The sequence below is a fragment of the Colletes latitarsis genome, chromosome 8 (genome assembly GCF_051014445.1).
Source record: "Colletes latitarsis isolate SP2378_abdomen chromosome 8, iyColLati1, whole genome shotgun sequence".
NCBI lineage: Eukaryota > Metazoa > Arthropoda > Insecta > Hymenoptera > Colletidae > Colletes > Colletes latitarsis.
The window spans coordinates 14,175,928-15,289,118 of NC_135141.1; the positions used below are offsets into that span (position 1 = coordinate 14,175,928).

The window sequence follows — 1,113,191 nt, forward strand, 5'->3', positions numbered from 1 at the left end:
TAAAAAAGAAGATTTATATTTACGTCCATCTGCATTTTCATCTATTTCGAATCGACAACTTTCCTTTTCTTTTTTCTTTTTTTTACAAAACGGCGCAATTTTACTTTTTCCTCGTTTTCCTGAAAACATTTCAGGTCGACTTATTATTTATATTCGTGAAAAAGTATTCGTAAAATAATGAAAACTGTGTCTTAAATATACGTAAGTAATTGAAAGATTAACTGGAACATGAGAAATGGTGTTACGCAGCCAATAGAGCTGGTATCGCACCAAAAAAATATAGCAAAGAAAGAACGAACTTCGACACGATATTTCTATTCAACTGTGCATTTAAAAAAACACGTACACGAAATGCGTATCTGTGTACGTATAAAAATGAACAAACTAGATAGTAATTATTTCCCCATATTTCGAAATCAGAAAATCGAAGACATAATTACCATGTTCACTTTCACCACGAAAATGAAATTGTAAAAAATTAAGATAATTTTCTTATTTACAGAGGGTGTTCGACCACCCCTGGGAAGAATTTTAATAGGGGATTATAGAGGCCAAAATAAGACGAAAATCAAGAATACCAATTTGTTGATGGAGGCTTCGTTAAAAAGTTAATTAACAATTAAATTCAGAAATTTCAAATCGTTCTGGAAAAATTATTTTCGGTTGCAGGAGTCGATTACAATAATTTCTGGTCATTATAAATACCCCCAAAATCCTATGTATTTTCAAGAAAAAAATTCAAGAATGTGCTTAAATTTTTCGACGAAAAAGAAAAATTTCAAATCGTTCTGGGGAAAATATTTTTGGCTGCAGGGGTCAATTATGAGAATTTTTGGTGAATAGACATATCCCTGAAATCCTACCCACTTTCGAGAAAAAAAATCGAGTAGGTGTTGAAATTTTTTGGTAGAAAAAAAAATTTTTCAAATCGTTTTAAAAAAAATTTGTTCGTTTGCAAGAGTCGATTGCAATCATTTCTAGTCATTACACATACCTCGAAATCCTACGCATTTTCGAAAAAAAAATTCCTTACCGAAAATCTAATTTCAGGCCAGATTCGTTCCCTGAAATTTCATGCGAATATTTAAAACATCATAACTCCTGAACAGATTGGACGATTTCGATTTTCAAAAACGCCAACGACGCGTATTTAGATGAAGAATATGTGGAAATTCCAAAAATATTCGAAAAGTTGATCCTTGACTCCGTAAATTGAGAAAAACCCAATAAAAATGGTCCAATTTTGAAACAGCCATAACTCCTACAATAGTCAATATATTTGAATGAAACTTTTTTCTGAAATAGAGCTCGTGGGTAGTTACAAAAAAGTATTAGACAACTTTTTTGCAAGGCGTCAAATAAAATTACTAAAAATCAAAAACAAATTTTTAAGAAAAATCGACGGGGGGTAGGTGCCCAAATTTTTCGACAAAAAAAAAATTTCAAATCGTTCTAAAAAAAATATTTTTGGTTGCAGGGGTCAATTATGAGAATTTTTGGTGAATAGACATATCCGTGAAATCCTACCCACTTTCGAGAAAAAAAATCGAGTAGATGGTGAAATTTTTTGGTAGAAAAAAAAATTTTTCAAATCGTTTTAAAAAAAATTTTTTCGTTTGCAAGAATCGATGGCAACCATTTTTAGTCATTACACATACCCCCGAAATCCTACGCATTTTCGAGAAAAAAATTCCTTACCGAAAAGATAATTTCAGGCCAGAAATCGTACCCCGAAATTTCATGCGATTCTTTAAAACATCATAACTCCTGAACGAATTGGACGATTTTGATTTTCAAAAACGCCAACGACGCGTATTTAGATGAAGAATATTTAGAAATTGCAAAAATATTCGAAAAGTTGATCCTTGACTCCGTAAACTGGGAAAAACCCAAAAAAATGGTCCAATTTCCAAACAGCCATAACTTCTACAATACTGAATATATTTCAATGTTACTTTTTTCTGAAATAGAGCTCGTGGATAGTTACAAAAAAGGATTAGACAACTTTTTCGTAGGGCGTCAAATGAAATTACTAAAACTCAAAAACGAATTTTTAAGAAAAATCGACGGGGGGTAGGTGCCTAAATTTTTCGACAAAATTAAAAAATTTCAAATCGTTCTAAGAAAAATATTTTTGGCTGTAGGGGTCAATTACAATAATTTTTGATGAAGAGTCATATCACCGAAATCCTACTCATTTCCTACAAAAAAATTCGAGAAGGTGTGAAATTTTTCGACAAAATTAAAAAATTTCAAATCGTTCTAAAAAAAATATTTTCGGTTGCGGGGGTCAATTACAATAATTTTTTATGAATAGACTTACCCCCGAAATCCTACCCACTTTCTAGAAAAAAATTCAACACGAGCGGAACTTAAAACGTTAATAACTTTTTAACGAAGCCTCCATCAACAAATTAGTATTCTTGATTTTCGTCTTATTTTGGCCTCTAGAATCTCCCATTAAAATTTTTCCCAGGGGTGGCCGATCACCCTGTATATCGGTTTAAGTTAAAATTTATAAATCAACTCTTATACAGGGTGTTCAGGCACTCTTGAGAAAAATTGTAATGGGAGATTCTAGAGCACAAAATAAGACGAAAATCAAGAATACCAATTTGTTGATTGAGGCTTTGTTAAAAAGTTATTAACATTCTAAGTTCCGTCTGTAGAACGACAATTTATCTACCTATACGAATTTTTTTCTCGAAAGTGCATAGGAATTCGAGGGTGTGTCTATTCACCAAAAATGATTTTAATTGACCCTCGCAGATAAAAATAATTTTTTCAGAACGATTTGAAATTTTTTGTTTTCGCTGAAAAATTTAAGCATCTACCCCCTGTCGATTTTTCTTAAAAATTCGTTTTTGGTTTTTAATAATTTTGTTTGTCGTTGTACGGAAATGTTGTCTCATACTTTTTTGGAGGTATTTATGAACTCTACTTCCTCCCAAAATTTCATTGAAATGTATTCATTATTGTAGGCGTTACAGTCGTTTGAAAATTGGACTTTTTTTATGGGATTTTTGTTACTTTGCGGGGTTAAGGAACAACTTTTTGAACATTCTTGATATTGCTACATTGAAACTTTAAAATCCTCTAATCCGTTCAAACATTATGATCTTTTAAACATACGCATGAAATTTCAGGGAAACATGTTAATGTATGGTCAGACATGAAATTTTTGATACTGAATTTTTTTCTAGAAAGTGGGTAGGATTTCGGGGGTATGTCTATTGACTAAAAATGATTGTAATTGACCCTCGCAATTGAAAATAATTTTACCAGAACGATTTGAAATTTTTTAACAACTTTTTAACGAAGCGTCAATTAATACATTAGTATCCTTGATTTTAATGTTATTTTGGCCTCTAGAATCTCCCATTAAAATTTTTCCCAAGGGTGGCCGAACACCCTGTATGTATTAGATAGAAACAGCTTATAAACAGCTTTTTTTATTAATCATAGTTTATCATAATATAATGAAATTACTTTTCGACTTCGCTGGCTAACTATGTCTTGCAGTCGAATAAAACATTAGAAAAACATGACACGGACGAAAATTTATTGTTTTTTTTATTTTTATAACTGTATTAACAGTAAAAAAGTGTTTTCAACGTTCAAGAATTTGATCTTCAATCCGTAGATACGTGCACCTCCAGAGTCTGCTATTATTAAAGATTAATTAAAAACATTTCCTTTTTCCTATTTTATTAGATGTATATTTGGTTCTTATATCTTAAAACTTAAATCATCTACAAAATTTCAAAATTGTTCGCCTGTTGACTCTTTGACACATTATAGTTCAAACGAACACAAATATTAATTGCATTTAAAACATAATCTTGTAGCTGTTTAAAATTTGGTTTTATAATGGTTAATAATTATACGTCTCGAGCCAGTCATTTCATTAAAAGAAGAATATTTAAATTCAGCTGAAAAAATTTACATATATTGATTTCTAGCAAAAAATTACATTTATACTTGAATGTTTGCTATATACAGAAATAAGCAAACAAATAAAATCATTTCTCTGTTAATTTTTATAAATATACAGTGGTGGACAAAAGAACCATAATAAGGCACCATAATTTTACAAGAAGATAAGAAGTTAAATCTACAATATGTGGACAAAAATAACTTTAATTATGGTTTAATTAGATGTTTCTTTGATTATATTTTCTAGATTCATAAGCGTACTACTCCTAATATTTTGTATGTCCTTCTTTACTATCTATCACAGCTTCCAGTCTTTTTGGTATACTACTGATTAAATTTTCTAACGTGTTTACTGGGAGAGAATGCCATTTTTCTTGTAGAGCTTCCTAAAACGTTTCTTTGTTAATTCTATTACTGGAAGGAATATACTCGTCTGTAATATTTCAAAGGTCCTCTATTCGTTCATCAATTTTAACTAATTTTCCAACACTTCTCATACAAAAACCATACCCCTTTCCTATTTTTTTTTTTATTAAATAAGTCAAATCTTGACTCATCCGACCAGATTACATTTTCCCAAAATGATAGTGGTTCATTTATGTATCGTCTAGCAAACAGAAAACGTTTTCTCTGATTCTTGGAGTTAACGAAGGGTTTCTTTTTTGCTATATAATTTTTAAAACCTTTCTTTTTTCTTTGTTAATTCTATTACTGGAAGGAATATTCTCGTCTATAATATTCCAAAGGTCCTTTATTCGTTCATCAATTTTAACTAATTTTCCAACACTTCTCATACAAAAACCATACCCCTTTCCTATTTTCTTTTTTTTATTAAATAACTCAAATTTTGACTCATCCGACTAGATTACATTTTCCCAAAATGATAGCGGTAATGTATTGTTTAGCAAACAGAAAACGTTTTCCCTGATTCTTGAAGTTAACGAAGGGTTTCTTTTTAGCTATATAATTTTTAAAACCTTTCTTTTTTCTTTGTTAATTCTATTACTGGAAGGAATATACTCGTCTGTAATATTTCAAAGGTCCTCTATTCGTTCATCAATTTTAACTAATTTTCCAACACTTCCCATACAAAAACCATTCCCCTTTCCTATTTTCTTTTTTCTATTAAATACCTCAAATTTTGACTCATCCGACCAGATTACATTTTCCCAAAATGATAGTGGTTCATTTATGTATCGTTTAGCAAACAGAAAACGTTTTCCCTGATTCTTGGAGTTAACGAAGGGTTTCTTTTTTGCTATATAATTTTTAAAACATTTCTTTTTTCTTTGTTAATTCTATTACTGGAAGGAATATACTCGTCTATAATATTCCAAAGGTCCTCTATTCGTTCATCAATTTTAACTAATTTTCCAACACTTATACAAAAACCATTCGCCTTTCCTATTTTCTTTTTTCTATTAAATGACTCACATTTTGACTCATCCGACCAGATTACATTTTCCCAAAATGACAGTGGTTCATTTATGTATCGTTTAGCAAACAGAAAACGTTTTCCCTGATTCTTGAAGTTAACGAAGGGTTTCTTTTTTGCTATATAATTTTTAAAACCTTTCTTTTTTCTTTGTTAATTCTATTACTGGAAGGAATATACTCGTCTATAATATTCCAAAGGTCCTTTATTCGTTCATCAATTTTAACTAATTTTCCAACACTTCTCATACAAAAACCATACCCCATTCCTATTTTCTTTTTTATTAAATAAGTCAAATCTTGACTCATCCGACTAGATTACATTTTCCCAAAATGATAGCGGTAATGTATTGTTTAGCAAACAGAAAACGTTTTCCCTGATTCTTGGAGTTAACGAAGGGTTTCTTTTTGCTATATAATTTTTAAAACCTTTAATTAACTTTATCATTTATTAACATTCTTTAAGTCTCCTTCTCATTGTCCTGTCATGAATATAAGTAAGTTGTAAGTTTTCTTTTACTGCTCGTGCTGATATGAAAGAATCTGTTTTTTCTTCTTCAAGCTTCCTTTAGTCTGTCCATTTTTGTTAAATTGTATACCATGCCATATTTCTTGTACATCTCACATATTTTTTAGGTCTCCTAATGGAAATTTCATATTTATTTACAATTTTTTAAAACTTTAAACCGTTATTTTTATCTCACTTATTAATTTTCTGATATCTTCGAATTTTCTATTACTAATACTCATGTGTGTAAAAACGGTTATTAAACCTAACGAACACGTAACAAAATTATTATTGTTTAGGTAATTTTAAACTTACTTTTATTCGCTGCACTTGTCGCGCAAACTGAATTATTTATGTATTATGCGAATACAATCCTATAAACAATAGAACATCTACAGGGTGTTCGGCCACACCTGGGAAAAATTTTAATGAAGGATTCTAGAGGCCAAAGTAAGACGAAAATCAAGAATATCAATTTTTTGATGGAGGCTTCGTTAAAAAGTTATTAACAATTATATTAAAAAATTGCAAATCGTTTTGAAAAAATTATTTTCGATTGCGGGGGTCAATTACAATCATTTTTGGTGGATAGACATACCTCCGAAATCCTATCCACTTTCGAGAAAAAAATTCGAGTAAGTGCTGAAAGTTTTGGGAGAAAAAAGACTTTCGAATCGTCTTGGAAAAATTATTTTTAGTTGCAGGGGACAATTGTAAGCATTTTTAGTCAACATACATACCCCCGAAATCCTACTCAGTTTCGAGAAAAAAATTCCTTACCGAAAATATAATTTCTGGCCAGAAATAGTTCCCCGAATTTTCATGCGAATCTTTGAAACGTCATAACTTCGATTTTATTGTTTAAAACAGCACACTATACGTATTTTGGTGGAGAATATGTACAAATCGCAAGAATATTCGAAAAGTTAGTCCTTGACGCCGCAAAATAAGAAAAACCCCATAAAAATGGTCCAATTTTCAAACAGCCATAACTCCTACAATTGTGAATATATTTCAATGAAACTTTTTTCTGAAATAGAGGTCATAGGTTCCTACAAAAAAGTATTAGACAACTTTTCTGTAGGGCGTGAAACAAAATTACTAAAAATGAAAAAGGAATTTTTAAGAAACATCGATAGGGGGTAGGTGCCTAAATTTTTCGACGAAAAAACAAATTTTTAATTAAATCTGAAAAAATTATTTTCGATTGCAGGGGTCAATTACAATCGTTTTTGATGAATACACATATCCTCGAAATCCTACCCTCCTTCGAGAAAAAAATTCGGGTAAGGTGAAATTTCTCGGCGAAAAAAAAATTTTTCAAATCGTTCTAAAAAAATTATTTCCGATTGCAAGGGTCGATTATAATCATTTTTGATGAATAGATATACCCCGGAAATCCTACCCAGTTTGGAGAAAAAAATTCGAGAAGGTGTGAAATTTTTGAACAAAATTAAAAAATTTTAAATCGTTCTAAAAAAATTATTTTTGATTACAGGGACCAATTATAATAATTTTTGGTCAAGAGACATACCCTCGAAAGCCTATCCACTTTCGAGAAAAAAAATCGAGAATGTACTGAAATTTTTAAACGAAATTAAAAAATTTCAAATCATACTAAAAAAATTATTTTAGATTACGGGGGTCAATTATAAATATTTTTGGTCATTACACATACCCCTGAAATCCTACGCATTTTCGAAAAAAAAATTCCTTATCGAAAATCTAGTTAGGTGCCTAAATTTTTCGACGAAAAAAAGAGTTTCAAATCGTTTTGAAAAAATTATTTTCATTTGCAGGGGTCAATTACAATCATTTTTGGTCATTACACATACCCCCGAAATCCTATCCACTTTCGAGAAAAAAAATCGAGAAAGTACTAAAATTTTTCGACGAAATTAAAAAATTTCAAATCATACTAAAAAAATTATTTTCGGTTACGGGGGTCAATTATAAACATTTTTGGTCATTACACATACCCCTGAAATCCTATCCACTTTCGAGAAAAAAATTCCTTACTGAAAATCTCATTTGGTGCCTAAATTTTTCGACGAAAAAAAGAGTTTCAAATCGTTTTGAAAAAATTATTTTCATTTACAGGGGTCAATTACAATCATTTTTGGTCAATAGACATACCCTCGAAAGCCTATCCACTTTCGAGAAAAAAAATCGAGAAAGGACTGAAATTTTTAAACGAAATTAAAAAATTTCAAATCATACTAAAAAAATTATTTTCGGTTACGGGGGTCAATTATAATCATTTTTGGACATTACACATACCCCTGAAATCCTACGCATTTTCGAGAAAAAAATTCCTTACCGAAAATCTCATTTGGTGCCTAAATTTTTCGACAAAAAAAAGAGTTTCAAATCGTTTTGAAAAAATTATTTTCAGTTGCAGGGGTCAATTACAATCATTTTTGGTCATTACACATACCCCCGAAATCCTATCCACTTTCGAGAAAGAAAATCTAGAAAGTACTGAAATTTTTAGACGAAATTAAAAAATTTCAAATCATACTAAAAAAATTATTTTCGGTCACGGGAGTCAATTATAAACATTTTTGGTCATTACACATACCCCTGAAATCCTACGCATTTTCGAGAAAAAAATTCCTTACCGAAAATCACATTTGGTGCCTAAATTTTTCGACGAAAAAAAAAAGTTTCTAATCGTTTTGAAAAAATTATTTTCAGTTGCAGGGATCAATTACAATCATTTTTGGTCATTACACATATCCCCGAAATCCTATCCACTTTCGAGAAAAAAAATCGAGAAAGTACTGAAATTTTTAAACGAAATTAAAAAATTTCAAATCATACTAAAGAAATTATTTTCGGTTACGGGGGTCAATTATAAATATTTTTGGTCATTACACATACCCCTGAAATCCTATCCACTTTCGAGAAAAAAATTCCTTACCGAAAATCTAATTAGGTGCCTAAATTTTTCGACGAAAAAAAGAAGTTTCAGATCGTTTTGAAAAAATTATTTTCAGTTGCAGGGGTCAATTACAATCATTTTTGGTCATTACACATATCCCCGAAATCCTATCCACTTTCGAGAAAAAAAATCGAGAAAGTACTGAAATTTTTAAACGAAATTAAAAAATTTCAAATCATACTAAAGAAATTATTTTCGGTTACGGGGGTCAATTATAAATATTTTTGGTCATTACACATACCCCTGAAATCCTATCCACTTTCGAGAAAAAAATTCCTTACCGAAAATCTCATTTGGTGCCTAAATTTTTCGACGAAAAAAAGAGTTTCAAATCGTTTTGAAAAAATTATTTTCAGTTGCAGGGGTCAATTACTATCAATTTTGGTGAATAGACATACCCCCGAAATTTTGCGCATTTTCTAGAAAAAAATTCAGTACGGACGGAACTTTAAATGTTAATAACTTTTTAACGAAGCCTCAATCAAGAAATTGGTATTCTTGATTTTCGTCTTATTTTGGCCTCTAGAATCCGCCATTAAAATTGTTGAGATACCCTGAATAGATGAGACTCATATGTATGACTGCAACCTTTAAACTTTATTTTGTCTGCCACTGTATATAATATGAATTACGAGAAAGTTGAATGTTCAATAATAGGAAAATTTATTTTTTCTTGTGACGTGATGAATTTTTTATCCAACAACACTTTTTATAGTTATGTTTGAAAAGTATCAGTAAACTTTATTAAGTTCAATATAAAACTCGACATAAGACCATGTTTTTTACCTATATTCTTCAAAATTTAGTAACACTAATAACTTGTAGAAGTTATCCTAACAAATTACAATTTTTGTTAGTTCATTTACTTAGGAGATAATTGAATGTCTAGAAAGTAATACGTTTCGCTTTACACTATCACTGATCCACCATACTACATTTCGTATTATTTTTTGTTCAAACGGATTTTCGACCATTGCTGCCAAAAATGTTAAACTTACTAAGGATGATTAAAAAAATGGAAGGGATGAGAGAAACGAGGAAGAGAGACAGAAGGTGAGACGAAGGATATTATTACTATTATTAACTTGGACGCTCGAGTGAGAGGACCAATTTGTATTTTAATTTAATATAGTATTTTCTCTATAATAAAGTCTCCAGTCTTAAATGTCTTGAATATTTTGATAAATTTGGAAGTATATACATACAGGGTGACCAGCCACTCCAGGGAAAAATTATAATGGGGGATTCTAGAGTCAAAAATAAGACGAAAATCAAAAATATCAATTTTTCGATTGAGGCTTCGTTAAAAAATTATTTTTGGTTGGGGGGGTCGATTACAATCACTTTTGGTGAATAGACATACCCCCGAAATCCTAACCACTTTCGAGAAAAAAAATTCATTACTCAAAATATAATGTCTGACCATAACTATCTGTTACCCTGAAAATTGAGAAGTTTCATTCTGAACAAAATTATTTTCAGTTACAGGGGATAATTACAATTATTTTTTGTGAATAGACATACCTCCGAAATCCTAACCATTTTCGAGAAAAAAAATTCATTACTCAAAATATAATGTCTGACCATAACTATCTGTTACCCTGAAAATTGAGAAGTTTCATTCTGAACAAAATTATTTTCAGTTACAGGGGATAATTACAATTATTTTTTGTGAATAGACATACCCCCGAAATCCTAACCACTTTCGAGAAAAAAAATTCATTACTCAAAATATAATGTCTGACCATAACTATCTGTTACCCTGAAAATTGAGAAGATTCATTCTGAACAAAATTATTTTCAGTTACGGGGGACAATTACAATTATTTTTTGTGAATAGACATAACCCCGAAATCCTAACCATATTCGAGAAAAAAAATTCATTACTCAAAATATAACGTCTGACCATAACTATCTGTTACCCTGAAAATTGAGAAGTTTCATTCTGAACAAAATTATTTTCAGTTACAGGGGATAATTACAATTATTTTTTGTGAATAGACATACCTCCGAAATCCTAACCATTTTCGAGAAAAAAAATTCATTACTCAAAATATAATGTCTGACCATAACTATCTGTTACCCTGAAAATTGAGAAGTTTCATTCTGAACAAAATTATTTTCAGTTACAGGGGATAATTACAATTATTTTTTGTGAATAGACATACCCCCGAAATTCTAACCACTTTCGAGAAAAAAAATTCATTACTGAAAATATAATGTCTGACCATAACTATCTGTTACCCTGAAGATTGAGAAGTTTCATTCTGAACAAAATTATTTTCAGTTACGGGGGATAATAACAATTATTTTTTATGAATAGACATACCCCCGAAATCCTAACCATTTTCAAGAAAAAAAATTCATTACTCAAAATATAATGTCTGACCATAACTATCTGTTACCCTGAAAATTGAGAAGTTTCATTCTGAACAAAATTATTTTCAGTTACGGGGGACAATTACAATTATTTTTTATGAATAGACATAACCCCGAAATCCTGTGCATTTTCGAGAAAAAAATTCATTACTCAAAATATAATGTCTGACCATAACTATCTGTTACCCTGAAAATTGAGAAGTTTCATTCTGAACAAAATTATTTTCAGTTACGGGGGACAATTACAATTATTTTTTGTGAATAGACATACCCCCGAAATCCTAACCACTTTCGAGAAAAAAAATTCATTACTCAAAATATAATGTCTGACCATAACTATCTGTTACCCTGAAAATTGAGAAATTTCATTCTGAACAAAATTATTTTCAGTTACGGGGGACAATTACAATTATTTTTTATGAATAGACATAACCCCGAAATCCTGTGCATTTTCGAGAAAAAAATTCATTATTCATTTCAATATACAATTTCAAAATTATCAAAATATTTAAGACATTTAATACCAATTTGTTGATTTATGTTTTGTTAAAAAGTTATTAACGTTTAAAGCTCCGCCCCAACTGAATTTTTTTCTCGAAAATGCGCAAGATTTCGGGGATGTGTCTATTCACCAAAAATGATTGTAATTGACCCCCGCAACCGAACATAATTTTTCCAAAACGATTTGAAATTTTTTTTTTTTCCATCGAAAAATTTCACACCTTTTCAAATTTTGTTCTAAAAAGTGGGTAGGATTTCGGGGGTATGTCTATTCACCAAAAATTATTGTAATTGACTCCTACAGCTAACAATATTTTTTTCAGAATTAATTAAAAATTTTGTTTTTTCGTCGAAAAATTTAGGCACCTAATTAGATTTTCAGTAAGGAATTTTTTTCTCGAAAGTGCGTAGGATTTCGGGGGCATGTGTAATAACCAAAAATGATTGTAATTAACCCCAGCAACTAAAAATAATTTTTCCAAAACGGTTTTAAATTTTTTTTTTCGTCGAAAAATTTCACACCTTCCCTAATTTTTTCCTCGAAAGTGGGTAGGATTTCGGAGGTATGTCTATTCACCAAAAATGATTGTAATTGACCCCTACAGCTAACAATATTTTTTTCAGAACAATTGGAAATTTTGTTTTTTCGCCGAAAAATTTAGGTATTTAATTAGATTTTCGGTAAGGAATTTTTTCCTCGAAAGTGTGTAGAATTTCGAGGGCATGTGTTATAACCAAAAATGATTGTAATTAACCCCTGCAACTGAAAATAATTTTTCCAAAACAATTTGAAATTTTTTTTTTTCCATCGAAAAATTTCACACCTTCCCGAATTTTTTTCTAGAAAGTGGGTAGGATTTCGGGGGTATGTCTATTCACCAAAAAGGATTGTAATTGACAACTACAGCTAACAATATTTTTTTCAGAATTAATTAAAAATTTTGTTTTTTTATCGAAAAATTTAGGCACCTAATTAGATTTTCAGTAAGGAATTTTTTTCTCGAAAGTGCGTAGGATTTCGGGGGCATATGTAATGACCAAAAATGATTGTAATTAACCCCTGCAAGTGAAAATAATTTTTCCAAAACGATTTGAAATTTCTTTTTTTCCGTCGAAAAATTTCACACCTTCTCGAATTTTTTTCTAGAAAGTGAGTAGGATTTCGGGGGTATGTCTATTCACCAAAAATGATTGTAATTGACCCCCGCAACCGAAAATAATTTTCTCAGAATGATTTGAAATTTTTTAATTTAATTTTATAACAACTTTTTAACGAAGCCTCCATCAATAAATTGGTATTCTTGATTTTCGTCTTATTTTGGCCTCTAGAATCCCCCATTAAAATTTTTCCCAGGGTTCCCCGAACACCCTGTATAAAACTGAATTGCATAAAAGTTATACTACTTCAATCAAATTTAATTCACACCTATTTCCCCTACCTGTCCACTTAATTTTGTCCGCAACTGTACATCGTACCATATGTCACGCGAACATATTCTTCGTATATAATTTTAAAAGTAATATTCTTCTCATGTACCATTTATAAACGAACAATACATTTACATAAATTTGAAAATCTTATACACCAGAGAAGTCATTTACTGCTATCCTTTATAAATGTTATCAAAGAAATTATAAAGCAAAGTCTTGAATAGGTTGAAAAAAAGTTTATTCCTGATCGGGAAAGCTTAGGAAGCGTGTTACATTGCATATCATAATAAATATTAACCTAATCACACTTGTATATCATCAAAAAGGAATAGGTCCTTTCTCGACAGAAAATTCAACTTAAATTCTGTTTGACGGTTTCTTAAATAACAAAAAAGAAATGACTTTGTTTGCGTATAGTACTGCTTGTTGTCAAAACAGTTTTAATATTTATTCCCTTAGCGAGTAACTGCCAAAATGTTTAGTACTTCATCAGCTATGCAATATTTTATAAATTGATCTTGCTTTCCATATTCGTATTAAAAGATTTGTATAAATGTATCGATTAAGGCAAAAGAAATGTTTCTATATACAGGATGTTCGGCTACTCCTGGGAAAAATTTTAATGGTAGATTCTAGGGGCCAAAATAAGCCGAAAATCAGGAATACCAATTTGTTGATCGAGGCTTCGTTAAGAAGTTATTAACGTTTCAAGTTCCGCCTGTAGAACGGCAATTTGCGAACAGCTGCGCACGCGTGATAGTGGTTCTCATTCACAAAACTGTAAGACTGTCGATACGTCAGTAAGTAGAGTTTCTCATGCCGAATGAGAACCACTATCACGTGCACGCAGCTGTTCGCAGATTGCCGTTCTACAGGCGGAACTTTAACCGTTAATAACTTCTTAACAAAGCCTCAATTAACAAATTGGTATTCTTGATTTTCCTCTTATTTTGGTTCCTAGAATCTCCCATTATAATTTTTCCCAGGGGTGGCCGAACACCCTGTATAAGCATCTTGTGAATGTTATACGCTGAAATGCTTAGGAAGGAAGAGCGATAGCAAAGAAATTGTCACGAATCTTAAGAATCTCGTTCGAAGAGTTTGTAAAAGCTGAAACACGGCATTTAGGATTTAAATATTTTATTATATAGAGGAGAAATGAATTTTGGCATGGAAATTTTTATCCATATATTTGGCGATCGGAGGATTGGTAAAAATAAAATATACGGGATCAAACAATATGTTTATATTGGGCGGCCGAAACTTATCTAGTCATTACGCTAAGTATAAGAGGAACACGCGCATATACATATATGTATACATGGATGCGTATAAATACGTATATATGCAAATATAGATAAAAATCTAAATATAAATATAAATGCAAATATGAATATAAATATAAATATAAACACAAATATAAATACAAAGATAAAAGATAAATTAAAATACTCAGCCATCGCGAGCCACCTCGACTGAACGTGTCTAGCCACATTTTAATAATAACCTGTGCAAACAACGTTATTGCCAATTTGACTTTGCGTGATACGATAATATGTCCCGACAGAGGAACCGTCTTCTTGGAACGAAATCGATTGAATTCTCCTCATTTTGCATATATATATTATATCAGCACCATTTGCCTCGTATCGAAAATCAAAAAAGAACATTCCTGTGGAAATTCGAAAACTATATTGCGAAGATGTATTACCAAAACGACGCCACGTTTCATTCTATCGATATATCTAATACGTGTAAAAAAAAGAAAAAAAAAAGAAAAAAAGATAAAAGGTATGTGGTCTTAACAATATATTTACACTATGCTTTCGACTGCAACGTCAGTATTTAGTCTAATTATAATATTGTCTATCAGGTTCTCGCTCGATCGCTGTTATCTCTCTGGCTTGCTCGACTTTTTGTACGAATACATACGTATAGTGAGAGGCAGCGAGAAAGATAATTACGGTTAACAATGATCGAAATAACATTGCGATAGCCTGATAGACAGTACTGTATTTCGAGAAAAATTATTAAAATATCACAGGTTAAAAACGGTGTTTTTTAGTACCGTTTGTACAATATGCAGTATGGTCAGCCACCCCTGGGAAAAATTTTAATAGCAGATTCTAGAGAGCAAAATAAGACGAAAATCAAGAATAGCAATTTGTTGGTTGACGCTCCGTTAAAAAGTTATTAACGTTCAAAGTTGCGCTTGTAGATCAACCTGCGTAGAGCGCATGCGCGTGATAGTGGTTCTCACTTAGCGTGAGAGACTCTACTCACTGACGTATCGACAGCCTTACAGTTTTCTGAGTGGGAGTCACTAACAATTGTCGTTCTACGGGCGGAACTTTAAACGTTAATAACTTTTTAACGAAGCCTCCATCAACAAATTAGGATTCTAGAGGCCAAAATAAGACGAAAATCAAGAATAGCAATCCGTTGATTGACGCTTCGTTAGAAAGTTATTAACGTTTAAAATTGCGCTTGTGGATAGGCAACCTGCGTAGAGCGCATGCGCGTGATAGTGGTTCTCACTCAGCGTGAGAGACTCTACTCACTGACGTATCGACAGCCTTACAGTTTTCTGAGTGAGAGCCACTAACAATTGTCGTTCTACGGGCGGAACTTTAAACGTTAATAACATTTTAACGAAGCCTCCATCAACAAATTAGGATTCTAGAGGCCAAAATAAGACGAAAATCAAGAATAGCAATTTGTTAATTGACGCTCCGTTAGAAAGTTATTTACGTTTAAAGTTGCGCTTGTGGATAGGCAACCTGCGTAGAGCGCGTGCGCGTGATAGTGGTTCTCACTCAACGTGAGAGACTCTACTCACTGACGTATCGACAGCCTTACAGTTTTCTGAGTGAGAGCCACTAACAATTGTCGTTCTACGGGCGGAACTTTAAACGTTAATAACTTTTTAACGAAGCCTCCATCAACAAATTTGGATTCTAGAGGCCAAAATAAGACGAAAATCAAGAATAGCAATTTGTTGATTGACGCTTCGTTAAAAAGTTATTAACGTTTTTGTGGATAATCAACCTGCTTAGAGCGCATGCGCGTGATAGTGGTTCTTACACAACGTGAGACACTCTACTCACTGACGTATCGACAGCCTTACAGATTACTGAGTGAGAGCCACTAACAATTGTCATTCTACGGGCGGAAGTTTAAACGTTAATAACTTTTTAACGAAGCCTCCATCAACAAATTAGGATTCTAGAGGCCAAAATAAGACGTAAATCAAGAATACCAATTTGTTGATGGAGGCTTCGTTAGAAAGTTATTAACGTTTAAAGTTGCGCTTGTGGATAGGCAACCTGCGTAGAGCGCGTGCGCGTGATAGTGGTTCTCACTGAGCGTGAGAAACTCTACTCACTGACGTATCAACAGCCTTACAGTTTTCTGAGTGGGAGCCACTAACAATTGTCGTTCTACGGGCGGAACTTTAAACGTTAATAACATTTTAACGAAGCCTCCATCAACAAATTAGGATTCTAGAGGCCAAAATAAGACGAAAATCAAGAATAGCAATTTGTTGATTGACGCTCCGTTAAAAAGTTATTAACGTTTAAAGTTGCGCTTGTGGATAGGCAACCTGCGTAGAGCGCGTGCGCGTGATAGTGGTTCTCACTCAGCGTGAGAGACTCTACTCACTGACGTATCGACAGCCTTACAGTTTTCTGAGTGAGAGCCACTAACAATTGTCGTTCTACGGGCGGAACTTTAAACGTTAATAACTTTTTAACGAAGCCTCCATCAACAAATTAGGATTCTAGAGGCCAAAATAAGACGAAAATCAAGAATAGCAATTTGTTGATTGGCGCTCCGTTAAAAAGTTATTAACGTTTAAAGTTGCGCTTGTGGATCAACCTGCGTAGAGCGCGTGCGCGTGATAGTGGTTCTTACACAGCGTGAGACACTCTACTCACTGACGTATCGACAGCCTTACAGATTACTGAGTGAGAGCCACTAACAATTGTCATTCTACGGGCGGAACTTTAAACGTTAATAACATTTTAACGAAGCCTCCATCAACAAATTAGGATTCTAGAAGCCAAAATAGAACGAAAATCAAGAATAGCAATTTGTTGGTTGACGCTTCGTTAAAAAGTTATTAACGTTTAAAGTTGCGCTTGTGGATCAACCTGCGCACAGCTGGGTGCGCGCGATAGTTCTCATTCAGCATGAGAGACTCTACTCACTGACGTATCAGCAGCCTTACAGTTTTCTGAGTGAGAGCCACTAACAATTGTCGTTCTACGGGCGGAAGTTTAAACGTTAATAACTGTTTAACGAAGCCTCCATCAACAAATTAGGATTCTAGAGGCCAAAATAAGACGAAAATCAAGAATAGCAATTTGTTGATTGACGCTTCGTTAAAAAGTTATTAACGTTTAAAGTTGCGCTTGTGGATCAATCTGCGTACAGCGCATGCGCGTGATAGTGGTTCTCACTTAGCGTCAGAGACTATACTCACTGACGTATCGACAGCCTTACAGTTTTCTGAGTGAGAGCCACTAACAATTGCCGTTCTACGGGCGGAACTTTAAACGTTAATAACTTTTTAACGAAGCCTCCATCAACAAATTAGGATTCTAGAGGCCAAAATAAGACGAAAATCAAGAATAGCAATTTGTTGATTGACGCTCCGTTAAAAAGTTATTAACGTTTAAAGTTGCGCTTGTAGATCAACCTGCGTAGAGCGCATGCGCGTGATAGTGGTTCTCACTCAGCGTGAGAGACACTACTCACTGACGTATCGACAGCCTTACAGTTTTCTGAGTGAGAGCCACTAACAATTCTCGTTCTACGGGCGGAACTTTAAACGTTAATAACTTTTTAACGAAGCCTCCATCAACAAATTAGTATTTTTGATTTTCGTCTTATTTTGGCCTCTAGAATCGATCATGTTAATTTTTCCCAGGGGTAGTCGAACACTTTGTATACATGTAAAGCCTCAGAATATGCGCAATGCGAGTTACTGGTACCACGATGCGCGTTTAAAAATATTCGCTTCGGAAAATTATCTAAGGGGCTTTGATACATTGAATTAGAAAATTCCTAATTAAAGGAAAACGAGGAACACGTGTTTTGTAAAAGTTCGATGAAATTAAATGCAACGGTATTGCAATTAAAATATTTGTACTATAACAAACCAGCGCGTCCGCGCAACAAAACGGTTTGTATTTGTTAAGAAAATTTGCAATTCGCAATAAAGATTAAATGTGGCAATGGTTCGAAATTACTTGTAACGGGTAAACTAACAAAATAAATCACGCAAATTAATTTTAAGAGAAATTTAACATAGATAACGAGAAGATAATTTATAGCTTTTTATATAAATACAGAAACTTGAATTTGTGAACGGAAAGCTGATAAACGAAAATAAAATACGTAACGAGTTTTTATTTAGATAAATATATATTTATATTGTAAAATATAAATATATAAGTTGGCTAATATAAGTTGAGTTGCAATTAATAATTCAACGTTGAAACTCGTTAATTCTAAAATTTTCGAAACGAACGTTTCAAAGTTTAAACTTTTATACTTTTCATTTCCATTTCTCGATTGTAACTTCTAATCGAAGTGTAACAAAACTGCGTCGATAAGCAGAAAAATACGATTAATAATACGCGAAACACAAAAATTATGTAAGCTGAATAATAACTTTCGTCATGCCCGTTTTCTGTAAATGTAAGTGAATTTTTAATGTGACTCGCTGTTAATTAAGAGTAGTAAACAGTATGTCAACCGTCAAAGATAAAAGAAAGAAATGTTACTTTCACGATTATCACCGATAATTGTGTGAAATCAGCGCGAACGATAGACGCAACATTACCTTAAGCAAAATCGTTGATAAGATAATCTAAACGCAACCATTTGTAACGTCGATAAGTGATAAACATACCTTACACATAAATAGAGCTTGCGTTGTAGTTTCATCAGTCATATGAAACATGCTACAAGATATCGTGATTATCTTTATCAATATTTATGTGTGTATTATAAGTTATAAATTATAAGTGAGCTACTGAATGTGTACATGGTAATATTATACTAGTCCATATTAAGATAATAATAAAATGTAATTTTGAATTCAAATTCTAAATGCACCTAGATTATTATTTTACATACCCATATCTTCCGTTATTTACAAAAAACTAAAATATACAGTAATTAAGAAAGCATGACATTCCATTCGCAATTTAAATTTAATGTACAAAACTGAAAATTATATACAGAGTGTTCGGCCACCCCTGGGAAAATTTTTAATGGGGGATTCTAGAGGCCAAAATAACACGAAAATCAAGAATACCAATTTCTTGATGGAGGCTTCGTTAAAAAATTATTAACAATTAAATTCAAAAATTTCAAATCGTTCTGGAAAAATTATTGTCGGTTGCGGAGATCAATTACGATCATTTTTGGTGAGTACAAAAATATTCGACAATGTCCTTTTAAAATTTAAAATCCAACCCATACTTTGTATCACGTGCACGATACTGGCAAAGAGTGGACTCTTATTTTAATTTATAAATTTTCAATCTTAAAGAATTTCGATTTTGAAAAATCGTATTATTAATTTACATATGTACGCTCATACATGGGAATAATAAAAAAAAATTCTTTTTTTTCAATAATTAAAATATGATCAGGGGGTCCTAAAATGTGTATTTCCGTAAAATAAATTTTACAAAATTTTGTTCCATTATGGGTACTTTGCTTATGTGCGCCTACATACAGTGACTCGCATTAATATTCGGACACCATGCTGTATGCGAGATTATTGCTCTATATATTTGTTTACACTAGTGTTATTGAATTGTTTTTTTCGTAATATATTAAAACACTTATTGTAGATAGTAGAAACATAAACTTTATTTATTTCACGCACATAATTTTTTGCAAAATAAGTGATAAAGTCAAGAATGTCGAAATTTAACATCGCAAAAATATTCGGACAGTGAATAACTTACATAAATTTTATATAAAATATACATATTTTTTGAACAGTATTAATATTTTGTAGGTTGACCCTTTTGTCTTATTACTTCCTGTAATCGTTTGGGCATATTTGTTATAATTTTATTTAAATATTCCTGTGTTATACATTTCCATTCTTGTAATAAACGTTCTTTTAATTCTTTTATTGTTTTTATGGGTGTTGTTCGAATTTTACGATCCAATTGATTCCATAAATTCTCAATAGGATTTAAATCTGGCGATTGAGGCGGAGGGTGTAACACTTTAGGACAGTTATATAGTAAGTATTCCTGAACGATTCTCGATTTGTGCTTAGGATCGTTGTCCTGATAAAACTTCAAACTATTGCGTACGTTCATATTAACAGCACTTTTGATTAAATTTTGTTTCGATAAGTCTAAATATTTCATGTTATCTAAAATGCCGTGGATAAAAACTAGTTCACCAACACCTGCAGTTGAGATGCAACCCCACACCATTACACTGCCATCGCCGTGTTTCACTGTTGCTCTCAAATTTTTTAATTTCAATTCTTCGTTGACTTTACGCCATATCGTTCTTCGTCCATCTGACCCAAAAAGATTAAATTTGCTTTCATCCGCAAATATTACATTGTTCCAGCATGTTTGGTCTTTAGAAACGTAGTCTTTAGCAAAATTTAATCGTTTCTTACGATTCACTTCGTTTATGTATGGTTTTCTTCGTGGAACCCTGCCGTTGTATCCATGGTTTTTTAATACCCGACGCACTGTGTCGGGATGCACTTTCTTTCCAGATTCTTGGAATAATTCGGCAGCTAGTTTTATAGCACTTTTTTTACGATCATTCTTTATTTTTCTAACAATCTTGCGTTCTTCGCGAGAATCTAATAATTTTGGACGTCCCTTTTGCCGAATTGAATCGATTCGATCTTCATGAATATACCTGTGTACAATATCTGCTACAGTACTCTTGCTTACATTTACCAATTTGGCTATTTCTCGATATGATTTTCCCTTTTCTTTGTGGTAAATAACCAGTTGTCGAATTTCAAAGGATGTATTTTTGCCTTTTCGTCCCATATTCACTAATAATACGTCTACTATTAACGAAGTCAATAACAGTACTGACTCTTGGATGCACGCTAGACGTTATGTTTACAAACAATGTACACTAGCAAAATAACCGACTGGATCCAACGACTTACTACAGCCAATAAACTGTTCTGTCCGAATATTTTTGCGATGTTAAATTTCGACATTCTTGACTTTATCACGTATTTTGCAAAAAACTATGTGTGTGAAATAAATAAAGTTTATGTTTCTACTAACTACAATAAGTGTTTTAATATATTACGAAAAAAACAATTCGATAACACTAGTGTAAACAAATATATAGAGCAATAATCTCGCACACAGCATGGTGTCCGAATATTAATGCGAGTCACTGTAGGTCGGAAAATAAAAATGCCTGGGCAGTCGAAAATCACGGCTCGAGATTCCAAATCGTATGCCGTAGACGGGAGGTCGGATTTCAGTTGTTAAGAGCGAGAAAGCAAATGTGAGTCTTTCTCTCTCGACTCTCACGAGGCAGTCCGAAATTACTTCGGGCAGCTTCGGAATAATCGAGAAAGAGGGCATGCGTCAGTTTACCTTTGTCGACTTTCCGAAACTCCACGAGCTCACGTACGCGTGATCTGGCATAGGTGAGAAAGCATCTTCGGTGCTTTTCTGGCATCTCTGGCTCTAGAGCCCCATTACCATTTCCGTGTCACTCGCAACGTTACCAACAGATTTAGAAATGAACAAAAGAGGAAGTGAGACAGAAAATGAAATTTCAGAAATTTTATTATTTTTTAACGAAATGAAAGCTGTACGGTCCATAATTGGACATTCATCGATTAATTTCATTGGAGTAATCAATCGATTAATGTTATTTAAAAATTTCAAGATTATTAAAATACCTAAGAATGTATCTCATTGATACGTATACCGCAAATCCTCTATTTTTTATTTTAAATTGTAATACATCATTTATTTAAAAAATAACTCGGCAAAAACGTATTTGCGCCTCGAAATCAGTATTATCAAACCGCGCATCGGGGGCCCCAAGAACTCCTCATTCCACTTTCGCACACTATGCCCAATTGTGTATACGTGAGCTCGTAGAGTTTCGGAAGAGGCGAGAACAGGCTGATATTCGCTTTCCTTCTCGCTCTTGCATCGCTGACGTCGCTTACATTTCTTGAAAGCAGGCCTGGCTGACCCAAAATCGGGTACCATTTCAACTTTCCCTTATTAGAATCGAGTTTTCAATTTGTTTTAGCGAAAATCCCAGCCGGTGAAGCTGCTTACTGCTGTTTTTAATTACCAAGCATTTATTTCTCAATTAACCCTTTGCGAGTAAAACCATTTTGCACATTATTCTAAAACATTTGTGGTATTCGTTTTCAATGCGATTTAAGTAAGCATATAATGTATAAGATTTCATTTAAGTTTTTCTTCTCTAGAGAAGATAAAGAAAAAGTTTATTTAATTTTTTTTACATAAAATTGAATTCTTCCCAAGATTTATATGAAACACTTAAAAGATCTTTTATAAATTACGCCTATGTATCGGAACAACTATGAAACAAGAAATATAATCATTATTATCCATGGGCTGATTATAGTCAAAGACTAATCGGACTTTGAAATGAGAACATAAAACTTAAATGTAAAGTTCCATTTAAATTCATTCAGCCATTTATACTCAATCGTATTAATAATATACATATGTACACTCATACATAGGAATAATAAAAAAAAATTCTTTTTTTCCAATAATTAAAATATGATCAGGGGGTCTTAAAACGTGTATTTCCGTAAAATAAATTTTACAAAATTCTTTTTCCATTATGGGTACTTTGCTTATGTGCGCCTACATAGATCGGAAAATAAAAATGCCTGGGCAGTCGAGAATCACGGCTCGAGATTCCAAATCGTATGCCGTTGACGGGAGGTCGGATTTCAGTTGTTAAGAGCGAGAAGACAACTGTGAGCTTTTCTCTCTCGACTCTTACGAGGCGGTCCGAAATTACTTCGGGCAGCTTCGGAATAATCGAGAAAGAGGGCATGTGTCAGTTTGCCTTTGTCGACTTTCCGAAACTCCACGAGCTCACGTACGCGTGATCTGGCATAGTGTGAGAAAGCACCTTCGGTGCTTTTCTGGCATCTCTACAACTGTAGCGGTACTCCCTAATATAATAAGTCACTAGGTTAAGAACTAGATGTAGATTTTCTAAAGGTTGGTAGTCTACATAAATGCAATAGGTAGTAGGGATGGCTAAAACTAGAGATGGCGTGAATTGCTACTTTTGAATCACTCGTGATTGGATCACGTTCATTCCCAATCATGGTGATTTTTTTACAGTGATTCGTGATTCTTCGTGATCACTTTTGATTGGTGAGGAGACTGTATATGTATTATATTATAATATGGTCTAAAAGTAATGTTAATATAATTTTCTTATTAGAAGAAAGAAAAGAAAAAATTTAAAGTGATAAATAGATGTAGGTATAAGTTTCATTTCTCATTGTTTCAACATTCGTTTTAATGTTATATTAATCCATAAAAACTTTCTATGAATAATGTAAAAAAATTAAATTCATATACATGTCACTTATGTTATAATTTTATGATTAATATTATTGTAAAAGCAGTTCAGCAAGGTTTGATTAAGCGTATAATAAATATATTTACAATAATGTAAGAATAACAGAATATCAAAAAAATTTAGTTAAAATCATCGTCTTTGCGTATGAGTATATCACATGATAGATTTATATTATTAGAAGAGCCAATTATAGCTAAAGCAGCTATTATGAGTAAAAACCTACAATATATTTAAATATGCAAAGTAGGAAATATTAGATGAATTGGCGAAAGGATATTTTCAAAAGCTAGACTAATTTAAAACCATCAAAATTATCTATGTTGTTATTTTTAAATAATAACCCAGACCTAACCCAGCCTTTTTCATTGCTTAGACTACATTACTATACAATTTAAATTTGGCACATTTGTAATTCTTTGAATCTCCACTGAGGGAAATCAGCGGAATACTAACGATCACAATTAACGTGAACTGCTACTAAAACGCCATCTTTCGGATCACGATTGTGAATGGATTTTAATCACAACGCGATCGTCATTTTGTGATCACTGTGATAAATCACTGTTAGTGATTTTGCACGCCATCCCTAGCTAGAACTGCTACTTTAGAATCACACGTGATTGGATCACGTTCATTCCCAATCACAGTGATTTTTCACAGTGATCCGTGATTCTTCGTGATCGCTTTTGATTGGTAGGGAGGGAACCAGTGATGGACATTCGTGGGAATTTGGGCATGCGCACTGGAACGCATGATCACTACCGTATACACTTAACTAGAATTTAGGGTACCGTTGGATCCCGGTAAGGAACAAAATTTAAGGAAGTTACAGGGAAAGAGACAAAAACAAAAAATTTTCTCTTAATCTACATGAGTATAGCTAGAGAAATACGTAGGGGATCTTCGATAAGTTAATTTTTGTGTGATTGGCGAACATTTGAAGTAGAAAGTTCAATTTTGTACAAAACATGGGAATTCCCAACATGCACCTCTTTTTGCGCTAAAGATACATCTATGGCATACAGAATCCCACGAGGGAAAATTCCAGTGCGCATGACCAAAGTTCCCACGAATGTCCATCACTGATTTATACTTTTTCTTATTTTTAAAGCGAGTGTTAACATCTAAGCAATACTTTTTCTTCGTAACAACAAATTTATCATTTATTTAAATAATCTACTCTAACAATTTGACATTTGAAATTTACAAAATATGCAATTAAGCAACCTTTTTCATTGCTTAGGCTACATTACTATACAATTTAAATTTGGCGCATTTTTACTTCCTTGAATGCCCACTAAGGCGAGTTAGCGGAACACTACAATCACAGTTAACGTGAACTGCTACTAAGACGTCATCATTCGGATCACGGTCATGAATGGAGTTAATCACTGTGATAAATCACAGTAGTGATTTTGCACGCCATCTCTAATAGGTAGTTGTAAGTCTAGGTTAAGTTAGCGTCAGGTTCAAGGGTCTTGCCTTTGAATCTGTCTGTTCTGTACTGTACTCCCTAGAGCACGGATGTGCAAAGAATAAAGAAGCCTAAGTATGTACAAAAGTGAAACACATGGTCATTACTGTTCCGATACCTCGGGTATACCGCTACACAACATACGCATGTGGCTCCCTCCGTTGGCGGAACTAAATCCACGAGCACACGTATATATTTTTAACAATAAACTTTATTCAACAACAATGGCTAACAATGAATAACAATGTGTAACAATGAATAACAATGAATAACAGTGAATAACAGTGATAAACAACGATAATCTTTCAATCTTTGAATCCTGGCACGCACGGTCGCAAGCGAATCTGAACTGGGACTGCAGTCGCTTGTTTATGTTCCCTTCTATGCTTTTACAAGAGTAGAAACCTTTTTCCTGACGCTTGCAGAGCCACCTGACGTTCCTAGTCGCCAACAATCCGAGTGGAATGCGAGCCACCACACGCAAAATGAAGATAAATATCAACTGTAATCGTTCGAAGGAAATAATTTTAGGAACACTCGTAGATTCAAACATTCGAATATATGGTAACATGGCATCTTGTATAGAAAGCACCGTTGAGTGAGACTTGTTCTTTGCTTTGTTAAATACCTCTTCTACGTTAAATTGACTAATATAATTGAAGGTAGTAAAGTATTATTTTTCTTTGAGATAATTTAATTGTACTAGTTGAAACACTCTGTGTGTAATATTATTTTTCCTAAGTCTTCAATTCGCGAATTTTGACGTAGGTACGGAAAACTATGTTTAGATATGAAGTACAACAAAGCAAACGAGTAGAAATATTTCTTTCAAGGAAATAAACTGTATATATTTACGAGGCATCTGGAGGTCTAAATACTGTATATAAATTTAAGTGAAATTATAAAATGGCAAATCAACAAAACGAAAAAGATCTATCATTAAATTCTTCGTCACCTAAGTCTTTAAATTCTTCATTTTCTTTAAAAAGAAAATCTATCCATGTACAAAATGCATTACCAGAAAATAATGATGACGAAGAACGTTTGGCATTTCACCGTGGGATGAATGTTAATAACACATCGACAAAAAAATTAACAGAAACTAGTAAACGACAATCTCTAGGACTTGCCTGTTTAGCACAAATATCAGCTCCTGAAATAACTGATCGTATATACGAGTGTATAAAACTCAACAGCGAAAACAAAATTACTGCAAAGAATGCTTTCAGCTTAGAAATGATTGATTTAATGACTTATATGATTAAAAAACAAGACGTTAACATATCTAATTTACAAGTAGCTAGTACATCGTTGGATGTGAGCGCGAAGATTTATGGTTTCCGTGTAGACAGTGTTTATACAGAAATGTTGAAATTGGTAGGTGGATTAGACAAAGAGAAAAATGAAACACCGATAGATGATTACCATGAAGATACGAATAATGTGCAAGGAAACAAAATATATGATGTAGAAAAAATAAAACAAATAAAATCGAAGAAAAGGAAACAAAAAATTTTTTCTTCCGTGAATGATTTGAAAGGAACTGTTGAAACGATAAAACCTTCGTCGTGGTTAATGGACCAACAAGATACACAAACTACGGATGCATTATACCAAGTAGTACTGCCAATTCATGCAAATTCGAAGTTTTATTTACACAGGCATAACGACATCATTGTAGATACCGTTGAATCTAAAAGAAATATTAAAGATATAAAAGTAAATATTCCGCAAATAGAACATTTTTCTGAATTAAGCATATGTCCACCTTTGGTTAACTTTGAATTTTGTGGTTCGACCAACAATAAAGACGAAGAAGAGGAGAATAGATTTCACTTTGACTTGGATGCCAGTTTACCATCGGAAGATGAAGCAATTCAGCCTGATGTTTATGATGATGAAAACAATGTAGAGAAATGTATGGAAGCAAGAGAACCTCTTGAAGAAGTTGTAGATTTTTGTAAACTTGTAACTCGTACAGAAGCAACAGAAATGTCGGAATATTCTTTTTTTCGGAAAGGTACAAGCAGTCACTGGGTTGGTCCAGCCCATTGGAAAATGCATAATTTCAAAAAACTCTTTGGAGAGAGTAGAGTCATAGAGAAATGTCATCTAGAACGAGGTACAAAAAGGAAAGAAATAGAACTTTCTTACGATGGGGACACAAAACAAGCTATATTACCAAAATTCTCGTCAGTACCAGCTTCAAGAGTGGAAATTAGGTATGCCAGAGCAAAATGGCAGGAAGAAATTCTTACATTACCGCGAGATATGAATTATAATATCGAATCTGTTACCAAGCTGTACCTTCATAAACTAATACCGAATTTAAGAAACAAGGACAAATTAAATACTACTCATGCATCTGACATAGATAATTACAACTACAATAATGAAAATGATTCAATAAACTATTGCCCTAATGAAGATTATGTAACGAACGAAAACAACGATAATGATGTAGCTGAAATGATTTTTACTGAAGACAATTTGGTTGCTGCGCCTAAATTAACAAATAAGATATCTATCGCGTATAGCACTCGAGAAAAAAAAATTGATATGAAAGAATTAAAGGAATGTATTTGGAAACTCTTGGATTCGAATAATGATAGCATCGGTGTAAATACAGAAAACGCAGTACAACAGGAAACAGAAAATAAAATTAAAGATAATACATATTTCAGTGACGTTTATAAAAGATTGCCAGATGTATTAACAAAAACTAATGTAGAGGCACTAACTGTTCCTCTTTCCTTTGTATCGTTACTACATTTGGCAAGCGAAAGAAACTTGGAAATACAATCTCTTCCAGATATGTCTGATCTTATTGTAGTAGCTAATAAAGAATAGCTGACTAACTTGTTGAATTTTATACATATGTATACGTATATGGATGTTGAATTTTTTATTTTTTTATACAAATATGTAAAAAAATAATAAAAAAAAAACTTTGTAAATATACATGTTGTTTCGTTTTTTATAAAAGAATAAATATATAAATGTTAATGTTAATTATATAATGTTATATTAATGTTTTCAGAGAAAATTATTACGTGCGTCTGGTTTTCTTTTCGTCGGCCTTCTACGCCAACCTTTTATTACAAAAATAAACAATTTCAACAAAACAGAAGAAAACCAAAAGAGAATTATAACATAACATAAAGGAACGAAAATAGGAAATTAAATCTTCGCAATTTCGTCGTCAGTCTGGCCTTTGCCGGACGTCGAACTCGCCGGGTTGAGGTATACAGGGCGTTTGGCCACCCCTGGGAAAAATTTGAATGGGGAATTCTAGAGGCCAAAATAAGACGAAAATCAAGAATACCAATTTGTTGATGGAGGCTTCGTTAAAAAGTTATTAAAAATTAAATTCAAAAATTTCAAAAATTTATTTTTGACAAAATCATTTTCGATTGCGGGGGTCAATTACAATCATTTTTGGTGAATACACATACTTCCGAAATCCTACCCACATTCGAGAAAAAAATTCGAGAAAGTGCTGAAAGTTTTGGGAGAAAAAAAAGACATTCGAATCGTCTTGGAAAAATTATTTTTAGTTGCAGGGGACAATTACAAGCATTTTTGGTCAACAGACATACCCCCGAAATCCTATTCAGTTTCGAGAAAAAAATTCCTTACCGAAAATATAATTTCAGGCCAAAAATGCTTCCCGTAAATTTCATGCGAATCTTTAAAACGTCATAACTTCTGAACGGATTGGACGATTTTAATGTTTAAAAAAGCAAAGTACGCGTATTTTGGTGGAGGATATGTAGCAATTATAAAAATATTCGAAAAGTTGTTCCTTGACATTGCAAAATGAGAAAACCCCGATGAAACTGGTCCAATTTTCAAACAGCCATAACTCCTACAATAGTGAATATATTTCAATGAAACTTTTTTCTGAAGTAGAACTCATGGGTACCTACAGAAAAGTATTAGACAACTTTTCTGTAGGGCGTCAAACAAAATTACTAAAAATCAAAAACTAATTTTTAAGAAAAATCGACAGGGGGTTGGTACCTAAATTTTTCGACAAAAAAAAAAATTTCAAATCGTTCTGAAAAAATTATTTTCAATTGCGGGGGTCAGTTACAATCATTTTTTGTCATTAGACATATGCCCGAAATCTTATCCACTTTCGAGAAAAAAATTCAGTATTCGTGGAACTTTAAACGTTAATAACTTCTTAACGAAGCCACCATTAACAAATTGGTATTCTTGATTTTTGTCTTATTTTGGCCTCTAGAATCTCCCATTAAAATTTTTCCCAGGGGTGGCCGAACACCCTGTATAGTGCATGATCGCTTCGTATGGAAAGTCAATAAATCTTCAAAAAGCGTCCAGGTCCGATTTCGAGAAATGTAAGGTCTGTCAGTCACTATGGCTTTTGCCGTTTACTGACGATTCGAACGTGTGGCGATTGGCGATGCCAGGCCATAGATGCCAGATTCAGCACCCGGTGCGATACTCACACATGGCAGATCACGCGTACGTGAGCTCGTGGAGTTTCGGAAAGTCGACAAAGGCAAACTGACGCATGCCCTCTTTCTCGAGAGAGAAAGGCTCACATATGCCTTCTCGCTCTTAACAACTGAAATCCGACCTCCCGTCTACGGCATACGATTTGGAATCTCGAGTCGAGATTCTCGACTGCCCAGGCATTTTTATTTTCCGACCTATGTAGGCGCACATAAGCAAAGTACCCATAATGGAAAAAAAATTTTGTAAAATTTATTTTACGGAAATACACGTTTTAAGACCCCCTGATCAAATTTAATTATTGAAAAAAAAGAAATTTTTTTTTATTATTCCTATGTATGAGTGTACATATGTATATTATTAATACGATTGAGTATAAATGGCTGAATGAATTTAAATGGAACTTTACATTTAAGTTTTATGTTCTCATTTCAAAGTCCGATTAGTCTTTGACTATAATCAGCCCATGGATAATAATGATTATATTTCTTGTTTCATAGTTGTTCCGATACATAGGCGTAATTTATAAAAGATCTTTTATGTGTTTCATATAAATCTTGGGAAGAATTCAATTTTATGTAAAAAAAATTAAATAAACTTTTTCTTTATCTTCTCTAGAGAAGAAAAACTTAAATGAAATCTTATACATTATATGCTTACTTAAATCGCATTGAAAACGAATACCACAAATGTTTTAGAATAATGTGCAAAATGGTTTTACTCGCAAAGGGTTAATTGAGAAATAAATGCTTGGTAATTAAAAACAGCAGTAAGCAGCTTTACCGGCTGGGATTTTCGCTAAAACAAATTGAAAACTCGATTCTAATAAGGGAAAGTTGAAATGGTACCCGATTTTGGGTCAGCCAGGCCTGCTTTCAAGAAATGTAAGCGACGTCAGCGATGCAAGAGCGAGAAGGAAAGCGAGTATCAGCCTGTTCTTCTCGCCTCTTCCGAAACTCTACGAGCTCACGTATACACAATTGGGCATAGTGTGCCAAAGTGGAATGAGGAGTTCCTGGGGCCCCCGATGCGCGGTTTGATAATACTGATTTCGAGTCGTAAATACGTTTTTGCCAAGTTATTTTTTAAATAAATGATGTATTACAATTTAAAATAAAAAATAGAGGATTTGCGGTATTCGTATCAATGAGATACATTCTTAGGTATTTTAATAATCTTGAAATTTTAAAATAACCTTAATCGATTGATTACTCCAATGAAATTAATCGATGAATGTCCAATTATGGACCGTACAGCTTTCATTTCGTTAAAAAATAATAAAATTTCTGAAATTTCATTTTCTGTCTCACTTCCTCTTTTGTTCATTTCTAAATCTGTTGGTAACGTTGCGAGTGACACGGAAATGGTAATGGGGCTCTAGAGCCAGAGATGCCAGAAAAGCACCGAAGGTGCTTTCTCACATTATGCCAGATCACGCGTACGTGAGCTCGTGGAGTTTCGGAAAGTCGACAAAGGCAAACTGACACATGCCCTCTTTCTCGATTATTCCGAAGCTGCCCGAAGTAATTTCGGTCCGCCTCGTGGGAGGAGAGAGAGAAAGGCTCACATTTGCCTTCTCGCTCTTAACAACTGAAATCCAACCTCCCGTCTACGGCATACGATTTGGAATCTCGAGCAGAGATTCTCGACTGCCCAGGCATTTTTACTTTCCGACCTATGTAGGCACGCATAAGCAAAGTACCCATAATGAAAAAAAATTTTGTAAAATTTATTTTACGGAAATACACGTTTTAAGACCCCCTGATCAAATTTAATTATTGAAAAAAAAGAAATTTTTTTTATTATTCCCATGTATGAGCGTACATATGCATATTAATAATACGATTTTTCAAAATCAAAATTCTTTAAGATTGAACATTAATAAATTAAAATGAGAGTCCACTCTTTGCCAGTATCGTGCACGCTGTGGCATTTTTCAATAAGAGTTCTTATTTTTATAACATAAACAAAAAAGTAGAATTAATAGTTGCGGGAATTAATTAATAATGATTTTCCTCGATATATTTTGAGTTAACCGTATCAATTTGTTATGACGAACTAAATATTATATGTTTGATTTGGCTTAATTTTGCATAAAAAAATGATTGTATCGATCCATAAAAATTAATAACGTGCACGATACCGTTCAATGGAAACCACGGGAAAGTGGTGGTCTCTTCCATCAGGAGGGAAATATAAAAAATTGTTATTTAATTATGCAATGTGCAATATTGAAATGTTTAAACTAATGTAATGAAAAAAGAGCTCGTAGATACATTAATTTTTGATTAATGTACATACGAGCAATAGTCACGAGATCCCCACCATCAAACCGTTTAAAAACAAAGGAATAGTGATCCCGTTTGCCAGTGTGACACAAAGTATGGGTTGGATTTTAAATTTGAAAAGGACATAGTCGAATATTTTTAAAGGTACAAAACATAGCGTTTCATTTTAGAACAGTAACATGAGTTAGCAGGTACTATCATAAAACTGTTTTAGCCAGTTATATCCCTTTTTACCTGAAGTATAAGGTAAAAAGTACGAGGTACAAGTAAATCGAAATCCGAAAATCATTCACATTATATCAATGCAAATGAAGCAGCCTTTCCATCAGAGTTAAATACAAAATTTTGTAATTTCTGTGAAAACAGAATTTTCATTAGATGTACGTGGTGTTTAAAATTTGTATGTTTTGACTGTTTTTACGAAAAATACCATCCAGATTCATGTACTTCATATATTAAAAATAACACACGTTAAATGTAATTGGTAAATTCAACTTTAAAAAAAAATATTCGAAGGTCATACAAAAATATAATGTCACATTTAGTATACGATTAAAATATAATTAAAAAAAAGATTTCTTTTAGCAAGATTCGAACCTGCAGAGCAAAAGAAGTTCGAACTTACAGCCAAACACCCCATCATTCACACCATACTACTTATTGGTGAATTTGGTTCTATTTTTGAAGATAAGTAGCTGTAATAACTTTAATAATATCTTGCAGTAAAACTTAACCCAAAATCGGGTACCATTTCAACTTTCCCTTATTAGAATCGAGTTTTCAATTTGTTTTAGCGAAAATCCCAGCCGGTGAAGCTGCTTACTGCTGTTTTTAATTACCAAGCATTTATTTCTCAATTAACCCTTTGCGAGTAAAACCATTTTGCACATTATTCTAAAACATTTGTGGTGTTCGTTTTCAATGCGATTTAAGTAAGCATCTAATGTATAAGATTTCATTTAAGTTTTTCTTCTCTAGAGAAGATAAAGAAAAAGTTTATTTAATTTTTTTTACATAAAATTGAATTCTTCCCAAGATTTATATGAAACACTTAAAAGATCTTTTATAAATTACGCCTATGTATCGGAACAACTATGAAGCAAGAAATATAATCATTATTATCCATGGGCTGATTATAGTCAAAGACTAATCGGACTTTGAAATGAGAACATAAAACTTAAATGTAAAGTTCCATTTAAATTCATTCAGCCATTTATACTCAATCGTATTAATAATATACATATGTACACTCATACATAGGAATAATAAAAAAAAATTTCTTTTTTTTCAATAATTAAAATATGATCAGGGGGTCTTAAAACGTGTATTTCCGTAAAATAAATTTTACAAAATTTTTTTTCCATTATGGGTACTTTGCTTATGTGCACCTACATAGGTCGGAAAGTAAAAATGCCTGGGCAGTCGAGAATCACGACTCGAGATTCCAAATTGTATGCCGTAGACGGGAGGTCGGATTTCAGTTGTTAAGAGCGAGAAAGCAAATGTGAGCCTTTCTCTCTCGACTCCCACGAGGCAGTCCGAAATTACTTCGGGCAGCTTCGGAATAATCGAGAAAGAGGGCATGCGTCAGTTTACCTTTGTCGACTTTCCGAAACTCCACGAACTCACGTACGCGTGATCTGGCATAGTGTGAGAGAGCACATTTCCTATCTATACCGACAAATCTAACGTACAAGATTGGGTGATCTATCCGGGTAAATATTTCTTTGAAATTTTATTATGGTTGAATGCCTATTTACCAAATACAATATTCAAATGTCTAACTAAAACAAAATAGTGGTGAAATGAAAAAAGTAGATTTGTAACGTTTTCGATTCTTCCGTAGTTAACTAAATTTATATAAATATATTGTTTTAATTTCCCCAGTGTTGTTATTGAGACGTACTGTAAGTGGCAATTAATACACATAGTTTATGTGAATAACTGTTACCAAATGTAATACAATAATCAATTACTATCATATCAAACAATATAAATTCAACCATTAATTTATATGATAATTTTTCAAAATTATTTTTAATTATAATTTCTGGCACACATATTCTTGTAAACGTGTTTATGTTCCATTGCTTTATAACATGTGGTATTAAAAGAAGACAGTTACTATAATAATATAATAAATGATTGATTGATTACCAGATTTTGGTATAACGAAACATATATATTTTTTTTTCAGCAGCATATTTATACTATATTCATATTTGTGGAAAATAATAACTCTGAAAAATATAGCAGACATGAAGATAGATGCTGCTGTAGATACACCTGCAACGTCTATGTCTCCATTGCGGCGGAAATCAGTTCTTTCACGTAAATCAAGTGATATTCCTGTTCTATTAGAGAACGATGATGAAGCAGAACGTTTGGTTTTTCGCCGTGAAAGTAATGCTGCTTCAATGCCAATAATTAAGAATACAAGTGGTAGAAGAAGTTCTATAGGCCTTAATTCCTTAGTAAATGTACCTACATCTCAAATGACAGAGCATATATCTCAATGTATAAAGCTTGGAACTGAAAATAAAATTAATCCACGAAATGCATTTAACTTAAAAATAATTGATTTTATGGCGTATTTGATCAAGAGACGAGATGACAAAATGAATAATTTGCAAGTAGCTAGCACATCATTAGATGTAAGTACTCAGATTTATGGATTTCGAGTCGATGGTGTACATACGCAGATACTTAAAATGATGGATGGAATGGATATAGGAGAGAAAAATAATATGAATGCTAATACAATGGACGTTAATGGAGAAAGTGAAGATCAATTAGAAAAACCAGCGAAGAAAAAGAAAAAGAAAAATAAACAGTACATATTAAGCACAGTTGAAAATTTAAGAACAAATGTAGAAACTAGAAAACCTTCTCTAGTAACTATGGAAGAAGATTTACAAAGCACAGATATGTTGCGTCAAATAACGTTACCAATTCATGCAAATTCTAGATTTTATTTACATCCATATAATGATATTTTGGTAGACTTGGTAGATTATAAAAGAATACAAAGCAAAGATATAAGTTGTAGTACTTTGAGAGTAGGAGATTTGTCAAATATGCAAATTTGTCCACCTTTACATCATTTCAATTTTCAAAATTTCAATGAGGACGATGAAATAGAGAACGATCTACCAGAACAAACTAATGAAAGTAGATTTCAATTTGATCTTGATGCAAGCATATCGCAGGATGAAGAACATCCATGTACAAACATAAATTATTTTAATGTTGAAGAGAATGAAGAGGAAAATGTAAATAGATACACTAAACATCCTGATCAAGTACAGAACCTTGTAGATTTTCAGGAAGTTTTAAGTAACTCTGTACCAACAAAAGTTTCAGAATATTCATTTATTCCAAAAAATTTGAATTTACATTGGGCAATTCCAACATATTGGAGAAATACAAATTTCAGAAAAATTTTAACAAACAGTGAAGTAGTTGGAACGTGCCATCAAGCACCCATCAAAAAGAAAAAAGAAATAGAACTGTGTTATAACGATGACACGGTTAATAGTGTAAATGATAAATTTTTACCAAGAAAAGGAATTACACTAAATCGTAAGAGAGTTAATATAGATTGGAAGGAGGAAATACTAACATTACCACCAGATAAACATTATGATGTTGCACAAACTAGTAAATTGTATCTTAATACAATAATATTTAAACATCCAGAGAAGGGAGAGAAAATAAATACTACTTGCTTATCTGACGTAGATTACAATTATGATAATGAAAGTGAAATAATCTGTAATTCTGGGTTAGATAACAACGAATGCAGAGAAACTGAAGAAAATAATGTAGTCGATAATGTTACTAGACCTGAAGATGAACATATGACAGAATCACAGCCTTTTACCGGAAACAATCTTGTCACTGCTCCCAAACTAACAAATAAGTCATCCATTAATTATTGTGTACGTGAAAAAAAGATAGATATGGGACAATTGAAAAAATCCATTTGGAAATGCTTGACTACAGATGATAGCGAAAAAATTGCAAATGCACAAGCATCAAAAGAAAATGTGCAACAAAGTGTTTGTGATAAAATGAATGACAAAAAATACTTTAGTGAAATTTATAAGAAACTACCAAATATATTGACAAAAGATAATAGTAAGGAATTAAGTTATCCAATTGCCTTTGTGTCTTTATTACATTTAGCAAATGAAAAGTCACTGAAAATAACTTCTTCACCTGATGTGTTTGACCTTACTATAGAACAAGACTGAATATAATGTTTGTACACGTTTTGTACGAATGTGTTGTATTAATGTAATATATAGTATTACCTATAAAAATTACTTTGTTATATAATAAATTATTTACATTTTTTATATACTTTTTTATTTGCCAGTGTTACTCTGTGACTGTACTCTGTGCTCTTCGCTTTACATTTTACGTGCTTGGATAGTTTTACCACAGACGAGGTATACGAGTAGACCTTATCTTCGATATTGCTCTTGTGTGAACATAGCTAGATTAAATTGTATAACCATTTTCATGCTCAATTCTAAGGGAAAACTGATATCTGAAAACACTTTATGGAATTGCAATATTGTTTTATTATAAAATCAATAATATTCAACCCATGTAATTATGTGATTGATGAAAAACGAAGGTATGTTATTTATGTTAGCAACAACGAACTGAAAATCAGCATATTTGTTACTTCTGAACTAGAGTGCGTTCAGCAAAAAATTATTCAATTTTCGTCTAATTTTAGTTTCCAAGTTCTAAGTTCCTTGAATCTGTTAATTCCTGCCTTGAACTTTAAGTAGCCACAATCTACTCTAGTATAGTGAACTAAAAAATAATTATTCAATGGATAATAACAAAACTAATTCAATAATCTTGAAATGACCTTGAAAACGAAAAACTGAATTAACATTTAAAGAATACAGGGTGTTCGGCCACTCCTGGGAAAAATTTTAATGGGGGATTCTAGAGGTTAAAATAAGACGAAAATCAAGAATACCAATTTGTTCATGGAGGCTTCGTTAAAAAGTTATTAACGTTTAAAGTTTCACCCGTACTGAATTTTTTTCTCGAAAATGCGCAGGATTTCGAGGGTATGTCTATTCACCAAAAATGATTGTAATGGACCCCCGCAAACGAAAATAATTTTTCCAAAACGATGTGAAATTTTTTTTTTCCGTCGAAAAATTTCACACCTTTTCGAATTTTTTTTCTCGAAAGTGGGTAGGATTTCAGGGGTATATGAATTCACCAAAAATGATTGTAATTGACACCCGCAACCAAAAATAATTTTTTGAGAATTAATTAAAAATTTTTTTTTCGTCGAAAAATTTAGGCATGAACCTATCGGTTTTTCTTAAAAATTACTTTTTCATTTTTAGTAATTTTGTTTGACGCCCTACAGAAAAGTTGTCTAATACTTTTTTGTAGGTACCCATGGGCTCTACTTCAGAAAAAAGATTCATTGAAATATATTCACAATTGTAGAAGTTATGGCTGTTTGAAAATTGGACCATTTTTATGGGGGTTTTCTCATTTTGCGGGGTCAAGGACCAACTTTTCGAATATTTTTACGATTTGTACATATTCTCCACCAAAATACGCGTAGTTTGCTTTTTTAAACATTAAAATCGTCCAATCCGTTCGGAAGTTATGACGTTTCAAAGATTCGCATGAAAATTCGGGCAGACATTTCTGGCCGGAAATTATATTTTCGTTGAGGAATTTTCTTTCTCGAAACTGAGTAGTATTTCGGGGTTATGTCTGTTGACCAAAAATGCTTGCAATTGACCTCTGGAACTAAAAATAATTTTTCCAAGACGATTCGAATGTATTTTTTTTCATCCAAAACTTTCAGCACTTACTCGAATTTTTTTCTCGCAACTGAGTAGGATTTCGGAAGTATGTCTATTCACCAAAAATGATTGCAATTGACCCCCGGAACCGAAAATAATTTTTTGAGAATTAATTAAAAATTTTTTTTTTCGTCGTAAAATTTAAGCACGTACCCCCCTGTCGATTTTTCTTAAAACTTCGTTTTTAATTTTTAGTAATTTTGTTTGGCGCCCTACAAAAAAGTATTACACAACTTTTTTGTAGGTATCCATGGGCTCTACGTCAGAAAAAAGTTTCATTGAAATATATTTACAATTGTAGGAGTTATGGCTGTTTGAAAATTGGACCATTTTCATGGGGGTTTTCACATTTTGCGGAGTCAAGGACCAACTTTTCGAGTATTTTTGCGATTTGTACATATTCTCCAACAAAATACGCGTAGTTTGCTTTTTTAAACATTAAAATCGTCCAATCCGTTCAGAAGTTGTGACGTTTCAAAGATTCGCATGAAAATTCGGGCAGACATTTCTGGCCAGAAATTATATTTTCGTTGAGGAATTTTTTTCTCGAAACTGAGTAGGATTTCGAGAGCATGTCTATTGACCAAAAATGATTGTAATTAACCCCCAAAACAGAAAATAATTTTTACAGAACGATTAGAAGTTTTTTTTTTCGTCGAAAAATTTAGGCACCAACACCCTGTCGATTTTTCTTAAAACATCGTTTTTAATTTTTAGTAATTTTGTTTGGCGCCCTACAAAACAGTTGTCTAATACTTTTTTGTAGGTATCCATGGGCTCTACTTCAGAAAAAAGTTTCATTGAAATATATTCACAATTGTAGGAGTTATGGCTGTTTGAAAATTTTTGGTCAATAGACATGCCCTCGAAATCCTACTCAGTTTCGAGAAAAAAATTCCTCAACGAAAATATAATTTCTGGCCAGAAATGTCTGCCCGAATTTTCATGCGAGTCTTTGAAACGTCATAACTTCTGAACGGATTGGACGATTTTAATGTTTAAAAAAGTAAACTACGTGTATTTTGGTGGAGAATATGTACAAATCGTAAAAATATTCGAAAAGTTGGTCCCTGACCACGCAAAATAAGAAAAACCCCATAAAGATGGTCCAATTTTCAAACAGCCATAACTCCTACAATTGTGAATATATTTCAATGAAACTTTTTCTGAAGTAGAGCCCATGGAGACCTATAAAAAAGTATTAGACAACTATTTTGTAGGGCGCCAAACAAAATTACTAAAAATTAAAAACGAAGTTTTAAGAAAAATCGACAGGGGTAGGTGCCTAAATTTTTCAGCGGAAAACAAAATTTTTAATGAATTCTAAAAAAATTATTTTCGGTTGCGGGGGTCAATTACAATCATTTTTGGTGAATAGACATACCCCCGAAATCTTATCCACTTTCTAAAAAAAAATTCGAGAATGTGTGAAATTTTTCGACAGAAAAGAAAAATTTCAAATTGTTTTGGAAAAATTATTTTCGGTTGCGGGAATCAATTACTATCATTTTTGGTCAATAGAGAAAAAAATTCAGTACTGTCGGAACTTTAAACGTTAATAACTGTTTAACAAAACTTTCATCAACAAATTGGTATTCTTGATTTTCGTCTTATTTTGGCCTCTAGAATCTCTCGTTAAAATTTTTTCCAGGGGTGGCCGAACACCCTGTTTAGAAATGGAGGAACTTTACTCTACTTCGAATTTCTGTTATAAATTATCGTTCTTTAAGAAACATTATATCTAAAATTAACTTAATATGGTAAAAGAAATAGGACATATAAATAAGTTACTAAATTAGTACAATTATAAAGTTCAGAAAGTATTATTTAATACGTTTATTGGAACATTCCTAGCAAACGGCCCGTTCATGGATCGGGGTGAATTATACATCATTCGATTCGTCTAATTCAGTACATTATTGATATGCATTTCATTATCTGCGGAAATTCGTTATTTTTTTATAAACTACTTGTAAAGTTACAGTAAAAAAGTAAGGTTAAGTACATTTTTTGACAGGTTCACAGATAAAAACAAGTGACTATCGTTGCTATGTTCATTTTACAAATTATAAATAATTGATCTAATTGGATAATGCTACGTTGTCAAATGGAAATTTGTAGAACGTGTATGCATAAAAATCATTTTTTTACGCATAGAACTTCCATGAGTCGGTCAGGTGGACAGAATTAAAACCCATCCATATAACCTAGCCTTACTCAGACAGTACTCATAGGTATGTAAACAGTACATGCGGCAACAGTAAAAAATGCCACCCCCCTCTGACAGTGTTTACAATATAATAAATTACTATTGTACACAGTACGTTGGTTTAACTTGTTTTCATTATTAAATTTCATTATCATCTAAGTCTGGTATATTTTGATTTTTTACAGAACCAATCAAATGAAATTTCTGAAATTTCTTTTAAGAACTGATTAAATAAATCATCCTTTCCTTGCTTGGAAGGTTTATAAAATATGTAATAGCTTAAGTACCCAATGAAATTATCTTTTTTTAGAAAATAGAAAATATTTATGGTATTATATGTTACAAAACATATTAAAAAAAGTGTGGAACTGCAAATACTAACCGACAATATTCAGGCAAAAAGTGTTTACTATGCTTCCACGTAGTTTCTATTATATTCGTACGAGCACCTATTTCTGAATCTTTAAAATGTAAACTATTTACAGTTTACGGTGAGATGTTTATACTCTTCTTTTTTAAAAGCCATTGCATTACATAAAGATATTTGCAAAGCAAAGAACATGGTTCTCTAAAAACAAACTCAGCTACAGATGTTTTAAAATTAACATATATGCTAATATATAATTATGAGCAATGTCGTAATATTATATAACTAAAATTAAATAAAAATATTGCACAGCAATTGGAAGGGTAGAGTAGAGTAGATAGAGACTGATGAATCAACATTTTGTTGTAGAAAATATCACAGAGACCATTTGAAAATTAATCACAGCGTCAATTTTGAAGATCTCATTGCTGATGCTTACATGAATTAAATTGAAACCACTTGGAGGTGTGTCACACATTTTTTAATCTTTTTTGTAACATATAATACTATCAGTATTTTATATTTTCAAGAAGAGTAACTTCATTGGATACCTGAGCCATTATGTATTTAGTAAATGTATATATAATAGTAAGATGGTGATTTATTCAATGAGATATTTGCAGAAATAGCAGAAATTTCATTCAATAAATGTTAATGTTAACAAATTAGCATTTGATTAGCTGGCATTTTTAACACAGTAACGACAGTCACTTGTTTCCACCTGTGAACCTATCAAAATATACTTAAAATACTTACTTTGTAAAAATACCGAATTTCCGCAGATAATGAAATGTATATCAATAATATACTGAAATAGACGAATCGAATGACGTATAACTCATCCTGATCGTTGAATGGGCCGTTTGCTAGGAATATAGGAGATTTTTGTTTATTGTTTCTTCATAAAATTGAGAGCAATTGGAAGGGTAGAGTAGAGTAGATAGAGACTGATGAATCAACATTTTGTTGTAGAAAATATCACAGAGACCATTTGAAAATTAATCACAGCATCAATTTTGAAGATCTCATTGCTGATGCTTGCATGAACTAAATTGAAACCACTTGGAGTCATGTTACACATTTTTTAATCTTTTTTGTAATATATAATACTATCAGCATTTTATATTTTCAAGAAGAGTAACTTCATTGGATACCTGAGCCATTATGTATTTAGTAAATGTACACTCATACACGAAAGTATTCGAACGCTTACAATTCTAATATTCAACTAATGAAATATGTATGTTAAATTGAAACATTTGATGTAATATGACACATATAGCAAGGGATTGGTCTTAAGACTACATAAGTAAGATTAGACAATAATTCAACGATTTGTACCGTGTTTACACTATATTTATTGTAAACACGTACCAGAAGCGGCTCACAAAAGTATTCGAACGGAACATTTAATAATTATTTAAATTGAATAATTGAAAGTTTTATTAGGAAGTTGGCCCACCTTTGGCTTTTATAACGGCCCTAAGTCGGTTTTCCATTGAGTGGACTAACTTAAAAGTAACATTTGAATCAATTGATTGCCATATTTCAGTAACATTTCGTTTTAACACTTCTTTCGAAGTAATAACTGTATTTCTCAGTCTTCTTTCTACTTGATCCCATAAATGCTCAATGGGGTTTAAATCTGGACTTTGCGGTGGATGTGGTAAAACGTGTGGAACGTTATACAATATCCATTCTTTAACTATTTTGGTGGTGTGCTTCGGATCATTGTCCGATTGAAACCAGTAATTACATGGTAAATTTAATTTTGATACACTATCTTTTAAATTTTCCTGCAAAATTTTTAAGTACTTCGTTTTGTCCATTATTCCATCGATAAACACAAGATTTCCCACTCCACTGCATGCCATGCAGCCCCAAACTAATACAGATCCACCGTTATGTTTAATAGTCGGCCGTAGATTTCGTGGTTCTAATTCTGTATTCTGTTTTCTCTAGACATTTTTACATCCATCACTACCAAAAACGTTAAATTTACTCTCATCAGAGAATAACACAGTGTCCCAGAACGAATTATTTTTATAAATAAATTTTTCGGCGAATTGTAAACGTATAATTTTATTTTTCTTGCTAATAAATAGTTTTCTCCTTGGAACTCGTGCATGTAAACCGTTATTTCTTAATAATCGGCGACACAATTCTGGATGCACTTCTTTCTGAAACTGCATAGCCACCACTGATGCCAATTGTGATCCAGAAGTGAAAGGATCTTGTTTGATTTTTCGAATAATTGTCTTTTCTTCTTTTTCAATTAACTTTTTCGGACGCCCACAACGGGGCTTATTAGCAATGTTACCTTGCGTATTAAATTTCTTCACAATATAATGAATTGTAGACTTGCTTCTGTTCACAAGTTGTGCAATGTCACCATATGATTTGCCTTCCTTATGTCAATTTACTATTAATTCTCTGACAGACTTGCTTGTTTCCGATTTCTTGCAATTCATTTTGTTATATTATTAGTAATAAAGACTGTGGCAAAAATTTTGAATACTGTTTCGCTGGGACCCTCTGCTGGTGAACTGAGAAATATTTGTTTACATTCTATTATCGTTGGAAATGCTTAGTTGTTCAAAGTTCGAATACTTTTGTGAGCCGCTTCTGGTACGTGTTTACAATAAATGTATTGTAAACACGGTACAAATCGTTGAATTATTGTCTAATCTTACTTATGTAGTCTTAAGACCAATCCCTTGCTATATGTGTCATATTACATCAAATGCTTCAATTTAACATACATATTTCATTAGTTGAATATTAGAATTGTAAGCGTTCGAATACTTTCGTGTATGAGTGTATATATAATAGGAAGATAGTGATTTATTCAATGAGATATTTGCAGAAATAGTAGAAATTTCATTCAATAAATGTTAATATTAACAAATTAGCATTTGACTAGCTGGCATTTTTAACACAGTAACGACAGTCACTTGTTTCCACCTGTGAACCTGTCAAATTATACTTAACCTTACTTTTTAAAATAAACTTACTTTGTAAAAATACCGAATTTCTGCAGATAATGAAATGCATATCAATAATATACTGAATTAGACGAATCGAATTACGTATAACTCATCCCGATCGTTGAACGAGCCATTTGCTAGGAATATTGTTTATTAAATTAAAATGCAGAATAATTTTAGTATACAATGTAATTTTGTTAAAAACGAATATAGGAAAGTTATAAAAAAAGATTAGTGATTCACGGTAAAAAAAAATTAGTAAAAGTCTTAGACCAAATTGAATATTGTTGGAACGTTCTACGGAACACAATTTCAGTGTTCTGTTTGGTCTATAGTAATAAACGTAATATTTTCAAGAAATTGCAATCCTGCAGATACTGACATCACATCCACTTCTACCGTAGGGGGAAAATTTTCTATGTTTACTAACTTTACCGAATAATTATAATAACTATAACAAATATGATGTATATTTTTATACTTTTCGATCCTAATTAAGTAACACTTTATAAAGAAAATGATACAGGACGGAAACACGTGCTCGCAAAGTTCTAGGAAAAAGATTGTATTATATGTAAGTAGTATAATTGTAGTCTTATGAGAACATTTTTAAATTATATGAGTATTTAAAAAATTCATATTAATAAAATATATATCGTTACGAGAAACTATTATTACACACAAATTTCATTAAACTAGTAGGAAAACTTTTGAAATAGTGAAAACTACTAACACAATTTACTATAACCTTATTTGTGCATTTCAAGGTCCACGTCTATTTTAAGTGCGTGATATAGACATTATTTGTATGCAAATACGTCAGTTTCTGAGTTCGTACCGTCCCTTATTAATAATTTGACAAGAATTATTTACTACATTCTTCTACAAAGGAACAAAATTTAAACTAAAACACAGTATAAATAAGATTGTTTAAATATTCTCCTAATTTGTATGAAAAATATTATCATAATGAATTTTTTAATTATCAGTTTCTAGTTAAAATTCATCATAGAAATGACTCAACCTTGGATGTCTGATCTCATCGGTGTACTCAGAGGAGTTAAGATAGTAACTAATGCCATCATAAAGCATCAAGAAGATGCAGTTAAGCATTCAATACAGACATCAAGTTTGAAAACTGTTGCGGATAATTGTTTAGCTAATGGTATAAAGAAATTAAATAAAATAGAACCAAGTAAGGTTCCTGTAAGTTGCAAAACTATATAAAATATTACTTCTATAATTAATGATAATCAATTACAGGTAGCCTTCCTACAACACGGCATCCTATAACACTGTATTTCTACAGCACTGGATAACGTGATTTTTGATTAACATATTTAAAAACAAAATTACCTTAACACTTTATCGACCGGTCGTGGTTGAAGCTGCCACTCAGTAAGGACCGGCTTAGTCGCGAGTGCATTTGCTCCTGGTACCGGCTACATTTTCGCTATTTATTGTGTTGTGCTTATTTCTTTTGTTTCAAAGGAATGTAATTTTATTGATATTTATACTTTATTTTGCATTTGTTTTATATAATAAAGGGTCTTATAAATTAATATTCATAAAATATATTCAAAGTAATAGTAATTCAATTTTTTAATAATTCTTTAGAGAAACATGTTCTACGTCTTATCTTTTTCGATGCACATACTCTACATTGTTTTTGGGGTGTTTTGCTTTTACCACTTATCACTATTCTTATAAGTTTATGCTACTTTATGCATGATAATCTTTCTGGATGATCCCAGTGTACGAAAATCGTCAATGGCTAAAAGCCGATTAATAGGCTAGCGGTCGATAAAGTGTTAAAATAATGACGCGAAGAGATAATGAACTATAGTGGCTTTACATGAAAATATACAGGGTGTTCTGTCACCCCTGGGAAAAATTTTAATGGGAGATTCTAGAGGTAAAAATAAGACGAAAATCAAGAATATCAATTTTTTCATTGAGGCTTCGTTAAAGAGTTATTAAAAAATTAAATTAAAAAATTTCAAATCATTCTGAAAAAATTATATTTAGTTACAGGGATCAATTACAAACATTTTTGGTGAATAGACATACCCCGAAATCCAACGCACTTTCGAGAAAAAAATTCTTTACCAAAAATGTAATGTGAGAAGAAAAATGCTTCCCTGAAATTTCATGCAAATCTTTAAAATATCATAACTCTTGAACGGATTGGACGATTTTAATGTTTAAAAAAGCAAACGACGCGTATTTTAGTGTAGAACATGTAGAAATTCTAAAAATGTTGGAAAAGTTGCTCCTTGATCCCGTAAAATGAGAAAAACCCCATAAAAATGGTCCAATTTTCAAACAGCCATAACTCCTACAATTGTGAATATATTTCAATGAAACTTTTTTCTGAAGTAGAGCTCATGGGTACCTACAAAAAAGTATTAGACAACTTTTCTATGGGGCATCAAACGAAATTACTAAAAATGAAAAAGGAATTTTTAAGAAAAATCAACAGGGGGTAGGTGCCTAAATATTTCGACGAAAAAAAAAATTCCAAATCGTTCTGGAAAAATTATTTTCGGTTGTGGGGGTCAATTACAATCATTTTTGGTGAATACACGTACCCCCAAAATCCTATCCATTTTCCAGAAAAAAATTCGAGGAGATGAGAAATTTTTCGACAAAATTAAAAAATTTCAAATCGTTCCAAAAAAATTATTTTTGGTTGCAGGGGTCAATTACAATCATTTTTGGTGAATAGACCTACCCCCGAAATCCTGCGCATTTTCGAGAAAAAAATTCAATACGGTCGGAACTTTAAACGTTAATAACTTTTTAACGAAGCCTCCATCAACAAATTAGTATTCTTGATTTTCGTCTTATTTTGGGCTCTAGAATTCCCCATTCAAATTTTTCCCAGGGGTGGCCGAACACCCTGTATAAACAAATTATAATTTATTAAATTAAGGTTGCTTTAAATTAAAATAATATTTTGTGTTTTGTGTTATACATACATTTATGTTTTTCATAAAAATTAAGTTGCTTACGTAGAATTAAAAAAAAATATTTGTTTTTAATGTTTTCGGAACGTAACTCCCCTTTTTATACTGGCTCTGAATCTCATATAACACGGTTTCACACAACACGACATTTTCTAGGAACCTTTCTACCGTGTTATAGGAGGGTTACGTTTATTTGTAACATATATAATATATGATTTTTGTATAAAATGATATATATTGTATGTTGTTTATCAAATTATATCAACTTTATAAACATATCATAATTTTCTTTCTATTGTGCTTGTATATGCAGGGTCAAGTGGCGAAAGAACTTAAAGAAGTAGCAGAACGAATAAATGTTGTTGAAAAGGGCATAATGGAATTTATTAAAATAAGAAGTAATAAAACCATGGGGATACCAACGGACCAATTTGATCCTACGAAACCCAACAAAACTAAGTTGTATGTTTACAATTCTGCGAAAGATCCCAAAGAAGTACCAATTGAAATGAATGCTGCAAGTTTACAACAGAATGTTAAATCTGAAGGTGCGAATAATGTACAAGGAAAACGAGATAAACCTCCGATAAGAAGATATACAACTGTAAAAGAAAAAATTGAAACAATTACCAAGCTGGAAGATGAAATACCTAAGATTGAACTTTCAGATAAAGATAAAGAAATTTTAAGAAGATTAGAAATTGAACATGAACAGAGTATAAAAAATCAGAATACAAAAGAAAATATTACATCAGAAGTTGATCCTCGGGTATTAGTAAATCCAGCAAAGGAAAATGTAAAAATCCCAGAAAAACCTCAAGTTAGATCATCTGTTAAACCAAAACAAACTGTAAGTTACTTTATACATTTCACATAATTTGTATGTTACACCTAACGAATCAATTTTTGTTGTAAAGCTTTCATCTAATGCAAAAGCACAAAAAGTTCCATCTACCAGATTGCAGAGAATGATAAGCTTTGGAACATTAGGAATTGGTCTTGGCGTTGGTACAGTAGCAGAGTATACACGCAGGACATTCGGATTAAAAAAACAAAGTCTTGGAGACACATTTGACAATATGTTTCTTACAAAGGCAAATGCAGAAAGAATAGTTTCAACTTTGTGTAAAGTAAGAGGTAAATATCAATAATTCGTGTATTATATTTCTGGATATCCCATAATTGCATACTTATATGTATATGCTTTGTTGCAGGTGCAGCCTTGAAAATTGGACAAATTTTAAGTATTCAAGATGAGAACACTATTAATCCTGAATTACAAAAAGTTTTTGAACGAGTTAGACAGAGTGCTGATTTTATGCCAACATGGCAAGTTGAGGTATTTAACTCGCTTTGATAACATAAAAACTACTGTATACGTACATATATTAGGATGGTCCTTATTTTTTGATCTCAAAATTTCTTTGTCTCATCCTTTGGAATGATTCCTATACTATAACGAGAAAACAAGTCTCGAACTTTTACATGTAAAATAGTCCCCTTCCGGTATGGTTCTAATTTATACAAAAATAATTTCTATAAAATTTGAGCTCGATTAGATAATAGGAAAATGTAACTTGTAGCTTTTTTACATGTAAAAATTAATGCATGTGGTTTTCTGCTGTTTACTAGGCTATTTAATTATTTCTCTCATTTAGAAATATACAGGATGGTTCTAGTAACTGGGACAAACTATAACTCTGTCTTTATTGAAAGTAAAAAACATTGTACAGGAAAATGTTGCACTGTTTAACATGTTCTATCATACAACTACAAATTTTTGTTTTGCAGATGCACCAGTGCAATTGCACTATCTTTTTGAATGGAACCCTATAAATTTTTTGTCATAATATGATTTCTCGTATTGTTTTACATATAAAAGACACGAGGGAAGGTCATTAAAAATTCAATACTTTTCAAAATATTTTACTTTCTTTGAAAATGCATTACTATGTGAAATATTATCTTGAATTTATTGTAAATATTATGTGTCTACCGTGTTTACTAATATCGTGTGTAGGAGTTACTATGTTCAGTACAAACCATTTAGAAATTATTCAGTACAATCCAGTTTGAAATTGCTCCATTTCAAGAGATAATAATTTATAAGATTTAAAAGACAAAATTACGCATAATTGTTTGGACATTAGCAGTGAACAATTAAATAGTATAATGAAAAACATAATTAAAAAGATAGGAAAATGTGTACAATGTAATGGTGACACGTTTGAATATTTATTGTCAATTTTCAAAGAAAGAAAAATATCTTGAGAACTATTGAATTTTCAATGATCTTCTTTCTTGTCTAAAATAAGACAAGGAATTAATTTATGGAAAAAAAATTCTGGGGTTCTATTCAAACAAATTTTTCTCTAAAAATTTTTTCTAATTTCAATAAAGACAGTTATTAAAACTACCTTATTTAGTGTATCAATTATGACTTCCTAAATTATTTTTAGAAAGTATTGATCAGTGAACTTGGACATGATTGGAGAAAGAAATTAGCTACGTTCGAAGATAAACCATTTGCTGCAGCTTCTATCGGTAAACACCTTTAATAATGTGAAATCATTTTCAAGAACATTTAGTATTGTAAAAAAATTACAGGGCAAGTACATCATGGTACTTTATTAAATGGTCAGGATGTAGCAATTAAAATTCAATATCCTGGCGTAGCTACGGGAATTCAAAGCGATGTTGAAAATTTAGTAGGCATACTAAAGGTAATAATATATGTTATATGTTTTATTCTTTCCCGTTTTAGTTTCCAACAAAATGATAATAAATGAGTTAATTTTCATAGGTTTGGGATATTTTTCCAAAAGGTATGTTTATAGATAATCTAGTGGAAGTTGCAAAACGAGAACTTGCATGGGAAGTTGATTATGTGAGAGAAGCAGAATGTACAAAAAAATATAAAAAATTTGTGGAACCTTATTCGGATTATTATGTTCCTGCAGTAATAGGTATGAATTCAGAAAGTTAATACACCATATATTGAAATAATTACTTAATTTTATATTTAGATGAGCTGTCAACAAATCAAGTTTTCACAACTGAGATGGTAGAAGGTATTCCAGTAGATAAATGTACAAGTATGGATATGGAAGTCAGAGAACATATTTGCAAATTGATAATGCATTTGTGTCTTAAAGAATTATTTGTTTTCCGCTATATGCAAACAGATCCAAATTGGTCGAATTTTTTTTATAATACTAATACAAAACAGGTTTGTATTGGAATATTTTAACATAGTGACACTAATAATAGAATAGCTTTATAGTTCTTATTACAATTAATTACATATTTCTATTTGAGTATAAACTCAGGCTATGAAAGTCTTAATCTCATATTTTTATTTTATGTAATTTTCAGTTAGTATTACTAGATTTTGGTGCATCTCGAGAGTACGAAAAATCGTTTATGGACAAATACATTGAAATAATTTATGCTGCAAGTGAAGGTGACCGTGATACAATTTTAAATTTATCCAAAGAAATGGGATTTCTTACAGGATATGAATCTAAAGTAAATATTTCCTAATATTAAGTGGTAAATAAAATGCATTGTATTCATGTTTATATATTTGTTTTGTGTTAATGTTAGATTATGGAGGAAGCTCATGTAGATGCAGTAATGGTTCTAGGACAAGTATTCGATAAAAATCATGAATACTATGATTTTGGAGGACAGAATGTGACTAAACGGTAAAATCAATTTGTGTTATATGATATATAAAATATATATAATATATAATTCATTTTAGAATGCAGTCACTAGTTCCAACAATACTGGATAACAGACTTTGCCCTCCGCCTGAAGAGATATACAGTCTACACAGGAAATTGTCAGGAATTTTCTTACTTTGTGCTAAGCTTAAAGTTAAAATAAATTGTCGTGATATGTTCCGTGAAATATATACGAATTATAAATTTGGATAATCTAACTTAATTGTAAATAAGTAGATTTTAATTAAATACGTATTCTTAATTAAACATAAATATCTTTAAAATTAATAAACCGCTATTTTGATATTGTATTTATATATTTATACATCTACTTTAAAAAAAGTATTATAAATTATTATATCCACGTAAACACCAAAAATTATGCAGTGAACATGATACGTGTATATCAAAGATTACAGTTTCAAAATACATTTTCGTAATGTTATAATTGTTACGATTCACGTGCTTACTATTATATGAATATAGTTGCTTTATATATAGGGTGGGGCAGTAACTATTAGCACCTCAGATATCTTGGAAACTATAAATTTCACAGAAATGTTTGCTAAAGTAAATTGCACAGTACGAAGGGCGCTATTGGGTGGCGATAATAGTTTTTTTGCAGGTGGAGGTACTTCGGACATTTCAAGGTCACATCCATTTTTTTAAATGGATCGGTATGTTTTTGCTTCCGTATCACGATAGAGGATCTTAAAACGAGTTCAACGACCTATTACACAAGGCCATTGAAGGTCATAGAAAGTAGAGAAAGGCGATAATACTTATGGTTTTGGTAGTAAATGAAACATGTTTATAGTAGGTGTTCGAAATGATGACCATCACTGTCAATGCACCGTTGGATTCTTTTTACGATTGATTGACTTGCAAGTCTTACAGCGTCAGAACTTATTGATGCACAGGCTGCAATAATTCGCTGTTGCATATCGTGAGATGTAGTTGCTACTTCTTTGTACACTTTCTCTTTCAGTGTTCCCCATAGAAAGAAATCTAAAGGTGTTATGTCTGGTGAACGAGCTGGCCACGATATTGGATTCGAAATTTTTCATCGAGTTCCCTTCGCGCAATCGATGAATAATGTGCTGGGCATCCATCATGTTGATACCACATGGTTTGTCGTGTAAATAGAGGTAACTCTTCTGGCAAAAGACCCAATGTATCCTTAATAAAATTAGCATAGACGTTGCCATTGAAATTTCCATTGATAAAATAAGGTCCAATAATTTGATCACCTGTGATACCTTACCATACATTCACAGACCATTGTTTTTGATGTTCAACCTGTCGCAGCCAATGTGGATTTTCCGCTGCCCATAAATGCACGTTATGCAAATTAACATTCCCGTGATTTGCGAATGTTGCTTGATCAGTAAATAAGACGGTATTAAAAAAAAGCTCATTGTTTGGAATCTGACGTATAACCCATCGACAAAACTCAACGCGATTCGTGAAGTCGTTCCCATGCAATTCTTGGTGAAGACTAACGTGATGTGACGGTGCAAAATGCGAAGTACGCTCCTCCTACTAATGCCAGATTCGCGTTCAATTTGTCGCCAACTAATATGAGAATTTCTAGAGCACACCGATTTCCATTTCTTCGTTAATTACTCGTTTCTGGCGTTCACTTTTACGAACACTTAAACTACCGGTTTGCCTAAGTTTATCATAAACATTTTTAAATGTTTGACGCGAAGGCTGAGACCGATGTGGATATCGTTCAGCATACAAGTTTGTAGCCCTTACAGAATTTTGTTGGCATTCGCCATAAATAAGAAGCATATCAACCTGCTCTTCAAACGGATACATCGTGCCGGATTGACCGATTTATCGATACTAATCTTCTGATGTTTATCTTACTCTGCAAACTATTAAAGTGTCCTTCAAGCAGTGTTTATTCTCAGTGAAGTAAACGGTAAGCATTACGCATTCCTCTACTATTTAAAATACGTATGTTTCATTTACTACCAAAACCGTAAGTATTATCGCCTTTCTCTACTTTCTATGACCTTCAATGACCTTGTGTAATAGGTCGTTGAACTCGTTTTAAGATCCTCTATCGTGATACGGAAGCAAAAACATACCGATCCATTTAAAAAAATGGATGTGACCTTGAAATGTCCAAAGTACCTCCAGCTGCAAAAAAACTATTATCGCCACCTAATAGCGCCCTTCGTACTGTGCAATTTACTTTAGCAAATATTTCTGTGAAACTTATAGTTTCGAAGATATCTGAGGTGCTAATAGTTACTGCCCCACCCTGTATATTCATTTGCTGTACAATTATGTGAATTTGTCGGTGAAAGATAGGTGGATTAGACAGGCTTTCGAAATTACCTGAATTATCAACGAAACACTTCCCTGGGAAGTCTTCCCATTCGTCATTCTCGCGAAAATTCATAACAGAATAAACTTCTATGAATCGTTATAAAGAACTTTTATTTTTAATTTATGATCGCCTTATCAATTAAAATCTTTTTGAAAGTGTAAATAACTCTTATTTACTTACAGCGTTTAATTATCTTTTTTATCTTTTGTACACATCCATAAACATCGGTACAAAACGATATCTTAACCTATTTAGTAGCTCATGTCGACTAATAGTTGTTCGAAATAATTTAAATAGTTATCAAAGCAATATATTAAAATGTGTAAGAAATTTTTGTATTTTGCGTATGGAAGCAATATGTTAATGAAAAGAATACATATTAATAATCCAACTGCTGTACGTAAGGACATTGGTATTTTAAAGGTACATACATATACATACATGAATTAATACTACATATTTTTCGTTTATTTCATTCTTTACATTTTATTTTCTAATTAAGAATGCCTCATTTATCAATATTTTTCTTTCATCCCTATAATTTTTCATAATAGAATATTTATTCTGCGGAGAAAAAAAAATTATGTATATGAGTCGTATTGGGGCAGATGTTATACAGGGTGTTCGGCCACTCCTGGGAAAATTTTTAATGGGGCATTCTAGAGGCCAAAATAAGACGAAAATCAAGAATACCAATTTCTTGATGGAGGCTTCGTTAAAAAGTTATTAACAATTAAATTAAAAAATTTCAAATCGTTCTGGAAAAATTATTTTCGGTTACGGGGATCAGGTACAATAATTTTTGGTGAATAGACATACCCCCGAAATCCTACCCCCTTTCTAGAAAAAAATTCGAGATGTGAAATTTTTCGACGGAAAAAAAAAATTTCAAATCGTTTTGGAAAAATTATTTTCGGTTGCGGGGGTCAATTACAATCAATTTTGGTGAATAGACCTACCCCCGAAATCTTGCGCATTTTCGAGAAAAAAATTCAGTACGGGCGGAACTTTAAACGTTAATAACTTTTTAACGAAGCCTCCATCAACAAATTGGTATTTTTTATTTTCGTCTTATTCTGGCCTCAAGAATCCCCTATTAAAATTTTTCCCAGGGGTGGCCGAACACCCTGTATGTCTACACTGTTGTAAGACAAAATTGCTCAATGGTGTTGATTATTTTACTTATTTGTATTATTGTATTCGTCTTAATTCAAAACTGTTCTTTCTTTTTCCTTACAATACCATTTTATAATTTGTAACATTCTATTATACTTGTTATAAGGTTTTTCCTAAATTACCTGTATTTACTAAATTTTATTTTGTGCAACACTGATTTGTATAGAATTTCAGACTCGACTTCCTAACTCATTCAAAGAGATGGGGTGGATGCTCTGCAACAATTGTTCCAACAGAACGTTATAACGTATGGGGAGTGATTTGGGAATTACATGAACACAATCTTCCTACATTAGATTGTCAAGAAGGTGTTGCAGATAAAGTGTACTTTCCTCTAATGGTTGAAGTAGAAACACCTAACGGTAATGTTTTAAACTGTAGAGTATACCAACAATGTAATAATCCAGACGACCACATGAAATTACGTTTATTACCATCTCACAGAAGACCTTCACCATTGTATATGTATGTTTTATTTACTCAAATATTTTAGTTCAGTTAAAATGTATTGTAGTAGTATCGTTTAATTTTAATTAAAGTATTATTTTGAACTTAATTTCAATATAGAGAAACAATATTAAAAGGAGCACAAGAAAATCAATTACCTTGCGATTATATTAAATTCTTAGAAACAATACCTCACAATGAATACAACGGAGAATATGATATTGGGTAAGAATAGTTGTTCAATAGTAGTTTGTTTAGTTTCACTTGATAGTAAAAAATTACTTATATAATTAGTTTCGTCATGTACACAGTCTTATATTTTAATATTACACACTATAATATAACAAATTTGATAAAGGATACTTTAATAGTATTTACAATTTGCATTTTTTTTTATACTTACTACTGATTTTATGAAAGTTTTATGTTGTTATAGTGTCTTTAAGTTTTTCTGTAACGATGTACATTTTTGAATCACAGCCTGTCTTTGAAAGAAGTTTAGTCTCAACGATCTTTCGGTTTACCAAACATCGTTGGATTTCTGGTTCATTCATCACTGAGTCCAGGGCTTCATCAACTAACAATTTATCCAATTTGTATTTAGGTATTTTAATCTTTTTACGACATTCACCATTTATCTAATTATGTAAAAGTGACATAGTCAGTAATGTGATACAAACTTATTCATATTGTGTAAATACATAGTAATAATTAAGTATTTTGATTTCTATTAATTGTTAATCATTTATGTAACTATGTAACAAAAATAAAATTATCCATTTATACAAATGTGTAAATATTATAGACACATGTAACATATATACAGGGTGTTTATCTTATCTGAAAATGCAAATAGAAGAAATTAAAGATATAAATATGTATAGATAATTTGTACTATGTTATGTATAAATAAATATAGCATTCCGTTTAAAAAAACTAACTTGACCTTGAAATCTTCATGCTTTCACAAACAAAAAAAATAAACAACTTTTGTAAAAACATTTTTTCTTTATCTATAGTCCTTTTTGAAATATTTTGCATTTTCAGATAAAACAGACATCTTGCAATATGTACATATAACTGGACTTACATGTACATTTAATGTCATTTTATAATCTAAGTCTATTTCTGGCCAGTCTTGTTCCATAACATCCTTATCCAATCTTACTTCATTTTCACTTATAAGGTGATGTTTAGCAGAACAGAATGCTGCCCATAATTCTGATGCAAAGTGTGGTGCGAATGGTGCAAGCATAATAATTTTAACTGCTAATGCACGCTCATATTCGCGACTTTTTTTCATACACTCCAAAGATACCTTACGTAAACTTAATGTTGAAAACACAGGAAAGTTAAAAATGTATTTGCTGTAATCATAGACATAATCTAAGAGAAATGTACGTACCTATTCATGAGTCCTTGTAGCCTAGATATTGCAACACTTAATTGCTGAGACTCAGTTATGTTAGAAGTTACAGTTTTCAGAAAATAATTTCGACTATCGAACATATATGCATCATCTTTGACAAATTTAGGATCAGTAGGTGTTGCTTGAAGATCTTCTAAATTTACACTGTTACGATAATCTACGAAACTTTTCACACTTTTCCATAAACGTTTTTGCCAATTAAGTATTCCCGGAATAGCTAGATTTTATTAATAAGCAAATTATATATATTATTCAATATTTAATAAATAATTTTATTATATAAATAGTTTTCATTAACTTACTGTCATCGCTCCAATTTCTATTTGAAGTTGGTGCTACATCACCTAATATTAACAATCTAGTTGTATCAATCCCATATTTGTCTAATAATTCAAGAGGATCGATGCCATTATATTTTGATTTAGACATTTTTTCCCATGAGACAACTACAGGTTCCTTGGTATCCTTTTGTATATATTGTTCTCCCTTTTTTTCTACTGCATCAGCCTTTAAATATTTCCCTGTATTCTCTATTTGGTAGGTTTTACCCATTACCATACCCTGTACAAGTAATTGCTTAAATGGTTCTTTACTGGGTAATAGTCCTTCCGAATGTAAGAAGTGACTTATAAATCTAGCATAATATAAATGCAACGTAGCTGAAATTATATATTATTATTTAATAATTTTCAAATATTAAAACACTTGGCCAAAACATTATTTTAAAAATGAAACTTTCTACTTCTTACGTCGAAATTTAATTTAGGGATGTAAGAGTAGAGAATTCAAATTTTAAAATAATCATACAAAAATTATTATATGACTTTTGTTCACGAAATTACAATAATTCAAAGATTGACAACGTTTTCACCAAGTATCTTAGTATTTACGTTCAGTAGTATATAAATTCTTTATACAGGGTGTTACGTTTAAGTCAGAATAGTTGAATATCTCACAAGGCATTGGAGTTATTAGAAAAAGTTTTCTACAAAAATTATTTGATTTGAAGGGACACGTTATGTAGTATAAATTTTTCTTGCGTAGGTTTAGTAGTGAAGGACATTTCAAAGACAAGTTAACTTTTTTAAATGAGACTACATATTTTGTTATTTATAATATTATTGCGTTTGCTGAGACAAATTCAACGACCTACTATATGACATCATTCCTTGTCACAGAGTTATAAATTATTGAGACGCAATGCTAAGTTGTTGGTTCTGCATGACTGTGCTATTTGTGTCGGACTGATTCAGTTTTCTGAGATTATATCAGTTTTTCAGTTTTTCAAATTGAATCAGTTTTTCCTAAGATTGTACAGATGCCAATCCTGCAATTAACGTGATAGATTATGAATTATTCCAGATGTCATAAATGATTGTTTTAATTTTTACTTCTTACTATTTAATTTATAATAACAAGAATTAATTAATAATGTTTTATCTACCTTATCACTATTGTTGAGTATAGACGTTTCGAATCTTTTTAAAAATTGTCTTTCTACACCTTTTCATATATTTTCTGTTATTTTTTCACAAACAACTATAATTCTTGTCTATAAACCAACAATATTTTCAACGGGTGTCTGGAGCACAATCTGCTTTGAGTAGTTCCACAGAAAAAAGTCACAAGAGCTAAGGTCTGGTGATCTTGGAGGCCATGTAATTGGTCCTCTACATCCAATCCATTTATTCTGAAAACTATTATTTAGCCAACTTCGAACAGATGCGGCATAATGAACAGGAGCTCCGTCATGTTGAAACCAAAGTCTTTGTTTCAATGATAGTGGTATGTCATCCAAAATATTCAATAAACATGTTTGAAGAAACACTAAATATGTTTTTGCGTTAATATGTTCCTCAAAAAAATGTGACCCAATTATTTTGTACTATGTATTCCGCGCCAGACCATAACAGATTCCAGTTATTATTTTCTTGAAGCCAATGTGGAATAGAACTTGCCTATATCTTGGTATTTTGATGACATTATTTATATAAAAAATACATTCGTCTGTTATTATCACATGACAAATGAAGCCTGGATCATAGGCAATATTTTCAAATATTTACACTGAAAATTCTACTTGTGGTCTAAAATCTTGTGGAAAAATTTCATGAACATCGGTCGTTTTAAAAGGTTTTAAATTATTTTTTTTTTTAAAGATTTCATGAATAATCCTTGTTGAAAAACCACAATTAGCTGCCACATTACAAATAAATGTCCATCACTAAACCTACGTAAAAAAAATTTATAACGTGTCCCTTCAAATCAAATAATTTTTGTAGAAACTTTTTCTAATAACTCCAATGCCTTAAGAGATGTTCCACCATCTTACTTAAACGTAATACTCTGTATATGTGTAAAGGTACTAAAATTACATACCATGTTCTTTTCCACCTACATAAAGGTCAACAGGAAACATTTTTTTTACTTTATCAACATCAAACATTTCTTTTGTATTTTTTGGATCAATGTATCTCAAAAAATACCATGAACTATCTACAAATGTATCCATTGTATCTGATTCTCTAGTTGCCTGCCCCCCACATTTAGGACAAGAAGTATTTAACCAATCTTTAGAATCAAGCAATGTACACCTTTTATTTGAAAATGTAATCTCTGGTAAAACAACTGGAAGCTGATTATGTGGTACCGGTTGAGCTCCACAGTGTGAACAATGAATAATTGGAATTGGTGTACCCCAATATCTTTGTCTAGATATTAGCCAATCTTGCAGCCTTGAACCAACTTGATACCCACCAATATTCCATTTTCTTGCTTTAGATAATACTTCTGATATTTTTTGTTGTTGTTCTTCGTAATTTTTTATTGAATGCCGTTGAAATTCAATTCCAACTGTTTCAGAGAAGGTATAATCACTCATTGAAGCAGAAGGTATACCAATATATGTATCTCTGAAAGGTTGAAATGTAACATTATCTGTTACAAATACTGGCAATTCTTTTCCATTGAATGGATTTAATACTTTAGCATCCAATATTTTAATTTCTTCGTTTACATCTTGACAATACTCAGAATAGTTTAACATGCTCTTTGGTGATATTGCAACAAACTTAGCATATTCAATAAATTCTGGAGTATCTGTCCAAACATTTATTGTCTTTGGATAATTTGGAATATTCGATATTAATTGTAATTCAAAACTAGTACCATTACATTCACCTAGCCAATTCTTTTGAATTTTTATAATGTCTCTCCATTCTTTTAATATTGGATCATCTAAACCGTCTAACAGTGACCTATATATAACAAATTAATAAAATACATAATTAGATATTGTTGCTGTTATTATAATAGTTTATAATGGTATATTAGTTTACTTACTTTGCAAATGGTGTTGTTTTAATAAACCATTGATTTAACAATTTTTTTTCTACTTTGACACCCGATCTCCAAGAATAATTATTTGCATCGACTTGTTCATCTGCTAATACAGTTTGATCAACAGGATCCCAATTAACAAATGATTCTTTTTTATAAACTAAATTTTTTTCAAATAGTTTCAAAAATAACTCTTGTGTCCATCTGTAATATTCTGGATCGCTTGTTACAAATTCTCTGTCCCAGTCAAAATTATAATTCAACAAGGTTAATTGATTTCGCATTACTTTAATATTGTCAGTTGTCCATTGAGAAGGATCAATTTGTTTCTCAATTGCAGCATTTTCGGCAGGCAATCCAAACGCATCCCAACCCATTGGATGAAGAACATTATATCCTAAAATTAATTATAAATTTGTAAAATGAGATATTAATTGAACATTACACAGGGTGTTCCAGATCTCAACCGACAAACTTCGCCAACATGTTCGAGAGGTCATTGTGAGCAAAAACTGTAAAACATAATTGCAAATAAATGATTATGTCTTCAACAATTATGTATCTGTGAATCATACTACTTTCCTTTCATAATCTCGAAAGCAAAGACGAATCGACCTATGGTGTATATAACATTGTTTGCTCGCAATGACCTTCCGAACATGTTGGCGGAATTTGTCGGTTGAGATCTGGAGCACCCTGTATACTTATTTAAACAATTTTTAATGTAGAAAACTTGCCTTTCATTCTGTAAAAGCGAGCAACAGTATCGCTTATTGTATATACTCTTACATGACCCATATGAAGTATTCCAGAGGGATACGGAAACATCGAAAGCACATAAAATTTTTCTTTTGCAATATCAAATTCATCATATGTGCACAAATTAATTTTATCCCTCCAATATTTTTCTATTTCTATTTTCACAGAATGTGTAGGTTCTACATTCTAAGATAGCATTTAAATTTTAAATATTTTTAAAAAAAGAAAGAAACATAAGTAATACAAATCTCAACATTAAATACATACGCAAGAGTAATTTTAATATTCGACCACATCGCAATATTTATTTTGGTACTTTATAATTTTGTCTATGATGAAAAATAAAATAATTTAAGTATATATTACATTAAAGTATCGAATCTAGTTAACAAAAGCATAAAATTTATTTATTTATTTTACAATATTTTTATTCTTCGTCATAGACAAAATTATAAAGCAACAAAGCGAGTATTGCAAAGTCTTCGCATATTAAAGTTACTCACTATAGGTATTTACAAAATAAAATTTATACCGAGAATAAATTTACACCGGTTGAAGCGCATCGGTTAATGATATAATTAATAAGAATATGATTCTTATAACATGGAACTAGATTTTTGCAGAATGATTCTGTAAACTTCATTATTAAGGTTTATTATTTAAATATTTATGTAAATACTATTTTTTAATTGTATCATAATATTCCAAATTTGTATCGTGCAAGCTCAGGCTGACAACCTCATCCTACTAATCTTCTGAGGTTCTGAGTTACTGAGTACTGGGACTACTACTTCAATAAAATATATTCTATATATAACATCTTATACGAAAAATATTTGTAATGTGAATTGTTAATTATCAATACATTGCTCGTAAAAAGGTAATGTAAATATAAAAATAAGTAACATTTTATTTAACAAATACATATCAAGTTATTACAAAATGCAACTTCCGGTTAGTTGAGTTGATTTCTTTTCCGGTGTACACCGTATAAACAAGTTCGTGAGTAATATTTTTGAAGTAAAATCCACCTAAAAATTTAACATCTCAAATTAATACTTAGCGTAACAGTGAAGAAATACTGTCGTTTGTATTAGTAATTGTGATCAAACAATATATTTGTTATTTTATAGTTTAATAAGTGTAATCATGATTTGACGTTACTTGAGAGGTTACGTTCTCACAGATTTTTATTACAATTTAACAAAATATACTTTTTAAACTAAGAAATAAATATTTAATGATTGTATTCGTACAAGACGATAGTAAAAATATGAACCGTTATGTGTTAAAACGTATTAAATTATTTGTTTACAATTTGAATCGACAACATATTTCTAACCTAATTTACAATTGAATCCATCAATTTTAATATTTTCAAAAATGAACGATAAAATATTATATTTTGATAATTTGTAAAAGTAATATTAATTTCGTCAGAAATATTTAAAAGATAAGATAAATTTTGTAAAATATTTTAGAAATAATTTGTAAAGTTTTTATTTCTGTTTTAGTTCAATCATGGGTAAAAGAAATAATATGATCCCTAATGGGCACTTCCATAAAGACTGGCAAAGATTTGTGAAAACTTGGTTCAACCAACCTGCTAGAAAATATCGCCGTAAACAAAATCGTGTAAAGAAAGCTCGTTCACTTGCACCAAGGTAAGTAAAGTGTATTAATTTAATCTTTATGTTGTTTTGATCTTTTATAACTTAATTATATAGTATTTTTTGTTTCATTGCTTTGTTTACTATTAATTCAAAAATTATTTTGTTTAGACCTGTAAAACTTTTGAGGCCTGTTGTTCATTGTCCAACTTTCCGTTACCACACAAAAGTTAGGGCTGGCAAAGGTTTTACCTTGGCTGAAATAAAAGCTAGCGGTTTGAACAAAAGGTTTGCCAGGACTATTGGAATTGCAGTAGATCCTAGAAGACGAAATAAGTCAATTGAATCTTTGCAAACAAATGCTCAAAGATTAAAGGAATACAAATCGAAATTGATTTTGTTCCCATTAAATGAGAAAAAAGTAAGTATGTCTACAAAAACATATTAAATACATAAAAAAATAAAATTAACACTTTCTATTATTTATAAAAATAGCCTAAGAAGGGTGAAGCAACCGAGGAAGAGATGAAAGTTGCAACGCAAGTTAAAGGAGAAGTTATGCCAATAAGGCATCAAGCACCAGCCAAGGCAAAGGCTCATGTCATTTCTGAGAAGGAAAAGAAATTCTCTGCATACATAACTATCCGTAAGGCTAGGGCTGATGCTAGATTAGTTGGAATTCGTGCAAAGCGCGCTAAAGAGGCAGCAGAGAATCCTGATGATGTCACGAAGGTTGCTAAGGACAAAAAGCCTAAAAAATAATTTTAAGGTTCATGTTCTTATATAAATACAAAAAATAAATTATTCTCTAATGAGAAATAATTTTCTATTTATTACCTTACCACTACAACAAATTCACTTTCTTGATTGTTATTGAATGTAATTTTTAATGGAGATATCCACAGTATACAAATATATTTTTGCATCTCCTATTGCGATTCATAAATCGCAGTAAAATCGAAAAGTAGATCTAGTAACGAAGGTACATTATCTAATGAGGTTCGAGTTTTTTAATCAGTCTTTTTTTAGGTGTAGAAGAAAATACATGGGATCAATCTGTGAAATTCGTCAAAAGCACGTTGCATTCGTTTTTTAAAAATAAGTCATTAACACTTTGATAATCGGTTGTTACGTATGCATCGGACTCTGATGCAACTTCATCCTTCCTTTCAGTTCTACTTCCAGTCCTATCTTCCCATATCACTGATCGATCAATTGATAAACGTCGATCTATTTGTCAGTGACAACTAGAAATGACGTGCAAAAATTACTCATCTGTGGATTCTGTAATGAGAAATAGAAAAAGCGTCCCGGAGAGGGTTGCTAGTGGACTCATCTCAGTAAGCCATGCTAATAGACCTTGCCTTATACGTCAGGATATTAGCCAATCGGTTTTAATAGGGGATTCTAGAGGCCAAAATAAGACGAAAATCAAGAATACCAATTTGTTGATGGAGGCTTTGTTAAAAAGTTATTACCATTTAAAGTTCCGCCCGTACTGAATTTTTTTCTCGAAAATACGCAAGATTTTGGGGGTATGTTTATTCACCAAAAATTATTGTAATTGACACCCGCAACCGAAAATAATTTTTCCAAAACGATTTGAAATTTTTCTTTTCCGCCGAAAAATTTCACACCTCGAATTTTTTTCTAGAAAGTGGATAAGATTTCGGGGGTATGTCTATTCACCAAAAATGATTGTAATTGACCCCCGCAACCGAAAATAATTTTTTTAGAATTCATTAAAAATTTTGTTTTTCGTCGAAAAATTTAGGCCTCTTCTCGAATTTTTTTCTCGAAACTGAGTAGGATTACGGGGGTATGTCTATTCACCAAAAATGATTGTAATTGACTCCTAGATTCGAAAATAATTTTTTCAGAACGATTTGAAACTTTTCATTTTCGCTGAAAAATTTAGGCACCTACCCCAGTCGATTGATTTTCCTTAATAATTCGTTTTTAATTTTTAGTAATTTTGTTTGACGCCCTACAGAAAAGTTGTCTAATACATTTCTGTAGGTACCCATGAGCTCTACTCCAGAAAAAAGTTTCATTGAAATATATTCACAATTGTAGGAGTTATGGCCGTTTGAAAATTGGACCATTTTTATGGGGGTTTTCTCATTTTGCGGGGTCAAGGACCAACTTTTCGAGTATTTTTGCGATTTGTAGAAATACTCTCCACAAAAATACGCGTAGTTTGCTTCTTTAAACATTAAAATCGTCCAATTCGTTCAAGAGTTATGAAGTTTTAAAGATTTACATGAAAATTCGAGCAGACATTTCTGGCCAGAAATTATATTTTCGGTAAGGAATTTTTTTCTTGAAACTGAGTAGGATTTCGGGGGTATGTCTATTCGCCAAAAATGATTGTAATTGAACACCGCTACCGAATATAATTTTTTTAGAATGATTTGAAAAGTTTTTTTTCAGTCGAAAAATTTCACACCTCGAATTTTTTTCTAGATAGTGGGTAGGATTTCGGTGGTATGTGATTTCACCAAAAATGATTGTAATTGACCCCCGCAACCGAAAATAATTTTTCCAGAACGATTTGAAATTTTTTTTTTTCGTCGAAAAATTCAGGAACTTAATTAGATTTTCAGTAAGGAATTTTTTTTCTCGAAAGTGCGTAGGATTTCGGGGGTATGTGTAATGACTAAAAATGATTGTAATTGACCCCCGCAACCGAAAATAATTTTTCCAAAACAATTTGAAATTTTTGAATTTAATTGTTAATAACTTTTTAACGAAGCTTCTATCAACAAATTGGTATTCTTGATTTTCGTCTTATTTTGGCCTCTACAATCCCCCATTAAAATTTTTCTCAGGAGTGGCCGAACACCCTCTGGTTGCGAGTACGGGAGGTGACGACCCCATAAATCGTTATTTATTGCAGTTATTACAAAATCATAATCGCGGTCGTGATTTAAATTCATTCCAGACCGTGATCGTGATTCTTTCGTTATGAGTTACAGAATGTTTATATGAATTTGTTCACTGTGATCACAGTTCTTGATCTTGATTGAATTATTTTGTATAAGAAACTTCAATATAGTTTGCATATAATATAAATTTAAAATTACGCTATGTTTTCTGCGTATAACGTAAATTTACTTGATTTAATATTTAAAATAAAAAGTAATTCGGTTCTACTTTCACTATCTTATGTCAGTATTTTAAAAGGTAAAATGGTAATTTTTTTCGATGTCAACATCGTAATATCATTCATTTAAAGAGTAGCGTAAAAGTGCGAATAATTTCTGTTATTCGTTTAGGCATGTATACTATACTACATATTCGTTTAGTGTATGTATACCATGCTATGTATAAAGTTTCGTAAAATACCAATGCATTACTTAACTATAATATGAAATGCAAATAATAGTTTGAAAAAGTCTTACAAATTTAATAAATTGATATGCTAATCAAAATACATAATGTCTCTATACATATATTGTATTTTCTAATTAAAGTGAAGAGATATTTATTTATATTTAAATAGATTAAGAATGATTATATTTGTTCAAAATTTATAACTGAGATTTTTTAAAAATAGTGAATGCTGTACTATTTAACACCATAACAGTGATCACTATAAGTTCAAAGAGTTTTGATCAGTGTGGCCAGATCGGGCATAATTGAGTGCATCGAAATCGACAATAGTGACGACGAATTTTCTTAGCGTCTAACGGAGTGGTGGGATAGCAGGTATATACTACCGCATGAGCCACGTATAAGCTTCGTATAACTTCGGGACAATTTCGCACAACTTCGGGAAAACGATAAAGAACGCTAGTGTGAGCATTTCCTTCTTGCTCCTGTAAAAGAGAAACAGCTGAAATACGAACTCGCGATAATCGACATACGATTCCAAGACTCGACTGCCCCATCATTTTTACTTTCCGACCTATGTAAGGTATAAGGTACCATAATGAAAAAAAATTTCGAAAATTTTTTTTAGCGTAAATACACGTTTTAAGACCCCCTGATCATATTGTGACTATTAAAAAAAAAAGAAATTTTTTTTTGTTCCTATGCTATTAACATGATTGCGTCTAAACGGCTGAATGAATTTCAATGAAACTTTACATTTAAATTTTATGTTCTCGTTTCAAGGTTTGATTAGATTTTGAGCGTGATCAGCTCTTGGATAATAATGATTATACGTCTTGTAGTTTTTTAATTATTCCAATACGTATACATTATTTGTAAAAAATTTTTAAAACGATTTATACAGGGTGTTCGGCCACCTCTAGGAAAAATTTTAATGGGGGATTACTAGAGTCCAAAATAAGACGAAAATTAAGAATACCAATTTCTTGATTGAGGCTTCGTTAAAAAGTTATTAACGTTTAAAGTTTCACCAGTACTGAATTTTTTTCTCGAAAATGTGCAGGATTTCGGGGGTATGTCTATTCACCAAAAATTATTGTAACTGACCCCCGTAACCAAAAATAATTTTTCCAGAACGATTTAAAATTTTGGTAATTATTGAGATTCGGTTCCTCCTCACCGATTTTTATGAAATTTAAATATGTTGTAGAACTCAGCATTTTGAACAACTTCCTCCTATACATAGTTAGTATAGTTTTCGAGATATTTTCAAAAAACTGCTGCTACTACTACATTGAATTCTGTCTGTTCCGTGTGCATCCGTGTTACCTTCTACGCATTGGTATGCGATGCATATACACATATATAGCGGCATAGATGCCAGATTCAGCACCCGGTGCGATACTCACACATGGCAGATCACGCGTACGTGAGCTCGTGGAGTTTCGGGAAGTCGACAAAGGCAAACTGACACATGCCCTCTTTCTCGATTATTCCGAAGCTGCCCGAAGTCATTTCGGTCCGCCTCGTGGGAGGAGAGAGAGAAAGGCTCACATTTGCCTTCTCGCTCTTAACAACTGAAATCCGACCTCCCGTCTACGGCATACGATTTGGAATCTCGAGCCGTGATTTTCGACTGCCCAGGCATTTTATTTTTCGACCCATGTAGGCGCACATAAGCAAAGTACCCATAATGGAAAAAAAATTTTGTAAAATTTATTTTACGGAAATACACGTTTTAAGACCCCCTGATCATATTTTAATTATTGAAAAAAAAGAAATTTTTTTTTATTATTCCTATGTATGAGTGAACATATGTATATTATTAATACGATTGAGTATAAATGGCTGAATGAATTTAAATGAAACTTTACATTTAAGTTTTATGTTCTCATTTCAAAGTCCGATTAGTCTTTGACTATAATCAGCCCATGGATAATAATGATTATATCCCTTGTTTCATAGTTGTTCCGATACATAGGCGTAATTTATAAAAGATCTTTTAAATGTTTCATATAAATCTTGGGAAGAATTCAATTTTATGTAAAAAAAATTAAATAAACTTTTTCTTTATTTTCTCTAGAGAAGAAAAACTTAAATGAAATCTTATACATTATATGCTTACTTAAATCGCATTGAAAACGAATACCACAAATGTTTTAGAATAATGTGCAAAATGGTTTTACTCGCAAAGGGTTAATTGAGAAATAAATGCTTGGTAATTAAAAACAGCAGTAAGCAGCTTAACCGGCTGGGATTTTCGCTAAAACAAATTGAAAACTCGATTCTAATAAGGGAAAGTTGAAATGGTACCCGATTTTGGGTTAAGTTTTACTGCAAGATATTATTAAAGTTATTACAGCTACTTATCTTCAAAAATAGAACCAAATTCACCAATAAGTAGTATGGTGTGAATGACGTGGTGTTTGGCTGTAAGTTCGAGCTTCTTTTGCTGTGCAGGTTCGGACCCTGCTAAAAGAAATCTTTTTTTTTTTAATAATATTTTAATCGTACACTAAATGTGACATTATATTTTTGTCTGATCTTCGAATATTCTTTTTTAAAGTTGAATTTACCAATTACATTTAACATATGTTATTTTCAATATATGAAGTACATGAATCTGAATGGTATTTTTCGTAAAAACAGTCAAAACATAAAAATTTTAAAAACCACGTACATCTAATGAGAATTCTGTTCTCACAGAAATTACAAAATTTTGTATTTAACTCTGATGGAAAGGCCGCTTCATTTACATTGATATAATGTGAATGATTTTCGGATTTCGATTTACTTGTACCTCGTACTTTTTACCTTATACTTCAGGTAAAAAGGGATATAACTGGCTAAAACAGTTTTATGATAGTACCTGCTAACCCATGTTACTGTTCTAAAATGAAACGCTGTTTTGTACCTTTAAAAATATTCGACTATGTCCTTTTCAAATTTAAAATCCAACTCATACTTTGTATCATACTGGCAAACGGGATCACTATTCCTTTGTTTTTAAACGGTTTGATGGTGGGAATCTCGTGACTATAGCTCGTATGTACATTAATCAAAAATTAATGTATTCACGAGCTCTTTTTTCATTACGTTAGTTTAAACATTTCAATATTGCACATTGCATAATTAAATAACAGTTTTTTACATTTCCCTCCTGATGGAAGAGACCACCACCTTCCCGTGGTTTCCATTGAGCGGTATCGTGCACATTATTAATTTTTATGGATCGATACAATCATTTTTTTATGCAGAATTAAGCCAAATCAAACATATAATATTTAGTTCGTCATAACAAATTGATACGGTTAACTCAAAATATATCGAGGAAAATCATTATTAATTAATTTCCGCAACTATTAATTCTACTTTTTTGTTTATGTTATAAAAATAAGAACTCTTCTTATTGAAAAATGCCACAACGTGCACGATACTGGCAAAGAGTGGACTCTCATTTTAATTTATTAATTTTCAATCTTAAAGAATTTTGATTTTGAAAAATCGTATTATTAATATACATATGGACGCTCATACATGGGTATAATAAAAAAAAATTTCTTTTTTTTCAATAATTAAAATATGATCAGGGGGTCTTAAAACGTGTATTTCCGTAAAATAAATTTTACAAAATTTTTTTTCCATTATGGGTACTTTGCTTATGTGCGCCTACATAGGTCGGAAAATAAAAATGCCTGGGCAGTCGAGAATCACGGCTCGAGATTCCAAATCGTATGCCGTAGACGGGGGGTCGGATTTCAGTTGTTAAGAGCGAGAAGGCAAATGTGAGCCTTTCTCTCTCTCCTCCTACGAGGCGGACCGAAATTACTTCGGGCAGCTTCGGAATAATCGAGAAAGAAGGCATGTGTCAGTTTGCCTTTGGCGACTTTCCGAAACTCCACGAGCTCACGTACGCGTGATCTAGCATAGTGTGAGAAAGCACCTTCGGTGCTTTTCTGGTATCTCTGTATAGCGGGTGGGCTTAAAAATCAAATTTAAATAATCTTAGTGATTTTGAATCTAAGTTTATTGTAGAATATTATCTTAGACCCTAATCTAATCTAATTCATTGATTACAAATATTATATTAGATTAGGTTAGGTTAGGCTATATTTCACTCGCACACGCGAGTCAAAATAAAAAATCCTAAAATTAAAATTCAACTCAAAACCACATATTCTTAATGGCGTGGGTGGAGCCTCACACCAGCCCCATAAAATATAACCCAACCTAACCTTACCCATTATTCTATTGATGGAGGATGCATAATTGTGTAAATTTTACGATTTTTGAATTTTAATTTTACGATTTTTTATTTTGACTCGCGTGTCGAGTGAAATATAGCCTAACCTAACCTAATCTAATATAATATTCCTAATCAATGAATTAGGTTAGATTGGCGACGAAGAGTTTGCAGTTGTTTCTTCTACATTATAATGACATGTTTTACTTTCGCGACTACGACATTTATTCGTGCTTTGTATAATTAATAAATCTTGTTTGTAAGTTAACACCTTTTCATTTCCGAGTCTTCTAACCGGGAGCTGCCCTCCAAACATAATCTAATCTAATTCATTGATTAGGAATATTATATTAGATTAGGTTAGGTTAGGCTATATTTTATTTCCGGCTGCCTCTCGGCAGCCGGCACACGCGAGTGAAAATAAAAAATCGTAAAATTAAAATTCAACTCAAAACCACTTATTCTTAAAGGCGTGGGCGGAGCCTCACACCTGCCCCATGAAATATAACCCAACCTAACCTTACCCAATTATTCTATTGATGGAGGATGCATAATTGTGTAAATTTTACGATTTTTTATTTTGACTCGCGTGTGCCGGCTGCCGTGAGACAGCCGGAAATGAAATATAGCCTAACTTAACCTAATCTAATATAATATCCCTAATCAATGAATTAGGTTAAATTAGGGTCTAAGATAATATTCTACAATAAACTTAGATTCGAAATCACTCTGATTAGTTAAATTTGATTTTTAAGTCCACCCGTTATATATGTGTATATGCATCGGTGTCCGTCGATGTGCTGCTGCCTGCAAAACAGTAGAAAAACGGCGATAGCATACCAATGCGTAAGAGGTAACACGGATGGACACGCAGACAGAATTCAATGTATTAGTTCCGACAGTTTTTCGAAAATATCTCGACAACTAAGGCTGAACGGCGATTATATGTATAGGAAAAAGTTGTTCAAAATGCTGAGTTTTACAACATATTTAAATTTCAGCAAAATCGGTGAGGAGGAACCTAATCTCAATAATTACCCTTGGTTTTTCCGGTTGGATTTGCCCGCGTTGAATTTCCTACAATAGTAATATGTATTACAATACGCTAGTTCGTTTGAATCTCGCTCGCTTGAATCGCGGACTCGATGGTAATCAATCCAGTTCCAATAAATTCCCGTCGCGGCGCTATATGTACATCAAACCTTACGTCACGCGAATGCGCAACACCACCCACCTTATACAAAAAGGTGTTTTCATAAAACAGCTTTTGAGTAAAAGTCGATATTCTTTATTATTATCCTGAGGTAGGTCGGTGTCTGTTAACAATATTTACCACGTACAATATTCTCATACTTATCACGCGCCCATGATTTCGAAATTATTTAGTACTCGCAGGGAAAATAGTTAATGTGTTCCGGTATCGGCGCGTATTGAACTATACGGTTAATAAAAGTCAGTGTGGTGATTTGCAGTAATCTATACATTAACAACTACATGCGGAGATACATAATATTAGAGGTAAGTGTGATATACATTATATACGGAGAACATAATAGAGCGTAGTTCTGAATTCGCAGAATATTACATTGAGTATTACAGGTTACTTAATTTACTTAATTTTCTTCGGAAGGAGAATTCGGTCTTATATGCGTCAGTTTCAATTTATTTGTCTGTACTATCTTAAATCTATTTTTCGTTAGCTCTAATTCTGCTGTTAAATCGCTAAATAATCGGTTTATTTTATAGGAGTCTAGCAAAGTACAATCGAATTTGGAGGTTTTGGGCTCCTTAAGCAAGTATACAATATCGTTTAAATTAAATTTACATGGCCTTAAGGTTTGATCATAATAATTTTTGCTTTTCTATTTTGCCTTTTCTAGATTCTGTGCAGCAGTCGTCTGAGTGGTGGTGATTCTTACAAAGAGTTCATCGAGATGTGTGATCGTTCTAGACGCTAGACTCATAGAGAATTTTGAGGGAATATTGACCTTTTAGTGGGATTGCATCTGAACTATTTAGTGAGGTTATCCTGTAAGGTAAGTAAGAACTGTTTTCCTTTATTAATTATGGGTAAGGGTCAAACTATGTCCATTTGTACCTTTTCAAACGCGCGTTTAGGGGTGTCTGTAATTTGCATTGGTTGCTTAATTTGCATGTATAATTCTTATTCTTTTGACAGGTGGGACACGAACGAACAAAATCTACAATTTCCTTTGCCATACCTGGCCAATAGAACCGTTCTTGGATAGGTTTGCAAAGTTTTAAAGGGGCCTTGATGACCTCCAACTACCATTTCGTGATGTTCTTTAGTAATCTGTGGCTGTTCCGACCCTGACGGAATTATAGTCTCTCTACTGCGTATGGTAATGTTGTGTTGCGGGTCATTAACGATTTTCCTAAGCAAGTTTAATATACTATACAGAACGGAGGAATTTAATTTGTTTGGGTCTATCGAATTTTCTACCGAGGTCACACCACTGGATTTCCTGTGCAGTCCTGATCATCCCCCACTCGTCCACTTCGGAATCAACAATTAGTGGTTTGTCTGCGCAGACAACTCCTGGGGCTCTACGAACGAACAGAGAGGAAGACGACGATCGATGGATACCGCAAATTCCACGTGGTAAGATATATTATATAAATATTTATCAGAGCTTAGTCAAATTTCTTTCCCGTGTTCCTTGTTATGCTCAAAACTAGCTGACTTTCTCTTCCTCCTTTTGCATAAATTACTTCAATATTAGTCAATGGGTCTGATTTTAATTCTTTCTGTTTTATTAGGTTCAATTGGAAGCCGATGTCGATCAAGAATTTAACCGCGGTGGGAGTACTGTGTGATGACGAGATGCTCGATGATTTCGCGACGCGGTTCAAACCAGTTTCATAACAGATGCCGTGGACTCGGCGCAGGAAATCAGAGGTTCCCTCGTATCGCGTTCGTTGACGGGGCCCCCTTGGAGTTTAAAGGGTTGGACTGGGAGATTCGCTCTAGATTTCGCCCTAGGTTCGGAGCCCATGAAATCGGTTATTAATCTCGCGCCGACAGTCCGCGATCAAATGTCCTGTTTCCCCGCAACGGAAGCAAGTTTGCTCATTTACTTCCGTCCGAAGTATTCTGGGCCGATCCCGGGGGATGTTCGCGGGTTTCGGGGTTCGCGTAAAACCGACTAGACTTTCAATTCTGGAGGCTGACTTTATGACCGTTTTTAAGAAATTGCAAACCGCGTTCTCCGTGAGTTCTGCCTTGATCTCGACGAATTGCTCCGGATCATAATTTTCGCGCGCCGTCTGGACCCCACGATCTAAAATTCCACGTACCCGGTAGCCGAATTCTTCGATCGTTTCGTGATCGTGACGCTGTACGCCCCGCAATTCGTTTTGCAAGCAGTTTAGGTCAAATCTCCAGGGATACGCGGATTTTATTAGATTTATTAACGCTTCTACAGTCCGGGGGGAATCGTCGCCTACGATATAGCGGAAGATAAGGTATTGTATTCGGCTCTGAATCAACGCGAGTAGATATATTTTGTCCTCGGCCCTAACCAACGAGTCTGCCAGTCTACACTGGGCGATGAACTGATCGAATGCTGGCGACCAAATCGTATGGCATGCGCGACGGAGTTCTCGGAGCTTCCGGCGACGGGATCGAGACGGGAGATCGAACCGGGGTGACGATCGGGTCAATGGGAAGAGTTTGGGAGGAGCACGATATAGGGGGTGACGCGAACGTGCTGTTAATTATGTTTAAGGAACCGTCTGTCGCGTTGGACCCGTGAATTATTGACTGTACGGGAACTAAACTTGTTTCATTAATTCGCGGTACTGCGGTTTCGGAAGTAGGGTGGTCTACGTGGGGAGATTTTAGTAATTCTTCTGTAAATATTCCACTATTACCACTCAGACGCTGCTTACGGCTCCTTTTAGCCCTCACGTATTTCTTTAAAAACGGTGGCATTTTATCGACTAATTAAATCTAATTAATGCGAATATATCAGACTAGTACAAACAAATCTAGCTACTAGTCTGCGCAGCGATTATTATTATTGTAGTACTACACTTACAGTGCGCTAGCGATTACGACGGAAACGCTTTAAAATGTTACTAATTGGTTCTCCTGCGACAGGGGTTTTCTGCTCGTCGTCGATCTGCTAAGTTGGCGGTCTGCGTCTCGGAAGAAGATGTTGGAAATCGGCGATGGTCCGTGATGTCCTCCAGGTGTTCCAGTCGTCGGCGATGTTCGTCTCTCTGCTTTACAGGAACCTCGTTCGGTGGCGTTCGTCTCTCCGTGCTGAGTAAGGCGGAAGCTCAACCGCGATGTGAACAGGGTGCATGTGATAACGGTGGTGGCTTGCACGGCCACCGAAATCACCCGTCTCCGGTATTTACCCGTGCCCTTAGGGAAACCGTGCGAAAACCCAAGGGGGAGCGGATGCACTGATTCTAATGTTTACTTTGTATTGCAGAAGTTCAATAAAACAGTTCGCCAAAATTCAGTCTATTGAAGCGCGCACTCGCGAGCCGGCAAAGTTTGTCCTAGGTCCGATCGTAACTCTAATTTACGTTGCGTCCCGTTGACGGTGGTTTCGGGAAATAAGGAGGTGAGTTGATGCCCGTGGAGCGCTGAACAGCTCTGCTCGGCGAGACGCGCAAAAAATCAAACTATTCGATACGTTTAGAATACTTCAACAAACTTTATTCGTTACTTTTCTTTAGATATTTCTAGATTGAGATTGGAAAGCGTTCTCTAGTGCAGGACGATAGCTCGTATAGACTGAGAGAGCCGGGTAAGCGGGGCCCTGTCTTATATACCCAGGTCCCGATCGTCCTTTGGTTCTTCCCTTTTGCCGGTTACAAAAGTTGGCGCGTGCCATGGAACATTCTCGATCCTTCGAGCGAGACCCCGCGCACGCGCAGCCGATCGATTCTTGCACATACATACAACCTACCTCTAACGGTCTAGACTACATTGTATACACAAAGTAACTGTAACGGTCTACAAATGCTCGGTTTTTCGACTGGATTTGCTCGCGTTGAATTTCCTACAATAGTACTATGTTTATTACAATACGCTGGGCCGTTTGAATTTCGCTCCTAATTAGAATGCAGTTACATGACTGCACTCGACGGTGAGTAATCGGGTTTCAATTAATTCCCGCTGCGGCGCTACGTACATCAAACCCACGTTCACGCGAATGCATAACAATACAATTGCATTGTTTATTACAATACGTTGATCCGTTTGAATTTCGCTCCTAATTAGAATGCAGGGTAATTATTTACTTTAGCGATTCCTCACCGATTTCGATGACCTTGAAATATGTTGCCAAGGTCACTGTTATGAAGATTTTTTCTTTATACATGTTACCGCCGCTCGCCCTTAGTTTCCGAGATTTTTCGTCGAAAAGATCGCTGCTACTACAATGAATTGTGTCTATACGTACGTGACCGTAGCAGCGTGTGTGTAAGCGTTGAATCGCCGATTGTTTATTGTTTCTATAGATACATCGAGGCGACCGGCAATGGATGCGTATAACGGGTGTGCTTAAAAACTCGATTCGAGTAGCCGGCTGGTATAAAAAAATCTAACCCAAACCTAACTATTCTATCTAGTAACTAATATAATGAATTAGGTCTGAGTTAGTTTATGTTATACCACGGCCACGCATTCATTTTCTATTTCAATTTTCTTTATTAATATTATCCGATATTAGCTTGACACAGTATACATTATTTGTATACTGGTATTTGAATATTGGTTTGTACCAAGTTAATATGGTGTAAATATTATGATTGAACATCGAACGTTGTTGGCGTGAAACAAGAGGGAATATTCCACGATATGGGACCCGGAAAGAGCATTATGTCGGTTACATAGCTGAGTTTTTGTTTCGACGACAATATAATTTCAATACAAGAATACCTGCATTTTTTGATATAATGGCAGACATTTTTCCAATCTCTGTTAATAATAACGATAATAATAATAATAGTAAAGAATAAAGTACAATATTTTATCTCCAACGCAACCAGAGGCTAATTCAGACATAAAATTATTTTTGCAAATATCTCGAAAACAAAGAGCAACCGGCGGTAACATGTATAAAGAAAAAGTATTCATAACAGTAATCTTGACAACATATTTCAAGGTCATCGAAATCGGCGAGGAATCACTAAAGTAAATAATTACCGAATGCAGTTACATGACTCTGCACTCGACAGTGAGTAATCGGGTTTCAATTAATTCCCGCTGCGGCGCTACGTACATCAAACCCACGTTCACGCGAATGCATAACAATACAATTGCATTGTTTATTACAATACGTTGGTCCGTTTGAATTTCGCTCTTAATTAGAATGCAGGGTAATTATTTACTTTAGCGATTCCTCACCGATTTCGATGACCTTGGAATATGTTGTCAAGGTCACTGTTATGAAAATTTTTCTTTATACATGTTACCGCCGCTCGGCCTTAGTTTCCGAGATTTTTCGTCGAAAAGATCGCTGCTACTACAATGAATTGTGTCTATACGTACGTGACCGTAGCAGCGTGTGTGTAAGCGTTGAATCGCCGATTGTTTATTGTTTCTATACATCGATGTAGATACATCGAGGCGACCGGCAATGGATGCGTATAACGGGTGTGCTTAAAAACTCGATTCGAGTAGCCTAACGGCGGCCGGTATAAAAAAATCTAACCCAAACCTAACTATTCTACCTAATAACTAATATAATGAATTCGGTCTGGGTTAGTTTATGTTATACCACGGCCACGCATTCATTTTCTATTTCAATTTTCTTTATTAATATTATCCGATATTAGCTTGACACAGTATATATTATTTGTATACTGGTATTTGAATATTGGTTTGTACCAAGTTAATATGGTGTAAATATTATGATTGAACATCGAACGTTGTTGGCGTGAAACAAAAGGGAATATTCCACGATATGGGACCCGGAAAGAGCATTATGTCGGTTACATAGCTGAGTTTTTGTTTCGACGACAATATGATTTCAATACAAGAATACCTGCATTTTTTGATATAATGGCAGACATTTTTCCAATTTCTGTTAATAATAACGATAATAATAATAATAGTAAAGAATAAAGTACAATATTTTATCTCCAACGCAACCAGAGGCTAATTCAGACATAAAATTATTTTTGCAAATATCTCGAAAACAAAGAGCAACCGGCGGTAACATGTATAAAGAAAAAGTATTCATAACAGTAATCTTGACAACATATTTCAAGGTCATCGAAATCGGCGAGGAATCACTAAAGTAAATAATTACCGAATGCAGTTACATAACTCTGCACTCGACGGTGAGTAATCGGGTTTCACTTAATTCCCGCTGCGGCGCTACGTACATCAAACCCACGTTCACGCGAATGCGTAACACGTAACAATACCATCTTTTGAGGCATGCACATTTACAAATTGCCTCAGTATAATACTAAAATCTAATATTAGTACTTTACGAATGTATAAACGAATTTAATGTTCTTATTAGAGTAGTACTATATCATTTTAATTTATATTACGCAATTTTAATGTGAACCAATCACATTTTTTCAGGCTAATTTTCCAAGTTGCAGAAACTGTTTTTATTCGAATATTGGCAACAATGTACACATCGTTCATACTTCATATCGTACTTATCTAGATTTAAATTTTAAATATCGAGTTGTGACAACGGTTTATACTTTGTTGCATGTTTCAAGAGAGGAAAAATAATATTAACCTTGTATTAAGTGATAAGTTTAACCTCTAGAAAATGAAGTCTGTGTAAGTTTTAATGCTAGTAATACAGAAAAAGATGTACTGAATTTAGTTAACATTGATACACTTTTGCATTGTAACATTTCACTCTGTATATATTCTTTTTGTTATACATTCTAATTTTTAAATATAACTGTACCGTTCATTTTTTACATTTAATATTTACATATATTAAAAACAAATATTTAATGTCAACATTTTAGGCGTATAAAACCAGCAGGTTCTGCTCGCAAACTAACAAGCCGTCCAAAGGGTAACAATATGATATCTAAAGATCCAGTTCAAGTTTATTGCCGTTTACGGCCAATGCAACATCCTACAGATGTATCATGCATGAAAGTTACATCGGATACATCTTTGATTATTACACCACCAGAATCATCAACGAATTTTCGTACTTCTAGTAACAAAGAAATTCAAACAACATTTAGTCGTGTATTTACTCCTGATGCAACACAAAAGGAAATTTTTAATGTAGTTGCCTATCCATTAGTTGAAAATGTCATTCGTGGTAGAAATGGCCTTTTGTTTACCTATGGAGTAACAGGAAGTGGTAAAACATATACAATGACCGGCGAACCTCAAGATGTTGGTATAATGCCTCGTTGTCTTGATGTTATTTTTAATAGTATTGCTAATTATCAAACAAAAAAATTTGTCTTTAAACCAGACAAATTAAATGGTTTTGATGTACAAGGTGATGCTGATGCAATGCTCGATAGACAAAACGAGCTTCACGCGGGACTTATGTCTCAAAGAAATGGAAAATCAGGCAGGATGTAAGTAAAAAGATATCTTATACTCTGTAGATAATCAAATAGAAAACATAATTAATATTTTTGTTCATATATAAATGTTTTTCTAGGCACAAAGCAGACAGTGATACTGACAGTAATCCGATGATGGTTCGCGAGATTGATGAATCAAAAGTAGTGATAATAGATCAAGACAGTGCCTATGCAATATTTGTTACTTATGTTGAAATATATAATAACAGTGTGTATGATTTATTGGAAGATGATGAAATTAGAGCTAAGTATGTTTGTGAATTTACTTCTAATTTTATGAATATGTTTGTTTACAAATAACATGATAATATTTTGAGGCAATTTACAGAACGTTACAGAGTAAAATAGTAAGAGAAGATGGCAATAAAAATATGTATGTACATGCTGTGACAGAAATTGAAGTAAAGAGTTCAGAAGAAGCGTTTGAAGTATTTCAACGTGGTCAACGTAGACGAAGAGTTGCTCACACTGCTCTTAATGCAGAATCAAGCAGATCGCATAGCGTTTTCACTATTCGTCTTGTGCAGGCATGATGCTTAATTTTGTAGTTCTTTATTTAATACATAATTATGGTCAAATTAATACTATCTTTTTATAGGCACCTTTAAATTGCGAAGGCGAACAAATTATACAAGACAAACGTGTAGTGTGTATTACTCAGTTGTCTTTAGTAGATTTAGCTGGTAGTGAAAGAACCAATCGAACCAAAAATACAGGTCAACGACTAAGAGAAGCAGGTTACAATCTTTTGGATTCAACTATTATAATTAGTTTATCATATATATATTGTTATTGATTTTATTTATTTTATTCATTTAGGTAATATTAATAATTCTTTGATGACACTTCGATCGTGTTTGGAAACTTTAAGAGAAAATCAAATGCAGGGTACAAATAAAATGGTACCTTACAGGGACTCAAAACTTACCCATTTGTTTAAAAATTATTTTGATGGAGAAGGACAAGTTAGGATGATTGTCTGTGTTAATCCAAGAACGCAAGATTTTGATGAAACAATTGTACGTAAGAATTTACATCGAATCATAAATGTAAAATATAAAACAAATTAGTCACTTTTTAATATAATATATTTACAGCAAGTTATGAAATTCGCGGAAATGACTCAGGAAGTTCAAGTAGCACGACCAGCAATTACAAAATTAGATCTTGGTTTTACACCTGGTAGAAGACAGGCAAATAAAGTGAGATAAATATTAAGCAAGTATGATTGAATCTAATTTGAAAATATATTTATAAAAAACAATTTTTTACAGCTGTTTAAGGAGGCGCGCAGTAAATTAGAAAAGGAAGGTCGTCCCGAAGCTGCCGATCTAAAGATTGATATAGGCTTAGTATATAGGTAAGTGTCTATTTCCCAAATCTTCTTCTCTGATTCTTTTTTTCTTCAATATTACTTAATGTATCAAGTACTCGACTAATTAGTGTATTAAATATTACTTAATTAATATATTTATTTTAGTTTGGGTGGTCCATTTCCCGAATTAGACCTTAATTCTCCATGCAATGATCAAATAATTACAAATTTGATGCATTTTTTGGAACAGCGCATCAACAAACGGAATATATTACGTGCCGATGTACAACAAAAACGTAAGAATGAAATTTATTTTGTACGTTTCAAGAATCATGTAACAATTTAATTACTGCATTTATAGAAAACGATTTTAGAAAGATGTTAAAGACAGTGGAACAAGAAAATATGAATTTCAAAATTGAAAATGCTTCTCTAAGAGCAACTAATTTACAACAAAAAAAGAAGGTATAAATTTCTTATTAATATAATATATACAAACGTTGACGAAATAATATACATTTATTTTAGGTTTCTGCATTAGAAGGTCATTTATGTAAAACTGAAGAACAAATTAATAGTTTGCTTCGCAAACTAAATCATGCAAATGATACAATACGTAGCTTGCAGCAAGAGGTAGATAACAAATATATGTTTTTGTTATTGTCTAAATGTTTAGATAAATTTAAATTTAAGTGTTTTACAGTTAAAAGATAGAGACATGGTTTTAAATCAACGCTTGATAGATAAACAGAGAGTGAAACAAAAGTATAATACTAAAATGCAACTGGAAACTGATAAAATGAACAAGGAATTAGAAATAAAGTTACGTCAACAACGTGAACAGTTACATGTAATAAAATTAAGTAAATCTATAAAATATTAGCATATTAATTAGAAGTATATATTTCTTACTATTAAGTTCTGCTATTTTCTTAGAATCAAATGAAAGAAAAAGAGGATAAATTAAGACTAGTAAAGCAAATTCTTGTCGATGACAATGGTATTAGCTTTACGCCTATTTCTGCGAAAGATCGAGTTATGGCTACACCTAATTCGGAAGTAATTACGAAAGCAACAGATGCTCGATCGCGGAGGGTTAGTTTTCGCTACTTGCATTTTGTTCATTTAAAAATATGTAGTTTAAGTCAAATTTCGTTTACAGGATAAAATGGCTGTTTCGAATCTAAGACATAGACGTTCACAAAGTGCTGACAGATGGGTTGATCACAGACCAGGAGCACTCGTTCCTTTAGGAACTGTTCTTCAACCATTAATGCGTAGGAGACGTAGCATTACGCGACTTACTGATCCGAAGGAGATTACGGATGGTGCATCTAGATACTGTCTTGTCGCGCAAGAACACGATACGGATGGTGAACTTGAAACAAAACTATATAAGGTAATTTGTTTGTGAACAAATTGAAAGCATTTGTCTAATAATATGATATTATAAAATACATCATTATCATGTTAGGGAGATATATTACCAACTAGTGGAGGAGGCGCACAAGTTGTATTTAATGATATGGAGTGTTTAAAGCAATTATCTCCAAAGGCAAGAAAACGCAGTGGCCCATTAGATATAAATAATATAAATGAAATTGGTACACCGTGTCATTCATCTACATTCGCGGAGGCTCATTCCAAGAGGCCACGTGTTGTAAATTAACGAACAAAACATAGTAATAATTTGTGATAAAATTATGTCAAGTTTTGTATATTAAAGTATCGATTTAATAATTTATTAAGTAATACACTTTATCAAAGAACAAGATAATATGTAAGAAGTTACGTAATACTTCAGTTTTTACATTTATTTTATATACACTTTACACCGTTTTAGTAGAAATGTAAATAATTATGTTTCTAAACAATTTAAAGCGAATTTTATAAATAGCATATTCAAATTGCATGATGTATCTATACAGTAATGTATTTGTATGAACAAAGCAAGTACTTAATCATAATTAAAAGGAAGAAAAACAAATTTGAAAACTTACTAGAACCCCGTATATTTTCATGTGTTACAAATACATTTATATTTATAAAAAGTTTTTGTTTAGTGTACTTAGATCTTTTTATAAATAAGTCTACACTTTCAATTATTTCTGTAGAATGTTGTTTTCCTTTCAACCTTAACGTTTGCTTTTGATATGACCGTGTAATGTCTGTGTCAGTATAATTGAAAAATTGTCTGTACAATATTTGTGACTATAGTAACAAAGTGCAAATGGACCTTTGGATCATGTCCAAATATTTTTAATGTATTTCTTCTATTTCATTAAACTACTTAGGAGATTATTGTCTAAAATATTGATATAATACTGTAATCAGAGATGCCAGAAAGGCACCGAAGGTGCTCTCTCACACTATGTCAGATCACGCGTACGTGAGCTCGTGGAGTTTCGGAAACCCGACAAAGGCAAAATGACGCATGCTCTCTTTCTCGATTCTCCGAAGTTGCCCGAAGTAATTTCGGACCGCCTCGTGAGAGTTGAGAAAGAAAGCCTCCCATTTGCCTTCTCGCTCTTAACAACTGAAATCCGACCTCCCGTCAACAGGTATCCACTGGCCTCTGCTGACCGCTGCTGACCACTCCTGGAATTTCTGACAACATATAACGATTACGACTGGCTACTGTTAGTTAGCCCCTCCCAGCCTCTGCTGGCCCCTGCTGACCACCGCTTATATTAACTGACAACGTATAACGATTACTACTGACTTCTGCCTGCCTCCGCTAGACTCTGCTAACCGCTACTGACCACTCCTGATACTTCTGTCAACGTATAACGATTACTACTTGTTACTGCTTGCCCCTGCTGGACTCTACTTGCCACTGCTAGCCTCTGCTGACCACAGCTGACCACCCCTGATGCTTCCGACAACGTATAACGATTACTACTTGTTACTGCTTGCCCCTGCTGGACTCTACTTGCCTCTGCATGCCTCTGCTGGCCTCCGTTGGCCTCTGCTGACCGCTGCTGACCACTGCTGACCACCGCTTATATTTTTGGCAACGTACAACGATTACTACTGGCTACTGCCAGCCTCTGCTGATCTCTGCCAGCATCTCCCGACCTAAGCTGGCCTCTGCCAACATCTCCCAACGTCAGCTGACCATCGCTGACCACTGCTGACCGTTGCTGACAACTTGTGACATGATGTAATATAATATAATATGTTTATACAGGGTGTTCGGCCACCCCTGGGAAAAATTTACATGAGCGATTCTAGAGGCCAAAATAAGACGAAAATCAAGAATACCAATTAGTTGATGGAGGCTTCGTTACAAAGTTATTAACGTTTAAAGTTCCGCCTGTAGAATGGCAACCTGCGTACAGCTGCGTTCGCGCGGAAGGTTGCGGCAGGCCAGTGCTAGTGGTTCTCATGCAGCATGAAAAATTCTACTTACCGACGCTATCGACAGCCTTAGATTTTTATCCATTTAGGGAAATGCGAACACCTTACGTTGAATAAGATTCAACCTGTCTTATGAAAATCCAGAAGGGCATATCAAAACTCGCCCGACGAGATTTTTACAGAGAAAGGGTGAATGTCACTTCCGATACCATAACGTTGTGCACAAAAATCACCCACACGCGATCATACACGCCCCACAATCGTCCACAATGTCCGTAAGTATCCACAAATAATCCTTTCAGGCACTAACCACTATGCAATTAAATAAACACGCACCGCAATTACGGTATTCGTGAGTGACTATGTGTACGTGCACCACGATTCTTCAGAATTACTTACGAATAGAATTGTTATTAATTTTTCAAATACACTTTAATTTAAAAATGTAAAAAGGAATTTAATAAGTATTCGCTGATTGTTTATATCACTGTATTTCTTACATGCTCGATAATACATAACTGAATGAAATATCTCTAAAATGTGTCGCGTGAACTGTCTTGACTGATTCATTTTTACGACTAACTAGCTGGCCAAACACGTGCCGATGTTGCCCTTTGTCTCCACTGAGCGTAGAGTGCATGTTTGTGTGTATGTGTGTGTGTGAGAGAGAGAGATAAGCGAGACGAGTGACGTAGAATCGGGGTCCTTTTCGGCATTTGTTTCTCAGAACCTCGTCGATCGATGGCACAGTCAGCTGCTAGTATTGTTACATTCTTCGACGTGAACGCAAATCGATGGGACAATTTCATTTATCCTACGATTCCTTTTTACATTTTTAAATTGTAGTGTATTTGAAAAATTAAGAACGTTTCTATTCGTAAGTAACTCGGAACAATCGTGATACACGTACACATAGTCACTCACGAATACCGTAATCGCGGTGCGTGTTTATTTAATTGCATAGTGGTTAGTGCCTGAAAGGATTATTTGTGGATACTTACGGACATTGTGGACGATTGTGGGGCGTGTATGATCGCGTGTGGGTGATTTTTGTGCACAACGTTATGGTATCGGAAGTGACATTCACCCTTTCTCTGTGAAAATCTCGTCGGGCGAGTTTTGATATGCCCTTCTGGATTTTCATAAGACAGGTTGAATCTTATTCAACGTAAGGTGTTCGCATTTCCCTAAATGGACAAAAATCTAAGGCTGTCGATAGCGTCGGTAAGTAGAATTTTTCATGCTGCATGAGAACCACTAGCACTGGCCTGCCGCAACCTTCCGCGCGAACGCAGCTGTACGCAGGTTGCCATTCTACAGGCGGAACTTTAAACGTTAATAACTTTGTAACGAAGCCTCCATCAACTAATTGGTATTCTTGATTTTCGTCTTATTTTGGCCTCTAGAATCGCTCATGTAAATTTTTCCCAGGGGTGGCCGAACACCCTGTATGTATTAAAGTGTTGTATAATGTAAATCTATGGCAATAAATAATATAATTTCAAAGAATTCTATGTATTCTCATCATTTTTTACCCCTCTTTCTCTCTCCAAATTTCCCGCCGCCAGGAATTTCTGCGAATTTCTGTAAATGACGTCATTTCTAAGAATTCCTGTAAATGACGTCATTTCTAAGAATTTCTGAAAATTCTCGGAATCCCTGGAACTTACCGGCGTTCCTGAGACTTCTCGGAATTTCTGAAATTTCCAAGAAGTTTCAGGCAGCGGGTAAAATTCCGACCTGAATTTTTCGGCAAAAATTACATAATATTACGTAACATTATGTAATATTACGTAATATTACGTAATTGCTCTTTAAAATTTCTCCGGCCGGAATTTTTCGGCAAAAATTATGTAATATTACGTAATATTACGTAAAATTTTTGCTGAAAAATTCAGGTCGGAATTTTTGCCGTTACAATAGCAAATAGTAGCAAGTAGTAAGCGTTATATGTTGTCAGAGGCATCAGAGGTGGTTAGCAGAGACGAGCAGAGGCATGCAGTGGCAAGCAGAGATCAGCAGGGGCGAACAGTAGCATGTAGTAATTGTTATAAGATGTCAGAATCATCAGGGGTGGTCAGCAGTGTTCAGAAGAGGCTAGCAAAGGCATGCACAGGCAAGCAGAAACCTGCAAAGGCAAACAGAAACTTGTAGGGGCATGCAATAGTAAGTATTAATCGTTATACATTATCAGAAATACCTGCAGTGGTCAGTAGCGTTCGGCGGAGGCCAGGAAAGTTCAGCAGAGACAAGCACACGCTGACAGAGATCAGCAAAGACCAACAGAGGTTAACAGAAGTCAGTAGTAATCGTTATAGGTTGTCAGAAATATAAGCGATGGTCAGCAGAGTCCAGCAGAGGCAAGCGGTAATCAGGAGCAGTCAGTAACAGTCGCTGTATGGTGTCAAAAGTTGTCGGGAGTTCTGTACTTTTGTCAGCACTGGTCATCAGAGGTCATCAGAGGAAAATAAAAACCAGGAGTAATTTGCAGAGTTCAGTAACGAACTCTAGGAAAGGCAAGTAAAAATACCTGGGCAGTCGAGATTCCGAATCGTGTGCCGTTGACGGGAGGTCGGATCAGAGATGCCAGAAAAGCACCGAAGGTGCTTTCTCACACTATGCTAGATCACGCGTACGTGAGCTCGTGGAGTTTCGGAAAGTCGACAAAGGCAAACTGACACATGCTCTCTTTCTCGATTATTCCGAAGCTGCCCGAAGTAATTTCGGTCCGCCTCGTGGGAGGAGAGAGAGAAAGGCTCACATTTGCCTTCTCGCTCTTAACAACTGAAATCCGACCTCCCGTCTACGGCATACGATTTGGAATCTCGAGCCGTGATTTTCGACTGCCCAGGCATTTTTATTTTCCGACCTATGTAGGCGCACATAAGCAAAGTACCCATAATGGAAAAAAAATTTTGTAAAATTTATTTTACGGAAATACACGTTTTAAGACCCTCTGATCATATTTTAATTATTGAAAAAAAAGAAATTTTTTTTTATTATTCCCATGTATGAGCGTACATATGCATATTAATAATACGATTTTTCAAAATCAAAATTCTTTAAGATTGAAAATTAATAAATTAAAATGAGAGTCCACTCTTTGCCAGTATCGTGCACGTTGTGGCATTTTTCAATAAGAAGAGTTCTTATTTTTATAACATAAACAGAAAAGTAGAATTAATAGTTGCGGAAATTAATTAATAATGATTTTCCTCGATATATTTTGAGTTAACCGTATCAATTTGTTATGACGAACTAAATATTATATGTTTGATTTGGCTTAATTTTGCATAAAAAAATGATTGTATCGATCCATAAAAATTAATAACGTGCACGATACCGTTCAATGGAAACCACGGGAAAGTGGTGGTCTCTTCCATCAGGAGGGAAATGTAAAAAACTGTTATTTAATTATGCAATGTGCAATATTGAAATGTTTAAACTAACGTAATGAAAAAAGAGCTCGTGAATACATTAATTTTTGATTAATGTACATACGAGCTATAGTCACGAGATTCCCACCATCAAACCGTTTAAAAACAAAGGAATAGTGATCCCGTTTGCCAGTATGATACAAAGTATGGGTTGGATTTTAAATTTGAAAAGGACATAGTCGAATATTTTTAAAGGTACAAAACAGCGTTTCATTTTAGAACAGTAACATGAGTTACCAGGTACTATCATAAAACTGTTTTAGCCAGTTATATCCCTTTTTACCTGAAGTACAAGGTAAAAAGTACGAGGTACAAGTAAATCGAAATCCGAAAATCATTCACATTATATCAATGTAAATGAAGCGGCCACTCCATCAGAGTTAAATACAAAATTTTGTAATTTCTGTGAAAACAGAATTTTCATTAGATGTACGTGGTGTTTAAAATTTGTATGTTTTGACTGTTTTTACGAAAAATACCATCCAGATTCATGTACTTCATATATTAAAAATAACACATGTTAAATGTAATTGGTAAATTCAACTTTAAAAAAAAATATTCCAAGACCAGACAAAAATATAATGTCACATTTAGTATACGATTAAAATATAATTAAAAAAAAAAGATTTCTTTTAGCAAGATTCGAACCTGCAGAGCAAAAGAAACTCGAACTTACAGCCAAAAACCCCATCATTCACACCATACTACTTATTGGTGAATTTGGTTCTATTTTTGAGGATAAGTAGCTGTAATAACTTTAATAATATCTTGCAGTAAAACTTAACCCAAAATCGGGTACCATTTCAACTTTCCCTTATTAGAATCGAGTTTTCAATTTGTTTTAGCGAAAATCCCAGCCGGTGAAGCTGCTTACTGCTGTTTTTAATTACCAAGCATTTATTTCTCAATTAACCCTTTGCGAGTGAGACCATTTTGCACATTATTCTAAAACATTTGTGGTATTCGTTTTCAATGCGATTTAAATAAGCATGTAATGTATAAGATTTCATTTAAGTTTTTCTTTTCTAGAGAAGATAAAGAAAAAGTTTATTTAATTTTTTTTACATAAAATTGAATTCTTCCCAAGATTTATATAAAACATTTAAAAGATCTTTTATAAATTACGCCTACGTATCGGAACAACTATGAAACAAGAGATATAATCATTATTATCCATGGGCTGATTATAGTCAAAGACTAATCGGACTTTGAAATGAGAACATAAAACTTAAATGTAAAGTTCCATTTAAATTCATTCAACCATTTATACTCAATCGTATTAATAATATACATATGTACGCTCATACATGGGTATAATAAAAAACAATTTCTTTTTTTCAATAATTAAAATATGATCAGGGGGTCTTAAAACGTGTATTTCCGTAAAATAAATTTCACAAAATTTTTTTTCCATTATGGGTACTTTACTTATGTGCGCCTACATAGGTCGGAAAATAAAAATGCCTGGGCAGTCGAAAATCACGGCTCGAGATTCCAAATCGTATGCCGTAGACGAGAGGTCGGATTTCAGTTGTTAAGAGCGATAAGGCAAATGTGAGCCTTTCTCTCTCTCCTCCCACGAGGCGGACCGAAATTACTTCGGGCAGCTTCGGAATAATCGAGAAAGAGGGCATGCGTCAGTTTGCCTTTGTTCGACTTTCCGAAACTCTACGAGCTCACGTACGCGTGATCTGGTATGTGTAAGTAGGGCATCGGGTGCTGAATCTGACATCTTTAACTCTACTGTCATTCTATCATTTATTGTACAAATTGCATATTCTGCCATTGGTTATATGACATTCGCTCATACTTTTCCGGTACAATTTTTCAATTATTTTGCAAATGCTAACCATATAGCCATATGCCTTTTTCTAAATAATGGTTTTTGAATTTCTATTCCCCCTCTCAAGTCTGCATTTTTTAGTACACGACAAATTGTTTCTGCACTCGCATTTATATTAAATTCGGATAAATAAAAATTCGTGAAATTTGTACTCACTAAATAGCAATTTCACGATAAAAAGATCTAATTCGAAAATGATTCTAAATAGAAAACATTTGTTTCTATTCAAAAAAGGAACGCCGAGTAAATATTAATTTGACTATATTCGTTACATTTATAGTTAATTCGTTTAGCGTAATGACTTTAAAAGATTTCAAATATCGAGTAGAAAAATGAAAAAATTTCTAGTTTTCGATAGCTCGATAGAGTAAACAATTTCGGAACAACTTAAAGATGAGTCATGACGTATGTGGGAACTAAATGAAATATGGCGATGGTGCACGGTCAGTGTGTGATCTTTTGTTGACTACGTTGAAGGTGGATGGTATCTGAAGTGTTCAAGAGTGTAATTGTAATATAAATTTAAAGCACAATGAGTTTCTTTTACAAAATATTTGGTGGTAAGAAGGAGTTGGCCCCTATGACAACGGCCGAAGCGATACAAAAATTACGCGAGACAGAGGATATGTTGATCAAAAAACAAGATTTTCTTGAAACTAAAATAGATCTTGAAATTCAAGTTGCCAAGAAAAATGGAACAAAAAATAAGAGAGGTATTTACGAACAATTATTTAAATTTTTTATTGTTGTTTACGGATAATTCTCCACGAGTAAGGTCACTTGTCATTATGACGTTTTTTTTCTTATACAGGCTGATTCTCTGGAACTGAAGCATAGTGTATTTTTTTCTACGTTAAAATACAAAACATTGAAATGGATAAATATTGTGCGTCCGATTGAAAACTGTTTCCCTGTGACTGTAATTTTCTTGTATATGCGATATTGCACCTGCAAAAAAATTTAGTCACAGGATCTCGTGGAGACTTTATTTAAACACACTTTTCGATTTTAAGTTGAGAGAAAAGTACATTGAAATTATTTGCATTGAATCGTTTATTATTTAAATAATGCACTTAGATAAGATGTTGATAAAAATGTGATTGTGTTTCACAGCGGCAATTCAAGCTCTTAAACGAAAGAAACGATATGAAAAACAGTTACAACAAATTGATGGCACATTATCTACGATTGAAATGCAAAGGGAAGCACTTGAAAGTGCGAATACAAATACTGCGGTGCTTACAACGATGAAGAGCGCAGCAGATGCATTAAAATCTGTTCATCAAGATATGTAAGAAATCCAATTCTATAACATTGTCGTTGTTTAACTCTAATACAGACTCAACGAGATGTTACATATTTTCAGGGATGTCGATCAAGTGCACGATATGATGGATGATATAGCTGAACAACAGGACGTAGCAAGAGAAATTTCAGATGCAATATCTAACCCTGTGGCATTTGGTCAAGATATAGACGAAGAAGAACTAGAAAAAGAATTAGAGGAACTTGAGCAAGAACAACTTGACAAAGAATTGCTTGGTATTGAACCTACAGATGAACTTCCAAACGTACCAGCTACTGCAATTCCAGCTGCACCAGCCAGGACTCGCACAAGTAATATTCCTAATTTAATGTGAATTAAGTTTATTCTATAACAGTTTGTTTTTAAACTTGTTTTCTTACATTTTAGAAGCCAAACCAGAAGAGGATGATGATTTAAAAGAATTAGAAGCATGGGCATCGTAAAGTGGTATCAAAATGATTGTAAGAAATTAATAGCTAAAATTAAGTATGCATTCTGCAAGAAATTGATAATGTTACATGAATCTTTATTTTCTAGATTTTATATTATGTAATTCTTTCAAAGTCAATATAGCAGTATTTTTTCATGCACAGATTAAAACATTGATCAAAATAATAACGAAGCTTATATAAAAATAATTTTGCTTTTTGTGCATAAAGTGAATCATTGACAAATGAAGAAACTTTATAAATAACAGTAAGCAAGTATTTTACTTGTATATATGCTAGCCTATATACTTTGTAATTACAATAAAAATACAAATTACAACAGACAGGTATATAATTTATATTTGCAATGTAAAAAGTGATAATCATGGACTATATTGTTGCTTTTTGAACTTGAATGTCATTTTAATGTATATATGCATAACATATTTTGTATAAATGTACCTGCTATAAATAAATCCATTCAAGTGTATGTGTAGTAATCTAGTATAACTGCAAGTAAAAACTGCTATATTTTTCACTTAAAATTTTTAACGTTACAAGCAATTCATTCGTTAATAATTAAAACATTAAATGTAATTTAAATGTAATAGTTTTTTTGTAAATATCATATAAAATATTGTATATAAAAAAGAATTATCAAAATTATACTTCAAATTTTAAATTTCAATTTCTATTGGACATAGGTTTGTTCATATATTTATTTTAATGCATTTATAATTCTTACAAAACATTTATATGTATATAAGCTTGAAATATTCGCAATACGTAATAATACGTAACGTAATACATAACAATATGTAAGAACAATATATCAGACTTGTAAAATTGACGACTAAATTATTAATAATATAATTATACTTCTAAAAAATTCATTTAAATAATTCGGGTAAAGGACAGTCTCAAAAAGTAAAAGTTTTATTTCGTTTCATTTAATATTCCAACAGTATTAATTAAATGATAAAAGTAAATGAGAATGTTATTAACGAGTCACATCACTCTCGTATGCAATAACAGGAGTAGGAATATATTTTTTGTTTAATTTATTACTCAATGCTGGTATAGGTAAAGGATGAATGTGAGGTTTAGCAGGAAATCTGGTACCAGCGATATCGATTTCATAGCAGGCTGTAGTATCCATTATAAAATCTGTTGTAACAATATTTCTATCAGGTTGCATATGCTTTGATCTAGGAGAACTGATAAATCCAAGACAAATATGTTTTTCAGTTGCAAATCCATACCTGTAAATTCAGTTCATTAATGACTTCATGTCAGAAAAAAAGTAATATTTTATTAGTAATCATCATGAGTGTCTACCCTGTTGACGTAACAGTTCCTACGAATTCATTATTTCGATAAACAGGTTCACCACCCCATGGCCATACATTCTTATTTATATCTAGTTCGTTAACAACAAATAATACTAATCGCTTTGTTACACCTTGTTCTTTCTGATGTTGTAAAGCAAATTTCCCAATGAAATAGTCTTTCTGTAGTAAAAATAATCATATTAATCAAATGTTTAAAAATTTTATATCTATAGTAATTGAAATGTTCATAAAATTAAGTATGATATTAATTCTATTGGGATAAATATTCATACTGATACAGATTTACTTACGTCTAATTTCACACTGTATCCACATCCAGCTTCATATGGTGTGACAAATGGTGTTAATTCTTCGGCCCAGAAAGGAATAAACCTTTCTATTCGCATGAAACGTTGTGTGAGTACACCTACATCTCGTACTCCATAATCTTTGCCCACTTCCATTAACCTGGAGTATACGTGAAGTGCATATTCAGTAGGTATATACAAACAATAACCAGATTCACCAGTATTCGTAAATGACATTATCATTACATCTGAGGCATATGCTACATTTGCAGTCTGTTAACATTAAAATTGTTCACGAACGTGAAATTATATATTTATTACTGAAGTGGTTGTTAATACTAATACATACCTTGTATGTGAAAGGAGAAAGATTAATGTTAGAATTTGAAAGTTCTGAAAGTAGTCCTGTTGCTTTAGGTCCTACTAAGTTAATAACTGTATATTTTGAAGTTACGTCATTAAGGCCTACCGAGTGATCTGCTGGTAAATGTCTATGTAACATTATTAATCTTTTTTAAAAAATGATTCGTATAATTGTAAAAAAATGATTTGTATTTTTAGCTGTTTGTTACCTCGACATCCATTGATAAATGCGTGTTTGTTGTGCTGTAGGTGATACCATAAAATAACTATTTTCTGATTGTCTTACTAGGAGACAATCGTTTTCATATCCACCTCTTTCATTTTGCATTCCTGTATGCACTATACCACCAACAGGTATATTTGCATCATTAGAACACAATTGCTGAAGGTATTCTACTACTTCCCAACGACTAGACTATAAATATATCTATTAGCGATTATATAAACATTTAAACAAACGTCACACTTTTTGCACACTCACTTTAATTTTGATTTTTGAAAATGAACTCATATCTATTATCCCTACTCCTTCTTTACACGCTAAAAATTCTTCTTTCATAAAATCAAAAAACTGTGGTTTGTAAAAACTGCCTGGTGGCATGACTGGCTTCTTTTGTCCTCCTTGTAATTATATTAATTACGGTTTATTTACTTGAACATAACATGAAAGGTAAAGAAAGACCTAGTAGCCATTCCCTTACTTCTGTAAGTTGAATCAAAGTAAAGTGGTCTCTCATAAGCCATCTTCACACCAAAAATTGCACCCCTCTCTTCAAGAACAGAATATAAAGGCGAACAACGTAATTTTCGAGCATATTTATACTCGCATTGATGGGGATATAAGATTGCATAATTTCGACCAACTATTTCTTTTGTTCTTTGTTGTAAATACCGTTTACTACTATGTAAATCTAGAAACCTTTGTACACTAAAGGGAAGTAATTCTTGTGTAGATTCGCCATTTATTAAACACTCTGCAACTTCTTTACCTATTCCTCCTGCTCCTAATAAAAATATCTGATAATATTAATATGCAAATACAATTAAAAAATTTGTAACTTTTTACCTTGCAATGAATTTCCATTCATACCAACAGCAACAAAATAATTCTTCACTTCTGGACTTTCTCCTAATATCCATCTGCCATCCGGTGTAAAGTTATCAGGACAGTTATATACATCTGGTTGTATGTCTTTCAAAATTGGTAATCTATGTACCACTTTATTCCATAGAGGTTTCCAGTGAGATGGATTATTTTTAAGATAGTTTTTCCAGTTTTTTGTAGGAACGATACCATTTTCAAAAGCAGGTTTCGATTCTGGTTCGAACCAGCCAACTAATAAACTTTCTATAATATTAAATACATAGTTGAAATAAATACATACAAAGTTCTCATGATGAATTATTAATTTTATGAGAATTAAATAAAATATGTACTAATTATATTCTAAAACAATTTACTGAATACCTTGCCATTCTCTCATGTATGAGTGTGAATCAAAATCTCGTATACATGGTAAAGTTATATTCGAAGTAGGTGGGAAAGGATAAGCAATTGCATAAAAATGTTCTGCGGGATATGCTGGAATTCTGACTGGTGGACTGCATCGTAATCCTAATTCACGTGCCCACTATTTAGTAAAGTTCAGGGAAGTATTTATATAGCGATTAATAAAAGTATGAAAATAATATTACAGATAAACAATAAATTAAGAAGATTGATTTTACCATTCCAGCACAGTTTACAAAATATTCACATAGAATTACACCATGTTTAGTTCTTATACTTTTCACAGCTCCATTTTCAGTGTGTACTTCTTCGATTCTACAATTTTCAACATATGTCGCACCTCCCAGTTTCGCTAATTTAGCCAAGACTTTACAAATTGCACTAGAATCGGCTATTGCATCTTCGGGTACCCAGACTGCACCTTCGATGTCTTCGATGTTCAAATATGGATGTAATCGTTTTAGTTCTTCTCTGCCCAGAATCTAGTTAATTTATTACTCATTAAAAATACATGTTATATTTCTCGTTCAACAGTAACATACGATTAAACCTTACTTCGCAATGTAAACCTGTAGGTACATTATAAGCCATTCTTCTTCTTAAAGCTATCATTCTATCTTTAGTTTGAGCTAAGTTTATGCTACCGCACTGTTTTAGTCCAATATCATATCCCATTTCTTGTAGTTGTTGATATAGCTTAATGCTGTAAGAAATCAAGTTCCTATGCGATATTGGTTTAAAAAGACTAAGTGTACCTGAACCAAAATGAGACGTTCCGCTTCCAATTCTGTAATAACAATCTTTTCAAGCTTCCTTCATAAAAAATGATGACTTATCATTTATAATTTATCTTATTTGACAAATTAACATATACCTATCTTGTTCCAGAACAAGTACGTCATTCCACCCATTAATAACAAGATGATAAGCAACTGAATTGGCAACTGTTCCCGCGCCCGCAATAACAATTTGTGATTGCAAAGGTAATACTGTCGCTTGGGATGCAAAATGAGAATCATTGCTGAACTTCTTATAGTTCTCGTTTTTGTTGACTTGTCCAAGTGTAAATATTTCATTTTTGTAGGTTATATTACTCGAATAATGTCTATTAACTTCTAAAATTTTTTTGTTCAAAAATGGTATATAAACACATTTCAAATACACGTGTCTCAGCATTAAATTATGTTTAGAATAATAATTACGTTGTTTTATTTGAATGCTCAAACACTGGAGTCAAATCATTAGGATTGTTGGAACTTATATTCTATTTCTAGAGTTTACTGTAATACATATGTAATGCGTATGTAATCTATGTATTTATTCATATAAGTTTACAACGACGTGTGTGATTTTTAGCAAGTTGTAAACAAAAGTTTCAGAATAACATAAGAGATACATCAAAAGTTAATTTCAGTAATTTGAAATAAATCTTAGTTAAGTAACTCGAAGTAATTATTGAAATACACTTAAATCCCTAAGAGATATAATTATTTTGTATAAAAATTAATTTTTTAATTATCTTTCATTGAAACATTTATAAAATATACATCATTGGGATTTGTTAATTTATACGTTTGTATTCGTCATATCGAGTAAGATGTCTCATACGACAAATGTAATGTCTTCAAAATAATTGTATTATAAAATAATTATTTATAAATTTGATATACTTTTTAATTAATTATGTGATTTATACAAGCAATTTAAAAAAATCTTGGATATTTTAACACTAGATTTACGGTACGCATTCAGATTCTAAACATAACGTTATAGGACTCATAAATATTATTTGTTAGCAATTTATCTTGAATTGATGTAACGATATGGATGTATACTCTAATTAAAAGAAATAATCGTATTTTAAGGTAATCGTCAACGTAGTGAATTATAATAGAAATATGCGCAACGAGTGTCCGTAAACCTAGTGTTAACATATTTGACATACTGCGCGCCAAAACGATAGCAAATTGATACTGATAAGCTCTAACAACCTGTTATCGATTTGTTATTCTTTTGCATTTTTTTAATTTTACTTATAGAATATACCTATGTCAATATCGTAAAGAAACTCAGGAAAGGTAAGGCTTAGAATTACGCTGCGATCACAGTGCAAGCGTTTTCGTGAGAATTTTGCTTGTGTGCCATCCGATGGCAGCCATCGCAGTAAATTTTGTCTTGTTGCTCCTACAGTACCAAGCGTGCACGAGTGCAACAAGGCGCGACATACTGCGACGTTGTGCTAAAGATGGCTGACGGAGCCCTGGGCAGAGATGACAGAAAAGCACCGAAGGTGCTTTCTCACACTATGCCAGATCACGCGTACGTGAGCTCGTAGAGTTTCGAAAAGTCGACAAAGCAAACTGACGCATGCCCTCTTTCTCGATTCTCCGAAGCTGCCCGAAGTAATTTCGGACCGCCTCGTGGGACTAGAGAGAGAGGCTCACATTTGCCTTCTCGCTCTTAACAACTGAAATCCGACCTCCCGTCTACGGCATACGATTTGGAATCTCGACTGCCCAGGCATTTTTACTTTCCGACCTATGTAGGCGCACATAAGCAAAGTACCCATAATGGAAAAAAAATTTTGTAAAATTTATTTTACGGAAATACACGTTTTAAGACCCCCTGATCATATTTTAATTATTGAAAAAAAAGAAATTTTTTTTTATTATTCCTATGTATGAGCGTACATATGTATATGGACCGTTTATTTTGAAAGTGGTATAAGTCCTTTTTTTAAAAAAATGAGATATGATGTGATTTATGCTTAATTTAGTGTAAACTTTTTGTTTATAACTAGTTAGTATTTAATATCTTAAAAGATGCTAATGCTTTGTTCAATTTAAAATTTGCCAGTAAAAGAAATTACGTAACCATTGATTATGAAAGTGGTGTAAGTCCAATTTCCATACTTATGTTATTGCATATAGTGATATGTGTACTGGGCAAAATTGAAATTTACAAATGGCGTTGATGTGGTTGAGGGTTGTTCAGTCTTTGGAAAATAACATTGAGGTAATTGATCATAAATTTTTACTCTCCGGACATTCGTATCTTCCAAACGATGCAGATTTTGGTATTTATTACGAAAAAAGAATTTCCTGGACATACCACAGGATTATTATGACGTTCTAAACCAATGTAGGCGACATAATAAATTTATTTTACACGAAATGAAACGAGAGAATTTCGTTTCGACAAAAAATCTACAAAACGCAATTAAAAAACAGATAAGAAGAAACACTAATGGAGGAAAAGTAAATTGGTTGCAAATATGTTGGATGAGATTCTGCAAAACTGCACCGTATACTATTTCATATAAAACATCAATGGAGGACACAGAATTTAAGACTCTAAATTTATCAGCTACATGTCGGGGAAGACCGGTAAAATTTGAAAAAATCGCCCTGGCGCCTTTGTATCACGATACCAAGCCTATTACATACGAAAAATATAAGGTATTACCTTATATACCTCCTGTGCATCATGAATATTTCTAAACACTGCCACACGAAGAGCGTAAATAATTAATAATACCAATATCTTGTGTTAAGTTTAACAATATAGAAATATAATTAACGTTCAAAATAAAAAATGTTAATCCTATTTTATTTCTTGTTATTATTTATAAAGAAAATTGGATTAATATGAGATATATTTTAAGTGATATTTGTTATTTCAAAATTGAAATTAAATGATATTTACAATTGACTAATTATGAAAGTGCTGCAAGTCCATTTGCAGCCTGGAAATTGTACATTATTTTAGTTAAATTCGTCTAAAAAAAATTTATATAATTAAATTACATATTGATAAATTAGTACAAACATTCCCAGACTTCACATAATTAACCTATATTTTTTAATTGTCAGATCTGCTAACATTCAATTTTCTCGAAACAAAAGTAAATGGACTTGCACCACTTTCAAAATAAACGGTCCATATTATTAATACGATTTTTCAAAATCAAAATACTTTTAGATTGAAAATTAATAAATTAAAATAAGAATCCACTCTTTGCCAGTATTGTGCACGCTGTGACATTTTTCAATAAGAAGAGTTCTTATTTTTATAACATAAACAAAATAGTAGAATTTATAGTTGCAGAAATGAATTAATAATGATTTTCCTCGATATGTTTTGAGATAACCGTATCAATTTGATATGACGAACTAAATATCATGTTTGATTTGGCTTAACTTTGTATAAAAAAATAATTGTTTCGATCCATCAAAATTAATAACGTGCACCATCAAACCGTTTAGAAAGAAAGGAAAAGTGATCCCGTTTGCCAGTTTAATACAAAGTATGGGTTGGATTTTAAATTTTAAAAGGACATAGTCGAATATTTTTAAAGGTACAAAACATAGCGTTTCAGTTTAGAACAGTAACATGAATTAGCAAGTAATGTCATAAAACTGTTTTACCCAGTTATATCCTTTTTTAACTAAAGTATAAAGTAAAAAGTATGTGGTACAAGGTACGACTGTTCGAAAATTGTTCAAATTTTATCAATGTAAATGAAGCGGCCTTTCCATCAGAGTTAAATATAAAATTTTGTACGTATAAGCAAAGTACCATAATGAAAAAAAAATTTGAGAAATTTTTCAAAACCCAGACTTCTTTTATCTTTCGCGTATTTTTACGTAATTCTGCAAAAGAAAAAAGCAATAACTCTAATCATAATAATAAACGAGCCAAAAATGAAGCAAACTTAAAATATTGGTCAACAGTGTATATCTTTGATTCTGTGTAATAAATTGATATTGTTTAAAAGACGGACTTGTTGCACTTTTGAACAGTGGCTCGGATATGAGGGAGTCGGAAGTGAAGGGAAGTAAATTGTAACACGTTTTATTTTAATTTTATTCCGTCCTAAAAGAACAGACGTTTATTTTGGTTTCATTTCAACGCCCCGTTGCGCCATTCTGTCTTCTGAAACCAAAAAAACGACGATATGTCAACACCGGTATAATATTGTTACGAAATCGAACTAAGCGAGTGGCTAACAATTTTCACACATATTTACATATCACGTATAAATAAATACAAAAATTAGATAATTATTTCATACGAGTTTCACAACGCATTGTATGATTTTTATCATGAAAACAAGAAAAACAAAATGGTTTCATACAGCAAGGGCATGTTATAAATGCTTGTTCTGTACAGCATTTTTTATTTTTTGGGTTGTGTCGAAAACATACAAAAAACTCGTATGAAATACTTATCTAATTTTTGTATTTATTTATACGTGAGATGTAAATATGTATGAAAATAAACATTTATAACCATAACAGTATTTTATTTATTTGTAACAGCCAACTTTTTTCATAATATTACAAATTGAAATTAAAAATAAATAAAAATTCAAAAATAAGCGAAAAAAATGTAAGAATGTAGGTATTACGGTCAGGAGAGCGGTTGGGCGTTTTAATAAAACTTAAGACACGATGGACTTTTGGAAAACTATATTTGGTGTCTGCTCGCGGCAAGAGCCAATACAAATCTGTACCCTGACAGAGAACCAGGGTCGTGAGGGCACCCTTGACAGTACGGCCCTCTTTTGTCTAAGTGTCCTGGCCGATCCTCCTTTAAGAGGGGGAAACGCGCCAAAAAGAAGCACATGGCCCGCTTCGGGCATTTATCTATTTCAATGTTTCTAACAAAAAGAACAAAACAAAATGCTCTAAAATTCCGGGGACCGAACTCCTCGACGATAACTCTACGGCTGCCATGGCTGTTGAAAGCACGATCAAACTACACGGTACATATGTAATTTTTGTTTAAACTATTGATGTTACGGTAAAAATGTATTGGACTTTTGTGTTCCCCTCGTTGAGACCTACAATTTTTAAAAAAAAAACGTCGATTCGACGACTTCGAAACTTTACACTTTAAAGGCATTTTTTAAACAAACGGCGGGCCATAAACGTCTAGTATTTTACAGATTGCGTTTGGACACCAGCCCCTACAACTCTGCCAAATTTTGTTCAAATCCCAGGTTGACAGGTCGTGACCTCCCCTTGGTGCGTTTTGTCAACGCATGACCCCTCTCAAGGAAAAGTTCCTTGAGAGCAGGGGTGTCATAAAGAAACAAACGGTCACCCTGGCGAAGGCATTCGCCTCAGACTAGAAAGAACCAGAGATGCCAGATTCAGCACCGAAGATGCTTTCTCACACTATGCCAGATCACGCGTACGTGAGCTCGTGGAGTTTCGGAAAGTCGACAAAGGCAAACTGACGCATGCCCTCTTTCTCGATTATTCCGAAGCTGCCCGAAGTAATTTCGGTCCGCCTCGTGGGACTAGAGAGAGAAAGGCTCACATTTGCCTTCTCGCTCTTAACAACTGAAATCAGACCCCCCGTCTACGGCATACGATTTGGAATCTCGAGCCGTAATTCTCGACTGCTCAGGCATTTTTACTTTCCGACCTATGTAGGCGCACATAAGCAAAGTACCCATAATGGAAAAAAAATTTTGTAAAATTTATTTTACGGAAATACACGTTTTAAGACCCCCTGATTATATTTTAATTATTGAAAAAAAAGAAATTTTTTTTTATTATTCCCATGTATGAGCGTACATATGCATATTAATAATACGATTTTTCAAAATCAAAATTCTTAAAGATTGAACATTAATAAATTAAAATGAGAGTCCACTCTTTGCCAGTATCGTGCACGTTGTGGCATTTTTCAATAAGAAGAGTTCTTATTTTTATAACATAAACAGAAAAGTAGAATTAATAGTTGCGGAAATTAATTAATAATGATTTTCCTCGATATATTTTGAGTTAACCGTATCAATTTGTTATGACGAACTAAATATTATATGTTTGATTTGGCTTAATTTTGCATAAAAAAATGATTGTATCGATCTATAAAAATTAATAACGTGCACGATACCGCTCAATGGAAACCACGGAAAGGTGGTGGTCTCTTCCATCAGGAGTGAAATGTAAAAAACTGTTATTTAATTATGCAATGTGCAATATTGAAATGTTTAAACTAACGTAATGAAAAAAGAGCTCGTGAATACATTAATTTTTGATTAATGTACATACGAGCTATAGTCACGAGATTCCCACCATCAAACCGTTTAAAAACAAAGGAATAGTGATCCCGTTTGCCAGTATGATACAAAGTATGGGTTGGATTTTAAATTTGAAAAGGACATAGTCGAATATTTTTAAGGGTACAAAACAGCGTTTCATTTTAGAACAGTAACATGAGTTAGCAGGTACTATCATAAAACTGTTTTAGCCAGTTATATCCCTTTTTACCTGAAGTACAGGGTAAAAAGTACGAGGTACAAGTAAATCGAAATCCGAAAATCATTCACATTATATCAATGTAAATGAAGCGGTCTTTCCATCAGAGTTAAATACAAAATTTTGTAATTTCTGTGAAAACAGAATTTTCATCAGATGTACGTGGTGTTTAAAATTTGTATGTTTTGACTGTTTTTACGAAAAATACCATTCAGATTCATGTACTTCATATATTAAAAATAACACATGTTAAATGTAATTGGTAAATTCAACTTTAAAAAAAAATATTCCAAGACCAGACAAAAATATAATGTCACATTTAGTGTATAGTTAAAATATAATTTAAAAAAAAAAAGATTTCTTTTAGCAGGGTTCAAACCTGCAGAGCAAAAGAACCTCGATTTGCAGCCAAACACCTCATCATTTACGCCACGCTAGTTATTGGTGAATTTGGTTCTATTTTTGGAAATAAGTAGCTGTAATAACTTTAATAATATCTTGCAGTAAAACTTAACCCAAAACCGGGTACCATTCCAATTTTTCCTTGTTAGAACCGAGTTTTCAATTTGTTTTAGCGAAAATTCCAACTGGTTAAGCTGCTTACTGCTATTTTTAATTACCAAGCTTTTATTTCTCAATTAACCCTTTGCTAGTAAAACCATTTTGCACATTATTCTAAAACATTTGTGGTATTCGTTTTCAATGCGATTTAAGTAAGCATGTAATGTATAAGATTTCATTTAAGTTTTTCTTTTCTAGAGAAGATAAAGAAAAAGTTTATTTAATTTTTTTTACATAAAATTGAATTCTTCCCAAGATTTATATGAAACACATAAAAGATCTTTTATAAATTACGCCTATGTATCGGAACAACTATGAAACAAGAAATATAATCATTATTATCCATGGGCTGATTATAGTCAAAGACTAATCGGACTTTGAAATGAGAACATAAAACTTAAATGTAAAGTTCCATTTAAATTCATTCAGCCATTTATACTCAATCGTATTAATAATATACATATGTACACTCATACATAGGAATAATAAAAAAAAATTTCTTTTTTTTCAATAATTAAAATATGATCAGAGGGTCTTAAAACGTGTATTTCCGTAAAATAAATTTTACAAAATTTTTTTTCCATTATGGGTACTTTGCTTATGTGCGCCTACATAGGTCGGGAAATAAAAATGCCTGGGCAGTCGAAAATCACGGCTCGAGATTCCAAATCGTATGTCGTAGACGGGAGGTTGGATTTCAGTTGTTAAGAGCGAGAAGGCAAATGTGAGCCTTTCTCTCTCTCCTCCCACGAGGCGGACCGAAATTACTTCGGGCAGCTTCGGAATAATCGAGAAAGAGGGCATGTGTCAGTTTGCCTTTGTCGACTTTCCGAAACTCCACGAGCTCACGTACGCGTGATCTGCCATGTGTGAGTATCGCACCGGGTGCTGAATCTGGCATCTATGTCTAGAGCCCCAGAGAATCGGGCCGAAAAAATACATTAGGTGATAGGTCTACTCGTATACCTCGTCGGTGACGCTACTATCTCGGGCGAAGCCGAGGAAATGTTCTTTGGTACTTTAGCACAGACACAGAGAGAGAGAGAGAGTAGTGGTCTTAAGAAGATAACTTACTTTATGGGTGGCGAGCCGGCATTTCGCAGTATCCGCAGCGTCGTATGGACCAGCTCTATAACTATCCTTGCAAAGTCCTCGCGGCGCTGCGCGGAACCTCTGCGACTCCGTGACCGCTTTGACTTTCTCTGGGTCCATGTCCGCCCCCACTGCGAATCCGCGGTTCGCGGTATTGCCGAAGGCTTGGCGGTAGTAACGCTCTGTGTGTCCTTCCGGTCCAATTTCAGGATGCAGGAGGACAACCGTCCGTAGTCTGTCCATCGGAGGACATATCTTCCTCCGGGTACCGGGCAACTGTACCTCCTGGTAGTTGTAGGAATATGGGCCGGTATCCGGAGGATGTCCTGGCCCAGGTCGAATATTATCTCCGTCGGTGGGGTTGTTTGAACCGCAGGCGTATATGGGAGCGTGTACTTCACCTCTTCCGCTGCACTTGGGTCGTTCTCCTCCAATTGGCACATAAGCCCTTTGTCGTCGATCTCCGCATCGACTGGAGCCTCGATGAAACTCGTATCACTTGGGGCACTTATTCTCATGTTGAGTGTTAGCAACCAACTGAGCATTGTTCCCTTAGTGCTAACGAGATTGGAGCACAGGTATTCCCCACTCTTTGTTTTCGCACTAGGGACAAGGGGTCGGCGGAAATCAACACAGTTTGTCGTTTGAAACTTGGATGGCTGTTCTTACCATGAAATTTCTTTTGTTTATTGATATTCGTAACTTTTATGTCACCTCGCTGGCTTCGGTAACGGCTGCCGACGGTGATATACAGGGTGTTCGGCTACCCCTGGGAAAAATTTTAATGGGAGATTCTAGAGGCCAAAATAAGACGAAAATCAAGAATACCAATTTGTTGATGGTGGCTTCGTTAAAAAGTTATTAACGTTTAAAGTTCCATCTGTACCGAATTTTTTTCTAGAAAATGCGCAAGATTTCGGGGGTATGTTTATTCACCAAAAATAATTGCAATTGACCCCCGAAACCGAAAATAATTTTTCCAAAACGATTTGAAATTTTTTTTTTCCGTCGAAAAATTTCACACCTTCTCGAATTTTTTTCTAGAAAGTGAGTAGGATTCCGGTAGGAACAGTATTAGACAACTTTTCTATACAGTGCCAAACAAATTTATTAAAAATGAAAAATAAATTTTTAAGAAAAATCGGCAGAAAGTAGATGCCTAAAAAAAAAAATTTCGAGTCGTTGTAAAAAAATTATTTCTAGATTCTGGGATCAAATACAACCACTTTTAGTGAGTAGACATACACCCGAAATCCTACCCACTTTCGAGAAAAAAATTCGAGAATGTACTAAAATTTTTAAACGAAATTAAAAATTTCAAATCGTTTTGGAAAAATTATTTTCGGTTGTGGGGGTCGATTACAATCATTTTTGGTCAATAGACATACCTTTGAAATCCTACCCACTTTCGAGAAAAAAATTCGAGAAAGTACTGCAATTTTTAGACGAAATTGAAAATTTCAAATCGTTTTGGAAAAATTATTTTGGGTTGTGGGGATCGATTACAAACATTTTTGGTGAATAAACATACCCCCGAAATCCTACCCACTTTCGAGAAAAAAATTCGAGAAAGTACTGCAATTTTTAGACGAAATTGAAAATTTCAAATCGTTTTGGAAAAATTATTTTGGGTTGTGGGGGTCGATTACAAACATTTTTGGTGAATAAACATACCTTTGAAATCCTACCCACTTTCGAGAAAAAAATTCGTGAAAGTACTGCAATTTTTAGACGAAATTGAAAATTTCAAATCGTTCTGGAAAAATTATTTTCGATTGCGGGGGTCGATTACAATCATTTTTTATGAATACACATATCCCCGAAATCCTACTCTCCTCCGAGAAAAAAATTCGGATAGGTGGTGAAATTTCTCGGCGAAAAAAAAATTTTTCTAATCGTTCTAAAAAAATTATTTCCGATTGCAAGGGTCGATTATAATCATTTTTGATGAATAGATATACCCCGGTAATCCTACCCAGTTTGGAGAAAAAAATTCGAGAATGTGTGAAATTTTTCAACAAAATTATAAAATTTTAAATCGTTCTAAAAAAATTATTTTTGCTTGCAGGGACCAATTATAATAATTTTTGGTCAATAGACATACCCTCGAAATCCTAACCATTTTCGAGAAAAAAATTCATTTCCGAAAATATAATTTCAGGCCAAAAATGCTTCCCGTAAATTTCATATGAATCTTTAAAACACTATAACTTCTGAACGGATTGGACGATTTTAATGTTCAAAAAGCCAAACGCCGCGTATTTTAGTATAGAATACGTAGCAATTATAAAAATATTGGAAAGGTTGTTCCATGGCCCCGTAATGTTAGAAAAACCCCCTAAAAATGGTCCAATTTTCAAACAGCCATAACTCCTACAATTGTGGATATACTTCAATGAAACTTTTTTCTGAAGTACAGCCCATGGGTACCTACAAAAAAGTATTAAACAATTTTTCTGTAGGACGTCAAGCGAAATTATTAAAAATCGAAAACGAAATTTGAAGGAAAATCGACAGGGTGCCTTTTTTCGGCGAAATTGAAAAGTTTCAAATCGTTCTGGAAAAATTATTTTCGGTTGCGGGGGTCGATTACAATCATTTTTGATGAATACACATACTCTCGAAATCTTACCCACTTTCGAGAAAAGAATTCAGTATTGGCGGAATTTTAAACGTTAATAACTTCTTAACGAAGCCACCATCAAGAAATTGGTATTCTTGATTTTCGTCTTATTTTGGCCTCTAGAATCTCCCATTAAAATTTTTCCCAGGGGTGGCCGAACACCCTGTATTTACGAGTAATTTATACAATCTTGTTGTGTAAATATCGCGTTAGTTTGAAGAGATATACTGGATCGCAAATTCCGTTGTCTATTTGCGCACGCTACACCTCAGAGGTTACTCTATAGACGAATCTGTTCTGTGAACAATTTTAGGAATAAAGGCAGTTGACGCGTTTTTTCGGAAAAATCATGCGACGATCGGTTAAGGGGTTAGGTAACTGTAGCGGTATGGAAAACAAGGCAATTTTTTAAGAAAAAGTAAGCAGTCAATTATCCTGAGACTTTGCACTGTATTTAGGTATAACAAATATTGAAAAAAAACCCTTGGCAATGTTTAAAAAATATTTATAATTAAGCCTACACAGCGCCATGTTTTCGAGTCACTTCATTTTTTGATGCTTAACTGGTGTGCAGGATTATGGTAAAATGGTTGTCGAAATATTCCATTAACTATAATAAAAGTCCTTAGCATCGACGATGAGACATTTCAATTTGTAGAAAAATTAACAATATGGCAGATATTTGAAACCTAAAATCGAATTTTATCAAAAATCGAGTTTTTATTACTAATATTTTGCAGAATTATTAGACAATTTTTAAAAAAAGGGATCGTCAATGCTTAATAAATATAATAGTAAAGATAACTGTAAATTTTCAAAGCAATTGATTAATTAGAACTGGAGTAATTCTGCACACCGTTTTGTTGAACATAGTTCCGAGGAAAATGCATTTAAAGTTTGATATACGCAGATATAAGCAGATATACGTCATTGTTTGATGCTCTAAATTTTCAGCAAAAACATTGTTCCGACACTGGGACCTTTCGCATAATGATTTTAAGGCTTCAAACTATTATTTAAGCCAACAATTTCAAAATTTTAGAGTTACCTAACCCCTTAAACGCCGTTCGAAATAAGTAGTCGAACTGGCGTTATGACGTCAGAGTAGAAAGAGAAAGAGCATAACGTTCATCAAATAGAGAGCGAAAATCGAGATTAGAGACAGCGCTGCGTAACGGTTAATTATCGTCGGATTACTTTTTTCAAAACTTTCAAGTGCTTTTAAACTAAAAATCAATATTTGGATTTTGTTATGTTCTAATTACAAAATAAGGTGACTAATAAGCCAGTAAGCAAAATATTCGTAGTACATACAGAGGAATTTATGTATGTTTATGTATGTGACTTTCCAGAGGTTCTCTCTAAGAGAGTTTATACCGCGAACGGTGATAGAAAAACGCGGCTGTTACGCGTTTTTGTGGCAACGGATCATTGCCATCGATACGAGTGATTGATCGGTGTAGTGGCGTCAACACCGAGAGAGAGTAGCGACTAGAGATGGCGTGCAAAATCACTAACTGTGATTTATCACAGTGATCACAAAATCACGATCACGCTCGTGATTAACTCCATTCACGACCGTGATCCGAATGATGGCGTCTTAGTAGCAGTTCACGTTAACTGTGATTGTAGTGTTCCGCTAACTCCCCTTAGTGGGCGTTCAAGGAAGTAAAAATGCGCCAAATTTAAATTGTATAGTAATGTAGTCTAAGCAATGAAAAAGGCTGCTTAATTGCATATTTTGTAAATTTCAAATGTCAAATTGTTAGAGTCGATTATTTAAATAAATGATAAGTTTGTTGTTACGAAGAAAAAGTATTGCTTAGATGTTAACACTCGCTTTAAAAATAAGAAAAAGTATAAATCAGTGATGGACATTCGTGAGAACTTTGGTCATGCGCACTGGAATTTTCCCTCGTGGGATTCTGTATGCCATAGATGTATCTTTAGCGCAAAAAGAGGTGCATGTTGGGAATTCCCATGTTTTGTACAAAATTAAACTTTCTACTTCAAATGTTCGCCAATCACACAAAAATTAACTTATCGAAGATCCCCTACGTATTTCTCTAGCTATACTCATGTAGATTAAGAGAAAATTTTTTGTTTTTGTCTCTTTCCCTGTAACTTCCTTAAATTTTGTTCCTTACCGGGATCCAACGGTACCCTAAATTCTAGTTAAGCGTATACGGTAGTGATCATGCGTTCCAGTGCGCATGCCCAAATTCCCACGAATGTCCATCCCTGGTTCCCTCCCTACCAATCAAAAGCGATCACGAAGAATCACGGATCACTGTGAAAAATCACTGTGATTGGGAATGAACGTGATCCAATCATGAGTGATTCTAAAGTAGCAGTTCTAGCCATAGCGACTGCCGAAATTTAAGACAGCGCCGCGTAACCAGTGTGGCCAGATCTGGCATAATTGATTGCATCGACGTCAACATTAGTAACGACGAACTTCCTTAGCGTCTAACGAAGTGGTGGGGATAGCAGCATACTACCGCACGCCACGTTACGTGAGCTCGGTATATGTATAGAGGGTGTTCGGCCACCCCTGGGAAAAATTTTAATGGGAGATTCTAGAGGCCAAAACAAGACGAAAATCAAGAATACCAATTTCTTGATGAAGGCTTCGTTGAAAAGTTATTAACAATTAAATTCAGAAATTTCAAATCGTTCTGGAAAAATTATTTTCGGTTGCGGGGGTCAATTACAACCATTTTTGGTGAATAGACATATATTCGAAATCCTACTCAGTTTCGAGAAAAAAATTCGAGTAGGTACTGAAATTTTTAGACGAAATTAAAAAATTTCAAATCGTTTTGGAAAAATTATATTTAGTTACAGGGGTCAATTACAACAATTTTTGGTCATTACACATACCTCCGAAATCCCACGTACTTTCGAGAAAAAAATTCCTTACTGAAAATCTAATTAGGCACCTAAATTTTTCGACGAAAAAACAAAAAATTTCAAATCGTTCTGGAAAAATTACTTTGCAGTCCGAAATTACTTCGGGCAACTTCGGAATAATCGAGAAAGAGGGCATGTGTCAGTTTGCCTTTGTCGACTTTCCGAAACTCTACGAGCTCACGTACGCGTGATCTGCCATGTGTGAGTAGGGCATCAGGTGCTGAATCTGGCATCTCTGATTCTGAAGGTGCTTTCTCACACTATGCCAGATCACGCGTACGTGAGCTTGTGTAGTTCCGGAAAATCGACAAAGGCAAACTGACGCATGCCCTCTTTCTCGATTATTCCGAAGTTGCCCGAAGTAATTTCGGACCGCCTCGTGAGAGTCGAGAGAGAAAGGCTCACATTTGCCTTCTCGCTCTTAACAACTGAAATCCGACCTCCCGTCTACGGCATACGATTTGAAATCTCGACTGCCCAGGCATTTTTACTTTTCGACCTATGTAGGCGCACATAAGCAAAGTACCCATAATGGAAAAAAAATTTTGTAAAATTTATTTTACGGAAATACACGTTTCAAGACCCCCTGATCATATTTTAATTATTGAAAAAAAAGAAATTTTTTTTTATTATACCCATGTATGAGCGTACATATGTATATTAATAATACGATTTTTCAAAATCAAAATTCTTTAAGATTGAAAATTAATAAATTAAAATGAGAGTCCACTCTTTGCCAGTATCGTGCACGCTGTGGCATTTTTCAATAAGAAGAGTTCTTATTTTTATAACATAAACAAAAAAGTAGAATTAATAGTTGCGGAAATTAATTAATAATGATTTTCCTCGATATATTTTTAGTTAACCGTATCAATTTGTTATGACGAACTAAATATTATATGTTTGATTTGGCTTAATTTTGCATAAAAAAATGATTGTATCGATCCATCAAAATTAATAACGTGCACCACCAAACCGTTTAGAAACAAAAGAAAAGTGTTCCCGTTTGCCAGTTTAATACAAAGTATGGGTTGGATTTTAAATTTGAAAAGGACATAGTCGAATATTTTTAAAGGTACAAAACAGCGTTTCATTTTAGAACAGTAACATGAGTTACCAGGTACTATCATAAAACTGTTTTATCCAGTTATATCCCTTTTTACCTGAAGTATAAGGTAAAAAGTACGAGGTACAAGGTACGTCTAACCGAAAATCGTTCACACATTATCAATGTAAGTGAAGCGGCCTTTCCATCAGAGTTAAATACAAAATTTTGTAATTTCTGTAAAAACAGAACTTTCATTAGATGTACGTGGTTCTTGAAATTTTTATGTTTTGACAGTTTTTACGAAAAGTACCATCCAGATTCATGTACTTCGTACATTGAAAATAACATATGTTAAATGTAATTGGTTAAATTTAATTTTAAAAAAAATAGTCGAAGGTCATACAAAAATATAATGTCACATTTTGTGTACGATTAAAATATGATTGAAAAAATAAAAAAAAAATTTGTTCTGCCAGGGTTTGAACCTGCAGAGCAAAAGAGCTCATACTTGCAGGTAAACACCTCATCACTTACGCCACGCCGATTAGTTATAAATGTAGTTCTATTTTTGAAAATAAGTACCTATAATAACCTAATCTAAAACCGGATACCATTCCAATTTTTCCTTGTTAGAACCAAGTTTTCAATTTGTTTTAGCGAAAATTCCAGCCGGTTAAGCTGCTTACTGCTATTTTTAATTACCAAGCTTTTATTTCTCAATTAACCCTTTGCGAGTAAAACCATTTTGCACATTATTCTAAACCATTTGTGGTATTCGTTTTCTATGCGATTTAAGTAAGCATCTAATGTATAAGATTTCATTTAAGTTTTTCTTCTCTAGAGAAGATAAAGAAAAAGTTTATTTAATTTTTTTTACATAAAATTGAATTCTTCCCAAGATTTATATGAAACATTTAAAAGATCTTTTATAAATTACGCTTATGTATCGGAACAACTATAAAACATGAGGTATATTCATTATTATCCATGGGCTGATTATAGTCAAAGTCTAACCGGACTTTGGAGTGAGAACATAAAACTTAAATGTAAAGTTCCATGTAAATTCATTCAACCATTTATACTCAATCGTATTAATAATATACATGTGTACGCTCATACATAGGAATAATAAAAAAAAATTTCTTTTTTTTCAATAATTAAAATATGATCAGGGGGTCTTAAAACGTGTATTTCCGTAAAATAAATTTTACAAAATTTTTTTTTCATTATGAGTACTTTGCTTATATGCACCTACACAGGTCGGAAAGTAAAAATGCCTGGGCAGTCGAGATTCCAAATCGTATACCGTTGACGGGAGGTCGGATTTCAGAGGCAAATGTGAGCCTTTCTCTCTCTCCTCCCACGAGGCGGACCGAAATTACTTCGGGCAGCTTCGGAATAATCGAGAAAGAGGGCATGCGTCAGTTTGCCTTTGTCGACTTTCCGAAACTCTACGAGCTCACGTACGCGTGATCTGCCATGTGTGAGTATCGCACCGGGTGCTGAATCTGGCATCTCTGACTCTGATGAGGAGTTCAAGTGCACCGAGAGCCCGGTCTGACATCGCTGATTTCACATGGATCGCAGTCGCCAATCGATTGGGGTGTTATATGACATTTGAATGGTCATTGTTTCTAATATTCGGATTCGGATTTCTAAGTTTTGCATGACATCTCATCTTTGCTTCACTATGAATTTTATAGTTAAATTTATATCCATTATAAACTATGACTTATTTCTAATTTTCTAACGTACTATAATTCGACCTCAAGAATAAGTCAAGTTTCCATTCTAACTGTTTTTATTCATTGTTCGAGTTACGGACGTAACGTCAACGTAATACCATAAAACATGTTGGCGTTGCGCGCCAATACAAATAGATATCAATAATGTGTTCGAATAATGTATTAATATACAGGGTGTTCGGCCACCCTTGGGAAAAATTTTAATGGGCGATTCTAGAGACCAAAATAAGACGAAAATCAAGAATACCAATTTGTTGATGGAGGCTTTGTTAAAGATTTATTAACGTTTAAAGTTCCGCCCATACTGAATTTTTTTCTCGAAAATGCGCAGGATTTCGGGGGTATGTCTATTCACCAAAAATGATTGTAATTGACCCCCGCAACCGAAAATAATTTTTTTAGAACGATTTGAAATTTTTTTTTCGTCGAAAAATTTAAGCATCTACTCCTTATCGATTTTACTTAAAAATTTGTTTTTTATTTTTAATAAATTTGTTTGACACTTTAGAGAAAAGTTGTCTTATACTTTTATGTAGGTGCCCATGGGCTCTGCTTCAGAAAAAAAATTTCAATGAGATACCTTTTTGACCAGTTTTAGAGAGTTTCTCTCACTTTACGGTATCAAGGAACAACTTTTTCAATACATTTAGAATTTCTACATATTCTCCACTAAAATACGCGTTGTTTGCATGTTGAAAAATTAAATTCCTCCAATCCATTCAGAAGTTATGGCATTTTAAAGTTCACATGAAATTTCAGGGAAGCATTTCTGGCCTCACATTAGATTTTCGGTAAAGAATTTTTTTTCTCGAAAGTACGTAGGATTTCGGGACATGTCTATTCACCAAGAATGCTTGTAATTGACTCCTGTAACTAAATATAATTTTTTTGGTATGATTTGATAATTTTTTTAGTTTGATTTGAAATTTTTTAATTTCGTCTAAACATTTCAGTACCTTCTCGAATTTTTTTCTAAAAAATGAGTAGAATTTCGGGGATATCTATTCACCAAAAATGATTGTAATTGACCCCCACAACCGAAAATAATTTTTCCAGAACGATTTGAAATTTTTTTTTTCGTCGAATTTAGGCACGTAATAAGATTTTCAGTAAGGAATTTTTTTCTCGAAAGTGCGTAGGATTTCAGGGGTATTTGTAATGACCAAAAATAATTGTAATTGACCCCCGCCTCCAAATATAATTTTTCCAGAACGATTTGAAATTTTTTAATTTTGTCAAAAAATTTGTCCACCTACACGAATTTTTTTCTCGAAAGTGCGTAGGAGATCGAGGGTGTGTCTATTGACCAAAAATGATTGTAATTGACCCCCACAATCGAAAATAATTTTTCCAGAACGATTTGAAATTTTTTTTTTCGTCGAACAATTTTGGCACCTAATAAGATTTTCAGTAAAGAATTTTTTTCTCGAAAGTGCGTAGGAGATCGAGGGTGTGTCTATTGACCAAAAATGATTGTAATTGACCCCCACAATCGAAAATAATTTTTCCAGAACGATTTGAAATTTTTTTTTTCGTTGAACAATTTTGGCACCTAATAAGATTTTCAGTAAGGAATTTTTTTCTCGAAAGTGTGTAGGATTTCAGGGGTATTTGTAATGACCAAAAATAATTGTAATTGACCCCCGCCTCCAAATATAATTTTTCCAGAACGATTTGAAATTTTTTAATTTTGTCAAAAAATTTGTCCACCTACACGAATTTTTTTCTCGAAAGTGCGTAGGAAATCGAGGCTGTGTCTATTGACCAAAAATAATTGTAATTGACCCCCGCCTCCAAATATAATTTTTCCAGAACGATTTGAAATTTTTTTTTTCGTCGAACAATTTAGGCACCTAATAAGATTTTCAGTAAAGAATTTTTTTCTCGAAAGTGCGTAGGATTTCGGGGGTATGTGTAACGACCAAAAACGATTGTAATTGACCCCCGCAACCGAAAATAATTTTTTTAGATCGATTTGAAATTTTTTAATTTTGTCGAAAAATTTCACACCTTCTCGAATTTTTTTCTCGAAAGTGCGTAGGATTTCGGGGGTATGTGTAATGACCAAAAACGATTGTAATTGACCCCCGCAACTAAAAATAATTTTTTTAGTGTTACGTATGTCGAACGTTTCGTTCTTCAAATTTTTCTTGCCACTTGCGTGCATTATGAAATCGCCCTGTTACTTATCTAACCTTTGAAATGGGGGTCACTTCCGTCGCGATGCAGCAGCCCGTTAATTAATACAATTCGGAGAATGGAGCAGCTCGTTAATTAATACAATTCGGAGAATAGTGCACACGGTTATTTCTAACGTACTTTTGAATCCGCCCCACACAGATTTTTTGGTATATAAACCCCGTGATTTCATTACTCGGGGAATCATAATCGTACCGTCACGCTTAGTGTCAACTCCACGACTCTCGTTACGCGTATACGATTTTTGTTAGTCAGTTGTATTTGTGAGATCGGGCTACAGTTCCCTGTCGTATCAATATTATACCATATAGAATCCGTGAACCGGCATAAATTCTATTGCGGCCATTACTTTCAACTGACATACCCCCGCATCGCCAGTGCGTCAACACCGCGCAAGATCTTTTTAGGTAAATATAATCATTCTTTGATCGCGACACAAGATACACGAAACAATTGTATTTTATTTGTTAATTTAAGAATATATCTACTTTTATTATCAAATCAGAGTTACCCAACTTCTTTAACCCACAATTATATAAAGCGATTATTATTAGTTAAACGTTCCCATAATAATATAACCTTACCGCTCGGGTTATATTATATTTAATAATTCATAGTTACGAGTTGAATTAACACATCCCCAAATCCAAATACAACCTCTTACAACCTAGTGGCTCCTCGATTACGCATCGAGTTCGTCCACGCAATCTATTACCATCCTAGCGGCTCCCTGATCACGCATCAGGTTCGTCCGCATCCTACAGCTCCCTGATTTCGCATCAGGTTCGTCTGTGATTCATCCAACCTCCCAGCAGCTCCTCGATTACGCATCGAGTTCGTCTGCGTTTCTTCCAACCTCCTAGCAGCTCCCCGATTTCGCATTGGGTTCGTCCGTGTACCTAACTAACAAATTGATACCATATTCCATACTCTCTCTCGCACTCGCAGGCCACGCGCGCTGCACGGCCCTGGCTCGTAACATTAGAACGATTTGAAATTTTTTTTTTTCGTTGTAAAATTTCACACCATCTCGAATTTTTTTCTAAAAAATGAGTAGAATTTCGGGGATATGTCTATTCACCAAAAATGATTGTAATTGACCCTCGCAACCGAAAATAATTTTTCCAGAACGATTTGAAATTTTTGAATTTAATTGTTAATAACTTTTTAACGAAGCCTCAGTCAATAAATTGATATTCTTGATTTTCGTGTTATTTTGGCCTCTATAATCCCCCATTAAAATTTTTCCCTGGGGTGGTCGAACACCCTGTATAATAATGTATCAACGAAACATCAGTTGGTTATAATTTCGTATTTTTGTTATAATTTCATAATTAGGAGTCTATGTTTGTACAATGTTTTTTCTTAATTTTGTTTAAGTTTTGTCCTGTTTTATTTAAAGAAAACCATATCGTGTGAGCAGGATATAATAAAATTGTCGAGATATTTCGATTCTCGAACCGATGCTGTAAAACGATCGTTCTAAATGAAAACTGCGTTCGTATCTCCGATCTGGTTATTCATTTTAATTGTTTATCACGATCTTCGATTTTTATTGATAAAATAATATTCATAGTAAATTTATGCGTTTCCTGTTAAGACCTATTAGTGAAAAAAATCTTTCGTAATGTGGTTTGTACTGCTGGCTGTTTACACCTTTGAAATATTGTGTATTTTTCTATTTGTCGTATACTGCGTCGTCACGTTTCTTATGATAATGGTAAGAATACTTTTTTACTCTTTCTAAATGAGTGTATTTTAAACTAATTAATAATATTACTAATTATATGACGAAGTACCAAACTCGAACGGAGGAATTAAGAAAATGCGTAAGTTTAATACTGTTCCTTTATTCGTAATGTTATAAGATCGTACACATCGCAATTGAATAATTTAAGTTGTCTATCACAGATCGTACCTCACAGCGGAACCTTAGAAGCCGAACTCCCAGTTGAAGTCAGTTATAAACATCATTTTTTAATAAAAATATACTCCTAACCAAAGCGTTGCTATATTACAATGGTTCTTAACCTATAATTCGCGGACCTCTAGGGATCGCAAAGTCCTATACGCAAGTAAATCATTGGAAAAACACGTGATATTTATTTGTATGGACACACATTTAACGCTGCGGTTGTATTTCTTTGTTTACAATAATTCTTCCTTCAAATTTGAAGGTTATATTTTGAATATACAGTGCGTATCATGAGTGTACCAACTCTTGAAAATTTAAGGAATTTGATCATTCAGAATTAAATTGTGCCATAATAGTACTTTACTAAATAGTATAAAAATCAATATTCAAAAGTAGTTTCGTTAATTCATTGTAATTAATAATTTGAATAACGAAAATACTATTTTATCAGTATTTCACGAATACACCAATTGTAAAAAAAACTCATTTTAATTCAAATCTTACGTACAAAAATAAAAAATTTAATAATTCGTTACATTTCCTCCACCACAAAATATATCAGAAATTTAATTTTGTATACTGGCAAGAAGATTTTTTGTAATATTTTCAACTATATTATTCCAAGCTTCAATAATCACAAGTTTTAATTCATGAATGTTCGAAAATTGTCGATTGTTACAAAATATTTATTTTAAAAACCAGATTAAAGTATGGGTTGATCTATGAATTGCTTCAGTGTCTTGCATAATGATTTGATCATAATTATCTGTCCAAAAGGGGTTTAGATTATTTTCTAACATATTTGTATAATCCGTAATGTTCATTTTGTTTGAAATAAAAGCTATGGCACTTTTGTCATGTACTGAGATGCACACTCACAAGGGGACGTCCCATGGAACACCGATCTTTTTTAAATTTGGCACAGATGTTCTACTCGAAAAATAATTAGACCCATATTTTGCCAAAAGTGTAGATAAGCCCCCGTTTTCGAGAAATTTTGAGTTAAAAATCAAAGTTCTCTACGTGCAATTTTAAGGATACATATTTTTTATTTTACAAAAATAACAATTTTTAAACAATCGACGTGTGCCATAACTATCATAAAGTTAGCACTATTTGCGAAGCGGCAGCGTGGCCTGGTGGATAGCGAGACGTATCTCTTCAACAGTTCGGATTCAAAGAAAAGCATAATACAGTGCAGCAGGTTTTAAGAATTACTAATGATATAATATCCAGTTATAATGACAGGAAAGTTACAGTAATGCTGCTTCTAGATATTGAGAAGGCATTTGATAAAGTATGGGTAGAGGGACTTATATATAAAATGATACAATATAACTATCCGTGTACAATTATAAAGATTGTTTATTCATTTACGAGGGAAAGAAATTTCAGAGTAATAATTAATGACGCAAAGTCTGAGGTAAAGCAGATAAAAGCAGGGGTACCGCAAGGTTCAATACTGGGTCCAGTACTCTTTAATATATACCTAAATGATATACCTTTATTTCCAAAGACACATACTGCTATATATGCAGATGATACAGCAGTATATGCGCACTCGTTCAGTGCCATAGTTGCGGCAAAACAGATACAGATACACGTCGGTATGCTGAAAACTTTTTATAAAAAGTGGAAAATATCACTGAATGCCGAAAAGTCAGAAGTGATAGTTTTCTCCAGGAAACAAATCGGTAATAGAATTATGCAACCTATACAAATTTATAACAATAGTATCAAAGTCAAACAGTCAGTGAAATATCTAGGAGTTGTACTGGATCCAAAATTGACCTATAGACAACATATTAAAGGAATACAAATGAAAGGGTACGCTGCTAATAAAAATCTTTATTCACTTATGGTTAGAGGTTCAAAATTAAGCAAGCACAATAAATTATTAATATATAAGATGATAATGAGACCAATTATTCTATACGCATCACCTGTATGGAGATGTACAGCTAAATCCAATATCATTCTGCTGCAACGGTTTCAAAATAAGTGCCTTAGGTTAGCTCTTAACAAGGACAGATATGTTAGAATTAAGGATCTTCATGAAGAAGCAAATATTGAGTATGTCAATGAGTACATAACTGAATGCGCAATTAAATTTTATAATACACAACTGAAAGTAAATCGATTGACTGGTGATATTGTTAACGATTATCTACTCAGACATAGGGAATCAAGAATAAAACATAAGTTCCCATTTGTAAATTTAGACTTCAGTGCAAACATATGATTAAGATAGGTATAGACACACATTTTCTAAATGTAGATATAAGTTGGACATGCAGGTTCATAAATGGTACCTGAATTTCAGAAAGTAGGTTTTTATGTTATTTTCCTACATACGGATCAAAATTAGTCTTAAGTATATCGGACCTGATAGAAAATAAGATACCGCAATCTGTATACTCTTAACAGGATATTATATTACACAATATAATGCACCATAGGAAATAAAACTAGACATAATAGTAGGTAAGCTTCTAGTAAGTAGGTACTACTGAAGACTGCAGGCAAAAGGATTAAATATTTTCATATTAATATGTTTATATTTTTTGTGTATAATTGTTATGTAAATAAAAATGTTTAGAAAAGAAAAGAAGAGACGTATCTCTGATACGATGGAGTAGGGTTCGAATCCCCGTGCTTGGTTTTTATTTTTTTTTTATATTATTGTATATTTTATTTATGTTAACCCTGAAAGTGCACTACTTTAATATTTTAAACATTTATGATCAAAGAAGGTTTGTATATCGGAATTATTTTTACGCTAGTTGCGAGGGACCATAGATGCCAGATTCAGCACCCGGTGCGATACTCACACATGGCAGATCACGCGTACGTGAGCTCGTGGAGTTTCGGAAAGTCGACAAAGGCAAACTGACGCATGCCCTCTTTCTCGATTATTCCGAAGCTGCCCGAAGTAATTTCGGACCGCCTCGTGAGAGTCGAGAGAGAAAGGCTCACATTTGCCTTCTCGCTCTTAACAACTGAAATCTGACCTCCCGTCAACGGTATACGATTTGGAATTTCGAGTCGAGATTTTCGACTGCCCAGGCATTTTTATTTTCCGACCTGTGTAGGCGCACATAAGCAAAGTACCCATAATGGAAAACAAATTTTGTAAAATTTATTTTACGGAAATACACGTTTTAAGACCCCCTGATCATATTTTAATTATTGAAAAAAAAGAAATTTTTTTTTATTATACCCATGTATGAGCGTACATATGTATATTATTAATACGATTGAGTATAAATGGCTGAATGAATTTAAATGGAACTTTACATTTAAGTTTTATGTTCTCATTTCAAAGTCCGATTAGTCTTTGTCTATAATCAGCCCATGGATAATAATGATTATATCTCTTGTTTCATAGTTGTTCCGATACATAGGCGTAATTTATAAAAGATCTTTTATGTGTTTCATATAAATCTTGGGAAGAATTCAATTTTATGTAAAAAAAATTAAATAAACTTTTTCTTTATCTTCTCTAGAGAAGAAAAACTTAAATGAAATCTTATACATTAGATGCTTACTTAAATCGCATTGAAAACGAATACCACGAATGTTTTAGAATAATGTGCAAAATGGTTTTACTCGCAAAGGGTTAATTGAGAAATAAATGCTTGGTAATTAAAAACAGCAGTAAGCAGCTTCACCGGCTGGGATTTTCGCTAAAACAAATTGAAAACTCGATTCTAATAAGGGAAAGTTGAAATGGTACCCGATTTATTACAGCTACTTATCTTCAAAAATAGAACCAAATTCACCAATAAGTAGTATGGTGTGAATGATGGGGTGTTTGGCTGTAAGTTCGAGGTTCTTTTGCTCTGCAGGTTCGAATCCTGCTAAAAGAAATCTTTTTTTTTTAAATTATATTTTAACTGTGCACTAAATGTGACATTATATTTTTGTCTGATCTTCGAATATTTTTTTTTAAAGTTGAATTTACCAATTACATTTAACATGTGTTATTTTCAATATATGAAGTACATGAATCTGAATGGTATTTTTCGTAAAAACAGTCAAAACATAAAAATTTTAAAAACCACGTACATCTAATGAGAATTCTGTTCTCACAGAAATTACAAAATTTTGTATTTAACTCTGATGGAAAGGCCGCTTCATTTACATTGATATAATGTGAATGATTTTCGGATTTCGATTTACTTGTACCTCGTACTTTTTACCTTATACTTCAGGTAAAAAGGGATATAACTGGCTAAAACAGTTTTATGATGGTACCTGGTAACTCATGTTACTGTTCTAAAATGAAACGCTGTTTTGTACCTTTAAAAATATTCGACTATGTCCTTTTCAAATATAAAATCCAACCCATACTTTGTATCATACTGGCAAACGGGATCACTATTCCTTTGTTTTTAAACGGTTTGATGGTGGGAATCTCGTGACTATAGCTCGTATGTACATTAATCAAAAATTAATGTATTCACGAGCTCTTTTTTCATTACGTTAGTTTAAACATTTCAATATTGCACATTGCATAATTAAATAACAGTTTTTTACATTTCCCTCCTGATGGAAGAGACCACCACCTTTCCGTGGTTTCCATTGAGCGGTATCGTGCACATTATTAATTTTTATGGATCGATACAATCATTTTTTTATGCAAAATTAAGCCAAATCAAACATATAATATTTAGTTCGTCATATCAAATTGATACGGTTAACTCAAAATATATCGAGGAAAATCATTATTAATTAATTTCCTCAACTATTAATTCTACTTTTTTGTTTATGTTATAAAAATAAGAACTCTTCTTATCGAAAAATGCCACAGCGTGCACGATACTGGCAAAGAGTGGACTCTCATTTTAATTTATTAATTTTCAATCTTAAAGAATTTTGATTTTGAAAAATCGTATTATTAATATGCATGTGTATGCTCATACATGGGAATAATAAAAAAAAATTTCTTTTTTTTCAATAATTAAAATATGATCAGAGGGTCTTAAAACGTGTATTTCCGTAAAATAAATTTTACAAAATTTTTTTTCCATTATGGGTACTTTGCTTATGTGCGCCTACACAGGTCGGAAAATAAAAATGCCTGGGCAGTCGAAAATCTCGACTCGAAATTCCAAATCGTATACCGTTGACGGGAGGTCAGATTTCAGTTGTTAAGAGCGAGAAGGCAAATGTGAGCCTTTCTCTCTCGACTCTCACGAGGCGGTCCGAAATTACTTCGGGCAGCTTCGGAATAATCGAGAAAGAGGGCATGCGTCAGTTTGCCTTTGTCGACTTTCCGAAACTCCACGAGCTCACGTACGCGTGATCTGGCATAGTGTGAGAAAGCACCTTCGGTGCTTTTCTGGCATCTCTGGCTAGAACTGCTACTTTAGAATCACTCATGATTGGATCACGTTCATTCCCAATCACAGTGATTTTTCACAGTGATCCGTGATTCTTCGTGATCGCTTTTGATTGGTAGGGGAGGAACCAGTGATGGACATTCGTGGGAATTTGGGCATGCGCACTGGAACGCATGATCATTACCGTATACACTTAACTAGAATTTAGGGTACCGTTGGATCCCGGTAAGAAACAAAATTTAAGGAAGTTACAGGGAAAGCGACAAAAACAAAAAATTTTCTCTTAATCTACATGAGTATAGCTAGAGAAATACGTAGGGGATCTTCGATAAGTTAATTTTTGTGTGATTGGCGAACATTTGAAGTAGAAAGTTCAATTTTGTACAAAACATGGGAATTCCCAACATGCATCTCTTTTTGCGCTAAAGATACATCTATGGCATACAGAATCCCACGAAGAAAAATTCCAGTGCGCATGACCAAAGTTCCCACGAATGTCCATCACTGATTTATACTTTTTCTTATTTTTAAAGCGAGTGTTAACATCTAAGCAATACTTTTTCTTCGTAACAACAAACTTATCATTTATTTAAATAATCGACTCTAACAATTTGACATTTGAAATTTACAAAATATGCAATTAAGCAGCTTTTTTCATTGCTTAGACTACATTACTATACAATTTAAATTTGGCGCATTTTTACTTCCTTGAATGCCCACTAAGGGGAGTTAGCGGAACACTAGAATCACAGTTAACGTGAACTGCTACTAAGACGCCATCATTCGGATCACGGTCGTGAATGGAGTTAATCACGAGCGTGATCGTGATTTTGTGATCACTGTGATAAATCACAGTTAGTGATTTTGCATGCCATCTCTATTCTGGACACAAACACGGGGATTTCCCAAGATCATATTACTAAACAGTGATGCCAACATAACCAAAAATTGTTGCAATAGTTATAACTATGTACATAAAAGCAGGGGTGTTAACTTTATATTGACTCAAGGAAAAGGGACTTTTTTTTGTTCTTTGCATTGTGTTTGTTTATTGTTAACTTATTACTGAAAAAAAATATATGTTTTTGATAGAAGACAAATTGAGCTTTCAATACCATACACCTTTTTCCTGTTTTCTTTCGTATCTTTTAAATTATTTCAAAGAGAAGTTGAAAATTTCAAGTGTTGACTTTATATTGACTGTATTTAATGCACGTAACAAAATCTTGAATTAAGTTTTGATAGCCGTGGTGACAAAAACTTGTTTAAAAGAGGTCCGCGATAAATAAAAGGTTACAAATCATTGGTATATTATATTACTCCATTTTTCGTTGCGTCGATATTTAATCGATCGTTTCAGGTCCATGAGAGCGTGGACGATGAATTAGAAGTGTTAACGGAAAAGCTCACAGAAAAAGAACGTGTGGTGAGCGACAATAATTTCATAATAATCTCTTTAGATAAAAAATGTAAAATATCATTGTTTCCTTGACAAATATAGTTACAGCAATCGCATTACGAAATAAAAAGTGCGGAAAAAGTTCTGTCAGATTTAGAGCAAAAGACATCGACTTGTCGTGACCGATACAAATCGTTGATGTCCGACTTGAAAAAGGATGTTCGAAAAACGGAGGAAGAGGTCAGATTACATTCTATCAGTAAAAAATGAAATAATTTACAGTTTTATGCAATTTTACATGTTTAGCAGGTAAAAACGTTGCAAAATCAAATTTCGAGTTTGTCAGTTCGACGAGAGGTTCTTAGGAACGAAGCGTTGAAGGTAGCTAATTTTATTACATTAAAAAGTAAATAAAAAATAAAAATTATTATATAACAAAAAATCGATATCGACATTCCAGCAACAAGAAGATTATCAAAAAATGTTAACCAATTTTACCAAGGAGTTAGAACACAAAAAAGCTTTGTTTTGTAAGTTGATGAGATGTACTTGCAATTGTATTTTCGAAAAAGTTCCTTTTTTTCGTAACACTGATCGCATTAATTGGTTGTAGCCTCGGGCAGTGGAAAGTCAAGACAACCACGTGTGAGTTGTCTCGCTTTAAAATGAAAAATTTCACCGCATTCTTGGATGTATATAATAGTGATTTTTCGATAACTGTTCGCAGTATTGTTTCTCGTATTAAAAGGCAAAAACTGAAAACAAGTAATTAAGAAGGCGCGATTGTACGTTGTTTCGTCGAGGGTTAAGATTGGATTGAATGATTCAGAAGATATTCGTAACTTTATTTAGTATTTATAATAGGTGTATGTACATTGAAATAAAGAATGATATGAACATTTTTCGAGTGTAAATGCACAATGAAAAATTACTTTAAAGTTAAAAGATCGGACTTTGAATGGATCTCAAAATTTTTAATAAAAAAAAGAAATTAAAAAATGCGTAAATAAATAAGTTCGTTGCATCGGTACTATCAATTAACGTGCTGAATATCACTTGCGACATTGGTGACCCACTAATGCTTTTATTTCTCATGTTGAAGTAAAATGCTAGGAAACGAAGATATAACTGAATATATTAAACGATAGTACTATAGAACAAATCACCTGTGTTTGGTAAAAGACAAGTATCAAAAGTATTAATCACATGCATTATTGTACGTTAAAATCCAGAGATAACCACTTTAAAACTTCATTTTTTACGATCAACTTGAAATAATAACTGTGATTTCTTGATTGAAACTAAGTAACTCTTATCCGAAACACTTTTTTCTGCATCCAAAATTAAAATAATTATTCGGGTCATCTGTTATAAGTGCCTGTAAAACCATCGAGTTGTGCCTATTCTGTACATGTGAACGCACAGGAATGTATATTGTGGAATGTTGTTTTAAGGCACTTGCTTTTTTCCCAATGTGTAACGTAGCAGTTCTTTAATAAATGGATGTTTACGTGAAAGTGCCATCGGATGACGAACTTTATGTCTATTCGTAGATGCATGCAAAAACTGGTTTAACTAAAAGGAAACATTTTTCGATCGAAAAGAATTCCATAAAATTTTTCTTAAAAGTCCTCGAACGTATGTGAAAGGAACATTTTTGCTGCTATTCGATTTTCTAGTATCTTCTCTTAATTCGTTCTTAATAAATCACTTTAGGTCAGAATTTCCACAAGAGATCAAGTGAAATCGCTAGTAATTCGCAACATGTTCTAGGTTTATTCTTTGGCCACGTTAATCTCTCATTTATCAGTCGTTGATATGGAAAAGTACATTCAAGACGATTGAAAAACTCATACGTACGTTTTGTTACTTGTATCGTAAGTTTTATCAAAACTGATTGTAAGGAATTATCCACCAACATTCCCTGAAAATCATGACTATGTTAAAGTGTTTGTTTCGTGAAAGAATATGCAGAGATTGTCAACGAAAACCAAGATCACCTTTTCTTTAAAGTTCCGTGTGATGAGATGGGAACTTTTTCAAAACCGCATGATAGAGATTATAGAAGGCGTAGAAACTGACGCTCAGGATGACGATTAATGCCGAGCCGAATATCCAAGACAGAAAATTGCCGTCTATGATATCTGAGGTCTCTTTTCTCTTCTTAGCGCTTATCTCGCCCAAGGTTGTGCCTTTTCGTTCTTCCATCAATTTTTTCATGTTCGCCAATTTTTCGCGCAGTTCGTCTACCGATTCAGCGATATCCTCGATCGAATTTTCTCCAGGTAGATCTAAAACTTGGACAAATACAGAGTTATCGGGTGGACAGAGAAGTTTAAAGATGTCAGCTGCGTTAGTGCTTCCCCGAAACATTCCCAAGAAAAAGTTTTTTCTCAGACATTTTTTAAGCATGTGACACTTTGTTGTATTAATTATTCGCAAAGTAGAATAGAGAAATAAATAAACAGAAATTTAATTTGTAATTTTCAGGATGATATAGGGATAAGAGAAGTAAATCATTTGCAATATAATATTTCTATTGGGACACAGAAATTTTGTTAATTCGTACAAATTTTGCACCGTTTGGGGGTATTCTGAATCAAAATTGGCCCACTTACCGGTAGCTCCTGGTATGCAAGTATGCGTCACTGTTTTCATGATGCTCGCTTCTATCTGTCTCTCTCCACTGTATTCTGTGGTCCAGAATCTGACACAGCGGTTGGTATTGATCATCCAGCATCGCACGTTGTAGCGCAGTCTCCGTCTTTCGGAAAGTTAAGCTTTCTCGATTTTCTTCTATTCTTTTACCTCGATCAAAATTGTCGAATTTACAAAGTAAAATTGCCTATATCAACCATTTCTTAAGCTTTGACGAAACGTAGAGATCACTCTCGTTAATATATAATGAATCTTTGTAAAATTTCTCTTTGATGTAATTGAAATATATTTCTTTTTCTCGAAGAGAATGTAAATTTGTTGTTCATGCGTCGTAACGTACGCAGGACGTACTTGAAACAAATATTAATTAAACGTTTACTTTATTTAAAAATTTGTGATGTAAATTTGAAGCGTTCGAGCGTATTAAAAAATAATAGTTATAAAAAGTTTATTTTATTTCCAGTTCTGCTACATTATAATTTTACTTATGTTTATCGATCAAGATAATATTTTATTTACGTAATTGTACATGTTCCGTTTCTGTATGTAGGTAAAAACAGAGAGAAATTAAATCTGCCGCGCTGTTTCGAAACGAGCTCGTTGTTGCGGACTCGACCTAAACGATCATCGATCCTACCGCGCAGTTGTAAACATGGCTGGTCGGTCAGAGTCGTCCGGCGCTCGGGTGGAGTCGGGCGCACCTTCGGGAACGGAGGCTGACGTCAAGGCGCAAGATGGCTGCCAGTATCGGAAATGGAGTAGCATAGAGGCTGGGCGGTAGGAACGAACCGTAGGTGTGTCAGTGCTCGGCTTCACCGCGATAATGCCATCGAAATGCCGATTGTTGCACGCTGATCCGCGCTTCGCGCAGTGCTCGTACGTACGATCGGAATCGTTCCGTCAACCGAGTCTCGAATGGTGAGATGATAAATCGCGAAATTCTCGCAGGAGGGCCAAATTGAACGGTCTCGAACCCGACTATCCTGACCTGGGACAGAGCTTCGTCTACTCCGTACGTCGCGAATTTATCAGTGGTATACCAGTGTTCCGCAGATATGGCGAAACTACGTCTGAATGAGATCGAAGTGGAAAGTATACGGTGGCGTACCGAGTGACCGTCCCGTGCTGTTCGTCGATTCTCCACGGTTGTCAGTCACGCCTGCCCGGCTCCGGGAGAGAGCCGAGCGCGCTCCGTGGGTGTCAGATCTGCATTGAGGTGTTTCGATTGAAAGTAGATGGTACGAATGTGAAAAAAAGACGAGATGGAAAGGGAAGGGTTCGTGTGTCGAGTCGGTGCATAAGACATCAAGAAGCGTGCGCTGCGTGCACTGTGTCCGGCGAATCCTCTTCGCGATCTGTCAAAACCGACGAACGCTCCTATATCGATCTATCTGCGACTGATCGCGTGTTCCGGGCTCGAGTTTTCCAAGTGTACACATCGATCGATTCTTCAAAGGGACTTTACTTTCTCGACGTCCGCAATCGCCTCGTGAGCTACGCCAACGCATCGATTATCCCTTTCCGTAAACAACAATATACATGGACGTAAGAATGGTTCGCACGGCGGTGAAAATGAGACACGAGTTTCGATTACGGTGAGTCGGCTCGCAGCCGGCTGAGCGACGTTGTACGCGAAACGGTCATTCGAGCGATGATTTCGCCAAGTACTAGTTAACGGAAGAAAGAGTTTCAACACCGAGTCTTCCGACGTGACGCGAAGGTAGTCGTAGGGTCTCGGTATTCCGTAAAGTAAAATTAGTTTTTGAGAGAAGAAACGAGACGAAGCAGCGAGGGAAAGAAATCGAGGAAAATGACTAAAACTTAAAGAGGTCGAAAACGGACTAAAAGGTATCGGGAAGCGAGTGCAAGTATCTCCCGCGCGCGTGTCACCTCTGTGTCTGTGATTCCGATTCTCGTCGCGTGCGTTTCGAGTGGAGTTTTCAGTGTCCAGAGGGTGATAGTAGTAGGATATACGCAAAATGTGGAATATGATGTGCGACGTTATGCCGACTATCGCGGAGGACAGCATCAGCCAGCGAAGTTCGCAATTCTCCAGCGAGGAAGCGAACTTTGAGCAGCTGATGGTCTCGATGCTCGACGAGAGGGACAAGTTGGTGGCATCGTTGCGCGAGAGTCAGGAACGGTTGCAGGAAACGGAAGCACGGCTGCAAGAGGTCGAAAAGGAACGGGACTCGTTAAATCGTCAGCTCAACGCGAATATCCCTCAGGTAAGTTCTCACCCGAATTCTCTTTATTGTCATTTTTAACCCCTTAACCTACGATTCACGCTCGAGAATTTTGGGCCAAAACGTAAACAATGTCGCGCAACCTTCGAGCCCAGCAGAATGCTTCGAAATATACCACACCGTTGCAGATTATTAATTTTTTAGTACTGATTTTTGTATAAATAAATTTTTTGTAGTACTTGCGTCTACCACAATTATTGCATCAGACTGCAATTACATATCAAATAATCCTCAAATATTTTTAATTTTAAGAGTGCGCCGCCGCTAATATTTAAAGGTTATAGCCGAATAAGGGGGTCAAATGTGCCCCCAAACCGAATTGAACGAACGATGGGTCATTCGATAGCTTATCCAAAAAAAACCATGTGTGCAAATTTTTAACTTAAAATCTCGACCGTGGGGGTAGTAATGGGGTGAAAACGAAAATCATGTTTTTGAACAATTTCTCTTAACCTATCGAGTAAAAAAATGTAAAAAAATTCAGAGACACTTCGGATACTGGGATACATATTTTGGGAGATTTTCAGATTTTTTGATCGAAGAACCAGGTGGTAAAAAATAAAAAACCGCAAAAAATGCCGAAAAATGCCAATTACGTATCGAAGGAGGCCCGGAACTACTTTTATACTTTTACAGTAAACACGTATTGCTATTACTATTATTTTCAATTTTTTTCAGATTTTTCATTTTGGTGCGCCGCAGTGAAAAAAAATAAAAACCGATTTTTTCCTCATTTTCTGCGTATTAGAGTAACTTACACGTTGAATTTTTATGCATTCTTCGATATGCGAGTGTTTTGTACACTGTTTAATGTTTCTACACTAAGCAAAATTACATAACAATTGAAAGAAATAAAATAAACCAACCGTTGAGCGCAACATATCCTAAAAAATCAACGATGTTTTCAATGACGTCGATGGCGCAGCGTTAGAATGTCCAACTGTGGAACCACTGGAAGTTTTTTTACCGTAGGTTCGAGTCTCTCTTTGGGACTTAGTATTTTTTTTTCAAATTCTGACTATATAGCAATGATTTATATTTATTTATAAATATTCTAAAGGTATTTTACAAATATTTTAACCTGAAATATGTATAAATATAATTTTGGAGCGTCTTTGCGTCCTTATTTTTTTTGTCAACCACGATTATTGTTTAACAGATTCGATATTCGTATGTTTATGATAGGACAATCACAATTGAGGATATTGAAGCACAAATGTAGAACAGAAGCGAAGGATTTAAATATCCTGTATTAGATTTCAGAATTCCAATTTCTTACCAACTACAAATTATTAAAAAAATTTCTAAACGCATTTTACAAATACTTTAGCCTGAAATATGTATAAATATAATTTTGGAGCGTCTTTGCGTCTTTATTTTTTTTGAAATTAATGTGAAATGTTAGTTTTCAAATCTCTTACCTTTGACTATTGTGAGTGGATCAGAGCAAAAGATTGTATAGTGGCTTACTATTACTTCTTCTCCCCCTTCGATCAAGCAGATCTTTCCTTTTTTTTCTCTTTCTTTGATAAATATGAATGTTTGCTACAGAGTAACTTGCTAAGGAGTGACTAATGAATTATGATAAGGCTCCATGACAATATCTCGTCCTAATGTTCCTGGAATGTCACATCAACATTGTATAGTCGCGAGGTGCGTAACGTTGAATCCATAATTTTATTCTTTTTTTCCTATTTTGTCTGTTCCTTGTGCAAACCAGAGGTTCACTCAAGACTTAACGTGAATATATTCATTCGTACAGATTCAATATTCGTATATTTATGATAGGACAATCACTATTGAGGATATTGAAGTACAAATGTAGAACAGAAGCGAAGGATTTAAATATCCTGTATTAGATTTCAGAATTCCAATTTCTTACCAACTACAAATTATTGAAATAATCTTACGAAAAAAACGTTTCCTAATAACAATGATGTACCAGAAAACTGTGTCATAAATCGAATTCTCAAATCACTTTGGATTTTAACAGTATATTAAATATTGCTATAGTTTAACAATATGTATCCTTAATTTTTTTGAAGTTATTTTTAAATGATGTGGAGATAAGAAAATCATCCTATGCAAAAATCGCTCCAAAATTATATTTATACATATTTCAGGTTAAAATATTTGTAAAATACCTTTAGAATATTTATAAATAAATATAAATCATTGTTATATAGTCAGAATTTGAAAAAAAGTACTAAGTCCCAAAGAGAGACTCGAACCTACGGTAAAAAAACTTCCAGCGGTTCCACAGTCGGACACTCTAACGCTGCGCCAACGATCCTGTTGAAAACATCGTTGATTTTTTAGGATATGTTGCGCTCAACGGTTGGTTTATTTTATTTCTTTCAATTGTTATGTAATTCTGCTTAGTGTAGAAACATTAAACAGTGTACAAAACACTCGCATATCGAAGAATGCATAAAAATTCAACGTGTAAGTTACTCTAATACGCAGAAAATGAGGAAAAAATCGGTTTTTATTTTTTTCCACTGCGGCGCATCAAAATGAAAAATCTGAAAAAAATTGAGAATAATAGTGATAGCAATACGTGTTTACTGTAAAAGTATAAAAGTAGTTCCGGGCCTCCTTCGATACGTAATTGGCATTTTTCGGCATTTTTTGCGGTTTTTTATTTTTTACTACCTGGTTCTTCGATCAAAAAGTCTGAAAATCTCCCAAAATATGTATCCCAGTACCCGAAGTGTCTCTGAATTTTTTTACATTTTTTTACTCGATAGGTTAAGAGAAATTGTTCAAAAACATGATTTTCGTTTTCACCCCATTACTACCCCCACGGTTGAGATTTCAAGTTAAAAATTTGCACACATGGTTTTTTTTGGATAAGCTATCGAATGACCCATCGTTCGTTCAATTCGGTTTGGGGGCACATTTGACCCCCTTATTCGGCTATACCCTTTGACCCGATTATCGTACTACGGGCTATGCCCGTAGTTGTAGGTTAAGGGGTTAACAAGGATGGTTTTTTAGGTGTCCGCCTCCGATTCTATTAAATGTTGGATATGTTTTAAAGGACCGAAAAATAAGATATTCGTATTTTTTTATATCGGCCCGTTTTCATATTTAGGAGGTGAAACGACCCCCTAAAGTTTCAGCTACAATAGGCTATCTCAAAAACTATCATAGATAGAAGAAAACTTCTTAAGGAAAAGTTTCATGGTTTTTTATGCACATACAAATGCTGGTCATCAATTTTGTAAAAACTAATTTGTTTATAACATTATTTTAAAAGAAATCACAATTTACATAATGACAAAAAAGAACACAATTTCTTTTCTGAATCCATTGATATATCACATAGTATGTTTGCCTCTTACAATTTTGTGTATATCAATATTATACAGGGTGTTCGGCCACCCCTGGGAAAAATTTTAATAGGGGATTCTAGACGCCAAAATAAGACGAAAATTAAGAATACCAATTTGTCGATGGAGGCTTCGTTAAAAAGTTAGTCACGTTTAAAGTTCCGATCGTATTGAATTTTTTTCTCGAAAATGCGCAAGATTTCGGGGGTACGTCTATTTACCAGAAATTATTGTAATTGTAATAATACAACGTTTTCTAGTTTTGTCGCGAAGAGAATAGCATGTTTCCATACATTTCCCAAATTCTTGGAATTGTAGCCTTCGATGTTTCATAGAACCGTAGAATATACTTGTATATGACGTAAACAATAACACTATGAATGAAGTAAGACAAAACTCAAGGCTCACAGAATTTTCTTGGAATTTCTCAGATGTCTTATACTTTTGTCGCGGAGTGTACGTTTGCTCTAGGTACCGCAACTTACCGATTACGTGTTCGTTTATTTTGCTGCTTACATAGGGTGTTTCATAATTAACCCATTTAGTTAATACTAGAAGGCCGTTATATCGGCTCTCGGAGTTTTAGCGAAAAATACCACGGTCAATGTTTGGCCTTGTTTGTTTACGTTCAGATTATCGCTCTGTGTGGCCTACATTGAAGCCTCTCTCCAGTTCCAGTTTTATGAAATGAGTGGTTTCTAGAGAAAAATAATAAAGGCGTGGAATCTGAAGATTTGATAAAATTACTTAGAAAATAGGGCAAAGACCGTTACGTGTTTCAGTAAATATAAATTTGATATCGAAAAGCGAAGAAAGTCCTGTACGATATGAAGGGTCTTTATAATATACAGGGTGTTCCGTCACTCCTGGGAAAAACTTTAATGGGGGATTCTAGAGGCCAAAATAACACGAAAATCAAGAATACCAATTTGTTGATGGAGGCTTTGTTACAAAGTTATTAACGTTTAAACTTCCGACCGTACTGAATTTTTTTCTCGAAAATGCGCAGGATTTTGGGGGCATGTCTATTCACCAAAAATTATTGTAATTGACCCCCACAGCTAACAATATTTTTTTCAGGACGATTTGTGAATATTTTAATTTCGTCGAAAAATTTTACACCTTCTCGAATTTTTTTCTAGAAAGTGGATAGAATTTCGGAAGTATGTGTATTCACCAAAAAAGATTGTAATTGACCCCCGTAATTGAAAATAATTTTTTTAGAACGATTTGAAATTTTTTTTTTCGCCAAAAAATTTAAGCACCTACCCCCTGTCGATTTTTCTTAAAAATTACTTTTTCATTTTTAGTATTTTGGTTTGACGCCCTACAGAAAAGTTGTCTAATACTTTTTTGTAGGTACCCATGAGCTCTGCTTCAGAAAAAAGTTTCATTGAAATATATTCACAATTGTAGGAGTTATGGCTGTCTGAAAATTGCAAATATTTTTATGGGATTTTTCTCAGTTTAGGGGATCAAGGAACAACTATTCGAATATTTTTAGAATTTCTACTTATTCTACACTAAAATACGCGCCGTTTGCTTTTTTAAACATCAAAATCGTTCAATCCGTTCAGAAATTATGACGTTTTAAAGATTCGCATGAAAATTCGGGCAGACATTTCTGGCCAGAAATTAGATTTTCGGTAAGGAATTTTTTTCTCGAAACTGAGTAGGATTTCGGGGGTATGTATAATGACCAAAAATTATTATAATTGGTCCCTGCAATCAAAAATAATTTTTTTAGAACGATTTGAAATTTTCTTTTTCGTCGAAAAATTTAAGCACCTACCACACCCCTGTCGATTTTTCTTAAAAATTCGTTTTTCATTTTTAATAATTTTGTTTGATGTCCTACAGAAAAGTTGTCTAATACTTTTTTGTAGGTACCCATGAACTCTACTTTAGAAAAAAGTTTCATTCAAATATATTCACTATTATAGGAGTTATGACTGTTTGAAAATTGGACCATTTTCACCGGGGTTTTCTCATTTTGCAATGTCAAGGAACAACTTTTCGAATATGTTTAGAAATTCTACATATTCTACACTAAAATACGCGTAGTTTGCTTTTTTAAACATCAAAATCGTTCAATCCGTTCAGAAATTATGACGTTTTAAAGATTCGCATGAAAATTCGGGCAGACATTTCTGGCCAGAAATTAGATTTTCGGTAAGGAATTTTTTTTCTCGAAACTGAGTAGGAATTCGGGGGTATGTATAATGACCAAAAATTATTATAATTGGTCCCTGCAATCAAAAATAATTTTTTTAGAACGATTTGAAATTTTTTTTTTTTTCGTCAGCCACCTAATTAATTTTTGGTAAGGAATTTTTTTCTTAAAAGTGCGTAGGATTTCGAGGGTATGCGTAATGACCAAAAATCATTCTAATTGACTCTTGCAACCATAAATAATTTTTTGAAATTTTTTAATTTTGTTGAAAAATTTTACACTTTCCTGAATTTTTTTCTCAAAAGTGGATAGAATTTCGGAAGTATGTGTATTCACCAAAAATGATTGTAATTGACTCCCGCAAACGAAAATAATTTTTTCAGAATTAATTAACAATTTTTTTTTTCGTTGAAAAAATTGGGCACCTACCCCCTGCCGATTTTTCCTAAAAATTCCTTTTTCATTTTTAGTAATTTTGTTTGACGTCCTACAGAAAAGTTGTCTAATACTTTTCTGTAGGTACCCATGAGCTCTACTTCAGAAAAAAGTTTCATTGAAATATATTCACAATTGTAGGAGTTATGGCTGTTTCAAAATTGGACAATTTTCATTGGCTTTTTCTCATTTTGCGGGGTGAAGGACCAACTTTTCGAATATTTTTATAATTGTTACATATTCTACACTAAAATACGCGGCGTTTGGCTTTTTAAACATTAAAATCGTCCAATCCGTTCCGAAGTTTTGACGTTTTAAAGATTCGCATGAAATTTCAGGGAAGCATTTCTGGCCAGAAATTATATTTTCGGTAAGGAATTTTTTTCTCGAAACTGAGTAGGATTTCGGGGTTACGTCTGTTGACCAAAAATGCTTGCAATTGACCCCTGGAACTAAAAATAATTTTTCTAAGACGATTCGAAAGTATTTTTTTTCATCCAAAACTTTCATACCTTCTTGAATTTTTTTCTCGAAAATGGTTAGGATTTCGAGGCTGTGTCTATTCACCAAAAATGATTGTAATTGACCCCCGCAACCGAAAATAATTTTTCCATAACGATTTGAAATTTTTGAATTTAATTGTTAATAACTTTTTAACGAGGCCTCCATGAATAAATTGGTATTCTTGATTTTCGTCTTATTTTGCCCTCTAGAATCCTCTGTTAAAATTGTTTCCAGGGGTGGCCGAACAATACACTTCCTACAACACAGAGTATCATATTAAAAATATTGTCACCATATAAAAGGAAATTAAAAATTTATTTAATCTGAATACATAATATACGTATAATCATTTTTATAACAATTTATACAATCTAACTCTACAAATTTACATGATTTATAACTAAATAGTTTGTCATATTAACATTATATTTCATACCCTTTAAATTTCAAAAGAATAAATAGTAAAAAATTTTTCGATGAAATTTATCCGTGGCACTTTTTGCACGTACTGTGTAGCAGTGTTGGGCAAAAGTTATTTAAAATAACAAATAAAAATATTATCAATAAATTCGATTTATCTATAATTCACAAGTGACGAATAAACTAATATAATTCGTGAATATCGAATAAATTAAAATTATTCATTATTTTTGTATTTCTTCTTCGAGATTTGCAAATAAAAAAGAAATTTATATACAGGGTGTTCGGCCACCCCTGGGAAAAAATTTTAATGGAAGATTCTAGAGGCCAAAATACGACAAAAATCAAGAATATCAATTTCTTGACTGAGGCTTCATTAAAAAGTTATTAAAAAAATTAAATTAAAAAATTTAAAATCATTCTAAAAAAATTATTATTTGTAGTGGGGCTCAGTTACAATCATTTTTAGTGAATACATATTATTTTCGAAATCTTTCATACTTTTGAGAAAAAAATTCGAGAAAGTGGAGAATTTTTCGACAAAATTAAAAAATTTCAAATTGTTCTAAAAAAATTATTTTCGGTTGCAGGGGTCAATTATAATCATTTTTGGTCATTACACACACCCTCGAAATCCTACGCACTTTCGAGAAAAAAATTCATTACCGATAATCTAATTAGGAACCTAAATTTTTCGACGAAAAAAAAAAATTTCAACTTGTTCTGGAAAAATTATTTTCAGTTGCAGGGGTCCATTCCAATCATTTTTGGTGAATAGACATACCCCCGAAATTTTACCCACTTTCTAGAAAAAAATTCGAGAAAGTGTAAAATTTTTCGACAAAATTAAAAAATTTCAAATTGTTCTAAAAAAATTATTTATGGTTGCAAGGGTCAATTATAATGATTTTTGATCATTACACATACCCTGGAAATCCCATGCACTTTCGAGAAAAAAATTTCTTACCGAAAATCTAATTAGGTGGCTGACGAAAAATAAAAAATTTCAAATCGTTCTAAAAAAATTATTTTTGATTGCAGGGACCAATTATAATAATTTTTGGTCATTATACATACCCCCGAAATCCTACTTAGTTTCGAGAAAAAAATTCCTTACCGAAAATGTAATTTCTGGCCAGAAATGCTTCCCTGAAATTTCATGCGAATCTTTAAAACGTCATAACTTTTGAACGGATTGAACGATTTTAATGTTTAAAAAAGCAAACTACGGGTATTTTGATGGAGAATATGTAGAAATCGTAAAAATATTCGAAAAGTTGTTCCTTGACATTGCAAAATGAGAAAACCCCGATGAAAATGGTCCAATTTTCAAACAGCCATAACTCCTACAATAGTGAATATATTTCAATGAAATTTATTTCTAAAGTAGAGTTCATGGGTACCTACAAAAAAGTATTAGACAACTTTTCTGTAGGACATCAAAGAAAATTATTAAAAATGAAAAACGAATTTTTAAGACAAATCGACAGGGGGGTGGGTGCTTAAATTTTTTGGCGAAAAAAAAGACTTCAAATCGTTCTAAAAAAATTATTTTCAATTACGGGGGTCAATTACAATCATTTTTGGTGAATAGACATACCCCCGAAATCCTACCCACTTTCTAGAAAAAAAATCGAGAAGGTGTGAAATTTTTCGACGGAAAAAGACAAATTTCAAATCGTTTTAAAAAAATTATTTTCAGTTGCAGGGGTCGATTACAATCATTTTCGGTGAATACACATACTTTCGAAATCCTACCCACTTTCGAGAAAAAAATTCGAGTAAGCGCTGAAAGTTTTGGGGTGAAAAAAAAGACTTTCGAATCGTCTTGGAAAAATTATTTTTAGTTGCAGGGGTCAATTGCAAGCATTTTTGGTCAACAGACATACCCCCGAAATCCTACTCAGTTTCGAGTAAAAAATTCCTTACCGAAAATCTGATTTCTAGCCAGAAATGTCTGCCCGAATTTTCATGCGAATCTTTAAAACGTCATAACTTCTGAACAAATTGAACGATTTTAATGTTTAAAAAAGCAAACTACGCGTATTTTGGTGGAGAATATGTAGGAAATCGCAAAAATATTCGAAAAGTTGGTCCTTGAACCCGCAAAATGAGAAAAACCCCATAAAAATGTTCCAAGTTTCAAACAGCCATAACTCCTACAATAGTGAATATATTTCAATGAAACTTTTTTTTGAAGCAGAGCTCATGGGTACCTACAAAAAAGTATTAGAGAACTTTTCTGTAGGGCGTCAAACAAAAATACTAAAAATGAAAAAGTAATTTTTAAGAAAAATTGACAGGGTGTAGGTGTCTAAATTTTTCGACGAAATCAAAAAATTTCAAATCGTTCTGAAAAAATTATTTTCGAGATACCCTCGAAATCTTGCGCATTTTCGAGAAAAAAATTCAGTGCAGGCGGAATTTTAAACGTTAATAACTATTTAACGAAGCCTTCATCGACAAATTGGTATTCTTGATTTTCGTCTTATTTTGGCCTCTAGAATCAACCATTAAAATTAGTTTGAGTGGGGTGGCCGAATACTCTGTTTATTTATAGGTGCAGTTATACGTTGTATTGTCCCAGGGGTGGTCGAACACCCTGTATATATATAGACTAATTTTAAAATATTATTAAACTAATATTAATCAAATTACACTTTGGTTGAATTTATTTAAAAATCCCAGAAAATTTTTAAAGGAATACTTGTAAAGGGGTTTTAATATCCGACATTATGATAACTTTTACTGGTCACTGGTTATTCAATGGGCAAATTACAAATTAATAATTTTTCCAGAACGATTTGAAATTTACAAATTTAATTGTTACTAACTTTTTAACGAAGCCTCCATCAACAAATTGATACACTTGATTTTCGTGTTATTTTGGCCTCTAGAATCCTCCATTAAAATGTTTCCCAGGAGTGGCCGAACACCCTGTATGTAGTATACTAGTAGTATACTAAGTTTCAGTCTTTCTAGCGTTAAAATTTTATTGCTCGAGCTCCTACTTTGTTCCATTGTTGAAACTAGATAAAGAATTTAGCGGTGCCATAAAAGAATATAAATAGCAATCGCACATAGGCGTACAAAGTTAAACGACTTGTCTGTTACGCTTTAAATGGAGTATTGAAGAATAAACTGTACTGTAGTGAATATATTTCAATGAAACTTTTTTTTGAAGCAGAGCTCATGGGTACCTACAAAAAAGTATTAGAGAACTTTTCTGTGGGGCGTCAAACAAAAATACTAAAAATGAAAAAGGAATTTTTAAGAAAAATTGACAGGGTGTAGGTGCCTAAATTTTTCGACGAAATCAAAAAATTTCAAATTGTTCTGAAAAAATTATTTTCGAGATACCCTCGAAATCTTGCGCATTTTCCAGAAAAACATTCAGTACAGGCGGAACTTTAAACGTTAATAACTATTTAACGAATCCTCCATCGACAAATTGGTATTCTTGATTTTCGTGTTATTTTGGCCTCTATAATCTCCCATTAAAATTATCCCAGATGTAACCGAACACCCTGTATAGTTCCAACTAAGATTGATGTAAACATTGCGTGTTTATAACCCAATATACATCAATATGTGGCAACTACTGTTAAAGATATGGACTCTCTATATTTCTTATACTACTACATTCAAGCAAGTTATTCTGAAAGACCTCATATGAAATTAGATAACTTAATTCTTAAAAATTCGTTTTTGATTTTTAGTAATTTCGTTTGACGTCCTACAGAGAAATTGTTTAATACTTTTTTGTAGGTACCTATGTACTCTACTTCAGAAAAAAGTTTCGTTGAAATATATTCACTATTATAGGACTTATGGCTGTTTAAAAATTGCACCAATTTTATGGGGTTTTCCTAACATTACGGGGTCAAGGAACAACTTTTCGAATATTTTTATAATTGCTACATATTCTACACTAAAATACGCGGAGTTTGGCTTTTTGAACATTAAAATTGTCCAATCCGTTCAAAAGTTATGGTGTTTTAAAGATTTGTATGAAATTTACGGGAAGCATTTCTGGCCTGAAATTATATTTTCGGTAAGGAATTTTTTTCTCGAAAGTGGTTAGGATTTCGAGGGTATGTCTTTTGACCAAAAATGATTACAATTGGCCCCTGCAACCGAAAATAATTTTTCCAGAACGATTTGAAATTTTTGAATTTAATTGTTACTAACTTTTTAACGAAGCCTCCATCAACAAATTGATACACTTGATTTTCGTCTTATTTTGGCCTTTAGAATCCCCCATTAAAATTTCACCCTGTATACAGGGTGTATACAATCAAAAATATCAATTTGTTGATTGAGACTTCGTGAAAAAGTTATTAAAAAATTAAATTAAAAAATTTCAAATCATTCTGAAAAAATTATTTTTGGTTATTGGGGTCACTTATAAGCATTTTTGGTGAATACACATACCTCCGAAATCCTACTGAATTTCGAGAAAAAAATTCGAGTAGGTATTGAAATTTTTTGACGAAATTAAAAAATTTCAAATCATACAAAAAAAATTATATTTAGTTACAGTGGTCAACTACAATCATTTTTGGTTATTAGACATATTTTCGAAATCCTACGTACTTTCGAGAAAAAAATTCGAAAAAAAAAACGATTTGAAATTTTCAAATTTAATTGTTACTAACTTTTTAACGAAGCCTCCATCAACAAATTGATACACTTGATTTTCGTGTTATTTTGGCCTCTAGAATCCTCCATTAAAATTTTTCCCAGGAGTGGCCGAACACCCTGTATGTAGTATACTAGTAGTATACTAAGTTTCAGTCTTTCTAGCGTTAAAATTTTATTGCTCGAGCTCCTACTTTGTTCCATTGTTGAAACTAGATAAAGAATTTAGCGGTGCCATAAAAGAATATAAATAGCAATCGCACATAAGCGTATAAAGTTAAACGACTTGTCTGTTACGCTTTAAATGGAGTATTGAAGAATAAACTGTACATTGGAAACATTTTTACCTGCAGCGCTGTTGAATGAGGTTGGATCACCACGTGCTAAGTTCACCGATTAACGGGGAGGCACTGATCGATATTCGCCTCACGATAAAGACATAGCAAACAGTACCGTTTTATCGTTGTAGGTAGATATTGTGTAAAAATCGTCCGCTCGACTGGTCGCTTCGAAACAATTTAACCCTTCGGAACGTTTCTAAACGCTTACAATTAGTAGGCTTGTTGTATGCCAGTATGTATCATCATGTTTACGCGCACACAAAACTCCAAAACATCTCAAATTCTTTTCCATAGCTACCCTGACTCACACCTGAACCTTGACCACTGACTCATTTTTGGAAGCTCTCTTTGTCTCGCCCTTTTCTCTCCCTACCTTTATTAATAAATTTGGATAATGTAAGATGGCATTGTAATAGAAAAAGGGAAGGAAAGTTCTGGAGGCGTCACTAGAAATTCGACCATCGTGGCATTCGTTGATTGCAAAAAGTGAATTCAAGTTCATCATAAAGTCATATCCATTTTAGTCACCATAGTTATACAGTTCGATTGGTTCATTTATTATTTGTATTTTGTTAATTACATCGAATATATTATTTTTTATAAATATTCCCGTGTTCGTCATTTCTATCCACACACGTTCGCTAATAAAACAGATACTACGCTTCGAAATTAATCGAATTTTTGTTCGTTAAACAGAACGTCAATATATCTACCATCGCGAAGCATACGGTCAGTCTCGCAAGTATTCGTACCCTCGTTGCTTGTTGAAGCGTCAAACAAAACTATTAAAAATGAAAAACGAATTTTTAAGAAAAATCGACAAGGTAGGTGCCTAAATTTTCGGCGAAAAAAAATATTTCAAAACGTTCTGGAAAAATTATTTTCCGCTGCGGGTATCAATTACTGTAAGAATGTACGTATGTGAATATGCATATGTGTGAAATAGTAAATTAATAGATTTGGATAATGTAAAGGGAAGGAAAGTTCTGGAAGCGTCACTAGAAATTCGACCATCGTGGCATACGTTGATTGCAAAAAGTGAATTCAAGTTCATCATAAAGTCATATCCATTTTAGTCACCATAGTTATACAGTTCGATTGGTTCATTTATTATTTGTATTTTGTTAATTACATCGAATATATTATTTTTTATAAATATTCCCGTGTTCGCCATTTCTATCCACACACGTTCGCTAATAAAAAAGATACTACGCTTCGAAATTAATCGAATTTTTGTTCGTTAAACAGAACGTCAAGATATCTACCATCGCGAAGCACACGGTCAGTCTCGCAAGTATTCGTACCCTCGTTGCTTGTTGAAGCGTCAAACAAAACTATTAAAAATAAAAAATGAATTTTTAAGAAAAATCGACAAGGTAGGTGCCTAAATTTTCGGCGAAAAAAAATATTTCAAAACGTTCTGGAAAAATTATTTTCCGCTGCGGGTATCAATTACTGTAAGAATGTACGTATGTGAATATGCATATGTGTGAAATAGTAAATTAATAGATTTGGATAATGTAAAGGGAAGGAAAGTTCTGGAAGCGTCACTAGAAATTCGACCATCGTGGCATACGTTGATTGCAAAAAGTGAATTCAAGTTCATAAAGTCATCATAAAGTTCATCATAAAGTCATATCCATTTTAGTCACCATAGTTATACAGTTCGATTGGTTCATTTATTATTTGTATTTTGTTAATTACATCGAATACAGGGTGTTCGGCCACTCCTGGGAAAAATTTTAATGGGGGATTCTAGAGGCCAAAATAAGACGAAAATCAAGAATACCAATTTGTTGATCGAGGCTTTGTTAAAAAATTATTAACGTTTAAAGTTCCGCCCATAATGAATTTTTTTCTAGAAAATGCGCAAGATTTCGAGGGTATGCGTAATGACCAAAAATTATTGTAATTGACCCCTGCAACTAAAAATATTTTTTCCAAAACGATTTGGAATTTTTTTTTTCCGTCAAAAAATTTCACACATTCTCGAATTTTTTTCTCGAAAGTGGGTAGAATTCCGGGAGTATGTCTAGTGACCAAAAATTATTGTAATTTACCCCTGCAACTAAAAATATTTTTTCCAGAACGTTTTGAAATTTTTTTTTTTCGTCGAAAAATTTAGGCGCCAAATTAGATTTTCGGTAAGGAATTTTTTTCTCGATAGTGCGTAGGATTTCGAGGGTACGTGTAATGACCAAAAATGATTGTAATTGACCCCCGCAACCGAAAATAATTTTTCCAAAACGATTTGACAAATTTTTTTTTCGTCGAAAAACTTCAACACCTTCTCGAATTTTTTTCTCGAAAGTGGATAAGATTTCGGAGGTATGTGTAATGACCAAAAATGATTGTAATTGACCCCCGCAGCTGAAAATAATTTTTTCAGAACGATTTGAAATTGTTGAATTTAATTGTTAATAACTTTTTAACGAAGCCTCCATCAACAAATTTTTATTCTTGATTTTCGTCTTATTTTGGCCTCTAGAATCCCTCATTAAAATTTTTCCCAGGGGTGGCCGAACACCTTGTATATTATTTTTTATAAATATTCCAGTGTTCGTCATTTCTATCCACACAACACGTTCGCTAATAGCCTGTTGTATTCCTCTTAATAATACTTTATTAATCGTCGGAATACTAGGTTAACGGCGTACAAATACAATTTGACTATTCGTTGTCTTAGACTAGAAGCTTGCGCGTTCGTGTGACTGTCGAGAATCAGAATCAGAGTGTCCATTTTGGAAAAAGTGCGGGATATACAGTTACCGAAAAAAGTGTCCATACACCGCAATACGTTCAGTTTAAACAATAAAAACTTTGATTATAGAAGGCCAGTTAACTATGGAAGGCACACATGCAGTTAAGGAATTAACTCAGCTTTCAGATAGTAGGAATTTTATTGTAACTTAAATAAAAATACAACAGACAAATTTCAAATGCCGAATTAAGTAAGAAAATCAGCGAGAAAAAAGTATTCATACAGAATTTTGTTTGTATGTGAATCAGTCATATTTATAGTAATTAATATTTTGTAGGATATCCGTTATTATCAATAATCGCTTGTAATCGCCTGGGCATAGATTCAATTCAATTATTTGTTACATTTCTCTCCATTTTTTCCCATTCCTCTTGCAAAGCATTTGTTAAATCATTTTTATTTGAAATTTTAGATTTTTGCAAACGATGTTTCAATTCTCGCCATACATGCTCAATTGGATTTATGTCCGGTGATTAAGGAGGAGTTTCCAGAACGTCAGGCGTATTCTACAAAAGCCATTCTCTAATTAAACGAGTCTTGTGGATGGGAGCGTTATCTTGCTGAAAATAGTAATTATCAGAAAGACCTAATTTCCGTGCGCTGTCTTTCAAATTTGATTTTAAAATATCTAAATATTTCTATTGGTCTACTATTCCATCAATGAGATGCAAGTTTCCCACGCCCATACCATAAGGCTACTTCCACTATGTTTCACTCTAGGTCTAATATTTTTCGGCCTTAAAGATTCTCCCTTTTTTCTGTACACTAATTTTCGTCCATCTGAACCCCAAGTATTAAACTTGCTCTCGTCTGAGAAAATAACTTGCTTCCAAAAATCTAACGGTTTATTTATGTAAATTTTTGCGAAATTAAGTCTTTTTTCTCTATTCACCTTATTCACGTAGGGTTTTTTCCTCGCTACTCGTGCGAAATACCCCGATTCTTTAAGTTTCTTTGATATCGTTTTTGGACAAAATTTCTTACCAGTTCTTGCTTCTAATTCTGTTGCGATTTTAGGTGCACTTTCAAATGGATTTTCTTTTATTTTCTTTGTAATAAATCTTTCATCCCTTTCAGTTAACTTACTCGGTCTCCCGGAACGACGCATATTTTCAATTAATCCTGTACTTTTGTACTTATTAACTATATATTGTACACTAACATGACTCCTTTTTACCATTTCACCAATCTCGCGAAGTGATTTCCCACTTGGTAACCTGGGGTCAAATACAACCACTTTTAGTGAGTAGACATACCCCCGAAATCCTACCCACTTTCGAGAAAAAAATTCGAGAAAGTACTGCAATTTTTAGACGAAATTGAAAATTTCAAATCGTTTTGGAAAAATTATTTTGGGTTGTGGGGGTCGATTACAATCATTTTTGGTGAATAGACATACCTTTGAAATCCTACCCACTTTCGAGAAAAAAATTCGAGAAAGTACTGCAATTTTTAGACGAAATTGAAAATTTCAAATCGTTTTGGAAAAATTATTTTGGGTTATGGGGGTCGATTACAATCATTTTTGGTGAATAGACATACCTTTGAAATCCTACCCACTTTCGAGAAAAAAATTCGAGAAAGTACTGCAATTTTTAAACGAAATTAAAAATTTCAAATCGTTTTGGAAAAATTATTTTGGGTTGTGGGGGTTAATTACAATCATTTTTGGTGAATAGACATACCTTTGAAATCCTACTCACTTTCGAGAAAAAAATTCGAGAAAGTACTGCAATTTTTCGACGAAATTAAAAATTTCAAATCCTTTGGAAAAATTATTTTGGGTTGTGAGGGTCGATTACAATCATTTTTGGTGAATAAACATACCTTTGAAATCCTACCCACTATCGAGAAAAAAATTCGAGAAAGTACTGCAATTTTTAAACGAAATTGAAAATTTCAAATCGTTTTGGAAAAATTATTTTCGGTTGTGGGGGTCGATTACAATCATTTTTGGTGAATAGACATACCTTTGAAATCCTACTCACTTTCGAGAAAAAAATTCGGGAAAGTACTGCAATTTTTAAACGAAATTGAAAATTTCAAATCGTTTTGGAAAAATTATTTTCGGTTGTGGGGGTCGATTACAATCATTTTTGGTGAATAGACATACCTTTGAAATCCTACTCACTTTCGAGAAAAAAATTCGAGAAAGTACTGCAATTTTTAAACGAAATTGAAAATTTCAAATCGTTTTGGAAAAATTATTTTGGGTTATAGGGGGTCAATTACAATAATTTTTGGTGAATAGACATACCCCCAAAATCTTGTGCATTTTCTAGAAAAAAATTCAATACGGAAATAACTTTAACGAAGCCTCAATCAAGAAATTGCTATTCTTGAATTTCGTCTTATTTTGACCTCTAGAGTCTCCCATTTCAATTTTTCCCAGGGGTGGCCGAGCACCCTCTATAAAATACCGACAACTGTATTATAAATATTGTTACATGACCAATATGGTCTGAATGAAAAGTAATAAAAAATTGGTCCGGCACGGTACGTGTTAATTGTACGTCGGATTTACTCTCGCAAATGGAAGCCTGACAAGACTGTTAGAACGTTTTTCGAATCGCACGATGCGTCGCCGACTATGGTTCTATAATTGCTGGAACGTTTATGTAATGATTACGGTAGAAACGATTTAACCGACACGTTATCTTCGTAGTGTCCCACTTTTTCGAAAGAGACACAGAAACGTAGAACGCGACGAGCCGTATGCTCAAACTCTTACGCAAACAGAGCTTTGTTTTATTAATGTCGCTATGATCGTCTACGAAGGTGTTTAGATTGTGTCGTAAGGAACGACTGAGAATTTCAGGGACTTTCGGAGAATATTTCATATAGTGTTAATCAGTGTTAGACAAAATTTATTTAGAATAACGAAGAAGGTTGGATTTAGGTTTGAATAATTCAGTACTTTCGAGTACACTTTTTCTGCCTAACATTTTTATACAGGGTGTTCGGCTACCTCTGGGAATAATGGGAAATTCTAGAGGCCAAAATAAGACGAAAATCAAGAATACCAATTTCTAGACTGAGGCTTCGTTAAATAGTTATTAACAATTAAATTCAAAAATTTCAAATCGTTCTGGAAAAATTACTTTTAGCTAGAGGGGTCAATTATAATCATTTTTGGTGAATACACATATCTTTGAAATCCTACCCAATTTCGAGAAAAAAATTCGAGAAGGCGTAAAATTTTTCGACAAAATTAAAAAATTTCAAATTGTTCTAAAAAAATTATTTTTGGTTGCAGGGGTCAATTATAATCATTTTTGATCATTACACATATCCCCGAAATTCTACGCATTTTCGAGAAAAAAATTCCTTACCAAAAATCTAATCAAACGCCTAAATTTTGTCGACGAAATTAAAATATCTCAAATCGTTCTGAAAAAAATACTGTCTGCTGTGGGGGTCAATTACAATAATTTTTGGTGAATAGACATACCCTCGAAATCATACCCACTTTCGAGAAAAAAATTTGAGTAGATATTGAAATTTTTAGACGAAATTAAAAAATTTCAAATTGTTCTAAAAAAATTATTTTTGGTTGCAGTTGTCAATAATAATCATTTTTGATCATTATACATACCCCTGAAATCCTACCTACTTTTTAGAAAAAAATTCGAGAAAGTGTACAATTTTTCGACAAAATTAAAAAATTTCAAATTGTTCTAAAAAAATTATTTTTGGTTGCAGGGGTCAATTATAATCATTTTTGATCATTACACATATCCCCGAAATTCTACGCATTTTCGAGAAAAAAATTCCTTACCGAAAATCTAATCAAACGCCTAAATTTTTCGACGAAATTAAAATATCTCAAATCGTTCTGAAAAAAATATTGTCTGCTGTGGGGATCAATTACAATTATTTTTGGTGAATAGACATACCCCCGAAATCATACCCACTTTCGAGAAAAAAATTTGAGTAGGTATTGAAATTTTTAGACGAAATTTAAAAATTTCAAATAACACTAGAAAAATTATATTTAGTTACAGGGGGCAATTACAATCATTTTTTTTCATTACACATACCCCCGAAATCCTACACATTTTCGAGAAAAAAATTCCTTAGCGAAAATCTAATCAGATGCCTAAATTCGACGAAAAAAAAATATTTCAAATCGTTCTGGAAAAATTATTTTTGGTTGCGGGGCTCAATTACAATCATTTTTGTATAATAGACATACAACCGAAATCCTATCCACTTTCGAGAAAAAAATTTGAGTAGATATTGAAATTTTTAGACGAAATTTAAAAATTTCAAATAACACTAGAAAAATTATATTTAGTTACAGGGGGCAATTACAATCATTTTTTTTCATTACACATACCCCCGAAATCCTACACATTTTCGAGAAAAAAATTCCTTACCGAAAATCTAATCAAACGCCTTTTTCGACGAAAAAAAAATATTTCAAATCGTTCTGGAAAAATTATTTTCGGTTGCGTGGCTTAATTACAATCATTTTTGGTGAATACACATATCCCTGAAATCCTATCCATTTTCTAGAAAAAAATTCGAGAAGATGTGAAATTTTTCGACGAAATTAATATATCTCAAATCGTTCTGAAAAAAATATTGCCATCTGTGGGGGTCAATTACAATCATTTTTGGTGAATAGACATACAACCGAAATCCTACCCATTTTTTAGAAAAAAATTCGAGAAGGTATGAAATTTTTCGAGGAAAAAAAAAAAATTTCAAATCGTTTTGGAAAAATTACTTTCTGTTGCAGGGGTCAATTGTAATCATTTTTGGTTATTATACATACCCCCGAAACTCTACCTATTTTCTAGAAAAAAAATTCGAGATGTGAAATTTTCGACGAAATTAATATATCTCAAATCGTTCTGAAAAAAATATTGCCATCTGTGGGGGTCAATTACAATAACTTTTGGTGAATAGACATACCCCCGAAATCCTACCCACTTTCTAGAAAAAAATTCAGTACGGGCGGAGCTTTAAACGTTAATAACTTTTTAACGAAGCCTCCATCAATAAATTGAAATTCTTGATTTTCGTGTTATTTTGGCCTCTAGAATCTCCCATTAAAATTTTTCCCAGGGTTGGCCGAACACCCTGTATGTAGGTCGATTGTCATAGTATCATATCGGTAATTTTAAAAAGGTGCCTATTTACCGACTAATTGCTCAATTGTCTCCTACTTGTTATGTATCGTAGCGTGTTATCTATATTTGGAAACAAGTTATACCTTTCAGAGTTTCTCATTGACGATTTTCAAACTCACACTTACGTTTAGCTTGGCGATTAAAGGGTTAATATTCCGAACATAGGAACGTTGTATTTTGTGTGAGAAAGCGATCTATATGTGTTTGATTCAAATAGGTCGTTGAGATGCGCGTCATTCACATCGTTGACGGTTTTGTTTCTTTCGTCTTGGAGATGCCTTCTCGCGACGTTTTTCGTATGTTTTGATTTGTTTTGCATTACGAGCTGCAACAGTCAGCATGCGCTCATTCATATTCATTTATTTATTTCCTGTTATATGGACCGTTTATTTTGAAAGTGGTGCAAGTCCATTTACTTTTGTTTCGAGAAAATTGAATGTTAGCAGATCTGACAATTCAAAAATATAGGTTAACTATGTGAAGTCTGGGAATGTTTGTACTAATTTATCAATATGTAATTTAATTATATAAATTTCTTTTAGGCGAATTTAACTAAAATAATGTACAATTTCCAGGCTGCAAATGGACTTGCACCACTTTCATAATTAGTCAATTGTAAATATCATTTAATTTCAATTTTGAAATAACAAATATCACTTAAAATATATCTCATATTAATCCAATTTTCTTTATAAATAATAACAAGAAATAAAATAGGATTAGCATTTTTTATTTTGAACGTTAATTATATTTCTGTATTGTTAAACTTAACGCAAGATATTGGTATTATTAATTATTTATGCTCTTCGTGTGGCAGTGTTTAGAAATATTCATGATGCACAGGAGGTATATAAGGTAATACCTTATATTTTTCGTATGTAATAGGCTTGGTATCGTGATACAAAGGCGCCAGGGCGATTATTTCAAATTTTACCGGTCTTCCCCGACATGTAGCTGATAAATTTAGAGTCTTAAATTCTGTGTCCTCCATTGATGTTTTATATGAAATAGTATACGGTGCAGTTTTGCAGAATCTCATCCAACATATTTGCAACCAATTTACTTTTCCTCCATTAGTGTTTCTTCTTATCTGTTTTTTAATTGCGTTTTGTAGATTTTTTGTCGAAACGAAATTCTCTCGTTTCATTTCGTGTAAAATAAATTTATTATGTCGCCTACATTGGTTTATAACGTCATAATAATCCTGTGGTGTGTCCAGGAAATTCTTTTTTCGTAATAAATACCAAAATCTGCATCGTTTGGAAGATACGAATGTCCGGAGAGTAAAAATTTATGATCAATTACCTCAATGTTATTTTCCAAAGACTGAACAACCCTCAACCACATCAACGCTATTTGTAAATTTCAATTTTGCCCAGTACACGTATCACTATACAGGGTGTTCGGCCACCCCTGGGAAAAATTTTAATGAGAGATTCTAGAGGCCAAAATAAGACGAAAATCAAGAATACCAATTTGTTGACGGAGGCTTCGATAAAAAGTTATTAACAATTATATTCAAAAATTTCAAATCGTTCTGGAATAATTATTTTCGGTTGCGGGAACCAATTATAATCATTTTTGGTCAAAAGACATACCCTCGAAATCCTAACCACTTTCGAGAAAAAAATTCCTTACCGAAAATATAATTTCAGGCCAGAAATGCTTCCCGTAAATTTCATGCAAATATTTAAAACACCATAACTTTTGAACGGATTGGACAATTTTAATGTTCAAAAAGCCAAACTCCGCGTATTTTAGTGTAGAATATGTAACAATTATAAAAATATTGAAAAGGTTGTTCCTTGGCCCCGTAATGTTAGAAAAACCCCATAAAAATGGTGCAATTTTCAAACAGCCATAACTCCTATAATAGTGAATATATTTCAACGAAACTTTTTTCTGAAGTAGAGTATATAGGTACCTACAAAAAAGTATTACACAATTTCTCTGTAGGACGTCAAACGAAATTACTAAAAATGAAAAACGAATTTTTAAGAAAAATCGACAAAGGGGGTGCCTAAATTTTTCGGCGAAATTAAAAAGTTTCAAATCGTTCTGGAAAAATTATTTTTGGTTGCGGGGGTCAATTATAATCATTTTTGGTGAATAGACATATCCCCGAAATCCTACCCTCCTTCGAGAAAAAAATTCGGGTAAGTGTGAAATTATTTGACAAAATTAAAAAATTTCAAATCGTTCTAATAAAATTATTGTCGGTTGCGGGGGTCAATTACAATCATTTTTGGTGAATAGACATACCTTCGAAATTTTGCGCATTTTCGAGAAAAAAATTCTATACGGGTGGAACTTTACATGTTAATAACTTTTTAACGAATCAAGAAATTGATATTCTTGATTTTCGTCTTATTTTGGCCTCTAAAATCTCCCATTAAAATTTTTCCCAGGGGTGGTCGAACACTCTATATGCAATAACATAAATATGGAAATTGGACTTACACCACTTTCATAATCAATGGTTACGTAATTTCTTTTACCGGCAAATTTTAAATTGAACAAAGCATTAGCATTTTTTAAGATATTAAATACTAACTAGTTATAAACAAAAAGTTTACACTAAATTAAGCATAAATCACATCATATCTCATTTTTTTTAAAAAAAGGACTCACGCCACTTTCAAAATAAACGGTCCATATATATAATATTTATTTAACTCTAAAAATTATTTTAAACAATCTACACATTTGCAACGAGTATTTTCTTTTTCTTTCAAACAGTTTTGCAATAGGTATTTTATTAAAGGATCGCGTACGACGACTTATTACGATCTTCTGTAATTTTATTAAAACAGTAACGACTTCCGTTTACGATACAAATATATTTCTCCTAAAATTGCTCTAAGAAAGAAAAAAGCAACCGTCGCTTCTCATCAGCGGTCCGGATCGAATTGAATTCAACAAATAGCTCGTTGAAGTTTTTTTCGCGTGTTGTATCGCTCTTTTTCTCACGGGAGAGTGGCTCTCAATTATTGCACTTAATTGCATGTAACACTCGTCGCCCGTGAAGCCACGAGACCGCATACGTTGCAGCGTATCGCGGAATAAAACGTTGAATTAAAATAGTAAAAATCAACTTGAATACGTTACAATTTCGTTTATACAGGGGGTTCGGCCACCCCTGGGAAAAATTTTAATGGGAGATTCTAGAGGCCAAAATAAGAGGAAAATTAAGAATACCAATTTGTTGATGGAGGCTTCGTTAAAAAGTTATTAACAATTAAATTAAAATTTCAAATCGTTCTGGAAAAATTATTTTTGGTTGCGGGGGTCAATTACAATCATTTTTGGTGAATACACCTACCTCCGAAATCCTATCCACTTTCGAGAAAAAAATTCGACAAGGTATTGAAATTTTTAGACGGAATTAAAAAATTTCAAATCACACTAGAAAAATTATATTTAGTTACAGTGGGCAATTACAATCATTTTTGGTCATTACACATACCCCCGAAATCGTACGCACTTTCGAGAAAAAAATTCCTTACTGAAAATCTAATTAGGTGCCTTTTTTCGACGAAAACAAAGGATTTCTAATCGTTCGGGAAAAATTATTTTCGGTTGCAAGGATCGATTATAATCATTTTCGATGAATAGATATGCCTCGGAAATCTTACCCCAGTTTGGAGAAAAAAATTCGAGAAGGTGTAAAATTTTTCAAAAAATTAAAAAATTTTAAATCGTTCTAAAAAAATTATTTTTGATTGCAGGGACCAATTATAATAATTTTTGGTCAATAGACATACCCTCGAAATCCTGCGTATTTTCGAGAAAAAAATTCCTTACCGAAAATATAATTTCAGGCCAAAAATGATTCCCGTAATTCTTTAAAACAATACAACTTCTGAACGGATTTGACGATTTTAATGTTCAAAAAGCCAAACGCCGCGTATTTTAGTGTAGAATATGTAACAATTATAAAAATATTGGAAAGGTTGTTCCCTAGCTCCGTAATGTTAGAAAACCCCTATAAAAATGGTCCAATTTTCAAACAGCCATAACTCCTATAATAGTGAATATATTTCAATGAAACTTTTTTCTGAAGTAGAGCCCATAGGTACCTTTAAAAAAGTATTGAACAATTTTTCTGTAGGATGTCAAGTGAAATTATTAAAAATGAAAAACGAATTTTTAAGGAAAATCGACAACGGTAGGTGCTGAAATGTTTCGACGAAAAAACAAATTTTTAATTAATTCTGAAAAAATTATTTTCGATTCCGGGGGTCAATTGCAATCATTTTTGGTCATTATACATACCTCCGAAATCCTACCCACTTTCGAGAAAAAAATTCGAGTAAGTGCTGAAAGTTTTGGGTGAAAAAAAACCTTTGGAATAGTCTTGAAAAAATCATTTTTAGTTGCGGGGGTCAATTGCAAGCAATTTTGGTCAACATACATACCCCTGAAATCCTACGCATTTTCGAGAAAAAAATTGTTTACCGAAAATATAATTTCTGTCCAGAAATATCTGCCCGAATTTTCATGTGAATCTTTAAAACGTCATAACTTCTGAACGGATTGAAGGATTGTAATGTTTAAAAAAGCAAACGACGTGTATTTTAGTGTAGAATATGTAACAATTATAAAAATATTGAAAAGGTTGTTCCTTGGCCCCGTAATGTTAGAAAAACCCCATAAAAATGGTGCAATTTTCAAACAGCCATAACTCCTATAATAGTGAATATATTTCAATGAAACTTTTTTCTGAAGTAGAGCCCATGGGTGCCTACAAAAAAGTATTAAACAACTTTTCTGTAGGACATCAAGCGAAATTATTAAAAATCAAAAACGAATTTTTGAGGACAATCGACTAAGGGGGTAAGTGCCTAAATTTTTCGGCGAAATTGAAAAGTTTCAAAATGCTCTGAAAAAATTATTTTCGGTTGCAAAGGTCGATTACAATAATTTTTGGTGAATACACATACCTCCGAAATAATACCCAATTTCGAGAAAAAAATTCGAGAAAATACTGAAATTTTTAGACGAAATTAAAAAATTTCAAATCATACTAAAAAAATTATATTTAGTTACAGTGGTCAACTACAATCATTTTTGGTTGTTAGACATATTTTCGAAATCCTACGTACTTTCGAGAAAAAAATTCTTTACCGAAAATCTAATGTGAGGCTAGAAATGGTTCCCTGAAATTTCATATGAATCTTTAAAATGTCATAACTCCTCAACGGATTGGGGGATTTTAATGTTTCGAAAGGTAAACACCGCTTATTTTGGTGAAGAATATTTAGAAATTCCAAAAATATTCGAAAAGTTTTTCCTTGACCCAATTTTCAAAAGGCCATAACTCCTACAATAGTAAAGGTATCTCATTGAAATTTGGGGGGGAACTAGAGTTCATGGATACCTACAAAACAGTATTAGACAACTTTTCTATACAGTGCCAAACAAATTTATTAAAAATGAAAAATGAATTTTTAAGAAAAATCGGCAGAAAGTAGGTGCCTAAAAAAAAAATTTCGAGTCGTAAAAAAATTATTTCTAGATTCTGGGGTCAAATACAACCACGTTTAGTGAGTAGACATACCCCCGAAATCCTACCCACTTTCGAGAAAAAAATTCGAGAAAGTACTGCAATTTTTAGACGAAATTAAAAATTTCAAATCCTTTGGAAAAATTATTTTCGGTTGTGGGGGTCGATTACAATCATTTTTGGTGAATAGACATACCTTTGAAATCCTACCCACTTTCGAGAAAAAAATTCGAGAAAGAACTGCAATTTTTAGACGAAATTGAAAATTTCAAATCGTTTTGGAAAAATTATTTTGGGTTGTGGGGGTTAATTACAATCATTTTTGGTGAATAGACATACCCCCGAAATCCTACCCACTTTCTAGAAAAAAAATCGAGAAAGTACTGCAATTTTTAGACGAAATTAAAAATTTCAAATCGTTTTGGAAAAATTATTTTCAGTTATAGGGGTCGATTACAATCATTTATAGTGAATAGACATACCCCGAAATCCTGCGCATTTTCGAGAAAAAAATTCAATACGGGTGGAACTTTACATGTTAATAACTTTTTAACGAATCAAGAAATTGGTATTCTTGATTTTCGTCTTATTTTGGCCTCTAGAATCTCCCATTAAAATTTTTCCCAGGAATGGCCGAACACCCTGTATAACAAGCCCATGTGCCACACTATCGAAAGCTTGATTAATGTCAATAAATACAGCGGAGCATACCATGCGTTTCTCGAAACATTCTTCTATCACATTGACTATACGATGAACTTGTTCGATAGTAGAGTGTTGCTTTCTGTTAGAATTTATTTATTCTGGACGAAATAGAAAAATAGATAATAATAGTTTGTAACAGAAAAACATGGATGCCCGTCAGCAGAACAGAATTAAACAAGCAACAACCCAGGCAATCAATAAAACAAAACGTTCGCAGTCAATACCCGGACTCGCTAATTACCGCTAAATTCAACACTTTCGAAAACCGAATTGATGTTGCGTAGAATATTCCAAAAAGATGACAAGATTTTTCTACGAGTATCAATTGAACGAGGTTGCAGAGCGTTGTGTGTAAAGGTAGAAACAAACTTATTGTTACGTAACGATGCATCGGGAAACAGTAAAAGTGAGAACGAGCAAGAGGTATGGAAGAACAGTTACTGTCTGTCAGACTGATGCCAAAGAAAAGGAAAAATGAACTGATTGCTTAAGTAAAAGGCCGACACGCCGGGGATTTCACGCTTCTTGGAAAGCGATTAAGGACGCAACATCTATGCTATGTATGTACGTGCACACTGCCGTACTCGTTCCCTCGGTCGACATGCGACAGAAACCGCTTATATTCCTTTATGCTCGAAGGTCGACTCTTGCAAAATGACAGAATTTATCACACAGTATTTGTTTATTTTGAATATACACTGATTTATTTATAATAAATATGGCACGGAACGAAAAAGATGCAACTACAACGTTATCGATTACACAACCAAAAACAATATACAAACGCACAAACGATAAACGTCTCGAGCGGTGACTTCGAATATCTTAACAGTTTAAATAAGTAATATATTTAATATGGACCATTTATTTTGAAACTGGTGTAAGTCTTTTTTTTAAAAAAAATGAGATATGATGTGATTTATGCTTAATTTAGTGTAAACTTTCTGTTTATAACTAGTTAGTGTTTAGTATTTTAAAAGATGCTAATGCTTTGTTCAATTTAAAATTTGCCGGTAAAAGAAATTACGTAACCATTGATTATGAAAGTGGTGTAAGTCCAATTTCCATATTTATGTTATTGCATACAGGGTGTTCGACCACCCCTGGGAAAAATTTTAATGGGAGATTTTAGAGGCCAAAATAAGACGAAAATCAAGAATACCAATTTCTTGATTCGTTAAAAAGTTATTAACATGTAAAGTTCCACCCGTATAGAATTTTTTTCGCGAAAATGCGCAAAATTTCGAAGGTATGTCTATTCACCAAAAATGATTGTAATTGACCCCCGCAACCGACAATAATTTTTTTAGAACGATTTGAAATTTTTTAATTTTGTCAAATAATTTCACACTTACCCGAATTTTTTTCTCGAAGAAGGGTAGGATTTCGCGGATATGTCTATTCACCAAAAATGATTATAATTGACCCCCGCAACCAAAAATAATTTTTCCAGAACGATTTGAAACTTTTTAATTTCGACGAAAAATTAAGGCACCTACCCACCCCCTTTGTCGATTTTTCTTAAAAATTCGTTTTTCATTTTTAGTAATTTCGTTTGACGTCCTACAGAGAAATTGTGTAATACTTTTTTGTAGGTACCTATGTACTCTACTTCAGAAAAAAGTTTCGTTGAAATATATTCACTATTATAGGAGTTATGGCTGTTTGAAAATTGCACCATTTTTATGGGGTTTTTCTAACATTACGGGGTCAAGGAACAACTTTTCGAATATTTTTATAATTGCTACATATTCTACACTAAAATACGCGGAGTTTGGCTTTTTGAACATTAAAATTGTCCAATCAGTTCAAAAGTTATGGTGTTTTAAAGATTTCCATGAAATTTACGGGAAGCATTTCTGGCCTGAAATTATATTTTCGGTAAGGAATTTTTTTCTCGAAAATGCGTGGGATTTCGGAGGTATGTCTATTCACCAAAAATGATTGTAATTGACCCCCACAGCTAACTATATTTTTTTTCAGAACGATTTGTGATATTTTAATTACGGCGAAAAATTTCAGTATATTCTCGAATTTTTTTCTCGAAATTGGGTAGGATATCGGAGGTATGTTTATTCTTCGAAAATGATTATAATTGACCCCCGAAACCGAAAATAATTTTTCCAGAACGATTTGAAAATTCTCAACTCCGCCGAAAAATTTAGGCACCTACCCCCTTGTCGATTTTCGTTAAAAATAAGTTTTTGATTTTTAATAATTTCGCGTGACGTCCTACAGAAAAGTTGTCTAATACTTTTTTGTAGATACCTATGGGCTCTACTTTAGAAAAAAGTTTCATTGAAATATATTCACAATCGTAGGAGTTATGGCTGTTTGAAAATTTGACCATTTTTATGGGGTTTTTCTAACATTATGGGGTCAAGGAACAACTTTTCGAATATTTTTATAATTGCTACATATTCTACACTAAAATACGCGGAGTTTGGCTTTTTGAACATTAAAATTGTCCAATCCGTTCAAAAGTTATGGTGTTTTAAAGATTTGCATGAAATTTACGGGAAACATTTCTGGCCTGAAATTATATTTTCGGTAAGGAATTTTTTTCTCGAAAGTGGTTAGGATTTCGAGGGTATGTCTTTTGACCAAAAATGATTATAATTGGTCCCCGCAACCGAAAATAATTATTCCAGAACGATTTGAAATTTTTGAATTTAATTGTTAATAACTTTTTAACGAAGCCCTTCGTCAACAAATTGGTATTCTTGATTTTCGTCTTATTTTGGCCTCTAGAATCTCTCATTAAAATTTTTCCCAGGGGTGGCCGAACACCCTGTATAGTGATACGTGTACTGGGCAAAATTGAAATTTACAAATGGCGTTGATGTGGTTGAGGGTTGTTCAGTCTTTGGAAAATAACATTGAGGTAATTGTACATAAATTTTTACTCTCCGGACATTCGTATCTTCCAAACGATGCAGATTTTGGTATTTATTACGAAAAAAGAATTTCCTGGACACACCACAGGATTATTTTGACGTTATAAACCAATGTAGGCGACATAATAAATTTATTTTACACGAAATGAAACGAGAGAATTTCGTTTCGACAAAAAATCTACAAAACGCAATTAAAAAACAGATAAGAAGAAACACTAATGGAGGAAAAGTAAATTGGTTGCAAATATGTTGGATGAGATTCTGCAAAACTGCACCGTATACTATTTCATATAAAACATCAATGGAGGACACAGAATTTAAGACTCTAAATTTATCAGCTACATGTCGGGGAAGACCGGTAAAATTTGAAAAAATCGCCCTGGCGCCTTTGTATCACGATACCAAGCCTATTACATACGAAAAATATAAGGTATTACCTTATATACCTCCTGTGCATCATGAATATTTCAAAACACTGCCACACGAAGAGCATAAATAATTAATAATACCAGTATCTTGTGTTAAGTTTAACAATATAGAAATATAATTAATGTTCAAAATAAAAAATGCTAATCCTATTTTATTTCTTGTTATTATTTATAAACAAAATTGGATTAATATGAGACATATTTTAAGTGATATTTGTTATTTCAAAATTGAAATTAAATGATATTTACAATTGACTAATTATGAAAGTGGTGCAAGTCCATTTGCAGCCTGGAAATTGTACATTATTTTAGTTAAATTCGCCTAAAAGAAATTTATATAATTAAATTACATATTGATAAATTAGTACAAACATTCCCAGACTTCACATAATTAACCTATATTTTTTAATTGTCAGATCTGCTAACATTCAATTTTCTCGAAACAAAAGTAAATGGACTTGCACCACTTTCAAAATAAACAGTCCATATATTAATCCAAATTCAATATCATACAAATCAGGTGAATCGTGTCAACTAGAATAATAACAGACAATCAGTAACACTTTGGTTACTAATGAAATTACTTCACTTAATACAATTACGCGGCGTGGATTATAAATTCATTTCCTAACAATAATTAGATCAAGGGTCCACGAATTTCAACCCGAAATTGGGCTAATGCTTTTTCGTTCGTGGGTTTATTTTTCTATGGGATTGCTTTACGAAGAATTCCTACAGTTATTTTCGTTGTTCGGGTAAATATCAAAAATTGATTTACGCGATGAAACAAAATCGTAATTCCGCGTTGTTTCGAAAACTCTGCTCTATTATGCAACGCGAAGCGATTGAACTATACGTGTTGGGTTTATTGTCGTAATCTCGTGCAGATCGTGTCGCTGTATTTTAACAACTGCGTGGTTTCGTTCTGACACGAATTATCGCTCGATTGCGGCTCGCAATTGCGTGAGCTTACGTTCAGATCGATCACAATTATTTCACAAAAATTCTTACTCGCGTGAAACGTACTGCTCTCGTACTTTTCAACAGGGGAAAACTTTCGACATCGACAGAGGATAGAATAGTGACAAGGGAAGCACCAGACATGACTATTTACATCGATTTCAACGAAATTTGGCAGTCATACAACAAACGAATTTATGTCTTTAGCCGTAGTTATCGAGCCAATTATGAGAAAATTAGATATACAATTAGTACTATTAGTTATTAAACGCAGTTAAGGGAATATTAATTAAGTGCCCGATATAATAAACGCCATAAAAAGAACAGTTCGTCAGAGATACAATATTTAACACATGCGGTTGGATAAACAGTCGTTAGAAACAGTAACAAGAACAAATGAGGCTAATGCCTGTACGAGTACGAGTAGGCGCCGGAAAGACGCGTTCATAAAATGTCCGTACATCGTCGTGTGATCACACCCAAATTCTCACAAGTACAAATTGCGTAGGGCTACAAATCTTTTGTACAGAGTTCGATTCCATTACGAGAATATTTTTTTCACAAAACCAATTATGCTAAAGTTATAGTAATGTAATGTTTATCATCACTTCTGGGACTTCTTTGCAGCTTTGATCCATCAACCATAGGTGTCGGACTTGTATTTTTCTAATAAACCTGAAACATAACTAGACTGACAAAGTGTAATACTTCTTCTCTTTCTTGTAAACTCAATTCCTAAACAACACGATGCTTCTCCAAGGGATTTAATTTCAAAAACTTCTTGTAGATTCTGTTTTAACTCATCTATCCGTGTCCTACTCCTGCAACAGATCAACGTGTCATCGACGTATACGCATACCATTAATAACTTCTCACTTTTCCCTAAGTAGAATACGCATGGATCAAGTTTCGACTGGCACAGACCAAATTCTCTAAATTTGTCACTTAACGTAGCAAACCATTGTCTTCTGCTTTGTTTAAGACCATATAGCGCCTTCTTCAAATGGCAAACTCGATTTCCCTTTCGTAAATCATTTAGCATTATTATTCCCATCTTTTTTACTTCACTGTTTTTCGACTCATTCCTAATTAAGAATTCCGGACCTTCTTCAAAATGTTGTGGGATTTCCATGAATATATCTTCTTCAAGTACACCGTTTAAATAGGCAGTAGTTACGTCTACTTGTTCGATGACCATATTATATCTTGAGGCTAGGGATGCCATCAATCTGATGAAACTCATCCTTGTCACTGAGGAAAATGTTTCTGTGAAATCAATGCCTGGACGTTGCGCACATCCCTTCGCAACCAATCGTGCCTTATACTTCTTATGTTGGCCATTGAGGTCCCTCTTCATACTTAATACAAAACGACTACCAATTATATTTTTATTCGTCGATCGTTCTATCAACTTCCACGTCTTCTTTTCTGTAATAGACTTTATTTCAGATCCCATCGCATGTAGCCATTCCTCTTTTTCAGGTAAATTCCGAAAATCTTCCACTATTACCTCTCCTGCATAGGTATACTCTTCCTTAATGCAATTGAGCTCATCCTTTTGACTGATCCAATTGCCTGAAATTTCAATGTCATTGTGTAATTCATGATTCGTTTCTTGTTCTCGAAAATTGTAAAGTTTTCTTGGCCTCCTCCTTAAACCAGTGCGTTGTATGCGTGGACAGCCACGACCCCTCTTTGGAGTATCTTCTGGAACTCTTTCCTCTTCACTCTCCTCTTCGTTGCATATTGGAATTGGACTACTCCTGTCGTCAGTATTATAATAGGGTGCATCCTCACTATGATTGCCACCACTCTCATTTTCCGCTTCCTCTATTTCTATTCCTGGATCATCTGTGTAAAAATCTTGGAAATTACCAACCTTCTGATGCTTGAGCATTAAAAACTTTACGTTTCTCGTGATTTCCATTCGTCTACGTTCTGGTATCCAAACTTTATATCCTTTAACCTCGTCACTATATCCGACCAAAATGCATATGCATTTTTCCGACTTGGGCATGAACTTTCCCATACTCGTTCCATGTCTTAACGTATATCCTCGACACCCAAATATCTGAAAATAATTAACGTTGGGTAATTCGTTGTACCACATCTCATACGGTGTCTTCCCTCCCAGGCTAGAAGTTGGACATCGATTTCTAATGTAATTGACCGTCGTCACAGCCTCGGCCCAAAAACATGGGGGTAAATTCGCCTGCATCAATAGGCATCTCGCCATCTCCACTAGCGTACGATTCTTCCGTTCGCTTATTCCATTCTGCACTGGACAGTATGGTACTGCAAGACGTCGTCGTATTCCCGATTTATTTAAATATTCTTCAAACTCGCGATTAACATATTCGGTCCCATTATCACTCTGCAAACATTTAATGCGCTTTCCCATTTGATTTTCCACCTTGGCCTTGAACCTCAGAAATTGCTGGAAAGCATCACCACTTTTCTTCTTTATGAAGTAAATTTCCGTGAACCTTGAACAATCGTCAGTGAATGTTATGAAATATATCAAGCAAATATCGCATTCCAATTTATAATCCCTGAAATTTAGATCTGGTATGATACCTTGACGGATCAGTTGGGCAATATCCTTTACATTCAGATGTCCCATGGTTTGATGCCACTTCTCTAGATTATTAAGATTACAGGTTACTTGGTTAACCTCTAAAACGGAATTATTACATAAATAATATAAATATAATCCAATCTTATTTGCTCTTAATACTGTTCGTCCTTCCTGGCTTAAAACTGTGGCTCTTTCTTTATTAAATACGACCTTCGTACCTTTTTGTGTCATTTTCCTGATCGATAATAAATTCATCGTTACATCTGGCACATACAGTACTTCCTCGATGGTTATATTATTTATACCACCCTAACCATCTAACGTCTTCAACTGAACCCTTCCTTTGGCTTGGATCTCAACAGATTCTTTGTTTGCCAGATTTAATTTTCCTACGTCGCACGTTTTCATTTCCTTTATTTTGTCAGCATCATTGCAGATACGACTGGTGCAACCACTATCCAAACACCACAGTGATTTCTTATTAATATTTCTGTTCTCTATTGCATTATACACATTTCCATCTTTTGTCGACATAAGCAGCGTGTACTTTTCCTCCTTGTGGCCAGAATAAGATGATGGATGTACTTTGACATCCATCCTAACTCTGCAATCAACTGCCTTGTGCCCCATTTTGTTGCAGCGGTAGCATCTAGTTTTAGTAGTGTAGGATTTAACGGAGAGAATATATTTGAGAAACAAATATACAAAGAATATAACTTCAATAAACGAATTAGGAACATACAAATTAGCAATTAACAATTAACAACACAAATTCAAATTACATTAATTGGCAACACAACTTATAATCAAGTCTCCCTTTCGCAATCACTCGTTTTCTCGCTGTCCCTGGTTACTCATTCCTTCTCGAACAAAACACTCCCAAACCTTTTGCACATAAATTAACATTTAACAAAACTACAGCGTGGCACAAATATTCAATATAAATCTCCTACAGTAGTATCTGATTTATAAAAGGCTGCGTTAGCACCAGGTACGTATACTTTGTCTGAATTACTTCCTTTAATATTGCACTGCTCGATAATTTTTATCCTCAATGTCTCAGGATCAGGCAATTCATCACGTGATATTATGGCACACCTGAAATTTTCAAAAACAGCTGGCAAACTATACAACAGTATCGCTGCTATCAAATCTTCATGAATTTAAACTTCCATATCCCTTAACCGGTCAACTACATCAAAGAACTTTTTGAAATAGTCTCTGATGTTTTCACTTTCTGACATTTTATTTAAGATTAGGTGTGTAATATTAGCATTGCCTTTTTAGCAGGCCCTTTAGATTGATACGTCTCACCCAATTTTGTCCACATGCCTCTCGAGGTTTTGCAATTCTTTACCACTTTTACCTGTGCAGACGAAATAGCCAATTCTATTTCTGATCGAGCCTTTTCATCCTTCTCAAACCACGTTTTATGCGCTGCAAGTTCTTCCTGTCTGCGTTCGGCACTAATCACAGGTTCCTTGATATTGTCTTATACGTACGCCCATAATTTCTTTTTTCGTAGAATTGGACGCATATGAATCGCCCACGATTCATAATTATCTCTTCCTGAGAGTTCTATTTTTGATTCCATGTTCACATTCACTGATTTACCTTTTTCAATTAACACGTGGCTTCTGGGCCCATAACCTATTAAAAACAGTTTATTAAAACAGTTCGTGCGTTACATCGTCTCGACAAAACCATGATCGTCACATGTTAACAAGTGAAGTCCCAATGGGGAAAATGGGTTTTTCAGCAGTTCTGCTTGTGATCAGCTACACCACAACTGCTGTTGAGTGACTACTTTTACTATCTGAATATACGTGACTACGCAATTCTTAAAAATTTTATTTTCTCATAATTGGCTCGATAGTTACGGCTAAAGTTATAGACACATTTGTTGTAGCTATAGAATTATTACTCTGCCCGTTGAAATAGGACTGAGCTACAATTGAAAGGTAATGACGGTTACTAAAGAAGCACATTTTTGGTTGTCAACATAAGGACTGAATGCGAGCTCCACGACAAAGTAGTAACAGTTCGCTGATTAGATAACCAACGAAAAAATTCAAAATGTGCAAAGTATGTGAACAAAGTAACCCACATTACACCAAGTTCTCTTACTCCTATAGTTGCATGAAACAGTTTTTCAAATCTCCGTACATCGTGCAATAATTTAGCACAATTTTAATAATTGATAGTGTACATAGTCGCGTTTATAATTGCAAGGGGAAAAAGATGATTTGGTTCTCGAGCTCCTCCAAGCGCAGGTACGACATTCAGAGTTTCGAGAACCAATATTACCAACGTTGTGGTCCAATTCCTAGCGATATATGCGCATTACGGTAAACCGCCGGAAACACACATAGATCTTGATGCAAGCTCGCGCATACATAGGGGCACATATAACGCATATAATGTAGCATTATATTTGTGTAGCAGAGGTTATGGAATGAACGACACATATGGATTTTAAGACTCGGTTTTATTTCACTCACGACGTTCTGTACACGGCGCACAGTGGTTCGAACTACCTATATTGAGGAAAACATACAATAGCATCAATGTGACAGATTCAATTTGCGTAAAAATTGGTATTGCCGTGTTTTTGAGGTTGCTAATTATAAATCTGAAGTGAAAATTTCAAAAAACGAAATGGCTGATCCAAAATGAAGTAATAATTTGTGGTAAATGACGAAAAATTAAGAAATGTTTTTCTCGTTGCAAAGTATATCACATTTATATAAATGTAACAAATAGTTTACTGATTTGTAAAGAAAAATACGTTATAATATGAAAAACAAGGATAGTTATATTTATATAATTATTATCTTGTAATTACCTAATCATTGCCTTCTGCAAGTAAAGCCATCGCATCGTTGTCGAGTTCAAACATCTTTTTCTTTGGCGCTGTTCGTAAACTATTTATGTACGGATCGGAAGAAGCTAGAAGCATGTGCATATCCGAGAACATTTTCTCGAGTATTTCAACCGATTTTTTCAGTACAGCCCTTTTTGAGAATCTGTTTATTTTTGAATCCTCTGAATTGTATCTGTTAAAATTTTGTCGTCTTCAACGGCTAATTGCAGGTATCATAAACGTGAGATTGGACCTAATGGCCATTGACCAGGTCACGTCCAGGGGCCCAAGCCTGCCGGAAATTCCATCACATTGCAAAATCATCTTTGTCTTGCCTTCCAATGTACTGATTGGTACTGCTTGCGCGGAATAGGTGGATGTCATTGGGTTTCTCACTTGATTGGCTCTGCAAAGATTACCAATCAGGTGACTAGACCTGACTAGATGGAATGTATTATTCTCTACGAAAAAGTATCAACATATTTATGTCAAAAAACCATTACTTTCGGAGACTTTTGAATATTAATATTAAGTCATTAAATTAAAACTAATGATCTCCCGATATAAATATGTTAGTACTTTTTTGTAGAAAATAACAAATACAATGAAATAATAAGTTAAAAAATATATGACTTCATTTAAGACGATATCGATGACCCAAAATGAAAGCGAGATATTTCAGACATTGATCAACATTACAGAAAAAATGCTCCCAACACCGAAATCGTAGATTTACGCAGCTGAAACCTATTTGGATATAAACTTAAAAATATAGTGCACAATTAGCATTAAGTCTCATTTTGACGCTGGCTGACGCAAAAAAGTTACGTCTAATTAAACTTCAATTCTATTCTTAAAAATACCGTTTTGTTCAACATATGTCCTATTGAAATAAATGAGATTGTCGTTAACTTTATTTATGTAATTTACTTACTTATTGTCAACATAATCAAATTACATAATTGTATTTTTTCTTGAATTTTTCAGATACTTGTAACTGCGTTTATTTGTAGGTGCACTTGTAGTCCAAAATTGCCGGTTCCCTATTTGCTAACTTTCATGTTATAATATCTTTGCAATCAGGTGGGTATTTACAGAAATCTTTGTTGATTCTGAAACTTAAATCATCTTCATTCGCAATTATAATAAACAGAACCTGGTTATACAACATTGCAAAAATCGACTTTTTTCCTGTGCGCCGCCCAAATCATCACAGAACCTCCAGCAAAGTTACGCTTTGAAAAATAACGCGGTTCTGTACATAGATTGTGCCAATAGTTCGCCAACCCATCTGCTCCATCCAAGTTGAATTTCTTTTCATCGGACCAAATAATCGAAAAATTTAAGAATATGTAAATTGCAACGTCCTCGCTAAAAAATGTGCACATACCGAATGCCACTGATGGGTCCACGTTTTATGCAAATCTGCAAATGTTACACGTCTTTTGCAATGCTCCTTTTTAAGCGTTGGGGCAGGTTTCATTTTCTTGTATACAAGATTAGAAGATTCTTTTAAAACATTCCATATTGTCACGTGTGAAACATTTGGCGCGAATTCGTTGCGTAATCGTCGACTTCCTATTGTTCAATTTTATGCACTCACGATAATTGCTCTTTTATCGCGTGGTGTCGATTTTCCTGGTCTTTCAGGTGATTTTTTCATCCCCATTTTTTATAAACTGATTCACCACGTTGCAAGATCTGCCTATGCGACGACCAATTTCTCGATCAGACATTCCAGAGTCTTTATACGCCAATATCTGTTCTTTCTCTTTTTCGTTCAAAACTTTACCCCTGGCCATTTTTAAAAAAATGCTTCAACACCTTAATAACTCGATACTTGGATACTTTAATACATATCTTTTCCACTGTAAATGCATGGGAAGATTCATGAGAAATTGTTTACCGTTTGTTTCCTTTGTAACCAGGATACGTAACAAACGACACGCAAACAAAATGACGGTGTCGAGCAGCTAAATTCACAATGAATGCATTATAACGAAAGAATATTGTGATGTATTAAATTTTGGTACATTAACAAATCGTTTAATCGTCCTTTTAGCAAGTGAACCTATCATTTATTAACGGTTGAAAGCTGGTTACATTCGGTAAAAGATTTCTAGTTTCTTTTAGAATCGTTATTTCCATATAATGTTTAGCAGAACAGTTTGTTAATATAAAAACTAAAAATTCTGAAAATTTGAAACAGATTCATGCACTTCTTTCTAAATTATTCTCATAAGTATGACTGAACCTATCATTTCCTAACACACTGTAGTTTTGTCGCGAAGAGAATAGCATGTTTCCATAGATTTTCCAATTTTTTGGAATTGTAGCCTTCGATATTTCATAGAACTGTAGAATATACTTGTATATGACGTAAACAATAACACTATGAATGAGGGAAGACAAAACTCAAGGCTTACATAGAATTTTCTTCGAATTTCGCACATGCCTTACAATTTTGTCGCGGAGGGTATGGAGTCTTATAGTACAATGCCCGAATTAAAATCAACTATTTTAGAAGCTTGGAAAAGCTTGGATCAAAATGATATAAAAAACCTGTATAGAAGTTTACTAAGAAAAATAATGAAAGTGGTGCAACGAAGAGCAGTCCATACATTACCAAAACTTTAAAAATCAGTATAATTTTATTTAATTCCACGTTAAATTTGGAATTCCATCTGAAAATTTGAAACTGATTCATGCACTTCTTTCTAAATTATTATCATAAGTATGACTGAACCTATCATTTCCTAACACACTGTATAAACAATTGAAACCAATTTTGGTGCGTATTCGCGAAGATTATTGTACTTCAGTTTGATGGAATGTTGGCAGAAAACATCTTTTGACTTAAAAATTGTCACGATGTAGGCTACTGTTTTTATGAAAGTATTGACACCGGCGAAAGGAAAACTACGTTCTATATTCGCAGCATAAAACGACGATAACATGTGTATAAAAATCCTTTATCGCCAGTAACTTCTGTGTGTCGTATCTTGTTGAATGCTCATCGAAACGATAAGCGTTGCGAGTTGAACGCTGAACATAGTACAACAGCTGAAATTCGATTTATGTGAAACAGCCTATATCTTTTCAGTTTGCGATTACTATGCTCCGAGCTATCTTCTACAGTTATCAAATGGACCGTTTATTTTGAAAGTGGTGTAAGTCCTTTTTTTAAAAAAAATGAGATATGATGTGATTTATGCTTAATTTAGTGTAAACTTTTTCTTTATAACTAGTTAGTATTTAGTATCTTAAAAAATGCTAATGCTTTGTTCAATTTAAAATTTGCCGGTAAAAGAAATTACGTAACCATTGATTATGAAAGTGGTGGAAGTCCAATTTCCATACTTATATCATTGCATACAGGGTGTTCGACCAACCCTGGGAAAAATTTTAATGGGAGATTTTAGAGGCCAAAATAAGACGAAAATTAAGAATACCAATTTGTTGATGATGGCTTCGTTAAAAAGTTATTAACGTTTAAAGCTCCGCCTGTACTGAATTTTTTTTTCGAAAATGCGCAAAATTTCGAAGGTATGTCTATTCACCAAAAATGATTGTAATTGACCCCCGCAACCGACAATAATTTTTTTAGAACGATTTGAAATTTTTTAATTTTGTCAAATAATTTCACACCTACCCAAATTTTTTTCTCGAAGGAGGGTAGGATTTCGAGGATATGTCTATTCACCAAAAATGATTATAATTAACCCCCGCAACCAAAAATAATTTTTCCAGAACGATTTGAAACTTTTCAATTTCGCCGAAAAATTTAGGCACCTACCCCCTTTGTCGATTTTTCTTAAAAATTCGTTTTTGATTTTTAGTAATTTCGTTTGACGTCCTACAGAGAAATTGTGTAATACTTTTTTGTAGGTACCTATGGGCTCTACTTCAGAAAAAAGTTTCGTTGAAATATATTCACTATTATAGGAGTTATGGCTGTTTGAAAATTTGACCATTTTTATGGGGTTTTTCTAACATTATGGGGTCAAGGTACAACTTTTCGAATATTTTTATAATTGCTACATATTCTACACTAAAATACGCGGAGTTTGGCTTTTTGAACATTAAAATTGTCCAATCCGTTCAAAAGTTATGGTGTTTTAAATATTTGCATGAAATTTACGGGAAGCATTTCTGGCCTGAAATTATATTTTCGGTAAGGAATTTTTTTCTCGAAAATGCGTGGGATTTCGGGGGTATGTCTATTCACCAAAAATGATTGTAATTGACCCCCACAGCTAACTATATTTTTTTCAGAACGATTTGTGATATTTTAATTACGGCGAAAAATTTCAGTATACTCTCGAATTTTTTTCTCGAAATTGGGTAGGATGTCGGAGGTATGTTTATTCTTCGAAAATGATTATAATTGACCCCCGAAACCGAAAATAATTTTTCCAGAACGATTTGAAAATTCTCAACTCCGCCGAAAAATTTAGGCACCTACCCCCTGTCGATTTTCGTTAAAAATAAGTTTTTGATTTTTAATAATTTCGCGTGACGTCATACAGAAAAGTTGTCTAATACTTTTTTGTAGATACCTATGGGCTCTACTTTAGAAAAAAGTTTCATTGAAATATATTCACAATCGTAGGAGTTATGGCTGTTTGAAAATTCGACCATTTTTATGGGGTTTTTCTAACATTACGGGGTCAAGGTACAACTTTTCGAATATTTTTATAATTGCTACATATTCTACACTAAAATACGCGGAGTTTGGCTTTTTGAACATTAAAATTGTCCAATCCGTTCAAAAGTTATGGTGTTTTAAATATTTGCATGAAATTTACGGGAAGCATTTCTGGCCTGAAATTATATTTTCGGTAAGGAATTTTTTTCTCGAAAGTGGTTAGGATTTCGAGGGTATGTCTTTTGACCAAAAATGATTATAATTGGTCCCCGCAACCGAAAATAATTTTTCCAGAACGATTTGAAATTTTTTAATTTAATTGTTAATAACTTTTTATCGAAGCCTCCGTCAACAAATTGGTATTCTTGATTTTCGTCTTATTTTGGCCTCTAGAATCTCTCATTAATATTTTTCCCAGGGGTGGCCGAACACCCTGTATAGTGATACGTGTACTGGGCAAAATTGAAATTTACAAATGGCGTTGATGTGGTTGAGGGTTGTCCAGTCTTTGGAAAATAACATTGAGGTAATTGATCATAAATTTTTACTCTCCGGACATTCGTATCTTCCAAACGATGCAGATTTTGGTATTTATTACGAAAAAAGAATTTCCTAGACACACCACAGGATTATTATGACGTTATAAACCAATGTAGGCGACATGATAAATTTATTTTACACGAAATGAAACGAGAGAATTTCGTTTCAACAAAAAATCTACAAAACGCAATTAAAAAACAGATAAGAAGAAACACTAATGGAGGAAAAGTAAATTGGTTGCAAATATGTTGGATGAGATTCTGCAAAACTGCACCGTATACTATTTCATATAAAACATCAATGGAGGACACAGAATTTAAGACTCTAAATTTATCAGCCACATGTCGGGGAAGACCGGTAAAATTTGAAAAAATCGCCCTGGCGCCTTTGTATCACGATACCAAGCCTATTACATACGAAAAATATAAGGTATTACCTTATATACCTCCTGTGCATCATGAATATTTCAAAACACTGCCACACGAAGAGCATAAATAATTAATAATACCAATATCTTGTGTTAAGTTTAACAATATAGAAATATAATTAACGTTCAAAATAAAAAATGCTAATCCTATTTTATTTCTTGTTATTATTTATAAAGAAAATTGGATTAATATGAGACATATTTTAAGTGATATTTGTTATTTCAAAATTGAAATTAAATGATATTTACAATTGACTAATTATGAAAGTGGTGCAAGTCCATTTGCAGTCTGGAAATTGTACATTATTTTAGTTAAATTCGCCTAAAAGAAATTTATATAATTAAATTACATATTGATAAATTAGTACAAACATTCCCAGACTTCACATAATTAACCTATATTTTTTAATTGTCAGATCTGCTAACATTCAATTTTCTCGAAACAAAAGTAAATGGACTTGCACCACTTTTAAAATAAACGGTCCAATTGTTATCGAAGAATGAATAAAGACAAAATTTACTTTGTTTACAGACCTTTAGTAATAATAGTCTTATATATATAATATTTATTTAACTCTAAAAGGTTTCAATAATAGCGATTAACTCATTAAACAGAAATTCCTTGTTGTATTTCATCAAAACAAACCGCGTTGGATTTTGTCTGAGAAAATGGTTTTCCGTGAAAAACGATAGAGATTTTTCTGAACTTCCTTACTTAATTCACGGTTCGCGTATTATATCTGCATCCGGCGCTCCGCAATTGTCCTCAGAAATTCTTCTCGTGATTTTCCTCGCCAGGATTTCGTTTCCTGCGTGACCCAGTGGCACGTATTTCTCGAGACAAAGGATAAAAATGAGATGAGCTCGAATAATAAACGGGCTGCAAATGAATCGCGCTGCTCTTCGTTTTAGTTTCATTAACCCATTGTCCGTCTGTGCGACGCATACGACGCACGGTCATTTCCCGTTGACACGCTTTGTCAAAAATCGAGATAAACAGCCCCACTTGCAAGGAAGGGTTTTTAAGTGTCCGCTTCCGATTCCTTTGAAACTTTGCATGCGTCTAAAACATCGAAAAATTGGTTCGTTTTCATAATTATGGGATGAAACCATCTCTCAAAGTTTTTAAGAATTGCGTGGAACAGATATAAAGTTAATTTGCGTCATAACTTACTCTAACAATGATGTTGTCATCGTCAGTCATCCTTATCAAGGCGGTAAAATACCTCTAATCTTTAAACACACATAAAAAAAACTAAAAATGTGCAAAACTTTTGTAGAATTCTTAAAAAACCTAACTGTTAAAATACTGTTTATATTATTTATTATAATCAATCTTGTTACGAAACAAACACACTTATTTTCCATTGTGAAAAGAAAACTTAAAACTAAAAGAACATTCCTCGACACGTGCTTCTTTCACACACACACCACATTACCCCCCTTATCTGAAACGATAAACTCCTAAACACTAAAGAAATTAACGAATTTTAAGTTACATTTCTAACACTAATGAAAAAGGAAATTAGGCGTACGAGGTGGAATGCACGTAGGTTTATTTCACAACGACACAAATATAACATAAAACATAATTGAATAAGTAAAACTATAAGACTACATGTTCATCAGAACACGCGGGTCTCAAACACGCACACACCGGGAGATATATCTGATAGCTGGTTTGCGTCAATTTGAATAGCGCGCGATAGAAGTTTCGCGCGCGTTCTAGAAGAATGCAACTTCCCGCGTTTATCTTTTGTTTCGGCGACAATGCGTTCGACCATGCTCTTACCTCGTGGCCGCCTTACGAGACGGACGCATCGCGCGAGTACTATGTTAATCTCGTGATATGTATATTATATCTATATGTATATTTATATGTAATTATCTATATTAAAGTAAGTTTTCGCTCACAATATCTAAGCAGCGAGTGGCAACCTGCGCGCGCATCACGGCCATACTATATGCATGCAACATAGAGGGAAAAGCAAACTCCTTCAAATCGTTTGGGAAAAATTATTTTCGGTTAGGGGGGTCAATTACAATAATTTTTGGTCAATAGACATACCCCCGAAATCCTACCCACTTTCGAGAAAAAAATTCGAGAAAGTACTGCAATTTTTAGACGAAATTGAAAATTTCAAATCGTTTTGGAAAAATTATTTTGGGTTATGGGGGTCGATTACAATCATTTTTGGTGAATAGACATACCCCCGAAATTCTGCCCGCTTTCGAGAAAAAAAATTCGAGAAAGTACTGAAATTTTTAGACGAAATTAAAAATTTCAAATCGTGAAAAAGGAAATTAGGCGTACGAGGTGAAATGCACGTAGGTTTATTTCACAACGACACAAATATAACATAAAACATAATTGAATAGGTAAAACTATAAGACTACATGTTCATCAGAACACGCGGGTCTCAAACACGCACACACCGGGAGATATATCTAAGCAGCGAGTGGCAACCTGCGCGCGCATCACGGCCATACTATATGCATGCAACATAGAGGGAAGAGCAAACTCCTTCAAATCGTTTGGGAAAAATTATTTTCGGTTAGGGGGGTCGATTACAATAATTTTTGGTCAATAGACATACCCCCGAAATCCTACCCACTTTCGAGAAAAAAATTCGAGAAAGTACTACAATTTTTAGACGAAATTGAAAATTTCAAATCGTTTTGGAAAAATTATTTTGGGTTATGGGGGTCGATTACAATCATTTTTGGTGAATAGACATACCCCCGAAATTCTGCCCACTTTCGAGAAAAAAAATTCGAGAAAGTACTGAAATTTTTAGACGAAATTAAAAATTTCAAATCGTGAAAAAGGAAATTAGGCGTACGAAGTGAAATGCACGTAGGTTTATTTCACAACGACACAAATATAACATAAAACATAATTGAATAAGTAAAACTATAAGACTACATGTTCATTAGAACACGCGGGTCACAAACACGCACACACCGGGAGATATATCTAAGCAGCGAGTGGCAACCTGCGCGCGCATCACGGGCATACTACAGGGTGTCCCGTAAATAGTGTAAGAGCCGGAAATGTGGGGTAGCTGAGATGATTCTGAACAACAATTTCCTTTGCAAAAATGTCGGATGGAGCTTCGTTTTTGAATTATTAACGAAAAACACTGACGAATCACGGCGCGTGCCTGCCGCGCGCTCAGGGCCGTCCGAACTAAGAGAGCCACCGTGTCGGGTAGGTAGCAAGATGTGCATCGGAGATACGTCGAGGAACGAATACAAATAATTAAAAATACTACCACCGCAACTGTTACCTCTGCGGATTGGATAAATCAGCCAGCTAAATCGAATTTATTAATTATTTGTATTCGCAGTTTCCAAGGAAGAAGGAATAAAATGTGGGAAGATGCTCTCGGAATTTTTAGGAAATTAATTCTTCGCACCTGAGTAACGCTTCTCGCCAGAGTGTGTTAAAATTAAAATAAGAATTATTTTCAGAAAATTAAAATAAATACGGTAAGAACCATTTGTAATCGTTTGTTATTAAAAACTGTACTGGAAAAGCAGGCTGGATTTGTGCGTACCGAAACATTCTTCGCATGCAAGGGGTTAATAGAGAAATAATTGAAATTCGACTTACCCATTTACTAGCATGCAACATAGAGGGAAGAGCAAACTCCTTCAACTAATGTTAGAGTTATGGATATAATAATGGATCACACAGCGAATAACACAAAAGTACATTTATTAAGAAATAAGAACAATAAAGTGTAAAGGACCCGTTAGGGAATACACGTGGTCGTTAGTAATTCGCATGACTCTCCGAGCGCTCGATTGTCTCCAGTGCCGTATGCACCTACGGTGGTGCAGGAGACATTGTACTCTCAACAACTAACAATTAATTATAAATTATTTTACGATGAAGAACCTTTCCTTGTCAGTCAAAGAGAATCAGTAAAAGATAATCTTTTACAATTGCTACAGATTAACAGAAAACTGTATGTTGGACATATGTTCGTATGACATATTTTACTTATTTTAATGTGTAAATTCAGTTTCTTACGTATACAGGGTGTTCGGCCACCTCTAGGAACAATTTTAATGGGAAATTCTAGAGGCCAAAATAAGACGAAAATCAAGAATATCAATTTCTTGACTGAGGCTTCGTTAAATAGTTATTAACAATTGAATTCAAAAATGTGAAATCGTGCTGGAAATATTATTTTCGGTTGCGGGGGTCAATTACAATTATTTTTGGTGAATAGACATACCCCCGAAATCTGACCCAATTTCTAGAAAAAAATTCGAGGTGTAAAATTTTTCGACAAAATTAAAAAATATCAAATTGTTCTAAAAAAATTATTTTCAGTTGCGGGGGTCAATTGCAAGCATTTTTGGTCAACATACATATACTAGAAATCCTAACCATTTTCGAGAAAAAAATTCCTTACCGAAAATATAATTTCTGGCCAGAAATGTCTGCCGAATTTTCATGCGAATTTTTAAAACACCATAACTTCTGAACGGATTGGACGATTTTAATGTTTAAAAAAGCAAACGACGTGTATTTTAGTGAAAAATATGTAGAAATTCTAAAAATATTCAAGAAGTTCTTTTTTGACCCCCTAAAATGAGAAAAACCTCATAAAAATGGTCCAATTTTCAAACAGCCATAACTCCTACAATTGTGAATATATTTCAATAAAATTTAGTAGGGTAATAGATCTCATTGATACGTACAAAAAAGTATTAAATAACTTTTCTGTACAGCGCGAACCAAATTTATTACAAATAAAAAATGAATTTTTAAGAAAATTCGATAAAGAGCTAGCTGCTGAAATTTTTCGACGAAAAAAAAAAGTTTCAAATCGTTCCTGAAAAATTATTTTCGGTTGCGGGGGTCAATTACAATCATTTTTGGTCAATAGACATGCCTTCAAAATCCTAACCATTTTCGAGAAAAAAATTCCTTACCGAAAATATAATTTCTGGCCACAAATCTCTGCCCGAATTTTCATGCGAATCTTTAAAACATCATAACTTCTGAACGGATTGGACGATTTTAATGTTTAAAAAAGCAAACGACGTGTATTTTAGTGTAGAATAAGTAGAAATTCTAAAAATATTCGAAAAGTTCTTCCTTGACCCCCTAAAATGAGAAAAACCTCACAAAAATGGTCCAATTTTCAAACAGTCATAACTCCCATAATATTAAATATATTTCAATGAAACTTTTTTCTGAAGTAGAGTCCATAGGTACCTATAAAAAAGTATTACACAATTTCTCTGTAGGATGTCAAACGAAATTACTAAAACTGAAAAACGAATTTTTAAGAAAAATCGGCAGGGGCTGGCCACTGAAATTTGTCGACGAAAAAAAAAAATTCAAATGGTTCTAAAAAAATTATTTTCTGTTGCGAGGGTCAATTACAATCATTTTTGGTCAATAGACATACTCCGTAAATCTTACCTAGTTTGGAGAAAAAAATTCGAGAAGGTGTGAAATTTTTCAACAAAATTAAAAAATTTTAAATCGTTTTAAAAAAATTATTTTTAGTTGTAGGGGTCAATTGCAAGCATTTTTGATCAACAGACATACCCTTGAAATCCGAACCATTTTCGAGAAAAAAAATCCTTAGCGAAAATCTAATCGGATGCCTAAATTTTTCGACGAAAAAAAAATATTTCAAATCGTTCTGGAAAAATTATTTTCAGTTGCGGGGGTCAATTACAATAATTGTTGGTGAATAGACATACAACCGAAATCCTACCCATTTTCTAAAAAAAAATTCGAGAAGATGTGAAATTTTGTCGACGAAATTAAAATATCTCAAAGCGTTCTGAAAAAAATATTGTTATCTGTGGGGGTCAATTACAATCAGTTTTGGTGAATAAACATACCCCCGAAATCCTGCGCATTTTCGAGAAAAAAATTCAGAACGGGCGAAACTTTAAACGTTAATAACTTTTTAACGAAGCCTTAGTTAAGAAATTGATATTCTTGATTTACGTCTTATTTTCGCTTCTACTGTGTATTTTTTAAATATCCTGTATTAATATCTAAATTAGTTTCGCTGCATGTTTGAACAAAATCTGTATCATCATCGTGTTTAATCAAACGACTTGAAGGATGCTCCATAGTAAAAACCGACAATTATTCCATTTATCTCATTTACGAATATATTTGTAAAGAAAGATGGACGCTTACATCGACCATAATGAAATCTCATAACCATAGGTCTCTGGGCCTTGCAAGATTTGTAATTAATTCTGATTAATAATAGACTATGGAAACGTTCGCGGTGAATTAACGATACTCGTTGTAGCAAAACGCGATGGCCGATTAATTGCATAGACATGGCCGGGCGACGACGATAAGATCGAACACAATTACCAAACTAATTGCAAGTTCTTGTAAATGAATGCTGATACTTGGCTCGGATTCGAAATCGTTAAGCAAAATATGATAACGAACGTACGATACCAATATAAATATGATAAGGAACGTACGATACCAATATCTGTTCTTCCTCGAGGGAAGTCTACAAAATATAGGGAACGATGCGTATAAATCAGGGTTCGAAATGCACAAGCACCTTTCGTTCTTGAAAAAGTTTCTGTTAAAACTTATACAAGGTGTTCGGCCCTGGGAAATTTTTAATGGGGGATTCTAGAGGCCAAAATAAGACGAAAATCAAGAATACCAATTTGTCGATGGAGGCTTTGTTAAACAATTATTAACGTTTAAAGTTCTAATAGTACCGAATTTTTTTCTCGAAAAGGCACAGGATTTCGGGGGTATGTTTATTCACCAGAAGTGATTGTAATTGACCCCCGCAACCGAAAATAATTTTTCCAGACGAATTTGAAATTTTTTTTTTCTGACGAAAAATTTTACACCTCGATTTTTTTTCTAGAAAGTGGGTAGGATTTCAGGGGTATGTCTGTTTATCAAAAATGATTGTAATTGACTCCAGAATCTAGAAATAATTTTTTTAGAATGATTTGAAATTTTTTTTTTCGTCGAAAAATTTAGGCACCCTTGTCGATTTTTCTTAAAAATTCGTTTTTGATTTTTAGTAATTTTGTTTGACGCCTTACAGAAAAGTTGTCTAATACCTTTTTGTAGGCACCCATGAGCTCTACTTCAGAAAAAAGTTTCATTGAAATATATTCACAATTGTAGGAGTTATGGCTGTTTGAAAATTGCACCATTTTTATGGGGTTTTTCTAACATTACGGGGTCAAGGAACAACTCTTCGAATATTTTTATAATTGCTACATATTCTACACTAAAATACGCGGAGTTTGGCTTTTTGAACATTAAAATTGTCCAATCCGTTCAAAAGTTATGGTGTTTTAAAGATTTGCATGAAATTTACGGGAAGCATTTCTGGCCTGAAATTATATTTTCGGTAAGGAATTTTTTACTCGAAAGTGGTTAGGATTTCGGGAGTATGTCTATTCACCAAAAATGATTGTAATTGACCCCCACAGCTAACTATATTTTTTTCAGAACGATTTGTGATATTTTAATTACGGCGAAAAATTTCAGTATATTCTCGAATTTTTTTCTCGAAATTGGGTAGGATTTCGGAGGTATGTTTATTCTCCGAAAATGATTATAATTGACCCCCGAAACCGAAAATAATTTTTCCAGAACGATTTGAAAATTCTCAACTCCGCCGAAAAATTTAGGCACCTACCCCCTGTCGATTTTCGTTAAAAATTCGTTTTTGATTTTTAGTAATTTTGTTTGACGCCTTACAGAAAAGTTGACTAATACTTTTTTGTAGGCACCCATGAGCTCTACTCCAGAAAAAAGTTTCATTGAAATATATTGACAATTGTAGGAGTTATGGCTGTTTGAAAATTGGACCATTTTTTTGGGGTTTTTCTCATTTTGCGGGATCAAGAATCAACTTTTCGGATATTTTTGCGATTTGTACATATTCTCCACCAAAATACGCATAGTTTGCTTTTTTAAACATTAAAATCGTCCAATCCGTTCACGAGTTATGACGTTTTAAAGATTTGCATGAAATTTCGGGGAACCATTTTTGGTCTGAAATTAGATTTTCAGTAAGGAATTTTTTTCTCGAAAATGCGTAGGATTTCGGGGGTATGTCTAATGACCAAACATGATTGCAATTGACCAACGCAATCAAAAATAATTTTTTTAGTACGATTTGAAAAATATTTGTTTCACCAAAAAATTTCAACACCTTCTCGAATTTTTTTCTAGAAAGTGGGCAAGATTTCGGGGGTATGTTTATTCACCAAAAATGATTATACTTGACCCTCGCAACCGAAAATAATTTTTCCAGACGGATTTGAAATTTTTTTTTTCTCACGAAAAATTTTACACCTTCTCGAATTTTTTTCTAGAAAATGGGTAGGATTTCGGGGGTATGTCTATTCACCAAAAGTGATTGTAATTGACCCCCGCAACCGAAAATAATTTTTCCAGAACGATTTGAAATTTTTGAATTTTTTGAATTTAATTGTTAATAACTTTTTAACGAAGCCTCCATGAACAAATTGGTATTCTTGATTTTCATCTTATTTTGGCCTCTAGAATCCCCCATTAATATTTTTCCCAGGGGTGGCCGACCACCCTGTATATTAATATATTAAAATATATCTCACGTTTTTTGTTCTGTTTTTGTATTTATTAATTTAATTTTCATTCCACAGAAAGGGTTTTAATAATGACATAGTGATACAGAAATATTCACTGTTCAGAGAAAGTTAGGTGTCTATTATTAAATAATCAGAAAAGTCAATTACTGTATTAATCTAGTAATGTTAATATACATATTTCGTATACAGAATAGTGTATATGCAATATGTATATTGACATTACTAAGAGATTAGAGTTTCGAGCACATAATAATGCTTATGACGCAAGTCCGTAAAATGTAATTAATCGGTCCGCTTGTTTGACATGACTATTCTATAATATTAAAAATTTTATTCGAATAACGAATAAGACCAACGTATAGCAATTTATTCATGGTATTTATCCGATTGGACAGTTACATTTTTATTTGTTTGAATTTTGATTTAATCCTATTATCAATATATGTATATTAATTGTGGTTTTAGCAATAGTATGGTCTGGAAGCAATCTATTTACAACAACAACAACTATTATTATTATTATTTATCTTTCAATGTATGTCCCATTTGTTGATGAGGTCGGGATACGAAATTTTCGAATTTAATTGTTACTAACTTTTTAACGAAGCCTCCATCAACAAATTGATGCACTTGATTTTCGTCTTATTTTGACCTATAGAATCTTCCATCGAAATTTTGTCCCAGGGGTGGCCGAACACCCTGTATATATATAGACTAATTTTAAAATATTATTAAACTAATATTAATCAAATTACACTTTGGTTGAATTCATTTAAAAATCCCAGAAAATTTTTAAAGGAATACTTGTAAAGGGGTTTTAATATCCGACATTATGATAACTTTTACTGGTCACTGGTTATTCAATGGGCAAATTACAAATTAATAATTTTTCCAGAACGATTTGAAATTTTCAAATTTAATTGTTACTAACTTTTTAACGAAGCCTCCATCAACAAATTGATACACTTGATTTTCGTCTTATTTTGACCTCTAGAATCCCCTATTAAAATTTTTGTGTTTTTATGTTTATGTGTGTTATTATTCCGTTCTCACTGTATACCACCTTTTCTTTATTGTCCACAAAACCTAAGAATATTGTGATTCTTTTTGATCGATCCACACATTCTGAGCTCGTAATTTCACTTCATTATTTGTTGCAAACATCAAACTGCACATATGTATATTATTGAGAAATTAACACTAGGTTTACGGTACTATCAATTTGGCGCATTGAGATTCTAAACTTAACGTTATAGGACTGTTGATGCGGTCGGAATACGAAATAATGAACTGTATACGAAATAATAAACTCAGATACAATAAACGAACAAAATGGAAATTTATATAAAAGTAAAAATGGCTGCACAGAACTGTTCCGTTTTACAGTTGACGATGTAATGCGACGAGCTCAAACATTTATTGCTTCTCAGCAGGCGATGACCAGACATCCATCCAGTGCCTGAGAAATAAGTTACTCCATTTCTCTAACACCATTAGAAAACAAATATAATTTAGATCAGACTGATGATGATGACAGAAAAATTTTAATGGGAGATTCTAGAGATCAAAATAAGACGAAAATCGAGAATATCAATTTCTGGATTGAAGCTTCATTAAAAAGTGTTGAAAATAAAGCGCCATTTGTTTCTGCGCCACCTAGAGACAATCTTACTTACCTTCTTTTTACCGGAACCGTGTGTCTTTGGTCTGTAACAAAGCCTCGTGCCGAATAAATGTGTTTGCCGAAAGTTAGCTGTGTGTTGCTCATTTGCATCCCCAAAATTCCTACAAAAAGTTATTAAAAAATTAAATTAAAAAATTCCAAATCATTCTGAAAAAATTATTTTTGGTTGCGGGGGTCAATTACAATTATTTTTGGTGAACAGACATACCTCCGAAATCCTACCGAATTTCGAGAAAAAAATTCGAGTAGGTATTGAAATTTTTAGACGAAATTAAAAAATTTCAAATTGCACTAGAAAAATTATATTTAGTTGCAGGGAGAAATTACAATCATTTTTGGTCATTACGCATACCCTCGAAATCCTACGCACTTTCTAGAAAAAAATTCAATACAGACGGAACTTTAAACATTAATAACTTTTTAACGAAGCCTTCATCAACAAATTAGTATTCTTGATTTTCGTCTTATTTTGGCCCCTAGAATCTCGCATTAAAATTTTTCTCAGGGGTGGTCGAACACCCTCTATGGAATTGACGCGTAACGGATAAACAGTTTTTTTCTTTTATTTATTGTTCGAAATTTTTGTCAAGATACAAATTTTGCCCATCGCAGCCAATAACTTCTAAAGTTACTGATCGTGACAAGAATTTTGTTGGAATCCGGCCAAGTTGAAAGTAGATCAAATTATAACGTAACAATGTAATGTACATATATCGGTCGGTTCTCGTAAGGCACGAAATTGCAAGAAAGTGTTAAAACTGACAGTAACCGACGCTAAATGTTAACAAGGAACCTTCGCGAACGGTCCGGCTTCGATTTTGATGAAACTTCGTACACTTATAAAGCAGCCAAAAATAATCGACACGTATATTTTTTTAGCTGCGGTAACTCGAGTTTAAGGGGTGAAACCACCCCTTGAAGTTTTGCCTCGAAACGACTATCTCGAAAACGGAAAGACATACGAAAAAATTGTTAATGGGCGAGGTTAATGGTTTCTTATGTACAATAACATGGTGTTAAAAAATTTAACAAAATACAATTTGTTTATAACAAACAAAAATTTATTAACTTAATTTTTCATTTTATTGAAATTTTTATAATGACAAGAAATGACGAGCATTTTATTCCAAATCCATTGGTATGTAACATTTTAAAATTGCCTCTTACAGTTTTGCAAATTTTTATGATTTACATCTTGCGCGTACATCCACTATGCTAGTAGCCGTTCTAACTTTGATTTTAATGAAGCACTATAGGCTTGCACTAAATTATACAATATAATTTTAAACTTAAATTTTAAATTTTAAACCGAAAATAATTTTTCCAGAACGATTTGAAATTTTTTAATTTTGTCGAAAAATTTCACACTTTCTCGAATTTTTTTCTCCAAAGTGGGTAGGAATTTGAGCACTTTATAAGTTGGAAGTGGGAATAACAGGAGATAAATCAAAATTCCGTGTTGCTCTAGAAAAGAGTATTTTATATCAAAACTTAAATCTTTACAATATTTACACTTAATATAAATTGTTGAATAACTCTTACCTAGAAAAGAGAAACGACAATTTATGTTTATTCCTGTTCCTATCTATCTATTTTCTTCTCATCTCGTCTAATTTCTTCCAACGCCTCTCGAACCTTCTTTCCCCTATCGTCTATATTTGTAACTTCATTATCGGCGCTCTTGTGAGCGCGCCAAAATTCAAATAAAGGGAATATATATTCCTTACAGGTATAAAAAAGGCAAAGGCCAGATTGTCCATTTTGAATGGTTAAATGGACCGTTTATTTTGAAAGTGGTGCAAGTCCATTTACTTTTGTTTCGAGAAAATTGAATGTTAGCAGATCTGACAATTCAAAAATATAGGTTAATTATGTGAAGTCTGGGAATGTTTGTACTAATTTATCAATATGTAATTTAATTATATAAATTTCTTTTAGGCGAATTTAACTAAAATAATGTACAATTTCCAGGCTGCAAATGGACTTGCACCACTTTCATAATTAGTCAATTGTAAATATCATTTAATTTCAATTTTGAAATAACAAATATCACTTAAAATATGTCTCATATTAATCCAATTTTCTTTATAAATAATAACAAGAAATAAAATAGGATTAGCATTTTTTATTTTGAACGTTAATTATATTTCTATATTGTTAAACTTAACACAAGATATTGGTATTATTAATTATTTATGCTCTTCGTGTGGCAGTGTTTTGAAATATTCATGATGCACAGGAGGTATATAAGGTAATACCTTATATTTTTCGTATGTAATAGGCTTGGTATCATGATACAAAGGCACCAGGGCGATTTTTTCAAATTTTAGCGGTCTTCCCCGACATGTAGCTGATAAATTTAGAGTCTTAAATTCTGTGTCCTCCATTGATGTTTTATATGAAATAGTATACGGTGCAGTTTTGCAAAATCTCATCCAACATATTTGCAACCAATTTACTTTTCCTCCATTAGTGTTTCTTCTTATCTGTTTTTTAATTGCGTTTTGTAGATTTTTTGTCGAAACGAAATTCTCTCGTTTCATTTCGTGTAAAATAAATTTATTATGTCGTTTACATTGGTTTATAACGTCATGATAATCCTGTTGTGTGTCCAGGAAATTCTTTTTTCGTAATAAATACCAAAATCTGCATCGTTTGGAAGATACGAATGTCCGGAGAGTAAAAATTTATAATCAATTACCTCAATGTTATTTTCCAAAGACTGAACAACCCTCAACCACATCAACGCCATTTGTAAATTTCAATTTTGCCCAGTACACGTATCACTATATGCAATAACATAAGTATGGAAATTGGACTTCCACCACTTTCATAATCAATGGTTACGTAATTTCTTTTACTGGCAAATTTTAAATTGAACAAAGCATTAGCATTTTTTAAGATATTAAATACTAACTAGTTATAAACAAAAAGTTTACACTAAATTAAGCATAAATCACATCATATCTCATTTTTTTTAAGAAAAGGACTTACACCACTTTCAAAATAAACGGTCCAAATATTCTGGTAAGGGAATATGTACTCAAGCTAAGTAGAACATGCTATAGAATATTAGAAGACGAATATCCTTAGCCTTTAATTGTCAGGTGAATAGAACAGATTTTACGGGGATATAAAGTTTGTAATATAAAATAAAAATAGTAATGCGTAATGCTTTCGGAAGATAACCGTTTGATCGATGTTATCAGATGAGTAAATGTGGCGATTATGGTAGGAAAGAAGGTTGGTTATCCAATAGTCTGATAACCTGGTTAAGAATCGCGTAGCTTTAGCATCGTTTCACTCAAGCTTGAAGTTGATAAGAAAATCGCACGAGAGTCTTCCGCACTATTTCTTTCAGGCATAAAATCAAATGTAACCAAAAAGAAAACATAAGATTGTCAGCACATTAAACTTTAAAATGGTGTATAATACTCATTATTCTAAATAATGATTTAGTCTGTGGTCAGTGTCACGAGAAAATTGAAATTTCTTTTTTTTTTTTTTTTTTAATTCGGGTTTTACGTCGCTTCGACACACGGGTCATTAGCGACGATTAGGACCTATTTCATTCTTCCCTGTCCGGTCATATCCAGTAGTAAATGTTGATGTCTGTTAGGTAGTTTAGGGTCTTTTCTACGTGCTTCTTTGTCGTTAGAGCTTGTGCCGATGTTATTTTATATTTTTTCCTTTGGGTGTTATATATTGTACATTCGAATAGCAGGTGGTTGATTGTAATGATCTTCATGCAGACAGTGCACATTGGTGGTTCCGTTTTCTTAATTAGGTACTCACGTGTGAGTTTGCAATGACTAGTTCTCAGCCTGGTCATGATTATCCTATCCTTCCTTCTCATATTGCTGCTAGGCATCATTTGAAAGAAGTCTTGGGTAACGTCGTGTGTTTTTATTTTCTTAGATGTGGTCCATATGTTATTCCATGATCGTTGTTCGATATTGCGTAATGCGACAATGAGGTCTTGGTGTGGGACTTGTCTGTCGGTGCTATTTGGTGGAAGTGCTGTTGCTTCTGTTTAAATATCTATTCCATGAAAAAGTACTTATCTGTAGTATAATGTGAAACTTTCTGCAGTTGTTGGTGTATATTGACGAACTTTCTCAATATCTATTTTATATGGGGAAGAAATAACCTGTAACATAAATAATTGATGAATATTTATAACGAAAGGCACATAATACCAATCATGAACTACGAAATATTCATATTGTGCATATTGCTATTTTTTTTAAATATCTATTCCATGAAAATGTACTTATCTGTAGTATAATGTGAAACTTTCTGCAATTGTTGGTGTATATTGACGAACTTTCTCAATATCTATTTTATATGGGGAAGAAATAACCTGTAACATAAATAATTGATGAATATTTATAACGAAAGGCACATAATACCAATCATGAACTACGAAATATTCATATTGTGCATATTGCTATTTTTTTTAAATATCTATTCCATGAAAAAGTACTTATCTGTAGTATAATGTGAAACTTTCTGCAATTGTTGGTGTATGTTGACGAAATTTCTCAATATCTATCTTATATGGGGAAGTAATAACCTGTAACATAAATAATTGACGAGTATTTATAACGAAAGGCACATAATACCAATCATGAACTACGAAATATTCATATTGTGCATATTGCTATTTTTTTTAAATATCTATTCCATGAAAATGTACTTATCTGTAGTATAATGTGAAACTTTCTGCAATTGTTGGTGTATGTTGACGAACTTTTTCAATATCTATTTTATATGGGGAAGTAATAACCTGTAACATAAATAATTGACGAGTATTTATAACGAAAGGCACATAATACCAATCATGAACTACGAAATATTCATATTGTGCATATTGCTATTTTGTTTAAATATCTATTCCATGAAAATATACTTATCTGTAGTATAATGTGAAACTTTCTGCAATTGTTGGTGTATATTGACGAACTTTCTCAATATCTATTCTATATGGGGAAGTAATAACCTGTAACATAAATAATTGACGAGTATTTATAACGAAAGGCATATAATACCAATCATAAACTACGAAATATTCATATTGTGCATATTGCTATTTTTTTTAAATATCTATTCCATGAAAAAGTACTTATCTGTAATATAATGTGAAACTTTCTGCAATTGTTGGTGTATGTTGACGAAATTTCTCAATATCTATTTTATATGGGGAAGAAATAACCTGTAACATATATAATAGTAGTTTTCAATGACTAGTTCTCAGCCTGGTCACGATTATCCTATCCTTCCTTCTCATATTGCTGCTAGGCATCATTTGAAAGAAGTCTTGGGTAACGTCGTGTGTTTTTATTTTCTTAGATGTGGTCCATATGTTATTCCATGATCGTTGTTCGATATGGCGTAATGCGACATTGAGGTCTTGGTGTGGGACTTGTCTGTCGGTGTTATTTGGTGGAAGTGCTGTTGCTTCTTTGGCGGCTGTGTCAGCTGCCTCGTTTCCTTTGATGCCTTAGTGAGATGGAACCCAGGCTAGGGTTATTTGTTTCCCGTTGTTTATGAGATCCGTATAGGTGTCTTGGATGTCTAAATTTATTTATGGAAAACTCGTTGTATAATTTTATTGTGGAACAGCGATTGTTTCTACAACTATTAATTTATCAAGATGTGGTCTTCAATTCAATTGCAATAAAATTTAAATGTTATATACATTATTGCATAAACGACAGCTTGGATTGCTAATCAAATACGTCGTATCTATAAATATAATAGGTACAGCGTGCTTCGGGTGCATGTCACTTGGGTCCAGATCACTCCAGACGAACGATTTTAATACCAATTTGAGTTAATTCAGGCCCTTAATATGAATCAGAGCGATTGAATTTAATTGAACTTTTAATGATAGAGTAGGACCTCGTCGTCGCACAGAAAGAAAATAATATCTATATTGTGATTCCCTTTTTCGAATACTAAACCAATAGTAGTAGATACTTTTCTAGAAAGTGATAATTTATTTGTATACTTACATGAGATTTAACAAAATTGTTTACATATGTTTTTCTACTCTTATTCTGTTTTAATAAATGTGTAAAAGTTTTATTATATACACATTAATTTGATGTGAATATCAATTTAAAATTTTAATGGTTTGTCCATAACCCACTACTGGCAGAACTATTGTGATTAACCCTATCGCTTCGGCAGTCCTTGTATATACGTTCATGTAAGTCTTAAATAATTACTGTGCTTAATAAAACTATTGTTGGTTTTTCTCTTCTAAAAGAGAAAGTTTTCTTTATGTGACAAAAACCATCGACGCGTATGTTTCGAAATACAAGTCAAGAGGTTGCAGCTGTGTCCCTTCCTTGGCTTGTTTAGACAAAGTATACAGTAAAGTAGAACCGATTGGGTCTGAGGGTACGGGACGAATTTTTCGTCACTGACCTATTCATTCTGTATGTTCCTTTCAAAGCGTCAAGACGTGCCTTCCACGTGTTTAGTAAAAGCTTAGTAAAAGTTATATAAAGTTAAATTGTTTTTTTATTCCACCACCTATTTCCAATAACTATTCTTTATATTTTTTAAATGAAAGGATTTGTACAGTATTATATTAATTATTCTAAAAATATTAGACCAATTACAGTTGACATGTTTTTAGGTATTTACATATTTACAGGACTTTACAATTAAAAGTTTAATATAATTAATAATGTAACGCAAATTATTAGTATATTAATATGTAGAAACTAGTAATACAATTCCTTTATTATGTATTTTCAAACATGGATCTATACATAATCCAACGTTGCAATCTATACACTCGTAACGCGATTCAGATCTTTTATCGTTTTTACTGCACACGACGTATCTTCAACTTCAGTTTTTACCTTTGGAATGTATAACGTTTAAAGTTCCACCTGTACTGAATTTTTTTTAAGAAAATGCGCAGGATTTCGGGGGTACGTCTATTCACCAAAAATTATTGTAATTGACCCCAACAGCTAACAATATTTTTTTCAGAACGATTTGAAATATTTTAATTTCGTCGAAAAATTTCACACCTTCTCGAATTTTTTTCTAGAAAGTGGGTAGAATTTCGGGGGTACGTCTATTCACCAAAAATTATTGTAATTGACCCCAACAGCTAACAATATTTTTTTCAGAACGATTTGAAATATTTTAATTTCGTCGAAAAATTTCACACCTTCTCGAATTTTTTTCTAGAAAGTGCGTAGGATTTCGGGGGTATGTGTCTTCATAAAAAATGATTGTAATTGACCCCTGCAACCTAAAATAATTTTTTCAGAACGATTTCAAATATTTTAATTTCGTCGAAAAATTTCACAATTTCTCGAATTTTTTTCTAGAAAGTGGGTAGGATTTTGGGGGTACGTCTATTCACCAAAAATGATTGTAATTGACCCCCACAGCTAACAATAATTTCTTCAGAACGATTTGAAATATTTTAATTTCGTCGACAAAATTTCACACCTTCTCGAATTTTTTTCTAGAAAGTGGGTAGGATTTCGGGGGTACGTCTATTCATCATAAATGATTATAATTGACCCCCACAGCTAACAATATTTTTTTCAGAACGATTTGAAATATTTTAATTTCGTCGAAAAATTTCACAATTTCTCGAATTTTTTTTTCGAAAATGCGCAAGATTTTGGGGGTACGTCTATTCACCAAAAATTATTGTAATTGACCCCCACAGCTAACAATATTTTTTTCAGAACGATTTCAAATATTTTAATTTCGTCGAAAAATTTCACAATTTCTCGAATTTTTTTTTTCGAAAATGCGCAAGATTTTGGGGGTACGTCTATTCATCATAAATGATTGTAATTGACCCCCACAGCTAACAATATTTTTTTCAGAACGATTTGAAATATTTTTTTTCCGTCGAAAAATTTATCGAGCCATTCTGAAAATTTCCGCAGTTTCTAGCCGCCCATTTTGAAAGAATCTTCTTCGAAGTTCAATATTTGTATTAAAAATAATTTCCATCGTTTTCTATACACTTTTCTCAACGTTTTACAAGAACATTGATTCCGTTTACGTAGAAATCAGAATCTTCGAGGAAAGGAAATTGCTGAAAGGCATTTTCGATATCTTCTTGGTTCTTAAATCGTTTTTCTCTAAAGAAACTGTCAAACGAACGGAAGAAAAAGAAATTCGGAGATAAATCAGGGGAATATGGCGGGTGGAGTCTATCCATAGTATAATACTTGAAATATCTGGCGGAAACTTTTAGGACGAGAGACAATAATTGAGGAATCGTAAGGAAAACTTCCGAAGACTAGAAAAAAAGATTTCGAAGGAGTAGAAGAGAAGTGGTGAATTTATTTATTGGAACAAAATACCTTACAAGATCGTTAACGATGACAAAAATATTATTTTACTATGTACGTAATCAGTATTACTATATTTGCACCCACAACAACAGCAGGTAACAATAAAAGAGATAAAATTGTTGAGAGTATATCAATCCACACTGAACACAGTACAGTGCTGCCCCCTAGCTCGCAGATGGTGGTTATTTTTTCACAATTTAAGAATATGTTATTACATTTGGTGATTATATGATTCTTCGATTGGAGCCTCAACGTATTTCCTATTTTTCAACCCCATAAAAAAACAAGGGATATCAAATCAGGTGATCTAGTTGACAAATTAATATAACCACCAAAGTCTTATTCAATAATTTGGAAATATTTCATTAGTACTTCACAGTACAGTGCTGCCCCCTAGCGCGCAGATGGTGATTATTTTTTCACAAGAAGAAAGGAAGTATAATACTTGGGAAATGGTCGTATGTAATTATTATTAAGATTAATGACAAATGATTTATGCGTAAAGTCCTCAAACTTTTAGATCAGGCTTTATATAAATAAGTGGAAGGAGTTTAAATTGGTTAAATTGGAGCAGAGGATAACGATCGAAATCTTCGTCAGTTTCATTTGTTTTCGCTTTTTCTCCACCGAGGGATCGAAAAGTGTTGAGTGTCAGGTCGTTAAGTGGGCGCTAACAACTCGAATTCTTCAGCTCCGTCGCCTCGAGCTGATTAGCGAGAGAAAATTGAACGCCTTCACCTGCAACGTCGAGAAGTCTCTTTGCTAATTGATTCGTATGCATTTCAGATCATCCTTGACTGGTCAGAAGAAAACGTTCACCTTCTTCGATCACTGTTTTATAAAGATTTCAAGACTGTATTTATAACCTCTGTATTTAAACAGAGATTACCATTTCTTATACAGGGTGTTTGACCATCACTGGGAAAAATTTTAATGGGGGATTCTAGAGGCCAAAATAAGACGAAAATCAAGAATACCAATTTGTTGATGGAGGCTTCGTTAAAAAGATATTAAGAATTAAATTCAAAAATTTCAAATCGTTCTGGAAAAATTATTTTTGAAAAATTATATTTATACATATTTCAGGTTAAAATATTTGTAAAATACCTTTAGGATATTTATAAATAAATATAAATCATTGTTATATAGTTAGAATTTGAAAAAAAAATAACGAATAAAAAAAAATTCTAAGTCCCGAAGAGAGATTCGAACCTACGGTAAAAAAACTTCCAGCGGTTCCACAGTCGGACACTCTAACGCTGTGCCAACGATCTTGTTAAAAACATCGTTGATTTTTTAGGATATGTTGCGCTCAACGGTTGGTTTATTTTATTTCTTTCAATTGTTATGTAATTCTGCTTAGTGTAGAAACATTAAACAGTGTACAAAACACTCGTATATTGAAGAATGCATAAAAATTCAACGTGTAAGTTACTCTAATACGCAGAAAATGAGGAAAAAATCGGTTTTTATTTTTTTTCACTGCTGCGCACCAAAATGAAAAATCTGAAAAAAATTGAGAATAATAGTAATAGCAATACGTGTTTACTGTAAAAGTATAAAAGTAGTTCCGGGCCTCCTTCGATACGTAATTGGCATTTTTCGGCATTTTTTGCGGTTTTTTATTTTTTACTACCTGGTTCTTCGATCAAAAAATCTGAAAATCTCCCAAAATATGTGTCCCAGTACCCGAAGTGTCTCTGAATTTTTTTACATTTTTTTACTCAGTAGGTTAAGAGAAATTGCTCAAAAACATGATTTTCGTTTTCACCCCATTACTACCCCCACGGTCGAGATTTCAAGTTAAAAATTTGCACACATGGTTTTTTTTGGATAAGCTATCGAATGACCTATCATTCGTTCAATTCGGTTTGGGGGCACATTTGACCCCCTTATTCGGCTATACCCTTTCGTGCGAATCTTTGAAACATCATTACTCCTGAACGGATTGGATAATTTTAATGTTTCGAAATGCAAATAATGAGTATTTTGTTGAAGAATATGTGGAAATTCCAAAAATATTAAAAAAGTTATTCCTTGACACCGTACAATGAGGAAAACACAATAAAAATGGAGCAATTAACAATTAAATTCAAAAATTTCAAATCGTTCTGGAAAAATTATTTTCGGTTGCGGGGGTCAATAATAATCATTTTTGGCCAATAGACATACCCTCGAATTCCTAACCATTTTCGAGAAACAAAATTTCTTACCAAAAATATCATTTGAGGCCTGAAGGAATGTTTCTCCGAAATTTTGTGCGAATTTTTAAAACATCATTACTCCTGAACGGATTGGATAATTTTAATGTTTCGAAATGCAAATAATGAGTATTTTGGTGAAGAATATGTGGAAATTCCAAAAATATTCAAAAAGTTATTCCTTGACCCCGTAAAATGAGGAAAACACAATAAAAATGGACCAATAAACAATTAAATTCAAAAATTTCAAATCGTTCTGGAAAAATTATTTTTGGTTGCGGGAATCGATTACAATCATTTTTGGTGAATACACATACTTCCGAAATCCTATCCACTTTCGAGAAAAAAAATCAAATAGATGCTTTTGTTGGTAAAAAAAAAATTTTTCAAATCATTCTAAAAAAATTACTTTCCGTTGCAAGGGTCGATTATAATCATTTTTATGAATAGATATATCCCAGAAATCCTACCCAGTTTGGAGAAAAAAATTCGAGTAAGTGTTGAAAGTTTTGGGCGAAAAAAAAGACTTTCGAATCGTCTTGAAAAAATTATTTTTGATTGCAGGGACCAATTATAATAATTTTTGGTCAATAGACATACCCTTGAATTCCTAACCATTTTCGAGAAACAAAATTTCTTACCGAAAATATAATTTCAGGCCAGAAATGTCTGCCCGAATTTTCATGCGAATCTTTAAAACACCATAACTTCTGAACGGATTGAAGGTTTTTAATGTTTCGAAAGGCAAATAACTCGTATTTTAGTGAAGAATATGTAGAAATTCTAACAATATTGAAAAAATTGTTCCTTGACCCTGTAAAGTGAGAAAAACCACATAAAAATGGTCCAATTTTCAAACAGACATAACTCCTACAATTGTGAATATATTTCAATGAAATTTAGTAGGGTAATAGAGCTCAATTGATACGTACAAAAAAGTATTGAACAACTTTTTTGTATAGCGCCGACCAAATTTATTACAAATAAAAAATGAATTTTTAAAAAAATTATTTTCGGTTGCGGGGGTCAATTACAATCATTTTTGGTGAATAGACATACCCTCGAAATCCTACCCACTTTCGAGAAAAAAATTTGCCAAAGTGCTTGTTAAGTGATTTAACAAATGAGGTGTAGGCTAAATTGATATATTATTTACTAACTGTGGTTCGTTAATAAATGTTGGCAATTCCCAACAAAAGCCTGTACGTTACGACATATGTGTAGGATTTAACGGAGAGAATATATTTGAGGAACAAATATACAAAGAATATAATTTTAATAAACGAATTAGGAACACAGAAATTAGCAATTAACAATTAACAACACAAATTCAAATCACATTAATTGGCAACACAACTTATAATCAAGTCTCCCTTTCACAATCACTCGTTTTCTCGCTGTCGCTGGTTACCCATTCCTTCTCGAACAAAACACTCCCAAACCTTTTGCACATAAATTAACATTTAAGAAAACTACAGCGTGACACAAATATTCAATACAAATCTCCTACATATCGAAAGTAGGACGAGTATACTCGTCTTGGCAAGGCGTAACACTCTGCCAAAGACGAGTGTACTCGTCCTTGGCAGCGAATGGGTTAATCGTGGTGGGCGTCGATTCCTACGCTGCTCGAATCCGGATCGATGACACGCGGCATGATTTGCGATACAAAGCCAAACTCTTATCGTATTTGTAGTGCACTGCGACTGAATTTCGTATATGAACCTTCCAGAAATCCAATAAGCGCTGTACTCTCGATGTCAGCGTCCTGAAATCCCAGGAATTCGATTTTCGTTCGAAATACTTTTATCGATAGGGGTTCTGCATCGGACACATAATAAATCTTGACTTGTCTTGAAATGTACACGACTTGAAACATCAATTCATTTTCTAAAATAATCGACGATCGTATCGAATGTCTTTTAAATCTCACAATTAGTCGTTTTATAAGTTTGCCTATATTAAGGGGTTAACTACTATAATTTATGCTATCTTCTATGTTTATTTTGACATTTACTTTGACGCTCGATATGAAACAAAAATTGTCATACCTCCGGAACTAATTACACTATCGACTTGGAAGAATTTCATTTTAAAGGGGGGTTTCATCCCATATCCGATGGGTATATCAAATATTGTTATTTATGCTGTCTTCTGTGTTTATTTTAAAATCTGTTTCGACTCTATACGCCCGAAGAAGTCTAAATAATCGTTTCTAGATCCTAGATGTAGAATAGTCATTTTAATATTAAATTTTTCATTGTTTCATACAAAGTGTATACAGGGTGTTCGGCCACCTCTGGGAAAAATTTTAATGGGGGATTCTAGTGGCCAAAATAAGTCGAAAATCAAGAATACCAATTTGTTGATGGAGGCTTCCTTAAAAAGTTATTAATAATTAAATTCAAAAATTTCAAATCGTTCTGGAAAAATTATTTTCGGTTGCGGGGGTCAATTGCAATCATTTTTGGTGAATGCACATACCCCCGAAATCCTATCCACTTTCGAGAAAAAAATTCGAGTAGATACTGAAATTTTTGGACGAAATTAAAAAATGTCAAATCATACTAAAAAAATTATATTTAATTACAGGGGTTAATTACAATCATTATTGGTCATTACACATACCCTCGAAATCTTACGCATTTTCAAGAAAAAAATTCCTTATCGAAAATCTAATTAGGTGCCTGAATTTTTCGACGAAAAAAAAAAAATTTCAAATCGTTTTAGAAAAATTATTTTCAGTTGTGGGGGCTAATTACAATCATTTTTGGTGAATAGACACACTTCTGAAATCCTACTCACTTTCTAGAAAAAAATTCAAGAAGGTGTAAAATTATTCGACGAAAAAAAAAAAATTTCAAATCATTCTGGAAAAATTATTTTCAGTTGCAGGGATCAATTGCAATAATTTTTGGTGAATAGACATACACCCAAAATCCTACCCATTTTCGAGAAAAAAATTCAAATAGGTGGACAAATTGCCGTTCTACAGCCGCAACTTTGAACGTTGATAACTTTTTAACAGAGCCTCCATCAACAAATTGGTATTCTTGATTTTCGTCTTATTTTGGCCTCTAGAATCCTCTATTAAAATTTTTCCCAGGGGTGGCTGAACACCCTGTATAGTGTCGACTCAACTATTAAATCAATCATAAAACTTGGACTCTATGAACGCTCATTTTGGAGGGCTTTTCATCCTTTACCCGATGAATATATCAATTATTATTATTATCTATGTTGTCTTCTATGTTTATTTTGACATTTACTTCGATGCTCGACTTGAAACAAAAATTGTCATACCTCCGGAACTAATTATGCTAGCGAATTTCGTATATGAACCTTCCAGAAATCCAATAAACGCTGTACTCTCGATGTCAGCGTCCTGAAATCCCAGGAATTCGATTTTCGTTGAAATACTTTTATCGATAGGGGTTCTGCATCGGACACATAATAAATCTTGACTTGTCTTGAAATGTACACGACTTGAAACATCAATTCATTTTCTAAAATAATCGACGATCGTATCGAATGTCTTTTAAATCTCACAATTAGTCGTTTTATAAGTTTGCCTATATTAAGGGGTTAACTACTATAATTTTTGCTATCTTCTATGTTTATTTTGACATTTACTTTGACGCTCGACATGGAACAAAAATTGTCATACCTCCGGAACTAATTACACTATCGACTTGGAAGAATTTCATTTTAAAGGGGGGGTTTCATCCCATATCCGATGGGTATATCAAATATTGTTATTTATGCTGTCTTCTGTGTTTATTTTAAAATCTGCTTCGACTCTATACGCCCAAAGAAGTCTAAATAATCGTTTCTAGATCCTAGATGTAGAATAGTCATTTTAATATTAAATTTTTCATTGTTTCATACAAAGTGTATATAGTGTCGACTCAACTATTAAATCAATCATAAAACTTGGACTCTATGAACGCTCAATTTGGAGGGCTTTTCATCCTTTACCCGATGAATATATCAATTATTATTATTATTTATGTTATCTTCTATGTTTATTTTGACATTTACTTCGATGCTCGACTTGAAACAGAAATTGTTATATCTCTGGAACTAATTATGCTAGCGAATTTCGTATATGAACCTTCCAGAAATCCAATAAACACTGTACTCTCGATGTCAGCGTCCTGAAATCCCAGGAATTCGATTTTCGTTCGAAATACTTTTATCGATAGGGGTTCTGCATCGGACACATAATAAATCTTGACTTGTCTTGAAATGTACACGACTTGAAACATCAATTCATTTTCTAAAATAATCGACGATCGTATCGAATGCCTTTTAAATCTCACAATTAGTCGTTTTATAAGTTTGCCTATATTAAGGGGTTAACTACTATAATTTATGCTATCTTCTATGTTTATTTTGACGTTTACTTTGACGCTCGACATGAAACAAAAATTGTCATACCTCCGGAACTAATTACACTATCGACTTGGAAGAATTTCATTTTAAAGGGGGGGTTTCATCCCATATCCGATGGGTATATCAAATATTGTTATTTATGCTGTCTTCTGTGTTTATTTTAAAATCTGCTTCGACTCTATACGCCCAAAGAAGTCTAATCGTTTCTAGATCCTAGATGTAGAATAGTCATTTTAATATTAGATTTTTCATTGTTTCATACAAAGTGTATATAGTGTCGACTCAACTATTAAATCAATCATAAAACTTGGACTCTATGAACGCTCATTTTGGAGGGCTTTTCATCCTTTACCCGATGAATATATCAATTATTATTATTATTTATGTTATCTTCTATGTTTATTTTGACATTTACTTCGATGCTCGACTTGAAACAGAAATTGTTATATCTCCGGAACTAATTACGCTAGCGAATTGTTCAAACGCTCGTTTTAAAGGGTATTTCATCCTCTACCTAATGACCATATCACCTACTATAATTTTTGCTATATTCTATGTTTATTTTGAAATTTACTTTGACGCTACATACCCGCTACATAACTCTAGCGGTATGGAAAACAAGGCAATTTTTTAAGAAAAAGTAAGCAGTCAATTATCCTGAGACTTTGCACTGTATTTAGGTATAACAAATGTTGAAAAAAACCCTTAGCAATGTTTAAAAAATATTTATAATTAAGCCTACACAGCGCCATGTTCCCGAGTCACTTCGTTTTTTGATGCCTAACTGGTGTGCAGGATTATGGTAAAATGGTTGTCGAAATGTTCCATTAACTATGATAAAAGTCCTTAGCATCGACGATGAGACATTTCAATTTGTAGAAAAATTAACAATATGGCAGATATTTGAAACCTAAAATCAAATTTTATCAAAAATCGAGTTATTATTACTAATATTTTGCAGAATTATTAGACAATTTTTTAAAAAACGGATCGTCAATGCTTAATAAATATAATAGTAAAGATAACTGTAAATTTTCAAAGCAATTGATTAATTAGAACTGGAGTAATTCTGCACACCGTTTTGTAGAACATAGTTCCGAGGAAAATGCATTTAAAGTTTTATATACGCAGATATAAGCAGATATACGTCATTGTTTGATGCTCTAAATTTTCAGCAAAAACATTGTTCCGACACTGGGACCTTTCGCATAATGATTTTAAGGCTTCAAACTATTATTTAAGCCAACAAACAAAATATTGAATTTTTCAAAATTTTAGTTACCTAACCCCTTAAAGAATCAAATGAAATAATACAGGGTGTTCGGCTACACCTGGGAAAAATTTTAATGGGAGATTCTAGAGGCCAAAATAAGACGAAAATCAAGAATACCAATTTGTTGATGGTGGCTTCGTTAAGAAGTTATTAACGTTTAAAGTTCCGCCAATACTGAATTTTTTTCTCGAAAGTGGGTAAGATTTCGGGAGTATGTCTATTCACCGAAAATGATTATAATTGACCCCCACAACCGAAAATAATTTTTCCAGAACGATTTGAAACTTTTCAATTTCGCCGAAAAATTTAGGCACCTACCCCCTGTCGATTTTCCTTAAAAGTATGTTTTTGATTTTTAATAATGTCGCTTGAAGTCCTACAGAAAAGTTGTTTAATACTTTTTTGTAGGTATTTGTGAGCTTTCCTGCAGAAAAAAATTTCAATGAGATACGTTCATTATTGTAGGAGTTATGGCCGTCTGAAAATTGGACCACTTTTATGGTGTTTTTCACATTTTACGGGCTCAAGGAGCAACTTTGACAATATTTTTAGAATTTCTACATATTCTTCACTAAAATACACGTTGATTGCTTTTTTAAATATTAAAATCGTTCAATCCGTTCAAAAGTTATGACGTTATCAAATTTTGGAGTGACATTTCTGGCCTGAAATTATATTTCCAGTAAGAAATTTTTTTTTCGTAAATGCGTAGGATTTCGTGACTATGTCTATTCACTAAAAATGATTATAATTGACCCCCGCAAACGAAAATAATTTTTTCAGAACGATTTAAAACTTTTCAATTTCGCCGAAAAATTTAGGCACCTACCCCCTTTCGATTTTCCTTAAAAATTCGTTTTTGATTTTTAATAATTTCGCTTGACGTCCTACAGAAAAGTTGTTTAATACTTTTTTGTAGGTATCTATGGGCTTTACTTTAAAAAAAAGTTTCATTGAAATATATTCACTATTATAGGAGTTATGGCTGTTTGAAAATTGGGCCATTTTTATGGGGTTTTTCTAACATTATGGGGCCAAGGAACAACCTTTCCAATATTTTTATAATTGTTACATATTCTACACTAAAATACGCGGCGTTTGGCTTCTCGAACATTAAAATCCTTCAATCCGTTCAGAAGTTATGGTGTTTTAAAGATTCGCATGAAATTTACGGAAAACATTTTTGGCCTGAAGTTATATTTTCGGTAAGGAATTTTTTTCTCGAAAATGGTTAGGATTTCGAGGGTATGTCTATTGACCAAAAATTATTATAATTGGTCCCTGCAATCAAAAATAATTTTTCCAGAACGATTTGAAACTTTTCAATTTCGCCGAAAAATTTAGGCACCTACCACCTACCAATTTTCCTTAAAAATACGTTTTTAATTTTTAATAATTTCGCTTGACGTCCTACAGAAAAGTTATCTAATACTTTTTTGTAGGTACCTATGGGCTCTACTTCAGAAAATAATTTCAATGAGATACGTTCATTATTGTAGGAGTTATGGCCGTCAGAAAATTGGACCACTTTTATGGGATTGTTCTCATTTTGCGGGGTCAAGGAACAACTTTTTGAATATTTTTATAATTGCTACATATTCTACACTAAAATATGCGGCGTTTGGCTTTTTGAACATTAAAATCCTTCAATCCGTTCAGAAGTTATGGTGTTTTAAAGATTCGCATGAAATTTACGGGAAGCATTTTTGGCCTGAAATTATATTTTCGGTAAGGAATTTTTTTCTCGAAAATGGTTAGGATTTCGAGGGTATGTCTATTGACCAAAAATTATTATAATTGGCCCCTGCAATCAAAAATAATTTTTTTAGAACGATTTAAAATTTTTTTTTTGTCGAAAAATTTCAGCAGCACCCCTTTATCGATTTTTCTTAAAAATTCATTTTTTATTTGTAATAAATTTGGTTGGCGCTGTACAGAAAAGTTGTTTAATACTTTTTTGTAGGTATCCATGAGCTCTATTTCCCTACTAAATTTCAATGAAATACGTTGGCTATTGTAGGAATTATGTCTGTTTGAAAATTGGACCATTTTTATGGGATTGTTCTCATTATGCGGGGTCAAGGAACAACTTTTTGAATATTTTTATAATTGTTACATATTCTACACTAAAATACGCGGCGTTTGGCTTCTCGAACATTAAAATCCTTCAATCCGTTCAGAAGTTATGGTGTTTTAAAGATTCGCATGAAATTTACGGAAAACATTTTTGGCCTGAAGTTATATTTTCGGTAAGGAATTTTTTTTCTCGAAAATGGTTAGGATTTTGAGGGTATGTCTATTGACCAAAAATTATTATAATTGGTCCCTACAATCAGAAATAATTTTTTTAGAACGATTTAAAATTTTTTTTTTGTCGAAAAATTTCAGCAGCACCCCTTTATCGATTTTTCATAAAAATTCATTTTTTATTTGTAATAAATTTGGTTGGCGCTGTACAGAAAAGTCGTTTAATACTTTTTTGTAGGTATCCATGAGCTCTATTTCCCTACTAAATTTCAATGAAATACGTTGGCTATTGTAGGAATTATGTCTGTTTGAAAATTGGACCATTTTTATGGGATTGTTCTCATTTTGCGGGGTCATGGAACAACTTTTTGAATATTTTTATAATTGCTACATATTCTACACTAAAATACGCGGCGTTTGGCTTCTCGAACATTAAAATCGTCCAATCCGTTCAGAAGTTATGGTGTTTTAAAGATTCGCATGAAATTTACGGGAAGCATTTTTGGCCTGAAATTATATTTTCGGTAAGGAATTTTTTTCTCAAAAATAGTTAGGATTTCGAGGGTATGTTTATTGACCAAAAATTATTATAATTGATCCCTGCAATCAAAAATAATTTTTTTAGAATGATTTAAAATTTTTTTTTTGTCGAAAAATTTCAGCAGCACCCCTTTATCGATTTTTCTTAAAAATTCATTTTTTATTTGTAATAAATTTGGTTGGCGCTGTACAGAAAAGTTGTTTAATACTTTTTTGTAGGTATCCATGAGCTCTATTTCCCTACTAAATTTCAATGAAATACGTTGGCTATTGTAGGAATTATGTCTGTTTGAAAATTGGACCATTTTTATGGGATTGTTCTCATTTTGCGGGGTCAAGGAACAACTTTTTGAATATTTTTATAATTGCTACATATTCTACACTAAAATATGCGGCGTTTGGCTTTTTGAACATTAAAATCGTTCAATCCGTTCAGAAGTTATGGTGTTTTAAAGATTCGCATGAAATTTACGGGAAGCATTTTTGGCCTGAAATTATATTTTCGGTAAGGGAGTTTTTTTCTCGAAAATGGTTCGGATTTCGAGGGTATGTTTATTGACCAAAAATTATTACAATTGGTCCCTGCAATCAAAAATAATTTTTTTAGAACGATTTAAAATTTTTTAATTTTGTTGAAAAATTTCACACCTTCTCGAATTTTTTTCTCGAAAATGGGTAGGATTTGGGGGGTATGTCTATTAATCAAAAATGATTGTAACTGATCCCTAGAAATAAAAATAATTTTTAGTAAGCATTACGCATTCCTCTACTGTTGACAATACGTATGTTTCATTTACTACCAAAACCGTAAGTATTATCGCCTTTCTCTACTTTCTATGACCTTCGATGACCTTGTGTAACAGGTCGTTGAACTCGTTTTAAGATCCTCTATCGTGATACGGAAGCAAAAACATACCGATCCATTAAAAAAATGGATGCGACCTTGAAATGTCCGAAGTACCTCCAGCTGCAAAAAAACTATTATCGCCACCCAATAGCGCCCTTCGTACTGTGCAATTTACTTTAGCAAATATTTCTGTGAAACTTATAGTTTCCAAGATATCTGAGGTGCTAATAGTTACTGCCCCACCCTGTATATTAACGTGGCAGGAAGGAATCACGTTGAATCAAATGAAGGAAACAAAAACACTGAACTCATACATGAACTATATTATTGTTATTACAAGAAACATGAGAACACCAAAGGCACAACATCAACCAACTTATGTAAAGAAAGCAAGCAAAGGCAAGGCCCACATGAACACGCCTCTGCGCACGCGCAAGATGCGCACGCATCAGAACCCAACGAGACCAGCATGCATTGCTTACAATTGTTCAGCGCGCACAATCGATGTTTATAATTTTTAATTTTAAAATTATATCAATTTGCGCTTCAAGCGTTAAATTAATATTGCTTGAATATTTGAGGGTGGTGCAATAAGGTTTGAAGTAATGATTATATTAAAATTTAACAATCTATTTTAATGCTAGCACAGTATGCTTTACACTTGTGGTTTTATGTTTAACTTTGAATATGACCCGTGTTTGGTCGATTTTATATTTCAGCCTTTGGTCAGAAATTCTGCCCTTAAATATAATTTCTTCAAGTGTTCTGGCGGGGGTGAGGCACGCGGATTGGTTGTTGTGTACATGGTTAAATTTGTCAAGGAAGGCGGTCGTTTTCCCTGATTGGAGAAATATATTTGGTGGGATTTGTTAATGTAACGACCGCCTCGAACTCATCGGTCACCCTCAGGTACCGAGGGCACCATCGAGTGACGTTCGGGAAATTCCGCGTGCCTCGACCGTAGCAGGTAATAATTTTATGAAGCGCCTTGACCCTACTAAAAGACATGCGAAACAAAATAAAACTGAAAACTGTTTAAGCCGAAAATAAGGAAGCATATTGCAAATTGTAAAGGTCGTAGAAGGCGATGAATGGTCGATGGCTTCATAAACTTATAGTTGCTACGGGTCAGTTCAGGCTTTCTATAGAATATTGGAATCTATTTACAATGTTTGAAAGCCTGAACTGGTTTATGAGGTTTTTAATGAAATGACGTGTAAGGTTTTCTATGGATCGCGCTGTGAATGTTGTTACCGTGTAACAACAATGTCTCAACATTATATTATTAAACATTTCATTTTACACAAACACCGGCTACAACTCAGATTCACGCTCCAACACTATGCATGCTTCATAGCGTAAATAATAAATAAAGAAGAGAGTAAGGAAAAAGCTTGGGAAAAAATTGCGGGAGGACGAAATCACGTAACACAAGCCGCTCGAGTGACTCTGCCCTTCGCACTCCAATTGCTATGGCAGGCTGTAATCCGGCGCGCATTACATCACGACATCCACACCCGATCTCCGTACGCGTACAACGCAACAGATCGGCGCGACAATTCTGATACAATCGGGAAGTGTGCGAATCTAGGTGAAAAAATCCATCGAAAGCATGGAACGGAATTTTTCCGAAAAGTCTTCATCCTTCAAGGAAATCGATCTTGAAAATACACGCGTCACAGCTCATATTGAATCATATACAATACTATACTTTGTCCAAGACAACACGTTTTAACATTGTTTAAACGAATCGAACGTCAATATTAACTACGTCTGTTGTCTCATTTTATTGGATAAGGTATATCTAAAGTACCCGATATCGGAATAAGAAATATTGTTCAAATGCAAAAATGATTTGAACATTTCCTAACATTTAGTAGCAAACAAAAGTTCAAGTCGACTACAGCTTTGATAGATTATCATTCTGTATTATAGATAATAAATAGCTAACGATTCGTGGATTTACGAGAAACTTTGTAATTTGTTGTTGCTCTTTATGATCAAATAATATACAGGGTGTTCGGCCACTCCTGGGAAAAATTTTAATGGGTGATTTTAGAGGCCAAAATAAGACGAAAATCAAGAATACCAATTTGTTGATCGAGGCTTTGTTAAAAAATTATTAACGTTTAAAGTTCCGCCCATAATGAATTTTTTTCTAGACAATGCGCAAGATTTCGAGGGTATGTGTAATGACCAAAAATTATTGTAATTGACCCCTGCAACTAAAAATATTTTTTCCAAAACGATTTGGAATTTTTTTTTTCCGTCGAAAAATTTCACACATTCTCGAATTTTTTCCTCGAAAGTGGGTAGAATTTCGGGAGTATGTCTAATGACCAAAAATTATTGTAATTGACCCCCGTAACCGAAAATAATTTTTCCAGAACGATTTGATATTTTTTTTCCCCGTCGAAAAATTTAGGCACCAAATTAGATTTTCGGTAAGGAATTTTTTTCTCGAAAATGCGTAGGCTTTCGGGGGTATGTGTAATGACCAAAAATAATTGTAATTGACCCCCGTATCCAAATATAATTTTTCCAGAACGATTTGAAATTTTTTAATTTTGTCGAAAAATTTGTCCACCTACTCGAATTTTTTTCTCGAAAGTGCGTAGGAATTCGAGGGTGTGTCTATTGACAACAAATGATTGTAATTGACCCCCCCCAATCGAAAATAATTTTTCAGGAACGATTTGAAAATTTTTTTTTTCGTCGAAAAATTTTAGCAGCTACCACTTTATCGATTTTTCTTAAAAATTTATTTTTTATTTGTAATAAATTTGATTGGCGCTGTACAGAAAAGTTGTTTAATACTTTTTTGTAGGTATCCAAGAGCTCTATTTCTCTACTAAATTTCAATGAAATACGTTGACTATTGTAGGAGTTATGTCTGTTTGAAAATTGGACCATTTTTATGTAGTTTTTCTCACTTTACGGGGTCAAGAAACAATTTTTTCAACATTGTTAGAATTTCTACATATTCTTCACTAAAATACGCGTTATTTGTCTTTTGAAACATTAAAATCCTTCAATCCGTTCAGAAGTTATAACGTCTTAAAGATATTCAGGAAATTTTGCAGTGACATTTCTGGTCTGAAATTATATTTTCGGTAATGAATTTTTTTCTCGAAAGTGGTTAGGATTTATAAGGCATGTCTATTGACCAAAAATGATTGCAATCGACCCTTACAACCGAAAATAATTTTTTTAGAATGATTAACATCTTTAGTTTAATCATTTAATAACTTTTTAACGAAGCGTCTGTCAAGAAATTGATATTCTTGATTTACGTCTTATTTTGGCCTCTAAAATCTTGCATTAAAATTTTTTCCCAGAGGTGGCCGAACACCCATATATCTCATCGACACAATTGGTTCTTCAAATATGGAGTAAATAAAATAAAATAAATTGTTGTTTCATTTATTTTCACCAGAAAAATTTGACGTTACCATTGATTATACTCTTATGAAGATATATTAATCTTAAGTTTCTACAAATATAATATAATATTGAGTTATTATGATAACAGTTATAAGCAACACTTACATATAATGATGATCTTGACGCTGATTACTAAACACATGTTACACCATACCAATGCACTCAAGCTGTTCCACTTTTTGGACAAAATTGTCTATGTACTGCGCCATGTCTTGATTTTCATCCTTTTTCATTCCATATAATTGTTTATATAGAATACACTGTCGCATGGGGCCCTTGGACTCGTACACCTTATTTAATGCATTCCATGCACACTGCGACGTTTCTGCACGTTTAATATGGTTGTACTGGTTTTTATCTATACTTAAAATAATTAAATCGAGGGCCTTCTCGTCCTTTATATTCCACTCAATATCATTTGCACCTGTCTTTATTATAGTTCCATTCACAAATCCCCATAGTTCATTAAATCCCAATATGCTCTTCATTTCTATTTTCCATGATTCGTAGTTTGTATTATTTAATTTTTCGCAGCGTTGCGTGGTTATAGTATTCATGTTTCTTTATTTTCTCGAACACGTGGTATCGACTAACCTCACTTTTTGGACTATGATACTATTTTAGTTATCTGGGCCCATAACCTGTTAAGGTTTTATTTGGGTACATGCATACACTTATGGATTGAGTATATTCCTAGCAAACGGCCCGTTCACCGATCGGAGTGAGTTATACGTCATTCGATTCGTCTAATTCAGTACATTATTGATATGCATTTCTTTATCTGTGGAAATTCGTTATTTTTTTATAAACTTGTCGTAAAGTTACAGTAAAAAGTAAGGTTAAGTACATTTTTTGTGTGATTAACAGGTAGAAACAAGTGACTATCGTTCAAAATGCCAGGTAGTCAAATGCTAATTTGTTAAACATTTATTGAATGAAATTTCTGCTATTTCTGCTAATATTTAATTGAATAAATCACCATTTTACTATTAGGTACATTTACTAAATACATAATGGCTCAGGTATCCAATGAAGTTGCTTTTCTTGAAAATATAAAATATCGATAGTATTATATGTTATAAAAAAGATTAAAAAATGTGTGGCATGCCTCCAAGTGGTTTCAATTTAATTCGTGTAAGCATCAGTAATGGGATCTTCGAAAGAAAAAGAAGAGTATAAACACCTCATCGTAAACCATAGTTTACATTTTAAAGACCCAAAAACAGGTGCTCGTACAAACACAATTGAAACTACATGGAGGCATAGTAAACATTTTTTGCCTGAATATTGTCGGTTAGTATTTGCAATTTCACACGTTTTTTAATATTTTTTGTAACATATAATACCATAAATACTTTCTATTTTTAGCAGAAAAGATAATTTCATCGGGTATCTAAGCCATTATGTATTTTACAAATCTTACAAGCAGGGGAAGGATGATTTATTTAATCAAATATTAAAAGAAATTTCTGAAACTTCTTTTGACTCTGTAGAAAATGAAAATATACCAGATCTAGATGATAATGAAATTTAATAATAAACAAAAGTTAAATCAACGCATTACATGCAATTGTAATTTATTATATTGTCTACCCGTAATCAGTGTTAGAGGGGGGTGGCAACATTTTTTACTGTTGCTGCATGTACTGTCTGAGTAGGTCTGGGTTATATGGGTGGGGGGAGTAATTGTTGCTGCACATACAGTCTACCTGATCGACTCATGAAAAGTCTATGCGTAAAAAAATGATTTTTATGCATACACGTTCTACAAATTCCCATTTGACAATGTAGCATTATCAAATTAGATCAATCATTTATAATTTGTAACATGAACATAGCAACGATAGTCACTTGTTTCTACCTGTGAGCCTGCCCAAAAATGTACTTAACCTTACTTTTTACTGTAACTTTACGACAAGTTTATAAAAAAATAATGAATTTCCGCAGATAATGAAATGCATATCAATAATGTACTGAATTAAGAATGTTTCGATTAAGTGAAGTAAAGCTTATAGCGTAATGAGAATTGTAAATACAACGCCCTCTGATGTACATTCTATGTTGTTCCCCCTCATGGCGGTCACTGAAAATTAATTTTTTTCTCGAAAATGGTTAGGATTTTGAAGGCATGTCTATTGGCCAAAAATGATTGTAATTGACCCCCGCAATCAAAAATAATTTTTCAGTAACGATTGGAAACTTCTTTTTTCATCGAAAAATTTCAACAGCTACACCATACCAATGCACTCGATTAAGTGAAGTGAAACTTATAGCGTAATGAGAATCGTAGATACAACGCCCTCTGATGTACATTCTATGTTATTCCCACTCATGGCGGTCATTGAAAATTAATTTTTTTCTCGAAAATGGTTAGGATTTTGAAAGCATGTCTATTGACCAAAAATGATTGTAATTGACCTCCGCAGTCAAAAATAATTTTTCAGTAACAATTGGAAACTTTTTTTTTCATCGAAAAATTTCAGCAGCAACACCATACCAATGCACTCGATGAAGTGAAGTAAAACTTATAGCGTAATGAGAATTGTAAATGCAACGCCCTCTGATGTACATTCTATGTTGTTCCCACTCATGGCGGTCACTGAAAATGAATTTTTTTCTCGAAAATGGTTAGGATTTTGAAGGCATGTCTATTGACCAAAAATGATTGTAATTGATCCCCGCAATCAAAAATAATTTTTCAGGAACGATTTGAAACTTTTTTTTGTCATCGAAAAATTTCAGCAGCTACACCATACCAATGTACTCGATTAAGTGAAGTAAAGCTTATAGCGTAATGAGAATCTTAGATAAAGCGCCCTCTCATGTACATTCTATGTTGTCCCACTCATGGCGGTCACTGAAAATTAATTTTTTTCTCGAAAATGGTTAGGATTTTGAAGGCATGTCTATTGACCAAAAATGATTGTAATTGACCCCCGCAATCAAAAATAATTTTTCAGGAACGATTTGAAACTTGTTTTTTTCATCGAAAAATTTCTGCAGCTACACCATACCAATGCATTCGATTAAGTGAAGTAAAGCTTATAGCGTAATGAGAATTGTAAATACAACGCCCTCTGATGTACATTCTATGTTGTTCCCACTCATGGCGGTCACTGAAAATTAATTTTTTTCTCGAAAATGGTTAGGATTTTGAAGGCATGTCTATTGACCAAAAATGATTGTAATTGACCCCCGCAGTCAAAAATAATTTTTCAGGAACGATTTGAAACTTTTTTTTTCATCGAAAAATTTCAGCAGCTACACCATACCAATGCACTCGATTAAGTGAAGTAAAACTTATAGCGTAATGAGAATCGCAGATACAGCGCCCTCTGATGTACATTCTATGTTGTTCCCACTCATGGCGGTCACTGAAAATTAATTTTTTTCTCGAAAATGGTTAGGATTTTGAAGGCATGTCTATTGACCAAAAATGATTATAATTGACCCCCGCAATTAAAAATAATTTTTCAGTAACGATTGGAAACTTCTTTTTTCATCGAAAAAATTCAGCAGCTACACCATACCAATGCACTCGATTAAGTGAAATAAAGCTTATAGCGTAATGAGAATCGCAGATACAGCGCCCTCTCATGTACATTCTATGTTGTTCCCACTCATGGCGGTCACTGAAAATTAATTTTTTTCTCGAAAATGGTTAGGATTTTGAAGGCATGTCTATTGACCAAAAATGATTGTAATTGACCCCCGCAGTCAAAAATAATTTTTCAGTAACGATTGGAAACTTCTTTTTTCATCGAAAAAATTCAGCAGCTACACCATACCAATGCACTCGATTAAGTGAAGTAAAGCTTATAGCGTAATGAGAATCGTAAATGCAACGCCCTCTCATGTACATTCTATGTTGTTCCCACTCATGGCGGTCACTGAAAATTAATTTTTTTCTCGAAAATGGTTAGGATTTTGAAGGCATGTCTATTGGCCAAAAATGATTGTAATTGACCCCCGCAGTCAAAAATAATTTTTCAGGAACGATTTGAAACTTTTTTTTTCATCGAAAAATTTCAACAGCTACACCATACCAATGCACTCGATTAAGTGAAGTAAAGCTTATAGCGTAATGAGAATTGTAAATGCAACGCCCTCTCATGTATATTCTATGTTGTTCCCCCTCATGGCGGTTACTTTGAATAATCGTAAAACTATGTTTTCCAACATATTGTATTAATAAATGAAAGCGAACGAAGTTATTCGAGCAGGTTTTCCGATTATTCCGAGCGGTGTTAGCTACCAGAAAAATAACTATTTTCAACACCGACCCGCTGGAAATAGTTTTCAGCGGGAACACCTAAACAGGAGGGGGGAAAAAACAAAATGAAATTTCAGGTTGCAACAGTACGGAGAAAGTTTTCAGAGATCCGAAAAGTATTTCGCCCCGATTTGAATTTCTCTTTAGCAGAGAGTCGTAGCGGCCTAATCGCTTTTTCGCCTCGCCTCCCCCGTCGACGCTCTTTTTTCCACCCTTTTCTCTATGTTCATCTCCCCAACTTCCGGTACACGCGTTTGCAGTTTTTTCCAACCCTCTGGCCCGGTGTTACGCGCCGAAACTGCGAGCGGGTCAGTTTTTCATCGGTCGATCGTCGAGTGGGAGAAGCACGAAAAAAAAAGGGGGAAAAAACAAAGAGTTTCCACCCTCGAAAGCTTCTATCACGGCTACCCTTCCTCTTTTTGCGCTAGATAGGACGAAAGTTTCCGCAGTATTACAAACGAAACGGTCTTTGTATCGCGTCGTAGCGTACCGCGGCTTGGAGATCGCTCCAAGCATTCTTGGCAGCGAACCCTTTTTTCCAGACGACGGTTCTGCCAGGATCGTTCGGTGTAATGCCCGAATATTCGACCTGGAACTGTCGTGAATTTATCGGAAAACACGCTGCTAATAATTGATACGCGAGCTGTCGTTTTATTTGCGGACAAGAACGAGTTTAATCCTCGGCTAAAGTTAGCGTTCCATAATTTCACTCGTACAGACCTCATTTCCTTCTATCTTCTTCGACCCGGTATCTTTTTTCTCTTTGATGTTCACAGATTTAACTCTGACTAGTAGTTTTTGGCTACTACTCTGCTTGTACAGTCCTAGCCAAAAAGATACAATGTGTTAGGAAACGATAGGTTCAGTCATACTTATGATAATAATTTAGAAAGAAGTGCATGAATCAGTTTCAAATTTTCAGATGGAATTCCAAATTTAACGTGGAATTAAATAAAATTATACTGATTTTTAAAGTTTTGGTAATGCATGGACTGCTCTTCGTTGCACCACTTTCATTATTTTTCTTAGTAAACTTCTATACAGGTTTTTTATATCATTTTGATCCAAGCTTTTCCAAGCTTCTAAAATAGTTGATTTTAACTCGGGCATTGTATTATAAGACTGCATACCTTCCGCGACAAAATTGTAACACATGTGCGAAATTCGAAGAAAATTCTATGTAAGCCTTGAGTTTTGTCTTCCCTCATTCATAGTGTTATTGTTTACGTCATATACAAGTATATTCTACAGTTCTATGAAATATCGAAGGCAACAATTCCAAGAATTTGGGAAATCTATGGAAACATGCTATTCTCTTCGCGACAAAACTACAGTGTGTTAGGAAATGATAGGTTCAGTCATACTTATGACAATAATTTAGAAAGAAGTGCATGAATCAGTTTCGAATTTTCAGAATTTTTAGCTTTTATATTAACAAACTGTTCTGCTAAACATTATATGGAAATAACGGTTCAAAAAGAAACTAGAAATCTTTTACCGAATGCAACCAGCTTTTAATCGTTAATAAATGATAGGTTCGCTTGCTAAAAGGACGATTAAACGATTTGTTAATGTACCGAAATTTAATACATCGCAATATGGACCGTTTATTTTGAAAGTGGTGTAAGTCCTTTTTTTAAAAAAAATGAGATATGATGTGATTTATGCTTAATTTAGTGTAAACTTTTATAACTAGTTAGTGTTTAGTATTTTAAAAGATGCTAATGCTTTGTTCAATTTAAAATTTGCCAGTAAAAGAAATTACGTAACCATTGATTATGAAAGTGGTGGAAGTCCAATTTCCATACTTATGTTATTGCATATAGTGATACGTGTACTGGGCAAAATTGAAATTTACAAATGGCGTTGATGTGGTTGAGGGCTGTTCAGTCTTTGGAAAATAACATTGACGTAATTGATCATAAATTTTTACTCTCCGGACATTCGTATCTTCCAAACGATGCAGATTTTGGTATTTATTACGAAAAAAGAATTTCCTGGACACACCACAGGATTATTATGACGTTATAAACCAATGTAGGCGACATAATAAATTTATTTTACACGAAATGAAACGAGAGAATTTCGTTTCGACAAAAAATCTACAAAACGCAATTAAAAAACAGATAAGAAGAAACACTAATGGAGGAAAAGTAATTGGTTGCAAATATGTTGGATGAGATTCTGCAAAACTGCACCGTATACTATTTCATATAAAACATCAATGGAGGACACAGAATTTAAGACTCTAAATTTATCACTTACATGTCGGGGAAGACCGGTAAAATTTGAAAAAATCGCCCTGGCGCCTTTGTATCACGATACCAAGCCTATTACATACGAAAAATATAAGGTATTACCTTATACAGGGTGTTCGGCCACCCCTGGGAAAAATTTTAATGGCAGATTCTAGAGGCCAAAATAAGACGAAAATCAAGAATACCAATTTATTGATGGAGACTTCGTTAAAAAGATATTAACAATTAAATTAAAAAATTTCAAATCGTTCTGGAAAAATTATTTTTGGTTGCGGGAGTCAATTACAATCATTTTTTATGAATATACATATCCCCGAAATCCTACCCTCCTTCGAGAAAAAAATTCGGGTAGGTGGTCAAATTTCTCAGCGAAAAAAAAAATTATTTCCGATTGCAAGGGTCGATTATAATGAAATTTGTCAACAAAATTAAAAAATTTTAAATCGTTCTAAAAAAATTATTTTTGATTGCAGGGACCAATTATAATAATTTTTGGTCAACAGACATACCATCGAAATCCTAACCATTTTCGAGAAAAAAATTCCTTACCGAAAATATAATTTCAAGCCAAAAATGCTTCCCGTAAATTCCATGCGAATCTTTAAAACACCATAACTTCTGAACGAATTGGACGATTTTAATGTTCGAAAAGCCAAACGCCGCGTATTTTAATGTAGAATATGGAACAATTATACAAATATTGGAAAGGTTGTTCCTTGGCCCCGTAATGTTAAAAAAACCCCATAAAAGTGGTCCAATTTTGAAACAGCCATAACTCCTACAATAGTGAATATATTTGAATGAAACTTTTTTTTAAAATAAAGTCCATAGATACCTACAAAAAAGTATTAAACAACTTTTCTGTAGGACGTCAAGCGAAAATATTAAAAATCAAAACCGAATTTTTAAAAAAAATTGACAGGGGGTAGGTGCCTAAATTTTTCGGCGAAATTGAAAAGTTTTAAATCGTTCTGGAAAAATTATTTTCGGTTGCGGGGTTCAATTATAATCATTTTCGGTGAATAGACATACTCCTGAAATCTTACCCACTTTCGAGAAAAAAATTTAGTATTGGCGGAACTTTAAACGTTAATAACTTCTTAACAAAACCATCATCAACAAATTGGTGTTCTTGATTTTCGTCTCATTTTGGTCTCTAGAATCTCCCATTCAAATTTTTCCCAGGGGTGGCGGAACACCCTGTATAACTATTTGTTTACTGTAACATTTTGTTACAGTGTTTAATAATATTATCTGGAATAATATTGGATTATATATTTCTATATAATCCAAAAACTAAATATTTTTCAATACAAATTGTCAAAGGAAATAATATATCTAAAATAAGGAATACACTTGTTATTTTTCAATACAAATTGTCTAAGAAAATAATATATATAAAATAAGGAATACACTTCTGGTTGATTTCGCTACATTTGTTGGAAACAATTACATTTAAAGCATTGCAGAGACCAATTAAATAAACATAAATATAAAATTAATTAGACATAGTAGAAGTAATTACAAAATATTCTGTACATTATTGAAACGGGAGAATTTTGTAATATTTTTCTGTGGAAACCATACTTTGATATCTTTAATGGTTCAAATGTTATACTAAAATGTCACTAAAATTTTTGATCCGGCCCACTGTGTGGCGCTGTTGAAATATTGGGTCAAAAAGACGACTTTATTTTAGAAAATGAACAATTTTATTAGTAATATTTACACAGTCGCTCAACATGAACATATATTTACACATAATGAATAATAATTAGTAAAAACAAAGTAATAATATACTTTGTTTCTTTTTTTGGTTTTGATACATCAAGATAAAAATCGGGATAATCAAAGATCCAGAGTTAGCTCTCAGGAAGTTATGAATCCAACTAAAATTATTTAGAATTTTCATTTCTTTGTTTCATTTCGTCTTGACCTCTAAACGTTTTAAACATATTAAAATTTAGGAATATAATTTAGTTTTCGCCAGAATTACAATTTAAATATCAAATTGCAACAAAATCTTACACTTAACTGGTTAAGAGTGTTTCTTAACATATATGAGAAAATTTCACACTCTAAATTCTTGGAAGATTTAAGAATACTTAGAACTTTAAGTGTTTTAAGTATATTAAAATCTCTGTGTACGTCGATATATTTCAATAAATTTATTATTTGGAGGAAAGTCCACGATTATGGAAATCGCTTTTACGATAAGACTGTAATTTGTTCGTCAAAGTGGGTTTTATTCTTGAAAAATTTCAGTTTAAAGTTTTATTCTAAATATAGGCAATTTGGCGAACATACACACTTTATTAGTTGTATATTCATTTGTAGATACACTTCTGAAGCATCATTACATTTTTCAAGTGTGTAGACCTAAAACGAGGCAACGTTGAAAAATGAAACAACTTGATTTAAGAAAATTAAGTTCATTTTTGCACGGACTTATCGAGCAGTCCTTGTAGGGGTTGCCGAATTCTTGAATCCTTTCTTTAGACCAAGCTTGTACGAGCAAAAGTCCCTTATGCGAGGAGTGGAAAGCTGCGAAGAGCCCGGAAGCTTTATCGATCTCTGGCAGCATGGCTGATTATTCCGTCTAGGAAAAGGTAGCTGAACCGGAGTGACGATTCGGCTGAAAATTCGTGAAAGGACAAAACGAAACGGCGATCAGTTGGTAGGCGGAGGCAACGTAGAAGTTTGGGGTGGGTAAAAATTTCTAGGACGAAGCGAACGGGTGCAATGCACCGGTATACGCGATATACACTGCCGCGATCAATATCCACCCTACCTTACTCGGCCGGCGGCGCATGAATGAACCTCGCCTTTTACACACTACTCGGCGGTAGTAGCTCTCTCTACTCGCGCGCGGTTCACTACAGCAGCGCCGCACAGTGCTTCCAACTACCTATATTCAGGAAAAAATACAATAGCATCAATGTGACAGATTCAATTTCCGTAAAAATTGGTATTCCCGTGTTTTTGAGGTTGCTAATTATAAATCTGAAGTGAAAATTTCAAAAAACGAAATGGCTGATCCAAAATGAAGTAATAATTTGTGGTAAATGACGAAAAATTGAGAAATGTTTTTCTCGTTGCAAAGTATATCACATTTATACAAATGTAACAAATAGTTTACTGATTTCTAAAGAAAAATACGTTTTAAATTAAATATGAAAAACAAGGATAGTTATATTTATATAATTATTATCTTGTAATTACCTAATCATTGCCTTCTGCAAGTAAAGCCATCGCATCGTTGTCGAGTTCAAACATCTTTTTCTTTGGCGCTGTTCGTAAACTATTTATGTACGGATCGGAAGAAGCTAGGAGCATGTGCATATCCGAGAACATTTTCTCGAGTATTTCAACCGATTTTTTCAGTACAGCCCTTTTTGAGAATCTGTTTATTTTTGAATCCTCTGAATTGTATCTGTTAAAATTTTGTCGTCTTCAACGGCTAATTGCAGGTATCATAAACGTGAGATTGGACCTAATGGCCACTGACCAGGTCACGTCCAGGGGCCCAAGCCTGCCGGAAATTCCATCAGATTGCAAAATCATCTTTGTCTTGCCTTCCAATGTACTGATTGGTACTGCTTGCGCGGAATAGGTGGATGTCATTGGGTTTCTCACTTGATTGGCTCTGCAAAGATTACCAATCAGGTGACTAGACCTGACTAGATGGAATGTATTATTCTCTACGAAAAAGTATCAACATATTTATGTCAAAAAACTATTACTTTCGGAGACTTTTGAATATTAATATTAAGTCATTTAATTAAAACTAATGATCTCCCGATATAAATATGTTAGTACTTTTTTGTAGAAAATAACAAATACAATGAAATAATAAGTTAAAAAATATATGACTCCATTTAAGACGATATCAATGACCCAAAATGAAAGCGAGATATTTCAGACATTGATCAACACTACAGAAAAAATGCTCCCAATACCGAAATCGTAGATTTACGCAGCTGAAATCTATTTGGATATAAACTTAAAAATATAGTGCACAATTAGCATCAAGTCTCATTTTGACGCTAGCTGACGCAAAAAAGTTACGTCTAATTAAACTTCAATTCTATTCTTAAAAATACCGTTTTGTTCAACATATGTCCTATTGAAATAAATGAGATTGTCGTTAACTTTATTTATGTAATTTACTTGCTTATTGTCAACATAATCAAATTACATAATTGTATTTTTTCTTAAATTTTTCAGATACTTGTAACTGCGTTTATTTGTAGGTGCACTTGTAGCCCAAAATAGCCGATTTCCTGTTCGCTAACTTCCATGTTATAATATATTTGCAATCAGGTGGGTATTTACAGAAATCTTTGTTGATTCTGATACTTAAATCATCTTCATTCGCAATTATAATAAACAGAAATTGGTTATACAACATCGTAAAAATCGCCTTTTTCCTCGCTCGAACCACTGCGCGCCGCCTTCGGGCAAATGCAGCGGCTCTCATTCGAACAATAGGAACCGAAATTATTCCCGCATCGGCCATACGTAATTCGTAAAATGAACATACAGGGTGTTTCGGCCAGCCTTGGGAAAAATTTTAATGGGGGATTCTAGAGTCCAAAATAAGACGAAAATCAAGAATACCAATTTCTTGATGGAGGCTTCATTAAGAAGTTATTAACGTTTAAAGTTCTGACAGTACTGAATTTTTTTCTCGAAAATGCGCAAGATTTCGGGAGTATGTCTATTGACCAAAAATTATTGTAATAGACTCCCGTAACCGAAAATAATTTTTCCAGAACGATTTGAAATTTTTAAATTTAGTCTAAAAATTTCAGTTCCTACCCGAATTTTTTTCTTGAAAATGCGTAGGATTTCGGGAGTATTTGTAATGACCAAAAATGATTGTAATCGACTCCTGCAACAGAAAATAATTTTTTTAGAATTATTTGAAAAAATTTTTTTCGCCAAAAAATTTCAGCACCTACCGGAATTTTTTCCCTAAAAGTGGATAGGATTTCGGGGGTATGTCTATTGACCAAAAATTATTGTAATAGACTCCCGTAACCGAAAATAATTTTTCCAGAACGATTTGAAATTTTCTTTTTCGCCGAAAAATTTAGGCACCTACCCCCTGTCAATTTTCCTTAAAAATTTGATTTTGATTTTTAATAATTTTGTTTGATATCCTACAGAAAAGTTGTTTAATACTTTTTTGTAGGTACCCATGAGTTCTACTTCAGAAAAAAGTTTCATTGAAATATATTCACTATTATAGGAGTTATGGCTGTTTGAAAATTGGACCATTTTTATGGGGTTTCTCTGATTTTGCGGAGTCAAGGAACAACTTTTCGAATATTTTTATAATTGCTACATATCCTACATTAAAATACGCGGCATTTGGCTTTTTGAACATTAAAATCGTCCAATCCGTTTAGAAGTTACGGTGTTTTAAAGATTTGTGACCTCAGGCCAGAAATGTCTGCCCGAATTTTCATGCGAATCTTTAAAACACCATAACTTCTGAACGGATTGGACGATTTTAATGTTCAAAAACGCAAACGACGCGTATTTAGATGAAGAATATGTAGAAATTGCAAAAATATTCGAAACATTGAACCTTGACCCCGTAAACTGAAAAAAACCCAATAAAAATGGTCCATTTTTCAAACAACCATAACTCCTACAATTGTGAATATATTTCAATGAAACTTTTTTCTGAAGTAGAGCTCATGGGTACCTACAAAAAAGTATTAGACAACTTTTCTGTAGGGCGTCAATCAAAATTATTAAAGATCAAAAACGAATTTTTAAGAAAAATCGACAGGGGGTAGGTGCCTAAATTTTTCGGCGAAAAAAATTGTTTTCAAATCGTTTTAAAAAAATTATTTTCGGTTGGAGGAGTCGATTACAATAATTTTTGGTTATTACACATACCCCTGAAATCCTACCCAGTGTCCAGAAAAAAATTTTTCTCACCTAACTCAGACTCACCTAACCTTTTCAGACCTAACCCAGGCCACTGATTATCGCGGCACCTTGATCCTTTCATACCAGTGGTACGCTTTAATTATTTTATCGTTCAACCGCACTTAGTTGGTAAGATCTCAAAGTTGCCTGATATTTTAGTCTCCGGTTTATGACAGGCCGAACCAGACTATTTCTTATAATTTTAAATACATGGACATGTAAGACGAATAATAATTACCAACAAAATTGAGCGTATGCATATGGCTCCGGTGATAGTGACCAAGAAAGTTGAGCGTATATACAGGGTGTTCGGCTACCCCTAGGAAAAATTTTAATGGGAGATTCTAGAAGCCAAAATAAGACGAAAATCAAGAATACCAATTTGTTGATGGAGGCTTCGTTAAAAAGTTATTAACGTTTAAAGTTTCGCCCATACTGAATTTTTTTCTCGAAAGTTGGTAGGATTACGAGGGTGTGTCTAATGACCAAAAGTGATTCTAATTGTTGGATCGATGAGATCGATATTGGTCTACGCGTTTCTTGTATGTAAGAATGTGTTGCGCGACGCCAGAGCCCCAAGCGGTGATTTTTGTAATCTCGATTCACTCTTGTCGTTGACGCCATGACGCCACGTGTTGTGCGCGATACCTAATGTAATAAAACTCAAATATATTCTTCCATATAGTACTAAACGATTATCATCTACGCGCCCACCATCCGAGAAATCTACTGCGACCTTTCTGTCACTAATTGGGCCCCGCAACCGAAAGTAATTTTTCCAGAACAATTTGAAATTTTCTTTTTCGCCTTGTCAAAGGCAATTGTTAATGTTGAGAATCGTGGACAGCTCGTACGCGAATCATATCGACGATCAACTTCAACGTCGAACTATATTATAATCGTAGGTTTTTATTTGTTAAAATTTTTAAAAACAGTGGGGTATCGTAAGAGGTCAGGAAAGAATTGAAGGAATCATTATTTTATATCCAACTTATGAGAACAAAGCGCTTTGACTATCTAAATACACCGGTTATTGAACAACTATGAGTATTTTGATTATTAACGTAAAGATCAAGACTATTATGTACAGTAGTAAAATTTTTTAAACATGTTTCTTTTTTATTCAGTTCATATAGTGTATAGGTTGTTCGGCTACCTCTAGGAAAAATTTTAATGGGAGATTTTAGAAGCCAAAATAAGACGAAAATCAAGAATACCAATTTATTGATGGAGGCTTCGTTAAAAAGTTATTAACGTTTAAAGTTTCGCCCATACTGAATTTTTTTCTCGAAAGTTGGTAGGATTACGAGGGTGTGTCTAATGACCAAAAGTGATTCTAACTGTTGGATCGATGAGATCGATATTGGTCTACGCGTTTCTTGTATGGAAGAATGTGTTGCGCGACGCCAGAGCCCCAAGCGGTGATTTTTGTAATCTCGATTCACTCTTGTCGTTGACGCCATGACGCCACGTGGGGGCGCGATACCTAATGTAATAAAGTTCAAATATATTCTTCCATATAGTACTAAACGATTATCACTTACGCGCCCATCATCCACGAAATCTACTGCGACCTTTCTGTCACTAATTGACCCCCGCAACCGAAAATAATTTTTCCAGAACAATTTGAAATTTTCTTTTTCGCCTTGTCAAAGGCAATTGTTAATGTTGAGAATCGAGGACAGCTCGTACGCGAATCATATCGACGATCAACTTCAACGTCGAACTATATTATAATCGTAGGTCTTTATTTGTTAAAATTTTTAAAAACAGTGGTGTATCGTAGGAGGTCAGGAAAGAATTTAAGGGAAGTATGAAAGCAAAATCATTATTTTATATCCAACTTATGAGAACAAAGTGCTTTGACTATCTAAATACACCGGTTATTGAACAACTATGAGTATTTTGATTATTAACGTAAAGATCAAGACTATTATGTACAGTAGTAAAATTTTTTAAACATGTTTCTTTTTTATTCAGTTCATATAGTGTATAGGTTGTTCGGCTACCCCTAGGAAAAATTTTAATGGGGGATTCTAGAAGCCAAAATAAGACGAAAATGAAGAATACCAATTTGTTCATGGAGGCTTCGTTAGAAAGTTATTAACGTTTCAAGTTCCACCCATACTGAATTTTTTTCTCGAAAGTTGGTAGGATTACGAGGGAATGTCTAATGACCAAAAGTGATTCTAACTGTTGGATCGGTGAGATCGATATTGGTCTACGCGTTTCTTGTATGGAAGAATGTGTTGCGCGACGCCAGAGCCCCAAGCGGTGATTTTTGTCATCTCGATTCACTCTTGTCGTGGACGCCATGACGCCACGTGTTGTGCGCGATACCTAATGTAATTATAGCGTTTGTGGCTATATTCAAATATATTAGTGAACGAGGTGAACCAAATTATACGTATATTTATTTATTTATTCGATAAAACACACATGAAAACGTTACATAAACTCGATGATAAAAAACGTGTAAAAACTCAAAAGATACTTATGTATGTAGCTACAGCTGTGGCGTGTGCCCTTGTGTAAGGTTGGAGAAGTTCTGAGAGAGAGTGTGTAGAATGTAGTAATGGCGTGAACTGCTACTTTTGAATCATTCGTGATTCGATCACGTTCATTCTCAATCATGGTGATTTTTCACAGTGATTCGTGATTCTTCGTGATCGTTTTTGATTGATAGACAGCGTTCTTTTCACTTTTCACGAATGATGTCCTTTTTCATTGCTTAGATTACATTATTATACAATTTAAATTTGGCGCATTTGTAATTCTTTGAATTTCCACTGAGGGAAATCAGCGGAATACTAACGATCACAATTAACGTGAACCGCTACTAAAACGCCATCTTTCGGATCACGGTCGTGAATGGAGTTTAATCACGAGCGTGATCGTGATTTTGTGATCACTGTGATGAATCACTGTTAGTGATTTTGCACGCCATCCCTAGTAGAGTGACTGCGTGATTTTGGTGATGAAATTGTTTCGATTATTTGGCCACTAGAGGCATGACGGTATTAATGTTGAAGCGCCAAAGTTTCGAATGGTGGCCACATAATAAAGTTCAAATATATTCTTGCATATAGTACTAAACGATTATCATCTACGCGCCCACCATCCACGAAATCTACTTTCTGTCAAATATAATAAAAAAAAAATTGGCGATAAAGGCCATTTTCTCATATTTCATTATGATGCAAATGGGTTAATGAATAACTATAGTAGATCGTGGTATAATTACAAATTATATTATGTATTAAAAAAAGTGTATAATTAAGAATTCGTAAAAATAAAAAATACATAGGTTTAAAAGATTGTTACCGAGAGACGACGCGAAAAAAGGATTTAAAATTCATTCATGTGTTTTATGCGCAGTTGAACAAAACGTGACCCAATTTGTCAGATCTCCGATAATCCGTGGGACAAGGCCGACCCACCTTTTTCGCATTCGCTGCGTGAGGTGATCGATCAAAGAGCGTTTTAGCTCTTTTTCCATTTTTTTGTTTTATATGTTTTGTCGTGCGCAAAACCTGACTTCTAGTCGTGCAAATTACCAGGAAAGTGTATAGCCGAATAAGGGGGTCAAATGTGCCCCCAAACCAAATTGAACGAATGATAGGTCATTCGATAGCTTATCCAAAAAAAACCATGTGTGCAAATTTTTAACTTGAAATCTCGACCGTGGGGGTAGTAATGGGGTGAAAACGAAAATCATGTTTTTGAGCAATTTCTCCTAACCTATTGAGTAAAAAAATGTAAAAAAATTCAGAGACACTTCGGGTACTGGGACACATATTTTGGAAGATTTTCAGATTTTTTGATCGAAGAACCAGGTAGTAAAAAATAAAAAACCGCAAAAAATGCCGAAAAATGCCAATCACGTATCGAAGGAGGCCCGGAACTACTTTTATACTTTTACAGTAAACACGTATTGCTATTACTATTATTCTCAATTTTTTTCAGATTTTTCATTTTGGTGTGCTGCAGTGAAAAAAAATAAAAACCGAGTTTTTCCTCATTTTCTGCGTATTAGAGTAACTTACACGTTAAATTTTTATGCATTCTTCGATATACGAGTGTTTTGTACACTGTTTAATGTTTCTACATTAAGCAGAATTACATAACAATTGAAAAAAATAAAATAAACCAACCGTTGAGCGCAACATATCCTAAAAAATCAACGATGTTTTCAACAGGATCGTTGGCGCAGCGTTAGAGTGTCCGACTGTGGAACCGCTGGAAGTTTTTTTTACCGTAGGTTCGAGTCTCTCTTTGGGACTTAGAATTTTTTTTTATTCGTTATTTTTTTTTCCAAATTCTAACTATATAACAATGGTTTATATTTATTTATAAATATTCTAAAGGCATTTTACAAATATTTTAACCTGAAATATCTATAAATATAATTTTGGAGCGTCTTTGCGTCCTTATTTTTTTTGTCAACCACGATTATTGTTTAACATCTCTTGAACTGAAATTAATGTGAAATGTTAGTTTTCAAATCTCTTACCTTTGACTATTGTGAATGGATTAGAACAGAAGATTCTATACTGGCTTACTATTACTTCTTCTCCCCCTTCGATCAAGCAGATCTTTCCTTTTTTTTCTCTTTCTTTGATAAATATGAATGTTTGCTACAGAGTAACTTGCTAAAGAGTGACTAATAACGAAAAATAATCTTACGAAAAAAACGATTCCTAATAACTACAATGTACCAGAAAACTGTGTCATAAACCGAATTCTCAAATCACTTTGGATTTTAACAGTATATTAAATATTGCTATAGTTTAACAATATGTATCCTTAATTTTTTTGAAGTTATTTTTAAATGATGTGGAGATAAGAAAATCGTCCTATATAAAAATCGCTCCAAAATTATATTTATAGATATTTCAGGTTAAAATATTTGTAAAATGCCTTTAGAATATTTATAAATAAATATAAACCATTGTTATATAGTCAGAATTTGAAAAAAAATACTAAGTCCCAAAGAGAGACTCGAACCTACGGTAAAAAAACTTCCAGCGGTTCCACAGTCGGACACTCTAACGCTGCGCCAACGACGTCGTTAAAAACATCGTTGATTTTTTAGGATATGTTGCGCTCAACGGTTGGTTTATTTTATTTCTTTCAATTGTTATGTAATTCTGCTTAGTGTAGAAACATTAAACAGTGTACAAAACACTCGTATATCGAAGAATGCATAAAAATTGAACGTGTAAGTTACTCTAATACGCAGAAAATGAGGAAAAAATCGGTTTTTATTTTTTTTCACTGCGGCGCACCAAAATGAAAAATCTGAAAAAAATTGAGAATAATAGTAATAGCAATACGTGTTTACTGTAAAAGTATAAAAGTAGTTCCGGGCCTCCTTCGATACGTAATTGGCATTTTTCGGCATTTTTTGCGGTTTTTTATTTTTTACTACCTGGTTCTTCGATCAAAAAATCTGAAAATCTCCCAAAATATGTGTCCCAGTATCCGAAGTGTCTCTGAATTTTTTTACATTTTTTTACTCAATAGGTTAGGAGAAATTGCTCAAAAACATGATTTTCGTTTTCACCCCATTACTACCCCCACGGTCGAGATTTCAAGTTAAAAATTTGCACACATGGTTTTTTTTGGATAAGCTATCAAATGACCTATCATTCGTTCAATTCGGTTTGGGGGCACATTTGACCCCCTTATTCGGCTATACCCTTTGTTTTTCTATACTTTTTCATATGATTTTACGAAAATACGGTTTAATAAAAATTAGGCACCAAAGGTTGTACGGATCATGTCAAAGAGAAATTTTCGTACAAGTTTTAAGTGCTCTGGCTTTAGTCATTTACGTTTTGTCGTTCGACTGCTAATATAGCTCAGTTTTTACTGATAAAATTTGGACTTTATGTTAGAGGTGTGAATGACGAACACGACAGTGCCTGGTATGAATAATATATTAGAAATAAACAGTGAACAAAAGTAATATAAAAATGTATGATTATAAACTGAAGATATAGTGTTTTTGGAAAACGATAATGGTAACACTTTTATGTGAATATGTATATACAGGGTGTTCGGTCAACCGTGGGAAAAATTTTAATGGGGCATTCTAGAGGCCAAAATAAGACGAAAATCAAGAATACCAATTTCTTGATGGAGGCTTTGTTAAAAAGTTATTAACAATTAAATTCAAAAATTTCAAATCGTTCTGGAAAAATTATTTTCGGTTGCAGGGGTCAATTATAATCATTTTCGGTGAATAGACATAGCCACGACATCCTACGTATTTTCGAGAAAAAAATTCTTTACTGAAAATATAATTTCAGGCCAGAAATGCCACTCCAAAATTTGATAACATCATAACTTTTGAATGGGTTGAACGATTTTAATATTTAAAAAAGCAATCAACGCGTATTTTAGTGAAGAATATGTAGAAATTCTAAAAATATTGTTAAAGTTGCTCCCTGATCCCGTAAAATGTGAAAAACCCCATAAAAGTGGTCCAATTTTCTGACGGCCATAACTCCTACAATAATGAACGTATCTCATTGAAATTTTGTTCTGAAGGAGAGCTCACAAATACCTACAAAAAAGTACTAAACAACTTTTCTGTAGGACGTCAAGCGAAATTATTAAAAATCAAAAACGAATTTTTAAGGAAAATTGGTAGGTGGTAGGTGCCTAAATGTTTTGACGAAATTGAAAAGTTTCAAATCGTTCTGGAAAAATTATTTTCGGTTGCAGGGGTCAATTATAATCATTTTCGGTGAATAGACATAGCCACGAAATCCTAACCATTTTCGAGAAAAAAATTCCTTACTGAAAATATAATTTCAGGCCAGAAATGCCACTCCAAAATTTGATAACATCATAACATTTGAATGGATTGAACGATTTTAACATTTGAAAAAGCTATCAACGCGTATTTTAGTGAAGAATATGTAGAAATTCTAAAAATATTGTAAAAGTTACTCCTTGATCCCGTAAAATGTGAAAAATCCCATAAAAGTAGTCCAATTTTCAGACGGCCATAACTCCTACACTAATGAACGTATCTCATTGAAATTTTGTTCTGAAGGAGAGCTCACAAATACCTACAAAAAAGTACTAAACAACTTTTCTGTAGGACGTCAAGCGAAATTATTAAAAATCAAAAACGAATTTTTAAGGAAAATCGACAGGAGGTAGGTGCCTAAATTTTTCGGCGAAATTGAAAAGTTTCAAATCGTTCTGGAAAAATTATTTTCGGTTGCGGGGGTCAATTATAATCATTTTTGGTGAATAGACATATCCCTGAAATCCTACCCACTTTCGAGAAAAAAATTCCTTACTGAAAATATAATTTCAGGCCAGAAATGCCACTCCAAAATTTGATAACATCATAACATTTGAATGGATTGAACGATTTTAACATTTAAAGAAGCTATCAACGCGTATTTTAGTGAAGAATATGTAGAAATTCTAAAAATATTGTAAAAGTTACTCCTTTATCCCGTAAAATGTGAAAAACCCCATAAAAGTGGTTCAATTTTCAGACGGCCATAACTCCTACAATAATGAACGTTTCTCATTGAAATTTTGTTCTGAAGGAGAGCTCACAAATTCCTACAAAAAAGTACTAAACAACTTTTCTGTAGGACGTCAAGCGAAATTATTAAAAATTAAAAACCTATTTTTAAGGAAAATTGGTAGGTGGTAGGTGCCTAAATGTTTTGACGAAATTGAAAAGTTTCAAATCGTTCTGGAAAAATTATTTTCGGTTGCGGGGGTCAATTATAATCATTTTTGGTGAATAGACATATTCCCGAAATCTTACCCACTTTCGAGAAAAGAATTCCGTATTGGCAGAACTTTAAACGTTAATAACTTCTTAACGAAGCCACCATCAACAAATTGATATTCTTGATTTTCGTTTTATTTTGGCCTCTAGAATCCCCCATTAAAATTTTTCCCAGGGGTGGCTGAACACCCTGTATATAGCAGCGGATCAGTTGAGCGCGAGCCCTCTGGTGGCGAGCATGGAAGGCGACGCCACAATTGTTTTTGACGGGATTACGTCTCTTTGCACATTTTTGCGGTATCACAACCCCATTATGATTATGTTCAATAGGCAAAATACATGTCTACATGTTAGGAAATGAATTTATATTAAATTAATATTAAATAATATTAATTTTCATTAGTAACCAAAGTGTTTTCTTGTCTACCGTAATGATAAGTGATTGTCTATTATTATTGATTCTAGTTGACATGATTTGTATTGCATGGAGTTCGTATTAATATATATTATCTATTTAACTCTAAAACTACAGAGCATTAATTTTAATTTAAATAATTTCGAAAACAATGTAGAACTCCGATGGAGATCCTTTCCTCTGCGTACTATTCTTCGAAAATTTGAAGCCGGAACATCCCCGACAACGTGCTATCGTACCGGTGCCTTTAGTTACAAGAGGGATAAAGTAAGCAGGGCGAGACGTACTAATTTTAACTTCTAAGGGTTTCCTGAGGAAGACGGTGTTAGAGTTCGCGACAATCGCGTGGAATGAATTCAGCTCGCGTATTAATCGTATAACCGGAGTCGTCGGTAATAATGCAGTGGGCGGACAAGAGGCTAACGTTCTCGAACTATATACGGCACTGTGTGTCTTGCAAGTGCACTCCAAACAGGTGGTTCTCAATCTACACGCATCTATCGAGCGTAGGCTTAATAATACAGGATGTTCAGCCAACCCTGGGAAAAATTTTAATGATTGATTCTAGAGGCCAAAATAAGACGAAAATCAAGGATACCAATTTCTTGATGGAGGCTTCGTTAAAAAGTTATTAACGTTCGAAGTTCCGGCTGTAGAACGGCAATTTGTCTACCTTCTCGAATTTTTTTCTCGAAAGTGCGTAGGAATTCGAGGGTATGTCTATTCACCAAAAATGATTGTATCTGACCCACGCAACCGAAAATAATTTTTCCAAAACGATTTGAAAATTTTTTTTTCCGTCTAAAAATTTCACACCTTCTCGAATTTTTTTCTAGAGAGTGGGTAGGATTTCGGGGGTATGTCTATTCACCAAAAATGATTGTATCTGACCCACGCAACCGAAAATAATTTTTCCAGAACGATTTGAAACTTTCCAATTTCGCCGAAAAATTTAGGCACCTACCACCTACCAATTTTCCTTAAAAATTAGTTTTCGATTTTTAATAAATTTGTTTGAACGGCTACAGAAATTTTGTTTAATACTTTTTTGTAGGTACTCATGAGCTCTGCTCCAGGAAAAAGTTTCATTGCAATATGTTCACTATTGTAGGAGTTATGGCCATTTGAAAATTGGATCATTTTTATGTTGTTTTTCTAACATTACGAGGTTAGGGAACAACTTTTTGAATATTTTTAGAATTTCTACATATTCTTCACTAAAATACGCGTTGATTGCTTTTTTAAATATTAAAATCGTTCAATCCATTCAAAAGTTATGATGTTATCAAATTTTGGAGTGGCATTTCTGGCCTGAAATTATATTTTCAGTAAGGAATTTTTTTCTCGAAAATGGTTAGGATTTCGTGGCTATGTCTATTCACCGAAAATGATTATAATTGACCCCTGCAACCGAAAATAATTTTTCCAGAACGATTTGAAACTTTTCAATTTCGTCGAAACATTTAGGCACCTACCACCTACCAATTATCCTTAAAAATACGTTTTTAATTTTTAATAATTTTGCTTGAGGTCCTACAGAAAAGTTGTTTAATACTTTTTTGTAGGTATTTGTGAGGTCTCCTTCAGAACAAAATTTCAATGAGATACGTTCATTAGTGTAGGAGTTATGGCCGTCTGAAAATTGGACTACTTTTATGGGGTTTTTCACATTTTACGGGATCAAGGAGCAACTTTTACAATATTTTTAGAATTTCTACATATTCTTCACTAAAATACGCGTTGATTGCTTTTTTAAATATTAAAATCGTTCAATCCATTCAAAAGTTATGACGTTATCAAATTTTGGAGTGGCATTTCTGGCCTGAAATTATATTTTCAGTAAGGAATTTTTTTCTCGAAAATGGTTAAGATTTCGTGGCTATGTCTATTCACCAAAAATGATTGTAACTGACCCACGCAACCGAAAATAATTTTTCCAAAACGATTTGAAATTTTTTTTTCCGTCTAAAAATTTCACACCTTCTCGAATTTTTTTCTAGAGAGTGGGTAGGAATTCGATGGTATGTCTATTCACCAAAAATGATTGTAATTTGGACCGTTTATTTTGAAAGTGGTGTAAGTTCTTTTTTTAAAAAAAAGTGAGATATGATGTGATTTATGCTTAATTTAGTGTAAACTTTTATAACTAGTTAGTGTTTAGTATTTTAAAAGATGCTAATGCTTTGTTCAATTTAAAATTTGCCAGTAAAAGAAATTACGTAACCGTTGATTATGAAAGTGGTGTAAGTCCAATTTCCATACTTATGTTATTGCATATAGTGATACGTGTACTGGGCAAAATTGAAATTTACAAATGGCGTTGATGTGGTTGAGGGTTGTTCAGTCTTTGGAAAATAACATTGAGGTAATTGATCATAAATTTTTACTCTCCGGACATTCGTATCTTCCAAACGATGCAGATTTTGGTATTTATTACGAAAAAAGAATTTCCTAGACAAACCACAGGATTATTATGACGTTATAAACAAATGTAGGCAACATAATAAATTTATTTTACACGAAATGAAACGAGAGAATTTCGTTTCGAGAAAAAGTCTACAAAACGCAATTAAAAAACAGATAAGAAGAAACACTAATGGAGGAAAAGTAAATTGGTTGCAAATATGTTGGATGAGATTCTGCAAAACTGCACCGTATACTATTTCATATAAAACATCAATGGAGGACACAGAATTTAAGATTCTAAATTTATCAGCTACATGTCGGGGAAGACCGGTAAAATTTGAAAAAATCGCCCTGGTGCCTTTGTATCACGATACCAAGCCTATTACATACGAAAAATATAAGGTATTACCTTATATACCTCCTGTGCATCATGAATATTTCAAAACACTGCCACACGAAGAACATAAATAATTAATAATACCAATATTTTGTGTTAAGTTTAACAATATAGAAATATAATTAACGTTCAAAATAAAAAATGCTAATCCTATTTTATTTCTTGTTATTATTTATAAAGAAAATTGGATTAATATGAGATATATTTTAAGTGATATTTGTTATTTCAAAATTGAAATTAAATGATATTTACAATTGACTAATTATGAAAGTGGTGCAAGTCCATTTGCAGCCTGGAAATTGTACATTATTTTAGTTAAATTCGCCTAAAAGAAATTTATACAATTAAATTACATATTGATAAATTAGTACAAACATTCGCACACTTCACATAATTAACCTATATTTTTGAATTGTCAGATCTGCTAACATTCAATTTTCTCGAAACAAAAGTAAATGGACTTGCACCACTTTCAAAATAAACGGTCCATTTATACAATCAATTATTTGTATAAATTGAAACGTAATTTTATTATTTCATTTAAAAGACGAAAGGTGTCTGATACTAGTGCTCCTGTACATTGAAAATAATCCTTTTAAGTGTTAACTAACGTAAAGAGAAGAATGAAAATATGTTCAGGCTGCAATGGAAGCCCATTTGAACGTTTTGTCGTGAGTATCTCATAACATCTGTATAATTCTGTTTATAAATGTTATACTTTTGCGGAGAAATCGTAAATTTATACTTCATAAACGTGTGTAGTTTTTAATACAAAAATAGAAATCTATTAAGATCTATTCTCTAACGTCTAATAAGCTTGTAAGCGCGGGTCAGAAGTGTCTCAACTGCATCTGACCATTCGACTATTAACCTTTCCAGTCTTGAAATTCCTTTCTTTTTATGGTGCAACAAATATTCTTCATGTACCTCAACTTAGTTCTGGTTTGGTACATTTAGTTACAATATATACGTGAATTTTAATAATTACAACTATATTTATATTATATTTATTGATTTATTTCTAGTATAGAAGTCCATCTAAATATAGTTTTTCATATTTTAAATTGTAATTTACCGTTTTGTGTGAAGAATAAATACGATTCTTAACATGAAATATTACATATTTTGTGACAAAAACATTATTTTAAATATTCTTAGTGTTTTGCGTATTGTTAGAGTGAACTTAATTCGCGCGCCATATTTCGTTGATGCCGCTTGGGACGACATCATCTTGTGTTTTTTTAACCTTTGATCAACGCACACGTGCTTGTTATATTGTACCAAGAATTAATAAATATATACTACAACATAAATCCTCTGGTATAGCTTTAACACGTATGTTGTACCCGAAATAAATTATTTGTAATGTTTTTTGACAAGTATCACTGCTTCCTATGAGGAACGCTAACACAGAGATTGATTATGCGTATGTGGTATTTATTATTTTGACATAACAGTTATTTTACATTAAAGTTCACGTATAGTAGAGCTAAAGAAGTTATTTGTATGTAAAAGGAAAATATATTATCTCACTTCAGGTAGATTCTATTATCTAATTTCAATGAGATGATAATATTCATAAAGTTCGTTTTATCTCGAAAATTTATGTTTTAATACATGCAGGTAAATGCAGTATACAGGGTGTTCGGTGTTTGGCCCCTGGGAAAAATTGTAATGGGAGATTTTAGAGGCCACAATAAGACGAAAATCAAGAATACCAATTTGTTGATGGAGGCTTCGTTAAAAAGTTATTAACATTTAAAGTTTCACACCTTCTCGATTTTTTTTCTAGAAAGTGGGTAGGATTTCAGGGATATGTCTGTTCACCAAAAATGATTGTAATTGACTCCAGAATCTAGAAATAATTTTTTTAGAATGATTCGAAATTTTTTTTTTCGTCGAAAAATTTACCACCAACCCCCGTCGATTTTTCTTAAAAATTACTTTTCCATTTTTAGTAATTTTATTTGACGCCTTACAGAAAAGTTGTCTAATAGTTTTTTGTAGGTACCTATGAGCTCTACTTTCGAAAAAAGTTTCATTTAAATATATTTACAATTGTAGGAGTTATGGCCGTTTGAAAATTCGACCATTTTTATGAGGTTTTTCTCACTTTACGGTGTTAAGGGACAACTTTTTCAATATTGTTAGAATTTCTACATATTCTCCATCAAAATACGCGTTGTTTGCATTTTCAAAAATCAAAATCCTCCGATCCGTTCAGGAGTTATGACATTTTAAAGATTCGCATGAAATTTCGGGGAAGCATTTCTGGCGTGAAATTATATTTTCGGTAATAAATTTTTTTCTCGGAAGTGAATAGAATTTCGGAGGTATGTGTAATGACCAAAAATCATTGTAATTGACACCCGCAACCAAAAATAATTTTTCCAGAACGATTTGAAATTTTGTTTTTCGTTGAAAAATTTCAGTAGCCATACCCTGTCGATTTTTCTTAAAAATTCCTTTTTCATTTTTAGTATTTTTGATTGGCGCCCTACAGAAAAGTTCTCTAATACTTTTTTGTAGGTACCTATGGGCTCTACTTCAAAAAAAAGTTTCATTGAAATATATTCACTATCGTAGGAGTTATGACTGTTTGAAAATTGGACCATTTTTATGGGGTTTTTCTAACATTACGGGGCTAAAGAACAACCTTTCCAATATTTTTATAATTGTAACATATTCTACACTAAAATACGCGTCGTTTGACTTTTTGAACATTAAAATCGTCCAATCCGTTCAGAAGTTATGGTGTTTTGAAGATTCGCATGAAATTTACGGGAAGTATTTCAGAGCCTGAAATTATATTTTCGGTAAGGAATTTTTTTCTCGAAAATGGTTAGGATTTCGAGAGTATGTCTATTGACCAAAAATTATTATAATTGGTCCCTGCAATCAAAAATAATTTTTTTAAAACGATTTAAAATTTTTTAATTTTGTTAAAAAATTTCACACCTTCTTGAATTTTTTTCTCCAAACTGGGTAGGATTTCCGGGGTATATCTATTCATAAAAAATTATTATAATTGACCCTTGCAATTGGAAATAATTTTTCTAAAACGATTTGAAAAATTTTTTTTTTTGCCGAGTAATTTCACACATTCTTGAATTTTTTCCTAGAAAGTGGGTAGAAATTCGTGGGTATGTCGGTTTACCAAAAATGATTATAATTGACCTATGCAAATGAAAATAATTTTTTTAACACGATTTGAAATTTTTCTTTTACCGACGAAAAATTTCACACCTTCTCGAATTTTTTTCTGGAAAGTGGGTCGGAATTCGGGGGTATGTTTATTCACCAAAAATTATTGTAATTGACCCTTGTAACCGAAAATAATTTTTCCAGAACGATTTGAAATTTTTTTTTTCGTCGAAAAATTTGACACCTACCTCCTGTCAATTTTCCTTAAAAATTCGATTTTGATTTTTAATAATTTTGTTTGATACCCATGAGCTCTACTTCAGAAAAAAGTTTCATTAAAATATATTCACTATTATAGGAATTATGGATGTTTGAAAATTGAACCATTTTTATGGGGGTTTTCTCATTTTGCGGGGTCAAGGAGCAATTTTTTCAATATTCTTAGAATTACTACATATTCTTCACTAAAATACGCGTTATTTACCTTTTGAAACATTAAAATCCTTCAATCCGTTTAGAAGTTATGACGTCTTAAAGATACTCACGAAATTTTGCAGTAACATTTCTGGTCTGAAATTATATTTTCGGTAATGAATTTTTTTCTCGAAAATGGTTAGGATTTCGAGAGTATCTCTATTAATCAAAAATTATTATAATTGGTCCCTGCAATCGAAAATAAGTTTTTTAGAACGATTTAAAATTCATTAATTTTGTTGAAAAATTTCATACATTCTCGAATTTTTTTCTCCAAACTGGATAGGATTTCCGGGGTATATCTATTCATAAAAAATGATTGTAATCGACCCTTGCAATCGGAAATAATTTTTCCAGAACGATTTGAAAAATTTTTTTTTTGCCGAGAAATTTATAACGCTTATAACGCCAAATACTATTTTAACGAGCCATAGTAGCGCTATTGTGCACGTATAATTGACACGTGCAAGTGTTAAAAGGATGTAAATGGTGCGTCAGTATGTAGGTCCCGACACTCTTATTTACATACTTACGTAAGCCTATCTCTACGTGCATCCATTTTTCTCTCGGGTCTCGATTTCTCTTTCTGCTTACTTACGCGCATCGTTCATCTCGTCACGAATAATATAGCAGCGCCGTGTCTTTGTCTTTATCTTATCACCGACAGTAAATATAAGAATAACGAGGTTTTGTCCGATAAATTTCAAGTCGAATTGTATCGAGTGGTCTCGAAACAGTTCAGCTGCCCGAGATACTACTGTGTCCAAAAAGTAAGGTGACTTTTCAATTTAAACTTCGCGGCTTTATCCAAACTGATAAACTTTCTTTTCTATAGCTTGGTAGCTCTGTTACTGTCAGCTATTCCAAATTTCACGTCATTATCTTCAGTTGTTTTTGAGATACGCTTGTTTATCCACAACAGTAAAAGTGCATTCGGCGATTTTCATAATATTTTTGTCGAGCAAAGAGTTTGCATTAAATTTTGTTTGCGGAATGAATATTCTGCCGCGGATGCTTTGGAAATGCTGCGAAAAACCTTCGGAGACCAGGCTATGTCGAAAAGAAACGTTTAGAAGTGGTACAAAGAGTTCCAAGATGGCCGAGAAAGCGTTGAAGACAAAAAGCGCCAAGAACGGCCATCAACGTTTACCGATCAAAGTCACGTCGATGAAATCAGAAAACTAGTGCTAAAAAATCGTCGACTAACAATAACAGACCTTTCGGACACTGTTGGCATTTCAAAAGGGTCAGTCAATACCATTTTGAAAGATGTTTGGGCTTGAAACGTGTCAAATCTCGACTGAATTCGTTCGGAAAAGACGTCGCACAGTGGTTCGAACTACCTATATTGAGGAAAAGATACAATAGCATCAATGTGACAGATTCAATTTGCGTAAAAATTGGTATTGTCGTGTTTTTGAGGTTGCTAATTATAAATCTGAAGTGAAAATTTCAAAAAACGAAATGGCTGATCCAAAATGAAGTAATAATTTGTGGTAAATGACGAAAAATTGAGAAATGTTTTTCTCGTTGCAAAGTATATCACATTTATATAAATGTAACAAATAGTTTACTGATTTCTAAAGAAAAATACGTTTTAAATGAAATATGAAAAACAAGGATAGTTATATTTATGTAATTATTATCTTGTAATTACCTAATCATTGTCTTCTGCAAGTAAAGCCATCGCATCGTTGTCGAGTTCAAATATCTTTTTCTTTGGCGCTGTTCGTAAACTATTTATGTACGGATCGGAAGAAGCTAGAAGCATGTGCATATCCGAGAACATTTTCTCGAGTATTTCAACCGATTTTTTCAGTACAGCCCTTTTCGAGAATCTGTTTATTTTTGAATCCTCTGAATTGTATCTGTCAAAATTTTGTCGTCTTCAACGGCTAATTGCAGGTATCATAAACGTGAGATTGGACCTAATGGCCATTGACCAGGTCACGTCCAGGGGCCCAAGCCTGCCGGAAATTCCATCAGATTGCAAAATCATCTTTGTCTTGCCTTCCAATGTACTGATTGGTACTGCTTGCGCGGAATAGGTGGATGTCATTGGGTTTCTCACTTGATTGGCTCTGCAAAGATTACCAATCAGGTGACTAGACCTGACTAGATGGAATGTATTATTCTCTACGAAAAAGTATCAACATATTTATGTCAAAAAACTATTACTTTCGGAGACTTTTGAATATTAATATTAAGTCATTTAATTAAAACTAATGATCTCCCGATATAAATATGTTAGTACTTTTTTGTAGAAAATAACAAATACAATGAAATAATAAGTTAAAAAATATATGACTCCATTTAAGACGATATCGATGACCCAAAATGAAAGCGAGATATTTCAGACATTGATCAACATTACAGAAAAAATGCTCCCAATATCGAAATCGCAGATTTACGCAGCTGAAACCTATTTGGATATAAACTTAAAAATATAGTGCACAATTAGCATCAAGTCTCATTTTTACGCTAGCTGACGCAAAAAAGTTATGTCTAATTAAACTTCAATTCTATTCTTAAAAATACCGTTTTGTTCAACACATGTCCTATTGAAATAAATGAGATTGTCGTTAACTTTATTTATGTAATTTACTTACTTATTGTCAACATAATCAAATTACGTAATTGTATTTTTTCTTAAATTTTTCAGATACTTGTAACTGCGTTTATTTGTAGGTGCACTTGTAGCCCAAAATAGCCGATTCCCTATTTGCTAACTTCCATGTTATAATATATTTGCAATCAGGTGGGTATTTACAGAAATCTTTGTTGATTCTGATACTTAAATCATCTTCATTCGCAATTATAATAAACAGAAATTGGTTATACAACATTGCAAAAATCGACTTTTTTCCTCGCTCGAACCACTGTGCGTCGTATTAACATCTGTAAACAGATGATTTCCGACTATGAACCAGTCACGAAACGCATCATTACGGGAGATGAGACTTGGATCTATGCCTACGACCCGGAAACAGCTGACCAATCGAGCGAATATCGTGCTAAAGGCGAAGAAAGACCGAAAAACTCGCGCCAAAGTCGTTCGAAAAATCAAAGTCATGTTAACAGTTTTTTTCGATTATCGTGGTGTGGTGCGCCATGAATTCCTCCCGCCGGGTCAAACTGTTAATAAGGAATATTATTTAAGCGTTATGCGTCGTTTGCGTGAAGCTATTCGCAAAAAGAGGCCGGAATTGTGGCGAAGCAACCGTTGGTTTTTGCACCATGATAACGCGCCGTCTCACACTGCGTTGATTATTCGTGATCATTTGGCCAAAAATTCAACCCATATCGTTCCACAGGCAGCGTATTCGCCTGATTTAGCACCATGCGACTTCTGGCTATTTAGTAAACTCAAAAGACCACTCCGGGGATACCGGTTTGAGACTATCGAAGAGATTCAACGTGAATCGCTTCGCGCTTTAAAGGAATCCTGGAAGCCATTGGAGCACCTTTTCCAAAAGGGCCATTAAATAAGAAGTTACAATTCCCACGATTTTTAATATTTTTCCATGAAAAAAATATCGTACATGCTTAGAAGATGAATAAATATATCTACAAAGTCTCAGTACAAAACAGCCTATTTATCATTAAAAAAAAATCACAAAAGGGGCCGTGAAATTGACAGTCTAGACAGCAATACCTCCTTAAGTGTAATCGGAATTTCTTTAAACATATACGGTGAAACGAATTTAACAAACCGAATGTAACAAAACCAATATGTCGTTTGACTAAAAAAAATGAAAGAAATGGGGATAGTTATACCCTTAACTGTGAGAGTATCTTAAGGTGAGCTATCGAAAAGAAAAAAATGAATCTAACGCAAGTTCGATAATCATGCCTCTGTCGCCAACAGATCGCAAATCCGCTTAAAATACCTATTTAGCGGCTTGTGCTCAATAAGGGTATCCGTTTAACAGATTACTTGAAACTGACTTAACAAGATCGCTATATTTCTTTTACCGATGTACAAGTATATGCATGCGTGATTCTAAAGCTAATACAATAAGGTTTCAAGAATAAAATTTAAGAAAATGTCCACGTTTAGTACTGGCAGTGTGTACTTTTTTACTTTGTCCATCTATAATATAAATAAATTTGTATTCGAACGGGTTATTTGAATAAATTTCTCAGATAAATTCTTATGTAAATAATTTTCTGCCCAAGCAATTTCTTGTTTCATTTAAAAAAAGAATACCGAAGAAAAGAAACGACTAAATTTTTATTCAGTTTATGTATGATTTTTTTGCATCTTCGATCATTTTAGAGACAGCTTTTTCCAGTTGCGTGAAACCTTCGATGTAGTAGTTTAGATTTACTTTCTAAAAGAAGACAGTTGTGAAGGCTGAATGTTTGCAGGCCCGTAACATACTATCTCCATTGACTCAAAGGAAGTGGATATTTACACAGTAGCCAAGTCAAACTGTAAACATATGATGCATATTACGCGAGTCTGTTGGAAACAGTTCGTCATGAGTTAAAGAGCAAACAGAACTGTGGCCTTTGCGAGGAACAGCGATATACCCTTGTGACGCGGCTCCACCAAGCTGAAAATGAAAAACGAATTGGAAGTTTTCGATTATTCGCAACGGTGTCTCATCGACGAGAATAATAATGTATTCTAGCCTACATAATGCATTCTGAAAGTCTGATCAATTTTCTCCCAGCGGTTAGTTCGATACAGAACAATTTTTGACGACATTGGCGATGCAATTCTATCAATGGAAGTACAAGTTGTTGACGGGCCAATTACTACGACGCTATAAGGTTCCAATTTTGGGATTCTTTGCACGATAAAAAACGTCAACGTCGATTGGTAAAAAATCCAGAACAGTACCGTTCAATTATCACTGATTGTCAATACTATTGTTGAGACATTGTAAGCAATGCATGCTGGTCTCATTGGGTTTTATACAGGATGTTCGACCACCCCTGGGAAAAATTTTAATGGAAGATTTTAGAAGCCAAAATAAGACGAAAATCAAGAATACCAATTTCTTGATGGTGGCTTCGTTAAGAAGTTATTAACGTTTAAAGTTCCGTCAATACTGAATTCTTTTCTCGAAAGTGGGTAAGATTTCGGGAGTATGTCTATTCACCGAAAATGATTATAATTGACCCTCGCAAACGAAAATAATTTTTCCAGAACGATTTGAAATTTTTTAATTTAATTGTTAATAACTTTTTAACGAAGCCTCCATCAACAAATTGGTATTCTTGATTTTCGTCTTATTTTGGCTTCTAGAATCTCTCGTTAAAATTTTTTCCAGGGGTGTCCGAACACCCTGTATGTATTAAGTCTATTCTTTATTTACAGAACGATAATATTACATTATAATTTCTACATAGAAAGATTCGAATAAAACAGCAGGAGAAAAATTACACGGGACGAAACAATATTTAAATCGAGAAAAATGGTTCGTTTATTCAAAGTAGATGTTTAATAAACTTGACATGTTTCAATGGAAATCTGCTAAACGACTCGACACTTGGACGAAATGAATAGAAAATGTCGTTAATTTGGTTTAAATTGAACAATACCCAGCTCTAACGTGCCTTTTATTACTCCTCTTTATTCTTGGGAACATAACTATAACTAGATTACTGTCATTGTTAATCGAACAGGGTGCTCGGCCACCCCTACGAGAAATTTTAATGGGAGATTCTAGAGGCCAAAATAAGACGAGAATCAAGAATACCAATTTCTTGATGGTGGCTTCGTTAAGAAGTTATTAACGTTTAAACTTCCGCCAATACTGAATTCTTTTCTCGAAAGTGGGTAAGATTTCGGGAGTATGTCTATTCACCGAAAATGATTATAATTGACCCCCGCAACCGAAAATAATTTTTCCAGAACGATTTGAAACTTTTCAATTTTGCCGAAAAATTTAGGCACCTACGCCCTGTCGATTTTTCTTGAAAATTCGTTTTCGATTTTTAGTAATTTTGACTGACACCCTATAGAAAAGTTGTTTAATACTTTTTTGTAGGCATTTGTGAGCTCTCCTTCAGAAAAAAATTTCAATGAGATACGTTCATTATTATAGGAGTTACGGCCGTCTGAAAATTGGACCATTTTTATGGGGTTTTTCACATTTTACGGGATCAAGGACCAACTTTTACAATATTTTTAGAATTTCTACATATTCTTCACTAAAATACGCATTGATTGCTTTTTTAAATATTAAAATCGTTCAATCCATTCAAAAGTTATGGTGTTATCAAATTTTGGAGTGACATTTCTGGCCTGAAATTATATTTTCAGTAAGGAATTTTTTTCTCGAAAATGCGTAGGATTTCGTGGCTATGTCTATTCACCGAAAATGATTATAATTGACCCCTGAAACTGAAAATAATTTTTTCAGAACGATTTCAAAATTTTCATTTTCGCCGAAAAATTTGTCCACCTTTCTGAATTTTTTTCTAGAAAGTGCGTAGAATTTCGGGGGTATGTCTGTTCACCAAAAACGATTATAATTGACCCCTAAAACTGAAAATAATTTTTCCAGAACGATTTGAAACTTTTCATTTTCGCCGAAAAATTTAGGCACCTTTTATACCCCCTTTCGATTTTCCTTAAAAATCCCTTTTTCATTTTTAGTAATTTTGTTCTACGCCCTACAGAAAAGTAGTCTAATACTTTTTTGTAGGTACCCATGAGCTCCACTTCAGAAAAAAGTTTTATTGAAATATATTCAGAATTGTAGGAGTTATGGCTGTTTGAAAATTGGACCATTTTTATGGGGTTTTTCTCATTTTGCGGGGTCAAGGACCAACGTTTCGAATATTTTTGCGATTTGTACATATTCTCCACCAAAATACGCGTAGTTTGCTTTTTAAACATTAAAATCGCCCAATCATACGTCCCACAACACTACCTATTCCAATACTTTGAAAGCGTGAAGACATGCCTTCCACGTGTTTAGAAATAAAGCTTGCAATGTGCTTGTTAGTAAAAGTTATGTCAAGTAAATTGTTTTTTTATTCCACCACCTGTTTCCAATAGTTTTTAAGAGAAAACCTAACAAAAGTAGTCGTCAACATGAGAGGTATCAGGGTGGGGCAGTAACTATTAGCACCTCAGATATCTTGGAAACTATAAGTTTCACAGAAATGTTTGCTAAAGTAAATTGCACAGTACGAAGGGCGCTATTGGGTGGCGATAATAGTTTTTTTGCAGCTGGAGGTACTTCGGACATTTCAAGGTCACATCCATTTTTTTTAATGGATCGGTATGTTTTTGCTTCCGTATCACGATAGAGGATCTTAAAACGAGTTCAACGACCTATTACACAAGGTCATCGAAGGTCATAGAAAGTAGAGAAAGGCGATAATACTTACGGTTTTGGTAGTAAATGAAACATGTTTATATGTAGTAGGTGTTCGAAATGATGACCATCACTGTCAATGCACCGTTGGATTCTTTTTACGATTGATTGACTTGCAAGTCTTACAGCGTCAGAACTTATTGATGCACAGGCTGCAATAATTCGCTGTTGCATATCGTCAGATGTAGTTGCTACTTCTTTGTACACTTTCTCTTTCAGTGTTCCCCACAGAAAGAAATCTAAAGGTGTTATGTCCGGTGAACGAGCTGGCCACGATATTGGATTCGAAATTTTTCATCGAGTTCCCTTCGCGCAATCGATGAATAATGTGCTGGGCATCCATCGTGTTGATACCACATGGTTTGTCGTGTAAATAAAGGTAACTCTTCTAGCAAAAGACCCAATGTACCCTTAATAAAATTAGCGTAGACGTTGCCATTCAAATTTCCATTGATAAAATAAGGTCCAATAATTTGATCACCTATGATACCGCACCATACATTCACAGACCATTGTTTTTGATGTTCAACCAGTCGCAGCCAATGTGGATTTTCCGCTGCCCATAAATGCACGTTATGCAAATTAACATTCCCGTGATTTGTGAATGTTGCTTCATCAGTAAATAAGACATTGTTTTGAATCTGACGTATAGCCCATCGACAAAACTCAACGCGATTCATGAAGTCGTTCCCATGCAATTCTTGGTGAAGACTAACGTGATGTGACGGTGCAAAATGCGAAGTACGCTCCTCCTACTAATGCCAGATTCGCGTTCAATTTGTCGCCAACTAATATGAGAATTTCTAGAGCACACCGATTTCCATTTCTTCGTTAATTACTCGTTTCTGGCGTTCACTTTTACGAACACTTAAACTACCGATTTGCCTAAGTTTATCATACACATTTTTAAATGTTTGACGCGAAGGCTGAGACCGATGTGGATATCGTTCAGCATACAAGTTTGTAGCCCTTACAGAATTTTGTTGGCATTCGCCATAAATAAGAAGCGTATCAAGCTGCTCTTCAAACGGATACATCGTGCCGGATTGACCGATTTATCGATACTAATCTTATGATGTTTATCTTACTCTGCAAACTATTAAAGTGTCCTTCAAGCAGTGTTTATTCTCAGTGAAGTAAACGGTAAGCATTACGCATTCCTCTACTATTTAAAATACGTACAGTGACTCGCATTAATATTCGGACACCATGCTGTGTGCGAGATTATTGCTCTATATATTTGTTTACACTAGTGTTATCGAATTGTTTTTTTCGTAATATATTAAAACACTTATTGTAGTTAGTAGAAACATAAACTTTATTTATTTCACACACATAATTTTTTGCAAAATAAGTGATAAAGTCAAGAATGTCGAAATTTAACATTGCAAAAATATTCGGAGAGTGAATAACTTACATAAATTTTATATAAAATATACATATTTTTTGAACAGTATTAATATTTTGTAGGTTGACCCTTTTGTCTTATTACTTCCTGTAATCGTTTGGGCATATTTGTTATAATTTTACTTAAATATTCCTGTGTTATACATTTCCATTCTTGTAATAAACGTTCTTTTAATTCTTTTATTGTTTTTATGGGTGTTGTTCGAATTTTACGATCCAATTGATTCCATAAATTCTCAATAGGATTTAAATCTGGCGATTGAGGCGGAGAGTGTAACACTTTAGGACAGTTATATGTATAGTAAGTATTCCTGAACGATTCTCGATTTGTGCTTAGGATCGTTGTCCTGATAAAACTTAAAACTATTGCGTATGTTCATATTAACTGCACTTTTGATTAAATTTTGTTTCGATAAGTCTAAATATTTCATCTTATCTAAAATGCCGTGGATAAAAACTAGTTCACCAACACCTGCAGTTGAGATGCAACCCCACACCATTACACTGCCATCGCCGTGTTTCACTGTTGCTCTCAAATTTTTTAATTTCAATTCTTCGTTGACTTTACGCCATATCGTTCTTCGTCCATCTGACCCAAAAAGATTAAATTTGCTTTCATCCGCAAATATTACATTGTTCCAGCATGTTTGGTCTTTAGAAACGTAGTCTTTAGCAAAATTTAATCGTTTCTTACGATTCACTTCGTTTATGTATGGTTTTCTTCGTGGAACCCTGCCGTTGTATCCATGGTTTTTTAATACCCGACGCACTGTGTCGGGATGCACTTTCTTTCCAGATTCTTGGAATAATTCGGCAGCTAGTTTTATAGCACTTTTTTTACGATCATTCTTTATTTTTCTAACAATCTTGGGTTCTTCGCGAGAATCTAATAATTTTGGACGTCCCTTTTGCCGAATTGAATCGATTCGATCTTCATAAATATACCTGTGTACAATATCTGCTACAGTACTCTTGCTTACATTTACCAATTTGGCTATTTCTCGATATGATTTTCCCTTTTCTTTGTGGTAAATAACCAGTTGTCGAATTTCAAAGGATGTATTTTTGCCTTTTCGTCCCATATTCACTAATAATACGTCTACTATTAACGAACTCAATAACAGTACTGACTCTTGGATACACGCTAGACGTTATGTTTACAAACAATGTACACTAGCAAAATAACCGACTGGATCCAACGACTTACTACAGCCAATAAACTGTTGTGTCCGAATATTTTTGCGATGTTAAATTTCGACATTCTTGACTTTATCACGTATTTTGCAAAAAACTATGTGTGTGAAATAAATAAAGTTTATGTTTCTACTAACTACAATAAGTGTTTTAATATATTACGAAAAAAACAATTCAATAACACTAGTGTAAACAAATATATAGAGCAATAATCTCGCACACAGCATGGTGTCCGAATATTAATGCGAGTCACTGTACGTATTGTCAACAGTAGAGGAATGCGTAATGCTTACCGTTTACTTCACTGAGAATAAACACTGCTTGAAGGACACTTTAATAGTTTGCAGAGTAAGATGAACATCATAAGATTAGTATCGATAAATCGGTCAATCCGGCACTATGTATCCGTTTGAAGAGCAGCTTGATATGCTTCTTATTTATGGCGAATGCCAACAAAATTCTGTAAGGGCTACAAACTTGTATGCTGAACGATATCCACATCGGTCTCAGCCTTCGCGTCAAACATTTAAAAATGTGTATGATAAACTTAGGCAAACCGGTAGTTTAAGTGTTCGTAAAAGTGAACGCCAGAAACGAGTAATTAACGAAGAAATGGAAATCGGTGTGCTCTAGAAATTCTCATATTAGTTGGCGACAAATTGAACGCGAATCTGGCATTAGTAGGAGGAGCGTACTTCGCATTTTGCACCCTCACATCACGTTAGTCTTCACCAAGAATTGCATGGGAACGACTTCATGAATCGCGTTGAGTTTTCTCGATGGGCTATACGTCAGATTCAAAACAATGAGCTTTTTTTAATACCGTCTTATTTACTGATCAAGCAACATTCACAAATCATGGGAATGTTAATTTGCATAACGTGCATTTATGGGCAGCGGAAAATCCACATTGGCTGCGACAGGTTGAACATCAAAAACAATGGTCTGTGAATGTATGGTACGGTATCATAGGTGATCAAATTATTGGATCTTATTTTATCAATGGAAATTTGAATGGCAACGTCTATGCTAATTTTATTAAGGATACATTGGGTCTTTTGCCAGAAGAGTTACCTTTATTTACCCGACAAACCATGTGGTATCAACACGATGGATGCCCAGCACATTATTCATCGATTGCGCGAAGGGAACTCGATGAAAAATTTCGAATCCAATATCATGGCCAGCTCGTTCACCGGACATAACACCTTTAGATTTCTTTCTGTGGGGAACACTGAAAGAGAAAGTGTACAAAGAAGTACCAACTACATCTGACGATATGCAACAGCGAATTATTGCAGCCTGTGCATCAACAAGTTCTGACGCTGTAAGACTTGCAAGTCAATCAATCGTAAAAAGAATCCAACGGTGCATTGACAGTGATGGTCATCACTTCGAACACCTACTATAAACATGTTTCATTTACTACCAAAACCATAAGTATTATCGCCTTTCTCTACTTTCTATGACCTTCAATGACCTTGTGTAATAGGTCGTTGAACTCGTTTTAAGATCCTCTATCGTGATACGGAAGCAAAAACATACCGATCCATTAAAAAAAATGGATGTGACCTTGAAATGTCCGAAGTACCTCCACCTGCAAAAAAACTATTGTCGCCACCCAATAGCGCCCTTCGTACTGTGCAATTTACTTTAGCAAACATTTCTGTGAAACTTATAGTTTGGAAGATATCTGAGGTGCTAATAGTTACTGCCCCACCCTGTATACGTGGTATCAATGCCCGTAAATCTAGCGTTAAAATTGGCGCGTAACACTTGACGCTGTCCCCTTGTAAATGCGATTTCGCAAGTCTATCTGGTCTTATCTGGCACGTTTTATGTTTTACATCCGCTTGAGTTTAATTAGCAAGCAACACGAGACACCGGTGCTTGTAACTTGCCATCGAAATGTGTCGGTCAGATGGGATGCGTGGGTGAGCACTTTCCTTCTCGTAGGTGCCATTAAACAACCTGCACTGTCGCCGATAGCGGCGGACTACGTTGCAGAAGCACGCCGGTGGCTGCTCGAACACCATTTTCCGCCACACCTCGCGCGCATACCTACCTAATGAGCGGCCAGATACGCAGGCCACGATATATCCAGAATCTAGCGCGGTTCTCCAACCAGTTCTGCGCCATCGAACTAATTAATTTCGATATTTTAATGTACATACACAACGCGTTGCACACTGCAACCGTGCCAATGTTGAATTTTCAACGGTTCGGATACCTCGATGAACTTCGATATTAAATTCCGCATTTTATTAACCTTTAGCTCCATAAACATTTACCGGCTCCGAATTTAATTATATCAATAAACAAAAATTTTATACTCATATTCCTCACAAGTACGCACTTGTAAATTCAATCCACCGGAATGTTAAGTATTAAAATCGATACCATGCACGGAAACTTCATTCACCGTTACTAATATTGCTCCCCAGAGTTTCTTTCGAATTTAGGCATACCTATATCGATCAAAGAGTATCTTTGACACCTTTGGTAGAAATAATGTTAAATGCGTTCTAAATGTCTTAGAAATTGAGCATGAACTCGAGTGGAACGATCGAAACGAGACAAAATATTTCCCCGTGAAGATATAAGAAGGAAATTCGAGCAACGGATAGCTCATAAATGATCAATACCAACACAAGGAAATCTGAAAGGAATGTGAAGGGAAATCAATACAGCGCAAATTTCTATCTCAGTGACACGGAATACGTTCTATAACTTTACACGGAAAATAGGCAACGAATAAAAAAGCAAACCTGAGAGATAAGACGTTTACGTAAAGGCAAACGATGCATACAAACGTCGCTGATAATTCTATTGCAGACCTTAATGCATAATGAAGCAAATAAAGAATCACGAGACCATTACTTTTGCTACGAATTCGAATTTATTACACCTGGGACAGTACAATTTCATAGACACGATCTCCTTACTATGTTTTGGTCGATATTACTAAATGACAAAAATTCCTTCCTTTTGCAACTATACAGGGAGTTCGGCAACCCCTGGGAAAAATTTTAATGGGAGACTCTAGAGGCCAAAATAAGACGAAAATCAAGAATATCAATTTCTTCACTGAGGCTTCGTGGAAAAATTATTAAAAAATTAAATTGAAAAATTTCAAATCGTTTTGGAAAAATTATTTTTGGTTGCGGGGCTCAATTAAAATCATTTTTGGTGAATAGACGTACCCCCGAATTCCTACACACTTTCTAGAAAAAAATTCAATAAGCGCCTAAATTTTTCAACGAAAAAAAAAAATTTTATATCGTTCTGGAAAAATTATTTTCGGTTGCAGGGGTGAATTACAATTATTTTTGGTCATTACACATACTCACGAAATCCTACCCACTTTCACGAAAAAAATTCAATAAGTGCTTAAATTTTTCGACGAAAAAAAAATTTTATATCGTTCTGGAAAAATTATTTTCGGTTGCAGGGGTTAATTATAATCATTTTTGGTCGATAGACATAACCACAAATTTCTACCCATTTTCTAGCAAAAAATTCGAGAATTTGTGAAATTTTTCGACGAAATTAAAATATTTCAAATCGTTCTGAAAAAAATTTTGTTAGCTATGGGGGTCAATTATAATCATTTTTGGTGAATATACATATCCCCGAAATCCTACCCTTCTTCGAGAAAAAAATTCGAGTAGGTGGTGAAATTTCTCGGCGAAAAAAAAAATTTTTCAAATCGTTCTACAAAAATTATTTCCAATTTCAGGGGTCGATTATAATCATTTTTGATGAATAGATATACCCCGGAAATCCTACCCAGTTTGCAGAAAAAAATTTAAGAAGGTGTGAAATTTTTCAATAAAATTAAAAAATTTTAAATCGTTTTAAAAAAATTATTTTTGATTGCAGGGTCCAATTATAATAATTTTTGGTTAATAGACATACCCTCGAAATTCTAACCATTTTCGAGAAAAAAATTCCTAAATGAAAATATCATTTCAGGCCAAAAATGCTTCCCGTAAATTTCATGCGAATCTATAAAACACCATAACTTCTGAACGGATTGGAGGATTTTAATGTTCAAAATGCCAAACGCCGCGTAGTTTAGTGTAGAATATATAACAATTGCAAAAATATTCGAAACATTGAACCCTGACCCCGTAAACTGAGAAAAACCCAATAAAAATGGTCCATTTTTCAAACAGCCATAACTCCTACAATTGTGAATATATTTCAATGAAACTTCTTTCTGAAGTAGAGCCCAGAGGTACCTACAAAAAAGTATTAAACAACTTTTCTGTAGGACGTCAAGCGAAATTATTAAAAATCAAAAACGAATTTTTAAGAAAAATCGACAGGCGGTAGGTGGCTAAATGTTTCGGCGAAATTGAAAAGTTTCTATCGTGCTGGAAAAATTATTTTCGGTTGCGGGGGTCAATTACAATTATTTTTGGTAAATAGACATAACCTCAAATTCCTACCCACTTTGGAGAAAAAAATTCTGAAAGGTGGACAAATTTTCGGCGAAAATGAAAATTTTCAAATCGTTCTGAAAAAATTATTATCAGTTTCAGGGGTTAATTATAATCATTTTTGGTGAACAAACATATCCTCGAAATCCTACGCATTTTCGAGAAAAAAATTCTTTACCAAAAACATAATATCAGGCCAGAAATGCTTCCCCGAAATTTCATGCGAATCTTTAAAATGTCATAAGTTCTGAACAGATTGGACGATTTTAATGTTTAAAAAGGCAAACTACGCGTATTTTGATGGAGAATATATACAAATCGCAAAAATATTCGCAAAGTTGGTCCTTGACCCTGCAAAATGAGAAAAACCCCATAAAAATGGTCCAATTTTCAAACAGCCATAACTCCTATAATAGTGAATATATTTCAATGAAACTTTTTTCTAGTGTAGAGCTCATGGGCACCTACAAAAAAGTATTAGACAACTTTTCTGTAGGACATTAAACAAAATTATTAAAAATGAAAAACGAATATTTAAGAAAAATCGACGAGGGGTAGGTGCCTAAATTTTTCGGCGAAATTTAAAGGTTTCAAATAGTTTTGGAAAAATTATTTTCGGTTGTGAGGCTAAATTACAATTATTTTTGATGAATACACATATCCCCGAAATCTTACCCACTTTCGAGAAAAAAATTCGAGTAAATACTGACATTTTTAAACGAAATCAAAAAATTTCAAATCATACTAAAAAAATTATATTTAGTTACAGAGGGCAATTACAATCGTTTTTGGTCATTAGACATACCCTCGAAATCGTACGCATTTTCGAGAAAAAAATTCTTTACTGAAAATCTAATCAGGTGCCTAAATTTTTCGACGGAAAAAAAAAAATTTTAAATCGTTTTGGAAAAATTATTTTCAGTTGCGGGGGTCAATTACAATCATTTTTGGTCATTACAAATACCTCCGAAATCGTACGCATTTTCGAGAAAAAAATTCCTTACTGAAAATCTAATCAGGTGCCTAAATATTTCGACGAAAAAAAAAAAATTTTAAATCGTTTTGGAAAAATTATTTTCAATTGCGGGGGTCAATTACAATTATTTTTGGTCATTAGACGTAACCTCGAAATCCTACCCACTTTCGAGAAAAAAATTCGAGAAGGTGTGAAATTTTTCGACGAAATTAAAATATTTCAAATCGTTCTGAAAAAAATATTATTAGCTGTGGGAGTCAATTACAATCATTTTTGGTGAATAGGCATACCTCCGAAATCTCGCGCATTTTCGAGAAAAAAATTCAGTATTGACGTAACTTTAAACGTTAATAACTTCTTAACGAAGCCACGATCAAGAAATTGCTATTCTTTATTTTCGTCTTATTTTGACCTCTAGAATTTCCCATTAAAATTTCTCCCAGAGGTGGTCGAATACTCTGTATAGATTTGTCCACTTGATAACTCGAATTATTAGTCGATTAGTCCCCCGTTATCGAGGCAGTGGGTTAGTAGACTTTTTCGTCGACCACAACGAAAGCCGCTTTAGATCAAAAGCGAACTCGACGGTTCAATTACGACTTCTTCAGTGGACCACCGACTCAAGTTCGAGTCGCATCCGCGACCAGCAAGAGTTCAGAAAACAGAGCTCGACCTGGGTAGACGGATAAAAACAAATAGTCGAATAAAAGCCGACAGAGAGGGAGGAAGAAATATGAAGAGAGTGCGAGACGAGAAGGGATGAAACACACGCTTATACACATTGGGCCCGTCTGAATCATCGCTGCACGCGAATGGCTTCATTCATACACGAATTTAAGGTTCGTTCACGCGAAGTACCGTTGCAATCTTTACCTTTTTGTCGATCGATCACACTTTACGACTAACGACTTCTCGCTCATCCGACTACGTCGAAATATTTTACAAGAAATCTTGTCACGTCGCTAGACAAACGCGGTTAGGACTGCTCGAGTAAACAAAAATTCGAGTATAGTAATAATCCAACTTACGACTTTGCTATTAATAACGTGATAGGCATTTGTTATGTATACAGGGTGTTCGACTAACCTTGGGAAAAATTTGAATGGAAGATTCCAGAGACCAAAATAAGACGAAAATCAAGAATACTAATTTGTTGATGGAGGCTTCGTTAAAAGGTTATTAAAAAATTTCAAATCTGTTAAGGTTTTATTTGGGTACATGCATACACTTATGGATTGGAACAGTTTATATAATGATGTTCTTGGTGTGGATTACTATACACGTGTTACACCATACTGTTGGATTCCAATGAATTTGACAACACTTTATTTAATAAGAGAACTCGTACAGTTGTTAGGTCGACTGAATACTAAACTCTTTCTGAACTGTTTTTCGGTATTGCAGGCGTTTATATGCTATTGCTGGAAATAGGCAGAGGTAGGGACGATGGTCAAGGGAGAGTGTGACTCAGGAAGGGTACGAGGTTCAGGATGAGTAAGGTTTAGGAATCGTGACTAGGATGTTTGGATGAGTAATGTTTGCAATGTGACGGAGTGGTGTTTGTCTGGTCGTGTTGGTCATCCAACAATACCAATGCACTCGAGCTGTTCCACTTTTTGGACAAAATTGTTTATGTACTGCGCCATGTCTTGACTTTCATCCTTTTTCATTCTATATAATTGTTTATATAGAATACACTGTCGCATGGGGCTCTTGGACTCGTACACCTTATTTAATGCATTCCATGCACACTGCGACGTTTCTGCACGTTTAATATGGTTGTACTGGTTTTTATCTATACTTAAAATAATTAAATCGAGGGCCTTCTCGTCCTTTATATTCCACTCAATATCATTTGTACCTGTCTTTGTTATAGTTCCATTCACAAATCCCCATAGTTCATTAAATCCCAATATGCTCTTCATTTCTATTTTCCATGATTCGTAGTTTGTATTATTTAATTTTTCGCAGCGTTGCGTGGTTATAGTATTCATGTTTCTTTATTTTCTCGAACACGTGGTATTGACTAACCTCACTTTTTGGACTATGATACTATTTTAATTATCTGGGCCCATAACCTGTTCAGGTTTCATTTGGGTACATGTATACACTCATGGATTGGAACAGTTTATATAATGATGTTCTTGGCGTGGATTACTAAACACGTGTTACACTATACCAATGCACTCGATTAAGTGAAATAAAACTTATAGCGTAATGAGAATCGTAGATACAACGCCCTCGCATATACAGGGTGTTCGGTCACCCCTGGGAGAAATTTTAATGGGAGATTCTAGAGGCCAAAATAAGACGAAAATCAAGAATACCAATTTGTTGATGGTGGCTTCGTTAAGAAGTTATTAACGTTTAAAGTTCCGCCAATACTGAATTTTTTTCTCGAAAGTGGGTAAGATTTCGGGAGTATGTCTATTTACCGAAAATGATTATAATTGACCCTCGCAAACGAAAATAATTTCTCCAGAACGATTTGAAATATTTTAATTTAATTGTTAATAACTTTTTAACGAAGCCTCCATGAACAAATTCGTATTCTTGATTTTCGTCTTATTTTGGCTTCTAGAATCTCGTTAAAATTTTTTCCAGGGGTGTCCGAACACCCTGTATGTATTAAGTCTATTCTTTATTTACAGAACGATAATATTACATTATAATTTCTACATAGAAAGATTCGAATAAAACAGCAGGAGAAAAATGACACGGAACGAAACAATATTTAAATCGAGAAAAATGGTTCGTTTATTCAAAGTAGATGTTTAATAAACTTGACAAGTTTCAATGGAAATCTGCTAAACGACTCGACACTTGGACGAAATGAATAGAAAATGTCGTTAATTTGGTTTAAATTGAACAATACCCAGCTCTAACGTGCCTTTTATTACTCCTCTTTATTCTTGGGAATATAACTATAACTAGATTACTGTCATTGTTAATCGAACAGGGTGCTCGGCCACCCCTAGGAGAAATTTTAATGGGAGATTCTAGAGACCAAAATAAGACGAGAATCAAGAATACCAATTTGTTGATGGTGGCTTCATTAAAAAGTTATTAACGTTTAAACTTCCGCCAGTACTGAATTTTTTTCTCGAAAGTGGATAAGATTTCGGGAGTATGTCTATTTACCGAAAATGATTATAATTGACCCTCGCAAACGAAAATAATTTCTCCAGAACGATTTGAAACTTTTCAATTTCGCCGAAAAATTTAGGCACCTACCCCTGTCGATTTTTCTTAAACATTCGTTTTTGATTTTTAATAATTTCGCTTGACGTCCTACAGAAAAGTTGTTTAGTACTTTCTTGTAGGTATTTGTGAGCTCTTCTGTAGAAAAAAATTTCAATGAGATACCTTCATTACTGTAGGAGTTATGGCCGTCTGAAAATTGGACCACTTTTATGGGGTTTTTCACATTTTACGGGATCAAGGAGCAACTTTTACAATATTTTTAGAATTTCTACATATTCTTCACTAAAATACGCGTTGGTTGCTTTTTTAAATATTAAAATCGTTCAATCCATTCAAATGTTATGACGTTATCAAATTTTGGAGTGACATTTTTCGCCTGAAATTATATTTTCATTTAGGAATTTTTTTCTCGAAAATGGTTAGGATTTCGAGGGAATGTCTATTGACCAAAAATTATTATAATTGGACCCTGCAATCAAAAATAATTTTTTTAGAACGATTTAAAATTTTTTAATTTTGTTGAAAAATTTCACACCTTCTTGAATTTTCTTCTCCAAACTGGGTAGAATTTCCGGGGTATATCTATTCATCAAAAATAATTATAATCGACCCTTGCAATCGGAAATAATTTTTTTAGAACGATTTGAAAAACTTCACCGAGAAATTTCACCACCTACCCGAATTTTTTTCTCGAAGGAGGGTAGGATTTCGGGGATATGTGTATTGATAAAAAATGATTGTAATTGACCCCCACAACCGAAAATAATTTTTCCAAAATGATTTGAAATTTTTTAATTTAATTGTTAATAACTTTTTAACGAAGCCGCCATCAATAAATTGGTATTCTTGATTTTCGTCTTATTTTGGCCTCTATAATCTCCCATTAAAATTTTTCCCAGGGGTGGCCGAACACCCTGTATATTCTATGTTGTTCCCACTCATGGCGGTCACTTTGAATAATCGTAAAACTATGTTTTCCAACAAAATCAATCTGAAAAAATTATTGTCGGTTGTGGGGATCAATTACAATCATTTTTGGTTAATACACATACCTTCGAAATCCTATTCACTTTCGAGAAAAAAATTCTTTACCGAAAATCTAATTAGGTGTCTAAATTTTTTGGCGAAAAAAAAATTTCAAATTGTTCTGGAAAAATTATTTTTGTTTGCAGGGGTGAATTACAATCATTTTTGGTGAATAGACATACCCTCGAAATCTTGCGCATTTTCGAGAAAAAAATTCTGTACGGGCGAAACTTTAAATGTTAATAACTTTTTAACGAAGCCTTCATCAACAAATTGGTATTCTTGATTTTCGTCTTATTTTGACCTCTAGAATCTCTCATTAAAATTTCTCGTAGGGGTGGTCGAGCACCCTATTCGATTAACAGTGACAGTAATCTAGTTATAGTTATATTCCCAAGGATAAAGAGGAGTAATAAAAGGTACGTTAGAGCTGGGTATTGTTCAATTTAAACCAAATTAACGACATTTTCTATTCATTTCGTCCAAGTGTCGAGTCGTTTAGCAGATTTCCATTGAAACATGTCAAGTTTATTAAACATCTACTTTAAATAAACGAACCATTTTTCTCGATTTAAATATTGTTTCGTCCCGTGTCATTTTTCTCCTGCTGTTTTATTCGAATCTTTCTATGTAGAAATTATAATGTAATATTATCGTTCTGTAAATAAAGAATAGACTTAATACATACAGGGTGTTCGGACACCCCTGGAAAAAATTTTAACGAGAGATTCTAGAAGCCAAAATAAGACGAAAATCAAGAATACCAATTTGTTGATGGAGGCTTCGTTAAAAAGTTATTAACAATTAAATTAAAAAATTTCAAATCGTTCTGGAAAAATTATTTTCGTTTGCGAGGGTCAATTATAATCATTTTCGGTGAATAGACATACTCCCGAAATCTTACCCACTTTCGAGAAAAAAATTCAGTACGGGCGAAACTTTAAACGTTAATAACTTTTTAACGAAGCCTTCATCGACAAATTGGTATTCTTGATTTTCGTCTTGTTTTGGTCTCTAAAATCCCCCATTAAAATTTTTCCCAGGGATGGCCGAATACCTTGTATTACTCACTGTCAGTGATTGTTTAACATGTTGACAGTCATCGATCGATTAAATTAAAACTGAATGTTAATTTACAACGTTTTCTTATCTACAGAAAGTCTTGAAGAATTCTTCTATGCTTTGTCAACATTCTCATCTTGTAGAACGATCTGTATAAGTTTGTTATCCCGTTTGGTGCTTAGTATCTGAATAAATCAGAATTTTCAATGTTAATTCAAAAACACTCATTTAAGAACATTATTTTAATATTTAAGAACGTTGTTTTGAAAAACATAACATAGAATGAACTCCATTAGGCTATCAAAAGGGATCCGTGGAACAAAAAAGATTAAAAATCACTGCTGTAGATGACCCCGATTCTGTTTGGACTTGTTTTTATTATAAATACTTCACCGTCACTATAATATGCGGGAAAACATCAAAATTTCAATTCCATTTGGAAAAAACAAATTTTATAGTCCACAATGGTGTCGATATCGTCGAGTATATGGATTAATTTTTCATCTCATCTCTTGTTTTATTATATTAGTTCAAAGTTGAATATTGAATTTTTACTTTATTATATTCCTAGCCTTTCGTTGATCATAAGTTAAAAACTTTCTTGAAGAAAGAGAAAAAGAAGTATCCGTACGCTTGACGTCAGCGACGCGAATGCAAATTATGAAATGATTCCTTGTAATTCTGCTTTTAGAATATTTGTCAATTCTCGAATGTCAGAGAGGAAAACACGTACTTGCGATTCAACTGATATTAAATTAATAGAAATCAAGCCCGAGTCTTTCAAAATTTCTTCTCTGACGGCCATTATTGCGTTCATCGATTAATCGATTCGAAGGACTTCTTGGCCAATATTAACTGGCGGCGTACGATTAACGTCAAAGGATTCTCGTGAGCCCAGACGCTTCGAAACGATAATAAAAGGCCAGGAATTTAATATCGGACAGGTCCCCGTATCGGAGAGAAATTCCAATTTACATTTACTAATTTCCATTCTTAGACCTTTTTGGCCACAGATCGTACAAATATCTCCGACAATTACCAACGATCTTTGATTAACTGGACCTTCATTATTGTGGAGATAATAAAGCATCGGAAGAAAATACTATTCTCGCTAGGCCGTCGGTATTTAGCGCAGCGGAGGAATCTCTGCCTGTATCGTTTCATTACTATTTTCATACTATGAGCTGGAAGCATGTAATGCGCAATACCTGCATAATAATAAGCGACCGTCACTTTGTTACGTGACTTAACAGTAATCTCGTGTCCGGGTAGTAAAGAAGCCTTGTTTTATAGCTTGCTTCGTACCATGTTCCGGCCGTTTTATTTCCAATGACTTGTGCGAATTCTTCGAGCGATCTTCATTAACACGTTCCCTGCCAGACCGTTTTTTGAAGACTTCCCGTTCAGGCTTTACAAGTGTATTATTTTGTTTCTGGCGTATGCCTTACAATAATTAAAATAGTGCAAAAATCATAATTATCAAGGAAAGGTTGTATAGTTTAACATGCATAACACAACAAACCAATAAATTTATTTTTCTAGGTATTAGTTCAACAAATACCTGGCTGAACATTACTATGCCAAGCGAGTTGCATTCTCATATATAATTTTTTTTATCATGCCTATATCAGTTTAAAATATAACATTTTAGTTGAATTCAAGTTTGTATGCAATTACAAAGGGATGTTACGATGAACTTTGTTAAAACATGGCAAACATAAGTGTGGTTTACCCACACAACTATCGCAGAATGTTGCAACTTTTACAGTACAGTTTCTTGTCGATTGGGAACCTAAATTTTTAACATTTCTTTCGTAACAAATTTTGCAGCGCCTTCTTATCGAATTAAAGTGGCCTTCCTTCTTTTTAATTTCGTGTCGATTCCTTCTTGGTACAATTCGTGAATTATTATTATTATTATTATTATTGTTATTATTATTGTTATTATTGTTATTGTTACACGACATCAGATTCATTGCTAATTTTTTTCGGAATTCGATGCTTGTTATTTTTCGGTTTGTAAGACTGTTATATACAGGGTGTTCGACCACTCCTGGGAAAAATTTTAATGGGGGATTTTAGAGGCCAAAATAAGACGAAAATCAAGAATACCAATTTGTTGATCGAGGCTTTGTTAAAAAATTATTAACGTTTAAAGTTCCGCCCATAATAAATTTTTTTCTAGAAAATGCGCAAGATTTCGAGGGTATGTGTAATGACCAAAAATTATTGTAATTGACCCCTGCAACTAAAAATATTTTTTCCAAAACGATTTGGAATTTTTTTTTTCCGTCGAAAAATTTCACACATTCTCGAATTTTTTTCTCGAAAGTGGGTAGAATTCCGGGGGTATGTCTAATGATCAAAAATTATTGTAATTGACCCCTGCAACTAAAAATATTTTTTCCAGAACGTTTTGAAATTTTTTTTTTTCTTCGAAAAATTTAGGCGCCAAATTAGATTTTCGGTAAGGAATTTTTTTCTCGATTGTGCGTAGGATTTCGGGGGTACGTGTAATGACCAAAAATGATTGTAATTGACCCCCGCAACCGAAAATAATTTTTTTAGAACGATTTGAAAAATTTTTTTTTCGTCGAAAAACTTCAACACCTTCTCGAATTTTTTTCTCGAAAGTGGATAGGATTTCGGAGGTATGTGTAATGACCAAAAATGATTGTAATTGACCCCCGCAGCTGAAAATAATTTTTTCAGAACGATTTGAAATTGTTGAATTTAATTGTTAATAACTTTTTAACGAAGCCTCCATCAACAAATTTGTATTCTTGATTTTCGTCTTATTTTGGCCTCTAGAATCCCTCATTAAAATTTTTCCCAGGGGTGGCCGAACACCCAGTATAATCCATGAATTCACTACAGCTGTGTTCAGACAAAGTTCAAATACAATTTTTTTATACCACTTTACTGTTTTTCGTAGAGGACTGCAATATGAAGCCATTTGATCGGAGATATCTACATAAGACTTCCCTTCATTATAATCCACAATAACCTTCGGTTTTATAACAATATTCCCCCTTTTCTGCATTGCCACAGTTTCGTTAGAGTGTTTCGTTGATAATAGAAGGACATCACGCTTGTCCTTCCATTTCAGTATTGTCAAACCATCATTGCTTTCCTTAGCGATATATTCATATCGCTGTAATTTTTTTGAAAGTAGGTCTTTTGGAATTCCACGGCGATTTGATCGTATTGTTCCAACCAGATGTGTCTTTTGAGCAACTAACTTTTTGGCTAATTCGATACTTGTGTACCAATTATCGGTACATATTGTACGACCTTTACCCAATATACTTTTGCACAATGATAGAACAACATTGGTAGGCGTTGTTTTCTCTATATCCGTTTTTTTTCCACAATAAATTTTGAAGGCGAGCGTGTATCCCGGTGCTGAACATAATTTGAATATTTTGATACCGTACTTATGTCTTTTTTGTTTTATATATTGTTTGAAGACAATGCGACCTCGAAAAGGAATCAGAGATTCGTCTACACAAACAATTTCGCCTGGGTCAAAATACTTTTCAAAATTTTCATTCAACATATCTATGACTGTTTTAATTTTATACAAGCGGTCGTTTACACTTTCCTTGTCATTGTCGTTAAAATGCAACATTCGTAACAAAATTTCAAACCGATTTCTTGACATTATCGAAGATGGAAGAGTCAACGAATATGCCGGATCTTTAGACCAATACAAACTTATTTCTGGAAGCTTTACAATTCCCATCCACATAATAAGTCCAAAAAAACGTTTTATCTCGTTTTTGTCTGTTGCTTTCCATTCATCTAATCGAGATGATGTTTGTTTAGATAGACATTGCTGCGCATACCGATTCGTTTCTATAACGACCAGATCGAAGAATTCATCACTCGTAAACAAAAAATAAATATCTTCCGGTTTTTCATAAGTTTGATTAAATATTTTGAAACCCGGTGTACCAACGAAAGGCGTAAGGCGCGGTTGGTTTCCGATGGGATCGCCCCAATCTATATGCGAAGTAGTTATATTGTTTAGAGAACGTTCGGTATCTTCGACTTCACTACTGGATAAAATGTGAGTGCCGCGTGTGGAAAGGCGATGAAAAGGTATGATTTCCTCTGAACTGTCTGAAGAATCTTCAAAAAGATTTCCTCGTGTAATCCTACGGCGTTTTGTTAGAACTTCTGCGAGTGGCACGTCAGAATCATCATTAGAAAAACTGTTGCTGCGTGATGCCATATCTGCTTATAAGGAGTAATTATTGTAAAATTTGGAAAAAGACTGAGAAAGAAAAGGCGGGAAAAATTGCAAACATTTTTAAATGCAAAATATTCGAATTTATAACACTGAAATAATATGTACGTACCGTATTTCCTTTGTTTAACACACTGAACTATAACAATCCCAGCTTCAGTGAAGCAGTAAGTATTGTTACAACGACACGCGAATAAATGACTGATTGAAATACAAGAAATGCAGTAAAAACAAGTTATGGTGAAAAAAAATTGCCCATCACGCCGCGTGGGGCGTATACGCCCCACGATTAAATGAAGGCGTCAACAATAGTATTAAGATGCCCATAATTGACTGCATAATGAATTTTTAAAAAATTCTTCATTTTACAGTGATAATACCAAATGGCTTGAACGTATACGCGCCACGCGGCAGGGAACGTGTTAATAAACGGTGCAAAAACACGCGTCAGATTGTACCTGCGGGTTATCGATGTGTGGCGACTTATTCAACCGTGGTACGAACGTATTATTGTTATCTTATTAATTGAGAGGCTCAAAAGTGATGCAAATATCAAAATCTTCAATTTAAAGGGAACGCAATCTTTTAACACTAGATTTACGGAAACCGTCAATTTTACGGATGTCAGATTCCATATTTAAAATTGCAGAACGCGTAAATATTATTTTTTAACAAGTTATATCGAATTTGTTTGATGCAATGGCATGAATGCATATTTTAAATAAAAGAAAAATCGTATTTTAAGGTAACCGTTAACATGAAAGGTATCAATAAATATATGTGCGATCAATGCCCGTAAATCTAGTGTTAAATTTAAAAGAATATAATTTTTTTTACTTCGGTCATTAGTTTTATACAGGGTGCTCGGCCAACCCTGGGAAAAATTTTAATGGGAGATTCTAGAGGTCAAAATAAGACGAAAATCAAGTGTATCAATTTGTTGATGGAGGCTTCGTTAAAAAGTTAGTAACAATTAAATTCGAAAATTTCAAATCGTTCTGGAAAAATTATTAATTTGTAATTTGCCCATTGAATAACCAGTGACCAGTAAAAGTTATCATAATGTCGGATATTAAAACCCCTTTACAAGTATTCCTTTAAAAATTTTCTGGGATTTTTAAATGAATTCAACCAAAGTGTAATTTGATTAATATTAGTTTAATAATATTTTAAAATTAGTCTATATATATACAGGGTGTTCGGCCATCCCTGGGAAAAATTTCAATGGGAGATTCTAGAGGCCAAAATAAGACGAAAATCAAGAATACCAATTTGTTGATGGAGGCTTCGTTAAAAAGTTAGTAACAATTAAATTCGAAAATTTCAAATCGTTCTGGAAAAATTATTAATTTGTAATTTGCCCATTGAATAACCAGTGACCAGTAAAAGTTATCATAATGTCGGATATTAAAACCCCTTTACAAGTATTCCTTTAAAAATTTTCTGGGATTTTTAAATGAATTCAACCAAAGTGTAATTTGATTAATATTAGTTTAATAATATTTTAAAATTAGTCTATATATATACAGGGTGTTCGGCCACCCCTGGGACAAAATTTCAATGGGAGATTCTAGAGGTCAAAATAAGACGAAAATCAAGTATATCAATTTGTTGATGGAGGCTTCGTTAAAAAGTTAGTAACAATTAAATTCGAAAATTTCAAATCGTTCTGGAAAAATTATTAATTTGTAATTTGCCCATTGAATAACCAGTGACCAGTAAAAGTTATCATAATGTCGGATATTAAAACCCCTTTACAAGTATTCCTTTAAAAATTTTCTGGGATTTTTAAATGAATTCAACCAAAGTGTAATTTGATTAATATTAGTTTAATAATATTTTAAAATTAGTTTATATATATACAGGGTGTTCGGCCACCCCTGAGACAAAATTTCAATGGGAGATTCTAGAGGTCAAAATAAGACGAAAATCAAGTGTATCAATTTGTTGATGGAGGCCTCGTTAAAAAGTTAGTAACAATTAAATTCGAAAATTTCAAACCATTCTGAAAAAATTATTTTTGGTTGCGGGGGTCAATAACAATCATTTTTGGTCAATAGACATACCCTCGAATTCCTAACCATTTTCGAGAAACAAAATTTCTTACCAAAAATATAATTTCAGGCCTGAAGAAATGTTTCCCCGATGCGAATCTTTAAAACATCATTACTCCTGAACGGATTGGACAATTTTAATGTTTCGAAATGCAAATAATGCGTATTTTGGTGAAGAATATGTGGAAATTCCAAAAATATTCGAAAAGTTATTCCTTTTCCCCGTAAAATGAGAAAAACACAATAAAAATGGACCAATTAACAATTAAATTCAAAAAATTTCTAATCGTTTTGGAAAAATTATTTTCGGTTGTGAGGCTAAATTACAATTATTTTTGATGAATATACATATCCCTGAAATCCTACCCACTTTCGAGAAAAAAATTCGAGTAAATTCTGAAATTTTTAGACGAAATTAAAAAATTTCAAATCATACTAAAAAAATTATATTTAGTTACAGAGGGCAATTACAATCGTTTTTGGTCAATAGACATACCCTCGAAATCCTAACCACTTTCGAAAAAAAAAAATCCTTACCAAAAGTATCATTCCTGGCCAAGAAATGTTACCCCGAAATTTCGTGCGAATCTTTAAAACGCCATAACTTTTGAACGGATGGGGCGAATTTAATGTTTAAAAAAGCAAACTACGCGCATTTTAATGTAGAATATGCACCAATCGTAAAAATATTCGAAAAGTTGGTCCTTGACCTTGCAAAATGAGAAAAACCCCAAAAAAATGGTCTAATTTTGAAACAGCCATAACTCTTACAATAGTGAATATATGTTAATGAAACTTTTTCCTGAAGTAGAGCCCATAGGTACCTACAAAAAGTATTAAACAACTTTTCTGTAGGATGTCAAGCAAAATTATTAAAAATCAAAAACGAATTTTTAAGAAAAATCGACAGGGGGTAGGTGCCTAAATTTTTCGGCGAAATTGAAAAGTTTCAAATCGTTCTGGAGAAATTATTTTCGGTTGCGGGGGTCAATTATAATCATTTTCGGTGAATAGACATACTCCCGAAATCTTACCCACTTTAGAGAAAAAAATTCAGTATTGGCGGAACTTGAAACGTTAATAACTTCTAACATTTAAAGTTTCGCCCGTACTGAATTTTTTTCTCGAAAATGCGCAAGATTTCGAAAGAATGTCTATTCACCAAAAATGATTGTAATTGACCCCCACAGCTAACGATATTTTTTTCAGAACGATTTGAGATATTTTAATTTCGCCGAAAAATTTCAGCACCTTCCCGAATTTTTTTCGCAAAAGTGAGTGGGATTTCGGAGATATGGCTGTTCACCAAAAATAATTGTAATTGACCTCCGCAACCGACAATAATTTTTCTAGAACGATTTGAAATTTTTTATTTTCGCCAAAAAATTTAGGTACCTAATTAGATTTTCGGTAAGGAATTTTTTTCTCGAAAATGCGTAGGATTTCGGGAGTATGTGTAATAACCAAAAATGATTATGATTGACCCCCTCAACTGAAAATAATTTTTTTAGAACGATTTGAAAAATTTGTTTTTCGCCGAAAAATTTCAGCACCTTCCCGAATTTTTTCCTCGAATGTGAGTGGGATTTCGGAGGTATGTCTGTTCACCAAAAATAATTGTAATTGACCTCCGCAACCGAAAATAATTTTTCCAGAACGATTTGAAATTTTTGAATTTAATTGTTAATAACTATTTAACGAAGCCTCAGTCAAGAAATTGATATTCTTGATTTTCGTCTTATTTTGGCCTCTAGAATTTCCCATTAAAATTTTTCCCCGAGGTGGCCGAACACCTTGTATATGATAGCGTCTGTTAAATTTTTTTTTCTCGGTAACTTGATCAATCATCTTAGATTTAAACTATCAACGCTTAGTTTATTGAAAATATGTATCGTGATGGTCAACAATTTAGACCACATTATTCTGTATTATATTTAATTGTAGAGGAAGTGCAGTATATTTGGAACACCAACTTGTATAAGATGAATAAAAAGTTATTTCTCTATCTTCTTCGTGATTCTTCCTAAATATTTTTGCAAATTTATATTTCTTTGATCCGTAGATTGAATTGGACATGTCAAAATTACGGTTCGTCTTCAATTGCCATTGCTTAAGGCCTTAGAGGCCACTCACCCTTATTATTTGCAGTGTTACAAATTGGATTTTAACTACTTTGATATTCCAAATTACCCATAATATTTCAAATATGATGCATTTCCACTATAAATAGTGAACTGTGACAGTCCTGTTGGTTTTATCTTGGTCTAGAAATAGGCCAAGATTTTTTGTTCCTTGGGAGACACTCTAAAAGATCCTGCATGAATTTTTCATTTCCAGGCGATGCCAAAAATGGGCATTTCTTAATACCCTCCTTTATGTATAATAGCGTCTGTTAAATTTTTTTTTAGACTTTCAACTATTAACGCTTAGTTTATTGAAAATATGTATCGTGATGGTCAAAATATTATACCACATTATTCTGTATCATATTTAATTGTAGGGGAAGTGCAATATATTTGGAACACCAACTTGTATAAGACAAATAAAAAGTTCTTCACGATTGTAGCGTTTGAATACCTGATAAAAAATATTTTCGCAAATTTATATTTCTTTGATCCGTAGATTGAATTGGACATGTCAAAATTACGGTTCGTCTTCGATTGCCATTGCTTAAGGCCTTAGTGGTCACTCGCCCTTATTATTTGCAGTGTTACAAATTGGATTTTAACTACTTTGATATTTCAAATATGATGCACTTTCACTATAAATAGCGAACTGCGACAGTCTTGTTGGTTTTATCATGGTCTGGAAATAGGCAGTACGTAACATTACTGTTCCTGAACCGTGTTTTCTTTGTTCTATTTATATTAACACTAGATTTACGGGCATTGATAGCACGTATATTTATCGATACCTTTCATGTTGACGATTACCTTAAAATACGATTTTTCCTTTATTTAGATATGTATTCATGCCAATGTATCAATCAAATTCAACATAAGTTGTTAGAAAATAATATTTACGTGTTCTGCAATTTTAAATATGTCTCTTAAATAAATCTAGTGTTAAGTGCATAATATTTTTCTTGTACGGTGATCCTAAACTTTTGTCCAGTAGTATATATCTCACTTTCGCTTTAGATTTTGCAAAAAGGTCGTACGGATCGTTGGACCAGAGAGAGCTCGTCGTTAAAGATACAAATGTGTATCGAAGTGCATTTTATCCGGGCCGGGTAACATCTTTACGCCCCACTGACCTCCATTTTGTTCCATTTTTTACGTTCGAGTCGAATTTAATCGCTATCCCCTTCGTTAAGGGGGGAACCTCATGTAAAATGAAATTTTTGAGCATTTTTTTTTTTTTTGCTTAAATTGATAGGAAATTTCCTCAGGAATACGATAAAAAAGTTAGAAACTGATCAGAGATTTCCTTGTACCTTATTTTAAAAATAAAGTAAATAGTTGTATTGGGCGCAGCGCCTCGGGTAGTCGAATGCTCGTCGAACACTTGGTCTTATGGTTGTATAAGCGATCACCGCAGTCGGACGACGGATGTTTAGGTTTTAGAGATATGAGGTGTCGATTTTGGAAAGAGAAGCGAGCGTTCTGCTGACGGTCGAATAAAGACTTTTACGAAAGAAGCAGCTCGGAACGCTCAGAACGCTTAGAAACAGACATTGAAGAAATATAGAACTAACTCCAAGAGACCGTGTAATCAACAGTGAAAATGAGTCGATAAGTGCAAAATCATCTGTGTTCAACAAATGAAAAACTGCAGCACGACGACTGTTCTCCTGGTACCGATTCGTGGTGTAAGTGGTGCGTTGCATAGGCCTTGGGACAAGAATTTTACCATCCACCTCCATTACACGAAGATATGCAAAAACATATTTGTCCAATTTACAAAGATTTCTCACGAGATGATTTGTTGGAGAGATGTTTAGGTGGCCATACACAAAATGCTAACGAGAGCTTTAACGCCATCATTTGGCGTTTAGCTCCTAAGCATTTCAATTGTCGCATAAAAATGATTGAAATAACTGCTTTTTTGGCTGCCGGCATATTCAACGAAGGATTTTCGTTCGTCCTTCAAATAATGCAAGAGCTCGGTATAGTAATTGGACGGCAGAGTAAAACATTCATTGATCGTGAAAATAAACGCCGTATTAAATAGCAGTAGCGCCGCAGTCTTCATTGCACAAAAGAGGCTCTCGCTTCTCTAAAAGAAGAAAAAATGGCTAAATCACAACTTTTCGAAGAAGAGGAAGATCTGTTCCATGGCCCTGGAATCGTAGATTAGTAAAAAACCACGGTAAATTGAAATGAATTACGAATTTTTCACGATTTTTCTATTACTCAAACTTTAAACGCGTTTTTCTCGAAACGCAAAATTTCGCACGCCGTGCAACAAAGCTCAAAAACTAATCACTCGATCTTTATGAAACTTGGCTCAAATATTCTATAAATAATTGGCCTCAGCATGACGAGCTCCGATTTTTTATTTTTGTATTTAAAACACTGATATTAACAATTATTCATAACAAAAAAATCCTTCTTTTCTTCATAACTTCGCCATTTTTGCAATTTTGCAAATTTTAACAAAAGAAAAACGTCATGCTGAGCGTTCTTCCATAAACTAAAGAATCCATCTTAATTTTTTGGTTTCGGATCATTTTTGAAACCTGTACGCTGCACGGCGCATTTACAAAATGCCATTTTCAAGCCGCCATTGTACCGTCCTTATTAACAATTACGGCTTAAAAAAAATACTCATGTTACATTATAATATTAATAAATGATACCTAAAATTTTAAATCAATCTATGCATTACATTTTTCACAAAAAATTCTTGAAAAACAGGCCATTTACATGAGGTTCCCCCCTTAAGCTTTCATGACTCAATGGTACTCTCGACAGTATGTGCACGTCTTCGACGCCACTATTTATAGGTTCTCATCACCTTGCAATAATTGAATTTGGCTTTCGTCTACATCTGGCCCATTTAGCCTGCTCTCGTTCCTCAGTATGCAACGCCGTTTTTACTCGGCTGGTCTCGATACCGCGATACTTTATTTCGTATATTTACGATGAGATTCGTCTGTTCCCAACAAGCCTTCGACTACCGGAATGCTTCTGTTAGTGTCGTCTAGAACTCGATCGGCGTCTCGCAAGTCCTTGTTACAGTTGTAAACCGACAAAAAAGAAAGAGTCACTCGAGTAGATTAAAGAAGTTTCCCCGTCAGCGCGCTCTTTCCACGAGTGCAACGATGCATCGTCAAAAATGCAATCGGTCCTTCTTTTTAAATGGAATTAAATGTTTGAAATTATATCTGAGGGGACTAGGAGGTAAAATGATAACTCAACCAGGCTACCTCACAATTATTACTATTTATTAAATACGCGAGTGATGGTGGTGTGGGGCATACGCAGCCACACGTAGGTTAAGTTAATAATGTTTCTGACTATGCACTGCGATACGCGTCTTTACCAGACTGGTCCTCAACAGACTGTGTAACGGACTGAGCGTTCTTTCATACAATCTACTCCCTATACAGGGTGTTCGGCCACCCCTGGGAAAAATTTTAATAGAGGATTCTAGAGGCCAAAATAAGACGAAAATCAAGAATACCAATTTGTTGATGGAGGCTCTGTTAAAAAGTTATCAACGTTCAAAGTTGCGGCTGTAGAACGGCAATTTGTCCATCTATTTGAATTTTTTTCTCGAAAATGGGTAGGATTTTGGGTGTATGTCTATTCACCAAAAATTATTGCAATTGATCCCTGCAATTGAAAATAATTTTTCCAGAATGATTTGAAATTTTTTTTTTTTCGTCGAATAATTTCACACCTTCTTGAATTTTTTTCTAGAAAGTGAGTAGGATTTCAGAAGTGTGTCTATTCACCAAAAATGATTGTAATTAGCCCCCACAACTGAAAATAATTTTTCTAAAACGATTTGAAATTTTTTTTTTTTTCGTCGAAAAATTCAGGCACCTAATTAGATTTTCGATAAGGAATTTTTTTCTTGAAAATGCGTAAGATTTCGAGGGTATGTGTAATGACCAATAATGATTGTAATTAACCCCTGTAATTAAATATAATTTTTTTAGTATGATTTGACATTTTTTAATTTCGTCCAAAAATTTCAGTATCTACTCGAATTTTATTCTCGAAAGTGGATAGGATATCGGGGGTATGTGCATTCACCAAAAATGATTGCAATTGACTCCCGCAACCGAAAATAATTTTTCCAGAACGATTTGAAATTTTTGAATTTAATTATTAATAACTTTTTAAGGAAGCCTCCATCAACAAATTGGTATTCTTGATTTTCGACTTATTTTGGTCACTAGAATCCACCGTTAAAATTTTTCCCAGAGGTGGCCGAACACTCTGTATACACGCCTTACCCTAATAGACAAAGGGAGAGAAAAAGAGATAGAACAGAAAGACGGAAAAACGAAACTGGAAAATATTGTTGGATTCCGATGTTTTGGCAAATAAAGATTTTATTAATACTAACACTTAATACGCGAAGTCTTAAATCTTAATAGTTTCGGAACTCGGCAATTCGTCTTGGACAGTAATTCTGAGTGTCGTGACGAGTGTCAGTCAGAGAAAAAAGCTTTCTTCATATTCTAAAGAGTCCTTATATAATGTTTCTATTTGGTGGGGATTGGACATTTAACCCTTAGTCCTAGGATGACTAACGTAGCTATCTCTAGGAATTTAAACTGTGAGTAACGAAAACAAGAGTGACTCAGTCGTCAAAGTCGCTGGGTTGAGATTACACTGTTTAACACGAATTTTGTTTTCTTATAACCACTAGGTGGTTCTTGTAGAGCCCTGTTTCCTAAACACGAATCTGAAAATGGAATTGCTGTATCACCCTCAGTTTTCGAAAAACACGAGTTTATGTAAAAACGCTCAATTTTTAGCAAAAACGAGGTATTACGTGAAAATTAAAAACATCAGAAAGTTCCACTTAGTCTTAAAAGATAGAGGAGAGATTCCTGAATGTGCTAACATCAATAGTTATAATATTTTGTGCTTTTGAACGGTTGTAAATGATCGCCAAAGTTTGAAAAAGTGTCCAAGTACGCACTTTATGCACAATACTTTTGCATATTTACGAAAAGTTCTTTACCTGACATGAAAACTATACACAGGATTTGATTCAGCAGACATTTCTGAAGAAGAAACTGTCCAACAGAGGTGTAGAAGCCGTTTTCAATTGTCACAGGTCGAAAAAATGTTCATCGGCAACGCGTGCACGATGTTTTACCGCCACGCGACCATCGCTTGCCTATCTCGGCGCGGCAGTGCCGTAGCTACCTACAAGCGATACTGGTGTAATGGTACAATAGGGTATGCACTCTGTACATAATATATTTCATTTTATTATTGTAACTTTTATTGCTTAATATTGTTGTACACTGTATGATACTAATCACTGAATTATATTTTCAAAATTCATGTAAATCCATCAATGGAATCACTCGAACATGTACGCTTTTCTAAGAAAGATCATATACATACAATGAACATCGAAATTGTTTAGAAATGGAAATGATCGGAAAATGTTTTTTACAAATCCACAAACAGATTAAAAAATTAAACATGATAAACATATACAGGAATTGGGAACCTAATATATTATCAGTGTTGCATCGATTATGCGTAGCTACGGCGCTGGTAGGCTAGCGATGGCCATGTGGCGGCAAAACGCCGTGCACGCGTTGCCGACGAACATTTTCTCGACTTGTGACAATTCAGGACGGCTTCTACACCTCTGTTGGACAGTTTCTTCCTCAGAAATGTTTGCAGAATCAGATCCTGTGTATAGTTTTCGTGTCAGATAAAGAACTTTTCGTAAATATGCAAAAGTATTGTGTATAAAGTATGTACTTTGACACATTTTTTAATTTTGGCGATCATTTACAACGATTCAAAAGCACAAAATATTATAACTATTGATGTTAGCATATTCAGGAATCTCTCCTCTATCTTTTAAGACAAAGTGGAAATTTCTGATGTTTTTAATTTTCGCGTAAAACCTCGTTTTTGCCCAAAATTGGACGTTTTTACAAAAACTCGTGTTTTTCGAAAACTGAGGGTGATACAGCAATTCCGTTTCCAGATTTGTGTTTAGGGAACTAAGCTCTATAAGAATTACCTAGTGGATATTGAAAAACAGAAAAAAAAATTTTATTTGTAGAACAGTGTTATCAGTAACTAAAGGATCAGGAAGTTAGTCATCCAACAATATTTAGCGTAGGAAAAGTTTAGCTAGTGAAAGAGAGTCATGGAAGTCAAGAGGCTCGCCAGGCCCGGATCGGGGTGGTCCGAGGACCAGGTGAAACCTTGAAGGAAAACAGGCCCCTCGTACTTACGGCTCTGGTCGACCACGAGACCCTGGAAAAATTGAAAAATAGAAAGCTTAAAACTAGCCTTGCATTCCATTCCCATTCATACTTTGGCAAGGGCGTAGTGGCTATACAATGGCCGCTACGTATCCATCGATTCTTCTTGCCATCCTCCGCAAAGTTAATTATCAAAGAACCTGTAATTGCACTTTTATCAGTGCATCGTTGATCTTCTGAAAAATAGACCCAGGATATAGACTTTCCTCAAACATTTTAATTTCCCTTGTGTCATTTTTTATTTCTATCTGTAAAAGCATAGAATAAACACTTGTAGATTAAGACTAAATTGAAACGCTTTTAATCTCGTCAAGCACCATTTCATATAAAAATTTTGTATACTTTAGTATTAATAAATAAATGTTTTACGCAATGTACACTACCTACAATAATTTATGACGTTGCTGGAAGGGTGTGCTTATACGAAACATAATAAAAAATTGTAGTACAATAGAAAAATTTTAATGGGAGATTCTAGAGGGCAAAATAAGACGAAAATCAAGAATACTAATTTGTTGATGGAAGCTTCGTTAAAAAGTTATTAACAATTAAATTCAAAAATTTCAAATCGTTCTAGAAAAATTATTTTCGGTTGCGGGGGTCAATTACGATCATTTTTGGTGAAAACACATATCCCCGAAATCTTACACACTTTCGAGAAAAAAATTCGAGTAGATAGTGAAATTTTTAGACGAAATTACAAAATTTCAAATCATACTAAAAAAATTATATTTAGCTACAGTGGGCAATTATAATCATTTTTGGTCATTATACATACCCCCGAAATCCTACACAGTTTCGAGAAAAAAATTCATTACCGAAAATATAATTTCAGACCAGAAATGTTTGCCTGAATTTTGATGCGAATCTTTAAAACGTCATAACTCCTGAATGGATTGGACGATTTTAATGTTTCAAAATGTAAACAACGCGTATTTTGGTGAAGAATGTGTAGGAATTGCAAAAATATTCGAAAAGTTGATCTCTGACCCCGCAAAATAAGAAAAACCACATAAAAATGGTTCCATTTTCAAACAGCTATAACTTCTACAATAGTGAATATATTTCAATGAAACTTTTTTCTGAAGTAGAGCTCATGGGTACCTACAAAAAAGTATTAGACAACTTTTCTGTAGGGCGTAGAACAAAATTACTAAAAATGAAAAAGGGATTTTTAAGGAAAATCGAAAGGGGGTAAAAGGTGCCTAAATTTTTGGCGAAAATGAAAAGTTTAAAATCATTCTGGAAAAATTATTTTCAGTTTCAGGGGTCAATTATAATCATTTTTGGTGAACAGACATATCCTTGAAATCCTACGCACTTTTGAGAAAAAAATTTAGAAAGGTGGACAAATTTTTCGGCGAAAATGAAAATTTTCAAATCGTTCTGGAAAAATTATTGTCTGTTTCAGGGGTCAATTATAATCATTTTTGGTGAACAGACATACCCACGAAATCCTACGCACTTTTGAGAAAAAAATTTAGAAAGGTGGACAAATTTTTCGGCGAAAATGAAAATTTTCAAATCGTTCTGGAAAAATTATTTTCTGTTTCAGGGGTCAATTATAATCATTTTTGGTGAATAGACATATCCTCGAAATCCTACGCATTTTCGAGAAAAAAATTCTTTACCAAAAACATAATATGAGGCCAGAAATGCTTTCCCGAAATTTCATGCGAATATTTAAAATGTCATAAGTTCTGAACAGATTGGACGATTTTAATGTTTAAAAAAGCAAACTACGCGAATTTTGGTGGAGAATATGTACAAATCGCAAAAATATTCAAAAAGTTGATCCTTGACCACGCAAAATGAGAAAACCTCCATAAAAATGGTCCAATTTTCAAACAGCCATAACTCCTATAATAGTGAATATATTTCAATGAAACTTTTTTCTAAAGTAGAGCTCATTGGTACCTACAAAAAAGTATTAAACAACTTTTCTGTAGAACATCAAACAAAATTATTAAAAATGAAAAACGAATTTTTAAGAAAAATCGACAGGGGGTGTCTAAATTTTCCGACGAAAAAAAAAATTTCAAATCTTTCTGGAAAAATTATTTTCGGTTGAGGGGGTCCATTACAATCATTTTTGGTCATTACAAATACCTCCGAAATCCTACACACTTTCGAGAAAAAAATTCCTTACCGAAAATATAATCTGAGGTTTGAGGCCAAATGGTTCCCCGAAATTTCCGGTGAATCTTTAAAATATCATAACTCCTGAATGGATTGGACGATTTTAATGTTTAAAAAAGCAAACGACGCGTATTTAGATGAAGAATATTTAGAAATTGCAAAAATATACGAAAAGTTGTTTCTTGGCATTGCAAAATGAGAAAACCTCCATAAAAATAGTCCAATTTTCAAACAGCCATAACTTCTACAATAGTGAATATATTTTAATAAAACTTTTTTCTGAAGTAGAGCGCTCCGGTACCTAAAAAAAAGTATTAGACAACTTTTCTGTAGGACATTAAAAAAAATTATTAAAAATGAAAAACGAATTTTTAAGAAACATCGATAGGGGGTAGGTCCTTAAATTTTTCGACGGGGAAAAAAATTTCAAATCGTTCTGGAAAAATTATTTTCGGTTGTGGGGGTCAATTACAATCATTTTTGGTGAATAGACATACACCCGAAATCCTATCCACTTTCGAGAAAAAAATTCCTTACCGAAAATGTAATCTGAGATCTGAGGCCAAATGGTTCCCCGAAATTTCCGGTGAATCTTTAAAATATCATAACTCCGGAATGGATTGGACGATTTTAATGTTTAAAAAAGCAAACGACGCGTATTTAGATGAAGAATATTTAGAAATTGCAAAAATATTCGAAAAGTTGTTTCTTGGCATTGCAAAATGAGAAAACCTCCATAAAAATGGTCCAATTTTCAAACAGCCATAACTCCTACAATTATGAATATATTTCAATGAAATTTTTTTCTAAAGTAGAGCTCATAGGTATCTACAAAAAAGTATTAGACAACTTTTCTGTAGGACATCAAACAAAATTATTAAAAATGAAAAAGGATTTTTAAAAAAAAATCGACAGGGGGTAGGTGTGAAACTTATCGACGGAAAAAAAAAAATTTCAAATCGTTCTGGAAAAATTATTTTCGGTTGAGGGGGTCAATTACAATCATTTTTGGTCATTACAAATACCTCCGAAATCCTACACACTTTCGAGAAAAAAATTCCTTACCGAAAATATAATCTGAGGTCTGAGGCCAAATGGTTCCCCGAAATTCCAGGTGAATCTTTAAAATATCATAACTCCTGAATGGATTGGACGATTTTAATCTTTAAAAAAGCAAACGACGCGTATTTTAGTATAGAATATGTAGAAATTCTAAACATATTCGAAAAGTTGTTCCTTGACATCGCAAAATAAGAAAAACCACATAAAAATGATTCCATTTTCAAACAGCTATAACTTCTACAATAGTGAATATATTTCAATGAAACTTTTTTCTGAAGTAGAGCTCATAGGTATCTACAAAAAAAGTATTAGACAACTTTTCTGTAGGACATTAAAAAAAATTATTAAAAATGAAAAACGAATTTTTACGAAAAATCGATAGGGGGTAGGTGCCTAAATTTTTTGGGGAAAACAAAAATTTCGAAACGTTCTGGAAAAATTATTTTCAGTTGTGGGGGTCAATTACAATCATTTTTGATGAATATACATGCCCCCAAAATCTTGCGCATTTTCGAGAAAAAAATTCAGTACTCGCGAAACTTTTAACGTTAATAACTTTTTAACGAAGCCTCCATCGACAAATTGGTATTCTTGATTTTCGTCTTATTTTGGCCTCTAGAATCCCCCATTGATATTTTTCCCAGGTGTGACCGAAACCCTGTATAGGAGAAGGTTTCGCTTTACTGGTTCGGCTTGTTTCAGTATCTAGAATCACACCCTTTATGCAAAGATACGCAGGATGTTCGCGATCGGATCATATTTGCAATTCGTTCTCTGGAACGTGGGGTTAGTAAAGAAATCAGGATTTGCCCGTTTCCCTTGGCGAAAACACGAATTTCAATATCTCAATCCTCGCCGGTCAGGGGTCATGCACTTCTAACGAACTGCAGCTGCATAACTCTCACAGTCCGTTGCACCGTAGGCGCAAACTGCACGTCCGCACGCGAGTTTAAATCCCATCTTACGTACGCGTGGTGGGCGATCGATATCGCGTGGAAATTATCGCATGTTCCGCGATGCCGTTTCGATGACATCGTGACGCAGTCACGAAATCAATATCTACTTCAACCTGGGAAGAGTCTGCCTCGAACGATGTTTCCCTTCGAATTCTTGCAAGTTTCGGGAACCGAAATGGCGAGGATTAGGGAGTAACTCGTGATAGGCTTTGGAACGCTTCGAGTCGCTTAGAAACTGTTAGATCACTTTATAAGCTCGTACCAAATTTTGTTCTATTAGGTCGCCCCATACAGGGTGTTTGGCCACTCCTGGGAAACATTTTAATGGGGGATTCTAGAGGCCAAAATAAGACGAAAATCAAGAATAACAATTTCTTGACTGAGACTATGTTAAAAAGTTATTAACAATTAAGTTAAAAAATTTCAAATCGTTCTGGAAAAATTATTTTTGGTTGCGGGGGTCAATTACAATTATTTTTGGTCATTGGATATAACCTCGAAATCCTACCCACTTTCGAGAAAAAAATTCAAGTAGATACTAAAATTTTTAGACGAAATTAAAAAATTTCAAATCATTCTAAAAAAATTATTTTCGGTTGCAAGGGTCGATTACAATCATTTTTGGTCATTACACATACCTCCGAAATCGTACGCATTTTCGAGAAAAAAATTCATTACTGAAAATCTAATCAGGTGCCTCAATTTTTCGACGAAAAAAAAAATTTTAAATCATTCTGGAATAATTATTTTCGGTTGCGGGGGTCAATTACAATTATTTTTGGTGGATACAAATACTTTCGAAATCCTACCCACTTTCAAGAAAAAAATTCGAGTAGAAACTAAAATGTTTAGACGAAATTAAAAAATTTCAAATCATTCTAAAAAAATTATTTTCGGGTGCAAGGGTCGATTACAATCATTTTTGGTCATTACACATACCTCCGAAATCGTACGCATTTTCGAGAAAAAAATTCATTACTGAAAATCTAATCAGGTGCCTCAATTTTTCGACGAAAAACAAAAATTTCAAATCATTCTGGAAAAATTATTTTCGGTTGCGGGGGTCAATTACAATTATTTTTGGTGGATACAAATATTTTCGAAATCCTACCCACTTTCAAGAAAAAAATTCAAGTAGATACTAAAATTTTTAGACGAAATTAAAAAATTTCAAATCATTCTAAAGAAATTATTTTCGGTTGCGGGGGTCAATTACAAGTATTTTCGGTGGATACAAATACTTTCGAAATCCTACCCACTTTCGAGAAAAAAATTCGAGTAGATACTAAAATTTTTAGACGAAATTAAAAAATTTCAAATCATTCTAAAAAAATTATTTTCGGTTGCAAGGGTCGATTAAAATCATTTTTGGTCATTACACATACCTCTGAAATCGTACGCATTTTCGAGAAAAAAATTCCTTACTGAAAATCTAATCAGGTGCCTCAATTTTTCGACGAAAAAAAAATTTCTAATCGTTCTGGAAAAATTATTTTCGGTTGCGGGGGTTAATTACAATTATTCTTGGTGGATACATATACTTTCGAAATCCTACCCACATTCGAGAAAAAAATTCAAGTAGATACTAAAATTTTTAGACGAAATTAAAAAATTTCAAATCATTCTAAAAAAATTATTTTCGGTTGCAAGGGTCGATCACAATCATTTTTGGTCATTACACATACCTCTGAAATCGTACGCATTTTCGAGAAAAAAATTCCTTACTGAAAATCTAATCAGGTGCCTCAATTTTTCGACGAAAAAAAAAATTTCAAATCGTTCTGGAAAAATTATTTTCGGTTGCGGGGGTCAATTACAATTATTTTTGGTGGATACAAATACTTTTGAATTCCTACCCACTTTCGAGAAAAAAATTCGAGTAGATACTAAAATTTTTAGACGAAATTAAAAAATTTCAAATCATTCTGAAAAAATTATTTTCGGTTGCAAGGGTCGATTACAATCATTTTTGGTCATTACACATACCTCTGAAATCGTACGCATTTTCGAGAAAAAAATTCCTTACTGAAAATCTAATCAGGTGCCTCAATTTTTCGACGAAAAAAAAAATTTCAAATCATTCTGGAAAAAGTATTTTCGGTTGCGGGGGTCAATTACAATTATTTTTGGTCATTGGATATAACCTCGAAATCCTACCCACTTTCGAGAAAAAAATTCGAGTAGATACTAAAATTTTTAGACGAAATTAAAAAATTTCAAATCATTCTAAAAAAATTATTTTCGGTTGCAAGGGTCGATTACAATCATTTTTGGTCATTACACATACCTCTGAAATCGTACGCATTTTCGAGGAAAAAATTCCTTACTGAAAATCTAATCAGGTGCCTCAATTTTTCGATGAAAAAAAAAATTTCAAATCGTTCTGGAAAAATTATTTTCGGTTGCAAGGGTCGATTACAATCATTTTTGGTCATTACACATAGCTCCGAAATCGTACGCATTTTCGAGAAAAAAATTCATTACTGAAAATCTAATCAGGTGCCTCAATTTTTCGACGAAAAACAAAAATTTCAAATCATTCTGGAAAAAGTATTTTCGGTTGCGGAAGTCAATTACAATAATTTTTGGTGAATAGACATACCTCCGAAATTTTGCGCATTTTCGAGAAAAAAATTCAGTACAGGCGGAATTTGAAACGTTAATAACTTTTTAACAAAGCCTCCATCAAGAAATTGTTATTCTTGATTTTCGTCTTATTTTGACCTCGAAAACCCCTCATTAAAATTCTTCCCAGGGGTGGCCGAACACCCTGTATATGGAATTTATCTTCGTTGTGAATTAATCTGCACACAGAATTTTATGGCGGAGGTTCTGAGATTTACTATTGGACAAGTCCGTTTGCAATATTCTCAGTATATTAAGACGTTTCAGTTTGCGTATACAACTTCCACGACTGATTGCATCTATGGTATAGCATTCATTCATTCGTTATTCGAACCTTTATTAAACCTGTACGAGAAAAGAGATTACTAAACAAAAAAAGATAAAGAAACGACGATTTATTACATTTTGTGCTGGCGCAGGAAAACGTGCGCTTCGTTGCAGAGATTTTAATTATGTGTCTATTAAACTGACGCGTCAAAATCATCGTGGCGTAAACACGTGAAATCGTAAGGATTTCTAGATAACGATGTCGCACTGTTAATTGCTGTCCCGTGTGAAAAATATATATTCGACCATGGAGCGAATTTATCCGCGTTGCAACAACAGCGAAGAATACATTTTAATTGCTGGCATAAGTCACACGTCACGGATCTCGTTCTTTCAGCTACTTGTTGCACGAAGAAATTGTCGAATAGACTATTATGGATACATCGCGTTGATTTCTAGACGCAATTTCTCCCTCGACCGATTACTCAATTTGAAGCAATCACGCCAGTAAACGTATCGTTTCGATTGTATTCGAGAACAGGTGTTACTCAACGCGTAAATACTTTTACGAGTGAAAATACACTACCGGAAAATTTCACACCTTCTCGAATTTTTTTCTAGAAAGTGGGTAGGATTTCGGGGGTATGTGTCTTCATAAAAAATGATTGTAATTGACCCCTGCAACCGAAAATAATTTTTTCAGAACGATTTGTAATTTTTTTTTTCGTCGAAAAATTGAGGCACCTAATTAGATTTTTGGTAAGGAATTTTTTTCACGAAAGTGCGTAGGATTTCGGGGGTATGTGTAATGATAAAAAATGATTGTAATTGACCCCTGCAACCGAAAATAATTTTTCCAGAACGATTTGAAAGTTTTTTTCTTCGTCGACTTTTCTTAAAAATTCGTTATTGATTTTTAATAAATTTATTTGACGCTCTACAGAAATGTTGTCTAATACTATTCTGTAGGTACCCATGAGCTCTGTTTCAGAAAACAATTTCATTGAGATATCTTTGTTATTGTAGGAGTTATGGCCGTTTGAAAATTGGACCAGTTTTAGGGGTTTTTCTCACTTTGCGGTGTCAAGGATCAACTTTTCCAATATTTTTGACATTTCTATATATTCTTCACCTAAAAACCCTTGCAACCGAAAATAATTTTTTTAGAATGATTTGAAATTTGTTAATTTCGTCTAAAAATTTTAGTATCTACTTGAATTTTTTTCTCGAAAGTGGGTAGGATTTCGAAAGTATTTGTATCCACCAAAAATAATTGTAATTGACCCCCGCAACCGAAAATAATTTTTCCAGAACGATCAGAAATTTTTTTTTTCGTCGAAAAATTGAGCCACCTGATTAAATTTTCAGTAAGGAATTTTTTTCTCGAAAATGCGTACGATTTCAGGGGTATGTGTAATGACCAAAAATGATTGTGATCGACCCTTGCAACCGAAAATAATTTTTTTAAAATGATTTGAAATTTTTTAATTTCGTCTAAAAATTTTAGTATCTACTTGAATTTTTTTCTCGAAAGTGGGTAGGATTTCGAGGTTATATTCAATGACCAAAAATAATTGTAATTGACCCCCGTAACCGAAAATAATTTTTCCAGGACGATTTGAAATTTTTTAAATTTGTCGTAAAATTTCATACATTCTCGAATTTTTTTCTCGAAAATGGGTAGGATTTCGGGGGTATGTCTATTCGCCAAAATTTATTGTAATTGATCCCTGCAATCAAAAATAATTTTTCTAGAACGATTTGAAATTTTTTTTCTTCGTCGAAAAATTTAGGTACCTACCCCCCGTCGATTTTTCTTAAAAATTCATTTTTCATTTTTAATAAATTTATTTGACGCTCTACAGAAAAGTTGTCTAATACTATTTTGTAGGTACCCATGAGCTCTGCTTCACAAAAAAATTTCAATGAGATTCCTTTCTTATTGTACAAGTTATGGCAGTTTGAAAATTGTGCCATTTTTATTGGATTTTTCTCACTTTGCGGTGTCAAGGATCAACTTTTCGAATATTTTTGCGATTTCTATATATTATTCACTTAAATACACGTTGTTTGCCTTTTGAAACATTAAAATCCACCAATCCGTTCAGGAGTTATGACATTTTAAACATTCGCATGAAAATATTTCTGGCCTCATACTAGATTTTCGGTGAAGGAATTTTTTTCTCGAAAATGCTTAGGATTTCGGGGTATGTCTATTCACCAAAAATACGTGTAATTAACCCCTGGAACTAAATATAATTTTTTTAGTATGATTTGAAATTTTTTAATTTCGTCTAATAATTTCAGTACCTACTCGAATTTTTTTCTCGAAAATGTGCCAGATTTCGGGGGTATATCTATTCACCAAGAATGATCGTACTTGACCCCCGCAACCGAAAATAATTTTTCCAGGACGATTTGAAATTTTTTTTTTTCGTCGAAAAATTTAGGCACTCTACTCCCGTATATTTTTCTTAAAAATTCGTTATTGGTTTTTAATAAATTTATTTGACGTTCTACAGAAAAGTTGTCTAATACTATTTTGTAGGTACCCATGAGCTCTGCTTCACAAAAAAATTTCAATGAGATTCCTTTCTTATTGTACAAGTTATGGCAGTTTGAAAATTGTGCCATTTTTATTGGGTTTTTCTCACTTTGCGGTGTCAAGGATCAACTTTCTGAATAATTTTGCGATTTCTATATATTCTTCACCTAAATACACGTTGTTTGCCTTTTGAAACATTAAAATCCACCAATCCGTTCAGGAGTTATGACATTTTAAACATTCGCATGAAAATATTTCTGGCCTCACATTAGATTTTCGGTAAAGGAATTTTTTTCTCGAAAATGCTTAGGATTTCGGGGGTATGTCTACTCGCCAAAAGTGCTTATAACTAACCCCTGTAACTAAATATAATTTTTTTAGTATGATTTGACATTTTTTAATTTCGTCTAAAAATTTCAGTACCTACACGAATTTTTTTCTCGAAAGTGAGTAGGATTTCAGTAATATGTGTATTCACCAAAAATGATTGTAATTGATCTCCGCAACCTAAAATGATTTTTCCAAAACGATTTGAAATTTTGTTTCTTCGTCGAAAAATTTAGGCACCTATCACCTATCGATTTTTCTTAAAAATTCGTTTTTCATTTTTAATAATTTTGTTTGGTGTCCTACAGAAAAGTTGTTTAATACTTTTTTGTAGGTACCCATGAGCTCTACTCCAAAAAAAAATTTCATTGAAATATATTCACTATTGTAGAAGTTATAGCTGTTTGAAAATTGAACCATTTTTATGTGGTTTTTCTCACTTTGCGGTGTCAAGGATCAACTTTCTAAATATTTTTGCGATTTCTATATATTCTTCACCTAAATACGCGTTGTTTGCCTTTTGAAACATTAAAATCGTCCAATCCGTTCAGGAGTTATGACATTTTAAACACTCGCATGAAAACATTTCTGGCCTCACATTAGATTTTCGGTAAAGGAATTTTTTTCTCGAAAGTGGGTAGGATTTCGGGGTATATCTATTCACCAAAAATGCTTGTAATTAACCCCTGTAACTAAATATAATTTTTTTAGTATGATTTGAAATTTTTTAATTTCGTCTAAAAATCTCAGTACCTACTCGAATTTTTTTCTCGAAAGTGAGTAAGATTTCAGGGATATGTGTATTCACCAAAAATGATTGTAATTGAGCCCCGCAACCTAAAATAATTTTTCCAAAACGATTTGAAATTTTTTAATTCAATTTTTAATAACTTTCTAACGAAGCCTCAGTGAAGAAATTGATATTCTTGATTATCGTCTTATTTTAGCCTCTAGAATCTTCCATTAAATTTTTTCCCATGGGTATGTTTGATAATTGTCCACATTAGTGGGGTAATATACAAGTAGTATAAAAGGATTACCATCTAATTGCTAATAGTATGAAAATCTCAAAGTCCGGCAGAATAATGCAAATTTTGAACTTGTTATTCAAATTAGAATACTCCTTCTTCGTGTACCACCTAGTTTCCATATGGCTGTATTTTTCTGACAATTTCCTTCGACACACTTAGAGGTAAATGAACAGAATTCGTCTATCGGCTCTAATTAATCAGCCTCTTCCGGGATAATGAGTTCTTCGCGAAGAACAGCATCGATATTGCACTCCTCTCGAAGGCGATATCCAAGCGCTAAAAGTCCTGGGCTTTATCCAACGTGCACTCCATTTTGTTGAGAAAAAAAAGAGTCCGAAACATTCTAATTCCGCGCGCGAATTCTTCCAAGGAGTGGGGCAATGCGATTCTTCTCAATATTAAGCACTTCCTTCCCAAAACCGATAGCGAGCGATTGTATTCACAAAGCAGTCTAAATAAACTTACTTTTCATCGGAATTCTCCTTTTTTCTTAAATTACCGTAACACGTTTCAATACTAACTGATTGCATTAGGGTACAGATTTCATGTGACGAACATTAATCACTAAATTTGGGAATTCCTGAGGTTTGAGATATCGAAACTGGAGAATTTTAACCCTTTGAGCTCTGAATACTCCTCGTAGGGACGGAGCGCGGCCATTGCTGACCATCGCTGGGGGCGGAATTCTTTTTTGCCACACTGAAGTCACTATTCAAGGCGCAAACAGTAATAAATTATAGTGATTCTTTTGCAGAAGGTTAAATAATTAAAGACTGTTATTTTTGAGTATTAAAATTGTGTATTATAAACATTAATAATTTACAACATTAAATTTGACAATCAACTAAAAAACTTACTTTGATATTTACAACATTAATAATTTTTTTGGCAGAGTGGGACGTAAAATGGGATTTTTATGACCCTAATATTGCCCAACCGCTGTCTAAGGAAGGTTAAATAATTTAAGCCTGTTATTTTTGAGCATTAAAATTGTATATTATAAACATTAACAATTTAAAACATTAAATTTTACAATCAACTAAAAAACTCAATTTGATATTTACAACATTAATAATTTTTTTTGGGAGAGTGGGACGTAAAATGGGATTTTTATGACCTTAATATTGCCCAACCGCTACCTAAGGAAGGTTAAATAATTAAAGACTGTTATTTTTGAGCATTAAAATTGTATATTATAAACATTAACAATTTAAAACATTAAATTTTACAATCAACTAAAAAACTTAATTTGATATTTACAACATTAATAATTTTTTTTGGGAGAGTGGGACGTAAGATGGGATTTTTATGACCCTAATTTTGCCCAACCGCTGCCTAAGGAAGGTTAAATAATTAAAAACTGTTATTTTTGAGCATTAAATTATGTATTATAAACATTAACAATTTAAAACATTAAATTTTACAATGGACTAAAAAACCTAATTTGATATTTACAACATTAATAATTTTTTTTGGGAGAGTGGGACGTAAAATGGGATATTTATGACCCTAATATTGCCCAACCGCTACCTAAGGAAGGTTAAATAATTAAAGACTGTTATTTTTGAGCATTAAAATTGTGTATTATAAACATTAACAATTTACAACATTAAATTTGACAATCAACTAAAAAACTCAATTTGATATTTACAACATTAACAATTTTTTTGGGAGAGTGGGACGTAAAATGGGATTTCCGTTTCGGAAATTCCTGGGGATTTTTATGACTCTAATATTGCCCAACCGCTACCTAAGGAAGGTTAAATATTTAAAGACTGTTATTTTTGAGTATTAAAATTATGTATTATAAACATTAACAATTTACAACATTAAATTTTACAATCAACTAAAAAACTTAATTTGATATTTACAACATTAATAATTTTTTTTGGGAGAGTGGGGCGTAAAATGGGATTTTTATGACCCTAATATTGCCCAACCGCTGCCTAAGGAAGGTTAAATAATTAAAGACTGTTATTTTTGAGCATTAAAATTATGTATGATAAACATTAAATTTTACAATCAACTAAAAAACTTAATTTGATATTTACAACATTAATAATTTTTTTTGGGAGAGTGGGACGTAAAATGGGATTTTTATGACCCTAATATTGCCCAACCGCTGCCTAAGGGAGGTTAAATAATTAAAGACTGTTATTTTTGAGCATTAAAATTATGTATTATAAACATTAACAATTTAAAACATTAAATTTTACAATCTACTAAAAAACCTAATTTGATATTTACAACATTAATAATTTTTTTTGGGAGAGTGGGACGTAAAATGGGATTTTTATGACAATAATTTTGCCCAACCGCTACATAAGGGAGGTTAAATAATTAAAGACTGTTATTTTTGAGCATTAAAATTATGTATTATAAACATTACCAATTTACAACATTAAATTTGACAATCAACTAAAAAACTTTGTTTGATATTTACAACATTAATAATTTTTTTTGGGAGAGTGGGACGTAAAATGGAATTTTTATGACCCTAATTTTGCCCAACCGCTGCCTAAGGAAGGTTAAATAATTAAAGACTGTTATTTTTTAGCATTAAAATTGTGTATTATAAACATTAAATTTTGCAATCAACTAAAAAACTTAATTTGATATTTACAACATTAATAATTTTTTTGGGAGAGTGGGACGTAAAATGGGATTTTTATGACCCTAATATTGCCCAACCGCTGCCTAAGGAAGGTTAAATAATTAAAGACTGTTATTTTTGAGCATTAAAATTGTGTATTATAAACATTAAATTTTACAATCAACTAAAAAACTCAATTTGATATTTACAACATTAATAATTTTTTTGGGAGAGTGGGACGTAAAATGGGATTTTTATGACCCTAATTTTGCCCAACCGCTACCTAAGGAAGGTTAAATATTTAAAGACTGTTATTTTTGAGCATTAAAATTGTATATTATAAACATTAACAATTTAAAACATTAAATTTTACAATCAACTAAAAAACTTAATTTGATATTTACAACATTAATAATTTTTTTTGGGAGAGTGGGACGTAAAATGGGATTTTTATGACCCTAATATTGCCCAACCGCTACCTAAGGAAGGTTAAGTAATTAAAGACTGTTATTTTTTAGCATTAAAATTGTGTATTATAAACATTAACAATTTACAACATCAAATTTGACAATCAACTAAAAAACTTTGTTTGATATTTACAAAATTAATAATTTTTTTTGAGAGAGTGGGACGTAAAATGGGATTTTTATGACCCTAATATTGCCCAACCGCTGCCTAAGGAAGATTAAATAATTAAAGACTGTTATTTTTGAGCATTAAATTATGTATTATAAACATTAACAATTTAAAACATTAAATTTTACAATCAGCTAAAAAACTTTGTTTGATATTTACAACATTAATAATTTCTTTTGGGAGAGTGGGACGTAAAATGGGATTTTTATGACCCTAATATTGCCCAACCGCTGCCTAAGGAAGGTTAAATAATTAAAGACTGTTATTTTTTAGCATTAAAATTGTGTATTATAAACATTAACAATTTACAACATTAAATTTGACAATCAACTAAAAAACTTTGTTTGATATTTACAACATTAATAATTTTTTTTGGGAGAGTGGGACGTAAAATGGGATTTTTATGACCCTAATTTTGCCCAACCGCTACCATCAGGAAGGTTAAATAATTAAAGACTTTTATTTTTGAGCATTAAAATTATGTATTATAAACATTAACAATTTACAACATTAAATTTGACAATCAACTGAAAAACTCAATTTGATATTTACAACATTAATAATTTTTTTTGGGAGAGTGGAACGTAAAATGGGATTTTTATGACCCTAATATTGGCCAACCGCTGCCTAAGGAAGGTTAAATAATTAAAGACTGTTATTTTTGAGCATTAAATTATGTCTTATAAACATTAACAATTTAAAACATTAAATTTTATAATGGACTAAAAAACTCAAATTGATATTTACAACATTAATAACTTTTTTTGGGAGAGTGGGACGTAAAATGGGATTTTTATGACCCTAATTTTGCCCAACCGCTACCTAAGGAAGGTTAAATAATTAAAGACTGTTATTTTTGAGCATTAAAATTGTGTATTATAAACATTAACAATTTAAAACATTAAATTTGACAATCAATTAAAAAACTCAATTTGATATTTACAACATTAATAATTTTTTTTGGGAGAGTGGAACGTAAAACGGGATTTTTATGACCCTAATATTGCCCAACCGCTGCCTAAGGATGGTTAAATAATTAAAGACTGTTATTTTTGAGCACTAAAATTATGTATGATAAACATTAACAATTAAAAACATTAAATTTGACAATCAATTAAAAAACTTAATTTGATATTTACAACATTAATAATTTTTTTTGGGAGAGTGGGACGTAAAATGGGATTTTTATGACCCTAATATTGCCCAACCGCTACCTAAGGAAGGTTAAGTAATTAAAAACTGTTATTTTTGAGCATTAAAATTGTATATTATAAACATTAACAATTTAAAACATTAAATTTTACAATCAACTAAAAAACTCAATTTGATATTTACAACATTAATCATTTTTTTTGGGAGAGTGGGACGTAAGTTGGGATTTTTATGACCCTAATTTTGCCCAACCGCTGCCTAAGGAAGGTTAAATAATTAAAGACTGTTATTTTTTAGCATTAAAATTGTGTATTATAAACATTAACAATTTGCAACATTAAATTTTACAATCAACTAAAAAACTTAATTTGATATTTACAACATTAATAATTTTTTTTGGGAGAGTGGGACGTGAAATGGGATTTTTATGAGTCTAATTTTGCCCAACCGCTACCTAAGGAAGGTTAAATAATTAAAGACTGTTATTTTTGAGCATTAAATTATGTCTTATAAACATTAACAATTTAAAACATTAAATTTTATAATGGACTAAAAAACTCAAATTGATATTTACAACATTAATAACTTTTTTTGGGAGAGTGGGACGTAAAATGGGATTTTTATGACCCTAATTTTGCCCAACCGCCACCTAAGGAAGGCAAATTACTAACAAGTGCCCCTGTATTAATTTTACGCGAAAATAACTGCATATCGATTGAAAAAATCGACAAACGCATATGTGCGCCCTTAGTCCAGGCCGATGACTTGGAGAAAACACATGAATGCGGCCTTAGGCTACACGGATGACTTTCGCCAAACGCATATATGCGTCCATAGAGCTCTAAGGGTTAAAAAATTAGAAAAACGGAAACTTGGGAGATTAGAAGTCGAAGGAGTCAGGATCTCACGATTTTGAAACTTGTGGAATTTTAGATCACGAAAGTGGAGGTATTATAACGAAGGCAAGCGAGAGTCGCCTAAATTTAGACGAAGTTGTTTATTCCCTTAAAGTGCAAACCGACCAGCGATGTTGTACTAACAGGGATGCCTTTATCGATCAGCAGCATTTATAAATAAAGATTTAACATATTCTAATGGAATGTCAGGCGGAAGTAATGCGTTGAAAGGGGTTGTGTGAAATGTGCTTGAATGAAAAAGGTAAAAGTGTGGCTTCCCTAGCAAACTTTTCGTAGTGTTCTTAAGTCAAATTACCTTCGACAATCGATGTTTCGAGACCTCGAACGCCGTTGACCTTGTTTTAAGCAATTATTGTTGTCGTTTCTATTGTTTACAAAAGTTAACGAAGCACACTTTAACTGCTGAAAAGGATCGTTAGAGCAACCCAGTGACTAATTAACGTTTACGAAGCTAGGAAAGATTTCTACTTGATTTAAATTTTGCATATTTTTGTTATTTCAGGAGTTCTCCCAACTGACGAAGGAGCTCGCAGCGGCGCGTGAGAGTATCCTAGAAAGGGAGGAGGAAATATCGGAACTAAAAGCGGAACGGAACAACACTCGTGTACGTAGAATAGCTTTAATGCACCTAATATAATTTAAAGATGTTTGTGCTCTCTACGTAGTTCGCTAAACCGATTTCGTTGCCTTCCACAGCTTCTGCTAGAACATCTGGAATGCCTGGTCTCGCGACACGAACGATCGCTCCGATTGACTGTGATAAAGAGGCAAGCAGCCGTGCAATCCGGAGTATCGTCCGAAGTTGAAGTGCTTAAAGCTCTGAAAAGTCTGTTCGAGCACCACAAGGCTTTGGACGAGAAAGTAAGAATTTCTGATCTATTGTTCGACGGCATTGACGCCTGGATAACCTTGAGAAAAATATGCAGAACGATTCATACTTAATCCTGAACTGATTCGACGAAATAGTTAACTAGTAGACCAGATGAAATGTATACTTTCTCTACTTAAATATCAGATTATATTTACATTGGTGCTGGAATAACTAATTATACAGGTTATTCCTTTATTCGTAGTACAATCAGCAAGGGGATGAATTCTTGAGAAAAAGCAAGTCGGAAGAATAAAACTTTTTTATATGTAGCTTTGTTTCCAAAAAAATCGAGTTTTAAAATATATGGAGTCGCTTATACAGGGAGTTCGGCCACCCCTGGGAAAAATTTTAATGGGGGATGATTCTAGAGGCCAAAATAAGACGAAAATCAGGAATAACAATTTGTTGATGGAGGCTTTGTTAAAAAGTTATTAACGTTTAAAGTTCCGCCAGTACTGAATTTTTTTCCCGAAATTGGATAGGATTACGAGGGTATGTCTAATGATCAAAAGTGATTGTAATTGACCACCCCAACTAAAACTAATTTTTCCAGAACGATTTGAAATTTTTTTTCTTCGTCGAAAAATTTAGGCATACAATTAGATTTTCAGTAATGAATTTTTTTCTCGGAAATGCGTAAGATTTCGGGGGTACGTCTATTCACCAAAAATAATTGTAATTGACCCCCGCAGACGAAAATAATTTTTCCAAAACGATTTGAAATTTTTTTTCTTCGTCGAAACATTTAGGCACACAATTAGATTTTCAGTAATGAATTTTTTTCTCGGAAATGCGTAAGATTTCAGGGGTACGTTTATTCACCAAAAATGATTGTAATTGACCCCCGCAGACGAAAATAATTTTTCCAAAACGATTTGAAATTTTTTTTTTTCGTCGAAAAATTTAGGCACTTAATTAGATTTTCAGTAATGAATTTTTTTCTCGGGAATGCGTAAGATATCAGGGGTATGTCTATTCGCCAAAAATAAATGTAATTGAACCCCGTAACCGACAATAATTTTTCCAAAACGATTTGAAATTTTTTTTTTCCGTCGAAAAAAATTTCACACCTTCTTGAATTTTTTTCTCGAAAGTGGGTAGGATTTCGGGGGTATGTCTATTCACCAAAAATGATTGCAATTGACCCCTGCAACCAAAAGTATTTTTTTTAGAACCATTTCAAATTTTGTTTTTTGTCGAAAAATTTCAGTAGCCACCCCCTGTCGATTTTTCTTAAAAATTGCTTTTTCATTTTTAGTAATTTTGTTTGACGCCTTACAGAAAAGTTGTCTAATAGTTTTTTGTAGGTACCTATGAGCTCTATTTTAGAAAAAAGTTTCATTGAAATATATTCATAATTGTAGGAGTTATGGCCGTTTGAAAATTCGACCATTTTTATGTGGGTTTTCTCACTTTACGGTGTTAAGGGACAACTTTTTCAATATTGTTAGAATTTCTACATATTCTCCATCAAAATACGCGTTGTTTGCATTTTCAAAATTCAAAATCCTCCGATCCGTTCAGGAGTTATGACATTTTAAAGATTCGCATGAAATTTCAGGGAAGCATTTCTGGCGTGAAATTATATTTTCGGTAATAAATTTTTTTCTCGGAAGTGAATAGGATTTCGGAGGTATGTGTAATGACCAAAAATCATTGTAATTTACCTCCGCAACCGAAAATAATTTTTCCAGAACGATTTGAAATTTTTTTTTTTTCGTCGAAAGGTACCTAATTAGATTTTCAGTAAAGAATTTTTTTCTCGAAAGTGAATAGGATTTCGGAGGTACGTGTAATGACCAAAAATGATTGTAACTGACCCCCGCAACCGAAAATAATTTTTTTAGAATCATACGAAATTTTTTTTTCGTCGAAAAATTTCAGTAGCCACCCCCTGTCGATTTTTCTTAAACATTGCTTTTTCATTTTTAGTAATTTTGTTTGACGCCCTACGGAAAAGTTGTCTAATACTTTTTTGTAGGTACCTATGAGCTCTACTTTAGAAAAAAGTTTCATTGAAATATATTCATAATTGTAGGAGTTATGGCTGTTTGAAAATTGGACCATTTTTATGGAGGTTTCCTCATTTTGCGTGGTCAAGGTCCAACTTTTCGGATATTTTTGCGATTTGTACATATTCTCCACCAAAATTCGCGTAGTTTGCTTTTTTAAACATTAAAATCGTCCAATCCATTCAGAAGTTATGACGTTTTAAAGATTCGCATGAAAATTCGGGCAGACATTTCCCGCCAGAAATTAGATTTTCAGTAATGAATTTTTTTCTCGGAAATCCGTAAGATTTCAGGGGTTTGTCTATTCACCAAAAATGATTGTAATTGACCCCCGCAACCAAAAATAATTTTTCCAGAACAATTTGAAATTTTTGAATTTTGTCAAAAAATTTGTCCACCTTCCTGAATTTTTGTCTCGAAAATGCGTAGGATTTCGGGGGTATGTGTAATGGCCAAAAATGATTGTAATTGACCCCGGCAGTCGAAAATAATTTTTTCAGAACGATTTGAAAATGTTTTTTTTTGTCGAAAAATCTAAGCATCTAATTAGATTTTCTGTAAGGAATTTTTTTCTCGAAAGTGCGTAGGATTTCGGGGGTATGTGTAATGGCCAAAAATGATTGTAATTGACCCACGCAACCGAAAATAATTTTTCCAGAACGATTTAAAATTTTTGAATTTAATTGTTAATTTTTTAACGAAGCCTCCATCAAGAAATTGGTATTCTTGATTTTCTTCTCATTTTGGCCTCTAGAATCCCCCATTAAAACTTTTCCCAGGGGTGGCCGAACACCCTGTATGTATACAATAATAGATTCAAGTTGGACACCGGTATAAGTAGAAACAGTGAGTAATGAACAGACGCACCATCTAAATTAGATGCAATAGTACACATATGTGGCAAATTTTTAAATACCATTATCTCGAAAACGAAGCATTATAAAACAGTATTTTAAATTCTAGTACAAAACTCGACAGGAACTTATAGGATGACACAATATGTATAAGTTTAATAAGGGTTGTGAGTGCCAAAACTGATTACGCCATGTAGCTATGAGAAGTAATAAATACATATACAAGCATTTAAAAAGAACCAATCATTTTGATACCATCAGTTCAGGGTTAAATATCTTTTGTTAAAAATTATTAACATCTGCAAACGTAGCGTTTTTTATACAAGAGAACAATATCTTTAATGGTGACCAATTTGTAGGTGCGAGAACGACTACGCGTTGCACTGGAAAGAAATACGAGCTTGGATGAAGAGTTAGCCATTACCAAAGAGGAGGTACCGTTTTAAATAAGTATTATTACTGGATGAACAAGTCTAAAGCAATCGTAATTATACCGCAGTCTAATAGTCGAATGATACGTATGAGATTGATAATCGAAACGAATTCAATCACAGCTCCAGCAATACAAATTGAGTGGACACGTGCCTAAAGCTATAGAGGACAGGCCCAAGGAAAACGGACAAACGGAGGACGGGCAGCAACAGAACAAGGTAGCCAAGTAACGCCGATACAATATACTGCACACCCATGCATATATGCACTCACAGATATTTCACAAACACTGCCGTCCTCATACTTCACATTCATCATGGATACATGAAAGGTGTTCAACGTGTTTGAGCGTCCGTGAATTGTATTTATGCGTCGTTTCTTTTCACACTATGCATGCTCATGGTTTTTATATAGTTCAGTATTTTACCAACAGTCGTTTCATTTGGAACGATAAACTTCGTTTCCCTGTGCCATCGGAATCCGCGATATACGCTTCTGACCTCGGCGTTATGTATTGATTTCAAAGTTATTGGTCACAGATTTCAGCCCTCACGAAATCAGAATAGCTTGTGTGTTGACGATCGACAGACATGATTTGACTGTGCCATCTTGGAAGCCATTCGATCATTGGGGAGTCATGTATTAGAATCGAAAGCAGCAACAGGCATTGTACGCTTCATCCCATGATTCATTACCGCGGAATGTACCTTGAATCATTTCTGCTCAACCTTTTGCGTCGACTCGATGATATCGTTCGACTTGAGCGCAGAGTTCAAATCTGTACCGATAAAGGGCCGTTTGTTTGTCATTCATCTCAATCGTTGCATCCATAAGAGTGCATCTGCGATAGTGCATGGTAGCGGAGGCTTAGCCGCGTAGCTGTATAGACGTAGTTGTTGGGGATTGCGCGGCGATGCAGGACAGACGATGCGAGCGAGGCATTCTGAATGTAGTGTTGTGATCGGGCAGAATGAGACTGAGCAGGCAGCAGGCCAGCCAGAGCAACAGCAACAGCAGCAGCCGCAACAGCAGCCGCAGTCGATACATAAGCTAGGTACCGAGAGGTCGACAGAAATTGGGAATAGGCTGAGCAATGGCAGTCTCGATCCGGCGGACCAGGATTCTGCGGCGCGAGTAATAGATTTGCAAGCCACTCTTGACAAACAGGTATGAAACCGTATCACGGCGACGAACCCTTTTGAGTACGTATGATCACTCGTTTAGGAAGGTTCAGGTATAGCTACTATTCATAGAACATTTTTTTCATATCTGCAACGTTTCTCGCTCACTTTTTTAAATGCAGAACGAATACAGGGTGGGGCAATAACTATTAGCACCTCAGATATCTTGGAAACTATAAGTTTCACAGAAATGTTTGCTAAAGTAAATTGCACAGTACGAAGGGCGCTATTGGGTGGCGATAATAGTTTTTTTGCAGGTGGAGGTACTTCGGACATTTCAAGGTCACGTCCATTTTTTTTAATGGATCGGTATGTTTTTGCTTCCGTATCACGATAGAGGATCTTAAAACGAGTTCAACGACCTATTACACAAGGTCATCGAAGGTCATAGAAAGTAGAGAAAGGCGATAATACTTATGGTTTTGGTAGTAAATGAAACATGTTTATAGTAGGTGTTCGAAATGATGACCATCACTGTCAATGCACCGTTGGATTCTTTTTACGATTGATCGACTTGCAAGTCTTACAGCGTCAGAACTTATTGATGCACAGGCTGCAATAATTCGCTGTTGCATATCGTCAGATGTAGTTGCTACTTCTTTGTACACTTTCTCTTTCAGTGTTCCCCACAGAAAGAAATCTAAAGGTGTTATGTCCGGTGAACGAGCTGGCCACGATATTGGATTCGAAATTTTTCATCGAGTTCCCTTCGCGCAATCGATGAATAATGTGCTGGGCATCCATCATGTTGATACCACATGGTTTGTCGTGTAAATAAAGGTAACTCTTCTAGCAAAAGATCCAATGTATCCTTAATAAAATTAGCATAGACGTTGCCATTCAAATTTCCATTGATAAAATAAGGTCCAATAATTTGATCACCTATGATACCGCACCATACATTCACAGACCATTGTTTTTGATGTTCAACCTGTCGCAGCCAATGTGGATTTTCCGCTGCCCATAAATGCACGTTATGCAAATTAACATTCCCGTGATTTGCGAATGTTGCTTGATCAGTAAATAAGACGGTATTAAAAAAAAGCTCATTGTTTTGAATCTGACGTATAGCCCATCGACAAAACTCAACGCGATTCATGAAGTCGTTCCCATGCAATTCTTGGTGAAGACTAACGTGATGTGACGGTGCAAAATGCGAAGTACGCTCCTCCTACTAATGCCAGATTCGCGTTCAATTTGTCGCCAACTAATATGAGAATTTCTAGAGCACACCGATTTCCATTTCTTCGTTAATTACTCGTTTCTGGCGTTCACTTTTACGAGCATTTAAACTACCGGTTTGCCTAAGTTTATCATACACATTTTTAAATGTTTGACGCGAAGGCTGAGACCGATGTGGATATCGTTCAGCATACAAGTTTTTTGCCATTACAAAATTTTGTTGGCATTCGCCATAAATAAGAAGCGTATCAAGCTGCTCTTGAAACGGATACATCGTGCCGGTTTGACCGATTTATCGATACTAATCTTATGATGTTTATCTTACTCTGCAAACTATTAAAGTGTCCTTCAAGCAGTGTTTATTCTCAGTGAAGTAAACGGTAAGCATTACGCATTCCTCTACTGTTTAAAATACGTATGTTTCATTTACTACCAAAACCGTAAGTATTATCGCCTTTCTCTACTTTCTATGACCTTCGATGACCTTGTGTAATAGGTCGTTGAACTCGTTTTAAGATCCTCTATCGTGATACGGAAGCAAAAACATACCGATCCATTAAAAAAAATGGATGTGACCTTGAAATGTCCGAAGTACCTCCAGCTGCAAAAAAACTATTATCGCCACCCAATAGCGCCCTTCGTACTGTGCAATTTACTTTAGCAAACATTTCTGTGAAACTTATAGTTTGGAAGATATCTGAGGTGCTAATAGTTACTGCCCCACCCTGTATAGTTTCCCTCCATTCTTCGTGCACGTGTTTTAAACGATTCACATAAGTTTGGCAGAACATTTCAAATATTATTATTATAAGTTTTTAAGTAACAAGATAGAAACTTTCATTTAGTTCTGTTGGTAATTATTTGACATCATGGCCGCCTCATTAATTTGGATGATGTTAAAATATGTTATAGATATCAATATTCTAAACAACTTTTCCTGTTGAGATATTCATAAAGACTTTAATGAAGTATAGTTTCTATTGTGCTTTATCCTATCATGTAAATATGTGTAACTGTCCTTAGACCTTAGATTGTCTGTGAGAAACACCATTTTGTGACACTGATAATTAGTACACAGGTGACTAGAAGACAGATAAGACGATTAATTTTTCTTACATTTAAAGTGTACGAATCGTTAGAGTAATACTAAATTTAATTATATTGAAGTTATACGATTTTTTGACTATATAAGCGATCATTTTGATAATTTAAACCTTTTAATTAATCGTAAAGTAATTTATAATATTAGAATAAAATTGAAATGAAATTTTATATAAATAATTTAATGTTTAGGTTTGGGGGAACTTGGAACTTATGTATGGGCCATAATTAGACTCATAATGCTAGTAAAGTGAAAACTTTGATTATACAAGTTCCCTGATTGCCATTGTTGCAAAGAGAAATATAAATTAAATTCGCCTTTAATAAAACTCAATCTGATCATGGCCCTTAGACAAGTTCTGACACGCAACTCGAACGATTTCGCCTTCCAAACCCTCCTTTACAGCTCACCCTCCTTCACATTCAAATGAATGCCTGTGGTATTAGAATTTAATTTTATGGAAAAGCAACAATTTTTTGCAAATATCTCAAAACTATAGCTGAGCGGCGATAACATATACATTAATGCGAGATTTTAAAGGCGAAAATAAGACGAAAATCAAGAAAATCAATTTCTTAACTAAGACTTCGTTAAAAAGTTATTAACGTTTCAAGTTCCGCCCTTTCTGAATTTTTTTCTCAAAAGTGGGTAGGATTTCGGGGGTATGTGTAATGGCCAAAAATGATTGTAATTCACCCCCGCAACTGAAAATAATTTTTCCAGAACGATTTGAAATTTTTTAAATTTGTCGTAAAATTTCATATATTCTCGAATTTTTTTCTCGAAAATGGGTAGGATTTCGGGGGTATGTCTATTCACCAAAATTTATTGTAATTGACCCCTGCAATAAAAAATAATTTTTCCAGAACGATTTGAAATTTTTTAAATTTGTCGTAAAATTTCATACATTCTCGAATTTTTTTTTCTCGAAAGTGGGTAGGATTTCGGAGGTATGTCTATTCACCAAAATTTATTGTAATTGACCCCTGCAATCAAAAATAATTTTTCCAGAACGATTTGAAATTTTTTTTTTTCGTCGAAAAATTCAGATACCTAATTAGATTTTCGGTAAGGAATTCTTTTCTAGAAAGTGGGTAGGATTTTGGGGGTATGTTTATTCACCAAAAATGATTATAATTGACCCCCGCAACCGAAAATAATTTTTCCAGAATGTTTTGAAATTTTTTTTCCGTCGAAAAATTTAGGCACCCTACCCTACCCCCTATCGATTTTTCTTAAAAATTCGTTTTTCATTTTTAATAATTTTGTTTGATGTCCTACAGAAAAGTTGTCTAATACTTTTTTGTAGGTACCCATGAGCTCTACTGTAGAAAAAAGTTTCATTGAAATATATTCACTATTGTAGAAGTTATAGATGTTTGAAAATGGAATCATTTTTATGTGGTTTTTCTTATTTTGCAGAGTCGAAGATCAACTTTTCAAATATTTTTGCAATTTCTACATATTCTTCACCAAAATACGCGTTGTTTGCATTTTGAAACATTAAAATCGTCCAATCCATACAGAAGTTATGATATTTTAAAGATTCACCTGAAATTTCGAGGAACCATCTGGCCTCAGACCTCAGATTATATTTTCAATAAGGAATTTTTTTCTCGAAAGTGGATAGAATTTCGGGTGTATGTCTATTCATCAAAATTGATTGTAATTGGCCCTTGCAACCTAAAATAATTTTTCCAGAGTAATTTGAAATTTTTTTTCCGTCGAAAAATTTAGGCACCTACCCCCTATCGATTTTTCTTAAAAATTCGTTTTTCATTTTTAATAATTTTGTTTGATGTCCTACAGAAAAGTTGTCTAATACTTTTTTGTAGGTACCTATGAGCTCTACTTTAGAAAAAAGTTTCAGTGAAATATATTCATAATTGTAGGAGTTATGGCTGTTTGAAAATTGGACCATTTTTATGGAGGTTTTCTCATTTTGCGTGGTCAAGGACCAACTTTTTAAATAGTTTTACGATTTGTACATATTCTCCACCAAAAAATTCGTGTAGTTTGCTTTTTTAAACATTAAAATCGTCCAATCCATTCAGAAGTTATGACGTTTTAAAGATTTGCATGAAAATTCGGGCAGACATTTCTGGCCAGAAATTAGATTTTCAGTAATGAATTTTGTTCTCGGAAATGCGCAAGATTTCGGGGGTATGTCTATTCACCAAAAATGGTTGCAATTGACCCCCGCAACCGAAAATAATTTTTCCAGAACAATTTGAAATTTTTGAATTTTGTCAAAAAATTTGTCCACCTTCCTGAATTTTTTTCTCGAAAATGCGTAGGATTTCGGGGGTATGTGTAATGGCCAAAAATGATTGTAATTGACCCCGGCAGTCGAAAATAATTTTTTCAGAACGATTTGAAACTTTTTTTTTTTTTGTCGAAAAATCTAAGCATCTAATTAGATTTTCAGTAAGGAATTTTTTTCTCGAAAGTGCGTAGGATTTCGGGGGTATGTGTAATGGCCAAAAATGATTGTAATTGACCCACGCAACCGAAAATAATTTTTCCAGAACGATTTAAAATTTTTGAATTTAATTGTTAATTTTTTAACGAAGCCTCCATCAAAAAATTGGTATTCTTGATTTTCTTCTTATTTTGGCCTCTAGAATCTCCCATTAAAATTTTTTCCAGGAGTGGCCGAACATCCCGTATAGGGAAAAGTTGCTTAAAATGTTGGTACCTTCAACATATTTGATTCAAATCGGTGAAGCGGCCATGATTCCGCAAAATTACCTTTTTTTGGTATTTCAGTGCATGATGTTATCGCAAATAGAATTATATCATGTTAAGATAATATCCTTATTAATGGATTTAGTCTGTATGTAACACCGACACTAAAGAATTCTCTTCAAGATCAGTTTTAGACTATGTCTATTAAACGTTATTGATCACAACAGATAGTTGTGGTACAACTTTAAATTGTTTCGGTATTGAGATGGAATTTTTTCAAATGTTTAACAGAAACTGTGTCAACATGTTTGATAACACTGTGTCGCACAACGTGGATTATTTCTCTCTCTTTCTTTTATGTGCCATTCTTCAATGGTGCTCATGGCATGTTGTTGGAATGAATATAACGACGTGTTTTCACATGTTCCGTATTCGCATGGTTTAGTAATTAAGAATGAATTTCTTCTAAACAAATTTGTTGTATGGACAGCTTGATTATTAATGTAACATATACAGACACGAAACATTCTATACAGTGTTAACACATATACAATTTATAACAAAATAATGTATGTTTAAAGTAGATAAAACCTTTCATGTAGTACCCTACAAATTTGAGGTCGAATAACAAAAGTTTCTGTCGTATTACAGATTGCATAGATACTGTAATGTCCTTGTTATGAATAATACAATTCTTAATACTCTTTCCACAAACACATAAATAATGTCGTAAAGTCGCATTAACGTTTTTAATAATGACATATTATAATGCTTATTTTAGAGCTCAGAGTTAAGCACATGGCAACGACGAGTAGCAGAATTAAGTGGGCGAGTAGCGGAGTTGGAGGAAACTTTATCTAAGGCGCAAAAGGACCTCCTAAAGACGCAAGAAACGAATGTTAAACTACAAAGAGACCTGCGCGAAAATGTTGCCCAAAAAGAGGACCAAGAAGAGAGGATAGCAACTCTTGAAAAACGATATCTTAATGCTCAACGGGAATCCACTAGTTTGCACGATCTCAATGAAAAATTGGAACAGGAGCTGCAACATAAGAAGGCTCAATTAAAGGTAATTCGTACTTGTATTTGATAAATGAGTTGAAAACGAATTTGTGATCTTCATCCGAAAGATTATTATCATTTACGTGACTGGTTTAAATATTTGTTAGCTCCAAGAAGAAAAAATAGCAGCTATACAGGAGAAACTGGAATTGGCAGAACAGAAATTAGCCCAGTATGCTAAGTTACCAGAAATGGAAGAGCAATTGAAACAGAGGATGGAGGCTCTGACGCAGGTGAGGAGGCCCAACCAGGTACGCAGGGGAATTAAATCGTATCATCAATTTGTCCTATTTTTATTCCTCTGCACTTCTGTTGATTCTCCCCAAAATATATCTTTGTCTAGAATGCTTGCCTCTCCGATACTTTTTCTTAAAATTAATCTTTACTGTACTTCAGTTAACATATTGATCTTACAGCAATGTCCTCCTGTTGCATATTTCATATCACTGTTCATGCAGTACTTGATTACGTGCTACGCAAACAACAAACACTACTCGAAACTTTCTTACAGTTCGCATTTAATGTCTTCGAATTAATAAGTACACTATGTTGTCAATCCTGATACAACATTTTGTATCTATTTCTGATAAAAAAAATTTAACTAGAGAACAAATATAAGTATTGATTACAAAGGTAATATTGAAAGTCATAATAATACATTCAATTTCAGTCTAACACTGAATATACTAAGCAAAGCGATCGATGTTATTATTTTTCAAGCTTGTTATTAATCTATAGTTTTAATTTTTTTTATCACATTTCTCTAAAAAAAAGTGTTTAGGCACGTATTTATTCTTCACTAACTAAATTCGTTAAATCTTCATTTTAAATCTAAATTAAGTTAATTTTACCTGTACTTCATGTAAAGAATAATTAAATAATTATACTTTCACAAAATTATATTTAAATCTATTTGAAATTCCAGCATGATCTAGATAAGTAATTTTAACAGTATCTAATATTTAATAAGCAGGCTCAAGAAAGACACGGCAGCGCAGAAGATAGAATACAAAGATTAGAAACGCAACTCGAAGAAAAAAATGCAGAAGTGATGCGAGTCAATCAACGACTAAAAATGAACGAGGAACATAATACGCGACTTAGCGCAACAGTTGATAAACTTCTGTCTGGTAATTTATGTTCATTCTGGTTGAATTTACCTATATTAAAAGTTCTCTGATATTTATGTTTTGATATATACTTTCAGAATCTAACGAAAGATTACAACTGCATTTGAAAGAAAGAATGCACGCATTGGAAGAGAAAAATGCGCTCACGCAAGAGCTTGAGAAGACAAGAAAACTCGCTGAAGATCTTCAGAATGAAAAGGCCGAAATAGTTAAGGAATTGGGGAAGGCTCGGCTTGAAATCGATAACGTGAAAAGGCAAATGCTTCAACAAGAAATTGCATTCAATATTCAACAAACAGATGCTTTGACTAGAAGTTTATCTCCCAATGCAGTGGATCCTGGCTCTTTCTCTAGAAGTGCAAGTCATAGTAGTTTTGACACGCACTCTCTGCCAAGGAGATCAGCCAAACGATCCGCAATCGAAGAAGACACGTCTAAGGTATCTTTGACTAATGAAAAACCCAAACGTACAATCAAAGAATCCAAGAAACATATTGCAAAATTTTTCAGAATTATGTAGCACGCACTTTAGCAGAACAAGAATGGGAAAAGTTACAGCAAGCACATGTTCTTGCCAATGTGCAGCAAGCGTTTGATGTTTCTAGCGATGCAGAAGGCGACGGGGATAACGAAAGTCTTTTCAGTTGTGCGGCCGATGTAATTAGTCCTACAGGACACACAGATGCTCAAACGTTAGCATTAATGTTACAGGAACAATTAGATGCAATTAATAATGAAATTAGGTTGATTCAGGTAATTAAAATTTTTGTTCATTTTATTGTGATCTGTGTATTAATAAAGGACAGTTTAATTTGAATATTCTACTAGGAAGAAAAACAAAGTACCGAGGCACGCGCAGAAGAATTGGAATCCCGCGTAGGTAGTCTTGAACATATGAATTTATTAGTGAGGGGACGAAGTCTTGAACGAGCATCGCCACCGTTGAGTGGACGATCTACACCAAAATCACATCACAGTCCTAATAGGGATTACTTACATAAGTATCATACTGTGAGTATTATTGTCTTTTAATTTTAGTATTTTAATTTATACTTTTCTATTGTTCCAATTTAATTTCGTTATTCGTCTAAAGGCTCCAGCATCTATGTCTCCAGCACATCTCCATCAGTATGCTGCCTCTTTAGCTAGTCCAGGTCAACTTTCAGAATCTCTTCCTGCAAGCCAGGTCAGTTCCTATCGTAATTAAAATTATTTCTGTAAATACTTACGCGTGGGAGTAACGTACATGTAACTTTCTCTCGTATCATAGTTGCAGTTATCAGGCGAAGAATTGCATTCAGTGAGCGAAAGAGACAGTACTGGCGGTGCAGGAAGTGTTGGCAGCGATGCAGCTTCACCATTGACCGCTCGATCAATCAGGCTGGAACGCGCGGTACAAGCACTTGCGCATAGTCAAGAGGAGCTGAGAAGGTACGCGTTTAATTTTCAATTCATCATTATTGACAAGCACCACATTTTTTTGTGGATCCAATGCTTGAACTACACCAGTATTATCCGAAAAAAGTGATAGTACACTATAAACAATACTTTAGCAACCACATCTCTGACAATAAGGACTCCTTAAAAAGTTAATTATTAATTATTTCTCTTCTTACTTTGCTGGGAAATAAGAGTTACATTTCTTGTGCGCATTGTATATCGACAGTGTGTTATTTTATTAACTTGTAAACGCTTGAGTAATGAAATATATAAAGTAATTGAATTATTGAAGTCCTTGCATATATAGAGGTGGGATTGCCAAAAGTCATATGATGATTTTGTAAGTAGTATTGTCCGTTGTTTATGCTGCCAGACGCACTAGACAAACCGGATTTCCCAGCAGTGGTTTTCCTGCTCACAGGTTAATTAAAGATTGTAGTACTGCATGTAATCCGCAACATATGCCGCTGTGCCCGACATATTTGAGTGGTCCATGTGGGCATGAAATGAACAACCTTGAGGTCGACATAAGTGACATCGATGGTAACAGATCCTTTTCGTACCACTTTTTTGGAAAAAGGAACTTACTGAGACGGTCTTAGGTTTTTACGAACAGTAGGGCCATGAAAGAGTAAAATAGAGAACGATAAACATCAGTATTTTTACCTAGCATAGCTTTTAAATATGCAAGGTTTCTGCATCATTCAGTATGTCGCGAATGTTTTTGTTTCGTTTGCAAATGAATTTCTTATTGCAAAAGAATGCAGTCAAATGAATAGTATACAAGGTGTCATATACATGCCTACAGCCCCAATTTTCGAGCACAGTGGTACGGACGAACCATCTGATAGATCTGATAGAAATGAGTCCCCGGAAGAAACTGATAGTAGCTTCTTCCACCCATCGTACATTCAAGCCTGCCCAGTTCACGACAGACATCGCTGTCTCAGACAAACGAGGGAATTTAGGCAGCCAAGAGAATTGCATCGAATAAACGCCATGTCTGAATCTTCTGCACGAATAAGGTTGTTCTTTTACAAAATAGATTGCAAAGATATAGATGGACACAGTCGTATTATGCAATTAGTAAAAGGCGAATTTTATTATTTACAGACGAGCAACTTAATATGGTATTATTAAGAAGGTATTATAGCAAGATAGTCCTTCTGTATCTTTGTCCTAAAGAGTACTTAATATGACAATCCCATCTCATAAGCAGTGATTAGCTATATTTCCAGGTTTTTATGCCTTGCCTGTAATACTGAGTAGGTATTACAAGTTTTTTCTTCTCATTATTTGATTGAAAATAGTTAAAAATTTTAGATGTCCTTGGAAAAATGTTTTCTGTTTGACATTATTTTTTGCCACGTTTTCACTATTAATTAAAGTTTGCTTTAGTTTCGTTTGATATCATTTTTCCATGGACGTCTAGATTCATTTGTAGTTTTCTTAGTTCAATAGATTCATATGCTTCTAGCGATTGTCACGATATGATGACTTTCATATGTGCATTATCCGCCATTACATTTTGAATTTTATTGATAAATTCATCGGATCAGATGTAGATTTAATTACAGGCTTATGCATGCAGAAGAATTTAGTTTTTATGCTTTAAAATAATAGATATAAGTGTAACAAAATGATGAAAATACTTTTAACTATACTATATATATATATATACATCATTTAAAGATAAATGACATTTATGCTTATAGATTAAAAATTTATACAAGCGCGTAACGTGATCATACCATTGCTAACATTTTTCAAGTACTGCAATTCACTTGGCTCAGTAAGTTCCCCAATCACACGTTATCTTATGCAATTTAAAACACATTTTAAAATTCAGCAATGTGCCTAGTAAGAAAGATGAAAGTATGCAATAAAAAGTATTAGTTAATTTAACAAATACTGTTGAGTTGATTATATAATTGTATTCTTGAAATAAATCTGAAGACAATTTCGATAAGGTAGATAGAATATAGAAGAAAAGTAAAGACAAATAGTGTCCTTGTGTGGGTCAGAATGCATCATTTAGAGTAGAGATAGAAACTAGATTAGCGCTCCATGCAGCAGGCATGGGCAACATAACAACGGCGCACTCAATTCTGGGACTCCCCCTTCCCCATTGTCCTCACGTCACAGCAGCCAGGACAGTTTGCACAAGAACAACTTAGCTGGTGTCGGATTGCCAATTGGCCAGCTGTCTAGCTCACATTTGCACATGCAAACAACCATGAGTTCAGCAACAGCCGCGGCGGTTGCTGCCGCTCAGAAGAAGAAGGGTATTAAAAGCAGTCTTGGCAGATTCTTCAGCAAGAAAGAAAAAGTAAGTTGTATAAAATTTACAATATCTAGAAAAGTAAATAAAAGTACTAACAAAATTTTTTATTTCAGATAAAGGGAAAAGATACACCAATGCCTGGAGATATACCAGGTATGGGAGGAGCAAGTACGCCCGCAGATCCCGATTATGGAGATAGTGTTGCTGTAGCTGGAACTATGGGCAGCAAAAGTGACTTTGATCGCCGGAAAAAGAAAAGGTATACATAGATATATATGATTGATAGCGATATGAATTGTATATGAATTTCAGGTGAGTCTACATCAAGGATAGGCAACTCGTGGGCTATGGGCTCCTTTAAACCAATGATTTTTCGCAATAAATGACGTAATATTTTTACGAAGAAAATTATGAGACTCCTGAGACTACTCAACTTTTGTTTGAAGTATATTTTCGAAGGTATTTGATTGGTTTGGTTTAAATGGGCCACCATATAAGTAGCAACCGTTAGTGTGTAAATGTACGCCATTAGGCACTAATACTTTGCACTCCTGCGGTTGCATCCCACTATACGCTTTTACTGCGATCTCAATTAACTCGATACTATGACCTGTTTTCGATCTACGAGCGAAATCTAGCACTCCGGTCCGTTTAAATTCCAGAGTTGCTTATCCTTGGTCCATATAATTGATATTATTTAAATTTTTTTCTAATCCCAGCATGTTTGGTAGTATGCTGGATTCCTCGCGGCATGAACTTCTAGCGGAGGCAATGAAAGCTGGGACACCTTTCGCTTTATGGAACGGGCCAACAGTGGTGGCTTGGCTTGAACTCTGGGTAGGCATGCCGACTTGGTATGTTGCAGCTTGTCGAGCAAATGTCAAAAGTGGTGCCATAATGAGTGCTCTGAGTGATACCGAAATTCAACGTGAAATTGGTATTAGGTAAGGAATGAAATCTTCACCCATTAAAATTTGATATAGATACTTTATACTTAAATTGATACTTTTTGTTACAGTAATCCTCTACATCGATTGAAGCTAAGATTAGCTATCCAAGAAATGGTGTCACTCACAAGTCCTTCAGCGCCAAAAACCTCTCGCACAACTTTAGCATTCGGTGATATGAACCACGAATGGATTGGTAATGTTTGGCTCCCAAGTCTTGGATTGCCACAGTATCGATCCACTTTCATGGAGTGCCTTGTTGATGCTAGAATGTTGGATCACCTCACTAAAAAAGATCTCCGTGGTCAACTTAGAATGATCGATAGTTTTCACAGGTAATAATTTACTGGAACAAGATTGGTATTGAATAATGACTCATATTTAATTTCCAAATTTTTGCAGGACAAGTTTACAATATGGCACTTCGTGTTTGAAGCGATTAAATTACGATAGACAACAATTAGAAGAAAGAAGACGAATGGCAGATGGTGCCAATGTCGATGTTCTTGTGTGGAGTAACGATCGCGTTATAAGATGGGTGCAATCCATCGGCCTGAAAGTAATTTCAATGCCATAATTCTTATTATCTTATAATACGTTACGTTCTAAGATAAAATATAATTTCATGTATTTAGGAATATGGAAACCACCTTTTGGAATCTGGGGTCCATGGAGCTCTTATAGCTCTTGATGAAAGTTTCGATGCGAATAGTTTTGCTCTAACATTGCAAATTCCAACACAAAACACACAAGTACTAAATTTAAAAAATTATTATCATTATTTGTTAGCGTTTCTATATATTAAACTAATTCATATTTCTTTATTTATATAGGCTCGACAAGTATTAGAGATGGAATTTACAAATTTACTAACTGTAGGAACAGAAAGGCGACTCGATGAATCGAATAGTATGAAATCCTGATCCAACTTATCCAGTAGGCTGCCTCATCTTCAGCCACATCACGTCTAGTCCAAAACCCCCAGCTATTACTACTCTCTGTACGCAAGTGTGTTGTAAAAGTTGTAAGAGCTTTAAGTATCATTCTAAGGGTATCTTCATACTGTTAAGAATATAATATGCGGTAATATGGAAAAGTGATCGAACATAAACTGTTAAAAAGGGCCGATTATATCGTATGTTCAAGAAAAAAAAATGTTTTCTCGATTTTTATGTCACACAATTCATAAACCGCATGTTACATGTTTCAATAAGAAATAGTAATTCCGAATAAATTATTCTCATATAGATACTGAAATATAGTGGGCAGTCAAGAAATCATGCGATATATTTTTCCTCGAAAGCCGTAAGATCAGTTATAGATAATTACGACAATAATTCTAATTTATCCTGATTTTTTAAGGGTAGTAATTCGTAGCTGCGAAATAATAATATCACGGTAGAACGTAAACATTTTCACGACGTAATTACACATATTTCTTATACTACATTGTGTATTTATACTGTGTAACAAATAGTTAAAACATCTATTTTGATACCATTTACCGCACAAAATGAAAATCCCGAAATTGTATTAGTGCCATTGCTCTTGAGGAAATTATTTATGTACAAGGAACAGACTGCATTCTATATTTCTGCATCTATGAGATGATGACCTAATAAGCCATATATATGTGTGTATATATGTATATGTATATGTATGTATATATACATATATGTACTACTTTGCACAGATGGAGCTTCAGAATACTTGCTCTCCTCTGTTATTTCGATGAATTTTAAATGTTTGTAGATCACATATAAACTCGTAATATATTTAAAAAAAAAAAAATACACCGAAGCAACTATCGTAATTAGAAAATTATCAGACAAGAAATCAGTTGCATAAACGTGTTTAAAAAGCTCGCTTTTTATTTACCGTGGACTAAGGACAGACATTTTATACCAAAATATTCGCGCAATGTGTAAGTACGTGTACGAAGCGTTAGTAGATGTTATAAAATTAAGTAACTTTGTAATTTTAATTGGTAACTGAATAACTAATCAGTCACATATATAAATTTTTTATTATTTCTCATTTCATTTTTATAATTGTGAAGGAGTGAACATTTTTCATTCCTCTCTCTAGCGTTTCTAAATTTTTTTTTTAAGGTAATCCACGTTAATAGCAGATTCGTAAGTATTTATGAATATCTAATTCTGTTTAAAAGTTTCAAAATGATTAATTATTATTACGTATGATCAGTAGTGAGAGAATTCGCGATCAAGAACGTTATTATAAATGCAAAGAGAAGCTGCAATAAAAATAAAGGTGGCCATAGCAAGAACGACAAAGGACACATGGTGACAATGGCCATAAATATTACTAACAGTTATGATGATGTTGCTGAAGACAATGATTGCAATGATAATTGTAATAAAATTATCCATTACAAATGTTGTCGAGCTGAAGGTGTGGCGAAAGACTGAGACTTATGACAGCGACTGTAATGACATAAAACTGATCACGATAGAGACGATCACAATAATGATGATAAGTTATAATGGAATGTTGTTAATGTTGTTGATACTTGAGGAATCATTGTTGTTGATGTTTGTTTCCCTGTGAAGTACCCCCTGCAAGCTGTTCATTCGTTGTAACTCCATGGCTCTGCACGACCTTCCGAATGGGCGCAAACGTACCAAATAGTTTCTACCAAAGACATCGCAATACAGTACGATGATTTTACGATCATATATATGTGTACGAGAATTCTAACCTCGACACTGAAAATATACGCGCAGTAGAAAGATCAAAATATCTACATGCAAAGATCATACTGTACAGTTTCGTCCTTCGGCGTGTAATACTTTTTCTTTTCCCAAGTACCACCGATCAGTTGAAATATTTCTAGATAATCAGAAAGACTCGCTAAGCCAAAGCAACGTTACGCTACCTCAATACTGAAATACGGTGGTACCCTTTTTTCTTTGTATAAATACTTCGATAATTAATTCTTGATGTATCCATGATTTTCAGTCGTAATTAATTCCTACGTGTTTTAGGCGCGAATTTCTCGTTGACCTGACGTTGAGAATAATCATCGATAGTAAAGGAAACATCTTCACATACAAGGTTTATTTTATAGGCGTTAGAGAGTAGGTATTGGAAACAACAAAAAGAAATTAATGATTTGGAATTGCACGTGAATTTTAGTTCTTTAGCAATACAGAACAGCTTTCTATATGTATTATAGAAAACTACATTTGAATTAGAGCATTTCTACAATAATATTACATGCTCTTTTCACTACTATAATGCTAGATGATTGTACAGAACTAATTTGTACAAATAAATAGATATACAAAGCTGAGGCACTTTGTGAAACGGAATGGCCGTCTCTCCCTTTCGGAAGTGTCTGCAGAATATGTAAATGACTGAACTTATTTTTAATGTATGCTAGTTAATTAGTGTCTATGGACATTCCAAGGAAAGCAAAAGAGAGCAAACCTTCCAAAAAGCAGCCACATTCATAATCGCATATATGTAAATCATGATTCAATATGTAGCAGCTTTACCGCCTTCTATGTATTTAAATATATATAAATACATAAATACAAAAAAGTTTTGTCCGAATCCAGCCTCCGACTGCTCGGTATCGAATGGAGCTTGAGCAAACAAAACTTACGATATAAACAATTAACTATTGGATGCGTAATGTTTTTACCAAAAACATGAATATTCGCTTGAACCTAGATTTCGAAATGCCTTCAATTAACTTAATTATTTATTGTAAAAGTTCTAAGTTTGCGTATATATACATAAAATTTATATTAAAATTTTATATATTGTCTTCGGCAATGCTGAAAGATTTTTTTGAGTTAAATATTTATGACTTCTAGCAATGTAACGGTGTTAAAAAAATGATACCTATATCTAAGTTTGCCTATTATCAGTTCACACATATCATAAAATTATAAAAAGTATTCGTAAGAAATGAAGTTGTATTAAATCTAATTTTTTCTCTTTAGCACACAATTCTATTTACCAGAAAAAAAATACATACTTGCATATGGTAAAAACAGACACGTAATAATGTATAATACTGTAATGTAACAATCTGTAGTGTGTGTTATTTTAAAATGTATATTTTTTGTATATTCTCTCTTATGCTCAATTCGGCCGAACTGACGGAAGAACAATTTCGACATTATTTTGAATTTTTTGTATAACATATGTTTGTGAGTATTACTGCTAGGTATTGTACATATATGTACGCATGCGCGCGTGCGTGAAAGTGTATGTGTATATATCTTTCTCTGTGTATATATGAATTATTTATTAACAAATCTGTAATCTTTAAACGTTTCATTACAAGCCCAAATGCAGTTAAATATACTACGATCTTAATATAGTTTGAAGAAGAGTTAAATCGCTATTAAATCTCTGACTACTTCTAAATAAATTCTGTAAAAAATTTTTGTCAGAATGTATCGATATAATTGAGTTTCAAGCATTAGCTTGTTATAGTAATCTGGAAAATAAAAGTTACAATCATGAATTAAGAACAATTATCATCGTACGATGTAAAACTCAATGGATATATAACAAATAATTGAGGTAAATTTGTTCAGAAGCAAAGAACAAAGTAGATTAAAGTGGGCTTACAATTAAAAAGTAAGGACTGTACAGTTATCATTGGACCCATCTTAATAGAAATGGAACAAAAAACGTTTAATTTAAATGGCATTTTTGTCAACGTCATCAGCTATAAATAAAGCATAATATCTAATTTAATTAAAAGAATTTTATGTATCTAGTAGTAAATGGTTTAAGAAACTTATTTTGTATGCAATAGATATAAATTATCAGTATATAGTTACACATATACTGATTTCTGTTTATATCTGACTATTTTACCTGGAGTGTCGGGTAATTGTGCCAGCATATAAAATTACGATTGTGCTAGTAAGCGGGTAATTGTCAAAAGTAACTCTAAATGTGAAGTAGTATAAAACTATATACATATATATATGTATATATTGTATAGTTTTATACTACAATATATATATATATAAATATATATAGTGTTATATATATATACACGCGTGTGTGTTATTGGTGCGTGCATAGTGTGGGTATGTGTGTGCGTGTGTGGGGGGTGTAATATGTATATAGTACAATACACAGTGCATAAAAAAACAAATTTTGAGATCTAACTAATAGTTTCATTAATTTTCGTTTAGCACAAATAATACATTTAAAAGGATACACAAATTCATTGCTTAACAAGGAATTGGCAAAAATGATAAGTTATATTTTTGATTGCCCTTACAAGTTATCGTCAAACTTTAATAATCACTTAAAATATATCTTCTGTGTTTCGAGTTATTTCATATTTTGAATGTTCATTATTCCCAACATCCACAGATCATTTTACGTGTTTATTTATTCTTCTAGATACTTGTAACTCTTTCTATAAATAAATAAAACAGAAATGTAAATTTTATGTTATTTTATTTTTGTGTGCGGTTGAACCAAAAGGGGGCAAATAGAAATATGATAAATGTGCATGTACGAAAGGAAACGGACAAAAATTTATTAGAAAGAATAGTATGTAGTATACTTGAATGAGTGCACTGTACAGTTTGTGCAAAAACTCATATTTTGTTTGAAAATCACTAATACCATGTACTACTTCACGTTTTATGTAATGAATGTAAGATAGTGTGTTTCATGTTGAGGTAAAGCCCGTTTTAGCTATGATGTTAACAATAGAGAATTCATATAGAGATGCAAAACAAGAAAGAGGATTAGTCTAATAGAAATGAATTTTATGTTATATTTATTATAACAACAATTCAGTATTACAATATGTACCAATGTTTGCACTAAGAATTCTACTACCGGTTAATGTCATTGCTAACAAAATGTGAAAAGAAAATATAAAATGGCACACGTTTAAAAATCACAACGAGGCACAAATTTTGCGGGGACAGCGCCAATTTCTGCGCTTAAAACACAATGGAATCTTCGGCAACCAAAAATTGGACCTGAGGTTTCGTGCAAGTATACGTATAGAAAAATTAAAGCCACGAAAGAAAAAAAAATGATAACAGGACATAGTTATTGGATAAATAATCATAACGATGATACTATTATTGCAACCACTACTGCTGCTAATACTACTACTATGACTATTATTATAACTACAACTACCATTAGTGCTACCACTATCATTACTATAACTACAACTACCGCTACTACCATTATCATTATAAATTGTCCTTGTAATTTTTATATGCCAAGTGTATACTTTAAAAATGGAAGAATATGAGAAGTGAGTTGCAGTAAATGTAACATAATAGCCCTACTTGATATAAGCAGGGCACAAACTATGTTAACTGAACTATGAATTATAAATATTGTATAAGACGATAAATAATAATTATTATTACCATTATTATAACTATTATCGATTGAATTAGCAAATTGTAATCTACCCATCAACCACTTTGAAGTAAGGGAGATATGAGTCTGTAATTCGTGTGTAACAAAAATCAAGCTGTACAATGTTGTTGTTATTACTGTTGTTTTTTTACTGTCCTTAATCTTATTATTAGGGAGTAAATTTTTAATTGCAAACGCACATAAAAATTAAGTTTATAAAATTTTAATCATTTTGTCTAATATATTAAGAACAAATGAAACGACTTTAAATATATTCAAAAACAAAATTTATTTTTTTTGTAATATATGTATTTTGTATAGATGATTTATACATTAACATTATAGAAAACATTTCTTACGTTATTTCATACTATTATCTGAAGGTGTTGTGCAATATAACCTTAAAATGTTAGACTTATATTCTCTGAGAATACTGTATCTCATATTATTTTTAATTAATTTTACACAAACAATTGCTGAAAATGAATTTTGTGAGATATCAGATGAATATGGAGAGATTGATAAGAAATGCAATGTTCAATCGCGTTACTCGCAAAACCGGTTCGAAATTACTTTAACGTTTATTTATGATACATTAAAGTTGACACTTTTTTTTTTAACATGGATCATCTTTTAGTTACATATTTTACGATGTCAATCCTCCGGAAGGTTTCAATCTCAGGAGAGATGTTTACGTCCGTGTTGCTGTTTTCATGAGAAACTTAATTAAACAAAACAATAAATTTAAATGGAAATTAGTTTTGCCCCCATGGGGTAACTTGATAATTTCTAAATACACAATACTTAAATATTGCTGCATTCTATTTTAAAACATTTTCTTATAGGTAATTTATACCATTGGCAAAGTAAGCACATAGGATCTCAAATGCAATTGCCTTGGAATACATTTTTTGATATTGGAAGCTTACAGAAATATGTACCTGTTATTGAAATGTTTCAGTTTCTTCAAGGTACAACTTTTATTACTTCATTATTACTAATAAAATTAACGGAAATTTACCTTCTAGAGTATCCTTCGAACAATAAACAAACACAAATTGATATGGTATATATTCTACAAAACGATGAAGAAATGTTCAAAACAGGTAAATTCGAAGATAAAAATGAAATAGTAGAATGTACAGATGAGTCTTTACGCTATAGTAAATTAGAACCTGAAAAGCATAAAGGATACTTTTGGGGATACCGTAACGTAACTTCTAAAGCTGTTAAATGCATTAAGTTTCACGGCATGATATCAGATCTTCAAAGAAATCTCCAGCCTGAAATTTATAGGTGAAAATATATATTATTTTTAAACATTATTTATATTAATTAATTATTACAATTAATAGTTACAATTGTTCTTATAGATCTGTAATGTTTGATCGCATAGAAATTGCGTTACATGATTTCTATGGTTCCCAGGAATATTGGAGAGCTAGACGTAGTATGCGATACAATTCTGAATTATATAATATTGCAAATAAATTCAGAAAAGACTTTCTGAATTCCACAAACGAAGATGATAATACAAAACGATCAAATGATTGGACTAAAGAAAAAGTACTTAATTATGATTGCATTAAAATAGGTTTAGATTTGTTTCTATCCAAGTTGTTATTTATAGAATAGAAGAAGTGCAGTTGGAGGACCGTACTTATCGGTACATTTAAGACGTCGGGATTTTTTAGTTGGTCATTCTTCGACAGTACCAACAATACAATCTGCTGCTTCTCAATTGAGAAAAAAGATGGATGAACTTAGATTAAAACTTTTATTTGTTGCCACAGATGCTACGGAGGAAGGTGACTTATCTTCAGATTTTTATGTAAATTAAATCTTAAACAAGACTAATCGTCATAAATTTTTTTAGAATTCGAAGAACTCAAAAAATACATGTTTGATCGTACAACTCTTAGATTTATTCCATCAGATTATGTATTAAATAAATTTAAAGATGGTGGGATTGCAATTATCGATCAAATAATTTGCTCCTATGCCAGGTAAGTACTAATAACAGTATTTAATTCTTTTTGTTATAAATAAAAACAATATACAATATATATTCTCTCCTAGATATTTTTTGGGAACATATGAATCAACTTTTACATTTAGAATACAAGAAGATAGAGAGATCATTGGTTTTCCTATTAAAACAACATTTAATGTGTTATGTAAAGATAATAAAAAATGTGACTCTAATGGACACTGGAAAATAGTTTGGTAATACAGAAAAGTATTAGAATTACTAAAATAGATTGAACAATTTTGTATGTAAGTTCCATTTAAATGTAGATAAGTTAGTACATAAATACATTATGCTTTTGTACATTTAAATATTTTTTCAAGCAACAATCATTTTTCTCGACTGTTGTTTTCCTTAACTTATTACAGGTTTACCAATTAATTCTTGTTCTCGACGAATTTCTTGTTCCCGTTGTTGTTCTTTATTCAATGCTTCCTTTTGTTTCACTTGTTGCAATCTCAATGCTCGTTTCTATGTGAAAATAACAATGCATCAGAAATATATATGAATTATAAATGAATTATAAATACTTACTTTTAATTTGAATGTTCGCTCATGAATTAAAGCCATCTCTTTCTTCATCAAAGCTAGTTTTCCTTGATAAACTTTAATAGTTTGAAACTGTAATACATATTTGCTCGCATATTTTATATTCTACATCTTGCGTTATATTATGGATTTATACTAAAAGTTCATTACATAAAAGCCATCATCTAACGTTATAGAGTACTTTTTATTAAAACAAGAAAATGTACAATTTGTCACAGAAGTAGCCCCTCCTCCCAAGCTGTTTACTCCAAGCAATTGATATTAAAATGTTTGTTGTATTAACTAAGTTTAAATCAAGAAGTTGTTGGATCAATCGAAGAATAAATAATGAATATTAAACTACATAACTGGAGAACAAGTTGTGAATAAAATAATAAAAATTGAAGAAAAATATAAATAATAAATAAAAGGAGCGAATCAAAGAACGTCAAACATTGAGCAAATCACGGAACATGAAAGAAAAATTGTAATGTAAGTTAAATTTTTGCTTCGATATATTGTATAAGGTATATTTACACTGGATTAAAGGTTTCTTCATATAGTTCTGATTATGGTTTCATGCTCTAATCTTCCCATATATGTGTTAATTCGCTTATCTCAGCAACTGAAACATGTTTACTCTAACGTCTAATTGATTTTACAGTCCCTATATTGTGGCCTGTACTATATAAATAGATTTGCGATAATTTACTTAAATTTCTGTTTTTATTATACTAAAATGTTATTTTGTAATTGAAAGTTTAATTAATACAGCAACCTGTGAAATATCAACCATTTGAAGTGGACAACTGGAAGGGTTATGAATACTTCTGTGACTGCATATTACACTATATATCTTACCATTTCATTTAAGTTTACATTTTCAAAAGTTTCCTGGAGCTTTTTGTTTTCAATTTGCATTTGACTGAGTAAAGCCTCTTGTTTGCTCCTAAACAAAAATAGTAAAAGATAGAAATATGCAAAGTATTGATATTTATTGCTTCTTCTTACGTTGCTTCATCAAGTTCTTTTTGAACTTGCTCCAACGGTAATTGATAAATGTTTAAAAGTCCTTCGGCTAGTTTCTTAGTAGCGCCTGAAAAATCCACTACATCTTTGTCACTACAATAGTCGTATAAAGTTATTTATTGTTCAACAGCATTTATAAATAAATTTATCGTTTGCACAACAAGGAGGTTACCTTTCGTGCTTTTCTATTTCTAATTGAATCGTCTTCATTTCTGCTTCTTCTATATCAGTCATCATTTTAAATGCTTTATTATTTTGTAGTCACTGCAATATGTATAAGGAAATCGGATAAAAATATGAATCAAGTAGTAATGTAAATTACGAGTTTGACGTGTGTCAATCAGAATGACGACATTCTCGCACATGAAGTTTATACTATGCAATGATACTTTAAGATTTTCATTATTACTGACACTTTTTGACACTTTTTTATTAAGACACCTAATAATGATAAATTTTGATAATATTATATCGAGAATACAAGTATTAAAATCGATATTACAAATGATACAAATTTACGTACTGAACGATGAAAACAGTTAAACGTTTTTATGAAAAGCACAGATTATAGACTTAATACAAACTATAAATATCATATTGTAAATCAGTTCGATTTTAACCGCATGGACACTCAAAGAAATTAAATCGTACCGTTTAAAAGGAATACAATAAAATATATCCCTGGACAATCACAAGTTTTGACCCATTTTGTTTTATGCCGCGTTACATATACCTGTGATTATAAATTTAACATATTTACATATTTATAAGGTTACATATACCTGTGAATATTTTATGTTACATTGATTTATATTTTTAATAATATGGAATAACTTTTCTCACATAGCCACGAAAAAAGCATATTTATCTGCGGTAATTCCACCGCAAAGTCTGGACCATAGATGCCAGATTCAGCACAGAGATGCCAGAAAAGCACCGAAGGTGCTTTCTCACACTCTGCCAGATCACGCGTACGTGAGCTCGTGTAGTTCCGGAAAATCGACAAAGGCAAACTAACGCATGCCCTCTTTCTCGATTATTCCGAAGTTGCCCGAAGTAATTTCGGACCGCCTCGTGAGAGTCGAGAGAGAAAGGCTCACATTTGCCTTCTCGCTCTTAACAACTGAAATCCGACCTCCCGTCAACGGTATACGATTTGGAATCTCGACTGCCCAGGCATTTTTACTTTCCGACCTGTGTAGGCGCACATAAGCAGAGTACCCATAATGAAAAAAAAATTTTGTAAAATTTATTTTACGGAAATACACGTTTTAAGACCCCCTGATCATATTTTAATTATTGAAAAAGAAGAAATTTTTTTTATTATTCCCATGTATGAACGTACATATGTATATTAATAATACGATTTTTAAAAATCAAAATTCTTTGCCAGTATCGTGCACGCTGTGGCATTTTTCAATATGAAGAGTTCTTATTTTTATAACATAAACAAAAAAGTAGAATTAATAGTTGCGGAAATTAATTAATAATGATTTTCCTCGATATATTTTGAGTTAACCGTATCAATTTGTTATGACGAACTAAATATTATATGTTTGATTTGGCTTAATTTTGCATAAAAAAATGATTGTATCGATCCATAAAAATTAATAACATGCACGATACCGCTCAATGGAAACCACGGGAAAGTGGTGGTCTCTTCCATCAGGAAGGAAATGTAAAAAATTGTTATTTAATTATGCAATGTGCAATATTGAAATGTTTAAACTAATGTAATGAAAAAAGAACTCGTAGATACATTAATTTTTGATTAATGTACATACAAGCAATAGTCACGAGATCCCCACCATCGAACCGTTTAAAAACAAAGGAATAGTGATCCCGTTTGCCAGTATGATACAAAGTATGGGTTGGATTTTAAATTTGAAAAGGACATAGACGAATATTTTTAAAGGTACAAAACATAGCGTTTCATTTTAGAACAGTAACATGAGTTAGCAGGTACTATCATAAAACTGTTTTAGCCAGTTATATCCCTTTTTACCTGAAGTATAAGGTAAAAAGTACGAGGTACAAGTAAATCGAAATCCGAAAATCATTCACATTATATCAATGTAAATGAAGCGGTCTTTCCATCAGAGTTAAATACAAAATTTTGTAATTTCTGTGAAAACAGAATTTTCATTAGATGTACGTGGTGTTTAAAATTTTTATGTTTTGACTGTTTTTACGAAAAATACCATCCAGATTCATGTACTTCATATATTGAAAATAACACATGTTAAATGTAATTAGTAAATTCAACTTTAAAAAAAAATATTCGAAGATCAGACAAAAATATAATGTCACATTTAGTATACGATTAAAATATAATTAAAAAAAAAAAATTTCTTTTAGCAGGATTCGAACCTGCAGAGCAAAAGAAGCTCGAACTTACAGCCAAACAACCCATCATTCACACCATACTACTTATTGGTGAATTTGGTTCTATTTTTGAAGATAAGTAACTGTAATAACTTTAATAATATCTTGCAGTAAAACTTAACCCAAAATCGGGTACCATTTCAACTTTCCCTTATTAGAATCGAGTTTTCAATTTGTTTTAGCGAAAATCCCAGCCGGTTAAGCTGCTTACTGCTGTTTTTAATTACCAAGCATTTATTTCTCAATTAACCCTTTGCGAGTAAAACCATTTTGCACATTATTCTAAAACATTTGTGGTATTCGTTTTCAATGCGATTTAAGTAAGCATATAATGTATAAGATTTCATTTAAGTTTTTCTTCTCTAGAGAAGATAAAGAAAAAGTTTATTTAATTTTTTTTACATAAAATTGAATTCTTCCCAAGATTTATATGAAACACTTAAAAGATCTTTTATAAATTACGCCTATGTATCGGAACAACTATAAAACAAGAGATATAATCATTATTATCCATGGGCTGATTATAGACAAAGACTAATCGGACTTTGAAATGAGAACATAAAACTTAAATGTAAAGTTCCATGTAAATTCATTCAACCATTTATACTCAATCGTATTAATAATATACATGTGTACGCTCATACATAGGAATAATAAAAAAAAATTTCTTTTTTTTCAATAATTAAAATATGATCAGGGGGTCTTAAAACGTGTATTTCCGTAAAATAAATTTTACAAAATTTTTTTTCCATTATGGGTACTTTGTTTATGTGCGCCTACACAGGTCGGAAAGTAAAAATGCCTGGGCAGTCGAGATTCCAAATCGTATACCGTTGACGGGAGGTCGGATTTCAGTTGTTAAGAGCGAGAAGGCAAATGTGAGCCTTTCTCTCTCGACTCTCACGAGGAGGTCCGAAATTACTTCGGGCAACTTCGGAATAATCGAGGAAGAGGGCATGCGTTAGTTTGCCTTTGTCGATTTTCCGGAACTACACGAGCTCACGTACGCGTGATCTGGCATAGTGTGAGAAAGCACCTTCGGTGCTTTTCTGGTATCTCTGGGTCGGATATTAGTTGTTCAAGAGCGAGAAGGGAAGTGTGAGCCTTTCTCTCTCGACTCCCACGAGACGGTTCGAACTTACTTTGCGCAGCTTCGATGAATCGAGAAAGAGGGCATATGTCATTTTGTCTTTGTCAACCCTCCGAGGTCTTTCATTCCGTAATTCATTCATAGGGAATACAGGGTGTCCCGTAAATGGTGTAAGAACCGGAAATGTGGGGTAGCTGAGACGATTCTGAATAACAATTTCCTTTGCAAAAATGTCGGATGGGGCTTCGTTTTTGAATTATTAACGAAAAACACTGACGAATCACGGCGCGCGCCTGCCCCGCGCTCAGGGCCGTCCGAACTAAGAGAGCCACCGTGTCGGGTAGGTAGCAAGATGCATCGGAGATACGTCGAGGAACGAATACAAATAATTAAAAATACTACCACTGCAACTGTTACCTCTGCGGATTGGATAAATCAGCCAGCTAAATCGAATTTATTAATTATTTGTATTCGCTGTTTCCAAGGAAGAAGGAATAAAATGTGGGAAGATGCTCTCGGAATTTTTAGGAAATTAATCCTTCGCACCCGAGTGACGCTTCTCGCCAGAGTGTTTTAAAATTAATATAAGAATTATTTTCAGAAAATTAAAATAAATACGGTAAGAACCATTTGTAACCGTTTGTTATTAAAAACTGTACTGGAAAAGCAGACTGGATTTGTGCGTACCGAAACATTTCTCGAATGCAAAGGCTTAATAGAGAAATAATTGAGATTCGACTTACCGATTTACTTGCAAGTTGCTCTGCTGCGCTGACAATAAGGCCCGGTTAGTGCACCCCTGTCAATCAGGGAAAAGTCGAAGACCCCAATAAAAATCAGCTGATGGGACGGCCCGGTCGCTGCACCCGCTTCTTACCCCGAAAACACTTCACAGCACGGTCACTAGCACTTTTCACTTTCACATTTTCGGGGTAAGAAGCGGGTGCAGTGACCGGGCCGTTCCATCAGCTGATTTTTATTGGGGTCTTCGACCTTTCCGTGATCGACAGGGGTGCATTAACCGGGCCTTATTGTCAGCGCAGCAGAGCAACTTGCAAGTAAATGGGTAAGTCGAATTTCAATTATTTCTCTATTAAGCCTTTGCAAATAATTAATAAATTCGATTTAGCTGGCTGATTTATCCAATCCGCAGAGGTAACAGTTGCAGTGGTAGTATTTTTAATTATTTGTATTCGTTCCTCGACGTATCTCCGATGCACATCTTGCTACCTACTAGGGATGGCTAGAACTGCTACTTTAGAATCACTCGTGATTGGATCACGTTTATTCCCAATCACAGTGATTTTTCACAGTGATCCGTGATTCTTCGTGATCGCTTTTGATTGGTAGGGAGGGAACCAGTGATGGACATTCGTGGGAATTTGGGCATGCGCACTGGAACGCATGATCACTACCGTATACACTTAACTAGAATTTAGGGTACCGTTGGATCCCGGTAAGGAACAAAATTTAAGGAAGTTACAGGGAAAGAGACAAAAACAAAAAATTTTCTCTTAATCTACATGAGTATAGCTAGAGAAATACGTAGGGGATCTTCGATAAGTTAATTTTTGTGTGATTGGCGAGCATTTGAAGTAGAAAGTTCAATTTTGTACAAAACATGGGAATTCCCAACATGCACCTCTTTTTGCGCTAAAGATACATCTATGGCATACAGAATCCCACGAGGGAAAATTCCAGTGCGCATGACCAAAGTTCCCACGAATGTCCATCACTGTTACGGATACTTGATATTTGTTATTGATTAATAATTCGATTTTCAAAATTATTAGCGACAATAATATTAATGTTTTCATATGAATGAACATAAGAATTTTCATTACTGATGATTTATACTTTTTCTTATTTTTAAAGCGAGTGTTAATATCTAAGCAATACTTTTTCTTCGTAACAACAAACTTATCATTTATTTAAATAATCGACTCTAACAATTTGACATTTGAAATTTACAAAATATGCAATTAAGCAGCCTTTTTCATTGCTTAGACTACATTACTATACAATTTAAATTTGGCGCATTTTTACTTCCTTGAATGCCCACTAAGGGGAGTTAGCGGAACACTACAATCACAGTAACGTGAACTGCTACTAAGACGCCATCATTCGGATCACGGTCGTGAATGGAGTTAATCACGAGCGTGATCGTGATTTTGTGATCACTGTGATAAATCACAGTTAGTGATTTTGCACGCCATCTCTACTACCTACCCGACACGGTGGCTCTCTTAGTTCGGACGGCCCTGAGCGCGGGGCAGGCGCGCGCCGTGATTCGTCAGTGTTTTTCGTTAATAATTCAAAAACGAAGCCCCATCTGACATTTTTGCAAAGGAAATTGTTATTCAGAATCGTTTCAGCTACCCCACATTTCCAGTTCTTACACCATTTACGGGACACCCTTATATGTAGAGATTACATTTTATTATAAGCATACCGAAGCGAAATGTTTAAATAAAAATACATGTAATTAACAGAATAATTTCAATTAATTACAATCTTAATTAAAATCTTGTATTTGTATACCTGCGCATTAATTATAAGTTTGTCATTAAGGTCGAGGATGTTTTGATTTTAACGGCCGTACCGTATCCTTTCAAACCATTCAAGTCACAAGCGTTAATAAACATGTGTGCACATTTATCGTATAATTATCCTACTTTTGTAAATTAAAAATAACAAAATTACAAGCCGGATAATCACTTGTTTGTTGTTTATTCAGCAGATTTCGACACAGCTGTGTTTGAAGGTTATGTTTTTTAAATTTTTATATTCGCGTAGTGTTAATCTTTTAAGTAGAAGCTTCACGAGTCTCATACTTTTTCATTTTGTTACCACTTTCTCGTGATGTCAGATACAACATTTTTCGCTAAACCAAAGGTTAGGTTTTGTCAGACCGATGCCAATAAATTAAAAACAGAGAGATTAAAATCCTCGACGGATCAAAAAAATACTGTCCAGTCGAATAAACCAAAAATCAGAAGTATCGTAACGTTAAAGAAACCTGTTATATTAATGAAACCAAAGCAACTATCTAGCAATCAAGAAAACAACAATTTTAAATCTACCAATAATGTACAAAAAACTGAATTATCAATGTTAGATAATAATGCATGTTCTCCCCGTATGGATCAAAGTACATCTTATTCGACGGACACTCCTATTAAAACAGAAACTATGAAACCTTTAAGTGATGCTAATAATATTCAAATTGTCAAAGTAAATTCCAAGGACCCTGACGTAACCAAGGTTTCTAATAAAATTTCAAGTATTGTAATCTCTTCTGCATCTCCTGTTGCGCAAGATGAAAATTCAGATAAATTAGAAACTCATGTCAAAGCTCATATTACAAAGAAAGATTGCATAAAGAGTAAAAGGGGAAAAGAAAACGATGCATTAGTTGCTAAAAAAGATATCAAGAATAAAATTCAAAGTATCATAATCTCTTCTGCATCTCCTGTTGCGCAAGATGAAAATTCAGATAAATTAGAAACTCATGTCAAAGCTCATATTACAAAGAAAGATTGCATAAAAAGTAAAAGGGGAAAAGAAAACGACGCATTAGTTGCTAAAAAAGATATCAAAAATACAATTGAAAAAACTTCGAATACAACAGGTACATCTTGTAAAACTAAGTCCTGTCCTGCTATTCTTAATAAAAAAAATTCAACTGCTACTTCTAAACCACGCATTACTTCAATTGAATCTAGAAAATTAAATACAAAATCTACTGCAACTAATGTTATGCCTTGTTATAAGTATGGTAAAGTTTCATCAAAAACTAAGACTTGTGCAGTTAAAAAGACTGTTATACGTGATATAAATGGTCCTAAAATCAAACCCGATATTGGTCCGGGCATACAACATAAAAAACAAATCGACATTAAAATTGCGGAAACAAATGCTCAAGTAAAACCGTGTACTTCTGGTGAAAGATTAGCACGGCCAGAGTACAATTCAATTATGTGTACAATCAATAAATTAAAGGAAATGAAGAAGCAAAAATTTGTGACTGATATCGAACATCTACCAGCTACCTATAAAAACCTTATAAATGGAAAGGTATTAAAAAAAATATTGCTTATAAATAGCAACCAGAAATATTTTCGTGTTTTCAATTTTAGATTTCTAGTGCCTTGGACTTCCCCCTTGAAGAAGTTGTTTATAAAAATTTGGTGGACTTGTCTGTAGACGACAAACAATTGCCAAGCAGATTAACTCGTAGTAAAGATCCAGAGCCAAGGCAAAGAGACACTGTACCAATACTTTCTCACTTTTTTACACCTGAGTCTACCGAAGAGTATTGTACACCTATTTCTACTAAACCAAGAACTCCAGAAACTATAGATAATTGGAGTGCCTTTAGAGTAAGTGACAAGATATTTGAATGGAAAGACATTTTGGACCATGTGTAATGTAGTTGTCCATGCTTTCACACATAAGTCATTTATTAATTGCTATTTGGAAAACACTTACTTTGGTTGCAGTATCTTTTTGTATAATGTAAAGTATTTTTTATAATAATAACCGTTCGACAAATAATCGTAATATATATTTTGTGGATATATGTTGTGACGTAAAACATGATACGAAGCAATATATACAAGTAACTGTTTAATATACATTTATATGCCTCATGCTTTGTGGGGATAAATTCCCATCAGTCGAGGAGAGAATGTCACATTTTACAATACCACGCGAAGCACCAAAAGATTCACTTATCGTTTGATGTATATATGAAAAAAGTTAAAAAATAATACAAAATTCGTAATAGATTCAGATGAAAAGAACAATCGAGAATAATAGTTATATTCCTGATGAGAATCACGTTAATCGATGCTAAATTGGATCTATCGAATTAATTTACAATGCGCATAATAATAATAATAATAATGTTTACGACGCCTAGTTTTCTTTACAAGCTTAGACAGTTCTTGGTCTGCGTAATAACGTTTAATTCACTTACTGTTCGTTTATGAGATTTATAGTTCAAGTAGTTGGATAAAATAAACGCAGTTTATCTAGTGAAAGGATTTAGGTTTTTGTTGTAGTAATCGTCATCATCGTCATCGTAGTCGTCATTGTTAACGGCATTAACATCATCATCTCCGAAAAAAGGATTTTTTGATTCATCGTACTCGTTCGTTTTGGACGGTTTAAATGGTACGATCGGTGTTGTTGGTGGCACAAAAGACTTCTGAATCGGTGATGATTTCGGTGTTGTACTATTTAAAATCCGAGCTTCCTTTATGGGCACCGATGAAACTTTCATTGAATTCCCTCGAGAAGTAGGTATTACGCTGCCACCGGCACCAGAGGTATATGCTTCTAATGACGAAGAATAAACGTCAGACTTTGGAAAGGATCGTAAACGATCGTTTGCTGCTACGGAGTAGTTGTCTTGAGGTCGACGAACTTCAGTGTTTCCTAACAAGTTCAACATAGAATAATAAAGTATTTTAGTTTGTAAGATTATGTTAAAATAAAGTATTATAATGTATAATAAAGTATTTCAGTTTTCTAAGATTATGTTAAAATAAAGTATTTCAGTTTTCTAAGATTATGTTAAAATAAAATGCATTGCTTTATTAAAATATGTGACTACCTAATGTTGAATTCTTCCCCTCTGATAATCTAATTTTGGCTTCTGCTCCTGGTCCGTAATTCAACTTTGGTTCTTCAAATCTTGTAGATGAAGTAGATAATGGTTTATCCGTATCAGTGATCACCGTTAATTTTTTAAAAACTCCCCGGCCAAAGTAATCAGCAACCAATGAAAATGGATCATCTGCGCGATTAAGTAGTCTATGAAATATTTCGTTAAGATCTTTTGATTGTTCCTGTGTTTTTATGATATCCAGCAACTTTTTATTGTTTGGTAAACAAACTGGACACTCGTTCTCGTTCTCAGAGTAACTTTGAAAACAACTAATAAGTGACAAAATAATGAATTGTTGGGTTAATTTATAAGATATTACTGTGCTTATTTCATTGTATAATATGAACTTACTGTTGGTGATACGAATGCTGACACATGAAATGTACTGATGGTAGTTCTAATTGATGATGACATCCACTGCAACGCGATCCTTGGAAAATTATCGTGTTATTTTTAATAGACTCTATTTGTTCGCGTATTTTTAAAGTATCTGTCCGATACTTTTCAATTAAATTAATATCTGCTTGTGTCTGTTCATGATTTGTTCGTAATACATTGTTTAAATAAGTTTTAACATCGCCCAAGGTACAGGATAGTGAAGTTGAAATTGCGTCGATTACCATCAATGGCGGCAAAAGTCTCCCTTGTTCTGTGAATAAATATCTCATTTAATAGAAATGGATAACATTGACGGGGGAAAATGACATCGGATTTTAAATATACCTATATTTTCTAGTATGCCTGCAAGGAGCTTAAGCGAAGCATTTTTGTTTCTAGCGACACTCCACAAAGCTTGAACCCATAAATTTGGATCTTGATGGCCAAATCGTTTGCAAGTAGCTAAAACTTGCTCACTGTCTGCTTCTCGTAAATGAAACTGCAATATTTCCTGATATCTACCGATAATATAATTATAAGATAACATTTCTAAATATAGTCTTATTTATTACACAAGTTACTTTAACGTACAGTTTGCTTTCTTCGTAAAGAAAGAGCAGACCGCGTCTGAAGTTATGTTGATGGCACAAAATTAATATTTGATCCTTGTCGTAACATGCTTCCGAATTTTGCAGAAGTCGAACAATTTTCTGTTCAAACTGCACTTTTGCGACATCGTTGTCTAAGGCTGACCATACGTGAAGGTAATGTTCTACTAACGTATTATACACCAAAGTACTCCACCTATGTAGATGTATTTAAATTAAAGGTGGCAAATCCTTTTTGAATACGTAAGATATTATACTCACTTAGTATCAAGTTTTACTAAATGTTCTAAGAATTCTACCAGTCGTTCAGAATTATTTAAAAACAGGTGAATAAAGTCTTCGGGATTAGCTTTGTCAATGTGTTGGCTCGTAGTACCATCTAACGTTTCCTGGATGGAAAACATTTAAATTAACTTTACTACTCGCGGAATTTATATTATTAATTTTACCTGATCTACAAGTGGTTTATTGGAAGGCCTATAATTGGTACATAAACTTTTTAAAAACTGTGTAGATTCATTTGGCACATTTTCTATAAGAACACTGCCATATTTCTTCATATTAGACTCTGCCTAAAAGACGATTAAAATTAGTCACGTATAACGAATTTGGAAAATGTACAAACCCACTTCTTCGAACTCCAAAGTTGCTATATACTCCAATGCTTTATCATACTCGTGTTTGTCTTCTATTTGAATACGAAGATACCATTCGTGTCGAGCATGCTTTTGAGCAAGGAGCAGCGCATCTTCCGGTGATGCTTGACGACAGACTTTTATTGCAATTTCGACGTCAAAATCGACCTCTCTGTCTTTCGTCTAAAATTGTTGAATAAAATAATATAGATGGCTAAATTGTTTGTTAATATCGGGTTTAAACGAGTAATTATTTACCATGATGAATTCTTTCAATTTATCTGTATGATTCAATTTTGTGTAACAATTTAACAGCAAAGTAGTATGATCTCCTGTTGCATGACCATTTTTATGCAAAGCTTGCAAATAAGTTGTTAAATGATCGATGTGTTGAGAGTCCAAAAATTTTCTGATTACGTACGACGGCTCCAGTTTGCCGATAGTTTTTATGTATTGCTCTATCGCACCATTATGATCTCCTTTCAAGTACAAATGGTCCCCGTATTGCCGGAATATATCAATGAGACCTTCAGCATCGTATTGTTGATTTTTAGCTATTCTAAAAAAAATTAGAATACTAAACGGTAGCACAACTTACTTTTACAATAACTTGAGTTTAAAATTATATTATTTACCTTATAGATGCGTCGTATAAATTCTTTTTAAAAAGTAACGCCAATTTCGACTGTAAATCTTTTTCATCTAAGTGATAAAGTTTTTTATCGCCACTGAGTATAAAAAACCCACCCCACTCTGATACCACTGCTTGCACGGACACCATCGATGCAGAAAAAGCAATAAACTTATTCTGTATATCGATTACTGTGATCATATGTTTATCTACTCCTGGTGGTATTGGTTCTATAGTACTACAAACAAATATAGTCTATTGATAAAAAATTCTTATCTAATGCGACAATTAGACGCATATAAAATTTTTGCCTTGGTTTTGCAGAAATGGTAGTTGTTGTTCTTGGAACATTAGTTGCTTCTTTTGCTACAATTACTAAATAATTTCTAAACCATTCCAACATTATTTTTTGTCCCTCTACAGCATAACAAGGTCCGTTACCATCTGGTGTATAACAATAGATTGCCTAATATTCAAATTGAATGTATTAACAAAATGCTTATTACGTGTCTCAAGATCAAATTTTATCAAAATTATTACATTATTGTGACCAATCATAAAGTGACTATCTTGCATAGACTCTGTGAGAACGCTACATTTTCTAGCACAACCCATAGTGTCCAAAGGAAATTTAATTTCTTTATCCTTAGTAGTAATATTATATAAAAAGACACTGTTATGTGTAGCAACGAACAAATGATTCTGTTTGCCTGTAGATCTTATTCCTAAACCAGTGATAGAAATATTGGTGTCTTTCAACACCTTTATTTTGTTCTTTCTTTCCCTGGTCAAATCGCCCCTAAAAATTCAAAATTCTATATCAGAAGTTCCGTCGAATAGTAAAGAAAAAGTTAATAGCCAATGTATCGTTACCTGTAAAGCATAATGGAGCCATCCCCAAAACCCACAGCCATTAAAGTAAGGTTACTGTGGACGTACAAAGCAGTTGCTGGAACTGCTCTATAGCCAGGTATGGCTCTGCTTATACGAATGCACGTCGGATTGCCGTGTTTGTCTAATTTAGTTAAATTCCAGACTTTTATCGTAGGATTACAACCTTTTTCATCTTCCTAAAGAAACAGCTTTGATAAAAGCGTAAAAACTATGATAGCAATGAGCGCATAATGTTTTTCTATCCATACTAACACCAATAGTAAACAAGAAATTGGAATGTTGAATCAGTTGAACTAAAGTTAACGTGATTTCGTACGCACGAAAACTGGTAACATCGTAAGTCCTGTTCACTAAATGCACCATGCCATTGTTATCTCCGAAAACTAAGTTGCTGTTACCGCTTGTAGCTGCTGTAACTTCACCCTCCTAAAGAACAATATTATACGATATATAGTACACATTAACATAACTTACAACAGTGAATGTTTTGTAAAGTGTTGAATTAAAAATGAAAGAAACTTACTTTGAGAGCTTCGGCTATCTTTCCACCGTCAACCTCTTTCTTAAGGTCGAAGAAATTGATGCGTCTCCACTGAAAGATAAACGTGTCTTCGGTGTTAGGGCGTTGAAGCTAAGGTTATGTACAAATAATGGAAAACATTACAACTAAACGTTCAAATAGAATGTCAGACCGACCTCGAGGAATGCCATGATGTATCGCAATTAGTCAATACACATTTGCGAAAAAGTATTGTTGATGCTCTGAACGAATAGAACTCCTTCGCGTAGCCTGTTTTTGACAGTTACCTGACAACGAAATTAATCATCCCAACATTCGCCATCTTTTCGTCCATATCTGATCAGCTGATTATGACATGCTCAAGTTACGCGCGTGCGTGATGCAACGATTTTCATTTTCCTACTTTATCTACAGTACCGAAGTACGATTTCTACCTTACCTATATTAATGAAAAATCGAGCATACCTTCACCACAGACGAGGTATACGAGTAGACCAATCACCTTATGGACTTTCGCGGCCGAATCTGACTGCCATACCGACCTGAAAATTCGGAGGTGATTTTAGCGGCCTCTTCTCATGGATGGCGGTCAGTTGAGAAACTATTCACTGAATTAGTATTGATGGACAGAAAGCTGTAGTGTGTACGTAAATACATGTGAGTTGGCAGTGCAGTATTATCAGACGGCAAGCCTGTGGCCAAAGGAAACTGCCCCTCCACTTACAGACACAATGCACAGCCACCTTTTATATGAGTTCTGGCGTTTCGTATAGCTTCGGGGATTCGAGAAAGGCGGCGAATGTGAGTCTACCCTTCTTGCTCTGAACACAACTGAAATTCGACCTAGCATCACTGGCATGCGATATCGAATCTCGACTGCCCAGGCATTTTTTACTTTCCGACCTATGTATGCGCATATAAGCAAAATACCATAATGTAAAAAACATTTCAAAATTTCAAAATTTCAAAATTTTTTTTTACGGAAATACACGTTTCAAGACTCCCTAATCATATTTTAACTATGAAAAAAAAGACATTTTTTTACTATGCTTATGGACGTGCGTTCATATATTTATACTATTTATGCAATTGAATCTAAACAACCGAATGAATTTCAATGTAATTTTAAATTTTTAAATCTGAAAAAATTTGGAAATACTTTCCTATTTGTCCTCTTTGTTTAGCAATTTAAAAAAACGCTGATTCGTTAAAATCAATCATATTAAAATAAAAGACTGGAAAATTTTTCTTCTTTCAATGAAGGAAACTCTTTTACTTAATCTTTTTCGAAGGCGAAGGTGAAAAAGTCGATTTCTCCACGGCAACAATGGTTGGACGGCGACGCATGGACGTTCCCCCGAAATAGGAGATCGGTTTTTGTTTTCCAGAAACGCGAGCGAGGCGATCGAAAACGCGAAACGCGTTAGTTGGATAACGGAGAGAGTTGTAAGGTTCTGTATGAAATAAAAAGACACGACCCCTAGCAACAGCATGCGTGTTTTGTTTGCCCCACGTAGTCACCCAAAGGCTAAAGCTTGAAATTAAAATCAAATTAAAAATTAAATATACAATATAAAATTTTTCTATATTGCAGAAGATAGGGATAAATTGTAGTTAACTGTTTTATGTACAATTTATTTCAAACACTTGAAAAATCATCTTCAGTCTTCTCCATTCATCATCAAGCCTTTCTTCTTTGAATGTAGATTAACTTGTTTTATTTCCAATTAATTTATATTTACAGGCATGTTTCTATAAATTTCAAATCCATTAATCAATTTGAATTTGTGATATTATGTCAGCCAGTTTCAAAAAAATGGTTTCAAGAAAAACGCATTTAAAATTTCTGATATGATTATTAACCGCTGGGTACTCTTCCCTTTAAATGACTATGACTTTGTTACTTCTACGAATTTTAATGAGTCTACGTTTATAATAATTGCTAAATAAAGAGGACGAGTTGCAAGCCAAAGATCAATTGCAGGGTTTTTAAAAAAGACAGATTGGCATTTTTCTTCTCATTGTTTGCAGCGTGTTTGCGAGGGATGTGTCCGATATATACATATGGATATAATCAATTCATTTTCCTTCAATAATTCTCCATTGCAAAAATTCTACAGTATTCTTACATTTTTTTATATTTTAAAATTTTCCCATATGATTAAAAAGTAGGTATACGGCGAAAGCTATACAACTTTATATGTATATAGGGTGTTCGGCCACCCCTGTGAAAAATTTTAATGGTGGATTCTAGAGGCCAAAATAAGACGAAAATCAAGAATATCAATTTATTGATGAAGGCTTCGTTAAACAGTTATTAACATTTAAAGTTCCGACAGTACTGAATTTTTTTCTCAAAAATGCGCAAGATTTCGGGGGTATATGTATTCACTAAAAATGATTGCAATTGACCCCCAGAACCGACAATAATTTTTTCAGAACGATTTGAAATTTTTTTTTTTCGTCGAAAAATTTAGGCACCTACCCCCTATCGATTTTTCTTAAAAATTCCTTTTTCATTTTTAGTATTTTTGTTTGACGCCCTACAAAAAAGTTGTCTAATACTTTTTTGTAGGTATCCATGAGCTCTATTTCAGAAAAAAGTTTCATTGAAATATATTCACAATTGTAGGAGTTATGGCTGTTTGAAAATTGGACCATTTTTATGGGGTTTTTCTCATTTTGCGGGGTCAAGAACCAACTTTTCGAATATTTTTGCGATTTGTACATATTCTCCATCAAAATACCCGTAGTTTGCTTTTTTAAACATTAAAATCGTCCAATCCGTTCAGAAGTTATGACGTTTTAAAGATTCGCATGAAAATTCGGGCAGACATTTCTAGTCAGAAATTAGATTTTCGTTAAGGAATTTTTTTCTCGAAACTGAGTAGGATTTCGGGGGTATGTCTGTTGACCAAAAATGCTTGCAATTGACCCCTGCAACTAAAAATAATTTTTCCAAGACGATTCAAAAGTCTTTCTTTCGCCGAAAAATTTCAGCATCTATCCGATTTTTTTTCTCGAAAGTTGATAGGATATCGAAGACATGTGTATTCACCAAAAATGATTGTAATTGACCCCCACAGCCGAAAATAATTTTTCCAGAACGATTTGAAATTTTTGAATTTAATTGTTAATAACTTTTTAACGAAGCCTCCATTAACAAATTGGTATTCTTGATTTTCGTCTTATTTTGGCCTCTAGAAACCTCTATTAAAATTTTTCCCAGGAGTGGCCAAACACCCTGTATATAGTGCATGGTCGCTTCGCATGGAAAGTCAATAAATCTTCAAAAAGCGTTCAGGTCCGATTTCGAGAAATGTAAGGTCTGTCAGTCACGATGGCTTTTGCCGTTTACTGACGATTCGAACGTGTGGCGATTGGCGATGCTAGGCCTGCTTTCGAGAAATGTAAGCGACGTCAACGATGCAAGAGCGAGAAGGAAAGTGAGTATCAGCCTGTTCTTCTCGTCTCTTCCGAAACTTTACGAACTCACGTATACGCAATTGGGCATAGTGTGCAAAAGTGGAATGAGGAGTTCCTGGGGCCCCTGATACGCGGTTTGATAATACTGATTTCGAGTCGCAAATACGTTTTTGCCGAGTTATTTTTTAAATAAATGATGTATTACAATTTAAAATAAAAAATAGAAGATTTGCGGTGTACGTATCAATGAGATACATTCTTAGATATTTTAATAATCTTGAAATTTTTAAATAACCTTAATCGATTGATTATTCCAATGAAATTAATCGATTAATGCCCAATTATGGTCCGAACAGCTTTCATTTCGTTAAAAAATAATACAATTTCTGAAATTTTATTTTCTGTCTCACTTCCTCTTTTGTTCATTTCGAAATCTGTTGGTAACGTTGCGAGTGACACGGAAATGGTAATGGGGCTCTAGAGCCCCAGAGAATCGGGCCGAAAAAATACATTAGGTGATAGGTCTACTCGTATACCTCGTCGGTGGTGATAGGTCTACTCGTATACCTCGTCGGTGCCTTCACCACCGACGAGGTATACGAGTAGACCTTTCGGCCTATTTTTATGGGGCTCTAGAGCCCCATTACCATTTTCGTGTCACTCGCAACATTACCAACAGGTTACACATATGAACACAAGAGGAAGTGAGAGAAAATGAAATTACAGAAACGTTCCTGGCCACACATTATATTTTTGCTAAGGAATTTTTTCCTTAAAAATGGTTAGGATTTTGAGAGTATATCTATTGACTAAAAATGATCGTAATTGACCCCTGCAATCGAAAATAATTTTTCCAGAGTGATTTGAAACTTTTCAATATCGCCGAAAAATTTAAGCATCTACCCCCTTGTCGATTTTTCTTAAAAAATCGTTTCTGATTTTTAATAATTTTGTTTGATGCCCTATAGAAAAGTTGTCTAATACTTTTTTTTAAGTACCCACGAGCTCTACTTCAAAAAAAGAAGTTTCATTGAAATATATCCACTATTGTAGGAGTTATGGTCGTTTGAAAATTACGTTATTTAATCTGTTCCATGCATACAACTCATATGTGTTTACACACCCACTACACTGCTGCCCATAAGTACTAATTCAGTGAATAGTTTCTCAACTGACCGCCATCCATGAGAAGAGGCCGCTAAAATCGCCTCCGAATTTTCAGGTCGGTATGGCAGTGAGATTGGGCCACGAAAGTTCATAAGGTGAAATGTCTACTCGCATACAGTTACCGAAGAAAGTGTCCATACACCGCAACACGTTCAGTTTAAACAATAAAAACTTTGATTATAGACGGCCAGTTAACTATGGAAGGCATACATGCAGTTAGGGAATTAACTCAGCTTTCAGATAGTATGAATTTTATTGTAACTTAAATAAAAATACAAGAGACAAATCTCAAATGCCGAATTAAGTAAGAAAATCAGCGAGAAAAAAGTATTCATACAGAATTTTGTTTGTACGTGAATCAGTCATATTTATAGTAATTAATATTTCGAAGGATATCCGTTATTATCAATAATCGCTTGTAATCGCCTGGGCATAGATTCAATTCAATTATTTGTTACATTTCTTTCCATTTTTTGCCATTCCTCTTGCAAAGCATTTGTTAAATCATTTTTATTTGAAATTTTATATTTTTGCAAACGATGTTTCAATTTTTGCCATATATGCTCAATTGGATTTATGTCCGGTGATTAAGAAGGAGTTTCCAGAACGTGAGGAGTATTGTATAAAAGCCATTCTCTAATTAAACGAGTCTTGTGGATGGGAGCGTTATCTTGCTGAAAATAGTAATTATCAGAAAGACCTAATTTCCGTGCGCTGTCTTTCAAATTTGATTTTAAAATATCTAAATATTTCTATTGGTCTACTATTCCATCAATGAGATGCAAGATTCCCACGCCCATACCATAAGGCTACTTCCACTATGTTTCACTGTAGGTCTAATATTTTTCGGCCTTAAAGATTCTCCCTTTTTTCTGTACACTAATTTTCGTCCATCTGAACCCCAAGTATTAAATTTGCTCTCGTCTGAGAAAATAACTTGCTTCCAAAAATCTAACGGTTTATTTATGTAAATTTTTGCGAAATTAAATCTTTTTTCTCTATTCACCTTATTGACGTAGGGTTTTTTCCTCGCTACTCGTGCGAAATACCCTGATTCTTTAAGTTTCTTTGATATCGTTTTTGGACAAATTTTCTTACCAGTTCTTGCTTCTAATTCTGCTGCGATTTTAGGTGCACTTTCAAATGGATTTTCTTTTATTTTCTTTGTAATAAATCTTTCATCCCTTTCAGTTAACTTACTCGGTCTCCCAGAACGACGCATATTTTCAATTAATCCTGTACTTTTGTACTTATTAACTATATATTGTACACTAGCATGACTCCAATCTCGCGAAGTGATTTCCCACTTTTCCATAATTCAATTACAATTTTTCTTTCCTCTATTGTAGTTTCCTTATTTTTAGCACTCATTATGATACAAACTATGATTCTTTAACAAACCACGCTAACAATTGACGAAATGCTATGAAACAAAAGAAACAGAAATATAAGAAAGACGAGATTCTCCCAACATTTTGAGTTTTATTGGTATACATATGTATATCGCCAATAGATATCACGTATGAATACTTTTTTCTCGCTGATTTTCTTACTTCATTCGGTATTTGAGATTTGTTTGTTGTATTTTTATTTAAATCATAATCAAATTCATACTATCTGAAAGCTGAATTAATTTCCCAACAGCATATTTGCCTTTCATAGCCAAGTAGCCTTCTATAATCAGAGTTATTATTGTTTAAACTGAATGTATTGCGGTGTATGGATACTTTTTTCGGTAACTGTACCTCGTCCGTGCCTCGTCAGTACTCCTACCACAGACGAGGTATACGAATAGATCTTTCACCTAATGTATTTTTTCAGCCCGTTTCTCTGGGGCTCTAGAACCCCATTACCATTTCCGTGCCACTCGCAACGTTACCAACAGATTTAAAAATGAACGCAAGAGGAAGTGAGACAGAAAATTAAATTACAGAAATTTTATTATTTTTTAACGGAATGAAAGCTGTACGGTTCATAATTGGGCATTAATCGATTAATTTCATTGGAGTAATCAATCGATTAAGATTATTTAAAAATTTCAAGATTATTAAAATAGCTAAGGATGTATCTCAATGATACGTATACCGCAACTCACATGTATTTACGCATGGACAGCTTCGAGAATTCAAGAAAGAAGGCGAATGTGAGTCTTTCTTTCTTGCTTTCGAAACAGCTGAAATCCGAGGTAAAGACTAGACCTATCGTTAGTGGGATGAACGCTATCGCTGTACCACGAGTGTCTTATAACATAAGATACTCTCCTCCAAAGTGGAACAAAATGTTAAAAAGACCATGCATCAAATTGTAAGGGGATCCTCGTAAGAAGACTTTAATCTTCGTAATGGTTTTAATGGGTCGATTAATGGCTAGCTTATGGTCACTGGTGGTCAACAGTGAGGTTGACATTAAGGTCAGCGGTCCAGTGAAGATCCAGAAATGGTCAAGAGATGGGACCAATCGAAATAGTATTCTTCTCTAGACCAAGTGGTTCTTAACTCTTCACGTTGACATTGTCTCCCCACTCTTCGACTTCCCAACTCGAAGACTACCGCTGGACAAAAATTCTTCAGTTCCCCTGGAGCATCCAGGGGGATCGGGTCTCGTGGGCCGAAGTCAGGCCATTCGTGGAGCGCTGACCACTGGAGTGACCAGGAATGACCACTACTGACCACTACTGACCAGTGGAGATCCGACGACTGACCACTACTGACCACTACTGACCAGTGCCGGACCGTGATGACCACTGGTAAGAACTATTTAAAATTGCTCTCCCCACTTCTATTTTGTCGTTTGATACCAATTCAACGTTATGGAACTGTCTAACGTTTTTGCTAAATTACGAATCGTTTCTTATGTTACAGCTGGACCTCTGGTGCTGCTTCCTTGGTAATGGTAACTAATGCTCAACAAGTAGTAAGTTCACTTGTTTATGTTATTATCACAGAATTGACCAGTTTATTTTATTTGTTTAATCATAATTCGGTGTTGTTTTACTGTCCGGTTTTATCTGGTTATTATGTGTTCCTCCTCTATTTCTACTTCTGACTTATTTTTTGAATTGGCGTAATTGTGTTGGATCATGTACCATTTTTGTTTCCATATTATTTTATGTATGTTGTTTGTATATTATTTCATGAATTTCGATGTCACTAATTAGAATAAGATTTTTATTCTTATTCTATTTCGCTAAGATATTTTGTTTGACTCTTGGGTATTTTCATTCTTTGATTTCATCGTTGGATTTTCAATCTTTGTTTCTGTTTGTCTTTGAAATTTGTATGGTTCTTCGGACAATTTTTGTAGTCATTTGCTATTTTACTTCGACATTATACTCTCGTTACGCAAGTATAGGTAGAATACTTTGTTCGTAACATGTGTAAATTTTGTACATTTCCTTAGGTAGGTCTAGCATCGAGAATCTTATAGATTCTCACTTTTAGGTACATCAGCACGACTAATTATTCCATCGCTTCGTCTAGTTTGCATGGTGTTTATTAAATTTCCTTTCGTATGTCACTAATATGGGTATTAATTTTAGTTTCAGATTATTCGCAGGCACATCGAGGGAGTACGCCACAACCGCCGAGGGACATTTAATTCTAAGTCGATTAGTCTTAAGCTTCGTCGCGAATCTTAAAATTAACGTCGAAGATTTCTTTATTGTTCATATCTTCGCGTTCTACCAAGCAATTATTAAACAAGTAGCTTCTCTCTCGTTCCCTCGTTCCTAGCTTCGGTCACCACTGTTTCATCGATTGAAACACGTGATCGGCCGTGTATCTGGTCCTACAGATCTAATCGCCTTCCCTTGGTAAGCTTGATCGAGGGAAAACGGCACTTCGCTGGAAGGTGTGGAGTTTCCGTATTCTGCGGAAACGCATACCTTCCAGCGGAAGTCGACTCTGTCTCAGGTACTCTCTCTTTGTCAGACAGCCTAAGTCGGGTCCTTCGGGCTCCCGGCGGGTTGCGTTGGAGAAATGGAGACCTCGATTCGGGGTTGCAGTTCTCTGTTTTCTTGTTGAGATCGAGTTAGCAAGGGCAGTAGGTTCGATCCTCGGATCCGCTGCACGGTTCAGCGTCGCGTCGCGTCGCGTATCCCACGAGTTAGCTTCATCCCTCTTTTTAACCACATAATTGCTTGGTAGAACTAAATCAAGGAACTTTGTTTCCTTCTATCGTCCGAATTTTAGCTTCAACTTGACTAGACTTGAGCTTCGACGTTAATTTTAAATCCCTATTGTATGCGTCTCCCAATATTGCCAAGTAATTATTTAACAAGTAGCTTCTCTCGACTCGTTCTCTCGTTTCTTGCTTCGGTCACCGCTGTTTCGTCGAACGAAACATGTGATCGGCCGTCCAGTTTGTCCGAAAGATCTAGTCGCCTGCCAATGATAGATCGATTTCTAGAAATAGAAATCAATCTACCAAGGGTAGTGTCGATTCGATCCTCGGATCTGCTGCACGGTTCAGCATCGCGTCGCGTCTCCAACAATTTAGCTTCATCCCTTTTTAAACAAAATAATTACTTGGTATTTAGACTTAAGTCTTTAGTGTAGTCGCGTGTCCTGCCAAGTAATTATGTAACAAGTAGCTTCTCTTTCACTCGTCCCTCGTCCCCTCCGATCACCACTGCTTCCATGTAGAAAGCAAGTGATCGGCCGATTAGCTGGCCCGAAGGGTCAGTTGCCGTCCTCTAGCGAGACGATCCAAGGGAAAGGGTATTTCGGCCTTAGAGGGGATCAGGGACTGTTCCTGTCTACGGTAGCCCCGACTCAGGATCCCTCTCTCTGTCAGACATCCCGAGTTGGGTCCATTTGGCTCCCAACAGGCTGCTTGGGGGAAATGGGGAACCTGTGTCGGGTGCGTCGATTCCCTTCCCCTTCGATCGGACTTGCCAAGAGGCAACGAGCTGACCCTTTTGACCTCGCTATTCGGTTCGTGTCTCTCGTTCCTTGCACTATTGCATGGTGCATCGCGTCGTATCGCGTCGCGTCGCCCACAATTTAGCTTCATCCCTTTTTAAACGAAATAATTATTTGGCATGACTAATCTAGTTTCTAAGGATGTAAAAGGGAGATCGATGGAACTTGGATTCCATCTATCTCCTTTCGGGTCTCCACTCGCAGTAACCTCCACGTGGTGAGACCTGGTAATCGGTGTCACCCGCGATAGAAAAGTTATTCTTCGTGGGTGACACCGAGCTAATGGCTGCGAATTTAGAATTGTTTCTCGATATAATAAACGAATTTAGATTTATAGTTAGGCAGGTGTTTGGTTAACCATTATGTTAGGCAGATTATTTTTATTTGAAGACAAATTCTTTTGAAAACTCTTCCAACTTCGTTGGTTGTGCATCTTTTATTGATTGCACTTTCGTTTGTTTCTTTTTCGACCAACGATCGTTGGTCACAGAAGATCTTTATTAATGGAGGGTGGATGGGAATCGGTTAGGGTGGGTCTCCATTCGCAGCAACCTCCACGTGGTGAGACCTGGTAATCGGTGTCACCCACGATAGAAAAGTTATTCTTCGTGGGTGACACCGAGCTAATGGCTGCGAATTTAGAATTGTTCTTTAAGATACTAGAGAAAATTATACTGCTTAAGGGGGGAAATTTCTCTTTTTTATCCCTTTTGATGTTTCGGGGTTCAAGAATTACTTATTAAATCCGTTTTCCTATAGAGATCGAGTTAGGAAGGGCAGTAGGTTCGATCCTCGATTTACCTTTGTGGGAATTTTGGGAATGCAAATGAGCAAGACACAGCTAACTTTCGGCAAACACATTTATATTCCTGTCCCGACGTTGCGAATTTTCTTCAATGATGACATCTCTGCAGTTTTGCTTTTCAAAGTTCTTGACGAATCTAACATCCCGACTCCGACGAATTTTGCGTGATTTTGAATCCCATAATCTATAGGCTTTCGTTTCAGTTGAATAGCCAACAAAAATGCACTCAATAGTCTTTTCACTAAATTTTCCTTTGGACGTTTTCCCTTGAGTTGATTTGTCCAACATATACGCCTTGGTGCCGAAAATTTGGAAATGGATTGCCGTCGGTATTTTTGCTTTCCAAATTTCGTGAGGAGTTTTACCTTCCAAGCTTTTCGTAGGACACCTGTTCCGGATGTAGGCTGCAGTCAAAATTGCTTCTGCTCAAAATTCCGATGAGAGGCCAGACTGAATTAACATACATCTCGCCATTTCAACGAGAGTTCTATTCCAACGCTCCGCGACACCATTTTGTTGTGGAGTGTACTCTACTGTGAATTCATGGTGTATTCCTTCCTTTTTCAGGTAACCCTTAAATTCGTTGCTTCTGTATTCTCCTCCATTGTCTGATCTGACAATCTTGATATTCTCCCCAGTTTGTTTCTCAGCTTTGGCTTTAAATTCCAAAAATTTTTCAAATAAGTCACTCTTCTTTTTCAGAAAATAGACTTCGCACCATATTGATTTGTCATCTATAAAGGTTACGAAATAGCTAGATCCAGCAAGTGATTTCACTTTCATTGGGCCGCAAAGATCTGTGTGAATTAATTCTAAAACTTTTTTAGATCGAGAGGTTGATCTTGAAAATGGAGTTTGAGTCTGTTTCCCTTTTATACACACTTTGCAAATTGGTAACTTTTCACCTTCTTTTGCTGTAATTCCATATATTCTGCGGTTGCGAATTAGATCCTTTAAATCTTTTTCATTTAAATGGCCAAACTTTTCATGCCATTCCTGGAGATTTGATGTATTAATTTGTGAGATATTAGCCTTTTCAACTTTTTCGTTTACAAAATACAAGTCTTCTTTTCGTTCAGCAATAAGAACTTTGTCTCCAGTTTTTGGATCCACAATTACAGCATTTTCTTTTTGAAATAAAACATTGAATCCATTGTCAGTAATTTTAGCAACTGATAATAAATTAGAACGCAGATCTGGGACGAACAATGTTCTCTGAAGATTTGTTGAAAGCTCTTCACTTATTTTCATCTTCACTGATCCAATTCCCCCTATTATAGTAGATTCAGAGCTTGCTAAATGTAATTTGTGCGTGTCGGTTTTTCCAACATTTTCAAATTTTTCTCTGTAAGGGCACATGTGTGATGATGCACCAGAATCCAAACACCATATGTTCTTAACGTCAGCTTCAGCTCTCATAGTTACCTCACTGTGCAACGCTCTCTCAATTTTCATAGTTATTTCAGCTCTTTTTGACATTTCCTTTCCTTCTGGTTTCTTGCTATTTTGGTAATACTGTGTCCTACAATCTTTTGCCATATGTCCAATCTTTTTACATCTATGACATCTAAATTTAAATCTTTGTTCATTTCCTTTGTCAAAAGATTTATTCTCATGACTCTTGTGTCCAAAGTGTCGTAAAGGTTTTGATGCCACCATAGCATCACATGTTTCATCCTTGTTTCGCTTCCTTACCAAGTATTTATCTAATAATTTTATCTTTACTTCTTCAGGTGTTGCTAAATCTTGTCGAGATTTAATAGCAATTCTTAGGGAATCATAAGATTTTGGAACACTTTTTAATAATAGAACCGTAATCATTTCTTCTGGAATTTTTATTTTCATAGCTTCCAGTTAGTTTACTGTTTCAAAGAAATTTGCAACATGGTCTCTCATATCTTCAGATTCTTCCATCTTATGATGAACCAGTTCTTCTAACAGCATAGTTTTTCGCGTTGGCCCTTCCGATTCATAAATTGCCTTCAACTTTTGCCAAACCTCATTAGACGTATTACACCCATGAATGTGTTTCAATTCTTCTGCGCTTATTGCAAGAATGATATCGGACATTGCCTTTTCATCAGCAACTTCCCATGCTGCAATTGTAGCTGCATTTTCTGCGGTTGGGGCTGGTTTCATCCTTGTTCCACTGACGTATCCCCATGCGTCACTTTTTATAAGAAGCGCTTTCATATGAATCTTCCAGGTGCCATAATTCTCCTTCTGAAGAGGAGGAATTTGAATCGCCGTTATGCTCATTTTCTCTTTGTGTTAATACAAGATTGTTGCGTTTACTGTTTCGCGTGAATTCGACACTGACCACGTGCGCGTACTAGGTTAGGTTTCACGCACCAGCACGCTATAACACAAAAAACGTCTTGCACTTCACTACACGTGTTCTTCACACTTTTTAATGTAGTTTATAATGCCCCTGGGCCCATAACCTGTGGGAATTTTGGGGATGCAAATGAGCAACACACAGCTAACTTTCGGCAAACACATTTATCCGGAACCGTGTGTCTTTGGTCTGTAACAAAGCCTCGTGCCGAATAAATGTGTTTGCCGAAAGTTAGCTGTGTGTTGCTCATTTGCATCCCCAAAATTCCCACAACCTTCATCCCATTTCAAACGAAATAATTACTTGGCACAACTGAACTAGAAGATCGAAGGAACGTTGCTTCCTTCTATCTCTCTAGTTTAGTAATTTAGCTTCTAAGGATGTAAAAGGGAGATCGATGGAACTTGGATTCCACCTATCTCCCTTCGGGTCTCCATTCGCAGCAACCTCCACGTGGTGAGACCTGGTAATCGGTGTCACCCACGATAGAAAAGTTATTCTTCATGAGTGACACCGAGCTAATGGCTGCGAATTTAGAATTGTTTTTTGATATAATAAACGAATTTAGATTTATAGTTAGGCAGGTGTTTGGTTAACCATTATGTTAGGCAGATTATTTTTATTTGAAGACAAATTCTTTTGAAAACTCTTTCAACTTCGTTGGTTGTGCATCTTTTATTGATTGCACTTTCGTTTGTTTCTTTTTCGACCAACGATCGTTGGTCACAGAAGCTCTTTATTAACCCTTTGCACTCGAGGGCTCCGGAGCGGAGCCATTTAAAATTTGTCTTCAAAGTCGAGGGCTCTGCTACGGAGACAATGCAAATAATTTTCAGTTTTTAACATAAGAACAAAAACAAATCGTAAAAACTAGTTGTAGGATGTTTCGCTGTTGGTGACAAATGACGGTCGCAGCTCGCGGATTGTTATGCTCTCGATAACAGCAAATAATCGCGGTTTGAGCAACATTCTGTTGTCCGCACTTGGATGCAAGTGAGTTAAGTCCTATTATTTAGTAGTAGAGTGTATCAGATTCGAGTTTATCTGTTGTTTTTATATTTTGAATTCATATTTATATCCCCGATATGGCAAATAAAAGAAAAATTTGTGAAAATTATAGTGATATTGAAAGTAGTAGCGATGAATTAGAATTTGAAGTTTCTAGTGAACATAACATAAATAATATAGACGCTCTTACCCATGATAACGCAGACAATATTGAACTAAACCATGAATCCGATTCTAATGATAGTGATATATTTCCTGTTGTACGACGATACATACCGAGAATTGAAAGTGATACCGGAGAAAATGTAGAAGACACAGCAGATTCAACTGGAAATGACGAATGGATAGATGTTTCGGAAGTGGATAATATTCCATCTCCTATGGATTTCGATATTTCACCTCGAATTGCCGGACCACAAATTTCCAACGATATAAAAGAACCATTAGATTTTTTTCGATTATACTTTACGGATACATTGATTGATTCCATAATAAAAGAGACAAATGATTACGCAAATTGAAAACTGCGAGGAAAGCAATTGTCAAAGAGATCAATATGGAATACATGGAGTGATGTTAATCGGAAAGAATTTCTGGCCTTGATTGGAGTGATGTTGAATATGGGAACCATGCCGGTTGCAAATCTCCAGGAATATTGGTGTACCAAATTCACCAGTAAAATTCCATTCTTTTCAGACGTATTTACCCGAGATAGATTCCAACAAATATTTTGGATGCTTCATTTACACAAAAATGCACCAGTAGGCAGAAATACATGCTTAAGGACCCGCATTCAAAAGGCTAATAACTTTTTACAATACATCAACTAAAAATTTTCCGAACATTTTGTACCTTATCAGTCGATTTGCGTTGATGAATCCATTAGAAAATTTAAGGGGAAAATATGTTTTATGACATATAATCCAGCTAAACCCACTAAATGGGGAATTAGAATTTACGTTCTGGCCGACTCAAATACCGGTTATGTTTATTCGGTTTTGCCTTATTACGGCAGTATTACTTCTGAAAATCTCATAAGACCTGATCTGCCTGTCAGTTTCAGAATTCCCTTAGACCTGTATAGAAAACTATTGGACAATGTTCCTAATGCTAAAGGTTATCACATGTATACCGACAGGTATTATACAAGCATACCCCTTGCTGAAGAACTGCTAAAAATGAATTGTTTCCTCACCGGCACAATAAAAACAAATAGCAAATATTTACCAATGGTAATAAAAAAAGCGGAATTTGTAAGAGACAGAAAAACAGTGGCTTACAGAAAAGGCAAAACCCTAGTTCTCGCATGGAAGGACAAAAGGCTTGTAACTTTGTTAAGTACTCGTAATGAAGCGGGTTTGATATCGGTTGATAGAAGAGTACGTGCTGGTGAATTAGTCAGAATACAAAAACCTAAAATTGTTATTGATTACACAAGAAATATGCGTGGAGTAAATCGGGCCGACCAATATGCTGCAACATATTGTTTTTTGAGAAAATCCCTGAAATGGTGGAGGAAATTATTCTTCTGGGGGATGGAAATGTGTACAGTAAATTCATACATATTGTACACTTCTGTTAAAAAAATAAATAATGAAAAACCAATGTCACATTTGAAGTTTGTAAAATTGCTGGTGGACCAATTGATTGGGAACTTTCGACAAAACAGCACATCTCGAAAATACACTTACACGCCAAATACGGAGGGCAGGCTCAACAACCACCTACACATTATACGTTCTGGAACCAAGAAAGATTGTGTAGTGTGTTCCAATAGAAAAATTCCGGGTGAAAGACGGCAGACCCATTATTTTTGTGATACCTGTCTAGAAAAGCCAAGATTACATATTGGCAATTGCTTCGAGAGGTATCACACTTTCGACGATTACAAAATGTAATAATTTTATAATTTTTTGTTTTTTTATATATCATAACATTTGTATTCATAAACAATTAAACAAATAATAACATACAACGATGACTTTTCTTTTAATGCGAATATCATTAACTTACATGTGAATATGATCTTTTCACTAAAATCGCTTCGAGTTGCTGGTAATATGAATGAAAAAAAACTTCGAGTGCAAAGGGTTAATGGAGGGTGGATGGGAATCGGTTAGGGTGGGTCTCGATTCGCAGCAACCTCCACGTGGTGAGACCTGGGTAATATTACTTAGCGTTTAATTAATAATCGTATCACTCTTAGCTGGGTAATGCAATTATTAATTAAAAACTAAATAATATTAGCAAATTGGCTGCAATTCGCCTTGCATTGGTCATCATAAATATAGTGCTTCTTCGCTAGATTATTTTTGATTCTTCATTGATTTATTCATCAAAGATTCTAGAGTATTGTCAAAGACGAGGTATACGAGTGGATCTTTCACCCAATGTATTTTTTCGACCCATTTTTAAGGGGTCTCGAACCCCCATTATCATTTTCGTGCTATTTGTAATATTACCAACAGATTTAGAAATGAATTTCAATCCCTGCATAGTCAACTCATATGTATTTATGCACACACTACAGCTGTCAGCCCATAAATACTAATTTAGTGAATAGTTTGTCAACTGACCACCATCCATGAGAAGAGGGCGCTAAAATCATCCCTGAATTTTCAGGTCGGTATGGCAGTCAGATTGGGCCACGAAAGTCCATAAGGTGTAAGCACCGACGAGGTATACGGGTAGCCATTACCATTTCCGTGTCACTCGCAACGTTACCAACAGATTTAGAAATGAACACAAGAGGAAGTGAGACAGAAAATGAAATTTCAGAAATTTTATTATTTTTTAACGAAATGAAAGTTATTAACGTTTAAAGTTCCGACCGTAATGAATGTTTTTCTCGAAAATGCGCAAGATTTCAAGGGTGTGTCTATTCACCAAAAATGATTGTAATTGACCCCCGCAATCGAAAATAATTTTTCTAGAACGATTTGAAATTTTTAAATTTTGTCGAAAATTTTCGCACCTTCTCGAATTTTTTTCTAGAAAGTAGGTAGGATTTCGGGGGTATGTCTGTTGACCAAAAATGATTGCAATTGACCCCCGGAACCGCAAATAATTTTTTCAGAATTAATTAAAAATTTTTTTTCTCGTCGAAGAATTTAAGCACCTACCTCCTGTCGATTTTTCTTAAAAATTCCTTTTTCATTTTTAGTAATTTTGTTTGACGCCCTACAGAAAAGTTGTCTAATACATTTCTGTAGGTACCCATGAGTTCTACTTTAGAAAAAAGTTTTATTGAAAAATATTCACTATTGTAGGAGTTATGATTGTTTGAAAATTGGACCATTTTTATGGAGGTTTTCTAATTTTGCGAGGTCAAGGACCAACTTTTCGAATATTTTTACGATTCGTACATATTCTACACTAAAATACGCATAGTTTGCTTTTTTAAACATTAGAATCATCCAATTCGTTCAGGAGTTATGACGTTTTAAAGATCTGCATGACATTTCGGGCCAGAAATTAGATTTTCGTTGAGGAATTTTTTTCTCGAAAATGGTTAGGATTTCGAGGGCATGTCTATTGACCAAAAACGATTGTAATGGACCCTCGTAACTAAAAATAATTTTTTCAGAATTAATTAAAAATTTTTTTTTTCGTCGAAAAAGGGTATAGCCGAATAAGGGGGTCAAATGTGCCCCCAAACCGAATTGAACGAATGATGGGTCATTCGATAGCTTATCCAAAAAAAACCATGTGTGCAAATTTTTAACTTGAAATCTCGACCGTGGGGGTAGTAATGGGGTGAAAACGAAAATCATGTTTTTGAACAATTTCTCTTAACCTATTGAGTAAAAAAATGTACAAAAATTCAGAGACACTTCGGGTACTGGGATACATATTTTGGGAGATTTTCAGATTTTTTGATCGAAGAACCAGGTAGTAAAAAATAAAAAACCGCAAAAAATGCCGAAAAATGCCAATTACGTATCGAAGGAGGCCCGGAACTACTTTTATACTTTTACAGTAAACACGTATTGCTATTACTATTATTCTCAATTTTTTTCAGATTTTTCATTTTGGTGCGCCGCAGTGAAAAAAAATAAAAACCGATTTTTTCCTCATTTTCTGCGTATTAGAGTAACTTACACGTTGAATTTTTATGCATTCTTCAATATGCGAGTGTTTTGTACACTGTTTAATGTTTCTACACTAAGCAAAATTACATAACAATTGAAAGAAATAAAATAAACCAACCGTTGAGCGCAACATATCCTAAAAAATCAACGATGTTTTCAACAGGGTCGTTGGCGCAGCGTTAGAGTGTCCGACTGTGGAACCGCTGGTAGTTTTTTTACCGTAGGTTCGAGTCTCTCTTTGGGACTTAGAATTTTTTTTTATTCGTTATTTTTTTTCCCAAATTCTAACTATATAACAATGGTTTATATTTATTTATAAATATTCTAAAGGCATTTTACAAATATTTTAACCTGAAATATGTATAAATATAATTTTGGAGCGTCTTTGCGTCCTTATTTTTTTTGTCAACCACGATTATTGTTTAACATCTCTTAAACTGAACTTAATGTGAAATGTTAGTTTTCAAATCTCTTACCTTTGACTATTGTGAATGGATTAGAACAGAAGATTCTATACTGGCATACTATTACTTCTTCTCCCCCTTCGATCAAGCAGATCTTTCCTTTTTTTTCTCTTTCTTTGATAAATATGAATGTTTGCTACAGAGTAACTTGCTAAAGAGTGACTAATAACGAAAAATAATCTTACGAAAAAAACGATTCCTAATAACTACAATGTACCAGAAAACTGTCATAAACCGAATTCTCAAATCACTTTGGATTTTAACAGTATATTAAATATTGCAATAGTTTAACAATATGTATCCTTAATTTTTTTGAAGTTATTTTTAAATGATGTAGAGATAAGAAAATCATCCTACGCAAAAATCGCTCCAAAATTATATTTATACATATTTCAGGTTAAAATATTTGTAAAATGCCTTTAGAATATTTATAAATAAATATAAACCATTGTTATATAGTTAGAATTTGGGAAAAAAAATAACGAATAAAAAAAAATTCTAAGTCCCAAAGAGAGACTCGAACCTACGGTAAAAAAACTACCAGCGGTTCCACAGTCGGACACTCTAACGCTGCGCCAACGACCCTGTTGAAAACATCGTTGATTTTTTAGGATATGTTGCGCTCAACGGTTGGTTTATTTTATTTCTTTCAATTGTTATGTAATTTTGCTTAGTGTAGAAACATTAAACAGTGTACAAAACACTCGCATATTGAAGAATGCATAAAAATTCAACGTGTAAGTTACTCTAATACGCAGAAAATGAGGAAAAAATCGGTTTTTATTTTTTTTCACTGCGGCGCACCAAAATGAAAAATCTGAAAAAAATTGAGAATAATAGTAATAGCAATACGTGTTTACTGTAAAAGTATAAAAGTAGTTCCGGGCCTCCTTCGATACGTAATTGGCATTTTTCGGCATTTTTTGCGGTTTTTTATTTTTTACTACCTGGTTCTTCGATCAAAAAATCTGAAAATCTGCCAAAATATGTATCCCAGTACCCGAAGTGTCTCTGAATTTTTTTACATTTTTTTACTCAATAGGTTAAGAGAAATTGTTCAAAAACATGATTTTCGTTTTCACCCCATTACTACCCCCACGGTCGAGATTTCAAGTTAAAAATTTGCACATATGGTTTTTTTTGGATAAGCTATCGAATGACCCATCGTTCGTTCAATTCGGTTTGGGGGCACATTTGACCCCCTTATTCGGCTATACCCTTTAAGCACCTACCTCCTGTCGATTTTTCTTAAAAATTCTTTTTTCATTCTTAGTAATTTTGTTTGACGCCCTACAGAAAAATTGTCTAATACTTTTCTGTAGGTACCCATGAGCTCTACTTCAGAAAAAAGTTTCATTGAAATACATTCACAATTGTAGGAGTTATGACTGTTTGAAAATTGAACCATTTTTATGGGGTTTTTTTCATTTTGCGAGGTCAAGGACCAACTTTTCGAATATTTTTACGATTTGTACATATTCTCCACTAAAATACGCGTAGTTTGTTTTTTTAAACATTAAAATCGTCCAATTCGTTCAGGAGTTATGACGTTTTAAAGATCTGCATGACATTTCGGGCAAACATTTCTGGCCAGAAATTATATTTGCGGTAAGGAATTTTTTTCTCGAAACTGAGTAGGATTTCGGGGGTATGTGTATTCACCAAAAACGATTGCAATTGTCTCCCGCAACGGAAAATAATTTTTTCAGAATTAATTAAAAATTTTTTTTTCGTCGAAAAATTTAGGCACCTACCCCCTGTCGATTTTTCTTAAAAATTCCTTTTTCATTTCTAGTAATTTTGTTTAACGCCCTACAGAAAAGTTGTTTAATACTTTTTTGTAGGTACCCATGAGCTCTACTTCAGAAAAAAGTTTCATTGAAATATACTCACAATTGTAGGAGTTATGGCTGTTTGAAAATTGAACCATTTTTATGGGGTTTTTCTCATTTTGCGAGGTCAAGGAACAACTTTTCGAATATTTTTACGATTTGTACATATTCTCCATCAAAATACGCGAAGTTTGCTTTTGTAAACATTAAAATCGTCCAATTCGTTCAGAAGTTATGACGTTTTAAAGATCTGCATGACATTTCTGGCCAGAAATTAGATTTTCGTTGAGGAATTTTTTTCTCGAAAATGGTTAGGATTTTGAGGGCATGTCTATTGACCAAAAACGATTGTAATGGACCCCCGTAACTACAAATAATTTTTTAGAACGATTTGAAATTTTTTAATTTTGTCGAAAAATTTCACACCTACACGAATTTTTTTCTCGAAAGGGGGTAGGATTTCGGGGGTATGTCTCTTGACCAAAAATGATTGTAATTGACTCCTGCAACCAAAAATAATTTTTGGACCTTTCTCGTTTGTGAAAAGTTTCTGCACCTGGTCTGCAGAATATTCGATTATTCTTTGCAATCCACCCATAATAAATTCGCATATATTTACGCACACACTACAGCTGTTTACCTATTAATGGTAATTCAGTGAATAGTTTCTCAACTGACCGCCATCCATGGGAAGAGGCCGCTAAAATCAGCTCCGAATTTTCAGGTCGGTATGGCAGTTAGATTCGGCCGCGAAAGCCCATAAGGTGAAAAGTCTACTCATATACCTCGTCTGTGGTGTAAGCACCGACGAGGTATGCGGGTAGCCATTACCATTTCCGTGTCACTCGCAACGTTACCAACAGATTTCGAAATGAACACAAGAGGAAGTGAGACAGAAAATGAAATTTCAGAAATTTTATTATTTTTTAACGAAATGAAAGTTATTAACGTTTAAAGTTCCGACCGTACTGAATTTTTTTCTCGAAAATGCGCAAGATTTTGAGGGTATGTCTATTTAACAAAAATGATTGTAATTGACCCCCGGAACCGAAAATAATTTTTTCAGAATTAATTAAAAATTTTTTTTCTCGTCGAAGAATTTAAGCACCTACCTCTTGTCGATTTTTCTTAAAAATTCCTTTTTCATTTTTAGTAATTTTGTTTGACGCCCTACAGAAAAGTTGTCTAATGACATTTCTGTAGGTACCCATGAGCTCTACTTCGGAAAATAGTTTCATTGAAATATATTCACAATTGTAGGAGTTATGGCTGTTTGAAAATTGGACCATTTTTATGGGGTTTCTCTCATTTTGCGGGGTCAAGGACCAACTTTTCGAATATTTTTACGATTTGTACATATTCTCCATCAAAATACGCGAAGTTTGCTTTTTTAAACATTAAAATCGACCAATTCGTTCAGGAGTTATGACGTTTTAAAGATCTGCATTTTTGGGCAAACATTTCTGGCCAGAAATTATATTTTCGGTAAGGAATTTTTTTCTCGAAACTGAGTAGGATTTGGGGGGTATGTCTGTTGACCAAAAATGCTTACAATTGACCCCTGCAACTAAATACAATTTTTCCAAGACGATTCGAAAGTCTTTTTTTTCACCCAAAACTTTTAACATTTACTCAAATTTTTTTCTCGAAAGTGAGTAGGATTTCGGAAGTCTATGGATTCACCAAAAATAATTGCAATTGGCCCCCGGAATCGAAAATATTTTTTTTAGAACGATTTGAAATTTTTTTTTTTCGTCGAAAAATTTAGGCACCTACCCCTTGTCGATTTTTCTTAAAAATTCCTTTTTCATTTTTAGTATCTTTGTTTGACCCTCTACAGAAAAGTTGTCTAATACTTTTTTGTAGGTACCCATGAGCTCTACTTCGGAAAAAAGTTTCATTGAAATATATTCACAATTGTAGGAGTTATGGCTGTTTGAAAATTGGACCATTTTTATGGGGTTTCTCTCATTTTGCGAGGTTAAGGACCAACTTTTCGAATATTTTTACGATTTGTACATATTCTCCATCAAAATACGCGAAGTTTGCTTTTGTAAACATTAAAATCGTCCAATTCGTTCAGGAGTTATGACGTTTTAAAGATCTGCATTTTTGGGCAAACATTTCTGGCCAGAAATTAGATTTTCGTTGAGGAATTTTTTTCTCAAAAATGGTTAGGATTTCGAGGGCATGTCTATTGACCAAAAGCGATTGTAATGGACCCCCGTAACTACAAATAATTTTTTAGAACGATTTGAAATTTTTTAATTTTGTCGAAAAATTTCACACCTACACGAATTTTTTTCTCGAAAGGGGGTAGGATTTCGGGGGTATGTCTATTCACCAAAAATGATTGTAATTGACTCCTGCAACCAAAAATAATTTTTGGACCTTTCTCGTTTGTGAAAAGTTTCTGCACCTGGTCTGCAGAATATTCGATTATTCTTTGCAATCCACCCATAATAAATTCGCATATATTTACGCACACACTACAGCTGTTTACCTATTAATGCTAATTCAGTGAATAGTTTCTCAACTGACCACAATCCATGAGAAGAGGCCGCTAAAATCAGCTTCGAATTTTCAGGTCGGTATGGCAGTCAGATTCGGCCGCAAAAGTCCATAAGGTCAAAAGTCTACTCATATACCTCGTCTGTGCTCCTACTATATCAAATGTGCAAGTGCATTTCCCTGCAATATCGACTGCATCTGATGCACTTATTTCGAATAATTCTCTTAGATGTCGACATTGGGCTGCTTAGAATTGTACGCCATCTGACGGAACGAACGTTAAATCGTTGAATTCAATTTTTTGCCGCGAATTAAAATTTCTTACTGCTCCCTCATCTTTGCCTCTGCAAATTATCAGCAACTTGGAGACTCGAGTTCAGTATTTTCACCGAGTTTCTTTATCAATAAAAAAATAAAAAGAAACATTAAAATTGTTCTAGTTTTATTGTAACGTCTATCGTCATTAGGTATCGCGCTTTTGGTGATTCTTCGATTTCTGAAAAACGACACGTACGGAGAAAAGTTCATAGCAGAAATGCAGTTCGACGAGGAATTACAAAACACTTTGCGAATGCAGAACGCCAAGGCAATCGCTCGTTGGTTGAAAATTGCCATCCGATTCCGTTGCAATTTCCTTCGCTCGAGCCCGATTGCAATGGCTTCCCGAGTCGCCGTTCGTAATTAGTAAGACGTAAGTTTTGTTATATTTGTTAAAAAGGACGAACAGTTAGTGTCGACGATGGGGGAGCGGGACTTGTTTTACAAGGTCTGTCCGCGCGGGGGGTGGGGCGCGCGGGCAATTAAGAAGAAATGGTCGCGAAAAATGCTGAAAATCGATTATAAATACAAGACGAGTTCCGTTCATCGTGATATTGCTCAACCAGGAACGACGCCTCTGACCAGTCATCCGTTATTTCCCTAACCCTCGTTACTGCAGAGATCATCGTTCCTCGAAATTCGCGCGCATCCGTTTCGGAAGTGGAATTTTCCCCGATCGGCGGGAAGAAACTCGGCTCCTGCGCGAATTTCGAGCGACCCTCCCTCTCTTCGTTACTTCGTTTCTCCTCGCTTCGATTTTTTTTTCTTTTTGTACCGTTGTCGTGCTCGCGTCGGGAAGAGGAAAAAAAAACGCACGATGTATTTCCTTTTATTTGTCCGCGATCGTTTCTCCGTTCTTTAAACTCGGTTCGGGATGACCGACGTTCCACGCGAAAACGCACGCGGAACGACGATCGTCGTTTCGTTGTATCGCATTCAGGGTGCCGAGAAGATTTAATTTTCTTCTTCTCCTAACGATCACTTCGAGAACTGTGGGGATGTCCCGCTGGAACGAGTGAGACGAATCCAGAGGCGAGCAAAACTTTGGCAAACGATTAAAAGGTAAACGCTCGATGAAAATAAAATTTTCGATTACGGAACTGAATATTTCGCGACGAACAGATGCAAAATTTCGCTGCTCGATTTCTAGGTTATTCGAAGAAAATTTTGCCCGACTCTGACGAGAAAACTGTGCTCGAAGCGGAGAATGGTTTTGGCGCTCGTGGTTACTGCTCCGATTGGAGGAGGTTCACGCTTTACCCGACAGCTGGCGGGAGAGACGGAGTGCTGGACTAAACCGAACGGCGTGGTGGGGGGATGTCACACAGTGACCTTGAGCGGCCAATAGTTCGTCTCGAGCGGGGAACCACGCGGCGCGGCGACTGCGACGCGACGAACTCGAGGCTTTCAGGGAAACAGAGCAATTTGTTCGGTGCTCGTGAATCTGCATTTTTATCGGAATTTTGTGGAACACTCGAGGACGCTTCGGTTGGATCCCATTTATTTTACGGTACTCGTGAACCAAGTATTTCTTTTATTTCTCCTCCTTTTTATCGAAGATGGAAGATTCATCTTTCAATAACTTTCTTCCCTTTTCTTTAATTGCGATTTCACCGTAACGAAATATCTTAACTTTCTCCAATTTTCGTCACTTGAAGCGCGACGTCGAAACGTTTCTCGATGTTCGACAAAACTTTTTTCTACTTACATCGAATACTTTTTTAAAAAATGGCACTTTCGTCGCCGGAGAATTCACCGGTCGCAGTCTCCGCTACTACTGTTCTTTCTCTCTTGCATAATGTATAATGACGCTTAACTGTAATAATTCCCGGTTTTCCTTTCGTCAAAGAATGCCACTGTAAAATCATGTAAACGACGCCACGGTTTGATAAAAGTTTTCTCTGCAATTATCTGTTTCTTAACGATTCTGCGTTGTTTGGTCGCCATTGCCTCGCGAATTGAAAAATCATAGCGAAGCGTATACAGGGTGTCCGGCCACCCCTGGGAAAAATTTTAATGGAGGATACTAGAGTCCAAAATAAGACGAAAATCAAGAATATCAATTTCTTGATAAAGGCTTCGTTAAAAAGTTATTAACGTGTAAAGTTCCACTCGTATTGAATTTTTTTCTCGAAATTGGGTAGGATTCCGGGGGTATGTGCAATGATAAAAAATGATTGTAATTGTCCCCTGTAATTAAATATAATTTTTCTAGTGTGATTTGAAATTTTTTAATTTCCTTTAAAGATTTCAATACCTACAGGAATTTTTTTCTCGAAATTGGGTAGGATTTCGGAGGTATGTCTATCCACCAAAAATTATTGTAATTGTCCCCTGTAACTAAATATAATTTTTTTAGTGTGATTTGAAAATTTTTAAATTTTGTCGAAATCTTTCGCAGCTTCTCGAATTTTTTTCTAGAAAGTGAGTAGGATTTCAGGGGTATGTTCATTCACCAAAAATTATTGTAATCGACTCCTGCAACCGAAAATATTTTTTTTAGAACGATTTGAAAAATTTGAGAAATTTTTTAATTTTGTCTAAATATTTCAATACCTACTCGATTTTTTTTCTCGAAAGTGGATAGGATTTCGGAGGTATGTCTATTCACCAAAAATGATTGTAATTGACTCCTGCAACCGAAAATAATTTTTCCAGAACGATTTGAAAAATTTGAGAAATTTTTTAATTTCGTCTAAAAATTTGAATACCTTTTCGATTTTTTTTCTCGAAAGTGGATAGGATTTCGGAGGTATGTCTATTCACCAAAAATGATTGTAATTGACTCCTGCAACTGAAAATAATTTTTTTAGAACGACTTGAAAAATTTGAGAAATTTTTTAATTTCGTCTAAAAATTTCAATACCTCTTCGATTTTTTTTCTCGAAAGTGGATAGGATTTCGGAGGTATGTCTATTCACCAAAAATGATTGTAATCGACTCCTGCAACCGAAAATAATTTTTTTAGAACGACTTGAAAAATTTGAGAAATTTTTTAATTTCGTCTAAAAATTTCAATACATACTGGATTTTTTTTCTCGAAAGTGGATAGGATTTCGGAGGTATGTCTATTCACCAAAAATGATTGTAATTGACTCCTGCAACTGAAAATAATTTTTTTAGAACGACTTGAAAAATTTGAGAAATTTTTTAATTTCGTCTAAAAATTTCAATACCTCTTCGATTTTTTTTCTCGAAAGTGGATAGGATTTCGGAGGTATGTCTATTCACCAAAAATGATTGTAATCGACTCCTGCAACCGAAAATAATTTTTTTAGAACGACTTGAAAAATTTGAGAAATTTTTTAATTTCGTCTAAATATTTCAATACATACTGGATTTTTTTTCTCGAAAGTGGATAGGATTTCGGAGGTATGTCTATTAACCAAAAATGATTGTAATTGACTCCTGCAACTGAAAATAATTTTTTTAGAACGATTTGAAAAATTTGAGAAATTATTTAATTTCGTCTAAAAATTTCAATACCTCTTCGATTTTTTTTCTCGAAAGTGGATAGGATTTCGGAGGTATGTCTATTCACCAAAAATGATTGTAATTGACTCCTGAAACTGAAAATAATTTTTCCAGAACGATTTGAAATTTTTAAATTTTGTCAAAAACTTTCACACCTTCTCGAATTTTTTTCTAGGAAGTGGGTAGGTTTTCGGGGGTATGTCTATTCACCAAACATGATTGTAATTGACCCACGCAACCGAAAATAATTTTTCCAGAACAATTTGAAAAATTTGAGAAATTTTTTAATTTCGTCTAAAAATTTCAATACCTCTTCGATTTTTTTTCTCGAAAGTGGATAGGATTTCGGAGGTATGTCTATTCACCAAAAATGATTGTAATTGACTCCTGCAACTAAAAATAATTTTTCCAAAACGATTTGAAAAATTTGAGAAATTTTTTAATTTCGTCTAAAAATTTCAATACCTCTTCGATTTTTTTTCTCGAAAGTGGATAGGATTTCGGAGGTATGTCTATTCACCAAAAATGATTGTAATTGACCCTCGCAACCGAAAATAATTTTTCCAGAACGATTTGAAAAATTTGAGAAATTTTTTAATTTCGTCTAAAAATTTCAATACCTACTCGATTTTTTTTCTCGAAAGTGGATAGGATTTCGGAGATATATCTATTCACCAAAAATGATTGTAATTGACTCCTGCAACTGAAAATAATTTTTCCAGAACGATTTGAAATTGTTGAATTTAATTGTTAATAACTTTTTAACGAAGCCTCCATCAACAAATTCTATTCTTGATTTTCGTCTTATTTTGGTCTCTAGAATCCCCCATTAAAATTTGTCCCAGGGGTGGCCGAACACCTTGTACACGTTCAATTTGCTCAACGAAACTATGGTTTCGCGATTCATTAATTCAACATTGAATTATAACAGTTATTTATTGTTTAATACCTCGAAATTACTGTAAAGTACTATACGAATAACTCGATGGCAAGATTTTATTTCATTTTTAGGCTTAATAAAATTTGTTAACTAAATTTGTTTGTCGTTTAAAACTCTCTAAAAATTAAGATTTGTCATACCTGTAGCAACTATACTCAGGGTTCACAACATAATTCAAACGGAGACAATTATAATATAATACGTTTTACTTTAATATTTTACAAGCAGTAATCATTTTTTGTTTCACAATGACGTTTACAAAAAACAAAAGTACTACCGTGTCTCTAAACATTTTTCAAAAATTCCTCTCAGTCGAATGTTCGTCTCTTCGAAACGTTTGATATCAGTTCTCGAAGTTTGCGTTTAATCTCCAAGTGGAAATAAACATTTTTCACCAAAAAAATCGACAATATTTTACAGTGGCATCCGATTTATAATAAAAATCCTTTCCTGTCGCTTGTTGTCGATTGGCGAGGAATTGTTAAACACGATTTTCTTCGACGTTCTTTCCATTTTTATTCACGAATGTTTGAGGGTGGGGGGTGGGGGGTGGGGGCTAGGGACGATCAGTAGCGCAAAAAAGTGATCTTCCTTCGAAACTTTACAGACGTAGCGTAATTACTTACTCTTCTAGCTATTAACCGAGTATGTGTTTGTACGTGTGTGCGCGTGTGTGTGTGTGTGTTCGTGTGTGTGTACGCGCGCGTGTGTATGCTTCTTAAAATTGTTTCGAATACGTCGCAAATGAGACCTCTTCTCTTATCGTAACTCTTTCCTTCAGTTTCTCTCGCTGTTTCTTTCTTATCAAACATTTAATTCGTATATAATATATCTATATTATATATCTATATATATACTTTACAAACAGGAAACGATTAGACACTAGGGCACCGCGATTGCCCCCCAAAGAGCGGCCGAGTGTTCCGTTTGAAGTTGAGAATGGACCGGACAGAGGATATCTTGGTGAAAAGCTTCGCTCGTTCGTTCTATCGACATATTCGGCAGCTTTTCGCCCTTCGAAGGGCGAGACTCGTTCTGTTTTGCATCGAAAACGACTCAATCTCCAAAGGGACACTCGGCTACTCGCGCGCACGCGTTCCGTACGATTGCGTTTGAATGGCTTAAGGATGCACTTCTTTGTAAAATACAGTAATATCCCGCTTCTACGTAAGTATATCCGTTTAGAGAATTTGTTCTTCATATTTCTTCGTCTTTCTTCCTTTTTTTTTTTTTTTTTTTTACCGTAAATTTATACAATAAAATATCACAGTTCTGTTCGTACCACGCAATATAATCAATATATTGTTTTCCTTACGTTGCCTATGTGTGAACCTCACTCTCTCTCTCGATTTATCAGTCTCACAATCGTTCTTTCCTTTGCCTTCCTATATGTTTCCTGTTCATTCGTACGCACAAACACACACACAGACGTACTCCCTTCTTTTTTTTTTTTCATTTTTAACTCGCGAGTACACGACCAGTCCCGTAGGAGCGATCCAAAGTCACTTTAACCCCGAACCAACCCGTACAAGTTGAGGAAAAAAGCGAAAACTAAAAATTCTCGAGCAACTTCGACTCTATTAAAAATAAACTTTCCAGCATTATCTTTCCGCAGCAACTAAATAATCGATATGAAATTCCAAACGATACTAAAACTAAAAACAATTTGACGAATTTAACGCAACGCTCGAATACGTTTTTCGATGGGAATAGTTAAGGTATAATTACACTGTTCTACAAATAAAATTTTTTTTTCTGTTTTTCAATATCCACTAGGTAATTCTTATAGAGCTTAGTTCCCTAAACACAAATCTGGAAACGGAATTGCTGTATCACCCTCAGTTTTCGAAAAACACGAGTTTTTGTAAAAACGTCCAATTTTGGGCAAAAACGAGGTTTTACACGAAAATTAAAAACATCAGAAATTTCCACTTTGTCTTAAAAGATAGAGGAGAGATTCCTGAATATGCTAACATCAATAGTTATAATATTTTGTGCTTTTGAATCGTTGTAAATGATCGCCAAAATTTAAAAATGTGTCAAAGTACATACTTTATACACAATACTTTTACATATTTACGAAAAGTTCTTTATCTGACACGAAAACTATACACAGGATCTGATTCTGCAAACATTTCTGAAGAAGAAACTGTCCAACAGAGGTGTAGAAGCCGTCCTGAATTGTCACAAGTCGAGAAAATGTTCGTCGGCAACGCGTGCACGGCGTTTTGCCGCCACATGGCCATCGCTAGCCTACCAGCGCCGTAGCTACGCATAATCGATGCAACACTGATAATATATTAGGTTCCCAATTCCTGTATATGTTTATCATGTTTAATTTTTTAATCTATTTGTGGATTTGTAAAAAACATTTTCCAATCATTTCCATTTCTAAACAATTTCGATGTTCATTGTATGTATATGATCTTTCTTAGAAAAGCGTACATGTTCGAGTGATTCCATTGATGGATTTACATGAATTTTGAAAATATAATTCAGTGATTAGTATCATACAGTGTACAACAATATTAAGCAATAAAAGTTACAATAATAAAATGAAATATATTATGTACAGAGTGCATACCCTATTGTACCATTACACCAGTTTCGCTTGTAGGTAGCTACGGCACTGCCGCGCCGAGATAGGCAAGCGATGGTCGCGTGGCGGTAAAACATCGTGCACGCGTTGCCGATGAACATTTTTTCGACCTGTGACAATTGAAAACGGCTTCTATACTTCTGTTGGACAGTTTCTTCTTCAGAAATGTCTGCTGAATCAAATCCTGTGTATAGTTTTCATGTCAGGTAAAGAACTTTTCGTAAATATGCAAAAGTATTGTGCATAAAGTGCGTACTTGGACACTTTTTCAAACTTTGGCGATCATTTACAACCGTTCAAAAGCACAAAATATTATAACTATTGATGTTAGCATATTCAGGAATCTCTCCTCTATCTTTTAAGACTAAGTGGAACTTTCTGATGTTTTTAATTTTCACGTAATACCTCGTTTTTGCTAAAAATTGAGCGTTTTTACATAAACTCGTGTTTTTCGAAAACTGAGGGTGATACAGCAATTCCATTTTCAGATTCGTGTTTAGGAAACAGGGCTCTACAAGAATCACCTAGTGGTTATAAGAAAACAAAATTCGTGTTAAACAGTGTTATTTCACTTTGAAATTGTTCGATTCGAAATTTGTAAAAATTTGTCGTCGACGATGCGGAATATATTTTCACAAAATATCGTTACAAAATGTTACAATCAATGGAAACAAAACTTTTATCGCACTTCGTTGTATTCGTAAATTTGACAAATTCATCGCTGAAAGAAACTTGGCGTTTCGGGGTTGAAGCGACGCACCACGGAACAACAACGAAACCTTTACGATCGAGAATGCATTTGAGGTCCTTCGAAAAATTTGGGGGGAAACAACGTGGAAAATAATCGTCGTGATGTCTGTTTGTTATTTTTCGAAAGACCCGCCCACTTCTCGATTATTGCTGCGTTTCTGACTGCCTTTCCCCTTTCGTTGGCAAACTTATTCTTCCGTCAATTGTATTATTCGCGTTCACTCGTTATCAAAAACTGAATTAACGTTACTCGAAGGAACTGATTACGCGCGAGGAGCGAAAGGATCAGTTGGTCCTGCAAAAATCCGACGTTCCTTGATCGTTCTCGTTGGCACATCGATGAAAAGAACAAAAGAACCGTCTAAAATTCTTCCGTTTATGGAAACCAGGATACCTCGAATTCGATTACAGAAATTCTTCTGGTTAAAGGAACGGAGAAGGCGTCTAGAATTCTGTAAAATGGAGTAGAACGATCAAGAATTAACGTCCAACGCTTGACATTAAAATTTTTGCCAAGTGCAAAACCACCGACGATTTAAAATTGATGTCCGCATCGACGGTGGTTTTCACCGTTAATTGCAAAAAGCTTCAAGCGATCGCGCAACGTGCAAAAATACGAGAAAATTTTCGATCGTAAAAAAAAACAGATCCTCCGCACTCCTTGCATTCTTTCCTATTTTCCGAAAGCATAATTGGACGGCATCTTTCTGCAACTTTTATTATATAAAAAAAAAAAAAAAAGAAAAACAAAGAAAGAACCAGAGACAAGCAAACTCTACAAAACGGAACAAAGAGTCCACGGAGAAGAAAAAGGGGAAAGGAGTCTTTAGGAAGGTTTCACTTTTCGACGGAAAATAAACTGCCATTTCTTTTAACGCATATAAGACATTCTACGCACGTAAACAACCTTGTAAAAAATTTTAATTTCCTATTATCTCCCATGCAAAACTTTTACTTTCTCTTCTAATTGCACTCGATCGAGGTAACAACGAACAATCCACCAACGAAAACTAAAATTATTCTCGACGCGTTAACATCCTTCGTTTGCAACAAAGACGCCTCGTCGTTCTGCGACGAGACTACACCGGCTGGGACGGGAATCGTGTCACGATCGAAGGGGAAGCGATTCTTCGTGAAAATGTACACCGAAAATGTGGAACGACACTTTTCAATACGGGGCTCCGTTTCCGTGAAAATTCGTTCCGAAAATTCGCGGAGCGTACGTCAATTTGTCGGTTGTTTCTACGTGCGTCGTTATTTGTAAACACCGACGGTGGTATTATTAATTTTCAATCCATCTTCCAACCGTTCGGACGCAGATAAAACCGATAAAATAATTTTCAGCGTCTGCAAACATTAATGCAAGTAGAAACAACGAGCAATGGCCGGACACGTAATCCGTGCTTAATCGCATGCGTGCGCCAAATATTTTCAAAGTCGATTTTCTCGCTAACGAGGTTTTGCGCGTAAAAATTATATCGCACATTTTCGATTTCTTTTTGCACACAAAATCTCCTTGTTCTTTTTTTCGACCGTACAACGATTCTCTCTTCTACGCAGATTTTCGAAAAACAGAATTTCCTCCCCTGACAAACGGAGAGAGAAACAGTACCGAGTTCGCGAGACGGTGATTCTGTTACGAATCGCCACTTTCGACGCGAAGAAGAAAGAGGAGTGGAGGAGTTAACAGGGGTAAGGTGGGGGAGGGTGGAGAACAGGAATCTTCTCTCGGAGCGGTGACAAAAGAAAATACTTTCGAGGAGAACGTCGGGTTGTCCGACGTCTACCCTGTACGGGTGTCGTTCTTTTTTTTTTTCATCTTTTAACGTGATAGTTTATTAAACGAAATCGTAATTATAATAATAATAATATTAATAATAATAATAATAATATTAATAAAATAATAATAAAATAATCATCAATGGAACTAAAGGATAGACAGAAAAAAGATCACAATTAAAGCGCGGGGGTACCTGACACTGTAACCACCCTATATACCCCTAAAAAAAATTCTCGAATCTCGCCCCCGTCCCCACCCAAGTTCAATTTCATTAAACGCCAACGAAAAAACGACGAATCGATCGGTCGTTGTCTCTTCGTTTCGTAACGTCGCAGGCCCTTTCCATGTATTTCGTACTAATTTAAACGCGCGCTCGATCCTCGGCGTTCCCCGTTCATCGTCGCCATGTTCATATATCTTTTTTTTTTTTCTTTTTCTTGTTTCGGACGAGAGGAACCGAGAACTCGAAACGCGACCGAGAACTCGAGATCGGGCCGCGTGTTTTCGTCACAGAGAATCCTTAAACCCTCTCTCGGTTCTCTTTCTGTCCCTCTCACGCTCTCGCGACACGCACACACTCGCATTCATCTGTCTTTCTCGCGCATCCATTCGTCTTAGTAACAAACTAATAGTTTTAAACAACTTGAGCACAGGTGGAGCGCCGACGTGTCGCGTCTCGCGAGCTTCTCGTCCCCGATTATCGTCGTTTCGGAATATATGTATATCGAAGGACTTTTTTTCTCGTTCGCCCGGCATCGGGGACCTGCTTGGCGACGCAGGACTCTAGGGGTGGGCGGGGGGGTTGGGTGCAAAAAGTTAGAGAAATTAAGAGTGACTGGGGGAGGAGAAGAAAAAAAAATGGTAAAAATAAAAGGAAAATTTCTTTGGGGTTGTTCGAGGATCGCGTCGTTCCGAGCCACGCGGTGAGATCCTGCGAGGAGAAAGAATCCTCGAAACGGGACACGTGCGGCGCCGTAACAAGAAATTATCTACAGTACACGTGTTCTATTCCCTTCCCTCTATCCCCTTTTGCTAGCGTGTTTTTTCGGCGAGAAGAATTTCTCTACGGTTCTTCCATGGCCCTCGATCGACCTCGACGATCGCGCCAGCGACCGAGTATCGAAAGAAAACTGTGGGACAAAGGGGACGAAGAAAATTGTACAAAGTCGATCGTCGAGGTCGGTCGAAGAGCAACTCGCGGCCTTGGAACGGAAACGCGCTCTTACGAAAAACGAAAAATTATCGTAATTAACTTTGGGCAACGATTGCTTGCTTCCCTCTCCCTCTCTGACACACACACTCTCTCTTTAGATAAGGTACTTAGAATATCTTCAGTAGAGTCTATATCCTTCCTCTCTTTCAGCTTACGCACCTACCGAATATCGATCGATTAATTAATTAATCAATTAATTAATCAATTAATAATAATATATAATATTTATTTATTCATTTATTCATATATATATATATATATATATGATTTTTATATATAATAGCTATGTACAAGGAGGTTCTCCGTACCGTTTTCTCGTTCTCTCTGTGCGCCTGTGCTTTTTCGCGTTGCTCGCGTTTCATCAACCCACTCTCTCTCTCTCTCTCACACACACACTCACTTTCTCTCTAGCCCTCATTACTTTTTAATTCTCTATCATCCGCCGTTACTTTCGCATTTAATATTTCGTGGCACTGTCGTCGACCTACCCTAAATCTCTCTCACTCTCTCGCATCCTCACCCCGCAGGACATTCACACGATTTGTGCCCTTCATGTAATGTGTGTGTACGCGTGTAACTCCTATGTAAAAGGTGCGTGCGATGCTTGCTTAAGTTTCCCGGTTGTTCTCTCTCATTCCCCACACATTCATGCACACACACACTCGCGCTTTCATATTCTTCGTTAATTATCCCGTTGCGAGCGAAACGTCCACTCGACCCAGAAAGGTGCACCCACCCCCGTCGACGGGGGTGAGAGCCACCCCTTGGAAAATAGCTGTACTTCACGGCACGATTTCTCCTGACTTTTGCTATTCTCTCTTACGAACAGTGCTCCTAGGAGGCAGGAACGTGAAAAGAACGGAATTACCGGCGGTTCCATCGATTCTGCTGCGGTTCGAATTTTCTCGTGGACACTGCAGGGGCTGTCCTTTAGAGGAGCCAGCTCCAAGGCGACTGATTTGCAATAAAACTCTGCGAACCGAGCTTACGCTATTACACAACGCAAGCGACCCCCTAAATTTCACCCAACAGTCGCGTTGAAGAACCCATTCTCGTTGCTTCAGGGAAATTAATTCCACTCGTACTGCTAATTCTTTCGGTCTTTTCCCATTCTCGAGATCCAACATGCTTTTACAAACTGCATACTTTATCTAACGCATTCAGGTTGATTTCATATTATGTATGTAATAGAACCTAAAGAGTTTTCAAACGTTAGTCAACGATGAGAGTCATCGTTATTTCAAGGAATTTATTATGATTTATCATTGACTTTTGGTAGTGTCTTTGAAACGTGAAAGAAGCTCAAAAACTAAGATAGGGAACAATAGTTTTGTAACGTTCGAATCAGCCATTGTGTTAAGAGAGAGCCTCAAGATAGCTAGCTTGTAGTAAAACTTAGATAAAGCCTGATCCAACATGGTTTTACAAACTGCATACTTTATCTAATGCATTCAGAAACTTGGTACAATTGTTTTAAGAGACTGATTTGATATTATGTATCTAACAGAACCTAAAGAGTTTGCAAATGTTAGTCAACGATAAGAGTTATCGTTATTTCAAGGAATTTACTATGATTTATCATTGACTTTTGCTAATGTCTTTGAAACGTGAGAAAAAGCTCAAAAACTAAGATAGGGAACAACAGTTTTGTAACAGCCACGTTCGAATCAGCCATTGTGTTAAGAGAGAGCTTCAAGACAGCTACTTTGTAGTAAAACTTAGAACTGTGATAAAGCTTGATCCAACATGGTTTTACAAACTGCATACTTTATCTAACGCATTCAGGTTGATTTGATATTATGTATGTAATAGAACCTAAAGAGTTTTCAAATGTTAGTCAACGATAAGAGTCATCGTTATTTCAAGGAATTTATTATGATTTATCATTGAATTTTGGTAATGTCTTTGAAACGTGAAAAAAAGCTCAAAAACTAAGATAGAGAACAATAGTTTTGTAACGTTTGAATCAGCCATCATGTTAAGAGAGAGCTTCAAGACAGCTAGCTTGTAGTAACACTTAGAACTGTGATAAAGCCTGATCCAACATGGTTTTACAAACTGCATACTTTATCTAACGCATTCAGGTTGATTTGATATTATGTATGTAATAGAACCTAAAGAGTTTTCAAATGTTAGTCAACGATAAGAGTCATCGTTATTTCAAGGAATTTATTATGATTTATCATTGAATTTTGGTAATGTCTTTGAAACGTGAGAAAAAGTTCAAAAACTAAGATAGAGAACAACAGTTTTGTAACGTTTGAATCAGCCATTGTATTAAGAGAGAGCTTCAAGACAACTAGCTTGTAGTAAAACTTAGATAAAGCCAGATCCAACATGGTTTTACAAACTGCATACTTTATCTAACGCATTCAGGTTGATTTGATACTATGTATGTAATAGAACCTAAAGAGTTTTCAAATGTTAGTCAACGATAAGAGTCATCGTTATTTCAAGGAATTTATTATGATTTATCATTGACTTTTGCTAATGTCTTTGAAACGTGAGAAAAAGCTCAAAAACTAAGATAGAGAACAAGAGTTTTGTAACGTTTGAATCAGCCATCGTGTTAAGAGAGAGCATCAAGACAGCTAGCTTGTAGTGAAACTTAGATAAAGCCTGATCCAACATGGTTTTACAAACTGCATACTTTATCTAACGCATTCAGGAACCTGGCACAATTGTTTTAAGAGATTGATTTTATATTATGTATCTAACAGAACCTAAAGAGTTTTCAAATGTTAGTCAACGATAAGAGTCATCGTTATTTCAAGGAATTTACTATGATTTATCATTGACTTTTGCTAATGTCTTTGAAACGTGAAAGAAGCTCAAAAACTAAGATAGAGAACAACAGTTTTGTAACGTTTGAATCAGCCATTGTGTTAAGAGAGAGTTTCAAGACAGCTACTTTGTAGTAAAACTTAGAACTGTGATAAAGCTTGATCCAACATGGTTTTACAAACTGCATACTTTATCTAACGCATTCAGGTTGATTTGATATTATGTATCTAACAGAACCTAAAGAGTTTTCAAATGTTAGTCAACGATAAGAGTCATCGTTATTACAAGGAATTTACTATGATTTGTCATTGACTTTTGCTAATGTCTTTGAAACGTGAGAAAAAGTTCAAAAACTAAGATAGAGAACAACAGTTTTGTAACGTTTGAATCAGCCATTGTATTAAGAGAGAGCTTCAAGACAACTAGCTTGTAGTGAAACTTAGAACTGTGATAAAGCCTGATCCAACATGGTTTTACAAACTGTATACTTTATCTAACGCATTCAGGAACCTGGCACAATTGTTTTAAGAGATTGATTTGATATTATGTATCTAACAGAACCTAAAGAGTTTTCAAATGTTAGTCAAAGATAAGAGTCATCGTTATTTCAAGGAATTTATTATGATTTATCATTGACTTTTGCTAATGTCTTTGAAACGTGAAAGAAGCTCAAAAATTGAGATAGAGAACAATAGTTTTGTAACGTTTGAATCAGCCATTGTATTAAAAGAGAGCTTCAAGACAACTAGCTTGTAGTGAAACTTAGAACTGCGATAAAGCCTGATCCAACATGGTTTTACAAACTGCATACTTTATCTAACGCATTCAGGAACTTGGTACAATTGTTTTAAGAGACTGATTTGATATTATGTATGTGATAGAACCTAAAGAGTTTTCAAATGTTAGTCGACGATAAGAGTCATTGTTATTTCAAGGAATTTATTATTTAATATCATTGACTTTTGGTAATGTCTTTGAAACGTGAGAAAAAGCTCAAAAATTAAGATAGAGAACAATAGTTTTGTAACGTTTGAATCAGCCATTGTGTTAAGAGAGAGCTTCAAGACAGCTAGCTTGTAGTAAAACTTAGAACTGTGATAAAGCCTGATCCAACATGGTTTTACAAACTGCATACTTTATCTAACGCATTCAGGAACTTGGTACAATTGTTTTAAGAGACTGATTTGATATTATGTATGTGATAGAACCTAAAGAATTTTCAAATGTTAGTCAACGATAAGAGTCATCGTTATTTCAAGGAATTTACTATGATTTATCATTGACTTTTGCTAATGTCTTTGAAACGTGAAAGAAGCTCAAAAACTAAGATAGAGAACAATAGTTTTGTAACGTTTGAATCAGCCATCATGTTAAGAGAGAGCTTCAAGACAGCTAGCTTGTAGTAAAACTTAGATAAAGCCTGATCCAACATGGTTTTACAAACTGCATACTTTATCTAATGCATTCAGAAACTTGGTACAATTGTTTTAAGAGACTGATTTGATATTATGTATCTAACAGAACCTAAAGAGTTTTCAAATGTTAGTCAACGATAAGAGTCATCGTTATTTCAAGGAATTTATTATGATTTATCATTGACTTTTGCTAATGTCTTTGAAACGTGAGAAAAAGTTCAAAAACTAAGATAGAGAACAATAGTTTTGTAATTAAGTTTACATTAAGTTTAACTTAACACAAATAGTTTTGTGTTAAGAGGGAGCTTCAAGACAGCTAGCTTGTAGTAAAACTTAGATAAAGCCTGATACAATGGACTATACAACAACTATGGTTAGATTTTCAAACTTTAACAACAGTCTCGTGACAAAATCTGATCCTTGTTATAAGAAATTAATTTGATATTTACTAGAATTTATCATGAGCCTAAAGATAACTGACTTGCAATAAGACTCAAGAGAGATTCGATTAGTGCTGTTCTACAGCAAGTATGATCCAATATTCGAGCTTCAACCAACAGTATCGTGAAAGAAATTGTCATCTTTGTTTCAGGAAATTAATTTGAAACATACCAAGATGTATCGTGGACTCTATGGAATGTCTTCTGGGTTACGGTAAAACCCAGAAGGGAAATAGAAACTGATCCAGAGTTGCTCTACAACTACCGTAGCATTTTCGTAGCTTATCATCCTTCTTTTAAGAAATGAATTTAGTTCGTTTTAGTCTTTATGGGGACGTTTTCAAAGGGTATCCACGAAGCGACCGTTTTGTAGTAAACAACGCGTTCAAACGACCAATTCCATCCAAATCAATTATCGAATTCGTACGAATTAATTAACATTTATCAAATAAACGTAAGTTCCCTCGCTAAATCATCCCCTTGAAGTTACAGTACGTACACAACGATAAAGTAAAGTAATTGCAGATAGGTTGAAAGTCAGGTCACCGTGTCCCGATTAAAACTAAAAGTTTCTCTCTTTTCTGAGGGCCGAAAAGCACACGCCTCTCGACGCTGAAAAAGAACATTGAAAATGAAGAAAAATTGAAACTCGAACGCATACGATTTAAAGTAGATTTTTCGGAGACCATGCACTTTCAAACAATACGCCAAGAACGTTAAAAACAAGAACTAAAATATGTAGCAAAGAAAAACAGTGTCCAACCAGAGGTACGTAATTCGTACGCGCGCGTCATCGATGGTATCCGCTCGATGATGAATCAAAGATAGAGAAGATAAGTTGGCTTTTGGGTGCGAAAGGTGGCTCGGTAATTAATCTAAGGAGATCGTCGAAGAGGAGCGTGAAAGGACGAAGAAAGCTTTCGCTTGGAACTCGAGGATGACGTTCCTCGAAAGTAGTTTAGGTAGCTAAGGCGGAACCCGGTGCCAGGATCATCCTCTCCCGTCTCCTGGGTGACTATTCGCCGCGGGACTTCGTTCCGAAGATTACCGAGAAACGTGGTTACCCCGGTAATCATTCCCGGGTTACTTTCTAACTAACTTCGAACGTGAAAGTTAATCAGCGGCGAGCCGAGCGGCTAAAACGCAGCTGACCGGCGATCGCGATCGATCTTGCCGATTCACGAGCCTCGACGACGGCCAACGGATATAGGAGGTCTCGCGATCGATACCGAGCCGCGGCGAGCGGACTTTCTAATATTCGCTCTTCATGCATGGATGCCCGGTAGCATTAAAACGATTAAAAGTCGCCTGACCGATTTGCCTTCGACTCGGGAACGATCCGTGGCTTCGAAGAGAGATCGGTGCTCCCGTTCTCGTCCGACTACCCTTGCTACCTTAACGACACCGATCTCGTTGGAACGTCGAGGAAAGCGGCTAAAAACATAAAAGAAAACGAACCTTGGACTTTTCGGCGTAGAAAAAAAATGTTCTGGTCAACGATTGCTCAGTCTAGAACTAAAAGTGAAAAATGCGAAACAAAAAATAGGAAAAGGAGAGCGTTCTTCCGACGGTCCCGGCGCGAGCAGTCACCCCCTCCCCCCAGCCTGGCACCGCGGTTAAAAGAAAACAGGAACGATTCAGAGTCACTCGTGAACAAGCTGCGTGCACACACCGGCGTAACAGGTTCTAAACGGTTCTAGGATCGGGTCTGAGAAGAGCTAGACGAGAGCCAGGATGCAGGGGAAACGTAGGTAACCGGACGACCGACGAGCTCGACGAATGATCCATCCTTTCGGAATAGTGAACGACGATCGGAGGAGAAGCACCGCGTCGAGTCTCGCGCCCCCGGTCCCGATGGAAACGGGAAACGTGGACGAGGAGGACAAGAAGAAAGAAGAAACCGAGGAGAAATAACAGTTGCTCCTAATCTCCAAGACCAGCCGGAGTTACTGTTTCTCCTTGAGTCCGCCGAGGAGAGCGTGGCTCTCCATCGTCGCGCTGAGGTTGCTCAAATTACTGAGATTCCCCAGGTTGCCCAGGTTCCCGAGGTTCCCGAGGTTCGGTTGGTGCGCGTAATTCCTGATTTGATGCAGGCTGATCAGCTGGTTGGGAAACGAGGTCGCGTTCTGGTTGCTGGTCGTCCCGGGCGTCACACCGGACGAGGACGAGGCCGGCGAGGACTTTTGCGTCGAGTTGAAGGCTTCGTAGAGGTACGGCCTGGAGGCTGGATGATGGCTGCCCGGGTAGTGCAAGTGATTCAACGGGTTCAACGAGTGCTGCATAGAAGAGATCGAGTTTATCGAGATCGAGGATATCGGCGTGAACGCCGAACTGCTGTTGGGATGATGATTCGCGCCCGGCTGTGGCGTCTGTTGCCTGGAATCGTTCTCTATGGAGTCGCCGCGGTGTCCGTGGCCAGGTAACAGCATCTCCGGGTTCTGGTTCTGATGGTAGTCGGTGTGATGGTGCGGCAGTCGTTCGTGCAGATCGCTGATCACCGAGTCCGGACTGACCTTCGGCCAGTAGTGATCCTGATGGTGGGCCGCCATCGCGTGGATAGACGGCCTGAGGCCCGTCCCGATGATCGGGGGTCTCTTGTCCGTCCTCTCCGCGTGTTTCTGCATGTGCTTGGCCAGGTAGGTCTCCTGCGTGTAACTCTTGCCGCAGTACTGGCAGATGTGCGTCTTAAGGTGCTTCGATTCCTTGTGCTTCGGTATGTGCTCGAGCAGGCTGGGCTCGTCGGAGAAGCACTTGTAGCAGGAGTTACACTTGTACGGCTTGTCGGTCTGGTGGCACCGGGAGTGGCTCTGTAGGTTGCTCAGCTGGCTGAACGCCTTCGTGCAGCCTGGATGCCGGCACTTGTACGGTTTGTCGCCGGTGTGCGTGCGGATGTGCTGCTGTAGGTGGCTCAGTTGGGTGAACTTCCGCTGGCAAATCTCGCAGCGGTACGGCTTGATGCCCAGGTGGATCCTGGTGTGCTGCGACAGGTACGAGGAGTTCGCGAACGCCTTCGAGCACTGGGTGCACTTGTACGGCTTCGCCTCTCGCATGTGGATCTGCGTGTGGAGCTGCAGATCCGCCTTGCTACCAAAGATCTGCAAACAGAACAAATCATCTATCGTCAAGTTCGCGATACAACCAAAACGATGCTTATTTCTATGGACAGGGCAGGTATGCTCGACAGAAAATAATCGGGAACGTGCAATATCTTTTTTCTATATTTCATCTCGGTGTCTCCGTCAGCTGCGAAAATGGCAGCGACTTTTCCAAGGAGTGATTTGCGCCGCGATTAACCGAATAATGAAAGAGCCGATCGACAGGTGAAGGGGTTCCATCGTCGTCTGGACTCTCGGTTCTCCTTCTATCGCGCTGGTTGCTCCGCTTCCTCCTTCCCTCTCCGTGTGTTGGCGCATTAGCCGATCGCCGCGGTGTATTTATAAATAAATAAATGTAAACGAGGACTGACGGTAGCCGGAGCCGTACGCGTAAAGGCGGGGAGAGGATGACCTTGTCTATCATGGCCTAGCCTCCGGGCATACCTGACTGACTGGCTTCAGCTACCGCATACAGATCTCTCTCTCCTTCTCTTCCACTCTTAATTCCCCTTCCATGTCTTTTTATTTCGTCTCTCGTCTCACCGTCTCTTCCTCCTCGCCCCTTTTTGTTAGCCGCTCGCGGTGTCTCGGCTCTCTTTGTACGGTAGCCTTAAATACCTACTCTGACTCGTCTACGCTCCTTACCAATTTCTTACGGCATCGACGCGCCCGATGTTCTAATTTGTCCGATCTAATTGATACCTTGAATACGAAACGCCAGACGATGCTCGCGTGGAAACAAAGTTGCGCGACTTCCGGCGATTCCACGAACCAGCCGGAGATCTGGCGCGAACGTCCGCCCCGCGGTGGACCGGTTTGCAAACCGAATCCCCGTTAGACCCTCTTCCGCAACCCGGTGCCGTTGAAAAATTCCCAATTCGGTTTTAATTGCACCGACCCCGTCCTAGCGGAGGATTTCTCCGGCCGGACAGGTTCCTTAATTTGCCCGGGCCATGTCCTCGCAACTCTTCCGTGTGATAAAACGTCCCCGGCGAGGATCGTAGACGGGCAGAGAGGAACGTAAAGGGACCCAGAGCCACGAGCAACAAGTAATTCGCTCGGGTCACGAGATTCCGGTCCTGCAAATTACGACGATGCGTGTCCTGGCTTCTTGGAAAGCCTCGATCGGGGACGCGGGTATCGCACCAGGAGGACGATAGGAATCGTGGAAACTATCCTGGACACGCGAGGAACGACGCAAAGGCGGTCGATTTCCTGCCCGATCGCGGATCGCTCGAGATTGTTACGTAAAACGACGGATTCCTTTCTCGGATCGACGGATCGTTCTCTGCCACGCCCAAGGATCGTACCAACGATCCATGGACGACGAAAAATAACGCTTTTCCGCGGATGCTCACAGTCTGCTAAACGCCAACAAAATTCAATTTTTACAAGCAACCACGTGTCGTTAATAAAACTTAGCGGGAAAACCTGAATACGTAATTGTTCGATCGTAGATTTAGACGATTCGAAAGATAATGAGAATTTGTTGAGTCTCCCTTTAATCTGTATACTTTGGAATATTTTTTATATCGAAAATGGCACTTCTATGGATCAGTATTACTTTTTTGCAGAGCTTAGAAGTTTACTGTAAAAAGAGTAATAATCGAATCGTTCAGTGGGGAAAGGGCGTGTGCAGTAAAAGTTCCAACTTCATTTTATCGTGGAATTGTTTTCTCCATAGTGAATTATTATTTACTTCGTAAAATGAAAAAACGACTGGAAAGTAAGCTTCGTTTTGTTCGCAAGTTTTTACGACATACTTATGTTTTGTTGCATTCTTTATTATTGATAATATAGATCGATATTCATCTGTACCTTTAAGATTTAAGATTAAAGATTTTGGAGTAGAAGTGGAAGTACATAATGGCGTTGGGGCAATGTTTAAGAAGAACAGAAAAATCAAAGTAATGCTGGTGGATTGAAAGATCGAAATAAGAGGTTAGACAACGCAAACGTATTATTAATTATAATAGGTGTTCTGACCTCCGGTTCAGGTTTTTTTTTCACTAATTTCCACGTGGCACCAACCAATTCTTTTTGTTGTTTTTTTGCTATTTTTTATTCTTACTTGTCGTAAGACCTTTATAGTTGGATACATTCCTAAGATTACAATTCTTATTAGATAAACGATATGAAGGTAGGCTAACGATGTACGAGCATTTGAAACTGGAGCTCCATAATTACATACAATACACGTAATAACGTGCATTTAAAACTGTTATCTTACTAATTAAAGAAAACGAGAAACCATTCTGGTGCAATTTTATAGTCTCTTTGATCATACCGATTATATCCATAAAATCTGTAATTTAAAATTAAACAATTGTTCGAAGGACTATCGTCTCAAACGAAAGTACTTGATCTGTGTTTGCGTAAATTAGTGGGAATTTATTCTAATTGTGCTTCGTAAATAATCTCTTTGGCAGTTTTCGGCCAGCTTCGGCTAACTACTAAAATATGTAAACGAATTCGGACAAATTGTAAATATACGATAAATCGAGCAAGATCATTACATAACTATTATACAGGGTGTTCGGCCACCACTGGGGAAAATTTTAATGGGAGATTCTAGAGGCCAAAATAGGACGAAAATCAAGAATTTGTTGATGAAGGTTTCGTTAAAAAGTTATTAACGTTTAAAGTTCCGCTCGCATCAAATTTTTTTCTCGAAAATGCGTAGGATTTCGGGGGTATGTCTATTCACCAAAAATGATTGTAACTGACCCATGCAACCGAAAATAATTTTTTTAGAGCGATTTAAAAGTTTTTAATTTTGTCAAAAAATTTTGGCACGTACTCGAATTTTTTTCTCGAAAATGGGTAGGATTTCGTGTATGTGTCTATTCACCAAAAGTGATTATAATTGACCCATGCAACCGAAAATAATTTTTTTAGAGCGATTTAAAAGTTTTTAATTTTGTCGAAAAATTTAGGCACCTACCCTGTCGATTTTTTTTAAAAATTACTTTTTCATTTTTAGTAATTTTGTTTGACGTCCTACAGAAAAGTTGTTTAATACTTTTTTGTAGGTATCTATGGAATCTACTTCAGAAAAAAGTTTCATTGAAATGTATTCACTATTATAGGAGTTATGGCTGTTTGAAAATTGGACCATTTTAATGGGGTTTTTCTCATTTTGCGGAGTCAAGGTTTAATTTTTCGGATATTTTTGCGATTTGTACATATTGTCCATCAAAATACGCGTAGTTTGCTTTTTTAAACATTAAAATCGTCCAATCCATTCAGAAGTTATGACGTTTTAAATATTCGCATGAAAATTTGGGCAGACATTTCTGGCCAGAAATTAGATTTTCGGCAAGGAATTTTTTTTCTCGAAACTGAGTAGGATTTCGGGAGTATGTCTGTTGACCAAAAATGCTTGCAATTGACTCCTGCAAGTAAAAATGATTTTTCCAAGACGATTCGAAAGTCTTTTTTTTCACCCAAAACTTTCAACATTTACTCGAATTTTTTTCTCGAAAATGCGTAGAATTTCGGAGGTATGTCTATTCACCAAAAATGATTGTAACTGACCCCTGCAACCATTGATATTTTTTTTAGAACGACTAGAAAATTTTTTTTTTCGTCGAAAAATTTAGGCACCTACCCCTGCCGATTTTTCTTAAAAATTCCTTTTTCATTTTTAGTAATTTTGTTTGACGCCCTACAGAAAAATTGTTTAATACTTTTCTGTAGGTACCCATGAGCTCTACTTCAGAAAAAAGTTTCATTGAAATATTTTTACTATTGCAAAAGTTATGGCTTTTTGAAAATTGGACCATTTTTAAAAGGTTTTTCTCATTTTGCGGGGTCAAGAATCAACTTTTCGAATATTTTAGCGATTTATACATATTCTCTATCAAAATACGCGTAGTTTGCTTTTTTAAACATTAAAATCGTCCAATCCGTTCACAAGTTATGACGTTTTAAACATTCGCATGAAAATTCGGGCAGACATTTCTGGCCAGAAATTATATTTTCGGTATGGAATTTTTTTCTCGAAACTGAGTAGGATTTCGAGAGTATGTCTATTGACCAAAAATGATTATACTTGTCCCCTGCAACTAAATATAATTTTTTTAGTGTGATTTGAAATTTTTTAATTCCGTCTAAAAATTTCAATACCTACATTCATTTTTTTCTCGAAATTGGGTAGGATTTCGGGGATATATCTATTTACCAAAAATGATTATAATTGACCCCTGCAGCCAAAAATATTTTTTTTAGAACGACTTGAAAATTTTTTTTTTCGTCGAAAAATTTAGGCACCTACCCCATGTCGATTTTTCTTAAAAATTCCTTTTTCATTTTTAGTAATTTTGTTTGACGCCCTACAAAAAAATTGTCTAATACTTTTCTGTAGGTACCCATGAGCTCTGTTACAGAAAAAAGTTTCATTGAAATATATTCAGAATTGTAGGAGTTATGACTATTTGAAAATTGAACCATCTTTATGGGGTTTTTCCATTTTGTGGGCTCAAGAATCAACTCTTCGAATATTTTTATAATTGCTACATATTATACATTAAAATACGCGTAGTTTGCTTTTTTAAACATTAAAATCGTCCAATCCGTTCAGAATTTATGACGTTTTAAATATTCGCATGAAAATTCGGGCAGACATTTCTGGCCAGAAATTATATTTTCGGTAATGAATTTTTTTCTCGAAAATGCGTAGAATTTCGGAGGTATGTCTATTCACCAAAAATGATTGCAATTGACCCCTGCAACCATTGATATTTTTTTTAGAACGACTTGAAAATTTTTTTTTCGTCGAAAAATTTAGGTATTTAATAAGATTTTCGGTAAGGAATTTTTTTCTCGAAAACGCGTAGGATTTCGAGGGTATATGTAATGACCAAAAATGATTGTAATTGTCCCCTGTAACTAAATATAATTTTTTTAGTGTGATTTGAAATTTTTTAATTTCGTCTAAAAATTTCAATACCTACATGAATTTTTTTCTCGAAAATGCGTAGAATTTCGGAGGTATGTGTATTCATCAAAAATGATTGTAATTTACCCCTGCAACCAAGAATAATTTTTTCAGAATGATTTGAAATTTTTTAATTCAATTTTTTAATAACTTTTCAACAAAGCCTCAATAAAAAAATTGATATTGTCGATTTTCGTCTTATTTTGGCCTCTAGAATCTCCCAATAAAATTTTTTCCAGGGGTAGCCGAACACCCTGTATATGCCTATAAAGCATACATATGTTATACACAAGAAATATATTGATTTTAAAATATCATGTTCACATATATTATCATCACGTTCAAAATGGGTAATTCGACTATAAATTATTATGCTTGAAAATTTGTAACTCGTCAAAAGCAAAAATGGCTATACAACGAGTTTTATAGTATGGATCTTCTTTGAACGTGGATGTATCGTCACCATTAATCTTCATCGAGCGTCGTTCCCTTGATCTTCCAAACCGAAATCATCGCCTGGACGCATCGTAAGTCATTTTGGCGCGTCGATCGAGTCATTCTTTGCATAAAAATTCCTTTTTCCTCGCTGAACCGTGTCTTTCCCTTCCCAAAAGTCAAACACCAGAACGGAAACGAATATTAAGATTTATACTCGTATTTAAATAAACTGAATATCTGTGACTTTATTTGTTCGAACGTGTCAGCGTAGCTTTGGAACGTAGGTTTCAGGGTAACGTTCCTAGAAAGTGGATGCGAGCTTTCCTCGAAGTAGAAACATCCAGACGATCTACGAAAGGAACCTGATTACGAATTAGGTCGAAGCCGCGTCGAGTCGAAACTCGAGCGGATTATCCTGCGGACGAGACGTCGAAGAGACTCTTCGTAATTTCGTCCACAACGCCGACGAGAGATTCTCGACACGGAACTGTGTCACCGCGCAAAATTCAAACCGTTATAGCAATAATTTAGTCAAAGATGAACCCCACGGCGGAACCGGAGTCGTCGATAAATTAATTTCGATCCTGTTCGACGAAAGCCTCGCGGGTTCGGCAACGAAGATGATCGATGGTCGTCGAACGAAACCGTTATTGTTTGAAACATCGAACCTTCGAATCTTGTGTACCAAATATTCGGAAGAAGCAAACTCGACGATTCGAACACAATTGTACGAATCTGGTCGCGAACGGCTATGGATTTATCTCGATCGTCGGCAATGAACGAAACGATCGTAGCGGAACGAATTAATGCGCGAGATCTGCGCGAAACGACACAGATATTGCGCGTTTGTGCGGAAACGCATTAGGAAACACCGCGATAAAACGCTAGCGATTCCAGAGCACGCGAAAAAACTAGCCAAAAGTAAAGAAATCCACGATTGTTTTCTATATAAATCGAATTTTAACGTTCTAATTCCCAAACTTTTAAGCAATTTTTATCTAGATCAGTTTATACGATATACAGGCTGTGTAAGCCGAATTACACATTCTTAGAATTTTTGTTTCTTCGTCGCAAATTAGCTTAAAATCTACTTGATCGATTTTGATTGATCCACCATTATTCTATTCCGTATACAGGGTGTTCGACAACCTCAGGGAAAAATTTTAATGGAGGATTCTAGAGGCCAAAATAAGACGAAAATCAAGAATACATTTAAAGTTCCGCTTGTATTGAATTTTTTTCTCGAAAATGTGCAGGATTTCGGGGTTATGTCTTTTCACCAAAAATAATTGTACTTGTCCCCTGCAACTGAAAGTAATTTTTTTAAAACGATTTGAAATTTTTTTTTTTCGTCGAAAAATTTAAGAATCTAATAACATTTTCGGTAAGGAATTTTTTTCTTGAAAGCGCGTACGATTTCGAGGGTATGTGTAATGACCAAAAATGATTGTAATTGTCCCCTGTAACTAACTATAATTTTTTTAGTGTGATTTGAAATTTTTTAATTTCGTCTAAAAATGTCAATATCTACATGAATTTTTTTCTCGAAATTGGGTAGGATTTCGGAGGTATGTGTAATGACCAAAAATGATTGTAATTAAACCCTGTAATTGAATATAATTTTTCTAGTGTGATTTGAAATTTCTTAATTTCGGCTAAAAATTTCAATATCTACATGAATTTTTTTCTCGAAATTGCGTAGGATTTCGGAGGTATATGTATTCACACAAAATGATTGTAATTAACCCTCGCAACCGAAAATAATTTTTCCAGAATGATTTGAAATTTTTTAATTTCGTCTAAAAATTTCAATACCTACATGAATTTTTTTCTCGAAATTGGCTAGGATTACGGAGGTATGTGCAATGACCAAAAATGATTGTAATTGTCCCCTGTAATTGAATATAATTTTTCTAGTGTGATTTGAAATTTTTCAATTTCGTCTAAAAATTTCAATACCTACTTGAATTTTTTTCTCGAAATTGGGTAGGATTTCGGAGGTATATGTATTCACAAAAAATGATTGTAATTGACCCCCACAACTGAAAATAATTTTTCCAGAACGATTTGAAATTTTTTTTTTTTCGTCGAAAAATTTAGGTATTTAATAAGATTTTCGGTAAGGAATTTTTTTCTCGAAAGCGCGTAGGATTTCGAGGGTATGTGCAATGACCAAAAATGATTGCAATTGCCCCCTGTAACTAAATATAGTTTTTCTAGTGTGATTTAAAATTTTTTAATTTCGTCTAAAGATTTTAATACCTACATGAATTTTTTTCTCGAAATTGGGTAGGATTTCGGAGGTATGTGAAATGACTAAAAATGACTATAATTACCCCCTGTAACTAAATATAATTTTTCTAGTGTGATTTGAAATTTTTTAATTTCGTCTAAAAATTTCAATACCTACGTGAATTTTTTTCTCGAAATTGAGTAGGATTTCGGAGGTATATGTATTCACAAAAAATGATTGTAATTGACCCCCGCAACTGAAAATAATTTTTCCAGAACGATTTGAAATTTTTTTTTTTTCGTCGAAAAATTTAGGTATTTAATAAGATTTTCGGTAAGGAATTTTTTTCTCGAAAGCGCGTAGGATTTCGAGGGTATGTGCAATGACCAAAAATGATTGTAATTCTCCCCTGTAACTAAATATAATTTTTCTAGTGTGATTTGAAATTTTTTAATTTCGTCTAAAAATTTTAATACCTACAGGAATTTTTTTCTCGAAATTGGGTAGGATTTCGGAGGTATGTGTAATGACCAAAAATGATTGTAATTGTCCCCTGTAATTAAATATAATTTTTCTAGTGTGATTTGAAATTTTTCAATTTCGTCTAAAAATGTCAATATCTACATGAATTTTTTTCTCGAAATTGAGTAGGATTTCGGAGGTATGTGCAATGACCAAAAATGATTGCAATTGTCCCCTGTAACTAAATATAATTTTTCTAGTGTGATTTAAAATTGTTTAATTTCGTCTAAAAATTTCAATACCTACATGAATTTTTTTCTCGAAATTGGGTAGGAATTCGGAGGTATGTGTATTCACCAAAAATGATTGTAATTGTCCCCTGTAACTAAATATAATTTTTTTAGTGTGATTTGAAATTTTTTAATTTCGTCTAAAAATTTCAGCACCTGCCTGAATTTTTTTCTCGAAAGTAAGTACGATTTCAGGGGTATATCTCTTCACCAAAAATGATTGTAATTACCCCCTACAACCAAAAATAATTTTTTCAGAATGATTGGATATTTTTTAATTAAAATTTTTAATAACTTACTAACGAAGCCTCAGTCAAGAAATTGATGTTCTTAATTTTTGTCTTATTTTGGTCTCTGGAATCTCCCATTAGAATTTTTCCCAGCAGTGGTCGAACACCCTGTATAACACTTCGGTCTTATTTTTACTTGTAGAATACACTGCTGAAGTATGTAGGGGAAAATGCGGAGCACCCTGTATAATGTAATTTTATGAAAAACAGTAAACCTCCTCTTTCTTTTACAAAGCCATCGTAACGTCGCTACAAAGCTTCTTTGATTTTTTATTAAAATATAGTTCAACGCTTTTCATTAAAACATTGACATTTTCAAACTGTTTACTCAGTAATAAACCTGGACATTGTTGTATTTTATTTCTTACAACGTTTGGTTTTTGTTAGAATTTATTTATTGTGGACGAAATAGAAAAATAGATAATAATAGTTTGTAACAGAAAAACATGGATGAATTCAAACAACCAACACCACAGGCAATCAATAAAACAAAACGTTTGCAGTCAATACCCGGACTCGCTAATTACCGCTAAATTCAACAGTTTTATTATGTGTTGACAAAAATGTTCATGCAATCAGGCTCAAGCACGATCAAGAAAATTTGAAAAATAAAAAATAAATCGTGAAATTGCTGTAATTATTACACAACGAACAACTTACTCCAATTTCACGTTGGATTCCATACGACTTTAAGTTTCCTTTATGTCTTCACATGTATTTTATTTTCAATTCGAATTTTATGTAGACTTCATTGTTATTGCAAATTTCATTATACGGAGGACCAAAAAATGAGATGGGAACGCTTAATTCGCAGCAAACTTGGAGTTTTGACACAATATCTATTCCTTTGACTATAAATTCTTGATGTTAGCTTCAAATTTCGGAAATCCCCTGAACTGACTAATTTTGTTTTCTATTAAATTACAAAATTTTTCCTCGTCAGTTTCGCAATATCAAACCTAATATTTAAAATTGTTTACGAGTGTACAGATACCCGACGTTTCGAACTCAAGATAGGACCTAAAGTTTCCAACACTCGGATTTTACACTTTTCCCTTCAGATTTGTAACCGTTTTCGTATTCTATGCAAATGAAATGAGATTGCTACAGTCAGGCTTCTGATTCTATTCCTAGAACAAGCTTCTGCTGAAGGAAATAAGCTTGATTAGAGCCCTCGAAGAAAGAAATTTTACAAAAATCTGTAGCTCGTAAGGGAGACGGGAAAGGGTCACTAATTTCGTTTCCATTTCAATAAAATTATTCTCAATTAAGTTAGTTAACGTATTAGGTGCGAACGCTGGAAGGTTAAATAAAATTTTACTGTCATATTTAGAATTATTAAACAAAATATTACTGGTACCCGGATTTTCAAAACTGAATATTTATCAGTTTCTTTCAGTTTCGTATAAATGGCGATGATATACATCTGAAAATTACGCGGTAAAAAATAATAGATTACTGTGAATCTGTAAATACAATATAAGTTTGGAGAAAACAGTGTTACTATAGCATCATTAACACATTTCAAGTAGATTTACAAACCAAAGACAAGAAAAAAGGTTTTCATCGTATACAAGAACTTTGCAATGCAAATTATCAGACGTATTTACAGCAAAAGTGAAACAAAAAGAATTTTGAACGTTTTTAAAACGTGGAATTAGTTTGATAAATCGTTTATATGTATGTCATCTAATGTGAGTGTCGGTATTATATTTTTTTCCCAAGCTGCAATCGAAGAGAAGATTTATTCAGTAGTCGAATCGAGATCAACAAAAATCGTATGCTTAGTGATTTATTAAATGTAGAAACCTTGAAAAGCTATGACGAAGCGTCGATGATTCATTATAGATTGTTGCAATGTACAGCATGCGGTGAGCATAGCACCAACAGATAGGTATAGGGTGAGATCTCACGTGCAAACATAAATCAAACTGGACCAACGATGATTTTTGTTTCTATTTTTTAAACAGAGAGAAGTTTTCGAGATTAAGTATATCTCGATGTAAACTTATTTTTACTTGATCGTAGATTTCGAATATCGGTATTTACGTTGCAACATATACATAATATAATAAATGAAACATAACGAGTGTTTATTACATAAATTTGACTAAAACTTTTTTCTGATATTCTCCAAAACATGTATTTAAATACATTCTAGTTTTTCCACTCAATTTTCATACTTCATCGTTATATCCAAGTTTCTATTAATTTCAGTCTCTCGTAGTAACGAAGGAAACGTTCTTAAAAATATTTTCTATCATTTTTTTAATCATACAGATAAAAACCTCCAGATCTTCCAATCTATTTTCATTCTAGGATGCTACATCCCCACATTTCACCCTTTCTCTGTATTTCTCGGCACCAATATTCCTCTGCCCTGTGTCCTTCCTATACCCTACGATCTATATTTTGATCTCCCTTCTCCCTTTGCAACCTTGTACAATCCTATAATTCCACCTCATCTTCCAACCCTGTCTCATATACCTATAATCATATCTTCCTCCAGATTACGTTCTCGCAACCTACTCATCCGTACCCAAAAATTGTACTCTCTGTGTCCTATAAAATGCAGATTTTTATCGATTCACGCACTTTCACGAAAGCCATCTGTACATTTTCACTGTAATAACTGCTTCGTCGTTTTTTTAACCCTTCGGATTAATTTTCAAATTTTTACTAAATCCACTACGAGTATCGAGAGAAATAATAATAGATGAAACCAGGGACCTCTTTTCTAATATTTTACAAGCTAATGATATCAGTGAATTAACATGCAAAAACACTATTAATAACTTCGTTTACTTATGCAGATTTTCAAAATCAAACCTTTTTATATTACTTCGAATGAAATTAGTAGTAAAAGGTTAAAAAAATGACAAATAGTTACGCGCAATGGTTGTGCATTTCTCATAAAATTTATGGGAAATGCACGATTTTTTGTTTGCGGCATAAATTTTTGAAAATATAATAACGGTTGCGATGAAACAAGTATATAAAGTATTTTGGATTGCAAATATACAGCTAAAAAATTACGAATTGTTAAATACACTGTTTAACACGAATTTTGTTTTCTTATAACCACTAGGTGATTCTTGTAGAGCCCTGTTTCCTAAACACGAATCTGAAAATGGAATTGCTGTATCACCCTCAGTTTTCGAAAAACACGAGTTTATGTAAAAACGCTCAATTTTTAGCAAAAACGAGGTATTACGTGAAAATTAAAAACATCAGAAAGTTCCACTTAGTCTTAAAAGATAGAGGAGAGATTCCTGAATGTGCTAACATCAATAGTTATAATATTTTGTGCTTTTGAACGGTTGTAAATGATCGCCAAAGTTTGAAAAAGTGTCCAAGTACGCACTTTATGCACAATACTTTTGCATATTTACGAAAAGTTCTTTACCTGACATGAAAACTATACACAGGATTTGATTCAGCAGACATTTCTGAAGAAGAAACTGTCCAACAGAAGTGTAGAAGCCGTTTTCAATTGTCACAGGTCGAAAAAATGTTCATCGGCAACGCGTGCACGATGTTTTACCGCCACGCGACCATCGCTTGCCTATCTCGGCGCGGCAGTGCCGTAGCTACCTACAAGCGAAACTGGTGTAATGGTACAATAGGGTATGCACTCTGTACATAATATATTTCATTTTATTTTTGTAACTTTTATTGCTTAATATTGTTGTACACTGTATGATACTAATCACTGAATTATATTTTCAAAATTCATGTAAATCCATCAATGGAATCACTCGAACATCTACGCTTTTCTAAGAAAGATCATATACATACAATGAACATCGAAATTGTTTAGAAATGGAAATGATCGGAAAATGTTTTTTACAAATCCACAAACAGATTAAAAAATTAAACATGATAAACATATACAGGAATTGGGAACCTAATATATTATCAGTGTTGCATCGATTATGCGTAGCTACGGCGCTGGTAGGCTAGCGATGGCCATGTGGCGGCAAAACGCCGTGCACGCGTTGCCGACGAACATTTTCTCGACTTGTGACAATTCAGAACGGCTTCTACACCTCTGTTGGACAGTTTCTTCCTCAGAAATGTTTGCAGAATCAGATCCTGTATATAGTTTTCGTGTCAGATAAAGAACTTTTCGTAAATATGTAAAAGTATTGTGTATAAAGTATGTACTTTGACACATTTTTAAATTTTGGCGATCATTTACAACGATTCAAAAGCACAAAATATTATAACTATTGATGTTAGCATATTCAGGAATCTCTCCTCTATCTTTTAAGACAAAGTGGAAATTTCTGATGTTTTTAATTTTCGCGTAAAACCTCGTTTTTGCCCAAAATTGGACGTTTTTACAAAAACTCGTGTTTTTCGAAAACTGAGGGTGATACAGCAATTCCGTTTCCAGATTTGTGTTTAGGGAACTAAGCTCTATAAGAATTACCTAGTGGATATTGAAAAACAGAAAAAAAAATTTTATTTGTAGAACAGTGATATCAACCGCTTCAAAACGCATACTTATAACCTGATTTTGAAATTCTGATTAGAACTGTAAAATCAACATTACCACCAAAGATTGTTTTTAATTTTTAAATTTAACTTCCAATTAATTATGTCATGAATGGTTTTGCTGAGAAAGTAGCATAAACAAGATACCATAAATTTCAGAGTTGGCGTCTCTGCGGTGTTATATAGCTGATTAAATTTCATCGCGATCCAGTCTTTTCCCTGTGGAGTGATAACAAACAGATAACACGAATGTTTCATTTGTAATTATTTATTACTTATTCCCCGTTAGAGGTACGATAAATAGCCCATCTTATTTTTTGATATACAGGGTGTTCGATCGACCCTAGGAAAAAATTTAATGGTGGATTCTAGAGACCAAAATAAGACGAAAATCAGGAATACCAATTTGTCGATGGAGGCTTCGTTAAAAAGTTATTAACAATTAAATTCAAAAATTTCAAATTGTTCTGGAAAAATTATATTTAGTTACAGGGGACAATTACAATCATTTTTGGTCATTACACATACCGCCGAAATCCTACCCACTTTCGAGAAAAAAATTCATGTAGATATTGAAATTTTTAGACGAAATTAAACAATTTTAAATCACACTAGAAAAATTATATTTAGTTACAGGGGGCAATTGCAATCATTTTTGGTCATTGCACATACCTCCGAAATCCTACTCAATTTCGAGAAAAAAATTCATGTAGATATTGAAATTTTTAGACGAAATTGAAAAATTTCAAATCACACTAGAAAAATTATATTTAGTTACAGGGGACAATTACAATCATTTTTGGTCATTGCACATACCTCCGAATTCCTACCCAATTTCGAGAAAAGAATTCAGGTAGGTGCTGAAATTTGTCGGAGGAAAAAAAATTTTTCAAAATGTTCTAAAAAAATTATTTTTGATTGCAGGGGTCAATTATAATCATTTTTGGTGACTAAACATACCCCCGAAATCCTACTCACTTTCGAGAAAAAAATTCAAGTAGGTGCTGAAATTCGTCGGAGAGAAAGAAATTTTCAAAACGTTCTAAAAAAATTATTTTTAATTGCAGGGGTCAATTATAATCATTTTTGGTGAATACACATACCCCTGAAATTCTACCTACTTTCGAAAAAAAAATTCAAGTAGGTGCTGAAATTCGTCGGAGAGAAAAAAATTTTCAAATCGTTTTGGAAAAATTATTTTTGGTTGCAGGGGTCAATTATAATTAATTTTGGTGAATAAACATACCCCCGAAATCCTACTCACTTTCGAGAAAAAAATTCAAGTAGGTGCTGAAATTCGTCGGAGAGAAAAAAATTTTCAAAACGTTCTAAAAAAATTATTTTTAATTGCAGGGGTCAATTATAATCATTTTTGGTGAATACACATACCCCTGAAATTCTACCTACTTTCGAAAAAAAAATTCAAGTAGGTGCTGAAATTCGTCGGAGAGAAAAAAATTTTCAAATCGTTTTGGAAAAATTATTTTTGGTTGCAGGGGTCAATTATAATTAATTTTGGTGAATAAACATACCCCCGAAATCCTACTCACTTTCGAGAAAAAAATTCAAGTAGGTGCTGAAATTCGTCGGAGAGAAAAAAATTTTCAAAACGTTCTAAAAAAATTATTTTTAATTGCAGGGGTCAATTATAATCATTTTTGGTGAATACACATACCCCTGAAATTCTACCTACTTTCGAAAAAAAAATTCAAGTAGGTGCTGAAATTCGTCGGAGAGAAAAAAATTTTCAAATCGTTTTGGAAAAATTATTTTTGGTTGCAGGGGTCAATTATAATTAATTTTGGTGAATAAACATACCCCCGAAATCCTACTCACTTTCGAGAAAAAAATTCAAGTAGGTGCTGAAATTCGTCGGAGAGAAAAAAATTTTCAAAACGTTCTAAAAAAATTATTTTTAATTGCAGGGGTCAATTATAATCATTTTTGGTGAATACACATACCCCTGAAATTCTACCTACTTTCGAAAAAAAAATTCAAGTAGGTGCTGAAATTCGTCGGAGAGAAAAAAATTTTCAAATCGTTTTGGAAAAATTATTTTTGGTTGCAGGGGTCAATTATAATTAATTTTGGTGAATAAACATACCCCTGGAATCCTACTCACTTTCGAGAAAAAAATTCAGGTAGATGTTGAAATTCGTCGGAGAGAAAAAAATTTTTCAAAATGTTCTAAAAAAATTATTTTTGGTTGCAGGGGTCAATTATAATCATTTTTGGTGAATAAACATACCTCTGAAATCCTACCCACTTTCGAGAAAAAAATTCAGTACGCGTGGAACTTTAAATGTTAATAACTATTTAACGAAGCCTCCAGCAAATTAGTATTCTTGATTTTCGTCTTATTTTGGTCTCCGGAATCGATCTAATATAACAGAAATTTTGTTATCGATTGATTGTATGTAGGAAAATAATATTTTATCGAACGATTCTGAATATAATTGTATTATTTAGGCGTACGTAAATGTTAATAACTATTTAACGAAGCCTCCAGCAAATTAGTATTCTTGATTTTCGTCTTATTTTGGTCTCCAGAATCGATCTAATATAACAGAAATTTTGTTATCGATTGATTGTATGTAGGAAAATAATATTTTATCGAACGATTCTGAATATTATTGTATTATTTAGGCGTACGGGTATAGTGGAAACGAAAGAGTTGAGGCCAGTTCGAGGTCGAGTTAGCGATTGCGATCCTCTTAGCCGTGATTTATTCGGGGATCGTCGGTCGCGCGCCTCTTCAACAGCTGACTCGACTAAAAACTCGAACTAAAAAAATTATTTTTGGTTGCAGGGGTCAATTATAATCATTTTTGGTGAATAAACATATCCCTGAAATCCTACCAAATTTCGAGAAAAAAATTCAAGTAGATGTTGAAATTTGTCGGAGAGAAAAAAATTTTCAAAACGTTCTAAAAAAATTATTTTTGATTGCAGGGGTCAATTATAATTAATTTTGGTGAATAAACATACCCCTGAAATCCTACTCACTTTCGAGAAAAAAATTCAGTTAGGTGCTGAAATTTGTCGGAGAGAAAAAAATTTTCAAATCGTTTTGGAAAAATTATTTTTGGTTGCAAGGGTCAATTATAATTAATTTTGGTGAATAAACATACCCCCGAAATCCTACTCACTTTCGAGAAAAAAATTCAGTACACGTGGAACTTTAAATGTTAATAACTATTTAACGAAGCCTCCATCAACAAATTAGTATTCTTGATTTTCGTCTTATTTTGGTCTCCAGAATCGATCTAATATAACAGAAATTTTGTTATCGATTGATTGTATGTAGGAAAATAATATTTTATCGAACGATTCTGAATATAATTGTACTATTTAGGCGTACGGCTATAGTGGAAACGAAAGAGTTGAGGCCAGTTCGAGGTCGAGTTAGCGATTGCGATCCTCTTAGCCGTGATTTATTCGGGGATCGTCGGTCGCGCGCCTCTTCAACAGCTGACTCGACGCGCGTCCTTTAACGGTCTGGAACCAGCATTTTTTTATTTCCTCCTTTCGAAACGCGTCCTTGCTGGTGTCAAGTTCGCGCTGGGGCCCACGTAACGCGATCGTTCTCCCTCCTCTCATCCTCGCCTCTCTCTTTCGGGGCCCGGCCGTCGGCGATTAATCGAGAGGATTAAGGAATCGAGCAGGAAACTCTCCTCGGAAGGAATCGCGCCGGAGTGTCGATTAAAAGCTGCTCAACGCGATGATTACGCTCGGAGTTGTGGTTAAAGGAACGGCCCCACCAAGTAATTGATATTCTTTTTTTCCTTTACGCTCGTTGTTTAACGATGCTTCTTCCGTTAATGAAAATGGGAGTCTCGCGTTTCTTCAGGCTTTTTTTCTGCCTGAATATTCTCCAGGATCTCTTCGGCTACGAGTCGAACGAGTTCTCGAGCAGAGTCGTATTATAATTTTTGAGCCGCTGCAGTCCCCGGATATTCGTCGAGTAAATTCTCGAAACGCATTATTTTAAACTGAATTTTCAGAGTCGTTCGAGGAACGATCTATTTTGAAATATCACCGTTATTTTGTGAGGTATTTCACATGGAAAATTAATGGATTAATAAATTGTTTGTTATTTGGCTTTGACGAAAATAACTTGTTCCCTAATAGAGCTCTGTTATAAAAGTTGAAACAAATTTTTCCTGCGATAAATAATTGTTGAAATAATAAATCTCTTTATTTATTATTTATGGCTGGAATATATGTAATAAAGAGATTTATTATTTCAACAATTATTTATCGCAGGAAAATTTATTTAAACACATATATACGACAGAGGTGGAGCAAGCTCCAACTGCTCCGTCAATTTCCAAAAATCAGATTAATATTCTGACTCCCCGATGGGGAGTGTATCAGATATTAAGCTGATAAGAACAGATACTACATTTAAAAACATTAATTTTGTAAATTAAAAAAAATAATTAATATTTAAAACAATTTTAATTTAAAAAAAAAAAATTTTTTTATCTTTAATTTCCAAAATTATATATATATATATATAGACATATGTGTTTAAAATAAAGAATGAAAACCAAATTAATATTTATATACCACGTCAACCCTTTCTTTTTTTTATCGATCACGTCCCGCGTGGTTCGTCATTCTTTTACATAGAAAAACTAAATTTATTCACATTTCAATAATAATATTGTAGTTTGTCGATACTATACAGGGTGTTCGGCCACCTTTTAATGGGGGATTCTAGAGGTCAAAATAAGATGAAAATTAAGAATACCAATTTGTCGATGGAGGCTTCGTTAAAAAGTTATTAACAATTAAATTCAAAAATTTCAAATCGTTCTGGAAAAATTATATTTAGTTACAGGGGACAATTATAATCATTTTTGGTCATTACATAGACCCTCGAAATCCTACCCAATTTCGAGACAAAAATTCGAGAAGGTGTGAAATTTTTCGACAAAATTAAAAAATTTCAAATCGTTCTGAAAAAAATATTGTTAGCTGTGGGTGTCAATTATAATCATTTTTGGTCATTATATATACCCTCGAAATCCTACGTACTTTTGAGAAAAAAAATCGAGAAAATATGAAATTTTTCGATAAAATTAAAAAATTTGAAATCGTTCTGAAAAAAATATTGTTAGCTGTAGGTGTCAATTATAATCATTTTTGGTCATTACATATACCCTCGAAATACTATGCACTTTTGAGAAAAAAATTCCTTACCGAATATCTTATTAGATGCCTGAATTTTACGACGAAAAAAAAAAATTTCAAATCGTTCTGGAAAAATTATTTTCGGTTGCGGGGGTTAATTACAATCATTTTTGATGAATAGACATACCCCCGAAATCCGACCCACTTTCGAGAAAAAAAATCGAGAAAATATGAAATTTTTCGATAAAATTAAAAAATTTCAAATCGTTCCGAAAAAAATATTGTTAGCTGTGAGTGTCAATTATAATCAGTTTTGGTTATTACATATACCCTCGAAATCCTACGCACTTTCGAGAAAAAAATTCTTTACCGAATACCTTATTAGATGCCTGAATTTTTCGACGAAAAAAAAAATTTCAAATCGTTCTGAAAAAAATATTGTTAGCTGTGGGTGTCAATTATAATCATTTTTGGTCATTACATATACCCTCGAAATCCAACCCATTTTCGAGAAAAAAAATCGAGAAAATATGAAATTTTTCGATAAAATTAAAAAATTTCAAATCGTTCTGAAAAAAATATTGTTAGCTGTAGGTGTCAATTATAATCATTTTTGGTCATTACATATACCCTCGAAATTCTACGCACTTTTGAGAAAAAAATTCCTTACCGAATATCTTATTAGATGCCTGAATTTTTCGACGAAAAAAAAAATTTCAAATCGTTTTGGAAAAATTATTTTCGGTTGCGGGGGTCAGTTACAATCATTTTTAGTCATAAGACATATCCTCGAAATCCTACACACTTTCTAGAAAAAAAATCGAGAAGATATGAAATTTTTTGACGGAAAAAAAGAATTTCAAATCAAGATCAAATCAAAATCGTTTTGGAAAAATTACTGTCGTTTGCAGGGGTCAATTACAATCATTTTTGGCGAATAGACATATCCTCGAAATCCTACCCACTTTCTAGAAAAAAAATCGAGAAGATATGAAATTTTTCGACGGAAAAAAAGAATTTCAAATCAAAATCAAATCAAAATCGTTTTGGAAAAATTACTGTCGGTTGCGGGGGTCAATTACAATCATTTTTGGTCATTAGACATATCCTCGAAATCCTACCCACTTTCTAGAAAAAAAATCGAGAAAATATGAAATTTTTCGATAAAATTAAAAAATTTCAAATCGTTCTGAAAAAAATATTGTTAGCTGTGGGTGTCAATTATAATCATTTTTGGTCATTACATATACCCTCGAAATCCAACCCATTTTCGAGAAAAAAAATCGAGAAAATATGAAATTTTTCGACAAAATTAAAAAATTTCAGAATCGTTCTGAAAAAAATATTGTTAGCTGTGAGTGTCAATTATAATCATTTTTGGTTATTACATATACCCTCGAAATCCTACGCACTTTCGAGAAAAAAATTCCTTACCGAATATCTTATTAGATGCCTGAATTTTTCGACGAAAAAAGAAATTTCAAATCGTTTTGGAAAAATTATTTTCGGTTGCGGGGGTCAATTACAATCATTTTTAGTCATTAGACATACCCTCGAAATCCTACCCACTTTGTAGAAAAAAAATCTAGAAGATACGAAATTTTTCGATAAAATTAAAAAATTTCAAATCGTTCTGAAAAAAATATTGTTAGCTGTGGGGGTCAATTACAATCATTTTTGGTCATTACATATACCCTCGAAATCCTACCCACTTTCGAGAAAAAAATTCTTTACCGAATATCTTATTAGATGGCCGGATTTTTTCGTCGAAAAAAAAAATTTCAAATCGTTCTGAAAAAAATATTGTTAGCTTTGAGTGTCAATTATAATCATTTTTGGTCATTACATATACCCTCGAAATCCTACCCACTTTCTAGAAAAAAAATCGAGAAGATATGAAATTTTTCGACGGAAAAAAAGAATTTCAAATCAAAATCAAATCAAAATCGTTTTGGAAAAATTACTGTCGGTTGCGGGGGTCAATTACAATCATTTTTAGTCATTAGACATACCCTCGAAATCCTACCCACTTTCGAGTTAAAAATTCGAGAATGTGTGAAATTTTAAACGTTAATAACTTTTTAACAAAGCCTCAATCTACAAATTGGTATTCTTGATTTTCATCTTATTTTGGCCTCTAAAATCTCCCATTAAAATTTTTCCCAGGGGTGGCCGTACACCCTGTATAATGGATATTATTTATGCGTAAAAAATTCATGAGAAAAGAAACAGTTTCTCCCGAAAGATGTCCTTTGCGAAAAGGAAATTGGAGACTGGCGATCGAGACTCTTGCCGACGTAGACGGTGAAAAAGAAGACTCTTGTAATTTATGCGTAAATAAAATTCCGAATGAAGTTGCACGCGGGAGACGGCCTTTTTGCACAAAATATTTCTTTTCGCGCGAATTATTACGTCGCCGAGGATGAGCAATTAGTGGATCCCAAGGCTCTTCTCGTAAATAATTTCGGCTGACGTTTCGCACGATGCAAATTACGCATCACCGGTTACAAATTGACACTTTTAATTGATAGGAGACTGCGAAGATACGACCCTGAGGGGCTCCTCAAAATCGCTCGATGCTTTTTCAGCGAACTATCGCTGTTTCAGCTCGCGATAGTTGGACGCCTGTTACGATCAATTACAAGCAAAAAAGGAACAAGAAACAAACACGATGAATTAAAATTGACGAGAAGCCTAGACGGTCGAGTCATCGAAAAAATTAAACTTGACATTTTGAGAATTCATTTTGTAGAACGTTGCAGTTTTGGTCCTGTTCGGCATAAGTAGGTGACGAACGGATATAAAAATATTTATGAAGAGACAAAATGGTGCTTGATAAGACTTGAAACGTTTTACTTTATGGAATGATAATTCTCGTTTAACTTTTAATTAAATTATCGCTGTTTGAATATTATTAATAGGGAAGAATCGTGCAGTACCGACCAAAAATAGGAATTCGTTTCTTTCACTAGATGAAAACAAATTACTATTGTACATGTCTCACATATTTCGAATAACTTATAAATCTAGAAATATAAATGTTTATAAATATTCGAGAAAGATCGTGGAAGTAAAAACAATATAAAACTAGAAAAGACTTTAGAAATTATAATAACGGTAAATAAATTCTAAATAACTGCACCTATTTATACCCAAATGTATACAAAAGAAATCTTTGTTCATAATTTCTTTTTTTACTCAATTCTAATTCCTTAATATTCATAAGTTTATTTTATTTTAAATGTAAAAAGTGATAAAATACGTATAATGTAATTCGAACACGCGAATGAATCTTTAAAAAGGAATCGAAAACGAAATTATTTTGCAGGATTTGTAGTAAATTTATTGTTTTTTGCTCTGTTTAATAACATTATTCGGGAGTGTAAGGGAAAAGAAATTTATAAAAAAAAAAAAAACAGTAATTAGCTAAATATAAAGATGGGAATTGCGTGCAGTGATAAATACAGTGTAATTTTAATTTTCATTTATATTTCATTTTAATTAAAGTGATTATTCTAAAGATAAATTGTTCAAAAGTAATAGTTAGTCATCGTTTATTTATTATACTGACGAACGTAATCTTCGATTTCAATTTATTTTCTCATTCCGGCAGCACTTATACTATTTTGAGAAATTCGATGTATTCTTTCAGAAAAAAACTGTTTTATGTTGCGGGATTCAAGTAATTATTTGTTGTAATTCAACAGGGTTTCGACGTATTTAATTGCATTTTAATGGCCAAACGTCAAATCGAGAAGTAACTCGATTAACCAGCTGTCGGTGGTTCGAGCGTTGAAACATGTCGAATTCATTTGCTCGATGCAAATTATACGCGAGGGGATCAAAATTGACGAGCCAAATCGCACGATTCGAAGAATTTGATTAAAACTAGACGTAGAATAGAAAGAGACATAGTTGATAAATAGTCGTATTTCTATGCTATCAGAAAGTGAATTATTTAATTATTTTTAAATAAGAGCACAAATCTATTATTATACTATTAAATTGGCAGAAACTTATAAACGACTTTTATATTATTTAATATCAATATCAATGCTTTTTCTACAAATTATTCAATTATTTTAACACATGCTACATTATTTATATTATTTCACACGCTTTTGTACTATGATTATATTTATTACATTATCAGATGTTCCTCGAAATTAATTATGTTACCGGGAATTAAATCGAATTGAAGTTAATTTCGTTTAAAAATTTTCTAAAACGCCGTTCGACGAAGTTTTGGATAGTAAAAATATTCCTACGCAGAAAATGTTGTTTCGATTCCAGTTTCTGGAATTTCGAGAATCGCCGCGCTCTGCTGGCAGCTCGAAATTAGCAAACCTGCTAAAAGTCGACAACGCGGCAATAAAATTTGACCATGATGCAGAATAAAAGTCGAAAGACCTCCGCGGGCCTCCTTTGGCCTCCGGACAGAGCAAAATGCTGTAGAGAAATTGCACGATTCGCCAATAATTAGCTTACATTAGCCTCTGATTCGCGAAACTGTACGGTAAACAAAACCGGCAAAAAATGTGATACAAGCATCAGAAATAGGAAAAGGGAAATCAAGATGCAAGGATGAATCTAATGTGTAAAATAAATCAACGCGCCCCATATACATACATTTATACACAGGGTGTTCGGCTAATCGTGCAAGAAATAAGACGAAAATAACGAATGTCAAAAGTGTATGTTGGACTTTTACAATCTCTGACATCTAAACAAAGTATTGTAAGCAATATTAGTATAATTAAAATAATATCAACCCTTTGGTTACGTCTCGACTATTAAAAAAATTAATATGGAGATTTCGAAGAATTTATATTCTCATCTTGAGATTTGATTAATCTTTTAATGAAGCCAGTCTGTGGATAACGATGATTATCTTCTGTAGTTTTTTGGTTCTTATATGTGTATATTCGTTATTTCTAAACGTTTCACAAAATATTTTCAATGAATTAAAAAAATTAAAATCGCACATAAGAAAATTAAACGTGCTTCTTCCATGTCTTTTCTAGTAAAGAAGAAATTAAACGAAACTTGAAACTTGAATCATCCTTCACAATCTGTTACACCAATAATCGAGGAACTTGTATACACAAGGTGTTCGGTTAATCGAGCAAGAAATAAGACGAAAATAACGAATGTCAAAAGTGCATGTTGGACTTTTACAATCTCTGACATTTAAATAAAGTATTGTAAGCAATATTAGTATAATTAAAATAATATCAACCCTATTAAAAAAATAAATATGGAGATTTCGAAGAATTTATATTCTCATCTTGAGATTTGATTAATCTTTGGATAAAGCCAACGATGATTATCTTCTGTAGTTTTTTGGTTCTTATATGTGTATATTCGTTATTTCTAAACGTTTCAAAAAATATTTTCAATGAATTAAAAAAATTAAAATCCTACATAAGAAAATTAAGCGTGCTTCTTCCATGTCTTTTCTAGTAAAGAAGAAATTAAACGAAACTTGAAACTTGAAACTTGAATCATCTTTCAAAATCTGTTACACCAATAATCGAGGAACTTGTATACACAGGGTGTTCGGCTAATCGTGCAAGAAATAAGACGAAAATAACGAATGTCAAAAGTGCATGTTGGACTTTTACAATCTCTGACACCTAAACAAAGTATTGTAAGCAATATTAGTATAATTAAAATAATATCAACCCTTTGGTTACGTCTCGACCTATTAAAAAAATAAATATGGAAATTTCGAAGAATTTATATTTTCATCTTGAGATTTGATTAATCTTTTAATGAAGCCAGTCTGTGGATAACGATGATTATCGTCTGTTGTTTTTTGGTTCTTATATATGTATATTCGTTATTTTTAAACGTTTCAAAAAATATTTTCATTAAATTAAAAAAATTAAAATCGTACATAAGAAAATTAAGCGTGCTTCTTCCATGTCTTTTCTAGTAAAGAAGAAACTAAACGAAACTTGAAACTTGAAACTTGAATCATCTTTCAAAATCTGTTACACCAATAATCGAGGAACTTGTATATACAGGGTGTTCGACCACCCCTGGGAAACATTTTAATGGGACATTCTAGAGGCCAAAATAAGACGAAAATCAAGAATACCAATTTATTGATGGAGGCTTTGTTAAAAAGTTATTGATAAATTAAATTAAAAAATTTCTAATTATTTTAAAAAAATTGTTTGCGATTGCAGAAGTCAATAAGAATCATTTTTGGTGAATAGACATACCTCCGAAATCTTACCCACTTTTGAGAAAAAAAATCGAGTAAGTATTGAAATTTTTAGACGAAATTAAAAAATTTCTGAAATTTTTCAAATCGTTCTAAAAAAATTATTTTCGGTTACAGGAGTCGATTACAATCATTTTTTGTCAACAGACATACCCCCGAAATCATACGCATTTTCGAGAAAAAAATTGTTTACCAAAAATATAATTTCTGGCCAGAAACGTCTGCCCGAATTTTTGTGTGAATCTTTAAAATGTCATAACTTCTGAATGGATTGGACGATTTTAATGTTTAAAAAAGCAAACTACGCGTATTTTGATGGAGAATATGTACAAATCGCTAAAATATTCGAAAAGTTGGTCCTTGACCCCGCAAAATTAGAAAAACCTCATAAAAATGGTTCAATTTTCAAACAGTCATAACTCCTACGATAGTGAATATATTTCAATGAAACTTTTTTCTCAAGTAGAGCTCGTGGGTACCTACAAAAAAGTATTAGACAAAATTATCGTAGGACATCAAACAAATTTATTAAAAATGAAAAACTAACTTTTAATAAAAATTGACAGGAGTAGGTGCCTAAATTTTTCGACGAAATTGAGAAATTTCAAATCATTCTGGAAAAATTATTTTCAGTTGCGAGGGTCAATTACAATCATTTTTGGTGAATACACATACCCCCGAAATCCTACTCAGTTTCGAGAAAAAAATTCCTTACCGAAAATATAATTTCAGGCCAGAAATGTCACTTCAAAATTTCATGCGAATATTTAAAACGTCATAACTTCTGAACGGATTGGACGATTTTAATGTTTAAAAAACCAAACTACGCGTATTTTGATGGAGAATATGTACAAATCGCAAAAATATTCGAAATGTTGGTCTTTGACCCCGCAAAGTGAAAAAAACCTCATAAAAATGGTCCAATTTTCTAATAATCATAACTCCTACGATAGTGAATATATTTCAATGAAACTTTTTTCTGGAGTAGAACTCATGGGTACCTACAAAAAAGCATTAAACAACTTTTCCCTACAACGCCAACCAAATTTATTAAAAATAAAAAACGAAGTTTTAAGAAAAATCGACAAAGGGGTAGGTGCCTAAATTTTTCGACGAAAAAAAAACTTTCGAATCGTCTTGGAAAAATTATTTTTAACACCAGGGGTCAATTGGAGACATTTTTTGTCAACAGACATACCCCCGAAATCCCACTCAGTTTCGAGAAAAAAATTCCTTACCGAAAATATAATTTCTGGCCAGAAATGTCTACCCGAATTTTCATGCGTATCTTTAAAACGTCATAACTTCTGAACGAATTGGAGGATTTTAATGTTTAAAAAAGCAAACGACGCGTATTTTAGTATATAATATGTAGAAATTCTAACCATATTCGAAATGTTGGTCCTTGACCCCGCAAAATGGAAAAAACCCCATAAAAATGGTCCAATTTTCAAATAGTCACAACTCCTACGATAGTGAATATATTTCAATGAAACTTTTTTCTCAAGTAAAGCTTACGAGTACCTATAGAAAAGTATTAGACAACTTTTCTGTGGGGCGTCAAACAAAATTACTAAAAATGAAAACGGAAAAATCGGGGGTTGGTGCTTAAATTTTTCGACGAAGAAGAAAATTTTTAATTAATTCTGAAAAAATTATTTTCGGTTGCGGTGATCAATTACAAGCATTTTTGGTGAATAGACATACCCCCGAAATCTGGCGCATTTTTCGAGAAAAAAATTCAGTACAGGTGAAACTTTAAACGTTAATAACTTTATAACGAAGCCTCCATCAACAAATTGATATTCTTGATTTTTCGTCTTATTTTGGCCTCTAGAATCCCGCATTAAAATTTTTCCCAGGGGTGGCCGAACACTCTGTATAAAATGTTCCTAATGTTTTACTATTTTAATTTTTATGTATCATTAACGAGCAAAAATAGTTTTCGATGGTGCATTATTCATAAACTATCAGCAATCTATGCATGAAGGAGCACAACTTATTTGAACAGGAGGAAAATTAACTGGAAACTCGATAGAAATCGCTTAATTCGCAAAACCATTGAGAACAACTACTCAAATGGCTTCAAAGCGAGGTCAAGATCAGTAGTCGTGTTGAAATTAATACTAGACAGAAATATATTAATGACGGATCCAGAAAGGAGGCGAAAATAACATTTTTAATTGCGAAACGCCTAGAGTCCATGGCCTCGAGGCCCATTCAGCACTGTTGCCTCTGCGATTCTCTGATTAATTGACCGCGATTTACTCGCAGGACGCTTAAGGAACCGAGAAAATCACGTTGCTGGTAATTTGTTGAGTTACACCGCTCTTGATGACCGTTAGGAAGCCTGCCTGACTTTCGTTTCTTTTTCTAAATTATCTTGTTCGAGACGAAGATCGATGGCGTTGGGGAACTTGGTCGTGAAAGAAGTAGAGTTTCGAGAAAATCTTCCCAGTTTCGTAGAAACCGACGAATTGACGAGGATTCGGATAATACGATTAAATTTGGTTTCGATCAATCCTCTAATAAAATAATTTTCAGACGTCAATATTATCCAGTCTGTTGAATATCTAGAATATTCGTGAATAATACATGGAGATTCTAAAATTACTCTCCGGTGGCGCGAAGTGGCAGCGATAATTCACAGAAATTCCAAGATGTCCCTCGAAGATCGTATCAGGGTTACGAAGAATACTTTAAAAGAAAGTATATCCGACAATTTAGAAGTATCTTGACGTTCGACGATTCAAAAAAAAATTGTTAAACGCGAAATAATCGACTGGAAGTCGTTCGAAACGATGATCCACGAGTTTGGCGTTCAAGATGTCCAAAACAAATACGAAAGACATTCTCAGAAATCCATTATGGCTGATTTTTACTAATACTCGAGTGGTACAACGTTCAACAGACACTTACGCTTAACAGAAAAAATTAGAATGCTGGTTTAGACGCAAGTATTCGTGCTAGAAATTTTATCAGCTTCAACTATTTTACAGTATACAAAATATCTTTTCTTTTACCATTTTAGTAGTAGTAAATTGCATAATATTTATATTTTTCATATTTAATCTGTTCTGAATATTATTTAGTTATGTATTTCTATTTTCTTTGACGCATATTTTATACAAAGTATATGCCACAAATAATGGCGAGTTTAATAATAGGGAAGTTTTATAATTCTTCTATTTCACGCGTGTACTTAAGTATATTTATTTTTAAACAAATTTTTGTATTGTTTCTGAGGAGCAGAATAAAATGCTTGTAAACGCACAATGTCAAAGCAAAAAATTCCCCGTTATTGTGACATCGATAAACAGCTTCTAAGGTTTTCAAATTGATCGAGACACCCAAGATTCGCAAGCCCATTTCAGCCCTCGAGAAACTTTCTAAGTGATAGAATATGCGTTCGAAATTTTGCGAACGAATCAACATTCTGTGCTCGCCAGTTGGTTTGCAAACTATGGCTGTTTACATAAATTCTAGGAGATGCGTGCGAGTAATAGGAAAAATTGAAGAAACTGCAAGTGTGTTCGAGTAATAGAAAAGGCTGGAAAAAGACTCGAAGCGAGTCTTCGTTGCGTGGACAACTTTGTTTTCGTTTTTCCATTCACATACAGTGACTCGCATTAATATTCGGACACCATGCTGTGTGCGAGATTATTGCTCTATATATTTGTTTACACTAGTGTTATTGAATTGTTTTTTTGGTAATATATTAAAACACTTATTGTAGTTAGTAGAAACATAAACTTTATTTATTTCACACACATAGTTTTTTGCAAAATACGTGATAAAGTGAAGAATGTCGAAATTTAACATCGCAAAAATATTCGGACACAACAGTTTATTGGCTGTAGTAAGTCGTTGGATCCAGTCGGTTATTTTGCTAGTGTACATTGTTTGTAAACATTACGTCTAGCGTGCATCCAAGAGTCAGTACTGTTATTGACTTCGTTAATAGTAGACGTATTATTAGTGAATATGGGACGAAAAGGCAAAAATACATCCTTTGAAATTCGACAACTGGTTATTTACCACAAAGAAAAGGGAAAATCATATCGAGAAATAGCCAAATTGGTAAATGTAAGCAAGAGTACTGTAGCAGATATTGTACACAGGTATATTCATGAAGATCGAATCGATTCAATTCGGCAAAAGGGACGTCCAAAATTATTAGATTCTCGCGAAGAACGCAAGATTGTTAGAAAAATAAAGAATGATCGTAAAAAAGTGCTATAAAACTAGCTGCCGAATTATTCCAAGAATCTGGAAAGAAAGTGCATCCCGACACAGTGCGTCGGGTATTAAAAAACCATGGATACAACGGCAGGATTCCACGAAGAAAACCATACATAAACGAAGTGAATCGTAAGAAACGATTAAATTTTGCTAAAGACTACGTTTCTAAAGACCAGACATGCTGGAACACTGTAATATTTGTGGATGAAAGCAAATTTAATCTTTTTGGGTCAGATGGACGAAGAACGATATGGCGTAAAGTCAACGAAGAATTGAAATTAAAAAATTTGAGAGCAACAGTGAAACACGGCGATGGCAGTGTAATGGTGTGGGGTTGCATCTCAACTGCAGGTGTTGGTGAACTAGTTTTTATCCGCGGCATTTTAGATAAGATGAAATATTTAGACTTATCGAAACAAAATTTAATCAAAAGTGCTGTTAATACGAACATACGCAATAGTTTGAAGTTTTATCAGGACAACGATCCTAAGCACAAATCGAGAATCGTTCAGGAATACTTACTATATAACTGTCCTAAAGTGTTACACCCTCCGCCTCAATCGCCAGATTTAAATAAATTCAGATAAAATTCGAACAACACCCATAAAAACAATAAAAGAATTAAAAGAACGTTTATTACAAGAATGGAAATGTATAACACAGGAATATTTAAATAAAATTATAACAAATATGCCCAAACGATTACAGGAAGTAATAAGACAAAAGGGTCAACCTACAAAATATTAATACTGTTCAAAAAATATGTATACTTTATATAAAATTTATGTAAGTTATTCACTGTCCGAATATTTTTGCGATGTTAAATTTCGACATTCTTGACTTTATCACTTATTTTGCAAAAAATTATGTGTGTGAAATAAATAAAGTTTATGTTTCTACTAACTACAATAAGTGTTTTAATATATTACGAAAAAAACAATTCAATAACACTAGTGTAAACAAATATATAGAGCAATAATCTCGCATACAGCATGGTGTCCGAATATTAATGCGAGTCACTGTAACTATCGCTATTTTCATTTGTTTCGTGATTCTGTTTAAACTCTGAATTCTACTTGAACTCTCATTGAGTTGCTGATGCATTAAGGTGTATCTTAAACTAACGATAAAAACTGTTTTTAGTCAAGCAACAACTAATTACGTTGGTTGAAGTTCTCTAATTTCGCGAGAGACATTCGAACTGTTGGCTTTATAATAACGATAATAAAAGCACAAGATTGACATGTGAGTCCAGCCTATGTGCTTAATGGTGAGAAAGTTCTTGAATGTTTGACTTTGTTCATGAGAAACTGATCAAAGTGCTGATAGAATTTTGCGTTGACGTTAATTAATTGCCGGAAAAGAGAGAGAAATTTCTTTGTTCGTCTAGTAACAGCGGTATCATTGTGAAGTATCCATTAGACAAATCTATAAAATAGATAACAGTCGCAAGAGGTTAGACTGAATTAATAATTAGAAAGTGATAATAGTTGATAAGATGCGAAGAGAATAAGAAAGGATGCAATTCCTTTATGGAGAATTATGTAATGCAAAATTAATACTTACATAAATACGAAACAAGTACTAACATAATTTCATTCAGAAAGAGTATGAAATTCCAAGAAAAGGTCAGCTGTGATAAATTTAGTCACACGTTCTGTAAATTGAAGAATAAACAAAAGTAATATTTTTGTAGTAAAGTAAAATATAAGTAGTCAGAACTAAATATATCGCAGTTGTCCATAATTTTTTAAATTATAGGGTGAATCATGGTCGAAACATAGTGTTAATAAATAATTAATTCAATTTTACCATGAATTTGATAAGAACTTGATAACCTATATTTTGAAAAATATCAATATAACTCGCTAAAAGAGTTTATTAAAAATGACTATGACGTTTAGACGTAGAATCAAAATACGCTACAATGAACAGGATGAACTATCAGCGCTTATGTTAAATATTACGTTGCATCACGTTAAATTAATAGCTCTTGCATGACCTATTCATTTGTTACAAAATCGTTCGTACAATAATTGTTTTGCAGCTAGACTGAAATTTCCATACAATTGGTTATTTAAGAAAGCACAAAATTTACGAGTTAATTGTTCACTAAGGAGAATAAGGAATTATTGAATATTCTATAGAAATGGTTCAGTAGAATTAAGAATTATTGAAGTATACAAGTGGTTGTGAATCAGGAACAAGATAAAATAAAGCACTTGTTTATGTAAACCTTTTTACACAGCGAGCAAATTGATAGTAAAGTTTATTTAAGTTTAGTTAAGTCAATGATAGTGAGTTTAAAAATAGTAAATGTTACAAATAATACCAGGTTTCATGATAATAGATTGCGATTGTCAACCAAATTGTCAACGAAAATTGCTTGGGGGATAAATAATTGTATATACTTTTCAATAATTCTTTAAAAATGTAAAATGGAGGCAGATCCAGATTAAAATCAACGAATGCTTATTCAGACAATGAGTTTGAAGTTTACAAATGATTTGTACATAATTTTGTATGTACTCTAAAATTATAAAAGCTCAAAGTTCCTTAAATTAAGATACTTAACGCGTTGAGCGCCGCCATATTGGTCCCTGAGGACCGAGATTAAACTTCTAGTTCGGTCAGCGTTGATTCCCGGGGACTAGCATTATCGAATTAAATAATAATGGTACAGTTCGTACATACGATTCTAAAAAATATGTTTGTTGATGTATTTTTGTGAAACATTTTAAAGAAAAGTGAGAAATGAAGTTTTATGCTCTACAATTTCATACAATTCGTATACAGGGTGTCCCGTAAATAGTGTAAGAGCCGGAAATGTGGGGTAGCTGAGACGATTCTGAACAACAATTTCCTTTGCAAAAATGTCGGATGGAGCTTCGTTTTTGAATTATTAACGAAAAACACTGACGAATCACGGCGCTTGCCTGCCGCGCGCTCAGGGCCGTCCGAACTAAGAGAGCCACCGTGTCGGGTAGGTAGCAAGATGTGCATCGGAGATACGTCGAGGAACGAATACAAATAATTAAAAATACTACCACTGCAACTGTTACCTCTGCGGATTGGATAAATCAGTCAGCTAAATCGAATTTATTAATTATTTGTATTCGCTGTTTCCAAGGAAGAAGAAATAAAATGTGGGAAGATGCTCTCGGAATTTTTAGGAAATTAATTCTTCGCACCTGAGTGACCCTTCTTGCCAGAGTGTGTTAAAATTAAAATAAGAATTATTTTCAGAAAATTAAAATAAATACGGTAAGAACCATTTGTAATCGTTTGTTATTAAAAACTGTACTGGAAAAGCAGACTGGATTTGTGCGTACCGAAACATTTTTCGCATGCAAGGGGTTAATAGAGAATTAATTGAAATTCGCCTTACCCATTTACTTGCAAGTTGCAATAGGGCCAGTTAGTGCACCCCTGTCGATCATGGAAAGGTCGAAGACCCCAATAAAAATCAGCTGATGGGACGGCCCGGTCACTGCACTCGCTTCTTACCCCGAAAACACTTTACAGCACGGTCACTAGCACTTTTCACTTTTACATTTTCGGGGTAAGAAGCGGGTGCAGTGACCGGGTCGTCCCATCAGCTGATTTTTATTGGGGTCTTCGACCTTTCCATGATCGGCAGGGGTGCACTAACTGGCCCTATTGCAACTTGCAAGTAAATGGGTAAGGCGAATTTCAATTAATTCTCTATTAACCCCTTGCATGCGAAAAATGTTTCGGTACGCACAAATCCAGTCTGCTTTTCCAGTACAGTTTTTAATAACAAACGATTACAAATGGTTCTTACCGTATTTATTTTAATTTTCTGAAAATAATTCTTATTTTAATTTTAACACACTCTGGCAAGAAGGGTCACTCAGGTGCGAAGAATTAATTTCCTAAAAATTCCGAGAGCATCTTCCCACATTTTATTTCTTCTTCCTTGGAAACAGCGAATACAAATAATTAATAAATTCGATTTAGCTGACTGATTTATCCAATCCGCAGAGGTAACAGTTGCAGTGGTAGTATTTTTAATTATTTGTATTCGTTCCTCGACGTATCTCCGATGCACATCTTGCTACCTACCCGACACGGTGGCTCTCTTAGTTCGGACGGCCCTGAGCGCGCGGCAGGCAAGCGCCGTGATTCGTCAGTGTTTTTCGTTAATAATTCAAAAACGAAGCTCCATCCGACATTTTTGCAAAGGAAATTGTTGTTCAGAATCGTCTCAGCTACCCCACATTTCCGGCTCTTACACTATTTACGGGACACCCTGTATACGATACTGAAAACTGTGTTTGTTGATGGATTTTTGTGAAACATTTTAAAGAAAAGTGAGAAATGAGGTTTTATGCTCTACAATTTGATACAATTCGTATATACGATATTAAAAAATATGTTTGTTGATGCATTTTTTTGAAACATTTGAAAGAAAAGTGAGAAATGAGGTTTCATGCTCTACAATTTGATACAATTCGTACATACGATATTAAAAATTATGTTTGTTGATGTATTTTTGTGAAATATTTGAAAGAAAAGTGAGAAATGAGGTTTTATGCTCTACAATTTGATACAATTCGTACATACGATACTAAAAACTATGTTTGTTGATGCATTTTTGTGAAACATTTGAAAGAGAAGTGAGAAATGAGGTGTTATGCCCTACAATTTTATACAATTCGTACATATGATACTGAAAAATATGTTTGTTGATGCATTTTTGTGAAATATTTGAAAGAAAAGTGAGAAATGAGGTTTCATGCTCTACAATTTGATACAATTCGTATATACGATACTAAAAACTATGTTTGATGATAGATTTTTGTGAAACATTTGAAAGAAAAATGAGAAATGAGGTTTTATGCTCTACAATTTGATACAATTCGTACATACGATACTGAAAAATATGTTTGTTGATGCATTTTTGAGAAACATTTTAAAGAAAAGTGAAAAATGAGGTTTTATGTTCTACAATTTGATACAATTCGTATATACGATATTGAAAACTATGTTTGTTGATGGATTTTTGTGAAACATTTTAAAGAAAAGTGAGAAATGAGGTTTTATGCTCTACAATTTGATACAATTCGTATATACGATACTGAAAACTATGTTTGTTGATGCATCTTTGTGAAACATTTGAAAAAAAAGTGAAAAATGCGGTTTTATGCTCCACAATTTGATACAATTCGTATATACGATACTAAAAACTATGTTTGTTGATGCATTTTTGTGAAACATTTGAAAGAAAAGTGAGAAATGAGGTTTTATGCTCTACAATTTGATACAATTCGTACATACGATACTAAAAAATATGTTTGTTGATGCATTTTTGTGAAACATTTTAAAGAAAAGTGAGAAATGAGGTTTTATGCTCTACAATTTAATACAATTCGTATATACGATACTGAAAACTATGTTTGTTGATGCATCTTTGTGAAACATTTGAAAAAAAAGTGAGAAATGCGGTTTTATGCTCCACAATTTGATACAATTCGTATATACGATACTGAAAACTATGTTTGTTGATGCATTTTTGTGAAGCATTTGAAATAAAAGTGAGAAATGAGGTTTCATGCTCTACAATTTGATACAATTCGTACATACGATACTAAAAAATATGTTTGTTGATGCATTGTTTTGAAACATTTTAAAGAAAAGTGAGAAATGAGGTTTTATGCTCTACAATTTGATACAATTCGTACATACGATATTAAAAATTATGTTTGTTGATGCATTTTTGTGAAACATTTTAAAGAAAAGTGAGAAATGAGGTTTTATGCACTACAATTTGATACAATTCGTACATACGATATTAAAAATTATGTTTGTTGATGCATTTTTGTGAAACATTTTAAAGAAAAGTGAGAAATGAGGTTTTATGCTCTACAATTTGATACAATTCGTATATACGATACTAAAAAATATGTTTGTTGATGCATTTTTGTGAAACATTTTAAAGAAAACTGAGAAATGAGGTTTCATGCTCTACAATTTGATACAATTCGTATATACGATACTAAAAACTATGTTTACACTTTGTTGATGCATTTTTGTGAAACATTTTAAAGAAAAGTGAGAAATGAGGTTTCATGCTCTACAATTTGATACAATTCGTATATACGATACTGAAAAATATGTTTGTTGATGCATTTTTGTGAAACATTTGAAAGAAAAGTGAGAAATGAGGTTTTATGCTCCACAATTTGATACAATTCGTATATACGATACTGAAAACTGTGTTTGTTGATGGATTTTTGTGAAACATTTTAAAGAAAAGTGAGAAATGAGGTTTTATGCTCTACAATTTCATACAATTCGTATATACGATACTGAAAACTAAGTTTGTTGATGCATTTTTGTGAAACATTTTAAAGAAAAGTGAGAAATGAGGTTTTATGCTCTACAATTTGATACAATTCGTACATACGATACTGAAAAATATGTTTGTTGATGCATTTTTGTGAAACATTTTAAAAAAAAGTGAGAAATGAGGTTTTATGCTCTACAATTTGATACAATTCGTATATACGATATTAAAAAATATGTTTGTTGATGCATTTTTGTGAAACATTTTAAAGAAAAGTGGGAAATGAGGTTCTATGCTCTACAATTTGATACAATTCGTACATACGATACTAAAAAATATGTTTGTTGATGCATTTTTGTGAAACATTTGAAAGAAAAGTGAGAAATGAAGTTTTTATGCTCTACAATTTGATAGAATTCGTATATACGATACTAAAAACTATGTTTGTTGATGCATTTTTGTGAAACATTTTAAAGAAAAGTGAGAAATAAGGTTTCATGGTCGTTGTCTTTCGTTTATACGAAAACGTATTTTCTCTATTCATGTACCGTCCAAATGGGAAATGGAAAGGAATTGGTTCGGTGTATAACTTGTGAAAAATACTCTATTCAGTTGTCTACAATTTGATACAATTCGTATATATGATACTAAAAAATATGTTTGTTGATGCATTTTTGTGAAACATTTTAAAGAAAAGTGAGAAATGAGGTTTCATGCTCTACAATTTGATACAATTCGTATATACGATACTAAAAACTATGTTTACATTTTGTTGATGCATTTTTGTGAAACATTTTAAAGAAAAGTGAGAAATAAGGTTTCATGGTCGTTGTCTTTCGTTTATACGAAAACGTATTTTCTCTATTCATGTACCGCCCAAATGGAAAATGGAAGGGAATTGGTTCGGTGTATAACTTGTGAAAAATACTCTATTCAGTTGTCTACAATTTGATACAATTCGTATATACGATACTAAAAATTATGTTTGTTGATGCATTTTTGTGAAACATTTTAAAGAAAAGTGAGAAATGAAGTTTCATACTCGTTGTCTTTCGTTTATACGAAAACGTATTTTCTCTATTCATGTACCGCCCAAATGGAAAATGGAAGGGAATTGGTTCGGTGTATAACTTGTGAAAAATACTCTATTCAGTTGTCTAGCGTATAGTAATATAAAAGTTTGCAATATAACCAGTTTTGTCAAGATGGTGGCAAACATAGCCGCCGAAAACGTTAAATACACGAGCGATGCTTGACGAGAGCCCAGTTTCTTGTCATCTCGAGAGCAAGAATTCCCCAAGTGGACAGCAAGCCTAATAGTTAAGCATGCTACGCGTTTCATAAGCGCGAGAGTGACGTAATTCTGGCTGGACGATCGTGTTGCTCGATCGCTAGCGGGAACGAAGCTCTGCCGGTCCGAAAGCCAACGATGCCACGACAATCCTTTATCCTCTCGGCTGTCAGAGAAAGATCGGCTCGTCGATCTCGCGCGGATCCTTCGCGTTCGTGGCCGTTGCCTACGCATAGCCTCGGGCCAGGACTCGTAAATTAAATTTAAATATTCGACCTTAATGACGGTGTGCGTCAGCCGCGAGAGACTATTCGATAGTCGTCAGGGTCGCGCCGCGAACGGGCCGACAAAAATCGAATTTCCTCTTTCCGTTCCTCTTGTTCCCTTTTCGCCTTAACGGCGGAAAGCACGGAATTATTCGTTTCCCGGAACCAATTGCAACGTTCCCCGGGCAATCAGCGACGCGTGTTCTAAAAATACAGCAATTATTTATTGCTGTATTAACATCGTCCGAGGCCGAAACAATCAACTTCTTGCATCGTCCTGGAACGACGCTTCCTCTTTCTCGTTTTTCAGCCCGCATCGCGACCACGACGGAGCGCCGCGCCGGCTCGTTTCCAGTCGGACATTTCTCCCGGTTTAATTAGTAATAAAGGGGCTCGCGAAAGCACGAAATTGTTTATTGCGATTAACGAGAGACTCGGTTCGCGGCCCGAAACCGGAGCTACGGGCCGAGATTACCGCGAGAAATAAAAGGTGAAATTGATTCGATGAGATTGCGTTACGGGTTAATCGGCGCCGATCGTCGCTCCCTAGCTCCTTCGACGGGGATTATTTTATTGTATTAAAGGAAATTATCCGGCGAACATGATTAAGCTCGTCTCGAATCATCGCCGCGGTTTTCCTTCTTCTCCGCCTCGTCTCGATTCATCCGCGGCTTCAAACTCTAGCGGCGAATCGTTTCTGCCCGACCAGACGCCGGTAATTAACCAAAATTACCAGCCAGACGATAACGATTATCGGACGCTCTAACTTTCGCGAAATTGCATGTAAATACGGATTATTCAACCCGGACACATGTCCCGCGATAAGATGCGCAGTTAATTTGTGACATTTATTGCTCCCTCCTCTGCTGCCCGCGGTAATTCAAGTAATTAATAGTAGCATTTTTACCCGCGTCTCGCCTCTTACGCGCACAAGTATTCCGCTTATATTTTATCTTTCACCCATACATTCCCTAATGAAGACGTTCCGTCGTAATGTTATAATTATAAGGCTTCGTTACCAATTTCTAACACTTCTTAAAATCACAAAACAAGTTTCATTTACCTTCGACTGTTCTACGTCTTCAGCTGCAACAGCTACTTTCTACACTACAATAATAGACAATATTACGGTGATAATACGCGCCACGAAAAATAAGAGAACTATGGAACAAATGAAACAGTTGAACACGAGGAAATTAATAAACGTTTTACTGTTTTTACAAGTTTATCTCAGCAAATTAAGTCTTTATATTTTAACAGCTCGAAAATATTTGATAATGCGTTCACTACATGTCTTTATTAATACAATAAAATATTGTTAATTTCGAAGGAATAATAATCGAGCTCTTACTCTTTTATGAAGCGTTAACATAAGTGACAGTGTATACAGGGTGTTCGGCCAACCCTGGGAAAAATTTTAATGGGGCATTCTAGAGGTCAATATAACACGAAATTCAAGAATACCAATTTCTTGATGGAGGCTTCGTTAGAAAGTTATTAACAATTAAATTCAAAAATTTCAAATCGTTCTGGAAAAATTATTTTTGATTGCAGGGACCAATTATAATCATTTTTGGTCAATAGACATACCCTCGAAACCCTAACCATTTTCGAGAAAAAAATTTCCTTACCGAAAATATAATTTATGGAAATGTTTGCCCGAATTTTCATGCGAATCTTTAAAACGTCATAACTTCTGAATGGATTGGACGATTTTAATGTTCAAAAAGCCAAACGCCGGGTATTTTACTGGACAATATGTAACAATTATAAAAATATTCGAAAAGTTATTCCTTGACTCCGGAAAATGAGAAAAACCTCATAAAAATGGTCCAATTTTCAAACAACCCTAACTCCTATAATAGTGAATATATGTTGATGAAACTTTTTTCTGAAGTAGAGCCCATAGGTGCCTACAAAAAAGTATTAAACAATGTTTCAGTAGGATGTCAAATGAAATTATTAAAAATCAAAAACGTATTTTTAAGAAAAATCGACAAGGGGAGGTGCCTAAATTTTTCGGCAAAATTGAAAAATTTCAAATCGTTCTGGAAATATTATTTTTCATTGCAGGGACCAATTATAATCATTTTTGGTCAATAGACATATCCCCGAAATCCTAACCATTTTCAAGAAAAAAATTCCTTACCGAAAATATAATTTATGGAAATGTCTGCCCGAATTTTCATGCGAATCTTTAAAACGTCATAACTTCTGAACTGATTGGACGATTGTAATGTTCAAAAAGCCAAACGCCCCGTATTTTAGTGTAGAATATGTAAGAATTATAAAAATATTGGAAAGTTTGTTCCTTGGCTCCGTAATGTTGGAAAAACCCCATAAAAACGGTTCAATTTTCAAACAGCCATAACTCCTATAATAGTGAGTATATTTCAATGAAACTTTTCTCTGAAGTAGAGCCCATAGGTACCTACAAAAAAGTATTAAACAACTTTTCCATACAACGCCAACCAAATTTATTAAAAATAAAAAACTAATTTTTAAGAAAAATCGACAAGGGGTAGGTGCCTAAATTTTTCGGCGAAATTGAAAAATTTCAAATCGTTCTAAAAAAATTACTTTCGATTGCGGGGGTCAATTACAATCATTTTTGGTGAATAGACATACCCCCGAAATCCTACTCAATTTTGAGAAAAAAATTCCTTACCGAAAATCTAATTTCTGGCCAGAAATGTCTGCCCGAATTTTCATGCGAATCTTTAAAACGTCATAACTTCTGAATGGATTGGACGATTTTAATGTTCAAAAAGCCAAACGCCGCGTATTTTAGTGTAGAATATGTAAGAATTATAAAAATATTGGAAAGTTTGTTCCTTGGCCGCGTAATGTTGGAAAAACTCCATAAAAATGGTCCAATTTTCAAACAGCCATAACTCCTATAATAGTGAATATATTTTAATGAAACTTTTTTCTAAAGTAGAGCTCTTGGGTAGCTACAAAAAAGTATTAAACAACTTTTCCCTACAACGCCAACCAAATTTATTAAAAATAAAAAACGAATTTTTAAGAAAAATCGACATGGGGTAGGTGCCTAAATTTTTCGGCGAAATTGAAAAGTTTCAAATCGTTCTGGAAAAATTATTTTCGGTTGCGGGGGTCGATTACAATCATTTTCGGTGAATAGACATACTCCCGAAATTTTACCCATTTTCGAGAAAAAAATTCAGCATTGGTGGAACTTTAAACGTTAATAACTTCTTAACGAAGCCACCATCAACAAGTTGGTACTCTTGATTTTCGTCTTATTTTGGTCTCTAGAATCTCTCATTAAAATTTTTCCCAGGGGTGGCCGAACACCCTGTATATTCTCCACACCATAATTTGATGCATTTTTATAAACCTCATGAAGAAATTCATGTACCGAGATGCGACAAAAAATATTTATTACAAAACAATCAATAGAGAAAGTTTACTCCGTAACATTTTAAACTTACAAACCAAAAAATGTTTTTTTCAAAGGGTGAAAATAAATAGATCATGATCGACCTCGAGTGATTATGGTCACTGAACTCCCCTGAATGTGGACTACAGTTATGCATACTGAAAGATATATCGTTCCGTTTAAAGAAGACAGTGATCTTGAAATCTTCTCGACGTCTGTGTGCACAAGAAAATAAATCTGTCACGTAACCCCTCACTTTGCCTAGTAACGGAACATTTGGATAATTATTCAACTTGTCTGGATGAATAAAAGCAAGAATAATTGGTATAAATATTTCAGACGTTACAAACCTACTTTTAGATCTTCGACTTGTTACTACGATCGATAGAATGATTTTGTTAGATATACGATAGAATTTTTTACTAACTTTTTTTTTCTCGAAAGTGGATAGGATTTCGAAGGTATGTGTATTCACCAAAAATGATCGTAATTGACCCCCGCAACCGAAAATAATTTTTCCAGAATGATTTGAAATTTTTTAATTTAATATTTTTGATATTTTTGATTTTCGTCTTATTTTGGCCTCTAGAACCTGTACAATACTTTCCATATTGTAGATTCAAAGTTCCACAAATTTGAAACGACGCAATAACAAAGAATCACAAAAAGAAAATTTTTAAAAGAAAACTGAAACAGGAGTAGGTGTTTCATGTACATTTGGTAGACGTTAAAATGGACTAGTTATTTTTTTATGCAAGGAAAATGTTCTAAAAGCGATATGTTGAGACCCTGCTCTTGGTTTCAAACTTGCTTCATCTAAAATGAATAAATATGCCTCTGCGTGGTTTATCGTGGGAAACGCAAGGTACTCTTTGAAAGAAATATAAGATTGTTGCAACTTTACATTATGCACCGTCTAGCTACAACGTCATTTCCTACTTCGTGTGCAAAAGTAATACTTCAAAAACAACTGTACAACATGTTTATTTATACAGGGTGGGGCAGTAACTATTAGCACCTCAGATATCTTGGAAACTATAAGTTTCACAGAAATGTTTGCTAAAGTAAATTGCACAGTACGAAGGGCGCTATTGGGTGGCGATAATAGTTTTTTTGCAGCTGGAGGTACTTCGGACATTTCAAGGTCACATCCATTTTTTTTATGGATCGGTATGTTTTTGCTTCCGTATCACGATAGAGGATCTTAAAACGAGTTCAACGACCTATTACACAAGGTCATCGAAGGTCATAGAAAGTAGAGAAAGGCGATAATACTTACGGTTTTGGTAGTAAATGAAATATGTTTATAGTAGGTGTTCGAAATGATGACCATCACTGTCAATGCACCGTTGGATTCTTTTTACGATTGATCGACTTGCAAGTCTTACAGCGTCAGAACTTATTGATGCACAGGCTGCAATAATTCGCTGTTGCATATCGTGAGATGTAGTTGCTACTTCTTTGTTCACTTTTTCTATCAGTGTTCCCCACAGAAAGAAATCTAAAGGTGTTATGTCTGGTGAACGAGCTGGCCACGATATTGGATTCGAAATTTTTCATCGAGTTCCCTTCGCGCAATCGATGAATAATGTGCTAGGCATCCATCATGTTGATACCACATGGTTTGTCGTGTAAATAAAGGTAACTCTTCTAACAAAAGACCCAATGTATCCATAATAAAATTAGCATAGACGTTGCCATTGAAATTTCCATTGATAAAATAAGGTCCAATAATTTGATCACCTATGATACCGCACCATACATTCACAGACCATTGTTTTTGATGTTCAACCTGTCGCAGCCAATGTGGATTTTCCGCTGCCCATAAATGCACGTTATGCAAATTAACATTCCCGTGATTTGTGAATGTTGCTTCATCAGTAAATAAGACATTGTTTTGAATCTGACGTATAGCCCATCGAGAAAACTCAACGCGATTCATGAAGTCGTTCCCATGCAATTCTTGGTGAAGACTAACGTGATGTGACGGTGCAAAATGCGAAGTACGCTCCTCCTACTAATGCCAGATTCGCGTTCAATTTGTCGCCAACTAATACGAGAATTTCTAGAGCACATCGATTTCCATTTCTTCGTTAATTACTCGTTTCTGGCGTTCACTTTTACGAACACTTAAACTACCGGTTTGCCTAAGTTTATCATACACATTTTTAAATGTTTGACGCGAAGGCTGAGACCGATGTGGATATCGTTCAGCATACAAGTTTGTAGCCCTTACAGAATTTTGTTGGCATTCGCCATAAATAAGAAGCATATCAAGCTGCTCTTCAAACGGATACATCGTGCCGGATTGACCGATTTATCGATACTAATCTTATGATGTTCATCTTACTCTGCAAGCTATTAAAGTGTCCTTCAAGCAGTGTTTATTCTCAGTGAAGTAAACGGTAAGCATTACGCATTCCTCTACTATTTAAAATACAGTGACTCGCATTAATATTCGGACACCATGCTGTGTGCGAGATTATTGCTCTATATATTTGTTTACACTAGTGTTATTGAATTGTTTTTTTCGTAATATATTAAAACACTTATTGTAGTTAGTAGAAACATAAACTTTATTTATTTCACACACATAGTTTTTTGCAAAATACGTGATAAAGTGAAGAATGTCGAAATTTAACATCGCAAAAATATTCGGACACAACAGTTTATTGGCTGTAGTAAGTCGTTGGATCCAGTCGGTTATTTTGCTAGTGTACATTGTTTGTAAACATAACGTCTAGCGTGCATCCAAGAGTCAGTACTGTTATTGACTTCGTTAATAGTAGACGTATTATTAGTGAATATGGGACGAAAAGGCAAAAATACATCCTTTGAAATTCGACAACTGGTTATTTACCACAAAGAAAAGGGGAAATCATATCGAGAAATAGCCAAATTGGTAAATGTAAGCAAGAGTACTGTAGCAGATATTGTACACAGGTATATTCATGAAGATCGAGTCGATTCAATTCGGCAAAAGGGACGTCCAAAATTATTAGATTCTCGCGAAGAACGCAAGATTGTTAGAAAAATAAAGAATGATAGTAAAAAAAGTGCTATAAAACTAGCTGCCGAATTATTCCAAGAATCTGGAAAGAAAGTGCATCCCGACACAGTGCGTCGGGTATTAAAAAACCATGGATACAACGGCAGGCTTCCACGAAGAAAACCATACATAAACGAAGTGAATCGTAAGAAACGATTAAATTTTGCTAAAGACTACGTTTCTAAAGACCAAACATGCTGGAACAATGTAATATTTGCGGATGAAAGCAAATTTAATCTTTTTGGGTCAGATGGACGAAGAACGATATGGCGTAAAGTCAACGAAGAATTGAAATTAAAAAATTTGAGAGCAACAGTGAAACACGGCGATGGCAGTGTAATGGTGTGGGGTTGCATCTCAACTGCAGGTGTTGGTGAACTAGTTTTTATCCACGGCATTTTAGATAAGATGAAATATTTAGACTTATCGAAACAAAATTTAATCAAAAGTGCTGTTAATACGAACAAACGCAATAGTTTGAAGTTTTATCAGGACAACGATCCTAAGCACAAATCGAGAATCGTTCAGGAATACTTACTATATAACTGTCCTAAAGTGTTACACCCTCCGCCTCAATCGCCAGATTTAAATCCTATTGAGAATTTATGAAATCAATTGGATCGTAAAATTCGAACAACACCCATAAAAACAATAAAAGAATTAAAAGAACGTTTATTACAAGAATGGAAATGTATAACACAGGAATATTTAAATAAAATTATAACAAATATGCCCAAACGATTACAGGAAGTAATAAGACAAAAGGGTCAACCTACAAAATATTAATACTGTTCAAAAAATATGTATACTTTATATAAAATTTATGTAAGTTATTCACTGTCCGAATATTTTTGCGATGTTAAATTTCGACATTCTTGACTTTATCACTTATTTTGCAAAAAATTATGTGTGTGAAATAAATAAAGTTTATGTTTCTACTAACTACAATAAGTGTTTTAATATATTACGAAAAAAACAATTCAATAACACTAGTGTAAACAAATATATAGAGCAATAATCTCGCATACAGCATGGTGTCCGAATATTAATGCGAGTCACTGTATGTTTCATTTACTACCAAAACCGTAAGTATTATCGCCTTTCTCTACTTTCTATGACCTTCAGTGACCTTGTGTAATAGGTCGTTGAACTCGTTTTAAGATCCTCTATCGTGATACGGAAGCAAAAACATACCGATCCATTAAAAAAAATGGATGTGACCTTGAAATGTCCGAAGTACCTCCAGCTGCAAAAAAACTGTTATCGCCACCCAATAGCGCCCTTCGTACTGTGCAATTTACTTTAGCAAACATTTCTGTGAAACTTATAGTTTCCAAGATATCTGGGGTGCTAATAGTTACTGCCCCCACCCTGTATATTTACACCCAATTTTTCTTATATTTAGTTGTTCCACGCTAACCAAGTTCAAGATTAGCAAAAAAGAAAACGACTAAGCGATACGGTTTCAGCGTTTGAAGAAACATGTATTTTTGTTTCAGTTCCTTTATTGAATAATTTAGTTTGCAGTCCTGTGTAATCGATATGAAACACTTAGGAAGTGAATAGTTCCCCGTCAATGTCACCGGGTTGTTTTCACAATTCGTGAAATCCGTTGGACGATATTATCGTCGCTTCAGCGGCCCCTCGGAAAAAATAATTTCCAGCGCGATGGCCGGAATCGATACGGTTATTTAACGAATGACGGGTCCGCCACACGTCAATTTCCCGTCCTTTCGCGCACGGGGTGGTTGAAACTGAAAGTGATTCCCCCGATAGGTCGAAAACCGCGGCGACCGTGACAACCTGTTGATAGAAATTTTCGTGTAGTGAAAACGAAGCGCGTCGCCGGCCCGCGCGCGATAATTGCATCAGTGTTCGTGTGCATTCACACGAGCGTCGCGACGCAGGAAATTCCGACGAAATACGCGGGGATCCGATCCGCGCGATCATCCCCCGTTATATTTGCCATTTTATTGCCCGTTCGTTTATTTAGAGAGAAAAACGGAGAGGAACGAGTTCAACGAGGACGCTCGAAATAACAGAAAGTCGATTAAGTTTTCGAGATAATGGCGTGTCTTCCAGTCGTTTCGACGATTATATCCGTCCGCGACTTGACTACCAAAAGTACAATGAATTCTGCTACCTTTGTAATCCGAAGGATTGTAAAAATAAAGAAATATTCAATCCTTCAGCTTCCTTACATTTTTACGTCACATTATTCGGAAACAATTGGCCCCGAAGCGACTCTGCTTTGATAACAGTTTTGTTTGAAAGCGGAAGAACGAATAATGCTGGAAGATCCTTCCGAGGGCGGACATTCATTGTAGATTATTTAACGAAAATAAGGACTTGAATAACGTTCATTCGCAAGATCTAATTCACCGTTTTCATAGAAGAACTCCGAAGATAAAGCAAAGGGAAAAGCGTCGGACAAAGACGCCATTACAACGATGTTAAATCGTTCTTATTTTGCGTTTCCGCGTTCGGTACGACAGCAACTCGAGTACAGATTTCAGTAGAACGATGACTTGTAATAAAAACGGAACGCCCATTGTGACGACATTTAAAAATTCTGTTAAGCGACTACATCTCCCGTTCTACGACAAAAGGATATTCACGTGATTGAGAATACATATTACTGAAATTCTTTCAATAGGATGATAATATTTGGTAACGTGATTACGATTTAACCGTTGATTTATTAAGCGTTTCAATCTCATTCTTTGGTCCACGGTATTATGAAAGTTGCAATAATGATTTAATGCGGGAAGAGCATAAAGGAAATTAAAGACAATATAATACAATGAAGTCTACACAAAATTTCAAGTGAAAATAAAATACACGTTAAGACATATAAAGGAAATCTAAAGTCACATGGAGTGTATAATAATTACAGCAATTTTACGGTTTAATCCACGTGTTTAATTTTAATTGGCCAATCGAAAACTAATCAAAATTTTAATTTCATATCCGATTTCTTTTTATTATTTAGTAATTTCTTTTTGTCGAATAAGATATTTCCTAACAATTTCATTGCACTTGATCTTAAACTAATATTCCAATCAATTTTCATTGGCCAATTGAAAACTAATCAAAATTTTATATAAATATTTTCAAAAGACTTGTATACAGGGTGTTGGGCCACCCCTGGGAAGAATTTTAATAGGGGATTCTAGAGGCCAAAATAAGACGAAAATCAAGAATACCAATTTGTTGATGGAGGCTTTGTTGAAAAGTTATTAACATTTAAATTCGACAATTTCAAATCGTTCTGGAAAAATTATTTTCGGTTGCGGGGGTCAATTACAATTATTTTTGGTCATTAGACATAACCTCGAAATCCTACGCACTTTCGAGAAAAAAATTCGAGTAGGTACTAAAATTTTTAGACGAAATTAAAAAATTACAAATCATTCTTAAAAAATTATTTTCGGTTGCAAGGATCGATTACAATCATTTTTGGTCATTACACATACCTCCGAAATCGTACGCATTTTCGAGAAAAAAATTCCTTACTGAAAATCTAATTAAGTGCCTTTTTTGGCGAAAAAAAAAATTTTAAATCGTTTTGGAAAAATTATTTTCGGTTGCGGGAGTCAATTACAATTATTTTTGGTCATTACACATAGTCTCGAAATCCTACGCACTTTTGAGAAAAAAATTCCTTACCGAAAATATAATTTCTGGTCAGAATGCTTCCCTGAAAATGCATATTTTTAAAACGTTATAACTTCTGAACGAATTGGACGATTTTAATGTTTAAAAAAGCAATAAACCTAGAATATGTTGACATTCTAAAAATATTCGAAAAGTTGTTCCTTAACCCCGTAAAGTGAGGAAAACCCCATAAAAATGGTCCAATTTTCAAACAGCCATAAATCCTACAATAGTGAATATATTTCATTGAAATTTTGAGGGGAACTAGAGTTCATGGATACCTGTAAAAAAGTATTAAACAACTTTTCTGTACAATGCCAACCAAATTTATTAAAAACGAAAAACGAATGTTTAAGAAAAATCGACAAGGGGTAAATGCCTAAATTTTTCGATGAAAAAAAGAAATTCAAATCAATCAAATCAATCAAGTAATCAACTTGGAATATGTTGACATTCTAAAAATATTCGAAAAGTTGTTCCTTAACCCCGTAAAGTGAGGAAAACCCCATAAAAATGGTCCAATTTTCAAACAGCCATAAATCCTACAATAGTGAATATATTTCATTGAAATTTTGAGGGGAACTAGAGTTCATGGATACCTGTAAAAAAGTATTAAACAACTTTTCCATACAACGCCAACCAAATTTATTAAAAACGAAAAACGAATTTTTAAGAAAAATCGACAAGGGGTAAATGCCTAAATTTTTCGACGAAAAAAAAAAATTCAAATCAATCAAATCAATCAAGCAATCAACCTGGAATATGTTGATATTCTAAAAATATTCGAAAAGTTGTTCCTTAACCCCCTAAAGTGAGGAAAACCCCATAAAAATGGTCCAATTTTCAAACAGCCATAAGTCCTACAATAGTGAATATATTTCATTGAAATTTTGAGGGGAACTAGAGTTCATGGATATCTGTAAAAAAGTATTAAACAACTTTTTTGTACAATGCCAACCAAATTTATTAAAAATAAAAAACGAATTTTTAAGAAAAATCGACAAGGGGTAGGTGCCTAAATTTTTCGACGAAAAAAAAAATTCAAATCAATCAAATCAATCAAGCAATCAACCTGGAATATGTTGACATTCTAAAAATATTCGAAAAGTTGTTCCTCAACCCCGTAAAGTGAGGAAAACCCCATAAAAATGGTCCAATTTTCAAACAGCCATAAGTCCTACAATAGTGAATATATTTCATTGAAATTTTGAGGGGAACTAGAGTTCATGGATATCTGTAAAAAAGTATTAAACAACTTTTCCATACAACGCCAACCAAATTTATTAAAAATAAAAAACGAATTCTTAAGAAAAATCGACAAGGGGTAGGTGCCCAAATTTTTCGATGAAAAAAAAAATTTCAAATCGTCTGGAAAAATTATTTTCGTTTGCGGGGGTCAATTGCAATTATTTTTTGTGAATAGACATACCCCTGAAATCTTGCGAATTTTGGAGAAAAAAATTCAGTACAGGTGGAACTTTAAACGTTAATAACTTTTTAACGAAGCTTCCATCAATAAATTAATATTCTTGATTTTCGTCTTATTTTATGTTCTTTTTGTATTAAGCCATTATATTATACGTTCTAGAAGAACAATTTTATATTAAATTAAAATTAACAATTTTATTTAGTAAATATTAAAAAATTTACTAAATAACATTTCGTAAATTTACATTAGTAACATTTAGCAAAATGTGAAATCGTGCTTGGTGTAATATTGACATTTTATTGATAGTCAAAATGCTGAAGTATCTAATTTTCATCGAGATAAATGCTTCTTTGTTGGAAAGAATCATCTTTGTTGTTAGACAGTACGAGCATATTGTCATAACTTTCGACCATAAACTGTTGGTCTTATGGAGCAACGTTAACAAACTCTAAAATAACGAAAGGCGATATTGTATGGAGAAAATTGCGAACTAAAATTTCTCAGCACGTAAAAACAAAACTATATTTCAGTAACTCTTTTTCACAATCGCGTTACCTCGAATTCTCTCATCGAAATGGTAACGAAATTGCACATTACGATAAAGAACATATACAAGAAACTGCCAAACAATTTAGATGCAAATATTAGTAGAATTCTTCTCTGCCCTCTTGTTGTATTTCCAACTCTTTCGCGACATCCATTTCAAGATGAGACACGCGTCGCGCGGAAGCTGTTCTTTAGAACGTTTACCGAAAAAATAATCTGCTCGATCGATCATTTTTCCCCCTCCTGGTTCGTAGATAAATTTCCGGCTTTCGCGGTCGAGGACCGACGAACTCTTCAGAGGGCAACGATGAAAGGCCCGAACGTTTGGCCGAGAAATTGCCAAATATGTTTCCTGCTCACGAAGAATCGACAGATTACCGGGATACGTCTCGTTGGCCGAACAATCCTCGAGAAATTCGAAAAGGCACTTACGTGCCCTTCGGGGCCCTACAACGGCCCATCCGCCGAGGGGACCTATCCGTCATCCTCCAAGTTGACGTGAAACTCCACGCAGAGAAAATATTTGTCGGTCGCCCCGGACGGCCATCTTTCTTTCGCCGCCTCTTCGACCTATTTCTGACGTTTCAATGTCTCGGATTATCAATTTTTATTACACCTTTTCTCTCGAAAACTTCCTCGACTACGTCTATTTCTGCGATGAGCGAGAATTAAAAAGATTCATTCCAAATTTTCAACATCGATAAAGCGTCAAATTCTGCAGATATTTGTAATAGTCGAATTCGTACGATTTAAAAATACGAGGGTCGTTCAATAAGTCCTTAGAAAAAGATAGAAAAACTAATTATTTTTAGCTCTATACACTTTTCCAAGCGTTTCTTCAATTTTTTTATGCCATCTAAAAAGCAAGATTTCGGAAGCTCCTCAAAATAGGCATCTGTTTTTTAAGTTTGGAAATAAAAAATTAATTCCATGATGGCCATCGAAACTGCACAGGTGTGCACCCGTGCATTGTCTCGAGGAAGTTTCTTGCTTCGATCGACAATAAAAATGAAACCACACGGTGGATATAACTGAGACTTTGACAGCTGTCTAGTGAGTCATGATGCTTGCTAAAAACAAACCATTTTCGATGCTACGAGCGCCACATCTTGGATTTTTCCATCTTGGAAATTCACTAAAGAACTCTGCGACACTTAGCCACTTATTAATTAAATCATAGAAATATCTAAACAACAAAGATAATTTCTTTTCTGAAGGATAAAATTAAATTCATCAAGAGGCTAATTCTAAAGACAAAGGTTCTACAAGTCAATGCATTAAACGATGCACATAATTGCAATACAATATGTTATAAATAAATTGCTACCCACACGTTCTGTATAACTCTTCTTCCTTACTGCGATGTATCAATCAAGAATTAGATACCTCACGAGCATTTAATATATTTTTAAATTGAAAGACAACGCAAGTAACTTTGAAACTGATATAAAGACTCAATGAAGTTTATCCAACGCATTTAAACATAAAAAAGTTTCTCAATTTGGGACGTATTTATTTAAAAATTTTGCAAATATTCGTAAAACATCTGCACACGGTCGCAAAAGCAAATTGCTTCGAAGTGTAAAACTGGATACGTCGAATTCCGTATTTTAAAATCGAAAACTAAACTCTGACCGATCTCTCATGCTGGTTGCAATATCGATTTAGCGAATATGTAACCGAGTTGCGAAAATTCGCTTCTGAATTCTCCGAAAGTTTCGAGACTCGGAACGCAACACTCTTTCTTGCGATTTGTTGTTTTTTTTTTCTCTCGCAATGGGCTAGGATTGTTTCGAGAGACATTTATTCCAGATAAAGGGAGATCGACGAAGCGGATTCTTGCGGCTGGAACGGTATTGTGCAAGTCTCGTGGTCTCGGTTGACAGGTTTCCAAGCCATCGTGCTCCGGCCATTACCAGTTGTTAACGTTTCTCGAGCGACGCGGTAATGATACACGACGATTCTGCGCGAAACTGAAATCGAAACGGGTTTTCGAGCTCGCGGCTAATTATTCCTGGAATTATTAATTACCCCTTTGTGAGCGTCGAGCGACGTCGCGGCGCGAGAATCGACGCGACGCTGGAACACGATTCTTGTGATTCTTTCCCACCCAGCAGCCATTATTCCTCCTACGAAGCTGACTTTTCAAAAAACATGTGCACAAAATTAGACAACGTATTGTCCTTTCAACCTTTTGCTCCATAACGACAATTCTAGTTTTATTAGCGTCTTTGATTACTTTTTTACTTTTCGTATGTATGTCTGTTAACAAACATGTGTCTAAACTCTTCCCTGAGACTATTTTGGGTCTAATTTTCCCATAGTTTTGTAGAGTCGAGTTTTCACGTCGTGACTGACTGTTTTGAATTTAATTCTCCATTACTAATTAATAATCTTTGTGATGTCACAAACTATGTTGAGTCTAATATTCTTAGGAGGAATAAACAATATTAATTTTAAACTGCAATTATCGATGCAGAACCTAATTTTTGTGACGCGGTAGATTATTTTGTGTCTAATTTTCCTCCTAATTATTCCTCCTGCGAAGCTGACTTTTCAAAAAACATGTGCACAAAATTAGACAACGAGAGTAGAACATTATCGCTAAAAGCGTATTGTCCTTTCAATCTTTTGCTCCATAACGACAATTCTAGTTTTATTAGAGTCTTTGATTTTACTTTTTTACTTTTCGTATGTATGTCTGTTAACAAACATGTGTCTAAACTCTTCCCTGAGACTATATTGGGTCTAATTTTCCCATAGTTTTGTAGAGTCGAGTTTTCACGTCGTGACTGACTGTTTTGAATTTAATTCCCCATTACTAATTAATAATCTTTGTGATGTCACAAACTACACACAGCTCCGTATAATCTAGTTTTCAAGCCGCGGATGACTGTTTTAATTCTCCATTACTAATTAATAATCTTTGTGATGTCACAAACTATGTTGAATCTAATATTCTTAGGAGGAATAAACAATATTAATTTTAAACTGCAATTATCGATGGAGAACCTAATTTTTGTGACACGATAGACTATTTTGTGTCTAATTTTCCCATAGCTTCGTACAATCTTGCTTTCAAGCCGCGAATTTAATTCTCCATTACTAATTAATAATATTTGTGATGTCACAAACTACGTAGAATCTAATATTCTTAGAAGGAATAAGCAATTTGAATTATAAACTGCAATTATCGATGAAGAACCTAATTTTTGTGACACGGTAGACTATTTTGTGTCTAATTCTCCCATAGCTCCGTATAATCTAGCTTTCAAGCCGCGAATTACCGCTTCAATTCCCCATTACTAATTAATAATCTACGTTATGTCACAAACTACGTTGAATCTAATCTTCTTAAGAGGAATAAACAATATTAATTTTAAACTGTAATTGTGAATGAAGAATCTATTTTTTGTGACGCGGTAGACTATTTTGTGTCTTATTTTCCCATAGTTTGTAGAGTCTAATAATCTTTGTGATGTCACAAACTATGTTGAATCTAATATTCTTAGGAGGAATAAACAATATTAATTTTAAACTGCAATTATCGATGCAGAACCTAATTTTTGTGACGCGGTAGATTATTTTGTGTCTAATTTTTCTCCTAATTATTCCTCCTACGAAGTTGACTTTTCAAAAAACATGTGCTCAAAATTAGACAACGAGAGTAGAACATTATCGCTAAAAGCGTATTGCCCTTTCAACCTTTTGCTCCATAACGACAATTCTAGTTTTATTAGAGTCTTTGATTACTTTTTTACTTTTCGTATGTATGTCTGTTAACAAACATGTGTCTAAACTCTTCCCTGGATAATGGTGGTTACTGTTAAATTTTATATAAAATAAACTTTTCATTCTCTTCAAGAAGGAAACAGTTGAACGAAATCTTAGTTTTTCACTATTTTTTAGCAATTAATAATCGTCATTTTCTCTTTAAAATCTCCGTTTAAAAGATTGACAGAAAAATGTACCAAACGAAAATTAATCAGTTTCTGATCAGCTACAAATTGCAATATAAAAGCTACCAAGCAATTTTGTTTGTTCCAAAAAAGTCAAGTTTCATCTTTTTAAATGGCATTGTATATTTTTTGTTTCGTATTATCGTAACTCGTATCAAGAGCATTCTAAAAGCACCAACCACAAATCTTTCACGCAAAAAGGAGCTATGTGCATAACAAAATGGGCTATAGTTTGTATATTTATTATGATTTAAAGCGTACGAAATAGTTTCAAACATCACTGGTGTCACATTTTTGCTTTAAAATCGTTCGAAAGCCATGGTACACACGATCGTGACGAAATACAATAATATAAAAAAATAATACAATATCATTTAAAAAGATGGTGATCTTGACTTTCTTGGAATAAAAGATGTCGGTAACGTTTCGTTACTTGTCGTTATTTTACCATTTCAATTATCCTAATTCATCTATCGAGTATTCTCCCTTCGAAGTATACAACATACATTTCCACGTTCCCTGTCTGCTACCTTTTCTTCTAAACAACACCCATCATGCTTTTTCCAATTTTAGTTAAACCTGCAGCATAATTACGTGGGCCATATTAGCGTCAATATTATGAAAATGACACAGTGCACAATTTACTTCATTAAAAAATTAGCTTCCACGTCGAATTAAATTCTATTTTGGACCAAACATTTTATACTTTGACATTTACATACGAACTATGTAGGAGAGAACGATTATGTATCTGCACATAGTTATATTAAAATTCGGGAACGAACGACGCGTCGATCGATGCGTTAAAAATAAGATCGAAAAGGGATTAGATCGTCGTTTAAAGTCCCATTACGCGAACCAACACACGCGATCCCAGTATTTATGATAATCGCGATAATCCCCCCTCGGATCTTCCTCCCGAAAGATATTGTTCGTGCGAGCATAATCGAGCACGCAAGGACTACTTGATTTTCCATACGATTTATGCGAATACGCTCCTTTCCCATTCTTCTCGGTTCACCCCTTGCCGCGCTTCATCTGGGGCCTATTGGGGCCCACGTGCACGGAAAATGCTCAAAGGGTGTCTCTTCTCTCTGCTTTTCTCTTTTTTTTTTTTGTTCGCAGGGGAGAACAGCCACCGAGAGTGTAAATAGAGATCTCGTCCCGCGATTCTGCGGTGACGCTTTGTGGGCCTTTCGTCGGGACGCTTTATCGTCCCGGGCGATCCTAGAACCGGTAACAATTCGGAATCACAGGTTCGCGTGTGACGGAATTCATCGGTCGATGCAGAACGAAAGGCTTTGTGCTTCTGTTTACCACTGTTTACGCAGAGAATTCTATCGTACGATGCGTTCAATAGGGGGTGAAAATCCTGATTTTTCTAACGCGATCGACTGCATTCGATTCGAACGTTTCTGTCTCTACGGGATATCTATCTCTCGCGACGCCATTAACTGCTTCGAGTTTAACCCTTCGACTCGAACGAAACGTATTATCTTTCTCGAATTCAATAGGCTGTGTTTTCAGTTTATTTCTACAACATTTAAGTTTAATTCTCCGTTACTAATTACTAATTTTTGTGATGTCACAAACTACGTTAAATCTAATCTTCTTAAGAGGAATAAAGAATATTAATTTTAAACTGTAATTATCGATGAAGAACCTAATTTTTGTGGTGCGGTAGACTATTTTGTGTCTAATTTTCCCATAGTTTGTACAGTCTAATAATCTTTGTGATGCCACAAACTATGTTGAATGTAATCTTCTTAAGAGGAATTAACAATTTTAATTTTAAACTGTAATTGTGGATGAAAAACCTAATTTTTGTGACACGATAGATTATTTTGTGTCTAATTTTCCCATAGTTTGTACAGTCTAATAATCTTTGTGATGCTACAAGCTATGTTGAATCTGAACTTCATAGGAGGAATGAACAATTTTAATTTTAAACTGCAATTATCGATGAAGAACCTAATTTTTGTGACGCGGTAGACTATTTTATGTCTAATTTTCCCATAGTTTGTACAGACTAGTTTTCACGTCGCGACTGACTGTTTTAATTCTCCATTACTAATTGATAATCTTTGTGATATCAAATCAATAGGGGGTGAAAATCCTGATTTTTCTAACGCGATCGACTGCATTCGATTCGAACGTTTCTGTCTCTACGGGATATCTATCTCTCGCGACGCCATTAACTGCTTCGAGTTTAACCCTTCGACGCGAACGAAACGTATTATCTTTCTCGAATTCAATAGGCTGTGTTTTCAGTTTATTTCTCCAACATTTAAGGTTAATTATCCGTTACTAATTAATAATTTTTGTGATGTCACAAACTATGTTGAATCTAATATTCTTAGGAGGAATGAACAATTTTAATTTTAAACTGTAATTGTGGATGAAGAACCTAATTTTTGTGACGCAGTAGACTATTTTTGGTCTAATTTTCCCATAGTTTGTAGAGTCTAATAATCTTTGTGATGTCACAAACTATGTTGAATCTAATCTTCTTAGGAGGAATAAACAATATTAATTTTAAACTGTAATTATCGATGGAGAATATAATTTTTGTGACGCGGTAGACTATTTTGTGTCTAATTTTCCCACAGTTTCGTACAATCTAGCTTTCAAGTCGCGAATGACTGTTTTAATCCTCCATTACTAATTAATAATCTTTGTGGTGTCACAAACTATGTTAAATCTAATCTTCTTAGGAGGAATACACAATTTTAATTTTACACTGTAATTGTGGATGAAGAACCTAATTTTTGTGACGCAGTAGACTATTTTTGGTCTAATTTTCCCATAGTTTGTAGAGTCTAATAATCTTTGTGATGCCACAAACTATGTTGAATCTAATCTTCTTAGGAGGAATAAGCAATATTAATTTTAAATTGTAATTATCGATGGAGAATCTAATTTTTGTGACGCGGTAGACTATTTTGTGTCTAATTTTCCCACAGTTTCGTACAATCTAGCTTTCAAGTCGCGAATGACTGTTTTAATTCTCCATTACTAATTAATAATCTTTGTGATATTATAAACTATGTTGAATCTAATCTTCTTAGGAGGAATAAACAATTTTAATTTTGATCTGTAATTGTGAATGAAGAACCTAATTTTTGTGACACGATAGATTATTTTGTGTCTAATTTTCCCATAGTTGGTAGGATCTAATAATCTTTGTGATGTCACAAACTATGTTGAATCTAATCTTCTTAGAAGGAATAAACAATTTTAATTTTAAACTGTAATCATCGATGGAGAATCTAATTTTTGTGATGTGATAGACAATTTTGAGTCTAATTTTCCCACAGCATTGTAGAGTCTAGTTTTCACGGAGCGAATGACTGTTTTATATGCCCATTACTAATTAATAATCTTTGTGATGTCACAAACTATATTGAATCTAATCTTCTTAGGAGGAATAAACAATTTTAATTTTAAACTGTAATTGTGAATGAAGAACCTAATTTTTGTGACGCGGTAGATTATTTTGTGTCTAATTTTCCCATAGTTTGTAGAGTCTAATAATCTTTGTGATGTCACAAACTATGTTGAATGTAATATTCTTAGGAGGAATTAACAATTTTAATTTTAAACTGTAATTATCAATGGAGAATCTAATTTTTGTGACGCGGTAGACTATTTTGTGTTTAATTTTTTCACAGTTTTGTGGAGTCTAGTTTTCACGTCGTGACTAACTGTTTTGAATTTAATTGTCCATTACTAATTAATAATCTTTGTGATGTCACAAACTACGTAGAATCTAATATTCTTAGAAGGAATAAGCAATTTGAATTTTAAACTGCAATTATCGATTGAGAATCTAATTTTTGTGATGCGGTAGACTATTGTGTGTCTAATTCTCCCACAGCTCCGTATAATCTAGCTTTCAAGCCGCGAATTACCGCTTTAATTCCTCATTACTAATTAATAATCTACGTTATGTCACAAACTACGTTGAATCTAATCTTCTTAAGAGGAATAAACAATATTAATTTTAAACTGTAATTGTGAATGAAGAATCTAATTTTTGTGACGCGGTAGATTATTTTGTGTCTAATTTTCCCATAGTTTGTAGAGTCTAATAATCTTTGTGATGTCACAAACTATGTTGAATCTAATATTCTTAGGTGGAATAAACAATTTTAATTTTAAACTGTAATTGTGGATGAAGAACCTAATTTTTGTGATGCCGTAGACTATTTTGTGTCTAATTTTCCCATAGTTTGTACAGTCTACTAATCTTTGTGATGTCGCAAACTATGTTGAATCTAATCTTCTTAAGAGGAATTAACAATTTTAATTTTAAACTGTAATTATCGATGAAGAACCTAATTTTTGTGACGCGGTAGACTATTTTATGTCTAATTTTCCCATAGTTTGTACAGTCTACCAATCTTTGTGATGTCACAAACTATGTTCAATCTAATCTTCTCAGGAGGAATTAACAATTTTAATTTTAAATTACAATTATCGATGAAGAACCTAATTTTTGTGACGCGGTAGACTATTTTGTGTCCAATTTTCCCACAGCTTTGTAGAGTTTAGCTTTCAAGTCGCGAATGACTGTTTTGAGTTTAATCTTCCATTACTTCGCTAATAATCCAATTCATGTGACGCGACAAACAGCTTTGATATAAATTTTATATCGACTGATCAGAGTACAATCTTTCACAACCGACGAAAATCGAACCGACGCCAGCGAGATTATTTTTAATTTAATTTTCCAAGCAGCAAAGATCAGACTAATTTCTGTGACTTAATAAACTCCTTTGAATCTATCCTTCCGACGGCGACGAGCAATCTAGTTTCTGCGACGCAATTAATTGCTTTTAGTTTGTTCTTCTGGTGTTGAGAATTCTCATTTACGTCGGAACTATTTGGTCGAAGCTTAGATTCCCGACGAATGGGGCGTCCTTGCCTAATAAAGATTCCTCTTCTGTCAACCGCGGGACTAGTGAACTCCGAGCAGACGGCTGTGAAAAATCAACTTGTTCAATCTTGTACCAGTGATTTGCATTACGCAATATCATGATTGGTAAAGTCGAGTCACGAGCGCAGAGTTTCGCACGCAATTTCTCGCGAGACGCTGTGGGCCGAGCTCTTATAAACTGGTTCTTTTCTGTAATGGCGCGCGATGACGATTATGATGCTAATGATAACGACGTCGGTCGTGTCGCCGAACACGCCGGGGGAAAAGAAGAAACGGCCAGCATCGGCGTCGGTTTTCTTTTTATCGATTACCGTTGGGGGCCTCTGTTAAAATTACGAGTACACAGGCGCACGATGACAATGTAAACCGCGCGTATGAATGATGATGACGAACATAAAGATGCGACTGATAAGTCCGAGAAGCGAGGAAGAGAAGCAAGACTGATGGCCTTATAATCACGTACGGAGATACTTTGTGTTAATTAGAGGGGCGGGCTTGTAAGACGGAGAACATTACGAAATCGAGGCTAAAAAAGAAAGATGAAGAGGACGATCTCGACCAACGTAAGCATTGCAATAACGATAATGCTAATAAGTACTATGATGGCACGAGGAAAAAACTGATCATCCTTGCAAACTCTTGTCGCGGAATCGTGCTAAATTTCGGTCGCTGGTGGTTAATATTCGAACTCCCATCTTTTCTACGGTCTACGTTACAAAATGCAACTATGGTGTTGTACAGAAAAAAGAAAATAAGATAAAAAGAGACGTAAAGAACACCGACGGTCGATTCAAGGAGCGCCCAACGACAAAATCATCGCCGATTACAATAATGATAATAATAACGATGATGATGACGATGACGAAGACGATGATTCGATCCTTTTGGTTCTTCTTCGGCAATCTCGACTCGAGTCGAGCACGGCAGCTGGTAGGTGCCCGGACGAGTATCCAGCTGATTCTTTATCTCCCCAATTATACAATCCTCTTTCTAATTGGCCGTCCGTCCGACCACCCCAACGAAAACCGAAACCCTACCTGGCGGATTCTTTTTCACGCCACCGGGCGACTTCTGTTCGATTGCGTTCCAACATTCCTTCCCGCGCGAGGGGTTAAGGGGGGAACCTCATGTAAATAGCCTGTTTTTCAAGAATTTTTTGTGAAAAATCTAATGCACAGATTGATTTAAAATTTTAGGTATCATTTATTAATATTATAATGTAACATAAGTATTTTTTTTAAGCCGTAATTTTTAATAAGGACGGTACAATGGCGGCTTGAAAATGGCATTTTGTAAATGCGCCGTGCAGCGTACAGGTTTCAAAAATGATCCGAAACAAAAAAATTAAGATGGATTCTTTAGTTTATGGAAGAACGCTCAGCATGACGTTTTTCTTTTGTTAAAATTTGCAAAATTGCAAAAATGGCGAAGTTATGAAGAAAAGAAGGATTTTTTTGTTATGAATAATTGTTAATATCAGTGTTTTAAATACAAAAATAAAAAATCGGAGCTCGTCATGCTGAGGGCAATTATTTATAGAATATTTGTGCCAAGTTTCATAAAGATCGAGTGATTAGTTTTTGAGCTTTGTTGCACGGCGTGCGAAATTTTGCGTTTCGAGAAAAACGCGTTTAAAGTTTGAGTAACAGAAAAATCGTGAAAAATTCGTAATTCATTTCAATTTACCGTGGTTTTTTACTAATCTACGATTCCAGGGCCATGGAACAGATCTTCCTCTTCTTCGAAAAGTTGCGATTTAGCCATTTTTTCTTCTTTTAGAGAAGCGTGAGCCTCTTTTGTGCAATGAAGACCTGCGGCGCTACTGCTGTTTAATACGGCGTTTATTTTCACGATCAATGAATGTTTTACTCTGCTGTCCAATTACTATACCGAGCTCTTGCATTATTTGAAGGACGAACGAAAATCCTTCGTTGAATATGCCGGCAGCCAAAAAAGCAGTTATTTCAATAATTTTTATGCGACAATTGAAATGCTTAGGAGCTAAACGCCAAATGATGGCGTTAAAGCTCTCGTTAGCATTTTGTGTATGGCCACCTAAACATCTCTCCAACAAATCATCTCGTGAGAAATCTTTGTAAATTGGACGAATATGTTTTTGCATATCTTCGTGTAATGGGGGTGGATGGTAAAATAAATTCTTGTCCCAAGGCCTATGCAACGTACCACTTACACCACGAATCGGTACCAGGAGAACAGTCGTCGTGCTGCAGTTTTTCATTTGTTGAAGACAGATGATTTTGCACTTATCGACTCATTTTCACTGTTGATTACACGGTCTCTTGTAGTTACTTCTATATTTCTTCAATGTCTGTTTCTAAGCGTTCTGAGCGTTCCGAGCTGCTTCTTTCGTAAAAGTCTTTATTCGACCGCCAGCAGAACGCTCGCTTCTCTTTCCGAAATCGACACCTCATATCTCTAAAACCTAAACATCCGTCGCCCGACTGCGGTGATCGCTTATACAACCATAAGACCAAGTGTCCGACGAGCATTCGACTACCCGAGGCGCTGCGCCCAATACAACCATTTACTTTATTTTAAAAATAAGGTACAAGGAAATCTCTGATCAGTTTCTAACTTTTTTATCGTATTCCTGAGGAAATTTCCTATCAATTTAAGCAAAAAAAAAAAAAAATGCTCAAAAATTTCATTTTACATGAGGTTCCCCCCTTAACCAGCGTCTTAGATCCCCTATCGCACAGTCCAAACTAATCGATTCTTCTCGAGGATATCCACTTGTTCACGCAAGCTATTTCATTATTTTTATCGCTAAATTTCGAAATTTACAGATATTCAGATACAAATACAATTTTTTGAAGCTTTCCTTATTACCTTGCTTCGTTGCATTTGGTCATTTTAATTTATTACAGTCCAAACTAATCGATTCTTCCCGAGGATATCCACTTGTTTACGCAAGCTATTTCATTATTTTTATCGCTAGATTTTGAAATTTACAGATATTCAGATACAAATACAATTTTCTGAAGCTTTCCTTATTACCTTGCTTCGTTGCATTTGGTCATTTTAATTTATTACTTTGCTGTAAATTTTATACTGCTCGTTTAACATCGCGTCTAAAGTCAAAGGACTCGTATGGAAATCTTTTTAAAAGAGAATTAAATTCACCAGAGAATCGATGGCAGAAATGTATTGAATGTAACGAAGAGTACTTCGATTAATAAAAATTCGTTTAAATAGTTACTTATGATTTTGTCATTTCACGTGCAACAACTTAGTTAGCGATACCTAACGAATGAAAATCATTTTCCAGTGTTATAGAGAACGAAAGGAATAATAAGATCGAACACTATCCGATGCTCATAATTTCTTTCCAAGTTTCGATCAATTTGTAGACAAATACAGGGTGTTCGGTCACCCCTGGGAAAAATTTTAATGGGGGGTTCTAGAGGCCAAAATAAGACGAACATCAAGAATACCAATTTGTTGATGGAAGCTTCGTTAAACAGTTATTAACGTTTAAAGTTCCGACCGTAGTGAATTTTTTTTCTCGAAAATGCGGAAGATTTCAGGGGTATGTCTATTCACCAAAAATTATTGTAATTGACCCTCGGTACCGAAAATATTTTTTTTAGAACGATTTGAAATTTTTTTTTCATCGAAAAATTTAAGCACCTACCCCCTGTCGATTTTTCTTAAAAATTCCTTTTTCATTTCTAGTAATTTTGTTTGACGCCTTACAGAAAAGTTGTTTAATACTTTTTTGTAGTTACCCATGAGCTCTACTTTAGAAAAAAGTTTCATTGAAATATATTCACAATTGTAGGAGTTATGACTATTTGAAAATTGGACCATTTTTATGGGGGGTTTCTCGTTTTGCGGGGTCAAGGACCAACTTTTCGAATATCTTTGCGATTTGTACATATTCTCCATCAAAATACGCGGAGTTTGCTTTTTTAAACATTAAAATCGTCCAATCGGTTCAGAAGTTGTGACGTTTTAAACATTCACATGAAAATTGGGGCAGACATTTCTGGCCAGAAATTATATTTTCAGTAATGAATAATTTTCTCGGAAATGCGTTAGATTTCAGGGGTATGTCTATTCACCAAAAATGATTATAATTAACTCTCGCAGCCAAAAATATTTTTTTTAGAACGATTTGAAATTTTTTTTCTCGTCGAAAAATTTAGGCACCTACCCCCCCTGTCGATTTTCTTAAAAATTCGATTTTGATTTTTAGTAATTTTATTCGACGCCCTACAGAAAAGTTGTGTAATACTTTTTTGTAGATACTCATGAGCTTTACCCCTGGAAAAAGTTTCATTAGAATATATTCACAATTCTAGGAGTTATGGCTGTTTGAAAATTGGACCATTTTTATGGGGTTTTTCTCACTTTACAGGGTCAAGAAACAATTTTTTCAATATTGCTAGAATTTCTACATATTCTTGACTAAAATACGTGTTATTTACCTCTTGAAACATTAAAATCGTTCAATCCGTTCAGAAGTTATGACATTTTAAAGATTCGCATGAAAATTCGGGCAGACATTTCTGGCCAGTAATTATATTTTCGGTAAGGAATTTTTTTCTCGAAACTGAGTAGGATTTCGGGGGTATGTCTGTTGACAAAAAATGCCTGCAATTGACCCCTGGAGTTAAAAATAATTTTTCCAAGACGATTCGAAAGTCTTTTTTTTCATCCAAAACTTTCAACACTTACTCGAATTTTTTTCTCGAAAATGCGTAGAATTTCGGAGGTATGTCTATTCACCAAAAATGATTATAATTGATCCCTGCAACCGAAAATAATTTTTTTAGAGCGATTTAAAAGTTTTTAATTTCGTCCTAAAATTTAGGCACCTACTCGAATTTTTTTCTCGAAAATGGGTGGGATTTCGTCGGTATGTCTATTCACCAAAAATGCTTGTAATTGACCCCCGCAACCGTAAATAATTTTTCCAAAACGATTTGAAATTTTTGAATTTAATTGTTAATAACTTTTTAACGAAGCCTCAATGAAGAAATTAGTATCCTTGATTTTCGTCTTATTTTGGCCTCTTGAATCCTCTATTAAAATTTTTCCCAGGGGTGGCCGAACACCCTGTATATGCTTTGATATTATTATTACTAACTGTAAATAGGACAACTTAATTTTTTAACGAGATAAAAATTTCAAGTATCTACACATACAGTACCATCATTAATCATTAACCATCACTCGCTGATCAAATCTATTGAATGTTACAAGTTAAATTCTTAAAGAATTGTTCGTGTTAATAAAGAATGATTAAATATATTGAAATGGTAAATAATGAAGCTAAATGATCGGCTCGTTCAATATCGCAATTTGCCACGGAAGGTTAAACAAATGGAGCAAACAATATTTCTTCGTGATTAGCCACAAACGTAGAAGGAAAAAAAAAGAAGAGGAATCCTTCGTTCGCAATTAACGCGAGTCGAGAGAACAGGAAGGTAAAGTTGCACGCAACCCTCTGCTGGTCACACGCGAATCGCGGTCTTCTTCGTGTGTCGAAGCAACGATCCGCGTAGGTGTGAAACAGGCTTAAAACCCGGCAGCCCGCGAAACCGCCATTCATTAAACGCGCGGCGTTCTCGGCGCTATGTGTAAACCAGTCATTTATACGCAGGGCTCATAATTGAAGATCACATTAGAGCTCGCAATTTACAATTCGTCGAAAAGTTCCCTGGTAATTTGTATTCTGCGTTTATGGCCTTAATCCACGATCCTATGCGCGGGAAACGTGTGCGCAACAACGCGTTGCAACCCCCTGTTTGATTAAGGCGGTGTTCTGGTTTGTTGAACGACAAAATGACTTGTATTTCGGGAACGAATTCTCCTACGAAAATTTTAACTCTGCATTTAGATTTATGCGTGCTCCGATTAGAAGCATGTGTAATTATAATTAAAAGAGAAAGGCAGGTTACAATTACTTGTAGAGGGTGTTGATTGGTGGTTTTCGAAAAAGGGATGGTTGTGTGGTGATTTAAACGACACATTCAGAACAGAAAACAAAGAAGAAGAACAGCCGTTTTGAAGAAAATAGTTTTTGTTTCAAGTTCTATTCTCCTTATCGATATCGTTTTCAAATTTTAAGAAAATGTAATGAACAGAAAAAGTCGATTTGTTATTCGAACAAAGCAGGAGGCTGATTTAATTTGAACAGCCTTCGACAACATAATTTGATAGAAGGTTTACATTAATGAAAATATAGAGAAACCACGTACATTTTATGTAAGAATAAAAGTAAAATAATGTAACGTAATAATCATATTAGTTTCTGCAATAGGGTTCCTCATTTATGTATAATGTTATAGTTTTAAAATTAAAAATATATCCCAAAATCGTAATAGAAACCTTCGATTGCAAGAATTTTCTTTCATTTAAAAAAAATGGCAAATAAGAAATATTAAATTTGCGGATCTATTAAATATCTCTATAAAAAAACGTCCAGTCTCTTGCAAAATATCCTCAGCAAATTCTTGTAAATGTTACATAAGTCACATTAAGGTCACTAATGGAACCACAGAAAATCATCTTTGTTTGCGAATTATGAATTATGTTAAGATTAAACATAAATTGAATTCCTTGAATTGTGAACTTTTTATTTGAAATAATAAAATATCTTTGAATGAATAAAATTGAATGGCACAATGAGGCTCGCACGATGCCAAAAATGTTTCTGTTTCTGTCATTTTTTAAATAGAATCACCCTTTTTGAAACACCTACAATGATAGTCCGTTTCATTAGGAATTCAGTGACTATAATTATTCAAGGTCATTCAAGGTCAGGATGTAAAATATGAAAGCAGAATACCTGAATTTAGCAAATGTTCAAAATGATGGCCATTTACGTCGATACATTTTCTCCGACCGTGACCTTGAATGACCTTGAATAATTACAGTCACTGAATTCCTAATGAAACGGACTATCATTGTAGGTGTTTCAAAAGGTGACCTTCATTTCTTAAAAAAAAATGACACAGAAACAGAAATATTTTTGGCATCGTGTGAGCCCCATTGTACCATTCATTTTTGTCCTCAAGGCAGAATTATTTCAGCTGCAAATGTTGGGTTACTCACCCTGTATATGAAATGAGCTTTCTTTCGTTTTAAATTAGAATACTACGTAAATTAAAATTAATGAGAACACATTCAACAACAAACTAATTTCTTGAATCACGTTTATTGTCTTAAAAATAAATGTATTGTATACAATAAGACACCATAAACCTAAATATGCTAACCAAAAGATAAAAGATATCATTTATACTATGGACTAGATGAAATTTTTGCATAGAAAAATGGCGCAGGAGAAAAAGTAATCGAGGAGGGGTAATTCTACATGAAACAAGGAATAAAATTGTTTCATTTGAGGCTTCGTTATCGAGAAAATCGACTTTAAATATTAACTATGAATTAGATGGATATTACGATACAAGTGATATATCACTTATAAATAGCACTAATACCATCAGTATCATCGTGCTGTATTACTCATCTTTGCCCCTGGATTTAGAGTGGATTTAAAATAAAACATTTAATTTGTATTTCACTGCGAAGAATTGATAGAAACAGTCAAAACTAGCAACATACTAAACCAAACGAAAGATGATAACACACCACCAAATAAAACTGTGATAAGTGCTCAGAACGTCGGTGCCAACGCAAACATGCACAAGTGGAAACATAAAGAAAAGTCTGTATTTGAGTCGATTTTCTCTACAACGAAGCCTCAAAGGAAACAATTTTATTCTTTATTTTCCATTTGTTTTTCTCGCGTAAAACCATCAGCGATGCTGGTACGCCCTGCACAAGCATTCTAAAATGATTGATCATTTCCGAGAATTAAAGGGGGTTTTCGCGTGAGAAATTTTCGCGCGTCGCGATGATCGTTGCGGTTCGAAGTTATCGAAAAGACAAGGACGATCGAATCGACCGGGGGCCGGCGAGAGGGCAGCTTTTACGAAGAAAGGAGTATCGTAGAATCGGAAGTTTCGCGGTCAACGGCGTGAAACGAGAGCAAAGCGTCCCGCACCTGTGGATCGAGCTTAAGCGACCCAACAGGCCATTCTCGCCATTCATTACCGGAGCCGCGTTCCTAGGAACGGTGCTTCAGGATTACGAGAACCGAGAACCGAGTAGAAGAAGGGAAGGAGATCAACGACCACGTCACCCGGCACTTTTTTATCCGGGATTATAGCCTTTTAACCGGCCTAAATAGTTTCCATGAAATTACACGCTCGCGTTCGAAAGGATACTTGGTTTATCTCGAAACAAGATATGAAAGAGTTCCGAGGACTTTCTTTCGAGACGATCGTTTCCGTTTGCAATGATTTGCGCCTTCTCCGTTGGCACGGTGGTTTCACCGATTTGTCGTCTGATATATTAGAACGCGACCGCGGCGAGCTGTAATCCTACCGCGGCATGGAAAATGCAAGAGCGATGGAGAAAGAACGCTCTTCTTGTGGAATGATTCAAACGCAAAAAGATGCTCCGGACCTTGGAATCGTTTCAGAACGCTTCTATCCGGATAATATACAGGGGATCATTTCGCGATATTAACCATAAGCGTACCAGCATCTGAGTTTGCGTCATATAAGAAATGTACAGTGCAGAAGTTAGTTCGTATACTAATGACATTTTATGGATTATTCAATTATTAAACACGTGAAATATCGTTACTGTATATATTTACTTTGTGGACTTCAGAGGTAGTCAAGGTGTGTGACTTGAGAAAGTTTTTCCTTTTTCTATAAATATAAGATACATCGATTTGGTTTGTTGGAATTATCTGTTTTTTTTGTTACGTTTGTTCAAATAAATTGGGGTGTTTATCCACTCGGATGGATACTTAAATTATTAAGGATATTATATAAATTTCAATATTGACGAAAAAACTGTATTAGCTCCGTTGGTATCGATAGAATAAGTACACAGGGTGTTGGGTAACTCATGAGAAAAATTTTAATGGGGGATTCTAGAGGCCAAAATAGGACGAAAAACAAGAATACAAAAATTTCAAATCGTTCTGGAAAAATTATTTTCGGTTGCGGGGGTCAATTACAATCATTTTTGGTGAATAGACATACTCCTGAATTCCTGCGCATTTTCGAGAAAAAAATTCTTTACCGAAAATCTAATGTGAGGCCAGAAATGCTTGCAATTTCATGCGAATCTTTAAAATGTCATAACTCCTGAACGGATTGGAGAATTTTAATGTTTAAAAAAGCAAACTACGCGTATTTTGGTGGAGAATTTGTAGAAATTCTAAAAATATTCGGAAAGTTGTTCCTTAACCCCGTTAAGTGACAAAAACCCCATAAAAATGGTCCAATTTTCAAACAGCCATAACTCCTACAATTGTGAATATATTTCAGTGAAACTTTTTTTTCAAATAGAGCACATGTGTGCCTACAAAAAAATATTAGATAACATTTCTGTAGGGCGTCAAACAAAATTACTAAAAATGAAAAAGGAATTTTTACGAAAAATTGACGGGGGTTAGGTGCAGACATTTTTCGACAAAATTCAAAAATTTGAAATCGTTCTGGGAAAATTATTTTCTATTGCAGGTGTCAATTACAATCATTTTTGGTGAATAGTCATACCCCCCAAATCCTACTCAATTTTGAGAAAAAAATTCCTTACCGAAAATATAATTTCTGGCCAGAAATATCTGCCCCGAATTGTCATGCGAATCTTTAAAACACCATAACTTCTGAACGGATTGGACGATTTTAATATTCAAAAAGTCAAACGCTGCGTATTTTAGTGTAGAATATGTAGCAATTATAAAAATATTCGTAAAATTGTTTCTCGACCCCGCAAAATGAGAAAAACCCCATAAAAATGGTCTGATTTTCAAATAGTCATAACTCCTACAATAGCGAATATATTTCAGTGAAACTTTTTTCTGAAGTAGAGCTCATGAGTACCTACAAAAAAGTATTAGACAACTTTTCTGTGTGGCGTCAAACAAAATTACTAAAAATGAAAAATGAATTTTTAAGAAAAATCGACAGGAGTAGGTGCCTAAATTCTTCGACGAAAAAAAAAATTTTTAATTAATTTTGAAAAAATTATTTTCGGTTGCGGGGGTCAATTACAAGCATTTTTGGTGAATACACATACCCCCGAAATCCTACCCACTTTCTAGATAAAAATTCGAGAAGGTGTGCCATTTTTCGACGCAAAAAAAAAATGAATGCTTTTATGTTCAGAAATGCTTCCCTGAAACATGGATATCTTTAAAACGTCATAACTTCTGAACGGATAGGACGATTTTAATGTTTAAAAAAGCAAACTACGCGCATTTTAGTGTAGAATATATGCAAATCGCAAAAGTATTCGAAAAGTTGGTCTTTGACCACGCAAAATGAAAAAAACCCCATAAAAATGGTCCAAATTTTCAAACAGTCATAACTCCTACAATTGCGAATATATTCCAATGAAACTTTTTTCTAAAGTAGAGCTCGTGGGTACCTACAAAAAAGTAATAAACAACTTTTCCATAAAGCATCAAACAGAATTATTAAAAATCAAAAACTAATTTTTAAGAAAAATCGACAGGGGGTAGGTGCCTAAATTTTTCGACGAAAAAAAATTTCAAATCATTCTAAAAAAAATATTTTTGGCTGCAGGGGTCAATTACAATCATTTTTGGTGAATACACATATCCTCGAAATCCTACCTATTTTCGAGAAAAAAATTCAGTTAGGTGCCTAAATTTGTCGGTGAAAAAAAAATTTTCGAAACGTTCTAAAAAAATTATTTTTGGTTGCAGGGGTTAATTACAGTAATTTTTGTTGAATAGGCATAACCTCGAAATCCTACCCACTTTCTACAAAAAAATTCGAGAAGGTGTGAAATTTCGCGACGGGGGAAAAAAAATTTCAAATCGTTCTGAAAAAATTATTTTTAGTTGCAGGGGTTAATTACAATTATTTTTGGTGAATACACATATCCTCAAAATCCTACCTACTTTCGAGAAAAAAATTCAGTTAGGTGCCTAAATTTGTCGGTGAAAAAAAAATTTTCAAAACGTTCTACAAAAATTATTTTTAGTTGCAGGGATTAATTACAATCATTTTTGGTGAATACACATATCCTCGAAATCCTACCCACTTTCTAAAAAAAAATTCGAGAAGGTGTGAAATTTCGCGACGGGGAAAAAAAATTTCAAATCGTTCTGGAAAAATTATTTTCAGTTGCAGGGATCAATTGCAATAATTTTTGGTGAATAGACATACACCCAAAATCCTACCCATTTTCGAGAAAAAAATTCAAATAGATGGACAAATTGCCGTTCTACAGCCGCAACTTTGAACGTTGATAACTTTTTAACCAAGCCATCATCAACAAATTAGTATTCTTGATTTTCATCTTATTTTGGTCTCCAGAATCCGCTATTAAAATTTTTCCCAGGGGTGGCTGAATACCCCTATAAAGTATAAGTAAAAGTGTAACTTCATTATAAAGAATACAAACTATTGTTTAGAATTTGTTAGTCAGTGTTATTTAATCGTCCGGAAATCGATGTCTATTGATACTTGGCCGTTGTATCCTCGTTTTAAGATCGAACGTTTATAACGGAAAAAGTGGGAAATAGATGGCCGCGGAGAGAAGAACTGGCACCTCGATAAATTTTCACTCGTTAAAACCACAATTACTGGTGGCCGTTTTTGCGAACCAGGAGCACCGTGGAAAAAACAGTGCGAAACAGACCGGAGGAACACAAAACCGCGTAAGAACGCGTCTACGAGATACGGGGCGTTTATTCTCTAAGAACATTTCCTCCTGTTTCTTTTGTTTCTTGTTTTTTTATTCGCCGCGAAGAGAAAGAAAAGTTCTCGGCGCCAATTACTAGGCGAAAAGTTTCGGTTTCTTTGCTCGACGCGACATGAATTAGAATTTTTTAGAAAGTCGTGTTCCGTTGAAACGATTAATGTTTAAACTCTCCGAAGGGAAGGGAGGCTGTAATTAGTTTTCGAACGTTTGGATTTCTGCAATCAATGTTGAAAGTCGAACAAAGTACTCTGTGGAGAAATTTCTTTGACTTTCTTGGTTGTTTTGGTAATTTTGTTGTAAGTGGCTTTTTGGCCTTTGGCTCGACGGAACTTGATCATATTTCCGTTGGAAAATTTTGCACGTTCTTTTTCCCTTAAACTTTGTTGCTTGTTTTATCGAAACTTTCTCCACTTCCTAAACCAGTGTTTTCTAACCTTATTCAGACGATATAAAAATTGGACTTTACAAAATGTAATAGGAGTTACAGGTAAATTGCAAACACGCAGATTTTCAATTTTATATCTACGATTATCGGAACATCCCTATAATTTCTATCAAACGACCAAGCTTTCGCAGCAGACTGATATTTCAGACTCAAATTCTCCAGGTAATCTGAGCGAAAAAGATCAAAAGGGCAAAGGTCGGCTCGGCAGAGATCAAGCTCGTTCCACGCAACTTTAAATTCAATTTTGAATTCAATTCACCGACGGATTGTGTCGTGAAACGGATAACAGATAAAGAAAACGAGGGGAAAAAATGGCTCCTTTATATTTCAATCTCAGCCAATGGGATTAGTAATTGTTGCTGTCGAAGGTATTCTTGCAACAACGAGACTCGTTTCACGAAAATGCTCAGAAAAAATGTCTTCTTTCGCACTTCTCCAGTTTTCCTTCATTTTAAACAAAAATAGAAACATTTTATTCTCTGAAATATTATTTTATTATTCGAAGTAGTAATTAAACTATTTTTTTACTAACTCTGCCGGTTAATTTTCGTAGAGCCATGTGAAAGTAACAAATAAAATGTTATATTTTTATATAAATGTAATATATTCTGGGATTTGTAGGTATTATTAATTTGATTAGTAATTGTTGCTGTCGAAGGTATTCCTGCAACAACGAGACTCGTTTCACGAAAATGCTCAGAAAAAATGTCTTCTTTCGCACTTCTCCAGTTTTCCTTCATTTTAAACGAAAATAGAAGCATTTTATTCTCTGAAATATTATTTGAAATATTATTTTATTATTCGAAGTAGTAATTAAACTATTTTTTCTGCGAATTTTACTAACTCTGCCCGGTTAATTTTCGTAGAGCCATGTGAAAGTAACAAATAAAATGTTATATTTTTATATAAATGTAATATATTCTGGGATTTGTAGGTATTATTAATTTGATTAGTAATTGTTGCTGTCGAAGGTATTCCTGCAACAACGAGACTCGTTTCACGAAAATGCTCAGAAAAAATGTCTTCTTTCGCACTTGTCCAGTTTTCCTTCATTTTAAACAAAAATAGAAACATTTTATTCTCAGAAATATTATTTGAAATATTATTTTATTATTCCAAGTAGTAATTAAACTATTTTTTCTGCGAATTTTACTAACTCTGCCCGGTTAATTTTCGTAGAGCCATGTGAAAATAACAAATAAAATGTTATATTTTTATATAAATGTAATATATTCTGGGATTTGTAGGTATCATTAATTTGATTAGTAATTGTTGCTGTCGAAGGTATTCCTGCAACAACGAGACTCGTTTCACGAAAATGCTCAGAAAAAACGTCTTCTTTCGCACTTCTCCAGTTTTCCTTCATTTTAAACAAAAATAGAAACATTTTATTCTCTGAAATATTATTTTATTATTCGAAGTAGTAATTAAACTATTTTTTCTGCAAATTTTACTAACTCTGCCGGTTTATTTACGTAGAGCCATGCGAAAGTAACAAATAAAATGTTAGATTTTTATATAAATGTAATATATTCTGGGATTTGTAGGTATTATTAATTTGATTCATAATTGTTGCTGTCGAAGGTATTCCTGCAACAACGAGATTCGTTTCACGAAAATGCTCAGAAAAAGTGTCTTCTTTCGCACTTCTCCAGTTTTCCTTCATTTTAATCAAAAATAGAAGCATTTTATTCTCTGAAATGTTGTTTTCTATTTGAAATATTGTTTTATTATTCCAAGTAGTAATTTAACTATTTTTTCTGCGAATTTTACTAACTCTGCCCGGTTAATTTTCGTAGAGCCATGTGAAAGTAACAAATAAAATGTTATATTTTTATATAAATGTAATATATTCTGGGATTTGTCGGTATTATTAATTTGATTAGTAATTGTTGCTGTCGAAGGTATTCCTGCAACAACGAGACTCGTTTCACGAAAATGCTCAGAAAAAATGTCTTCTTTCGCACTTCTCCAGTTTTCCTTCATTTTAAACAAAAATAGAAACATTTTATTCTTAGAAATGTTGTCTTCTATTTGAAATATTATTTTATTATTCCAAGTAGTAATTTAACTATTTTTTCTGCGAATTTTACTAACTCTGCCGGTTAATTTTCGTAGAGCCATGTGAAAGTAACAAATAAAATGTTAGATTTTTATATAAATGTAATATATTCTGGGATTTAGGTACTATAGTTTGAAGAATTGTATTAGTCTCTTTTAAGCATGAATTTTAACTGCGAGGAACGATAATCATTATAATTATAGATGAAACAATTTCTCAACTAATTCTCCTTGATTAAAATTTGAATATTAATGAAGGTATTTTCTTTATCCAGATCGATAAAATAATCGTATAAAACTTGTCCAATGATTGGTCTCTTCGAAGACGAAGAGAAAATGGTGTTTTTCTCGACAAGGAGACAGACTAATAATTGCACAAATTTTATATGTATATTATTTACCGAGGCAGGAAGTAACAGAAAAAAGTTACTTGACTGTAGCATCGTTTATTTAATTCAAATGCTAAACATATTTTTCTTTTCTAATTTGTTACGTGCAGTTTTCATGACATTAAAGCTAATGAAATTATACGGGGTTTATGATTCTGTTAAAATCATAAATTTTCAGCAATATTACGTTGAAATTGTAGATTAGGCAAAAGACGACACTTTTTTAGATATTGCAAAATATTTTACTTTGTATTTTAGAAAAATTAAAGCCGAAAATCGAACTTTTATGTTCGAGCACGTTGAAGAAATTTAGAATTAATATCAAATTTTTAAAAAGGATTAGGATTTCGTGATAAACAACTTTCTTTGCTAGTGGCTCAAATATACGAATAATATGTTTCAATTTAAAATACGATTAAATCTATTTTTAAAAAAATATACATTTTCAATCAGCTGACCGAAATATTTGAGATTATGTTCAGAAACAGCTTTTAACTGTATCTTGCCTCTTTTACACGCTTGTATAATTTATTTTATTTTATTTCTCTGTATACGTATATGTATATTTTCTTTAGAGTGCAATAAGGGCGATGAATCATTAAATATACACCGGAAATTGCATCGGTAAACTTTAATTGCTCGTATCTCGGTAACGAAGTTTCAGATCGCAAAATGATAAACGACAGTTTCAATTTCTTATCTCACGAAAAATTGATTCTGAGAAATGTTCCATACTTTTGTCAATACTCTCTATATATTTGTAAAGGTTCATTGACCTAATGGACCTACAATTTACTCGCTATTGTAATTGTACATACTACTTCAACGTATGCTTGTAAAAATTACAAATTAATTTCTTAAAAACCGTTAAAAATACAGATTGAAAATTACGAGCAATTGTTCTGGCCCGAAGAGTTACGATATTTCTTAACATGGAAGAAGTATGTAAAGATTGACTTTGAATCTTGGACGCAACTTTACATTTGGCCTCTTTAGAGCTTCTTGATCGATCAAAACATAGAAATATTTACAAATTTCGTGAAATCAATATTTCAAGAATCTCGTAAATTGTAGTTTCAAAAATTCGATCTGGTTATTTCCAGTCGACGCGTAACTTTCGCTCGAAAACGGACTAAATAGCGATTTCGATTTCGATTTCGAAGTGAGGTTAGAAACGTTGGGAGGGGTGATTTCGTCGCTTGAATCCGGTGTAAAGAATCGTCACTCGAAAGCGGGATTCGGCGTAGCTCGGAGCAAAGCGACGCGGAAATATGGAAAATTTCTTTTTCAAAGATTGCTGGTGCTAAAGGCGAAAGAAATTCGCGGAAAGCGAAGAAGAATAGCGCAAGTAAAACCACGCGACGCGTCGGTCTCATATTCGTTAAAATGGGAAATATTGTCGGCGGGAAATGCACAGTTTCCACAAATTCATTTCCCTTTCAGCCAATTACACAACAATGATGCAACGGGTGCAATTCCGTGGATCAGAATGCATAAAGGCTAAAATATTCCGCGGCGTTTTATCTCTCCTTATGGTTCCCTTCTAAACGTTACGCGGTATCGAACGGGAGCGCGGAGAATCGAATAAAATGGCGGACGTTCGTTCAATCAGGACTCTTTTATTCCTCGGCACATCATCAATTTTTCACCTACTGTCATTACTTCCGCTTTTTACGGTGGATCGATTTACCATCGACGACACTCTGATAGAACACTATTATCAATTTTTTAAATTATCCTCGTAACTTCGTTGTAATTGTGCGACTTAACCAACGACTTCAACCATAGGTTCGCTTGATATGCCCAGCGCAAAATCTGAATACATAGCAGTCTTTAGCAAGCTAAATTTTTCAACGTTTTCGACCCAGGTTTTAATCAATACTGACGGTTTATGTTCATTACTTACATTGATTACGTAATTTTCTTATACAGGGTGTTCGGCCAACCTAGGGAGAAATTTTAATGGGAGATTTTAGAGGTCAAAATAAGACGAAAATCAAGAATACCAATTTGTTTATGGAGGCTTTGTTAAAAAGTTATTAACGTTTAAAGTTCCATCCGTACTGAATTTTTTTCTCAAAACTGAGTAGGACTTCGATGATATGTCTAATGATCAAAAGTGATTCTAATTGACCCCCGCAAGCCAAAATAATTTTTCCAAAACGATTTGAATATTTTTTCCGTCGAAAAATTTCACACATTCTCGAATTTATTTCTAGAAAGTGAGTAGGATTTCGGGGGTATGTCTATTCACCAAAAAAGATTGTATAAATATCGTTCTGAAAGAATACTAATTTATTGATGGAGGCTTCGTTAAAAAGTGATTAACAATTCAATTCAAAAATTTCAAATCGTTCTGGAAAAATTATTTTCGGTTACGGGAGTCAATTACAATCATTTTTGGTGGATAGACATACCCCCGAAATCCTACGCATTTTCGAGAAAAAAATTCGAGTAGATAGACAAATTTTTCAACAAAATTGAAAATTTTCAAATCGTCCTAAAAAAATTATTTTTAGTTGAAAGGGTCTATTATAATCATGTTTGGTCATTACACATAACCCCGAAATCTTATGCATTTTCGAGAAAAAAATTCCTTACCGAAAATCTAATTAGGTGCCTAAATTTTCGTCGGAAAAAAAATAATTTCAAATCATTCTGGAAAAATTATTTTCGATTGCAAGGGTCAATTACAATCATTTTTGGTCATTACATATACCCCAGAAATCCTACGTATTTGCGAGAAAAAAATTCCTTACCGAAAATCTAATTAGGTGCCCAAATTTTTCGACGAAAAAAAAAAATTTCAAATCTTTCTGGAAAAATTATTTTCGGTTATGAGGCTCAATTACAACCATTTTTGGTGAATAGACATACCCGCGAAATTCTACGCATTTTCGAGAAAAAAATTCGAGTAGGTAAACAAATTTTTCAACAAAATTGAAAAGTTTCAAATTGTCCTAAAAAAATTATTTTTAGTTGAAGGGGTCAATTACAATCATTTTTGGTGAATAGACATACCCTTGAAATCCTGCGTATTTTCGAGAAAAAAATTCCTTACCGAAAATCTAATTAGGTGCCTAAATTTTTCGACGAAAAACAAAAATTTCAAATCTTTCTGGAAAAATTATTTTCGGTTATGAGGCTCAATTACAATCATTTTTGGTGAATAGACATACCCGCGAAATCCTACGCATTTTCGAGAAAAAAATTCGAGTAGGTAAACAAATTTTTCAACAAAATTGAAAAGTTTCAAATTGTCCTAAAAAAATTATTTTTAGTTGAAGGGGTCAATTACAATCATTTTTGGTGAATAGACATACCCTTGAAATCCTAACCATTTTCGATAAAAAAATTCCTCACCGAAAATATAATTTCAGGCCAAAAATGCTTCCCGTAAATTTCATGCGAATCTTTAAAACACCATAACTTCTGAACGGATTGGACGATTTTAATGTTCAAAAAGCCAAACGCCGCGTATTTTAGTGTAGAATATGTAGAAATTCTAAAAATATTCAAAGAGTTGTTCCCTAACCCCGTAATGTTAGAAAAACCCCATAAAAATGGTCCAATTTTCAAACAGCCCTAACTCCTATAATAGTGAATATATTTCAATGAAACTTTTTTTTGAAGTAGAGCCCATAGGTACCTACAAAAAAGTATTAAACAACTTTTCTATAGGACGTCAAACAAAATTATGAAAAATCAAAAACGAATTTTTAGGAAAAATCGACAAAGGGGGTGTGTTTAAATTTTTCAGCGAAATAAAAAAATTTCAAATCGTCCTAAAAAAATTATTTTTAGTTGAAGGGGTCAATTACAATCATGTTTGGTCATTACACATATCCCCGAAATCCTGCGCATTTTCGAGAAAAAAATTCAGTACTGGCCCAACTTTAAACGTTAATAACTTTTTAACAAAGCCTCCATCAACAAATTGGTATTCTTGATTTTCGTCTTAAGAATCCTCCATTAAAATTTTTCCCAGGGGTGGCCAAACACCCTATATAGGCATAAACTATTATTACTTTTTCATTTTAGATTTTAGTCTGAATTAATTGTTCCAAGAGGTTTCAAACTCTCTAGATCATAATTTTTCTTCATTTTAGATAAACCTTGACTTTTGGTAAACAACAGTTGACATGAATTGTTTCAAGTTTAACAGACTGTGAGCAAATGATTCGAGATTACAACATAAAATGAAAGGAATCTATTAGAAGCAATAAAAACAATTACTGTTCATACAATTACATTTCGCATTGATTACAAAGATTAAAATTTTTCTTTCGCAATATGTCAATTTCCATCCCCTAATCAATAAAGAAAATAGCAGATGCAACTAAGCCTTTCTTTTTATACAGGTCTCCTTTTCCAGTTGACTTTTTCTTAATTTTCACTTGCAAACTCGAACGTCTTCGTACTTTTATTGGTATTTCACTAGACTGTATCAACACTTCGAAGAAGAAAATACATTCTTTGTTTTAACAAGGTCACATATACTGTTCTCATTATCACTTGATTTCACACAATACTAAAAAACAAGATCAATCGATATTACCAAAGTAGACTTCGTATCATAGAGAAAAATAATTTTAATCCTCGGTTACGACATTTAAAATTGTATCCTTTCCTCGAACCGATGTATTAGCCGGATTGGTTTTGCCAACGCAACGTAAAGTGGTAGCTTGATTTCAATTTTTCTTTCGCAATATGTCAATTTCCATCCCCTAATCAATAAAAAAAATAACAGATGCAACTAAACCTTTCATTTTATACAGGTCTCCTTTTCCAGTTGACTTTTTCTTAATTTTCACTTGCAAATTCGAACGTCTTCGTACTTTTATTGGTATTTTTCTAGACTGTATCAACACTTCGAAGAAGAAAATAAATTCTTTGTTTTAACAAGGTCACATATACTGTTCTCATTATCACTTGATTTCACACAATACTAAAAAACAAGATCAATCGATATTATCAAAGTAGACTTCGTATCATAGAGAAAAATAATTTTAATCCTCGGTTACGACATTTGAAATTGTATCCTTTCCTCGAACCGATGTATTAGCTGGATTGGTTTTGCCAACGCAACGTAAAGTGGTAGCTTGATTTCAATTTTTCTTTCGCATTATGTCAATTTCCATCCCCTAATCAATAAAGAAAATAGCAGATGCAACTAAGCCTTTCATTTTATACAGGTCTCCTTTTCCAGTTGACTTTTTCTTAATTTTCACTTGCAAACTCGAACGTCTTCGTACTTTTATTGGTATTTTACTAGACTGTATCAACACTTCGAAGAGGAAAATAAATTCTTTGTTTTAACAAGGTCACATATACTGTTCTCATTATCACTTGATTTCACACAATACTAAAAAACAAGATCAATCGATATTATCAAAGTAGACTTCGTATCATAGAGAAAAATAATTTTAATTCTCGGTTACGACATTTGAAATTGTATCCTTTCCTCGAACCGATGTATTAGCCGGATTGGTTTTGCCAACGCAACGTAAAGTGGTAGCTTGATTTCAATTTTTCTTTCGCAATATGTCAATTTCCATCCCCTAATCAATAAAGAAAATAGCAGATGCAACTAAGCCTTTCATTTTATACAGGTCTCCTTTTCCAGTTGACTTTTTCTTAATTTTCACTTGCAAACTCGAACGTCTTCGTACTTTTATTGGTATTTCACTAGACTGTATCAACACTTCGAAGAGGAAAATAATTTTAATCCTCGGTTACGACATTTGAAATTGTATCCTTTCCTCGAACCGATGTATTAGCCGGATTGGTTTTGCCAACGCAACGTAAAGTGGTAGCTTGATTTCAATTTTTCTTTCGCAATATGTCAATTTCCATCCCCTAATCAATAAAGAAAATAGCAGATGCAACTAAGCCTCCTTTTCCAGTTGACTTTTTCTTAATTTTCACTTGCAAACTCGAACGTCTTCGTATTTTTATTGGTATTTTACTAGACTGTATCAACACTTCGAAGAAGAAAATAAATTCTTTGTTTTAACAAGGTCACATATACTGCTCTCATTATCACTTGATTTCACACAATACTAAAAGACAAGATCAATCGATATTATCAAAGTAGACTTCGTATCATAGAGAAAAATAATTTTAATCCTCGGTTACGACATTTAAAATTGTATCCTTTCCTCGAACCGATGTATTAGCCGGATTGGTTTTGCCAACGCAACGTAAAGTGGTAGCTTGATTTCAATTTTTCTTTCGCAATATGTCAATTTCCATCCCCTAATCAATAAAGAAAATAGCAGATGCAACTAAGCCTTTCATTTTATACAGGTCTTTTCCAGTTGACTTTTTCTTAATTTTCACTTGCAAATTCGAACGTCTTCGTACTTTTATTGGTATTTCACTAGACTGTATCAACACTTCGAAGAAGAAAATAAATTCTTTGTTTTAACAAGGTCACATATGCTGTTCTCATTATCACTTAATTTCACACAATACTAAAAAACAAGATCAATCGATATTATCAAAGTAGACTGCGTATCATAGTGAAAAATAATTTTAATCCTCGGTTACGACATTTGAAATTGTATCCTTTCCTCGAACCGATGTATTAGCCGGATTGGTTTTGCCAACGCAACGTAAAGTGGTAGCTTGATTTCAATTTTTCTATTAGAAAGTAGATGACTGCACGCATTTAACGTGTTCGGTATACATGTACAGAATGTGGTAAATGCGAAGTAATGGGAAAAATTGCTTTCCACGCTGCTTTAAAACGTACGAAACTTAATGTGCTATACGAAGCACACCGCGAGCGAAAGAGTTGAACAAATTAGTTTGCAAAAGATTAAATTGAGGGTTCGTTGCAAAGCATTTACTACTTGTTTCGACTCTGTTTAAACCTTTGGACAGCAAAACTCCGTTTAATTTCGACATTTTATCCGTAATGCTTGAATAACCGATAAAAAATTTGAAGTTTTACGCTGCTAAATAAAGTTCTACCCCTACCTTTCAAACGAAAGTACACCTATTCTGGATTTAATTTACTCGAACGTTGTACTACTTTTAATTAAATTTAAGATCTATTTCGTAATTCTATCGAACGTCGAATTTTTTCTGGGACCCTGAGCATCCGTAAAAAATTGCTATTCGATATAAGTGCATTCGCGTTCACAGCAGAAAAGACAACCTCGTCCTCCATTCTTCTCTTAATTAATTTTAACATTTCACGCTCCTTTGAACGAACATAATTAATGCTTGTTTCAGAGAAGGAACGAACTGTTCGCGAAAGCAATTAAAACATTACTTGTAACGGCGTCTTTTGCCGTCAACGGTTTTCACAGTAACGTGTTGTTAAATAAACGTTTCGCGAACGTCACCCATATTGTAATTTTCAAAAACTGACAACCTAAAAACGGCAATCCTTTCTCAAAGCTTCTGTAGTCTATAATAACGAACAAAATTCTCAAACATTCTCTTTAATCCATTGTAATGAAAAAACTCTGTTGGTAAGGGTTGATTTCACAATTTCGATATTTAATTCCCGTGATAAGTTCTGTCAAGGCTTCTTGGTCTTAAAAATAAACAATCGATTGTTATATTAATCATGGGCTCAAGGAACTTCTATGCAGATGGATTAAAAAGATTCTCACACGATGATTTTAGTTGGATCGAGTATTAAAATAGTACTGTTTCCCCCATCTAGCCCCCCATCTAGAACCAAACAATTATTAATCCTCACATTGCCAAACCTCCCCTAAACGCCAAGCTTCTATCGCTGCGTTTTAAGTGGATCCAAATCGTTCTTCAAACACGCGACTTTCGAGTTTCACTCTCACGGAGAATCCTATTCGCAAAGTTGTACCGATTCTTTCGCGTTCAACTTTCACCCTTCTTCGCCGGTTAAACTTACTAAAATTTCTCTTGGCGTAGTACAGTTTACGTAAACAGAAGCACCCCCGTCGGTTAGCCCCTCCCTCCGTAAATGTCGCGTTTAGCGCATTAAGGATGTTTCGTTTCGGAGCTAGGCAGTATCGATAACGAGGAACGTTCTGATCCGTGACGGAAACGCGGCCGAGGGTTGAAACACGAACGACAAAATGAGGCATAGCGTCGCGGCAGTTGAATCAGGAGGCCGTCGTCGACGGAAAGGGGGTGGGGTGGTGTGTACAACCCCCGAGTGCAAAGCAGGGATCCACCTCCTCGAGCTTGCATCGACGCACGAGACAGGGAGGGAGAGTGATCCGGGGGGTTGGCCGTTTCGATCGGGGTGGTATCCCTTGGCCATGCTAACGTGGATGCGGACTGGTCCTAGGGGAGCATTTTTTTCCTTCTTTTCCTCTCCTTTTTTAATCGACCACCTAGGACACGCTCGACGCTAGCGCGTGTACACCCTAAAAAAGTTGGGAGGAAGGGCGGTGAGACCATCTGCGCTCTCCAAAGGACACTTCTAACGGTTTCCCTGAAAGAATGGATTTTCCCGGGATTATTGGTCGCGCCAAATTGGGGAAACCTCATTTTATTTGCGACAACTCGACCGCGGTTGATAATTGTTTCGACGCTGACTCGAATCTTCTTCGAATTTTAATGCTCCTCGAAGTCTGGGTCAGTCTTGAAACGTTTCATCGATTTCGATTCTTTTTGGAATTTTTAAATTTGTTAATAAGTCTTCAACATTTTGCAATATTTTCGATTAATTTTCGTCTCGAGAACACGTTTTAATAAATTCTTACATTTATACAACACGTGCAAAAGATGTTTATAATTATTTCTTTAAGTCGATTTTCAAAACTCGAATGTTCTTCGAATTTTAATTCTCCTAAAAGTTTGGGTCAGTCTTGAAAAGTTTCATCGATTTCGATTCTTTTCGGAATTTTCAAATTTGTTAATAAGTCTTCGATCAATTTTCGTCTCGAGAACACGTTTTAATAAATTTAAAAAATGTTTATAATTATTTCTTTAAGTCAATTTTCAAAACTCGAATGTTCCTCGAATTTTAATTCTCCTGAAAGTCTGGGTTAGTCTTAAAAAGTTTCATCGATTTCGATTTTTTTCGGAATTTTGAAACTGTTAATAAGTCTTCAACAAATTTTCGTCTCGAGAACACGTTTTAATAAATTCTTAAATGTTTATAATTTCTTTAAGTCGATTTTCAAAACTCGAATGTTCTTCGAATTTTAATGCTCCTGAAAGTCTGGGTTAGTCTTAAAAAGTTTCATCGATTTCGATTTTTTTCGGAATTTTGAAACTGTTAATAAGTCTTCAACAAATTTTCGTCTCGAGAACACATTTTAATAAATTCTTAAATGTTTATAATTTCATTAAGTCGATTTTCTAAACTCGAATGTTCTTTGAATTTTAATGCTCCTAAAAGTTTGGGTCAGTCTTGAAAAGTTTCATCGATTTCGATTCTTTTTGGAATTTTGAAATTTGTTAATAAGTCTTCGATTAATTTTCGTCTCGAGAACACGTTTTAATAAATTCTTACATTTATACAACACGTGCAAAAAATGTTTGTAATTATTTTTTTAAGTCGATTTTCAAAACTCGAATGTTCTTCGAGTTTTAATGCTCCTAAAAGTTTGGGTCAGTCTTGAAAAGTTTCATTGGTCTCAATTTTTTTCGAAATTTCCAAATTCGTTAATAAGTCTTCAACATTTTGCATACAGTTTTCGATTTCGAATTTTAATGCTCTTGGAAGTCTGGGTCAGTCTTAAAAAGTTTGAACGATCTCAATTTTTTTCAGAATTTCTAAATTTGTTAATAAGTCTTCAACATTTTGCATAAAGTTTTCGATTAATTTTCGTCTCGAGAACATGTTTTATTAAATTCTTACATTTATACAACACGTGCAACAAATGTTTATAATTTCTTTAAGTTGATTTTCAAAACATCATAAATCTGTACAGTAGTAATAAATGTTTTTAAATTAATGAAATCTGGTATTTTTCTTATAAATTTGTGCAACGCTAATATATATGTATGTTGAATGTTGATGAAGTTGTTAAGAAATGTGTAAATTTGAGCTACTCAACATACAAACAACAATCTATCAAAGTTTAGAAAGCCATTAAAATGTTTAAAATGCATTCATTTATTTATTTAGAATGATCGAGACTTATCATAAATCTGTACAGTAGTAATAAATGTTTTTAAATTATTGAAATTTGGTATTTTTCTTATAAATTTGTGCAACACTAATATATATGTATGTTGAAAGTTGATGAAGTTGTTAAGAAATGTGTAAATTTGAGCTACTCAACATACATACAACAATCCATCAAAGTTTAGAACGCCATTAAAATGTTTAAAATGCATTCATTTATTTATTTAGAATGATCGAGATTTATTATAAATCTGTACAGTAGTAATAAATGTTTTTAAATTATTGAAATCTGGTATGTTTCTTATAAATTTGTGCAACACTAATATATATGTATGTTGAAAGTTGATGAAGTTGTTAAGAAATGTGTAAATTTGAGCTACTCAACATACAAACAACAATCTATCAAAGTTTAGAACGCCATTAAAATGTTTAAAATGCATTCATTTATTTATTTAGAACAATCGAGACTTATCATAAATCTGTAGAGTAGTAATAAATATTTTTAAATTAATGAAATCTGGTATGTTTCTTATAAATTTGTGCAACACTAATATATATGTATGTTCAAAGTTGATGAAGTTGTTAAGAAATGTGTAAATTTGAGCTACTCAACATACATACAACAATCTATCAAAGTTTAGGAAGCTATTAAAATGTTTAAGATGCATTCATTTCTTTATTTAGAACAATCGAGACTTATCATAAATCTGTACAGTAGTAATAAATGTTTTTAAATTATTGAAATTTGGTATTTTTCTTATAAATTTGTGCAACACTCAATGTTGAAAGTTGATGAAGTTGTTAAGAAATGTGTAAATTTGAGCTACTCAACATACAAACAACAATCTATCAAAGTTTAGAACGCCATTAAAATGTTTAAAATGCATTCATTTATTTATTTAGAATGATCGAGACTTATCATAAATCTGTACAGTAGTAATAAATGTTTTTAAATTATTAAAATCTGGTATGTTTCTTATAAATTTGTGCAACACTCAATGTTGAAAGTTGATGAAGTTGTTAAGAAATGTGTAAATTTGAGCTACTCAACATACATACAACAATCTATCAAAGTTTAGAACGCCATTAAAATATTTAAAATGCATTCATTTATTTATTCAGAATGATCAAGATTTATTAAAAGTTACAAAATCTATAAAGACCTTCGACAACGTCTGGATAGGACAAATGATCGAAGCGATCTGGATCTGATGTCACAGATTTGAATTCGATCCGATGTTGAGTTCACCGCAAATCCTTGTTTTCTTTTCTTGTAAATACATAGTGCGCTCTCTGGCACAATTAGGGGTGCTTAATACTTTGGACGTGCTTCGAGTGATAATCGTTCGCGGTACGGCTATAGTCGCTGAGATGAATCAGTTGAGGTTGATTTACCGAATTACTCTGTTGAAAATAATGAAATATTTCGCGACATTCGCTTCAATCACCGCTGCACATAAATATGCAACGCTTAATGGAATGCACGATAACGTATCAGTTGATTGAGAAAAGTAAACACACCGAACAAAATTTATTAGGCATATAAATACGTCTTTCGTACATGGACGGCTACTTTCTCAGAATGTACGTAAACCGTCGGCCATAAGTCAGCGGATATCAACTCGTTCGTCTTAGAAAATGCAAATTAAGTACACGTACAACTTTTCGAATCGATCTTATCGCCACATTTTGTTTCGAGTTGTTATTTTTTTGTAAAATTTATAATGTTCGTGCACGATTTAAGTATGCGATAAATAAGGTTGTATGCACAAGTGAATTTCCAAGATAAACTTATCTAAAATTTAACAACGTCCGGAGAATATTGCAGGAAGATTTAAATAAAATTAATCAAAAAATAGAAAAAAGATTAATCGACAGATCGTTCGATAACTTTTTGGTAAAGTCGTTCACATGGATTATAATGTAAAGAATCGATGGTCGTTAGTTATATTTCATAATTTACGTAATTTCGCGATAATTTGTATCTCAACATAAATTACTGATAAATCGTGTCTTAGGTATAATTTATCTTATAGTAAATAAATTCAAGAATTTATATTTTTATTCAAACATTTAAATTTGAATTTATATATTTATATTCAAGAATTTATATACTATAAGATAAATTATACCTAAGACACAATTTATCAGTAATTTATGTTGAGATACAAATTATCACGAAATTACGTAAATTATGAAATATAACTAACAACCATCAATTCTTTACATTACATCGAGAATGTACATTATTATTACCAAAAAGTTATCGAACGATCTGTCGATTAATCTTTTTTCTATTTTTTGATTAATTTTATTTAAATCTTCCTGCAACATTCTCCAGACGTTCTTTTTGCAAGTTTATTTTACAAGTTTATGCTTGGAGAAGACTATCAACACCGGTCAACACCATGTATCAGTTTATATTACAAAAAGAAAAAGAAAAATTGTGTAAATTGCATTTCTTTAGGAAGAAAAATAAACGAATAAATTGTCAAGTGTTCGCACCTTTCGTCCCTAAAAAAAAGTTGTAAATGAAAAAAGAAGGCCAACCTTGTAGAGATTAATTTCTGTGTCTCAACCCTCGATCGATATCCCCGTCGATCGTAGGATTTTCTTGCGAAACGAGTGGAACCTCGATACGCATGCTCTTCAAGACGGAGGGAGAGAATTGTTTACAAGAATTTATATACTATAAGATAAATTATACCTAAGACACAATTTATCAGTAATTTATGTTGAGATACAAATTATCACGAAATTACGTAAATTATGAAATATAACTAACGACCATCAATTCTTTACATTACATCGAGAATGTACATTATTATTACCAAAAAGTTATCGAACGATCTGTCGATTAATCTTTTTTCTATTTTTTGATTAATTTTATTTAAATCTTCCTGCAACATTCTCCAGACGTTCTTTTTGCAAGTTTATTTTACAAGTTTATGCTTGGAGAAGACTATCAACACCGGTCAACACCATGTATCAGTTTATATTACAAAAAGAAAAAGAAAAATTGTGTAAATTGCATTTCTTTAGGAAGAAAAATAAACGAATAAATTGTCAAGTGTTCGCACCTTTCGTCCCTAAAAAAAAGTTGTAAATGAAAAAAGAAGGCCAACCTTGTAGAGATTAATTTCTGTGTCTCAACCCTCGATCGATATCCCCGTCGATCGTAGGATTTTCTTGCGAAACGAGTGGAACCTCGATACGCATGCTCTTCAAGACGGAGGGAGAGAATTGTTTACAAGAATTTATATACTATAAGATAAATTATACCTAAGACACAATTTATCAGTAATTTATGTTGAGATACAAATTATCACGAAATTACGTAAATTATGAAATATAACTAACGACCATCAATTCTTTACATTACATCGAGAATGTACATTATTATTACCAAAAAGTTATCGAACGATCTGTCGATTAATCTTTTTTCTATTTTTTGATTAATTTTATTTAAATCTTCCTGCAACATTCTCCAGACGTTCTTTTTGCAAGTTTATTTTACAAGTTTATGCTTGGAGAAGACTATCAACACCGGTCAACACCATGTATCAGTTTATATTATAAAAAGAAAAAGAAAAATTGTGTAAATTGCATTTCTTTAGGAAGAAAAATAAACGAATAAATTGTCAAGTGTTCGCACCTTTCGTCCCTAAAAAGAGTCGTAAATGAAAAAAGAAGGCCAACCTTGTAGAGATTAATTTCTGTGTCTCAACCCTCGATCGATATCCCCGTCGATCGTAGGATTTTCTTGCGAAACGAGTGGAACCTCGATACGCATGCTCTTCAAGACGGAGGGAGAGAATTGTTTAACGAAAAAACTGAATGGATTCGAACGACGGCAGGTGAACGGCACGTGCGTAAACGGTGAAAGGAGAGCGCGACGAACAGAGCAAAAAGGAATGAAAAGCGCGAGAGGCGACGGGGGTTGAAGGGGAAGAAAACTCTGTGAAAAAAAAGAGGGAAAACCTGTCGAGTCGCAGCGATCGGAAGAAAGATGGAATTTCGAGGGAATATTTCGTCCCGTGTCGCGTCCGGATGGAAAATTTGCGAAAAATTCATAAACACTCGATAAGGCGAAGCAAAATACAGTATTCCTCGCTCCCATGCAAGCAATTTCGCCCCGTTTAGAAGCGGCCCAGATCTTGGCATTATTTTTTATCGCTCGACGCAATCAACTCTCTAAAGAAAACTAAAATTTATATATTTCATCTTTACGAGAAGATTTTCTAGTGAAAATTAGCCTCTATATGTAATCTCATTAGAATTATTTTTAATTATACGTTGTGTAGTTCTGAAAAATTTCCAATTCAGTATTTGAGTACTTGTTTCAGTATTTGAATTACTTTATTAAAAAACTTATCTTGCTTTTCACTATTTTTTTCCTGTTAATTCTTAAACTATACAGTCTTAGAATTATTACACACAGAAGTATATCCGAATATTGAAATAAACTTCTATTGCACAACGTGTCCCAATCGAGAATCTAATAAAAATAATTTGCGTTTTAAATTAACAGAACGCGTATACAGGGTGTTCGGCCATCTCTGGGGGATTCTAGAGGCCAAAATAAGACGAAAATCAGGAATACCAATTTGTTGATGGAGGCTCTGTTAAAAAGTTATTAACGTTTAAAGTTCCGCTCGTACTGAATTTTTTTCTCGAAAATGCGCAAGATTTCGAGGGTATGTTTATTCATAAAAAATGATTGTAACTAACCCTCGCAATTGAAAATAATTTTTCCAGAACGATTTGAAATTTTTCAATTTCGTCGAAAAATTTAGGCATCTACCCCCTGTCGATTTTTCTTAAAAATACGTTTCTGATTTTTATTAATTTCATTTGACATCCTACTGAAACATTGTTTAATACTTTTTTGTAGGTGCCTATGGGCTCTACTTCAGAAAAAAGTTTCATTAAAATATATTCACTATTATAGGAGTTATGGCTGTTTGAAAATTGGACCATTTTTATGGGGTTTTCTCAGTTTACGGGGTCAAGGATCAACTTTACGAATATTTTTATAATTTCTACATATTCTACACTAAAATACGTGTCATTCGGCTTTTTGAACATTAAAATTGTCCAATCCGTTCAGAAGTTATGACGTTTTCAAGATTCGCATGGAATTTACGGGAAGCATTTTTGGCCTGAAATTAGATTTTCGGTAAGGAATTTTTTTTCTCGAAAATGGTTAGGATTTCGAGGGTATGTCTATTGACCAAAAATTATTATAATTGGTCCCTGCAATTAAAAATAATTTTTTTAGAATGATTTGAAATTTTTTAATTTTGTCGACAAATTTCACACATTCTCGAATTTTTTTCTAGGAAATGAATAGGATTTCGGCGATATGACTCTTCACCAAAAATGATTGTAATTTACCACTGAAGCCAAAAATATTTTTTTTAGAACGATTTGAAATTTTTTTTTCGTCGAAAAATTTAGGCACCCCCCTTGTCGATTTTTCTTAAATATTCATTTTTGATTTTTAGTTATTTTATTTGACACCCTACAGAAAAGTTGTGTAATACTTTTTTATAGGTACTCATGAGCTCTACTTCAGAAAAAAGTTTCATTGAAATATATTCACTATTGTAGGAGTTATGGCTGTTTGAAAATTGGACCATTTTTATTGGGTTTTTCTCATTTTGCGGGGTCAAGGACCAACTTTTCGAATATTTTTGCAATTTGTACATATTCTCCATCAAAATACGCGTAGTTTGCTTGTTTAAACATTAAAATCGTCCAATCGGTTCAGAAATTATGACGTTTTAAAGATTCACACGAAAATTCGGGCAGACATTTCTGGCTAGAAATTATATTTTTGATAAACAATTTTTTTCTCGAAAATGCGGAGGATTTCGGGGGTATGTCTGTTGACCAAAAATGCCTGCAATTGACTCCTGAAGTTAAAAATAATTTTTCCAAGATGATTCGAAAGTCTTTTTTTTCGTCGAAAAATTTGGGCAACTACCCGAATTTTTTTCTCGAAAGAGGGTAGGATTTCGGGGATATGTGTATTCATCAAAAATGATTGTAATTGACCCTCGGAACCGAAAATAATTTTTCCAGAACGATTTTAAATTTTTGAATTTAATTGTTAATAACTTTTTAACGAAGCCTCCATTAACAAATTGATACACTTGATTTTCGTCTTATTTTGGCCTCTAGAATCCCCCATTAAAATTTTTCCCAGGGATGGCCGAACACCCTGTATAGAATCTTTGTTAAGAAACTTGTTAAAATATGCAATAATGTTATTTTTACAAGCTACTATATTCAATGTATTAACAAAGAAATATCGTGTCTTAATACAAATTATGATTGCTTCCAAACTTTTGGACCTTTATTAGCACAGGTCGAAAACTGGCTTCTGTTTAGTTGTTTCCTCTACCGAACTTAATATAATAATGACATCGTAATTCTACTAATTTTTAAGGATCACTTCCTAATGTTTCCCTTATACCCGAATTATCGTGATAATTAAACCGTACACTGTCAAAGACAAACGATCGTGTGAAAGTTAACGATGAAAAGGAAAACTAGCTGAAAATATTATCAGAAGGAATGCACTGTTGAGGCAAACGGTAAAGCCAGTTGTCTCAAAGGGGTGGTACGAAACAATTTGAGAGCGGCGCGTCAACGAAGACGAAGCTTTCGGATCTTTATTAGCACAGGTCGAAAACTGGCTTCTGTTTAATTGTTTCCTCTACCGAACTTAATATAATAATGACATCGTAATTCTACTAATTTTTAAGGATCACTTCCTAATGTTTCCCTTATACCCGAATTATCGTGATAATTAAACTGTACACTGTCAAAGACAAACGATCGTGTGAAAGTTAGCGATGAAAAGAAAAACTAGTTGGAAATATTATCAGAAGGAATACACTGTTGAGGCAAACGGTAAAGCCAGTTGTCTCGAAGGGGTGGTATGAAACAATTTGAGAGCGGCGCGTGAACGAAGACGAAGCTTGAATCAAGAAAGCGGATCGCCGCGGAAAGAAAAACCGTGGAGGAAAGAGCATCGTTCTCCATTAAACGTATTAAACTGACAAATTCGTCGCGAGCGAACAGGAAGGGAAAAGAAAATGGAGAAGAGGCTCTCTGCCGTGAAAAAGCACCGAAACCGAGAGCAGACACTCGCCGATATTCGCGGAGGAAATTACGCGAAAAAGGCGAAAGAGGTCCGTGAGAGGACAAAGATAGGCTATCGGGGATGCGCAAAGCGAGGGAGGGGGAGAAATCACTTTGGAAAAAGGAGCACGAAGAGCGCGTAACTCCGGCCGGAAGGAGTAACCGGAGAAAAGGCGAGCGACGAGGAGACGAGAAGAAGAGAAGAACCTGAGGACAAAGTGAAGAGGGTGCGAAATGGAGGAAGGTCGAGAAAGGGAACGGAGAAGGTGCGCGAGAGAGGAAGAGGATGTTGATGAGAACGGCGGCGCTAACGATTCCTTAATGAAAGCTGAAGCAGAGGGCCGCCTCGAGTTTCGTCAGCGGCCCGGATTCTTTTACATCGTTTCACCCCGTGTACAGGGTGCTTCGAAAGTAAGTGGCTGGAATCATGTCTCGCTCGCCTTCGAGCCGAGGACAGGTCCCTGTGGCCGACGCTCCAAAAACGCTTCGCTTTTGCGCTCGAGTTTCTATTTTCTTGCCCTTTTAACTCCTCCCTCGGCTCCAGACTAATTGACAGGAAATGATTTTCAGTTTCTGGATAGGTGCGAGAATGAAGAATACTCGGGGAATGATCCAGATAAAGTGTAAAATTCTAACGTGTCGTCGTTGGGAATTGCTCGTGTCCCGATCAGGTTCTACGCTTCTGGTGAAAAGGTCACCGGTTTTTTTATTGAGAACAGTGTAACGATATCGATCGAAGAAACTGTCTAGTTTCTCAAGTGATTTTCCAATTTTCATTTATTTCGATCTTCAATTACAAAAATATGTACCTTTTTGCTTGGTAATTCCGTGAATGAAAGACGAGGCAATTACTAAAATTTCTTAAACATATAAACATATTTCATTCAATTTAACTTAATCTCTGTGTCTAGCGTACCTTATACAGGGTGTTCGGCCACCCCTGGGAAACATTTTAATGGGAGATTCTAGAGGCCAAAATAAGACGGAAATCAAGAATACCAATTTCATGATAGAGGCTTCGTTAAAAAGTTATTAACAATTAAATTAAAAAATTTCAAATCGTTTTGGAAAAATTATTTTCGGTTGCAAAGGTCAATTACAATCATTTTTGGTGAATAGACATACCCGCGAAATCCTACCCAATTTCGAGAAAAAAATTCGAGTAGGCACTGAAATTTTTAGACGAAATTAAAAAATTTCAAATCATTCTGAAAAAATTGTTTTTAGTTGCGGGGCACAATTACAATCATTTTTGGCCAATACACATACACTTGAAATCCTACCCAATTTCGAGAAAAAAATTCGAAAAGGTGTGAAATTTTTCAACAAAATTCAAAAATTTTAAATCGTTCTAAAAAAATTATTTTTGATTGCAGGGACCAATTATAATAACTTTTGGTCAGTAGACATACCCTCGAAATCCTAACCACTTTCGAGAAAAAAATTCCTTACCGAAAATATAATTTCAGGCCAGAAATGTTTTCATGCGAATGTTTAAAATGTCATAACTACTGGACAGATCGGAGGATTTTAATGTTCGAAGAGCCAAACGCCGCATATTTTAGTGTAGAATAAGTAACAATTATAAAAATAGTCGAAAGGATGTTCCTTGGCCTCGTAATGTTAGAAAAACCCCATAAAAATGATCCAATATTCAAACAGCCATAACTCCTACAATAGTGGATATATTTCAATGAAACTTTTTTCTGAAGCAGAGCTCATGAGTACCTATAAAAAAGTATTACACAACTTTTCTGTAGGGTGTCAAATAAAATGACTAAAAACCAAAAACGAATTTTTAAGAGAAATCGATAAGGGGGGTAGGTGCCTAAATTTTTCGACGAAAAAAAAATTTCAAATCGTTCTAAAAAAAATATTTTTGGCTACAGGGGTCAATTACAATCATTTTTGGTGAAGAGTCATATCGCCGAAATCCTATTCATTTCCTAGAAAAAAATTCGAGAATGTGTGAAATTTGTCGGAAAAATTAAAAAATTTCAAATCATTCTAAAAAAATTATTTTTGATTGCAGGGACCAATTATAATAATTTTTGGTCAATAGACATACCCTTGAAATCCTAACTATTTTCGAGAAAAAAATTCTTTACCGAAAATCTAATTTCAGGCCAAAAATGCTTTCCGTAAATTTCATGCGAATCTTTAAAACGTCATAACTTCTGAACCGATTGGACGATTTTAATGTTTAAAAAAGCAAACTACGCGTATTTAGATGAAGAATATGTAGAAATTGCAAAAATATTCGAAAAGTTGATCCTTGACCCCCTAAACTGAGAAAAACCCAATAAAAATGGTCCAATAGCCATAACAGCCATAACTCCTACAATAGTGAATATATTTAAATGAAACTTTTTTCTGAAGTAGAGCTCATGAGTACCTACAAAAAATTATTACACAACTTTTCTGTAGGGCGTCAATTAAAATGACTAAAAATCATAAACGAATTTTTAGAAAAATCGACAAGGGGGTAGGTGTCTAAATTTTTCGACGAAAAAAAAATTTCAAAACGTTCTAAAAAAAATATTTTTGGCTACAGGGGACAATTACAATCATTTTTGGTGAAGAGTCATATCGCCGAAATCCTATTCATTTCCTAGAAAAAAATTCGAGGTGTGAAATTTGTCGACAAAATTAAAAAATTTCAAATCGTTCTAAAAAAATTATTTTTGATTGCAGGGACCAATTATAATAATTTTTGGTCAATAGACATACCCTCGAAATCCTAACCATTTTCGAGAAAAAAATTCCTTACCGAAAATCTAATTTCAGGCCAAAAATGCTTTCCGTAAATTTTATGCGAATCTTTAAAACGTCATAACTTCTGAACCGATTGGACGATTTTAATGTTTAAAAAAGCAAACTACGCGTATTTAGATGAAGAATATGTAGAAATTGCAAAAATATTCGAAAAGTTGATCCTTGACCCCCTAAACTGAGAAAAACCCAATAAAAATGGTCCAATAGCCATAACAGCCATAACTCCTACAATAGTGAATATATTTAAATGAAACTTTTTTCTGAAGTAGAGCTCACGAGTACCTATAAAAAAGTATTACATAACTTTTCTGTAGGGTGTCAATTAAAATGACTAAAAATCAAAAATGAATTTTTAAGAAAAATCCCACAAGGGGGGTAGGTGCCCAAATTTTTTAGCGAAATTGAAAAGTTTCAAATCGTTCTGGAAAAATTATTTTCAGTTGCGAGGGTCAGTTACAATCATTTTTTATGAATAGACATACCCCAGAAATCTTGCGCATTTTCGAGAAAAAAATTCAGTATTGGCGTAACTTTAAACGTTAATAACTTTTTAACAGAGCCACCATCAACAAATTGGTATTCTTGATTTTCGTCTTATTTTGATCTCTAGAATCTCCCATTAAAATTTACACCCTGTATTTCTATGTTAAGCGTTTAAATTTTGTCATTTAATTTAACCTATTTCTATATCCAACGGTTGTAAGGCATTGTGGTTGCTAATTACCCTAATGGGTTGATGCAACAGTAGGAATTAAATAAAAAAATAGTAATGAAACACTAGAAAACGTTAATTCGTCAACAGGGATGAAGAATTACGCGAATGTACTCTCGACGGATGGTGAACGCGAAATGGAAAGTTTTACCACATCCTTCCTGTGATTCGAACCTCCATTTTTACGACTACCACTTGTTTTCTCAGCGATAAACTCTTTAAAAATATGCATTTCAAACACAATAACAATGTCAAAATATCTTTTGTCTAATTTTTCGCAAAAGTAATTCAAACTTTTTAGATTACTAGAACGTACAAGCTTGTACACGTTGGAAACAGTTACAGTACTGAGCAATTACTGTTTTGTCGAATAAAATTATACTGTAAGAAAGCTAAGTATAAATCCGCATAGATTTCTTGTCATTTCTAATACCTTTTAACACCTTTTCAATACTTAAGAATTATACAAGTTATTAGATTGTAATAAATCTTGCTAAACTATCAATGTAAAGAACATGGCTAGTAGCCGCCATCTTTGGAAACATTCAAATGCTGGCGAAGGTTCTTTTACCAGGATGATGACGAGATTAAAACTTTTATAATTTGAAACATTGCATGCAGCACTAACAATTATTTTTATCTGAATGATATTTCGATTGAGTCGTGGATCTTAAACTCTATCAAAGATAATCGATATGTAAATATTGATTTTAAAACTAAAAGGTTGCTAGAATTGAACTTTAACTTAAAAACTGCAACAATATTTGGAAAAATCATTTTGGAACATGCAAATCAGCCAAAATATTTACCAAACGCAATGTATTCTTTGCAAGGTTCCCTTCGTATGTAATAGCAATAACAAAAGATAGTAAGAAAAGCATTTTCGAAAATGTTGAATGCGTGTATCTCGTGAAAACTATACACTTTCTAAACTGCCATTTCTATAGTAAACGAGATATATGCATGAGAAATGATTCGAAATTTTTTCAGTCTATCGTTGATCGCAAATAATAAAACGACGCTCGTTGTTTGAAGGTGGAAGAACGATGGCGCGCTCGTTTAAACACTGATCTTTACGAGGATCGGTTATCATCCGCTTCTTGCAAATTCTTTTATTGCGCGAATTTCCGAAATAAATGTCCCGTTTCCGTTATCGGCTGGCAGATTATTCTCGCATCAAACCAGTCGTGAATTATTTCCCCGAAAAAAATTGCTCAATGACCGAGAAGAATTCGCTTTCGTTGCTTTCTTCGGAACCGAAGGTCGAAACGGGGCTAGAAAATGGCCTCCCGCGCGCTAATGGCCCTCTAGGTATTCCAACTTGGACTCTGATTAATTTGAACCGTCGATTATGTTTCATATAAAATCTCTCGCAATGTTTAAAATTTTGATAAACATTTTTTTCGTTTTGGTGTACCTGCCGTGAATTCTTGAGTAGGTAACGTAGATTCCTAGATACACGTTTGTACCCTTTAATTATGTCATTGTATACTTTACATACTTTGTGTGCGTCTGTTTGATTTTCATTAATTTTTATACCGAAGATTCTAGGTACATTAAACGTACTATAAATCATAATGCAATTTTAATGAAATAATTGTCTTCGTGCAATTAATCGACACAATATACGAGAATATATTTTTAAATAGAAAAATTTGTTTAACTTGCAGAAAATAAATTTTCGATAATTACCACTAATTTCATTCAATCTATTAAGAATCGTTTTAATCACCAGCCGTAATAAATGATTTACGATTAATTTAATCGTTCCTAGTCATGATCGTTTGGCGATTACATTAATATTATTACCAACGGTTTAATCATAATCGTGAATCGTTTCTTTAATTAAAATTTGTCACAACACTCTTGCAAGGAGATAGGAAGATCAGTTTTGGCAGAAATTTTAGTCATATTGGGTCAAATATTTTAGTCAGTCTTCGAAAAATTCACATTATACTCTCATACAACATAACATTATTTTTAACGCGAATCTGGCCTTTATTTCTGCTTGCATTTTTTATGTATATAAATTTTATTATGAAAAATTTTAATGGGGGATTGTAGAGACCAAAATAAGACGAAAATCAAGAATACCAATTTCTTGATGGAGGCTTCGTTAAAAAGTTATTAACAATTTTCAAAAATTTCAAATCGTTCTGGAAAAATTATTTTTGGTTGCTAGGGGCAATTACAATTATTTTTGGTGAATAGACATACCTCCGAAATCCTACGCATTTTCGAGAAAAAAATTCGAGTAGGTAGACAAATTTATCAACAAAATTAAAAATTTCTCAAATCGTACTAAAAAAATTATTGTCGGTTGCAAGGGTCAATTATAATCATTTTTTGTCATTACACATACCCTCGAAATCCTACGCACTTTCGAGAAAAAAATTCCTTACTGAAAATCTAATTAAGTGCTTAAATTATTCGACGAAAAAAAGAAATTTCAAATCGTTCTGGAAAAATTATTTTTGGTTGCAGGGGTCAATTACTATCATTTTTGGTGAATAGACATACCCCCGAAATCTTGCGCATTTTTGAGAAAAAAATTCAGTACGAGCGGAACTTTAAACGTCAATAACTTTTTAACGAAGCCTCCATCAACAAATTGGTCATTCTTTTAGAACGATATTTTTCCAGAACGATTTGAAATTTTTTAATTTCGTCGAAAAATTTCAGCACCTACGCCTTTGTCGATTTTTCTTAAAAATTAGTTTTTGATTTTTAATAATTCCGTTTGATGCTTTACGGAAAAGTTGTTTAATACTTTTTTGTAGGTATCCATGGGCTCTACTTCCCTACTAAATTTCAATGCGATACGCTCATTATTGTAGGAGTTATGGTCGTTTGAAAATTGAACCATTTTTATAAGGTTTTTCTCACTTTACGGGGTCAAGGAACAACTTTTTCAATATTGTTAGAATTTCTACATATTCTTGACTAAAATACACGTTGTTCGCCTTTTGAAACATTAAAATCCCTCAATCCGTTCAGAAGTTATGACATTTTTTAGAGATACGCATGAAAGGGAAGTATTTCATTAGATTTTCGGTGAAGAATTTTATTCTCGAAAATGCGTAGGATTTCGGGGGTATGTTTAATAACCAAAAATTATCGTAATTGACCCCCGCGACCAAAAATAATTTTTCCAGAATGATTTGAAATTGTTTAATTTCGTCGAATTTCAGCACCTTTGTCGATTTTCCTTAAAAATTAGTTTTTGATTTTTAATAATTCTGTTTGATGCTTTACGGAAAAGTTGTTTAATACTTTTTTGTAGGTATCCATGGGCTCTACTTTTCTACTAAATTTCAATGCGATACGCTCATTATTGTAGGAGTTATGGCCGTTTGAAAATTGGACCACTCTTATAGGGTTTTTCTCATTTTACGGGATCAAGAAACAATTTTTTCAATATTGTTAGAATTTCTACATATTCTTCACTAAAATACGTGTTCTTTGCCTCTTAAAACATTAAAATCCTTCGATCCGTTCAGAAGTTATGATATTTTAATGATATGCCCGAAATTTCGAGGAACAGAAATTATATTTTCGGTGAGGAATTTTTTTCTCGAAAGTGCGTAGGATTTCGGGGGTATGTGTAATGACCAAAAATGATTGTAAGTGACCTCTGCAGCCGAAAATAATTTTTTTAGAATGATGTGAAATTTTTGTATTTAATTTTTTAATAACTTTTTAACGAAGCCTCCATCAAGAAATTGGTATCCTTGATTTTCGTCTCATTTTAGCCTCTAGAATCCCCCATTAAAATTTTTCCCAACCACATAAACTTTATATGGTACCCGAGTTTTCTTTTTATCGGATTATTTTCACGCAAGTTTTTCGCCAATTTGTAGCCACGGTTAGCACTGAATATTTAAACGAATCGCGAGTCAATATATGTATAAATATACGAGAGAAGAAAGATCGGTGGTTTTCAAGCTTCCTTTCGAATATTTCGAATTGTTACATTCGTCGAGTAGGGGGAAGGGGAAAAATTGCGGCGCAAAGTGCGAAAAGATACCATTAATTCCGGAGTTTGTCATGCCGGCAGATACCACAATATCGTTCAGGGGCGAACGGGGGAAAAAGGAGTGATAAAAGAAGTTCGAAAGTTATTCAATCTGTGCGGAGCAAATGGAAAAAGTTCCCCGACTATCCGGGACGCGAAATTTGCGAAACGCGAAGAAATCGTGGCCAGCGATTACCTCCAATCAAATCCGCCAGATTTTTCCCTTTCCGAGCAATTTTCCTCCATTACATGCAAAAATTCTGCCCACAATTAGACGATGCTTCCGACAATTCGATCCGAAGACGGTGCAAACATCGGAAATATTTTATATTGTAAAACGAAAGCTCGTTCCAAAACCTTGAGTTTCCAAATTTAAAAGACAATTTTCCGACGAATAGTTCTGCACTTTTCAAAATTATCACTTTAACGCAATATTCGCTCCATTCGTTCGTGTTTAGCATTCCAAAGTTTCGCTGTAGTTTGCTCGTAGATTTACAAACGCTTTTGATTACCACACGCTACAATATTCTCGATGTGAAACTCATATAACATTATCAATCTCTCAACTGGATTCCATTCACTTCCATTCATGTTTTTCGAAATAAATTAGAGTCGAAGTGCATTTGATTAAACCATATCCGAACCGAGGGACTCCAAAGTCACTCGAGTGACCGAATTCCAATAAAAATCTGGACCGAACGTAAACGAAATTGAACGAAGCGAACAGGGACATAGTTATTAAACATAATATGAAATTTGGAGTACAAACAGAGATTTCGAGGAATTTGATCGAGCGTCGTTCGAAACGACGGGAAAATTATCAAAGGAATGGGTTTTCTCGTCTAAACGAATAGAGTTCCCGATGTTTTCCTATCTCGTGACAAAGGAAAACGCTGAATTTCGTCGAGTTTTTCCTCCTCCGAACTTGTCGAGCCGGTACAAAAGAACTCTTTGCAATGCATCCAGTTATGGGATCTTCGCGATGCACAAACGGTGCGCCAACCGACGGAACAGCTGCGCTGGCCACCGGCGACGATTAACAGTTTTCATTTAGGGGATTGGATAATCATTTAATTTACTAATGCTTGGCGCGAGTCTTTGATTTCCCAAGTATTCTCGCGTAAATACTCGACGCCCTCGTCGCGAGTCAACCAGCCGACGGGTTCATCGAGAACGACGCTTGAAAGCATTATGCGAGTGAAAATATCGCGCGGATCGACGACTAAATTCAATTCCCAATTATTTATTTATTTAACGGTACGCGTATCGTACGCTACGGAAAGCAAAAGATTACAGTTAACCAAATCGAAAACACAAACTATTTTAGATATTTCAACTTTTTTTACTTTCAAATAAAGTCCACTTTACGACATCGATATTTTTGAAAAGATTCCACAGAAAGAAGTCCAATGGTGGCCAAAGTGGTATCTTTTTCTTGTAAAGTTGATAAATCATTACTATAATGATCCAAACCGAAAGCATCGTTTATTTTGTCAACAAAATTAAAAAATTTTAAATCGTTCTAAAAAAATTATTTTTGATTGCAGGGATCAATTGTAATAATTTTTGGTTAATAGACATACCCTCGCAATCCTAACCATTTTTGAGAAAAAAATTCCTTACCGAAAATATAGTTTTTGGCCAGAAATGCTTCCCCGAAATTTCATGCGAATCTTTAAAACGTCATAACTTCGACACGGATTAGACGATTTTAATGTTTAAAAAAGCAAACGACGCGTATTTTGCTAAAGAATATGTAGAAATTGCAAAAATATTAAGATAGTTGCTCCTTGACCTGACAAAATGAGAAAAACCCTATAAAAATGGTTTAATTTTCAAACAGCCATAACTCCTACAATTGTGAATATATTTCAATGAAACTTTTTTTTGAAGTAGAGCTCATGGGTATCTACAAAAATGTATTAGGCAACTTTTCCGTAATGCATCAAACAGAATTATTAAAAATGAAAAACTAATTTTTAAGAAAAATCGAGAGGGGGTAGATGCCTAAATTTTTCGACGAAAAAAAAAATTTCAAATCGTTCTGAGAAAATTATTTCCGATTGTAAGGGTCGATTATAATCACATTTGATGAATAGATATACCACGGAAATCCTACCCAGTTTGGAGAAAAAAATTCGAGAAGGTTGTGAAAGGGTCTAGCCGAATAAGTATGGTAAAAGTGCCCCCAAACCAAATTGAACGGGGTTAATACCACTCGATAGGTGGTTCAAAGAAACCCCTTTTCCCAAAGTTTCAATCCGGTATCTCTACTACAGGGGTAATTACGGGGTGAAAATCATTTTTTGGTTTATCCTTAATATCTCCCGTTCTACTCAATTAAAGTTTATGAAAAAAATCATGGTTATTCTATCGATTGATGTACATGTTTGAGAATTTTTTCCGAATTTTTGGATGCAAATTCGATTTTTAAAAAATTCGAAAATATTTTAACCGTCGATTTTTTGTCGAAGTTATCAAGTGACCACATTTCTTTTTATACAGTATAAAGCTCTCAAAAGAATTAGTAATCTCTAATTTTTTCAGATTTTTCGAAAGGGTGGAACGTAGTCAAAAAAATAAAAAATGATTAAAAAACAGTGAAAAAGCTTTATATCGTCTTAATTTCTTACGTGACCGTGCTCATATTTTTACAGCTATAGCGTAACATTATGACTATTAATGCGTAATTTTTTCAGATTTTTTGGAAAAGTGCATTATTGTTAAATAAATATGAATTCATATTTCCTACTTCTTCCTTAACCTTGTTTGGATCAGTTATTTTGATAACTTCGACAAAAAATCGACGGTTAAAATATTTTCGAATTTTTTAAAAATCGAATTTGCATCCAAAAATTCTGAAAAAATTCTCAAACATGTACATCAATCGATAGAATAACCATGATTTTTTTCATAAACTTTAATTGAGTAGAACGGGAGATATTAAGGATAAACCAAAAAATGATTTTCACCCCGTAATTACCCCTGTAGTAGAGATACCGGATTGAAACTTTGGGAAAAGGGGTTTCTTCGAACCACCTATCGAGTGGTATTAACCCCGTTCAATTTGGTTTGGGGGCACTTTTACCATGCTTATTTGGCTAGACCCTTTCAACAATTTGTATCGTGTATCGTTGTATGGTGATTTGTCTATGTTTACTTAAAAATAAAAAAAAATATCAGACCGTTTCGCAGTGGAGTCTGTTGAAATTGTAGCAGTCATCAACCCTTAACAAACTTACTACGAAAAGGGAAACAAACACGATGAATAATTAACACTATTTATATGTAGAAACAGAAACAGGAAAAACTCCAAATATATTAAAATGCATTCGTTCAAAGTATCCAGGTATTTTCCAATTTTAATTTTGTTTTTAAATGACTATACTCGTTGAAGTTTATTTGAAGAATAAAATTAATATCATCGAATATCTACATAAAAAACAAATACAATTGGTGTACCACGTATGAGTACTCATAACAATGCGACGGGAGAAGTTAAATTTGACATAAATGAAATTATTGAGAGTTCGATAAATATTATTGATTTCTATTTCACCTGTCTGAAAAATTACACGGTGATTTAACAACTTCCAGAATGGAGGAGTAAATTATTAAGAACTGTTTAAGAAGCAATGATCTCAAATATTTCTAATTGCAAATACAAATCTTTTTATTCTACACGCTCGATTTCTCGTAATAAAGACATCTAACGACGGCAGTTAGTTGTTACTTCAAGCTTTATTCGAAGAATTGAAATTATTCTGATTTTTCAAGAAAAGCTCCGTACAAATTTGTATGATATGCTGTTTTCAGAACTGAGAAACATCGTTACAACCATGATTATGATTCTTGACAATATTGGGAACGAATATTCTTCAGCATAGAAAAACTGTGTCATTGTCACAGCTGATAGCCTTTTTATAATATGTATGAACGACTAGATCATTTGCCTTGATTTATTAAAAAGTATTCTAACGTTTGAGAATAGTCATACCTGCTGTCTCAGATTTGTTTAACGTCAACAAATCATAGAAATATATTTGAACGCGATAGTTTTAACAAATTGTACGATTAAGTTAGATTTGACAATCGGAAATAAATTATTATTGCCTGTTGCATGCCTAATTTTGTAAACATTTAGTTTCATTCGATGACCTTATTTACCGATTTTCATAGATATATATTTCTCTTAGTATAATTTTACATATGTTTATTTTGGATTGTAAATCAATTATATTAAATTTCAGATAAAAAGAATAATATTTTCTTCTTCTTTTGCTCTTCGATATTATTAAATATGTGTCAAGAGAATATTCTTTGTTTAAATCAGAATAATAACGTGTTTAGTTTAAATTATTGTATCTCTAAATTATTATTCTTTGAGTCATTCTCAATGGTCGCCAATCCGTCGCTCGACTTAATTTAGAGAGGCAGAAAGGAAAATGGAATTTATTTCATTTCTTATCATGAAATTTGATATTGAAAATAAATACAGTTGCATTTGATACTATTTTCGAGAAGATGCTCATTTTCAGAAACGAAAACGATAACTCTTAAAAGTGATCTAACAGCTACATTCGATTTCTTATCCCTAAAAATAGACATCTGATCCTAATTCGTTCTGCATTGTCTATGTGTGTCATTTACTAAAAAATAGTGAAATGAAATTAGTTGAAATTAGTTTACGAATGAATCTAAAAATTTTAGTCGCTATTCATGAACAATATTTGTCCAACTCCAATAAAATTTTAGACGAAAACAAATTAAGAGTACAGTTTCTTCGTTTAAAAATAAAATTTCACCCTTTTTGTTTCGCTTGATATTTTTGTTATTTGTCATTTAGATTTGTGCAGATATATAAATTATAATTCAGCTGGTAGTTCACCGATAACAATGAGATTTATATAATAGCTGCTATACCCTTCAAGGTAGAACGAGCACTGCTCTATTCCAAGGGAAGTATTCCTTGAAAATAAAATAAATGTTTCTGTTAGATGCTTCTGCTTTCTAATTCTACGTTGCTATAAATGCGTACCAGTTTTTTCTCTGTAAAACGAATCTGGGAAAGCAACTGCTCGGAAATTTTTGCGCTTATTATATTTACCGTAGTTTTAAAATTGCTATAGTCGAAAGGGTTAAAATATTAGAATGAACAAAGAATCTAGTATTCTATGGTTACGATATATTCTTCTGAAAGTTTCGGAGATCGAACGCAAGAGGAATATTCCTCTCATAACTGTGGAATACTAGGTTGTTTGTCCATTCTAATAATTGCACCCTTTCGACTATAGCAATTTTAAAACTACGGTAAATATATAAACGCAAAAGTTTCCGAGCAGTTGCTTTCCCAGATTCGTTTTAGAGCGAAAAAACTGGTATGAATTTATAGCAACGTAGAATTAGAGGGCAGAAGCATCATAACAGAAACATTTTATTTAGCTTATTATATTTACCGTAGTTTAAAAATTGCTATAGTCGAAAGGGTTAAATTCTTAGAATGAACAAAGAACCTAGTATTGTATGGTTATGATAGGAATATTCTTCTGAAAGTTTGGCAGAATCGAACGCAAGAATATTCCTATCATAACTGTGGAATACTAGGTTGTTTGTCCGTTCTAATAATTTAACCCTTTCGACTATAGCAATTTTAAAACTATGGTAAATATATAAACGCAAAAGTTTCCGAGCAGTTGCTTTCCCAGATTCGTTTTAGAGAGAAAAAACTGGTATGAATTTATAGCAACGTAGAATTAGAGGGCAGAAGTTGAATTTAAAATTGCTATAGTCGAAAGGGTTAAATTATTAGAATGAACAAACAACCTAGTATTCCACGGTTACGATAGGAATATTCTTCTCAAAGTTTGGCAGGATAGAACGCAAGAAGAATATTTCTATCATAACTGAGGAATACTAGGTTGTTTGTTTACTCTAATAATTTAACCCTTTCGACTATAGCAATTTTAAAACTACGGTAAATATAACAAGCGCAAAAGTTTCCGAGCAGTTGCTTTCCCAGATTCGTTTTAGAGCGAAAAAACTGGTATGAATTTATAGCAACGTAGAATTAGAGGGCAGAAGTTGAATTTAAAATTGCTATAGTCGAAAGGGTTAAATTATTAGAATGAACAAACAACCTAGTATTCCACGGTTATGATAGGAATATTCTTCTCAAAGTTTGGCAGGATAGAACGCAAGAAGAATATTTCTATCATAACTGAGGAATACTAGGTTGTTTGTTTACTCTAATAATTTAACCCTTTCGACTATAGCAATTTTAAAACTACGGTAAATATAACAAGCGCAAAAGTTTCCGAGCAGTTGCTTCCCCAGATTCGTTTTAGAGAGAAAAAACTGGTATGAATTTATAGCAACGTAGAATTAGAGGGCAGAAGTTGAATTTAAAATTGCTATAGTCGAAAGGGTTAAATTATTAGAATGAACAAGCAACCTAGTATTCTATGGTTACGATAGGAATATTCTTCTCAAAGTTTGGCAGGATAGAACGCAGGAAGAATATTTCTATCATAATTGAGGAATACTAGGTTGTTTGTTTACTCTAATAATTTAACCCTTTCGACTATAGCAATTTTAAAACTACGGTAAATGTATAAACGCAAAAGTTTCCGAACAGTTGCTTTCCCAGATTCGTTTTAGAGCGAATAAACTGGTATGAATTTATAGCAACGTAGAATTAGAGGGCAGAAGTTGAATTTAAAATTGCTATAGTCGAATGGGTTAAATTATTAGAATGAACAAGCAACCTAGTATTCTATGGTTACGATAGGAATATTCTTCTCAAAGTTTGGCAGGATAGAACGCAAGAAGAATATTTCTATCATAACTGAGGAATACTAGGTTGTTTGTTTACTCTAATAATTTAACCCTTTCGACTATAGCAATTTTAAAACTACGGTAAATGTAACAAGCGCAAAAGTTTCCGAGCAGTTGCTTTCCCAGATTCGTTTTAGAGAAAAAAAACTGGTATGAATTTATAGCAACGTAGAATTAGAAGGCAGAAGCATTTTATTTAGCTTATTATATTTACCGTAGTTTTAAAATTGCTATAGTCGAAAGGGTTAAATTCTTAGAATGAACAAAGAACCTAGTATTTCATGGTTATGATAGGAATATTCTTCTCAAAGTTTGGCAGGATAGAACGCAAGAAGAATATTTCTATCATAACTGAGGAATACTAGGTTGTTTGTTTACTCTAATAATTTAACCCTTTCGACTATAGCAATTTTAAAACTACGGTAAATGTAATAAGCGCAAAAGTTTCCGAGCAGTTGCTTTCCCAGAGTCGTTTTAGAGCGAAAAAACTGGTATGAATTTATAGCAACGTAGAATTAGTGGGCAGAAGTTGAATTTAAAACTGCTATAGTCGAAAGGGTTAAATTATTAGAATGAACAAACAACCTAGTATTCCATGGTTACGATAGGAATATTCTTCTCAAAGTTTGGCAGGATAGAACGCAAGAAGAATATTTCTATCATAACTGAGGAATACTAGGTTGTTTGTTTACTCTAATAATTTAACCCTTTCGACTATAGCAATTTTAAAACTACGGTAAATGTAATAAGCGCAAAAGTTTCCGAGCAGTTGCTTTCCCAGATTCGTTTTAGAGAGAAAAAACTGGTATGAATTTATAGCAACGTAGAATTAGAAGGCAGAAGTTGAATTTAAAATTGCTATAGTCGAAAGGGTTCAATTATTAGAATGAACAAGCAACCTAGTATTCTATGGTTATGATAGGAATATTCTTTTGAAAGTTTGGCAGGATCGAACGCAAGAAGAATATTCCTATCATAACTGAGGAATACTAGGTTGTTTGTTTACTCTAATAATTTAACCCTTTCGACTATAGCAATTTTAAAACTATGATAAATATATAAACGCAAAAGTTTCCGAGCAGTTGCTTTCCCAGATTCGTTTTAGAGAGGAAAAACTGGTATGAATTTATAGCAACGTAGAATTAGAGGGCAGAAGTTGAATTTAAAATTGCTATAGTCGAAAGGGTTAAATTATTAGAATGAACAAGCAACCTAGTATTCCACGGTTATGATAGGAATATTCTTCTGAAAATTTGGCAGGATCGAATGCAAGAAGAATATTCCAATCATAACTGTGGAATACTAGGTTGTTTGTTCATTCTAATAATTTAACCCTTTCGACTATAGCAATTTTAAAACTACGGTAAATATATAAACGCAAAAGTTTCCGAGCAGTTGCTTTCCCAGATTCGTTTTAGAGCGAAAAAACTGGTATGAATTTATAGCAACGTAGAATTAGAGGGCAGAAGCATCATAACAGAAACATTTTATTTAGCTTATTATATTTACCGTAGTTTTAAAATTGCTATAGTCGAAAGGGTTAAATTATTAGAATGAACAAACAACCTAGTATTCCACGGTTATGATAGGAATATTCTTCTCAAAGTTTGGCAGGATCGAACGCAAGAATATGTCTATCATAACTGTGGAATACTAGGTTGTTCATTCTAATAATTTAACCCTTTCGATTATAGCAATTTTAAAACTACGGTAAATATAACAAGCGCAACAGTTTCCAAGCAGTTGCTTTCCCAGATTCGTTTTAGAGCGAAAAAACTGGTATGAATTTATAGCAACGTAGAATTAGAGGGCAGAAGCATCTAGCAGAAACATTTTATTTAGCTTATTATATTTACCGTAGTTTAAAAATTGCTATAGTTGAAAGGGTTAAATTCTTAGAATGAACAAACAACCTAGTATTCCACGGTTACGATAAGAATATTCTTCTGAAAGTTTGGCAGGATCGAACGCAAGAAGTAAAATCGACTCGACGCGATTTCTGAATTTCCATCGATCGACCTTTCTCGGCTTTCGAATTGAATAATCGAGGTTAAGGAAACAAGTGTTGGAAACACGGAAGAAGGAGGTAAGAAAGGGACGTCGCGGATCGATCGTCATTAATTTTCAGGCGGAGAAAGAACTTCCTAATTCCGCAATGACGAATGGGAAAAAGCTGGCTCTTTTCCGGCAATTTTCCTCTCGACGGAGTCCGACGAGCGCTCTAGCTCGAGCGTCGTGGAACACGAGACCCCGGCAAAGGACTTTTTAACAGGTCAAGTTTCAGAATCTCAGTGACGCACAAATGGAATTACTCGCCGACGATGACAAGAATGCCCACCCCCGTCGGTTTTCACAATCGTGCGCGCCCTTGTCGGGGACATTCAAGATTCACCCTCGGCTGAAGAGCGCGAGAGAATTTGTGGGACGAAGACCTATCCAAAAAAGAAGGGGAAAGAAGAATAAGGAAGATGAGAGAAGAAACGGGAGCTCGTGCTCCTGAAAATAATTATACTTGGACGATACGTTCTCGAGACCATTGCGCGAATTTAGTATGAATTAAATAACAGCAGAAACAACTTAATACGTAGTATATTACAACGCGTTGAACGCCAAATTATTATTTTCATTTCATTTAGAATTACTTTACGTTATACTGATCGGGAAAAATTGTCGTTTTTAGAGCTACATATCCTGAAAATTACTGCTACCTAGTTATTTAATAATATTTTAACACTTACATAGCATGTATTTATGAAGAAAATTGTATGTTATTAAACATTCAAGAATAAGAAATATAAGATTAAAAGATTTACAACTACGCAAATTTATTTACTTTTAATTTAATGACAGCCCTTTGACGCACATACATCGAATAGAAATAAAATAAAAATAAATTGGCTGAACTGTAGATGTTGCAATATACTAGTATAACCGGATTAGAGCCAATGATGTTAATAACGGGTAGCGTAAAAGAGTCACAGAAAGGATTGAACAAATCGCCATTATATTTACCTAGTTGCATACGATGGTGTTCGATACAGTGCAAGCAACTAATTTGTTTAAACCCAATATTTCGCAAAGAATCTAAGCAACCAGAAATCTATTAATCTTAATAGTAAAAAATATTTGAGTTATTAATATCAATTCATTTGCTTTTAAAGTAATCTACTATTACACAAAATTCGTCAAATTGTTCACAGTTGCCTCGAGGTTCTAAATATTCAATTTTTTATCTGTACAAAGTTTTGAATTTGTTAGATTTACAGGAAATTTAGAAATCGAGGGTCGAAGGCGTGTTCCACTTGTAATATTTGGGTCGTTACTCGCAAAATGGATTTAGAAACACGAAATATATAACAATACAAGTGACTACGGCAGTACTTTAACACTAGATTTACGAGCATTACCTTAAAATACGATTTTCCTTTTAATTAGAATATGTATTCATGTCATTGCATCAAATTCAACATAAGTTGTTAAAAAGTAATATTTACGTGTTCTGCAATTTTAAATATGTAAATAAGACATCACATAAAATTGTGACAGGAAAAATAATAAATTATAATGTAGCAATGATTTCAAATTTGATTTGAAACTTTTGATAAGGATGATTTCATCCTTAAAACACAGGAAATAGAAAAGAAAGAAATCATCCGTAAATATTTTCAAAGTTACGCGATCCGAATAAGCTGTAATTAAGCACAAATATCCTCGATGACTAACGTCCGTTTCGCGGTCACGAGATTCTCTAATTATTCCGAGTACTGTTTTAATAAGATGAGAATAATAACGTGGCTTGAGCAGAATAAAATCTTGAGAAAAATAAAAGAGACCGTAAGTTTGGCAAAGCTGAAGCACGTCGACGAAGAAACCGGAAGCAAAATCCAAACAAAACACGATGGAGGGTAGTTCGGATCCAGATTCAGAGTCCAAAAGTTTAAGATTCTCAAAACCACGCAATTTACACTGATTCCGCCAAAAGAAGCCAAAACGAAACGATTAAAAACAGCTTAACGCTATATACGGACCTCGTCTCTTCCAACAAAAAGATATCCACCTCCCCTCACACCAAGGAATAACTGGCAACGCACAAGCTGATTCGAGGGCCACAGAAGCAGTCACCCTCCAAATGGAACAACACCCAATCCCTATCCCACTGCAAGAAATTATACATCACGAAAAAGGAAAAATTAAATGGAAATCGAAGCTATAAAAAATCCATAGTCTAGTTACAAATTTAATTGCGAGTTAACACATGAATTTCTGAAGACCCTCCCTTCAGTGCACCATCTTTTATATAAACAATCCTAACACGGCTGAAGAGCATGTAAGAAACACCATAGAATTTCTTAGAGAAACCAACCTCTTCCACAAAATCTAAAACCAACACAGAAACCCGTCGCTAATGACCACGATGTCGATGCGACGTAAAACTTTATATAAAAAAAGAAATATGTCGTAAAGTCGAACAGAAATAATCGAGAACAGGAAGTGAGTAAAAAATAAGTCGCAAGAGAACGGGGGTGTAACGAGAAAGGAACAAGGGAGAGATCGAGGATCGATTGTATCGATTATTTTTCATCTTGCACCCTGCTCCCCGAGTCTTTATTGTGACAGCGCCTCATTGTCGTCCACTTCTGGAAAATTGCGCACCATGAATGCGCCTTTAAGATCACCGGGGTCAGTGGATCTTCTCTCTGATCCTTCGGGATCCCTTATGCAGAGACTCCGTGAGAAGATCGCCGAGGATCGACGCGACATCGAACACCGCCAGGATTTCGCCTCCCTTTTTCATTCAGCTGCGTCTCCAAGATCCTTGATCTCGTTTCCAGGACAATCGCCGAGGATTTTCCAACATTTCTTAACGACGTTCCATCGCCACGCGTGCACGATAGTTGTACGAAAACAATTATAGTTCCACGGGCTAGTGAAATTGTTTAAACGGTGGACGTGCCTATCTCTCTTAGGAAGAAATAAAATACACAAGATTCTCGACTCGCCGACATTATTTTATGAAGATAATTTAAACCCTATCCGTTGAGATTTTAATTGGTCGGTTAAGTGGAAACGGAACATCGATCGCCATTAAATTTTTAGGTCCGAACGCTAATACAATTTCTGTTCCATTTCGATGAAAAAAAGATCGAGTTTCTCGAAAGTTTCGCAGACTAGCTTCGAAGCGGAACCGGTCATCAATAGCTCGGAAAGCTCGAGAATGACTCCAAGAAAGTGCTTTTCAACGACGCGACAGAAATGTGTTTCGACCTTTTATTGCGACGGGTTCGTTTTATTGAACGTAAATATAATCACGATGTATGCAACCGGCTATTAAACCGACCAAATTGTATAATAATTTGAAAAGAACAAGTTCGTCGAGGTTTTTTAAATTTGTATGCCTTCTCTGCCGATTATACTGTTTATTACCATCCTTTATGTTTTTATAATTAACAGCCAACCGGAAACAGTATGCGGTATAATTTTATCAATTCCACATAATACTTGTCTACCAGAGGTACATTCGATGATCAAAATATCGTTCGAAAAAATAGCTCATAATTAGTTTTCGTGCCCCCTTTTTCATATTCTTAAATTCTTCGTTCCCTTTTATCCTTACACGATTATATTAAATATTTACTTTGTTTTTTAAAAGAATAAATACGAATGTAATTAATTTATTCCTGAAGAGGACCTGAATAGCAAACGTTAAACTAAATTAAATTCCTTCTTGTAACTGAAAAAGGAAAATCTCGAAGCAACCGAACCAATCATATTACCGAATAAAACAAAGCCACGTTTCTCATGTTTAACTTTCATGAATTGAAATTAACAACAATAAGTACACAATTCATTGCTGAATACAGTTAGAAGTTCGCGTTGAAACATAATTGTTTTTCAAATCGCCGTAATAATATTAATGTCAAAATCGTAGAACATCGTTAATTAAGATTAATTATTAAGTATAAACGAGAAAATTAAAAAAACTTGTAATAAATACGCTTCTTTCAAGTATTGTATTTGTATTTGCCGTTTTTAAGCGACAAAGCGTTCGAAAGCGGAGTAACAGGGGATGGTTTAAAAAATTTAATTAGGACAAACAAAATAAAGCAACGAATCTAGCTATAGAAGTCGAACGAAGTCCCTTTCGTGAAAAATATGAAAAATGAACCGTACTCTGTCGGAGCAAAAGTCGCGAATTCGAATCGAATCCGAAACTTGGGATTCGATTTCGGATCGAAAGTTCCGCAGCGTAACGAAAACGAAGTGCATCTGTTCTTTAACCGCGACAGAGTTTTATCGCGAACAGAATTCGAGACGAGCTCTGCGAGAAAACGCGCGTCGAATAAAATTTTCAATCAATTTTAAGAGCGTCAAAAAATCGGAGGAGTTCGGCAGACGCGACCTTCTTAGAATTTCTCGCTAGATTTTATCTTTTCAAAATTTTAATGCTTATCTAGTTGTTGACTACTACTGTTTGGCAGATTAAGTTTTTTCCTTGTTTCCTCATATTTTCGACACTGTGTTAGATAACATTCTTGATTAGTAGGGTCACATTGCAGTTTCCGTCGTCTTATCAATATTTACAAAATCACCCTAATTGGGTAAGTAAGTACGAGCATGTCAGATAGATTTTCAAAGCTGTTTCTCTCGATAATGATAGATCGAATAAAATTGTTTGCACGAAGATTCACCCTTTCATTATTAAACTGTACTCAACATCCTCCACATTAATATTAGATCGTAATTACCGAAGTTTTTGATGGCTTCCAGCAGACGATCGTCACGAGGAAAAATTTTCATAAGACTCTGCGTAAGAAGACTAAAAAACATTACCGAAGATTGCGAGGCACACATTGAAATGAGAATATGGAAGCTTTGAAAAGTAATAATTGAAGAGGAAGGCGAAAAGGTCGTTCGATAAATATTCAATCAACGTCACTTTTGTGTTAGCTCTAATAATATCTGAATTCTTTTTTCCCCGACACGTGCACCGAAAACTTGTATACACAGGGTGCGTGTTATTCACGTGGCGTTCCATTCAAATTTCCGGGGCAGATTTCAACGCGAATCTGCGCGTATCGATTAAAGTTTAACCCCGAAAGGTCCCCGAAGAGAAACCGGGGCCTTCCAAGCAACAGGGAAGACTCGCGAGAGTTTCGTTAATGAAACTAAGCGCGGCCGTAGTATGACGAATTGTGAAACACGCGCGGTAAATGTTTGAGTTTAGGCGTTTGGGTTCGATGCAATATCCGTTAGAATTTCCGAGAATGTCGCTGGTTCTCAAGGCGTTCTGGGAAACACGTGTTTAAGTCGTGGACACACAATGAGACACTCGTAAAGTCCCTGCCAGGCAAAAACTGTAGCACACCACCTGCTGCGACACTAAACGTAACGAACGCAATTTCGGAAATGTTTTGCGACCGTTGGATCGCCGTTTGAACCTTCAAAAATCTGCTGGCCACGTGGGTGTTCGATGCTCAGAAATCCATCGACTTTCCCGCTCGACACATTTTTCAACCCTCAAACTTTTACCTATTTCTCTCTATACAAACTTCCATCGTAGTCGAAATCAATATTTTTAATATTTTCGACCATTCCCTAGTAGTCTTTTTTCACAATAATACTGTGCAACTTAGAATAAAAATTATGTCGAGAATAGCGGAAAATGTGTCGCGTGTCTTTACTCTTACACGCCATTTTCTATTACTAACGCAATCTTTATTCCAGATTAAATTTTACTATTTCGAGATTTAATTAATCAAGATGTATTATTATCGTTATAATGAATTTCTTTATAATTTGCAATCTACAATGAGATTATTATAATTAACGATCGAGTCGATTGACGATGAACAAAAATTTCAATCTACAATGATTCAGACAAAATTGCCTTTTTGTACGGTAAATATATGCTAATTCTTTTGGCTAATATTCCGTCTAACAAGAAATAAAAAAAAATTATGTTGAGAATAGCGAAAAATGTGTCGCGTGTCTTTACTCTTACACACCATTTTCTATTACTAACGCAATCTTTATTCTGGATTAAATTTTACTATTTCGAGATTTAATTAATCAAGATGTATTATTATCGTTATAATGAATTTCTTTATAATTTGCAATCTACAATGATTCAGACAAAATTGCCTTTTTGTACGGTAAATATATGCTAATTCTTTTGGCTAATATTCCGTCTAACAAGAAATAAAAAAAAATGTGTGTCTCATGCATGTTTTCTATTATTCTCTATAACTACAGAGCGCTTGGAAACGTAATAACGTGGACGATTAGCAAACTTACAAATTATAAAAAATTAAATCAACCTAATCAAAATATTCAAATAGATTCGAGTAAATATTTCGTCAACTTCTTACTTTCCATTAAATATTACTTTGTGCAGATTTTATTAAATCTAAGCATTAAATTGATCGATTAAGTAGATAGATTTGTATATTAATATATGTACACATAGTGATCGTAAAAAGTAACAGATTTCAGTTAAGAATAAATTCTACAATTTCATGCGAAGAATTTATGACAAGGTGCTGTAGAATTAAACTTGGCGTAATTTAAATTCTATTTCACACGAGCCTAAACTTCCATGAAATCTGTTCCAAGGAGATCATATAAAACCGTACACAATTCCTTTCGAAACCGAGACTTTACATTCATCATTAAAATACAAATGAAATAATTCGTATAAGATAATTTTATTATTTCTGCAGATTTATGTAACCTAAACGTTTATATTTCGATTTAGCGAGCATAGTAAGACTTAACGCTCATCTGTTTAATACTGCGATTCGTTTCAACGCGCTTCATAGAAAATACATGCGTTCAGTTATTAAATACAATCGCCTGTTACGCAAAAAGCGCCTCTTCCTTGTAACCGGAAATGCAGACGATTAGTAGCGAAAATCAACTATTTAAAATCAACTTGTTGATTTGCGACGAAAGTCTATAATAAAGTGGTTAATTTTGATCGTCGAATTAACTTGATTAAGTTTATTAAACTGCATTCTATATTTCTGCATAACTAGTTGTGTTCGAATCTTTGTTTACACTAGCGAATGTTCGTCTGAAATTAAACATAACGCATGTGCGTAATACTTAAATATAACGATTTCTATTTCGAGATTTATGTTTTGTTTTTTCCTCCATATACACAGTATCTGTTTCGATTGATTACGGTAAAATGCCGTTGAAAAAGATAATGTTACAAAAAAAATTGTTTAATATAGAGGAAAACGTTACGCGACATACGTCCTCCTCCGTATCAAACAACTTTTGTAAAAGATATTTTATCTTATTTAATTAAAAACGGACACTCCGTATAGCGTAACAGGAAAATTTAGGTATTCCGAGCGGACACATGTTTTTTTAGAATACAGTATGTTTTTAAGTTTATCAAGCACAATCTTCCTAATTTCCTCTTTGTAATATCAGCGTATATTTGTATAATCTTATTCGAAACTTTATCTTTTATTTTCCAATTTCCATCGACATTTGTATTTCAAGGTTTCTTTCAGATTTGTATTATCCGATAATTTAATCGTGTTCTAAGTAAAGGAATACTAGCTAGTCTAAAAACTGATGATAAAAAATGAAAAACGCAAAGAAGAAACGTTTCCAGAAATAGAAAGTGAAATTGGTACAGTCTTCACGCGTTCGCCTATCCTCATCCTTAACCCTTCCAACTTCAAAGACCGTATCCCGAGCAAAGTGAAACTATCTTTCGAAAACACTCCGTGTACCCGCGCGACTAAAATTCTATCCCTTCGAAATCGAGATCCTGTGTACCATCGATTATCCCTGCCGCAGGGAAATTTCGTTTCGTTGTTTACGAAAGTTTCGAAGAAAAAAAAGAAAAAAAGTCCCGCGTGTAGCGGGCCACGTTTGCAACGTTGTGGCGAGCGTTCGGTCGGGTAGTTCCGGTGGCGACGGAGTAACCTTGAAAGAAAGGAAATCTAGTCCTTTACCTTGTCGTCGTCGTGCGGGGTGGGCGGCGTGGGCGGTGTGTACATGCGGGGCGCGTAGTCGCCGATCGAGGAAGCGCCACCGGTGGAGGAGCCTTGGCTCCTCGGCGGGCTGAGGTCCGGGATGGCCGCGTGATAGTCCTGGAGACCGGTCGGTATCATCCCCGTGGGCATCACGGGACGGTACTCCATCGCGCGCACTTCCATCACGGTGTCCTTCTTCGAAGGTCCCCTGCGCACCACCGGTCCACTGCCGTGACGTTAGCAGCGTTTCTGTCTTCGTCGTCGCGATGGCCCGCGAACCTCGATGGAGACTCGACCTTGAGCTGTCCGTCCCTCGCTCTCGAAAGTCTCAGCTGCGACCTTGTCGGACGCGGCGGTCGAGCACGGTCCCACGTCTCATAACACAACCGAATCTAGGGAGCGAAACCGCGGGAGAAGAGGACGATTCCTGTCTCGCACCACACTCTTTGCCGACGGTTCCGAGTCTCACTTCATCCGGACGAACCTACGGTCTAACAACCACCAATCATCTATTCGCGGCTGCTGTTTCGTTCCTGTCACCCATCCGATAAGACGAATCTCGAGGAGGAACCACACCGGGGTGTTTACGTGTGCGCGCGTACGGACGGCTTCGTTTGTCTCTTTCTCTCCCCCTTGGAGGAACGCGAGAGAAGAAGAGCGGACACACGGATAAGATCGGTGGAAGGTTTCTCGGCAGATCTCGGGGCACACTCACTGATGGATGCGTTTCGGTACCTCAGGGTGATGTTCACCCCTTGGCTACTTTTTGCCGACTGAATGTTTTGCGCCGCCGTGGCGGCCCTCGGAGCGGCTGGAGCGTGCACTACCCCCACCCCGGTCAACTGAAACCGAGTACGAGATCGTCGCGTCGCTGTCGCGCGCGAGCCTTCTCTCGCTCCCTCCTCGTCGCGCCTCGACTCCCCACCACGCGACGTTTCTCGCTCCAGAGCCGGCGGAGGGACGGAGAGAGCCCGAGGCTCGGAGCAACGAGTGGGAGAGGGAGGCGAGAACGAACTAGGCGCATACGTGAGAGGGGCACAGAGGGATAATTAAGCGGGCATATCGCGTCCTCCGTATGCCTCGATCTCCCTTTCTCTCGCTCTCTTCCCGTTTAGCCTCGCCCCGTCTCTCTCCCATATCCCCTCCACTGACACTGTTCCCTTCTAGGCGCTCTTTTTCTCTGTCTCTTTTACCCTCGCCGCCGAGACGGAGCGTCTATTTTGTGTCCGGGTGCAGGGTTCTTCTGTTGCTCGAAAATCTCCTTCTTTTTCCCCTCCAGTTTTTTTTTCACGACGTATGTGCACACCCGGGGAGAGAGCCGGTGAAAGGATTTCGAGCTGACGATTCGCTTTTTTCTTCCGCCTAGTAGTGCTTTTTATCCAAGTCTCGCGCGTAACGACGAATCTCGTTAATTACGCGATAAATGTCGCTAATCTTCGATCGAATTAATCACCACCAAGCGGCGAACTGTTAAATCCCGTTTGGAAATTTCGGGGTCCGATTTCGAGGTCCCGAGCGTCGACCGAAGAGGGAGTCGGCGTCAATATTGGCTTTAAAGGACCGTCGTGGTAAAATTGATATTGCTTAAATAAGAGGGAAGGTTCCAGGAGGGGGTTAATTAAGCGGGAACGTCAGCTACTCTTCTCTCTTCTGTTTCGCTCGGCTTGGTCTCTTCTGATGCTCCTCCTCCCTTTTTTCACCCTTCGTCCGCTGATGGCTTATTTTATCAAACGAAGCCTGTGAAGACCGTCGTCGCTCACCCGCGGGAATAATCGAACGACGAAATTCTCCTGTTTTCTATCGCCGCGCTGGGGATTCACGTGTCGGAGTCGGAAGGAGTGTAACCCTTAAATGCATGATGATGTATATGTACATCAGTGTTTTCTTCCTTACATAATTTCTAAACGGTAATTCAAACACAGTATTTTTTACTTTTAATAGGTGCTAAAAATATCTATCTTAGTTTTTGAACGCAAACTTTCATGATATGGCAGTTCACTTTTTTAACTGACAAAATTTGGCAGTTTGGCGCAACACTTTCAAATACACACTTTGGCGGTGAAATTGTAATTTCATTTTAGTGGATACTAAATAGTATTATTACGTGCAAAAAGTCATTCACTGCAGTAAGCCTAATTCGAAGACAATCGTATAATAGAATAGTACTTAGGGTACATTATTAATAGTAACTGTAATGCATACTGATGTAGATCTACATCAGTAAGTTTTCTTTATAAAAATATACTTTTTAGAAAAAAAAAATTTTTCTTTATTTTTCCCTTAATCTATGTTTAATTATCTACCTGTTTCAATTTATTGTATTTAAAAAGGAAAAATCATGCATTTAAGGGGTAATATAGAATTTACACAGGTTCTTTCAAAAATACACGTAAATTCAGAACTTTAATCTAAAATACTTTTCGAACTGCTTAACACTAGCTTTACGGACACTCGTTGCGCATGTTTTTATTATAATTCGCTATGTTGACAGTGTATTTGCAACAATTTCAATTCAACATAAATTGCTAACAAATAATATCTACGAGTCCCATAACGTAAACCTAGCGTTAACATCGAATTTCATCGAAAATATCAGGTGTTCTCCAAATGGCCCCACAAGTAAAAATGATTCTGGTTTCAAAACCACACAGAACTTTAAATTATTAACAAATCGTACGATCGGTGATGTTGCTGACGAGAATATTTTCTTTAACCAATCATATGGTAATACAATTGTTCGTAACTTGAGAATTAAGGAGATATGTCGTGTGACGTTTTCTACTTCTTTTAGCTCCTTAAATATTTCCACGTACTTCCGAAGCACCCTGTACAGAAAAGAGGATGGCAGCTCGAAGTAAAAACATTTTACTTTTCGCAATGTAAGAAACGCATTCCGCGAAGAGCAGAGATTTTTCTCGCTTTTTTTATTCTCGTTTAAACAATAGAGACGGTGTTACGTGACTCTACGAGAAAAGAAGACATCGTTGAATCGCAAGATCAGTGGAGACTAATCCAATGACGTGCTCATTAATACAGTTACGTGTAAATTCCCGAGCGTTGCGGTATCGATCAGGTATCGGAGTAGTAGTCATTGGTATTTGCAGAATGTACTGTTGACATCGATAGAATTTAAACATTAAGTATTTATCATTGAATCTTCGACAAGACAACTGTGTAGCTGGCCTGGTACCATCGGTCAGCTGAGAGACAATGCTTGATACCTTTGTTGTCGGTCAGTTGGGTTTACCCGCAACACCATAACTAGTTTTATTTCTCATGTCTATTATAAACAGCTATTAATCTTGATGCGATTTACATGCATCGATGCCCCTGGCGTATGTCTCGATAAGTCTTAAACCGTTCGTAATCATTCCATTCAATGGATTGATAGAGGATGATCAATTCCTGACGTAAATGTATCGATAGTATCGAAACACGTCCCAGTCCCATCGCTATATAATGCTACTACTCTTAGATGAAACTTTAAGCTGTATTTTCGCGTGACATTGAATGTCACATCTGTCATCTTAAGAACTGAATTATACTTCTTTTATATTGTCTATTTATTCTATTACTCTCTGTATGAATAATTTCTCTCTAAACGTAAAGAGTTTCTAAAATTACATTGATTGATGCCACGTTGCTTAGCAATATACAGGGTGCTCGGCTACCCCTGGGGAAAAATTTAATGGGAGATTGTAGAGGCCAAAATAAGACGAAAATCAAGAATACTAATTAGTTGATGGAGGCTTCGTTAAAAAGTTAGTAACGTTTAAAGTTCCACCAGTTATGAATTTTTTTCTAGAAAGTGGGTAGAATTTCGGGGATATGTCTATTGACCAAAAATGATTGTAATTAACCCCCACAACTGAAAATAATTTTTTTAGAACGATTTGAAATTTTTCTTTTCCATCGAAAAATTTCACATTCTCGAATTTTTTTCTAGAAAGTGGGTAGGATTTCGGGGATATGTCTATTCACCAAAAATGATTGTAATTAACCCCCACAGCTAACAATATTTTTTCCAGAACGATTTGAAATTTTTCTTTCCATCGAAAAATTTTACACATTCTCGAATTTTTTTCTAGAAAGTGGGTAGGATTTCGGGGTATGTCTATTGACCAAAAATGATTGTAATTAACCCCCACAACTGAAAACAATTTTTTTAGAACGATTTGAAATTTTTTTTTTCCATCGAAAAATTTCACATTCACGAATTTTTTTCTAGAAAGTGGGTAGGATTTCAGAGATATATCTATTCACCAAAAATGATTGTAATTAACCCCCATAGCTAACAATATTTTTTCCAGAACGATTTGAAATTTTTTTTCCCATCGAAAAATTTCACACATTCTCGAATTTTTTTCTAGAAAGTGGGTAGGATTTTGGGGATATGCCTATTGACCAAAAATGATTGTAATTAACTCCCATAGCTAATAATATTTTTTCCAGAACGATTTGAAATTTTTTTTTCCATCGAAATATTTTACACATTCTCGAATTTTTTTCTAGAAAGTGGGTAGGATTTCGTGGGTATGTGTAATGACCAAAAATGATTGTAATTGACTCCCGCAACCGAAAATAATTTTTTTAGAACGATTTGAAATTTTTTTTTTCCATCGAAATATTTTACACATTCTCGAATTTTTTTCTAGAAAGTGGGTAGGATTTCGTGGGTATATGTAATGACTAAAAATGATTGTAATTGACTCCCGCAACCGAAAATAATTTTTTTAGAACGATTTGAAATTTTTTTTTCCCATCGAAAAATTTCACACATTCTCGAATTTTTTTCTAGAAAATGCGCAGGATTTCGTGGCTATGTCTATTCACCAAAAATGATTGTAATTGACCCCCACAGCTAATAATATTTTTTCCAGAACGATTTGAAATTTTTCTTTTCCATCGAAAAATTTCACACATTCTTGAATTTTTTTTCTAGAAAAAGCGCAGGATTTCGTGGGTATGTGTAATAACCAAAAATGATTGTAATTGACCCCCACAGCTAATATTATTTTTTCCAGAACGATTTGAAATATTTTTTTTCCATTGAAAAATTTCACACATTCTCGAATTTTTTTCTAGAAAATGCGCAGGATTTCGTGGCTATGTCTATTCACCAAAAATGATTGTAATTGAACCCTACAGCTAACGATATTTTTTCCAGAATGATTTGAAATTTTTTTTCCCATCGAAAAATTTCACACATTCTCGAATTTTTTTCTAGAAAATGCGCCGGATTTCGTGGGTATGTGTAATAACCAAAAATGAATGTAATTGACCCCCACAGCTAACAATATTTTTTCCAGAACGATTTGAAATTTTTTTTTCCCATCGAAAAATTTCACACATTCTCGAATTTTTTTCTAGGAAATGAGTAGGATTTCGGGGATATGTCTATTGACCAAAAATGATTGTAATTAACCCCCATAGCTAATAATATTTTTTCCAGAACGATTTGAAATTTTTTTTTCCATCGAAAAATTTCACACATTCTCGAATTTTTTTCTAGAAAATGCGCAGGATTTCGTGGCTATGTCTATTTATCAAAAATGATTGTAATTGACCCCCACAGCTAATAATATTTTTTCCAGAACGATTTGAAATTTTTCTTTTCCATCGAAAAATTTCACACATTCTCGAATTTTTTATCTAGGAAATGCGCAGGATTCCGTGGGTATGTGTAATAACCAAAAATGATTGTAATTGACCCCTACAGCTAACGATATTTTTTCCAGAACGATTTGAAATTTTTTTTTTCCATCGAAAAATTTCACACATTCTTGAATTTTTTTCTAGAAAAAGCGCAGGATTTCGGGAATATGTCTATTGATCAAAAATGATTGTAATTAACCCCCACAACTAACGATATTTTTTCCAGAACGATTTGAAATTTTTCTTTCCCATCGAAAAATTTCACACATTCTCGAATTTTTTTCTAGAAAATGCGCCGGATTTCGTGGGTATGTGTAATAACCAAAAATGATTGTAATTGACCCCCACAGCTAACAATATTTTTTCCAGAACGATTTGAAATTTTTGAATTTAATTGTTAATAACTTTTTAACGAAGCCTCAGTCAAGAAATTGGTATTCTTGATTTTCGTCTTATTTTGGCCTCTAGAATCCCCCATTAATCTGTATGTCAATATTGTTATGTAGAATATTTGAAGTTTGTTGAACTTTTCATAAGATGGACCATCTCTAATGTTTAACTAATTGTGAACTAATATAGGGGAGATACGCTTATATGGGGCCACCCCTTGTTAGATTAGTCATTTTGACTAAAACTATTTGAAAATTCTGATCTCAGATTCAGACTTTACGATTTAAACAAAATTTCTAGTCAAACGTAATTAGAGATACTCACAATATTTATACGAATTTCCAATAGAAAATATTGAGCTTTCCACAGTTCAGAATAGTAAAAAACTATATTTAATTGTTGCTTCAATATTGGTAATTCTTTAATAGAAAATGAACTTTTATTTATGTACTGCAATTACGTAAATTACTTTTCTAAATATTCCACGTAGTAAAGGCTCCAGGGAAAAAACCGATACTTAATATCAAGAAATTTGTTAAGATAATTAAAAACGGAGCATAAAAAAGTGGTGCACTCAGCGCAACGATTAACCCGGTGACGATGTGGTCAGAAAATATACTATCTTACGTACAATTATCAATTTTTTTCTCAATTTAGATTACGTATGTAATTATGCATTGTCGAATTCATGATCACTTTCTGATCCAATTAACACTAGGTTTACGGTACGCGTCAATTTGACGCACTCAGATTCTAAATTTAACGTTATAGGATTCATGAATATCATTTTTTAGCAATTTATGTTGAATTGAATTGATGTAACGATATGGATGTATCCTCTAATTAAAAGAAAAAACTGCATTTTAATGCAACTGTCAACGTAGCGAATTATAATAAACATATGCGCAACGAGTGTCCGTAAACCTAGTGTTAAATCATTTTTTGTTATATTTGTTTCTTACATTTAATTCCATAAAAAAAATGCGTAAAGAAATGACTAAATATAATATTGCAGTGCACTTTAAATCATTTCTTTACGATTAAATACAATTTAAAGCAAGGAGTTCAAAAATTACGTGCCTCTCGAAATACGTTTAAAAACTACAAATAAAGAAGCATTGATCATGCTCAAATCAAACAAACTTTCTGTAACTTTAATTTTCCTTTCCTCATCCTTATTTTCGTTAGACTTTTTCGAACGTATCGGATGAGAATTGAAAGACAGTGTTTCGAGAATTTGTCATAAATGGAGAAACAAAATACCGATCGGATTAATTTGCCCGCAGTTTCGTCGTCTAAGGATACCGCGAAACCAGTTTTCCTGGATCGATCGTCGCGAACTTTGTCTCTGCTAGCCAAAAATTTGCATTTGCGCGACGTCGCCCGTTAAAAATTTATGACGAATGCGAACTGGCATGCTCCCTCTTGCTCCCGCGCGAGCCTTTTGTTTCTCGGTCGCTCGAATAATGTTAATCATGCTAATTGGGATAATAAATTTGACACTCTTAGAAACCCAAAAAGATTATTCTATGTCATCTGTTGCCCATATTTTTAAATTTAATCCAACGCAGACCCTTCGATATCTCGATTCGAACATAAATGGACTTACGCCATTTCCAAAATAAAGGGCTTAAATTTCTGTATTGTATACGTAGTAAATGAAACTACCGTTTCCGACGCTTAAAATGAAAACGCTATATTTAACAAAAATTAAATTTCGCTATATCGAATTATGCATTCAAAACATTTGATTTGTTTGATCGTTTATGGATTCAATTTGAACAAAGAAAAGTTAATAAAAATTCTTTTCGGGGCCAAGAATCGGCATTTTCTTGATATTTCTGAGAGGATTTTTCTTAATAATTTAATAGCTTGTTCGTTATGTTATTAAGACAATTTTTGCGTTCGGTCTTAATTTGGAATCAGAAGAAATGAAATATTAAGGGGGGAACCTCATGTAAATGGCCTGTTTTTCAAGAATTTTTTGTGAAAAATCTAATGCACAGATTGATTTAAAATTTTAGGTATCATTTATTAATATTATAATGTAACATGAGTATTTTTTTTAAGCCGTAATTGTTAATAAGGACGGTACAATGGCGGCTTGAAAATGGCATTTTGTAAATGCGCCGTGCAGCGTACAGGTTTCAAAAATGATCCGAAACCAAAAAATTAAGATGGATTCTTTAGTTTATGGAAGAACGCTCAGCATGACGTTTTTCTTTTGTTAAAATTTGCAAAATTACAAAAATGGCGAAGTTTTGAAGAAAAGAAGGATTTTTTTTTTATGAATAATTGTTAATATCAGTATTTTAAATACAAAAATAAAAAATCGGAGCTCGTCATGCTGAGGCGAATTATTTATAGAATATTTGTGCCAAGTTTCATGAAGATCGAGTGATTAGTTTTTGAGCTTTGTTGCACGGCGTGCGAAATTTTGCGTTTCGAGAAAAACGCGTTTAAAGTTTGAGTAACAGAAAAATCGTGAAAAATTCGTAATTCATTTCAATTTATCGTGGTTTTTTACTAATCTACGATTCCAGGGCCATGGAACAGATCTTCCTCTTCTTCGAAAAGTTGTGAATTAGCCATTTTTTCTTCTTTTAGAGAAGCGTGAGCCTCTTTTGTGCAATGAAGACCTGCGGCGCTACTGCTGTTTAATACGGCGTTTATTTTCACGATCAATGAATGTTTTACTCTGCCGTCCAATTACTATACTGAGCTCTTGCATTATTTGAAGGCCGAACGAAAATCCTTCGTTGAATATGCCGGCAGCCAAAAAAGCAGTTATTTCAATAATTTTTATGCGACAATTGAAATGCTTAGGAGCTAAACGCCAAATGATGGCGTTAAAGCTCTCGTTAGCATTTTGTGTATGGCCACCTAAACATCTCTCCAACAAATCATCTCGTGAGAAATCTTTGTAAATTGGACGAATATGTTTTTGCATATCTTCGTGTAATGGAGGTGGATGGTAAAATTCTTGTCCCAAGGCCTATGCAACGCACCACTTACACCACGAATCGGTACCAGGAGAACAGTCGTCGTGCTGCAGTTTTTCATTTGTTGAACACAGATGATTTTGCACTTATCGACTCATTTTCACTGTTGATTACACGGTCTCTTGTAGTTACTTCTATATTTCTTCAATGTCTGTTTCTAAGCGTTCTGAGCGTTCCGAGCTGCTTCTTTCGTAAAAGTCTTTATTCAACCGCCAGCAGAACGCTCGCTTCTCTTTCCAAAATCGACACCTCATATCTCTAAAACCTAAACATTCGTTGCCCGACTGCGGTGATCGCTTATACAACCATAAGACCAAGTGTCCGACGAGCATTCGACTACCCGAGGCGCTGCGCCCAATACAACTATTTACTTTATTTTAAAAATAAGGTACAAGGAAATCTCTGATCAGTTTCTAACTTTTTTATCGTATTCCTGAGGAAATTTCTTATCAATTTAAGCAAAAAAAAAAAATGCTCAAAAATTTCATTTTACATGAGGTTCCCCCCTTAAGATACGAGCGACAGTCCTCTTCGAGTCTTCTTTTTTTACTGGCGCGCAATCCAGCAGCTCGTTTACAAGATCTTCGATGCAACGAGAATCTAACGAGCACCGTGTGTGCAGCTTATCTCTGGTGTCCTTTAGAAACGATTCTCCCTCGCTCCTCCCCCCGGTTATCCGAGGATGATAAGAAGCCATCGCTGTCGGTTGTAATAGAAACTCAGCTGATCTCGTTTAGCCGTTACGCAACAATCGGGGCCAGAAATTGCCTAACCTTTCCTCTCACATTGGAATGTCGACGAAAAAGCGACCAGTAGGTTATTATACATACTGTGCGTTATCTAGGTGTAAAATTCAAGTCAAATCGATGATCCAAAGATCTCAAACAGGTTCTCAAATCGTTACCATAAATCATCAAGGTTAGAGACAGGATTTCTCTCGGTAAGCGAACGGACAGTGCTAGAAACTTTGTGCAATATGGATATTGATCGCAAGAAATTCTAAAATTCCATAATTTTACGAATAGTTGCGCTCTAAACCGTACAGGATTCGAATTTCGTAGCGGTTGGCTGCCAGGAAAACGCAGAGTCACAGAAACCAGGTTTCAGGTTTCTGTTGTTCTCGTTACCCAAAGATGCTGCCAGGTGCAGAAAGACGCATCGTTTTCCTTCGAGCCGGTTTTCCAGTAACCATTACGCAACTGGATCCAGCACGTGATCGTGTGTTTTCGTTGATTGCGTAACACGGGTGAAAATTCCAAATTTTTCAGAAGACGTCTCCATAATCGTCGATCTAGTCTCTTTTTTGTTCGAGAGATTGGTCGTTCCTTTTTCCTTGTCGTGTTGCTTAATACTTCGTTTCTGCTACTGACTCATGTTCCTACCGGTTTTTACGTGAACGCGATTTTTTTCCGTTTCTACGGATTAAAAGGAGCAGCTTTCCTTTCGAGTATTAAGGGTTACAGCGCTATCGACGAGCGTCGTTAAGATAGAGAACCCGAGTAAATCTGTCTCGATGAACTATAAATTTTTGAGAACATTCTCTTAACTAACTTCGAGAATAAAGTAAGATAAATGTAGATACTACAAGGAATACACAAAATGGGAGCTAGACCTAGACATAAGTAACACAAGTTGAATGGATGGTGATATAACGGCTGGAGAGAGTCAAATCACGAGTACGTGATAATGGCTGATAACCCCTAGCGTACGGAGGTGACTATTAACGCGTTTAGAAACTCAACAAATGACTGGATAAAACTAGAGATTCTAGTTATAGTAGTTTTCTAGTAATTCTTGAAAGTGTAACACCGAAAAATTCAAGGGAAGAAAATGAATAATTAGAACTCTACTCGAGAGACTTGAGTAGAATTGATATAAAAATAAACCGAAGAAAAGAGACATTAGTTGAGTGATCGACGACTGCTGCTAACGAAGTCACGTACGCGTGACAGCGGCTTTCAGAGTATTAACAAACTCAGAATCAGAACGGAACAAGAGATTGGATTTTTTCCCAACAGGAAGGTAGAAAGAAAGGGATGGCGCCACCGAGAAAAACTACCACAGCACCAAGTGCATCCCTCCCTTTTTTCCACGCGATCGTTCGTTTTTTCTTTCCGCCAAACGCACTGCGACGACTCAATTCGTCTTTCTCCCCAGTCGTGTCTCCGTATTTGCGGTTTACCGACTTTTTTGCAACGTTCTGCTGTTGCTTCTTTCGCCCCTCTGCGTTTTTCCTTCTATTTTTTCGGGGCTTCGTGTTTCTCTTCCTGTTCCGTGGCTAAACTAGGGGTCAACTGAACTGGACGCTCGCGAGGGTCGATCGGAATCATTGCGGGATTCCACGGATATTCGATTTTTCGGCCTGTCGTGATTTCCCCCCGTCCTTTTTTCCATAGGATCTCGACGAATGACATCTGCTAACCCGAGTCTTGACTAGCGATTGCAAACAAGCAGAAATTAAATTACATTCTTCGAACTCGAACGTAGTTTGTCCTTTTTTCAGCGGTGGAATAAACGGTCGAATACGCTTCGAATCCGCGTGGTTCGAAATTTAGAAAACGCCTGTCGTCCAGCTTGAGCACAGAAAGCAGCCCGGCTCCGGACGCTTTCACGGCTCGGAAAGTTCAGTTCGAGGCTCGATAATTATCTGGCCGTTCGTGCGAGCAGTGACGGACGATCTTCGAAAATGGGCGCTCCCGTGGAGCCGAGCGGAAGGGAATCGCCAGGCTCACGGCTGCCATATGTCCACGTTTTCGCACCAGGACATCGAGTCTTCTTCGGGACGATTGTCCGAAAAAGCTCAGCGAGATCGTACGACGATTTCCGGACGATAGCGAGCAAAGCAGCGCAGGGGGGAGGAGGAACGATGGCAGATAGAAATCTGTTGCGAGGTGTCCGCGCGAGCAGGCACCTTGGCACGTTTTATTACGATTAGGAGCAACCAAGCGTGGCCGTTCCATCGCCTAACCTCACCACCAATACCGAAAACCAGCGGACCGTGGCTCGTGGCCGTTTTGTCGTCGAAAGTCCACGGTAATGGCCACCGCGGATTGTCTCCGAGCCCGAGTCTTCGAGGAGCTGCCTCGTGACGAGATGCGTGTACGTGTTCGAGGATAATGATCGGTGAAATCGGCGAGGTGGCGACGAGTCCGGTGGCCGCCATTGCTTTTTGCCGCGGCGCGCGGCGCTCGTGCGTGAGAAATTGACAATGCCGATATCCGGAGGAAACGTACGGTATTGCGGTTTTCTGGGATTTCGAGCTTGGTTGTTGCTTCTGGTGAGATCGGAGGCCGATCCTGCGAGCTTGCGCAATAGAAAATCGCGTTTATGCGGTTCATAGTGTTGCACGGAATTGTGGAATCGTGGTCCAACCTTGTCACGATAGGAGCCACATTCCAGACACGCGAACAGTTATTATTTGCTAAAAACATTCCTTTTTTAACACTCGATTGACTAAGGAAGTCATTTTGACTGCTTTTCAATTTCAATTAGGAAAACAATTATGTATATAATGACACAGTTTCTTAGAATTTTGTGACTTTTTATGCAACATATAAATACGTTCGTTAATAATTGTAGTTGCCTCCCCCCCTCCTTCATTTCCGAAATCCATTATTTTTCACCTAGATGGCTGCAGTGTATATCTCGTAAAGTATTGACCAAACAAATTGAGACTTGTGATCGTTGGAGAAGTGATATTCCGCAGTAAAAGAAATTCTTTTACAGTTTTCTGGTTGGTCGATTCGATTGTGGAAGTTAACAAAGAGATTTCGATTCGGTATATTTTACGATTTTTGCTTCGATAAAGGCGAAAATGCAAGCCAGGCGGTTGAAATTATGTATGATGTTTATGGTCCCGATATTCTCATAGCCAATGTCGAAAATGTCGACAAAATCATGGAAATGATCGAAGTATACCGATATGTTAGCAGTCGTATCACCGTCCAGGAGCTAAAGATCGACCTCAAAACAGTTTTAAATCATTTGTATAAAGCTGGATTCAAAAAGAAGCTCGATGTTTGGGTGCCACACGAATTGACGCAAAAAAACATGACAGATCGAATTTTCATCTGCGAAATCTTGGCTAAATGGAACGAAATCGAATGGCAACAAGTTATAAAACAAAACGGTACATATTTGAACATGAAAATAATGGATTTCTTTTTCCCCAACCTAATATAGAGGGTGTTCGGCCACCCCTGGGAAAAATTTTAATGGGGGGTTCTAGAGGCCAAAATAAGACGAAAATCAAGAATACCAATTTCTTGATGGAAACTTCGTTAAAAAGTTATTAACAATTAAATTCAAAAATTTCAAATCGTTCTGGAAAAATTATTTTCGGTTGCGGGGGTCAATTACAATCATTTTTGGTGAATACACATACCTACGAAATCCTACCCACTTTCGAGAAAAAAATTCGAATAGGTATTGAAATTTTTAGACGAAATTAAAAAATTTCAAATCATACTAAAAAAATTATATTTAGTTACAGTGGGTAATTACAATTATTTTTGGTCATTATACATACCCCCGAAATCCTACTCAGTTTCGAGAAAAAAATTCCTTACCGAAAATATAATTTCTGGCCAGAAATGTCTGCCCGAATTTTCATGCGAATCTTTAAAACGTCATAACTTCTGAACGGATTGGACGATTTTAATGTTTAAAAAAGCAAACGACGCGTATTTTAGTGTAGAATATGTAGAAATTCTAAAAATATTCGAAAAGTTATTCCTTGACCCCGGAAAATGAGAAAAACCTCATAAAAATGGTCCAATTTTCAAACAGCCATAACTTCTACAATAGTGAATATAATTCAATGAAACTTTTTTCTGAAGTAGAGCTCGTGGGTACCTACAAAAAAGTGTTAGACAACTTTTCTGTAGGATGTCAAACAAAATTATTAAAAATGAAAAACTAATTTTTAAAGAAAATCGACAGGGGGTAGGTGCCTAAATTTTTCGACGGAAAAAAACATTTCAAATCGTTTTGGAAAAATTATTTTCGGTTGTGAGGGACAATTACAATCATTTTTGGTGAATAGACATACCCCCGAAATCCTGCGCATTTTCGAGAAGAAAATTCAATACTGGTAAAACTTGAAACGTTAATAACTTTTTAACGAAACCTCAGTCAAGAAATTGATATTCTTGATTTTCGTCTTATTTTGGCCTCTAGAATGGCCCATTAAAATTTTTAAAAAAGCAGTCATTTTGACTACTTGGGAAATTTTAAATAATCAAATGACTTTTATTATTGAATTGAGTAAATTTCTTACATGACCAGATCGGCTCTGGATTGGAATAACAGTTTATATTTTTTTTTGATTACCGTCACATGATAACATACAAGTTCATGATGAATTGTCGTTCCCCTTCAACGTGTTATAACGTAGTTCAGGGGGGAAGGAGTGTCACTGATTGCTTGATGCCACAGCCCAGCATACTGTAACTATTATATATATATATCAATTGTGAAAATTGATAAAAGTAATAAAAAAATGTTACCGGACTCTATTCAATTTTATAACAAAACAAAATTTGGAGTTGATATGACGGATCAAATGGCCAGAAAATATACAGTAAAATCTAGTTCTCATAGATGGCCCCCCCCAAGTATTTTTCAATATTTTAGGTTTGGCTGCTATAAATGCTTGGATCCTTTACAAAGAAACGACAGGAATACAAATACAACGAAAACAGTTCTTGTTTCAATTAGCAGAACAGCTTTCCACCGATTACAGAGTTGCAAGACAGAAAAATTCATCAGAACATGAAGACCCAGAAAGATCAAATACAGCATATTCTAACAAACGAAAAATTTGTCAAGTACAACTTTGCCACGATGACAAAACAAATAATATACGTGAAAAATGTCAAAAGTATGTTTGCGGAAGATGTACACATAAAAAGATTTCCACTTTCATTTGCTTAAAGTGTACAAACAATAATGCATAAATTACTTTCTTCCCCAAATGAAGTAAATTTTTTTTATTTTTAATAGTTACTAATAACTTGTTGTATGACTGTAAATAATGTAAAAAAAATTAAAAATTAATTTTAAACAAATTTCTTTACACGTTAGTTATTCTTTCACAATGCAGCCATTTTGACTGCTTTTGGGCAATATAGGTATAAGTTTCAGTCTTTCTAGTGTTAATAATGTAGTACTTTTAATGTATATAATTAAAATTGTACAATTTCTAAGCGACTCTGGTGTGGACATCGTTGCTGTAGCTCTTTACTTTTGCATAGGAAAACACCCCGAATTTATCTGCATAAACGAGGTTAGGTTTCGACGACAGCATTGTTACCTATCTTTTATTTGTAATAATAATAATAAAAGGTTAACTGTTATAAGAGCATTTATACTGGGTGTACGATTGCATCTCTAAAATTTAGGAAACATAACCATGTTTCTGATACAATGATTAATTGCACGATGCAGAAAGTTAACTAATGTTATAAGAATAAAAATAATGGCTTCCTCTGGTGCATTATCCATTGAATAATGATCCCCCACCGATCAATATCGTTTGAAAGAATAGTAATAAATCGCGTATCGTTCGAAACTCACTACACCGACAAGCTAACCTACGAAAAGGACGCGCCGTCGAAGAAGAGGGTGGCTCGTATCGTGAATGACCAAGTCAGTGGACAATATACCGGTCCATTGAAAAACCGGATATTTCTCGAGTCCGTTACCTTCGCTCGTAGCATCTGTGCCCCGATCTGCATACGGTCCAAGCTCTCAGAGCATCCCCTTCTCGTCTCTCCTCTTTTTTTCCGATGTCATCACGGACCCGTCGTTTAACTCCGTGGAGTCCGGGTCTGTCTGAGGGGTGAACCAGAAGACCGCCCTAATTTCAACCGTCTGATCTTCGGGCGTACTTAAAGTCATTTGAATGACAATGATCGTCGGGCCCCGCGGGGACTCGAAGACGATTTTCCACTTCCGCGGCGCGGTTGCGCGCGAAAGTGTGTCTGTTTCCACGACTACCTAGCCCGCGACACCCTCCATTTTCTCCCCGATGTTCCTTCGGCGACGATCGATCAAAACGACTGAAAACGCTAGTGCCTGCAACCCGATATGCAAATATTTTCACGGTGACTCCACTTAACCGCGGAGATTAATGACAGCCGCGGAAAGAGAGGCGAGCGCGACGTTCGCCGCGAGAGTTCGTCACGCTGACGACTCCGGGGGGGACTTAATACTCGATTTTTCTCGGGCCCCGTGGGAGCATTCGCGCCCCGAAGACGCTTTCGGCGGCCAGAACGAGATCGCGATCTTTCTCGTGTCGTTAACGCTTCCGGGTGCGATTTTCCTGTGACAAAGTATGGTAATTATCCGCAATACTAACGACCTCGCCGATTTCAAGGATCTTTTAAAATGTTGGAGGAAGAAGGTCGCCGGCAAAACTATCAGCGAACTATTCTCCCCCAATTTTTACGAAACGGTGGCAACTCCAGTTTATACTCTTCTTATTATGGAATAAATGCTACAATTTTAGTGAAAATTAGTGTAATCCTTTAAAAAATATTGTGTTATAAATTAAAAAAATCATATTTATTCTAATTTTAAACGTATTCATTTACATTTAGGTGAATTTTTATTCTGGAAACAGATTAATAAATATCTTTATACAGGGTAAAAATTCTAATGGGGGATTCTAGAGGCCAAAATGAGACGAATATCAAGAATATCAATTTGTTGATAGAGGCTTCGTTAAAAAGTTATTAACGTTCAATGTTGAACGTTACGCCTGTATTGAATTTTTTTTTCGAAAATGTGCAAAATTTCGGGGATATGTCTATTCACCAAAAATTATTGTAATTGACCCCCGCAACCGAAAATAATTTTTCCAGAACGATTTAAAATTTTTTTTTTTCGTCGTAAAATTTAGGCATCTAATTAGATTTTTCGGTAAGGAATTTTTTTCTCGAAAGTGCATAGGATTTCGGGGGTATGTGTAACGACCAAAAATGATTGTAATTGACCTCTGCAACTAAATATAATTTCTTTAGTATGATTTGAAATTTTTTAATTTCGTCGAAAAATTTCAGTACCTACTCGAATTTTTTTCTAGAAAGTGGGTAGGATTTCAGCGATATGTGTATTCATAAAAAATGATTGTAATTGACCCTTGTAACTAAATATAATTTTTTTAGTATGATTTGAAATTCTTTAATTTCGTCTAAAAATTTCAATACCTACTCGAATTTTTTTCTAGAAAGTGGGTAGGATTTCGAGGATGTATCTACTGACCAAAAATGATTGTAATTGACCCCCGTAACGGAAAATAATTTTTCCAGAACGATTTAAAATTTTTTTTTTTCGTCGAAATTTAGGCACCTGCCCCCCTTTGTCGAGTTTTCTTAAAAATTCATTTTTTATTTTTAATAATTTTGCTTGACGCTCTACAGAAAAGTTGCCTAATACTTTTTTGTAGGTACCCATAAGCTCTACTTCGGGGAAAAGTTTCATTGAAATACATTCACTATTGTAGGAGTTATGGTCGTTCGAAAATTGGACCACTTTTATGGCGTTTTTCACATTTTACGGGGCCAAGGAACAACTTTTCCAATATTTTTAAAATTTCTACATATTATTCACTAAAATATGCGTTGATTGCTTTTCTAAATATTAATATCGTCCAATCCGTTCAGAAGTTATGACATTTTAAAGATACGCATGAAAGGGAAACATTTCAACATTAGATTTTCGGTAAGTAATTTTTTTTCTCGAAAATGCGTAGGATTTCGGTGGTATATGTATTGACCAAAAATGACTATAATTGACCCCCGCAACTGATAATAATTTTTCCAGAACGATTTAAAATTTTTTTTTTTCGCCGAAATTTAGGCACCTGCCCCCCTTTGTCGAGTTTTCTTAAAAATTTATTTTTTATTTTTAATAATTTTGCTTGACGCTCTACAGAAAAGTTGCCTAATACTTTTTTGTAGGTACCCATGAGCTCTACTTCGGGGGAAAGTTTCATTGAAATACATTCACTATTGTAGGAGTTATGGTCGTTTGAAGTTTTGACCATTTCTATGCTGTTTTTCTCATTTTGCGGGATCAAGGACCAACTTTTCGAGTATTTTTATGATTTGTACATATTCTACACTAAAATGCGCGTAGTTTGCTTTTTTAAATATTAAAATCGTCCCATCCAATCAGAAGTTATGACGTTTTAAAGATTCGCACGAAACTTCGGGGTAACATTTCTAGCCCGCAATGATATTTTTGGTAAGGAATTTTTTTTCTCGAAAGTGGTTAGGATTTCGAGGGTATGTCTATTGACCAAAAACGATTATAATTGCCCACTGTAACTAAATATAATTTTTTTAGTATGATTTGAAATTTTTTAATTTTGTCTAAAAATTTCAATACCTACTCGAATTTTTTTCTCGAAAGTGGGTAGGATTTCAGCGATATGTGTATTCATCAAAAATGATTGTAATTGACCCCCACAACCGAAAATAATTTTTCCAGAATGATTTAAAATTTTTTTTTTCGTCGCAAAAAGGCACCTAATTAGATTTTTCGGTAAGGAATTTTTTTCTCAAAAGTGCGTAGAATTTCGGAGGTATGTGTAACGACCAAAAATGATTGTAATTGACCTCTGCAACTAAATATAATTTCTTTAGTATGATTTGAAATTTTTTAATTTCGTCTAAAAATTTCAATACCTACTCGAATTTTTTTCTCGAAATTGGGTAGGATTTCAGCGATATGTGTATTCATCAAAAATGATTGTAATCGACCCCCGCAACCGAAAATAATTTTTCCAGAACAATTTGAAATGTTTGAATTTAATTGTTAATAACTTTTTAACGAAGCCTCCATCAAGAAATTGGCATTCTTGATTTCCGTCTTATTTTGGGCTCTAGAATCCCCCATTAAAATTTTTCCCAGGGGTGGCCGAATATCCTGTATACTATTGTTAGTTGGTGAAACAATTGACAAGATCACAATTGTATATTCACAACACTTTATGTAAAAAGAAAGACGTGTTCGCGTTAACTGCCGACACAAGACTACACAGGGAAATCGACAACGTGCACAACACTTTTATAAAGCCAAGATGGCACCAATACAATGTCTATTGTATGATAACAGATGTCGCGATTAGCCCCATGCTCGAATTTCCATATTCCAATAAAATTCACGTAAATATTGTAATTTTTCAATTTAATTACATCTACCAGCCTTAAATAATTCGAGGTAGCTCAAAGATATGTTTTTTTTTTAAGAAATACAAAATTGCAGTGATATGGAGGTTAAGGCGTGAAACTACCCTTCAAAGTTTGGCCCCTCGTAATGCAATCTTGAAACCTGTTGGAAATACGAAGAAGTGTTTTGAACAAATTCTGGATGATTTTTAACGGAAACATGGTGTGCACCGATAATATAGCGAAGTATTTTTATTTTTAACTCACAATTAGATGTAAGTATTTTTATATTGAATACTATAACAAAGTCGAATCTTTTTCGATAACGTTGACAATACTCTTCCGATTGGATGGTTACGGCCTGCAATACTATTAATGATCATCGACTGTTAAATTTCTATTCCTGAATAGTATTCAAACGTTACATTTCTGATGATTAATATGGCGGCTTTTTCAGTTTTTGCACCTTTTAGAAACTATTAATATAACAATTGTCGAATTCCCACTCGCGAAAGCTCCATTTCCTAAACATCAAGACACTAACAAATGAAAAGAGAAACTAAATTTAAATAATTTCTAATAAAATCGCAAGATCTAACTATTAGATCTTACGGCCTGCAATACTATTAATGATCATCGACTGTTAAATTTCTATTCCTGAATAGTATTCAAACGTTACATTTCTGATGATTAATATGGCGGCTTTTTCAGTTTTTGCACCTTTTAGAAACTATTAATATAACAATTGTCGAATTCCCAATCGCGAAAGCTCCATTTCCTAAACATCAAGGCACTAACAAATGAAAAAAGAAACTAAATTTAAATAATTTCTAATAAAATCGCAAGATCTAACTATTAGATCTTACGGCCTGCAATACTATTAATGATCATCGACTGTTAAATTTCTATTCCTGTATAGTATTCAAACGTTACATTTCTGATGATTAATATGGCGGCTTTTTCAGTTTTTGCACCTTTTAGAAACTATTAATATAACAATTGTCGAATTTCCACTCGCGGAAGCTCCATTTCCTAAACATCAAGGCACTAACAAATGAAAAAAGAAACTAAATTTAAATAATTTCTAATAAAATCGCAAGATCTAACTATTAGATCTTACGGCCTGCAATACTATTAATGATCATCGACTGTTAAATTTCTATTCCTGAATAGTATTCAAACGTTACATTTCTGATGATTAATATGGCGGCTTTTTCAGTTTTTGCACCTTTTAGAAACTATTAATATAACAATTGTCGAATTTCCACTCGCGAAAGCTCCATTTCCTAAACATCAAGACACTAACAAATGAAAAAAGAAACTAAATTTAAATAATTTCTAATAAAATCGCAAGATCTAACTATTAGATCTTACAGCCTGCAATACTATTAATGATCATCGACTGTTAAATTTCTATTCTTGAATAGTATTCAAACGTTACATTTCTGATGATTAATATGGCGGCTTTTTCAGTTTTTGCACCTTTTAGAAACTATTAATATAACAATTGTCGAATTCCCACTCGCGAAAGCTCCATTTCCTAAACATCAAGACACTAACAAATGAAAAAAGAAACTAAATTTAAATAATTTCTAATAAAATCGCAAGATCTAACTATTAGATCTTACGGCCTGCAATACTATTAATGATCATCGACTGTTAAATTTCTATTCCTGATTAGTATTCAAACGTTACATTTCTGATGATTAATATGGCGGCTTTTTCAGTTTTTGCACCTTTTAGAAACTATTAATATAACAATTGTCGAATTTCCACTCGCGGAAGCTCCATTTCCTAAACATCAAGACACTAACAAATGAAAAAAGAAACTAAATTTAAATAATTTCTAATAAAATCGCAAGATCTAACTATTAGATCTTACGGCCTGCAATACTATTAATGATCATCGACTGTTAAATTTCTATTCCTGATTAGTATTCAAACGTTACATTTCTGATGATTAATATGGCGGCTTTTTCAGTTTTTGCACCTTTTAGAAACTATTAATATAACAATTGTCGAATTCCCACTCGCGAAAGCTCCATTTCCTAAACATCAAGACACTAACAAATGAAAAGAGAAACTAAATTTAAATAATTTCTAATAAAATCGCAAGATCTAATAGTTAGATCTTACGAACATACTGAAAGTAACGGTCTACATAAGGTGTAAAAAAATAACAGGATATTTTTCGGTTCGACGTATGATTACCAGAAGTATTCCTCGAGTATCGATTCGCGAGAACATTCAGCAAATAATAACCGCAGAACGAGGAAGCACGCAACGTATCGATCAAGAAGTAACTTTCGGTTTGACCGAAGTTTGTCGGCCAAGGGAACAGAAATAGTTGAAAAGTCGGTCGAAGTTCTGCGAGGGGGCCTCTATTCAGGAAAAAGGAAAGAATTTTCGGTCGTGCATGAGACGCGGTCACGGCTTGAGAGCCTCGTCACGAAATACACGCAACGACACAACGCGAACGAGCGCTAACGTCTGGTTTTTTCGTCCCGATTCCGGCCCCCGCACGGACCCCACGCCCGGACGAATTAGGGACGCGCGTCAAACCGTGCCGGGGCCCGGCTCCTTTCGGATTCGTGACACCCGGTATTGAGCAACACCGGGACAGATCGGATGCGACGCGTACAACAGTTTTTCTGTTCCATGGCGAAATCTAAAAATACGCCCGGCAACCACTTCAAATCGAAAGAGTTGCTGGGGCAGGGGGCACGGGCCCCGAGGCATTCCTACTTTGATTGGCTCCGAGTTTCGGCTTCTGTTTGGTAATAACGATCTCAACAAGAGACGAATAGCCTCTTCATCTCCGTCGACTACTGTTCCTAGTTCGTTTACTCTCATTTCACGCGTGAGGAATTTTCTGAGTAAAATATTACCTAACGACACAATTTCTAGCACTTCTCGATGCATATTTTTCATTTAAACATTTAAGATAAATAAAATGTACGCACAAGGATTACACCATATCAAGCAGGGTGAAAGAGCGAGGTTCAAAGAATAAGGGTGTTCTAAAATCTAACCCAAATATTTGATAACACATGTGTTTTTAATTAATCTAAAACTAATTTGACACAGTAACAAAAAAAAACAAAAAATTCCAAACGGATTTAAAACTGTTTGGAAAATTTACTTGGAAATTTAAGTAATGCTCCTATGTAGAATGGTTGTAATTTCATGTGAAATATACATTGTTTAGAAATGACCGTACAACTAAAACACACAAACTATGTATATTGAGGTTAAGTTGAGAATTTTAGTTTTTCATGTTACTGTTTATTTTATATTTATATATAGGGATGCTAGTTTATCCACTAAAGTTATTATATAAAATAAATAAATTGGTTGTGAAAAACCAAGTACACAGATACTTATTCAACGTTCCATATGTTATTGCAATTACACTATTTCTTAAATTTCGTGGTGACTTCTCCAAATACAACTATGTACATTGAGATTAAGTTGAGAATTTTAGTTTATCATGTTATTGTTTATTTTATATTCATATAAGAATGCTGGTTATTATATAAAATAAATAAATCGGTTGTGAAAAACCAAATATACAAATACTTATTCAATGTTCCAAATGTTATTGCAATTACATTATTTCTTAAATTTCGTGGTGACTTTTCCAAATACAACTATGTACACACAAACTATGTATATTGAGGTTATGTTGAGAATTTTAGTTTTTCATATCACTGTTTATTATATATATATAAGGGTGTTGGTTTATCCAATAAAGACATTATATAAAATAAATAAATTGGTTGTGAAAAACCAAATATACAAATACTTATTCAAGGTTCCACATGTTATTGCAATTACACTATTTCTTAAATTTTGTGGTGACTTTTCCAAATACAACTATATACATTGAGGTTAAGTTGAGAATTTTAGTTTCTCATATTACTGTTTATTTTATATTTATATAAGGATGCTGGTTATTATATAAAATAAATAAATTGGTTGGGAAAAACCAAGTACACAAATACTTATTCAACGTTCCATACGTTATTGCAATTACACTATTTCTTAAATTTCGTGGTGACTTTTCCAAATACAACTATGTACATTGAGGTTAAGTTGAGAATTTTAGTTTCTTATGTTACTGTTTATTATATATATATAAAGGTGTTGGTTTATCCAATAAAGACATTATATAAAATAATTAAATTGGTTGTGAAAAACCAAATACACAAATACTTATTCAACGTTCCATATGTTATTGCAATTAAACTATTTCTTAAATTTCGTGGTGACTTTTCCAAATACAATTATGAACATTGAGGTTAAGTTGAGAATTTTAGTTTTTCATGTTACTGTTTATTATATATATATATATAAAATATCGAAATAAGTTAAAATATGTTTTGGAAAAGTCAGTATATATATTATATATATAAATTATATATGTTTATTATATATATATAATATATATACTGACTTTTCCAAAACATTTTTTGACTTATTTCGAAATAAAAAATATCGAAATATCGAATTAAAATATCGATAATATATTATATATATATATATATATATACTGACTTTTCCAAAACATTTTTTAACTTATTTCGATATTTAATTATTTCTTTTTCCAATTTCCATTGTGTTGTTCATTTTATTACATTTATTTTATACGTACTTGTACTGAAGTAAACTGAAAATTCAGTTGAAAACGTTATACGAAATGAATTAAACATATTGTTCAGTTTGCAAATATTATACTAAATAATATTTTATCTTCAAAGAACTGTTGGTTTGGTTGCTTTTAATATACGATGGGGCAGATCATCCAGCATGATACAAAAAGCTGAGACTATAACTCGTATTTATATGTATATTTTTTCGTGTTTGTTAAATAATTATTCCCGCAGTTTTTATATTGTGAACTATTGATTTCGTTATTTTTGAGTAAGGTAGAACATTCGATAAGATGAAGAAAAATTACATTTCATTGTTGTCAAATACTACTTATCGTTAATTTACTCTAGCCTCTATGGTAGAAAAATTTTATAAAGTTTTGGTTTCGTTATTTTTGAGTAAGGTAGAACATTCGATAAGATGAAGAAAAATTACATTTCATTGTTGTCAAATACTACTTATCGTTAATTTACTCTAGCCTTTATGGTAGAAAAATTTTATAAAGTTTTGGTTTCGTTATTTTTGAGTAAAGTAGAACATTTGATAAGATGAAGAAAAATTACATTTCATTGTTGTCAAATACAACTTATCGTTAATTTACTCTAGCCTTTATGGTAGAACAATTTTATAAAGTTTTGGTTTCGTTATTTTTGAATAAGGTAGAACATTCGATAAGATGAAGAAAAATTGCATTTCATTGTTGTCAAATACTACTTATCGTTAATTTACTCTAGCTTTTATGGTAGAAAAATTGTATAAAATTTTGGTTTCGTTATTTTTGAGTAAGGTAGAACATTCGATAAGATGAAGAAAAATTGCATTTCATTGTTGTCAAATACTACTTATCGTTAATTTACTCTAGCCTTTATGGTAGAACAATTTTATAAAATTTTGGTTTCGTTATTTTTGAGTAAGGTAGAACATTCGATAAGATGAAGAAAAATTGCATTTCATTGTTGTCAAATACTACTTATCGTTAATTTACTCTAGCCTCTATGGTAGAACAATTTTATAAAATTTTGGTTTCGTTATTTTTGAGTAAGGTAGAACATTCGATAAGATGAAGAAAAATTACATTTCATTGTTGTCAAATACTACTTATCGTTAATTTACTCTAGCCTTTATGGTAGAACAATTTTATAAAGTTTTGGTTTCGTTATTTTTGACAAGAGTAGGATAAGGCATTGTATGAGATATGAATAAAGTGCATTTTGTTTCTGTTGGATATTACATACCTCTCGTTACATTCTGTACTTTTTATGCATGAGAAATTTTACGAAATTTTGCATTCGCCGTTTTTCGTATAAAATAGCATAGAATATACTGCAAGATAAAAATAATGTGGCGTCGGGACTAATTTTTATTTATATGTATTTCTGATTATCTTTTATTTCATTCGAATATTAACTACCGTTAACTTACGGTACCTGCTCTTTGCGAAGTTCTATATCTGTTACGTTTGACACGAATAAAATAAAACATTCTGTGTAGCAGAAATGAAGTGAGACGATTATTATTTATAATTCTCATATTTTTCTCAGTAACGTTCATTAAGTGAACATCGATTAATGCAAAGCAGATTTCAAACGTCGACTAACTTGTTTCGAATAAAAGAAGAAGATCCAAGTGCCCATATGAAGCTTCAATCTCATCTAAAATTCTTTCTTTTAATCTATTTCTCGAGTTCGACATCATTCCATAACATTATATCCCAATGTAAATAATTAATACAGACATTATAAGTTTTACTTGTACATTATATTTATCACCAGTCAAATTTCATGGAAATTCCATTAAGATGCTTTTGGAAAACAAAAATAATTTTCAGGAATAAATAAAATATATTTAAAACATTTCTCTTCCATCAATTTTACACATGTTTGATAATTGATGTTGGTATGACAGAAAAGTGACTTTTAAAATTCTTTAGGATATGTTAAAGCCCATATGAAGCTTCAATCTCATCTAAAATTCTTTCTTTTAATCTATTTCTCGAGTTCGACATCATTCCATAACATTATATCCCAATGTAAATAATTAATGCAGACATTATAAGTTTTACTTGTATATTATATTTATCACCAGTCAAATTTCATGAGAATTCCATTAAGATGCTTTTGGGAAACAAAAATAATTTTCAGGAATAAATAAAATATATTTAAAACATTCTCTTCCATCAATTTTACACATGTTTGATAATTGATGTTGGTATGACAGAAAAATGACTTTTAAAATTCTTTAGGATATGTTAAAGCAATTGTAAAATTAATAAAAATACAAACTAGCTCTTCGGCAAAAATAAGTTTGATATATCTGCTTTAGTGTAAACAGTATTTTTGTTGCTATTAAGAAATAAAAATTAAGTCTCAAACCCTCTATAGTTAACCCTCTATAGATGGAATTTTTTTCTCAAATATAAACTTGCAAGGCATTTATTTTGATATTTCAGGTTGATGGTGCTCCCAATCGTCATCGATATTGTTATTGGTTATCTCAGAGACATTATATAATTAAGACGTATACGTCATCTTGTGAGAAAGATAAAATTATTTGGTAAAATGTCGATGTAATAGCACGTGACCTGAAAGTCACACTGGCCCATAGAGGTTTAAATAAAAAATACTTTCAAGATCAACAAACTATTAGATAGACTGTATAAAAGTAGAAAATAAGACACACGCGTGAATAATAGAAAGTAGAACTCATGGTTTGTAAAAATTTTGCATCACGTGGAAACACACCCTTTCGGGAAAATGAAGTAATCTCGCGAGGGGCGCAATTACGCGGGCAGCTTCGGCTGCCGGGGCCCCAATAAAACTTTACCGCCTTTCTTCGTCGAGGGAAAGGGGTGAAAAGGGAAAACATCGACGGTCACCGGCGAATCCTAGCTTATAGCAAGCTAATCCGCTAGCTGGGAGTGACTCGCGCGCCCAACGGGCCCCGTAATGCCCTTTTTCACCGGGGAAAGGATTAAACCGGGTTGAAAAAAAGAAAAGAAAAGAAAAGGTAGCCTGTAAAGCGAAAATTCGTGTCATAAAACCAAGCGCAACCCTTTCCTAGCTATAACCACCCCCTCCCCTTTCGCGCGAGGACCAGTCAACCCTTTCGACTCGGCCGTATAAACGCCTCGAGAGTCCCGTCGTTTTTTCATTTACTTTTTTTTCTTTCGTCGCTTCTTCGGCCGCTGTGGGACTTACGTTCCACGAGCGTGCTGTGCCAACAAAGTTGCTTTTCCTTTTCTCGAGTACGACAGCCTTTCCTACGGTGGCTTTCTCCCCCCACCCCGTCTTTTTTTCAGAGAAGGGAAGCACGGCTATGGCTGATTTTCGGGAATCTCTGGGTTTCGCAAAAAATTTCGTCCACCTCATCCAACGGGTCGTAATGACTGGTCGAAACGCGGCCGCACCCGGGAAAAAATCCTGTCGAGAGGGTAATTTGTCGTATGCCATTACGGAATAATATTCGGACGCACCGGCCAGCGACCGTGGAACGGGGTTCCGCTGTAAATTTCTTCGACGACCGGGGCCAAACCTTTCCGGAGATGTAGCGCAATCTTCCTCGAGGGTTCCTCGTAACGTGTTTATAATTTAGGGTCTACTAAATCGACACGATTCCCGTGTCATGTAACGAATCGAATTTTTACCCTTGCAAATGGAAAACAAAGTTCCACAAAGATATATAATTCCTCGAAAAAGGAGACCTACGGCCTGTTTTAGTAAAAAATTCTCCCACTTTGCTGCTCGATCGAAGCCAGAAATAAACTTGGAAACGATTCGCCGGGGCTCCGGGGGTCGCCGCGGTGTCAGCAACGGTCCCCAACCGAAAACTGACCGATTTTTTTCCCGAAACGCTCCATCACCGTGACTCGCAGATCGGAGGAAATCGGTGACTGTGAGAACTCGCGCAGTATTCGAAAGTATGCACCCTCCTCTTCCCCTCCCCCTCGAGAAAAACAGAATGCATTATTTCAGTATCCCATAAGCGGAGAGAGGGCCGGTGGAAGTTTTTGGGAAAAATCTCTCCTTCCGTCCAGGAAGTCGCAGAACCTGGAACATATGCGTGACCTCTGGCCAAGGTCAACTCGAAGGAGGGCCCTCTCAACGAGCACCTCAGCGCGGGGTCAGCCGAGGTCATGGGAACCCATGGGGGTCCGGTCTTGGCGACCCCGCACCTTGGCCGACTGACGGGGTATTTTCTCCTGGCGTCATCGGTGGCCAGGTGACCGAGAAACCATTTTCCTCCCTTAAAATCACGCTGGACGCAGACTTCCAAGGTGACAGGGTTTCTGGCCGGGATCAACGAAGTCATTTCGAAGATCTGATTAGGTCTTATCGAATCATATTTTCCGTTATTTAATCGTTAAAGACATTTTTCTAATTACACTGTTTAACACGAATTTTGTTTTCTTATAACCACTAGGTGATTCTTGTAGAGCCCTGTTTCCTAAACACGAATCTGAAAATGGAATTGCTGTATCACCCTCAGTTTTCGAAAAACACGAGTTTATGTAAAAACGCTCGATTTTTAGCAAAAACGAGGTATTACGTGAAAATTAAAAACATCAGAAAGTTCCACTTAGTCTTAAAAGATAGAGGAGAGATTCCTGAATATGCTAACATCAATAGTTATAATATTTTGTGCTTTTGAACGGTTGTAAATGATCGCCAAAGTTTGAAAAAGTGTCCAAGTACGCACTTTATGCACAATACTTTTGCATATTTACGAAAAGTTCTTTACCTGACATGAAAACTATACACAGGATTTGATTCAGCAGACATTTCTGAAGAAGAAACTGTCCAACAGAAGTGTAGAAGCCGTTTTCAATTGTCACAGGTCGAAAAAATGTTCATCGGCAACGCGTGCACGATGTTTTACCGCCACGCGACCATCGCTTGCCTATCTCGGCGCGGCAGTGCCGTAGCTACCTACAAGCGAAACTGGTGTAATGGTACAATAGGGTATGCACTCTGTACATAATATATTTCATTTTATTTTTCTAACTTTTATTGCTTAATATTGTTGTACACTGTATGATACTAATCACTGAATTATATTTTCAAAATTCATGTAAATCCATCAATGGAATCACTCGAACATCTACGCTTTTCTAAGAAAGATCATATACATACAATGAACATCGAAATTGTTTAGAAATGGAAATGATCGGAAAATGTTTTTTACAAATCCACAAACAGATTAAAAAATTAAACATGATAAACATATACAGGAATTGGGAACCTAATATATTATCAGTGTTGCATCGATTATGCGTAGCTACGGCGCTGGTAGGCTAGCGATGGCCATGTGGCGGCAAAACGCCGTGCACGCGTTGCCGACGAACATTTTCTCGACTTGTGACAATTCAGGACGGCTTCTACACCTCTGTTGGACAGTTTCTTCCTCAGAAATGTTTGCAGAATCAGATCCTGTGTATAGTTTTCGTGTCAGATAAAGAACTTTTCGTAAATATGTAAAAGTATTGTGTATAAAGTATGTACTTTGACACATTTTTAAATTTTGGCGATCATTTACAACGATTCAAAAGCACAAAATATTATAACTATTGATGTTAGCATATTCAGGAATCTCTCCTCTATCTTTTAAGACAAAGTGGAAATTTCTGATGTTTTTAATCTTCGCGTAAAACCTCGTTTTTGCCCAAAATTGGACGTTTTTACAAAAACTCGTGTTTTTCGAAAACTGAGGGTGATACAGCAATTCCGTTTCCAGATTTGTGTTTAGGGAACTAAGCTCTATAAGAATTACCTAGTGGATATTGACAAACAGAAAAAAAAATTTTATTTGTAGAACAGTGTTATCGAATATTATTCAACTTCTTGTTACGAGTAATTGCATCAGGTTCTTTGTTTACGCAAATAATTGCTTCTTCTTACAAGTTTCGTTTACAGAGAATGTTATTAAATTTGTGTAGTTCAGTTTTACAGTTATTTGTGTATTTCATTTGTACTACACATTCTATACAGTACAAATCAACTACACAAACATGCAATAGAGTAAATAAAAAAAAAAGAAATTCTACTCGAATAATAGAGAACCAACAAGATCACTATAGTAACTTATTTACTATGTTTATTCGACCGAATAGTACAATTTTTATCTGTTTTTTCATGAGATATTTTATCGTATGATCAAAATTTTAGTAAATTTTAACGAGTAATGGATAAACTGTTTGTCGTTGGATGTTGTTTGAAATTTTTATTCAGATAAGAACTTTGCTCGTCTTTGATTTCATAATTTTGTGATAATCGTAACGAAATGTTTGAAACATAATTGGACTTGATTATATTTATTGAACTTGATATAATACAAGTGTACATAATTAATCTTTCATTTTAGCAGTTACTAAATTATGTAATTATGTATAATCAGCTCATCGTATTTAAAAATACATAAATACAATACATAAACAATACATAAATACAAAAAATACATCAAAATTCACTTCGATGGTAGGGCTAATTGGTATTAATTGAAAGATTAGGTATTTATAATTCAAAGCTAGTGAAAAAAACTAAACATTATTTTACTATTTATTTATTTCGTAATGAAATTCTCCAAGAAAAATCGACTGTTTTATTTATCGAATACTAGGTATCGTTTCAAAACATTTTCTTTGTATAATTTTGAGTAACCTGCACTTCAATTGAACAAAATTCTAAGTTACAAAGAAGAACATGGATCGTAAGGATCAAATTTCTCGAATAGATATTTAAATGATCGACAATCGAGAGCTATTGTAATGAAAATAATCGGAAAGTGATCCATTATCGACAAGTGAACCAGTTACACCATTTGTCCCGATCGTGTTTTCGTTTCTCTCTGGTGGAGAAAAGGGGTACAATGGAAACCAGTTGTCGGACTCATTGGTCGTACCCTATATTTATCGATCGATTTGCCTAACTTTGGCCTTTTCTTTGGCTTTCTTCGCGTGGCCCTCCTTCGTGTCTGATTGAAAGGTACAACGAGATCTTTTATGATCATAACTCGACACAATTTCAGTGACGTATGGCCCGTTCATGTTTATATAAAATCAAGTTTCAACTTAAGAACAGGTGTTTTCCTTAATTTTAGACCGAACTATTCTCGTAAAATTATTCTTCGACATTTTTGAATAACTTTTAGATTACTGGGAGGAACAAATGTTTTCATTACAACTTTTCTAGAAAATTCACTCGATTTCTGATTAATTTTTAATTGTTTACAGAATTTCTATAGAATTGTGCACGATTTTTTCTTTAAACTATACATAAAGCCTAAAACGAATCCTCAAATTCTTCTTAACCGTACAACGAACTTGAACGCTTCAGGAATAAATTATTGTATTACATTATTCGATTAATTAAAATATTCGTGCAAGAAAACAAGGATTATATATTTGTTCTTCGTTGAAATCTTTCAGCTTCTCAATTTGGGGGTTGAAACAGCCCAAGGCGTCGATGCAACGGGGATTATTTCCAGTAACAAGATATGAATAAATCGTCTAATTGAAAAATAAAAGGCAAATTAATTTGCGGAGCTAATATTTACGACGTAAAACCGGTTGGAAATCCGAGTACAAGTTTAGGGGGTGTCGAGATCGATCGGCAAAATAACGGGGCGCGATTATTATTGTATTACATTATTCGATTAATTAAAATATTCGCACAAGAAAACAACGATTATATATTTGTTCATTGAAATCTTTCAACTTCTCAATTTGGGGGTTAAAACAGCCCAAGGCGTCGATGCAACGGAGATTATTTCCAGTAACAAGATATGAATAAATCGTCTAATTGAAAAATGAAAGGCAAATTAATTTGTGGAGCTAATATTTACGACGTAAAACCGGTTGGAAATCCGAGTACAAGTTTAGGGGGTGCCGAGATCGATCGGCAAAATGACGAGGCGCGATTATTATTGTATTACATTATTCGATTAGTTAAAATATTCGTACAAGAAAACAACGATTATATATTTGTTCATTGAAATCTTTCAGCTTCTCAATTTGGGGGTTAAAACAGCCCAAGGCGTCGATGCAACGGGGATTATTTCCAGTAACAAGATATGAATAAATCGTCTAATTGAAAAATAAAAGGCAAATTAGTCTGTGGAGCTAATATTCACGACGTAAAACCGGTTGGAAATCCGAGTACAAGTTTAGGGGGTGTCGAGATCGATCGGCAAAATAACGAGGCGCGATTATTATTGTATTACATTATTCGATTAATTAAAATATTCCTACAAGAAAACAACGATTATATATTTGTTCATTGAAATCTTTCAACTTCTCAATTTGGGGGTTAAAACAGCCCAAGTCGTCGATGCAACGGGGATTATTTCCAGTAACAAGATATGAATAAATCGTCTACTTGAAAAATGAAAGGCAAGTTAATTTGTGGGGCTAATATTTACGACGTAAAACCGGTTGGAAATCCGAGTACAAGTTTGGGGGGTGTCGAGATCGATCGGCAAAATAACGGGGCGCGATTATTACTGTATTACATTATTCGATTAATTAAAATATTCGTACAAGAAAACAAGGATTATATATTTGTTCTTCGTTGAAATCTTTCAACTTCTCAATTTGAGGGTTGAAACAGCCCAAGGCGTCGATGCAACGGGGATTATTTCCAGTAACAAGATATGAATAAATCGTCTAATTGAAAAATGAAAGGCAAATTAATTTGTGGAGCTAATATTTACGACGTAAAACCGGTTGGAAATCCGAGTACAAGTTTTGGGGGGTGTCGAGATCGATCGGCAAAATAACGAGGCGCGATTATTATTGTATTACATTATTCGATTAATTAAAATATTCGTACAAGAAAACAACGATTATATATTTGTTCATTGAAATCTTTCAACTTCTCAATTTGGGGGTTAAAACAGCCCAAGGCGTCGATGCAACGGGGATTATTTCCAGTAACAAGATATGAATAAATCGTCTAATTGAAAAATAAAAGGCAAATTAATTTGTGGAGCTAATATTTGCGACATAAAACCGGTTGGAAATCGGGTAGACAGCGGAGGAGTCCTATGGAGTACAAGTTTAGGGGGTGCAAAGATCGATCGACAAAATAACGAGGCGCGATTATTATTGTATTACATTATTCGATTAATTAAAATATTCGTACAAGAAAACAAGGATTATATATTTGTTCTTCGTTGAAATCTTTCAACTTCTCAATTTGGGGGTTAAAACAGCCAAAGGCGTCGATGTAACGGGGATTATTTCCAGTAACAAGATATGAATAAATCGTCTAATTGAAAAATGAAAGGCAAATTAATTTGTGGAGCTAATATTTACGACGTAAAACCGGTTGGAAATCCGAGTACAAGTTTAGGGGGTGTCGAGATCGATCGGCAAAATGACGAGGCGCGATTATTATTGTATTACATTATTCGATTAATTAAAATATTCGTACAAGAAAACAACGATTATATATTTGTTCATTGAAATCTTTCAACTTCTCAATTTGGGGGTTAAAACAGCCCAAGGCGTCGATGCAACGGGGATTATTTCCAGTAACAAGATATGAATAAATCGTTTACTTGAAAAATAAAAGGCAAATTAATTTGTGGAGCTAATATTTACGACGTAAAACCGGTTGGAAATCGGGTAGACCTATGGAGTACAAGTTTAGGGGGTGCACAGATAGATCGGTAAAATAACGAGGCGCGATTATTATTGTATTACATTATTCGATTAGTTAAAATATTCGTACAAGAAAACAACGATTATACATTTGTTCATTGAAATCTTTCAACTTCTCAATTTGGGGGTTAAAACAGCCCAAGGCATCGATGCAACGGGGATTATTTCCAGTAACAAGATATGAATAAATCGTCTAATTGAAAAATGGAAGGCAAATTAATTTGTGGAGCTAATATTTACGACGTAAAACCGGTTGGAAATCCGAGTACAAGTTTAGGGGGTGTCGAGATCGATCGGCAAAATAACGAGGCGCGATCGATCGATGGCGAACCCTTTGAGCCTGAGCGCGAAGGAACGCGTCGTGACAATGGAGACCTGTGAACCAGAGAGACAGAGAAAGGCGTAAAAAAGGAGAAAGAGAGAAATGGATGCACCTGCGAGCAAGAGCGCGCGCCACCCTTAATATTTTGATGGCTCAATACCGGTCGACAATGCTATCGGCGGTGGATCTGTACACACGCGCGGCCAATGGGAACCCCTTTTTTCTCGATTGCAGTTCAATACCCAAATTGATTCCGGCGACAATGCCGGCGGTGCCCTCCGCACAAATCGGCCCGCAAACAACCCTTTTTCTCTCCCTTTCCGCACCCGGGGCACACGCCACGCGGAACCGCGCGGAAGGTGTTACAGAACCGGGGAAATATCAAAAGGAATTTCCCTCGATGAGGGGGGCGAGGGAATCTCGATCGTTCGGTAATTCCTTTTGTGCGATTTCTTTGTCAGGAGTGCCGTGGGGGGAGTGAAGAATGTAAAAAAAAATGAAGAAAAACTGTGGGGTTGAAAAAAATGCTACTAGAGGAGGCCTCCCCTTCGAGGGGTATCGAGTGTTCGAGGGTGGATGCGTGGGTGGGGTAAAAAATTGCATCGACGCCAATGTTGGGAAAAACGTAACCTAGTTAACCCCTTGTTGCGCGATCATGCGTCTGACTCGTTGGCTATGTTATGGGAAAGAAAGGAAATAGCAATTTTAACAGTCCACCGGAAGTCCATTGCTTGCGATAAATTAAGGAAAATCTTGAAAATTAGTCAAAGTGAGTAATTAGTCACTTGTTGGGTATATTTTAGTATTCAAAATTTGTCATATTATATTTTAAATCGATGTAACTAAATCTTACTTCTTAAATGATGTGTTCTAATGTTTATATTAATGCGAAGAATTTTGTTAAAAATTGTATCTTAGCTACTTTGAGATAATAAAAATATGATTATCCAAAACTGAAATATAGTATTAAGTGAAGAATAAATAGAGAAAATTCCATCGCACTGATAAATAGTTGAGATTGGTAAACTCATATAGGACATGTCATTTGTCGCATATGATTTTAATGTTGTTATGATATGGTTTGTAGTCGAGTTTTATGCCAGGAAATCTAATTTTAAGGAGTTTGATGTAATATTTGAATCACGCACATATACAGGGTGTTCGACCACTCCTGGGAAAAATTTTAATGGGAGATTCTAAAAGCCAAAATAAGACGAAAATCAAGGATACCAATTTGTTGACTGAAGCTTCGTTAAAAAGTTATTAAAAAATTAAATTAGAAAATTTCAAATCATTCTGAAAAAATTATTTTTGGTTACGGGGGTCAATTATAATCATTTTTGGTGAATACACATACCCTTGAAATCCTACGCATTTTCGAGAAAAATATTCGAGTAGGTATGAAATTTTTCGTCAAAATTCAAAAATTTCAAATCGTTCTGGAAAAATTATTCTCAGTTGCGGGGGTCAATTAAAGTCATTTTTGATCATTAGACATACCCTTGAATTCCTACGCAATTTTGAGAAAAAAATTCCTTACCGAAAATCTAATGTTGAAATGCTTCCCTTTCATGCGTATCTTTAAAAAGTGTTACAACTTCTGAACGGATTGGGAGATTTTAATGTTTCAAAAGGCGAATAACGCGTATTTTGGTGAAGAATATGTAGAAATTTTAACAATATTGAAAAAGTTGTTCCTTGACTCCATAAAGTGAGAAAAACCTCATAAAAATGGTTCAATATTCAAACTATCATAACTCCTACAATAATGAACGTATGGCACTGAAATTTAGTAAGGAAGTAGAGCTCATGGATACCTACAAAAAAGTATTAAACAACTTTTCCGTAACGCGTCAAACAAATTTATTAAAAATGAAAAACGAATTTTTAAAAAAAATCGACAGGGGGTAGCTGCTGAAATTTTTCGGTGAAAAATAAAATTTCAAATCGTTCTAAAAAAATTATTATCAGTTGCGGGGATCAATTATAGTCATTTTTGGTCAATACATATACCACCGAAATCCTACGCATTTTCGAGAAAAAAATTCCTTACTGAAAATCTAATGTTGAAATGTTTCCCTTTCATGCGTATCTTTAAAATGTCATAACTTCTGAACGGATTGGACGATATTAATATTTAAAAAAGCAATCAACGCGTATTTTAGTGAATAATATGTAGAAATTTTAAAAATATTGGCAAAGTTGCTCCTTGACCCCGTAAAATGTGAAAAACTCCATAAAAGTGGTCCAATATTCGAACGGCCATAACTCCTATAATAGTGAATGTATTTCAATGAAACTTTTTTCTGGAGTAGAACTCATGGGTAGCTAGAAAAAAGTGTTAGACAACTTTCCTGTAGGGCGCCAAACAAAATTATTAAAAATCAAAAACGCAATTTTAAGAAAAATTGACACGGGGGGTGCTTAAATTTTTCGGCGAAATTGAAAAGTTTCAAATCATTCTGGAAAAATTATTTTCAGTTGCGGGGATCAACTACAATCATTTTTGGTGAATAAACATACAGCCGAAATCCTATCCACTTTCGAGAAAAAAATTCCTTACCGAAAATATAATCTGAGGTCTGAGGCCAAATGGTTCCCCGAAATTACAGGTGAATCTTTAAAATATCATAACTCCTGAATGGATTGGACGATTTTAATGTTTCAAAATGCAAACAACGCATATTTTGGTGAAGAATATATAGAAATTACAAAAATATTCGAAAAGTAGATCTTTGACCCCGCAAAATAAGAAAAACCACATAATAATGGTTCAATTTTCAAACAGCTATAACTTTTACAATAGTGAATATATTTCAATGAAACTTTTTTCTGAAGTAGAGCTCATGGGTACCTACAAAAAAGTATTAAACAAGTTTTCTATAGGACGTCAAACAAAATTATGAAAAATCGAAAACGAATTTTTAAGAAAAATCGTCAGGGGGTAGGTGTCTAAATTTTTCGGCGAAAGAAAAATTTTCCAAATCGTTCTAAAAAAATTATTATCAGTTGCGGGGGTCAATTATAGTCATTTTGGTCAATACATATATCCCTGAAATCCTACGCATTTTCAAGAAAAAAATTCGAGTAGGTATGAAATTTTTCGTCATAATTAAAAAATTTCAAATCGTTCTGGAAAAATTATTTTCTGTTATGGGGGTCAATTAAAGTCATTTTTGGTCATTAGACATACCCTTGAATTCCTACGCAATTTTGAGAAAAAAATTCGACTAGGTGACTATATTTTTGGGCAGAAATGAAAAGTTTCAAATCGTTCTGGAAAAATTATTTTCAGTTGTGGGGGTCAATTACAATCATTTTTGGTCAATAGATATACCCTCGAAATCTTACTCACATTCTAGAAAAAAATTCAGTACAAGTTAAGTAGAAGTTAAAATTTTTCCCAGAAGTGGCCGAACACCCTGTATAATATGGTAATTGTGCAGTGTACTGTTGAAAAAAACTTAGTATTTAATAAAAAATTACTGTGTATGTTAAATGCTCTTACTGTTGAAAAATTGTACGAATTTTATTCAGATTTTATATTAATTTTTAATGAACAGGAAATATTTCGAATCAATTTAAATCTGTTTTGTGTTACAAGTGGGAAAGAAAATATTCGTAGAAAAGGAAAAGAAAAATAACGATGACTGCTTTTGTGCAATGTTCGAGAAAATTATGGAAAAAGAAATGATTGGATGTATTTCTTGTAATCTATGGATTTTAAAGTTAATTTAAATATAGACTTTAATATTTTATATATAACGTTACAAGCCAATTTAGGATACTGGTTCAACTTCTCAATTTAAATCGAACGATTTATTTTTTTTTTTTAAATAAATTAGCATTAAAATTTGTCGAAAGGAAATTTTCATTTTTTACTGCACTGTTTCATAAATAATAAGTTTGTGTGTTAGGGAGGTAACCATTTAAGAAAATGATAACTTTAGTTATAACATAATTTCTGTAATATTTTGAGTATTTTAGACAAATTAAAATTTTATCGAAATTGTGATATGTTTGCTATTGTCAACAAAATACGCATAAAGAACAGTATAATAAAAATATTTAACTAATGCTGTGTATATAGAATAAAAAGTTTATCAGAATTAATTTTAAATTTGCTTTTCTGTCACATCACTTCATAATAGTAGATATTTATTGTATTACGTTACAATCTAATTTGTAAAGTAATAAGGTGTACATGCTTGTAAAATATTTGCAATTATATTAAGCAAAAGTCGACAATAAAGAAAGGAACATAAGCTTCGAATGATCTAGAAATGCATGGGGATGTCGTTTACGATCCAGAAGTCGTAGTGTTAAAAAATAATCATACATAGTTGAAAAATGACTTCTAATTTAATCTACGGAAGGGACGTTGATTAACGATTATGATTACCGCGTAGTCGAGTCAGTGACTAATGATTATGATTACTCTCTAGTAGCAGTAAAGGCAGATAATCAAAACGAATATAATCATCAGATACGTTTGATTGTCTTTAATAAAAAAACAAGTAAAAAAAGTAATCTTTCATCGAATGATTACGAATTACTGATTTATGACAGCATATAATGACAGTATGAAATAAACAATGCAAATGAATAAATACAGCTTGAATCTAATTGATAATAATAATTACTTTGTGTTCTATTTTATGGCTTCTAATGAATCATTAACGACTTGATAGAAACTAGTGATTGCAAGTGACAATTTCGTTGAAAAGTCTAATTTATTTAAAAAATGTCAAAAGCTGTAATATATTAGGATACTTCATGTTGTTTTTAACATAGGTAGTATTAATATTAACACTCACCATATATGGGTGATAGGATTTTTTACTATGAAACTAAAAAACTGAATCCATTCGTTGAGATGTTAAGAGGTTAGGTAACTCTAGCGGTGTGGAAAACAAGGCAATTTTTTAAGAAAAAGTAAGCAGTCAATTATCCTGAGACTTTGCACTGTATTTAGGTATAACAAATATTGAAAAAAACCCTTGGCAATGTTTAAAAAATATTTATAATTAAGCCTACACGGCGCCATGTTCTCGAGTCACTTCATTTTTTGATGCCTGACTGGTGTGCAGGATTATGGTAAAATGGTTGTCGAAATGTTCCATTAACTATGATAAAAGTCCTTAGCATTGACGATAAAATCGAGTTTTTATTACTAATATTTTGCAGAATTATTAGACAATTTTTAAAAAAAGGGATCGCCAATGCTTAATAAATATAATAGTGAAGAATAACTGTAAATTTTCAAAGCAATTGATTAATTGGCTAAAATAAGGCTTCGAACTTTATTTAAGCCAAAAAACAAAATATCGAATTTTTCAAAATTTTAGTTACCTAACCCCTTAAAGGAAATAAATTACAATGGAATTTATGAATTCTAGCGAGGCTAAATTTTACATTCTAGAGTTCATAACTGTCTAAAACTAAAATTTTGGTTTAGTAGTCAACCCGTTAAAGTGTTAAAATTTCATCTGAAAGACATTTTCAGCAATTAAGGACAAGATAAACCACAATAATTTTTATGCTATACGTTTCACAGATATTGTTTCTTTTCTTCTGCCACATTTATAATAGTATCGATACCTACTTGATATTATACGGGCAGTGGTCCCGTTCAAGTACTCGTCATAAAAGAATTGATATCGAAAGTTGATAACGAGTACATACATACCGTTACAATTGATATGTATCGATACTTTCGCGTGAGTAGCAAAACGGTTTCATATCAAATGATACTTTATTATCTGTTATCGATAGCATGGACGCCGCATTAGCCCCATCGCTATGCATAATGCGATCCGGATCAGGTTCATGAACGTGAATTACCTCTGCGACGGTATTTTTCTTTCTGCCCTTTTTCTAGGGGTAGTTTTAACGTATCGAACGCACTACATCACGGTGGAAACATTTGGAATTCATAGATCGTGTTATTTCCGCTGGTCGCACGGTCGAAATTGCGCTTTTATTACTTTCAGGGAAACATTTCTGGCCAAAAACTATATTTTCGGTAAGGAATTTTTTTCCCAAAAATGGTTAGGATTGCGAGGGTATGTCTATCAACCAAAAATTATTACAATTGATCCCTGCGATCAAAAATAATTTTTTTAGAACGATTTAAAATTTTTTAATTTTGTTGAAAAATTTCACAACCTCCTCGAATTTTTTTCTCCAAACTGGGTAGGATTTCCGTGGTATATCTATTCATCAAATGTGATTATAATCGACCCTTACAATCGGAAATAATTTTCTCAGAACGATTTGAAATTTTTTTTTTCGTCGAAAAATTTAGGCACCTACCCCCTCTCGATTTTTCTTAAAAATTAGTTTTTCATTTTTAATAATTCCGTTTGATGCTTTACGGAAAAGTTGCCTCATACATTTTTGTAGATACCCATGAGCTCTATTTCAGAAAAAAGTTTCGTTGAAGTATATTCACAATTGTAGGAGTTATGGCTGTTTGAAAATTGGACCATTTTTATAGGGTTTTTCTCATTTTGTCAGGTCAAGGAGCAACTATCTTAATATTTTTGCAATTTCTAGATATTCTTTAGCAAAATACGCGTCGTTTGCTTTTTTAAACATTAAAATCGTCTAATCCGTTCAGAAGTTATGACGTTTTAAAGATTGGCATGAAATTTCGGTGAAGCATTTCTGGCCAAAAACTATATTTTCGGTAAGGAATTTGTTTCTCAAAAATGGTTAGGATTGCGAGGGTATGTCTATCAACCAAAAATTATTACAATTGATCCCTGCGATCAAAAATAATTTTTTTAGAACGATTTAAAATTTTTTAATTTTGTTGAAAAATTTCACAACCTCCTCGAATTTTTTTCTCCAAACTGGGTAGGATTTCCGTGGTATATCTATTCATCAAATGTGATTATAATCGACCCTTACAATCGGAAATAATTTTCTCAGAATGATTTGAAATTTCTTTTTTCGTCGAAAAATTTAAGCACCTACACCCTCTCGATTTTTCTTAAAAATTAGTTTTTCATTTTTAATAATTCCGTTTGATGCTTTACGGAAAAGTTACCTAATACATTTTTGTAGATACCCACGAGCTCTACTTCAGAAAAAAGTTTCATTGAAGTATATTCACAATTGTAGGAGTTATGGCTGTTTGAAAATTAAACCATTTTTATAGGGTTTTTCTCATTTTGTGAGGTCAAGGAGCAACTATCTTAATATTTTTGCAATTTCTACATATTCTTTCGCAAAATACACGTCGTTTGCTTTTTTAAACATTAAAATCGTCTAATCCGTTCAGAAGTTATGAGGTTTTAAAGATTCGCATGAAATTTCGGGGAAACATTTCTGACCAAAAACTATATTTTCGGTAAGGAATTTTTTTCTCAAAAATGGTTAGGATTGCGAGGGTATGTCTATCAACCAAAAATTATTACAATTGATCCCTGCAATCAAAAATAATTTTTTTAGAACGATTTAAAATTTTTTAATTTTGTTGACAAATTTCACAACCTTCTCGAATTTTTTTCTCCAAACTGGGTAGGATTTCCGTGGTATATCTATTCATCAAATGTGATTATAATCGACCCTTACAATCGGAAATAATTTTCTCAGAACGATTTGAAATTATTTTTTTCGTCGAAAAATTTAGGCACCTACCCCCTCTCGATTTTTCTTAAAAATTAGTTTTTCATTTTTAATAATTCTGTTTGATGCATTACGGAAAAGTTGCCTAATACATTTCTGTAGATACCCATGAGCTGTACTTCAGAAAAAAGTTTCATTGAAATATATTCACAATTGTAGGACTTATGGCTGTTTGAAAATTAAACCATTTTTATAGGGTTTTTCTCATTTTGTGAGGTCAAGGAGCAACTATCTTAATATTTTTGCAATTTCTACATATTCTTTAGCAAAATACGCGTCGTTTGCTTTTTTAAACATTAAAATCGTCCAATCCGTTCAGAAGTTATGACGTTTTAAAGATTGGCATGAAATTTCGGGGAAGCATTTCTGGCCAAAAACTATATTTTCGGTAAGGAATTTTTTTCTCAAAAATGGTTAGGATTGTGAGGGTATGTCTATTAACCACAAATTATTACAATTGATCCCTGCAATCAAAAATAATTTTTTTAGAGCGATTTAAAATTTTTTAATTTTGTTGAAAAATTTCACAACCTTCTCGAATTTTTTTCTCCAAACTGGGTAGGATTTCCGTGGTATATCTATTCATCAAATGTGATTATAATCGACCCTTACAATCGGAAATAATTTTCTCAGAACGATTTGAAATTGTTTTTTTCGTCGAAAAATTTAGGCACCTTCCCCCTCTCGATTCTTCTTAAAAATTAGTTTTTCATTTTTAATAATTCTGTTTGATGCTTTACGGAAAAGTTGCCTAATACATTTTTGTAGATACCCATGAGCTGTACTTCAGAAAAAAGTTTCATTGAAGTATATTCACAATTGTAGGACTTATGGCTGTTTGAAAATTAAACCATTTTTATAGGGTTTTTCTCATTTTGTGAGGTCAAGGAGCAACTATCTTAATATTTTTGCAATTTCTACATATTCTTTAGCAAAATACGCGTCGTTTGCTTTTTTAAACATTCAAATCGTCCAATCCGTTCAGAAGTTATGACGTTTTAAAGATTGGCATGAAAGGGTCTAGCCGAATAAGTATGGTAAAAGTGCCCCCAAACCAAATTGAACGGGGTTAATACCAGTCGATAGGTGGTTCGAAGAAACCCCTTTTCCCAAAGTTTCAACCCGGTATCTTTACTACAGGGGTAATTACGGGGTGAAAATCATTTTTTGGTTTATCCTTAATATCTCCCGTTCTACTCAATTAAAGGTTATGCAAAAAATCATGGTTATTCTATCGATTGATGTACATGTTTGAGAATTTTTTCAGAATTTTTGGATGCAAATTCGATTTTTAAAAAATTTGAAAATATTTTAACCTTCGATTTTTTGTCGAAGTTATCAAGTGACCACATTTGTTTTTATACAGTATAAAGCTCTCAAAAGAATTAGTAATCCCTAATTTTTTCAGATTTTTCGAAGGGGTGGAACGTAGTGAAAAAAATAAAAAATGATTAAAAAATAGTGAAAAAGCTTTATATTGTCTTAATTACTTACGTGACCATGCTCATATTTTTACAGCTATAGCGTAACATTATGACTATTAATGCGTAATTTTCTCAGATTTTTTGGAAAAGTGCATTATTGTTAAATAAATATGAATTCATATTTCCTACATCTTCATACCAAAAAAGGCCGCACATGCTTTTAAAATAGATATAATTAAAATATATTTGTTTACATACTTTGTTAACTGGTCGCTAGATGTAATTTGAAATATGTACGTGTGATACTGGACTCCTGTTGACAGACCCGGAAACATTTTTACGCGTCTAATAACTTGGAAACTTGGCTTCGGGGCCACCGAAGAATTTGACGACACAGAAACTCTTTTCTGGAGAAGTCAATTATCCAGGAGCTCCGTTCTCCGAAAATCGGTCCGCCTTGTTCGTCAAGCCCCGAACGCAATCGCGAAGGTTCGGGCCCAAAAAAGTCCCGTGGCTACCCGGACGAGGCCCCGGAATGATCTACGCGCGTTCCAAGTCAGCAAACAAACAAGCAAACAAACACGAAGAAGGCGGTCGGCCGCAAGGGGAAGAGAGAAAAAAATCTGGACCTCCGGCACGTTTGATCTCGTTCGCCTCGACTTTCGGGGGTGGCCCGAGCAGGGGACTCTGTTGGGACTGGCCGGGCCCAAATAGGGCCCCCGCGGACGACTCCGAAACAAGTGTATATAGCTTCGATGTCTTTTTCCTTGACCTGCTCTCTGTGCCATTCGCATAGATACCTTTTCCCCATTTTGTCTCGGTCGTTTGGTCAATATCCCGCTACCGAAAATGACCCACTGAAGCGACGATTCCCTTTTCGGGACGAACCGTGTACCACATTCTCCCACAGTGGACCACTTGATTGCCAAACGCGGTAAAAAACGTATTATTGCCGAGACATTATGTAGTAATCCTTCGCTAATGTTCGCTGACGTTGTTTCTTTCAAAATTATAATAGACTATTATTATCAAAAATAATGTTATGTGTCTTGTATGTAGGATATTCAGCTACCTCTGGGAAAAATTTTAATGGGAGATTCTAGGAGTCAAAATAAAACGAAAATCAAGGATACTAATTTGTTGGTTGAGGCTTCATTAAAATGTCAGAAACATTTTTGGCCACACAGTATATTTTCGGTAAAGAATTTTTTTCTCGAAATTGCGTAGGATTTCGGGAATGTGTCTATTCACCAAAAATTATTGTAATCGACCCCTGCAACCGAAAATAATTTTTCCAAAACGATTTCAAATTTTCTTTTTTTTCGTCGAAATTTGTCCAATTTCCTGAATTTTTTTCTCGAAAGTGAGTAGAATTTCGAGGGTATGTCTATTCACCAAAAATTATTGTAATCGACCCCTGCAACCGAAAATAATTTTTCCAAAACGATTTCAAAATTTTTTTTTTTTTCGGCGAAATTTGTCCAATTTCCTGAATTTTTTTCTCGAAAGTGCGTAGAATTTCGAGGGTATGTCTACTCACCAAAAATGATTATAATTAACCCACGAAACCGAAAATAATTTCTTCAGAATGATTAAAAATTGTTTTTTTCGGCAAAAAATTTAGACACCCTCCTTTGTCGATTTTTCTTAAAATTGGGTTTTTGATTTTTAATAATTTTGTGCGACGCCCGACAGAAAAGTTGTGTAATACTTTTTTGTAGCTACCCATGAGTTCTACTTGAGAAAAGAGTTTTATTAAAATATATTCACTATTGTAGGAGTTATGGCTGTTTGAAAATTGGACCATATTTATGGGGTTTTTCTCATTTGGCGAGGTCAAGGACAAACTCTTCGAATATTTTTGCGATTTGTACATATTCTCCATCAAAATACGCGGAATTTGATTTTTTAAACATTCAAATCGTTCAATCCGTTCAGAAGTTATGACGTTTTAAAGATTTGCATGAAAATTCGGGCAGACATTTCTAAGCAGAAATTAGATTTTCGGAAAAGAATTTTTTTCTCGAAATTGCGTAGGATTTCGGGGGTATGTGTATTCACAAAAAATGGTTGTATTTGATCCCAGAATATAGAAATAATTTTTTTAGAACGATTTGAAATTTTTTTTTTCGCAGAAAAATTTAGGCACAACCCCCTGTCAATTTTTCTTAAAATTGCGTTTTTGATTTTTAATAATTTTGTTTGACGCCCCACAGAAAAAGTTGTCTAATACTTTTTTGTAGCTACCTATGAGTTCTACTTGAGAAAAAAGTTTCAATGCAATATATTCACTATTGTAGGAGTTATGGCTGTTTGAAAATTGGACCATTTTTATGGGGTTTTTCTCATTTTGCGGAGTCGAGGAACAAATTATCGAATATTTTTACGATTTGTACATATTCTCCACCAAAATACGCGTAGTTTGCATTTTGAAACATTAAAATCGTCCAATCCGTTCAGAAGTTATGACGTTTTAAATATTCGCATGAAATTTTGAAGTGACATTTCTGGCCTGAAATGATATTTTCGGTAAGGAATTTTTTTCTCGAAATTGCGTAGGATTTCGGGGGTATGTCAATTCACAAAAAATGATTATAATTAACTCCCGCAACCGAAAATAATTTTTCCGTGAATGATTTTTTAATTTAATTTTTTAATAACTTTTTAACGAAGCCACAATCAACAAATTGATATTCTTGATTTTCGTCTGATTTTGGCCTCTAGAATCTCCCATTAAAATTTTTCCCCGGGGGTGGCCGAACACCCTGTATATCGAGTACGACTAATGTGATGAAAAAAAAATAATTTCATTATCGAGGACTGACCTCATCCAATTTGCATCGATGAACGTAATTGTATTTACAAACAGTCAATAGGATCACGCTTATTAGTTAATATAGTAAACTTTGAAAGATGCCAGGGAGGCGGAGCGTTTACGTAAAGCATCTAATCGTTTATGTACGCTGAATTCATCCCTAAAAACGTGTCCACGTTTTTCAAAACACCGTGTAGTCCCGTAATAAGAATTCCAGAGCATGAGGGACAGATAATATCCAAGGTTATTACACACGATATTTAGTTTCCTCGAGAAGCTGGGTTTTTTCCCGGTGGTTTTTGGCGATAGGGGTGGAAACGAGGTGTCGCGACGACTCGATACCCGATATTACTGTAACGTAATATATTAACGGGCGTTAAATTTCTGTGATTGTAAAATCGTAGCTGTACGATTCACGTTCCGTTTTTTGGTTCGTAGAAACCGCGAGCAAAGCTTGCCAGGATTTTTTTCGTTTTAATGACACACCCTTCTGCGGTCATTACGCGACAAAACAAAGAGGATTACATTAATCTTTTCGTTCCCATTGTATCTAACATTATGGAATAAATTCTAACCCGTCAACATGCGTACCTTTTAGGTTTGTACAAATTGTGATGGCGTATATTTTGGCATATATTTAAAAACTTCGCGTCAAAGCAGAATTTATTACCACCGATCGTTACTGTGCTCTTACAGCACGTCGATAAGTGTTATTACACCTAAATACAGAGTTGGGTAAAATGTAATCCGCTGACATTTGCAAAGATTATTTTTACAAAGTAGTTGCACTCTAATTACACGGTAATTTCCATGCAATTGCTGTACAATCATAATCGTAAATCATTAAACCGTATAATTATCGTAATGTATCTCGTAATTACAATGAAAATTGTAGCAGTAATCGTAGAAACCGTAATTGGATTACATTTTGCCCAATGCTTTCTAAAAGTAATGCATCAAATTTTTCGAAACATCAGTTTCTTCGAGTACGTTAAAAAGTATTGATTTTATAAAAATTGGCGTGTTACTCTGGATTAACTTTAATAGGAGTACTTTGTCGAATCCCACCCCTTCCACTACAGATAATATTATCATCGCTTTTACTCTCCATTATTTCTGTTTCTCTTTCGCTATACATTCTCTTGTTACCGCCACGTAACCATGTACAATAAAAACATATTACTCTAAACATTTCAGGTCGATTTAAGGACCAAACGCAAAATTCCGCAACGTGCAATTGAACGTTACCAAAATGTGAAATTATTTTCGTAGATCGCGCAGTATGATAATAAATATTTCTTCGCGCGACCTTTGAATAATTTCCGGACGAGAGGGTTGATCGTGCACAGGTGGAAATCGTCGAAAGCGTTTCATCGAAATAAAAAACGACGCTGGAAACGAGGGTGCGACTCTTTCGTCACGGGGGTCGATGCCAAGGATTAAGTTGCGTGTTCGTTGATCTGTTTTCGCCCTCTCGTTCTCGTCCGCGGGAACGGAGGTCTTTGTTTAAAGAGACCGGCTTTGGAAACGGATCCGAAAACGGCTCGAAATGCAGATGTTTGCGAAAGGGATTTCGCGAAGAGGCTGGACGCGCCAGTGCGCGAGGTGAAAATGGAGCCAAGGCAGGGGTGGACTCAGGGTAGCACGAGTATTTCCGTAACGAGATTATCCAACGGGAGAAAAGTTGTCAGTACCGCAGCTCTTGAATCCTTCTTCTTCTCCTTTTGTTTCGACGAAAATGAAACGGGGCGCTTGAGAACTTCCCGTTGGATACTTGGAATTTTTTTCTTATCGGGCAGGGAAGTTATCGAGACCGGGGGATGATCATTGATATTCCAGGCAAAGAGGTAACTTTAAAGAATTAGAAGTCTCCGAGTTTTAAAGTTAAGACGTTTATAGTTTTTTTTAACTTCTACTGAGACCCGTAACATTTTCATTAAACGCGAAGAAAACACATATTTCTATTCCCTCCCCTAAATGGAAAATAAAACAACTTTTGAAATACAGGGTGTTCGGTCAACCCCGGGAAAAATTTTAATGGGAGATTCTAGAGGTCAAAATAAGACGAAAATCAAGAGTACTAATTTGTTGATGAAGGCTTTGTTAAAAAGTTATTAACGTTTAAAGTTCCGCACCTAGTGAATTTTTTTCTTGAAAGTGCGTAGGATTTTGGAGATATGTGTATTCACCAAAAATGGTTGTATTTGACCCCAGAACCTAGAAATAATTTTTTTAGAACGATTTGGAAACTTTTTTTTTCGCCAAAAAATTTAGGCACCTACCCCCTGACGATTTTTCTTAAAAATTAGTTTTTCATTTTTAGTAATTTTGTTTGATGCTTTACGGAAAAGTTGTTTAATACTTTTTTGTAGGTATCCATGAGCACTACGTCAGAAAAAAGTTTCATTGAAATATATTCGCTATTGTAGAAGTTATGGCTGTTTGAAAATTGGACCATTTCTACGGGGTTTTTCTCATTTTGCGGGGTGGAGGAACAAATTTTCGAGTATTTTTACGATTTGTACGTACTCTCCACCAAAATGCGCGTCGTTTGCCATTTGAAAAATTAAAATCCTCAAATCCGTTCAGAAGTTATGATGTTTTCAAGTTATGAATGAAATTTCGGGGTAACATTTGTGGCCAGAAATGATATTTTTGATAAGGAATTTTTTTCTCGAAAGTGGGTAGGATTTCAGGGGTATGTCTATCGACCAAAAACGATTGTAATTGCCCCCTGTAACTAAATATAATTTTTCTAGAACGATTTGAAATTTTTTAATTTCGTCGAAAAATTTCAGCATCTACCTCCTGTAGATATTTCTTAAGAATTACTTTTTCATTTTTAATAAATTTGTTTGATATCCTACGGAAATGTTGTCTAATACTTTTTTGTAGGTATCTATAAATTCTACTTCCATACTAAATTTCATTGAGATACGTTCACTATTATACAAGTTATGGCTGTTTGAAAATTGGACCATTTTTATGTGGTTTTTCTCACTTTACAGGGTCAAGAAACAATTTTTTCAATATTGTTAGAATTTTTACATATTCTACACTAAAATGCGCGTAGTTTGCTTTTTTAAACATTAAAATCGTCCCATCCGTTCAGAAGTTATGACGTTTTAAAGATTCGCTCGAAATTTAGGGGTAACATTTGTGGCCAGAAATGATATTTTTGATAAGGAATTTTTTTCTCGAAAGTGGTTAGGATTTCGAGGGTATGTCTATTGACCAAAAACGATTGTAATTGCCCCCTGTAACTAAATATAATTTTTCTAGAACGATTTGACATTTTTTAATTTCGTCGAAAAATTTAGGCACCTACCCCCTGTCGATTTTTCTTAAAAATTAGTTTTTGATTTTTAATAATTCTGTTTGATGCTTCATGGAAAAGTTGTCTAATACTTTTTTGTAGGTATCCATGAACACTACTTCAGAAAAAAGTTTCATTGAAATATATTCGCTATAGTAGAAGTTATGGCTGTTTGAAAATTGGACCATTTCTATGGGGTTTTTCTCATTTTGCGGGGTGGAGGAACAAATTTTCGAATATTTTTACGATTTGTACATATTTTACACTAAAATACGCGTAGTTTGCGTTTTTAAACATTAAAATCGTCCCATTCGTTCAGAAGTTATGTCGTTTTAAAGATTCGCACGAAATTTCAGGGAAGCATTTCTGGCCACTCATTATATTTTCGGTGGGGAATTTTTTTCGCCAAAATGCGTAAGATTTCGGGGGTACATATAATGACCAAAAAGGATTGTATTTGATCCCTGTAACTAAATGTAATTTTTTTAATATGATTTGAAATTTTTTAATTTCGTCTAAATATTTCAGTACTTGAATTTTTTTCTCGAAAGTAAGTAGGATATCAAGTGTATGTGTATTGGCCAAAAATGATTGTGATTGACCCCAGCAACCGAAAATAATTTTTCCAAAACGATTTGAAATTTTCGAATTTAATTGTTAATAACTTTTTAACGAGGCCTCCATTAACAAATTGATACACTTGATTTTCGTCTTATTTTGGCCTCTAGAATCTCCTATTAAAATTTTTCCCAGGTGTGGCCGAACACCCTGTATAAGATAAATTTATTGTGGACTAAGATTTTCACATTAATATATTAGTCGCTTTTGTCCGTTTTTCCGCTCCTTAATGAGTTTGGATTAGAGTTGTATAAATTTTATTTGTGAATAATGAATAGAAATTTTAGATTAATTCATAAACGATATTCTGTTTACGATTCACTCGTAAAATGGAATCTAGTAATGTCTACTTTTGTTTCGATAAAAATGAAAGGGGGAGCTTGAGAGGTTCTCGTAGGATATTTATGATTTTCGTCTTATTGGGCTGGAAATTTATCGAGCCTGGGGGATAATCATGCAATGAATATCGTGCGTTGATATCCTATAAAGTTAGACGAGTAGATTCTTTTCTAAATGTCACACACTTGAAAATTTGAATGTACACTATTTCTTTTATTTAACGACTTTATTCGCCAGATAAAAACGAAACAGTAATAGTGAAATCAACGAATAATGCTGTTTCACAACCTAATCCAATTTCATCCTCACACATATACAGTATTTCCTTTTTGTAAACAATTCTAGTACAACGAAGACATGTTATTATTACGAAAGCTTGAAACAATGTTCGAAGATCACAAGTGGGGTAGTTTAAAAATATCTGATTGTAGAGTCTTTCCTGCCAATTCGGAATTTCTAATTCGATAGTTTCCATCTATTTATCAATAATCGACTCCCTTACTTGCTTTCAGGGGAAAAACGTATTCATAAAAGTAGATGATTGAAAATTTGAATGTACACTTACTATTTCTTCTATTTAACGACTTTATTCGCCAGATAAAAACGAAACAGTAAGAGTGAAATCAACGAATAATGCTGTTTCACAATCTAATCCAATTTCATCCTCGCACCTATACAGTATTACCTTCTTTTCAAACAATTCTAGTACAACGAAGACGTGTTATTATTACAAAAGCTTGAAACAATGTTCGAAGATCACAAATGGGGTAGTTTAAAAATATCTGATTGTAGAGTCTTTCCTGCCAATTCGGAATTTCTAATTCGATAGTTTCCATCTATTTATGAATAATCGACTCCCTTACTTGCTTTCAGGGGGAAAAACGTATTCATAAAAGTAGATGATTGAAAATTTGAATGTACACTATTTCTTTTATTTAACGACTTTATTCGCCAGATAAAAACGAAACAGTAATAGTGAAATCAACGAATAATGCTGTTTCACAACCTAATCCAATTTCATCCTCACACCTATGCAGTATTACCTTCTTTTCAAACAATTCTAGTACAACGAAGACATGTTATTATTACGAAAGCTTGAAACAATGTTCGAAGATCACAAGTGGGGTAGTTTAAAAATATCTGATTGTAGTGATGGCGACTTTATTCGCCAGAATTTCTAATTCGATAGTTTCCATCTATTTATGAATACCCCTTACTTGCTTTCAGGGGGAAAAATATATTCAAAAAAGTAGAATAAACAAAAAGAGAAACAGTGTAACGCGATGGAGGCTCGGTGACGATTAATATTCGGCAAACAGGGAGGAATCAAAACAGCCGATGCATCTATTATGAGAAAATCCTTGCAGATTCGATCCTTGGGACCACGTGCGAGGGAAGCTGAAAGTCGGTGAAAGAGAATAATAAAAAGCAGGAAAAATGGAAAAATGGAAAAACGGTCGACGTTTACGCGGCATTAGGCCACGGATTATTCAAACCCCGACGAAATGTTCTGAATGTGTCTTGACATGGATCGACAACGAAGGAAATCGACGAGCAGACGGGACAGTGCTGCACCTATTCGCTACCCCCGAGCGTCCAACCCCTCGACATCGGTGAAACTTGAAGTTTTCGTATTCGTCGGTCGCGATCGCACGAACACAAAAAGTTTCGTGAGCAATAATTACAAGTACACTCATCGAATAATCAATGAAGACACATGTGAAGGGTGAAATTCAGTCACGACAATCAACCCTCGAATGATACTCGAATACTCCTGCGAATTTTTTGCGTTAATGGAGTACATGCACGTACCCCTTCGAGAGATATCAATGTTATTATATTAATTTCTGAAACATATTTCGTACAGGGGTGAGAAATATTATTACGTGGATAAATATTACTTCGCGAACAGGAGATAAACAACTGTTTAACCATTATTCGTTGAACAGAAATAACGATTTTAATTATGTTTCACAATTAACTGATAAATATTTAATGTTCGACCGATTAAACGTCAAAAATTACTATACGTTTGCCTTTATTTCAATTATTTAATATTTAGGCAGTATTACTGTACATTGAAGGTAAATCTCAAGATTGTTCAATAATTTAAACGAAAAGGGGTAAAAAAAATTATTCGAGAAGATAAAAAGAGAAGAATTTAAAAAGGAATTTTATTCCCATTATATTCCTTTACGTTCTTTTTTCCAAACAATTTTATTGAAATAAAATTTCTTGTATATGTTTCTATCATCCCCAATATGTTTAACAGCTGTGATGGTAAGGCGGATTTATAAGCTTAGAATTTTCTTATTATTTATATAGTACTGTAGATAAAATATGGTTATGCATATCTTTTAGTTTATTCTTTCTGAAGAGCATTTGCATAATGACCATATGTACTATTTGTCATTGCAAGTACTTTACTGTACACCTCAATGTCTTCGCAATAAATTAAACAAACCTATCAAAAAGCAAGTAAAATAAATTAGATGTTTTTAATATTTTTAATGTATTTCACCCTAAATCATTCGTTCTTATAACAAAATTTTCCTCGCGTGTATCTATTCGTTTTGTAACACCTACAACATTCTTTGTTCCAGTTTCTGTTTCTCTGTATGAATTGAGCGAATGGTAAAGCTTTAACCCCTTAACGCTCATATTTTTCGGATTAACCAAGAATGATCAGTATTTTTTATTGGATTTGTTCCTAAAAATGTAGTTTTTGTTAACTGCAATGTTGTATCTGACGTATGATTTGAAGGACAACAAATATTATCATCCCTTAAACCGTTGGGTTAAACGAATATGGTTTTTCAAAGCAGTCAGACTCGTGCATGAACGTTAGGCGAGCGGAGTAACGAGCGAAGAAAGTCGCGCGAGGAGTTTACGGAGAAATTATTTGAATCCCGAGGGTGATGGCGGTCGTTGGCCCGTTCCTGGGGGTTGCGGAGGGGCAGAAGAACCCCGATTCACCTCGAATCAAGGAATCGGCTCGAGTCGACTTCCCATTGTGCGGCTGGGCACGAAAACATCTGTAATCCGTTTAGCCGTGCAAATTTCCCATTGACGCGGCCCTGCCTCTGCTGTCAAAAATCCGCGCCACGGTTTTCTGTCCTCGCACCCCCTCCGACCGCCGTCACCGAATGCATAATAGCCGCAGAAACTGTCGTGTCTGCCGGAAAAGCGGATTTTCCAGGAATCTCGCGGCCGTAGCTCGCGTCCTTTCACCCCGATTGCGCGAACATTTCGATCTCGGGCTCCAAGTTGAAAGAAGACAGTTCGCGGGTTTAATTCGTCGAGGTTTCGAACGACGAGAGACGCTTCAGAGGGGTGACAACCCTCGACCGATTTTCAGAATTGTTTGTTGCTGTTTATCTGGAAAATTGCCCGAAACACGGCGATCATACCCTCATTAGGGCTCAATTCAAGAGTTTAAACATTTAAGGGAGTGTTTGTAATTTGGAAAGGGGTGCCACGAGGGTTTTATTATTTTTCCTTTTTTCTCTGAAGAATTGAACAACTTCTGGATCTGGAATTTAGCGAAATATCACTGCATACTTCAACAAGAATACGTTTAAAGTTCCGCCTGTTCTGAATTTTTTTCTCGAAAATGGTAGGATTTCGGGGGTATGTCTGTTTTTTCGTCGAAAAATTTAAGCACCTACCCCCGGCCATTTTTCTTAAAAATTAGTTTTTGATTTTTAATAATTCTGTTTGATGCTTTAGGGAAAAGTTGTTTAATACTTTTTTGTAGGCATCTATGAACACTATTTCAGAAAAAAGTTTCATTGAAATATATTCGCTATAGTAGAAGTTGTGGCTGTTTGAAAATTGGACCATTTTTATGGGGTTTTTCTCATTTTGCGGGGTCGAGGAACAAATTTTCGAATATTTTTACGATTTGTACATATTCTACACTAAAATACGCGTAGTTTGCTTTTTTAAACATTAAAATCGTCCCATCCGTTTAGAAGTTATGATGTTTTAAAGATTTGCTCGAAATTTAGGGGTACCATTTCTGGTCAGAAATGATATTTTTGGTAAGGAATTTTTTTCTCGAAAGTGGTTAGGATTTTGAGGGAATGTCTATCGACCAAAAACGATTGTAATTGCCCCCTGTAACTAAATATATTTTTTTTAGTCTGATTTGAAATTTTTTAATTTCGTCTAAAAATTTTAGTACCTTCTCGAATTTTTTTCTAGGAAATGAGTAGGATTTCGGGGATATGACTCTTCACCAAAAATAATTGTAATTGACCCCTGCAGCTAAAAATAATTTTTTTAGAATGATTTGAAAAATTTTTTTTCCGTCGAAAAATTTCAGCATCTACCACCTGTTGATTTTTCTTAAAAATTACTTTTTCATTTTTAATAAATTTGTTTGATGTCCTACGGAAATGTTGTCTAATACTTTTTTGTAGGTATCTATAAATTCTACTTCCATACTAAATTTCATTGAGATACGTTTACTATTATAGAAGTTATTGATGTTTGAAAATTGGACCATTTTTATGGGGGTTTTTCACTTTACGAGGTTAAGGATCAACTTTTCGAATATTTTTGGAATTTCTACATATTCTTCATTAAAATACGCGTGGTTTGTCTTTTGAAAAATTAAAATTCTCCAATCCGTTCAGAATTTATGATATTTGAACATTTGCAGTTTGAAATTTCGAGGAAGCATCTCTGTTCAGAAATTATATTTTCGGTAAAGAATTTCTTTCTCGAAAGTGCGTAGGGTTACGGGAGTATGTGTAATGACCAAAAATGATTGTAATTGTCGCCTGCAACCGGAAATAATTTTTTTAGAATGATTTGAAAAATTTTTTTTCCGTCGAAAAATTTCACATCTTCTCGAATTTTTTTCTAGAAAATGGGTACGATTTCGGAGGTACGTGTAATGACCAAAAATGATTGTAATTGTCGCCTGCAACCGGAAATAATTTTTTTAGAATGATTTGAAAAATTCTTTTTCCGTCGAAAAATTTCACACCTTCTCGAATTTTTTTCTAGAAAACGTGTAGGATTTCGGGGGTATGTGTATTCACCAAAAATGTTTGTAATTGACCCTCGCAACCAAAAATAATTTTTACAGAATGATTTGAAATCTTTAAATTTAATTGTTAATAACTTTTTAACGAAGCCTCCATCAATAAATTAATACACTTGATTTTCGTCTTATTTTGGCCTCTAGAATCCTCTATTAAAATTTTTCCCAGGTTTGGCCGAACACCCTGTATATTGTCCATCATAAAATTATTTACTCTTGGTAGACTATATTACACATGAAATAAAGTGATTAATTTCTTAAATAAAAATTCTTCCTTAAAAATAATTCCTAGTCTATAAAATCCTTTTTGTGTATGTAACAACTATATTAGTTGTAACCTTTTATATCACTCTATATTTACGATAAATTGTTTATGTTTTATCACTATCTATTACCGAAGAAACGTTAGAATAATAAAAATAAACATTGAAAAGACTTGTTCTAAGCGACAAGTTTCATCTCCGTGTTCTCGAAAAATAGAAAATTTGGACAATGATCGCAATTTTCCTCGAAAGAAATCTAACCACCGTCCCGAAATCGCGGACCGTCCACTCGGAGAAGAGGTCCATTGTGACCGGCGAAAGACGGTTAGGCAAATTTTCAATGAAACTTTTTTTCTATCCACCCCTCTAGAGATCTGGGGGAGGGGGGGTGAACGAACGAGACGGGCCAGTAGGGAAAAAAATTCGAACGTTGCCGGACGCTGGGCAGGGCCCAGACGAGGACAAAGGGGTCCGAATCGAAGCTCTACGCGCCAAGGGTGGAAAATCAGGAGACGCGGGGTGGCACAGGGAGAAACGTGAAAAAAACGACAACGTACCATGTGGCGCGTGGAAGGAAGCTGCGAGATTTTTTTTTTCAGTTCGATCCGGTAAAAGGTGGACCAGAACAAAAAAAAATATAGAAAGCAGAGGGAACCCGGAAGGGGATGAGTCCCCTGCGTTTCCGTATTTTCGAAAAAATCCATAAATCTCGGGGGGCACAAAAAAGCGCAGGCTGCTCGCGTGCCCCGTGATTTGTCCCGAGGAACGTGCTTCTCGAGACCGTTTGCACGCGTCCACGTTCGCCCCTTTCCTGCGTTTTTTCTGCGAAAAAATTCCCTAGCTAGCCGGACGGGGAGTGGGGTGCACGCGACCGCGAGACGAAAGGGGTGCGGCGTGTGCCATCGGGGCGAAAAAACCGAGCCACCGTGAACTTTTGTGGAAACTCCTTTCACAATGGCCCACTTTTCCTTTAACGGGGTATTTTTCTTCAAAATAAATTGAACTTCAAGGACGTATACTACTTGCAAAGAGAAACAACGAAATTTTAATACATGCAGAAAGAATCATTTCTTTACCTTCATGTACAGGATATAGCATGTTTTCAAATTAAAAAGACAATAAAAGCCCTGTAATGTTCTTCTATTAAGAAATAGACAGTTCATATTCTTAACTCGTTAAACTGTCAAATAAAAGTGTATGTAATAATAATTTATTGCATATTTTTGCATCACAAAATTATTAACAGGTGTTGTACAAGTTCATATTTTATCATACTTAGTATTTCATTGGATATCCTGAATGCTTCATAACTCGAACAAGTTGTTTAATTATATCTTTAAAATAATTATTTTCAATATTCTGCTACAGTTTGCACATTTATCATTAAGAGTACCCCAAACAATTTCAACTGTGTTCAAGTCTGATGATTGTAACGAAGTGTAATAGAACTTCGATTATCGCGCAAGGGGTTGTTAAGAATTAAGGGTTGTAAAGAAATAGTCGGGAAGCAGTAAACGAGGATAACTCGATAAAAATGAAAAGTATCTCAGATACCTATTTTCCAGCGCTTTGCTTCAAATTATTTTCCAGAACTAGGTAAATAAACTATTTTATTCGTTCATAACTTTAATTTATTAGCATTGTAGTAACTAGTATTCTTAGCATTTATGAAATATAGTACATCGTTTTGTTTTCCTTTCGTTTTTGCGTGATCATCAACACTGTTTAAAAATTCCAGGGGCCACGAAATAAATTCTTTAGCAAGTTTCAATCGTTTTGGATTTTCTTGATGAAAAAATTTACTTATTTTAATTAAACACTGTTTCGCGGAGAAAGCACGACAGCCTTCGATTAATATGCAGTAGTACACTTACATTTTTCATCTCAAATTCTTCCTAAATAATGCCCAAATAATATTTAAGAATAATATTACCTTTGTGGTGGTTGTATATGTACTAAAAAAAATTCGTTTATTTCAACGATCACTCTTCAAGAATGGTTAAAATTTTTCAATCAAACTATGCAAGGGATTAGAATTCTATTCTAAAAGTATGTTAAAATAATAAATATGTTTTCTTGACAATTTTTTAATAAAATGATCGATATTTTAACGGAACAACAGCAGAGGACAGTGTTAAGTGATAATAAACACATACACTCGAGAAAACTGCATTAACTGTTGCTTAGAAGCACCATAATCGTTAGAATTTTCCCCATGGAAACCAACTACAGACTGTCTCGCGGAATGTAAACACGTGTGACGCGTTGGTGGAAGAATAACTCGTATTACATCACCGGAAAATGATTCCAGAGGCGAAAGGCAATCAGGGCCAAATGGTGAAGCCTCGAAATAGTTCCCACAGACGCGCATCTCGCCCCTCTGCGAAGCCTCGTTCATGTTTGATAAGGGCCTACTGGACTTTTTTGTGAAACAAAATCTGACCAGATGTCGGCAGGGCCCCTCGAGGAGCCAGGTAAAAAAATACCTTTGGGAGCGGGGCCCGTCGAAGCGCTCTTGATTCGTGTGGGAGGCTGGCTCGGTTCGTCATTAGCTCACTAAATCAATCCTGAGCGGCTCTGGCGGATCATTTTTATAGAGAAGTCCTTTCTGGGCTAGCCACAGGCCCATAGGCAGGTATCTCGACCACTTCGAGACACCGTGGAACGTCTTACAATTGTCTCGAGTTTCAATTTAATTAAGAGTTTCATCCCCCCTCGTTTATTGCGTTTCGTAGTCATCATTCTAATGGAATCGTTCGAACAATATTAACAAACAACAGCATACTTGTACCTCCGTTTTCAAATATGGGGCTGTAATCAGCCTCGTTAAGAGAAATTGGTACACCAGGTATTGTAAATTCAGATATTCGGAATATACCAATATTTGTGAGAACTAAACTAACTGTAGTGCTTTTATATTTTATATATTTACATATTATATAAAAATAAATTATTATGAATTTACGACATAATTTTGTTCGTTATCTAAATTCTTTTAGGCCACGAGAAACTAATTCTATAAAATACGAGCAATGCTTTCATATTTTATACATTTACATATTATATAAAAATAAATAATTATTATGAATTCAGGAAATAATTTTGTTCGTTATCTAAATTCTTTCAGGCCACGAGAAACTAATTCTATAAAATACGAACCGAGCTTTTATATTTTGTGTATTTACCGTGAATTTGTTCTTGCGACCAGGAAAGAAAATTAAAAATAAATAATTATTATGAATTCAGGAGATAATTTCGTTCGTTATCTAAATTCTTTCAGAACTAAACTAATTCTATAAAATACGAACTGTGCTTTTATATTTTATACATTTACCGTGAATTTGTTCTTGCGACCAGGAAAGAAAATTAAAAATAAATAATTATTATGAATTCACGAGATAATTTTGTTCGTTATCTAAATTCTTTCAGGCCACGAGAAACTAATTCTATAAAATACGAACCGTGCATTTATATTTTATGTATTTACCGTGAATTTGTTCTTGCGACCAGGAAAGAAAATTAAAAATAAATAATTATTATGAATTAACGAATTTATTATGAATTTCTACATGTTCTTCATTAAAATACGCGTGGTTTGTCTTTTGAAAAATTAAAATTCTCCAATCCGTTCAGAATTTATGATATTTGAAACATTTGCAATTTGAAATTTCAAGGAAGCATCTCTGGCCAGAAATTATATTTTCGGGAAAGAATTTTTTTCTCGAAAGTGCGTAGGGTTACGTGAGTATGTGTAATGACCAAAAATGCTTGCAATTGATCCCTGTAACTGAATATAATTTTTTTAATATGGTTTGAAATTTTTTAATTTCGTCTAAAAATTTCACACATTCTCGAATTTTTTTCTAGGAAATGAGTAGGATTTTGGAAATATGACTCTTCATCAAAAATAATTGTAATTGACTCCTGTAGCCAAAAATATTTTTTTTAGAATGATTTGAAATTCTTTTTTCGCCGAAAAATTTAGGCACCTACCCCCTGACGATTTTCCTTAAAAATTAGTTTTTCATTTTTAGTAATTTTGTTTGATGCTTTACGGAAAAGTTGTTTAATACTTTTTTGTAGGTATCCATGAGCACTACGTCAAAAAAAAGATTCATTGAAATATATTCGCTATAGTAGAAGTTATGGCTGTTTGAAAATTGGGCCATTTTTATGTGGTTTTTCTTATTTTGCGGGGTCAAAGATCAACTTTTCGAATATTTTTGCAATTTCTATATATTCTTCATTAAAATATGCGTGGTTTGTCTTTTGAAAAATTAAAATTCTCCAATCCGTTCCGAATTTATGATATTTGAAACATTTGCAATTTGAAATTTCAAGGAAGCATCTCTGGCCAGAAATTATATTTTCCGTAAAGAATTTTTTTCTCGAAAGTGCGTAGGGTTACGTGAGTATGTGTATTGACCAAAAATGCTTGCAATTGATCCCTGTAACTGAATATAATTTTTTTAATATGGTTTGAAATTTTTTAATTTCGTCTAAAAATTTCACACATTCTCGAATTTTTTTCTAGGAAATGAGTAGGATTTTGGGAATATGACTCTTCATCAAAAATAATTGTAATTGACTCCTGTAGCCAAAAATATTTTTTTTAGAATGATTTGAAATTCTTTTTTCGCCGAAAAATTTAGCTACCCCCTAGTCGATTTTTCTTAAAAATTAGTTTTTGATTTTTAATAATTCTGATTGGTGCTTTACAGAAAAGTTGTCTAATACTTTTTTCTAGGTACCCATGAGCTCCACTTTAGAAAAAAGTTTCATTGAAATATATTTACTATAGTAGAAGTTATGGCTGTTTGAAAATTGGGCCATTTTTATGTGGTTTTTCTTATTTTGCGGGGTCAAAGATCAACTTTTCGAATATTTTTGCAATTTCTATATATTCTTCATTAAAATACGCGTGGTTTGTCTTTTGAAAAATTAAAATTCTCCAATCCGTTCCGAATTTATGATATTTGAAACATTTGCAATTTGAAATTTCGAGGAAGCATCTTTGGCCAGAAATGATATTTTCGGTAAAGAATTTTTTTCTCGAAAGTGCATAGGGTTACGTGAGTATGTGTATTGACCAAAAATGCTTGCAATTGATCCCTGTAACCGAAAATAATTTTTTTAGAATGATTTGAAAAATTTTTTTTCCATCGAAAAATTTCACACCTTCTCGAATTTTTTTCTAGAAAATGTGTAGGATTTCGGGGGTATGTGTATTTACCAAAAATGATTGCAATTGATCCCTGTAATCGAAAATATTTTTTTTAGAATGATCTGAAAAATTTTTTTTCCATCGAAAAATTTCACACCTTCTCGAATTATTTTCTAGAAAACGTGTAGGATTTCGGGGGTATGTGTATTCACCAAAAATGATTGCAATTGACTCCTGGAACCGAAAATAATTTTTACAGAATGATTTGAAGTTTTTAAATTTAATTGTTAATAACTTTTTAACGAAGCCTCTATCAACAAATTAATACACTTGATTTTCGTCTTATTTTGGCCTCTAGAATCCTCTATTAAAATTTTTCCCAGGTTTGGCCGAACACCCTGTATATTGTACATCATAAAGTTATTTACTCTTGGTAGACTATATTACACATGAAATAAAGTGATTAATTTTTCAAATAAATTTGTTCGTTATCTAAATTCTTTCAGAACTAAACTAATTCTATAAAATACGAACCGTGCTTTTATATTTTATACATTTACCGTGAATTTGTTCTTGCGACCAGGAAAGAAAATTAAAAATAAATAATTGTTATGAATTCACGAGATAATTTCGTTCGTTATCTAAATTCTTTCAGAACTAAACTAATTCTATAAAATACGAACCGTGCTTTTATATTTTATGTATTTACCGTGAATTCGTTTTTGTGAGAATAAACCAGAAACTTTGGTTTTAAAAAGTCTGACAAGTTCGACGCAAATTGTATGCAGCGACAGCTGTGTTTAATTCACTCGTAGCGGCGATCGCATCGATTTAAATTTATTCTAAGCACGCGACCTAAAAATTGAATTATCCGACAGCGAAAACTTCGTATAAAAAAGACCGAAAATCCGACGATTTCCCCAGTGACTGAAATTGCCCGTAAACTGTCTCCGACAAACATTCATCAGACGGTCGTAAATAATGCAACAAGTGTGTCGCAGCGTGAAAACGAATATAGAAATAAGAGCTATTGACCCGGTTAAAATTATTCGCGTGATTCCCCGAGCGATTCTTCGGCCTTCTGGTAAGAAGAACAATTTAAACGAAGGCTCAACTGAAATTACAAACGCGCGAGGTAAAAGACTAAAAATTTCAAGAACGGAAGAGGGCTGCAACTTTTCCCGAAGAGAAAGAATTCAATTTCAACTTAATGCCTTCATGAACAACATCTTCGAGGAAGTTTAATTAAAGTCGTGCACGGTGGAAGGTGAAGATCAAAAAGCGAAACCCTAAGGGTATCAAGTGCTCAAGCAGAAAAGAAAGCGGAAGAAAGAACGAGGGGGATCTCGATCTTGATTTAACTCTGTTACACGTTCAAGTAGCTACAAGCTAGTTGAACCGAACGATGTTTATTCTACCGTACCTATCCGACGACTCAACGAAATTAAATCAACGACTCAAATCGGCTGTGACGCCTCAAATGTCGCAAGAAGGAATCCCACTGCGAATAAACCGTGGATTAAGAAAAATATTCAAAATAGAAACAATACTCTCGGAATTTTGTAATATATTCTTGATGGTGCTAGATTAATACTTCACACGTGCTTCCAAACAATACCACGCGACGAAGCTAGTACAATACGTTTCTAAGGAAAGCTGGAACAATGGGTCCATGATGCATGATCTTTTGTTTCCTCATTATACTTTTAATTACACTAGACTAGTAGTTTAGCGTTGCAAGTGTTAAACGCTCTACGACTGATTCCAATCAATGTCACGTAATAAAGTCTGGTATAATAAATCTCGAAGGTCAGTAATCTTGGGAAATAATGTATTTTCAGTTACAGCGATCTAGTAGTTAAATCAATGTTCTCCACTTCCTGATTCTAATCAATACCACAGTTAATAATCTCATAATTCTTCGATATATTTCTAATTACTACAGATTAGTAGTTCAATCGGTGCTCGAAACGATAACTATCTTCTACTAACACCACCTTACATTCACTATCGACCATAAAGTTACTGGACATTTTGCTCGGCCATCTTGGAAAATGCAAGTTTAGGTACGGGTACAATCTTCTGAAACGATCTTATTATCTTTCTATGTTACATTTACTAATTTTAAGTTACTAGTTTATTCTAAATGCACAAATTGTAATAAGTAGGGTTGTGCAAGGAAGAAAATATTAAAGATAAACGCGTTTAAAATCGAAGGAAATCTCGTGAAAAATATTACGAAAAAGTTTGAATGAAATTAATGAAAAAATACTGAATTACAATTATCGAGAGTATTCCATTATCAATTCGAACGAAAATTTGAAATTATACATTTTATACACGAAAGCGTATTTTCAATTAATTGAATAAAAGCTAGAGCAGGAATTCAAAATCTTTTTACCATGGATGACCTTCTAAAAGAAATTAAAATGAAACTAAAAATGAAATGGGAAGAAGAATGGATATGTAAAGCTCCTTCTCGTATTAAAAGATTTACTGTGAGTTTTTTTGATGAATCTACCGAAGAAAGGAAATTAATGGCACCTAAGAAGGGAACAAGTGATAATTACACGCATAAGAATCGGACATTCTAGAATGACTCACTCTTACTTATTGTCACGGGACTCTGCACCTATACAGGGTGTTCGGCTACCCCTGGGAAAAATTTTAATGGGGGATTTTAGAGGCCAAAATAAGACGAAAATCAATAATACCAATTTGTTGATGGAGGCTTCGTTAAAAAATTATTAACACGTTCCCTGCCGCGTGGGGCGCATACGCCCCACGCTGAACTTTCCGTTCAAGCCATTCGGTATTATCACTGTAAAATGAAGAATTTTTTAAAAATTCATTATGCAGTCAATTATGGGCATCTTAATACTATTGTTGACGCCTTCGTTTAATCGTGGGGCGTATACGCCCCACGCGGCGTGATGGGCAATTTTTTTTCACCATAACTTGTTTTTACTGCATTTCTTGTATTTCGATCAGTCATTTATTCGCGTGTCGTTGTAACAATACTTACTGCTTCACTGAAGCTGGGATTGTTATAGTTCAGTGTGTTAAACAAAGGAAATACGGTACGTACATATTATTTCAGTGTTATAAATTCGAATATTTTGCATTTAAAAATGTTTGCAATTTTTCCCGCCTTTTCTTTCTCAGTCTTTTTTCAAATTTTACAATAATTATTCCTTATAAGCAGATATGGCATCACGCAGCAACAGTTTTTCTAATGATGATTCTGACGTGCCACTCGCAGAAGTTCTAACAAAACGCCGTAGGATTACACGAGGAAACCTTTTTGAAGATTCTTCAGACAGTTCAGAGGAAATCATACCTTTTCATCGCCTTTCCACACGCGGCACTCGCATTTTATCCAGTAGTGAAGCCGAAGATACCGAACGTTCTCTAAACAATATAACTACTTCGCATATAGATTGGGCTGATCCCATCGGAAACCAACCGCGCCTTACGCCTTTCGTAGGTACACCGGGTTTCAAAATATTTAATCAAACTTATGAAAAACCGGAAGATATTTATTTTTTGTTTACGAGTGATGAATTCTTCGATCTGGTCGTTATAGAAACGAATCGGTATGCGCAGCAATGTCTATCTAAACAAACATCATCTCGATTAGATGAATGGAAAGCAACAGACAAAAACGAGATAAAACGTTTTTTTGGACTTATTATGTGGATGGGAATTGTAAAGCTTCCAGAAATAAGTTTGTATTGGTCTAAAGATCCGGCATATTCGTTGACTCTTCCATCTTCGATAATGTCAAGAAATCGGTTTGAAATTTTGTTACGAATGTTGCATTTTAACGACAATGACAAGGAAAGTGTAAACGACCGCTTGTATAAAATTAAAACAGTCATAGATATGTTGAATGAAAATTTTGAAAAGTATTTTGACCCAGGCGAAATTGTTTGTGTAGACGAATTTCTGATTCCTTTTCGAGGTCGCATTGTCTTCAAACAATATATAAAACAAAAAAGACATAAGTACGGTATCAAAATATTCAAATTATGTTCAGCACCGGGATACACGCTCGCCTTCAAAATTTATTGTGGAAAAAAAACGGATATAGAGAAAACAACGCCTACCAATGTTGTTCTATCATTGTGCAAAAGTATATTGGGTAAAGGTCGTACAATATGTACCGATAATTGGTACACAAGTATCGAATTAGCCAAAAAGTTAGTTGCTCAAAAGACACATCTGGTTGGAACAATACGATCAAATCGCCGTGGAATTCCAAAAGACCTACTTTCAAAAAAATTACAGCGATATGAATATATCGCTAAGGAAAGCAACGATGGTTTGACAATACTGAAATGGAAGGACAAGCGTGATGTCCTTCTATTATCAACGAAACACTCTAACGAAACTGTGGCAATGCAGAAAAGGGGGAATATTGTTATAAAACCGAAGGTTAGTGTGGATTATAATGAAGGGAAGTCTTATGTAGATATCTCCGATCAAATGGCTTCATATTGCAGTCCTCTACGAAAAACAGTAAAGTGGTATAAAAAAATTGTATTTGAACTTTGTCTGAACACAGCTGTAGTGAATTCATGGATTATATATAACAGTCTTACAAACCGAAAAATAACAAGCATCGAATTCCGAAAAAAATTAGCAATGAATCTGATGTCGTGTAACAATAACAATAATAACAATAATAATAACAATAATAATAATAATAATTCACGAATTGTACCAAGAAGGAATCGACACGAAATTAAAAAGAAGGAAGACCACTTTAATTCGATAAGAAGGCGCTGCAAAATTTGTTACGAAAGAAATGTTAAAAATTTAGGTTCCCAATCGGCAAGAAACTGTACTGCAAAAGTTGCAACATTCTGCGATAGTTGTGTGGGTAAACCACACTTATGTTTGCCATGTTTTAACAAAGTTCATCGTAACATCCCTTTGTAATTGCATACAAACTTGAATTCAACTAAAATGTTATATTTTAAACTGATATAGGCATGATAAAAAAAATTATATATGAGAATGCAACTCGCTTGGCATAGTAATGTTCAGCCAGGTATTTGTTGAACTAATACCTAGAAAAATAAATTTATTGGTTTGTTGTGTTATGCATGTTAAACTATACAACCTTTCCTTGATAATTATGATTTTTGCACTATTTTAATTATTGTAAGGCATACGCCAGAAACAAAATAATACACTTGTAAAGCCTGAACGGGAAGTCTCCAAAAAACGGTCTGGTAGGAAACGTGTTAACAATTAAATTAAAAAATTTGAAATCGTTCTAGAAAAATTATATTCGGTTGCGGGGATCAATTACAATCATTTTTGGTGAATAGACATACCCCCAAAATCCTACCCAGTTTCGAGAAAAAAATTCGAGTAGGTAGACAAATTTTTCGACAAAATTAGAAAATTTCAAATCGTTCTGAAAAAATTATTACTAGTTGTGGGGGTCAATTACAATCATTTTTGGTCATTACATATACCCTCAAAATCCTAACCATTTTCGAGAAAAAAATTCCTCAACGAAAATATGATTTCTGGCAGAAATGTCAGCCCAAAATTTCATGCGAATCTTTAAAACGTCATAACTTCTGAACGGATTGGACGATTTTAACGTTCAAAAAGCCAAATGCCGCGTATTTTAGTGTAGAATATGTAGCAATTATAAAAATATTCGAAAAGTTGATCCTTGACCCCGCAAAATAAGAAAAACCTCATAAAAATGGTTCAATTTTCAAACAGCCATAACTCCCACAATAGTGAATAGATTTCATTGAAACTTTTTTCTGAAGTAGAGCTCATGGGTACCTACAAAAAAGTATTAGACAACTTTTCTATAGGGCGTCAAACAAAATTACTAAAAATGAAAAACGAATTTTTAAGAAAAATCGACAGGGTGCTTAAATTTTTTGACGAAATTAAAAAATTTCAAATCGTTCTGAAAAAATTATTTTTGATCGCGAGGCTGAATTCCATTCATTTTTGGTGAATACACATATCCCCGAAATCCTACTCATTTTGTAGAAAAAAATTCGAGAATGTGTAAAATTTTTCGACAAAATCAAAAAATTTCAAACCATATTAAAAAAATTATATTCAGTTACAGGGATCAATTGCAAGCATTTTTCGTCAATACACATACTCCCGTAACCCTACGCACTTTCGAGAAAAAAATTCTTTACCGAAAATATAATTTCTGGCCAAAGATGCTTCCTCGAAATTTCAAATTGCAAATGTTTCAAATATCATAAATTCTGAACGGATTGGAGAATTTTAATTTTTCAAAAGACAAACCACGCGTATTTTAATGAAGAATATGTAGAAATTCCAAAAATATTCGAAAAGTTGATCCTTAACCTCGTAAAGTGAAAACCCCCCATAAAAATGGTCCAATTTTCAAACATCGATAACTTCTATAATAGTGAACGAATCGCAATGAAATTTAGTATGGAAGTAGAATTTATAGATACCTACAAAAAAGTATTAGACAACATTTCCGTAGGACATCAAACAAATTTATTAAAAATGAAAAAGAAATTTTTAAGAAAAATCAACAGGAGGTAGATGTTGAAATTTTTCGACGAAATTAAAAAATGTCAAATCGTTCTGGAAGAATTATATTTAGTTACAGGGGGCAATTACAATCGTTTTTGGTCAATAGACATACTCTCGAAATCCTAACCACTTTCGAGAAAAAAATTCCTTACCGAAAATATAATGTATTGGCCAGAAATGGTACCTCGTAACTTCATTCATAACTTGAAAACATCATAACTTCTGAACGGATTTGAGGATTTTAATTTTTCAAATGGCAAACGACGCGCATTTTGGTAGAGAATACGTACAAATCGTAAAAATACTCGAAAATTTGTTCCTCCACCCCGCAAAATGAGAAAAACCCCGTAGAAATGGTCCAATTTTCAAACAGCCATAACTTCTACAATAGCGAATAGATTTCATTGAAACTTTTTTCTGAAGTAGAGCTCATGGGTACCTACAAAAAAGTATTAGACAACTTTTCTATAGGACGTCAAACAAAATTACTAAAAATGAAAAACGAATTTTTAAGAAAAATCGACAGGGGGTAGGTGCCTAAATTTTTCGGCGAAAAAAAAAATTTCAAATCGTTCTAAAAAAATTATGTTTGGTTCCGGGGATCAATTACAATCATTTTTGGTGAATAGACATATTCCCGAAATCTTATCCACTTTCGAGAAAAAAATTCAGTATTGGCGAAACATTAAACGTTAATAACTTCTTAACGAAGCCACCATCAACAAATTGGTATTCTTGATTTTCGTCTTATGTGAACACCCTGTATGTGATGAACACCTCATAATAAGCTGTTCCAAATACAACAGGATCCGTATTCAACATAGTTTGAAACCTCAGCTCGAAGACAACCTCGTCGGTCAAAAAATGCGTCACGTACTCTCATTTCTTAGAGAAACTGTACTTTTCAGTAAATTATTCTAAATACTGTTAATTGTCGCTAATAACCAAGTTGTTGATGCGACGTTAAACCATTACTTAAAAAAAAACAAAATAGATTTCACAATATCAAATATATTTCGATTTACGCGAGACCAGCAAGCGAATCAATATTCCAGGCGTTGAAGTCTCCGCGACGCGACGGAGCGCGTCGAAAATTGCCTGACGAAAACAAAGATACGCAAGGCCGTGCTCTACTCCGAAGGAAATCCCTGACCCGGTCCGAGCAGGCTGATAACAACAGGCGAGAAAAGCTGACCCAGAGAGGCGCGAAAGACTAGAGCAAGAAGAAAGGGCCGAGGAACGGCCGGAAGAACGACGAGAATGAGAAAGGAGGAGAAGCCGGAACAAGAGACAATGGGGCGAGATGCATGTTGAACATGTAGGAAGACATCGTTGCTCCTTCCAGACGCAGGGACAGGTGGCAGACTGGGCCCCGTGGCCCAGAAAGAGAGGGATCCGGTTCCCGTACGATTGGACGAGGAGGGTGCGCAAGAGGGCATGGGAACCTGACTTTCGGGGGCAGCATCCCTAGGAAGTGAGCAAGGGGCCCCTCCCCGCGGCCCGGTATCCCCCTGGCCGGGGAGAGAAAATGAGAAATAGAGGGGCCCGCCGATAGAAACGAGGCCCGACCGCGCACTTAAACACACATCAGTCGGTTTCGGGGCTTTTCTGTTTCGGAGGGATCGCGAGGACTCATCAGCTCGACGATACGAACGTAAATAAGCGACCGGTTCATCAGACCTCGGGGCTGATTTCTTGGACGCTCCGTGGCGTGGGTCGCCGTTCGTGCGAAATAAAATACGATTCCGGCAGTTGAGGCTTCTGTTTCTTGGGATTGGGGTTGATGCTGCTTAGTAGCTATGATTCGATCGCTTCTATATACCTTTTCATTCGAGAAACATTCTTTCCTTTGACGTGTTGGAAGATTATCGTAGAAACTTCATCCCTGGGAAAAATTTTAATGGGAGATTCTAGAGGCCAAAATAACACGAAAATCAAGAATACCAATTTCTTGATGGAGACTTCATTAAAAAGTTATTAAAGTTTTAAAAATTTTAATGACAGATTCCAGCGGCTGAAATAAGACGAAAATCAAGAATACCAATTTGTTAATGGAGGCATCGTTAAAAAGTTATTAACAATTAAATTCAAAAATTTCAAATCGTTCTGGAAAAATTATTTTCGGTTGCGGGGGTCAATTACAATCCCCGAAATCCTACCCTCCTTCGAGAAAAAAATTCGGGTAGGTGATGAAATTTCTCGACGAAAAAAACAATTTCAAATCGTTCTGAGAAAATTATTTCCGATTGCAGGGATCAATTGTAATAATTTTTGGTTAATAGACATACCCTCGAAATCCTAACCATTTTTGAGAAAAAAATTCCTTACCGAAAATATAGTTTTTGGCCAGAAATGCTTCCCTGAAATTTCATGCGAATCTTTAAAACGTCATAACTTCTGAAAAGATTGGACGATTTTAATGTTCAAAAAAGCAAACTACGCGTATTTTAGTGAAGAATATATAGAAACTCTAAAAATATTCAAAAAGTTGTTCCTTGACCCCGTAAAGTGTGAAAAACCACATAAAAATGATCCAATATTCAAACGACTATAACTCCTACAATAGTGAATATATTTTAATGAAACTTTTTTCTGAAGTAGAGCTCATGAATATCTACAAAAATGTATTAGGCAACTTTTCCGTAAAGCATCAAACAGAATTATTAAAAATGAAAAACTAATTTTTAAGAAAAATCGAGAGGGGGTAGGTGCCTAAATTTTTCGACGAAAAAGACAATTTCAAATCGTTCTGAGAAAATTATTTCCGATTGTAAGAGTCGATTATAATCACATTTGATGAATAGATATACCACGGAAATTCTACCCAGTTTGGAGAAAAAAATTCGAGAAGGTTGTGAAATTTGTCAACAAAATTAAAAAATTTTAAATCGTTCTAAAAAAATTATTTTTGTTTTGCAGGGATCAATTGTAATAATTTTTGGTTAATAGACATACCCTCGCAATCCTAACCATTTTTGAGAAAAAAATTCCTTACCGAAAATATAGTTTTTGGCCAGAAATGCTTCCCCGAAATTTCATGCGAATCTTTAAAACGTCATAACTTCGACACGGATTAGACGATTTTAATGTTTAAAAAAGCAAACGACGCGTATTTTGCTAAAGAATATGTAGAAATTGCAAAAATATTAAGATAGTTGCTCCTTGACCCCACAAAATGAGAAAAACCCTATAAAAATGGTCCAATTTTCAAACATCGATAACTTCTATAATAGTGAACGTATCTCAATGAAATTTAGTATGGAAGTAGAATTTATAGATACCAACAAAAAAGTATTAGACAACATTTCCGTAGGACATCAAACAAATTTATTAAAAATGAAAAAGGAATTTTTAAGCAAAATCGACAGGAGGTAGATGCTGAAATCTTTCGACGGAAAAAAAATTTTTCAAATCATTCTAAAAAAATTATTTCCGGTTGCAGGCGTCAATTACAATCATTTTTGGTCATTACACATACCCCCGAAATCCTACGCACTTTCGAGAAAAAAAATTCTTTACCGAAAATATAATTTCTGGCCAAAGATGCATCCTCGAAATTTCAAATTGCAAATGTTTCAAATATCATGAATTCAGAATGGATTGGAGAATTTTAATTTTTCAAAAGACAAACCACGCGTATTTTAATGAGGAATATGTAGAAATTCCGTAAATATTCGAAAAGTTGATCCTTAACCTCGTAAAGTGAAAAAATCCCACAAAAATGGTCCAATTTTCAAACATCGATAACTTCTATAATAGTGAACGTATCTCAATGAAATTTAGTATGGAAGTAGAATTTATAGATACCTACAAAAAAGTATTAGACAACATTTCCGTAGGACTTCAAACAAATTTATTAAAAATGAAAAAGGAATTTTTAAGAAAAATCGACAGGAGGTAGGTACTAAAATTTTTAGACGAAATTAAAAAATTTCAAATCAGACTAAAAAAATTATATTTAGTTACAGGGGGCAATTACAATCGTTTTTGGTCGATAGACATTCCCTAGAAATCCTAACCACTTTCGAGAAAAAAATTCCTTACCAAAAATATCATTTCTAGCCAGAAATGTTACCCCTAAATTTCGAGCGAATCTTTAAAACATCATAACTTCTGAACGGATGGGACGATTTTAATGTTTAAAAAAGCAAACTACGTGCATTTTAGTGTAGAATATGTACAAATCGTAAAAATGTTCGAAAATTTGTTCCTCCACCCCGCAAAATGAGAAAAACCCCATAAAAATGGTCCAATTTTCAAACAGCCATAACTCCTACAATTGTGAATATATTTTAATGAAACTTTTTTCTGAAGTAGAGCTCATGGGTATCTACAAAAATGTATTAGGCAACTTTCCCGTAAAGCATCAAACAGAATTATTAAAAATGAAAAACTAATTTTTAAGAAAAATCGAGAGGGGGTAGGTGCCTAAATTTTTCGACGAAAAAAAAATTTCAAATCGTTCTGGAAAAATTATTTTCAGTTGCAGGGGTCCATTACCATCATTTTTGGTGAATAGACATACCTCTATTCTGTAGAGCGTCAAACAAAATTATTAAAAATCTGAAACGAATTTTTAAGAAAAATCGACAAGTGGTAACAACTTAAATTTTTCGGCGAAATTGAAAAGTTTCAAATCGTCCTGGAAAAATTATTTTCGGTTGCAGGGGTGGTCAATTATAATCATTTTTGGTCATTAGACATACCGTCGAAATCCTACCTACTTTCGAGAAAAAAATTCAGTATTGGTGGAACTTTAAACGTTAATAACTTCTTAACGAAGCCACCATCGACAAATTGGTATTCTTGATTTTCGTCTTATTTTGGCCTCATTAAAATTTTTCCCAAGGGTGGTCGAACACCCTGTATATGTATAAATATAAGATACCTAAGGTGTCGATAATGAAGAATTAAGACTATGTATTTGTGACTGCTAATTAGTACTAGGTACATATTTCTAGAATATTCGCTAAGAATGTATATAAAACCACATATGTTAAAAGCAACGTATATCGATCTGAGTCAATTTATTCTCCTAAAAACCCAACATCGAGGATTATTACCAGCAATAATGATTCCTAATTTAAATGGACTAAACAAATCTTCTGTCTAGTGAACTACACTAACTGCTGACGCCAATTTCTTTACAAAAGAAGTATCAGTACCTGCAGCATCTTTATTTGGTTATTAATTCAAATAAACTTGAAAAAAGTTTCCTTTTGATATGCTGGGAAAGCAGTTTATATTAAAACTTAACATTGAACCTTCTATTTATTGAAAATAGAGGTTCTACTGTCTTCTTTTGGCAAGCAGTTACGTGTTTGAATGGATTCAAGGACGCGTATTACTTCATTAAAGTCATACTTTTTCGTCTAACATTCTAGACTAGCTGCTATGTTGGGAATAGGGTTACTGGAGCTACTATGGCAACATGGTTTGGTGTACAGTTACAGCTCTGAATAGATTCGATGACTTGTATTATTCCATTGTAGAAACACTCTTTCCTCTGATTTATTAAAGGCCTGGTTGGCGCGGACTTAGTTTTAGATACGAGGTTACCAATTTAAATAGATTCGATGACTTGTAAATACTCCTTTTCCCAATGTAGCAGAGACGTGGTTGACGAGACCTAGCATTCGACATTCTGTTCCTTAGGAACAAAGCTATCCTCCCTGATCGATTGATTTAAATTGGATCTCTTTCTCTGATGTGCTAGAGGAGCACTTAACAGTCGATGTTGGTACCTAACTCTAAGCTTCTGGGAGTAAAACTAGTTGTACAAATTTTTATATAGTGTAATAAAGTAGCTGCTGACGTTGAGGTCTTCATTGTTGCTGTGTATTTCTTGGTAACAGGAGTATCAGCAGCGTCTTGGTTTGGTGCTTGGTTACTAATTCGCCAAGCAGTTGATATTGAAATTTAACACTGATCCTTCTGTCTCTTGGGAATAGGGTTTCTGGTAGATATCGTACAGCAGAGTCTCCCGTATCCTAATATCCTTACTATCCTATTACTGATCTCTATTTGGATAAATGAAAAATATAAAGAAAGTGATTGGCTCTATCATCTGAAAATTCTTTTGACATTTATGTCTGCCTATTAATTTAAACGTTGAATTACTGTGTCAGGACCTAGCTTCGAATAGAAATACTCTTTACGCTGATGTAGCAGACAAGTTCATTACATTACATTATTTCATCGAAGTGATACACGTTGCTCCGATGAAATGGAGACGCAATTAGTGCAAAGATCTAATATTAGAACGAAGTTATTGACATCGAGTACAACCGAGTTCAACGTCTGGAAGTTTGAATCAATAGGAGGACGTATCCTGGAATGGTGTAATGCAGAGAAAAGTGATCGATACATCCATAAACCCGATATCGTGAAAGTGGCGTCGAAAACTAGCTTCGATAATAGGTTTATTAACAGCGGAGAGAATGGAGTTCGATACGTGCTCGCGAAACACGTCGTGAACATCGTGTCCACGAATAACTGTAATATAATTAGGCGCGGACATTGCAAATATTGCGAGAGTTTAAAGGGAGTAACGCGGGTCTGAGCAAACGCAAAGTGTTCTCATCGGAGAGTACCAAGGTCGCCGCAATCCATTCCAATTGATATCCTCGATCCTCGCGCAGGGCCCGAATAGGTCCCGTGCATACATTTTCTGGCCGACGATTGGTCATTGAGAGCCACTCGCGCTAAAATTCACCAGTCCTTAATGAAGCTCCTTTCCGCGGCTCGGGACGACGTTGCGGAATTAATTAGGAGAGCCGCTCTGGCCCATTTAAGTTTACGACCGCGGGTTTACGTTAATTATTACCGAGAACTAGTTGTAATTAGTCTTTCCCGAATACAAAATATCGGCTGCACCGGCGTCGGGGAAGGACAAAAGGGGTAGAGTAAGAGAGGATCGTAAAAGTTTTTAATGCCGGCGCGCAGATTTATTTAAACGCGCAACGTTCCCAGAACAAAATTCAAGATTAATACACACGAGCGCATTTACGCTTGCCGTGAGCACAAGGGACGCCCTTTTTCGTCCTTTTTATCGGCCATGTTTGCATTTACCAGTGCCTGCACCACAGATCGACGCTGGATCAGCTTCTGATACGCCATATCTTCAGAATCTTTCTTTCACCGCGTACGTCGATTATCGGATACCTGACTAGGTACCCTCTTCTATGTTTAAGAAATTTCGATGTCCTCGTTGAAATACTGCAAAATCGATCTTGACCTTTTTACGATTGATTGATTTACCTTTCGAAAATATATTTTATGGTAAAGCTTTCGAATACTGGGATTTAAAATATATTTTAAATATATATCGACCCAAAATTTACTACAGTACCTCCAAACGACTAAATTGTACAACAAGCTTTAATAATGTATTCTCCGACTTTAAACAACAAATATAATAAAAAAAATATATTTAGACGCAAAGAATTCTGCTGCTGGGTGGACTGGAAATTCAAGTGTTGGACAACTTCGCGAGTGAATTGCACAGAATATAACATTCGCGATTAAAATTGTTTATTTACGGGGTTTTTTATATTTTTTTCTGCGACTGTCTTTTTTCCACTTGCAGACCTGCTTTCAATTATCGTGCAATTATACTGTCGTTGTTTGTTTCCATTTATGATGTGTTATTATCATAGTCGACAATAATGTGATTCTGTTACAAAGTTATATAATTTATTTAAATTATCTCTTACCAAATGATATACTTACTTTTATTCTTCGTACGAGAAGAAAAATATGCCTTTTCGAGTTTCTGTTTCACACATATACAACCATAAAACAATTTCACAGCAATTTGTAAACAATTGAATTTTGTATAAATTGTATTATTTGCTTTTACTTTATCAGAGAAGAACGGATTTCTTTTCTGAATTTTAAAAACACTGGAGATACGTATAATAATTTAAGTTTAGTTTGATTCTTGTATCTGTTCTCTTCCGATTTGTATTTACATATTCTTATACAGAGTGTTCGAAGTGTGCACAGAGTGTTATAGAGAGTATTTGTAAAAAATAAGACGAAAATCAAGAATACTAATTTGTTGATTGAGGCTTCGTTAAAAAGTTATTAACGTTTAAAGTTTCACCCGTACTGAATTTTTTTCTAGAAAATGCGCAGGATTTCGGGGGTATGTCTATTCACTAAAAATGATTGTAATTGACCCCCGCAACCGAAAATAATTTTTCTAAAATGATTTGAAATTTTTTTTTTTCCGTCGAAAAATTTCGCACCTTTTCGAATTTTTTTCTGGAAAGTCCATAGGATTTTAGGGGTATGTCTAATGACCAAAAAGGACTGTGATTGACATCTGCAACCGAAAATAATTTTTCTAAAATGATTTGAAATTTTTTTTTCCCGTCGAAAAATTTAGGCACCTAATTAGATTTTCGGTAAGGAATTTTTTTCTGGAAAATGCATAGGATTTCAGGGGTATGTCTAATGACCAAAAAGGACTGTGATTGACCTCTGCAACCGAAAATAATTTTTCTAAAATGATTTGAAATTTTTGTTTTTCGTCGAAAAATTTAGGCACCTACCCCCTGTCGATTTTTCTTAAAAATTCCTTTTTCATTTTTAATAATTTTGTTTGACGCTCTACAGAAAAGTTGTCTAATACTTTTTTGTAGGTACCCATGAACTCTACTTGAGAAAAAAGTTTCATTGAAATATATTCACAATTGTAGGAGTTATGGCTGTTTGAAAATTGGACCATTTTTATGGGGTTTTTCACATTTTACGGGGTCAAGGACCAACTTTTCGAATATTTTTGCAATTTGTACATATTATCCATCAAAATACGCGTAGTTTGCTTTTTTAAACATTAAAATCGTCCCATTCGTTCAGAAGTTATGACATTTTAAAGACTCGTACGAAATTTCGGGGTAACATTTCTGGCCTCATATTAGATATTCGGTAAACAATTTTTTTCGCGAAAATGCGTAGGATTTCGGGGGTACGTATAATGACCAAAAATGATTGTATTTGATCCCTGTAATTAAGTGCAATTTTTTTAATATGATTTGATAATTTTTTAATTTCGTGTAAAAATTTCAGTGCCTACTTGAATTTTTTTCTAGAAAGTGGGTAGGATTTCGAGGGTATGTCTATTGGCCAAAAACGATTGTAATTGACCCCTGTAACTAAATATAATTTTTTTAGAACGATTTGAAAAATTTTCATTTCGTCGAAAAATTTCAGCACCTACCCCTTGTCGATTTTTCTTAAAAATTTGTGTTTCATTTTTAATACATTTGTTTGACGCTCTACAGAAAAGTTGTTTAGTACTTTTTTATAGGTACCCGTGGGCTCTACTTCAGACAAAAATTTCAATGAAATTCCGTTACTATTGTAGGAGTTATGGTCGTTTGAAAATTGGACCAGTCTTAGGGGGTTTTTCTTACTTTACAGTATCAAGGAACAAGTTTTTCAATATTGTTAAAATTTCTACATATTCTTCACTAAAATACGCATTGATTGCTTTTCGAAATATTAAAATCGTTCAATCCGTTCAAAAGTTATGGCGTTTTAAAGATTCGCATGAAATTTCAGGGAAACATTCTGCCTCGCATTAGATTTTCGGTAAACAATTTTTTTCTAGAAAATGCATAGGATTTCGAGGGTATGTATAATGACCAAAAATGATAGTAATTGACCCCTGTAACTAAATACAATTTTTTTAGTATGATTTGAAATTTTTTAATTTCTTCTAAAAATTTCAATACCTACTCGAATTTTTTTCTCGAAAATACGTAGGATTTCGAGGATATGTATAATGACCAAAAATTATCGTAATTGATCCCCGCAACCGAAAATAATTTTTTCAGAACGATTTGAAATATTTTTTTTTTGTCGAAAAATTTAGGCACCTACCCCCCCTGTCGATTTTCCTTAAAAATTCATTTTTTATTTTTAATAATTTTGTTTGACGTTCTACAGAAAAGTTGACTAATACTCTTTTGTAGGTACCCGTGAGCTCTACTTCAGACAAAAATTTCAATGAAATGCCATTACTATTGTAGGAGTTATGGTCGTTTGAAAATTGGACCAGTCTTGGGGGGTTTTTCTTACTTTACAGTGTCAAGGAACAAGTTTTTCAATATTGTTAAAATTTCTACATATTCTTCACTAAAATACGCGTTGATTGCTTTTCGAAATATTAAAATCGTCCAATCCGTTCAGAAGTTATGACATTTTAAAGATTCACATGAAATTTCAGGGAAACATTCTGCCTCGCATTAAATTTACGGTAAACAATTTTTTTCTGGAAAATGCATAGGATTTAGAGGGTATGTATAATGACCAAAAATGATAGTAATTGACCCCTGTAACTAATTACAATTTTTTTAGTATGATTTGAAATTTTTTAATTTCTTCTAAAAATTTCAATACCTACTCGAATTTTTTTCTCGAAAGTGGGTAGGAATTCGAGGGTATGTATAATGACCAAAAATGATAGTAATTGACCCCTGTAACTAAATATAATTTTTTTAGTATGATGTGAAATTTTTTAATTTCTTCTAAAAATTTCAATACCTACTCGAATTTTTGTCTCGAAAATACGTAGGATTTGGAGGGTATGTCTAATGACCAAAAATGATAGTAATTGACCCCCGTAACTAATTACAATTTTTTTAGTATGATTTGAAATTTTTTAATTTCTTCTAAAAATTTCAATACCTACTCGAATTTTTTTCTCGAAAATACGTAGGATTTGGAGGGTATGTCTAATGACCAAAAATTATCGTAATTGACCCCCGCGACCAAAAATAATTTTTTCTAGAACGATTTGAAATTTTTTAATTTCACCGAAAAATTGCACCTACTCGAATTTTTTCCTCGAAACTGAGTAGGATTTCGAATATATGTCTATTCACTAAAAATGTTTGTAATTGACCCCCGCAACCGAAAATAATTTTTCCAGAACGATTTGAAATTTTTGAATTGAATTGTTAATAACTTTTTAACGAAGCCTCCATCAACAAATTGGTATTCTTGATTTTCGACTTATTTTGGCCTCTAGAATCCCCCATTAAAATTTTTCCCAGGGGTGGCAGAACACCCTGTTTATTTTTTCTCAAAATGGTGACAAGTTCCGTCGTCAAAGGTATTTAATACAATTCATGCTCGACTATGGTTTTCTATTTATTTATCAATCAATGGTGGACAGACTCAATGTGGTTTAATAATTTCTCCATAGAAGAAAGATACTTCTACTAAACATGTAATATAATAGTTTTCTTTACCACTTTTGTAGAAAATGTTCAAATGACGCTGACGATCGACTTCAATACCGGATTATATTAAATATACAAGGCCGTATATTAAAAGTTTAAAATACGGTGCACTGTACAAAGGCAAGAGAAGACTTTCGGGAAATTATGAGAACGAAATTATCGCTGGATAGTTTGGTTATTGACAGATGGGTTAAAACGAAAAGTCAAACCTGGAGGATACAGTTGCAATCTTCTTAAAATTCCGAGGAACAGAGCACAACTGTAAGGAAGATACATCCATAAAGAAATGTAAAGAAGCTTCCTGTCGATAGAAAGTACTGTCTTTAACACTCTGCAAACATCCCCCGCATATTTTGACAAGTCCCCGAATCTTGGATCACAAAAGAAGAAACGAAAGATCCGTAATCTAGTTACGATAGAAATCGATACGTAGGATTTGGAGGGTATGTCTAATGACCAAAAATGATTGTAATTGACCCCCGTAACTAATTACAATTTTTTTAGTATGATTTGAAATTTTTTAATTTCTTCTAAAAATTTCAATACCTACTCGAATTTTTTTCTCGAAAGTGGGTAGGATTTCGAGAGTATGTCTAATGACCAAAAATTATCGTAATTGACCCCCGCGACCAAAAATAATTTTTTCTAGAACGATTTGAAATTTTTTAATTTCACCGAAAAATTGCACCTACTCGAATTTTTTTCTCGAAACTGAGTAGGATTTCGAATATATGTCTATTCACTAAAAATGATTGTAATTGACCTCCGCAACTGAAAATAATTTTTCCAGAACGATTTGAAATTTTTGAATTGAATTGTTAATTACTTTTTAACGAAGCCTCCATGAACAAATTGGTATTCTTGATTTTCGACTTATTTTGGCCTTTAGAATCCCCCATTAAAATTTTTCCCAGGGGTGGCAGAACACCCTGTTTATTTTTTCTCAAAATGGTGACAAGTTCAGTCGTCAAAGGTATTTAATACAATTCATGCTCGACTATGATTTTCTATTTATTTATCAATCAATGGTGGACAGACCCAATATGGTTTAATAATTTCTCCATAGAAGAAAGATACTTCTACTAAACATGTAATATAAAAGTTTTCTTTACCACTTTTGTAGAAAATGTTCAAATCACGCTGACGATCGACTTGAATACCGGATTATATTAAATATACAAGGCCGTATATTAAAAGTTTAAAACACGGTGCACTGTACAAAGGCAAGAGAAGACTTTCGGGAAATTATGAGAACGAAATTATCGCAGAATAGTTTGGTTATTGACAGATGGGTTAAAACGAAAAGTCAAACCTGGAGGATACAGTTGCAATCTTCTTAAAATTCCGAGGAACAGAGCACAACTGTAAGGAAGATACATCCATAAAGAAATGTAAAGAAGCTTCCTGTCGATAGAAAGTACTGTCTTTAACACTCTGCAAACATCCCCCGCATATTTTGACAAGTCCCCGAATCTTGGATCACAAAAGAAGAAACGAAAGATCCGTAATCTAGTTACGATAGAAATCGATACGTAGGATTTGGAGGGTATGTCTAATGACCAAAAATGATTGTAATTGACCCCCGTAACTAATTACAATTTTTTTAGTATGATTTGAAATTTTTTAATTTCTTCTAAAAATTTCAATACCTACTCGAATTTTTTTCTCGAAAGTGGGTAGGATTTGGAGGGTATGTCTAATGACCAAAAATTATCGTAATTGACCCCCGCGACCAAAAATAATTTTTTCTAGAACGATTTGAAATTTTTTAATTTCACCGAAAAATTGCACCTACTCGAATTTTTTCCTCGAAACTGAGTAGGATTTCGAATATATGTCTATTCACTAAAAATGTTTGTAATTGACCCCCGCAACCGAAAATAATTTTTCCAGAACGATTTGAAATTTTTGAATTGAATTGTTAATAACTTTTTAACGAAGCCTCCATCAACAAATTGGTATTCTTGATTTTCGTCTTATTTTGGCCTCAGGAATCCCCCATTAAAATTTTTCCCAGGGGTGGCAGAACACCCTGTTTATTTTTTCTCAAAATGGTGACAAGTTCCGTCGTCAAAGGTATTTAATACAATTCATGCTCGACTATGGTTTTCTATTAATTTATCAATCAATGGTGGACAGACTCAATATGGTTTAATAATTTCTCCATAGAAGAAAGATACTTCTACTAAACATGTAATATAAAAGTTTTCTTTACCACTTTTGTTGAAAATGTTCAAATCACGCTGACGATCGACTTCAATACCGGATTATATTAAATGTACAAGGCCGTATATTAAAAGTTTAAAACACAGTGCACTGTACAAAGGCAAGAGAAGACTTTCGGGAAATTATGAGAACGAAATTATCGCTGGATAGTTTGGTTATTGACAGATGGGTTAAAACGAAAAGTCAAACCTGGAGGATACAGTCGCAATCTTCTTAAAATTCCGAGGAACAGAGCACAACTGAAAGGAAGATACATCCATAAAGAAATGTAAAGAAGCTTCCTGTCGATAGAAAGTACTGTCTTTAACACTCTGCAAACATCCCCCGCATATTTTGACAAGTCCCCGAATCTTGGATCACAAAAGAAGAAACGAAAGATCCGTAATCTAGTTACGATAGAAATCGATCTCGGTCTTAAGTGTCTCGTTCGCCGATACACGATGAAAGAAAATGTTCGAAAACCGATGATACGCTATCGACTAGAGGCCCGAGGGGCCCGTCGAACCATCCGGGGCCTCCGGTTCGGCTTATCAGAAATCGATTCCCGAAAGAGATTACGAGATCAGCCGTTCGATATTTCCTGCTTCTGGACGTTAAGCCTTTCCGGGGGCCCGGCGCAAGGAACGGGAGAAGAAGAGGGCCCTACGGGGGCCGCGAAACGGAAGGGGCACGTCGACGTGCAAGCCAACCACGGTAGGGCGATAAAGTACGGCGGATAATTAATTTTATAGCTACTCAATTTCCGAGGGAATCGGCTACCGGGGCCCGCAGGGCCCACTTTCGTTAGTCGCGCCAACAAAAAAAGCATATAAAGGCCCCTGCGTGCGGCTAGAAGCGAAAGAGTAGGGGCTCGAGGGTCGGGATGGAAAGAAGAAAGTGGAGAGAAGGAACGCGAGCGAAGAAAGCACAGAAACGGAACATTTAACAGATATATTAGATCATTTCGTAAGGATTTGCTTATATTAGGGTGGGGAAAAAGAAATCCATTATTTTTCACCTAGATGGTTGTAGTGATACATATTTCGTAAAGTATTGGTCAAACAAATTGAGATTTGTGCTCGTTGGAAAAGTGACATTCCGCACTAAAAAAAATTCTTTTACAGTTTTTTGGTTGGTCGATTCAGCTGTGAGTTATAGGATGTAAAAGAGGGAAATTACCAAAGAGAAAAGTTGGTATATTTTACAATTTTTCTTTGATAAAGGCGAGAATTCAAGCTAGGCAGCTGAAATTGTGAATGGTGTTTATGACCTCGATACTGTCACAGCCAATTATGCGCAATTTTTTGTTTTGTCGATTCCGTTTTGGTATTTTCGATGTTAAAGATGCATTTTGCACGAGTAGGCTTGTCGTCCAAAATGTCGATAAAATCATGGAAATGATCGGAGAAGACCGACATGTTAGCAGTGGTATCATCGCCGAGAAGCTAAAACTCGACTATAAAATAGTTTCAAATCATTTGCATAAAGCTGGATTCAAAAAGAAGCTCGATGTTTGGATGCCACACGAATTGACAGAAAAAACATGATGAATCGAATTTCTATGTACGATGACTTGGTCAAACGGAATGAAATCGACCCATTTCTTAAACGGATGGTGACTGAAGATGAGAAATAGATCACACACGACAATATTGTGTGAAAATGATTGTGGTCAAAGCATGGTGAAGCGGCTCAAACGATGGTCAAACCAGAATCAACAGCCAGGAAAGTTTTGCTGTGCATTTGATGGGACTGGAAAGGTATCATTTACTATGAGCTGCTTCCATATGACCAAACACTAAATTCAGACCTCTGCTGTCAACAATTGGACCGTTTGAAGCTAGCGATCGACCAGAAGCGGCCAAAATTGGCCAACAAGAGAGGTGTTGTGCTCCATCAGGACAACATCAAGCTGCACCCGTCTATAGTGACTTGTCAAAAACTCCGGCAGCTTGGTTGGGAAGTTTTGATGCATCCACCTTATAGTCCGGACCTGGCACCAAGCGATTATCATCTTTTGTTGTAGTTGCAAAACTTCCTTAGTGATGAGAAATTGGTATCAAGAGAAGATTGTGAAAATCGCTTGGCCGAGTTTTTCGTCAATAGGTACCAAGACTTCTATGAGAGCGGCATTATGAAGTTACCTTTGAAATGCCAATAGACTATAAAACAAAATGGTACCTATTTAACCCAAGTCGGACAATCCAAATCATGTTAGATAAAGTCTTGAAATAAACGTGAAAATAATGGATTTCTTTTTCCCCAACCTAATATAACTATGCAAACTATGCAAACTATGCAAACTATGCAAACTTTTGGCCCGATAAACGTAATCCTACCAATCCAAACCAGATGACGTCCATCGCTGCTCTATATTCAGTCTTTCGACGCTCGTTAAATTCACTTTCAGCAAGGTTGTTAATATTTTTTAATTCCATAACAAAGCATGACAAATGTATGCTAGGTATACTCTGTTTTTAAAAAATGCTATTAAGGAAAGAATGACTTTTCAAGATCGAAATCGTTATTTGAAGTAAATTAGCAATAGATGACTTTTTGTAAATAGCCTTACTCGCTGCTATGAAAGAGACATTGGTACGTTAATTTAACAATTGAAATAATTATACAAGGAGATGACTAAATACAAATTTATTTAGGTCAGTATAAGCAAAGAATTATAAAACGATCTGATGTTATTTCTGTAACTGGACGAACAGTACCATCGTTTACATAACGAATAAATATTTATTCGCCAATTTGAAAGTTGACTCGTCATTTACAAATAAAAAGTTAATAAATTATTAACGAAGCATATATCATTCTCGCTTTGCTCTTAGACGTAAAATATGTTAACATAATTGTGGACGACAAATATGTAAAATGTCAATAACATACTTTTTTTGCAAACATATTCATAGCTGCATATATATTGACAAATTTTTGAAACCCGTTTATCTATTATTATTTTAAAGAATTTCGAATTGTGTTATTTTTAAAGAGCCTAAGTCCAATTGGTATACAGGGTGTTCGGCCACCCCTGGGAAAAATTTCAATAGAGGATTCTAGAGGCCAAAATAACACGAAAATGAAGAATACCAATTTGTTGATGGAGGTTTCGTTAAAAAGTTATTAACAATTAAATTCAAAAATTTCAAATCGTTCTGGAAAAATTATTTTCGGTTGCGGGGGTCAATTAGAATCGTTTTTGGTGAATAGACATACCCTCGAAATCCTACTCAGTTTCGAGAAAAAAATTCGAGAAGGTACTGAAATTTTTAAAGGAAATTAAAAAATTTTAAATCATACTAAAAAAATTATACTTAGTTACACGGGGTAATTACAATCGTTTTTGGTCAATAGACATACCCTCGAAATCCTAACCACTTTCGAGAAAAAAAATTCCTTACCAAAAATATCATTTCTGGCCAGAAATGTTACCCCGAAATTTCGCGCGAATCTTTAAAACGCCATAACTTCTGAATGGATGGGACGATTTTAATGTTTAAAAAAGCAAACTACGCGTATTTTAGCGGAGAATATGTACAAATCGCAAAAATATTCGAAAAGTTGGTCCTTGACCCCGCAAAATGAGAAAAACAGCATAGAAATTATCAAAACTTCAAACAGCCATAACTCCTACAATAGTGAATATATTTCAATGAAACTTTTTTCTCAAGTAGAGTTCATGGGTATTTACAAAAAAGTATTAGACAACTTTTCTGTAGAGCGTCAAACAAAATTATTAAAAATAAAAAATGAATTATTAAGAAAAATCGACAAGGGGGTAGGTGCATAAATTTTTCGACGAAAAAAAAATATTTCAAATCGTTCTGGAAAAATTATTTTGAGTTGCGGAGGTCAATTACAATCATTTTTGGTTATTATATATACACCCGAAATCCTACCCACTTTCCAGAAAAAGATTCGAGAATATATTGAAATTTTTAGACGAAAAAAACCTCACAGAAATGGTTCAATTTTCAAACGACCATAACTCCTACAATAATGAGCGTATCGCATTGAAATTTAGTGAGGAAGTAGAGCTCATGGATACCTACAAAAAAGTATTAAACAACTTCTCCGTAAAGCGTGAAACGGAATTATTAAAAATCAAAAACGATTTTTAAGAAAAATCGACAATGGAGTAGGTGCTGAAATTCGACGAAATTAAAAAATTTCAAATCATACTAAAAAAATTATATTTAATTACACGGGGTAATTGCAAGCATTTTTGGTCAACAGACATACCCCCGAAATCCTACTCAGTTTCGAGAAAAAAATTCCTTACCGAAAATCTAATTTATGATCAGGAATGCCACCCCGAAATTTCATGCAAATCTTTAAAACGTCATAACTTCTGAACGGATTGGACGATTTTAATGTTTAAAAAAGCAAACTACGCGTATTTTGATGAAGAATATGTAAAAATCGTAAAAATATTCGAAAAGTTGTTCCTTGACTCCCTAAAATGAGAAAAACCCCATGAAAATGGTCCAATTTTCAAACAGCCATAACTTCTACAATAGTGAATATATTTCAACGAAACTTTTTTCTGTAGTAAAGCTCACGGGTACCTACAAAAAAGTATTAGACAACTTTTCTGTAGGGCGTCAAACAAAATGACTAAAAATGAAAAAGTAATTTTTAAGAAAAATCGACAGGGGGTAGGTGCCTGAATTTTTCGACGAAAAAAGAATTTTTTTTAAAAAATTATATACAAGCAGGTTTAGATTTCCAATTCTTTCACACATTGTAACATGGAAATTACCCTTAAAATGGTAAATAAATATTCATAGTTAGATTTCTCAGTCACTAAAAATGGTAACATTGACGCATGAATCAATAATAAATCTGAATTTCGGTGTATTTCAAATAAAATAACTCGTTCTTGAAAAGCTTAAAATATATATGCTTTGTATAATAAAATAACTCATATAAAATTCAAAATTATGTCACACTTTTGTCCAAAAAGATGTTGCAATTTATTCAATATTTCCTTTGGTCGCGTACAATATTCGAGCCAATTTCCTCTATTCATTTATCATTTTAGTTACAATATATTTTGATAAAACTTCGTGTTTGATAATTTGAAATATTTAACAATAAAACAGAAATTAAAATAGAAAAAAACAATTGGTATATACAAGCAGGTTTAGATTTCCCATTCTTTCACACATTGTAACATGGAAATTACCCTTAAAATGGTAAATAAATATTCAAAGTTAGATTTCTCAGTCACTAAAAATGGCAACATTGACGCATGAATCAATAACAAATCTGAATTTCGGTGTATTTCAAATAAAATGACTCGTTCTTGAAAAGCTTAAAATATATATGCTTTGTATAATAAAATAACTCATATAAAATTAAAAATTATGTCACACTTTTGTCCAAAAAAATGTTGCAATTTATTCAATATTTCCTTTGGTCGCGTACAATATTCGAGCCAATTTCCTCTATTCATTTATCATTTTAGTTACAATTTATTTTGATAAAACTTCGTGTTTGATAATTTGAAATATTTAACAATAAAACAGAAATTAAAATAGACAAAAACAATTGGTATATACAAGCAGGTTTAGATTTCCAATTCTTTCACACATTATAACATGGAAATTACCCTTAAAATGGTAAATAAATATTCAAAGTTAGATTTCTCAGTCACTAAAAATGGTAACATTGACTCATGAATCAATAACAAATCTGAATTTCGGTGTATTTCAAATAAAATGACTCGTTCTTGAAAAGCTTAAAATATATATGCTTTGTATAATAAAATAACTCATATAAAATTAAAAATTATGTCACACTTTTGTCCAAAAAAATGTTGCAATTTATTCAGTATTTCCTTTGGTCGCGTACAATATTCGAGCCAATAGTCTTTATTCATTTATCATTTTAGTTACAATTTATTTTGATAAAACTTCGTGTTTGATAATTTGAAATATTTAACAATAAAACAGAAATTAAAATAGACAAAAACAATTGGTATATACGAGCAGGTTTAGATTTCCAATTCTTTCACACATTGTAACATGGAAATTACCCTTAAAATGGTAAATAAATATTCATAGTTAGATTTCTAAGTCACTAAAAATGGTAGCATTAGCGCATGAATCAATAACAAATCTGAATTTCGGTGTATTTCAAATGAAATGACTCGTTCTTGAAAAGCTTAAAATATATATGCTTTGTATAATAAAATAACTCATATAAAATTAAAAATTATGTCACACTTTTGTCCAAAAAAATGTTGCAATTTATTCAATATTTCCTTTGGTCGCGTGCAATATTCGAGCCAATTTCCTCTATTCATTTATCAATTTAGTTACAATTTATTTTGTTAAAACTTCGTGTTTGATAATTTGAAATATTTAACAATAACACAGAAATTAAAATAGACAAAAACAATTGGTATATACAAGCAGGTTTAGATTTCCAATTCTTTCACACATTGTAACATGGAAATTACCCTTAAAATGGTAAATAAATATTCATAGTTAGATTTCTCAGTCACTAAAAATGGTAACATTGACGCATGAATCAATAACAAATCTGAATTTCGGTGTATTTCAAATAAAATGAGTCGTTCTTGAAAAGCTTAAAATATATATGCTTTGTATAATAAAATAACTCATATAAAATTAAAAATTATGTCACACTTTTGTCCAAAAAAATGTTGCAATTTATTCAATATTTCCTTTGGTCGCGTGCAATATTCGAGCCAATTTCCTCTATTCATTTATCATTTTAGTTACAATTTATTTTGATAAAACTTCGTGTTTGATAATTTGAAATATTTAACAATAAAACAGACAAAAACAACAGAAACTTAAACTAATACAGGTTACATCACCGAGTGATTATTGTAGATAAAATTTTTTGTTATTAAATATTTAAAATTGTTGAATATCGAAGTACATTTTAAATAAACATTCCTGATGAGGATTTAAGATGGAGGTTGAAAGATCGAACTAATGCTACCCTTGCATTACGCTGAGAAGAGGTAATAAAACGATTACAACTGAACATAAATAAAGTAGATCGTTAGATAAGAAAGAAAGGAGAGAAAAATGGAAGAACGGTATGCATATCTGCGAGGGAAAGACTGTGTCGAGAGGGGAGAGAATATTCAGTCCGTGATGAGGCCCGGCCACAGATTTACGATCGGCAGCCTCTGCGAGCACCACTTCTTATTTATTCTCTTTCCTTCCCTTTCCCTTCTCCCCCTGGCCACGTTTACGCGGCTACCGAACCTGCAGCCGTTTCTTCAATCCTGTTCTTTTCTTTGCCACTTGTTCACCCGGTACATTAAGGCTACGGCATACTTGCCGTGATCCAGACCCATGCGAGAACCGCCACGCGACCCGATATTTTTTACTCATAGAGAACGCTGTACTATCAATTTTCCTATTTCAACTTCGTTTTCCTAACGACAAAACAAAAATTCATGCAGAATTTAACAACGTTATTTCTATAATAATAATAACAATCCGTTATTTCCGTTTAACGATTTCGACTGATCCATGACCATCGTTTAAAGAGAACTGGGTAGATAATATATCACACATTTTACTGGTTCAAAATTTTTCACAGGGTGTTCAGCCACCCCTGGGAAAAATTTTAATGGGAGATTCTAGAGGCCAAAATAAGACGAAAATCAAGAATACTAATTTGTTGATTCAGGCTTCGTTAAAAAGTTATTAACGTTTAAAGTTCCGATCGTACTGAATTTTTTTCTCGAAAATGCGTTGGATTTCGGGGGTGTGTCTATTCACCAAAAATGATTATACTTGACCCTTGCAACCGAAAATAATTTTTTCAGAACGATTTGAAATTTTTTAATTTCAGTACCTACCCCCTATTTCTTAAAAATTCGTTTTTGATTTTTAGTAACTTTTTTTGAGGCGTTATGGAAAAGTTGTTTAGTATTTATTTTGTAGGTACCCATGAACTCTATTTCTCCCCAAAATTTCATTGAAATATATTCTCTATTGCACGAGTTATGGTCGTTTGAAAATTTGACCAGTTTTATGGGGTGTTTCTAACATTACGGGGTCAAGGAACAACTTTTTTAATATTATTAGAATTTCTACATATTCTACACTAAAATACGCGTTCATTGCATTTTTAAACATTAAAATCGTCCAATCCGTTCAGGAGTTATGATGTTTTAAAGATTCGCATGAAATTTCGGGGTGGCATTCCTGACCATAAATTACATTTTCGATCAGGAATATTTTTCTCGAAAATGCGTAGGATTTCGGGGGTATGTTTAATGACCAAAAATTATCGTAATTGACCCCCGCTACCAAAAATAATTTTTCCAGAATGATTTGAAACTTTTCATTCCGCCGAAAAATTTCAGCAACTACCCCTTGACGATTTTTCTTAAAAATTAGTTTTTGATTTTTAATAATTCCGTTTGATGCTTTACGGAAAAGTTGTTTAATACTTTTTTGTAAGTATCCATGAGCTCTACTTCCTTACTAAATTTCAATGCGATACGCTCATTATTGTAGGAGTTATGGTCGTTTGAAAATTGAACCATTTCTGTGAGGTCTTTCTCATTTTACCGGGTCAAAGAACAACTTTTTCAATATTGTTAGAATTTCTACTTATTCTACACTCAAATACACGTTGTTTGCATTTTTAAACATTAAAATCGTCCAATCCGTTCAGGAGTTATGACATTTTTTAAAGATACGCATGAAAGGGAAGCATTTCAACATTAGATTTTCGGGTGAAGAATTTTATTCTCGAAAATGCGTAGGATTTCGGGGATATGTTTAATGACCAAAAATTATCGTAATTAACCCCCGCGACCAAAAATAATTTTTTCAGAATGATTTGCAACTTTTCAATTTCGCCGAAAAATTTAAGCATCTACCCCTTGTCGATTTTTCTTAAAAATTCGTTTTTGATTTTTAATAATTCTGTTTGACGCTTTACGGAAAAGTTGTTTAATACTTTTTTGTAAGTATCCATGAGCTCTACTTCCTTACTAAATTTCAATGCGATACGTTCATTATTGTAGAAGTTATGGTCATTTGAATGTTGAACCATTTTTGTGAGGTTTTTCTCACTTTACGGGATCAAGGAACAACGTTTTCAATATTGTTAGAATTTCTACTTATTCTACACTCAAATACACGTTGTTTGCATTTTTAAACATTAAAATCGTCCAATCCGTTCAGGAGTTATGACATTTTTTAAAGATACGCATGAAAGGGAAGCATTTCAACATTAGATTTTCGGGTGAAGAATTTTATTCTCGAAAATGCGTAGGATTTCGGGGATATGTTTAATGACCAAAAATTATCGTAATTGACCCTCGCTACCAAAAATAATTTTTCCAGAATGATTTGAAACTTTTTAATTTCGTCGAATTTCAGCACCTACCCTTCGTCGATTTTTCTTAAAAAGTCGTTCTTGATTTTTAATAATTCCGTTTGACGCTTTACGGAAAAGTTGTTTAATACTTTTTTGTAAGTATCCATGAGCTCTACTTCCTTACTAAATTTCAATGCGATACGCTTATTATTGTAGGAGTTATGGTCATTTGAATATTGAACCATTTTTATAAGGTTTTTCTCACTTTACGGGGTCAAGGAACAACTTTTTCAATATTGTTAGAATTTCTACATATTCTTGACTAAAATACACGTTGTTCACCTTTTGAAACATTAAAATCCCCCAATCCGTTCAGAAGTTATGACATTTTTTAGAGATACGCATGAAAGGGAAGCATTTCAACATTAGATTTTCGGTAAGGAATTTTTTTCTCGAAACTGCGTAGAATTTCGGGGGTATATGCGATGACTAAAAATTATCGTAATTGACCCCTGCGACCAAAAATAATTTTTTCCAGAACGATTTGAAATTTTTTAATTTCACCGAAAAATTTCACCTACTCGAATTTTTGTCTCGAAACTGAGTAGGATTTCGAATATATGTATATTCACTAAAAATGTTTGTAATTGACCTCCGCAATCGAAAATAATTTTTCCAGAACGATTTGAAATTTTTGAATTTAATTGTTAATAATTTTTTAACGGAGCCTCCATGAACAAATGGGTATTCTCGATTTTCGTCTTATTTTGGCCTCTAAAATCCCCCATTAAAATTTTTCCCAGGGTTGGCCGAACACCCTGTAAAATATTTTGAAATATAAAAAGAAATTATAACTTTGTATTTTAAATATTTCTTAATAATGAAAATAAGTTTAACTTTGCAACTAGAACAGATGACAAAATCGGTGCATTGTGTTTTTTAAATAGCTATTTCGCATGTTTGTATTTAATAATATTTAAAATTTGCGAATCGTTGTCGCTTAAATATTGCAATAATTTATATTCCGTACTGCGAAAATAATTGATTTAATTCAGCTTTGATTCAACTATAGTTGTTATCTGTTAAAGCACTTAATACTTCATTAATATGATTACATTTATTTCCGGTGAAATTTTTAGGAATCTATAGCAATTTTCATGTTGATCGATTAATTATATAATTATTTATTTTCTCTGAAAAATCGTACAAATAATGAACCAATTTTTTAAACTTGATATCGAACGAAATCAAATTAAAATAAATAAAATATATAAAAACAAAGCATTTTCCTAGTAATTTTCGAATAAAATTCTAGTTCAAAAATTTATTACGACAAATCAAATATTTTCTTTTTATAATCATACTCACTATATAAAATAAACAATACTATCCTTGTTTTGCTTCAAACGAAACAACTTCTGTCTCAAATACCTGTATTAAATGTCCCACCTTGTATATAAGAATATATATAAACATTATTTTCAAATCCGTAAAAGAGATAGAAATGGTCGAAAAGTTGAAAACAATTTTTACCATCTTTTCAAAATCAAAAAATCACATCATTACACCGTCGAGGTAACCGTTTCAGCTTAAGGGATTTGAAATCAAGGTTCGTTTTCATAATTTCAATTGCCCACTGAACTTTCTAACAAATTTTAATTCACTTCAAACAAGCTACGATTTCTAAATTATAAAAATACTCGAAGCAATCGCTTGTAAGATTCCACGCGTGAATGTCTCAGAAACCCCAATTTGTCAGCGCCATTTTCTCACCCCCGGGACAAAAACTGTTTCCCTAAAACGCTCGAAGAAGACAAGGCCGGGCACGCGGCAAGAACCCCTGAAAGTAGTTCCATTTGGTCCTCGACACGCGACATACTTTCCAATTTTTTTCAACCGGAAGCAGAACCGCGAGCACCAAAAAAGGACCCAGAAATAAAATATCGAACAAAAAACGCTAGACGGGAGACAGGCGGGCCGAAAAATTGTCCATCAATTTTCCTGAAATTGATCATTTCAGACATTGGTGTCGTATACATGTGTTTCTTTGGCAATAACACAAAAATTTGTCTTAATCTTATGTATTCTGAGATTTCAAGATCACCAATGCTTTTTAAAAATTACACTATGTATAATTCAATGATATTTAACTGATCTTGAGTAAGCACCTTAATCCTTACTTCAATAATTAATTAGATATATTAGAGTACTCTGGTACCTAATTCACATTTCGTTAAAAACTGTTTGACGTTCTTGTTGAGATATCGCAAAACTGCACTCCTCAAAATTTGGTCCAGCAGAGTGTAATATAATCGAAGAAAGAAGGAGAAACAGCGAATGCAAGATGAAACGATACTATGGCGAAGAAGAGGAATAGAAAAGCAAGAAATAAGGTTGGTTTCCGCGCGATAGGAAGTCGCCATCTGCGCACAGTTAGGACGCAATTCGCGGTGAAAGCGTTAATTATCGAAATAAATGACGGCGCGTTCGGTTAATAGAATATTCGTAACCCGTTCCGATGGTGGAGCATTCGCGTTACATTAGTCTGATTAATTAGCGAAGAGAACGGCGAAAATTGCCAATATGCATCCGGCGGGCCTTCGTAGGAGAAGCGGGGAAAAATCCGTGGGCAAAAAGTGATCCGTCGAACAAGAGGAAGAAACGGAGAGGAGGGGAGGCGAGCGTGTCGAGAGTGCAACGACTACTTTCGTCACAGATCGCGGCCGATGAAATGACGAAACGCAGAAGCGAACAGGTGAAAGAGGAGAGACAGCGAGCCGGCGAAAAAGAAAAAAGGTGAATCGAGTCAACTAGTTACGGTCGACCGGGCAATACGTGTACCCCGTTCGAGGAACAGGCGCGGTTCCGACGAGAGAAAGAGGCTCGGGTAGGGAGACTTTAATCGTCTTTCCAGGCATCACGTGATCATCCGGCCCATAGGTAATTGCAAGTAAATTCGAATTGTCACGCATTATCACGGTAGCCTCGAGATGTCTGAACGGGGATCCGCAGCGGTTCTCAGCCGGGCTCGCTCGAGGGGATGACACTCGACGTCTTAAAATAGGTTTAAAGAGGGGACTCTGCAGGAAGTCGGTTTTTGTTTTGGCCCGGGGATTTATTAGACAGCCTGCGTGGGAATGGATTCGAGTGTTTAAAACGGAATTCCGTGAGGGAGATTTGCCGTGACATATAGGTCGGTAAGTGGAGTAAGTGCACTTTTTTAGAAACATCCGATGCGCCAAGGTTTTGGGGTTCCGCTGGCTCCCGAACGCTCATGGATGTTGACGTCTCCAAATTGGACTGGCGTTTGTTTTCGTCATAAATGAATTGCGTCTGCCTTCTGTCTCGACCACCGAAATGTACCAATCAAATAATAAAGACTGCTGTTATTGTTCACTTTCAAAAATTTGAAACATTTGCAAAAATTTGAAACATTTGCAATTTGAAATTTCGAGGAAGCATTCCTGGCCAGAAATGATATTTTCGGTAAAGAATTTTTTTCTCGAAAGTGCGTAGGGTTACGGGAGTATGTGTATTGACCAAAAATGCTTGCAATTGATCCCTGTAACTGAATATAATTTTTTTAATTTGATTTGAAATTTTTTAATTTTGTTGAAAAATTTAGGCACCCCCTGTCGATTTTTCTTAAAACTTAGTTTTTGATTTTTAATAATTCTGTTTGATGCTTTACGGAAAAGTTGTATAATACTTTTTTGTAGGTATTCATGGGCTCTGCTTCAGAAAAAAGTTTCAATCAGATCGATTCACTATTGTAGGAGTTATGGTCGTTTGAAAATTGGACCACTTTTATGGGGGTTTTCACATTTTACAGGCTCAAAGAGCAATTTTTCCAATATTTTTAGAATTTCTACATATTCTTCACTAAAATACACGTTGATTGCTTTTTGAAATATTAAAATCGTCTAATCCGTTTAGAAGTTATGCTGTTTTAAAGATTATGCATGAAATTTTGAGGAAGCATTTCTGGCTTCACATTAGATTTTCGGTAAAGAATTTTTTTCTCGAAAATGCGTAGGATTTCGGAGGTATGTGTAATGATCAAAAATGATTAAAATTGATCCGTATAACTAAATATAATTTTTTTAGTATGATTTAAAATTTTTTAATTTCGTCTAAAAATTACCTCTTGGAATTTTTTTCTCGAAAGTGGGTAGGATTTTGGGGGTATGTCTACTCACCAAAAATGATTGTAATCGACCTTTGCAACCGAAAATAATTTTTCCAGAACGATTTGAAATTTGTTCTTTTCGTCGAAAAATTTCGGCACCTACCCCTTGTCGATTTTTCTTAAAACTTAGTTTTTGATTTTTAATAATTCTGTTTGATGCTTTACGGAAAAGTTGTATAATACTTTTTTGTAGGTATTCATGGGCTCTGCTTCACAAAAAACTTTCAATGAGATCTATTCACTATTCTAGGAGTTATGGTCATTTGAAAATTGGACCACTTTTATGGGGGTTTTCACATTTTACAGGCTCAAAGAGCAATTTTTCCAATATTTTTAGAATTTCTACATATTCTTCACTAAAATACACGTTGATTGCTTTTTGAAATATTAAAATCGTCTAATCCGTTTAGAAGTTATGCTGTTTTAAAGATTATGCATGAAATTTTGAGGAAGCATTTCTGGCTTCACATTAGATTTTCGGTAAAGAATTTTTTTCTCGAAAATGCGTAGGATTTCGGAGGTATGTGTAATGATCAAAAATGATTAAAATTGATCCGTATAACTAAATATAATTTTTTTAGTATGATTTAAAATTTTTTAATTTCGTCTAAAAATTACCTCTTGGAATTTTTTTCTCGAAAGTGGGTAGGATTTTGGGGGTATGTCTACTCACCAAAAATGATTGTAATCGACCTTTGCAACCGAAAATAATTTTTCCAGAACGATTTGAAATTTGTTCTTTTCGTCGAAAAATTTCGGCACCTACCCCTTGTCGATTTTTCTTAAAAGTTAGATTTTGATTTTTAATAATTCTGTTTGACGCTTTACGGAGAAGTTGTTTAATACTTTTTTGTAGATATCCATGGGCTCTGTTTCACAAAAAACTTTCAATGAGATCTATTCACTATTCTAGGAGTTATGGTCATTTGATAATTGGGCCACTTTTATGGGGGTTTTCACATTTTACAGGGTCAAAGAGCAACATTTCCAATATTTTTAGAATTTCTACATATTCTCCACTAAAATACACGTTGATTGCCTCTTGAAATATTAAAATCGTCTAATCCGTTTAGAAGTTATGCTGTTTTAAAGATTATGCATGAAATTTTGAGGAAGCATTTCTGGCTTCACATTAGATTTTCGGTAAAGAATTTTTTTCTCGAAAATGCGTAGGATTTCGGAGGTATGTGTAATGATCAAAAATGATTAAAATTGATCCGTATAACTAAATATAATTTTTTTAGTATGATTTAAAATTTTTTAATTTCGTCTAAAAATTACCTCTTGGAATTTTTTTCTCGAAAGTGGGTAGGATTTTGGGGGTATGTCTACTCACCAAAAATGATTGTAATCGACCTTTGCAACCGAAAATAATTTTTCCAGAACGATTTGAAATTTGTTCTTTTCGTCGAAAAATTTCGGCACCTACCCCTTGTCGATTTTTCTTAAAAGTTAGATTTTGATTTTTAATAATTCTGTTTGACGCTTTACGGAGAAGTTGTTTAATACTTTTTTGTAGATATCCATGGGCTCTGTTTCACAAAAAACTTTCAATGAGATCTATTCACTATTCTAGGAGTTATGGTCATTTGATAATTGGGCCACTTTTATGGGGGTTTTCACATTTTACAGGGTCAAAGAGCAACATTTCCAATATTTTTAGAATTTCTACATATTCTCCACTAAAATACACGTTGATTGCCTCTTGAAATATTAAAATCGTCTAATCCGTTTAGAAGTTAAGCTGTTTTAAAGATATGCATGAAATTTTAAGGAAGCATTTCTGGCTTCACATTAGATTTTCGGTAAAGAATTTTTTTCTCGAAAATGCGTAGGATTTCGGGGGTATGTGTAATGATCAAAAATGATTATAATTGATCCGTACAATTAAATATAATTTTTTTAGTATAATTTGAAATTTTTTAATTTCGTCTAAAAATTTCAGTACCTATTGGAATTTTTTTCTCGAAAGTGGGTAGGATTTCGAGGTTATGTGAAATGACTAAAAATGATTATAATTGATCCGTATAATTAAATATAATTTTTTTAGTATGATTTAAAATTTTTTAATTTCGTCTAAAAATTACCTATTGGAATTTTGTTCTCGAAAGTGGGTAGGATTTCGGGGATATGTCTATTCACCAAAAATGATTGTAATCGGCGTTTGTTTTCGTCATAAATGAATTGCGTCTGCCTTCTGTCTCGACCACCGAAATGTACCAATCAAATAATAAAGACTGCTGTTATTGTTCACTTTCGTATGCAACGACAAGGTCCAGTGTACAGGGACAGACTGACGAAACTGTCCAGGGGAAACCTGAATAGTATAATAGTGTCTATTTTTCTGTGACTTTCTTTCATAAGTGCAACGATGCATAGTTTTACTAAGTCGTTTACTCACCTTACAAGAAACACATAGCGTTTCTTAAGGGGGGAGTCTCATGTGAGACCACAAAAAAATCAATTTCTTTTTTTATTTCATTTTTTGAAAGTATACAGGGTGTTCGGCCACTCCTGGGAAAAATTTTAATGGGGGATTCTAGAGGCCAAAATAAGACGAAAATCAAGAATACCAATTTGTCGATCGAGGCTTTGTTAAAAAATTATTAACGTTTAAAGTTCCGCCCATAATGAATTTTTTTCTAGAAAATGCGCAAGATTTCGAGGGTATGCGTAATGACCAAAAATTATTGTAATTGACCCCTGCAACTAAAAATATTTTTTCCAAAACGATTTGGAATTTTTTTTTTCCGTCGAAAAATTTCACACATTCTCGAATTTTTTTCTCGAAAGTGGGTAGAATTCCGGGAGTATGTCTAATGACCAAAAATTATTGTAATTTACCCCTGCAACTAAAAATATTTTTTCCAGAACGTTTTAAAATTTTTTTTTTTCGTCGAAAAATTTAGGCGCCAAATTAGATTTTCGGTAAGGAATTTTTTTCTCGATAGTGCGTAGGATTTCGAGGGTACGTGTAATGACCAAAAATGATTGTAATTGACCCCCGCAACCGAAAATAATTTTTCCAAAACGATTTGATAAATTTTTTTTTCGTCGAAAAACTTCAACACCTTCTCGAATTTTTTTCTCGAAAGTGGATAGGATTTCGGAGGTATGTGTAATGACCAAAAATGATTGTAATTGACCCCCACAGCTGAAAATAATTTTTTCAGAACGATTTGAAATTGTTGAATTTAATTGTTAATAACTTTTTAACGAAGCCTCCATCAACAAATTTTTATTCTTGATTTTCGTCTTATTTTGGCCTCTAGAATCCCTCATTAAAATTTTTCCCAGGGGTGGCCGAACACCCTGTATATATTTAAGAATGTACTGTTAAATTTTGAGAGCAAAATGTCAAGTATTGTGGATTATGGAGCATTTTTTCTATAGCCCTTTTTTCAAAAAATATTTTGAAACCAATATACGAAGAACTATCGTCTAACGATTTGTTAGAAAGGTGGTTTGGTGCAAACACATAAAATAATAATGAAAGTTTCAATTCGTGCGTTTGGTATTTAGCACCAAAGCATCTATTTTGCGGGAAAAAAATTTTGGAAATTTGCACACACTGTGCAGCTTGTATTTTCAATGAAGGCTTCCGAACTTTATTAAAAATAATGGACAATATGGGCGTGTAAATTGGTCCACAAGCTATGCAGCTTGCGAGGAACGTACGTACAAGGCCAACCGTCGTTGATCTGATACTTCGAAAGAGGCTAGAACAGCTCGTAAGGATGAAAGAATAGAGCGGCATGATAAATTCGAGAAAGCCGAAGGAGCTGGAATTGATTAGTATTGTAAACTTACAATACAATGCAACAATTTGTAAGAAATGACGCGTTTTTCTCGAAACGTTATTTTCTTAACTGACGTTCATAAAATCTCGAAAACTATACATCCAATTGCTTTGAAATTTTTACACGTTGTTCCACATACTAACAGTTCTCGCCCGAACCAAAATCAAATTGTTATAACGAGTTTATCGTATCTTTTTTATTAAAAAGTTGCAAAAGAAACGACGAAAGTTTGCAATTTTTACTTTAAGCTTCCACCATTTTGTTAACTTGCAATATAAATTAATTATTTTGGTTCGGGCGATAACTGTAAACCTACCGAATAAAAACCTGTTTGATTTTTCTGATTCGGTCATTATTGAGAGCAGTAATCACGCACGTAAAAGTTAATAAAAACTAATAGAAAAATTATCTTGTATTCCCAAAGGACAGCTAAGTAAGCTGCAAAAAAGAATCATAAAAAAAATTAAGAAAAATGGTTCAATCTTCTATCATTCACATGAGACTCTCCCCTTAATGTTTTTCACAACAGAATTAAGCTGCTCACTGTTCATGTTAAGAACAATGCAATTTAATATGCTCTTTGAAGTCTTCTACAGAAACAAATGATCGCGAATGTGCTTTATGTTTGAGGTAACCCCATGAAAAAAAGTCTAGAGGAATCGATTCGAGTAAATAAAAATATACAAGTCCATTAAAAAAATCTGCATTTTTCTAGTGCATCGCATAACAGGCAATATTATACCACTTGACGGTGTCTGCATATACCGGATACCAAACTTTTACCGTTTGAAATTGTAAAAATTTACTTCCTTAATGCGTATGTAACAATGCATTAAAGTAATTTTTATTATAAATACACATTACACAGTTTGCTTAGTGTTGTAACAGTCAAAAACTCTGCGAAGCTACTTCATGAAACAAAAGCTACTTGAAGATTTACTTTATAATCTAACCTAAAAATTTAAACGAAACTTGAAACTTTGTAAAAGAAAGTTATATCTCTGGAGTGAAGAGAAACCGTAGGACACCTGGCTGGGACTGAAAATGGCCAATCAGGGATCAGAAATGTCCAGTAGCAACGAGCGAGGAGCAAGTATCCGTAGATCGCGGCGAATGGTCATCGAGAGGTCTCATCATCGTCTGGCGACTATTAAAAAATCCCGGTGCATTTCCTCGCGATGGAAAATGACGGTCCATCGCATAATCTCGGGCCCGAGATCGTCTCTTTCCGCTCGAGCTGGATCCCAGCCGCGGCGAGTGCGTTCACACCGAATCGAGAAAGCTATCGTGCGCCTCGATCCCGGCCCATTCAGAGAAGAGAAAGAAAGCTTTTCTGGCAAGACGTACGAACGGACAGACGGTTACATAACTCCGACGGAGGGGCTCGCCGGGATCGAAGAGGGCTGGGAGGGGGCCATTGTACCCCGGCGATGTACATAAGGAGCATACAGGGGGCAGATCGGACTTAGAAATTTAGTACGTGGAGGTAAATGGGGTATCATGTTCAGTCTAAGGCTTAAGGACTTTTGTTTGGCGTGGGAGGCTCGCTGGCTGCACTGCCCGCTGGGCCCCACCTGACCTTCCCGTCTCCGACGGAAGGGAGGGGCCTCAACCTGACCCATTCATTCGGTAGCTTTTCGTTTTCGTTCGATTTCGCGTTTCGTTGCTCGGACCAGCGCCTCGTTTGATCGAATTTTGCGCTGCAACGGTCTTATCCGTCTCTCGACGACGACGCTTTGTCCGAATGAAACCTAAAGTTTACTTCGTTAAAAAAAATTACAATTTTGATTAGTTGTCAATTGTTAGTTTACGATCGAGTACGCGTTGCTTTAGCGTCGAATTTCCAAAGGATTGCCTGGCGGACGGAGACCCCTAGTTTCGTGCGACACGCCTCACGGTAGACTCGATTAAAATTAGATCTAAGCCGATGTTTTTGAAACGGTCGGGCCCAGGATTGGGGCCCCTCTCCGAGCCGACGATCCACCGGCCACTTTCTTCTCTGTTGCCGTCTCCCTTGTCGGGGAGAGGGTTCCAAGGGGGATAAAAAAAGAATCGAGTGGAAAAAATGACGGGCCTCTCGCTACTGTAGTGCGTGATCAGGTGAGCCGCCCCTTCCTTTTCGCTGATGTACCCTCACACGTCGAGGAGAATCTGTAATTCCTTTGTGTGGCTGCGTCATCAATTGGCGCTACCACGCTTTTGTTTTTACACAACTGCCCCGAAACCGGGTGCGTTCAAACGTCGAAACTGCAATCACCTTTTGACTTTTTTTTTTAGGTTACTTCGACGCCAGAGAACTAACCCCTTAACGATCATGCCCCGAGTCTGACTTCTTTGAAAAACGATATTCGTTTAATCTGATGTTTTAAGGGATGATAATATTTGTTTTACTTCAAATCATACGTTATATACAACATTGTAATTAACAAAAACTGCATTTTTATGCAGGGTGTTCGACCAGTACTGGGAAAAATTTTAATGGGAGATTCTAGAGATTAACGTTTAAAGGTCCGCCCATACTGAATTTTTTTCTCGAAAATGGTTAGGATTTCGGGGATATGTCTATTCACCAAAAATTATTGTAATTGGCCCCCGCAATCGGAAATAATTTTTTTCGGAACGATTTGAAATTTTTTTTTCCGTCGAAAAATTTCACACCTCGAATTTTTTTCTCGAAAATGCGTAGGATTTCGGGGGTATGTGTAATGACCAAAAATGATTGTAATCGACCCTTGCAGCCGAAAATAATTTTTCCAGAACGATTTGAAATTTTTTCTTTTCGTCGACAAATTTCAGCACCTACCCCTTGTCGATTTTTCTTAAAACTTAGTTTTTGATTTTTAATAATTCTGTTTGGTACTTTACGGAAATGTTGTCTAATACTTTTTTGTAGGTATCTATAAATTCTACTTCCATACTAAATTTCATGGAGATACGTGCACTATTATAGAAGTTATTGATGTTTGAAAATTGCACCATTTTTATGGGGTTTTTTCACTTTACGAGGTTAAGGATCAACTTTTCGAATATTTTTGAAATTTCTACATATTCCTCATTAAAATACGCGTGGTTTGTCTTTCGAAAAATTAAAATTCTCCAATCCGTTCCGAATTTATGATATTTGAAACATTTGCAATTTGAAATTTCGAGGAAGCATTTCTGGCCAGAAATGATATTTTCGGTAAAGAATTTTTTTCTCGAAAGTGCGTAGGGTTACGGGAGTATGTGTATTGACCAAAAATGCTTGCAATTGATCCCTGTAACTGAATATAATTTTTTTAATATGATTTGAAATTTTTTAATTTTGTCGAAAAATTTAGGCACCTACCCCCTGTCGATTTTTCTTAAAAATTAGTTTTTGATTTTTAATAATTCTGTTTGATGCTCTACGGAAAAGTTGTTTAATACTTTTTTGTAAGTATCCATGGGCTCTGTTTCACAAAAAAATTTCAATGAGATCCATTCACTATTTTAGGAGTTATGGTCGTTTGAAAATTGGACCACTTTTACGGGGGTTTTCACATTTTACAGGGTCAAAGAGCAACTTTTTCAATATTTTTAGAATTTCTACATATTCTTCACTAAAATACACGTTGATTGCTTTTTGAAATATTAAAATCGTCTAATCCGTTTAGAAGTTATGCTGTTTTAAAGATATGCATGAAATTTTAAGGAAGCATTTCTGGCTTCACATTAAATTTGCGGTAAAGAATTTTTTTCTCGAAAATGCGTAGGATTTCGGGGGTATGTGTAATGACCAAAAATGATAGTAATTGACCCCTGTAACTAAATACAATTTTTTTAGTATGATTTGAAATTTTTTAATTTCTTCTAAAAATTTCAGTACTTACTCGAATTTTTTTCTCGAAAGTGGGTAGGATTTCGAGAGTATGTCTAATGACCAAAAATTATCGTAATTGACCCCCGCAACTGAAAATAATTTTTCCAGAACGATTTGAAATATTTTTATTTCGTCGAAAAATTTCAGCATCTACCCTTGTCAATTTTTCATAAAAATTCATTTCTGATTTTTAATAAATTTGTTCGACTCTGTACGAAAATGTTGTTTAATACTTTTTTGTAGATACCCATGTGCTCTATTACGAAAAAAAGTTTTATTGAAATGTATTCATTATTCTAGGAGTTATGGTCGTTTGAAAATTGGACCACTTTTATGGGGTTTTTCTCATTTTACGGGGTCAAGAAACAATTTTTCCAATATTTTCAGAATTTCTACATATTCTTCACTAAAATACGCGTTATTTGCCTCTTGAAACATTAAAATCCTTCAATCCGTTCAGAAGTTATGATATTTTAAAGATATGCCCGAAATTTCGAGGAACAGAAATTATAGTTTCGGTGAGGAATTTTTTTCTCGAAAGTGCGTAGGATTTCGGGGGTACGTATAATGACCAAAAATGATTGTAAGTGACCCCCGCAGCCGGAAATAATTTTTTTAGAATGATTTGAAATTTTTTAATTTAATTTTTTAATAATTTCTCAACGAAATTTCAGTCAAGAAATTGGTACTCTTGATTTTCGTCTTATTTTGATCTCTAGAATCCCCCAAGGGTGGCCGAACACCCTCTATAGCTTATGAACAAATCTAATAAAGAAAACTGATCTTTCTTGGTTAACCTGAAAAATTTGAGCACTAAGAGTTTAATCTCTGAATAGTATCAGACTTCACAGTTACCATTTTTACGATCGTTCCCTCATTTTCCCAGGCACGACATTCGAATATGTACATATAACGTTACACAGAAATTGAATAAGTGTTCGAAGGTGTGTCTTTGCAAAATCTTTGCAAAGATTTTGTCGCAATAACGGCGATTGGATCTAAAGTATGAACGACAAACGAGTCGATTTGGCAATCGACGCGTTACTGAAATGTAAAATGGCGTTGTTCCGTCGGTATCCGCGAAGAGATTTCCCGGTGATTTTGAAACGAGCCCGGAATGTCTGTTGAATTCCATCGATTTGTAGGAAATAATTAGATCGGGATAAAAAAGTGTCGTCTCGTGTGCATGCGTACACGGGTTCGATCTGGATCATCCGGCGGCGAAATCATTGGGACTGCCATCGCGTTTGAATCGACGAACGTGTCGGAATAAATTGCCAAGACTCTGGGCTCGCGACTGGTTGGCCGATGCACGTGTAACTAAGCAAAGGCACACGCGAATGAGGCTGATAAAAAGAGACACTGTTGCAAGAAATATGCAGCCTCGGCCGACTGACTAACACTCCGATCGAGGATACGAATAGAACATGATATTACGTCGAACGGAGAAATGCAGGCGGAACGCGCGACGCCGAAGAGACGTGTAATTTGAAAAATTGTACCATTCCGATCGTGCTGAAAAATTTGAATACTTCTCGTTCTCCGCGGATGAATCTCCTACAGTGATTTCTTACGAAAGAAGAACACGCGGATGCTGATCGAAATTACACGTTGATTCGAATGTCTCTTCGATCTTTCTAATATTTCGAAATTTATTCCCGTAAAAAAATATTCAACGAGTATCCTTTCACAAAAAGAATGAACTGTTTGCCTTTCGCGAGCGAAAAGATGCGAATTCCTATGAAAGTTGATAAACTTGTCGATTAACACTCGGAGCACGTAGAAATGGTCCGTTCGAATGTCTTCCATCTCGCGTAACGAATATAAATAAACGATAATTAAGTATTTGTACTTGATTTGTACAAGTTTTCATCCTTAAACTCTTTAATTTCCTAAGCGACGAAATCGTACTTTCCAATGGCTTATGTTTTCTAAAGTATTTAAGTAATAAGGAATATGAAAACACCAAGCTTCGGTTCGAGATGAAAATCGCAACCCACCCCCCTTTCAAGTCTGTTTTACTGTCAAATGTAATTCAAGTTCTACGAAAATTCGAAAAATAATATTATTTAACGCTAAACTTTTTAATTTCGTCGAATTTCAGCACCTACCCCTTTGTCGATTTTTCTTAAAACTTAGTTTTTGATTTTTAATAATTCTGTTTGATGCTTTACGGAAAAATTGTTTAATACTATTTTGTAGGTATACATGGGCTCTGTTTCAGAAAAAATTTTCAATGAGATCCATTCACTATTGTAGGAGTTATGGTCGTTTGAAAATTGGACCACTTTTATGGGGGTTTTCACCTTTTACAGGGTCAAAGAGCAACTTTTCCAATATTTTTAAAATTTCTACATATTCTCCACTAAAATACACGTTGATTGCTTTTTGAAATATTAAAATCGTCTAATCCGTTCAGAAGTTATGCTGTTTTAAAGATATGCATGAAATTTCAGGGAAGCATTTCTGGCCTCACATTAGATTTTCGGTAAAGAATTTTTTTCTTGAAAGTGCGTAGGATTTCGGGGGTAGGTCTATTCACCAAAATTGATTGTAATTGACCCTACAGACAAAAATATTTTTTTCATAACGATTTGAAATATATTTTTTTCGTCGAAAAATTTAAACACCCTTTGTCGATTTTTCTTAAAAATTCATTTTTTATTTTTAATAATTTCGTTTGACGCTCTACAGAACAGTTGCCTAATACTGTTTTATAGGTATCCATGAGCTCTACTTCGGGGAAAAGTTTCATTGAAATATATTCACTATTGTAGGAGTTATGGTCGTTTTAAGTTTTGACCACTTCTATGCTGTTTTTCTCATTTTGCATGGTCAAGGACTAACTTTTCAAATATTCTTGGAATATCTACATATTCTATACTAAAATACGCATTATTTGGCTTTTTAAAAATTAAAATCGTCGAATTCGTTCAGGAGTTATGACGTTTTAAAGAATGCTTGCAATTGATCCCTGTAACTGAATATAATTTTTTTAATATGGTTTGAAATTTTTTAATTTTGTCGAAAAATTTTACACATTCTCGAATTTTTTTCTAGGAAATGAGGAGGATTTCGGGGATATGTGTATTCACCAAAAATTAATGGAATTCAGCCCCGCAACCAAAAATAATTTTTTCAGAACGATTTGAAATTTTTTAATTTCGTCGAATTTCAGCATCTACCCCTGGCCGATTTTTCTTAAAAATTCGTTTTTGATTTTTAATAATTCCATTTGACGCTTTACGGAGAAGTTGTTTAATACTTTTTTGTAGGTATCCATGAGCTCTACTTCCTTACTAAATTTCAATGCGATACGTTCATTATTGCAGAAGTTATGGTCATTTGAAAATTGAACCATTTCTGTGAGGTTTTTCTCACTTTACGGGGTCAAGGAACAAGTTTTTCAATATTGTTACAATTTCTACATATTCTACACTCAAATACACGTTGTTCGCCTTTTGAAACGTTAAAATCCCTCAATTCGTTCCGAAGTTATGACATTTTTTAGAGATACGCATGAAAGGAAGCATTTCAACATTAGATTTTCGGTGAAGAATTTTATTCTCGAAAATGCATAGAATTTCGGAGGTATGTGTAATGACCAAAAATTATCGTAATTAACCCCCGCGACCAAAAATAATTTTTCCAGAATGATTTGAAACTTTTTAATTTCGTCGAATTTCAGCATCTACCCCTTGTCGATTTTTCTTAAAAATTAGTTTTTGATTTTTTATAATTCTGTTTGACGCTTTACAGAGAAGTTGTTTAATACTTTTTTGTAGGTATCCATGGGCTCTGCTTCAGAAAAAATTTTCAATGAGATCCATTCACTATTTTAGGAGTTATGGCCGTTTGAAAATTGGACCATTTTTAAGTGGTTTTTCTTACTTGACAGGGACAAGAAACAATTGTTTCAATATTGTTAGAATTTCTACATATTCTTGACTAAAATACACGTTGTTTGCGTATTAAATAAATAATATTATTTAACGCCTGTAAGTCTTTGAAAAATTATGAGTCATGAATTCGATTAGCTCAACCTGTTAATTGCATATGATTGGTGTAGTCTACTTTATCACGTCTAAAACAATAATTATAAAATGACTATTTTATTAATTTCCAGTTCGTTGTTTATCACGGAGAAGCAATTGTTAAGCCGAGTGAACAAAGTTGTTTGGAATCGACATGGTCAAGTAGTGCTCGTAGAACTGGGTCTGTTGACACAGTAAAACCTCGATTATTGAAAGAGAACCTAGTTAATTGCATAGTGCCGACAAGTGAAGGGGATGGTTGCTAAGCAACAAGGTTAAAGACGTTCCGCGTGGGCCATTAGTAATGGGGATATGCTGTGTGGAACTACTTCTCGTTAGATTGATTGCCTTGATTATTGCAGGAACATCGACTATTGCTGGAATTTTTAGTCGTGATTTCCTGTAATTATCGAGGTTCGACTCTACATTTAATGCGCCATTTTATCTCACGCCACGTACTTCACGTAGAATCTATGCTTTCGCGAAAGAAAATTCTTTTCATAAAATAAGAAAAAACGACAGATACATAAAAAATAAATCAGAAATTATTTTGTTTCGTAACAGAACCGTGATGAAACCGTACTTGTAAACTGATGGATAATTACAAGTTGCTTTCTTTAATATACTCCTACTCTGTACGTATAAGTAATAATTAGTAAATAATGTTTTTACGATAGGTGAGGTTCTTTCCATGCATTGGGACATTTTTATATAAAATTAATAGTTGGAGATAACTCAAGCAAATCAACGCAGATAAAAAAAAAACGCATAGAATACTGTGATTGCTGTCATAAATAGTTTCGATCGAGGAGGTTGCAAAACTTTTTAAAAGAAAATACACGAAAGTATTATGGATGCAAGGTGTAAGCTCGTTAGAAGCTAAAGCAACCCCCGACGCGAACGAGGACCCTAGTTCCGGATCAGGAGACTCGAGTCCGAAAAAACGCGGTGTCAAGAGAGAAAACTCGCCTCGTGGGGGTATCTCGGAATCGAGGGGGGGCGTTAGAGAGTGGGGGGCACTAATCGACTCGGCTGTCACTTCGCAACACTGTAATCTCTCCTGCCGCGGTCCCCCTTCGGCCGTCGTCCTTACAGGGGCAGCGTAGACTCGGGGGAGCGGGGCGAGGAACGAGAAGAAATAAGGAGAGACGGTGGAAAAAGAAAGGGTAAAAAAGTGGCTGGCTGGTGAATGAAGCTATGCACCTCCGTGCCCGGGGGGCCCGGGATTCAAGTCCGGGGGCTAGTGTACCGTGACGAGCACAGCATCCTGCCCCATCCTCCGGCTACCTCGTTCTTTGCTTCTTCGTCCTTCCCCCGTTTCGTCTCTGTCCAACGATCGAACCGTTCCTCGCCGCTGGCTGATCTGCCTTTCACGACGCTCCTTCTGCGTCTTCCGTTCTGTTTGGTCAATTCTCTAATTCCGTGCTCGGTGTTCCGGACTTCTCGCAACAACGCGATTAGCCTCCTCCGAGGATACCGACGACCACGCGTCCGTACTTGCTCCTTCGGTTAAGCGAAAACCAGGTGCGTGGATCAAGACGATCTTATTCCTTCGAGTTCCGGCCACGTGGATCCTCTTCGCAAGTTTTTATTCGTACTTCGCGTAGGGTGACTGTCCTATTAATTGAACGATTAAAACGCTGACTGCAACGCACGAGTGAATCGACCGCTTAGGATTCGAATAAACCAATATAATACTGTTAAGACTATTACTATTCAACAGGGCGATCATATATTTTCAACAGTCGAAATTGAGTCTAGATCCTAGAAAGGACTTTAGTTTATTGCGATCAAAGGGATTTTTATTCTACACTCAACGATTATTAAGTTAATGTTTTGTTCAGCTGTACTGTTTGTGTTCGTGGATAGAATTAATACTACTGTATTGCCTTATAATAATTCACAGATATTGCCAAATGCAACCTGGTTTCTTAATATTGAATACAAACGTCAAGTGTCTGATTATTCTGACAGCTATCCTTCATAATTTATATAACAGCGAGCAAGATCGATCGCTCGTTAAACTTAGCCAAAAAATGGTTATATATGTTTATATACTCGTTCCCAAATTCAGTTGTTCAATTCTCTAATGGTGTATTCTTAAATTATAAGCCGTTGATCTATTCTTATCTTTGGACCGATCTAAATTCAATTTTAATTCCATCAAAATTTAACCGAATAGGTAATAATAAGAAATCTTTTTTGTTCATATACAGGGTGTTCGGCCAAAATAAGACGAAAATTCTTTTATATCTTTCATCCCTCTCCTTTGCTTCGTAATTTCCTTTCCGTATTTTAATTTTATTCTAGAAACAATCGATATTCTAAAACGAATTTTAATTTTGAATAAGCTTTCGTGAAAATAGCTATAAAAATAAAATATGGAGAAATGCTACCGAGAAACTCGCTGTGTAAAATATATATGCATAATTTAGAATACGTAGGAACTATAACTGAGAAACTAAATTTATGAGTGAGTACATAAACATAGTGTTTTCTAAAAGTGTTGTCTTCTGCTTAAGACGAGGCATTCAATAGTAAACCAAGCAATTATTTATATTATTTTATATGACAAATCAGAATAATGTTTTTATCCTAAGCATTTCTTAAACGTTACATAACTGGAAAGATTTACTCGTACGAAAAGGTTGCCTCATAAAAATGAAATAGAAACGTGTTAGTGAGTGTGAATCTTGTTTCGTCGTTTGAAAGAAAGCACGTTGATCAATGTGGACGTCGCCTGCAGTGATTGGGAAACGGAGAGATGGAAAAATGGCTAAGACGGTGTTAAATATAAACACGAGGATAGAATGTAGTAATAATGATGATGATGATATTGTGAACACAAGTAAAAACCTCATCGTGGATGACATGGTGAAAATGTGTGATTAACTGCTCGCTCGGAACAACGTGTATTTACCTGTGAGCTTGGGATTATTGCAGTATAATGAATCAAAGAGAGATTGCTCAGAAAAATGGCAGTGGATGTCTTCGAAAGAATAATTCTTCGCGCTGTTTCTAAATTTGAGAATTTTCTTCCTGGCCCATCTTCGAATTAATAACACTAGTGTACTCTTACTCAAGATCCCCGAGCGAAGGTAAGTTTAGTTTAAATCTTTTTTCTTTGCCTTTAATCCTCCCAGAATCTCGTTTAAAATTGTTTCAAACGTTAATCCACACTAAATCGTAAAAGTTCTCCCCTTCCCAACGAAACATTCCTATTTATACTTTATTTTCTTCTTTCAAGTTACAATATAATCATTCTAATTTACGTATGATTTTTTATTCGGAGACGCTTCGTCATTCGTTCCAGAAACTACTGTGATATATGTACCCTAACTTCTATGGTCATTGCGAAATTTCACAAACATTATTCTATTATATCCTCTTGTGCTGATAAAATTCTTAATTATTTCAGTGCTGGCATTGATTCATTGGCATTTAAAGTATAGTAGACTCCAAGTACACTTGTATATCGACACTCAGGCTCTAATGGAACAGCAGTGGGTTGCTACATCAACACTTAATAGAGTATCGATTTAGTTTTATATTTGACATTTAACAAGCTTTATAAGAGGCCCAATTCATTTTTACATTAACATTTAAGCTCCAGGAGAGTACCAATTAATCCCTACATTCACACTACAGCTCTAACCGAGTTGATTCTTATACTATTCAACCTCTAGCAGAATTTCAATTGATTCATATATCAGCAATCAAGCTCTATAATAATATCAACACATTGTTACATCGATATTTAAAGTTTACTAGAGTGACAGATGATTTCTAAATCGACATTCAAACGCTATATCTCTTTCAATTGTGACATTAGTAGTTAATTTATAGATCAAGCTCTATGAGAGACCCAATTCATTTTTACTTTAACATTTAAGCTCCAGCAGAGTACCAATTAATTCCTACATTAACACTACAGTTCTAAAAGAGTTGATTCTTATATTATTCAACCTCTAGCAGAATTTCAATTAATTCACATATCAGCAATCAAGCTCTATAATAATATCAATACATTGTTACATCGATATTTAAAGTTTACTAGAGTGTCAGTTGATTTCTAAATCGACATTCAAACGCTATATCTCTTTCAATTGTGACATTAGTAGTTAAGTTATATAGCGAAGATCAAGCTCTATAAGAGACCCAATTCAATTTTACATTAACATTTAAGCTCCAGCAGAGTACCAATTAATCCCTACATTAGCACTACAGTTATGAGTGTAAGTTCATTCTTATACTATTCAACCTCTATCAGAATTTCAATTGATTCATATATCAGCAATCAAGCTCTATAATAATACCAATTCATTGCTATATCGACATTTAAAGTTTACTAGAGTGTCAGTTGATTTCTAAATCAACATTCAAACGCTATATCTCTTGCAATTGCGACATTAGTAGTTAAGTTATATAGCGACAATCAAGCTCTATAAGAGATAAGAATCCATACATTAACACTACAGTTCTGAGTGTAAGTTCATTCTTATACTATTCAACCTCTAGCAGAATTTCAATTAATTCACATATCAACAATCAAGCTCTACAATAATACCAATTCATTGCTACATCGACATTTAAAGTTTGCTAGAGTGTCAATTGATTTCTAAATCGACATTAAAACGCTATATCTCTTTCAATTGTGACATTAGTAGTTAATTTATATTGTGACGATCAAGCTTTATAAGAGATCCAATTCATTTCTACATTAACATTTAAACTCCAGTAGAGTACTAATTAATCCCTACATGAACACTACAGTTCTGAGTGTAAGTTCATTCTTATATTATGCAATCTCTAGCAGAATTTCAATTTATTCATATATCAGCAATCAAGCTCTACAATAATACCAATTGATTGTTACATCGACAATTGTGATATCAGTACTTAAGTTATATAGCGACAATCAAGCTCTATTAGAGACCCTCTATAAGAGACCCAATTCATTTTTACATTAACATTTAAACTCCAGTATAGTACCAATTAATCCCTACATTAACACTACAGTTCTGAGTGTAAATTGATTCTTATACTATTCAACCTCTAGCAGAATTTCAATTAATTCATATATCAGCAATCAAGCTCTACAATAATACCACTTGATTGTCACAACGACAATTGTGATATTAGTATTTAAGTTATATAGCGACAATCAAGCTCTATAAGAGACCTAATTCATTTTTACATTAACATTTAAGCTCCAGTAGAGTACCAATTAATCCCTACATTAGCACTACAGTTATGAGACATTTAAGCTGTATAAGAGACTCAATTCATTTTTACATTAACATTTAACCTCTTGCAGAATTTCAATTAATTCACATATCAGCAATCAAGCTCTACAATAATACCAATTCATTGCTACATCGACATTTAAAGTTAACTAGAGTATCAATTGATTTCTAAATCAACATTCAAACGCTATATCTCTTTCAGTTCTACGACATTGTATTACCTATTTACGCGACTGTCCAGTATAATATACCTTGTTAACGAACTTATCAAACAATCAAATTATCTCCCAAAGAATCCTCACCGAAAACGACCCCTCTTCTTGATTGCTCGTTGCTCCCGTCCATCCTCGTCGCAAATCATATGATTTCTCAATTTTCTTTTCCGAGTTCCGGTTTTTTCGACACGTCGTTCGTTTATTTGCTCCCGACGCGATCTTCATCGTTCTTCCGTCGTTTCTCATTCATCGACCTCTCGATTCATGTTCCACGAGGCAGCCTTGACTCTCGCGCGCGCTCAACTCTCCGTCCCTGTGCCTTTTCCGTTTCCATCGGCCGCTTTTTGCCCTCCTTTTCGATCAACTCCGGTCCCTTCCTTCTGCTCCTTTTCCTTCCTCGAGCCATCATCATCGCTCTCCGGAGTCCGATCGATCGATCGATCGAACCGGGCCCTGAAACCGAACCGTGCACCGCCGGAAAACCGCAACGCGGATCTAGTTAACCGCGCCGCGGAAATTATTCGCGGAATAATATCGGCGAGTCGGTCCGCGTTCGTTCTCCTTCGTCGATTCGTCCAGGTGAACGCACCAATCGCGGTAAACAATCATATATCTGGCACTTCCGGGATCGATGTTTCATCCTTGGGATTAATCATCCACTTAGGCCAATATTTCAAGGCTAGGTTAATAACATCATATAGCCGTACCTTTCTACCGAACCTATACTTATTTTTAATTCCATAGTTTTCATTTTTTTTTCTTTCACTCAATTCTCATTTTCTTAATGAACAGTAGCTGTGCGGGTAATTTGACATACTTCGATAATTACACAGTTGGGGAAGCTTTTATTTGACGTTAAAAAACCGTGGTACATTTGACGACGTCTCTGGGTTTTATAGGACAATATAATACTACTAATTTTGTCGATGATTGCTGTATTCAAGCATTTCTGGTGTCGATAAGCACAAGTAAATTACTTCGAAGAACGAACAAATTTATTGATAGACTAGAATGCAAAAATAAATAATTATTGTTAGTTTTCTGTTTGATTTTAGTTCCTCCGACGAGTATGTTGATTTCAGTCAGAAATCTTGCAAATATTGAATATGGGAATACGATATTCCAGAACTGATTGTTTTAATTAGTTTCTGGGGAGAGAACATTTTCCTTTCTCTCAATCGCCTAATTAGTGGGTCAGTTACCTGTATTTATTTTCATTCTTAGATTAAAGGTAACTCAAACTTGAGTCGAAACGTTTACAAATTAAATTTTTATTACTATCATTAAAAAGGGTCGTAAAAGAAACTTTTGGCTACGAATTTGTATTTTAAACATGGTAGTTATTTATGCGACGGAGCTTGAAAACCACTGCTTTAAACGTTGGCGCGGTTTGTTCTTCAAAATGGAGAAGAATCTCGTATGGGAATCGTGGATTATTGTGAGCAAAATGAACAAGGGGAATAATTATCACGAGCTATCCGATCGTTATTACAGCGATCATCGTAAAATAAGAATTTTATTTATGGAATTAGTTGTAATTAGTAGTGCGCTTTATAGCACTCTTCAAGGTAGATATTATTACACCTATTAGCTGTGATTGATAGTTCTCTAATAATTTGAGAGTTCTAATTACTAATCTTTAGTGGTATTTGTAACACACCTGTTATTAGAAGCTTGCTGCTCTCCGTAAAATAAGAAAAAAATCCTTAGACCCGGTATTTAATATGTTTAATACGATGTTCCATGTATAATCGAAACCCTTTGCGATACCGATCGTTAAAAGAAACGTTCAGTTCCCATTATAGAGAAAAATCTTTCCTTCTGCGAATAGAATTCAATGGATTTTGCTCACTCGGCGCACAATTATAATTATTGCATTTTTGTTACATGTCGTAAACACGTTTAGAAAATCGTTTGCGCCGCAACGGGTAAGATTAGATCCATGTTTCTTCTCGACATAAATCGCTAAAATTCTTATTTACATTCTTATTTATAAACATCTCGTATAACGAATAAACGATTAGAAATTATTTATTCGTTTCTAATTAGATAACAATTAGAATTCGAATCGTGGGATAATAGTGCCTCTCATCTCGAACAAACAGCTGTTGCCATTTATTTCTTGAATAGTAGATTTAAATGCCCATTTAAAATCAAGCACCGCAACTTAAATAATTAAAGTCCAATATATTAGATAAACAAATAATCAATGTTATACTTCGCAAGAAAAAAGAAAAGAAACCGATCCTAAATGCAACAAAGCACAAATTCTTTCGACTTTTAAGAAGACAGTTTTTCGGTTCAAAATATTTCCAGAATGATTTGAAACTTTTTAATTTCGTCGAATTTCAGCATCTACCCCTTGCCGATTTTTCTTAAAAATTCGTTTTTGATTTTTAATAATTCCGTTTGACGCTTTACGGAAAAGTTGTTTAATACTTTTTTGTAGGTATCCATGAGCTCTACTTCCTTACTAAATTTCAATGCGATAAGCTCATTATTGTAGAAATTATGGTCGTTTGAAAATTGAACCATTTCTGTGAGGTTTTTCTCACTTTACGGGGTCAAGGAACAACTTTTTCAATATTGTTAGAATTTCTACATATTCTACACTCAAATACACGTTGTTCGCCTTTTGAAACATTAAAATCCCTCAATCCGTTCCGAAGTTATGACATTTTTTCGAGATACGCATGAAAGGAAGCATTTCAACATTAGATTTTCGGTGAAGAATTTTATTCTCGAAAATGCGTAGGATTTCGGGGTTATGTGTAATGACCAAAAATTATCGTAATTGACCCACGCTATCAAAAATTATTTATTCGTTTCTAATTAGATAACAATTAGAATTCGAATCGTGGGATAATAGTGCCTCTCATCTCGAACAAACAGCTGTTGCCATTTATTTCTAGAATAGTAGATTTAAATGCCCATTTAAAATCAAGCACCGCAACTTAAATAATTAAAGTCCAATATATTAGATAAACAAATAATCAATGTTATACTTCGCAAGACAAAAGAAAAGAAATCGATCCTAAATGCAACAAAGCACAAATTCTTTCGACTTTTAAGAAGACAGTTTTTCAGTTCAAAATATTTCCAGAATGATTTGAAACTTTTTAATTTCGTCGAATTTCAGCATCTACCCCTTGCCGATTTTTCTTAAAAATTCGTTTTTGATTTTTAATAATTCCGTTTGACGCTTTACGGAAAAGTTGTTTAATACTTTTTTGTAGGTATCCATGAGCTCTACTTCCTTACTAAATTTCAATGCGATAAGCTCATTATTGTAGAAGTTATGGTCGTTTGAAAATTGAACCATTTCTGTGAGGTTTTTCTCACTTTACGGGGTCAAGGAACAACTTTTTCAATATTGTTAGAATTTCTACATATTCTACACTCAAATACACGTTATTCGCCTTTTGAAACATTAAAATCCCTCAATCCGTTCCGAAGTTATGACATTTTTTAGAGATACGCATGAAAGGAAGCATTTCAACATTAGATTTTCGGTGAAGAATTTTATTCTCGAAAATGCGTAGGATTTCGGGGTTACGTGTAATGACCAAAAATTATCGTAATTGACCCCCGCTATCAAAAATTATTTATTCGTTTCTAATTAGATAACAATTAGACTTCGAATCGTGGGATAATAGTGCCTCTCATCTCGAACAAACAGCTGTTGCCATTTATTTCTTGAATAGTAGATTTAAATGCCCATTTAAAATCAAGCACCGCAACTTAAATAATTAAAGTCCAATATATTAGATAAACAAATAATCAATGTTATACTTCGCAAGAAAAAAGAACAGAAACCGATCCTAAATGCAACAAAGCACAAATTCTTTCGACTTTTAAGCAGACAGTTTTTCGGTTCAAAATATTTCCAGAATGATTTGAAACTTTTTAATTTCGTCGAATTTCAGCATCTACCCCTTGCCGATTTTTCTTAAAAATTCGTTTTTTATTTTTAATAATTCCGTTTGACGCTTTACGGAAAAGTTGTTTAATACTTTTTTGTAGATATCCATGAGCTCTACTTCCTTACTAAATTTCAATGCGATAAGCTCATTATTGTAGAAGTTATGGTCGTTTGAAAATTGAACCATTTCTGTGAGGTTTTTCTCACTTTACGGGGTCAAGGAACAACTTTTTCAATATTGTTAGAATTTCTACATATTCTACACTCAAATACACGTTGTTCGCCTTTTGAAACATTAAAATCCCACAATCCGTTCCGAAGTTATGACATTTTTTAGAGATACGCATGAAAGGAAGCATTTCAACATTAGATTTTCGGTGAAGAATTTTATTCTCGAAAATGCGTAGGATTTCGGGGTTATGTGTAATGACCAAAAATTATCGTAATTGACCCCCGCTATCAAAAATTATTTATTCGTTTCTAATTAGATAACAATTAGAATTCGAATCGTGGGATAATAGTGCCTCTCATCTCGAACAAACAGCTGTTGCCATTTATTTCTTGAATAGTAGATTTAAATGCCCATTTAAAATCAAGCACCGCAACTTAAATAATTAAAGTCCAATATATTAGATAAACAAATAATCAATGTTATACTTCGCAAGAAAAAAGAAAAGAAACCGATCCCAAATGCAACAAAGCACAAATTCTTTCGACTTTTAAGCAGACAGTTTTTCGGTTCAAAATATTTTCCGTTTGTAAATTAAAACGGGCCAAAATCGACCTCGCCATAGCTTAACACTTTGACTGCCACGTCAGGACTTTTAACAGTGGAACTAAAACAATTAATTCTCAAGTTGAAATGTTAAAGAAAATGAATTTTAATAAGCTTCGTAAATTTTAATGTGGTTACCAAAGTAACTACTACGACGACTTTTAACTTGCGTAGTTCACAATTGCCTAAAATCAACAATTTTAGGAGTTTAGACTGGCAGTCGACGTGTTAAAAGTAGAAGAAACGTAAATAACTTTTATTAATTTTCCGTTTTCGTAATATAATCTATTATTATTTACCCTCGTTTATCTTCGTTCAGTTTGGACTGCTTTCGGTATTGCAAACACTCGATTGTTATATTAACAGAGAAAAGAGAAATAAAGGTTCGTGAATTTGACATATTAGAATGATATTGGAGTATGGAAATTATGTGTAAAATTTAATATAGTGTATAAATAGCATAATACATACGACAGTGTACAATTGCAAACGAATCGATGAATATTTTTGCAAGTACAAGTAGCTGTCTTGTTGTTAGGACAAAAATATTTTGAAAAAATTACTCGCAGCTGACTGCACATATTAATATACTTAAAGCATTTTCTTGGTTCATTGATTTTAATTGAGCCATGGAAGCGTAATAGTGGCTCTCATGGACGCATGCACCGAGGAAAAAAGTCCACGCGAATTGGTATAACATCATTTTTTAATCTTTTTGCATTATTAAGAATTGTTTTTATACTTCGATATGGGTAGTGCATATAAAAATGTCTCGAATAAATAACGTTATTATACAGGGTGGTCTAAAAGTCAGTTCGTACGATTTTTTAGACATTTCTAATAGTCGGAGAAAAACACATTTTCGACATAAGATAATCAGCTTTCGATCAGTTACTAAAAAGTCGAAATTACTAAATTGGGAGTAACTTAAAAGTCATAGTAGAGTTTTTTCTGTTTTTCCATAATATAATGTTTCGATTTATATCCAACACTTGGAACTAGTCTCCTCCAAAGCATTTTCTGATAAATAATATACGTGTGGTGCCTGTTAGAATAATGATTCTGGAGGCATCTATACAAACTTGCGGAAATTAGGTTTCTACGAGTTACTTTTAGTGAAGAAGATTTATATATTTATTTCACTTGTTTGATATTTATTCTTTTTTATTTATTAAAATAAAAGTTTGAAGTCAGCCTGTCACAAGCTCTCAATGTACAAGCTCATGTACATTTGTTGTTAATAAATTGTTCAATGTTTAATGTTGTCACACAACAGTTTTTGTTTGAATGAGTATTGTTCTGAAACCGTTGATGATTTGAGCACTGTTCACAATTTGTACGCGGAGAACCAATTTCAGTAAGTACAGCATTGCATTTTGTAGCTTTTGCCTAGTATTTTGACGTTCGAATCAATCGTTTATCTTACGTTGAAGCGATGAAGCACTATGTTTATTAAATTAGCTCACATTGGGACAAAATCTAATATTTAAGTTTTGGAGCAAAATCGAATGCCTGACATAATATAATAGAAATTGTCGCGATGTACAATAATATACAGGGTGTTCGGCCACCCCTGGCAGAAATTTTAATGGGGGATTCTAGAGGCCAAAATAACACGAAAATCAAGAATACCAATTTGTCGATGGATGCTTTATTAAAAAGTTATTAACAATTAAATTTAAAAATTTCAAATCGTTCTGGAAAAATTATTTTTGATTGCGGGGAACAATTACAATTATTTTTGGTCATTACACATATCCTCGAAATCCTACCCACTTTCTAGAAAAAAATTCGAAAAGGTGTGAAATTTTTCGACGAAAAACAAAATTTTTCAAATCGTTCTAAAAAAATTATATTTAGTTACAGGGGCCAATTACAATCGTTTTTGGCCAATAGACATACCCCCGAAATTCTACGCACTTTCGAGAAAAAAATTCCTTACCGAAAATATAATTTCTGTTCATCGAAATTTCATGCGTATCTTTAAAAAATGTCATAACTTCTGAACGGATTGAAGGATTTTAATGTTTCAAAATGCAAACAACGCGCATTTTGGCAGAGAATATGTAGAGGTTCTAAGAATATTGGAAATGTTGTTCCTTGATCTCGTAAAATTAGAAAAACCCCATAAAAATGGTCCAATTTTCAAACGGCCATAACTCCTAGAATAATGAATACATTTCAATGAAACTTTTTTTTGAAATAGAGCACATGGGTATCTACAAAAAAGTATTAGACAACATTTTCGTACAGAGTCGAACAAATTTATTAAAAATCAAAAATGAATTTTTATGAAAAATTGACAAGGGTACGGCGCTGAAATTTTTAGACGAAATGAAAAAATTTTAAATCATACTAAAAAAATTATATTTAGTTATACGGATCAATTTTAATCATTTTTGGTCATTACATATACCTCCGAAATCCTACGCATTTTCGAGAAAAAAATTCTTTACCAAAAATCTAATGTGAAGCCAGAAATGCTTCCTTAAAATTTCGTGCATATCTTTAAAATATCATAACTTCTGAACGGATTAGACGATTTTAATATTTCAAGAGGCAAACAACGTGCATTTTAGTGGAGAATATGTAGAAATTCTAAAAATATTGGAAAAGTTGCTCTTTGAGCCTGTAAAATGTGAAAACCCCCGTAAAAGTGGTCCAATTTTCAAACGACCATAACTCTTAAAATAGTGAATGGATCTCATTGAAATTTTTTAGAGAAGCAAAGCCCACGGATACCTACAAAAAAGTATTAATCAACTTTTCCGCACAGCATCAAACAGAATTATTAAAAATCAAAAACTAATTTTTAAGAAAAATCGACAAAGGGGTAGGTGCTTCAATTTTTTGGCGGAATGAAAAGTTTCAAATTATTCTGGAAAAATTATTTTTGGTTGAGGGGGTCAATTACAATTCTTTTTGGTGAATAGACATAACCCCGAAATCCTACGCGTTTTCGAGAAAAAAATTTTTTACCGAAAATCTAATGTTGAAATGCTTCCCTTTCATGCGTATCTTTAAAAAATGTCACAACTTCTGAACGGATCGAAGGATTTTAATGTTTCAAGAGGCAAATAACGCGTATTTTAGTGAGGAATATGTAGAAACTCTAAAAATATTGGAAAAATTGTTTCTTGACCCCGCAAAATGCGAGAAACCCTATAAAAATGGTCCAATTTTCAAACGGCCATAACTCCTACAATAGTGAATATATTGCATTGAAACTTTTTTCTCAAGTAGAACTCATGGGTAGCTACAAAAAAGTATTCGACAACTTTTCTGTGGGGCGTCAAACAAAATTATTAAAAATCAAAAACCCAATTTTAAGAAAAATCGACAAGGGGTAGGTGCTTAAATTTTTCGACGAAATTAAAAAATTTCAAATAGTTCTGGAAAAATTATTTTTGGTTGCTGGGGTCAATTACAATCGTATTTGGTCAGTACACATACCCTCGAAATCCTACTCACTTTCTAGAAAAACATTCCTTACCGAAAATCTAATTTCTGCTTAGAAATGTCTGCCCGAATTTTAATGCAAATATTTAAAACGTCATAACTTCTGAACGGATTGGACGATTTTAATGTTTCAAAATGCAAACTACGCGTATTTTGGTGGAGAATATGTACAAATCGTAAAAATGTTCGAAAAGTTTGTTCTTGACACCGCAAAATGAGAAAAACCCCATAAAAATGGTCCAATTTTCAAACAGCCATGACTCCTACAATAGTGAATATATTGCATTGAAACTTTTTTCTCAAGTAGAACTCATGGGTAGCTACAAAAAAGTATTCGACAACTTTTCTGTGGGGCGTCAAACAAAATTATTAAAAATCAAAAACGCAATTTTAAGAAAAATCGACAAGGGGTAGGTGCTTAAATTTTTCGACGAAATTAAAAAATTTCAAATAGTTCTGGAAAAATTATTTTTGGTTGCTGGGGTCAATTACAATCGTATTTGGTCAGTACACATACCCTCGAAATCCTACTCACTTTCTAGAAAAACATTCCTTACCGAAAATATAATTTCAGGCCAGAAATGTCACTCCAAAATTTCATGCGAATATTTAAAACGTCATAACTTCTGAAGGGATCGGACGATTTTAATGTTTAAAAAAGCAAACTACGCATATTTTGATGGAGAATATGTACAAATCGCAAAAATATTCGAAAAGTTTGTTCTTGACACCGCAAAATGAGAAAACCCCCATAAAAATGGTCCAATTTTCAAACAGCCATAACTCCTACAATACTGAATATATTTCAATGAAATTTAGTATGGAAGTAGAATTTATAGATACCTACAAAAAAGTGTTAGACAACTTTTCTGTAGGGCGTCAAACAAAATTATTAAAAATCAAAAACGCAATTTTAAGAAAAATTGATAGGGGGGTGGTGCCTAAATTTTTTTCAGCGAAAAAGAAAATTTCGAATCGTTCTAAAAAAATTATTTCTATATTCTGGGATCAAATACAACTTTTGGTGAATACACACATCTCCGAAATCTTACGCGCTTTCGGGAAAAAAATTCAGGAAAGTGGACAAATTTTTTCGACGGAAAAAAAAGATTTCAAATTGTTTTGGAAAAATTATTTCCAGTTGTGGGGGTAAATTACAATCATTTTTGGTGAATAGACGTAGCCCCGAAATCCTGCGCAATTTCGAGAAAAAAATTCAGTACTGATGAAACTTTAAACGTTAATAACTTTTTAACAAAGCCTCAAATATACAGAGGCCATAAAATACTCTGTACATGTTTGTTATATTGTCTTTTCGATGACACGTAAAATAAGGTTCCAAATATGTTCTCGAAATAAAAATCTAATTTTCTGATCGTACAAGACCCGCTAAAGGCTGCTGAAGCATTGCAAAATATTTATATTCCTCACGATAATTTTCTCTTTCTCTTCTACTTGTTGTTGAATTGAACTCTTCTCAGCTGTAAAATCCTTTTCTCAAATTAACAGTTCGAGGGAAAAAGAATTCATGAAATGGCGCCTGGAGCCCTTTCGCGTAAACAGAATGTTAGGAATGAATCTGAAGTTGTTGTGGCGAGGATCGCGAGTGAAATTTGCCCGACTGTATCAAGAATCACCTGTAATCGAGTTCTCTCGATCGTGTGTCACCGTGCCGCGGTATTTCCAGGGAAAAAGAAAAATCTCGAGCGCGATCGGGTGGGGCCGTCGGAGAAGAAAGAAAAGATAGAGAAGGCCACGGCGGCAGCGCGGATTCCTTTCGACGATAGTTAATAATTAGCGTTACGACGAACGGCGTGGCGGTGTGTCGGTCGACGTTCGTTACGTATTATTTTACAGCCGGACGATGATTCTTATTGTAATTAAGCGGCAGCGGACCCCGGCCACCGGGAATCGTAAATTTCGAGTTTATGGAGACGGACGGTAGCAGCGTGGTAATATTAATTGCGCATCGGCCGTAATGGCCGGCGTCCGACGCCATTGTTTTGCCGTCTGGAAAGTCGGATTCGAAGAGGAAACGGATCTCCTTGCGAGATCCAGGATCCGCAGAATTCGCTTCTTTATCCTTCGTGCATAGTCGTTACACGCGCGATTTATTTTCTGAATTGAATGTTACTCGACCGACGGCACGGTGCCATTTTAATTTTCTCTTTGTCGGTAAACGATTAACACATTAAGTACCAGTGTCTTATTTAAAGTACGAACGGAAAAATATTTTTTTATTGCTATTAAAAGTTATTTCGATATCACGTGATTTTTACTGCACGGAATTCAGACCCGAATGGAGCGTAATTATTTTGTAAACATTTTTATACTATATCGTCAGTGGACTAAATATTACGTTCGGTAGTTCTTGTAGTCTAAGAATATTTCTATAATTTTGTCAATAACACGATTTTCGCTTAAAAAAAATATTTCTACAAGTTTATAACAGGTATTGTTGCTATACGAGTGTATCGATGTTATTAAATGCTACTATTCTTATTGCATAAAGCAACGGTGATGAAGTAAACACTGGTAGAATAAAATAAAGCTCTGCAAGAAGACGATACGCGATTATGGTGCTGTTTCTAAACCTAACCTCAAACTAACGTTTGTTATGGAGCATGTAGTTATCGAGGGGGTTGCTATTCCAGGAATTGTTAAGTAATTCTTGAGTAAAATACAGAGAAATGTTCAACGTTTGTTTATTCTACAGTATTCTAAAGTACATATCTAGCTTTCTTAGAAATTACATGATTTTTGTACGGTAGCTCAGCTTAAATATCGAGGGAAAGAGTTTAGTAAAGGATTACTGTACTTGTATATTGGGCAAAAATACTGTTTTCTAACGAATTTAAGTTTATCTGATTTAGAAGCGATGATAAAAAGAGTATAGATGGTCCACGAAACGTCAAAAATATTGTTCCGGAATAAACGTCAGCAAATATGGAGGCTGCAACGCGATAGTGTGGGGAACATTTTCGACTTACGTAGATCCATTGATAGAGATCGAAGGAACAATGGACGGTATAACGTACAAGAATGTATTAAATAGGGCGGTACTCCATATGCAAAAGAACTATGCTTGTAAATTGGATCTCTCAGCACGACAATGATCTTAAACATGTATCGCGTTTCGTAAAATATTGGTTGACCGCTCATGAAACCTGTGTTCTTCACTGGCTATCTCAATCGTCGGACCTGGATTCCATTGAGTATACGTAGGTAATAAAAAATATCATTATGAGGTCGATTTAATAAAATTACGCGATAAATGGAAAAATATTAGTATGGAGAACGTTAGTATACCGATTCAACGCTCCAGCGTTATTACCAGGGCTCCTTGTCTATATATTTGTTCAACCACGTCTGCAGTTTAAATATTCGTCGAATAATATTCGAACGATTATAATATATTTAACTATTTTACTATTATTCGAGTACTATTTGCGAGATTCTATTTTAAAGACTCTTTTTCGGTAATAAGAGCAACTAATAGAACCGTAAATTTACTCATTGATATTTCGGTCTATGTTATTATATATATACTAGATATTTAAGAACCTGAATTAAATACAAATATAGACACATCAAATTATTGACAAATTTAATACAAAAGATAAAGAACTTGGATGGAAAATTTTATTTGACGAACTTACTATTTTTATGTTATTATTTATATACTAGAAATTTAAGAACCTGAATTAAATACAAATATAGACACATCAAATTATTGACAAATTTAATACAAAAGATAAAGAACTTGTTATGGAAAACTTAATTTGACCAACTTACTATTTTTATGTTATTATATGTTAGGAATTTAAGAACCTGAATTAAATATAAATATAGGTACATAAAATTAAATACAAAAGATAAAAAACTTAATTTGACGAACTTACTATTTTTATGTTATTATGTATATACTAGAAATTTAAGAACCTGAATTAAATACAAATATAGGCACATCAAATTATTGACAAAAATACAAAACATAAAGAACTTGGATGGAACATTTTATTTGACGAACTTACTATTTTTATGTTATTATTTATATACTAGAAATTTAAGAACCTGAAGTAAATATAAATATAGGTACATAAAATTAAATACAAAAGATAAAAAACTTAATTTGACGAATTTACTATTTTTATGTTATTATATATATACTAGGAATTTAAGAACCTGAATTAAATATAAATATAGGCACATAAAATTAAATACAAAAGATAAAAAACTTAATTTGACGAACTTACTAGTTTTATGATATTATATATATATTAGAAATTTAAGAACCTGAATTAAATACAAATATAGGCACATCAAATTATTCACAAATTTAATACAAAAGATAAAAAACTTGTTATGGAAAACTTAATTTGACGAACTTACTATTTTTATGTTATTATATATATACTAGGAATTTAAGAACCTGAATTAAATATAAATATAGGTACATAAAATTAAATACAAAAGATAAAAAACTTAATTTGACGAACTTACTATTTTTATGTTATTATATATATACTAGGAATTTAAGAACCTGAATTAAATATAAATATAGGTACATAAAATTAAATACAAAAGATAAAAAACTTAATTTGACGAATTTACTATTTTTATGTTATTATATATAAACTAGAAATTTAAGAACCTGAATTAAATACAAATATAGGCACATCAAATTATTGACAAATTTAATGCAAAAGATAAAGAACTTGTTATGGAAAACTTAATTTGACGAATTTACTATTTTTATGTTATTATATATATACTAGAAATTTAAGAACCTGAATTAAATATAAATATAGGCACATAAAATTAAATACAAAAGATAAAAAACTTGTTATGGAAAACTTAATTTGACGAATTTATTATTTTTATTTTATTATGTATATACTAGAAATTTAAGAACCTGAATTAAATATAAATATAGGTACATAAAATTAAATACAAAAGATAAAAAACTTAATTTGACGAATTTACTATTTTTATGTTATTATATATAAACTAGAAATTTAAGAACCTGAATTAAATACAAATATAGGCACATCAAATTATTGACAAATTTAATGCAAAAGATAAAGAACTTGTTATGGAAAACTTAATTTGACGAATTTACTATTTTTATGTTATTATATATATACTAGAAATTTAAGAACCTGAATTAAATACAAATATAGGCACATCAAATTATTGACAAATTTAATGCAAAAGATAAAGAACTTGTTATGGAAAACTTAATTTGACGAATTTACTATTTTTATGTTATTATATATATACTAGAAATTTAAGAACCTGAATTAAATACAAATATAGGCACATCAAATTATTGACAAATTTAATGCAAAAGATAAAGAACTTGTTATGGAAAACTTAATTTGACGAATTTACTATTTTTATGTTATTATATATATACTAGAAATTTAAGAACCTGAATTAAATATAAATATAGGTACATAAAATTAAATACAAAAGATAAAAAACTTAATTTGACGAACTTACTATTTTTATGTTATTATATATATACTAGGAATTTAAGAACCTGAATTAAATACAAATATAGGCACATAAAATTATTGACAAATTTAATACAAAAAATAAAGAACTTGTTATGGAAAACTTAATTTGACGAATTTACTATTTTTATGTTATTATATATATACTAGAAATTTAAGAACCTGAATTAAATACAAATATAGGCACATCAAATTAAATACAAAAGATAAAAAACTTGTTATGGAAAACTTAATTTGACGAATTTATTATTTTTATTTTATTATGTATATACTAGAAATTTAAGAACCTGAATTAAATATAAATATAGGTACATAAAATTAAATACAAAAGATAAAAAACTTAATTTGACGAATTTACTATTTTTATGTTATTATATATATACTAGAAATTTAAGAACCTGAATTAAATACAAATATAGGCACATCAAATTATTGACAAATTTAATGCAAAAGATAAAGAACTTGTTATGGAAAACTTAATTTGACGAATTTACTATTTTTATGTTATTATATATATACTAGAAATTTAAAAACCTGAATTAAATATAAATATAGGCACATCAAATTATTGACAAATTTAATACAAAAGATAAAGAACTTGTTATGGAAAACTTAATTTGACGAATTTATTATTTTTATGTTATTATGTATATACTAGAAATTTAAGAACCTGAATTAAATACAAATATAGGCACATAAAATTATTGACAAATTTAATGCAAAAGATAAAGAACTTGTTATGGAAAACTTAATTTGACGAACTTACTATTTTTATGTTATTATATATATACTAGAAATTTAAGAACCTGAATTAAATACAAATATAGGCACATCAAATTATTGACAAATTTAATACAAAAAATAAAGAACTTGTTATGGAAAACTTAATTTGACGAACTTACTATTTTTATGTTATTATATATATATTAGAAATTTAAAAACCTGAATTAAATATAAATATAGGTACATAAAATTAAATACAAAAGATAAAAAACTTAATTTGACGAACTTACTATATTTATGTTATTATATATATACTAGAAATTTAAGCACCTGAATTAAATATAAATATAGGTACATAAAATTAAATACAAAAGATAAAGAACTTGTTATGGAAAATTTAATTTGACGAACTTATTATTTTCTAACAAGATTTCCCATCTAGAAAATTAAAAAATTATTAATCTTTGGGGATACGTAAATCATACGTGTAATATACAATTCCCTAACCCAGACCTAACCTCTAAAAATTCGTCTATTTCTCGATTTTAGTTTGAAACTCGTAAAGTTTTGTCACTGAACTTTAATTCTCGACAATTGCAGAATTTCTCCATTCCTTTTTAACATTTATCAGGAAATAGCACGCAACATGTAATAAAAAAGTAAGATAATTTATATAATTCTGTCTATAATTACACAATAGGTACATATGCAAGGTGGAAATAAAGAAAAAGGAGGAAATTCTAAGATATAACTTATATCCTTACTAGTATTTTTCATGTAGTTATTTAATTTCACTTTTATTTTTCTATTAAACAGGTAATAGTACGTATTACAATATATGTATTTAATAAGCGATTCCAGTATAGTCAGACACCTTTAAAAACATTTATGTAACACAAATAGTATGAATTAATTTTCACGGTGATAAAAATCTTCAACAAAAGGGTTTAAAACAGTTTGTTATATAATAGCATAATTGTCACATAAGTAAGCGTAATCAACTAGATTTTAAATTTATTTCGTTTCAACGAAACTTCGACCAAAACAGGACTTAATTTCAACCCCTTGAAATGAATTTAGGCAAAGAAACACTTCTTTTGTAAATCAGTGTAAAAATCTTCAAAAGGACGATGCATATTAATATAAAAAACTATTATTTATATTCTAATACTATACATCTATACTTTGTATTTACTTTAGTTTCTCAAATTTTTGATTATAACGTTTCGAGGGAGGTCACACAAGCTTTTGATTCATGCTTTCGAACATTACTCTTGCTAGCAAAAAAGAGTCTTAATACATCTTTCTTCTGGGCTCAATCTTACGTTACCAAGCAAAACAATCACCTGGCATTAATAAAAAAAATAATTCATGTGTTCGAATACTTTTACGACTTCCACAAAAGGTATGTTTATACTTAATGCCTTACAAATTCTTTATACCTCACCGAATGTTCTTGTAATTGTACCTGCATCTTACTTCGGTTGCAGTATCATTACTATTAATTTGGAATTGAAGTATCAAAGTCAGGAATAAAAAATAACAGTTACCCAAAAAATTTCTACGAAAACTATCGTTAATAAAAAATTGTTTAAGTCGAGGATATCGAGGGTAAAATCTGAAGCAATATCTATCGAAAAATAATACGACTGAAAAATGTCGATTTCTAAACTTTCTGATCATACGATAATTATTATTCGCGACCGAACTTTTGTTTCGGTTATTCACAATTGTTATCGACGAGGGAAATATTTTTCAGTGGCCCATAACCATCGTCGACGCCAGGCAAATATTTTTCGGTCGCATTAGACCAAACAAACTTTTTGCTCCGCGTTGTGGTTTATGTTTAACCATTGCTAATAGCGCAACTTTCGTTTCAAATTACCGGTAACCAGTATCGATGGCGTAAAACGAGTCATAGTAGGGAAAAATGTATCGCAACGAACAAAAATTTTGCTCGCCCGTAATTGCCATCCATAATTGAAAACATTTTTCTGGTTAAAATATTAGGTTGTCTCGTAAAATTTGTTAGTTCAGGGGACTTCAGCGATTCATAGAAAAATACAAATATTGTGTCAAAGCTTAAAATTTCCTTCGACACTGGTTTATGGAACGAAATTTTCTTGTTCGTGTGATAGCATATACAGGGTGTTCGGCCACCCCTGGGAAAAATTTTAATGAGGGATTCTAGAGGCTAAAATAAGACGAAAATTAAGAATACCAATTTCTTGATGGAGGCATCGTTAAAAAGTTATTAATAATTAAATTCCAAAAATTTCAAATCGTTCTGGAAAAATTATTTTCGGTTGCGAGGGTCAATTACAAGCATTTTTGGTCAACAGACATACCCCCGAAATCCTACTCAGTTTCGAGAAAAAAATTTTGTTCGTTCGTAATTGCCATCCATAATTGAAAACATGTTTCTGGTTAAAATATTAGGTTGTCTCGTAAAATTTGTTAGTTCAGGGGACTTCAGCGATTCATAGAAAAATACAAATATTGTGTCAAAGTTTAAAATTTCCTTTGACACTGGCTTATGGAACGAAATTTTCTTGTTCGTGTGATAGCATATACAGGGTGTTCGGCCACCCCTGGGAAAAATTTTAATGAGGGATTCTAGAGGCCAAAATAAGATGAAAATCAAGAATACCAATTTCTTGATGGAGGCATCGTTAAAAAGTTATTAATAATTAAATTCCAAAAATTTCAAATCGTTCTGGAAAAATTATTTTCGGTTGTGGGGGTTAATTACAAGCATTTTTGGTCAACAGACATACCCCCGAAATCCTACTCAGTTTCGAGAAAAAAATGTCTTACCGAAAATCTAATTTCTGGCCAGAAATGTCTGCCCGGATTTTCATACGAATCTTTAAAACGCCATAACTTCTGAACGGATTGGACGATTTTAATGTTCAAAAAGCCAAACGCCGCGTATTTTTGTGTAGAATATGCAGAAATCGTAAAAATATTTGAAAAGTTGGTCCTTGACCCCGCAAAATGAGAAAAACCCCACAAAAGTGGTTCAATTTTCAAACAGCCATAATTACCAGAATAGTGAATATATTTTAATGAAATTTTGAGGAAAACTAGAGTTCATGGATACCTACAAAAAAGTATTAGATAACTTTTCTGTAGGGTGTCAAACGAAATTACTAAAAATGAAAAACGAATTTTTAAGAAAAATCGACAAGGGGTAGGTGCTTAAATTTTTCGACGCAAAAAAAGACTTTCGAATCGTCTTGGAAAAATTATTTTTAACTCCAGGGGTCAATTGCAGGCATTTTTTGTCAACAGACATATCCCCGAAATCCTACTCAGTTTCGAGAAAAAAATTTCTTACCGAAAATCTAATTTCTGGCCAGAAATGTCTGCCCGGATTTTCATACGAATCTTTAATACGCCATAACTTCTGAACGGATTGGACGATTTTAATGTTCAAAAAGCCAAACGCCGCGTATTTTTGTGTAGAATATGTAGAAATCGTAAAAATATTTGAAAAGTTGGTCCTTGACCCCGCAAAATGAGAAAAATCCCACAAAAATGGTCCAATTTTCAAACAGCCATAATTACCAGAATAGTGAATATATTTTAATGAAATTTTGAGGAAAACTAAAGTTCATGGATACCTACAAAAAAGTATTAGATAACTTTTCTGTAGGGCGTCAATCAAAATTACTAAAAATGAAAAACGAATTTTTAAGAAAAATCGACAAAGGGGTGGGTAGATGCTTAAATTCGGCGAAATTGAAAAGTTTCAATTCTTTCTGGAAAAATTATTTTCGGTTGCTGGGGTCAATTGCAATCATTTTTGTTCATTATATATACCCCCGAAATCCTACTCAGTTTCGAGAAAAAAATTTCTTACCGAAAATCTAATTTCTGGCCAGAAATGTCTGCCCGGATTTTCATACGAATCTTTAAAACGCCATAACTTCTGAACGGATTGGACGATTTTAATGTTCAAAAAGCCAAACGTCGCGTATTTTTGTGTAAAATATGTAGAAATCGTAAAAATATTTGAAAAGTTGGTCCTTGACCCCGCAAAATGAGAAAAATCGCATAAAAATGGTCCAATTTTCAAACAGCCATAACTCCTACAATTGTGAATATATTTCAATGAAACTTTTTCCCAAAGTAGAGCTCATGGGTACCTACAAAAAAGTATTAGATAACTTTCCTGTAGGGCGTCAACCAAAATTACTAAAAATGAAAAACCGACTCGTGGTTTTTAAGAAAAATCGACACAGGGTAGGTGCCCATTTTCGACGAAATGAAAATTTTTCAAATCGTTCTAAAAAATTTATATTTAATTACAGGGGGCAATTACAATCGTTTTTGGTCAATAGACATACCCCCGAAATCCTACACACTTTCGAGAAAAAAATTCCCTTACCGAAAATATAACAGAAATTTTTTGATTTTTAATAATTCTGTTTGGTGCTTCACGAAAAAGTTGTTTAATAATTTTTTGTAGGTATTCATGGGCTCTGCTTCAGAAAAAACTTTCAATGAGATCCATTCACTATTGTAGGAGTTATGGCCGTTTGAAAATTGGACCATTTTTATAGGGTTTCTCTCATTTTGCGGGGTCAAGAAACAATTTTTCCAATATTTTTAGAGTTTCTACATATTCTTCACTAAAATACGCGTTATTTGCCTCGTGAAACATTAAAATCCTTCAATCCGTTCAGGAGTTATGATATTTTAAAGATATGCACGAAATTTCAGGGAACAGAAATTATATTTTCGGTAAGGAATTTTTTTCTCGAAAGTGCGTAGGAATTCGGGGGTATGTCTATTGACCAAAAACGATTGTAATTGCCCCCTGTAACTAAATATAATTTTTTTAGAACGATTTGAAAAATTTTGTTTTTCGTCGAAAAATTTCACCCCTTTTCGAATTTTTTTCTAGAAAGTGGGTAGGATTTCGAGGGTATGTGTAATGACCAAACATGATTATAATTGACCCCTGCATCCAAATATAATTTTTCCAGAACGATTAGAAATTTTTTAATTTTGTCGAAAAATTGGTTTACCTACTCGAATTTTTTTCTCGAAAATGGGCAGGATTTCTGGGGTATGTCTATTGACCAAAAACGATTGTAATTTCCCCCTGTAACTAAATATAATTTTTTTAGAACGATTTGAAAAATTTTGTTTTTCGTCGAAAAATTTCACCCCTTTTCGAATTTTTTTCTAGAAAGTGGGTAGGATTTCGAGGGTATGTGTAATGACCAAACATGATTATAATTGACCCCTGCATCCAAATATAATTTTTCCAGAACGATTAGAAATTTTTTAATTTTGTCGAAAAATTGGTTTACCTACTCGAATTTTTTTCTCGAAAATGGGCAGGATTTCTGGGGTATGTCTATTGACCAAAAACGATTGTAATTTCCCCCTGTAACTAAATATAATTTTTTTAGAAGTATTTGAAAAATTTTGTTTTTCGTCGAAAAATTTCACCCCTTTTCGAATTTTTTTCTAGAAAGTGGGTAGGATTTCGAGGGTATGTGTAATGACCAAACATGATTATAATTGACCCCTGCATCCAAATATAATTTTTCCAGAACGATTAGAAATTTTTTAATTTTGTCGAAAAATTGGTTTACCTACTCGAATTTTTTTCTCGAAAATGGGCAGGATTTCCGGGGTATGTCTATTCACAAAAAATGATTGTAATTGACCCCTCCAACTAAAAATAATTTTTTCAGAACAATTTGAAATTGTAGAATTTAATTCTTAATAACTTTTTAACGAAGCCTCCATCAACAAATTGGTATTCTTGATTTTCGTCTTATTTTGGCCTCTGGAATCTCCCATTAAAATTTTTCCCTTGGGTGGCCGAACACCCTGTATGTATATCGTTGGTATTGTATTTCTCAACGCAGTGCGAAAGGATAGCGAAAAGAAAAAACGAGAGGAACATTTTATTTGAATAATTATTTGAATAAAAATTCATTTCGACGATGCGTGTACCGTTGCGCGAGATCTATGTAATTTGCGGGCCAGCTTCTTTCTCTCCGCTTCGCTGACCCCTACTACACCGGACGATCTGTAATTTTCGTCGATTTAATCCTCGTCGAGTACGCTCGCTATTTATTACACTGTAATATTGAAATAAGCGACTGACGAATAAGCAGGTCGCCTCGACAGGCGCGTACGTGCGTTGCGAGAGTCCGCGGTTGATAAGACCCAGAAAGCCATTAAAGCGTTGCCTCGATCGTCTTTTAATGAAGAAAATCATAATAACGAAGCAGCTGCGCTCCTACCCCCTCCCCTCGTTGCTAATCTTGCCGCTGCTTCCGCAATTATCGACGCCGTCGACGCCCAAGATCGGGCCGTGACTAGGATCGAATTAAGGGTATCGAAAGGAGAGTCGAGGACGAACTGGAATGCTCACACGAGAATCCAGCTTCTACTTTGCAATACAGTTCCACAAAAAACTGTTATTTCAACGTAACAATAAGTTCGTGCCAAGCTTTGCACTGCAACTTAACACTAGGTTTACGGTACGCGTAAATTTTACGCATTCAGATTCTAAACTTGACGTTATAGGACTCGTAAATATTATTTCGTAGCAATTTATGTTGAATTGAATTGACGTAACGATATGGATGTATACTCTAATTAAAAGAAATAATCGTATTTTAAGGTAATCGTCAACGTAGCGAGTTATAATAAAAATATGCGCAACGAGTGTCCGTAAATCTAGTGTTAACGTTTATTCTAGCCTACAGTTCCATTTTTCTGCTCTTTCTAGGGATTTTTTTATATGGAAAGTATAAGTTTCTTACTTTCGAGAGTTTGCATACATATTTATTTATGCTTTACGTATGTTGACGACTTCTTTCGAGTGAAAGTAATCAAAATCTAGCGAAATATAGATCAGTGAATAAAGACTTTTTCATTTCAGATAAACAAAATAATCGGAATTATGTCAGCCAATAAGACACTCTTTTTAAAGAAACTTTATTCAATGACATATATTTTAGTTAGTTTTGATTTTTCAATTTCAGATAAACAAAATAATCGGAATTATGTCAGCCAATAAGACACTTTTTTAAAGAAACTTTATTCAATGACATATATTTTAGTTAGTTTTGATTTTTTCATTTCAGATAAACAAAATAATCGGAATTATGTCAGCCAATAAGACACTTTTTTAAAGAAACTTTATTCAATGACATATATTTTAGTTAGTTTTGATTTTTCCATTTCAGATAAACAAAATAATCGGAATTATGTCAGCCAATAAGACACTTTTTTTTAAAGAAACTTTATTCAATGACATATATTTTAGTTAGTTTTGATTTTTTCATTTCAGATAAACAAAATAATCGGAATTATGTCAGCCAATAAGACACTCTTTTTAAAGAAACTTTATTCAATGACATATATTTTAGTTAGTTTTGATTTCTTCATTTCAGATAAACAAAATAATCGGAATTATGTCAGCCAATAAGACACTTTTTTAAAGAAACTTTATTCAATGACATATATTTTAGTTAGTTTTGATTTTTTCATTTCAGATAAACAAAATAATCTGAATTATGTCAGCCAATAAGACACTTTTTTAAAGAAACTTTATTTAATGACATATATTTTAGTTAGTTTTGATTTTTTCATTTCAGATAAACAAAATAATCGGAATTATGTCAGCCAATAAGACACTCTTTTTAAAGAAACTTTATTCAATGACATATATTTTAGTTAGTTTTGATTTTTTCATTTCAGATAAACAAAATAATCGGAATTATGTCAGCCAATAAGACACTTTTTTAAAGAAACTTTATTCAATGACATATATTTTAGTTAGTTTTGATTTTTTCATTTCAGATAAACAAAATAATCGGAATTATGTCAGCCAATAAGACACTTTTTTAAAGAAACTTTATTCAATGACATATATTTTAGTTAGTTTTGATTTCTTCATTTCAGATAAACAAAATAATCGGAATTATGTCAGCCAATAAGACACTCTTTTTAAAGAAACTTTATTCAATAACATATATTTTCGTTAATTTTGATTTTTCCATTTCAGATAAACAAAATAATCTGAATTATGTCAGCCAATAAGACACTTTTTTAAAGAAACTTTATTCAATGACATATATTTTAGTTAATTTTGATTTTTTCATTTCAGATAAACAAAATAATCTGAATTATGTCAGCCAATAAGACACTTTTTTAAAGAAACTTTATTCAATGACATATACTTTAGTTAATTTTGATTATTTTTACTTGAAAAGAATTGTCAAAGTTTATAAATCATAAATAAATATGTATGCAAAATGTAGAAATTAAAAAATTTATACTTTTCCTACAAAGAAGTCCCTAAAATGACCAAAAAACTGGAACTTTAAACTAGAATATTCCTTTAAAGCAATATTTTAAAAACTTTATTGATTTTTCGTGAAAATGTTGTTCAACACCGTTCCTTAGAATTTTACCATTTTCAAATTGTTTCCTCAGTCATTTTTAATATCTCCGTTTATTAAGTAGTTTAGAAAAGGTTTGATTTTATTACATACAGGTGGCCACCCCTGGGAAAAATTTTAATGGGGGATTCTAGAGGCCAAAATAAGACGAAAATCAAAAATACCAATTTGTTGATGGAGGCTTCGTTAAAAAGTTATTAACGTTTAAAGTTTACGCCAGTTCTGAATTTTTTTCTCGAATATGCGCAAGATTTCGGGGGTATGTCTATTCACCAAAAATGATTGTAATTGACCCCCGCCACCGAAAATAATTTTTCCAAAACAATTTGAAATTTTTTTTTTCGTCGAAAAATTTCATACGTTCTTGAATTTTTTTCTAAAAAGTGGGTAGGATTTCGGGGGTATGTCTATTCACCAAAAATGATTGTAATTGACCCCCACAACCGAAAATAATTTTTTTAGAATGATTTCAAATTTTTTTTTTTCGTCGAAAAATTTAGGCACCTACCCCCTGTTGATTTTTCTTAAGAATTCCTTTTTCATTTTTAATAATTTTGCTTGACGTTCTACAGAAAAGTTGCCTAATACTTTTTTGTAGGTACCCATGAGCTCTACTTTGGGAAAAAGTTTCATTGAAATATATTCACAATTGTAGGAGTTATGGCTGTTTGAAAATTGGACCACTTTTGTTGGTTCATATAAATTTTTCTCTCACATTATATATTTAATTTAATTTATTACTTCTCACCATAATTTTAATAATCAAATATAGTTATATTTTTAACATAATTTGCATTCTTTCTGCTTGATGAATTATGAAATTATGAAATTTGGAAAAAAATGAAAACATCGTATTCATCATCGTTGTCTCCTACGAATAAAATAAAGTATTTTGATTTTTAATAATTCCATTTGACGCTTCACGGAAAAGTTGTTTAATACTTTTTTGTAGGTATTCATGAGCTCTAGTTCCTTACTAAATTTCAATGCGATACGTTCATTATTGTAGGAGTTATGGCCGTTTGAAAATTGGACCATTTTTAAGTGGTTTTTCTCACTTTACGGGGTCAAGGAACAACTTTTTCAATATTGTTAGAATTTCTATATATTCTTGACTAAAATACGTGTTATTTACCTCTTGAAACATTAAAATCCTTCAATCCGTTCAGAAGTTATGACATTTTTTAAAGATACGCATGAAAGGGAAGCATTTCAACATTAGATTTTCGGTAAAGAATTTTATTCTCGAAAATGTGTAGGATTTCGGGGGTATGTGTAATGACCAAAAATGATTGTAATTGACCCTCGCAACCAAAAATAATTTTTCCAGAATGATTTGAAACTTTTCATTCTGCCGAAAAATTTAAGCACCTACCCCTTGTCGATTTTTCTTAAAAATTAGTTTTTGAGTTTTAATAATTCCGTTTGACGCTTCACGGAAAATTGTTTAATACTTTTTTGTAGGTATCCATGAGCTCTAGTTCCTTACTAAATTTCAATGCGATACGTTCATTATTGTAGGAGTTATGGCCGTTTGAAAATTGAACCATTTTTATGTGGTTTTTCTCACTTTACAGCGTCAAGAAACAATTTTTTCAATATTGTTAGAATTTCTACATATTCTTGACTAAAATACGTGTTATTTACCTCTTGAAACATTAAAATCCTTCAATCCGTTCAGAAGTTATGACATTTTTTAAAGATACGCATGAAAGGGAAGCATTTCAACATTAGATTTTCGGTGAAGAATTTTTTTCTCGAAACTGTGTAGGATTTCGGGGCTATGTGTAATGACTAAAAATTATCATAATTGACCCCCGTGACCAAAAATAATTTTTCCAGAATGATTTGAAACTTTTTAATTTCGTCGAATTTCAGCACCTACCCCTTTGTCGATTTTTCTTAAAAATTCGTTTTTGATTTTTAATAATTCCGTTTGACGCTTCACGGAAAAGTTGTTTAATACTTTTTTGTAGGTATCCATGAGCACTAGTTCCTTACTAAATTTCAATGCGATACGTTCATTATTGTAGGAGTTATGGCCGTTTGAAAATTGAACCATTTTTATGTGGTTTTTCTCACTTTACAGCGTCAAGAAACAATTTTTTCAGTATAATTAGAATTTCTACATATTCTTGACTAAAATACGTGTTATTTACCTCTTGAAACATTAAAATCCTTCAATCCGTTCAGAAGTTATGACATTTTTTAAAGATACGCATGAAAGGGAATCATTTCAACATTATATTTTTAACATTATTTGCATTCTTCCTGCTTGATGAATTATGAAATTTGTAAAAAAATGAAAAAATCGTATTCATCATCGTTGTCTCCTACGAATAAAATAAAATACGTAACTCAGAGAATATAATGTTAATGATAACATGAAACTGACAAATACATGCAGAAATAGTTATTACATTTAATACAGAAGCTCGTTTGTCTCTATTTCTGTCACTACACGAAGTTAAATGCATGTCTTTTGTTATTTTATTTTAAATATTTGGCACAGAACCTACGACTTTTTCATTACGCATTACAGTTTTTCTTTTCTTTGGCTATTATGGAATTACGAGAGGTTTACGTAGTATTTTAAAAATATTTTAACATCAAATTCAGTTTATTTCTCCTCATAATTTTCATTGTTTCCATTTTCCAAATTACTGTTATTTACAAAAACTGATGTTTTTTATTAAACTTGTACTGTTCCCATCACCTTACTTTTTTCAGCATTATTCTCTGAATCATCGCCTAGTGGCTCGTAAACGTTGTCATCGCTTGTGAGATTTTCTTCTTGAGAAATTTCCTCGTTATTATCACTTATGGATAAATATATTTCTTCTTTAATGAGTAATCATTTAATCAGTACTGTTACATTTATGATGTGCAATAAAATCTCAATAAAAATACACGTGTGCTTTATGCCGTAACACTGGAAAGGCATTGTGGTTCAATTTTAGAAACTTGATAGTTATTATGCTAATTTCACGAATCACAGTTCATTTAATATAACAAACAATACAATTGAAAATACAATTTCAGAATTTTTAATATTCCTGACTCTTCCCTATTAATTTCGAGCAACAGAACTTTCTGAATAGATTAGGGACGTAGTTATTTTTTAGACAATATAGTGTACACAAAGAATAACATCAAATATATAAAATCACGAAATATGAAAGATAAATTCTGAGAAACCTATAAAAATTTTAATTTCATTTTGCGTCATAAATTTAGGTTATGCAAATTAGGTTTAGGTACCAAAGGGACATGATAATATATCTAATATAAATTAGAAATTAACAGGAGGTCAATTAAAAGAATTTATATATATTCTAATTAGCAGAGAAAAGCTAAAAAGGGAAACAGTTAATGCATATCGATTATTTAATTACAATTTGTTTCTGCTACTGATCGTTAAACGTTATTTGTTAATTCTCTTCCATTTTCTTACAAACGAATACTTTGACCCCCGAATTTTAATTACAAAAGTGAAACTTACGAAAAGTGTACGGAATCAAGGAAAAAAAGTATCCAAACAAAGAAAACTACGTTGTACGTTTCTGTGACAACAGAATGTAATTATTTAAATCACATTATATGTTTTTAATTTTATAATTTGGCTAAAGAACCGGGGGTTGTCGACCCCTATTATAGAAACATTCCCTTAAATTATCCCTCTTATTGCAACACTCTTCCATAACGGTAAAAAATTAATTATCACGAGAATTTAATACTAATATTGAAGTGATATAGTGACAATTCAGACATTCAATTCATTTTGCATGGTATCGAGAATGCTACTGCATTAAATACATATGTCTTTATTCGGAATCTTTGAAGCGCTCGTGGTATTAATATCGGGCAAATAATTGTCTCGTCGAGCATTGTTCATGAGTTCTTTTTTATTATTCGATGGGTTATGTTCGTCACCAAGGAAAACTGGTTATGCAAAATATTTTACACTGTTCTGAACTCAGAAATAGAATGTCATTTATTTATATAAACGTATTCGTTGAAAAACTCGGGTATTTATCTCAATCTATAGGTATCCATAAATGTTTATAAATGTTCAATATTCCCAAAATTAAAGCACCTTAATGCATAGACATATGTAAATTATCAATATGCTCGATTTTATATATAAATTATTCGAAACTCTAGTCTCCTTAATTTATAATAACATAAAATTTTATGGTGACGAGTCCAGTCACTAAGAACGTTAAATACACGAATAATGCTCGACAAGATAATTTTTTGCGAATATATGAATTGTGATTGAATAGTTCGAGACGCGAAAAGCATAGTTAACACGTTCACTGCCATGGGTGACTTTAAAACGCTTGAAACGAATAAACCTTAATAGTTGTAAATTTTTAAATAATATTGACATTAAGAATACTACGAAGTAATAAATCGTGACTCTATCGAAATATTGAATATTTCTACTTGTTACACTATAGTTTAAAAAAATGTCAAAAATGCTTAAACGAATAAACTTTGATACTTGTAAATTTTTAAATAATATTGACATTGAGAATACTACGAAGTAACAAATCGTGACTCTATCGAACTATTGAATATTTCTACTTGTTACACTAGAGTTTAAAAAAATGTCAAAAATGCTTAAACGAATAAACTTTGATACTTGTGAATTTTTAAATAATATTGACATTGAGAATACTACGAAGTAACAAGTATCTATATAAATATCGTAACTCTATCGAACTATTGAATATTTCTACTCGTTACACTATAGTTTAAAAAAATGTCAAAAATGTCACCCATATGTATGCCTTTAAAACGCTTGCAACGAATAAACTTTAATAGTTGTAAATTTTTAAATAATATTGACATTGAGAATACTACGAAGTAACAAATCGTGACTCTATCGAACTATTGAATATTTCTACTTGTTACACTAGAGTTTAAAAAAATGTCAAAAATGCTTGAAACGAATAAACTTTGATACTAGTAAATTTTTAAATAATATTAACATTGAGAATACTACGAAGTAACAAGTATCTATATAACTATCGAACTATTGAATATTTCTACTTGTTACATTAGAGTTTCAAAAAATGTCAAAAATGCTTAAACGAATAAACTTTGATACTTGTAAATTTTTAAATAATATTGACATTGAGAATACTACGAAGTAACAAGTATCTATATAACTATCGTAACTCTATCGAACTATTGAATATTTCTACTCGTTACACTATAGTTTAAAAAAATGTCAAAAATGTCACCCATATGTATGCCTTTAAAACGCTTGCAACGAATAAACTTTAATAGTTGTAAATTTTTAAATAATATTGACATTGAGAATACTACGAAGTAACAAATCGTGACTCTATCGAACTATTGAATATTTCTACTTGTTACACTAGAGTTTAAAAAAATGTCAAAAATGCTTGAAACGAATAAACTTTGATACTAGTAAATTTTTAAATAATATTGACATTGAGAATACTACGAAGTAACAAGTATCTATATAACTATCGAACTATTGAATATTTCTACTTGTTACATTAGAGTTTCAAAAAATGTCAAAAATGCTTAAACGAATAAACTTTGATACTTGTAAATTTTTAAATAATATTGACATTGAGAATACTACGAAGTAACAAGTATCTATATAACTATCGTAACTCTATATCGAACTATTGAATATTTCTACTTGTTACATTAGAGTTTAAAAAAATGTCAAAAATATCACCTATATGTATGCCATGGTGTCTTTAAAACGCTTGAAACGAATAAACCTTAATACTTGTAAATTTTTAAATAATATTGACATTAAGAATACTACGAAGTAACAAATCGTAACTCTATCGAACTATTGAATATTTCTACTTGTTACATTACAGTTTAAAAAAATATCAAAAATGCTTAAACGAATAAACTTTAATAGTTGTAAATTTTTAAATAATATTGACATTGAGAATACTATGAAGTAACAAGTATCTATATAACTATCGTAACTCCATCGAACTATTGAATATTTCTACTTGTTACACTATAGTTTAAAAAAATGTCAAAAATGCTTAAACGAATAAACCTTAATACTTGTAAATTTTTAAATAATATTGATATTAAGAATACTACGAAGTAACAAGTATCTATATAACTATCGTAACTCTATATCGAACTATTGAATATTTCTACTTGTTACATTAGAGTTTAAAAAAATGTCAAAAATATCACCTATATGTATGCCATGGTGTCTTTAAAACGCTTGAAACGAATAAACCTTAATACTTGTAAATTTTTAAATAATATTGACATTAAGAATACTACGAAGTAACAAATCGTAACTCTATCGAACTATTGAATATTTCTACTTGTTACATTAGAGTTTAAAAAAATATCAAAAATGCTTAAACGAATAAACTTTAATAGTTGTAAATTTTTAAATAATATTGACATTGCGAATACTACGAAGTAACAAGTATCTATATAACTATCGTAACTCTATCGAACTATTGAATATTTCTACTTGTTACACTATAGTTTAAAAAAATGTCAAAAATATCACCCATATGTATGCCTTTAAAACGCTTGAAACGAATAAACTTTGATACTTGCAAATTTTTAAATAATATTGACATTGAGAATACTACGAAGTAACAAATCGTAACTCTATCGAACTATTGAATATTTCTACTTGTTACACTAGAGTTTAAAAAAATGTCAAAAATGCTTGAAACGAATAAACTTTGATACTTGTAAATTTTTAAATAATATTGACATTAAGAATACTACGAAGTAACAAGTATCTATTGTATAACTATCGTAACTCTATCGAACTATTGAATATTTCTACTCGTTACACTATAGTTTAAAAAAATGTCAAAAATATCACCAATATGTATGCCTTTAAAACGCTTGAAACGAATAAACCTTCATACTTGTAAATTTTTAAATAATATTGACATTGAGAATACTACGAAGTAACAAATCGTGACTCTAGCGAACTATTGAATATTTCTACTTGTTACACTATAGTTTCAAAAATGTCAAAAATGCTTAAACGAATAAACTTTAATACTTGTAAATTTTTAAATAATATTGACATTGCGAATACTACGAAGTAACAAGTATCTATATAACTATCGTAACTCTATCGAACTATTGAATGTTTCTACTTGTTACACTAGAGTTTAAAAAAATGTCAAAAATGCTTGAAACGAATAAACTTTGATACTTGTAAATTTTTAAATAATATTGACATTAAGAATACTACGAAGTAACAAATCGTAACTCTATCGAACTATTGAATATTTCTACTTGTTACACAATAGTTTCAAAAAATGTCAAAAATATCACCCATATGTATGCCTTTAAAACGCCTGAAACGAATAAACCTTAATACTTGTAAATTTTTAAATAACATTGACATTGAGAATACTACGAAGTAACAAATCGTAACTCTATCGAACTATTGAATATTTCTACTTGTTACACTAGAGTTTAAAAAAATGTCAAAAATGCTTAAACGAATAAACTTTAATACTTGTGAATTTTTAAATAATATTGACATTGAGAATGCTACGAAGTAACAAGTATCTATATAACTATCGTAACTCTATCGAACTATTGAATGTTTCTACTTGTTACACTAGAGTTTATAAAAATGTCAAAAATGCTTGAAACGAATAAACTTTGATACTTGTAAATTTTTAAATAATATTGACATTGAGAATACTACGAAGTAACAAATCGTGACTCTATCGAACTATTGAATATTTCTACTTGTTACACTATAGTTTAAAAAAATGTCAAAAATATCACCAATATGTATGCCTTTAAAACGCTTGAAACGAATAAACCTTAATACTTGTAAATTTTTAAATAATATTGACATTGAGAATACTACGAAGTAACAAGTATCTATATAACTGTCGAACTATTGAATATTTCTACTCGTTACACTATAGTTTAAAAAAATGTCAAAAATGTCACCCATATGTATGCCATCGAGATGTGGAATTTCGTTTGTTCAGATTTTTTTTTCGAAAATTCGTTCGAGTAAAGAGTCGCGTTGGTGTATTAATTGCAATAATGGACACTGAATTATTTCGATAGTTTCTCCGATAATTCTTCGATTTCTATTGCCTTGTTAAATTTGTTCCATTCGATGGATCGAATCCGAAAGCAGTAGTCGGTCTGGAGAAATATCGGCTCGGTGTTCGATCGGTATTCATCCAATAACTCGTTTGTAACACGTTACGACGCCGAGCGAAATCCGTCCGCGCTTCTATCGCGCTCTGTCTCACGGGCAGATCGACATACTCGCGCTTAATAACAGGCAATAATTGCTGTTTTTCAACGGAAACGGGCAAGGTATATATGTCAGATCAGCCACGATGCGTTTCACTGGCCTCCGGTCTATGATAATCCGTCCTATTCTATAACCGTCCGGTGAATATCATTAAATTTTAACGATCCGTCTTATGGCATGTTGCGCCGAATGTCCTTCGATCGCTGATTTCTCGTGTCTCCAGGCTCTCTTTTCCTTACTGCTTCTTCTTTCGTTTTCTTCGCGTATCTTCGCGATCCGGCCTTACATCAAATCGCTCCTAACGCACCGATTTTTATGAAAATTTCCCAACAAACGGAACAACGAAAATCTATTAGCTGATACCCGTGTTCTAGGGGTGCAAAATACCCTTGGAAATACGAATGTAATACCTATCTACTTGCATTAATTAAAACGTAATGCAGATACGAAAAATTTTTAATTTCAATCTCTATTTTAAAAGTGTCTACTAAGTTTATTTCAAAATTATACATATCAAGTGTTCCTTTATTATAACCAATCGACCAATAGCCGATATAACCTTTCAACATGAATATCAGTCGATACAAAAGAATATTTCTATAATGTTTATTAGTTTTATGATAATCGACGTGCAATAATTAAATGATGTTCCTTTTTTCGTTCGATATGAAATCAAATATCCTTCCTAATTAATTAAAACGTAATGCAGATACGAAAAAGGACATTTTTAATTTCAATCTCTATTTTAAAAGTGTCTACTAAGTTTATTTCAAAATTATACATATCAAGTGTTCCTTTATTATAACCAATCGACCAATAGCCGATATAACCTTTCAACATGAATATCAGTCGATACAAAAGAATATTTCTATAATGTTTATTAGTTTTATGATAATCGACGTGCAATAATTAAATGATGTTCCTTTTTTCGTTCGATATGAAATCAAATATCCTTCCTAATTAATTAAAACGTAATGCAGATACGAAAAAGGACATTTTTAATTTCAATCTCTATTTTAAAAGTGTCTACTAAGTTTATTTCAAAATTATACGTATCAAGTGTTCCTTTATTATAACCAATCGACCAATAGCCGATATAACCTTTCAACATTAATATCAGTCGATACAAAAGAATATTTCTATAATGTTTATTAGTTTTATGATAATCGACGTGCAATAATTAAATGATGTTCCTTTTTTCGTTCGATATGAAATCAAATATCCTTCCTAATTAATTAAAACGTAATGCAGATACGAAAAAGGACATTTTTAATTTCAATCTCTATTTTAAAAGTGTCTACAAAGTTTATTTCAAAATTATACGTATCAAGTGTTCCTTTATTATAACCAATCGACCAATAGCCGATATAACCTTTCAACATGAATATCAGTCGATACAAAAGAATATTTCTATAATGTTTATTAGTTTTATGATAATCGACGTGCAATAATTAAATGATGTTCTTTTTTTCGTTCGATATGAAATCAAATATCCTTCCTAATTAATTAAAACGTAATGCAGATACGAAAAAGGACATTTTTAATTTCAATCTCTATTTTAAAAGTGTCTACTAAGTTTATTTCAAAATTATACGTATCAAGTGTTCCTTTATTATAACCAATCGACCAATAGCCGATATAACCTTTCAACATGAATATCAGTCGACACAAAAGAATATTTCTATAATGTTTATTAGTTTTATGATAATCGACGTGCAATAATTAAATGATGTTCCTTTTTTCGTTCGATATGAAATCAAATATCCTTCCTAATTAATTAAAACGTAATGCAGATACAAAAAAGGACATTTTTAATTTCAATCTCTATTTTAAAAGTGTCTACTAAGTTTATTTCAAAATTATACATATCAAGTGTTCCTTTATTATAACCAATCGACCAATAGCCGATATAACCTTTCAACATGAATATCAGTCGACACAAAAGAATATTTCTATAATGTTTATTAGTTTTATGATAATCGACGTGCAATAATTAAATGATGTTCCTTTTTTCGTTCGATATGAAATCAAATATCCTTCCTAATTAATTAAAACGTAATGCAGATACAAAAAAGGACATTTTTAATTTCAATCTCTATTTTAAAAGTGTCTACTAAGTTTATTTCAAAATTATACATATCAAGTGTTCCTTTATTATAACCAATCGACCAATAGCCGATATAACCTTTCAACATTAATATCAGTCGATACAAAAGAATATTTCTATAATGTTTATTAGTTTTATGATAATCGACGTGCAATAATTAAATGATGTTCCTTTTTTCGTTCGATATGAAATCAAATATCCTTCCTAATTAATTAAAACGTAATGCAGATACGAAAAAGGACATTTTTAATTTCAATCTCTATTTTAAAAGTGTCTACTAAGTTTATTTCAAAATTATACATATCAAGTGTTGCTTTATTATAACCAATCGACCAATAGCCGATATAACCGTTCAACATTAATATCAGTCGATACAAAAGAATATTTCTATAATATTTATTAGTTTTATGATAATCGACGTGCAATAATTAAATGATGTTCCTTTTTTCGTTCGATATGAAATCAAATATCCTTCCTAATTAATTAAAATGTAATGCAGATACGAAAAAGGACATTTTTAATTTCAATCTCTATTTTAAAAGTGTCTACTAAGTTTATTTCAAAATTATACATATCAAGTGTTCCTTTATTATAACCAATCGACCAATAGCTGATATAACCTTTCAACATTAATATCAGTCGATACAAAAGAATATTTCTATAATATTTATTAGTTTTATGATAATCGACGTGCAATAATTAAATGATGTTCCTTTTTTCGTTCGATATGAAATCAAATATCCTTCCTTTTTTAATTATCTGTTTGCAATTTCATCTATGATTTGTATGACCCAATAACGCACTTTTAAGTACGTGTTATGATGATTCTAAAAAAAGTATGATTTGTTTAATCAATTTTGTAGGATGCTTTAAATTATCTTTTATGGAAAAATATATTCGTGGAGTACGAAATATACCTATTATAGATATTCGAAAGAATAGTATAATTCTCAAAGAATCAGTGGATGATTAAAAAATTAATTGCAAAATATCTCGTAAATTATTGGTGCTCTATATACAGGGTGTTCGTTCACACCTGAGAAAAATTTTAATGGGAAATTCTAGAGGCCAAAACAGGACGAAAATCAAGAATACCAATTTGTTGATGGAGGCTTCGTTAAAAAGTTATTAACGTTTCAAGTTCCGCTCGTACTGAATTTTTTTCTCGAAAATGCGTTGGATTTCGGGGGTATGTCTATTGACCAAAAATGATTATAATTGACCCTTGCAACCGAAAATAATTTTTTCAGAACGATTTGAAATTTTTTAATTTCAGTACCTACCCCCTATTTCTTAAAAATTCGTTTTTGATTTTTAGTAAGTTTTTTTGAGGCGTTACGGAAAAGATGTTTAGTACTTATTTTGTAGGTACCCATGAACTCTATTTCTCCCCAAAATTTCATTGAAATATATTCTCTATTGCACGAGTTATGGTCGTTTGAAAATTGGACCAGTTTTATGGGGTGTTTCTCATTTTACGTGGTCAAGGAACAACTTTTTCAATATTGTTAGAATTTCTACATATTCTACACTAAAATACACGTTGTTCGCCTTTTGAAACATTAAAATCGTCCAATCCGTTCAGAAGTTATGACATTTTTTAAAGATACGCATGAAAGGGAAGCATTTCAACATTAGATTTTCGGTAAAGAATTTTTTTCTCGAAAGTGCGTAGGATTTCGGAGTTATGTCTATTCACCAAAAAGAATTGTAATTGACCCCCTCAACCAAAAATAATTTTTCCAGAATAATTAGAAACTTTTTAATTTCGTCGAATATCAGCACCTACCCCTTGTCGATTTTTCTTAAAAATTCGTTTTTGATTTTTAATAATTCTGTTTGATGCTTTACGGAAAAATTGTTTAATACTTTTGTGTAGGTATCCATGAGCTCTAGTTCCTTACTAAATTTCAATGCGATACGTTCATTATTATAGGAGTTATGGCCGTTTGAAAATTGAACCATTTTTAAGTGGTTTTTTTTACTTTACAGGGTCAAGAAACAATTTTTTCAATATTGTTAGAATTTCTATATATTCTTGACTAAAATACGCGTTATTTACCTCTTGAAACATTAAAATCCTTCAATCCGTTCAGAAGTTAAGACATTTTTTAAAAATACGCATGAAAGGGAAGCATTTCAACATTAGATTTTCGGTAAAGAATTTTATTCTCGAAAATGCGTAGGATTTCGGGGGTATGTGTAATGACCAAAAATGATCGTAATTGACCCCTGCAACCAAAAATAATTTTTCCAGAATAATTAGAAACTTTTTAATTTCGTCGAATTTCAGCACCTACCCCTTGTCGATTTTTCTTAAAAATTCGTTTTTGATTTTTAATAATTCTGTTTGATGCTTTACGGAGAAGTTGTTTAATACTTTTTTGTAGGTATCCATGAGCTCTACTTCCTTACTAAATTTCAATGCGATACGTTCATTATTGTAGGAGTTATGGCCGTTTGAAAATTGGACCATTTTTAAGTGGTTTTTCTCACTTTACAGGGTCAAGAAACAATTTTTTCAATATTGTTAGAATTTCTACATATTCTTGACTAAAATACGCGTTATTTACCTCTTGAAACATTAAAATTCCTCAATCCGTTCAGAAGTTATGACATTTTTTAAAGATACGCATGAAAGGGAAGCATTTCAACATTAGATTTTCGGTAAAGAATTTTTTTCTCGAAAGTGCGTAGGATTTCGGAGTTATGTCTATTCATCAAAAAGAATTGTAATTGACCCCCTCAATCAAAAATAATTTTTCCAGAATGATTTGAAACTTTTCATTCCGCCGAAAAATTTAAGCACCTACCCCTTGTCGATTTTTCTTAAAAATTAGTTTTTGATTTTTAATAATTCCGTTTGACGCTTCACGGAAAAATTGTTTAATACTTTTTTGTAGGTATCCATGAGCTCTACTTCCTTAGTAAATTTCAATGCGATACGTTCATTATTGTACGAGTTATGGCCGTTTGAAAATTGAACCATTTTTATGAGGTTTTTCTCACTTTACGGAGTCAAGGAACAACTTTTTGAATATTCTTGGAATTTCTACATATTCTACACTCAAATATACGTTGTTTGCTTTTTTAAACATTAAAATCGTCCCATCCGTTCAGGAGTTATGATGTTTTAAAGATTCGCATGAAATTTCGAGGTGTCATTCCTGGCCATAAATTACATTTTCGATTAGGAATTTTTTTCTTGAAAATGCGTAGGATTTTGGGGGTATGTCTAATGACCAAAAATGATCGTAATTGACCCCTGCAACCAAAAATAATTTTTCCAGAATGATTTGAAACTTTTCATTCCGCCGAAAAATTTAAGCACCTACCCCTTGTCGATTTTTCTTAAAAATTAGTTTTTGATTTTTAATAATTCCGTTTGACGCTTTACGGAAAAATTGTTTAATACTTTTTTATAGGTATCCATGAGCTCTACTTCCTTACTAAATTTCAATGCGATACGTTCATTATTGTAGGAGTTATGGCCGTTTGAAAATTGAACCATTTTGATGTGGTTTTTCTCACTTTACGGGGTCAAGGAACAACTTTTTCAATATTGTTAGAATTTCTACATATTCTTGACTAAAATACGCGTTATTTACCTCTTGAAACATTAAAATCCTTCAATCCGTTCAGAAGTTATGACATTTTTTAAAGATACGCATGAAAGGGAAGCATTTCAACATTAGATTTTCGGTAAAAAATTTTTTTCTCGAAAGTGCGTTTGATTTCGGAGTTATGTCTATTCACCAAAAAGAATTGTAATTGACCCCCTCAACCAAAAATAATTTTCCCAGAATAATTTGAAAAAATTTTTTCTTTTTCTCGTGTACCTCGTTTGCGATGGTAGCTTTCACCCCTCCAATACGAATATCAGTCGATAAAAAAAGAACAACAGAAATATTTATACCACCAAAATTCTACGTACTTTCGAGGAAGAAATTCGTGTAATTTTGTCAATTATTTATTAACGAAATCTCAGTCAAGAAATTGATATTTTTGATTTTCGTCTGAGTTTGGTCTCTAAAATCTGCCATTAAAATTTCTCCCAGGGGTGGCCAAACACCCTGTATATGGGCCAACAAGATTTAAACACTTTTCGGATTTCTCGACTACCTACGAAGTTACATTAAAATGCGAATAGTTTTCCTATTACTTTCTTCCGTTGCAGTTTCCGAGTACTCTAAATAGCTCGTAAAACCAAACACTGCGATATTTCGCGAAATTCATCGTTGCAGGATATAAATCATGTCATGTGTTGCGTAATTAGAAATTCGCGATTGCTTCCTGGTGTCGCGTCTTCGAGGACCTCAAATCGTTGCAAAACAGAATGAACTGAAATCTGTAAAATTTGTATCGAAGAAACAATGAATCGCATTTCTAAACCAAAAAGCCACATAAAAAATAGTTTAGAATTCGTCGATACTTTGGAAAATTTAATATTATCCAGTAAATTTAAATCCATCTCTTTAGACAGAGTTTCCTTATTCAACAACATTCGTTTTACAGGAATTTTTAACACTTTATAAGAAAGATGGAGTTTTTTTAGTTTTACGCGATTCCATTATAAAAATAGAGTTCTTAAAAAACTTTTAAATTAATGTACAATTGTGTTTTATTCCAATATAACAAAGTTTAAATAAATAAATAAATAAATAGAAACGAAAGTTTTGATTATGAAAATCATTTAATTTTACTTAATATTTATTCAAGGTTAAAATATAACAGACCACAGTCGATTTTGGAACATGAAAAAAGCCAGTAGTATTCGTTTTCTAGATTTAATGTTAAAATAACAAAATCGTTTAATATTTCGTTTTTTCAAATAACCTAAAAAGTACGATTAATTCTTTTTTCTACAGTCATCTAAGTAATTTTATACGTTACTTTAGAGTGTCCAAAATACAAGAAACAATTATAGTTTTGCAGACGTTGTTATCGATCAATACGCGACAGAACTTGGTTTACAACCTCTTTTGCGAAATTCAATAAAAAAGATCGATCCATACTTTGCTAATGACCGTCGATGTAAAATAAGAAAACGAAAAAGAAGAAGGAAAATCACGTTGTTTAGTTTTTAATAAAATTGCAGTCATAAAACCTTTGAGAGTCTTCGGTGGACAATCTAGGGGTACAGTAACTTTCGTTAAGCTCAATTAATAAAAATCCACGGACAGGGGAAAAAGGTATTATTACGTACGATAATCCAAAGAGGATAATCGCGAGCGTCATTAGATCTAAAGGAATAAAAAAAAAAGGAAGATGAAGCGGAAATACGAGAACTTGGACTGTTACGTTCTATCGAAGAGGCAGTTAAAGGATTACAGAACTTTTTTAAATCTGCAAACAGCCGTCGGGGAAAGGGTTAGAGTATCTTTAGGACGACGTACCCGTAAAATCCGGTCGTAAATGCGCCGGGAAACCATCCGCGACGGCTCAATTTTTCAAAATCGCCTCAACCCTTCCGCTACCTGCCGCAACAGGCCAACGAACGCTATGAACAGAGAGCTGACACTCGCTGATTATGTTTGCAAACGATTCGACATTAAGCAGAGAAGCGGAAAGAGAGATCGAAGAGGATCGCCAGCGGCTTCTTTGGCTACAAAAGCGCTCCAAAATATTCGAAATTAGATTCCAAACAGAATTTTTGGTCTGAAATTAGATTTTCGGTAAGGAATTTTTTTCTCGAAAATGCGAAGGATTTCGGGGATATGTGTAATGACCAAAAGTGATTGTAATCGACCCTCGCAACCGAAAATAATTTTTTCAGAACGATTTGAAATTTTATGTTCCATCGAAAAATTTCAGCAGCTACCCCCTGTCGATTTTTCTTAAAAATTCGTTTTTCATTTTTAATAAATTTGTTTGGTGTCCTACGAAAATTTTGTCTAATACTTTTTTGTAGTTACCCATGAACTCTACTTGAGAAAAAAGTTTCATTGAAATATATTCACAATTGTAGAAGTTATGGTCGTTTGAAACTTGAACCATATTTATGGGGGTTTTCTCACTTTACGGGGGCAAGGAACAACTTTTCCAATATTTTTAGAATTTTTATTTATTCTCCGCCAAAATACGCATTGTTTGCATTTTGAAACATTGAAATTCTCCAATCCGTTCAGAAGTTATGATGTTTTAAACATACGCATGAAATTTGAGGGCAACATTTCTGGCCACATATTATATTTTTAGTAATGAATTTTTTTCTCGAAAACGCGTAGGATTTCGGGGGTATATATATTCACCAAAAATCATTGTAATCGACCCTTGCAATCGCAAATAATTTTTTCAGAACGATTTGAAATTTTATTTTCCATCGAAAAATTTCAGCAGCTACCCCCTGTCGATTTTTCTTAAAAATTCGTTTTTCATTTTTAATAAATTTGTTTGGTGTCCTACGAAAATTTTGTCTAATACTTTTTTGTAGTTACCCATGAACTCTACTTGAGAAAAAAGTTTCATTGAAATATATTCACAATTGTAGAAGTTATGGTCGTTTGAAACTTGAACCATATTTATGGGGGTTTTCTCACTTTACGGGGGCAAGGAACAACTTTTCCAATATTTTTAGAATTTTTATTTATTCTCCGCCAAAATACGCATTGTTTGCATTTTGAAACATTGAAATTCTCCAATCCGTTCAGAAGTTATGATGTTTTAAACATACGCATGAAATTTGAGGGCAACATTTCTGGCCACATATTATATTTTTAGTAATGAATTTTTTTCTCAAAAGTGAGTAGGATTTCGGGGGTATATATATTCACCAAAAATCATTGTAATCGACCCTTGCAACCGCAAATAATTTTTTCAGAACGATTTGAAATTTTATTTTCCATCGAAAAATTTCAGCAGCTACCCCCTGTCGATTTTTCTTAAAAATTCGTTTTTCATTTTTAATAAATTTGTTTGGTGTCCTACGAAAATTTTGTTTAATACTTTTTTGTAAATACCCGTGAGCTCTACTTCAGAAAAAAGTTACATTGAAATATATTCACTACTGGAGAAGTTATGGTCGTTTGAAACTTGAATCATTTTTATGGGGTTTTTCCAAACAGAATTTTGCACCTTCATTCTCCGAACTAGTGTTAAATCACGCAACAATCAACTACTTTTCTATGGTTTATCTTTAATTGCATAGTCGATTAACGATTTAGTTTCAAAGTAATAGTTTCTTAAATAATAAATGGAGTTCTTTTCAACATTACGATGACAAATTATCAGATGTTTAACAATTAAAATTATTAAATTTAATTAAAACGTGATAAATAATCATGTTTCTACTGAAATATAATTTTGATATTTTTTTATTAAGATTCAAAAATGTATTAAAAAAGTTTAACTGAATCCTCATTTTAATCTAATTCAATTTGGAAGCTAGCATATCATAATTAACGATTTTACTTAATTATTTAAGAAACCTCTTGCTTTGACCATGCAACCGGTACAACAAAAGTTTACTTTAATTTATTTAAAGAGTTGTCTTTGAACTTTTTTGTAAATATTTTATGGAAACTACGTAAAAATAATAATCGAACGTTCAATTTTCCCTTAAACGAACATTTAATAAATGATAAAATATTGAGAGAATTATGTATGTCGAAAGTTCTGACATAAAATTAGTAATGTCTGTAAATATATACAGGGTGTTCGGCCACCCCTGGGAAAAATTTTAATGAGGGATTCTAGAGGCCAAAATAAGACGAAAATCAAGAATACAAATTTGTTGATGGAGGTTTCGTTAAAAAGTTATTAACAATTAAATTCAACAATTTCAAAACGTTCTGGAAAAATTATTTTCAGCTGCGGGGGTCAATTACAATCATTTTTGGTCATTACACATACCCCTCAAATCCTATCCACTTTCGAGAAAAAAATTCGAGAAGGTGTTGAAGTTTTTCGATGAAAAAAAAATGTTTCAAATCGTTCTAAAAAAATTATTTTCGGTTGAGGGGGTCAATTACAATAATTTTTGGTCATTAGACATACCCCCGAAATCCTACGCACTATCGAGAAAAAAATTCCTCACCGAAAATCTAATTTGGCGCCTAAATTTTTCGACGAAAAAAAAAAATTTCAAAACGTTCTGGAAAAAATATTTTTAGTTGCAGGGGTCAATTACAATAATTTTTGGTCATTAGACATACCCCCGGAATTCTACCCACTTTCGAGAAAAAAATTCGAGAATGTGTGAAATTTTTCAACGGAAAAAAAAAATTTCAAAACGTTCTGGAAAAAATATTTTTAGTTGCAGGGGTCAATTACAATAATTTTTGGTCATTACACATACCCCCGAAATCCTACGCACTATCGAGAAAAAAATTCCTCACCGAAAATCTAATTTGGCGCCTAAATTTTTCGACGAAAAAAAAAAATTTCAAAACGTTCTGGAAAAAATATTTTTAGTTGCAGGGGTCAATTACAATAATTTTTGGTCATTAGACATACCCCCGGAATTCTACCCACTTTCGAGAAAAAAATTCGAGAATGTGTGAAATTTTTCAACGGAAAAAAAAAATTTCAAAACGTTCTGGAAAAAATATTTTTAGTTGCAGGGGTCAATTACAATAATTTTTGGTCATTACACATACCCTCGAAATCTTGCGCATTTTCTAGAAAAAAATTCCTCACCGAAAATCTAATTTGGCGCCTAAATTTTTCGACGAAAAAAAAAAATTTCAAAACGTTCTGGAAAAAATATTTTTAGTTGCAGGGGTCAATTACAATAATTTTTGGTCATTAGACATACCCCCGGAATTCTACCCGCTTTCGAGAAAAAAATTCGAGAATGTGTGAAATTTTTCAACGGAAAAAAAAAATTTCAAAACGTTCTGGAAAAAATATTTTTAGTTGCAGGGGTCAATTACAATAATTTTTGGTCATTAGACATACCTCCGAAATCATACGCACTATCGAGAAAAAAATTCCTCACCGAAAATCTAATTTGGCGCCTAAATTTTTCGACGAAAAAAAAAAATTTCAAAACGTTCTGGAAAAAATATTTTTAGTTGCAGGGGTCAATTACAATAATTTTTGGTCATTAGACATACCCCCGGAATTCTACCCACTTTCGAGAAAAAAATTCGGGAATGTGTGAAATTTTTCAACGGAAAAAAAAATTTCAAAACGTTCTGGAAAAAATATTTTTAGTTGCAGGGGTCAATTACAATAATTTTTGGTCATTACACATACCCTCGAAATCTTGCGCATTTTCTAGAAAAAAATTCATTATGGGCGGAACTTTAAACGTTAATAATTTTTTAACAAAGCCTCGATCAACAAATTGGTATTCTTGATTTTCGTCTTATTTTGGCCTCTAAAATCCCTCATTAAAATTTTTCCCAGGAGTGGCCGAACACCCTGTATAGTTAACAAAAAATAGATTAAATAATTTTGATACTCAGACTTACACAAAATTTTTTATATGATTGATCGTAACTTTCAAACTTTAAATAATCAAATTATTTTGATTAGATGTTCATTCCGATATCACTTTATACTTTACATTTTTTCTAGAAATACTACTGTATTTTAAGAATATTATCAATTTTTCTTTACATTTTTAACACGCAGTAGTTTGACAACATTTATCACATGAACAATTATTACTTTCGTAGACTAAATAATTCGTCAATTAAGTGTTCCCTCGATTACCACCTACTGTATATTCCTTCTAGAGATATTTTACAACTTTTGATATACCGAAATTACACAAACGTTAAGTATTTATTATTTTCATACACCAAATAATTAGTACGAATATACTTTATGTGTTTTGCGAAGATAATCTCAAATTAAAAGACTGAAAAAAATATTGACGTGTAGATCAATGATATTAATAGTACCTTCACGTTATTATTAATATATTTTACACGGAACAATCGATGCGTAGAAGCGATTAAGGTTAACGTTTGACGTTTAAGGACTAAGTACAGTTGAAAGTTCCATAATCCTGGCCTTTCGACACGCTAATCCTCGACTCCGTCGTGGATTACAAAATGTAAACGGCGAGTCCTCGTCGTAAACGAGCCGTGCGACAGCTCGATTTCGAAAAAACAGTCGCCTCTTTTGGGGCCCAACCCGTTTCCCTACCTGCGACCCTTCGTCAAAGACATCGACGATTTTCGAGGGAGAGAAGAAGAAACGGAGGTGGTAAAATGGAAATAAAATCGATACACGTGTAAGGTGTGTGCTAGCTGAAAACCGAGGGGGATGATTTTTCAACTACAGGGGGAGGGGGTGGAACTTTGTGTGATTCCCACGGGAATTCGAAGGAGAAATGCAATTTTACGCAAATTTAAAGATTCGCGAGCGGTGATTGTTCGTGACACTTTAAGAGTGTCTGTTTGTTAAACGAATTTAATATTTTAATGTTAATATGGTCAAAATTATGTTTGACTTCTGAAAACAATTATACGATAGAATTTGAAAGGTTAATTTTCAACTGTTCCCACTCTGGTGCAAGATAGTGTAAAATAGTGTTGTATGTTGTAATAAAATCATATTACAGTCATATTATTATTATTATTATTATTCACTTATTAACGAGAGTAAACCATTTAGTACAAACATGTAATATACAGGGTGTTCGGCAACCCCTGGGAAAAATTGTAATGAGACATTCTAGAGGCTAAAATATGACGAAAATCAAGAATACCAATTTGTTGATGGAGGCTTCGTTAAAAAGTTATTAACGTTCAAAGTTCCGCTCGTACTGAATTTTTTTCTCGAGAATGCGCAGGATTTCGGGGGTATGTCTATTGATCAAAAATGATTGTAATTGACCCCTGCAACCGAAAATAATTTTTTTAGAACGATTTGAAATTTTTTAATTTTGTCGAAAAATTTCACACCTTCTCGAATTTTTTTCTACGAAATGAGTAGGATTTCAGGGATATGACTATTCACCAAAAATAATTGCAATTGACCCCTGCAGCCAAAAATATTTTTTTTAGAATGATTTGAAATTTTTTTTTCGTCGAAAAATTTAGGCACCTACCCACTCTCGATTTTTATTAAAAATTAGTTTTTCATTTTTAATAAATTTGTTTAATGTCCTACGAAAATTTTGTCTAATACTTTTTTGTAGGTACCCATGAGCTCTACTTCAGAAAAAAGTTTCATTGAAGTATATTTACTATTGTAGGAGTTATGGTCGTTCGAAAATGGGACCACTTTTATGGGGTTTTTCGCACTTTACGGGGCAAGGACTAACTTTTCGAATATTTTTACGCTTTGTACATATTCTCCATCAAAATACGCGTAGTTTGCCTTTTCAAACATTAAAATCGTCCCATCCGTTCAGAAGTTATGACGTTTTAAAGAATTGCATGAAATTTCAGGGAACCATTTTTGGCCTGAAATTAGATTTTCGGTAAAAAATTTTTTTCTCGAAAATGCGATAGGATTTCGGGGGTATGTGTAATGACCAAAAGTGATTATAATCGACCCTCGCAACCGAAAATAATTTTTTCAGATCGATTTGAAATTTTATTTTCCATCGAAAAATTTCAGCATCTACCCCCTGTCGATTTTTCTTAAAAATTCGTTTTTCATTTTTAATAAATTTGTTTGGTGTCCTACGAAAATTTTGTCTAATACTTTTTTGTAGGTACCCATGAACTCTACTTGAGAAAAAAGTTTCATTGAAATATATTCACAATTGTAGAAGTTATGGTCGTTTGAAACTTGAACCATTTTTATGGGGGGGTTTTCACTTTACGAGGGCAAGGAACAACTTTTCCAATATTTTTAGAATGTTTATTTATTCTCCGCCGAAATACGCATTGTTTGCATTTTGAAACATTGAAATTCTCCAATCCGTTCAGAAGTTATGATGTTTTAAACATACGCATGAAATTTCAGGGCAACATTTCTGGCCACATATTATATTTTTAGTAATGAATTTTTTTCTCGAAAACGCGTAGGATTTCGGGGGTATGTATATTCACCAAAAATCACTGTAATCGACCCTTGCAACCGAAAATAATTTTTTCGGATCGATTTGAAATTTTTTTTTTCACCGAAAAATTTCAACACACTACCACCTGTTGATTTTTATTAAAAATTCGTTTTTCATTTTTAATAAATTTGTTTGGTGTCCTACGAAAATTTTGTTCAATACCTTTTTGTAGGCACCCATGAGCTCTACTTCAGAAAAAAGTTTCATTGAAATATATTCACTATTGTAGGAATTATGGCTGTTTGAAAATTCGACCATTTTTATGGGATTTTTCTCACTTTACGGGGTCAAGGAACAACTTTTGGAATATTCTTGAAATATCTACATATTCTATACTAAAATACGCGTTGTTTGCTTTTTTAAACATTAAAATCGTCCCATCCGTTCAGAAGTTATGACGTTTTAAAGAATTGCATGAAATTTCAGGGCAACATTTTTGGTCTGAAATTAGATTTTCGGTAAGGAATTTTTTTCTCGAAAATGCGTAGGATTTCGGGGGTATGTGTATTGATCAAAAGTGATTATAATCGTCCCTCGCAACCGAAAATAATTTTTTCAGAATAATTTGAAATTTTTTTAATTTAATTCTTTATAACTTTTTATCGACGCCTCAGTCAAGAAATCGATATTCTCGATTTTCGTCTTTTTTTGGCCTCTAGAATCTCCTATTAAGATTTTTCCCATGGGTGGCCGAACACCCTGTATAAGGAACTGCAGATGTAGATTCCACATAGTCAAACATTATCGTTTATAGAATTTAACAAAATAAATTAATTTATAATACGTTGGAAGGATAATTTTAGACTTTCTAATGTTTGTTCAATTAAATCAGTTCTAGTATGTACAAAGTTTCTACGACTAATCATTCTATTTAGACAATTATTAGCTATTACAGAAATATCGACGATAAGACAAACTTTAATTTGACGGATGCCAGATTCCATATTTAAAATTGCAGAACGCGTAAATATTATTTTTCAACAACTTATGTTGAATTTTATTGATACAATGGCATGAATGCATATTCCACTTAAAAGAAAAATCGTATTTTAAGATAACCGTCAACATGAGAGGTATCAATAAATATACGTGCGATCAATGCACGTAAATCTAGCGTTAAAGATGTGGATAATGGACACGTGACTTGAGAGTTGCGCAAGGGGTCGAATGAAAATATGAAAAGAAACATCTTCCGGGTGGGAATTAATCGTCGAAACAATCGGGCTCGAGTGTGGGGATAGAGAAAGGTAATAAAATTTCGGTGAAAAAGCGGAGATTGGGCGCGTAGAGGGTCGGAGGGGTGGCTCGAGTGCGCGACAGATAGCCGGAGAGGGGAAATTAGGAGAAAGCCAGAGGGTGCTCCCTTCCAGAGCCCTTGTGCAACTTCTATAGCGTATTACACCGGGAGAGAAAAGTGGTTGCCAGCTGAATGGCCGGTGTTTTACAACAGTGGCGAGAGCCGAATAACCCTCGTGGCTTTGTTGAATCGCGGCCTCACGAATGTACCTGCGGTAAAAATCAGCCACTACTGTGCACGGAAGTCCCGGGCCCCCGGGAGAACCGTAAAGGGTTAAAGCGCCATAAAACGAACCATTATCGACTCGTAGAGGGCGGGAAAAAATGTCCAGTTACGTTTCCGCGGGAACCTTAATTGCACCCAGGCTGTTTTCTTCGACGGATTTGCGTGTACCATCTATAAAACTTTGCCAATGCTTCCACAACAAAAATCTACAGAAAGAAATGATTGTGAAAATTTAATCTCGGATAAAAATAGTTTATAGAATCGATAATAATCGGAATGAACGTACAACTGCAGTTGTATGTATCTGTTTCCCACCCTGCATATTATTTATTAAACTCTAAATGTTGTACCGGGTGTTCGGCCACCCCTGGGAAAAATTTTAATGGGAGATTTTAGAGGCCAAAATAAGACGAAAATCAAGAATACTAATTTGTTGATGGAGGCTTCGTTAAAAAGTTATTAACGTTTAAATGAACAAAATTCAAATCGTTCTGGATAAATTATTTTCGGTTGCTGGGGTCAATTACAATCAGTTTTGGTGAATAGATATATCCTCGAAATCCTACCCACTTTCGAGAAAAAAAGTCGAAAATGTGTGAAATTTCGCAGCATCTACCCCGTTGTTGATTTTTCTTAAAAATTCGTTTTTTATTTTTAATAAATTTATTTGATCTCCTATGGAAATATTGTTTAATACTTTTTTGTAGGTACCCATGAGCTCCGCTTCAGAAAAAAGTTTTATTGAAAGATATTCACTATTGTAAGAGTTATGGCTGTTTGAAAATTGGACCATTTCTATGGGTTTTTTTCACTTTACGGGATTAAGGATCAACTTTCCGAATATTTTTGGAATTTCTACATATTCTCCACCAAAATACGCATTGGTTGTCTTTTGGAAAATTAAAATCTTCCAATCCGTTCAGAAATTATGATATTTGAAACATTTGCAATCTGAAATTTCGAGGAAGCATTTCTGGCCAGAAATTATATTTTCAGTAAAGAATTTTTTTCTCGAAAGTGTGTAGGAATTTGAGAGTGTGTGTATTCACCAAAAATTATTGTAATTGAACTCTGCAAACGAAAATAATTTTTTTAGAACGATTTGAAATTTTTTAATTTCGTCTAAAAATTTCAGCATCTACCCCCTTGTCGATTTTTCTTAATAATTCATTTTTTATTTTTAATAATTTTGTTTGACACTCTACAGAAAAATTATCTAATACTTTTTTGTAGGTGCCTATGGGCTCTGCTTCAGAAAAAAATTTCAATGAGATACCATTACTATTGTAGGAGTTATGGCCGTTTAAAAACTGGACCACTTTTATGGGGTTTTTCACATTTTACGGGATTAAGGAGCAACTTTTCCAACATTTTTAGAATTTCTACATATTCTATACTAAAATACGCGTTGATTGATTTTTTAAACATTAAAATCGTCCAATCCGTTCAGGAGTTATGATGTTTTAAAGATTCGCATGAAATTTCGATGTGGCCATTCCTGGCTATAAATTATATTTTCGATTAGGAATTTTTTTCTCGAAAATGCGTAGGATTTCGGGGGTATGTGTAATGACCAAAAATTATCGTAATTGACTCCCGCGACCAAAAATAATTTTTCCAGAATGATTTGAAACTTTTCATTTTCGTCGAACAATTTCAGCACCTACCCCTTTGTCGATTTTCCTTAAAAATTCGTTTTTGATTTTTAATAATTCCGTTTGACGCTTTACGGAAAAGTTGTTTAATACTTTTTTGTAGGTATCCATGAGCTCTAATTCCTTACTGATTTTCAATGCGATACGTTCATTATTGTAGGAGTTATGGTCGTTTGAAAATTGAACCATTTTTATGAGGTTTTTCTCACTTTACGGGGTCAAGGAACAACTTTTTCAATATTGTTAGAATTTCTACATATTCTAGACTAAAATACACGTTGTTCGCTTTTTGAAACATTAAAATCCTTCAATCCGTTCAAAAGTTATGACGTTTTAAAGATATGTATGAAATTTCAGGGAAGCATTTCTGGCCTCACATTAGATTTTCGGAAAAGAATTTTTTTCTTGAAAGTGCGTAGGATTTCAGGGGTATGTCTATTCACCAAAAATGATTGTAATTGACCCCTACAGACAAAAATATTTTTTTCATAACGATTTGAAATATATTTTTTTCGTCGAAAAATTTAAACACCCTTTGTCGATTTTTCTTAAAAATTCATTTTTTATTTTTAATAATTTTGTTTGGTGCTCTACAGAAAAGTTGCCTAATACTGTTTTGTAGGTATCCATGAGCTCTACTTCGGGGAATAGTTTCATTGAAATATATTCACTATTGTAAGAATTATGGTCGTTTTAAGTTATGACCATTTCTATGCTGTTTTTGTCATTTTGCGTGGTCAAGAACTAACTTCTCGAATATTCTTGGAATATCTACATATTCTATACTAAAATACGCGTTGTTTGGCTTTTTAAAAATTAAAATCGTCGAATCCGTTCAGGAGTTATGACGTTTTAAAGAATTGCATGAAATTTCAAGGAACCATTTTTGGCCTCAAATTAGATTTTCGGTAAGAAATTTTTTTCTCGAAACTGAGTAGGATTTTGGGTGTATGTCTATTCACCAAAAATGATTGTAATTGCCCCCTGTAACTAAATATAATTTTTTTAGTATGGTTTGAAATTTTTTAATTTCGTCTAAAAATTTCAGTATCTACTCGATTTTTTTTCTCGAAAGTGGATAGGATTTCGAGGGTATGTATATTCACCAAAAATTATTGTAATCGACCCCCGCAATCGAAAATAATTTTTCCAGAACGATTTGGAATTTTTGAATTTAATTGTTAATAACTTTTAAACATAGCCTCCATCAACAAATTGATACACTTGATTTTCGCCTTATTCTGGCCTCTAGAACCTCCCATTAAAATTTTTCCCAGGTGTGGCCGAACACCCTGTATATGTAGTTTTTACCACAAAAGCGTACAGAATGAAATTTCGTTAGTGTCATTTACAGTTATATTTGTCTATTTCACACTGTTTACGCGATCTATAATCCCCACCATTGCTCCCATAGCAGGAATGCATGTGCATAACTAAACTTGCGAGAAATGAAATTTGGAAACTTTTATATTCCACAGAAATTATTGATAGAATCGTCGGTAATCGGGATATGAACCTACTAATTTGTTTCTACCAAGGAAACTAACTTTTGCATTTAAATATTTCTCATTCAGAGCAACGTCAGGTAATTCAAATGAATAGTAGTAAAAATTAAGTGGAAACTATGATACAATTTCGTAAACTGTTCCCTTATCGGTGAACGAATCTGAAAAGTGGAAGAACAATGACGCAATAATAGTTACTAACCTGTGGGCACATTTTGCACTGGTATTTCCTCGGTGGATGAGAGTGTGGCCCGCCTAAATGCGGGTTCAGGTGCGACGGATGAGAGGGTTTCACGGTCAAAGGCTGAGGAACCACCAGCAAACTCGCCGGCGGGCTCCCGCTGCTGGATCCTCCGGCGCCTCGGTATTGATCCTCTCCTGAAATCATCGATCCCGTTAACGAAAACTTGCACGACTTCCATGACGCGTTCTGTAATTATTATCGTGTTCGTGAGACTGGTTTAGCCTGTTCCCCAGTAAATTATCGTCCATATGCAACGTTATGGTCGAAGTCAGGTTTAATAACATCGATATGGCTACCTTTTATGCAAATATATATTACGTATCCCCAATTTTTATACATAATTTTAACAAACTAGTAATATTATCCTCCTTATACAAACATCATAAATGTGCAATTCGATATATTCTGGAATCAATAAGTTCTCGCGTTAAACCAGATAATAACCCACATTCGTGAATCGAGCTTAGAATATAATCATTTTATGCAAATATATATTACGTATTCCTAATTTTTATACGTAATTTTAACAAACTAGTAATATTATCCTCCTTATACAAACATCACAAATGTGCAATTCGATATATTCTGGAACAGATAATAACCCACATTCGTGAATCGAGCTTAGAATATAATCAGTTTATGCAAATATATATTACGTATCCCTAGTTTTTATACATAATTTTAACAAACTAGTAATATTATCCTCCTTATACAAACATCATAAATGTGCAATTCGATATATTAATAAATTCTCACGTTAAACCAGATAATAACCCACATTCGTGAATCGAGCTTAGAATATAATCATTTTATGCAAATATATATTACATATCCCTAATTTCTGTACATAATTTTAACAAACTAGTAATATTATCCTCCTTATACAAACATCATAAATGTGCAATTCGATATACTCTGGAATCAATAAGTTCTCGCGTTAAACCAGATAATAACCCACATTCGTGAATCGAGCTTAGAATATAATCATTTTATGCAAATATACATTACGTATCCTTAATTTTTGTACATAATTTTAACAAACTAGTAATATTATCCTCCTTATACAAACATCATAAATGTGCAATTCGATATATTAATAAGTTCTCACGTGAAACCAGATAATAACCCACATTCGTGAATCGAGCTTAGAATATAATCATTTTATGCAAATATATATTACGTATTCCTAATTTTTATACGTAATTTTAACAAACTAGTAATATTATCCTCCTTATACAAACATCATAAATGTGCAATTCGATATAATCTGGAATCAATAAGTTCTCACGTTAAACCATATAATAACCCACATTCGTGAATCGAGCTTAGAATATAATCATTTTATGCAAATATATATTACGTATTCCCAATTTTTATACATAATTTTAACAAACTAGTAATATTATCCTCCTTATACAAACATCATAAATGTGCAATTCGATATATTCTGGAATCAATAAGTTCTCGCGTTAAACCAGATAATAACCCACATTCGTGAATCGAGCTTAGAATATAATCATTTTATGCAAATATACATTACGTATCCTTAATTTTTATACATAATTTTAACAAACTAGTAATATTATCCTCCTTATACAAACATCATAAATGTGCAATTCGATATATTAATAAGTTCTCACGTTAAACCAGATAATAACCCACATTCGTGAATCGAGCTTAGAATATAATCATTTTATGCAAATATATATTACGTATCCCCAATTTTTATACATAATTTTAACAAACTACTATTATCCTCCTTATACAAACATCATAAATGTGCAATTCGATATATTAATAAGTTCTCACGTTAAACCTGATAATAACCCACATTCGTGAATCGAGCTTAGAATATAATTATTTTATGCAAATGTATATTACGTATCCCTAATTTTTATACATAATTTTAACAAACTAGTAATATTATCCTCCTTATACAAACATCATAAATGTGCAATTCGATATATTAATAAGTTCTCACGTTAAACCAGATAATAACCCACATTCGTGAATCGAGCTTAGAATATAATCATTTTATGCAAATATATATTACGTATCCCCAATTTTTATACATAATTTTAACAAACTAGCAATATTATCGTCCTTATACAAACATCATAAATGTGCAATTCGATATACTCTGGAATCAATAAGTTCTCGCGTTAAACCAGATAATAACCCACATTCGTGAATCGAGCTTAGAATATAATCATTTTATGCAAATATATATTACGTATCCCCAATTTTTATACATAATTTTAACAAACTAGCAATATTATCGTCCTTATACAAACATCATAAATGTGCAATTCGATATACTCTGGAATCAATAAGTTCTCGCGTTAAACCAGATAATAACCCACATTCGTGAATCGAGCTTAGAATATAATCATTTTATGCAAATATATATTACGTATCCCCAATTTTTATACATAATTTTAACAAACTAGCAATATTATCGTCCTTATACAAACATCATAAATGTGCAATTCGATATACTCTGGAATCAATAAGTTCTCGCGTTAAACCAGATAATAACCCACATTCGTGAATCGAGCTTAGAATATAATCATTTTATGCAAATATATATTACGTATCCCCAATTTTTATACATAATTTTAACAAACTAGTAATATTATCGTCCTTATACAAACATCATAAATGTGCAATTCGATATATTAATAAGTTCTCACGTTAAACCAGATAATAACCCACATTCGTGAATCGAGCTTAGAATATAATCATTTTATGCAAATATATATTACGTATCCCCAATTTTTATACATAATTTTAACAAACTACTATTATCCTCCTTATACAAACATCATAAATGTGCAATTCGATATATTAATAAGTTCTCACGTTAAACCAGATAATAACCCACATTCGTGAATCGAGCTTAGAATATAATCATTTTATGCAAATATATATTACGTATCTCCAATTTTTATACATAATTTTAACAAACTAGTAATATTATCCTCCTTATACAAACATCATAAATGTGCAATTCGATATATTAATAAGTTCTCACGTTAAACCAGATAATAACCCACATTCGTGAATCGAGCTTAGAATATAATCATTTTATGCAAATATATATTACGTATCCTTAATTTTTATACATAATTTTAACAAACTAGTAATATTATCCTCCTTATACAAACATCATAAATGTGCAATTCGATATATTAATAAGTTCTCGCGTTAAACCAGATAATAACCCACATTCCTGAATCGAGCTTAGAATATAATCATTTTATGCAAATATATATTACGTATCTCTAATTTTTGTACATAATTTTAACAAACTATTATTATCCTCCTTATACAAACATCATAAATGTGCAATTCAATATATTAATAAGTTCTCGCGTTAAACCAGATAATAACCCACATTCGTGAATCGAGCTTAGAATATAATCATTTTAGGCAAATATATATTACATATCCCTAATTTTTGTACATAATTTTAACAAACTAGTAATATTATCCTCCTTATACAAACATCATAAATGTGCAATTCGATATATTAATAAGTTCTCGCATTAAACCAGATAATAACCCACATTCGTGAATCGAGCTTAGAATATAATCATTTTATGCAAATGTATATTACGTATCCCCAATTTTTATACATAATTTTAACAAACTAGTAATATTATCCTTCTTATACAAACATCATAAATGTGCAATTCAATATATTAATAAGTTCTCACGTTAAACCAGATAATAACCCACATTCGTGAATCGAGCTTAGAACATAATCATCACTGTTATGTCAATTCAGTCACTTATAATCGTCAATTGCAATTAAAAGTAATTTAGTTGTGGAAATAATTATGATCCATTAGCTTTCTATTATTTTAGTTATAACATTTAAGGTTCCTGATTGAAAATAGCACAAATGGTTAAGGTAATACGTTGATTAGAAAATGTTAATATTGATATTGATACAAAATTTCGACGAACTTAATGGATCAACGCGAATGCAACTGATCGTGAAATTCAACGAGTTCTACTTGCGTTTATCGCGACATTTGATCGTGAATAAAATGGTAATAATTAGAGAATATTACAAAATGCCACGAAAATAAATATTATTAAAAATTTCAGCAATATCTGACTCGTTTTACGCGTGCTTAGAAAAATACGAGCATTCTATTTTCGTAAATCGCGATCAACAATGCCAGACGAAGATATAACGATTAGTCAGCGAACCGGATCGCAAAAAAATATTGAAATTATATGTAAACGTTTCTTTGAAAACACCTCGATTATTACCAGCGGGAATTTAAATACGGAAACGTTTTAACAACAACATTAAGTGAACTTCAAAAAACTAAATAAATAACTGCTTCAAGATACACTGAATCTAAAGAATTCGGGAAAATTCTGTTTCAATTTATTCGGTAAAAAGGGAAGAATCTTTAAATAAAATATTATAAAATTTTAACAGTAAAATTTAAATTATTATAAAATTTTAACAATAAAATTCTACAGGCCAAAACAAGACGAAAATCATGAATAACAATTTGTTGATAGAGGCTTCGTTAAAAAGTTATTAACAAAATTATTATCAAAGGTTGTTAATAAAATTTGTCCACCTTCGCGAATTCTTTTCTCGAAGATAAGTAAATTTTCGGGGGTGTGACTATTGACCAAAACTGATTGTAATTGACCCCCATAACCAAGAACGATTTGAAATTTTTTAATTTCGTTGAAAAATTTTAGCAGCCACCCCCTGTCAATTTCTCTTAAAAATTCCTTTTGCATTTTTAATAAATTTGTTTGACGCGTTACGGAAAAGTTACTTAATACTTTTTTGAAGGTACCCATGAACTCTATTTTACTCCAAAATTTCATTGAAATGTATTCACTATTGTAGGAGTTATGATCGCTTGAAACTTAGACCAGTTTTATGGGATTCTCCACACTTTACGGGGTTAAAGACCAACTTTTCGAATATTCCTGGAATTTCTACATATTACCTACCAAAATACGCGTTGTTTGTGCTTCGAAGCATTAAAATCGTCCAATCCGTTCAGGAGTTATGATGTTTTAAACAAATTCATGAAATTTCAGGGTAACATTTCTGGCCACAGATTATATTTTTAGTAATGAATTTTCTTCTCGAAAATGGTTAGGATTTCGGGAATATGTCTATTCACCAAAAATTATTGTAATTGCCTTCTGCAATTGAAAATAATTTTTTCAGAACGATTTGAAATTTTTTATTTTCACCGAAAAATTTAAGCACCTACCCCGTGTCGATTTTTCTTAAAAATGTGTTTTTGATTTTTAGTAATTTTGTTTGACGCCCTACAGAAAAGTTGTCTAATACTTTTTTGTAGGTACCCATGGGCTCTTCTTCAGAAAAAAGTTTCATTGAAATATATTCACTATTACAGGAGTTATGGCAGTGTGAAAATTGGACCATTTTTATGGGATTTTTCTAACTTTACGGGGTCAAGAAACAACTTTTTCAATATTGTTAGAATTCCTACATATTCTTCACCAAAATACGCGTCGTTTGCCGTTTGGAAAATTAAAATCCTCAGATCCGTTCAGAAGTTATGATGTTTTCAAGTTATGAATGAAGTTACGTGGTACCATTTCTGGCCAATACATTATATTTTCGGTTAGGAATTTTTTTCTCGAAGACGCATAGGATTTCGGGGGTATGTATATTCACCAAAAATCATTGTAATCGATCCTTGCAACCGCCAATAATTTTTTCAGAACGGTTTGAAATTTTATTTTTCACCGAAAAATTTCAACACCCTACCCCCTATCGATTTCTATTAAAAATTCGTTTTTCATTTTTAATTAATTTGTTTGGTGTCCTACGAAAATGTTGTTTAATACTTTTTTGTAAATACCCGTGAGCTCTACTTCAGAAAAAAGTTTCATTGAAATATATTCACTACTGTAGAAGTTATGGTCGTTTGAAACATGAACCATTTTTATGGGGTTTTTCGCAACTTTACCGGGCTAGGAACAACTTTTCGAATATTCTTGGAATATCTACGTATTCTATACTAAAATACGCGTCGTTTTCTTTTTTAAACATTAAAATCGTCCCATCCGTTCAGAAGTTATGACGTTTTATAGAATTGCATGAAATTTCAGGGCAGACATTTTTGGCCTGAAATTAGATTTTCGGTAAGGAATTTTTTTCTCGAAAATGCGAAGGATTTCGGGGGTATGTGTAATGACCAAAAGTGATTGTAATCGACCCTCGCAACCGAAAATAATTTTTTCAGAACGGTTTGAAATTTTATTTTTCACCGAAAAATTTCAACACCCTACCCCCTGTCGATTTTTATTAAAAATTCGTTTTTCATTTTTAATAAATTTGTTTGGTGTCCTACGAAAATTTTGTTTAATACTTTTTTGTAAATACCCGTGAGCTCTACTTTAGAAAAAAGTTTCATTGAAATATATTCACTATTGTAGATGTTATGGTCGTTTGAAACTTGAACCATTTTTATGGGGTTTTTCGCACTTTACCGGGCTAGGAACAACTTTTCGAATATTCTTGGAATATCTACGTATTCTATACTAAAATACGCGTTGTTTGCTTTTTTAAACATTAAAATCGTCCCATCCGTTCAGAAGTTATGACGTTTTATAGAATTGCATGAAATTTCAGGGCAGACATTTTTGGCTTGAAATTAGATTTTCGGTAAGGAATTTTTTTCTCGAAAATGCGAAGGATTTCGGGGGTATGTGTAATGACCAAAAGTGATTGTAATCGACCCTCGCAACTGAAAATAATTTTTTCAGAATAATTTGAAATTTTTTAATTGAATTTTTAATGAGACCTCAGTCAAGAAATTGATATTCTTGATTTTCGTCTTATTTTGGCCTCTAGAATCCCCCATTAAAATTTTTCCCAGGCGTGGCCAAACACCCTGTATAAACGCAAAATATCCGTAGTCTGGTAATAAATTAACGCCCGTTTCGAAATTCCGTTCGCGACTTTCGAACGGCCTGGAAAGTGGATCGAGACTCGAAATTTGAGTCGAAACGCATGCGGTTCGACGCGATAAACGGCGACGATGATAATTAATGGGAGGTATCCGAGAAATATGAGGAATTGCACGATCACGAACGAACGCGTAGAGAAAGAGCCGCGCCGTGCCAGCTGATTGACGCAACAGCGCGCAAAGCAAGGGGCAAGGATCCTGTGCAGGTTGCAAGGACGAGTGATCCTGCGTTACGAGTGGCTGTCATTAAAGGCGAGTTCTCGATATCGAGATCGACGCACACGTGGCTGCAGGTGCATCGGTTCTCTGTGTGAGTGCCTGCTACAGCTAACGCTGCACCGATCCAACTCGTTTACGTTTCCATAAAAATCTGTACTTCGCCTTTCTTTTCCTATCGAGTATCTCGTTCGAAGTTTAGGCATCGTTCACTTTCGTTGGGGGAATTTTTAAACAGTTGCCGCAACTGTACAAATCTGTATTCTCGCCGGTGAATAGCGACATATGTCACGAAACTAAAAATATTGGTTTCTTGAGATTCTCATTTATTCTTACGCCATTATATTTCATTATTGTAGAAGAACTTTTGTCTAGTTGCCATGAAATATTGTCATTTTCATTCTTATCGAATTTTACTGTAAATCGTATGATAGAATACAATTTCTTTTTTTATCGATGAATACTAATACAGAAAATACGATTCGTAAGGGAAACTCCATATAAAATTTCAATATTATCCATTTTACTTTACTTTTTCTTGGCATGACTCAATTTTATTGCTTACCAGTAATTCAAACCAAAAGTTTTATTATTGACGATCGTAAAATAGAAACCACAGCGCAAAGCAAAAATTGATCGAACTATTTCAGTCGTCGATAACTATTATGAGCAACCAAAAAAAAATATTGGTCATAAATAATATTAATTGTGTACTCCCTTTAGATTTTACGATCATTATTCTCAAATTAAGTAACAAACAATTTTTTGTTTATATTTACGTTTGGATCTTGATAATTTATTGCATCAAACTTGTAAACGTGAAATATTTATGAGAATACACCGCAAGCAAAGGTTCATCGAATAATTTTTTGCAGCTGATTCTTCTAAACTATAGCCTTAGAATTATTATACAGAGTGTTCGGGCATAAAGTAAAACGAAAATCAAGAATACCAATTTGTTGATGGAAACTTCATTGAAAAGTTATTAACGTTTAAAGTTCCATCCGTACTGAATTTTTTTCTCGAAAATGCGCAAGATTTCGGGGGTATGTCTATTCACCAAAAATGATTACAATTGACCCCCGCAAGCGAACATAATTTTTCCAAAATGATTTGAAATTTTCTTTTTCCGTCGAAAAATTTCACACTTTCTCGAATTTTTTTCTAGAAAGTGGGTAGGATTTCGAGGGTGTATCTAATGACCAAAAATGATTGCAATTGACTCCCGCAACAGAAAATAATTTTTCCAGAACGATTTGAAACTTTTTTTTTTAGGCACCTACCACCCTTTGTCAAGTTTTCTTAAAAATTTGTTTTTCATTTTTAATAAGTTTGTATCACGCTCTACAGAAAAGTCGTCTAATACTTTTTTGTAGGTACCTATGAGCTCTACTTCAGAAAAAAGTTTCATTGAAATATATTCACAATTCTGGGAATTATGGCTGTTTGAAAATTGGACCATTTTTATGGGGTTTTTCTCATTTTGCGGGGTCAAGGACCAACTTTTCGAATATTTTTACGATTTGTACATATTCTCCATCAAAATACGCGTAGTTTGCCTTTTTAAACATTAAAATCGTCCCATCCGTTCAGAAGTTATGACGTTTTAAAGAATTGCATGAAATTTCAGGGAACCATTTTTGGCCTGAAATTAGATTTTCGGTAAGGAATTTTTTTCTCGAAAATGCGTAGGATTTCGGGGGTATGTGTAATGACCAAAAGTGATTGTAATCGACCCTCGCAACCGAAAATAATTTTTTCAGAACGATTTGAAATTTTATTTTTCACCGAAAAATTTCAGCAGCTACCCCCTGTCGATTTTTCTTAAAAATTCGTTTTTCATTTTTAATAAATTTGTTTGTCGCGTTACGGAAAAATTGCCTAATACTTTTTTGTAGGTACCCATGAGCTCTACTTCGGGGAAAAGTTTCATTGAAATATATTCACAATTCTGGGAATTATGGCTGTTTGAAAATTGGACCATTTATATGGGGTTTCTCTCATTTTGCGTGGTCAAGAACTAACTTTTCGAATATTTTTATGATTTGTACATATTCTCCATCAAAATACGCGTAGTTTGCCTTTTTACACATTAAAATCGTCCAATCCGTTCAGAAGTTATGACGTTTTAAAGATTCACACGAAATTTCGGGGTAACATTTCTGGCCCTCAATGATAATTTTGATAAGGAATTTTTTCCTCGAAAATGGTTAGGATTTCAAGGGTATGTCTATTGACCAAAAACGATTATAATTGCCCCCTGTAAATAAATATAATTTTTTTAGTATGATTTGAAATTTTTTAATTTCTAAAACTTTCATTATCTGCTCGAATTTTTTTCTTGAAAATGCGCAAAATTTCGAGGTAATGTCTGTTCACTAGAAATGATTGTAATTGACCCCCGCAACCGAAAATAATTTTTCCAAAACGATTTCAAATTTTCTTTTTTCGTCGAAAAATTTTACACCTTCTCGAATTTTTTTCTCGAAAATGGGTAGGATTTCGAGGGTATGTCTATTCACCAAAAATGATTGAAATATACCCCTGGAACCGAAAATAATTTTTCCAGAACGATTTGAAATTTTTGAATTTAATTGTTAATAACTTTTTAACGAAGCCTCAGATGCAAAATTGATATTCTTGATTTTCGACTTATTTTGGCCCCCAGAATCTCTCGTTAAAATTTTTCCCAGAGGTAGTCGAACACCCTGTATATCTTCAATCTCAACAAATCATTAACAAACAATGTTCCTTAGTAAATCTTTGTATACGTATATATTAAAATAAAAATAAATCTAATATTGTATTAAACTGAAATGTTATGCACCTGTTTTTATTTGAAAGTTGATCTGCAGAAAATGTTTCATTTTACATGCCCTCTAGTAACAAGGTTTGCTATATTAATAAATCTTTGAATACGTACATATTTCTCGAAATAAATTTGACATTATCTGAAACTGAAATATAATACTTTGCATCCATTTTTATCCGAAGTTGACACCCAGAGAGTAAGTTTAGATCTCAGAACGCCTTAAACGTCCAATATTGGCGCTATAATGGACTTTGAAAGGAGAAATTTCTCGTTTGGACCGATTTAACTTTGCAAAAATGGACTTCCGAGAACCAGAAATGAAGTCACTGTTTGCCTATTTAACGAGCTCGCGATTTCTCGGGAATTAGATTTCCTGTCGCGGTCGAATGGAAAATACAGGATCGTGATTCTCTAGTCTGGGATTTAAGTGTCGCGGTTGCATACATACAAGGAATTACACGCGCGATTCAGCCAATTAGACGGAAGTAATGCCGGATAACGCGATAGTAATGAATCTGGAATAAAAAAAAGAGTACGACGAAACGTGATTTGCAAATATTTCGCGTCGCGTTAACACGCTGACGCTCGTCACGATTTAACAGCGAGATTAATTAGCGACGCCATTCCCTCCCGTCGCTGTTATTGACAACTGCATTTTGTCATGATTATTGTTTACTCGTCCTCCGATTCTTCGACGAGGCAAAAAATACGAAAATCCACGGACTTCTTTTTCGTCGTGGGTCTTGCAATTTGGAGGATTTTAGTGTTTCTTTTGCAATTTACATTTAGTTTCATCTACCGAACACGCACGTGATTTTAAGTTCCAATTGGTGTTATTAAAAAATCATTATACTGTCAAAGAAAATCTACAAAATACAGACGATACGTTTAATTGAGTGCTTATCTGACTCATTAAACTTTTTTTATCGATATTGAGTAATAGTTACTTTGTTGATTTTCTAGGAAATTTTTGGTAAATGTAAATGAAGGTGTCAAAGACGTCAAAATTGGAGACGTTTTAGGAAAAAAAACGTTCTTCTTTGGTATACAGGGTGTTCGGCCAACCCTGGGAAAAATTTTAATGCGGGATTCTAGAGGCCAAAATAAGACGAAAATCAAGAATACCAATTTGTTGATGGAGGATTCGTTAAAAAGTTATTAACAATTAAATAAAAAAAATTCAAATCGTTCTGGAAAAATTATTTTCGATTGCGGGGGTCGATTACAATAATTTTTGGTGAAAACACATACCCTCGAAATCCTATCCACTTTCGAGAAAAAAAATCGATTAGATACTAAAATTTTTAGACGAAATTAAAAAATTTCAAATCATACTAAAAAAATTATATTTAGTTACAGGGGGCAATTACAATCATTTTTGGTGCATAGACATACACCCAAAATTCTACTCAGTTTCGAGAAAAAAATTCCTTACCGAAAATCTAATTTGAGGCCAAAAATGGTTCCTTGAAATTTCATGCAATTCTTTAAAACGTCATAACTCCTGAACGAATTCGACGATTTTAATTTTTAAAAAGCCAAATAATGCGTATTTTAGTATAGAATATGTAGATATTCCAAGAATATTCGAAAAGTTAGTCCTTGACCACGCAAAATGAGAACAACAGCATAGAAATGGTCAAAACTTAAAACGACCATAATTCTTACAATACTAAATATATTTCAATGAAACTTTTCCCCGAAGTAGAGCTCATAGATACCTACAAAAAAGTATTAGGCAACTGTTCTGTAGAGCGTCAAACGAAATTATTAAAAATAAAAAAGTAATTTTTAAGAAAAATCGACAGGGGGTAGGTGCCTACATTTTTCGGCGAAAATGAAAAGTTTCAAATCGTTCTGAAAAAATTATTTTCGAATCTAGGAGTCAATTACAATCATTTTTGGTGGGTAGACATACCCCCAAAATCCTACTCAGTTTCGAGAAAAAAAATTCCTTACCGAAAATATTATTTCTGGCCAGAAATGTCTGCCCGAATTTTCATGCGAATCTTGAAATCATCATAAGTTCTGAACGGATTGGACGATTTTAATGTTTAAAAAAGCAAACTACGTGTATTTTGGTGGAGAATATGTACAAATTGCAAAAATATTTGAAAAGTTTGTCCTTGACCCCGTAAAATGCGAAAAACCCCATAAAAGTGGTTCAATTTTCAAACGACCATAACTCCTACAATAGTGAAGATATCTCATTGAAACTTTTTTCTGAAGCAGATCCCAAGGATATCTACAAAAAAGTATTAGACAACTTTTCTGTGGAGCGTCAAACAAATTTATTAAAAATGAAAAACAAATTTTTAGGATTAATCGACAGGGGTAGATGCTGAAACTTTTTGGCAAAAAAAAAATTTTTCAAATCGTTCTAAAAAACATACTTTTGGCTGTATGGGGCAATTACAATCACTTTTGGTCATTAGACATACCCTCGAAATCCTATCCACTTCTGAGAAAAAAATTCGAGAAGCTGTGAAATTTGTCGACATAATTACAAAATTTGAAATCGTTCTGGAAAAATTATTTTCGGTTGCGGGGGTCAATTACAATCATTTTTGGTCATTACACATACCCCCGAAATCTTACGCATTTTCGAGAATAAAATTCTTTACCGAAAATCTAATGTTGAAATGCTTCCCTTTCATGCGTATCTTTAAAAAATGTCATAACTTCGGAACGGATTGAGGGATTTTAATGTTTCAAAAGGCGAACAACGTGTATTTTAGTCTAGAATATGTAGAAATTCTAACAATATTGGTAAAGTTGCTCCTTGATCCCGTAAAATGCGAAAAACCCCATAAAAGTGGTTCAATTTTCAAACGACCATAACTCCTACAATAGTGAAGATATCTCATTGAAACTTTTTTCTGAAGCAGATCCCAAGGATATCTACAAAAAAGTATTGGACAACTTTTCTGTGGAGCGTCAAACAAATTTATTAAAAATGAAAAACAAATTTTTAGGATTAATCGACAGGGGTAGATGCTGAAACTTTTTGGCAAAAAAAAAATTTTTCAAATCGTTCTAAAAAAAATACTTTTGGCTGTATGGGGCAATTACAATCACTTTTGGTCATTAGACATACCCTCGAAATCCTACCCACTTCTGAGAAAAAAATTCAAGAAGCTGTGAAATTTGTCGACATAATTACAAAATTTTAAATCGTTCTGGAAAAATTATTTTCGGTTGCGGGGGTCAATTACAATCATTTTTGGTCATTACATATACCCTCGAAATCCTACGCACTTTCGAGAAAAAAAATTCCTTACCGAAAATCCAATTGGGTGTCTAAATTTTTCGACGAAAGAAAAAAGTTTCAAATCCCATTAAATTTTTCCCATGGGTGGTCGAACACCCTGTATAACTTTCAAACTCTCTTGCTATTGTTTCAAAGATCGTCGAAAACGTTTAAATAAAGTATATTAAATACAGACGAAATGTAGAACTACTGCATTAAGTGATCGGTGAAATAAAAGAGGGTAAAGTATCAGTTGAATTTATTTAATTTCTATTGAAATAACAAATGTTACCAATAAAAATAGCTTTTTCTGTTGTTTCTCCACTTTTTCCCAGACCGTTTGAGAGAACCGTAAAACAATCTATTCCTCTACCTTTTACTGTTTCGTATAAATTTGTATGTCCCTTGAAAACGTCGAAGAAATTGTTCTTCTTGCCATCGATAAGTGTTTGGTCGTATAACCAAAGGAAAAAATTGAACATCCTTTCCTCCTGTCTCCTCGACTGTTCGTTGAACAGAAGAAGCTTGCACTTAATGGGTTCAAATACGATAATTTAATCGGTTCGAAGAAACGGAAAAGTGGAAACGCGAAATCGACTCGAAAGAAAGACGAATACGATGGATAAGAAGACAGAGATGCGTTGTCTGAAAGCTGGAAGGTAATTCGGTGGCTGGTTGGGTAGTTGAAGTAATTGAATCTTATTTTTTGAAATGTCTGATGCAAGGTCGGTCGATAGTTTTTCTCATGCCGGCAGGAAACAGATCAGATACGTAATTCATTACAGCTTCCTCCATTTAATGCACCTAATGCTTCCGCTGGTTTTTACACCCGGCAATCCGACTTTCTCGGTGCACTAAAATTCATCTTGCAGGAAAGACGGCCTCGAGGCAAAGAAAAGGGAGAAATAAAAGGGAATCGAGAACGCAATAAACCAGCAACACGGAACGAGAGCCAGAAATAATTCAGCTTCGCGACTTTCGGCCCTGTTTCCTGCATCTTGTCTTTTACGCACGGATCTTTTATTTATTTTTAAATTGTAATTCCTGGTTCGCGGATCTCACGTCGTTAAATTTACAAAAATTTTCAATCGCTTTTAACTTTATCTTTGCTGAAAGAGACACTGAAAAATTCAACGTTGCTGCATCGTGGTTCTAGGTGCGGATAAACGCTAATTAGGCTTTGTTTAGTGTGGAATCAAACAGATATGCGAATTAGAGAGTGATATTCAGCCCATTTTCCAAAAGTTGTACTTGAGAAAAGTTTTTAAACACTATTGTATATGTGTTTTTTTATTTAGATAAACTTATTGGTGGATCAAGCAAACATTCTTGACTTTCTAATAACACTGATTACAACTTCAAATTCTATTCATATGAAAGCTTAGCTATAGAAGATATATATTATTAAAACTACAGTAAGTAAGGGAAAATGATTGGAATAAATATGTAATAATTTTGTGTGCTTCCGAGGGGGACATTATTGAACCAAAAAGAGTTTTCTGTTCGAATAAAAAGATTCTCCGTCAGATAAGTTTATCATCCACATTTATAATGAAGTTTTTAACCAAAGGAAAAATTCAAATTATTTTAAATATAACGAAAGGGCGGGATTTTAATAGTATTTCCTTACAAAGCGCAGAGAACTTTTAAACATTTATTTTAATTATTTTTTTCATACCTATTGTAGATTAAAAATGATATAGATGTTTTCAAGAGAGAATATTTAAATACTTCGTGTCTCTCCGTTCTATGTTGCTACAAAAGAAATGTTATTGATTGTCAGTGTATATATTTAGAATTGATATTTAAGAATCTGGAAAACAAATAAACAACGACAGAGTATAATGGTTATATATACATGCAAATAAGTTGACTTTCTAGAATTCTCGAACATTCTGAGCTACGATAAATTATTATATAATTATAAAATATTATATATTTTGTTGCAACAAAATGACGAAACAGAGAAGATGTAACGTTCGAAAGTAATAATGTTTTATAAACTAAGAACATTGCTCTGGCAATTTATTAATGAAGTCCAAACCGTATAAATACAGCAAAATTTACTAAAAAAAGATGATTGTATTTCTTATTTGTAATATTCTTTACTTTCTAATACATGACATCATCGATACTTGAGCTTAATAATTGTTTCTTAATAAAAACTATGCAGAACGATGAATCCCCCCTCCCTTGGTCTTTAACGTCACGGCTCGTGGCTCGATCTTCCTAGGATAAATCTGCAATTAATAAATAATGTATCCGTTTCTTTTAAACATTATTTCTAAAAAATTCTATCTAATAGTTTCTACGCGTTATTAGAGAGAGGTAAGCCTTAAACGAAATGTCGTAAACATTAGAAGTATACCGTATTAAAATTATTTCATCGGACGTTATATATTTTTTCTAAAAAAAGGCCACCTAAGTAGTTGGTTTAGTTTAGTTTCTGTTCTCCTGCACCGCCTGTTTAAAACTTGCTCTGACAAAAGTAAAAGATACTTAATACGAAAAACATTATACAAGGTGTTTCGATCACCCCTGGGAAAAATTTTAATGGGAGATTCTAAAGGCCAAAATAGGACGAAAATCAAGAATATTAATTTGCTGATGGAGGCTTCGTTAAAAAGTTATTAACAATTAAATGAAAAAAATTCAAATCGTTCTGGAAAAATTATTTTCGGTTACTGAGGTGAATTACAATCATTTTTGGTGAATAGACATAACCTCGAAATTTTGCGCATTTTCGAGAAAAAAATTCCTTACCGAAAATCTAATTTCTGGCCAGAAATGTCTGCCCGAATTTTCATGCGAATTTTTAAAACGTTATAACTTCTGAACGGATTGGACGATTTTAATGTTTAAAAAAGCAAACGACGCGTATTTTAGTGTAGAATATGTAGAATTTCTAAGAATATTGGAGAAGTTATTCCTTGACCTCGTAAAATTAGAAAAACCCCATAAAAATGGTCCAATTTTCAAACAACCATAACTCCTACAATAGTGAATATATTTCATTGAAATTTTGAGGGGAACTAGAGTTCATGGATACCTGTAAAAAAGTATTAAACAACTTTGCTGTACAGTGCCAACCAAATTTGTTAAAAATCAAAAACGAATTTTTAAGGAAGATAGACAGGGGGTAGGTATTAAAATTCGACGAATTTAAAAAGTTTCTAATTATTCTGGAAAAATTATTTTTGGTTGCGGGGGTCAATTACGATAATTATTGGTCATTACACATACCCCCGAAATCCTACGCATTTTCGAGAAAAAAAATTCCTTGCCGAAAATATAATTTCTGGATCTGAAATGCGTCCCTTAAAATTTCATGCGAATCTTTAAAACATCATAACTCCTGAACGGATTGGACGATTTTAATGTTTAAAACGGCAAACGACGCGTATTTTGGTGTAGAAAATGTAGAATTTCTAAGAATATTGGAGAAGTTATTCCTTGACCTCGTAAAATTAGAAAAACCCCATAAAAATGGTCCAATTTTCAAACAACCATAACTCCTACAATAGTGAATATATTTCATTGAAATTTTGAGGGGAACTAGAGTTCATGGATACCTGTAAAAAAGTATTAAACAACTTTGCTGTACAGTGCCAACCAAATTTATTAATAATCAAAAACGAATTTTTAAGGAAGATAGACAGGGGGTAGGTACTGAAATTCGACGAAATTAAAAAGTTTCCAATTATTCTGGAAAAATTATTTTTGGTTGCGGGGGTCAATTACGATAATTATTGGTCATTACACATACCCCCGAAATCCTACGCATTTTCGAGAAAAAAAATTCCTTGCCGAAAATATAATTTCTGGATCTGAAATGCGTCCCTTAAAATTTCATGCGAATCTTTAAAACATCATAACTCCTGAACGGATTGGACGATTTTAATGTTTAAAAAAGCAAACGACGCGTATTTTAGTGTAAAATATGTAGAAATTCCAAAAATATTCGAAAAGTTGATCCTTGACCCCGCAAAATGAGAAAACCCCATAATAATGGTCCAATTTTCAAACAACCATAACTCCTACAACATTGAATATATTTCAGTGAAACTTTTTTTTTTAAGTAGAGTTCTTGGATACCTACAAAAAAGTACTAAACAACTTTTCCATGCAGCGCTAACCAAATTTATTAAAAATAAAAAACGAATTCTTAAGAAAAGTCGACAAGGGGTAGGTGCCTATATTTTTCGGCGAAAAAAAAAAATTTCAAATCGTTCTGGAAAAATTATTTTCGGTTGCGAGGGCCAATTACAATCATTTTTGGTGAATAGACATACCCTCGAAATTCTACCCACTTTCGAGAAAGAAATTCGAAAATATGTGAAATTTTTCGACAGAAAAAAAAAAATTTGAAATCGTTTTGGAAAAATTATTTTTGGTTGCGGGGGTCCATTATAATCATTTCTCGTGAATAGACATAACCTCGAAATTTTGCGCATTTTCGAGAAAAAAATTCTTCATCAAAAATCTAATATGAGGCCAGAAATGGTTCTCCGAAATTTCATGTGAATCTTTAAAATGTCATAATTCCTGAACGGATTGGACGATTTTAATGTTTAAAAAAGCAAACGACGCGTATTTTAATGGAGAATATGTAGAAATTGCAAAAATATTCGAAAAGTTGATTCTTGACCCCGCAAAATGAGAAAAACCCCATAATAATGGTCCAATTTTCAAACAGCCATAACTCCTACAACAGTGAATATATTTCAGTGAAACTTTTTTCTGAAGTAGAACTTATAGATACCTACAAAAAAGTATTAGACAACTATTCTGTAGGACGTCAAATAAAATTATTAAAAATCGAAAACGAAGATTTAAGAAAAGTCGACAAGAGTTAGGTGCCTAAATTTTTCGGCGAAATTGAAAAGTTTCAAATCGTTCTAAGAAAATTATTTTCAGTTGCAGGGATCAATTACAATCATTTTTGGTCATTATATATACCCCCGAAATCGTACCCACTTTCGCGAAAAAAATTCGAAAAGATGTGAAATTTTTCGACAGAAAAAAAAAAAAATTTAAAATCGTTTTGGAAAAATTATTTTCCGTTGTGGGGGTCAATTACAATAATTTTTGGTGAATAGACATAACCTCGAAATCTTGCGCATTTACGAGAAAAAAATTCAGTACATGTGAAACTTTAAACGTTAATAACTTTTTAACGAAGCCTCCATCAACAAATTGGCATTCTTGATTTTCGTCTTATTTTGGCCTCTAGAATCTCGCATTAGAATTTTTCCCATGGGTGGCCAAACACCATTCAAATTTTCATCTTTCAAGTGGTTCCTAGTTTTCATTCGTAATGATATTTAACAAAAATTGTATACGTTGTATAATTACTAACGAAATCTCCTTTTGTTCTCATAATAAAAAGTTCATTGCTATAATTGAATGATTCATAGAAACGTACATATCTTTTGAAATGCTGAGCACATACATTTTCATTGAGTGCAAGTTTATTTTGTTCGCCTTTTAAATTTGTCAATATGCTTCAAGTTATTTCTATATTTTCCTTTATAATTCGTAATGGGAATTTTTTATTCCAACTAAATCGATTGTTATTCGTATCAATTCACCTCTGTTTTACTTCTATACGTATATGTTATTTTAATTTTACTTATTTTCTGGTTTATTCTGGGATATATGTTCAATGAAACGTCAGTTTAATATACCATTAACACTTGATTTTGAAATTGAGTTGTTTAAATGTGCCAAAGAAAATTTCACTCATCTCACTAAGAACAAAAAGGGAGTCACTATATCAAAATGATATATTCGTATTCCACTGTTTTTTCATGTACATTTTTAAATTAGTTTTACGTTCAGATATTTTGTCTCTAGAGTTAACAATTAAACACACGATCAAGCAATATCGCTGAATCGATCATTGATTCTACGTTGACGTCACTTCTAAAACTATTTAAAAAGGACTCCATTCAGAACGAAATAAACATTAATATTTATCGTTTCATTTATTGACGAGCATTTTGTTATCTAATGTTCATTTCCATGTGTTAAACATAAGTAGATCTTATTTTTAAGTAAATTTTTGATCTTACAATAATACGTTTTTATATCGCTTTACTTCTCTTTCTTTGTTTGAAAATAACATTTCATTTTATACCAAAGAAAACAACACAATATCGAAATGTACATGACGCTTACGATTTTACAAGGCACATAAGAAAAGATTAAAATTAGTCCAATCTCGTTCACTTTGATCCAAGCTAACATTCGTCTGTTTTTGGAAAATTTAGGAGCGCGTCTTGGAAGTTGCTAGACGCCAAGACCAAGAAAAATGGCGTCTTCGAAGGATAGGACACATGGCTCCACATCCTTCCGTTTCGTTTTTATTTTTTATCATTCTTGTGCCAAGAATTACGCTCGTAAATTCTCTGTGCGGTCGTTCATGGGTTGCTATATCTCTAAAAACCCCATCCCTCCTTGTCAACATCCCTCTTAGACCTCACACTTCCCCCTCTGGACACTACTTTCCAAATAAAGAACTTAAGACTCGATAGAATTCCTAATAGATCTTCAGATTTAGATTCTGCTTTCCGTTTTATCTTATTTTTTACATTCTTTTTGTGTTTTGTAACATTGAATTTTGTACTTACAATCTTCGCAGATTTAAACGAATATGGTATCTTCGATTCATTCTATTATTGCAACCATAGTATGGAATTTTATGAAAATTAGTAAATCCTTTCTCGTTTGGCCATTTCCTTTTCCATTCTCTACAAAACCATAACTCTTCATTAAAATATTATTCGACTGTGTTCTTCAGTCGACATTTACAAATTATTTACCCACTAAAAAGCTTGCAGATTGTTATGTAAAATTCATTTCTCATCTCCAGTTATTAAGTGGCACAGGAAAGCTTCAGTTCACAGAAAGAAATGAAAGTTTAGATTACAATGAATTTTGTTTTCTACTAATTTTCGAACTTAGTCCTCGTCAATGGAATTACCTAATACAATTTAGATATTGTACATACAGAATTTTCTACAAATACAATATTTTTTACAAGTTTACTTATTATTAACGTACGAAATAAAAATTTAACATGTTTATGATGAAATTTTAATAACAATCTAAAGGCAGGATTATTTCTTCTTCTTGAAAAATTACATTTCTACAAAAACACTTCGATTATTACCCTCGATCGAAGTAGTATCGAAGCGACGCGTTCGTCTGTCAATTGATCTGTGTTTCCGACATATTCATGCCATTTCATCAATAAAATTCAACATAAGTTGTTAAAAAATAATACAGTGTGTTAGGAAATGATAGGTTCACTCATACTTATGACAATAATTTAGAAAGAAGTGCATGAATCAGTTTCAAATTTTCAGAATTTTTAGCTTTTATATTAACATACTGTTCTGCTAAACATTATATGAAAATAACGGTTCAAAAAGAAACTAGAAATCTTTTACCGAATGTAACCAGCTTTTAACCGTTAATAAATGATAGGTTCGCTTGTTAAAAGGACGATTAAACGATTTCTTAATGTACCAAAATTTAATACATCGCAATATTCTTTCGTTATAATGCATTCATTGTGAATTTGGCTGCTTGACACCGTCATTTTGTTTGCGTGTCGTTTGTTACGTATCCTGGTTATAAACGAAACAAACGGTAAACAATTTCTCATGAATCTTCCCATGCATTTACAGTGGAAAAGATACGTATTAAAGTATCCAAGTATCGAGTTATTAAGGTGTTGAAGCATTTTTTTTAAAATGACCAGGGGTAAAGTTTTGAACGAAAAAGAGAAAGGACAGATATTGGCGTATAAAGACTCTGGAATGTCTGATCGAGAAATTGGTCGTCGCATAGGCAGACCTTGCAATGTGGTGAATCAGTTTATAAAAAATGGGGATGAAAAAATCACCTGGAAGACCAGGAAAATCGACACCACGCGATAAAAGAGCAATTATCGCGAGTGCATAAAATTCAACAATAGGAAGTCAACGATTACGTAACGAATTCGCGCCAAATGTTTCACACGTGACAGTATGGAATGTTTTAAAAGAATTTTCTAATCTTGTATACGAGAAAATGAAATCTGCCCCAACGCTTAAAAAGGAGCATTGCAAAAGACGTGTAACGTTTGCAGATTTGCATAAAACGTGGACCCATCAGTGGAATTCGGTATGTGCACAGTTTTTAGCGAGGACGTTGCAATTTACATATTTTTTAATTTTTCGATTATTTGGTCCGATGAAAAGAAATTCAACTTGAATGGACCAGATGGGTTGGCGAACTATTGGCACAATCTATGTACAGAACCGCGTTATTTTTCAAAGCGTAACTTTGCTGGAGGTTCTGTGATGATTTGGGCGGCGCACAGGAAAACAGTCGATTTTTGCAATGTTGTATAACCAGGTTCTGTTTATTATAATTGCGAATGAAGATGATTTAAGTATCAGAATCAACAAAGATTTCTGTAAATACCCACCTGATTGCAAATATATTATAACATGGAAGTTAGCAAATAGGGAATCGGCAATTTTGGACTACAAGTGCACCTACAAATAAACGCAGTTACAAGTATCTGAAAAATTTAAGAAAAAATACAATTATGTAATTTGGTTATGCTGACAATAAGTAAGTAAATTACATAAATAAAGTTAACGACAATCTCATTTATTTCAATAGGACATGTATTGAACAAAACGGTATTTTTAAGAATAGAATTGAAGTTTAATTAGACGTAACTTTTTTGCGTCAGCTAGCGTCAAAATGAAACTTGATGCTAATTGTGCACTATATTTTTAAGTTTATATCCAAATAGGTTTCAACTGCGTAAATCTACGATTTCGGTATTGGGAGCATTTTTTCTGTAATGTTGATCAATGTCTGAAATATCTCGCTTTCATTTTGGGTCATCGATATCGTCTTAAATGGAGTCATATATTTTTTAACTTATTATTTCATTGTATTTGTTATTTTCTACAAAAAAGTACTAACATATTTATATCGGGAGATCATTAGTTTTAATTAAATGACTTAATATTAATATTCAAAAGTCTCCGAAAGTAATGGTTTTTTGACATAAATATGTTGATACTTTTTCGTAGAGAATAATACATTCCATCTAGTTAGGTCTAGTCACCTGATTGGTAATCTTTGCAGAGCCAATCAAGTGAGAAACCCAATGACATCCACCTATTCCGCGCAAGCAGTACCAATCAGTACATTGGAAGGCAAGACAAAGATGATTTTGCAATCTGATGGAATTTCCGGCAGGCTTGGGCCCCTGGACGTGACCTGGTCAATGGCCATTAAGTCCAATCTCACGTTTATGATACCTGCAATTAGCCGTTGAAGACGACAAAATTTTAACAGATATAATTCAGAGGATTCAAAAATAAACAGATTCTCAAAAAGGGCTGTACTGAAAAAATCGGTTGAAATACTCGAGAAAATGTTCTCGGATATGCACATGCTTCTAGCTTCTTCCGATCCGTACATAAATAGTTTACGAACAGCGCCAAAGAAAAAGATGTTTGAACTCGACAACGATGCGATGGCTTTACTTGCAGAAGACAATGATTAGGTAATTACAAGATAATAATTACATAAATATAACTATCCTTGTTTTTCATATTTAATTTCTAACGTATTTTTCTTTACAAATCAGTAAACTATTTGTTACATTTGTATAAATGTGATATACTTTGCAACGAGAAAAACATTTAATTTTTTGACATTTACCACAAATTATTACTTCATTTTGGATCAGCCATTTCGTTTTTTGAAATTTTCACTTCAGATTTATGATCAGCAACCTCAAAAACACGGGAATACCAATTTTTACGCAAATTGAATCTGTCATATTGATGCTATCGTATTTTTTCTTCAATATAGGTAGTTCGAACCACTGTGCGGCGTTCTCTGGATTTGGCAAGACGACATTAACCTTCCTTGATACACGACTCGATTAAAAAAAATATGAAGCTGTTTTCGAAGAACACCTTTTTTCGTTTGCAAAATTAACATTGATGCATGATAACGCAACAGTGCACGCTTCATCGAGCACTAAACAATGGTAAAAACTAAAAATATAGACACATTAATACGGCCATCGAGGTCTCCTGATCTTAACTCGATTGAGAATTTATGGAGACAACTAATACGCGATGTCGGCAATTGAATAGTGTAAAAGAGCTCAAAACGGCAATTACGAACGCTTAGGATCGCATTGCTACTCGGCAACTCGCAAATCTTGTCGAATCTATGCCGAAGCGAATCAATTCATTAATTAAAAGTGCTGGAAAACCTATTAAATATGAATTTCAATTTTTACTTTGTTAAGAATTATTTAATCACTATGTATAAATATGTTTTTTAAAGTGAACCTATCATTTATTAACGGTTGAAATATGTTAAAATTATGATATTCTTATGTTACATCATTTTGAAATATTACTCGAGAACGAAATTTAGCAATCAGATTTGTTAATACAAGGACATTATATCTTGAAAGTTTCAGAGCAGTTGATACATTTCTCTATATATTACGATAATAAATGTGAGTGAACCTATCATTTCCTAACATACTGTATTTACGTGTTCTGCAATTTTAAATATGGAATCTGACGGTTTCCGTAAATCTAGCGTTAATTGGTGATAGATCCGTTCCTGTCGTTATCGAGCGACCTGGCGATTTGCTTGTGTGGATGCTCGGTACGGATCGGTATCGCGATAGTTTCGTCCAACCGTGGCCGCAGAATCACAAACGCGTCACGTTCTCCGCGCGGCACAACTAATTGATCTTTCCAGTGCGCTTGAACCCGATAATTATCATTTGCATACGTGATCTCGTGCACCGGGAGCTCCGGTCGTCTTTCTCGCTCTGTTCGGGGGGGACGGGAGGCAGGTTCCCCTTCGGCCAGCAATTAACGCACGCAATATCGTAAGCGCGGAAAAGTGCGACCAGCGTGTGTCGGTTTTCTGCGTAGTTTCGCGACATCGCGATTTATGGAATTCCGAAAGGATCTTCTGCACGGGGATGGGTAGAATTCTTATCCGGGAATATAATTTCTTCGGAACGAAAGAATTCCACTGTACGTCTACGGAAAACTGTTTTTATCGATAAATACATCCTCCGTCGATATTGCGTTCGAGTGTTATGACATTCGGATCGTTAGACGTCGAGTTATAGCATCGAGCTTCGGACAAAAAGTCTTAAACCTGATAAAACGTTCACCGAAATCCATTAATCGATGCAAAACGCGCTCGGTAATAATTGACCCGTTTATTTTGAAAGTTATTATTTAAGGGGGGAACCTCATGTAAAATGAAATTTTTGAGCATTTTTTTTTTTTGCTTAAATTGATAGGAAATTTCCTCAGGAATACGATAAAAAAGTTAGAAATTGATCAGAGATTTCCTTGTACCTTATTTTAAAAATAAAGTAAATAATTGTATTGGGCGCAGCGCCTCGGGTAGTCGAATGCTCGTCGGACACTTGGTCTTATGGTTGTATAAGCGATCACCGCAGTCGGGCGACGGATGTTTAGGTTTTAGAGATATGAGGTGTCGATTTCGGAAAGAGAAGCGAGCGTTCTGCTGGCGGTCGAATAAAGACTTTTACGAAAGAAGCAGCTCGGAACGCTCAGAACGCTTAGAAACAGACATTGAAGAAATATAGAAGTAACTCCAAGAGACCGTGTAATCAACAGTGAAAATGAGTCGATAAGTGCAAAATCATCTGTCTTCAACAAATGAAAAACTGCAGCACGACGACTGTTCTCCTGGTACCGATTCGTGGTGTAAGTGGTGCGTTGCATAGGCCTTGGGACAAGAATTTTACCATCCACCTCCATTACACGAAGATATGCAAAAACATATTCGTCCAATTTACAAAGATTTGTCACGAGATGATTTGTTGGAGAGATGTTTAGGTGGCCATACACAAAATGCTAACGAGAGCTTTAACGCCATCATTTGGCGTTTAGCTCCTAAGCATTTCAATTGTCGCATAAAAATTATTGAAATAACTGCTTTTTTGGCTGCCGGCATATTCAACGAAGGATTTTCGTTCGTCCTTCAAATAATGCAAGAGCTCGGTATAGTAATTGGACGGCAGAGTAAAACATTCATTGATCGTGAAAATAAACGCCGTATTAAATAGCAGTAGCGCCGCAGTCTTCATTGCACAAAAGAGGCTCTCGCTTCTCTAAAAAAAGAAAAAATGGCTAAATCACAACTTTTCGAAGAAGAGGAAGATCTGTTCCATGGCCCTGGAATCGTAGATTAGTAAAAAATCACGGTAAATTGAAATGAATTACGAATTTTTCACGATTTTTCTATTACTCAAACTTTAAACGCGTTTTCCTCGAAACGCAAAATTTCGCACGCCGTGCAACAAAGCTCAAAAACTAATCACTCGATCTTTATGAAACTTGGCACAAATATTCTATAAATAATTGGCCTCAGCATGACGAGCTCCGATTTTTTATTTTTGTATTTAAAACACTGATATTAACAATTATTCATAACAAAAAAATCCTTCTTTTCTTCATAACTTCGCCATTTTTGCAATTTTGCAAATTTTAACAAAAGAAAAATGTCATGCTGAGCGTTCTTCCATAAACTAAAGAATCCATCTTAATTTTTTGGTTTCGGATCATTTTTGAAACCTGTACGCTGCACGGCGCATTTACAAAATGCCATTTTCAAGCCGCCATTGTACCGTCCTTATTAACAATTACGGCTTAAAAAAAATACTCATGTTACATTATAATATTAATAAATGATACCTAAAATTTTAAATCAATCTATGCATTACATTTTTCACAAAAAATTCTTGAAAAACAGGCCATTTACATGAGGTTCCCCCCTTAATATTTCATTTCTTCTGATTCCAAATTAAGACCGAACGCAAAAATTGTCTTAATAATATAACGAACAAGCTATTAAATTATTAAGAAAAATCCTCTCAGAAATATCAAGAAAATGCCGATTCTTGGTCCCGAAAAGAATTTATATTAACTTTTCTTTGTTCAAATTGAATCCATAAACGATCAAACAAATCAAATGTTTTGAATGCATAATTCGATATAGTGAAATTTAATTTTTGTTAAATATAGCGTTTTCATTTTAAGCGTCGGAAACGGTAGTTTCATTTACTACGTATACAATACAGAAATTTAAGCCCTTTATTTTGGAAATGGCGTAAGTCCATTTATGTTCGAATCGAGATATCGAAGGGTCTGCGTTGGATTAAATTTAAAAATATGGGCAACAGATGACATAGAATAATCTTTTTGGGTTTCTAAGAGTGTCAAATTTATTATCCCAATTAGCATGATTAACATTATTTAAGAAATAATATGTTTTTGATGGCTATGATTGGACTTAGGCCACTTCCAAAATGAAATGACGCTTTCAATTTTTAAGAAAGCACAAGTCCATAGGAAAACTAAATTTCCCTTGAAATAAAAATAAATGTATACACTTTTGTGTTATAAAATCAAAAAAATATTCAACTCTAATTCTTTGTTAAATAATTTTAATGTTTAAAAAAGCAAACTACGCGTATTTTGATGGAGAATATGTATAAATCGCAAAAATGTTCGAAAAGTTGGGTCTTGACCCCGCAAAATGGGAAAACCCCCATAAAAATGGTCCAATTTTCAAACTGCCATAACTTCTGCAATAGTAAATATATTTCAATGAAACTTTTTCTGAAGTAGAGCTCATGAGTACCTACAAAAAAGTATTAGATAACTTTTCTGTAGGGCGTCAAACAAAATTACTAAAAATGAAAAAGGAATTTTTAAGAAAAATCGACGGGGGGTAGGTGCCTAAATTTTTCGACGAAAAAAAAATTTGTAATTAATTCTGAAAAAATTATTTTCGGTTGCGGAGACCTATTTCAATTATTTTTGGTGAATAGACATACCCTTGAAATACTACCCACTTTTTAGAAAAAAATTCAAGAAGGTGTGAAATTTCTCGTCAGAAAAAAAAAAATTTTAAATCGTTCTGGAAAAATTATTTTCGGCTGCAGTGGCTAATTGCAAGCATTTTTGGTCAACAGACATAACCCCGAATTCCTACTCAGGTTCGAGAAAAAAATTCCTTACCGAAAATATAATTTCTGGCCAGAAATGTCTGCCCGAATTTTCATGCGAATCTTTAAAACGACATAACTGTTCAACGGATTGGACGATCTTAATGTTTAAAAAAGCAAACTACGCGTATTTTGGTGGAGAATATGTATAAATCGCAAAAATGTTCGAAAAGTTGGGTCTTGACCCCGCAAAATGAGAAAAACCCCATAAAAATGGTCCAATTTTCAAACAGCCATAACTCCTATAATAGTGAATATATTTCAATGAAATTTTGAGAAGAAATAGAGTTTATGGATACCTACAAAAAACTATTAAACAACTTTTCTATAACGCGTCAAACAAATTTATTAAAAATGAAAAATGAGTTTTTAAGAAAAATCGACAGGGGGTTAGCTGTTGAAATTTTTCGGTGAAAAATAAAATTTCAAATCGTTCTGGAAAAATTATTTTCGGTTGCGGGGGTCAGTTACAATCATTTTTGGTGGATAGATATAACCTCGAAATCTTGCGCATTTTCGAGAAAAAAAATTCAGTACAGTAACGAAGCGTTCAACAAATTAGTTTTCTTGATTTTCATCTTATTTTGGCCTCTAGAATCCCCTATTAAAATTTTTCCATGGGTAGTCGAACACCCTGTATATGACCCACCATTATTTACCTTTTCCCAACGCCCTGGCAATTTTGTAAAATTCGGATTCGTAGAATTCGACGGTGGATGCGAGTGTTTTGGTTCCACGAAAGGAAAGAGATTTCGCAGAAAACATTTTTTAGAAATTTGTTAACGCGAGATCCTAGAAAATTTCTCCATTCTAGATTTTGAATATCCATTTTTGTTAAATTTCATGTTTGTATTTAACCTTTGCTATTAGTAAAACGCGTAATGTTAAGAGTTCCAGTGCAGAGAAACAAAAACCCAGTCTTATATGAGACAATACCGACTAGCAATTGTTACTGAAAAAAATGTATTATGAAATGAAAAACGCAGAAACTGATTGGTCGATTTAATAGTTAAACATCTCGAATAGTGAATAAAAGATGCACAAGTATTTAAGTAATGCTATCGTATATAATATGTCCATTATTATAAACTGAATTCAATTCTAATTAGTTCAAAGTTTTAATGTTACCCTCGGTTATTGCGTACCATAATTTACTGTTCCACGTTGTGCGATCTTCGACCAACTCTCGTGTATAAAGGATGGAGCCTAACTTTATCACCTTAACTTTTTATTGGTAACAAGAATTGTATATGTAATATGCACTTAAAAATCTTCTCAAAAGATGCAATCTGCTTTTGGTATGCGAAAATAAAATTTGTGACGAGCAAAACGAGACGAAACAATTTCAGACAACTAAACTGAGCCCAGCCATAACTCTTAAAAATGGTAGAGAGATAAATTATTCCGTGACAAACTTAAACGATACTGATTTATGTGTATACTCCAAAAATGGAAGCTTTTCGACGATTTCAACGTCGTCTCTATATTTTTTAAATTAACTACACACTTTTTTATGCATCAATGGACGCGCCCCTTTATTTTCGTCGAAGAACTATTAGGTTTGGTACCAATTTAAAATGGATTTCTAATTAAACACTTTTCAACCCTTAATAATTTTAATACGGCATGAAAAATCATTTTTTAATGAAAACAAAATTCACAAATAATAGCCATTTCCAATTTCCAAGAGAAATGGTTTTGCAAACTCTCGAATAATACTACGGCAACGACACGTACGAAAAGGGAAGAAAGCGAATCATTTATTTCTATCTGAATTAATCAATTTTTGCCAACACATAATTCGCCACATGTGATCGAGCGTTTCCTGTTAAGAAAATTGCACCGTTGACTTTTCAATACTGAATGCAATCGTTCAAATTGTTGGTAATAAGCTTCCATGTCGATCGATCGATTTGACTCCAGCTGCTCCAAGTGGATTATTCCTTCCACATCCCATCGGACAGACAACAAAAACTGTAGATGTGGTTCCTGTTCCGTCCATAACTTAAACTGTTCGACTCGTTCCTCGTTTGGTCAAAGATTGACGAATTCGATTATGGCAAAACGAGATATCAGTAATACACCGGTGGAAGATTAAATCGTCACTTAAAAATTATCGTTAATTTGAGATCTGAACAGAAATGGAGTTGAAGATACACATAATTGGAACCTTTATTATTACAGAAAGTATTGAGCTTTAAAACTTCTATGAACCGATGTTTTTTGTAAACAAAAGAAAATACAAAAACTTGTGTAAAAAATAATTCAAAAGATTAGTAATAGTAAAAGTATCACGATAGAGTTAAAGACAGGGATTTGTAGGTAAATAAATAAAAAAACGAGTAGAAATATCGATCTCAGTCGTCTCCGTTCGGTTAACGGATGGATCTGTTCGATGCTATGGAGTTTTAGCCTCTTATAAGCCGAATTAACCTTCCATTAAAGGTTAAATTGTATTCGGACAAGATTCATGGCGTACTAGGGACTTTACATTAATTTGATACTCAATATACGTATGTTACTATAAAGTCAAAAACGAATCTACGGAAGTTCATGCGTAAGTACTTACGTGAAAGATATACGAGTGTGCCTGAACTCCATTTATCATTGTCAAAAGAAGGTAAGAAATTGTTATACGAGCGAGATAAACGTCGTTTATTCAACATAAATTATTTTCGACGTTTCGACCATATTTACATGGCCTTTTTCAGGAAAAAATAAGTACAAGTATCGTAAGAAAGATACGATAAAGATGTACAAGTAGAACAAACGTGGTAAAGAACAAATGAAACTTACGAATATGTAAGTCCATTTGTTATTAACTTATTAAGTACCAGAATCTTACGAGTGGATATTCTGGAAAACAGTTTTTACCAAATAAAAATTAAAATTTATTTGAATGTCATGTGATTTTTAAGATATGAAGCTGAGCTCTAAATAAATTCTATGGCAATTGTTTTTGTAAATGTGTTTTATTTATAGGGAATGCTGAAAATCATTTTGTTTACTTATATTACAATTTATTTCCGTATCGTGTAATTTTTTTAATTTAAAAATGTGGGTTAATTGAGTTGTAATTTTATTTTTATCGTGTTAAAATAAATTACGAATGTCTAAACTATTGTTTATGCGATAGTCAGGAAAATAATTCATCAATTGATATTACAATTTATTTGAGTACTATGTGATTTTTTAAATTTGACTTTGAGAAGTGGTACCTTTTTTACAATATATTTTAACTACAAAAATATTATAGTTTGTTAAAATTTACTTGACTTTTCTGGCTTGAAATATTCCCAGATTTTGGTTAATAAAACTAATTCTATCTTATGTTATTATGACTTTTGTATTCAAAAAAATTATTCGACTTTTCTAGCTTGAAATATTCCCAGATGTTGGTTAATAAAATTAATTCTATTTTATATTATTATGACTTTTGTATTTAAAAAAATTATTTGGCTTTTCTAGCTTGAAATATTCCCAGATTTTGGTTAATGAAACTAATTCTATTTTATATTATTATGACTTTTGTACTTAAAAAAATTATTTGGCTTTTCTAGTTTGAAATATTCCCAGATTTTGGTTAATAAAACTAATTCTATTTTATATTATTATGACTTTTGTATTTAAAAAAAATATTTGACTTTTCTAGCTTCAAATATTCCCAGATTTTGGTTAATAAAACTAATTCTACCTTATGTTATTATGACTTTTGTACTTGACTTTTCTAGCTTGAAATATTCCCAGATTTTGGTTAATAAAACTAATTCTACCTTATGTTATTATGACTTTTGTACATAAAAAAATTATTAGACTTTTCTAATCCCAGATTTTGGTTAATAAAACTAATTCTACCTCATGTTATTATGACTTTTGTACTTCAAAAAACTATTTGACATTTCTAGCTTGAAATATTCCCAGATTTTGGTTAATAAAACTAATTCTATTTTATATTATTATGACTTTTGTATTTAAAAAAATTATTTGACTTCTCTAGCTTGAAATATTCTCAGATTTTGGTTAATAAAACTAATTCTACCTTATATTATCATGACTTTTGAACTTAAAACAGTTACTTGACTTTTCTAGCTTGAAATATTCCCAGATTTTGGTTAATAAAACTAATTCTATTTTATATTATTATGACTTTTGTACTTCAAAAAATTATTTGACTTTTCTAGCTTGAAATATTCCCAGATTTTGGTTAATAAAACTAATTCTACCTTATGTTATTATGATTTTTGTATTTAAAAAAATTTCTTGACTTTTCTAGCTTGAAATATTCCCAGATTTTGGTTAATAAAACTAATTCTACCTTATGTTATTATGACTTTTGTACTTGACTTTTCTGGCTTGAAATATTCCCAGATTTTGGTTAATAAAATTAATTCTACCTTATGTTATTATGACTTTTGTACTTGACTTTTCTGGCTTGAAATATTCCCAGATTTTGGTTAATAAAGCTAATTCTACATCATATTATTATGACTTTTGAACTTAAAAAAATTATTTGACATTTCTAGCTTGAAATATTCCCAGATTTTGGTTAATAAAACTAATTCTACCTTATATTATCATGACTTTTGAACTTAAAAAAGTTACTTGACTTTTCTAGCTTGTAATATTCCCAGATTTTGGTTAATAAAACTAATTCTACCTTATGTTATTGTGACTTTTGTACACAAAAAAATTATTTGACTTTTCTAACTTGAAATATTCCCAGATTTTGGTTAATAAAACTAATTCCATTTTATATTATCATGACTTTTGTACTTAAAAAAATTATTTGACTTTTCTAGCTTGAAATATTCCCAGATTTTGGTTAATAAAACAAATTCTACCTTATATTATCATGACTTTTGAACTTAAAAAAGTTACTTGACTTTTCTAGCTTGAAATATTCCCAGATATTGGTTAATAAAACTAATTCTATTTTATATTATTATGACTTTTGTACTTAAAATAATTATTTGACTTTTCTAGCTTGAAATATTCCCAGATTTTGGTTAATAAAACTAATTCTATTTTATATTATTATGACTTTTGTACTTCAAAAAATTATTTGACTTTTCTAGCTTGAAATATTCCCAGATTTTGGTTAATAAAACTAATTCTACCTTATGTTATTATGATTTTTGTATTTAAAAAAATTTCTTGACTTTTCTAGCTTGAAATATTCCCAGATTTTGGTTAATAAAACTAATTCTACCTTATGTTATTATGACTTTTGTACTTGACTTTTCTGGCTTGAAATATTCCCAGATTTTGGTTAATAAAATTAATTCTACCTTATGTTATTATGACTTTTGTACTTGACTTTTCTGGCTTGAAATATTCCCAGATTTTGGTTAATAAAGCTAATTCTACATCATATTATTATGACTTTTGAACTTAAAAAAATTATTTGACATTTCTAGCTTGAAATATTCCCAGATTTTGGTTAATAAAACTAATTCTATTTTATATTATTATGACCTTTGTATTTAAAAAAATTATTTGACTTCCTAACTATGAACAAATTTGTATTCTATGAAAAGGTGGTAAATTCTGTTGAATAAAGTATTTCTGAATGCAACGTGCAGAAAATGAATATTAATAATGTGGTATCTAGTGGTTTAATGGTTACTAATTTTCAAAATCTAGAATCGCTATACTTCATCTGAATGTTTCTGTAAAACCTTCAAGTTTTCTAAATTAACCGGTAGTTGATCTGTTTCGATGATGTTTCGTAACTGTACTAGCTCTCAAATAACAATTTTAATCCAAGAGGAATGACTCGGCGAAATAGGCGCAGAAGGAGGAGGAAATTATTGGTATTCGGAGTCGATACGTTCAATCTAGAATCGCGGTTTTCTATGTCAGACGACGCACGCGATGTTCTGTGCTCAAGGAATCGTATATAACAAACACTCGAGACAATTTTTCTCAATTTTCGATACATCATAATCCACCAGTATTCTATTACGTGGATATTTTAGAAAACATTTTCACTAGTATCAAAATTTCAAATAGCTGAGACCCGATCAAACTGCACTGTAATTAAACTGTAACCGTTTCCATACTATAGGTAAAACTAATAAAAAAAATATTCAACCATATTCTACACAGTGACAGACTCTTACGTTTAATTTAAAAAATTTATTTTCGAATTTGAAACTAATAAAGAACGCATTTTGTATCTATGATAAATAATTTATTATTAAGGAATTTAAAAGTACACGTAAATGCGTTGGCCTTGTGCTATCGTTTACAAGATAAATAAATAAAAACGGATAAAAACACGTGACCGACTCTGGCAGAGAATTAGAGAATGTTTCTTATTTTTGCTTTCGAAAGTGAAAATTAAGGATTTGGTCGACTATATGTAAACTAGTGACATTTTTTTTTACGCTACAATTACGAGAAGGAAGTTGAAACTAAACGCGCTACGCTCGTTGAACAGAGATAGTTGGAAAGAAAATAGAAATAAAAGCGAGTCTGCTAAGTTTAGAGGCAACGTAATCCGGCCGAATAGGAACGAGATGCGTTATATTTCTTTAAGAATTTTTTGCCACTGCCTGCAGAACAATATTCCCATATTTTTAGTCAATTCCATTTCAATACAAAACGCAGATCCGTCTTGACTTGTTTACAAGCCGAAATTCGAGGACAATCAACATTTTTCTGATCGTATCGTCTGTTTTCGAAACTATGCTAATACGAGGCAATATATTATGTACTTATGGATTCTCTATTGCGTTTTTTCATTGGTCGTTCAATAAAATTGATTATTCTCGACGAGTAACAATATTATTGAAACAGGAATTTTCGATATACATAATTCTAGAATAAAGTCTGTCGTAGCGTCACGATTTTAAAGCCAATCGGCGCCATCGATTTTAGTAGCGAATGAAACAGTTCTTATTAAGATCGTGATTGCAAACACAAATAAAGGCAGAAACTCTGGAACAAAATCCCCTTTCAGACGATTAATTATCTATCATTTTCATTTTTTAATTCGGTTCATTATAAAAAATTTCAATATACATATATATTTATTATTCATTGTATTAGTTAAATTCTGTCAGTTAAGCTGTCTTTTTTAACCGAAATGTCGCTGTTATAACTATTATACAGGGTGTTCGGCCACCCCTAGGAAAAATTTTTATGGGGCATTCTAGAGGTCAAAATAAGACGAAAATCAAGAATACCAATTTGTTAATGAAAGCTTCGTTAAAAAGTTATTAACAATTAAATTAAAAAATTTCAAATCGTTCTAAAAAAATTATTTTTGATTGCAGGGACCAATTATAATCATTTTTAGTCAATAGACATACCCTCGAAATCCTACGCATTTTCGAGAAAAAAAATTTCTTGCCGAAAATATAATTTCTGGATCTGAAATGCTTCCCTGAAATTTCATGCGAATCTTTAAAACATCATAACTCCTGAACGGATTGGACGATTTTAATGTTTAAAACGGCAAACGACGCGTATTTTAGTGTAGAATATGTAGAATTTCTAAGAATATTGGAGAAGTTATTCCTTGACCTCGTAAAATTAGAAAAACCCCATAAAAATGGTCCAATTTTCAAACAACCATAACTCCTACAATAATGAATATATTTCATTGAAATTTTGAGGGGAACTAGAGTTCATGGATACCTGTAAAAAAGTATTAAACAACTTTCCTGTACAGTGCCAACCAAATTTATTAAAAATCAAAAACGAATGTTTAAGGAAGATAGACAGGGGGTAGGTACTGAAATTCGACGAAATTAAAAAGTTTCTAATTATTCTGGAAAAATTATTTTTGGTTGCGGGGGTCAATTACGATAATTATTGGTCATTACACATACCCCCGAAATCCAACGCATTTTCGAGAAAAAAAATTTCTTGCCGAAAATATAATTTCTGGATCTGAAATGCTTCCCTGAAATTTCATGCGAATCTTTAAAACATCATAACTCCTGAACGGATTGGACGATTTTAATGTTTAAAACGGCAAACGACGCGTATTTTAGTGTAGAATATGTAGACTTTCTAAGAATATTGGAGAAGTTATTCCTTGACCTCGTAAAATTAGAAAAACCCCATAAAAATGGTCCAATTTTCAAACAGCCATAACTCCTACAATAGTGAATATATTTCATTGAAATTTTGAGGGGAACTAGAGTTCATGGATACCTGTAAAAAAGTATTAAACAACTTTCCTGTACAGCGCCAACCAAATTTATTAAAAATCAAAAACGAATTTTTAAGAAAAATCGACATGGGGTAGGTGCCTAAATTTTTCAACGAAAAAAAAAAATTTCAAATCGTTCTGAAAAAAATATTGTTATCTATGGGGGTCAATTACAATCATTTGTGGTGAATAGACATACCCCCACAATCCTACCAACTTTCGAGAAAAAAATTCAGTACTGGCGCAACTTAAAACGTTAATAACTTTTTAACGAAGCCTCTATCAACAAATTGGTATTCTTGATTTTCGTCTTATTTTGGCCTCTAGAATCCCCCATTAAAATTTTTCCCAAAGGTGGCCGAAAACCCTATATATATAAATGTTTTTAATATACAATAACACGATAACATCTTCACGTATAGCAATTAATCCAAATTAGCGTGAAAATTATATAAACGATTCTGTTCCAAATTCATTTAAAGGCAAAAATGTGGAAGCATAAAGTGTTTAATTAATCACAGAAACGAAAAACGTGATATTGAAACTCTAAAATATTTATTGTATATATTATTTATCAAGATTTTCAAGAAGAAAGATTTATGGTTCACAAAATTTCTATAGATAAATTGGAGAAAATTAATGTTATTGTATTTGATTATCAATAATTTTAATTAATCACAGAAACGAAAAACGTGATATTGAAACTCTAAAATATTTATTGTGTATATTATTTATCAAGATTTTCAAGAAGAAAGATTTATGGGTCACAAAATTTCTATAGACAAATTGGAGAAAATTAATGTTATTGTATTTGATTATCAATAATTTTAATTAATCACAGAAACGAAAAACGTGATATTGAAACTCTAAAATATTTATTGTATATATTATTTATCAAGATTTTCAAGAAGAAAGATTTATGGTTCACAAAATTTTTATAGACAAATTGAAGAAAATTAATGTTATTGTATTTGATTATCAATAATTTTAATTAATCACAGAAACGAAAAACGTGATATTGAAACTCTAAAATATTTATTGTGTATATTATTTATCAAGATTTTCAAGAAGAAAGATTTATGGTTCACAAAATTTCTATAGATAAATTGGAGAAAATTAATGTTATTGTATTTGATTATCAATAATTTTAATTAATCACAGAAACGAAAAACGTGATATTGAAACTCTAAAATATTTATTGTGTATATTATTTATCAAGATTTTCAAGAAGAAAGATTTATGGTTCACAAAATTTCTATAGATGAATTGGAGAAAATTAATGTTATTGTATTTGATTATCAATAATTTTAATTAATCACAGAAACGAAAAACGTGATATTGAAACTCTAAAATATTTATTGTATATATTATTTATCAAGATTTTCAAGAAGAAAGATTTATGGTTCACAAAATTTCTATAGATAAATTGGAGAAAATTAATGTTATTGTATTTGATTATCAATAATTTTAATTAATCACAGAAACGAAAAACGTGATATTGAAACTCTAAAATATTTATTGTATATATTATTTATCAAGATTTTCAAGAAGAAAGATTTATGGTTCACAAAATTTCTATAGATAAATTGAAGAAAATTAATGTTATTGTTATTGATTATCAATAATTTTAACCAAAAATTGTATTACTGGCAATGATAAATAACAACGCGAGACAAGTAATTCGGATTTGCTTGAGATTTTATCGACGTAGTAAACGTAGTAAACAATTTCTCGTTAATAACTGTTCTTCCTTGAAAATTTGCAGAGTGATTGTTATTTTTGGTATTTGGAAGTGCATCTAGTCGAAGTTCGCGTGTTGCAACTCGATAATAGAATTGAACGACGCTCGATGAACTCCGTCAAAATTTTCAACTCGATTCTTTTCTTGAATGAAAGAAACGGAACCGTAAATAGAGGAAGAAGTGGTAATAAAAATAGCAAGGGTTTTCCACGAGTTGAAGAAGCAACGTGAGCCAAAGGTAGAAAGGGAGGATCGTTCCGGTCGTTGGTGAATGAAGTCGTAACAAAGAAAGGCAAGAAAAGGAATAAAAAGTGTCGGGGAAGACAGTTTTCACGCGCAGAGGCGTCGAAACGGTCTCGCGATAATTCCATTAAAGTTACACGTCGTGTAGAACGACACGAGCCACGTGACGTCATGTCGTCATTAATGATCCCGCCGAGATGGAAACGCGCCGCGGAATTAACGCGTGCAACGCTCGTCGCGAACAATGTGGCTTCGTTTTCGCGTACAGGCAGAAAAACAGTAAAAAGCATAACCGAACTAATAACCACAGCTTTTACATAAATCATTATTTACTGCCACGAGCGCCAAAGGAAACAACAAATAAAGACACCAAATACATTTGTCACGTTTAAACCTAACTTGAGATATTTTTCTACCTTTTAAAACAAGTCAGATTATTTTTGCACCATGTGCAAAATGTTATTAGTATTTTATACGTAACACCTCCATTTTTCAGTGGAAACGGTATGTTTGTGAAATTTAACTGGCAATTTTTATTTAATTTGTCATTTTTTTAGCAGTTGGGAATTATTATTATACTCGAAGCTTATTAACCCTCAAGTGGACTCTCAATCTCAACTAAATTATTTTACTTAATGTTAGTTTGTACCAATTTTGTAAATGGAAATCAAATGTAAAAAATAATGTACTAATAGAGGATTCCATAAATTTTCAAATGATTATAATTGACATATGTTATACAATAAGTAAAACTTGTGGATCCACTTAAGGGTTAAGAAAAGAATTAATCTAATTACTCGAGGAGGAACAATATGTGAAATACATAATAACGTAACACAAAAAAATCCAGGAAAACATATGCTAAAAATTTCATATTCATTTGCATGAAAAACTTTTTGAGAATTTTCGTAAAATATATAAATATAAAAGATGTATTTTGGAGACTCGAGCGCCTCTTTTCATTCCTATCTTTATGCCAGAACCATAAACCTGTACGTTAGAAAACAATGATAATTATACTTTAAGCTTGATTCATGAATGCAAGTTATTGTCGAGTTTAACAATGTTGGAACTTCGAATTCCAGAATTTATCGAATTGCACATTCATAAAGAGGACAATATAGTGATCAACTGAATCTCGTTCAAAACATACTGCAATATCTAACGGAAAAGACATTATTATGCAACGAGAGGACGACAGACTATATGCTACGAAAGTAACTATAGAAAATATAAGACATCTTGATCAGGAAATGATTTCACATTCACAGTATTCAGCAGACTCTTCTGATTGCTATTTATTTGGATCAGTACTCCATTGCATCAAAAGGAATGAAATTTAAAAATTATGATAATGCCCAACTGGGTCTATTTCAGTCATTTTAACATTTTCCTATTAATAAGACACAGAACAATTAGTTTATAATGACAAAAGGGGTATTACTTAGTCCATTAACAACTATTTTATATGTATATAATAGTTATAACAGCGACATTTCGATTAAAAAAGACAGCTTAACTGACAGAATTTGATTAATACAATGAATAATAAATTTATATATCTTCTTTTCTAAGTACTTTGTTCAATATACAGGGTGAGTCTCGTAACATGACGATTTCAAATAACTCATAAATTATTTGTTGTATCGGTTTTATGTTATTTTGCTTTGTTATCAAGATTTAAAGAACACAATGGTTAATAGTTTCTCTCGAATTCAGATAAAACATTAAATTCTATATTTCAAATACAGTTTGAAAGAAAATAGATACTGAAATACTAGCAAAAATAAACTATTTTGTATTAGAAAATTTCATATTAATCAATGGTCAAACGTAATTATACCGGTAAACATAGTTCTTGTTAGATGCTAGTAAATGTAAAATCGTTTGAATTATTTATTTTAGACTCTATTTGGTATAATATATTTTTATGTAGAATTTAATGATCTGAAAAACAAAATAATATAAGACTGATCACAGTACTAGAGGGCCATCTAAAAACCGTACGATTTTTATCTGAAACATTTTTTTGTAAAACAATAGTTAGAGAAAATATTTTTCTATTTAAAATTCGCTATATTTTAGATGGATAAATATTCAATAACGGTGAATATGCTTCTTTTTAATAAATATTGCACATCGAGCAATAATTGTGTAGCAGAGGTTACAGAATTTAGACTCGTTTGTTAAAAACGAGTGGGGGGAAAATACCTCTGAAACGCCTGCATGTTGGCCAACACGGGAATCGTAAGATTTCCACCAAATTGAAATAGTTATTTCTGTAAAAATGAATTTGATCTTCGGTTGAAATTGCACGAAATAAACGTACTTTGAGCCTAAGCTGCGAATCGAGAAGAGAAAGGATTATGAACGAGGACAATCGGGAACACCGAAAAATGGTTCGGAGACCGGAAACTTTCGAACGAATGGCGCGACCTCGAGCAGCGAGGAGACAATGCGAAAAAGACATAATTACGAGAACGCTGATGTCTGGAAATTAAAAACGGAATTGTAGCGTTATCGACGCAACGCGTCGGATAGTTTCGTGACACCAGTTTATCATAAATAAATCGACGATTATCGATCGTGCAACGATCATACTGCGTCGGATGAATTATTTATGCAATGAATAATTCATCCGTGATAATAGAATGACCTACGCAACGTCGGTGTTCGGTTTCAGATTAGTCGGCTGCAAATTCCGTTCGGATGGATGTTGGAACGAGATGCAAATAAATAAATAACGCCGTGAAAACAGGCCCCCCTTTTGCGGAACTTAGGCCCGCGGGAAACGCGGCTAATGGCCGTGGGAGACCAGCAATTGTCTCCATTGTGACACATGTTTATAATTGTTTACCAGCTGCGTCGAAACGAGCCGGAATTCGTCGAGCTCTTTCGTCGGGGAATTTCGGTCGATTCTCGCTGGCAAAGGAATTCTTTTTCGTTTCTTAACGATTCTCATTGGAAACTAGACATTTTATAACTCGTCCGACATAATAATTTTAATTGAAACATAATTTAAACATAATTGAAGAAACAGACGAGAATGATATCCAATTGTTTTTATTGCGCGAGCAAACATTCACTATTATAAAACGCACGCTATAAACAGCAATAATTATAGACAGAAAATTGTGAGTACAAAATAACGCGAATATAAAAACATAAATAGACGTGCTAATGAATGAGGGAATACAAGTGAAATAAAATTCAATGTAAAAATGAAAGTAAAATAACGTGGCGTGTTAAACGTAATGGTAATAATTATAAAACATTCGTTTCCCAAGTAACGTTAATAATGTAATGCAAATGAAACTGAGTGGCTTACTTGTTTTCTGCAACTTTTTAAACAAACGTAACGTTCCAACTTTCGTTAAAAAATCACATATTTAATTTTCATTTGCATTAAGAACAATCTAAGAACGATAGTAATCTTAAAAATTTAAGGATCACTTTTACACCTAATGTACAAGTTAAAATATATTAGAGGCCAGACAAATAATGAAATTACAGAAAAAGAAAGAATTCTTTCGTAAACAAATAAAGATTAAAGTGATTAGTAATAATTTAAGATTGTAGAAATGATTCCAGTCGTTGTAAAATATTTGTACATCGTTATTGGAGAATAGTCGTAATAAATAAGAACGATGGGATAAAACAAACATTCTGGTCTCTGAAAAAGAACATACTTTGCATAGTATAGGCATAACATTTGAAAAAAACAGTCTTGTGCTTCTAATAACAAAAATTCATGGTCCTTGAAGAGCTTTTATTAAACGCAAACAAATTATTAATGAAACTATTCATACATGAAAATGAGTTTCTTGTAGCTATAATCAAGTTTTATCACGAGTGAATCGAATCATGTCATTTGACCTAAATTTACATAAAATAGTGTTTTTTTTCATTGTTCTGGGGACATCTAAAAAACAGATTTAAACTACTTAAAAATAGTTGGTTGGAGGTCTTTCAGATTCTGCATAAAAATTCTCTCAATTTATATTAATATTACCTACGTTACAAAAAACTGTTTTATTAAAAAGCGCCATTATCAATTAAAAATATAAGAAATTAAATAAATTTTGGATATTTGTAGCGTATATCATCTTTGATGAATATTATATGTATTTATAAAATAATACACTGGTAATAGTTAATTGTCGTTAGACTAAATATATACGAAATTATAGAATGTTTCGATTACAATCGCTGTAAAATTTTACAATATCAACACCATAAAAATTAGAAAACAATTTACTATTTGGCAGCGTTATTTTTTCTGGTCAATCTCAACTGCAAAAAACACGATACTAATCTGTTATTTCTCTCTTTTCCAAAAAAATTTTCCGATTTGTTTCGCGTCTGATCAATTGTTATCATTTCGAGTAGATAAATTTTTAAATATAGTTGAAAGAATGTAGTTAAAAGAATATAGTTTCCCAACAAACTTTCATTTTAATTTGATTATACATACAAACATAAAAAATAATATAAACTATTCGTTATTTATTTATTAGGTAAATTTTAATTTCGATTTTATTTTCCAAAGTAACATGACTTTTATAAAGCCAAACACACGAATGTAAGTATTAGGTAAATGTATTGTGAGATAATCAGAGTTACGCAAAATCTTATTCGAATAATAAAACCAATCGAACTAATACATATTAAATTATTCATGACGTTCGTTCGATCAAACATGGAAATTTTTATCTGTTCGTTGTAAAATATTTCATTCTATAATTGACATATTTACTTGTATTCAACGAATAACAAATAGACGTTTAATTTATCTTCTTTTCGTTATTTAACATTTTTATGTAAAAAAGCATTATTGAAGGTTCGATCTACGTTTGCCTTATAGAAAGCAAAATGGGTTTACGTTTTAACGAATTTGAAAAGAAAAAATAGATTATAAGATTTGAAGTAACCCTTCTTTAAATTCGAATTTAAAAATATTAAGATAAGTTTAATTGTAAAGCGTAATTCTAGCCTATTATTGAAGGTTCGATCTACGTTTGCCTTGTAGAAAGCAAAATGGGTTTACGTTTTAACGAATTTGAAAAGAAAAAATAGATTATAAGATTTGAAGTAACCCTTCTTTAAATTCGAATTTAAAAATATTAAGATAAGTTTAATTGTAAAGCGTAATTCTAGCCTATTTCTGGAGATAATTGTTCAGCGATTAAAAGAGTTTATCGAGTGCCAAAAATTGTCAACGCTAAGAAAAATGAAAGAATGGAGGAAGACACTAGAATTTCTGTCACGCTGAAAGAAAAAGAAAACTGGTGATAAAATCCGTTTAGTTCTTATCGTTGCGATTATTATCATTCGGGTCATTAAAGATCTCTGTCGTAATGGCGACGAACGCGACACCGTGGCCTGCGCTTGTCTCCGTGACTTTCATGAATATTCGATCGATCGTTGACGAGTGCGATCCCGACGTCATCGAGTCGAAAGGATCAAGGATCCGTGCACTTTGCATCCAACTTGCTATGTCGCGATGCACCGTGTGCTTTCGTTTCGTTCACAAGGGCCGAGATCATTTTAAGAAAAGAGATTCGAGATCTCAAATTCACGGATTCACCAATTACAATAACATTAATATACACAAATGTACGCAAGTATTCTGATGCAATATGAGATTTCACACGGAAAGAATTATATTACGTCAAGCACTTATGATTTGCTCATGAAATAAATGTAAAAAAAGACTATCGTTATCTTCTTCTCATGAGAATTACGATATCTTAAAAAAGTATGTTCATTTTTAGTTGTCATTCATTCTATAAATGTTTTTAAGTTATGAGAAAGAAGAATCGAAAATATATTCTTTGGAACGTATAAATATGTGGTAAGACGAATATGTTTAAGAATATATGCGTTTAAATATTATACATTACTGAACCTTCTGAAAAGATCGAAGATCGACTGATTAATTGTTCATAAAATCGTTTTCATTTGTTTTTAATGTCACGTAAAGGATGAAATTACATTTACCGAGAGCAATCCTGATTACAATTAAAATTGTTTTTCAAGTGGAAACATTAGTTTAGAAAAGTTTGCAATTTATCAAACTGACGAACCAAATGAATTTGAAATATTATAGTCTCAGATTAAAATTTTTTTACAAAGCATATAGTGAAAATGGAATTCATATGGTTTGTTTCTATTTAACAGAAAGTTATAAAGACAGCTTACCGTAGATGTTAAAAATGAAAATGTTTCTCGAAGTTGGGTCCAGAACTTTGTTTTTACGTTTGTATCGCAATTTGTTTCTTCGTGTTTTAATTCCATTCCGTTTTATTGATTCGAATGTCAGTAAACAAGTATGATTTCATCATCTAAATGTAGGGTGACGATAGAAAATGACAAGGATAGTCTGTGATCATTAAGATGCTATTTGAACATATAATACAATTAAATAATTTATCCACAAACAACAAATTGCGATTTCACTCTGAATGAGAATCATTAACTGCAACCAAAAGAAGTTACGCAAACGATCTGTCTGAGAAATGTCACCAGTCACGGAGAACGATCGATCGATCGCGATCGACGCGCGATGGAGCGTGCTAGGAGGAAGACGAAGCGGGAGAAACACGCGCGTGAAACGCGAATAATAGAAAATTCAGTTCAGAAACTGAATTAGTCTTCCATATCCATAATTAAAGAACTCCTTTTCCTCATTTGTGTCGAATAATATTTCGATCTTTTTATTTAAACTTGGGTATGTACACTGTCATTTTGAAATCTGTTGATTTATAGGCATTCGTGGAATAATACTCGTCTTTCTCGTAAGTTATAACTGTTGATCTAGCAATCAGACGGGACTGAGTTTCTGAAAAAATTATTTTGCTTCGACAAAGTCTTTTTTTACTTAGAGTAAGATAATCATTGAAATGACATATTTTCTATTTGATATACACGGTGTTCGGCCACCCGTGGGAAAAATTTTAATGGCGAATTCTAGAGGCCAAAATAAGACGAAAATCAAGAATACCAATTTGTTGCTTGAGGCTTCGTTAAGAAGTTATTAACGTTTAAAGTCTCACAAATACTGAATTTTTTTCTCGAAAATGCGTAGGATTTCGTGGCTATGTCTATTCACCAAAAATGGTTATAATTGACTCCCGCAACCGCAAATAATTTTTCCGGAACAATTTGAAGCTTTTCAATTACGCCGAAAAATTTAAGCACCTACCCCCTGTCGATTTTTCTTAAGAATTCGATTTTGATTTTTAATAATTTCGCTACACGTCCGACAGAAAAGTTGTTTAGTACTTTTTTGTAGGTATTTGTGAGCTCTCCTTCAAAGAAAAATTTCAATGAAGTAAGTTCATTATTGTAGGAGTTATGGCTGTCTGAAAATTGGACCACTTTTATGGAGTTTTTCACATTTTACGGGATCAAAGAGCAACTTCTACAATATTTTTAGAAATTTCTACACATTCTTCACTAAAATACGCGTTGATTGCTCTTTTAAATATTAAAATCGTTCAATCCGTTCAAAAGTTGTGACGTTTTCAAATTTTGGAGTGACATTTCTGGACTGAAATTATATTTTCAGTAAGGAATTTTTTTCTCGAAAATGCGTAGGATATCGTGGCTATGTCTATTCACCAAAAATGATTATAATTGACTCCCGCAACCGAAAATAATTTTTCCAGAACGATTTGAAACTTTTCAATTTCGCTGAAAAATTTAGCCACCTACCTCCTGTCGATTTTCCTTAAAAATTCGTTTTTGATTTTTAATAATTTCGCTTGACGTCTTACAGAAAAGTTGTTTAATACTTTATTGTAGGTACCTATGGGCTCTACTTCAGAAAAAAGTTTCATTGAAATATATTCACTATTATAGGAGTTATGACTGTTTGAAAATTGGACCATTTTTACGGGGTTTTTCTCATTTTAGGAGGTCAAGGAACAACTTTCCGAATATTTTTAGAAAATCTACATATTCTTCACTAAAATACGCGTTGATTGCTCTTTTAAATATTAAAATCGTTCAATCCGTTCAAAAGTTATGACGTTTTCAAATTTTGGAGTGACATTTCTGGCCTGAAATTATATTTTCAGTAAGGAATTTTTTTCTCGAAAATGCGTAGGATATCGTGGCTATGTCTATTCACCAAAAATGGTTATAATTGACTCCCGCAACCGAAAATAATTTTTCCAGAACGATTTGAAACTTTTCAATTTCGCTAAAAAATTTAGGCACCTACCTCCTGTCGATTTTCCTTAAAAATTCGTTTTTGATTTTTAATAATTTCGCTTGACGTCTTACAGAAAAGTTGTTTAATACTTTATTGTAGGTACCCATGGGCTCTACTTCAGAAAAAAGTTTCATTGAAATATATTCACTATTATAGGAGTTATGACTGTTTGAAAATTGGACCATTTTTACGGGGTTTTTCACATTTTACGGGATCAAAGAGCAACTTCTACAATATTTTTAGAAATTTCTACATATTCTTCACTAAAATACGCGTTGATTGCTCTTTTAAATATTAAAATCGTTCAATCCGTTCAAAAGTTATGACGTTTTCAAATTTTGGAGTGACATTTCTGGCCTGAAATTATATTTTCAGTAAGGAATTTTTTTCTCGAAAATGCGTAGGATTTCGTGGCTATGTCTATTCACCAAAAATGGTTATAATTGACTCCCGCAACCGAAAATAATTTTTCCAGAACGATTTGAAACTTTTCAATTTCGCTGAAAAATTTAGGCACCTACCTCCTGTCGATTTTCCTTAAAAATTCGTTTTTGATTTTTAGTAATTTCGCTTGACGTCTTACAGAAAAGTTGTTTAATACTTTATTGTAGGTACCTATGGGCTCTACTTCAGAAAAAAGTTTCATTGAAATATATTCACTATTATAGGAGTTATGACTGTTTGAAAATTGGACCATTTTTACGGGGTTTTTCTCATTTTAGGGGGTCAAGGAACAACTTTCCGAATATTTTTAGAATTTCTACTTATTCTACACTAAAATACACGGCGTTTGGCTTTTTGAACATTAAAATCGTCCAATCCGTTCAGAAGTTATAGTATTTTAAAGATTCGCATGAAATTTACGGGAAGAATTTTGGCCTCAAATTATATTTTTGGTAAGGAATTTTTTTCTCGAAAGTGCGTAGGATTTCGGGGGTATCTGTAATGACCAAAAATGATTGTAATTAACCCCTGTAACTAAATATAATTTTTTTAGTATGATTTGAAATTTTTTAATTTCGTCTAAAAATTTCAGTATCTACTCGAATTTTTTTCTCGAAAATGCGTAGGATTTCGTGGCTATGTCTATTTACCAAAAATGGTTATAATTGACTCCCGCAACCGCAAATAATTTTTCCAGAACGATTTGAAACTTTTCAATTTCGCTGAAAAATTTAGGCACCTACCTCCTGTCGATTTTCCTTAAAAATTCGATTTTGATTTTTAATAATTTCGCTTGACGTCTTACAGAAAAGTTGTTTACTACTTTATTGTAGGTACCTATGGGCTCTACTTCAGAAAAAAGTTTCATTGAAATATATTCACTATTATAGGAGTTATGACTGTTTGAAAATTGGACCATTTTTACGGGGTTTTTCTCATTTTAGGGGGTCAAGGAACAACTTTCCGAATATTTTTAGAATTTCTACATATTCTTCACTAAAATACGCGTTGATTGCTCTTTTAAATATTAAAATCGTTCAATCCGTTCAAAAGTTATGACGTTTTCAAATTTTGGAGTGACATTTCTGGCCTGAAATTATATTTTCAGTAAGGAATTTTTTTCTCGAAAATGCGTAGGATTTCGTGGCTATGTCTATTCACCGAAAATGATTATAATTGATTCCCGCAACCGAAAATAATTTTTCCAGAACGATTTGAAACTTTCCATTTTCGCCGAAAAATTTAGGCACCTACCCCCTGTCGATTTTCCTTAAAAATTCGTTTTTGATTTTTAATAATTTCGCTTGACGTCTTACAGAAAAGTTGTTTAATACTTTATTGTAGGTACCTATGGGCTCTACTTCAGAAAAAAGTTTCATTGAAATATATTCACTATTATAGGAGTTATGACTGTTTGAAAATTGGACCATTTTTACGGGGTTTTTCTCATTTTAGGGGGTCAAGGAACAACTTTTCGAATATTTTTAGAATTTCTACTTATTCTACACTAAAATACACGGCGTTTGGCTTTTTGAACATTAAAATCGTCCAATCCTTTCAGAAGTTATAGTATTTTAAAGATTCGCATGAAATTTACGGGAAGAATTTTGGCCTCAAATTATATTTTTGGTAAGGAATTTTTTTCTCGAAAGTGCGTAGGAATTCGGGGGTATCTGTAATGACCAAAAATGATTGTAATTAACCCCTGTAACTAAATATAATTTTTTTAGTATGATTTGAAATTTTTTAATTTCGTCTAAAAATTTCAGTATCTACTCGAATTTTTTTCTCGAAAATGCGTAGGATTTCGTGGCTATGTCTATTCACCAAAAATGGTTATAATTGACCCCCACAACCGAAAATAATTTTTCCAGAACGATTTGAAATTTTTGAATTTAATTGTTAATAACTTTTTAACGAAGCCTCCATCAACAAATTGCTATTCTTGATTTTCGTCTTATTTTGGCCCCTAGAATCCCCCATTAAAATTTTTCCCAGGGTTGGCCGAACACCCTGTATATATTTAAAACAAAATGTACATAAATGTAGCGAATGTAATAATTAAAGATAATATAAAAAACTCTTTTTCCCAACTTCATAGTAGTAAGTTAGTCATAGTGTCTTTCATAAAGACTTTTGATATTTTCTTTCTCCATTTAGTTTTTTTCTTTTCAGTTTTTGTAATCTGAAATTCTTCTACCACAGTTTTTCGTTTTTATTGTTAGAATGTGTTCATTAACCGCATTCAATATAAATCGTGAGAGGTTCTGATACAGATTATACAGTACTTTTATATTAAAATTATAATATTGTAAATGAATAAAATGAAATATTGTAATCCTCGACTCATGAAGTAAAAAACGAAGGATCGGTAAAATGTCTTATTCTCGTGAGCAAGACATTTTGGTCGATGAGTCTACGCCTCCGGCAACCATTGTCGTAACCGGAAAGGTCCCGGAACGGGACATCGGTCGAAATTCAAATCAGATGCACCGTTGGCAAGGTCGTTATGTCACCAGACAACTATTAGACTCGGAGTTTCAAGGGAATCCGCTTACCAGTCGTCGAAAATAATTTCGACGGCTCTCAAACATGTGATTTAATCATAACAGCCGACATTTTTGGTAGCAAGAGCAATATTACCACTGCATCTTGTCCAGGATTCGGTGTACAACTTTTTTTTTAAATAAATTAACAGAGACGAATACATTATTTTCTTCGAAATATCGCTTTAGTAATTTATTGAACGTAATTATTTAAACGGAACAATATTTAATATTTTACTAAAATATATGTATATGGTGTATGCTATTAACGTGATTATTTGGGAAGATAGAGAAAATGTTTATTTAACTTTTTTACGTCAAATTTAATTCTCTTAAAGATTTTTTGGAATTTTTACAAGAGATATTTATTACTATTCGTGGAATTTTATCGTGTTCTACGCGAACGAATATAGCAATATTCAATTAAATAAAAATTAAATATATTATCTGTAAAAAATAATGAAAATGCAGAATCAAAAATGCAGAGAACGAGAATTGTCCTGGATACAAAATTGCAAGTTGTAAGGGTCTCGTGTACGATCAATAATATTAAATCAATTCAGTTTGATTATAACATTCGTTAACTATTTAATATTGTTTAATAATATCGGGTTTTGAAACAAAACGTTATGTGAAACGAAAACGATGTATTAAAGAATGTGTAGCGCAACTTCTTGAACTCGCCAGGAGAGGGCTACGATTTCTCACAAGTGCTCGACCAACCATTAAATGTCCTGAGGTCTACATTAGGGCCTGTTTTTAATATAATTGAAGCACGATAGATTAAATTCCGTTGTTTTAGGTTTGGATTAGGTTTATTAATTTGCATTAAGTGCAATACACGTAATCCATACCAAATACGACGCATACTCAAACAGGGACTTTAGTCTGTACGAACTTATCTTTTTTAAGTCACATCTTTCGTATTTCTATACGTTCAAGAAATCTATATTATATTATCTCTGTTTGTATACAGGGTGTTCGGCCACCCCTGGGAAAAAATTTAGCAGATGATTCTAGAGGCCAAAATAAGACGAAAATCAAGAATACCAATTTCTTGATGGAGGCTTCGTTAAAAAGTTATTAACAATTAAATTTAAAAATTTTAAATCGTTCTAGAAAAATTATTTTCGGTTGCGGGGGTTAATTGCAAGCATTTTTGGTGAATAGTCATACCACCGAAATTCTACTCAGTTTTGAGAAAAAAATTCCTTACCGAAAATCTAATTTCTGGCCAGAAATGTCTGCCCGAATTTTCATGCGAATCTTTAAAACGACATAACTGTTCAACGGATTGGACGATTTTAATGTTTAAAAAATCAAACTACGCGTATTTTGGTGGAGAATATGTATAAATCGCACAAATATACGAAAAGTTGATCCTTGACCCCGCAAAATGAGAAAAACAGCATAGAAATGGTCAAAACTTCAAACGACCATAACTCCTACAATAGTGAATATATTTCAATGAAACTTTTCCTCGAAGTAGAGCTCATGGGTATCTACAAAAAAGTATTAGGCAACTTTTCTGTAGAACGTCAAGCAAAATTATTAAAAATGAAAAAGGAATTCTTAAGAAAAATCAACAGGGGGTAGGTGCCTAAATTATTCGATGAAAAAAAACATTTTTGATTAATTCTAAAAAAATTATTTTTGGTTGCCGGGGTCAATTGCAAGCATTTTTGGTGAATAGACATACCACCGAAATCCTACTCAGTTTCGAGAAAAAAATTCCTTACCGAAAATATAATTTCTGGCCAGAAATGTCTGCCCGAATTTTCTTGCGAATCTTTAAAACGTCATAACTTCTGAACGGATTGGACGATTTTAATGTTTAAAAAAAACAAACTACGCGTATTTTGATGGAGAATATGTAGAAATCGCAAAAATATTCGAAAAGTTGGTCCTTGATCCCGCAAAATGAGAAAAACCCCATAAAAATGGTCCAATTTTCAAACAGCCATAACTCCTACAATTCTGAATATATTTCAATGAAACTATTTTCTGAAGTAGAGCTCATGGGTACCTACAAAAAAGTATTAGACAACTTTTCTGTGGGGTGTCAAACAAAATTACAAGAAATGAAAATGGAATTTTTAAGAAAAATCGACAGGAGGTAGATACCCAAATTTTTTGGCGAAAAAAAAATTTTCAAATCGTTCTGAAAAAAATATTTTTAGCTGCAGGGGTTAATAACAACCATTTTTGGTCAATAGACATACCTCCGAAATCCAAACCATTCTCAAGAAAAAAATTCTTTACCGAAAATATAGTTTGAGGCCAAAATTCTTCCCGTAAATTTCATGCGAATCTTTAAAATACCATAACTTCTGAACGGATTGGACGATTTTAATGTTCAAAAAGCCGAACGCCGTGTATTTTAGTGTAGAATAAGTAGAAATTCTAAAAATATTCGGAAAGTTGTTCCTTGACCCCCTAAAATGAGAAAAACCCCGTAAAAATGGTCCAATTTTCAAACAGTCATAACTCCTATAATAGTGAATATATTTCAATGAAACTTTTTTCTGAAGTAGAGCCCATAGGTACCTATAATAAAGTATTAAACAACTTTTCTGTAAGACGTCAAGCGAAATTATTAAAAATCAAAAACTAATTTTTAAGGAAAATCGACAGGAGGTAGGTGCCTAAATTTTTCGACGAAAAAAAAAACTTCTAATCGTTCTGGAAAAATTATTTTCGGTTGTGGGGGTCAATTATAATCATTTTCGGTGAATAGACATAGCCACGAAATTCTACGCATTTTCGAGAAAAAAATTCCTTACTGAAAATATAATTTCAGGCCAGAAATGTCACTCCAAAATTTGAAAACGTCATAACTTTTGAACGGATTGAACGATTTTAATATTTAAAAAAGCAATCAACGCGTATTTTAGTGAAGAATATGTAGAAATTTCTAAAAATATTGTAGAAGTTGCTCTTTAATCCCGTAAAATGTGAAAAACTCCATAAAAGTGGTCCAATTTTCAGACGGCCATAACTCCTACAATAATGAACTTACCTCATTGAAATTTTTTTTTGGAGGAGAGCTCACAAATACCTACAAAAAAGTACTAAACAACTTTTCTGTAGGACGTCAAGCGAAATTATTAAAAATCAAAAACGAATTTTTAAGGAAAATCGACAGGGGGTAGGTGCCTAAATTTTTCGGCGAAATTGCAAATTTTCAAATCGTTCTGAAAAAATTATTTTCGGTTGGGGGGGTCAATTACAATTATTTTTGGTCATTACACATACCTCCGAAATCCTACGCACTTTCGAGAAAAAAATTCAGTATTGACGGAACTTTAAACGTTAATAACTTCTTAATGAAGCCACCATCAACAAATTGGTATTCTTGATTTTCGTCTTATTTTGGCCTCTGGAATCTCCCACTAAAATTTTTTTCAGCGATGGCCGAACATCCTGTATACCATTTGGAACTTTTTTAACTTTCAAAATTTGCCAACGATAACGTTCACAGTTTCTCTTCTTCCATTAAATTTTGCATTTGCGTAGCTAATTCGAGTAGGAAATAAAAATAACGCAAGGAATATGTGATGATTAACGACTTTTAATTTTCTTCTATATCTATAGCTCAATTTTGGTATTTACGTAATTGTGTCTTTTTAATTAATTATTTATTATTGTCACAGTTCTTGAAAATTTTTTAAGTTGACAACGATTTTCCTTTGCTCTGTTCTGTGTCATTGATATATTGTTTGAGACAGAACTTACGAATTAAACATTTTAAATTAAATCGAATATTGGACGTTTCGTCTTACGATTTGGAACTTCTTCGTAACTGCAATATTTTTATTTTTTAAGGAGATCCAAACTACGAAGTTAAACGTCGAATTCTTTTTTTAATTTCATCTACTTGAAAGTTTGTAGTTCTTAAAAATATAATATTGACCAAGATACCAACTTCCACGTTACAAAATATGTTTACACGTCGTCGTCGTTCGAAGATGAACGCGCGCCGCGTTACAAATTTCGATTTTCTGCAGATTTTTATTTATCGGCTCGAAAAACGGGCAGAGGTTCGACGCGAGATGGGAAACTGCTTTCCTGGAAAATCGTTGTCCCAGGACTACAACGGGAAAAGCGAAGGATTTGCGCACGGAGCACTCTCCGTAATGAAAACCTTTTCGAATTGTCAAAGAAATCTTTCTGTCCGTCATTCGCTATGGCCGCCCGTCCGACTGTCAAAATCTCATCGAGATGGGAGAAAAAAAATATTTTTTAGAGAATTCTTTTCTCTTGTAATCGATTTAAAATTTAATAACGATAAGTAAAATTCTTGGCACGAAGAGCAGTCTTTCATTCTAAATCTGAATTATGTATATGTAATTCGATTCATTTATGATATTATGGAAATTCGAAATTATGGGCAAGAAAAGTATCTGCCAGGAAAACTGTTTAATTAGGTGGAAAATGTATATTTTAGAACTGTTCTAAAATGGCCTACTCTCTCTTAATAATATTGTCAATACCAACGAATATTAAAAAAAGGACGTTAATCTTTCCACCAAAGGATTATCCATGGTAGAAAAAGCTTCTATGCAATTTCCCAATAATTATATTTCCAAGTATATGTAAGAATTAAGTACAAGAAATAGTCCAGGAGAATCATATAATGTACGTATTATGTATTTTGTTTAATCTGAGCATCTAGAATAATATTAGATTCTTTTAAGATCAAAGATTGACAATTTTCTAGATATTTTAAGAGTCGTGCTTCGATACAATTCATGGCAGAGACGTTAACAATTGCATTGACCGTGCACTGTCAAAGTTCGATTCTTTAAATCAGTAGAGATTTGTCTTGAAAAGTTATCAAGCCTCAGGACAGGTCATGATTAATTTTCTAGACGAGTAATCTATTTAGGTAGCCTCGAGAAAAGATCTTCGAAGTTTCTATCAGTGGCGAAATATTATAGGGTAACCGCTGTTTTCATTCTGACGGATAAAGAACCGCGCACATTAGTGTCCTTTTTTAGTTAAAAAATATTGCAAGTCATTCTAAAATAATTGCAATAATTAGTTGTGTCGTTTGAGGCAACGTCATTCGATAAATTCACGCGTGAATACTGCTCCCGTTTTTTAATCTGTTTGTGACGCGCTTACTGTTGTAGGAAGAAGTGAGGAAAGAGGAGTGTTTAGGTCTGGGTCTGCTAATGGACTACTTATTTATCAGTAAGGCAACCCTAACAGGCTCTGCCTTTTTTTTTATAATATACGTTTATTAAAGCCTTATGAGATATACAGGGTGTTCGACCACCCCTGGGAAAAATTTTGACGAGGGATTCTAGAGACCAAAATAAGACGAAAATCAAGAATACTAATTTGTTTATGGAGGCTCCGTTAAAAAGTTATTAACGTTTAAAGTTCCGACTGTACTGAATTTTTTCCCCGAAAATGCGCAAGATTTTGGTGGTATGTCTATTCACCAAAAATGATTGTAATTGACCCCCGCAACCGAAAATAATTTTTCTAGAACGATTTGAAACTTTTCAATTTCGCCGAAAAATTTAGGCGCCCTACCCCCTGTCGATTTTCCTTAAAAATTCGTTTTTTATTTTTAGGAATTTCGTTTGACGTCCTACAGAAAAGTTGTTTAATACTTTTTTGTAGGTACCTATGGACTCTACTTCAGAAAAAAGTTTCATTGAAATATATTCTCTATTATAGGAGTTATGGCTGTTTGAAAATTGGACCATTTTTTAGGGTTTTTCTCAGTTTAGGAGGTCAAGGAACAACTTTCCCAATATTTTTAGAATTTCTACTTATTCTACACTAAAATACGCGGCGTTTGGCTTTTTGAACATTAAAATCGTCCAATCCGTTCAGAAGTTATGACGTTTTAAAGATATGAATGAAATTTCAGGGAAGCATTTCTGGCCTCACATTTTTGGTAAAGAATTTTTTTTTCGAAAGTGCATAGGATTTCGGGGGTATCTATAATGACCAAAAATGATTGTATTTAATCCCTGTGACAAAATATAATTTTTTTAATATGATTTGAAATTTTCTTTCTCCGTCGAAAAATTTCACACCTTCTCGAATTTTTTTCTCGAAAGTGGGTAGGATTTTGGGAGTATGTTTGTCGACCAAAAATAATGGTAATCGACCCCTACAACTAAAAATAATTTTTCCAGAACGATTTGAAATTTTTTATTTTCACCAAAAAATTGAGGCACCTACTACCCCTGTCGATTTTTCTTAAAAATTCCATTTTCATTTCTTGTAATTTTGTTTGACACCCCACAGAAAAGTTGTCTAATACTTTTTTGTAGGTACCTATGAGCTCTACTTCAGAAAAAAGTTTCATTGAAATACATTCACTATTGTAGGAGTTATGGTCGTTTGAAGTTTTGACCATTTCTATGCTGTTTTTCTCATTTTGCGGGGTCAAGGACCAACTTTTCGAATATTTTTGCGATTTCTACATATTCTCCATCAAAATACGCGTAGTTTGCTTTTTTAAACATTAAAATCGTCCAATCCGTTCAGAAGTTATAGTATTTTAATGATTCGCATGAAATTTACGGGAAGCATTTTTGGCCTGAAATTATATTTTTGGTAAGGAATTTTTTTCTCGAAAATAGGTTAAGATTTCGAGGGTATGTCTATTGACCAAAAATTATTATAATTGGTCCCTGCAATCAAAAATAATTTTTTTAGAACTATTTAAAATTTTTTAATTTTGTTGAAAAATTTCACACCATCTCGAATTTTTTTCTCCAAACTGGGTAGGATTTCCGGGGTATATCTATTCTAAAATAATTTTTCCAAAACGATTTGAAATTTTTGAATTCAGTTGTTAATTAAATTCAAAAATCTAATTGTTAACAATTAAATTCAAAAATTTCAAATCGTTCTAAAAAAATTATTTTCGGTTGCGAGGGACAATTATAATCATTTTTGGTCATTACACATACCCCCAAAATCCAACGCACTTTCAAGAAAAAAATTCCTTACCGAAAATCTAATTAGGTGCCTAAATTTTTCGACGAGAAAAAATTTCAAATCGTTCTGGAAAAATTATTTTTATTTGCGGGGGTCAATTACAATCATTTTTAGTGAATAGACATATATTCGAAATCCTACTCAGTTTCGAGAAAAAAAATCGGGTATGTATTGAAATTTTTTGGCGAAAAAAAAATTCTTCAAATCGTTCTAAAAAAATTATTTTCGGTTGCGGTGGTTAATTATAATCATTTTTGGTCATTACACATAACCTCGAAATCCAACGCACTTTCGAGAAAAAAATTCAGTATGGGCGGAACTTTAAATGTTAATAACTTTTGAAAGAAGCCTCAATCAACAAATTGGTATTCCTCATTTTCATCTTATTTTGGCCTCTAGAATCCCCCATTAAAATTTTCCCCAAGGGTGGCCGAATACCCTGTATACAGAGTCGAGTAAGCGAAGGACGAAGAAAATTCCAACCGTAGGAAAGGACACTTGTATTTTTTTACAACAGGAATTCCAAGGGAGATTTTCTTCGTTGGCAGACACACCGTCTGGAGATCGTCTAGCTTCGGTGATCGACAGTTCAGGTGTTTTTACGGTTTCCAGGCTGCTATTTTTTCCCCTATCCTTTCGGTTTCATAGCTTTTCCAGAGATTTTACCGCCGGGCTCCAAGTTTTACGACGTCGTTTCTGGATTTTATATCACGACGTCGTGGTATTCCGCCGATGAAGAACGAGTCGATTTACACGTCGCTTTATGGAAACATATCCGCGAAAACGAGGCCCTTTTTCTAGCGTAAATTTCCGTGAAATTTACTGGATTTCTTGGCAAGTCAAAGAAATAACTTTGCAGTACGCGTCTTCGACGTTCTGTCGTCGCCTTCCGCCGTAAATGATTCCAAAATGGCGATGATTCTTTAGCTACAAGATTTCTCAAAATTTTTCATTGAAAAGGTACGTTACAAACGTGTAATTAGAATGCATTTTTAAGATTCGAAATCCAAGTAATTAGGCAACGTATGTCTGTTTCCTAAATAAGTAATGAATATTAAGAAATATATGCTTAATTACGATATTTATGGCTTATTTAGGAAAAGGGTCAATCACTGTATGGGAGGTCAAGTAGTTTCTATTCACACCTAATTTTAAATTAAATATGCGAGCCTTCCAAAAACTGAAAGTACACACTTTTAAAAATAAAGAAATATCGTGCTTATTTTGTTGCAAGTACAATGTGAATTCTATAACAATATTATTTCTTTGCAATGAATTTCTTTATTTCACTTTGTTTTCACTGCCAGATCAAAACCGTATAATATTCCGCAAAAGTAAAATTTTAATTTTAGACCATTACAGGCTACATAACCTAAAATTTGGTTCAGTACTTATTTTCGTAATCTTGTTAAAACAAATTCCATTCAAAATTTCCCTGAACGTCTTAGCTTGAGAATGAATTTTTCTAGTATCATAATGATAAATCCTGATTTAACAGTCAAAGTGTTAATAAACTTCGAATACATGTCGTGCTATTGTACGAAGACTAAATCGATGCACGGTGTTTCTATTCGTCAATTGGACCGTTTATTTTGAAAGTGGTGTAAGTCCTTTTTTTAAAAAAAATGAGATATGATGCGATTTATGCTTAATTTAGTGTAAACTTTTTGTTTATAACTAGTTAGTATTTAATATCTTAAAAAATGCTAATGCTTTGTTCAATTTAAAATTTGCCGGTAAAAGAAATTACGTAACCATTGATTATGAAAGTGGTGTAAGTCCAATTTCCATACTTATATTATTGCATATAGTGATACGTGTACTGGGCAAAATTGAAATTTACAAATGGCGTTGATGTGGTTGAGGGTTGTTCAGTCTTTGGAAAATAACATTGAAGTAATTGATTATAAATTTTTACTCTCCGGACATTCGTATCTTCCAAACGATGCAGATTTTGGTATTTATTACGAAAAAAGAATTTCCTGGACACACCACAGGATTATTATGACGTTATAAACCAATGTAGGCGACATAATAAATTTATTTTACACGAAATGAAACGAGAGAATTTCGTTTCGATAAAAAATCTACAAAACGCAATTAAAAAACAGATAAGAAGAAACACTAATGGAGGAAAAGTAAATTGGTTGCAAATATGTTGGATGAGATTCTGCAAAACTGCACCGTATACTATTTCATATAAAACATCAATGGAGGACACAGAATTTAAGACTCTAAATTTATCAGCTACATGTCGGGGAAGACCGGTAAAATTTGAAAAAATCGCCCTGGCGCCTTTGTATCACGATACCAAGCCTATTACATACGAAAAATATAAAGTATTACCTTATATACCTCCTGTGCATCATGAATATTTCAAAACACTGCCACATGAAGAGCATAAATAATTAATAATACCAATATCTTGTGTTAAGTTTAACAATATAGAAATATAATTAACGTTCAAAATAAAAAATGCTAATCCTATTTTATTTCTTATTATTATTTATAAGCAAAATTGGATTAATATGAGATATATTTTAAATGATATTTGTTATTTCAAAATTGAAATTAAATGATATTTACAATTGACTAATTATGAAAGTGGTGCAAGTCCATCTGCAGCCTGGAAATTGTACATTATTTTAGTTAAATTCGCCTAAAAGAAATTTATATAATTAAATTACATATTGATAAATTAGTACAAACATTCCCAGACCTCACATAATTAACCTATATTTTTTAATTGTCAGATCTGCTAACATTCAATTTCCTCGAAACAAAAGTAAATGGACTTGCACCACTTTCAAAATAAACGGTCCAATTATTATCCTCTGCGCGCCAGTAGAGGTTCCAATTTTTCTCCAATACCCGACTTGCACGCCGCCCATTCGAAACTTCCCTAATATTTCACTGGTTCTACGGAATATTCCCATCTAATCGGCAAATATTTCTCGAATCTACGCTCGCAGTTTCTCTGAAAACTTCGATTGCACACGGACCATAAAATACCGTTTCGCAAAGGCCGTCGTTCGATTCATGGAGTATACTTAGCCTCGGAAGGCACACTTCTGAGCAACGAGAATAAGAAGAGGGAGCGGGAAGGGAAATACGAGAAAAATTGAATTTACGAAGGATGCAAATCGGAATGTCGCGTGTCACAGCGCGAGTCCCTTGCGAAACGGCTGTCTTTATGCGTCCTTTTATGAATCTCAGACGGAAACGAAAGCCAGACGTTGCTCCGTTACGTCAACCGTCGCGACCACGAGGGCAGATCGAGGATCGAAGTCGATCCTCGACTCGCGCGACAATTTGCCGCCTTCTTTCGCCTCGCGTAATTTCGATATTTATCTTCGTTAGAAAGAAACGAGCTCGGTAACTGCGTGCTACCGGTTTCGAAACCACGTTTTCGTAATCTCTGTGCTTTTAATGCCAGCGAAACCGTAGTTCCTCGCTATTCGTGTAACAGTATCTCCCGAAACACTTCTTCCACACTCTAAACATTCGAACGATAATCGATCTTTCAGGCCTCACCATGTGAAGATTGTTATATAGAATTCGATGCAGTATTCTCTATTTTATTAATTAATCTTATACAGAGTGTTCGGTCAACCGTGGGAAAAATTTTAACGAGAGATTCTAGAGGCCAAAATAAGACGAAAATCAAGAATACCAATTTGCTGATTGAGGCTTCGTTGAAAAGTTATTAATAAAATTATTAATAAAATATACGAATTTTTCTATCGAAACTGCGTAGGATTTCAGGATTTCTGGATTTTCAATCGATTCTCGCAGTCGAAAATAATTTTTTCAGAACGATTTGAAATTTTATTTTTCACCGGAAAATTTCAACAGCTACCCCCCTGTCGATTTTTCTTAAAAATTTGATTTTTATTTTTAATAAATTTGTTTGATGCGTTACGGAAAAGTTGTTTAGTAGTTTTTTGTAGGTACCCATAAACTCTATTTCTTTTCAAAATTTCATTCAAATATATTCACTATTGTAGGAGTTATGGTCGCTTGAAACTTGGACCATTTTTATGGGGGTTTTCTCATTTTACGGGGTCAAGGAACAACTTTTCGAATATTTTTAGAATTTTTACATATTCTCCATCAAAATACGCGAAATTTGCTTTTTTAAACATTAAAATCGTCCAATCCATTCAGAAGTTATGACGTTTTAAAGATATGCATGAAATTTTTGGAGCAACATTTCTGGCCACACATTAGATTTTTAGTAATGAATTTTTTTCTCGAAACTGCGTAGGATTTCGGGGGTATGTCTATTCACCAAAAATGATTGTAATCGACCCTCGCAACTGAAGATAATTTTTTCAGAACGATTTGAAATTTTTTTTATGGCGAAAAATTTCAACACCCTACCCCCCGTCAATTTTTCATAAAAATTCGATTTTCATTTTTAATAAATTTGTTTGATGCGTTACGGAAAAATAGTTTAATACTTTTTTGTAGGTACCCATAAACTCTATTTCTTTTCAAAATTTCATTCAAATATATTCACTATTGTAGGAGTTATGGTCGTTTGAAACTTGGACCATTTTTATGGGGGTTTTCTCATTTTACGGGGTCAAGGAACAACTTTTCGAATATTTTTGCGATTTGTACATATTCTCTATCAAAATACGCGTAATTTGCTTTTTTAAACATTAAAATCGTCCAATCCGTTCAGAAGTTATGATCTTTTAAACATATGCATGAAATTTTAGGGCAACATTTCTGGCCACACATTATATTTTTAGTAATGAATTTTTTTCTCGAAACTGCGTAGGATTTCGGGGATATGTATATTCGCCGAAAATGATTGTAATCGACCCTTGCAACCGAAAATAATTTTTTCAGAACGATATGAAATTTTATTTTTCTCCGAAAAATTTCAGCAGCTGCCCCCCTGTCAATTTTTCTTAAAAATTCGATTTTCATTTTTAATAAATTTCTTTGACGCGTTACGGAAAAATTGTTTAGTAGTTTTTTGTAGGTACCCATAAACTCTATTTCTCCTCAAAATTTCATTGAAATATATTCACTATTGTAGGAGTTATGGTCGTTTGAAACTTGGACCATTTTTATGGGGGTTTTCTCACTTTACGGGGTCAAGGAACAATTTTTCCAATATTTCTGTAATTTGTACATATTCTCCACCAAAATACGCGTAGTTTGTTTTTTTAAACATTAAAATCGTCCAATCCGTTCAAAAGTTATGATGTTTTAAACATATGCATGAAATTTCAGGGCAACATTTCTGGCCACACATTATATTTTTAGTAATGAATTTTTTTCTCGAAACTGCGTAGGATTTCGGGGGTATGTATATTCGCCGAAAATGATTGTAATCGACCCTTGCAACCGAAAATAATTTTTTCAGAACGACATGAAATTTTATTTTTCTCCGAAAAATTTCAGCAGCTGCCCCCCTGTCAATTTTTCTTAAAAATTCGATTTTCATTTTTAATAAATTTCTCGGATGCGTTACGGAAAAATTGTTTAGTAGTTTTTTGTAGGTATCCATAAACTCTATTTCTCCTCAAAATTTCATTGAAATATATTCACTATTGAGGGAGTTATGGTCGTTTGAAACTTGGACCATTTTTATGGGGGTTTTCTCATTTTACGGGGTCAAGGAACAACTTTTCGAATATTTTTGCGATTTATACATATTCCCCACCAAAATACGCGTAGTTTGCTTTTTTAAACATTAAAATCGTCCAATTCGTTCAGAAGTTATGATATTTTAAACATATGCATGAAATTTTAGGGCAACATTTCTGGCCACACATTATATTTTTAGTAATGAATTTTTTTCTCGAATGTGCGTAGGATTTCGGAGGTATGTCTATTCACCAAAAATGATTATAATTAAACCCAGCAACTGAAAATAATTTTTTCAGAATGATTTGAAACTTTTCAATTTCTCCGAAAAGTTTCATTACTTACTGAATTTTTTTTCTCGAAACTGCGTAGGATTTCAAGGGTATGTCTATTCACCAAAAATGATTGTAATTGATCCCCACAACCGAAAATAATTTTTTCAGAATGATTTGAAATTTTTTAATTTCGTCGAAAATTTTTCCGGTCTTTATGGAACTTTAAACGTTAATAACTTTTTCACGAAGCCTCAACCAACAAATTGGTATTCTTGATTTTCGACTTATTTTGGCCTCTAGAATCTCCCATTAGATTTTTCCCCAGGTTTGGCTGAACACCCTGTATATGAACAAAATAAATAAATAAAGCTTAGTTGTGTCTGTGTATCGAAAATTTGTATACAACGAAAGAGTTTTTAAATTTAATTTTCTGCAAATTAAGTTATCGATGCTTTTGTTGTGAGTATAAAACAACCCCCTCCCCTTTTCGGGAGGAATTTGTTACGAAGTTTACATTTCAGATTAATCTACTTTAAGAACTTGTTTTAAATTTCATTGCAATCTTTATCTGTCGTATTCTTGTGACGCGAAAGCAGACAGACACAGTTAAGTTTTATTTGTAATTTATTAATGTTTATTCCTATTGAATAAAATATGGATATTCTATTCTGTTCCCTGATAGATACGAAATAGAACAGTGGTGATTTAATCAAAAACGGTGCGGTAAACTATAAGTTAACTTTGGAATGAACAAATAATCAAACAGACAAAAACCATAAAAATGTGTCATTCGGTTTAGATATTCCGTAAATTATACATTTAAATCGAAATCGTCCAAAAATTGTACAATTACAAAGAAAATTTTCAATTCAATTAATATTGTATTATAATCTTTCAGTGGCCACAACACTAATCATTTCCCCTAAAGTGAGCCCACATAATTAAATTTAAATCAATAGTTATTCGAATTTTTTCCGTCAATTAATTTTTCGTTTCATTAGAAACAAGAATTGTCTTCACGCTTATAATTACAAATGTAGCCTTTTCGACCAAAAATAAATCGAAAATGTAGAATAAAGCTTTCTCGTACAGGACACCGTTTCCAAGATAATTAATTTTAATAAGTTCTTTCTCTTAATTATAAGATAACTCCGGTATTTCAGTTTGGAGAGCATTTGTTTACGAATTGATTACAAATTATCTTCGTACATTCTACATGAACGCGATAAGTGACTGTAACGAGACCCATTGAACCGAATTTTATTTATTTTGTCACATGGCCCGAGTACCTTTCAAACCAATTATTTAAATCAGGGGTGACTAACTTCTTCTCCGGCCACAAGAGCCCCCCACTACCGAGTCTCCCATCACCAGACAGCTCGCCAGGTTCCACACTAATTAGTTGGGTGCCCAGCGAACTTCTGTCCCAACTGTGCACAGTAGCAATCTCCTGCGCTTGCGCGGAACAGGAAAGTAGGGGAAGCCATAACTGGCTAGCGAATCGCCAATTCGCCACTCCTGATAGAGAAACCTTTTGCAAAATATATTATTTTTGGACGAGGAATTATGGGATCATGCCCTGTACACTGTCAATATAATATTTGTTTATATCAAAGATAGGTCGATGTCTGATTTTTGGATTCACAAAATTCAAATCTGATATGATTACTTTCTCCTCCTTTTCTATAGAATTGGTATCTATTTTGTCAGATAGCAAAATTATCTTCAGAAAATATAACATATAATATAATAAAAATTCCCAACAAATTCTGTTCCAAAGGGTATAGCCGAATAAGGGGGTCAAATGTGCCCCCAAACCGAATTGAACGAATGATGGGCCATTCAATAGCTTATCCAAAAAAAACCATGTGTGCAAATTTTTAACTTGAAATCTCGACCGTGGGCGTAGTAATGGGGTGAAAACGAAAATCATGTTTTTGAACAATTTCTCTTAACCTATTGAGTAAAAAAATGTAAAAAAATTCAGAGACACTTCGGGTACTGGGACACATATTTTGGGAGATTTTCAGATTTTTTGATCGAAGAACCAGGTAGTAAAAAATAAAAAACCGCAAAAAATGCCGAAAAATGCCAATTACGTATCGAAGGAAGCCCGGAACTACTTTTATACTTTTACAGTAAACACGTATTGCTATTGCTATTATTCTCAATTTTTTTCAGATTTTTCATTTTGGTGCTCCGCAGTGAAAAAAAATAAAAACCGATTTTTTCCTCATTTTCTGCGTATTAGAGTAACTTACACGTTGAATTTTTATGCATTCTTCAATATGCGAGTGTTTTGTACACTGTTTAATGTTTCTACACTAAGCAAAATTACATAACAATTGAAAGAAATAAAATAAACCAACCGTTAAGCGCAACATATCCTAAAAAATCAACGATGTTTTCAACGACGTCGTTGGCGCAGCGTTAGAGTGTCCGGCAGTGGAACTGCTGGAAGTTTTTTTACCGTAGGTTCGAGTCTCTCTTTGGGACTTAGTATTTTTTTTTTCAAATTCTGACTATATAACAATGGTTTATATTTATTTATAAATATTCTAAAGGCATTTTACAAATATTTTAACCTGAAATATGTATAAATATAATTTTGGTGCGATTTTTGCATAGGATGATTTTCTTATCTCCACATCATTTAAAAATAACTTCAAAAAAATTAAGGATACATATTGTTAAACTATAGCAATATTTAATATACTGTTAAAATCCAAAGTGATTTGAAAATTCGGTTTATGACACAGTTTTCTGGTACATTGTAGCTATTAGGAATGGTTTTTTTCGTAAAATTATTTTTCGTTATTAGTCACTCTATAGCAAGTTACTCTGTAGCAAACATTCATATTTATCAAAGAAAGAGAAAAAAAAGGAAAGATCTGCTTGATCGAAGGGGTTGAAGAAGTAATAGTAAGCCAGTATAGAATCTTCTGTTCTAATCCATTCACAATAGTCAAAGGTAAGAGATTTGATAACTAACATTTCACATTAAGTTCAGTTTAAGAGATGTTAAACAATAATCGTGGTTGACAAAAAAAATAAGGACGCAAAGACGCTCCAAAATTATATTTATATATATTTCAGGTTAAAATATTTGTAAAATGCCTTTAGAATATTTATAAATAAATATAAATCATTGTTATATAGTCAGAATTTGAAAAAAAATACTAAGTCCCAAAGAGAGACCCGAACCTACGGTAAAAAAACTTCCAGCGGTTCCACAGTCGAATACTCTAACGTTGCGCCAACGACGCCGTTGAAAATATCGTTGATTTTTTAGGATATGTTGCGCTCAACGGTTGGTTTATTTTATTTCTTTCAATTGTTATGTAATTTTGCTTAGTGTAGAAACATTAAACAGTGTACAAAACACTCGCATATTGAAGAATGCATAAAAATTCAACGTGTAAGTTACTCTAATACGCAGAAAATGAGGAAAAAATCGGTTTTTATTTTTTTTCACTGCGGCGCACCAAAATGAAAAATCTGAAAAAAATTGAGAATAATAGTAATAGCAATACGTGTTTACTGTAAAAGTATAAAAGTAGTTCCGGGCCTCCTTCGATACGTAATTGGCATTTTTCGGCATTTTTTGCGGTTTTTTATTTTTTACTACCTGGTTCTTCGATCAAAAAATCTGAAAATCTCCCAAAATATGTGTCCCAGTACCCGAAGTGTCTCTGAATTTTTTTACATTTTTTTACTCAATAGGTTAAGAGAAATTGTTCATAAACATGATTTTCGTTTTCACCCCATTACTACCCCCACGGTCGAGATTTCAAGTTAAAAATTTGCACACATGGTTTTTTTTGGATAAGCTATCGAATGGCCTATCGTTCGTTCAATTCGGTTTGGGGGCACATTTGACCCCCTTATTCGGCTATACCCTTTCAGACGTACGACTGGTCGCTCGAATGTTTGCGACAGCGAGAAAAATATGGCCGACTTGAGTTTTGGGGGCCCATTTTCGAGCGGAATTTCGCCGTCATGCGATCCGTGCATTAAGGAATAGTGGAACGTTTACACCGAACGCTGCAGGCTTGTTTCGGGGCCCAAATGAAAATGTTCCTGGGATTCGATTTCGAGACACGCGAGGCGATAATAATCGCGAGTGGAAGGCAAACCGGGAGATTGAGTCATTACTTGGCGCGTTCAATCTTCCACGAGCGATGTCGGCTTGATTCAGCCACTGTTCCCAATACAGATACACTAGGGCCCCGATAAATGCAACTTCCTTCGCACGAGATTCGTTTCTCGCGTTATGTTGACAAGTGGAGGAAATGCTCGCTTGGCAACGCGTGAAATTAAAAGAAGGAGCGAGTAACTTATGGCGAGGATATGCTCCGTAATTAACTTTTTCATTCCCAGTGTCGCACTCGTGCAGCGTTTATTCTCAAACTACGACAAATCCTGTTATCGGTTAGCATCTAATTTCGTTTAATAGGTATTCGTAGTTTCATCTATAACAAAGAAGAAGAGACACTCCAGTATTTCGATGGGAAATTAATTTTGCATCGCTTTTTTCATTAAAATTGTACGTCGAACTCATAATTTTGAAATAACGATTTAGAAGTTTAAGTTAAAGGGGTGAGTTTTTTATTTGATCGATTATCTCGATTATTGGAAATCGAGTTTCCAATTATCTAATAAGATGGAAAATTGAATATCCCTATACATAGAGGCGACTTTTGTCAAGATTCATAATTTTTTGGTAAATCGTTCCAGAGATATGAAGCGAAACAGAGATTAACAAACTTGAAAGAAAACATTTTGTCTGTTTTTTTCAAAATATTAATAGTTCAATGTCCCACGTATAAAGGTAATTTAACCAGATTTAATAATTTTTTTAGTAAACTATTCCTGAGATACAAGCAAAACAGAAGATTTAGTCAGAGTTCCCCAGATTCCCCTTATATTTGTGTAAATTTTATAATTTTGGATTTCGGGAATATTATAATTAAGATCTTACATTTTAAAAACGTGAAAACATTTTCACCCTTATGAGAATAATCAAAATACATCTGTGTATACAAAGCATCCCTTCTGAATAAATCAAATACAGGGCGTTCGGCCACCCTTGGGAAAAATTTTAATGGGGGATTCTAGAGGCCAAAATAAGACGAAAATGAAGAATACCAATTTGTTGATGAAGGCTTCCTTAAACAGTTATTAACGTTTAAAGTTCCGACAGTACTGAATTTTTTTCTCGAAAATGAGCAAGATTTCGGGGGTATGTCTATTCACCAAAAATGATTGTAATTGACCCCTGTAACCGAAAATATTTTTTTTAGAACGATTTGAAATTTTTTTTTTCCGTCGAAAAATGGCACACCTTCTCGAATTTTTTTCTTGAGAATGGTCAGGATTTCGGAGTTATGTCTATTGACCAAAAATGATTGTCATTAACCCCTGCAGCTAAAAATATTTTTTTCAGAATTAATTAAAAATGTTTTTTTTCGTCGAAAAATTTAGGCACCTAATTAGATTTTCGGTAAGGAATTTTTTTCTTGAGAATGATTAGGATTTCGGAGTTATGTCTATTGACCAAAAATGATTGTCATTAACCCCTGCAGCTAAAAATATTTTTTTCAGAACGATTTGAAAATTTTTTTTCGCCAACAAATTTGGGTACCTGCCCCCTGTCGATTTTTCTTAAAAATTCCTTTTTCATTTTTAATAAATTTGGTTGGCGCCGTACAGAAAAATTGTTTAACACTTTTCTGTAGGTACCCATGAACTCTATTTCAGAAAAAAATTTCAATCAAATCCATTCACTATTGTAGGAGTTATGGCCGTTTGGAAATTGGACCATTTTTATGGTGTTTTTCTCATTTTGCGGGGTCGAGGAACAACTTTTCAAATATTTTTATAATTGCTACATATTCTACATTAAAATACACGTAGTTTGCTTTTTTAAACATTAAAATTCTCTAATCCGTTCAGGAGTTATGACATTTTAAAGATTCGCATGAAATTTCAAGGAAGTATTTCTGGCCTCACATTAGATTTTCGGTAAAGAATTTTTTTCTCGAAAGAGGGTAGGATTTCAGGGATATGTGTATTCACCAAAAATGATTGTAATTGACCTCCACAACCAAAAATAATTTTTTCAGAATGATTTGAAATTTTTTAATTTAATTTTTTAATAACTTTTTAATGAAGCATCAATCAAGAAAGTGATATTCTTGATTTTCGTCGTATTTTGGTCTCTACAATCTCCCATTAAAATTTTTCCCAGGGATAGTCGAACCCCCTATATATAAAATTACAACCTCACCTTTCTATATTTTTGATATTTTAGTAATGTTTGTAATTTCGTTATATGATGGACTAAGAATTTTGATAACAAATGTAGGATAGGATAAGGTAGCTAGTGGGGATAAAGATACGATAATAGTGAGGAAATCTGAGAGAAAAGAGTAACATAGACAGTGCAATCGATGACCAAAAGAACATTCTAATAACGAATTGAATTGTCAAGTAAACGATGTTATAAAAAAAATGTAAAAACCTGATACTTGGTGTGAAAAGACTGAACATATGATCTTAAGTACCCTAATAAACTAACGCTGTACGCTGAATATCAGAAAATTTTATCTTTGTTTCTATTATTTAGTGAAAGTGCGAAACAAACCGGGGACAAAAGTATTAAACGCACTCGTGGAAACCATTCGATCGACGCTTTCTTCTTTAAATACATACAGTGGGGGACTAAAGTATTCGTACACTTGGAATATAGAAGTAAAAACAACAATATTTTCTATATTGTTAATTATATTCAAACATATGTTACTGTATATCATACATAACACTTATAACAACAAATGAGTAAAGAAATAAAGGCAATAACATCATTTAGTAACTTAATATGAATTGACATTCACACGACGGTCAGAAATCGCTGGGACAAAAGTATTCATACATTTAATTTTCTAAATTAATATTTTGTAGGATAGCCCTTCTGGCGAATTACTTCTTGTAATCTATTAGGCATTGACAACACTAAACTTTTTACGAAGTCTGGTTCTATATTATTCCATTCTTTTTTTAATATTTCTTTTAAGTGTTCTTTACTTGTTATATCATGTTTTCGTACATTTTTTTCAAGTTTCGCCCATACGTGCTCGATGGGATTTAAATCAGGCGATTGTGGGGGAGTTGTTAACATGTGGGGAGTATTATATAACAACCACTGACGCACTATATACGCTGTATGTTTCGGGTCACAGTCTTGCTGAAAGTAAAATGTTCTGCCAATACCTAATTTATCTGCACTTTCTTGTAAATTTTTTTTTAAATGTTTAAATATAAATGTTTATCCATTATCCTATCTATTATCGCTAATTTACCGACCCCAGAAGCAGCAATTCATCCCCACACCATCACACTTCCACCTCCGTGTTTCGTCGTCGGTTACATATTTTTGGGATCCAATTCCATATTAGTTCTCCGTCGCACTTTTTTATTACCATCCGACTAAAAAATATTAAATTTTGACTCGTCGGAAAATATTCTATTCTTCCAGAAGTCGTCACTAGCATTTATATATTCTTTTGCAAATTCTAATCTCTTTTTTTTATTTACTTTACTGATAAGGGGTTTCCTCCTCGCAACTCTGCTGTTGTATCCTGCCCGATGCAGCACTCTTCGTACTGTTTTTGGATGTACTTCCTTGTGCATATATTGCCGAAGGTTTGATGCAATTTCCGATGCACTGGTATTCGGATTTTGTTTAATAATTCGTACAATTTTACGCTCTTCTCTAATATTTAGTTTTCGGGGTCTTCCAGTTCTTTCTTTATTCCGTAATGTTCCGTCTTCTTTATATTTATTTATTATACTTTGTACGGTGGATCGACTTCTTTTTAATATCTCTTGGTATAACCGAATAACAAGTTTTCTTTCTTCTATTGCAAATATCTGATATTAACGTTTACTCGTCACGACTAGTACTAACCCAAACCAACGTGAAATCTACTAATGTAATATTTACATGTGATATGAATGTCCTGATTTCATCGTAACTATCGTATTTATCAACATAAATGATAATGTATGAATACTTTTGTCCCAGTGATTTCTGACCGTCGTGTGAATGTCAATTCATATTAAGTTACTAAATGATGTTATTGCCTTTATTTCTTTACTCATTTGTTGTTATAAGCGTTATGTATGATACACAGTAACATATGTTTGAATATAATTAACAATATAGAAAATATTGTTGTTTTTACTTGTATATTCCAAGTGTACGAATACTTTAGTCCCCCACTGTATGTATTTAAAGAAGAAAGCGTCGATCGAATGGTTTCCACGAGTGCGTTTAATACTTTTGTCCCCGGTTTGTTTCGCACTTTCACTAAATAATAGAAACAAAGATGTAAATTCTCTGATATACAGCGTACAACGTTAGTTTATTAGGGTACTTAAGATCATATGTTCAGTCTTTTCACACCAAGTATCAGGTTTGTACACTTTTTTTATAACATCGTTTACTTGACAATTCAATTCGTTATTAGAATATTCTTTTGGTCATCGATTGCACTCTCTGTTACTCTTTTCTCTCAGATTTCCTCACTATTATCGTATCTTTATCCCCACTAGCTACCTTATCCTATCCTACATTTGTTATCAAACTTTAGTCCCCCACTGTACCTGTGGCAATAATTCTGTGACTCACCGTTCGTGTAATCGATCGTTTCGACGGCGGAGCGTTTATTTGTTTACTCGGGAATATAATTTGGCCAAGTGGAAGGCTGCAACACTCAGGTGTTCATGTTCTCGAGTCGCCTGCGAGTCAGAGTTTCGTCACGACTTCCGTTACTCGAAACGTAATCGCGGCAAATGGCCGACTCTAATGACCCGAGAGCAGCTTCGCCATGGTAATTCCCGTCATGAACTCCCCTCCAAGGTTTCTCTCTGATCTCATGACGCCCTGGGTGCTCGTTAACGTAACAGATAACGACTTTCACCTATGCGTGATCCCCGGTTGCAGCGGCAGCCGCTCGCTGGCTCCTCTTCCGTTGTTTGCTCGCCGCGATAGGCGGCTCTCGCGAGGTTTATTTTCTTTGACACGCGCTCTTTGTGTCGCCACAGGTGGTTAACACAGCGTTTCAAGCGGGAATGATGAATATGTTAAGCAGTCTGTCTCGCTCTGCTCGTACCGCCGAATACATATATCCTTTCCCTTCTTCCTGGGGGTTCGTACGGCTCGTTTTCAATTGGTTCGATTAAGTCATACGGCGGGTTAACAATCTCATTCTTTTTGCTCCCGATCGGACGACGCCAAAGGATGCCGAACAATCGTCGACTAATAAAAACGTATCGAGCAATGCTGAAAAATACCAATGAATCGAAACCCTCGCTTCAATTGCGTCTCGTTTTTATTATTGAACTTCGGACGTTTACGCGGGTACGATATCCAAAGAAAATAGTCAACGTTTATGGTTAAATAATTGCTCGCAGCATAAATGTCCGTCGCTGCAGGTACAGATTTTTTCTTTAATCAAACAGTTTTGTGTGGTACGTCGCGTTAGCACCGACATAATAATTTCTCAAATTCATACGTGCTTTCAAAACTACGCTTCATGAAAATGCATAAATTTTTTATTTCAAAGTAATTCGTGCAGCGAAAATCGCTAAAGGGCTTAGGAAGGTCTTAATGGACTCGCTATATTTCCGCTTTTTGTGTGTATAGAAATATTAAAACGCTCGATAGGTACGGAGGAAAAGAATCGAACAAAGGATTGTTTAAAAAAAGATTAATCAGTTTACGAGAAAGAATTCCCAATGATCTTTTTCTTTGCCCCGTTTCCGTGGCGTTTCTATCTGACAAGGAAGGTTTTTTAGGTGTCCGCCTCTGATTGTTTGGAATTTTGACCGAAAAATAAGATATACGTATCTTTTTATATCGGCCCGTTTTCATATTTAGGGGGTGAAACGACCCCCTAAAGTTTCAGCTACAATAGGCTACCTCAAAAACCATCATAGATGGAAGAAAACTTCTTAAGGAAAAGTTTCATGGTTTTTATGCACATATAAATGCTGGTCACCAATTTTGTAAAAAATAATTTGTTTATAACATTATTTTAAGAGAATTCACCATTTACATAATAACAAAAAAGAACACAATTTCTGGAAAAATTATTATCGGTTACGGGAGTCAATTACAATCATTTTTGGTGAATACACATATCCCCGAAATTCTACCCTCCTTCGAGAAAAAAATTCGGATAGGTGGTGAAATTTCTCGGCGAAGATAAATTTTTCAAATCGTTCTAAAAAAATTATTTCCAATTGCAAGGGTCGATTATAATCATTTTTTATAAATAGATATACCTCGGAAATCCTACCCAGGTTGGAGAAAAAAATTCGAGAAGGTGTGAAATTTTTAGACGAAATTAACAAATTTTAAATCGTTCTAAAAAAATTATTTTTGATTACAGGGACCAATTATAATAATTTTTGGTCAATAGACATACCCTCGAAATCCTAACCATTTTCGAGAAAAAAATTCTTTACCGAAAATATAATTTCAGGCCAAAAATGCTTCCCGTAAATTTCATGCGAATGTTTAAAATGTCATAACTTCTGAACGGATTGGACGATTTTAATGTTCAAAAAGCCAAACGCCGCGTATTTTAGTGTAGAATATGTAGAAATTCTAAAAATATTGGAAAGGTTGATCCTTGGCCTCGTCATGTTGAAAAAACCCCATAAAAATGGTCCAATTTTCAAACAGCCATAACTCCTACAATAGTGAATATATTTCAATGAAATTTTGAGGAGAAATAGAGTTTATGGGTACCTACAAAAAACTACTGAATAATTTTTCCGTAACGCGACAAACAAATTTATTAAAAATGAAAAACGAATTTTTAAGAAAAATCAACAGGAGGTAGGGTGTTGACGTTTTTCGCGGTAAAAAAAATTTCAAATCGTTCTAAAAAAATTATTTTCAGTTGCAAGAGTCGATTACAATCATTTTCGGCGAATACACATACCCTCGAAATCCTAACCATTTTCGAGAAAAAAATTCTTTACCGAAAATATAATTTCAGGCCAAAAATGCTTCCCGTAAATTTCATGCGAATCTTTAAAACGTCATAACTTCTGAACGGATTGGACGATTTTAATGTTTAAAAAAGCAAATTACCCGTATTTTGGTGGAGAATATGTAATAATTCTAAAAATATTCGAAAAGTTGTTCCTTGACCCCGTAAAGTGAGAAAAACCCAATAAAAATGGTCCAAGTTTCAAACGACCATAACTCCCTCAATAGTGAATATATTTCAATGAAATTTTGAGGAGAAATAGAGTTTATGGATACCTACAAAAAACTACTAAACAACTTTTCCATAACGCGTCAAACAAATTTATTAAAAATGAAAATCAAATTTTTAAGAAAAATCGACAGGGGGTAGCTGTTGAAATTTTTCGGTGAAAAATAAAATTTCAAATCGTTCTGAAAAAATTATTTTCGACTGCGAGAATCGATTACATTTGAAAATCCAGAAATACTGAAATCCTACGCATTTTCGAGAAAAAAATTCGTTACTGAAAATATAATTTCTGGCCAGAAATGTCACTCCAAAATTTGAAAACGTCATAACTTTTGAACGGATTGAACGATTTTAATATTTAAAAAAGCAATCAACGCGTATTTTAATGAAGAATATGTAGAAATTGGAAAAATATAAAAAAAGTTGATCCTTGACCCCGTAAACGGTGAAAACCCCCATAAAAATGGTCCAATTTTCAAACAGCCATAACTCCTATAATAGTGAATACATTTCAATGAAACTTTTTTCTGAAGTAGAGCCCATAGATACCTACAAAAAAGTATTAAACAACTTTTTCGTAGGACGTCAAGCGAAATTATTAAAAATCAAAAACGAATTTTTAAGGAAAATCGACAGGGGGTAGGTGCCTAAATTTTTCTGCGAAATTGAAAAGTTTCAAATCATTCTGAAAAAATTATTTTCGATTGCAGGGGTCAATTGTAATCGTTTTCGGTGAATAGACATAACAACGAAATCCTAATCATTTTCGAGAAAAAAAATTCCTTACTGAAAATATCATTTCAGGCCAGAAATGTCACTCTAAAATTTGAAAACGTCATAACTTTTGAACGGATTGAACGATTCTAATATTTAAAAAAGCAATCAACGCGTATTTTAATGAAGAATATGTAGAAATTGGAAAAATATAAAAAAAGTTGATCCTTGACCCCGTGAACGGTGAAAACCCCCATAAAAATGGTTCAATTTTCAAACAGCCATAACTCCTATAATAGTGAATATATTTCAATGAAACTTTTTTCTGAAGTAGAGCTCATAGATACCTACAAAAAAGTGTTAAACAACATTTCTGTAGGACGTCATGCGAAATTATTAAAAATCAAAAACGAATATTTAAGGAAAATCGACGGGGGGTAGGTGCCTAAATTTTTCTGCGAAATTGAAAAGTTTCAAATCGTTCTGAAAAAATTATTTTCGGTTGCGGGGGTCAATTATAATCGTTTTCGGTGAATAGACATAACCACGAAATCCTAATCATTTTCGAGAAAAAAAATTCCTTACTGAAAATATAATTTCAGGCCTGAAATGTCACTCTAAAATTTGAAAACGTCATAACTTTTGAACGGATTGAACGATTCTAATATTTAAAAAAGCAATCAACGCGTATTTTAATGAAGAATATGTAGAAATTGGAAAAATATAAAAAAAGTTGATCCTTGACCCCGTAAACGGTGAAAACCCCCATAAAAATGGTCCAATTTTCAAACAGCTTTAACTCCTATAATAGTGAATATATTTCAATGAAACTTTTTTCTGAAGTAGAGCTCATGGGTACCTACAAAAAAGTATTAAACAACTTTTCCGTAGGACGTCAAGCGTAATTATTAAAAATCAAAAACGAATTTTTAAGGAAAATCGACAGGGGGTAGGTGCTTAAATTTTTCTGCGAAATTGAAAAGTTTGAAATCGTTGTGAAAAAATTATTTTCGGTTGCGGGGGTCAATTATAATCATTTTCGATGAATAGACATACTCCCGAAATCTTTCCCACTTTCGAGAAAAAAATTCAGTATTGGCGAAACTTTAAACGTTAATAACTTCTTAATGAAGCCTCCATGAACAAATTGGTATTCTTGATTTTCGTGTTATTTTGGCCTCTAGAATCTCCCATTAAAATTTTTCCCCTGAGTGGCCGAACACTCTGTATAATATTGAAATACACAAAATTCTAAGAGGCAAACATACTATGTGATATATCAATGGATTCAGAAAAGAAATTGTGTTCTTTTTTGTTATTATGTAAATGATGATTTCTCTTAAAATAATGTTATAAACAAATTACTTTTTACAAAATTGGTGACCGGCATTTATATGTGCATAAAAAACCATGAAACTTTTCCTTAAGAAGTTTTCTTCCATCTATGATAGTTTTTGAGGTAGCCTATTGTAGCTGAAACTTTAGGGGGTCGTTTCACCCCCTAAATATGAAAACGGGCCGATATAAAAAGATACAAAATTCAAAACAATCGGAGACGGACACGTGAAAAACCTTCCTCGTGAGAGACGTACTTTGCATCGAACGGATTTTCAATTTCGCGATCGAGAGGGATCACGATCGCCTTGTAGAAAAAAAAATGGCACACGAACGAGATCGACTTTTTGTCCGGTTTCTGATCGCTTATCAGGCGAATCGGTGTACACGGGGCGCCGTCGGAGCCGACGAACTCCAAGGGGAAAGCACGTGTCTCGTAAATGGCCGATCTACACGACACGTCGCGCGTGCCATTGGCAGTGAAAAACATTTATGGAAACGTGCTTCACCTTTTACGAGTGAAGCCACCGATTACTTAATCCCTTCGGGGAGCTGGGGAAAGAACGACGGACTGCACGGCCTGGGTCATTGCCGGCGTTCGCTCCGCTTTGGGAAACGGGAATCGATGATTTAAGCCGATTCTAACCGAACCGATCGCTCGCGATTCTCGATTAATCTTTACCGTCGAGCAAATACGCGATAATGCGGATGCTCCGACGATGGCAATGGGGATTTCAGACCGGGCCTCGGACACGGAAAACTGAACCTCGAAAATTTGACCTCCAAGTCGGTAATTGGAAATACACTGGTCCCTCGCTAATTACTTTTCTGATGTCTTATTGCACTTTGCTCGTTAAACGAGCTATTCATGTAAATATGAATCGTAAACCTGTGACAAAACTATGTATAATAACAAAAATATGTTATTTAAAAGATTTCATTTATTTACGCTGTAAACTTAAGTTAATTTAGTATTGAACCAATAGAAATATTAATGATCAAGCAGTTCACAGAATCTAGTCTGCTCTAACATCAATGATAGTTACGTTTTTACTTCATTTTAATTTAGATTTATCATCGTTATGTTTGAACAGAACCAACATTTTATGTGAAACAATGCTTCTTAAGAGTGAAAACTGTTAAGAATAACTGAAAATCGATAAGGTAATACGCGATCTACGTTAATATGTACGAAATAAACAGACACGGGACATCTATTGTCTTGAGACTAATGTATCTACCATGTATGTATGTATGTATATAAATATGCATGTACGTATGTATGTATGTATACATATAAATGTGGACCGCGTTATGAAGAATGTTGTAGAAGAAAAGTATAAGCCGTTGTCGAGGTGATAAAGTAATTTGTAATACATAATCTGCTAGTCGTCTAAAATAAAAAATCTAATGTGAAATTAACAAAAACGATTCAAATGAATATGTCTCATGGAGAAGTTGCTCGAATATTTGCAACAGCGAGAAAAGTATAGCTGATTTGAATTTTGAGGCCCCATTTTCGATCGGAATTTTGATATAGTTTGCTGAAAAATTGTAATGGGACATTCTAGAGGGAAAAATAAGACGAAAATCAAGAATATCAATTTCTTCACTGAGGCTTCGTTAAAATGTTATTAAAAAATTAAATTAAAAAATTTCAAATCATTCTAAAAAAATTAGATTTGGTTGCGGAGATTAATTACAATCATTTTTGGCGAATGCACATATCCCCGAAATCCTATCCACTTTCGAGAAAAAAATTCGAGTAAGTACTGATACTTTTAGACGAAATTAAAAAATTTCAAACCATATTAAAAAAATTACATTTAGTTACAGGGATCAAATACAATCACTTTTGGTCATTATACATACCCCCGAAATCATACGCATTTTCGCGAGAAAAATTGTTTACCGAATATCTAATGTGAGGCCAGAAATGCTTCCCTGAAATTTCAATCATATCTTTAAAACGTCATAACTTCTGAACGGATTGGACGATTCTAATGTTTAAAAAAGTAAACTACGCGTATTTTAGTGTAAAATATGCAGAAATTCCAAAAATATTCGAAAAGTTGTTCCTTGACCCCGCAAACTGAGAAAAACCCCATAATAATGGACCAATTTTCAAACAGCCACAACTCCTACAACAGTGAATATATTTCAGTGAAACTTTTTTCTGAAGTAGAATTCGTGGATACCTACAAAAAAGTACTAAACAACTTTTCCATACAGCGCTAACCAAATTTATTAAAAATCAAAAACGAATTCTTAAGAAAAATCGACAGGGGGTAGGTGCTTAAATTTTTCGACGAAAAAAAAATTCTTGAAATCGTTCTAAAAAAATTATTTTCGGTTGCAGATGTCGATTACAATCATTTTTGGTCATTACACATACCCTCGAAATCCTATGCATTTTCAAGAAAAAAATTTCTTACCGAAAATCTAATCTGAAGCCTGAAATGGTTCTCCGAAATTTCATGTGAATCTTTAAAATGTCATAACTCCTGAACGGATTGGACGATTTTAATGTTTCGAAAAGCAAACAACGCGTATTTCGACGAAGAATATGTAGAAATTGCAAGACTATTCGAAAAGTTGTTTCATAACCCCGTAAAATGAGAAAACACCCATGAAAATCGTCCAATTTACAAACGACCATAACTCCTACAATATTGACTGGATTTGATTGAAATTTTTTTCTGAAGTAGAGCTCATGGATACCTACAAAAAAGTATTAGACAAAGTTTCCGTACAGCGTCAAACAAATTTATTGACAATGAAAAACGAGTTTTTAAGAAAAATCGACAAGGGGTAAATTGCCTTTTTTTCGGTGAAAAAAAAAATTTCGTATCGTTTTAAAAAAATTATTTCTAGGTTCTAGAGTCGAATACAATCATTTTTTGTGAATACACATACCCTCGAAATCCTGCGCACTTTCGAGAAAAAAATTCCTTATCGAAAATCTTATCTGAAGCCTGAAATGGTTCTCCGAAATTTCATGTGAATCTTTAAAGTGTCATAACTCCTGAACGGATTGGACGATTTCAATGTTTCGGAGAGCAAACAACGCGTATTTCGACGAAGAATATGTAGAAATTGCAAGACTATTCGAAAAGTTGTTTCTTAACCCCGTAAAATGAGAAAAACCCTATGAAAATGGTCCAATTTTCAAACGACCATAACTCCGACAATATTGACTGGATTTGATTGAAATTTTTTTCTGAAGTAGAGCTCGTGGATACCTACAAAAAAGTATTAGACAAAATTTCCGTACAGCGTGAAACAAATTTATTGAAAATGAAAAACGAGTTTTTAAGAAAAATCGATAGGGGGTAGATGCCTAAATTTTTCGGTGAAAAAAAAAATTTCGTATCGTTTTAAAAAAATTATTTCTAGGTTCTAGAGTCGAATACAACCATTTTTTGTGAATACACATACCCCCGAAATCCTACGCACTTTCGAGAAAAAAATTCCTTATCGAAAATCTCATCTGAAGCCTGAAATGGTTCTCCGAAATTTCATGTGAATCTTTAAAATGTCATAACTCCTGAACGGATTGGACGATTTCAATGTTTCGAAGAGCAAACAACGCGAATTTCGACGAAGAATATGTAGAAATTGCAAGACTATTCGAAAAGTTGTTTCTTAACCCCGTAAAATGAGAAAAACCCTATGAAAATGGTCCAATTTTCAAACGACCATAACTCCTACAATATTGACTGGATTTGATTGAAATTTTTTTCTGAAGTAGAGCTCGTAGATACCTACAAAAAAGTATTAGACAAAATTTCCGTACAGCGTCAAACAAATTTATTGAAAATGAAAAACGTGTTTTTAAGAAAAATCGACAAAGTGGCTAAAATCGGTGAAAAAAAAAATTTCGTATCGTTTTAAAAAAATTATTTCTAGGTTCTGGCGTCGAATCCAACCATTTTTTGCGAATACACATACCCCCGAAATTCTACTCACTTTCGGGGAAAAAATTCAAGAACGTGGACAAATTTTTCGGCGAAAAAGAAAATTTTCAAATCGTTTTGAAAAAATTAGTTTCGGTTGCGGGGGTTAATTACAATCATTTTCGGTGAATAGACATACCCCCGAAATCCTGCGCATTTTCGAGAAAAAAATTCATTACTGGCGTAACTTTAAACGTTAATAACTTCTTAACGAAGCCTCCATTAACAAATTGGTATTCTTGATTTTCGTCTTATTTTTCCACTAGAATCTTTCATAAAAATTTTTCCCAGAGGTGACCAAATCCCCTGTATATTTCTTAAACTTTCTGTCGAACGAAACGTCAAAAGCTAACTAAATAATTACGTTCGTAATGGGAATTCTCCTGAAGAGTCATACAAGCAAGGTTTACTCAACATTAATTAAGATTCGAATATACGCCACATTTCGACCAATTGCCCATAGTCCTCTTTAGGAATAAAGATAATATGTACATTATAAATAGAAATCCATACACTTTATGCCAGCAAGGAAACGACAAACTCGTCGTACGAGGAAGATTCCCCTAAATTTAATTAAGATTAAAATATATTCCACGTTTCGACCACTCACACGCAGTTTTTTTTAATTAATTACATAAACTTATAACGTGGGGAATTACAAAACTGATTCAGAAATTATGAGTAATAATAACATCTATGTAATAAATATAAATGCATACAAATTACAAAATGACGAAATAAAAGATTGACTAAAAAATTAAATGTAATAATACTTAAAATAAATAACTATAAAAACACAAGTTTCAAACTTGTATAAGTTTTCAGAAATCGGTACTGTATAAAAACCAATTCCATATTGTAATCTTTGTAAAGTAAATTAATTTTCGTTAAATTATGTTGGATAATTAAGGCAAAGAATCTCGCTAATTTTGATATTTTTGAAATATCTTGTCAACATTTTGAATTATTTTTTCCTATATATATAACCGACATTCGGTTTTAGTTTCTGAGATATTTGTAAAACTGTATTCGATACTATATATATACAAATAATGTTCCGTTTGAATCAGTCGAGTCAAATATCTTGGAAACTATTCAGAACGCTAAAAAATATTTCAGGCAAAAGTTAAATGAAAATCGCTGCTTTAATCGACGGCCATTATTTAAAATTTGACTCAAAAAGTTTCATTGTAAGTTAATATTGAGAAGCAGGAAAGGCGCTCGAGTACTCATTTTTGGGAATCGACAGTAAAGGGCGAAGAATTCCGACACGGAAGAGGGAAAAACGAAGGACAAAGACGAGAGAAGCGGCCCGGTAACAGGTGAAAACTAAAAAAAACGCGACGGCGACACGACGGAATGATAAATTCGCGTTCACACGTGTTTTTTGCCCGGCCTCAACCAGTCTCCCCACCTGATTCGATCCTAATCGACGATCTTACGTCACGGATGCAAAGTCACAACCGGTTTCAGACAGCGAACGGGCCTTACGAACTGTTTACACGTAGCGTGCGTCAGCTCCGGGCCCAGTCCCTCCCTCCTTGTCCCTCTCGAGGGGTTCTGGACAGCCAAAGGTCTCTCCAGTGTTGTGTTATCTAATAGTAAGCTCCGCGCCCGCAAGGTGAAATCACCTTGTAGATCTCCAGTCCTTTGGGACTCTATAAAAACGAACGAGTAAACAGTTCGCGATTTTTGGGCCCCATTGAAACGTGCAACGCAGATTTCGTGAACCAGAATTCACCGACGCCAATTCGGGACTCGTATTCTGTCTATAGAGAGCAATACACCAATAAGTCTCACAAGTAACATTATTTATAGCGAAACACAAAATAATTGTTCACCTATTTAACCTTCAGGCATTCGAATACTTTTGTAATCCTGTTTCGATACATCTGAATGTTTTATAATTGTTAGAAAAGTTATCGTATTCGCGTCAATTCGCATTTTAATCTTCCTAGAGATTTCATCTGTTGAGTTAATAATCTTGCTTTTTAAAATTAATTATTGTGGTAGTGTGGTCCGAGATTTTAACCACGTGTCCTGGCACTGAACGACTGACGATAATAATAGAAATGGCCTAATTCACAAACTTTGCGTTTTCCTTTTACTTCTTATTCGTAAATTTCTGAAGACTCAATCTAGTGTGTCAATTGAGCTACAACGCGCTATAATAAAAATACAGGATTCCATTTAGAGGAATCAATGGTTTAAAAAAATAGCTTTGAAAGAGTTTCTTTTTATCATTGTATACACCTCTTCAAACAGTAAATATTTGTTTTCAGAACCGTTTTTGATACAATGATATGGACATATAAAGTTTGTGATACTTTTTGAAATATCTGAGATGAAATTTAATGAAAAAAAATTTGATGAGAAAGGTTTATTTTTCAGTTTTTCGTATGATGTAAATGAGTTAATACTTAAATGGCCACACGTTTCAATCTAGTGGAAACTCCGTAATTGTCTTCCAACCCGGTATTTTTAAACTGAACATTTTAAAAAATATTTAAATATTAACTTTACATAGTTTTATCTGCAGATTATAGCTCGTAGATATTATCGTAAATATCGAAACCAGTGTCTTATATAGGGTGTTCTATTAATGGGGGATTCTAGAGGCCAAAATAAGACGAAAATCAAGTATACCAATTTTTTGATGGAGGCTTCGTTAAAAAGTTATTAACGTTTAAAGTTTCGCCAGTACTGAATTTTTTTCTCGAAAGTGGGTACGATTTCGGGGGTATGTCTATTCACCAAAAATGATTGTAATTGACCCCTGCAACTGAAAATAATTTTTTTAAAACGATTTGAAATTTTTTAATTTCGTCGAAAAATTTCACACCTTCTCGAATTTTTTTCTAGAAAATGGGTAGGATTTCGGGAGTATGTGTATTCATAAAAAATGATTGTAATTGACCCCCGCAATCGAAAATAATTTTTCTAGAACGATTTGAAAAAATTGTTTTTCGCCGAAAAACTTACCCCCTGCCGATTTTTCTTAAGAATTCGTTTTTGATTTTTAATAAATTTGGTTGGCGCTGCATGGAAAAGTTGTTTAGTACTTTTGTGTAGGTATCCATGAACTCTATTTCAATAAAAAATTTCACTGAAATATATTCACTGTTGTAGGAGTTATGGCTGTTTGAAAATTGGGCAATTATTATGGGGTTTTTCTTAGTTTGCGGGGTCAAGGAATAACTTTTTGAATATTTTTGGAATTTCTACATATTTTACAGTAAAATACGCGTTGATTGCTTTTTTGAACATTAAAATCGTCTAATCCGTTCAGAAGTTATGATGTTTTAAACATATGCCTGAAATTTTAGGGCAACATTTCTGGCCACACATTATATTTTTAGTAATGAATTTTTTTCTCGAAACTGCGTAGGATTTCGGGGGTATGTGTATTCGCCGAAAATGATTGTAATCGACCCTTGCAACTGAAAATAATTTTTTTAGAACGATTTGAAATTTTATTTTTCGCCGAAAAATTTCAGCACCTACCCCCTGTTGATTTTTCTTAAAAATTTGATTTTCATTTTTAATAAATTTGTTTGACGCGTTACGGAAAAATAGTTTAATACTTTTTTGTAGGTACCCATAAACTCTATTTCTTTCCAAAATTTCATTGAAATATATTCACTATTGTAGGAGTTATGGTCGTTTTAAACTTGGACCATTTTTATGGGGGTTTTCTCACTTTACGGGGTCAAGAAACAACTTTTCGAATATTTTTAGAATTTTTACATATTCTCCATCAAAATACGCGTAATTTGCTTTTTTAAACATTAAAATCGTCCAATCGGTTCAGAAGTTATGACGTTTTAAAGATTCGCATGAAATTTCAGGGAAGCATTTATGGCCTCACATTAGATATTCGGTAAACAATTTTTTTCGCGAAAATGCGTAGGATTTCGGGGATATATATAATGACCAAAAATGATTGTATTTAATTCCTGTGATTAAATATAATTTTTTTAATATGATTTGACATTTTCTTTTTCCGTTGAAAAATTTCACACATTCTCGAATTTTTTTCTAGACAATGGGTAAGATTTCGGAGTATGTGTATTGGTCAAAAATGATTGTGATTGAATCCCGCAACTGAAAATAATTTTTCCAGAAGGATTCAAAATTTTTGAATTTAATTGTGAATAACTTTTTAACGAAGCCTCCACCAACAAATTGGTATTCTTGATTTTTGTCTTATTTTGGAAGAGACTCTAGAATCCCTCATTAAAATTTTCCCAGGGGTGCCCGAACACCCTGTATATTTCTTCATCCTCGGAACCTTTCATTACAAACTATTTCCAAAATTATAAGAATTGGAGTTTCTGATTAATTTGTTTGAATTAAAGTCGATGAAGTATTAATTGTTTTTGAAGAAGCTTGAAACAACTCTTTAATTAACATTCTAGTCCAATTAAAATTATTAACGTTGGAATCCATACTAAATATAGAGACTGAACAAAGTTACATTCAATATAAAATGAAAACGCAATATCGGCACCCTCTTCCACGCCTCTTCCAACGAAACCGGTGGTAACAAAGTGGGGAGATTCCCTTGTAAGTAAACAACCCCTCCCCTCGTGAACGCAATGCATCGAACGAGCGTGGGAGGATCAGGGGGTCCTGTATTCCAAATCCCCGATACGATCGAATCGTTTAAAAATCTGGAAAATCACTAACGCGTCCCTTTCGGTTCGCTCCCTCGAGCAAAAATGAAATAAAATTCGCATCCCTTTCACTGAAATAAAAAAGAATTTCGTCCCACTGGCAGCGTCGTCCTCGTATTATTTCAGCATCCGCTCATAGGCGTGCTATCGTGTATCGAGCGACAATATTCGAGGTTTATTCAATGGCCCGAAACATTTCGCGGAAAGGTCGAGAGTACCTGACGCATAATTACGAGGATCCTCTCTCTCTCTCGGCGCGTGAATTTTCGACAATTAAGCAAGGAGACGCGACGACTCACCCTTCTGCAGCTGGCCGTGGTCCGCGTTCATTTTCGCCTGCAACAGAAAGTGCTGCACTTCACTAAGTAGAATTAGCACCGGAGTCGGGAAAATTCCAGCCATTCGACTAAAATATGTGCAACCGGCTGACTCACCTCGTAACCTTGTTTCGCGCCTCGACCACCGCCCCAGTAGTCGCTCTCCTTGTCGTGGGGGTTGCATTGCTGGAACAGAAAGGACACACCGTTAGCGTCGATTAAACTGTTTCGTTCTGCCACCCCTCTTTCTTTCTTAACATTCCTCCATCTTTATTTCTAACAAATTAAATTCTATCATTCTCGGACACTATATTAAGTTTTCTACGTTGTTCTTCGCTTCATAATCTTTAACACGTTCCCTGCCGCGTGGGGCGTATGCGCCCCACGCTGAACTTTCCGTTCAAGCCATTCGGTATTATCACTGTAAAATGAAGAATTTTTTAAAAATTCATTATGCAGTCAATTATGGGCATCTTAATACTATTGTTGACGCCTTCATTTAATCGTGGGGCGTATACGCCCCACGCGGCGTGATGGGCAATTTTTTTTCACCATAACTTGTTTTTACTGCATTTCTTGTATTTCGATCAGTCATTTATTCGCGTGTCGTTGTAACAATACTTACTGCTTCACTGAAGCTGGGATTGTTATAGTTCAGTGTGTTAAACAAAGGAAATACGGTACGTACATATTATTTCAGTGTTATAAATTCGAATATTTTGCATTTAAAAATGTTTGCAATTTTTCCCGCCTTTTCTTTCTCAGTCTTTTTTCAAATTTTACAATAATTATTCCTTATAAGCAGATATGGCATCACGCAGCAACAGTTTTTCTAATGATGATTCTGACGTGCCACTCGCAGAAGTTCTAACAAAACGCCGTAGGATTACACGAGGAAACCTTTTTGAAGATTCTTCAGACAGTTCAGAGGAAATCATACCTTTTCATCGCCTTTCCACACGCGGCACTCGCATTTTATCCAGTAGTGAAGTCGAAGATACCGAACGTTCTCTAAACAATATAACTACTTCGCATATAGATTGGGCTGATCCCATCGGAAACCAACCGCGCCTTACGCCTTTCGTTGGTACACCGGGTTTCAAAATATTTAATCAAACTTATGAAAAACCGGAAGATATTTATTTTTTGTTTATGAATGATGAATTCTTCGATCTGGTCGTTATAGAAACGAATCGGTATGCGCAGCAATGTCTATCTAAACAAACATCATCTCGATTAGATGAATGGAAAGCAACAGACAAAAACGAGATAAAACGTTTTTTTGGACTTATTATGTGGATGGGAATTGTAAAGCTTCCAGAAATAAGTTTGTATTGGTCTAAAGATCCGGCATATTCGTTGACTCTTCCATCTTCGATAATGTCAAGAAATCGGTTTGAAATTTTGTTACGAATGTTGCATTTTAACGACAATGACAAGGAAAGTGTAAACGACCGCTTGTATAAAATTAAAACAGTCATAGATATGTTGAATGAAAATTTTGAAAAGTATTTTGACCCAGGCGAAATTGTTTGTGTAGACGAATCTCTGATTCCTTTTCGAGGTCGCATTGTCTTCAAACAATATATAAAACAAAAAAGACATAAGTACGGTATCAAAATATTCAAATTATGTTCAGCACCGGGATACACGCTCGCCTTCAAAATTTATTGTGGAAAAAAAACGGATATAGAGAAAACAACGCCTACCAATGTTGTTCTATCATTGTGCAAAAGTATATTGGGTAAAGGTCGTACAATATGTACCGATAATTGGTACACAAGTATCGAATTAGCCAAAAAGTTAGTTGCTCAAAAGACACATCTGGTTGGAACAATACGATCAAATCGCCGTGGAATTCCAAAAGACCTACTTTCAAAAAAATTACAGCGATATGAATATATCGCTAAGGAAAGCAATGATGGTTTGACAATACTGAAATGGAAGGACAAGCGTGATGTCCTTCTATTATCAACGAAACACTAACGAAACTGTGGCAATGCAGAAAAGGGGGAATATTGTTATAAAACCGAAGGTTATTGTGGATTATAATGAAGGGAAGTCTTATGTAAATATCTCCGATCAAATGGCTTCATATTGCAGTCCTCTACGAAAAACAGTAAAGTGGTATAAAAAAATTGTATTTGAACTTTGTCTGAACACAGCTGTAGTGAATTCATGGATTATATATAACAGTCTTACAAACCGAAAAATAACAAGCATCGAATTCCGAAAAAAATTAGCAATGAATCTGATGTCGTGTAACAATAATAATAATAACAATAATAATAACAATAATAATAATAATAATTCACGAATTGTACCAAGAAGGAATCGACACGAAATTAAAAAGAAGGAAGGCCACTTTAATTCGATAAGAAGGCGCTGCAAAATTTGTTACGAAAGAAATGTTAAAAATTTAGGTTCCCAATCGGCAAGAAACTGTACTGTAAAAGTTGCAACATTCTGCGATAGTTGTGTGGGTAAACCACACTTATGTTTGCCATGTTTTAACAAAGTTCATCGTAACATCCCTTTGTAATTGCATACAAACTTGAATTCAACTAAAATGTTATATTTTAAACTGATATAGGCATGATAAAAAAAATTATATATGAGAATGCAACTCGCTTGGCATAGTAATGTTCAGCCAGGTATTTGTTGAACTAATACCTAGAAAAATAAATTTATTGGTTTGTTGTGTTATGCATGTTAAACTATACAGCCTTTCCTTGATAATTATGATTTTTGCACTATTTTAATTATTGTAAGGCATACGCCAGAAACAAAATAATACACTTGTAAAGCCTGAACGGGAAGTCTTCAAAAAACGATCTGGCAGGGAACGTGTTAAACGAAGTCCTGAAATTTTGTGTACATTGGTGGTAAAAAAACAGAAATCCATTTTAATCTAAAATAGTAAAACACAATTATTCTACATTTTGTATAAGTACACTTTTCGGGGAGAAAGATTCTATGACGCTGGTTAAAAATATCACAAAACGATGAGTGTTTATTAAAAAAATGATTCGAGTTAATTATTGTTTATTTAAAAAAAGACTAGAGTACTCACACGCATGGGTACTAATTTGAGAAGTATTAAGAAAATGGAATATATGTTACGCCTAAAAATTGTCTCTGTTATGCTTCCCTGGTAAATAATGATAATTAAAATCAAAATTCTTAATGACCAGATTAAAACTATTGAAAACTGGCATCTGAAGAAATGGTAAAAATCAATAGTGACATTTTTCTGGAACTTTAGACTCTGCTTTAAAATTAATGGAATGAATAATCGTTGATGGTTTTTGTAGGAGACTCGTATTGTTAGAGATTGAGGATTTAGGTTTGTTTCGAAAATGTGCGCACAGAAGCTTGATAATTAGCGAGCGACCAAGCGGTTGTAGGTGAGAGCGGAGGGTTGGTAAGGTGGCGGAGCGTGATGTGTCCGGGCGAGGTAGTCGAAGTGGCGGGTGGTGGAGGTGGCAGAGAGGGTCGAGGATGGCGGAGGGGGTGACGAGGGGCGGGAAGCACTGTCTAGACACAACACAGACGAGGGTGGCGGGCCTAGGCTGTGACCTTGGGCATCACTCGGCTTTCTGCGAAGATAAACAATCCAACCCCTGAACGATGTTTCCCAACATAACTTGTTACGCGTGAATGCGTGTGCTAGAGGGTGATTCAGTCGCGTGGGCGTCATACCTGTCGACCAATGGATGCTGAGGACACTCAAGTTGGATGATATCGATAAAGTCTTCGATTCTATCACATAGAAGTACGCGCACGATGCGGTGGATTAACTGCTATTAAGCAGTTTAAATGCGATAAATAATTTAGGAAAGAATGTTAAAACTAAGTAAACGGTAAAAAATAATTTATACAGGGTGTTTGGCCACGACTGGGAACAATTTTAATGGGGGATTCTAGAGGCCAAAATATGATGAAAATCAAGAATACCAATTTGTTGATGGAGGCATCGTTAAAAAGTTATTAACAATTACATTCAAACATTTCAAATTGCTCTGGAAAAATTATTTTCGGTTGCGGGGGTCAATTACAATAGTTTTTGGTGACTACACATACTTCCGAATTCCTATCCACTTTCGAGAAAAAAAATCGAGTAGGAACTGAAAGTTTTGGATGAAAAAAAAGACTTTCGAATCGTCTTGGAAAAATTATTTTTAGTTGCAGCAGTCAATTGCAAGCATTTTTAGTCAACAGACATACCCCCGAAATCCTACTCAGTTTCGAGAAAAAAATTCCTTACGGAAAATCTAATTAGGTGCCTAAATTTTTCGACGAAAAAAAATTTCAAATCGTTGTGGAAAAATTATTTTCAGTTTCGGGGGTCAATTACAAGCATTTTTAGTGAATAGACATATATTCGAAATCCTACTCAGTTTCGAGAAAAAAAATCGGGTAGGTACTGAAATTTTTCGGAGAAAAAAAAATTCTTCAAATCGTTCTAAAAAAATTATTTTCGGTTGCGGTGGTCAATTATAATCATTTTTGGTCATTACACATAACCTCGAAATCCTACGCACTTTCGAGAAAAAAATTCCTTACTTAAAATCTAATCAGGTGCTCAAATTTTCCGACGAAAAAAAAAATTCAATCGTTTTGGAAAAATTATTTTCGGTTGCGGTGGTCAATTGCAATCATTTTTGGTTATTACGCATACCCTCGAAATCCTACGCACTTTCGAGAAAAAAATTCCTTACTGAAAATCTAATATGAGGCCAGAAATGCTTCCCTGAAATTTCATGCATATCTTTAAAACGTCATAACTTCTGAACGGATTAAACGATTTTAATGTTTAAAAAAGCAAACTACGCGTATTTTAGTGTAAAATATGTAGAAATTCCAAAAATATTCGAAAAGTTATTCCTTGACCCCGCAAACTAAGAAAAACCCCATAGTAATTGTCCAATTTTCAAACAGCCATAACTCCTACAATTGTGAATATATTTCAATGAAACTTTTTTCTGAAGTAGAGTTCATGGATACCTACAAAAAAGTACTAAACAACTTTTCCATACAGCGCTAACCAAATTTATTAAAAATCGAAAACGAATTCTTAAGAAAAATCGACAGGGGGTAGGTGTCTAAATTTTTCGACGAAAAACAAAAATTTCAAATCGTTATGGAAAAAAATTATTCTCACTTGCAGGAGTTGATTACAATCACTTTTGGTCATTACACATACCCCCGAAATCCTACGCATTTTCGAGAAAAAAATTCCTTACTGAAAATCTAATTAGGTGCTCAAATTTTTCGACGAAAAAAAAAAATTTCAAATCGTTCTAGAAAAATTATTTTCGATTGCGGGTGTCAATTACAATCATTTTTTATGGATACACATACTCCCGAAATCCTACCCATTTTCTAGAAAAAAATTGGAAAATGTGTGAAATTTTTCCACGGGGAAAAGAAATTTCAAATCGTTTTGAAAAAATTATTTTCGTTTGCGGTGGTCAATTGCAATCATTTTTGGTCATTACACATACCCCCAAAATCTTGCGCATTTTCGAGAAAAAAATTCAGTAGGGCCAGAACTTTAAACGTTAATAACATTTTAACGAAGCCTCCATGAACAAATTGGTATTCTTGATTTTCGTCTTATTTTGGCCTCTAGAATCCCCCATTAAAATTTTTCACAGTAATCTGTATTTTTCATTCGACGTTTCAGCTATAATTGCTGGGACTCTGCATAGTTACAAAACTAATATTAAATAACTAGTATTGAAATGTAATATTATAAGTTTGAGTATAAATTAAGAAGAATATTAAATTGTAATTTTTAATATTAATATTTACTGTACCTGATACATAGGATTATAATGATAAAAAGCACCCTTAATGAATATCTACTGAACGTTTTAATCTTTGTTTTCAAATCTTCCATTGAAGAAGATCGGAGTAATTAAAGACTGCTTTTATTAATGAAACAAATTTTAAACTAGAAAGAAAAGTTTCAAATATAATATTTACTTATTATCGGGAATCAATCATAAGCCAAACGTTGATAAACGTAAAATTTCTAGAGTCAAAAACATTAATTATGGAGCATAAATTTGAAGTTATTTTTATCCACTACCATTGTAATTAATGGTAAGAGATAAATGTGAAAAAAAGGTACAATATAATGGTACAAATAAGTGCTTCAGATAATATTCTCTTTTCCAATAAATAGTAACATAATGTGTCGATAAACATGGAACCGAAGAACGCATTAAGACGGTGAGCCAGCCGACCAAAAATAATACAAATAAATAAAAACAATGAAATTTACTCTTTTTCTCACGAAACCTCCAAGACGTCGAGTTCGTGTTAAAAATAAAAGCCCTTAAATCACGACGTTGGACAGAAAATTCTCGCGAGGGAGTTCCCTAAATCTTTCAGATTTGTTCCCGATAAATCATTCGGCGCTTCACTAATTGCCGCCCGAAAAAAATTCTTTCCCTCAACTATATTCCCATAACATTAAGCGTGTCCACCCTCGACTCTGAAACGATCGAGGGTAGTTAAAACAGCGACTGAAATATGCGCAGAACCTGTATGGCATCAAGAATGGTTGGAACATTAAGGGATGACCTCGTTTCCCTTCTCATGACCTCTTAAACCACAGACGACCTACTACCACCCTCCGACGACCCTCCCTAACTCTAAGGACCTTGGGTGCGGTCACGTATCCTCCTCTAAGGAATCGAAATGCTAACCGTAAAGGGAGACTCGAGGGCGGTTTATTTTCGACGTATATCTCCGAAACGATTTTTCACGAATCAAACAAATAAATATGTGCCCACAAATATGAATCGTAAACCTGTGACAAAACTATGTATAATAACAAAAATATGTTATTTAAAAGATTTCATTTATTTACGCTGTAAACTTAAGTTAATTTAGTATTGAAACAATAGAAATATTAATGATCAAGTAGTACACAGAATCTAGTCTGCTCTAACATCAATGATAGTTACGTTTTTACTTCATTTTAATTTAGATTTATCATCGTTATGTTTGAACAGAACCAACATTTTATGTGAAACAATGCTTCTTAAGACTGGAAACTGTTAAGAATAACTGAAAATCGATAAGGTAATACGCGATCTACGTTAATATGTACGAAATAAACAGACACGGGACATCTATTGTCTTGAGACAAATGTATCTACCATGTATGTATGTATGTATATAAATATGCATGTACGTATGTATGTATGTATACATATAAATGTGACCGCGTTATGAAGAATGTTGTAGAAGAAAAGTATAAGCCGTTGTCGAGGTGATAAAGAAATTTGTAATACATAATCTGCTAGTCGTCTAAAATAAAAAATCTAATGTGAAATTAACAAAAACGATTCAAATGAATATGTCTCATGGAGAAGTTGCTCGAATATTTGCAACAGCGAGAAAAGTATAGCTGATTTGAATTTTGAGGCCCCATTTTCGATCGGAATTTTGATATTGTTTGCTGATAAATTGTAATGGGAGATTCTAGAGGGCAAAATAAGACGAAAATCAAGAATATCAATTTCTTCACTGAGGCTTCGTTAAAATGTTATTAAAAAATTAAATTAAAAAATTTCAAATCATTCTAAAAAAATTAGATTTGGTTGCGAAGATTAATTACAATCATTTTTGGTGAATAGACATACTCCCGAAATCCTATCCACTTTCGAGAAAAAAATTCGAGTAAGTACTGAAACTTTTAGACGAAATTAAAAAATTTCAAACCATATTAAAAAAATTACATTTAGTTACAGGGATCAAATACAATCACTTCTGGTCATTATACATACCCCCGAAATCCTACGCATTTTCGCGACAAAAATTGTTTACCGAATATCTAATGTAAGGCCAGAAATACTTCCCCGAAATTTCATTCATATCTTTAAAACGTTATAACTTTTGAACGGATTGGACGATTTTAATGTTTAAGAAAGCAAACTACGCGTATTTTAGTGTAAAATATGTAGAAATTCCAAAAATATTCGAAAAGTTGTTCCTTGACCCCGCAAACTGAGAAAACCCCCATAATAATGGCCCAATTTTCAAACAGCCATAACTCCTACAACAGTGTATATATTTCAGTGAAACTTTTTTCTGAAGTAGAGTTCATAGATACATACAAAAAAGTACTAAACAACTTTTCCATACAGCGCTAACCAAATTTATTAAAAATCAAAAACGAATTCTTAAGAAAAATCGACAAGGGGGTAGGTGCATAAATTTTTTGGCGAAAAAAAATTCTTCAAATCGTTTTAAAAAAATTATTTTTAGTTACAAAGGTCGTTTAGAATCATTTTTGGTCATTACACATACCCTCGTAATCCTAAGCACTTTCTAGAAAAAAATTCCTTACCGAGAATCTCATCTGAAGCCTGAAATGGTTCTCCGAAATTTCATGTGAATCTTTAAAATGTCATAACTCCTGAACGGATTGGACGATTTCAATGTTTCGAGGAGCAAACAACGCGTATTTCAACGAAGAATATGTAGAAATTGCAAGACTATTCGAAAAGTTGTTCCTTGACCCTGTAAAATGAGAAAAACCCCATGAAAATGGTCCAATTTTCAAACGACCATAACTCCTACAATAGTGAATGGATTTGATTGAAATTTTTTTCTGAAGTAGAGCTCATGGATACCTACAAAGAAGTATTAGACAAAATTTCCGTACAGCGTCAAACAAATTTATTGAAAATGAAAAACGAGTTTTTAAGAAAAATCGACAGGGGGTAGATGCCTAAATTTTTCGGTGAAAAAAAAAATTTCGTATCGTTTTAAAAAAATTATTTCTAGGTTCTGGAGTCGAATACAACCATTTGTTGTGAATACACATACCCCCGAAATTCTACTCACTTTCGGGGAAAAAATTCAGGAACGTGGACAAATTTTTCGGCGAAAAAGAAAATTTTCAAATCGTTTTGAAAAAATTAGTTTCGGTTGCGGGGGTTAATTGCAATCATTTTCGGTGAATAGACATACCCCCGAAATCCTGCGCATTTTCGAGAAAAAAATTCATCACTGGCGTAACTTTAAACGTTAATAACTTCTTAACGAAGCCTCCATTAACAAATTGGTATTCTTGATTTTCGTCTTATTTTTCCACTAGAATCTTCCATAAAAATTTTTCCCAGAGGTGACCAAATCCCCTGTATATTTCTTAAACTGTCTGTCAAACGAAACGTCAAAAGCTAACTAAATAATTACGTTCGTAATGGGAATTCTCCTGAAGAGTCATACAAGCAAGGTTTACTTAACATTAATTAAGATTCGAATATACACCACATTTCGACCAATTGCCCATAGTCCTCTTTAGGAATAAAGATAATATGTACATTATAAATAGAAATCCATACACTTTATGCCAGCAAGGAAACGACAAACTCGTCGTACGAGGAAGATAGTAAAGGGAGACTCGAGGGCGGTTTATTTTCGACGTATATCTCCGAAACGATTTTTCACGAATCAAACAAAAACTACCAATAACGTCACCATAATAGTCTGTATTAACATAGTTTAATTACATAAATGTTGTAACTTTCGATCGATAACAGACGAGAAAGATGATTACTTGAGATGTCAAAATATAAATTGAAAATCAGATTTGTAGAAAATAAGAAATAGATATAAAATTGTGATTTAAGAAAATCATTGTGGGAATACACAGTAAGAGTTAACAAAACTTACAAGAAATATTAAATTTTTACTAATTTTTCATGAAGAAAATAATTGATGTCATGAATGTATTAAATTATTTTGATATTTGACATTTTTAAAGAAATTACATTTGTACTTTGCTATGAATTTGTGAAAGAGTGGTCAGTTACAAGATCTGAATTACAACAGAATATTAAATAGTAATTAATGATAATAATTATAGTAAAAAAAGGAGGATTTCGGCGGTAGAATTTCCATAAGAAACTGGGAATTAAAAAATTCGCTCGTAATTAAAATCATATCGATTTCGTTTTACGCGAAATTATCAAAATAGAGGACATTTATCGGAAAATTGGGCGTCTATAATTATAGAAACAGCCCGAATCGGCTGTCGAACGTAGAAAAGGATAGCGAATGAAAGAGAAGGGGGCTTGTACATCCAACTTTCGCTATATTCCTTTTAATTCTAAATATATAATTTACGTCGAACCGTTCTTCATTTTTATAATATCGCGCAAACCGAAACCGATATTAATTGTGCGCAAGAATTGATAAAAAAGAAGAATGAACGTAAACCCCACTCGACGCTTTTTCCTATTTCTTCGCTGGAAATCGACGCGGTGAATAACATCGAGCATCGTCCGAATTTCTCGTCCATCTAATCGTCAAATATTCCACGGTAAAATGCACACTTGATCTCTGCTATCAGTTTTCGAGTCGATCGACCCAGTTCCGTAGGGAAGAATCGATATTGCGGCCACTTCGCGGGCCAAATTTTACGCGTCTGTGCACCCAAGGGAGTAGGTCGAACCTAGAAACCGAACGAAGGGAGGCCATAAGGCGTCGAAAGGGCGATACTTTCGTCTGTCGCTCTACAGGTGGCTCGTGAGACGACCTGACTCTTTCGAGAAAGTCCAAGAACGTGAAGGGATATGTATTTTTCGACCGAGACCGGTCAACGCGCCCTAAACTCGAGGGAACCACTCACCCTCCCGGATTGAGAAAATCCCTTCAGATATTACGCGACGGTCAAAGGTAGTTTTATTGAAACAAAGACTCGGGAAAGATCTTGTACCATTCGCTGGCTGATCTCAGAACAGGCTGTTGAAATTATTCGCATTCGCTTTCTTCGAACGTTACACACACTTTTGCTTAGTCTTCTTCTTCATGGATGTTTTTTACGCCGCGTCGACTGCGAGGTCCTTAGCGGCGGATGTGTACTTCAGCGTTATATTTTGTTGTATATGTTTGTTTCTTTGAGGAATTTTATGGTGTCTCTTATGCTGTTCTGAGCTGTAAGGGCTGTGTCCGGTTTTATAGAATATTTCTGTCTTTGTAGTTCGGTTCTTCTGCACTGGTATAGGATGTGGTCTACTGTGAGAATTTCAGTGGGGCAGTAGTTGCAGTAAGGTTGATCGGCCTTTTTTATTATATGTTCATGTGTTATCTTTGTATGGCCTGACCTTAGTCGAGACATTATGGCCTTTTCTTTTCTATTTAAATTGACTTTTGCTTAGTGTTTGTCATGTAAAATCGTAATAAATTAATCAAAGATTCATTTCTACTTGTTAGCCAGTGTTTTAATAACAGCGTTTTAGCTGTTGAATATATGTATGGGTGCTACGTTGTTGAAACCTTTAAAAATCATGTCTATCAATTGTTGTCATCAATAATTGGAAAGGAAATATTGTATGTAATCGATTTGAATTCATTTTTTATACTTATTTTAATTGATTCCTAATTTACACGTTGTTTTTGGCACACATAGCATGAGAAGAATTATGCTATGAATATATTTAATATTATCTTTTTCTATTTTCAGACATGATATATTTAAAATGTTATCAAAAAAATTCAAGAAATTTTAACGATCGCAAGTTTGTTTCTTGCGATTCTTTTTCATTTAAATTCAATTACCCTTTCTACATTTGACACGCAATATACTTACTGTTATTTGTAAAAATGCAATATGATCACAACATTGAAATGAATAAAATTTAAACTTATCTTGTTTTGCTATTTTATAATTGTTAATTGCATATTAGCTGTAAATATACGAACAAATATTAACATACAGGGTGTTCGGCCACGTCTGGGAAAAATTTTAATGGGAGATTCTAGAGGCCAAAATAAGACGAAAATCAAGAATACCAATTTGTTGATGGAGGCTTCGTTAAAAAATTATTAACAATTCAATTCAAACATTTCGAATTGTTCTGGAAAAATTATTTTCGGTTGCAGGGGGCAATTACAATCATTTTTGGTCATTACACATACCTTCGAAATCCTATCCATTTTCGAGAAAAAAATTCGAGAATGTGTGAAATTTTTCGACGAAAAACAAAAATTTCAAATCGTTTTGGAAAAATTAGTATCGGTTATGGGGGTCAATTACAATCATATTTGGTGAATAGACATACCCTCGAATTCCGACGCACTTTCGAGAAAAAAATTCCTTACTTAAAATCAAATTAAATACCTAAATTTTTCGACGAAAAACAAAAATTTCAAATCGTTTTGGAAAAATTATTATCGGTTACAGGGGTCAATTACAATCATATTTGGTGAATAGACATACCCTCGAATTCCTACGCACTTTCGAGAAAAAAATTCCTTACTTAAAATCAAGTTAAATACCTAAATTTTTCTACGAAAAACAAAAATTTCAAATCGTTTTGGAAAAATTATTATCGATTGCGGGGGTCAATTACAATCATTTTTGGTGAATAGACATACTCCCGAAATCCTACCCATTTTCTAGAAAAAAATTTGAGAATGTGTGAAATTTTTCGATGGAAAAAAAAAATTTGAAATCGTTTTGGAAAAATTATTATCGATTGCGGGGGTCAATTACAATCATTTTTGGTGAATAGACATACTCCCGAAATCCTACCCATTTTCTAGAAAAAAATTTGAGAATGTGTGAAAATTTTCGATGGAAAAAAAAAAATTTCCAATCATTCTTAAAAAATTATTTTCGGATGCGGGTGTCAATTACAATTATTCTTGGTCATTACACATATCTTCGAAATCCTACGCATTTTCGATAAAAAAATTCCTTACTTAAAATCAAATTAAATACCTAAATTCTTCGACGAAAAACAAAAATTTCAAATCGTTTTGGAAAAATTATTATCGGTTATAGGGGTCAATTACAATTATTTTTGATGAATAAACATACCCCCGAAATCCTACCCATTTTCTAGAAAAAAATTTGAGAATATGTGAAAATTTTCGATGGAAAAAAAAAAATTTCCAATCATTCTTAAAAAATTATTTTCGGATGCGGGGGTCAATTACAATTATTCTTGGTCATTACACATACCCCCGAATTCCTACGCACTTTCGAGAAAAAAATTCCTTACTTAAAATCAAATTAAATGCCTAAATTTTTCTACGAAAAACAAAAATTTCAAATCGTTTTGGAAAAATTATTATCGATTGCGGAGGTCAATTACAATCATTATTGGTGAATAAACATACCCCCGAAATCTTGCACATTTTCGAGAAAAAAATTCACTATGGTCGGAACTTCAAACGTTAATAACTGTTGAACAAAGCCTTCATCAACAAATTGATATTCTTAATTTTCGGCTTATTTTGGCCTCAAGAATCCCCCATTAAATTTTTTCCCAGGGTTGGTCGAACACCCTCTATAAACAAGTAAATACGTTTACCGCTCGAGAGGATAAATTTCGAAATTTGAATACCCAACGAACACGAAAATTTTAAAATTTATTTGAACGCAAATAACTGTGGAAATAATTCTAAAGTCAAAAAGTCAGTCGAGGATGAATGATTAAACTTAGAAAATAATTTCAAGTTCGAAATTTAAAATCTTTCATCACTATTCAAATAATAGATTATATTTCTACTTGAGAGGGGAAATGGGGGTGCAAGATTCTCACCATGTAAAAAAATCCAAACGCATTTCGAACGGTATCGGAAGTCAGAATTTCTATTTCAAAGTTAGGGAACCAGAGGAGATAGTAACGAGCAGCATCCAGCGCGGAGGAAATCGTTGTCGAGCAGGAAGAGACCGGATCATCCCTTAAATCCACTCGTCCGCTCGCAGATGGTATCGTGATCGGTCACGCGATGCTTAAAATTGGCTCGGCTAATGAGAATCGCAAATAATTGAAGAACTTCGATCTCGGGGGCCGAATCCCGAACACCGCGACCATCTAAGGTCAGCCTTTGGCATTTCTACGACATTTACTGCAAGGGTTGTCGTCCGAAACACACCCTCCGTGACGAGGGTCAAACATCCGAATACGAAACGGCGCGAACAGCATCGCGTTCGTCCTGGATAATTTCTATCCATCTGCATTCAGAACCGGAGTTCAGAGTTTCTCTGTCGGAAATAATTTCTTTAATACAGAAATGCAGTACCCTCTAAATTTTGACAAAACACCAGGTGTCTAAAGTGACATAAAATACTTTAAGTGCAAGTGTCAGTAAACCTACCCTCCAAGATTTCATCCAATGCTTTATTTTCTGTACTTTCATAATGACATTTTCACGAAAGAAATCTCTTCTTTTTGTGAGCATTGCATATACGAACGAACAAAATTTAATAGCGTATGTTTGAAAAATTACGAAACGAGTAATTATAGAAATTTTCTTTAGACAATAGAGAGTGACACGAAGTGATTACAAATGACTCTTTTACCTCGTAAGCGGGGAGAGTAAATCGATCCACGGCCTCAGATGGACCAAGCGGTATCGATTTCAGCAACGCGGTTTAAATATTTAGAAAATATTTCGCCATTTGCAGCGTGTAACAGTATTTCTAATTTGTATACGCTTTGTACAATACTATGTCCTGAAAAAGTCACACAGAATTTAAAAGACTTTCGATAGTTTTTAAGGTAAAAATGAAAATTCCACAAAGTATTCTACAGAGTAAACGGATTGATAAAATGTTGATTCATTTTTTGGTTAGTTCTGTGTTCACCCTTTCGTCACCCAGAACAACCCCGGTAACCTGTGCAGAGTACACCCTTGTTCTTGGCGGACCCTTCAAAAATTGAAGTCGATAATTTCTATCGAGCCGGATACGCGACGGGGACGGTTCCCAGCCCTTACGTCCAGACGAGCGCGGGGGATGGAAAAGCGAAAAGGAGGGAAAAAAAATTGGAAAAACGTGCTCCACGATCCCCGGATTGGTAATCCAACCTACCACGGAGCAGCTCGAAGGGAAGATAAAGAAAGGAATAAAAAAAAAAAAAAAAAAAAAAAAAAAATACATTTTAGCTCGCATCCAGGCGCTGCAGCCACCCCTCTCCTTCCACCCCCACCTCCTCGTTCCGTACGTCGGTGTAGGTGGTCGGGCCGATAGTCGAGAGAGCGTCCCGATAGCAAAAGGACGCCGACGCCCGGCGTCGGAGGGTAGTCCGGGGAAAAAAATCACAAGGATGGAAGGGTGGACGGGGGTGAGAGAGGGTGGTAGTCGGGCGGAGAAGAGAAACGGAAAGAGAGCCAGAGCGGGGACTACGGATCGTAGGAGTGCAAGAAAGGGGGACGAAAGGGAAGAGGATGGCGCTCGAGGCGGCCCGGGTGGAGGAAGGGGGGCGTGGGGGAGTGGGTTGCGCGGGGGTGAGACGGCCCGTCAGGGGGAGGGAAAAAGAGGTGTAAAAAATATCCGGAGCCGAGGAAACGGGAGGAAAAAATCGGCCAGTCTCCGGGAAGGAGAAGCGCGGCCAGGGAGGACGGGAAGGGGCGGAAAGATAGACGCAGAGGGGGTGGAAGGATCGAACGCGGGGCTGGAAGAGAAGGAAAACGATGAGGGGGCGGGACGGATGAAAAATATATCGCAGCAGATAGAGACCAAGTCGCGGAGACATCGTACGAACGTACTGAGGGTAAGATAAACAAGGGGGTAGAACTTGGATGGCTCATTATTTTCCGGAGAATAAGCAAAACTCTGCCTCGGACTTTAAACCGAACTACACCTTCGCAGTTACGATTCTTATAAAACTTCTTGATGGATAATCTCTCGTTTCTACGGTATTAAAACCCTCTGCTCGAGAGACGTTAAGTATTCCAGCCCCATAGAAACTAAGTTGCAGAGACACTATACTAACGTACGATAGATAAGGGGGTTGGTTGGCTCGTTATTTTCTGGAGAACAACACAAACGTTTCCTCCAAAGATAATAGGTTTTATAAGTTTTACGAGAAGGTTGGCGGAGTGTCTGGAAAAATACGGTAAAGACGGGGGGGCAACAATCAACGGCTACAGCGAGCTATGAGAATTCTAAAGGATCGAAGAAATATTTTATTAAATCTTTATCGTATAACGCGCTCAGTCGCAATTCCTGTTGAGTTTGCGGAAGAAAGTTCGGAAACGAGTAAAAAATAATTTCTTTTCCGAGAGATGAAATAAACGTCAAAGTACAAAATGAAATTACACCAGAAATAGATCCTGAAGAAGAATAGGACGAGGATGCGATTCCGTATGAAATAAGAAATGGAAATATAGGTTAACCAGAGGAGAAACGTTACAAATAAACTACATCTAGGACAATTATACCCCGGGCATTTACATGGTGGTACACCTGCGCCGTTGCGATCCTTACGAAAGCTCTTTACAATTAATCTCTCGTTTCTACGGTATCAAACTCACCCTCTCGCTGTTCCCCCCCGTTAAGGATTCGAACCCCTAAATAAAGCCCTCGAAAGAAGAAGAGTCACGCGTTCCTGGTGTCCGGCCACAGCGGCGGAGGGAGAAGCGCGATGGGGGCTGGAGGACGGTGACGTAGGGGGGTGGAAGAGCGGCGCAAAAAGAAGTCGAAGAAGAAGCCGGCGGCAGGGACGAGGAAGAAAAGGGGAGAAGGCGAACGGGACGAAGACAGAGAGACTAGGAAAAGCGAGCGTCGGGAAAGGGAGAAAAATCGAGGGTGAAGAGAGAGATGGAGACGGAAGGGGGTCGGCGGAGAGGGACAAAGAGAGCAAAAGGGGGGCCCAACACCGTGCACATGCGTGACCGTCCGTCCGCGTACGAGGCGGCGTGTATTGATCAGCCAAAGAGCGCCACGACGCCGGGCGTCCTTTCTGCGAGCCTTGCTTTTTTCGGCACGACGGACGAGGGTGGAGGAGCCGCTGGATGCAGGGGTCGGAACGCGAGGGGTAGGTTAGGCGCTTCGCGGGCGAGATACGCGGGCTGGGAGGGAGGAGGGCCGGGAGGCCGCGTCGCGACCTAGCCCAACGGACGCCCGTCGTGACGTCACCCACTCTTTCTTTATCTCTCGTTATTCGCCACCCTCTTCCTTGCCCTACGCTCTGTTTTCCTTCGAAGGGCGCGACGATTCCTCCGAGAGATTGCTGGCTCCTCGGGGCTCGCTGCGGGCCACTGTCCTTGGCAAGATGTATTTGCCCGAGGAGAATGCGTAACTCGATTAGGGGTGGTTTCTTGGGGAAAGGCTGATAGCTGGAGCATCTACGGGCTGAGGTATTTTGGCACAGCCCGAGGGCTGCCTGCTGAATATTTACATACTTTACACGTTTTGCCCAGGGAAATTATGGTTCTTTACGGAACCATCTACTTTGCGTGATATACGTAGCATTCGAAACATCCGGTTGGTCTCTTCGGTATATTTTATTTGGAAATAGTAAAAACGTAGATCGATACTAAGGTTAATTAATGGAGACTGGCATTCCCGCGATCAGGACCAAGAGTGGGGGTGAGGAAGACGTCAGAATACGTGGACGTATTAAAAGAGACAGACACGCGTATATGTATATAATCTTCTATTTTTAAATACATTTAAATCCAGTTCATATCGTACGAATTATTGCAAAACGTTCCACCAAACGAAATACACCACATTAAATAAATTACCAGAAACGCGGTGGTTAGTTTTCTAACCGAATGTTGCGTGTAAAACACGATACTTGTAACATAAGGGAAAACCATTTCTAATAATTGATCGTATCAAACAGGCGATCGAATATTTTAAACAACGTATTACGCATAGTATATTGATGTATACTTTATATTTTATTTCTTTATATCGCTATCACGCATCTGAGACGTTGTAGCTTTAGAACAAACTAAAATATTTACAGTCTTTTCAAGTTAAAACTTATTAAATAATTTCTATCTACCGTATCATCCACAGTAAATAAAATTAAAGCGATGTTATATCTGCAACTTACGACTAATTTTGTTTCAAATTCCTTGCTGAGAGTATAGCTTGTTCCTTTCCATTTTTGTCCTGAGAAGGACTTTTCCCCGTAAGGCTAATAAATAAATAAGTGTAGGGTTATCCCACATAACAGAGGCCAGGTTCACATTTAGAACTTTTACAACTAGAAATATACACAGTCCTATGATACGTTCATACTCTTTTATACGTCGGTATAGTTGAAAAGTACGCTTGCACTTTTACTTTAAACGAAACCCCTTACTTCTGGCTACACCAGTTGATAAAGTCTTATTCTCTGTAAAAAAGTATGACAAAGTTTTCCTTTAAAATGCTTGGCTTAGAACTTATTTAAAATTTTATGTGTATAGGGTAACCCACTCTGTACATATATCAGTATTTTTTTAAACAACTTAAACAATTATTTCTATTAATATATCGATCATTAAAGTTTAACAAACGTTGAATTTGCTTTTCTTTGTTTTACAGGACCGGTTTCCAACAAATTTGGAAACCATTACTACATCAAGAATATTTAATAAATTTTTGCACGATCCTACGAATAATATCTTAATCGATTGGTGAGATTTCGAGAAATGTAACGGGAATCGTGAAAGATAGTCAGAAAAGCAAAGAAAAGCTTCTTTCTTGGCGTGAATTTGTATAAAGGATGAAAAACTTTGCTTCCATGGCACGAGACGTCGCCGCAAAATATGCTAACCGAGTAAAAGATAATTGTTTAATGAAATTATAACAGCTAATGACGGCGACACGGTTTTAAAACGGCGGGGAAAAAGCCCGCGGAAAAATATTTTCCCAGTTAAACGGGGAAAATTACGTTTCATTGAAAGCGACAATTTTCTTTAAGTCTCCTCCCAACTCGAATCCCTTCTCTTGATTCTTTATTGTTCCATTGTGACCAGAGGAAAGTAGAATGTAGGGTCCCGCGAAAAAAGGAAGAACTTCGGAAATTTTCTCACGAGCTGCTTCACAGATTTAATTTCGCTAAAGACTCTTCTCGCAGAATATGATAGCTCGTTTTCCGTTTCCTCCCGCTCTTTGTATCACCTTCTCATTTATTTATTTTGTTTCCACAGCCCCCCAGTTTCTCCCCGCTCGTACAATGTTTCGTTCGTTAACGCAAAACAAATGCTTAATCCACTGTATCTCTCTGGCTGTGGGATTAAAGGTAAACCGTTTAATCTACAATACTTAATTTTCCCTAACCTAAACGACGCGAAACAAGTGTCGCTGTACAGGGTAAGTCTAGTATCAGTCTTGTAATCTTTGCAAAATTATTATCAATGAATTGGATAAAGTCATCCCGACCAAAATGAGTCCAAACACTGTCATATTTTAATTAGTTTAGAATGGTTAATTTTAGTATTGAGTTAATGTAGATTGGTGGCAACTCTGCAGACAATAACCTGAAAAATTTTTTATTTTCACCGAAAAATTTAGACACCTTGTCGATTTTTCTTAAAAATTCCTTTTTCATTCTTAGCAATTTTGTTTGACTCCCTACAGAAAAGTGGTCTAATACTTCTTTGTAGGTATCCATGAGCTCTACTTCAGAAAAAAGTTTCATTGAAATATATTCACAATTATAGGAGTTATGACTGTTTGAAAATTGGACCATTTTTATAGGGTTTTTCTCATTTTGCGGGATCAAGGACCAACTTTTCGAACATTCTTGCGATTTCTACATATTCTACACCAAAATACGTGTAGTTTGCTTTTTTAAACATTGCAATCGTCCAATCCGTGCAGAAGTTATGACGTTTTAAAGATTCGCATGAATTTTCCGGGTAACATTTTTAGCTTCTTAAAAATTCATTTTTCATTTTTAATATATTTGTTTTACGCGTTACGGAAAAATTGTTTAGTAGATTTCGTAGGTACCCATGAACTCTATTTCCCCTCAAAATTTCATTGAAATATATTCACTATTGTAGAAGTTATGGTCGTTTGAAACTTGGACCATTTTTTTGGGGGATTTTCTCACTTTACGGGGTTAAGGAACAACTTTTCCAATATTTTTAAATTTTTTACATATTCTTCGCCAAAATACGCATTGTTTGCATTTTGAAACATTGAAATTCTCCAATCCGTTCAGAAGTTATGACGTTTTAAAGGTATGCATGAAATTTTAGGGCAACATTTCTGGCCACACATTATATTTTTAGTAATGATTTTTTTTCTCGAAACTGCGTAGGATTTCGAGGGTATGTCTATTCACCAAAAATGATTGTAATTGACTCCCATAACCGAAAATAATTTTTTCAGACCGATTTGAAATTTTTTTTACGGCGAAAAATTTCAGCAGCTACCCCCCCTGTCGATTTTTCTTAAAAATTCGATATTCATTTTTAATAAATTTGTTTGATGCGTTACGGAAAAGTTGTTTAGTAATTTTTTGTAGGTATCTATAAACTCTATTTCTTCTCAAAATTTCATTGAAATATATTCACTATTGTAGAAGTTATGGTCGTTTGAAACTTGGACCACTTTTATGGGGTTTTCCTCATTTTGCGGGGTCAAGGACCAACTTTTCGAACATTTTTGCGATTTCTACATATTCCCCACCAAAATACGTGTAGTTTGCTTTTTTAAACATTAAAATCGTCCAATCCGTTCAGAAGATATGACGTTTTAAAGATTCGCATGAATTTTCGGGGTAACATTTTTAGCTAGAAATTAGATTTTCGGTAAGGAATTGTTTTCTCGAAACTGAGTGGGATTTCGGGGGTATGTTTGTTGACCAAAAATGCTTGCAATTGACCCCTGCAACTAAAAATAATTTCTCCAAAACGATTCGAAAGTATTTTTTTTCACCTAAAACTTTCAGCACATACTCGAATTTTTTTCTCGAAAATGCGTAGAATTTCAGGGATATGTCTATTCACCAAAAATGCTTATAATTGACTCCTGCAACCAAGAATAATTTTTTCAGAATGATTTGAAATTTTTTAATTCAATTTTTTAATAACTTTTCTACAAAGCCTCAATAAAAAAATTGATATTCTCGATTTTCATCTTATTTTGGCCTCTAGAATCCCCCATTATAATTTTTCCTAGGGGTGGCCGAACACCCTGTATATCACGAGAACCAACGAACTACAAAAGGTAACCATCGTTATGCGTGGACCAGTTTTACTAAAAATCGAATTAAATCTTGAACTGATGATTTAACTTTTTTCAGATAAAACTGAAGATTTACTCTAAAATATTTTTTATTTGAAGATATATAAAAAAAATTGCAAAAGACAGTTATTATAACCCATGGAAGGATTTCATTGAAAATGAAATTAGACCTTGAAATGAAAATATAGAATTCAAATATCAAGTTTCACTGAAATCTATTCGACCATTTAGACGTAATCGTGTTAACACATATACACTCTAATATTTACACGTACATAGAATATTAAAAAAAACAATTTATTTAACACTAGATTTACGGAACTCGTCGATCTGACGTGTTCTAAAGTCACAGAACTTATAAATATTGTTTGTTAGCAATTTATGTTCAATTTGATTAGTACAGCAATATGAATATATATCCTAATTAAAAGAAAACCCGTATTTTAATGTAACTGTTAACATGAGGAGTTTAAACAAAAGTATGTACAATCAGTGTCCTTGAATTTAATGTTAATAGTCAACGTGTGATTCAAAGGACTAAAAACATCTAAGAATGTTTGTCAGAAGTGTTGTAAAGGCGGGGAAATAGGATTTTATGCACAGTGAACTTTTACTAGTTTTAATTATACTTTAATACAACGTCTGGTCTTCACACCGGTACAAATGAATGCCATTATGGTTGTACAAGGTATCGTTGTTCTGGAACATTCCAGATTGCAGTAATTATGCAGATGTCGCATGTTTAGAGTAATTTAGTTTACGCGGAACATCGATCTCTGCCTTATCGACTGTCTTACCTATTCAATGAGAAGAAAAATTGCAATCTTTCAAATCGATCACAGACGATACTAAATTGATGGCTGGATAAAGTCATCCCGACCAAAATGAGTCCAAACACTGTCATATTTTAATTAGTTTAGAACGTTTAATTTTAGTATTGAGTTAAAGTAGATTGGTGGCAACCTGAAAAATCGTTCGAATGTGACGGTTGGAAATGTTGACAATCTATGGATACTGCTCTAATAAGTGTATATAGTCTATAGGAGGCCACTGGCAATTTCGTGGATCAGTGGTTCCAATTATTTCACTCGAGACCAAGAATTAGTTATTTCTCTCTCTCATGATCGATGTTTTGTAACTAATAATAGTAAGAGTAAGAAATGGTCGAATTTAAGAAAAGAACGCTAACGCTCCGAGCTTTCTTGAGATTTTCCACTTCCAGCATCATCCGTGTTGCGATTCAGCCAGCATCGATCCGAGCCGCTGCCTCGAATCGCCAAAGTGGGCTAGGCCGCTCAATTCCTGTCAATCTTTTACAGTTAACGTCACCTTGCCCCGCAACCTCCTCCGTTTCTACCGCGTCAGTTTTACGAAGATCCCCATAAAAGTTTCGGCGCGAAGTTCTCCCGTGGTCAGCGGCCACTTTTTCCTTAGAAAAGATTAAAGATCGGCGGTTGGCCCCGCGTTCGACCCCTTTTAGTCGCCTCTGACGGCAAACGGGGGATGTAGTCGGCGAACGCTGCCCCCCGCGAGCGGGGGTGTTAAGTATCATGCCACGCAGGTCTTCTGTTACCCACCGGAGAGACTTGAAATATTGACAAGGTCAAAAATACAGCCCTTGTACGATCGTAGACTTAACTTTAAAATTCTTGTATGTACATAAAGACGTCGATAATGAAGAGACATTTCTTCTTCTTCTTCATGGATGTTTTTTACGCCGCGTCGACTGCGAGGTCCTTGGCGGCGGACGTGTACTTCAGCGTTATATTTTGTTGTATATGTTTGTTTCTTTGAGGAATTTTATGGTGTCTCTTATGCTGTTCTGAGCTGTAAGGGCTGTGTCCGGTTTTATAGAATATTTCTGTCTTTGTAGTTCGGTTCTTCTGCACTGGTATAGGATGTGGTCTACTGTGAGAATTTCAGTGGGGCAGTAGTTGCAATAAGGTTGATCGGCCTTTTTTATTATATGTTCATGTGTTATCTTTGTATGGCCTGACTTTAGGCGAGACATTATGGCCTTTTCTTTTCTATTTAAATTGGAAGAGACATTTGTGATTGTTCAGTTTATGGAAATACTCTTTCACACGTTCTGGAACCTTTGAGGTGTAGACCATAAACATAAACGTATTACTAGAGTCGATCTATTCTAGAAATAAAACCCAACGAAAATTAAATTCCAATACTTGGTTTACGGAGTTAAATAATAAATAATCGTAATTAGTGCACTTCTTCGTTCAAGAAAAGTTTAAAGCAGACTTCCACCGAGTATCAGCAGTTTTTGGTCGAACTAAACACCGTAATGTATTCTTAGTTTGATTGCGGAAATAAATTTAAAATCTTCTGCTCTACATTCTATTTTCCTCGGTTAATTTTATACTTTGTTATTTTAAGCATTCTTATGGAGCTCTCAGATATGTTTTTTTTATAGAATATCTTTGGAACGTTTACGCAAAAGTTCTTTTCTGATATCTACAAAATTACGCACAAATAATTATAAAAAAAGTGTTTGAAAGAGGAAAATTTTCCAATAATTATTTGATCGTAATTTTGTAGATATGAAAGTTGAATTTAACTTTTGTGTAAATTTTCTTTTCGATATCTTTCATTATTCTGAAGATATTGCACGACGAAGAAACAGTTGAATTTTTTTCAAAAGAGAATTCTAGCTCTCCTGAAATTTTGTTCGAACGAAAAATAATTTTGTATTACGTGAAAGGTAAGACTTTTTTAAGTTGAGCTCTGAGAGTAAGCAGCGACGAATTAGAGTAGGGACTCAACCACGTTGCAGAACTGGCCGCGACATTGCCAGCATTGTATCCCTTTCTATTCATAAGAGATATATGAGAAAATATTCACGAAAAATTGCATGAAAAAATTTTGTTATCAAAAATTGCATGGTTCAAAGGTGCACATTATGTACTGTATTTATTTTGTTAAATGTGGGGGCATTTCGGAGATTTGAAGACCAACTTTGTTTTTTTAAATAGAATACTATACAGGGTGTTCCACCACCACCGGGGAAAATTTTAATGGGGGATTCTAGAGGCCAAAATAAGACGAAAATCAAGAATACCAATTTCTTGATGGAGGCTCCGTTAAAAAGTTATTAAGAATTCAATTCAAAAATTTGAAATCGTTCTGGAAAAATTATCTTTTGTTGCAGGAGTCAATTATAAGCATTTTTGGTGAATAGACATATCCCTGAAATCCTATTCACTTTCGAGAAAAAAAATCGAGTAGGTTTTGAAATTTTTTGGCAGAAAAAAAAATTTTACAAATCATTTTAGAAAAATTATTTTCGGATGGAAGAGTCGTATGCAATCATTTTTGGTCGTTACATATAACCGCGAAACCCTACGCATTTTCGAGAAAAAAATTCCTTACCGAAAATGTAATTCCAGGCCAGAAATCGTTCCCCGAAATTTCATGCGAATCTTTGAGATATCATAACTCCTGAACAGATTGGACGATTTTAATGTTTAAAAAAGCAAACTACCCGTATTTTGGTGGAGAATATGTACAAATCGCAAAAATATTGGAAAAGTTATTCCTTGGCCCCGTAAAGTGAGAAAACCCCCATAAAAATGGTTCAAGTTTCAAACGACCATAACTTCTACAATAGTGAATATATTTCATTGAAACTTTTTCTTGAAATAATGCTCAGGAGTACCTACAAAAAAGTATTACACAACTTTTCTGTAGGGAGTCAAATAAAATTACTAGAAATCAAAATCGAATTTTTAAGAAACATCGATAGGGGGTAGATGCCTAAATTTCGACAAAAAAAACATTTTTAATTAATTCTGAAAAAATTATTTTCGGTTGCGGGGGGCAATTACAATCATTTTTGGTGAATACACATACACCCGAAATCCTACGCAGTTTCGAGAAAAAAATTCATTACTAAAAATATAATGTGTGGCCAGAAATGTTGCCCTGAAATTTCATGCATATCTTTAAAACGTCATAATTTCTGAACGGAGTGGACGATTTTAATATTTAAAAAAGCAAACTACGCGTATTTTGGTGGAGAATATGCAAAATAGAAAATGTAAAAATTGCAAAAATATTGGAAAAGTTGTTCCTTGACCCCGCAAAATGGGAAAAACCCCATAAAAATGGATCAAGTTCCAAACGACCATAACTCCTACAATAGTGAATATATTTCAATGAAACTTTTTTCTGAAATAAAGCTCAGAAGTACCTACAAAAAAGCATTACACAACTTTTCTGTAGGAAGTCAAATAAAATTACCAGAAATCAAAATCGAATTTTTAAGAAACATCGACAGGGGGTAGGTGCCTAAATTTCGACGAAAAAAAAATTTTTAATTAATTCTGAAAAAATTATTTTCGATTGAGGAGGTCAATTACAATAATTTTTGGTGAATAGACGTACCCCCGAAATCCTACTCATTTCCTAGAAAAAAATTCAGTACCGGCGGAACTGGAAACGTTAATAACTTTTTAACGAAGCCACCATCAATAAATTGATATTCTTGATTTTCGCCTTATTTTGGCCTCTAGAATTCCCCATTAAAATTTCTCCCAGGGTTGGTCGAACGCCCTGTATTTGTTCAGAGGATATTTTTTAGTTGTTTTAATGTGTAGATTGAGCTCGTTAAGCACTTCCATGTATTTCTGGACCAACCTGTGTTAGATCCAGTGTTGTCCCTCTAACCGAAATAACAAATTATTCAAAGTTATCTTCATCCGCTCCGTTCCGTTTAATCCGACATCTCGGCACTTAGGGCACCGTACACGCTTACGTAAGTGTACAGCGACTGGCGGAGGCACTCGAGCCAACGAAACCTTTTTTCGTGGATTAAGTGAGCTCCTCAGATGCTAGAACGAGTGCTTCGCTGAAGTGCGCGGCGAGGAAAGTTTGGAGCTCGAAGAGTCTCGCACAAAGCGACCGTTGAGAATGGAGGAATTCTTAAAGAATTAATCAAATTGGCGTATGCTCTTCCAAGGATCCGGACGAGTGACTCGACAAGTCTCGACACTCTTGCGATGAACAGAAATCGAAATTATACAGAGTGTTTCGTATTTTTCCGTACGCACTTCAGCAGTGTGTTTCACAAGTCAAAATAAGACTAAAGTGTTATGACACTAGAATTTTGCCAGCTCTCTCGCTCCGATTGGCATAAATAACGATCCACAATGTCATTGCAGCTATGAAACTCAGGATATTGACCATGTACTATGGCAGTGTCCCACATTTGAGGAACACGAATCAAAATTTATCAAATATTTGTGAAAACTACAGCTTTATCTTCCGCTCCCGTGTAATGTTCTACTCTCCAGACACCTACTCGTTTCTGAATTACTGTGAGTTAAACATTTAACTCACAGTTTTCACAGTTTGTTTAGCAAGCATACGAATGTTTATAATTTTTCTCTTTTAATATTAAAGATAAGAATAATTCTAATTAATCTCTTTCTTGAGATTTAAGTTGCATTAATAAAAAATAAAAAAAACTAAAGTGTTATACAACGAAAAATTCATAAATGAACGGTGATGTTTTTTTATTTACTAAAGAAACAAATTTACTAAAATTTTAACGTAGAATTATGTGGATAACTTAAATATTTCTTTATCAGAGTTTAGTTTCTATCATTTAACTTGAGTGCTGAAGTATTCTTTCTTCGATGATAACTTTTTATTTTCATAAAATTTTCAACTATTTTTCAAGTTTATGTTCAGTAAATTGCATAGAAACTTACGATATCGAATGCTTGCAAAAGATTGAATTTATTTTATTAGAAATTTTGTTTTCTTATTTTAATGTCCTGAATCACAATCGAGTTTCACGGTTCATATTTTTGATATAACATCAGGGAAAAATTTTAAAGGGAGATTCTAGAGGCCAAAATAAGACGAAAATCAAGAATACTAATTTCTTGACTGAGGTTTCGTTAAAAAGTTATTAACGTTTAAAGTTCCGACCGTACTGAATTTTTTTCTCGAAAATGAGCAAGATTTCGGGGGTATGTCTATTGACCAAAAATGATTGTCACTGACCCCCGCAACCGAAAATAATTTTTCCAAAACTATTTGAAATTTTTTTTTTCGTCGAAAAATTTGAGCACCTACCCCCTGTCGATATTTCCTAAAAATTCCTTTTTCATTTTTAGTAATTTTCTTTGACTCCCTACAAAAAAGTTGTGTAATACTTTTTTGTAGGTACTCCTGAGCTCTACTTCAGAAAAAAGTTTCATTGAAATATATTCACTATTGTAGCAGTTATGGCTGTTTGAAAATTGGAACATTTTTATGGGGTTTTTCTCATTTTGCGGGGTCAAGGACCAACTTTTCCAATATTTTTGCGATTTGTACATATTCTCCATCAAAATACGGGTAGTTTGTTTTTTTAAACATTAAAATCGTCTAATCCGTTCAGAAATTATGACGTTTTAAAGATATGCATGAAATTTCAGGGCAACATTTTTGGCCACACATTATATTTTTAGTAATGAATTTTTTTTTCGAAACTGAGTGGGATTTTGGGGGTATGTCTATTCACCAAAAATGATTGTAATTGAATCCCACAACAGAAAATAGTTTTTTCAGAACGATTTGAAATTTTTTTTTACGGCGAAAAATTTCAACACCCTACCCCCTGTCGATTTTTCTTAAAAATTCCTTTTTCATTTTTAGTAATTTTCTTTGACGCCCTACAAAAAAGTTGTGTAATACTTTTTTGTAGGTATTCCTGAGCTCTACTTCAGAAAAAAGTTTCATTGAAATATATTCACAATTGTAGGAGTTATGGCTGTTTGAAAATCGGACCATTTTTATGGGGTTTTTCTTATTTTGCGAGGTCAAAGACCAACTTTTCGAACATTTTTGCGATTTCTACATATTCTCCACCAAAATACGCATAGTTTGCTTTTTTATACATTAAAATCGTCCAATCCGTTCAAAAGTTATGACGTTTTAAAGTTATGACGTTTTCGCATAAAAATTCGGGCAGACATTTCCTGCCAGAAATTATATTTTCAGTAAGGAATTTTTTTCTCGAAACTGAGTGGGATTTCGGGGGTATGTCTGTTGACCAAAAATGCTTGCAATTGACCCCTGCAACTAAAAATAATTTTTCCAAGACGATTCGAAAGTCTTTTTTTTTCACCTAAAACTTTCAGCACTTACTCTAATTTTTTTCTCGAAAATGCGTAGAATTTCAGGGATATGTCTATTCACCAAAAATGCTTATAATTAATTCCTGCAACCAAGAATAATTTTTCAGAATGATTTGAAATTTTTTAATTCAATTTTTGAATAACTTTTCAACAAAGCCTCAATAAAAAAATTGATATTCTCGATTTTAGTCTTATTTTGGCCTCTAGAATCCCCCATTATAATTTTTCCCAGGGATGGCCGAACACCCTGTATATCACGAGAACCAACGAACTACAAAAGGTAACCATCGTTATGCGTGGACCAGTTTTGCTAAAAATCGAATTAAATCTTGAACTGATGATTTAACTTTTTTCAGATAAAACTGAAGATTTACTCTAAAATATTTTTTATTTGAAGATATATAAAAAAAATTGCAAAAGACAGCTATTATCACCCATGGAAGGATTTCATTGAAAATGAAATGAGACCTTGAAATGAAAATATAGAATTCAAATATCAAGTTTCACTGAAATCTATTCGACCATTTAGACGTAATCATGTTAACACATATACACTCTAATATTTACACGTACATAGAATATTAAAAAAAAACAATTTATTTAACACTAGATTTACGAAACTCGTCGATCTGACGTGTTCTAAAGTCACAGAACTTATAAATATTGTTTGTTAGCAATTTATGTTCAATTTGATTAGTACAACAATATGAATATATATCCTAATTAAAAGAAAACCCGTATTTTAATGTAACTGTTAACATGAGGAGTTTAAACAAAAGTATGTACAATCAGTGACCTTGAATTTAATGTTAATAGTCAACGTGTGATTCAAAGGACTAAAAACATCTAAGAATGTTTGTCAGAAGTGTTGTAAAGGCGGGGAAATAGGATTTTATGCACAGTGAACTTTTGCTAGTTTTAATTATACTTTAATACAACGTCTGGTCTTCACGCCGGTACAAATGAACGCCATTATGGTTGTACAAGGTATCGTTGTTCCGGAACATTCCAGATTGCAGTAATTATGCAGATGTCGCATGTTTAGAGTAATTTAGTTTACGCGGAACATCGATCTCTGCCTTATCGACTGTCTTACCTATTCAATGAGAAGAAAAATTGCAATGTTTCAAATCGATCACAGACGATACTAAATTGATGGTTCGATCAGGAGTTCAGGGGAACGGTGTCTAGGTCGAATCGGGACAGGTCCCGTATCCGTTCGCTCTCGCAGCCACGTGTGCCAGTAACCCTTGAAGAAGCAGAGTTTTGCCAGCTGCCAGCAATTTATCAAGACCCTCCGAGCGGGTACAAGTCGAAGACCTTGGCTCGTCGATCGCAGTTTCGTTCTGTCACGACCCGAAATCCGACACCGTGCACGGCCTTCCTAACATTCGCCCTGTTCAATCTCGACTCGTTCCGGGAATCGGTCCATCGGGACCCACCGGATCGTGGTACCCGACTTCTGTCATTAGTGCTCGGCTGTCTCGCTGTAAGTCATTAAGATGACGACCAACGAGACGATTGGGTCAGCTTCTAATGCTCGTTCCCAGCCTACACTGCGAATAGAACTAAAAGGATACAACGTCGGCCAAACATTAAGGGGATAGTCGAGCCTCCTAATCTTCGAAATTCCAAATTTCACTTCTTTAACGTGACGAGTGCCTTACGTATTCTCAGCTGTCAGGAGCAACAAGACTTTATTATAAATCTCACTTGCGTCGCTAAAGTAGAGCAGGTTATCGATCGCCACCTGTTGGATCACTTATTGATTTTAAAATCAGTCTGTTCGGCTACCTCTGGGAAAAATTTTGATGGGAGATTCCAGAAGCCAAAATAAGACGAAAATCAAGAATACCAATTTGTTAATGGAGACTTCGTTAAAAAGTTATTAACGTTTAAACTTCCACTCATACTGAATTTTTTTCTCCAAAATACGCAAGATTTCAGGGGTACGTCTATTCACCAAAAATTATTATAATTGACCCCTGCAACCGAAAATAATTTTTTCAAAACGATTTGAAATTTTTTAATTTAATTATTAATAACTTTTTAACGAAGCCGCAGTCGAGGAATTGATATTCTTGATTTTCGTCTTATTTTGGCCTCTAGAATCAAAAAGGTTTGAAAAATATTTTTAAATTAAATGAATAAGTTTTGTATTATGCATATTATTATCCTGTATATTGGAGAGAATCATAACTTAAGGTATTTGATCAATATAATTCAAATTCTCTAAAATTGTAATATGGCCGAACGTCCTGAATATTGTAACACGTGTCGTACCGCCAATTGTTTTCATTACTTGTTACGAATAAAACGTATACAATTAAAATAATACACTGTGCAGTAAAAACCTCAACATGAGCTCTGATTTTTCGAAGGGTTTCAAAATGGTTGAAATCTTAAAGGCACATGGTTATTCGATAGCTAAAACCTGATTAGATATTGTCTCGAAAGAGTTTGAAAATTGGATTTGTATTATAATTTTGGTATAATTTTACAAACGTGTATTTTGGATCTGTATGCTCATTATTGTGTTTGTATATTTATAATTCCTCTTAATGATATTCCTAACATCTTCGTGTGCCTCACTTTGGTCTACAGTGTCAGTATAGAAAGTTGTCTAACTCCAGCTAAATTCAAACAAGATAATCGAAAATTCCGATTCCTATAAACTCATAATCTAGAAGTAGTTTATAAAAAAATTTTCTGAGAGTCAAGATATGTACGAAGATTTAATACAATTGATATTTGGACCGTTTATTTTGAAAGTGGTGCAAGTCCATTTACTTTTGTTTCGAGAAAAGTGAATGTTAGCAGATCTGACAATTAAAAAATATAGGTTAATTATGTGAAGTCTGGGAATGTTTGTACTAATTTATCAACATGTAATTTAATTATATAAATTTCTTTTAGGCGAATTTAACTAAAATAATGTACAATTTCCAGGCTGCAAATGGACTTGCACCACTTTCATAATTAGTCAATTGTAAATATCATTTAATTTCAATTTTGAAATAACAAATATCACTTAAAATATATCTCATATTAATCCAATTTTCTTTATAAATAATAACAAGAAATAAAGTAGGATTAGCATTTTTTATTTTGAACGTTAATTATATTTCTATATTGTTAAACTTAACACAAGATATTGGTATTATTAATTATTTATGCTCTTCGTATGGCAGTGTTTTGAAATATTCATGATGCACAGGAGGTATATAAGGTAATACCTTATATTTTTCGTATGTAATAGGCTTGGTATCGTGATACAAAGGCGCCAGGGCGATTTTTTCAAATTTTACCGGTCTTCCCCGACATGTAGCTGATAAATTTAGAGTCTTAAATTCTGTGTCCTCCATTGATGTTTTATATGAAATAGTATACGGTGCAGTTTTGCAGAATCTCATCCAACATATTTGCAACCAATTTACTTTTCCTCCATTAGTATTTCTTCTTATCTGTTTTTTAATTGCGTTTTGTAGATTTTTTGTTGAAACGAAATTCTCTCGTTTCACTTCGTGTAAAATAAATTTATTATGTCGTCTACATTGGTTTATAACGTCATAATAATCCTGTGGTGTGTCCAGGAAATTCTTTTTTCGTAATAAATACCAAAATCTGCATCGTTTGGAAGATACGAATGTCCGGAGAGTAAAAATTTATAATCAATTACTTCAATGTTATTTTCCAAAGACTGAACAACCCTCAACCACATCAACGCCATTTGTAAATTTCGATTTTGCCCAGTACACGTATCACTATATGCAATAACATAAATATGGAAATTGGACTTACACCACTTTCATAATCAATGGTTACGTAATTTCTTTTACCGGCAAATTTTAAATTGAACAAAGCATTAGCATTTCTTAAGATATTAAATACTAACTAGTTATAAACAAAAAGTTTACACTAAATTAAGCATAAATCACATCATATCTCATTTTTTTTAAAAAAAGGACTTACACCACTTTCAAAATAAACGGTCCATTTGTATATTTACTTAATGAAACAATTATGTAGAACTAATATTTGAATGTTTATGAAATATTGTATTTAAAAATTTCAGATCCAAGAACAATTAAGAAACTTTTTGGCTAATCTAATAACAACCAGGTGTAAATTTGGAAGTATAAATATCGTATTAAATCGATTAAATATTATGTTATAATTCTATTATGTGGTATCCATTTTCAACGTGTTTTCCTTATCCTACTAAAAATACTTCTCTATGAAATTTTGTTGGGGGATGGTAGATTATTTGATTATAAATGTTTATGAAATGCTGTATTTAAAAATTTCGGATCCAAGAACAATTAAGAAACTTTTTGGCTAATGCAATAACAACCAGGTGTAAATTTGGAAGTATAAATATCGTATTAAATCGATTAAATATTTTGTGGTATCCATTTTCAACGTGTTTTCCTTATCCTACTAAAAATACTTCTCTATGAAATTTTGTTGGGGGGTGGGTAGATTATTTGATTATAAATGTTTATGAAATGCTGTATTTAAAAATTTCAGATCCAAGAACAATTAAGAAACTTTTTGGCTAATGCAATAACAACCAGGTGTAAATTTGTAAGTATAAATATCGTATTAAATCGGTCAAATATTAAGTTATAATTGTATTATGTGGTATCCATTTTTAACGTGTTTTCCTTATCCTACTAAAAATACTTCTCTATGAAATTTTGTTGGGGAATGGTAGATTATTTGATTATAAATGTTTATGAAATGCTGTATTTAAAAATTTCGGATCTAAGAACAATTAGAGAAACTTTTTGGCTAATCCAATAACAACCAGGTGTAAATTTGGAAGTATAAATGTCGTATTAAATCGATCAAATATTAAGTTATAATTGTATTATGTGGTATCCATTTCTAACGTGTTTTCCTTATCCTACTAAAAATACTTCTCTATGAAATTTTGTTGGGGAATGGTAGATTATTTGATTATAAATGTTTATGAAATGCTGTACTTAAAAATTTCGAATCCAAGAACAATTAAGAAACTTTTTGGCTAATCCAATAACAACCAGGTGAAAATTTGGAAGTATAAATATCGTATTAAATCGATTAAATATTTTGTGGTATCCATTTTCAACGTGTTTTCCTTATCCTACTAAAAATACTTCCCTATGAAATTTTGTTGGGTGATGGTAGATTATTTGATTATAAATGTTTATGAAATGCTGTATTTAAAAATTTCAGATCCAAGAACAATTAAGAAACTTTTTGGCTAATCCAATAACAACCAGGTGTAAATTTGGAAGTATAAATATCGTATTAAATCGATTAAATATTTTGTGGTATCCATTTTCAACGTGTTTTCCTTATCCTACTAAAAATACTTCTCTATGAAATTTTGTTGGGTGATGGTAGATTATTTGATTTTAAAATGGGGGTTTCGACTCGAAAAGGGTTGAGAAATATTGCGTTTTGGTTTCGAAATCTCCGAGAGAAGTCTCTGGGAGGGGAACTGTGAGTTCGTAAAAAAGTTTGAAGCCCCCAGCAGGCACTTCGCCAAGCAAAGTGCATCTATGTTGCGTTCTTGCCGGCTGATGGGCCGATCCAATGTTTGAAAAGGACTACTTAATTCTTAATGCCCTTGAAGGGCCTCTCGTGTTTAACTATCCGACCGGGGATCAACGTTTCCCTAGATCGATCCTCGAGCGGTCTGGTGTACTCGATCGTGCAACCGGATACGCATTGGCTGAATTGAGCTTAATTGTACCTCGATGGATGATTAATGGCCAATTAATTGGACACACGTCCAAACGTTCGAGCGTTCTTCTTCGCGTCATCTTCTTCATCTTCAAAAATTATTAGGTTTTTTTTTTTTATTGAATGCTGTGTAACCCTCTGCAGATTTACTAGCAACGCAAATAGATGAGCAATACAATTAGAATATACATGGTGTACGACCACCCATGGGAAAAATTTCAATGGGAGATTCTAGAGGCCAAAATAAGACGAAAATCAAGAATACTAATTTGTTGATGGAGGCTTCGTTATAAAGTTATTAACGTTTAAAGTTCACCGCCCGTAGTGAATTTTTTTCTCGAAAGTGGATAGGATTTCGGGGGTATGTTTATTCAACAAAAATGATTGTAATTGACCCCCGCAACCGAAAGTAATTTTTCCAGAACGATTTGAAATTTTCTTTCTCGCTTACACCTGTCGATTTTTCTTAAAAATTAATTTTTGATTTTTAATAATTCTGTTTGATGCTTTACGGAAAAGTTGTTTAATACTTTTTAGTAGGAACTCATGGGCTCTGCTTTGGAAAAAAATTTCAATGAGATATCTTTACTACTGTAGGAGTTATGCCCGTTTGAATATTCGTTTTAGGGGGTTTTTCTCACTTTACGGTGTAAAGGAACAATTTTTCAATATTGTTAGAATTCCTACATATTCTTCACTAAAATACGCGTTATTTGCAGTTTGGAAAATTAAAATCTTCCAATTTGTTCAGAAATTACGATGTTTTAAAGATACCCATGAAAATTTGAATAGGCATTTCTGGTCCGAAATTATATTTTCAGTAAGGAATTTTTTTCTCGAAACTACGTAGGATTTCGATGGTATGTTTATTCACCAAAAATGATTGTAATTGACCCCCGCAACCGAAAGTAATTTTTCCAGAACGATTTGAAATTTTTTTTTTCGCCTACACCTGTCGATTTTTCTTAAAAATTAGTTTTTGATTTTTAATAATTCTGTTTGATGCTTTACGAAAACGTTGTTTCATACTTTTTTGTAGGAACTCATGGGCTCTGCTTTGGAAAAAAATTTCAATGAGATATCTTTACTACTGTAGGAGTTATGCCCGTTTGAATATTCGTTTTAGGGGGTTTTTCTCACTTTACGGTGTAAAGGAACAATTTTTCAATATTGTTAGAATTCCTACATAGTCTTCACTAAAATACGCGTTATTTGCAGTTTGGAAAATTAAAATCCTCCAATTTGTTCAGAAGTTATGATGTTTTAAAGATACCCATGAAAATTTCAATAGGCATTTCTGGTCCGAAATTATATTTTCAGTAAGGAATTTTTTTCTCGAAACTGCGTAGGATTTCGATGATATGTTTATTCACCAAAAATGATTGTAATTGACCCCCGCAACCGAAAGTAATTTTTCCAGAACGATTTGAAATTTTTTTTTTTCGCCACACCTGTCGATTTTTCTTAAAAATTAGTTTTCCATTTTTAATAAATTTGGTTGCCGTTGCACAGAAAAGTTGTTTAATACTTTTTTGTAGGAACTCATGGGCTCTGCTTTGGAAAAAAATTTCAATGAGATATCTTTACTACTGTAGGAGTTATGCCCGTTTGAATATTCGTTTTAGGGAGTTTCTCTCACTTTACGGTGTAAAGGAACAATTTTTCAATATTGTTAGAATTCCTACATATTCTTCACTAAAATACGCGTTATTTGCAGTTTGGAAAATTAAAATCCTCCAATTTAAGTTATGATGTTTCAAAGATTTGCATGAAATTTCGGGGAACCATTTCAGGCCTGAAATTATATTTTCGGTAAAGAATTTTTTTCTCAAAAGTGCGTAGGATTTCGGGGATATATCTATTTACCAAAAATGATTGTAATCGACGTCTGCAACTGAAAATATTTTTTCTACAACGATTTGAAAAAATTTTTTTTCTTTGAAAAATTTGTCCACACTTACTGAATTTTTTTCTCGAAACTGCGTAGGATTTCGATGGTATGTTTATTCACCAAAAATGATTGTAATTTAACCCCACAATCGACAATAATTTTTCCAGAGTGATTTGAAACTTTTCAATTTCGCCGAAAAATTTGGGCACCTACCCCCTGTCGGTTTTCCTTAAAAATTTGTTTTTCAATTTTAATAAATTTTTTTGACGCTCTACAGAAAAGTTGTCTAATACTTTTCTGTAGATACCCATGAGCTCTACTTCAGAAAAAAGTTTCATTGAAATATATTCACAATTGTAGGAGTTATGGCTGTTTGGAAATTGGACCATTTTTATGGGGGGTTTCTCCTTTTGCAGGGTCAAGGAACAACTTTTTGAATATTTTTATAATTACTACATATTCTACACTAAAATACGCGGCGTTTGGCTTTTTGAACAGTAAAATCGTCCAATCCGTTCAGAAGTTATGGTGTTTTGAAGATTCGCATGACAATTTGGGCAGACATTTCTGGCCAGAAATTATATTTTCGGTAAGGAATTTTTTTCTCGAAACTGAGTAGGATTTCAGGGGTATATTTAGTCACCAAGAATGATTACAATTGACCCCCGGAACCGAAAATAATTTTGTTAGAATTAATTAAAAATGTTTTTTTTCATCGAAAAATTTAAGCACCTAATTAGATTTTGGGTAAGGAATTTTTTTCTTGAGAATGGTTCGAATTTCGGGGGTATGTCTATTGACTAAAAATGATTGTCATTAACCCCTGCAGCTAAAAATATTTTTTTCAGTACGATTTGAAAATTTTTTTTTCGCCAAAAAATTTGGGTACCTCCCCCTTGTCGATTTTTCTTAAAAATTCCTTTTTCATTTTTAGTAATTTTGCTTGGCGCCCTACGGAAAAGTATTACATAACTTTTCTGTAGATACCCATGAGCTCTACTTCAGAAAAAAGTTTCATTGAAATATATTCACAATTGTAGGAGTTATGGCTGTTTGAAAATTGGACCAGTTTTAGGGGGTTTTTCCCCGTTTACGGGTTCAAGAATCAACTTTTCTTATATTATTGCAATTTCTACATATTCTTCACTAAAATACGCGTTGATTGCTCTTTTAAATATTAAAATCGTTCAATACGTTCAAAAGTTATGACGTTTTCAAATTTTGGAGTGTCATTTCTGGGTTGAAATTATATTTTCAGTAAGGAATTTTTTTCTCGAAAATGCGTAGGATTTCGTGGCTATGTCTATTCATAAAAAATGATTGCAATTGATCCCCGGAACCGAAAATAATTTTTTTAGAATTAATTAAAAATTTTTTTCGTCGAAAAATTTAAGCACCTAATTAGATTTTGGGTAAGGAATTTTTTTCTTGAGAATGGTTCGAATTTCGGGGGTATGTCTATTGACTAAAAATGATTGCTATTAACCCCTGCAGCTAAAAATATTTTTTTCAGTACGATTTGAAAATTTTTCTTTCGCCAAAAAATTTGGGTACCTGCCCCCTGTCGATTTTTCTTAAAAATTCCTTTTTCATTTTTAGTAATTTTGCTTGGCGCCCTACAGAAAAGTATTACATAACTTTTCTGTAGAGACCCAAGAGCTCTACTTCAGAAAAAAGTTTCATTGAAATATATTCACAATTGTAGGAATTATGGCTGTTTGAAAATTGGACCAGTTTTAGGGGGTTTTTCTCACTTTACGGGTGATACTATTATAGACAATACTATTATAATAATATTATAATAATATTATAATAGTATTGTCCCGAATATAATATTATAATATTATAATAAATTATAATATACTCGATTATAATATTATTTTATGAATAAAACGTAAAATTTTAAGCACATTCTCGAATTTTTTTCTAGGAAATGAGTAGGATTTCGGGGGTATGTCTATTGACTAAAAATGATTGTCATTAACCCCTGCAGCTAAAAATATTTTTTTCAGTACGATTTGAAAATTTTTCTTTCGCCAAAAAATTTGGGCACCTACCCCCTGTCGATTTTTCTTAAAAATTCCTTTTTCATTTTTAGTAATTTTGCTTGACGCCCTACAGAAAAGTATTACATAACTTTTCTGTAGATATCCATGAGCTCTACTTCAGAAAAAAGTTTCATTGAAATATATTCACAATTGTAGGAGTTATGGCTGTTTGAAAATTGGACCAGTTTTAGGGGGTTTTTCTCACTTTACGGGTGATACTATTATAGACAATACTATTATAATAATATTATAATAATATTATAATAGTATTGTCCCGAATATAATATTATAATATTATAATAAATTATAATATGCTCGATTATAATATTATTTTATGAATAAAACGTACAATACGCTTCAAAGAAATAATTGTTATGTGCGCGTCAGCTGCGAGGAACCAAAATGTCGTCGTTCTTATCCACAACATCGTGCGCGTTACAATCAATGTTGAAAAATTAAAAATTCCCTATCGTATATATAAATTTTTTAAATTTGTAAAATTGTAAAAACTATGACATCTACAAGAGAACAATCCAATGAAATGAAATAACATTTTATTCGTTGCATATTCAACTTACGTCAATAATATGCACCATAAACGCTTTAATTAATATATTTAGCAAAATATTATTTTACTTTAAAATATTCAGTGCAGGTATATTGTTGGTAAGCCTAAATTTCAGAATTGGCTGTTTCACCTAAATATTTGCCAAATTGTATGAAAACTACGGAAGAACACTGTGTGAATATTTCTTGTTAATTATTATTTTGACTGTTCACTGAAGAAAGTACACCAAAAATTTATCTCATTTTGAAAGTGTTACTTATATTTATCTTGTACTTGTACAAGGTGTGTGGCAACAGGTGTCAGAGATTTGAAGGGGTAATTCTACTTCCCAATGTAAAACGAAAATCAAGAATAATGAAATTGCGTTTTCGTTATTAATTGCTACAAATACGCAGAATAATAATATTTTATTTCATTTATTTAGCTCTACATAAAATGTAGTACTGTCCAAAATGTACTCGAGATCTTTTTCTTAATATTTACAAATAATGAATGGATAAAATAGACAATTACAACGCCTCATTGAGTTTTTGAAAAAATTTCGAAAATTATTTGCCCACACTGATTAATTTTCAAACCCATTTTATTCTCTTTCAAATTTCATTTAACTTATTTTAAGTATAATAATTTGGATTTTTGTTTGATAGGAAAATTAATATTCACAGGTGGTATCCTAAATATTAGAAATTATTTTATTTTAAACGTTTCGATCGCTTAAACTCTATTACTGAGAAGGAATAAAAATGAGTGCTCGAAACGAGTAAATAAAAGAATTTCGAAACAATGCTTGAGATGATACTTCTAAATATATATTTGAAGAATGAAATCGTAATCACCTACAGATTTTAACGTTTAAATAATTATGTTTCTTTCTGTAGTTTAGATTCGTTCGCCCATCTTTGAAACCTGAATGACAAGAATCGGAACTATCAAAATGGAGTTCATCCCTTTTAATGTATACGGGTGCGGTTAAGAAGAAAATGTTTTGGTGAATGGTAGGAAGATTGATAGGGTGGCAGCGTGCTTGCCAAGAGAATGAATCAAGCAAATGGTCTACGGGAAGTAATAGAAAATATGAGGAATCGGGAGCTGTATATTCTGGAGAGATATATCAGAATCAGAAAGGTTGGAAATATTGAAAAACTAAAAGAATGGGAAAAGTTCTGTAAATTCCAAAGATCAAAAGTTAACCATTCGAATCAGGCAAAATTTATAATTTTTTAATGTGTAGTCTCTCAAATTACTAGAATTTCATATTGAATATAGAATTTTGCTAGAATATATTGTGAAAAGTTTTGTTTCCTTTTGTTACCTAGTATCACTTGCAAATATCTTTAAAAAGTATCATTGTATACGGTATCGTTTGTAAATACATGTTACAATTTTAGAGAATTTGAATTATATTGATCAAATACCTTAAGTTATGATTGTCTTCAATATACAAGATAATAATATATACTGGGTGTTCCGCCACTCCTGGGAAACATTTTAATGGGAAATTCTAGAGGCCAAAATAAAGCGAAAATCATGACTATTAATTTCTTGACTGAGGCTTTATTAAAAAGTTATTAACAAAATTAAATTAAAAAATTTCAAATCATCCTGAAAAAATTATTTTTGGTTACAGGGCTCAATTACAATCAATTTTTGTGAATACACGTACCTCTGAAATCCTATTCACTTTCGAGAAAAAAATTCGAGTAAGTACTGAAATTTTTAGACGAAATTAAAAAATTTCAAATCATACTAAAAAAATTATTTTTAGGTTCTGGGGTCAAATACAACCATTTTTGGTCATTAGACATACCCTCGAAATCCTACCCACTTTTGAGAAAAAAATTCGAGAAGATGTGAAATTTTTCGACAAAATTAAAAAATTTCAAATCGTTCTGCAAAAATTATTTTCATTTGCACGGGTCAATTTCAATCATTTTTGCTCAATAGACAAAGTCCCGAATTTTTACGCACTTTCGAGAAAAAAATTCCTTACCGAAAATATAATTTCAGGCCTGAAATGGTTCCCCGAAATTTCATGCAAATCTTTGAAACATCATAACTTCTGAACGGATGGGCCGATTTTGATGTTTCGAAAAGCAAACTACGCGTATTTTGATGGAGAATATATGGAAATTCCAAAAATATTGGAAAAGTTGATCCTTGACCCTGTAAAATGAGAAAAACCCCATAAAAATTGTTCAATATTCAAACAGCCATAACTCTTACAATAGTGAATATATTTCAATGAAACTTTTTCCTAAAGTAGAGCTCATGGGTACCAACAAAAAAGTATTAGACAATTTTTCTTTAGGACGTCAAACAAAATTACTAAAAATCTAAAACGAGTTTTTAAGAAAAATCGACAGGGGGTAGGTGCCTAAATTTCTGGGCGAAAAAAGAAATTTCGAATCGTTCTAAAAAAATTATTTTTAGATTCTGGGGTCAAATAGAACCATTTTCGGTCATTAGACATATCCTCGAAATTCTACCCACTTTTGAGAAAAAAATTCGAGAAAATTTGAAATTTTTCGACAAAATTAAAAAATTTCAAATCGTTCTGCAAAAATTATATTTGGCTGCGGGGGTTAATTACTTTCATTTTTGGTGAATGCACATATCTCCAAAAACCTACGTATTTTCGAGAAAAAAAATTCATTACTGGAAATATACTGTGTGGTCGAAAATGTTTCTATAACTTTTTAACGAGGTCTCAATCAACAAATTATTATCCTTGATTTTCGTCTTATTTTGGCCTCTAGAATCTCCCATTAAAATGGTTCCCAAGGGTGGCCGAGCACCCTGTATAATACAAAAATTATTCATTTAATTTAAAAATATTTTTGAAACCTTTTTGATTCTAGAGGCCAAAATAAGACGAAAATCAAGAATATCAATTTCTTGACTGAGACTTCGGAAAAAGTTATTAAAAAATTTCAAATCATTCTGAAAAAATTATTTTCAGCTTCGGGGGTCAGTTACAATCATTTTTGGGGAATAGACATACCCCCGAAATCCTATGCATTTTCAAGAAAAAAATTCGAGAAGGTGCCTAAATTTTTTGACGAAAAAGAAAAATTTCAAATCATTTTGGAAAAATTATTTTCGGTTGCAGGAGTCGATTACAATCATTTTTGGTGAATAGACATATCCCCGAAATCCTATCCACTTTCGAGAAAAAAATTCACTTATGTGCTGAAATTTTTTGACGAAAAAGAAAAATCGCAAATCGTTTTGGAAAAATTATTTTCCGTTGCAGGAGTCGATTATAATCATTTTTAGTGAATAGACATATCCCCGAAATCCAATGCATTTTCAAGAAAAAAATTCGAGAAGGTGCCTAAATTTTTTGACGAAAAAGAAAAATTTCAGATCGTTCTGGAAAAATTATGTTCGGTTTCGGGGGTCAATTACAATCATTTTTGGGGAATAGACATACCCCCGAAATCCTATGCATTTTCAAGAAAAAAATTCGAGAAGATGCCTAAATTTTTTCACGAAAAAGAAAAATCTCAAATCGTTTTGGAAAAATTATTTTCGGTTGCAGGAGTCGATTATAATCATTTTTGGTGAATAGACATACCCCCGAAATCCTATCCACTTTCGAGAAAAAAATTCACTTATGTGCTGAAATTTTTTGACGAAAAAGAAAAATCGCAAATCGTTTTGGAAAAATTATTTTCCGTTGCAGGAGTCGATTATAATCATTTTTAGTGAATAGACATATCCCCGAAATCCAATGCATTTTCAAGAAAAAAATTCGAGAAGGTGCCTAAATTTTTTGACGAAAAAGAAAAATTTCAGATCGTTCTGGAAAAATTATGTTCGGTTTCGGGGGTCAATTACAATCATTTTTGGTGAATAGACATACCCCCGAAATCCTATGCATTTTCAAGAAAAAAATTTTAGAAGGTGCCTAAATTTTTTGACGAAAAAGAAAAATTTCAAATCGTTTTGGAAAAATTATTTTCCGTTGTGGGGGTCAATTGCAATCATTTTTGGTGAATACACAAACCCCCGAAATCCTACTCATTTTCAAGAAAATAATTCGAGAATGTGCCTAAATTTTTTGACGATAAAGAAAAATTTCAAATCGTTTTGGAAAAATTATTTTCCGTTGCAGGAGTCGATTACAATAATTTTTGGTGAATACACATACCCCCGAAATCCTACGCATTTTCAAGAAAAAAATTCGAGAAGGTGCCTAAATTTTTTGACGAAAAAGAAAAATTTCAAATCGTTCTGGAAAAATTATGTTCAGTTGTGGGGGTCAATTACAATCATTTTTGGTGAATAGACATACCCCCGAAATCCTACTCATTTTCAAGAAAAAAATTCGAGAAGGTGCCTAAATTTTTTGACGAAGAAGAAAAATCTCAAATCGTTTTGGAAAAATTACTGTCATTTGTAAGGGTCAATTACAATCATTTTTGGTGAATAGACATACCCCCGAAATCCTACGCATTTTCAAGAAAAAAAATCGAGAATATGCCTAAATTTTTTGACGAAAAAGAAAAATTTGAAATCGTTTTGGAAAAATTATTTTCCGTTGCAGGAGTCGATTACAATCATTTTTGGTGAATACACATACCCTCGAAATCCTACGCATTTTCAAGAAAAAAATTCAGTAGTGGCGGAACTTTAAATGTTAATAACTTTTTAACGAAGCCTCCATCAACAAATTAGTATTCTTAATTTTCGTCTTATTTTGACCTCTAGAATCTCTCATTAAAATGTTTCCAGGGTTGGAGGAAACATTTACTTATTTTTATTTATACCCTGTATATGCTCTAAATTATCGATATTCTTATTTCTGAAATTAAATCTAAGTGCAATTGGTTAAATCATACAAAGGCCCTCTTTTGGAATAATCAACCCCGTGGGACATGTTTCATAAGTCTCCAGCCGGAGAAATCAGAATCCATTCCTAAGGAAATTCTCGACTCCCAAGGAAGCTTGGTTCGGGGTTCAATGGATTATCTCGGTTCGAAGACCTTCCAGTCCTCCTCGGTTTCCAACTATCTAAGACACACATGTGTTCCCACAGGGTGTCAGGGCCGTATCGCTTTCGTGGCATTTTTTGTCGACTAGGCCTAGGAACCGAGAGAGAAAGAACGGAGGGTGGCGAACGGGACACATGTGGTCTGTGTCACGTTAACCGGCCCTACTCTTCCGCTGCAGACGAAACACCAAGGGCGATGGAGGGGGTGGGAGACAGGGAGTGATAAAATTCAACAGTTGGCCCCGAATTGGCGGTTCTTCTCCCTTGCCGCCTCGGTTTCCCTCATTTCGTGGACGCTGTTGGCCCGATAACCGATCGCCTGGAATTTTACGTGACTTCTGACCCTTCGTCGCAGAGTTTCATTCGCTGTTTCTCTTTTCGAAAACACTGTGATCAGTGAACAGCATAATTTCAATATTGTATTGCGTTCTTTTGTCAACATTTCGTTTTTAATCTGAGAAATGGCAAGCTTGAAAATTATTTGGAATTTTTATTAATTTTAATAAACTAACGATTACAGTATTTTGTACAGGAAAAATTCTTTGTTTGATGAAATTGATCTATTTCCGTACATTCAAACAAGAAACTAGTGAGAGAAAGTATATTTTAAGGTTGATATATTAATAAACCGCATGAAAATCGGTATTGCTACGTTAAATATATAAAATTATCTTCTTTGGCATTATGTAAGAGTACAAAACAGGGCAGGATAAAAGCTTGATGGAAATAAGGTTACAAAGAACAACAGAATCTTCAAAGACTTTTTCAATTTAAATTTTAGCATACTTTTAGTTTTAAGATCGAGCAATTTATCCTTGGCTAGACTTACGTCTTCGATAGAATTTATATTAACCCCTTGACTTACGATTTAATTCCAACAAATTTTTCAAACATATACTATTTAATATTATTTAAATTTGTTCGTACAAGGAATGGGCACGAAAAAGAATAGATTTGTTTTACGAATACCTCGTGAATGTAAAAATGTGTTATTTTTAATTTATAAGGCTCGACGACGAATGAGTGGCCTCGTAATTGTAGAACTTGTGACGAGTCAGACACGTCATTGTATGGCAAGGGGTTAAATAGAAAAGGATTGTGCATCCACCTTTAATTTTAACGTCACAGAGATAAAAATAATTCAGCAAAATTCGCTAAGAAACAAAGATATCAGAGAATTTTGGATCACAAATCCGTCTTAGAATTACATAGTAAAGTACTTTCGCCAGCATTCAGCGGCTTAAGTAAGAAAATGTATAATTTCACTCCACGAAATGGCTATCGTAAAGATAAAATTGTTAGATATTGAGTGGAAATAGGCTATAGCAAATGATCTTTTATTTTTGCACTGTGTGTAGTAGATGCACGTTTACAGAGAGACTGACAAGGGACCATCCCGAGGTGTAAATCTCCAATTTTGATGAAACTTCGCAATTATGTAGTTCTCATAAATCTATTAGACACCTATTTTTCCGTAGCTGCTAATATTCACTTTAAGGGGTTGAAATCAGTCCTCAAAGTTGGGGGTTCAAACATACTTTGTTGAATATCTCGGAAACTATTAGAGATAGGGGTGTGCTTCAAATGGATGAAATTGATGTTTTTAAGCGGCGAATTTGATGGTGTAAAGAGATTTGCAAAACTTTTATTTGTTTAAACAATATGTTAAAAAATAGCACATTTTTTTATTTTTCTCGTTGGATATTAATGATTTTTTTTTCTCCATTTGTACAGAGAAACTACACATCCATGTACAAAATAGGGATAAATTGGAATTTTGATTTCTTCAAAATAAAGAAAGATTTTTCGTATTTCGTGTTGTACGAAGTACCAGATCGCTTACAGGGTGTTCGGGCACCCCTGGGAAAAATTTTAATGGGAGATACTAGAGGCCAAAATAAGACGAAAATCAGGAATACCAATTTGTTGATGGTGGCTTCGTTAAGAAGTTATTAACGTTTAAAGTTCCGCCAATACTGAATTTTTTTCTCGAAAGTCGGTAAGATTTCGGGAGTATGTCTATTCACCGAAAATGATTATAATCGACCCTTGCAATCGGAAATAATTTTTCCAGAACGATTTGAAACTTTTCAATTTCGCCGAAAAATTTAGGCACCTCCCCCCTGTCGATTTTCCTTAAAAATTCGTTTTTCATTTTTAATAATTTCGCTTGACGTCCTACAGAAAAGTTGTTTAGTACTTTTTTGTAGGTATTTGTGAGCTCTCCTTCAGAAAAAAATTTCAATGAGATACGTTCATTATTGTAGGAGTTATGGCCGTCTGAAAATTGGACCACTTTTATGGGGTTTTTCACATTTTACGGGATCAACGAACAACTTTTAAAATATTTTTAGAAATTTCTACATATTCTTCACTAAAATACGCGTTGATTGCTATTTTAAATATTAAAATCGTTCAATCCGTCCAAAAGTTATGACGTTTTTAAATTTTAGAGTGACATTTCTGGCCTGAAATTATATTTTCAGTAAGGAATTTTTTTCTCGAAAATGCGTAGGATTTCGTGGCTATGACTATTGACCAAAAATTATTATAATTGGTCCCTGCAATCAAAAATAATTTTTTTAGAACGATTTAAAATTTTTTAATTCTGTTGAAAAATTTCACACCTTCTCGAATTTTTTTCTCAAAAGTGGGTAGAATTTCGAGGGTATATCTAATGACTAGAAATGGTTGTATTTGACCCCAGAATCTAGAAATAATTTTTTTAGAACGATACGAAATTTTTTTTTTCGCCCAGAAATTTAGGCATCTACCCCCCGTCGATTTTTCTTAAAAACTCGTTTTAGATTTTTAGTAATTTTGTTTGACGTCCTACAGAAAAATTGTCTAATACTTTTTTGTTGGTACCCATGAGTTCTACTTTAGGAAAAAGTTTCATTGAAATATATTCACTATTGTAGAAATTATAGCTGTTTGAAAGTTGGACCATTTTTTGGAGGTTTTTCTCATTTTGCGGGGTCAAGAATCAACTTTTCGAATAATTTTGCGATTTGTACACATTCTCCACCAAAATACGCGTAGTTTGCGTTTTTAAACATTAAAATCGTCCAATCCGTTCAGAAGTTATGACGTTTTAAAGATTCAAATGAAATTTCCGAGGTACATTTCTAGCCTGGAATTATATTTTCATTTAGGAATTTTTTTCTCGAAAATGGTTAGGATTTCGGGGGTATGTCTATTCACCAAAAATTATTATAATTGGTCCCTGCAATCAAAAATAATTTTTTTTTCCAAACTGGGTAGGAATTCCGGGGTAAATCTATTCATCAAAAACGATTATAATTGACCCCCGCAACCGAAAATAATTTTTCCAGAAGGATTTGAAATTTTTTAATTTAATTGTTAATAACTTTTTAACAAAGCCTCCATCAACAAATTGGTATTCTTGATTTTCGTCTTATTTTGGCCTCTAGAATCCCTCATTAAAATTTTTCCTAGGGGTGCCCGAACACCCTGTTTGCGATCTGGTACTTCGTACAACACGAAATACGAAAAATCTTTCTTTATTGTGAAAAAATCAAAATTCCAATTTATCCGTATTTTGTACATGGATGTGTAGTTTCTCTGTGCAAATGGAGAAAAAAAAATCATTAATATCCAACGAGAAAACTAAAAAAATGTGCTATTTTTTAACATATTGTTTAAACAAATAAAAGTTTTGCAAATCTCTTTACACCATCAAATTCGCCGTTTAAAAACATAAATTTCACCCATTTGAAGCACACCTCTATCTCTAATAGTTTCCGAGATATTCAACAAAGTATGTTTGAACCCCTAACTTTGAGGGCTGATTTCAACCCCTTAAAGTGAATATTAGCAGCTACAGAAAAATACGTGTCTAATAGATTTATGAGAACTACATAGTTGCGAAGTTTCATCAAAATTGGAGATTTACATATCGGGATGGTCCCTTGTCAGTCTCTCTGTAAACATGCATCTACTACACACAGTGCAAAAATAAAAGATCATTTGCTATAGCCTATTTCCACTGAATATCTAACAATTTTATCTTTACGATAGCCATTTCGTGGAGTGAAATTATACATTTTCTTACTTAAGCCGCTGAATGCTTTACTATGTAATTCTAAGACGGAGTTGTGATCCAAAATTCTTGGATTGTGAGTCGCCCCACCATCTTTGTTGCTTTGCAGATGGACAGATGTCGATATTGCGAAAAATAGCGGATTCCCAAGAAAAAAAAATATTAAAAATGTCCATGTGCAGTTCGTGGACCCTCGTAAATCTATCCACCGTGTCCAAGTTGAGGATAGAATTCGAAAAGTCAGGGTGCGTTGGGGGTTGGTCTATCATTACGCCGTTATTTGAAACGTCGAAGATCAGCGTATCTTTCTCCCCTCCGTAATCGTCGAATCCGAAAACAATGTCCACCGAATCGCTGACCCAAATGGCGCGGGAAGGAATGGCCAGGGTGTCGTGGGGGTGGAGATCTGACCCAGACGAGTTTTTCCGCCGGTTTCCCGGGGGTTTCCTATTTTTCCCGGTCGTAACGTCGGGCGGCGGTGGTTCGAGTCTGCAGACAATTCGCAGTAAAATTTTTACAGCCAGCCCGCCGCGACGGGGGTGATCGCGGAGGGGGCGGGGGACGCGCGGGGCGCTCCAGACGCGCGGAATGGCCGCGGCCTGCTCGCGGAAACCCATAAACCTATACACGTCTGCCCTCCAATCTCCTCCAGCTTCTCCCGTCCGCCTCCGGCGATTCGCTGTTTCGCTGGCTGGGGAAATATTTTACGTCGTCCGGTCGTTTATCTGCGATCGGGACTTTATCTTTATTTCCGCGTTGGGATTGATTCCAGGCCGGGGTTATTAGAGTCTGAGCGGGGCTTTACGAGTGTCTCGTCTGCCCGCGACGCTTGCTCCACTTCTTCGGCCCTTTGCTCCTCTCGAAAAGGGAACTTCCGTCGCATCGGCCCTTCTCTTCGTCGCATTCATCCTATTCTTTCAACTGGTCATTCCCACCAGTTATCTTTTAAAACCGTTGCTCGTCGATGTTCGTTTCTATTTTTAAGCCTACGTTTTTAACGACTCGATAGCTACGGCTGCAGTGTTCTCAATCCTGTTAACAGGTTCACTAATAGTTCCTACAGGCAAAATAGATCATTGTATAGGAATGGTCAATAAGTTGCATAAGGATTTGTAATTTAATGGAAAACAAACAGAAAGATTGCAAGTTCAGGACATTTCTGAAATTTTAAACATACTAATATCAACGATTCATGGAAATTCGAATGTATGTCAAAGCTCGAGGTATGTTTTCTTGATTCTGTTTGAATTGTTCTTCAATGATTCTGGAGAAAATTTTCTGAATATATTTGATAAAATATAACAAAACCAAACCTTATAAGAGATAAAATAAAACAATCTCCAGGCTTATTAGTGGGTAAACTATTTGAAAATAACAGCGTTTTAATGAGAAGCGTTAAATTATATTTTAATAAAAAATCAAACAAATTTTGTAGCAACGATACAATGGCTGTGTCAAAGGAAGGGGAAGAGATTTACTGATTTTACATAAAATTCCATTATATGTTCAAAATATTGCTTTAAGTTGTAATATACAAATCGACACGAACATATGGGACCTAATAAATTAAAACGAATTTGATTTTATTTGTGAGCTCTACATACAGGGTGTTCGGCCACCCCTGGGAAAAATTTTAATGGGGGATTCTAGAGGCCAAAATAAGACGAAAATCAAGAATACCAATTTGTTGATGGAAGCTTTGTTAAAAAGTTATTAACGTTTAAAGTTCCGCCCTTTCTGAATTTTTTTCTCGAAAATGCGCAGGATTTCGGGGGTATGTGTAATAACCAAAAATGATTGTAATTAACTCCCGCAACCGAAAATATTTTTTCCACAACGATTTGAAAAAATTTCTTTTCTTTGAAAAATTTGTCCACCATACTGAATTTTTTTCTCGAAACTGCGTAGGATTTCGATGGTATGTGTATTCACCAAAAATGATTGTAATCAACCCCCACAACCGAAAATAATTTTGCCAAAGTGATTTGAAATTTTTCAATTTTGCTGAAAAATTTGGGCACCTACACCCTATCGATTTTTCTTAAAAATTCCTTCTTCATTTTTAGTAATTTTGTTTGACGCCCTACAGAAAAGTTGTCTAATAGTTTTTTGTAGGTACCCATGAGCTCTACTTCAGAAAACAGTTTCACTGAAATATATTCGCTATTGTAGGAGTTATGGCAGTTTGAAAATTGGACCATTTTTATGGGGTTTTTCTAACATTACGGGGCCAAGGAACAAACTTTCCAATATTTTTATAATTCTTACATATTCTACACTAAAATACGCGGCATTTGGCTTTTTGAACATTAAAATCGTCCTATCCGTTCAAAAGTTATGACGTTTTAAAGATTTGTATGACAATTCGGGCAGACATTTCTGGCCAGAAATTATATTTTCGGTAAAGAATTTTTTTCTCGAAACTGAGTAGGATTTCGAGGATATGTCTGTTGACCAAAAATACTTGCAATTGACTGCTGCAATTAAAAATAATTTTTCCAAAACGATTTGAAATTTTTTTTTTCCGTCGAAAAATTTCACACCTTCACGATTTTTTTTTTTCGAAAGTGGATGGGATTTCGGGGGTATATGTATTCACCAGAAATGATTGTACTTGCCCCCCGCAACCAAAAATAATTTTTTCAGATTTAATTAAAAACTTTTTTTCGTCGAAAAATTGAGGCACCTCCTACCCCTTGTCGATTTTTCTTAAAAATACCTTTTTCATTTTTAGTAATTTTGTTTGACGCCCTACAGTAAAGTTGTCTAATAGTTTTTTGTAGGTACCCATGAGCTCTACTTCAGAAAAAAGTTTCACTGAAATATATTCGCTATTGTAGGAGTTATGGCAGTTTGAAAATTGGACCATTTTTATGGGGTTTTTCTTATTTTGCGGAGTCAAGGAACAACTTTTCGAGTATTTTTGTAATTGCTACATACTCTACACTAAAATACGCGGCGTTTGGCTTTTTGAACATTAAAATCGTCCAATCCGTTCAGAAGTTATGACAGTTTAAAGATTCGCATGAAATTTCAGGGAAGTATTTCTGACCTGAAATTATATTTTCGGTCAGGAATTTTTTTCTCAAAAATGCGTAGGATTTCAGGGCTATATCTATTCACCAAAAATGATTGTACTTGCCCCCCGCAACCGAAAATAATTTTTTCAGAATTAATTAAAAATTTTTTTCGTCGAAAAATTTAGGCACCTCCTACCCCTTGTCGATTTTTCTTAAAAATACCTTTTTCATTTTTAGTAATTTTGTTTGTCGCCCTACAGTAAAGTTGTCTAATACTTTTTTATAGGTACTTATGAGCTCTACTTCAGAAAAAAGTTTCACTGAAATATATTCGCTATTGTAGGAGTTATGGCAGTTTGAAAATTGGACCATTTTTATGGGGTTTTTCTTATTTTGCGGAGTCAAGGAACAACTTTTCGAGTATTTTTGTAATTGCTACATACTCTACACTAAAATACGCGGCGTTTGGCTTTTTGAACATTAAAATCGTCCAATCCATTCAGAAGTTATGACATTTTAAAGATTCGCATGAAATTTCAGAGAAGTATTTCTGACCTGAAATTATATTTTCGGTAAGGAATTTTTTTCTCAAAAATGCGTAGGATTTCGAGGCTATATCTATTCACCAAAAATGATTGTAATCGATCTCCGCAGCTAAAACTATTTTTTCCACAACGATTTGAAACTTTTCATTTTAATCGAAAAATTTATCCACATTTCTGAATTTATTTCTCGAAACTGCGTAGGATTTCGATGGTATGTTTATTCACCAAAAATGATTGTAATTCACCCTCGCAACTGAAACTAATTTTTCCAGAACGATTTGAAATATCTTTTTTTTCGTCAAAAAATTTAGGCACCTAATTAGATTTTTGGTAAGGAATTTTTTTCTCGAAAATGCGCAGGATTTCAGGGATATATCTATTCACAAAAAATGATTATAATTGACCCCTGCAAACAAAAATAATTTTTCCAGAATGATTTGAAAAATTTTTTTTTCGTCGAAAAATTTCACACCTTCTCGAATTTTTTTCTAGAAAGTGGATAGGATTTTGGGGGTATATATATTAACCAAAAATGATTGTAATTGACCCCCGCAACCAAAAATAATTTTTCCAGAACGATGTGAAATTGTTGACTTTAATTGTTAATAACTTTTTAACGAAGCCTCCATCAAAAAATTGGTATTCTTGATTTTCGTCTTATTTTGACCACAAAAATCCCCTACTAAAATTTTTCCCAGGGGTAGTCGAACACCCTGTATATGAATATATTTAAAAAAATTATAATGAAAATTAAAAATTTATATTTTTCATTGCATCTCTGTGGTAGCTTGATGAATTGATGAGATTTTTCCGATGAAAATGAGTACAGATACAGTCGTATTTGTATTATTTGCAATCACACTGTTGTCTTTCAAGTTGTCACAGAGTTAATCCCACTATCGTTAATACCGCTTTAGTTGACATTATTATTATTTATTTTTATTTTTATATACTTATTTTTGCCTGGAATGTATAGAAAATCGAACAAACCGAAAGGACAACAGGATAAAATTTCACCTTCCTGTCTCTAAGGTTGTCACAGCTTGGTCCCAAGCCAATACTGACTTTAAAATGCTCCGAATATGGTCGTGTTTGGACTTATTTTCAACAGGAGAATCTTGCCAATTCGAAATACACGGGAAAGTTGGCTTCGCGGAGAGTTGCGAAATAAAATTTCGTGCTCCGATTATGGATTCTCCGAACGAAAGAATTTGCTGGGTCCACGTGTTTCACTACAGAAACATTTTTTCCGACAATTAGCTACGGATTGATCGAATAAAAGAGCATTTCGTGAAGCGATTGCTATCGCTGTGGGGATCGTTACAGTTCATTTAGAAACGAAACCAGATTATGCGGTCCGTTTTCCACCCCCCATTCTCGTTTAGTAACAGATAACTCGTTCCTGTGATAACGAAATATCGATGTGGAAAAGGACGCTAATGAGAAAAACTCGAGTTTCACGTTACGTACTTTCCAGAGTAGCGTGTTTGGACGAAGTAGTTGACAGCCCGCTGGGCAGACTAGTGTGGTCCATTTAGGGAAAAGGGCACTCCATATTTACTACGCTTCTTCACTGTCAAAAATATATTTCGGGCACAACGAATTCGGTCATTAACGTTACGACCATGTTTCAACGCATCAGTTTCCTATTTAAACGACGGACTAATAGTTTCAAAATCCATTAAGTCGACTCGGGGGTGTTTGAGATTTCGATTAACTCGGATAAGCTCTAATCAGACATTTAATTTTGTTAAAAAAAAATTATTCGTTGATAACCAGAAGTTACAGGGGGTAACCGGAGATAACAGAGGGTCAGTTAGACTCGAAAATTCCTATTTAGTATCCTAATTGAAATCTCTTTTCTAATCATCGACTGTTCTTACATTCTATTTATGTTTCTACATTTGAAATGTTTCACTCATCTAGCAATTTATGCCTAAAAGATATTTTAGTCTCTAGTACCATGTTTTTGGCTGAGATCCCCAAGTCAGCGTAATGAAAATCAACTCTCTCATTCGTGCCACCTATTTGAATGCTTATAAATCATAAATAACGAATGATATAAAAAAATAGTTGAAATAAAAGTTGTACTGTTAACAGAGATCTATAAATCTGTGCAAATGTTTTCTGAAAAATGCATTTTTATTCGAAAATTAAATTCCCCTCCTTTCTCGAAGACTTTAATTCTCGTAGAAGAATGATTTATAGGTTTCCACAGCTCTTATATAGCTTTCAAGCACTTAAATAGAAGAAGTGGCTCGAATAGAAGGATTAATCTTTCCCTCAAAGTAAAACAGTGCCAAGAACCAAAGGTTAAATTCTAAAGTAGGCCTAATGATAATTTTTTGGTTCCAATACCGTTATATTAACTGAAGGAAATCTGTAATCAGTTTTCCATGTTTCTTCAAAATTTGCGTTTAAAATATACATTGATGCGTCGTTCAAAACTTATTAAAAAAATAAATTCAAAAATTCCAAATCATTCTGAAAAAATTATATTTAGTTACAGGGGTCGATTACAATCATTTATGGTAAATTGACATACCCTCGAAATTCTAAGCAGTTTCGAGAAAAAAATTCCTTACTGAAAATATAATTTCAGGCCAGAAATACTTCTCTGACTATAAAATGTCATAACTTCTGAACGGATTGGATGATTTTAATGTTCAAAAAGGCAAACGACGCGTATTTTAGTATAGTACATGTAGTAATTATAAAAATATTTAAAAAGTTGTTCCCTAACCCCGTAATTTTAGAAAAACCCCATAAAAATGGTCCAATTTTCAAACAGCCATAATTCTTACAGTAGTAAATATATTTCAATGAAACTTTTTTCTGAAGTAGAGCTCATAGGTACGTACAAAAAAGTATTAGACAACTTTTCTATAAGGCGTCAAATATAATCACAAAAAATCAAAAACTAATGTTTAAGAAAAATCGACATGGGGGTAGGTGCCCAAAGTTTTCAGCGAAATTGAAAAGTTTCAAATCACTCTGGAAAAATTATTTTCGATTGTGGGGGTCAATTACAATCATTTTTGGTGAATAAACATACCATCGAAATCCTACGCAGTTTCGAGAAAAAAATTCAGTAAAGTGGACAAATTTTTCAAAGAAAAGAAATTTTTTCAAATCTTTGTGGAAAAAATATTTTCAGTTGCAGACGTCGATTACAATCAGTTTTGGTGAATAAACATACCCTCGAAATCCTATCCACTTTTGAGAAAAAAATTCCTTACCGAAAATATAATTTCAGGCCAGAAATACTTCCCTGAAATTTCATGCGAATCTTTAAAATGTCATAACTTCTGAATGGATTGGACGATTTTAATGTTCAAAAAGGCAAACGACACGTATTTTACTATAGTATATGTAGCAATTACAAAAATATACAAAAAGTTGTTCCCTAACCCCGTAATTTTAGAAAAACCCCATAAAAATGGTCCAATTTTCAAACAGCCATAATTCTTGCAATAGTGAATATATTACAATGAAACTTTTTTCTGAAGTAGAGCTCATGGGTACGTACAAAAAAGTATTAGACAACTTTTCTATAAAACGTCAAATAAAATCACAAAAAAACGAAAACTAATGTTCAAGAAAAATCGACATGGGGGTAGGTGCCCACAGTTTTCAGCGAAATTGAAAAATTTCAAATCACTCTGGAAAAATTATTTTCGGTTATGGGGGTCAATTACAATCATTTTTGGTGAATACACATACCATCGAAATCCTACGCAGTTTCGAGAAAAAAATTCAGTAAGGTGGACAAATTTTTCAAAGAAAAGAAATTTTTTCAAATTGTTGTAGAAAAAATATTTTCAGTTGCAGGAGTCAATTACAATCATTTTTGGTCAATAGACATACCCCCAAAATCCTGCACATTTTCGAGAAAAAAATTCAGTACTGGCAGAACTTTAAATGTTAATAACTTCTTAACGAAGCCTCAGTGAAGAAATTGATATTCTTGATTTTCATGTTATTTTGGCCTCTAGAATCTCCTATTACAATTTTTTTCAGAAAAACCATACTGACAGTACAATAGTATATGTTTTGACAACTGACTGTGAAAATTTCAGCAATTTTGGACGCTCAGTTGTTGATTGGCAGTCGCTTCTGTCAGTCGATGTCAGTATTTTTGTAAAACTGGACCAGCCCACACTTCGGCGGCCGCCATGACCAAAATTCACGAATTGCGTTTCGAATTGGTTGACCACCCACCGTATTCACTAGATCTGACTCCCAGAGACATTTTCCTCTTTCCTAAGCTTAAAATATCGCTTGGAGGACAGAGATTTCCATCGAACGAGGAGGTAATCGCAATTGTAAATGCCTACTTTGCAGAGCATGACACCAACTACTATTTCGAAGGGTTAAGAGGGTTACAGCATCGCTGGGAAAAGTGTATCGACTTAAGGGAGTATTGCTGTCTAGGCCTTTCTTTGTGATTTTTTTTTTAACAACATGTAGGTTGTTTTGTAGTGACATTTTGCAGATATATTTATTCGTCTTATAGGTATGTACAGTATTTTTTTCATCGAAAAATATTAAAAATTGCGAGAGTTATAGCTTCTTGTTTAAAAAAAACGCATTTAAACTGGCTTACGTGATATTTCAAGATCTAGTAGACCGATTTACTTCAAATTTGGAGAGAATATTCAGCAGACACGCCTTTATAGCTGGAACATTTCATGTTTGTTTGGCAACCGCAGTACCCGTGTATCATCAATTATATAATACAACTATTGTTTCACTTCCATACATTCTCGAAACACTTTGTTACATGGTAACAACATAATTACAGCGCGACCCAAGTATGGAACTAGATTCCAATATTCCAAAGAAACCCTGAACTGACCCGTAGGAACAATAAGCTTATGAAGCCATCGACCATCAGTTGCTTTCTATGACATTTTACAATCAGTAATATGGTTCTTTATTTTAGGCTTAAGGGAGTATTGCTGTCTAGGCTGTCATTTCTTCTGTCTTTTTTTGTGATTTTTTTTTAACGACAGGTAGGTTGTTTTGTACTGACATTTTGCAGATATATTTATTCGTCTTATAGGTGTGTACAGTATTTTTTTCATCGAAAAATATTAAAAATTGCGAGAGTTATAGCTTCTTGTTTAAAAAAACGCATTTAAACTGGCTTACTAGATATTTCAAGATCTAGCAAACAGATTGACTTCAAATTTGGAGAGAATATTCAGCAGACACGCCTTAAATATTGAGTTTTACTATTTTATCAGGATTTTAACTTCTCCCTAGTTCCTGCTATAACTACAACCTTCCTCATGAAGATACTTTAACCCCCTCCGTTTCAAATTACACTGTTTAACACGAATTTTGTTTTCTTATAACCACTAGGTGATTCTTGTAGAGCCCTGTTTCCTAAACACGAATCTGAAAATGGAATTGCTGTATCACCCTCAGTTTTCGAAAAACACGAGTTTATGTAAAAACGCTCAATTTTTAGCAAAAACGAGGTATTACGTGAAAATTAAAAACATCAGAAAGTTCCACTTAGTCTTAAAAGATAGAGGAGAGATTCCTGAATGTGCTAACATCAATAGTTATAATATTTTGTGCTTTTGAACGGTTGTAAATGATCGCCAAAGTTTGAAAAAGTGTCCAAGTACGCACTTTATGCACAATACTTTTGCATATTTACGAAAAGTTCTTTACCTGACATGAAAACTAGACACAGGATTTGATTCAGCAGACATTTCTGAAGAAGAAACTGTCCAACAGAAGTGTAGAAGCCGTTTTCAATTGTCACAGGTCGAAAAAATGTTCATCGGCAACGCGTGCACGATGTTTTACCGCCACGCGACCATCGCTTGCCTATCTCGGCGCGGCAGTGCCGTAGCTACCTACAAGCGAAACTGGTGTAATGGTACAATAGGGTATGCACTCTGTACATAATATATTTCATTTTATTTTTGTAACTTTTATTGCTTAATATTGTTGTACACTGTATGATACTAATCACTGAATTATATTTTCAAAATTCATGTAAATCCATCAATGGAATCACTCGAACATGTACGCTTTTCTAAGAAAGATCATATACATACAATGAACATCGAAATTGTTTAGAAATGGAAATGATCGGAAAATGTTTTTTACAAATCCACAAACAGATTAAAAAATTAAACATGATAAACATATACAGGGATTGGGAACCTAATATATTATCAGTGTTGCATCGATTATGCGTAGCTACGGCGCTGGTAGGCTAGCGATGGCCATGTGGCGGCAAAACGCCGTGCACGCGTTGCCGACGAACATTTTCTCGACTTGTGACAATTCAGGACGGCTTCTACACCTCTGTTGGACAGTTTCTTCCTCAGAAATGTTTGCAGAATCAGATCCTGTGTATAGTTTTCATGTCAGGTAAAGAACTTTTCGTAAATATGCAAAAGTATTGTGTATAAAGTATGTACTTTGACACATTTTTTAATTTTGGCGATCATTTACAACGATTCAAAAGCACAAAATATTATAACTATTGATGTTAGCATATTCAGGAATCTCTCCTCTATCTTTTAAGACAAAGTGGAAATTTCTGATGTTTTTAATTTTCGCGTAAAACCTCGTTTTTGCCCAAAATTGGACGTTTTTACAAAAAGTCGTGTTTTTCGAAAACTGAGGGTGATACAGCAATTCCGTTTCCAGATTCATGTTTAGGGAACTAAGCTCTATAAGAATTACCTAGTGGATATTGAAAAATAGAAAAAAAAATTTTATTTGTAGAACAGTGTTATCTGGGATCCTGGAAGCCATTGGAGCACCTTTTCCAAAAGGTTACAATTCCCACGATTTTTAATATTTTTCCATGAAAAAAATATTGTACAATCTTAGAAGATGAATAAATATATCCACAAAGTCTCAGTACAAAACAGCCTACCTATCATTAGAAAAAAAATCACAAAAAGGGCCGTGAAATTGACAGTCTAGACAGCAATACCTGCTTAAGAAGAGACTAAGTTGAAAAGTGAAGCTACATTTAACCGGAAAAATACTTGTTTCTACTTTTCAGTTCAAATTTCCATTGTTACGTTCTAACCTGCTTTCTTCTGGCCAAGATTCCAAGTCTTCGAGTCACTGTACGAATGGCGTCTGGACGCTAAATACAACGATGACATAACGCTTATAAATATCTGCTGGCGGTAATGAATTTTATATGGACACGGCTCCGGGGTACACAGGTGCTTTATTACCCAAGAAACTTTACAGCTGTCTAGCCGGGATAAGGAGAGGCTGCGCGGAATGGCCGCGGCCCAGTCGCGGAAAGCCCATAAAACTGCGCGCGTCTGCAGCCAGCACCTAAAACTTCCAATCTCCCGCAGCCTCTCTAAACCGTCGTTGCGATAGACTACCACAACCTTCCCTCGACTTAATATTCATTTATATCCCGCGCAGCGTGGAACCTCGTTCTCTGTGCAACGTACACTAACAGCGTGACTTTTCATCTGTAAACATTGTGGCACTCGTTCCCGTAAACACTGTCTAACCAAGTGCTCCACAAGCCCCCGCGTCAGTCACTCCATTATTTTACATAAAACATCTTGAAGCTAGTTAGACTCTGGTATCGCCTCTTTCGCTTCCATATTACGCAAAATTGATACATTTCATTCTACGAAATTATTTAAGTCTTACACCCAGACATCGTAAAGTTACGATACGGGGGTTAATATCTCTAGAAAAATGATTTTAGTCACCAAGTAATCATTATGAAAGATTTCTTTTTTTACTATTATCGACGACGAAAATATAAATTTACTTATCGTCAGTATAAGCAAATTACATTTCGTGCTAATTATTTCTTAAAATGATTCGACTCAAAAGCATTCGAATTTGCTTGAAACGATTAAATACTCAAATATCTCAGAAATGGTAAGTTTCAGGACAAATGTACTCTAGAACTTTTGTATTCAGAATACGTCAATTTGTCAAAAACGAGCATAAAAAGATAAAGTTGACGTCTATATCTCTTCTACGCCTCCACTTACAAAACTATCATTTATATCATATTATGTATTTTTTGAAACCCTACAACTTCTGTAACATTTTCTTGTATCGTTTAAAGCAATCGAGATATTTAAGTACGCAGAGTTTGATGATAAAATGTCGAACTTATCTCGAACACAGTTTTTTGTTTTTAAGTGGGCATCCAAAGAGTTTGGAAATCACTGCTCCATAGCTTGCTTACTTTCACCCTCAAATATTTGTAATTCTTGAGAGTATAAGTTTTGTTATTAAGTTTGTTTCGGAAAAATCGAGTCCATAGTTGGAGCTTCCGTCGACACGACGTTCAACGTTAGTCTTTCGTTAGTTTCAACGTTGTCGACAGACCTGCTTTCACGGCTTGCTGGCTTTAGGGCGGTTCCAAGGGATTGGAGGGTGAAATATTGGAGGATTTCGTGTCGCATTGAAATTCGTCGCTGTGGATTTGAATTTTATGGAGAACGCTCGGTATAGAGGAAGACACGGTACTCTTTTGGTTTCCATTGCGAGAGTTCCCAAGGTTTCGAAAATCCTAAGGGAAAGTTTGAGATAGTTTTTGCAAGCGATTGGGTCTATCGTCCGAGCAAATCATTGGTCAGGTGACGGAGTTACAGAGCTTTGAAGAAACTTTAAACGGATATACACATTTAAAACTCTATAATAAGCATCGAACCCAATTTTTAATCTTATCAATTTTAACTTTGTTAAGCTTGTGGACTTAGTAAGGCTTTCCAGCAGGCCCTGCCATAGACGACTGGGATATTGGGAAGTCGTTCGAGGAACGTATATATAGGGTGTACGACCACCCCTGGGAAAAATTTTAATAGGGGATTCTAGAGTCCAAAATAAGACGGATATCAAGAATACCAATATGTTGATGGAAGCTTCGTTAAAAAGTTATTAAGAATTCAATTCAAAAATTTCAATCGTTCTGGAAAAATTATTTCCGGTTGCAGGGGTCAATTACAATCATTTTTGGTGAATACACATTCCTCCGAAATCCTACCCATTTTCTAGAAAAAAATTAGAGTAAGTATTGAAATTTTTAGACGAAATTAAAAAATTTCGAATCATACTAAAAAAATTATATTTAGTTACAGAGGTCAATTACAATCATTTTTGGTCATTATCCATACCCTCGAAATCCTACGCATTTTCCAGAAAAAAATTGTTTACGAAAAATCTAATTAGGTGCCTGTTTTTCGACGAAAAAAAAAATTATAAATCGTTCTGAAAAAATTATTTTCAGTTGAGAGGGTCAATTGCAACCGTTGTTGGTGAATAGACATACCCCCAAAATCCTACCCATTTTCTAGAAAAAAATTCGAGTAAGTACTGAAATTTTTAGACGAAATTAAAAAATTTCGAATTATACTAAAAAAATTATATTTAGTTACAGGGGTCAATTACAATCATTTTTGGTCATTATACATACCATCGAAAGTCTACGCATTTTCCAGAAAAAAATTGTTTACCGAAAATCTAATGCGAGGAAGATCGTTTCCCTGCATGCGAATCTTTAAAATGTCATAACTTCTGAACGGATAGGACGATTTTAATATTTCGAAAAGCAATCAACGCGTATTTTAGTGAAGAATATGTAGAAATTTTAACAATATTGAAAAAGTTCTTCCTTGACACTGTAAATTGAGAAAAACTCCCTAAGACTGGTCCAATTTTCAGACGACCATAACTCCTACAATAGTAAAGGATTTTCATTGAAATTTTTGTCTGAAGCAGAGCCTTCGGGTACCTACAAAAAAGTACTAAACAACTTTTCTGTAGAGCGACAAACAAATTTATTAAAAATGAAACACAAATTTTTAAGAAAAATCGACAGGGGGTAGGTGCCTCAATTTTTCGACAAAGAAGAAAATTTATAAATCGTTCTGAAAAAATTATTTTCAGTTGAGAGGGTCAATTGCAACTATTTTTGGTGAATAGACATATCCCCGAAATCCTACCCACTTTCTAGAAAAAAATTCGAGTAAGTATTGAAATTTTTAGACGAAATTGAAAAATTTCGAATCATACTAAAAAAATTATATTTAGTTACAGGGGTCGATTACAATCATTTTTGGTCATTATCCATACCCTCAGAATCCTATGCATTTTCTAGAAAAAAATTGTTTACCGAAAATCTAATGCGAGGACGGAAAAGCTTCCCTGAAATTTCATGCGTATCTTTAAAATATCATAACTTCTGGACGGATTGGACGATTTTAATATTTCGAAAAGCAATCAACGCGTATTTTAGTGAAGAATATGTAGAAATTTTAACAATATTGTAAAAGTTGTTCCTTGGCACTGTAAAGTGAGAAAAACCCCCTCTGACTTGTCCAATTTTCAGACGACCATAACTCCTACAATAGTACAGGAATTTCATTCAAATTTTTGTCTGAAGCAGAGCCTACGGGTACCTACAAAAAAGTACTAAACAACTTTTCTGTAGAGCGTCAAACAAATTTATTAAAAATGAAACACAAATTTTTAAGAAACATCGACAGGGGGTAGGTGCCTAAATTTTTCGACGAAGAAGAAAATTTATAAATCGTTCTGAAAAAATTATTTCTAGATTCTAGGGTCAAATACAACCATTTTTGGTGAATAGTCATACTCCCGAATTCCTACCCATTTTCTAGAAAAAAATTCAAATTTATATAATATTTTCAACGTTTCGATTCCATGTTCAAATCTTTTTCAATTTGTAAAGATAAATTTCTTTAATATTACAAACATTTGAACGGGAATACACACTTAAAACCCTATAATAAGTATCGACCCTATTTTTTAATTTTATCAATTTTAACTTTGCTAAGCTATATTTTACAAATCCAAATACAATAGTTTGGGATCGAATAACAAACGTTTTACGATCTTCGATTTTGCACGAGCAAATTTATATAATATTTTCAACGTTTCGATTCCATGTTCAAATCTTTTTCAATTTGTCAGGATAAATTTCTTTAATATTACAGACATAAAAATATTACTTTTAGTCTGGAAAACAAAAATATAAACGACGATTCATGAGAAGAAATTGATAATATAAACATACGAGTATGGAAGATATCCATTCATAGATATAGGTGACAAAAATTATTTAAAAAAACGGAATTTTTTATTTCGTATTAAGCGGATTGGTTCATGAAATTTTTAAGTAAAATTGAGTGTAAGAAAATAAAATTTTCAATATATTTGTAGATTAGATTACTTGCATGACGAACCATAATAACAATATTACAATAGCTACAAACATAATTCGAAATTGTAACACCACAATAGAAACCAATAATGGCGCAGTCGATACAGTAACTACTAAATTAAATATCTTCACTTTTTGGAAAGTCTCAGACAACAACTGTTTTTCATCAACAACGAAGCAAACAATTAACTTACTAATATTCTATTCAAAATCTTTTAAATATTCTAACACGGAAGTCACTGCTAAAATAGTAACTAGTAATCCATAATTAAGTCTACCGATACTTTGACAAGGTAATATTATTGCAAGGTTTGTTTAATATCAGCTTGAATTTACCGCTATTTCGAATAAAATAATTCCCTCTGGAATAAGCGAAGAAGTTCTCCTGGGATTTTTCTGCCACCGTCTACCGAATAAATCTTGCGCATAATTAAAAATTCACGCAACAAGGGGTCAAAAACAATTTACGGGAGGAAGTAATTAATTGAAGTGTTTCCAGGTTTCAGCGTGATAGGGAGCCGCCCTGAAGTCTATCGGCGTCTAAAAACTCGACACATGTTGCACGAATCAAGTGCAGCCCCAATGGCGTCATCCAAACAACCTTCTGGCCTCTTAACCCTGCTACCGAGAGTGCCAGGGGAAAGAGACTTCGTCTCTTCCTCCCCCTTCGCCCCCCTGCATCTGTCTTTCATTCTTTATGATTCTCCATTCCTCGACCTTCAATGTTTCTTTTTATCTTCCCGTGCCCGTCTCTTTGAGCTTTCTAGTTTGGGTCAATCTCTATATCCTGCCTGCCTCGGCGTCTGTCTTTTTCAGTGTTTTTCCCCCGAATCCCAACGCGTTCTCTTCCTTCCACCCCCGCCGTTTTATTCCTGCCCTCTTTAGACGCTTCGCGCGGCTGCATCTTCCTGCAGGTGCAGCTTCACTCCGGACCTATTACTGTTTTCCTTCTTGCTAGCTTTTTTTCTCCATCGATTTTTCTACGTTTCTCCTCCTCCCTTTTTCTTGCTGCTTCTTCATTGATTTCGCTTGGTTTTCTTTCGCTCGTTTTGGACTGCACCCCACTCGGTCTTTGAAGCCTCCCTTTGGCTGCTTCCATGTAATAGTTTTCGTTCTACCGAGAGCAGCAACTTTAAAAAATCTTCTCATACGGAAAATGCTTTTCCTATCCTTTTTCTGTCTCGTGTTCACGAGATTCCTTCGAGCTATTTTTTGAACGCTTCAGGGTCCAAATTTAAGGTTCGAGTCGTCCTTCTAATATCTTCTTTGGTATTTTGCACGTTTCTTTTCTTTAACACTAGATTTACGGAACCCGTCAATTTGGCGGACGTCAGATTCCATATTTAAAATTGCAGAACACGTAAATATTATTTTTTAACATCTTACGTTGAATTTTATTGATGAAATGACATGAGTACATATATTAAAGAGGGAATCATTTTTTTCGTAAATAATCATTTCAAAGTAAAATCATTATTTTTGGTACTTTTTTCTAAAAAAAATATCTTTCGATATAATTATGTATACTCCAACAAAGCTAAAAGGTAACTAACGAAAGGATTTATCGACGTGAAAAAATTAATTTTATTTTTAATAATACGAAAGCTTTCCTTTAGAGAAATATTAAATATAAATTTTATTCTACGACCTTCTACCATCCATTAGGTAACTTATTAACACTAGATTTACGAATGTTGATTATATACCTGTTACTGTTCGAAGTGAGCCAATTTCATAGAACGAAATTTAAGTTATTTGCAAAAAAATAGTTCCAAATCAATTTAAATGAAAGATTTATTATTAAAAATTTCATTGAAAATGTTTTTTACGTATACATTCTATTTTTAAAATATATTTAGCAAAAGAAATTTTGTCTGATTCTTTTCCAACGATGGCAACCCTACGTAATTAGATGTCAAATAAATATCAATTGAAATATAAAAATTATCTTGGTGAAACAAATTATTTGACAAAAAATTGATTTTATACAATTATATTATTTCACTAAAAATGCTCTGTTTTGGATTGGAGGATTTTAATGTTTCAAACGGCAAATAACGCGTATTTTGGTGTAGAATATGTAGAAATTCCAAAAATATTTGGAAAATTGCTCCCTAACACCGTAAAGTGAGAAAAACCCCCTAAAACTTATCCAATTTTCAAACAGTCATAACTCCTACAATAATGAATATATTTCAATGAAACTTTTTTCTGAAGTAGAGCTCATCAGTACGTACAAAAAAGTATTAGACAACTTTTCTATAGGACGTCAAACAAAATCACAAAAAATCAAAAACTAATTTTTAGGAAAAATCGACATGGGGGTAGGTGCCCAAAGTTTTCAGCAAAATTGAAAAATTTCAAATCGTTTTGGAAAAATTATTATCGGTTACAGAGGTCAATTCCAATCATTTTTGGTCATTATCCATACCCTCGAAATCCTACGCATTTTCCAGAAAAAAATTGTTTACGGAAAATCTAATTAGGTGCCTGTTTTTCAACGAAAAAAAAAATTTCAAATCGTTCTGAAAAAATTATTTTCAGTTAAGAGGGTCAATTTCAACCATTGTTGGTGAATAGACATACCCCCGAAATCCTACCCATTTTCTAGAAAAAAATTCGAGTAAGTACTGAAATTTTTAGACGAAATTAAAAAATTTCGAATCATACTAAAAAAATTATATTTAGTTACAGAGGTCAATTACAATCATTTTTGGTAATTATACATACCCTCGAAAGCCTACGCATTTTCCAGAAAAAAATTGTTTACCGAAAATCTAATGCGAGGCAGAACGTTTCACTGTATGTGAATCTTTAAAATGTCATAACTTCTGAACGGATAGGACGATTTTAATATTTCGAAAAGCAATCAACGCGTATTTTAGTGAAGAATATGTAGAAATTTTAACAATATTGAAAAAGTTCGTCCTTGACACTGTAAATTGAGAAAAACTCCCTAAGACTGGTCCAATTTTCAGACAACCATAACTCCTACAATAGTAAAGGAATTTCATTGAAGTTTTTGTCTGAAGTAGAGCTCACGGGTACCTCCAAAAAAGTACTAAACAACTTTTCTGTAGAGCGTCAAACAAATTTATTAAAAATGAAACACAAATTTTTAAGAAAAATCGACAGGGGGTAGGTGCCTAAATTTTTCGACGAAGAAGGACAATTATAAATCGTTCTGAAAAAATTATTTTCAGTTGAGAGGGACAATTGCAATCATTTTTGGTGAATAGGCATACCCCCGAAATCCTACCCACTTTGTAGAAAAAAATTCGAGAATGTGTGAAATATTTCGACGGAAAAAAGAAATTTCAAATCATTTTGGAAAAATTATTTTTGATTGCAGGGGTCAATTACAATAATTTTTGGTGAATATACATACCCCGAAATCCTACCCACTTTCTAGAAAAAAATTCAGTAGTGGCGAAACTATAAACGTTAATAACTTTTTAACAAAGCCTCCATCAACAAATTGGTATTCTTGATTTTCGTCTTATTTTGGCCTCCAGAATCCCCCATTAAAATTTTTCTCAGGGGTGGCCGAACACCCTGTATTCATGTCGCTGTAATTTTTTTGTAGATGTTTCTAAATTCCGCGGCGATTTGAATAATTTAAGTAATCTTTGGAAATAAATGACGCGTTCTACAATATACCATGTTTGGAATTCCGAACACCCAGCTTCAGTAAAGCAGTAATTGAAATTTTCAAATTTCAGTAAAAAGAAAATGACTAGATCAAGTAAACGCAGCAGTAATAGTATTAAGATACCCATAATTGACTGCATAATAGATTTAAAAAAAAATTCTTCATTTTATAATGACAATACCGAATAGCTCGAACCGAAAGTTCAGCGTGGGGCGCATACGTGTCAACTGTGTCGCTCCGTGTTGAAAATGCGAATTTCTGTGTGTCACGAAAATCGATCGATGACGAGTATAGTCGTCAAGCACGGAGTAAGTGTCGCTGTTAAAATATTGCATCAAAAAGATAGGTTTATTTTATAAAACTCGTCATGACAATTCTCTATGACGAGTATACTCGTCAAACACAGTTAACGCTAGGTTTACGGTGACGCGTTCAGATTCTAAACTTAACGTTATAGGACTCGTAAATATTATTTGTTAGCAATTTATGTTGAGTTGAATTGATGTAACGATATGGATGTATATTCATATAATTAAAAGAAATAATCGTATTTTAAGGTAATCGTCAACGTAGCGAGTTATAATAAAAATATGCGCAACGAGTGTCCGTAAACCTAGTGTTAACTGGTTATCACTGAGATTTGTATGTTATGCAACTGTCTTATATGAAATAAATAAATTTCAATATCAAACAAATCGCCAAGTAGGACTATTAGAAGTTTGACGAGAAACGGATGCGATTGATGTATAAAAATTGTAGAATTTCGAGGAAATGTTTGAAATTTTGGCTGCCTGTTCGAGACAAATGGCCCGGGTGTGGGGGCGGCCACCCTCCGAGGGTCTCGATAATCCAGAAGCTGAGCGGGAAGCGTCCCGAACAAAACGTTCATTTATATCACTTCCAGGCTGGCAAACGCGCCGTGGCTCGTATAAAAATGCCCGAACGGAACCAAGCGGTGTCTCAAAGGGAAACACATGGTTCCACTCGTCTCCGTGGCTCTCTTTCCTCCTCCTACGCCATTAAAATCGGTTCGTACAAGTAGTTACGTGGAGCTTAAAACGCGAGTCGACCCACTCGGCTCTATCTGCCGCACTTTGGCCCGGCTGTCGGCGTGCTGTAACTCTATCTTTTTCACGCGTACGGCCGCCGGGGATGTGTGCTGGTGTGCCTGCTGGAATAAACACACCCACGCGGCGAGCGTGACCACGCTCCGGAACCCGGTCACCACGTGTTGCCACGGCGAATCGTGCCAGCCTGAGAAAGACTGGCCGACGGAATAAAGGAGAGGACGGATGAATGGATCTGGACGGGGAGAGCTGTTGCCTCGAATCATTTGCCCGGAGAGGGTGCCAGAGCCCCGGGAGGGGAGAGATTTAATCATTGGACGCTGCGCGATGGCGCCGCTACGACACGGACCATAGAACGAACCAACGATGATATTAAACAAACCTTGCAATAATATTACCTTGTCAAAGTATCGCTAGACTTAATTATGGATTACTATTTACTACTTTAGCAGTGACTTCCGTGTTAGAATATTTAAAAGATTTCGTAAAGAATATTAGTAAGTTCATTTTTTGCTCCGTTGTTGATGAAAAACAGTTGTTGTCTGGGACTTTCCAAAAACTGAAGATATTTAATTTAGTAGTTACTGTATCGACTGCGCCATTATTGGTTTCTATTGTGGTGTTACAATTTCGAATTATGTATGTAACTATTGTAATATTATTATTATAGTTCAGAACTAAGTTCTTTCTGTAGAATATTTCGTCATGCAAGTAATCTAATCTACAAATATATTGAAAATTTTTTTTTCTTACACTCAATTTTACTTAAAAATTTCATGAACCAATACGCTTAATACGAAATAAAGAATTCCGTTTTTTTTAAATAATTTTTGTCAATTATATCTATGAATGGATATCGTCCATACTCGTATGTTTATATTATCAATTTCTTCTTATGAATCGTCGTTTATATTTTTCTTTTCCAGACTAAAAGTAATATTTTTATGTCTGTGATATTAAAGTTTATCCTGACAAATTGAAAAAGATTTGAACATGGAATCGAAACGTTGAAAATATTATATAAATTTGCTCGTGCAAAATCGAAGATCGTAAAACGTTTGTTATTCGATCCCAAACTATTGTGTTTGGATTTGTAAAATACAGCTTAGCAAAGTTAAAATTGATAAAATTAAAAAATAAGGTCGACACTTATTATAGGGTTTTAAGTGTGTATTCCCGTTTAAATGTTTGTAATATTAAAAAATTTTATCTTTACAAATTGAAAAAGATTTGAACATGGAATCGAAACGTTGAAAATATTATATAAATTTGAATTTTTTTCTAGAAAGTGGGTAGGAATTCGGGAGTATGTCTATTCACCAAAAATTATTGTAATTGACCCTCTCAACTGAAAATAATTTTTTTAGAACGATTTATAATTTTCCTTCTTCGTCGAAAAATTTAGGCACCTACCCCCTGTCGATTTTTCTTAAAAATTTGTGTTTCATTTTTAGTAATTTTGTTTGACGCCCTACAGAAAAGTTGTCTAATACTTTTCTGTAGGTACCCATGAGCTCTACTTCAGAAAAAAGTTTCATTGAAATATATTCACAATTGGAGGAGTTATGGCTGTTTGAAAATCGGACCAAATTTTTGAGGTTTTTCTTATTTTGCGAGGTTAAGGACCAACTTTTCGAATATTTTTGCGATTTGTACATATTCTCCACCAAAATACGCGTAGTTTGCTTTTTTAAACATTAAAATCGTCCAATCCGTTCAGAAGTTATGACGTTTTAAATATTCGCATGAAAATTCGGGCAGACATTTCAAGCCTCAGATTATATTTTCGGTAAGGAATTTTTTTCTAAAAAGTGTGTAGGATTTCGGGGTTATGTCTATTCACCAAAAATGATTGTAATTGACCCCCTAACCGAGAATAATTTTTCCAGAACGATTTGAAATTTTTTTTTTCGTCGAAAACTAGGCACCTAATTAGATTTTCGGTTAGGAATTTTTTTCTCGAAAACAGTTAGGATTTCAGGGGTATGTCCATCGACCAGAAATGGTTGCAATTGACCCTTCTAACCGAAAATAATTTTTTTAGAATGATTTGAAATAAAAAAAAGGAAAACAGTAGAAATATCATTAAAATATTTTACATTGCATTGACCTGGAAATTAAAAAAAAAAATTGTATATTTAACATCGTAAATTATTTTCATCGATGAAAGCATATTTGCAATTATTTCTTTAAGAACATTCTTTCTGTGTTTAGAATTAAAATAAAGTGTCAAAATTGAAATATGTATATTGAAATAAAAAAAAGTAAAACAGTAGAAATATCATTAAAATATTTTACATTGCATTGACTTGGAAATTAAAAAAAAAAAAAATTGTATATTTAACATCGTAAATTATTTTCACCGATGAAAGCATATTTACAATTATTTCTTTAAGAACATTCTTTCTGCGTTTAGAATTTAAATAAAGTATCAAAATTGAAATAAAAAAAATTAAAACAGTAGAAATATCATTAAAATATTTTACATTGCATTGACTTGGAAATTAAAAAAAAAAATTGTATATTTAACATCGTAAATTATTTTCACCGATGAAAGCATATTTACAATTATTTCTTTAAGAACATTCTTTCTGTGTTTAGAATTTAAATAAAGTATCAAAATTGAAATAAAAAAAAGTAAAACAGTAGAAATATCATTAAAATATTTTACATTGCATTGACTTGGAAATTAAAAAAAAATATTCTATATTTAACATCGTAAATTAATTTCACTGATGAAAGCATATTTGCAATTATTTCTTTAAGAACATTCTTTCTGTGTTTAGAATTTAAATAAAGTATCAAAATTGAAATAAGAAAAAGTAAAACAGTAGAAATATCATTAAAATATTTTACATTGCATTGACTTGGAAATTAAAAAAAAAAAATTCTATATTTAACATCGCAAATTATTTTCACCGATGAAAGCATATTTACAATTATTTCTTTAAGAACATTCTTTCTGTGTTTAGAATTTAAATAAAGTATCAAAATTGAAATAAAAAAAAGTAAAACAGTAGAAATATCATTAAAATATTTTACATTGCATTGACCTGGAAATTAAAAAAAAAAATTGTATATTTAACATCGTAAATTATTTTCATCGATGAAAGCATATTTGCAATTATTTCTTTAAGAACATTCTTTCTGTGTTTAGAATTTAAATAAAGTATCAAAATTGAAATAAAAAAAAGTAAAACAGTAGAAATATCATTAAAATATTTTACATTGCATTGACTTGGAAATTAAAAAAAAAAAAATTGTATATTTAACATCATAAATTATTTTCATCGATGAAAGCATATTTGCAATTATTTCTTTAAGAACATTCCTTCTGTGTTTAGAATTTAAATAAAGTATCAAAATTGAAATAAAAAAAATTAAAACAGTAGAAATATCATTAAAATATTTTACATTGCATTGACTTGAAAATTAAAAAAAGAAAATTCTATATTTAACATCGTAAATTATTTTCACCGATGAAAGCATATTTGCAATTATTCCTTTAAGAACATTCTTTCTGTGTTTTTGATCCTGAATGATGATTACTCTCAATATAAAATAAATTCTAATCAATATCGGACAGTACACATTTTTCGACTTGAAAATTTTGGGGAACCATTTCGTCGTGCAAGGAATAATTCACATTAAATTTTGTATCACGACACAAAAATAAGTTAATAACTAATTCTAAGAATGTGTTAATTGTATTTCAATTATGAAATTATGGTGGCTATTCAAGGTCCTCACGCGGTAAATCCCTTCGCGAATCCAGAACGCTGACCCAACCAGCCTTCGATAAATACTCGTACTTCCGACGAAATCGAAACGAAACAGCTCGAAACAATTTATCTCTTCTTCAAAGATAAAGCGCGTTCGCGAAGAAGAATTTCCACGCTTCTCGTGAAAAAGCTTCAGAAACTGGGTGGCCGGCAGAAACTCGTTTGCGAGAAACGTGCGAGAACCAAGCGTGAGGAGAATTATTTGAAAGAACCAACCCCCTTCTCCCCCCTTTTCAGAACTCGAACAACGAACGTTGGAGAGGATGCAAGGAAAAATATTGCAAATTGAAAATTCAAATATAGAAAAGTTCTTAAATTTATCGGCAAAACAGGAATTAATAATCGCCACCCAACAAATAGATAATTTATTAATTAGGTGAGATTCAAACTGCTTGTATTGTAACGAATCAGTTATGAAGAAAACGCTGTAGAAATCGGTCGCCATGTAACCTGTAAAATCTCCTTTATAATAAATACGCGAATACAGTCACTCTGCCTATCCACTTACTTGCAACTGTTTTTTATTAGAATATTCTAGTTATTTTCACTGATTGTAGTTGGTAGCGTTGGAACGGAGATATGAGGGGGAATCCCGTGGTAGAGTGCCCGGTAGTTGGTAATGGCGTTGTGAGTGAACACGTTTAGAAATACCTATGTACGTTCATTGTTAAAATAGAAATAATAATGAGTTGTTCAGAATGAACCAAACACAATCCCAACAAATATTGCCAATAATTTGACGAGATTCTTTCGATGAAAATTAGTCCAGACGCCGCTAAAGTACAGGTATCTATAACTGACAACCTAAAAATAGCGTTATAATAAAAGTTCTTGTCGAGTTTTCACTAAAATACGAACACAATTGTGAATTATCACATTTTGTGCAGTAAACATCAATCTTTGTATCTTTGTGCCCATTTAATACGACTAATCAAACACAAATTGTTCGTGTGTATTGGTGAGTTATTAAACCATTAGAATTAAGTTAGGGAAGGTTCATATTTTGATAAATAAATTCATTTTAAAACACAAATATATGTTACTTTAATGTTTCACGTAAGAAATATCAAAGTCTTTACGGCAATGTTTTGTCTAATTTCTTAACTTTTGAGTGTTGTTACTTAATATCCGACATAATATTCAGATAATGTTAATGAATCATTGTCAATGTTAGTAATATGTATGAATCTCTAAATTTTGTCTGTTCTCGTATAATCTTCGACCCCTTGAAAACTGAATTTTTTGCACATCGAAAGAAACACCCAATTAGTTATTATTAATCGACTAAAAGACAATGGAACCATGACTGGAAAATTTCGAAAATTAACCTTATTAAAAACCGTCAATTATTAAGTAATACATACAAAATGCAATTAGTATTATTACGAATGCGTGAAAGGGGTTTGCTCGTTTCACTGCAGCGCCATCTTAGTGGTTGTCGCGTGGCTCTTCCGGCGCCATGCAGTCATGCTTAGCCGCACGCTTATTTGAGTTTGTATTTTCATGCTTACACATATATAATATATCTGTATTATGTGTGTATTATCTGTATTTAACACCCCAACAATGTAACACACATTTTGGGACCATAATTTGTGTCACGAGTGCGACTATGATAGGAACTATAATAGACCAGTAATAGGAATCGCGAATCAAACTCGATATTATAAAACAGGAAGTTAAGCGTGACTTTTATTAATAATATTTTCTCTTAATTTTATATTTATTGTCTGTACTGCGGAGAAGCAGTTTTTATCTTCTTATTTACTGAGAGAGTTCTTAAGACTTAAGGAGGTATTGCTGCCTAGACTGCCAATTTCACGGCCCTATTTGTGATTTTTTTTCTAATGATAGATAGGCTATTTTGTACCGAGACTTTGTAGATATATTTATTCATCTTCTAAGCATGTACAATATTTTTTTCATGGAAAAATATTAAAAATTTAATGGCTCTACTGGAAAAGGTGCTCCAATGGCTTCCAGGATTCCAGATAATTTGAAACAGAGGGGGTTAAATTATCTTCATTCGAATTTCTATTTGTTAATCGTTCTTTTGTTTTTAGCATATCAAAAAAATATAATAAAACTCAATATTTTTTTAAATCTCTAGTTCCAGCTATAAAGGCGTGTCTGCTGGATATTCTCTCCAAATTTGAAGTAAATCGGTCTACTAGATCTTGAAATATCATGAAAGCCAGTTTAAATGCGTTTTTTTAAACAAGAAGCTATAACTCCCGCAATTTTTAATATTTTTTGATGAAAAAAATACTGTACATACCTATAAGACGAATAAATATATCTGCAAAATGTCAGTACAAAACAACCTACCTGTCGTTAAAAAAAAAAATCACAAAAAAAAGGTCGAAGAAATGACAGGCTAGACAGTAATACTCCCTTAAGGAGGTATTGCTGCCTAGACTGTCAATTTCACGGCCCTTTTTGTGATTTTTTTTCTAATGATAGGTAGGCTGTTTTGTACTGAGACTTTGTAGATACATTTATTCATCTTCTAAGCATGTACAATATTTTTTTCATGGAAAAATATTAAAAATCGTGGGAATTATAACTTCTTATTTAATGGCTCTACTGGAAAAGGTGCTCCAATGGCTTCCAGGATTCCAGATAATTTGAAACTAGAGGGGGTTAAAGTATCTTCATAAGGAAGTTTATAGTTATAGCAGGAACTAGGGAGAAGTCAAAATCCTGATAAATAAAGAAATGGCGACGCTTCAAGTTTCGAATTTCTATTTGTTAATCGTTCTTTTGTCTTTAGCGTATCAAAAAAAGTAGTAAAACTCAATATTTTTTAAAATCTCTAGTTCCAGCGATAAAGGCGTGTCTGTTGGATATTTTCTCCAAATTTGAAGTAAATCGGCCTGTAGATCTTGAAATATCACGTCAGCCAGTTTAAATGAGTTTTTTTTAAATAAGAAGCTATAACTCTCGCAATTTTTAATATTTTTCGATGAAAAAAATACTGTACATACCTATAAGACGAATAAATATATCTGAGAAATGTCACTGCAAAACAACCTACCTGTCGTTAACAAAAAAATCACAAAAAAAGGTCGAAGAAATGACAGACTAGGCAGTAATACTCCCTTAAGGAGGTATTGCTGCCTAGACCGTCATTTTTACGGCCCTATTTGTGATTTTTTTTCTAATGATAGATAGGCTGTTTTGTACTGAGACTTTGTAGATATATTTATTCATCTTCTAAGCATGTACAATATTTTTTTCATGGAAAAATATTAAAAATCGTGGGAATTATAACTTCTTATTTAATTGCTCTTTTGGAAAAGGTGCTCCAATGGCTTCCAGGATTCCAGATAATTTGAAACAGAGGGGATTAAAGTATCTTCATGAGGAAGGTTGTAGTTATAGCAGGAACCAGGGAGAAGTCGAAATCCTGATAAATAAAGAAATGGCGACGCTTCAAGTTTCGAATTTCTATTTGTTAATCGTTCGTTTGTCTTTAGCGTATCAAAAAAAATAGTAAAACTCAATATTTTTTTAAATCTCCAGTTCCAGCTATAAAGGCGTGTCTTCTGAATATTCTCTCCAAATTTAAAGTCAATCGGTCTGCTAGATCTTGAAATATCACGTAAGCCAGTTTAAATGCGTTTTTTTAAACAAGAAGCTATAACTCTCGCAATTTTTAATATTTTTTGATGAAAAAAATACTGTACATACCTATAAGACGAATAAATATATCTGCGAAATGTCACTGCAAAACAACCTACCTATCGTTAAAAAAAAAATAATAATCCCTTAACTTAACACTAGGTTTACGGAATACGTCAATTTGACGCATTAAGATTCTAAACCTAACGTTACAGAACTCATAAATATTAATTTTTAGCAGTTGGATTTAATTGATGTAATGATATACACTCTAATTAAAAGAAAAATTGCATTTCAATGTAACTGTTAACAGAGCGAATTACAATAATACTGTGCGCAACGAGTGTCCGTAAACCTAGTGTTAAATGCGTCTTGAAGATAAATATTCAAAAAATTCCAAATGGTTTTTCACCTGTAAATATCGAAACGACTAAAAAAAGTATGAAATCTGGCCCAGACAGCAACGTACGAATATTTCTCGGCGTGTTTCATCGCGTTAATGATCGCTGGAAACTCTTTGGAGGAAAGACTCGATAAGTTCGTTACATTAAAAAATGCCTAGTTTCGAAAGCATTAGAAATATACGGAGGCAAGGCGGTTAAATTGTACTTGTTAAGAGAACCGAGATGAAAATAAACGAAAAGAGGGGAACGGAAGTGAGTAATTCGCGTATATGTGCGATTCGAGGCGTTCAATAGAAAGGAGCGCGAATAAACAACGGCGAGAGCGTGTAATAAGTGGCAGCGAGGGTTTTGTACCGAAATTCCCAAGATCGGCGCGAGAAACCGAGCCGAAACGTAATTCGTGCAATTAAACGGCGAAACCAGCCCTATTTTCCCGCGCTGGCGGCCCTCCGCCCCCGCGGGGATCTTAGATTTATGATCAGAGTCGCGGGTAAACCGTAGTAATTACGAGGCCGTTCAAAGGGGATCCGTGGCTCGTTTAAATTTTTCGAGCGCGCCGCATGAAAATCCGCGCGTCGAGTGCACGGAAAAACTGCTAAGGGCGTAATTTTCGTTTACATCGGGAAAGCTGCGCGCGCGCCTCTGCGCCTGCGTCCGCAAAGGAAAAAATATCGCTGGGGTAAAGAGACGAGGATGGAACGAGAACGAGGGAAAGAGAGGGAGAGAGAAAGTTCGCAATTAACGTTAAAAGGTCCATGGACACTTCAAAAACTCTCTCGGAAATTCTGCAACCCGTGGACGCGGTTCTACGGTTTTTGAAAAAGGGCCACGTGACTACCACCCTTTAGGTCCAACTTTCCGTTTGACCGAGTTTTCCGGCTTGTATAATCTCAAGGGCCAAAGTTCTCGTGCCTCGTTTTCTCTGTGCAACCCTTTTCCAGGCCCTACTTTCCCGCGGCTCGTTACAGCGAACGACGTCGAGCACCGGCCCGGCGCTGTTTCATAATTAATTTAAAGGGATTATTAAAATCGTCGGTAGACGAGGATAAACCGTACGAGCGAAAAAAATCGTGTGTGTTCGACGAAAGCGCTACCCTCTAATTACTCTTTTTCAAAATACCTCATCCTCGACGCCGCAAAGGGACCACCGGTTTACATTTAATGCCGTTGAATGGAGACTCTTCTTCCCCTTGTGACGGAACAGAGGACCGAGGCGAGATTATTTTTCGCTAAACTAACAGGTTATTTACAACTTCTAACTTTCAATCGGATAGAAAAGCGATTCTTCGCGCTTCAAATCGTGAAAAATTCTATGGAACTCAGAAATCTCTTCTTCGGTAGACCGATGACGGTTATGACATTGTGAATATCTCAAAATATATGATAAATATTAACAGAAGTTTCGAGTAAACAATGCAAAATGACTTTTGGAACACGCTCATCTATCATGCTTAGTGTGAGAAAGCGATCTATATGTGTTTGATTTAAATAGGTCGTTGAGATGCGCGTCATTCGCATCGTTGACGGTTTTGTTTCTTTCGTCTTGGAGACGCCATTTCGCGACGTTTCTCTTATGTTATGTTTTGATTTGAAATACTGTGTGATAAATTCTGTCACTTAGCATGATATTAAACAACTGTATAATGAAGGAAATAACTTCGACACCCGAAAGTTAACTTTTCTTACTACTTCAGAATTGTAATAAAATGTTATCTTAGTAAATTTAATTGTTCTTTCTTCTTTTAAATCTGCAATTTGGTGTTTCATAAAAAGTGCTGATCGTTACAGAGCATTTATACGCGTGCACCATTAATGAAAGCTTATAATTAAGGTTTAAGGATATAAAAATATGAAAATATTAAACAGAAAAGAGGAAGAAGATAAAGAATTTTATTCTTCAATTTGGTATTGCATAAACAAATGCTGATCGTTACACAGCATTTATACAGGGTGTTAATGGGGGATTCTAGAGGTCAAAATAAGACGAAAATCAAGAATACCAATTTGTTGATGGAGGTTTCGTTAAAAAGTTATTAACATTTAAAGTTCCGCCCGTACTGAATTTTTTTCTCGAAAGTGCGCAGGATTTTAGGGGTACGTGTAATGACCAAAAATTATTGCAATTAGCCCCCATAACCAAAAATAATTTTTCCAGAACGATTTGAAATTTTTCTTTTTCCGTCGAAAAATATAGGCGCCTAATTAGATTTTCGGCAAGGAATTTTTTTCTCGAAAGTGCGTAGGATTTTAGGGGTATGTGTAATGACTAAAAATGATTGCTATTGACCCCTAGAACCAAAAATAATTTTTCCTGAACAATTTGAAATTTTTTTTTTTCATCGAAAAATATAGGTACCTAATTAGATTTTCGGTAAGGAATTTTTTTCTCGAAAGTGGTTAGGATTTCGAGGGTATGTCAATCGACCAAAAACGATTGTACTTAACCCCTAGAACCAAATATAATTTTTTTAGAACGATTTGAAATTTTTTAATTTCGCCGAAAAATGATAGCACTTATTCGAATTTTTTCCTCGAAAGTGCGTAGGATTTCGGGGGTATGTCTAATGACCAAAAATGATTGTAATTGACACCCGCAACCGAAGATAATTTTTCCAGAACGATTTGAAATTTTTCTTTTTCCGTCGAAAAATATAGGCGCCTAATTAGATTTTCGGTAAAGAATTTTTTTCTCGAAAGCGCGTAGGATTTTAGGGGTATGTGTGATGACTAAAAATGATTGCTATTGACCCCTAGAACCAAAAATAATTTTTCCTAAACAATTTGAAATTTTTTTTTTTTATCGAAAAATATAGGTACCTAATTAGATTTTCGGTAAGGAATTTTTTTCTCGAAAGTGGTTAGGATTTCGAGGGTATGTCAATCGACCAAAAACGATTGTACTTAACCCCTAGAACCAAATATAATTTTTTTAGAACGATTTGAAATTTTTTAATTTCGCCGAAAAATGATAGCACTTATTCGAATTTTTTTCTCGAAAGTGCGTGGGATTTCGGGGGTATGTCTAATGACCAAAAATGATTGTAATTGACACCCGGAACCGAAGATAATTTTTCCAGAACGATTTGAAATTTTTGAATTTAATTGTTAATAACTTTTTAACGAAGCCTCCATCAACAAATTGGTATTCTTGATTTTCTCTAGAATCTCCCATTAAAATTTTTCCCAGATGTGGCCGAACGCCCTGTATTTTCGATAGTACGTTATTAAATATGTTTATTATAATATATTTAAAGTTTTAACAGTTTAAATTGATTAGATTCTGTTTATAACAAAATGAAACATTAAAATACACATTCACTGCTGAATGTAATCAAGGTAAACGTTCACGGGTAAGTGTGTAAATAATATTTACTGTGGCACGTTTGACAATTTTCCAGTCTCTAGACAAGCAAAGACTGAAATTAAATTTAATATGAAATTTAATTTAAAATATGAAAATTTCTATTGTTGGTCGAGTTTATAGTCAGCCTAAAAAAAAAATAAATACATTGAAAACCAAATGATCAGAAAATTGGCAAAGCATTTGCAAAAATAAAAAATAATTTAAATACCAGTGGTATGTTGCAATATTCTTGAGGGTGGGGGAGAAATTTTCTCGTGAATTCGCGGTCGTCGAATGAATCCTTGACGATTCTTTAACCCAGCCACCATTGACCTTTGAAACTAGGTTAAAGGGTTTCCTTTCCCCATCGCACTTTGCGGAGGGTCGTAACATCGAGAAGGGGTGTTCAACCCTTCGAGGAATTTCCCTCTAGACGTCTCGGGATATTTCTATCGGATTACGATTTAAAGGGAATCTCCGTCGAAATTCAACTATGCCGCGTCAACCACGAGGAGTTACCCTTTGATCGTTTTTGCGCGCCATTTTGAACATATTCGCGAAACGATAATCCGATGTTACGCTCATGTGCATCCAGAAAAAAATACTAAAATTACGGCTCGCGAATTTTTCTATCGATCGGTACCTGAGCGCGTAGATTAAAATTCACAGGATCAAACATTATATTTCTTTATTAATGTATGCGTTGAGTTTTACTTTATGATAATGAATGTTTATTTTCTAAAACGTATTGTCTCGTTTCGTGTGTACGAGCTTATTTTATGTTTTACGCGACGACGAAAATAAAAATTGCCGTTCTTACATTTTTGATTAGGAGGTTAACGGAGATCGACTTCGATTTTAGTATCTCGTCGAGTATGAATTTAAATATAAAATGTGCTTTCAGAAATATTTCGGGAAACGCGTTACAGTTTAATTCGATTATCGTTGAGGTCTTCCTTTTAAAATAAATTTATTAGGGTCGACGAAGTCGTCGAAGAATGTTGAATAATCGAAAGATCTCGAGGAACAAAGGGAAATTTATTACGGATAAAATTAATATCGATGCTTTACTGTCACTTTGGTTCTCTTAGTTGACATTAATTTGCGTGGATGTTTGGCGAATCGGGGTAAAAGGGTTGAATGGCCATGGATGGAGCAGGGACGGCCAACCCTTCAGGAATTTCATTTCAATGCGTCTTCCTCGATTCTTTTTTGGCCGCGTTTCCATTGAAGGCGGTATCAGGATCTGCTGCAAAATCGATCGGCTATATTTCTCTCTCCCTTCCTTATTTTTTCTCTCCTTCGAAAACGGGAATTTCATTTCACCCCCCGTGCTCTCAAGAACGAACATTCCTCCATCGAACGACGATATTTTGCGCACAGAAACATTCAAACTGCGAGGGTTGTTATGTGATTGCGAACCGATATTTAACCGAATGGTTCATCTAGAAAAGTGAAATACTTCGAATAATATACGAATAACAACGTGTAACTATTCACTGGCGACATTTAGTCGACATTTAGATTATTCGGATATATTTTTATTCGTCCAAGATCAAAAATAACGTTATTCTATGATCGATCAGTGATATTTACCTTCCATTCTGTATTCTAAAATTTACTCAATTAAATGCACTTTTTCATATTACAGAAGATTGAAAAATACTTGGACTAATAATTAGAAATTATTTTCAATACACGTATCGTATTGAATAGGATCAACAATAAATACAAATCCCAGGAATATACAATTGTCTTCTTTAATTTTTTTTTTCATATTTCTTATACAGGGTGTTCGGCTACTTCTGGGAAAAGTTTTAATGGGATATACCAGAAAATCAAGAATATCAATTTTTTGATTGAGGCCTCGTAAAAAAGTTCTTAACAATTAAATTCAAAAATTTCAAATACTTCTGGAAAAATTATTTTCGGGTGTGGAGGTTAATTACAATCATTTTTGGTGAATAGACGTACCCTCAAAATCCTACGCACTTTCGAGAAAAAAATTCGAGAATGTACTATCATTTTTCGGCGAAATTCAAAAATTTCAAATCGTTTTGGAAAAATTATTTTCGGTTATGGGGGCTAATTGCAATCATTTTTGGTCATTACACATACCTTCGAAATCCTACGCACTTTCGAGAAAAAAATTCGAGTTTGTACTATCATTTTTCGGCGAAATTAAAAAATTTCAAATCGTTTTGGAAAAATTATTTTCGGTTATGGGGGCTAATTGCAATCATTTTTGGTCATTACACATACCTTCGAAATCCTACGCACTTTCGAGAAAAAAATTCCTTACCGAAAATCTAATTAGGTGCCTGAATTTTTCGACGAAATTAAAAAATTTCAAATCGTTCTGGAAAAATTATTTTTGGTTCTAGGGGTCAATTACAATCATTTTTGGTCATTACACATACCTCCGAAATCCTACGCACTTTCGACAAAAAAATTCGAGAATGTACTATCATTTTTTGGCGAAATTAAAAAATTTCAAATCGTTCTAAAAAAATTATTTTTGGTTCTAGGGGTCAATTGCAATAATTTTTGGTCATTACACATACCCCCGAAATCCTACGCACTTTCGAGAAAAAAATTCCTTGCCGAAAATCTAATTAGGCGCCTATATTTTTCGACGGAAAAAGAAAAATTTCAAATCGTTCTGGAAAAATTATTTTCGGTTGCGAGGGTCAATTACAATCATTTTTGGTGGACGGTCATATTTCCAAAATCCTACTCATTTCCTAGCAAAAAATTCGAGGAGGTGTGAAATTTTTCGACAAAATTAAACAATTTCAAATCGTTCTGGAAAAATTATTTTTGGTTACGGGGATTAAATACAATTATTTTTGGTCATTACACATACCCCCGAAATCCTACGCACTTTCGAGAAAAAAATTCCTTACCGAAAATCTAATTAGGCGCCTATATTTTTCGACGGAAAAAGAAAAATTTCAAATCATTCTGAAAAAATTATTTTCGGTTGCCGGGGTCAATTACAATCATTTTTGGTGAACGGTCATATTTCCAAAATCCTACTCATTTCCTAGCAAAAAATTCGAGGAGGTGTGAAATTTTTCGACAAAATTAAAAAATTTCAAATCGTTCTGGAAAAATTATTTTTGGTTATGGGGGCTAATTGCAATAATTTTTGGTCATTACACATACCCCTAAAATCCTACCCACTTTCTAGAAAAAAATTCGAGAATGTATGAAACTTTAAACGTTGATAACTTTTTAACGGAGCCTCCATCAACAAATTAGTATTCTTGATTTTCGTCTCATTTTGGCCTCTAGAATCTCCCATTAAAATTTTTCCCAGGAATGGCGGAACACCCTGCCACTTCCACTGCCAGTTGATGATTTTATTGTGAGTTGAATAAGTTGAAGAAACAGTAAGTAGTAAAATAAATTAACTACGATAAATATATTTTGTAACATAATATATGATACTTTGAAACTTGTTCTGAAAGGAACACGAAATTACGTGGTTTTTGAAATAAAATAAATATAAAAATACTTTCACTGAACCTAATTAGTAAAGGGGAATAAAATCATAATTAATAAATGTGAATGATTTGCAAAGGAGCATTAGTAACAATATTTACAATCACTAGTAAATTATACATAATTCCTCGAGAATTTGGACCTCAACAATTATTAATCGAACACTTCTTTAGTATAATTTAAAATGAAAATTATAATTGCAATTTAATTTAGTAATATATATATAGCAAATAAACAGAAATCAGTATTGTAAATATGACTTAAAATGAATAATAATACCAGTAGCAGGAAAAACACTGATAAAATTTTCATGCTTCCCAGCGCGCAGCAAATTTATTTTCATTTAATGAATCTCGAGAAAAATGAAATTTACGTAATTCTTTCTACCGGATAAAATAAATGTTTGCCCGAATTACAAATTTGTTTATCGAATTACTCCGTATAACAAGCCCTGTTATTCTTTGTTGTTTACGCGATCGTTGTAATCAGACGTGGAATAAACGTTTCCGAAAATTACAATTCGCTTTTGGTGTTCGACTTCTGAATCTATCGTTATCGTATGAACAACGATAAGCGTCGAAAACACGTGTTTAATTATTTCTAGATGGCATCGAATGAATTGTTAATAATCACACCACGCGGCAAATGCACGAGAAAAGGCGACGACTTGAGGTTCTTCCTGTAATCTATTTTCCGATAAAGATACTGTCGGCTCGAAGCAGAATTCCTCGAAGGGTCGAACACCCCTACGATGTGACTCTCCATTGAGGGTAAACGGGTAAAAGCAACCTTTTGCCCAACTTTTCAACCTTCGAGATGCTGCTTTTTAGATGCTTAAAAAGAATCTCGTAATTCCCCTGTTATCATTAACACGATCGATCAAGTTCCTTAAGTACCTCTTTCACCGCCTTGGAAATTTATTTATAATTAATATACCCTCGAATGGTGACGAGGGAAGTCTTTTCTTTTGCCTCTTTCTGGAGGAATTCAGTTTAGAAACTTAGGAAAATTTATCGATGTCCTGAATAAGAATAAAAATCTTTCTTTTCCATTTTTAAGAACTAAGTTTATAAAACTTTAACAAAGTCAAATATTTATATTCCTCGTGTTCGACAAGAGTAGAGAATTTCTTTATATTGCATTCCTGTACCACTCACAAAATGCACTCGATTCTGGTAATCAATATTTTTAATAAAGCATATATTTTCCCCCATTTTCTGTTGAAGTAGAAGACACTTTGTAGATTCCATTTGCAGGAAGTCACAAAGTGAAGGTTTACGAATGAAATTTTTCTTGAAAACATTGATTTCTTCCTTTTGCAAGAATATTAATATAAAAATATTTCATTACTTTTGCATCAAGAGTGAACATATGAATCTGCATGTTATAGAATATTTTATTTTTAGAATCTGTGTAAATGCATACCACAAAAGTATTGTAATACTCTTCCTTGCACTGATTTTCGTGGTAAAAGGTATTCGTTCGAAAATATTACATTTACCTCGAGAAATTGTTTTTGAGGGTCTGGGTAGAGTGTATGGAAAAATGATGGAAATAACAGGAAATTGTTGCAAATATTATTCCATCGTAACTCCGAGAAAGATAAATATTGGGAAGAAATTTTTGTTCTGTTGGCGTTTAATCCTGGACAGGATATTAAAAAAGATTGATTTTGATTTGTATATTGGAACGGGCAGCTTCGGCGTTGTTTATTCGATTACATCGATGAGTTTTTAAAAATAATAGCTATTATAAATATTCACAATTGGTCGTATTAACAAGCAAATATTCATTGCCCAATAATAACTATTAATCTTAATCATAAACATTTTCGACCATTAAATTGATCACTATCAAATGTATAATATAATACAAAATTTTAATTTCTAAAATTATGCAATATTTCTTCTTTCTTCAAACCATGATTTTTTTAAACAAATCAGTACACAAATGAAAAAGTTTAAAAAATAAGAAGTAACTTAATATGTATTATTAATAAGAACTTTACCTCAATGGATATTTATAACTTATTTCGTTCTCTTGGAACATATAAAATACTCACGTCTAATAATTATATTATACATGTGAAAATGATCGATTTAAAGATTGAACACGTTTATTAAATATTTATTTATTATCAATGAATTCATTTGTAAGATCAAACCATCAGTTTTAGATTATCTTCATAGTAGGCATCATATAATTAATATAGAATTGAAAATGAATATAAATTATGCTAAGCGCGTATTTATTGTATTACATATTTTCTACAAACGATAAAATTATTCAAATTGACTAATACAAGTATAAATCTGAATTTTACTTTTAATTCATAAGTCCAGAAACGTTATTAATTACTTATGATTCACAATTTACAATTGCTCAATATTTAATAATTTCTCAAACCCAAACATGTCTATTTTAGACAAATTAAACGATTTTTTATCTTTTACATGTGTATATAATAGTGTAATTATTTTCAAAAGAACAGATCCAATTTGCATCGCAATTAAGCTTTTAATTTATTCTATTACATGGCTGTAGTCGTGGTTAATGCTTACATCTTTTTAAACGAACATTTATAAGTTGTATCGATCATATTTAGTGCTTTTACGATCATTCTCTTAGTTTCTGTGTCTATTATTTTCCTGTCGAAAAAATTGATGATACCGTAATTATAATTGTCTGATTTGAAAATGTTTTCACGTTGATTACATTCGATTCGATATAAATTCATCCCATCGTATCTAACGAATGAAAACTATCACACAGATGTCCCTGCACGGAACTCACCCCTCGCGAAATTTGAAAGGACGCAGAAGGGTGTATTCACCCCATAAAAAGCTGCTCGTAACCCTTCTCCGTTGGTCGGAGCTCGAGGCGAAAGAGAGAAAGGAATCCTTGGATCCCTTTGGCCCAGTTTTCAAGGTCCGCGACGCTCCGGTTAAGGGATACTCGGTTTCCAGGGTGTACACGCGGGGGTGGGGTGTCGTCTGACGCCCTTCTTCCGTCCGTGGCCGGGGTGAGTAGGTCAAACTTTACGGCCCTGCTGTCTAGACGTCGTTGCGTCCCGTGCGCGGCAGTAAAACCATTTTAAGGGGCTGTTTTACCGGCGCACTCAACGCGAGACCTGTTCGAAAGGGGTGGTTCTGCAACCACCGTCATCCCAACCCCCGCAACGTCGTCTTTATTTCCTCCTCGTGGATCCTGTGCATCCGGATGATGCACGGGAAACAGAGGGTGGAGAAACGTAAAACGAGGAATCGTCCGCAAGAATCTCACCCTATCCCCACCGCGGGCTTCCAACCCCTGCCCGGAACGTGACGGAGAAGCACGGGCCACTTTCTAACTGGAATTACTGTATCTGGCTCGTTCGTCTAGCCGGGATAATTGCGTTTAGAATTTCGAGGTTTGTCCAAGGGATTTTATATCCATAGGAGCTTCCGGTTATGTTCAACAATTCTGCCATTTTGTTGCTCTCCCGAAGCTTGGAGCATTTTCGTGGCCTTTATATCAACGCTTAATGGCCGGTGTCTGCATATACGATAATACTTTTATTATTTTGGACGTACATCAGGAAATTATTCGGAAATTAACGACTGCTGTTAGATACATTAAGGGGGGAACCTCATGTAAAATGAAATTTTTGAGCATTTTTTTCTTTTTTGCTTAAATTGATAGGAAATTTCCTCAGGAATACGATAAAAAAGTTAGAAACTGATCAGAGATTTTCTTGTACCTTATTTTAAAAATAAAGTAAATAGTTGTATTGGGCGCAGCGCCTCGGGTAGTCGAATGCTCGTCGGACACTTGGTCTTATGGTTGTATAAGCGATCACCACAGTCGGACGACGGATGTTTAGGTTTTAGAGATATGAGGTGTCGATTTCGGAAAGAGAAGCGAGCGTTTTGCTGGCGGTCGAATAAAGACTTTTACGAAAGAAGCAGCTCGGAACGCTCAGAACGCTTAGAAACAGACATTGAAGAAATATAGAAGTAACTCCAAGAGACCGTGTAATCAACAGTGAAAATGAGTCGATAAGTGCAAAATCATCTGTGTTCAACAAATGAAAAACTGCAGCGCGACGACTGTTCTCCTGGTACCGATTCGTGGTGTAAGTGGTGCGTTGCATAGGCCTTGGGACAAGAATTTCACCATCCACCTCCATTACACGAAGATATGCAAAAACATATTCGTCCAATTTACAAAGATTTCTCACGAGATGATTTGTTGGAGAGATGTTTAGGTGGCCATACACAAAATGCTAACGAGAGCTTTAACGCCATCATTTGGCGTTTAGCTCCTAAGCATTTCAATTGTCGCATAAAAATTATTGAAATAACTGCTTTTTTGGCTGCCGGCATATTCAACGAAGGATTTTCGTTCGTCCTTCAAATAATGCAAGAGCTCGGTATAGTAATTGGACAGCAGAGTAAAACATTCATTGATCGTGAAAATAAACGCCGTATTAAATAGCAGTAGCGCCGCAGTCTTCATTGCACAAAAGAGGCTCTCGCTTCTCTAAAAAAAGAAAAAATGGCTAAATCACAACTTTTCGAAGAAGAGGAAGATCTGTTCCATGGCCCTGGAATCGTAGATTAGTAAAAAACCACGGTAAATTGAAATGAATTACGAATTTTTCACGATTTTTCTATTACTCAAACTTTAAACGCGTTTTTCTCGAAACGCAAAATTTCGCACGCCGTGCAACAAAGCTCAAAAACTAATCACTCGATCTTTATGAAACTTGACACAAATATTCTATAAATAATTGGCCTCAGCATGACGAGCTCCGATTTTTTATTTTTGTATTTAAAACACTGATATTAACAATTATTCATAACAAAAAAATCCTTCTTTTCTTCATAACTTCGCCATTTTTGCAGTTTTGCAAATTTTAACAAAAGAAAAACGTCATGCTGAGCGTTCTTCCATAAACTAAAGAATCCATCTTAATTTTTTGGTTTCGGATCATTTTTGAAACCTGTACGCTGCACGGCGCATTTACAAAATGCCATTTTCAAGCCGCCATTGTACCGTCCTTATTAACAATTACGGCTTAAAAAAAATACTCATGTTACATTATAATATTAATAAATGATACCTAAAATTTTAAATCAATCTATGCATTACATTTTTCACAAAAAATTCTTGAAAAACAGGCCATTTACATGAGGTTCCCCCCTTAAGCAACATACTATGATTGTATCATTTGCTTGTACGGTTTCTGTTGAGATTTTACTGCACAGTATATTATTTTAATTGTATATGTTTCATTTATAACAACTAATGAGAAGACAATAGGAAAAATCAATACATGATCCAACAGGTGGCGATCGATTACCTGCTCTACTTTATCGACGCAAGTGGCATTTACGATTAAGTTTTGTCTTGTTACTCCTGACAGTTTGAATTATTTAAAAAGACGCTACGTCTTGTTACGATCAATAAAAACTAGTTGATATTATTTACACGATGGCTCAACTACGATGGTTATATATTTAGTACTAGGGAATTTCTCTGTTCTTCAATGGAGGTGAAGAATATTATCAGTACTTCCTAACTTTGTTTAAAATTCTCCAGTGTTATAAATTGATGAAGATAAGCACCCTTTTCTCGATATCTGTGCCTGTTTTAACCCGAAATTTTATTTCTACTGAAAATAAAGTCGAAACGAGGGCTGCGTGGAGTATTAAAGTCACCCTAAAACTTGGAAATCCATTATTCTTCTTAATTTACGCTATTGGGCAGGGGCAGACATTCGAAGAGGACTTTTCCTTTGCAGGAAGAAGCACTTGGCACTGGGAACCACTCGGCGACGCGAAAGTAACAAAAACACACTTAAAGAAGGGGAGTCAGTCCAAGCGCAGAAAGCTTCGATAGTTCAGTGAAATTCTCAAGATCGCTGCATCATTGTTTTTCGAACATTTTTCATGCGTTTGTATAAATTCAAAATTTTTAAGAATACAATAATTTAGAATCGCAAAGAAAGGGGGTACGTTTTCTCTTTGGAGAACATACTGAACATGACTATTCGTTTCTGAATAATGCTTTCATTGTCCTGTTACAGTTCTGTTAAGATAGTTAAGATAGTAAGTAAGTAATGAAGATACTTGTAGGCTTAGATAAATATTGTGCTGAAAGATCATAAGACTAAGAGAATTTCAAGAAAGTGGATTCAAAACCGTACGATATTTTGCAAGACTAAAATTTTTATTTAGACCATTGTAAATTACGTAACCTAAAATTTGTTTCAGTACTTGCTTTTGCAACCTTGCTAAAATTCACGAATCAGGTCCAAATTTATTTTATTCGAAATCTCAACTTGAGAATTAATTTCTCTAGTTCCACAGTAGTAAATCACTCATATACAGGATGTTCGACCACCCTTGGGAACAATTTTAATGGTAGATTCTAGATGGCAAAATAAGATGAAAATCAAGAATATCAATTTCTTGACTGAGGCTTCGTTAAAAAGTTATTGAAAAATTTCAAATCGTTCTGAAAAAATTATTTTTGGTTGTAGGGTTCGATTACATTCATTTTTGGTAAATAGACATACCCACGAAATCCTACGCACTTTCGAGAAAAAAATTCCTTACTGAAAATATAATTTCAACCCAGAAATGACACTCCAAAATTTGAAAACGTCATAACTTTTGAACGGATTGAACGATTTTAATATTTAAAAAAGCAATCAACGCGTATTTTAGTGAAGAATATGTAGAAATTGCAAAAATATAAGAAACGTTGATTCTTGAACCCGTAAACGGGGAAAAACCCCCTAAAACTGGTCCAATTTTCAAACAGCCATAACTCCTACAATTGTGAATATATTTCAATGAAACTTTTTTCTGAAGTAGAGCTCATGGGTCTCTACAGAAAAGTTATGTAATACTTTTCTGTAGGGCGCCAAGCAAAATTACTAAAAATGAAAAAGGAATTTTTAAGAAAAATCGACAGGGGGGAGGTACCCAAATTTTTTGGCGAAAAAAAAATTTTCAAATCGTACTGAAAAAAATATTTTTAGCTGCAGGGGTTAATAACAATCATTTTTAGTCAATAGACATACCCCCGAAATTCGAACCATTCTCAAGAAAAAAATTCCTTACTCAAAATCTAATTAAGTGCTTAAATTTTTCGACGAAAAAAAACATTTTTAATTAATTCTAAAAAAATTATTTTCGGTTCCGGGGGTCAATTGCAATAATTTTTGGTGAATAGACATACCCACGAAATCCTACGTACTTTCAAGAAAAAAATTCTTTATTCGAAAATCTAATGTGAGGCCAGAAATGCTTCCCTGAAATTTCATGCATATCTTTAAAACGTCATAACTTCTGAACGGATTGAAGGATTTTAATGTTTAAAAAAGCAATCAACACGTATTTTAGTAGAGAATATGCAAAAATTCTAAAAATATTGGAAAAGTTGCTCCTTGATTCCGTAAAATGTGAAAAAACCCCATACCAGTGGTTCAATTTTTAAACGGCCATAACTCCTACAATAGTGAACGTATCTCATTGAAATTTAGTAGGGAACTAGAGCTCATGGATACCCACAAAAAAGTATTAGATAACTTTTCTGTACAGTGTCAGACAAATTTATTACAAATCAAAAACGAATTTTTAAGAAAAATCGACAGGGCGTAGGTGTCTAAATTTTTCGGTGAAAAAATAATTTCAAATCGTTCTGAAAAAATTATTTTGGTTGCAGGGGTCAATTACAATCATTTTTGGTGAATAGACATACCCCCGAAATCCTACCCACTTTCTAGGAAAAAAATCGAGAAGGTATTGACATTTTTAGACAAAATTAAAAAATTTCAAATCACACTAAAAAAATTATATTTAGTTACAGGGGGCAATTACAATCATTTTTTATCATTACACATACCCTCGAAATCCTACGCGCTTTCGAGAAAAAAATTCCTTACCGAAAATCTTATTGCCTAAATTTTTCGACGAAAAAAAAAAATTTCAAATCGTTCTGAAAAAATTATATTCGGTTGTGGGGGTCAATTACAATCATTTTTGGTGTGTAGATATACCCCCGAAATCCTGCCCACTTTCTAGAAAAAAAATTGAGAAGGTGTGAAATTTTTCGTCGGAAAAAAAAAAATTTTAAATCGTTTTAAAAAAATTATTTTCAGTTGCAAGGGACAAGTACAATCATTTTTGGTGAATAGACATACCCCCGAAATCCTGCGCATTTTCGAGAAAAAAATTCAGTACGAGCGGAACTTTAAACGTTAATAACTTTTTAACGAAGCCTCAGTTAAGAAATTGATATTCTTGGTTTTCGTCTTATTTTGGCTTATAGAATCTCCCGTTAAAATTTTTCCCAGTCGTGACGTGGCAGTCAAAGTATTAAGCTTCGTTTAATTACAATACGATTAACTTATTTGTAGAAAAAACACTGTAAAAATTTGCACCCAATATTTACTCTGAAATATTCATTTAAAACCATAAACTGAAGCTTTTCAAATAAAGAATTCTGCTTTCCAAAAAAAAAATAAACATAATCAACATTGTTCAGTTTAAAGCCATCTAGGCTTCATAAAAGTACTGTGCACGTTGCCTTACTTTGTATATAAACTCTTGTGAATATACAATTGTGATATCGTCAATTATTAATTTACCAACCAACAAACATACTTCCAATATACGAAGAAAAAAAAAAGTTAATCGAAGTGTTAGAAAACAATGTGGAAGATTAACCCCTTGACTTACGATTTAATTCCAAATAATTCTTCAAACTTCTACTATTTAATTTTGTTTAAATTTGTTCGTACAAGGAATAATCACGAAAGAGAATAGAATTGTTTTACGAATACCTCGTGAATGTAAAAATGTGTTGTTTTTAATTTATAAGGCTCGATGACGAATGAGTGGTCTCGTAACTATGAAACTTGACATCTGTGGGAATTTTGGGGATGCAAATGAGCAACACTCAGCTAACTTTCGGCAAAACACATTTATTTAACACGAGGCTTTGTTACAGACAAAAGACACACGATTCCAGGGGGGGAAAGGTAAGTAAGATTGTTTCTAGGTGGCGCAGAAACAAATGGCGCTTTATTTTCAACAACATCAAGAACTTGTCACGAGTCAGACACGCCATTGTTGGTAAATAGAGGGCAAGGAGTTGAAGTTGCGATCGGACAGATCGGAACGTTTGACAATTATAAAACTCACGTTTAGAACGAAATTTGAGACGGCGTCGTGCAAATTAATTTCAGAATTGAATTTTGGACGATCGCGAGAGAGAAAGATAAAGGGCAGAAGTCCCGAATTGGTCCAACAAGTGAATCGAGCACTCGAGGAGAGCGAGGAAACGAGCAACAAAAGTACCCCTCTCTCCGGCGATTCCGAGGTAAAAAGGAGGAGGCGACACAGAGGGCCGGTTGTTTCGTGAAATTCTCCCAGAGAGCTGGCCCTTCGAGAGGGCCCTCGAGGATCGCGGCTCTGCCTTTCGAGTGCGACACGCCGATTCGAGCCTTCTAATGCTCGCGATGACGTCTTTGCGATACGGGGCCATCGACGTTTTCAAGTAGCCCCTCGGCCTTCCTAGAAACCCCTCTCAAACGCTAAAATATTCCTCTTCTGGCATAATGGCTCGTTATGTTGCGTGTAAATACGATGTTCCCAGAGTGTAAATTGCTGCGCGGAGACATTTGGGTAACCGAACCTGGCCTTTTCGAGGAAACTAGTACTTCCAAAAATCGGATTTCGTCCGGAGAACTTCCTTGCAATTACGAGCTTTCAAATACATAACATTTAATTTTATTTTAATTTCTTCATACATGCCATGCAAAGATTTTTTTACGAATACCTCGAAATTTTAACGATTAAACGCACGAGACATTTTATCGACACTCTTATTAATTACACTGTTTAACACGAATTTTGTTTTCTTATAACCACTAGGTGATTCTTGTAGAGCCCTGTTTCCTAAACACGAATCTGAAAATGGAATTGCTGTATCACCCTCAGTTTTCGAAAAACACGAGTTTATGTAAAAACGCTCAATTTTTAGCAAAAACGAGGTATTACGTGAAAATTAAAAACATCAGAAAGTTCCACTTAGTCTTAAAAGATAGAGGAGAGATTCCTGAATGTGCTAACATCAATAGTTATAATATTTTGTGCTTTTGAACGGTTGTAAATGATCGCCAAAGTTTGAAAAAGTGTCCAAGTACGCACTTTATGCACAATACTTTTGCATATTTACGAAAAGTTCTTTACCTGACATGGAAACTATACACAGGATTTGATTCAGCAGACATTTCTGAAGAAGAAACTGTCCAACAGAAGTGTAGAAGCCGTTTTCAATTGTCACAGGTCGAAAAAATGTTCATCGGCAACGCGTGCACGATGTTTTACCGCCACGCGACCATCGCTTGCCTATCTCGGCGCGGCAGTGCCGTAGCTACCTACAAGCGAAACTGGTGTAATGGTACAATAGGGTATGCACTCTGTACATAATATATTTCATTTTATTTTTGTAACTTTTATTGCTTAATATTGTTGTACACTGTATGATACTAATTACTGAATTATATTTTCAAAATTCATGTAAATCCATCAATGGAATCACTCGAACATGTACGCTTTTCTAAGAAAGATCATATACATACAATGAACATCGAAATTGTTTAGAAATGGAAATGATCGAAAAATGTTTTTTACAAATCCACAAACAGATTAAAAAATTAAACATGATAAACATATACAGGGATTGGGAACCTAATATATTATCAGTGTTGCATCGATTATGCGTAGCTACGGCGCTGGTAGGCTAGCGATGGCCATGTGGCGGCAAAACGCCGTGCACGCGTTGCCGACGAACATTTTCTCGACTTGTGACAATTCAGGACGGCTTCTACACCTCTGTTGGACAGTTTCTTCCTCAGAAATGTTTGCAGAATCAGATCCTGTGTATAGTTTTCGTGTCAGATAAAAAACTTTTCGTAAATATGCAAAAGTATTGTGTATAAAGTATGTACTTTGACACATTTTTAAATTTTGGCGATCATTTACAACGATTCAAAAGCACAAAATATTATAACTATTGATGTTAGCATATTCAGGAATCTCTCCTCTATCTTTTAAGACAAAGTGGAAATTTCTGATGTTTTTAATTTTCGCGTAATACCTCGTTTTTGCCCAAAATTGGACGTTTTTACAAAAACTCGTGTTTTTCGAAAACTGAGGGTGATACAGCAATTCCGTTTCCAGATTCGTGTTTAGGGAACTAAGCTTTATAAGAATTACCTAGTGGATATTGAAAAATAGAAAAAAAAATTTTATTTGTAGAACAGTGTTATTAGTGACTGGCTATTGACAAATTTCAACCGGTTAAAAAGTTACCGACGTTGCATTGTTATTCTTCTCACAATGCAATTCAGCGGTCGAGTAACTATTCTCAGAGTTTAAAAATTAATGGTGAAAATAAACTATTTGGAGAATCAATCACGAAAAAATGAACCGATACCGGTGGTAAATAAAAATTATTCGAACGAGTGGTTACGTGAAAAATTCACTCGCGGAAAAAGAAGATTAGACGACGCGTGAAACAGATTCCGTAATTTATTCTTAAAATTAAGCAGCAGGAAAGAAGCAAGAGAAAATTTACATTTACCACGATTTTATCGCGATCGCGAAATCCAATAATTAGACCACAGAACCCTTGCAAATGGACGAAAAAGGCTAGAAAAATTTAATTCGGCCCAACGTCTGCAATGTTCATCGAATCTGCCAAGAGAAACAAAAGCTCGCAATTATTCTAACGATCCCTCAAAACAGAAAGTTCGCCAATCAGTCTCGCCAACGCGTTCCAAATCCGATACACAACCATGGCGTTCCCCAAAATGCCTATTTTCATTTTCGACGTGCATTCGTTCCGATTTCTCGTACGTTCGTTCGTTTCCATATCGAGAAAACGACGAAGAGGACCATTTTTCGGACTGGTTCTGCTTTGAAAATTCGCTTTGTTCTTCGATTCTTCGCCAAAAATGACAAATCAACTTGCAGTCTCGAAAAGGTATAGAATTCATGCATTTGGCGCGACATTCAGTCGCCTCTATTTTTGGCCATTTCATTGAGCAACGAGTACCATTTTTAAAAAAATACGTTGTTTTAAATAATTTCTTTTTGTATATTAATAAAAATTGTTCACATCGGGAATTATTAGAAACTTGAATAAATATCTCTAGAAATTAAACGAAAATCGCCACAAAGAGTATCAAGCAGAGTTGAGTTTTTTCTCCGTCGAAAAATTTCACACCTCGAATTTTTTTCTAGAAAGTGCGTAGAATTTCGACGATATGTTTATTCACCAAAAATGATTGTAATTGACCCCCGCAACCGAAAATAATTTTTCCAAAACGAATTGACATTTTCTTTTTCCGTCGAAAAAATTTAGGCACCTACTCCTTTGTTGATTTTCCTAAAAAATTCGTTTTTGATTTTTAATAATTTTGCTTGACGTCCTACAGAAAACTTGTTTAATACCTTTTTGTAGGTACCCATGGGCTCTACTTCAGAAAAAAGTTTCATTGAAATATATTTACTATTGCAGGAGTTATGGCTGTTTGAAAATTGGACCATTTTTATTTTTAAATTCGTTTTTGATTTTTAATAATTTCGCTGGACGTCCTACAGAAAAGTTGTTTAATACTTTTCTGTAGGAACCTATGGGCTCTATTTCAGAAAAAAGTTTCATTGAAATATATTTACTATTATAGGAGTTATGGCTGTTTGAAAATTGGACCATTTTTATGTGATTTTTCTCATTTTACAGGGTCAAAGAACAACTTTTTCATTATTGTTAGAATTTCTACATATTCTACACCAAAATACGCGTTGTTTGCTTTTTTAAACATTGAAATCGTCCAATCCGTTCAGAAGTTATGACATTTTAAAGATTCGCATGAAATTTCGGGAAACGATTTCTGGCCTGAAATTAGATTTTTGGTAAGGAATTTTTTTCTCGAAAATGCATAGGATTTCAGAAGTATGTATAATGACCAAAAATGATAGAAATCGACCACCTAAACCGAAAATAATTTTTTTAGAACGATTTGAAAACATTGTTTTTCGTCGAAAAACTTGGGCACCTACCCCCTGTTGATTTTTCTTAAAAATTCGTTTTTCATTTTTAATAATTTTGTTTGACGCTGTACAGAAAAGTTGTCTAATACTTTTCTGTAGGAACCTATGGGCTCTATTTCAGAAAAAAGTTTCATTGAAATATATTTACTATTATAGGAGTTATGGCTGTTTGAAAATTGGACCATTTTTATGTGATTTTTCTCATTTTACAGGGTCAAAGAACAACTTTTTCATTATTGTTAGAATTTCTACATATTCTACACCAAAATACGCGTTGTTTGCTTTTTTAAACATTGAAATCGTCCAATCCGTTCAGAAGTTATGACATTTTAAAGATTCGCATGAAATTTCGGGAAACGATTTCTGGCCTGAAATTAGATTTTTGGTAAGGAATTTTTTTCTCGAAAATGCATAGGATTTCAGAAGTATGTATAATGACCAAAAATGATAGAAATCGACCACCTAAACCGAAAATAATTTTTTTAGAACGATTTGAAAACATTGTTTTTCGTCGAAAAACTTGGGCACCTACCCCCTGTTGATTTTTCTTAAAAATTCGTTTTTCATTTTTAATAATTTTGTTTGACGCTGTACAGAAAAGTTGTCTAATACTTTTCTATCGGTATCTATGAACTCTACTTCCCTCTAAAATTTCAATGAAATATATTCACTATTGTAGGAATTATGACTACTTGAAAACTGGACCATATTTATTAGCGTTTTCTCATTTTGCGGAGTCAAGAAATAACTTTTCGAATATTTTTGGAATTTTCACATATTCTTCACTGAAATACACATAGTTTGCATTTCGAAACATTACAATCCTTCAATCCGTTCAGAAGTTATGTCGTTTTCAAAATCGGGGAACCATTTCAGGTTTCAGATTATATTTTCGGTAAGGAATTTTTTTCTTGAAAGTGCGTAGGATTTCGGGGGTATATGTATTCACCGAAAATAATTGTATTCGAGCCCTACAATCAAACATAATTTTTTCAGAACGATTTGAAATTATTTTTTCACCGAAAAATTTAGGCACCTACCCCCTTGTCGATTTTCCTTAAAAATTCGTTTTTGATTTGTAAGAAATTCGTTTGACACTGTACAGAGAAGTTATCTAATACTTTTTTGTGGGTATCCATGAGCTCTAGTTCTCTACTAAATTTCAATGAGATACGTTCACTATTGTAGGAATTATGACTACTTGAAAACTGGACCATATTTATTAGCGTTTTCTCATTTTGCGGAGTCAAGAAATAACTTTTCGAATATTTTTGGAATTTTCACATATTCTTCACTGAAATACACATAGTTTGCATTTCGAAACATTACAATCCTTCAATCCGTTCAGAAGTTATGTCGTTTTCAAAATCGGGGAACCATTTCAGGTTTCAGATTATATTTTCGGTAAGGAATTTTTTTCTTGAAAGTGCGTAGGATTTCGGGGGTATATGTATTCACCGAAAATAATTGTATTCGAGCCCTACAATCAAACATAATTTTTTCAGAACGATTTGAAATTATTTTTTCACCGAAAAATTTAGGCACCTACCCCCTTGTCGATTTTCCTTAAAAATTCGTTTTTGATTTGTAAGAAATTCGTTTGACACTGTACAGAGAAGTTATCTAATACTTTTTTGTGGGTATCCATGAGCTCTAGTTCTCTACTAAATTTCAATGAGATACGTTCACTATTGTAGGAGTTATGAGTATTTGAAAACTGGACCATATTTATGAGGGTTTTCTCATTTTGCGGAGTCAAGAAATAACTTTTCGAATATTTTTGGAATTTTCACATATTCTTCACTGAAATACACATAGTTTGCATTTCGAAACATTACAATCCTTCAATCCGTTCAGAAGTTATGCCGTTTTAAAGATCGGGGAACCATTTCAGGCTTCAGATTATATTTTCGATAAAGAATTTTTTTCTTGAAAGTGCGTAGGATTTCGGGAGTATGTGTATCCACCAAAAATGATTGAAGTTAACCTCCGCAATCAAAACTAATTTTTTTAGAATGATTTGAAATTTTTCAATTTAATTTTGTTAAAAATTTTTCCCGTGGCCGAACACCCTGAATGTATTTCTATTACACGAAAAAGTTGAATCAAATGTACGATTAATCCCTTGAAAATATTAATAAAACCTAACATTCGAGTCAATCGATACGAAGCAAGATCCTCAGTTTGAATCTCTATTTATTTAAAACAGAACGATTTGTCCCTGACGATGGTTAATCGTTCGTTTTTTCTTTTTCTCGCTCTCGTACGGGGTCTCTTCTTACGAGAACCAGACTCGCGATAAATCTCTCGACACAGATGTCAGAATATTTGGAACGCTTAACCAGGCTCGAGAAGTGAGAGATCAACGAAGATTAATACGTCGATCACGGTCGTCCTCGAGGTTTAGCGATCGCTCATTTTTCCCGAAGGAAACCGTGGACCTCGATCAATCTGGCCCGAGAAAAACGGCTCTTTTGCAAATCGTCGCCGTTCGATTTACATTAAAAAAGAGGCTCGTAGACGGGTGATCGATCGAGGACTATCGAATCGATATTAGAGGGCTCGAGTATGCCGTGGAACGCTAGTTTCTACCTGTGGCGTGGAAAACTACCCCTGCGGAGGGCTGCTGATAATAGCGTGTAATAACTTCTAACGATTATCGTTCGGCGGGAAATAAAGAGTAGATCTTTTCGGGATCGTCCTGAAACGGATCGGGAATTTTTCTCTAAACGTATTGTAGGTCGAGAATCATTTAATGCGGAGTGCAGACTCGACTTCTTATCGCTCGATTCGAGTATTAATTAATTCGACGAACGCGTAAAAATTCAAACAGCAATTTCGATCATTTTGAAGAATAAAGTAACGTTCGTGCGATAGCGCGTAGAAAGATTGGAAATATTTTCAGATATGCATTTGATAAAAGGAAGTAAAAGGAAATATTTTCAGGAGAATATTGCGAGTGGAGTATGTTCCGCGATGCTGGATGTTTCCTTCGTTAATTAAAAATTGTTTCCAGTAACGTGGTCGTTCGTTAGAAGAAATTCATTTATTTTTCATCCGAGTCTGACTGTACTTTCGTTATTTCGGAAAATGGATACGCGTAGTCGCAACATCTCACGATTCTCTGCGTCGCGAATCACGGAACAGCGAATTCCTTTTATATTAACGAGAACGCGGACCACGAGGATCATTTTAACCAATTTGTCTGTGAATTTTATTACATTCGAATATGTTTACATAGGCGTTCGAATTGGGTCTCGGTCTGTATTGTTTTACAATAAACTTTCCGCTTCTCTACCATGTTTACTATTTATTAGAACCCCGGGACGAAGTTTTCTTGCAAAACGGAAAATAAAATTATTGCACCACATAATAACTCTCTTGCGCGTTCTGATTTGGAGTATGTGAGCGTAACGTGGATACGAATCAGGTCAAATATCGAATCTTGTTACGGAAAGGTTTGAAATGAATTTCTGCGCCTCTTGCAAATTAAGTTCCACCATATGTACGACGGAGCATAATTATAATCGTAATGAATCTGAACGGTTAACAAGAATGTAATAGAAATTAAAATAGTTAATTATATACAGGGTGTTCGGCCACACCTGAGAAAACTATTAATGAAAGATTTTGGAGGCCAAAATAAGACGAAAATCAAGAATACCAATTTGTTGACGGTGGCTTCGTTAAGAAATTATTAACGTTTAAAGTTCCACCCGTAATGAATTTTTTTCTCGAAAGTGGGTAGGATTTCGGGGGTATGTCTATTCACCAAAAATGATTGTAATTGACGCCCACAGCTAACAATATTTTTTTCAAAACGATTTGAAATATTTTACTTTCGTCGAAAAATTTCATACCTTCTCGAATTTTTTTCTAGGAAATGAGTAGGATTTCAGGGATATGACTCTTCACCAAAAATAATTGTAATTGACCCCTGTAGCCAAAAATATTTTTTTTAGAACGATTTGAAAGTTTGTTTTTCGTTCAAAAATTTAAGCACCTACCCCCTGTCAATTTTTCTTGAAAATTCGTTTTTGATTTTTAGTAATTTTGCTTGACGCCCTACAGGAAAGTTGTTTAATACTTTTTTGTAGGTAGCTATGGACTCTACTTCAGAAAAAAGTTTCATTGAAATATATTCACTATTATAGGAATTATGGCTGTTTGAAAATTGGACCATTTTTATGGGGTTTTTCTAACATTACTGGGTTAGGGAGCAACTTTTTGAATATTTTTATAATTGCAACATATTCTATACTAAAATACGCGTCGTTTGGCTTTTCGAACATTAAAATCGTCCAATCCGTTCAGAAGTTATGACATTTTAAAGATTCACATGAAATTTCAGGGAAGTATTTCTGGCTTGAAATTATATTTTCGGTAAGGAATTTTTTTCTCGATAGTGGATAGGATTTTGAGGGTATGTCTATTCACCAAAAATGATTATAATTGACTCCTATAACCGAAAATAATTTTTTCATATCGATTTGAAATATATTTTTTTCCTCGAAAAATTTTGGCACCTACCCCCTGTCGATTTTTCTTGACAATTCGTTTTTGATTTTTAATAATTTCGGTTGACGCCCTATAGAAAAGTTGTCTAATACTTTTTTGTAAGTACCTATGGGCTCTACTGCAGAAAAAAAATTCATTGAAATATATTCACTATTATAGGAATTATGGTTGTTTGAAAATTGGACCATTTTTATGGGGTTTTTCTAACATTACTGGGTTAGGGAAGAACTTTTTGAATATTTTTATAATTGCAACATAATCTATACTAAAATACGCGTCGTTTGTCTTCTTGAACATTAAAATCGTCCAATCCGTTCAGAAGTTATTATATTTTAAACATTCGCATGAAATTTCGAGGAAGTATTTCAGATCCTAATATAATATTTTCGGTAAAAAATTTTTTTCTCAAAACTGAATAGGATTTCGGGGATATGACTCTTCACCAAAAATAATTGCAATTGACCCCTGTAGCCAAAAATATTTTTTTTAGAACAATTTGAAAGTTTGTTTTTCGTCCAAAAATTTAGGCACCAACCCCCTGTCGATTTTTCTTGAAAATTCGTTTTTGATTTTCAGTAATTTTGCTTAACGTTGTACAGAAAAGTTGTTTAATACTTTTTTGTAAGTAACTATGGGCCCTACTTCAGAAAAAAGTTTCATTAAAATATATTTACTATTCTAGGAGTTATGGCTGTTTGAAAATTGGACCATTTTTATGGGGTTTTTCTAACATTACGGGGTTAGGGAACAACTTTTTGAATATTTTTATAAATGCTACATATTCTATACTAAAATACGCGTCGTTTGCCTTTTTGAACATTAAAATCGTCCAATCCGTTCAGAAGTTATGACATTTTAAAGATTCGCATGAAATTTCAGGGAAGTGTTTCTGGCCTGAAATTATATTTTCGGTAAGGAATTTTTTTCTCAAAAGTGGATAGGATTTCGAGGGTATGTCTAGTCACCAAAAATGATTATAATTGACTCCTATAACCGAAAATAATTTTTTCATAACGATTAGAAATATATTTTTTTCGTCGAAAATTTTTGGCACCTACTCCCTTGTCGATTTTTCTTGAAAATTCGTTTTTGTTTTTTAATAATTTCGCTTGACTTCCTACAGAAAAGTTGTTTAATACTTTTTTGTAGGTACCTATGGGCTCTACTTCAGAAAAAAGTTTCATTGAAATATATTAACTATTTTAAGAGTTATGGCTGTTTGAAAATTGGACCATTTTTATGGGGTTTTTCTAACTTTACAGGGTCAAGGAACAACATTTCGAATATTTTTATAATTTCTACATATTCTACACTAAAATACGCGTCGTTTGCCTTTTGAAACATTAAAATCCTCCAATCCGTTCAGAAACTATGATATTTTAAACATTCGCATGAAATTTCGAGGAAGTATTTCAGATCCTGAAATTATATTTTCGGTAAGGAATTTTTTTCTCGAAAGTGGATAGGATTTCGAGGGTACGTCTATTGACCAAAAATGATTACAATTGATCCCTGCAATCAAAAATAATTTTTTCAGAATGATTTGAAATTTTTTAATTTAATTTTTTAATAACTTTTTAACGAAGCCCCTGTCAAAAAATTGATATTCTTGATTTTCATCTTATTTTGGCCTCTAGAATCTTCCATTAAAATTTTTCCCACGGCTGTCGAACACCCTGTATAAGGGCAGATAAAAATCCAACCTGCATTTAAAGTTGTACGATCAAATCAAATCAAATGAATGTCGGAATAGTGCTAACAATAAAGTTGGCGAGATAAAAAGTAAATTTAACAATCTGTGAAACGAACCAATATTCTTTGGAAATTCTTGATTACTGAATAAAAATACAATTAGGAATTATTAGAAACGATTTAAACAGTTATGAGAATTTCAGGCTAGGAAAGAAATATGTACACGTGTAATATAACAAATAATAAAGAAAAAATATATTAATAATTTTATAATGTAGATTATATATTATTAGCCAAAATTGCTTAATCTTTTTGTGATCACTCTTTGTATATATAAAACAGATTTGTTTTTTTTATGTATAGTAAAAATACGTCACGTTAAATACTAATTTGATAAGATTTATACCATAGCTTTCTACATTTAAACAATACCAAATAGTATCAAGATTTATATGAATTTTTGGATTAATATGTACACACGAGTAAAATAACTTTTTACAATTTTGTTAACAGTTTGTACATGCAGATATTGTCATTACGTTGTAAGAGATTATTTCATTCGATAAAAAATTTCTATATATTCGAGATACATTTGGTCTTTATGTCGTTTATAATTATACTAAACTTTTTGGTTTGTAAACTGTAATGGTAAGTTCGACTCGAGATTGTCAAACCTTATTTCAACTGTTGGATCCAAGGGATCTATTGTGTCTATGATTACATGCAATTGCATAAAAAATATTCGAAATACCATATCTAAAATCTTCTACATATGTATTATCAATATGTGTTTACATATTTTAATCTATGCAACCTAATTTGTCAAAATGGTCTCTTCCATTTAACAATTATTTTCTAACGCACGTATATAAACTTTGATAAAATTTGATTCAATTTAAAAGCATCCAGACAGTGGATATAAAATAATAATTTGTTGATGAAATACATAAAAAGCTCGTTTGAACTATTCGTAAGTAACCAAACTTCTTCAAAGCAATTATTCATGGCAATGAAGCGTCACGTTTTCGGTACCATCCGGAAAGGGAGCCAAAGAATCATGAATAGAAGTCGTTATGGTTGCATTTCAGATATTCTAAAAAACCGTGACGAGTATCCTTAAATCGTTCGATGCATTTGTCGAGCAAATTATCGTGTCGCCATGAAAAGAAGATGTTCCGAATACGACAAAACATTTTCCCCTAAAAACTGACTGCGTTTGTTATTTTTGCGACAGACTGTCTACTTTGTATCTGCATCTTGTATTAAACATTTGTACCACAGTTTGTACATGCATATATTGTCATTACGTTGTAAGAGATTATTTCATTCGATAAAAAATTTCTATATATTCGAGATACATTTGGTCTTTATGTCGTTTACAATTATACTAAACTTTTTGGTTTGTAAACTGTAATGGTAAGTTCGACTCGAGATTGTCAAACCTTATTTCAACTGTTGGATCCAAGGGATCTATTGTGTCTGTGATTACATGCAATTGCATAAAAAATATTCGAAATACCATATCTAAAATCTTCTACATATATATGATCAATATGTCCTTACATATTTTAATCTATGCAACTCAATTTGTCAAAATGGTCTCTTGCATTTAACAATTATTTTCTAACGCACGTATATAAACTTCGATAAAATTTGATTCAATTTAAAAGCATCCAGACAGTGGATATAAGATAATAATTTGTTGATGAAATACATAAAAAGCTCGTTTGAACTATTCGTAAGTAACCAAACTTCTTCAAAGCAATTATTCATGGCAATGAAGCGTCATGTTTTCGGTACCATCCGGAAAGGGAGCCAAAGAATCATGAATAGAAGTCGTTATGGTTGCATTTCAGATATTCTAAAAAACCGTGACGAGTATCCTTAAATCGTTCGATGCATTTGCCGTGCAAATTATCGTGTCGCCATGAAAAGAAGATGTTCCGAATACGACAAAACATTTTCCCCTAAAAACTGACTGCGTTTGTTATTTTTGCAACAGACTATCTACTTTGTATCTGCATCTTGTATTAAACATTTGTACCACAGTTTGTACATGCATATATTGTCATTACGTTGTAAGAGATTATTTCATTCGATAAAAAATTTCTATATATTCGAGATACATTTGGTCTTTATGTCGTTTATAATTATACTAAACTTTTTGGTTTGTAAACTGTAATGGTAAGTTCGACTCGAGATTGTCAAACCTTATTTCAACTGTTGGATCCAAGGGATCTATTGTGTCTATGATTACATGCAATTGCATAAAAAACATTCGAAATACCATATCAAAAATCTTCTACATATGTATTATCAGTATGTCCTTACATATTTTAATCTATGCAACTCAATTTGTCAAAATGGTCTCTTGCATTTAACAATTATTTTCTAACGCACGTATATAAACTTCGATAAAATTTGATTCAATTTAAAAGCATCCAGACAGTGGATATAAAATAATAATTTGTTGATGAAATACATAAAAAGCTCGTTTGAACTATTCGTAAGTAACCAAACTTCTTCAAAGCAATTATTCATGGCAATGAAGCGTCACGTTTTCGGTACCATTTGGAAAGGGAGCCAAAGAATCATGAATAGAAGTCGTTATGGTTGCATTTCAGATATTCTAAAAAACCGTGACGAGTATCCTTAAATCGTTCGATGCATTTGTCGTGCAAATTATCGTGTCGCCATGAAAAGAAGATGTTCCGAATACGACAAAACATTTTCCCCTAAAAACTGACTGCGTTTGTTATTTTTGCAACAGACTGTCTACTTTGTATCTGCATCTTGTATTAAACATTTGTACCACAGTTTGTACATGCATATATTGTCATTACGTTGTAAGAGATTATTTCATTCGATAAAAAATTTCTATATATTCAAGATACATTTGGTCTTTATGTCGTTTACAATTATACTAAACTTTTTGGTTTGTAAACTGTAATGGTAAGTTCGACTCGAGATTGTCAAACCTTATTTCAACTGTTGGATCCAAGGGATCTATTGTGTCTATGATTACATGCAATTGCATAAAAAATATTCGAAATACCATATCAAAAATCTTCTACATATGTATTATCAATATGTCCTTACATATTTTAATCTATGCAACCTAATTTGTCAAAATGGTCTCTTGCATTTAACAATTATTTTCTAACGCACGTATATAAACTTTGATAAAATTTGATTCAATTTAAAAGCATCCAGACAGTGGATATAAAATAATAATTTGTTGATGAAATACATAAAAAGCTCGTTTGAACTATTCGTAAGTAACCAAACTTCTTCAAAGCAATTATTCATGGCAATGAAGCGTCACGTTTTCGGTACCATTTGGAAAGGGAGCCAAAGAATCATGAATAGAAGTCGTTATGGTTGCATTTCAGATATTCTAAAAAACCGTGACGAGTATCCTTAAATCGTTCGATGCATTTGTCGTGCAAATTATCGTGTCGCCATGAAAAGAAGATGTTCCGAATACGACAAAACATTTTCCCCTAAAAACTGACTGCGTTTGTTATTTTTGCAACAGACTGTCTACTTTGTATCTGCATCTTGTATTAAACATTTGTACCACAGTTTGTACATGCATATATTGTCATTACGTTGTAAGAGATTATTTCATTCGATAAAAAATTTCTATATATTCAAGATACATTTGGTCTTTATGTCGTTTACAATTATACTAAACTTTTTGGTTTGTAAACTGTAATGGTAAGTTCGACTCGAGATTGTCAAACCTTATTTCAACTGTTGGATCCAAGGGATCTATTGTGTCTATGATTACATGCAATTGCATAAAAAATATTCGAAATACCATATCAAAAATCTTCTACATATGTATTATCAATATGTCCTTACATATTTTAATCTATGCAACCTAATTTGTCAAAATGGTCTCTTGCATTTAACAATTATTTTCTAACGCACGTATATAAACTTTGATAAAATTTGATTCAATTTAAAAGCATCCAGACAGTGGATATAAAATAATAATTTGTTGATGAAATACATAAAAAGCTCGTTTGAACTATTCGTAAGTAACCAAACTTCTTCAAAGCAATTATTCATGGCAATGAAGCGTCACGTTTTCGGTACCATTTGGAAAGGGAGCCAAAGAATCATGAATAGAAGTCGTTATGGTTACATTTCAGATATTCTAAAAAACCGTGACGAGTATCCTTAAATCGTTCGATGCATTTGTCGCGCAAATTATCGTGTCGCCATGAAAAGAAGATGTTCCGAATACGACAAAACATTTTCCCCTATAAACTGACTGCGTTTGTTATTTTTGCAACAGACTGTCTACTTTGTATCTGTATCTTGTATTAAACATTTGTACCACAGTTTGTACATGCATATATTGTCATTACTTTATAAGAGATTATTTCATTCGATAAAAAATTTCTATATATTCGAGATACATTTGGTCTTTATGTCGTTTACAATTATACTAAACTTTTTGGTTTGTAAACTGTAATGGTATGTTCGACTCGAGATTGTCAAACCTTATTTCAACTGTTGGATCCAAGGGATCTATTGTGTCTATGATTACATGCAATTGCATAAAAAACATTCGAAATACCATATCTAAAATCTTCTACATATATATTATCAGTATGTCCTTACATATTTTAATCTATGCAACTTAATTTGTCAAAATGGTCTCTTGCACTTAACAATTATTTTCTAACGCACGTATATAAACTTCGATAAAATTTGATTCAATTTAAAAGCATCCAGACAGTGGATATAAAATAATAATTTGTTAATGAAATACATAAAAAGCTCGTTTGAACTATTCGTAAGTAACCAAACTTCTTCAAAGCAATTATTCATGGCAATGAAGCGTCACGTTTTCGGTACCATCCGGAAAGGGAGCCAAAGAATCATGAATAGAAGTCGTTATGGTTGCATTTCAGATATTCTAAAAAACCGTGACGAATATCCTTAAATCGTTCGATGCATTTGTCGCGCAAATTATCGTGTCGCCATGAAAAGAAGATGTTCCGAATACGACAAAACATTTTCCCCTAAAAACTGACTGCGTTTGTTATTTTTGCGCCAGACTGTCTACTTTGTATCTGTTGTTCCGCGAACAAAAATAATAAAATAGTTCTGAGGGAAACGATCGATCGTTCGATCAAGCAGCCACGTCTGAAAATTAACGGTCAAGGATGAATCATGAAGCAGGAATAAATAATCGAGAGTTAGTTGGGGGTGGGTGGGTGCAAGACGCGATTTATTTTCATCCGAAAGGGACAATTCCACGGACTGGCGTCGACCGTTCCTGTAAATATTAGGAAAGAGAACGCTTCGCCATTGTACGTTCCTTCAAAGTGCAGCCCCTGGGTTCTCCGGTGCACACGCCGCTTCCTTTTTCTCGTTTTTCTCTTTCGCCCCCTTCCCCCGACCCCTTCTCCTCCGGGGCAGCACTGCTCCTTTTTCCGGGTCGAATATCGATCCTGATATTTCTTCGTCCTTTTTTTCAACGTCCGTGCGAGCGTCATTTCCAGGAGTTCTTTCTTTCTCCTCGCCACCCCCGTGCCACTCTCGTGCCACCCCCTCCCACGGAAGAAGTTATATTTCTCGATCTAGCGTGCCGGGGTGCGCTCATCGGTCACCCAGATGGGGGGGAATGGGGGGAGGGGGGAGGGGACCGACGAATTTTCTCGCAATTTCTGTTATTCGCTGTTTGTTCCGCCTTTCGGTCCATCGAAAACACTTATTTATTTATAGCGCGAACGGAAAAATTATTGCTCGAATGTTTGACTCATCTCTCGATCCGCAAAACCGTTTGCTCTGAATAATATTTAATGTAGAACTTACGTATTAATCAATGACCAATTGAACATTTTGCGTCTCAGAAGTTACTTCTATTTTGAGAAAACGAGCAAAAAATATATTAAATATCAAATGTCTCAGGCAGACTATCGAATGAAAATTTCTTCAGGCTCGTCGTTGTAGATTGGCGAACGATCATTTTTTTAATTGCAGCGTTCAGGTGGTAAAAATAGGGAAAATGAATCGACCAACTGCCAATTGTTTTCTGAAATAAATTCTACAGATTTCAATTATTCTTCACTAGATATGGAAATATACAGGGTGTTCGGCCACCCCTGGGAAAAATTTTAATGGGGGATTCTAGAGGCCAAAATAAGATGAAAATCAAGAATATTAATTTCTTAACTGAGGCTTCATTAAAAAGTTATTAACGTTTAAAGTTTCGCTAGTAATGAATTTTTTTCTCGAAAATGCGCAAGATTTCGAGGGTATGTCTATTCACCAAAAATGATTATAATTGACCCCCGCAACTGACAATAATTTTTCCAAAACGATTGGAATTTTTTTTTCCCCCGTCGAAAAATTTCACACCTTCTCGAATTTTTTTCTAGAAAGTGTGTAGAAATTCGGGGGTATGTCTATTCACCAAAAATGATTATAATTGACCCTTGCTACCGAAAATAATTTTTTCATAATGATTTGAAATTTTTCAATTTCGCTGCAAAATTTAGGCACCTACCCCCCGTCGATTATTCTTAAAAATTCGTTTTTGATTTTTAATAATTTCGCTTCACGTCCTACAGAAAAGTTGTTTAGTACTTTTTTGTAGGTATTTGTGAGCTCTTCTTCAGAAAAAAATTTCAATGAGACAAGTTCATTATTGTAGGAGTTATGGCCGTCTGAAAATTGGACCACTTTTATGAGGTTTTTCACATTTTACGGGATCAACGAGCAACTTTTATAATATTTTCAGAAATTTCTACATATTCTTCACTAAAATACGCGTTGATTGCTTTTTTAAATATTAAAATCGTTCAATCCGTTCAAAAGTTATGACGTTTTCAAATTTTGGAGTGACATTTCTGGCCTGAAATTATATTTTCAGTAATGAATTTTTTTCTCGAAAGTGTGCAGAAATTCGGGGGTATGTCTATTCACCAAAAATTATTGTAATTGACCCCTGCTACCGACAATAATTTTTCCAGAACGATTGGAAACTTTTCAATTACGCTGAAAAATTTAGGCACCTACCCCCCGTCGATTTTTCTTAAAAATTCGTTTTTGATTTTTAATAATTTCGCTTGACGTCCTACAGAAAAGTTGTTTAATACTTTTTTGTAGGTACCTATGGACTCTACCTCAGAAAAAAGTTTCATTGAAATATATTCACTATTTTAGAAGTTATGGCTGTTTGAAAATTGGACCATTTTTATGGGGTTTTTCTAACATTACGGGGTTAGGGAACAACTTTTTGAATATTTTTATAATTGCTATATATTCTATACTAAAATACGCGGCGTTTGGCTTTTTGATCATTAAAATCGTCCAATCCGTTCAGAAGTTATGACATTTTAAACATTCGTATGAAATTTCAGGGATGTATTTCTGGCCTGAAATTATATTTTCGGTAAGGAATTTTTTTCTCGAAAGTGGATAGGATTTCGGGGGTATGTCTATCGACCAAAAATGATTATAATTGACCACTGCTACCGAAAATGATTTTTTCATAACGATTTGATATTTTTTTTTTCGCCGAAAAATTTAGGCGCCTAATTAGATTTTTGGTAACAAATTTTTTTCTCAAAAGTGCGTAGGATTTCGGGGATATGTGTAATGACCAAAAATGATTGTAATTGACCCCTGAAACCGACAATAATTTTTCCAGAACGATTTGAAACTTTAAATTTTATCGAAAAATTTCACACATTCTCGAATTTTTTTCTAGAAAGTGGGTAGGATTTCGGGGGTATGTGTGATGACCAAAAATAATTGCAATTGACCCCTGAAACCGACAATAATTTTTCCAAAACGATTTGAATTTTCTTTTTCACCGAAAAATTTAGGCGCCTAATTAGATTTTCGGTAAGGAATTTTTTTCTCGAAAGTGCGTAGGATTTCGGGGGTAGGTAGAAAGACCAAAAATGATTGTAATTAACCCCTGCAACCGACAATAATTTTTTCAAAACGATATAAATTTTCTTTTTCTGTCGAAAAATTTCACACATTCTCGAATTTTTTTCTAGAAAGTGGGTAGGATTTCGGGGGTATGTGTATTCACCAAAAATAATTCTAATTAACCCCCGAAATCAGAAATAATTTTTCCAGAACGATTTCAAATTTTTGAATTTAATTGTTAATAACTTTTTAATGAAGCCTCAGTTAAGAAATTAATATTCTTGATTTTCATCTTATTTTGGCCTCTAGAATCCACCGTTAAAATTTTTCGCAGGAGTGGCCGAACACCCTGTATAAAATAATAGTACTATAGACATACTACGTTTAAAGACACGTAATCTCAAAAGATGTAATAAATATAGAAAAAATGGCCGGGTTAAATATACGTGATCCCAAAAAGTAGACCATAATAGCTAATCGATTAAAGGTTAGATATACTATCAAGTGAAAATTCTTTTCTTTTCCGCCAATATTGGTTGAAAAATGGCTTAATACGTTTGCTACTACGCGTCACATAGGTATACTTGAGACGAACCAATGTCGCGTATGCGTAACTGCAACGATTGTCTATTTTATATTCCTCTAAAGAAACGACCATCACTATATTATGTCTTTTGGTTAGTAAATGCAGTTAAGGGGATATTAATTAAGTGCCCGATATAGTACACGCCACAAATATAACGCGTATGATTAAACAAACTGTTATCTTATAAACAGTAGAAAGGAACAGACGCGTTCACAAAATGTCCGTGAATCGTCGTGTGAACACACCCAATTGCTCACAATGTCAAATACTGTATTCAAAACACTCAGTTAGTCCATTAATTATATTTTGTTCATAGATAATTCAAAGCACGCAAGATTGTTACGAAAGGCAGATGATTTTGAACGGTGGTAGCAAAGGTGTTAATATTTCGACACAATGGCGTCTGTCGAACGATCGTTCTCTCGATCGTCCCGGCCTAAAAGCAGCTAAAAATCGTATGAAAATGTAAGAAATTTTTATTCGAAAACGGGGGAGTCGTCGAAGACGATTTGCGCGCTGTTCGTCGATATTTCCGCAACATATTGAAAATCTCGCTTTTTATCGCGAGCCAGCGTCCTTCCTCAAAGCCCCATCCCTCACCCCTCTCGGTTTCTTCCTTCTTGTACCTTCCGTTCTTTCCCGCCCTTCTTTTTTTCCAGGAGGGGGTTCAATATCGATCCCGTGGCCGGTTTTTCTTTTTCTTCCCTCTATATCCCTCCAACCCCCTTTTCTCCCTATTTCCGCGAGTGCCGCCCTTTTCCTCCCTTTTTCCTGTTTTCATCAAACTACCGGCGCGAGATAGAGGCCGCCTCGAGCCTCGAATAATTTTATAAAAATACCCGCCGGCTCGAGAGAGATCGGCTACCACTGACCGGCTCCGTTAACGTCCTCGTAGACGATCCGAATCGTTTCTTCGTCCCTTCTCCCACCGACCGCGATCTTCGCGTTCCAACGATATCGTCCACCTCCCTTCCGCATTCTCCGACTTTTTAACCCAAGAAGGCAACTTAATTCGTCAAATTGGACAATTAGTTTTGTCTCTAAACATCAGAAAAACAGGATATATTATTAATTCCCTACATATACATACAGCTTTTAATCATCTTTATTAAATAGCTTTCTGTTCGATTTCTGTTTAACGCAGAATTTGCACGTTTCCTCGATGAAACGTTCGAACTGAATTTAAACTTGAAATTTAATTTTTTCAAATCACTCGTGACACGACTGAACGGAGAGTTCATCCGTACGTAAACCAAAATAGTTTGTTTTTTTTTAATTAACAAAACTTACCTCGGAAACGACCGCCCGGAATGCCTTAATGCATTTTCCAATCGATTTTCCACCCCCGACTCGGTTATGCAAATGTTTGTATAACGCACTGTCTTTCTTTCGTTTTATCCCCGGTGATTCTCCTGTTTACCCCTTTCCTTCTACTCTCCGTTTAATCCATAAAGTCCGGCAACGGGCGACTACGACACCCTTCGAGGTTCATTCTGCCGCTAAATTGCAGTTTCCTCGTTTTTTGTCGGGACTCGTTTTTTCGAGATATCGATCTTCGTCAGTCGTTCCTACCCTCGTTTTTTTGGTTTCACCTTTTTCTTCCCTCCCCTTCTTTTTCGTCGACCGCGAGAACTTCCAGGCCGCGACGACGCCACCCCCTCCCCCACGGGAAAACATTATTTTTCCGGCGCGCGCGTTTCATGCAGCGATTCGCGTGCTTCGAAGAAGAATTCGCGTCACGGCACAGTGGGCCAGAAACATTAAAAAATGGCCGAAAGTCACGTCTCATTTTCCACTATAATTACCAGTCTATCGTTGTACAACCCGAGACTCGAATGTAACATTTTTTAATATTGATTTCGTATTTATGATAAGTTTGTAGTTAATTTAGAATTTCAAGTTGGCTCAAAAATTTGTTTTTCATTTTTAATAAATTTGTTTCGCACTCTACACAAAAGTTGTCTGATACTTTTTTCTAGGTACCTGTGGACTCTACTTCAAAAAAAAGTTTCATTGAAATATATTCACTATTGTAGGAGTTATGGCCGTTTGAAAATTGGACCTCTTTTATGGGGTTTTTCTCATTTTGCGGGGTCAAGGACCAACTTTTCGAATATTTTTGCGATTTCTACATACTCTCTAGCAAAATACGCGTCGTTTGCATTTTTGAAAATTAAAATCCTTCAATCCGTTCAGAAGTTATGACGTTTTAAAGATTCGCATGAAATTTTCAAGCAACATTTCTCTCTAGAAATTATATTTTCGGTAAGGAATTTTTTTCTAGAAAATGTGCAGGATTTCGGGGGTATGTCTATTCACCAAAAATGATTGTAATTGACCCCCGCAATCGAAAATAATTTTTCCAGAATGATCTGAAACTTTTCAATTTCGCCGAAAAATTTAGGCACCTACCCCTTGTTGATTTTTCTTAAAAATACGTTTTCCATTTTTAATAAATTTGGTTGCCGTTGCACAGAGAAGTTGTTTAATACTTTTTTGTAGGACCCCATGAGTTCTACTTGAGACAAAAATTTCAATGAGATCCATTCGCTATTGTAGGAGTTATGGCTGTTTGAAAATTGTGCCATTTTTATTGGGTTTTTGTCATTTTGCGGGGTCAAGGAATAACTTTTCGAATATTTTTAGAATTTCCACAAATTCTTTACTAAAATACGCGTTCTTTGCATGTTGAAACATTAAAATCGTCTAATCCGTTTAAGAGTTACGATATTTTAAAGATATACATGAAATTTTAGGGAAGCATTTCTGGCTTCAGATTAGATTTTCGGTAATGAATTTTTTTCTCGAAAGTGCGTAGGATTTGGGGGGTATGTCTATTCACCAAAAATGATTGTAATTGACCCCCGCAATCGAAAATAATTTTTCCAGAATGATCTGAAACTTTTCAATTTCGCCGAAAAATTTAGGCACCTACCCCCTTGTTGATTTTTCTTAAAAATACGTTTTCCATTTTTAATAAATTTGGATGGCGTTGCACAGAAAAGTTGTTTAATACTTTTTTGTAGGAACCCATGAGTTCTACTTGAAACAAAAATTTCAATGAGATCCATTCGCTATTGTAGGAGTTATGGCTGTTTGAAAATTGTGCCATTTTTATTGGGTTTTTCTCATTTTGCAGAGTCAAGGAATAGTTTTTCGAATATTTTTGAAATTTCCACATATTCTTCACCAAAATACGCGTTGTTTGCACGTTGGAACATTAAAATCGTCTAATCCGTTTAGGAGTTACGATATTTTAAAGATATACATGAAATTTCAGGGAAGCATTTCTGGCTTCACATTATATTTTCGGTAAGGAATTTTTTTCTAGAAAATGTGCAGGATTTCGGGGGTACGTCTATTCACCAAAAATGATTGTAATTGACCCCCACAATCGAAAATAATTTTTCCAGAATGATCTGAAACTTTTCAATTTCTTCGAAAAATTTAGGCACCTACCCCTTGTTGATTTTTCTTAAAAATACGTTTTCCATTTTTAATAAATTTGGTTGCCGTTGCACAGAAAAGTTGTTTAATACTTTTTTGTAGGAACCCATGAGTTCTACTTGAGACAAAAATTTCAATGAGATTCATTCGCTATTGTAGGAGTTATGGCTGTTTGAAAATTGGACCATTTTTATTGGGTTTTTCTCATTTTGCAGGGTCAAGGAATAACTTTTCGAATATTTTTAGAATTTCCACATATTCTTTACTAAAATACGCGTTCTTTGCATGATGAAACATTAAAATCGTCTAATCCGTTTAAAAGTTACGATATTTTAAAGATATACATGAAATTTTAGGGAAGCATTTCTGGCTTCACATTATATTTTCGGTAAGGAATTTTTTTCTCGAAAGTGCGTAGAATTTGGGGGGTACGTCTATTCACCAAAAATGATTGTAATTGACCCCCGCAATCAAAAATAATTTTTCCAGAATGATCTGAAACTTTTCAATTTCGCCGAAAAATTTAGGCACCTACCCCCTGTTGATTTTTCTTAAAAATACGTTTTCCATTTTTAATAAATTTGGTTGCCGTTGCACAGAGAAGTTGTTTAATACTTTTTTGTAGGAACCCATGAGTTCTACTTGAGACAAAAATTTCAATGAGATTCATTCGCTATTGTATGAGTTATGGCTGTTTGAAAATTGTGCCATTTTTATTGAGTTTTTCTCATTTTGCGGGTTCAAGGAATAACTTTTCGAATATTTTTAGAATTTCCACATATTCTTTACTAAAATACGCGTTCTTTACATGTTGAAACATTAAAATCGTCTAATCCGTTTAAGAGTTACGATATTTTAAAATTTCAGGGAAGCATTTCTGGCTTCAGATTAGATTTTCGGTAATGAATTTTTTTCTCGAAAGTGCGTAGGATTTGGGGGGTATGTTTAATTGCCAAAAGTGATTGTAATTGACCCCCACAACCAAAAATAATTTTTTCAGAATGATTTGAAATTTTTTAATTCAATTTGATATTCTTGATTTTCATTTCATTTTGGCCCCTAGAATTTCCTAATACAATTATTCCCAGGGGTGACCGAACATTCTATACAGGGTGTTCAGCCAACCTTGGGAAAAATTTTAATAGAGGATTTTAGAGGCCAAAATAAGACGAAAATCAAGAATACCAATTTCTTGATGGAGGCTTCGCTAAAAAGTTAAAAAACCCCATAAAAATGGAACAATTTTCAAACAGCCATAACTCCTACAGTTGTGAATATATTTAAATGAAACTTTTTTCTGAAGTAGAGCTCATGGGTACCTACAAAAAAGTATTAGGCAACTTTTCTGTAGGGCGTCAAACATAATTACTAAAAATAAAAAAAAAATTTTCAAGAAAAATCGACAGGGGGTAGGTGCCTAAATTTTTTGACGAAAAAAAAAATTTCAAATCGTTCTGGAAAAATTATTTTCGGTTGCAGGGATCAATTGCAAGCATTTTTGGTCAACAGACATACCCCCGAAATCCTACTCAGTTTCGAGAAAAAAATTCCTTACCGAAAATATAATTTCTGGCCAGAAATGTCTGCCCGAATTTTCATGTGAATCTTTAAAACGTCATAACTTTTGAACGAATTGAAGGATTTTGAAGTTTCGAAATACAAATAACGCGCATTTAGGTGAAGAATATGTGGAAATTCCAAAAATATTCGGAAAGTCATTCCTTGACCCCGCAAAATGAGAAAAAACCAATACAAATGGTCCAATTTTCAAACAGCCATAACTCATACAATAGTGAACGTATTTAATTGAAATTTAGTAGAGAACTAGAGCTCATGGATACCTACAAAAAAGTGTTAAACAACTTTTCTTTGCAACGCCAATCAAATTTATTAAAAATGGAAAACGTATTTTTAAGAAAAATCGACAAGGGGTAGGTGCCTAAATTTTTCGGCGAAAAAAAAAATTTCCAATCGTTCTGAAAAAATTATTTTCGGTTGCGGGGGTCAATTACAGTAATTTTTGATGAATAGACATACTCTCGAATTCCTACGCACTTTCGAGAAAAAAATTCAGTACCGGCGAAACTTTAAATGTTAATAACTTTTTATGAAGCCTCAATCAAAAAATTGATATTCTTGATTTTCGTCTTATTTCGCCCTCTTGAAGCCCTCATTAAAATTTTCTCCAGGGGTGTCCGAACACCCTGTATATTCATTGTGCTACCATGCTATTTAAGGTTATATAATTTCATTGAAAAAAGTTTTAATCCAAAGTCGAAAGGAACAAAATATTTTTGTTTTTACTTCTAAATAAATTTGTACCTTACTCATCAAGTTCAGAACGTAAAGTTCTAAAAATAAATTATGAATGAAATAGGCGAGCATACAATTTATCATTGCACTAATATTTTTGATTCTATATTTAAATTATAACGTGTTTGCATCATTTCTTGGGACTTGAAACCAAAAGTAGTTATCTCCCTTCTGACCTTTTCAGGCACAAATTAGATTGTTTAGAACGAAGAAAAATTCAAACTGACGTCGACATTTATTCATAGTTTTTTATTCGCAATTGTTTTCATTATATTTTCCTTCTATTATTCGAAACTTATATCATGAGAATAAATGATTCTTGCATTAATTCGCAGGAAGCTTCTGGATTTTTGACTAGATTTCACAGCTCGTTTCTTCGAAAACTCGCGCGGTTAATTTTATCGCTTTAATTTTATCGCTTTAATTATTCGAAATGCAAAGTATATATTTTGATGCATTGAGTCAATGAAATTATCGAATCGCTACTTCGCTGTCAATTTTGACTTGCGAACGTATCCATTTCCTTTTTAAGATATACTGAAATACCCCCAGCCTCATTTCATTGAAATCTAATTGCATTTTCTAATCTACTCCTGGAATAACTACTGTAATTGAATTAAGAAAACTGATTGGCGGGTTCTCGCAAATAAATAATTGAGCCTGGCGATGTTAGCATAAAATGCGTTGTTTTTGCATGAGGCGGTTTAAAAGCCACGTGTGCTTTATAGGACAATAAATTGATATATGGACACTTATTTTTACGAGATCGCGATAAAGATATGTAGGTTAAGAATACTGTAATCCCGTGTTCGATATCTTGAAACGAACGCTCTAAGCATAAATATATTTCAAAATACATTTTCAATGATAAAATTTATAGGGAATTAAATGGACGAAGAAACTAGATTTGAAAGAGATTTGAAAATGAATTCAATCTTGAGCAGACGAATTAAAAGAAGATGGAAAATAAAATTTCGTTGTTCCATGTGCAAAAATCATTATTTTACTTTTATACGTGTTTCAATAAAGTATAATTCGTGCTTTGGAATGACAAAATCGAGGTAGCTAGCAAATTTCGTTTTCAACTGAAATCAATAAAGATTGCTCTCGTTTGTGCGAATTGCTTCGACTATATAAACGTAATTGGTAGTAGGGATGATTCCGTTGCTTGAATCTGGGGAAAAGATTATTCTTTGATAGCAGGAATTATTGTAAACATAAAAGTACGTGTTATAAAGTCGAGAATCAAGTACGTTATTCACGCGAAAATGAATGAATAGCCATATGCGTTTCAGAATTTCTATTTTACAATGCATGAAGCTATTTCATGAATAAAAAAAAAAAAATTAGATTTACAATTTATATCAAATAACTCCCTGTGTCAATTGTATTATACTTTCATTCCCCAATCAAATTTATCCTTAACTCTTGCTTCAATTTAAACTTTAAAAATACGAACATTCGGAAAATTCAGAATAATCGAATCTCCTAGCAGTGGAGATATTTATACAACTTCTTAATAAAAAAAGTATTACGGAACTTTTGTTGCAAGACAATTTATTTTTATCTTTTCCCTGCATAACCTAAAAATATCTGAAATATCTTGTTGAAGTAAAAATTCGTTTTTGATTTTTAATAATTTCGCTTGACGTCCTACAGAAAAGTTGTTTAATACTTTTTTGTAGGTACCTATGGACTCTACTTCAGAAAAGAGTTTCATTGAAATATATTCACTATTATAGGAATTATGGCTGTTTGAAAATTGGACCATTTTTATGGGGTTTTTCTAACATTACGGGGTTAGGGAACAACTTTTTGAATATTTTTATAATTGCTACATATTCTATACTAAAATACGCGGCGTTTGGCTTTTTGAACATTTAAATCGTCCAATCTGTTCAGAAGTAATGACACTTTAAACATTCGTATGAATATTCAGGGAAGTATTTCTGGCCTGAAATTATATTTTCGGTAAGGAATTTTTTTCTTGAAAGTGGATAGGATTTCGAGGGTATGTCTATTGACCAAAACTGATTATAATTGACCGCTATAACCGAAAATAATTTTTTCATAACGATTTGAAATATGTTTTTTTCGTCGAAAAATTTCGGCACCAACCCCCTGTCGATTTTTCTTGAAAATTCCTTTTTCATTTTTAATAATTTCGCTTGACGTCCTACAGAAAAGTTGTTTAATACCTTTTTGTAGGTAGCTATGGACTCTACTTCAGAAAAAAGTTTCATTGAAATATATTCACTATTTTAGGAGTTATGGCTGTTTGAAAATTGGACCACTTTTATGGGGTTTTTCTAACATTACGGGGTTAGGGAACAATTTTCTGAATATTTTTATAATTGCTACATATTCTATACTAAAATACGCGGCGTTTGGCTTTTTGAACATTAAAATCGTCCAATCTGTTCAGAAGTTATGACATTTTAAACATTTACATGAAATTTCAGGGAAGTATTTCTGGCCTCACATTAGATTTTCGATAAAGAATTTTTTTCTTGAAAGTGCGTAGGATTTCGGGGGTATGTCTATTTACTAAAAATGATTGTAATCGAGCCCTACAATCAAGAATAATTTTTTCAGAACGATTTGAAATTATTTTTTCACCGAAAAATTTCGGCACCAACCCCCTGTCGATTTTTCTTGAAAATTCGTTTTTGATTTTTAATAATTTTGCTTGACATCCTACAGAAAAGTTGTTTAATACTTTTTTGTAGGTACCTATGGACTCTACTTCAGAAAAAAGTTTCATTGAAATATATTCACTATTATAGGAATTATGGCTGTTTGAAAATTGGACCATTTTTATGGGGTTTTTCTAACATTACGGGGTTAGGAAACAACTTTCTGAATATTTTTATAATTGCTACATATTCTACACTAAAATACGCGGCGTTTGGCTTTTTGAACATTAAAATCGTCCAATCCATTCAGAAGTTATGACATTTTAAAGATTCGTGTGAAATTTCAGGGAAGTATTTCTGGCCTGAAATTATATTTTCGGTAAGGAATTTTTTTCTCGAAAGTGGATAGTATTTCGAGGGTATGTCTATCGACCAAAAATGATTATAATCGAGCCCTACAATCAAAAATAATTTTTTCAGAGCGATTTGAAATTATTTTTTCACCGAAAAATTTAGACACCTACCCCCTGTCGACTTTTCTTGAAAATTTCTTTTTCATTTGTAGTAACTTTGTTTGACGTCTTACAGGAAAGTTGTTTATTACTTTTTTGTAGGTACCTATGGACTCTACTTCAGAAAAAAGTTTCACTGAAATATATTCACTATTTTAGTAGTTATGGCTGTTTGAAAATTGGACCATTTTTATGGGGTTTTTCTAAGATTACGGGGTTAGGGAACAACTTTCTGAATATTTTTATAATTGCTACATATTCTATACTAAAATACGGGGCGTTTGGCTTTTTGAACATTAAAATCGTCCAATCCGTTCAGAAGTTATGACATTTTAAAGATTTACATGAAATTTCAGGGAAGTATTTCTGGCCTCACATTAGATTTTCGATAAAGAATTTTTTTTTTGAAAGTGCGTAGGATTTCGGGGGTATGTCTATTGACCAAAAATGATTATAATTGACCGCTGTAACCGAAAATAATTTTTTCATAACGATTTGAAATATATTTTTTTCGTCGAAAAATTTCGGCACCAACCCCCTGTCGATTTTTCTTGAAAATTCGTTTTTGATTTTTAATAATTTTGCTTGATGTCCTACAGAAAAGTTGTTTAATACTTTTTTGTAGGTACCTATGAACTCTACTTCAGAAAAAAGTTTCATTGAAATATATTCACTATTATAGGAATTATGGCTGTTTGAAAATTGGACCATTTTTATGGGGTTCTTCTAACATTACGGGGTTAGGGAACAACTTTTTGAATATTTTTATAATTGCTACATATTCTATACTAAAATACGCGGCGTTTGGCTTTTTGAACATTAAAATCGTCCAATCCGTTCAGAAGTTATGACATTTTAAAGATTTACATGAAATTTCAGGGAAGTATTTCTGGCCTCACATTAGATTTTCGATAAAGAATTTTTTTCTTGAAAGTGCGTAGGATTTCGGGGGTATGTCTATTTACTAAAAATGATTGTAATCGAGCCCTACAATCAAAAATAATTTTTTCAGAACGATTTGAAATTATTTTTTCACCGAAAAATTTAGGCACCTACCCCTCGTCGACTTTTCTTGAAAATTCCTTTTTCATTTTCACTAATTTCGTTTGACGTCCTACAGAAAAGTTGTTTAATACTTTTTTGTAGGTACCTATGGACTCTACTTCAGAAAAAAGTTTCATTGAAATATATCCACTATTTTAGGAGTTATGGCTGTTTGAAAATTGAACCATTTTTATGGGGTTTTTCTAACATTACGGGGTTAGGGAACAAATTTTTGAATATTTTTATAATTGCTATATATTCTATACTAAAATACGCGGCGTTTGGCTTTTTGATCATTAAAATCGTCCAATCCGTTCAGAAGTTATGACATTTTAAACATTCGTATGAAATTTCAGGGAAGTACTTCTGGCCTGAAATTATATTTTCGGTAAGGAATTTTTTTCTCGAAAGTGGATAGGATTTCGAGGGTATGTCTATTGACCAAAACTGATTATAATTGACCCCTGCTACCGAAAATAATTTTTTCATACCGATTTGAAATTTTTTTTTTTCGTCGAAAAATTTAGGCGCCTAATTAGATTTTCGGTAATGAATTTTTTTCTCAAAAGTGCGTAGGATTTCGGAGGTATGTCTATTCACCAAAAATGATTATAATTGACCCCTGCAACCAACAATAATTTTTCCAAAACGATTGGAATTTTTTTTCCCGTCGAAAGATTTCACACCTTCTTCAATTTTTTTTCTAAAAAGTGGGTAAGATTTCAGGGGTATGTGTAATGACCAAAAATGATTGTAATTTACCCGCAATAAAATTTATCCTTAACTCTTGTTTCAATTTAAACTTTAAAAATACGAAAATTCGGAAAATTCAGATTAATCGAATCTCCTAGCAGTGTAGATTTTTATACAACTTCTTAATAAAAAAATTATTACGAAGCTTTTGTTGCAAGACAATTTATTTTTATCTTTTCCCTGCAGAACCTAAAAATATCTGAAATATCTTGAAGCAGTGGTTGATGGTATCGCGAAATTGCTCGAGTTTCCTTTATATTTCCAACCAATACCAAGGAGTGTCTCTACTTGCCAGAAATAAATAAATAGTTAATTAAAAAGAGCAGAAGCGGCGCAGCTGTCTTTCAGGTTTCAATCCACGAACACCGGAAGCCCCGAAGCGCGTCCCGTGTCGCTCAACAATTTCCTCGAATATTTAATTACGTAAATATCCCGGGGATAGTCTTGCCCTTTTTCCATCCCCTCTGCCGCCCGTTCCCGCGATCTTCAATATCGCGCGACAGATGGAAGAAGCCGCCGACCTCCTTCTCTCTCGAGATCCATCAAATATCGGAAAGATGGCGGCAACATTGGTAGCTACGGTTCTTCAAAGGCCAGTCCGGCGCCTGGTTGAGCTTTCTTCCATTTCCCGTCTTTCCACTGTCGCTGCCGCGGGTCAAATATCGATTCCGATATTTCCACGTGATATTTTTTTTTTTTTTTCTTTCTTTCTTTACTTTCTCGGCTCTTCCTCGCCGGACGCCTGCCACCTTCTGTTCCCGGCTTCCATCCTCTTCCATTTTGCCTTCGCTGTCTCTGTTCTTCGTTACGTTTGCTTTGTCTCGGTTCGAAAAGTAGCTAACATTTCGGACTTTTTAAAGAAGCAAAACGTACGCGACGTATTCGATTGAAACTGTTTGTGGTGATCGTTACACTTAGGGGGATATTGTGTGAATTTTTGGAAGTGATTTACTGGAATAGTTCTCGAGTTGTTACGTCCTAGCTGAATCCTTTTTTTAAATATATGAATTATTATTATAACCTCTCGGTGTCGATAGTGTGATGGTTCTAGTAAACTATAAATATACTGATATTTAATATAATTTAAATAATGAAATACAGTTGATACACCGGAAAAATAAATTTCTTTCAACCCCGTGTTTTCAGTCTTCTCGAGTAGTGTAATAAAGAATTTTTCTTAACGCAATATACGAGCAACATAATAACGAATAATAATCGAAAGCCTGCAATATTATCCACGAATAATATAATAAATATTAATAATTCATAACGAACGATAAACTGGTAAAATAAAAAAATAATTTAAAACTTTTACAGTAAAAATGAAGCTTGAAAAGGCTATTTATTTTAAAACAAGTTTTTTCACTTGTCTTTTGATCAAATGCTTGTGAACGAAACGTTTCTTGAAACTTCTTCGTCAAATTTTGAAGATTTTATTTCACTAATATTACCCTCCCATTCTGTTTAGTCTCTACATTCTTCTTTTTAAAATTTTTCACAAAACGATTTGAGACTTCAATGAACTGTGTTTCAATTAATATAAATATTCGCATTAGTTTTGTGGTAATCAGAACACGTGTATGACGAATATTAATGTCCTCTTCGGATTAACAATATACGAAATTATGTAGTATACTATGATAACAAAAAGAAGGAAAGAAATAATGTAGGGAGAGAAGAGAATTATTAATTAAAAACAAAATTCTTATTATTCACTGGTTTTAGTCTAGAAAATGATTTCAGAAAAACGGAGGAAAAATTTACTTCTGAATAAACATGTGGTCATTGATCAATCGATAAACATATAAACATCAGTTTAATTCCATGGTTTAATTCCAAACGTTTGAAGTTTAAGTTGATTGAATATATGACAGGTTAAAATTATTCTGACATGTTTCAATTAAAATTTGTTTAAAATTAAAATTTGGTTAAAATTATTCTGATGTTTCATTTTTATTCGTAACAAGTAATATACAGGGTGGAAAATTTGAATGGGAGATTCTAGAGGCCAAAATAAGACGAAAATCAAGAATACCAATTTGTTGATGGAGGCTTCGTTAAAAAGTTATTAACAATTAAATTCAAAAATTTCAAATCGTTCTGGAAAAATTATTTTTGGTTACAGGGGTCAATTACAATCATTTTTGGTGAATACACATACCCCTGAAATCCTGTCCATTTTCGAGAAAAAAATTCGAGTACTGAAATTTTTAGACGGAATTAAAAAACTTCAAATCATACTAAAAAAATTATATTTAGTTACAGGAGTCAGTTACAACTCTTTTTGGTCATTACACATACCCTCGAAATCCTAACCACTTTCGAGAAAAAAATTCCTCACCGAAAATATAATTTCTGGTATTTCAGATATGGTTCCTTGAAATTTCGTGCATATCTTTAAAATATCATAACTTCTGAACGGATGGGACGATTTTAATGTTTAAAAAAGCAAATTACGTGCATTTTAGTGTAGAATATGTACAAATCGTAAAAATATTCGAAAAGTTGGTCCTTGACCCCACAAACTGAGAAAAACAACATAGAAATGGTCAAAACTTCAAACGACCATAACTCCTACAGTAGTGAATATATTTCAATGAAACTTTTTTCCGAACTAGAGCTTATGGGTATCTACAAAAAAGTATTAGGCAACTTTTCTGTAGAGCGTCAAACAAAATTATTAAAAGGAAAAAATGAATTTTTAAGAAAAATCGACAAAGGGTGGTAGGTGCCTAAATTTCCGGTGAAAAAAAAATATTTCAAAACGTTCTGGAAAAATTATTTTCGGTTGCAGGGGTCAATTACAATCATTTTTGGTCATTAGACACACCCTCGAAATCCTACCCACTTTCGAGAAAAAAATTCGAGTTAGCACTGAAATTTTTAGACGAAATCAAAAAATTTCAAAGCATACTAAAAAAATTATATTTACTTACAGGGATCAATTATAATCCTTTTTTGATCATTACACATACCCTCGAAATCCTAACCACTTTCGAGAAAAAAATTCCTCAACAAAAATATAATTTCTGGCCAGCAATGTTACCCCGTGCGAATTTTTAAAATGTCATAACTTCTGAACGGATTGAAGGATTTTAATGTTTAAAAAAGCAAACTACGCGTATTTTAGTGTAGAATATGTAAGAATTATAAAAATATTGGAAAGTTTGTTCCTTGGCCCTGTAATGTTAGAAAAACCCCATAAAATTGGTCCAATTTTCAAACGGTCATAACTCCTACAATAGTGAATGGATCTCATTGAAATTTTTTTCTGAAGCAGAGCCCATGGATACCTACAAAAAAGTATTAAACAACTTTTCTGTAAAACATCAAACAGAATTATTAAAAATGAAAAACTAATTTTTAAGAAAAATCGACGGGTGCCCAAATTCAGCCAAAAAAAAAAAATTTCGAAACGTTCTAAAAAAATTATTTTCGGTTGCAAGAGTCAATTACAATCATTTTTGGTCATTACACATACTTCCGAATTCCTACGCATTTTCGAGAAAAAAATTCGAGTAGGTAGTGAAATTTTTCAGCGAAAAAAAAAATTTTCAAATCATTCTAAAAAAATTATTTTTGGTTGCGGGGGTCCATTACAATAATTTTTGGTGAATAGACATAACCCCGAAATCTTGCGCATTTTCGAGAAAAAAATTCAATACCGGCGGAACTTTAAATGTTAATAACTTTTTAACGAAGCCTCCATCGACAAATTGGTGTACTTGATTTTCGTCTTATTTTCGCCTCTAGAATCCCCCATTAAAATTTTCTATCACTCTTTCGAGTTCACCAGCAAAATGGTTCATATTACATTCTTCACTTTTCTTCAGATCGCAAAATTAAATTTAAAAGTATCTTAAAATTATGAAAAGTTAAATATCCATTTCCAAGGTTATGCATTAGACATCTTCCCAATCGAAAATAACTATTCTTACCCAGTTTCTACCACCTTGATCGTCAATTTCAATACTCAAAGATTTGCTTCTCTATCGGCGAATCAGGAAAAATTCTATTAAAGAAACATACGTTTGGGACGTCGATTCGATCGAATCGCTAAACAGGAGAAAAAATAAGAAGACACCGTGGAAATCCCTTTTACAGTAGTCGAACTTCCGGGATTTTCCTTTGTCCGAACTTCCCCCAGGAAAGTTTCGCGAACTTCCGGAAATCTCGATTGTGAGGCGCAGACGTAGTTGAAAGTTTAATCGCGTAACTTTCTGAATTCCCTCAAATTTTTCGACAGTTTCGCTCGTATCGCGACTCGAATTACCGTAGGTTGTCTTTTCAATTTCATTCCGGCTCCCAGAGTAGCTGTTACGACTATACGAAACGTGTTCTACGCTTGTTGAATACAGATTTCTTTTATCAATAATGAAAAGAAGTCAAAAGTCTAACCCAACAGTCAAAAACGCCAAAAGTAAGAAACTGTCAATTGGTAAGGGGCTACAAATGATTTATATTATAAAAATAAAATATAAACAAGCGAGTAGGTAGAATAGAATGAAATTAAAATAGGATGGTCACTGATAAGAAAATTGAAAATAATACGAGAAAATTTAGCAGTGTATTCTACGAGTAAAACTAAGACTAATATGTTATATAACAGAAAATCCATAAATGCTTTGTTAAGAAGTTATAACAAAAATATAAACCGTAAAGCTCGATTGAGATTCGAGTCATTAAAATAAGAAAACAAAATTTCTAATAAAATAAAATCAATCTTTTGCAAGCATTGAACTTGAACAATAGTTGAAAATTTTATGACAACAAAAAGTTATCATCGAAGAAAGAATACTTACATAATTCTACGTAAAAACTATTTTTTCGTGCTCCAACTAGCAGTTTTTAATAAATAAAATTTGATATCTTTGTCATAACTTCTTAACAAATAATTTATGAATTTTTTGTCTTTTAAAATACACTGCTGAAGTGTGTACGGAAAAATGCGGAACACTCTGTATATTGACTGTATAGAGCACACGTTTGATTTCTAAAATGGACTGTACAATTGTTATTAGAATGTGTTTAAAGAAATTTAATCACTTGTCGAGATTGTGTGTACTGGAACCTTCGTGAAATTATTTTAGATCGAGGCGAATGGAACGCAAAGTCGTGGCTCGAACACAGATTTTTTTAAAGCGTTCTTTCGAGTTCTAAAGGGCTTTGTTAGTGAAAAGAATGTGGGAGACACTGGCCCCTTCGATCGAGTCAACGAAACGCCACGGCGTCTGCTACTCGTCATTAAAAAACACGTGGCCGTCTAAAACACTGAATCTACTGTTTCTTCACGACACGCATTTCTACGCACCACTTTAACGAGCTGACAACACGGAATGCATTAATTAGAATCTCGTCTCGTATCTCAGCAGCAGCTTCTTCAAGAATGTTAGAAAATGGCTATGATTCACGATATGTTACGACTCTGATAATTTATTAACTGTGTTGCGAAATTTTCGAACTTCTAAATTCACTAAACTCATTTTCTCTCGTTTCGTACACAGAGTAAATTTGGCATATTTCAAATTTAATCTTAATTTAAATCTATAAGCTATGATAATCTTTTGCATATGAGACAAAGTTCTACAAAACTTTCCTATTTTTTCCATGAAAAATTAATAAGAGAAGATCCTCAATTAAATTTAATGCACGATATTAATACAAATTATAAAATTTCCGTGTCTTGATTTTGAATAGTTTAATGATTATATCGGGTGTTTCTGAGCTAAACCGAGAAACTTTACGTATGAATTTCGGACCTTGAAATAAACAAATTTTTCTTGTGGAAATTTACTACTAAAGTGAATAAAATATCTGTGTTTCCCTGAACGAAAATTACTAGTTTGTTGCTGTTTGCATTGTAAGCAAAGCTCCTTTCATTCGTTCTGAATAACTGTTACTTCAATAAATATTTCGATAGAGTAAACTAGTAGACAAATCATGCTTCGTATGTATACCGCTAGTGAATATGCCAATATGGTGTATGTGTATGGATTTTGCGCCGAAAAAACTAACGCTTTTTGTCGTGAATACGTTGTGGGATTTCCCATAAGAGAAAACTGCCAGATAAAGAAGTATTTTTTTTAATATTTCAAAAATTTAAGTCAGTAACCTTCCACCTAGGAATCACAGATGTTTCAATATTATCCATTCTTAATTCTTATTAATTTTGGAAGTAAATATCTCTTGAAGGAAGCATTTGCAAGTATACTTTCAGAGGAAGTTTGTTTTGTGGTCCCAAATTCATATGTAAAGCTTTTTTTTTCGTCGTGAATACGTTGTGGGATTTCCAAGGAGAAAACTGCCAAATAAAGAAGTATTTTTTTTAATATTTCAAAAATTTAAGTTAGTGACCTTCCTCCTAGGAATCACAGATGTTTCAATATTATCCATTCTTAATTCTTATTAATTTTGGTAGTAAATATCTCTCGAAGGAAGCATTTGCAAGTATACTTTCAGAGGAAGTTTGTTTTACGGTCCCAAATTCATATGTAAAGCTTTTTTTTTCGTCGTGAATACGTTGTGGGATTTCCAAGGAGAAAACTGCCAGATAAAGAAGTACTTTTTTTAATAATTCAAAAATTTAAGTCAGTAACTTTCCTCCTAGGAATCACAGATGTTTCAATATTATCCATTCTTAATTCTTATTAATTTTGGAAGTAAATATCTCTTGAAGGAAGCATTTGCAAGTATACTTTCAGAGGAAGTTTGTTTTATGGTCCTAAATTCATATGTAAAGCTTTTTTTTTCGTCGTGAATACGTTGTGGGATTTCCCATAGGAGAAAACTGCCAGATAAAGAAGTACTTTTTTTCAATATTTCAAAAATTTAAGTTAGTAACATTCCTCCTAGGAATCACAGATGTTTCAATATTATCGATTCTTAATTCTTATTAATTTTGGTAGTAAATATCTCTTGAAGGAAGCATTTGCAAGTATACTTTCAGAGGAAGTTTGTTTTACGGTCCTAAATTCATATGTAAAGCTTTTCTGTTTAACTCTGAAACACCAGGGTGTTCGACCACCCCTGGGAAAAATTTTAATGGGGGATTCTAGAGGCCAAAATAAGACGAAAATCAAGAAATCTATTTCTTGACTGTGGCTTCGTTATAAAGTTATTAAAAAATTAAATTAAAACATTCCAAATCATTTTGAAAAAATTATTTTCGATTGCAAGGGTCGATTATAATCATTTTTGGTCATTAGACATACTCCCGAAATCCTACGCATTTTTGATAAAAAAATTCCTTACTGAAAATCTAATGTGAGCCCCAGAAATGCTTCCCTGAAATTTCATGCGAATATTTAAAATGTCATAACTTCTGAACGGATTGGACGATTTTAATGTTTAAAAAGGCAAACGACGCGTATTTTAGTGTAGAATATGTAAGAATTATAAAAATATTCGAAAATTTGCTCCTTAAACCTATAAAGTGAGAAAAACTCCATAAAAATGGTACAATTATCAAACTGCCATAACTACTACAATAGCGAATATATTTCAGTGAAACTTTTTTTTGAAATAGAGCTTATTGGTACCTACAAAAAAGTATTAAACAACTTTTCTGTAGAATGTCAAACAGAATTAGTAAAAATCAATAACAAATTTTTACGAAAAATCGACAGGTGGTAGGTGCCCAAATTTTTCGACGAAAAAAAAATTTCAAATCGTCCTGGAAAAATTATTTTCTGTTGCAGAAGTCAATTACAATTATTTTTGGTCAATACATATACCATCGAAATCTTACGCACTTTCAAGAAAAAAATTCTTTACCGAAAATCTAACATGAGGCCAGAAATGGTACCCCGAAAATTGCATATCTTTAAAACGTCATAACTTCTGTACGAATTGAAGGATTTTGAAGTTTAAAAAAGCAATCAGCGCGTATTTTAGTAGAAAATATGTAGAAATTCCAAAAATATTCGAAAAATTGCTCCTTAAACCTATAAAGTAAGAAAAACTCCATAAAAATGGTACAATTTTCAAACTGCCATAACTACTACAATAGTGAATATATTTCAGTGAAACTCTTTTCTGAAGTAAAGCTCATTGGTATCTATAAAAAAGTATTAGACAACATTTCTGTAGGGTGTCAAACAAAATTATTAAAAATAAATAACGAATTCTTAAGAAAAATCGACAGGGGGCAGGTGCTTAAATTTTTCAGTGAAAGAAAAACAAATTTCAAAACGTTCTGGAAAAATTATTTTCGGTTGTGGGGGTCAATTACAATCATTTTTGGTAATTATACATACCCCCCAAATTCTAAGCATTTTAAAAAAGAAATTCCTTACCGAAAATCTAATTTCAGGCCAGAAATGGTACCCCGAAAATTGCATATCTTTAAAACGTCATAACTTCCGAACGAATTGAAGGATTTTGAAGTTTAAAAAAGCAAACTACGCGTTTTTTTGGTGGAGAATATGTACAAATCGCAAAAATATCCGAAAAGTTGATTCTTGACCCCGCAAAATGAGAAAAACCCAATAAAAATGGCACAATTTTCAAACAGCCATAACTCATACAATAGTGAACGTATTTAATTGAAATTTAGTAGAGAACTAGAGCTCATGGATACCTACAAAAAAGTGTTAGACAACTTTTCTGTGCCACGCCAACCAAATTTATTAAAAATGGAAAACGTATTTTTAAGAAAAATCAACAAGGAGTAGGTGCCTAAATTTTTCGACGAAATTGAAAAGTTTCAAATCATTCTGGAAAATTTATTTTCTGTTGCAGGGGTCAATTACAATCATTTTTGGTCAATAAACATACCCTCGAAATCCTGCACATTTTCGAGAAATAAATTCAGTACGAGCGGAACTTTAAACGTTAATAACTTTATAACGAAACCTCCATCAACAAATTGATATTCTTGATTTTCGATTTATTTTGACCCTTAGAATCTCCCATTAAAATTTTTCCCAGGTGTGGCCGAACACCCTGTATATAATAATTTAACCCCTTGACGTTCATTCTTGAGTCTGACTGCTTTAAAAAACGATATTTGTTTAATCTAATGTTTCAAGGGATGACAATATTTGTTTTCCTTCAAATTATACGTTAAATGCAACATTGTAATTAACGAAAAACCGCATTTCTATACAGTTTAGAAACAAATCCTGTAAAGAAAACTGATCATTCTGGGTTAACTCAAAACATATGAGCGTTAAGGTGTTAAATATTAGACACATTATTACCTGAGAAATAGCTATTAAAATGTAACTAATTGTATATATAATGGGACTTACATTTTTTGCAACTGTTCAAATCGAATTGTTACAGCAGACCTAAATCACAAATTTAATTTAAACGAGAAAGGAAATGATTTAAAATGTAAGTTTACTGTTTCGTTCAAAAACCTTACTTTTGGCTCTCAAATTCCTGTATAGCTCTTTTGTCACTCGTTATTAAAAATTCTTAATTTGAGAATTTCGATGGTAGACTATCGATGGAAACAGTTGTTGTTTACGTACCGCGTATTTGTACAAAGTTATTCCAAAACAGCTAGGCGTACGAATATGTTGTAGAGCTAAGAGGGGGATGCAATGGACGTGATTGCGAAGAACAAAAGTCGGGCCCCCAATGAAATGACCCTCGAACAAAGAAGGAAATATTTAACGCTCAAATACGCCTCAAAAATCTCCGCCACTCCGGACAACCCGACCTTCAACCGTATTTACTCTGATAGTTTTAATAAATTATACTCCAAAAAACCAAAACTCCCACAACCACTCCGTATCAGACTCAACAAAATCCTGAAACCTCCCATCGAATGGACCCCTACTATCGAACGCAAACAAAGTAAAATAGCTCCTTGGATTATCAAGACACCACCCATCAACTTGAACCTAGCGGACCTGCCAAAAAATCAATTAGACCGAACAACACATAAAACCAAATTCCTAAACCTAAAAAACAGCTTCTCTCACTGTAATCAAATCTATACCTACGCTTCCAAATCCGATTTAGGAGCAGGATACAGCATCGTCACCGAAAACTTGACAATAAAACAAAGTCTCCCCAAAGCGACATCAATCTTTACCGCCGAGGCACATGCAATATTTGAAACCCTGAAACATGCTAGCATCAACAACCTTAAAAACGTTGCCATCTTTTCGGATTCGTGGAGTGTGATAAAAGCCCTAGAAACCACAAACAGCAACAATAGCCATGAGATCATAACAAAAATACAGGAAGCATACACAGAATTAGACAAAAATAGCAATACCGATATAAATATTATTTGGGTACCCTCGCATCAAGGCATAACGGGAAACGAGGAAGCAGACGTGGCAGCAAAAGATGCAACAACCTTACCACCAACCGAAATAACCGTTCCGATACCATGTCAAGACCTCATAAACCACATTAAAAAAACCACAAAAGAAGAATGGAACAGAATTTGGACCAATACAAAATTTCTACCAACCAATCCCTATCTGCAATTTAAATAGAAAAGAAAAGGCCATAATGTCTCGACTAAGGTCAGGCCATACAAAGATAACACATGAACATATAATAAAAAAGGCCGATCAACCTTATTGCAACTACTGCCCCACTGAAATTCTCACAGTAGACCACATCCTATACCAGTGCAGAAGAACCGAAATACAAAGACAGAAATATTCTATAAAACCGGACACAGCCCTTACAGCTCAGAACAGCATAAGAGACACCATAAAATTCCTCAAAGAAACAAACATATACAACAAAATATAACGCTGAAGTACACATCCGCCGCCAAGGACCTCGCAGTCGACGCGGCGTAAAAAACATCCATGAAGAAGAAGAAGAAAAGTCGGGCCCGTTGGCCTACGACGAACCGTTAGCCCCGGAGACGCGATCAAGAATCTCGGTGGAAGCGCCGTTAGTCGGTGGAAAGAGGGAAAAAAAACGGAAGTTAGCACCCATGAAAGACGCGGCTGGAGCGTTTCTTCCGGAGATTACGTGTCCCGGGCTCTCGAAGCGGAGAAAGAAAAAGTTGTCCGTAGAAGGGGTGCCGGCGCGAAAGGGGTGCGTATGCAGATCGTCGTAAAAGTGGAGTACAAAGGGCCCATAGTCTCACGCTATTGTGGCCCAGGTAAGATAAAGGTCCATCGGCCCTCGGGCCGACCCGCAACCATCCCGCTCCTCCTGATGTCTCTTTAATTTTTATTAATGACGACGAATTTGAATTTCTGCATCGGTGATATGGGAACGACGCCTCGGACGGTGTCGCTCGAACGACGTACGTGACTCGGACGAATTTCTCGCTCGTCTCCGTGCCATCCATCATAATTATCCGGTTTACCGAGACGGGGTGTAGCCAGAAATTTTTACCCGCGCCGATGAAGGTGTCTTTCCATCGAGGGTGCCGTTTACGAGACAAAACTTCGCGATGGGAAATATTCTACGCGACGACCTTGACTCGCCAGAGGAGTCGTACGAGAGTTGGACACATCGAGGGTGGGAAGGTGAACGAAGAAATGAAAATATCGACGATAATAATTTTACGTGTAAATTCACCAACAATTTTAGCCTGTAACATATTTTGCGAAGGGCTGCTATTCTTTGTTACTGATGTGTTAAGAAATTATTTGTACAGTTACACGTATACAGGGGTGTTCGACTAACTCTGGGAAAAATTTTAATGGGAGATTCTGGAGGTCAAAATAAGACGAAAATCGAAGAATTTCAATTTCTTGACTGAGGCTTCGTTAAAAAATTATTGAAAAATTGGATTAAAAAATTTCAAATTATTCTGAAAAAATTATTTTTGGTTGCTGGGGTCAATTGCAAGCATTTTTGGTGAATACACATACACCTGAAATCCTACTGACTTTCGAGAAAAAAATTCGAGTAGGTACTGAAATTTTTAGACGAAATTAAAAAATTTCAAATCATATTAAAAAAATTATATTTAGTTACAGGGGTCAATTGCAAGCATTTTTGGTGAATAGGCCTACCCCTGAAATCCTACCCACTTTCGAGAAAAAAATTCGAGTAGGTACTGAAATTTTTAGACGAATTTAAAAAATTTCAAATCATATTAAAAAAATTATATTTAGTTACAGGGGTCAATTGCAAGCATTTTTGGTGAATAGGCCTACCCCAGAAATCCTACTGACTTTCGAGAAAAAAATTCGAGTAAGTACTGAAATTTTTAGACGAAATTAAAAAATTTCAAATCATATTAAAAAAATTATATTTAGTTACAGGGGTCAATTGCAAGCATATTTGGTGAATAGACCTACCCCTGAAATCCTACTGACTTTCGAGAAAAAAATTCGAGTAGGTACTGAAATTTTTAGACGAAATTAAAAAATTTCAAATCATATTAAAAAAATTATATTTAGTTACAGGGGTCGATTGCAAGCATTTTTGGTGAATGGACCTACCCCCGAAATCATACGTACTATCGAGAAAAAAATTCTTTACAGAAAATCTAATGTGAGGCCAGAAATGTCACTCCAAAATTTCATGCGAATATTTAAAAAATGTCAAACTTCTGAACGGATTGAAGGATTTTAATTTTTCAAGATACAAACAATGCGTATTTTGGTGAAGAATATGTAGAAATTCTAACAATATTGGAAAAGTTATTTCTTGACTCCGTAAAGTGAGGAAAATCCTATAAAAATGGTCCAATTTTCAAACAGCCATAACTCCTATAATAGTGAATATATTTCAATGAAACTTTTTTCTGAAGTAGAGCCCATAGGTACCTATAAAAAAGTATTAAACAACTTTTCTGAAGGACGTCAAGCGAAATTATTAGAAATCAAAAACGAATTTTTAAGGAAAATCGACAGGGGGTAGGTGCCTATATTTTTCGGCGAAATTGAAACGGCCATAACTCCTACAATAGTAAAGGTATCGCATTGAAATTTTTTTCTGAAGCAGAGCCCATGGCTACCAACAAAAAAGTATTGGGCAACTTTTCTATAGAGCGTCAAACAAATTTATTGAAAATGGAAAACTAATTTTTAAGAAACATCGACTAGAGAGAGGTGACTAAATTTTTCAACAAAATTAAAAAATTTCAAATCGTTCTGGAAAAATTGTTTTCGGTCGCGGGGCTCAATTACAATCATTTTTTATAAATACATATACTTCAGAATTCCTACCCACTTTCGAGAAAAAAATTCTTTACCGAAAATCTAATTTCTAGCCAGAAATGGTTCCCCGAAATTTCATGCGAATCTTTAAAATGTCATAACTCCTGATCGGATTGGACGATTTTAATGTTTCAAAAGGGAAACAATGCGTATTCAGGTGAAGAATATGTAGAAATCGCAAAAATATTCAAAAGTGGATCCTTGAGCCCGCAAAATGAAAAAAATCCCACAAAAATGGTCTAATTTTCAAACGACCATAACTCCTACAATAGTGAATACATTGGAATGAAACTTTTTTTTAAAGTAGAGCTCATGGGTACCTACAAAAAGGTATTAGGAAACTTTTCTGTAGAGCGTCAAATAAATTCATTAAAAATAAAAAACAAATTTTTAAGAAAAATTGAGAGGGGTAGTTCGGCGAAAAAAAAAAATTTCAAATAGTTCTAAAAAAATTATTTCCGATTGCAAGGGTCGATTATAATAATTTTTGATGAATAGATATGCCCCGGAAATCCCACCCAGTTTGGAGAAGAAAATTCGAGAAAGTGTGAAATTTTTCAACAAAATTAAAAAATTTTAAATCGCTCTAAAAAAATTATTTTTGATTGCAGCGATCAACTATAATAATTTTTGGTCAATAGACATACCCTCGAAATCCTAACTATTTTCGATACAAAAATTCCTTACCGAAAATATAATTTCGGGCCAGAAATAGTTCCCCGAAATTTCATGCGAATCTTTAAAATATCATAACTTCTGAACGGTTTGGACGATTTTAATGTTCAAGAAGACAAACGATGTGTATTTTAGTATAGTATATGTAGCAATTATAAAAATATTCAAAAAGTTGTTCCCTAACCCCGTAATGTTAGAAAAAACCCATAAAAATGGTTCAATTTTCAAACAGCCATAACTCCTAAAATAGTGGATATATTTCAATGAAACTTTTTTCTGAAGTAGAGTCCATAGGTACCTACAAAAAAGTATTAAACAACTTTTCTGTAGGACGTCAAACGAAATTAGTAAAAATGAAAAAGGAATTTTCAAGAAAAGTCGACAGGGGGTAGGTGCCTAAATTTTTCAGCGAAATTGAAAAGTTTCAAATCGGTCTGGAAAAATTATTTTCGGTTGCGGGGGTCAATTATAATCATTTTCGGTGAATAGACATAGCCACGAAATCCTACGCATTTTCGAGAAAAAAATTCCTTACCGAAAATATAATTTCAGGCCAGAAATGTCACTCCAAAATTTGAAAACGTCATAACTTTTGAACGGATTGAACGATTTTAATATTTAAAAGAGCAATCAACGCGTATTTTAGTGAAGAATATGTAGAAATTTCTAAAAATATTGTAAAAGTTGCTTCTTAAACCTATAAAGTGAGAAAAACTCCATAAAAATGGTACAATTTTCAAACTGCCACAACTACTACAATAGTGAATATATTTCAGTGAAACTCTTTTCTGAAGTAAAGCTCATTGGTATCTATAAAAAAGTATTAGACAACATTTCTGTAGGGTGTCAAACAAAATTATTAAAAATAAATAACGAATTCTTAAGAAAAATCAACAGGGGGCAGGTGCTTAAATTTTTCACTGAAAGAAAAACAAATTTCAAATCGTTCTGGAAAATTTATTTTCAGTTGCAGAAGTCAATTACAATTATTTTTGGTCAATACACATACCATCGAAATCTTACGCACTTTCAAGAAAAAAATTCTTTATCGAAAATCTAACGTGAGGCCAGAGACGGTACCCCGTAAATTGCATATCTTTAAAACGTCATAACTTCTGAACAGATTGGACGATTTTAATGTTTAAAAAGGCAAACGACGCGTATTTTAGTGTAGAATATGTAAAAATTCTAAAAATATTGTAAAAGTTGCTCCTTGATCCCGTAAAATGTGAAAAACCACATAAAAGTGGTCCAATTTTCAAACAGCCATAACTCCTATAATAGTGAATATATTTCAATGAAACTTTTTTCTGAAGTAGAGCCCATAGATACCTACAAAAAAGTATTAAACAACTTTTCTGTAGGACGTCAAATAAAATTACTAAAATTGAAAAACGAATTTTTAAGAAAAATCGACGGGGTGTAGGTGCCTAATTTTTCGGGGAATAGAAAAATTTCAGATTGTTCTAAAAAAATTATATTCGGTTGCGGGGGTCAATTACTATCACTTTTGGTCAATAGACATACCCCTGAAATCTTACCCACTTTCAAGAAAAAAATTCAGTATTGACGGAACTTTAAACATTAATAACTTCTTAACGAAGCCACCATCAACAAATTGATATTCTTGATTTTCGTCTTATTTTGGCCTCTAGAATCTCCCATTAAGACTTTTCCCAGGGGTGGCCGAACACCCTGTATACCGTATAAACTGTCGTTTTCCGGTCCTAGAAATTTCACACTTCCCAATTTCTCCATTACGACGCCCCTCCAGGGAAGCAACCCCCCGCGGACAACAATCGGGGATCCGACAATCGGGAGTAGACGCAGAGACAATGGACAACTTGCAGCCAGCAACCCCTTCTTGGCGAACGGTGTCACAACATTTGGGCCCAGGACAGAGTTATGGCCCCTTTTCCCGCGTTTTCGTCCCGCGATCCTTTCGACGGCGTCGTCGCCGCCGAGGCGGAACAATTTCTAGCTGATTTCCCTTCGTTTTCCTCTCTCCCGCCACGCTCGGCCCTGCTCGAGCAGAACTATGAGACGCGGAAATAGTGCAGGTTGCGTTTCCACCCTGGCGGGCTTCGATTCACGCGACTACTTTCACCCTCACGCGGGAATATTCCGTCTGGGGCGAACCGTCGTTTTCGCAAATCGATTTCGCTCGAATTCTTAGTTTTTCTTGCGAAAATTGACTTCTCGCTTCCGGTCGTGGAGCAAATTAACGATTTCATATCCTATGATCCACCTGTCATTTTACAGCATTCGTAATAACTACCATGTTTATGGTAAATTTTAATTTTCAAAATACTATAGAATTCACTTGACATGCAAAAATATAAGAAATACGTCAAGCAAAGGATTATTATATTCAGGGGTTCAGTCATTTCATTAATTCTAAAAATATGATCTTGCATAAAGATCCGCAGTCTAGTAACGACAGTAACGTTGTTTAGAATTTTAGAAGTTTTAGGGTTGATTCTCCAGTTATGGTCCATTTTCTGGTTTTTCTATTTAAATTCGAGAATCAATTTTATTTCTTATTTAACGCTAGATTTACGGAACCAGTCAATTTTACGGATGTCAGACTCCATATTTAAAATTGCAGAGCGCGTAAATATTATTTTTTAACAACTTATGTTGCATTTGTTCGATGCAATGACATGAATACATATTCTAATTAAAAGAAAAATCGTATTTTAAAGTAATCGCCAACATGAAAGGTATCAATAAATATACGTGCGTTAAGTCTAGTGTTAAAATTGCTATATGAAGTTTACAAAAAATTGAATAACGTGATTTTCACGTGCCTACGCCTGGAGAGTCAGAAAGTTAGCTAATTAAAATAAAATAGAAACAATTACTTCAAATTTCGTTAATTCATTGAATTAAATACAATGTAATTACTGCTTTAATTTCAACTGTTTCTACTCCTTGGTACTCGAGAAAATTCATGTAAAAACTTTTATACGCAAGTTCTTACCAAGTAAGACCAAATATGAGACTATTAGCTTAAAACGGATTGATGTAACAATATAATAAAAACTTCCACAAGTTTTTTAATATTTATTTCATATATTTCGTGACGTTGTGTGTTTAGTGTACTTTTCACTGTGTAAAAGAAGTACGAGCTTTGAATGCGAGATTATTACATCATTTTTATCATTAAATATACCTACTTTTATTTTTCTTTTAATCGTTATATAACAGTTTTATCGTTCCACCCCAAGAAATTAATAAACAAGAAAATTCCTGACAACTTGTGTGTTTAGTGTACTTTTCACTGTGTAAAAGAAGTACGAGCTTTGAATGCGAGATTATTACATCATTTTTATCATTAAATGTACCTACTTCCATTTTTCTTTTAATCGTTATATAATAATTTTATCGTTTCACCCCATGAAATTAATAAACAAGAAAATTCCTGGCAACTTGTGTGTTTAGTGTACTTTTCACTGTGTAAAAGAAGTACGAGCTTTGAATGCGAGATTATTACATCATTTTTATCATTAAATATGCCCATTTTTATTTTTCTTTTAATCGTTATATAACAGTTCTATCGTTCCACCCCAAGAAATTAATAAACAAGAAAATTCCTGGCAACTTGTGTGTTTAAAAGAAGTACGAGCTTTCAATGCGAGATTATTACATCATTTTTATCATTAAATATGCCCACTTTTATTTTTCTTTTAATCGTTATATAACAGTTTTATCGTTCCACCCCAAGAAATTAATAAACAAGAAAATTCCTGGCAACTTGTGTGTTTAAAAGAAGTACGAGCTTTGAATGCGAGATTATTACATCATTTTTATCATTAAATATGCCCACTTTTATTTTTCTTTTAATCGTTATATAACAGTTTTATCGTTTCACCCCATGAAATTAATAAACAAGAAAATTCCTGGCAACTTGTGTGTTTAAAAGAAGTACGAGCTTTGAATGCGAGATTATTACATCATTTTTATCATTAAATATACCTACTTTTATTTTTCTTTTAATCATTATATAACAGTTTTATCGTTCCACCCCAAGAAATTAATAAACAAGAAAATTCCTGGCAACTTGTGTGTTTAAAAGAAGTACGAGCTTTGAATGCGAGATTATTACATCATTTTTATCATTAAATGTACCTACTTCCATTTTTCTTTTAATCATTATATAACAGTTTTATCGTTCCACCCCAAGAAATTAATAAACAAGAAAATTCCTGGCAACTTGTGTGTTTAAAAGAAGTACGAGCTTTGAATGCGAGATTATTACATCATTTTTATCATTAAATGTACCTACTTCCATTTTTCTTTTAATCGTTATATAATAATTTTATCGTTTCACCCCATGAAATTAATAAACAAGAAAATTCCTGGCAACTTGTGTGTTTAAAAGAAGTACGAGCTTTGAATGCGAGATTATTACATCATTTTTATCATTAAATATGCCCACTTTTATTTTTCTTTTAATCGTTATATAACAGTTTTATCGTTCCACCCCAAGAAATTAATAAACAAGAAAATTCCTGGCAACTTGTGTGTTTAAAAGAAGTACGAGCTTTGAATGCGAGATTATTACATCATTTTTATCATTAAATATGCCCACTTTTATTTTTCTTTTAATCGGTATATAACAGTTTTATCGTTCCACCCCAAGAAATTAATAAACAAGAAAATTCCTGACAACTTACTGAATTTATGAACTGTTGCTATGTTTATTTTACGTATTCATACTTTAAACGAATTTATTTGTGTTAATCGTTGCCATTAAACATGTGTTTTATTCTTTGGTGTGGAATATGATAAGATTCTTTTAATTCGAATGCAAATATGAAAATATAATTAATTTTCTCGACGAATAATGGTGATTTTACTTCACCATCTTAAATATCCCACTTGCCTTTGATAGTAGCAAAAAGTCTCATCAGAAAACATTATTTGTTTGGATAAATATTATGATAAACAAACGTTTTTGTTCAGGGTTACATTTGACGAGACCTCAAAACTTATTTTTGTTCATAAAATGATGATATATTACCATTAATGTATTGATGTTGATAAAAGATTCAATTACACATGTTGGCTGTCAAATAATCTTAAACAAAATTTACTTTTACATGGGAGGAATGAAACTCTATGAAAACGTATTTCGATACAGATTCTCTTTTTATTTCGGAAGTTATTCGAAATAATCCGTTAATTTTTAATCGACTCTCCACTCGAGACACTTAAAATATCACGCAGATACCATCAACAGTGAAACTTGTTGAAAGTGTGAAACAACCATTTTCGAAAGTATAACGATAATTACTTTAAATACATTCTGAAATAAAATAGGCACATATTTGCATCAAATTGCACGTAAATTTTGTATAGTTTTTTCCTATCATATAGACATAATTTTTTTTATTAAAAAGCATTCGAAGATCAACGTATTATATCTGATTCAATTTGTTTGTTTATGAACTACGTCTCTGCGTTTATTACAGTATGTCCCCCAGATAAAAAACAAAGAAAATAATAATGATCTTGAAATCTGTAAAAATATTACTAATACCAGTTTACATTTTTTTCTATTATCAGAAACAAGTGAAACAAAAAAGGTGGTTCAGTTAGGTAGAAAATAATTGTATATAAATAGATGTTTTGAGAAATTAGCAAGGAATATAAAATTTCCTCTAGAAAATAAAATTACACTTTATTAAAATTGAATTATTCAAATCAATTGCAAATACTCGTAGCATAAAATGTGTTTTACCTTTATCATAGTTATTAAAATTAATTATCGATTAATGTACGAGCAGTTCGTCCGTTGCATTGTATCGACAAGTGGCAGGGATCGTCACTTAGCAACAAGTGAGGTTGGGAAGGGAAGTAACTATTATTAGCAGCCATAAGTAGTGGAGATATTCTATTAAAGTGGGACAGTTTCTCGTTGAATTGGTTACCTTGATTATTCCACAAACCTCGGCCATTTTACAAATGTTTAGGTCCGTCTTTTATGAAACAGTCGAAGATCTACAGTGAATATATCCATGATAACATACAGGGTGTTCAGCCACCCCTGGGAAAAATTTTAATGAGGGATTTTAGAGGCCAAAATGAAACGAAAATCAAGAATACCAATTTGTTGATGGAAGCTTCAAAAATATCAAATAGTTCTGGAAAAATTATTTTTGGTTACAGGGGTCAATTACAATCATTTTTGGTGAATAGACACATACACGAAATCCTACCCATTTTCGAGAAAAAAATTCCAGTAGATGCCTAAATTTTTCGACAAAATTAAAAACTTTTAAATCGCTCTAAAAAAATTATTTTCGGTTGCAGGGGTCAATTATAATCATTTTTGGTGAATAGACACATACACGAAATCCTACCCATTTTCGAGAAAAAAATTCCAGTAGATGCCTAAATTTTTCGACAAAATTAAAAACTTTTAAATCGCTCCAAAAAAATTATTTTCGATTGCAGGGATCAATTATAATCATTTTTGGTGAATAGACACATACACGAAATCCTACCCATTTTCGAGAAAAAAATTCGAGTAAGTGCTGAAAGTTTTGGGTGAAAAAAAAGACTTTCGAATCGTCCTGGAAAAATTATTTCTAGTTGCAGGGGTTAATTGTAAGCATTTTTGGCCAACAGACATAGGCCCAAAATCCTACTCAGTTTCGAGAAAAAAATTCCTCGCCGAAAATATAATTCCTGGCCAGAAATGTCTGCTCGAATTTTCATGCGAATCTTTAAAACGTCATAACTTCTGAACGGATTGAACGATTTTAATGTTTCAAGAGGTAAATAACGCGTGGTTTAGTCAAGAATATGTAGAAATTCTAACAATATTGAAAAAATTGTTTCTTGACCCTGTAAAGTGAGAAAAACCACATAAAAATGGTCCAATTTTCAAACAGCCATAACTCCTAGAATTGAGAATATATTTCAATGAAACTTTTTTCTAAAGTAGAGCTCATGGGTACCTACAAAAAAGTATTAGACAACTTTTATGTAGGGCGTCAAACAAAATTACTAAAAATGAAAAAGGAATTTTTAAGAAAAATCGGCAGGGGGTAGAAGCTTAAATTTTTCGGCAATATTGAAAAGTTTTAAAACACTCTGGAAAAATTATTTTCGATTGCAGGAGTCAATTACAATCATTTTTGGTGAATAGACATACTTCCGAAATCCTACCCACTTTCGAGAAAAAAAATCGAGAAGGTGCGAAATTTTTCGACAGAAAAAAAAATTTCAAATCGTTTTGGAAAAATTATTGTCAGTTGTGGGGGTCTATTGCAAGCATCTTCGGTCATTAGACATACCCCAGAAATCCTACCAACTTTCTAGAAAAAAATTCCTTACCGAAAATCTAATTTCAGGCCAGAAATTGTTCCCCGAAATTTCATGCGAATCTTTAAAATACCATAACTTTTGAACGGATTGGACGATTTTAATATTTAAAAAAGCAAACGACGCGTATTTTAGTGTAGAATATGTAGCAATTATAAAAATATACGAAAAGTTATTTATTGACCCCCTAAAATGAGAAAAACTCCATAAAAATGGTCCAATTTTCAAACAACCATAACTCCTATAATAGTGAATATATTTCAATGAAACTTTTTTCTGAAATACAGCCCATAGGTACCTACAAAAAAGTATTAAACAACTTTTCTGAAGGACGTCAAGCGAAATTATTAGAAATCAAAAACGAATTTTTAAGGAAAATCGACAGGGGGGTAGGTGCCTAAAATTTCGGCGAAATTGAAAAGTTTGAAATCGTTCTGGAAAAATTATTTTCAGTTGCAAGGGTCAATTACAATCATGTTTGGTGAATAGACATAGCCATGAAATCGTACGCATTTTCGAGAAAAAAATTCCTTATCAAAAATATAATTTCAAGCCAAAAATGTCACTCCAAAATTTGAAAACGTCATAACTTTTGATCGGATTGAACGATTTTAATATTTAAAAAAGCAATCAACGCGTATTTTAGTGAAGAATATGTAGAAATTCAAAAAATATTGAAAAAGTTGTTCCTTAACCCCGTAAAGTTACAAAAACCCCGTAAAAATGGTCCAATTTTCAAACAGCCATAACTCCTATAATAGTGAATATATTTCAATGAAACTTTTTTCTGAAATACAGCCCATAGATACCTACAAAAAAGTATTAAACAACTTTTCTGAAGGACGTCAAGCGAAATTACTAGAAATCAAAAACGAATTTTTAAGAAAAATCGACAGGGGGTAGGTGCCTAAATTTTTCGACGAAAAAAAAAATTTCAAATCATTCTGGAAAAATTATTTTCGGTTGCTGGGGTCAATTACAATTATTTTTGGTGAACAGACATACCCCTGAAATCCTGCCCACTTTCTAGAAAAAAATCGAAAATATGTGAAAATTTTCGAAGAAATTAAAATATTTCAAATCGTTTTGGAAAAATTATTTTCAATTGTGGGGGTCTATTGCAAGCATTTTCGGTCATTAGACATACCCCCGAAATCCTACGCACTTTCGAGAAAAAAATTCCTTATCGAAAATCTATTTGCCTAAATTTTTCAACGAAAACAAAAAATTTCAAATCATTCTGGAAAAATTATATTTAGTTACAGGGGTCAATTACAAGCATTTTTGGTGAATAGACATACCCCCGAAATCCTACGCACTTTCGAGAAAAAAATTCTTTACCGAAAATCTAATGTGAGAAATGTTACTCTAAAATTTCATGCAAATATTTAAAATGTCGAACTTCTGAACGGATTGAAGGATTTTAATTTTTCAAGATACAAACAATGCGTATTTTGGTGAAGAATATGTAAAAATTCTAACAATATTGAAAAAGTTATTTCCTGAAAAGATAACCTGTAATATTAATGCTACCTTAAATAAATAAATTTAAAGAAAAGTAGAAAAACTTATCCCTAAACAAATATTATAAAATACTTGGGAGACTTAAATGGGCCAAGAATGCCTATCAAACTGTCGTCGTTTGCTCCTCAATACGGAAAAAAAATTATATCGATGTTTAATTAGACCAAAAATTGCTACGAAACTCGTCGTTCGAGGGTGAAAAGAGCCGCGTTGCTATAATGCAACAAAGTAAGAAACTACACCCCATAATCTTTCACCCTCTCGGTTAAACAATCTCCAATAAATTAAACAACTCACTGTCCATAGAGAAGTCCAAATTGAAAGAGAGCGTGTTAATAAGCATCCCTTTAGGAAATCCAGCCAGGGAAAGTTAACTGCCGATGCAGCGAAAGTAGGTGAAAAAATTGCGCGTATAGTGCCGGGACAACCGTCAGCCACCCCTAAACGTGTTGCAGGAGAAAAAAACAGGAGAAAAAGATCGACGGGACCGCGATACGTTACGCGTAAAAATTCATTAGCCGATCCAGATCGAGGAACGGCCGAAGGGGTTGCGCGGCGATCAGCTTACCCCCGTGACGAACCGAGACAATGAACCTCTGTGCCCTGTGCCGTGCACATTTTCTCTTTTTTTTTTTTGTCTCACGTCGCGCAGAGACAAATATACCGTTGCGCGATTTGCATCCCCGGGCACGTGGAGAAAAAAGTTGATCGGGGAAAAAGAGGGTCGCGGGAGAGAGCGAGACGGGCGAAAAAATTGGCAGCAGGGTACGCGTAGGGCCATTATTTTAATTTTCGTCCCCGGTACCGTGGCAAAGGGGGAGAGGAACCGGAGCCAAAGGGGTGGAAAAGTCTTCCTTTGCATAATCTTTCGTAGGTTGGCTCCTTGCCGTAGTCTCACGCGGCACCCGGGATTCCAGTCGCTTCGGGCCGGTGTTTTCCAAGGTGTTTTGCATCTTCACCTACGGGCTGAATCGGGCCCCCCCTCCCCCTGAAAAATTACCCTAAAGAGCTGCTCTAAGCGTTTTAAGGGATTAAGGTCGGGCAGGCGTAAAAAAGCATGGAAAAAGGGTTGACCACCCGCTGGGCGAAACCGGCGACAGATTACGACATCCGAAAACGTGTTTACAGGGGTATTGTGCCGGTTCTTCCTTTTCAACCCCCCTTTTGGCTCCGCGGAAGCACACTCTGGATCGGCCTTGGACTACTTCGCCGACCATCAGTTCGTCCTACTTAGTTTTTCTATACCTTTTTTCTACTCTTTTCAATAAATTCGGTCGATATGTGGTCGGAATTGATCTTTCTCTCGACGTTTCGGCCGCCATAAAATTATAAAATTATCTCGTCTCGGTCTGGGCGCATACTTGCCGAAGTTTAATATTTAATAAGCTACTCGCGAGATTTCTCGTTTTTTATTTCTTATCTTCCTGTAAAGAGAGAAAATCACTGGTCTTGGAGCAAAGTATACTGGAAATAATATTTAATAAATGTTAGCAATATCGCAAACTCGTGTATAAAAACACAAAAAAAGATTCTACTTTAATTTTTTTTATAATAATTATTACTTGTATTATATTTTGCAAGAAATATGTCGGAATTGTAGCTTTACACATTGGAAAACTGAAATCTGCGAATATTTTAATATTGTTTCGAGTGGACATAGCTAGTTTTGTAATTACACTTCTCAAATGACCCCAGAATTATTCATCAAGGATCGACATGTAAATGAATTGGAAGAATGATCGATTTATGATATTTTACATTTATTATTAAACAGTTTATCCGAATTGTAACGATAAATATTTAGTTTAAACAAAGTGTCACCGAAGAACGAGACTTATTCGTCCCAAGGACCGAAAGATTGATTTCGTGTTAAGAAAGTCGGAGGCAAAGAAATTTCCTTTTAACGAAGGGAGTTTGCCAGTTTTCATAACATGCGACTGCTATTGACAGAGTGTTTCTCGAGAAAATTTCTCGAGCAATGTTTGATAACATTTTATGACGATACTCGTAAGAAACTTTCTGCAATCTGTATTATAAAAATAAAGTCCCATTTGGAGTTTAAGGAATGCAGAATTACTTTCGCAAAGTATTTGACACTAACTGAAAATTAATTACTATATACACTAATTACCACCTGTCGATTTTTCTTCAAAATTCGTTTTTCATTTTTAATAATTATGTTTGACGCTGTACAGAAAAGTTGTCTAATACTTTTCTATGGGTATCTATGAACTCTACTTTAGAAAAAAGTTTCATTCAAATATATTCACTATTGTACGAGTTATGGTCGTTTGAAAATTGGACCATTTTTATGGGGTTTTTCTCATTTTAAGGGGTCAAGAAATAACTTTTCGTATATTGTTAGAATTTCGACATATTCTACACTAAAATACGCGTCGTTTGCTTTTTTTAACATTAAAATCAACCAATCTGTTCAGGAGTTATGATGTTTTAAGGATTCGCATGAGATTTCAGGGAAGCATTTCCGATCTCACATTAGATTTTCGATAAAGAATTTTTTCCTCGAAACTGGGTAGGATTTCGAGGGTATATGTAATGGCCAAAAATGATTGTAATTGACCCCTGCAACCGAAAATAATTTTTCCAGAACGATTTGAAATTTTTTTTAAAATTTAGGCACCAACCCCCTGTCAATAGATCTTAAAAATTCGTATTCCATTTTTAATAATTTTGTTTGACGCTGTACAGAAAAGTTATCTAATACTTTTCTATGGGTATCTATGAACTCTACTTCCCTCTAAAATTTCAATGAAATATATTCACTATTGTAGGAGTTATGACTGTTTGAAAATTGGACCATTTTTATGGGGGTTTTCTCATTTTAGGAGGTCAAGAAGCAACTTTTCGTATATTTTTACAATTTCTACATATTGTACACTAAAATACGCGTCGTTTGCTTTTTTAAACATTAAAATCGTCCAAACCGTTCAGAAGTTATGATGTTTTAAAGATTTGCATGAGATTTCAGGGAAGCATTTTTGACCTCGCATTAGATTTTCGATAAAGAATTTTTGTCTCGAAAGCACGTAGGATTTCGGGGATATGTGTATTCACCAAAAATGATTGCAATTGACCCCCGCAACAGAAAATAATTTTTCCAGAACGATTTGAAATTTTTCATTTTCGCCGAATTTAGGTACCTACCCCCTGTCGATTTTTCTTAAAAATTCGTTTTTCATTTTTAATAATTATGTTTGACGCTGTACAGAAAAGTTGTCTAATACTTTTCTATGGGTATCTATGAACTCTACTTCCCCCTAAAATTTCAATAAAATATATTCACTATTATAGGAGTTATGGCTGTTTGAAAATTGGACCATTTTTATGGGGTTTTTCTAACATTACGGGGTTAGGGAACAACTTTTTGAATATTTTTATAATTGCTACATATTCTTCACTAAAATACGCATTGATTGCTTTTTTAAATATTAAAATCGTTCAATCCGTTCAAAAGTTATGATTTTTTCAAATTTTGGAGTGACATTTCTGGCCTGAAATTATATTTTCAGTAAGGAATTTATTTCTCGAAAATGCGTAGGATTTCGTGGATATGTCTATTCACCAAAAATGATTGTAATTGACCCACGCACCCGAAAATAATTTTTTTTAGATTTATGTGAAATGTTTTTTTTTCGCCTAAAAATTTCAGCAGCTACTCGAATTTTTTTCTTGAAAGTGCGTAGGATTTTGAGGGTACGTCTACTCACCAAAAATAATTGTAATTAACCCCCACACCCGAAAATAATTTTTCCAGAACGATTTGAAATTTTTGAATTTAATTGTTAATAACTTTTTATGAAGCCTCAATCAAAGAATTGATATTCTTGATTTTCGTCTTATTTTGGCCTCTAGAAACCCCCATTAAAATTTTTCCCTGGGATGGCCGAACACCCTGTATAGTCATTGCGCTACCATGCTTTTTAAGGTTACATAATTTCATTGAAAAAGTTTTAATCCAAAGTCGAAAGGAACAGAATATTTTTGTTTTTACTTCTAAATAAATTTGTACCTTACTCATCAAGTTCAGAATGTAAAGTTCTAAAAATAAATTATGAATGAAAATGGCGAGCATACAATTTATCATTGCACTAATATTGTTGATTCTATATTTAAATTATAACGTGTTTGCAGCATTTCTTAGGACTTGAAACCAAAAGTAGTTATCTCCCTTCTGACCTTTTCAGGCACAAATTAGATTGTTTAGAACGAAGAAGAATTCAAACTGGCGTCGACATTTATTCATAGTTTTTTATTCACAATTGTTTTCATTATATTTTCCTTCTCTTATTCGAAACTTATATCATGGGAATAAATGATTCTTGCATTAATTCGCAGGAAGCTTCTGGATTTTTGACTAGATTTCACTGCTCGTTTCTTCGAAAACTCGCGCGGTTAATTTTATCGCTTTAATTTTATCGCTTTAATTATTCGAAATGCAAAGTATATATTTTGATGCATTGAGTCAATGAAATTATCGAATCGCTACGTCGCTGTCAATTTCGACTTGCGAACGTATCCATTTCCTTTTTAAGATATACTGAAATACACCCAGCCTCATTAAAATATTTCTGGAATATCCACATATTCTTCACCAAAGGACGCGTTGTTTGCATTTTTAAACATTAAAATCGTCCAATCCGTTCAGGAGTTATGAATTTTTTTTTCTCCAAAGTGCCTACGATTTCGGAGATATGTCTATTCGCCAAAAAGTGATTGTAATTGGCCTCCGTGACCAAAAATAATTTTCTCAAAATGATTTGAAATTTTTTAACGAAACCTCAGTCAAGAAATTGATATCCTTGATTTTCGTCTTATTTTGGCCGCTAAAATCTCCCGTTAAAATTTTTCCCAGTATAGGGTTCGTAAAATAAAAACGAAACACAAATTTCCATAAAAACAAATTGGAATCTAAGCAGTTACCGTGAATTCAATATGACATTTTCAATTGTTATTTTTGGATCATCTTCAGGACATTTTAATATAACGTAGTATATTATTTTTTCTAGAATTTTCAAATTTTTTATTATATTAAATCTAGTCATCCGCGGAAAAGTACGCCTTGTACAATTTCTTTGCTTATCACTTTATACTTCTATACATAGATTATCGATGTGGCTAAACTTTCTAATAAATTCTGCATTTATGATCAAACAATTATGAAACTTTGTATATCGATTTCTATAAACGTAACATTAATTAAATTTTCTCAAAAATTCGATGAGCAAGGAATAAGACATTATGTTTTTTCTATCCATCATAAAACAACTCTCGTTTCTTCTATCCGAACATTTTTTTCCACCAAGATTCGTCCGGTGGTGGTGGCAGCCCGCGTCGAGAAAAGAACAAACGCAGCGACCTCAACCCTCAATTAGAGATTCTTCCTGGCCGCCGTCGATCATCCCTGAAACACTCGTAAGGGTTGGGGCTACCCGTATGAGTCGTATGCAGATTGCCCGATTGTCTTCGCGTCCTTCTTCCTTTTTCTCTCGCTCGATCAACCCCCCACCCCGGCGCCCGAATCCGTGAGAATCTCCGGTGCATTTGCATGCCGCGGATTATTTAAATCGTCCCGTCATTGTCGTGGCTCCTTGTTTTTTCGCTCGAGGCCTCGTACCGTGGATCCTGCGGCCTAGACAAAAAAAAGAAACCGGCTGATCCTCGCGTCGGGGCCCACGGAAGTGTCTTCCGCATCCTGCAGCCCCCAGCTCACCCCTGACCGGTCATTCCGATTCGAAGACGCGATTCGCAGCACCTTGCGACGCGTCGCCAGACCGAGGCTGCTTCTCCTTTGTTTCGAGCGGGGCGAAAGGGCGAGGGTTGCTTCTGATTGCAACGATTGTTGCTGCACATGGTACGCGCCATTCGATGTTGATTTTGCCCGTTACGAAACCACAGTGTTTGTTTTCAAGACTCCGAGAGAGTGATTGTTGGAATCAATCGAAATAGAAAATTATCCAGGCACTAACTCCGTTCACTAGCACGCGCGTGGAAATGCATATGGCGGTTACCATTTTACGTTGGAATCGGCTGAGGATTATAGTGGAACTTCGTTTATCGGGGGACAAGCCAGTTCAGATAACCGAGGTGTCTTCAGTCATTCGGATAATCGAGGCTGACGGTCGAATCACCGAGGTTCGAATGTTACGAATTGAATTGCCTCTTGAGCTTAAAAGAATTAGCATGTTCAAAGATTCTGAATACGTAAAAACTAATTATATTTATTGTTGTTAATTATTTTCCTCGGTAGATTTACTATTCTTCTTAATGTAAACGATTTTCATAATTTTTAGAATTATTTTTAAGGGTTATCATTGTTTTTCAACTCTTACAAACTATCGTTTTATGCTACTAAGACCTTAGTAGATGTATTATTTTTCTTAATGTAAACGATTTTCATAATTTTTGGAATTATTTTTAAGGGTTATCATTGTTTTTCAACCCTTACAAACTATCGTTTTATGCTACTAAGACCTTAGTAGATTTATTATTTTTCTTAATGTAAACGATTCTCATAATTTTTAGTATTATTTTTAAGGGTTATCATTGTTTTTCAACCCTTACAAATTATTGTTTTATGCTACTAAGACCTCAGTAGATTTATTATTTTTCTTAATGTAAACGATTTTCATAATTTTTAGTATTATTTTTAAGGGTTATCATTGTTTTTCAACCCTTACAAACTATCGTTTTATGCTACTAAGACCTTAGTAGATTTATTATTTTTCTTAATGTAAAAGATTTTCATAATTTTTAGTATTATTTTTAAGGGTTACCATTGTTTTTCAACTCTTACAAATTATTGTTTTATGCCACTAAGACCTTAGTAGATTTATTATTTTTCTTAATGTAAACGATTTTCATAATTTGTAGTATTATTTTTAAGAGTTATCATTGTTTTTCAACTTTTACAAATTATTGTTTTATGCTACTAAGACCTTAGTAGATTTATTATTTTTCTTAATGTAAACGATTTTCATAATTTTTAGTATTATTTTTAAGGGTTATCATTGTTTTTCAACCCTTACAAATTATCGTTTTATGCTACTAAGACCTTAGTAGATTTATTATTTTTCTTAATGTAAACGATTTTCATAATTTTTAGTATTATTTTTAAGGGTTACCATTGTTTTTCAACTCTTACAAATTATTGTTTTATACTACTAAGACCTTAGTAGATTTATTATTTTTCTTAATGTAAACGATTTTCATAATTTTTAGTATTATTTTTAAGGGTTATCATTGTTTTCCAACTCTTACAAATTATCGTTTTATGCCACTAAGACCTTAGTAGATTTATTATTTTTCTTAATGTAAACGATTTTCATAATTTTTAGTATTATTTTTAAGGGCTATTATTGTTTTTCAACTCTTACAAATTATCGTTTTATGCTACTAAGGCCTAATTGTTTTGTTAATTACTTCGTTTTGCAATTTAACTCTAAACCTACCGTCAAATGACCATTCTTTTTCTCTTTTACGAGGCAACGTATTTCTACTTTTTGCATTATATGTATAGAAAGTTGTGTTTTGATGTTTATTCGTAAGATGCCCTTCTCTTTTATGTTAAACAATTATTTAAAACATCCTTGAAAACGAATTTTGTTCCAAGTCGATACGGTAGTTAGTTCTAGAGAAAACAGCTATTTAAAAAACAGTGCTGGTTAGTAATTAAGCAAACATCCTGTAGTTAAATTTATTTTCAATTAAATAAACCCTTTATGGTCCAGTTTTATCCTACACTAGTCGTACGATCAGTAGGAATTGCTGAAACTTCATATGTAGAGTATGTAGAGTCAAAGTAAATGTTATAATAAACATAGAAGATAGCAAAAATTATAGTAGATGATACAGTCGTCAGATAGGGGATGAAATGCCCTTTAAAACGAGCGCTCGAACTTGTCGATAGCTTTATTAGTTCCGGAGATATAGCGATTTTAGTTTCGCGTCGATCGGATGGCTAGTTTCGAAGATAGGGTTTGTTTACATTTCGATGTTACGTTCGCGAGTTCATTGATCTCGCGCGCGTAAAAAGTAAACAGTGCGCAGTAAATTCTTGGAAATACTACGCTCGAAACTAGGTCACGAGAGTCACGACTCACGCGCGACAAAGAGATACAACGCGACGCGTCAGACGGAGACAGAAACAGTAGAAATGAAAAAGTTACCCTTTCACATAAATTACGATATCTCGAAAACGGAAAGTCGGATCGACAAAAACCAAAAACTATTTCAAAGAGGAGGCTTTACCGCTGCTAACAGCGGCTCGATCATGGAGAAAGTACTAACAATTTCGAAACTGCAGGTAATTAAAGTTTTTAGTAATTTAATGCGCGTTTGTAGTCTGCCGTAACAAGGAAAGCGCCATAAGAGACTTTTCTAAATATTATCTATTTACATAAGTTACGATATCTCGAAAACGGAAAGTCGGATCGACAAAAACCAAAAGCCATTTTAAAGGGGAGGCTTTGCCACTTCCAACAGTGGCTCGATCATGGAGAAAATATTAACAATTTCGAAACTGCAGGTAATTAAAGTTTTTAGTAATTTAATGCACGTTAGTAGTCTACCGTAACACGGAAAGCGCCATAAGAGAATTTTCTAAATATTATCTATTTACGTAAATTACGATATCTCGAAAACGGGAAGTCGGATCGACAAAAACCAAAAGCCATTTTAAAGGGGAGGCTTTGCCGCTGCCAACAGTGGCTCGATCATGGAGAAAATACTAACAATTTCGAAACTGCAGGTAATTAAAGTTTTTAGTAATTTAATGCACGTTAGTAGTCTGCCGTAACACGGAAAGCGCCATAAGAGAATTTTCTAAATATTATCTATTTACGTAAATTACGATATCTCGAAAACGGAAAGTCGGATCGACAAAAACCGAAAGCCATTTCAAAGAGGAGGCTTTGCCGCTTCCAACAGTGGCTCAATAATTAACAAAACACTAGTACTTTCGGAACTGCACGCATCTAAAGTTTTAGTATTTTTAATACGCGTTGTTCGATTGATCTAAGACAGTAGAAACTGTAGATTCTCTCCTTTTGTATTTGCTATACATATATTTCCTATTTACATCGGAAGCTAACCAGAATTTGGTACCAAATTTTGTCTAGTTTTTTACAAAAAAATATAAATCGTTCAATCGGTCGGATGACCGATCGTGGTAGGCAAGACAGACTATATATTTTTCTCACAAAACAAACAATAAGAATAGTAGTGAATATTGTAAAATTCATTGTACGTATATTAGAAGAAAAGTCGCGAAGTTAAATGGCGCTAAAATAATATTATGTGTTAGAAATTCTAAACGAAATTTTAAAAACGGTCATTTGACCGGTCGCGGTAGGTTTAGTGTTAATTATGTTATATTCTATGTAGATACTTATATACAGGGTGTTCGACAACCCCTGAGAAAAGTTTTAATGGAAGATTCCAGAGGCCAAAATAAGACGAAAAACAAGAATATCAATTTCTTCACTGAAGCTTCATTAAAACGTTATTAAAAAATTAAATTAAAAAATTTCAAATCATTCTCAAAAAATTATATTTAGTTACAGGGGTCAATTACAAGCATTTTAGGTGAACAGACCTACCCCCGAATTCTTACGCATTTTCGAGAAAAAAATTCTTTACCGAAAATCTAATGTGAGACCAGAAATGCTTCCTTGAAATTTCATGCGAATATTTAAAATGTCAAACTTTTGAACGGATTGAAGGATTTTAATTTTTCAAGATACAAACAATGCGTATTTTGGTGAAGAATATGTAGAAATTCTAACAATATTGAAAAAGTTATTTCTTGACTCCGTAAAGTGAGGAAAACCTCATAAAAATGGTCCAATTTTCAAACAGCCATAACTCCTACAATAGTAAAGGTATCTCATTGAAATTTTTTTCTGAAGCAGAGCCCATGGCTACCTACAAAAAAGTATTAGACAACTTTTCTGTAGAACGTCAAACAAATTTATTGAAAATGAAAAACTAATTTTTAAGAAAAATCGACAAGAGGGAGGTGTCTAAATTTTTCGACAAATTCAAAAATTTCAAATCGTTCTGAAAAAATTATATTCGGTTGCGGTGGTCAATTACAATCATTTTTTATAAATACACATACTTTAGAATTCCTACCGACTTTCGAGAAAAAAATTCTTTACCGAAAATCTAATTTCTAGCCAGAAATGCTTCCCTGAAATTTCATGCGAATCTTTAAAATGTCATAACTCCTGATCGGATTGGACGATTTTAATGTTTAAAAAAGCAAACGACGCGTATTTTGCAAGAGAATATGTGAAAATTTCAAAAATATTCGAAAAGTTGGTCCTTGACCCCGCTAAATGAGAAAAATCCCATAAAAGTTGTCCAATTTTCAAACGACCATAACTCCTACAATAGTGAACACATTGGAATGAAACTTTTTTTTGAAGTAGGGCTCATGAGTACCTACAAAAAAGTATTAGACAACTTTTCTGTAGAGCGTCAAAATAATTTATTAAAAATAAAAGACAAATTTTTAAGAAAAATTGACAGGGGTAGTTCGGCGAAAAAAAAAAATTTCAAATCGTTCTAAAAAAATTATTTCCGATTGGAAGGGTCGATTATAATCATTTTTTATGAATAGATATACCCCCGAAATCCTACCCACTTTCTAGAAAAAAATTCAGTACGGGCGAAACTTTAAACGTTAATAACTTTTTAACGAAGTCTCCATCAAAAAATTAGTATTCTTGATTTTCGTCTTACTTTTGCCTCCGGAACCTCCAATTAAAATTTCTCCCAGGGGTGACCGAACGTTTTCAAATAAATTATGAACAATATGTAAAAATGATCTACAAATTGATTAATTGTATTAAATTACGTATAAGAATACTGGTTCGTATAAGTGAGAATACGCTCGACCACCGTTCGAATAATAAAGATTCAGTCACGAGTCTGTATATCTGAAGTTCAGTGGTATTTCGTTCTACTGTAATTTTCAACGGGAACCACTGACAATAATATATTGCAAATCTCTATCGTGCAAATTATAGATTAAGCATTTCTTTTCCGTTAATTGTAACGTTAAGAGTTTTTTACGTTTGTACGATGTAAACATAATAAAAACGTTAAAACTGTTGAGTATCTATTACATTTATTTTACTGTCGAGATTTCCGCGGAGACGTATAGTTTACTGTTAGCAGATAAGTTTGGAGTTCCTAGTAAGTAAGGAAGGCCACGTGGAGTATAAGTTGTATTACTAATATAACTAAAGTTACTAAATAATTTCTACAAAAACTATTCTATTATGACGTCAAAGTTATAAATACGATATCTCTGAAACAAGGTCTCTTTTCCTTATTTTAACGTATCAAGTTTATTTTCACCCCGTCCCAATCATTCCCACTTATTAAAAGAAAAAGGTACAATAAACCATCGATTTTCGGCTGAAAATACAGGACTATTCGTCGATTCTTCACCCAGTTAGAAAAAATAGAAGACAATCTTCGACGAAGTTGAAAGACACCCAAGACTCCCGCGTCGGAAAAAAGTCTAGAAAAAAGTCTGTACAGCCGTAAGAATGAGTCCATAGTTCGTCGTAAAAAAGCTGAGGATACCGTTGCATCGTCGAGAAAGAAATTCCACCCTTAGCGCGACGCAGTTCCGCGCGAGATCTCTTCGAATCCGTGCGTATTCAAACGAATCCCCACCCAGTGACATCGTAAAAATTTTTTTCGCGCTTCCGTCTGTTTGTTTTTTTCCCCCCTCCGCCACGAAACTGAGCCAGGAGTATGCAAAGCGATCTTCAACCCTTTCTAGCGCCCCACCACCGTGTCTCCATTTTGTTTTTTTGCATTCACGAGGTCCCATCGACCTCTTTGTCTTCCTGCCATGTCCTTTTTTTTTTCCTTTCCTTTCCAGTCTTCTGATCCAGCCTCGTCGAAATTATGCAGGATTTCTGTCCGGAGGGGCGCGGAAAACAAAATCAAAACATGGGGGGGACGCGACCCGTTCCCCGACGAAAAAAACACCGAGAGATCCTCCATTTTTTCGCGCATTTCCGAAGCCCCGACGACGTCGTCGTCTTCCGGGGGATGCTAATGCTCCGTTGTTTCGTACTCCTAGATGTGATTTTTTCTCTCCGTTTCGTCCGTTAGATAACCGTTCGCTTCCCACCAGCATTCCTTTCGACGTTTTTTTAGACACCCTTTGGTTTTGCGACTCCGCGCGTCTAAATTCGAATGTCACGCGCGATAATTCACAATGGAAACGAGAAATCAGCGATCGTTGAATTGAAAAGAAAATCACGAAAAAGTATTATTAACACGTTCCCTGCCGCGTGGGGCGTATGCGCCCCACGCTGAACTTTCCGTTCAAGCCATTCGGTATTATCACTGTAAAATGAAGAATTTTTTAAAAATTCATTATGCAGTCAATTATGGGCATCTTAATACTATTGTTGACGCCTTCATTTAATCGTGGGGCGTATACGCCCCACGCGGCGTGATGGGCAATTTTTTTTCACCATAACTTGTTTTTACTGCATTTCTTGTATTTCGATCAGTCATTTATTCGCGTGTCGTTGTAACAATACTTACTGCTTCACTGAAGCTGGGATTGTTATAGTTCAGTGTGTTAAACAAAGGAAATACGGTACGTACATATTATTTCAGTGTTATAAATTCGAATATTTTGCATTTAAAAATGTTTGCAATTTTTCCCGCCTTTTCTTTCTCAGTCTTTTTTCAAATTTTACAATAATTATTCCTTATAAGCAGATATGGCATCACGCAGCAACAGTTTTTCTAATGATGATTCTGACGTGCCACTCGCAGAAGTTCTAACAAAACGCCGTAGGATTACACGAGGAAACCTTTTTGAAGATTCTTCAGACAGTTCAGAGGAAATCATACCTTTTCATCGCCTTTCCACACGCGGCACTCGCATTTTATCCAGTAGTGAAGTCGAAGATACCGAACGTTCTCTAAACAATATAACTACTTCGCATATAGATTGGGCTGATCCCATCGGAAACCAACCGCGCCTTACGCCTTTCGTTGGTACACCGGGTTTCAAAATATTTAATCAAACTTATGAAAAACCGGAAGATATTTATTTTTTGTTTACGAGTGATGAATTCTTCGATCTGGTCGTTATAGAAACGAATCGGTATGCGCAGCAATGTCTATCTAAACAAACATCATCTCGATTAGATGAATGGAAAGCAACAGACAAAAACGAGATAAAACGTTTTTTTGGACTTATTATGTGGATGGGAATTGTAAAGCTTCCAGAAATAAGTTTGTATTGGTCTAAAGATCCGGCATATTCGTTGACTCTTCCATCTTCGATAATGTCAAGAAATCGGTTTGAAATTTTGTTACGAATGTTGCATTTTAACGACAATGACAAGGAAAGTGTAAACGACCGCTTGTATAAAATTAAAACAGTCATAGATATGTTGAATGAAAATTTTGAAAAGTATTTTGACCCAGGCGAAATTGTTTGTGTAGACGAATCTCTGATTCCTTTTCGAGGTCGCATTGTCTTCAAACAATATATAAAACAAAAAAGACATAAGTACGGTATCAAAATATTCAAATTATGTTCAGCACCGGGATACACGCTCGCCTTCAAAATTTATTGTGGAAAAAAAACGGATATAGAGAAAACAACGCCTACCAATGTTGTTCTATCATTGTGCAAAAGTATATTGGGTAAAGGTCGTACAATATGTACCGATAATTGGTACACAAGTATCGAATTAGCCAAAAAGTTAGTTGCTCAAAAGACACATCTGGTTGGAACAATACGATCAAATTGCCGTGGAATTCCAAAAGACCTACTTTCAAAAAAATTACAGCGATATGAATATATCGCTAAGGAAAGCAATGATGGTTTGACAATACTGAAATGGAAGGACAAGCGTGATGTCCTTCTATTATCAACGAAACACTCTAACGAAACTGTGGCAATGCAGAAAAGGGGGAATATTGTTATAAAATCCAAGGTTATTGTGAATTATAATGAAGGGAAGTCTTATGTAGATATCTCCGATCAAATGGCTTCATATTGCAGTCCTCTACGAAAAACAGTAAAGTGGTATAAAAAAATTGTATTTGAACTTTGTCTGAACACAGCTGTAGTGAATTCATGGATTATATATAACAGTCTTACAAACCGAAAAATAACAAGCATCGAATTCCGAAAAAAATTAGCAATGAATCTGATGTCGTGTAACAATAACAATAATAACAATAATAATAACAATAATAATAATAATAATAATTCACGAATTGTACCAAGAAGGAATCGACACGAAATTAAAAAGAAGGAAGGCCAGTTTAATTCGATAAGAAGGCGCTGCAAAATTTGTTACGAAAGAAATGTTAAAAATTTAGGTTCCCAATCGGCAAGAAACTGTACTGTAAAAGTTGCAACATTCTGCGATAGTTGTGTGGGTAAACCACACTTATGTTTGCCATGTTTTAACAAAGTTCATCGTAACATCCCTTTGTAATTGCATACAAACTTGAATTCAACTAAAATGTTATATTTTAAACTGATATAGGCATGATAAAAAAAAATTATATATGAGAATGCAACTCGCTTGGCATAGTAATGTTCAGCCAGGTATTTGTTGAACTAATACCTAGAAAAATAAATTTATTGGTTTGTTGTGTTATGCATGTTAAACTATACAGCCTTTCCTTGATAATTATGATTTTTGCACTATTTTAATTATTGTAAGGCATACGCCAGAAACAAAATAATACACTTGTAAAGCCTGAACGGGAAGTCTTCAAAAAACGATCTGGCAGGGAACGTGTTAATTAATTACTCGTGATTGATCGTGATGAATGAAAGGTTTTTAATAGCGTAATTCGAATAATAACATTACGATTGAACGTGCCGACGACCTAAATCAAAATATTCATTTAAAATATAAAAACGGAGGAAGAAGTAAAATAAGACGACCCAGATTTTTAAATATACGAATGATCGATGTAGCGAAGTAATATTTCTTTCTTAGAAATGTTGAGAAGTAGAAATAGCCATGAAGAAAAATTAACAAAAATTTTCCTTTACGGTGTTAGGTATCATTTATTATTAATTGGTCTTTTCAGAGAGTAAAAATTGTCAAGTAAATAAAATCAAATAAAAAATTCAACATTTTCTCCCATATTTTGAGATCACGTGGGACTATGTTAACACATAGATTCGCAATAATTAATTGTAGAACGTTTCCTTGTAAAATTCTCTTGTTAAGGGGTTCCAAAATATGGCACAAAACGTCGAAGTCTTTAATTTTACTTACACGACAATTTATATCTTCTAGAAAGTCGAATTTAATAAGTTCATTCTTAACCTTTTCTGGCCTACTATTACAATATTCATATTCACAGATATGAACATAAATGGTACTAACATGGCTACAGTACAAACGAGTGTGTTAACTGGAACATATATTTCGATGGTTGTTCTAAAGAAATTCGTTGTCCCGATTATTTCGAATACTGCAAATCGGATAGAAATATTTGTGAAAATCAAAACAAGTACTCACATCGCTGGAGAGACCATTGTTCCACGGATAAGGTGGTTGAGGTGGCGACTGCTGTTGATGATGAACACCGCCCACTCCAGTCGCGGAGTGCGGATTGTGAATGTGTTCCGCCATCACGCTGACCCAGTGGGCCAGGCCACCGCCACCAGCGGCTGTTGGGCCTGTGCTTCCGGTTCCGGCGCCACCGCCGCCTCCGCCCCCGCCTCCTCCTCCTCCGCCGCCACCGCCACCCTCATCGCCACCCTCGGACCACGCGAAAGAAGCTTTCTGAAAATTAAAAAAATTCCCAAATTAATTGAAAGTCCAAGTATTATGGGACTGGTAATGATTTATGCAGGGTGTTCGGCTACCCCTGGGAAAAAGTTTATTTGGGGGATTCTAGAGGCCAAAATAAGACGAAAATCAAGAATACTAATTTCTTGACTGAGGTTTCGTTAAAAAGTTATTAACGTTTAAAATTTCGCTCGTACTGAATTTTTTTCTCGAAAATGCGCAAGATTTCGGGGGTATGTCTGTTCACCAAACATGATTGTAATTGACCCCTGAAACCGAAAATAATTTTTTTAGAACGATTTGAAAACATAGTATTTTGTCCAAGAACTTAAGCACCTACCCCCATGTCGATTTTTCCTAGAAATTAGTTTTTGATTTTTTGTGATTTTGTTTGACGTCCTACAGAAAAGTTGTTTAATACTTTTTTGTAGGTACCTATGGGCTCTATTTCACAAAAAAGTTTCATTGAAATATATTCACTATTATAGGAGTTATGGCTATTTGAAAATTGGACCATTTTTATTGGGTTTTTCTTAGTTTACGAGGTCAAGGATCGACTTTTCGAATATTTTTGGAATTTTTACATATTCTTCATCTAAATACGCGACGTTTGCGTTTTTGAGAATTAAAATCGTCCAATCCGTTCAGAAATTATGGTGTTTTAAATATTCGCATGACGGGAAGCATTTCTAGACTGAAATTATATTTTCGGAAAGGAATTTTTTTCTCAGAAATGGTTAGGATTTCGAGGGTATGTCTATTGACCAAAAATGATTATACTTGGTTCCTGCAATCAAAAATAATTTTTTTAGAACAATTTGTAATTTTTCAATTTCGCCGAAAAATTTAGGCACCTACCCCCTGTCGATTTTTCTTAAACATTCGTTTTTGATTTTTAGTAATTTCGTTTGACGTCCTACAGAAAAGTTGTTTAATACTTTTTTGTAGGTACATATGGGCTCCACTTCAGAAAAAAGTTTCATTGAAATATATTCACTATTATAGGAGTTATGGCTGTTTGAAAATTGGACCATTTTTATTGGGTTTTTCTTAGTTTACGAGGTCAAGGATCGACTTTTCGAATATTTTTGGAATTTTTACATATTCTTCATCTAAATACGCGTCGTTTGCGTTTTTGAGAATTAAAATCGTCCAATCCGTTCAGAAATTATGGTGTTTTAAAGATTCGCATGACGGGAAGCATTTCGAGACTGAAATTATATTTTCGGTAAGGAATTTTTTTCTCAGAAATGGTTAGGATTTCGAGGGTATGTCTATTGACCAAAAATGATTATAATTGGTTCCTGCAATCAAAAATAATTTTTTTAGAACAATTTGAAATTTTTCAATTTCGCCGAAAAATCTAGGCACCTACCCCCTGTCGATTCTTCTTAAACATTCGTTTTTGATTTTTAATAATTTTGTTTGACGTCCTACAGAAAAGTTGTCTAATACTTTTCTATAGGTACCCACGAGCTCTATTTCAGAAAAAAGTTTCATTGAAATATATTCACAATTGTAGGAGTTATGGCTGTTTGAAAATGGGACCATTTTTATGGGGTTTTTCTCATTTTGCGGAGTCAAGGACTACCTTTTCGAATATTTTTATAATTGCAGCATATTGTACATTAAAATACGCGGCGTTTGGCAGTTTGAACATTAAAATCGTCCAATCCGTTCAAAAGTTATGACATTTTAAAGATTCGCATGAAATTTCAGGGAATCATTTCTGGCTAGAAATTAGATTTTCGTTAAGGAATTTTTTTCTGGAAACTAAGTAGGATTTCGAGGGTATGTCTGTTGACCAAAAATGCTTGCAATTGACCCCTGCAACTAACAATATTTTTTTCAAAACGATTTGAAATATTTTAATTTCGTCGAAAAATTTCACACCTTCTCGAATTTTTTTCTCGAAACTGGGTAGGATTTCGAGAGTATATCTATTCATAAAAAATGATTGTAATTGACCCCCGCAACCGAAAATAATTTTTCCAGATCGATTTAAAATTTTCAAATTTAATTTGTTAATAACTTTTTAACGAAGCCTCCATCAACAAATTAGTATTCTTGATTTTCGTCTTATTTTGGCCTCTAGAATCCCCCATTAAAATTTTTCCCAGGGATAGCCGAACACCTTGTATATAACAATTTTTTAATACAACATATAGCTCGTAGTTTAGTTTTGCAATAATCTTATCAAGTTTTTGTAGATTCTAGTAAGCTAATTTTATTCACTGACTACGTCTACATTTATTATACACGAACATTTGCAATAATTTACTGGTCATCTTCAGTGTATGTAACACAATCAATTTATACTAATTAAAGCAGAAGGGAATATAATGTTAAAAATTTACTTTATCCCATTTATAAATTCTATTTTAATTTAATGAATTATAATTTTTTATCACAATGATTATTATATGATTTTTATTGATTTGTGGCCATGATATTACAAACACATAGTACAAACTGTTTTCCCACCAACTAATTATGGCGTCGTTTCCATTTTATTGGGTCCAAAGAAAAGCTCCCCATTTTTCTAAATGGAAAATGATATGAATATTTTGTTATTTGAATAGGTCTTGCCAAACTGATATTTAATTATTTTTATGTTATCATGTATAGTTATAGAATTATAATGAAAAGTGTTATTTATACTAAATGTTCAAAACAATGTTCTTAAGTTGGAAATGATGGCACAGAAAATTGCTACACATTTTAATGAATTTAAATTACTGAATTAAACTTGTAAATTTCTAAACATTCACATAAATTGTTACACGTATACAAAATTATTAAAAAGTAATACTAAATAATTCGCATGCAGATATTTATTACCAACGTATGTGCTAACTTGAACCTCCAAACATTTGTTAAGTCTTTTACAAATACTTTTTCGACCATTTGATATAACCGTATGATAACCATGTAATTACCGTGTATCAAAAATGTAATAATCAGTAATCATGGCAAATGTAATCAGATTAAAATTTGCTCAACACTGTCTAGAAGTTAACGTGTAATAAACGCTATCACAGTTTGGTAAAAAGAATCTGTTCCACTAGGAGACAAGAAAATGGCAAAAATGTCTTTGTAATTAATTCGATTCTATAACGACAGCTTCTATGAAAACGAAACGACGATTGTCAGATGCCATGAAACTGTCATCTACTAACTGAGAGACAAATAGAGTGAAAAATGGACATAAACGAAATCTCATTCTTCGAAATTAATGCCATTCATTTCGAAAATAGTCGCCACTTAACACCGACGATGTAATAATTATTCTTTGTCAATTAATGCAATCAAAACAATCAGGTTATCCTCAAAATAAACCCATACTTTTTCTAACATCTACTGGCCTGCTGCACGTTATAATTTATTTACAAATAAAAAGAAATGTACACTTCATATTAAACACTAAAAAATAGTTTTACTGTAAAGGAAGCTTTGTTTTAAATAAAAAATCGTAGTTTTCTATAAAACTTTAACCCATAATCCGAAATGTACTAATCCACGTTTATAAGAATTTTTAAACCGTAAATAAATCAATATGTATCGTTGTTTATTCACGGAAATTTGCAGCCCAACTCAAACATAACACAAATAAAAAGAAATGTACATTTCATATTAAACACTAAAAAGTAGTTTTACTGTAAAGGAAGCTTTGTTTTAAATAAAAAATCGTACTTTTCTATAAAACTTTAACCCATAATTTAAACCGTAAATAAATCAATATGTGTCGTTGTTTATTTACGGAAATTTACAGTCCAACTCAAACATAATACAAATAAAAAGAAATGTACATTTCATATTAAATACTAAAAAATAGTTTTACTGTAAAGGAAGCTTTGTTTTAAATAAAAAATCGTACTTTTCTATAAAACTTTAACCCATAATTTAAACCGTAAATAAATCAATATGTGTCGTTGTTTATTTACGGAAATTTACAGCCCAACTCAAACATAACACAAATAAAAAGAAATGTACATTTCATATTAAACACTAAAAAATAGTTTTACTGTAAAGGAAGCTTTGTTTTAAATAAAATATCGTAGTTTTCTATAAAACTTTAACCCATAATTCGAAATGTACTAATCCACGTTTATAAGAATTTTTAAACCGTAAATAAATCAATATGTATCGTTGTTTATTTACGGAAATTTACAGCCCAACTCAAACATAACACAAATAAAAAGAAATGTACATTTCATATTAAACACTAAAAAATAGTTTTACTGTAAAGGAAGCTTTGTTTTAAATAAAAAATCGTACTTTTCTATAAAACTTTAACCCATAATTTAAACCGTAAATAAATCAATATGTATCGTTGTTTATTCACGGAAATTTACAGCCCAACTCAAACATAACACAAATAAAAGGAAATGTACATTTCATATTAAACTCTAAAAAGTAGTTTTACTGTAAAGGAAGCTTTGGTTTAAATAAAAAATCGTAGTTTTCTATACAACTTTAACCCATAATCCGAAATGTAATAATCCACGTTTACAAGAATTTTTAAACCGTAAATAAATCAATATGTATCGTTGTTTATTCACGGAAATTTGCAGCCCAACTCAAACATAACACAAATAAAAAGAAATGTACATTTCATATTAAACACTAAAAAGTAGTTTTACTATAAAGGAAGCTTTGTTTTAAATAAAAAATCGTACTTTTCTATAAAACTTTAACCCATAATTTAAGCCGTAAATGAATCAATATGTATCGTTGTTTATTCACGGAAATTTACAGCCCAACTCAAACATAACACAAATAAAAGGAAATGTACATTTCATATTAAACTCTAAAAAGTAGTTTTACTGTAAAGGAAGCTTTGTTTTAAATAAAAAATCGTACTTTTCTATAAAACTTTAACCCATAATCCGAAATGTAATAATCCACGTTTATAAGAATTTTTAAACCGTAAATAAATCAATATGTATCGTTGTTTATTTACGGAAATTTGCAGCCCAACTCAAACATAACACAAATAAAAAGAAATGTACATTTCATATTAAATACTAAAAAGTAGTTTTACTGTAAAGGAAGCTTTGTTTTAAATAAAAAATCGTACTTTTCTATAAAACTTTAACCCATAATTTAAACCGTAAATAAATCAATATATATCGTTGTTTATTCACGGAAATTTACAGCCCAACTCAAACAGAACACAAATAAAAAGAAATGTACACTTCATATTAAACACTAAAAAATAGTTTTACTGTAATGGAAGCTTTGTTTTAAATAAAAAATCGTAGTTTTCTATAAAACTTTAACCCATAATCCGAAATGTACTAATCCACGTTTATAAGAATTTTTAAACCGTAAATAAATCAATATGTATCGTTGTTTATTTACGGAAATTTACAGCCCAACTCAAACATAACCCAAATAAAAAGAAATGTACATTTCATATTAAACACTAAAAAATAGTTTTACTATAAAGGAAGCTTTGTTTTAAATAAAAAATCGTACTTTTCTATAAAACTTTAACCCATAATTTAAACCGTAAATAAATCAATATGTGTCATTGTTTATTTACGGAAATTTACAGCCCCACTCAAACATAACCCAAATAAAAAGAAATGTACATTTCATATTAAACACTAAAAAATAGTTTTACTATAAAGGAAGCTTTGTTTTAAATAAAAAATCGTAGTTTTCTATAAAACTTTAACCCATAATTTAAACCGTAAATAAATCAATATGTGTCGTTGTTTATTTACGGAAATTTACAGCCCAACTCAAACATAACACAAATAAAAAGAAATGTACATTTCATATTAAACACTAAAAAGTAGTTTTACTGTAAAGGAAGCTTTGTTTTAAATAAAAAATCGTAGTTTTCTATAAAACTTTAACCCATAATCCGGAATGCACTAATCCACGTTTATAAGAATTTTTAAACCGTAAATAAATCAATATGTATCGTTGTTTATTTACGGAAATTTACAGCCCAACTCAAACATAACACAAATAAAAAGAAATGTACATTTCATATTAAACACTAAAAAGTAGTTTTACTGTAAAGGAAGCTTTGTTTTAAATAAAAAATCGTACTTTTCTATAAAACTTTAACCCATAATTTAGACCGTAAATAAATCAATATGTATCGTTGTTAATTTACGGAAATTTACAGCCCAACTCAAACATAACACAAATAAAAAGAAATGTACATTTCATATTAAACATTAAAAAATAGTTTTACTGTAAAGGAAGCTTTGTTTTAAATAAAAAATCGTAGTTTTCTATAAAACTTTAACCCATAATTTAAACCGTAAATAAATCAATATGTGTCGTTGTTTATTTACGGAAATTTACAGCCCAACTCAAACATAACACAAATAAAAAGAAATGTACATTTCATATTAAACACTAAAAAATAGTTTTACTGTAAAGGAAGCTTTGTTTTAAATAAAAAATCGTAGTTTTCTATAAAACTTTAACCCATAATCCGAAATGTAATAATCCACGTTTACAAGAATTTTAACCGTAAATAAATCAATGTGTATCGTTGTAATTATTCAAATTCATTTGCACGTTATAATTTCGTTGATTAAATTACGTTTACTGAATATGAAATGAGCGGAGGTGCGCGAAGAACATTTTGGTTGGCCGCAGAAAAAAAATGGCTAACCGAGGACATTAAATATCGGCAAACACTGGCAACAAAGTTGCTTGAAGAGCCATCAGGCAGCGCGACGCAAATTACACGGTCAAGCTCAAAAATAACAAGCGACCGACTTTATGATTTTTCCGCGGGCGGACAATTTTGAAAATAAGCCTCGCCCGGCGATTAATTCTCCCGGGGACATTAATCACCGTAATTATGAACCTCGCTCACCTGTCCGGGCTGCTTCATCCGATATTCATGATCGAACGCGCGAGAGCTGACCCATTAATAAATTGATCGATAAATCAGCGAGCGTGGCGCCTGAACATCTGAACACGTTAAGCCACGTTCACGTTCGCGACAAAGTTCCGCGACGATGCTATTTCTATTTTTTTAACATTAAACCGTTCGCAGACTGATTTGTACGTAGTTGAAATTTAGGTACAGCGATTGACATTTGATGAATACACTTAATGGTACGATCGATTTTCTTCTGCACAGAATGTGAAATCCATACTAAATGATTTAAAATCATATGACAGCATAGAATTTAGTATTCTTTTGCTTGATGTATCACAAAAATATTGTAAAAATTTGGGTATTATTTAGTAGGTTAAATCAAGTTTGTAATTAGCTATCAGTAAAAATTGTACGTTATTAACAATGGATCTGAATGTCAGTGGAATTAATAAAATTCTATTGGTTTTGTGCGCTGCTTTACTATAAAATAAAGAAATATACAGGGTGTTTTAAAAAGTTATTAATGTTTAAAGTTCCGCCCGTACTGAATTTTTTTATAGAAAATGCGTAGGATTTCGGGGGTATGTGTAATGACCAAAAGTGATTGTAATTGACCCCTGCAACCGAAAATAATTTTTCTAGAACGATTTGAAATTTTTTAATTTTGTCGACAAATTTAGACACCTTCTCGAATTTTTTACCAGAAAGTGCGTACGATTTCGGAGGTATGTCTAATGACCAAAAGTGATAGTAATTGACCCTCGCAACCGAATATAATTTTTCTCGTACGATTTGAAATTTTTTAATTTTGAAAAAAAATTTAGACAACTTCTCGAATTTTTTTCTAGAAAGTGGGTACGATTTCAGGGGTATGTCTATTGACCAAAAGTGATAGTAATTGACCCTCGCAAACGAATTTAATTTTTCTAGAACAATTTGAAATTTTTCTATTCCCCGAAAAATTAGGCACCTACCCCCTGTCGATTTTTCTTAAAAATTAGTTATTGATTTTTAATAATTTTGTTTGACACTCCACAGAAAAGTTGTCTAATACTTTTTTGTAGGTACCCATGAGCTCTACTTCATAAAAAAGGTTCATTGAAATATATTCACTATTGTAGAAGTTATGGCTGTTTGAAAATTGGACCATTTTTATAGGGTTCTTCTCATTTTGCGGGGTCAAGAATCAACTTTTCGAATATTTTACATTAAAATACGCGGCGTTTGGCTTTTTAAACATTAAAATCGTCCAATCCGTTCACGAGTTATGACGTTTTAAAGATTTGCATGAAATTTCGGGGAAGCATCACATTAGATTTTCGGTAAAGAATTTTTTTCTCGAAAATGCGTAGGATTTCGGGGGTATGTGTAATGACCAAAAGTGATTGTAATTGACCCTCGCAACCTAATATAATTTTTCTAGAACAATTTGAAAGTTTTCTTTTCCCCGAAAAATTAGGCAGCTACACCCCGTTGATTTTTCTTAAAAATTTATTTTTAATATTTAGTAATTTTGTTTAACGCCCCACAGAAAAGTTGTCTAATAATTTTTCGTAGGTACCCATAAGCTCTACTTCATAAAAAAGTTTCATTGAAATATATTCACTATCGTAGGAGTTATGAACATTTGAAAATTGGACCATTTTTATGGGGTTTTTCGCATTTTTCGGGGTCAAGGATCAACTTTTCGGATATTTTTATAATTGCTACATATTCTACATTAAAATACGCGGCGTTTGGCTTTTTGAACATTAAAATCGTCCAATCCGTTCAGGAGCTATGACGTTTTAAAGATTTGCATGAAATTTCGGGGAAGCATCACATTAGATTTTTGGTAAAGAATTTTTTTCTCGAAAATGCGTAGAATTTCGGGGGTATGTGTAATGACCAAAAGTGATTGTAATTGACCCTCGCAACCGAATATAATTTTTCTAGAACAATTTGAAAGTATTCTTTTCCCCGAAAAATTAGGCAGCTACACCCCGTCGATTTTTCTTAAAAATTCGTTTTTCAATTTTAGTAATTTTATTTGACACCCTACAGAAAAGTTGTCTAATACTTTTTCGGAGGTACCCATGAGCTCTACTTCAGAAAAAAATTTCATTGAAATATGTTCACTATTATAAATGTTATGGCTGTTTGAAAATTCAACACTTTTTATAGGGTTTTTCTCATTTTGCGGGGTCAAGAATCAACTTTTCGGATATTTTTGCGATTTCTACATATTCTCCACCAAAATACGCGTAGTTTGCTTTTTTAAACATTAAAATCGTCCAATCCGTTCAGGAGTTATGACGTTTTAAAGATTTGCATGAAATTTCGGGGAACCATTTTTGGCCTCAAATTAGATTTTCGGTGAAGAATTTTTTTTCTCGAAAATGCGTAGGATTTCGGGGGTATGTGTAATGACCAAAAGTGATTGTAATCGACCTCTGCAACCAAAAATAATTTTTTCAGACTGATTTGAAATTTTTAATTTAATTTTTTAATAATTTTTTAACGAAGCCTCCATCAACGAATTAGTATTCTTGATTTTCGTCTTATTTTGGCCTCTAGAATTACTCATTAAAATTTTTCCCAGGGATGGTCGAATACCCTGTATAATTAACACATTAACCACACCACTTATTGTCCACTTTGGGGACACCCTCGACATTCTTTCAAATTATAGCCCAACAAATAGAAATATTCAATAATTTAACGCAGTACTTATTACTTTGTAGTATCCCCAATGTCAATTTATTATTATAAAAACAAAAGAAAGTTATAGCAAAATTACTGAAATTTAAGTACAGTCTAATATACAATAAAACGATATGAGAAAAAGGACTAATAAGAGAGAAAAAAAGGGAGGTCTAATAAAGGATTAAATGCTAAACAAAAATCGCAGTACGTTTCTTTTAGAATTTCTCTTGTACAAAAATATTAATAAGGATATAACACGTTTTCAAATTTTATATGTTTAATTTTTCTTCATTTCCATAAGCTAGTTGACGATAATATTTAGTTGAAAGTTTAAATTGCCCCTTTTCTTTCCTATCTCTATTACTTTCAAAGAAGTACACGTCAGCTGATAAAATAAAAATCGAAATATTTTTTAAGTAGTTGAATATTTACAAAATTATTATGATATTTATGAAATTTTAATGTTTAACTTGTTAATTGAAGTCTGTATGTTGGATTCTTTTACGAAGAGTTAATTCAATCCAGATGTTACACAACCCGTGCATGTTAAATCGTCTTTATTCGTTTTTAAATTTAAAATAACTGACAACGTTTAAACTGTTCAAATGTGTCAATAACCGACGAATTGATCCAATTATTTCTAGGAAATAACTTTCTAGTCTGCATTGTGGTTAAGATTAAACTATTATTCAGAATTATCAAAATTCAACTTTTGTGTTGAAATTAATCATATAGAACATTTAAATTCAATCCAGCACCGATATTGAAATAAATTATCTATTTTTAAAAAAGTTGTGTAATGCACAAGCGAAAGCTAGTTTAAAAAAAATGGCGACCCATTAGTTGCACCTCAAAGGCAAACTATGTTCAGTTAAAATTTTTAAAATAAAAATGTAGTAACTAATATTGTATTTTCCATTACTATTAAATTTCTAATAAACACTTAACATAGTTTATATCTGAGGTATACACAAATCTTTGTATTTTAAGCTCGAGTCGTTTTAAAGCAGTTCGTCCAAACTGCGACTTCGTTTCACTGAAAATCTATGAAAATTCTGAATTTTTCTAAAATTTTCGACGAGTATGCATAAAGAATATTGATCAATCAAGGTCGCTGACTGGCTGACTATTCTCACAGCACCAAAACCGAACTAATCGTTCCTGAAACGACTTTACCTTTATAGTTTATCGCCCCGACACATTTCCATTACTATTAAATTTCTAATAAACACTTAACATAGTTTATATCTGAGGTATACACAAATCTTTGTATTTTAAGCTCGAGTCGTTTTAAAGCAGTTCGTCCAAACTGCGACTTCGTTTCACTGAAAATCTATGAAAATTCTAAATTTTTCTAAAATTTTCGACGAGTATGCATAAAGAATATTGATCAATCAAGGTCGCTGACTGGCTGACTATTCTCACAGCACCAAAACCGAACTAATCGTTCCTGAAACGACTTTACCTTTATAGTTTATCGCCCCGACACATTTCCATTACTATTAAATTTCTAATAAACACTTAACATAGTTTATATCTGAGGTATACACAAATCTTTGCATTTTAAGCTCGAGTCCTTTTAAAGCAGTTCGTCCAAACTGCGACTTCGTTTCACTGAAAATCTATGAAAATTCTAAATTTTTCTAAAATTTTCGACGAGTATGCATAAAGAATATTGATCAATCAAGGTCGCTGACTGGCTGACTATTCTCACAGCACCAAAACCGAACTAATCGTTCCTGGAACGACTTTACCTTTATAGTTTATCGCCCCGACACATTTCCATTATTAGGAGATTATAAAGAGAACTAATTTATCTGAACGAAGATTTTGCCTTCTAGGCTTCTGAAATATTCAACAGTAGTTTCTTCCCATGATAACGACAAATTATAAGCGATGAATCTCGTCCAGGACACATTTTACTCCTCGGAGCGGTTTCTGCAAATTATCCCTTTAAGTTGATAGTCTCCGTAAAACCTACTGGATTGGAAAAAACCATTCTCAACTGTTAATATCCTGCCAATTGCATTAACCATGCAAGACGCTGCAGTGGCGTCAATTTGAGATACGTTCAGCGCGCGAAGCCTCCAATTTTATAAAGAAACGCGACCGAGAAATTATACGGTCGCCATGTAATTTGGAAAATTACGCGGTTCTCTGTCTCCTTCGGATTTTTCATCGCGAGTTCCCAGCTTCCAGGAGAAATTAAGCCCCGTTCGCACGCGCGATTCGAAACTTCCTCTCTATTTTAAATATCTGATGAAATTTTTGGAAATTAAACGGCAGACTATAGACAACTTTAAGGAATATTAATACAAGTGATATCGAAGGACAGTATAAAGATGTTCAATCTTTAATCTGTTTGATAAAATTTGGAATTCTATTGAAAACTCGATGTTAAAATACTATAAAATTTTCTTAAATTACAAACTGGATTTATAACACTTAAACGAAAGCGACTTAATTAACGAAGAAAGAAAAGAAATGTGTGTCGATATAACAGGGTAAATCACCTGAGACAGGTCCCCTGAAGAACTCGATGGTTTGTAATTATAGACAAAAAGTGTCAGCAAACGTTGGTTGATTTCGAAGGACAACAATAATTTTTTAAAGCGATAACAATAATTTTTTCATGGATGGAGTCGTAGAAGAGATATAAACATCAAACTTGTTCCTTTAAATAGGATAACGTACAGGGTGTTCGGCCACATCTGGGAAAAATATTAATGGGGGATTCTAGAGGCCAAAATAACATCAAAATCAAGAATACCAATTTGTTGATGGAGGCTTCGTTAAAAAGTTATTAACGTTTAAAGTGTCGCCCGTACTGAATTTTTTTCTCGAAAATGCACAAGATTTCGGGGGTATGTGTAATGACCAAAAACGATTGCAATTGACCCCCGCAACCGAAAATAATTTTTCCAGAATGATTTGAAATTTTTTTTTCGTCGAAAAATTTAAGCACCTACCCTCTGTCGATTTTTCTTAAAAAGTCGTTTTTTATTTTTAATAAATTTATTTGATGTCTTACGGAAATATTGTCTAATACTTTTTTGTAGGTACCAATGAGCTCTACTTCAGAAAAAAGTATCATTGAAATATATTCACTATTGTAGGAGTTATGGTTGTTTGAAAATTGGACCACTTTTATGGGGGTTTTCTCATTTTGTGGAGTCAAGGACCAACTTTTCGAATATTTTTGCGATTTCTACATATTCTCTAGCAAAATACGCGTCGTTTGCATTTTTGAAAATTAAAATCCTTCAATCTGTTCAGAAGTTATGACATTTTAAAGTTTTGCATGAAATTTTCAGGCAACATTTCTGGCTAGAAATTATATTTTCGGTAAGGAATTTTTTTCTCGAAACTGAATAGGATTTCGGGGGTATGTCCTTTACCAAAAATGATTGTAATCAAGCCCTACAACCAAAAATAATTTTTCCAGAACGATTTGAAATTATTTTTTCGTCGAAAAATTTAGGCACCTACCCCTCACTGTCGATTTTTCTTAAAAATTTGTTTTTCATTTTTAATAAATTTGTTTCACGCTCTACAGAAAAGTTGTCTAATACTTTTTTGTAGATACTTATGGGCTCTACTTTATGAAAAAGTTTCATTGAAATATATTCACTATTGTAGGAGTTATGGCTGTTTGAAAATTGGACCACTTTTATGGGGTTTTTCTCATTTTGCGGGGTCAAGGACCAACTTTTCGAATATTTTTGCGATTTCTACATATTCTCTAGCAAAATACGTGTCGTTTGCATTTTTTAAAATTAAAATCCTTCAATCCGTTTAAGAGTTATGACATTTTAAAAATTCACATGAAATTTTCAAGCAACATTTCTGGCTAGAAATTATATTTTCGGTAAGGAATTTTTTTCTCGAAACTGAGTAGGATTTCGGAAATATGTGTATTCACTAAAAATGATTGTAATTGACCCTCGTAGCCAAAAATAATTTTTCCAGGACGATTTAAAATTTTTCTTTTTCGTCGAAAAATTTAGGCACCTAACCCCCCCATTGTCGATTTTTCTTAAAAATTTGTTTTTCATTTTTAATAAATTTGTTTCACGCTCTACAGAAAAGTTGTCTAATACTTTTTTGTAGGTACCTATGGGCTCTACTTCAGAAAAAAGTTTCATTGAAATATATTCACTATTGTAGGAGTTATGGCTATTCGAAAATTGGACCATTTTTATGGAGTCTGCTCATTTTGCTGGATCAAGGAACTTTTCGAACATTTTTGAAATTTCCACATATTCTTCACTAAAATACGCGTTGTTTGCATGTTGAAACATTAAAATCGTCTAATCCGTTTAAGAGTTACGACATTTTAAATATATACATGAAATTTGAGGGAAGCATTTCTGGCTTCACATTAGATTTTCGGTAAGGAATTTTTTTCTCGAAAACACGTAAGAATTCAAGGGTACGTGTAATGACCAAAAATAATTGTAATTGACCCACACAATCGAAAATAATTTTTTTAGAATTATTTGAAATTTTTTTTTGCTTGAAAATTTCTGCAGCTACTTGAATTTCTGGCTTCACATTAGATTTTCGGTAAGGAATTTTTTTCTTGAAAACGCGTAAGAATTCAAGGGTACGTGTAATGACCAAAAATAATTGTAATTGACCCACACAACCGAAAATAATTTTTTTAGAATTATTTGAAATTTTGTAATTTAATTGTTAATAACTTTTTAACGAAGCCTCCATCGACAAATTGGTGTTCTTGATTTTCGTCTTATTTTGGCCTCCAGAATCCCCCAATAAAATTTTTCCCAGTGGTGGCCGAACACCCTGTATATGCAAAAATTGTTTTGAATAAAGTTTGTTTATAATAGAATTTTATTTTTTAAAAAAAGTTTCATTTTTTATGTTTGAGTAAAATTTACTCATTCCAGGCAAAATAGGTGTATAACCAACATCCGGCAATCTAGTGTTAAAAGAATTTTACTTGGATAAATGACTTGGATAAAATTCAGATAACAAAATTATGCAACAATTTGATTAAATGATCGTGATGGTACAAAATGAAATCGGGCTCACTCGTTATTAACACAAGAAGGGATAATTTTATTAATTTTCATAGACACTGCTTTATAATTTTATTGTAGTGTTTTGATTTAAATCAAAAATTCTGCTAATTATTAAGATAATATTTCAAAATAAATAATCTTGTTTTACATGCAACGTCGTTTAACGTAAGTAAGCTATTGAACCGTTATGTCAGTAATTCTCAGGTTGTCTTATAATTTTGTCTACCACTTGAGAGTCTTACCGAGTCGGAAAATGAAAATTCCAGAATACAAAGGCTTTTCGGGGAAAGGCGAATCTGCCAAAATGCGAGTCCGCTTTTAGTCGTTTCGAATAATACACGACAAAATGAGAGGCAAGGAAGAGTAAATTCGCAATGGATATAAAGGGGGACTGAATTCGTAATGGGAATAAAAGTGACGACCGAACGTGACTGATGGAATGCAAAAACGGACATTCGGGGGGAAAGATCACTTATTTACACGCGAATTTGAATAAGTCTAAAGAGCCTCCAAAATAAACTGTTCGATTTCGAGCGTGTATAATTGCGCGACAATTTCAGAAGATTATCTATCGATTGCTCACGACTGCGTCGTAAGAAATTCATAGCCCACGGAGAAAGAAGAGAAAATGTCAGCCGATGGTGAATCGATACGTCGTCGAACGCGGCAGCCTGTAACCTCGCGAAAATAGAAATAGCTCGAGTGATATTTAAGACATGGCTGACCGCTTCCTGTCTCAGATCTGTCAACCCAACATTCCGTCGAGATTTCCACAACGAACGAGTCCATTAATTACTGATTAAAATTCGTTGAATAATCGAGCGATCGTCGGTCGAATAAATGGACGTTCTTAAATGTGATTTCTAACGTTGACTGACAAGAAGATCGACAGCTTCTGAGAGGCTCGAGATAAATTATGTTTCAATAAAATTTAAGAAAACTCGGGTATCAATTTATTCTAAAAATACAGAGGCCTTGCTCGGAAGAACGTTTTTCAACAGCGATTTCTTACGACTAGGACTCGACGATTTGTCTGCTGGAATTCGTAACGTAACGAGTAGTTTTTGTTTAGAAAAATGTTTCAATACTTCCTTGAAGATTATTAAAAACTACAGTGAAGAATGTATTAAAATATTACAGTTTCTTTTTTTATCAATTTAGCCACGTGGTTAGTTACATTATTATGCTGGAACATAAAATTTTCACCGATTGTCCCACTGCCATAATTCTAAATTTGTTCTTTTTCTACATTTAATTTCTACGAAACCTTTTTGCATCGACTTCAGTTTTGTATTTTAATATATTCTTTGTTCGCACCTTTCTCATTTAAACGCCCTTTCATCTTTATTGATAATAAAATAGGAAGTGGGAAAAATTAAATGACAAAATTTCTAGCAATTGCTTGTTCTCTACTATAGGGCCAAACACTTGAAACAGACCACCTGAATAACTCGCTTGCTTGTAATTACAAAGAAAGTACCAAGGAAAAGTTGTTTGATTCATATGAGGTTCCATAAAAAAAAAAATGCATAATAGTGTGAGAATTCGAGGAAAAACGAAAACGAGAGGTATTCTTTGGATTAAGGGAGTATTGCTGTCTAGGCCTTTCTTTGTGATTTTTTTTTTAACGACAGGTAGGTTGTTTTGTAGCGACATTTTGCAGATATATTTATTCGTCTTATAGGTATGTACAGTATTTTTTTCATAAAAAAATATTAAAAATTGCGGGAGTTATAGCTTCTTGTTTAAAAAAACGCATTTAAACTGGCTTACATGATATTTCAAGATCTAGCAGACCGATCGACTTCACATTTGGAGAGAATATTCAGCAGACACGCCTTTATAGCTGGAACTAGAGATTTAAAAAAATATTGAGTTTTACTATTTTTTTCGATACGCTAAAGACAAACGAACGATTAACAAATAGAAATTCGAAACTCGAAGCGTCGCCATTTCTTTATTTATCAGGATTTCGACTTCTCCCTGGTTCCTGCTATAACTACAACCTTCCTTATGAAGATACTTTAACCCCCTCTGTTTCAAATTATCTGGAATCCTGGAAGCCATTGGAGCACCTTTTCCAGAAGAGCCATTAAATAACAAGTTACAATTCCCACGATTTTTAATATTTTTCCATGAAAAAAATATTGTACATGCTTAGAAGATGAATTATTGTATCTACAAAGTCTCAGTACAAAACAGCCTACCTGTCATTAGAAAAAAAATCACAAAAAGGACCGTGAAATTGACAGTCTAGACAGCAATACCTCCTTAATGGCCAACCGTTTTACTTCTATTGCAGTGTTAGTGAATCCATTTTCTATTGTTTTTGAAGATTTTCGATATTGCAACAGCCAGATAGGAATTCAGATTATTTATTTAGAACAGAGGTTCTTAACCTCCTCTTTTCACGGATTCCTCTTCACAGGCTAATGATACTCATGGATCTCTTCTCAAAATAATGTTCCTAAAGATTAGTTAGATGGATATACAGGGTGTTCGGCCACCCTTGGGAAAAATTTTAATGGGGGATTCTAGAGGCGAAAATAAGACGAAAATCAAAGATATCAATTTCTTGATTGAGGCTTCGTTAAAAAGTTATTAAAAAATTAAATTAAAAAAATTCAAATCATTCTGAAAAACTATTTTTGGATGCGGAGGTCAATTACAATCATTTTTGGTGAATAGATATAACCTCGAAATTCTACTCAGTTTCAAGAAAAAAATTCCTTACTGAAAATCTAATGTGAGGTCAGAAATGCTCCCCTGAAATCTCATGCGAATCTTTAAATTGTCATAACTTCTGAACGGATTGGACGATTTTAATGTTCAAAAAAGCAAACGATGCGTATTTTAGTGTACAATAAGTAGGAATTATAAAAATATACGCAAAGTTGTTTCTTGACCCCCTAAAATGAGAAAAACCCCATAAAAAAGGTCCAATTTTCAAACGACCATAACTCCTACAATAGTGAATATATTTCAATGAAACTTTTTCATAAAGTAGAGCCCATAGGTATCTACAGAAAAGTATTAGACAACTTTTCTATAGAGCGTGAAACAAATTTATTAAAAATCAAAAACAAATTTAAAAAAAAAATCGACAAGTGCTGGCAGCTTAAATTTTCCGATGGAAAAAAAATTTTAAATCGTTTTGGAAAAATTATTTTCGGTTGCAAAGGTCAATCACAAGCATTTTTGGTCAAAATATATACCCCCGAATTCCTACGCACTTTCCAGAAGAAAATTCGAGTAACTGCTGAAAGTTTTGGGTGAAGAAAAAAGAATTTTGAATTGTCTTGAAAAAATTATTTTTAGTTGCAGGGGTTAATTGCAAGCATTTTTGGCGAATAGACATATCTCCGAAATCCTACTCAGTTTCAAGAAAAAAATTCCTTACCGAAATTATAATTTCTGGCGAGAAATGTCTGTCCTAATTTTCATGTGAATCTTTAAAACATCATAATTTCTGAATTTGGAGGATTTTAATGATTGAAACGGCAAACAACGCGTATTTTGGCCAAGAATTTGTAGAAATTCTAAAAATATTGAAAAAGTCGTTCCTTGACCCCCTAAAATGAGAAAAACCCCATAAAAAAGGTCCAATTTTCAAACAGCCACAACTCTTACAATAGTGAATATATTTCAATGGAATTTTTTTTCGAGATAGAGCTCATGGATACCTAAAAAAAAGTATTAAACAACTTTTCTATACAGCATCACACAAATTTATTAAAAATCAAAAACAAATTTAAAAAAAAAATCGACAAGTGTAGCAGCTTAAATTTTTCGACGAAAAACAAAAATTTCAAATCGTTCTGGAAAAATTATTTTCGGTTGCAGGGGTCAATTACAATCATTTTTGGTAAAGGACATACCCCCGAATTCCTAACCATTTTCGAGAAAAAAATTCCTTTCCGAAAATATAATTTCAGGCCAGAAATGCTTCCCGTAAATTTCATGCGAATCTTTATAACATCATAACTTCTGAATAGATTGGACGATTTTAATGTTTAAAAAAGCAAACGATGCGTATTTTAGTGTACAATATGTAGAAATTCTAAAAATATACGAAAAGTTGTTTCTTGACCCCCTAAAATGAGAAAAACCCCATAAAAAAGGTCCAATTTTCAAACGACCATAACTCCTACAATAGTGAATATATTTCAATGAAACTTTTTCATAAAGTAGAGCCCATAGGTATCTACAAAATAGTATTAGACAACTTTTCTCTACAGCATCAAACAAATTTATTAAAAATCAAAAACTAATTTAAAAAAAAAATCGACAAGTGCTGGCAGCTTAAATTTTCTGGCGGGAAAAAAATTTTAAATCGTTTTAGAAAAATTACTGGGATCAATTACGATCATTTTTGGTGAATAGACATACCTAAACAATTCTGCGCATTTTCGAGAAAAAAATTCAGTAGAAGCGGAACTTTAAATGTTAATAACTTTTTAACAAAGCCTCCATCAAGAAATTGGTATTCTTGATTTTCGTCTTATTTTGGCCTTTAGAATCTCCCATTAAAATTTTTCCTAGAAGTGGCTGAACACCCTGTATGAAACCGATAGATGTCAATTAACTCAATCATTATAATCAATCGTAAGAATAAAAGAGTAAATTTTGATCGACCAACAATATTGTATAGATTTATTAACTACCGCGATCCAATATTATCGGAAAGTTTACCACTTGTCGACAGAGTTCTTTGTTCAGTAGTCGGTCTATAAAAATGTAACAGTTTCTTATTTCGTTCTTGAAATATTTAAGTCCGTTACGAATGCGTATTTAAAGATTTCTGCTCTGAAATGTACATTCCTGCTATTACCATATTCTATTATTTTAGTCACTAAGTATGGTTTCGCATGATTATTTAACGACTGCGTTCGCCGAGATACTCGAACACGTCTGCTAAGTGGTTAATTATGAATATTTATGCAAAATAGTGGTTACTTCCGTGTTTAATGTAAAATGCATGCGAGGATTTTTTCCTCGTTCTTACATAATACGATATATTTAAATAAAAAAATCAGTGCTTCGACGGTAACGATAGAAACGAACGAACGATAATAAAGAATAAATGAACATTAATTCGTTTTGGCTGTAATTTTCACACGAATACCTCAAAAAAGCAAAATTTGATTTAGGTTACAAAACAGCCATACTCGCTTCTTTTTATTTCACGAATGAATCTAATAAAAATTTCCCGCCATATTGCCCACCGGAAACCAACGAAATCGTTCGCCATCGACAATGATTATTACAGCCGAAGAAGAAATGCGATCGTTTAAATTTGAAACGTTAAGAATAGTTGTTGATTTCTTTCGAAAAAGATTTTAAGAACTGTTATTTCGAGCGTATTATTTTCTGGTGCTCGAGGAAAGGTTAAAATCGACCGGTTCTCGATCAATATCACCGGAAGCGATAGGATTCTCTTCGTGAACTCCAGCGGAGCCTCGGACCGAATTAGAACCTCGTAATTAGCAAGCCGACAGATTTCCTAGTTAATTGATCGCTCAGCAAGCATCGTGAGAAAGCTCGTTAGAAGTCGCAGCTCGGATTGCTGGTTCTTCAAAGGACCATCCCCATTGGGGTCCCCGGAGGGCTGTTATTTCTTAAGCGGAGGGGGGGATGATGCGTTTCATTATTGCTACGCACTTAATTAGACGTTCTGGACGGGCCTGCGTCCCGCGTGCCGCCATTTTCGCTTTCTCGCGTTCTCCGCGCCGCCATCCGACAAAAGCCCCGTTCAGTCGCCTAGCTTCAAAGGGGGTTAAGGATTCTGTTAACTGCAAAAGCTTTTAACTCGCTGCTACATTGTCTCGCGACGTTGCGGAGACATTGGACGTCGACTCCACGGCGAACGCGACGAAACGCGGGGGATGAACGGGATTCTATCCGAGGAAATTAAGGGACGTAGTAATCGATTGCACAACATCGTCTGGCATCAGGTACTCTTCAGGGTGGGCCAATAACTCTGATCAACTTAATTATCTTTTTTTTTTTTTTTTTTTAAGTAATGGTTTAACATCGCATCAACAACTTGGTTATTAGCGACAATTAACAGTAGTTGTCTTCGAGCTGAGGTTCCAAACTATGTTGCATACGGGTCCTGTTGTATTTGGAACAGCTTATCATGAGGTGTTCATCACATACAGGGTGTTCACATAAGACGAAAATCAAGAATACCAATTTGTTGATGGTGGCTTCGTTAAGAAGTTATTAACGTTTAATGTTTCGCCAATACTGAATTTTTTTCTCAAAAGTGGATAAGATTTCGGGAATATGTCTATTCACCAAAAATGATTGTAATTGATCCCCGGAACCAAACATAATTTTTTCAGAACGATTTGAAACTTTTCAATTTCGCCGAAAAATTTAGGCACCTACCCCCTTGTCGATTTTTCTTAAAAATTCGTTTTTGATTTTTAATAATTTCGCTTGACGTCCTACAGAAAAGTTGTTTAATACTTTTTTGTAGGTACCTATGGACTCTACTTCAGAAAAAAGTTTCATTGAAATATATTCACTATTTTAGGAGTTATGACCGTTTGAAAATTGGACCATTTTTATGGGGTTTTTCTAACATTACGGGGTTAGGGTACAACTTTTTGAATATTTTTATAATTGCTATATATTCTATACTAAAATACGCGGCGTTTGGCTTTTTGATCATTAAAATCGTCCAATCCGTTCAGAAGTTATGACATTTTAAAGATTTACATGAAATTTCAGGGAAGTATTTCTGGCCTCACATTAGATTTTCGATAAAGAATTTTTTTTTTGAAAGTGCGTAGGATTTCGGGGGTATGTCTATTTACCAAAAATGATTGTAATCGAGCCCTACAATCAAAAATAATTTTTTCAGAACGATTTGAAATTATTTTTTCACCGAAAAATTTAGACACCTACCCCCTTGTCGATTTTTCTTAAAAATTCGTTTTTGATTTTTAATAATTTTCCTTGACGTCCTACAGAAAAGTTGTCTAATACTTTTTTGTAGGTACCTATGGGCTCTACTTTATGAAAAAGTTTCATTGAAATATATTCACTATTGTAGGAGTTATGGTCGTTTGAAAATTGGACCTTTTTTATGGGGTTTTTCTCATTTTAGGGAGTCAAGAAACAACTTTTCGTATATTTTTAGAATTTCTACATATTGTACACTAAAATACGCGCAGTTTGCTTTTTTAAACATTAAAATCGTCCAATCCGTTCAGAAGTTATGACGTTTTCAAATTTTGGAGTGACATTTCTGGCCTGAAATTATATTTTCAGTAAGGAATTTATTTCTCGAAAATGCGTAGGATTTCGTGGATATGTCTATTCACCGAAAATGATTATAATTGACGCCCGCAACCGAAAATAATTTTTCCAGAACGATTGGAAACTTTTTAATTTCGCTAAAAAAAGACACCTACCCCCTGTCGATTTTTCTTAAAAATTCGTTTTTGATTTTTAATAATTTTACTTGACGTCCTACAGAAAAGTTGTTTAATACTTTTTTGTAGGTACCTATGGGCTCTACTTTATGAAAAAGTTTCATTGAAATATATTCACTATTGTAGGAGTTATGGTCGTTTGAAAATTGGACCTTTTTTATGGGGTTTTTCTCATTTTAGGGAGTCAAGAAACAACTTTTCGTATATTTTTAGAATTTCTACATATTGTACACTAAAATACGCGCAGTTTGCTTTTTTAAACATTAAAATCGTCCAATCCGTTCAGAAGTTATGACGTTTTCAAATTTTGGAGTGACATTTCTGGCCTGAAATTATATTTTCAGTAAGGAATTTTTTTCTCGAAAATGCGTAGGATTTCGTGGATATGTCTATTCACCGAAAATGATTATAATTGACGCCCGCAACCGAAAATAATTTTTCCAGAACGATTGGAAACTTTTCAATTTCGCTGAAAAAAGACACCTACCCCCTTGTCGATTTTTCTTAAAAATTCGTTTTTGATTTTTAATAATTTTCCTTGACGTCCTACAGAAAAGTTGTCTAATACTTTTTTGTAGGTACCTATGGGCTCTACTTTATGAAAAAGTTTCATTGAAATATATTCACTATTGTAGGAGTTATGGTCGTTTGAAAATTGGACCTTTTTTATGGGGTTTTTCTCATTTTAGGGAGTCAAGAAACAACTTTTCGTATATTTTTAGAATTTCTACATATTGTACACTAAAATACGCGCAGTTTGCTTTTTTAAACATTAAAATCGTCCAATCCGTTCAGAAGTTATGACGTTTTCAAATTTTGGAGTGACATTTCTGGCCTGAAATTATATTTTCAGTAAGGAATTTTTTTCTCGAAAATGCGTAGGATTTCGTGGATATGTCTATTCACCAAAAATGATTATAATTGACGCCCGCAACCGAAAATAATTTTTCCAGAACGATTGGAAACTTTTCAATTTCGCTGAAAAAAGACACCTACCCCCTTGTCGATTTTTCTTAAAAATTCGTTTTTGATTTTTAATAATTTTCCTTGACGTCCTACAGAAAAGTTGTTTAATACTTTTTTGTAGGTACCTATGGGCTCTACTTTATGAAAAAGTTTCATTGAAATATATTCACTATTGTAGGAGTTATGGTCGTTTGAAAATTGGACCTTTTTTATGGGGTTTTTTTCATTTTAGGGAGTCAAGAAACAACTTTTCGTATATTTTTAGAATTTCTACATATTGTACACTAAAATACGCGCAGTTTGCTTTTTTAAACATTAAAATCGTCCAATCCGTTCAGAAGTTATGACGTTTTAAAGATTCGCATGAAAATTCGGGGAAGTATTTCTAGCCAGAAATTATGTTTTCGGTAAGGAATTTTTTTCTCGAAACTGAGTAGGATTTCGGAGGTATGTCTGTTGACCAAAAATGCTTGCAATTGACCCCTTCAGCTAAAAATAATTTTTCCAAGACGATTCGAAAGTCTTTTTGTTCGTCGAAAAATTTCAGCACCTATCCGATTTTTTTTCTCGAAAGTGGATAGGATTTTAGGGGTATATGTATTCACCAAAAATGGTTATAATTGATCCCCGCAAACGAAAATAATTTTTTCAGAATGATTTGAAATTTTTGAATTTAAATGTTAATAACTTTTTAAAGTTGGTTTCCAACTTTTTGTATATCTCGAGGTCATTACGAATTTTGAGGGGAGGCAAAGTCCAAGGAGGGTATTTAGGTAATCTTCTGAGGTTAGGGTGGTCTAATTTGATATTTAGTTCATTTTCATAACTACGGATTTTGTAATAGAGAGGTTTAGGTGCACTTACACGCAGTAAAAATTTGGCATGATTTCGATTTGAAAAGACATTTTGATAAACCGGCTTGGTAGGAGAGGCAGCAGACTTTATGGCATAAGAAATGCTAAGTAATTTTCTTCTGAAACTGAGAGAAGGTTCATTTGCTTCCTTTAATATACTTAGGATAGGGCTCGTTATGTACGCTCCAACAGATATTCTTAGTCCTGTATGGTGAATTGCATCAAGTTTCTTAAGAACAGATTGTTTTGCTGAACAATATATAATTGCGCCATAATCTAATTTTGACCTAATAGTAGCTTTGTATGTCTTCATTAAAATTTCTTTATCAGCACCCCAATTATTGGCTGCAAGAACCTTCAAAAAGTTTAAACGTTTGGTGCAGTCATTTTTGAGGTTCTCTACGTGAGCTTTCCATGTTAATCTGCTGTCAAAGGTTAACCCGAGTATTTTGATAGTGTTAACTTGTTGAATTTCAGTGTTTCCTAGGTAGAGTTTGATTTCTGGAGGTTCACGCTGTTTGGAGAAGGTTATTTCTGCTGTTTTGGAATTTGAGAATTTAAAGCCGGACACTCAATTATCTTTGTTGTTCTTTGAAATACGAAAATACGGTTGGACCTCGATTAACAGACCCAATCGGAAGACAGTTTTATTTTTCAAATTAAATTTTAGTTTCTTGCAACTTTTCACCGTCAATAAACTTCCGATCTTTTTTGTACTCTGGATTCTTACGTATTTCTACGTGCTGATTACGAGTACCATAGTGAACATTTACTCGTGATCGCTAACTATCAAGCAAGAACCATAAAAATCATAATTCTTTCATTTACTTCCGTAAATAATGAGAATTTTGAAAAATACTTGAAACAAAAGTTGTAGACATCATCAAAATACACATTTTATGTCCTATTGATTTTTATCATAGAGACAATAGTTTTCGAGAAAAAAGATATTGAATGTTCGAAACTTTATAGAAGTCGTTCATCACAAATCTAGTTTTATTGTTAATTTCGTTAGTTAATATTAGAAAGGGATACAGAAAAGCTCTTGTTTTCTGTATCATTGGATTTTTAACTTTCCACGCGTAGCGAGATCCACCCTCTGCGGGAAGCTTCATCCCCAAAAGGAATAACCCAGACCTAACCTAAACCTAAACTTTAACATTAAATCAAATGACTGTTCGTTATAGAAGAAATGAAACAACCTCATATAAACTAAAAAATAAACCTGTTTGTTCTAAAAAACGATATGTATTTTGAAAAATGTGTATTTTGATGAGGTCTACAACTTTTGTTTCAAGTATTTTTCAAAATTCCCATTATTTGCAGAAGTAAATAAAAAAATTATGATTTTTGTCTGTTTTTATGTTTTTATGATTTTTGTCATAATTAAATTATGACTGTTCGTTATAGAAGAAATGAAACAACCTCACAGAAACTAAAAAATAAACCTCTTTCTTCTAAGAAACAATAAGTGAATGATTACCTATCATTTTTCTCAGAAAGTATTATCTTTATGACAAAAAGCAAAAGGGCATAAAATGTGTATTTTGATGAGATCTACAACTTTTATCTGAAGTATTCTTCAAAATTCCCATTATTTGCGGAAGTAAATAAAAAAATTATGATTTTTGTCTGTTTTTATGTTTTTATGATTTTTGTCGTAATTAAATTATGACTGTTCGTTATAGAAGAAATGAAACAACCTCACAGAAACTAAAAAATAAACCTCTTTCTTCTAAAAAACAATAAATGAATAATTACCTATCATTTTTCTCAGAAAGTATTATCTTTATGACAAAATACAAAAGGGCATAAAATGTATATTTTGATGAGATCTACAACTTTTATCTGAAGTATTCTTCAAAATTCCCATTATTTGCGGAAGTAAATAAAAAAATTATGATTTTTGTCTGTTTTTATATTTTTATGATTTTTGTCATAATTAAATTATGACTGTTCGATATAGAAGAAATGAAACAACCTCAAACAAACTAAAAAATAAACCTCTTTCTTCTAAAACACAAGAATTACCTATCATTTTTCTCAGAAAGTATTATCTTTATGACAAAAATCAAAAAGATATAAAATGTGTATTTTGATGAGGTCTACAACTTTTATCTGAAGTATTTTTTAAAATTCCCATTATTTGCAGAAGTAAATAAAAAAATTATGATTTTCGTTTGTTTTTATGTTTTTATGATTTTTGTCATAATTAAATTATGACTGTTCGTTATAGAAGTTCGTTATGAAACGCGCTTAGACGCGTTTTAAACAGGAATTAAGTATATTTATTTCAATGATCTTTTAATATGCTATTAGTAAACATTAACGCGATAACAGGGGATTAATAATCCAGATTTTTATTAAAGAAGAAACATTATCTGTGAAAACTTTCAACAACCTTCTTGAATACTTCAAGTTCCATTAAGAAACAAATTTTCAAAATACAGCCACTTTATATTAGAAATCAAGACATATTTATCTATAAATAATTTCTTTTTATTCAAACAGGTTATAGACATAGGTAGACTTACACTATTATTTTTTTCACAGCGAAGAATATGTGTTTACTCAAATGTGACTTTTGATAAGAACAATCTTGAATCTTTGCAAAATAATTGTAAAAATTGTAGTTTGAAAACTTAGGAAATAAATAAAATTAAAGAAGAAACTGTATTAAAACTAGTATAATCTCCATTTTAGTAATTGTTCTTCTCTTAAGATAACACGTTTTTATACGCTAAAATTTACAAGTAACATAAAATATGACCTCTTGTTCAATTCGTTACAAAATGAACGTTTCATTTCTAGGAATGTGCCACCATTACGTCGATTCTACACGTTTTGTCGATGAATGTAAAAGCCTAACGAAAAACTTTAAAAACTGCGAATCTATCCCTGAGAATTTAACGATAGCACGTGTGTGCCATATTTTTGTCGTAGAGCGTGTAGCGTAATCCAAGAAGCGTTTCGACTAAGTTTCGTCGTCGAAAAAGGAACAACTGGGTAAAAGTGCGTCGCGGATTCGTGTCAGGCGTTGTCGTAGAATCAACTAAGCCGAGCCAAAACCGCGAACGTGCCACGGAAAGTTGCCTCGTGGCGATAAGTCGGCCAGAGGCAAAAGGAAGCAACAGGAAGTCGGGAAGAAGGCGCCGTTGCCGCGAGAAATTAATGAATTAAGCCACGGAAAAATTTCGTTCGCTGTGGAAATCCCGGATATGCTGTAAAAGATTTTAAACGCGCCACGCTTCTTTACACGCGACTTAAACGAAGACGATTGGCGGCGATAAAAAGTCGAAAATACAATTGAAGAGAATTCGAGAAAGAAATTAGAGCACCGAGGGTAAATAAAAGTTGTATTTTTAAGTACTTGGAAATTCGCGCGAAACTGTAGACTGGGAACGGATAAAACTTTATTTCGACGACAAAGAAGAAGAAGAAATTCTTGAGGATCTACAGTGACACACGGATATACAGGGTGTTCGGCCACTCCTGGGAAAAATTTTAATGAGGGATTTTAGAGGCCAAAATAAGACGAAAATCAAGAATACCAATTTGTTGATCGAGGCTTTGTTAAAAAATTATTAACGTTTAAAGTTCCGCCCATAATGAATTTTTTTCTAGAAAATGCGCAAGATTTCGAGGGTATGTGTAATGACCAAAAATTATTGTAATTGACCCCTGCAACTAAAAATATTTTTTCCAAAACGTTTTGAAATTTTTTTTTTCCGTTGAAAAATTTCACACATTCTCGAATTTTTTTCTCGAAAGTGGGTAGAATTCCGGGGGTATGTCTAATGACCAAAAATTATTGTAATTGACCCCTGCAACTAAAAATATTTTTTCCAGAACGTTTTGAAATTTTTTTTTTTCGTCGAAAAATTTAGGCGCCAAATTAGATTTTCGATGAGGAATTTTTTTCTCGATAGTGCGTAGGATTTCGAGGGTATGTCTAATGACCAAAAATTATTGTAATTGACCCCCGCAACCGAAAATAATTTTTTTAGAACGATTTGAAACATTTTTTTTCATCGAAAAACTTCAACACCTTCTCGAATTTTTTTCTCGAAAGTGGATAGGATTTGAGGGGTATGTGTAATGACCAAAAATGATTGTAATTGACCCCCGCAGCTGAAAATAATTTTTCCAGAACGTTTTGAAATTGTTGAATTTAATTGTTAATAACTTTTTAACGAAGCCTCCATCAACAAATTTGTATTCTTGATTTTCGTCTTATTTTGGCCTCTAGAATCCCTCATTAAAATTTTTCCCAGGGGTGGCCGAACACCCTGTATTATTGCAATATTTTTTGTTTTATGATTTAGTGCATTTGCAAATATTGCATTTTGAAATTATATAGTATTAAGTAGGTGTCTGTAGCGTTTTACGTTATGTATCATAAAGGGAGTTGTAGGAATGCTAACTAATAAATTAATATTAATATGCTGACTATACAGTGCGACCATGCGTTATACATATACATATACATGTTATGCATGCTAGGAACTATAAAGTTGTACAGCTTTCGTCGTATACCTACTTTCTAATAACATGGGAAAATTTTTGAATATAAAAAAATGTAAGAACACTGTAGAATTTTTGCAATGGAGAATTATTGAAGGAAAATTAATTGATTATATACATATGTATACAGGGTGTTCGGCCATCCCTGGGAAAAATTTTAATGGGGGATTCTAGAGGCCAAAATAAGACGAAAATCAAGAATATCAATTTGTTGATGAAGGCTTCGTTAAACAGTTATTAACATTTAAAGTTCCGACACTACTGAATTTTTTTCTCGAAAGTGGTTAGGAATTCGGAGGTATGTCTAATGACCGAAAGTGATTGTAAATGACCCCTACAACCGACAATAATTTTTCCAGAACGATTTGAAATTATTTTTTTTCGCCGAAAAATTTAGGCACCCTTGCCGATTTCTCTTAAAAATTAGATTTTATTTTTAATAAATTTATTTAATGTCCTACGGAAATATTGTCTAATACTTTTTTGTAGGTACCCATGAGCTCTACTTCAAAAAAAAGTTTCATTGAAATATATTCACTATTGTACCAGTTATGGTCGTTTGAAAATTGGACCACTTTTATGAGGTTTTTCTCATTTTGCGAGGTCAAGGACCAACTTTTCGAATATTTTTGCGATTTCTACATATTCTCTAGCAAAATACGCATCGTTTGCATTCCTGAAAATTAAAATCCTTCAATCCGTTCAAGAGTTATGGCATTTTAAAGATTCGCCTGAAATTTCAGGGAAGCATTTCTCTTCTCACATTACATTTTTGGTACAGAATTTTTTTCTCGAAAGTGCGTAGAATTTTGGAGATATATCTATACACCAAAAATGATTGTAATTGACCCCAGCAATCGAAAATAATTTTTCCAGAACGATTTGAAACTTTTCAATTTCGCCGAAAAATTTAGGCACCTACCCCATGTCGATTTTTCTTAAAAAATACTTTTTCATTTTTAGTAATTTCGTTCGACGTCCTACAGAAAAGTTGTTTAATACTTTTTTGTAGGTACCCATGGACTCTACTTCAGAAAAAAGTTTCATGGAAATATATTCACTATTGTAGGAGTTATGGCTGTTTGAAAATTAGACCATTTTTATGGGGTTTTTCTAACATTACGGGGTCAAGGAACAACTTTTCGAATATTTTTATCATTGCTATATATTCTACACTAAAATACGCGGCATTTGGCTTTTTGAACATTAAAATCGTCCAATCTATTCAGAAGTTATGACATTTTAAAGAATCGCATGAAATTTCAGGGAAGCATTTCTGGCCTGAAATTGTATTTTCGGAAAGGAATTTTTTTCTCGAAACTGAATAGAATTTCGAGGGTATATGTATTCACCAAAAATGCTTATAATTGAGCCCCTCAACCAAAAAGAATTTTTTCAGAATGATTTGAAATTTTTCAATTTCGGCCAATTTAAGCACCTACCCCTTGTCCATTTTTCTTAAAAATTTGTTTTTCATTTTTAATAAATTTGTTTCACGTTCTACAGAAAAGTTGTCTAATACTTTTTTGTAGGTACCTATGAGCTCTACTTTATGATAAAGTTTCATTGAAATATATTCACTATTGTAGGAGTTATGGTCGTTTGAAAATTGGACCACTTTTATGAGGTTTTTCTCATTTTGCGGGGTCAAGGACCAACTTTTCGAATATTTTTGCAACTTCTACACATTCTCTAGCAAAATACGCGTCGTTTGCATTTTTGAAAATTAAAATCCTTCAATCCGTTCAGAAGTTATGACGTTTTAAAGATTCGCATGAAATGGCTAGAAATTATATTTTCGGTAAGGAATTTTTTTCTCGAAAATGGCTAGGATTTCGGGGGTATGTTTTTTTACCAAAAATGATTGTAATCGAGCCCTACAACCAAAAATAATTTTTTCAGAACGATTTGAAATTATTTTTTCACCAAAAAATTTAGACACCTACCCCCTGTTGATTTTTCTTAAAAATTTGTTTTTTATTTTTAATAAATTTGTATCACGCTCTACAGAAAAGTTGTCTAATACTTTTTTGTAGATACCCATGGGCTCCACTTCAAAAAAAAGTTTCATTGAAATATATTCACTATTGTACGAGTTATGGTCGTTTGAAAATTGGACCTCTTTTATGGGGTTTTCCTCATTTTGCGGGGTCAAGGACCAACTTTTCGAATATTTTTGGAATTTTCACATATTCTCTTGCAAAATACGCGTCGTTTACTGTTTTAAACATTAAAATCGTCCAATCCGTTCAGAAGTTATGACATTTTAAAGAATCGCATGAAATTTCAGGGAAGCATTTCTCTTCTCACATTACATTTTTGGTAAAGAATTTTTTTCTCGAAACTGAGTAGGATTTCTGGGGTATGTCTGTTGACCAAAAATGCTTGCAATTAATCCCTGCAACTAAAAATAATTTTTCCAAGACGATTCGAAAGTCTTTTTTTCCACCCAAAACTTTTAGCACTTACTCGAATTTTTTTCTCGAAAGTGGGTAGGATTTCGGAAGTATGTCTATTCACCAAAAATGATTGTAATTGACCCCCGCAGCCAAAAATAATTTTTCCAGAACGATTTGAAATTTTTGAATTTAATTGTTAATAACTTTTTAACGAAGCCTCCACCAACAAATAAGTATTCTTCATTTTCGTCTTATTTTGGCCTCTAGAATCCTCTATTAAAATTTTTCCCAGGGGTGGCCGAACACCCTGTATATATCAAAAAAGTAGTGTATCGATATTGCTACTGGTGGTAAAAGCATAATAACTGCCATGACAACAATTGACATTCCCTAATTTCTTAGTATGAAGTCAACCCTGTTCTCTTTTTTGCTATCTATGTATCTTTTACTCATTATTTGTTATACAAATTTAGTATTCAGTGCTCGTTAGGCCCATCAATCAAACGATACTCCGTTTTTTATAACCGAAATAAAACAAAAGCTAAAACAAAATCTTGTGAACAATTATGTGACTTAATTTAGCTTGTATTTCGTATAACTGCCAGGGCATCTTATGATTTTCTTTCTCAAATCCTGAGATGGTTCCTCTCATTCTACTTTACTAAACTTTGTGTAGTAAAATGATAATAATAATTTTAAATATCTACTATACAGTTTACTTAAGTGCCTTCCAACTTCTTACCTTGTACAGGACCAATAACAAAGCAAGAAAAATGAAAATATAAAATCAAGAATCGGGGTACCAGAGCTTAATAATCGCTACAACTCGTGAATTTTTAAACTGCCATGTTGTAGTTTACATACAATCAGTGTACAATAAAATGGTTGTAATTGAAGCTACAATTGGTATATATTGGGAATGAAATTAAATCAGACTAAAAAAATATAACAAAAGGGCACTCGAATGCATATGCAGAAATATCACTGTGAAAAGTTTAGAAGCCACTAGAACGAAAGGATTAGTGTTAAATAGTTCATCTTTCGAGTGAAAACGACGGATCAAAGGTACAAAGGATAGAAAACGAAGTGACAAAGTAGTTCGAAAGTCGAAGACTGACAAAACAAACAATAATTGTCAAGCAAACAAGATTTCTTCCGAGATCTCCGAGTCGCGTCTGCAGCCCCTTTTCAACCTCGTTTTGTGCTCCCGTTACGCGAAAACTCGTCGCACTTAACTATCCACTAACTTTTTAACCGACAACTTCTCTAAGAACGTTCCGCTCTTCGTAAGACGCGTTTTATCCCTGAAACGGTTTTCGCGACGAGTCAAGTGCCCCCTAACCTCTTTACTAACTACAATAATTCGCGCCTTCGAGTGAAAATCAGGACCATCAAATCAAAAATAAATGGTATTATGCGATATTCTTCTTCTTATTTTAACAATGTACGATTTTGGTGTCCCACGCAATAACACCAAAAACCACTTCGTTTATTATAAAATTTTTAGATACGACAATTTGGTTTTACCGCTCAGAATATAAAAACATGCATTTTTAACTGTATTAAGGTATCTAAATAAGATTTATTGACTGCTTTACCTGCGTTTCAAATGACGAGAATCTATTTTGGAAAGAAATCTGAATAAAACTAAAATGGAAACGCGAAAAAACTTTATTAAATGCAGAGGATTTTATTCGTATTCGTACACTATAATGGCGATTTAAAGAAAATGAAACGCGTTTTTTATGATTCTTTCCATTTATTTTTATCAAATGTTAATATTAATCGCGTTCAACGTTGCTTAACTTTGGTGATCAAATGAGTTTTCTTTTCAATTTATTCAAATATATATGAAAAAATGGATACCAGTTTAAAAAACAACGGCTCAATTCGTAAGGAACTAGTTTTTCTCATTTATAGTGAATTACTATTATACAGGGTGTTCAGCCACCCCTGGGAAAAATTTTAATGGGGGATTCTAGAGGCCAAAATGAGACGAAAATCAAGAATACCAATTTCTTGATGGAGGCTTCATCAAAAAGTTATTAACAAAATTATTAATAAAATTTGTCCATCTACACGAATTTTTTTTTCGAAAGTGAGTAGGATTTCCAAGGTATGTGTATTGAGCAAAAATGATTGTAATTGTCCCTTGCAAACAAAAATAATTTTTCCAGAACGATTTGAAATTTTTTAATTTTGTCCAAAAATTTGTCCACCTTCCTGAATTTTTTTCTCGAAAGTGTGAAGAATTTCGAAGGAATATGTGTTCATTAAAAATGATTGTAATTGACCCCCGCAACCGAAAATAATTTTTCCAAAACGATTTGAAATTTTTTAATTTTGTCCAAAAATTTAGACAGCTACCCCCTGTCGATTTTTCTTAAAATTTCGTTTTTGATTTTTAATAATTTTGTTTGCCGTCCTACAGAAAAGTTGTTTAATACTTTTTTGTAGGTACTCATGAGCTCTACTTCAGGAAAAAGTTTCATTGAAATATATTCACTATTGTAGGAGTTATGGCTGTTTGAAAATTGGACCACTTTTATGGAGTTTTTCACATTTTACGGGATTAAGGAGCAACTTTTATAGTATTTTTAGAAATTTCTACATATTCTTCACTAAAATACGCGTTGATTGCTTTTTTAAATATTAAAATCGTTCAATCCGTTCAAAAGTTATGACGTTTTCAAATTTTGGAGTGACATTTCTGGCCTGAAATTATATTTTCAGTAAGGAATTTTTTTCTCGAAAATGCGTAGGATTTCGTGGATATGTCTATTCACCGAAAATGATTATAATTGACGCCCGCAATCGAAAATAATTTTTCCAGAACGACTTGAAACTTTTCAATTTCGCTGAAAAAAGACACCTACCCCCTGTCGATTTTTCTTAAAAATTCGTTTTTGATTGTTAATAATTTTACTTGACGTCCTACAGAAAAGTTGTTTAATACTTTTTTGTAGGTACCCATGAGCTCTACTTCAGAAAAAAGTTTCATTGAAATGTATTCACAATTGTAGGAGTTATGGTCGTTTGAAAATTGGGCCACTTTTATGGAGTTTTTCACATTTTACGGGATTAAGGAGCAACTTTTATAATATTTTTAGAAATTTCTACATATTCTTCACCAAAATACGCGTTGATTGCTTTTTTAAATATTAAAATCGTTCAATCCGTTCAAAAGTTATGACGTTTTCAAATTTTGGAGTGACATTTCTGGCCTGAAATTATATTTTCAGTAAGGAATTTTTTTCTCGAAAATGCGTAGGATTTCGTGAATATGTCTATTTACCGAAAATGATTATAATTGACGCCCGCAACCGAAAATAATTTTTCCAGAACGACTTGAAACTTTTCAATTTCGCCGAAAAAAGACACCTACCCCCTGTTGATTTTTCTTAAAAATACGTTTTTGATTTTTAATAATTTTGCTTGACGTCCTACAGAAAAGTTGTTTAATACTTTTTTGTAGGTACCTATGAGCTCTACTTTATGAAAAAGTTTCATTGAAATATATTCACTATTGTAGGAGTTATGGTCGTTTGAAAATTGGACCTTTTTTGTGGGGGTTTTCTCACTTTAGGGAGTCAAGAAACAACTTTTCGTATATTTTTAGAATTTCTACATATTGTACACTAAAATACGCGCAGTTTGCTTTTTTAAACATTAAAATCGTCCAATCCGTTCAGAAGTTATGACGTTTTAAAGAATCGCATGAAAATTCGGGCAGATATTTCTGGCCAGAAATTATGTTTTCGGTAAGGAATTTTTGTCTCGAAACTGAGTAGGATTTCGGGGGTATGTCTGTTGACCAAAAAAGCTTGCAATTGACCTCTTCAGCTAAGAATAATTTTTCCAAGACGATTCGAAAGTTTTTTTTTCGTCGAAAAATTTCAGCACCTTCTCGATTTTTTTTCTCGAAAGTGGATAGGATTTTGGGGGTATATGTATTCACCAAAAATGGTTATAATTGATCCCCGCAAACGAAAATAATTTTTTCAGAACGATTTGAAATTTTTGAATTTAATTGTTAATAACTTTTTAACGGAGCCTCCATCAACAAATTGGTATTCTTGATTTTCATCTTATTTTGGCCTCTAGAATCTCCCATTTTCTCAGGAGTGACCGAACACCCTGTATGAGTGAGAGTAACTGTATGTATTACATTAATATCTATCTAAGCTGTTTGTATCTGTTTTTTTGTCTTCGTGTGTGTACGTGTTTTTCGGTTAATTATACATTAAACAAAATCTAGAACGTACTCTCATTTCTTAGAGATACTGAACTTTTCTGTAAATTATTATAAATACTGTTAATTGTGCTGAAAAAAAATAAATCTAGTGTCCACGAATATTCTTAATAAACAATTGCTATTCATATTTTTATTGTAGAAATGATATAATATTTTAAGTTTTATATTTAATGGCGTATTTGGAAGTTTGCATCGATTAATTATTTATTTTTAACCTGTCCATCCTATGTCTAAATTCGACAAAATAACCATAGTAAAAGATATAAATCAATATACACAATTATCCAACTATGTATAAATAAAAGATATTTACTTATGATTTTTATTGAATTTCTAATATAATATGTATCACAAAACTGCATAATCTATATATTCTATATTTCTTTACGTTTTAAATCACAATTCAATTTTTTAGTTTACAGTTTACACATACTTATATCTAATTTCGTTTTCTGAGTTTAGCAATATTTTAATTCATACTTAATCAACCGATTTACACAGAACGATAATTTAATTAGACTTATAGTATTGTTATTTAATTCGTATCGACTAATTATGAAAATGAGATTCACAAATGTTTCCTAAAAAGGACTAATAACTACGATTAAAATGTCGATTACTGCATATCAAAATAAATAAAATTGTCTCTAATTTTATTGCTTAGATACCAAAAAACTTTGAATACTTTCTCACAAATATTTGGAACAGTAGAAATATAGTAATTCACATCTCGACTACGCCTAATACGCCTCCTAACACAATTCAAAACGATATCACAGAAAAATAAACCATTTATTAATATTTGTAATATTTATAAATTAGAGTTCAGATGTTGTTTACAAATAAAAACTATCATCGAGCTATGGATTAAAATGTCGATTACTGCATATCAAAATAAATAAAGTCGTCTCTAATTTTATTGCTTAGATACCAAAAAACTTTGAATACTTTCTCACAAATATTTGGAACAGTAGAAATATAGTAATTCCCATCTCGACTACGCCTAATACGCCTCCTAATACAATTCAAAACCATATCACAGAAAAATAAACCATTTATTAATATTTGTAATATTTATAAATTAGAGTTCAGATGTTGTTTACAAATAAAAACTATCATCGAACTATGGATTAAAATGTCGATTACTGCATATCAAAATAAATAAAGTCGTCTCTAATTTTATTGCTTAGATACCAAAAAACTTTGAATACTTTCTCACAAATATTTGGAACAGTAGAAATATAGTAATTCACATCTCGACTACGCCTAATACGCCTCCTAATACAATTCAAATCGATATCACAGAGAAATAAACCATTTATTAATATTTGTAATATTTATAAATTAGAGTTCAGATGTTGTTTACAAATAAAAACTATCATCGAGCTATGGATTAAAATGTCGATTACTGCATATCAAAATAAATAAAGTCGTCTCTAATTTTATTGCTTAGATACCAAAAAACTTTGAATACTTTCTCACAAATATTTGGAACAGTAGAAATATAGTAATTCACATCTCGACTACGCCTAATACGCCTCCTAATACAATTCAAAACGATATCACAGAAAAATAAACCATTTTTTAATATTTGTAATATTTATAAATTAGAGTTCAGATGTTGTTTACAAATAAAAACTATCATCGAGCTATGGATTAAAATGTCGATTACTGCATATCAAAATAAATAAAATCGTCTCTAATTTTATTGCTTAGATACCAAAAAACTTTGAATACTTTCTCACAAATATTTGGAACAGTAGAAATATAGTAATTCACATCTCGACTACGCCTAATACGCCTCCTAATACAATTCAAGACGATATCACAGAAAAATAAACCATTTATTAATATTTGTAATATTTATAAATTAGAGTTCAGATGTTGTTTACAAATAAAAACTATCATCGAGCTATGGATTAAAATGTCGATTACTGCATATCAAAATAAATAAAGTCGTCTCTAATTTTATTGCTTAGATACCAAAAAACTTTGAATACTTTCTCACAAATATTTGGAACAGTAGAAATATAGTAATTCACATCTCGACTACGCCTAATACGCCTCCTAACACAATTCAAAACGATATCACAGAAAAATAAACCATTTATTAATATTTGTAATATTTATAAATTAGAGTTCAGATGTTGTTTACAAATAAAAACTATCATCGAGCTATGGATTAAAATGTCGATTACTGCATATTAAAATAAATAATGTTGTCTCTAATTTTATTGCTTAGATACCAAAAAACTTTGAATACTTTCTCACAAATATTTGGAACAGTAGAAATATAGTAATTCACATCTCGACTACGCCTAATACGTCTCCTAATACAATTCAAGACGATATCACAGAAAAATAAACCATTTTTTAATATTTGTAATATTTATAAATTAGAGTTCAGATGTTGTTTACAAATAAAAGCTATCATCGAACTATGGATTAAAATAGAGACTGCTGAATTTATTTTTAGTTTGTTTCATTTCATGATCCGTTCCTCGAACTTTCAAACTTCGATGTTTCGAGCTTAGCGAAAACAAATATTCTTCCTCTCGATACTTTCCAAATAAAAGGCGCGTTAAGGGTTATTATGCGTCCTTGTTTTCTTTCGGACTTTGTCTGGGCGAAAATTGGCTTGTTTGTTCGCGAGGGTGTTTTCAATCGTTGTGAACCGGGGTGAAAATTTGTGAATTTGTTTTCTTCCTGTTCCGGGGGACGCTGGGGCAGATTGGAAGAGGGTAGGTCAGTGAAGACGCGGAATCTTTTGGAGATTATTGATCTTGATACTCCGGTTTTGAAATGGCTTCGGGGAGACGACTGTTCGCCGTGAAAGATTCGCTGTTTTTAGATTGTTGGGGCTTCCGTGCAGCCTGATCGTTGGCTAACGAAAATATGAACAAATGGTAATAACTTTCATAATGTTCGTCGTGCGATCGAAAGACAATTAAAAATAGTAGGAATTAAAGAGTTTTAAATTCGAGACGGTTGTTTCGAGTTCCAATGCTTCAGTGTGTTTCAACTTTGCGATTTCTCCGCAGACTGAATTTACCGCCAAGTTGGTCAAGTTTGTCTCAAAAAACATGTGTCTTTTTACAAGTTTGAAGCAACAACTTTCAAGCTTTCCTAAATCTCAATTTTAATTTTTAAAATGTTAGAAATGTCTCAATATTTCGACTTTATTTCCATTGGTTCTCGAATTTTTACAAACTTTACGTTACACTTTTGCAGGGACTATTTAGCCTTATAAATCCACGAAATTCCCTCTTTGATTCCAAAAATTCTAATTATTGCATATTAGGATGATTCTTGGCTAGAGGAATTAAAATCATGCGTCCAGTTCCTTCAAAATTGTGTCACTCGGTGGAAAAATAATTACAAAATTTTAGAGTAATCGAGTAACGGAAAGTTTTAAAATTTCAAACATAGTTGTGCTATTATAGAAATATAAGTGAATATTTGTTAATCAAAGTATAATATTGAAACATTTTTGTGTAACTTTTTATGATACATTCAAAATTGTTGAGTTTTACCAATAAAAATTTTAGTAATTATGTAATTGACTACTAACAAAACATATAACTAAAACTAAAATAATTAAAATATAACTTACATGTGACAGAAAGCAAATAAAGATTGAAATTGGATTAATGTACGATATAACAAAATGATATGTATTTGTGTTACTTTTATATTAAACTAGATTTGATTGCATCAGGATCGAAATGGGCAACGAGTCACTCAGACCATCTCATCGCGGACCAAATTACTAAAAGAATGTCGAATTTAGGTAATTTGTTACACTTTTTGCTAAGTGAATATTCCTGTATACATATAAATGTAAATTTTGATTTTAATTTATAACACTCATGGGTCATGGGTCATACCATGAATGGTATCAAAATGCTGTAGGTTTATCCGATTTATAGTTTCGTAAATCTTTTCTGTAAATAATACAAAATAGATTTTTTTATCCAAATCTACGACAGTATTATATAATTTTGTATTAAATTTATTTCTCGTTTTTATCCACAATTGTAATTTCGGTTGATATTTGCGTAATTATTAAAGAATCAGGGTTAATCAAATTTTCGTAGATAAAAAGTATTGTATTCGGATTCAAATATATAATTTTAATTGTGCTTTGTACACTTTTAGTATATTGTTGGACATCATATACAAATTACTAACTATTATACGCTTGAGAAATTGTACTTTTACCAAAAAGTGGTCTTTCATAACAATGGAACAGAAGCATGCCCGAAGTTGAGACGAAATCATTAGAATTTTGAAATTTTCTCGATTTTAGAGAGCGTAATTTTTCTTGAAACCATTTTCTCGATTTTAGAGAGCGTAACAAAACTAAAAACGAGGACCGTTCTATTACACAACTTTCTGTTATGACAATACGAAGCTAACGCACTGAGACCACCTACGGTTGAAAGATAAAGAAACATAATCTAGGAGCAATTTCACAAAGACTAAAATTTTGTATGGAGGATGGTGTCCTCTGCACGTTGTTATTTTACAGAGCTCGCGAAACATAGGAAATAGGAATGATGGAGAGAATGAAATGCAAGAAACGGAAGCTGTAAAGGTTAAATCGTCGAACGCTTGCTGACCTCATCGTGGTCTTCTCTGTGTAGAGCGAGGTTCCTCGGGAAGGCTGGCACACTGCTGACGGTCAATCCCTTGAGATCCTTGAGCTCCTTGAGGGGTCCCAGCGCGTTCAGGTTATCCTTCAGATTGGCCAGATTAAAATTAATCCCGTGCTCCTTGAAGCTCAGGTGCCTGTTGAGCACTGTCTTGCCGAGAGCGCTCGCCAGCAGGCTGTTGTACAGCTCGTTCCTCAGGATGAACTTTTGCTCGGCGGGACTTTCGTCCTTGCTCGACATGTCGTTCGAAGAGTCCGAGTCGATCTCGACCGACGAATTCGACACGACGCTCATCGTGGACATTTTGTCGCGTCGATTGGAAACACACCTAAGATCCTTGGCTCCGTCGTCGTTCGAGCTTATTAAAATACCTGTACATGTGTTCCTTGCGTGTGTATAGGAATATAGAATTAAATACGCTTTCCAGGGTGTATGTATATATATATAATATATATGTGTGTGTATATATATATTTCTTTTCGCTTAATATCTGCTATTATTAGTCGTGACACGCGAGAGGTTTAAAAACACCGTCGATACCACCGTCGCGGTCCAAGGATTGCTTGAATGGAGCGGCCTGCCACGTGGCGGCTCTCACACGTCCGCGATTTAAAAAGCTGTCGTCGAAAGGCAATCGGGGCTCGCGGGAAAATACACTCCCCCGTGTTTGCGGCTAAATTCGTTTGCTTTTATTGCCTTGCGGACCTGAACGCTGTAAGACACGATGCAGTTGCTTTTGTTGTCGCTTCCCCATTATCGAGGTGCCGTCCACCTTTTCATGGGATCGAATGGATAGAGACGTGGCAGCGTGCGATATCGTAGATATCCCACGGCCTCTTCGAGCTAATCTTGGTTTCTCTTTTATTATTATTAGTCTACTTAGCGTTTAAGGGGCTTATCAAGTATTATCAGTGGTCGCGTGTGGCCAGGCCGGCGGGACGAGGCGTCCGCAGGAAAAAACATTGCATCGTGGCGTTTAGGAACTTTTGCGCGCGCAGCTGATTACGCATGGCCGTGGCCTTTCTAATTGGCTGGCTAATTAGCGCGGGAGGGTGCCACTGGTGCCGCGGTACACGAGGTTTCCGCGTGACCGCGCGCTCTCCTCCGCTCCGGGAATCACTCTTCTCTCTTACGTCCTACTTTGTTAGACGAGTTGCGCATAAAACACGTGAAAAATAGGAACTTTGGTTAATCGTTGCACTCTATCTCTCTCTCTCTTTCACCCTGGCTGTGCGTCGCTTCCCCTCTCGGTCTCCTTCCTGCACGCTCTCCTTTTCTCCCCGTTACCCTCCTCATCGGCGTGCAACGACGAGGCAGCCGGTTATTACAATCTCACCCTCGACTCTTCCCCTGGTGATCCTCCTCCGCCTGGTCGGACTCGTCCGTCGCCAGGTAGAAGGAGAGGAAGCGCGGTGAGTAGAAGTAGAAGAAGGGAGAGAAGAGGAAGAAGAAACGGACAGAGGAACATCCTCCTCTACTCGGTGCGTCGAGGAACATCCTTCAGGCTTCCATCGGAATCGCTCGCGCGATCGTGTGTTCCTCTGCCGCGGCCGGTCCGCTCGCTCAGGAGGCCCAACGGCCTCCCCTTTCCATGTCCAGGGTCGCGCGGCGAGCAGCGGTAGCGCGCGATTGGTCGACCGTGGGCCCAACGAGCGCCGAACACGGCCGAGAGAGCGCGACGGGACCCGATCCGACGGGCCGGGCGACCGCTCGAGTTATTCCGCGCACCTTCGGCCGTCCTCGTGCCGCGAGCTGCACGATGGTGGGGGCGAGCGGCCGGTCAGTCGCGTTTCGAATGTCGGCGAGTGAATTAACTCCGTGGGCCGACGACAGGCGTGCCGAGGGGTTCGTCAGTCGCAACGTTTCGCAGCTTAACACGAACACCGAGCACCGAATTCCTTCCGCTGACGGAAACCGCGTCGCGGCTCGAGAAGGGGGTTGCCTCTCGAATCCCAGTTTCTTATGTGAGCGCGACCGCGCGACTGGTTGATGCAGTCCGCGGCGGAGCATAAGGAAGCGGAAGCTCGCCGTTCCTTCTCTCCCCGTCGATCCTTCTCCGTTGCACCGCTTTCTAGCCGTTGTCGGTATCCTTCTCCGTTCCTCCGTTTTCTCCTTGTCGCGCCGCCGGCCAAGGAAAGGCGCGCACGCTTCGCCGCGGCCGCCGGCGTCGTCGACGTCGTCGTCGTCGTCGTCGTGGTGTGCCCTCCGTCTTCTACTTCCTTTTTCTTCTCTCTCTGTTTCCACCCTCTCGCGAGCCTCTCGGTTACTCTCGAGCTCGAGCTCTCTCGCGCCGCCGTGTATCTGTCTCTCCCGCCACAATGCCGCAGGAAGGGGGTGGCTGCTCGGAGGTAAGGAGAAGCCCGTAAGGAAGTAGGAAAGCGCGCGAGACGGAGACGGAGCTCCTGGAGAGACGAAAAGGTGCCGAGACACCGAGAAAGGGGTGGGAGACCGAGAAACTCTAAGGTGGAGGTGGAGAGGAAACGAGCAAAAAGAAACCGTGGCGAGAGGCGACGGGGGTGGAGGGAGACATATCCCGCGAAGAAAAAGATAAATATAGATATTTTTCCTTTGGTCGACCACCTGGAGAGAGACGCCAGGGGGTGAACGAGGGGGAGAGGGGGGGGGGGGTGGCGAATGGGGAGGGGGTGGGTAAAGGGGTGGACGAGGGGACGGCGAGGTTAGAACGGAGGAAGAACGCTCGTGTGGGTGGCGCTGGGCCGGGGAAGAGAGCAGAGGGGAGGGTGTTGTACGCTCGTTTCCCGCCTCCCAGACCGAATTGGAAAAATGGAAATAATAAGAGTCGCCTCCTGGGGGGTTGCACGGCGGGCTGCACGAACAGCCGAAGGGGTTGTAGGGGGCGCGGGACGGCGGGTAGGTGGGTAGATGGGATGGGGGCGGTGGGGGTTGTGCGCAGTGCAGCATGCGCCTAGACGACGGGGGAAACACACGTCGGTTTCACGTTCGTGTGTAAACCTCACGTGTGTCGGAGGCAAGGAAGTGGAGGGAGGGGGGGGGGGGGGCTTGGGGGTGGAAGATCGAGAAAGAGACTCGCGTGATGCGAGGGGGAATACCTTGACGGACACGTCGAAACCAACATGGCCACCGCTTCGAAAGACTCGCGCATTCCGTACGTAAATTAATCCTCGAGCGGCCGATGTGCCCGCGTGTGTCGTCGAATTCTTTCTTCCTGGTAATTCGATTCGCTCTGTCTTTGATGTTTCCTCTCTCCTGCCAATTACTCTTTACGATTCCGGGAGAAATTAGAAACGAGTAGTTGCTCTCCTGGAACTCCAGAAAACTTTTTACGCAACATCCGGACGACTCTTCCGGCCGTAAAATATAAATCGCGGAATCCCCAAAGCCAACAAGACCGATCTTATAAGATCTGATAAGACCGAGTCGCGAAAAGGCCCGTTTATTTGCTCGGCGCAGCGAGCATCCCTCTCGAAGGAAGGACGAGTTCTGGGACAGTTTGTTCCAGTTTTCGCGACTGTGATCGCTGTCGTTGCTCCTCCGCGGTGGAAATGATTGTTTGTTTGCTCGCTCGGGGATGTTTTATCGAAGGCGGTAACGAGACGCAGTCGCCGATAATGGAGGTTGGCCCGTGCTCGTCTCCGAATGTAAAAATAATACGCCCAGGGGGGACAGAAATCATCGTTTTTCTTTGAACGCGATTTTCCTCGACTGACAAATGTCGTCGTTTCAAGACGACGCGGAACCGATGGGTTTCCGTCGAACAGTTCCCCCCGCGAGCTCCCGCCCGTTTTAGGGAATTGAACGCGAACGAAAAACAAGCACGGAATTTGTTAGGGTAACTTCCATCGAAAACTCAACCTTCTTACGAACATCGAGAAACGAATAACTCTGTTTGTATAAAAAATAAGAAATACTTCGGAAAGGTCAAGAAACAATTCTCTAGAAAGATCGCTTCGTCCCGATCCACCACGAGATCCCCAGATCGCGCTCCTCCACTTGTTATTTCACTATCAATCGCCATAAAGCATTCAGATCAGGCGGTCGAGCCATAATAGATGTACCGCACGCTAACCCGCGCTCCATTCTTCCGAACATGTGGCACTGCATAGAGGGAGAGCGAGCTTGGCAAATAACAGATGGGTCACATGAGCAGGTAATACCGTAGTTCCTCTCGAGTGGTATCAGCTTTTGAGGTTACCACGGATCTACCGTGGCCGCGCGCACGCACACAGACGCACGCGAGTTGAAGGAATGGCCAGGGAGAACGTGACTCCGGCAACGTTCCGGAGATGCTGTTTCACGTGGTTGCATAAAAGTTCAACGGGAATCGGGGATCGAGTCGCCTGTTACCTCTAATATCCTCTAACGGTGCATCCCCAATTACCATTGTGCCCATTCACATGCAGATAGCTTCACACTCCTCGATTCCACCCCTTTCTCCGGCCCTCGTCTCCCTTAAGTAGCCCGATGGGAGCACGGTCTGTCTTTTCATCTCTCCCGCGGCCGTTTCCTCCGCTACCCTACTCGGTGATTATTTGTGTTTTGGTTTTTCGAGGCGGGCCGGAAGAGGAGTTCCCTGGTTTACGATTACCCGTATCGACGAGAACTCGAGAACTCCTTTCCTCTTCTCGCGACCTCCGAGCCAAACGACGCTCTACCGTTACAACGCGACAAGTCGGCCTCCATAATCGATTCAAACGCGATATTTTAACACGTTCGCATCGTGGGTTTGGCGTTCTTCGCCTCTGCGTTCAGTCGCACTCTCAGATTCCCGCGTTTCTTTCAGTCTACCGAGTTCCTTTTCTCCCGGGACATCAATATGGATGCATCCTATCCAACGATCGTATTTGCGTATTTATCATTTCTTTTATGGTCCCACCTGTGCTCCGTTTCTATTAATTTTTCAATTCTTTACAACTTCCTCGCGATCTGCGTGATTCAAGGAAAATAACTACCCCTAGTAAGTTAAAATCTGCAATTTTTTAAGAAAAGACTTTATTCGCGTTGGCGTTCCAGATGGAGTTACTACTTTTAGAATTGAAAAATTTGAAATTTTTTCTCCACTGGTTGGAAAGTGAAAAAGTTTCAAACAGCATTCCTGCCGCCGTTTGTCTTAATAAATGATTATTCGCTTCGCAGAAGTATTTGATAATTTATATTTTATTGGAAATCGTAATATTTTTAGTTTTTATACTATGGCCATTATACTTGCTCCACATTATGCAGAAAATATGTTATTAGGGGCATGTTAGCGCCAATTTTATTAAAGGCAAACGTTTAACGTATACAATATATTTCTCTCTTCGACAATAACAAACAGGGGAAATGCATAACCAAAGTTTTCGCCTTTACTAAAATTATAAGTTTAATCATGACACTTTAGTTATCCTAAGCTCCTCGAAATGGTGAAAATTTATTTCCATTTATTAATTAATATTATAATTATAATTACTATTATGGAATTGGAAATAGTTCCCCATGATATCGAAAAATTAAACTGAACGCTTGAACTGATTAAATATTCTCTTCAGTTTTTTTACGCGGTAAAATATCAAACTCACTCAATAATCTATTGATATTAATCAACTTCGAAAATATTTACCTTGTTAGCCAAACTCAGGTTCGCTAATTCCCATATCAAGTGACTGTAGGATCTATAAATAAATTTATACACAAATACCACTTTCTGTGTTTCGTATAATTTAACAAATTGGGCTTAAATAGAATGTCTATTCGATCACGTAAACGAATAAATAAACAATTTGAGCAACACCTGAAGTCTCTCGAGAGCTGAAGGGGATGAGAGAGAAAGGGTATGAAAATAATCGCGGCTCCTATCTCTGGCAGCGAGCCATGCAGATTCTTCGGCGAGGCGAGGTCCTCCGATAAGACGCAAAATCCGTGAGCAGGGGGTTGAGGGGAGGGTTGGTTGGCGGCGTGGCGCGAGGTGAAAATTAAAGAAGCGCTAAGTCGGGCGCTAGACTGAAGAACCACTTGTTGAGCAGCTTGTGGCGGCGGCACGTTGGTTAGGGGGAGGTCGGAGGGGTTGGAAAGCACAGGGAGACGACGGGATGGGCAGGGGTGGACCGGTTGACGGGGGTGGCAGGGCGCGGATATGCAGATGAGGGGTGGCCACCCCCGTGTAACTAACTTCTAACTTTCGCGTAAAGACCAGCGGCGGCCTTCCGTCGGTTTTACACCGCTGACTCGCGCGCTCCACCCTTCCCGCCCCTGGAGAATTAAATCTGTGCACCCCCGAACTGCCGCAGAGACTTTTCGTCGAACGTAAGCACGCTCGAGTCCGCGAGCCGCAAAACGAGACCCTCGTGGGGAACGTTTCCTCGCGAACACGGTTCCTTAAGGGATGATTGTTGTTTTTTTACACTTTGCTCCGAGATTGATTTCGTTTTCCCGAGCACGTAGCTACGTTTATGAATATAACAATGTATTTTTTAATATAGAAGCATGAGTAACGCTTTATTTGTTGTATATCGTTGTTTATAAGCATTTATTCTCGAATGATGCTTTTTTTAATTAAAACAAGTTTTTTATGGATTTTTCTGACAGGGTTAGAAACATCGAACAATCATAAATATAACAATGTATCTTTTAATATAGAAGTATAAGTAACGATTTTTTTGTTGTTTGTATGCATTTATTCTTGAATGTTGCTCTTTTTAATTAAAACAAGTTTTTTATGGATTTTTCTGACAGGTTTGGAAATGTTAGACCGCTAAAACATTCACCTATCGAACAATCATAAATATTACAATGTATCTTTTAATATAGAAGTAAAAGTAACGATTTTTTTGTTGTTTGTATGCATTTACTCTCGAATGTTGCTTTTTTTAATTAAAACAAATTTTTTATGGATTTCTCTGACAGGTTTAAAAACTTTAGACCGCTAAAACATTCACCTATCGAACAATCATAAATATAAAGATGTATCTTTTAATATAGAAATATAAGTAACGATTTCTTTGTTGTTTGTATGCATTTATTCTCGAATGTTGCGTTTTTTAATCAAAACAAGTTTTTTATGGATTTTTCTGACAAATTTAGAAACGTTAAACCGCTAAAATATTCACCTATCGAACAATCATAAATATAACAATGTATCCTTTAATATAGAAGTATAAGTAGCGCTTTCTTTGTTGTTTGTATGCATTTATTCTCGAATGTTGCTCTTTTTAATTAAAACAAATTTTTTATGGATTTTTCTGACAGGTTTAGAAACATCGAACAATCATAAATATAACAATGTATCTTTTAATATAGAAGTATAAGTAACGATTTTTTTGTTGTTTGTATGCATTTATTCTCGAATGTTGTTTTTTTTAATTAAATCAAATTTTTTATGGATTTTTCTGACAAGTTTAGAAACGTTAGACCGCTGAAATATTCACCTATCGAACAATCATAAATATAACAATGTATCCTTTAATATAGAAGTATAAGTAACGATTTCTTTGTTGATTGTATGCATTTATTCTCGAATGTTGCTTTTTTTAATTAAAATAAGTTTTTTATAGATTTTGCTGACAAATTTAGAAACGTTAGACCGCTAAATCATTCACCTATCGAACAATCATAAATATAACAATGTATCTTTTAATATAGAAGTATAAGTAACGATTTCTTTGTTGTTTGTATGCATTTATTCTCGAATGTTGCTTTTTTTAATTAAAACAAGTTTTTTATGGATTTTTCTGACAAATTTAGAAACGTTAGACCGCTAAAATATTCATCTATCGAACAATCATATATATAACAATGTATCTTTTAATATAGAAGTATAAGTAACGATTTCTTTGTTGCATACCGTTGTTTATATGCATTTATTCTCGAATGTTGCTCTTTTTAATTAAAACAAATTTTTTATGGATTTTTCTGACAGGTTTAGAAACATCGAACAATCATAAATATAACGATGTATCTTTTAATATAGAAGTATAAGTAACGATTTCTTTGTTGTTTGTATGCATTTATTCTCAAATGTTGCTCTTTTTAATTAAAACAAGTTTTTTATGGATTTTTCTGACAGGTTTGGAAATGTTAGACCGCTAAAACATTCACCTATCGAACAATCATAAATATTACAATGTATCTTTTAATATAGAAGTATAAGTAACGATTTTTTTGTTGTTTGTATGCATTTACTCTCGAATGTTGCTTTTTTTAATTAAAACAAATTTTTTATGGATTTTTCTGACAGGTTTAGAAACATCGAACAATCATAAATATAACAATGTATCTTTTAATATAGAAGTATAAGTAACGATTTTTTTGTTGTTTGTATGCATTTATTCTTGAATGTTGCTCTTTTTAATTAAAACAAGTTTTTTATGGATTTTTCTGACAGGTTTGGAAATGTTAGACCGCTAAAACATTCACCTATCGAACAATCATAAATATTACAATGTATCTTTTAATATAGAAGTATAAGTAACGATTTTTTTGTTGTTTGTATGCATTTACTCTCGAATGTTGCTTTTTTTAATTAAAACAAATTTTTTATGGATTTTTCTGACAGGTTTAGAAACATCGAACAATCATAAATATAACGATGTATCTTTTAATAGAGAAGTATAAGTAACGATTTCTTTGTTGCATACCGTTGTTTATATGCATTTACCCTCGAATGATGCTTTTTTTAATTAAAACAAGTTTTTTATGGATTTTTCTGACAAATTTAGAAACGTTAGACCGCTAAAATATTCATCTATCGAACAATCACAAATATAACAATGTATCTTTTAATATAGAAGTATAAGTAACGATTTCTTTGTTGTTTGTATGCATTTATTCTCGAATGTTGTTTTTTTAATTAAAACAAATTTTTAATGGATTTTTCTGACAGGTTTAGAAACATCGAACAATCATAAATGTAACAATGTATCTTTTAATATAGAAGTATAAGTAACGATTTCTTTGTTGTTTGTATGCATTTATTCTCGAATGTTGCTTTTTTTAATTAAAACAAGTTTTTTATGGATTTTTCTGACAAATTTAGAAACGTTAGACCGCTAAAATATTCATCTATCGAACAATCACAAATATAACAATGTATCTTTTAATATAAAAGTATAAGTAACGCTTTCTTTGTTGAATACTGTTGTTTGTATGCATTTATTCTCGAATGTTGCTTTTTTTAATTAAAACAAGTTTTTTATGGATTTTTCTGACAAATTTAGAAACGTTAGACCGCTAAAATATTCACCTATCGAACAATCATAAATATAACAATGTATCCTTTAATATAGAAGTATAAGTAACGATTTTTTTGTTGTTTATATGCATTTATTCTCGAATGTTGCTTTTCTTAATTAAAACAAGTTTTTTATGGATTTTTCTGACAAATTTAGAAACGTTAGACCGTTAAAATATTCACCTATCGAACAATCATAAATATAACAATGTATTTTTTAATATAGAAGTATAAGTAACGCTTTCTTTGTTGCATACCGTTGTTTGTATGCATTTATTCTCGAATGTTGCTCTTTTTAATTAAAACAAACTTTTTATGGATTTTTCTGACAGGTTTAGAAACGTTAGACCGCTAAAACATTCACCTATCGAACAATCATAAATATAACAATGCACCCTTTAATATACAAATATAAGTAATGCTTTCTTTGTTGTTTATATGCATTTATTCTCGAATGTTGCTCTTTTTAATTAAAACAAATTTTTTATGGATTTTTATTTATATTTTATATTTTCAATAGATTTATATTTTCAATAAATAGTTTATATTAAATTATTCTAGGTTCAGAAAATTAAAACGATACATAATGTTATGTTACTAAATTGAATTTTGTTATATATGTTAAGCACATGAATAGAAGAATTTTCAAAGTCTTTATTAATAACAACGTCGAAACCTTATTCTTCAATCGACTTAGTTCACTTTGTTTTATTGTCGATTCTGTTTTTTGTTTGTTTCGCTAGATTTTTCAAACGAACTGACTCCAGTCATATATTTTCCCATCAGGTGTTTGAAATTGGCAACTTAAACCATGGTTTTCCGTGCACGCATGGTTTTATGGAAGATTTGCCGGAATTCTCTAACCGTATTAAAGCGATACCATATTGTAGAAGTGTAGTATACAGAGAGGTTCTCTGTATTCTTGCTTTTCTTTTACTTCCGTGTTACGTATTCAGGACTTTGTATGTATTTTGTTATTTTGTTCCGTTACGACGAATGAAATCGTTACATAAAGCGAATAAAGAATGAAATTAACTATTGAATAAAACGAAAAGAATATTAGGATAAAATAACAATAGAAATGGGGAAAGAAGATAATATCTATCTGTATGCATAAGAAATAACGATTTAAATATTACAAGAAGTAGAATATAACAATGTTGCATCGATGAAAATTTTCATGGAAAATGTCTCGAAAACTTAATAACAGTCAACTTTCAGATTGACGATCTACATAATAATTCTTATATTCCAGAAAAGGAAATAAAAGTGATACGAAACAAGATATACATTTGAACTAAGTTATATTTTGGTTAGTACAACTACCATTGCAATTAATATATAATTAATTTATACTCATACTATACAAGTTATTATTTATTAAACACTGTTATTAAAAGTACCCCCAAAGATTGTTCAGACTAGAAAGATTTGAGAGAAACTTGAGTTCGATGTTCGTAGAAAGCCGATTGAAAGCGTTCCAACCGCCCCTCCGTTCCGAATCAGAATTACCACCAAAGAACAATTTGACTTATCATCTTTCCACCCCCCTTTCCGCCCCCCCTTCCGCCCGGTGGGGCGCTCGAGGACGCAAGGGACTAGGAAAAAAGGTATAGAACCGCGAAACAACGAAGCACGGCAGTACTTTTCCCGCTTTGGACGTTTTTCTCGGCGCATCGGTGCCGAAAAAAAGCCAAAGGAAAGGACGCCTGGCGCCGGGACGTCGGCGACGACGAGTCTCGACCCAGATATCCCGTCGTCGTCGTCGTCGTCGTCGACGACGTCGTCTCCTCCGTGGCTCCGGCTTTTCTTATTTCTCCCTTGTGCCCACCCATCGCGAGCGTACTCACCAACCCCGTTGGGGTAGGTTTTTCCACCCTGGCCTTCCCCCTCCGAGACGTTACACACCGCAATGGGAACGTGTGCAACCACCTTCCACCCCTCCGCGTACGTGGAAAGCAGTAGAATGTTGGTTCATGGATTCCAAGGGTGGGTGATTCTGATTTTTTTTTCCCTCTGCTCACCCGGTCGAAGGTATTACAAGGGAAATTTATTGGCGTCGCGGAGCAAACGCACTTAAGGGATGAACTATTTCTGCTCATCCGGAGCGTAACGAGATGTTTCATTTTGTGGGATTAGGCATTCACGGGACATTTTCACTAGGATGAAACTCACCCTCTTTCGTAGACTTATCGACAAAGATGACTCGAGGGTTCGAAGAATATAGAAATTATAATTGTATCCAGACGCGAATCCATGAAAAGTGGAGTAGTCCTTTACGAAAAATTGTGGTTGAAAATAAAATAGACTATTGCATTGCATAATAGAGAATTGTACGCTTACGAACACACGATAAACGTGTTCGTAATAACTGTATGTGAATTACAATCAAAGACGCCATTAACAGGCAATAAATAAAAGTCAATTTCTGAAGAGTATGTACATTTAAGATTCTTATACTGAGCCAGTTTTCTAGGGACCTTTCAGTCTCTCGTGAACTTCTACCAAGTATTGTTAATAAGATTTTCTATTTGCATTTAAGAGAAATTATCTCATTAGGAAATAATAATTTTTAATAAGAGCGACATAATTACGTACAAGATTGTCTCGTTTAACAGTATACAGGGTGTTCGGCCAACCCTGGGAAAAATTTTAATGGGGGATTCTAGAGGCCAAAATAAAACGAAAATCAAGAATACCACTTTGTTGATAGAGGCTTCGTTAAAAAGTTATTAACATTTAAAGTTTCGACCGTACTGAATTTTTTTCTTGAAAATGCGCAACATTTCGGGGGTATGTCTATTCACCAAAAATGATTGTAATTGACCCCTACAGCTAACAATATTTTTTTCAGAACGATTTGAAATATTTCAATTTTGTCGAAAAATTTCACTCATTCTCGAATTTTTTTTCTAGAAAATGGGTAGAATTTCGGAGGTATGTATAATGACAAAAAATGATTGTAATTGACCCCTGTAACTAAATATAATTTTTTCAGAATGATTCGAAATTTTTTTTTCGTCGAAATATTTAGGCACTTACCCCCTGTCGATTTTTCTTAAAAATTCCTTTTTCATTTTTAGTAATTTTGTTTGACGCCTTACAGAAATGTTGTCTAATACTTTTTTGTAGGTATCCATGGGCGCTACTTCAAAAAAAAGTTTCATTGAAATATATTCACTAATGTACGAGTTATGGTCGTTTGAAAATTGGACCACTTTTATGGGGTTTTTCTCATTTTGCGGGGTCAAGGACCAACTTTTCGAATATTTTTGCGATTTCCACATATTCTCTAGCAAAATACGCGTCGTTTGCAGTTTTGAACATTAAAATCGTCCAATCCGTTCAGGAGTTATGACGCTTTAAATATTTGCATGAAATTTCGGGGAACCATTTTTGACCTCAAATTAGATTTTCGGTAAGGAATTTTTTTCTCGAAAGTGCGTACGATTTCGGGGGTATGTGTAATGACCAAAAATGATTGTAATTGACCCCCGTAGCCGATAATAATTTTTCCGGAACGATTTGAAATTTTTAAATTTTGTTGGAAAATTTAGACACCTCTCTCTAGTCGATTTTTCTTAAAAATTCGTTTTTGATTTTTAGTAATTTTGTTTGATGCCTTACAGAAAAGTTGTCTAATACTTTTTTGTAGGTATCCATGAGCTCTATTTCAGAAAAAAGTTTCATTGAAATATATTCACTATTGTAGAAGTTATGGCTGTTTGAAAATTGGACCATTTTTATAGGGCATTTCTTATTTTGCGAGGTCAAGAATCAACTTTTCGAATATTTTTACAATTTCCACATCTTCCTCACCTAAATACGCGTAGTTTGCTTTTTTAAACATTAAAATCATCCAATCCGTTCAGGAGTTATGACGTTTTAAATATTTGTATGAAATTTCGGGGAACCATTTTTGGCCTCAAATTAGATTTTCGGTAAGGAATTTTTTTCTCGAAAGTGCGTAAGATTTCGGGGGTCTGTGTAATGACCAAAAATGATTGCAATTAACCCCCGCAACCGATAATAATTTTTCCGGTACGATTTGAAATTTTTTAATCTTGTTGCAAAATTTAGACACCTCTCTCTAGTCGATTTTTCTTAAAAATTCCTTTTTTATTTTTAGTAATTTTGTTTGACGTCCTACAGAAAAGTTGTCTAATACTTTTTTGTAGGTACCCATGAGCTCTACTTCAGAAAAAAGTTTCATTGAAATATATTCATTATCGTAGGAGTTATGAACATTTGAAAATTGGACCATTTTTATGGGGGTTTTCTCATTTTTCGGGGTCAAGGATCAACTTTTCGAATATTTTTACAATTTCTACATCTTCCTCACCTAAATACGCGTAGTTTGCTTTTTTAAACATTAAAATCGTCCAATCCGTTCAGGAGTTATGACGTTTTAAATATTTGTATGAAATTTCGGGGAACCATTTTTGGCCTCAAATTAGATTTTCGGTAAGGAATTTTTTTCTCGAAAGTGCGTAAGATTTCGAGGGTATGTGTAATGATCAAAAATGGTTGTAATTGACCCCCGTAGCCGATAGTAATTTTTCCGGAACGATTTGAAATTTTTTAATTTTGTCCAAAAATTTGTCCACTTTCCTGAATTTTTTTCTCGAAAGTGTAAAGGATTTCAAAGGAATATGTATTCACTAAAAGTGATTGTAATTGACCTCCGCAACGGAAAATAATTTTTCCAAAACGATTTTAAACTTTTTTTTCCGTCGAAAAATTTAGGCTCCAAATTAGATTTTCGGTAAGGAATTTTTTTCTCGAAAGTGCGTAAGATTTCGGGGGTATGTGTAATGACCAAAAATGATTATAATTGACCCCCGTAACCGAAAATAATTTTTCCAAAACGATTTGAAATTTTTTTTCTCCATCGAAAAATTTCACACATTCTCGAATTTTTTTCTGGAAAGTGGGTAGGAATTCGGGGGTATGCCTATTCACCAAAAATGATTGTAATTGACTCCCGCAACCGAAAATAATTTTTCCAGAACGATGTGAAATTTTTGAATTTAATTGTTAATAACTTTTTAACGAAGCCTCCATGAACAAATTAGTATTCTTGATTTTCTTTTTATTTTGGCCTCCAGAATCCCTCATTAAAATTTTTCCCACTTAATATTAATCCTATCTCCATTTAAGTGGTTAATGAATCTATAAATAACTAATTAAAAAAAGAAATAAATAAATATACTTTTATTATTCAATATTTTAGTTCCTCGTTAGTGGTTTCCTCGATTCGATTTCAATTTTGATAAAATAAAGAAACGATGATCATATCCACACGAATAAAATAATGAGAGTCGAGAAAATATAAATAACAATACAGAAACGCGCAAAAATTAAAACACGAACCACACGTAAAATGGAAACTTAAAACCAAACGCATTATTTAATCAATATCTGGAGACTTGATAAAATTCGCGGAAGCGCTGCGAGTACAAAAGTTTGAAAATTGAATTGCATTAATTCCCCAGTATTTTTACGACCCTTCCAATAAAATCGCTTCAATATGATTCGTTGTTTCGTGAAATAAAATTTCCTTAATAAATGGTCCAACTGCGTCCTCGGTATAAACTTTTACAGATACGTCGAAAAGGTTGCTCAACAAAGGGAAATAAAATTTCAATAAATCGAGTTCTCCCGCGCGGGGTCGCGCGGAACTTACAAATTACGATACGCGTGAGTCGAACGGCAATTTCCCAGCATTTTCTGGAAACTAAAAAATTCGAAACGCAGCTGCACTCGTTGATAAGAACTCCCAGGACGCCCGAACAAACGCAGAAAGATCGAATGAGCTTTTCTAACCTTTCTTGCGCTTCTGTCCCGACCATGCAAGCCCTGAAGATTTTTCTTGGATGGCCCAGTTCGTCCCCATTGGTTACCGCACCCCTATTCTGCCCCTCGATCGCAACGAAAAACCTCTGCGTTATTTTTTCCCCTCCCTTCGAGGTCTTTGACCCCACGGTTTCGCGATTTTCAGCCACTATTCGCAAACACACTCAAACATCACGGAACACGCGTAAATATGTGCAATACGTTTCTGGCCTAACGAACAAATTACATTAAACGATGCCTATTATAATTATTTACGACGATTACTAGTTATAAACCTGACACGAAAACGATTAACTTTACATTGCACTGCTGATTCAGGCATTTATTATCTTATTATTTATGAATTATTTTTAGTTTTCTCATTTTCAAATATTTCCTTGTTTCCTATTTGTGCTAGCAAATGTTTTATGTTTATGATTTCCTTTCATTTTTAAAAATATCTGACATATACTAGAGTTTATTAATATACTCTTTTATATACTCTTTTATACATACTCTTTTATATAAAAGAGGCTTTCTCCCCACTAGACTAATCAGTAAATAAATAAACAAGATATTCTTGGATAATAATAACGATTAAAAAGTTTGTTAACGGTGCCAAATAGACAAAAAATTTATATTATGATACTCTTTCTGTTGTATCATAAACATTAAATTTTGTCTCGCAGAGTGTCATGAAAATAGTAGATGAATTAATATAATAATTACCGATTGTTGCATTAAACTCACACCAACTATGTAAAAAATTCTTCGAGTACAATATTTCGAGAACGATAAGTAGAATAAGGATTGTTGATATTGTGAATATTTTTTATTTTGTGTTATCTTGGAGAATGTTTTAAAAACAGTCGATAAAATGTTCAAATTAATGTAATGGAAACCAGCTATTTAATTACAAAATTCCAAAATTTTAAACGACGCGAAGGAGACGAAAAAATTGGTAGAATTATATCTGATATCAGGTATATTTTCCGTTATTGTATTGTGAACGGAGCTTTAAGTTGCGACGCACGATACACCGTCGCGTTGCACACGTGCGCGACGCATAAAATAATAAATTAAGTCGGACGATACGATCAGCCCGGGCCACGATTGGTCGTCGCCGAGAGAGGGCCCCTTTTATTATTTCTCCTCCTTTTTTTCTTTTTTTATCGCGCCATACGAATCTGTCTGCCGGCAGCCATAGGGGCTGAGCATTCCGGCCATCTTGAATTGCAAATAAGTGTCGGATCGGAAATAATGAAATGAAAAAAAATGGGTCTCGAGCCTCCTATTTCGTTTCCCCGGCATTAAGATCGAATTGGTCTGCAATTCGTCGCCGCAATTGCTCCGAATATAATTCCTTCTAACAGAACCGTACGTTCTGATGTAGAAAACTAGATAAAAGAAATTGCTTGACAGTTTTAAACGTTCGTGTACGCTCTAAAACTCGACGATATTAACTATCGTAATCTTTAATTCATGTTACAAATATCTAGTTAAATTTTATTTCGATTTTCGTAAAAGTAATTTATTATAGATCGTTGATAATATTTGAATTTCGAGGTTAGGTTTTTTAAGAATATTTTTATCCTAGTTGTACTGGATATTTCATACCACAATCTTTAATTCATACTACAAATATCTAGTTAAATTTTATTTCGATTCTCGTAAAAGTAATTTATTATAGATCGTCGATAATATTTGAATGTCGAGGTTAGGTTTTCTAACAGTATTTTTCTCCTAGTTGTACTGGATATTTATTAGCAAAATATTTAATTCATGTTACAAATATTTAGTTAAATTTTATTTCCATCTCCGTAAAAACAATTTACTATAGATCGTCGATAATATTTGAATTTCGAGGTTAGGTTTTCTAAGAATATTTTTATCCTAGTTATACTGTATATTTAATACCATAATCTTTAATTTATGTAACAAATATGTAGTTAAATTTTAATTCGATTCTCGTAAAAAGAATTTATTATAAATCGTCGATAATATTTGAATTTCGAGGTTAGGTTTTCTAACAGTATTTTTCTCCTAGTTGTACTGGATATTTATTAGCAAAATATTTAATTCATGTTACAAATATTTAGTTAAATTTTATTTCCATCTCCGTAAAAACAATTTACTATAGATCGTCGATAATATTTGAATTTCGAGGTTAGGTTTTCTAACAGTATTTTTATCCTAGTTATACTGTATATTTAATACCACAATCTTTAATTCATACTACAAATATCTAGTTAAATTTTATTTCGATTCTCGTAAAAGTAATTTATTATAGATCGTCGATAATATTTGAATTTCTAGGTTAGGTTTTCTAACATTATTTTTATCCTAGTTGTACTGTATATTTAATACCACAATCTTTAATTCATGTTACAAATATGTAGTTAAATTTTATTTCGATCTCCGTAAAAGTAATTTACTATAGATCGTCGATAATATTTGAATTTCAAGGTTAGGTTTTCTAACATTATTTTTATCCTAGTTGAACTTTATATTTAATACCATAATATTTAATTCATGTTACAAATATCTAGTTAAATTTTATTTCGATTTTCGTAAAAGTAATTTACTATAGATCGTCGATAATATTTGAATTTCGAGGTTAGGTTTTCTAACAGTATTTTTCTCCTAGTTGTACTGGATATTTATTAGCATAATATTTAATTCATGCTACAAATATTTAGTTAAATTTTATTTCCATCTCCGTAAAAACAATTTACTATAGATCGTTGATAATATTTGAATTTCGAGGTTAGGTTTTCTAACAATATTTTTATCCTAGTTATACTGTATATTTAATACCATAATCTTTAATTCATACTACAAATATGTAGTTAAATTTTATTTCGATTTTCGTAAAAGTAATTTACTATAGATCGTTGATAATATTTGAAATACGAGATTAGGTTTTTTAAGAATATTTTTATCCTAGTTGAACTTTATATTTAATACCATAATATTTAATTCATGCTACAAATATTTAGTTAAATTTTATTTCCATCTCCGTAAAAACAATTTACTATAGATCGTTGATAATATTTGAATTTCGAGGTTAGGTTTTCTAAGAATATTTTTATCCTAGTTATACTGTATATTTAATACCACAATCTTTAATTCATACTACAAATATCTAGTTAAATTTTATTCCTATTTTCGTAAAAGTAATTTACTATAGATCGTTGATAATATTTGAAATACGAGATTAGGTTTTTTAAGAATATTTTTATCCTAGTTGAACTTTATATTTAATACCATAATATTTAATTCATGTAACAAATATCTGGTTAAATTTTATTTCGATCTCCGTAAAAGTAATTTATTATAGATCGTCGATGATATTTGAATTTCGAGGTTAGGTTTTCTAACAGTATTTTTATCCTAGTTATACTGTATATTTAGTACCATAATCTTTAATTCATTTTACAAATATCTAGTTAAATTTTATTCCTATTCTCGTAAAAATAATTTACTCTAAATCGTTGATAATATTTGAATTTCGAGGTTAGGTTTTCTAAGAATATTTTTATCCTAGTTATACTGTATATTTAATACCATAATCTTTAATTCATACTACAAATATCTAGTTAAATTTTATTTCGATTCTCGTAAAAAGAATTTATTATAGATCGTTGATAATATTTGAATTACGAGGTTAGGTTTTTTAAGAATATTTTTATCCTAGTTGTACTGAATATTTAATACCATAATCTTTAATTCATATTACAAATATTTACTTAAATTTTATTTCGATCTCCGTAAAAGTAATTTACTATAGATCGTTGATAATATTTGAATTACGAGGTTAGGTTTTTTAAGAATATTTTTATCCTAGTTGTACTGGATATTTAATACCACAATCTTTAATTCATGTTACAAATATCTAGTTAAATTTTTTTTCGATTCTCGTAAAAGTAATTTACTATAGATCGTTGATAATATTTGAATTACGAGGTTAGGTTTTCTAACAGTATTTTTATCCTAGTTGAACTTTATATTTAATACCACAATCTTTAATTCATGTTACAAATATCTAATAAAATTTTATTTCGATCTCCGTAAAAGTAATTTACTATAGATCGTCGATAATATTTGAATTTCGAGGTTAGGTTTTCCAACAGTATTTGTATTCTAGTTACATTCTATTCACATTAGTACAATATGCTTCCATATGAATGTAACGGAAGAGTCTAATAACAATAATAACAATATTTGTAACTTGTACCGTGTACAAATTATTCGAAGAATGTTTCAAACAAAGAAGCGTTGAAAATTTATTCGGATAAACGACAAGCAATAATTTATAATTAAGGTCCCTACGTAGTAAAATCTCGCCACTTCCTCTCGGGCAGAAAAAGAGGAATAGCCGCCGTAAAAACTAATTGTCAGACTAGTAAAAAGAGCGCGTAATTAAGATGTAATCAAAACCCACTAAATTACACGCGAGTCTACCTTCAGTCAATCAAATACAGATCGCTCTATTAGATTACCACAGTCGACGTCACCGAAAAAAAGGAAGCCACGGACTGGCTCGTTCTTTAACGAATTAACGAGCCTGCTTTAACGATTTATAGGCGAGCGAGCGAACGACGCGGGGTAACGAGGCCGTGAATCGACTCGTTCCGGCGAAAAACTCGCGTGGTCCTCTCGTCGGCTTCGAATCAGAGAAGACAATTACGATTTTCAATGCCGCCATTTGCCTAACGCGTCGCTTTTAATTAGAACCTTCCGCGGACCGATCGATGACATTCCGTCTCTCGATCGCCTATAAAAACGTTAATCTTGCCAATGTTCTTGCAGTACTTTTTCCACCATTTCCTTAAATGGTATCTCATTTTCCTATATTTCATAATAAAAATCGAGACCACTTCTTCCAAAATAATTTACTTTTACTTCTGAAAATAGGGAAGATTTCTACAATCGATTCCTTTCTTTTTCGAGAAACTGAATGGTGTCAATGTTTCATATGTAACTAATCACTTTTTAAATATAAAGCAAAATGGACACTGATACATAACTAACGCAAAATTTTAATGTTTAAAGGCCTCTGAAAAATTTCGTTTGTTTTACTCGTAAAAAAGCTAATTTAAGAATGAATTTTATATTTTTATTTATCATTCGAAAATAAAACTACTGAAAACTATCGAGAAATTGAGAAAGGGGGATGGTCACATTTTGACTAATCGACCAATTTCTCTTTTGTTATATTCGATAACAAAGAATTCTCAGGTGAATTTACCTGGAAAATATGTTAATCCTAATTTTCTTCCGTGCGATTCTGTCAAACCTAAACGCAGAGTTGTACACTCGCTTTTTATCCCGTACGCGTGTAAATTATTCATATCGAAAGTAGCGTATTTACTCGTTTCTTTTTTTTCTTTCCAGAAAAAAAGTGTAATGGCCGAACACGATGCTTCGAGTTAAAAAGCAACAATAACAGCGCGTTTTTATTTACATTTTTAATCGAAACTTAGGTAGATTCCGCGGTGGAAGGGTCAGCATGCTCTGAGAGATTTCAATTTACAAAATTAACTTCCAAGCGGAAGGGAAGAAGGGGTTGTAGGGCGTACGTCGAACACTATCAACGAAATCCTGTATTTCGAATCGAGACTAGAGTGAATTGCTCCTTGGAAAGTTGTATCTTAAACACGTTAACTATTTGCTGACCTACATGTTCGTTCTAAAGATTTTCTTAAATTAAAATATGTATCACTGGGACAATGTTATTTGGAACTTCAGTGATATCGAAGTCTAATTTAATATAATTTAAATATCCACTTCGCGTTAATTTCAAAACACAGTGAAGATGTGAATGGTAATTTTGGTAGATCATAAGAAAAAGTGAATCTTAGTTAATAGCTTGAACGTTCGATAAATTATCAATATAGATTTTTCTACTAACGGAAATACTTTCTAAATTCAACCTTGAATATACAGATCTATTTCTTTAATTATTTAAATATCCACTTCGCGTTAATTTCAAAACACAGTGAAGATGTAAATGGTAATTTTGGTTGATCATAAGAAAAAGTGAATCTTAGTTAATAGCTTGAACGTTCGATAAATTATCAATATAGATTTTTCTACTAACGGAAATACTTTCTAAATTCAACCTTGAATATACAGATCTATTCCTTAATTATTTAAATATCCACTTCGCGTTAATTTCAAAACACAGTGAAGATGTAAATGGTAATTTTGGTAGATCATAAGAAAAAGTGAATCTTAGTTAATAGCTTGAACGTTCGATAAATTATCAATATAGATTTTTCTACTAACGGAAATACTTTCTAAATTCAACCTTGAATATACAGATCTATTTCTTTAATTATTTAAATATCCACTTCGCGTTAATTTCAAAACACAGTGAAGATGTTAATGGTAATTTTGGTTGATCGTAAGAAAAAGTGAATCGTAGTTAGTAGCTTGAACGTTCGATAAATTATCAATATAGATTTTTCTACTAACGGAAATACTTTCTAAATTCAACCTTGAATATACAGATCTATTTCTTTAATTATTTAAATATCCACTTCGCGTTAATTTCAAAACACAGTGAAGATGTAAATGATAATTTTGGTAGATCATAAGAAAAAGTGAATCTTAGTTAATAGCTTGAACGTTCGATAAATTATCAATATAGATTTTTCTACTAACGGAAATACTTTCTAAATTCAACCTTGAATATACAGATCTATTTCTTTAATTATTTAAATATCCACTTCGCGTTAATTTCAAAACACAGTGAAGATGTGAATGATAATTTTAGTTGATCATAAGAAAAAGTGAATCTTAGTTAACAGCTTGAACGTTCGATAAATTATCAATATAGATTTTTCTACTAACGGAAATACTTTCTAAATTCAACCTTGAATATACAGATGTATTTCTTTAATTATTTAAATATCCACTTCGCGTTAATTTCAAAACACAGTGAAGATGTGAATGGTAATTTTGGTTGATCATAAGAAAAAGTGAATCTTAGTTAATAGCTTGAACGTTCGATAAATTATCAATATAGATTTTTCTACTAACGGAAATACTTTCTAAATTCAACCTTGCATATACAGATCTATTTCTTGAATTATTTAAATATCCACTTCGCGTTAATTTCAAAACACAGTGAAGATGTGAATGGTAATTTTGGTTGATCATAAGAAAAAGTGAATCTTAGTTAACAGCTTGAACGTTCGATAAATTATCAATATAGATTTTTCTACTAACGGAAATACTTTCTAAATTCAACCTTGAATATACAGATCTATTTCTTTGTGAACAACAGTGTGCCTTGAAACTTCAATTGAAGTTTGTCTCTTGAGCAACCCTTGAATTAATCGAGAGTTCCCTGGAGAGCTTTAATCGATTATTTTTTAATAAAAGCTCGGTTATTTTACGACAGTTGGGAGGAATTTCGTGTAAAGGTATCCCAAATTAACAAAAAACGCTTCAAGATTTTACGCTAAAATTTCGTTCTCTGAATATTCTCGAAAACGTCGAAAAGGATGAGAAAAGATAGGAAATCCTTATTAAGCGGCTTCTCTTAAGAAAAGTACATATAAAGTACATGCAAGTCAATTACGAAAGATAATGAAGTTAACTCTTTAACTGCTTAATTATTGCTAAAGAAGAATCAGATAAACTGTCTTTCTTTTTTTACTGAAAATCATAGTTGGGGATTATTCGTTACCTAGATAATTAGCTAGATAAAATTATTTTATGTAGATAAAGTATACTGATAAACTTTATTTTTAACACACAGCAACATTTATTTAATTATTTAAATAAAAACGTGCTCTTTTCTACAATAATCGAATAATCGGTCTCGCCTATGAATTACAAATGTGAAATTAGTGAAAAATTTTACACCTAACCCCTTCCTGCACGTGATTCCTTCATTTTAGATAAGAGGAATTGTTAAATTTAGTTTGGCCACCCCTGGGAAAAATTTTAATGGGGGATTCTAGAGGCCAAAATAACACGAAAATAAAAAATATCAATTTCAATTGACACTTCGTTAAAAACTTATTAAAAAAATAAATTTTAAAATTTCAAATCATTCTGAAAAAATTATATTTAGTTACAGGGGCCAATTACAATCATTTTTGGTCATTATACATACCCCCGAAATCCTACGCACTTTCTAGAAAAAAATTCATTACCGAAAATATAATTTCAGAATCTGAAATACTTCCTCGAAATTTCATGCGAATGTTTAAAATATCATAGTTTCTGAACGGATTGGAGGATTTTAAAGTTTCAAACGACACACGACGCGTATTTTAGTGAATAATATGTAGAAATTCTAAAAATATTCGAAAAGTTGTTCCTTGACTCTGTAAAGTTAAAAAAACCACATAAAAATGATCCAATTTACAAACGGCCATAACTCCTACAATAGTGAATATATTTCAATGAAATTTTTTTCTAAAGTAGAGCTCATAGATACCTACAAAAAAGTATTAGACAACTTTTTGGTAGAGCGGCAAACAAAATTACTAAAAATGAAAAACGAATTATTAAGAAAATTAAGAAAGGGGGTAGGTGCTGAAATTTTTCGAGAAAATTAAAAAATGTCAAATCGTTCTGAGAAAATTATTCTCGGTTAAGGGGGTCAATTATAAGCATTTTTGGTGAATAGACATACCCTCAAAATTCTATTCAGTTTCGAGAAAAAAATTCTTTACCGAAAATATAATTTCACGATCTGAAATACTTCCTCGAAATTTCATGCGGATGTTTAAAATATCATAGTTTCTGAACGGATTGGAGGATTTTAATGTTGCAAACGGCACACGACACGTATTTTAGTGAAGAATATGTAGAAATTCCAAGAATATTCGAAAATCAAAAATATCAAATTCTTGATTGACGCTTCCTTAAAAACTTATTAAAAATTAAATTCAAAAATTTCAAATCGTTCTGGAAAAATTGTATTTAGTTACTGGGGTCAATTACAATCATTTTTTGTCATTATACATAGCCCCGAAATCCATTCTCGAGAAAAAAATTGTTTACCGAAAATCTAATGTGAGGCCAGAAATGCTTCCATGAAAATCTTTAAAACGTCATAACTTCTGAACGAATTGGACGATTTTAATGTTTAAAAAAGCAAACTACTCGTATTTTGATGAAATATATGTAGAATTCTAATAGTATTGAGAAAGTCGTTCCTTGACCCCGTAAATTTAAAAAAACCCCATAAAAATGGTCCAATTTTCAAACGGCCATAACTCCTACAATAGTGAATGTATCGCATTGAAATTTTTTTCTGAAGTAGAGTTCAGGGATACCTACGAAAAAGTTCTAAACAAATTTTCCATACAACGCCTACCAAATTTATTAAAAATAAAAAACGAATGTTTAAGAAAAATCGACAGGGGGTAAGTGCCTAAATTTTTTGGCGAAAAAGAAATTTTCCAAATCGTGCTAAAAAAATTATTATCAGTTGCGGGGGCCAATTATAGTCATTTTTGGTCAATACATATACCTCCGAAATCCTACGTACTTTCGAGAAAAAAATTTGAATAGGTACAAAATTTTTCGTCAAAATTAAAAAATTTCAAATCGTTCTAGAAAAATTATTTTCGGTTGCAGGGGTTAATTACAATCACTTTTGGTGAATAGACATACCCCCGAAATCCTACCCACTTTCTAGAGAAAAAATCGAGAACGTTTGAAATTTTTCGACCGAAAAAAAAAAGTTTCAAATCTCTCTGGAAAAATTATTTTCGTTTGCGAGGGTTAATTGCAATCATTTTTGGTGAATAGACATACCCCCGAAATCCTACCTACTTTCTAGAAAAAAATTCGAGAAAGTGTTAAAGTTTTCGACGAAATTGAAATATTTCAAATCGTTCTGAAAAAAATATTGTTAGCTGTAGGGGTCAATTACAATCATTTTTGGTGAATAGACATACCCCCGAAATCTTGCGCATTTTCGAGAAAAAAATTCAGTACGGGCGGAACTTTAAACGTTAATAAATTAGTATTCTTAATTTTCGTCTTAGTTTGGCCTCTAGAATCCCCTATTAAAATTTTTCCCAGGGGTGGCGGAACACCCTGTATAATATTATCATTAATCATCATATATGATAATAGCTTTGTTAATATTGATAATCTATGACACAGATACATACTTTGTTGTACAATATACAACATCGTTCATTTCATTATTTCTGAGCAAAATGAAAGAAAAGTAGTTAAAAAAGCTTGAAACTTTACCCTATAATAATTTCTTTACTCTATACAATAATTCAAATTTATAAACTGTAACTTTTTCGAAGTTAATATATCAAATTTAATAACATATTAATAAGTCTCTCCTGAGATATAAAGTAGACCAGATAGAAACATACATAAATCCAGAATTCTGTAATCGGAGTTGTTCGGATTTATCAATTTAACCCTTAAATGCATGATTTTTCCTTTTTAAATACAATAAATTGAAACAGGTAGATAATTAAACATAGATTAAGGGAAAAATAAAGAAAAATTTTTTTTTTCTAAAAAGTATATTTTTATAAAGAAAACTTACTGATGTAGATCTACATCAGTATGCATTACAGTTACTATTAATAATGTACCCTAAGTACTATTCTATTATACGATTGTCTTCGAATTAGGCTTACTGCAGTGAATGACTTTTTGCACGTAATAATACTATTTAGTATCCACTAAAATGAAATTACAATTTCACCGCCAAAGTGTGTATTTGAAAGTGTTGCGCCAAACTGCCAAATTTTGTCAGTTAAAAAAGTGAACTGCCATATCATGAAAGTTTGCGTTCAAAAACTAAGATAGATATTTTTAGCACCTATTAAAAGTAAAAAATACTGTGTTTGAATTACCGTTTAGAAATTATGTAAGGAAGAAAACACTGATGTACATATACATCATCATGCATTTAAGGGTTAAAGAGCTGTAAAATATTGAAAAACGAAACTGGCAAACTTTGATCGACAGCAGTGCTCCTCTGATATTAGGTTGGGGAAAAAGAAATCCATTATTTTCACGTTTATTTCAAGACTTTATCTAACATGATTTGGATTGTCCGACTTGGGTTAAATAGGTACCATTTTGTTTTATAGTCTATTGGCATTTCAAAGGTAACTTCATAATGCCGCTCTCATAGAAGTCTTGGTACCTATTGACGAAAAACTCGACCAAGCGATTTTCACAATCTTCTCTTGATACCAATTTCTCATCACTAAGGAAGTTTTGCAACTACAACAAAAGATGATAATCGCTTGGTGCCAGGTCCGGACTATAAGGTGGATGCATCAAAACTTCCCAACCAAGCTGCCGGAGTTTTTGACAAGTCACTATAGACGGGTGCAGCTTGGTGTTGTCCTGATGGAGCACAACACCTCTCTTGTTGGCCAATTTTGGCCGCTTCTGGTCGATCGCTAGCTTCAAACGGTCCAATTGTTGACAGCAGAGGTCTGAATTTAGTGTTTGGTCATATGGAAGCAGCTCATAGTAAATGATACCTTTCCAGTCCCATCAAATGCACAGCAAAACTTTCCTGGCTGTTGATTCTGGTTTGACCATCGTTTGAGCCGCTTCACCATGCTTTGACCACAATCATTTTCACAGAATATTGTCGTGTGTGATCTATTTCTCATCTTCAGTCACCATCCGTTTAAGAAATGGGTCGATTTCATTCCGTTTGACCAAGTCATCGCACATAGAAATTCGATCCATCATGTTTTTTCTGTCAATTCGTGTGGCATCCAAACATCGAGCTTCTTTTTGAATCCAGCTTTATGCAAATGATTTGAAACTATTTTATAGTCGAGTTTTAGCTTCTCGGCGATGATACGACTGCTAACATGTCGGTCTTCTCCGATCATTTCCATGATTTTATCGACATTTTGGACGACAAGCCTACTCGTGCAAAATGCATCTTTAACATCGAAAATACCAAAACGGAATCGACAAAACAAAAAATTGCGCATAATTGGCTGTGACAGTATCGAGGTCATAAACACCATTCACAATTTCAGCTGCCTAGCTTGAATTCTCGCCTTTATCAAAGAAAAATTGTAAAATATACCAACTTTTCTCTTTGGTAATTTCCCTCTTTTACATCCTATAACTCACAGCTGAATCGACCAACCAAAAAACTGTAAAAGAATTTTTTTTAGTGCGGAATGTCACTTTTCCAACGAGCACAAATCTCAATTTGTTTGACCAATACTTTACGAAATATGTATCACTACAACCATCTAGGTGGAAAATAATGGATTTCTTTTTCCCCACCCTAATATATTCAGCAACAGTCGAGAAAGTGAAAATAATTGCAAGAAAATTTCGCGAGAACGTTGGAGAAAGATCCTGAGAAACCCGATCGCAGGATCGAAGCAGGAGCGTTGGCGCCACTGGCCCGGATTTGTTCGCGGGGCAAAAATGCGTCTCGGCTGTCCGGGGTAAATTGTTTAAGGGTCGGGGTGTCCTTAAGCTAAGGTAAAAGGTTGTCTGGGGCGGCGTCTAGCCGTGTCTATCGATTATCCTCCGTCTTCGTCTGCCTCGTGTCCGATCTTACCAGCCCCCTACGCGCCCCACCACCGTCTCCCCCCTCTTTCTTTTTCCTCGCCCCTATTTTCGATCCACCTTCATCCACCCTCTCGCTCCTGACCTGTCGCAAACCGCCCACGCACTTACGCACAGGACTCCTCGCGATTCCGACGGTTTTTTCAGACACCGTGCGGCTGGAAGGGGTTCAACCCTTAACAAAAGTTTAATATCAGCCACCCTAACTGTCACAAGAAACGTAAAAAAAAGTTGTGGAATAAAAATTATCTTCTTGCATCAATTTCTTCTCCTATAATAACACTAACATTTTTACGATGTTTAATATTCTTAGGGGAAATAGTTTAGTTTCTTATAATATTCTCTTTTTTCTATTATAAATAGAAAGTTTAATGGGAGATTCTAGAGGCCAAAATAAGACGAAAATCAAGGATACTAATTGGTTGATTGAAGCTTTGTTAAACAGTTGTAGAAACATTTATGGCCACAGTGTATATTTTCGGTAAAGAATTTTTTTCTCGAAAGTGAGTATGATTTCGGGGGTATATGTACTGACAAATATGGTTCTAATTGACCCTCACAACGGAAAATAATTTTTTTAGAACGATTTGAAATTTTTTTTTTTCGTCGAAAAATTTAGGCAGCTTACCCCCCTGTCAATTTTTCTTAAAAATTCGTTTTTCATTTTTCATAAATTTGTTTGACGCTGTACAGAAAAGTTGCTTAATACTTTTTTGTAGGTACTCATAAGCCCTACTTCAGAAAAAAGTTTCATTGAAATATATTCACTATTGTAGGAGTTATGAACATTTGAAAATTGGACTATTTTTATGGGGTTTTCCTCATTTTTCGGGGTCAAGGATCAACTTTTCGAATATTTTTACAATTTCTACATATTCCTCACCTCAATACGCGTTGTTTGCCTTTTGAAACATTAAAATTGTCCAATTCGTTCAGAAACTATGATATTTTAAACATTCGCATGAAATTTCGAGGAAGTATTTCATATCCCGAAATTATATTTTCGGTAAAGAATTTTTTTCTCGAAACTAAATAGAATTTCAAGGGTATGTCTATTCACCAAAAATGCTTATAATTGACCCCCTTAACCGAGAATAATTTTCTCAGAACGATTTGACATTTTTTAATTTTTTTGAAAAATTTCAGCACCTACCCCCTTCCTGAATTTTCTTAATAATTCGTGTTTCATTTTTAGTAATCTTGCATGACGCCCTACAGAAAAGTTGTCTAATACTTTTTTGTAGGTACCCATGAGATCTGCTCTAGGAAAAAGTTTCATTGAAATATGTTCACTATTGTAGGAGTTATGGCCGTTTGTATATTGGATCATTTTTATGTGGTTTTTCTAACTTTACAGGGTCAAGGAACAACTTTTCGAATATTTTTAGAATTTCTACATATTCTTCACTAAAATACGCGTTGTTTGCCTTTTTAAACATTAAAATCCTCCAATCCGTTCAGAAACTATGATATTTTAAACATTCGCATGAAATTTCGAGAAAGTATTTCTGAGCCTGAAATTATATTTTCGGTAATGAATTTTTTTCTCGAAAGTACGTCAGATTTCGAGAGTATGTGCATTCATCAAAAATGATTATAATTGACCCCCTCAACCAAAAACAAGTTTTCCACGACGATTTGAAATTTTTCAATAATTTTCGGCCAATTTAAGCACCTACCTCTTTGTCAATTTTTCTTAAAAATTAATTTTCGATTTTTAGTAATTTTGTTTTACGCCCTACAGAAAAATTGTCCAATACTTTTTTGTAGGTACCCATGAGCTCTGCTCCAGGAAAAAGTTTCATTGAAATATGTTCACTATTGCAGGAGTTATGGCCGTTTGAAAATTGAACCATTTTTATGTGGTTTTTCTAACATTACGAGGTTAGGGAACAACTTTTCGAATATTTTTAGAATTTCTACATATTCTACACTAAAATACGCGTCGTTTGCCTTTTGAAACATTAAAATCCTCCAATCCGTTCAGAAACTATGATATTTTAAAAATTCGAATGAAATTTCGAGAAAGTATTTCATATCCTGAAATTATATTTTCGGTAATGAATTTTTTTTCTCGAAAATACGTAGGATTTCGAGAGTATGTGCATTCATCAAAAATGATTATAATTGACCCCCACAGCTAACAATATTTTTTTCAGAACGATTTGAAATATTTTAATTTCGTCGAAAAATTTCATACTTTCTCGAATTTTTTTTGTAGAAAGTGGGTAGAATTTCGGGGGTATGTCTATTCACCAAAAATGATTGTAATTGACCCCCTTAACCGAAAATAATTTTCTCAGAACGATTTGACATTTTTTAATTTTCTCGAAAGATTTCAGCACCTACCCCCTTTCTTAATTTTCTTAATAATTCGTTTTTCATTTTTCGTAATTTTGTTTGACGCTCTACCAAAAAGTTTTCTAATACTTTTTTGTAGGTACCCATGAGCTCTACTTCAGAAAAAAGTTTCATTGCAATATGTTCACTATTGTAGGAGTTATGGCTGTTTGTAAATTGGATCATTTTTATGTGGTTTTTCTAACTTTACAGGGTCAAGGAACAACTTTTCGAATATTTTTAGAATTTCTACGTATTCTACACTAAAATACGCGTTGTTTGCCTTTTCAAACATTAAAATCCTCCAATCCGTTCAGAAACTATGATATTTTAAACATTCGCATGAAATTTCGAGGAAGTATTTCATATCCCGAAATTATATTTTCGTTAAAGAATTTTTTTCTCGAAACTGAATAGAATTTCGAAGTCATGTCTAATCACCAAAAATGCTTATAATTGACCCCTGCAACCAAAAATAATTTTTCCCTGAATGATTTGAAATTTTTAAATTTAATTTTGTTAATAACTTTTTAACGAAGCCTCCATCAACAAATCGGTATTCTTGATTTTCGTCTTATTTTGGCCTCTAGAATCCCCCATTAAACTTTTTCCCAGTTCTGATCGAACATCCTGTAAATGATTTGAACCGAAATCGAGACTTTTCGAAGGAAATATGAATTAAAAATTTCCTTGCGACGAGACTGAATAAAGAGTTTAATTTCTCCTCTGCCACAGACTTTTACATCGACTTATTCCTTCGATCAAAATGTTTTTTAGTTACCAATAACGGATTCGGGAAATTGAAATTCCTTTCTCGTTACCGATAACCATTACCGACGAGGTAAATTTATTTCGATCGCCGTGTATTCGCGAATGAAATTTACTCGACTCTGATTCCAGCGATCAGGCGTTCGCCTCAATCTCTGCTCGAGATTCCGACGAAAGGGATGAAAAGCGCGCAGACTCGACTCGAAGGAGCTTTTTCGTCAATGGAACTTGAAATGTTTGCCCTAGTGCTTCGGTCGCAAGGGCGAACGCGAGGCACTCTGCTTTTTCGGTTGCTTCGGTCGAGGGGAAGCGTTAATACGTGAAATTAGGTTGATGGTTTTCAACTCTTTACTTAAAGGAAAAACAAACACAATTTACAGAGGTTGTGATCCAGTTTCCGAAAAATTTTCTCTCGCGCTGAAGCAATAATTAAGGGACCCAAGGTATAATTATTTAACACGTCGAAAAATTTCCTCCAACACTGTTGCATGTTGTTTTAGAATTCATGTCATTTTTACTACGAACCTCTATATTTTAGTTAGCTTCGCTTATATTTTGGAATTTTCAATTTTCGTTAATAAAAATTAAGAACATCGTTCCGATCTATCAACGAATGTTTCCCTGATTTGTCTAAAAATGTCTAAATAATGGATATTATTGAATACGATATAAATAATGAGTCGATACGAGGGATATAGCAATTTTAATCAACGTTTCATCAGAATCAGAGCCTGTCGTTCACCGAACTACCCTTGTTGGTGTAATCTGGTTGATATTCTTCATTTTCACTACGAACCTCTATATTTTAGTTAGCTTCGAATATTTATATTTTGGAATTTTCAATTTTCGTTAATAAAAATTAAGAACATCGTTCCGATCTATCAACGAATGTTTCCCTGATTTGTCTAAAAATGTCTAAATAATGGATATTATTGAATAAGATATAAATAATGAGTCGATTCGAGGGATATAACAATTTTAATCAACGTTTCATCAGAATCAGTGCCTGTCGTTCACCGAACTACCCTTGTTGGTGTAATCTGGTTGATATTCTTCATTTTCACTACGAACCTCTATATTTTAGTTAGCTTCGAATATTTATATTTTGGAATTTTCAATTTTCGTTAATAAAAATTAAGAACATCGTTTCGATCTATCAACGAATGTTTCCCTGATTTGTCTAAAAATGTCTAAATAATGGATATTATTGAATACGATATAAATAATGAGTCGATACGAGGGATATAACAATTTTAATCAACGTTTCATCAGAATCAGTGCCTGTCGTTCACCGAACTACCCTTGTTGGTGTAATCTGGTTGATATTCTTCATTTTCACACATTTTACGCGTAATCTTAGGTACTCTTTCTTTAACTTCACCTTTTGTTTTATGAGTATATTCAACTTGGTGTTGTAAAAGCGAGTCTTAAACGAACCTTAAATCCTCGAGGGCTCGAGTCTTACACAAGCAACAGAATGAGCTTTAAAGCTCTGGCCCTCGAGACTTTAAGGCTCATTTAAGGCTCGCTTTTACAGCACTAACTCAGCTAATACAAAATCTAATTTACAGATCCCTTCGTCTGTTCATTTATTAGAAAAAGACAAGTAGCTTCTTTTGCAATAAGAAAATATAATTTTTCAATTTGCTTTACTCTGGCAGGACAACGTTACTAAAACTAAAAATATGAAAATCACACCTCGTGTTTATAGATACACTAGCTTTTTTGTAACGTTCCACAATTGTTTAAAATATCGTGTACAAGCATTGACACAATTTTATCATTTGGGTGGCCATTATTACGTTGGCGGTTCAAGAAGTTAATAAAGTATATATGTTTACAGATTTAAATTAATTCTTCATATTTTATTTTTAGCTGAACTCGTTATACGAGACATTATGAGACGTGGAAATGATTTTTAACGTAATACTTTGTCCGTCTCGCTTAACAGATCGCCCCTTTATTTAATTGAAAATTAAAGATTGGAAAATTACGAGCCACGTTAATAACGATCCCATTTCCAGTGTGATAATTGAACGAATTATCAGAAACGTCGTTGTCGCGGTCATCGAGACGCGTAGAGAAATATGGCACGCGAACAACCCTTAAAGTTATCGCTTCAAGCATGGCCAACTCGCATCGAAACTTTCATCCCTCTCGGTCGATTCTTTCAAGATAAATTTCGAGACAATCGCCGTGTTTTCCCGCCAAATAATTACTCGTTCGACCGTTCAACGGGATCATCAATCACGATTGAAAGTTTTCTTCCCTTCGTTTGAGCTTTGCACAGAAAATCGAGGGTGGTTCTGGAGAGGTCATCGAATTCTGGTGGATCCATCGCCTTGAAAATTGTTAGACGCAGAAGCTTTAGAACTTTATCTGCCTCTTCTGATTATCGAATCTCTCACACGACGATATTTTGTCGAAAGTGTAGCTGATGCTGGTATCGATTATGATCAAAACTCCTAAATCGTTCGCCGTACGATTATACTGTTTCGTATTTGAATGATCGATGCACGTGTTTCTTGCAATCGAATTTAATTTAATTTCTCCAAGTATTGTATTAATCTATATTATATTAATTCTAATTTTTTTGTTAATTTTATTGGGTACCTGAATAATACATTGTAATAATGTAAAAATAGAACTTGAATGATTAAAAATTAATCTATATTATATTAATTCTAATGTTTTTGTTAATTTTATTGGGTACCTGAATAATACATTGTAATAATGTAAAAATAGAACTTGAATGATTAAAAATATCATTTAATCATTTATTATTAACTAAGTACTGAAAAATACACATTTTTCTACTTTACAGTCTATTGATAATCAAAGCAGAAACACACTTTAGATCAGTGACAAAAATAAATTGGCAATACAATACCACCAATGTACAATATCTGCAGTTTAAATAATTTTGCCCCTTTCCTTAATTTGATTTAAGGAATTTATAATTCCTCATATTGCCTTCATTTTGTACTTTTAGAATTAAGGAGAGTTAATACAATAATGATATTAAATTGGCAATACAAGTCTCACTATTACGAATCTGCCAAAAAAAGTTTTATACATAACATAGAGGTATTTAAAAGACATGTTGAGTATGTTTACAAATCGAAAGTTAGCCTATAGAAAATTGCACTATTTTTCTTTCAGCAAAGTCTAACAATGATGAAAGTTACGAAAAGTTTAAAGTAAAAAAGAGATAATTTATCTTTATCAGTATTTTTTAACTTTAAAACATCATTTCGTAGATTTGAAAATTATTAGATTATCATAGTTTATAAACTGTCATCTGACTATTATAAAAGAACTACGATTTTTTTAGTTAGCCCAATTTGAAGCGAGATATCCTTCCCGCCATGAAAATACTGTCATTTTTCTCAATCAACACTGTTTATTTTGTTGAAAAAAAATATGTTCTCCATTATCGTGTCATCCCTTTGAAATTTTATTTCAATTACGAGTTATTCGTTTACCAAAATTCGCGTAACGGTCGAAGAATGAAAATGTAAGACGATAATCGAGAAACCACCCCCAAAATCAAACGCAGTTGGACGATGTGTGTGTGTGTGACGGACAGGTCGTGACCTAGGCCGTCTTGAAGGGCAGACATTTTTTAATCGATAACCTGGCCTCCTCTCCTCGTCCACCGACACCCTCCAAGGCGTGGAGAGGGTGAGTTGGTGATCCCTGGCTAAAGAGCAGTAGTACGCGAGGGATGCGGGGACACGAAGGGGTGAAATAGCCCGGGAGAGAATCGCGGAGGCGTACAGACGCAACTGTACTTCGCCACCCCCATACCACCAGCCTAAATAAAGGCCCAACCCTTAAAGCAGACCGGCTCGAAAACATTGTTAAAGGGGATGGAACGCCGAAACTCACCGAAGCGTTACAGGGACGATCCTTTCTCGATATTGTTCACAAGATAAACGAACATGATTCAAAGACAAATTTAGAGCAATTAAATTTTATTTGCCCTTCATCCTCTGTTGCGTGCATTTTATTTTTTATTTCTAGAAAGACATTATTTTTCGGTTATTTACGTATACTGTTATATAAATTAGTATATATATTTGTGTGTTTTTAGAGAACCATTATACCGATTTAGTTATTTACTGACAACACTTAATTAAATTTTAAGCTTCTCCAAAATATTCTATTACAAACCAATGAGCTCTACTTTACAAAAAAGTTTCATTGAAATATATTCACTATTGTAGGAGTTATGGCTGTTTCAAAATTGGACCATTTTTATGAGGGTTTTCTAACTTTACGGGGTCAAGGAACAACTTTCTTAATACTATTAGCATTCCTATATAATTTTCACCAAAATACGCGTTGTTTGCCGTTTGAAACATTAAAATCCACCAATCCGTTCAGAAGTTATGATGTTTTAAAAATAAGCAATCGAGTGACATTTCTGACCTGAAATTATATTTTCGGTAAGGAATTTTTTTCTCAAAAGTGCGTAGGATTTCGGGAGTATGTGTAATGACCAAAAATGATTGTAATAGACCCCCTCAACCGAAAATAATTTTTCCAGAAATATTTGAAATATTTTTTTTACGTCGAAAAATTTAGGCACCTACCCCCTGTCGATTTCTCTTAAAAATTAGTTTTTCATTTTTAGTAATTTTGTTTGACGCTCTACAAAAATGTTGGCTAATACTTTTTTGTAGGTACCAATGAGCTCTCCTTTACAAAAAAGTTTCATCTAAATATATTCACAATTGTAGGAGTTATGGCTGTTTCAAAATTGGACCATTTTTATGGGGGTTTTTCTAACATTACGGTGTCAAGGAATTACCTTTCGAATATTTTTATAATTCCTACATATTCTACACAAAAATACACGTCGTTTGCTTTTTTAAAAAGCATTATTAAATTTATATAATATATTAAATTTTTTTTTTCGTCGAGTAATTGAGGCATCTAATAAGATTTTCGGTAAGGAATTTTTTTCTCGAAAGTGCGTAGGATTTCGGGGGTATGTGTAATGACCAAAAATGATTGTAATAGACCCCCACAACCGAAAATAATTTTTCCAGGACGATTTGAAACTTTTCAATTTCGCCGAAAAATTTAGGCACCTACCCCCTGTCGATTTTTCTTAAAAATTACTTTTTCATTTTTAGTAATTCTGTTTGACGCTCTACAAAAATGTTGGTTAATTCTTTTTTGTAGGTACCAATGAGCTCTACTTTACAAAAAAGTTTCATTGAAATATATTCACTATTGTAGGAGTTATGGCTGTTTGAAAATTGAACCATTTTTATGGGGGTTCTCTCATTTTGCGGGGTCAAGGACTAACTTTTCGAATATTTTTGCGATTTGTACATATTCTCCACTAAAATATGCGTAGTTTGCTTTTTTAAACATTGAAATCGTCCAATCCGTTCGGAAGTTATGACGTTTTAAAGATTCACATGAAAATTCGGGCAGAAATTATATTTTCGGTAAGGAGTTTTTTTCTCGAAAATGGTTAGGATTTCGAGTGTACGTCAATTGACCAAAAATGATTATAATTGGTCCCTGCAATCAAAAATAATTTTTTCAGAACGATTTGAAATTTTTTAATTTTGTCGAAAAATTTTACACCTTCTCTAATTTTTTCTCGAAACTGAGTAGGATTTCGGGGGTATATCTATTCATTAAAAATGATTATAATCGACTCTTGCAATCGGAAATAATTTTTCCAGAACAATTTGAAATATTTGAATTTAATTATTAATAACTTTTTAACGAAGCCTCCATTAACAAATTGGTATTCTTGATTTTCGTCTTATTTTAGCCTCTAGAATTAAAATTTTTCCCAGGGGTGGCCGAACACCCTGTATATGTTTGGTTTTATATCAATTAATCAATTTAATTTTAAATTCAAATACTTGTTGAGAAAATGAATACTTTTTTGTTAATACTAAAATGTTCAAAAAGACAGTTTCACTTTTTTAGTAGAAAAATGTGTCTATAATTGTATTGAAATTGAAGAAAACATTCGCAGATGGCTATTTATTTTCGCTTCAGTTTGAATATATCAAGGAATTGCAAACGATTGAGTTTTTTCTGAAGGCAATTTAAAATAAAAGGTTTATTGAAAATGTTGTCATGGATATTTCTAATATTAACAATTTGTCTAAAAGTATCTACGAATCCTAACATCCACCATATGATCCGAAATAAAATTTTTACTTTCGTAGATGTTTCTTAATATTTGTTTTATATATTTCGTGACGTTGTTTTTTCACGTTACTATTTGTATATTTCTTTTTGCCTAAAAGAACTTGTGTTTGTAATATAAAAAAAATACATATCATAATTTAAAGAAAATAGCAGAATTAATAAATTTATTATAACATAATAGATATTGTCACACCAAAGCACTAAAAGAATTAAATTAATATTTTTAAATATGCAACAGAAATACAAATTTAATAATTTCCTACACAAATTCACAGGTCTAAAGAAATCTATGACCCTCTAATTGTGTTTATGGACCATAACTTAAAATTCACTGATGTATATCCATTAAAACAAAATTAAAAAAGGTTTCATATTATCATTGTCTACTAAAACATTTAGTTTCTTTTCTAAACATACTTTCAAAATGAACATACTGTTATTAGACTGTTTATCATCGAAAATGTATCCTGAAAAGTCCTTAAAAATTGTGTTTCTAGAGAACCATTATACCGATTTAGTTATTTACTGACAACACTTAATTAAATTTTAAGCTTCTCCAAAATATTCTATTACAAAGGAAAATATTTATATCTCGAAAAAGAAGTGTCTCCAGATCTCTACATTTTGTCGAACTGTTTCCATTCTTAGAGTAAAGTTTGGCCACCTATTTTTCAAACTATAAATGGAAACTACGAGTAGAAAAATATATGTGATATCTTATGTCTGCATATAGTAATATCGGTAAACCTTGAACCCCGAAAATTATTCGTCACAATTCGGCATGAAAAAGCCTATTTTACCGCCCCAAGTCGGGGCCAAGATCAATAAACGATGATTTCATCCCCGCAGCCCTTCGTTAGTTACCGAATATCGTATTTCCATTTAGACGATCGACAAAATATCGATATAATCGGCAATTTGCCCGGTTTAACGCCCGAGGGTCGAATATTGCGATGGCGGAACCACGAACGAGATGGAAAAACGCATCGAGTCGAGTGCAGGGGGGTGTTGAGCAAAGAGGGTGGAAAACTCGGGGAACGAAACGTCAAAATATTGTTTTTCCATTCTTCTTGCGAACGAGGATGGCAGGGGACAAGGTGGTGGTGGTGTTTTCAGAAAAAATACACCGTCCCCGGTCGATCTGTATTTTTTTCCATCGTCCTCTCTGTCTCCGTGTCTTCTTCGCAAATTTCCAAACGAAAACAACGCCCGGAAGCGAAATCAAACTTCTCCAAGTGAGCAGAGGAATTCGTTGCGAAAGGGTTGGAAGACGATCTTTTTCAAAATTCACGCGAACATTCCAACCCATATATCTTCACGACGAGCAACTCCTTTGAGAAAAGAGAAAATTAATAATTTTCATACAAGTTACTCGTGATTATAAATCTCATTTTGTAAATTATTACTTTTTACATGTAATAATATTCCTTTTTAGTTACATTTATTTTACAGCTAGGAAGGAATAAATCGAAACTCTTTTCTTCGATATTATTCTACAGTGAATGTTAATGATTATCACAAGTATTTTAATCGATGATATATACAGGGTGTTCGGCCACCCCTGGGAAAAATTTTAATGAGAGATTCTAGAGGCCAAAATAAGACGAAAATCAAGAATACCAATTTGTTGACGGAGGCTTCGTTAAAAAGTTATTAACAATTAAATTAAAAAATTTCAAATCGTTCTGGAAAAATTATTTTCGGTTACGGGGACCAATTATAATCATTTTTGGTCAAAAGACATACCCTCGAAATCCTAACCACTTTCGAGAAAAAAATTCCTTACCGAAAATATAATTTCAGGCCAGAAATGCTTCCCGTAAATTTCATGCGAATCTTTAAAACATCATAACTTCTGAACGGATTGGACAATTTTAATGTTCAAAAAGCCAAACTCCACGTATTTTAGTGTAGAATATGTAGCAATTATAAAAATATTGGAAAAGTTGTTCCTTGGCCCCGTAATGTTAGAAAAACCCCATAAAAATGGTGCAATTTTCAAACAGCCATAACTCCTACGATTGTGAATATATTTCAACGAAACTTTTTTCTAAAGTAGAGCCCATAGGTATCTACAAAAAAGTATTAGACAACTTTTCTGTAGGACGTCACGCGAAATTTTTAAAAATCAAAAACTTATTTTTAACGAAAATCGACAGGGGGTAGTAGGTGCCTAAATTTTTCGGCGGAGTTGAGAATTTTCAAATCGTTTTGGAAAAATTATTTTCGGTTTCGGGGGTCAATTATAATCATTTTCGGAGAATAAATATACCTCCGAAATCCTACCCAATTTCGAGAAAAAAATTCGAGAATATACTGAAATTTTTTGCCGTAATTAAAATATCACAAATCGTTCTAAAAAAAATATAGTTAGTTGTGGGGGTCAGTTACAATCATTTTTGGTGAATAGACATACCCCAGAAATCCTACGCATTTTCGAGAAAAAAATTCCTTACCGAAAATATAATTTCAGGCCAGAAATGCTTCCCGTAAATTTCATGCAAATCTTTAAAACACCATAACTTTTGAACGGATTGGACGATTTTAATGTTCAAAAAGCCAAACGCCGCGTATTTTAATGTAGAATATGTAACAATTATAAAAATATTGGAAAAGTTGTTCCTTGGCCCCGTAATGTTAGAAAAACCCCATAAAAATGGTGCAATTTTCAAACAGCCATAACTCCTATAATAGTGACTATATTTCAACGAAACTTTTTTCTGAAGTAGAGTACATAGGTACCTACAAAAAAGTATTAAACAATTTCTCTGTAGGACGTCAAAAGAAATTACTAAAAATCAAAAATGAATTTTTAAGAAAAATCGAGGGGGTAGGTGCCTAAATTTTTCGGCGAAATTGAAAAGTTTCAAATCGTTCTGGAAAAATTATTTTTGGTTACGGGGGTCAATTATAATCATTTTTGGTGAATAGACATATCCCCGAAATCCTACCCTCCTTCGAGAAAAAAATTCGGGTAGGTGTGAAATTATTTGACAAAATTAAAAAATTTCAAATCGTTCTAAAAAAATTATTGTCGGTTGTGGGGGTCAATTACAATCATTTTTGGTGAATAGACATACCTTCGAAATTTTGCGCATTTTCGAGAAAAAAATTCAGTACGGGCAGAGCTTTAAACGTTAATAACTTTTTAACGAAACCATCATCAACAAATTGGTATTCTTAATTTTTGTCTTATTTTGGCCTCTAAAATCTCCCATTAAAATTTTCCCCAGGGGTGGTCGAACACCCTGTATTCTAGTTTGAATCATAAAAAGAAGATTAAGTGAAATATTAGTCATGTTCCAACCGATTCCCTTCTCAATTTAGTAATGTTAATGAATTATTTATGGAAATGATTCCTTCGCATCAACTGAACCCTGTTAAACCGGAAAGTAAGGTTTTAATGCTTCTTTTTTAACTTTGTATAATGAAAGCAAAATTAGGAGCCAGTACATACGCATATTTATTGAGAAAATTTCGCAATTCTAATTAATATACAAGCTAAAGTATAGATGATTATTACACATAATGCACAATCACTTAGACTTTAGTTTGAATAATTCGTTCATAAAGTAAATTAAAAATTATAGAGAAGAAGGTTAAATTGGATATAATTATTTCTTCGCCACGAAAATATCCTTTTCTTAAAAAGTTAATCGTATTTCGCTAACCACCGACAGCTTAAATTTCATCGCGATGAACGAAATAATTGATGAAACAAAGTCAACCTGTGATTCTGTCCTTTTCGAAAATGATGTCCTGTACTTTTAGTCGAAGGTAGTATAATAAGAGAAGGGGGACGATGATAGGTTGAATACGAACGAATAAAAAAAGGGGTATAATATACAAAAATCAGAAGCAGGGAACACGTAAACCGTGAATGCCTCGTTAAGGGAAATTTCATTGATAGTTTTATTCATGGGGCGACAATCACCTGTTGCATAAACAGAGTGCAGCGCGGATGCACTTGGCGTTACACCGAAAGCGCAATGCATTCGAGCCGCTGCATTGATTAAGAGAATGCTCTCTTTGATGGCTTTTAACACATGGCGAATTGTTTCGAATTATTCCCTGGTTAATTATATTTTATATCTTGTAACAGCCGATGTATTTTTACAAATACAATACAAATACTACTGCAATGCTTTAAAAAATGTTGCTTTTATTTCCGAAATCAAATTATATTTGTCTCTCGCGTACACAACTTGTTGCGGTGCTGACGGAAATTGACGAAGCAACAATGCAGTTCGGAAAAAAGTTGTTTGCTTCGACGCGTGTTTCGAACGTTGAAGCTAGACAATTCGCGAAACAATTCGAATCAACACTTTATTATTGTTTGCTGCGGAACTGTTGGCGCTCTTTCAATCCCTCGTCTCTGAAAAAACAGAGGCCATTTTATGGAAATCTTCACTTCGAGTACTTCAAAGATATTTAATCTTTCTTCTTTTCAGTTTCGACTGTTATTCATTCAGGTAACAAACGATTCCCGAATCTTCTAAGATTTTAGGTTTCCTCAATCTGATAATAAATAACAAAATCTCTACGATTAAGTAGTTACCTTTTTAATTATTCGGAGATTATGAAAGCGTTCGCGACATCTGAATTAAAATTTGAATAAACGAATTAGATTTACTACCTTCATGATAAACGACTGTATTATCGAGATTAGTTGCTCGTATGGTTCGCCAGTCTCGATCAACCCCTAAAATAAGGGTTGGTAACCCGAATGCTTCCCTCCCTGTTTTATCCACCGAGGGTAAGGGTGACCTACTAAATGTCTCGGGGTAAACTGAACGCTCTTCTGCATCGCTCGGTGGTAACTTTCGGTTTAACAACCCCCCAAAAATATTTGCTACGAATTCGCGCACTTATCGGTAAATTTTCGGCAGTTCATGTAATTGCAAATATTTTCTACGATCCTGAATCACGCTTGGAATGACGAACTAGCCAAAAAATACTTAAAATTTACAAAAAGGTATTCGTAAATATTGCCTTATACTTTTAAAATTGCATTCTGAAGATAAGTACACAGAGTGTTCGGTCAAACCTGGGAAAAATTTTAATGGGGGATTCTAGAGGCCATAATAAGACGAAGATCAAGAATATCAATTTGTTGATAGAGGCTTCGTTAAAAAGTTCCGCCAATAGTGAATTTTTTTCTCGAAAGTGGGTACGATTTCGGGGGTATGTGTAATGACCAAAAATGATTGTAATTGACCCCCCTAACTGAAAATAATTTTTCCAGAAATATTTGAAATATTTTTTTTACGCCGCAAAATTTAGGCACCTACCCCCTGTCGATTTCTCTTAAAAATTAGTTTTTCATTTTTAGTAATTTTGTTTGACGCCCTACAGAAATGTTGGCTAATACTTTTTTGCAGGTACCAATGAGCTCTACTTTACAAAAAAGTTTCATTTAAATATATTCACAATTGAAGGAGTTATGGCTGTTTCAAAATTGGACCATTTTTATGAGGGTTTTCTAACTTTACGGGGTCAAGGAGCAACTTTTCGAATATTTTTAGAATTTCTACATATACTATACTAAAATACGCGTCGTTTGCCTTTTGAAACATTAAAATCCACCAATCCGTTCAGAAGTTATGACGTTTTAAAAATAAGCAATCGAGTGACATTTCTGTCCTGAAATTATATTTTCGGTAAGGAATTTTTTTCTCAAAAGTGCGTAGGATTTCGGGGGTATGTGTAATGACCAAAAATGATTGTAATTGACCCCCGCAACCGAAAATAATTTTTCCAGGACGATTTGAAACTTTTCAATTTCGCCGAAAAATTTAGGCACCTACCCCCTGTCGATTTTTCTTAAAAATTAGTTTTTCATTTTTAGTAATTTTGTTTGACGCCCTACAGAAATGTTGGCTAATACTTTTTTGTAGGTACCAATGAGCTCTACTTTACGAAAAAGTTTCATTGAAATATATTCACTATTGTAGGAGTTATGGCTGTTTGAAAATTGAACCATTTTTATTGGGTTTTTCTCATTTTACGTGGTCAAGGACCAACTTTTCGAATATTTTTATAATTGCTACATATTCTACACTAAAATACGCGGAGTTTGGCTTTTTGAACATTAAAATTGTCCAATCCGTTCAAAAGTTATGGTGTTTTAAAGATTTGCATGAAATTTACGGGAAGCATTTCTGGCCTGAAATTATATTTTCGGTAAGGAATTTTTTTCTCGAAAATGGTTAGGATTTCGAGGGTACGTCTATTGACCAATAATGATTATAATTGGTCCCTGCAATCAAAAATAATTTTTTCAGAACGATTTGAAATTTTTTAATTTTGTCGAAAAATTTCACACCTTCTCGAATTTTTTTCTCGAAACTGAGTAGGATTTCGGGGGTATATCTATTCATTAAAAATGATTATAATCGACTCTTGCAATCGGAAATAATTTTTCCAGAACAATTTGAAATATTTGAATTTAATTATTAATAACTTTTTAACGAAGCCTCCATTAACAAATTTGTATTCTTGATTTTCGTCTTATTTTAGCCTTTACAATTCCCCATTAAAATTTTTCCCATGTATATGTTTGGTTTTATATCAATTAATCAATTTTATTTTAATTTCAAATACTTGCTGAGAAAATGAATACTTTTTTGTGGATACTAAAATGTTCAAAAAGACAGTTTCACTTTTTTAGTAGAAGAATGTGTCTATAATTGTATTGAAATTGAAGAAAACATTCGCAGATGGCTATTTATTTTCGCTTCAGTTTGAATATATCAAGGACTTGCAAACGATTGAGTTTTTTCTGAAGACAACTTAAAATAAAAGGTTTATTGAAAATGTTGTCATGGATATTTCTAATATTAACAATTTGTCTAAAAGTATCTACGAATCCTAACATCCACCATATGATCCGAAATAAAATTTTTACTTTCGTAGATGTCTCTTAATATTTGTTTTATATATTTCGTGACGTTGTTTTTTCACGTTACTATTTGTATATTTCTTTTCGCCTAAAAGAACTTGTGTTTGTAATATAAAAAAAATACATATCATAATTTAAAGAAAATAGCAGAATTAATAAATTTATTATAACATAATAGATATTGTCACACCAAAGCACTAAAAGAATTAAATTAATATTTTTAAATATGCAACAGAAAAACAAATTTAATAATTTCCTACACAAGTTCACAGATCTAAAGAAATCTATGACCCTCTAATTGTGTTTATGGACCATAACTTAAAATTCACTGATGTATATCCATTAAAACAAAATTAAAAAAGGTTTCATATTATTATTGTCTACTAAAACATTTAGTTTCTTTTCTAAACATACTTTCAAAATGAACATACTGTTATTAGACTGTTTATCATCGAAAATGTATCCTGAAAAGTCCTTAAAAATTGTTATTTTCTCGGTTAACAAAGGTAAATGCTATTCTCGACACGATTCGATAGCTTAAGCAATTCATAGCGCGATAAAGTTTGATTTTAATGAAGGTACTTTCGCGTAGACATACTAATGGATCCTTCAAACAAAAGCGTAATGGCTATCTCAGTCGGCTCTTAAGAGGCGCGGATTCTATTTGCAGCAAATGAAATGAGTATAATATGTCTTGGACGCTGGTTACGTCATGACATTTGTATACAATCCCGTGTATCCAATCTTGCAACCTTTGTTCAGAAGACACGCGTTGACCCCGAATTTAATCATGCGTCCTGCTTTCTCCATCGTTTAAACACGATTGATGTAACGAGCGTTAACCAATCCTAGCTTCTGTGTCGGATTATCAATGGCCGCGAAACGATTGCGACACGACAGAGCATTGCAATTCGAAACCCACGAACTTTTGGAACTACTTTTCGAGAAGCGATTAGGAAAATTCCACAAATGTCAAAACCATAAAAAAAATGTTTAAATCGAATTTTTGAAAATCTATGAACTTAACACGTTGATTACTATACATTATTTAGGGGAGTTCCTGATATTGCAATTTTTGTCTAGCACTTGATACTATTTCTTAGCCTCTCCCAAAGCATTTTCAGATAAAGAATAGACGCGAACTCAACATTATGTTAATTTTGGAAGAACAGCATTTCATTCTGTAACTCTTGCCTAGCATTTTGACGGTTCGATCAATCGTTTATCTTACGTTGAAGCGATGAAACACCATGTTTATTAAATTAGCTCACGTTAAAATAAAACTGGATCCTTAAGTGTGGAGGCAAAGTCAAATATTCGACCTAATGAAATAAGAATTATCGTGAAGTACAGTTATACATACTCGATTTCAATTCTTTTTTCATTATCTGTACGAAAATGTTGTCTAATACTTTTTTGTAGATACCCATGAGCCCTACTTCAAAAAAAAGTTTCATTGAAATGTATTCATTATTCTAGGAGTTATGGTCGTTTGAAAATTGGACCATTTTTATGGGGTTTTTCTAATTTTGCGGGGTCAAGGAACAACTTTTCCAATATTCTTAGAATTTCTACTTATTCTCCGCCAAAATACGCGTTGTTTGCATTTTGAAACATTAAAATCCTTCAATCCGTTCAGAAGTTATGATGTTTTAAAGATACGCATGAAATTTCGAGGAAGCATTTTTGGCCAGAAATTGTATTTTCGGTAAGGAATCTGTTTTCTCGAAACTGAGTAGGATTTCGGGGTTATGTCTATTCACCAAAAATGATTGTAATTGACCCCCGTAGCCAAACATATTTTTCCCAGAACGATTTGAAATTTTTTTTTTTTCGTCAAAGATTTTCGTCAGTATGGAACTTTAAACGTTAATAACTTTTTAACGAAGCCTCAATCTATAAATTGGTATTATTCAAATTTTTCCCTGGGTTGACCAAACAGCCTGTATTATCCATAATTCTTAATTAACATTCGAATATACAGGGTGTTCGGTCACCCCTGAGAAAAGTTTTAATACAGAATTCTAGAGGCCAAAATAAGACGAAAATCAAGAATACCAATTTCTTGATGGAGGCTTCAAAAATTATTTTCAGTTCCGGGGGTCAATTACAATTATTTTTTGTGAATACATATACTTCCGAAATCCTACCCACTTTCGAGAAAAAAATTCGAGTAAGTGCTGAAAGTTTTGGGTGAAAAAAAGATTTTCAAATCGTGTTGGAAAAATTATTTTTAGTTGCAGGGGTCAATTGCAAGCATTTTTGGTCAACAGACATACCCCCGAAATCCTACTCAGTTTCGAGAAAAAAATTCCTTACCGAAAATATAATTTCTGGCTAGAAATGTCTGCCCGAATTTTCATGCGAATCTTTAAAACGTCATAATTTCTGAACGGATTGGACGATTTTACTGTTTAAAAAAGCAAACTATGCGTATTTTGGTGGAGAATATGTACAAATAGCAAAAGTATTCGAAAAGTTGGTCCTTGACCTCGCAAAGTGAGAAAAACCCCATAAAAATGGTCCAATTATCAAACAGCCATAACTCCTACAATAGTGAATATATTTCAGTGAAACTTTTTTCTGAAGTAGAGCTCATGGGTATCTACAAAAAAGTATTAGACAACTTTTTTGTAGGGCGTCAAACAAAATTATTAAAAATCAAACACGAATTTTTAAGAAAAATCGACAAGGGGGTAGGTGACTAAATTTTTCAGCGAAAATGTAAATTTTCAAATCGTTTTAGAAAAATTATTTTCGATTGCAGAGGCCAATTATAATCATTTTTGGTAGACAAACATATCCCCAAATTCCTAACCATGTTCGAGAAAAAAAATTCAATAAGTGTACAAATTTGTTGACAAAATTGAAAAGTTTCAAATCGTTTTAGAAAAATTATTTTCGATTGCAAGGGTAAATTATAATCATTTTTGGTGAATAGACATATCCCCAAATTCCTAACCATTTTCGAGAAAAAAATTCGTGTAGTTGCCTAAATTTTTCGACGAAAAAACAAAAATTTCAAATCGTTCTAAAAAAATTATTTTCGGTTGTGGGGATCAATTAGAATCATTTTAGGTCACTAGATATACCCCCGAAATCCTACGCAATTTCGAGGAAAAAATTCATTACTGAAAATCTAATTAGGTGCCTTTCGACGGAAAAAAAAAATTTCAAATCGTTCTGGAAAAATTATTTTCGGTTGCAGGGGTCAATTACAATCATTTTTAGTCATTACATATACCCCCGAAATCCTCCCCACTTTCTAGAAAAAAATTCGAGAAGGTGTTGAAATTTTTCGGCGAAATTAAAAAATTTCAAATCGTTTTGAAAAAAATATTGTCAGCTGTGGGAGTCAATTGCAATCATTTTTGGTGAATAGACGTACCCCCGAAATCCTGCGCATTTTCGAGAAAAAAATTCAATACAGGCGGAACTTTAAATGTTAATAACTTTTTAACGAAGCCTCCATCAACAAATTGGTATTCTTGATTTTCGTCCTACTTTGGCGTCTGGAATATTGTATAGGATTTTCGAAAACATCGGTCGGATAAAATAATTCACAACTCAAAGAATTAAGAAAAAATAATTATTTATGAATTTTAAAGATCGATCGATTTAGAATTGTAGAAGATTCCATCGAAACGAAGTTACCTAATCGTGAATTTTGTTACCTAATCGACCCAGAAAGTCCCCGACAACCAAAAGCTAAATCCTCCGAGCCCTCTAGCGCCCCATTCACAGAACGCTCTGTTTAAATACTCGACTTTTCCCGCGTCTGCAAACAACTTGCAACGCTCTCGGACCACCTCGACCTCTCCAACCTATCATGGAATCATCGAACACGTGATCTTATATGTATACCAGTCGGTGCTCGAATCGAGCGCCACTCGAGAAAGAAACAACAGTGCACCTGACTGACGTTTACCGGTTGACCCTTGCTCGTTGTGTCTTTCCCGCCTTTGCATTTCCATTAGCATATAGAGGGTGATTCGAAAACTGTGGCTACGATATTACAGTGGTACGTACTACGAAACAGACTCGACGTTCCTTTACGATCTGGGCACGAGGTGGTAATAATAAATATTTCTCCGTTCTTCTATCCGATATTAACAAAGTAAATTTAATTTTGAAACGAGATTTCTTTTCTTAAATCTCACTAAAATGAGAAGTGTAATTCATCTTCGTAATCGAGAATTTTGTCACGCAGAGTAAAATTATTAGAAAACAGAATTTCATTTTGTTTTATTCAGTAAAATTAATATATTTATGGCGCAGTAGTTTGAAAAATCTGTTAAGTAAGAATTTACATGCTTCCATATATGTATATTTATGAATATTTCAAATGTCATATCAAACTACATAATTCGATTATAAATTTTTCTTTTTTAATAATATTCTAATTTCATATACATATTAGTCGTTTCTATTGGCAAAAACCTAAGAGTAATTATCGGAAGCCACGATACAATGTTGTTTCACATTAATGAAAAGTTCCGTTAGAATATAGTTAAATAAACAAATATTCCAGATAAAACTATATTAATTTAAGTTCTCCAAGATCCAAAGTAATTTTTGATATATTCCAAAAATGGCGTATCGTTGAGAAAATTTTCAAACATTTTCTTGGATTTCTAACAATCGATAATTAATACAGATGGAAAGATTAATATCGCTCCGATTCTTTAGAATTTTAAATCATGACTAAAAATAATTCGAAATAAACATTCCCAAGATTTATTCCAATTCTAAACTATTGCACAAGTGTCAGCAATACTTCACCGATCAAATTACCATTAGTTAAGTATTTATTCTATATTATTCAAATAACGTTTCACTCTACAATATTATCGATTCAAATCGATCGCTTATCTTGTGACGCAAATATACTAATTACGTGAATAACCTTGATCCGATTATTGCCACACATAGAAATGTCTTCAGCATTGCTTCACTGACGTGTCGCGTTGTAATTTCCGCATCGAAATGCTTTTAATTAGTTTTGATATAATACGGATAAAGGCAGCGACGATAAATTGAAAGTCTTTTACGCGACAAAGATTGCAACGACAACTTTGTTCTTCTAACCTAGATGCACGCAAGCGGTTCATTGTTTCTCCTTGTTTTGCAATTAAAACAATGAAATCAGACAAGACTGGTGTTCCTATTATCTGTCTTGGTAATTTTCAATTGCAAAACAAGGAAAAACATAGTAAACCTTATCCAGCCTTACTTGGAATGAACAATTTTGTATGGTAAAGTTCGATAGAGAATTTGATAATAAATTCTGAAAGTAAAAGTATTAAAGTAATTTATGATATATACATATAGCATAAATTTCAATTTTTCTTTTCAATAAGTCCCTGAAAATTTTGTTATGATAATTACTCCTGTGTCTATTTTATTTTTATTTTATTTTTCTCGAAAATGGTTACGAATTTGGGGATATGTCTATTCACCAAAAATTATTATAATTGACCCTTGCAATCGAAAATAATCTTTCTAGAATGATTTGAAATTTCTCTTTTTCGACGACAAACAACAGCTACGCCCTGTCGATTTTTCTTAAAAATTCGTTTTTGATTTTTAGTTTTTGATTTATCATCTCTTTGTTTTGCAATTAAAACAATGAAATCAGACAAGACTGGTGTTCCCATTATCTGTCTTGGTAATTTTCAATTGCAAAACAAGGAAAAACATAGTAAACCTTATCCAGCCTTACATGGAATGAACAATTTTGTATGGTAAAGTTCGATAGAGAATTTGATAATAAATTCTGAAAGTAAAAGTATTAAAGTAATTTATGATATATATATATATAGCATAAATTTCAATTTTTCTTTTCAATAAGATCCTGAAAATTTTGTTATGATAATTACTCCTGTGTCTATTTTATTTTTGCATTTTTTCTTTACACTATTTGTATTTATCTACACTCTAGTGTAATTTATGCACTTACTTTTGGTCATCCCTGGGAAAAATTGTAATAGGAGATTCCAGACGCCAAAGTAGGACGAAAATCAAGAATACCAATTTGTTGATGGAGGCTTCGTTAAAAAGTTATTAACATTTAAAGTTCCGCCTGTACTGAATTTTTTTCTCGAAAATGCGCAGGATTTCGGGGGTACGTCTATTCACCAAAAATGATTGCAATTGACTCCCACAGCTAACAATATTTTTTTTAGAACGATTTGAAATTTTTTAATTTCGCCGAAAAATTTCAACACCTTCTCGAATTTTTTTCTAGAAAGTGGGGAGGATTTCGGGGGTATATGTAATGACTAAAAATGATTGTAATTGACCCCTGCAACCGAAAATAATTTTTCCAGAACGATTTGAAATTTTTTTTTTCGTCGAAAGGCACCTAATTAGATTTTCGGTAATGAATTTTTTCCTCGAAATTGCGTAGGATTTCGGGGGTATATCTATTGACCTAAATTGATTCTAATTGATCCCTGCCACCGAAAATAATTTTTTTAGAACGATTTGAAATTTTTTTTTTTCGTCGAAAAATTTAGGCAACTACACGAATTTTTTTCTCGAAAATGGTTAGGATTTCGGGGGCATAACTATTCACCAAAAATGATTGTAATTGACCCCTGCAATCGAAAATAATTTTTCTAAAACGATTTGAAACTTTTCAATTTTGTCAACAAATTTGTACACTTACTGAATTTTTTTCTCGAAAATGGTTACGAATTTGGGGATATGTTTGTCTACCAAAAATGATTATAATTGGTCTCTGCAATCGAAAATAATTTTTCTAAAACGATTTGAAATTTTTTTTTTTCGTCGAAAGGCACCTAATTAGATTTTCGGTAATGAATTTTTTCCTCGAAATTGCGTAGGATTTCGGGGGTATAACTATTGACCTAAAATGATTCTAATTGATCCCCGCAATCGAAAATAATTTTTTTAGAACGATTTGAAATTTTTTTTTTTCGTCGAAAAATTTAGGCAACTACACGAATTTTTTTCTCGAAAATGGTTAGGATTTCGGGGGCATAACTATTCACCAAAAATAATTGTAATTGACCCCTGCAATCGAAAATAATTTTTCTAAAACGATTTGAAACTTTTCAATTTTGTCAACAAATTTGTACACTTATTGAATTTTTTTTCTCGAAAATGGTTAGGAATTTGGGGATATGTTTGTCTACCAAAAATGATTATAATTGGTCCCTGCAATCGAAAGTAATTTTTCTAAAACGATTTGAAACTTTACATTTTCGCTGAAAAATTTAGGCACCTACCCCCTGCCGATTTTTCTTAAAAATTCGTGTTTGATTTTTAATAATTTTGTTTGACGCCCTACAGAAAAGTTGTCTAATACTTTTTTGTAGATACCCATGAGCTCAACGTCAGAAAAAAGTTTCACTGAAATATATTCTCTATTGTAGAAGTTATGGCTGTTTGAAAATTGGACCATTTTTAAGGGGTTTTTCTCATTTTGCGGGGACAGGAATCAACTTTTCGGATATTTTAGCGATTTCTACATATTCTCCACTAAAATACGCGTAGTTTGTTTTTTTAAACATTAAAATCGTCCAATCCATTCAAAAGTTATGAAGTTTTAAAGATTTGCATCGGGGAACCATTTTTGGCCTCAAATTAGATTTTCGGTAAGGAATTTTTTTCTCGAAAATGCGTAGAATTTCGGGGGTATGTCTATTCACCAAAAATGCTTGCAATTGACCCCTGCAACGAGAAATGATTTTTTCAGAATGATTTGAAATTTTTTTATAACTTTCTATCGAAGCCTCAATCAAGAAATTGATATTCTTGATTTCCGTCTTATTTTGGCCTCTAGAATCTCCCATTAAAATTTTTCCCAGATGTGGAAACGACCAAGACATCATCCAATAAAGAAATTTCATGCATCGGCAAGGAAACAGAATAATCTTGAAGAGAATTGATTAGAGAAACTCGGCTAAAAATCGCGTTGAAAGTTCAAGTTCGAAATGGTTAAAAATTCTTTGATTCTTTTCTTTTCCCGTTTTAAGGGATTATAAATTTTTCTGGTTCTTTCGTACACGATCGACCGCTATTAACCGATGCAATGATCTCCTTTAATATTAGCCCCTGAAACACAGCTCCGAAGAAGGCAAAAATATCTTTGCAGAAAATATTATAATTTCAACGTTGCCCGTGACTCTGTCGCGTCATAATCAATGCATCCTCACTATCGGCGATCGCTTATCGCGCGATGTAAATCAAACCTCGTCGTTTTTCCCCTTCGGGGTGATAATTAACGCCTGAATCCTTACGCAGTCTCGAATGTATTTTGAGATCAATCAGCTGCTCGCTTATTACCAAGCCATTCTTTTTTTCTCGCTGCGTTCACTTCTAGTGAATTCGCGTAATGGATCGTTAAAGACAGGCACGACGGTGCATTAAGTGCAATTTTGCTACTATGTAGTGGTCGGTGCACGTCATCATTAACTCTGCTTCGAAGGAGGACTCTCGAAGGAGGAGGAAACTCGCCTCTGGGATTATGACCGGTGGTTCAATGTCGAATAGTGATTGATTGGCAACTTGTAACCTCTGGTCTGCATCGCAGATTGCCCGGTTCTGATGCATACAGCGTCGCGCAAAAATTTTCCGCCATCTGCGAACAAATGGCTTCGTCTGGTTGGACTATACTCCTTACGCAGGTTTTGATTACAATATAACTCTATTTACAACTAAAGAAATATTACGAAATAATTTTGGTATTTAATATCAGATTTACAATGGATTTAAATTAAGTTTCTAGAAATGTCACTGTGAGAAATTCAATTCATTGGAAATAGGAGTATGTAGAAGGTAAAAGAATTGGCCAGTTTCAAAAAAACTGGTCCTGTTGCAAAGACTAGATGGAATTCATTGATTTGATTGTTCGAAAGAGCAGCTCTGATTAGAAATTGTAGAGAAAAGAGATCTACATGATGTTGGACAATATAATCTAGGAGAAAATTCAAAACCCGATAGATTGATTGTACTGGAAATTAATAGAGAAAGTTATATTTGAAAACAATAGATAACGATTTAAGTTTCAAAGAAATTGGTCCTGTTGCAAAGACTAGATGGAATTCATTGTTTTCATTGTTCGAAAGACTAGCTCTGATTAGAAATTGTGGAGAAAAGAGATCTACATGATGTTGGACAATATAATCTGGGAGAAAATTGAAAACCCGATAGAATTGATTCTACTGGAAATTAATAGAGAAAGTTATATTTGAAAACAATAGATACAGCGTCGTGCAAAAATTTTCCGCCATCTGCAAACAAATGGCTTCGTCTGGTTGGACTATACTCCTTACGCAGGTTTTGATTACAATATAACTCTATTTACAACTAAAGAAATATTACGAAATAATTTTGGTATTTAATATCTTTACAATGGATTTAAATTAAGTTTCTAGATATTTGACTGTGAGAAATTCAATTCTTAGGAAATACGAGTATGTAGAAGGTAAAAGAATTGGCCAGTTTCAAATAAACTGGTACTGTTGCAAAGACTAGATGCAATTCATTGATTTCATTGTTTGAAAGACTAGCTCTGATTAAAAATTGTGGAGAAAAGATATCTACACGATGTTAGACAATATAATCTAGGAGAAAATTTAAAACCTGATAGAATTGATTCTACTGGAAATTAATAGACAAAGTTATATTTGAAAACAATAGATGACGATTTAAGTTGCAAAGAAATTGGTCCTGTTGCAAAGACTAGATGGAATTCATTGATTTGATTGTTCAAAAGACTAGCTCTGATTAAAAACTGTGGAAAAGAGAAATCTACTCGATATTAGACAATATAATCTAGGAGAAAATTTAAAATCCGATAGAATTGATTCTACTGGAAATTAATAGACAAAGTTATATTTGAAAGCAATAGATACAGCGTCGTGCAAAAATTTTTCGCCATCTGCAAACAAATGGCTTCGTTTGGTTGGACTATACTCCTTACGCAGGTTCTGATCGCAATATAACTCCATTTACAACTAAAGAAATATTAGGAATTAATTTTGGTATTTAATATCTTTACAATGGATTTAAATTAAGTTTCTAGATATTTGAGTGTGAAGAATTCACTTCATTGGAAATACGAGTATGTAGAAGGTAAAAGAATTAGCCAGTTTCAAAAGAATTGGTACTGTTGCAAAGACTAGATGGAATTCATTGATTTGATTGTTCGAAAGACCAGCTCTGATTAGAAATTGTGGAAAAGAGAGATCTACACAATGTTGGACAACATAATCTAAATTAAAACCGCGATAGAACTATTTGTACTGGAAATTAATAAAGAAAGTTATATTTGAAAACAATAGATGACGTTTTAAGTTGCAAAGACTAGATGGTATTCATTGACTTGATTTTTCGAAAGACTAGCTCTGATTAAAAATTGTGGAGAAAAGATATCTACACGATGTTAGACAATATAATCTAGGAGAAAATTCAAAACCCAATAGAAATGATTGTACTGGAAATTAATAGATAAAGTTATATTTGAAAACAATAGATGACGATATAAGTTTCAAAGAAACTGGTCTTGTTGCAAAGACTAGATGCAATTCATTGATTTGATTCTTCGAAAAACTACCTCTGATTAAAAAAAATGGAGAAAAGAGATCTACACGATGTTGGACAACATAATCTAAGAGAAAATTCAAAACCCAATAGAATTGATTGTACTGGAAATTAATAGACAAAGTTATATTTGAAAACAATGGATGACGATTTAAGTTGCAAAGAAACTGGTCCTGTTGCAAAGACTAGATGGAATTCATTGTTTTGATTGTTCGAAAGACTAACTCTAATTAAAAATTGTGGAAAAGAGATGTACACGAAGTTGAACAGCATAATCTAGGAGAAAATTCAAAACCCAATAGTATTGATTCTACTGGAAATTAATAGACAAAGTTATATTTGAAAACAATAGATGACGATTTAAGTTGCAAAGAAACTGGTCCTGTTGCAAAGACTAGATGGAATTCATTCATTTGATTCTTCGAAAGACTACCTCTGATTAAAAAAAATGGAGAAAAAAGATTTACATGATGTTGGACAACATAATCTAGGAGAAAATTCAAAACCCAATAGAATTAATTGTACTGGAAATTAATAAAGAAAGTTATATTTGAAAACAATAGATGACGATTTAAGTTGCAAAGAAATTGGTCCTGTTGCAAAGACTAAATGGAATTAATTGATTTCATTATTCGAAAGACTACCTCTGATTAAAAAAAATGGAGAAAAGAGATCTACACGATGTTAGACAATATAATCTAGGAGAAAATTCAAAACCCAATAGAATTGATTCTACTAGAAATTAATAAAGAAAGTTATATTTGAAAACAATGGATGTCGATTTGAGTAAGTTTTTGCAAACAGGTAGCTTGCCAAAAAATAAACAGGATGATCTAAGAAATATACAGTACTCATTTTTATATTATGAGATTATTTTATGATAATACTGCAAGTAGAAATATTGTTGAAAATATTAGAATATCAAGATTACAAAAATAAATAATGACTCTCAAGTAAATATTTCACTTGTTCAAAAACTTATTAAGGTGCAGGACAACGTAGAGAAACTTTGAAAAATCTATACAACGCTTTATTAACGATAAAACGAATTAACGAATAATTATTACAGATAAATTATGCTACTTGCACAAAATTATTCGAACCTTTTTGAATTTTCGTGATTGTAATGTTCGATCATCGATGCAACAATTCTTTGAAAGTCCAAAAAATAGGGTAAAGTAGAGATTTAATCTTTGTAAATTCCAAATCAATTTAATAGTTTCTGATACGCTCTTCTCCACTTCGTTTACACAGTATTATTTGTAAAAAATAACACATTTTCTATAATTTATCGGGAGCAAGAATGCAGTAAAATGTTTTTACTTTGAGATTGGAGGGGGTCTTCAGCGAGCCCAAAAGTCATCTAGGACTAAATAAGGAACGAAAAAAAATATTTAGATATTCGTCTCGCGATTTCTTCGGCGTGCACGCGTCTTTAAGTCGCGCCGAGTTCCGGTTTCCGGAAGAAGTGTCTCCTTTCGGTCCGCTTCCACCCGCCCCTCCGCCCCGGGAACCCCAACCGATGGAAATGCGTTCAGTGTCCCTCCAAGCATGCAGCCAGAGATTTAGGGGAGAATCGTTGGATTAATGGCGTCCCCCGCGGCATAAACGACTGTGGCTTTTCCTCTCGGATTCGCGATCGAACGTCGAACAGCTGATACGATCTATTCGCGAAAAGAACACGTTCCTAAAATCGCCATTCGTGGCGCACAATTCGAATGCATTGAACGACAAGGAGGGAGAAATTGACATACCAATCGCTGATATGAATTTAGATATTTTGTTTTGTTTGCGATCTAATTTGCGGTAACCGTGAACGTGTATTTTAAAATTAACGAAAAATAACCTAAATCTGTAATTTTGACTATTAACACGTTCCCTGCCAGACCGTTTTTTGAAGACTTCCCGTTCAGGCCGCGTGGGGCGTATGCGCCCCACGCTTTACAAGTGTATTATTTTGTTTCTGGCGTATGCCTTACAATAATTAAAATAGTGCAAAAATCATAATTATCAAGGAAAGGTTGTATAGTTTAACATGCATAACACAACAAACCAATAAATTTATTTTTCTAGGTATTAGTTCAACAAATACCTGGCTGAACATTACTATGCCAAGCGAGTTGCATTCTCATATATAATTTTTTTTATCATGCCTATATCAGTTTAAAATATAACATTTTAGTTGAATTCAAGTTTGTATGCAATTACAAAGGGATGTTACGATGAACTTTGTTAAAACATGGCAAACATAAGTGTGGTTTACCCACACAACTATCGCAGAATGTTGCAACTTTTACAGTACAGTTTCTTGCCGATTGGGAACCTAAATTTTTAACATTTCTTTCGTAACAAATTTTGCAGCGCCTTCTTATCGAATTAAACTGGCCTTCCTTCTTTTTAATTTCGTGTCGATTCCTTCTTGGTACAATTCGTGAATTATTATTATTATTATTGTTATTATTATTGTTATTATTGTTATTGTTACACGACATCAGATTCATTGCTAATTTTGTTCGGAATTTGATGCTTGTTATTTTTCGGTTTGTAAGACTGTTATATATAATCCATGAATTCACTACAGCTGTGTTCAGACAAAGTTCAAATACAATTTTTTTATACCACTTTACTGTTTTTCGTAGAGGACTGCAATATGAAGCCATTTGATCGGAGATATCTACATAAGACTTCCCTTCATTATAATCCACAATAACCTTCGGTTTTATAACAATATTCCCCCTTTTCTGCATTGCCACAGTTTCGTTAGAGTGTTTCGTTGATAATAGAAGGACATCACGCTTGTCCTTCCATTTCAGTATTGTCAAACCATCGTTGCTTTCCTTAGCGATATATTCATATCGCTGTAATTTTTTTGAAAGTAGGTCTTTTGGAATTCCACGGCGATTTGATCGTATTGTTCCAACCAGATGTGTCTTTTGAGCAACTAACTTTTTGGCTAATTCGATACTTGTGTACCAATTATCGGTACATATTGTACGACCTTTACCCAATATACTTTTGCACAATGATAGAACAACATTGGTAGGCGTTGTTTTCTCTATATCCGTTTTTTTCCACAATAAATTTTGAAGGCGAGCGTGTATCCCGGTGCTGAACATAATTTGAATATTTTGATACCGTACTTATGTCTTTTTTGTTTTATATATTGTTTGAAGACAATGCGACCTCGAAAAGGAATCAGAGATTCGTCTACACAAACAATTTCGCCTGGGTCAAAATACTTTTCAAAATTTTCATTCAACATATCTATGACTGTTTTAATTTTATACAAGCGGTCGTTTACACTTTCCTTGTCATTGTCGTTAAAATGCAACATTCGCAACAAAATTTCAAACCGATTTCTTGACATTATCGAAGATGGAAGAGTCAACGAATATGCCGGATCTTTAGACCAATACAAACTTATTTCTGGAAGCTTTACAATTCCCATCCACATAATAAGTCCAAAAAAACGTTTTATCTCGTTTTTGTCTGTTGCTTTCCATTTATCTAATCGAGATGATGTTTGTTTAGATAGACATTGCTGCGCATACCGATTCGTTTCTATAACGACCAGATCGAAGAATTCATCACTCATAAACAAAAAATAAATATCTTCCGGTTTTTCATAAGTTTGATTAAATATTTTGAAACCCGGTGTACCAACGAAAGGCGTAAGGCGCGGTTGGTTTCCGATGGGATCAGCCCAATCTATATGCGAAGTAGTTATATTGTTTAGAGAACGTTCGGTATCTTCGACTTCACTACTGGATAAAATGCGAGTGCCGCGTGTGGAAAGGCGATGAAAAGGTATGATTTCCTCTGAACTGTCTGAAGAATCTTCAAAAAGGTTTCCTCGTGTAATCCTACGGCGTTTTGTTAGAACTTCTACGAGTGGCACGTCAGAATCATCATTAGAAAAACTGTTGCTGCGTGATGCCATATCTGCTTATAAGGAGTAATTATTGTAAAATTTGGAAAAAGACTGAGAAAGAAAAGGCGGGAAAAATTGCAAACATTTTTAAATGCAAAATATTCGAATTTATAACACTGAAATAATATGTACGTACCGTATTTCCTTTGTTTAACACACTGAACTATAACAATCCCAGCTTCAGTGAAGCAGTAAGTATTGTTACAACGACACGCGAATAAATGACTGATCGAAATACAAGAAATGCAGTAAAAACAAGTTATGGTGAAAAAAAATTGCCCATCACGCCGCGTGGGGCGTATACGCCCCACGATTAAATGAAGGCGTCAACAATAGTATTAAGATGCCCATAATTGACTGCATAATGAATTTTTAAAAAATTCTTCATTTTACAGTGATAATACCGAATGGCTTGAACGGAAAGTTCAGCGTGGGGCGCATACGCCCCACGCGGCAGGGAACGTGTTAATAATAAAACTAAATCCACGCCTTCATTTGCAAAAGATTATCCTCGCGATATATTAACGTAGCTTGACAATTAGGGAAGTTACAATCTATTTATTTCCAATTAGAATATGAGAATTGTTTCCATCTTAGTCGAGAGATTGATTTCAGATTAAAGATTTCTTTTTCTACATAATCAAGAGCTACTTTCTTCGCCCGACAGCCATGGAAGATTTATGGTAAACTCTATTTATCAGAGCTAATGTCGTTGTTGAATTTAGCGGTAATTAGCGAGTCCGGATATTGACTGCAAACGTTTTGTTTTATTGATTGCCTGTGGTGTTGGTTGTTTGAATTCATCCATGTTTTTCTGTTACGAACTATTATTATCTATTTTTCTGTTTCGTCGACAATAAATAAATTCTAACAGTCGTCACGGTGCTTCGTTTACCGAACAAACAGTAACAGGAAAGATAATCCGTACATTCCCATTATCCAAATCGCCTTGTTCATCAACTGGTTAATTAGAGAAATGTTAGAATTTATTTATTTATTGGACGAAATAGAAAAATAGATAATAATAGTTTGTAACAGAAAAACATGGATGCCCATCAGCCAAAAAAAAAATCAAACAAGCGACCCCACAGGCAATCGATAAAACAAAACGTTCGCAGTCAATACCCGGACTCGCTAATTACCGCTAAATTCAACAGTTTCCCAAAATGAAAAAAAATAAATCCATCAATAGAATAAAACACCTATACTTAATTATTAAGTCTCTTAAACCTTCGAGGACTGACTTAAACGTCAAAAATATAACTGTGAAGTTTATTACAAAAATACTAATAAAACAGTTTGTTTCCCAAGATGAAAAAAAATAAATCCATCAATAGAATAAAACACCTATACTTAATTATTAAGTCTCTTAAACCTTCGAGGACTGACTTAAACGTCAAAAATATAACTATGAAGTTTATTACAAAAATTCTAATAAAACAGTTTGTTTCTCAAGATGAAAAGAAATAAATCCATCAATAGAATAAAACACCTATACTTAATTATTAAGTCTCTTAAACCTTCGAGGACTGACTTAAACGTCAAAAATATAACTGTGAAGTTTATTACAAAAATTCTAATAAAACAGTTTGTTTTCCAAGATGAAAAAGAAAAAATCAATCAATAGAATAAAACACCTATACTTAATTATTAAGTCTCTTAACCCTTCGAGGACTGACTTAAACGACATTCAACAAGAAAGACAACTAATAAACGAGTACAGAGATCTAAAACACTTCTTGATGAAAGATCCAAGTCACGAAGTCCCTCTTTGCAATCCATTGAAATTTTATAAAACATTTTACATGAATCGTATCCGGCATTTTCAACCAGTTAATTATTGTCCATTAGTATTTTTGGTTCTTTGTGTTATTTTTTTTTTAATATGACAACGTTGCTTCTTCTATCACCACGGATAGACGAAAAAAATGATTTACGTCACTATTAAAATAAGCACGAAGATGCAGTTGATAATAATAAAAATGACAACATTTGTTGCTAACTTCACGACAAAAATTCTTCTATAATAATGAAATGCAGGGCGTTCAAAAATTTAAAAAAAAAATTAATCAATAATTTAAATTGTTAAATTCAAAAATTTCAAATCATTTTGGAAAAATTATTGTCGGTTACGGGGGTCAATTACAATCATTTTTTATGAATACACATATCCTCGAAATCCTACCCTCCGTCGAGAAAAAAATTCGGGTAGGTGGTGAAATTTCTCGGCGAAAAAAAATTTTCAAATCGTTCTAAAAAAATTATTTCCAATTGCAAGGGTCAATTATAATCATTTTTGGTCATTACACATACCCCCGAAATCCTACCCACTTTCTAGAAAAAAATTCGAGAAAGTGTGAAATTTTTCGACAAGAAAAACAATTTTTCAAATCATTCTAAAAAAATTATTTTCGATTGCAGGGACCAATTATAATAATTTTTGATTAATAGACATACCCTCGAAATCCTACGCATTTTCTAGAAAAAAATTCCTTACCGAAAATCTAATTTCAGGCCAAAAATGCTTTCCGTAAACATGCGCATCTTTGAAACACCATAACTTCTAAACGGATTGGACAATTTGAATGTTCAAAAAGCCAAACGCCGCGTATTTTAATGTAGAATATGTAAAAATTCTAAAAATATTGGAAAGGTTGTTCCTTGGCCCCGTAATGTTAGAAAAACCCCATAAAAATGGTCCAATTTTCAAACAGCCATAACTCCTATAAGGGTGAATACATTTCAATGAAACTTTTTTCTGCAGTAGAGCCCCTAGGTACCTACAAAAAAGTATGAAACAACTTTTCTGTAGGACGTCAAGTGAAATTATTAAAAATCAAAAACGAATTTTTAAGGAAAATCGACAGGGGGTAGGTGCCTACATTTTTTGGCGAAATTGAAAAATTTCAAATCGTTCTAAAAAAATTATTTCCAATTGCAAGGGTCGATTATAATCATTTTTGGTGAAGACACATACTTCTGAAATCCTACCCACTTCCTAGAAAAAAATTCGAGAAAGTGTGAAATTTTTCGACAAGAAAAACAATTTTTCAAATCATTCTGAAAAAATTATTTTCGATTGCAGGGACCAATTATAATAATTTTTGGTCAATAAACATACCCCCAAAATCCTACGCATTTTCTAGAAAAAAATTCCTTACCGAAAATCTAATTTCAGGCCAAAAATGCTTTCCGTAAACATGCGAATCTCTGAAACACCATAACTTCTAAACGGATTGGACGATTTTAATGTTCAAAAAGTCAAACGCCGCGTATTTTAGTGTAGAATATGTAACAATTATAAAAATATTGGAATGGTTGTTCCTTGGCCCCGTAATGTTAGAAAAACCCCATAAAAATAGTCCAATTTTCAAACAGCCATAACTCCTATAATAGTGAATATATTTCAATGAAACTTTTTTCTGCAGTAGAGCCCCTAGGTACCTACAAAAAAGTATTAAACAACTTTTCTGTAGGACGTCAAGCGAAATTATTAAAAATCAAAAACGAATTTTTAAGGAAAATCGACAGGGGGTAGGTAGGTGCCTAAATTTTTCGACGAAATTGAAAGATTTCAAATCGTTTTGGAAAAATTATTTTCGGTTGCGGAGGTCAATTGCAATAATTTTTGGTGAATAGACATACCCCCGAATTTCTACACACTTTCTAGAAAAAAATTCGAGAATGTGTGAAATTTTTCGACAAGAAAAAAAATTATTCAAATCATTCTAAAAAAATTATTTTCGGTTGCAGGGACCAATTATAATAATTTTTGGTCAATAGACATACCCCGAAAATCCTACGCATTTTCTAGAAAAAAATTCCACACCGAAAATCTAATGTGAGGCCAGAAATGCTTCCCTGAAATTTCATGCATATCTTTAAAACGTCGTAACTTCTGAACGGATTGGACGATTTTAATGTTTAAAAAAGCAATCGACGCGTATTTTAGTGAATAATATGTAGAAATTCTAAAAATATTGAAAAAGTTGCTACTTGGCCCCGTAAAATGCGAAAACCCCCATAAAAGTGATTCAATTTTCAAACGGCCATAACTCCTACAATAGTGAATGTATCGCATTGAAAGTTTTTTCTAAAGTAGAGCTCACGGATATCTACAAAAAAGTTCTAAACAACTTTTCCATACAATGCCAACCAAATTTATTAAAAATAAAAAACGAATTTTTAAGAAAAATCGACAGGGGGTAAGTGCCTAAATTTTTTGGCGAAAAAAAAATTTTGTAAATCGTTTTAAAAAAATTAGTATCAGTTGCGGGTATTAATTATAGTCATTTTTGGTCAATACATATACCTCCGAAATCCTCCCCACTTTCTAGAAAAAAATTCAAGAAGGTGTGAAATTTTTCGGCGAAATTAAAAAATTTCAAATCGTTCTAAAAAAAATATTGTTAGCTATGGGGGTCAATTGCAATCATTTTTGGTGAATAGATATACCCCCGAAATTTTGCGCATTTTCGAGAAAAAAATTCAATACGGTCGGAACTTTAAACGTTAATAACTTTTTAACAAAGCCTCCATCAAGAAATTAGTATTCTTGATTTTCGTCTTATTTTGGCCTCTAGAATCCCCCATTAAAATTTTTCCCAGGTTTGCTCGTACACCCTGTATACAGGTAAACCATAAACTAATTACATTGAATACATTTCGAAAATTCGAAATATTTCTATTCTGGGATTTTGATCGCGATTTTGATTTTCGCGAGATTACAGATTCACGATTCAAGGACTTACGAATCGTATGCTTAGACAGTGGTCTGAATCGAAGTCGTAGAATCGGAAAGTAGCGTTTAAAGTTTTTAAAGTATCAGACTGCGAAAATTCAGAAAATTCTTCGAACGTCTACGAGGTTCGTCGAGGTCTTTCAAAGTGTCTGAAAAAATATAAAGGATAACAGTTACATCAACTAAGGCTCGTTTCTCCTCGCTCGTCAACGTCTCGGTTCCCCCTTAAAGAATCCTCGTCGAAAGAATCCAGCCAACGGTTCCGCGTGCCATCCGCAGCTCGTGCGTCGCAATTATCGCGAAATGCCCTCCCCTTTATTCGCAATCTCATAATTCGTCTCAAATACCAGCCACGGTGAACGTAAACTCCCTGTTACCCACGGAATTTACAAATTCATTTATTTATTCGATGGGTAATTCTCTAACTCACCCCCCTCCACTTGTCAACTTTTATTCTGGATAAAGTTTCACATTTGTGACTAAATTTTCGGAGATATAATCGTGTTCTGAATATAAATGTTCCTCTGTATACCAGAGGCCAAAATATATAGAGGCCAAAATAAGACGAAAATCAAGAATATCAATTTCTTAACTGAGGCTTCATTAAAAAGTTATTAACGTTTAAAGTTCCACTTGTACTGAATTTTTTTCTCGAAAATGCGCAGGATTTCGGAGGTGTTTATTCACCAAAAATGATTGTACTTGTCCCCTGCAACCGAAAATAATTTTTCCAAAACGATTTGAAATTTTTTAATTTTGACGAAAAATTTCATACCAACTCAAATTTTTTTCTCGAAAATGCGTAGGATTTCGGAGGTATATGTATTGACCAAAAATGACTATAATTGGCCCCCGCAACTGATAATAATTTTTTTAGAACGATTTGGAAAATTTTTTTTCGCCAAAAAATTTAGGCACCGACCCCCTCTGGATTTTTTTTTTAAATTCGTATTTTATTTTTAATATATTTGGTTGGCGTTGTATGGAAAAGTTGTTTAGGACTTTTTTGTAGGTATCCGTGAGCTCTATTTTAGAAAAAAATTTCAATGCGATACAATCACTATTGTAGGAGTTATGGCCGTTTGAAAATTGAACCACTTTTATGGGGGTTTTCGCATTTTACGGGGCCAAGCAGCAACTTTTCCAATATTTTTAGAATTTCCACATATTATTCAATAAAATACGCGTTGATTGCTTTTTTAAACATTAAAATCGTCCAATCCGTTCAGAAGTTATGACGTTTTAAAGATATGCATGAAATTTCAGGGAAACATTTCTGGCCTCACATTAGATTTTCGGTAAACAATTTTTTTCTAGAAAATGCGTAGGATTTCGGGGGTATGTATAATGACCAAAAATGATTGTAATTGACCCCTGTAACTGAATATAATTTTTTTAGTATGATTTAAAAGTTTTTAATTTCGTCTAAGAACTTCAGTACCTACTCGAATTTTTTTCTCGAAAGTATGTAGGATTTCAAGGGTATGTCTATTCACCGAAAATGATTATAATTGACCCCCGCAAGCAAAAATAATTTTGTCGGAATGATTTGAAATTTTTTAATTTAATATTTTAATAACTTTTTAACGAAGCTTCAGTCAAGAAATTGATATTCATGATTTTCGTCTTATTTTGGCTTCTAGAATTTCCCATTAAAATTGTTCCCAGGAGTGGTCGAACACCCTGTATATAAACGTAGGATTTAACAAAGAGAATTGTATTTGGAACAAATATACAAATGATATAATTATATAAACGAATTTGAAACAAACCAAGTACACAATCCTTTTACACAAATTACAATTAGCAACACAAATTAATATCATACAAGAATCACGTCTCGCTGTCCCTGTTTATCCATTTCTTCATGAACAAAACACTTTCAACCCTTTTGCACGTAAATTAACATTCAACAAAACTACAGCGCGGCACAAATACTAAATACACCTCTCCTACATAAATAAATAAGTATTCCATATTATGAGCATTATGAGCCTATAATGAAAAATGGGGACCTCAGTAAAAAAAGTAAACATTTCCTAAACTTTTAAATTTGGCTACCAGTTAAAAGAGCATAAAATTTCCTATAAATGCAAAACAGTTAAGTTTCTATAAAAGTTCTGCAAGTAAAACATGTGTATAAAGAAAGTATTCCACAGTAAGGCAACTGATTACGAGTACTATGAGCCTATAATGGAAAATGAGGGTCTCAGTAAAAAAAGCAAACATTTCCTAAACCATTATTATACTTTAAATTTGACTACCAGTCAAAGGAGCATACCTAAAATTTCAACACAGTTAAGTTTTTATAAAAGTTCTGCAAGTAAAACATGTGTAAAAAGAAAGTATTCCATAGTAGGAGAACTGATTACGAGTACTATGAGTCTATAATGGAAAATGAGGACCTCAGTAAAAAAGGTAAACATTTCCTATACCGTTATTATATTTCAAATTTGACTACCAGTCAAAAGAGCATATCTATAAATTCAAAACAGTTAAGTTTCTATAAAAGTTCTGCAAGTGAAACATTTGTATAAGGAAAAAGAGGACCTCAGTAAAAAAAGTAAACATTTTCCAAACCGTTATTATATTTTAAATTTGACTACCAGTCAAAAGAGCATACCTATAAATTCAAAACAGTTAAGTTTCTATAAAAGTTCTGCAAGTGAAACATTTGTATAAAGAAAGTATTCCACAGTAGGACAACTGATTACGAGTACTATGAGCCTATAATGGAAAATGAGGACCTCAGTAAAAAAAGTAAACATTTCCTAAACCATTATTATACTTTAAATTTGACTACCAGTCAAAGGAGCATACCTATAATTTCAAAACATTTAAGTTTTTATAAAAGTTCTGCAAGTAAAACATTTGTATAAAGAAAGTATTCCACAGTAGGACAACTGATTACGAGTACTATGAGTCTATAATAGAAAATGAGGACCTCAGTAAAAAAAGTAAACATTTCCCAAACCGTAACTATGTTTTAAATTTGACTACCAGTCAAAAGAGCAAACCTATAAATTCAAAACAGTTAAGTTTTTATAAAACTTATGCAAGTAAAACATTTGTATAAGGAAAAAGAGGACCTCAGTAAAAAAAGTAAACATTTCCCAAACCGTTATTATATTTTAAATTTGACTACCAATCAAAAGAGCATACCTATAAATTCGAAACACTTAAGTTTCTATAAAAGTTCTGCAAGTAAAACATTTGTATAAAGAAAGTATTCCACAGTAAGGCAACTGATTACGAGTACTATGAGTCTATAATGGAAAATGAGGACCTCAGTAAAAAATGTAAATATTTCCCAAACCGTTACTATATTTTAAATTTGACTACCAGTCAGAAGAGCATACCTATAAATTCAAAACACTTAACTTTTTATAAAAGTTCTGCAAGTAAAACATTTGTATAAAGAAAGTATTCCACAGTAAGGCAACTGATTACGAGTACTATGAGTCTATAATGGAAAATGAGGACCTCAGTAAAAAAAGCAAACATTTCCTAAACCATTATTATACTTTAAATTTGACTACTAGTCAAAAGAGCATACCAATAAATTCAAAACATTTAAGTTTTTATAAAACTTATGCATGTAAAACATGTGTATAAGGAAAAGTATTCCATAGTAGGGCAACTGACTATGAGGATTATGAGCCTATAATGGAAATGATGACCTCAGTAAAAAAAGCAAACATTTCCTAAACCGTTATTATATTTTAAATTTGACTACCAGTCAAAAGAGCATTCCTATAAATTCAAAACAGTTAAGTTTCTATAAAAGTTCTGCAAGTGCAACATCTGTATAAAGAAAGTATTCCACAGTAGGACAACTGACTATGAGGATTGTGAGCTTATAATGGAAAAGGAGGACCTCAGTAAAAAAAGTAAACATTTCCTAAACCATTATTATACTTTAAATGTGACTACCAGTCAGAAGAGCATACCTATAAATTCAAAACACTTAACTTTTTATAAAAGTTCTGCAAGTGCAACATCTGTATAAAAAAAGTATTGTAGGACAACTGATTCTACTGTATTTTCTTTTCTGCCAAGGTACTTTATTCGAGTATACTTGCAATACATTGTATCGCATCCGTAAGTAGGAACGATCGCAGAAAAATCCGAGAATACCCAGAAAAGAGTCTCCGTAGTAACGAAGGGGAGGGAGGGTTAGAAATACCAGGGGAATGGACCGCGGTGAGGCAAAGACACCCAGGACCCGGTAGACGGAGTTCTCGGACGAAACCGATCGAGAGAGAGGCATTGTGTCGGCATTTCTACGACTAGTCGAGAGGTTTGACGAGAGATTGATGCTCGGGATCGGGTTTCAAGGCGAATCCGCGCGTGCTACGGATCCGGGGAATCTCTGGAGGATAGGGAGGACGGGGGGAGGAGAGAATATTTTCTGGGGCCCCCTTGGTCCTCTCTCGTCATCTCGCTGGCCGGTGGTGGCAACGAAGCAGCGGACGCGGAGGGAAGGGAAGAAGAAAGGGCAGACCGCGGCGCTGGTCGTCTAACCGTGGCAAAAAGGGAGAAGGCGAGGCATCGCGGGGACAAAAGACACCGCCGCGGAATTTTGAGCGTCGGCTCCGCTTCTCTCGTTCGCTCCGTGGCCCCTTCCACCGCTCGTTCCAGAACTAACGGGGCCTCTCGCGACGGGCCCCGGCGCGCGTAAAAACAGAAAATATTTTCCTCGCCGGGACCGCGGGTGGACGGCACCGTTTGACCGGACGCGGTTTCCGCCCGATGCGCCGCGGCGAACCTCCTAAGCGACTGGTTTTGCCCGCGCTGCTTTCGGCCACGCGGGGGTTGATCGCGTTCCTCGGGACATCGCGACGCCTTTCTTCTATTTTCAATAGTAGGGTTGCAGTTACACAGAAAGACATTCGGAGAGCCACCCTCAAGCAAGATGTCATCAGCAGTAGTCGGTCCCAACTCTCGAGAGTTTAATCTACGACCTCGCTATAGCGTGGCCCGGACTATACATATGTATATAGCGAGGTCGTAAACTCGAGTGGGTGTCAAAGTTTACACGTTTAAGCTCCCGAAACAAGTGAATTGACAGAAATACAAGTAGCTAAGGGCCTTAGACCACAGTTAGGGCTGTACGAAGAAATATTTTATCTAGCGTCGCCATTTTTAGAGGTACCGTAACAGGTAAAGGTCTTACTCGAGTCTTTAATATCTTAATTTACCTGCTTATAATATATGCATCTAGAAAATGAAAAAGGGTAGTGCAGTTACGGACACAGAAAAATATTCAGAGAGGCACTCTCAAGCAAGATGTCATCTACGGCCCCAAGTGTCGCAGCAGTAGTCGGTCCCAACTCTCGAGAGTTTAATTCACGACCTCGCTATAGCGTGGCCCGGACTATACATATGTATATAGCGAGGTCGTAAACTCGAGTGGGTGTCAAAGTTTACACGTTTAAGCTCCCGAAACAAGTGAATTGACAGAAATACAAGTAGCTAAGGGCCTTAGACCATAGTCAGGGCTGTACGAAGAAATATTTTATCTAGCGTCGCCATTTTTAGAGGTACCGTAACAGGTAAAGGTCTTACTCGAGTCTTTAATATCTTAATTTACCTGCTTATAATATATGCATCTAGAAAATGAAAAAGGGTAGTGCAGTTACGGACACAGAAAAATATTCAGAGAGGCACTCTCAAGCAAGATGTCATCTACGGCCCCAAGTGTCGCAGCAGTAGTCGGTCCCAACTCTCGAGAGTTTAATTCACGACCTCGCTATAGCGTGGCCCGGACTATACATATGTATATAGCGAGGTCGAAAACTCGAGTGGGTGTCAAAGTTTACACGTTTAAGCTCCCGAAACAAGTGAATTGACAGAAATACAAGTAGCTAAGGGCCTTAGACCATAGTCAGGGCTGTACGAAGAAATATTTTATCTAGCGTCGCCATTTTTAGAGGTACCGTAACAGGTAAAGGTCTTACTCGAGTCTTTAATATCTTAATTTACCTGCTTATAATATATGCATCTAGAAAATGAAAAAAGGTAGTGCAGTTACGGACACAGAAAAATATTCAGAGAGGCACCCTCAAGCAAGATGTCATCTACGGCCCCAAGTGTCGCAGCAGTAGTCGGTCCCAACTCTCGAGAGTTTAATCTACGACCTCGCTATAGCATGGCCCGGACTATACATATGTATATAGCGAGGTCGTAAACTCGAGTGGGTGTCAAAGTTTACACGTTTAAGCTCCCGAAACAAGTGAATTGACAGAAATACAAGTAGCTAAGGGCCTTAGACCATAGTCAGGGCTGGGCGAAGAAATATTTTATCTAGCGTCGCCATTTTTAGAGGTATCGTAACAGGTAAAGGTCTTACTCGAGTCTTTAATATCTTAATTTACCTGCTTATAATATATGCATCTAGAAAATGAAAAAAGGTAGTGCAGTTACGGACACAGAAAAATATTCAGAGAGGCACTCTCAAGCAAGATGTCATCTACGGCCCCAAGTGTCGCAGCAGTAGTCGGTCCCAACTCTCGAGAGTTTAATTTACAACCTCGCTATAGCGTGGCCCGGACTATGCATATGTATATAGCGAGGTCGAAAACTCGAGTGGGTGTCAAAGTTTACACGTTTAAGCTCCCGAAACAAGTGAATTGACAGAAATACAAGTAGCTAAGGGCCTTAGACCATAGTCAGGGCTGTACGAAGAAATATTTTATCTAGCGTCGCCATTTTTAGAGGTATCGTAACAGGTAAAGGTCTTACTCGAGTCTTTAATATCTTAATTTACCTGCTTATAATATATGCATCTAGAAAATGAAAAAAGGTAGTGTAGTTACGGACACAGAAAAATATTCAGAGAGGCACCCTCAAGCAAGATGTCATCTACGGCCCCAAGTGTCGCAGCAGTAGTCGGTCCCAACTCTCGAGAGTTTAATTTACGACCTCGCTATAGCGTGGCCCGGACTATACATATGTATATAGCGAGGTCGTAAACTCGAGTGGGTGTCAAAGTTTACACGTTTAAGCCCCCGAAACAAGTGAATTGACAGAAATACAAGTAGCTAAGGGCCTTAGATCATAGTCAGGGCTGGGCGAAGAAATATTTTATCTAGCGTCGCCATTTTTAGAGGTACCGTAACAGGTAAAGGTCTTACTCGAGTCTTTAATATCTTAATTTACCTGCTTATAATATATGCATCTAGAAAATGAAAAAAGGTAGTGCAGTTACGGACACAGAAAAATATTCAGAGAGGCACCCTCAAGCAAGATGTCATCTACGGCCCCAAGTGTCGCAGCAGTAGTCGGTCCTAACTCTCGAGAGTTTAATTTACGACCTCGCTATAGCGTGGCCCGGACTATACATATGTATATAGCGAGGTCGTAAACTCGAGTGGGTGTCAAAGTTTGCACGTTTAAGCTCCCGAAACAAGTGAATTGACAGAAATACAAGTAGCTAAGGGCCTTAGACCATAGTCAGGGCTGTACGAAGAAATATTTTATCTAGCGTCGCCATTTTTAGAGGTACCGTAACAGGTAAAGGTCTTACTCGAGTCTTTAATATCTTAATTTACCTGCTTATAATATATGCATCTAGAAAATGAAAAAAGGTAGTGCAGTTACGGACACAGAAAAATATTCAGAGAGGCACTCTCAAGCAAGATGTCATCTACGGCCCCAAGTGTCGCAGCAGTAGTCGGTCCCAACTCTAGAGAGTTTAATCTACGACCTCGCTATAGCGTGGCCCGGACTATACATATACAGGGTGTTCGGCTATCCCTGGGAAAAATTTTAATGGGAGATTCTGGAGGCCAAAATAAGACGAAAATTAAGAATATCAATTTCTTGATTGAAGCTTCGTTAAAAAGATATTAATGTTTAATGTTCCGCCTGTAGAACGGCAATCTGCGAACAGCTGCGTACGCGCGATAGTGGTTCTCACTCAGCATGAGAAACTTTACTTACTGACTCATCAACAGCCTTACGGTTTTCTGAGTGAGAATCACTAGCACCTGTTCGCAGATTGCCGTTCTACAGGCGAAACTTTAAACAATAATAACTATTTAACGAAGCCTCCATCAACAAATTGGTGTTCTTGATTTTCGTCTTATTTTGGCCTCTAGAATCCTCCATTAAAATTTTTCCCAGGGGTGGCCGAACACCCTGTATATATACATATATAACTGTTCTAGTAGTCGGCCCCTTATTAGAAATGGGTTTTATTGGAAATAGGTGATGGAATAAAAAACAATTTGATCCATATATAACTAACCCTAGTAATACAAAAATATTAGATAAATATTCTTTTGAAATATTGGGTAAATATTTGTTAAGCCACGTTTTTTCATATGAGAAAAATATTGGATCTGACTATTGTATACATGTGCAAAAAATATGAATTGAATGTTTAAAAAATATAAGCTAAATATTTAGGGAATATAAACGAGATATTTAAAAAATGTGAATACAATATTTGAAAAATATAAATTCAATATTTAAATAACATTCAATAGAATCTTCAAATTTAAGAAAAAGTTATACAAAAAATTAATCTCCCTATACAGGATGTTCAGCTAACCCTGGGAAGAATTTTAATAGGGGATTCTAGGAGCCAAAATAAGACGAAAATCAAGAATACCAATTTGTTGATGGAGACTTCGTTAAAAAGTTATTAACATTTAAAATTCCGCACGTACGGAATTTTTTTCTCGAAAATACGCAGGATTTCAGGGGTATGTCTAATCACCAAAAATGATTATAATTGACACCCGCAACTGAAAATAATTTTTCCAGAACAATTTGAAACTTTTTTTTTCGTCGAATTTAGGCACCTAATTAGATTTTCGGTAAGGAATTTTTTTCTGGAAAGTGCGTAGGATTTCGGGGGTATGTGTAATGATAAAAAATAATGGTTATGGCCCCCCGCAAATGAAAATAATTTTTCCAAAACGATTTGAAATTTTTTAATTTTATCAAAAAATTTGTCAACCTTCCCGAATTTTTTTCTAGGAAATGTGTAGGATTTCGAGGATATGACTGTTCACCAAAAATGACTGTAATTGACCTTTGCAGCCAAAAGTATTTTTTTTAGAGCGATTTGGAATTTTTTTTTTCGTCGAAAAATTTAGGCACCTCCCCCCTGTCGATTTTTCTTAAAAATTCGTTTTTTATTTCTAATCATTTCATTTGACGCCCCACAGAAAAGTTGTCTAATACTTTTTTGTAGATACTCATGAGCTCTAGTTCAGAAAAAAGTTTCATTGAAATATATTCACTATTGTAGGAGTTATGGCTGTTTGAAAATTGGACCATTTTTATGTGGTTTTTCTCATTTTACAGGGTCAAAGAACAACTTTTTCATTATTGTTAGAATTTCTACATATTCTACACCAAAATACGCGTTATTTGTTTTTTTAAACATTGAAATCGTCCAATCCGTTCAGGAGTTATGGTGTTTTAAAGATACGCATTAAATTTCGGGGAACGATTTCTGGCTTGAAATTAGATTTTCGGTAAGGAATTTTTTTCTCGAAAATGCGTAAGATTTCGAGGGTATGTGTAATAACCAAAAATGATTGTAATTGACCCCCACAACCGAAAATAATTTTTCCAAAAGGATTTGAAATTTTTTTTTCCGTTGAAAAATTTCACACCTTTTCAAATTTTTTTTCTCGAAAGTGGGTAGGATTTCGAGGGTATGTCTAATGACCAAAAATGATAGTAATTGACCCCTTCAGCTAAAAATAATTTTTCCAGAACGATTTGAAATTTTTGAATTTAATTGTTAATAACTATTTAACGAAATTGGTATTCTTGATTTTCGTCTTATTGTGACCTCTAGAATCCCCCATTAAAATTTTTCCCTGGTGTGGCCAAACACTCTGTATAGTAAGAAAACTTAAAGATATCTTGACTTAGTTTCTGTAAAATAATGTACATTAAATCAATATAAATCCATCAATAGAATAAAACACCTATACTCAATTATTAAGTCTCTTAATCCTTCGAGGACTGACTTAAACGACAAAAATATAACTGTGAAGTTTATTACAAAAATTCTAATAAAACAGTTTGTTTCTCAAGATGAAAAAAAATAAATCAATCAATAGAATTAAACACCTATACTCAATTATTAAGTCTCTTAAACCTTCGAGGACTGACTTAAACGACAAAAATATAACTGTGAAGTTTATTACAGAAATTCTAATAAAACAGTTTGTTTCTCAAGATGAAAGAAAATAAATCCATCAATAGAATAAAACACTTATACTTAATTATTAAGTCTCTTAAACCTTCGAGAACTGACTGAAACGACAAAAGTATAACTGTGAAGTTTATTACAAAAATTCTAATAAAACAGTTTGTTTCTCAAGATGAAAGAAAATAAATCCATCAATAGAATAAAACACTTATACTTAATTATTAAGTCTCTTAAACCTTCGAGAACTGACTGAAACGACAAAAGTATAACTGTGAAGTTTATTACAAAAATTCTAATAAAACAGTTTGTTTCTCAAGATTGAAAAAAAATAAATCCATCAATAGAATTAAACACCTATACTCAATTATTAAGTCTCTTAAACCTTCGAGGACTGACTGAAACGACAAAAATATAACTGTGAAGTTTATTACAAAAATTCTAATAAAACAGTTTGTTTCTCAAGATGAAAAGAAATAAATCCATCAATAGAATTAAACACCTATACTTAATTATTAAGTCTCTTAAACCTTCGACGACTGACTGAATCGACAAAAATATAACTGTGATGTTTATTACAAAAATTCTAATAAAACAGTTTGTTTCTCAAGATGAAAAGAAATAAATCCATCAATAGAATTAAACACCTATACTTAATTATTAAGTCTCTTAAACCTTCGACGACTGACTCAATCGACAAAAATATAACTGTGATGTTTATTACAAAAATTCTAATAAAACAGTTTGTTTCCCAAGATGAAAAAAAATAAATCAATCAATAGAATAAAACACCTATACTTAATTATTAAGTCTCTTCAACCTTCGAGGACTGACTTAAACGCCAAAAATATAACTGTGAAGTTTATTACTAAAATTCTAATAAAACAGTTTGTTTCTCAAGATGAAAAAAAATAAATCAATCAATAGAATAAAACACCTATACTCAATTACTAAGTCTCTTAAACCTTCGAGGACTGACTGAAACGACAAAAATATAACTGTGAAGTTTATTACAAAAATTGTAATAAAACAGTTTGTTTCTCAAAATGAAAAAAAATGAATCCATCAATAGAATAAAACACCTATACTCAATTATTAAGTCTCTTAAACCTTCGACGACTGACTGAATCGACAAAAATATAACTGTGATGTTTATTACAAAAATTCTAATAAATAGTTTATTTTCCAAGATGAAAAAACATAAATCCATCAATAGAATAAAACACCTATACTCAATTATTAAGTCTCTTAAACCTTCGAGGACTGACTGAAACGACAAAAATATAACTGTGAAGTTTATTACAAAAATTCTAATAAAACAGTTTGTTTTCCAAGATGAAAAAACATAAATCCATCAATAGAATAAAACACCTATACTCAATTATTAAGTCTCTTAATCCTTCGAGGACTGACTGAAACGACAAAAATATAACTGTGAAGTTTATTACAAAAATTCTAATAAAACAGTTTGTTTGCAAGATGAAAAAAAATAAATCAATCAATAGAATAAAACACCTATACTCAATTATTAAGTCTCTTAATCCTTCGAGGACTGACTGAAACGACAAAAATGTAACCGTGAAGTTTATTACAAAAATTCTAATAAAACAAGATGAAAAAAAATAAATCAATCAATAGAATTAAACACCTATACTCAATTATTAAGTCTCTTAAACCTTCGAGGACTGACTGAAACGACAAAAATATAACTGTGAAGTTTATTACAAAAATTCTAATAAAACAAGATGAAAAAAAATAAATCAATCAATAGAATTAAACACCTATACTCAATTATTAAGTCTCTTAAACCTTCGAGGACTGACTTAAACGACAAAAATATAACTGTGAAGTTTATTACAAAAATTCTAATAAAACAAGATGAAAAAAAATAAATCAATCGATAGAATAAAACACCTATTCTCAATTATTAAGTCTCTTAACCCTTCGAGGATTGACTTAAAGGACAAAAATATAACTGTGAAGTTTATTACAAAAATTCTAATAAAACAGTTTGTTTTCCAAGATGAAAAAATAATGATTTATACGACTATGGCTTTGTGTCTGCAAGTATAAAATTTAATAGAATGTAGACTATTAATTTTGACCTGCATTGTTTTGAAAATCGAGCACGACGGGTTACGACAGAGTTACGTAAAAATCCAAACGCACGAAACAGGAAGCGTTGGACAAAGCGGCCGAGCAAACACGCCGGCGAAAGGATAATGGGCCAGTCGAACAGGAATCGTGCCCAATTCGTGGGCCAGCACGAAACCTTTTCACGCCCGAAAATTATAACGGCGCTTCCGCCACGCGCGAATTCGTGCCATCGTTATGCATGGGGAATTCATAAAACTAAACAAAATTCTTCACCTCGAATTGCAGTGGATAATTATTTTATTTGTAACTCGTACTGAAACTGTTAATGTACTGTTAAATTAATCAGTGATAGAAAACCTCTGTCCTGAACATATTTTACGATTTTTAGAGACAATTGTACGAAAAATTTAGAATTCTACAAAGTCTACGAAAATTAAGAAATTCACGTGTCTAGTGTTTACTGTGAATTTAATCGTTTAAAATAATATTATCACCTATGAAAAATGTAAGAAACGAAACCATGCGTAGGTTATAATTTGCTCGTTAAGACCTTCGGAAATCAATTACTCAAACACAAGCACATCACACCATTCGAACATTAAGATTAGAATTACAATATACGCTTTGCTGTTCGCACTTGGCCGTATCGATGAAATAAAAATAAAATTATATTACGAGCTACACGCAACAGCTGTGAAAATCTTAAATAAGAAACCATCTTTTATCTCGCTGTTTATTGGCCTACATTCGGTAAAAATAAGAATATTTTATCCTTGTTTACCGAGCCCCAAACAAGACTAAAAAGAACAAGATGACCCAAATTACACGAGAGCCACTTTATCGGTCTCGAGATTAATACCCTGTGTTTCGAAAACAGATTACAGTCACGCTACGCAACAGTTACGAGCAGAGTATTTTATACGAGAACGCATATTCCGTTTTAGATCATCCTGACCTACGTTCGATGAAAATAAGAAATATTTTACCCCGTAAGTAGACATGAAAATTACACGAAAATCGCTCTATCGGCTTCGAGATTAATAAACGTTCTCTGGATTTCAAGGAACAAGTTTTAATCGTAACATGGGAGATTTTAATGAGAGAAACTTACGTAAATCTTCTCTGTGAATCTCGAATGACCCAAACTTTTATCAACACCGTGTATATATTTGTGTACGCACGTACACGCAATAATTGGGAGCATCGAGGCGAATCGGACGAGCTCGAGGATATTAGGCCGCAATTTTCGTCAAATGACCCCTGCACGTCGTTGTGGCTTTTTTCATAAATCACCGCGACGCCACTGTATTGCTCTTTAAATTTCGATCCTTTTCCCGACTCTCGACAATTAGGGCAAAAAGGAACATTCCAAGAATTGGGCAATTCTCGTATTCTTCTTATTCGTGTACGACTTTCATCGAAACAAGCGGTAGAAATGTTTCGACCTTATATTTTGAACCCTTTTCAGGATACTCATCACAACGTTAAAAGAAGGAATGTGCTATTAACAATAATACTTTGTAGATGTATAATCTAATCTTTTTGATCCTACATTCTTTCTTTAGGTAAACAATACAGGGTGTTCGGCCACCCCTGGGAAAAATTTTAATGGAAGATTCTAGAGGCCAAAATAAGACGAAAATTAGATGGAGATTTTGTTAAAAAGTTATTAACGTTCAAAGTTTTGCCCGTACTGAATTTTTTTCTAGAAACTGAGTAGGATTTCGGGGGTAGGTCTATTCATCAAAAATTATTGTAATTGACCCCAGCAACCGAAAATAATTTTTCCAAAACGATTTGACATTTTTTAATTTTGACGAAAAATTTCATACCTTCTCGAATTTTTTTCTAGGAAATGTGTAGGATTTCGGGGATATGACTGTTCACCCAAAATGATTGTAATTGACCTTTGCAGTCAAAAGTATTTTTTTTAGAGCGATTTGAAATTTTGTTGAAAAATTTAGACACCTCTCTAGTCGATTTTTCTTAAAAATTCGTTTTTGATTTTTGGTAATATTGTTTGACACCCTACAGAAAAGTTGGCTGATACTTTTTTGTAGGTACTCATGAGCTCCACTTCAGAAAAAAGTTTCATTGAAATATATTCACTATTGTAGGAGTTATGGCTGTTTGAAAATTGGACCATTTTTATGTGGTTTTTCTCATTTTACAGGGTCAAAGAACAACTTTTTCATTATTGTTAGAATTTCTACATATTCTACACCAAAATACGCGCCGTTTGCTTTTTTAAACATTGAAATCGTCCAATGCGATTAGGAGTTATGATGGTTTAAAGATTCGCATGAAATTTCGGGGAACGATTTCTGGCCTGAAATTAGATTTTCGTTAAGGAATATTTTTCTCGAAAGTGAGTAGGATTTCGGCAGTATGTCTGTTGACCAAAAATGCTTGCAATTGACAAATCATTTTTTCAAGACTATTTGAAAGTTCTTTTTTTCACCCAAAACTTTCAGCACTTACTCGAATTTTTTTCTCGAAAGTGGAGAGGATTTCAGAGGTATGTATAATGACCAAAAATGACTGTAATTGACCACCGCAACCGAAAATAATTTTTTTAGAACGTTTTGAAATTTTTTAATTTTGTTGAAAAATTTAGACACCTCTCTAGTCGATTTTTCGTAAAAATTCGGTTTTGATTTTTAGTAATTTTGTTTGACGCCCTACAAAAAAGTTGGCTAATACTTTTTTGTAGGTTCCTATGAGCTCTACTTCGGAAAAAATTTTCATTGAAATATATTCACTATTGTAGGAGTTATGGCTGTTTGAAAATTGGACCATTTTTATGTGGTTTTTCTCATTTTACATGGTCAAAGAACAACTTTTTCATTATTGTTAGAATTTCTACATATTCTACACCAAAATACGCGTCGTTTGCTTTTTTAAACATTGAAATCGTCCAATGCGATTAGGAGTTATGGTGGTTTAAAGATTCGCATGAAATTTGGGGGAACAATTTCTGGCCTGAAATTTGATTTTCGGTAAGGAATTTTTTTCTCGAAAATGCGTAGGATTTTGAGGGTATGTGTTATGACCAAAAATGATTGTAATTGACCCCCGCAACCGAAAATAATTTTTCCGGAACGATTTGAAATTTTTTAATTTAATTGTTAATAACTTTTTAACGAAGCCTCCATGAACAAATTGGTATTCTTGATTTTAGTCTTATTTTGATTTTCGTCGTATATCACTTTACAACTTTTATTAAATTTTTTTCAATTTTTTAGGCTTCGCTAAAAAATTAATAACAATTAAATTCAAAAATTTCAAATCGCTTTGGAAAAATTATTTTTAGTTGCAGGGTTCAATTGCAAGCATTTTTGGTCAACAGATATAACCCCGAAATCCTACTCAGTTTCGAGAAAAAAATTCCTTACCGAAAACATAATTTCTGGCCAGAAATGTCTGCCCCAATTTTCATGCGAATCTTTAAAACGTCATAACTTCTGAACGGATTGGACGATTTTAATGTTTAAAAAAGCAAATTACGCGTATTTTGGTGGAGAATATGAACAAATAGCAAAAATATTCGAAAAGTTGGTCCTTGACCCAGCAAAATGAGAAAAACCCCGTAAAAATGGACAAATTTTTAAACAGCCATAACTCCTATAATTGTGAATATATTTCAATGAAACTTTTTTCTGAAGTAGAGCTCATGTGTACCTACAGAAAAGTATTAGACAACTTTTCTGTAGGGCGTCAAACAAAATTACTAAAAATGAGAAACGTATTTTTAAGAAAAATCGACAAAGAGGTGCCCAAAGTTTTCAGCGAAATTGAAAAATTTTAAATCGTTCTGGAAAAATTATTTTCGGTTGCAGAGGTCAATTACAATCATTTTTGGTCATTACATATACCCTCGAAATCCTACGCACTTTCGAGAAAAAAATTCCTCACCGAAAGTCTAATTAAGTGCCTCAATTTTTCGGCGAGAAAAAAAATTTTCAATTAATTCTGAAACAATTATTTTCAGTTGCGGGGGTCAATTACATTCATTTTTTGTGAATAGACATACTCCCGAATTTCTGCGCATTTTCTAGAAAAAAATTCGAGAAGGTGTGAAATTTTTCGACGGATAAAAAATTTCAAATCGTTTTGGAAAAATTATTTTCGGTTGCAGAGGTCAATTACAATAATTTTTGGTGAATAGACATACCCCCGAAATCTGGCGCAGTTTCGAGAAAAAAATTCAGTACGATCGGAACTTTAAACGTTAATAACTGTTTAAGGAAGCCTTCATCAAGAAATTGGTATTCTTGATTTTCGTCTTATTTTGACCTCTAGAATCTCCCATTAACATTTTTCCCACTTTCAGGAAAAATATCAAATACAGAACTTGTTCAGTTTCAGAGGGGAAACATAAGTAGCTTATTTATTTTGTATTCACTGAGCGATTTCGTAAGTATTTGAAAATCAATTTTGTCCTTTGAATTAGAAAGTTTATAATTATAAAAAATATATCAAACGAAGCACGTGAACACGAATCTGATTGTTTGAACAGACGTCTATCGTATCGTTTCTAGAAACGACGTAAAAATGTTTCAATTTGTACGTTCGGAATTTTTCATTGCAACATTGTCGTATACTATAAATACCAATTTAAGCAATTTCGATCCTGAAGGAATTCTTACGCTTAACAAGTTATTTTCGAGCTCCGACGTCCAGGAATCTTTCGTCAAGATACTTTAATGTTGAGGAATCTCCTCGCGTGGAATTCTTGCAAATTTCTTTTTTCTTGATCCTGGCCCAGTAAACTGAGAAAACCTCAATAAAAATGGTCCAATTTTCAAACAGCCATAACTCCTACAATTGTGAATATATTTCAATGAAACTTTTTTCTGAAGTAGAGCTCATGTGTACCTACAGAAAAGTATTAGACAACTTTTCTGTAGGGCGTCAAACAAAATTACTAAAAATGAGAAACGTATTTTTAAGAAAAATCGACAAAGAGGGTGTCCAAAGTTTTCAGCGAAATTGAAAAATTTTAAATTGTTCTGGAAAAATTATTTTCGGTTGCAGAGGTCAATTACAATAATTTTTGGTGAATAGACATACCCCCGAAATCTGGCGCATTTTCGAGAAAAAAATTCAGTACGAACGGAACTTTAAACGTTAATAACTGTTTAAGGAAGCCTTCATCAACAAATTGGTATTCTTGATTTTCGTCTTATTTTGACCTCTAGAATCTCCCATTAAAATTTTTCCCACTTTCAGGAAAAATATCAAATACAGAACTTGTTCAGTTTCAGAGGGGAAACATAAGTAGCTTATTTATTTTGTATTCATGGAGCGATTTCGTGAGTATTTGAAAATCAATTTTGTCCTTTTAATTAGAAAGTTTAGCGTTATATTTATAATTATAAAAAATATATCAAACGAAGCACGTGAACACGAATCTGATTGTTTGAACAAACGTCTATCGTATCGCTTCTAGAAACGACGTAAAAATGTTTTAATTTGTACGTTCGGAATTTTTCATTGCAACATTGTCGTATACTATAAATACCAATTTAAGCAATTTCGATCCTGAAGGAATTCTTACGCTTAACAAGTTATTTTCGAGCTCCGACGTCCAGGAATCTCTCGTCAAGATACTTTAATGTTGAGGAATCTCCTCGCGTGGAATTCTTGCAAATTTCTTTTTTCTTGATCCTGGCCCAGTAAACTGAGAAAACCTCAATAAAAATGGTCCAATTTTCAAACAGCCATAACTCCTACAATTGTGAATATATTTCAATGAAACTTTTTCCTGAAGTAGAGCTCATAAGTACCTTCAAAAAAGTATTAGACAACTTTTCTGTAGGGCGTCAAACAAAATTACTAAAAATGAGAAACGAATTTTTAAGAAAAATCGACAAAGAGGTAGGTGCCCAAAGTTTTCAGCGAAATTGAAAAATTTCAAATCGTGCTGGAAAATTTATTTTCGGTTGCAGAGGTCAATTACAATTATTTTTGGTCATTACATATCCCCTCGAAATCCTACGCACTTACGAGAAAAAAAATTCCTTACCGAAAATATAATTAGGTGCCTCAATTTTTCGGCGAGAAAAAAAATTTTCAATTAATTCTGAAACAATTATTTTCAGTTGCGGGGGTCAATTACAATCATTTTTTGTGAATAGACATACTCCCGAATTTCTGCGCATTTTCTAGAAAAAAATTCGAGGTGTGAAATTTTTCGACGGATAAAAAATTTCAAATCGTTTTGGAAAAATTATTTTCGGTTGCAGAGGTCAATTACAATAATTTTTGGTGAATAGACGTACCCCCGAAATCTTGCGCATTTTCGAGAAAAAAATTCAGTACGGTCGGAACTTTAAACGTTAATAACTGTTTAACGAAGCCTTCATCAACAAATTGGTATTCTTGATTTTCGTCTTATTTTGACCTCTAGAATCTTCCATTAAAATTGTTCCCACTTTCAGGAAAAATATCAAATACAGAACTTGTTCAGTTTCAGAGGGTAAACATAAGTTATTTATTTTGTATTCATGGAGCGATTTCGTGAGTATTTGAAAATCAATTTTGTCCTTTTAATTAGAAAGTTTATAATTATAAAAAATATATCAAACGAAGCACGTGAACACGAATCCGATTGTTTGAACAAACGTCTATCGTATCGCTTCTAGAAACGACGTAAAAATGTTTCAATTTGTACGTTCGGAATTTTTCATTGCAACATTGTCGTATACTATAAATACCAATTTAAGCAATTTCGATCCTGAAGGAATTCTTACGCTTAACAAGTTATTTTCGAGCTCCGACGTCCAGGAATCTCTCGTCAAGATACTTTAATGTTGAGGAATCTCTTCGCGTGGAATTCTTGCAAATTTCTTCTTAGAGCATGCTAACGAAATAATTTCTGGGTTTCGATATATTCCTGGAAAAACATTCCGTGTAAATTCGAGAAAAACGATAGCTGCGAATGTAAACGCGCCGATCGGTCGGTGTATAATTACTAATTAAGTGAATCCGCACGGTAGACAAAACACCAGTTGTTTACGGCTTAATTGACGACGAAACGGGAAAAAAGGAGACCAGCGATAGAAAAGGAATAAACATTGTTTTCCTTTCATTCATTCGATCGTCTCGTAATCGTTTTATTGCCGATTAATTTTTTCCCTCGTCTTCCTTTACACGCATCGTCGTAATGTTGATCATCGTCTGCGTAGCGCACGACAAAACCATTAATTAACAATTAAACTCGTCAATTAATGAACGTATCTACGCGGCCAAGTTATTGTTACATCTTCGTTGTATTATTTTTCCTGTATCGCACGCATTTCCTCGTTTTTTTCTACTTTTAACTAGACCATTTACAAACTTCAGATAACAAAAATACTATGCAAGCTTCCATGAAAACTTTTTACGTTTTAGTCAAGGATCTAATAAAATACAACCAATTTTAAAATGACATGTGGTTAAAAAGAGGATTCTGACTTCTTGACATTGGTTGCATTGTACTTTTCTTAAATGATTTCCCCCTTCATTTTCTAATATTAGAGTACAATCAACATTTTTAAAAGGACCGTCTTTATTATTTAATGTATCGATATGATTCAACGAGATTAATTTTTCAATCAAATGTTTGTGTTATTTTCTTTTTTCCATTCATCACGATAATACTGTTTAATCACAATTCTAGATTACAACTTATGTTATTATAATTAGTATTTAAAAATATTTTCATACATTATGTTAATCTTGTCTTTTGGAAATTGACCTTCCATATAGACCGATACATAGAGTGTTGAAATAAATAATATTTGTATATAGGTTATCCATAAAAGATTCTTATGTTTTATTCGACAAAAAATATCTTTATATTAAAAAGAACAAACATTCAATTAATCAAATTTATAAATTCCTTCGATAGTTATTTTTATTTTCCAATAACCGACAATTTTTTGGCGTCGAATCAAAATTCTTTGAGACTTCCGAATGTTTTGTTATTTAAATTACATACAGTAATCAGAATAATTGATAAACAAAAAAACGTTGTTAATAAGAAACTATTTGGAATAATTTGCTTTTTTGGTTGAATAACTATTTTTGAGTAATTATAATTTATATTGCGTTTAATATAACATTATTTTGGAAATTAATTTTTTCACTATATTAATCCTGAAATGGCGTTCTGAAGTGCACTAACAAAATTTTTTATACAATTAAATAAAAAGTGACTTTAAAAAACTTGATACTGATGCATATATCATGATGTACATACGACTTTTTTCAATTTTTATATGAAAATGACGGGCGATTTGTACATTAAATTTACAACTTTCAATAATTTTAATTTAAAATCATTTACTTTTAAATCCTTTTTAAAATTTATATTAAAATAAATTATCCTTAAATATAAATTTTATTGTAACTGTATATGTATATAAGCTAGATTCTGAACAATAAAAAGTTAAAATTAATGGAAAACACAAAGTATTTGGCAGTATTTATACAACAAATTAGACAATCTATGAATCGTTTGATATTAAGACAAAATACGAATGAAAATTGTCGACTGTTAAAGTTACAGAAACTAAAAAATAATATATTTTATCAATTTGTCTTGAATTTGTTTGACATATTTTAATACGAGGAATAAATAATAAACTAGAAAATAATTAAATAATTAAATAGAATTAAATATACAATCAACGCCCGTAAATTTATAATCCAAGAGAATTGCAAATAAAGGTTATTCAATTTCTTGTGAAGATTTGAATTTTATACCCATAAACTACATACTTGAAACTATGTTTCTGAATTTTTTCAAACTTTCGTATATAGTCCAAATGTGAGAAACTCGCGCCAAATTTGAAAGACGTAAATAACTGTTAACAAAAATAATTTTACCACATTGAAGACTTGCAACGAGATTCCTCGTTTTCGAGCACAAGCATGAAAAAAAGTTTCATTGAAATGTATACATATTAATTTTTTAAAATGACATCAGTTTCATTGCACACCTTTTAAATTAATTGTACACGACATCGAACAGAAACTTTTAGCAAAACAGCGGCTAGCAATGTGTCAAGTTAAAAGTTTCAAACGGTGTCGACGGTAGAAAGAATGGTAATAGACTTCTCGATTGTTGCGACTATATTTGTCGTTTAAAAATTTGTTCGTGGAGGTCAGAAGCACCCAGTATAGTCCTCGAAGCCACGAAAGTTTCGTAAGGGACCTAATAGCTCTCGGCGCGGCACGAACGCGCGCGCGTCTCCGTGTATGTGCACGGCCCGTCGTGTAACTCGGCGGGCTAATGATGATGACACTCTTATTTCTCGGGGAGGACGCGGGTCATTTTTCAAAGGGCAGCCAGGGAGAAACGCCGGAGAGAGCTTCTGAACGCGGACAAGGTGGAGAGCAACGACGACGACGAAGAAGAAGAAGAAGAAGAACAAGACGAGGACGAGGTTCTCTCCGCACGCAGAAGCTAATGTCCGGAACGACTCCTAAACCATTAGACGGAGACAGGGATGAGGATTGCCCTCTTTCCTCATTTAACTTCTCCACTGTGTCTTTTGCAGTGCTTCGAGCTGGATAGAGAGACGGTGGTAATTTGACGGAAGGATAGAGGAGGAACCTGGACATAAGCGGACGAAGGAGGACAGCCTTGGACCAATAGTCAACCGAGGCTCCAACTTGGAAAATTAAGTGCACGGGAAACTTTCGAAATTTTATAGAGGCCTCAATTAACACGTTCACTGTGTCTAAAGATGTCTTCCACGTTTCATTCAAATTCTAGTGCAAAATACAGAAGTACTCGATGGTTCTCAAGTAACGATAAAATCATTGATAAGGAAGATATTGATCTTTTGGGTAAATTAAATTACTCTAATATGTGACATGTGTGTTATTGTTACTGCTGTAATTTGAAATGTTCCAAAACAACGACACCTAGTATAACCATAAAGGCTCTTGTTGATTTGCAAAACCACTGACGTAAAGACTACTATATCTACAGTATAGATACTGCATACCTAAGTATTATCCAAATTAGTAAAATTCCATGTTCTTTTGTGTAAACCAAATTAGTCTGACATGTGACATATGTATAATCATTGTTACTGCTGTAATCTGGAATGTTCCAAAACAACGACATCTAGTATAACCATAATGGCTCTTGTTGATTTGCAAAACCACTGATGTAAAGCTACTATATCTACAGTATAGATACTACATACTTAAGTATTATTTAAATTAGTAAAACTCCATGTTCTTTTGTGTAAAACAAATTAGTCTAACATGTGACATATGTCTAATCATTGTTACTGCTTTAAACTGGAATGTACCAAAACAATGACACCTAGTATAACCATAATGGCTCTTGTTGATTTGCAAAGCCACTGGTGTAAAGACTACTATTTCTACAGTATAGATACTGAATACCTAAGTATTATTCAAATTAGTAAAACTCCATGTTCTTTTGTGTAAACCAAATTAGTCTGACATGTGAAATATGTCTAATCATTGTTAGTGCTGTAATCTGAAATGTTCCAAAACAACGACACCTTGTACAGCCATAATGGCTCTTGTTGACTTGCAAAACCACTGACGTAGAGACTACTATATCTACAGTATAGATACTGCATACCTAAGTATTATTCAAATTAGTAAAACTCCATGTTCTTTTGTGTAAAACAAATTAGTCTAACATGTGACATATGTCTAATCATTGTTACTGCTTTAAACTGGAATGTACCAAAACAATGACACCTAGTATAACCATAATGGCTCTTGTTGATTTGCAAAGCCACTGGTGTAAAGACTACTATTTCTACAGTATAGATACTGAATACCTAAGTATTATTCAAATTAGTAAAACTCCATGTTCTTTTGTGTAAACCAAATTAGTCTGACATGTGAAATATGTCTAATCATTGTTAGTGCTGTAATCTGAAATGTTCCAAAACAACGACACCTTGTACAGCCATAATGGCTCTTGTTGACTTGCAAATCCACTGACGTAAAGACTACTATATCTACAGTATAGGAACTGTATACCTAAGTATTATTCAAATTAGTAAAACTCCATGTTCTTTTGTGTAAACCAAATTACTCTGACACGTGAAATATGTCTAATCATTGTTACTGTTGTAATCTGGAATGTTCCAAAACAACGACACCTAGTATAACCATAATGGCTCTTGTTGACTTGCAAAACCACTGACGTAAAGACTACTATATCTACAGTATAGGAACTGTATACCTAAGTATTATTCAAATTAGTAAAACTCCATGTTCTTTAGTGTACACCAAATTACTCTGACACGTGAAATATGTATAATCATTGTTACTGCTGTAATCTGGAATGTTCCAAAACAACGACACCTTGTACAATCATAATGGCTCTTGTTGACTTGCAAAACCACTGACGTAAAGCTACTATATCTACAGTATAGATACTGCATACTTAAGTATTATTTAAATTAGTAAAACTCCATGTTCTTTTGTGTACACCAAATTACTGTAATATGTGAAATATGTCTAATCATTGTTACTGCTGTAATCTGGAATGTTCCAAAACAACGACACCTAGTATAACCATAATGGCTCTTATTGACTTGCAAATCCACTGACGTAAAGCTACTATATCTACAGTATAGATACTGTATACCTAAGTATTATTCAAATTAGTAAAATTCCATGTTCTTTTGTGTACACCAAATTAATCTGACACGTGAAATATGTCTAATCATTGTTACTGTTGTAATCTGGAATGTTCCAAAACAATGACATCTAGTATAACCATAATGGCTCTTGTTGACTTGCAAAACCACTGATGTAAAGACTATATCTACAGTATAGATACTGTATACCTAAGTATTATTCAAATTAATAAGACTCCATGTTCTTTTGTGTACACCAAATTACTCTAATATGTGAAATATGTCTAATTATTGTTACTACTATAATCTGAAATGTTCCAAAACAATGACACCTAGCATAACCATAATAGCTCTTGTTCACTTGCAAAGCCACTGAAGAATTATCATCATCACATTAGATGAAGAATATGTAGAAATTCCAAAAATATTCGAAAAGTTGATCCTGGCCCAGTAAACTGAGAAAATCTCAATAAAAATGGTCCAATTTTCAAACAGCCATAACTCCAACAATAGTAAATATATTTCAATGAAACTTTTTTCTGAAGTAGAGCTCATGAGTACCTACAAAAAAGTATTACACAACTTTTCTGTAAGGTGTCAAATAGAATTACTAAAAATCAAAAACAAATTTTTAAGAAAAATCGACAGGGGTAGGTGCTTAAGTTTTAAACAACGACACCTAGTATAACCATAATGGCTCTTGTTCACTTGCAAAGCCACTGACGTAAAGACTACTGTATCTACAGTACGTAAAATCCTTTTACTCCGCCAAAACAACAAATTCAATGGTGTACTTGTTATTGTGCAGCATTTCTTTCATTCTAAACAATTTTGCAACATGTAAATTTGAAGTGCCCAGTCACCAGTGATCATGATAGTCAACGCGTTAACTTCTTAATACTACTTAATGGTCGAGAGTAAGCGCATAAAATACTTTCATGAAACACAAGTCTTATAATAAATTATATAAATATATAAAAGTGAAGCTTAGTACGGTGAATTTCGAAACTTGAAACTACAGTAGAACCTCTGTCATACGAATTAATCGAAGAGAATGTTTACATATGTAATAGGACAAACGATTGTCCCAGTGTTATATACGATACTTAAGACAAATTTAAATAAAATAAAATTTCATGTTCCTGAAATTACACATAAACCTTAAAATAAAAATTTCTTTTAAATTTCTCTGAATAAGTGCCATATAAAATATTTTTTCTTTTATTCTGCAGTTACGCGTGTTAATTCCCACTGACACTGTTCGTTCTCATAATCATTTTTCAACGTACGACAAGAGGAAGAAACAAAACGAGTAATCGAGCCAGAATTTTGTTCGCCGTAGATCTGGATCGTTTCAGTTAGTTGGGCACCGTATCGTCCGAAAGATAATTTTTTCCAGGGGATTGCACCATTTTTTTCATCGCGACGACGAATATACCCATCGATAAGGCTCGACTCGTCGAGGAAAGGATTCCGGCGGACGATAACGGATGATAACGAGGAGGCCCGTCCCTCCGACCGGTCAGAGTTTAAGCAACCTTCTTCCAATTAATTATTCACCATACGTCCCCGTTTAATTCGATTCCGCTTTTACCGTGACCCCACCGAGCGGTTCGTAAACATTATCAATTATTTAAATAACTATCTCGTACGCGGCCCACCTAGCCTCTAATTGGCCGTGTCTTTATCCACTTTACGACTCCTGTTTCGCTCGTCGCAACCTCTTTCTCCCTTCGACACATTTTAATCAACCTTTCGTTAACTTTTCCAACGAAACATTACGAGATACTTTGGGGAAATTTGAAACATCTTCGAATCAATGTAAGTGGACAATGCCACTTTAGAGCAGGCTTCTATTGTTTACGTCTCGGTTAAAATATTTCTGTAAAATTAATCTTATAAGAGAAATTTAGGCTATATTCATATACTTATGTATATTATGGTTACGTAGTAAAATAGAATGGAATTTAAATTAAACTGCAGTGAGTCACAAAATTATTTGCACAGGCAACAATTTAATAGACGTATGCAAAATAAAAATAAATCGTATTATTAAAAATTACTAATTCGATTTTTCACAATTTTAAAACCTAATTTCACACTTGTATTTTTTGATTTTACCAAATAAGAACTGAAGTATTTCTTAGTTAATAAATATTGCAACTCTTTATTATATATACGAGATACTTTGGGAAAATTTGGAACATCTTCGAATCAATGTAAGTGAACAATGTCAGTTTTTAAAGCAGGCTTGTATTATTTACGTCTCGGTCAAAATATTTCCGTAAAATTAATCTTATAAGAGAAATTTAGGCTATATTCATATACTTATGTATATTATGGTTACGTATTAAAATAAAATGAAATCTAAATTAAACTGCAGCGAGTCACAAAATTATTTGCACAGGCAACAATTTAATAGACATATGCAAAATAAAAATAAATCGTATTATTAAAAATTACTAGTTCGATTTTTCACAATTTTAAAACCTATTTTCACACTTCTATTTTTTGATTTTATCAAATAAGAACTGAAATACGTATTTCTTAGTTAATAAATATTACAACCCTTTATTTTTATTTTATATATGTCCATTAAATTGTTGCCCGTGCAAATAATTTTAATTACGGGATACTTTGGGAAAATTTGAAACATCTTCGAATTAATATAAATGAACAATGTCAGTTTTTAGAGCAGGCTTGTATTATTTACGTCTCGGTCAAAATATTTCCGTAAAATTAATCTTATAAGAGAAATTTAGTGTATATTCATATACTTATGTATATTATGGTTACGTACTAAAATAGAATGGAATTTAAATTAAACTGCAGCGAGTCACAAAATTATTTGCACAGGCAACAATTTAATAGACATATGCAAAATAAAAATAAATCGTATTATTAAAAATTACTAATTCGATTTTTCACAATTTTAAAACCTATTTTCACACTTCTATTTTTTGATTTTATCAAATAAGAACTGAAATACGTATTTCTTAGTTAATAAATATTACAACCCTTTATTTTTATTTTATATATGTCCATTAAATTGTTGCCCGTGCAAATAATTTTAATTACGAGATACTTTGGGAAAATTTGAAACATCTTCGAATCAATGTAAGTGGACAATGTCAGTTTTTAAAGCAGGCTTGTATCATTTACGTCTCGGTCAAAATATTTCCGTAAAATTAATCTTATAAGAAAAATTTAGGCCATATTCATATACTTATGTATATTATGGTTACGTATTAAAATAAAATGAAATCTAAATTAAACTGCAGCGAGTCACAAAATTATTTGCACAGGCAACAATTTAATAGACATATGCAAAATAAAAATAAATCGTATTATTAAAAATTACTAGTTCGATTTTTCACAATTTTAAAACCTAATTTCACACTTCTATTTTTTGATTTTATCAAATAAGAACTGAAATACGTATTTCTTAGTTAATAAATATTACAACCCTTTATTTTTATTTTATATATGTCCATTAAATTGTTGCCCGTGCAAATAATTTTAATTACGAGATACTTTGGGAAAATTTGAAACATCTTCGAATCAATGTAAATGAACAATGTCAGTTTTTAGAGCAGGCTTGTATTATTTACGTCTCGGTCAAAATATTTCCGTAAAATTAATTTTATAAGAGAAATTTAGGCTATATTCATATACTTATGTATATTATGGTTACGTATTAAAATAAAATGAAATCTAAATTAAACTGCAGCGAGTCACAAAATTATTTGCACAGGCAACAATTTAATAGACATATGCAAAATAAAAATAAATCGTATTATTAAAAATTACTAGTTCGATTTTTCACATTTTTAAAACCTAATTTCACACTTGTATTTTTTGATTTTATCAAATAAGAACTGAAATACGTATTTCTTAGTTAATAAATATTACAACCCTTTATTTTTATTTTATATATGTCCATTAAATTGTTGCCCGTGCAAATAATTTTAATTACGAGATACTTTGGGGAAATTTGAAACATCTTCGAATCAATGTAAGTAGACAATGTCAGGTTTTAAAGCAGGCTTGTATTATTTACGTCTCGGTCAAAATATTTCTGTAAAATTAATCTTATAAGAGAAATTTAGGCTATATTCATATACTTATGTATATTATGGTTACGTATTAAAATAAAATGAAATCTAAATTAAACTGCAGCGAGTCACAAAATTATTTGCACAGGCAACAATTTAATAGACATATGCAAAATAAAAATAAATCGTATTATTAAAAATTACTAGTTCGATTTTTCACAATTTTAAAACCTAATTTCACACTTGTATTTTTTGATTTTATCAAATAAGAACTGAAGTACGTATTTCTTAGTTAATAAATATTACAACCCTTTATTTTTATTTTATATATGTCCATTAAATTGTTGCCCGTGCAAATAATTTTAATTACGAGATACTTTGGGAAAATTTGAAACATCTTCGAATCAATGTAAATGAACAATGTCAGTTTTTAAAGCAGGCTTGTATTATTTACGTCTCGGTTAAAATATTTCTCTAAAATTAATCTTATAAGAGGGGTATATTCATATGGAATGGAATTTAAATTAAACTGCAGCGAGTCACAAAATTATTTGCACAGGCAACAATTTAATAGACGTATGCAAAATAAAAATAAATCGTATTATTAAAAATTACTAGTTCGATTTTTCACAATTTTAAAACCTGATTTCACACTTGTATTTTTTGATTTTACCAAATAAGAACTGAAGTATTTCTTAGTTAATAAATATTACAACTCTTTATTATATATACGAGATACTTTGGGAAAATTTGAAACATCTTCGAATCAATGTAAGTGGACAATGCCACTTTAGAGCAGGCTTCTATTGTTTATGGTTCGGTCAAAATATTTCTGTAAAATTAATCTTATAAGAGGGGTATATTCATATGGAATGGAATTTAAATTAAACTGCAGCGAGTCACAAAATTATTTGCACAGGCAACAATTTAATAGACATATGCAAAATAAAAATAAATCGTATTATTAAAAATTACTAGTTCGATTTTTCGCAATTTTAAAACCTAATTTCACACTTGTATTTTTTGATTTTACCAAATAAGAACTGAAGTATTTCTTAGTTAATAAATATTGCAACTCTTTATTATATATACGAGATACTTTGGGAAAATTTGAAACATCTTCGAATCAATGTAAGTGGACAATGTCAGGTTTTAAAGCAGTCTTCTATTGTTTATGTTTCGGTTAAAATATTTCTGTAAAATTAATCTTATAAGAGGGGTATATTCATATACTTATGTATATTATGGTTACGTATTAAAATAGAATGGAATTTAAATTAAACTGCAGTGAGTCACAAAATTATTTGCACAGGCAACAATTTAATAGACATATGCAAAATAAAAATAAAGAGTTGTAATATTTATTAACCAAGAAAAAAAAATAAAAATAAAATCAAAAAATACAAGCGTGAAATTAGGTTTTAAAATTGTGAAAATTCGAACTAGTAATTGTTAATAATAATTAACTGTTAATCTACTTTTAATTGACCTTTTTTAATCTCCAGGGGCTGGCATTTAAAAGAAGTTTGTCAGAAAAATGTGAAATATATTTTTCCATTTCAACAAACGCAGAGATTATTAATTATTTCAAAACCATCGATTTCAAGTAAAAGGCCATTAAATATTCGCCCAGAAATCTTTTACTCACGATGTCCTTCAACTTTTTATACCAGTAATCAAAACCATAAGAAACGATAATATTTCTAGCGATAGTAATTAATTAGGTTCAAAGTTCTTCGTTTGGTAATTTATCACACCGATAATAATCGTAACGCGCAAAAAAGTCAAAGAAATTACTTATTGAATACTTTCCTACGCGTGTAATCTATTTCAGACGATTACGCCTCATTGCCTGCTATCGGAATTTACTTTTTTTCATTCGTGTATTTGTTTTTCGGTTCGCCTTTACTAATTCACTTTTTATTTATTTATTAATAGATTCGAAATAGTTTTATCCGTTTAATGGCCGAAACTTTGCAACCAAAAATCAACTAACGGTAAACACAACGTCAACTTTAGCAAATTTTCCTTTTTGTCGGAGCTTAAAATTGTTGACGGACATTCAAATTTTGGAATTTTTTGTGCAGTATAATTAAAGTGCACTTAGTCTAGAATGGAACAAGAAGGAGATTAATTGGATTAATTTATCCTACATATTTTAACGTTTTGTAACATTCAATTTTATAAATAGAAAGAAAAACTTTCATGCTGCGAAACATATAAAAGGAGAATGAAAACAAATTTAGAAATACAATGTTAATGATACTAATTAAATAATTAATAATATTAATCATTTTTATATATTTTAATAATGATTAAATTTGTTTCTTAATAATAATTAAATTTATTTGTTCTATTATCTTTTATTAACGGAAAACTATCAATAATGCTATTACTAATCACTTACATGTTTATGTATAGTAAAAATAAAAATTTACTTTTAATTCGTTTTTTAACAGAAGATGGCTATTGTTAAATATATTCTTGATACGATATTGTTAAAGAAACAACAAAACTGTGAAATCAGTGAAAAACGACGATTTTGGTCGGACAATGCAGAAATGTATATTGCATTAATGAAGAATACGAATTCGAAAAGAAATAGATGCCTCTCAAGTATTCAATTTAAAAAAAATACGAAATTTAACTAAATATAAGGATTATCGATTTATTTTTTATTATTCCATTACGCAGTTGCAACTTCAATTTTTCTTGACTGAATTTGTCTGCTTATTAGTTCAACTACTCGACGTTTTACTCTACATCGATATTTGCCTTATTTTATATCTCAATGATAGTTAAAAAATCATGATAATTTAATACGACTCTGAAATATACGATATTAATATCAAATTTTCTTGAAAAAATTCTTTAGAAGTTCCGAAAGATAAGACAAAAGAAAAATTAATATGACAATGCAGAAATGTATATTGCATTAACGAAGAATACGAATTCGAAAAGAAATAGATGCCTCTCAAGTATTCAATTTAAAAAAAATACGAAATTTAACTAAATATAAGGATTATCGATTTATTTTTTACTATTCCATTACGCAGTTGCAACTTCAATTTTTCTTGACTGAATTTGTCTGCTTATTATTAGTTCAACTACTCGACATTTTACTCTACATCGATATTTGCCTTATTTTATATCTCAATGATAGTTAAAAAATCATGATAATTTAATAAGACTCTGAAATATACGATATTAATATCAAATTTTCTTGAAAAAATTCTTTAGAAGTTCCGAAAGATAAGACAAAAGAAAAATTAATATGACAATGCAGAAATGTATATTGCATTAATGGAGAATACGAATTCGAAAAGAAATAGATGCCTCTCAAGTATTCAATTTAAAAAAAATACGAAATTTAACTAAATATAAGGATTATCGATTTACTTTTTATTATTCCATTACGCAGTTGCAACTTCAATTTTTCTTGACTGAATTTGTCTGCTTATTAGTTCAACTACTCGACGTTTTACTCTACATCGATATTTGCCTTATTTTATATCTCAATGATAGTTAAAAAATCATGATAATTTAATACGACTTTGAAATATACGATATTAATATCAAATTTTCTTTAAAAAATTCTTTAGAAGTTCCGAAAGATAAGACAAAAGAAAAATTAATATGACAATGCAGAAATGTATATTGCATTAACGAAGAATACGAATTCGAAAAGAAATAGATGCCTCTCAAGTATTCAATTTAAAAAAAATACGAAATTTAAATAAATATAAGGATTGTCGATTTATTTTTTATTATTCCTTTACGCAGTTGCAACTTCAATTTTTCTTGACTGAATTTGTCTGCTTATTAGTTCAACTACTCGACGTTTTACACTACATCGATATTTGCCTTATTTTATATCTCAATGATAGTTAAAAAAATCATGTTAATTTAATACGACTCTGAAATATACGATATTAATATCAAATTTTCTTGAAAAAATTCTTTAGAAGTTCCGAAAGATAAGACAAAAGAAAAATTAATATGACAATGCAGAAATGTATATTGCATTAACGAAGAATACGAATTCGAAAAGAAATAGATGCCTCTCAAGTATTCAATTTAAAAAAAATACGAAATTTAACTAAATATAAGGATTATCGATTTACTTTTTATTATTCCATTACGCAGTTGCAACTTCAATTTTTCTTGACTGAATTTGTCTGCTTATTAGTTCAACTACTCGACGTTTTACTCTACATCGATATTTGCCTTATTTTATATCTCAATGATAGTTAAAAAAATCATGTTAATTTAATACGACTCTGAAATATACGATATTAATATCAAATTTTCTTGAAAAAATTCTTTAGAAGTTCCGAAAGATAAGACAAAAGAAAAATTAATATGACAATGCAGAAATGTATATTGCATTAACGAAGAATACGAATTCGAAAAGAAATAGATGCCTCTCAAGTATTCAATTTAAAAAAAATACGAAATTTAACTAAATATAAGGATTATTGATTTATTGTTTACTATTCCATTACACAGTTGCAACTTCAATTTTTCTTGACTGAATTTGTCTGCTTATTAGTTCAACTACTCGACGTTTTACTCTACATCGATATTTGCCTTATTTTATATCTCAATGATAGTTAAAAAATCATGATAATTTAATACGACTGTGAAATATACGATATTAATATCAAATTTTCTTGAAAAAATTCTTTAGAAGTTCCGAAAGATAAGACAAAAGAAAAATGAATTTGTTTCGAGTTTTCTACCATTTAGCCGAAAGAATGTATTTGTCGTGGCTGATTGAAACGACGGTGAGTTTTTTTTTACGGGCGATAGTGTACGGTGTTTGAGTTAATTCGGAACTGGAGCGCGGAATGGGGCGAACTCGATTTGGCATACTCGATGATGAGGGCACCGCGACAACACGCAGCGGGACGAAAAGAAGATTCGAGAAGAAAGATAAAGCTTCCGCTCGGACTGGGTATAATCCGTCCACCTGTCCTATTGTTGTAAATTCCGCACGAGGCGTAACAATGTGTTGCTGCGGCAAAAATGAAACCACTTGGCCAGCGTGAAAGTCTTTTTCGGTTGCAGCTGCGGCCGAGAAGGCAAACCGTATAGCCATAATAAATCTCCATTAGCTGCCGAAATTCGGCGTACGTGCGTTTTGCCCAATTACCGCGGCCTCCGCCGTCTTCCTTTTTCCTGCAAACTGGACACGATTTTATCGACGGCCTAATTGAATCGTCCGCTGGAAAACAGCGCAAGCAAATAAAACGACCGGTCTATTTCGTTCCAGAGCCGTCGCGCGTCGCCAGCTACTCGAATCCTTAACTAAATCAGGCCCCTACGAAACCCACGGTACAGAGTACTATGCAGTGATGACTTGATGGCTAGGCACGCTGATTGGACCAGCGACGCCTGCTCTCACACGCATTGCTATTGGCTGGGCTGTTCGCAACTACAATTCCATCGCCTGACAAAGGACGTGAGCTGAGAGGCATTGGCGTAACCGTTTGCTCAAAATACTAGCCGTGAATAGGACAAAAATGTATCTCTCGACAGGTAGGTTGTTTTGTACTGACATTTTGCAGATATATTTATTCGTCTTATAGGTATGTACAGTATTTTTTTCATAAAAAAATATTAAAAATTGCGAGAGTTATAGCTTCATGTTTAAAAAAACGCATTTAAACTGGCTTACATGATATTTCAAGATCTAGCAAACAGATTGACTTCAAATTTGGAGAGAATATTCAGCAGACACGCCTTTATAGCTGGAACTGGAGATTTTAAAAAATATTGAGTTTTACTATTTTTTTTGGTACGCTAAAGACAAACGAACGATTAACAAATAGAAATTCGAAACTTGAAGCGTCTCCATTTCTTTATTTATCAGGATTTCGACTTCTCCCTAGTTCCTGCTATAACTACAACCTTCCTTATGAAGATTCTTTAACCCCCTCCGTTTCAAATTATCTGGAATCCTGGAAGCCATTGGAGCACCTTTTCCAGAAGAACCATTAAATAAGAAGTTATAATTCCCACGATTTTTAATATTTTTCCATGAAAAAAATATTGTACATGCTTAGAAGATGAATAAATACATCTACAAAGTCTCAGTACAAAACAGCCTATCTATCATTCAAAAAAAAAATCAGGTCTAGATACCTCCTTAATGTGACGAAGAAAGTTCGTATTACGTTTGAGTCTATGAAGTAAGCTTTCTTGATGCTAGTCTGATAATCTTATGTTGACAATTTTGAACATACTTTTAAATCAGTTTAGATTGTTAGATACTAAAAGTCAATTTTTCGTCGAAATGATTTACTTTTGGATCTATGTTGATTGGTCATATTTTACTCCTCACGCTGGGTACTGTAAGTTCTTAAACAACGACACTTAGTGTAACCATAATGGCTCTTGTTCACTTGCAAAGCCACTGAAGAATTATCATCATCACATTAGATGAAGAATATGTAGAAATTCCAAAAAGTTGATCCTTGGACCAGTAAACTGAGAAAACCCCAATAAAAATGGTCCAATTTTCAAACAGCCATAACTCCTACAATAGTGAATATATTTCAATGAAACTTTTTCCTGAAGTAGAGCTCATAAGTACCTACAAAAAATTATTACACAACTTTTCTGTAGGGCTTCAAATAAAATTACTAAATATCAAAAACGACTTTTTAAGAAAAATCGACAAGGGGGTAGGTGCCTAAGTTTTTCGACAAAAAAAGAAATTTCAAATCGTTCTAAAAAAAATACTTTTGGCCGCAGGGGTCAATTACAATTATTTGTGGTGAAGAGTCATATCCCCGAAATCCTACTCATTTCCTAGAAAAAAATTCGAGGTGTGAAATTTTTCGACAAAATTAAAAAATTTGAAATCGTTCTGGAAAAATTATTTTCGATTACGGGGGTCGATTACAATCATTTTTGGTGAAGAGTCATATCCCCGAAATCCTACTCATTTCCTAGAAAAAAATTCGAGAATGTGCTTAAAGTTTTTGACGAAAAAAGAAATTTCAAATCGTTCTAAAAAAAATATTTTTGACTGCAGGTGTCAATTACAATTATTTTTAGTGAAGAGTCATATCCCCGAAATCCTACTCATTTCCTAGAAAAAAATTCGAGAAGGTGTGAAATTTTTCGACAAAATTAGAAAATTTCAAATCGTTCTGGAAAAATTATTTTCGATTACGGGGGTCGATTACAATAATTTTTTATGAATAGACCTACCCCCGAAATCCTACCCACTTTCTAGAAAAAAATTCATTACTGGCGTAACTTTAAACGTTAATAACTTCTTAACGAAATCTCCATCAACAAATTAGTATTCTTGGTTTTCGTCTTATTTTGGCCTCTAGAATCTCCCATTAAAATTTTTCCCATATATGTTTATCACAGTCTAAGTGACTTTAAAAGTAATATAGGTAAATACGAACGATAATTTTTCTTTTTATATGTTGAAATTTTCTATTAAATGCAGCTCTAACAGAAAAAATACATTAAAATTTTCGAAAAGAACTTCCTTTTAGTGGCATAATGGTTATTCGTATAACATGTTAGTTCAAAGTGCAACCTAAAATTAAAACTTTGAAAAACTTTTAGAAATCAAAAATTAAATTAACTCTCTCTAACAGAGCAATACTGAAGTTACAAATTCACTAGTTATAGTCACACATTGTTAAAACCTTTATTCGTATTCTCAAAATGTATCAATTGTGATTTTAAAGCAATACATAGTATGGTCTGCAAATGATCAGTATACAACAATTATTGTACAATGTCTCACACTAGAATTGTGAGTTATATGAACGAGAATATATTTGTTAACAAAAAACAACCACACTACACAAAAGATACAGACAATCAAATAACCACTGATGTAAGTGTATAATTTTTCCTTTTTCTTTTCTCTCACTTTCACTCGTCTTTATCCCACATATGTTTCCATCCTCTCTCTGTCAATCCTCAATTCGAACTGTTCCTTCGACCTAACGTACGGTCGCTCGCGCTCTCTTACAAATACAAACACTCGACCACAACTTACAAACGAAATTCACATCCTTCTCTGTGATAATCATATTACCACAAGAATGGGTATAGTTGATAATTCCAATTTGTATCCCATTATTAGTGTTTTTCAATGGTTACATTGTACAACCCAAACAGATGTCTATTTCGAGAACCTTCAGAAATCTGACTTTTTAGATGACTTAAAAAAGTCGGAGAAACGCTTGGAAAAGTGTATAGAGCCAAAAGGAAATTATGCTGAAAAATAAGAAAAAAATCTAGCTAAAATAATTTGTTTTTCTATCTTTTTCTAAGGACTTATTGAACGACCCTCGTCTGATGACAAAGACAGAATACGGGTCGAAATTGACCCGCCATCATCGACGAACGGTTGACGAAGAAATGAGTTTGACGCAATGAGCTAACGCTCCGAGTGAGTTCTTCCCGAAGGAAAAATCAGCTTCTCCGGCTTAGGGAAAAGCTCCCTTTTTCCGGCTTTCGTCGCGGGACGGAAGTGCAAGGGCAGACACGCGGGCCAAGATGGATGTGCGTCACTTCCGGCCGCGACAGGGGGTGGCGTCTGCGGGTCGGCTCGCCACCCTCGCCGCGCACGAAGGGTTCGCAGTTTTGCAGAATATAATTACCGAACGAGCGTGCACGGCTTTCGGGGAACCCGCCAAAACCGTCGCCGACGGCACGAAAGAACGCGCACGCGGAATTTATTCCAGACCCGATACAAATGAAGCCGCCCCTGAATCGAACCGGACCAATGAGATAGAGACGACCGAGGCCAAACTATTATTTCATGCGAGCGCCTTTTTGCGGGCTTCTCGACTTCGTTTCCCCTTTCCACCTTGAATTATTAATAACAACAGATGGAAGGGGGGCAGTGAAAAGTCGTTGAAACATTCCGGTGGCGAAGAACTTTTTAACCCCCGCGTCGATGACCAGGTATTAGAGTATTATATTCCACACATCGTTAGAAATGTTCCATCGCTTTTGTAATATTGATAAATCGGCTTGAATCATGTTAGAGAAATGGACTAGATTGTTTCTCAGGCACTGGATGGATGTCTGGTCATCGCCTGCTGAGAAGCAGTAAAGATCGTCGCAATACATCGTCACATGTGAAACAGATCAGTTCTGTGCAGCCATATTTTTACTTTTATATAAATTTCCATTTTGTTCGGTTATTGTATCTAAGTTTATTATTTCGTATACAGTTTATTATATCGTATCCCGACCTCATCAACAAATCATCATTATTTGGACAGTTGGTTTGAATATTGATTTGCGTTTTCGGAATAAAAATTTATGGAGAAAGTGTTAGGAAATGAATTTATAATCAGTGCCGCGTAATTATAGTGAAGTAATTTCATTAGTAACCAAAGTGTTACTGATTGTCTGTTATTATTCTAGTTGACATGATTCACATGATTTGTAATATATTGAATTTGGATTAATATATATATAATATTTATTTAACTCTAAAAGAAAGTGTCGAGTACGAAAACATCAAATATACTTATACAGGGTGTTCGACCACCCCCTGGGACAAAATTTTAATGGGAGATTCTAGAGGCTAAAATAAGACGAAAATCAAGAATATCAATTTCTTGACTGAGACTTCGTTAAAAAGTTATTAACAATTAAATTAAAAAATTTCAAATCATACTAAAAAAATTATATTTAGTTACACGGGGCAATTACAATCGTTTTTGGTCAATAGGCATACCCTCGAAATCCTAACCACTTTCGAGAGAAAAAATTCTATATCAAAAATATCATTTCTGGCCAGAAATGTTACCCCGAAATTTCGTGCGAATCTTTAAAACGTCATAATTTCTGAACGGATGGGACGATTTTAATGTTTAAAAAAGCAAACTACGCGTATTTTAGTGAAGAATATGTAGAAATTCCAAGAATATTCGAAAGGTTGTTCCTTAAACCGTGAAGTGAGAAAAACCCCATAGAAATGGATCAATTTTCAAACGGCCATAACTCCTACAATAGTGAACATATTTCATTGAAATTTTGAGGGAAACTAGAGTTCATACATACCTGTAAAAAAGTATTAAATAACTTTTCTGTACAGCGCCAACCAAATTTATTAAAAACGAAAAACGAATTTTACAGAAAAATCGACAGGGTGTAGGTGCCTAAATTTTCAAACGGCCATAACTCCTACAATAGTAAATCTATTTCAATGAAACTTTTTCCTGAAGCAGAGCTCCTGGGTATCTACAAAAAAGTATTAGACAACTTTTCTATAGGGTGGCAAACAAATTTATTAATAATCGAAAACGAATTTTTAAGAAAAATCGACAGGGTGTAGGTGCCTAAATTTTCAAACGACCATAACTCTTACAATAGTAAATCTATTTCAATGAAACTTTTTCCTGAAGCAGAACTCATGGGTAGCTACAAAAAAGTATTAGACAAAATTTCTGTAGCCGGTCAAACAAATTTATTAAAAATCGAAAACGAATTTTTAAGAAAAATCGACAGAGTATAAGCTGCTGTTTGTCGTCGAAAAAAGGAAATTTCAAACCATTCTAGAAAAATTATTTTCGATTGCAGGGGTTAATTATAATTATTTTTGGTGAATAGACATATCCTCAAATTCTTAATCATTTTCGAGAAAAAAAATTCAATAAGTGTACAAATTTGTTGACAAAATTGAAAAGTTTCAAATCGTTTTAGAAAAATTATTTTCGGTTGCAGGGGTCAATTGCAATTATTTTTTGTCATTACACACACCCCCGAAATCCTACACATTTTCGAGAAATAAATTCAGTACCGAAATTATAATTTCTGGTGAAAAATGTCTGCTCGAATTTTCATGCGAATCTTTAAAACGTCATAATTTCTAAACGGATTGACGGATTTTAACGTTTCAAACGGCAAACGACGCGTATTTTGATGGAGAATATATAGAAATTCTAACAATATTGAAAAAGTTGCTCCTTGATTCCGTAAAATGTGAAAAACCCCATAAAAATGGTTCAATTTTCAAACGGCCATAACTCCTACAATAGTGAACATATTGCAATGAAACTTTTTTCTGGAGCAGAGCTCATGAGTACCTACAAAAAAGTATTAGACAACTTTTTGGTAGAGCATCAAACAAAATTACTAAAAATGAAAAACGAATTTTTAAGAAAAATCGATAGATGCTCATATTTTTGACCAAAATTGAAAAATTTCAAATCGTTGTGGAAAAATTATTTTTGGTTGAGGGACTCAATTACAATCATTTTTGGTGGATACACATACTCCCGAAATCCTACGTACTTTCGAGAAAAAAATTCATTACCGAAAATATACTGTGTGGCCGGAAATGTTTCTATAACTTGTTAACGAAGCCTCAATAAACAAATTCGTATTCTTGATTTTCGTCTTATTTTGGCCTCTAGAATCTCCCATTAAAATTTTTCCCATGGGTAGCCGAACACCCTGTATGCAATCTGGTAATTCGTACAACACGAAATACGAAAAAAATTACAAATATAATATCTTTCTTTATTGTGAAAAAATCAAAATTCCAATTTATCCGTATTTTGTACATGGATGTGTAGTTTCTCTGTACAAATGGAGAAAAGAAAATCATTAATATCCAACGAGAAAAATAAAAAAATGTGCTATTTTTTAACATATTGTTTAAACAAATAAAAGTTTTGCAAATCTCTTTACACCATCAAATTCGTCGTTTAAAAACATAAATTTCATCCATTTGAAGCACATCCCTATCTCTAATAGTTTCCGTGATATTCAACAAAGTATGTTTGAACCCCCAACTTTGGGGGCTGATTTCAACCCCTTAAAGTGAATATTAGCAGCTACAAAAAAATACGTGTCTAATAGATTTATGAGAACTACATAATTGCGAAGTTTCATCAAAATTGGAGATTTACACCTGGGGATGGTCCCTTATCAGAGTAAATAGAGAAATTGATTTAAAAGTACGTTCAAGGTTGTCAACACAAGATTATTAGACTACCATCAACAAAGTTTACATCGTGGACTCGATAAGTAACACGCATGTTCAGTTTTCATTTAACGTTGAACGTGACTAAGAGAAAGCGTTATTCAAGCGTTGTTCATTATTCAAACATGGAAATGGCACAAATGCACTTTCTTAGACTATTCATCACTCATAAATAATGTAGGAGAATAACGAGAATGAATAGAAAATGCGCGTCAAACAATACGAGATTTGGGAGGAATACTTACAGATGTACACACGTCGATCAATGACTCGTAGATGTGAACTTTGCATTGCAACAGAAGAATGACTTTCTTTGTGATTTTTTTTTTAACGACAGGTAGGTTGTTTTGCAGTGACATTTTGCAGAAATTTTTATTCGTCTTATAGGTATGTGCAGTATTTTTTCCATCAAAAAATATTAAAAATTGCGAGAGTTATAGCTTCATGTTTAAAAAAACGCATTTAAACTGTCTTACATGATATTTCAAGATCTAGCAAACCGATCGACTTCAAATTTGGAGAGAATATTCAGCAGGCACGCCTTTATAGCTGGAACTGGAGATTTAAAAAAATATTGAGTTTTACTATTTTTTTCGATACGCTAAAGACAAACGAACGATTAACAAATAGAAATTCGAAACTTGAAGCGTCGCCATTTCTTTATTTATCAGGATTTCGACTTCTCCCTGGTTCCTGCTATAACTACAACCTTCCTTATGAAGATACTTTAACCCCCTCTGTTTCAAATTATCTGGAATCCTGGAAGCCATTGGAGCACCTTTTTCAGAAGAGCCATTAAATAAGAAGTTACAATTCCCACGATTTTTAATATTTTTCCATGAAAAAAATATTGTACGTGCTTAGAAGATGAATAAATATATCTACAAAGTCTCAGTACAAAACAGCCTATCTATCATTAAAAAAAAAATCACAAAAGGGGCCGTGACATTGACAGTCTAGGCAGCAATACCTCCTTAAGGGAGTATTACTGTCTAGCCTGTCATTTCTTCGACCTTTCTTTGTGATTTTTTCTTTTAACGACAGGTAGGTTGTTTTGCAGTGACATTTCGCAGATATATTTATTCGTCTTATAGGTATGTACAGTATTTTTTTCATCAAAAAATATTAAAAATTGCGAGAGTTATAGCTTCTTGTTTAAAAAAACGCATTTAAACTGTCTTACATGATATTTCAAGATTTAGCAAACTGATTGACTTCAAATTTGGAGAGAATATTCAGCAGACACGCCTTTATAGCTGGAACTGGAGATTTAAAAAAATATTGAGTTTTACTATTTTTTTCGATACGCTAAAGACAAACGAACGATTAACAAATAGAAATTCGAAACTTGAAGCGTCGCCATTTCTTTATTTATCAGGATTTCGACTTCTCCCTAGTTCCTGCTATAACTACAACCTTCCTCATGAAGATACTTTAACCCCCTCTGTTTCAAATTATCTGGAATCCTGGAAGCCATTGGAGCACCTTTTTCAAAAGAGCCATTAAATAAGATGTTACAATTCCCACGATTTTTAATATTTTTCCATGAAAAAAATATTGTACATGCTTAGAAGATGAATAAATATATCTACAAAGTCTCAGTACAAAACAGCCTATCTATCATTAAAAAAAAAAATCACAAAAGGGGCCGTGACATTGACAGTCTAGGCAGCAATACCTCCTTAAGGGAGTATTACTGTCTAGCCTGTCATTTCTTCGACCGTTTTTTGTGATTTTTTTCTTTTAACGACAGGTAGGTTGTTTTGTAGTGACATTTTGCAGAAATATTTATTCGTCTTATAGGTATGTACAGTATTTTTTTCATCAAAAAATATTAAAAATTGCGAGAGTTATAGCTTCTTGTTTAAAAAAACGCATTTAAACTGGCTTACATGATATTTCAAGATCTAGCAAACAGATTGACTTCAAATTTGGAGAGAATATTCAGCAGACACGCCTTTATAGCTGGAACTGGAGATTTAAAAAAATATTGAGTTTTACTATTTTTTTCGATACGCTAAAGACAAACGAACGATTAACAAATAGAAATTCGAAACTTGAAGCGTCGCCATTTCTTTATTGATCAGGATTTCGACTTCTCCCTGGTTCCTGCTATAACTACAACCTTCCTTATGAAGATACTTTAACCCCCTCTGTTTCAAATTATCTGGAATCCTGGAAGCCATTGGAGCACCTTTTCCAGAAGAGCCATTAAATAACAAGTTACAATTCCCACGATTTTTAATATTTTTCCATGAAAAAAATATTGTACAATCTTAGAAGATGAATAAATATATCTACAAAGTCTCAGTACAAAACAGCCTATCTATCATTAAAAAAAAAATCAGGTCTAGATACCTCCTTAATGTGACGAAGAAAGTTCGTATTACGTTTGAGTCTATGAAGTAAGCTTTCTTGATGCTAGTCTGATAATCTTATGTTGACAATTTTGAACATACTTTTAAATCAGTTTAGATTGTTAGATACTAAAAGTCAATTTTTCGTCGAAATGATTTACTTTTGGATCTATGTTGATTGGTCATTTTTTACTCCTCACGCTGGGTACTGTAAGTCCTTAAAGTTTTGAAACACTTTTCTTTAACACTTTGTATATTAAGTAACACTATGGTTAATTTCAACTAATTTTGATTTATTAAACAATTATTATCTCGTTTAATGTACAGATAGATGTATAGGGCGACGTTCCAATTAATTTTTATTCTTTTTTATTTATGATGTAAATACAAAAGACACTCAAGCCTACTCTTTAATCCGTAAATTAATAAGTATTCACATATCGTATTTTTCTTTTAATTCTCTGTGCGCTGACAATTAATTTCCATCAATTTACGTCTGCAATAAATTAAGAATGTATATTTTTTTCAATTTTACCTGTTCATTTGCCTCTGATTGAACATTATTAATGTTAAAAGTACCGTACAGGTTCTTCATCGAATTACAACATAAATCCAATTGGAAATATATTGAAAAACATTTTATCTGTAAATAACAACTCCAATCACAAAAAGGACACATTTGTTAACACTGTTAATCCAGTTAAAATATTAAGAACATTTTACCCAGTTCTATTCTGTTTTATGACTTGAAAATCAAGAAGCACGAGCATTTTTGCAATTAAACAGTAAAGATCCATCGTGTCGAGATTTTAGTTAAATCACATTTGTCTGAATTACATCCGACTGTTTTAATCTTAAAATTTGTCTAAAGGGAGAAATTTACAACAGTAGGAAATCGTAAAATTAGGGATAGCAGTAATTATTGAAAACTAATCGTAAAAACGTACGAATATTTGTTAAAGATGATTCGTAGTAAAAACAAGGAGTAGTAAGTGGAGTATCATTTTTTGGAATTTACCTAATCATGGTATTCTGGATGTTTTGTTAAGCAAGGAAGCCACGAAGAGAATCCGACCGTTGTCAGACGGCGTATTAATATATTCGAATCGGAAATATTAAAAATGCGAATGGACAAATAATGGCGAACCACTGCCAAGGCAAAAAGGCTACCGGAGATCCTTGATGAAGCCAGCGAATTATTATTTAATGCAACGCGGCTCTTTTTGCCGAGCCAGTGCTTGAATTATTGATGCATTTATCGTGGGAAAATCGTGTTGAGATTCGCTGGATCGCCGGCGAAATCCTTCCTAAGAGAACGAAAGTATTTAACATAAATTTCATCGAGAAAAACATCAATTTCAATGAGAATTAATACCGGAGTAAAATCTTTAGTACGAAGTATCAGTCAAATTTCTTACAACGCATGTTTTTTTTCAACATACATTTTACGACCAACATTTAGCAACGATGTAAATTATTAAATTTTTTCTTTCGTAAATAAATCCAATATTTCATCTGCTGTAAATAAAATTGGATCGAGAAGGTGTTTGACCACCCTTAGGAAAAATTTTAATGGGGGATTCTAGAAGTAATAAGACGAAAATCAAGAATGTCAATTTGCTGATGAAAGCTTCGTTAAAAAGTTATTAACAATTAAATTCAAAAATTTCAAATCGTTCTGGAAAAATTATTTTCGGATACGGAGGTCAATTATAATCATTTTTGGTCATTACACATACCCCCGAAATCCTACGCACTTTCTAGAAAAAAATTCGAGAAAGTGTGAAATTTTTTGGACAAAAAAAAAAAAAAAAATTTCAAATCGTTCTGGAAAAATTATTTTCGGTTGCAGGAGTCAATTACAATCGTTTTTGGTCATTACATATACCCCCAAAATCCTACGCATTTTCTAGAAAAAAATTCGAGAAGGTGTGAAATTTTTTGGACGGAAAAAAAAAATTTCAAATCGTTTTAAAAAAATTATTTCCGGTTGCGGAGGTCAATTACAATCATGTTAGGTCATTACATATACCCCTAAAATCCTACGCATTTTGGAGAAAAAAATTCGAGAAGGTGTGAAATTTTTCGACGGAAAAAAAAATTTGAAATCGTTTTCGAAAAATTATTTTCGGTTACGGGGGTTAATTACAATCATTTTTGGTCATTACACATACCCCCGAAATCCTACGCATTTTGGAGAAAAAAATTCGAGAAGGTGTGAAATTTTTCGACAGAAAAAAAAATTTGAAATCGTTTTGGAAAAATTATTTTCGGTTACGGGTGTCAATTATAATCATTTTTGGTGAATAGACATACTTCCGAAATCCTACCCACTTTCTAGAAAAAAATTCGAAAAGATGTGAAATTTTTTGGACGGAAAAAAAAATTTCAAATCGTTTAAAAAAATTATTTCTGGTTGCGGGGGTCAATTACAATTATTTTTGGTGAATAGACATACTTTCGAAATCCAACCCACTTTCTAGAAAAAAATTCGAGGTGTGAAATTTTTTGGACGGAAAAAAAAAAAATTTGAAATCGTTTTGGAAAAATTATTTTCGGTTGTGGGGGTCAATTACAATCGTTTTTGGTCATTACACATATCCCCGAAATCCTACACACTTTCGAGAAAAAAATTCGAGAAGGTGTGAACTTTTTCGACGGAAAAAAAAAATTTCAAATTGTTTTGGAAAAATTATTTTCGGGAAGAAGTTGTTAACATAAATAGCAATTACCTTGTAAATTAAATATTAATAAACAGTATAAAAATGTGTAATTTTCTTTTACTGAAGAAACATCCCTTTTCGGTAGATTTAAAATTCTTTTTACTGCGTCCATGGATTACCATTCTAGATAAAAATATTTTTTTATATCAATGAATATTAAATATTCGTAATTTTATAATACATGGTAAGTTTAAAAATACCACTGATAGGTTTTTCCACGATTCTTACGTTCCAGTTTCGTACGTGGAACATTCAGAGTTTGTTAGGAATTTAAAAAAGAAATTCCGTACAAAGAATTCCAATTGAAAAAAAAATGAAATACGCCATTAAATGCGAATAGCAAGTCGACCACGAACGTTGGTGCATTGATCGAGGTGATGGTGGAGGGATTAGCGGAGGTGTGGTTCTGGTAATTTCGTTTCATACCCCTAATTAAATCGCAAAAAAGCTCGAAGGGCGTGGTTGCATATGGGCGCAGCCGTACCTTTCGAAAGGGGTAACCTGAAACAATGGCCGCGACAGTCTCCCCGGCGATTCTCGTAATCGAGATCGAAATCTAAATCTAGATTCCATGCGACCAGCAGAGGACTGCGGGAAAAATCGAATTTGATAGTCGATCCACTTATCTAATACCTTTCGTTTAGCAAACACAATACGTGGGTCATCGACCTCTCAGGACATTTATTGGAATCAAAATTTTGTAAATTTCAACTCCGAATCTTCTTCTTTGTTTATTAATGCTGTTAATTTTATAAGCTCGCTTAACATTAACCCCTTGCTGTACAATGACGAATCTGACTCGTTACAAGTTCTTAACACTAGATTTACAGGCATTGATAGCACGTATATTTATCGATACCTTTCATGTTGACGATTACCTTGAAATACGATTTTTCTTTTAATTAGAATATGTATTAGGGCCAATGCATCGATCAGATTCAACATAAGTTGTTCAAAAATAATATTTAAAATTGATTAACAATTGATTTGTTGATGGAGACTTTCTTAAAAAGTTATTAACGTTTAAAGTTCCGACAGTATTGAATTTTTTTCTCGAAAATGCGCAGGAATTCGGGGGTATGTCTATTCACCAAAAATTATTGTAATTGACCCCCGCAATCGAAAATAATTTTTCCAAAATAATTTGAAATTTTTCTTTTTCCGTCGAAAAATTTCACACCTTCCCGAATTTTTCTATAGAAAATGGGTAGGATTTCGGAGGTATGTGTATTGATCAAAAATGATTGTAATTGACCCCTGCAACAGAAAATAATTTTTCCAGAACGATTTGAAATTTTTCTTTTTCCGTCGAAAAATTTCACACCTTCCCGAATTTTTCTGTAGAAAATGATTAGGATTTCGAGGGTATGTCGAATGACCAAAAATGATTGTAATTGACCCCTGCAACCGAAAATAATTTTTCCAGAATGATTTGAAATTTTTTTTTTCGTCGAAAAATTTCAGTAGCTACCCCCTGTCGATGTTTCTTAAAAATTCGTTTTTCATTTTTCATAAATTTGTTTGACGCTATACAGAAAAGTTGTTTAATAGTTTTTTCTAGGTAATCATGAGACCTACTTGAAAAAAAAGTTTCATTTAAATATATCCACTATTGTAGGAGTTACGAACATTTGAAAATTGGACCATTTTTATGGGGTTTTTCTCAGTTTACTAGGCCAAGGATCAACTTTTCGAAATATTTTTGGAATTTTTATATATTCTTCATCTAAATACGCATCGTTTGCGTTTTTGAAAATTAAAATCGTCCAATCCGTTCAGGAATTATGATGTTTTAAAGATTCGCATTTTCAGGGAAGCTTTTTCGTCCTCACATTAGAATTTCGATAAGTAATTTTTATTTATCAACCACACGAATCGTGGCAACCATATACCATATCGTGAATTATGTGCAATTGCCAAAATAATAATAAATGTGGTCCGATAGTAATATAAAATGTAATTTCTTCAGGTCTAATGAACTATACAGCGAAATTATAAAGATAGCAAAGAAGAGATGTTTTATAAAACTGTTTCGATAGTGATACACATGCACGAGAATTCCCCGCGACCGACTGGCGAGCTTTACTTGGGGGTTCCCCTACGGTGGACCAACATTCCAACGTAAAGCGCCATCGTGCGGCCATAAACGTGCCACAAACTGTCGTAGAGATTAGACGAAGATATCTATGTAGAATATTACGATGCATAAAGCAAGTTATTAACATTTAATTTACAATGTAATTACTGTTAATGCTAACAATTTTTCCCCATTTCGACGACAGAAAGAACATTTCGTCAAACACTTTTCTAGGTACATGGAATAATTGTAAATAAAGGGTCAAAAGTTTCCTATAGATACGTTCAAGTATTATACACTGATAATTAAATTAGTAAAACACCAATATTATAAAAATTATAATTATCAAACATTCTCTATGGACCATTTTTCTTTTGGATGTTAGATAAATATAACATCAAATCTATGAAAAGGTATGTTAAAACTGCAATTTACTACGTCAATGAGTTTTGAAAATTGTATTATTGAAAACTGCTACGAGTAATTTTATATTAATCAACAGTCAGAAATGGATTAAGGTACTTATTTAAAAATTATGATTATCAAACATTCTCTATGGACCATTTTTCTTTTGGATGTTAGATAAATATAACATCAAATCTATGAAAAGGTATGTTAAAAATGCAATTTACTACGTCAATGAGTTTTGAAAATTGTATTATTGAAAACTGATACGAGTAATTTTATATTAGTCAACAGTCAGAAATGGATTAAGGTACTTATTTAAAAATTATGATTATCAAACATTCTCTATGGACCATTTTTCTTTTGGATGTTAGATAAATATAACATCAAATCTATGAAAAGGTATGTTAAAACTGCAATTTACTACGTCAATGAATTTTGAAAATTATATTATTGAAAACTGCTGCGAGTAATTTTATATTAGTCAACAGTCAGAAATGGATTAAGGTACTTATTTAAAAATTATGATTATCAAACATTCTCTATGGACCATTTTTCTTTTGGATGTTAGATAAATATAACATCAAATCTATGAAAAGGTATGTTAAAAATGCAATTTACTACGTCAATGAGATTTGAAAATTGTATTATTGAAAACTGCTACGAGTAATTTTATATTAGTCAACAGTCAGAAATGGATTAAGGTACTTATTTAAAAATTATGATTATCAAACATTCTCTATGGACCATTTTTCTTTTGGATGTTAGATAAATATAACATCAAATCTATGAAAAGGTATGTTAAAACTGCAATTTAATACGTCAATGAGTTTTGAAAATTGTATTATTGAAAACTGATACGAGTAATTTTATATTAGTCAACAGTCAGAAATGGATTAAGGTACTTATTTAAAAATTATGATTATCAAACATTCTCTATGGACCATTTTTCTTTTGGATGTTAGATAAATATAACATCAAATCTATGAAAAGGTATGTTAAAACTGCAATTTACTACGTCAATGAGTTTTGAAAATTGTATTATTGAAAACTGATACGAGTAATTTTATATTAGTCAACAGTCAGAAATGGATTAAGGTACTTATTTAAAAATTATGATTATCAAACATTTTCTATGGACCATTTTTCTTTTGGATGTTAGATAAATGTAACATCAAATCTATGAAAAGGTATGTTAAAAATGCAATTTACTACGTCAATGAGTTTTGAAAATTGTATTATTGAAAACTGCTACGAGTAATTAATTTTATATTAGTCAACAGTCAGAAATGGATTAAGGTACTTATTTAAAAATTATGATTATCAAACATTTTCTATGGACCATTTTTCTTTTGGATGTTAGATAAATATAACATCAAATCTATGAAAAGGTATGTTAAAACTGCAATTTACTACGTCAATGAGTTTTGAAAATTGTATTATTGAAAACTGATACGAGTAATTTTATATTAGTCAACAGTCAGAAATGGATTAAGGTACTTATTTAAAAATTATAATTATCAAACATTCTCTATGGACCATTTTTCTTTTGGATGTTAAATAAATATAACATCAAATCTATGAAAAGGTATGTTAAAACTGCAATTTACTACGTCAATGAGTTTTGAAAATTGTATTATTGAAAACTGATACGAGTAATTTTATATTAGTCAACAGTCAGAAATGGATTAAGGTACTTATTTAAAAATTATGATTATCAAACATTCTCTATGGACTGTTTTTCTTTTGGATGTTAGATAAATATAACATCAAATCTATGAAAAGGTATGTTAAAACTGCAATTTACTACGTCAATGAGTTTTGAAAAATGTATTATTGAAAACTGCTACGAGTAATTTTATATTAGTCAACAGTCAGAAATGGATTAAGGTACTTATTTAAAAATTATGATTATCAAACATTCTCTATGGACCATTTTTCTTTTGGATGTTAGATAAATATAACATCAAATCTATGAAAAGGTATGTTAAAACTGCAATTTACTACGTCAATGAGTTTTGAAAAATGTATTATTGAAAACTGCTACGAGTAATTTTATATTAGTCAACAGTCAGAAATGGATTAAGCTACTTATTTAAAAATTATGATTATCAAACATTCTCTATGGACCATTTTTCTTTTGGATGTTAGATAAATATAACATCAAATCTATGAAAAGGTATGTTAAAACTGCAATTTACTACGTCAATGAGTTTTGAAAATTGTATTATTGAAAACTGCTGCGAGTAATTTTATATTAGTTAAGGTACTTATTTAAATATTACTAATGATCATACTTAAATCTGTCTTCAATATTATCTTCTCATCCTATCAGGGCATTCGATCAATTATGAAAGATATCCGTGCTGTTTGAGAAATACGGTTCTAACCCGCGGTAACTGAAAAGCAAAAAAGTGTCAAATAGGAGCAGCAGCTACCAACCAAGCTACGAACACGAAGAGTCGCAGAATTATTAACAGATCACGCTACAAACATACCACGCTTCTGCAGTAACGCTACAATACGATCAAAGCCATGGAATTAGATCATATTTAAAACTAAAAGACACCTTATGGCGCACTGTAAAATATAAACAGCCTAAAAGAACGCAAATCAAGCTACTAGTTAAGTAGCGTTTCCGAAACCAAAAACAAACACCAGCTACTAGCAGAAGAGAGCAGCAATAGCAACAACACCAGAACCATCAGGAACAACGTCGACTCAGACATAATGCAAAATAAACAACATGAAATGCCCCCAATATTTATCAACAGACTAGAATACATAGCTTCACGTAGGGCACTGTTAAATAAAATAGCAAAGAATGAGTTTCACCTGAAAATACTTACGAATAAAGAAATTAAAGTACACCCTAGCAAGCCTGAAGCTTGCACTATAATAGCAAAAGAACTAGAAGTAAGAGAGACAGAATTTTGCACGCATTTTGGAATTAGATCATGTTTAAAACTAAAAGACACCTTATGGCGCACTGTAAAATATAAACAGCCTAAAACAACATAAGTGTGCCACAATAAAGACAATAATAAAGAAATTTAACTGCATTATCTAAATACATGATCAAATACCTGTGCAAAATTTCAATACTGTTGTTCCATAATTATAAAAAATAGTTTCTACCAAATATCGCTATAAAAATGGCAACTCCGCATGGGATAAGTCTCTGTAAAAATGTATATCACGAGGGTCGTCTGAAAAGTTTTGAGCCTCGTCACGAAGGTGGTGTTTCTCGTCGAAACCATTCTGACAGTACAATAGTATGTGTTTTGGCAGATGACTGTGAAAATTCCAGCAATTTTGGACGCTCAGTTGTTGTTTGGCAGTCGTTTCTGTCAGTCGATGTCAGTATTTTTGTAAAGGTGGAAAAAATCGAGTATCGTTCGTGATAAAATACTTGTATTTGAAAGGCAATATGCCTGCGCAAATTAAAACCGAGATCGACGCTGTTTATGCCACCGTGAAAAGAGGGGCAGCTGAATTTAAACGTGGTCGTACCAGCTTGGCTGATGATGAGCGTTTGGAGCGGCCAAAAACGTCGAAAATGTTCGCAAAATGGTACTGGACGACTGTCGAATCAAGCTTAGAGAGATAGCAGAGGCTACAGGCACATCAAAAGAACGCATTTGTCTTGACATGTGTAAGCTATCCGCGCTTGCTCACTTTTGACCAAAAGTGCAATCGAATGAACATTTGCAAGGTTCTGTTGGAGCGGTTTAAGATTATTTGAACCGATTCATAACTGTCGATGAAGCTTGAATCCACCACTAGACTCCCGAGACGAAAAATCAGTAAAAAAAGTGGACTGCAAAGGGTGAACGTGCTCTGAAAAAGGTGAAGGCGATGGCGACGATTTTTTGGGATGCACGAGGAGTTGTGTTCATCGACTATCTTGAAAAAGATAAAACAATAACATTATTTGATAAGCTGAAGGCAGAAATGGCAAAAGAAACGGGCGCATTTGAAGAAGAAGAAAGTGCTGTCCCATCAAGACAACGCACCAACCAAAATTTATGAATCGCGTTTCGAATTGGTTGATCATCCACCGTATTCATCAGATCTGGCCCCCCAGCGATTTTTCCCTCATTCCTAAGCTTAAAATATCGCTTGGAGGACAGAGATTTCCATCGAACGAGGAGGTCATCTCATACGTAAACGCCTATTTTGCAGGGCAAGACACCAACTACTATTTGGAAGGGTTAAAAGGGTTACAGCGTCGCTGGGAAAAGTGTATTGACTTAGCAAGACACTACGTTGGAAAATGAAGAAACGAGACCCCTTTGAATGATGAGTCCCGCGAGCGCAGGTCCCATTCTAGCTTCCCCTTTGATTCGTGCGTGGTATCGCGGAATTTCCACGGCGAAGGCGGTGCATTTTAATTTTCTGTTAAGTTCCGTTCAACCGCGGATGTGAACGGTTTAGAAGGCTCGGTTATTACGGTCAGGTGCGCTCTTGGCGGCGCGCATTGTAGTCAAGAGTTGCAAGCAGACGTGGTTATTAACGAGACGCTAATAATTCAATAATTCCCAGGATAAAATCGTGTGCTTCCTGCGGGTCGAGCGCATCCCCTGGAAATAACAGGCTGCCGCGGTTGGAAAATCATCTCCTGATAATGGCGATAATAACGATAGTAGGTAATGGCGTTCCCCTCGGTGATCATATAGTTGCAGTAATAATATTAATAACCGGGGCGCGATGTTTACTCTTACCACGGAATGCTCGGTAAATTGCTCCGCTGGACGGAAAAACGCAAAAACTCTTCTCTCGTATTGATGCCCAACCATCAATATTCAATTATCGTTATCGGTCATTACGACACAGATATTATATATTCTCGTTATTCATAGACAGCGATCGTTGCTCTGCCCATGGCCGAAGACCATGATCCGCGGTATTTTTAGAATCTTAAAAACTATGGCTACTCTCGTTAGAAAACCATTTCCTGAAAGGGGCTACGTTTTCTAGGAACAGTGCCCATCCCCCGGTTAATGCTACATTTATACACAATTTGACGGGTTTTGGACGCCATACTTAATGTTACTGAATTTGTAAATATTATTTGTCAGCAATTTATGTTGAATTTTCTGTATTTTTAGAATCCTCTTAACAACTATGGCTTATTCTCGTTAGAAAACCATGTTCTGAAAAGGGCTACGTTTTCTAGGAATAGCGCTCATCCCCCCGTTAATGCTACATTTATACACAATTTGACACGTTTTAGACTCCATATTTAAAGTTACTGAATTTGTAAATATTATTTATCGGCAATTTATGTTGAATTTTCTGTATTTTTAGAATTCTCTTAACAACTATGGCTTATTCTCGTTAGAAAACCATGTTCTGAAAAGGGCTACGTTTTCTAGGAATAGCGCTCATCCCCCGGTTAATGCTACATTTATACACAATTTGACGGGTTTTAGATTCCATATTTAAAGTTACTGAATTTGTAAATATTATTTGTCAGCAATTTATGTTGAATTTTCGCAGTATTTTTAGAATCCTCTTAAAAACTATGGTTTATTCTCGTTAGAAAACCATTTTCTGAAAAGGGCTACGTTTTCCAGGAAAGCGCTCATCCCCCCGTTAATGCTACATTTATACATAATTTGGCAGGTTTTAGATTCCATACTTGAAGTTACTGAATTTGTAAATATTATTTGTCAGCAATTTATGTTGAATTTTCTGTATTTTTAGTATCCTCTTAAAAACTATGGCTATTCTCGTTAGAAAACCATGTTCTGAAAAGGGCTACGTTTTCTAGGAATAGTGTTCATCCCCCCGTTAATGCTATATTTATACACAATTTGACGGGTTTTAGATTCCATACTTAATGTTACTGAATTTGTAAATATTATTTGTCAGCAATTTATGTTGAATTTTCTGTATTTTTAGAATCCTCTTAAAAACTATGGCTGTTCTCGTTAGAAAACCATGTTCTGAAAAGGGCTACGTTTTCTAGGAATAGCGCTCATCCCCCGGTTAATGTAAATTTATACACAATTTGACGGGTTTTAGACTCCATATTTAAAGTTACTGAATTTGTAAATATTATTTATCGGCAATTTATGTTGAATTTTCGCAGTATTTTTAGAATCCTCTTAACAACTATGGCTTATTCTCGTTAGAAAACCATTTTCTGAAAAGGGCTACGTTTTCCAGGAATAGCGTTCATCCCCCCGTTAATGCTATACAATTTACAGGGTGTTTAGCCACCTCTGGAAAAATTTTAATAGGAGATTCTAGAGGTCAAAATAAGACGAAAATCATGAATATCAATTTCTTGACGGAGGCTTCGTTAAAAAGTTATTAACAATTAAGTTAAAAAATTTGAAATCGTTCTGGAAAAATTATTTTCGGTTGCGGGGGTCAATTACAATCATTCTTGGTCGTTACACATACCCTCGAAATTCTACTCACTTTCTAGAAAAAAATTCGAGAAAATGTGAAATTTTTCGATGGGGAAAAGAATTTCAAATCGTTTTGGAAAAATTATTTTCGGTTGTGAGGGTCGATTAACAATAATTTTTGGTGAATAGACACACCCCCGAAATACCTACTCCGTTTCGAGAAAAAAATTCTTTACCAAAATTGTAATGTGAGAAGAGAAATGCTTCCCTGAAATTTCATGCGATTCTTTAAAACATCATAACTCTTGAACGGATTGGACAATTTTAATGTTTAAAAAAGCGAGCAACGCGTATTTTAGTGTAGAATACGTAGAAATTCTAAGAATATTGGGAAAGTTGTTCCTTGACCTCGTAAAATTAGAAAAACCCCATAAAAATGGTTCAATTTTCAAACGACCATAACTCCTAGAATAGGGAATACATTTCAATGAAACTTTTTTCTGAAGTAGAGGGCACGGGCAACTATAAAAAAGTATTAAACAACTTTTCTATACATCGTTAAACAAAATTACTAAAACTTAAATCAAATATTTAAGAAAAATTGACAAGGTCAGCTGCCTAAATTTTTCAGTGAAAATGGAAAGTTTCAAATCGTTCTAAAAAAATTATTTTCGGTTACGGGGATCCAATACAATCATTTTTGGTGAATAGTCATACCCTCGTAATTCTATACAGTTTCGAGAAAAAAATTCGAGAAGGTGTAAAACTTTTCGATGAAATTAAAATATTTCAAATCATTCTAAAAAAATTATTTTTGGTTGCGGGGGTCGATTACAATTATTTTTGGCGAATAGACATATCCCCGAAATCTCACGCACTTTTGAGAAAAAAATTCCTTACTGAAAATATAATTTCAGGCTCTGAAATGCTTCCCTGAAATTTCATGCGATTCTTTAAAACATCATAACTCTTGAATGGATTGGACAATTTTAATGTTTAAAAAAGCGAGCAACGCGTATTTTAGTGTAGAATACGTAGAAATTCTAAGAATATTGGGAAAGTTATTCCTTGACCTCGTAAAATTAGAAAAACCTCATAAAAATGGTCCAATTTTCAAACGACCATAACTCCTAGAATAGTGAATACATTTCAATGAAACTTTTTTCTGAAGTAGAGCTCATGGGTACCTACAGAAAAGTATTAGCCAACTTTTCTGTAGGGCGTCAAACAAATTTATGAAAAATGAAATACGAATTTTTAAGAAAAATCGACGGGGGGTAGCTACTGAAATTTTGCGACGAAAAAAAAATTTCAAATCATTCTGGAAAAATTATTTTCGATTGCAGGGCTCGATTGTAATCATTTTTGATCATTACACATAGCCTCGAAATCCTACGCATTTTCGAGAAAAAAATTACTTATAGAAAATCGAATGCGAGGATGGAAAGCTTCTCTGAAATTTCATGCGTATCTTTAAAATGTCATAACTCCTGAACGGATTGGACGATTTTAATGTTTAAAACGGCAAACAACGCGTATTTTAGTGTAGAATGTGTAGAAATTCTAAGAATATTGGAAAAATTATTCCTTGACCCCGTAAAGTTGAGAAAACCCCCATAAAAATGGTCCAATTTTCAAACGACCATAACTACTAGAATAAGGAATACATTTCAATGAAACTTTTTTCTGAAGTAGAGCTCATGGGTACCTACAGAAAAGTATTAAACAAGTTTTCTATACATCGTTAAACAAAATTACTGAAAATTGGAAACAAATATTTAAGAAAAATTGACAAGGGTAACCTAAATTTTTCAGTGAAAATGAAAAGTTTCAAATCGTTCTGAAAAAAATATTTTCAGTTGCAGAGGTCAATTACAATAATTTTTGGTGAATAGACATACCCCCGAAATCCTACGCATTTTCGAGAGAAAAATTCAGTAAGGGCGAAACTTTAAACGTTAATAACTTTTTAACGACGTCTCCATCAACAAATTAGTATTCTTGATTTTCGTCCTATTTTGGTCTCTAGAATCTCCCATTAAAATTTTTAGAAAAATATATCCACAAAACTCGGAATTAATCGCTCTTTAATAGCCCGCAAAAAAAAATCACAAAGAAACATCTTTTTTTTTTGCCTACAAAGTAGAATTGCCCCTTAATAGACATTATCCCCAACAATGGATTGGTCATGGGGGTCAGTTTCTTGGCCCTCTAGGTCACTTGACGTTACCCCTTTAGATTTTCACTTATGAAACACTCTGAAAGAGAAAGTTTACAATAGAGAAATACGTAGAAGAGATGAATTAATTGCAAAAATCCGAAAGAAACCGAAGTCAACAATAAATTCAACAGTACGTCGATGCCAAAAATATCTTAACAAAGGCGGGCGTCACTTTGAAATGGAAAGAGATATATTCAACAGCGTTTAGATCACATTTCATATTTTTGTTCTAACTTCTTCGTTTGATAATTAAACTTTATTTCGTAGAAATATCAAAACTTCCAACTCAGCCGAACAGCAAAACCCATCAAACAAGAAAGGAAAACTTAACCCATTACAGCGCCACCTAGCGGCATTACTTAATAACAAAAAAAAGCGCGAAGTTGAAACTGAATATTCTAACGTTCTTAACACTAGGTTTTAACGTAACATTAAATCTAACGTTACAGAACTCATAAATACTATTTGTTAGCAGTTGGATTTAATTGATGTAATGATATACACTCTAATTAAAAGAAAAATTGCATTTCAATGTAACTGTTAACTGTGTCCGTAAACCTAGTGTTAACGAAGAATTTAAGGACTTTTTGTTATATCACAGTTTACTCGTAGAACACACTGTTGAAACGTGGAAGATCCTGTACAAGAAATGCAGTGAAGAAAATAAGAAAAAGGGTATAGCCGAATAAGGGGGTCAAATGTGCCCCCAAACCGAATTGAACGAATGATAGGTCATTCGATAGCTTATCCAAAAAAAACCATGTGTGCAAATTTTTAACTTGAAATCTCGACCGTGGGGGTAGTAATGGGGTGAAAACGAAAATCATGTTTTTGAACAATTTCTCTTAACCTATTGAGTAAAAAAATGTAAAAAAATTCAGAGACACTTCGGGTACTGGGACACATATTTTGGGAGATTTTCAGATTTTTTGATCGAAGAACCAGGTAGTAAAAAATAAAAAACCGCAAAAAATGCCGAAAAATGCCAATTACGTATCGAAGGAGGCCCGGAACTACTTTTATACTTTTACAGTAAACACGTATTGCTATTACTATTATTCTCAATTTTTTTCAGATTTTTCATTTTGGTGCGCCGCAGTGAAAAAAAATAAAAACCGATTTTTTCCTCATTTTCTGCGTATTAGAGTAACTTACACGTTGAATTTTTATGCATTCTTCAATATGCGAGTGTTTTGTACACTGTTTAATGTTTCTACACTAAGCAAAATTACATAACAATTGAAAGAAATAAAATAAACCAACCGTTGAGCGCAACATATCCTAAAAAATCAACGATGTTTTCAACAGGGTCGTTGGCGCAGCGTTAGTGTCCGACTGTAGAACCGCTGGAAGTTTTTTTACCGTAGGGTCGAGTCTCTCTTTGGGACTTAGTATTTTTTTTTCAAATTCTAACTATATAACAATGATTTATATTTATTTATAAATATTCTAAAGGCATTTTACAAATATTTTAACCTGAAATATATATAAATATAATTTTGGAGCGTCTTTGCGTCCTTATTTTTTTTGTCAACCACGATTATTGTTTAACATCTCTTAAACTGAACTTAATGTGAAATGTTAGTTATCAAATCTCTTACCTTTGACTATTGTGAATGGATTAGAACAGAAGATTCTATACTGGCTTACTATTACTTCTTCAACCCCTTCGATCAAGCAGATCTTTCCTTTTTGTTCTCTTTCTTTGATAAATATGAATGTTTGCTACAGAGTAACTTGCTATAGAGTGACTAATAACGGAAAATAATTTTACGAAAAAAACCATTCCTAATAGCTACAATGTACCAGAAAACTGTCATAAACCGAATTTTCAAATCACTTTGGATTTTAACAGTATATTAAATATTGCTATAGTTTAACAATATGTATCCTTAATTTTTTTGAAGTTATTTTTAAATGATGTGGAGATAAGAAAATCATCCTATGCAAAAATCGCACCAAAATTATATTTATACATATTTCAGGTTAAAATATTTGTAAAATGCCTTTAGAATATTTATAAATAAATATAAACCATTGTTATATAGTTAGAATTTGAAAAAAAAAATAACGAATAAAAAAAAATTCTAAGTCCCAAAGAGAGACCCGAACCTACGGTAAAAAAACTTCCAGCGGTTCCACAGTCGAACACTCTAACGCTGCGCCAACGACGTCGTTGAAAACATCGTTGATTTTTTAGGATATGTTGCGCTCAACGGTTGGTTTATTTTGTTTCTTTCAATTGTTATGTAATTCTGCTTAGTGTAGAGACATTAAACAGTGTACAAAACACTCGTATATCGAAGAATGCATAAAAATTCAACGTGTAACTTACTCTAATACGCAGAAAATGAGGAAAAAATCGGTTTTTATTTTTTTTCACTGCGGCGCACCAAAATGAAAAATCTGAAAAAAATTGAGAATAATAGCAATAGCAATACGTGTTTACTGTAAAAGTATAAAAGTAGTTCCGGGCTTCCTTCGATACGTAATTGGCATTTTTCGGCATTTTTTGCGGTTTTTTATTTTTTACTACCTGGTTCTTCGATCAAAAAATCTGAAAATCTCCCAAAATATGTGTCCCAGTACCCGAAGTGTCTCTGAATTTTTTTACATTTTTTTACTCAATAGGTTAAGAGAAATTGTTCAAAAACATGATTTTCGTTTTCACCCCATTACTACCCCCACGGTCGAGATTTCAAGTTAAAAATTTGCACACATGGTTTTTTTTGGATAAGCTATCGAATGGCCCATCATTCGTTCAATTCGGTTTGGGGGCACATTTGACCCCCTTATTCGGCTATACCCTTTAGCATGAGAGCTCTAATAGCACGAACATCCCGAAACAATGTTCCGAGGTTGTCCCGTGGTAGGTGGGTGGTCTGCTCGATGAAGAGTTATTGCGAATGCACGTAGCGTAAAAAAATGGAGGCTGGCAAAAATTCTGCTCCAGTTGTCCGGGAATTGTGCACGTTCGTTCACGGATGCGGTTGTTTAGGTGAATTATCGGCTGTGCAATGTTGCTGCTCCCGATATCCGATTATCCGGTACGCCGTATCGAGATTTTCTCGGGAACGGCCAAGTCCTTGGACCCCGGAGTGGTTCGAAACGGTCGCCTTGGGGTTCGGTACCCGCCCAGAGCGTGCACGCGATGCTTGCCTGCCTGGCGCGTTTCACCGTCGGAGAGACCTTCGCCGATTAGTCGTCGAAAGTCGAATTGCGACACCGAAACAACGTATTCATGGCGCGAGCGACGCTCGTTTTCCTCGCCATCGCACTGCGAACTCGGTACCGCGCCAACAAACAAAAATCACTCTCGACTTCTCAACGTTGGACATTTTTTCATCTTTCGCGTAATATAATTAAATACGCGTACATTTTAGACACTCTATATATTACTAACGCCCTTAGAGGTGAGCATAATTAATTTCACGTTTCTATCTCATGTACGAAGAAATTTAAGAGGTTAGGTTACTCCAACGGTATGGAAAACAAGGCAATTTTTTAAGAAGTAACCAGTCAATTATCCTGAGACTTTGCATTGTTTAATATACTTGGCAATGTTTAAAAAATATTTATAATTAAGCCTACATGGCGCCATGTTCCAGAGTCACTTCGTTTCTTGATGCCTGACTGGTGTGCAGGATTATGGTAAAATGGTTGTCGAAATGTTCCATTAACTATGATAAAAGTCCTTAAAATGAACAATATGGCAGATATTCGAAACCTAAAATCGAGTTTTTATTACTGATATTTCGCAGAATTATTAGACAATTTTTAAAAAACGGATCGTCAATGCTTAATAAATATAATAGTAAAGATAACTTAATTACAATTAATTAATTACGTTTATAAATTAAACGTAAGATAATATTATTTAAGCCAAAAAACAAAATATCGAATTTTTCAAAATTTTACAGTTACCTAACCCCTTAAGGAAAGTAATGTGAGAATGTTTTGATTTTGGTGGGACAAAATGGAAGGTCGTCACAACAAAAATGCAATTAATACTAACTATTTCGTTCAACTGTATATTAATATTCAGTGACATCACCTTTTTCTTGGACGACGTCTAATGTACGCTCAGGAATTGATTTATACAATTTCTTAATACGTTTTTGTTTTTGTTTTAAGAGTCTCCAATCTTTAATAATACTGTCTCTCAAGAGTTATTAGTATAATTACTAATTATATTAAGTAATTAAGTAATGTAAGAATGTTTTGATTTTGGTGGGACAAAATGGTAGGTCGTTACAACAAAAATGCAATTAATACTAACTATTTCATTCGATTTCTGTTAAATTCAATTCCAAGACGAAGACGAAATAAATTTAGAACGTCGATTAATCAAAATTTTGATTATTGAAAATAATAACACGAGTTCGAAATTGCACACTCATGTTTATAACGTATAATAAAACAAAAATACTACTATCTTTTGTTAGATACGAGTATTCTAAAATTATCGATACTAAACACTTAATAAATATACAGGGTGTTCGGCCACCCCTGGGAAAAATTTTAATGGGAGATTCTACAGGTCAAAATAAGACGAAAATCAAGAAAAATTATTGAAAAATTAAGTTAAAAAATTTCAAATCATTCTGGAAAAATTATTTTTGGTTATGGGGGGCAATTACAATCATTTTTAGTGAATAGACATACCCTCGAAATCCTGCGCATTTTCGAGAAAAAAATTCGAGTAGGTCGACAAATTCGACAAAATTAAAATATTTCAAATCGTTATGAAAAAATTATTTTTGGTTATGGGGGGCAATTACAATCATTTTTAGTGAATACACATACCTCCGAAATCCCATCCTCTTTCGAGAAAAAAAATTCCTTACCGAAAATATAATTTCTGGCCAGAAATGTCTGCTCGAATTTTCATGCAAATCTTTAAAACGTCATAACTCCTGAACGGTTTGGACGATTTTAATGTTTAAAAAAGCAAACTACGCGTATTTAGATGAAGAATATGTAGAAATTGTAAAAATATTCGGAAAGTTGATCCTTGACTCCGTAAACTGAGAAAAACCCTATAAAAATGGTCCAATTTTCAATCAGCCATAACTCCTACAATAGTGAATATATTTCATTGAAATTTTGAGGGGAACTAGAGTTCATAAATACCTGTAAAAAATTATTAAACAATTTTTCTGTACAGCGCCAACCAAATTTATTAAAAACGAAAAACTAATTTTTAAGAAAAATCGACAGGGTGTGGGTGCCTAAATTTTTTGGCGAAAATGAAAAGTTTCAAATCGTTCTGAAAAAATTATTTTCGGCTGTAGGGGTCATTTACAATCATTTTTGGTGAATCCACATACCCACGAAATCCTACGCATTTTCAAGAAAAAAATTCAAGAAGGTGGCTAAATTTTTTAACGAAAAAGAAAAATTTCAAATCGTTCTGGAAAAATTATGTTCGGTTGCGGGGGGCAATTACAATCATTTTTGGTCATGAGTCATACCATCGAAATCCCACCCACTTTCTAGAAAAAAATTCAGGAAGGGCGGAACTTTAAATGTTAATAACTTTTTAACGAAGCCTCCATCAAGAAATTGGTATTCTTGATTTTGATTTTATTTTGACCTCTAGAATCTCCCATTAAAATTTTTCCTAGGGGTGGCCGAACACCCTGTATAATAGCGAAAATACTGTTTAAAAGAAGACGAAGTAGTTTTTTGGTTTCTTCTCGAATGCTGCAAGTTGAAAAAATTTCAAATAAAAATTGTTAAATGTGTTATATTTTTCCAGACACCCTATCGTTGGCGTAGATTTTGATAGCTTTCCAGTAATCTCCGCTCGGAGTTAAAAAATATCAGCAGCGTGCGAATGCAGAGATTTGCAGACGTGAATCATTTGCATTGGTCTCGCGGTGCACCGTCACTTTGTCAGGATTTTGCATACTTGGTGAACCGGGGATTTAGTCCAACTCGATCATCGAGAGAGACAGCGTCGTGCAATCGGAGGTCGCGATTAATTGCGCCGAGTTCCATCGATTAATCGACGATTTCGAGTTTATCTTACTCAAGGATTCGATCCCCAGGCGACACATAATAATCGTTCCGGCGATTTCGAGATCATGTTTATTAAACTAGTAACGCGTATGTTGGATAATTAGCGCGATGCATAATTAATTTATGGTAAATCGACGCTAACTCGGGTTAGCTATCGATCGCGCTGCTCGGGAGACCGTGGAGAACGCAACAGGTGAGCGAGCATCCTCCAAGGATAAAGGGAATCGACTCGATTCATTGGAATCTGGAGCACATTTTGGTTCATTCCGACATAGCTCGCGAACCTGATTCGATCAATTCTAACGAGTAAATAGAATTTTAAACAATTCCACGTACCTTTAACTACGATTTAAGCAAAACACGAACACCAGGCGAACTCCACGATGTTTTCTTCTCAAACGGAAAATTAATAGTGGTTTCTTCTTAGTTTTAAAACAATTAGGTCGATGCATATGAAATGACGTTTTTACAGACGATACATAATATATTTAATCAAAACAATTTCCACGCAAGTGTACACATTTTTTCCAACGAGTTCTGAATTTCAATGTCCTAGATTGGAAAGGATTTTCACTTCTATAATCTAAACATTCTTGGAATTTTATTTTTACACTTTTTTCGTTTGGAAATGATTAATTCTTCAAGAAGTAGTTTAAATTTTTAAAAACCTTAAAGTCTGTAGGGGCAAGTTATTATATAAAATCCATTTTCCATCGCAAATAACAGTACATATTGTTAGTTTCTTTGTTTTTCTTATTTGAGTCAAATAACGAACAATGGACTCTTGTTAATCAATTATATTCGTGTTCATATGCTTAATTTCATATATCTTATAATTATGAGTATAACGCTAAACTTTAACTCTCTAGTTTTTACTAAAGAATGAGTAACCTATTTCTTAATCTGATACAATGTTAGCATACACGTGTGCATTATGTTTGCTCCGATTTGCGTCATTGTTTTACGTCAAGCAATTCTGGAAACAATTGCATAGCAAGTGTGACCGTATGACATTTTAAAAATACGCATGAAATTTCAGGGAACCATTTTTGGCCTCACATTAGATTTTCGGCAAGTAATTTTTCTCTCGAAAATACGTAGGATTTCGGGGGTATATGTAACGACCAAAAGTTATTGTAATTGACCCCCATAACCAAAAATAATTTTTTCATAACGATTTGAAATATTTTAATTTTGTCGAATTTGTCGACCTACTCGAATTTTTTTCTCGAAAATGCGCAGGATTTCGAGGGTATGTCTATTCACTAAAAATGATTGTAATTGACCCCCATAACCAAAAATAATTTTTTCATAACGATTTGAAATATTTTAATTTTGTCGAAAAATTTGTCGACCTACTCGAATTTTTTTCTCGAAAATGCGCAGGATTTCGAGGGTATGTATAATGACCAAACATGATTGTACTTGACCACCGCAACCGATAATAATTTTTCCAGAACCATTTGAAACTTTTCAATTTTCAGGGTACCAGACAGTTATAATCAGACATTCTATTTTCAGTAACGAATTTTTTTTTCGAAAATGCATAGGATTTCGGTGGTATGTGTATTCACCAAAAATGATTATAATCGATTCCTACAACCGAAAATAATTTTTTTAGAGCGATTTAAAAAAATTTTTTTTTTCGCCAGGAAATTTCAGCACATACCCTAATTGTTTTCTCGAAAGAGGGTAGGATTTCGAGGGTATGTCTATTCACCGAAAATGATTGTAATCGACTCCTACAGCCAAAAATATTTTTTTCCGCACGATTTAAAATTTTTCAATTTCCAGGGTACCAGACAGTTATAGATATTCTATTTTCAGTAACGAATTTTTTTCTTGAAAATGCGTAGGATTTCGGAGGTATGTGTGTTCACCAAAAATTATTATAATTGACTCCTACAACAGAAAATAATTTTTTTAGAACGATTATAAAAATTCATTTTTCGCCAAAAAATTTCAGGGCATACACTAATTTTTTTCTCGAAAGTGGATAGGATTTCGGGGGTATGTGTATTCACCAAAAATGATTGTAATCGACTCCTACAGCCAAAAATATTTTTTTCAGAACGATTTGAAATTTTTCAATTTTCAGGGTACCAGACAGTTATGATCAGACATTCTATTTTCAGTAACGAATTTTTTTCTCAAAAATACGTAGTTTTTGGAGGTATGTATATTCACCAAAAATGATTGTAATTAACTCCCTCAACCGAAAATAATTTTTTCAGAATGATTTGTGTTGTTGTGTTAAGTACATTCTATAATTTTTTGAAAATTTAAATTTCCTATAAATGCATAAATATCCGCAGTATAATTAGTATTTCTGACAGTTGTAGGAGCCAGAAGCTTTTAATTTCTGAACGTTTCGTTTATCTTCACCATACCAAAGCTGTTCGACGCATGTTCCATAAATGTAATTGAATAATTTCGCCCGTAAAGAATGTGGAATAAAATTGTGAAACAGAGCAAAAACGAACTATCGTGATTCTATTCTCTAGCGTCGCGTGATACGATTGCAAATTGGCGCCGAGAATCACGCTAATCTCGTTCATCTTCGAGTCCAATTGAATTTCTCGCGTGCTCGGTCAACTTGACGGAACGAAGAGAAAAAATCAACGCGACTCGACGAAACGTTTCCGACAATGAATTGCCCGATTCCACAGTTTTTTTTTCTCTGCGGAGCCCGCGTTCGACACTTGGCGAAACAAAAATCGACGCTGCTCGCGAGGCAAAGAGATGGCGGCGCACGAAAGAGAGAAAACGAGCTCAGCAGTGAGATATTTATTGCAGGAAATATGCGAAGGGTTCCGTGACCTTTCATTTTTTGGCGTAAAAACGCGCTCGGCACGCGCGCCTCTCGATATCGAGTTTAATGAAAAAACGAAAACGAGAAAAAATATAAATAACAGAACAAGTTCGTGATCGTCTTTGATGAACTCGACGAGGTCTTCAACTCTGCGAGCCAATTGCGTAAAACGATTCGAAAGCAAAAAAGATAATTAAATAGCATTTTGGAGTAAACAGTGCTCGACGGAGGCTGCGCGAGGCACTTTTATCTTTCGATCGTCTGGTCAAAGTATTCTGCTTTTGTTTTAGCGTGCACCAGACGTATTCGACTTGTTTCGATATACGCGTGTAATTAAAACTGAGAATCGTTGCGATTTAACGAACGACTTTCGAAGTTTCTTTATTTGGAGAAAGCTTTTTCGGAACAATTAATTGGAACCGGGGGCTTGGACGTTGTTGAAACAAAGAACTTTGGAAAATAACCATTTATCAGTTCATTTGAAAAGTCAAATTATTTTTCTCCAAATTTGTTGAATTTCAAGTGAAATCTTTAGTTTTTAGTTTAATTTCTCAAGTGACTCAAAAAATCTCCAAAGTTTAAGAATTTATTGTGGCTAGAACCGGGGGCTTGGACGTTGTTGAGACAAAGAACTTTGGAAAATAACCATTTATCAGTTCATTTGAACAGTCAAATTATTTTTCTCCAAATTTGTTGAATTTCAAGTGAAATCTTTAGTTTTTAGTTTAACTTCTCAAATGACTCAAAAAATCTCCAAAGTTTAAGAATTTATTGTGGCTAGAACCGGGGGCTTGGACGTTGTTGAGACAAAGAACTTTGGAAAATAACCTTTTATCAGTACATTTGAACGGTCAAATTATTTTTCTCCAAATTTGTTGACTTTCAAGTGAAATCTTTAGTTTTTAGTTTAATTTCTCAAATGACTCAAAAAATCTCCAAAGTTTAAGAATTTATTGTGGCTAGAACCGGGGGCTTGGACGTTGTTGAGACAAAGAACTTTGGAAAATAACCATTTATCAGTTCATTTGCAAGGTCAAATTATTTTTCTCCAAATTTGTTGAATTTCAAGTGAAATCTTTAGTTTTTAGTGTAATTTCTCAAATGACTCAAAAAATCTTCAAAGTTTAAGAATTTATTGTGGCTAGAACCGGGGGCTTGGACGTTGTTGAGACAAAGAACTTTGGAAAATGAGCATTTATTAGTTCATTTGAACAGTCAAATTATTTTTCTCCAAATTTTTTGAATTTCAAGTGAAATCTTTAGTTTTTAGTTTAATTTCTCAAATGACTCAAAAAATCTCCAAAGTTTAAGAATTTTTTGTGGCTAGAATGAAAGTTAATTTGTTCAAATCAGATATCTTATAACAACCTCTTATGTAAAATTATTTATTTTATTAAAAATAATTTATTTCCATGAGGCGCAAAATAAAAATTAAGAAAGTACTTCTCACGATTCCAATAATACTCAATTATATAGAAATAACTTGTCGTTAAACCTTTAATTATAAATCACAAGTGTTTTTCTTTTTATGTTTCTTATTATCATGTAAAATTTACTTTGATTTACATATTGCCACATATTAAAACGTTTTTTATCATACTTTTGTTAATTCTAGAACAAAATTATTCGAAGAAAAGCCTTTAATTTGGGCCAAGGTGTTAATACAAGTAAAACATTTCTATATTGTTCTAATAACAACAATATATCTGCATTGATCTGATTCTAAATTGAATAAAAAAATACAATTATCGTATATTTTATTCGTATAAAAGTTAGTTGTTGTAGAAAAATGATTGTAATCGACGTAATAATTAAAATAGCAAAGTTACGTTTAAATTTTTCGACCCAAATTTTTTGATTTTCTTCTGAAATATAAAAAAGAAGAAGCAGTAATATAAGAATAAAACACTATAAAAATTGTTCCTATATTTTGAAATAATAACTAATGAAGTAACTATAATACAGAGATTAAAGAAAATAATTTATTCCAACACATGTCTATAAAAAAATTTAAGATAAGGTGCATCGTTTTGAATATTTGTTAAAATAAACTTATAGTAATTATTTCATTCATAACATCTATTCCCACACATTACTAGAATTTTCGTACTCAAGGTCATGTAAAAGACAAGCTATCAGAGCATTGACCTAGGCTTGACCTCATCTATTACGCCACGATTATCATAATACTTTCCCAATATTTCCCTCTAACGTCTTTTCTTATGATCAAACACAAATAAGATCGTATGTATATAATTCTTCATCATATTTTTTATCATCTTTGACTATTAATCGTTTTCACATATTTAATAATAAAACCTGTTCTTCTGTATATTTACTATAATTTTATTACTCATCTTTACTTTTTAACAGTATGTTATTCTTGATAATTCACCTGGTAAACAATATATACTTTTTAAATTACTCCATTTTATATTTCAAACTAATATTCATACAGAAATGTATCCAAATTTGAGTTGGAAAGTTAAACATAATATTCTTATTTAAATTGTGTTTGTATTCCTACACTTTATTAGTGTTTATACAGGGTGATCGGCCACCACTGGGAAAAATTTTAATGGAGGATTTTAGAGGCCAAAATAACACGAAAATCAAGAATACCAATTTGTTGATGAAGGCTTCGTTAAACAATTAACGTTTAAAGTTCCGACCGTATTGAATTTTTTTCTCGAAAATGCACAAGATTTCGGGGGTACGTTTATTCACCAAAAATGATTGTAATTAACCCCTGCAACCAAAAGTATTTTTTTTAGAACGATTTGAAATTTTTTTTTTCGTCGAAGCACCTACCCCCTCTTGATTTTTTTTAAAAATTCCTTTTTCATTTTTAGTAATTTTGTTTGACACCCTACAGAAAAGTTGTCTAATACTTTTTTGTAGGAACCCATGAGCTCTACTTAAAAAAAAAGTTTCATTGAAATACATTCACTATCTAAGGAATTATGGTCGTTTGAAAATTGGACCATTTTTATGGGGGTTTTCTCTCTTTACGGGGTCATGGAATAACTTTTTCAATATTGTTAGAATTTCTACATATTCTACACTAAAAAACGCGTCGTTTGCCTTTCTAAACATTAAAATCGTCCAATCCGTTCAAGATTTATGATGTTTTAAATATTCGCAAGAAATTTCAGGGAAGCATTCAGCGCCTGAAATTATATTTTCGGTAAGGAATTTTTTTCTCGAAAATGCGTATGATTTCGGGGGTATGTTTATTCACCAAAAATGATTGTAATTAACCCCTGCAACCAAAAGTATTTTTTTTAGAACGATTTGAAATTTTTTTTTTCGTCGAAGCACCTACCCCCTGTCGATTTTTCTTAAAAATTCCTTTTTCATTTTTAGTAATTTTGTTTGACGCTGTATAGAAAAGTTGTCTAATACTTTTTTGTAGTTGCCTATGTGCTCTACTTAAAAAAAAGTTTCATTGAAATACATTCACTATCTTAGGAATTATGGTCGTTTGAAAATTGGACCATTTTTATGGGGGTTTTCTCAACTTTACGGGGTCAAGGAATAACTTTTTCAATATTGTTAGAATTTCTACATATTCTACACTAAAAAACGCGTCGTTTGCCTTTCTAAACATTAAAATCGTCCAATCCGTTCAAGATTTATGACGTTTTAAAGATTCGCAAGAAATTTCAGGGAAGCATTCAGCGCCTGAAATTATATTTTTGGTAAGGAATTTTTTTCTCGAAAATGCGTATGATTTCGGGGGTATGTTTATTCACCAAAAATGATAGTAATTAACCCCTGCAACCAAAAGTATTTTTTTTAGAACGATTTGAAATTTTTTTTTCGTCGAAACACCTACCTCCTGTCGATTTTTCTTAAAAATTCCTTTTTCATTTTTAGTAATTTTGTTTGACACCCTACAGGAAAGTTGTCTAATACTTTTTTGTAGGTACCCATGAGCTCTACTTCAGAAAAAAATTGCATTGAAATATATTCACAATTGTAGGAGTTATGACTGTTTGAAAATTGGACCATTTTTATGGGGTTTTTCTCATTTTAAGGGGTCAAGGACCAACTTATTGAATATTTTTGCGATTTGTAAATATTCTCCACCAAAATACGCGTAGTTTGCTTCTTTAAGCATTAAAATCGTCCAATCCGTTCAGAAGTTATAACGTTTTAAAGATTCGCAAGAAATTTCAGGGAAGCATTCAGCGCCTGAAATTATATTTTTGGTAAGGAATTTTTTTCTCGAAAATGCGTATGATTTCGGGGGTACGTCTATTCACCAAAAATGATTGTAATTGACCCCCACGGCTAACAATATTTTTTTCAGAACGATTTGAAATATTTTAATTTCATCGAAAAGTTTTACACCTTCTCGAATTTTTTTCTAGAAAATGGTTAGGATTTCGAAGGTATATGTATTCACCAAAAATGATTGTAATTGACCCTCGCAACCGAAAATAATTTTTCCAGAACGATTTGAAATTTTTGAATTTAATTGTTAATAACTTTTTATTCTTGATTTTCGTCTTATTTTGGCCTTTAAAATCCCCCATTAAAATTTTTCCCAGGGGTGGCCGAACACTCTGTATATGCAAAAAGTGTTTTGAATAAAGTTTGTTTATAATAGAATTTTATTTTTTAAAAAAAGCTTCATTTTTTATGTTTGAGTCAAATTTACTCATTTCAGGCAAAATAGGTATATAACCAACATCCGGTAATCTAGTGTTAAAAGAATTTTAAGAGGATTAATCAGGAACGATTGAAAGCATTGTTAAAAATTTTATTATTATAATTTATTAAATAATCATGACCATAGTTTAGTTATTTTTATTATTAAAATATTTATTTTTTGTCATACGTCGACGATCGTGATCTTCGCATCGATAAAGGAAAATTCTTTTTCGAAGTCTAGACGATTCCAGCCAGGAACACTCGTACTTTTTCCGACGCGTTAAAGGCCCTTATCAAACCTAACTGCTTATCACGACTGAACTCTGAACTTCGACCTAAGCCCTTGAAGGAAACCACCGCTGCAATATATCTTGAGATATCGATTTCTACACGTGTCTTCGAAGTAAATCCCTCGTGACTCAAAAAGAACTTCGAACTTCTAAATCAGGGGTTGTAATAATTATTCCCACACTATAGTGACCCACAGGATTCGAGCATGTTCGGGAATTTTTATGCAGCGATAAAATCAATGTTTCGAAATAGTCAAGTACCTGATAAGAATCCGATAGAACATTTTAATAAAACGACAGTTTATGGTCGTTCTTTAACAAAAGCTAATTAATAACTTGAATAGATCACAAGTACCAATAGACTATTATGCAAAAATTGTCGATTATTAATATTTCGATCATGAATATCGAATTACTAGCAGGGTTGAAACTTCTTATGAAATTATTTATTTATTTAATATCGGAACACTTCGGAGGTTCAACTATTCCTTGCATGAAATTTGAATACTATGTTATTTGAACATTTGGCTATTCAAATATTATGCGAATACCTGAATGCACGAATATTGAATGATTTAGATATTTAATTATTGTAGCTTGTGTCACTTTCACGCTAGCTTTCAACAACTTGTTTTAATTGATTTTAAGTCGACAGCCACTACAAAATTTTGACTAGAAAATAAGATTGGACGCTAAATATACACGGTACGGAGGAGAATTTGCCCACAAAAACTTCTGTTTCTATCACAAATAGTTATTTTTCCACAATTACCTTTATTACTGTTCCAAAAACAGTTCGTAGTAGAATACATAAAATTATTCTTGTAGAAAAGATCTTATATTTAAGGAAAAGATTCACTCGAATATCGTTACAAATATCATCGAAAAGTTTTCAGTTTTTAATTTTTGCAAATTTTATTTAGATTTCTAACATAATGAAAAATATTCTCAGGTGTATTTTGATCCTCTATCTTTAATCACCGCAAGCAAAAATTGAAAAAGAAGTTTTCAAATCATTCTAAAAAAATTATTCTCGGTTGCGGGGGTCAATTACAATCATTTTCGGTCATTACACATACCCCCAAAATCCTACGCATTTTCGAGAAAAAAATTCCTTACCGAAAATATAATTTCAGGCTCTGAAATTTCTTGCGAATCTTTAAAACATCATAAATCTTGAACGGATTGGACGATTTTAATGTTTAAAAAAGCGAACAACGCGTATTGAGGTGAGGAATATGTAGAAATTGTAAAAATATTCAAAAAGTTGATCCTTGACCCCGTAAAGTTGAGAAAACCCCCATAAAAATGGTCCAATTTTCAAACGACCATAATTCCTAGAATAGTGAATATATTTCAATGAAACTTTTTTCTGAAGTAGAGCTCATGGGTACCTACAGAAAAGTATTAGCCAACTTTTCTGTAGGGCGTCAAACAAATTTATGAAAAATGAAATACGAATTTTTAAGAAAAATCGACAGGGGGTAGCTACTGAAATTTTGCGACGAAAAAAAAATTTCAAATCGTTCTGGAAAAATTATTTTCGATTGCAGGGCTCGATTGTAATCATTTTTGATCATTACACATAACCTCGAAATCCTACGCATTTTCGAGAAAGAAATTACTTATAGAAAATCTAATGCGAGAACGGAAAGCTTCCCTGAAATTTCATGCGTATCTTTAAAATGTCATAACTCCTGAACGGATTGGACAATTTTAATGTTTAAAATAGCGCTCAACGCGTATTGAGGTGAGGAATATGTAGAAATTGTAAAAATATTCAAAAAGTTTATCCTTGACCCCGAAAAATGAGAAAACCCCCATAAAAATGGTCCAATTTTCAAACGACCATAATTCCTAGAATAGTGAATACATTTCAATGAAACTTTTTTTTTAAGTAGAGCATATGGGCAACTACAAAAAAGTATTAAACAACTTTTCTATACAGCATCAAACAAAATTACTAAAAATTAAAAACAAATATTTAAGAAAAATTGACAAGATGTCTTTTTTTGATGAAATTAAAATATTTCAAATCGTTCTGAAAAAAATATTGTTAGCTGTGGGGGTCAATTGCAATCATTTTTGGTGAATACATATACTCCCGAAATCCTACGCATTTTCGAGAAAAAAATTCCTTACCGAAAATATAATTTCAGGCTCTGAAATTTCTTGCGAATCTTTAAAACAACATAAATCTTGAACAGATTGGACGATTTTAATTTTCAAAAAGGCAAACAACGCGTATTTAGATAAAGAATATGTAGAAATTCTAAAAATATTGAAAAAGTTGATCCTTGACCCCGTAAAGTTGAGAAAACCCCCATAAAAATGGTCCAATTTTCAAACGACCATAATTCCTAGAATAGTGAATACATTTCAATGAAACTTTTTTTTTAAGTAGAGCACATGGGCAACTACAAAAAAGTATTAAACAATTTTTCTATACAGCGTCAAAAAAAATTACTAAAAATTAAAAACGAATATTTAAGAAAAATTGACAAGGTGTCTTTTCGATGAAATTAAAATATTTCAAATCGTTCTGAAAAAAATATTGTTAGTTGTGGGGGTCAATTGCAATCATTTTTGGTTATTACACATACCCCCGAAATTGTACGCAGTTTCGAGAAAAAAATTCAATATGGTCGGAACTTTAAACGTTAATAACTCTTTAACAAAGTCTCCATCAACAAATTGGTATTCTTGATTTTCATCTTATTTTGGCCTCTAGAATCTCTCATTAAAATTTTCCCCTTTTTGTATAATTTCAGATTATCAACTTGCCCTGGCCTCCCCTAAATAGTGAGTAATAAGCTTTTGGAAAAAGTATAAAAATTAATGTGTATTAAAGAACTGAATATTCATGAAAGAATAAACTAAATACCAAGTCGATTATTCGTTTTGTCGATAAAGTTCTAACCAGACTGTAACACTTTGGATAGAGTAAAAGAAGTAGATAACTGCTTGTCTGGTTACGACTGAATGTTCAGGTTACTTTTCGAGGCGACTGTACGTTACGTTTACAAAAATGTCATCGGTGGGGCGTGAAAATAGCTCGGTGTACCGGTTAAGGGTTAAAAGTCGCTCGTTTAACTTGGAAGTTGCAAAGTGTAAAGTACACAGCTCTGTATCGTATCGCAGGGCAGAAGGTGTACCTAGCTAAAATGAAGAAAGAACGAAGACCCATTTATGTCTTACTCGACGGCCACCTTCCGCTTCTTCTTCGTTTACTTCTTCATCACCTTCATCATCTACCGACTCCACTCGCTGCTCGTCTTTTTGCAGCACGGTGGAGCAGTAAAACGCATTTCATGCGAGCTGCAAAAAAGGAAGCAACGAGACCGCGCCAGAGCGTCGGCCGTCGAAACGCAACGACTGGTTAAACGCGAAAATTATAATAAACCCACACGGCTCCGAAACGAGCATAAAAATTGCCCGGAATGCGCGTCCCCTGTTAATTTTTCGTTCTCACTTTCCTATCGTTATTGCAAACCCGCGTTCCCATGCAAATTACCGATAAAAACTTTTACCACACCCGTTAACCAAACGGATATTTCTACATTTTGCAATCGCGAGATACAAACAAATAGCAAAGAAAACTGAAAATTTTACGCAATGTACGTATCTACTCTTCCTTGGTATTCGTCTTGTCTTTTAATTGCCATCGTTTATGACTGCATCATGGTTAACGTAATTAAATTAACGTTAAAGAAATTGTGATTTGTGTTTTTATAGACGATTTATGGTGTAAACCAACAATTCTAAGAGTACAAGAAAAAGGGATGAATTGGTTTTTCGGTTTTGAAATTTGTGTTTCTTTTATTCTAATATTCATTCCTGTTCTTGGAAATATGAAATGTTAAAGAATCGTTTAGTTATTAACATTTTAAAAATACTTTTGCTTTGGAAAGCTTTGTTATGTCTATATTTCCTCATTGTCCCATGAAATTTAATAATTAAATTTAATAAGTGATGTGTATTCGTGTTATGGAGTTATCAAGTAATCAGTCATTGCAAAACTTTTTCTCACTTTTGATACTCGTAATTTCCAAATGAAAATTCTTTATATAGTTTATTTTTTAAAATTTGCATCGACACGAGTATATTTTTCTATTTTAAAATATTAGTTTTGTTTCTAGAAATACTCTAATACATATAAATTCATTAAATATTATTTATGCATTCATGTTTCATAACTTCGATATTCTTAATTTTTATGTAATTATTCAATTACGAAACGACCCATATATTTAATTCTTCATTCATCTATTTCGTATCGATTACTCTTAAATTCAATACCAAGACGAAGACGAAATAAATTTAGAACGTCGATTAATCAAAATTTCGATTATTGAAAATAATAACACGAGTTCGAAATTGCATTCTTGTATAGGAAAGTATGACAATCTAAAATAGGACGAAAATGAAGAATACCAATTTGTTGATGGAGGCTTCGTTAAGAAATTATTAATGTTTAAAGTTCCGTCCGTACTGAATTTTTTTCTTGAAAATGCGCAAGATTTCGAGGGTATGTCTATTCACTAAAAATGATTGTAATTAGGCCCTGCAACCGAAAATAATTTTTCCAGAATGATTCGTAGGTTTTCAATTTTGTCAAAAAGTTTGCCCACTTACTGAATTTTTTTTCTCGAGAATGGTTAGGATTTTGAGGGTATGTCTATTCTCCAAAAATAGATTGCAATTGATCCCCCAAACTGAAAATAATTTTTCCATAACGATTCGAAATTTTTTTTTTATCGAATTTAATCATCTACCCCTGTCGATTTCTCTTAAAAATTCGTTTTTGATTTTTAATAAATTTGTTTAATTTTGTACAGAAATTTTGTCTAATACTTTTTGGTAGGTACCCATGAGCTCTACTGCACGAAAAATATTCATTGAAATATATCCACTATTGTAGGAGTTATAGTCGTTTGAAACTTGGACCATTTTCATGGGGCTTTTCTCATTTTACGGAGTTAAAAAACAACTTTTCGAATAGTCTAACAATTTCTACATATTCTTCGTCTAAATACGCGTTGTTCGCTTTTTTAAACATTGAAATTGTCCAATCCGTTCAGAAGTTATGACATTTTAAAGATTCACATGAAATTTTGGGGAACCATTTCAGGCTTCAGATTAGATTTTCGATAAGTAATTTTTTTCTCGAAAATGCGTAGAATTTCGGGGGTATGTGTAATGACCAAAAATGATTACAATCGACCCCTGCAACCGAAAATAATTTTTCCAGAACGACTTGAAATTTTTTTTTCGTCGACAAATTTCAGTAGCTACCCCCTGTCGATTTTTCTTAAAAATCCGTATTTCATTTTTCATAAATTTGTTTGACGTTGTACAGAAAAGTTGTTTAATACTTTGTTGTAGGTACTTATAAGCCCTACTTCAGAAAAAAGTTTCATTGAAATATATTCACTATTGTAGGAGTTATGGTAGTTTGAAGCTTGGACCATTTTCATGGGGCTTTCCTCATTTTACGGGGTTAAAAAACAATTTTTCGAATAGTCTTACAATTTCTACATATTCTTCGTCTAAATACGCGTTGTTCGCTTTTTTAAACATTGAAATTGTCCAATCCGTTCAGAAGTTATGACATTTTAAAGATTCACATGAAATTTTGGGGAACCATTTCAGGCTTCAGATTAGATTTTCGATAAGTAATTTTTTTCTCGAAAATGCGTAGAATTTCGGGGGTATGTGTAATGACCAAAAATGATTACAATCGACCCCTGCAACCGAAAATAATTTTTCCAGAACGACTTGAAATTTTTTTTTCGTCGACAAATTTCAGTAGCTACCCCCTGTCGATTTTTCTTAAAAATCCGTATTTCATTTTTCATAAATTTGTTTGACGTTGTACAGAAAAGTTGTTTAATACTTTGTTGTAGGTACTTATAAGCCCTACTTCAGAAAAAAGTTTCATTGAAATATATTCACTATTGTAGGAGTTATGGTAGTTTGAAGCTTGGACCATTTTCATGGGGCTTTCCTCATTTTACGGGGTTAAAAAACAATTTTTCGAATAGTCTTACAATTTCTACATATTCTTCTTCTAAATATGCATTGTTCGCTTTTTTAAACATTAAAATTGTCCAATCCGTTCAGGAGTTATGACATTTTAAAGATTCACATGAAATTTTGGGGAACCATTTCAGGCTTCAGATTAGATTTTCGATAAGTAATTTTTTTCTCGAATATGCGTAGGATTTCCGGGGTATGTGTAATGACCAAAAATGATTACAATCGACCCCTGCAACCGAAAATAATTTTTCCAGAACGACTTGAAATTTTTTTTTCGTCGACAAATTTCAGTAGCTACCCCCTGTCGATTTTTCTTAAAAATCCGTATTTCATTTTTCATAAATTTGTTTGACGTTGTACAGAAAAGTTGTTTAATACTTTGTTGTAGGTACTTATAAGCCCTACTTCAGAAAAAAGTTTCATTGAAATATATTCACTATTGTAGGAGTTATGGTAGTTTGAAGCTTGGACCATTTTCATGGGGCTTTCCTCATTTTACGGGGTTAAAAAACAATTTTTCGAATAGTCTTACAATTTCTACATATTCTTCTTCTAAATATGCATTGTTCGCTTTTTTAAACATTAAAATTGTCCAATCCGTTCAGGAGTTATGACATTTTAAAGATTCACATGAAATTTTGGGGAACCATTTCAGGCTTCAGATTAGATTTTCGATAAGTAATTTTTTTCTCGAATATGCGTAGGATTTCCGGGGTATGTGTAATGACCAAAAATGATTACAATCGACCCCTGCAATCGAAAATAATTTTTCCAGAACGACTTGAAATTTTTTTTTCCGTCGAAAAATTTCAGCATCTACCCCCTGTCGATTTTTCTTAAAAATTCGTATTTCATTTTTCATAAATTTGTTTGACGTTGTACAGAAAAGTTGTTTAATACTTTTTTGTAGGTACTCATAAGCCCTACTTCAGAAAAAAGTTTCATTGAAATATATACACTATTGTAGGAGTTATGAACATTTGAAAATTGGACTATTTTTATGGGGTTTTCCTCATTTTTCGAGGTCAAGGATCAAGGGTATGTGTAATGACCAGAAATGATTGTAATCGACTCTCGAAACCAAAAATAATTTTTTCAGAATGATTTGATATTTTTAATAACTTTTTAACGAAGCCTCAGTTAAGAAGTTGATATTCTCGATTTTCGTTTTATTTTCGCCTCTAAAATTTCCCATTAAAACTTTTTCCAGAGGTGGTCGAACACCCTGTATGTTACGAAATGAGTAATAAAAAGGCTAAATGCTAATTTAAGAATATGACAAGAAATCATATGGGCTGCTACTTAAAAAACACGTGATTCCAATTTTTTACGAAGAAAAGATACTTTTGAGGGGTTTCCTTTATTCTAATAAATTCTTCGCTCGATATCACTTTTGTTCGAAATTATTTTTCTTTCTTTGTGTATTTATTGATTTTATTAGAATCAGTAGGTACTTAGGTATACATATACGTCTTTTCTATGATTCTTTTCTATATTTTATTCCTCTTGTGGGTTACTCTAAGTCTCGCCAATGGTATTTGCTCTTTCATACTAAGGTTATCTTGCTGTATCTGAAAATAGAAATTGTCTATAATTTTATCTATGTTACTTTCATGGATTTCCAACTTTTATTTCATTCTTCGTCGATGCCTGTTGCAGTACATTTTATAGTATTTTCATGTGGATTTGGTAGTGATTTTATGAATTAGTTGCAGCTTCTTTTACAATTCGGTTGACTATTCAGTTTTCTGCTATGCAGGGTAGGAAAAATTTGATTCGAATGATGGTCGATTATCGGAAATGATAAGGAGACAAAACATTTCCAATAACTGAATTTTTCTATATTCGAATTGCAAAATAGGAGTAGCGAATTTGTAACAGGAAAATATGCAAGATAATTTTTTTCGATGATACTTGTTTATTACGTAACCATTCTCAAGGAAGATTATGTTCAAATTTAAATAATTCTGTAATTACATAAATACAGAAATATTAGAAAAGATACATTACGAACTAATTAATTTAAGTAAACAATGTATAATATAAAAGTGTATGACTTACGATGATATTACGAAGCAAATATTTCTTAGTTTCTTTTACCGGAAGAAAGAGCAAAAAATCGATTAAAAAAAAGACATTTATTTATTTTAAAAAGAAATATTAATTTTATTTTATTTGCATAACTTTGATATTGTTGCATATCATTGAAATATGTATAGAATATGTTTTCAATTACCCCAAAAACTGTCGTGAAAAAATATTTTAGAATGATATATTTGCATGACCTGAAAATTGCGATTAATTTGTGCGAATTGAATTGGAAGCTGCCACTTCTGAAGGCATCCCGCCAGTCAGTTTGAAATAAACGACTCGAGATAGCATTCTGGGTTGATTGACGTTTATAGACCGAAGTAAGGCCTATGAAGATCTTAGAAATGCGATTACTACATACTACCATAAGTCAATATCGTATCGTAGCAGTACCATATCTTTTGACATAAACTTCAGACTTGTACAAACTTAATTGCTAACTTAATTGAAGATGAATGATTGGTGACACGGCGAGCGAACAAATAATATTTCTGAAGATATCAATAATTCACATATGTCTATCTAATGATAATACTACATTTTCCTTTTTATTACTCATTTCGTAACATACAGGGTGTTCTGGGAAAAATTTTAATGAGGGATTCTAGAGGCCAAAATAAGACGAAAATCAAGAATAGCAATTTCTTGATGGAGGCTTCGTTAAAAAGTTATTAACAATTAAATTCAAAAATTTCAAATCGTTTTGAAAAAATTATTTTCAGTTTGGGGGATCAATTGCAATCATTTTTGGTGAATAGTCATACCCTCAAAATCCTAACCATTCTCGTGAAAAAAAATTCAGTAAGAGGGCAAACTTTTTGACAAAATTGAAAACTTACGAATCATTCTGGAAAAATTATTTTCAGTTTGGGGGATCAATTGCAATCATTTTTGGTCATTACACATACCCCCGAAATCCTACGCATTTTTGAGAAAAAAATTCCTTACCGAAAATCTAATCTGAGGCCTGAAATGGTTCCCCGAAATTTCATGTGAATCTTTAAAATGTCATAAATCTTGAACGGATTGGACGATTTTAATGTTTAAAAAGGCAAACGACGCGTTTTTTAGTGTAGAATATGTAGAAATTCTAACAATAATGAAAAAGTTATTCCTTGACCCCGTAAAGTTGAGAAAACCCCTATAAAAATGGTCCAAGTTTCAAACGACTATAACTCCTACTATAGTGAATATATTTCAATGAAACTTTTTTTTGAACTAGAGCTTATGAGTTCCTACAAAAAAGTATTAAACAACTTTTCTGTACAGCGTCAAACAAATTTATGAAAAATGAAAAACGAATTTTTATGAAAAATCGACAAGGGAGGGTAGCTACTGAAATTTTTCGACGAAAAAAAAATTTCGAATCGTTATGGAAAAATTATTTTCGGTTGCAGGGCCTAATTACAATCATTTTTAGTGAATAGACATACCTCCGAAATCCTACGCATTTTCGAGAAAAAAATTCCTTACCGAAAATCTAATCTGAGGCCTGAAATGGTTCCCCGAAATTTCATGTGAATCTTTAAAATGTCATAAATCTTGAACGGATTGGACGATTTTAATGTTTAAAAAGGCAAACGACGCGTTTTTTAGTGTAGAATATGTAGAAATTCTAACAATAATGAAAAAGTTATTCCTTGACCCCGTAAAGTTGAGAAAACCCCTATAAAAATGGTCCAAGTTTCAAACGACTATAACTCCTACTATAGTGAATATATTTCAATGAAACTTTTTTTTGAACTAGAGCTTATGAGTTCCTACAAAAAAGTATTAAACAACTTTTCTGTACAGCGTCAAACAAATTTATGAAAAATGAAAAACGAATTTTTAAGAAAAATCGACAAGGGAGGGTAGCTACTGAAATTTTTCGACGAAAAAAAAATTTCGAATCGTTATGGAAAAATTATTTTCGGTTGCAGGGCCTAATTACAATCATTTTTAGTGAATAGACATACCCTCGAAATCTTGCGCATTTTCAAGAAAAAAATTCCTTACCGAAAATCTAATCTGAGGCCTGAAATGGTTCCCTGAAATTTCATGCGTATCTTTAAAATATCATAATTCCTGAACGAATTGGGGGATTTTAATGTTTCGAAATGCAAACCACGCGTATTTAGACGAAGAATATGTAGAAATTGTAAGACTATTCGAAAAGTTGTTTCTTAACCCCGTAAAATGAGAAAACCCCCATGAAAATGGTCCAAATTTCAAACGACCATAACTCCTACAATAGTGGATATATTTCAATGAATTTTTTTCATGCAGTAGAGCTCATGGGTACTTACCAAAAAGTATTAGACAAAATTTCTGTACAAAATTAAACAAATTTATTAAAAATGAAAAACGAATTTTTAAGAGAAATCGATAGGGGTAGATGCTTAAATTTGATAAAAAAAAAATTTCGAATCGTTATGGAAAAATTATTTTCAGTTTGGGGGATCAATTGCAATCTTTTTTGGTAAATAGACATACCTCCAAAATCCTAACCATTCTCGAGAAAAAAAATTCAGTAAGTGTAGCCTCCATCAACAAATTGGTATTCTTGATTTTCGTCCTATTTTAGACTGTCATACTTTCCTATACATGAATGCAATTTCGAACTCGTGTTATTATTTTCAATAATCAAAATTTTGATTAATCGACGTTCTAAATTTATTTCGTCTTCGTTTTGGAATTGAATTTAAGAGAAATCGATACGAAATAGATGAATATAGAATTAAATATATGGGACGTTTCGTAATTGAATAATTACATAAAAGTTAAGAATATCGAAGTCATGAAACAAGAATGCATAAATAATATTTAGTGGATTTATATGTATTAGTGATTTTTAGATAAAAAATGAAACATAAAGTATGATATCATGTAGCATTTTAATTATTTAATCCCAAAATAATATCCGAAGTATAATGCAATCTTCAAATTGATCTTCGATGAAGAATATCGACGAACAGCGTTTAAAACAGAAATGTAAACAAATGAATATATGTATACTTTTTTGTTTATGCACTTATTAGTTAATTTATACACACATTAAATATCACAGGATATGTTATAATAGTATTTTCATCCATATAATAGTTCAAGACTATGAAAAGGAAAATATGTATATGGTACTCTTCAAAACATACAAAATAATTTAGTTTTTAATAGAAGAATTGAAAGTTTGTAAAAATAGTTTGAAAGCTCTTCGAAGAGGAACATTGTATTCGACTAGTAATTTTCTTATCTTCGCTAGTTCCGATGAAAACAATTTCGTGGCTCCGCGCGTTGGACATTTTCTGCGCAGTAAAAGTCGTTCGATCTTTATTCTGTTGTTTTCATCGCGGAAATTATTCGTCGTTCTGGCCGGAACGGGATCGGTCCTGCGGCCGGAGAGAACTGCGGATAATTATTGAAAATTGTAGATCCACGGGACGACTTCCGAGAAATAGGTGTCTCTGCGGTCAGCCGATGTCGGGAGGGATTCTTTTCCGTGGCTAATCGAAGAAACCGGCTACCCGGCGTCGTTTCAAATTAATCGAGCTCTCTATGGACAGGAAATTAGAGGAAGGTCAGGTTGAAGCTCGCGTTCGCCAATCCTCTTCCGCGTGCAATTTCGCCCAATTCTTTTCCTTCGTTTTCTATCACCGACCACCGAAACGCGGCGCGGATCGCTCGAGCGGAAAATAATCTCGCGAGAAGACGGCAACGCGAGATAACGATCGAACGGAACCGAGCCGTTGCACAGTGGGACCATTTACGATGCCAACGCGACAAAACGGGAAAAAACTAAAACTGGTACGGTACACGACACCATTAAACCAGATTTTCGTCAATACCTCATTTAGCTACTATCGAGAGTTGCTCCAGTTACGTGAATATTTGGCCTGTTTTGGGAATCCCAACATTTATTAACGGACCTCATTTAGTTACTATTAGTTAAATTACTTAACACGTTCCCTGCCAGACCGTTTTTTGAAGACTTCCCGTTCAGGCTTTACAAGTGTATTATTTTGTTTCTGGCGTATGCCTTACAATAATTAAAATAGTGCAAAAATCATAATTATCAAGGAAAGGTTGTATAGTTTAACATGCATAACACAACAAACCAATAAATTTATTTTTCTAGGTATTAGTTCAACAAATACCTGGCTGAACATTACTATGCCAAGCGAGTTGCATTCTCATATATAATTTTTTTTATCATGTCTATATCAGTTTAAAATATAACATTTTAGTTGAATTCAAGTTTGTATGCAATTACAAAGGGATGTTACGATGAACTTTGTTAAAACATGGCAAACATAAGTGTGGTTTACCCACACAACTATCGCGGAATGTTGCAACTTTTACAGTACAGTTTCTTGCCGATTGGGAACCTAAATTTTTAACATTTCTTTCGTAACAAATTTTGCAGCGCCTTCTTATCGAATTAAAGTGGCCTTCCTTCTTTTTAATTTCGTGTCGATTCCTTCTTGGTACAATTCGTGAATTATTATTATTATTATTGTTATTATTATTGTTATTATTGTTATTGTTACACGACATCAGATTCATTGCTAATTTTTTTCGGAATTCGATGCTTGTTATTTTTCGGTTTGTAAGACTGTTATATATAATCCATGAATTCACTACAGCTGTGTTCAGACAAAGTTCAAATACAATTTTTTTATACCACTTTACTGTTTTTCGTAGAGGACTGCAATATGAAGCCATTTGATCGGAGATATTTACATAAGACTTCCCTTCATTATAATCCACAATAACCTTCGGTTTTATAACAATATTCCCCCTTTTCTGCATTGCCACAGTTTCGTTAGAGTGTTTCGTTGATAATAGAAGGACATCACGCTTGTCCTTCCATTTCAGTATTGTCAAACCATCATTGCTTTCCTTAGCGATATATTCATATCGCTGTAATTTTTTTGAAAGTAGGTCTTTTGGAATTCCACGGCGATTTGATCGTATTGTTCCAACCAGATGTGTCTTTTGAGCAACTAACTTTTTGGCTAATTCGATACTTGTGTACCAATTATCGGTACATATTGTACGACCTTTACCCAATATACTTTTGCACAATGATAGAACAACATTGGTAGGCGTTGTTTTCTCTATATCCGTTTTTTTTCCACAATAAATTTTGAAGGCGAGCGTGTATCCCGGTGCTGAACATAATTTGAATATTTTGATACCGTACTTATGTCTTTTTTGTTTTATATATTGTTTGAAGACAATGCGACCTCGAAAAGGAATCAGAGATTCGTCTACACAAACAATTTCGCCTGGGTCAAAATACTTTTCAAAATTTTCATTCAACATATCTATGACTGTTTGAATTTTATACAAGCGGTCGTTTACACTTTCCTTGTCATTGTCGTTAAAATGCAACATTCGTAACAAAATTTCAAACCGATTTCTTGACATTATCGAAGATGGAAGAGTCAACGAATATGCCGGATCTTTAGACCAATACAAACTTATTTCTGGAAGCTTTACAATTCCCATCCACATAATAAGCCCAAAAAAACGTTTTATCTCGTTTTTGTCTGTTGCTTTCCATTCATCTAATCGAGATGATGTTTGTTTAGATAGACATTGCTGCGCATACCGATTCGTTTCTATAACGACCAGATCGAAGAATTCATCACTCGTAAACAAAAAATAAATATCTTCTGGTTTTTCATAAGTTTGATTAAATATTTTGAAACCCGGTGTATCAACGAAAGGCGTAAGGCGCGGTTGGTTTCCGATGGGATCAGCCCAATCTATATGCGAAGTAGTTATATTGTTTAGAGAACGTTCGGTATCTTCGACTTCACTACTGGATAAAATGCGAGTGCCGCGTGTGGAAAGGCGATGAAAAGGTATGATTTCCTCTGAACTGTCTGAAGAATCTTCAAAAAGGTTTCCTCGTGTAATCCTACGGCGTTTTGTTAGAACTTCTGCGAGTGGCACGTCAGAATCATCATTAGAAAAACTGTTGCTGCGTGATGCCATATCTGCTTATAAGGAATAATTATTGTAAAATTTGAAAAAAGACTGAGAAAGAAAAGGCGGGAAAAATTGCAAACATTTTTAAATGCAAAATATTCGAATTTATAACACTGAAATAATATGTACGTACCGTATTTCCTTTGTTTAACACACTGAACTATAACAATCCCAGCTTCAGTGAAGCAGTAAGTATTGTTACAACGACACGCGAATAAATGACTGATCGAAATACAAGAAATGCAGTAAAAACAAGTTATGGTGAAAAAAAATTGCCCATCACGCCGCGTGGGGCGTATACGCCCCACGATTAAATGAAGGCGTCAACAATAGTATTAAGATGCCCATAATTGACTGCATAATGAATTTTTAAAAAATTCTTCATTTTACAGTGATAATACCAAATGGCTTGAACGCATACGCGCCACGCGGCAGGGAACGTGTTAATCAGCAATTTGGCAACCTTTTGTCCAAAATATAGCGAGGTCGTAAACTAAACTCTCGAGGGTTGGGACCGACTCCTGCTGCGGCACTTAGGGCCGTAGATGACTCTGTAGCGGCCATTGTACAGCCACTACGCCCTTGCCAGAGTATGAATGGTAATGGAATGCAAGGCTAGTTTTAAGCTTTCTATTTTTCCATTTTCCCAGAGTCTCGTGGTCGTCCTGTTAAACACTTGGCGACCAGAGCCGTACGAGGCGCCTGTTTTCCTTCAAGGTTTCGCCTCTTCACTTTTATTACCCTCTTTCACTCGCTAAACTTTTCCTACGCTAAATATTTTTCAGTTTTGTTTTTCCATCTTTCTGTTCTATCTCTTTTTCTCTCCCTTTGTCTATTAGGGTAAGGGATGTATATAGGGGGTAGGTTTTAAGAAAGAAAAGGCAGTCCGTTAGACTCTGCGACGCAGTCTGGTAAAGACGTCGTCGCGTCCACAGTCAGTATTAGCTTAACCTACGTGTGGTAGCGTTTGCCCCACACCACCATCACTCGCGTGTTAACAATAAATAATAATAATTGTGGGGTAGTCTGGTCGAGTGGTTATTTTACCTCCTAGCTCTCCTCAACTCCTTGCTTGAGGGTGCCTTTCTGAATGCTTCTCTGTGTCCGTAACTGTACTACCTTTTTTCATTTTTTAGATGCATATATTATAAGCAGGTAAATTAAGATATTAACACTAGATTTACGGAAGTCAGTTTGACGAATGTCAGATTTCATGTTTAAAATTGCAGAACGCGTAAATATTATTTTTCAACAACTTACGTTGAATTTGATTGATGCAATAGCACGAATACATATTCCAAGTAAAAGAAAAAATCGTATTTTAAGGTAATCGTCAAAGTGAAAGGTATCAATAAATATACGTGCGACCAATGCCTGTAAATCTAGTGTTAAAGACTCGAGTAAGACCTTTACCTGTTACGATACCTCTAAAAATGGCGACAGTAGATAAAATATTTCTTCGTGCGGCCCTAACTGTGGTCTAAGGCCCTTAGCTACTTGTATTTCTGTCAATTCACTTGTTTCGGGAGCTAAAACGTGTAAACTTTGACACTCGAGTTTACGACCTCGCTATACCATAAGGTATAGTTCGGGCCACACTATAGCGAGGTCGTAAACTCGAGTGAGTATCAAAGTTTACACGTTTCAGCACCCGAAACAAATGAATTGACAGAAATACGAGCAGCTAAGGGCCTTAGACCATAGTCAGGGCTGTACAAAGAAATATTTTTTCTAGTGTCGCCATTTTTAGAGGTACCGCAACAGGTAAAGGTCTTACTCGAGTCTTTAATATCTTAATTTACCTGCTTATAATACAGGATGTTCGGCCACCCCTGGGAAAAATTTTAATGCGGAATTTTGGAGGCCAAAATAAGACGAAAATCAAGAATACCAATTTGTTGATAGAGGCTTCGTTAAAAAGTTATTAACAATTAAATTAAAAAGTTTCAAATCGTTCTGGAAAAATTATTTTCGGTTGCGGGGGTCAATTATAATCATTTTTGGTCAACAGACATACCGTCGAAATCCAACCCACTTTCGAGAAAAAAATTGTTTACCGAAAATATAATTCCAGGCGCTGAATGCTTCCCATAAATTTCATGCGAATCTTTAAAACACCGTAACTTCTGAACGGATTGGACGATTTTAATGTTTAAAAAAGCGAACAACGCGTATTGAGGTGAGGAATATGTAGAAATTGCAAAAATATTCAAAAAATTGATCCTTGACCCCGGAAAATGAGAAAAACCCCATAAAAATGGTCCAATTTTCAAATAGTCATAACTCCTACAATAGTGAATATATTTCAATGAAACTTTTTTCTAAAGTAGAGCTCATGAGTACCTACAAAAAAGTATTAGACAACTTTTCTGTAGGGCGTCCAATAAAATTATCAAAAATGAAAAACGAATTTTTAAGAAAAATCGACATGGGGTAGGTGCCTAAATTTTTCGACGAGAAAAAAAATTTTAATAAATTCTGTAAAAATTATTTTTGGTTGCGGGGGTCAATTACAATCATTTTTGGTGAATACACATACTTCCGGAATCCTACCCACTTTTGAGAAAAAAATTCGAGTAAGTGCTGAAAGTTTTGGGTGAAAAAAAAAACTTTCAAATAGTCTTGAAAAAATTATTTTTAGTTGCAGCGGCCAATTGCAAGCATTTTTGGTCAACAGACATACCGTCGAAATCCTACCCACTTTCGAGAAAGAATTGTTTACCGAAAATATAATTTCTGGCCAGAAATGCTTCCCGTCATGCGAATTTTTAAAACACCATAACTTCTGAACGGATTGGACGATTTTAATGTTTAAAACGGCAAACGACGCGTATTTTAGTGTACAATAAATAAAAATTCTAAAAATATTCGATAAGTTGTTCCTTGACCCCATAAAATGAGAAAAACCTTATACAGATGGTCCAATTTTTAAACAGCCATAACTCCTATAATGGTGAATATATTTCAATGAAACTTTTTCCTGAAGTAGAGCTCATTTGTACCTTCAAAAAAGTATTAAACAGCTTTTCTGTAGGACGTCAAACGAAATTACTAAAAATCAAAAACGAATTTTTAAAAAAATCGACACAGAGTAGGTGCTTAAGTTTTAAACAACGACACCTAGTATAACCATAATGGCTCTTGTTCACTTGCAAAGCCACTGAAGAATTATCATCATCACATTAGATGAAGAATATGTAGAAATTCCAAAAATATTCGAAAAGTTGATCCTGGCCCAGTAAACTGAGAAAACCTCAATAAAAATGGTCCAATTTTCAAACAGCCATAACTCCTATAATAGTGAATATATTTCAATGAAACTTTTTTCTGAAGTAGAGCTCATTTGTACCTTCAAAAAAGTATTAAACAGCTTTTCTGTAGGGCGTCAAATAAAATTACTAAAAATCAAAAACGAATTTTTAAGAAAAATCGACAGGGGGTAGATGCCTAAGTTTTAAACAACGACACTTAGTATAGTCATAATGGCTCTCGTTCACTTGCAAAGCCACTGAAGAATTATCATCATCACATTAGATGAAGAATATGTAGAAATTCCAAAAATATTCGAAAAGTTGATCCTGGGCCAGTAAACTGAGAAAACCTCAATAAAAATGGTCCAATTTTTAAACAGCCATAACTCCTATAATGGTGAATATATTTCAATGAAACTTTTTTCTGAAGTAGAGCTCATTTGTACCTTCAAAAAAGTATTACACAACTTTTCTGTAGGGCGTCAAATAAAATTACTAAAAATCAAAAACGAATTTTTAAGAAAAATCGACAGGGGGTAGATGCCTAAGTTTTAAACAACGACACTTAGTATAGTCATAATGGCTCTCGTTCACTTGCAAAGCCACTGAAGAATTATCATCATCACATTAGATGAAGAATATGTAGAAATTCCAAAAATATTCGAAAAGTTGATCCTGGGCCAGTAAACTGAGAAAACCTCAATAAAAATGGTCCAATTTTCAAACAGCCATAACTCCTATAATAGTGAATATATTTCAATGAAACTTTTTTCTGAAGTAGAGCTCATTTGTACCTTCAAAAAAGTATTAAACAGCTTTTCTGTAGGGCGTCAAATAAAATTACTAAAAATCAAAAACGAATTTTTAAGAAAAATCGACGGGGGGGAGATGCCTAAGTTTTAAACAACAACACTTAGTATAATCATAATGGCTCTTGTTCACTTGCAAAGCCACTGAATAATTATCATCATCACATTAGATGAAGAATATGTAGAAATTCCAAAAATATTCGAAAAGTTGATCCCGGCCCAGTAAACTGAGAAAACCTCAATAAAAATGGTCCAATTTTCAAACAGCCATAACTCCTATAATAGTGAATATATTTCAATGAAACTTTTTTCTGAAGTAGAGCTCATTTGTACCTTCAAAAAAGTATTACACAACTTTTCTGTAGGACGTCAAACGAAATTACTAAAAATGAAAAAGTAATTTTTAAGAAAAATCGACAGGGGGTAGATGCCTAAGTTTTAAACAACGACACTTAGTATAGTCATAATGGCTCTCGTTCACTTGCAAAGCCACTGAAGAATTATCATCATCACATTAGATGAAGAATATGTAGAAATTCCAAAAATATTCGAAAAGTTGATCCTGGCCCAGTAAACTGAGAAAACCTCAATAAAAATGGTCCAATTTTCAAACAGCCATAACTCCTATAATAGTGAATATATGTCAATGAAACTTTTTTCTGAAGTAGAGCTCATTTGTACCTTCAAAAAAGTATTAAACAGCTTTTCTGTAGGGCGTCAAATAAAATTACTAAAAATCAAAAACGAATTTTTAAGAAAAATCGACGGGGGGGAGATGCCTAAGTTTTAAACAACAACACTTAGTATAATCATAATGGCTCTTGTTCACTTGCAAAGCCACTGAATAATTATCATCATCACATTAGATGAAGAATATGTAGAAATTCCAAAAATATTCGAAAAGTTGTTCCCTAACCCCGTAATGTTAGAAAAACCCCATAAAAATGGTCCAATTTTCAAACAGCCATAACTCCTATAATAGTGAATATATTTCAATGAAACTTTTTTCTGAAGTAAAGCTCAAGAGTACCTTCAAAAAAGTATTAAACAACTTTTCTGTAGGGCGTCCAATAAAAGTATCAAAAATGAAAAAGTAATTTTTAAGAAAAATCGATAAGTTGTAGATGCCTAAATTTTTCGGCGAAATTGAAAAGTTTCAAATCGTTCTGGAAAAATTATTTTCGATTGTGGAGGTCAATTATAATCATTTTTGGTGAATGGACATACTCCCAAAATCTTACCCACTTTCGAGAAAAAAATTCAGTATTGGCGGAACTTTAAACGTTAATAACTTCTTCACGAAGCCTCCATGAACAAATTGGTATTCTTGATTTTCGTCTTATTTTGGCCTCTAAAATCCCCCATTAAAATTTTTCCCAGGGGTGGCCGAACACCCTGTATGCTCGAAGAGCAAAATTGCGAAGAACGAACCGCAGTGGCTCGTTGATCAGAGAATCGACGAGAAAGAAAGAACCAGAAGAGTCCACTCGCGATTCGACTCGATGGAAACAGAAGCACGGAACGAAAACCGGCGATCGGGGGAACGAAAGCGAAATAAACCGCGACGAACGCGAAAAGTAGCAACGTGTTGCGGCTTCTCGAGCAGCGTGTTGCCGAAGGACGACCGTTTCGAGAAGAAAACGATTCAGGGAATAGAAAGGAAAGAAAAGTGAGGCGAAAGGGGATGGAGATCGGTGCACGCGCCTGTGGCGAACGCGATGATTGGTTCCCGAAAGCAGAAGAGCCAGGCATTAGCCTCGGTCCTCCAGGTGTGCGGATCGTGGCAGATAAAGCTCGCTGCTCGATTAACCTTTCGCGCGCGAGAAGAAAAATATCGCCCGGCGAAATTGCCGGTCCCCCGACGAGCGTGCGCCCCAAAAATAAAATCCAACGACGCGTGGACGAGTAATTATTGCTGGCGCGACATCGCGCCAATTAGACGCGGTTTTCTTTGCTCTCGCTAAATTACGAAGGTCGTTCAACAAGTAACAAGACAAACCATCGGCGTTTTAATATCATCTAATCGACGCATCCACCCATTTGTCGCCACGATCCCTTGCCACCATTCCTCGCTTATTCCATCGATCTATCAGTTTTTCTTGTTAATATTATTCGTTTATTTTACACGTGGTTTAGGTTACACACAAGTTCACTGTTGTGTTTACAGCACGGTTGTCGAGACGGAAGTGAAAAACGGACGTAGCTCAGAGATCACGTGACACATTACATAAAGTTTCTATGTATGAACCTAGAGATGTCGCGGTTAGTATATTTACAGTTTTTAAATTAATAGCAAAGAATTTTTTATCTTCGAGTTCGAGCCACAATTTGTCGTGTTTGTTGGGAAGCTTGAATAGAAAGAAATCTGATGGAACCGGTATCTGGAATACTGAAGTCATTCTTTCAGGATGAAAATTGAGCCTGTCGCCTTGATTAATTTCATTATTGAGCGATTTCGATGCTGGAATCCCAGCACATCGATAATTCTTGTTTAGTCACTTTGGAATCGATCAGCTTATTTGTAAAAATTTCCACGAACTTATCACCGAACGTAGTTCTTCAAAAGTGCATCCTTCAAGAGGACCTACCACCGTTGAATTAAGTGATAAAAGCCTGCATACTGAAATAATTATCAAACTGTGTTGAATTGATGATAGAGACGTCGACTTATGATTCTGAAAACAGTACACCTGATATATAGATACTATTTTACTAATTATAGCTGTTTGTCTTTTATTGAATGGTCCTTTAGAAAGAATATCTAGGTTAGTGGTTGTAGAAATTGACAATGATGAATATGTCACGATAATGTCGCTTTGATATTATTTTAATCGAAGCCTCGTTACTATTAAGTTCTTACAGCATTAAAGTATAGTGTAAATTGAATCCTCATACCTATTTCAACGTGAACAAACTCGACACCAGTTAGTAATAGTTGAGCAATAAATAACGAGTGAATATTATACGTCAGCGATCATTAACGTGTTAGTAGAAAGAATTAAGTTATCTAACTTCATATGAGGTCTTTCAGAATAACTTGCTTGAATGTAGTAGTATAAGAAATATAGAGAGTCCATAACTTTAACAGTAGTTGCCATATATTGATGTATATTGGGTTATAAACACGCAATGTTTACATCAATCTTAGATGGAACTATACAGGGTGTTCGGTTACATCTGGGATAATTTTAATGGGAGATTGTAGAGGCCAAAATAAGACGAAAATCAGGAATACTAATTTGTTGATGGAAGCTTCGTTAAAATGTTATTAATGTTTAAAATTCCACCCGTACTGAATTTTTTTCTAGAAAGTGGGTAGGATTTCGGGGGGAGGCCTATTCAACAAAAATTATTGTAATCGATCCCTGCAACTGAAAATAATTTTTCCAGAACGATTTGAAATTTTTTAATTTTGTCGAAAAATTTCACACCTTCTCGAATTTTTTTCTCGAAATTGGGTAGGATTTCGAGGATATGTCTAACGAACAAAAATTATTGTAATTGACCCCTGCAATCGAAAATAATTTCTCCATAACGATTCGAAATTTTTTTTTTTAACGAAAAATTTAGGCACCTACCCCTGGCCGATTTTTCTTAAAAATTCGTTTTTCATTTTTAGTAATTTTGTCTGACGCCCTACAGAAAAGTTGTGTAATACTTTTTTGTAGGTGCCCATTGGCTCTACTTCAGAAAAAAGTTTCAATGAGATATCTTCACTATTGTAGGAGTTATGGCTGTTTGAAAATTGGACCATTTTTATGGGGTTTTTCTCATTTTGCGGGGTCAAGGATCAACTTTTCGAATATTTTTGCGATTTGTACATATTCTCCACCAAAATACGCGGAGTTTGCTTTTTTAAACATTAAAATCGTCCAATCCGTTCGGAAGTTATGACGTTTTAAAGATTCGCATGAAAATTCGGGCAGACATTTCTGGCCAGAAATTATATTTTCGATTAGGAATTTTTTTCTCGAAAGTGCGTAGGAATTCAAGGGTATGTGTAATGACCAAAAATTATCGTAATTGACCCCCGCAAATAAAAATAATTTTTCCAGAATAATTAGAAACTTTTTAATTCCGTCGAATTTCAACACCTACCCCTTGTCGATGTTTTTTAGAATTCCTTTTTTGATTTTTAATAATTCCGTTTGATGTTTTACGGAAAAGTTGTTTAATACTTTTTTGTAGGTATCCATGAGCTCTACTTCCTTACTAAATTTCAATGCGATACACTCATTATTGTAGGAATTATGGTCGTTTGAAAATTGAACCATTTTTATGGGGTTTTTCTCATTTTACGGGGTCAAGGAACAATTTTTCGAATATTTTTATCATTGCTATATATTCTACACTAAAATACGCGGCGTTTGGCTTTTTGAATATTAAAATCGTGCAGTCCATTCAGAAATTATGACGTTTTAAATATTCGCATGAAATTTCGGGCAGACATTTCTGGCCAGAAATTATATTTTCGGTAAGGAATTTTTTTCTCGAAAATCGTTAGGATTTCGAGGGTATGTGTATTCACCAAAAATTATTGTAATTCAGCTCTGCAACCGAAAATAATTTTTTTAGAACGATTTGAAATTTTTTAATTTTGTCGTAAAATTTCACACCTTCTCGATTTTTTTTCTTCAAACTGGGTAGGATTTCCGGGGTATATCTATTCATCAAAAGTAATTATAATCGACCCCTACAATCGAAAATAATTTTTCCAGAACGATTTCAAACTTTTCAATTTCGCCGAAAAATTTAGGCACCTACCCCCTGTCTATTTTCCTTAAAAATTCGTTTTTGATTTTTAATAATTTCGTTTGACGTTGTACAGAAAAGTTGTTTAATACTTTTTTGTAGATACCTATGGGTTCTACTTCAGAAAAAAGTTTCATTAAAATATATTCACTATTATAGGAGTTATGGCTGTTTGAAAATTGGACCGTTTTTATGTGTTTTTTTTTTACTTTATGGGATTAAGGATCAACTTTTCGAATATTTTTCGAATTTCTACATATTCTTCATTAAAATACGCATTGTCTGTCTTTTGAAAAATTAAAATCCTCCAATCCGTTCAGAATTTATGATATTTGAAACATTTACAATTTGAAATTTTCCCAGAGTTGACCGAACACCCTGTATAGCAAACCAATAGAGAGCAAACAAAAAATACCGTACAATCAATAATCTTAAGACCTTTGCTTTAATTCTTGAACAGTGTGTTTTAAATGTATTATAACTTATGTATAATTATGTATTGTAATTTTCACGTGATTCCTACATTTCCTTCGCATACGCGTGAGCTCTATTGGAGACGCCATTTTGTTTTTTCTATTATGACTTTTGATTCGTAATCAGCGACCCCGATAACACCTATGTATCAAATTTCACGTGATTCCTACATTTCTTCGCATACGCGTGAGCTCTATTGGAGACGCCATTTTGTTTTTTCCAATTATGACTTTTGATTCGTAATCAGCGACCTCGATAACACCTATGTATCAAATTTCACGTGATTCCTACATTTCTTCGCATACGCGTGAGTCTATTGGAGACGCCATTTTGTTTTTTCTATTATGACTTTTGATTCGTAATCAGCGACCTCGATAACACCTATGTATCAAATTTCACGTGATTCCTACATTTCCTTCGCATTCTATTGGAGACGCCATTTTGTTTTTTCTAATTATGACTTTTGATTCGTAATCAGCGACCTCGATAACACCTATGTATCAAATTTCACGTGATTCCTACATTTCCTTCGCATTCTATTGGAGACGCCATTTTGTTTTTTCTAATTATGACTTTTGATTCGTAATCAGCGACCTCGATAACACCTATGTATCAAATTTCACATGATTCCTACATTTCCTTCGCATTCTATTGGAGACGCCATTTTGTTTTTTCTAATTATGACTTTTGATTCGTAATCAGCGACCTCGATAACACCTATGTATCAAATTTCACGTGATTCCTACATTTCCTTCGCATTCTATTGGAGACGCCATTTTGTTTTTTCCAATTATGACTTTTGATTCGTAATCAGCGACCTCGATAACACCTATGTATCAAATTTCACGTGATTCCTACATTTCCTTCGCATTCTATTGGAGACGCCATTTTGTTTTTTCTAATTATGACTTTTGATTCTTAATCAGCGACCTCGATAACACCTATGTATCAAATTTCACGTGATTCCTACATTTCCTTCGCATTCTATTGGAGACGCCATTTTGTTTTTTCTATTATGACTTTTGATTCGTAATCAGCGACCTCGATAACACCTATGTATCAAATTTCACGTGATTCCTACATTTCCTTCGCATTCTATTGGAGACGCCATTTTGTTTTTTCTAATTATGACTTTTGATTCGTAATCAGCGACCTCGATAACACCTATGTATCAAATTTCACGTGATTCCTACATTTCCTTCGCATTCTATTGGAGACGCCATTTTGTTTTTTCTAATTATGACTTTTGATTCTTAATCAGCGACCTCGATAACACCTATGTATCAAATTTCACGTGATTCCTACATTTCCTTCGCATTCTATTGGAGACGCCATTTTGTTTTTTCTATTATGACTTTTGATTCGTAATCAGCGACCTCGATAACACCTATGTATCAAATTTCACGTGATTCCTACATTTCCTTCGCATTCTATTGGAGACGCCATTTTGTTTTTTCTAATTATGACTTTTGATTCGTAATCAGCGACCTCGATAACACCTATGTATCAAATTTCACGTGATTCCTACATTTCCTTCGCATTCTATTGGAGACGCCATTTTGTTTTTTCTATTATGACTTTTGATTCGTAATCAGCGACCTCGATAACACCTATGTATCAAATTTCACGTGATTCTTACATTTCCTTCGCATTCTATTGGAGACGCCATTTTGTTTTTTCTATTATGACTTTTGATTCTTAATCAGCGACCTCGATAACAGCAATCTACAAATTTTTAGCTGAATCGAAGAACTCCTTCATATTTTGGCCATCTTTTCGGCATTTGGGACCACTGTGCAGCGTTCGATGCAAGTGAGTTCTTCCTTATTCCTATCTTATAATACTAATTTAAAGAAAACCTAAACACCTCACTCGATAGCTACTCTAGATCCTACAGTCGAAATACACACGCACTTCTTAGAAAAACTAGAACCCGATGGAGTTATTGGGACAAGGAAGTCTGTAAGTAATATCGAAAACGGAAGTGCTTACTTAAGGAACGATCCTCGCAGAAATCGAATTAAGAAGTCATTTCCTTCGAGACGAACCGTTTCCGTGAGACGGCAAGTTTTGAAAAAATCGAGCAGCGCGCGCGAGCCGAGCGAGCTCGAAGGAGAAATTGAACGGCGCGGCGTGGCCCGTCGAGGACGAGCGAGGAATCCATTCACCGCGGGTAATGAGGTCCTCGCCACCAGGAGGCATGAATGAACCCTGGAAAGAGGCGACCGCGAACCAGGGGAAGCAGAGGCGGCGAACAAGAGGGCTAGAGCGCTGGAGAGAAAGAGGCAAAGCGAGATGAATCTCCCTGCAGGATATTGGAAATACTTGAGGGCTGTTCAACATGGGGCCATTTAGGGGCCATGCCACTATTATAATCGAGTTCGACACGAAACGTACGCAATAAAACGATCCGAACGGGAGCCTAGGCCGCTGATGGACTTCCCGAGGACGGGAACCTCACGGCAGGAGTTAATAACGCCTGCTTTCCATCGGTTCTTTTGCTTTTAATTGGCCACCTGAGATTTCAATTTTTACCGACGGGGCATCCTCTGTTTAATCCGCGCTGCTACGCCGCTTGATTAATAGCGGCGTTGATCATTTGCATTTCGCAGGTGGCGAACCTCTCCGACGTTTCGGCGTCTTCTTCTTCCCTTTTTCCCCCAAAACTGCTACGCGTTTCTGCCGTTACGTTCGGCGACAATTTCGTCTTCGAATGAAAAACGAACGACAGCCACAGTTGCGGATCTAATTGTAAATTGTCTCTGATTCCGATCTAACTGTCTAAGAAATTTATTTTCGGAACTGCGACTACCTGCCACCACTCTGGACGACCTGGAAAAAACGAGTTTCTGTCCCTGTTCTTCTAATCGCGTTTCATATTAACGTCCTGACGTCACAGGCTTTCAGCTACCTCAAACAACACACGCTAGTTATCTTCTTCCCTCGTAAATTTATAGGAAATTTAGAAAATAAAGAGAAGAAACTATAAGAATTTATATACAAAGTAAGACGTGTTCGCTTTAGCTACCGATACCAGACTGTACAGAGAGATCGACAATGTTCACAGCACTTTTATAAAGCCAAAGTGGCACCTACTGTACGATAACATAGACGTCGCGATTAGCTCCTTCACTAGAATTTCCATATTCCAACAATCTTGAATCTTGTAGATGAAAAAAGAAAATTCTCTTCTACCTTTCTTCTATCGAATTATCCAATGATTCGCTATTTAATTGTAGAGAATCCGCAAAGTCTAATCGGAGAAATTTCTGGAGGAACAGATTCCTCTAACGATCGTTCGTAGACCAGTGTCCCCAAAGTTTCTCGCGGGCGATAAAAAGAGAACGCGGCCTCCGTGGTGCCAGATAGTCTGGCAGCTATTTTTTTGCGTCATTTCTCGACGTCATCGGCAGATCCACCCCGAAACCGCAGCCAGAATTCGTCTCGTGTCTCTTCTCCTTCGAGATCCTGTCTTTCGGTCCCAGATCGCCTCGTCTGTCTTCCTTCTTCCGTTCTTCGTCGAGCCACCCCTCGTTCGCGGCCACGAATCACACTGACAGCCTCTGATTAATACAATCCTTAATACCGTCTCTCTGGATGGCAAGGGGTGGATCTGCTCGTACGAGGACCACGTCGAATGAGAAAACGCGTTTTGGGAACGAGGCTGATGGACGATCTTCCTCTCGCGATTAGAGCGCTGCTTTGACTCGGTTTTCGCGAACATACAGCGTTTTTCCTGTTGGTTAAACTGCTTTTCTGGAAACGTTTTAATCGTCTAAATTCGATATTCTTTGAACAATTACATTTTTCAGCCGGTATCGAACTATGAAGCAAATTTTGTTACCGTTGACTTACCGATATGTCAGTACAATTTAAGTTATTATCGAACTACCTTCTTTAAAGACAATCATTTCCTTTGGTACTGTTTAAAAGTTTTTCCAAATTTTCCCGAGTCTCGTTCGGGCAAGTTTTGTTTTAACTTGTAGATAGTGATTTGCCCGAGTATTATTTCTATTGTAGCTTGTTAGAATTTCATTACTTTTTATGCAGTTTTTATTTACGTTTTAGACGCAGGTAATATATGTTGCGTATACATTTATATTTATTTTTATTTTACATTATTAGATTCCCAAAATGTTTGAGTTTGATTATGAAAGTGTCGAGGAAATATTGATTAGTGAATCAGACAACGAAAGTGACTTATCAGAATTATCGGAAGATGATTCTGAATTAGAGAATGAAGATGTACCTCCATTCAGAGAATTTTGTGAAATAAATATAGAAAATTTACCACCTCCTCCGTCAAGGTTCCCTTTCGATAATACACCTGGTGTAAATTTACAATTTGATAATGATGGTGAGGGGACAATATCACGTTATTTTGAATTTTTTTGGAATACAGAAATCTTAGACTTGATTACAACTGACAAGAGACCATCCCCAGGTGTAAATCTCCAATTTTGATGAAACTTCGCAATTATGTAGTTCTCATAAATCTATTACACACGTATTTTTTTGTAGCTGCTAATATTCACTTTAAGGGATTGAAATCAGCCCTCAAAGTTGGGGGTTCAAAACATACTTCGTTGAATATCTCGGAAACTATTAGAGATAGGGGTGTGCTTCAAATGGATGAAATTTATGTTTTTAAACGGCGAATTTGATGATGTAAAGAGATTTGCAAAACTTTTATTTGTTTAAACAATATGTTAAAAAATAGCACATTTTTTTATTTTTCTCGTTGGATATTAATGATTTTCTTTTCTCCATTTGTACAGAGAAACTACACATCCATGTACAAAATACGGATAAATTGGAATTTTGATTTTTTCACAATAAAGAGAGATATTATATTTATAATTTTTTTCGTATTTCGTGTTGTACGAATTACCAGATTGCATACAGGGTGTTGGGCCACCCCTTGGAAAAATTTTAATGGGAGATTCTAGAGGCCAAAATAAGACGAAAATCAAGAATACCAATTTGTTGATGGTGGCTTCGTCAAGAAGTTATTAACGTTTAAAGTTCCGTCAATACTGAATTTTTTTCTCGAAAGTGGGTAGGATTTTCGGGGTATGTCTATTCACCACAAATGATTGTAATTGACCCCCACAGATAACAATATTTTTTTCAGAACGATTTGAAATTTTTTTTTTCGTCGAAAAATTTAGGCACCTACACCCTGTCAATTTTTCCTAAAAATTCGTTTTTCGTTTTTAATAAATTTGGTTGGCGCTGTACAGGAAAGTTGTTTAATACTTTTTTACTGGTACCCATGAACTCTAGTTCCCCTCAAAATTTCAATGAAATATATTCACTATTGTAGGAGTTATGATCGTTTGAAAATTGGACCATTTTTATGGGGTTTTTCTCATTTTAGGGGGTCAAGAAACAACTTTTCGAATATTTTTGCAATTTGTACATATTCTCCACCAAAATACGCGTAGTTTGCTTTTTTTAACATTAAAATCATCCAATCCGTTCGGAAGTTATGACATTTTAATGATTCGCATGAAAATTCGTGCAGACATTTCTGGACAGAAATTAGATTTTCGGTAAGGAATTTTTTTCTCGAAAGTGCGTAGAATTTCGGGGGTATGTGTAATGACCAAAAATGATTGTAATTGACCCCCACAGATAACAATATTTTTTTCAGAACGATTTGAAATTTTTTTTTTCGTCGAAAAATTTAGGCACCTACCCCATGTCGATTTTTCTTAAAAATTCGTTTTTCATTTTTAGTAATTTTATTTGACGCCCTACAGAAAAGTTGTGTAATACTTTTTTGTAGGTGCCCATAAGCTCTACTTCAGAAAAAAGTTTCATTGAAATATATTCACTATTATAGGAGTTATGGCCGTTTGAAAATTGGACTCTTTTATGGGGGTTTTCTCATTTTGTGAGGTCAAGGAACAACTTTTCGAATATGTTTAGAATTTCTACATATTCTACACTAAAATACGCGTCGTTTGCTTTTTTAAACATTAAAATCGTCCAATCCGTTCAGAAGTTATGACGTTTTAAAGATTCGCATGAAAATTCGGGCAGACATTTCTGGCCAGAAATTATATTTTCGATTAGGAATTTTTTTCTCGAAAGTGCGTAGGAATTCAAGGGTATGTGTAATGACCAAAAATTATCGTAATTGACCCCCGCAACTAAAAATAATTTTCCCAGAATAATTAGAAACTTTTTAATTTCGTCGAATTTCAGCACCTACCCCTTGTCAATTTTTTTTAAAAATTGGTTTTTGATTTTTAATAATTCCGTTTGATGTTTTACGGAAATGTTGTTTAATACTTTTTTGTAAGTATCCATGAGCTCTACTTCCTTACTAAATTTCAATGCGATACACTTATTATTGTAGAAGTTATGGTCGTTTGAAAATTGAACCATTTTTATGAGGTTTTTCTCACTTTACGGGGTCAAGGAACAATTTTTCGAATATTTTTATCATTGCTATATATTCTACACTAAAATACGCGGCGTTTGGCTTGTCGAACATTAAAATCGCGCAGTCCATTCAGAAGTTATGACGTTTTAAAGATTCGTATGAAAATTCGGGCAGACATTTCTGGCCAGAAATTATATTTTCAGTAAGGAATTTTTTTCTCGAAAATGGTTAGGATTTCGAGGGTATATCTATTCATAAAAAATGATTATAATCGACCCTTCCAATCGAAAAGAATTATTTTAGAACGATTTGAAAAATTTTTTTTTTCGCCGAAAAATTTCACCACTTACCTGAATTTTTGCTCGATCGGTTTAATGAAAATTGTAAACAAAAATTGACTTCTTTGACGTTCCTTCTAGGTTCTCTTCAGGGGCAGAATTATCTTCAAGAAAATACAATAATCCGTAGAACAAAATCAAATACGACGACCATTATAACATGATCGTAGAAAGAATTAATCGTAAGGAACAGAATTCTTACATTATTTACATAATTAATTATAAAACTAGGCCATATGATAGAGACTATTTTTTTGATAGTACTTATCTGACACTAAATTCCATTCTATTTGGTTTTCGAGACAACAAGAATACATGTTTCGCAATTTATTACGCGATACTATTTCCTCTTTATCATATGTTCTAGTTTTATATCTAGTTACGTAAGTAATCTAAGTTTTTTCCTTATAATTTGCTTTTTCTATGATTATATTATAATGGTTTTCATACTTGATTACGTTTTGCGTATTATTATCTTTTTTGGTTGAAACGTCGAACGTATTAGTAATAAAAATTTTAATTTTGCATTTAGAAAATATTATGCTGTTTAGATAAAAATTAAATTGTTCATTCACTTTCACCTCTAATGCATTTATAGCTAGAAAAGAGTCAATAGGAGAGATGATAATGATCAAATTTCCGTGTTTCTTAGGTTGGCACAGAGGTGTCTTCACTGTTAATTCCATTTTACTTTTCTCTGCTGTTGTATTAATTGTCAACAGCAACCATCTGCCTCTGAAGTTGTCGCAAGACTGTTCAAAGTCTATGACAACCTAAGAAACAATACTGTAATACGAAAAACTCGATTTTACGAAATACGATTTTAACCTTAGAATACTTATTATTTGAATATTTCTGGTTGGCAATTCCTGACAAGCATAATAATCGATTATTCGTTAATCGAAAGGATGAAACGTATCGAAGCAGCGAAACACGAGTCTTCGAGATAATATTCTTTTGTTTAATTACTAATTCCGCGCTCGATTACAAAGACAAATTGCGATCGGTTTTTTGCGGCTAGATAGTTGGAGAATAATCGAAATTCCGGGCAGCGTGTACGGTATGATCATGCACGACAGCCGTGAATCATCGAGCCAAAGGTCAGACAATTATCGTCGAACCAGAGGACGGAATCGTGGACAGATTGCAAATAATTTAATTATCTGTTAACAGCTTAAGCCAACGAATTCGTCCTATACAGGGTGTTCGGCCACCCCTGGGAATAATTTTAATGGGGCATTTTAGAGGTCAAAATAAGATGAAAATCAAGAGTACCAATTTGCTGATGGAGGCTTCGTTAAAAAGTTATTAACAATTAAATTAAAAAATTTCAAATCGTTTTGGAAAAATTATTTTCAGTTGCGGGGGTCAATTAGAATCATTTTTTATGAATACACATATCCCCGAAATCCTATCCTTCTTCGAGAAAAAAATTCGGGTAGGTGGTGAAATTTTTCGGCGAAAGAAAAATTGTTCAAATCGTTCTAAAATAATTCTTTTCGATTGGAAGGGTCGATTATAATCATTTTTTATGAATAGATATACCCTCGAAATCCTAACCATTTTCGAGAAAAAAATTCCTAATCGAAAATATAATTTATGGCCAGAAATGTCTGCCCGAATTTTCATGCGAATCTTTAAAACACCATAACTTCTGAACGGATTGGACGATTTTAATGTTCAAAAAGCCAAACGCCGCGTATTTTAGTGTAGAATATATAGCAACGATAAAAATGTTCGAAAAGTTGTTCCTTGACCTCATAAAATGAGAAAAACCTCATAAAAATGGTTCAACTTTCAAACGACCATAACTCTTACAATAATTAGTGTATCGCATTGAAATTTAGTAAGGAAGTAGAGCTCATGGATACTTACAAAAAAGTATTAAACAACTTTTCCGTAAAACATCAAACGGAATTATTAAAAATCAAAAACGGAATTCTAAAAAACATCGACAAGGGGTAGGTGCTGCAATTCGACGGAATTAAAAAGTTTCTAATTATTCTGGAAAAATTATTTTTGGTTGCGGGTGTCAATTACGATAATTTTTAGTCATTACACATACCCTTGAAATCCTACGCATTTTCGAGAAAAAAATTCCTTATTGAAAATATAATTTTTGGGCAGAAATGTCTGACTGAATTTTCATGCGAATCTTTAAAACGTCATAACTTCTGAATGGACTGCACGATTTTAATGTTCGAAAAGCCAAACGCCGCGTATTTTAGTGTAGAATATATAGCAATGATAAAAATATTCGAAAAATTGTTCCTTGACCCCGTAAAGTGAGAAAAACCTCATAAAAATGGTTCAATGTTCAAACAGCCATAACTCCTACAATAATGAGTGTATCGCATTGAAATTTAGCAAGGAAGTAGAGCTCATGGATACCTACAAAAAAGTATTAAACAACTTTTCCGTGAAGCATCAAACGGAATTATTAAAAATCAAAAAAGAAATTCTAAAAAATATCGACAAGGGGTAGGTGCTGAAATTCGACGAAATTAAAAAGTTTCTAATTATTCTGGAAAAATTATTTTCGATTGCGGGGGTCAATTACGATAATTTTTGGTCATTACACATACCCCCGAAATCCTACGCATTTTCGAGAAAAAAAATTCCTAATCGAAAATATAATTTCTGGCCAGAAACGTCTGCCCGAATTTTCATGCGAATCTTTAAAACGTTATAACTTCCGAACGGATTGGACGATTTTAATGTTTAAAACAGCAAACTCCGCGTATTTTGGTGGAGAATATGTACAAATCGCAAAAATATTCGAAAAGTTGAACCTTGATCCCGTAAAATGAGAAAAACCCCATAAAAATGGTTCAATTTTCAAACAGCCATAACTCCTACAATAGTAAAGATATCTCATTGAAACTTTTTTCTGAAGTAGAGCCAATGGGCACCTACAAAAAAGTATTATACAACTTTTCTGTAGGGCGTCAAATAAAATTACTAAAAATGAAAAACGAATTTTTAAGAAAAATCAACAAGGGGGGGTAGGTGCCTAAATTTTTCGACGAAAAAAAAAAATTTCAAATCGTTCTGGAAAAAATATTGTTATCTGTAGGGGTCAATTACAATCATTTGTGGTGAATAGACATACCCTCAAAATCCTACCCACTTTCTAGAAAAAAATTCGAGAAGTTGAGAAATTTTTCGACGGAAAAAAAAAATTTCAAATTATTCTGGAAAAATTATTTTCGGTTGCGGGGGTCAATTACAATAATTTTTGGTGAATAGACATATCCTCGAAATCTTGCGCATTTTCGAGAAAAAAATTCAGTACTGGCGCAACTTTAAACGTTAATAACTTTTTAACGAAGCCTCCATCGATAAATTGGTATTCTTGATTTTCGTCTTATTTTGGCCTCTAGAATCCCTCTTTAAAATTTTGCCCAGGGGTGTCCGAACACCTTGTATAGAATAGAAATATTATTAGTTAGAAATGATATTTAAGAGAAATTTTGTATAAAAATATCGTTAAAAGGTGAACTTTTTAGTAAAAATTGCTTAAATGTATAACTGACGATATTATTGAAACGTTAGAAATGTTTGAAACGACTGTCTTTTGTAACGCATAAATTACAACATTACCTGTACAAATTACAACATTCATGGTCTGTGTAATTAACTTTCGTTTAAGTATGAAATGCATAAGATTTCGTTTCGTTGTCTCATTATTAGAGAACACAAGGACAAAATTTATTCGATTCTTTTCTATAAAAAGCTTATTATATATAACGAATACATATCGGAGAAATTAAAAAACTGCAAAGGGGCAACCATAATTATCCATGAACCGATTCTTCTCAAAATCGTGCAATAATGCTCATTCAAAAAATACTTTGAAGTTTTAATAGTGTAAACACGACGAGGAACTCTCGAAACGTGCTTTTCCGTAAAAATGTCTCGAAATTTATCTCGAATAAAAAATATTCTTTACTTGTAAATAAAAAAGTGAGTCGGATACGACTGGCAGTAGCGGGGACTATGCGATAACTATGTCGGAGACAGGTCACTGAAATTTAATCGCTATTATTTCGTCGACTGGCGCGTCTCTGATAATGAGTACGTTGAGAACGAAAGCGATGCAATTGACAGTAACAATCTTAAATTATTTAAGGTCGATTGGTCCCTCAAAGCATTCGACATGCTTCAAGTATTAAAACTATTTCAGCTTCTTCTACAACGACGATTCATGGGTCACGGTTTGCAAATCGTTTTCAGAAAATTCGTTACCATCTGGTTTAGCAATAAAAAATCTTATCTTGTCTCTGTCCATGTGGATTAGAATGATAACTGATCTGAAAATAGCTCGATATTATTCCCCCCTACTATAAATGCCTTTCTCGGTACGCCGCACATTGTACTCCTGTGGCTTGTACATAAATTTCTTGCTAAGCACTCGTTGGACCTTCGAACTGGTATTCTGTGGAGTTTGTATAGTCCAACGATCTCTCCCTGCTACTAATTACAATATATTTTACGAATAGACTCAAGCCCTAGTTACGAGTAAAAGAAGAAGTAATTATCCTGTTTCCTGTATCGTTAGTAAATAACCCTGTGGAGGGTTTCGTAGCGGTAATAGAAAAAAGACTAACGAGCATTAAAAACTAACCTATTTAACGTTTCAGGCTGGAAGCATTCTAAGCAGGGTCGTGGTCGTCTCGTTGTTCCAGTGTACCGAGTTCACCCCCGAAGCCAGGTCCACGCATAACGAAACAGTTTGAAGAAGCCGTGGAACCGCCTAACACACTCGTCATCCAGGCCGCAGGAGAAGCAGCTCTCGAAACTGGCGCGGAAAAACTGGCTCGAAAAACGCGGCAACTCGCGCAGCGTCATCGTTCCGAAAAATCAATGGCTACGCCGGTAGCCCGGCAGAGATCAAGAATCCCTCTCGTCATTCCAGAGATCCATCGGCGTCGAGCCCGAGCCAGCTCTCTCTATGTCGCGAGAGAGAAGGCTGCCGGAGAGCGAGACGGAGAGCCATAAAGAAGAAGAAGACGACGACGACGACGGCGACGACGACGGCGACGACGAAGAAGAAGAAGGGGGTGGTTAGCCGAGGGGGTCCATGGCATTAGTATAGCACGCCGGAATAATTGGGTACAGTCTGGCCGGCTACCGTACGTAACGTCGGCTCCTTTCAAGCCGGGAGAGGAGAGAGACTGCACCTCCTCGTCCTCCGTTTCATCCTCGCGCCCCTCCTGGCCGGGCTGCTCGCCGGCAAAAAGATCATCGCGACCACGCGAAAAAGGGAGCAGAAGAACGCGACTACTGGACGGAGTATATGAGAAGAAGCGGGCCCGGCCGTGAGCCGCGGAAGAAGAAGACGAAGAGGAAGACCCGCCGCGGGATAGACGAAGACGGCTCGCTGATTCCTGCGGTGGAAACAGGAGCAAAAGACCAGGGCGCTGGCACCGCAACAGCCAACCGAGACCAGAGATGAACAAAAGCAACGAGACCGGGGCTAGAACAAAAGCAACCAGACCGCCGCAAAACAACTGACGAGTTCGAGAAGAGGGAGAGTCATAACTGTCTCGATGCCCAGTGGCGCGGATGTCCTGTAAATACGAGTTCGACTCCTATTCTTCCTCCTCTCGATGTCCTGCTTCTATCGGGCTCCTCTCGTTCCGTTCGCTCAACTTTCCTACACCCTTTCTACACCCTGTCTCGATCATTTCTCCAAGGAAGCTTCTCCTTCGGACAACGCGGTCGATTTTCTCGCCTGCCGTCGGGACTCGTCGACTTAGGAAGATCGTTAGCAGCAGAGTACTTTACATCCTCAAGATTAATATTCCAGGATTAACTCTTTCACTTTAGCTTCTGCAAAAGCAATTGCGGGCTAGAGCCAGCAACAAATTAACAAATTAGGTCAGGGCTCCATAAATTCGGTTGACCAATTTCCCGATGATTCAAAAATGTTTAAACACACGCTGATTTTTCTTTCATTCGCAGGAGCGGAAAACTTTGCAACTTGCCACCGATCGTTCACGGTTAGATCGTCAGCAACGGAAAAATTACAATTTTGTGCGCAACTGCACAGACGAGCTCAAGCGTAACGAACAACAAATACCTTTATCAATTAAAATTCAACTCATTAAAAGAGTGTGTTTGATTTTATTCAAATTGTCGAATCTTCGGATTTTAGCAATCTATGGATTTTCGGGCTCGAGCCATCAACAAATGAACAAATTAGGTCAGGGCTCCATAAATTCGGTTGACCAATTTTCCGATAGTCCAAATCCATGTTTAAACACACGTTTTTTCTTTCATTCGCAGGAGCGGAAAACTTCGCAAATTGCCACCGATCGTTCACGATTAGATCGTCAGCAACGGAAAAATTACAATTTTGTGCGCAACTGCACAGACGAGCTCAAGCGTAACGAACAACAAATACCTTTAACAATTAAAATTCAACTTATTAAAAGAGTGTGTTTGATTTTATTCAAATTGTCGAATATTTGGATTTTAGCAATCTATGGATTTTTGGGCTGAAATAATCGTGGAACCGTTCATAGAGACGAGTTTCTGATTTCCCCTTTTCCATCATTTCCAGCAATTTCGTTGTCTCTTAATCTTTGAGTATTTTGTTTCGTTCCAATTGTCGAATATTTGGATTTTGGGCTGAAATAATTGCGGAAACGTTCATAGAGACGAGTTTCTGACTTCTCCTTTTCCACCATTTCCAGCAATTTCGTTGTCTCTTAATCTTCGAGTATCTTGTTTCGTTCTAATTGTCGAATAGTCGGATTTTAGCAATCTATGGATTTTCGGGCTCGAGCCATCAACAAATTAACAAATTAGGTCAGGGCTCCATAAATTCGGTTGACCAATTTCCCGATGGTCCAAAAATGTTTAAACACACGCTGATTTTTCTTTCATTCGCAGTAGAGGAAAACTTCGCAAATTGCCACCGATCGTTCACGGTTAGATCGTCAGCAACGGAAAAGTTACAATTTTGTGCGCAACTGCACAGACGAGCTCAAGCGTAACGAACAACAAATACCTTTAACAATTAAAATTCAACTTATTAAAAGAGTGTGTTTGATTTTATTCAAATTGTCGAATCTTCGGATTTTAGCAATCTATGGATTTTCGGGCTGAAATAATCGTGGAACCGTTCATAGAGACGAGTTTCTGACTCCTCCTTTTCCATCATTTCCAGCAATTTCGTTGCCTCTTAATCTTTGAGTATTTTGTTTCGTTCCAATTGTCAAATATTTGGATTTTGGGCTGAAATAATTGTGGAAACGTTCATAGAGACGAGTTTCCGACTTCTCCTTTTCCACCATTTCCAGCAATTTCGTTGTCTCTTAATCTTGGAGTACCTTGTTTCGTTCTAATTGTCGAATAGTCGGATTTTAGCAATCTATGGATTTTCGGGCTCGAGCCATCAACAAATTAACAAATTAGGTCAGGGCTCCATAAATTCGATGGTCCAAATCCATGTTTAAACACACGCTGATTTTTCTTTCATTCGCAGTAGAGGAAAACTTCGCAAATTGCCACCGATCGTTCACGGTTAGATCGTCAGCAACGGAAAAGTTACAATTTTGTGCGCAACTGCACAGACGAGCTCAAGCGTAACGAACAACAAATACCTTTAACAATTAAAATTCAACTTATTAAAAGAGTGTGTTTGATTTTATTCAAATTGTCGAATCTTCGGATTTTAGCAATCTATGGATTTTCGGGCTGAAATAATCGTGGAACCGTTCATAGAGACGAGTTTCTGACTCCTCCTTTTCCATCATTTCCAGCAATTTCGTTGCCTCTTAATCTTTGAGTATTTTGTTTCGTTCCAATTGTCAAATATTTGGATTTTGGGCTGAAATAATTGTGGAAACGTTCATAGAGACGAGTTTCCGACTTCTCCTTTTCCACCATTTCCAGCAATTTCGTTGTCTCTTAATCTTGGAGTACCTTGTTTCGTTCTAATTGTCGAATAGTCGGATTTTAGCAATCTATGGATTTTCGGGCTCGAGCCATCAACAAATTAACAAATTAGGTCAGGGCTCCATAAATTCGATGGTCCAAATCCATGTTTAAACACACGCTGATTTTTCTTTCATTCGCAGTAGAGGAAAATTTCGCAACTTGCCACCGATCGTTCACGGTTAGATCGTCAGCAACGGAAAAATTACAATTTTGTGCGCAACTGCACAGACGAGCTCAAGCATAACGAACAACAAATACCTTTAACAATTAAAATTCAACTTATTAAAAGAGTGTGTTTGATTTTATTCAAATTGTCGAATCTTCGGATTTTAGCAATCTATGGATTTTCGGGCTGAAATAATCGTGGAACCGTTCATAGAGACGAGTTTCTGATTCCTCCTTTTCCATCATTTCCAGCAATTTCGTTGCCTCTTAATCTTTGAGTATTTTGTTTCGTTTTAATTTTCCAACATTTCCAGCAATTTCGTTGTCTCTTAATCTTTGAGTACTTTGTTTCGTTCCAATTGTCGAATATTTGGATTTTGGGCTGAAATAATTGTGGAAACGTTCATAGAGACGAGTTTCTGATTTCTCGTTTTCCACCATTTCCAGCAATTTCGTTGTCTCTTAATCTTGGAGTATCTTGTTTCGTTCTAATTGTCGAATAGTCGGATTTTAGCAATCTATGGATTTTCGGGCTGCATTAATTGTGGAACCGTTCATAGAGACGTGTTTCTGATTTCCCATTTTCCACCATTTCCAGCAATTTCGTTGTCTCTTAATTTTGGAGTACTTTGTTTCATTTTAATTGCCGACTATTCGGATTTTAGCAATCTATGGATGCTAAAATCATCGTAGAATCTTTCATAGAGTCGAGTTTCTGATTTCCCCTTTTCCATCATTTCCAGCAATTTCGTTGTCGCTTAATCTTGGAGTATCTTGTTTTGTTCTAATTGTCGAATATTCGGATTTTAGCAATCTATGGATTTTCAGGCTGAAATCATCGTGGAATCTTTCATAGAGACGAGTTTCTGATTTCTCCTTTTCCACCATTTCCAGCAATTTCGTTATCTCTTAATCTTGCAGTAATTAGTTTCGTTCTAATTGTCGAACATTCGGATTTTAGTAATCTATGGATGTTGAAATAATTGTGGAACCGTTCAAAGAGACGAGTTTCTGATTTCCCCTTTTCCATCATTTCCAGCAATTTCGTTGTCTCTTAATTTTGGAGTAATTTGTTTCATTTTAATTGCCGACTATTCGGATTTTAGCAATCTATGGATGCTAAAATCATCGTAGAATCTTTCATAGAGTCGAGTTTCTGATTTCCCCTTTTCCACCATTTCCAGCAATTTCGTTGTCTCTTAATCTTGGAGTACTTTATTTGTCGAATATTCGATTTTTAGCAATCTATGGATTTTCGGGCTGAAATAACTGTGGAATCTTTCATAGAGACGAGTTTCTGATTTCTCCATTTCCACCATTTCCAGCAATTTCGTTGTCTCTGAATCTTGGAGTACTTTGTTTCATTCTAATTGTCGAATATTCGGATTTTAGCAATCTATGGATTTTCAGGCTGAAATCATCGTGGAATCTTTCATAGAGAGGAGTTTCTGATTTGTCCCTTTCCACCATTTCCAGCAATTTCGTTGTCTCTTAATCGTGCAATACTTTGTTTCATTCCAATGTTGAATATTCGGATTTTAGCAATCTATGGATGCTGAAATAATTGTGAAACCGTTCATAGAGACGAGTTTCTGACTTTTCCTTTTCCACCATTTCCAGCAATTTCGTGGTCTCTTAATCTTGCAGTACTTTGTTTCATTCTAATTGCCGAATATTTGGATTTTAGCAATCTATGGACTTTCAGGCTGAAATCATCGTGAGATCTTTCATACAGAACGGATGAGTTTCTGATTTCTTCCTTTTCATCATTTCCAGCAATTTCGTTGTCTCTTAATCTTGGAATATTTTGTTTCGTTCTAATTTTCCTCCATTTTCAGCAATTTCGTTGTCTCTTAATCTTTGAGTACTTTGTTTCGTTCTAATTTTCCACCATTTCCAGCAATTTCGTTGTCTCTTAATCTTGCAGTACTTTGTTTCATTCTAATTGTCGAATATTCGAATTTTAGCAATCTATGGACATTCAGGCTGAAATCATCATGGAATCATTCATAAAGACGAGTTTCTGATTTCTCCTTTTCCACCATTTCCAGCAATTTCGCTGCTTCTTAATCTTTCAGTACTTAGTTTCGTTCTAATTGTCGAATATTCGGATTTTAGCAATCTGTGGATGCTGAAATAATTGTGGAGCCGTTCATAGAGACGAGTTTCTGATTTCCTCTTTTCCACCATTTCCAGCAATTTCGTTGTCTCTTAATCTTGCAGTACCTTGTTTCGTTCTAATTGTCGAATATTCGGATTTTAGCAATCTATGGATGTTGAAATAATTGTGGCACCGTTCATAGAATCGAGTTCCTGTCTCTCCTTTTCCACCATTTCCAGCAATTTCGTTGTCTCTTAATTTTGGAGTACTTTATTTGTCGAATATTCGGATTTTAGCAATCTATGGACATTCAGGCTGAATTCATCGTGGAATCTTTCATACGGACGTGTTTCTAATTTCTCCTTTTCCACCATTTCCAGCAATTTCGTTGTCTCTTAATCTTGCAGTACTTTGTTTCATTTTAATTGTCGAATATTTGGATTTTAGCAATCTATGGATGTTGAAATAATTGTGGCACCGTTCATAGAATCGAGTTTCTGATTTCTCCTTTTCGACCATTTCCAGCAATTTCGTTGTCTCTTAATCTTTGAGTACTTTGTTTCATTCCAATTGTCGAATATTCGGATTTTAGCAATCTATGGACATTCAGGCTGAAATCATCGTGGAATCTTTCATACAGTCGAGTTTCTGATTTCCCCTTTTCCACCATTTCCAGCAATTTCGTTGTCTCTTAATCTTGGAGTACCTTGTTTCGTTCCAATTGTCGAATATCCGTATTTTAGCAATCTATGAATGCTAAAATCATCGTGGAATCTTTCATACAGTCGAGTTTCTGATTTCCCCTTTTCCACCATTTCCAGCAATTTCGTTGTCTCTTAATCTTTGAGTACTTTGTTTCATTCCAATTGTCGAATATTTGGATTTTAGCAATCTATGGATGTTGAAATAATTGTGGAACCGTTCATACAATCGAGTTTCTGATTTCCCCTTTTCCACCATTTCCAGTAATTTCGTTGTCTCTTAATCTTCGAGAACTTTGTTTCGTTCTAATTGACGAATCTTCGTATTTTTGCAATCTATGGATGCTGAAATAATTGTGGAGCCGTTCATAGAGACTAGTTTCTGATTTCCCCTTTTCCACCATTTCCAGCAATTTCGTTGTCTCTTAATCTTGGAGTACTTTATTTGTCGAATCTTCGGATTTTAGCAATCTATGGATGCTGAAATAATTGTGGAACCGTTCATAGAGCCGAGTTTCTGATTTCTCCTTTTCCACCATTTCCAGCAATTTCGTTATCTCTTAATCTTGCAGTACCGATATCACGACCCGTCACATTTCCCAAGGTTTCGGAATGGAAACCAGTCCCGTCTTCTGTCTTTCTTCCCAGTATTTCTTCCTTATCCGCGGCTCTGTTCGATTCGGCGAACTCCGACGCGCGTCCGCCGGAAACGTCCGTGGAATTTCATCCGTTCTGGGCCACTGCACGCTTCGCCCGAGGATTCTTTTCCCGGTGCGCGAACGCGGCCCCATAAAAGGTCGCGCTGCGACTGATAACTTTTACTCAACATCCGAGGGAAAAATCTAAACCTCGATTGTTCGCGGAAATTTTCTTTCTCGGTCGATTCTCTCGTTCAATTCGACTTCCGTCGCCATTGCCAGACATACCGAATAATCGTTTCTTATTTAACCCTTGCTCGTACGAATCTTGTTACTCGAGTGGCTTTTAGGTTGTAACATTCCAAGTCGAAGACTGCTAATTTTTCTCATCAAATCGAATAGATAGAATATAGAAATTAAATTACAAATTTTAACAAAGCACGTCGAAAAGAAACACTTTTACTCACGCTTCTAGGGCATATACGCCATATTGTATCCACCATTTTGAATTTGTTATATTTCATTCTGAATTCGGGTTTGTGTTTACAGGATACTATTTAATATTTTGTGCAAATGAATTTACAACAGGTTTTTAACATATATTCATAAACAATAGTTTCGAAAATAATTTTATTTGTTAGAGAAGAAACTCTTGACAAAATTGGTGTTATTAAATATTCTAGAAGAATAAGGGAAATATTTATTTGATTAGAAAAGAAATTGTTTTATTTCTTTAACGTAAAAATTTGCCAAATAGAAACAAAAGTAAAGTGAATACATAGGAAATTCGAATTATATTCTCTCGTTATGTGAAAAATTCTGCCCAGAATTCTCGTTCCCGTCGATACGAGATAAAAATGGCTAATTACACACTTCCAAGCGAACTGAGAGTCCCGATTTTGTAACTTCAAACTCGATTTGACGTCTGGCAGACCCTCTGACAAATATATTTCCAACACTTTCTTCCGTATTTGAAGTTGCACGAGCAGTTTGAGTCATTAACGCCTGATTACTAATAGTTAAGTGGTGTTTTCCTTAGACATTACTCCACGTATGGGTATCTTTCAGCAGCTGGATTATCTTGTTCGGTTTCCGACACTTGATGGCCAGACAAAAACATAAAATGACAGTTTACAGAATTTAGTTACAAACGTTCTGCAAGAAAAAATAAAAATACCTTCTAAAATATTCATTTTTTCGAATGCTTTGCCCTGAATTTTTTGTTTAATTAATATATATATAAAAACATATTATTCTGTAACTTAAGAACTTTCTACAGTTTCAATTCGTCCCACAAATTTACAAACATTATTATTTGTTCAGAGAGCTAATTTTAAAAATTTTAATCGCAAAAGAAATAGAAGTTACGTTTACTTAAAATATAGTAAATTAATGTACAGTTGTGTCGAAACAGAAATTTATGTACGTAAAGAGACTCCAGATGGAAAAATGTAATTTACAACACTGTTATGTTTGTTATAAAACACCATTGTATTTAACTTCAATTTTGAAAATAACATCTAGATTTTATATAAATAACTTTTCACTGTTGAGCATCTTGGAAAAAATGAAATAATGTTATTCGAGAAACCAAATTGTTGCTTAACGTGCTCGTGTCTTTTTATAAATAAATGTATCATTATTATTCCAGTATTCCACCCCTGGGGAAAATTTTAATGCAAGATTCTAGAGGCTAAAATATGCGAAAATTAAGGATACTAATTCGTTGAATGAGGCTTCGTTAAAAAGTTATACAAACATTTCCGGCCACACAGCATATTTTTGGTAAAGAATTTTTTTCTCGAAACTACGTAGGATTTCGGGGGTATGTTTATTCACCAAAAATTATTGCAATTGACCCTTGCAACTAAAAATAATTTTTTCAGAACGATTTGAAATTTTTTAATTTCGTCGAAAAATTTCAGCATCTACCCCCTGTCGATTTTTCTTAATAATTCCTTTTTCATTTTTAATAAATTTGTTTGATGTCCTACGGAAATGTTGTCTAATACTTTTTTGTAGGTATCGATAAACTCTACTTTCATACTAAATTTCAATGAGATACGTTCACTATTGTAGAAGTTATGGATGTTTGAAAATTGGACCATTTTTATGGTGTTTTCTCATTTTGCGGGGTCAAGGATCCACTTTTGAATATTTTTGCGATTTCTACATATTCTTCGCCAAAATACGCGTTGTTTGCCGTTTGAAACATTAAAATCGACCAATCTGTTCAGGAGTTATGACATTTTAAAGATTCGCATGAAATTTCGAGGAAGCATCACATTTGATTTTCGGTAAAGAATTTTTTTTCTCGAAAATGCGTAGGAATTCAGAGTATATCTATTCACCAAAAATGCTTGTAATTGACCCCTGTAACTAAGTATAATTTTTTTAGTATGATTTGAAATTTTTTTTTTCGTCGAAAAATTTCAGCACCTACCCCCTGTCGATTTTTCTTAAAAATTCGTTTTTCATTTTTCATAAATTTGTTCAATGTCCTACGGAAATGTTGTCTAATACTTTTTTGTAGGTATCGATAAATTCTACTTCCATACTAAATTTCATTGAGATACGTTCACTATTGTAGAAGTTATGATTGATTGAAAATTGTCCAATTTTTATGGGTTTTTTTCACTTTATGGGATTAACGAGCAACTTTTCGAATATTTTTGGAATTTCTACATATTCTTCATTAAAATACACATTGGTTGTCTTATGAAAGATTAAAATCCTCCAATCCGTTCAGAAAATATAATATTTGAAACATTTGCAATTTCGATGGAAGCATTTCTGGCCAGAAATTATATTTTCGGTAAAGATTTTTTTTCTCGAAAGTGTGTAGGAATTCGAGGGTATGTCTATTCACCAAAAATGCTTGTAATTAACCCCTGTAACTAAATATAATTTTTTTAGTGTGATTTGAAATTTTTTAATTTCCTGTAAAAATTGCAGCATCTACCCCTTGTCGATTTTTCTTAAAAATTCGTTTTTTATTTTTAATAAATTTATTTGATATCCTACGGAAATATTGCCTAATACTTTTTTGTAGCTACCCATGAGCTCTATTTCAGAAAAAAGTTTCATTGAAAGATATTCACTATTGTAAGAGTTATGGCTGTTTCAAAATTGGACCATTTTTATGTGTTTTTTTTCATTTTACGGAATTAACGATCAACTTTTCGAATATTTCTGGAATTTCTACGTATTCTTCATTAAAATACGCGTGGTTTGTCTTTTGAAACATTAAAATCCTCCAATCCGTTCAGAATTTATGATATTTGAAACATTTGCAATTTGAAATTTCGAGGAAGCATTTCTGGCCAGAAATTATATTTTCGGTAAAGAATTTTTTTCTCGAAAGTGTGTAGGAATTCGAGGGTATGTGTATTCACCAAAAATTATTGTAATTGAGCTCTGCAACCGAAAATAATTTTTTTTGGACGATTTGAAATTTTTTAATTTCGCCGAAAAATGTCAGCACCTACTTGAATTTTTTTTTTTAAATTGAATAAGATTTCGGGGGTATGTCTATTCACCAAAAATGATTGTAATTGACCCTCGCAACCGAAAATAATTTTTTTCAGAATGATTTGAAACTTTTTAATAACTTTTGAACGAAGCCTCAATCAAGAAATTGATATTCTTGATTTTCGTCTTATTTTGGCCTCTAGAATCTCCCATTAAAATTATTCCCAGATGTAACCGAACACCCTGTATATTTATTTGTTCGATGTTATCGGACAATTTTCTATTGAGAGAATTTTTCACTGGACGGAAAAAGTAAAAATCGGATGCGAGGTCTGCTGAATACAATGATTGTTTGCCCCGTCGCTGAATAAATATGGGGTCGTAAGTTATCGTGATGGAAAACAACTCCTTTTCATAATAAGAAGGATGGGTGTTTCTTTTGCATGGTAGTTTCTAATTTATCCAGTTGTAAACAGTATTCTTCACTGTCGATCTTCTGGTAATGCAGTAAAAGTTTATAACGAAGTATTAAAGCACCGTCTTCGATGCGAACGAATTTATTGCACAACTTAATATTTCGTATTTTATTTTACGAAGATATCTCATTACAACGTGTGCCCCACGTGTGCAGCAATTACAGTCTAGTTTCGATAGGTTTTCGTAATACTTGCTCTTTATTTATTCGCGAACAAGTTTTAACCACAATAAACACGACCACAGAACAAGGGATAGGCAAAAATCTACCCAGAGAATTGATAATTGGAATAAATCACTCCCGAACCGATCATTACAACTTAACTGCTTCTCTAGCTATTTACCCGAAATTTACGTAAACTAGTAATAGAAATGATAATTCCCCAGTCGAATATCAAGGCACGTCTTTGTATTTTTTCCTTTTTAACCAGTTAACTGTGGCGATCTCTTTGTAAAGCACCCACCAGTGTGTCGCGATAATCAAGCGATGACGGGTATAGTCGTCAAACACAGAGTAAGTGGCGTTGTTGAAATATTGGGTCAAAAAGACGACTTTGTTTTAGAAAATGAACAATTTTATCAGTAATATTTACACAGTCGCTCAATATGAACATATATTTACACATAATGAACGGAAAACTTAGAAAAAAAATCAAATATTTATAGAAGTTACAAATTACCGCAGATGGAGAATCTAATATACTTTTTTTTTTTTTGGTTTTGATACTAAACTAAAATTATTTAGAATTTCCATTTGTTTCATTTCGTCTTGACCTCCAAACGTTTTAAACATATTAAAACTTCCGAATACAATTTAGTTTTCGCCAGAATTACTATTTAAATATCAAATTGTAACAAAATCTTACGCATGACACAAAATTCTGCCACACCCCCATGACGAGTATAGTCGTCAAACACAGAGTAAGTGGCGTTGTTGAAATATTGCGTCAAAAAGACGACTTTGTTTTAGAAAATGAACAATTTTATTAGTAATATTTACACAGTCGCTCAATATGAACATATATTTATACATAATGAGCGGAAAAATCAAATATTTATAGAAATTTAAAATCAACGCAGATGGAGAATCTAATATACTTTGTTTTTCTTTTTGGTTTTGATAGATCGAGATGAAAATCGGGATAATCAAAGATCCAGTGTTACTGCACTGCTTTTGAGTTAGCTTTCAGGAAGTTATGAATCCAACTAAAATTATCTATAATTTTCATTTGTTTGTTTCTTTCGTCTTGACCTCCAAACGTTTTAAACATATTAAAATTCACAATTAGAATTCAGAATTACAATCTAAATATCAAATTGTAACAAAATCTTACGCATGACAGATACAATCGTCGTGACACAAAATTCTGCCACATCTCCATGACGAGTATAGTCGTCAAACACAGAGTAAGTGGCGTTGTTGAAATATTGCGTCAAAAAGACGACTTTATTTTAGAAAATGAACAATTTTATCAGTAATATTTACACAGTCGCTCAATATGAACATATATTTATACATAATGAGCGGAAAAATCAAATATTTATAGAAGTTACAAATTACCGCAGATGGAGAATCTAATATACTTTTTTTTTTGTTTTGGTTTTGATAGATCAAGATAAAAATCGGGATAATCAAAGATCCAGTGTTACTGCACTGCTTTTGAGTTAGCTTTCAGGAAGTTATGAATCCAACTAAAATTATCTATAATTTTCATTTGTTTGTTTCATTTCGTCTCTACCTCTAAACGTTTTCAACACATTAAAATTGACGAATATAATTTAGTTTTCGCCAGAATTACAATCTAAATATCAAATAATAACAAAATCTTAAGCATGACACAAAATTCTGCCACACCCACATGACGGATATAGTCGTCAAACACAGAGTAAGTGGCGTTGTTGAAATATTGGGTCAAAAAGACGACTTTATTTTAGAAAATGAACAATTTTATCAGTAATATTTACACAGTCGCTCAATATGAACATATATTTATACATAATGAGCGGAAAAATCAAATATTTATAGAAGTTCAAAAATCAACGCAGATGGAGAATCTAATATACTTTGATTTTTTGTTTTGGTTTTGATACATCAAGATAAAAATCGAGATAATGAAAGATCCAGTGTTACTGCACTGCTTTTGAGTTAGCTTTCAGGAAGTTATGAATCCAACTAAAATTATCTATAATTTTCATTTGTTTGTTTTATTTCGTCCAGACCTCTAAACGTTTTCAACATATTAAAATTTACCAATATAATTTAGTTTTCGCCAGAATTTAAATATCAAATTGTAACAAAATCTTACGCATGACACAAAATTCTGCCACATCCCCATGACGGATATAGTCGTCAAACACAGAATAAGTGGCGTTGTTGAAATATTGTGTCAAAATAGACGACTTTATTAAAAACGATTTTTTTTGGTTTTGATACATCAAGATGAAAATCGGAATAATCAAAGATCCAGTGTTACTGCACTGCTTTTGAGTTAGCTTTCAGGAAGTTATGAATCCAACTAAAATTATCTATAATTTTCATTTGTTTGTTTTATTTCGTCTCTACCTCTAAACGTTTTCAACACATTAAAATTGACGAATATAATTTAGTTTTCGCCAGAATTACAATCTAAATATCAAATTGTAACAAAATCTTACGCATGACACAAAATTCTGCCACATCGCCATGACGAGTATAGTCGTCAAACACAGAGTAAGTGGCGTTGTTGAAATATTGTGTCAAACAGACGATTTTTTTTGGTTTTGATACATCAAGATGAAAATCGGAATAATCAAAGATCCCCAGTGTTACTGCACTGCTTTTGAGTTAGCTTTCAGGAAGTTATGAATCCAACTAAAATTATCTATAATTTTCATTTGTTTGTTTCATTTCGTCTCTACCTCTAAACGTTTTCAACACATTAAAATTGACGAATATAATTTAGTTTTCGCCAGAATTACAATCTAAATATCAAATAATAACAAAATCTTACGCATGACACAAAATTCTGCCACATCCCCATGACGAGTATAGTCGTCAAACACAGAGTAAGTGGCGTTGTTGAAATATTGTGTCAAACAGACGATTTTTTTTTGGTTTTGATACATCAAGATGAAAATCGGAATAATCAAAGATCCAGTGTTACTGCACTGCTTACGAGTTAGCTTTCAGGAAGTTATGAATCCAACTAAAATTATCTATAATTTTCATTTGTTTGTTTCATTTCGCCTTTACCTCTAAACGTTTTCAACATATTAAAATTTACCAATATAAATTAGTTTTCGCCAGAATTACAACTTAAATATGAAATTGTAACAAAATCTTACGCATGACACAAAATTCTGCCACATCCCCATGACGAGTATAGTCGTCAAACACAGAGTAAGTGGCGTTGTTGAAATATTGTGTCAAACAGACGATTTTTTTTGGTTTTGATACATCAAGATGAAAATCGGAATAATCAAAGATCCCCAGTGTTACTGCACTGCTTTTGAGTTAGCTTTCAGGAAGTTATGAATCCAACTAAACTTATCTATAATTTTCATTTGTTTGTTTTATTTCGTCCTGACCTCTAAACGTTTTCAACATATTAAAATTTACCAATATAAATTAGTTTTCGCCAGAATTTAAATATCAAATTGTAACAAAATCTTACGCATGACACACAATTCTGCCACACCCCCATGACGAGTATAGTCGTCAAACACAGAGTAAGTGGCGTTGTTGAAATATTGTGTCAAACAGACGATTTTTTTTGGTTTTGATACATCAAGATGAAAATCGGAATAATCAAAGATCCCCAGTGTTACTGCACTGCTTTTGAGTTAGCTTTCAGGAAGTTATGAATCCAACTAAACTTATCTATAATTTTCATTTGTTTGTTTTATTTCGTCCTGACCTCTAAACGTTTTCAACATATTAAAATTTACCAATATAAATTAGTTTTCGCCAGAATTTAAATATCAAATTGTAACAAAATCTTACGCATGACACACAATTCTGCCACACCCCCATGACGGATATAGTCGTCAAACACAGAGTAAGTGGCGTTGTTGAAATATTGTGTCAAACAGACGATTTTTTTTGGTTTTGATACATCAAGATGAAAATCGGAATAATCAAAGATCCCCAGTGTTACTGCACTGCTTTTGAGTTAGCTTTCAGGAAGTTATGAATCCAACTAAAATTATCTATAATTTTCATTTGTTTGTTTTATTTCGTCTTTACCTCCAAACGTTTTCAACACATTAAAATTGACGAATATAATTTAGTTTTCGCCAGAATTACAATCTAAATATCAAATAATAACAAAATCTTAAGCATGACACAAAATTCTGCCACTACCCCATGACGTATATAGTCGTCAAACACACTTGACTGGTTAATCTCTGTCCCTTCCGACCAGTCTGATCGTAGAAACGTTGGTCGATCGTTTTGTTCGTAAAAGGAGTTAAATCTTCGGTTTTGACAACACGATAATACGTTTTGATCGATAGAAAGAATGTAATGGATTCGTCCCATATGGAGACAGCTTGTTCCAAGAGGAAGAATCAGGCAGTGCTCCCATAAAAGGACAACAGGCGTTTTATTTAATGCCTGGCGATTAAGTTACGCTAATTGATCGCTTACAAACGCACGAGAAAACGTAGCGAAAATCCTGTGTATATAGTTGCCATAAGTTTTCCCGATGCGTAGCCCCAGGCCGAGAATCGCGGCGCGGAATAATGCTTCCCGAGCGTAATCGGCCAGAAGGATTGCTGCTTAAAAAGGCGAATAGAGTCGTCATCTTTGTAAAAAACCGTATTCACACGGAGCAATGACGTTGTTTCTTCCATCTACGGGTCTAACAGTAATTCCTCTTTTTCCAACGGAGCCGACGTTTCTTCTTTTTCCCAGCGAATTGCGACATTTCTATCGCTATATGAACTGTTTCGAGAAACAAACAAATCGTTCCTCGACGTCGAAAAAGAAACGAACGCAACGAAAATGAAGCGTAGACAGAGACGCGGAAATGAAAATCGAAATCGTCCGTCGATTCCTCGAGTCAGATTCTGAGAAAATGGAGACTTTTTCATTTTCGTGAAAAGGAATGTTCGACCGCGACGGTTCCTACGCCGTTGTATTTTAAATAGCTTGTTTTATGCGACCCGAAATGATCTCGAAAAAATCAGCGGAGCCTCTCCTTAATGGAGTCGTAACTTCTGAGACGCTGCACTAACAAACTGCAGCATCGGCTGGCCTAACTGCATCCGCGCCAATATCGTACTTCGACGCGACTTTTCTTTTTCTACGATCCCTGCTCGTGTATACAGGGTGAGTCGCGTAATTTGATCGGGTGATATCTTACGGTCGACGATAGGAGAAAGTGGCGGAAAAAGAAGTTGAACTGTTTAATAACGCCTAACTTCCTGACATTACTTTTTCCAAGGGTTCAACGATGTACTGGCAAAGCGCAAATAGATTGTTTCTTTAGGCGGTATCGTATATTTCTTATCGCGTGTATAAATTTTCTGCGTTTAAAACCATTGGGAGAGACACTATGATTCTTACACAACGATCGAATCAATTTAGTGCTCATTTTTCAGTCGTATCCACACTCATCATGTTAGAAGCAACGATATACAGGGTGTTCGGCCACCCCTGTGACAAAATTTTAATGGGGGATTCTAGAGAATATCAATTTCTTGATTGAGGCATCGATACAAAATTATTAAAAATTACAAACCACTCACGGAAAAATTATTTTCGGTTGCGGGGGTCAATTACAATCATTCTTGATGAATACACATACCACCGAAATCTTATTCAATTTAAAAAAAAAAATTCAAGTAGGTGCTGACATTTTTCGGCGAAATTAAAAAATTTCAAATCGTTCTAAAAAAATTATTTTCGGTTGCAGAGCTCAATTACAATAATTTTTGGTGAATACACATACCCTCGAATTCCTACACACTTTCGAGAAAAAAATTCTTTACCGAAAATATAATTTCTGGCCAGAAATGCTTCCTCGAAATTTCAAATTGCAAATGTTTCAAATATCATAAATTCTGAACGGATTGGAGGATTTTAATGTTTCAAAAGACAAACCACGCGTATTTTAATGAAGAATACGTAGAAATTCCAGAAATATTCGAAAAGTTGATCGTTAATTCCGTAAAATGAAAAAAAACACATAAAAATGGTCCAATTTTGAAACAGCCATAACTCTTACAATAGTGAATATCTTTCAATGAAACTTTTTTTTGAAATAGAGCTCATGGGTAGCTACAAAAAAGTATTAGATAATATTTCCGTAAGACATCAAATAAATTTATTAAAAATAAAAAACGAATTTTTAAGAACTAATCGACAGAGGGGTAGATGCTGAAATTTTTCGACGAAAAAAAAAATTTCAAATCATACTAAAAAAATTATATTTAGTTGCAGAGGTCAATTACAAGCATTTTTGGTGAATAGATATACTTTGAATTCCTATCCATTTTCGAGAAAAAAATTCTTTACCGAAAATCAAATGTGATGCTTCCCCGAAATTTCATGCGAATCTTTAAAATGTCATAACTCCTGAACAGATTGGACGATTTTAATGTTTCAAACGGCAAATAACGCGTATTTTAATGAAGAATATGTAGAAATCCCAAAAATATTCGAAAAGTTGATCCTTAATCCAGTAAAGTGAAAAAAACCCATAAAAATGGTCCAATTTTTAAACAGCCATAACTCTTACAATAGTAAATATATTTCAATGAAACTTTTTTCTGAAATAGAACTCATAGGTACCTACAAAAAAGTATTATACAATATTTCCGTAGAACATCAAATAAATTTATTAAGAAGAAAAAACGAAATTTCAAGAAAAATCGACAAAGGGGGTAGATGCTGAAATTTTTCGACGAAATTACAAAATTTCAAATCACACTAAAAAAATGATATTTAGTTACAGGGATCAATTACAAGCATTTTTGGTGAATAGATATATTCTGAATTTTTACGCATTTTCGAGAAAAAAATTCTTTACCGAAAATCAAATGTGATGCTTCCCCGAAATTTCATGCGATTCTTTAAAATGTCATAACTCCTGAACAGATTGGACGATTTTAATGTTTCAAACGGCAAACAATGCGTATTTTGACGAAGAATATGTAGAAATCGCAAAAATATTTAAAAGTGAATCTTTGACCCTGCAAAATGGGAAGAACACCATAAAAATGGTCCAATTTTCAAACAGCCATAACTTCTACAATAGTGAACATATCTCAATGAAATTTAGTATGGAAGTAGAGCTTATAGATACCTACAGAAAAGTATTAAACAACATTTCCGTAGGACCTCAAACAAATTTATGAAAAATGAAAAACGAATTTTTAAGAAAAATCGACGAGGGGTAGATGCTGAAATTTTTCGACAAAATTAAAAAATTTCACAGGGGTTTTACAGGGATTAATTGCAAGCATTTTTGGTCAATACACATACTTCCGTAATTTTAATCACTTTCGAGAAAGAAATTCTTAACCATAATTTCAGACTCTATTTAAAATAGTGATAGTGGTGGTTGTCAAAAAATAACAATTTCTTAAAAAAAGAAACAAGAATCATCATAGTTTTGTAAAATTAATATATTTATAGTAAATATTGTACCCTATTAATTTTCGTATTCTCCTAATTTCAGACTCTATTTAAAATAATGATAGGGGTGGTTGTCAAAAAATAACCATTACTTAAAAAAAAAAACAAGAATCATCATAGTTTTGTAAAATTAATATATTTGTAATAAATATTGTACCCTATTAATTTACGTATTCCCTTAATTCCAGACTCTATTTAAAATAATGATAGGGGTGGTTGTCAAAAAATAACCATTACCTAAAAAAAAAAACAAGAATCATCATAGTTTTGTAAAATTAATATATTTGTAATAAATATTGTACCCTATTAATTTACGTATTCCCTTAATTCCAGACTCTATTTAAAATAATGCTAAGGGTGGTTGTCAAAAAATAACCATTACTTAAAAAACGAAAAAAAAAACAAGAATCATCATAGTTTTGTAAAATTAATATATTTATAGTAAATATTTTACCCTATTAATTTTCGTATTCCCCTAATTTCAGACTCTATTTAAAATAATGATAGGGGTGGTTGTCAAAAAATAACCATTACTTAAAAAAAAAAACAAGAATCATCATGGTTTTGTAAAATTAATATATTTGTAATAAATATTGTACCCTATTAATTTACGTATTCCCCTAATTTCAGACTCTATTTAAAATAATGATAGGGGTGGTTGTCAAAAAATAACCATTACTTAAAAAAAAAAATAAGAATCATCATGGTTTTGTAAAATTAATATATTTGTAATAAATATTGTACCCTATTAATTTACGTATTCCCTTAATTTCAGACTCTATTTAAAATAATGCTAAGGGTGGTTGTCAAAAAATAACCATTTCTTAAAAAAAAGAAAACAAGAATCTGAATGTGCAAATAACAGTAACAGTTGTACTATTCCAAAATAAATATTATGTTTTATGAAAAAAGATCTTCTGTTTCTCGTTTTGAATAGTTTTGTAAATGTGCAACTATCGTTGTATTTTATGAAATAACCCATGCAATCAGGGGTTAAAATTATAAATAACAAATTTCAATTAAATTAATCACATTGCTTTAAAATTCCAAAGTTACGGAACAAAGAACGTGATTTTAGGTGGGAAAATGTACGAGTTAAATTTTATATAGAGGAAATCGTTTTCCCAAAAAACTCTTCGTTCGAAAATCAAAGACCGAGCAAACATTGCGTAACTCGAAGCAAGGATCGACTCGCGAATGAGAAAAAGAAACAGAAATAATTGGATGACGTGACTGGGCCTCGTTAAATTCTCTCGACGAACGAACAAGGAAGTGCCCCACGTTTCCAAAAATAAAGATTACAGAATTAGAAAACTCCTCGAGCATTAACGTATCCAAAGACGATGATCGATGTTCCAATTTTCTCGATTTTAACTCAATGAAAAATCGGTGGCACTCTCATTGTTACGCTTCGAAGTTTCGATTGAAGATCATTTAATCTAGAAACTTGGGAAGAAAGGTGAGCTAGAACGTCTTAAACAAATATTTCTATTGTGTAAAATACAGTTGAACTTGATTATAATACACCTTCTAGAAATGTTGAGAGTTTAATAAGTAAACCAATGAAATTTACACATGTATCAAAATTATTCTGTACATTTATGATAAATTAAATCAACTTCCTGTCATTCGTAAATTCTCGATTAATAAAAAAAAGAATTAAAGAGAAGAATGAATATTTGTAAAGGAACAAATAGTATCAAACAAGTTTCGATCGATGTGATGATATTCACAAAAATTCATAAAAATAGAATTTCATTGGTTAATGTAATTACTTATGTGTATAATATTTGTATTAACATAAATTATAATAGACTTAGTATTAAGTAACATTCATTTCAATGTAATTAAAAATAGAGCTTAGACTTCAGCAGGATGGTTCGTGGTTTGGTCTTTGTAGAGTGAAACTTGACTGAAAAGTTACTTAAACCCGATTGAAAAATTAAATACTTCCAGCCGGAACTGAATTAATTTTTAATGCCCATTTAAGGCGCCACGGTTGCAGGAAGAAAGAAAACCACTTCGAGAGGCAACTCGTTTGCAATAATTATCGTCCTTCCGCGAGAAGAAGGCACAGCGTGTTTACATCCCCACTCCTGTTGCAGTCCGCTGATTGGCTGTCACCGATCTTCGTCACCGTTTTCGACCAATGCCTGAGTCAGCGGACTGCAACAGGAGTGGGGATGTAAACACTGTGCCTTCTTCTCGCGGAAGAATGGTACTTCCACCCGTGAAAGAAATTGCGTTACACATCGACGATCCACTCTGAATTTAACTACAACGGCCATCGATTTTCTGCAGCGTTCTATGGTCAAAAAGAAAACAGATAGAATGATCAATTTGCAAAAAAGCAACGAAAGAAAATCCGCCGATCGATGAAATGAAATAAAAGAAATTTACTGATTAACACTGGGTTTACAGATTCTAAACTTAAAGTTATAGGACTCATAAATATTATTTCTTAGCAATTTATGATTAACGATAGTTGCATTTTAATGCAACTGACAACGTAGCGAATTATAATAAAAATATGTGCAACGAGTGTCCGTAAACCTAATGTTAATTATAATATTCGTCGGTATCGATGCAAGCTTCTTGGTTTAACGAATGAAACCATATTTGCAACAAGGAACATTGCTCGAGTATTACACGCTGATTTTTATGAAACTTTGCACGTAAATAAGTTGACCGAAATAGTTGGCATACATTTCTTTTAGCGTCAAAGATTTAGAAAGTGATATCACCCTTTAAACTTTAGGGCTGAAAAAGAAACAGAGATGGGGGTAAATATTAAATATGAAAATTTCTTGATTTTGCACGAGGAATAATGAAAAGATGAGTAAAAGAAGTTAGGTAGCATTTGTTTTCGGGTGCTTATACTACACGAGATTATATACTTGATTAAGTGTAGTTTTATATCTTCCTTTAACTAATTTATTCCTCTTTAATTTGTGCCTTCACAAGTTTATCACCGAATTCTAGTCAAATCTAGAATCCAAATGTTTGTTTTACAAAATTTATTTTTGCTTTCATTGAAGATTGTAATATGAGCAGACCTTTCCCTCCTCAGTTTTCTAATTATATCACTAATCCTGTTTTTTCGGGGTGTATAAAGTTTAATTTTTGATCCTAAAGGGGATTAACGTTTAAATGCATACCATTTAAATCGAAGTTTACTTATTAACTTGGTCTAAATAGTTTATTACAGAAGACAGTCGTATCAAACATTTCTAACGTTTCAATAATATCGTCAGTTATACATTTAAGCAATTTTTACTAAGCAGTTCACCTTTTAACAATATTTTTATACAAAATTTCTCTTAAATATCATTTCTAACTATTAATATTTCTATTCTATACAAGGTGTTCAGCCATCCCTGGGAAAAATTTTAATGGGGGATTCTAGAGGCCAAAATAAGACGGAAATCAAGAATATCAATTTCTTAATTGAGGCTTCATTAAAAAGTTATTAACGTTTAAAGTTGCGACAGTACTGAATTTTTTTCTCGAAAATGCGTAAGATTTCGGGGGTATGTCTATTTACCAAAAATTATTGTAATTAACCCCCACAGCTAACAATATTTTTTTCAGAATGATTTGCAATATTTTAATTCCGTCGAAAAATTTCACACATTCTCGAATTTTTTTCTAGAAAGTGGGTAGGATTTCGGGGATATGACTGTTCACCAAAAATTATTGTAATTGACCCCTGCAACCAAAAGTATTTTTTTTAGAACGATTTGAAATCTTTTTTTTCGTCGAATGATATAGGCATCTACCCCCTGTCGATTTTTCTTAAAAATTCCTTTTTCATTTTTAGTAATTTTGTTTGACGCCCTAAAGAAAAGTTGTCTAATACTGTTTTGTAGGTATCTATGAGCACTACTTCAGAAAAAAGTTTCATTGAAATATATTCACAATTGTAGAAGTTATGGCTGTTTGAAAATTGGACCATTTTTATGGGGTTTTTCTCATTTTAGGGGGTCAAGAAACAACTTTTCTAATATTTTTGCAATATGTACATATTCTCTACCAAAATACGCGTAGTTTGCTTTTTTAAACATTAAAATCGTCCAATTCGTTCAGAAGTTATGACATTTTAAAGATTCGTATGAAAATTCGTGCAGACATTTCTGGACAGAAATTAGATTTTCGGTAAGGAATTTTTTTCTCGAAAGTGCGTAGAATTTCGGGGGTACGTGTAATGACCAAAAATGATTGTAATTGACCCCCAAAGATAACAATATTTTTTTCAGAACGATTTGAAATCTTTTTTTTCGTCGAATAATATAGGCACCTACCCCCTGTCGATTTTTCTTAAAAATTCGTTTTTCGTTTTTAATAAATTTGGTTGGCGCTGTACAGGAAAGTTGTTTAATACTTTTTTACTGGTATCCATAAACTCTAGTCCCCCTCAAAATTTCAATGAAATATATTCATTATTGTAGGAGTTATGATTGTTTGAAAATTGGACCATTTTTATGGGGTTTTTCTCATTTTGCGGGGTCAAGAAACAACTTTTCGAATATTTTTGCGATTTGTACATATTCTCCACCAAAATACGCGTAGTTTGCTTTTTTAAACATTAAAATCGTCCAATCCGTTCAGAAGTTATGACATTTTAATGATTCGCATGAAAATTCGTTCACACATTTCTGGACAGAAATTAGATTTTCGGTAAGGAATTTTTTTCTCGAAAGTGCGTAGGATTTCGAGGGTATGTGTAATGACCAAAAATGATTGTAATTGACCCTCACAGATAACAATATTTTTTTCAGAACGATTTGAAATTTATTTGTTTCGTCGAAAAATTTAGGCATCTACCCCCTGTCGATTTTTCTTAAAAATTCGTTTTTCGTTTTTAATAAATTTGGTTGGCGCTGTACAGGAAAGTTGTTTAATACTTCTTTACTGGTATCCATGAACTCTAGTCCCCCTCAAAATTTCAATGAAATATATTCACTATTGTAGGAGTTATGGTCGTTTGAAAATTGGACCATTTTTATGGGGTTTTTCTCATTTTGCGGGGTCAAGGACCAACTTTTCGAATATTTTTGCGATTTGTACATATTCTCCACCAAAATACGCGTAGTTTGCTTTTTTAAACATTAAAATCGTCCAATCCGTTCGGAAGTTATGACATTTTAATGATTCGTATGAAAATTCGGGCAGACATTTTTGAACAAAAATTAGATTTTCGGTAAGGAATTTTTTTCTCGAAAGTGTGTAGAATTTCGGGGGTACATGTAATGACCAAAAATGATTGTAATTGACCCCCACAGATAACAATATTTTTTTCAGAACGATTTGAAATTTTTTTTTTCCGTCGAAAAATTTAAGCACCTAATTAGATTTTCGGTAAGGAATTTTTTTCTCGAAAGTGCGTAGGATTTCGAGGGTATATGTAATGACTAAAAATGATTGTAATTGACCCCCACAACCAAAAATAATTTTTCCAAGAAGATTTGAAATTGTTGAATTTAATTGTCAATAACTTTTTAACGAAGCCCCCATCAATAAATTTGTATTCTTGATTTTCGTCTTATTTTGAACTCTAGAATCCCCCATTAAAATTTTTCCCATGGATGGCCAAACACTCTGTATAAAAGACTGATCCTGTAACTATTCACTCGACTGTATTTATTTTTGTGTGCATTCTTCTTTATTTTATATCACACTGTTCTTCGGAATTTGTTGATTATTATATTGTCTCCGAAGGGGACTAAAATAAAAATGTTTGAAACGATTACCTTTTAATGATATATTATATAAATTTGAATATATCTTATTGTTCAAGTTTTAAACTTGTCCCGCCAAAAATGTCACGATACTTTTCAGAAATTTACATTAAAATCGAAGAACAAAATTCTCGTGGATAGTATTGCTCGTCTAATTATCAAAATTCATTGCGTATCGACGCGAGAAAGAATGATTAATTGTAGAGAAATAAATCGAACTTTTAATTCGCTTTCGTAAACGCGCGGCTGCTAACGCCACGCTGCGGCGGAACGCAGAACCGTTTTGACGTTCTCCAGCGAAGCTTCGATGGTACACGAACGCCTCTCTCGTCTCCGTGTTCTTTCTCGATCAATCCATCTCTTTCTATCTCTTGGAACCTCGTCACGTGGAGGCGGAGATCGGATCTAGACAGTGAGATCGAACCTTGCGCGCGAAAAGTCTTTGGCCGTGGCGCGAAGAGATCAGTGAGCTACGACCACGTGTTTTTCACGTTTCTACATTCCTCTACCCAGCAACAAACTTTTTAACAGCAAATAACCAAGCTTTCGTAACTTTTATTTAAATAACTAGGAATAAATGTAAACAATCGAATTTTCATTTATTTGTATAATTGAAATGTTTACTTTTCATCAATGAATAACAGAAAAATTTATCTTTTATTCGTTACTAAACATTTATTAAGAAATTAACTCTTCTAACACGGTTTTTATACAGGGTGTTCTACTACCCCTGGGAAAAATTTTAATGGGGGATTCTAGAAGCCAAAATAACACGAAAATCAAGAATACTAATTTGTTGATGAAGGCTTCGTTAAAAAGTTATTAATATTTAAAGTTCCGCTTGTACTGAATTTTTTTCTCGAAAATGCACAAGATTCCGGGGGTATGTCTATTTACCAAAAATTATTGTAATTAACCCCCACAGCTAACAATATTTTTTTCAGAATGATTTGGAATATTTTAATTCCGTCGAAAAATTTCACACCTTCTCGAATTTTTTTCTAGAAACTGGGTAGGATTTCGGGGGTGTGTGTAATGACCAAAAATGATTGTAATTAACCCCCGCAACCGATAATAATTTTTCCAAAACGATTTGAAATTTTTATTTTTCGTGAAAAAATTTCACACGTTCTCGAATTTTTTTCTAGAAAGTGGGTAGGATTTCGGGGGTATGTGTAATGACCAAAAATTATTGTAATTAACCCCCGCAACCGAAAATAATTTTTCCAGAACGATTTGAAATTTTTGAATTTTGTCGAGAAATTTCACAGCTTCTCGAATTTTTTTCTCGAAACTGAGTAGGATTTCGAATATATGTCTATTCACCAAAAATAATTGTAATTGATCCCCGCAACCGAAAATAATTTTTCGAAAATGATTTGGAATATTTTATTTTCCATCAAAAAATTTCACACGTTCTCGAATTTTTTTCTAGAAACTGGGTAGGATTTCGAGGGTATGTGTAATGACCAAAAATGATTGTAATTGACCCCCGCAACGGAAATTAATTTTTCCAGAACAATTTGAAATTTTTGAATTTTGTCGAAAAATTTCACAGCTTCTCGAATTTTTTTCTCGAAACTGAGTAGGATTTCGAATATATGTCTATTCACCAAAAATAATTGTAATTGACCCCTGCAACCGAAAATAATTTTTTTAGAACGATTTGAAATTGTTAAATTTAATTGTTAATAACTTTTTAACGAAGTCTTCATCAACAAATTGGTATTCTCGATTGTCGTCTTATTTTGACCTCTAGAATCGCCCATTAAAATTTTTCCCAAACACCCTGTATATTATAATTTAAGGTATTAAATTCAAAAACGAAATATTATTTTTTAAGTCATCGCGTGTTATTGCTTTGAAATAAAGAGCAACAAATATATGTTATGTAGGCTATCGCTGTTTCTTACTCTCAGTATCAACTTTTACTTGGAATAAATTGTTAGAAATTAATGAGAATTTTAATACATTTTCTTTAATTACACATCAGTTATGTTTATCAGGTCTTAGATGCAAAATTAATCGTTAATTTGTCTTGTATTAGAGAAAAAGCTGCTTAATATTTCATTTATAATGTTATAATCACCTATAATCTTAATATTTAATTATAATTTCATTATATTAATGAATATATTTTAATATTAATATTGCATATTAGGTGTCGCGAAACATTTGGTTTCTCGTTCGTCAGAATTCAGCCAAACTTCAATCTATTAAATTTTACAGAATCGTAGGTAAAAGCTCAGATCTTGAATCGTTATTAAATTTTTTAATAATCGTATTTATTAATACACATGAAAATTTAGTAAAGATGGAGACCAAGATTTATTTATAAATCTTTTTTTAAGCGTTTTCTTTAACGCAAAAAATTGAAGTCACTGGACGGTTTAGTAATAATAACATTTTTGGTGCAAACAGCAATATTATTGTAGTCTAACTATGCTAGTTAAACTGATCTACTAGATTCTGCCTTGGAGCTCCTTTAGGGCAAGTTTTTATAGTATGTCGTAAGGTTAAAATTCGAATGAAATCTTCTTTCGAGTTAAAATGCTTGTAAAATTATTAACATATTCTAAAATGTTAATTAAATGGCATGTTCGGATTAAATAACCGGCCGTTTCGTCAGCCGATCGTTTTGCAAATTAATTCAGGAAGCGATCGTTTTGCTTTCTCGACGATCGCTTCGAGCCAGAAGAGCTCGGAGCAAAATAGCTCATTCAGAGTTTAAGGAATCTCTCGTTTGGTGTGTAATTACAGAGCAAACGCGAACGCATAGAATTTCCCGCGATCGTAACTTCCCTGGATCGTAACGTTGACTCGTCAAAAGGTTTACAGCATTCTTCGCGTCTGATTAGCGTTAACGATCGCCAAGGATATGAAAACGAAACTTTCGCGCGTTTTAGTGGCTTTTGTAAATTCGATCGAGAACGATTTAGAAATTGTCCAAAAGATAGATCCCAACAGCACATCATGCGATAATTTCACTGTCGTCGATTTTATTTATCATTTTTCTCATAATATGAATTAGTTCAAAGCCAGAATCAACATTTCAAATATTTTGTAAAGCGTTTAGAAATGAGGAATATACATCAAAATGGACAAAAAATTGTAAACGATAACCATTGTCGCCCGTGGATCGATTTTGTTCAAAATTTAATCAGATCTTGAAATGGAAATGCAAAAATATAAATTCGATCGAGAATGATTTAGAAATTGTCCAAAGGATAGATCCCAAGAGCACATCATGCGATAATTTCACTGTCGTCGATTTTATTTATCATTTTTCTCATAATATGAATTAGTTCGAAACCAGAATCAACATTTCAAGTATTTTCTAAAGCGTTTAGAAATGAGGAATATACATCAAAATGGACAAGAAATTATAAACGATAGCCATTGTCACCCGTGGATCGATTTTGTCCAAAATTTAATCAGATCTTGAAATGGAAATGCAAAAATATAAATTCGATCGAGAACGATTTCGAAATTGT

At 33.6% G+C, this 1,113,191-nt stretch overlaps 18 protein-coding genes and 1 pseudogene across 39 annotated transcripts; 11 read left to right on the plus strand and 8 right to left on the minus strand.

Moving 5' to 3' along the window:
- Nucleotides 1-24,974: 24,974 nt before the first annotated feature.
- LOC143344612 (uncharacterized) lies at nt 24,975-36,367 on the plus strand. The gene is made up of 3 exons (XM_076770819.1): nt 24,975-28,085; nt 33,894-33,913; nt 34,167-36,367. The coding sequence occupies exons 1-3, from the start codon at nt 26,143-26,145 to the stop codon at nt 36,260-36,262; spliced, it is 4,059 nt and encodes a 1,352-aa protein (XP_076626934.1). The 5' UTR covers nt 24,975-26,142; the 3' UTR covers nt 36,263-36,367.
- Nucleotides 36,368-43,791: 7,424 nt separating this feature from the next.
- On the plus strand, nt 43,792-50,544 carry Coq8 (ubiquinone biosynthesis protein COQ8, mitochondrial). Of its 2 annotated transcripts, none has more exons than XM_076771521.1 (12): nt 43,792-44,001; nt 44,417-44,633; nt 46,710-47,246; nt 47,314-47,533; nt 47,611-47,735; nt 48,856-48,940; nt 49,004-49,119; nt 49,200-49,362; nt 49,423-49,625; nt 49,772-49,924; nt 50,003-50,103; nt 50,163-50,544. In XM_076771521.1, the coding sequence occupies exons 2-12, from the start codon at nt 44,442-44,444 to the stop codon at nt 50,335-50,337; spliced, it is 2,070 nt and encodes a 689-aa protein (XP_076627636.1). In that variant the 5' UTR covers nt 43,792-44,001; nt 44,417-44,441; the 3' UTR covers nt 50,338-50,544. The 2 variants fall into 2 exon arrangements, with proteins under 2 accessions (XP_076627636.1, XP_076627637.1); XM_076771522.1 differs by lacking the exon at nt 43,792-44,001 and adding an exon at nt 44,240-44,341.
- A 1,173-nt stretch (nt 50,545-51,717) lies between these two features.
- LOC143344392 (gamma-glutamylcyclotransferase) lies at nt 51,718-54,711 on the plus strand. Its single transcript, XM_076770416.1, has 4 exons — nt 51,718-52,891; nt 53,811-54,109; nt 54,212-54,316; nt 54,572-54,711. The coding sequence occupies exons 1-4, from the start codon at nt 52,787-52,789 to the stop codon at nt 54,591-54,593; spliced, it is 531 nt and encodes a 176-aa protein (XP_076626531.1). The 5' UTR covers nt 51,718-52,786; the 3' UTR covers nt 54,594-54,711.
- Nucleotides 54,293-60,556, minus strand: Leurs-m (Leucyl-tRNA synthetase, mitochondrial). 2 transcript variants are annotated; one of them, XM_076770411.1, is made up of 8 exons: nt 60,151-60,556; nt 59,597-59,804; nt 58,863-59,256; nt 57,900-58,777; nt 55,823-56,179; nt 55,497-55,737; nt 55,182-55,419; nt 54,293-54,729 (listed from the first exon to the last, which is right to left on the minus strand). In XM_076770411.1, exons 1-8 carry the CDS (start codon nt 60,259-60,261, stop codon nt 54,514-54,516), a joined length of 2,643 nt encoding a protein of 880 aa, XP_076626526.1. In that variant the 5' UTR covers nt 60,262-60,556; the 3' UTR covers nt 54,293-54,513. The 2 variants fall into 2 exon arrangements, with proteins under 2 accessions (XP_076626526.1, XP_076626527.1); XM_076770412.1 differs by lacking the exon at nt 60,151-60,556 and having other exon boundaries at nt 54,295-54,729; nt 58,863-59,063; nt 59,147-59,256; nt 59,597-60,073.
- Nucleotides 60,503-62,050, plus strand: Rpl13 (ribosomal protein L13). 2 transcript variants are annotated; one of them, XM_076770414.1, is made up of 4 exons: nt 60,503-60,620; nt 61,133-61,282; nt 61,400-61,649; nt 61,724-62,050. In XM_076770414.1, exons 2-4 carry the CDS (start codon nt 61,140-61,142, stop codon nt 61,988-61,990), a joined length of 660 nt encoding a protein of 219 aa, XP_076626529.1. In that variant the 5' UTR covers nt 60,503-60,620; nt 61,133-61,139; the 3' UTR covers nt 61,991-62,050. The 2 variants fall into 2 exon arrangements, with proteins under 2 accessions (XP_076626529.1, XP_076626530.1); XM_076770415.1 differs by having other exon boundaries at nt 60,593-60,616.
- A 7,927-nt stretch (nt 62,051-69,977) lies between these two features.
- Nucleotides 69,978-80,680, plus strand: LOC143344583 (kinesin-like protein KIF23). 3 transcript variants are annotated; one of them, XM_076770756.1, is made up of 22 exons: nt 69,978-70,111; nt 70,194-70,325; nt 70,554-70,599; nt 70,688-70,843; nt 70,987-71,430; nt 71,589-73,405; nt 73,521-74,377; nt 75,472-76,596; nt 76,794-77,369; nt 77,456-77,626; nt 77,707-77,905; nt 77,977-78,115; nt 78,198-78,397; nt 78,476-78,580; nt 78,653-78,738; nt 78,859-78,989; nt 79,055-79,158; nt 79,222-79,326; nt 79,397-79,543; nt 79,630-79,788; nt 79,856-80,092; nt 80,168-80,680. In XM_076770756.1, the coding sequence occupies exons 8-22, from the start codon at nt 76,586-76,588 to the stop codon at nt 80,360-80,362; spliced, it is 2,565 nt and encodes an 854-aa protein (XP_076626871.1). In that variant the 5' UTR covers nt 69,978-70,111; nt 70,194-70,325; nt 70,554-70,599; nt 70,688-70,843; nt 70,987-71,430; nt 71,589-73,405; nt 73,521-74,377; nt 75,472-76,585; the 3' UTR covers nt 80,363-80,680. The 3 variants fall into 3 exon arrangements, with proteins under 3 accessions (XP_076626871.1, XP_076626872.1, XP_076626873.1); XM_076770757.1 differs by lacking the exon at nt 69,978-70,111 and having other exon boundaries at nt 70,122-70,325; nt 73,521-73,591; nt 76,387-76,596; XM_076770758.1 differs by lacking the exons at nt 69,978-70,111; nt 70,194-70,325; nt 70,554-70,599; ... (2 more) ...; nt 71,589-73,405; nt 75,472-76,596 and having other exon boundaries at nt 73,569-73,591.
- Nucleotides 80,681-87,725: 7,045 nt separating this feature from the next.
- Nucleotides 87,726-93,706, plus strand: Shrb (charged multivesicular body protein shrub). Of its 4 annotated transcripts, none has more exons than XM_076771534.1 (5): nt 87,726-88,046; nt 88,447-88,624; nt 88,700-88,950; nt 89,027-89,086; nt 93,468-93,706. In XM_076771534.1, the coding sequence occupies exons 1-4, from the start codon at nt 87,866-87,868 to the stop codon at nt 89,080-89,082; spliced, it is 666 nt and encodes a 221-aa protein (XP_076627649.1). In that variant the 5' UTR covers nt 87,726-87,865; the 3' UTR covers nt 89,083-89,086; nt 93,468-93,706. The 4 variants fall into 4 exon arrangements, with proteins under 4 accessions (XP_076627649.1, XP_076627648.1, XP_076627650.1 ...); XM_076771533.1 differs by lacking the exon at nt 93,468-93,706 and adding an exon at nt 89,177-89,409 and having other exon boundaries at nt 89,027-89,100; XM_076771535.1 differs by lacking the exon at nt 93,468-93,706 and adding an exon at nt 89,177-89,409.
- On the minus strand, nt 89,765-93,755 carry LOC143344908 (pyruvate dehydrogenase phosphatase regulatory subunit, mitochondrial-like). 2 transcript variants are annotated; one of them, XM_076771520.1, is made up of 13 exons: nt 93,454-93,551; nt 93,335-93,366; nt 93,135-93,282; nt 92,798-93,061; nt 92,538-92,700; nt 92,136-92,417; nt 91,771-92,073; nt 91,551-91,690; nt 91,279-91,484; nt 91,056-91,197; nt 90,710-90,979; nt 90,406-90,578; nt 89,766-90,329 (listed from the first exon to the last, which is right to left on the minus strand). In XM_076771520.1, the coding sequence occupies exons 3-13, from the start codon at nt 93,252-93,254 to the stop codon at nt 90,068-90,070; spliced, it is 2,325 nt and encodes a 774-aa protein (XP_076627635.1). In that variant the 5' UTR covers nt 93,255-93,282; nt 93,335-93,366; nt 93,454-93,551; the 3' UTR covers nt 89,766-90,067. The 2 variants fall into 2 exon arrangements, with proteins under 2 accessions (XP_076627634.1, XP_076627635.1); XM_076771519.1 differs by having other exon boundaries at nt 89,765-90,329; nt 93,135-93,366; nt 93,454-93,755.
- Nucleotides 93,756-97,468: 3,713 nt separating this feature from the next.
- Nucleotides 97,469-102,048, minus strand: LOC143344918 (uncharacterized). The gene is made up of 2 exons (XM_076771538.1): nt 101,489-102,048; nt 97,469-97,514 (listed from the first exon to the last, which is right to left on the minus strand). Exons 1-2 carry the CDS (start codon nt 102,022-102,024, stop codon nt 97,487-97,489), a joined length of 564 nt encoding a protein of 187 aa, XP_076627653.1. The 5' UTR covers nt 102,025-102,048; the 3' UTR covers nt 97,469-97,486.
- An 11,428-nt stretch (nt 102,049-113,476) lies between these two features.
- LOC143344923 (uncharacterized) lies at nt 113,477-121,452 on the plus strand. The gene is given in 9 exon segments (XM_076771544.1): nt 113,477-113,754; nt 113,831-113,863; nt 113,946-113,990; nt 120,655-120,720; nt 120,796-120,933; nt 121,003-121,074; nt 121,154-121,237; nt 121,239-121,382; nt 121,384-121,452. Coding segments are annotated over 9 exon segments (744 nt in total). The 5' UTR covers nt 113,477-113,661.
- A 65-nt stretch (nt 121,453-121,517) lies between these two features.
- Nucleotides 121,518-123,433, minus strand: LOC143344922 (uncharacterized). Its single transcript, XM_076771542.1, is given in 4 exon segments — nt 121,518-122,617; nt 122,694-122,990; nt 123,312-123,375; nt 123,377-123,433. Coding segments are annotated over 3 exon segments (411 nt in total). The 3' UTR covers nt 121,518-122,617; nt 122,694-122,700.
- A 608-nt stretch (nt 123,434-124,041) lies between these two features.
- Nucleotides 124,042-302,917, plus strand: Liprin-alpha (PTPRF interacting protein alpha). 12 transcript variants are annotated; one of them, XM_076771502.1, is made up of 22 exons: nt 124,042-125,579; nt 279,711-279,812; nt 279,905-280,069; nt 283,305-283,379; nt 283,500-283,595; nt 284,347-284,544; nt 290,312-290,599; nt 290,700-290,843; nt 291,563-291,722; nt 291,800-292,161; nt 292,233-292,475; nt 292,551-292,733; nt 292,816-292,908; nt 292,993-293,153; nt 293,536-293,583; nt 295,239-295,491; nt 295,560-295,705; nt 296,166-296,390; nt 296,465-296,728; nt 296,796-296,952; nt 297,029-297,145; nt 297,227-302,917. In XM_076771502.1, exons 1-22 carry the CDS (start codon nt 125,331-125,333, stop codon nt 297,314-297,316), a joined length of 3,819 nt encoding a protein of 1,272 aa, XP_076627617.1. In that variant the 5' UTR covers nt 124,042-125,330; the 3' UTR covers nt 297,317-302,917. The 12 variants fall into 12 exon arrangements, with proteins under 12 accessions (XP_076627617.1, XP_076627620.1, XP_076627625.1 ...); XM_076771505.1 differs by having other exon boundaries at nt 296,178-296,390; XM_076771510.1 differs by having other exon boundaries at nt 295,308-295,491.
- Nucleotides 293,618-295,201, plus strand: LOC143344921 (uncharacterized). The gene is made up of 2 exons (XM_076771541.1): nt 293,618-293,705; nt 293,971-295,201. The coding sequence occupies exons 1-2, from the start codon at nt 293,624-293,626 to the stop codon at nt 294,300-294,302; spliced, it is 414 nt and encodes a 137-aa protein (XP_076627656.1). The 5' UTR covers nt 293,618-293,623; the 3' UTR covers nt 294,303-295,201.
- Nucleotides 302,918-303,030: 113 nt separating the features above from the next.
- O-fut2 (O-fucosyltransferase 2) lies at nt 303,031-305,223 on the plus strand. Its single transcript, XM_076771529.1, has 8 exons — nt 303,031-303,344; nt 303,421-303,557; nt 303,629-303,754; nt 303,812-304,079; nt 304,157-304,349; nt 304,414-304,591; nt 304,660-304,789; nt 304,863-305,223. The coding sequence occupies exons 1-8, from the start codon at nt 303,190-303,192 to the stop codon at nt 305,011-305,013; spliced, it is 1,338 nt and encodes a 445-aa protein (XP_076627644.1). The 5' UTR covers nt 303,031-303,189; the 3' UTR covers nt 305,014-305,223.
- On the minus strand, nt 304,838-307,020 carry Pldn (biogenesis of lysosomal organelles complex 1 subunit pallidin). The gene is made up of 6 exons (XM_076771539.1): nt 306,893-307,020; nt 306,542-306,810; nt 306,352-306,462; nt 306,202-306,289; nt 305,347-305,433; nt 304,838-305,283 (listed from the first exon to the last, which is right to left on the minus strand). The coding sequence occupies exons 2-6, from the start codon at nt 306,604-306,606 to the stop codon at nt 305,167-305,169; spliced, it is 468 nt and encodes a 155-aa protein (XP_076627654.1). The 5' UTR covers nt 306,607-306,810; nt 306,893-307,020; the 3' UTR covers nt 304,838-305,166.
- A 5,401-nt stretch (nt 307,021-312,421) lies between these two features.
- LOC143344504 (uncharacterized) lies at nt 312,422-314,279 on the plus strand. Of its 2 annotated transcripts, none has more exons than XM_076770619.1 (2): nt 312,422-313,921; nt 313,984-314,279. In XM_076770619.1, exons 1-2 carry the CDS (start codon nt 312,707-312,709, stop codon nt 314,272-314,274), a joined length of 1,506 nt encoding a protein of 501 aa, XP_076626734.1. In that variant the 5' UTR covers nt 312,422-312,706; the 3' UTR covers nt 314,275-314,279. The 2 variants fall into 2 exon arrangements, with proteins under 2 accessions (XP_076626734.1, XP_076626735.1); XM_076770620.1 differs by having other exon boundaries at nt 313,992-314,152.
- A 595-nt stretch (nt 314,280-314,874) lies between these two features.
- Nucleotides 314,875-319,507, minus strand: Vps11 (vacuolar protein sorting 11). The gene is made up of 16 exons (XM_076770618.1): nt 319,361-319,507; nt 319,188-319,256; nt 318,917-319,090; nt 318,644-318,840; nt 318,311-318,569; nt 318,082-318,236; nt 317,775-318,008; nt 317,398-317,698; nt 317,134-317,322; nt 316,954-317,076; nt 316,766-316,893; nt 316,488-316,700; nt 316,242-316,414; nt 315,870-316,167; nt 315,465-315,787; nt 314,875-315,286 (listed from the first exon to the last, which is right to left on the minus strand). The coding sequence occupies exons 1-16, from the start codon at nt 319,373-319,375 to the stop codon at nt 314,877-314,879; spliced, it is 3,261 nt and encodes a 1,086-aa protein (XP_076626733.1). The 5' UTR covers nt 319,376-319,507; the 3' UTR covers nt 314,875-314,876.
- Nucleotides 319,508-346,650: 27,143 nt separating this feature from the next.
- On the minus strand, nt 346,651-918,117 carry LOC143344911 (uncharacterized). Its single transcript, XM_076771527.1, has 6 exons — nt 917,782-918,117; nt 877,855-878,121; nt 719,695-719,763; nt 719,560-719,611; nt 635,663-635,838; nt 346,651-360,556 (listed from the first exon to the last, which is right to left on the minus strand). The coding sequence occupies exons 1-6, from the start codon at nt 918,115-918,117 to the stop codon at nt 359,408-359,410; spliced, it is 2,049 nt and encodes a 682-aa protein (XP_076627642.1). The 3' UTR covers nt 346,651-359,407.
- LOC143345196 (U2 spliceosomal RNA) lies at nt 377,957-378,129 on the minus strand (annotated as a pseudogene).
- Nucleotides 918,118-1,113,191: the final 195,074 nt, after the last annotated feature.

Excerpts from the sequence above, each read along its gene's own strand:
- LOC143344612 (XM_076770819.1), top strand. The coding sequence starts at position 26,143 with ATGGCAAATCAACAAAACGAAAAAGATCTATCATTAAATTCTTCGTCA. Across the intron at positions 28,086-33,893 it reads GTAGTAGCTAATAAAGAATA|TGTTGTTATTGAGACGTACT; the intron begins GCTGACTAACTT and ends TAATTTCCCCAG. Across the intron at positions 33,914-34,166 it reads TGTTGTTATTGAGACGTACT|ATTTTGGTATAACGAAACAT; the intron begins GTAAGTGGCAAT and ends ATTGATTACCAG.
- Coq8 (XM_076771521.1), top strand. The coding sequence starts at position 44,442 with ATGACTCAACCTTGGATGTCTGATCTCATCGGTGTACTCAGAGGAGTT. Across the intron at positions 44,634-46,709 it reads TAGAACCAAGTAAGGTTCCT|GGTCAAGTGGCGAAAGAACT; the intron begins GTAAGTTGCAAA and ends TTGTATATGCAG. Across the intron at positions 47,736-48,855 it reads TGCCAACATGGCAAGTTGAG|AAAGTATTGATCAGTGAACT; the intron begins GTATTTAACTCG and ends AATTATTTTTAG.
- LOC143344392 (XM_076770416.1), top strand. The coding sequence starts at position 52,787 with ATGTGTAAGAAATTTTTGTATTTTGCGTATGGAAGCAATATGTTAATG. Across the intron at positions 52,892-53,810 it reads AGGACATTGGTATTTTAAAG|AATTTCAGACTCGACTTCCT; the intron begins GTACATACATAT and ends TGATTTGTATAG. Across the intron at positions 54,110-54,211 it reads AGACCTTCACCATTGTATAT|AGAAACAATATTAAAAGGAG; the intron begins GTATGTTTTATT and ends ATTTCAATATAG.
- Leurs-m (XM_076770411.1), bottom strand. The coding sequence starts at position 60,261 with ATGAAGTTTACAGAATCATTCTGCAAAAATCTAGTTCCATGTTATAAG. Across the intron at positions 56,180-57,899 it reads TGTAGGTGGAAAAGAACATG|CTACGTTGCATTTATATTAT; the intron begins GTATGTAATTTT and ends ATATAATTTCAG. Across the intron at positions 55,420-55,496 it reads CTACAAGGACTCATGAATAG|TTTACGTAAGGTATCTTTGG; the intron begins GTACGTACATTT and ends TTCAACATTAAG.
- Rpl13 (XM_076770414.1), top strand. The coding sequence starts at position 61,140 with ATGGGTAAAAGAAATAATATGATCCCTAATGGGCACTTCCATAAAGAC. Across the intron at positions 61,283-61,399 it reads GCTCGTTCACTTGCACCAAG|ACCTGTAAAACTTTTGAGGC; the intron begins GTAAGTAAAGTG and ends TATTTTGTTTAG. Across the intron at positions 61,650-61,723 it reads TCCCATTAAATGAGAAAAAA|CCTAAGAAGGGTGAAGCAAC; the intron begins GTAAGTATGTCT and ends TTATAAAAATAG.
- LOC143344583 (XM_076770756.1), top strand. Across the intron at positions 79,159-79,221 it reads ATTTACAACAAAAAAAGAAG|GTTTCTGCATTAGAAGGTCA; the intron begins GTATAAATTTCT and ends CATTTATTTTAG. Across the intron at positions 79,327-79,396 it reads TACGTAGCTTGCAGCAAGAG|TTAAAAGATAGAGACATGGT; the intron begins GTAGATAACAAA and ends AGTGTTTTACAG.
- Shrb (XM_076771534.1), top strand. The coding sequence starts at position 87,866 with ATGAGTTTCTTTTACAAAATATTTGGTGGTAAGAAGGAGTTGGCCCCT. Across the intron at positions 88,625-88,699 it reads AAATCTGTTCATCAAGATAT|GGATGTCGATCAAGTGCACG; the intron begins GTAAGAAATCCA and ends ACATATTTTCAG. Across the intron at positions 88,951-89,026 it reads ACCAGCCAGGACTCGCACAA|AAGCCAAACCAGAAGAGGAT; the intron begins GTAATATTCCTA and ends CTTACATTTTAG.
- LOC143344908 (XM_076771519.1), bottom strand. The coding sequence starts at position 93,755 with ATGCTGAGACACGTGTATTTGAAATGTGTTTATATACCATTTTTGAAC. Across the intron at positions 93,367-93,453 it reads CTTGTTCTGGAACAAGATAG|AATTGGAAGCGGAACGTCTC; the intron begins GTATATGTTAAT and ends TTGTTATTACAG. Across the intron at positions 90,330-90,405 it reads GGAACTGTTACGTCAACAGG|GTATGGATTTGCAACTGAAA; the intron begins GTAGACACTCAT and ends CTGAATTTACAG.
- LOC143344918 (XM_076771538.1), bottom strand. The coding sequence starts at position 102,024 with ATGAGAATAAGTGCCCCAAGTGATACGAGTTTCATCGAGGCTCCAGTC. Across the intron at positions 97,515-101,488 it reads GCCGGCTCGCCACCCATAAA|AAGACAGAATGGCGCAACGG; the intron begins GTAAGTTATCTT and ends TTTTGGTTTCAG.
- Liprin-alpha (XM_076771502.1), top strand. The coding sequence starts at position 125,331 with ATGTGGAATATGATGTGCGACGTTATGCCGACTATCGCGGAGGACAGC. Across the intron at positions 291,723-291,799 it reads AGTTGATAAACTTCTGTCTG|AATCTAACGAAAGATTACAA; the intron begins GTAATTTATGTT and ends ATATACTTTCAG. Across the intron at positions 295,706-296,165 it reads GATCGCCGGAAAAAGAAAAG|CATGTTTGGTAGTATGCTGG; the intron begins GTATACATAGAT and ends TTCTAATCCCAG.
- LOC143344921 (XM_076771541.1), top strand. The coding sequence starts at position 293,624 with ATGCCGCTGTGCCCGACATATTTGAGTGGTCCATGTGGGCATGAAATG. Across the intron at positions 293,706-293,970 it reads CGACATAAGTGACATCGATG|CCCCAATTTTCGAGCACAGT; the intron begins GTAACAGATCCT and ends ACATGCCTACAG.
- O-fut2 (XM_076771529.1), top strand. The coding sequence starts at position 303,190 with ATGTTAGACTTATATTCTCTGAGAATACTGTATCTCATATTATTTTTA. Across the intron at positions 303,755-303,811 it reads AATGTTTCAGTTTCTTCAAG|AGTATCCTTCGAACAATAAA; the intron begins GTACAACTTTTA and ends TTTACCTTCTAG. Across the intron at positions 304,592-304,659 it reads CACAGATGCTACGGAGGAAG|AATTCGAAGAACTCAAAAAA; the intron begins GTGACTTATCTT and ends AAATTTTTTTAG.
- Pldn (XM_076771539.1), bottom strand. The coding sequence starts at position 306,606 with ATGATGACTGATATAGAAGAAGCAGAAATGAAGACGATTCAATTAGAA. Across the intron at positions 306,463-306,541 it reads GAAATAGAAAAGCACGAAAG|TGACAAAGATGTAGTGGATT; the intron begins GTAACCTCCTTG and ends CGACTATTGTAG. Across the intron at positions 306,290-306,351 it reads AAAGAACTTGATGAAGCAAC|GAGCAAACAAGAGGCTTTAC; the intron begins GTAAGAAGAAGC and ends ATTTTTGTTTAG.
- LOC143344504 (XM_076770619.1), top strand. The coding sequence starts at position 312,707 with ATGTCAGATACAACATTTTTCGCTAAACCAAAGGTTAGGTTTTGTCAG. Across the intron at positions 313,922-313,983 it reads AAAACCTTATAAATGGAAAG|ATTTCTAGTGCCTTGGACTT; the intron begins GTATTAAAAAAA and ends TTTCAATTTTAG.
- Vps11 (XM_076770618.1), bottom strand. Across the intron at positions 316,415-316,487 it reads CTTTACGAAGAAAGCAAACT|ATATCAGGAAATATTGCAGT; the intron begins GTACGTTAAAGT and ends TATTATCGGTAG. Across the intron at positions 315,788-315,869 it reads CAGCATTCGTATCACCAACA|TTGTTTTCAAAGTTACTCTG; the intron begins GTAAGTTCATAT and ends GTCACTTATTAG.
- LOC143344911 (XM_076771527.1), bottom strand. The coding sequence starts at position 918,117 with ATGTCCACGATGAGCGTCGTGTCGAATTCGTCGGTCGAGATCGACTCG. Across the intron at positions 635,839-719,559 it reads CCACGGCCAGCTGCAGAAGG|GAGAGGATCAATACCGAGGC; the intron begins GTGAGTCGTCGC and ends CGATGATTTCAG. Across the intron at positions 360,557-635,662 it reads AGTGCAAAATGTGCCCACAG|ATCTTTGGTAGCAAGGCGGA; the intron begins GTTAGTAACTAT and ends TTCTGTTTGCAG.